Raw genomic sequence first — 1153433 nt, 5'->3', positions numbered from 1 at the left:
TTCCTTTAAAATCGGGGACCAGACAAGTCGGCCCACTTTCCCCATATCTCTTCAATATAGTTCTTGAAGTTCTAGCCATAGCGATAAGAGAAAAAAAAGAGATCAAGGGGATTCAAATGGGAAAGGAGGAAGTCAAATTATCCCTATTTGCAGATGATATGATAGTGTACATAAGTGAACCCCAAAATTCCACCAGAGAACTACTAGAGCTCATAAATACCTTCAGCAAAGTGGCTGGATACAAAATTAACTCAAAAAAGTCAGTAGCCTTCTTTTATACAAATGACAAACATGCAGAGGGAGAAATGAGGAAAACTACACCCTTCATGTTAGCCATAAGCAATATAAAATATTTAGGAGTTACTCTAACCAAGCAAGTGAAGGACTTGTTTGAAAAAAATTTCAAAACTCTGATGAAAGAGACTGAAGAAGACATGAGAAGATGGAATGATCTTCCTTGCTCATGGATTGGGAGAATTAACATAGTAAAAATGGCCATTTTACCAAAAGCAATCTACAGATTCAATGCAATCCATATCAAAACACCTACACAATTTTTAAAGACATTGAAAGTTCAATTCTCAACTTCATATGGAAAAACAAAAAACCCAGCATATCTAAGAGCAATCTTGTACAATAAAAGATCATCTGGAGGAATCTCCATACCTTATCTCAAGCTGTACTATAAAGCAACAGTAATTAAAACAGCATGGTGCTGGCACAGCAATAGGCTGGTTGATCAATGGAATTAGATCAAAGACACAGAAAGGAATCCACACACATATGGTCACTTGATTGTTGACAAAGAAGCCAAATCTATTCGATGAAAAAAGGATAGCATATTCAACAAATGGTGCTGGTCTAATTAGTGTCTACATGTAGAAAAAGGATATTGGACCCATATTTGCCACTATGCACAAAACTCAAGTCCAAGTGGATTAAAGCCCTCAACATACAACCAGAGATCCTAAATTGGTTAAAGGAAATAATGAGGAAGAGCCTGGAACACGGTGGCACAGGAGACAACTTCCTGAACAGAACACCAACAGCCCAGGCCTTAATGTCATCCATTAATAAATGGGACCTCATGAGGCTGAGAAGCTTCTGTAAGACAGGAGACACTGTCAACAGAAGAAAAGAGACAGCCTACAGACTGGGAAAAGATCTTCACCAACCCTACATCTGACAAATGTCTAATATCCAAACTATATAAAGAACTCAAGAAATTAAATACCACCAAAACAAATATCCCAGTTGACAAATGGAGCTCAGAACTAAACAGAGAATTCTCAACAGAGCAATATCGAATGGCTGAGAAACACTTAAAGAAATGGTCAACCTCCTTAGTCATCAGGGAAATGCAAATCAAACCGACTCAGATTCCATCTTACACCCATCAGAATGGCTAAGATCAAAATTCAAGTGACAGCACATGCTGGATAGGATGTGGAGAAAGGGGAATACTCCTTCATCGCTGGTAGGAATGCAAACTTGTAAAACCACTGTGGAAATCAATCTGCTTCTTTCTCAGAAAACTGGGAATAAGGCTTCCTTAAGACCCAGCTACTCCACTCCTTGGAATATACCCAGAACATTCTCTACCACACAACAGTGAATGCAGACTAAATACTTTCCTGCCTGGCAACATGAAAATGCAAAACACTGCTTTTGACTAAAGAAAAAGATTACAAAACTTCTACTCCAGTTGAGTAGCAGATTTCATTGAAAGCATGGATTTATTAAAAATTATACATATTATTTAAATTTTTATTTTATTATAATGTGTTCATATTATACCCCTATTGTTATCACCTTGCTTGTATATTCCCATTCCCACCCTGTCCCCCTCGTCTACTCTCTTCTCCACCCCTAACCTTCTAACAGAAAGTGACCTCCTCCCCCATCATATGACCATGGCCTATCAGGTCTCATACTGATAGTCTACTTCTCCTTCCTCTGTGTGCCTGGAGGACCTCCCCACCAAAGGGAAATGATTAAATCAAAAGCACCAGAGTTCATGTCAGAGGCAGGGCTCCTCTCCATGCAACCTTAGAGAATGTGCTGTCCATTGGCTAGATCTGAACAGGAGATCTAGATTGACTTCATGCATTGTCATTGGTTGGTTCAACAGTTTGTACAGGCCACCCTGGGTGGAAATATGCCAGCCTTCATGGTCTCTTTGTGATTCTGTTGAATACTCTGGGTCCTTCCATCTCTTCTTCTATACTACTCTCAGTGCTCTTCCCAGAATGCAATAGGGACTCACTGCTTCTGTTCTGTTCCCCCACTGGGTGGAGTCTCTCAGAGGACATCTATGTTGGGATGATATCCACTTTCTGGGTCTGGATTACATCATTCAGGATAATCTTTTCTAGTTCCATTCATTTACCTGCAAATTTCAAGATTTCCTTGTTATTAATATCTGAGTAGTATTCCATTGTGTAAATGTACCATAGTTTATCTATTCTTCCATTGATGGATATCTGGGTTGTTTCTAGATTCTGGCTGTTATGAATAAAGCTGCTATGAACATAGTTGAGCAAATGTCCTTGTTATATGATAGAACATCTTTTGGATATATGCCCAGAAGTGGTATAGCTGGGTTTTAAGCACCACATTACTTTCAAAAGCAGTTGTACAAGTTTTCACTTCCACCAGCATTGGAGAAGAGTTCTCCTTTCTCCACATCCTTGCCAGCACATGCTCTCATTTGAGTTTTTGATCTTATTCATTCTAGTGGGTATAAGATGAATCTCAGAGTCCTTTTTATTTGAATTTCCCTTATAACTAAGGACATTGAGCTTTTCTTTAGCTGTCTTTTGGCTATTGGGTGTTCCTCTGTTGAGAATTTTCTGTTTAGCTCTATACTCCATTTTTAAAATTCGATAATGTGGTTTTGTGGGGTTTTATTTCTTGAAATCTTTACATATTTTGGATATTAGCCTTTTGTTGGATGTAGGGTTGGTGACGATTTTTTTTGTAGGCTGCCCTTTTGTTCTACTGACAATGTCCTTTGCCTTACAGAAGAGTTTAAGTTTCATGAGGTCCCATTTATTATTTGTTGATCTTAGAGCCTGAAATATTGGTGTTCTCTTCAGGAAGTTGTCTCCTCTACCAATGAGTTCAAAGCTCTTCCCCACTTTTTCTTCTAACAAACTCTGTGTGTATGTGTGTGTGTGTGTGTGTGTGTGCGCGCGCACTTTTATGTTGAGCTTTTTAATCCACTTGGACTTTAATTTTGTGGGGTGATAAATATGGATCTATTTGCATTTTTATACATATAAACATCCAGTTAGACCAGCACAATTTGTTGAACATGCTATCTTTTTTCCATTGCAAGATTTTTTTCCCTAGGTGTGTGCATTTTCTCCCCTGGATTTTTAAATCAATTCCATTGATAAATGAACCTATTTCTATGCCAGTACCATACTGGTTTGTGTTGTTGTTGTTTTTGTTTTGTTTTGCTTTTTGTTTGTTTTTTACTGTTTCTCTATAGTACAGCTTGAGATCAGGGATGGAGATTCATCTACAAGATCTTTTATTGTACAGAATCATTTTAGGTTTTTGTTGTTGTTGTTTTTCCATTTGAAGTTGAAAATTCATCTTTTAAGGTGAGTAAAGATTTATGTAGGGATTTTGAAAGAGATTACATTGAATCTATAGATTGCTTTTGGTAAGATGGACATTTTTACTATGTTGGTCTTCTGTAACCATGAACATGGGAGACCTTTCCATCTTCTGATATCTTCCTCAATTTCTTTCTTCAGACTTGAAGTTTTTTCATAATGCTTAGTTAGAATTACACCAAGATACTTTATATTATTTGTGGCTATTGTAAAATGTATATTTTCCTTAATTTCTTTCTCAGCCTTTCGTTATTTTTATACAGGAGTGCCACTCATTTTTTTAAATTAGTCTTGTATCCAAACATTTTGCTGAAGGTGTTTTTCAGCTGTAAGAGTTTTCTAGTGGAATTTTCAGGTTCACTTATATATAATAGCATCTCCTCTGCAAAAAGTGATGTTCTGATTTCCTCCTTCCCAATGTTGCTCCCTTTGATCTCCTTTTCTTGTCTTTTTTCTCTAGCTAAAACTTCAAATACTATATTGAAGAGATGTGGGGAGAATGAGCAGCCATGTCTAGTCCTCTATTTTAGTGAAATTTAAAATTTTTTCCTTCCATTTAATTTTATTTTATTTTGGCTATCAGCTTGCTGTATATAGTCCTTATTGTGTTATGGTATATTCCTTGTATCTCTGATATCTCCAAAACTGTAAATGCAAATGGGAGCTGGATTTTATCAAATGCTTTTTTTTTTTTTTTTTTTTTTCATCTATGGACATGCTCATGTGGTTTTTTTTTCAGTTTATTTGTATTATGGGCCACATTGGTTGATTTCTGTATATTGAACCACCCATGCATGCCTGGGATGGAGCTTATTTGGTCATGGTGAATATTTTTGATGTGCTCATGGATAGGAGTATTTTCTTGAGTATTATTGTATCAATGTTCATCAGTGAAATAGGTCTGAAATTCTCTTTCATTTTTTAGCTCTTTGTGTGGTTTCAGTATCAAGGTGACTATGGCCTCATATAATTAGTTTGGTAGTGTTCCTTCTGTTTCTATTTTGTGGAATAGTTTGAAGAGTATTGATATTAGCTCTTCATTGATGGTCTGGTAGAAATTTGCACTGAAACTATCTGGCCCTAGAATTTTTCATTTGGGAGATTTTTTATGAGTGCTTCTATTTCATTAGGTAAAATAGAAATATTTAATTTGTTCACCTGATCTTGATCCAATTTTGGTAAATAGAATCTAACAAGAAAATTGCCTCTTTTATTTAGATTTTCAAATTTGTGGCATATAGGCTTTTGAAACAAGACCTATTTATTCATTGGGTTTCATTGGTGTTTGTTATTATGTATCTATTTTCATATCTGATTCTGTTGATTTGGATAGTGTTTCTCTTCCTTTTAGATAGTTTGCCTAATGATTTGTCTATCTTGTTGATTTTCTCAAAAAACAAAACAAAACAAAACAGCACTTGGATTTGTTGATTCTTTGAATTGCTCTCTTTGTTTCTAATTTATTGACTGCAACCCTGAATTTGAATATTTCCAGCAATCTACTCCTCTTAGGTGTGTCTTCTATTTTCCATGGCTTCCAGATGTGCCATTACATTGCTTATATGATATACTAACAATTTCTTTATGAAAGCACTTAGTGGGATTAATTTTCCTCTTAGCACTGCTTTCATTTTGTCCCATAAATTTGGGTATGTTGTACCTTCATTTTCACTGAATTTTAGGATGTCTCTAATTTCTTTCTTCACTTCTTCTCTGACCCAGTTATCATTGAGTAAAGAGTTGTTCAGTTTCCATGTGTGTATAGGCTGTTCGTTATTTCTGTTGTTGAGATCCAACTATAGTCAATGGCCGTTGGATAGGATACAAAGTATTATTTTACTCTTTTTTTAATCTGTTGAGGTCTGTCAATTTTGGGGAAAGTTCCATGAGGTACTGAGAAGAAAGTATAATCTTTTGTTTGGGTGAAAAGTTCTGTAGTTCTCTGTTAGGTCCATTTGATTCGTGACAACTGTTAGTGTCATTATTTATTAGTTTAGCTTCTGTTTCATTTACCTATCTTTTGGGGAGACACAATATTGGAGTCTCCCACTATTAATGTGTGCCTATACATCTTTTAAAATCTATGTTTAAGAAAAGAAAACATGGTTGCCTATTTTCAGCTTTATGGTTCTGCCTACTTTCCTGAGGTTGCCTTTGGTATTCCAGGAACATTCAGGTCCACCTGTGGTACAGCCAAAAGAGTGGATCAACAAGCTGTTCTCTGGGCTCCATAATCAGGTCAAAGGCTCTGCATGGACCCTCAAGAAGACCTATTTGCATAAGAAGCATCCATCTAACACCAGGTACCACCAATGTCTAAAAACCCAGATAAGAACACATGCCACAAGAGCCAGGGCAGTATAGCACCATGAGAGCCAAGCTATCCTACAACAGCAAGCCCTGAATATCCTAATATAGCCAAAGCACAAGAAGATGATCTTAACTCCAACCTGATAAAGCTGATAGGGCCTTTAAATAGAAAAAAATAAATCCCTTTAAAATATAGAAAATACAGTCAAACAGGTGAAGGAAATGAATAAAACTGTTCAAGATTTGATAAAGGAAATAGATGAAATGAAGAAAACATAAACTGAGGGAGTCCTGGAGATGAAAAACCTAGGGAAGAGAGTATAAGCTACAGATGTAAGCATCACCAATAGAATACAAGAGATGAAGGAGAGAATCTCTGGCAAAGATATAATAGAATAATTTGATACAGCCATCAAAGAAAATGTTAAATCTAAAAAGTTTCTAACACAAAATATTCAATAAATCTGACACTATAAAAAGATCCAACCTAGTAATAATAGAAATAGAAGAAGGTAAATAATCCTAGCTCTAGGGACCAGAAAAATATATAATAAATGTATACAAGAAAATTTCCCCAACTTGAAGAAAAAGATGTCTATAAACATATAAAAAGCATGCAGAACACCAATTATATTGGAGCGGAAAATGAAATCCTTCTGCCACATATAATCCAAACATGAAATCTACAGAACAGAGAATATTAATAGCTGTCAGGGAAAAAGGCCAAGTACCTTAAAAAGACAGACCTATGATAATTACCCACCACTTCTCAACAGGCTCTCTAAAATCTAGAAGGTCCTGGACAAACCTATTATAGTCTCTAAGAGACCAGAGATGCCAGCCCAGAATTTTATATCCAACAAAACTCTCCCTTACAATAGATGGAGAAAACAAGATATTATACCACAAAACAAAATTTAAGCAACATCTATCTAAAAACCCAGCCACACACAAATATTAGAAGGGAAACTAAAACCCAATGGGGTAACAACATTAAGAAAACAGGAAATAATTCCACACCAGAATAACAAAGAACACACACACACACACACACACACATCTCCAACATTAATATCTCTAAATATCAATGGACTCAATTCCCCAGTAAAAGACATACGCTAACAGAATGGATCCGTAAATAAGATCCATCACTCTGATGCATACAAGAAACTCATGCCAGGAACAAATATAGATGCTACCTAAGATTAAAGGGCTGGAAAAAGTGTTTCCAAGCAAACAGACCCAAGAAAGAAGCTGGAGCAGCCAATCAAATATCTAATAATATAGAATTGTTAGCAAGAGTAATCAAAAGAGATAGGGAAGGACACTTCATACTCATCAAAGAAAAGTATACACTAAGATTACGTCTCAATTCTTAACATCTCTGCCCCAAATGCAAGGGCACCAGAATTTATAAAAGCTAAGCATCAAATAACCTCTTTATGGAGATAGCTTCAAATGTGGCATACAAGCCACTGGGCAAAATGTCCTCATTTCTACCATAGAAAGAATTCTGCCTAAAAATGGGCAAGCTTAGATGCAGGCAGAGTCACCAGCCAAACTCTGCCAAGACAGAGGACTGCCAAGACAGACCTCAGTAGTTCCTGCCTCACAAATATATCTGTCATATATATTGGGGCAGAAGGCTAAAGATGATGTTCTAGTGTTATACAGAGATTTGGGTGACTGTTCAGGCAGCAAACTATCTCTGTCATTTTTTTTTTTTTTTTTTTTTTGGAAGCTACTAACCTGCATTCTCTGTGTACTCAGGTAATTAAGTTTAATCCTTCTCAAGCCTCTGATGGGGTTGAAGACCAGATATTTTAGTTTTACAATTAAGCTTAGTTGTTTAGTGGTTAAGAAGTTTTTAGGTCCAGAGAGATGTTATAAGTTGATAATGATGAGACATGACAGATATTGATTTATATTCAGAATTTTAGATATACCAATATAGTAAAGATATTTTCTTCAAGGCTGCCAAATACAAATAGCCAAAATACTATGAATACAACATTTGTATAATTCCTGATTGTTTTGTTGCTCTTCTTGATGTAGGTAATTTATTGTATATATGTGTAATATAAATGTATGTGTAATAAATAAATAAATAATCTTAAAAAGCTTAAATCACACACTGGATACTGCACATTGGCAGTGGAAGATGTCAACAGCCTACTCTCAATAAACGACAGAACAATAAGACAGACTAGAGAAATAATGAAATTAACAAATGTTATGAATCAGATGGTCATTACATAACATTTCACCCTAACAGAGAAGAATATACCTTTTTCTTAGCACCACATGGAACCTTCTCCAAAACTGACCATATACTCAAGCACAAAGGAAGCCTCAACAGATACATAAATATTGAAGTAATCACTAGTATCTTATCAGACCACCACAGATTTAAAGCTGGTCATCAACAACAGCAGAAAGCCTTAAGACTCATAGAACTGATACTACTCAATGACTTAAAACTTTGTAGAATTCAGCAGAAATGAAGAAACTACATACCTACACTTATGAGGCTCAATGAAAGTCATGCTAAGGGTACATTCATAGCACTAAGAGCCTTCATAATAAAATTACAGAGATCTCATGCTAGCAACTTAACAACACATCTAAAAGCTCTAGAACAAAAAGAAGCAAACACACCAAACAGGAATAAGGCAGGAAATAATCAAGATCAGGATGAAAATCAATAATGTAGAATCAAATAGAACAACACAAAGAATCACCTAAACTAATAGCTAGTGTTTTAAAAGATAAAAGGTAGACAAACCCTTAGCCAAATTAAAACTCAGATAATATCTAAATTTACAAAAGCAGAAATGAAAAGGAAGACATGAAAACAGACACTGAAGAAATCCAAAGAATCATTAGGTTTTATTTCAAAAGTCTGTACTCCACAAAAATAGAATATGTAAATTAAATGGCCAATTTCTTGATAGATGCCACATACCCAAGTAAAATCAAGAGCAGGTGAAAATTTAAATAGAATAACCCCAAAGGAAACAGAAGCTGTCATTAAAATTTCCCAACTAAAATAAAAGCCAGTACCAGATGGTTTAAAGCAGAATTCTACCAGAATTTGAAATAATAGTTAATACCAATACGTCTCAAACTATTCCACAAAATAGAAACTGAAGGAGCATTGCCAAACTCATTCTATGAAGCCACAGTTACCCTGGTACCTAAACCACACAAAGACACAGCCAAGAAAGAGAATTTCAAACCAATTTCTGATATGAACAATTATACAAAAATACTTTAAAAATACTAACAAATTGAATCCAAGAACACATAAAAAAAACATCATCCACCATGATCAAATAGGCTTCATCCCAGGGATGCAGGGATGGTTCAAAATACAAAATCCACCTATGTAATCCACCATGCAAATGAATTGAAAGAAAAATACTGTATTATCATCTCATTAGTGTTGATAAATGCTTTTGACAACATCCAACACCCCTTCATGTTAAAAGTCTTGGAGAGATCAGGGATACAAGCTGGATACCTAAACACAGTAATGGTAATAAACAGCAAGTCAATAGCCAACATAAAATTAAATGGAGTTAAACTTAAAGCAATTTCACTAAAATCAAGGAAAAGACAAGGTTGTCCATTCTCTTAATATCTATGCAGCATAGTCCTGGAATTTACAGGAATATGACAACTAAAGCAGATCAGGAGGATACAAAATGTAAGGGGAGAATTCAAAATATTGTTATTTGCCAATGTAGTATACATAAGTGACCACAAAAAATCTACCAGAGAAATCTTGCAGCTGATAAAGACCTTCAGCAAACTGGCTGGATAAAAAATTAACTCAAAAAAATCAGTAATCCTACTGTATTCAGATGATATATGGGCAGAGAAAGAAATTAGGGAAAAAATACCCTTTCACAATAGCCACAAAATATTATAAAATGACTTGGTGTAAATCTAACCAAACAAGTAAAACACTTGTACAACAAGAAATTTAAGTGTTTAAAAAAAGAATTTGAAGAATATATCAGAAGATGGAAAGATAGTCCATGCTCATGGATCTATCTTATTAACATAGTAAAAATGCCTATCTTACCAAAAGCAATATATACATTCAATTCAATTCCCATTGAAATTCCAAATCAATTCTATACAGACCTTGAAAGAGCAATTCTCAACTTCATATAGAAAAATAAAATAAAAAAGCCCAGTAGGGCTAAAACAATTCTGTACAATTAAAAAAAAAAAAAAAAAAAAAAAAAAAAAAACCTCCTGCATATATCACTGTCCCTGATTTCAAGTTATACTACAGAACAATATCCATAAAACCTCATGGCGTTGGCATAAAAATAGACAGTATGATCAATGGAATCAAATCAGAGACTCAGAAATAAACCCACACACTTATGGACACTTGATTTTTTTTTTTTTTTTTACAAATAAACCAAAACAGTACAATGGAAAATTGAAAGCATCTTCAACAAATGGAGTCAGTCTAATTGGATATTTGCATGTAGAGGAATGAAAATAGATCCATAATTATCACCCTGCACAAAACTCAAGTGCAAGTAGATCAACGACTTCAACATAAAACCAGATCAACTAAATCTGTTAGAAGGGAAAGTGGGACACAGCCTTGAACTCATTATGAGACAACTTCCTAGGCAGAATCTCAACAGCTCAGGCACTGAGTAACAATTAATTAATGGGACCTCATGAAACTGAAAAACTTTTGTAAGGCAAATTACACTGTAAAGAGAACAAAACAAGAGCCTAAAGAATGGCATAGGGCTAATATCATAAATATATAAAGAACTCAAGAAATTAGACATCAACAATCCAAATAACCCAATTTTTAAAAAGACTCACTCAGATGGAGAAATAAAATAGAAAATAGAATGAGGAAGTAGAAAGGTAACTAGACAAGACATGGTATAGGGATGGAAAGGAGATGGGATCAGATGAGGGGAGAGTGGGAAGAGGAGGTTTGAGGGCCTTAAGAGAAAGGGGAAACCAAAGGAGGGGAGTGGAGAGGTGGGGGTTGAAGGGGAATCATTGAGACAAGCTGGAGACCTGCAACAGGGTAGGCTACAGGGAGGATCTGGGGATGTCTCTAGCTGAGTCTCCTAGCAACAGGGCACATGAGTCTAAGGAGGCCACCTTCTAGCCAGGCAGGACCTGTAGTAGTAGGAGGGGAACACCAATCTACCTACAAAACCTTCAAACCAAAATCTACCCTACCTACAAGATGTGCAGAGATAAAGATAGAGTAGAAACTAAGGGAATGACCAACGAATGTCTGGGCAAACCTGAGACCCACCACGTGTGAAAGAGCCAACCCCTGACACTATTAAAGAAACTCTGCTATTTTGGACCTCTAGCCATTGTGACTGCATCTTGCTGCTAGCCTTCATCTTAGGCCTGTCCTTAGGCCTGTCCTTAAGGTCACCCTGTTACTGAAAGAAACATAAACTGTTCCAGGAAAAGCACCACCTTAGGCCTGAGCCAATCAGGGGACAGCAGGAAAGTAACTAATGTCCTCAGATGTTAAGCATTCATGGTCAGGCTCCACAAATCCTCTAGCATCACCCTAACCTTGCTAAATGTAATTCAATCCTGTAACTGCCAAAATGGAAACTCCTGTTCTTGCAGTAACCATGATAAAACCCCTGCCTAATGACAGTTTTGTCTCTCCTACTGATCCACTTGCTTTTGCATATGGCTTCAGACTCCTGGTGGTTTTTAGGACTAAAAAATGATTAAATAAATTAATGAAGGAAAAATTAAAAACAGTATTATGGTGTTCCTGATGTTGCTTTACATCCATTGCTAACAGGAGAAGGACTTAGGATAGGGGAAGTTTGGGAATAAGGGCAAAAATATAAATCTAAGTACTTTGTTCAGGAAGATTCATGTAGGCAGCCTAGTGGGTAGCCAGGAAAATATCTGTAACACCAGGGAGAGAGGTTCAGAAATGCCCTGGTGCATTTTCATAAGTTCACTTTCCTGATCATGTCTCTAATAGTTTGTACCACTTGGGAGCAAAAAGAGAAAAAGTTTCATAATGAAACTTTTGAATTTTTCCCCTCAACGTGACTACAAATGTGTATCTGGATTTCTTTTCATGTAAGAAATATGTGGCAATCAATTTTACCAAATTATGTTCTCACATGTCATCTAACCAGCTCACCAAAAATGATCATGAACTGCCACCAGAAAATATCATAAAATCCCATTTCCCAGCAAAGACTAAACAATAGCAAATATTTCATGAATAGCATGAATTTTATCAAATTTGCTCTATAATTATCCACATTCTTCCAAGTTAATTTCTGGGAATTCCCACCCAAAAAATTATTTCATTCTCCAGCCCCCACCCAAATAAGTACCAAAAAACTTCTCTTTCCCAATTGATCATGTTTCCTGTCTCAAGCCAATGTTAGCCACGCTGGAGATGTTCATTCATAATCAAGATTTTTTTAGCTCTTGGAAATTATTCTAATGGAGTATATGAAGCTTCTTCAGCTCAGCAACTTTGGAGGAACTGAGACATTTAAATAGGACTTTCACATTATACTTAGAATACAAAAAAAGCAAACATAAACACAGCAATAGTTATAAAAATGAAGTCATTTTCAAGGAAAAGTGATGGTAAAAATCAGTACTGTTTTTATTGTAAAATTATATGACTGCTTGCAATTGAATGTGTTCTTTTTAAGAAAAAGAATTTAAGGATAAAAGAGTGAAAAGTTTTAAAGCTTCATGATGAGCTTCTTCAAATATGTCATATGATCATGAATAGCCATACCAACTGGACCATCTGCAATACAGTGATAAAATTATTAGAAATTCACAATTTAAAAAGTTGATGTGACATTACAAAATAGTTCTTAGTTCAGTAGGTTAATGAGATAAGAATATAAACAGGGGCATATGGCATGTATGTGTCCTTTCCCACAATGAGGAAAAGTTAGTTAATTTGGAAAATAGTATAACAGCCATTTCATTTTTCTCTTTGTATTTTTGCATTGAATTTTTCTGTGACATTACTCTTGAATCAGAAGTGAGGGGTGGCGAGGGGATTGGATCTTAAGAAGTTAGTTTTCTCTTTGGAGTGTTTCTATTACTTACTTTCCTGAAATCAACATGTTTGGTTTCAGTAAAAATCTTTTCTCTCAAGTTGAGCACCTGCTTTCGCACATTTAGAGCAGCCTTTGCACCATGAGCGATTCACAGCTTTACATACTGGGCAGACCCAATTCACCGGAGTACGGTGTGAGAGAGGTTTTTCCTGTTGTTTGGAGTCAGAGGATTTTGTCCCTTGAGGTTGCTTGGACTTCTGCTTTAGAGGCAGTTGTTTTGGGGGGCATTTATTCATAAAATAACTTTTACTTTTTCCTAGGGGGCTTGATTGGAGACTGTTTGGCTCTTCCTTCTGGATCTGGAACCTGTCAGTCCCTTGTGGCATCATCTGAACTCTCTTCTCCTTAGGGCTTCCACCAGAATCCCGGGGTGTCATCTGCTGAAAAGTAATCGTGTCTTCTTTTTGGCAATTTTTGGTTGCCTCTCTGAGGGCAGCTGTTCCTTGGGATGTCTTTGGGTCCTCTTTCTGCTTACAGCTAATTATGTTTCCCACATCAGGCTTCTTCAGGACAATTCCTGGATATTTTTTCAGGATAGGGCTGGTCTTGTTCACCTGGGTAGCTGACTCCTGGGGAGTTACTGAAACTTCTTTGATGTTGTGGCTGATGTCAACTCCCGTATCAAGCACCCTTCGGGGAATCCCTGGATATTTCCTCGGGGTTAAGCTGTTTTTGTTCCCTTGAGCAGCCATGCCCTGGGCAGTTATCGAATCTCCCTTTTCACCATGGTTACTGTTGATCTCCAGTGTAACTGTTTCCTGGTTCATCTCTGGGATTTTCTTCTCAGTGGCAGCCATCACCTGGGGTGTGACAAGACTTCCCTTGTGGTTGTTCCCTCTGCTATCCCCACAAAGAGCTGTTCTATAAGGTTTCTCTGGACCTTTTTTGCTTTGGCTTACCCGGTCTCCCAGGTGATTTACATCCTGGATCTCAGGACATTCATTCCGCCTATGGCTGATTTGTCCCCAAGCAGAAGGCACTGCTTCCTGGGGCCCTAATGCAACCCATACGCCAGGTGGGTATATTCCCGGAGAAGCCATCTGAGGTACAACTGTGGTCACGGCTGCTGCTGTTGTTCCTGACTCCATTACTACTGGACATGGTACAGGGGTTGAATATGGAATTCCCCCGGGGAGTGGTTTATTGAGTGGTAGTGACTGTGGCACGGGCATTTGAAGGACGGGATTCACTGCTTGGGCCCAAGAGCCTGAAATTCCTGGCACATAAGACAAGATTGGTGCAGCTGGCATCTGGCCATCCAAATAGGGAGCATTGTGAGCCTCTCTTAATCCCAATTCTTCCTGTTTTTCTTCCTCATGGGACCACAGTGATGTCCCGTAATGTTCCGCTCTAAGTTCAGGTACATCAGTCAGTGCAGACCTCTCTGCTTGTAACAACCTCCCAAGAAGGACTTCACGCTCATCCATTGCCTCTTGTAGGGCAGTCTGTGTAGAAACAAGTTGAGCGGCTGCTTGGTCCCTCTCATCTCGCAACCGCTGTAGTTCGGAAACCAAAGTCCAAGAAGCTGACTCACGCTCTCCCACCTGGCTCTGCAGTCTCCCAACTCTACGTGCCTGCTGTTCACGCTGCCTGGCAGCCACTCTCACACTCAAAGCCAAAGCGCTCCAGGTACAAGCTCTCTTAAGGGTGCGTGGCACTTTGGGGTCGACAAGGATGGTATGAAGCTGATCTTCTATCTCATTCCAAGACCGAGAACGAAAGGTCATATAGAACTCAGGACCCCCTCCATTCATAAGGACTTCATTGTTAATGAATCTGATTACCTCACTATGGCGGAAGCCACTGGTAATGTCTCCAAATTCAACTGCCATGGTTGTTGCAGCTTAGCCAAGTAATACTATCATAAACCTCCCCTATGGTCCCAGACACAGTGGCCACACATTTAGACAAACTGTTACCTCCTTCCCTCCAGACTCAGTACTGCTTCAGTCCTTGTTGAATCCTCATTTCCTCCTCGACCTCCTTCCTTCTCCTGTAAAAAGCCAAGTAGATCCTCTCTCCAAGCTTACCGTACTCAATTGTGACTACCTGGTAGCTAAGGAACACTCCACAGGACAGGTCACAAAGGTGGGAGGAAATTGAGTTTTGCTGCAAGGCATGCTGGGAACAGGCATACTTATCTTTAAACTACAATAAGTACAGCCAAGATAGATATTGTGGGAATTGATCACAGAAAAGGATACATATATAGAAACTGGTATTTCTGGAGACCATAAGCTAGTGGGTAAAAATGAGGTCTTCAACAACATACTTGTTGCTGTTAAACAGTGTAAAATTTCTAGGCTGGGTGAAGGGCGGGGGGCGGGCAAGAGAAAATGGGCTAGAGGCATAGTAAGGTTAAGGAAAGTGGCGTTTTATGCCTTCTAACTCATGGAGATTGAAAGTATTAAATATTTTTAGCCTAAATTGAGAGAGGAGAAAAGATGAAAGAATGTATTGTCAGAGATATGAAACGCAGAATTGGGTTTGCAAAGCTAGCACCAAGAACACTAGAAAATAGGGGCACACAGTGATTTAATAGTGGAAAGGAGACTGTTTATGTACCTGTACATAAGTGGAATGAAAAGAGAGCAGTTTGGGGACATGACAAGTCCCAAATGAGAGTTAAAGACTTTTAAAAGAAATGATGATGAACAACATCATTTTTTCAGCTGACTTGGTGAGGAGAAATAGAGAGCCAGGAAGAGGTTATCTGGGAAGACAAGAGACTACAACGAAGGTACATGCCTTCATTCAGTGAAAATGGGATAGGAAATTTAGAATTTCACTGTCCAAACTAGAATTTTCTGTAGCTGAAGAGGTGGATATTGGATGTCAGAAGTTTCTTGGGCCTCCTGAAGGCTATGGTAAGCTACAGCTGCAGCTTACCATATATATATATATATATATATATATATATATATATATAGAGAGAGAGAGAGAGAGAGAGAGGAGTCACTCTTTGGTTAACTTATATAGTTATATAGTTCATGTCTCAGTCTCTCTCACACAAAAAAAAGAACCCTCTTTCCCAATTCTTGAGCTCATACCAGACATTATGACATATTTTCCATGTATCCTTCCACCAGCTTTTTTCTCAGAATTATCCGAAGTTATGCAAGTATCTCCCATACTGCATAATATTTCTGAGTTCTTTTTCTGTTCTTTAATTTCAACTTATATAACTACAGAAAATATCAAAAGGTGCTATTGGAGTCTCTCCCTGCACAATAATCCAAGATTCCAAATACCCAATTTTTAATACTAAGAATGAGCTATCATAAAGAATGAAAATCAATAGTCTACTATTCCCACATTAAAATCAATGTTCTCCCTCTTTTTCAAAACCACAGACTCTATTAATTAAAATAAGGGTTATCTGAACACATGCATTATGATACTTAGCATACTATCTCATAATTGGACAACTACTAAGAAACTAATAAGTAATATATACTGTGTGCATACTTTAGACAAAGGGATGATCCGCGTCCGCAGTAGGACAAAGCAGAATGATGTGGAATTCCATCACGTTGGTTAGAGCTCAGTATAAATTTAATCTTACATTTGAAAATGTGCACTTAATATTTTCATACCACAGAAAATTCCAGGAAATGAAATTATGAAGAGGAATAGAATACTGTAAAAGTAACTATAATTTTCACATGACCTCCCTTGTAACGAGTAAATAAGTTGGGTATTTTTGTTTTGTTTTGTTTTGTTTGGTTTTTGTTTGGTTTTTTTTTTTTTTTTGAAGCTGGGACTTAAGCTGGGATTTGAACAATATGTACTAAGATTGGCATAAGAATACTGAGGATGAAAGCAAATCTAAAGTTGTTAAATAGATGTTTCTGTGTTATTTATCAATTAGGTTAGATCTGGAATGGGTCATAGTGTTCTGCCATATCCAGTTAAATCATATTACTCAATTTGTAAGACAAATTTCCCTTATGTTTTTATACTACTATGTTTTTAGAAGCTTACATCTGGCCTCCAACTATTCCAGATATTTCCATGGATGTTCTTTGCTAGAGACACAATCTACATACACATCTGATACCACCAAAAAGGCATCATGTGTGTACTGGCATTTGTGATATTTCGAGGATCTATAATGATGCCTTCTGGGTGCTGAAAACATCATCTGCTCCTGATCTGAAATAAAACATATTGTGCTTTACAAAGGGAATTAGTCTGAAGCATGGACTATTAGGAGATATGAAGCAAATATTAAAGGACTTACGAATGAATGTTAATAATATTATATATTTTCTTTTGTGTATTTACCATAAAAATTAAATGGAATAAATAAAATAAATGGAAATATTTAATATGACCATCAAGTATTATTAATTTAATAATGTTATCTGTAAAAATAAACAGATATGCAAGTCTTCTCCTCAAATGACCTTTTATTGCTTGTACCAATTTTGAGTAACTATTATGAGAACCATCAGTGTGTTGTTAGACATATTAAATGGTAAATATAACACAAACAGTTACCATCTCTTATTATGTAATGGCTAGGCAATACTGTTGAAAGTATAAATAGCAGCATTTGTAGATTGTCAAAAAAAATGACAAGTTACATGATGACATTACAGTAAAGCAACTCCATCATTATATTGTACTTAAGAAATTCATTGTGTATATGTAGTAAATGATATTCACAACTATAGATAAACCTAATAGATTACTGTTGTCTTAAAGCCACCTATTTTGATGACCACTGTTCCTGGTTCTATTGTATTATGATTCCCAAAGTGTCAGTTTCTAATCTACTACTTCTTATTTTATTCTCTCTCAATATTCATTGACAGTGAGCTAAAAATGTTACATTCTCCTTCATTAGGTAAGCTTTAACTGTCACACAATAAGGATTCATTCCTGTTCCCTATCTGTGAACTTACATTTGTTCTTCAGTGTGGCAAAAAAGATGTGTTATATTAATCCATTAAAATTCTTAATTTAATATATTTATTTTTATATTGACTGATTAATTCAATGTTAATCCATTAACCAACACAAGCCATGTTATGAATGACTGTATGTGTGAATGTTAGATAAATACAATAGAAGTTTGTGTTCTATCTATTCTTTTCATAAATTAATTGTGCTGATAAATAATCTTCAATTAATAAATGTTATACAGCCACAATTTACAAAATTATCTACAAAGTTTAAGAGTTTTTTTCAACTAGGATCAAATTATGAAACTTAGAAATTCCAATATTCTCCATTCTTTATTCATGCCTTGTTACCCTCCTGAGTTCCAACTCAATGTTTAATTTACTGAGTTCTAGATACTTTATCCACTAGTCTACCCTAATTAATCTTGCTACATTCACATATGCTGTATAATGGTATTTTTGAAGGACTGTAAACTCTTTTACTACTTGACCTTTGAGTTGTATTTGGTACTGACAATCACAATCTCTTTCCTGAAACTATCTACTCTTCACTTTCTGAATATCAAATACTTTGACAGCAAACTTATCTAATCAATATGTATGCACCCAACTATTATTTTTGTGTTTTAACATGAGTTACTTTTATGACATTTGTTTAATATATATTGATGTTCCTTCAATTCTCTATTATTTTTTAACATCTTTTCTCAGGCCATCAAATTCATGCTAAAGCTTACAAAAATTGCCTCTGTGATGTCATTTCTACATTGCTTATATGCTAAACACAGTCTCTTATTCAAGTTTAAATTTTGTACTATAATGAATTTCCCAAATCTTTTCCATAAACCTTAATAAATACAACTTAACTCAGCAAATCTTCAATTCCTAGAGTTACTTGTTATCTCTTGTCATCATCTGCTCAGTTACCCAAACTAGAAATTTTAAAGGCAGTGATCTCCTTGCTCCTCCCATTCCCCTCTCTCTACTTGAGCACTATGTCATTCTTATTATCCCCTTAGCCTTTCACCATCTTTACATTTATTCCACCATTTGATATTCCTCTGTTGAGAATTCTCTGTTAAGTTCCAAGCCTCATTTCTCAATTGGGTTATTCGGTTTGGTGGTGTTTAATTTCTTGAGTTCTTTATATATTTTGGATATTAGACCTTTGTCAGATGTAGAGTTGGTGAAGATCTTTTCCCAGCCTGTAGGCTGTCACTTTGTTCTGTTGACGGTGTCTCCTGCTTTACAGACGCTTCTCAGCCTCATGAGGTCCCATTCATTAATTGTTGACCTTAAGGCCTGGCCTGTTGGTGTTCTGTTCAGGAAGTTGTCTCCTGTACCAGTGTGTTCCAGGCTCATCCCATTTTTCATCTAACTGATTTAGTGTCTCTGGTTTCATGTTGAGGTCTTTGATCCACTTGGACTTGAGTTTTGTGCATGGTGACAAATATGGGTCCAATTGCATTTTTTACACGTAGACATCCAGTTAGACTAGCACAATTTGTGGAGGATGCTATCCTTTTTCCATTGAATGGATTTGGCTTCTTTGTCAAAAATCAAGTGACCATATGTGTGTAGATTCATACCTGGGTCTTCTATTTGATTCCCCTGATCAACCAGCGTATTGCTGGGCCAGTACCATGCTGTTTTAATTACTGTTGCTTTGTAATACAACTTGAGAATATACCAAGAAGATGCTCCAGCACACAACAAGAACATTTGCTCAACCTTGTCCATAGCAGCATTATTCATAATAGCCAGAACATGGAAACAGCCTAAGTGTCCCTCAGTAGAAGAATGGATAAAGAAATTGTGGTACATTTACACTATGGAATACTACTCAGCTATTAAAAACAAGAAATTCCCAAAACTTGTGGACAAATGGATTGAACTAGAAATTATCATAATGAGTGAGTTAACCCAGAAGCAAAAAGACCCAAGTGATATATACTCACCTATCTCTGGACACTAGCTCAAGGGGCATGTTCCATGAAAGTCTTCACTTACCAGGAAAGTGGGACAGAGGGAGAACATCCTATTGGGACTCTAGGTGAGAGAAGCATCGGAGAATGGGGAAACAGAAGGATCCAGAGGGTCCTAGACACCTACAAGAAGAACATTATGATGGACTTATCTGGGCCCATGGGTCCTGCTCAAACTATGGCACCAGCCAAGGACAATACATGCAGTAAACTTTGAACCCCTACCCAGATCTAGCCAATGGACAGGACGTTCTTCACAGTTGAGTGGAGAGAGGGGTCTGACTTTCACACTTACTCTGGTGCCTCATATTTGACCAATTCCTCCGGATGTGGAGGCCTGGTGGCACTCAGAGGAAGGATAGCAAGGTACCAAGAAGAGACTTGATACCCTATGAGCATATACAGGGGGAGGAGGTTCCCCTCAGTCACAGTCATAGGGGAGGGAAGTAAGGGGAAAATGGGAGGGAGGGAGAAATGGGAGTATACAAGGAAAAGGATAACAATTGAGATGTAATATGAATGAATTAATAAAATATATTTTAAAAAAAGAAAGAAAATATGGCACATTTACATAGTGAAGTATTATTCATATAATAAAAATGATATTATGAAATTTGCAGGCAAATGGCTAGAACTAAAAAATATCATTCTGAGTGAGATAACCTAAACAGAGAGAGATAAAACTGGTATGTACCTACTTATATGTAGATATTACAAATTAAATAAATGATAGCAAAGCTACAATCTATGTACCAAGACAAGTTAGGTATAGAAGGACTCAACATGTTACAACACTGCTTTTCACTTTACACTTAAGTAAGCTATTTTAAACACTATAGAGCAGTTAACAAACTGTTAAGTGTTGTAATTTTTTGTTTTGCTAACTATATAAACTGTTTGTTCTAAAACAGTAATATTTAGAATACATATTTAATATTAGAATTATCTAATATAATTAGTGGCACTACTATTCATTTCTAACTATTTTATTTATGACCATCATAGTTCCACATATTTCAGGCTTAACTGTAAGTGTATATGAGAGAATCCATTCTTAATTCCATTTATTTCTGTGGACTTGAGTTTCTCTGTAGTAATATTCATTAGGCAATGAATTTCCAGAAGCACAATGATTTTTGACCATGGTAAAATGATGACCATGACTCAAGAGAAGTTCATGAACCAATCACAAGATGACTGTGCTTAGAATCTCCTTTATATTTTAATTTTCCCATGTTTCTTTTCCACAATATAAATAGCTAGTACCCAGAAAGAGAAACTGAATTTTAAATATCTTGTTTTCTGCACATCATCTTGTAAATTGTCATTAAATGAATGTTATTTCATTGACTACATGCTATAAGAATCTTTAGATACTACAGTGCCTCAATGTTAGTACTTAACTGAATGAGGTCTCTTCCAAGAATCAGGCAGAAGAGTAAACTACACTTCACAAAAATGGAGCCCTCAAGTTGAAACTGGTCTTCAAAAAGCAATTTTTGTTGAGATAGCTGTGCAGCATGAACGTGTATTGCCCATTGAGGACAAAAGATGGCACTGGGTACCCTGGAGTTCTAGCTACAGATGTTTTGAGGCCCCAAGTAGGTGCAGAAAATTCAACATGTGTCTTCTGAAAGAGCAACAAATGTTCTTAACTGTTGAGCCAAACTCCCCAGCCTCATATGCTATTTTTCTTGTAAAATACATAAAAATAAAATTGAAGGATATATTAGTTTTCCTCTTTTAATATTCATTATTTTCTTCTATGATAGTGTCTGCAATCTTATGACATTGACATTGTATAGAAAGAAGATTATCACATCTCTGTTTTCAGTCTAACATATATTATTGATATTCATACATACATTTCTAAACAGCTAATGAACATTTCCATCTAAGAGTTCTACAATTATAGCAAAGTTAGACTATATTTATACCAAGGATTAGCTCCTCTCTTATTCTCCAATATATTATTTTTCTCCTATTTCCTGTTTTATTGATTATCCAACTTTATAATCTAGAGATTTTATGGATTCTTCACATATATATATGTATGTATATTAAACACATACTTTACATTCTATATCTCTATAGCCCTATTTAAAACCCTCAAAATATGACAAATAAACTTTTAAATCTATCAGTTTCTACCTATACAATTTTTTACCTACTATTTTTCCTTTGGTCTACTAATTACAAATTAAGTTATGTCCTGAGCTCGTTTTATAGGAGTTACTTTATTTAGCTTATACTTTGATGTCACAGTTTATTATCAAAGGAACTCAGGGTAGAAACTCAAGCAGGACAGGAAGCATTTAAACCTACAATTTACCACTTAACACAGGATAAAATGTGATTTTTTTTTTCATGGCCTAGGAGATACAGAAAAGCCTTAATAAAGACAATACCCCTTTTCAGATGTAGCCAATGGGCAGCTCATTCTCCATGTGGCAGAGGAGGGGAGTGGAGACTGCCACTGATATGAACTCTGGTGCCAGCTTGCCATTTGATCACTTGCCCCTAGGCTGGGGTGGGCGGGGCTTGAGGGCACACAAAGGTAGGGCATACAAGCTATCCTGATGAGACCTAATAGCCTGGGGTCAGACTCTGTGAGAGGTCTAGGGGAGGGAAAAAGGCAGAAGAGGGTGGGAGGGTGGATAAGAGTGAGGGGAATAACAATCAACTCCATAAGACACCTATGCCTTATTGTAGCCTCTGCAGGCACCTGTACACACACACACACACACACACACACACACATACACACACACGCACGCACACGCACACACACATACACACGCACACACACACAATTTTTTAAAAAAGATATCTAAAATTTTTTAAACAAAATACATAATATTACAAAGAAAATGAATATATTGAACTAACTTTAACAACATATTTTAAAATTATAGAAGAGTCAAGGTATGTTGGCAAAACACTAACTAGCTAGAGCTATTGACCCAGTAATAGCTACTGTAATTTTGAAGAACTGCTGAACATAAATGTTCCCTTGAGAGTTCTATGATCATTATGTGATTTCTTTACATAAAGAGTTAGTCACTATTAAACATTCTTTTTTATGTTTATGTGTGATAATTGAATAAATGATAAACTTTAGTCATAGAATAGCATAAATAAAAAATGATTCATAAAATTCATGGTCTCAAGTTATATAAATATGCACATGTCATAAAATACACAAGTGAAAACATACATGTCAATTTAAGTAACCTCTATCTTAAAAACATCAAAATGAGACAGATGTACAATAACTCTGGTAATATTATTTTGGTGACCCCAATAATCTCCTATATTTCAGTGCTGGATCCCTAGTTGGTAGAACTCTCAGTGACAGGATAAGTTTAGCCTTGCAGGAAGAGGTATGTCACTGGAAGTTCAGTGAGCTATACAAAATTGAAAATAAATCTGTAAACAAGCAAAAAGCAAAGTTTTGAATTACAATATTTTTATAAAATAAACTAATAATTTCATAAGATGTAGAAAATTAAATATAAATGTATATTCACCATGAGATGAATAAGGCTTCTTTAATCACAAGCACATGTATACTCACATTTTAAGGAATGATACAGGCTTTTCAATGTTCCTTTTTGTATTTTTAAATATTTTGTTATTTGCTTGAAATTTTGATGCAATATATTTTAATCATATTCATGTCCTACACCCAACTCCTCCCAGATTCAACCCTACTTTATTACCATCCAAATTCACACTCTCTTTTATTCTCTTTTTAACAATTTGTGTTGTGCATATACTCTTAGTTTTTAGGCCTGCCATGGATAGTGGTTGTGCTGTCTAATGATTTGTCAACTTGACACAAACTGAAGTCATTTGATAAAAAGGAAATTCAATAGAAAAAAGTTTCTATCACATTAGCCTACAGACTAACCTGTGGGGCATTTTCTTAATCATTAATTGATGTAGGATGGCCCAATCCATTGCAGGTAGTGTCTCCCTGGTAAAGGAGATCCTGGATATATAATCAAGTCATGAAGAGAAATAAAATAAGCACTTTTACTCTGGGGTTTCTGTTAAAGTTTATGCCTCTAGATTCCTGCTATGTCGTCCTCGATGATGGACCACAAGCTGTATGATAAAATAAACTCTTCCTATACCTAGTTGTTTTTGGTCATGATGATTTATAACAGCAACAGAAAACTTAATTAGGATGATGATCACCCTGCAAGTGGGCACACACCTAGAAAACTGACTTTTATTCTCCCAACTATTAAAAGCCAACATAGCCTCAGTGACACGCCTCATTCAAGATCATACCTCCTAATCTTTCAGAAACTGCCCCACCATCCAGGAAGCACAGTTTCAAATATATGAGCATGTGATGGCCTTTCTTATTCAAACCACCATATCCCGTCCCATGGCCTCCACAGGTATGTAGGTATATTATAACACAAGGTGCATTTAGTACAGCTTTAAACATCCCTAGTCTTTCAAAGTACCAACACTGTTTCAAAGTCCAAAGTCTCTTTTGAGGCTCAACGCAATCTCTTAATTGTAGTCCCCTGTAAAATGAAAACATGTTACAATCCTCCAACATATAATAGCATAGAATACACATCACCATTCCAAAATGAAATAAAAAAAAATATGGGCATAGTAAGGAAATACTGGACCAAAGGAAAGTAAAGAACCAGCAGGGTATGCTCCAAATCCTTCATCTCCATGTCAGATTTCAAATGGCTTAAATGGTTATACCCTCCAAGGTTATATGGCTGACTATAAAAAAGTTCGTTATCCTGGTCTTCTTCTACTCCACATATGCTGCTCTTTCTGGAAGACATTCTACAGTTCTGTCACTTCCAACATACCGGTGTCTCTGACACATTCTAGACTCCATTTTCATAGCTTCATGAAATAGCTACTTGATCATCATGTAGCCATGTACCTGCTATACACCTGCCCTCAGTGGCTCAGTTTAGACAAGGAACATTATTTTACAACCCGTTTACTCCTGTATTCTTCCTGATCCTAAAGCCATAGTAATATGGCCTCTACTACAAGTTCTGCTGCTTGTTTGGTACAGCATTTGGCCTCCTCCTTGAATTACATTTGAATAACCCTTGATTTGTTGTTGCTATTTAGGAAAACATAATTCCTTCAACACTTTCCTTTCATAAGTTCAATGATTGTTAGGAGTGAGGTCTCACCCATGGGGTACTCTTCTCTTTATTGAATTTTATTGTAGGCCTCTTCTTATCTGTTTTAGAATAATCCTGTTTCCAACACTAAATTCCTTTGTGTTCTTTTACTCCTCAAACTATACATTCATTTCCCACTTGCAATTTTCTATTATCTATCTGCATAGGTGTGATCACTACAAACCACATACAGAATCAATATTAGGCTGCCTTGGAATGTCCTCTGTCAAAGAAATTAGTCCAAAGCTGTTCAATTTAGTCTCAAGCAGATTCTTAAGACAAGGGCAGAAGACAGTTACATTCTTTGCCAAAATATCACAAGAATTGTCTTTAGCATAGTTGCTAATATTGTTCTTCTCTGAAACTTCTTGAGCTGGGCCATTATAGTCTCAGCACTACTATCTCTCAAGAGTGCCTTCCATGATGGCCTGTTAAATCTTCTTCACAGCCTTCAACCACTTTTTTGGTCCAAATTCTAAATGTCTTCTATATTTCTTCAAATAACAGCAGAGTCATGCCTGTCAGAGCAATATGCCACTCCCTGATACAAACTTTTAAGTCTTAGATACTTCCCCTATTGCTGTTAAGAGATACCATCACCGTCCCTGCATAATGTTTGACTATATTTGTCCCCGTATGCTGTGAGAGGAAGATTCTCTGATGATGACTGAGCAAGGCACTGAGCTATGAGTATAACAGAATGTCATTAGGCATTATTTTAATGCTAGTTTTTTAGAACAGTAATAATTGATTTTACCCTCAGTCCAGAATGAGAATCTTGAAACACTCAGCAGCAAACGTAATTTTTCACCAAATCCCTCTCCTTATATCTCAGGGAAAAAGAGGCAGAAATAATGTAAGTGCCAGGGAGGATGGAGGAAAATAAGAAAAGTAAACTCTCTAAGTTGACATGATCAAAGTTTGTTCATATAAATTCAGTATTTAATTATTATTAACACTTAATACTGAATTATGATTTTAGTAAAATCAGCAGCTGCTCCTTAACCAGCTTTATACCCAAATAACCACACAGAGAGGAGGATATCTTTAATTATCCCTATAGCATAATGCTGTACAATAATTAAACCTTCATACTATACAATACAATAGTATTGTATATTTTTCCCCATTTGGATTTCTACTTCACACCTGCTTTTAAATCATCTCCTAGGCAGAGTACATTTCTCCTAATGTGTCCTAGTCTTTTCCTAGTGGCCCTATCCTTTCCTTCTTCCTCTTTCTCTTACCCTCACTGGATCAGGATGTCCCACCCTATTCTCTCTTATTGTTCAGAATTGGCTAGTTTGTTTTTATTGGCAATACAGAGAACAAACGGTGACATGTTTATACAAGCTTGAAACAGAAGATACTTAGAATAAACATCAGAATGCAATGTCCAAACTGATCCAGATTGTTGGGTGGGGAAATCGACTTTTGAATGAACAAGAACATTATTCCAACACTCAGAGACTGAGGCAGCATGCAGACACACCATGCCCTCTATATGATGATTTTGAGTTGTATGCTTTTATGAAACTCAAGTGGGTGTAAATAAGTGGGCCTCTGATTCTCATGGTTTCTCTTTGACTCTTTTACTCCTATTTGTTTGTATTATCCAATTTTGAGGTTGTATTGTATTGAATTGTGTTGTATTTTATTGTGTGGTATTTTATTATAATCCCTTAGAAGTCTCTTTGTTTTCTAATGAAAAACACGAAAGGAGTGGTTGGAAGGGGAAGTGAGAAAGGACAGGGAAGATTAGAGGGAGGAGAAACAATAGTCAGAATATATTATGTGAGAAAAAAATCTTTTATTAAAAAGAAAAGAAAAAAGTAGACACCATGACCAATACAATTCATAAAAGAAAGTATTTAGTTGAGGTTGTATTTAGAGTTTTAAAGGATGAGTCCAAAACAACAATTGCAAGGTGTGTGGCAACAGGCAGCACATCTAATTAATAATCATGGTGCAGAGTGAGAAATCTAGCTGGGAATAGTATGGATTTTTGAAACCTCAAACCCTAATTCCAACAAGGTTACACCACCTATTCCTTCCAACACAATTCCACCAACGGTGGGACAAGAATTCAAATACATGAGCCTACAAAGGAACAGCCTCATCCAAACCACCACATTGGGGTTTGTTTGTGTGTTGCTGTTATATAAAATGAGTACAAGAATACTCCAAGATATGATTAAGGAAAGGTTATTATTGTAGATATGAGGGAGAGTATAGCCAGAAACATCTAGAAGAATACATAGCAGGGATAGAAAGTAGTACATTGAATATTCTAGTAATGTAACTGGGCCATGAGGGGAGAGAGAGAGGAGACAGGGGAGAGAGAAAGAGAAGAGAAAGTGAAGAACAAAGAGGACCATGATAGGGTACCAAGTGCCCAGAGAGTGTATGGATGAAATAGAGGGAATGAGGAGCTAGGAGAACACATAGGCTAGAGAAGTTTGGGAGGGAGGAGGGGTAAGAAGAATAGAGAAGCCACTGGTACTGAGGCTGGAGGCTAGCACACACTTTGATATGCTAAGAGGCACCACAGGTAACCATTTTTCTGTTTTTGCTGATAAGGGGCAAGGTCATCTCTTCTGTAACTGTTTCTCAGCTGAAATTAGACCATCATTGTCAAGGCCCAGGAAGACTTGGATGCTGATTAAAGTTCACAAGTGGAGAGAGGAATACAGACTAACTGACATCAGTCCTGCTTTGATAAGATTGCCTGGGGCTAATGAAGTGTAGGCAGCTTTGGAGAAGGCTAGAAATGGTGGTATAAGCCAGAAGTTCTAGCTGGTTGGAAATTCTCATTTTGAGCAAGTCCAAGGACTTGCTCACGTTTAGAATTGGAGCAGTTTTCAGTCTTCCATTGATTGAAAATTGCCTGGAACAGATATAGACTAGGAATAGAAGATAAAGTTAAGGAGCTTAGGGGAAAATCTTTATTTGAATATATACTTGAAACTTCATGGCCTGCGGTCTTGATAGTTGGAGACTGTGGAAGTAGTCCCCAGACTAGAAGAAGTAGAGGCAGAGTGTGGAAAAAGAGGGAGAGAGAGTCACCAAACTCTCAGGAATATCCAGTAAGGAAGGTCAGGTTGTATATTGACTGGTGTACTTATTTGCAGTCTGTTTGGCCTGTGTCAGGTGGATCCAACTCTTGACTCCCTGAAGCTATTTGTGCTAAGTTTCTTTGGGATCTGACAGTTGTCACGTTTAGTCAAACCATTGTCTCACATTATAGTGTAATTCCATTGAAATTGTTTTCAAATGTATGGGAATTCTTTTTTAATCTTTATTTTTCTTTTTATTAAATATTTTATTTTTACATATACTTTTATATTTTACACATATATACAATAAATTACCAACAGCAAGAAGAACCATGAAACAATCAGGAATTATATAAATGCTACATTCTTAGTGTTTTTTGATGTTTGTATTTGGCAGCCTTGAAAAGAACATCTTTCCTAATTTTATGGGTCTAAAATTCTGAATGTAAATCAATATTTATCATATTTAGTCATTATCAACTTAAAACATCTATCTAGATTTAAAATCATCCTAAACCCTAAATAACTAAGCTTTATTGTAAAACTAAACTATCTTGTCTTTAACCACATCAGAGACTTGAGAAGGAATAAATTTAATGACCTGATTATACAGGAAGTGCAGATTAGCAGTTTCCAAAATGAAAAAAAAAAAATGACAGAGACAGTTTGTTACCTGAGCAGCAGCTTCCCAAGTGAGAAGGTGACAAAGAGAGTTTGCTACCTGAACAGTCACTTAAACCTGTTTATAACATTGGAGCATCATCTTCAGCCTTCTGGCCCAATATATCTGACAGACATATTTGTGAAGCAGGAACTATTGATGGCTTGCTTACCCTGTCTTTGCAAAGTACATATGAGGAGTAAGTTTTCACACAGCTTTTAAATGGCTCTTACTGTTAATTATCCCTCCTCATGTCCCTCCTTTATCCTGCCTTCCCATCAATAGCCTCATTTAATAATCCTTTCTTATTTTATTTCCCCCCTTTATCCATTTTAACACTATGTTCTATTTCCTTTTCTACTGACAGTTCCCTCTGCCTACGGTTCCTTACTAGCTAGATAATTTCTATGGATATTCTGAATAAAACACACAAATCCAAGCCTTAACTGCTAATACTGGCAAATCAGAGAAATCATGCAATGTTTGTCCTTCTGAGTTTGGGTTACATTACTCAGGATGATTATTTCTATCCCCATCCATTTACTCATAAATTTCATAATTTCATTTTATTAGTAGTTGAATAACATTCCATTATCACACCACATTAGCACAATCCATTCATCTCTTGATGGACATCTAGGTTTTCCCAGTCTCTCCCTATTATGAATCCATGAACATGAGTGAATAGCTATCTCTATAGTAAAATGTAGAGTACTTTGGATATGTACAACATTTTCTTTAACCATTCACTGACTATGAAACTCTAGGTTTTCTTTATTTTACTACAAAGATACTCATACATCCAAGCTAATTATAGTTCTAGCACAATATCCAGGAAATGGAAGCAAACGTAAGATAAAATTTTAGTAAAATTATTTCTTAGTCAGTATTTCTTTAACATATCATTCTTAAAACTTTCCCAACACTTTTGAGCAAAGTAACCATAAACTTTTAATTAAATGCAGTACAATATGACGGAAGAACACTGAGCTTTGTTGTGGTATGATCATGAATCCCCATTGCCAGAGGTTCATGTTTTAAACATTTGGTCCTAAGCTATTGGTACTACTTGTGGATATCTGTAATCATCAGGAGATGAGGCCTAGTTGATACTAATGAGGCTGTTTAGAGGTCTTGGGACTATATTATTCTTGTTTTTTTTTTTCTGCTGAATTCTTTACTTTCTGTCTTGTTCTATTCTTCTTGTCTGACATAAGGTGTAATATTTTCACCTTATGATGAAGGTTTGTCTGGTGCTATGTATTTCAATGCTAATTATTTTGCTCCCTGAGGTCTGTATGCTCTCTTTCATGAGCAGACACTCACATACTCAAAAATGACAACTTATCTTTGCCTCCAAATTATCCCTGATTGGTTGAATAAATGCCTAACCACCTTGGCAAAACAGGAACGAGGTAGGCAAAGCTAAGATTCATAGGCTGGAGGAAGGAAAGATCATGGGAAGGGAGAGACATGTATGACAGAGAAGGAAGGGAAGACTGACATACGTTAACATGAAAAAGTACCACGTGGCAGGGAGGAATTTACTCTGAAGACCAGTGTGGCCGGAGAGAAGCAGCCCAGATGGAAAGCATGTGAAAGTATTATATTATTTCAGAAGGAAAGTAGCCCAGTTAAGAATGATTAGAGCAAATGGCATGGGATGTGAGGCTGGGAGATAACTAGGAAGTTTAGGGGTTAGTATCTGTCCAGCCCCAGGTAAAATAAGGCTTATTAAAAATCTATCACATGTGTGCATCTTTAATCAATATTATAGTGGGTTAATGATAGACATCACAATAACTTTAGGTGCTGCTAGTATAGTGATATATTGCCTAAGTATGTTGGTGTAGGAGACTATGGACTGAACCTTCTAAAACTGTAAGCCAAAATAGTAGTTTTCCCTTACATTTTTATGCTGTGTATTTGGTCACAGTGATGATAAAAATAAGTATTACAGTCTTAAAAATATGAAGTTAGCTTTGGAATAACAACTTTGCCACATACCATGTAATCTTAAGTAACTTTTCTTGCCTTGATCTTCAGTTCCCTTATTAAAAACAAATGCATCTTCTTATTTCACAATTGGAAAAGAGAGTGTAAACATTTACATGAAACTAACAAATGCTTTTAGGTATTTATTTGAAGATTTCTTAGGCTAGGATTTCTTAAGTGAACAAAGTTATCTCTTTGGAACCTTTTGGTTCTATACAGCATGTGCTACCCTTGAACTACCAGAACTCCCACTAGATTAAGACTACAGAATTGTTAACATATTCATCATTTTTAGTATATTGTTTATTTGGAATTCATTAAAATTCTGTGAGATAAATACTATTGATCTCCTTGTTTCATAGATTTTAAAAACTGAGACATAGGGAAGCCAAGGAATTACAAAAAGTTCAAACATCTAATGAGCAGAAGAACTGGAATTTAACTCATACTGTCTAGTTAGAGACAGTCAGAGATTAACATGCAAAGTATGAGAGAAACTAAAGAAATCGATAATTTGGGTTTTTTAAAAATCCAAACTGTAGAACAAGCAGGTAACTTATATTGCTAATCCCACTACATGGGAATAACTCTGAGACTGGATGAGACATGAATGTCTATGCATAGACAAGGCTTCTTGTTGGTCACAGAATCCCTGTGACTTATTATTAGAGGCCATTCTTCTTATGGCATGAATGAAGATTTACAGATGTCTTTCTTGTGTTCCTACAAAAAGCAGAGAACCAGCCTTAATTTCTCTGTGCATCACACACTCCTCATACATTTGTAATTTTAGGACTTTACAATGGTTGTGATAAATTATATGTTTTTAGGTTCAGTGTCTGGTTCAGACTTGACAGGATTCATTCCTGTCAGCATGCTAGACGGTAACACCCTCCATCCCTTGTGTTCCAGCCCCAGGCACTTCAGTTGCTATTACTCATTAGAACAGCTTTGAAGAAAGCTTGCAATCCCAATTGGTCCAGCATTTCAGACTTTCCCACACAGTCCTATTAAGCCTGGAATTTCTCAACCTTTAGATATTGCTCTTCCTAGCTTGTTAAGCCATTTTTCCAAATTTTAAATGGGTGCCTACAAAGTTATTATTTGCCCCAAATCAGCCATAAGAAATCTTAAGAGAACAATGCCCCATTTTCCCTAAGGTGATTGGGTAGGTTTTTGTTTGCTCTCTTGGGTTACAGATGTTTATTTTCATTGGAAATTGGTTATAAGTTATTATTGGTCTTATTCAGAGAGAAAATGAGGTTGATCTCAGGGATGTCTTTCTTTTCCTTTATCTTTCTTTCATAAGTATGGAGATAGGGGTTGAAAAGAAGGTGGATATAGAAATATAGAGGGATGATAGGACAAAAAGCTGATTATTGAATCTACTCAAAAGGCCTTGTTAATCACAAATAAGGTTATTTTTAACTCATTGGTATAGAATATTGTATATTGATGAAAAATAAGTTTAATTTTGGTACATTGATATAGAATTGAAATTTAAGTCTATTCTTCACACACACACACTATATATATATATATATATATATATATATATATATATATACTGTAATATGAGGTATTGTAATCATACAACTCAATTATAATACAAGTTTTTTTTAATACCTTGAAAGTTCTATTGCAGACTCGTTGGGATAATTAAGTAATACAAGTTAATTGTTGGTATATCAAATCATGGTCATACCAATTACTAGTCTATTTTTATCACAACAATATACATCCTAGGTTTAATAGACAAATATGAATCTATAGAAAGATAAGGTAAAATAGTTAGATAAGGTCTCCAAAAGCCTCAGAGACCTACAGAATATGGCATTTAAAGACATTTTTATTATTTTAAAGGTTCTTTGGAAACAGGGAAGGTTAACTCCTGGCAACACCCAGCTTACCTTAGAGAAGAGGATGAGCACCAAAAAACCTCCTTTGGAGATGGCTTCAAATGTGACAAACAATCCACTGGGAAAAAGGTCCTTATTTCTGCCACAGACAGGATTCTGTCTAAAAAAAATAGGAAAGCTTGGATGCAGGTAGCATCGGTGGCCAAACTCTGCCAAAAGAGGGTAAACAAGTCCTCAATTGATTCTGCCTCACAAGTATGTCTGTCAGATATATTCGGCCAGAAGGCTGAAGATGATGCTCCAATGTTATAGAGAGTTTTGGGTGACTGTTCAGGGAAAAAACTGTCTCTTAATCTTCTCATTTTGGAAGCTGCTAACCTATACTTTTGGTTTACTAAGGTAATTAAGTTTTATTCCTTCTCAAGTCTCTGATGGGGTTGAAGACCAGATAGTTTAGATTTACGATTAAGCTTATTTGTTTAGGGATTAAGATGTATTTAGGTTTAGATAGATGTTTGAAGTTTATAATGATGAGATATAATAGATATTGATTTACATTCAGAATTTTAGATGCACCAAGATAGGAAAGATTCTTTCTTCAAGATTGCCAAATACAAATAGCAAAAACACTATGAATGTAAGATTTATATAATTCTTAATTGTTTCATGGCTCTTCTTGCTGTATATAATTTATTTTAATTATGGATAAGAATATAGATGTTTATTCAAAAAAGAAATATAAAATAAAATTCTCCCACCACATAATAATCAAAACATTAAATGTACAGAACAAAGAAAGAATATTGGTAAACCTATCAGGATTAAACATGACTTCTCAAAGAAGACTTTGAATGCCAGAAGGGCCTGGATGGATGTTATGCACACACTAAGAGACCACAGATGCCAACACAGACTCCCATATCTAGCAAAACTTTTAATCACCATAGATGGAGAAAACAAGATATTCCATGACAAAAACCAAGTTTAAACAGTACTTAGCCCCAAATCGATTGTATATTGTTATACAATAATCTCTTCTACTCACTAAGAGAGGCCACTATAATGTTAAACCTCAAGACTCTCCAAACATTAGTTCACATGACACTTCTATCATTTAGTCTAGAATCCATTTTACTATTTAAAAACCTCAAAGATAGGTATAGGGACACATACTTTAATCTCAGAATTTAGGGAGACCAAGGCACGTGGATTGCTGTGAGTTCTAGGAAACCCTGGTCCAAAAAGTGTGTTCAAGATACCCAAGGTTACACAGAGAAACTCTGTCTTGAAGAAACAAACAAACAAACAAAAACAAAACAAAACAAAAACTGTAATAATCAGAATAAGACTTTCTGAATTCTGTGATTCATGCTAGTACAAAATTAACTTTGTTAGCTAGACATGAGTATGTGATTGGAAGAGGTCCACGAAATATGGGGATCTTTGGTGGACAGTACTCTTAGTGTTAGATTATATTTTGCTGAACTCAAAGTAGGGGCTAAAGTAATGGACCATTGGTTAAGAGTATTTGCTGCTTTTGAAGAAGACCTTGGTTTGATTCCTGATACCCACATGGTGGCTCAAAATTTTCTGTAACTCCAGATGATCTCATAACCATTCTTGACTTCATAGGCACTACATACACATGATGCATGTATATACAAACTGGAAATTACTCATATATATAAAGTAAAATTAAGTAAATCTTTTTAAGTCTGTACAACCAGAATACATTGTAATAGTTCAAAATGAGGTGCTATAGAGTATAGCAGCAAAAGAAAAGTAATTATTTAAACACTGCCAATATGCACAATGTACCAACTATATTACATTATGTACTTCAAAAAATTCAATCAATCTTAACAATGTTGAACCTTAAATACTAGATTTATAGTTAACCATTACATCAAACTAATAAACAATAATTTATGAAATTGCACATTTCAGTACAAAGAGCTAAATTCTTGGTTTTTTCTTTTTTTTTTTTTTAATTTTATGGTTTTTGGATTGTTTGTTTCCTTGTTTGTTTGTTTTCAAGACAGGGTTTTTCTGTGTGGCCTTGCCTGTCCTGGACTCGCTTTGTAAACCAGACTGGTCTTGAACTCACAAAGATCATCCTGCTTCTGCCTCCCTTAGTGCTGGGATTATAGACATGTGCCACTAAGCCTGGTTTGAACTTATTGACGTAAAGCAAAACACTTTTTTAGTCTTTTTCTTTATAAAAAAGAAAACTTTCCAGTGTACATATTTTTATTACATCAAATGAATTGATTATATTAATTTTATATCAATAATAGATACAAATTGCAACATAAAATTTTATTTTACTTTCAGTGGGTCTAAGTTTAAGCTTATATCTGTTTCTTAAATTTGTTGTGAGGAAAATCTTCTCTTGGCTTGAAGAAGTAGACAGGCAATGTTTACCCTTCCTTTTACATTTCTAAACACAAAAAAAAAGTTTAGTTTCTTCCAAATCACCCATGGCACATGGGTGAGCATTACTGACATGATCATGAGTAATCTCCAAGCAGCCAAACTAAAAGGTCTCCACCAGCATTGTGGTTGCTTTCACCATAACATCATGAAAGTGCCACTCTTCTGTCTTTCCTAGCCTATATATTCTAGCCTTTCTCCAATACCCTGAAGTTATCAATACTTAGGTCAGAATTACCATCAGCTGATTACAACAAGAGGCTGAGTACTCAGGTGAGGAATGCATGAACCTCTTACTTCTCTTTCTGTGATGGAACATAAATACCAACAAGCTCAGATGTGATGATCTTTAACAAGCAGCCAGAAATAACTCCTGAAAATGATGACTATTTCACTCAGAGGATTGTGCTGTGCACTGAAGTTCTCAGGGATAAAGGGGCACACATACATTTAAAGCTCTACAAAATTTGTTGGTATCAACAAACTCAACTGATAGAGACATTCGCATCTTTGAACACATTGAGTAAATATGTAATATTCATATTAAAATACTGAATTTTCTATAGCACTTTAGTTCTGCTGTTGTGTGCTGTAATATTGGAACATGGTATCAAAACTATTGCATTGTTGAACATCTACTTTAAAGAAAAAAAATCAGTTAAGTGAAAGTTTAGGATGGAAAAAGGAACTTAATGTGGAATAAGTTGAACTCACCACCAACATTTAGAAAGCAGTTTGATACATGTAGTATTTCAGAAGGAAGCTAAGGCTACCTAATATGATTTTTTTTTTTAGAAAAGTGAAAGACAATTGGTGCTTGCTTCATTTTTGCAATTCTCATGACAAAAAGTAGTTGTAGATTTAGTGTTCCACTCATCTTTATAACAAATGTTATTTGTTCATTGATTACTCATTACATACCTAGCACTGTGTTAGGTGCTAAAAGAAAACAGACATAATAAAGCACATTCATGTTCCCAAGGGGCTCTTTCTTAATGGGAGACATTTCCCCAGAAGCAAATAATTAAATACAAGGTAGTAAATTCTATACAAGTGAAGCCCTTAATATTCTATTGGAGCAGAGATGTAGGAATGCTTAATTCTCCTCAAGGGTGTCATAAAAATATTAATGGAGGAGGGGTACTAGGGCTAAATCTTTAAGCCAGAATTTGAAAAGAAGTCAAAACAAAGAAGGTAACCTATAAACATAGAATAGGTAAGTGAAAATAAACTACTTCTCCCTCTTGCTTTTCATGGAACTACAACATTTTCTAGGTCACAGTACTTGATATTAAAAATGAAAAATTAACATGGGAACACATCATTTTATATTTCTTTAATGGGTTCTAGAAAAAGCATTCATATTCTCTCTCTCTTCCTTTCTTTCTCTCTCCCTCTCCTCTGTCTTCTTCTTCCTCTATCCCTATTCCTGCTCTACTTCTCTTTTTCTCCCTGTCAGAAGTGCTGGGATACAAAGTCATTCACAGGCTAGATGAGTATTGTGCAGTTCAGTTATGTGCCTCATCATTCTTTTGTTTTGCTTTGTTTTTCCCCCATGGCAGTGAAACAGAAAGCAAATTTATTTCAAATCAATATTATATTCTAGTAACATACATGATACATATTATCAAGAACAACATTACATTGCCAGGAAAAGGTTGACTATGGTTGAGTAGATAGATGGTCTCATTAGCTAAGTTCTTGGTATGTTGAGTTATGTCATTTTACAAAAGGTGCCCAAACTAGTTTCTGTGCTATGGATCACACAGCTTTGTTGTTATCATTTGTTTTATTCATGGGGAGGGGCATTTGAGACAGGATTTCCTCAGTGTATCCCTGGCTGTCCTGGAACCCACTCTGTAGATCAGGCTGGCCTGAGGTCCACCTGCCTTTACCTCCCTAGTGCTAGGATTAAACATGTGTACCACCATTCCTTGCTTAGATTTCCAAGTATTTAATGCTTTCAGGCTTTAGCACAGGCTTCCATAAGAGACTCAGCTGTGTTTATTCTTTAGACTCAACAACATGAAATGCTACTTTATAGAAAAGTTTGAAAAGACACTTTATATATAAAATATTGAAATTCTGCTTTGATAACTTTTTGTTTAATCCTTGCTATTTATTTGTTTGTTTTGAGATACAATCCCATGCTGGCCTCACACTTACTATATAGTTGAGGATAACCTAGAACTCCTAATCATCTTACTTCAAGTTCTTGAGTCCTAGGATTACTTGTGTGTGTCATCTCAGTAACTTTATGTGGTGCTTTAGATGAAAGCCAGGGCTTCTTTAAGACTAGGAAAACACCCTCCTATTGTGGGTTCAGTAATAGCTAGACATTGACCACTTGAACATCAGATTCAGATTGATGAAAGTTTATTGAGTGTTGCATAAAAACTGAACTGTCAAGTACACAGTCTGTGCTTGGGAGCCAGACTGTGACACAGTTCTGTTTCCAAAGTAGGCTTTTTATAAGAATGGATAAAGAAACTGTGGTACATTTACACTATGGAATACTACTCAGCTATTAAAAAAATGAGGAAATCCTGAAATTTGGGGACAAATGGATGGAACTAGAAATGATCATCCTGAGTAAGTTAACCCAGACTCAGAAAGACTCACATGATATATATTCACTAATAATGGGACATTAGCCAAAAAGGGATGTCTCATGAAAGTCTTTACTTACCAGGAGATTGGGATAGATGTGAGGACTTTCTGTTGGGACTCTAAGTGAGAGAAGTGTGGGACAATAGGGAAATAGAAGGATCCAGAGAGTCCTAGAAACGTACAAGAAGAACATCATGATGGGCAGATCTGGACCCAGGGAGGTCTGCTCAACCTGCTGCACCAAACAAGGACAATACATGCTGTAAACATTGAACCCCTATTCAGATCTAGCCAATTGACAGAACATTCTCCACAGTTGCGGGAGAGCAGAGACAGACTCTGATGAAACTCTCGTGCCCCATATTTGACCACTTCCTCTTGGTGGGGAGACCTGGTGGCACTCAGAAAAAGGATAAACAGGCTACCAGGGTGAGACTTGATAGGCTTTGACCATATGGTGGAGGAAAAGGTCCCCTTCTGTCACAGACCTAAGAGAGGAGAATAGGGTGAAAGAGGGAGGGAGGGAAGATACAAGCAAAGGGATAACAATTGAAATGTAATCTGAATAAATTTAATTAATTAATTAACTGAAATAAAAAGAGAAAAACTGTAACCAGGGAACAACTAGGTAACCAGGTATAGAGAGATGGGGCTGCATTATGTTATTTTGGCTAGCTAAATAGAATAAATTTTGTTTTGAGGACATTGTATCTAGGTAACCAAAGTGTTTTAAGTTGATTAGCTAAGATACAGTAAAGTGAAAGTTTCTGGTTTCTTGGTAGACTCACTTGTGTCACTGGTGTTTTACTGAAAGGTGTCTTGTGAGAGATCATGTATAGTTTTTCTGCAAGAGAGAGTATATGACATCTTTCTTAGAACAGACATGTGAGAGGACGAGTGATGGTGGGAATAAGTATAAAAAGAACCACAGATAGTGGGACAGATCTTTCAGCATCTCTGTACTGGTGTTATATTCAGGACGTTATCTCATGTGCAAAAACATTCAAGAATATTCCCCACTTTTTCTCCTATTATATTTAGTGTGTCTCATTTAATGTTGAGGTCTTTGATCCACTTGTGTTTGAATTTTGTACAGGGCGATATACAGATCTATTTGCATTCTTATAAACACAGACTTCCAGGTAGACCTGCACCATTTGTTGAAGATGCTACATTTGTTGCATTGTATGGATTTGGCTTCTTTGTCAAGAACCAAGTGTCCATAGGTATGTGGCTTCATTTCTGGGTTTTCCAGTCAATTCTACTGGTCAATATCTCTATATTTAGGCTAATACTATGCAATTTTTATTATTATTGCTCTGTAGGATATAGCTCAAAACTGGGATGATGATACTTCTAGTAGTTCTTTTATTGTACAGAATTGTTTTAGCTATACTTGGCTTTTTCATTCTTTCATGTGAACTTAAGAATTGTTCTTTCAAGGTCGGTAAAAATTTGTTGAAATTTTGATGGAAACTGCATTGAATCTGTAGATTGCTTTTGGTAAAATGACCATTCTTATATGTTTATCCAACTGTTCCAATAGCATGGGAGATTTTTTTGATCATCTTATATCTTCGTCAGTTTCTTTTTTCAAAGATCTGAAGTTTTTGTCATACAGGTCTTTCATTTGCTTGGATAGAGTGGCACTAAGATACTTTATATTATTTGTGATTATTATGAATGGTGTTTTTTCCCTAATTTCAATCTCAGTCTGTTTATAATTAGTAATCAGACAGACAACTGATTTTCTTTCTTTTTTTTTCTTTTTTTATAGTTAGCTTTATCTCTAACCTCTTTACTGAAGGTCTTTATCAACTGTAGGAGTTCTCTCATAGAAATTTTAGGGTCATAGGGTATCAAGTCTCTTCTTGGTAGCCTGCTACCCTTCCTCTGAGTGCCACCAGGTCTCCCCAACCAGGGGACATTGTCAAATATGAATAAATTAATAAAATAAAATGAAAACAAAGAAATTTTAGGGTCACTTATGTGTACTATCATATCACCTGCAAATAGAAATATTTTGACTTATTCTTTTCTAATTTGTATCCCTTTGATCTCCTTAAGTTGTCTTATTGCTGTAGCTAAAACTTCAAGTACTCTGCTGAATAGATATGGAGAGACTGGACAGACTTGTCATGTCCCTGATTCTAGTAGAATTGATTTAAATTTCTCTCCATTTAATTTGCTGCTGGCTATTGGCTTTCTGTATATTGCTTTATTGCACTTAGGTATTCATCTTGTATGCCTGATCTCTCCGACATTTTTTTTATTTATCTTTGCTTTTTTATCTCCAACATTTGTATCATGAAGGAATGTTGGATTTTCTCAAAGGTTTTTTTCAGCATCTAATGAGATGATCATGTAGGGTTTTTTTTCTTTCCTTTTGATTATATGGTGAATTACGTTGATAGATTTTTGTATGTTGAACCATTCCTGCATCCCTGGGATGAAGCTTAATAATTACAGTGGATGTTTTTAATGTATTCTTGAATTCAGTTTGCAAGTAATTTATTGAGTATTTTTGCATCATTGCTCATAAGTGAAATTCGTCAGAAATTCCATTTCTTTGTTGACTCTTTGTGTCAACCTAGAATGAGTTCAGCAATGATCCATTTGTTTTTGTTTTATGGAATAGTTTGAGAAGTATTGGTATTTGCTCTTCTTTAAAGGTAAAGTAAAAGTCTGTTTTAAAATTATCTGGTCCTCGGTTTTTTGGTCCTTGGTTTAGTGGCTGCTTCTATTTTCTTAGGGCTTATAAGTCTTTCTAAATTGTTAACCTGTCTTGATTTAACTTGAGAAAGTTGTAAATATCAGGAAAATCATCCATTTAATTTATAGTTTCCAATTTTACTGAGTATAGGTTTTTGAAGTAAGATATAATGATTCTTTGGATTTACTTCATGTTTGTTGATACTTCCCCCTTTTCATTTCTGATTTTGGTAATTTTGTGTTTGAGTGAACTGTTTTGTAAATATCTCTTTGGTCTATTTGATTCAAGACATTGGTTAGTTTTATTATTTCTCTATTTACTTTCTGTCCGCATGTCCTGCCCATTCATGAGAGTGGGATGTTTAAGTCCCCTACTATTAATGCATTTGGGAGGATGTGTGATTTAAGCTTTGGTAATGTTTCTTTTACAAATGTGGCATTTGAGGCATAGATATTCAAAATTTAAACATCATCTTGGTGCATTTTTCCTTTGATGAGTATGACGAGTCCTTCCCCATCTCTTTTAATTGATTATAATTGAAAGTCTATTTTATTTGATTGAACTAGAAATGATCATAATGAGTGAGTTAACCCAGAAGCAGAAAGTGTCAAATGGTATATACTCACTTATATCTGGACACTAGCCCAAGGGGCATGTCCCATGAAAGTCTTCACTTACCAGGAAAGTGGGACATAAAGGAAGACATTCTATTGGGACTCTAAATGAGAGACACATGGAAGAATAGCAAAATAAAAGGATACAGATGGTCCTAGAAATCTACAAGTAGAACAATATGATAGGCAGATTTGGGCCCAGGGGTCCCACTCAAACTAAGGCACCAGCCAAGGACAATACGTGCAGTAAACTTCTAACCCCTACACAGATCTAGCCGATGGACAGGACATTCTCTACAATTGAGTGGAGAGTGGGGTCTGACTTTCACACAACCTCTGGTGCCTCATATTTGACCACATCCCCTGGATGGGGAGACCTGGTGGCACTCAGAGGAAGGATAGCAGGCTACCAAGAAGAGACTTGATACCCTTTGAGCATATAGAGTGGGAGGAGGTCCCCCACAGTCATAGTCATAGGGGAGGGGAGTAAGGGGAAAATGGGAGGGGGAGGAATGGGAGGATATAAGAGATGGGATAGCAATTGAGATGTAATATAAATAAATTAATAAAATATATTTTTTAAGAAGTAAGTCTATTTTATTAGATATTAGAATGGCTACACCAGCTTGCTTCTTGGGTCCATTTGCTTGGGAAATATTTTTCCAGGACTTGACTCTGAGGTGACATCTATCTTTGTTTCTAAGGTGTTTCCTATATACAGCAGAATGAAGAATTCTGTTTTGGCAACCATTCTGTTACCTTGTGTCTTTTTATTGGTGAATTGAGTCCATTGGTATTGAAAGATATTAATGGCCAATGACAGTTAATTCCTGATAATTTGATGCTGTTATTGGTTTTGTGTGTGTGTGTGTGTGTGTGTGTGTGTGTGTGTGTGCCCATGAACATGCATGCATGCATGCATGTGGCATGTCTTTTCATTCTTTTGGTTATTCCAGGGTGAAATCATTTATTTCCTGTATTTTCTTTGGTATAGTTAACATCCTTGCTTTGAAGTCTCCCTGCCCCCTGCCTTTGTGGAGCTGGATTCGTAGAAAGATATTGTTTAAATTTGGTTTTCTCATGGAATATCTTGTTTTCTCTATCTATGAGGATTACCAGTTTTGCTGGGTATAGTAATATGGAATTGCATCTGTGGTCTTCTAGAGATTGCAAGACATTTGGCTTTTAGACTCTCTGTTGAAAAGTCTGATGTAATTCTAATAGGTCTGCCTTTATATGCTACTTGTTCTTTTTTTCTTCCAAATTTTGGTATCCTTTCTTTGTTCTGCACAGTGTTTTATGTGACATTTCATATTTAAAAGCCCCTATCATCTTCATAAAATGGATTTAAGGTCATTTTCTTATGATTCAGCTGTGTTAAGATATCCTGGGCTTTTTGTAGTAAGATAGTTGGGTTCTGGTTGTACCTTATTGCTATGGCTCTTTTTGAATGTGTTTTTGTGCTGGGCTTTACTGATCTGGTTGTCTCCAGTATGAGAAGGCTTCAAGTAATGCAAGCAGAGTTTTGGGCCAGAAAATTAGAACAATGGAGCATATACATTTTACTGATGTTGGTTGGGAATGCTTTAGGGGCATGGAAGGAATGGGGATTGGTGGGAGGCATCTCACATGGTAGTCCATGATTGTAACATGCCTCTGGAAATGTAGTGAGAGCTGTGGACCAGGAATTGCAGTGCAGATAGGACAGGGAGAAACCCTCAACATTCTTTAAAATTACTATTTCAAGAACTGTTTTGTTTCAATTATGCAGACTTGGTATATATTCCTACACACATATGAAAAACAAATCAAGTAATTCTTCTGGTAATATCACAACATTAATCATTTTTGAACAAATATTTCTTCAGAAAATAATTAGGGATCTGTATTCCTAAGTGAATAAACTTTTACATGAAACAAACTTCAGATAATTTCTTTACTTCTGTGTAGGTTCTATAAAAAGCCTCCTCATAACACTTCCTTTAATATTTTACTTATTTTTTGCATACAATATATTTTGACAATATCCTTTCCCTTCATGAACAAATTCAAGTTTAAGCCTGCATGAAGCAAGAGTATGTATTTGCTCACATAAACTGCATAAAATTTGTGCCTTGATTTATCTGATTTCATTCTTGTTTTTTTGGTTTTTTTTTTGTTGTTGTTGTTGTTGTTTGTTTTGTTTTTTTGTATGCTTTCTTATCCTGCCTGTAGAGGTGCATTCCTTTAATCCAAGCACTATTGAGGCAGAGGCAGGAAGCTAGATCTCAGTGAGTTCATGGTAATCCTGGTCTACAGAGAAAGAGATCTCCAGGATAATCAGGGCTACACATAGCAAGCCCTGTCTTGAAAAACCAAAAAAATAAGTTTTTAAAATTACCATACATAGTAAAGAGTTTCATTATATCTTTGTTGATCAACTTCTCCATCTCGTTTCCCTTTGTCCCTTTTTACCCACTTGCCTTGCTACTTCCCTTTGGCCCACTAACAATTCTGCTTCTGCTTTCCATTCACATAAATTCTATTTTTATTTGTTCCCCTCTCATTCCTCAAACCTCTCCTAAAACATAAATTTCTGCTTTCTTAGTATTCCTTCTAGATTTATAAAGTACACACACACACACACACACACACATATATATATATACATACATATACCCACATACAATAATTTAAATATGTATCTTCATTTGAAAGAAATATGTTATACTTACATACAAAAATGTAAAATCTCAGATCTCTATTTGAAAAAATGTGATATTTATCTTTCTGAGTTTAAGATAACCTTTTAAACTATTTCTTAGTTCTCTTCATTTTTCTGTAAGTGCAAAGATTTCCTTTTTCTTCAAGGTTAAATAAAATTTAATTCATTGTGCATATGTAATACATTTACCATATCTACTCATTGGTACATTGAATATTTCCTTGTGTTTGCCTTTGTGAATAATGTAGCATAAATATAGATATCTAAGAGTCTCTATAGAACTAGTTAGAGTCCTTCAAGTATACACCCAGAAATAATTTACCTGGATCATCTAGTATTTCTAATTTTTGTGTAGTTTTGAAATGCAGTCAAGACAAAAGAGGGAACCTGTAAACACAGAATGGATAAGTGAAGCTAGAATACCCTTCCATTCTGCTTTTCATGGTAGCACTAAGTCTCCCAATAAATTAACATAAACTCAAATAATTTTATATTTCTTTAATGAGTTCCAGATATTCTCTCTCTCTCCCTCTCTCTCTCTCTCTCTCTCTCTCTCTCTCTCTCTCTCTCTCTCTCTCTCTCTCTCTCTCTCTCTCACACACACACACACACACACATTCTTGCACTCACTCTCTTCTATCTTTCCTCCTTTTCTCCTTGTCAGAAGCACTGGGATACAGACCAACTCAGTCACATGCTATATGAGTACTCTATCACTAACTTTAGCGCCCAATCATTCTTTGTAATTATTATTTCAAGAACTTATTCATTTCAGTTATGCAGGCTGGGTGTATATTCCTACTCAAATATGAAAGACAAATCAAGTAGTTTCTCTGGTAATATCTCAACATTCAACATTTTTACAACACATACTTCTTCAGAAAATAACTAGCAATCTTTTGTCCTAAGTGAATTCATCTTTTCAATGAGGAAAACTTCAGTAAATTACATTACTTCTTGGCCAGTTCTGTAGAAATCCTCCCCATGGTGTATGCTTTAATTTTTATTTAAGTGTTTTTGCATACAAGTCCTTACCATATTCTTTCCCCTCTTTCACAAACTCAAATTTGAGACTGCCTGTTACAAGAGTACTTATTTGCTCAAATAAACTCTATAAAATTTTATGCATTCAGTCTACACTATTTCATTCTGGCGCATTTCTTTAATCTTAGCACTCTTGAGGCAGGTACAGGGAGATCTCTGAGTTCAAGGCAAGTCTGATCTACAGAGAGGGAGTTCCAGGATAGTCAAGGCTATACACAGTGAGAAACCTTGTCCTAAAAAGCCAAAAAAATATTTTGGTTTCTTTAATTACCATATATAGTAATGAGTTTAATTATGCCTTTGTTGATCATGTCCTTCATTTCTTTTACTCCTTTCATTTTGCACCTACTTGGTTCTTTCCTTCACCTTGCACATACTTCTACTTCTTAGTCATATGAATTATGCTTTTAAATGTTATTTGTAATTGCTCCCTTCCCATTCCTATTAAAACATAATTTACTCCTATCAAGGTCTTCTTTCTACCTTTATAAATTATACTCATAATTATACTTATATACCCATGTATATGCATAAACACCCATATATATCTACCTGTCTTGAAATACTAAGTGATTATATATATACACATATGTATATATATGTTTATATTTAGTTCTAGAGTGACTGAACCAGTTTACATTTGGTTCTGCAGTGAATAAGGCTCTATCTTTCTCCACTTCCTTTCCAGCATTTGTTATTTCTTATTTTCCTGTCCGTTGTTAGGGTATCAGTTCTGAGTGGGAACAGAAGAATTATCCAAATAGCTTTAATTTTTCAATTTTCAGATGACAAAGGATGTTGAATACTTTTTTTTTTTCAAGACAGTGATTCTCTGTGTAGCCTTGGCTATCTTGGACTCCCTTTGTAGACCAGGCTGGACTCAACCTCACAGAGATCTGCCTGCCTCTGCTTCTTAAATGCTGGGATTACAGGTATGAGACACCATGCCTGGATGAATATTTTTTCATTTGTTGGGCAGGGATTTTTTTAATTTTAAGAACTTTCTCTTTACATCATTAATCCACTCATCATCTTTTAGAGTTTGGGGAAACATTATTTTTTGGAGAATTTTATAATAGTTAAATAATTACACTTTTTTCTTTCCTCCTCCAAGTCCTCCAGGATTTCCCAATCACTCTTAAATTAATGATGTCTTCTTTTAAAATTATTATTTGTTATACACCAAACATGTACAAGCACACACACATACACCCTCACATACTGCTGAATCTCTTTAGTATTACTCATATATCTGAATGTAAAACTGACCACTCATTACTTGATAACTTATTGTTTTGGAAAGAATTGTTCTTATTCTTTAGGCAACTAGCAATGTCCTGTAGCTCTTCATGTAGTAGTGACGTTATGTGAAATACCTTCAGTATATGTTGGTAAGTCAACTGGTGTTATCTTTATGCAGGTTTATATTAGGCAACGTATTGTTGAAATTCCATGGCTAAGCATTGCTGTCATGTCTGAAATACAATCTAAAAGGAAGCCCTGATAATCTGGCTCTTAAATTCTGTCTCTTCTCCCACAATTTTCTATAAGTTTTCAATGTAGGAGTTGCATTGTAGATCTATCAGTTGATATTACACATACCACAGGAATCAACAGCTTTAACTCACCAATATGACTCTTTAGAGAAATGCTGATTTGTATTTTGGATATTCAGAGCCGTGTATTATTTTTCATATATACTGAATCTCTATTACTCCAATTGAAGGAAGGATCACAAACTTAATTTGATTTGTTTTTCTCAATTACATTTATTTAGATTTATTATAGTTAAATTGGCCACCATTATAACCAAATAACTACCTCATATCTATTTGTACTCTTGAAGTTTCCAAAACTTCTTTTAAGCATATTTATGAGTTTCCTTTTAATATGATTTTTACTCTAAATTTCTCATCTGTGAAATTATGATCACAGACAATGAAAATACCTTCTCTCATTTCTTGACTGTGATGTACAATAATATCATACCCCTTGTTTTCTGAGATGAATCTTCTTTTTCTTTTTTTCCTTGATTGGAGTCTAGTCTCATATTCATTCACAAACATCTAATTTATTTTCTTTAATTTAACTATCATTGTTGTGATGTTAATCTAAAGAAAAACAATCAAAGTATCCTATGATGGGCAGATCTGGGCCCAGGGTTCCTGCTCAAACTATGGTACCAGCCAATATGTGCAGTAAACTTCAAACCCCTACCCAGATCTAGCCAGTGGACAGGACATTCTCCACAGTTGAGTGGAGAGTGGGGTCTGACTTTCACACATACTCTGGTGCCCCACATTTGACCACGTTCCCTTGATGGGGAGGCCTAGTGGCACTCAGAGGAAGGATAGCGGACTACCAAGAAGAGACTTGATACCCTATGAACATATGCAGGGGGAGGAGGTCCCCCTCAGTCACAGTCATAGGGGACAAGAGTAAGGGGAAAATGGGAGAGGGAATGGGAGAATACAAGGGATGGGATAACCATTGAGATGTAATAGGAATAAATTAATAAAATATAATTAAAAATAAATTAATAGAAAAAATATCCTGATAATCAACTAAAGCTGAATACATTACTTGACAGATTGATGCTAGACATTGAAATAATTTGTGGGATTACTTTATGAAATGTTCTTAATGCATATACTTACCTGAACGAATATAGATTAGAGATGTAGTATTGCTTTTTTATACTGGTGAGTAAGCTACCACTATATTTACTTATTTTTAATATGTATTTAGATTTGTTATATTCTTATTTTATTTTTTATTCTTTCATATAGAACATCCTGTTCACATTTTCCCATCCTTCCTCTCCCCCATCCCCTCCCTCCAATTTCCCATCTCTCTCTACCACCCACCTAAATTCACTCCGCCTACATTTCCTTTCAGAAAAGGTCAGGCTTCTGAGAGAGATCAAACAAACATGACATAGAGCTGGCTCAGCCATTAAAGGTTAGCTTCACAGGCACATTTTTAAATATGTCTCAGTAAGTACCAATTTGATAAGCAAGCAGTTTGTCTACTAGGTGACCCATCATCCAGAAAATGAGAATACTTACACTAATGAGGAATGCCTTACCTTAAGAAGTGCAGCTAGTTGACCAGTATATTGTGCAGATAAATATTTTTGTAACTTTATTTTCTTAAACAATTTCCAGGATATTAGTGCTAATACTGATAGCCTTAATTCCTGATTTTATCAAGCAGTTTTCTTACTAGAAATTTATTCTCACATAATTTCAAACAATTGTGACATAGTCTTGCAGAACACAGTCTCATTCATCCTGACTGCTTATTATACACATTTCTAGTCTCAATTTTTATTTCAGCAGTGTTACTAATATATGTTGGCAATCTGTACTCTTCGCAATATGCTTAATTCTGCTTTTAATATGATTCCTTATGTCCAACTAGACATCAATAGCTACCTGTTTTAAGTTATTATATTCTCCATAAGTGGTCTAATTAGTGAAGACATAAGTAATTAAGCACCTAAGGCTATGTTGAAGTTTATTGAAAAGTGAAGAGATAGAATACTTCCTGAATTGGTGAAATTTTGTCAATTAACAAAATGGAGTCATTTTTTGTCCTGAATTTAAGGTTATATAATTTCTAAAAGTGCAAAGAAGAAAAAAAATTTATGTTATAAAACAAGTAAGGGAAAATTGAAATAATAAGACTACTAGTAAAACTTAAATTGCCAATTATATGAAATACTGTAATTATAATCTACAAGTTTGATGTCCTTATAAGATCAAACTCAAAAAGACATTAGCATTAAATAATATTTAGGTTAATAACAAGCACCCCTAATCAGAAAGAATAAAGACTGGGTGAATTGAAATGAACACACATCATCTTTGAGTCACATGAAAAATTAAAGGGAAAATATTTTTACTACATTCTGAGTTTCTCAAAAGCAAATGTGTATAGAAATCATATGTCTGTCTCATCAATCTCTCTTGATAAGATTAAGTCCATCCTTATTTTTGACTTTCCATAAGTTGACATTTAGGAAATTGTTGATTCTATATTCTCTTTAGCAACATATTTCCCCTACTAGAAATATATCCAAGTAATTTTGGTAATTCTGATTGAGATCTGTGAAGAGATTTCTCCAAGGGCTCTGGAGAGATTGCCTAATCTATAAAGTCTTTGTAATACATGTGTGAAAGCCTGGTCTTACATGCCCCACATCCACTTACAATGTTGAGTGCTGCAATGTATGGTGCCTGTAATCTCAGCACTGGGGAAGTGGAGGTAGGAGGATCCGTGGAACTCATTAGCCAGTCAAGCTCCAAATTCAATGAGACTTTGTCACAAAAATAAATAAATTGGGAACAATTAAAGAAGACATGCAGTTTCTACTTCTGCCTACATAAACATAAGGACCAACACACATGAACCCCTACACATGGACACACACACACACACACACACACACACACGTATACACACATAGTCTGTAATGATCAAAAAACAAATGGAGACTCTCTTGAACTTCCAAACTTGACTATCCAATAAAAATTCTCAAACGAATTCCAACTAAAGGATTTGTTTTCGTAGTAGCTCATTTTAGACAATGCTCTTCTATAGCCCTCAAGCCCACCTTTCATGACATACTCTGAAAAAAATTAATTATATATTCTATACTAAATAACAGGATATAAAAGCCTTATAGTCTTATCAATCAATCAATAATATTTCTAATAAAATTATGTAGAGTATCAACATAGTTCAGTCCTGTAAGTGTACCGAGGGCACAGACTTCAAGGGTTTGCTTTTCAAAATCTGACTCATGTAAAAAGTTGGTCTTCTTGTAGTATTCCTCCATAAAATGGAGCAGTATTGCTTTTTTAATTAAAACTATTATCATTGATGGTGTAAATTAGACAAACTATTATCATTGATGGTGTGATAGTTTTATACAAGATACCTCAACTCTGAATTAGCTAGTTGCTTCAGATAGACACATTCAATCCTAATTATTAACTCATGAAATTTTAATTAAAATTTGTTTCATTTCATGTTCATCACACCTCTTGTTTACAGATTTAAAACATGTTAAAGTAGATTTTCAAGTAAATTCCCAAAAAGTGTGGTAGTTACATCATTAAAATCCTTGTCCTTCATAAGAAAGAATGTAAGAGAAGAGTGGTACAAGAACAACCCTCATCCTTAATGGGCAAGTGAGTATGTACTGTCTGCTGCCCCTTCTAGAATTCCACGTAAAACAGTTTATTTTCTTATTTTCTAAATTCTAACTTCATTTTCATATATATTATGAAATGGATAATGGTAGGGTCCCATATGGCTTGATTACCATCCTATTCATGGCTGACAGAATGGTCACTAATGCATGGTAGAATCAATGAATTGTATGCATACATTAATGAATAAACTGAGTCATCCCAGGCTATTATTTAAATCTTGTGACCTCTAAACTTTCCTTATGTAAAAAATCGCAATAATATATACTTGACATTACTAATTTGACAGCTTTATGTCAAGTGTACTTTACATGGTGCTACCACATTAATTTTCTAAGGAACACTTTATACATCCTTATCACTGACTAAATTTACCTCACGGACATATAATTGTCTCTTTCCTTGTCAGAATTTTCTCAGTGGATTATGGATTTGCAGAAAGCTGACACTTAACATTTAAATTGTATTCACATAACAAGTAGTGTGAAAAACACATAGCAGGCATCAATGAATGCTTTCTAAGTGAATAAATCTGCCTGAGTCATTGAAATGGTTAAAATGAAAGTAGACATTATTGCTAAGTACCAAATTTGTTAACCTTATGTTCAAGATTGGTCTATTGAGAAAGGGTCTACTCTAGTATTAAACTGCATTGTGTTAAAAGTTAGCTTTTCATAGAAAATTAATTCCTCGGAGTATGTTAACTGAGCCAGTTGATTTGTGGCTATGTGCACAAAGGCAAATGAAATAGAATGCTAAGTAACTGCTCTGACCATTCAGTCAATATTGACAGCTACCCTAGAGCACCCATGAGTTTATTTTTGACTTATATACTATAGATAATTGTATCAGATCAGAAATAATGGACCTGCATTTGTTCCTCCATGTGACATAAAATTGGTTGTTGTGACATGGAAAATTAGCACTTATGTAAAATGCTAGTTCCACAGTACTAGATTTTTTAAAGCATCATAAGGACCTAGTTATAAGCCATTTTTTCTATTTAAAAGTTAAATGGCATGAAGCTTGAAGGTAACAATATTGAAGACTATAGCTATCAAATGACGGACACTACAGAATTGAAACGTTGGGGCCTGGAGAAATGCCTCAATGGTTAAGAGCACTCTCTGCTCTTCTGAAGGACCTATGTTCAACTCCCAGCACCCATTGGAAACTCACAACTGTCTGTAACTCTAGTATCAAAGGATCTGACAGTCTCACACCAATTGATATAAATTTTTTAATTGAATAAATTATTTTGAAAAAGAATTGAAAATTTATTTTCACCATTAATTATAATTGACAGTTGCACATCAACAAACAAGCCTTCGGGGACCCATTTAACCAACTTATAAAAAAACAAAATTATTAGAACTATTATGTTCACAGTTATTCTGTCATATCTGTAAAATAAAGAGATATCTTTAAATTTAAAACATTGAAAATAAAAAAGATATCCAAAGTCATTGGTAATAAACAATAACATTTCCATTTCTTCAAATTTTAAATCATTTTTCTCTATTGTTTGTGTGTATGTGTTACTATGTGAATATGTGTGTATGTGTGTGCCTGAATAATGTGTGTACATGTGTGTAGAGGAGAGAGGTTGACATCAGGTACTGTCTTTAGTAGTGCCTCATTTATAATATTTTTATTACTACATTTTTTACATATACATTTATATTATTACACACACATATCTATAATAAACTTCTCAAGAGGTTACTCATGCTTAACTGAGATAGTTACATAATAATCTATATATTCTGGAAGAGAGCTCTGCTCAAACACTTTTTAAAGAAAATAATTATTTTAATTACCATAAGAGTTAATAGTGTTTCATAAGCCTTCCTTATACACATCCTTAATTTTATATAAGCCACCCTGTACTCTTCCCTTCCCTCACACTCCTGCTTCCAGCACCTCTGAATCTTTTAGCTCCAAGTATTCTATCCACAGTTATTTATGTTATATACTGTGTTCTACTATCTTTTTTATTCTATTTTCCCTGGGGTTGTAAGATCATATGTTCTCATGTAATCCTTTCATGGATCCTTCTTGTGGTTATGGTGTAACACACTAAAATGATATACTGAATAGGCAATGACAAAATTATTGGTAGACTATAATTTTAATCTGAAGAGATGAAAATGAAGTATTCCTTAGCATACACCAATGTTGCCATTGTTTTTATGATAGTGTTTTGAGGAACATAAACTAGAACATTGAAGAATATTTCATAAATGTGGTCACTATATGTGGCAATGTGGATAAAATTTGAAAAGTAAAATTTAATGGTATAACAAAAAGTAATGATAATGATATTATGAAAAACATAAAATTAAAAGTCCATTGAATCTCAAGCTCATTCTGAAATTTGACTGGCCAGTTAGTCATAGTAGGTGTTACATTCCTCTTCAGCCTGCTAAGGATGGCAAGATGAAAAGACTGAAAATGTTTTTTAAAATTGCTTTTATCAGGGGAGAATTTTGTTATAGAATCACTTGAAATGAATTTAATTTGAAGAAAAATAAAACTGAAATATGATTTGCAAAGAGAAATACCCACTAAAGCCTAGCAATGCGGAAGTCTGCTCCGTGCCTACCACACACCATTTCCTGGGCCCAAGCTCTGTCTGAAATGCAGAGGCAGCTGCCATCAGACACTACCATGTTAGACTACTCCCACAATACCTATTCTGCATGGTTCCTCTCTGGGTAAACACAGCACCTGTGAGTTCTGCCCAATGCATTCCATGCACTATTTCCCAGGCCTCATGCTTACCTGCAATCCTAGGGGCTGGCAGCCATCAGGGACTACCAGAGGGCAGCAGCCATCAGGTATCACCAGAGTACTGCAGCCATCAGTGCGTACATGCAACCCCAGAGGCCTACTGCCATCAGGGACCACCAGGTTTGCCAACACCAATGACAACTACTTGTCTAAAAGCCATCATAAGAATACATTCAATAAAACTCAGAGCATTGAGGCACCACCAGAACCCAGCTATGCTACTTGAGCAAGCCCTAGATATCCTAACACACCTGAAGCATGACAAAACTACCTTAAATTTAATCTTATAAAGATGATTGAGATGTTTAAAGGAAATAAATATTTTAAAGAAATATAGGGCCAGATAGATTTCCAAAGTGGCTGTACTAGTTTGCATTCCCACAAGCAATGAAGGAGTGTTCCTCTCTCCCCACATCCTCGCCAGCATGTGGTGTCCCTTGAATTTTTTATCTTAGCCATTCTGATGGGTGTAAGATGGAATATCTGATTGTTTTGATTTGCAATTCCCTGATGACTAAGGAGGTTGAGCATTTCTTTAAGTGTTTCTCAGCCATTTGATACTCCTCTGTTGAGAATTCTCTGTTTAGTTCCAAGCCCCATTTCTCAATTGGGTTATTTGGTTTGGTGGTATTTAATTTCTTGAGTTCTTTATATATTTTGGATATTAGACCTTTGTCAGGGTTGGTGAAGATCTTTTCCCAGTCTTGATACCCTATGAGCATACACAGGGGGAGGTAATCCCCCTCAGGAACAGTCATAAGGGAGGGGAATAAGGGGAAAATGGGAGGGAGGGAAGAATGGGAGGATACAAGGGATGGGATAAACATTGAGATGTAACAAGAATAAATTAATAAAAAAAAATTTAAAAAGAAATATAGGAAAATACAAACAAACAGGAGAAGGAAATGAATAAAATTGTTCAAGACCTGAAAATGGAAATAGAAACAATAAGAGAAAAAACAAACGGAGGCAATTGTGGAGATTGAAAACATAGGGAAGAGAACAGGAATAACAGACAAAAATCATCACCAGATAGAAGAAAGAATGTCAAGTATAGAAGACACAATAAAAGACACTGCTACGTGAGTCAAAGAAAATGCTAAATCTACAAGGATTCTAACACAAAACATCCAGAAAATTAGAGACACTATAAAAAGACAAAACTTAAAATTGGAGAAATAGAGTATTTATAGCTCAAAGTCCCAGAAAATTTCTTCAATGAAATCGTAGAAAAAAATTTCCCTAACCTAAAGAAAGAGATGCCTAAAAGTATAAAAGAAGCTTACAAATAAATAAATAAATAAATAAGAAAAATAAAAAAGAAAAGAAAAAAATCAAAACATTAGATGTACAAAACAAAGAAAGGGTATTAAAAGCTAGAAGAGGAAAAGGCCAAGTCACATATAAAGGCAAACCTATTAGAATTAGACCAGACTTCTTAACAGAGACTTTAAAAGCCAGAAAGACTGGGCAGACACTAAGAGACATCAGATGGCAGCCAAGACTACTACACCCAGCAAAAATTTCAATTCCCACAGATAGAGAAAACAAGATATTCCATGACAAAACTAAATTTAAATGCTCTCTTTCCCCTAACCCATTCCTACAGAGGACACTAGAAATAAAAACTCTAATACACAGAGTGTAACTATACCCAGAAAAAAATGAAAATAGGGCTTCCTCAAGACCCAGCTATTCCACTCCTTGGAATATACCCAGAAGATGCTCCAGCACACAACAAGAAAATTTGCTCAACCATGTTCATAGCAGCCTTATTCATAATAGCCAGAACATGGAAACAGCCTAAGTGTCCCTCAGTAGAAGAGTGGATAAAGAAACTGTGGTACATATACACTATGGAATACTACTCAGCTATTAAAAACAAGGAATTCCCGAAATTTGTGGATAAATGGACTGAGCTAGAAATGATCATAATGAGTGAGTTAACCCAGAAGCAGAATGAATCAAATGGTATATACTCACTTATATCTGCATACTAGCCCAAGGGGTATGTCCCACAAAAGCCTTCACTTACCAGTAAATTGGGACAGAGGGGAAGGCATCCTATTGGGACTCTAAATGAGAGACACATGGGAGAACAGCAAAATAAAAGGATACAGATGGTCCTAGAAATCTACAAGTAGAACAATATGATAGGCAGATTTGGGCCCAGGGGTCCCGCTCAAACTAAGGCACCAGCCAAGGACAATACAGGTGGTAAACTTTAAACTCCTTCCCAGATCTAGCCAATGGTCAGAATATTCTCCACAGTTGAGTGGAGAGTGTGATATGACTTTCTCACGTACTATGGTGCCTCACATTTGACCATGTCCCCTGGAGGGGGAGACCTGGTGGCACTCAGAGGAAGGATAGCAGGTAGCCAAGAAGAGACTTGATACCCTATGAGCATATCCAGGGGGAGGTAATACCCCTCAGGAACAGTCATAAGGGAGGGGAATAATGGGAAAATGGGGGGGGGAGGAATGGGAGGATACAAGGGATGGGATAAACATTGAGATGTAACAAGAATAAATTAATTAAAAAAGAAAAGAAAAAAAAGAAATATTTTGGTATTATGTATGATTTGTATTCTCTGTGTAAAAGCATACTAATATTTGAATGTATACTTTTATTTTTTGAGTTTTAATTAATCTACTTTATATCCTAATTTTAGCTACCTCTTTTGTATTCTTGTGGTCCAACCCTCCTGCCCTCATCCCTGCTCAAATTTCCTCTAGTCTTCAGAAAACAGGAGCCTTCCTCCACTATTATCTGCCCCCAGTCTATCTGGTCTCATCTGGACTAAATGTATCCTCTTCCTCTATGGCCTGGAAAGGCTGCCCTGCCAGGCAGAAGTGATCAACAAGTGGGCACCAGTGTAAATGTCAGAGGTAGCCTCTACACCCCATATTATGAGACCTACAAGAAAACTGTACTTCCTATCAACTTCATCTGATAAGGGGATCGAAGTACTTACCATGCATGGTCCTTGGTTGGTTCATGAGGCACTAGAGCTCTGCTCCAAAACCAGACAGATCCAAATTTCTTGTCCTCATTGCTTTCTTTGTAAATCTCTAACCAAGCAAGTGAAGGACTTGTATGAAAAGGATTCAAATCTCCGAAGAAAGAAATTGAAGAAGATATCAGAAGATGGAAAGGTCTCCCATACTCACGTATCAGTAAGATTAACAGAGCAAACATGGCCATCTTACAAAAGCAATCTAAAGATTCAATGCAATTCTCAACATAATACCAAGAATTATTTCATGAGCTTGAAAGAACAATTCTCAACCTCATATGGAAAAACAACAATCCCTGAATAGCTAAGACAATCCTACACAGTAAAAGATCTTCTGGAGGTGTCATCATCCCTGACCTCAAGATATATGATAGAGCAACTGTAATAAAAGCCTGCATGGTGGTGGCATAGAAAGAGACAAGTGGACCAGTTTTATAAAATAGAAGACTCAGAAATAAGCCCACACACATATGGACGTTTGATTTTTTGACAAAGAAGCCACAACCATACCATGGAAAAAATGATAGCATTTTCAAAAAATAGTTCTGGTCTAACTGGATGTCTACTTATAGAAAAATGCAAATCGACCCTTAGTTTTCATTGTGCACAAACCTAACACCCAAGCATATTAAAGATCTCAACATAAAACCAGACACACTAGGGCCAAGAGTGCTGGCGCACATCTTTAATCCCAGCAATTGGGAGGCAGAGGCAGGGGGATTGCTGTGAGTTTGAGGACAGCCTGCTCTACAAAATGAGTCCAGGACAGCCAAGGCTACACAGAGAAATACTGTCTCAAACCTCCCCCCCCGCCAAAAAAAAAAAAAAAAAAACCAAACACACTAATCTGTTACAAGAAAAAGCATGGAAGAGACTTCTTGAACTCATTGGCACTGGAGACAACTTCCTGAACCAAAGTCAGAGAACTCAGGCTTTAGAGCCTGAGTTTAGAGCAACTAACAATCGAGACCTCATGAACCTGAAAAACTTATGTAAGGCAAAGGACACTGTCAACAGAACAAAATGACAGCCTACAGACTAGGATAGTCCTTCACCAACCCTACATCTAAAAAAGTACTAATATTAAAATGTATATAAAGAACTCAAGAAATTATACACCACTAAACCAAATAATCCAATTTAAAATGGGGTACAGAGCTAAACAGAGAATTCTCAACAGAAGAATACCAAATGGCCAAAAAGCACTTAAAGAAATGCTCAACATTCCTAGACATCAGGGAAATGCCAATCAAAATGACTCTGAGATTCAACCTTACACCCATCAGAATGGCTAAGATAAAAAACCCAAGTAACAGCACATGCTGGCAAGGATGTGGAGAAAGGAGACCCTCCTCCATTGCTGGTGGGAGTGCAAACCTTTACAATCACTTTGGAAATCAATCTGGTGCTTTTTCAGAAATTTGAGAGTAGTGCTTCCTCAAGACCCAGCTATACTGCTCTTGGACATATACGCAAAAGATGCTCCATCATACAACAAAGACATTTGCTCAACTATGTTCATAGTATCTTGATTCATAATATACATAATCTGAAACAACCTATAAGTTCTTCAAAGAAGAATGTCTAAAGAAACTGTGGTATATTTACACAATGGAATACCACTCAGGTATTAAAAAGAAGGAAATCTTGAAAGTTGCAGGCAAATGGATGGAACTAGAAAAGACCACCTTCAAGGAAGTTACCCTAGACCCAGAAAACAAAAATGAACATACTGAGTTATAAGTGGATATTAACCACATAATACAGAATCACCACACTACAATGCAGAGACCTAAAGAGGCTAAATAACAAGGAGAACCCTAGGGAGGATGCTTAATTCTCATTCAGAAGGGCAAATAGAATAAATAGACATTGGAAGAGGTTGAAGATAAGGAACAGGAAGGGAGCCTATCACAGAGGTTCTCTTAACAGCTCCACCTAGATGGAAATTGAAGCAAATACTGAGACTCACAGACAAACTTTGGGGTGGAACAAAGGGAGACCAATTAAAGAGTTGGGGTATAGAAGAACTTGAAATGTGGACTTTTCTTAAATGTCTATATATACTTTCAAACTCCAAAGCAATGACTAAAATAAAAACAGCAGTAATAAGAGTTAATATATAAAGTAAGGTGAAAGTTTTCAATTATCTGTTAAATAGGCAAATGACAGAAGAGGGAAAAATGAAAGAATAGATTCTATTCCCAAACAGGTAGAAGCAAAGCATCAGGTTAACCATGTGGAACTTCATAGCTAAAATAGAGTAATAGAATTCCATGGCAGATGGATAGGTCTGTGAGATAATACCACAGCAAGTAAAACAGCATTTGTCACCTTGATATCCTAACTGAAAGATGAGGCCTTTCCATTCTGAAAGAGTTAAAGGGAAAGAAATAGAATATCAACATGCTTTATTGGCACAAAATGATCTTGGCCTATATTCTATATTAACTCATTCTGGTGAACAATAACTTACTCCCGTGGAGGCTACTACAAATACAAAAGAATAAAAAGTCAGGTGATAAAAACCTCTGGCCAATATTCTGCCTCAGAGGCATACAAATCACAGGAAGATAAACTTATTTCAATGTAGTCTGTGACCACCAACTCCTGCTGATTCACTCAACAAAACATGTTAGCTGGCAGTAATCATAGTCTACTTCTAAATTATTACATTATATTTCATTTAATTACTTCTTTCCTTGCTTCTTTTATAACATTTTAATATTTTCTCTCTTCCTTCGTTAGTTTCTGTTACTTTAAGCAATTTATTTGAACTAGTACGATCTTTAACAACAATAAATATTTATACTTATACCCACAAATAGTTGTAGTCTTCACTTCCTAATCAATGTAAACTCTTTGCAGCAGAGACCACTACAGAAAGCTACAATCAATCAACATGAAGAGTTGTGAACCTCAGTCCATATGGGATCCATATATGCATAATATATATATACATATATATACATATGTGTGTGTGCACAAAGGTGCATGCCACACTTAAAGTTAGGGTACAGTGCAAAAGACAGGGTGGAAAGACTATAAGAGCCAGGAGATCTAGGATGTTGCTATGAGACTGCGTCTTCTACTAATACCAGAAGCTTCATCCACAGTTTCTCCAACATGCTCAAGTGTAAGGTGAGCAAAAACATTTATGTACATGCCAAAATAAATGGAGAAAAGCTCAAGAACCCTCAACCATACACAAAGAACTATAGGCAACTAAGAAAAACTGGGAGAAAGAATAGTGGCTCTCCTCTTGGAAAAACACACCAATTTTCAGTGTTAGATGGTCAGTCCTGAAAATCTATATACATGTAACATTATCTGGACTCAACAGGTAGTATTTGGGAATATACAGGTATATAAAATTTATATACACTTACCATTCCATTTGATAAAAAGGCAGTCATGAAATTTAAGGAAAGCAGGAAGGGGTATATGGTAAGGACTGGAGGGTGAAGAGGGAAGGTAAATCGAAACAGCATAATCTCAAAAATAAAGAAAATGATTATTCTCTTTTAATGTTGGTCATTTACTTAAATTTGGACTTGGTGAACATACTAATTTTTATTATATGTGTCTAAGATGTACCATAAAAATCATATTACCAATTCTTGCTCAGACATATTTTAGTTATGGAAGTAGAAGTAGATTTTTAATTCAGATTTTCTCCCAAATGATAATGATGATTCCTAACCAAACGTATGTAATCATAAAATAACTAAAATAAGTCACCCATATGGATTTCTGTGCTAAATTAGGTAGTAAATTACTTACAATTAAGAGGCTCATTATTCTAGAATTTGAGATAACACATATTTTCATCATCTCACTGAATTTAGGTTAGTGTCCAGTTGTTTTGATTTTGCTGTTGTTTTGTTTTGGCAGTATTTCTTTTGAAATGTTCCCAACTATTTTTTTTAAGTTGTTATGAAAAAGATGGTAACAAATTAATGGCTTGTCTTTCTTTGAATTAAGAAAAATATCCTACTTTGATCTTGCTATAGTTCCCTTAGAATATTCAAAATCACTAGATTATTTTTAACAAAATCATTTTTGAGCTGGAAAAGAGAACAGGTGGCTTAAAGAGGAAAGTATTTTAACTTATGAAAGTGACTAAGTCTTTCTAAATCCATAAATAGTATCTAATCCTCCAGTTGTTCATTTCTGAATTTTTAAATATTTTTTGTTATAAAAATATTATATTTAATAATTTTGAAGTATGCTTTTAGTAATGGATATTTGATTTTAAGCTGTCTTACCACTGAGGATGTCATTGTGAATTATAAGACTTTTTCTATATTTAATTTTATTTGGTGCTATAGGCTATGAAGAAAAGATTGTAGTGAAATGAAGGTTAATAATATCTTCACTTTAACCTTACTCATTTTTCTTTTCTCCTTTTACTCATTTTTAAACTGGCTAATTGTACTTGAGTGCCCTTTAAATCAGGACACCAATGATACTTTCTTTCCAATTAAGAGTAAAAACCTATTTTGATCCTTTGACTTTTTATGAGATGAATTTATATTTTCCAGACTAACATGCATGACAAAATAATTTTTATACTGATTAATATGCATCTTTGCTGCTTTAATAAGATGAATCAGGAAAGGTGTAATGTCATCTGCTTATCCATGGCATTAATAACTTTCACTAGTATGAAGAGACTAAAATATCTGTGAGACATATACTGAAATAATTATAATTAAATGAGCACTTAGCATATTCTTGAAAATTTCAAGTATTCAAATGTATTAACTCATTTAGTACTAAGAACAGTTATTTTATTTGGAAATGATGCATAGTAAACAACAAGACTAAATATGCTCAATCTATCTTATATGTTTAGTATTCTATTTATTCTTTGGATACATGTTGCCATGAAAATGGAACTCTGTAAATTATATTTTGTGACTTAATTCTTATATTATGTATAGAGCATTGTATTATCTTTGTAATATATGTTTTTACATATGTATATTTGGAAAAATTCATCAAATATCAAAAGTCTTCTCTAAATAATACAATTTTAGGTGTTTTCCATTTCTAGACACAGTGTTATCATTTAAGCACAGGAAGTACTTATTCATAGGCCAAGTGACATCACAATATTAACAAGAATCTTGTTAAAGTTTTAAAATATAATATAGTTCTTGAAATTGGAGAAAAGACTTGACTATAAGAATTGTTGATACAATTTTAATTAATACTTTAATTATCTCTAAAGTGTGTTCAGTTGTTGTCAAATCTCTATGAAATATGTTAAAATTTCTTCTCTTTGACTGAGGAAAATGATCATGTGTATACTTCTTTCTGGTTCATTTCTACTCTTTTAAAATAAACTATAGTCAAACCAAGTATACAAAAATAGAATCTAATAGCTCTTTTCTACTTTGCCCTACATAAACTGAAAGATTTTCAATGACTTTTAATCCATATGTAAAATGATTTGAATGAACTCAAAGCAAATTGAAAAAGAAAATTATCTCTTAGACAAGATTCATTAAACATATTAATTTAAATATGATCATATGTAGTAAACAGCACATTTTGAGTAAAGAAACCAAACAAGTTAATCAAAATTACTAGGAGTGAGACCATGTAACATGATTTTTTAACAAGCATCTCAGTGATTCTAATTATTACAGTAGCAATAAGATTTAATCTCTTGGTGCTTACATTCCCAATAACACAAAACCATATTATATGACTGCATTGTGATCACTGGAATTAAGTATAGAGTTATCCCAAAAGTACAAAGCACATGCCATTATACATTTTATGGTAACTTAGAATTGTGAATTTCTTTTTTTTTTATTTTTTTTTTATTAATTTATTCTTGTTACATTTCAATGTTTATCCCATCCCTTGTATCCTCCCATTCCTGCCCCCCCCATTTTCCCATTACTCCCCTCCCCTATGACTGTTCCTGAGGGGGATCACCTCCCCCTATATATTCTCATAGGGTATCAAGTCTCTTCTTGGCTACCTGCTGTCCTTCCTCTGAGTGCCACCAGGTCTCCCCCTCCAGGGGACATGGTCAAATGTGAGGCACCATAGTACGTGAGAAAGTCATATCACACTCTCCACTCAACTGTGGAGAATATTCTGACCATTGGCTAGATCTGGGAAGGGGTTTAAAGTATACCTCCTGTATTGTCCTTGGCTGGTGCCTTAGTTTGAGCGGGACCCCTGGGCCCAAATCTGCCTATCATATTGTTCTACTTGTAGATTTCTAGGACCCTCTGTATCCTTTTATTTTGCTGTTCTCCCATGCGTCTCTCATTTAGAGTCCCAATAGGATGCCTTCCCCTCTGTCCCAGTTTCCTGGTAAGTGAAGGCTTTCGTGGGACATGCCCCTTGGGCTAGTATGCAGATATAAGTGAGTATATACCATTTGATTCTTTCTGCTTCTGGGTTAACTCACTCATTATGATCATTTCTAGCTCAATCCATTTATCCACAAATTTCGGGAATTCCTTGTTTTTAATAGCTGAGTAGCATTCCATAGTGTATATGTACCACAGTTTCTTTATCCACTCTTCTACTGAGGGACACTTAGGCTGTTTCCATGTTCTGGCTATTATAAATAAGGCTGCTATGAACATGGTTGAGTAAAGTTTCTTGTTGTGTGCTGGAGCATCTTCTGGGTATATTCCAAGGAGTGGAATAGCTGGGTCTTGAGGAAGCCCTATTCCCATTTTTCTGAGATAGCACCAGATAGATTTCCAAAGTGGCTGTACTAGTTCGCATTCCCACCAGCAATGAAGGAGTGTTCCTCTCTCCCCACATCCTCGCCAGCATGTGGTGTCTCTTGAGTTTTTGATCTTAGCCATTCTGATGGGTGTAAGATGGAATCTCAGAGTTGTTTTGATTTGCATTTCCCTGATGACTAAGGAGGTTGAGCATTTCTTTAAGTGTTTCTCAGCCATTTGATATTCCTCTGTTGAGAATTCTCTGTTTAGTTCCAAGCCCCATTTCTCAATTGGGTTATTCGGTTTGGTGGTGTTTAATTTCTTGAGTTCTTTATATATTTTGGATATTAGAGAATTGTGAAATTCAAATGTTTGAATTTATGAATGATTTGGACTTTTTATCTTCAGTGTGAATTATTTGTATAGAATAATGGGCTTCACCATAAAAAAATTCATATGTGTTTACAATGTATCCTGAACATGTGGAACTACCACCACATTAACCTAGTCACAATAATAGCTCAGCTCCCATACATCATCTATTAAATAAGAACCTCCAAAGATAGGTTCTAATCTTTTAAAAAAATAATTTCCCAGTGATTTTCATGGTCACTGGTGGCAGAACCACTGGTCTAGATTGTATGGTACAATGTTTTCAATTAGATCCAGTTATTCCTGTTGAAAAAATATTTATTTTATTTGTAAAAGATTATAATATAATTATGTCATTCTTTCCTTCCCTCCTCTCATGACCTCCCCATATGTCCCTCATTGCTATCTTCCAATTTTATGGTATTTTTTCATTAATTGTTGCTATATAAAGATACATAGATACAAAGATATATTATATATTATTATGTTATGTTATATATATGTATATATTTGCAGATCCATAAATGAAACCTTTTGTCTGTATAATTTATATATATGTTTTCAGAGCTGACCATTTGCCTATAGTTTTTGTGTGTTTTTGAGATTTTGAGGGCTTCTGGTGTCCACTTTGGCATGCCTATTTTTGTTGTCCTTGTTCAGCTCATAGATGTCCTCTGAGAGACTCCACCCATGGGAGCATAGGGACAGACTCTGGAACTTGGCAGAATGACTCTGGATGGAGTTCTGAGTGTCTTATGAAAGAGTGGAGGAGATGGAAGTACCCATAGGGGTCAGGACCCATGTGGGCTTGCACAAATTGATGCATCAACCAAAGAAAATGCATGCAGAGAACCTAGAACCCTGTTCAGATGTAGCAGATGAACAGCTCATTTTCCACGTGGGGAGTGGATGTGGCCTCTGACATGAACTCTGATGCCCTAGATTTATTCATTTCCTTTTGGCGGGTGGCCTTGGTGGTCTACAGAGGAAGGAGATGCAGAATATCCTGATAAGACCTGATAGGCTATTGTCTGTCATAGAAATTGGGTGGGGGAATTGAAGGGAGTGGCTGAGTGGGAACAGAAAGATAAAAGTGAGGGGATAACAATCAGTATGTAATATGAATAAATTACAAATAAACCAGGAAGATTCAATCAAACCAATTAATATAGTTTTTACTTAACCATTTTTCTTTTTTATTATTATTGTAGAAAATTATGTGAAAAGTAATAGCTTTCTCAAATAAAGGAAATTAAAAAAAAAATTATGGGAGAAGTCATCTCCTAGGCACAATGAAGGAAGTACTTTTACGTACTCAAGAAATGAAATAGGACACAACTTGAGCCCAAAAATGTAAAGCCATCTTGGGCAACAAAGAAAGTCCCCTTTTTCAAGAACCACCACCAAAATGAAGTCTTGGAATGAATACACCTAACCTTTATCCGGTGTTTTTGGGGTTTCTAACATTTTATTCTTTGACATGTTCTAACATGTGCAATAATGAACTCTATAAATTATTCTCTTTTTCATATCAAATTTCTTCTACTAAAACCCCCTTTTATGTCAAGCCTCACTTCTACTTTGATGGTTTTTGTGTGTAGTTTCCAAAACCCATTTAATATTAAAATAGAACATAGTAAATGGGAATATTAAAAAAATCTTTACACTAAACAATTTTAAAATATTTTGATACATGATTGATACAAACATTAGGCTAAAAATGAAACTAAGGTTTCTATTTACTCCAGTATATAATGCTATCTATTTTAAAAGACCTGTTGTAGGTTGAAAATTTAAAGAGTTTATATCTGAAACTATAGCCTGAGTGCTATATTGTCTTGAAATTCCCTCTGCCATAGAAATTAGCACATTAGTCCTGAAATTAATGTTATGCTAAATACATAGTAGTAAGCTCACTGAACACTGCATTTCTAGAATGCATAAGGCCCTGTGTCACAAAACTAGCAGTATAAAACAAACAAAATAATGAAAACTAGATTTCTCTTGAATTTTTCGTGAGTTCTTCTCGGTGAATGTTGTCTTAATGTAGCACTTCAGTTTTTAGAAGATGTTTACTCTATCTGGTTTAAAAACATACAAATCACCTAAACTAAAAATAAAAGGTAAAGAATTTCCACAGTGGCAAATTCAGAGTATTAAATCATGGAGAATAATAATATTTGACTTGAATGTTGATTTCACAAAATCTAAAGTCAGCTAGGAGACAAGTATCTGGGCATGCCTGTGAGGAATTCTCTATATTAGGTTAATTGAAGCAAGAAGATAACATGCTAACTGCCAGAACAAAGAAAATGGTAAAAGGGGGCTGAGCACTAGTATCTATCTCTCTTTGCTTCATGATTTAGATACTATGTGACTAGTTGCTTCAAGCTCTTGCCACCAGGATTTTCCTATCATGTTGGATTACACCCTTGAACTTGTGAACCAAAATGAGCCCTACTTTCCTTTAGTATCTTTGGTCAGATATTTTTTTTTTATTAATTTATTCTTATTACATCTCAATGTTTATCCCATCCCTTGTATCCTCCCATTCCTCCCCCCCCCCATTTTCCCATTATTCCCCTCCCCTATGACTGTTCCTGAGGGGGATTACGTCCCCCTATATATTCGCATAGGGTATCAAGTCTCTTCTTGGCTACTTGCTATCCTTCCTCTGAGTGCCACCAGGTCTCCCCCTCCAGGGGACATGGTCAAATGTGAGGCATCAGAGTACGTGAGAAAGTCGTATCACACTCTCCACTCAACTGTGGAGAATATTCTGACCATTGGCTAGATCTGGGAAGGGGTTTAAATTTTACCTCCTGTATTGTCCTTGGCTGGTGCCTTAGTTTGAGCGGGACCCCTGGGCCCAAATCTGCCTATCATATTGTTCTACTTGTAGATTTCTAGGACCCTCTGTATCCTTTTATTTTGCTGTTCTCCCATGCGTCTCTCATTTAGAGTCCCAATAGGATGCCTTCCCCTCTGTCCCAGTTTCCTGGTAAGTGAAGGCTTTCGTGGGACATGCCCCTTGGGCTAGTATGCAGATATAAGTGAGTATATACCATTTGATTCTTTCTGCTTCTGGGTTAACTCACTCATTATGATCATTTCTAGCTCAATCCATTTATCCAAAAATTTCGGGAATTCCTTGTTTTTAATAGCTGAGTAGCATTCCATAGTGTATATGTACCACAGTTTCTTTATCCACTCTTCTACTGAGGGACACTTAGGCTGTTTCCATGTTCTGGCTATTATGAATAAGGCTGCTATGAACATGGTTGAGCAAATTTTCTTGTTGTGTGCTGGAGCATCTTCTGGGTATATTCCAAGGAGTTGAATAGCTGGGTCTTGAGGAAGCCCTATTCCCATTTTTCTGAGATAGCACCAAATAGATTTCCAAAGTGGCTGTACTAGTTTGCATTTCCACCAGCAATGAAGGAGTGTTCCTCTCTCCTCACATCCTCGCCAGCATGTGGTGTCGCTTGAATTTTTGATCTTAGCCATTCTGATGGGTGTAAGATGGAATCTCAGAGTTGTTTTGATTTACATTTCCCTGATGACTAAGGAGGTTGAGCATTTCTTTAAGTGTTTCTCAGCCATTTGATATTCCTCTGTTGAGAATTCTCTGTTTAGTTCCAAGCCCCATTTCTCAATTGGGTTATTCGGTTTGGTGGTGTTTAATTTCTTGAGTTCTTTATATATTTTGGAAATTAGACCTTTGTCAGATGCAGGGTTGGTGAAGATTTTTTCCCAGTCTTTAGGCTGTCGCTTTGTTCTCTTGACAGTGTCTCCTGCCTTACAGAAGCTTCTCAGCCTCATGAGGTCCCATTTATTAATGGTTGACATTAAGGCCTGGGCCGTTGGTGTTCTGTTCAGGAAGTTGTCTCCTGTGCCAATATGTTCCAGGCTCTTTCCCACTTTTTCTTCTAAGTGGCTTAGTGTCTCTGGTTTTATGTTGAGGTCTTTAATCCACTTGGATTTGAGTTTTGTGCAAGGTGACAAATATGGGTCCAGTTTCATTTTTTTACACATAGACCTCCAGTTAGACCAGCACCATTTGTTGAAGATGCTATCCTTTTTCCATTGAATGGATTTGGCTTCTTTGTCAAAAATCAAGTGACCATATGTGTGTAGATTCATATCTGGGTCTTCAATTCGATTCCACTGATCAACCAGCCTGTTGCTGTGCCAGTACCATGCTGTTTTAATTACTATTGCTTTATAGTACAGTTTGAGATCAGGTATGGAGATTCCTCCGGAGTACCTTTTATTGTACAAGATTGTTTTAGCTATTCTGGGTTTTTTGTTTTTCCATATGAAGTTCAGAATTGAACTTTCAATGTCTTTAAAAAATTGTGTAGTTATTTTGATAGGGATTGCATTGAATCTGTAGATTGCTTTTGGTAGGATGGACATTTTTACTATGTTAATTTTCCCCTATCCATGAGCAAGGAAGATCATGCCATCTTCTTAGGTCATCTTCAATCTCTTTCTTCAGAGTTTTGAAATTTTTTTCATACAAGTCCTTCACTTGCTTAGTTAGGGTAACTCCTAGATATTTTATATTGCTCGTGGCTAATGTGAAGGGTGTGGTTTTCCTAATTTCTTCCTCTGTAAACTTGTCATTTGTGTATAGGAAGGCTACAGACTTTTTTGAGTTAATTTTGTATCCAGCCAATTTGCTGAAGGTGTTTATCAGCTTTAGGAGTTCTATGGTGGAGTTTTGAGGGTCACTTATGTACACTATCATATCATCTGCAAAGAGGGATAATTTGACTTCCTCCTTTCTCATTTGGACACCCTTGATCTCCTTTTGTTGTCTTATTGCTCTGGCTAGAACTTCGAGTACTATATTGAAGAGATATGGAGAGAGTGGGCAGCCTTGCCTTGTTCCTGATTTTAGAGTAATTTCCTTGAGTATCTCACCATTTGCTTTGATTTTGGCTATTGGCTTGCTGTATATAGCCTTTATTATGTTGAGGAAAGTGCCTTGTATCCCCGATCTCTCTAAAACTTTAAACATGAATGGGTGTTGAATTTTATCAAATGCTTTCTCTGCATCCAAGGAGATGATCATCTGGTTTTTTATTTTCAGTTTGTTTATATGGTGGATTACATTGATGGATTTCCGTATATTAAACCATCCCTGCATGCCTGGAATGAAGCCTACTTGGTCATGATGAATGATATCTTTGATGTGCTCCTGTATTCGTTTTGCAAGTATTTTATTTAGTATTTTTGCATCTATGTTCATAAGAGAAATTGGTCTGAGATTCTCTTTCTTTGTTGAGTGTTTGTGAGGTTTAGGTATCAATAAGACTATGGCCTCATAGAATGAATTTGGCAATTTTCCATCCATTTCTATCTTTTGGAGTAGCTTGAAGAGTATCGGTATTAGCTCGCCCTTAAAGGTCTGGTAGAATTCTGCACTGAAACCATCTGGCCCTGGGCTTTTTTTGGTTGGGAGACCATCGATGATTGCTTCTATTTCTGTAGGGGAAATGGGACTATTTAGCTTGTTTATCTGTTCTTCATTCAACTTTGGCAAGTGAAATTGTTCAAGAAAATAGTCCATTTCCCTTAGATTTTCAAATTTTGTGGCGTATATGCCTTCAAAGTAGGATCTTATGATTCTTTTAATTTCTTCAGTGTCTGTTGTTATGTCTCCCTTTTCATTTCTGATTTTGTTGATTTCAATACTGTCTCTCTGCCTTTTAGTTAGTTTGGCTAATGGTCTGTCTATCTTGTTGATTTTCTCAAAGAACCAGCTTTTGGTTTTGTTGATTCTTTGGACTGTTTTCTTAGTTTCTAATTTGTTAATTTCAGCCCTGAGTTTGATTATTTCCAGGCGTCTACTCCTCTTGGGTGTTTCTGCCTCTTATTTTCCTAGGGCTTCCAATTGTGTTGTTAAGATGCTTATGTGCGATGTTTCTAATTTCTTTTTAAAGGCACTTAGTGCTATGAATTTTCCTCTTAGCACTGCTTTCAATGTATCCCACAAATTTGGGTATGTTGTTTCTTCATTTTCATTGAATTTCAGAAACTCCTTGATTTCTTTCTTTACTTCTTCCCTGACCCAGGTGTCATTTAGCAGAGAGTTGTTTGGTTTCCACATACGTGTAGGCTTTTTGTTATTTCTGTTGTTGTTGAATTGCAGCCTAAGAGCATGGTGATCTGATAGGATACAAGGTATTATTTCAATCCTCTTGTATCTATTGAGGCTTGCTTTGTGACCTACGATGTGAACAATTTTGGAGAAGGTTCCATGGGGTGCAGAGAAGAAGGTGTATTCTTTCTTGTTTGGGTGAAAGGTTCTATAGATATCTGTTAGATCAATTTGACCCATGGCATTGGCTAATGATGTTATTTCCCGGCTTAGTTTCTGTTTCAATGACTTATCCTTCAGTGAGAGTGGGGTGTTGAAGTCTCCCACTATTATTGTGTGGGGATCGATGTGTGGTTTAAGCTTTTTTAGGAGATCTTTTACAAATGTGGGTGCCCTTGTATTGGGAGCATAGATGTTCAGAATTGTGATGTCATCTTGGTTGACTTTACCTTTGATGAGTATGAAGTGTCCTTCCTCATCCCTTTTGATTAATTTTGGTTGAAAGTCTATTTTGTTCGATACTAAAATGGCTACGCCTGCTTGCTTCTTGTGACCATTTGCTTGGAATAAAATTTTCCAACCTTTTACCCTGAGGTAATGCCTTTCATTATGGGTGAGATGTGTTTCTTGGATGCAGAAGAATGTTGGATCTTGTTTATGTACCCATTCAGTTAGTCTGTGTCTTTTTATTGGAGAATTGAGGCCATTGATGTTGAGAGATATTAATGACCAGTGACTGTTAAGAGTCTTAATTTTGATGTTGTTTCCAGTCGAGCGTTTGTGTAGTTGTGTTTTTGCCATGGGATAGTTATCTATTTCCTGGGTAGTTTTGGCTGTAGCTTGACCCTTTGGGATGGAGTTTTCCTTCTAGTACCTTCTGTAAAGCTGGGTTTGTGGATAGGTACTGTTTGAATTTGTTTTTGTCATGGAATATTTTGTTTTCTCCATCAATGGTTATTGATAATTTTGCTGGGTAAAGTAGTCTGGCCTGGCATCTGTGTTCTCTTAGGGTTTGCAGGATCTCTGTCCAGGCCCTTCTGGCTTTTATGGTCTCTGCTGAGAAGTCGGGTGTAATTCTGATAGGTTTACCATTAAATGTTATTTGGCCCTTTTCCCTTGCAGCTTTTAATATTTTTTCTTTGTTCTGCAAGTTTTGTGTTTTGATTATTATGTGGCGGGCAGTTTTTCTTTTCTGGTCAATTCTATTTGGTGTTCTGTAGGCCTCTTGTATGTTTATAGTCATCTCTTTATTTAGATTGGGGAAATTTTCTTCTATGATTTTGTTGAGAATATTTTCTGCGCCCTGGAGTCTGATGTCTTCTCTTTCTTCAATGCCTATTATCCGCAGATTTCTTCTTTTCATGGTGTCCTTAATTTCTTGGATGTTTTGTGTCAGGAGTTTTCCAGATTTGGCATTTTCTTTAATGGTTGATTCAAGATCTGTGATTGTATCTTCTAGACCTGAGATTCGTTCTTCCATCTCTTGGATTCTGTTAGAAAAGCTCACCTCTGTGTTGCTCGCCTTCTTCTCTGAGGTCTCACGTTCTCGTTTTTCTTCTGTCTGTGTGTTTATCATTGAATCCATTTTCATTTTCAGATCTTGAACTGATTTTTTGATTTCTTTCATCTGATTTTTTGTATATTCCTGAGTTTCTTCCTTTGCCTCTTTATAGGTCTTCAGAGCTTGAACCGTTTTATTTATTTCTTTCATCTGGTTGTTTGCATTTTCCTGCAATTTTTCCAGTTCCACTTTATATGCTTCTTTTATGTCTCTCACCTGTTTGTCTGCGTCTTCCTGCATTTGATTACGAATTTTATTTGTTTCCTCCATTATCATCCTCATTACTAAGGATTTGAGGTCATTTTCTTGTATTTCCGTTGTATTTGAGTTCTCTGGGTTGTTTTCCTTGAGATAGCTGGAAACTGGAGACGCCATATTGTTTTGGGGTTTTTTGCGTATGCTTTTTCGTTGTCCTTTAGACATCTTGCCGTCTTTGTTTTTGTTGGGTAGCTTCCAGAGTTGAATGGAGGGTGTCTGACGATAGATTCACTTGTTTTCTCACGATTTCCCTAGGCTGCGAGCTCAAAGCTTCACTGGTGTGGATGTTAGGAGGTTAGCCCTGTTGTTCTGGTCTCTCACAGCCAGTGATCCTCAGCCCCCCTCTGCTGTGGATCCCGCAATTGTTCTGGGTCTCTGAATGAGCGTTGGGTCAGGCCAAGGTATCCACAGCCTTCTGTGTTCCCTGCCAAGTCCAGCCAGGAGCACTGGGACCAAACCACGGGCAGAACTCAGGTAGATTCTCAGGGCCTGAACCGTCTGCCAAGCTCAGCTAGGGATTTTGGGCCCAAAATGCACACAGGGTCCAGCCAGAATTTTTGGGCTGGGACTACACACCAAGCTCAGCTAGGGCCTTTTGGCCCAAAGTGCGTGCTGTGGTCAGTTATTGACTCAGGGACCGAACTGACCACCAATCTCAGCCAGGAATTCTGGATTCAAACTGCACACTGTGTCCAACCAGAGTCTTAGAGCTGGTGGAACGGAGAGCTCTGTCCAGCCTGTGCCACAGCAGGAGAACTGCGGCTGCTCTGAGTTAGCACCAGTGGTGGGACAAGTGCTCCGCCCAGACTGTGTCACCGCAGGGGAGCTGCCACTGAGCTGAGGTGGCGCCTAGGGTGGAAGTGAGTGCTCGGCCAAGCCTGCGCCACAGCATGAAAACTGCAGCTGCTCTGAGTTAGCGCCTGTGGTGAAACCAAGTGCTCCGCCCAGACTGTGTCACCGCAGGGGAGCTGCTGCTGAGTTGACTTGGTGCCTAGTGTGGAGCTGTGAGCTCAACTAAGCCTGCCCCACAGCAGGGGAGCTGTGGCCACGCTGAGTTAGTGGCTCAGGCAGAATTGCTTGCTGGGCCGGGCCAGTACCCTGGACTCTGGGGCCGAACTGTCCGCCGAGTCCAGTCTGGGTCCAAAAGCTCCACGCGACCCAAATCCTGCCCCGAGTCCCCTCTCCAGCAGCAATTCCCACCAGCCACCACACCAATCGCCTCCACCGGAAGGCTATGAGCTGCAAACCTCAGCCACCGCTGCTGGTGCCGGTGGTGCTGCTGCCTCTGCCGCTGCCGCTCCGATCAGAGAAAAACCACGCTCCTCCCGTGTGCAGGGGCACGCAGGTCCTCCGCACCCTGGTCCCTCCAAACCGTGGAGCACTCCCGCTGCCGTGATGTTCGGACCTCGGTGTTCCTGGCTCAGAAATCTGTGCAATTCCCTGAATTGTTCACTGGAGCCTCCAAACGCGGCCCACACTGCTCGCCGCCATCTTGGATCCTCCTGGTCAGATATTTTGACTTGGTAATTATACTAGTAACTAATAAAAGAGTAGTTCCAGAAATGGCTGTGTATAATTCCAATTCAAGCACTCAGCTTATAATGGCCATAGAATCATGAATATTTCAAGGCTACATATTTCCAGGCCAGTTTATTCTCATTATGACTGTGTCAAAAACATAAACACCAAGTACATAGATTATAATATTTATGAACACAGTTTAGGTAATAATTATTTTTTTATAAATACATTAGTTAGTAAACATATAAGTAAAGCAAACAATTCTGTGTAAAACCACCATACTTTAGCTGCACATTCAGGTGCAGCTAAAAATAAAGGAGATCAAACTGTGATAACAGTAGTAATTGTTTCATAATTAGCCATCAGGATAGATGAGCTGAAGACAAAGAAAGTTCATAATAATGTTAATTAGAGGTTGAATATTGAGTTCATTCTACTCTCAAGAAGATGTATGTTTTCTGACTCCCCAAATTTTGTATAAAAAAGACATTATCAAAGTAGACTAAAAATAAGTATCTTCACTCTGAAAGATAACCATTTTGACACTGCCTACTTTGTGACATATTTCATGCCACTGTAGACTTAAACACAAGATCAACCTTTCTGTTCCAACAAGAATCCTACTAATTGCATAGGCAGTGGTGCATTGGTAGGATTTGGAAAAGTTCATTCAATTCAAATAAAAGATGTATTAGACATTAAAACCCACTTTAATTATCAAAGAACAAGCAAGACCTTTATTTCATTATGTTATTGTCATTTCTTGGATCATAATTGTGCAGTGGAGATTTCAAAATAGAAGGGATAGGTCTCAACCAGAATTATTAGCTATTTTTGAAACTTATCAGCAAAGCTTTTCTTGACCAAAGCAGACTTTGTTCAAGTAGATTTTGTTTAGTATTTATATGTGCCTAGAAGGTAATAAGCACTATAAATGCAATGAATAAGATAAAATACATTTGACCATATACTCTCATGCCAAAGTCTTTTCCAGGGAAGTAAAAAAAAGAGAGAGAGAGAGAGAGAGAGAGAGAGAGAGAGAGAGAGAGAGAGAGAGAGAGAGAGAAGTAGCTAAGGAGGTACTTTAATGCTTTTACTTTACTAACTGCATAACTGCTAAAACAGGTTAGTGCCGTAGTGGGCTCCCCAAGCCTCTAATGTACTCCAAAGAGGAACCTTCTCAGGAATATTAACCTCTAAATCACATACAAAGTTTGATCCAGTGCTAAAGAAATAGAGGACTCATCATGCTACATATAGAAGGAATAGTCATGTGCTCTTTAGCCTACTAGGTTAAGCTACATTTCCCAAAATAAGACATAGAATATAAGTTGTATAAAATAAAGGTTATTTTTTCACTGTAAAAATTAATAAATCTAATAAGGCTGGATCTTTATTGTTCTGTTGTATGTCATATTATAGCACATATCCTTGCATTCTAGTATTTCTGTTAGATATTAAATTCACTCATGTTAATATATATTCACAGCATTATCATGCAATTTGTTTTAAGGGAAATTACAAGTCTTTGGGTTTTGTTCACTCATTTTTGCCAGTTTTATTTTATATCAACATATTTTCTATTTAGAAAGATAGGAGGAAATCAATAATTTTGCCATGTAGAATGACCACTGTTGACATTTTATTTCAATTCCAGTTCCATTTATCAGTACAGACATGTACTATTTTAATTCAAGTTTTAATGCTACTAACAAACATTAATTCGAGTGTATTATGATATTGATACAGACTGTTTCAGTTAGTAATTTCATTTATTATCCTGCCTTCATGTCAAACAAAATCATCTCTCCATGAACATGCATGGAAATCTGCTAATATAAATGTTTCAGTGAATGATAAAGTATATTTGTCTTTCTGCTACAGTGAAATCTGGAGTATGTATTTAAATCTTTTATTAGTTAATAGAGGGATGTACTATGATATACACTCATCTTGTAAAAAATGCAGTATTGCTTAAAATTGTTTTTTGTATGATAGGAATTGTTGTTTATTTTCCACAGACCATTGAGTTAGTTCTTTTACTCTCAATGTTTAAATAATTGGGTGCTATATTTAGGGAAGAATAAATAGATAAAATAAGAGAAAGAAGAAAAGAGGAAAGTGAAGGTAGAGGAGAAAAATAGAAAAAGCAGTTTGTTTTATTTTTACCATGAAGAAATATTTATCTCTACTTTGTAAAAAGTATTTGAGTGTAACTTCTCCTTAACAAATAGAATTAAAAACTAACTTATATTTGTCTCAAAATATATTCTGATTCACTGTGTGAATATAGACTGAGAAACATGCATGACATAAAAAATCACTGAGGTATTTTAAAAGATATATTTGAATGGCAATGGCTTTTACTTAACAGAGGTAAATGACTACATCATTGATATTCAACAGAAGATACACTTTCAGTTTTGTGTTCTATAAATCAAATTTTGACTATGCTTCAACACATACACATTGAATTTAATTTACTAGGTTAAAAAATTCTGAAAGATCTATTGTTCCGTTGACACATAAGAAAATTATGTAGGGAAGAAGCTCTAATGAATCCAGGAAAGACCAAGCTATTTAGCCTTTTCACAACTCCCTTTATTCATCCACTCCATTTCCCCAATGATTATAATGCAAACCTCAGAACCAGAATCCATAAAATTGCAACGTATGATATCTTGCACTTTTCTAGGAAAGGGCCATGTGTGAGCACTTTATGCAGATAAATCTACTTACCTTTGTGGTTTGGAATTTTAAAAATCCATTATTGAACTATCCTTTTTGAAATACCCAATTGAAAACATTTTAAAACAATGCTTGCATCAAGTTCTACATTCCTCAGTCATAGGACACACTCTTCTTCCCCAAAGCATTTTGCTGGGCTTTTACTGGCAAAGAATTTCTCACTGATTTCATACTTTAGATAGCAATTTACAGGAAATTCATACACCCTCAGACTATTCTGGGAAAGGGTAATATCACTTTGTTCATATGTTTTTATATGATACACACACAGAAGAGAGAGAGAGAGAGAGAGAGAGAGAGAGAGAGAGAGAGAGAGAGAGAGAGAGAGAGATCATATATGTTTTAATATAATGTGATTTAGGGTTAACATAAAATACAATATTTCCCTGCATATTTTACAATCATACTTGGTGTTCTTTGTACCCTTTGCTCTCCTTTACCTTCTGTATTGTCCTTATTCCCTTCTCCCTGGTTAAATCCTCGCGTGTTTCCCCTTTCTCTCCCAACCCCACATGGTCTTTGTATTTTTTTTTTTCCTGTTTTCTTCATTTCTTCCACAAAATAGCTTCAGAGCCGGGAGACAGAAATGGGAGAGAAAATATGGTGCATACATTTCTAGATGTGTATTACTTCATTTTGTATAGTATTTTCTAGTTCTATCTACTTACTCAAAAGAATCATGATTCACCTTTTCTTTACTGCTGAATAGAATTTCATTGTACGTATGTACCACATTTTTATTATCTACTCAACAGTTGAAGGGCATATAGGTACTTCTTTGTTTTTTCTAGTTTTTATTAGTAAAACAGCGATGAACATGGCTGAGCAAGTATTTGTGTAGTAGCATGCCAGTCCTCTGGGTATATGCCAAAGAATAATGTAGCTGGGTTACATGTAAAATGTGCTTTGGATTTTTGAGAACTATCAACACTGATTTCCAGAATAGCTGAAGCCCTCTGCAATTCCACCAACAGTGAATGTGAGTATGCCTTTACCCATATCCGTATCAGCATTGTTCTCAGTTGTTTTGGTGATCTTAGCCTTCTTGCATAGGGTATAATAAAATCCCAAAGTAACATTGGTATACATTTCCATAAATGCTATGAAAACTAAATGCTTTTTGATATACTTCTTAGTCATTTTTTTCTTCTGTTGAGAACTCTATTCACATCTGTAGTCCTTTGTTTAATGACTTGTTTTCTTAACTCTGTGTTCTGAGTACTTTGTATATTCTATTTAATGATATATACCATATGAAACTAAAAACACATTTAAATAATTCAATATTAAAATTAAATACTACTTCACCCTGTGTCAATGCCATAAAAGATCTTTTAAATTTTTTGACAAAAATTAAAATTAAAACAAATTGTTTTCTGATTTGCAGGACAGGCATAATCAAGGAAAACTCAAAAAATATTAAAGTTTCTCGCCTCAGATTCCATACAAATGCTGGACTAAGTTATAATGCAATAGAATTTGTACATTAGCCCTCTGATAGGAACATTATAAACCCACTCATCTATAAATGAGAAATTCTAATTTTCTAAATATAAACTTGAGATATGGGATATATCTATGTTACATTAGACAATATTGAGCACTATAGGCACATATTCATTTTAAGCCCTTTAACATAGTAACTAATTGCTTTTATCTCCATTTTATGAAGATACAAATTATTGAAAAACAATAAAAAGACTCCATAATCTAATAACCTAAAGGTAATCACGACTTATGTTGTAGGAAATTAGATGTATCAAAGTTTTTGGAAAAAGAATAAAGAAGTAAATAATTCAGTAATAAGTACTTTGTCTATTACATTTTATTTTTCTCTTGTTTTAATTTAACAATACAAATAGAATTCAAACAAATGTTTTTAAGTCAAAGACCATACAAAAGTAGACTTTGGGTTAAGACTGACCCATAGATATTTTTCCAATCGTTATTTAGCATTTATATCTAAGAGTAATTTTGTTTCAAAAATTATGTTCAATATAAATATATGGACTATGTACAAATGATACTAAGATAATAATATCTTATATTATTTATAATATCAAAGTTTGTTATGTCTTATTTTAGCTCATTCTTTTAAACTCCACTCTTTCATGGCTACCCAATTTCAAGTTTTCTTATTTGATTTTACATGTGCGTAACTTTTGGACATAATTTTACCTTTTTAGTATTTATATATTTAATTAACCTATAATCATATTCTTTGCCAATCTTAAATTTATAGAAAATAATCCAACTACATACAACTTATAATTTTCATTCAAAGCTTTGTTTTTGAGACATCTCAAGAGCTTACCCTTCCTTTGGCAATGCCAAATACAGATACATAAACTATGATAAGGCATTGTAATGTATTTCAGAGACTCTGTGTTTGACAATACTCCATCTACTAGTAGTATGTCTTTCTTTTGTGTATTGGAATGAACTTGCAGACTACAATATCAATTCCTCAATTCAGAAGATGTACATTGAGGTGCATGACACTAACTCCAGGACTTGAGAGACTATGACAGAGGGACAGCCTAAATTTCAATGCCATCTTTTGAAACTTAGCACATTTTACACTAGCCTTGTCTAAAGACTTGCATCCTGCGTTAAATAAACAACCAATAAACTTCCTTCAAATGAACAAATTGGCCTGCTCAAATCATTTACCGAGTTTGTATCATATTTAGATAGAAAATATTTTTCTTTTTATCACTAGTTATAAAGCAATGTAGCTATTATGAGCTTTGTGCATCAAGGTCATATTTTATAAAAATGATAATTATAACCTTCCAAGTAGTTGTATAATCATAGGAATCCTGTCTTCTTCAATTTGCTCCAATCCAGAGATGCCTTGAGGAATATTTAGCATGAATTTGAACATATGCATTAACATAGTATGTCAACTATGTTGTCAGATGCTTCTTGCTTATAGCTCTCTTGAGTATATCTTCTACCGTTTCTTCTTCTGGCTGTGATAATTGATAGACCTTGTCATTCATTGCAGTTGTTTGAATAGATAATGTCCCCTTTGCTTTCTTCCTTCTTTATTCTCTCTTCATGCAGGCATATCATGTTAATCAACATGTTGTTGTACATATTTATATGAAATATATTGTACATATTTTGTTAAAAATCTCTGTAGTTGTACCTGTACTAGCTACTTACTATAGACTTAATGAATAATTTTAACAAATTATTGCAAGAAGAGTAACAACAGAACATGGCTCTGGAAAATGATATACAGAAACTGGTGAAATTATTCTTCAGGTATGAAACTATCTATGGTGTCTCATAATGTTTACTGTTTCCTTTAAATTATGATGACCCTTCCCTCACTGTTGACTATTCTATAATCCTTCACAAAATCTTTTACGGATCTAGTTCTCCAGTCTTAGAATGACTTGTCTATTTCTTTGTTTCATTTCATTTTGTTTTTCAAGACATGGTTTCTCTGTGCAGTCTTGGCGTGGACTCACTTTATAGACCAGGCTGGCCTCAAACTCATAGAGATCCACTTGGTTCACATAGGTTCCACCACTCCTGCTGATTGGTCTATTTCTAACTGACATGCTCTGTTATTCCACATTTAGAAAAATTCTTCAGCCATTACAGCATTCTCCTTATTCTAGTGTTATATATGTATAGTAGATATCTTCTTTTATTAATATATGATTCTCATTTTTCTTTTTAGTATTTACTTTAATTGTTAACATTGTACATATTTCCTAAGTGCAGTATGACATGCTCTTCTCTTTGTTGAATATTTTATTAGAAGTTCATTGTACATAATAATTCTTGACCCACAGAGAAGTTCATGTGAGATTTCAGTATTTAATAATTACTCTCTGTTTTTTTGAAGGGCTTTTAAAAAAGATTTATTTATTATTTATTTATTTTTAATACTTTTATTTTATTACACATGTATAAAACAAACTACATACAGCAGGAAAAACCATGTGACAATCGTGAGAATAATGAGTTCTATACATGTTAAATTCATAGTGAATTGGCCCTCTGCATTCATCCTGTTTGAAGTAAGTGTCTTTCCTGTCTTGTTGGGCCTAAATTTCTGAATGAGATTCAATATCTATCCTATCTCAACTCTAATAGCTTAACTTCTTTAACTTAATCTAAGATGATCTTGTCCCTAATCAACTAAGGTTGGTTGTAAAACTATACTATCTTGTCTTCAATGCCCCTCAGAGACATGAGAAGGAATAAAACTTAAATTCCTGAGTGAACCAGTGTCTCTATTTTCCTTTATTTTGCATACATAGGCAAGGAGATGGGAGCTGAAAGGAAAGAAAGAGAGATTTAGTAACATAGAGGGAGGATAGAACAAAAGCTAGATGATTGAACCTACTCTTTAACTCAAGGCCTTAATTGTTACTTATGATGAAGGTTATGTCTAAGTCATTGCCATAGAATTTAGTATACTGATACAAAACATGAGCATGTCAAATACTTGGCAGATTTTGACACAAGAATATATATCCTAAGTCTAACAGATAGATATGACTCTATCGATATAGGTGGTAAATTAGTTGAATTAGGTCTCCAAAAGCCTCAGAGACACACAGAATAATAATTACTTTCAATGAAAATTTTTTTGTTATTGTGACAGAGTTTCTCCCTTTAGCTGCTGCTGCCCTGGATTTGGTTTGTAGAACAGTCTGGCCCCAAACTCACAAAACTCTGCCTGTCTCTGCCTCCCCAAGTGCTAGGATTACAGGTATTCACCACCCTGCCTGGCTCTTAATGGAATGTTATGAAAGTTTCCCACTCTTTTAGTATGAATGTGACAGGCATGGTAATGATGCTACAAAGATGTCCATATTGTAATTCTTAAAGGCTCTGGGTGCACTGACTTATGATCTGAAGAATATTAGAGATTTGTTTAATGGTAAGAAATGAGAGATTACATTAAGGATGCTTTAAAAATGAATTGGAGACCTACTCTTTATGAGATTAATAGGGATTTATCTATGTAGGGGATAATGTTCTTCACAGAAGCATATGTATCTTAAATAAAGTAACAAACTGACCTCTAAATCTGTATTTTTATGTTCATAGGTTAGCACAGCTCCAGGTTCTTATCAGAGAAGTTTATGTAATGGATGGAGGTTAACACAGAAAATATAAACTGCTGAAAGTACAGAAAATAAGTGTCTGTGAAGTACTCAGCCATAAATCAGGCATTTCTGTCACTGCTTCCTGCATAGCTCAGGGCTCATTGCAAAGAGGGAAGTAAGAATGTGGGAGCTAAATGTGGGCAAAAATTATAACAAAACAGTGACTTCTGGACTTGACAGCACTGCTACACTTATAAACTCATAGTAGCTGTGGATGTCCAGACAAGACCTGTACAGGATCAAGACAATAATCACTTCATCAGTTCGGTAGCTGAAGGCATTATAAGCCCCTACAGCTCACTGAGGAGGTAGTGACAGTTGAGGTTTTCTGGGGGGCAGTCACTCTTCTGCATATTGTGACCTCTGGTGGAACCATGCTCAAGTACATTGTCCCACATCCATGAATATATGAGAAATACAAATTGGATTCAGGGGATTATTAATTTTAAAAAGTTGATCTAAAGAAATTTCTCTGTGATTACGAGTACTGACTGCTCTTGTCAAACACCCGGTTTTGATTCCCAACATCCACAATTGTGGCTGACAAATCGTTAGTAACTCCAATTCCAGTGATAAGATGCCATCTTCTGAAACACACAAGCATATATTGTAGTGGATGTAAACATGTTTTTGTTTTGATCCCAAGTGTGGGATGTGAAACAGACTTGTGTAAGGGTGTGCGGTATCTTTCCACTGAAAACAGACTTGTGAGGGAACAGATGATGTTTGTCCACTGGAAAAGATACTGCCTCTTGTGGTCTTTGCCAACTGATAAACATCATAGTACAGACTCTGAGGGGGAGATTGTGTGTGTGTGTGTGTGTGTACCCAAAACCAGAAACCAGAGGTGGGGCTATTTGGTCTTGGCTGTTCATCATTCCACTTCAAGATGCTCCATGTTCCAGTGGCTGTGATTGCAATTTTTTTTTTTGTTGAAATGCTGGTTTGCTGTTGAGTGGGCCTATTGGAATCCTGCCATCTACCTCAGTGGAATCTCTCCAAGGAACTGAGTCTAAAAAGGTCTACTTCTGTTCCCATTAATCTCTTTTCTCTCTTATCTGAGGTAGGTGGGTTGAAAGGGAGGTATAAGTATTAAAGAACCCCAAAAGAAGTAGGTTTGTACTAGTTTGCATTCCCACCAGCAATGAAGGAGTGTTCCTCTCTCCCCACATCCTCGCCAGCATGTGGTGTCGCTTGAATTTTTGATCTTAGCCATTCTGATGGGTGTAAGATGGAATCTCAGAGTTGTTTTGATTTGCATTTCCCTGATGACTAAGGAGGTTGAGCATTTCTTTAAGTGTTTCTCAGCCATTTGATACTCCTCTGTTGAGAATTCTCTGTTTAATTCCAAGCCCCATTTCTCAATTGGGTTATTTGGTTTGGTGGTGTTTAATTTCTTGAGTTCTTTATATATTTTGGATATTAGACCTTTGTCAGATGTAGGGTTGGTGAAGATTTTTTCCCAGTCTGTAGGCTGTCGCTTTGTTCTCTTGACAGTGTCTCCTGCCTTACAGAAGCTTCTCAGCCTCATGAGGTCCCATTTATTAATGGTTGACATTAAGGCCTGGGCCGTTGGTGTTCTGTTCAGGAAGTTGTCTCCTGTGCCAATATGTTCCAGGCTCTTTCCCACTTTTTCTTCTAAGTGGCTTAGTGTCTCTGGTTTTATGTTGAGGTCTTTAATCCACTTGGATTTGAGTTTTGTGCAAGGTGACAAATATGGGTCCAGTTTCATTTTTTTACACATAGACCTCCAGTTAGACCAGCACCATTTGTTGAAGATGCTCTCCTTTTTCCATTGAATGGATTTGGCTTCTTTGGATGGGATAAACATTGAGATGTAACAAGAATAAATTAAAAAATAAAATAAAATAAATAAAAAAAAAGTAAGAAATAAAATAAAAAATAAAAAACAAAACAAAAAAAAAAGAAGTAGGTTTGTAAAAGTTTCAAGCCTACAATACAAACTATTAAACAGGAAAATATTAAGTAAATATAAATATAATGGCAGAAAAACAAGTCAAGATTAGGAATATATAAATAAATATAAATATAAGGGTGAGTCAAGCATGCACCCTGTTAGTGTATGCTACAGTATGTTCTTAGCTTTCTATTACCCAATGATAAAAGGAAATCTCATCACTCATATAATCCATACTATTATATTCAATATGTCACAAGTTCTATTTTCTTAGAAACAATTACGTTTTGTTTGAGACTCACACCAGTTGAGAATCTCTCTGGAATGGTTTAAGATATATTATAGAATGATAACATCAACAACAAAAGTCCAAAACCAACACTAAATTATATGATTTGTGCTACATGTCAATGAATGTAGCTTTACTTATAAATATGTAAATGTGACCAAAGTTATAGAGCTTCATAAGTACTTTTGAACCATAGAAAACCTATAGATCTTATATTTGACATCTTCAAAGCCATGTGAGCTTTAGCTCATCAGCTTACCTGTGGGATAAAATTTGTTCTTTTAGTAGAGTTATGATGTTCCCATAAATAGCTAGATTCTTTTAGTCTTCAGAGAATACAATTTCTTTTTCCCTGTGTACTATTAAAGGTAGAAAAAAGTTTATAGTATTGGCAAAAGAGATTCTATGTAGGGAAATGCAGATGAGATTAAAATTAAAGAAATGTTGTCCATTTTCCATTTACTGGAAAAACTAGTGTTAGGTCAGAAGAATCATAGTACATTCTCAGTCAGGTACCGAATTCTGTGCTAAAGTCTTCTGTTCAAACAGAGACAACAGCGAAATTGGCTTCAAACAGAATTCAGAAATAGCTTTGATTCTACCTCACACTTATCTCCTTTCTTAATACTCAAATCACTAAAAACCATAAAATATTAAAACCATAGTAGGATAGAAATACATGTCAGTGAAACTGAAAATGATTTAAATGTTTTCTTTAATTTATATTACTGGATGCTATTTCATTGTTTTTATTTTACTGTTTCATAGAGGGAAATGCATCATCTTTATTGAATACTTAAATCACAGTAGTACCTAGTTTGTTTCAAATACTGTAAAACTTTAAGATATTTAAATGCTAGAAATTGGTAAATGAAGTTATAAATAAGTTACTATCTTTTATTATGTGAAGTTAAATTTTTATACTTAGGGGTTTCTTTTCTCTCTAATTAAAACAATACGTTCTCTTGTTTAACAATCTAGATGAGAAATATCACATCAGCCATGCAGAAGGAGAAATCATTTTGCTTTACAATGAGATTTGAAAGGAAAAGTCAGTTACTAAACAGCCATAGGAATGAAGTCACACAAAATGAAAATAAAAACAGCTAGACTATAACTGACTGACTGCTGAAAATAATGCTGAGCAATAGTAATAAAATATTTCTTTTCGATATCTTTTTTCTACTATTTTTTAATTTTATTAATTTTTTTCAGATTACAACTCAATTGTTATCCTATCACTTGTATCCTCTCATTCCTCCCTCCCTCCCGCTTTCACCTTATTCTTCTCCCCTCGGTCTATGTCCGAGGGGGACCTCCAGCCCCACTATATGGTCATAGGCTATCAAGTCTCATCTTGGTAGCCTGCTTATTCGTTCTTTGAGTACCACCAGGCCTCCCTACCAAGGGGAGGTGGTCAAATATGGAGCACCAGAGTCCATATCAGACTCAGTCCCTGCTCGCCACGTAACTGTGGAGAATGTCCTGTCCATTGCCTAGATCAGAGTAGGGGTTCGATGTTACTATTGTATTGTCCTTGATTAGTGCAATAGTTAGAGCAGACCCCTCCTGGGCCCTGATCTACACATCATGATGTTCTTCTTGTACGTTTCTAGGACCTCTCAGTCTTTCTAGTCCCCCATCTCCTATATTTCTCTTACCTAGAGTCTCAGTAGGATTTCCTCACATCTATTCCAATCACGTGGCAAGTGAAGACTTTCGTGGGAAATGCCTTTTGGGCTAGTGCCCAATTATAAGTGAGTATATACCATGTAAGTCAGCCTAAAGACTGGGAAAAAATCTTTACCAACCCTACGTCTTATAAAGGTCTAATATCCAAAATATATAAAGAACTCAAGAAATTAAACACCACCAAAACAAATAACCCAATTGAGAAATGGGGCTCAGAACTAAACAGAGAATTCTCAACAGAGGAATATTGAATGGCTGCGAAACACTTAAAGAAATGTTCAAGGTAGTCAGCAAAGAAATACAAATCAAAATGATTCTGAGATTCCATCTTACATCCATGAGAGTGGCTAAGATAAAAAATTCAAGTGACACCACATGCTGGCGAGGATGTGGAGAAAGAGGAACACTCCTTCATTGCTGGTGGGAATCTATCTGGCACTTTCTCAGATAACTGGGAATAAGGCTTCCTCAAGACCCAGATATTCCACTCCTTGGAATATAGCCAGAAAATGCTCCACCACACAACAAGGACATATGTTCAACCATGTTCATAGAAGCCTTCTTCATAATAGCCAGAACCTGGAAACAGCCTAAATGTCCTTCAGTTGAAGAATGGATAAAGAAACTGTAGTACATTTAGAAACTGTGGTACATTTACACTGTGGAATACTACTCAGTTATTAAAAACAAGGAAATCCTGAAATTTGTGGACAAATGAATGGGACTAGAGATGATCATAATAAATGCATTAAACCACAAGCAGAAAGACTCACATGGTATATACTCTTTTCAATACTTTTGAGGGGTATTCATTTTAATAGACTCTGGCAAGGTTTACATATATGTGTCTTTAATTTTCAAGCACATTATGTGTGAAATAACATAGCAAAGTAAGATATGTAGACTTATCTGATTGCCAAACAGCAGGTGAAATAAGCCTGTAGATAATAAGGGCATTAGGACAAATTTGAAATTGTCACATCCACAACGAAAATTTCAGGCAAAAAACTGAAAAAAGAAAAAACACTACATTGCCTTTGTAACCCTGTTGCTTAATCCCATGCCGTCATCCTTCTAGTGATACCCTGGGATGTTTGCACCAGATACTACAATATTCTTGTATTTCCCTTTGTTTTGTAGCCAGTGTTTTCAGTCTTGCCTTACTACAATAATATTCTTTTGGTATGCTTAATGTAAGAAAAATCATTATAATGCCTGAAGATAGAAAATATACATGTTTTGTTTAAAAATACGATTCTTAAATTTCTTGAAATGGTCTATAAAGATACGTGACTCCCACAGGTGTGGTGGCGCACTCCTGTAATCCCAGCACTTGGAGATGCAGAGTCAGGCAGATCATTGTGAGTTCAAGGTTAGCCAGGTCTACACGGATAGGCAAGTCTACACAGAAAAATCCAACAAATAACAAACAAACCAAAAAATATATGTGACTCTACATTTCTCCTTTAGTTATTCTTTAAATTTTTTATAAATGGATATAATATATGACCATAATATCTACCTCAACTTCACCCAGGAAACCCAGCACACTTCAATCTCAACTCTATTCCAATTTCATGCCTTGTCTGTCTATCTATCTATCTATCTATCATCTATCTATCTATCTATCTATCTATCTATCTATCTATCTATCTGTTACTGGATCAAACCGGTCCTGACCATATGTGAAAGGTGTTTGGGAGTTACCCACTGGAGAATAGGCAACCAAATAGAGGTGACTCCCTAGTCCCCCAGGAGCACTTTTGTTATCCACACTGGAAATCTGTACTGGTTTGGTCATGTTCACAACTTGAGCCAGTAACCACAGCAATGTCAAGCCCAGAGTACAGCATTTCAATTCACTCTCCTCCATTCTCTGACTCCTGTGTTTTTCCTGCCCCCTCCTTTTCCAGTGTTCTCTGAGCCTTAGGTAGAAGATAGGAGAGCAAATTGATAGAGATGTTACTTATAATGCTAAGTAGTCAGAGTCAATTATTCTCAGAATTGTGAATAGTTATAAGTCTCTAAAAGTAGTTTCTCTAAACAAGGTTGAAAGAAGCACAAAATTATAGATATAAACATAATTATTTAGAAGGCAGTTTGACAACATGATCATTTAGAAGATCAACAATAAGCTCCTTCCCTAGGGCCTGTGCCTTCTTTAGCTATGGGTTTTAAATATGGTTACAGAAAAAACACATCAATTCCTCCTTTGGAACAGGCTCAAATCTAGTTAAGATTGAGGTAAGATTATTTTTCTACCAATAAACAGTAGTACCAGTATTGCCCCAGTGGGCACATCTAGCTTAGAAGATCTACTGTAGCATATATTTCCCATGCAGAACCAGACCATTTGTCTTTTCTACCATATTATCCCATAAAGCACCTTCTAGCACTATGAAAGTTGGCCAACAGAAAGTTTTTCCTAGTAGGTTCAAGATAGATTTCTGCATGTTCTGAAACCAAAGTGTAGTGTTTGTGGAAATGATATTATCATGTGGTTATAATGAGCAACTAAGAACAATGTCAGTGTCACCGGTTTGTTCTAGGTGCCTCCCTGACCAATAATGAGTAAGGAGGTTACATCATATCCTCATACTGAGATTTTCTTTTAAAAAGTCCTGTTTTCTGAGAGCAGCATCATTTATTCCTGTGAGGTACCTTTGTTCAAACATCTTTTTTACAATTGTGTTTTTACTTACCTTACAAACTAATGTGTTTGCAAAGATGATTGATTTTTTAATTAATTTATTTATTTATTCAATTTATATCCTGGTTGTAGCTCCCATCTCTCTTCTCCTCCCAGTTCTACCATCCCTCTCTCTAACCCCATTTCCCCTCTCCAATTTCATAGATAAGGGTAGCCCCACTTCCCATCTACCCCAGCTCATCAAGGATTGAGTTCTTCCTCTTTCCCTGTGACCAGGCATGGCAGTCTTGCCAGGGGAGAGTGATCAAAAAGCAGGCAACAGAGTCAGTGTCACAGACAGCCACCTCTACCCTTACTAGTGGACCCACATGAAATCTCAGCTGCCTGTCAGCTACCTCTATGTAGGGGTTCCAGTTCCAGTCCATTTAGGGCCCTTGGTTAGTGCTTCAGACTCAGAAGGCCCCTCTGTGTCCTGGTTAGTTGATTCTGTTAGTCTTCTGGAATTCCTTTCACCTCCAGGTCCTTTTCTCTCCTCCCCACTACTTTTCCATAAGACTCCCTACTCATTGCTGAATGTTCAACTGTGAGTCTCAGCAACTGTTTCGAATAGCTGTTGAGTGGAGCTGCTCAGAAGACAACTCTGCTAGGCTGCTGTCTGCAAACATAGCAGAATATCATTAATAGTGTCAGGTGTTGTCTCACTCCCATGGGGTGGGTCTGAGGTTGGGCTGATTATTGGTTTGATATTCCCTCAATCTCTATGGTATTTTATCCCTGCACATCTTGTAGTTAGGCTAAATTTGGTATGAAAGTTTTTGTGGGAGGATTAGTGTTCCCCTCTCTCCTCTAAGAAATCTTGTTGAGTCATTGGTTGGCCTCCTCAGTTTACATGACACCTCCTACTAGAAGTCTTTGCTAGAGTGCCCTCCTATCTTCCCAGAAGTGTACCCTGACTTAGGTCTCCAGCTTGCCACAGAGATGCCCCTGCCCACAGTTTCTATTTTCTCTACAGGCCTTCTGTCCTCCCATTCCTGCTCTCCCCATGTATTATCTCCATCCTCATATCTCTTTCTGTTCCCTCCCCTACCTTGTTCCTTTTCTTCAACCATTACTGCTCTCTATTTTATCTCCCCTTCTGAGTGAGAATTAAGCATCCTCCTTTGGATCTTCCTTGTTACTTATCTTTTTTTGTGTGTGTGCATTATAGTACATTTATCCTGTAGCATATAGTTATAATCCACTTATAAGTGAGTACATATCATGTGTGTCCTTCTGTGTCTGGGTGACCTCAGATGATGGTACTGGAATCAGAATGATCTTTCTAGTTCCATCCACTTGCCTACAAATTTCATGTTTTTTTCATAGCTGAGTAGTATGTGTAAATTACAACCGTTTCTTTATCCATTATTTGAGTGAGGGACATCTGAGTTATTTCTCAGAGTTGTTTTGATGAATAAGGATGTTGAGCATTTCTTTCAGTGTTTCTCTGCCATTCAATATTCCTTTGTTGAGAATTCTCTATTTAGTTCTGCACCCCATTTTTAATTGGGTTATTTGGTTTAGTGGTATTTAATTTCTTGGGTTCTTTATATACATTTGATATTAGCCCTTTGTCAGATGTTGGGTTGGTGAAGATCTTTTCTCAGTCTGTAGGCTGTCATTTTATTCTGTTGGCAGTGTCCTTTGCCTTACAGAAGCTTTTAAATTTCATGAGGTCCCATTTATTAATTGTTGATCTTAGAATGTGAGATGTTGGTGTATGACAGAAATTTTAGTCAAACATAAGTGTACAGTTTATTAAAAATATGCTAGAAATGGAAAAATAGATATATTGAAAGTTTATGATAATGGTTAATTATAATTATGTATTAATAAATATTGTAACTGATAGATGTTTTATATTTAAGTCTGGATTTATTACCACAACTTATGCAGTGTTTGAAACGAACTGGCAATTTATTCCTTTAACTGTCCATTCATAATCATAAAGCAATTCCATCATTCCTTCCCTCAAGCAATACCTCTTACCAGTGTGCAAATATAGGTACTTAGCCGAATGTGGTGAGTGCATAGCAGTGCATCCTCAGTTCTAGAAGAGAAACAGCAGAATAAATAATTAGAATGAGTGCCATTTTCACATTAAGAAGGGATGACACATTGTCTTTGATTTATACTCATGACTGACTTTGGGATTGCAAGAACTTTTCCAATTTTTATTCTTCCTGCCACCCCTCTTGTACATAGAAAGTATAATCATTTATCATTTTATTCTTAAATCTTGGTATCATATAAGCTGTTAACCTTTCTCCAAGGGTCAGAATATTTTCTGGTAAATCATAAAATAGATATTCTGGGAAGAATTGCTGTAATGGTTGTTTTAACAGAAGTTTTGGTTTTTTTTTTTTTTTTTTTTTTTTTTTTTTTTTTTTTTTTTGCCTTTGTATCTATGGAGTAAAGAAAAAGAAATTTCCCTTTACTAATTGTCTTTCTTTTTCCTTTGAGTGCTAATTTCATTTTGTGAAACTATTTTAAAACCATTCTTTAGAAAATAATTTCTGCCATTCTCTATACTATCTAATTCTTGTGGGATTCATCATGAAGGACTTCTACTGCTGTCTTTTTTATGTGACACACAAATGTTTTCTTTTTCCATTTTCACATATTTGCAATGTTTATACTCTTTACTGCAGAATACCTCTACTGTTCTTTAAGCAAGTCATTAGATATATTATAAACTCACTTTAAATCCAATAAATAAAAACTGATTTCAAACATGCTCCATGATCAGAGAAATTCTACTCCTGGGTAAGTAGCTATTAGAACCCACCTAACATGACCTTCAGGCACCTCAGCCATCCTACACCAGAAGAGCAAGAGGTAAACCCCCCCCACCCCTAACTCAGTAACTGAGATGAGATCACCATCTTAATCAATTATGTCTTTGGCTCCTCTCCAACTGTTCATATTCGTGGATTGTGTACTTACAATAGTCCCCTCTGCTGCCTTAACAATATACCACAGACTGGATGGCTTCAGTTGCTTAAGTTTTTTTTTTTTTTTTTTTTTTTACACATTTCTAGAATTGAAGATAAAATTCTGCTTTGTGATGGATGACAGCTGTCAGACATGCAAACAACCTTTTCTCATATAGTATCTTTACATACCTTTTCATCAGCATATGCAGAGAGAGAGAGAGGGAGACAGACAGACAGACAGACAGACACAGACAGACAGACAGGGACATGTACAGGGACAGAGGAGGAGAGACAGAGACAGAGAAACAGAGGGAGAGAGCACAAATCACAATGGAAAGCTCTTATAAAAAAGACACCAGTCAGCAGGAGTTGTGGGAGATAAAAACATCAGAACATCTTGTATTAATTTTTCAATAAAAATAAATAAGAGAAAAATGAAAATGGCATCAATTATATCAGAGAAGATGCTCACCCTTAAATGACATATTTTACCATTATGATGTTCTTTTTTATAAGATATATTTCTTTTTATTTACACATATTTGTGTGTATTTGTGTTAGTGTGGGGTGTGGACACCCATGGAGAAAGGAATATGGCATCATATTTCCTGGAGGTGGAATGTCACTGCTTACAAGCTGACAGATGTGTGTGTGTTGAGGACTGAATTCTGGTCCTATGTAAGATCAGCAGGTACTTCTAACTACTGAGCCATCTCAAGCCACTTTTAAAAATTCTTAAAGCTTATGTCTCCAAAATCATTGATTTTGTGAATTAGAACTTGAACATATGAATTTAGGAGAAAACTTAATTCAGTCCACACAAATAATGCAGTTTCTTTACCCTCTGCTCCCTACAACCTAATTTATTAATGATGGTTAGTGATGGTTAATCATAATTGTCAACTTGATGAGATTTAGGAATACCATGGTAAACTGTGGTGGTTTGAATGAAAACGGCTCCCATAGGCTTCTAAAAATGACTCCATTAGAAGGTGTAGCCTTGCTGAAGAAGTTTGTCACTAGGTGGACTTTGAGGCCTCAAGTGCTCAAGCCAGACCCAGTGTCTTTCTCTCTTTTCTTTTTTTTTTTTTTTTTTTTTTTGGTTCTTTTTTTTTTTTTTTTTTTATCCACAGGTTTTTTTTATTTTACATTTTGTTTTCTTGTCCTTAATCTTTTTTTTTTTATTAATTTATTCTTGTTACATCTCAATGTTTATCCCATCCCTTGTATCCTCCCATTCCTCCCCCCCCTCCTTTTTCCCATTATTCCCCTCCCCTATGACTGTTCCTGAGGGGGATTACGTCCGCCTATATATTCTCATAGGGTATCAAGTCTCTTCTTGGCTACTTGCTGTCCTTCCTCTGAGTGCCACCAGGTCTCCCCCTCCAGGGGACATGGTCAAATGTGAGGCACCAGAGTACGTGAGAAAGTCGTATCACACTCTCCACTCAACTGTGGAGAATATTCTGACCATTGGCTAGATCTGGGAAGGGGTTTAAAGTTTACCTCCTGTATTGTCCTTGGCTGGTGCCTTAGTTTGAGCGGGACCCCTGGGCCCAAATCTGCCTATCATATTGTTCTACTTGTAGATTTCTAGGACCCTCTGTATCCTTTTATTTTGCTGTTCTCCCATGCGTCTCTCATTTAGAGTCCCAATAGGATGCCTTCCCCTCTGTCCCAGTTTCCTGGTAAGTGAAGGCTTTTGTGGGACATGCCCCTTGGGCTAGTATGCAGATATAAGTGAGTATATACCATTTGATTCTTTCTGCTTCTGGGTTAACTCACTCATTATGATCATTTCTAGCTCAATCCATTTATCCACAAATTTCGGGAATTCCTTGTTTTTAATAGCTGAGTAGTATTCCATAGTGTATATGTACCACAGTTTCTTTATCCACTCTTCTACTGAGGGACACTTAGGCTGTTTCCATGTTCTGGCTATTAGGAATAAGGCTGCTATGAACATGGTTGAGCAAAGTTTCTTGTTGTGTGCTGGAGCATCTTCTGGGTATATTCCAAGGAGTGGAATAGCTGGGTCTTGAGGAAGCCCTATTCCCATTTTTCTGAGATAGCACCAGATAGATTTCCAAAGTGGCTGTACTAGTTCGCATTCCCACCAGCAATGAAGGAGTGTTCCTCTCTCCCCACATCCTCGCCAGCATGTGGTGTCGCTTAAATTTTTGATCTTAGCCATTCTGATGGGTGTAAGATGGAATCTCAGAGTTGTTTTGATTTGCATTTCCCTGATGACTAAGGAGGTTGAGCATTTCTTTAAGTGTTTCTCAGCCATTTGATACTCCTCTGTTGAGAATTCTCTGTTTAGTTCCAAGCCCCATTTCTCAATTGGGTTATTTGGTTTGGTGGTGTTTAATTTCTTGAGTTCTTTATATATTTTAGATATTAGACCTTTGTCAGATGTAGGGTTGGTGAAGATTTTTTCCCAGTCTGTAGGCTGTCGCTTTGTTCTCTTGACAGTGTCTCCTGCCTTACAGAAGCTTCTCAGCCTCATGAGGTCCCATTTATTAATGGTTGACATTAAGGCCTGGGCCGTTGGTGTTCTGTTCAGGAAGTTGTCTCCTGTGCCAATATGTTCCAGGCTCTTTCCCACTTTTTCTTCTAAGTGGCTTAGTGTCTCTGGTTTTATGTTGAGGTCTTTAATCCACTTGGATTTGAGTTTTGTGCAAGGTGACAAATATGGGTCCAGTTTCATTTTTTTACACATAGACCTCCAGTTAGACCAGCACCATTTGTTGAAGATGCTATCCTTTTTCCATTGAATGGATTTGGGTTCTTTGTCAAAAATCAAGTGACCATATGTGTGTGGATTCATATCTGGGTCTTCGATTCGATTCCACTGATCAACCAGCCTGTTGCTGTGCCAGTACCATGCTGTTTTAAGTACTATTGCTTTATAGTACAGTTTGAGATCAGGTATGGAGATTCCTCCGGAGCACCTTTTATTGTACAAGATTGTTTTAGCTATTCTGGGTTTTTTGTTTTTCCATATGAAGTTCAGAATTGAAATTTCAATGTCTTTAAAAAATTGTGTAGTTATTTTGATAGGGATTGCATTGAATCTGTAGATTGCTTTTGGTAGGATGGCCATTTTTGCTATGTTAATTCTCCCGATCCATGAGCAAGGAAGATCATGCCATCTTCTCAGGTCATCTTCAATCTCTTTCTTCAGAGTTTTGAAATTTTTTTTATACAAGTCCTTCACTTGCTTAGTTAGGGTAACTCCTAGATATTTTATATTGCTTGTGGCTAATGTGAAGGGTGTGGTTTCCTAATTTCTTCCTCTGCAAGCTTGTCATTTGTGTATAGGAAGGCTACAGACTTTTTTGAGTTAATTTTGTATCCAGCCAATTTGCTGAAGGTGTTTATCAGCTTTAGGAGTTCTCTGGTGGAATTTTGAGGGTCACTTATGTACACTATCATATCATCTGCAAAGAGGGATAATTTGACTTCCTCCTTTCCCATTTGGATACCCTTGATCTCCTTTTGTTGTCTTATTGCTCTGGCTAGAACTTCGAGTACTATATTGAAGAGATATGGAGAGAGTGGGCAGCCTTGCCTTGTTCCAGATTTTAGAGGAATTTCCTTGAGTATCTCACCATTTACTTTTGGATTTTGGCTATTGGCTTGCTGTATATAGCCGTTATTATGTTGAGGAAAGTGCCTTGTATCCCCGATCTCTCTAAAACTTTAAACATGAATGGGTGTTGAATTTTATCAAATGCTTTCTCTGCATCTAAAGAGATGATCATGTGGTTTTTTATTTTCAGTTTGTTTATATGGTGGATTACATTGATGGATTTCCATATATTAAACCATCCCTGCATGCCTGGAATGAAGCCTACTTGGTCATGATGAATGATATCTTTGATGTGCTCCTGTATTCGTTTTGCAAGTATTTTATTTAGTATTTTTGCATCTATGTTCATAAGAGAAATTGGTCTGAAATTCTCTTTCTTTGTTGAGTCTTTGTGAGGTTTAGGTATCAATGAGACTATGGCCTCGTAGAATGAATTTGGTAATTTTCCATCCATTTCTATCTTTTGGAGTAGCTTGAAGAGTATCGGTATTAGCTCGCCCTTAAAGGTCTGGTAGAATTCTGCACTGAAACCATCTGGCCCTGGGCTTTTTTTGGTTGGGAGACCATCGATGATTGCTTCTATTTCTGTAGGGGAAATGGGACTATTTAGCTTGTTTATCTGTTCTTCATTCAACTTTGGCAAGTGAAATTGTTCAAGAAAATCGTCCATTTCCCTTAGATTTTCAAATTTTGTGGCGTATATGCCTTCAAAGTAGGATCTTATGATTCTTTGAATTTCATCAGTGTCTGTTGTTATGTCTCCCTTTTCATTTCTGATTTTGTTGATTTCAATACTGTCTCTCTGCCTTTTAGTTAGTTTGGCTAATGGTCTGTCTATCTTGTTGATTTTCTCAAAGAACCAGCTTTTGGTTTTGTTGATTCTTTGGACTGTTTTCTTAGTTTCTAATTTGTTAATTTCAGCCCTGAGTTTGATTATTTCCAGGCGTCTACTCCTCTTGGGTGTTTCTGCTTCTTTTTTTTCTAGGGCATCCAGTTGTGTCGTTAAGATGCTTATGTGCGATGTTTCCAATTTCTTTTTAAAGGCACTTAGTGCTATGAATTTTCCTCTTAGCACTGCTTTCAATGTATCCCACAAATTTGGGTATGTTGTTTCTTCATTTTCATTGAATTTCAGAAACTCCTTGATTTCTTTCTTTATTTCTTCCCTGACCCAGGTGTCATTTAGCAGAGAGTTGTTTAGTTTCCACAAACGTGTAGGCTTTTTGTTATTTCTGTTGTTGTTGAATTGCAGCCTAAGAGCATGGTGATCTGATAGGATACAAGGTATTATTTCAATCCTCTTGTATCTATTGAGGCTTGCTTTGTGACCTACGATGTGATCAATTTTGGAGAAGGTTCCATGGGGTGCAGAGAAGAAGGTGTATTCTTTCTTGTTTGGGTGAAAGGTTCTATAGATATCTGTTAGATCCATTTGACCCATGGCATTGGTTAATGATGTTATTTCTCGGCTTAGTTTCTGTTTCAATGACTTATCCTTCAGTGAGAGTGGGGTGTTGAAGTCTCCCACTATTATTGTGTGGGGATCGATGTGTGGTTTAAGCTTTTTTAGGAGATCTTTTACAAATGTGGGTGCCCTTGTATTGGGAGCATAGATGTTCAGAATTGTGATGTCATCTTGGTTGACTTTACCTTTGATGAGTATGAAGTGTCCTTCCTCATCCCTTTTGATTAATTTTGGTTGAAAGTCTATTTTGTTCGATACTAAAATGGCTACGCCTGCTTGCTTCTTGTGACCATTTGCATGGAATATTTTTTTCCAACCTTTTACCCTGAGGTAATGCCTTTCATTATGGGTGAGATGTGTTTCTTGGATGCAGAAGAATGTTGGATCTTGTTTATGTACCCATTCAGTTAGTCTGTGTCTTTTTATTGGAGAATTGAGGCCATTGATGTTGAGAGATATTAATGACCAGTGACTGTTAAGAGTCTTAATTTTGATGTTGTTTCCAGTCGAGCGTTTGTGTAGTTGTGTTTTTGCCATGGGATAGTTATCTATTTCCTGGGTAGTTTTGGTTGTTGGGATGGAGTTTTCCTTCTAGTACCTTCTGTAAAGCTGGATTTGTGGATAGGTACTGTGTGAATTTGTTTTTGTCATGGAATATTTTGTTTTCTCCATCAATGGTTATTGATAATTTTGCTGGGTAAAGTAGTCTGGCCTGGCATCTGTGTTCTCTTAGGGTTTGCAGGATCTCTGTCCAGGCCCTTCTGGCTTTTATGGTCTCTGCTGAGAAGTCGGGTGTAATTCTGATAGGTTTACCATTAAATGTTATTTGGCCCTTTTCCCTTGCAGCTTTTAATATTTTTTCTTTGTTCTGCATGTTTTGTGTTTTGATTATTATGTGGCGGGCAGTTTTTCTTTTCTGGTCAATTCTATTTGGTGTTCTGTAGGCCTCTTGTATGTTTATAGGCATCTCTTTCTTTAGATTGGGGAAATTTTCTTCTATGATTTTGTTGAGAATATTTTCTGCGCCCTGGAGTCTGATGTCTTCTCTTTCTTCAATGCCTATTATCCGCAGATTTCTTCTTTTCATGGTGTCCTTAATTTCTTGGATGTTTTGTGTCAGGAGTTTTCCAGATTTGGCATTTTCTTTAATGGTTGATTCAATATCTGTGATTGTATCTTCTAGCCCTGAGATTCGTTCTTCCATCTCTTGGATTCTGTTAGAAAAGCTCACCTCTGTGTTGCTCGCCTTCTTCTCTGAGGTCTCACATTCTCGTTTTCTTCTGTCTGTGTGTTTATCATTGAATCCATTTTCATTTTCAGATCTTGAACTGATTTTTTGATTTCTTTCATCTGATTTTTGTATATTCCTGAGTTTCTTCCATTGCCTCTTTATAGGTCTTCAGAGCTTGAACCGTTTTATTTATTTCTTTCATCTGGTTGTTTGCATTTTCCTGCAATTTTTCCAGTTCCACTCTATGTGCTTCTTTTATGTCTCTCACCTGTTTGTCTGTGTCTTCCTGCATTTGATTACGAATTTTATTTGTTTCCTCCATTATCATCCTCATTACTAAGGATTTGAGGTCATTTTCTTGTATTTCCATTGTATTTGAGTTCTCTGGGTTGTTTTCTTTGGGATAGCAGAAAACTGGAGACGCCATGTTGTTTTGGGGTTTTTTGCGTATGCTTTTTCGTTGTCCTTTAGACATCTTGCCGTCTTTGTTTTTGTTGGGTAGCTTCCAGAGTTGAATGGAGGGTGTCTGACGATAGATTCGCTTGTTTTCTCACGATTTCCCTAGGCTGCGAGCTCAAAGCTTCACTGGTGTGGATGTTAGGAGGTTAGCCCTGTTGTTCTGGTCTCTCACAGCCAGTGATCCTCAGCCCCCCTCTGCTGTGGATCCCGCAATTGTTCTGGGTCTCTGAATGAGCGTTGGGTCAGGCCAAGGTATCCACAGCCTTCTGTGTTCCCTGCCAAGTCCAGCCAGGAGCACTGGGACCAAACCACGGGCAGAACTCAGGTAGATTCTCAGGGCCTGAACCGTCTGCCAAGCTCAGCTAGGGATTTTGGGCCCAAAATGCACACAGGGTCCAGCCAGAATTTTTGGGCTGGGACTACGCACCAAGCTCCGCTAGGGCCTTTTGGCCCAAAGTGCGTACTGTGGTCAGTTATTGACTCAGGGCCCGAACTGACCACCAATCTCAGCCAGGAATTCTGGATTCAAACTGCACACTGTGTCCAACCAGAGTCTTAGAGCTGGTGGAACCGAGAGCTCTGTCCCGCCTGCGCCACAGCAGGAGAACTGCGGCTGCTCTGAGTTAGTGCCAGTGGTGGAACAAGTGCTCCGCCCGGACTGTGTCACCGCAGGGGAGCTGCCGCTGAGCTGAGGTGGTGCCTAGGATGGAACTGAGCACGTCACCAAGCCTGCGCCACAGCAGAAGAACTGCAGCTGCTCTGAGTTAGTGCCTGTGGTGAAACCAAGTGCTCCACCCAGACTGTGTCACCGCAGGGGAGCTGCCACTGAGCTGAGGTGGTGCCTAGGATGGAACTGAGCATGTCACCAAGCCTGCGCCACAGCAGGAGAACTGCGGCTGCTCTGAGTTAGCACCAGTGGTGGAACAAGTGCTCTGCCCAGCCTGTGTCACCGCAGGGGAGCTGCCGCTGAGCTGAGGTAGTGCCTAGTGTGGAGCTGCGCGCTCACCTGAGCCTGCGCCACAGCAGGGGAGCTGTGGCCACGCTGAGTTAGTGCCTCAGGCAGAATTGCTTGCTGGGCCGGGCCAGTACCCGGGACTCTGGGGCCGAACTGTCTGCCGAGTCCAGTCTGGGTCCAAAGGCTCCACGCGACCCAAATCCTGCCCCGAGTCCCCTCTCCCATAGCAATTCCCACCAGCCACCACACCAATCGCCCTCCACCGGAAGGCTATGAGCTGCAAACCTCAGCCGCCGCTGCTGGTGCCGCTGGTGCTGCTTCCTCTGCCGCTGCCGCTCCTATCAGAGAAAAAACCACGCTCCTCCCGTGTGCAGGGCACGCAGGTCCTCCGCACCCTGGTCCTCTTGAACCGTGGAGCACTCCCGCTGCCGTGATGTTCGGACCTCGGTGTTCCTGGCTCAGAAATCTGTGCAATTCCCTGAATTGTTCACTGGAGCCTCCAAACGCGGTCCACATTGCTCGCCGCCATCTTGGATCCACCTTTCTCTCTTTTCTTGCTGCCTGCCAATCCAAATGTAGAATACCTAGTTCCTTCTCCAGCAGCATGTCAGCCTGTGGAACACCATGTTTCCTGCCAAGGTGACTACAGTGTACTAAACATCTTAGCCTGTAAGTCAGTCCCAATTAAATGTTTTGTATAAAGGATTTTGAGGCTATGGTGTCTCTTTAGAACAATAGAGACTATATCCTTCTTAAAAATTTTTTTACTGTTATTTTATTGAAAAATAAAATTATTCATATTACATCTCAATTGGTATCCCATCCCGTGCATCCTCCCATTCCTCCCTCCCTCCCGCTTTTACCCTACCCCCTCCCCTATCACTGTGACTGAGGGGGACCTCTTCCCCCTCTATATGATGCTAGGGTATCAAGTCTCTTCTTGGTAGTCTGCTATCCTTCCTTTGAGTGCCATTGGGCCTCCCCATTAAGGGGACATGGCCAAATATGGGACATCAGAGTTCATGTGAAAGTCAGTCCCCACTCGCCACATAACTGTGGAGAATGTCCTATCCTTTGGCTAGATCTGGATAGAGGTTTGATGATGACTGCACGTATTGTCCTTAGCTGGTGTCATAGATTGAGCAGAACCCTTGGGCCCAGATCCACCCATCATAGTGTTCTTCTTGTAAGTTTCTAGGACCCTCTGGATCCTTTTATATCCCCATCTCCTATATTTCTCTCACCTAGAGTCCCAACAGGATATCTTCACCTCTATCCCACTTTCCTGGTAAGTGAAGACTTTCATGGGACATGCCCTTTGGGCTAGTGTCCAGTTATAAGTGAGTATATTCCATTTGAGTCTCTCTGCTTCTGGGTTAGCTCACTCATTATGATCATTTCTAGTTCAATCCATCTGTCCACAAATTTCGGAAATTCCTTGTTTTTAATAGCTGAGTAGTATTCCATAGTGTGAATGTACCACAGTTAGAAACAGTATCCTTAACTAAGACAATAACAAGCTTCTGGGAATGTCTATGAGATATTTCAAACTAGATTGAGGTAGGAAGACATATCCTAAAATTAAGTGGTATCATTCAGTGCTATGGGATCCTGGACTGATAAAATGAAGATGTAACAAGTAGTTCATTGTTGCATAATATTTTTAAGTGTGAAATTCTCCCACAGTACCATATTTTCAACACTTAGCTTCCTCAACTATTGGTGTTTTACAAGGGAAGTCTTTGACACTTTGGGATGCATGCCTTAGCTATGGAAAGTTGATCACTTAGGATGTGTCTTTGAAAATTATGCCCACTCTTTGGTTCCTTTATCTCTCTATACTTCTTGTCTGCTATTAAGTGAACCACAGGTGCACACTGCAGGAATAGAAACATAAATCCAAGTGACCATGGACTTAACCTTTTCAAAACTATGTGCTGAATAAAACTCCCCTCCTTTTAGATAATTCTATGAGGTTATATGCTTCCACAATAAGAAAATATGACTAAACATATTCAACTCTTAAATAAAATGAAGTGATTTTATCAGTGAAAGTGAATAAATATGAAGAACTGAAGTAAATCACTCACAAAGATATTACCAGTTATTTAAAATTATTTTTCATTACTCCCACAGTTTTAATATATTATTGTTCTGAGCCCATTACTTAATTTACTTATAAACAAACCATATGCACCAGATAGTATGTCACCGTGCATTGAGCTTTTTTGTAACAAAATAAATATTTACTAAGTTTTTTTTAATTTTTTTATTATTCTTGTTACATCTCAATGTTTATCCCATCCCTTGTATCCTCCCATTCTTCCCTCCCTCCCATTTTCCCATTATTCTCCTCCCCTATGACTGTTCCTGAGGGGGATTACGTCCCCCTGTATATGCTCATAGGGTACCAAGTCTCTTCTTGGCAACCTGCTGAAATATACTTTCTTCCATATCAATTTTTTGAATTATTTTAGCTATAACATCTTATGAAAATTCCAGGTAAATGGCTTAGAATTTTTGAAGAACAGTGAGTGGACTGAGTGAGAAAGATAATCTATTTGTAGTGTGGATAAAAGAATCCTGTAAAGAATGCTGAATACCAGTGAATCCCAGAGAGAGAATTGAAGTTGATATCTCTGGGACAGAACAGCTCACATAGCCATAGGCAAAATTCTGTGGATCTATCTGAGAAGATCTATTTGATGAATGTGTATGTTGCTTGAGATTTGTCTTTACTTTCAAATATGTCTAACTTATATTTCTTTTGTGCTTTCAGTGGAAATTCTCCAGAGAGAATATCAGTGATTTATAAGTATAAGCTGGTCACATTCATCTTTCCATACTTCTTGGCCATTTACTGTAAATTAACAGAATAATTCAAATTCCAAAACATCTTAAACCTACACTTTAAACAAACTAAACATGTTTAGTTTGTTTACTGTCTTAGTTATGGTTTCTATTACAGTGAAAAGACACCATGCCCATGACAACCCTTATAAAAGAAAATATTTAATTGGGGATGGCATATATTTCAAAGGTTTAGTCTATTATCATCATGGTGAGAAGCATGGCAGATATGGTGCTTTAGAAGGAACTGAGAGATCTAAATCTGGATGAACAAGCAGCAGGAAGAAAGAATGACACTCAGCCTGGCTTTAACTTTTGACACTTCAAGGCCAATCATACACTTCCTCCAACAAGACCACACCTCATTTAACAAGGCCATATTTCCTACTGGTGTCACCCCCTATGAAGCTATGGGGCCATTTTCATTCAAACCATGACAATTATTCATGTTCACCACCTGAAACCCAGAATATGATATATGTGACAAAATCCAAAATGAAGACTCAGTCCTTAGTATTTTAGTCTAATGTTGAAGAATGAAAATTTTTCCCTTGTTATATAGTTTTTTGTCTTTTATAATTTATTTTGAGACAGAGTCTCCAACATTGCAGTCTAGCCTTAGTCATATTATGTAATAGATGATAACCTTATATCTCCCATCCTTCTGTCTCTTCATCCCAAGTTTTGGGATGAGAACAATGATATTATATCCAGTTCATGCTGTACTAGAAATGGACTCGAGACCTTGCACATACTAAACAAGTTTTTTAACCAGCTGAGCTCAATCTCCAGCCCCTGAATCCTGTATTTTAAACCATTTTATAATCTATAATAAAAATATGTATATAAAAGATACATGTAATATATGCCTTTACATAAAGACTACTATACCAAATGCTTGGTATATGAGTTTTTTCACTTTTTATTATTTCAATATTTATTATAAAAATAGTGAATAATATTATAATATTTGTAAAGTATGAGAAAGAAGAAATTATCTCTTCATAATCCTAAAATTTTAGTGCAATTACTTTTAATATTATAAAATTATTTTTAATTTCTTTGATAAAATTTTATGCAATTGAAAGTATATAATATTTATAATTTAATTTATGTCATTCTTTAATCACCTCTTATTTGATTTAAAATATTTTTTAAAATATTAAATGTCTGAATAATTCTTTATAAACACTGTAAAATTTTATGTATACCTTTAGCATTAACTTGGTGTTGGGTCTGTTTAATGTTAATGCATGACACTTTATTTATATACAAATTGTATATAATAATGTATAAAATTTTAAACAAAATAAATTACAAAAATAAGTATTGTATTAAATTATATGTTATTATAAACAACAAAGCAAAAGTCATTATCCTTGGAGAAAAGATCTATTGATTTTATGTTCATGAGTGTTTTCTTGCATGTGTGTGCTTGGTGCTGTAAAGGCAAAAAGAGAATGTTAGATCCCCAGTAACTGGAGGTACAGATGGCTATGAGGTATCATGTGGGTACTAGAAACCAAACTGGGTTCATTTCAAAGGCCAACAAGTACTCTTTTTTTCCATAAAATATTTATTTAGCTATTCACTTTACATCCTAATCGTAGTCTCCTCCTTTCCTCTACATTCCCCCTCTTTCACTCTTCCCCATTCCACACCCTTCAAAAAGGGCACAACACACCCAACCCAGCACATCCAACTGCATCAGGACTGAACACTTCTTTTACAGCATCCTGGCAAGACAGCCATGCCAGGAGTAAGTGATCAAATATCATGCAATAAAGACCATGTCAGAGACAGCCCCTACACCCCTTTCTACGGGACCTACATGAAACCCGAACTCCCCAGTAGGTACATATGTGTGGGGGCCCCAGGTCCAGTCCATCCATGGTCCTTGGTTGGTGCTTCAGTCCTCACAGCCCCTTTGGGCACAGCTTAGTTGGCACTGTTAGTCTTCCTGTGGACCTCCTGTCCTTGCTGGCTCATTCTAACCTTCCCCCAACTCTTCAACAAGGCCCCCTTTAAAATTAGCTGTTACCATAAATAATAAAATTATCATCGTCCTTTGAAAAATAATCTAGTGATTTTAAGTGTATGAGTGTTTTGTGGTTGTGCCTGGAGCTCTCAAGGCCAAAATATGATTTTGGATCCCTAGTCCCTGGAGTTACAGATGCTTGTAACTCATGTGAGTGAATGAAAACAAATGTGGGTCATTTCAAATAACAACAAGTACTCATAAGCAGTGGTTGTTTCTCCAGCTCCTAACATCTTTATATTTATATTACTGAAAAAATTCTTATCTTTTCCACATAATATATATATATATATATATATATATATATATATATATATATATATATATATATATATATATATACATATATTGGATTAGCAAATATATTCAAAAACAAGAAAGCATAGTGTTATTGGGCATATGATTTATCACTGAGTTCCCTTCCCAACTTCCAAACAACAAATTTGTTGGTAAAGTTATTAAAACATCTTGGATTTGGTGATTCTTTGAGAATATGATACAAATCTTTACTTTCAAAACTGTTAGCTTTATTTGTCTCTCATATAAGTATAAGTAAAATGGTACTTATTAAAATGTTTTTCTCCCTCAAAAATATACTCAAATTTTGTAAACAAAACAAAAAAAATGTTTTAAAAGAGAAATTACAGTAAGAATGAATTTTTGAACACCTTAAGTTTTATATGGAAATGAAATCACATGACTTTTGCTGGGTACCAATCCAAAACAGTTTTCAGTCAGAAAATTATGTAGCATAGAAAATTGAATCAGAACTTGTGTAGCTTTGCCAGATAAACTTGTGACAATGTACCTCAAAAATTTCCAAGATTCTTTCAACTGAAATTATGTTGCAAAATATCCTTTTTTCTCACATGAATAAACTATATTTTATCAGAAATTACATTGTTGATACTGTCAATTTTCACAAAGGGTTCCTGGACAACGCAACGGAATAGGAGTAAAAGGGTTCCAAGAATAGGCAAGAGTGTCACAGATATCCCCACTGTCACTGTTAGGAGTCACACAAAACCACATCTATACAAAGATGAAATTGTGTTTATACTTCTTTAGTCAGCAGAGGGGTTTTTCTAAAAGTTTGCAAAGTATATAGAATTGCTGCTCATTATTTTTGTACTTCAAGATACAAGAAGGGAAAGAACTTCAGTTATATATCATGCAAGCTTGCAAATGATAGCTCTTACACATCATAATGACTATGAACAAAGACTAGAATAACATGATAGCTCTAAGGGTGCAGTAGTGGCACCCATACCTTGCCAGTAACCAGTGACATTCTAATTGGATTAGAAACCTAGCCCAAACTCTGTGCAAGTGAAATCATGGATCTTAGAAGAGAATCTGCAGCCATCACTTTACTAAACTAGCACAACCCTTAACAATCTATAGAGATGTCCTTATATTCACAGATATGTGTTAAAGTTATTTTTATAAAAACTATTTGTTTCTCAGTTCCTTTCTTAACCCAGCTAGGACACCAATAATTGGTACTCTGTTATATTATTTAAACAAGCTTTGCAGCACAATGAATGAGTAGTTATTACTCTGCTCTTAACACTCTAAGCTAATTTGGTCTCCTCCCAGGTTACATCCCAGAGAAACTTGGACTTTGTATCTTTTCTTATCCCAACTCCATCTCCTGAACTTTCCTGGATCTCTTCTGGGGCTGAATTCCCTGCTTTTTTTCTAACTTCTCTGGCTGGCAAGAAATCCAGCCCTATTCTCTCCCCTGCTCAATGATCAGCTGTCACATCAGGGAACACTTGGGGAACAGTGTTTACACAACATTGAGACAAGAGATTCTCAGAACAAGGATTGTAACCAGACATGGTGGGAGGTACAGAAATCAACATTTGAATTACATAATAATCTTGTAACTACAGATGAGTGTAGTTTTTACTGTTTATAGAGGAAAATTTTATTTGTAAAAGATGGAAACCATTACAAAAAACTACAACCAAATAAAATGCAGAACCATGGAGTACAGTCTCAATGGATGCATCTACAAAACATTTCCACACCAACAGCTCAAAGAACACTGCAGAAAAGAAGGAAAGATTGTAAGAGACAGAATGCCAGGCAGTTCACTATGAGGATGTCTATGAGTAGTAGAAACTATATCTTTAAAGTTTCACTAACATGACTTTACAAACAAGACCTGAACAAAGATGGCACTCAATAGACATGGCAAAGAGGTTGAGGAAAAGCTTTATGCATAAAACTGTGGGCTAGTAATAAATACTGAGAATAGAAGTGTCTTCTCCTGGGAAGAGTACACTAATTTATTATTCAATGCCAAGTAGCTACCCCTCAAAATGTACATAACACTAACATTACACTGACTAAGTATATTGTTTTTTGGAATACAATGTGTGTATGTATATATATATGTATATATATAAACATATACATATATGTGTATATGATACATTTTAAGTACTTCAGTACATTTTTAAAATATTTACTTTACTTTCCAACTTAGCTTTGAGTGGAAAAGTATAGAATATAACTAATGTTATGCTGTCTTTCATTTGAAACAATTTTAAATTATATGAAAACTCATAGCATTGTGATATTATCCAATATCAATATTCTATTTTACCCCAGTGTCACTAAAAGAATTGTGATAAAATACTTTTATAAAAATTTGAAAATATAAAATATATTGAGTACATATAATATACATAAACATGTCCAAGCTTTTCTGTATCAACATATATATTATATAACCTTATATTTTATCACATTATTTAGTATATTTTCCAGATTCATAGTAGTAGGAAAAAATGAAGCTTTATACATATTGATATTTATGCCTACATGTTTATTTATATGTAGATATATAATTTTAATAATCATTGATAATTGTTTTATATTTTAATATAAACTATTAGCATGATTATAACTGAGATGATATAACATGTGCTTTCATAATGATAATGAGAACCTAGACTCATTACCAGAATGTACATTCACAGGATGGCTCTACCTACAAACCTCTAAAGTCTGAAAACGAATAATTTCCTTTATAAATGATTCCATCAAAAGGAAAATACTTTTCAAAGTGTACTGATCAGTTTCTCCAGCTTCCATTAACAGGAACCTTGTCTCATTAAAAGTGCCTCAGTGTTCATATTAAGTCATGTGCAGCAGTGAAAGGAAATCAATGGATGCTTAGACATTACCATGTTTTCTTGCTTTTGAAGTTTGAAAGTTAACCTCATTCTCATTTGATACCCTATGAGAATATACAGGGGGAGGTAATCCCCCCCAGGAACAGTCATAGGGGAGGGGAATAATGGGAAAATGGGGGGGAGGAATGGGAGGATACAAGGGATGGGATAAACATTGAGATGTAACAAGAATAAATTAATAAAAAATAAAAATAAAAAAATAAAAAAAAACATTACCCATGGGAAAATAATGATAGATGTCATAATGACATTATGACAAAAATAAGGATGGCAAAGGAAGGTACAACCAGCCATATCTTAGTAGATGAACACAACAAAGTTTCAATTTTCATGTCAACAAAATCTAGTACATTTCATCTCAACTCTCCAGAATATTTTTCTCCACAGAAGGAGATTTATGCCATACTTAGTGTATATTCTTGCAATTATCTCAATCATCGGAACACAGGCTTGCACATTTACCCAGGAAAAGACAAAAAATCTGAAGAAGTGATCTCTGTGTCTTAAGTGTTTTAGGCCAGAGGCAGTATAGACCTTATCTGTTCCAACTTCTGTCAAGAAAGGTATGTGGCTCCATCTACGTGTTAGGGAGATGAAAAGTATAACAGCAGTTTTGAGTAAAACGGAACCTGTAGTTAATTAGAAACAAGATCAACTAAACCATTGTAAAATTAGAATAATGCAACGTCTTAAAGTATTTTTCAAAGAAAAGGAAAATTAAATTCACCAAAGGGATCACCATATTTGTTTAAAAATTCTTGCTTATATTCTAAAAGTTATCCTAATTTTATACAGCTGATTTTAGTAAGAATACAATTTTGGTTTTGAGACAGGCCTTATCTGTGTAGCCTTGACTGTCCTGGACTCACTTTGTAGACGAGGCTGGTCTTGAACTCACAGAGATCACACTACCTCTACCATCCCAAGTTCTAAGATTATAGGCCTGTAGCATCTGTATCCAGCTACAAAAATTTAAGATGGATATTTTGTCCACCTATCAGTTATTCCATTTGGTAATTTGGACTAGTAAGTTAGCCTTTTAGCCTCCTTGTTAGAAAGGAAAATGTAATGACAAGTTCTATGGTAATTTGAAAGTAAATAAAATTACCTATTATACAAAATCCAAATTATATAATACCAGCATTATTTTGGGTCTTTACAGCCCAGACTAGTGTTCAACATATATTTCTGCTTCAGATTCGTTGTATTTTTGCCTATACCACAATACCCAGTTCTACCAGCTTGTTAATAAATAACAGTTAACTTATATGTGTTCTCTTTTCTCTTCAATCTTCTCTTTAACTTTCTAAATTCTGACATTTTCCAGGAATTTTAACTTTAAAAATTTTGTAGAGTAGGAGATTGAACCTGAAAATACTGAATTTACAGCTTAGCTCAGTCTCTCATGAGCATGTAATCTTCAGAAAATTAATTAAATTGCCTTGAGCTTCAGTGTTCTCATTTGAATAATGATGGTCAAATTAGTGTCTACCCCATAGACTTTATAGAAGAATTTAGGTGAATTGGGTGATAACAGATTTCTCTAAAATGTAAACAATTATTATTTTCAACAATACATCATGCTCATATTTTCAATAATGTATCATGCTCATATTTTCATGTGAGAAGTTTGCTGTGATTAATGTAAACTTTGGAGATAATTTTAATAACTATTGAAGATATGAACCAGCAGAATTGGCATAACCTTAGAACAACATATAAACACAGACTCTGAAAACGCTATTCCAAATCTACACGAGAGTAAGAATCTCAATTTATAAAATGTTTGTTTTTATCATATGCATATATATGCTGCTGAATAATACAGCACAGTGTTGTTTCGATATATATATTTGGGGGTGCGGGGTAAAACTTGGTATTGAATTTCCAAGAAGTGGGTTCATCCATGAGGAAGACTGATTCTTCCTCTCTCAGGGATTATTACAACACTTAGTCTAGGGATGAGGCCTTGTAAGATTTCAACCACTGATATTTGTATGCAAACTGCTCAGGTCTTACTTAGACAATCATATGGTTCAGAATTCACTTATGTAGCTTTCCCATCATGTCTAGAAGACATAATCTCACAGCACACTTCCAGGTCCTCTAGTTCTTAAATATTTCTTCCCCTTCGGTGTGTTTCTTGAGCCTTCTGTGTGTGATTTGTATCACAGATTTACTAACTGGAATGGAGCACTCCATGGTCAGTTGTTCTCTGTATTTTAATTGATTTTCTGTAATGGTGTCTATCTGTTGCAACAAAATGATTCTTTGGTAGTAGTTGGGAACTTGCCTTAGTTATGCCTTCTATTGCTTTCACAAAATGTCATGATCCTAAGCATTTTCTGGGAGGAAACAGCTTATTTTGTTCATAATTTTACATCACAGTCTATCATCAAAGGAAGCCAGGCAGGAACTAGGTGTAAACCTGGAAGCAGGAATGCAGAAGACATATAAGAATTCTGATTACAAGTTTGTCTTTCATAGGTTGCTCATTTTATTTTCTTATACACCCCAGTAGCACTTACCCTGGGTTAACACCACATACAATGGTATTGATGTTCACATATTAATCACTAAGAAAATACCCCAGAGGTTTGCCTATAGGACAGTCTTAAAAATTTAGTTTCTCAATTGTGGTTCTTTTTTCTCAAGTAACTCTACCTTGTATCAAGTTGAACAAATAAAAAAATAAAAATAAAAGTACAGAACTATACCTATCTGCTTATATGTGTATTTAGAATACGGTTAGAAATTATGCTGGATTAGAAAAGTTGCAGTAGTTGATTCTCCATCCTCATCAGTACTTGGAGTTATCCTACCATGTCAGATCTCTTAGAAAGCTGACCTTTAGACCAACTAAGTAGCCATGGTTTATTTCAAAGATATGAAGTCTCCATTATGGTAGATTTTGTGTCAAATTAGACAGCTGTTTGTTGCCTCCAAAGATATTGCTGTATTGGTCATTATTGTGGTTTGTAGATCTTACAGATAGGTAGAACTATTGATTGATTTTTATCCCTTGGCAACTTGCATAGTAAATTTCAGTACTAAGAAAGTTAGTCCTCTTCGAAGAGGATTTTGCCAACTCTTATACTCAAAATGCATGTTATCTTCAGCAACAGGGATTTACCTTGAACTTCTGGGAGGAAAACAAGGACAACAGACAATAGCTTATATAAGAGCCAGAGAACACTGGAGTAAAAGTGGTCAAAAAATCTGGTCATCCTTTGCTATTTTAGTAGTAGCCAGCGTTCTAATAAATTTTCCTCAAAGCATGACAACTGTTTTGTTCTTAATACTGGGCTCTGTCCTTGTCAAAGAGGCCCCATGCACTTTACATCCTTCATCAGTAGAATCCTTCCTTATGCTCATTAAAAATTCTTCTTTTCAGACTCAGAAATGAGCCCACATGCATATGGTCAATTGATTTTTGACAAAAAAGCCAAATCTATTGAATGGAAAAAAAATAGCTTCTTCAACAAATGGTGTTGGTCTAACTGGATGTCTACATGTAGAAAAATGCAATTAGACCCATATTTCTCACCATGCACAAAACTCAAGTCCATGTGGATTAAAGACCTCAACATAAAACCAGAGACACTAAATTGGTTAGAAGAAAAAGAGAAGAGCCTGGAACACATTGGCACAGGAGACAACTTCCTGAACAGAACACCAACAGGTCAGACAAGAATAAATTAATAAAAATTAATAAAAAAAAAGACCTGAGTAGTATTTCATTGTGTAAATGTCCTACAGTTTCCTTAACCATTCTTTGGTGGAGGGACATGTAGATTACTTCTAGTTTCTGAATATTTTTTTTTTTTTGCATTCTTAACTCAAATGAAGACTTTATTATTTTTTCTTTTTTTAATTAATTTATTCTTGTTACATCTCAATGTTTATCCCATCCCTTGTATCCTCCCATTCCTCCCCCTCCCCATTTTCCCATTATTCCCATCCCCTATGACTGTTCCTGAGGGGGATTACCTCCCCCTATATATTCTCATAGGGTATCAAGTCTCTTCTTGGCTACCTGCTGTCCTTCCTCTGAGTGCCACCAGGTCTCCCCCTCCAGGGGACATGGTCAAATGTGAGGCACCATAGTACGTGAGAAAGTCATATCACACTCTCCACTCAACTGTGGAGAATATTCTGATCATTGGCTAGATCTGGGAAGGGGTTTAAAGGCAGAAAGAATCAAATGGTATATACTCACTTATATCTGCATACTAGCCCAAGGGACATGGCCCACGAAAGCCTTCACTTACCAGGAAACTGGGACAGAGGGGAAGGCATCCTATTGGGACTCTAAATGAGAGACGCATGGGAGAACAGCAAAATAAAAGGATACAGAGGGTCCTAGAAATCTACAAGTAGAACAATATGATAGGCAGATTTGGGCCCAGGGGTCCTGCTCAAACTAGTTTCTGAATATTACAAATAAAGTTTCTATGAACACCGTTTAGCATATGTCCTTGTTCTATGATAGGGCATCTTTTGTGTATATACCCAGGAGTGGTATAGCTGGGTGTTGAAGTAGAGCTAGTCCCAATTCTCTGAGAAAGCACCAGATTGATTTCCAAAGTGGTTGTACACATTTGCACTCCTAGCAGCAATTGAGGGAGTGTTCTTTTTTCTCTACATCCTCAATAGCATATGGTGTCACTTGAGTTATTCGTCTTAGCCAATCTTAGGGGTTTAAGATGGGTTCTTATATTCATGTTGATTTGATTTCTCTGCTGACTAAGGATGTTGAGCACTTCCTTGAGTGATTCTTGGCCATTTGATATTCCTCTGTTGAGAATTCTCTATTTACCTATGTACCCCATTTTCAATTGTATAACTTGGTTTGTTTAATATTTAATTGCTTGAGTTATATATATATATATATATATTGAATATTAGGCCTTTGTTAGATGTACGGTTAGAGAAAATGTTTTCCCAGTCTATAGGATGTCATTATGTTCCATTGACAGTGTTCTTTGACTGGAACTGAATGAAGCTTTTATGTTTCAAGAGGTCTCACTTATTAATTGCTGATTTTAAAGCCTGAGCTGTTGGTAGTCTGTTCAGGAATTATCTCTTGTGCTAATGAGTTCAAGGCTCTTCCCCACTTTCTCTTCTACTAGACTTAATGTTTTCATATTATGTTTAAGGTCCTTGAGGTACTTGAATTTTAGTTTTGTGCAGAGTGATAAATATGGATATATTTACATTTTTCTACATGTAGACATGCAGTTAGACCAGCAACATTTGTTGAAGATGCCATCATTTTTCCATTGTATGTTTTTGGCTTATTTCTTAAAAATCAAGTGTCCATAATTGTGTAGGTTTATTTCTGGGACTTTGATTTGATTCCATTGATTCACCAGTCAGTTTCTATTCCAGTACCATGCAGATTTTAGTAGTGTTGCTCTGTAGTATAGCTTGAAATCAGGGATGGAGCTATCTCCAGAAGTTCTTTGATTGTCCAGGTTTGTTTTAGCTATTCTGTTTTTTTTTTTTTTTTTTTCATATGAAGTTGAGAACTGTTCTTTCAAGGTCCATAAAGAATTGTGTTGGAATTTTAATGGGAATTGCATTGAATATGTATATTGCTTTTGGAATGATGGCCATTTTTATGATGTTAATCCTACCAATTCATGATACTGGGACATCTTTCCATCTTCTGCTATCTTCTTCAACTTCTTTATTCAAAACCTTGAAGTTCTTGTCTTATAGGTCTTTCACTTGCTTGGTTAGAGTTACACCAAGATACTTTATGTTATTCATGTGTATTGTGAAGGGTGTTGTTTCCCTACTTTCTTTTTTAGCACTTTTGTTGCTTGTATACAGGAGGACTACTGATTTTTCTTTTAGTTAATTTTGTATTCATACCTTTAGCGAAAGGTGTTATTGAGCTATAGGAGTTCCCTGATAGAATTTTTGGGGTCACTTATGCATACTATAATATCACCTGTGAATAGTGATACTTTAACTTCTTCCTTTCCAATTTGTATCACCTTTATCTCTTTTAGTAGTCTCACTGCTCTAGCTAGGACTCCAAGCGCTATATTGAAGACATACAGAGTGAGTGGTCAGCCTTGGTTTTTCCCTGATTTAAGTTTCTCTCCATTTAACTTGATGTTAGCTATTGACTATTATTCAAATGTTAGGTCTGTTCATAATATCCCACATTTACTGGATATTTTGTGTAGGACTATTTTTAGATTTAACATCTTCTCTGACTGATATATCAATTTTTTTCCTGTTGTATCTTCTAAGCTTGAAATTCTCTCTTCCATTATTTGGATTCTGCTGGAGATGCCTGTGTCTGTTATGCCTGTTCTCTTCTACAACTGAGATTCATTCTTCCGTTTCTTGGATTCTGTTGGAGATGCATCTGCAACTCCTGTTCTTTCCCTAGGTTTTCTATCTCCAGATTTTATCAGAGTGTGCTTTCTTTATTGCTTCTACTTCCATTTTAGGGCCTTGGGCAGTTTTATTTAGTCCAATAAATAGAGGGTTCGGGAAGTTTAGGACAGATCATTGCTTCTCTGTTTTCTCAGTGGCCTGTTGCAAGCAGAGGGTTGGTTCATAGAGATCTTGTCTGTCTTCTTCAGTTGGTCACTGTGGGCCTGGAGGGATAGGGCATGGGCTCAGAATTGTGTCAGCAGAGGACTGGGTGGGTCTTCCAGCTGCTAGGTTTGCTGGGAGGATAGGGAAGTCTGGAAATTTTGGTCCCTGGAGTCTTACTTGACTTCAGGAATTCAGGGAGGAGTGAGGTCCAGTAGATGGAAATTGCAGGAAGCCTGGTGTAGCTGACGTCTGATGTGTTCTCCCAGTGGCTTGGTGTTAGCAAAAGGCTATTGCATGGAGATATTAACAGTCTACCTCAGGTGGTTGCTGCAGGCCTCCAGGGATGGTGCACTGGATCCAGATTTGGGTATTCAGGGGACTGGGTGGGTTTCTCCTTTGATAGATTTGCTATAATGGTTAACATAGAAGCATATGATAAGATAGCATTTCTAGAAAAAATATGTACAAATGGCCACCAAGAATGTGAAAACATTAGAAGAAAGTATAAGTTGATGGCAAATTCTGCAATTACAGATAAAGGGTACCAAGATACAATCATGAAAAATAATGTGATCCTAATATTTTGATACCATAAGTGACATAACAAATTGTGGTCTGCAAAAGTAAATTTTCCCTTTCCAAAAATTAGAGAAAGGATATGAAAGTTTCCTATACACAGGAATAATATTTGCATTAAGTAAATTACCATTTATCTTGATTTGCTCATTGCAAATCTTATATATGCATTGGATGATCACAATGTACCTCATAAATAAGTATATATTTAGCTATTAATTCAAAATAGAATTGAAACACAGACTATTCAAAACATTACATGTTTAAAGTCTGATAATATGAATCATTAGTAAAGCACTTGCCCAATATGGACAAAGCTCTGGGTTCATTTTCCAGTGAGAGAGAGAGAGAGAGAGAGAGAGAGAGAGAGAGAGAGAGAGAGAGAGAGATACACATAGGGTGGGAAAGTTGTTTCAAGATAATAAAATGCAGCTATTAAAAGGAAACATGTGTCTCTTTGTGTAATGAGCCCAATGTAAATGAGTTCATATATCATGTAATACTAAAGAAACCCTGAATTGGAATCCTGAATGCATGAATATGCCAACCTGACAACCTACTAGATACTGTATCTGAACTCAGCCACTTACCACCTACTTCTCTGGGTCTTAATTTCATACCTGTCAAAAGAACACTGTCATTCTAATATTGAATGGAACGTCTCATAGTTTCTTTGGCACTACAGTATTTAAGTTTTCAGTCAATGTCATATTGTTCAGGACATTGATTCCATGAAACAAATTCATTCTGATTTTTGTTTCTTAGTCTCACTTGCCTGTTTTTTTTTTTAATGGTTGCTATTCACTGCAGAAGCATGAAGTACAAAGCTAATAAAACACATAAAATTTAGAGGCATTTTTTGTAATATCTAAAATTTGAGAATCTAGATTTTTAGCTAATCTGAATTATTATTGAGAGCACACATATGGACAGTCACTGGCTCCAATTATACACTGAAAGAAACGTGCTTAGTTACATGGAGAAATAGCAGGAACACCATGGTCTGATGGTAACAGGAATACATTTTTTACTTTCCACAAAAATGTGAAATAGTTATTATCATTAATAGAATTAACTTGTTTCTCATTATATTCAATTCATCATCTGTTACAACATGGACTACTTCAAAAATACAACACTATATGAATGTTTATATTCCTCCTCATTATCAAAGACCTCCACTTCACAGACAAATCAAAGAGGGGATTTTGGAAAAGCACCATTGAGACACAAACTTAGCATGTGTGACCAAGATTAACTAAAAATTACTACAAGGGAGGCAGGAAAGAGGTAAATTAATCTGCACCCCCTGCAAGGGATTAAAAAAATGAGCAAAAGAATTGATTAAAAAAATCTTCAAGTCAAAAAGACTATTTGAACAAAAGCAGCACTTGAACAAGATGAAACAGAATACCCCAGGCAGAATAGAAATGGTTTTCACTGGAAAGCTGATGTTCCCCAAAGAAGGAAACTCCCCAGAAATATAGAAAGAAGATAAAGGCACGAAGAATCAAAGTGAATATTAAGAATGTTAAATTCTACTAAATGAACAAAGTGTTTGATTCACATACAAGAACAGTAAGAAAGCTCTCTGTCAAGCAGAGTATTTTCCCTGAAAACACTGGGAATGAGTACAGTCAAAGAGGCATCCATGCCCACTCAGATCTCAACACTTAACTATGATCTTATTATTTGGACTCATGCCATAGGACTGTATTACAAGTGAAATAGTCTCCAAAAATGATATGCACTTACACCCCCCCACACACACACCCACCCCCCCACACACACACACTACACACACACATACACATACACAAACACTAGAATGTAATATTGGGATATATTTGAAAATTGCATACAAATATATAATGTAGTTTGTATCTATCCCCCATGCTTATCTATTATCCAATCCCTTTGCCGTCTCAATCCACTCTGGTCCTGCTGCTGCCTTAGAGACCTTTTCCTTTACTTTCATGACACGTATACCAGCATGATTTATTTCTTGCTAAACTTTATTATTAAAAATTACAAATAAAAAAAAGTATCACATACCAAAAATCAATCAGATTCAAACTCTATGCAAGTCAGTGAACTTCTATACCATTAAAATAAATATTCAGAGTAGAAGCTGTGGAGTTTTATTTCATTTTCCGCTACTATATAAAATCTAGGAACCATACAAGGGAGAAAATATTGTCTTCTTGACATTGCTTTAATTCACTTACTATGATAACCTCTAGTTGTATTGATTGTCTTGAAATGCCATAACTTTGTTCATTGAAGCAGAAAAAATATTTTTTGTATTTTTGTGTGTTTATATAATTTTTTATTAATTTCTATATTCTGTTGTTGGAAACCTATGTTTCTTCTATGGATCAGATACTGTAAGCAGTGATGTAATAAACACTGATGTGCAAGTATATCTGTTATACTTGACATGAAATCTTTGGAGTAAATATCCGAATGTGGTAGAGCTAGGCTTTGTGTAAGGTCTATTGTTAATCCTTTGAAGAAACTTCACACTAATAGTGGCAGGGTAAATTTATATCCCCACTGGTAATTTATAAAGCTACTTTTTGTCTCTATATTCCCTAGCATTTGTTGCTGGATTTGTGATGACTGCCAATCTAACAAGTATGAGTGTGTTTATGGTTGAATAGCTGGCGAGGTTGAACTTCATATTTTTATCAGCTCATTTGCTTTATCTTTTGAAAACTGTTCTTTTCATTAGCCAATTTAGTCATTTGATTGTTTTATTTTTAAAGGGTTTGAGTTATCAGTTCATTCTAGATATGAATGCTCAACAAGATGCACAATAAAAAGCACCAAACTAGTAATAGAATGAACATACATTCATACAATAAAAGTCATATAAAACAAACATTTCACCACTATTAAATTGGAAAAATGTGCAAAATATTTCCACTAAAATCAGGAATAAGAGATGAGTGTCAACTAACTCCTTTATTATTCAGCAAGGTTCTTGGACCTATACAACATGAAAAGAAAATAAAAAGAATTCAAATACTTAATGAAAAAAAAGATTAACTGTTAACTATTTACTTACTTGTTCACTTTACATCTCAATCAGAATCCTCTTCTCCCAATATTCCTCTTCTCCCAGTCCCACCCTCCCTCAGTCTTACTTACTCCCCTACCCCTCAGAAAGGGGAACCCCCCACCCACTAACCCACCCTAGCTCTTAAAGTTGCATCAGGAATGAGCATTTCCTTTTCCAAGGTTGCCTGTCATGACACACCCTCCAGGGAGAAGTGATTGAAAAGCATGCAACAGTGTCTGTGTTAAAAACAACCCATAGTGCCCTTACTAGGGTACCTACAAAAAGACCAAGTTGTCCATAGGGTATATATGTGTAAGGGACCTAGATCCAGTCCATGCATGATCCTGGGTTGGTGTTTCAGTCTCTGCAGTCCAACCAGAGCCCATGATAGTTGGGTACATTGGTCTTCTTATGAAGCTCCTCTCACCTTTGGATCCTTCTTATCCTTTCTCCAATTCTTTCATGAGGCTCTCTGAACTCTACTCAATCTTTGGCTATCAGTCTGTTTCAATCCTTAGCTGAGTGGAACCTCTCAGAAGACAGCTATGCTAGGCCCTGTCAAATGTTTGGCTGTGAGTCTCAGCATCTGTTTCTATCAGTTGCTGGGTGGGACCTCTCAGAGGACAACTATACTAAGCTCTCCTCAGCAAGAATAGCAGAGTGTCTTTGTTATTGTCATGGCATGGCTCTCTCTCATGGGATGGGTCTCAAGTTGGGCCAGGGATTGGTTGGACATGGCTTCTATCATTATCCCTGCACATCTTGTAGGCATGGTAAATTTGGGACTGGAGTTTTTGTGGGTGGGTTGGTGTCCTACCTCCCTCCACTAGGAGTCCTGCCTATTTAGAAGGTGGTCTCTCCAGTCTCCTTGACACCTACTACTAGGGGTTCTCAGCTAGAGTTATCCCATATCCTCCCTGGAGCCTACCTTGTTGTAAGTCTTCAGATTGTCTCAGAAATGCCCCCATACACAGTTTCTCTTTTCTTAGCAAGTCCTCTGTCTTCCCACCCCTGATCTCTCCACATTTGCTCCCCACCCTAGTTTCCCTCTGTACTCACTCTCCTATCCTATTCTGTCAACCAATTCCAATGTCTATTCTATTTTGCATTCTGAGTGAAATTCAAGCATCCTTCCTTCAGTCCTCCTTGTTACTTATCTTCTTTGGGTTTGTGAATTGTAGTATGAATATTCTGTTCTATATGGCTAATATCTATATATATAAGTGAGTACATACCATGTGTGTCTTTCTGGATCTGGGTTACCTCACTCAAGATGATCTTTTCTAGTTCCATCCATTTGCTTGAAAATTTAATCATTTCTTAGTTTTTACTAGATGAGTAGTATTCTATTATGTAAATGTACCACAGTATCTTTATCCATCCTTCAGTTCAAGGATATCTGCATTGTTTTCAGGTCCTGGGTATTACAAATAAAGCTGCTATAAACATAGTTGGGCAAATATCCTTGTATGGTGAGGTTTTATACTTTCCAAAATGCTTGTACAAGTTTGCACTCCCACCAACAATGGAGTAGCATTCCACTTTCTCCACATCCTCGCCAGCATAATAAAATCAAGCTATCCTTATTTTCAGATAAGATGGATGTATACACAAGAGGACTTAAAGACTCTAACAGAAAATTCAAGGATTTGAGAAGTGCTTTGAACAAAGTGGTAGAATACAAAATTAACTAACAAAAATCAGTATTTTTGTTACAAAAAATGTTGAGAAGGAAATTAGATCCACAATGTCATTCACAATTACCTCAAAAAGGTAAAAGTACTTGAAGCACTTGGATTAAACCTAAATAATAGTATGAAAGATTTCTATAATAAAAACTTTAAAACATTGAAGCAAAATTGAAGAAAAAAATTGAAGATGGAAAGAGTTCTCATTCTCAGGAATTGAAAGAATATTGTGAAAATACCTGACATACATGAAGCAATGTACATATCTGATATATATATATATATATATATATATATATATATATATATATATATTAGGAGAGAGAAATAACAGTAGGTGGAGGATTGAACTTATCAGAATATGCTATATATCATTATGAAATTGCCAAAGAGGGAATTAAATAAAAGTTATTTTAAGGTGTAAAACATGCACAAGACAAGCATACAGATCAGTGAAATAATTAACTTTGCCAGATATAAACCCACCGAGGTGCAGGCCCCCAATTTTCAACCAATATGCTAAAATTTGTATTCCAGAAAACACAGCCTCTTCAACAAATGGTACTGAGAAAACTGAATATCAGCATAAACAAGAATGCAATAAAAATCTCTATTTTTCACCCTGTACAAAATCCATCTTTATATAGCCAAAACATTTATATAGGACATTAACTGAATTTTTAAAGAAATAGTATGGAGAAACATGTCAAAGTATCAGCAGAAGAAAGAAGTTCCTGAACAGACTCCAGTCACAGAATAAATAATGTTTGCAAATGATAATTGAGATCTCACAAAATAAAAGAATTTATACACAGACACGGAAATATTGATTGAATAATGAGATAAACATGGCTATATTATTATTTTATGAAACAACTTTCCTCCCAAAAGCTATTAAAAAGATTACTTCCAAATTGTAATGTGTGTTTCATATTAAATATACATATAAAAATATTATCTGAAGACTAATATTTAAATATAAAAATGTCCATCTCTGGACAATGAGACTGAGGGCTGTAGTTTTCTCTTTTTTAATTATCTTCTTTGTTTAGTTTTTCATCAGTTGATAAGTAATTAAACCCCTTTAGTCTTTTTCAAAATAAACATAAATCATATTTAATAAATATCATAATTATATTTTTAAAATTAAATCTAACTTAATGTGTATTTTTGTAGTTTTAAAAGATGAGTGAGATTCTTTAGTACATACACAAAAGACTCTACATCTTACTGCAGGGAGACTTGATCACTCATATTCAATGCTACTCTATCCTAATAGCTACAAATTGGAAACAACCTAGGTGTTAATCAACAGATGAATAGATAATAAGAATGTGTTAAATTTTCATAATGGAATCTCATTCAGCTGCTAATATGAAATTATGAAATTTTCAGGCAAATGAATAGAGTTAATAACAATCATCCTGAGCATGGAAACCAAGACAGAAAAAAAGGTATACCCTTCATGTATTGTTTTATATGTAGATGTTAGCTTTCAAGTTTTAGATATATGTGTTTTAAGAAGAATAACCACAGAAGTTAGGTAGCTACTAACGGAATATGGAAAAGGAAACTTCCTAGAAATGGAAAATAGAATAATGCACTGTAAAAAGATAAAGGGAAAACTAAAATTGAAAAATTAAATGGAAAGGGATATGGAGGAGTAAGGTAAAAAAAGGATATGACGATGGACATCTATCACTAAATGCCTTTTAAAAAATACAAAAACCTAAATTATGTACATATATGAAAAGAATTCAATTGAAGTTACTATATAATGGGTCATCCAATGCCCCATCTAGACATCTTTTCCCCCAACTAATACTTCCAGTATCCTGAATGGGTTACATCTTGTTGAGTCATTGGCCAGAGAGGTCCCAAGGTATATCACCAAGCAAGAGTAATAGACTATAACCAACGTTATTTGTTACTCTTCACAACCTGACCACAAGTACCTACTGTTGAAGAGAATAGTGACTGAAGTCATTAAATACAGAGACATAGAGCTGGCGCTCAACTAATGGCTTCACCATTATTGACAAGTGTTCATGGTGCTGAATGTACTTTACATGCTACTGGAAGAGAAAAGTAATCATCAATATCATCACAGCTACAAAATTTACAGCATACAACTGTATCCTGCCTACAAGATACACTGGTGCAATAGGAGCAAAAATGTCATGGGAGTGGTTAACTACGTTTTAATATTAACAGTGACATAGAACCCATATCTGACACTGTTAAAGTGGTCTAGGGCAGCCTTAGAGATAAGCCTGCTTTTATTATTCTGCTAAAGTTACATAACAAATGAACCTTAATCACATATCACTATACCCATAGATCAGTATGACCCAACCTTCATCCAAGAAGATTCTTCTAGCACTAGATGGGAATTGACTCAGACACCCAAAATTGGACAATGTGTTGAGAGTGAAAACTTTGGAGTACTCAACTCCAAATTGCATGTCTTTGTTAAACCCTTCTCCACCAGGCTCAGCTATCTATGAAGAAGGGGAAGAAAGGTTTTAAAAGCCTGAAGGTAATGATTCAAATAAAAGAATGTCTTCAAGATGCATTGGGGGTGACACACATATAAACTGACAGAGACTGTGGCAGAATGCATAAGAATTGTGAAAATCTAAACAAACAAAAGTCCTGTACAGAGAAACAAAGTGGATGCAAAGCCCCAGCCTTAACCAAGAAGTTATTTGTAATTGGTGCTTGCTAGGAAATTAAAATAAATTTTTTCAATGGAGTCTCACTGGGTATATCAAGGCCACTCCAGAACAGGACTGAAACCAGGGGTAGTTAGCCAAAACTAAACACATTGCACAGTACTTGTAAATCTTTGGTTTGTTTTGGTATTTTTGTGGGGGCTTGTTTGTTTGCTTTGAACTTACTCTGTTGATTTACATTTTTCTGAAGAGTGGAAAGACAGAGAAAGAGAGACAATGAAATTTTGTGAATACGGAGGTGGAGAGAAAGAGGAAAGAGTTGAATTGATTGAAAGAATATTATTGAATGTAGTTTTATTTTTTGAAATTATTTAGAAATGCAGTTATTTCATGGAATTCAGATTTATTTCATATGATATATTCTGATGATTGAAGCTAGACAACTCCTGGTTCAGAAGGCACAAATTTCAAGGACGCTGTGTTCCTCCAAATAAGGGAGAGAGTACAGGGGGTCTGTGGCAGCAATGGCTCAGAACAACAAATCAGATGAGCAAAGGGGCTACTATCCAAAACACAGTCTTGGAGAGTTCTCAAATTGACCATTTGGGAAAGTTCAGAAGAAGCCTCTCCTCATTATCATAGATTGGAAGAGTCAATATAATAAAAATGGCCATGCTAAATTAAAACAAGTTACAGAAAGCCTTGTAAACAAAAGATTACAAGATTACAAGTTACAAAATCAAAACTACACACAGGCCAGTCATGCATATAACCACACAACACATTCTGCTCCTACAGCAAGTTGAATTTTTATGTACCTGCATAAAAATGCATATCAATATACCTTTGTAAATTTATGCTTCATTATAAGGCAAATGAGTACACTTTCTACAATAAATAACCCTCTGGCAGGCACGCCTGTAACTTGTTTTAATTTAGAGCACATTGGTAGCAATAGACCTTTAGATACATTTTTGTATGGTACATGTATGTATATAGAATTAGTACTTTATTTTTATATTTAAGAGGTAAAGCATTATGTTAGGGAGAAAGGCAGGGTGGGTTTCAAAATTTGCATTTTTATATTAAAAGTAAAGTGAATATTTGAAAAAAAAAAAAAAGGCCATCCTACCAAAAGTGATCTAGAGTTTCAATGCAATCCCTATCAAAATACCTACATGATATTTTATAGAACTGGAAAGATCACATCTCAGCTTCATTTGGTAAACAAAAAACCCAGGATAGCTAAAACAATCCTGTACAATAAAAAAATCTTCTGGAGGAATCTCCATCCCCAATCTCAAGTTGTACTATAGAGCAACAGTAATAAAAATGACATGGTACAGACATAGAAATAGGCCAGTTGACCAATGGAATTGAATTGAAAACCCAAAAACAAACCCATACACCTATGGTCGTTTGATTTTTGACAAAGAAGCCAAAATCATACAATGGAAAAAAGATAGCATCTTCAACAAATGCTGCTGGTCTAACTAGATGTCTACCTGTAAAAATGCAAATAGATCCATATTTCTCACTCTGTGCAAAACTAAAGTCCAAGTGGGTTAAAGATCTCAACATAAAACCAGACACACTAAATCTGTTAGAAGAAAAAGTGGGGAAGAGCTTTGAGCTCATTGGCATGGGAGACAATGTCCTGAAAAGAACACCAACAGCTCAGGCCCCAAGGTCAACCATTAATAAGTGGAACCTCATGAAACTGAAAGGCTTCTCTAAGGCAAAAGACATTGTCAACAGAACACAATGACAGCCTACAGATTGGGAAAAGATCTTCACCAACCCTACATATGACAAAGGGCTAATATTTAAAATAAATATCTCAAGAAATTAAACACCACCAAACCAAATAGCCCAATTAAAAATTGGGTACAGAGCTAAAGAGAGAAGTCTCAACAGAGGAATATTGAATGGCTAAGAAGCAAAGAAATGGTCAATATCTCTAGTTATGAGGAAAATACAAATCAAAATGACTTTGAGATTCCATCTTATATCTGTATGAATAGCATGCTGGAAAGGATGTAGAAAAAGGAGACCAATCCTCCATTGCTGGTAGAAGTATAAACTTGTACAACCACAATCTGGTGCTTTCTCAGAAAATTGGGAATAGTTCTAACTCAATATCCAACTATACCACTCCTGGGCATATATCTGAAAGGTGCTCCACCATACAACAAGGACATTTGCTCAATTATGTTCATAGCAGCTTTATTCATAATAACCTTAATCTGGAAACAACCTAGGTGTCTCTCAAATGAACAATGGATAAAAAAGTCATGGTACATCAACACAATGGAATATTACTCAGTTATTAAAAAGGAAATCTTGAAATTTGCAAGCAAATGGATGGAACTAGAAATCATCATTCTTTGGCTCAGTTTTCTTAACCAATATATTTTATTATGAACTTATTAACCAAGTGTATGTCCGTTATAACCCAACTAACCGAAACAATAGGAAAAGAGGATTAAAGAACAACAAAATCATAAGGATATCAGCAGGATTTCTTCTGCTGGAACCTGGAGTAACCAGAACCCAGAACCTCAGCAGGAGCTGGAGGCCCAAAGCCTTCTCTCAAGTGGTTCTTTCTAGGAGCGTCTCGAAGTGGAGCAATGAACAGCCAAAATCATCCTAAGTGAAATAATCCAGACCCAAAAAGACATACATGGTACATATTCACTTATAAGTGGGATTTAGCCCAACATAGATGTCTTCTAAGAGACTCCACCCAGCATGGGATACGGACTAAGACTCGAAGCTGGATTCTGGGCAGAGTGCTGAGATTTGTTGGTAAGAGTTGGGGGGATGGAAGGTACAGGAGGGAGCAGGAGCTCCACAGGGAGATCACCAAGGCCTATGCATTGAGACACATGGGGGCTGCAACAACTGATGCTCCAGTGAAGGATAATGCATGCAGAAAACCAAGACCCTTTTTTTAGATGTAGCCAATAAACTGTGGATTCTCTGCATGGGGCAGGGGGGGGAGAGGAGGACCTGCTGCTGAACCTCTGACAGGCACTGCTCCTTGGCAAGATGGCCTAGTCTGCATGTACTGAAAAGGAATGCAGACTATTCTGATGATACACTGTTCACAGAGATCTAGAGGATGGGAATAAGCAGAAGAGGGAGGGAGGGGATAACAACCAAGAGGTAAAGTGAAGAAATTATAATAAAATATACACTAAACATGCGTCTCTCATTTAGAGTCCCAATAGGATGCCTTCCCCTCTGTCCCAGTTTCCTGGTAAGTGAAGGCTTTTGTGGGACATGCCTCTTGGGCTAGTATGCAGATATAAGTGAGTATATACCATTTGTTCATTTCTAGCTCAATCCATTTGTCCACAAATTTCGGGAATTTCTTGTTTTTAATAGCTGAGTAGTATTCCATAGTGTATATGTACCACAGTTTCTTTATCCACTCTTCTACTGAGGGACACTTAGGCTGTTTCCATGTTCTGGCTATTATGAATAAGGCTGCTATGAACATGGTTGAGCAAATTTTCTTGTTGTGTGATGGAGCATCTTCTGGGTATATTCCAAGGAGTGGAATAGCTGGGTCTTGAGGGAGCCCTATTCCCATTTTTCTGAGATAGCACCAGGTTGATTTCCAAAGTGGCTGTACTAGTTTGCATTCCCACCAGCAATGAAGGAGTGTTCCTCTCCCGACATCCTCGCCAGCATGTGGTGTCTCTTGACTTTTTGACCTTAGCCATTCTGATGGGTGTAAGATGGAATCTCAGAGTTGTTTTGATTTGCATTTCCCTGATGACTAAGGAGGTTGAGCATTTCTTTAAGTGTTTCTCAGCCATTTGATACTCCTCTGTTGAGAATTCTCTGTTTAGTTCCAAGCCCCATTTCTCAATTGGGTTATTCGGTTTGGTGGTGTTTAATTTCTTGAGTTCTTTATATATTTTGGATATTAGACCTTTGTCAGATATAGGGTTGGTGAAGATTTTTTCCCAGTCTGTAGGCTGTCGCTTTGTTCTCTTGACAGTGTCTCCTGCCTTACAGAAGCTTCTCAGCCTCATGAGGTCCCATTTATTAATGGTTGACATTAAGGCCTGGGCCGTTGGTGTTCTGTTCAGGAAGTTGCCTCCTGTGCCAATATGTTCCAGGCTCTCTACAAGTAGAACAATATGATAGGCAGATTTGGGCCCAGGGGTCCTACTCAAACTAAGGCACCAGCCTAGGACAATACAGGAGGTAAACTTTAAACCCTTTCCCTGATCTAGCCAATGGTCAGAATATTCTCCACACTTGAGTGGAGAGTGTGATATGACTTTCTCACGTACTATGGTGCCTCACATTTGACCATGTCCCCTGGAGGGGGAGACCTGGTGGCACTCAGAGGAAGGACAGCAGGTAGCCAAGAAGAGACTTGATACCCTATGAGAATATATAGGGGGAGGTAATCTCCCTCAGGAACAGTCATAGGGGAGGGGAATAATGGGAAAAAGGGGGGGGAGGAATGGGAGGATACAAGGGATGGGATAAACATTGAGATGTAACAAGAGTAAATTAATAAAAAAAAGAAAAAAATATATACACTAAACAAATCTGGATGGAGGAGGGGTTTGCTGCAGAGTCTGGTGCACCAACAAAGGACCATGCACTCATCTCAGTTGTAGAATACAGGCAGCACAGTCTCCTTGTGGGTCCCACAATATGGAGAGTACAGACTACGTCTGACATGGACTCTGGTTCCCCAGTGTGAATCACTTTCCCCTGGTTGGGTGGAATTTCCAGACCTCAGAGGAAGAGAATATAGGTAGGGCAGATAAGACTTGATGAGATGAAATCAGATATTAGGGAAGGAGGGCCCTCTTTTCTGAGAGCTAGGGGAGGGAGGGAGAAGAGTTGAGAGAGGGAAGGAGAGGAGATGATGGAGAAAGGTAGAGGGTATGAGGGAGGGAGGTGGGATCAGGAGGTGATGAGGGAGGGGACTACAATCTGGATGTTTAAAAAAATTAAAACTGCAGAACAAGCAGGTAATTTATTTTCCTAATCCCACTACCTGGGAATAGCTCCGAGATTGGCTGAGACATGAATGTCTATGCATAGTCAGTGCTTCATATTCGTTACAGAATACATGTTACTAAGAACTAGATGACATTCTTCGTAAGGCATGAATGAAGATTTACAGATGTCTTTCTTGTGCACACACAAAGAACACAGAACTAGCCTTAATTGCTATGTGCACTTTGCACACCTCATACACTTATAATTTTAGGATGGTCTAATGCTTGTGAGAAATTATATGTTTTTAGAACAAAGGAATCAGACTTTGAAGGATTCATTCCTCTCAGCATGCTGGATGCTGACATCCTACGTCCTTCAAGATCCAGTACCAAGTATTTCAGTTGCTGTTCCTCATCAGAACAGGAGAGCTCCCAAGACAGCTTCAAAGAAAGCTTTTGATCCCAATTGGTCCAACATTTCTGACTGTCACACACAGGACTTTCTTTAAGACTGGAAGTTCTCAACGTTTAGAAACTGTACCACAAAGGGTATTCCTACCTTGTTTAATCATTTCCCACAATTTTATTTGGTCCCCTACAAAGGTATTGTTCATCCGAAATCAGCCAGAAGAAACTCTAAGAGAATGACACCTCATTTCCCTTAAGGGGGCAGGGGCTGGGTAGGTTGCTGGTTGCTTTCTTGGGCTTTAGATGTTTCTTTTCTTTTCTTTTTTTAAAATATATTTTATTGACTTATTTATATTACATCTCAATTGTTATCCCATTCCTTGTATCCTCCCATTCCTCCCTCCCTCCCATTTTCCCCTTACTCCCTTCCCCTATGACTGGGACTAAGGGCGACCTCCTCCCCCTGTATATCATTGGGAGTTTGTTACAAGTTTTTATTGCTCTTATCCAGAGAGAAAACAGTTTGGACTCATGGATGTCTCTCTTTTCCTTCATCTTTCTCTCTTAGGTTTGGAGATAGGGGCTGAAAAGAAAGAATGGGGAATATAGAAATATATAGGAATGATAGGACAAAAAGTAGATAATTGAGTCAGTTTCTCAACTTCAGGTCTTAACTTCGCTCACAAGGCTATTTCTAATTTATTGGTACAAAAATTTGTATATTGATTCAAAATAAGCTTAATTTTGATACATTGGTATAGAATACAAATTTAAGATTATTCTTCACACACATTATATATACATATATATATATATATATATATATATATATATATTTCTACTCTAATATGAACTCATAAAACTCAATTATAATACAAGGTTTACCTTCAATACTTTGAAAAGGCTACTGCAGGCTGTCTAGGTTAACTAAGTTAGACAAGTTAATTGTCAGTTGCTCAAATCATAGTTATTCCAATTACTAGTCTATTTATATCATAATAATATACATCCTAGATATAACAGATAGTTATGACTCTATAGACAGACAAGGTAAAATAGTAGATAAGGTCTTCAAAAACATCAGAGACCTGCAGAATATGTCATTTAAAGATGTTTCTATTATTCTAAAGATTCACTGACAACAAGACAGGGTAATTCCTGGAACACCCAGCCTACCTCAAAGATGATGATTTGCATCAATGAACTTCCTTATGGAGATGGCTTCAAATATAGCAAACCAGGCACTGGGCACAGTGTTCTCATTTCTTCCATAGACAAAATTCTGCATAAAACTTGGCAAGATTGGATGCTGACAGAGTCGATGGCCAAACTCTGCCAAGACAGGAAAAGCAAGTCCTCAATAGTTCCTGTCTCACAAATATGTCTGTCAGATATACGGGGCCAGAAGGTTGAAGATGATGCTACAACGCTTTAAGAGTTAAGGATGCCTGTTCAACCAGCAAACTGTCCCTGTCATTTTTTTTTAATTTGGAAGCTGCTAACCTGTACTTGCTGTTTACTCAGGTAATTAATTTTACTCCTTCTCAAGTCTCTGATGTGGTTGAAGACCAAATAATTTAGTTTCACAATTAAGCTTAGTTGTTTAGGGGTTAAGATGTTTTTAGGTCTAGATAGATGTCTTAAGTTGATAGAGATGAAATATGATAGATATTGAGTTACATTCAGAATTTTAGAGTCACCAAGATAGGGAAATGTTTTCTTCAAGGTTGTCAAATACAAACAGCTAAAATATATGAATGTAACATGAATATAATTCCTGATTGTTCTGTGGTTCTTCTTGCTGTATGTAGTTTATTTTCTATATGTGAAATAATATGAATGTATATATAAAATAATAATTAGAAAGCCGGAAATAAATAAAATTAAAAAACAATGTAGTATGATTGTAGTTCCCCTACCCCAACAATTCCCAGATCATCTGCAATTCCAAACCCATCCAAATCAACATCCTTTCGTGCTCCCTATCATTAAAAATCAGGCCGATAAATAAAAAGAGAAAAGAGGATAAAAAGCAAATGAACAAAAATCCTGAATAGAACAAAAACAAGCAAACAAAAAAAATGCCAAATACAAAACACAAGAAACACAAAAAGATACAAAGACACAGACATTTTCACACAGAGAAATACCACAAATACAAAAATCAGAAACCATATTATATAATCAAAAGACCTGTAGGGGAAAAAACCCTTCAAAAATACTCGAGTTCATTTTGTGTTGGCCATCTTCTACAGCTGGGCCTTGGGCTCAGCCTTTAGATTGTTTTGTATACTTGGTGAGACTATTAAAGAAAACTAACTTTGAATTTGCAAGTATTTTTCAGTTGGAGATAGATAACTTGTTAGTTACAGATGGAGCCTTGTGTCTACTTCTCCTTTCAACTATAGGACTCCATCTGGTGCAGACCTGTGCAAGCCCTGTGCATGCTGACACAGTCTCTTGGTTCATATCAGCATCAGTCCTGCTGTATTTGGAAAGTTTTGATTCCCTTATATCCTACATCCCCTCTGGCTCTCACAATCTTTCTACCATCTCTTCTGCAGGATTTACTGAGATGTAAAGTGAGGGAATTTATGGAGACAGCCCATTTATTACCAAATATTCTAAGGACTATCACAATTTGGACATTGTTCACTTGTGGGTCTCTATTTATTTTCATCAACTGCAGGAAGAAGCTTCTCTGATTATGACACTGATCTATGAGTATAGCAGAATGTTGTTAGGAGTCATTTTAATGCTATCTTCATTTTGAAGAACCATAACAACTGCTATTCCCTTAGATCCCTAACCTATGTACTCACAGGTTATTGGCCATAAGAGCAGTATCAGATATATAATCCATCTCATAGAGTGGGCCTTAAATCCAATCAGATATTGGTTAGTTATTTTCACATGTTTTATGCTCCTATTGCACTAACACATCTTTCATGCATGTCACTACTGTAAATGGAAAGGTTATTTAGCTGTGTTGGTGTTTACCTTTCTCTTTTGGTGATATGCAGAGTATCTTTCAGTACACTGAACATTAGTTAATAGGGATTAAGACTGAGGGTGGCCTCAGCTCGACTTCTCCATGGTCATTGAGATTTGTAGCTATTATTTAAAAAAAAAATAGTGTATTGCTATCAGTTTTTTGACAATTGACTGGGCTGTTTAAGAGTTTCTGTGGTACATCTTTGGCCAACAACTTGATTGGATCTAACACATTCCCAGAACTGGAGTCTTTATTTGATGATTAGGTCAAAGATGTTCAGTGAGGGAGCTAGCTCCCCTATTATGTGGCAATTACTTTTAATCAGTCATATATGTATGTAGTTTAGGGAGCGTCTACTGTATTAGGTTTCCATATGACCCCTCAAATCATCCCTGGTTTTAGCGGCCCATTCCTATATTTCCTCCTTTATGCCCCTCTCCAATGTTCTCTATGTTTGAGCACTCTTTTCCAGACCTCAGCTCATCCATCTAAACTATTTTCCTTTTGTAGCGAGGTCCAATCCTCCATCCTTGTCTTTCTTACCCTGTATCATTTAAAATTGCATACTCTTATTTGACTATTGGAGGGATATTTAGAGCTGTCATTTATTGATTCATGAAAGTGTGTTAACATGCTTAACATATATTGGCAAGCTTATATATCTCATTTAATTTTCATGCAATTAGGAAATCCTATTTCTTTCTACCGTTACAGATAAAGAAAACGAAGCTCAGTAGGATTAACTTGACTGATATGCCTCAGCATCTAGAGGAAACTATCTGAATCCAACTCACATTTTTCTAACCTAATATTTTCTTAAGTATCAGTGATGATAGTTCATAGAAAAACATCTTGTCATTGCATACTTATGAGTGCTTGTTTTGCTGTCTTTTCAGGAGACATGATCTTTTCTGAAGAGGAGATGAAAGGAGATCTGGAGGAAAGAGGAAATGAATGGAAACTGTGGTCAGATGTGTTGTATGAGAGAAGAAAATATTTTCAATAAAAAATAAAAAGAGTGAAGTGTTACAAAATATCTGAACATCTACTTTTCACAATGAATCACTGGAAAGCATAAAGTATTCTTTCTAAGGGGATGATTCTCTCTTTGTTGAATGGCTAGCACTAAAGATGAGTGAGTAGATGCTATTTTCAGAAACATGGGACTTTTCACAATACTTCTAAAGTCACATCCAGTGGATGACATGTCACCTTCTGTACAAGTATACAGGTTGCTGTCTAGTTTCCTGTTTTCATATATTTTCAATACAATTTTGAGTTTATGTAACTTCAATTGTTGACAGATTAGTTTTTTCTTGGATTCAAGAAATATTAAAAGCCAATTGCTCTACAATATACTGTGTTATATTGTTAAACAAATATTTTGACCTTAGTGTTAGAGGATATATCGAAGTGATTTCTCTTGGTCTAAGATAGTACCTGAAAAATACAGAAACAGCTATTTTTTTCATGTGTATATTATACATACATGTATTCATATCACCTTTCTGTAAAATAATTTAAATAATTTGGGAATCATGGTTTATTTTCATGAAAACATATGAATTGATTGTTTAAAAATTTTACAAGCAGAGACTAGGAATTAGAATGTATTCAGCAATGAATTATATTTGGAAGTGCATTAATATTTTCATATCAATATGATTTGTTTGGTTCTTACCATTTAGAAAGGAAAATTGACTAGGTTGTATTATGAAAATAAAAGGACAACTCCTTTACTTCTTCATAAACTCTAAAAGACACATTTCTAAGTTTAAAGATGAGCAAAGGGACAGGTATTTTCCAAGCCATTCAGCCTTTAAAGAAATCAATCTCCCTGAAAACTACTCAAATATATTGAATATTAAAGCAAAGATACTATTAAATATAGGGCTTATAGTAACAGATCTACAGAAACTCATTGTGACTATTTCTTTGACATATCACTTTTAGTAGATGCCCTTTTCAGAATATCACTTAACTCTGCCATTTAACAATACATTCCTTGTCTTTGCTTTTGAAAGAGCATTGACATTTGCCCTTCTTATTTCTGTAAGTAGTGTCATAAAGATTAATTTCAATCACAAGGTTCAACAGCTCAGAAAATTTGTACCCTTTTACTCATATGGCTGTGAAAAGAAAAAAGTGTGTGTGTGTGTGTGTGTATGTGTGTGTGTGTTTGTGTATCACAGAAATGGGTAATGAGGTAAAGGTTTAAGTTTTTATTTTATTATAATGTATTCAGATTACATTACATCCTGATTGTTATTCCCTCTTCCCATTCCCACCCTCCCTTCCACTTCTGCCCTATTCCCCTCTGACAGATACGGACGACCTCCCCCACCATAAGACCACAGCCTATCAGGACTCAGCCAAATAGCCTGCTCTCTCTTCCTCTATGTGCTGCCTGGACTCCCCCAAAAGGGGAAGTGATCAAATCTGGGGCACCAGGGCTCATGTCAAATGCAATCCCACTTTCCCCACAACCATGGAGAATGAACCGTCCATTGGCTAGATCTAAACAGTGAGTGTAGGTTTACTACATTATGTTTATAATTGTGATTAGTTTTTGAAATTGATTATTTTTGATCATTTTAAAATAAGTGTTATGGGCTACATATTGTAGGTATGATAGATGATAAAAGTATATTTTATACTTTATGTTAATATTTGATGACACACAAATGAGTTATTAGACATTATAAATATTCTCTAAGGAATAATTTGGCATTTGTGTTTTCTTTAAATACAATAGTTCATACCATTTGATTCTTTCTGCTTCTGGGTTAACTCACTCATTATGATCATTTCTAGCTCAATCCATTTATCCACAAATTTTGGGAATTCCTTGTTTTTAATAGCTGAGTAGTATTCCATAGTAAACACAATAGTTCTGTATTAAATCATCAATATGCACTATCTTAATATATTTTGAGTATATATCAGAAAGTTATCTTTCAGGAATATGAAAATCAAGTGTGAATATTTTTGTATTAAGTTCATGTGCTACTATAACAAACTACTACAAGTAGGGTGACATAAAATAATAAACTTTTATTCTCTTATACTTCTAGAGAATTCTTAGTACCTTCATGGAATTTAAATAAGGTTGTCAGCATGACATGCTACTTTCAGATCTATATCAAAGAATGAATTTCTTGCCTTTTACATCTTTTCATGGCCTCCAGTCTCCATTACTTTCAACCCTGTCATGTGAATCTCTGTCTCCATGGTCACAATATCTTTTTATGATACATATATCAAGTTTTCTTCTTTCATTCTTCTACAAAAATATGCATGAATTCTGCTCATATAAACCAGAATATGCCCTATTTCAGGATCTATAAGAAAAACTGTCTATTGTTGTCATATTAGCTAATATTCACAGGTTATAGAACTGAGATGAGTATTATTTGAATCTAGCATTCTACCTGATTTTTTACCTTTCTAAGATAAATGCTAGCCTAAATTATGACTTCTGTAAGCCATAAGAACTTTTGCCTTTGTATCTCTTCCATAAAAATAAATTTATAACTATATTTTATGGGTTGGAGAAAAGGTTCAGAAGTTAAGAGCACACACTGCTCTCTGTTATTGGAAATATTTTTCTTACAATATATTCTGATTATAGTTCCATCTCCTTTGTCTCCCTCCCAGTTCTTCCACACTCTCAACTCCACAGTTCCTTTCTATTTGTCTTTAGAAAACAAATAAGCTAATAGAAGCAAAAACAATAAAACAAAACAAACAGAAAACCATCAAAGTAAAATCTAAGAAACACAGAGAGAGAGAGAGAGAGAGAGAGAGAGAGAGAGAGAGAGAGAGAGAGAGAGAATAATCAAATACCCTGTTATATAAGCAAAAGACCTTTGTTTAAAACATGTCCAAACACTCTCTAGCCTGGCACATCAGGAACACTGACAACAAACCAACAGAGGAGGTCTATGGAATACCTGAGCAGCTTTGAGCTTGGATCTCTCTTTACATGCTCCTAATTAGCCTGGCCTATCTGGGATACAGACAGTAAACCAGGAGAGGTGAGTTGGCATTGGCTACAACCCACACTATCTGCCATCCTGAAGAGGTCTATAGTACACCTAAACAGCTTTGAGCTTGGATCTCTCTCCTGCTCATCACGAGATGGCCCATCCCAGACAGAGACAGCAAACCAGAAGAGGAGGCCTGTGGAGCAACAAGTAGATTTTGACTTGGATCTCTTTTTACCTGCTCCTCACTGGCATGGCCCATCTGGTACACAAGCCACTTTGTCTGCCATACCAAGGAGGTCTGTGGGGCACAAGAACAGCTGTTGGCTTGGATCTCTCTCAGCCTGCTCCATACTTGCCTGGCTCAATTGGGACACAGACAGAGAACCCAGCAGAACTGAGTTGTGTGTGGGCTCCAATCCCCATTGTCCACAATCCTGAGGGGACTTCTGGTGAGCCCTAGCATGTGGTCTTCAGCTTAGAGCACTGTTTACCTGCTCCTGACTAGCTGTCCCACCTGGCACACAGACAGTAATCCCATTAAAGGGACCTATAGGCCTGCTCACAACAGAGAAGAACAAACGGCAAGTGGACAATGTAAGAGGACAAGCAACAATACTCAGAGTCATATGACACACCTGGAAACCAACAGTCCTTCTACAGCAAGCCTTGGAGATACTCCCAAAACACAAGAAGAAGATTTTGAATCTGAGATGATAAAATAATAGAAGCCTTGCAGGAAGGAAATAAATCTTTCAAAGAAATACAGAAAAAATATGTTCAAACAGGTGAAGGAATTGAATAAATTCCTTAAAGAAATAGAATCAAATGGGAAAAAGTAATGAAAGAAATGAATAAAGCTATTCATGAAATAAAAGTGGAATTAGAAGCAACAAATAAAACACAATGTGAGGCAATCCTGGAGTTGAAAAACTTAGGGACGAGAACAGGAACTCAAGCAGTGCTAACAGAGTACAAGAGATGGAAGAGAGAATCTCAAGTGTAGAAGATATGGTTGAAATAATCGATACATCAGTCAAAGAAAATGTTAAAACTAAAATGTTTCTAATACAAAACATCCAAGAAATGTGTAACCCTATGAAAAGGCTAAATATAAGAAAATAGAAATAGATGAAAGAGAAGACTCCAGGCTCCAAGCCCAGAAAATACTTTCAACAAATCGTAGAAGAAAACTCCCACAGCCTAAAGAAAGAGATGCCTACTCACATACAAGAAGCCTTCAGAACTCCAAAGAGATTGGGTGAGAAAAGAAAATCCTTCCACTACACAATAATCAAAACACAAAATGTACAAAATGAAGACAGAATATTAAAACATCAAGAGAAAAAGGCCAAGTCACATGTACAGACAAACCTATCAGAATTGCACCTGACTTCTTAACAGAGACTATGAAAGCCAGAACATCCTGGACTGATGTCACGCAGACACTAAGAGACCAGAATTGTCAGCCCAGACTACTATACCCAGCAAAACACTCAATCACCATGAATGGAAAAAAAACATATTCCATAACAAAACCAAGTTTAAACAGTATCTACCCAAAAATTCAGTCCTAGAGAAGATACTAGAAGGAAAACTCCAATGAATGGAAGCTAACTACACCTAGTAAAACACAGGAAATAAATAACACCATACCAGGAAAACAAAAAGAAAGAAAATACACTCACTCTCTGTGTCTCTGTCTCTCTCTGTCTCTATCTGTGTATCTGTCTGTCTGTCTGTCTGTCTCTGTCTCTGTCTATCTGTCTGTCTGTCTGTCTGACTCTGTCTCTGTCTGTCTGTCTATCTGTCTGTCTGTCTGTTTGTCTCTCTCTCTCTCTCTCTCTCTCTCTCTCTCTCTCTCTCTCTGCCCCACACATTTAAAAAAAATAGGAATAAACAACAGGCTAAGAGAATGGGGGGCAAAAAACAGGACCCAGCCTTTTGCTGCATACAAGAAACACACCTCGGCAATAAAAATAGACATTTCCACAGAGTAACAGGCTGGAAAAGAGTATTACAAACAAACAGACTCAGGAAGCAAGCTGCAATAGCCATTCCAGTAGCCAACAAAACAGACTTTCAACCAAAACTAATCAAAAGATATGGGGAAGGACACTTTATACTCATCAAAGGAAAAAATAAACCAAGATGATATATCAATTCTTAACATATATGCTCCAAACTCAAGAACATTCACATTTGTAAAGAAATATTCCTAAAGCTTAAGTCACACATTGAGCCCACAAATTAATAGTGGGAGATGTAAGCATCCCACTCTTGTCAATGGACAGATCACTGAAACAGAAAATAAATGTAGAAATAATAAAACTAATAGACATCATGACTCAAATGGACCCAACAGATATCGACAGAACATTCCACACAAACAGAAGAGAATACACCTTTTTCTTAGCACCTCACAGAACCTTCTCCAAAATTGACAATGTACTTGGTCACCATGCAGAAATCCACAGAGACAAGAATATCAAAATAACCCCTTGCATCTTATCATACCATCATGAATTAAAGCTGTAGCTCAACAGAAACAACAGAAAGCCTACAAATTTATGGAAACTGAACAACTCCCTATTCAATGACCTCTGAGTCATGGACAAAATAAAGTAAAAAATTAAAGGTGTTTTAGAATTCAATTAAAATGAAAATACAAAATATCCAAACTTATGGGACACTATGAAAGCAGTACTAAGAGGAAAATTCATCGCACTAAATGCCATCATAAAGAAATTGGAGAGATCCCATACTAGCAACAGCACACCTGAAAGAAAAAGAAATAAACACATCAAGGAGGAGTAGATGACAAGAAATCATCAAACTCAGAGCTAAAAATCAATAAATTAGAAACAAAGAAAATAAGGTAAATTGATCTGTAATTCTTTTTCTTTTTTCTTTTTTAATTAATTTGTTCACATTACAACTCAATTGTTATCCCATCACTTATATCATCCTGTTCCTCACTCTCTCTCACTTTCACCCTATTCCTAATTCTCTTTCATTGTTGGGTTTTTGTGTGGTTTAAGTATCAAGGTGACTGTGGCCTCACAGAATGAGATTAGTACACCTAAAGGATTGTATAGCCAGTGAGACTCCATTGAAGAAACCTAATTCCTTTCTGAGTACTTGACTCTTGGAAGTAACTTCTAGTTTAAGGATAGGTGCTCATGTCTACTTCCCTTCTTAGTGCTATGACCTCATTTAGCTTGGACCTGTGCAGAACCTACACATTGTACCTATGATTTCATCTCTGTGTTCATCAGTCATGTTGTGTTTTAAAGGCACACACACACACACACACACACACACACACACACACACACACACACACTGTTCTTTCTGAGAACTCAAATTTAATTGTCAGAATCTTTCTTTGGGGATTCACTACTGCCACTTACTCTGAGGCGAGGATATCATTCATCTTCATCTGGACTAGGCAGGCATCTGCATTCATGAGCACTAATCTCCACACAGATCATGTGCATTTAACCATACAAAGAAAAACATTCATATGCATAATTTAAAAGATAAAATCTTAGTGGGACCCATCTTCTACTTTCACTTACCAGTGCTGGCACTCCATTTGACTTGAATCTATGTATACTGCAAGAATTTCTGTGAATTCATACATGTACCATTCCTTTCGTGTCTGGAAAACACAGTTTTCTTCTCACCATTCATCACCCCTGGGTCTTACAATATTTCTGCCTACTTTCCTAAATTGGTCCCCTAAGCCTTGAAGGGCGAGATCTCTGAGTACATCATTAGGAGTCAATTTTCTGCTATGTTGTTTTAGCACAATGATGTAATAGATTATCCACTAGGCCCACGAACTATCTAATATCATGTTCTTGGCCCCTTAGTAGTATTATATATGAGTTCTATCTCACTGATTGAGGCTTAAATCTAATCTATAAAAAGTGGTTGGTTACTCCTATAACATTTGTGCCACTATTTGACCAATATATATTTCAGGCAAGTTCTGTTGTAGGTTGAAGAGTTTGTAGCTTGGTGATATTACCTTTCTTTCTATCCTGGTAATGTGCATATTACCTTCCAGTACCAGGAATAAATTTTCTTCAGTGGACTCTCATGTGGTATATCAACCACACCCTATGGCAGAACATGTGCCAAACAGTATTTAGCTAAACATAAAAAAAAAACCCAATGATATTTTTGTGAACTTTTTCTTTTTCTTTGTTTTGTCTTTTTGATATTTTCCATGTTTTAATTTTCATTTTTATTGTTTGTGAGGATTTTTTGTTTCTAGTTGTTTTGTTTTGTTTCTTCCTTTGAGAGACAGGGTGTGTGTGTGCGAGAGAGAGAGAGAGAGAGAGAGAGAGAGAGAGAGAGAGAGAGAGAGGGAGAAAGAGCGAGAGCATAAAGTTGGGTGTGTAGGTAGGTAAGGAAGATCTGAGAAGAGTTGGAATCTGAAATAAACATGATCAAAATATATTATATAGAAAATATGTTAAATAGAATATAGTTAAATATAAAAATTACAGTCTCAATAATAGGCATATTATACTTAAATTTATATAAAATTAATTAGGATATATTCTTTATTATCTGGAATATTTATTTATTGTTACTACATTAAATTTTATTTTGATTTTAAAATGAAAACACTTTCATGAACCCTAAAGTATTATAGACAACAGCCACTATACTTAAGGTACACGTCAGCCCTACAAACAGAAATTATATAAATGTTAGGATTAAAGCAGTGAAAAATGTTGAAATTACACAAGCACAGGAAAAAATTGTAATTTGTACTTGTATTTCTTTTTTTATATTTTTAAATTTTTTCACATATGCACTTATATTATTACACATACATACAATAAACTACCTATAGAAAGAAGAACCATGACACAATCAGGAATTATATAAATGTTACGTTCGTGTGAAAGTCATAGCCCACTCTCTACCTAACTGTGAAGAACGTCCTGTCCATTGGCTAGATCTGGGTAGGGGTTCAAAGTTTACTGACTTTCACATGAACTCTGGTTCCCCATATTTGACCAAGTCCCCTGGAGGGGGAGGCCTGGTGGCACTCAGAGGAAGGATAGCAGGCTAGCAAGAAGAGACTTGATACCCTATGAGCATATACAGGGGAGGAGGTCCCCCTCAGTCACAGTCATAGGGGAGGGGAGTAAGGGGAAAATGAGAGGGATGGAGGAATGGGAGGATACAAGGGATGGGAATAACAATTTAGATGTAATATGAATAAATTAATAAAATATATTAAAAAATAAATAAATGTTACATTCATAGTGTTTTGGTTATTTGCATTTGACAGCCTTGAAGAAAACATCTTTCCTATCTTGGCACATCTAAAATTATGAAAGTAGATCACACCTTGTCATTATCAGCTTAAAATATCTATCTAGACCTAAAAACATATTAATCCCTAAACAAGTAAGCTTAATTGGAAAACTAAGCTACTTGGTCTTCAACTCCATTAGAGACTTGAGAAGAAATAAACTTGATTACCTGAGTATGCCAGGAGAGCAAGTTAGTAGCTTTACAAATGAGATTCTGTGAATATTAATACACAGTTCATTGTACATGTCTTTTTTAAAAAGTTTTAAACATTGGGGCTGAGACATAAGTAACAGTAATAAGGGTGAACTAAATTCCATGACTTCAGCATGGTATAGACATTATGTCTTTCAAATTACGTTTCTCAACAATGATGTTAACTACTATCAAACAGATTATCACTCTTAGCATAGTCCATTTATTGTTTGTAGAACTGTATTTCCTTGGAAATAGGATGAGATTGAGAAATCATACAAATTTTTATTGTGAATGTTATGAAACACTATAGTAATAAAAATAAATCACAGTTAGGGTAGCTAAGAGCAAATCGAAGTTCAGTTTTTTTCTTTGGTAAGAAAATTTTTTATTTTTTGTACTGCTTTCCAACTAGAAATTCTGATGTGTAAATTTTGTTTCACAAATTCAGTTTAAATGATTTAATAAACTCTTTAAGACTTATAGAAAAACATCTTTCAGATTTGTATTATACAACAGATGATATTTTGTGTAACATTTTATTAACTTCAAGAAAATTTTACATATACCTAGACTGAAAGAATTATTTCTTTATATTCTTTCATATCTTTCTCTGAGAGGACAGAGTGAGGAATTTTTGAAACATGCAATGAAATAAACAAAAGTACTTTATAGTTCACTTTATGATTATTGATATGCTATATTGCAAATTGAATGAAATGTTTCAGTGTTATAAGTTTCACATACTTATGACACCATAGTAAAAGCAGTAGTGGTAAAATTATTTCACTTGCACATGTTATTTCATTGGTTTTTCTCAACAAAACACTTAAAGGGTATTTATATTATTCCATCTTACAGCTGAAGATACTGAGGCACAGACCCCTTGAAACTTTTTTCCATTATATTAAGCTTGATTCTAATAGTTAACAAATACAATTTAAATCTAAATTGCTTCTATCAAATCTGTGTTTATTCATGTAACAACTATTACACCATCTATTTTTCCATGCTTATATCATAGTTTCATAATCTGGTTTTGAAGGAAATACCAACAAATATACAATACAATTGATTACTGGAAGATATCAGTCAAATTTAATTTTAGAATTAGGAACAGAAAACACTGGACACATTAACTAGACTTTCAATTGGATAGTATGTATTCATTTCAATGGAATGAATAACATGGATTAAAATGCCAACGTGTTCATACCTTTGAGGTAAAAGCTAGTTTTACTTTGTATGAAGACACTTGTCCATTGACCTAAGTTACCTAAAATTAAATGAAAGACATTAAGAGTAGTTGGACAGAGAGATTGAATACCCCATGCTGAAACTGTTGTCTATGCTATGAAGAGAACAACATACTCTGTTCCATTTGGGACAGGCAAATACTGTAGTCAAAGTATAATACTGAGAGGCAAATGAGCTATAAGCTTAACTGTAAGCAGCATTATTAGTGTTGTTACTTTGAAGAAGCCGATATATGTTACTGCATCATACCTGGAGTAGCAAACTACCACTTCTATTATATCAAAATCGTAGGGGTTCATGGACGATGCTTCCAGGGGAATTGGCATGGGACGAGCAACATGGATTATGTTCAAACCCTGGAAATCACAAATTTGAGGTTTAAAATCTCATCCTGAGAGAGGAAGGTGTGGGACAAAGCTCTCTTCTGTTTCTGTGCCTTCCTCAGGAGCATGTGGCACAGCTCCCAGGTGAACTTGTCATCTGTTATCTTTCCCCATTGAGACTCACTGATTCATAAAGCTACTGCCCACTGCCCAAGATTTATAAGTCCTTGTTTCACAAGAAACAAAGAAGTGAGCACCAAGAGATGTCTGAGACTGGCTGTTTATTCTGAGCTGGAGCACTGGGGAAAGAAGAATGTTCCTTATCCACAAAAAATTCATCACTGGCCCCCCCAGAGTCGACTTCCAGTCAAGCAGTCACTGCGGAAGTACAGAGAAGTGTGCCCTTCCTTCCAGGTGGTGACTGAGTCTCCTGGAAAGCAAAGAAACAGAGGTACATGGATAGTTGAAACAAGCCAGACATTCATTGACTCACCTCATTTTCCCCCTATTTCAATCTGCCAAACTTCACAGATCATTTCTAGGCAGTAAAACTTAGGATTTTGACTTTGTCTCATGCACAGAATTATATTTAATTGTGTGGGAGGGCAGAGTAAAAGTTAGGTTGCTTGAGAGATGGTTCAGCAGTTATGACAACATACTGCATTTACATAGACACAAGCTCAGTTCATAGCATCCATTCTGGGTGCTGACTATCCTCTGTAGCTGTAGCTGCAGGGGAATCCAAAGCCTCTGGTCTCCAAAGCGTTGGCATGTTTGCACACACATACCACATAATTAAAAATAAAATAAACTTTTAAAATAAAAAGAAAGTGGAAAGTGGGCTATAATAAGCGCAGAGAAAGCCTAAAGAGTGGGAGAAGAGCAATGAAGAGAGAGAAATTTGGACCCAGGAGGACGGAACTGTGGACAGTACTAGGAAAAGAGCAAACAGGAGTAAAGCACAGGGATGAAAAGGTCACAACACTCATTGTTTTGTATGATAATAAAAAATATTGAAATTAATCTCAGAGCTGGAGCAAACCAAATATAGCTTAGAAAGCACCATAGAGGTTATCTCCATATTATGACTGGCAGGAGAATAAACAGTATTTGTGTAATTCTCCAGTAATATGTAGCACTCTGTACTGAATAAAAAGTAGTCTCTTCTAGTATTATAGTGTAGTATTTTTATTTTGATTGTCTTTCTAGCCTATATGTATATTTATTAGGTTTAGTAGGGAGGAAATTAAGTTTAATCCTTTAAACCCACGTAAAAATTTTAAGATAACCACTATGGGTTTCCCCCTTTCTCATGTTATCTAAAGCATGCATCATGTTATTCATGTGCCCATTAATATAACAGAATACTGGAGACAAGTGATTTTATGAGGTAATTTTTGATCTGTCTCACAGTTGTTGAGGTTTAAGTTTATTGTCAGTTGGTCCCTCTACTTTAGGGCCTACAACAAGGCAGCACAACATAGTGAGGACATGTGGCAAAGAAAACTGCTTATCCAACCTTATCCATCAAGCAAAGATGAAAGTCTTAGGATCCATTTCAAGGGCATTAATACTGTAGCCTAATACCTTCTACTAGCCTCTGTCTCCTACTAGCACCATGTACTTCAAATCAAGCCTGAATTTAGCACACGATCTTTGAGGTACATTTAAAAATATTAGTACAAGAGTTTTGTGGAAAGAACACAAAACTTCTGCTGGATGTGTTTATACACGCCTTTGTAACTCTAGTAATCAAAAATCAGAGGTGAGATGGTGACTTCTGTGGTAGTCTGGGTTATATAGTAAGATTCTGTATAACGGGGATGGTGGGGGGGCAGGAATTGAATGATGACTCATCAGAGAAGCACTTGCAACAAAAGTTTGAGGACCAGAGTTCAGATCACCAATATACATAGAAAAGCTGAGTGAGCCTTTCAACTCATTTGTAATCCTGGTGTACAGAAGGTAGAGAGATAGAGGATCCAGAACCAAAAATTTTAATTTACTAATTTATCTCATGGCCAAAATCACGAGATGAGCCTTGTACATTAAAGTGTACCAGAAGCTTCATCACTACAGAGTTTCATCAGTTCTAAAGCTATGATGCAATTTTCACAATAAAAATATTTTCCTCTGATGTACCAGTAAGTTTGAAAAGAGAATGCATTTGCCAAAAGCATAGCTTAATTCAAGAACATTTTAAATTGCTATATTTGATAAGGAATCTGTGCAAAATTCAGGTTTTCCACCTGAAATACCTGCCAGTCCAGTATATTTTCTTTTCACCCTTAATTGAATTGGTCCTGTGTCTACCCTATCAATGATATGTACTAGTGCTAGTCAATCTCGTGAGCTTAGATTGATATCCTAAATGTGAGGTTTTATTTTTATTGTGTTATCCTTACTCTACCAATGGTGTGAGGAAATCAATATTAATGATTGAAAAGTTAAAGATACTCTATATTTTATCTATCATGTTTCTCATAGATTCATATTAAGATACCAGAGACAAATATGATTCACTTTAGAAACACAAAGTCACAATATTGACTTATTTCTAACATATTCATTTCATATTTTATCAAACTTTCAGGTCACTATTACCTTGAATTTCCTCCTTTCCTGGTTTTTACTGTATATGTTCCAGGAAGTCTTATAGTCTACATCAAATGGAAATTCTATTTTTTATTTTTTTCAAGAATACCCATAATGATGATCATTAAAGCTATGCTAAATGAGCAGTGTTTAATTATTTCTTTTTTACTACCTCCTTGCTGGCACACATTGGCCTATGTTAGTGGTTCTCAACCTGTGATCATGACCCTTTTGGCAATTCTCTATCTCCAAAAATATTTATGATACAATTCATAACAGTAACAAAATGATAGTTATGAAGTATCAACAAAAATCATTTTATGGTTTTGGGTCACAACAACTTGAGCAACTATAATAAAGGGTCACAGCATTGAAAATGTTGAGAATCACTTATGTTAATATAATAATAACCATGGCAACTGGAGGAAAATGGAATGCATCTTCTTGGTGGCTAAAATTGTTTCTATAAAGTGTTTACTCTGTTTATTTTCTATTTTACTAATTGAGTTATTTGGGGGGAGCAATTGTGGAATTCACAAAAGCCTCAATAAAAGCAAAATACTTTAACATAAACTTAATTAAAATATTAAAGATCTCTACAATGGATTCTTCAAATGTTAAGGAAAGGATTACCAGAAAATAACAGGAAATTAAAGGGCTTCCCATGACAAAGCATTGGCAAATGTAATGCTGTCAATATAGCCATATTGACATAAGTAAGATGCCAATTCAATACAAATTCCTTTAAAATTTTTTAATCCATTATTTAGAAAAATTAACAAAATAAACCAGGCACTGTGATGCATGCCTGTAATTCCAGAACTAAGGGATTCAGAGGCAGGCTGATCTCAGTGAATTCGAGGCCTACCTGGTCTACAAAGGGAGTTCAGGACAGCCAAGGCAACACAGAGAAACCCTCTCACACCTTTTCTCAAAAACCAAAATCATATGTATTAAATATATATTAAAAATAAAAATAAAAATGATCCTAAATTTAATGTAGAAACACAAAAGACCATGCATACTCAAAACAATAGTGATGGTATAAAATTATCTGACTTCGAACTATATTATATAACCATAGCAAAAAGTCGTGGTGCTGGCACAAAAATAGATATACATATCAATGAAGCAGAATTTTAAAAACAAGAATTAATGCCACAGATTTACAGAAACTTGAATCTTGACCAAACTGCATATTAGCCTCTTTATTGGGTGATTATGAGGAAACTCGACATCTGTAGTCACATGTAAAAGATTGAAACCATAACTTTACCTCTCTCACTATAAAAATCCACTTTAAAAAGAAACAGTGACCTTAATGTAAAATCTGATTCTCTAGAATGAAAACAATTCAAGCTCTAGCCATACACAATGCCCTTATGGAAAGGCCTCCAATAACAAAGTAAACAAAAGGAGAAGTTAACAAATGGGATTTTAAAATTGAAAATAAAGTCTTCTTTCATATAATATATCCCAACCACAGTTCCCCTCCCTCTATACCTCCAAGCTCCCCTGGCTCCCATCTACCCCAGATCCACTTCCCCTCTCACTCTGTTTCCTCCAAGAGAAGACAGCCAAATAGGACAAACCAAGATTCAATATGACAAGGAAAAATTCCCCATACCAGGAACAAGCCAATAGGAGGAAGAGAGTCCCAAGAGCAGGCTAAAAATTAGAGACATACTTACTCCCACTGTTAGGAGCCCCACAAAAATACCAAGCTAAAAGTCATAACATATGTGCAGAAGGCAAGGAACAGGTCCATGCATGTTCCAATGCTTGACCATGTTAGCCCTGCTTAGTTGATTCAGTGGGCCATGTTCTCCTGTTGTCCCCCAACTCCCTGATTCTTACAATTCTTTCCTTGTGTGGGGTTTCATGATCTTTAAGAGGAGGGATATGATAGAGACCTCCAGTTTAGACTCTCTCCACATAATGTTTGACTGTGGGTCTCTGAACCTTCTCTTATCTGCTGCAGAAAGAAGTCTCAGATAATAACTGGGCAAAGCACTCATTAATGAATACAGCAGAATATCATTAGAAATCAATTTTTTTGTCAAGCATGTTTGATTCTACCCTATGTTTCTGTCCTATCCAGTCTCTGGTTTCTGGCCATGCAGACAGTGTGGGACAATGGCTTTCTCTTATTGTATAGGCATCAATTTGAAGCAAATATTGGTTGGTCATTTCCACAAGTTTTACACCTCCACCACTCAAGCACATCTTACAGGCAGGAGAGATTGTAAGTTTATGTTTTTGTGGCTGGTTTGATGTCCAGGTTTCTCTTTCTGCGGCCTGCAGATTACCTTCTCATGTAAAACAATCTAGAACATAGGGGTGTAGGCTCGAAGCAGGTACCAGATCAACCCCTTTACATTCAACAAACTGTGTGGAGGTCATCTTCAGCAATGGAGCCTCACTGTCAGTTTTCAGAAAGTGATCAGTCTTAGCATCAGCCTGGGTTGTTTAGGGATCTCCATAGGACTTGCAGCCTTTGCCGACAACTAACTAGATACAAATGATGTCCTGTTAAGATTCTGTATCCTCCATCAGTAGGAAACCTCACAGGAGTCATCATCATAGATTCCAGGAAGTTTCCATTGCCCTAAGTTTCCACACCAATTCACAAAGCTTCCCTATTCAGTTGTCTCTCCCTGCACTCTCTCACTTCACTCCTTGAACACACAGAGGATCCTTCCTGCTCCCATCCCCAACTTCCCCCAGTTCACCCACAAAATTTATTCTATTTCCCCTTTCCATGGAGATCCATGCATCCCTCAAGAGTCCTCCTCTTTACTTAACCTCTCTGATTCTATTGATTGTAGCTTAATTGTCACTTACTTAAGAGTTAATTATATTTCTGGTTCTGAGTTACTTGACTAAGGATGATATTTTTTTATTGCATCCATTTACTTGCAAATTTCATGATGTTATTTTTTTAGCAGTGGAGTAATACTTTACATTTTCTTTATCCATTCTTCAGTTGAGGGACATCTAAGGGTGCTGTCATTTCTTTAAGTGTTTCTCAGCCATTAGAGTTTTCTCTATTGAGAATTCTGTCTAGATATATTCCTTGTTTTTTAATTGTATAATTTAGTTTGTTAATGTATGTTTCCTTAAATTCTTTTGTATATTAGCCCTCTTTCCTATGTGGAATTGGTAAAAATTGTTTCCCATTGTGTAGGTTTTGCCCCTTTGACAGTGTCTTACATAAGCTTTTCAGTTTCATGAGGTCACATTTATTAATTGTTGGCCTTAGTGCCTGTACTATCAGTGTCCTGTTCAGAAGGTCTCCTGTGTCAATGCATTCAAAGCTGTGCCCCAGGTTTTCTTCTATTAAGTTCAGTACATCTGGTTTTGTCTTGAGGTCTTTGATCAACTTGGATTGAGTTTTGTGCAGAGTGATAAATATGGCACAATTTGTATTCTTTGACATGTAGGCCATTCAGTTTAACCAGCACCATTTGTCAGTGTTGCTGTGTTTCTGTAGTGTGTCTTTCTGTATTTTTAGTGAAAACTCAGGAATCTTTAGGTATGTCAATTTATTTTTTGGGTCTTCAATTCTATTTCATTGATTAATGTGTCTGTTTATGAAAATACCATGTTGTTTTTATTACATGATACAACTTAAAATCAGGGATGGTGATACCTCCAGCAGCTCTTTTATGGCTTAGGATATGGCTCAACATATGAAAATTAGTAAATACAATCCACCATATAAACAAACTGAGGGAAAAACATGGACATAGCATAGAAACTAAAAAGAGGTTGATGAAATCAAAGACCCCTTCATGATAAAAGTCCTGGGGAGATTAGGGATATAAGGGGCAAACCTAAACATAGTAAGGACAATGTGCATCAAGCCTATAGCCAAAATAAAATTAAATGGAGGAAAAAAATCAAAGCAACTCCACTAAAATCAGGAACAAGACAAGGCTGCCCACTCTCTTCATGTCTATTAAATAAAGTACTTGAAATTATACCTAGAGCACTAAGACAACTGAAGGAAATCAAGAGCATACAAATTGAAAAAGAAGAAATTAAATTATTATTATTTGCAGATGATATGATAGTATACATAAGTGACCATAAAAATTCCACTAGGGAAATCTTACATTTAGCAAAGTATCTGGACATAAAATTAACTTAAAAATCCAATAGTCCTCCTATCTACAAATGACAAATGGACTGAGAATGAAATTAGGGAAACAATACCCTTCACAATAGACTCAAATAATACAAAATATTTTGGGGAAACTCTAACCAAACAAGTGAAAGACTTGTATCACAAAACATCAAGTCTTTGAAGAAATTGAAGAAGTTATCAGAAGATGGAAAGATTTCCCATGGTCATGGATCAGTAGGATTAACATAGTACAAATGGCCATTCTACCAAAAGCAATCTACAGATTCAACATAATCCCCATCAAAATTCTAAGCCAATTCATTATAGATTTTGGAAAGACAAATGAGAGTTCATTAAATCAAAATTTCACAGCATGATAAAGAGCCAACAAAGCAAAAAGACACCATACAAATGAACAATATTTCTCAACTATCCATTTGACAAGGAATTAATATCCAGAGCATTCAATGCCATATTATCCCTATTCTTTGTAAATTACAGTGTTCTGATGCTAAGAAAGAGAAATTCTGTCTGACTTTTAACTGTGTATACTTCATATCAAAAATTGCAAAATTACTTCTGATTTTCTATTATCAAATTGTTAATAAAACCTGATGTTCAGAATATCACCACATTTTAATAGCCTTCTCTGTGGCCACTTGTTGAGAGAAGAATTTTGGAATTGTGTTTGGTTGAATATAATACCTTCCACTAATTACAGGAGTATGAGTGAGTGGCTATTGACAGGAGCATGGATGGTATCAAGGCAGCTACATCACTGGAATATCAACTTTAGCCAATGGCTCACACAAGTATTAATTTGCATCCCTGAAATTTCCAAAAACATTGCAATTGGTTCAACTGATCTGCAAGTCTACTGTAAGCAGGTCTAGTGAGTTAAAGAATCTTTTCTCCCCAGAAATTGTTTACTGCTCGTATAACCTTCATGAGAGATCTTACACATTTTGAGAATTTTAGCTTTCCAAGAATTGTAAGTTTTTAAAACTACTTTTATTTTATTACACATGTATAAAACAAACTACATAGAGCAGGGAGAACCATGTGACAATCATGAGAATAATGAGTTCTATACATGTTAAGTTCATAGTGAATTGGCCATCTTCATTCATCTAGTTTGAAGTAAGTGTTTTTCCTGTCTTATTGGGTCTAAATTTCCAAATGAGATTCCATATCTATCCTATCTCAACTCTAATAGCTTAACTTCTTTATCTTGATCTAAAATGATCTTGTCCCGTAACCAACTAAACTTGGTTGTAAAACTATACTATCTTGTTTTCAATGCCCCTCAGAGACTTGAGAAGGAATAAAACTTAAATTCCTGAGTGAACCAGCAGTGTGGGTTAGCAGCTTCCAAAATGTACAAATTGACTTAAGACAGTTTACTGCCTAACCAGTCACCCAATACACTTTATAACCTTGGAGCCTCATCTTCAGCTTTCTGGCCTAATGTGTCTGCCAGACTTGTTTGCAGTGCAGGAACTATTGAGGACTTGCTTACCCTGACTTGGCAGAGTGCGGCCGTCGACTCTGTTTGAATCCAAGTTGACCATTTTTAGGCAGATTCTGTTTGTGGCAGGAACGAGGACATTTTCCCAGTGGCTATTTTGGCACCTTTGATGCCATGTTCATAAGGAGGCTATTTGATGCTCACCATCTTCTACGAGGTCCGCTGTGTGCTGTCAGGAGTTAACTTGTCTTGTTGTCGAAGAAATTTAGCATTGTAAGAACAACTTTAAATGCCATATTCTGTGTGTCTCTGAGGCTTTTGAAGATTTATTCAATTATTTTACATCACATGTCAATAGAGTCATATCTATCTGTTAGACTTAGGATATATATTCTTGTGTTAAAATCTGCCAAGTATTTTACATACCCATGTTTTGTATCAATATACTAAATTTTATAGCAATGATTAGACATAATCTTCATTATAAGTAACAATTTAGGCCTTGAGTTAAGGAGTAGGTTCAATCATCTAGCTTTTGTTCTAGCCTCCCTCTATGTTCCTAAATCTCCCTTTCTTTCTTTTCAGCTCCCATCTCCTTGCCTATATATGCAAGATAAAGGCAAAGAGAGACACGTTCCTCTGAAGCCACAATCACCTTAATACCTAAGCCACAGAAAGACCCAACAAAGAAAGAGAATTTTAGAACAATCTCCCTTATGAACATAGATGTAAAAATACTCAATACAATTCTTGCAAACCAAATATAAGATCACATCAAAAGTCTCATCCATCATGACCAAGTAGGTTTTATACCAGGCATGCAGGGGTGGTCCAATATAAGGAAATCCATCAATGTAATTAATCATATAAACAAACTGAAAGAAAAGAATCACATGATCATCTCTTTAGATGTGGAAAAAGCATTCAACAAAATCCAACACCCTTTCATGTTAAAAGTCTTAGAGAGATCAGGGACACAAGGCATATACCTAACCATAGTAAAGGCAATATACAGAAAACCTATAGCCAATATCAAGCTAAATGGAGAGAAACTTAAGTCAGTCTCACTGAATTCAGGGACATGATAAGGCTGCCCACTCGCTACATTGCTCTTCAGTATAGTACTTGGAGTCCTATCTAGAGCAACAAGACAGCTGGAGGAGATCAAGGGATACATATAGGAAAGGAAGAAGTTAAAGTTTCACTATTTGCAGATGATATGATAATATATATCAGCGATCCCCAAAACTCAACCAAAGAACTCCTTCAGCTGTTAAACAGCTTCAGTAAGCTTTTTTAAAGACAAGCTTCTGGAATCTTGGATGAATGAATATCATGCATTTTTTTTTTTACTGAGATATAAAAATTAAAACACAACATATCAAAGAGCCAAGATGGTGGCACCTGACACACACCTTGATTGATCAGCAGACAGCAATAACTATCCAACAACCCAAGCACCGATCTGAGAACCACAAAACATCAACACTGGTGATCCACAGGTGAGAAGGATCCAAACTTTGTGGAGCACTATTGTGTCTGGCCTCTTGTCACTGGACATAACCACAAAGCCCCAGGTCCCAACAGAACCTATGGCCTCCAAAGGCTAGCCACATGCCAGGCTGGTAGGCAGTTCTTGAATTCCCTAGTGCATAGAACTAGCTTGAGATTGCAAAATCACCAGTGTCTTTGGTTTCTAGAACTAAGCAGATCCCACATTTGTGATCACAAGCAGATCTGTTCTCAGGTCACACAGAAAATCTACAGAGAGAGCTCCTGGATTCCCTAACAGCTGCCACACCCCTTGCTGGTGGGCAGATCTTGACCTCCCTAGTGCTAAGAACTAGGTAGAGTCTGCAAAAAACTGTCTGTGGGTTCTAGCACAGAGCATACTCCACAGTTAGAAACACAAGCAGATCTGCTCTCAGGTCTCCCAGAAAAACCACAGAAAGTTCTTAGGTTCAAACAGGCGCTGGGAATTCACTCCAAGCAGAAACGTCACAATGGGAAAAAGTCAACATAAGAACCCAGGCAACAATCCCCAGGCCTATTTGACATGACAAGAAACCAAAACTGTTGGGAGCCAAGAGACCCCTGGCTGAACCGGACTCCAGCTGGCCTCAAGCCTACTGTTGAAAGAACTTATCAAACATCCTGCTTGGCCCTGAGAAGAGGAACATTCAGCGTACCGTGACTTCTGAGAAACCACAGACATTCTGCCTGGCCCTGAGAAAAGGAACATTCAGCGTACCGTGACTTCTGAGAGAAGCCACCTATTTCCTCCCCCTCCCCACACATTACTCCGGGGTTCTTACCCTGGAAGATTCTGTACTTTCCCACTTCACTCCTTCCTACCCCCGCCCTTCCTGAACCATGCTTTAAATTCAAACACCCGCTTTCAGTAAACGACTCTTGACAAGTTATACTTCCTTGAGTCCTGTCATCTCTCTCACCTGTTCTTCATTCACAGGTCGCGACCCCCTTCGACCCCCCAAATAACTGGACCCGCGGGTTGGGTCAGGTTGCGCCCAGCATGGTTGTTGGAGTACAGGTCGCCCCCCGGACAGATTAAGATTGCGATCGACCCTTGGACTTCATGGTTGTCGCCGCTCGCCCGGCCGCTTCAACTATTAGGTGAGTCATCTGTCCTACTTCTCAAAATGGGTAAGACATTGTCTAAAGAGGCTCAGTTCATCAGGGGCCTCAAAGACGCCCTCAGAGAGAGAGGCATAAGGGTTAAAAAGAAACATTTGGTTGAATTTTTTATTTTTGTCGATGAGAAATGTCCCTGGTTCATTATTGACGGGACGACCATCGATTCACACAAATGGCAGCGGGTCGGTCGTGAATTAAATGTTTTAATAAATAGGGATGGAAATGAGGTCCTCGGACACAATATTTTTTCATACTGGGGGCTTATTTGAGACATAATTGAGACCTCCAAGTCGGAGACTGGACACAAACAACTCCTTTCTGTTGCTGAATACTGTCTCAAGTCTTCCTTACCGCCTTCTCGTTTTATCTCAGGCCTCCTGGCCTTCCTCCTGGCCATGCCAGCCCTCCCTAACCCACCTCCAGGGCATAGGCGTGTCCACCAACACCCTCCAAAGTTCCCAGATTCTGACATGGGAGGATCCTGATGGCAATACGGGTTGTATCCAGCCATTCATCATCCCTGGCCTGCCTGTTAACCTTTGGGGACGAGATATATTAACCCAGATGGGGGTTTACCTTTTCAGCCCCTCTCCTATTGTGACACAACAAATGCTAGATTAGGGATTTCTCCCCGGTCAGGGCTTGGGCAAAAATAGTCAGGGATGCCCAACCCCTGTCCAGACCACCCCCAAACTAGATTGAACGGGATTGGGTTATCATACTTCTTTTTTATAAGGGCCGTTGCTCCCCTTGCACTCCAGGCTGATAAGATTACTTGGAAAAATGACTCCCCTGTCTGGATCGACCAATGGCCCCTCCCCACCAAAAAACTCACCGCGGCCATGCAGTTGGTGCAGGAAGAGCTGTCCGCAGGCCATATTGAACCCTCGACATCTCCTTGGAACACCCACATTTTTGTCATCCTAAAAAAGGAGGGTAAATGGCATCTACTACAAGACCTTAGAGAAATAAATAAAACTATGGTTCCCATGGGAGCCCTTCAGCCAGGACTCCCCTCCCCTGTCGCCATTCCCAAGGGATTTTCAAAAATTGTTATTGATCTTAAAGACTGCTTCTTTTGCATCCCTTTACATCCGGAGGATTGCAAGCGCTTTGCCTTTAGCCTACCCACTGTTAATTGTGTAGAACCCTCCCCTCACTTCCAGTGGAAGGTACTCCCCCAAGGTATGGCCAATAGCCCTACTCTTTGCCAAAAGTATGTGGCCCAAGCCATAGATCCCTTTCGTCTTGAACATCCTGATCTCTACCTTATCCACTACATGGATGATATCCTTTTGGCGGGAGTGGATGGTGAAGAGCTCCTGCGAGTTGTGTCCTCCCTAGTAGCCAGACTCCAAGAGTTTGGGCTCCATATTGTGCCAGAAAAAGTTCAACTTCAGCCCCCTCATTTGTTTTGGGGATACAAGTTACATTCTCATAAGATCCTCACACAAAAAATGGAACTTAGAAGAGATTCTTTACACACCCTAAACAATTCCCAGAAGCTCCTGGGGGACATTAACTGGTTGCGCCCCTATTTAAAACTCACCACTGGAGACCTTAAGCCCCTTTTTTCTATTCTTCAGGGCGATCCTGACCCCTCTTCCCCTCGACAACTGACCCATGAGGCTATAAAATCCTAACAGGGTGTTGAGGCTGCTATTTCGAATCAGACCATTTCATATTACTCCCCCTCTTCCCCTCTCTGGCTGTTAATCCTCCCCACCACTTTTTCGCCCACAGGTTTGCTATGGCAAAATAAACCGTTATACTGGTTACATTTACCCGCTACCCCTTCCAAAGTCCTTTCCTCATATCCTCTCCTAGTGGCCCAAATACTCAGGTTGGGAAGAGAGAGCTCCCTTAAAATATTTGGAAAAGACCCGGACATAGTCAGCCAACCCTATAGCCCGGCCCAAAAGCAATGGCTACTACAAACATCCGATGACTGGGCCATCAATTGCTTTTCCTTCCAGGGAAAAATTGATAACCATCTCCCCTCTGACAAACTTATCCAATTTCTCAGTAAACAAGCCTTAATTTTTCCTAAACATACCAAGAGTACCCCTATCCCACAAGCCCCCCTGGTTTTTACTGATGGCTCCTCCTCTGGTGTGGCTGCCTATGTTATTGATGGACAAACTACCAGGTTTCAAACTAATCTATCTTCTGCTCAACTGGTGGAACTGACTGCGGTCTTCTAAGTATTTCAAACCCTGCAGGACTGCCCCTTTAATCTCTATACTGATAGCGCTTATGTCGATTGCTCCATTCCTCTGTTAGAAACTGTGCCCTTTATTTGGCCAGATACTAATGCTTCCCCTCTCTTTGCTAAAATCCAACAAAGAACATGCCCCTTCATTGTTGGACATATTCGTGCCCATACTGGTCTGCCTGGACCTTTGGCCAAGGGCAATCATTTGGCCAATCTAGCCACCAGAGACACCTTCTTAATTCTGTTATCCCAAGAATGGCACCCCCTTCAGATGACCCAACAGGCTCATCAACTACACCACCTAAATGCTCAAACCCTTAGACAAATGTTCTCCATTACCAGAGAACAGGCCCGACAGATTGTACGTCAATGTCAACACTGCATCACCTTCCTCCCTGAACCACATCTGAGAATTAACCCTCGGGGACTCACCCCAGGAGAATTGTGGCAAATGGACGTTACCCATTTTGCCCCTTTTGGAAAGCTAAAATACATCCATATAGACACCTTTAGTGGATTCCTTTATGCCACCCTTCAGTCCAGGGAGGCTACAAGGAATGTAATCAACCATGTTCTCTCCTGCCTCACAGTTATGCCCCGGCCCTCCACCATTAAGACAGACAATGGGCCTGGCTATACTAGCTCCTCCTTTAAAAGCTTTTACGCCCAATTACAAATTAAACATGTTACTGGAATTCCCTACAATCCTCAAGGACAAGGCATAGTAGAAAGAGCTCATCAAACCTTAAAAAATATGATTTTAAAACTCAAAAATTCTGGGGGATATTATACCCCATAAATAATAATCATAAAAATTTATTAAATCATGCCTTATTTGTCCTTAATTTTTTAACCCTTGATAGTCTGGGAAAATCGGCTGCCAATAGATTTTGGCTGCCAATAGATTTTGGCATCCTTCAACCACTGATACTTATGCTCAAGTACTATGGAAAGATTCATTGACTCATCAATGGCATGGACCAGACCCTGTGCTCATTTGGGGCAAAGGACACGCCTGTGTCTCTGATCAGACTCAACAAAATGCTCGATGGCTTCCTGAAAGGCTAATCAAACTGGCTAATCCAATGACCTCCCCAGGGAAAGTCCCTGAGGAAGATCAATAAATGTGTTTTCTCATAGAATGTCCCTGCTCACCTTCTTCCTCGTTCTCCTGAGCCCAGTGGTAAGTACTCCCCTCTCCCTCCCCCGCTATAATCCCTACGTGATATTCAATTACACATGGGTCATTGAAAACCAGGCTGGCGACATCGTTAGTTCCAGTAGCCACCTCGGGGCTCAGCCCCATTGGCCGGTCCTCCAAGTAGACCTCTGCGCACTGGCACTTGGGGCTAACCCCGACTGGGGTACTGAGGACATTTTTTGGCCCCCGCGTGAGTCTAAGGCTCCCGAACAGCCCAAAAGAGGAAAAGACTATGTCGGATGCTGCAATGATTTAGAACGAATACTGCTTCATAAGGCTTTAAGAAGACAAGGGTACTGGGGACTAAATGGAGGCCTATATGTTTGCCCTGGCACCTCTCATCGTCCCCGGACCCATAATTACAAGTGCGGAGGCTCTAATGATTTCTTTTGTGCCTCCTGGGGATGTGAGACATCAGGAAACACTTATTGGAAGCCATCTTCCTCCTGGGATTATATCTCTGTCACTAGTTCTTGGATACACCCTGAAGTTAATAATCACTATACGCCTGATGACTTAAAAAAGCTTTGCAATAGCGCTCATTCCCCCACCCTCGGTTGGTGCAATCCCCTATCCATCTCCTTCACCACCCCAGGTAAATGTCAAACTTGGACTGGCAGGGGCTTTGAGTGGGGCCTACGCCTTTATAAAGTAGCTGCCTCTGCAGGCCCCAATAATATGTTTCATAAGCCTGTAGCAGCCGCCCCTAAGCCTCCTGCTCCTAAGCTACAGCCAACCCCTCATCCTTCTGCCACCCGCCGCTCTTCTTTCCCTACCCTGTTCCAACCCACCATCCCTATTGGTCCCCCTAGTACTGCAGAACTCATTATTGATCTCGCTAATGCCACTATCCAGACCCTTAAAAGTACTAACTCCTCCACTTACCCAGAATGTTGGATATGTTTCTCCCCCACCCCCCCTTACTATGAGGGCATCGCACTCTTTTCCACCCCCTCCTTTACCAATGAGAAATCTTCCGCCCTTTCCACATCCAAACCTGACAACTCCATTACAGTTCAATCTATTTCTGGTTTCAGCACCTGCCTTCTGGGCCCAAATATGCTTCCCCCCAGAGACCTATTGGGGGTTTGCAATCAGACTCTTGTATTAAATACCGCCTTTAAATTTGCCTTAGCCCCTAATGGTACTTATTTTGCCTGCTCTTCAGGCCTGTCCTCTTTTCTCTTTACCCCTTTGTTTATCCAAAAGCGTGATTGGTGTGTGATGGTTCTCTTATTCCCTCACTTCTCCGTCCACAACCCTGAAGATTTCCTGAACTTTATAGATAAGGGCATCTCCATCCACCCCCAATCTAAAAGAGAGCCCATTACAACCCTCACCATAGCCACTATTTTGGGCCTTGGTGCAGAGGGGGTAGGTACAGGAATTGCCTCCCTGGTGACCTCCAAACAAGGTTTTGCTGAGCTCCAGACAATTATCGATAGAGATATTTCCAATATGAGAGATGGGATTCAGGAGATAAAAGATTCCCTTGATTCCCTTGCAGAGGTAGTTCTTCAAAACCGCAGAGGCCTTGATCTCCTTTTCCTCAAGGAAGGGGAGCTCTGTGCTGCTCTTAAAGAGGAATGTTGTTTCTATGTTAGTAAAACAGGACTGGCACAAAAAAGCCTTGACAAAGTTTCCAAGGCCCTGGAGGAACGCCAGCGAGCCAGAGAGAAACAAGAATCCTGGTATCAGAATTGGTTTTCCTCCTCCCCCCTGGCTCACTACCCTCTTGCCCAGCCTCCTGGGCCCCTTTGTGGGGATCCTCCTCCTCCTTTCTTTTGGGCCTTGGGCCTTCCATCGTTTAACCACCTTTGTTAAAAGCCAGGTTGACTCTGCTACCAAGAACATACAGGTCCATTACCACCGCCTCTCCTCAGAAGATCCTAAAAATAATGCCTCCAAAACAGAGACTTCAGGGGTCCAACAGCCTTCACCGCAGCCCTATTGACAGCCCCTACATTTCCAGGCATTACGCGATGCCGGATGGAGAGCTCGGCTCTGCACTAGGCGTTTCTGGTAACCTCATCAAACCCCCTTCCATTATCCCCGGTTCCTACCGCACAGCCTTTTTGCCCTAGAGGTTGGACCATTCCCCTCAGGCCTGGCGGATAGCCTTTAAGTCCTAAATAACTAACTTGCAATGAGTCTCTCTCTTTTCTCTCTGCGTGGCCTTTGCACTTGACTGGCCCTAGTTGCCATTACACTTCGAAAGGCACCCTATATCTGCATGCACCCAGTGGCCATTGCACCCCACGGGGAAAATTGCCTATTGCACGCAGGATGGCACTGAGTGTCACCTCCAAGTTGGTCCTCGATCGGTCAGTCCAGAGCCATGCTCCAGCCTTGATCGAACCATTTCCTTTTCCTAAGCTCATTGCCCATACAACAAACTATAGAGAGCTGCGAAATGCTGCGCCCCGATGTGGCGCCAGTTTTTGCCTTCCGCCACCCCGACGGCGAGCGCTCTCGGGATTGTGTGAGACCTTATTTGGCAAAAGGTGGTGCTAGGGCCCTTAATAAAAAGGGAAGAGGGAGATGTTGGGAGCCAAGAGACCCCTGGCTGAACCGGACTCCAGCTGGCCTCAAGCCTACTGTTGAAAGAACTTATCAAACATCCTGCTTGGCCCTGAGAAGAGGAACATTCAGCGTACCGTGACTTCTGAGAAACCACAGACATTCTGCCTGGCCCTGAGAAAAGGAACATTCAGCGTACCGTGACTTCTGAGAGAAGCCACCTATTTCCTCCCCCTCCCCACACATTACCCTGGGGTTCTTACCCCAGAAGATTCTGTACTTTCCCACTGCACTCCTTCCTACCCCCGCCCTTCCCGAACCATGCTTTAAATTCAAACACCCGCTTTCAGTAAACGACTCTTGACAAGTTATACTTCCTTGAGTCCTGTCATCTCTCTCGCCCATTCTTCATTCACAGGTCTTGACCCCCTTCGACCCCCCGAATAACTGGACCCGCGGGGCGGGTCACAAAACCAGCAGTCCCACCAACACAAAAAGCCCTGGAGATACTATCTCAGCTGATGCACAAAAGAAGGACTTCAAATTTGAGGTTATGAAAATAACAGAGGCCTTAAAGGAGAAAAATAAATCCCTCAAAATAGAACTGGAGTACACAAAGAATTGAGCAAATCACTTGAAGAAACTACAAACAGGAGAAAGAAATGAATAAGATGTTTCATGACCTAAAACAGGAGGTACAAGCTATGAAGAAAACACAATCTGAGATAATCCAGGAAATGTAAACCCAAGAGAAGAGGACAGGATCGACAGACAATAGGATGACCAACAGAATTCAAGATATGTAACAAAGAATATCAGAGATAGAAGATATGACTAAAGAAATGGATACAGCAGTCAAAGAAAATGCTAAATTTAAAAAGTTCCTAACACAGAATATCCAAGAAATCTGGGACACTATAAAAAGTGTCTAAGAATCATAGGGATAGAAGAAAAAGAAGATTTCCTACTGCAAGGGCCAGAAACTATTTTTAACAAATTCATGGAAGAAAATTTCCCTAACCTAAAGAAAGAAATGTCAATAAATATACAAGAGGCCTATACAACTCCAAATAGAATGACCCAGAAAAGAAAATCCTTGGGACATATAAGAATCAAAAGACTAAATATACAGAACAAAGAAAAAATATTGAAAGCTGCAAGAGAAAAGGGACAAGTCACATATAAAGAAAAACCTTTCAGATTACACCTGACTTCTTAACAAAGACTATGAAAGGCAGAATGGCTTGGACAGAAGTCATGCAGACACTAAGAGACCACAGATGCCAACATAAACTACAATACCCTGCAAAGCTTTGAATCACCATAGATGGAGAAAACAAAATATTCCATGGCAAAGTAAGTTCAAATAGTACCTAGCCACAAATCCAGCTCTACAAAAGATACTAGAACGAAACCTCCAACCCAAGGCAGGTAATTTTAAACAGGGAAACAAAGGAAATGAATAATAACACACCCCCCAAAACAAAAGGAAGTAAGCTCTCTCTCTCCCCTCCTTTCTCTTTTTTATTCTCTCTCTCTCCCACTACCAACATCAAAATTATAAGAACCATTAACCTCTGGACATTAATGTCTCTCAACACAAATGGCCTCAACTCCCCAATGAAGAGACATAAGCTAACATAATAGATACAAAACAAGAACCATCAATCTGCTGCATACAAGAAACATACCTCAACAATGAAGATAAACATTATCTTAGGGTAAAAGGCTGGGAAAATGGTATTCCAAGCAAACAGACCCAGGAAGCAAGCTGCAGTAGCCATTCTAGTACCTAATAAAATAGACTTCAACCAAAACTAATCAAAAGAGATTGGGGAAAGATGCTTCATACGAAACAAAGGAAAATTATACCAAGATGATGTCTCAGTTCTGAACATATATGCTCCAAATAAAGGAGCACCCACATTCATAAAAGAAACCTTACTTAAGCTTAAATTGCACATTGAAACCTACACTTTAATAGTGGGAGACTTCAACACCCACTCTCACCAATAGATAGATCATGGCAACAGAAACTAAATGGAGAAACAATGAAACTAATAGACATCATGAACCAAATGGACTTAATGATATATACAGAACTTTTCACCCAAATGCGGAAGAATTCACCTTTTTCTCACCACCTTACAAAACCTTCTCCAAAACTGACGACATAATTGGTCACAAAGAAAATCTCAACAGATAAAAAAAAAAGATTGAAATAATTCCTTGCATCCTATCAGACCACCATGGATTAAAACTGAATCTCAATAACAACAGAAACAACAGAAAGTCTACAACTTCATGAAAGCTGAACAACTTCCTACTCAATGATATCAGGGTAAGGAATGAAATAAAAAAAAGAAATAAAAAACTTTCTAGAATTCAATGAACCTGAAGACACAAACTTTTGGGGCACAATGACAGTAGTGGTAAGAGAAAAATTCATAGCACTAAGTGCCTTGATAAAGAAATTGGAGAGATTCCATATTACCAACTTAACAACACACCTGAAATCTCTGGAACAAAAAGAAGCAGACTCATCAAAGAGGAGTAGACAGCTGGAAATCATCAAACTCAGGGCTGAAATCAATAAAATTGAAACAAACAATAATTCAAAGAATCAATAAAAACAAGAGCTGGTGTTTTGAGAAAATCAACAAGATACACAAACCTTTAGACAAACTAACAAAAGTGAAAAGGGTGAGTAATCCAATCAACAAAATCTTAAATGAAAAAGGAGACATAATAACAGACAGTGAGGAAATCCAAGGAAACATTAGGTCGTACTTCAAAAACATATAGTCACCAAATTTGAAAACCTAAACAAAATGGACAATTTCTTGATATATACCAACTACCAAAATTAAACCAAGATAAGGTAAACAAATTAAATAATCCCATATCTCATAAGTAAATTGAGGAAGTCATCAAAAGTCTCCCACCTAAAGCCCAGAGCTGGATGGATTCAGTGCAGAATTTTACAAGACCTTCAAAGATGAGCTAATACCAATTCCCTTTAAAATTAGAAATAGAATCGGAAGGAATATTATCAAACTCATTCTATGAGGCTACAGACATAGATATCTAAACCACATAAAGACTTTACAAAGAGAATTTCATTTTTTTCTTTTTTTATTAGTTTATTTTTGTTACATCTCAATGGTTATCCCATCCCTTGTATCCTCCCATTCTTCCCTCCCTCCCATTTTCCCATTATTCCCCTCCCCTATGACTGTTCCTGAGGGGTATTACCTTCCTCTGTATGTGCTCGTAGGGTATCAAGTCTCTTCTTGGTGAGAATTTCAGACCAATTTCTTTTTTGAACTTTGATGCAGAAATACTCAAGAAAATACAAACTGAATCCAAGAACACATCAAAAATATTGTTCACCATGACCAAGGAGGCTTCATACCAGGAATGCAGGGTTGTTCAATATATGGAAATCCATTAATATAATCCGTCATATAAGTAAACTGAAAGAAAATCAACACATGATCATCTCCTTAGATGTTGAAAAACATTTTACAAAATCCAACACCCATTCATGTTTAAAGTCTTGGAGAGAGCAGGAATAAAAGGCATGTACAGCATAATAAAGGCAATATACAGCAAGCATATAACCAACATCAAATTAATGGAGAGAAACTTAAATAAATTCCACTGAAATCAGGGACAAGACAAGGCTGTCCACTCTCTCCATATCTCTTCAATATAGTACTTGAAGTTCTATCTAGAGCAATAAGTCAATTAAAGGATATCAAGGAGATACAAATAGGAAAGGAAGAAGTCAAACTTTCACTATTTGTGGGTCACATGATAGTATACATAAGTGATCCTAAATATTCTACCAAGGAACTTCTGCAGTTTATAAACACCTTCATCAAAGTGGCTGGATACAAAGTCAACTCAAAAAAAGTCACTAGCCCTGCTCTACACAAATGACAAATGCACAGAGAAAGAAATGAGGGAAACTACCCTATTCACGATAACCACAAACGTTATAAAGTATCTTGGTTTAACTCTTACCAAACTAGTGAAAGACTTATATGAAAAAAAAAAAACCTGAAAAGCACTAAAGAAAGAAAGAAGAAGATATCTGAAGATGGAAAGACCTCCCATGTTCATGGATTGGGATAATCAACATAGTAAAAATGTCCATCTTATCAAAGGCAATTTATAGAGTCATTGCAATTCCCATCAAAATTCCAAGACAATACTTTTCAGATCTTCAAAGATCAATTCTCAACTTTATATGGAAAAAAATCCCAGAATATCTAATACAATTCTGTACAATAAAAGATCTTCTGGAAGAATCTCCATCCTGGATTTCAAGCTGTACTATAGAGCAACAGTAATAAAAATTGTATGGTACTGCCATGGAAACAGTCTGGTTGATCAGTGGAATCAAATAGGAAACCCAGAAATAAACCCATACATCTATGAACATTTGATTTTTGACAAAGAAGCCGAATCCATACAATGTAAAAAAGATAGCATCTTCAACAAGTGGTGTTGGTCTAAGTGTATGGCTACATGTAGAAAAATGCAAATAGAACCATATTTATCACCATGCACAAAACTAAAGTCCAGATGGATTAAAGACCTCAACTTCAAACTGGACACCTAAATCTGTTAGAAGAAATGTCGGGGAAGAACTTTGAACTCATTGGCACAGGAGACAACTTCCTGAACAGAATACCAACAGCCCAGGTTCTCAGATCAACAATTAATAAATGGGACCTCATGAAACTGAAAAGCTTCTGTAAGGCAAAGGAAACAGTCAACAAAACAAAGTGACATCCTACAGACCAAGCAAAGATCCTCACTAACCTTACATCTGACAAAGGGCTAATATCCAAAACAAATAAAGAATTCAAGAAATTAAACAGCACCAAGCCAAATATCCCAATTTAAATTTGGGGTACAGAACTAAACAGAGGATTCTCAATAAAGGAATATCAAATGGCTAAGAAACACTTGAAGAAATGCTCAACATCCCTAATCATCAGGGAAGTGCAAAACAAAACTGGCTCTAAGATTCCATTTTACACCCATTATAATAACTAAGACTAAAAATTCAACTAACAGCACATACTGGCAAGGAAAAGGGGGAACACTCCTCCATTGCTGGTGGGAGTGCAAACTTGGACAATCATTTTGGAAATCAATCTGGCCCTAGCTCAGGAAATTGGGATAAGTCTACCTCAAGACCCAGCCATACCACTCCTAGACATATACCCTAAAGAGGGTTGATCATACAGCAAGAACATTTGCTCAGCTATGTTCATAGCAGCCTTGTTCATAGTAGCCAGAATCTGGAAACAATCTAGATGTCCCTCCACTGAAGAATGGATAGAGAAACTATGGTTCATTTATACAATGAAATAATATTCAGCTATAAAAAAACAAAGAAAATTTAAAATTTGCAAGCAGATGGATGAAACTTGAAACAATCATCCTTAGTGAGGTAACTCAGACCCAAAAAGACACACATGGCATATTCTTACTCATAAGCAGATGTTAGCCACTTTATTCAGGTAACCACATTACAGTACAGAGACTGATGTGCCAACCAAGTTCCATGTAGGATGTGGACCTAGACCTTCTTCTCAGATGGAGTAAATAGGCAGCAAAGTCTCCTTGTGGGTTCCACCATATGGGGAGTAGGGACTACTTCTGACATGGACTCAGGCCTCATAATGTTGTTCAATTCCCCCTTGGCAGGGTGGCCTTACCAGGCCACAGAGGAAGAGGTTACAGGTAGTACAGAGGACAATGGATAGGCTGAAATCAGATGATAGCAAAGGAGGGCTCTCCTTTCTAAGGACTAGGGAAGGAGGGTAACGGGATGAGGGAGGGGATGGGATTGGGAGGGGATGAGGGATGTGATGCAATTAAGATGTAAAGAATTCAAACTGCAGAACAAGCAGGTAACTTATATTGCTAATCCCGCTACATGGGAATAACTCTGAGATTGGCTTATTTTCATTGAGAGTTGGTTATAAGTTATTATTGGTTTTATACAGAGAGAAAAGTGGGTAAGGAGATAGGAACTGAAAAGAAAGAAAGTAGGATACAGAAATATAGAGGGGGGATAGAACAAAAAGTAGATTATTGATCTATTCCTCAACTCAAGGCCTAAATTGTTACTCACAGATGAGGTTATTTTTAATTCATTGGTATAGTATTTTTTATATTTATGCAAATCATGGTCATGCCAAATGTTAGTCTAATTTTATCACAAGAATATAAATCATAGGTCTAACAGCTGGATATGATTCTATAGATAAAGATAGATAGATAGATAGATAGATAGATAGATAGATAGATAGATAGATAGATAAGGTAAATAGTTAAATAAGGTCTTAAAAAGCATCGGAGACCTACAGAATATGGCATTAAAAGATGTTTTTATTATTCTAAAGAGTCTTTGACAACAAGACAAGTTAACTCCAGGAAACACCCAGCCTGCCTCAAAGAAGATGATGTGTATCAAAGAACCTCTTTATAGAGTTGGCTTCAAATGTGGCAAACAAACCATTGGGGAAAAATGTCCTTGTGTCTGCCACAGACAGAATTCTGCCTGAAAATGGGTAAGCTTATATGCAAGCAAAGTCAGCAGCCTAACGTTGCCAAGACAGGGTAAACAAATCCTCATGTAAGCTGGAAAGATGGCCCGAGGGTAAGAACACTGGCTCCTCTTCCAGAGGATCTGGGTTCAGGTCTCAGAATCTCCATGGTAGCTTGCATCTGTCTGTAATTACAGTTCCCAGGGATCTGATGCCTTCACATAAACAATGGTGGCAAGACATCAATGAACATAAAATAAAAATAAATCTAAAAATACATTAAAAGCAATTAATGGGACTGATATAAGTGTCATGAAGTAAGTTTAAGTGTGTTTTAAAATTAATTTTAATTGCACTTATCATTTAAAAAACATTTTCTAAAGTCACAAATATCTTCACTTTCCTTTAACTCTGTCCTATGACATTAGCCACCAATATAGGGTATTTCCCTGTCAAGTCTCTATAGCCTTAAGACCTGTTCTTGAGTATGTCTGTAGTCATAGAAGTTGTTCACGCATGCCCACTTCCCTTCCCCTTCAAGTCTTTTCCATTTCATTCCCTCCTTTTATCCCTGACTGATGCAGTTAATATGATTTATAGGAGAAACTTCATCTGGAAGTTTTGAAAGGAATCAGTAAAGTAACTTTTTTTTAATTAATTTATTCTTGTTACATCTCAATGTTTATCCCATCCCTTGTATCCTCCCATTCCTCCCCCCCCCCTTTTCCCATTATTCCCCTCCCCTATGACTGTTCCTGAGGGGGATTACGTCCCCCTATATATTCTCATAGGGTATCAAGTCTCTTCTTGGCTAATTGCTGTCCTTCCTCTGAGTGCCACCAGGTCTCCCCCCCCCCCAGGGGACATGGTCAAATGTGAGGCACCAGAGTACGTGAGAAAGTCGTATCACACTCTCCACTCAACTGTGGAGAATATTCTGACCATTGGCTAGATCTGGGAAGGGGTTTAAAGTTTACCTCCTGTATTGTCCTTGGCTGGTGCCTTAGTTTGAGCGGGACCCCTGGGCCCAAATCTGCCTATCATATTGTTCTACTTGTAGATTTCTAGAACCCTCTGGATCCTTTTATTTTGCTGTTCTCCCATGCGTCTCTCTTTAGAGTCCCAGTAGGATGCCTTCCCCTCTGTCCCAGTTTCCTGGTAAGTGAAGGCTTTTGTGGGACATGCCCCTTGGGCTAGTATGCAGATATAAGTGAGTATATACCATTTGATTCTTTCTGCTTCTGGGTTAACTCACTCATTATGATCATTTCTAGCTCAATCCATTTATCCACAAATTTTGGGAATTCCTTGTTTTTAATAGCTGAGTAGTATTCCATAGTGTATATGTACCACAGTTTCTTTATCCACTCTTCTACTGAGGGACACTTAGGCTGTTTCCATGTTCTGGCTATTATGAATAAGGCTGCTATGAACATGGTTGAGCAAATTTTCTTGTTGTGTGCTGGAGCATCTTCTGGGTATATTCCAAGGAGTGGAATAGCTGGGTCTTGAGGAAGCCCTATTCCCATTTTTCTGAGATAGCACCAGATAGATTTCCAAAGTGGCTGTACTAGTTTGCATTCCCACCAGCAATGAAGGAGTGTTCCTCTCGCCCCACATCCTCGCCAGCATGTGGTGTCGCTTGAATTTTTGATCTTAGCCATTCTGATGGGTGTAAGATGGAATCTCAGAGTTGTTTTGATTTGCATTTCCCTGATGACTAAGGAGGTTGAGCATTTCTTTAAGTGTTTCTCAGCCATTTGATACTCCTCTGTTGAGAATTCTCTGTTTAGTTCCAAGCCCCATTTCTCAATTGGGTTATTCGGTTTGGTGGTGTTTAATTTCTTGAGTTCTTTATATATTTTGGAGACACTGTGAAGAGAACAAAGCGACAGCCTACAGACTGGGAAAAAATCTTCACCAACCCTACATCTGACAAAGGTCTAATATCCAAAATATATAAAGAACTCAAGAAATTAAACACCACCAAAGCAAATAACCCAATTGAGAAATGGGGCTTGGAACTAAACAAAGTAACATTTTTTATATGAGAATTCTTATGGCTTAATGTAGAACTCTGCTGGATAAGGCTGAAGTCTGACATCTTCAGATAGCTGTTTGTGCTTTGCCTATAATGGTGTACTACCTTTAGTCAGAGGGGTTCTCACTCCACCTGATCTGGTAACCCCAGATCTTGTCAGGAGCACCATACAGCCTTCAGGCGAGACCCTTTCCTGATAAAAAGCCAGTTTAGCAAGTGTCTGGGGATTCCTTCAGTACCCCATCCTATGCTAAGCAGATTTTAGCCTCCAGAAAATGACCTTTAATCATACCAAGAAGTTTTCAGGACCCATAGAATAATTAAGTACTGTGTTTTCCTTCGTGTGATAGGACCTGGTGTTACTGCATGTAAATGAGATACTGTACCATTGCATGCAGATTAAGTATCCCGGAACCCTTACCCCCAGTAAATCAGACACATTCACCCACAAAACCCGCCCCAGTGCCCAAGGTTTATAAATAAAGGTTGGCTGTCTTGCTCCCTCTCTCAGGTGCTTGCCTTTCCGCCACTGTGACTGTCTAAAACACTCCATTTATTCTCGGAAAGAAGCGCTGCTGGACACCAAGTGGTCAGGCAGTGATGACAGAACTGCCATGTCAACCAGGAAACCCTCGGCATCACTGCCAGTTTGGTGTTGACTGGAGTGAAGCACTGTCAAGCTTTCATCTCATCGGACCTGCCGACCGGTTGGTTTCACATCTACTTACTTCCTCTGTCTTGCTTAGCACAGCAGCTAGACAAAGAGCTGTAACACTTTTGGTATCATCATGGCCTGTTAAGCTCCCAAGTCTCCACTGTCGTTTGATAATAATAATTTCATTCTAAAAGAGCTAAGCTGTAACACTCAATGGAAAAACATTTCCACCTCCCCTGGTAAGACCAAGAACCTGGCCTGGTACCTGGGTCTTGGGCTTAAGCTGAGTACTCTAAGCTATGCCTGAGTGAGAAATGGGACCTTTGATCTTAAGGTCCATCTATTCTTGTCTGGAAGCCAGCAGTATCTGGACTGACCTACCAGACATGAAACCCAGGCAAGCCGCCAGACACTGAACCACAGCTTAGAGTCACAATAGGATTTAGGATGAAAATATTAAGGGCTCTAAAACCTTGTGGGATGTACATACTTCTAAGACATCATTGATAGTAATCTGCGGAGTGGTCTAATCAACATTATCACAGTGAAGATTAAGAGTAGGTTTAAAGTTTTAGCCCTGCTAAGGAATTTTCAATATTAGAGATTTTTCTTTTTAAAGTCGTGCTCAGTACATGTAACCTTTACATACTATATGCTTATACTCTACTTATTGTTAATAAAAAGGAGCAAAAAGTTATCTGAGATTTGGTGGACAAAAATATTGCTTGGTTTGTGTTGCTATTCTTAGGAAAATAAAATAAATATGTTTAAGGCATCATATTTAAAACTGAAAAAAATCTTAATGAAAAAATTCTAACTCTTGTGAGGTAAACTTTGAACCTGAGGGTGTGCAGCAATATCAAACATCATGCGTATCAATGTTATTATTGCAAATGTGAAACATGATCTAGTTTAAATCACATTTAATCAGAATGGGCAATGGTTCAGAAATGTAAGATTTCCATTTTAAAGATGTTAAAAATTAATTACTATGTTAGATGCATGTTTTTTAAAACTTTTTGGACATTGGGTTTAAGCCCAGAGGAATTTTGAAAATCAAAATTGACAGTACATATTTAACTATCATAACCACTCTGCAATTATGCTTAGCTGCTATATTCTCATCCAATAACTGCACAATCTAGGAACTTGTGTGCATATTGAGATTCCTATGGATGTTATAGCATTAATGAAATTGGTTTTTAAATTTCCCTAGGCTCAACCTAGACATTAAGAATATAAATGTAAATTAACAGAGAAGAACTAGCAGCTCTGAATGCTAACATTCAAATCACATCCATATTCATTTACATTTTCACAGACATCAGGGAAACAATTTCTTCTCCTTTCCTCCAAAGAAATTATACTGATAATTTTGGCATGATCCCTGTGATGAAACAACATAGAATGTAGTATCCTTACTTTGCTTAGAATGCAGGCGTATTGAAAGTTGGTGCTTTATATTTGTTTGTTTGTAAGACAATTTTAGAAAAATGAATATAAATTGTCTATTTCTGATTTTAAGAATATTTGAAGGCTTGTATTATTTGAATATATTTAATGAGCAATGATATATATATATATGTGAACATATGTATAACAAAGGGTTAAGATAGTATAAGAAAAAGTAATAGCTTTAAATAGTGATGTAGTTAGTAGGACCCTCGCACTCTCCCCCGACCCAATATTCTAGGTTATTCTGCAATGACCAATAAGGGTTGTGTACTTCTTATGTGAGATTACTGGTTGCTTTCTTCTTCTTTTTGAGTTTAAGTCAAAGAAGAAATAATAACAAACGTTTTATATACGGACGTTAAAAAAAACAGAAATTCCCTTTATTTTTTAATATATTTTATTTATTTATTCATATTACACCACAATTGTTATACCATACTTTGTATCCTCCCATTCCTCCCTCCCTCCCATTTTCCCCTTATTCCCCTCCCCTATGACTGTGACTGAGGGGGACCTCCTCCCCCTGTACATGCTCATGCAGTATCAAGTCTCTTCTTGGTAGCCTGCTATCCTTCCTCTGAGTACTACCAGCACTCCCCATCCAGGGGAAGTGGTCAAATATGGGGCACCAGAGTTTGTGTGAAAATCAGACCCCACTCTACACTCAACTATGGAGAATATTCTGTCCATTGGCTAGATCTGTGTAGGGATTCAAAGTTCACTGCACATATTGTCCTTGGCTGCTGCCGTAGTTTGGGGAAAAAGGATAGCATCTTCAACAAATGGTGCTGGTCTAACTGAATGTCTATGTGTAAAAAAATGCAATTTGACCCATATTTGTCACCATGCACAAAACGCAAGTCCAAGTTGATCAAAGACCTCAACATAAAACCAGAGACACTAAATCGGTTAGAAGAAAAAGTGGGGAAGAGCCTGGAACACACTGGCACAAGAGACAACTTCCTGAACAGAACACCAACAGCCTAGGCCTTAAGATCAATAGAGATTCCATTTAAATCCACCCACTATTCCCTTTTCTCCCCGATCCCCCAACATTTTCTCTTCTAAACTCCATTACCATCATATGTCTCTTCTGTCACTTCAAATGTGTTCTCTTATACCTCAACAAGCTTTTTCTTTAAGTTGAGATATGAGATAGTGTGTTTCAATATGAGTTTGCATATTGCCTTCCTTTGAGTTAGCCCTGCCATGCCCCTGATAGTTATAGACACTAAGGTATTGTTTTTGATAAATAATCATGCTGTTAATTTACCTTCTAATTAATTATGTTTATAGTCATATAACCATGTATAACTAGACACACACATAAATGCACAGGTGTGTGTGTGTGTGTGTGTGTGTGTGTGTGTGTGTGTGTGTGTGTGTGTGTGTGTGTGTGCATTTATACTTGGACTCTTCTCAGTCATGCTCAGAAAAGCTTCTCTTGCAGTGGATAGCAGTCAATGCAGAGATGCAAAACTGGTTGTCAAATCCTGACAGAGTATTCCCACACCCCTCCCTGATTAATTATTTCTGAACTATGTATTATGCCTCACCATTTTCATTTAACCTATAATTTATTATTCCCTCCACCCTAATTTTCCCGGCCATCACCCTCTTTACTCTTCTATTTTCTGCTTGTGCTCCAAGTTAAATACACAAGACAAAAGTTTTGAAGCTGGAATCAAAATATGAAAGAGAAATTAAGGCGTTTGTCTTTCTGAGACAGAGTTATGTCATTCAGCATAATTTTGCCCAGCTGCATCATATGCCTGAAAATATCAAGATTTTCTTTTTCTTTACAGATAATAATATTCCATTTTGCATATGTGCTGCATATTTTATCCATTTATCTATTGATAGGCACATAAATTGATTACATTTCGTTGCTATAATGAATAGAGAAAATTAGCATAATATTCAAGTGTCTCTATGTCAACCTATAAAGTCTGGTGGGGATATGTCCAATTTAAAAAGCTTTATAGAGAAATACAATATTCAGCTCTTTAAAAAAGAATTCCAATGTGATTACCATGCATGGGAGGGCAATATGACTCTCGGAAGAGATGAGTTATTAAATAAAATTCACAATACTCGGTATAGCACCTAAAAGTTACTGGCCAGGGAAGCTTCTGAAGTTTTTCAAACAAAACAAAGCATTGGAATTGCCCTTGGCTACCCAACATGACTACACAGTAAGATCTTATTACTAAAAATACTACACAACTTGGCTGCAGGACATTGAAATATCAATCTTAAATCAACTGGGAAACTTCCTTTCTGATAGTTACTTTTGATAGTGCTAGAAGGAACAAGGCAGGCTGGTAGTTTTACCCACCACTGGACCATGCATGCTTTAATACCAACCTGCCAGGCAAGCTTTGACTGCTGAGGCAGTAGTGGCACAACTGTTATAATATAACAGATTTATTGGATTTGAAGACCTTTGTGCAGCAGGAAATTTCATGCCTCATCAAGAGCCCATGGCTAACAAAGTTATAGGCACTAAGGCAGAACCTGCTATTGCTTTGGGATATCTTTTTTTTCCCTAAATGATCATGCTCCTAAATTATCTTCTAATTAATTATATTTATAACCATAATCCAGACTGTTCTCAATAATGGTCAGAAAAGCTTCTTTTTGCAGTCAGTGGAGAGACGCACAACTGGTTGTCAAATCCTGAGACAAGGTGTTCAGCCCTAAATGAGACTAATATATTAACTCCTACACTAGTAATGTTTAGGTGAATTCAATGAAGATAAAGTGGAAAGAACCTAAGGGCTGGAGGATGTGGAAGACTACTGTTAAATGCCGTCTTCTGGACATGTTATAGCTATTGCAGTAATGAACTCACAGCAGCTGTGTGTACCTGCATAAGACTTATACAAAATCAAACCTGCCAAATCCTGCCCCCAACTTAGACCGAGTAGATATTAATACTTCATTATTTGTGGCAACTGATAGGTTTTCTATGATCCAGTGGAGAGCCCTACACCTCTGCACACATAAGCAGCAATAACTGGAGTTAGGAGATAATCCAAAAATAAAAGACAGGAAGTTGTAAGGAAGACATGATGGTGGATATGGTAATAATTGGAGGATAAGTCACAGCTGGATATGATCATGTTTCATTACTCATAACATATATATATATATATATATATATATATATGAAATCACCTAATAAATATAAAAATTCTACAATTATAAAACAGAGGTTCCACATGAGTGGAAAGACAGATGAAAGGACTTTGGGGTTCCTTAGTCAAAAAGAAGGTAATCAGTGTAAAACTCTAGTGAAAATGGAAGTAAAATCTGTCTAGAGTGTGGCTCCATTTCAAGGAGATTTACATGAAAAAACCCATCTTATTCAATTGGAGAAGATGGTATAGGGTAATGAGAAGTTGTTTAGCATGTGTGTTTTAGTTTGGGGCCCTTCATTCACGATATGAATATTATTTTATCATTTACTACACAAAGCTCTGCTACCTGTGATATATAACTTTAGGAAATACAAGTGCATCTCTAAATTTTAACTCATTCATAGAAAACCTGAATTCATAAATTATTTTTCTATAGCAGTTCTGAAAGTGAGGCAGAGGCCATTATAAACTCTCTAAATGCTAGTACATTGTTTTCTTAAAGTTCATAAAATTAAAACAGCTGCAAAATATCTTATTTAATTTTTAAAAGGTGTGAGAAAGATAGCATTCCTAAGAAATAGCAAAGAGTCTATGAATTCTCAGACTTGTAATCCTATCACATGAGGAAAGAAGATTTCTGAGAGTACATAACCAACCTGCGTTACATTTTTAAAAAAAATCCTGCCTAGAAAAGTTGCAGGGGTATTCCCCTTTCTCCACATCCTTGCCAGCATATGTTGCCACTTAAGATTTTTATTTTAATCATTCTGATGGGTGTAAGATGGGATCTCAGAGTCTTTTTTATTTACATTTTTCTAATGCCTGAGAACGTTGAGCATTTCTTTATGTTTCTCAGCCACTCGATATTCCCCTCTTGAGAATTATCTATTTAGCTCTGAACTCCATTTCTTAATTGGGTTATTTGGTTTGGTGGTGTTTAATTTGTTGAGTTCTTTGGAAATCAATCTGGCACTTTCTAAGAAAATTGGGAATACGGCTGCCTCAAGACCCAGCTATTCCACTCCTTGGAATATACCCAAAAGATGCTCCATCACACAACAAGAAAATTTGCTCAACCAGGTTCATAGCAGCCTTATTCATAATAGCCAGAATCTGGAAACAGCCTAAGTGTCCCTCAGTCAAAGAGTGAATAAAGAAACTGTGGTACATTTACACTATGGAATATTACTCAGCTTTTAAAAACAGGGAAAATTTGAAAGTTAGAGGCAAATGGACAGAACTACAAATGATCATCCTGAGTGAGTTAACTCAGACCCAGAAAGATACATAGGCTATATATGCACTTATAATTGGAGACTAGCCCAAAAGGATGTCCTCTGAGAGTCTTCACTCAGTGGGGTATTGGGACAGATTCTGGGACTTGTTATTGGGACTCCAAGTGAGAGAGGTATGGGAGAATGGGAAGATAAGAAGGACCCAGAGTGTGCTGGAACCCTACAAGAAGTCCATCAAGGCTGGTGGATCTGGACCCCGGGGGGGGGGGAGCTGCACAAAATACTCTACCAATCAAAGATAATGCTTGGAGTAAGCATAGACTCCTCATTCTCCATGGTTGTGGGGACAGCAGAGACTGACTCTGACATGAGCTATGGTGCCCCATATTTGACGGACCACTTCCCCTTGGTGGTGAAGCCTAAAGGCACTCAGAGGAAGGGGAAGCAGGTTATTTGGATGAGACTATGGATAGGCTATGATCATATAGTGGGAGATCAGGTCCCCTTCTGTCATAGGCCTAGGGGAGGGGAATAGGGTGAAAGAGGGAAGGAGGGGGAACGGGAAGATACATGTGAGGGGACAACAATCAGGATATAATCTGAATAAATTATTTAAATAAGGAAAAAAGAAAAAACAGTTACAGGGCCAGGAAAATGGGGAGCAAAATCAGAAAACTTGGTCCATGAAAATGTGCATATACTTGAAGAAAGTATGGACTTAACATAAAATAAAACATGACAATCAAATGTAGGAAAAATGTGCTACACAGACTTCTATGAAATCTATGAGATTATATAATAAGCTCTTAAAGAAAAATCTTTAGCTATATGAAAAGTTTTTAAATATATTAGCATGCAAACCAATGTATATTAAAGTACTGATAAATTTTTTGTCAATTCAATTTGGTGTGTCTGATGTAATATGCTATATATGGAGTAATTAGACAATTGGACAGCCTCTTAATAAAGTTTATTTGAAGGTATATTTAAATATATCTAGGGCATATTATTTAATCTACCAAATTAAATTGGTAAGAGTATTCTTTAAAATGCACAAACAAATGCTCAAAGACTTCTAATGCAAATATGATCATCTTTTTTTTTTTTTAAATCTTGCTTTGGTTTTATTTGTAAAAACAGCATAGGACACTGCTCATCTGTAAATAGTGTGTAGGTAGGTGTGTCGCACCAGTCAATCTGTCTTCACATTGGTAGAAGCCTTTTCTATGGGGCCTTCACAGGAGCTCAGGCACCTTTTGGAGCCTGAGCTGGGGCTGAAGCCTGGGCTGTAGGCCTCTTCCTTGATTTGAACCTTGGGCATTGATTGGCAGAGCCTATGACCCTTGGCTATGTAACTTTGAGTCTGTTTCCCAGGCTTGGGATGAGTGATGAAAGGAAGATGGCTGAGTTTGGGGCTGGGGCCCTTTGATATCTTGGGCTTAATGGCCTTAGGCTTCACAAGGGCCTTAATGGCCTCTGCACGTGCACTCATTGACTTTGCATTGTTTGCCTGCATCTTCATCAGGACTTTTTTGTTGTGCTTCTTGGCAAAGCACATGTTTGTTAATAACTTGAGGTCAAGCCCCTAAAGAGATTTATATCTTGGACCAGTGTCCAGACATAAGTGAGTATATACCATTTGACTCTTTCTGCTTCTGGGTTAACTCACTCATTATGATCATTTCTAGTTCAATCCACTTGTCCAAAAATTTCAGGAATTCCTTGTTTTTAATAACTAAGTAGTATTCCATAGTGGAAATGTACCACAGTTTCTTTATCCATTCTTCTACTGAGGGACACTTAGGCTGTTTCCAGGTTCTGGCTATTATGGATTATCAGGAAAGTTTGACAGAGGGGAGGGCATCCTATAGGGACTATAGGTGACAGAAGCATGGGAGAATGGGGAAATAGAAGGATGCAGAGGGTCCTAGAAACTTACAAGAAGAAAATTATGACGGGCGGATCTGGGCCCAGGGGTTCTGCTCAAACTATGACACCAGCCAAGGACAATACATGCAGTAAACCTCAAACCTTTACCCAGATCTAGCCAATGGACAGGACATTCTTCACAGTTGAGTGGAGAGTGGGGTCTGACTTTCACACGAACTCTGGTGCCCCATATTTGACCATGTCCCCTGGATGGGGAAGCCCGGTGGCACTCAGAGGAAGGATAGCAGGTTACCAAGAAGAGACTTGATACCCTATGAGCATATACAGGGGGAAGAGGTCCCCCTCAGTCACAGTCATAGGGGAAGGGAGTAAGGGAAAAATGAGAGAGAGGGAGGAATGGGAGGATACAAGGTATGGTATAACAATTGAGAGTAATATGAATAAATTAATAAAACATATTTTAAAAAGAGATTCATATCTTTGTGACCAGATTTTCTTGATGCCATTTCTGTGCCATTTGTGGGGCTGGTTGTGTGTGGCATGGTTCTTGGACTTGGCCATGTTTGCAGGTATCACCTGGGACCTGAATGGAAGGAGAACCTCCTGCCATGCAGCCAATTTTTTTTTAAACTATTTCAAGGTTGTTTTTAATGGTACAATTATCTTCGTAAAACAAGACTCATTAACTTTTATTTTATGTGCATTTATGTTATGTATGTCTTCATGAGCATATTGGATCCTAGAGTTACAGACAGTTGTGAGCTGCCACATGTGTTTTGAAAATTGAACCCAGATCCTCTCTGGAAGAGCAGTCAAGTGTTTCTAACTGCTGAGCCATCTCTCCAGCTGCAAGCACCATTACCATTAATAGAATATGATTGAAAATGACTTTCACCTGAAAATCTGGTAATACCGGAATTTCAGTACATCTATAGAATGAAGTACTATGCAGCTATATTTAAAGTAAGGTAGATATAAAGTTATTGGTATGTAATTTTGGTATATATTTAACTGGAAAAATAGATTTTTGAAGTCACACATTTGACATGATCCATTTCAAGCAAGGACTTTTGTAAGAATATAATATTAAAAAGTACATGGAATTGATATTAAATAAGTACTGACTATACTTTCATAAAAACAAATATTTAAATAGAGTTATACCACTGTAGAAAAGAGCACAGCTATGTATTTGTAGTATTTGTCAAATGACTTAACTATCCTGTGTTTCTATGTTCTGGGTCTGAGAAAATTGTGGTAATACTACTCATTATTTAAAAAATGTATTTAAATTTTGTTTTTATTTCCTCAGAACAGAGGATAGATTGAGAGCCATATGCATCCTTTACAAATACTTGGCTTGGACTGAGCACAGAATATTTCTAACTACCCCTAGTCTTAGGCCTGGAAGCTTCTAGCTTCCATAAAATCTAAACTTCTGTAATTCCAGACCTTGAAGGCTTCAGCTTGCAGCCTAGAATGTTTTCAGCCTCTGAGATTTACCACTGAATAAGCTCATACTTTCTTTCTCTTTCTGAACTCTGGCTTGCTGTTTCAATTTAGCTGCTCTGACTCAAACTCCTCTTTAAGCTTCCTGATTCAATCTGGCTTCTCTTGCCTTCTGACTGAATTGCTTTGCTTGGAAAAATTGCCTCAAAACTCTATAAACTGAACTTTACTGATTACAGGAACTGAACTAAACTAAATGAAATTGAATAAACTGCATTCAACTGAACTACATTGAACCTAACTCTCCTCTCTCTCCTTGCACTACTCTTATTTAGCCCCTTCTTCCTGTGTGTTTTCATGAGAGTTGGACATATCCTATCTCTTACTCATTCTGTCAGATCTTTCTCTGATTCATCACTTTGTCTGTTCCTCAATTAGACATCATTGTTTGAAATTAAAGGTGTGTACTGAGGGTGTATATGTATTCCAGCCAAAGAGATTAAAGATGTGTGTTGTATCTACATTCCAGCTGGACCACACAGATCTAGAAGGTCTTTATATGTTATGCCTTGCCAGAACAGCCATATTTCTGGATTAAAACTCCTCTACAATGTATTATGAGGAATTAATAAAGTAATAGGCGTAAAACACTAAAAATGAAGCCTGGCAGATAGTTTGAGGTTACCATGAAAAGTTGTTATTGTTATTTCTTTAAATATTTTACTAAGAATGTATTTGTTTATTTTATAAGTAGTAAACAAAAAGGTAAGAAACTAAAATAAATGGGAAATTAAGATGCTTCAAAATACCAAAGGGTGAAAAAGAGGAAAATTTGACTATAGTAGAATTTATAAGTAAGTTAACCAGTACTTCACAATACATATCTTTAATCATGGCGTTGGTAGGATGCAAAGTATCACTTTGCCATTTTGTTGTCACTCTTACAAAGAATTAAAATAATTTTCTTTGCCTTTTGAATCTGAGTTAGTCATGCAATTATCTTTCACAAATAAAATATGGCAAAAGAGACATTATACTATGAAGCTTTGAACATCTTGCAGCTTCTATCTTTGCTGCTATGTTATGATTCCCTGATGATGAGAGGACCAGACATTGCTAATATGCCCATGGCTAGAGTAAGATACCCTCCAAAGCACCAGCTCACCTCCACAGGCACTAGCCAATCCCAGTTAGAATATCATTAGCCTAGAGCCTTTAATAGGTAGATGCCATTTTATATGGATGATTTATCCCTGTATGCAGGCTGTTTCTGTAGAATAAACACGTTTTTTGTACACTATTTGAGATTTGGGTTTTTGTTCAGTGATTTTCTGACCCTTACATTTTTGGGCTGGCTTGGGATCTCTGACTCCATGGTAGAGCATTTTCAGGAGAGCATGTTCTGTTTGCTGATCATTTAGTGAGTTTGGGCGTGCCTCTGTTTTGCTGTGTCTTGTCTCTGTTTTGTTTTGTTTCTCTGGTATCTCTGGTGTCCAGACACAATCTGGAAACCATTGGGGAATGAGCAGATATGCCAACTTCCTCTCAACCTGGGGGTTATGAGGATGCTCTGGATTTTCATCAGACGGAACTGGAAGCTTCCAATCTGTCTCTGGTTTTGGTGACTTTGAGTGGGTTGCTTCTGAGGGTTCAGCCTGATTATGGGATAAGCCATTTCTGGTTTGCTTCTAGGTTTTTGTTTGGTTGTTTATTTTTCAATCCCAGGTGAACCAAGTTCTGTCTCTGTGTGTCTGTGTTTTGTTTTTTCTCAGATTATCTTTATACTTTCTTTTGGGGAGTCATCATGGATCATAAAATGAGCTCTACACAATAGGCTAGCTCTCCACCAACTCTGCACCCAGGTCCCACAGTGCGGCTGAGGGCAGGTGACCTCTAAGTTCCATGAGGCCTGGCTATTTTCATCTGCTCCATCATGGGAGCCGATGGGGCCATGTATACATTCAGGGCCTTCCATGGCCCCTACCTCCCAAATGCCCACAGGTTGGCTCCAGGCCACTTTTCAGTAAGCTTGCCATATCTGCTCAATGCAGCTCTGCTAGGAAACAGGGGACACCAAAATGCAGCTACAGCATGCAGACCCCAGGCTTCGTGCCTCTCAATCTCCAAGACCCTCTGCAAAGTTGAAGCACTGCTGGAAAGCCCCAGTTCCTGCCTGGATTCAGCAGATAGCAAGGTGCTCTTCCGTTGAAATTACAACTGGAGGATATAAGGAAAGTTTTGTTTGTTTTGAATGTATGGATGTGTGTATGGCCACTACATGTATAAATTTACTATGCCCTCGATGTCTTTGTTATAGATTATTGGTTACTGGGTATAGTTAAAAATCTGTAGCATCTATAACAAAAAGTTAGCTTAAAACAAGTAACTCAGGGTTGGAGCCATTCTGGGCAACAACACATGGTGTGATGGGACCAAGGAAATAGGTCTCTAAAGTTACTTTATAATGGGATAAGATTTTAATGTAACTCTCGTCTTGTGTTAAAAACTAGATTTATAAAAGATAGGATTTAAAGCAATGTTTTTTTAGTGGAGTGTTAAAGCTGGACATCCAGCCTATATATCTTAAGACATGTGTGCATGTATGTTTGTAACATCTATATAAACATAGATGTTTTTAAAAAGCAACTATGTTGACCACATGGTCTACAGCCTGCCATGGTCTGAACCTACAAATAGACAAGAAGAAAAGGGCAACAATTACAGAGCCTCTTGGTCCTAATGAGCTCTCTGCTTGTTGTTTTAACCCCTTTTGTGCTAAGAAAACAAGTTCCATTTCTTAAATTTGTTTTATTAATTTATTCAGAATACATCTCAATTGTTATCACCTCACTTTTATATTCCCGTTCCTCCTTCCCTCTTTCACCCTTTCCCCCTCCCCTAGGTCTGTGACAGAAGGGGACCCTTTTCCCCACCATAAGATCACAGGCTATGAAGCCTCATCCTGATAGCCTGCTTTTCCTTTTAAATTGGTATGGATTTTTATTGAAATTTGAAATTATATTCTTATAACATGTTATATATATGTATGTATATATATATATACACATACATATATGATTCAGTCCTGGTTCAAAACATTCTTGATATGATGGTAAAATTTTAAGGTTATAAAAGTTGATTCAGATTAACAAGCTACTGTATTACTGACTCTGGAATTGGCTGGTTCTAAAGATACTTTTATGTTAGGATACAATGTTAGAACTTGGTTATTATGTGCTTCCTTCACTCTCAAGGTTAAAAATCACTGCCTTAGGAGTAGGTTTAGCCTTGTTGTCTGAATATGGGTATGTTTTCAAATTGCCTGCCTTGGCCTCTAACAAAATGTAGTTGGCTGCCATGTTGATTTGGGGATAAAAAGGTGGATCCATAGCTTTACCCCCATTTTGGCTAAGGGCCGTCACATGACTAGCTGCCATCTTTGTTATGGGAAAATTGTGGCTCTGCCACTATCTTTACAGAGGGCTTTCAGCCCTGTTCAAGTCCTTGCTAAACTCCAAATGCAACTTCTGTCTTTTAAGCGTTTGCTGGTCAGTCAGTAATGATGCTCTGTGATAGGTCAGAAGACTGCAAGTCTCTATAAACTCTGCTTATGATTGAAAGTTTTGCTTTGATACTAGTTCAGAAATATAGTTAAAGTCATGCTAAGAACTGATATAGTTAATTATAAGGTTAAGCTTTATTTAGCATCCTGTGTATGTTTTCAAAGTTAAACAAAAAGTAACAATAAATGAAGTTTGTCTATTTAGATCTACTTGAGGTATATGTGGCCTTCAAACACATATCTGCAGAATATAGATTCATATCATTCTGTTTTATATTTGCAAAGTATATTTTATAGCAGACAACTAGAGACAGACAACGATTGCTTAACTCAAATATACTATCCCTCAAGCTTGTCAGAGATCTGCTGAACATGGCATTTAACACATGTAAATTTATTGTAATAAACAGAGTCCCCAAATCCTAATAGTTGATCCCTAGGTCTCTGAGAAGATTTGTGCAGGGCAGATGCCTTCAAATCTAGATTGTAGCATGCTAACCACTAGGCAAGATTGCCCCCAATGTCTCAACCTCTGCTAGAACCAGATTGAACCAGGGCCAATCTGGAAATGCAGAGAGTTATTATTTCACATTGCTGACAATGAAGTGAGGTCAACATACTCATGTTCTTTTTTTAAATTTTTTTATTAATTTATTCTTGTTACATCTCAATGGTTATCCCATCCCTTGTATCCTCCCATTCTTCCCTCCCTCCCATTTTCCCCTTATTCCCCCCTCCCCTATGACTGTTCCTGAGGGGGATTACCTCCCCCTATATATGCTCATAGGGTATCAAGTCTCTTCTTGGTAACATGCTATCTTTCCACCAGGTCTCCCCCTCCAGGGGACATGGTCAAATATGAGGCACCAGAGTTAGTGTGAAAGTCATACCCCACTCTCCACTCAACTGTGGAGAATGTTCTATCCATTGGCTAGATCTGGGTAGGGGTTTAAAGTTTACCACCTGTATTGTCCTTGGCTGGTGCCTTAGTTTGAGTGGGACCCCTGGGCCTAAATCTGCCTTTCATAATGTTCTACTTGTAGGTTTCTAGGACCCTCTGGATCCTTCTACTTTGCTATTCTCACATGCTTCTCTCATGTAGAGTCCCAATAGGATGTCCTCCCGTCTGTCCCAGTTTCCTGGTAAGTGAAGGCTTTCGTGGGACATGCCGCTTGGGCTAGTATGCAGATATAAGTGAGTATATACCATTTGAGTCTTTCTGCTTCTGGGTTAACTCACTCATTATGATCATTTCTAGCTCAATCCATTTGTCCACAAATTTCGGGAATTCCTTGTTTTTAATAGCTGAGTAGTATTCCATAGTGTATATGTGCCACAGTTTCTTTATCCATTCTTCTACTGAGGGACACTTAGGCTGTTTCCCTGTTCTGGCTATTATGAATAAGGTTGCTATGAACATGGTTGAGCAAATTTTCTTCTTGTGTGCTGGAGCAGCTTCTGGGTATATTCCAAGGAGTGGAATATCTGGGTCTTGAGGAAGCCTAATTTCTTCCTCTGCCAGCTTGTCATTTGTGTATAGGAAGGCTACAGACTTTTTTTGAGTTAATTTTGTATCCAGCCAATTTGCTGAAGGTGTTTATCAGCTGTAGAAGTTCTCTGGTGGAATTTTGAGGGTCACTTATGTACACTATCATATCATCTGCAATCTGGCGCTATCTCATCCTCATGTTCTTTTTCTACAAAAACAGCCTCTTCTGTGCCTGGTGGCCACACTGCCTCTGCCCATGGTGCCATATAAAGCATAGGATCCTAGGACAATTGTCTTAGTGGTGGACAGACTAGGTATCTCTGTCATTTTGATTGATACATATATTCACCTAGGTTAAAATTTTTTCCTCCTTAGGACTCAGATAACATTGACAAGTAAGCTAATGGTAGCTTGACAGCTAGAGGACAATTAGATCCACTGTTAGTTCATTAATCAATTTGTTAGCTAGTTAAAACTACTAGGTACTAGGTTTCTTGTTTTAAAAAGGCAAATGGGTTTTTGTTAACTCACAGGCTTCATGTTAAAAGGTAAGCAGATTTCAATATAACTTTTTACTGTTCTTTTATTTAAATGAATGTTCCCAGTAACCAACTTCTTGCAGTCTCCTGGTCAATAACTGAACAGAAAAACTGTAAAGTTTATGTAATGTCAGAGGATATGAAAGCTTAGGTTATGAGGATCTAATAAAATGTCTGAGGATCTAAGGAGGTGTTTAGGGCTGGTAACTGCAAGTTACGAAGAAAAAGCTTCTAAAGAAATGTTTGAGGGTCTAAGAAAGCATTTAAAGGTTGGTGAATGCAAGTTATGAAGGTTGTAGGGTCTAATAATATGTTTTAAGGTTCATAAATCGAAATTGTTGAGCAATAAGAAAGTTATTTAAGGCTTAGAAAATGGGAAATATTAGAGATTTCTTTTCCCCTTCTATGCTTTTGTTATATTTTTATAAAATTTCACAAGTTAGTATTATCAGCAGAGTTCTGATAAGCTGGTGGAACACTGACTGCTTATTATTCAGTCACAAGCTCAAGAGTTTAATTTCCCTTTGGTTTTCTTCAGAATATAGACTTAAGGATGCTTCTCATCATGCTAAAAATGTATCTGTCTAATCTGTATATCTATCTAGCCTTCTTGATTGAAAATAGAATGGTCATGCATTTTAACCTAAAGGTATAACTTTTATTAGGTTTCAAAGGCATGACCCTACTTCTGCTGTCTTATAGATACAATTTTAACTTCTGTGCCTAGTCCATACTTGTCTCAGCAGATTTTTACCTGCTTAACAGACTCCATCAAGAGATCACCTGTGGATTGCAAGCTGCTGAGATCTGGACTTGCTGAAAGCTGACATAAACCAGTCTAGCGAATGTGATTGATCCCTATCTTTTCTACTGGATCTGCTAATCATTTTTTTCCAGAGATGAGGACTGAACCCAGGGCGTTGTGCTTGCTGGGCAGGTGCTCTACCACTGAGCTAAATCTCCAAACCCTGGATCTGTTAGTCATATGCTTCTGATAAGTACCCCATTGCCTAGCATTTCTGCCTTCCTAGGTACCAATAACAACATTCTAATGTCATCTGGAAGTAGTTACAGAGGGGAATATGTCATCCACTGTCCCACCTAACAGGCTGAAATGCTAAGTCTCTGACATAAGGACAAATGGCTATCTATTGACATATTAGAAAATAAACCTTTAGTTATGTTTCTCCTGGTCATGTTTTGTATCCTTTACATGATAGACTTTATTTCATGCTTGTCCAGGACAAACTTATGATTTGCTGCCAAATTTGTGTTTTTGAGGACACAGCACAGCCCTTGTATACTAGACAGAAGTCATAACATCAAAGATTTTGTTCAGGTACTTAAAGACAGGGAGAAGAAGGGACAGAGTGAGCTTGATCAGATCTTTACTGTTCAACTCATGATCCTAAATTTCCAGCATCATCCCTTAAATCCTACTTAAGGATTTGAGATGAACCAATACTCAAGGGGGTAATGAGAGCATCCAACATTGCTAAAAGGCTAGAGTCATGTAGCCTTCATGAGCACCATCCCACCTCCACAGGCACCAGCCAATCCCGGTAGAATCATGTAACCACAGGTAGGCTCCCCTTAGAAGCCTTTGAAGGAGCCTGTGAGCTCCCTCAGGGTTGCTGTTATTTTGTATAGATAGTTGTCCCCTGCATGCAGGCTGATACTGTAGAATAAAATCTATTTTTACATACTATTTGAGTTTGGGGCCTTCCTTCAGCAATTTTCAGACCCTTACAATGACCCCATGTAGGGCAATTTTATGTAGCTTAGAAAAGAAGAAAGGACCATGTGAAGGAGAAACAAAACAAAGAAAACTAATAACTAAAAACCACTTCCAGACATGACTGCAAGGGCACCTTGTACTTCTCAACCCAGATAATCAACTTGCATGTATGATTGTGTTAATGAAAGAGTGGAGAAAAGGTTAGAGTAACCCACACAATAATGAAACTGATAAATTAATATTGTTTAAGTTAGTGATTTTCATGGGATTCCAAATCCAGTGCCCTATTCTTGAAGGTATAAGACAGCCACTTGTGGAAGACAGGTGATATCTCCAGGCACCAGTTCCTCTGCTTGCACCAGGTTACCTGGCAAACACAGCAACAGTCAGCTATGCCTGGTTTCCTGCACCCTCCATCTACTGGACCCGACCCCTACCTGCAGTCCTGGATTCTAGGACACATATAAGAGCAGATGAGACACCAGGAACCATAATCCCCACCCTGCCCTATCCTCCCTGCAAATGTAGCAGCTGAGAGATTCGCCCTGTCCCCTGCCCAACCAATCCGGTGTTCAATGCCCCATTCCTGGAGGCCTATGTCAGCTTATTCTCCCAGCAAACCTAGGAACAGAGAGACGGAATTATCCTCTACATACCCCATTTCAAGTCCAGTGCACCATCCTTGGCCTGGAGGACCTTGGTGGCCACCTGGGGAAGACAGGTGAGATCTCTATGAACCAAACCTCTGTTTGCTCCATGCCACTGGGAAAAAAATAGCAGTGACATACACCCAGCTCCCTGCACCCTCAATCTGCTGGACCATATCCCTACCTGCATTCCCAGAATCCAGTAGGCCCCAGGATCTTCAGCACCTCCATCTCTGGAGGTCCTTGGCAGCCATCTGGGTAAGACAAGTTGGCATCTACAAGGGACCGTTAGGTAACACCTAGTGAACCACAATTCCTAGCCTGTCCTATTCTCCCAGCAAAACTAGCATCAGAGAGACCCACCCCATTACCAGTACATGCTATTCCTATTTCAGTGTCTTATCCCTGGAGGGCCTCAGCAGCCACCTAGGAAAGACAGAGGTCTATTGCCCTGAGGGACAACCAGATCACTTGGCAAAAACAGCAGAGGTGAATTAGGCCTGGTACCCTGCATCTTCCATCTATTGGAACTCACACCTACATGCATTCCTGGAAGCCAGAAGCCCCCAGGGACCATCTGCTAATAGCAGAGACAGCCAGATGGCTAAAGTCCAGCACAGGAACACAAATAACAATAGCCTGCACAATATGTCAACATCAGAACCCAGATATCATTCTACAGTAAGCCCAAGATATCTCAATACAGTTGAAGAACAAGAAAATAACCTTAAATCTAGTCTCATGAAGATGATGCAGTCTTTTGAATAATAAATGAATAAATACTTTAAGAAATGCAGGAAAACACAAGCAGGTTAAATAAATGAATAAAACTGTCCAAGAATTGAAAATAGAATGACACATAATAAAGAAAGCACACTCTGAAGGAATCCTGGAGATGGAAAACCTAGGGAAGAGAACAGGAATAACAGATGCAAGCATCTCCAGTAAAATCAAAGAGATGAAAGAGAAAATTCAGGCTTAGAAGATATGATAGAAGAAATTTATAGATCAGACAAAGAAAATGTTAAAGCTAAAAAGTTCCTGACACAAAACATCTAGGCTATCTGGGATACTAATGAAAAGACTAGACATATGAATAATAGGAATAAAAGAAGATAAAGAGTCTCAGCTTCAAGGACCAGAAAATATTTTCAACAGAATCACTGAAAAAAATTTCTCCAACCTGAAGAAAGAGATGCCTATAAACATACAAGAAGCATACAGAACACCAAATACATTGAAACAAAACAGAAACTCCTACCACCTTATAATAATCAAAACACTAAATCTACAGAACAAAGAATATTAAAAGTTACAAGGGGAAAAGGACAAGTAACATATAAAGACAGACCTATCAGGATAATACCTGACTTCTCACCAGAGACTCTAAAAGCCAGAAAATCCTGGACAGATGTCGTGCAAACGATAAGAGACCACAGATGTCAGTCCAGACTACTAAACTCAGCAAAACTCTCAATCAACATAGGTAGAAAAAACAAGATATTTCCAGACAAAACAAAATTTCCAAAATTCTATCCCCAAATTTACACCTACAGAAAATACTAGAAGGAAAATTCATTCACAAAACGGGTAACTATGCCAAAGAAAACACAGTAAATAAATAGTTCCACATTAGCAAAAGAAAAAAAAGAAGCACACACAAACACATACACACCCTAATACAACCAACATCAAAATAACAGGATTTAACAATCTTTGGTCATTGATATCTCTCAATATCAACGGTCTAAATTTACCAATAAAAAGACACAGGCTAAGACGGGCATGGTGGCACATGCCTTTAATCCCAGCACTTGGGAAGCAGAGGCAGGTGGATCGCTGTGAGTTCGAGGCCAGCTTGGTCTACAAAGTGAGTCTAGGACAGCCAAAGCTATCACAGAGAAACCTTGTCTCGAAAAACAAAACAAAACAAAACAAAAAAAGACACAGGCTAGCAGAATGATTAAAAAAGCAAGATCCATCATTCTGTTGCATATAAGATAAAAATTACCTCAGAATAAAGAGCTGAAAGATACTTTTCCAAGCAAATGGACACAACAAGCACACTGAAGTACCTATTCTAATATCTAATAAATTAGACATTCAACCAAAATTTTCAAAAGAAATGAGGAAGGGATGTCATACTCATAAAAAAATCCACCAAGATGACTTCTCAATTATGTATGTGTGTGTGTGTGTGTGTGTGTGTGTGTGTGTGTGTGTGTGTGTGTGTGTGTGTATGCCCCAAATGACAGGAACCTAAATTCATAAAAAACATTATTAAAGCTTAATGCATATTTTTCACCACTGGAAAGATCATCAAGTCAGAAACTAAACAGAGAAATAACAAAAGTGTGAGTCAATTGGACCTAACAGAACATTCCATCCAAACACAAAAGAATATACGTTCTTTTCAGTACCTCATAGAAACTTCTCCAAACGTGACCATATACTAGGTGACAGAGCAAGCCTCAAATGACACAAGAAAATTTGAAATAACACCTTGAGTTGTATAAAACCACCATGCATTAAAGCTGAATGTCAAAAACAACAGAATCAACAGAATGTGTGAAAACTCATAGAAACTGAACAACTCTCTACTCATTGAGCTGAGTCAGGGAGGAAAGAAATAAAGAAATTAAAACTTGTCTAAAATTCAATGAAAATGAGACACAATGTACCCAAACTCACAGGACACAATGAAAGCAGTGCTAAGAGGAAAGTTCATAGCACTAAGTGCCTTCGTAAAGACATTGGAGAAATCTCATGCAAGCAATTTAAAATTACACCTGAAAGCTCTAGAATAAAAAGAAGCAAACACGCCCCAGAAGAGTTGATTGCAGGGCTAAAATCAATGAAGTAGATATGAAGAGGATAATACAAAAAATCAACAAAACCAAGAGCTGGTTCTTTGAGAAAAACAATATGGTAGATAAAGTCTTAGCTAGTCTAACTAAAAGGCAGAGGAATAATACCCAAATTAATAAAATTGGAAATGAAAGGGGGCATAACAACAGAGACCAAGGTAATCCAAAGACTCACTACATCATACTTCAAAAGCCGGCACACCATAAAATTGGAAATTTTAAATGAAATGGATAATTTTCTTGATAGATACAACTTACCAACACAAAGTCAAGATCAGATAAATAATTTAAATAGACCAATAACTTCTGAGGAAATAGAAGCAGTCATTAGAAGTCTTCCAACCCCTATCTAGTCAATAGACAGGACATTCTCCACAGTTAAGTGGGAAGTGGGGATTGACTTTCACAAAACTCTAGTGCCCTACATTTGACCACGTCCCCTTGATAGGGAGGCCCGGTGGCACTCAGAAGAAGGATAGCAGTCTACCAAGAAGAGACTTGATACCCTAGGATCATATTCATGGGGAGGAAGTCCCCCTCAGTCACAGTCATAGGGAAGGGGAATAGGGTGAAAGTGGGAGGGAGGGAGGAAAAAGAGGATACACAGGATGGGATAACAATTGAGATATAATATGAATGAATTAATAAAAAATTATAATGCAAAAAATCTCCCAACCAAAAAATGCCCAAAGCCAGAAGGTTTTAGCACAGAATTCTACCTAACTTTCAAATAACAGCTAAGACCAATACTCCTCAAACTCTTCTACAAAATAGAAACAGACAGAACAGTGCCAAACTCATTAAATGAGGCCACTGTTACCATATCTAAATAATACAAAGACCCAACAAAGAGAATTTCATACCAATTTCCTATATGAACATTGACACAAAAATACTCAATAAAATATTTCCAAACTGAATCCAGGAACACACAAAAAATATCAACCACTGTAATCAAGTAGGCTTCAACCTAGGAACGCAGGCATGGTTCAACATAGGAAAATCCATTAATGTAATCCTCAGTGTAAGCAAAGTGAAAGAAAAAAACACATGGTCATCTCATGAGAAGCTAAAAAATCCTTTGAAAAATTCCAATACTCTTTCATGTTAAAAGTCCTGGAGAGATAAAGGGATGCAAGATACATACCTAAACATAATAAAAGCAATGAACAGCAAGCCAATAGCCCATATCAAGTTAAATGGAAAGAAACTTAACAGTAGCTCTCTGGCATACAAGTGACAAATGGGCTGAGAAAGAAAGTAGGGAAACAGCGTCCTTCACAATACACATGAATAAAATAAAGTATCTTGGTGTAACTCTAACCAAGCAAGTGAAAGACCTATAAGACAAGAACTTCAAGGTTTTAAATAAAGAAATTGAAGATAGCAGAAGATGGAATAATGTCCTATTATTATGGATTGGTAGGATTTACATAGTAAAAATGGCCATTTATGAAAAGTAATCTACACATTCAATGCAATTCCCATCAAAATTCCAAAGCAATTCTTTACAGACCTTGAAAGAACAGTTCTCAACTTCATATGAAAGAAAAAAAAAAAAAAAACAGAATAGCTAAAACAAACCTGGACAATCAAAGAACTTCTGGAGATAGCTCCATCCCTGATTTCAAGCTATACTACAGAGCAACACTGCTAAAAACTGCATGGTACTGGAATAGAAACTGACTGGTGAATCAATGGAATCAAATCAAAGACCCAGAAATATACCCACATACTTATGGACACTTGATTTTTAACAAATAAGCCAAAAACATACAATGGAAAAATGATAGCATCTTCAACAAATGTTGCTGGTCTAACTGGATGTCTACATGTAGAAAAATGTAAATAAATCCATATTTATCACTCTGCACAAAACTCACATCCATGTGGATCAAGGACCTTAACATAAAATCAGAAACACTAAATCTATTAGAAGAGAAAGTGGGGAAGAAGTTTGAACTCATTGGCACAAGAGAAAACTTGCTGAACAGAACACCAACAGCTCAGGCTTGAAAATCAACAATTAACATATGTAAATTCTTGAAACTGAAAAGCTTCTATAAGGAAAAGGACACTATCAACAGAGCACAATGGCAACCTACAGGTTGGGAAAACATCTTCACTAACCCTACATCTGAAAAAGGGCTAATATCCAAAATATATAGAGAACTCAAGAAATTAAACACCAATAAACCAAATTGTTCAATTAAAAATGGGGTACATAAGTAAACAGAATTCTCAACAGAGGAATATCAAATTGTAAAGAATCACCTAAGGAAGTAGTCGACATCCTTAGTCATCAGAAAAATCAAATCCAAATGAATCTGAGATTCCATCTTATATCCCTCTGATTAGCTAAGATCAAAACCTCAAGTGACACCATATCCTATTGAAGATACTGAGAAAAAGGCTGTACAAGTGCAAACTTGTACAACCACTTTGGAAATTAATGTGGCACTTTTTCAGAAAATTAGGAATAGCTCTACCTCAAGACCCAGCTATACTACTCCTGAGTATATACACAAAAGACGCCCCATTATACAACAAGAACATTTACTCAACCATTTTCATAGAGGCTTTATTTGTAATAGTCAGAAACTGGAAACAGCCCAAATGCCCCTTAACCAAAAAATGGATAAGGAAACTGTGGTACAATTACAATGGGAAACTACTCAGCTTTTAGAAACAAGGAAATTATGAAATTTGCAAACAAACAGATGGAACTAGAAAAGATCATCCTGAGTGAGGTACCCCAGATGCAATAGGACACACATTGTATGTACTCACTTGTAAGTGGATATTAGCCATACAGAACAGGATAAACATACTACAGTTCACAGACCCAAAGAAGATAAGAAACAAGAAAGACCCAAGGGAGGATACAACAATCTCACTGAGAAGGGCAAATAGAAGACACAGGGAAAGTGCTTGAAAAGAAGGACCAAGATAGGAGAGTGAGTGCTGAGAGAAATGAGTTTGGGGAAGGGGTATAGGGGCAGAAGACAGAGGGCTTGCAGACAGAAAAGAAACTGTGGCCCGGGACATCTCTGAGGCAGACTGGAGATCTATGACAGGGTAGGCTCCTGGAAGGATATGGGGTGACTCTAGCTGAGACTCCTATTAGTGATAGACATGGAAACTGAAGAGGCCACCCTCTAACCAGCCAGGACTCCTAGTAGAGGGAGGAGCACACCTAACAACCCAAAATAACTTTGGCCCAAAATTTGCTCTGCCTACAAGATTTTCAGAGATTTAAAAAAAGACCAGAGATTGAGGGAATGTCCAACAAATGCCTGGCCATACCATACAAGAGAGCCAAATCCTAACACAATTAAGGATAATCTACTAAGCTTGCAGACAGGAGCCAGCGTAGCTATCCTCTGAGAGGCTTTGCCCAGCAAGGGATGGAAGCACATGCTGAGACTCACAGACAAACATTGGATAGAGCACAGAGTGCCTTGTGGAATAGCTAGGTAGGATAGAATAACCTAGAGAGAACAAGAACTCCACAAGAAGACCCAAAGATACAACTATCCTGGACCCAGGGGAGTATTGTGGAGATTGAAACACCAACAAAGGATCATGTATGGACTAGACCTAGGCCCGCTACACATATGAACCCAACTTGATTGGTAGCTTGGTCTTCATGTGAGTCCCCTATTAAGAGGAGCAGGATTTGTCTCTGAGAACGGTTTTCTTGCATGGTTTTCGATCACTTCCCCATGGAGGGGCTCCGTTGCAGGCCACCATGGTAGAGGATGCTCTCTGTTCTAATGCTAAGTGAGATGCTGAAATGGGTAGGTGAGGGGAGGCTCCCTTTCTCTGAGGAGTAGGAGAGAGGGGATATGGGAAAGAGAGATTGTGGGACCAGGAGGAGAGGAGGGAAGGAGCTACTATTGAGATGTACAGTTAATAAATAAATAAGTTAATGTAATAAAAATTTTCATGGTTATGTTACATGTAACCATAAATAACATTTTTAGGGGACAGTCAACCTCATGGAGAAAGACCTTATGAACAGAAGCCCTAAGACCTCAGTGTTAAACCAATACATTTAACACATTGGGTACATTGTGGTTTTGGGGGGAAAAGCAAAGATCTATTTGCCCCATAAACTAAATGTAACTACCTTTGTGAGCTCAGGCCAGGCTCATTTAAATAATTTCCATGTAACCCATAAGAGTTTGAGAAGTGACAGAATGCTGATTGAAGCTACTCACCCATAGAGAAATGTTTTAAGGAGCAGTAAATAAATGACACAAATTAAAACAATTTTAGATACATAAGATGTTTGTGTGTGCTTTGTACTTCAAAGGTTCATGAATTGTAATCTTAATCTGCAGGGTAATACTGTAGGGAAGTAATAAGGAACCTTTATCTAGTGAAATTTAATATGAATATTTAGGTCATTGAGTATATTGCTCTAGGAAAGAACTGCTGAAGTCATCCTGGGGCACTGGTTCATTCTCATGAAAGACTGTAATAAAAAAGCAATTCTAATCCCTGAATGGAATTTGGTTTTCCTGTATTGGCATGAAATCTCTATTCTTTTATATGCACTCCCATTATGATAACATGAGGTTTTGAATACATGTGCTTTCAATCTCCTAAATTCTTGGTCAAGTAAACTTTTCTTAATACCTTGGGTACTGTATTATTTTTGTAACAATGGGAAAGTGGAGTAATACAGAAAGATTCCTTTATAATTAAATCTTATCTATTACATAGACCTCCCCTTGACAAAAACCACTATTGTTGAATCAAATAATACTGTTTTAGAGAAAATTTACAATGTAGTGCAGAAGACATGATAATTCTATTAATTCAAAATTAACCAAATGTGTGTGTGTGTGTGTGTGTGTGTGTGTGTGTGTGTGTGTGTGTGTGTGTGTTGCAGTGGTTTGAATAGGAATGACTCTCATAGATTCATGTATTTGAATGTTTGGCTAAAAGTAGTGGCACTATTAGAAAATGTCTTCTTGTTGGAGGAAGTGTGTCACTGTGGAGGTAGACTTTGAGGTCATATGCTCAAGCTACACCCAGTGAAGGACAAAATTTTTTTCTGCTTCCTTTTCATCATAAAGAAGAACTCTTAGATCCTTCTCTAGTGTCAGGCCTCTATCTTTCCCACCATGATAAGCAACTAAACGTCTAAAACTGTAAGCCAACCCCAATTAAGTGTTTTCCTTTATAAGATTTGCCATAGTCATGGTATATCTTCTCAGCAATAAAAACCTAAGACAGAAGTGTATACATATATCTCCCCAATCCTGATTATTGTTTGTATTATTTGATCTTTTTCCTATGAAATAAAGAGACCCATCCAACACTTGCCCTCAATTCTTTCTATATGGCCTACTATGTATAACCACAACATTATATCTCTGACTTCATGGTACAGCAAGGGAAAAAACGGTCCAATTATGACACAAAACAGAATTAGAAGGGGTCCAGAAAGGAAAATTGCTTTAGCATTTCAGAGGACAGTGATTATAGAGATACCTAAAGAAACTCTAAAAGAGCTGAAAGACCACATTTTGATACCATACAGAAAGGTTGCAAAAGAGATTATAGACGATGTTGTTTGAAAATGAGTATGGTTTGATTGACTTATAGGAATATAATATCATGTCTACATGATATTCTTTGGAAAAACTCAAAATCCTTTCTCATGGCTCCTAAAATGTCAAGTCAGTGGTTCTCAACTTGTGGGTCATGATCCCTTTGAGGTGGCCTATCAGATGCCCTGCATATCAGACACTTACATTATGATACAAAATAATAGTACTAGTACACTTATGAAGTAGCAGCAAAATAATTTTGTGGTTAGAAATGACCACAACATGAGGAACTGTATTAAAGGGTCACAGCTTTAAGAAGGTTGAGAATAGCTGCTTTAAGAGGTTTACATTCTTTCTGGCTCTCTTTTCTTGTGTTATGTCATTTGCTCTTATATACTGCTTACTCTTATTATACTCTAGATATACAAGCCGTTATTGTAATCCTTGGGGTGTACAAGTGTTTCTTATATGAATCAAAAAATATTCTCCTTTTTTTTCTGCCCAGAATGCTAACTACAATGCATTTTTCCAGTCCACAGATTAATATCACTGCCTCAGGGAGGTTTACCTAACCACCTCCAAAATTCCATTTTAAACAGATTCTTCTCTGTTCTCTTGAAGTTTTTATCTTCTGTTCTTCTAGTGCAACAACCTTTTAGAATTAACTATGCTGAAGAATTAGTTACACCTACCTTTCGCAAGTCGACAACACTACCAACAAGAATAAGGATATATCTACTTCGTTTAATACCTTTCCTTTCATGGTACATAGGACTCAAACGGCTCCACACTAGGTTCTTGGCAATATTCTGCTTGATGAAAATATAAATGAGAGAATTGGGAGCCTATCTTCTTTATATGAAGAGAAATTATTCATGTTTACTTGTTGTGTGGAAATAGTAAGGACATAGTTCCAAATTTTCATGTAAAATATTATTTTTTATTGCTGGGATTGAACCTACAGCTTTATGTATGTTAGGCAAATGATCTACAACTGAGCAGTACTTCCAGCTCTAAAATGCCCTTTAAATTGTGTTTATAATAGGCGATCCTGATAATTGTTAACATGTAATAGCAACTATTAATATGGATGATTGTAAAATCTTATGGCCACTATTAAGCATGTGTTTCCAAAGCACTGAATGCTTTAGATACTTCACTATAAATTAATAGTTACATATAAGTCAATCATTGTAATAATTTACTTAAAAGTTTATGATGATGAGGTCAGAAAGTTAGAGAGAAGTTCAAGTGCATTTAAATGCCAAGAGAACAATCCTAATTGTTCTAAACTCTTTTCACATTCTTTTTTTTTTCAGGTGTATTTCATCTCTCAAACAGAAATCATGGTACATTTTGAAATCAATTTTTTTCTTTTTTCAACAACTGAGATAGTTAAAAAGTGCCAGAAAGTAATATTACTTAAAGTATTTCCGATATAAAGACAAACATCAGCAGTTCTGCAAGGAAAGGCACTACATTATCTTTATGAGGGAACAGATTATTGTTATTGCCATATTTGTTTTTGTATATCAATATCAAATGCATGTAAATTTCATATAATATAAAGACAAGAGTAACATTATTTCAACTGTCTATAATTTTTAATTTAAGCAGTTATTTGAATCCATTATAATAATAGTACAAATGAATTGCTACTGCACCCTGTTGGGAAACCTTGGCTTCTGAAAGTTATGATTAATCTGCATTAGGGCTACATTTTATTTTGAGAAAAAAATGAAGCTACATTGATAGTCCTTTACCAATAAATGAGATTTTATATGAATATACACTTCACTGAGAAGTGCTTGCTATATGGAATATGAAGTGATTTGCTGCATTTTGCTTCTTGCTGCCATATTGACCAGAAAAGTGGCTACACAGGATCCATTCTGATACTAAGTGGGAACAGGTAAGGACTTACCAATTCTTCTCCTGAGCCTTACTATAGTCTGTAAAAAAAAAAAAAGTCCTTATTTGACTGTTGTGAATAGTTGGATCAAGAATTCTGATTGCCAACTGCTCACATCCAGACTCTAGTGAGTTTCCTCCAGCTGTGAATGCTGCTGGTTTTCCCAGCAAAGCCCACAGCTAGTCAGAAGTGGGCACTCCCCGGCAACAAGCTGGTGTCTACAGTTTTACAGATCTCTTTATGGAAGCTGTTTGGGAGAGTCATTAAGCTACCAATCCTGTTTCTAGTCATTTTTGTCAGAAGTTAAAATACTAGCAGCATTCATAATCTTTGGAAACTAATCTCTGCAGGGCATGGTTATCAGTAGCAATAGGAAATAATGGTTCACCACAACAGGTATATATTGAAACTACACCTTTGAAAATATCTTCCCATTAGCCAAGCAACCAAACAAAACTACTTCATTTAAGATGGCACACATTGATTTTCTTTATGTAATTGTTATTGACTTTAGTCTTCTAATATTATACTTATACCCTTACTTATGAGCATACTTAGAAACAAGATTGAGATCAGTGAAATTTCCATTGTAGATTCTTATCACAGAATGGAACATGCAGATCAAATGTACATTTTAAAAATCAAAGCCAGAAGATCCATATATTATTCTCAAAAACTCAGTTGTTCTAGTACATGGTAATAGCCATTGAAATATACTTGTTGATTAGTGAATTATTCGCTAATCTTTGAACATCTCTTAGCTTCATTAGGTCTCAATGCTTTTGTTATGTATAGTGCTGGCACAGTTCCTGAAATATAGTAGATGCTCCAAAATCACTAGCTGAATTGAATTCATGTAATTACAATAGTTTCAGGAATAAACATAATGGTGAACGAATACATGTGTGTGTGTCTTTGTTAAAGCCATGCATTTTCCCTCTTTTCTTTTATTGAAAATATTCTCTTTTCTCATACAATAAAACCTGATCATAGTTTCTCTCCCTCTACTCCTCCCAGATCCTTCCCTCTTCCCCTCTCCTCTAGATCCACTGTCTCTCATTAGAAAACACCAGGCTTCTACAAGATAACAATAAAAAATTACAAAATAAAATACAGTAAGATGTATTATATATATATATATATATATATATATGTATGTATGTATATATGTGTACCATATTGAAGTTGGACACAGCACAGCAACTCAACAGGAAGGAAAGAATCCCCAAAGCAGGCACAATAGTCAGAGACCCACTTACTATCACAATAGGAGTCTCATAAAAATACTTAGATAATAGATATACCATTTATGCAGAGGACCTGGAGTAGACCCCTGTAGACCTTGTGCTTGGTGCTTCAGTCTCTGTGAGCTTACATATGACTTGCTTAGTTGATTCAGAGGGATTTGGTTTATTACTGCCCTGTATTCCCTCTTCTTCTTACATTCTTTACACCCCCTCTTCTGTGGGATTTCCTGAGCTCTGAGGGCAGGGATTTGATGACCTCCAATCTAGTCTCTCTCAAATGGGTGAAAGCTCATTGTAGGTCCCACCAGAGTGACTTCTCCATCTCCAATGAGTTGCATGGGTGGTATCCCTGGAAATAGGGCCATGCTGGCACTTGTGGAGAGCAATCTTATATCTTAGCAACGTCCTTGGTTGTCCTGGATTTCCATGGGATCCCTTAGTCAATAACTCAATTGAATTCGACATTGTCCTGTCACTGGAAGGCTTGCCTTGTTACAAGAGATGGCTAGCTGAGGCTCTATATCTCCAATTACTAGGAGTCCTCATTAGGATTACTTTCATAGATTCCAGGAAGTTTCTACTCCACTAGGTTTCCACAACATCAGTCACATGCCCCCTAATTCCAACTGTCTCTCTTCTCACCCTCTTCCTTCACCTCATATCCACATCATCTGATCCCCCACTCTTTTTCCTGTCTGCCAATAGTCTTCCCATAAAATCTATTCTACCTCCCCCTACAAGGGAGATTCATGGATCTCCCCTCCCACAGAGCCCTTTTCTTTACCTAAGCTCTCTAGGTCTGCTATTGGAGTTTGGTTAAATTTTACTGAACAGATGGTATACCCTTATATGCATAAGTGCATGTCATATTCATCTGTCTAAGTCTGGTTTACCTTATTCAGAATGCTAGTTTCTAGTTCTATCCATTTACCTGCAACTTTCATCGTGTGATTTAAAACAACAACAAACCGCTAAGTAGTACTCTATTGAGTAAATGTACCACGATTTCTTTATCTAGTTTTCTGGTGAGGGGCAACTATGTTGTTTACATTTTCTGGCTATTATGAATTTAAAAAAATCAATGAACATGGTTGAGCAAGTGCCTTTGTGGTAGGATAGAACATCCTTTGTGTATATGCTTAAGACTGGTATAGCTTGGTCTTGAGGTGGACCAATTCAAAACTTTTTAAGGAACTGCCATGTTGTTTTCCATAGTTGCCATACAAGTTTTCACTCTCACTAACAATGGATGAGTGTTCCCCTTGCTCCACACCCTTGTCAGAATGAACTATCACTCGATCTTATTAATTTTGACATGAGTAAGATGGAAACTCAGAGTCCATTTAATTTGAAATTCTATGATGGCTAAGGGTGCTGAATATTTCTCAGCCATGGGAAATTCCTCTATTTAGAATTATTTGTTTAGATTTGTGCCCTATTTTAAAAATTGGATTATTTGGGTTTTATATTTCTAGTTTCTAGAGTTATTTAGATATTTTGAATATTATTCCTTTATCAGATGTAGAATCGGGGAACATCATTTCCCATTCTGTAGGCTACTGTTTTGTCCTTTTGATGGTGTCCTTTGCCATACATAAGCCTTTCAGTTTCATAAAGTTCCATTAATTAATCATTGATCTTACTGCCTGAACTGTCCCTGTTCTGTTCAGGAAGTCATCTATTGTGCCAATGCATTCAAGGCGATTCTTCAATTTCTCTTCTATCAGGTTCTGTGTATATGGTTTTATGTTGAGGGCTTTGATCAACTAGGACTTTTGTTTTGTGTAGGGCAAGAAATATGGATTTATTTGCATTATTCTACATACAGACATCCAGCTTAACCAGCACCATTTGTTGAAGATGCTGTTTTTCTTGCATAATGTTTTGTTCTGTCTCTTTATAAAAAATCAGGTTTCCATATGTGTATGATCTATCTGGATCTTTAATTCTATTCCATTGATCAACATGTCTGGTTTTATGTCAATACCATGTGGGCTTTATTATTATAGTTATGTAATACAACTTGAAATAAGGAGTGGCGATATCTCCAGCAGTTCATTTATTGTTCAGGGATTTTTTTACCTATCCAGGATTTTTTTTCAACTGAAAGAAAGAAATGACATTATCATTTAATTATATGCAGAAATATATTTAATTCTGCAAGATTGTTTTAGTTATCCTGAGGTTTTCATCTTTCTATATGAAAATGAGTATTGTTTCTTCAAGTTCTATAAAGAATTATGTTGGAATTTTGATGGGGATTTTGAATCTATAGATTGGTTTTGGTAGGATATCCATTTTTACTATATTAATCCTACCAAGCCATGAATATAGAATGTCTTCCCATCTTCTAGTATCTTCTTCAATTTTTTTCCTCAAAGAATTTGAAGTTTTTGTCATATTATACCTATGGTTTATATCTAACTTGCTTGGTTAGGGTTATCTCAAAGCATTTTATATTGTTTGTGACTATTGTAAAGAATATTGTTTACCTAATTTCTTTGTTAGTATGTTTGTTATTTTTATATTGATGGGCTACCATGTTTAGAGTTAATCTTGTGTCCAACCACTTTGCTAATGGTGTTTATCAGCTGTAGGGGTTTTTTGATATAATTTTTGGGAGAGATTATGTATACTATCATATCATCTGCAAATAATGATACTTTGATTTCTTCCTTTCCAATTTGTATCCCTTTGATCTCCTTTAGCTGTCTTATTGCCCTAGCTAGAACCTCAACTACAATACTGAAGAGATATGGAAAGAATGGACAACCTTGTCTTATCCCTAATTTTAGTGGGACAAGATTTTGCTTCAAGTTTTTCTTCATTTAATTTGACGTTGGCTATTGTTTTCTGTTTGTTTGTATATTGCCTTTATTATGTTTAGGTATATGACTTATGTTCCTGATCTTTCCAAGACATTTATTATAAAGGAGTGTTGGATTTTTTTTTTCAAAGGCTTTTTCAGCATCTAATGAAATGACGTTTTGTGTGTGTGGTTTTTTTCTTTCAGTTTGTTCATATGGTAGATTGCATTTACTGATTTTCATATGTTATACTATCCCTGTATCTCTGGAATGAAGCTTACTTGATCATGGTATATGATCTTTTTATGTGTTTTTACATTTGCTTTTCATATATTTACTGAGTATCTGTCCATCTATGTTCATAAGGGTAATTGGTTTGTAATTATCTTTGGTGAGTCTTTATGTGGTTTGGATAGCAAGGTAACTGTGGCCTCATAAAATGAACTTAGAAATGTTTCTTTTGATTTTGTTTTATGAAATAATTTTAGGAGTAATGGCATTAACTATTCTTTAAATTCTGATATAGTTCTATACTATGGAGGAATGTCTTGAGTGGATGTAGCAACAGATACATGGGAGCACCAATTTGTTACAATTAAACATATCTTTTCAGCCTAGGAAGATGATAACTGACACAAAGAGACTGAAACATAATTCAAAGCTGCAAGCACTATCTGGGCAGAATCTAAACTGCTACTAACCTAATGAATAACTATAATAAACAACTCTAATCCTCATAACCTACCTATATCCTAAGCACTTGCCAACCCGGTACTTCTCTCCTCAACTTCCCATCAACACTCAACTGTCCACTCTGTCAACTGCCAGCTCCTCTCCCCTCTCCAGGAAGTCCCACCTTCCACTTCCTGTCCTTCTGCCCAGCTGATTGGCTAAACGGTGCTTTATTGACAATTGTTATATCCACTCAAGACATTCCTCCACAGGTACCTACTGAAAAAAGTTATCCATTTCTTTTAGGCTTTACAATTTGGGGAAGTACATGTTTTCTCTTATAATTTTTATTTATTTTTCCCATCTAATACATCCTGTCAGCAGCTTTCTTTCCCTCCACTCCTCCCAGTTTCACTACCACTACTATGTCCACTCACTTTCAGATCCACTACCAGATCCTTTCCACCCCTAGAAAATCGCAGGTCCCCCGGCATGTTAACTGAATAAGGCACAACATGATACAATAAGACCAGGTATATCACTCACTTTAAAGCTGGTCGATGCAATCCAGTAAAAGGAAAAGGGTCTCGAGAGCAGGCAAAAGAATCAGAGACACCCCCAGTCCACTGTCAGGATTCCCTCCCCCCAAAACACCAAGATAACAATCAACACATATGCACAGGACATATATGCAGACCCATGCAGACTCCCTGATTACCACATCAGTCACTTTAGTGCCCATGAACCCTACCTATTTAGTTTGTTCATCTGGCTGTGCTCTCCTGGATTCCCCAACCACCTTGGATTCCACAATTACTCCTCCACTTCCTTCTTTGGGTTCCCTAGCTCTAAGAGGAGGAACACCATAGAGAGAGATGAAGCTTTCTTTCCACCTAATATTTGGTCATCTGCTCTCATCAGAGGCCAGAGGCAGACTCTCTAATGAAGACTAGCTAGGCACTTACCTATGAGTATAGAAGAACATAACTAAGAATCATTTCATTGATTTTTTTTTTTTTTTTGGCCAATTGGGTTTAGTTCTACCCTAGGTCTCTGAGCTACTCAGCCTCTAGTTAATGGTCATCCAGAAAATGTAGGGCATGGGCTTCCTCTTATGTTGTGGGCCTCAAATTAGAGCAGTCATTGTTTGGCCAATTTCACAAGTTCTTTTCCACTATTTTCCAAGCATATCTTGTAGGCAGGTCAGATTGTATGTCAATGCTTCTCTATGTGTGGGTCATGACCACTTTTTCAAACCTCTATCTCCAAAAAATACTTCCATTATGATTCATAACTGTAGTAAAATTACAGTTATGAAGCAACAACAAAAATAAATGTATGTTTAGGAGTCACCACAACATGAGGAACTGTTTTAAATGGTCTCAAAATAAGGAAGTTACTGCAGTTACTGGTTAAGGGTTTTATGACTGGATTATTGTCCCAGTCCCCCCACTGGAACCCTGGCCTAGTTACAGAAGATGGCTGTTACTAGAGGTCTGTGTTAGGATCACCCTCATAGAGTCTAGGGAGTTAACACATTATCCTAAATGCCCTCCTATTCCAGTTATCTCTCCCTGTACTCTCTTCCTCTATTCCCCAACATACACATTTATCCCTCCCATTCTTATCTCTACCCACTACCAGTCCACCTGCAAAATTTATTCTATTTCCCCCAGTCAGGAAGATCTATCCATGTGCTACCCCCAGAGCACTTCTTGTTATTTAGCTTCTCTGAGTCTATGGATTATAACATGATTATTCTTCACTAAACAGCTAATATCCACTTATAAATGAATAAATGCCATGTTTGTCTTTCTGTGTCTGAGTTGTCAGTTACCGCACTCAGGATGATTTTTATACTATAAATTTGCCTGAAATTTTCATGATGTAATTTTTAACCGTTGAACAATACTCCATAGTGTAAATGTACTACAATTTTTTATCCATTCTTTTGTTGAGGGACATTTAGGTACTTCCAGTTTCTAGATATTATGAATAAAAGAGCAATGAACATGGTTGAGCAAGTGTCCTTGTAGCAAGATGTAGTGTCCTTTGTGTATATGCCTAATAGTGGTATAGCTGGGTCTTGAGGTAGATCAATTCTCAACTTTCTATGGAACTGCCATATTTATTTCCATAGTGGTTGTACAATTTTTTATTCCTAAAAGCAATGGATGAGTACTTCCTTTGTTCCACATCCTCATCAGTATTAGCTCTCACTTGCGTTACTGAACTTATTTATTTTGACAGTTATAAGATGGAATCTTAAAGTAGTTTTGATTTGTATTTCCATGATAGATAAGGATGTTGGACATTTGTTTAAATGTTTCTCAGCCATGGGAGATCCCTTTATTGAGAATTCTCTGCTTAAATCTGTACCCCACTTTTTAATTGGATTATTTTGGTGGGTACAGTTGTCTGGCCTGCAGCACATCTGTCCAGGCCTTTCTGGCTTTTAGTGTCTCTACTGAGAAGCCAGCTGTAATTCTAATAGGTCTGTCTTTATATGTTACTTGGTCTGTTTCCCTTTTAGTTTAATATTCTTTGCTCTGTATGCTTAGTGTTTTGATTATTATGTAATTCCTAGCAAACTATTTGAATAATATGAACTAAGCAAATAGTTCCTTGGAGTTGCTTATGCTGCCCTTTACATTGGCCATTTGGAAACTAGAAATGCATTGTTTCTTAGTCATGATTTCCATATTCAAAATGGAAAAGCATGATATTATGTAGAAAACTGCATGTATAATTTCTTCTGTCATAAATGTATCTACAGTATACATTTGAAGAGATGTTTTGTGAAATATATCTACAATAATATGATAAAGAATTCTATAATCAATGCATCCATTCTTAGGAAAAGGGAGAATTGTGGCACAGCCCTTTGTACTCTACTATTAGGACAGGAAACAACACTTTTAAGGTACTAAAAGAAGAGATGGGTATATCACATAAAGGAAGAACAAAGTACAAAAAAAGTGAGAGGAAAATGTGAGAGGAAGGGCAGTAGAGATGAAATGCTTTAATGATTAAACAGACAGCTGAAAGGTCAGGAACTTGAGTCTCCTTGTATGAAATCTTTAGTTATCCATTGGCTCCGCCATTAAAAAATGTAACAGCCAGAGGAAAAAGTGAGATATCCATGGTTTAAGATCCTATATTTGATTCTTATGGCTTGTATGAGTTACCCATTTTTTTTTATTCTGCCAGAATCCCCTCTTTATTATTGGGGGACTCTTTTAAAACTTAATCGCTGATTACAGAATTTCCTTATAATTAAGAATATTTCCAATCAATAAATTCAGTGGCTACTCCTTTCAGAAATCAAACACACACCAAAAATATCAACTCTAAGGTGAGGGCTTAAGACGTATCTTATAAGTGTTTTTGAGAGTTGTTTTTCCCCTCCATAGTTAAGGGTTTGAGTAGCTTTTAACGTAGAATCTTTACTTTTATAAGTAATATAAGATAATTTATTGTTGTATGAAGATCTTGTTTGTCTCAAAGTAAGGAAGTGAGTTTTAGAAGTGTCATATATTTACTGATAGCAAGACAGGTTTTCTATTCACTCCTTTACAATTTTAAGCAGCCTAATAGAGAGACCACCAAGAACTGAAAAAGCAGGTCCCTGTCCACCCTGCCTCCTGTCCTGTCTTTGTCTCATCCTCCACTATGCTGCTCTGTCTTCATATTTTGTTTCTTTGTTGACAGGCAATGGGACAGGACTGGAGGTGCTTGTGTACTGAGCAGCAAAGATCCAAATGATTGTCTAAAGCTGAGGGTAGCTTTGAAAAAGGAACTATGAGACTAAGTGAGCTTTTGATTCTTTACTCTCCCCACCCCAAAGTGTTCAGCTCCCAGGACCTCCTCCCCTCAGTGATGTGATGGTCTATCAATGTTCCCTCTTTAAAAAACCTGTATTGAAAGCCCCAAAGATGGGAAAACATGGTGCTAAGATCTCCCCCTGGTGTCACCCAATGCTCCTTTTTTTTTTTTTTTTTTTTCCAAACTAAAAGCTGTCCGTTTGCTCCAGAGTGCAGGGATCATTCAGCCCGGAAGCTGTCGCTGGCAGCTGATGCCACCCTGGGAGGAGAACAGCTGGAAGCTTTGATGCGCTGCAAGATCAACTCTTCCGGTTAATTAGCGCAAGCCACAGCTCCAAACGTGCTTTACTGCAACCCCTAGTGGGCTTCCAAGGCAGCAATAGCCAGTCCATCTGACCAGTGTATTTCTTGCAGAGGAAAATTAAAAAGTATGCACGCACACATGCATATTTGCACACAACCTTTCTTTTTCTTCACTCAAGGAAAGCATCAGTAACCGTCTTTAGGTCAAAGACAGCTCAAATCTTCGAGATTATCATTTCTCTGGGAGTCCCTGGAAAAACAAACCCTGAGGGTAGCCCTGGTGCGCGCCCAGTATCTCGATGTTACTCGGGTGGATCTGGAGGGGTAGGGGCTTGGGAGTCTGCAAAGACTCCTGTTCTTTTTTCCAATTCTTACTGCTCCCCTGGCTAAGCATTTGGTATCTCCCCACGGTCTTGCTTTCGCTTGGAAGCCTGGAAGGAGGCAGCTATGGGCGTCGCCAGCGCCCTTCCCGGAACAGTAAAGGTTCCTTGGAGCTGGCGCCAAAGCCTCCCCTCTTCATCCACATCTGGTCCAGGCATGCAGATGTTAGCAGTTGGCGAGTGCCTCCACTCAAGGCGCCCCAAAGTCTTGAGCATGCCCAGTCAGACTCCTAAGGCTCACTAAGCGAGTTTCTGAGCGTGCAGATTCCACTTCTCCGCTTTTTCTAGGAAGCTGAGGTGGGTGGGAAAAGAGGGATCTTTAGGCTGGGGCAGCAAGCCGGGTTCCCTTGGGTTGGCGCCCTTCTGCCCATCTGGGTGAGGGACAGAGCTAAGCACAGTAGGATTAAGAGCGCTTTACACACACACACACACACACACACACACACACACACACTCCTTCCTTCAGGATTTTGTTAATACTGACCTGGCCTGTCAGCCTTTGACGCACTAGGGTCATACTGTCAATGGAAGGCAGTTTGGAGTCTCTCTCTACCCCGGCCCCACACACACACCACCACCACAGGAGAGCTTGTGGGTGCCCTAGTACCAGATTCACCTGCTTGGCTTTTCTTGAGGGCAAGGAAGAATAGGGAAATAGGAGGACTCCCTACCAGGAGTTTATTTTCCTTCCACTAAAGTTACACTGGCAAGAGACTTCTCATTCTTTCTAAGTTGGTCTTGAAGCTTTACACATTGAAGCAGTGATGGAGAGTTTTAGCGCGAGTGTTCATGCTTGCGAGCATGTGGTGTGCGTGCATGCGTGAGTGTGTGTGTGTGTGTGTACTCGCCAGCTCGAGCGCGTGCCCGCTTGTGCATATCATGAATGGGAAACGCTGTCCCGGGTTGATTATGAGATTAACAAACACTCCTTCGAGGTCTCCATTCCATCTCTTCCTCTGGAGAAAATAATGATAAATGCTGGTCATGTGAGATCAGAAATCGTCCTAGTGTGGTATGAAATCTAAATTTTGTTTGTTCATATTGCCTCTTGCTCTGGTACCCAGCTTTCTCCTGCCCTCTGTTCATCCTCAAACACTCCTGATGCTTTTCAGTTCCACTTCCCTTCCTCTGCCTGTTACCTGCTCTTTCAGCCCTCCTCCTCCTCCTCCTTCAGCTCCTCCCAGCTCAACCCCCACCTCCCGGGGCTCAGCTGCGGCTAAAACCTGGAGTCTTGGGGAAAAGAAAAAAGGAGGAAAAAAAAAAAAAAAAAAAAAAAAAAAAAAAAGCCTAGGCTGTGAAGCTGTCAAACCGGGCATGCTCAGTAGACAGGGCAGGTTTTTGGTCTCTAGTAGCGGAGAAACATTTTTTTGCACAACCGCGATCTGCCTTAGAGCGCGGCGGCGGCGGCCAAGGCAACATCAGCACAGCCATCATCCAGTGCAGACTCCAGGCACCTGAGAGCGCAGCGAGCTCCGGCTCAGCCTAGAGTTCACCTCCCAGTACCGGGAGCCTTAGCTTACCCCTTCTGATCTCTCTCTTTCTCTCTCTCTCTCTCTCTCTCTCTCTCTCTCTCTCTCTCTCTCTCTCTCTCTCTCTCTTTCTCTTCTCTTCTTCTTCTTCTCTCTCTCTCTCTCTCTCTCTCTTTCTCTCTCTCTTCTTCTTTTTCTCTCTCTCTCTCTCTCTCTCTCTCTCTCTCTCTCTCTCTCTCTCACACACACACACACACTTTCATCACACGTATACATATTAGCTTGGAAAAAAAAGACCTGGGAGCAAACAGCCTCCTGGCAGCGATCGTCCGCTGGCACCATAGTAGCCAGGTTCGGTTCCTGCCCCCAAGCGACCACAGGCTGAGAGCCGCCGCCAGCTGGAGGAGAGCGATGCGGGGGCCCAAGCAGCAGCTCGAACAGTAATGTGGATTTACAGTCATTTCCCGCAGGAACCAGCAAAGACGCCCAAAGTCCAGTATACTTGCAGCACCCTGCGGAGCTGAGCACCTGGCGAGGAGGCGGGGGACCGCACCTGAAGACACTACTGAAACTTGCGCCTGGACTAGGTATGTCCATTTATTCTGGCTCTTACTTCCTTCCCGCTAGATTCTGCCTGCTTTTCACCTCTAGGACTCTGGGCGAACTTCCCCTCCCTCCCCCCCAGAATGCGATAGGATGCGTTTGTGGATGGTGACTCCTGATCTTGAAAAACTGGTTGCGCCCGCTCTGGGACTCCTGATGGAGGAAATAGAGCTTCTGCAACCTTTTCTCCCGGTCTCTTTCTGCCCCCAGGGATCTGGACCACTCAAGAGAGATGGGGGATTGGCCTTGTTGTCAGTCCAGGCTTCTAGCAGGCCCTAGGGACACTGTCTTTCGAAGGTTTGGTGGGTTTCCCAGGTGGCACTTTTGTCAACCAACTCCTTCAGTATTGTTAAGAGGGCTGCTCGCCTCCTCTTTCGCGCAGACCAAGGCACTCTAACAAGTGGACCAAAATGTTTGGAGTGGCAGGTGGGAAGTCTGTATCCAAAAAGAAAGGAGACAATCGCCTCCTTTTACCTGGAGGATCCACAAGGGTTCTGCCATTCGGGGTCACCCCCTACCATCTCTCTGAAAGAAGATACCCGGGGCTAGAACCGTACCATAGAACCTGTTTGCTTCTGAATTGCGATTTCAACCTCCCTCAGCACCAGTTCTAGAGGAATGGCAGGACCCTCACTGAGGCCCCACCCAATGTGTCCTTCTATACCCCAATCTGTGTCAAAGGAAATAATCATTACTAGGCACTCAGTGCTTCAGTAGCTATTCCTGCTGGCTTTAACTATGCGCTCATCCGTGCAGGGTTGTGTGTTTTAGCGTTTCATCCTGAAAACGTGGTGTCTGGAATCCAGCAATGGCCAGCACATCTGCGGAGAGCCAAGCACCCGCTAGGCATGCCTGGGGAAATGTAACCTCAGCTTCTCCCATTCCAGGAAGAGGCGAATTGCCAATTCAGTTTTAAGATGCTTTGCCTAGAGGTGTGAAAAGAGCCTTAGCGCTACTTGGTGAGTAGATGTGCTAGCAGTCAGTAGCCTATTTAAACATTTCAGCAAACCCGGTGCAGCTGATTGTTTACAATTGCAGAGAGAGCAGCTCTCACTCCACTAGTGAATGTCCTCTCCACTTCTGTTTCACCACTGGGAGAGTAGGGGCGGGGGCCAGAGCTGGCTTGTAGCTCATACTTGCCTTCCTTCAGCAGCCTTTGGTTTAGCAGATCTGCTAAACTGCATCACTGCTTCTGGAGATATACTAACATTTTTTTTAAGTCTACCCCTTGAGTACAAAGCAATTGGTCAGAATGTCTCAAACTTCACAGGCTTTTCTGAGCATACTCACCTAGTCTTGTATTTATAGTGGCCCAACGAAACAGGAAGAGAAGTTCCCTGTATCCCAGACAAGAAATTAGATGTCATTTGAATGTAAACACCAAAAAGAAACGAAATGCCCCAGTGAACTTTAATAGATATCCCCAGACAAGCATTGAATTGATTTTATTTGTGGTAATTATTACAGGCAGGTTCGTGAGTTTGAGATTGTTCTATGATTATAATTAGCAAGCCAGGCTCACTGCACTGTAAGCATCAATTGCTACTTTAGTCTGTTCCATAAAGATATTGCAAATGTCTGCTCTATTGCACCTTTGGCTAGGGAAAAAAAAGTCCTATATACCTTCCTCCTCTGAAATCCTCTGACCTGTAGCAGAGGGTGCTGAAACAGTGTCAAGCAACAGCACAACCTAAAGGGAAAAGCTTCTTTTTCAAATGAAAAGACTATCCACAGCTTTAATTCCTGCTCAGTAATTATCCTGCACCTGTTTATTTGCTTACCCCTGCCCTGTATTCTACATGTCTCCAAATGTGTGTGTGTATGGGGAGTGACTTTGCATAAGGCTTCATATGACTCATAATGTAGAGACTAGAATAGCAAAATTCCAGTTTTGACATTTTTATCCAAATTTGTAAGACTTTTTAAAATGATATATTGAATAATTTACTATTGCAAAGTTCTTAAAGGGTAGTTAAAGGTTTTCAAGCATGCTGAAATAAGGATGCAAACTTTTGATGCTAATAAAGTCATAATATGCATTTGTAAAGGGGTTCAGGTAATTTCTGAAGTAAAGCCATGTTCTAGATGTTAATTATACCTTCACAAATTGTTCACTGTAATTTTAAAAACAGGTGTTTCCGCAAAACAATTATATAAAGGAATACTCAACAGATTGATAATGACAATAACAAAATTCAATTTCTAGTACAATGACAGAAAATTAGGGAAAACACTTGGGATTAGATGGTATGGTGTTTGCTATTAAATCTAGATGTTAATTATGGATTAACTATAGATAGACATATCATTATATAAATTATGGAGAGAGGCTTAAAGGAAAACCATTTTTTTTTTTTTGTATAATCATGGTGCTGTAATGGTGACTAACTGAGCATCCAAATATTCAAGCATATTGGTATACTAAAAAGGAAAATCATAGTGTATGGAATTCACAACTACCTCAAGGACCTAATTCAAAGTTTGACTATTCTAAAAGTCTCAGTGTTTGAGTTCAACTATTATAGTGTAAGTAGCATTGACATGATCACAGCTTACCTTATGATCATTGTACCTTTCTCATGCCTTTATACATATTGTTACTGAAAGAGAAAAATATAGCAGTCACACCTATTCTGTATTACTATTTTAAATGATCAAACTGAAAATTATTATTTGATATTATTTTTGAAAACAAAACCAATAATGGAAATTTATTTTCTAAGACTATCTTAAAACGTTGGAAGTGGTGAGAAATTTTAGTTACAACATAACAAAAATATTTTTACATTCCACGTTGGAGATAAGCTTTCAGAATTCATGTAATATTTGCCTAAAACTCTTTTCCTAAAAGCCCATCACTTTCCAATTTAAGTAAAGCTATTAAGTCTTTAGTATACATTATGATTGATCATTTCCCTAAGGTTTCAAAGATATGTTAATCTATTAGTTATGAACATATTTACTTATGAATGACTTGAGGTCAAGATAAGACTGGTACTTTGAGTATCTGATGCAAAGGTAGTTCTTTTTTAATTAAAATATTTTTATCATTTTATCATACTGTTCATACATGTTACCGGCACACACACACACACACACACACACACACACACACACACACACTCACACTTCCTTGAAAGGAATCTCCTGTGAACATCATTCATCGGCTAATTTTCATTTAAATCGTATATGTAGAATTCTTAATTTTCTGTGGATTTTAAACCGGAATAATCATTTTGAATATTGTACAAAGCTTCCAATCATTGACCATTTGAAAAGAAGTCTGAATCAGGTCACTAGCACAAGTACGGCAGATGAAATGATAAAAGCTACTGCATTATGAAGACTTTTACAATTCTGATTACCAACATATATACATAACTTCAAACATGAATGTTATCATGAAAATTAAAAGAACATAAATTTCACAACTGTTCACAGAAACAATAACTGATTTTAATCACCTGCAGATTTTGACTACTAGCTTAGATCAATCTTTTAAATGAAGTTGAGCTTCTTTTTCTTTTCTTTAAGAAATAAAACATCCTTCTTACTGAATATAACACTTAGCCATTGTTAATAAAATCACATTAGTGCACGAATCACCTGGTGTAATATATCATTTGTGTTTTTTTCTTTCTTTTTTCTTTCATTTTAAAATTATTCCTGTTAAAGCAGAGGGAACTAAATACCAAACAGTACAATGCACAGTTAGATCAGGGGAATGCTATAAAACGTTTTACATAGCTTTTGATTACTGTGAACAACCTTGATGGTTCAACCACAACTGGCTCTTCACTATCACTGTTCTATTATGTCGCTTATATTATGTATAGAAATATTGTAGTTTGCTACATATGATGTGGTATGATTAAACAAAGCCAAAGATATTGCTTACATTTCAAACTCACAAAAAATAAGACTGAGTACACTGGAGTATGATGGTAAAAGCTGGACATTATTGTAAAATATCAATATTCATTTACCTGCTAAAATTTTCCATATATAATTTAAGCAAACTAGTTTTATTTAGTGATAGCAAACAAAGTTACAGTTGAAGAAAATCACTGATGCTTTTAAAATAGTAAAATTTATTACAAATTAAAACTATTAAAATATTATGTAACTTCAATACTTATTTCTAGACCTGAAAGTGTAGTCTTGGATAATTTACAACTTTGAGAAATATTCTGAATTATGCTTCCTGCCTAAGCATCTACTTTTGGTAAACAATAGCATATGGTAAAATGTGTGTATATGCCAAATAACCAATACCTCCCGGATGATGTTTTCATGTGATGTAATGATTCTGAAATATTGGGTTTTTCTCTCCTACCCTACTCTAAGAATTAAGGTAATTAGAAAATCAACACATCAATATGTATTAAGAATCTGTTTTCAGATTAGTCTATTGTCTTTGTGAAGCTATTTCTCTGGAGACTTCTATTTGCGTTTCTCAGAGGCCTGTAAGATGATTAATATGTTTTCTGGATATTTATGATTGAACCTGAGTCTATATGATTATATATAGGTAAGACCCAAATGTATGCATGCAACATCACAACAGCCAACTGTTTGGAACAATTCAATCTAACTGATCTAGACAGTGTTTCACGCAGTGTCTAAGTGCTTTGGAGTCTTTTAAAAAGATGATGACCATTAATACCTTTGCAGGAAAATAAAACATGTAGAACTCAAAATATATGTAAAATATCTTTAACACCTTTGAATTTCTAAGAGTTACATAATAAACCTAATATCATCCTAGAGCTTTCTATGAATTATACAAGATGCCACTAGCATTCCCCCAACTAATACAAAACCAGTGATGTACTGACTGATCTTTTGAAAAGCCAGAAAATGCAAAAATTTAACTTCAATCTGTGCTTCTAACCTCTAGCCCCCGCGCCCCCCCCCCCCGGAGTGATTTTTCAGTTGAACAATTAACTTACCTCGTTTGCTATGTTAGCTTCTTAAGATTTCCTATACCTCATTTCCCAAGAGTCCTTTTACTGCCATGGAAGCTAGATGGGACAGATAGCTGGGATTTACTCATTCAGGACAGAAGCCTCCTTTTTAATTTCATGTCACCCTGTTGGTTCCTGAAAGTAACTATAAAGTTTGGAGAATTGAATTTGTCAAAAATAAATTATTAAGTAGGACAAATCTTTAGCCATTTTTCTTAAGATTTTGCTTCTAAAACTATTCTCTTCTTACTTAAATAGTTCTTTTAAAATTGTCATAAAATAGAGGTTTGCTTTGTATGTTCTTGTTGGTATTTATGTAGTCTATAAAGCATTTTTGTTCTAATAGAACACTCACAACTATAAAATAGTTTGGTAATAACTATTACATTGAAAAATATGTTCTTTCAAATTATGATTCTGTAGACTTTCAAGAATCCTACTTAATGATCACAGTAAAACTAAATACAAATGGTGCTTGAATTTTCCACTACAATAGGTTATTTCCCTTTTTAAATAGAGAAGCAATTCATATCTATGTCCCACTTATATTAGAGACCAAATGTGTTTGAATGCAATTATTTGAGATTTGTAAGTGAGTCATTTTACCCATCAGTATAAAGCATACTGATTGTTTTAATTTTAATCAACTAACTTGTCACTTGATAAGTAGTCAACAATGAGGAAATTGCCTTTTAATGTTTCTCATATTTTGTTGTAACATTTTTCTGGCTGATTACGACTTATGAAATTGAATTTTTGAATCACAGTCTTTAATATGAACTGAAACCCATGCTGTCTTTTGCAATGCCAGCTATAGGTTCTGAGAATCTAATTGGTTTTCTTGTAAATTATTGTTTCAAACATTTTTTATATTATATCTAAGATAAAGCAATTCTTCATTAAGAATTTGTGTAACGAAAAAAAATATTCGTTTATCATATAAAGGTCAGTAGGTCCATTATGTTTTAAATGAAAATAATTCAAAATGTAAATATACTAGACAAAGTGATAAATGACATAAGAGGCCATTTATTTAAATTTTTAGAAAACAAGGTAGTTACATTTTTATATTATTTGGTATATTAGTATCCTGTTGCTGAAATTTGAATTTTATATACTTTATTAGCTGTTTTGTTAGTATTTGCTTGTTTGAGCTATAGCTATATAATTACAAAAACAAAAATTAGGTCACTCATTGCTGTTGAACATGCAGAGTTCAGCTAATACTTGAATCTTTATCATGTTGATTTCCTCTAAATTTTATGCAAATACTTGACATTTAGAAGAATAATGAAATACTCAGTATGTTAGCTGTATGCCTCAAAATATCTGATAAATCATGTTTTGTTGTATATCCAGATGCTTAGTTTTGAAGGAGTTATAACCTTCATTTCTCTTTTCAAAGTATAATATACTTACTATTCAATTGTTGTCCTATTTATGAAATATATTATAAATATTTAGCATGCTGATGCAGATATAGTCACTCTCAGTAGAATTCAAATATGGTTATATTGAAGGAACTCCACATTCCCTTTTGGGGGAATTGGTTTAGTGTTTTTAGCTGCTATATGAATGAGAGTTCGTATATTGGCCAAAAGAAAAGTAAATGGCACCCCATTTTCATACTTCAGGGAAAATCTTATTACTGGCTAAGGTCAAAGAGAAAATTTCCCAGTTGCATGGTTTTGCATAATTGGTGGATTCTAAGTGTGTCTATTACATCTAATGTCTCTATCTGGTTTAGACACCTGTCAAAGAGAAGTTGCCAGATTAGATGGCCAATTGGTTTATTAGATATCACCATCACTGCATCCCAGCTGCATGCAGACATTTAAAGAAAACTCTTTCATTGTTCAGCTAAAATAGAAAAAAAAAAATACTACAGATGGCCTATCTCAATAATCCAGATTTTTCAGGTACATTTAAATTTAAATGTCCTAAGAGATGATTAATTCAGGAAAGTTATTGATAATGAACTCATCTTATGCTACACATCCTTTGCACCCATGATGATGCCTTATTAAAGGTGTCTCAATCTTGCTAATTACCACCTGTGTTTAAATATAGAGGTGTATAAATATGCTACAACCACACAGTGGCTGGAAGCATTCTAAACCTGAAATTTTGGCTCTATTCCTAGCTAACTTAGTTCCTACCAAGAAAAATGTTTCTGATCAACATTTTCAATGTTGATAACATGCATTATGCCCCTTACTTTTAATGCTAATGATTTCCTTTTCTAAAGCTGCTTTGCTTAACTGCAAACATTTGAGAGATATTGATGTGTGGTCTCCAGCTGTATTAAATACCCCTGAATATGGTTTGTGTTTGTTTGTGTGTGTGTGTGTGTGTGTGTGTGTGTGTGTGTGTGTGTGTGTTGATGTATAAAGTTGAGATTGCTTTCTATGGGGAATATTTATTAAACATATATGTTCATTTTCACACCAACTTTGTAAGCATTGTGTACAGAAACATAACTATCTCCTTTTTTTATTATATACTTGAAAGCAATATGATTCTGTGACTGAGCCTCACTACATCTGTAAAGCTTTAGGCAACATAGGATACCATTGGCAGAATTGCTAGGCAGGTCAAATAAAGAAAGTTATTTTGAGAAGATAGTTTTAATTTTAGTAATGAGATATAGCGACCTCTAAGAAAGAGGGCTATGCAATTGAGTAGGAGCTGTAATGACACACAAATTTTCTGGATTTGTATTATTTTCTTTTTTACATTTATTTATATTTATGTGTGTGCACATGTATGCAATTTGTGAATGCCAGGAGACAAAGTCAAGAAGTTAGATTTCTACTTCCACCATGTAAATACTGGAAAACGAACTCAGGTCATTAAGCAGAATGACAAGTACCTTTCCCATGAGCCATCTTGCCAGCCGTGGATGTGTATAATTTACTGGAGGTTTACTATGTGTGTGCTTCAATGTAGTTAGTGTTTTCTAAAGTCTTATATTTAGTATAATAAAATCCTAACACTTAACTGTGTTTTTATTTAAATTTGGTTTGGAACCCATGAAGTTTTAACACAAGCATGCTACTTTATTTTTATTGTTTTTTTTTTTTTTTTTTTTTTGTCATTTTTCTCCTATTTGAGAAATTGCATTGACAACTTATGAAAGTGAGGTAAATAATTAGAATTCAGTACAGGGGAAATATTTTAGTGGTTAATTTATCACAACAAGGGGAATTTTCACAATGTATTTTTAAAAATATGGAATACAACACATTTAAAATGTATAAAATATAATGAGAGAATACTTGTCCCACACATTCAGTAAAATACTCAGTAGGACTTGCTTGCTGAAGAAGCAAGTCAATATAATCAATATTTACACAAAATTTACGAACAATAGGCATTTCCTCTGAAGGAACTTTAGGTGTCATGTGTTGATGATCTCTACTTCTCCAAAAGTGCCAGTTTTACATAAATTTAGTCATATATCAAAGAACATTTTTTGTGAATAAAGATTTTCATCTGGTCATTTTTAATACATTTGATAAGCTTTTAAAATGCCTTTGTTTTACTTCACTATACAATTCACATAAAAGACTTATCTATTATGAAAGACAAATATATCAGTATAATATGATGCTGTAAAGAATCCTTCAAAAGAAATAACTAGAATACTGTGGCAGCTCAAACATAATAAGACTTTACGAAAGAGATTGCTTAAGTTAATTCTTTTTTACATTTTAAAAATTTATGAGTGTGTGTCTGTGTCTGTGAAATATGTGTGCAGGTGCCCATAGAGGCCCAAAAGCGTGTTACAAGTGTTTGTGAGCTGCCTGATATGGATGCCAAGAACAAAAATTGGATCTGCTAGATGAGCAATATATGTTCATAACTGCTAAACCATTTTTCCTATATCCTTATATTAAATTTTTAACGAGTACCCCTGAATATTTTAATTAGAGCAATGGTTCTCAACCTTCCTAATGCTGCAACTCTTTAATACAATTCCTCATGTTCCTCAACCATAAAATTATTTCATTACTACTTCACAACTGTAATTTTGCTACTGTTATAAATTGTAATGTAACTATCTGATGTGCAGGATATCTGATATGTGACTCACAAAGGGGTAGCAACTCACAGGTTGAGAAACAGTAATAGAGAACAGAAGGACTCTCATTCTACTGTGAAAGGGCATAGGCTAAGTTAATCATAGGTCTGGAGAGCAGGGATCAAACATAATTTATCATTTTGTATTCCTGCATATGCCTGCTATACAGACAGTGTTTACTTCTTATGTACTGTGTGGCTGAATTTTCCTGTATGCAGAGTTATTCTACAACATGGCAATTTTCCTGATATTTATTGAAAACAAGGAAATTTGCCATATTTATACCACAAATTATCTATATTGTATCAGAAATTATTTAATCAGTGACATGTTTTTAAGATGAAGCAGAGGTGACCGATTGTCCTAGTTTGATCTCTTATTGTTGTGATAAAATACCATTACCAAAAGCAACTTGGGGAAGATACTTTCTGTTTTAGCTTATTGATTACATTAACCATTGTCAGAAACCAGAGAAGTAGGTAAAGGCAGGAACAAGGAGACAGAAAAAGAATCATAATCCATGGAGGAAGGCTTTTTACTGGATTGCACCCTTACATATGCGTATGTAGCCTTTTTATACAATGCAAGGTCACCTGCCTAGGAAAAGTGTTACCATAATGGGATGGTCCCTCTTATATTAATTAGAAACCAAGAGAATACTACATAGTCATGGCCACAAGATAATTTGATCAAAGCATTCCCCCAGTTGTCTTTTCCTAGCTGTGACTTTTATTAAAAGTAATTCCAGTATATGGGGATAGGTTAAATTGAATTAAGAGTGAGATAGTGAAGAGACTATACTGAATGTGTAAAAGATTATCAGGGTATGGACTAAAGAGTAGAGTGACAATGGAAAGAAGAGACGTATATGAAATCTACTACAAGACTCATTTACACAATATAAGGAACATAAAAGAAAAAAAAAGATTTGAGTAGATAACGAGACCCAGTTTGGACTTATTTAATTTGCAGTATCACAAAGACATGCAGATGGAATTGGATTTTAAGTGATTCAAATTGCTGAGCTGATTATCAGTTCTAAAGATAGATATTTGGATGCCATCAGTAAATACAATCGTCAAACTTACAAGAATAGGTAGTTAGGATCTCCTATAGACTATTGAGAAAATAAAAAAGAAAAGCAAGTGTGACATTTTCAAAATTATTGCACTGAGATTAGAGATGCAAGAAGAACTGTTCCATAGGAAATTATGATATCAACCAGGAGTTAGGAGGAAAACAAAATAATGAAAGAAAATAAAACAAAGAGCAAAGATTCTTGTACATGCCACTAGGAAAAGTGCATGAAAAATATAATCCATGAGAGAAAACATAAATGCCAAAAAGTGTTGAAACAAAAACTCGAATTTCAGTAATCCAAAGTAATTCCATTAAATATGTATGAAATTCCAGTTGTAAAAATTCAATAACTTACTAATGATCTTCTATATATAATACCATCAATGGTGTATATAGACATAGTGTATATTTGCAAGTGAGAAACAGAATATATATATGGAATTTTGATATGACAGTTTATTTGTACCAGACCCAGAAAGACATACATGATATATACTCACCTATAAATGGATATTAGCCACATAATACAGTATAACACGCTACAATACACAAACCTCAAGAAACTGAATAACAAGGAGGACTCTAGGGAGGGTGCTTAATTCTCATTCAGAAAGGCAAATAGAATAAATACTGGAATCAGTGTAAGAGAAGGAATAGGAAGGGACCCGACCATAGAGGTCCTCTGTAAGACTGCACACAGCCGGGGATCCAAGTAGATGCTGAGAAACAAAGCCTAACTTTGAGGTGGAGCACAGGGAAGCTTATGGAAGAGTTGGGAGATGAAGGACCTGGAGGGGACAGGAGCTCCACAAGGAAACTAATAGAGCCAACAAGTCCCGGCAGAAGAGGAGAGTGCTGCAGAGACTGGTGCATCAACCAAAGACCATGAATAATGAGGACCTAGACCCTCTTCTCAGATATATTAGATAAGCAGCATAGTCTCCTTGTGGACCCCATAATATGGGGAGTAGGGACTACTTCTGACATAGACTCTGGTGCCCACTCGTGGATCACTTCCCCCCGGAAGGGCAGACTTGCTAGGCCACAGAGGAAGAGGATGCCAACAGTCTAGATGAGACTTGATAGGCTGAGGTAAAATGTTAGGGGCAGAGGGCTCCTCCTTTCTAAGGACTACAGGAGGGGGGTGGGACCAGGAGGCAACAAGGGAGGGAGCTACAGTCAGGATGAAAAGCAAACAAATTTTAGAAAATAAAATCAAAATAAATGATTTTTTAAAGATAGCTTAATAGTGCAAGTCCAAATGCTTAGAGTCATTCCTGACTGGTAAAACCTATAATCAAACCAACTAAAATAAAAATGGTTAACTCAGTCCTTTCTACCTGCAAACTCTAGTCTTCATCTGAATAATTTTCTAATCATTATCACCCTCTATCAAACTATCAGTTTTCTTTGATTAAGACTAGGTAATAGTATTTGCAAAGATTCTTATATTTATTGTTGCCCCCTGTATGGTTTTCTACACAGGGACCAGTATGACTTTTAAATTTCAATAAGATCTGTGCTTTGTCCCTTCCCTACCTGTTAGAGAGTAATAAAATACATATATGATATAAAATATAATTTAAATGTTAAAGAAAAATAATCAAGTCCTATAAAATCCTGAACTTTTTTGGTTTCAGACTATATACTGTATTTCTTATCCAATCTTGCTCAAAACCTTCTATACACTTTTCCTTCTGCTTTGTTTCTTAAACATAATTATGTCATTGGGAACCTTTGTGCATACATTTTCCTCTACTTGGTTGAAATAATGTTTCCAGATTACTCCTGGTTGAATTTCTCATTTTGTCCATATGTTTAGATAGTCATTCTTTCACCATAGCTGCCTACTCTGCCATTTGCATTATTTCTATTATACTTCTTCATTTTCTGCTCCCCCATTCTGCTTCTATTTTCTTTTAGATTAATTAGAATTACTTGGTACCATACTGTGTTTTGGTTTGTTTATAACTTACCAACTTTTCTAGCATATGAGTTCCATGAAGCCATGAGCTACTTGACTTTTTGTTCAATACTACATCCATATAATCTAAAATAGTGCTCAACATGTACTAAGTACTTAATACCCAGTTTTTTAACTTTAGTATTTTTATTTTTAAATGTATATTTTATTTATTATAATCTATTCACATTATATTCCAATTGTTATCCCCTCACTCTTATCTTCTCATTCTCTATCCTCCCTCCTTCTTCTTCTGACTATTCCCCTCCCCTAGACCTCTAATGGGGGGCCCTCATACCATAACTTTTTGGTGACAGCCTATTAGGTCTCATCAGGATAGCCTGCATCCCTTTCCTTTGTGTGCCCGATAGGCTGTCTTGCTAAAAAGCAGTGACCAAATCATGGGTACCAGAGTGAATGTTAGAGGTTCAGCAACAGTCCCACCTCCACCCCACATAGATAATCAATGGCCATTGGTTACATCTGAATAGGGAGTCTTGGTTCTCTGCATAGATTGTCCTTGGTTGGTGCATCAGTATGTGTAGGCCTCCGTGTGTCCAGATCTGCAGGCCTTGATTACTTCCCTTTGGAGTTCCTGCTTCCTCCTGGACCTCCCACTCCTCCACTCTTCCCTACAACTCTCAGTGCTCTGCCCAAGGTCCAGCTTTGAGTCCCAGTATGTATCCTGATACCCCACTGGGTAGAGTCTTTCAGAGTACATCTATTTTGGGCTAATATCCACTTGTAATAGAGTATAGGTTATGTGTGTCTTTCTGGGTCTGGGTTACCTCACTTTGGATGATCATTTCTAGTTCTACCCATTTGCCTGAAAATGTCAAGATTTCCTTGTTTTTAGTAGGTGAATAATATTCCATAGTGTAAATATGCCAGTTTCTTTATCCATTCTTTGGTTGAGGGATATCTAGATCATTTCCAGAATCTAGCTATTACAAATAAAGCTAATATCTAATATGAATAAAGAACTCAAAAAAATTAAACACTACCAAAACAAATAATCCAATTAAAAATGGGGCTCAGAATTAAAACAAGAATTCTCAACAGAGGAATATTGAATGGCTGAAAAACACTCAAAGAAAAGCTCAGTGTCCTTAGTCATCATGGAAATGCAAATCAAAATGACTCTGAGATTCCATTTTATACCTGTCACAATGGCTAAGATCAAAAACCCAAGTGAGGATGTGGAGAAAGGGGAACACTCCTCCATTGCTGGTGGGAGAGCAAACTTGTACAAGCACTTAGGAAATCAATCTGGCACTTTTTCAGAAAATTGAGAATAGTGATACCTCAAGATATTTGTTCAATAAATATCAGTTTCATGAACAAGAAATCATAAAGACTTGATGGGATGCTAATTGGTAAACATTTGGCAGTTTTCAGCAAAATTATTAAGCACAGCATCTATTATTCTAGATTAGTAGTGGAGCATCTATGTAGCATATGTCAACCCTTTATCCCTAGTACTACAAAACAATATTGATATCAATTTTACCAGTTACTTCTGAGAATTTGTACTAAAGAAATAATATGAAATGAAAAAGAAAAGTCATGTGCTAAGATTTTTCATCAAACCTTTTTTTGTAATGGTAGAACATATGCTCATCAAGGGGACTGCTAAAGGATTTATGATATGTTGTGAAAATGCAATAATTTATGATTACTAAAGATGCTGTTTACAAATATTTTATGTGAAAGGAAAACGTGCATATTATATTTGAACTAACAAAATTAGATAGGAAAGTGTATGTGCCTTATATACATGTAAGAAAAAAGATTTAAAATGGATGCATGAAACTATTGAAAACAAAAAGCCCTGTGTTTGGAGGAGATAGATAGGCAGAATTTTTTTTTCTCTCTGTGTTTAGATGGTCTAGAATAGATTATATAACTTTAATTATCAGAGTATATGTACAAGAGAAAGTAAATACAAAGCACAAAATAATTATTGGTATATTACCCTAATGTTTAGGTGGTAGGTTAGAATGAACTATTCTTACCCTTCCTTAATGCTATGACCCTTTGTTACAGTTCCTCATGTTGTGGTGACCCCAACCGTAACATTATTTTTGTTGCTACTTCATGACTGTAATTTTGCTGCTGTTATGAGTTGCAAAATAAATATCTGATGTGTCAGATATCTTATATGTGAACCCCTCAAAAAAAGGGGGAGATTTCAGAGCCAGTGAGCTAGAGGGAAACAAATCAGGTAGAACGGTTCTCTGGCTGTTTTATTGAAGCGGTCCATAGGCAAGTGGAATAATTGAAAGCCTCTAATGAAATTTAGTCTTCATTCACTAGAGAATGAGAGAGGGCTGAGTTTATCCTGTCAGTGTTTGAACAGGATGTTAATGGAAGATTAGGCAAGTTAAGGCTTCTTCATATTGCTGTGGAAAGCACTAGCAATTTGCTTCATGTAAAACAGAAGTGATTACTCACTATATTTCTTCATGTCATGTAGTAAAAACAATTAAGTGAAGTTAGACTACAGATTACTTGGCGATTCAGCCATAGTCACCTCTAATGGAAAGGAAGAAAAATAGCACTGACAACTTTTGGCAGGTCTCATCATTAGGAATGCCCATATTGCCAGAAAGAAAAGAAGCTGGATCCAATAATGTAAACCTAAAAGTTCTTTAGGCCCAGAGGAAAAAAGGTGACAATACAGAGTAGAATGGCATTAATTGTCTAAGAGCACTGATCATTGTAATGGGGAAACTGTCTCTATTATTAACACAATTATTTTCTACAAGGTCTTTGAGTAAATGTTCCATTAGAAAAATAGCATTTGGGTTTTCAAAGAAGCAACACAGAAATACATAACCATTAGTAAAATAAAGTATAGTGACTTATGTGCTACCTAAGGGCATTGTAAATAGAAATAGCTCTTACAGATAAAATTATTAACTAATTGAATAATTATTGGAAACCAAATAAAATGATCCTTTTCTTAAATTAATAGAAATTACAATTTTGAAACCTATTGAAGATAGCAATTTTATACATACATGTATATATTTCACACATGTAATGTTCATATTTTAACATTTAAATCAGAGTTTTAAAGTCTCATCTGCTTATCTTCAATTCACTCATTTCCTCTCCAATTGTGGAAAGTAATTATTTAGAGATACTAAACACCTCCATTGTGAAGGCAGTAGAATAGTGTTCTTTTCATAGGATCAAACAAGAGGTATTTGAAGTCTGGACTAGATGAGATGGTCTCTTAATGAGGTATCTAGATTTGTATTTAGGATTTAGGATTCAGCTGTCATGATGTAGTCTATTTCTACATCATAAGTCAGTTCTGTGGGCTATCATTTTAATCTTTTATATCATCTGCTGTTTTGCATCTGGTGTATGTTATTTGCCTCATCCCAATGACAATACTCTCATTTTTGTTAAATGGTGGTTAGCACACATTCAGTCACGGGACAGCTTTTTCCTGTTTGGAAATGAACTCTTTGGTGAGGTAATGAGTTGTAAAAGGTAAGGGAAGTGGAACATGTTAGGAACTGGTAAGCAATGGCAAACAACTTGAGGTATCTGACATAGATCAACCTATACACTGGCCTTCTATAATCTTAAATGGGGCAATTCACTTCTAAACGCTGAAGCAGGAAAGCAATTCAGAAGTGAGCAGAGAAGAGCAATATCTTTTTAAAGCCAGTCTGCTTCCTATTTCTCTGTGTACCTCACCAAGCCAAAATGCTACATATAGGACAGTTTATTTTTTTTAAAGTACATTTTTTGTCAACTTCCTTGCAGAATCAGCCTTATGGGTATGAAGCCAGTTTCTACAGAGTTGCTCTGGTGTGTTATCATTACTTTCTGAAGTGCTTTCCCTTGAAGATTCTAACTTAGCACTCTTATGGAATCACATCAACACCTGAGCAAAGCTGTGTCTTTTTTGAGCAGTATTAACAGTGATGAAAAATACACATCGAGCAATTAGATTGCAACTAATCAAGAGCACTACTTCATTTTATTATGAATGATTTATATATAGTGCACTGGACATGGAAATCATTAGTAATACTATCATACTCTATTATCATTACAAGGTCATCCTAGTGATTTTTTTCAAAGGTGACAATGATATTATTGGCCTACATTTAAATATTGTCTTTTGTCTTGACAAACTTAAAGTATTTTTTTGAAAGATTTGTCCTCACTATTGAGAATTTCCTCCAAATATTAAAGTAATAGATTTGGGAGTTAGTTGAATGATAAATTGGTGACACAAGATTAAATGTCAATCTTAAAATACCAAAATGTTGCATTTTAAAGTTGATATTTTCTCTTTCTTCTGCTTTGATTCTCAGTACTACATTTTCTACAATGAAGTTTCTATGAGACCATAATACATCTGTTAATATATGACTATACATTCATTACAGAAATGTTAGATAATAGAAACATAAATAAGAATAATGTATTTTAAACATAGTTTTCTATACTGGTTGTAGTATAAATTACCTTATCATGTGCTTTTTATTTACCAATATTTTTATTACAAGTTCTAGGTTAATTAAATATACATATGTATATAAGTAGAGAGAGAAAGAGCTGAAACCAATAAAATGTATAGAGAAAAATTAATAGTTCCTCTCTCCCAACTCTTCAGAGTATTATTTAGAGGCATAGGTAGAAATTAGATGAACAATTGACATATCTTAATTGTCTTCATATCATGCTTGTGTTCTATTTAGTAACACATGATGTAATTATGACTCGACCTGTTTAACCAAAATATAATCATTATATTTTAGATATTTTCTATTATTTATCATGCAAATTATTACATAAAACTCTTTGAAAGCAACTCTCATTATTTCCTTTTAAATGTATACATTTAGGAAAAAGATCAAATGAACTGCATTTCTTAAATGATTAATATCTATTGACAAATTGTTTTCCATAAATGTACCAATTTACATTGCTTATGGGAGGTTTGTAAAGTTTATATGTTAACCACCACCATTACATTACATATTGAATATGATATGTCACAGGAAGATGTTTATCTTCCAAGTAGAGTATTAGTGTGGCTCATTTTTAAACAAAGCTTTTGTCCAAGTGCTAATCATGGAACATATTAAAAACCTTTTATATATAAATGTGCTATATAAAGTACTATACAAAGATAGCATGTGAGGCATTATATCAAAGAATGAATCAAAAAGGGAAAGACATGTATATATATATATATATGTATATATATATATATATATATATATGTGTGTGTGTGTGTGTGTGTGTGTGTGTGTGTGTCAGTGCAGCAATGCTAGCCATTGAAGCTCTCTGAGCCTTAGTTTTCCAAACTTACAACAATTATTTGGAGAAGTAGATGAAGTGTGTATATAAAAGCTTTCAATATAGCACGGGTGACTAATATACTTTAAGAAACCATGGTTACTATAAGCTTTATGTTGTTAAAGACACTGTGATATCGTACCATCTTAAAATGTTGGGTGAAAATTAAATGAGGTTGTATATGGAGTGTACATGAATTCCATACCATTCCAGATATATACTCTGCAACTAAAACAGTATACAACCTAGAATGTGACTCAACAGTAGGGTGCTTTTCTACATGCCCAAGAAGAAAAGTTCCAGCCCATGCAAAGCAAAACAATAAAACGAAAACTCCCTCTATTAGCACTGTACTTAATGTAATTGAAGTTTCAAGCTGACCCTTAAACAAGAAACCTACTTCTCTTGTGAGTTAGAAAATAAATTCGGCTCTATAAATAGTCCCATCTCCAGACTTACCTCTCAGCCTATATATATCAATCCCTTTCCCTCAAAGAAGTACTGCATTAGACCTGTTCACACATATGTCTGAAAGATAATTTGGCCTAATTTATTTACAGGAATTACAAGGGTGACTTTTCTTCTGCTTAACTTCTCTTCTGGATCTAACAAGGTATGTTCAATCTATGCTGAAAATTTTGATATAATAATGCATAATTATTGAGTTTATTTTAACTGAAATACATTCTTTAAATTTTTGAATTGTATATGTCTATTTTATACATAAACACATTTATGAACTCCATCATTATAAGATAATAATTTACAAAATCAAATGTTCAAAGTAGTCTATAAGTTTGAATTATTAATTATGTGAAATATTGCTATACACAGCAACTAAAATCAAGAGTTTTCATGATTAATGGGACCCCCTTTAAAGTGAATAGGAAAAGCAGTTTCCAATGAGAATTTTTGCAAAATTATTTAATAGTTCTCATGGGTTAAAATAAATATGGCATTTCTTCCTATCAATGGAACAAATTTACTATACAACAAAACTTGCCTCCTGAAATACATGTTATGATTCTTTAAAAAGGCACAAGTGAAATATTTAAATTTGATTTTTTCAATATTGACTAAGCTATTTCATTATTTTGTTTAACCTTTCATGGTTTCTTCCTTTCATCTATCTACACATCCACATGACCAGTGCATATTCACTAAGCAACTATCATTAAACATCATTGTACTCGTTCTTCTCATAAATAACTAATGTAGCTATAATTCAACTAGAGTACTAAGTACTTTTGTAGTCACCCTCTGTTTGGTAGAATATATAGAAAATTTGGCAAGATTTGTAACATACCTTACAGTTCTTAATTTTGTTAAAATTTTAGTCACTATCCAGTTCTTAGTAACTAGAGAATAGACAGTAATGTCCTTTTTAACCTTTGGACACTATCTGTGGCAGTGCTATATACCATTAATCAAAGTCTCATTTCAAGTGGAAAAAAGTGAAAGGATGATCTGAATCTGTAGTAAGTTGGTAAGTCTTTGACATCACTTGATACTTTTTAAACTATATAGAGAAGTGTACAAAAAACCAGAAATCACCCAAATCCTTAAATTTTTTAAACACTTTGAAAAATAAACTAAATATACAAATGTGGTACTAAATATATCATTAGTTGGAGATGAACTAATTTTAATTAGCCTATAATGTGTAGTTAAATTTATTAGCCACTTGTGACTATATTACACATAATTTCATTTATCCTTCCTCTAGATGTACTATATTTAGAAGAAGACTATCTTGAAAATGTTTAGATAATTATACAACAAAAATTATGATCAGAAAATCAGAGGACAAATTAAAAACAAGTTTCCTTAGAGAAGAATTGAAGATTTTCACATATCATGTTATTTGTGAAAGTAATTCTCTTAATTTGGAAGATGTCAATATGCCTATTTTATGATATTAACATATATTTAATACTAAGAAAGCTTTATAGCTTATGTGATTAAATAAAGCATAATTAAGGGGAAATATCTCTAACAGACTTGAAGGATTTACACTTACAAAAATTATTGACACTGTACAGACCTTTCTTTCTTTTGGAGTTAGGGAGGTTCGATACCAGGTTTCTCTGTGTAGCCTTAGCTGTCCTGGACTCACTTTGTAGACCAGGCTGGCCTCGAACTCACAATTATTTGCCTGCCTTTCCCTCTCTGAGTGCTGGGATTACAGGCATGGGCCAGGCTTCCGTACAGATATTTTATAGAGCATCGAGGTTTCCTTTTTTAGAGAGAAAACATGGCATGATTAAAAAAAAAAAAAGTCTTTGTGGTTGGCCAGAAAACCTGAACTCTACACTTAATCTTACATTAACAATATATTTATACTTTAATTATTTCTTTTTCATCTTCCCATCTATGCTAACAACTTCGAGATTAATAATTCCAACCTTTTCCCTGCTCAAAAAAATCCTATAATTCAAATTTGGTTGTTGGTGCTGGAGATAAGGGTACATTGGTAAATTTCTTGTAGCTTTATCATGAGGATCTGGATTTGATCTCCTAACCCCACTTTTAAATAGCAAGGTATATTTCATTACTTTGGAAGATACCTGAGGCTATCTGGCCATAGATTCTAACTGAATAAGTATGATCAATGCAGATTCAATGAGCGACACTATATGAAAAAAAAAATGTAAGGTTGAAAGTGATTGGGGAGGTATGGCGGTTTGAATGAAAATAGCCCCCAAAGGCTCAAATACTTAAATGCTTCATCCCTAGTTGGTAGATCTGTTTGTGAAGGATTAAGAGGTGTGGCCTTATTGGATGAGGAGTGGGCTTTGGGATTTCAGAAGGCCATTCTAATCCCAGTTAGCTCCCTCTTTCTCTGCCTCATGCTTATGGATCAGATGTAAGATCTCAGCTACTGTTCTAGCACCATGCCTGCCTGTCTGCTGCCACGCTTCCTGCCATGCTGATCATGTGCTCACACTCTGAAACCATGAGCCCTTAAATGAAATGCTTTACCCTACCTGTTGCTGTGGTCATAGTGTTTCGTCACAGTAGTAAAAAAAAAAAAGTCAGTAAGACAGGAAGACACCTGACCTTGACCTCTTGCTTCCACATGTGCACACACGTGCACAAACACACACACACACACACACACACACACACACACACACAGACACACACACATACAAGTACATGAAGCCACAAACACATTCCCTACCACACTCATACAAACACATGCACACACACAAAAATAAGGATTCTTCTCGGTATGCATATGGAATCAAGATTTTTGGTTAAATTAGAAAATATACATACATGTCAACGACCAATGATTTTTTGTTAAATGGACCAAATAAATTGGTATTAAGGTATTTGTTTCTTTTTAAATAAAGCAGCTGTGTATTCTTGAACCACTAGCACCCACTCACCCCACCCCTAGCAATACTTGCACAGTCATTATACTAATTAGACTGAAGTCTAAGTTTAGCTAGTAGTTTCAAGTTCTCCTTCTTGGTAAAAAAGGCTTAACTGTGGGATGTTTCCATGCTGATTCTCTCTGTGTCTCTTAAAGTTCAGCAAACTTCGTTTCTTCCTTTTTGCTAAGGTAGTCATTCAAGGTCAAGCATTTCTCTGTACCTTGAAACCAGCCAAGTGCATAACCCAATGACTTCAAACTCCAATGCTTTCAATCTGGCACCTTTCATGAGCATTGTGTTCATATTAAAGCATTCAAAATATATTCGACTTTATATACATATCATAGCAATAACACCCTGGGCATAGGACAGTGCCTGGGAGCAAATAACCACTTTGAGTTAATGATCTGAGGGGCAGCTGAAGGACCATTGACTCTTCCTAGCCATTCCTTCATCCCTATAAAATGTCTATTCCTGAAGTGCCAAGCCTCCAATATTTTTTCCATCTCACATCAGATTAAGTAGTGGCTATAAATAATAATATTTAATACATAATAATGAGATGTGGCAATGCAATAAAATACCAACAATTCCAGCACTGTATAAAGATGGCTATTCTGATCAAACCCAAAAAGAAGCAGTAAATGAAGTTCATGAATCATAATGTTTTAGAAGTGACTTTCACCTTATTGATTTGAAATGAAATAGAAGAATTCATATAGTTTAAGGGAGTAGTTCACTTTCTTTTGTTCTATATTCCATTGATGAGCGATTCAATACAAAAATTATTTTAAAATGCCTCTGACACCTCTTTTAAATACATTTTTAGTAGTGTATGTTAATTTTCTCCTATTTAATGCTATATTTTTTGAAATATGTAAAGCTGTGAATTAAGTAACAAATACAGCCCTACAATGTTTTTTTTTTCCAAAAGAAGGACTTTTTTTTAATCTATTACTATGGCACACATTAAGTTTCCACAACTGGGCATCAAGCTAAGTTCTTGTGAAATAAGAATCAGCAAGGGGCAGGTTCTACACTCAGAAACACACAGTATGTAGTTGAGGGCTGAAATATATATATATATATATATATTAAAAACCAAGTGTTCAGTGTTTTTATTATGTGATATATAAATGTGTTTGTTTTGAGCATTATTCTTCCAAATGAAAAGGTTTCATGTATGAAATCCATTTGGTAAAGTAATAATACATGTGATCTCAAAATAACTCTGTATTAAAGACTTTTTAGGAATCACAGCTCATGTTAAGCAGAAATCCCTGCCTTTAGCTCATCTTATAATTGGTAGAATTTATGACAATACCATGTCATATGACAGAAAGAATTAAGATTGTATACAGAATTAAAGGTTCAAATTAGATGGCTTTAAGTTAAACAAAATAACTGGATTATCTATCAAGACTAAATGTAACTACAAGGTACTTAAAAGTAGAAGAAGGTGAGAGAATAAGAATGAGGAAAGATGGCAGAATAAAAACAACTTGGCATGATATTGGCTCCCTTAAGATAAAAGAAGGTGCCCTGGAATGTGGGCAACTTCTAGAAGCTGAAAATGTCAAGAATGTGTATTATACCCCAGAGCATCAAGGAAGAAATTCAGCCTCCTGTCATTCTGGCTTTATCTTATCAATAACAATTTAAGACTTCTGACAGCCTGGAATTTATGATCATTCTTTATTGTTTCATAGCATCAAATCCTCACTTGTTTACTAGACTATTGTTAAGTTGTTGAGAAAACTTGCAAGCTAATTGTCATTGCTAATAAACACAGTTCAGGATACTTCTGAGATACCTTGTCCAGTGATCATCCTCTACCCTCAATCCCAGCCCCAGATATCCTTTAGGACATTCCATCAGAAAAGGAATTCGTCAGGCCTTTGGAAGTTTTTAACAATTCCTGGCATTCCAATTCTCAGAGAGAATTTAGACCTTTCCCCATTCCTTCTATAGATCATTTGAGAACATTCTTCCCATTCTTTTGTCTTATAATCCTCTTCTTTCATGTTTAGAGTACAAGGACTATGGTTCAGTGAGAAGTAGTCATTTAAGTGAGAAGGATGGAGGTACTACATTTCTAATATGTTTTTGAGGAGAAAAAGGTAGAAAATTGAACATATTGTAACAAAGTAGTCTTACATTTTTTGGCCTACTGCTTAAAAGTCCTCAGAACTGTGTTTATGGCCTAGCATTATCCCCATTATTCTGTTTCCTGGATTCTGTCTTGCCCCTCTTCTTTTTTATCCCTCTTTTTGAAAATTGCTGGTAGTTTTTGTCAGCTTTAATACTATACTGTTTACGATACCTATCTTCTTATACCATGCATTCTTAACATACTAGACTTGCATCTTTGGTATAGAGATAAAGTGTATATGCATACAGTTTAAATATAAGTAAACCAGTCTTGTTTAATGAAACCAGTTCTATTTAATGTTCAACTTGGGTAAGTCAGTTAAAGAGAATATCTCTAAGACTTATTCTCTCTACCTCTACAACAGAGATAATAATTATTCCTGATAAATCACAGATACGTGAGGTTTACAGTGAAATACACATAGCATATAAAGTATATTTCATGTTCAATAAATGCTGGCTATTATTTCCACTATTATTATTGACACAGAAAGGAAATAAATTGGTGACAATTTAATCAGAAGGTGAAATCAGCAGCAACTGATTAGAAAGCATTGGAAAGTCTTTACAAATAATATAATGCTGGCAATAGTAGATCTGTACATATGAATTGTTAGAGTGTATTGAACAGTAATTTTACATTATCATATGAGCTTAATGGTAGGGATGGGAAGATGCTTAAGCAAAAGAAGCAATGGCTCCTGCCCCCTAATCCTCATAGTCTTTTTTAAAAATTATAATAATTGCATACTACTAAAGTTTAATATGAAATATGGTCACTAGACAAATTAATAACCTTTGCTAGGGAAATTTATGCACGGACATTTGTAACATATGTCCCTACTAAGGAACACCTCATTTCCCTATGAGGCAAATGGTCTAATATTTGTAATGTTTGAAGATTTCTATTAGCATTAATCTTTTGTCTTGGAATAATATTGCCTTTAAAATAGGTCTTCCTATTTTAAATATACTACCATTGATAAGGAGTAAGTAGGGTAAGATTATAATATTCACTTTTAGAATATAGAGTTTACCCTGTTGCTAGTATGACATACAGGAGCCAAAACTAGACACTATAAATGACTATTTCCATACACATTAAAAAGAAGAAAAAAAGAAAATATCAAGGACAAGAATACAATGAGCCATTGGAATAATGAAAGTGGGGCATATGTCATCAGTGGTTCTGGGTTAGGGTTCAGGGCTAGGGTTAGGGTTAGAGTGTAGGAATTAGTTGGAAGGCTTGTTAAGATGAAAATTTCTGATCCATACATCTGAGTTTATGTTTACTTGGTCTGGATGATGGCTAATAATTTGTATTTCTAATATATTCACAGGGGATACTGATGGCACAGGCCCATGGAATATACTTTGAAGATCATAGGCTTTTAGATATGCTAACTATGTGGTACTGACCAGGATAGGTCACTTAAATAGAGAAGGACTTTAAAAGAAAGCTTGGAAGACTAAGTAGATGATGATTATATTTAATGCTACTAAGATAAATTTTAGGCAGAAATGAAAGAAAACATGTTCATATTTCTAGCAAGGAAAAGGCAGCTGAAATATTTACTCAGTACCATATTTATGATCAGGTTGTGTTCTACCTTCAGAGACATTCGACCTTGTATTTTGTACCAGCTCCTGCTGTTTCCACCTAATTCGTATTTATCTGCATTGGTGCTATTCAAAGGCAAGATGGGAGACTGCAGATTAGATTTGTTGACTACAAGAAAGATAATGAGCCTCATTTTATATTTGTTGCATTGGGAGAACCTTTGATATATTTAGTGAAAGAAGCTGAAATGAAAAATTAGACTTTAGTATTTAACTTATAAGTGTATCCCCTTGTGTCAGTATGGTATTAGCTTCTTAGGCAAAAATGAAAAGAAAGTGTGGAGATGGAGCAGGGATTCTACCAGCTACATCACTAGGTAAAGTTGTTATTACTCTATCTGTTTACTTTCTGAATTCTTTGTTATACACGATATACACACACAAACACATAAATATATCACTAGCAAGTGATTGTTTTAAAAGTATATTTGACTAATGCTGTGTGTGTGTGTGTGTACAAATATATTTAGATTGTGCTTTAGTCTACTGACTTTCTATACATTTACAGTAAAATCTATAAAGTTTTCTGTGTGGTTAATTTGGTCATAGCTGATAATCATATTTAGTAGTATAAATCAGTGAATTCAAAGCACGTTCACTCTTAAGTTTTCCTTGAACACTCATGCGACTGAGCTTTCTTTATATAGCATATTATCAATGTTGTTACAGGGAGAGTGAGGGGGCTCCATATAAGGGTTCTTTCATTTGTTTTATTTATTGTGGCCTATTTCAGTAATGGTCAGAGTTTTCAACACCTACAGAATTTTCACAAACTTTCAAAGTTGAAGGTAGTTTGAGAACAAAGTGCCTTAAAATAGAGTAGAACTCCTAAATGTTAAGCAAAATGTTAAAATTAATAGAATTGATTTTGTTGCAAAAGGAATTATTATTGGTAAGTTGATTATATATCCATTATGTATGGATATGCATATCTTAACAAACTATATGCTTCAATTCACTTTTCATTTTTATAGTTCCATGAACCCATAGAATCTTCTCAATATGGAAGGCAGAAATATTGTAAGATAGTTAATTACAACCTTTCTTTACCAAAAACTTCAATAAGAAGCATAGAATGAATTGTCCCATTTATTCTTTTGACTAAATGGATAGATACTTGTAATTTGTGGATTAGTTAGAGATTTATCTGCTTCCATCTGCAAGGCTCATAAGGAAACTAACTTGTAGATTGAATTCAGTTTCTTGTAACATTTAGCTATGACCTTTCAAGGAAAATAGAAACATTGCTCAATTAGTAGTTGTCCCTCTGGCTCAGAAAAAAAATAAAGTAGAAAGAACGAAACACTAGAAAAACAACTACAAGACTGAAACCAAACATAAGGGATTTAGTAAACGCCTACAGATAACCTATGATCTAAAAGGCATGTGTGTTTATAAACAGGATGCTTAGTAATCGGGTAAGAGTTGATGGAAGTGAAGCTTATGATTTCTGGAAAATCTCTCTGAGCAAAAGTTCTTCCATAAAACTATTAGTATTTGAGCTCTTTGATACTGCTAATCTGACAGATGAATCCAACAATGTGCACTTTTCGTAACACAATGGCTGTTTCCTAGTTCATCATCTTAACGTAATAAACTTAAAAACACTATTTCACCATCCTAAAGTATTCCAAGACATATTAAATTTGCAATATTTTCTTTAAAATGCAATAAAAGTAATGATAAAATTCTGAAATAATTACAAAGGAAAAATGTGACCCTCTAACATGTGATGCCCAATCTGCAGAAGTGATCATTTTCTTTAAAATAGGTGTTAAACTAGTGACCTTTAAGAAGCAGCCTTTTTTTTTTACTAGTTATTTGACAGATATCAACTGAAACAATATAATTTGGAAAATTAATTTATGTTTGCTAAAAACATACCACTTACCTATTTTTGTCCCAGATTCATTTGTATATATGCATATGTATTTGAATTTTAGATCTTCTTTGGAATGGAAATAATTCCAGCTATATCACTGTCTTTTCAATATAAGCTAATATAAAAAACACAAATTTCTACTGTCCTTAATTTGATCTAATTTTGTAACTTTCCTTTTTAAAAATCACCTTGATGGATGCTACAATATTTTACTCAGATTACCACAACATCCTGTAGGATGTGTCATTGTGTCATCTGTTCTTTCTAATTTGTACCAAGATGGCAGTTTTAATCATAAGAGTGCGTGAAGTTAATGCTCATTTTACTGCTGACTGTCGCTTGAGGAGGTGGAAGAGGATGCTGAAAAAAGATCCTTTGGTAATTCTGAGAAAGGCTGATTTTCAGTTAAGTACATTTTTGTAAGTCATTTCGCCATTTCGTAAACAGGCAATGATTATTCCTTCAGACAGATGAAATATTCATTAAGAAACGAAGTGAGGAAATCACAGTACTATTAAAGAACAGCAAAGGAGTGGGAGGCCTGTCAAGAATGCTCTGACCTGAGGAAAAAGAAATCAGAGTGCCATAGAGAGGGACGATAGAATGAAAACTTTTTTAAAGGTTATTTCCATAAAGTTTATGGAAATCTTGGCCTCCATTAAGATTTTTTTTTGTCCCCAAGAGCCTAAACTGTAAGTATGGGATCTGCTTTGTCTGCAGAATAAAAAAGGAGATCTTCACTTAATCATTATCCTGGGAGCTGAACATCCAGCTACATTTGAATAAAAATGCCTCCTTTATTACTGATGGGAACACAGAGTTCCATGTATCAGTGATTTATAGAGAGCTTACTAATAAGGCTACCTTATAAACGAATGGTCAGTTTAAAGAATAATCCTATTTGTTAATGTGTCTAGTATCAAATGAAATACATTATGCTTCCAATTTCTGAGAAATCTACCAAGTGAGTATTACCCAATGAAAAAAATTTACTTTGCTTTCCGTGTACAGTGAGACATCATGCCGCATCATCTCTTTATATAGTTCTTTTCTCTATTTTATTTTTTATCCTACTGAGATGGCCTCCTTCCACTTTATAGAGTTTGACACCTTATTAATACCTTCCTAAAGCTTGATATGTTGCTTTGTTCATAGAGGAACTCAGTGAATTTTAGTTTTGTTGCTGATTGAGGTACAGTTTATTCCTTCCTGTAAGAAGGATAAAGTCACTTTGAAAGCAGGCTTTTTTGAGTGCATCTTTTCTTCTATGTGTGTATTTTTCTTTGGGGAGTTGTTATATATATTTTATCAGAATCACATATCATATGAGAAGGAAAGAGGAGCTGGGGAGATAGTTCAGCAGTTAAGAGCACTTGTTCTTGCAGAAGCCCCAGGTTCTGTTGTAAGCAATCAAACAGCAGCTCACACTACCTACAACTCTAGCTCCAGTAGTTCTGACATCATCGTCTGGCCTCTGTGAGCACTGCATACATGTGGTGTACATCTGTGCCAACAGATACTCATACAAAGAAAATGTAAAAATGAACAAATATTTTTTAAAAAAAGAAGGAAAGGAACAAAACAGATATACTGATAATGCTTTAGATAGATAATTAGAATATTTTATCCAATGAGATCAGATTAAAACCTGCATAGAGGTGGTGACCACATAGGTTTTATCACTAATGACTACAAAGTGCCTAGAAGAGAATCTATAGAATCCTCTCAAATATGTTTAGAAAATACATACTCAATGAATGTCAGAAACAGAGTAAAATAGGAATCTGCCAGAGGTCTAAGGGAGGGGAATAGGGCTAAAGAGGGAGGGAGGGTGAGAATGGGAAGATACAAATCAGGGGATAACAAGTAGAGAGTAATCTGAATAAGTTATAATAAAAATTAAAAAATAAAATAAATATATTGTTGACTTGTCTTATTCACTTCACTAGAATAGACTATACCTAACATGTTGAGGTATTTTTTCACACAGTCATATATTTAAGGTAATAATTGAATATCTAAGTGCAATTTATGCCCATGGTAATTTACACTTCTTGTGGGACTGCATGGCAGGATTCTACTCTGGGTACTACAAATTATATTGATAGAGTGGAACGTGTTTTCTTGTCTGTTTGTAAATGTGGAATATTATTGAATTACTTTAAATGTCATGTTTGAGATAAGCTTAGGCTGGTTTCTCTGAGCTTGACACATTTCAGTCTGTCATCTTGTCCTTAGAGATGGTGAAAATTAAACAGGGATACTTAAATAATTTAATTTATAAGTTTGCTTACAGCTATGTGCTTTATCAAGCCAGATGTCGGAACCTTCAGTTTCTTGCAGCTCAGATGCTGTTTGAACATAAATTAAAGTTGGTGCTGCATTATCAAAGAACAGCATGTGAAACAAAAAGAAACCACTGGAATCTGTGTTAAGAAGTATGTTTTTAAAAACCATTAGATAATATGGGATAGAAAAAGAATTAAATTCATTCATAAAATAAGATCGCTTAAATTTCAGGGGAAATTTATTTTCCTTGTATGTATGATGACGTAACTCACATGTCTGGAACTGGAAGTCTATAATAGATTTATTCTGGTTTCACACCTTCTTCTCCTTAGAAGACATTTTTCCTTGTTGTTTTCCAAATGCAATAGACCTAGTGGAGGTTTTATGGTTACAGCATCAACATTTCCAGTTTCTAGTTAAAAAAAAAAAAACTGGTCTAGACAATGTTTTAACAGGGCATTTTTTTCTAGTGAGAAATTATGCGTCTGAGCTCATCTTCCTTGACATAAATGGAAAACAAACAACAGCCTCTATGTAATTTAAGTGAGGTTGTGGGAGACGGGAGACGACTTTAAATGATAGAAACAAAGCAGATTCACTCCCAGCACTGCACACATCTACAATGGGACATTGGGTAAGTCAGCTGCTATGTCTGGGTTTGTTTCTCATAGAAGGTAAGGAATTTAGGATGAATCATCTCTGAATTTCCTTGCATGCACAGAATTATTTGAGAAGTAGTCTTCGCAACCTCTATTTTAATTCTCTATGTTTTATTAACTCCTACCTATGTCCATGTTTTAGCAGATCCCAGATATTACAAGGATACTAACCCCCACATGATTTTCTTAGTTTTCCCACAGTATGTATATAATCAGAAGGGCATAGTTTGTGCGTTTATATCATCTTGATTATCTCATTTGTATCTAGTTATTTGTTAAAATAGTTTCCCCAAATATACTGCATGAGACCTTTAAATAAAGAACTGTGTCTTATTTCATTTCCTTCATGGAATCTAGGACATTAGGAAGTGTGAAAAAAATTGTCAAGTACTTAAGATAAAGATTCTAATCACTTAGTATTAGAACTGAAAGAAGTTGAAATATACAAATGTAGCATCATTTTACAGGAGGCCAACTTACTTAGTAGCTAAAAAAGAGTACAGACCCATGTGCGTCTGAGGCTACAAGGGCTACTACAAACAAAAACACCCTATTTTCTGTGGCTTATTGTAAAAAAAGACATTTAAGCCAGGTATTGTGCTGCATGCCTTTAATCCCAGCACTCAGGAGGGCAAAGGCAGGTGGATTGCTGTGAGTTTAAGGCCCAGCCTGGGCTACAGAGTTATTCCAGGACAGTCAAGGCTACACAGAGAAACCCTGTCTCTTGGCAGGAAGTCCATGATGATAGTGGTTAACAGATGACACCTTCTCGTTATGTCTGTACATAAGACAAAGGGTAAAAGGTCCCTGTACTGCCTCATTTGAAGGGCATTCCTCTAATTCCTAAGTACAAAACCTCATGATCTAGTCACTTTCAAAAGGCCGTGTTCCTGATGTCCACTCTGGATTTTAGAGTTTCAATCTATTAATTCAGTGTGTCTGGGAAGATACAAACACTTAAATTATATCATTTCCTCTGAAAATTGTTGACTTGCACCCCTTCGTTGAATGGATATTTTAATTAGATTGACATTTTCTAGCTAAAACAATCTATCTGGGAATATCATTTGTGAGAAATAAGTCCATCTTTTTCAGGAAGGTATTATTTTGATCACTTTTCTGGAATTTTAATATCAAAGGTATCTTAGTTATGATTTCTATTGCTATGAAACAAAACATCACCAAAAGCAACTTGTGGAAAAAAGGGTTTATTTGGCTTATACTTTCATATTGCAGTGCATATTTGAATGAAGTCAGGGCAGAAACTCAAGACAGGAACTGATGCAAAGGCCATGGCTTAAGTTTTGCTTACAGGCTTGTTTCCAGAGGCTTGGTTAGCCTGCTTTCTTATAAATCAAATGCCCACCTTCTCCTGGTTGGCGCCACTTACAATGGTCTACCCTCCCACAGAGATCACTAGTTAAAAAGAAAATACCTCACAGGCTTTCACACAGCCCAATCTCTCCCCATTCTACTTTTTATTTATTTACTTTTTAAATCACTTTACATCCTGGTCCCAGCCCCCTCCCTACTCTCCTCCCAGTGTCACCCCCACGTCCCACTTCTTCCATTCCCCCTTCTTCTTCTTTCCAGAGGAGGCCCTGAATTGATACAAATCTGCCCTGGTGTCTCAAGTCACTGCAGTACTAAGCACATCCTCTCCCACCTGGAAGTGACAAAGAAGCCCAGCTAGGGGAAAATGACCTAGTGGTAGGTAGCAGATTCAGAGACAGGTGCTACTCCTATTGTTAGAGAACCCACATGGTGACCAAGCTGCACATTTGTATGTATATGGGTCTACGGACACCACAAGAAGACCTACAGAGAAATCTAACCTGCACACACAGGGGCTCACAGAGACTGAACGATCAACCAAGAAACTTGCATGGATAGAGCCTATCGGCAATCTTAAAAGAGACAATTTCTCAATTGTGTTTCCCTGTTCTCAGAGACACTAGCTTGTGTCAAATTGACAAAGAACAGCAAGAAAAGCAGAAAATCAAGTGACTAACATAATCTACTCAGCATGAAAAAAGGCCACCTTATTAGCTGTTGTGATAGTGAGACACTGTAGTGAGCAAGAGGCTAGTTAGTTTGCCTGGAGACTATTCAACGAGTTCACAGTGAAGAAGATGAGATTGAAAACAAATGAACAAAATACCTTCTATATTATAGTGTAACAAAAACATTAAAAGTATATATGAGCTGATTTGAAATCAGAGACAAGTAAGCCTCTAGCTTTCTTTTAGTTTATATATTAGGAAGCACTTCCAAAATGTTATAATGATTTGAGCTTTAGAAAATAAGTAAGAACTTGGCCAGAAGGATATGAAGCAAAGTACATTGAAGATTGACAGATTAAAATAAGTAAAAACACAAAGACACGCAACTGATATGTCTGACTGACCACGTGGTTTTTTTCAATTATAGAAACTTTAGGAAAAATGTTTCAGAAGATATGACTCAAATGACAGGACAGCTTCTTAACTTATTGTTCACCCTCCAGGTTCATTTAATTCCCTCAAAGAAATATGTTCTTGAGTATTTTTTAAAAGTGAAGAAGGCCATGTTTTTGAACAGAAGCTTAGCTCTTGAAGAATTGTATTTTAGGTAAGCAAATTAAGATGGACTATGGATATATAGTTTTGAGATAAGGCTAAAGCTGTTTAAAAATATCTGAGGGTCAGATATAAACTCGATATCCCAGTTCATTTAAAAGCAAAGCCGAAGCCTGAGTGTGAACCAAATTAAGAAAGAGGAAAATAACTCTGATTTATGCCAGCCAAGTGTGGCCACCATAGCCAGTTTGTTAGTCAGTTCATTGTAATTGGATTTCTGAATTATTTTTGCTTCCTACATTATTGCCATCTTTAGAAGGAATGTGGTCATTTTTCAGCTTCATGCATTGATAAGTAGGTACACAACTCCAACTGTTTTTCATGTGTGTCTAATTTTTGCCACTCTGCTGAAAAATATGTGACAAAACAGAAGTCAGTATATTGCATTTTATATCCATAGTAGGAAACAGCTCCAGCAGGAGGTACAGTATAATACAGAATACTCAAGTAGAAGCAATTCATTTAAGCCTGCAAACATTCCTGTGGTATAGTTGTCCAAGCACTAGCCATACACAGAGGGGCAAAAGATGCAGCTTTTTCCCTTAAAGTGCTTACTCTATAAAGAAGACTTGAATACTTCCATGTTGTATTCATTTTCTCTAATTAAATAAGGAACTCTTAAAATATAAATGACTGATAAGGAAACCAATTTATTGTTTCAGAAATTCTGCAAGTCAAAAGTATGGACATGACTTAAACTGCTTTTCTTCTCAGTGTCTCACATGGCTGTAGTTACACTGTTGGCTGGACTTAGTTTCCTCTGAAAGTGGAGTATGGAATAATCTACATCCGCTTTTTGCACACTACATTTCTTCATTACTGTAAATATATAGCAGCTTATTTTGTCAAATCAAGCAATAGAAAGAGTTTGCAGTGATTCGAATACCTAATATCAGGGATGACCTAGGCAAGCTTTTAAAGGACATTTCTGATTATACTAGGCCTATTTAAAATAAAGTATCCTTTGATTAAGCCAAAGTCAACTAATTAAGACTGTAATTACTTCTGAAACATCATTTTACCTTTGACATATTCTGTTTCCTACACATATTTCACAGCATCTGTCCATATTCAAGTAAAAAACATTAATACAAGGGCATGACTTACTATCATTCATTTGCTACCACAGCCAACACTAAGTACAAACAATGAAAATAAAAATTCTCTTGAATTAGCATAAATCTCAGTGGAAATTATATATAATGACAGAGGAAAGGAAAAGAAAAGGTATATGTGGGGGTGATGTACTCATTCAGGAAATACTTAAAATTAATTTATCCAGGTACTCTTGCATCTTATGCATACTCCTGAGGCTGAAGCAAATGCCAAACACCTAATGGCTTAGATAAGTCTTTACAACATCACAAGCGCAAATCCAGAAGATTTCAGAAATCTAAAAGGTGTTCCTGTCCAAAAAAAAAAAGAGAAAGTCTATTGAAATAGATGACAATAAATACATTTATTTATAACCATGGATTCATATATTTAATTGTGCAGATATAACATAGTTTTGTGTGAGTCTTTTCTTTGAGAGATGCAGGAGACTTGTTTAGCCACCTGAGAAAGGGAACCCTAAAGAGACCCAAGCAACAATTGTACAAATGTCAAATTTGATGAATCAATGAGTTAGTTTTTTTGTTTGTGGGAGGTTGTTTTGTTTTGTTTTGTTTTTGGACTTACTAACATATAGTTGAGGGGCTACTTATTAGGAACATATATATCCTTTTATTTCAAATGTGGCTGAATCACCAAAAAGTCAACATAACTCTGATGGGGAATCCTGTAAACCAGCAAGCCTGAAGTTTCTCTCTGCAGCATACAAGTGCCTTGCAGTCTGAATATCTCCTTTTCCACGCAGTTTGGCTACTCAGAGCCTCTCACGCCATGTTCCTGTTTACACCTTTTTATACTGTGCTGTAGGAGCCTCAAGAATGTTCCATTTCTGATCTCCAGGAAATGTGACCTTTCGTTTACCTCCTGAGGCTCAAGAGCATCCTTTTCTTTCCTAGAGCAAATGTTTCAATTTGGAGGAAATGTTGCAATTCTAAGGAAATGTTGTAATTCGAAGGAAATGTTGCAATTTGGAGAAAATGTCTTAGAAGTACACATGAAACCACACCAACAGCAGTAATGAGAGTGTGTTTGAATGAACAGAGTAATCTTAACATATATCCCTTGACACCAAAATGTGATAGAATGATTTGACTTTTCTATTTACTTTGTATAGAATATGGAAGATTACAATGCTCAAACACTGGATTTGGAGATCTTGTTCTCTGGTGTGCTCAGGTAATGAGCATGAATGCAAAGCAAACCAGCTTCTCAGTTCACTCTGTGCAGTCACAGATGGCTGAAATTTGCCTTGAATCTTTTTCTATTTCTTATGCTATTGAATCAAAGAACCAACACAATTCACCACTATTCACCACTCCCATTTTACAAAATTACACACACACACACACACACACACACACACACACACACACATATATATGGAATGATGAACAATATGACCTTAAATACAAGTATTATCATTCCAAATGTAGTTTCTTGTACTATGTTTATGACTTAATGAGGAAATATGATGAAAGAACAAATAATATAGAAAATTAAAGCATTCAACCTCCGTAGTTCTTCATTATCGTAAAAGAGTCTGTGTTTTGTGGGATCCCTTTCCATTGTTAATTTTAAGTTCCAAATAATGGACAAGTATAGGCTCAAAGTAATTATATTACAATGATTATAAATACACAAGTTATTGTTTCTAAAAGGTGCCATTAAATTCACATAGAGAGTCAACTTAAGTAGGTTCTCTGTGCCCCATTAGTAAATTGATTCTTTTAAAGAGAGTGGAATCAAGCATTCTTTTCGTACAGAGATTATAATGATGTGAACATTTGACCACTGGGAATGAGAATGCAATCACAAAATCATTTCATATAGGCTATTGCGCAACAGACAGTTAGGATAATACATTTCAAGGCACTTTGATTGTTTGTTCAAAGCTACTTTAGAATGTTCTCTGTTCTACCAATTTCACTAGAGATTTTTGTTATTTCTTCTACTCAAGCTACTTTGGGCTAAATGTAAGGCCAGTATCATTTTTAATCCTTCATGCCTACATTTACGGTTTATATAGTATACTCAAATGGCTGTTTAGTTACTTCAGATTGCTCTATCTTTTGAATGAAATTAATGTATTGGGCATTAATCCAAAATGGAACAGATATTATCTTCCAAGTTGTTTGCAAATCTTTCCTAAGGATTATAGAGCTATGTTTGGAAACTTGAAAAGAAAACAGTGGTGTTACTTCAGACAGTAAAATTATATCCCTGAGATAATAGGCATTGTTTTTGAATAGACAAGAAATAACTGAGTGTTTAAAGTATTTTGGGTGTGATAAAACAGCATTAAAAAAGATAGTGGGGTTGGACACATTGCTCAAAATTATGAGCACTTACTCCTCTTACAGAAGTCACAGGTTTTATTTCAACCACCTATCTACATGGTGGTTAACAACTGTCTACAACTCCAGTTCCAACCTAGCTGATATGGTCTTTTGACTTCTGGCATGAGGACTACATTTGATTCTCAGAACACATACATAGGAAAACTACTCATATATCTAAATAAAAGTAATTGACTTTAAAAAACTATTCTAATAAAGAAGAGATTAGGAGTGTCTGGGAAAAAATGAAGTTTTTATCATTAAAAGGGTAGTGCCATAAGGCTTGCCTATGAGACATTTACACAAATGGCTAATTTGGGCATTGTGTACACACATGGATGAAATTAAGGAACTACTAGCTTTGGAACCAAGTGACTTACAACTGTTGTGCAAACAGCCAGTTTGGTTGAATTCAGTTGTTCCTCTCTAAATCAGCTTAATATTAGAGAAGAGCTGATAAAATAAATTTAGTTCATTGCTAATAGACAAACCAGTTTATAATTTACCTGAAAATTGGCTCTTCAGCTATAAGTTTCAGTGTTGTATTGATAGGTTAAGAGTCATAAATATTGGCAGTTGGTAATAAGTTTCTTAGACTTTTTAGTAATTATCTAACAGACATGCCAAAATAAATGCTTAGGCAAGAATGTCACAGAAATAATATAGTATATTTTATTATATTATTTTCAGTGGCTTAGAATTTACTAAATTATAAATAATTAGAGAATGAAGAGTATTGAGAAGAAAGTTGACAAAAGACCCATTTAATATAATATTTAAAATGAACTATATTGAGAAATAAAACTCCTTTTTGGAGGAAAGTATTTCTGATGAGACATCATGCATTTGTCAAAATAATGCAAAAGGTTAGTATCAAATGGAACATTAAGCAGATCTGAATATCACTTCAAATGTACATTTTCTGAAAGAATAAAGGTTACTTTATTCTTAACAATTCTCCTGGGATACAGATATTTTTATTCTTCAAGCTAATTTAACTAAAAGTTATACTGATTTCTTTTGATTGTTATTTACTGATTCTTTCTAAATAGCTATTATAGCAACATGAGTGATGCTGTGAAGAAAATCTGGTTGTGATAACCTTCAGCAAGGATGGCTCCCTAACCAATGACACTGATGCCAGGATGTAGAGGACAACGTGAGACAAGAAATTCCCTTTGGGAAAAGAACCACTTTTCAGTGACAATTCTTGCCCAACAGCCACATACAGCCACTATTGATTTTTCTTCAGCTTCCAGTTTATAGTTGTAACAGTAACAACATCCAGAGAGACTGGAGGCAGGAATGCCATTTAACAGTCTACCAACACAGCTCTAGAAAACATTGATAGTATCTTGAATTGAGGTAATAGCCACAGAGACTGCAAAACATGAACACATGGAATAGACACTATGATGGTGCAAAATTCAAGTAATGACAACTTTGGAAAGATGGAATATAACATTGAAAAGAGGGAAACTCAGGCTGACTTCAAGATTTAGTCGTGGGTACTGAAAGTGTGGGTGTTAATGGATGAAACTGAGTTTTCATGAGTAAATTTATTTCATGAGTAAATTTATCCATTTTGTATACATTGTCTCTAATAAAACCACAATAGTAACTGCTGAGATATTTAGGTTTAGAGAAGAAAGAAAGAGAGAGAGAGAGAGAGAGAGAGAGAGAGAGAGAGAGAGAGAGAGAGAGAGAGACAGAGACAGAGACAGAGACAGAGACAGAGAGACAGAGAGAGATGCAGATAGTGTTACATACGAGAGTCATAGGTGTATTCAAAAGTTGTTTTAATGGCAATTAATGAAATTGCCCATGCAGGGAATAAGGAGAACCTAGATAGAAAAATAGATAGATAGATAGATAGATAGATAGATAGATAGATAGATAGATAGATAGATAGAAAAGAGAAATAAGTAAGTTGAATAAATACAAGAAAAATATTTAAAGCACTACTATAGGGAACATAACCAATGTAAGTTATAGCAAAGGTAATCAAGGTCATTGGGATCACAAATATAAATCACTTAGTTAAGTCCTTATGTAAGCATGAAGACCTGATTTTGAGCCCCTGAGAACATATAAAAAGCCAAGCATGATGGTATACCTCTACAATCCCAGCAGTAGGGAAATAGAAACAGGTAAATCCCAGTGGCTTACTAGCCTGCCATCATAGTTTTCTTGGTGAGTTACAAACCAGTTCTCAGAAGAGGTAGAGAACACCAGAGGAGTGACACACTGGGTTATCTGCTGCTTTACACACACACACACACACACACACACACACACATGCACGCGCACACACGCATGCATATGTGCACACTTGCTTGCATATATACACCAATATTCACATAATACACACAAATGAAAGCTTTAGATTCTAAAAGAAGAGAGAATCAAGAGGTGTTATGATTCGACAATATCCATCAGATCTTACACAACTATCAAAGAAGAGATTGAAAACAAGGGCACTTAGATTTGGTACATTGCTGAGCATTCTTGTAAAAATAGGGCATATGAGATAACAATAAGTTACTGAAGAAGGAGACCTAGAAAATATATCCTGAAGCACACACTGTTAATGGAAGGAGGCACAGAGATAATGTAAAAAATAAACATAAAAATCGCCATATGTTCATGTATTTTAATTCTGACTATGCACAGATGCTTCATTTGGTGGCATCTTCAGTTGATGTTTTTTATTCACTATGATTTCAGTGCAGCACCCAAATTCTGTCAGCAAGCATTAGATGTTTAATATCTAAATTAGCAGAGACACTCTTGTAATAATTCCTGTGATTATCACAATAGTCAAATTATCAAGTTCACTTAAGTTTCTCTCAATGCATGCATGAATTAAGAAAATAAAGTATGTATGTCCAATATGATAATATTGAGCCCTGAAAGGGAAGAAATGCTGTATTTTGTGACAACATGGGTAGATTTGAAGAGTATTATGGTAAAGGAAATCAGCAAAACATAGAAAGACAACAGTAACCACATATTTTCATCCACATGAAGAATGTGAAATGATTGAGGTCATGAAATTAGATAGCAGAATATTGTTTATGTGACAGGGGTGAGAAGAATGGAGGTATTATAATCAAGTATATTAAGTTAGCTGTAGATCAATTTAATGGTATCAAGATTATTCCTAGTAACAACCATGCACACATTTCAATATTGCTGAGAGTAAGGTTTAAATGCTTTCATCAAAAAATACTGAGTATGTAAGATAATGGATATTTTGGGTTGTTCAATAAGTCCAGATTACATTAAACTTTTGATACAAAATTGTACCACCAAATCTAGGGCACTCACATATAGACATACCATTAGAATGTGATATTTTACATAATCAAAATGGAAGCAACAGAGATGATGTCAAGTAAATTATGCTTACTGAACCTTTTTTGGTTTCTCTGAGTTGCACAGCACCTAGAAAGTACTAGGCAATCAGTAGCTTTTAGTTGAATTGGATAAAAATCCCCAGAGACTCTGGATTTTAATACACTGAATGACTCAGGAGAAAACAGTGAAATAAAAGATTTCTTGCTGGCCATGGCTACACATACTATGTGTCACTGGAGGAAAGAAATGGACATTCAAGGTCTTTAGCATCATCAAAGTCTAATCCACTGCTAATAGTAGCAAAATACCCCTGATTTCCTCATTATCCACTTTCAAAGCAAGGTTAAAACTAAGATTTTCATGGATGTCAGGAAATAGCCTTCACACACACACACACACACACACACACACACACACACACACACACACACACACACACACATTTTATGCCTGGAAATGAGGATGTAAAATTAGACTATTTTTACAGTAAGCATTTATGATTTCACTGACAAAACATTGATGACATTATTTTATTGAATTGGCTTATCAATGAGACTTAGGTACATGCAGTCTACTTGATTGCGCTATTATGAACATAAGTACTTGTAAACTTAGAGATTCTAAGCATGTATATGGCATAAACTTCATACTAATTATATTTTTCTTGTGCCTGCATCATATTAAGTTTTCTTTTATCTCAGATTCTATAAGAAAACAAACTTCCTGGGAGACCTGCTAAACAATGACAAAGTGAAAAGAGACAGAGGTGAAGAAAACCACAGGCTTCATCCCTTTAAGTTTAAATACAGTTTAAAGAATTATTTTTCCAACAGTTGGATATAATTGTTTATGGTTATGTAGGGTTGATGGCCATGAACTATAATAGACCTTTCTAACCTATAAATGATTGTTTAGTCACTTTAAGCCATTTTGGACTAAGATGTAGCATAATAAAATACATTTTATGACCTTGATATGATTGACTAGAAGTTGTAGAAAACAATAAAACTAACAAAAAACCCCACATATTATCTCACATACTATCGTAGTAGAAAATTCTAAGGTGGAGTTAATCCTTTCTATGCCTCAAGATATCATTTATTTCCTGCACTTATACCACAATATTCAGGATAGGTGACCAATCATGTTATCTAGGCTGATGAAACTATTTCTGACATGACATGCTCATATAACAATGTAAAAAGATGCAGAAATAAGTAAGTCTGCTATCTCTGACTCTTTAATGTTAAGAAATACATATATTAAGTCGTTTGTTTTAAGAAGAGTTTTCCTCACATTTCATTGGCTGAAAATTAGGTCACATGAATCTGCCTTAGCCAATCTCTATAATAATAATAATAATAATAATAATAATAATAATAATAATAATAATAATAATAATTTCTATGATCACTTTACATTTCATTAAGACTAACACTTCTATTGGAAATAGGGATGTGAATGAATATTTTTTCATAAAACTTCACTGAGATACAATTTACACATAATAAAATTTGTTCTTTTGAAACATGTAGTTCACCAGTGGTCTCGCTCAAACTAAGGCACCTGCCAAGGACAATACAGGTGGTAAACTTTAAACCCCTACCCAGATCTAGCCAATGGTCAGAACATTCTCCACAGTTGAGTGGAGAGTGTGATATGACTTCCTCACATACTCTGGTGCCTCACATTTGATCATGTCCCCTGGAGGGGGAGACCTGGTGGCACTCAGAGGAAGGACAGCAGGTTGCCAAGAAGAGACTTGATACCCTATTAGAATATACAGGGGAGGTAATCCCCCTCAGGAACAGTCATAGGGGAGGGGAGTAGGGGCAAAGTGGGAAGGAGAGAAGAATGGGAGGATACACGGGATGGGATAACCATTGAGATGTAACAAGAATAAATTAATAAAAAAATAAGTAGATAAAAAATAAATAAAAATTAACAGGGAAAAAAAGAAACATGTAGTTCAGTATCACTGGTATATTCATAAAGTTGTGTTTTCATTACTGTAGAAAATTTTAAATTATTTCATGACTGATAATAGAAAGTTTATACCTGTTACATAGTGACATTATACCTGTGCTTCTTACAGCCACTGGCAAATACTTGTAAAGGTTTTGTCTTTGCAGATTTTTCTCTATTGGATATTTAATATGAAGGCACCTGTATAATATTTTCCTTTAATAATTGGCTTCTTCACCTTAGCATAAACATTTCAAAATTCTTCAGCACTGTAGCAAATATTAGCATTTCATTATTTTTATGTATGAATAATATTCCATATTATAGATGTACTACATTTTTAAATATCAGTTGATGAGCAATGGCATTGTATCTACCCTTTGACTATTTATTGTGAAAATGCTACTTCAAACAATTCTGTGCAGTATATTTATAAAAATGTGTCTTTATTTTTTGATGATATAGATACCTAGAAGTGAAATTGCTTTATTATTGGACAACTCTATGGTTAGCATTTTGAGGCACTGTTAAAGGCTTTTCAAGAGTACATGGGTGATTGTACATCCCTATAGGTAATTTATGGGGATCTCATTGCAATTTCTTCACATCTTCTACAAAGAGTGTTATTGACTTTTTTATTATGACCATTCTATTGGGTATCAACTACTATTTTATTATTGTTTCAAAATCTTTCTTGAAGTATATGGACAAGAAGAAACACAATGAGTCCTCAAAAATTATGAGAAAATGTTAACGTGAAAGTAGATTTCAAAGACTAATAACAGTCTGATGACAAACAAATATAAAAAATTCTCATTTAAACAAATTAAGCAAACTATTTTATTTTAATTCACTTTTTACCTATTGTTGACTTCTCAGAATTTATCACTTGTTCACTGGAGAAATATTCAATATTATGAATAAATATTTCTGGATATAATAATCAATTTAACATTCAAATATATTATTATAACTGTTATAATATTCTTATTAAATTCATTTAAAGACATCTATTAGTTATTTTAATACACAAAATGGATGATACATAACCCATATTATATTGTCAATTCTCAGAAAACCATGTTTATCAAATCTCATTTATCCCAAGCCTATAAATTGGTTTTAAATTTTATCATTTCATGTGTGCTTTGTTCCCATGGAGGTCACACAATGCATCAGATCCCCTGGGACTTGAGTGATAGACAGTTAAGAACTGCCATGTGAGTGCTAGACATTGACTCCAGATCCTTTGGAAGAAGAGCAAATGCCTTTAACCACTGAACATTTCTCTCCAGTCCCAAGCATGGGAGTTGGTTTTGATAAGGAATCACAAAGACTTTTTAAAAATTAGAAACATATAATAAAAAAGGCATATTACAGGGATGGAGATATGTAGTTCTATAAATTGAAGGCAAAATCTAAATGTAATGTAAAGTCTGGTAGCAAGGTTTTACTGCTTCTTTCTAATGAATGTTTGGATTCCTATAGAATTTTGTGAATTTCTCTGACACTATACTCAGGGTTTTTTACTTCTGAACTCAGTTGCCTGCTTGTTTAGCGATTTGACAGTCCGCAAATCTTATTATTCATGTACTCATAGAGTGTTTCTTTCACCATGCCCCTATGCAATTTCAATCTCTGATAGCTCACTCTAATCCTCTTTAAATATATAACCATACTGCATTTATTTAGGATTAGACACTACTATTTCCTTATCTAATTGTTTTCATCTCCTTCATTTTAAGCACGATACCAAAGTTTTTAGGATTTATGCAATCCTAGAGTTATAAGTATACTTGATTTTATCAATGGAAGGAAATGCAGAACTCATTTTCCCTTATTTTCTAACTGTACAAATTGAATTCAAGCATATTTTCTCCTCTTGCACTTACACACATATATTACAATCACATACTAGTACTCATGTCAACAAATAGACAAAGTTCCTTGGTTACCTAATACCAGCGGAGTATCAGTGTTTATGACTTGGCTAGAACTACCATGTAAACTTTTCCATCTCTTAGCAACATGTGAAATCAAAAGAACTGGGAATGAAACCCAAGATGCAATACACTGCAATCTCTTTAGCCTAATTAAAGTATGAATATGGTACTGAGAACTTTTAACCTAGCTGAACAACCAAAAACACTGTTTTGAGCAACCAAGGTATTATTTAATATTGTGGCTACAACCCTAGGTTCCCTAGGTAAATATTTTAAGCACTGTGACGCTTCAGCCCTGCTCTAAGGTGCTGTCATTCATTTCTTTCTATAAATTGATTGGCATAGTTGATTTTTAATTCACTGCTACTTCTATTTATTATTATTTCCTTTTATTTTAATACCTAGTTGCAAAGTAGGGATGTTTTATGTGTTTTTAAATGTTTTAATTTGTTAAATTATTTTATTAAAAAACTTTAAAAAAAACCACACACTGAAAGCAGTTAGTACTTATTATCTATTAATTTTCAAGATGTATGCAATAATATTTCTAAAAATTATCCCTTTGTTTTCACAAATCTGGTGTCTTTACTTTTAGTTTAAGGGCATATATTTTTAAAAGTTAAATAACTTGGTGTTTTTGTGATATACAAAGTCTACATTTGCCTCAAAAACTAGAGTTTATAAATTCTGAAGCAAATAAAATAGCTTTCTCTTCTATCGTTATTCCGCTCCTGATTTTTTTTTAACACAATGACACTTTTATTCTGATTTAATGTGATTATTCCTAATATAAACTGTTCAGCTGAATTATAAGGATATGCATATTAAGAATTTTCCAGGGGTTCTTCTATGTGTTGTATTGTAACTACATTCTGAAATCTTATAATTCTCTTTAAAAATTAGTTTAAGAATCTTTGTGCCTTTTTTATTTCAGTTCATCGTATTTTACTTGTTATACCTATATATTTTTGGATGTATGACCTTCCACTGGACTGTGATCAAACCACAAGTGACTGAACTCGTAAAGAAATGCACTCTCTCCTAGCATGTGTTGTTTGGCTATATCTCCCCAGTTGGGCATGGGACTTCATGCCCACATACTCTGTACATGCTAGGACTTTTATTCTGGTATGAGCTTGCACAAGTTTTCTTCATTCTGTCACAGCTACTGTGAGTTCCTATGCACAACTGCCTTACTATATCTGAAAACCTGCCTTCCCTGTAGTAATATAACTCCTCTGGCTCTTATAATTTTTTTGCCCCTTTTTCTACAATGGATACAATGGACTATTACTCAGCTGTTAAGAAAAATACATGAATCTCGCCAATAAATGTATGTATCTAGAAACAATCATTCTGATTGAGGTGGCTCATATAGAGAAAAACAAATGGTTTCTCCCATTTTTGCATGTTAATTTTGAATATTCAAATATGTATGTTTCATATGGAATACCCATATAGGTCAAGAAATTAGTGAGGGCTCGTGGGAGTGTGTCAGTCAGTGGAAAGGAGATTGACCACCATGCTATGAAAGGCTAAAGGAGAATAATGGAACAGGAAGAGTCAAATTGGTATAGGCAACAGAAGGACAAGGTAGAGGAATAGATATAGGGATCAATGAATAACTTTAGATGCTTTTTTCAAAGACTGTATGGAAATGTGGCACTTTAGAAGCTTCTGAAATATATATTTATGCACATATATAAAATTGTTAAAGTGGAGTTACTTTAGAACAAGGTGACAAGGCCCCTCTAATATACCATACGTTAATGAATTAAAAACCCTAGTGCCAGTAATGGGTTACCTCTTTTGGAGTTGTTAACCAGTGGGGTCCTATGGGCCCTACCCAATTACAGACTACTGAAAATGCTCTTAGTCTTCCTCCAGAGCATTGTAATTAAGAATCTATGCTGAAGACACCACATACACGAGTCATAATACAAAGAAATCAAGCTGTCCCTCTCCTGAAAGTTTCATCCCCACTAACCAGCATTCATAATAATGGAAGGTGCCATACACACTACTGAAGGAGAAAAATCATCATTCATCTACTTATCTGTGAACCCTGAGAACTACAATAGTTATTATCTGGCCATGGCCACAGGTGTAATAGTGACACAAATGATGTGGGAGTAACCAACCAGCTTCTGATTCCATTTAAAGCCATATCCATAAGATGAAAATCATGCCTGACACCACTATTTGTGTCAAGAGCCTGTGTCTGTACAGGTCGTAGGCCTCAGGGAAGAACCTGCAACTATTATTATTCTAACCAAACATAGAATAAAAATGACATCTATTGATTACTATTGCACCCATAAATTAATGCATCTCTCAACCCTCATTTCAGATTATTCTTTTTGCAATAGATAATATTTACAACAGAGTCCTAAAACTGCTTGGGGTACAGAGAAGAAACTTTAGAATTCTCAGCCCAAAATAAGACACCTATATAACAAACTGCCTCCCAAGGAATTTCATTCATTATTATACCCTGCGGTTCAATTTTCACCTCAAGAATACAGTCTAAACATGACAACACATGTTTAATTTGTAGTATAATCATTTGAAAATCAAAGAAAATTAGCTAGTTTCTATGAAAAAGGTATGCAGGGATGTCAGCCAATGTTTAAAATTCTTCATGGGAAACCAAACATTAGTGGGTCTTATTAAGTGTGTTTGACATAAAGTGGGCCCAAAACCTATAACTGTAACAAAATACATAGTATCAGTTGATGGATACAAAAGCAGGTGCAATGGGGAAGCATGAACATTTAGCATTGTAAGGCTCATTTGCGTTGTGATCTTGTGCAGACACAATTTCAAATTGCGTTGCATATTAGAGGTGTTTGCAGTAATGATCTAATTTTTTTAAAACCACAAAACTGTTCCAGAATATCTAATATATGACAAATGGTTCTTATATTAATGTCAGCTAGGGAGAGTTTTTAAAATTATGATAGACATTCTCTACCTATACACAATCTGATGTTTTGGTTAGGAATGGGGACCAGACTTCAGTATTTTAAGTACCTTGGATGACCCTAAGTTGCAACCAAAGTGGAGAATTACTAAAATTGATTCTATGTCTTTTGAGGGAAATATTGTATGTTTTGTTTACTGGTATATTCCTTGTGTCCTGGCCACTGCATGGCATATAGCAGTTAAATAGTTGTTTCATGAAAACTTACCAGTTGTAGAATTGGCACACAGCTGAACATTTACACTTAGTTGTTAAAGTATTCAAATAGCCATTTTCTACTTTTAGGTTTCTCAGGAGTTCTGAGGAAGGTCCCATATAATATTTCACAAAAACTCTCCTCAAGAGACTTTAAGCCTTCATAACTAATGGTAACTTATACTTTTTAATGGAGAAAATGCAAAAGTATCTGAAGCAATATACACTGTCTGAACTCAAGGTATTTGTTATTTACACAAGCTACATGTTCTTCTCCTGTGAACATATTTTCTCCTGTGATCATATTGTTTCTTGTCACATTAAGTAGTCATAATAAGTCACATACCACATGATCTTATTCAAATGTAATACCATAAAAAATTTGATCTCATAAAAGCTGAGAATAAAATGATATAGTTCCTAGAAGACTGAGAATGGTAAGAAGTGATGAATGCCACAATTCGATAGGAGGTGGACTATAGATAACTGTTATATACTTTATATTTAAAAACCTGTAACATAAGTACTTTCAAAGGTGTTACAAAAGAGCAAAAAATGTATAAATACATATGCTTACTTTTATTTAAATAAATCAGTATGTATGTGTTTCAGAACATCATATGGTACCACATTAATGAATATACGTACAAATTTGCTTTCACTCATGAGTTAAAAATAAATTTCATTTCAATAAAATAAAATGATATGTTGAAAAAATTATGTCAGGTGGTTCTGCTTTTGCTTTTCATAATATAATGAAGAAAGAAAAGGAAAAAAATAACGATGCAGAGCTAAAGACCTTTGTGGAATTTACAAGCGTGTTGGCACAATGTTGTCTTTCAGTTATACTTCTCATAGCTTTCAATGAGACACAGTACAGTCTTAATTGGGCCTCAAAAACTTTTGCAAACAGAAAACTATCACATTAGTTTCTATTACTTACCCTTTGTCATGACTTCAATGACTTTGGAGTCTTATGTGAAACCCCAAGGTTATGACTCCAATTTAAATATGTAAATTTAAGAATTGTAGAGCCAGTGCCCTTTCTTTTAAGTGTAGATGGGCTACAGACAGTGGTGTAACTGGAATTTGATAATTACTTTGGCCTACTGTAAATCTAGTTGGGTAGTGCATCAGGTAACATCTAACTAATTGATTGTGTTTCACTTTTTATTAATTCCATGTTTGCAACTGAATTGAGTTATGGATCAAGCAGCAAAAACATTGGAATGCTTTTTGAAAATGCTGTTATATTTTATTGCACAGTTTCTTAAGAATACTAATGTCTAGAGATGTCTTGAGGATTAAAATGCAGCTTTAGCTGATGCAAGAAATATACCTCGGTAACAGTTGATACAATATACATGTAGTGAAAATGACAATCAAGTGTTCTGTTAAGAGAAAAAACAGATGTCCTGTATAAGAAATTTCTGTGTCATTGCTAGGGAACGTGAGTGTGCATTATTCATCTCTGCTCAGGCACAACATTAGAATCATTTCCAAGTGTTCCTACTGAATTACTGTCTCCCAGTTTGTGCTTTACATTTAACACTCAATTTGACTCTTCACAGAAGCACGGTAGCAAAGTAGCATAGAAACTAAGGGTCAAAGAACAGCTTAATCAGAAAATCCCAGCTTTATGCAGTGAGTCTAAGAGGGCTGCAGTCAGTGCTTTGTTAAAGTGAAAGCTCTATGGATGCTATATAGGGTTATTTTTAGTGATGTAAACTGGGCATTAAAACAGCCTTAGTTTTGCTGATCATTACACTTTCTCTAATTACCCATCCAAAAAAAAAATCAAAATAGGAAAAAAATGACAAAACCAACTTCTGTTGTATTAGTCTTACCTAAGGAATTTCAGCTAGTTAGGGGTTTTGTTTGTTGGGCTCTTTTTTACTCAGGGGATTAATTCAGTTCCCATGTAAAAGAGCAAAAGACTCTTTTCTTCAAGGGCTAAACTAGTGTAGAAAGATTTTTACTTAATACAGTAAGTGATTCTGGAAATTGCTTTTGAATAGAATTACCCCACCCTCTACTACTAGTCATCCATACCAATGGCATTGTAATGGTACAAGATCAAGGAGCTAGCAGGCCTTCTTTTGCCTTTTCTATGTTCAAAGAGAACACTTGGTGGTAGTCCTCTTTAAGCACCAGTTTTTCTTGATTAAGCTCTTTCTTTGGGGAAGACAAAAGACTTTCCTGATGCTTTTCCAGAGCTCCTGACAGATCCTTTCTCCTTGAAGTTGCAAGTAGATAACACTAAGACAAGTGCTCCAGTGAGGAAACAACAGCTGGGCGACAGCAGCTTTAAGGTAGATTTTTTGGAAGCACAACTTGCTTAGGCAGGAGCTTTATCTTTGGGATTTAAAGACACAACTCATCTACACTATCACAGTTTAATTGTTCATTCTCCATCCCTTTCTCCCTGCTCTTGATTTGGATTAAGTGTGTCATACTGCCCTTGTGACTGCATAATAATTCTTGAATGCCAATGGTATTTTGCATGGCTTCTCTTCATCAAGAAATAGTTTGTGCAGACTATTCAGGCAAATCTGGTTTTGTGCATTTTGGCAGTTATATGATTATGCTAGTTGCTGTTCTCTTAAATGTCTTCTTAGGGGATTGGGTTATTGACTTTTCTCCTCATTGTAACTAAATACTAGATAATAATCAACAATAGGAAGGAATCATTTCATTTCACAGCTCATCATATTTCACAACTAAAGTATAGTGGCTGGGATCTGACCTTAGTTTGTAAACTTGAGACTCTTCATATCTTGCCAACTGAAATATGTGTGTGTGTGTGTGTGTGTGTGTGTGTGTGTGTGTGTGTGTGTGTGATAATATAGAAAGGGGTATAGGGAGGGAGGGAGAGGGAGGGAGAAAAAGGAACTTTGAACATAGAAATGGCCTTCCCCTGTAAGTAATATCTTTTTCTTCCATAGTAAATAGCTGGCATTCCATACGTGTGGCCTTTCCCCTTTAATTTTACCTGTAGTAGTTATCTCGTAACTTTTAAGTCTATGGGCATTCTCACACATTCCTTAAAAACTCAAACTTCATAATCCCAATTACTTCTCACAGAATAGATACATACAGTAATTTTATTGTTATGTGTTCCATGAAATTCCTCAAAATAAAATTAAAGTCAACTTATAGGCAAAACCATATTTTAATATTTTAAAAGTGCTTAACATAAGGTCTAAGATGCTTGGGTATGACATCCAGGATGACATTCTTTATGGTTATTGTCATTTGAGATTGCTTTAAGATTTTAGTAAATTCACTTAGGCCAGAGTTCTTCAACTTCAGCAATATTGTCATTTGGGGGAAGATAAATTTTGCTGTGGAGGGGCTGTTCTCTGCATTATAGAACATTTAGCACCATTCCTAGCCTATAACTGTTATATGTGCTAGACATGCCCCTTCTCTGTGTGACAGGCAAAAATTTCTCCAGCATTGTCAAATGACACAAAATGAAGATGAGAGGCCTGAACAGGTCCAAATTGAGAAATATTGACTTAGAGTACCTGTGACTTGGTTTCTTATTAAAAAGAACAAATCACCTCAATATAAATAATACAGGAAAAATTTGAGAACTTCTACATATACTATTTGTATTATTCTCAGGACCCTTAATATCTTTCCTATACCTGAATTCTTAAAAGGACTGTCATTTATTTTCTATGATTGTGACCTAGTTAGCCAGGAATCCATAATATCCTCATCCAAATTCCTTTCATCCATAACTGTTATCTCTCACAAGACAGTTACCTATTGACTATCACCAATACTTTCTCTATGCTTTCTTATGTATCTGTTTCTGCTCTGATCCACTGATTTATGCTAAGTATCAGGTTTCTTTTTTTTTTTTTCACATTCAGCATACCATTTTACTCTTTCTTTCCTTCCTTTCTTTCTTTTCTTTTCTTTCTTTCTTTCTTTCTTTTTTTTTTTTGTTTCTTCCTTTCTTCACTTTACATGCTGCTGGTAGTCCCATTCTTCCTCACATCCGAGCCCACTCTCCCTCCTTCTTCCCCAGTCCTCTCTCCTCTATTCCTCACAAAAGGGGATCCCCTCTACCCAAGCCCCCAGCTCATCAAGTTGTATTAGAACTGAGCACATCCTCTTAACGTGTGGCCTGGCAAGGCAACCTAACTGGAGGGAAGTAATCGAAAAACTGGTAAGAGAGTACATGCCAAAGAGAACCCCTGCTCCCCTCAATAGAGGACCCACATGAAGCCTGAACTATCCATCTGCTCCATCTTTGTAGTGGTTCTAGGTTCAGTTCATGCAAGGTCCTTGGTTGGTGCTTCAGTCTCATCAAACCACTCTGGTCCCTGGTTAGTTGGCTCTGTTGGTCTTCTTGAGGAGCGCCTGTCACCTCCAGGTCCTTTTCTTTTTCCTCCACTTTTCTACTTGCGTCTGTATGCATTACCCAATGTTGGTTGTGAGTCTTAGCATTTATTTTGAGGCACTGCTTGGTGGAGCCTCTCAGAAGACAACTCTGCTGGGCTTCTGTCTGCAAGCATAGCAGAGTATTATAAATTTTGTCAAGGATTGGTTCTCTACCATGGGGTGGGTCTTGGGGTGAGCCGGGCCTTGGTTAGACATTCCCTCAGTCTCTCCCCTATCTTCTCTGTCTTTATGTCTGCACATCTTATAGACGGGATGAATTTTGAATTGAAGTTTTTTTACGTGAGTTGGTGTTCTCTTCCTTCTACTAGGAGACATGTCTAGTTAGAGAACATCCTCTTTGTCCCCTGCTTCTAGGAATCTCTGTTAGAGTCCCTCTCATATCCCCACCTCCCCAACTTTTTGTTCTCTTGCCCCTTCTCTCCCCAGATCTGATCTCCACCCTCATATCTCTCTGTGTTTCCTCTCCTACCTTGTTCCCTTTCTTCAACCACTATGGTAACCATTAATTTTAAAGCAGTACTGCTGAAATATTTTGGCTACATTCACTGTTTTGTATCTTTGATAGAAAGACTAAAAGCCATTTATTTTAATATTTGGGTTATTTTTAAAATATTTTTTACCTAGCCTTCATTTTAAATATATCCATATTTATTTATTTATTTACTTACTTACTTACTTACTTATTTAGTCTACTCTTCCAACACAGGTGCTGCTCTGAACTTGAGATACAACATATATTTTAAGACTTGTAGGTCTACTGAAATTTTGACCTCCCTTAGCTTTCCCAAGAATAGTACACAGACACATTTTATATTTAAATATATCTTTGGGTTTTTATAAATGTAATTGTACAATTTAAGAAATAAATATTGGAGCATGAACTAGTTTGGCTTTCTGCTGAGAAGTGCTAAAACCCTTTTAATAGAAAACAATAGGAATTGTCAAACATTGAATCATGATCTTACTGAAGCAATTTCTATTAGAAAGGCTTTCATCACACAAACATTTCATCCTTGCTCAAATTTGGCCAGAAAATATGTCTGGTTAAAATCTCTTATGATGTTTTATGATAAACATTTCTCATTATTTTATGAATAAAGGACATGTTTCTAATGTGTTACTAGCTTCAAACTTAGTTTATTTTTATCTACACTTATATTTGAAGGCAAAGTTGAAATTTCATTTAGGACAGGTGTTCACTAGAAGAAGTATATTACTCTGGGAAGTGTATCCATATATATACATTCATTTCAGAGTACTACCTGAACTCAGTCAGTTATTTAAGGAGAGAAAGATAGTGGGCATGAAGATGCTAGGGAGATGAAAGATAGTTTAGGGGAAGTAGAGGAGGTTAAGAGGTTGAATATAATCAAGGTTCATTGTCTCCATTTATAAAATTTTTATATGGAAAAAATAAAAATAAAATAGTCTGTGATTGCTTTTTAAAAAGGGAATAAGTGAGAATTTTCTTCAATAAGATGCTAACATCCTGTCACCATGTCAGTCTGTGCCATCTACCCTTGGCAAGCTGTCTTGCAACAGAGACTGATATGAAATTAATGTTAGCTTGTCAGAATCCCTACAGTCCAGATCAACCATCTAATTTACTTCTTAAGGTTTTTTTTTTTTTTTTTTGCCATAATATGTTACCCTTAGTGATATTTGAATAAGCATTAATTGTTATACTGTGTATAAAGCTATTTAGCACAATAACTCATATTGCTCATTTTTCCTTCAGAACAACACAGTTGGCATGTGTCAGACATGAAACTACCTTTTAACAGCTAACCACCATTTAAAGACCCCATTAGCCTTCCTCTCTATCCTCATTCTCTGTCTTCCTTCCATCCTTTTGTCCTTCCTTGAATTATTTAGTTGGTGATGGTGATCCTTGTTTATTATTTTGCCCTTCAGGGCTTTGATTAGGTTTTTAAAACCCTATGTAGGTACTATAGACATGCATTTTTGCTGATATAATGGTCTAATAAAAATAAAAATAACGTTGTCTATGTTGGACCACTAGATAAAAGTTGTCAGTTAAATGCATTTACTCATTCCACACTTGCATCTGAATTCAGTGCACAGTATGGAAGGTGGTTAATTTTACAGCTTCTTTGAGTAGGGCATACTTACAATTGAAGTGAAAAAATAATTTTGTCTACCCTTACACTCAGTTTCCTTAGTAAATATAGTTTCTATGTCTTCACATGGCTATACAGGAAATGCTTTAGAAATTACAGTATAGTATATTAATTAAACATTTAACTCAAAAGCATGTAAATGTATTACAGTTTATATTTTGTTGCATGGAAGTTATTTCCTTAATGATTAAATATATTATTAATGTATCTGCTACTTATGTATTCATGCTGAACTAAATATTTACCATGCCTTACTCTGGGTACTGAATGTACAAATGAACAAGTTGTCTTTCCAGTCCTCAGGAGCACAAGTTTGGTACACAAGAAGAGAACATCAATATTATGGCTTGTGGAACAAGAGCAACAATATAGATACACACAATGTGTCACAGCAAACAAAGGGATTTGATTTTGTAAATGACATAAAATAGGCTATAGAAGGAGATGGATGGTGATATTCACTCTGGTCTTGAAAGAAGGATGCAAGTTTCCCACTTAAAGAAATAAGAGTATACATTGAGAGACTAGATATGATTTGTTTTAAGCAGCTGAGAACATAAGATCACACATGGTAATGCAGGATTCTGGAATAATCTCATTTCCATGTTAATGATAGAAATTTTGGTAACAGTATTGAGGATGGACTTGAGTAAGAAAAATACCTTATGTCAAAAGAAGATTGCATGGTGGTGGAGGGAGTAGAGGAGGAAGAGGAAGAAGAAAGTAATTGAATGACAGTATACGAAAGGGAAGAAGTATAAAAGTTAGAATGGTGAATGGAATAAATGAAGAGAATGAGAAGAGAATTACTCAATGTTACTTCTCATTTATAAAATTAATTGAGCCATACAGATTTTCTATTTAAATCCAGAAGGCTCTAATCTCATAATTAGACTCTAAAATATACTTCTTTACTACCATTGAATCTGATCTTTTATCTTAATGGGGTCACCAATCACATCCTTACTGCTAAGTGTATTGTCCACTTTTTCCTGACTTCCCTTCTATTCCTCCCTGATCCTCACCAGTTTTCACATGCTCCTTTATGTACCTCACTATATGATATATTTGACCTGCAAATTCTGCATACATGTTTCCTCCATGACTTGTTTCTTCTACCAACAAACAGCTGAGAACAATAAAAAAGGCATCTCTCCTTGCTGATCACTCCCACTGCACATTTATTATATTTGTATACTCTTGGATCTCAAACTCCTAATATTGAAATATTTTTAATATAAAATACATGTATAACATACATTTTATTCATTCAATCTATTTAAAACAGTACAAATGTAGAAAATGTGCATGAATCTATGTTTAAGTGAAAAGTGAAAGACTGGACCTGAGAGACATTCCCCTGAGTTATTTGGTGCTTTTAAAAGATCCATTATAAGTAGGCATGGCACTGAAAGTGACTTTATAATATGCAAGTAATAATTAGTAATGGTCAGCAGAGTACGTTGTGTTAACCCAACAATGTGAAGTTTTTGGTGAGGCAAGATCAGAAAAAAAATGTTTATCCATCCACAATTATGGTAGTAACAACAGAACAAAAGAATGTTTCTACTTATGCAGCTTGGTGAATGTGCTAGCTGGTTTTTGTCAACTTGACACAAGCTAGAATTATCTGAGAAAAGGGGAAACACACTGAAAAAGATACTTCCGTGAGACTAAACTGTAGAAAAGCTTGTGGGAAAATTTTGTGATGAATGATTGATGTGGGAGGGCCTAGTCCCTCATTTATGGTGCCACTGCTGGGTAGGTGGTCTTGGGAAATAAAATAAAGCAGGCTGAGCAAGCCAGGGGAAACAAGCCAATAAGCAGTGTTCCTCCATGACCTCTGCTGCAGTTCCTGCCTTGAATTTCCACCATGAAAAAGTGTGACCTGAGAGTTGTAAGATGAAATAAACCCTTTCCTACCTCCTCAAGCTGTTTTTGGTAATGGTGGTTTATCAAATCAATAGAAACCCTAAGAAAGTGAACCAATCAGTGAGTATATTAAGCCTACTTACAGGAACATGGGTGATTTAAGCAGCTGTATGTCTGGCAAACACATCCAACCTTGAGTCCTCTTGACTCATGAAGGTTGTATCTCTGTGGCACCTTGCAGAGACTGCAGGAAAATAGCAAAGAGAGTCTACTCTTCCCAGGAATTGTTGACTAAATCTATGACTTGAAGATGGGACTTAGAAGTTTCTGAGCATCTCAATCTTTTTAATGTTTCTTTGCTTCTTGAGACTAGTTATCTTCCCTCCATCCTCAAGAAGGGATTACTTAAGTTCAAAGAATAGTACTACACAAGATCCCAGCACATGGGAAGCTAAAGTAGGAGGACTGTCCCTAGGTCAAAGACAGCCATGGTTACATAGTAAGTTCCAGACCAGCCTTGACTAGAAAGTAAGAACATGTTCAGAATAAAGCAACATGTAACAGAAATCAGCTGTAGTCAATTTGGGCATATTATGAGTATTGGAGAACAAAACAAAACAAAGCTGTGAGTAAGGAACAGCTAGCTTGATACCCATAAGTTATTTATCTTTTTAATGTCTTAAATAATATGTTGTCATCATGACATCTTATGTGAATTATATCCTAATTAGGACATTTATACTTTATTTTTATTTAATATATCTTAAATTAATGTATAATGTCATCATTTCCTACCTCCAACTCCTTCTATGGCTCGTCTTTCCAAATCTTCCCATGTTTCCTCTCAAATTGATGGCCTCTTTTCTTTACTATATATATATATATATATATATATATATATATATATATATATATATATATATGTGTGTGTGTGTGTGTGTGTGTGTGTGTGTGTGTGGTGTGTGTGTGTGTATGTGTGTGTGTATACAAAATGTATTTATACATGAAACATATATGCACAAATATATAAATAGAATTTGCTAAGTCTGTTTTTGTTGTGTCAGTGATGAACACTTTGTATTGGATAAACAATTAGTGGGTCCATCTTTGAGAGAGGCTATTTCTGTCTTTCTAGGCAGTCATTAGTTGACTGTAGTTCTTTGTCTAGAAATGTAACTCATGAAAAATTTCTCCCTTCCACATTAGCATGTCTGTTAATATTGTCTTTGTTCAGGCCTTGTTTAAGCAGCATTTCCAGGAGACAGTCTTCCAGCCAACTTCCTGGTCCTCCAGAATATGCAGTCTTCTGACTCCTTTTTGGTGATGTTCCTTGAGCTATCGGTGCAGGAGTTGGGTTGAAGATGTATTAGTGGAGGGTGATCTCACCATGTCCTGTTGAACACTGCATTATGTCTGGTTTTATTTTTCTGTAATTGTCTACATTGTTTTCTGTAAATAGAAGCGTCTTTGATGAAGCACAGTAACTACACTTCCCCATAGGTATAAGAATAACTTTTAGAATGTAGAATGTAAGTTGTAGAATGTCAAACAATGTGGCAGTAGAAGGTTCTTTTCAAAGATGACCTCACTGGCCTGAGGTAGTTGGCTGTGTCTAATATCAGATGATTTCCCTCTTGATGAGTGGGCCTCAAGTCCAACTAAATATCTATTGGCTCCATGGATGTGTGAGTGTCACTATTGTACCTTTAGGGATATCTTGCCATTCTGAAATTTGTTATAGTTCATAGGCTTCTCATGTGGTTGGTTCAGGCTGTATATTGTTTCCCTCTCTTGGTAGCCTGTGTTATATCAAGTAACTTCTGGTACTATGGGAGTAAGGCTACACAAAGAGGCTATTAATAATAATGACAATAATAATTATGCCCTAAGTATGTGAAGACTTTAGCATGAGAGACTTACCTTCAACCTCTGAAAGGCAACCAAGGGCAACAAGGGCAACAGCAGTAACCTATACAATTTTGGGAGTCACTTGAACTATCCCAACCAACAACTTAAAAGAAAGTTTCTCATGCTTGCTACTAGGGTTTTTGTTAAGTAATCTAGTGATATTTTAAAGAGCATTTATACCCCAAGATTTTTTTAGGTAAATATAAAATAATATGATCCCCTTAAGCTTTGTTAAGTTACCTTAGTGTTATTTGTCCCTTTGCCCTCGTTCTATATTGACCTTGCTTCTTCTTCTTCAGCTACAGTTTCCCTCCCCATATCCATCTTAATATTACCTGTATTCTGCTATTTCCCACTTGAGCCTCCAACTCATTGCCCTTAATACTTGCATGGATCCTATGGATACTCGATGTTATATAATTACATCTGAAGCTTTGGGTTTAGGAACCACAGATAAGCAAGAACATATTGTGGTTTTCTCTCTGGATCTGGGTTGTCTCACACAGTATGATTCTTTCTAGTTCCACTCATTTACTATCATTTTTTTTTCTTTACAGCTGTATAGTAGTTATTGTATATATGTATCACATTTTCATTATGCATTCATCTATTAAAGAACATTTAGATTATTTCCATTTACTATCTATGTTGACTAGGTCAGCTATGAACATGGCTGAGCAAGTATTTGTGGAGTAGGATGTTGAATTTTTGGGCATATGCCAATGACTGGAATAGATAAATCATATGGTAGATTTATTTTTGTGTTTTTGGAAGTTCTCCATCCTGATTTCTGTAGTGGCTGTACCAGTTTGCAATATCTCCAACAGTGAATGAGGGCTTCCCTTACCCCATATTCACTTAGGCATTTGTTGTCAGATGTTTTGTTGAGGTCTGCCATTTTGACTGGGATAAGAAGAAATCACAAAACTGTTTTGATTTGCATTTCCCTAGTTGCTATAGACAATGAACATCTTTTTGAGATGGTATTTCTTAGCTGTTTTCTTCTTTTCCAGATTTCAAGCCCATTTTAAATAGGACTTTATTTTCTTGACCTTTTAAGTTTTAGTGCTTTATGCATTCTTGATATTCTTATTCAGATGTTAGCTGATAAAGATTTCCCCCACTCTATGTGTCCCACTTGTTATTGTTGTTCTTAATTTCCAGACAGTCAAAGCCTTCCTATTCAGAAAGACATTTTCTACCTTTATCTTATACAGTTGTACATTTGTTTCTTTTTAGCAATGGATGCTTTGCTATGTGTCTCCCAAAATGTCACATTATATAAACTTTGTGTCTGTTGTGTCATCTGTTTTGGTTGAAATGATCTTAAAGAAGATCCTTGTCAATAAGTCAACATGCTATCTTACATGCATCCATTATTTTGCCATATTTTGACAGTATTTCTGTCAAATTCAATAAAAAAATATAACTTAAACACATGAGACTGTTCAAGGTTAGCTTGAGCTTACTTCTCAGGGAGCATTAATTATGGGAGCATGAGTAAGGTTTTACTCCCAGGACTACATATCTCTCTGAAGCTGTATCACAAAATTCCCCTACTCTAGCACTGGGAGAAACTTAGAAAAATTGCATCATTAGACTTCCCTCTAGAGCTTGCAGCCTTCTACTTTGTTGGAAGGGCAACTTCTCCCTCACCATATATTTTTATTATTACTCCGTTATTAATTATTTCATCCAATTTCTCCAAAATCCTTCGTACTTCCCTATACATGCAACTTTGTTTCTTATTTATCTCCTAAAAAACACAAAATATAAAAACTAATCCAAACAAACAAGAGCTAGTAAGACAAAAAAAAAAAAATGCCCAAACAAAACACCCACAAACCAAAACCAAAAAGATATGGAATCCTTTTTGTACTCTCCAACTACTCCTGGGCAGGCTGCCAGCTCTGGAGTATGGCTAATATACCCAGTGGCCCTCCATTGGAGAAAATTGATTTATTTTTGCCAGTTTGTAGCAATTGGAAATATCTTCTTAGTTAGGAGTTGGACTTTGTGTCTATTTCCTCCTTTCAGTGCTACCCAGCAATTATTTTATAAACATGAAGAGCTATCTTGTAAGTTTGGGAGCTTCCTCAGTCTTTGTTTTCTGTCTCCTTCCTCCAGGATGGAATTTTGTTTTTATATATTGAATTTAATTTTTGTGGCCATAACATAATTGGATTATACTAAAGTTACATCATTTTCCTCTTCCCATTCCTTAATCCAACGACTAGCACATACCATCCTTTTTCTCCCTCAAATTCATGGCCAGCCTCTTATTTCTATAATTGTTACATATAACAAAAACTGTATCCATCTAACAAACCCCCAAGAACACGCATGAGATGCTTTCTGTTGAGTTTTGGGTCTAGATTGAAGTTTTATTCCATACAAAGCAGAAACATAATACAAATACAAACATCTCCTTCATGCAGACACATTTTCTAATTCCTTATTCTGCTTATGAGTGGGACTGACCTTGTGTTTGCACACAATTTCTATAGAAGTAAAATTTGGGAATAATTTATGTCAATTAAAAGCTAATATTCTGAATATAATGTTCTCTCTATTTAGGTCACAATATTTTGTTTAACTATTATAATTTCCTGGATTAATATGATTTTCATGATTAAAAGCATTAGAAAATAAAATTTAATATTAACAGTTTGCTATGCTATTGAACGCAACCTCAGCCAAACCTATTTAAAGTTTCAAGAAGCTACTTTTTCTTATTATGTTTTCTGCTTGATTTCCCTAAGTTGAAGTGAAGGTGATGAAGAATTTTAATTTATCATTTTTGCATTCAAATATAAAAAGTCATAGGGTGCTAGCTGAAAATTTATGAAGTGACAGTCTTGTTAATAAAGATAAATGAGAAAGCTTGTTTTATTAATATTAATGTGGCATATAATGTATCTTTGCTAAACAAATATAGGCTTACATTTTGCAAACTTTGCAAATTAAGTATCTATATAAACAATAGAACATAAGCCCAAGTTGTACCTTTCAGGTGTTATATTAACTGTAGGCAATCTTTTGAACACAGAATAACTAGGATGCATTTGAAATATTTGGGAGACTTTCATTTTATTTTCTATCCATATGTATATAGGATCAATGAGCAAATGTCTTGGTATTTCTGTGGTAACCTGTTGAATCTTTGGTATGTGTAATAGTATTGATGGGTCATAAGGTAGTACTAATTTTAGCTTTCTAATGTTCATACTGAGCTGCAGAGTACTGTGTAAATTGGTACAACCACATTTTCAGAGAAATACAACATGAGATTTCAAGATCAAAAATAATTTAGAAAATAGAGTTTACTGGTTTAGAAAGAATTGATGCTTAATCTGTCATCTGATATGCCTTCTGAATGACCGCTTCTTTACTTAATTTAATAGCCTTTCATGAACTTTTAAAAATTCCTAGGGGTGAATATAAATAACAAGATCTTAAAAGCACCGTGGAGCTGCTGTGGTCTTAGTATCTGGTCACTGATCATGGCTTATATTTCATTTTACATTTCAGAACTGTGATTTTTTTATTTAGCAAAATTAATTAGCAAAAAAGTTAATTTGAATAGAAGTCACTTTACCTTGCAGACAAGAATTGGAAAGAATTAAAAACCCTATTCATTTAATCACCTTAGCAGGAGAGTGGGGTGTGACTTTCACATGTACTCTGGTGACTCATATTTGACCACGTCTCCTTGGAGGGGGAGGCCTGGTGGCACTCAGAAGAAGGATAGCAGGCTACCAAGAAGAGACTGGATACCCTATGAGCATATAAAGGGGAGAAAGTCCCCCTCAGTCACTGTCATAGGGGAGGGGAGTAAGGGGAAAATGGGAGGGAGGGAAGAATGGGAGGATACAAGGGATGGGATAACCATTGAGATGTAATATGAATAAATTAATAAAATAAAAATTTTAAAAAGGTCATTTTAAGGAAATAAAATGAAAATAAAAATCTCTCCTGTTTTACATATAATGCAAATTTCACTTACAAGTGGAGATAAAGAAATTAGTGTTACAAGGTAGTTACGTGCATGATCTGGATTCTTAGTCCTAATCTGGTTGTTCTCAATGCATATTCCCTTTCTTCCACTTTCTCCAAACCTTTTCAATAATTTATTATGCACAGGCAGAGATATAATCAAAGGTAATTCTGATAAATATATGTTAATATATTTGTTAATACATTTAATAGTATTACAATGGTTTTCTATCTAATTCTTAGTCCTGAGACTTCTCAGAGTTTTTACTTTGTTATGTGCATACCACTATGATAGTTCATCTTCCTTTGATTTATTTACAATATAATTTACTCTTTCTTCCTCACCCATCTTTGCCCATGCTTCTTTCTTCTGTCTCTTTATTGTCATCGTCACAGTTGCATTTTCTAAAAGGATCAGAGCCCTTCCATCCTCTATAGTAATCTCATTTGGCTATAATAAATTCAGTTAAGGTAGTAAACTAGAAGGTTATTAAAAGAATTTAGAGACACCTCACAAGATGCGAATGCAGGATATAAGTGTCATGGCAGGAAGTGAGGTGGCTTTTTCCAAGTCTAGGAATACATAGCTTTTCATGTCTGCTGCTCTATCACGGTTTCTCTCTGCACATCTGTTCTGAATTCCTCTCATTTTCTCCTCTTACATCTCTGCTTGAATTCTTTCACTTGGTTATACACAGCATTGCTCAATATGGATGCCCAAGCCCTGATTCTAAATTAACTTTCAGACCTAGGACCTGAACATTTCTCAACATCTCTAGTTTTATCCTCCTGTAGGCATAGAATTGGCTCAGCCAGGTCATATATGGCTTTGCTTTAGAGCATCAGCCATGATTCATTCAACTCTGTTGCTGTGGCAGGTCACAGGTTCAGACATCATTCCCTAAAGGTTGACTTAGGTATGGTCTATAAGCCATAACACATCCAATATCCTTTCTGATAAACTGGACTTAAAAAAATGTTTTTTAATGTGACATCTCCTTTCTTTTACCCAAATAGCATTTTATATAGAAGAGACCACTGAAACTAAAAGGATTTATCAAAGAAAAAAAGAACAGATTGTTCCACTCAAGACTTGTAGGAAACATGTTTAGTTCAAGCATACTTGGGTCTCATCCCAGACTGTGGCAAAAGCTTCAGAAACCTTCATATGGAAATGAGTATGATTTTGTCCCTTAGCAATTACTTTTAAGTGAACGTGATCCTTACTTAAAAATATATTTGAGTTGAAAGCAACAAAATAAAATGTCTTTACTATGAGGGACAGTTGTTTGTGATATGGGTCAGAAAGATAGGTATTGCCTAGCCTGCCTCACATTTCTAAACTACCCAAATTCTGCCAATTAGGTCTCTGTGGACAAGATGTTCTAAGTACTATATACTCAAAAATGCAGACTCTACAGTGCTGCTGTAAGTGAAGGCACAGTAATACATTGCAAAGATTTTGAAAATTATTTCAAAGATCATCCTCATAGATCAAAACAATAGTACTCCTAGAGTAATGCTTAAACCATAGGCTAATGACTCTAGGAGTTGTGACTTATGTAGATCTTAGAGTTAATAATATCCAAACCCGTAGTTAAAACCATTCTAGAGTACATTGCTCTAATCTTGATGTACAATATCATGTTGTGAGGTATCATTTCAAAAAATTCTTTTAAAACTTAGTCTAAACAGCTTTCTCTGGAACTATTCATGCATTTTTCATTCCAAACCTTTAACTGATTTAGGTGAAGAAGTGTATAAGAAGTGTATAATTAGCAGATAATCAAATGTGCCAGTATCTCAATTTCAGGATTGAAAAAACATATGGGTTTCTTGTTTGTTTTTATGTTTTTTCAGTTTTTTATTTTTAAATTTTTATTTATTTATTGTATTCTTATAATTTATTCAGATTACATTGCGACTGTTATCCCTTCACTTGCATCTTCCTGTTCCCTCTTTTTTTTTTTTTTTTTCCCTATTCCCCTTCCCTAGACCTGTGACAGAAGGTGACCTCCTCCCCCACCATATGATCATGGTCTATCACGTTATCTGGATAGCCTGCTTCCCCTTCCTCTGAGTGCCACAAGCCTCCCTACCAAGGGGAAGTGGTCAAATAGGGGACACCAGAGTTCACGTCAAAAGCAGTCCTGACTCTCCACACAACCATGGAGAATGAGCTGTCCATTGGCTAGATCAGAATAGGGGGTCAAGGTTCACTGCAGGCATTGTTCTTGCTTGGTACAGCTGTTTTTGTGGGGGGGAGGGCTGAGTCCAATCCGGCAGCCTTGGTGTTATTCTTGTGGGGCTCCTGGACCCTCTGGGTCCTTCTCTATTCTATTCTTCTATACCCCTCTCACCAGAAGTCCAATAGTTAGTCGCAGCATCTGTCCCAATCCCCCGTTGAGTGAAGACTCTCAGAGGACATTCATGTTGGGGTAATATACACTTGTAAGTGAGTATATACCATGTGTGTCTTTCTGGGTCTGGATTATCTCACTCAGGATGATCACTCCTAGTTCCATTCATTTGCCTGCAAATTTCAAGATGTCTTTGTCTTTAATAGCTGAGTAGTATTCTGTAGTATAAATATACCATAGTTTCTTTATCTATTCTTCAACTGTGGGACATCTAGGTTATTTCCAGATTCTGGCTATTATGAATGAGGCTGCTATGAATATAGTTGAGCAAATGTCTTTGTTGTATGGTAGAGCATGTTTTGGGTATATTCCAAGGAGTGGAATAGGTGGATCTTGAGGTATCCCTATTCCCAATTTTCTGAAAAAGCACAAGATTGATTTCCAAAGTGGTTGTACAAGTTTTCACTCCCACCAGGAATGAAGTAATGTTACCCTTTCTCCACATTCTTGCCAGCATGTGCTGTCACTTGAGTTTTTATTCTCAGCCATTCTGACATGTGTAAGATGGAATCTCAGAGTTGTTTTGATTTGTGTTTCTCTGATGACTAAGGATGTTGAGCATTTCTTTAAGTGTTTCTGAGCCTTTCAATATTCCTCAGTTGAGAATTCTGAATTAAAGACCTCAACATAAAACCAAATACACTAAATCTGTTAAAAGAAAACGTGGGGAAGAGCTTTGAGCTCATTGGCACATGATACACCTTCCTGAACAGAACATCAATAGCCCAGGCTCTAAAATCAACAATTAATAAATGGGACCTCATGAAACTGAAACTCTTCCGTAAGGCAAAGGATACTGTCAACAGAACAAAGCAACAGCCTATAGATTGGGAAATGATCTTCATCAACCGTATGTCTGACAAAGGCCTAATATCCAAAATATATAAAGGACTCAAAAAATTAAATACTACCAAACCAAATAATCCAATTAAGAAATGGATCTCAGAGCTAAACAGAGAAATTTTTTTTTAGGTTTTTGAGATTGTAATACAACTACATCATTTCCTCATTCCTTTTCCTTTCTTGGAACCCTACTGTTTAGCCTACTCCTTTCTCCTCTTTCAAGTTCGTATTCACATTTTCTTTAATTATTTTTTTTGGCTTTTTTTTTTGTATTTTTTTTTTTAGGAATACTTTACTTCTAGAATCCAGGACTTGTCTTTCCCACAATGATAACAGATATGCTCGCTATATGCAGAATGGTAGCTAGTCTGTGATTATTTAAGGTTTCCTCCATAAATACCCTTTGTAAATTGTGATGCCTTAAAAGTTCATTTATGATGAAATTTCACTTCAGTAACACCCAAATTATTTAAATCACACCTTTCCCACTTTCTTCACTTTACATTTTATTTTCTACATTTTAATTATCAATGCCTACATTTTACTTATGTAAATAAATGTATCTGATAATTTCATATTTGTTGTATCCTTCATTCATTCCACTGCAAACTCTAAAAGATTAAAGACTGGACTTATGTCATTAATGATTTGTATTCCCAGAGCCTAACACAGCAACTACCATATAAAAGTTCCCAATAAGAATTTAAGGGATAAATGAGTGAAGAAAATAGTAAAAACTCTATATCTATGATTGTAAAAAGCCACCTCACTCATTTTTATCCTAAGAAAACATGTAAGAATCCTATTATACCATTTTATATGTCTGTTATATTTTCTTGGTTATTAAAAAGATGGTTCATGGAGAAAACAAGAATGGATTGGAGTAAAACATACAATACAAAAAACCTTCACCCAAACTTTTGAAAAGAATCATTACCAATGTTCAAGATAGTTATCATTGTCATTAGCATACAATATGATCATTTTCACAGGTTGAATATATGTAAGTAACCTGAAGCCATATCAAGAAACTAAATTTTTCTAATATTTTAGAAGTACCTGTCATGCTTGCTTCTGGTTTTTGTCAATTTTAGATTAATCACTATCCTGTCTTTTAATGTTATCATTAGGTTTGCCCATTTTTCCTTTATATTAAAAGGGTCATGTAGTCTCCGTCTTTACAAGTCTATGACTCTGAGAGTCAACCATTGGCCACATGGTTACATGTACTACCTTTAAGCCTTTCAAACATAAACAAATATATAATGAAAATGAGAGAATAAAATAGTAGCAAATGAAACTTCAGTGGTCATATGGAGTAGACATTCAAGATTTATGTGTTGAAGTGACCCAGGTTCTATTCAATTTACTATGCCTTCTGTGCCTTCTTGATCATTGCTTCTCAAATCTTAATGATGTACCTTACAAATATCTGCCCCTGGTAAAAATTACTTACTGAATCAAAGATAATCCATCTCTTCTACTGAGGAGAAAAACCTTTTGAACCTGTGTTCTCTCCCTGAGGTGTGTCAGTAGTGTTATTTCTTTTTACAGGAGGCAACATTTAATTATTGGTTCTCCATGCATATGTCCTGAAAGTGTTTATTAAACTGAGGTTAGGGACATAGTTCTTTCCACCTCAATGCATGAAGTTATGAGATGACCTACTAGGGAGGGGTAATGAAAAAAGTGATTAAGTTTCTAGACTGTTATATAGAATTAGATAAAAAATAGTGGAGTATGCATGATTAAAAATTGGCAAGGGCAGGCTTTCAGTATGAAGAAATCTTTTCAAGTTATTAATCATATTTTTGTGACAGTGAAAGTGAAAGGCCTTAATTAAACACACCTTAATAATGTTCCCTTAGAAAAGTATTTCTAAAATAAATCTGGCATCAAGTAATCTATGGAATGTATGAGGTTACTCTTCTATGTCATGACATAGTATGAAAGCTCTTGCTGACAGAGAAAGTTGATTGGCACTAACACAAATTGCTAAAGAAGACTGGAGAATTGAAGGCCATCTGTTCAACATGGTACTCATGCAAGTGAGCTTGGACCCAGAAGGCTAGATGGCATGAACATTTAGAAGGAAAACAATTTTCTCCTTTCCATTTGGTGTTTATCATGTTTCCTTAAACCATAAGTAAGTAAATAAATAAAATGCTTAACGCCTAAAAATATAATGAAGTGTTTCTTTCTTTGAAGGAAATTGTTTGTCTTTTTGTAAAACATTTCAGACTTTATGCCAAAAAAGCACTTGGAAATAAAAACTATTCTTTATTTCATTCTACTTCTAGCACCATGCACTCCTAGAAGAGAAAAAATGAAATGGATATTATATTGTTGCTAGGGTAAAAAGCTATTATTTACTGTTGTTCATTTTAAAATATTTTTATTGCTTTTCAAAGTGGTCAAGATGACACTTTTAAAACCCACAATTTTGTTTGACCCAAATATTGAACCACTTTAGACACTACTTGAAAGGTCTCTGTAGGCTACTGTGGCTCCATACAAAATAGTAATCAATACCACTTAGACAATGTATTGGGTGCATATTAGGTGCCAGGAACTGGTAGGCAATTTATGTATGTTATCTCATTTAATTCTCTCAGTAATGTACAAAGATGATATCTCTGTCATTAGCACTAGTAAATGAGAGGACATTCACTAAAACAAGCATCTAGTCCTTAGTCCCCTAACTAATTCTTCCAAACACTGAATTATGAATTTAGGCCTGTTAACATTTTTTCTACACTAGCTTGAATACTTTAAATAAACATATTAAACTTACTTGTCTTTTGATAGAGACACATTTCTATTTTCATCTGGTTACTCAATTTTGAAACAGTAGAGAGTTTAGGGTTTAGAATTACTTAAACTGAGATTTGGATCTTACCTTTACAACTTGACAGCTATGTGACAAAGTCAAGTTACCAACCCTCTCAGAATTTCAGATTTGTGTTTGTACAATTTTTGTTATTGTTGTGACAAATGAAAAAAAAAACAATTTGAGCAAGAAAAGTTTCATGGTTCTCAGTTTCAGAGGTTTCAACCTGGGGTCAGCTGCTTCATTGTTTTTGATCCTGTAGTGAGACAGAACATCATAGCAGAAGGGTATGGAGTAGAAATATTTGTTGTCCATGGTGGGTAGGAATCAGAGAGAAACAGGGCAGAACTGAGGACAAAATTCAGTTTCCTAGAACATACTACCAGCAACCCTCTTTCACAAGAAATGTGTAACACCTCCTAAATAGTAATACTAGTTGTGTACCAAGTCTTCAACACATGAGCACTTAAGGGTATAATAATAGCAAAGTCCCTTTTCTATGAAGCAAATTCAATTACTAGTTTTAGGGGCATTGTACAGATAGGAGACCAGGGAAATGAAAACATATATCAAGGAGCTGGAGAGATCCTCAGGAGTTAAAAGCTCTTGTATATCTTTCTGAGGCCCAAGGTTTGGTTCCCAGTACCCTCACAGTTGTTTGTAACCATTTGAAACTCCAGTTCCAAGCATTCCAACACCCACAACTGGCCTCATTGTGTACTGCAAGCATATGGTGCACAGACATAAATGCAATCAAAACACCCATACACATAAAATTTTAAAAGGTTAAAAATATATCAAAATGATAATGTATACTAGATATTCAAGAAACATTAAAAACACTATTAATTTTTTTCAAATGTAGAAGATTTTGGCAATTTTGTCTACTAAGTAATTAACATAGTCTGTCACCTCCTAAAGAAAATAAGAGCATTATTTCCATCAAAAGAGAGCTTAGATTTGGTAGTTGAATATAGTTTATCATTACAAAAAAACCTTGCTTCTTACATATGGATTTTTAGCAACCTGTCCTTTCATCCATAAATTATAAAAAATATCTGGGTATGTGTCCCTTAATATCTGACCTCACGCCTATCAAATCTCATCTGGACTGCCTGTATCTTCTTCTGTGGCCTGGCAAGGTCACCCTGACAGGGGGAGGTGATCAACATGCAGGGACCAAAGTCCATGTCAGAGGTAGTCCCTACTCCCCATATTATGGGACCCACAAGGAGACTGTGCTGCCTATCTCCTACATCTGAGCAGAGGCTCTAGGACCTTACCATGCATGGTCCTCGGTTGGTGCATCAGTCTCTGCAGCAACCCTGCCTCCTCCTCCTGGATTTGTTGGCGCTATTGGTTTCCTTGTGGAGCTCCTGACCTCTCCAGGTCCCTCTATTCCCCAACTCTTCCACAAGACTCCCTGTGCTCCACCCTGGAGTTTTCCTGTGAGTCTCAGTATCTGCTTAGATTCCCTGCTGGGTGGAGTATTTCAGAGGACCTCTATGGTAGGCTCCAGTCCCACTCCTTCTCTTCAAATGTTTCCTGTATCTATCCAATTTGCCCTTCTGAATGAGAATTAAGCATTCTCTCTAAAAAGCCTTTAGTGTTATTTACCTCTCTTCATGTTCTCTCCTTCACTCCCAGGTCTTCCAGATGACACCTGGATTTAATCCTTGCTTTCCCATTATTCTCCTTGTACCCTTATAGAATAGCCCTATAATGAGGTAATAATAGATACTATATACTAACAAATAAAATCTCAGTGTCATATATGGGTTAACTCTTTTGAAGTTGTGGGCCAGTTGAGTTTCATAGACAAACATTGCAGGCTATTGCCAGTACTCGTGCTTACCTACAAGTCCTTGACAGTAAGACCTTCTTGCTGAAGACACCAGATTATTGAGTCACAGAACACATATATATCATGCTGGTAATGACCTAAAAGTTTCGTTCTTACTGTAAACCTTTCCTAGCGTTGGAACACGCTAAATAGAGGGCTATGTGAGAAAATGAGTCAATTGTCTTTTCCACCCCTGGACCCTGCACACTATAATATGCAGAATGGTGCAGAACTTGCAGGAACATCATGGATTCATCACTACTTTTTAATTGAATTTAGGTCACTTTCCACAAGATGAAGTATGCATCTAGTACCAGCTAGATATATATCTAGCTAAGTTGTCTTATTTACTTTTTTATTGCTGTGAAGACGTAACATGAACTTGTAAACTAAACCATTTAATTGGAGGCTTGCTTACAACTTCACAGGCTGAGTCCATGACCATCATGGCTAGGGACATAGAAGCAGGCAGGCACAGCACTAGAGCAGTAGCTGGAAGCTTCTATTTTTGGACCACAATCACTAGTTTTAAAAAGTGCCAACTGGAATTGTGTGGGATCTTGAACCTTCAAAGCCCACCCAAAGTCTCATGCCTACTCCAATAATGTCATATCCACTCCAACAATACCATAATTCCTAGTCATTCACAAGATGTTCCACCATTGAGTATCAAGTATTCAAATATATGATTATCCGGGGCCAGTCTCATCCAACCCACCACATTTCTGGTGTCAGAAGTGGCATCCTCTGCTATTATGTGTTGGGAAATTAACTAAGGCGCAAGTCATAGGCCCTAGAGGAAAACCTACTGTTATTATTCTGCTAAATGAATATATATATATGTTAGATATGTTAAAATATATCAAAAATAATAAATACTGTACTGTAATATTCAAGGAACATTAACAACACTATTAATACTTTCTCAAATTTATATACACATATAATATGTACACATGTGTGTGATTCCTTTTTTACATACCTCTTCATACCCATAGATAAGTGTATCTCTAAACCCTTATCAAAGAACCTTCTTTCTTTAATAGGTGGTAATTAAATACCCATACCCTCAACTGATAAAGGTACAGAGAATTAGTTATACTGGGATGCTTATCCCTAAGTGGAACATCTGTATTATACCCTTTCTAATCAAGACTCAAATATAATTTTAGAAGAGAACAGAGAAAGAGTGTAACAGCCAAAGGCTGTAGATGACTATAAAGAAACAGTATCTGTTGGACACAGCAGTGAAGTTACATGTATGAACTTACAGAAGTAGCTACAGTATGTATAAAACCTGTCCAACATAAAGCCAAACCAAAGTCAAGCATAGAGAGGGAAAGTAGACATGAAGTCCCACTCCCAGGAAACAAGAAAATGAGAATACCTTTTCCTTAATAGTGTGGCCCTTGATAATTTACCATATGCCAATGGAAGACCATGCAGCCAAGAATATATGAGCAATATAAAATGAATTCGATAGTGTAAAAAGAAATACAACATTGGATGGACAAGAAAGTGAGGTTATTGTATCTAGGAGAAGTATGGGGGAAAGATGAATGTAATAAAAACTAACAAATATGAAAAATTAATATTGAAAGTAAAATTGAATTCAATAAACTCAATTATGTGCATAATAGCATCTCAAATTATTAGAATATTATGATAGAACAATTCATGTTTGTTGGTATACTCTTATAATTCTCATATATTCTAAACAAAAATTGGAGCATATATTCCAAAAAAATCACTTTTATTTGTAATCTGATTTATATTGTAGTGAATATGGAGGCTTAAAATTATATTGTACTTATTTATGTATTTTATGAATTACTTTAATTGAGAACATTGTTCCCTCTGATATTTAATTCTCTTAATATCAGGAACATGTATTAGTAAACAATAATACTTTTACATAAAAGCATATCATCAATCCTTGAAAAACATAAGGGCTGAAAGTCATTAATATCTGCTGCATGGCTAATAAGAAACCAGAATTTTCCTTGGTTACTGCTGCTAGCCATAATTTGTGAATCTCCTAAGAGTGCAAAGCTTATAAGAGCATGTGCTCTACATATTTTTTATACCATTAAAAGTGATGTATATTTAGATATAGGGGAAGGATACTGTCACTATGTTTTGTAGACATCATTTGGCAGTCATTCTGATGATCTGAAATTATACTTATAATCAATGGCAATTATAATTTTTAAGCATTCTATAAATTTTTTTCAATCGTTGCCACACAATATTTGGAAGCTAGTGATATAAAATGTACTTTGTAGGTTTATGTTAGAAATGATGACATTCCCAGAGAGATTACAGATAATATATGTATCATAGTTTTCTTTTATTTTAGGTATAAGGTTAGCTTTTGGAGGGGAATTGTGGTTAGGGTGAATATCAGCAACTTGTAATGATTAAAAAGAAGTGTATTTTCATTTGACCATGTCCCCTGGAGGGGGAGACCTGGTGGCACTCAGAGGAAGGACAGCAGGTTACCAAGAAGAGACTTGATACCCTATGAGCATATACAGGGGGAGGAGGTCCCCCTCAGTCACAGTCATAAGGGAGGGGAGTAAGGGAAAATGGGGGGGGGGAGGAATGGGAGGATACAAGGGATGGGATAACCATTGAGATGTAACAAGAATAAATTAATAAGTAAATAAATAAATAAATAAAAGAAGTGTATTTTAACCCACTGTTCTCAAAATATTCACATGCAACATTTTCCCTCTGATGTTTAGAAAGAATCCTATTTGATGTGAATTTAGAGAAAGGAATTTAAATGCCATAACATTAACAAGATTCCTTTTAAGATTCATCTGTGGTTTTTTTTTTTTTCTGTTATGGCCTTGACAGTTTTTCCATTCCTATCTACTTTAAACTACCTGTTCTTAAAGAGATTGCCTTGTTACTTGAAAGTGATTCATTTCTACTAGTGACAAAAGAGCATTTTCATCCACCTCTATGAAGTAGCATTAATCTGCTAAGCTTTCATAACTTTTATTGTGAAAGAACTTAATTTGTTTCCATTATGAGAACTTTGAGCACATTAAGTTATCATAATCAAAAAGCACTTAACTGCATGTGTGCTATGCCAAGAGATGTTTTCTGCCATCTGAATGCTCATGCTTAAAGAGTAAATACCACAATATGTGGAACGCTAAAAAAAATAGGATGGTGCATAATCCCAGATGGTGGTGTTAGGGTCTGAGTATCAGGCTAAAACAAAATACCTGTGTCACACTTGGAAATTTCAGTAGAGCTATGAACATACATTAACCATGTCCAGGGGAAAAAAAGCAGAATCTAGGTTATGACATGTATCCTGGGGAATTGCATCTAGATGATCCATGACAGAAAGAGTGTCAACATCAAAGTGGCATTAAAGCATACAAAAACTTGGCCTGGATTCATAGTAGGCAAGGAGAACTGGAATAGTCTCAGTTCAGATCCAAAGAAAACAGAATAATAGTTACATAGCCACGATGACACACTATTTTCCTTTTTTCATCCCAGATTTTAACGAACTCTTCTCATATGTTTTGTTATAAATACATTTACTCTTTCTAATTGAGTGATGAGATGGCTATGGATGGCGAGCATTATAATACTAACTGAGATTCAGGAGTAGACTCTTATAATCTTTCTGTAAGATAACATTAATTAAACAAAACACTATTTGAAGGTCTGATAGTACTATTATCTCAAGATAGGAGTTTTTCCAGGTCTTGTTTAGGGATTGCCTTTCCTTTTGATAATAAAATATAAAATCTAGACTGATTTCCAAGAATGTAATGTTTAACATTTATAATGAAGGAAAATAATTCCTATCTAAATAGAAAAAATCAGTCTCTCAGCCTCTAAGACAATAGACTTTCAGAAAGAGATCTTAAGATATGGTGAATTCCAGTGATTAGTGAATATGATCTGTGGTACCAAACTAGTCCTAGTTTCTTTTCAAATAGCTTTCTTTAAAAAGTGTTTAGTTCTGTTAGACAGGCTCTGTGTTGCTTGCCTTCTTCCACATAGATCCCTGAGTACTGAGAGGAGTAATGCTTCATATAGATAAGTCCCTGAGCCTTGAGGGAAGGGATATAATATAGATATCCAATTTACAGCTGATGCTTTTCAAAGTCTATCATTCTCTACCCATTTTCTGCTTATGAGTTGCTGTGTTAATTACTATCTATTACAAGAACGTGATGAAAGTTGACTCATACGCTGATCTTTGAGTATATCAATATGTCATCACAATGATTTGTTATTGTGATAATAGTAGTAGGTTTTTTTTTTTTTTTTTTTTTTTTTTTTTTTTTTTTTTTTTTTTTTTTTTACAGTATCAGGTTCTTAGCCTCATTAACAGGTGTCAAGTATGGTTTCTTTCTCAGGGAATAGACCCTAAATCCATTTATAAAGTGATTTGTTAGTCCTGTAGCACTCATGCCACTATTGCATGATTGGGCACATCGTGTAGACAGGTATTTATTGGAATGTTCAGGTTTTATGGTCAGGTGAGATTCTGCCACTTTTCTCCATGTATACCACCATTCAGCATTGTGAATGCCACCCAGTTGAAATGAAGCTCCTAGATGAGTATCAGCTAGATTACTGCACATTTAACGAAATAAGTATGTTGTCTTCAGCAATAGGCTCTTTTCCTTAAGTTGTGGAGGGTAATTAATAGCACTGGCAATGGCCTATCATCTTTGTGGGGTGTTCTATGGGACTCTTTTGGCCAGTGACTCAAAAATATGTAATAATTCTGGGTATTGGAGATTTCATTGGCTAGGAAATGCTGCCTAGATGGGCTTTTGTTCTCGTTATGTGGCAACTCCACTTAAATGCCTTTAATATGTGTATATATTTTAAGAACTTTCTATAGTAGTATATTGTCATATAGCTTTTCAAAAAGCCTTTATTGTTATTTATCCCTCCTCATATTCCACCCTCTACCTTGTATTCCCATTCTAATTTGTTATTTATCCAATTATAATACTATATTATATTTCCTTTTCCTTGAAAGAGTGATTATTTTTTCATTTTTCTGAAGTCAGTCTAGCTATTCTCTTAGCTATAAAAGTTTACTTGGACCTCTAGTCATCATTTAGTTTTATGACATTGACCACTATACTGATCTTGCCAAGGACAATGATACTATTTCTGCAAAATATTGAGTAGTCTAATATGAAAACTCTATTTCTCTCTGAAACAAAGTCAAATATAAACCCTGAGTGTGTGAAAGTAAAGAATTAGATTTTATAGATTACTAAGTATGCTGCTAAGTACTACTGATATTATTATGACTCTTATTTATATATTTTAAGCATTGTTTTGATGGAAATGAGAAAAATGATCAAGAGTATCATTTGAAATCTTTTTTATGACTAGGATAATATCAAAGTTCTTCTTAGTAACTCTGGAGCAACTAGTTCAAAAAGAAATTGAGTACATGTGAGAATTAACAATAAATATAATCTTAAGATTTTTGTAGCTATTTCTTAAGATGCTGTGCATAAATCATTTACTAGTGTTCTAGAATTTTGGTAACTCCTCAAAAGATTATCTCTTTTGCAATTATAACTGCCATCATCCTCACCATCATAAAAGGATAAAAACCAAAGCCCATGTTTGTTAAAATAAAGGATGAAGGGATCTTTCTGTGTTGTACAGTCACTAGAAGGCCATTGGCCAGCAGTTGTCTCAGATACCATGCTATTTATATGTTACAGTAAAAAACCATTTCTTTTCTGAACCCTGAAGTCTTTAGATTATACAGTAAAGAATTTCACTGAAAACCAATGAGATTACTGAATAAACTTTCATTATGTTTTGCTATAAAATGTTAGTAGGTGAATTTCATCTTGTAGATCTGAGCCCTAATTTAAAAAAATCTTAGAAACTAGTTTTAAGCCATGCTCACACAAATAAAAAAATGGTCAACCTAACATGTTTATAGAGCTTAATTTCTGTGACTTATAGAACACTAAAAATAATTGATTATAAAGGTGTTCAGTAACTTTTTGAACCTTTCAGTAATAGCAACTATCAAGTATAGCAAGTTCCATGGATTTCCTGTATGACCAAGTTTGTCAAAAGAAGAAAATTTCTGCACAACAGTATTTGTTAGGGTACTTAAAGTTATATGATCTTTGCCATTTCATAATGATAATTAATCTACATAAGAACACACAAAATATTCACTTGTATGTACTTTTCAAAATAAGAATGACTGCAATACATCTAGGTATATAGGAAAGCTAACTTCAAGCCAGATGGAGCTAAATTAAACTCATGGATTCATATTCTCTGTGTGTAAATTCATCTTTCATTTAAAAATAAAATGATAGTAAAAGACTGCTCTTTGTTATTTCCCTAGAAATTGCCCACCATTTAAACTAATTCATTTTCAGCCTCTCATTCATTTCCCAAAGGGAACTAACTATATACCTTCCAACCTGATCAATATCTGGTCCCAAATTTTAATAACCTTCATGTTTATTGAAATCCATAAAAACAAAAATAATTGAAAAATTATTGTATTAGTTAGGGTTCTCTAGAGTCACAGAACTTATACAATGAATCTTTCTCTCCATATGTGTGCATATATAGATGTATGTATGTATATATATGCATATCTCTATGTATGTGTATATGTGTGTATATATATATCTGTATGTATATATATGTGTGTATGTGTGTATATATATATGTGTGTGTGTGTGTGTTTGTGTTTATATGTATATGATTTATCTATTGGAATGCATGCAGGACAGTTATTCCAACAATTTTTAGTGTAGAATTGGAAGTCCAAGAATCTAGTAGTTGCTCAGTTCCACAAAGCTGGATGTCTCAGCTGGTCTTCTGTATATACTGGAATTCCAAAGAAGTATGTGCCAATACCAGTGAAGGAATCTATTTGCTAACAGAGTGAGAACAAGCAAGCAAAGAGCAAAGCATTCTTCTTCCATGTCCTTTCATTTTAGCAGAAGATGTAGCCCAGATTACAAATGTATATTCTAGGCTTACATTCGAGATCAAAGGCCTGTGTCTTTCTGCCTCAGAGATCCAAACTAGAAATGTTTACACCCACTTCAAACTAAGCAAAAATTATCTCTTACAGGTATGCTTTCCACTTCTGAAATGTAGTTCAGTTCAGATACAATCACATTAACAATGAAGAATAGCTATCACAATCATTAATAAGGATTTTAAGCCTTTAAAACCTGGTAGAACTTAATTTTGGAGTAGAATTTGTTTGCAATTCGGAGACTTAGTAAGAAAAACAATGACCTCTTACTTTCACCAGATCTCAGGAACTTCTTAATGAAAATATAATGGACTGCAACAAGCTCATGTTTAGACCAGTGTATCAGTAAAACTGTCTTTTATAGAAAAGTGAACATACAGGCGGTAAACTTTAAGCCCCTACCCAGATCTAGCCAATGGTCAGAACATTCTCCACAGTTGGGTGGAGAGTGAGATATAACTTTCTTACGTACTCTGGTGCCTCACATTTGACCATGTCCCCTGGAGGGGGAGACCTGGTAGCACTCAGAGGAAGGACAGCAGGTTACCAAGAAGAGACTTGATACCCTATGAGCATATACAGGGGGAGGAGGTCCCCCTCAGTCACAGTCATAGGGGAGGGGAGTAAGGGGAAAATGGGATGGAGGGAGGAATGGGAGGATACAAGGGAGGGGATAACCATTGAGATGTAATATGAATAAATTAATAAAAGAAAATTTTAAAAAAGAGACCCATGACCACAGCAACTCTTATAAAGTAAATATTTGAGCTGGCTTACAGGTTCAGAGGTTTAGTACATTATCATCATGGCAGGAAATTTAGAAGTTTCCAGTTAGACATGGTGCTGAAAAAGGAACTAAGAGTTCTACATCTTGATCTACAGGCAGTAGAAGGAGACTATGAGCCACATTGGGTATAGCTTGAGCATAGGAGACCTCAGAGCTCTCCCCCATGGTGACACATTGCCTCCAAGAAGGCCACACTTCCTAATAGTGCCACTTCCTGTGGCCCAGTCATTCAAACATATGAGTCTATGAGAGTCATTCTTATTCTAGGTAAAAAAAGGAGGTAGGTGAATAGAGTGAGGATTGCACTAGGTAAATAAAGTGAGGATTGCACATGAAAACATTTTATGCTCCACTGATAAAAATTATATTTAATGAATTTTTGTTACTAATAACTTATCTCATAACTGTAACTAATTACTGAGAAATACAGCCATTGCATATGTTGAATAGTATATAAATAGAGAAGTATAAATACTAATGAGAATTAGCAGTTTTCTAGCACATTCTTGTAATCACCACAGCAAATAAATGAAATAAGTGACATTTTTGTCCATATTATATCAATGAAACATAGGTACTATGTTCAACAAAAATTTATTAGTAAGTTGTATTTGAACTTGGCATATTTTTGAACTATAAGTAGCTGTGCTGCTCTTTATGGGACATGGTATTATTTCACTTTGTATTACAGTTTTGAGATGTTTTATTGTTATTCAAAAATGCCTTAACACAGTGAATCTAAGTAATAAATCAAATATTTTCTTTCACCTTTGTTTTTATAATAAAGGAAGAAGAGAGAAAAGAAAGAAGGGAGGCATGGGGGAGAGAGAAGGAAATAGAAAAGTAATGGAATTCTTAAAAAGGATTTGATGTTTATTTCACCATGTGTAATCTTACATGTACTTTCTAATAGCAATTTTTTCAACATTAGGGCTCCTTTCTTCATTGGCAGGAATTACACAGTGCCTTTGAATAAGTTTAGGTATCAATGATAGATAGTCAAAGTAAAATAGACTCTTCATAAAGGAGTAAAGAGAGAGACCGTATAAATCCGTTTTAGAATTCAAATAAATCTGGCCATATTGGATACATGCTAGACTAGGTCACTGCTTCCCATAGAGCTCCTCAGCTCCTGAAGTGATCCAGTACAGGAAAGATGGAAGAAATCCCTTCCCTCCTTTCTAAATAGTTAAAGTACTGAATAATAGTTCCATATTTTATTTGTTAAATCTTAGACAATCTTAAAGAGGCCTGGACCAGATTGGCTCTCCATTGTACTCCATTAAATAGTATATTGATTGGTTCCAATTTTTAACAAACATCTGTTTTTTTTCTGTTCTGTATAAGTTGAAAATTCATTTTCTTTAGATATATAGTACAATAGAATCATAGCTAAGTTGAACTAACAAACTACGGTATATGAAAATATAAGCTTCTAGTAGTATCCTTCCTATCAATCATATATTTGGCTCATAGAATGTGAACATTTCCCAAAGGTAATTTAATTCTGCATTCTTAAAGCACAAGAAGGAAATGTCTACAAAAAATCCCATTCTAATTTATTAGGCCAAATGTTTCCAACACTATAATAGTCCTGGTAGTTTTTCAAGGTGGTATCAGCAAAGAATGCTTAGACAGGTTTGTTTCTATATTAAGGAATGCAGCATTCTGAGATGGTAGTAGCACACTTTATCGTGAAGCTGAGGATGAAGGGCCAGTGAAGAACAGTTGAATGACTTGTTCCTTGTTAAAAGTCAAGCCAGAATTGTGGCATGTGCATAAATTTGGGTCTAAACAATAGATCCTGAACAATGGTATTTTATCAGGCTTTGTTGATAATAATTGTAATTATATAATAGGTAAATAAAAATAGTGTACAGGTAAAACCTGCTTTAACAATCTAAAACATCCTATAATCTGAAAAAGTACTGCAATCAGACTTGTAGAATTGAATTAGAGATGTAGGGGTTTTAAAATACCCATATCCAATCCGTTTCCACATGTGCCATCTGTTGTTTCCAGATGTACTGTTCCCTAGAGGCCGTATTCACAACCATGGTATAACACCAACAAAACGGCATTCCTAGTTCTGGGACTTAATTTCCAGAAATACAAGTTTTCATTGGCTAGACATAGGGGAATTACACTCCTCTGTAGCTGGAGACATGCCGTTACAACCATGGTAACGGAAATAGACCAATACAGAGCTTAAAGAGCTTCAGGGAGCTTTCAAATTGGGAGCAGTACAAAGTTTCTCTGATGTGTCTGTAACTTAAGATAAGTTGAGAAGCACTATTAATGCTCTTCCCTTGGTGGTTAGATATGCCTAGCTCATTGTAGATAAGGTGTTAGACGTACCTGTTCCATGTAACTTGTGATAAGAAAGTAAGAATATGCTCCAAAGCCTCTTGAGTATATGTTTAAATCCACATATATAGTCCAGTACCTTAAGTTGGTGCTGTCTGTAAAGCAATGGGCTGTCACCTCCCTCAAGACCACTGCTTGCCTCATTAATACCACTGGAACAAATTATCACTTCACAGCTCAGAAATCTTCTATAGCAGTTGTGGTGATTGATGTAACAAGGCTAAAAAATAATGATGAAATGCATGTTCCAGAAGACAGGTTCAAATGGCAGGAGTTTCAAAGGCAATTAAATGCGACACAGAAGGTGTCTTTATGGAATAAAGTATTTTCAAATGAATGGTGAGATAAGGGTGATAATCTCCTAGACTCACATTATACATAAATTAGTTCACTATGAATAATTATTTTTGAAGGCTTAGCATGTATTGAAGTCACAGCTTAGAAACAACCACTTTGATCCATATACATATACTGCTTCAAGGGGGTGTGTGGGGGAGCAGTGCTGGGGCACTGAAAAACCAGACTGGGCTTGAGTTTATTCATTTGTAGCCAGACTGTTTGAATGACATCTTTTGATATGTTTAAGGTCTCTTGCTTGTTGAAGAGTAAAGAATCATGACTACAGATGTCAATTTTAACTGCCTTCCTCCAAAGCTAGTTGAGTGACTCTTATGCTGTATTCATTCTTTACTGTTAAGTCTCTATGTTGTGGGAGGAACCTGCCTCATCAAAATATAAGACAGACACATCAAGGTTAATGCAACGTAGAAATTTATGACATGGAAGTAACTGTAACCACTCAACAAGGTTAAAACATTCTGGCACACACTGGGAACAGCAGGGGAGCCAGTGTCCATCTATATACATCCAGTGAAGTTAAAAAAATAAAATAAAAAGTCTGGATATTATCTTTAGAAAAGGTGAAGCTCACACTGTCATGTTAAATCTTTAAGCACTACTCCCTTCATGTCTTGAAATTGGACACATGGCAAGTAAGAGGAGCACTGGCTCAGATGCAGGAAAGTTGTAGCAAGACAGAGGTTCTTTTAATGGATTTTGAAGAGTAATTTTTGCAAACCATGCCTTAGTTAAATACAAGCTTAGTAAAGCCTTCATTGAATATTTATTTAAGATTTTCTCTTCAGCAATAATAAATGTATGTGTTATTGTTGTGGTTACTTTAAAGGTATTGGTCCATTACTGTTTATTATTAGTCTTATACTTATTCTGTCTCTATTATCTAACCCTCTATCACAATTAATAAAGACACAGATGCCTGGCAAATTCTAGACTAGCTTTATTTCACCTAGGCATGGTAGGTATTACCTCCTAAGCTACCTTTACCTCCCAAGGCCCCAAACCAAGGAATCTGCTCTAATAATTTCTACCTGGGCTACCTCCCATCCATAATTCCAAAATACTTGCTAATGTTCTTTATCTGGGCCACTTCCTCCATCCACGCCAATCCAACAATATGCTCCTCTCCATGCTAATCCATCATGGCGACTCTGCTTTCTTCTTCCTCGGATACCTGTCTGCTTCCATGATCCTTCTATTTCCCAAAGCCCAAGAACCTACCTTCCTCTGGCCCAGCCCTAATACCTGCTTTTAATTAGTCTAACAGGAATAATTACTTAGGCAAGTTTTACACAACAAGGAAAGGCATACATGAGAATGTGCTCCTCTGGCCAACAACTAGATCCTGTGAGCCAATAATTAGCATCTGAATACATATCACCAGACTAATCCCCAACATGTTATCTTTGGCAAAATCACTTAAAGTGGAAATGTTTGTTATTCTAAGCCTGAATTTTTTTGATAGTAGTTAGTGGAATTCAAGAACTAAAACAGTTTGCTAGCTGTTTTGACATCAATATTTTACAATATCTTGACCAGTCTCTTCATTGAAATGGTAGTATCTGTTTCTAATTATATAGACAATCATTAACACACTTGTTTACTCTCAGGCAGTTGAAGTGTCCTTTTGAAATAAAAATTAAAGCCTATTTTGACCTAGTTTTAAAACAAACAACAAACACTTGCTTAGTTTGTAGTATGCAGATAGAAATACTTGTCTGAAACTGAGATTTGTCTGTTTGAAGATGTCTGCAATTCATTAGGTTAGTCATTGAATCAAGTGACTTGTCTTTAAAATCCTTTCTTAAAATTGATTTAACCTCTCAAAAATTTAGTTCTGAGTTAAGAAAATCTTTGAGTTACTTATCTTACTTCTTACTTGGTTGGAAATACCAAAAATTCAACATACATCTTACACATATGGCTAGTATGACAGCTGATTAAAATAGAAAAGCAATACAATAATTGTACTTTTATGACACATTTATAGTTTGGCAATAAAGCTCCTTCCTGAACTCATTCTCTCATTATAGCACGACAGTGATTTGTGTAATTATTATTTTATCTACCTTTTTAACTAAAGAAAAAGATTAAAATATGAACCAATGAACCAGCATTCAGTTTTATTGTTACCAGCATTCAGTACATGTATAGTCACAGTCACTTCTAAAGACAACTGAGATTTGTTTGATCCAATATAAACATTATGTTACTAAACTCTTGATTTCTAGATAAACTGACAAATAATAAAGTATACGTATGTACACTATCATATCATCTGCAAATAGGGATAATTTGACTTCCTCCTTTCCCATTTGGATACCTTGACTTGATACCCTATGTGAATATACAGGGGGAGGTAATCCCCCTCAGGAACAGTCATAGGGGAGGGGAATAATGGGAGGATACAAGGGATGGGATAAACATTGAGATGTAACAAGAATAAATTAATAAAAAAAAAAGAAAAATAAATAAATAAAAAACCAACTTCAAAAAAAATAAATAAAGTATACGTTTACAATTATGCATTTAAACAACACTGATAATTATTGACTTATATTAGACCATTAAAACATCTAGAAAAGTCTTTGTAACTGAAATCTTGGAATCATCCAATTCCAAGTTAATTATGTAATATTTTAAGAAGGGTAAAATACAGGCATGTACTGAAGGTCTCCTTGAAACAAACACCATCACAAACACTTTATTTAATGTCAACTTCACAAAACTATTGCATAGTATGTACTTTTGTCACCAACATTCTGAAAAAAGGATACTCAATCTTAGAGGTATTTAATATCTTCTTCACTTTCACATCAGCTTTGCAGTATCAGAGCTAATATTTAAACGTGCGTCTGCATGGTTCTAACTACCATACTACCTAGCTTTATAATAAATATGGAAATACTTGAAGACAATTTCTAATTCAAAAATATATGAGAACATTGCATAATGACTAATGCAAGCATTTAGATTCTTAAATTGTATCTAATACACCTGAATGCATCAAATACATAATGACATGAAAATGTAGAGAGTTATGTTTATTATATTAATTCTGTTTGATATGTTCTCGTACAAATTTTATCTAGGAACACTTTATACATTATTTAATAAAAATATCAGGTAAAGCAAGGTTAGCTGAACCGATACATTCAAAAATTATGTCTCTTAAAGCTTAGTTTCTACTGCTGAAAAGAGCTCATATATAAAAGCAGTCACTGCCAAAATAGAAAAATGATATGGCTTCACGACTAAAGTATCTCTTCTTAACTATAAGGGCTATTAAAGACATTTTTGTGTAAATTGCACTATAAGAGGGGGCTTAAATTAAGTATCAAAAGTTACAAAATGTGCTTTTGAGTTTAACTTATAGTACAATCGATTATTTTACTGTGAGTCAATATTGACTTATTTCTGCTGCAGCAAAAGCCCAATCTCTACGAAAAGCAGCTGTAAGAGTCTATTCTACATGGGGAGAAACACTGCAGCATAATTACGTTTCTGTTAATTTTACCCTAAGCATTGCTGAACGTTTAAGATATTTTAAGATTTTCATTTTCAATCCAATTTTCTTTTCAGAATATAACCCTAGAAGTCACTGAATTATTTACTATAAATTATAATTATCCAAGAAAGTCAAGATAGATATACAAGGTCTTATTTGGCCACTAATAAGTCTTTAATATGTAATTACCATAATCTGTGTATATCATAATCTATGTATAACCTGATTGATTGTTCTGGATTCTTTCTGAGTCAAGTCATTCATAATCTATGAAATGAGGTACAATTTCCTTGGCCATATCTGATAACCAAATAAATGTAATGTATAGAAAATATTACTCTTAATAAATATAAAATACAGAAAATCATAACTTTAGTAGTAATATTTTTACTAGCCAACAGTATCAATTTTCTCTTAAATTGGTCTGTTGTAAATACAATTCAACCTTTATTTACTTATTTATTGAAAGTTAAATACATGTATACAATGTATCTTGGTCACATCCACCCTCCACTCTGTTCATCTCCCCTTACTCACCTTCCTCCCAAATCATTTGAAAACTGATTTATTATCTCATAATCTGACCAAGATGTTGATTTTAAAAAGTAAGACTGAAAATAATATAATCATTTTCCAAAAATTTTATTTTAAGCTTCACTTGGGTTATATAAGTTCCACTTGACAACAACAGTGTTAATATAGCACTATGTCTTAGGCTAATAGTATAAAGACCATTAATCACAATTAAGATATATCAAACATTTGTTTCCCTTTTAATTATCTTCACTTTTCCAAGATATTTGTTGCTTAAAAATAGAATAACCTGATCAAATTTATTCATTTAAATCACAAGGAATTCTAGATGATTTCCTTTTCAATTCTGGGAGAACTTAAGCCATCTGTTGCCTTGAAGCAGAGAGATTTAGTAATCAGGCACAGCAGTAAGAAGATATTTGTCTAGGGATGCTATTAATTAACAAACTTGGAAAGCATTCTGCATTTCTTACCTTAAAGTCAAACACCTCTTAGAAGTACATTGGACAATTAGATTAGAAAACTGGCCTGGGTCAGATGTTCCTTATGCCCAGCAGGAAAATAACTGAATGGAAAGGGCTAAATCTATAACCATAACATAAAAAGCAGTAAATGATAAGAATTTTGAGGTTCCAGATAAATATATACTTTCACACCTCTGTTTATTCTAAATTATTATGTTTCTTCATAATAAGTCTTAAAAAGACATATTCTAGTGTTCTTTGCCCTTAGCACCAAAATTTTAAATTGGAAAATCTGAATGCAAAAATTTGAGAAAACTTGAACATTTAAAACACTCATTTAAAAATCAATTTTATTTTAGCATACTTACTATGCAACAAATTCACTCATATTTAAGTACATGTACTAAACTGATTTGACAAATGCAGAAGCCTATAGAAGCATTACTAAGGTTTATGACATAGAATGTTCCATCATTACTTCAGATGTTCCTATACTCTTTGGGATCAACTGTCACATACCCTTCTTGAAGAAGACACTGATCTGCTTTCAACCTCCCCAAAGGTTACATTTTTCTTTTTCGGCAATTCATTTTACTAAGAATATAACATTGTGTTCACTTAGTTTCTATGTCATTGTAATATCCAATAATATCAATCTTTTGTGTTCGCTTGTTTCATTGCTTTTTGAGACGGGGGTCTCACTATGTAGTCCTGGTTTTCCTGGGACTCACTTGGTAGACCAGGCTGGCCTCAGACTTATAGAGTTCCACTTGCCTCTGCCTCCAAAATGCTAGGATTAAAGATATGCACTATTATTCTTAGCTAATAATATCAATCATAAGGTTAGAAATTCTTAAAAATGTATCTTGGAAGTTTTGTAATTTAATCTCCATTTTACTAATGACTAATGGTGTCAACATCATTTTCTTGAGACACAATCATGCCATTCAGTATAGGCTGGCTTTGAAATCACCATCCTCCTTCTTCAACCTCCTGAATGGTGTTTTGTTTTGTTCTTTCCTTTTTGGTTTTTTAGAGAGGGCTTCTCTGTATAGCTTTGGCTGTCCTAGAATTCTCTCAGTTGATCATGCTAGCCTCAACTCACAGAGATCTGCCTGCGTCTACCTCCTCAGTCCTGGGATTAAAGGCATGGGTAGCACACACAGCCAAAGTGCTGTTTTGAAAGCATGGCTCATATGTTCTCATATGTATAGTGACCATTTTTCCTTTTAGTTAGATATTGATTCTTCAATCTTCTGCATAATTTTAATGCTTGGTTCTCTTTTGCTATTAGTGGCTTATAAGGATCCTTTATATATTCTAGATACAAATGTCCATCCCATGTTAGAGGCATAGAAAAGCTGCCTTTCTAGTTTGTAGCTTATCTTTTACATTGTCAGGATAGATGCCTTGGAAGACTTAAAAACACTTGATATTGAAGTTCAGCTTAACAATTTTATCATTGATGGTTGAAAGGTGTTGTTTCCAAATTATTTTTGTATCTTAACAATATCATGACAGTTTTCTCCTGTGTTTTCCTCAAGGAGTGTTACATTTTTATCTATACTATATTTTGATGGTTTTTTTTCATATTATGTGAAGATAAGTGCTGAACTTTAATTTTGACATATGGTTATCCAGTTGTGCTAGTATCATTTACATAAATAACTTTCTGTCTTGAGTTTTACCTTTGATTTTTACTTTTATTTTCATTTGGAGATGTGTGCATATCTAATTCAGGATTCTCATTTAGTTTCATGGATCTATATATCTGTATACTTATGTCAGGACTATACTATCTTGCTTATTGTAATTTTACATTAAGTCCTGAAATCAGTTCCTGCAGTCTATTGTTGTGATTCATGCCTGTAATCATAACACTGGTGAGGAAGTAGCAGAAAGATTACCACATTGAGTCCTTGTTTTAAAAAAAAAGCAAAATACAAGCTAACCAACAGCAAGGGCCCTGAGGTTTTCATTTTTAGAATCATTTAAACTATTTGAAATTATTTGCCTTTTCATATGATTTTTAAAAAACCAATTTCTGGGATGCAGAGGCAAGCGGATTGCTTTGAGTTCGAGGGCAGCCTGGTCTACAAAGAGAGTCAAGGACAGCCAAGATAATATAGAGAATCCTTGTCTCAAAAAACTAAAAAAAAAAAAATCAAAAATGAATTTCTGAGATTTCAACTAGATTTATTTACAAATCATGAATCATTTTGAATAGAATTGGTATATTACTGTCTTGAACATTATAATCTGCCACCATGGTATACTTTTCCATGTGTTAGATCTTTTATTTTGTTCAACAATGATTTGTTTATACATTGTTTTCTTTTGTTAAATTTATACCTAAGTATTAGAATAAATTTTGAAGAAAGGATTAGAAAGGGATAGAAAGAATTTATCTTCAAATTTCATTAGTTAAATATGTTACTAGGATCTGATATAAAAAAGATTACTTTTTTTCTAAATTAATTTTATTAATTTATTCATATTACATCTTGATTGTTAGCCCTTCCCCTGTTTCCTCCCATTCTTCCCTCCCTCCCACTTCTCCCCTTCTCTCCTCCCCTATGTCTGTGATTGAGGGAGACTTCCTCCCCCTATATATGCTCTTAGAATATCAGGTCTCTTCTTGGTAACTTGCTATCCTTCCTCTGAGTGCCACCAGGTCTCCCCATCCAGGGGACGTGGTCAGAAAAGGGGCACCAGAGTTCGTGTGAGAGTCAGATCTCACTCTCCACTCAACGGTGGAGAATATCATGATCGTCGGCTAGGTCTTGGTAGGGGTTCGAAGCTTACTGCCTATATTTTCCTTGGCTGGTGCCTTAGTTTGAGGAGAACCCCAGGACCCAGATCTGCCTGTCATAAAGTTCTTCTTGTAGGTTTCCAGGACCCTGTGGGTCCTACTATTTCCTTATTCTTCCATGCTACTCTTGTCTAAGGTCTCAATAGGATGTCCTCTCCTCTGACCCACTTTCTTGGTAAGTAAAGATTTTCATGGTACGTATCCCTTGGACTAGTGTTTTGATATAAGTGAGTATATACCGCTTGTCTCTTTTTGTTTCTGGGTGAACTCACTCATTATGATAATTTCTAGATCAATGCATTTGTCCACAAATTTCGGGAATTCCTCGTTTTTAATAGCTGAGTAGTATTCCATAGTGTAAATGTACCACAGTTTCTTAGTCCATTCTTCTACTGAGGGATACTTAGGCTGTTTCCATGTTCTGGCTATTATGTATAAAGCAGCTATGAACATGGTTGAGCATATGTCCCTGTTGTGTGGTAGGGCATTTTCTGGGTATATTCCAGGGAGTGGGATGGCTGGGTCTTGAGGAAGCCCTATTCCCATTTTTCTGAGACAGTGCCAGATAGCTTTCCAAAGTGGTTGTACTAGTTTGCATTCCCACCAGCAATGAAGGAGTGTTCCTCTCTCTCCACATCCTCGCCAGCATGTGGTGTCATTTGAGTTTTTGATCTTAGCCATTCTGATGGGTGTAAGATGGAATCTCAGTGTCGTTTTGATTTGCATTTCTCTGATGACTAGTGAGGACTAGCATTTCTTTAAGTGTTTCTCGGCCATTTGATATTCCTCTGCTGAGAATTTTCTGTTAAGTTCCAAGCCCCATTTCGCAATTGGGTTGTTTGGTTTTGTGGTGTTTAATTTCTTGAGTTCTTTATATATTTTGGATATTAAACCTTTGTCAGATGAAGGGTTGGTGAAGATCTTTTCCCAGTCTGTAGGCTGGCACTTTGTTCTACTGACATTGTCTCCTGCCTTACAGAAGCTTCTCAGCCTCATGAGGTCCCATTTATTAATGGTTGACATTAAGGCCTGGGCTGTTGGTGTACTGTTCAGGAAGTTGTTTCCTGTGCCTATGTGTCCCAGGCTCTTCTTTACTTTTTCCTCTAACTGAATTAATGTCTCTGGTTTTAAGTTGAGTTCTTTAATCCACTTGGACTTGAGTTTTTGTGCATGGTGACAAATAAGGGCCTAATTGCATTTTTCTACATGTAGACATCCAGTTAGACCGGCACCATTTGTTGAAGATGCTATCCTTTTTCCATTGAATAGATTTAGCTTCTTTGTCAAAAATCAAGTGAGCAAATGTGTGTGGATTCATCTCTGGGTCTTCAATTCGATTCCATTGATCCACCAGTCTATTGCTTTGCCATTACCATGCTGTTTTAATTACTGTTGCTCTGTAGTACAGCTTGAGATTAGGTATGGACATTCCTCCGGAGGATCTTTTGTTGTATAGGATTGTTTTTGCTATTCTGGGTTTTTTATTTCTCCATATGAATTTGAGAATTGACAACAAAATCCAACACCCATTTATGTTTAAATTTCTAGAGAGATCGGGAACACAAGGCACTTATCTAAACATAATAAAGGCTATATACAGCAAACCAACAGCCAACATTAAATTAAATGGAGAGATACTCAAGGAAATCCCTCTAAAATCGGGAACCAGACAAGGCTGCCCTCTGTCCCCATATCTCTTCAATATAGTTCTTGAAGTTCTAGCCAGAGCAATAAGATATCAAAAGGAGATCAAGGGGATCCAAATGGGAAAGGAAGAAGTCAAATTATCTCTATTTGCAGATGATATGATAGTGTACATGAGTGACCCTCAAAATTCCACCAGAGAACTCCTAAAGCTGATAAACACCTTCAGCAAATTGGCAGGATACAAAATTAACTCAAAAAAAGTCAGTAGCTTTCCTGTATACAAATGACAAACAGGCAGAGGAAGAAATTAGGAAAAGTACTCCCTTCACGATAGCCACAAACAATATAAAATATCTAGGAGTAACTCTAACCAATGAAGTGAAGGACTTATTCGAAAAAAACTTCAAACCTCTGAAGAAAGAGATTGAAGATGACTTGAGAAGATGGAGGTATTTACCTTGTTCATGGATCGGGAGAATCAACATAGTAAAAATGGCCATCTTACCAAAAGCAATTTACAGATTCAACGCAATCCCTATCAAAATACTTACAAAATATTTTGAAGATATTGAAAGAACAAAAGATTACTTATAGTCTCATAAGATACCCAAACATAATCAAATACCACTGTGTAAACAATACAGTGCATAAAGGAGCTCAAGAAAGTTTATTATTGAAGCACCTAATTGGCATTTTCTTAGGTTATGTCTGAAATTCACTTTATACAACAGGTGGTATAAATAATAAAATATATTTTAATGACACTTATTTAGTTATTTATGTGGGATATGGACACATGACAGTATATATGTGAAAGGCAAAGGACAGCTTGCATGAATGGCTCCTCTTTTTTTCTCTGTAGGTCCCAGGGATTGAACTCTGATCATCAAGATGATAATGAGCAACTTTACCCAATAAACTATCTTGCCAGCCACTAATGATTATTTTTATACTTAGGTATCACTGCTACAAACTTTGCTAAAACTTTGTGAAACTGTCAAATCGAAAGGATTTGAGCCTAGGGTCTTGTGTATGCTAGAAAAGCACCCTTTCTATACTTCATGCTCTCATAGAGTCATTATAATTTCCTTTCTTTCTTTTAAAGCTGATTGTAATGGAGACATACCAATTTTGTAATATAGCTCAGTCAGTAATAGTAGTGACTCCAGAGCTACACTCCTTATACTTAAAAAGTGACACATTCCTTTACTGGCTGTGTCTTTTTGCATGTTACTTACCTCTCCATACCTCAGTTTTCTTTTCTTTCAAATTCAGGCAATGATGGCACTTAACTTGCAGTGTTATTGTGAGGAGAAAGTAACTCACTGAACATTAAGGACCTCAGAACTAAGCACACAGTGAATCAGTCAATAAATGTTTGTAGTTGTCACTGTTATCATTACATCTCAGATATTTTCCTCACTTTCTCGACCTCTTGAAATTATTCTGGTATCTCTTTGCCTTCACTACTGCTCTTTCCATAACATTCACAGGTATGTCAATTGTAGACCTCTTAAATTCTTGTCATAGTAACAACAATATTTTAAATGATGTTATTATCAAATTAATCTAGCAAACAATGCAAATCTGTTAAATTTATTGCCAGATGACTGTATAGTAAAATTTTCAACTACTAAGAAAACATTCATTGAGTACATACCACATGTAAGACATAATTAAATGATTAGATCAGTTGAAATTATGTGCTTGAAAAACTAATGTTTAGAAAAAACAGTCATTCTTCACAGCTGTCTTACATCTACCTACTCAAACTTAAGGCAGACACACAGTTCTTTGGATGTTTCCTAAGGAGTCCTCACCATAAGGTAATAAGAAAAAAAAAAAAAACAAAGAATTGTGTAAACAGCTACCCTTTCTTAGCTTTGTCTTAGCTTTCTTACCCTATCTTCTTTCTTAACTTTGTCTCTAGAGAAACAAGTTGGTGCTTAGAAACTGGCATTAGGTTTTTGGCTACTCTAGATAAACTTAGTTTTAGCTTTACTTTAGAGAGGAAAAAATAAGTTACAATTTCCATACAGGATTTCTATGAGGCTTGTGCTGTAGGTGAGAAGAATATGTGTATATTCACAAAAAAACATTGACTCTAAAAAACACATAAGACAGTGTCCATGAGAGTATTGGTTAGAAATTTACTCAATACTGATATTTCTTTGTCCCTTTCTCTTGACAGCCTTTACACTTCACACTTTAATGAACTCTTTCAAATTAAAAACTTGAAGAGAGTCATCATTAAGACATAGAAATAGTGGTTTGAAATATAAGATAGAATAGAAATGAAATGAAGTCCTGGGAAAACACACTAGTAAAGGAAGGCATTTAAATAATCCTCATCTCTCTGTCTCTCTCTCCCTCTCTCTCCCTCTCTCTCTCCCCTCTCAGCTTCTCTCTGTCTCTGTCTCTCTGTCTCTCTCTCTGTCTCTGTGTGTGTGTGTGTGTGCGTGTTTGTGTGTGTGTGTGTGTGAAGAATGTATACATTCAAAACTATAGTTTAAATCCAAGCTTGTCAATTTACCTCCTTTAACTTTCAGCATGTTAATTAATTCTTCTAAATTTTTGCTAGTAATGGGTGAGATGATGAATGTAAATTCTTCCCTAGAAGACTTGCACAAAAGTTTTTTCATATGCATTAATTATTTTTTCTCTTGAGGTCTCCTAAGAGATCTAACTTTATTAACTTGATTGCTAATAAATACTTATGCATATTGTCCTTCTTAAGTCAGAACTAAAATACATGCCATAATTATATGTATACCTGTAATAAATCTTCTGTATCATGCTGTACTCAGGCATATATTGTAAAATGGCTCCATATTACCTACTAAGAATCATTTTAAAAATAGGTTGATACTAGTGATCTGTCAAAATCAGCCTATTTCTTCCAAACCATCCAATATAAACATTTCACTTGAACCCAGTTACTCAATATTAGTGTTTCTTTAGTAGGTCTGAGAATTGATTTTTTAAGGAGAGAAAGAAATTTGATTTTGACTCTGGCAGAGGGGCAGGAGGTTAATGGTAGAGTGTCAATAGTATTTCAGATAAGGGAGTGCCAGATTGCTGGAAATATTTCTATTTTTCTCCCTAATCTCCCTCCCATTAAAGAATATTCCATGTATACATTATATTAGCAGATAAATGTTTATTTAATCAGTCAGTTCCTGGGCACTGACTCTATGCAAGAAATTCTTCTAGGAGTGAGAACCATAACGATCTCCTGTTAAAAACTCAAGAAAAAGAGGACGCGCTGTGAAAACAAATACTTCAAACAAGTTGTAATGTGATGTGATTCTTCCTTTTCAGGCATACATGCGTACGTGTGAGTGTGTGTGTGTGTGTGTGTGTGTGTGTGTGTGTGTGTATTGTCTATTTGATATGGTGTGTGCTTGTCATAGATGGCAATGTGATAAATAGATATAGGTTATTATTTACTGTGAAGGTGACAGTTAAGTATGATCTTGATATATTTGGTATTTTACAGAGACTGTGAATATTGAATAATAGTAAAAGATGGAAGACATTTAAAATGAGGGAAACAGAAGATACAAAAGGATAGTGTGGAGAAGGTTTGATTTATTCAGGGACGCACAAAAAATACAATAAGATTTCATCACAGTGTAAAAGTAACTTTCATTCACCTGAAGTAATTGTCCTCCATCTGTTATCCTAGGCCTAGTCCTGGGAACTTCTAGACTCCATTCAATCTAATCTAGGCCTACAGTGTTTTCAGCATCAGAGACTTACTGCTGAATAAGCTCACCCTTTCAAGCTCTTTCTGACCTCTGGCTGGCTGGTTCATTTCAGCTGTTCTAATTCAAACTCCTTTCCCATCTGATAGATTCAATCTGGCTTCTCTCAGCTTCTGACTGAATTACTCTGCTTGTTCTCAAACTAACTCTAGTAATTTGTTCTAATATTCTGGCTGCTCCTCACTCTCTAGCTCATTTTGTCATCACCTGTATCTAGCTTGTTCAATCTGTAAAACTCTCCTAGTCAAACTGCCTCTTCCTCCTCTCCCTCTGTGCTGCTCTCTATTAATTTCCCTCTCTTTACTCTTCGTTTTCATGAGAGGGGGCATATCTTATTACATCAAATCTTTCTCTGATTCATCACTTTGTCTACCTCTCAATTAGACATCAGTTTCAAACATGGGTATGTCCTTCTACAAATTAACTTTACCTTCATTGTTTAGGATCAAAGATATGTACTATATGCTTGTCTGCATTCTAGTCAGATCACACAGACCTTGATGGTCTTTGAATGTGAATAGTAAAAGAATGAAAAACAAGAAATAAAGTTCAGAGTGTGAATTGAAACCAAATTGGAGATTATTATAATAAATTATAATTATTATTTATTGAACACCTACTATATGTAAGAGACTATGTAAAGTGTTACATGTACCTGCCTTGTTAAAAGCTTTCTACAAGCCATCTGAGCTGTGTTTTATATATGAAAAAACTAGGTGAAAGTTTAATTGCCTAAAGATAAGAATCAGGACAGATATATAAGATCACACAATTATGACACATGTTTAAATGAGGTATGGCAAGTGGGAAAATTGAGACATAGCATGTGACTAGACTCTGGCACAACCTCTGGTGAATATAGTTTTAAGGTGACTTGTACTTACTTGTTAACTTGTTGACAAAGAGTAAGGCATGGATCATGACTCTTAAAGGTTAGCTTGGGAAATATGGTTGAGTGACATTTTAATGTGTGTGTGTGTGTGTGAGAGAGAGAGAGAGAGAGAGAGAGAGAGAGAGAGAGAGAGAGAGAGAGAGAGAGAGAGAGAGAGAGAGATACCAAGACAGAGAGAGAGAGAGACCAAGACAGAGATAGAGACAGAGACATAGAGACAGAGAAAGAGAAAGAGAGAGGGAGGATTCAGAGAAGTAAGAACGACAAAAGCCATCAATTAATTAGGATTTGGATGTTTCATGACATTCTAGGTTGATAGATCAGTACAGATACACTGAACTGGACATTGAGAAAAGGAAACAGTATGTAGGCAATAATTGGTTACATGACTCTGAGTAGAGTTGGTTTTGTCCTTCTACAATGTGTGTCTTGGGCTCAAACTTGGTTCATCAAGTTTATCTTCTAAGCCACCTCATACATTCCCAATTCGTCCTGTTTTGTTTCCCTTCAGAATATATAGAATGATGTTAGGGATAGCATGATGAGTGGCTGTGTGTTTTTCATCTAGGAGCCAGATTTTGAACTCTGTAGTAGATTCAATGAAGACAAAAAGAAACTGCCTACTCTACTACAGTATAAGAGCTCGGGTGTTTTATCGCATTTAAATGTGACAAAATAAGTATATACAAGGATCAGGTTTATTCTCAGACTTGGTGTTTGATAAAATTTGATGCAGGACAAAATAATTTATTTTTCAGTTTGAGCTTCCACATTCTGATTCCACCTTCCTGTCATAGTTAATAACAAACCAATTTTTATTAAGATTAAAATTTAGGAACATTATTAATATGTATTACAACTGTTTAAATGAACTATATTTTGATTTTTCTAGGATTTAAGAAGACATAGGGCTCTGAATAAAAGCTGAGTACTGTTTCATTTTTGCTAAAAGACTAAATCAATACTCGATTACTCTGAATTAGTATACCCAGCCATGCAAATCTTTAACCTCAGATTAACTAAATGTAATACCATGACCCAACCCACAACAGGAACATTTAGAAATATAAAATTAGCTAGTGCTGAACCTATTTGTAAAGTGTAGGATTGTACTACTGCCCAAGTTAGTTTTTCCACCTCTCTTCTCTCTAGAGTAGCTGCAGAATTATGCCAGTTTTAACTAATTGGCATTTCTGTGACCCTTCCTTATATAATACTTCTATTGGTCATTTCATGATATACTTATAAATGAGGACAACCTATCCACAGTTTTTCTGTGTCACATTAAATATACTTTGTTTTTTAAAATAGTTTTTACAAAAGGTATCAGAGACCTAATCCATACATTTTATTTTATTTTGTTTTTGTTTTTTAATATATTTTGTTAATTTATTCTTATTACATCTCAATGGTTATCCCATCCCTTGTGTCCTCCCATTCCTCCCTCCCTCCCATTTTCCCCTTACTCCCCTCCCCTATGACTGTGATACAGGGGGAGGAGATCCACATATTTTATAAAGGAGACAATATATGTACGTAAATCAGGTCTTTTCTCTAATCCTGCAAGTGGATTAAAGAATTCCTTATTGGCTGAAGAAATAAGATGGTTCTTCTGGACCTAGTTGTAGCCTCAATACCATAGAAGTTGCCCTCATCTGAAGTGGGCATGCTATATCCTGTAACATTTTGTTGTTGCTGAAATCCAAGGTGAATCAAGAGGAAATAGAAGTAACAATGTCTTATCTCTGTGCCTTTAACCAAATTAAAGTGGCAGTCAAACACAAAATAAAGACAGAAACTCAGACTTTCACCCTGTTCTTAGTTAACATGTGGACTCAAGTGAGGACTCAATGATTTTTTAAAGTATATTCTAAATACTTGTATGAGCATGGGGAAAACCAATTCCTCAGAAACTAATGGACCGTGCCATTAAAAATTATGGTAAATTGCATTTACTATTCTAACTTCTGAAATTTCCCTTAGAGGACCATTGTTTCTTCAGTTTTACTTCTTCATATAATGAATGGCTTGTCTTCATACTCCTAGAGGACTGACTGGATGTGCACTGGTGTAGAACCATCATTTTCATGTCCTTGTTGCTCCTCCTCATCAATTCAAAAATTCTCTCTTATAGATTTCATCACAAATTCTTTATTGTTCTCGATAAAGAAGCAAATTTAGTATTCTGGAATTGGGTCAGAACACTATGACACCTAGAATAAAAAAGCAACACTAATTTCCTGATGTAGACTATTACAATTATTTGCAGTGTCTTCATTGGTAAGCTCAAAAGAGATATAGCTGTAAATGTTGAGAAATGTCCCCCAAAAGAAATCCATCTCAGAGGAACCATGGAAGAAATCTGCAACATCACTGATTTCAACATACACATCTTGAGGAACTGTCGAGATGATGGAAGTTTATAATGTCTAAAAAACTGAGCTGAGCTAGTGATCATAGTTTGAGAGAGAGGACAGAAGGAATGAGAGGAGAGATGGAAACAGGAGAGTGGTAGAGAGAGGTGGAGAGGGAGAAATAGAGAAACTATGTCATATGCCTTTGAATCTTTCAAAAGGTAATTCTTGATCTTTGGGATTCTCTGAGTGTGGTAAAATTGTGTACAGAACTATCAATCTCTACATTTGCCAGTATCCTATATTTATCAAATGATATTCTTATGAACAAAATTAAGTATTCTGTACTATAATCTTCAGTTTTTAAACATTTTTACATATGGAATCTAATTCCATTATGAAACCAATCCTACATAGCATGTTAAAGTCTATCAAACTGTAACAAAAGATTCTAGAAAGCATCAGTTTTTATATAAAACATAGGAAAATAAAAAAATTATGAACATCTTGGAAGAAAAGACAATAGAATTTTTTATAATTCATCTATAAAAGATAAATAATGTAAAAATTTTGGACGTTGAATCAGGTTAAGGTAATACTTTAAAAATTTATAAGAATCTGTTATTAATGTGAATAAATTGGCTGATTTCTTTAGTGAGCTAGATGAAACCTTTGGGTGGAGCGAACTCGATCTTTGAGATAAGGATGGTTTTTAATTAAAAGTAAGCCTATTGGTCAATTCAATAGCATGTATTATAGAATGAAATCTCAAACATATGATGGAGCTTTGATTTAACAATAGCTTAATTGGACTATGGATTTAACTTTGACCGTAAGCATTACTATCCATGGTATGAACTGATCATGTAAGAGTAATTGACATATTTGTTATCTCAAATAAATATAATTTACTTTAAATTTCAAATAATTTCATATGTGTTATTTCTAAATTCCATTTATGTTTACAATATAGTTTATTATTTTAAAATTTAAGATTTATTAATTGTTATTTTATGTGTATAGGTGTTGAACCTGTGTATTTGTCTGTAGTGTATGTGCTTGCAGTGCCCATAGAGGCCAGAACAGCATCTGATCCTTTGGAATTACAATTCCAGAGAGTTCTAAGCTGTTATGTTCATATTGGGAATTGAATCTCAGTTCTCTGTAAGAATAGCATATGTTTTTAACCTGTGATGCCTCAATAGCCCGTGTACAATAGCTTTCAATCTTATCCATTACCCATTGCTTCCTTAACAAGTATCCCAACACCCTTCAAATCATCTCCTTTGTGACTTCATATACTTTTTGCCAAAATAGTTTTATGGGAAAGTTTGGCAGGACTTGTGAAAGAGAAATCCTACATAGTGACAGGAATTGTGGCAAATTTTCTTTCTTTTCTTTTCTTTTTTTTTTTTTTTTTTTTTTTTTTGTGAATGTTATCCTATATTGTTTGCATTAAAATACTGGCAGAAAAAATAAACATTTATAAAGAGGAGAAAATATCAATGACCCTAAAATAAACCAAGCAGCTTCCTTAAAGGATAAAACAGGAAAGCAACAGAATCACTATTCACACCCATATGATTCTAAAGCTTTTCTTGAGTTTATATTATAGCTTTTGTGTTTAAATGAATTCATTTTTATACATTTTAATTACTAAGTAATCTACATTTTTCCAAATACACCACAAATTAACTTTTCTTGTAAATGACTTAGTTTTACATAATTAAAGCATAATTGACAGATCTCAGTCTAGAAAGTAAATATTTGATATTTGGAAAGATGCATTATGAACTATTTTGTACTCTTCTTTCTTTCTACATTAGGTTTAGTTGATAACCCCCTTACTATCATCAACCCTTCCTATTTGGGTTAGCTTTGGGATACACTGTCAAAACATCTTGTATTAGTTATTTTTCTGATGCTGTTTTAAGATGCAATGACCAAAGGTAACTTAAAGAAGAGTGTGTTTATTTTGTATTGTAATTCCAGCAGGTTGCCATGGTAGAAAAGCATATCAGTGGGCAGGTGTCTGGCAATAGGTGCTGGAAGATGAGCGATCACATCCTCAACAGTAAGCAAGAAACAAAGGGATAAACATAGAGAGAGTACTGGGAATGGTACATAGCTTTTTAAACCCCAAAAATTGCCCCCTGCCCGTACTTCCTCCAACAAGGTATACTTCCTAAACATCTTCAAAAAGCACCACCAACTGGGCACTATGTGTTCAAATATTCAGAGCCTATGAGGTATATTTTCAATATAGCCACTATGTGTTCATATGATTTTAATGAACCAGAGCCTTTAAAACGAAAAAAAAAAAAAAATCAAAGCATGGGTCAAGTAGAACTCCAACCGCTGATCAGCTCTTTATTTATATCAATTAGCATTGCAGGATTAAATACAAGTGCAAAAAATGCAACCAGAAACATGACATTTATTAAAAATGTATATTATTAAAGCCACCTTTATTTAGGAGATTATTTTATAATATTTATGATAAAGGAGAATTCCTAGATCTAGGAAAAGCTAGTAAAAATGAAAAGAAAATATTTATGGCTAGATTCTTTTTTTTGTTTTTTTTTTTTTATTAATTTATTCTTGTTACATCTCAATGTTTATCCCATCCCTTGTATCCTCCCATTCCTCCCCCCGCCCCATTTTCCCATTATCCCCTCCCCTATGACTGTTCCTGAGGGGGATCACCTCCCCCTATATATTCTCATAGGGTATCAAGTCTCTTCTTGGCTACCTGCTGTCCTTCCTCTGAGTGCCACCAGGTCTCCCCCTCCAGGGGACATGGTCAAATGTGAGGCACCAGAGTACGTGTGAAAGTCATATCACACTCTCCACTCAACTGTGAAGAATATTCTGACCATTGGCTACATCTGGGAAGGGGTTTAAAGTTTACCTCCTGTATTGTCCTTGGCTGGTGCCTTAGTTTGAGCGGGACCCCTGGGCCCAAATCTGCCTATCATATTGTTCTACTTGTAGATTTCTAGGACCCTCTGGATCCTTTTATTTTGCTATTCTCCCATGCGTCTCTCATTTAGAGTCCCAATAGGATGCCTTCCCCTCTGTCCCAGTTTCCTGGTAAGTGAAGGCTTTCGTGGGACATACCCCTGGGGCTAGTATGCAGATATAAATGAGTATATACCATTTGATTCTTTCTGCTTCTGGGTTAACTCACTCATTATGATCATTTCTAGCTCAATCCATTTATCCACAAATTTCGGGAATTCCTTGTTTTTAATAGCTGAGTAGTATTCCATAGTGTATATGTACCACAGTTTCTTTATCCACTCTTCTACTGAGGGACACTTAGGCTGTTTCCATGTTCTGGCTATTATGAATAAGGCTGCTATGAACATGGTTGAGCAAAGTTTCTTGTTGTGTGCTGGAGCATCTTCTGGGTATATTCCAAGGAGTGGAATAGCTGGGTCTTGAGGAAGCCCTATTCCCATTTTTCTGAGATAGCACCAGATAGATTTTCAAAGTGGCTGTACTAGTTTGTATTCCCACCAGCAATGAAGGAGTGTTCCTCTCTCCCCACATCCTCACCAGCACGTGGTGTCGCTTGAGTTTTTGATCTTAGCCATTCTGATGGGTATAAGATGGAATCTCATAGTTGTTTTGATTTGCATTTCCCTGATGACGAAGGAGGTTGAGCATTTTTTTAAGTGTTTCTCAACCATTTGATACTCCTCTGTTGAGAATTCTCTGTTTAGTTCCAAGCCTCATTTCTCAATTGGGTTATTCAGTTTGGTGGTGTTTAATTTCTTGAGTTCTTTATATATTTTGGATATTAGACCTTTGTCAGATGTAGGGTTGGTGAAGATTTTTTCCCAGTCTGTAGGCTGTCGCTTTGTTCTCTTGACAGTGTCTCCTGCCTTACAGAAGCTTCTCAGCCTCATGAGGTCCCATTTATTAATGGTTGACATTAAGGCCTAGGCTGTTGGTGTTCTGTTCAGGAAGTTGTCTCCTGTGCCAATATGTTCCAGGCTCTTTCCCACTTTTTCCTCTAAGTGGCTTAGTGTCTCTGGTTTTATGTTGAGGTCTTTAATCCACCTGGATTTGAGTTTTGTGCAAGGTGACAAATATGGGTCCAGTTTCATTTTTTTACACATAGACCTCCAGTTACACCAGCACCATTTGTTGAAGATGCTATCCTTTTTCCATTGAATGGATTTGGCTTCTTTGTCAAAAATCAAGTGACCACATGTGTGTGGATTCATATCTGGGTCTTCGATTCGATTCCACCGATCAACCAGCCTGTTGCTGTGCCAGTACCATGCTGTTTTAATTACTATTGCTTTATAGTACAGTTTGAGATCAGGTATGGAGATTCCTCCGGAGCACCTTTTATTGTACAAGATTGTTTTATATGGCTAGATTCTTAAAAGTTACAAATATATAAATTCTTATTTTGTAATGTTATGTTTGCTACTTCAATGTGAAAATTGAGGTTCAGAATTAGAATTTTAAAGTAATTTTGGACTTGATTTCTTTTAGTTTTGGGTATTTCAAGAGACTTTATTTCATAATTTCAACTTCACTTTTTATTTCCAGGAAATAATCTTGCAATGTCACCCCTCACCTTCATTTTTTGGCAACTGTGTACTGAGATAGGACACCATGAACTTGATCTAACAACTTAATAAAATATAATAAGACCTGAAATAGGGACTATGCCCTTTCAACTATAAATATCTAGATAGATACAGAGTCTTTTCAAAGATCTGTCTAACTGAATTCTACTTAAGTTTCCCTTTGAAACATTAAATGTCTTTTTCTGTTTAAAACTAGAGCGTGATCAGTTGGAATATTGGCTAGGAACAGGTCATTAGCAAAAACTCCAATAAAGACAATTGGCTTAGGGTTTGATTTTCCTGTTTTTGCGGTTAGCTTAGCACCAGATGGTGCCCTAGTGAGTTCTGTATAAATAATACAATCATAGGGTTGAGTGATTCTCTACCAGTCACAGACTCAAGCAGAAAATAACACTCGTCTTTCCACACATGTTCATGTAGATTTTCTTATTGAAGAATTTTTCTTATACAGCTCTAATGCTTAAACTGTTGTTATGGTTGGTGCTTTCTTTCTGTTTGTTTATTGGATAGGCAAGCTGCCAAATCCTCACTCTGACACAGAGGGATGGGCTACAGAGTTTAAGGATCCTTGCCAGATATATCCACTATTGCAAAAGGAAGAATAAAATCAGCAAAAAAAAAAAAATCTCTCCATTCTCTGTATTGTTACTAAAAGAGAAGAGTGGCTGTCATTCCCTTGACAGTTGGTGCACATTAGGGGGTAGTAGAACAGGCTTTGCTTACAGTAACTATGGGGCAATCTCTTACACACTTTGAAGGTCTAGCACAAGTGCCATATTTTGCCCATGATGCTCAATGATCTTTCATGCTTTGTACTTCATCTCTCTTCTTTTGCATTCACCTACCATAGTTATCTCACTTTCAGTCAAAGTCTTGACTTATCTACAAGATTATCCATTTCTCAAATATAGTTTCTTCTGCTTTCTACCACTTAATACAAAATTGGCATTTCATATCTATTTGCTGGTATAACAACACATATGTATGCCACAGGTACCACACAGAACAACATTGATTTAATGACAAGTATTCTATTGAGTGAGCAAACACCATAAACTGAACACAGCATATTCTCAGATTGAAAAAGAAGATAAAAAGGTTCCATGCTCTTTCTTTTCACTTCATTGTTCTGAAGATTTGACCAACAAAGTACCAAGCCACAAAAAACGTTGCTGTTGTGCACTGATTTGAGTAATGACCATTGTGATATCAACCAGAACATTGATTTGGAAAAATAATAATTTAAAATGTTATTCCAAGTTGTCATATACAAAGATAGTGACATGGACTAATTTTATTGTGGAGTCATGTGACAGTTGGACACATGGGATAATTATTTTTTTATTTTAAACTAAAATTATGGGCTTTTCTTTATAGAAGAGCAATTGTTAAGATTCTAGCTATTTTCTCTCAGTGCTCAATTGGGCTTTTGTATTCCTAAGTGAGTGAAGTGAATGATGTAATTTTGACATTCCATCTCTTTTAAACTTTGTCATATAAACACATCATTTTAAGCCATACCTTTTCCTGGTCTCTAAGCACATTGTATTAACACAACAATGTGAAACACTACACCTTTAAAAACCCCCACAGTCTAACAAATTACAATGATTGAAGCATCAAAACTATCATTAAAATTCCAAAATGTCAAACCTGTGGTCTCTTGTTATTTTTTTAGTTATATACTTTCTTATTCCAGATCAAAGTAAGATCAAATTTCAAAAGAATAAAAAGCTTGATGTTCACCATGATCCTCTAGGGTCCCAAGGGTTTCAGCTGTCTCAGTTCTTTGAATCTCTCAGCAGCAGCACATGGAGCTGGGCTGGCAGGTTGAAGACCTCTCTTTTCCATGCCTGCTGCTCTCCTTGTGAACTATCCTATGCTACAGTCTCCAATACAACTAATGGCGCACCTTTGGTAATGTCATCCTGGCCTTTTTGCAGAGGCTGAAGCTCTGTTTCCTGGTGCCAAGCCTTGGCATCTCTCCTTAGCACTTTCAATCCTGGGGTTTCCACCACAACTGAGGCTAAACTTTATCAATAGTCTCTCAAAACTCTCACACTGCTAAATCTCTACTGCTTTTTCATGGCCCCTTTAAACTTTCAAAATTAGGATCATGTAGGAGACTTACAACTTACAAAGTTCAGCTTCAGCTAGGTATGCAGCCTTGGTCCCACACAAGACCAGATCTCTGCATGCTGACCTCATGCAACACATCCCAGATTTCACCAAAATGATCCCAGCCCTACCTAACCAGTATTGATTTTTTCCAGTTAAATATAGGCATCATTTCAATGTAGCTGGTCCCTTGACTATCACAGCTGATTCTCCAATCTCATCTTCAACTACATTCTTTTGGGGATTATGTTTTACTTATTAATTTATTTTTAAAAATTCATTCAATGTACATCCCGACTGTAGCCCACTCCCTTGTCTCCTCCCTGTCTCACCCCCCAGTCCGTCCTTTTTACCCTTCCTCCCCCTCCCCTAGTTTTCAGAAAAAAGGACCCCTCATCCCCTACCACATGACCCCAGCTTATCAAGTTACAAGACTACCAATCAAGACTGCCTGCATCCTCTACCTCTGAGGTCAAGCCTCTAGGCCAGGAGGAAGTGATCAATGAACAGGCAACACAGTCCACGTCAGGGACAGACCCTCCTCCCCATATTAGGGGGCGCACATGGAGACCAACCTGCCTATCGACCATCTGAGCAGGAGGTCTAGGTCCTCTCCATGCATGGTTCTTGGTTGATGCATCAGTCTCTGAAGGCCCCTGCCTAGATTTGTTGGCTCTGTTGTTCTTCTTGTGAAGTTCCTGTCCCCTCTGGGTCTTTCTTATTTCTTTTTTTTTTTTATTATAATTTATTCAGAATCCATCCGGATTGTCATCCCCTCACTTGTATCTTCCCTATTCCCACCCTCCCTCCCTTTTCCACCAACCATAAGACTCCCTGCACTCCACTCCAAAGTTTGGCTGGGAGTCTCAGCATCTGCATTGATTACCTGCTGGGTGGAGTCTTTTGGAGGACATTTATGGTAGGCTCCCATCCTGTTCCTTTTCTTCAAGTACTTCTGGTGTCTATTCGATTTGCCCTTCTGAATGAGAATTAAGCATCCTCCCTAGGGTCCTCCTTGCTATTTAGCTTCTTTAGGTCAGTGGAATAGAGCATGGATGCCCTATATTATATAGCTAATATCCACTTATAGGTAAGTATATACCATGTATGTCATTCTGGGTCTGGGTTAACCCACTCAGGATGATCTTTTCTAGTTCCATCCATTTGCCTTCAAATTTCATTATTTCCTTGCTTTTAATAGCTAAGTATTCCATTGTGTAAATGTGTAAATTGTGTAAATGTATCACAATTCCTTCCATAATGCTCCACAACCCTGCAAAAATAGCAAGGTCAGACTTATCATAGCAAATACCCACTCTCTGCTCTCAATTTTTAAATTTTAAAAATTTATATATTCACTTTACCTGCCAATTATATCCCCCTAGTTCCTTTCTTTCTTGTCCCCCAAACCTCTTCTCCTTATCCCTCCTCCCTTTCTCCTTAGAAAGGGGTAGCCCCCAACCCATTCCAGCACATCAACTTGCATCATGGCTGAGCTCATCCTCATTCACTGAGGCCAGGGAAGGCAGCGCCATTAGAGGGAATGTTCAAACGCAGAAAACAGAATCCATGCCATAAACGACACCTACCTAACTCATTAAGGGACCCGCATGAAGATCAAACTTCTCACTAGCTACCTAAGTGTAGGGGGTCCAAGTGCAGTCCATACATGCTCCTCAGTTGGTGCTTCCATCTTTGCAAGCCCCCATGGGTCTAGGTTAGTTGACTCTGTTGGTCCTTTTGTGGCATCCCTTTCCCCTATGGGTTCTTTCATCCTTCCATGACCACCAGCTCTCTGACATTAGACATATTTTACAGGAAAAATATGCTATAATTCACAGTCCCAAAGAAGCTAAGTAACAAGGATGGCCCACAGGAGGCCCTAATTGAATCTCACACAGATGGGGAAGTAGAAGAGACAGTGGAAATAGATATAGAAAGGGATCTGGGTAGGAGAGGCTGTGGGAAAGGAACTGAGCCAGGGGAACAGATGTGGGAGGCGAGGTGAGAGGGCTTGGAAAGAAAAAGGAAACAGAGGGTGAGGACATTTTGAGACAAACTGGAGACCTGCAACAGGGTAGGCTACAGGGAGGATATGGGGATGCCTCTAGCTGAGTCTCCTAGCAGTGGGAGACATGGAGACTGAGGAGCCTACCTTCTAGCCAGGCAAGACTTACAGTGGTGGGAGAAGAACACCAATCTACCTACAAAACCTTTGACCCAAAATTTACCCTGCCTATAATATGGGCAGATATAAAGATAGAGTACAGACTGAGGGAATGTCCAACCAATGCCTGAACCAGCCTGGGATCCACCCAATGGGAAAGAGCCAACCCCTGACACAAGTAACAATATTCTGCTATGTTTACAGACAGGATCCTAGAATAACTGTCTTCTGAGAGATCCCACCAAGAAGTTGATCTAATCAGATGCTGAGACTCACAGCCAAGCATTAGGTAAAGCTGGCAAAGCACTGCTAGCAACTTTTCATCGAGATGAAAGTTAAGGCACTCAAGAAATCATGGAAGCATCCTCTTTACTGGCATTCTCAACTCATTTTCTTATACTTCTCATGCCTATCTGCCAAAGGGTATTACCACCTGCAGTTGGATAGGTACTTCTCAGTCAATTAGGAACCAAGAAAACTCCCTAGAAACATGAACATAGCCATTTTTTCTTTTTTTTTTTTAATTTATTACAATTTATCCCTATTGTTGTGCCCTAGCTCTTATATTTCCATTCTTGCCTACCTCCCTCTTAGGCACTATTCCCCTCTCCTAGACCTCTGATTTGGGAGGGGGCAGGATCCTTCTGCACTTTCTGACCACAGCCTATCAGGTGTCATCAGGAACAGGAACGCCTGCATTCCCTGTGTGCTTGCAAGGGGAAGCAATCAAATCTTGGGCACCGGATTCCATGTCTGAGGCAGTTCTGCTCTCCTTGTCCCTTCCTGCCCCCACCCCCACCTCCACCCCCCACTTACCCAACTGTAGAAAATGAGCTGTCCATCAACTACATCTGAACAGGATATCTATGAGAAAGAGGAGAAAGAAGAAAAGAAAGACAAAATTTAATCAGAGTCAATAGTATTTTGCTCAAAACTTGTTATGCTAATCCATAGGTTTTTTCCTAGTAAAATCAAGCAAACAAAGAAATAACTGCTGCTGTTTTGAATAGTCATCAGGACTATGCATTATTATTTATAAAACTTGGGCACTTTACATTACAATCAGACTCTCAAATTCATGGAGTGATCAAACTGGGTAGTCTTAAGGCCCCCAACTGTGCTGTTTTGAAGTGCTAAGAAAAGATTAGAGGTGCATTATGAGTTGATATTAACTATAACTTCCTTTGCTTTTATGGCTTTAAACCAGATCCCGAGTTTCTTACATTTTCTTTTGTATCATTCATTAAGTAGGCACTATATAAACTGTTTGAGACTCTCACTTATCTTCAGACTCTATTGTCTCTCTTACCTTGTCATCATACTACACACACACACACACACTCTCTCTCTCTCTCTCTCTCTCTCTCTCTCTCTTCTAGTTACTACTCTGTAAGCTTAGTTTTTAATGCTTTTGACACACATAGTTTCCCCCTTGTTTTCAGAAGCTTTAAAGTTTCCCCACTTATGAATTCTATAAATAAATAAATGACATGATATATAACACATATTAATTATACTAATTTCAGCTCTCCCTAGGCTTATTTTAAAGATCAAGCTGAATGTGGTCATAGGTTTATGACAAAGGATAAAGTATTGCTAATTATATATCTACCTTTCCAAATTATAAACTTATTTTCTTATTACCCAAGTTGAACTGAATTCTGATTTCAATCCAGAAGTAATTACTTAGGCACTGCACACTGAAGTGAGGCAGACTACATTTTGCATTCTGCATCCGTGAACTGTCATTAACTGATATCATAAATATTGATATACAGTATAATACTCCACCAAGTTTATTAAAAGAATAATTTAGGAGTCCATAGTGGTTTTATCATCCAGGGTTCCACCATTCTCAGAAGTGTGGTGAGTGTTTCTGTTGCTTTTCCTAGATTTTGTATTTATGAGTTCTTTATGGCACTGACATTATTTTATGTCTGAATTCATTAACCTTTAAAAAGTTTCCGATATGGTACGACACTATTGTCACCTCTGGTTTCTAAACCCACAGAATGCATCCAAAAAAAGAGGAGATGTAATGAATAGCATTTGTATTCACTGGAAGCTACTTTCTTTGGATACTAAGTCTCTGAGGATCAATGTTTCATGTACTAGAGAGGGCAAAAACTGCCCCTGATGTTATAACATTCTGATTTCATTGTTGGAAACCCAAATTACAAGCTTCATTCTCTGATCAGTATGATTTCATGAGAAGCTTGTATCCATAGCTTTACTTTAAGGACTGGAGAAATAATGTCACTATTTAAAGAATGGTTTTAATATTTAAGAAAATGTAATCATCATGTAATCCTGGCATAGCCTAAACAATTTTATTCTTGGACAAAGGCATTTCTCTAATGGCAATTTTTTGGATAGATTAATGTTTCTGTCTGGCTTCTGTTCAGCAGCAAAGCTTAGAGGATTGAATGGGATAGAATCTCTTTCTCTCCTCCTCTCCTCCCTCCCTTTCTCCTTCACATCTCTCTCTCTCTCTCTCTCTCTCTCTCTCTCTCTCTCTCTCTCTCTCTCTCTCTCTCTCACACACACACACACACACACACACACACGCACTCACACACACACATACACATACACACCTGGTTTCAAAAGTCCTTTTGCTCTTTTTGTAGCTCAACGGGTGAAGTAAGTACTGAGGCTTCTGGCGCTAAGCAATGACTTTGGAACAAATGAAGCCAAAACTAGATCTATTTTAATATTGATTCTAGCCTGGAATACATGTTTATGTCCTTGAAATAATTTGTTGGTGGTTGTTTATTCATTAGTGTCCTTGTATATTAAATAAAAAGTCCTTTGGTCTCCTTTAAGTTCTGGATTTACTAATTAGCGATTTTGTAACCAATATACTAAAGTACTACATTATTTTATCTGGATTAATTAATTTATAGTCTTACATTGAAATGTAATTAAAATGTTGTTGCAACTAGATTTTAGTTTCTTCAGCAATTACTGTTACTATGTATATGAATTGGATGGTAAATTTCATTAGGTTGTTTTCCTGGTGAAAGATTACCTCCAAACATGGCCTCTGATCCACAGAGTTTCAGAACAAGTGATCAAAAGTTACCCATTCCTTATCTTTTAAAATATAAATATGAATATGTTCAATTTTAATTTGATAATATTCTTTTCATTTGCTTAATGTTATATTTATGCTTGACAATTTCCACCTTAAATGCTTAAAATGCAATAAGACTTGGAGGGAATTGTGTTATAATTAAAATCAATATTCTCTTATTTTGTTCTTCACCTATCACAGCCAAGTACAATCACGATCAATCCTTCAATCTGTACCCCAATGCTACTTAAAAGCAAATTTCAGTATTTTAAATGTATTCATTATTTTACTCTGTCACACAACGCATGTTTATCTATTCCTGCGATGCTCAAGTTATTGTGCTAAATAGACCTTATGGTGTTATTTGAGAGCACAGCAAGACATAGACAATATGAAATTAGATGACTTAAAAATTTAAGTATCAGCTTTTGAGCAGAAGGAAGCCATATTTATAATGAAATATCAATAAGCATGGTGCATTTCCACCACTATAACAGTAAATAATAGTGAAGACAGAAACACATTGTTTGAATTAGTGGCTTTATTGGAAATTTGAATTGCTTGACTGACAGCCCTTTAAAAACACTGAGACTTCTCTTAAAGTGCCTGTGCAATCATATGATTTATATTGCTATGGCTTTCTTTTTCCCCTAAGGATCATATTATCTCCAAATCCAAATAAGAAATACTATACAGTGTTTGTGACACATACTTCAATTTTAACTCATTTAATAAAGCAAATAGAAGAAATTAACAATCAGTAATAGTTGGCTTCCATGAAGGCTAAAGTGTTTGATAACTGATCAGATCTTTATAATTCATATGAAATTCAGTGTTTTGTGTTGCTTTATAAATCTTCTTGAGGTACATTTACACTATGGAATACTACTCAGCTACTAAAAACAAGGAATTCCCGAAATTTGTGGACAGATAGATTGATCTAGAAATTATCATAATGAGTGAGTTCACCCAGAAGCAAAAAGAGACAAATGGTATATACTCACTTATATCAAGACACTAGCCCAAGGGATACATACCATGAAAAACTTTACTTACCAGGAAAGTGAGTCAGAGGAGAGGACATCCTATTGAGACTTTAGGTGAGAGTAGCATGGAAGAATGGGGAAATAGTAGGACCCACAGGGTCCTGGAAACCTACAAGAAGAACTTTATGACAGGCAGATCTGGGTGCTGGGGTCCTCCTCAAACTAAAGCACCAGCAAAGGAGAATATAGACAGTAAACTTTGAACCCCTATCAAGACCTAGCTGACGAACAGGATATTCTCCACCATTGAGTGGAGAGTGAGATTTGACTCTCACACGAACTCTGGTGCCCCTTTTCTGACCATGTCCCCTGGATGGGGAGGCATGGCGGCACCCAGAGGAATGATAGCAAGTTACCAAGCAGAAACTCGATATTCTAAGAGCATATTTAGGGGGAGGAGATCTCCCTCAATCACAGACATAGGGAAAGGGAGAAGGGGAAAGTGGGAGGGAGGGAGGAATAGGAGGAAACAAGGGAAGGGCTAACAAGCGAGATGTAATATGATAAATTAATAATAAAAAAGAATTATTTAAAAAATAAATAAATGTTCTTGAATTTGTAGAAATGAACTGTTTATCTATTTATACATGTCCAATTATCCACATTGTACATGTACACATACACAGATATTCAAATACACATGTTGAAATAAAAATTATCAATGCACATATATACATATTGAAAGATAGATTAATTCTATTGAAAACAATGAACTTAATAAAGCCACTCATGTATCTAATTCAAATATTAATTGCTGATTGTTTAAAGACTAGCATAGTAAAATGCCATAGAATAGTTACTTCACATTATTTTGAATGGGAAAAAGAAAGAGCAAAACATCCTGCTTATTTGAACTTGTTCTTAGAAGGTCACAACAATCACTTAAAATCAAAGTCCTGCATTTTAGTTCATAGGACTAGATGAGTAATCCAAACACAAAGATAGAGAAGTTATGAGTAGAGACTTTATACTCTCACCAAAACATGCCATAGCCTCACTAGAAAGTTGGCTACTTATCCATTCGATTACATAGTATCTAAGCATGCACAACAGAGTGTCATTCAGAACACTGCAATTGTCTCACCAAGATCTTGATTACATATTTGTGTTTCCCTTTCGCAGTATTTTCTTTAATGTGGTTCAGACTGGATTAAAACTTATGGCTGCTTTGCCTTCTCTTTAGTTCTGGGACTTCATGACAGCCTCTCTAAAATATTTTGCCAAGGTATTAAGATCATTGAATAGCCAACATGCTATATAGCTTTTCCTGGTGAGATGTGAACAAATGTCTACTCATCCAGATGATAGATCAAAAAATGGCAGAAAAATCTTACTGAGCCACATAATTTATTGGTGTTACAGGAATATGACTGAAGGGTTACTTACAAAACCATGGGTGTCTCAAGCATAGTCCTATCGCCAAAAAATGCAGCCCAACATGAATGATAACTCACTAAAAGCTGCATGTCTGGGCCTCTTTGCAAAACTTTCATGTAGCTCATCTGGTCAGAAGGTCTCTTGTCCTTAGAATTTGTTACTGCTTATAAAACCTTACAGAGGGGCCTTGCAAATCATGTACATTTTAGGCACAACCTGATACTTAAGTGCTGTGTACTTTCTTAGCCTTGTAAATTTTGTTTACTTCCTGAGTCTTAGTTAGCCTACTTCCAAAATAGACTACTCTAATTCTTATATAATTACTATGCATAGCCTTTTGAAGTGAGTGCTTACTGGAGGAACCATATATTTCCACAAGTGCTTATCACTGTGATAATTTACTAAACACCAAAATGTCCTGTTCTGAATTCTGCCTTAAAAAGGGCAAGCTTAGATGCAGGGAGAGTTGAATGCCAAACTCTGCCAAGACAGGGTAAGCAAGTCCTCAATAGTTCCTGCCTCACAAATATGTCTGTCAGACATATTGGGCCAGAAGGCTGAAGAAGATGCTCCAACATTATAGTTTTAGGTGACTGTTCAGGCAGCAAACTGTCTGTGTCATTGTTTTCATTTTGGAAGCTGCTAACCTGCACTTCTGGTTTACTCAGGTAATTAAGTTTTATTCCTTCTGAAGTCTCTGATGGGGTTGAAGACCAGATAGTTTATTCTTACAATTACCTTAGATGTTTAGGGGTTAAGATGTTTTTTAGGTCTATATTGATGTTTAAAGTTGAGATGAGATATGATAGATATTGATCTTCATTCAGAATTTTAGACTCACCAAGATAGGTAAGATGTTTCTTTAAAGTGGCCAAATACAAATAGTTAAATCACTATCAATGTAATATTTATATAATTCCTGATTGTTTACTGGTTCTTCTTGCTATGTGTAGTTTATGTAGTTTATTTTATTATGTGTAATAATATAAATGTATATGTAAAAAAGAAATATAATAAAAATTGCCCAAAAAATACCCTGTTCTGGATATATTGACAGGAAATTGTGACTAGGTAACCAAGTATTCATTACATCTAGCTAAGCAAGTATTACAATCATTCAGGATAAGAGAAAACTTGATTACATAAGGCAGTATACATCTCTTTAGATATTGTTTGTTTTTAAGCTAATTTTTATTTTAGAGAACTAATTCATTTCTTCCTACATCACTCATCGTTCAGTGTTTCTTCAAGGACATTCTCTTAAATGTCAGGTTCCAGTGGCACTCTACTGAAAGAAGTGTTTCGATGTCTAATGTCAAATAAGTTTGGAAAGCAGTAGTTAGCAAATAGGTTCTGAGTATTTCTATTAATATAAACCTTTATAAATTAACCTTGAGTTTTTCCTGACTGATCTGGTCATGAAAATTTTATCTCACATGTCAAGTTTTAATGTCTTATTTCACAGAAATCTCTTCAGTATATTTTTCAAAATCGTACATAATTTTATTAAAATAATATAAAACCATATTAGATTTTTGGAATCATATCAAGTTAATATATTTTTTTTGTTTTTGTTTTTTGGGGTTTTTTTTTTGTTTTTGTTTATTTATTTATTTATTTATTTTTATTAATTTATTCTTGTTACATCTCAATGTTTATCCCATCCCTTGTATCCTCCCATTCCTCCCCCCCATTTTCCCATTATTCCCCTCCCCTATGACTGTGGTGCTATCTCAGAAAAATGGGAATAGGGCTTCCTCAAGACCCAGCTATTCCACTCCTTGGAATATACCCAGAAGATGCTCCAGCACACAACAAGAAACTTTGCTCAGCCATGTTCATAGCAGCCTTATTCATAATAGCCAGAACATGGAAACAGCCTAAGTGTCCCTCAGTAGAAGAGTGGATAAAGAAACTGTGGTACATATACACTATGGAATACTACTCAGCTATTAAAAACAAGGAATTCCCGAAATTTGTGGATAAATGGATTGAGCTAGAAATGATCATAATGAGTGAGTTAACGCAGAAGCAGAAAGAATCAAATGGTATATACTCACTTATATCTGCATACTAGCCCAAGGGGCATGTCCCACGAAAGCCTTCACTTACCAGGAAACTGGGACAGAGGGGAAGGCATCCTATTGGGACTCTAAATGAGAGACGCATGGGAGAATAGCAAAATAAAAGGATCCAGAGGGTCCTAGAAATCTACAAGTAGAACAATGTGATAGGCAGATTTGGGCCCAGGGGTCCCGCTCAAACTAAGGCACCAGCCAAGGACAATACAGGAGGTAAACTTTAAACCCCTTCCCAGATCTAGCCAATGGTCAGAATATTCTCCACAATTGAGTGGAGAGTGTGATATGACTTTCTCACGTACTCTGGTGCCTGACATTTGACCATGTCCCCTGGAGGGGGAGACCTGGTGGCACTCAGAGGAAGGACAGCAAGTAGCCAAGAAGAGACTTGATACCCTATGAGAATATATAGGGGGACGTAATCCCCCTCAGGAACAGTCATATCAAGTTAATATTGACTCCCTGAGTTCTTTTAAAAATGTGAGGTTTAGCCACATTTTCATGGTTTCCTTAGCTTGGCTTTTGAAAGTTAACTATAAGTCTGTTACTTCTCTTCCTCTCCCTCCTTTCTTTCTTCTTCATTTGCATTTTATTTTGTGGATCGCTTCTACTACTCCAGTTTGAGGTTTTCAAATTCTATCTGTATCCTATTATACATTCATCAACTTGAGATGTTGTTTTCTACAACCACATAAATTGCTGAATAGAAATGAGAAACAAGAATAGGCAAGATTCGTATCATTTATTAAGCATCACACTTTGGTTCTTACTACTAATCTCTTTAATCAGAAAGAAATAACCAATGCTTCTAGTCCATTTCACTTAAAAACCTTTTATCATAACATAATTTTTCTTCTTTTATTTATCCCATTTCCCTTTACCAAAATTAACAATAAGCTGGTTTTTAATATAGCAACTCGTCAACTTTGCATAAAACTGTTACTCTTTTGCAGAAATTATATTTGTCAAAATCCTGCTTTATATTTTGCAGAAAATATTTTGAGATGTTATATACTCAGAGTGACAATAATTTATTTTTAAGGCCTTAGTATATTTGTATTATAATTTATATCTAAAAACATGGTCACATAAAATTATATATACTAATTAGTATAGTTTGTAAAATAACAGATATATTTAAATGTGTGGGAGTATGCCTTTCAAGTGAACTATTTAAATATAATTGCTGCTTAAATACCATTTCACTTAAAATATATGTATTAACTAATTATCCTTATAATAAAAAAACATAGAGCAGTCTACTGTTTAATATTCTTTCTATAAAGAAAACAACAAAAGCAACATGTTGCTCACACTTACCTTAAACACCCTCATGTAAGAAGAGTTTGTTCACATTTACATACTTGTTAAGGTTTAGACCCACTCTGAGTGTCCTCTAAATTGAATCTTGAAGAACTTTGCCTTCATTTGCAAATCATTAAGGTCTTCTTATTGACATTTTGAAGCTACTTTCAATATCAGACACCTTTAAATGTTCATTGCTAACATCGACTTACAAAGAACTGTGTAGGAAGTAGTAAGAGCTTAGCTTTTGAAACCCAGAAGAACTGAGTTGGTGATTGACACCATGCCATTTTCTAGCTGAGGTGCCTTGAATATATTATTTCACATGTCTCTAAATCTCACTTCTTCCCTTATAAAATGGACATCAAGATGATGATGGATACCTAATTCACAAGATTTCTTTAAACCTTGCATAAAGGATATTCAAATCAAGCACTTACTAAGTTACCTTACATACATTAAATGTTGAGCAAGTGATTATCAAACTCTTAAAATTTAACTGTAAGTAAAACCCATAAAATTTCCATAAAAGTTTGCATGTTAGAAATCAAAATTTTATTCACACAGGGCTCTGGAGATCAAAATGATCATATTTTTTAAACATTTTCTATTTGTGAGGACTATGAATTACATTATCGTATTCATACAAAATGGCAGTATATTTAAATTCAAACTATTCCAGAAAATTATTTCACTTTAGTTACCATACCAATAGTACCAAAAGCATTTTTCCATGGATTTTAGCATAATGGGCTGAAATGCTTAATGTAAGTAGGATGATAGGATCTACTGCTTTTGTATGTCTGAGATATGGCATATGTATTTTGCAGGAAAAATGAATAAAACAAATCAATGGTGTATTGCCATTAGACATATAACTATTCTGAATTTTGCAATATAGGATTGCATGTCTCTACAATAATTAACATTTATGGCATGTCACTGACTGTTTTGTTTTCTTATCAAAGACAGTTAATTTAAATCAATTTTGTCTGATTTTTAAGTATAGCCAAACCCATAAAACTACAACACTTTATAACATAGCTCTTAATAAAGTGTTAGTAAGATGTGGTCGCATTTAAATGTTAAGAGAACAATGAGATTTAGTGATGACTCATACTGTAAAGATCTAGGTAAAGAAAGCAGACTGCTACCTATGTGTTCAAAAGAGAGTCTGAGAGAAAAAATTAGTAATGGCACTAGGTAGTCATCAGGATCTAAGAGCTGTATAAAAGTTTTTTTATTTCCTCTGATTAGAGGATGAGATGAGAGCTATTCCATAGCCTTTCTAGCTCTTTCTGAGCTCTCACTGGCTGGTACAACTCAGCTGTTCTGACTTAAGCTCCTCTCCAAGCTGATTGACTCAAAATGGTTTCTTATGGCTTCTGAAAGAATTTCTCTGCCTGGCCTCAAACTAATCATGCAATATATTTTAATCTTCTGGTGTTTTCTCAATTTCTGGCACATTCTGTCTTCACCTGTGTCTAGCTTGTTCTCTCTGTCACTTCTCTGTAAAACTGTCCCAATAAGAAACTGTTGGTAAAAATTCTCTTCTTGCACTGCTCTTAAGTAGCCTCTTTCCTGTCTTGTTCTTGTGAGAGTTGGTCATCTCCTATCTTTGACTCATTCTGTCAGTTCTCTCTCTGATTCTGTGGATGTGATCCCATGCCAGAGCAGTGGTGTTGCTGGATTAAATCCCTCTACAGAGCTGCATCAACTAATTATTTTCAGTATTGGGAGAAAGCAGTGCCCTTATACTTAAATCTGTATTGTGTCTATAACCTGTACTCTATTCATTGTGATCCCTTTGTATTTGTCCTACCTAATAGTGGCAACTTTTGGTAATTTTCATACATCCAAAGATGTCTCATTCTCTTTTGTACAAAGGTACTTCATGGAAAATGCAGAACTGATCACCACCCTCTATCTAGCATTTAGTTCTAATGTCTTGCACATTTCTACTGTGATGTAAAGGAACAGGCCTCATTAATAGAGAGCTTCTTTCACAGTAAGAATTGAGAAAGGATGACCTTGTCTTTCTGAGAATACTCATTTTTTCCATAATATTTCTAGATAATTTTCAAAGATTATCAAAGCAGTAGTATAATAGAAATAAATATCACTCTATAGTTTGAAAAAAAAAACATTAATTCCAACATTTACTAGCTTTCTGATCTTGAACAGTTAATGAGTCCAAAACAGGGTATACCATTTAAAATGGTAATACATATTGTACATGTTACAAAATTAAATGAAATTTACTACATAGGTAGAAATAAATCAATTTGTGTTATTTTAAAGCAGTATAGTCATCCTTCATATAATGTTCACTTGAGGTAAAAATCATCTCTGGTCTGTATTCACTGACAGAATTTGCATATGAATCTTTGTGATTATGTGTAGTAAAGAATTTAGAGAATCACTTATTATATAATGAATACTTCTGGGACCTAGAGGAAGTGAGTCCTCTTATATCATCTGTCCTATTGAGATTTTAAACTTCAGAGAGAAGATAATTCACCTTGCTACATTTTGAACACTTTGAGACAAGAGACAAATAAGATAACAAAAATCAGTTGATACAATTTCCATTTTGAAAATGCATTGCAGGAATTTATTGGTAGTCTATAAGAAAACTATTTGTGTTGGTGTTTAATCTAACAAATCGTTCTAGGGGAAGAATCCATTGCAAATTGAATACACTGGCCAGCCTTTCTATTCACATAGAGATGGAGAGAGCAAGAAGCTCTAAGTAGTTTTATTATTAGATATGGAAAACACTAATAGATTATACAATGGTTAGTACTGCATAAGATATATAGCTGGAATCATGAAATGTAGACAAAGACCAAGTAATAACAAAACAAAACTTCAGTAAATCTTTTAAAATTTAAACTGTCATGAGGATTACGGCAAAAATCACTCTGGACAATGAATCCTTTTCATTATAAGCAATTTTAGTAAATAACATTGAGTTTTGTAATATGGTCTGTAATTCACATACTTAATTCCACCCTGTATCTTTTCTTTATTTTCTGGTGGAGCTTGGGTCAGAACCCATATTAGTATGTAATTTCCATGATTCAAAAATTCCACTTTGTAGAGTACTTTGCTCCCATATTAGACTGTAAAATTAAACTTTGTTACAAAGTTGGTTTTTCTAAAGCATATATATACATATACATATATATACTTAGATATTGCTGTTGAATTTTCATCCTTGCTGAGTACTGTTTGACTTCTTCTAGTATGTCTAGTATGTGCTAATTTGACTTTTTCTAATATATCTTTGGATTTTTATTATTGTTTCCACTGATGATATTTTTAGAAGTAAAGTTAAATTAGTTCTAAAACATTTAGAAAGCTATAAAGACTGCAAAGCTTTAACTACAAAATGAAATCAATAGTAATAATAATAATAATAATGATAATGATAATAATAATTATCATCATCATAATCTTATAAAGCATGAACACTTTATCAAGTTTACTATGGCCTTTCCCTTCTTTTTCTTGAATGAGTAGTTTCTGTTGAGATCATTAAATTGACAAGCTAGTTAAGTATAAATGGTTTTGCTTTGTAGATTACTAGAGTTGCCCATTCTAGGAAGCTCTACTATGTGTTTTGATTAAAATAATTTTATATACCTGGAAAACATAATTTCAACAACTGGGAAATATTTGGATTTCTTTATGAGCTATCTTTCTATTAGCAGAGAGTGGTGTATGTTTAGTGTAAGAAAGAAACAGAACAAATACTTTTAACCATACACTGTCCAAATAACTAAAACTCATCAATTTTTTCTCTCAGATAGAGTCTTTGGTTTAAATTACAGAGTTACCAGGTCTCCCCCTCCAGGGGACATGGTCAAATGTGAGGCACCAGAGTATGTGAGAAAGTCGTATCACACTCTCCACTCAACTGTGGAGAATATTCTGACCATTGGCTAGATCTGGGAAGGGGTTTAAAGTTTACCTCCTGTATTGTCCTTGGCTGGGCACTCAGAGGAAGGACAGCAAGTAGCCAAGAAGAGACTTGATACCCTATGAGAATATATAGGGGGACGTAATCCCCCTCAGGAACAGTCATAGGGGAGGGGAATAATGGGAAAATGGGGGGGGGAGGAATGGGAGGATACAAGGGATGGGATAAACATTGAGATGTAACAAGAATAAATTAATAATAAAAAAAAAAATAAATAAATAAATAAATTACAGAGTTATATGTTAAAACTAAGGAAGTATTTTCTTCTTCTGTTTTATTTGTGTACATCTGATGATTGGATTGCATATTGCAAATGCACTGTGTGTTAGACCTTTTGATTTAGAAACTGGTTTGGGGCTTGGCTTTTTGTTTGTTTGTTTTTATTTTCTCTCTACTTGGGCCAGGTTCTCAACTGAATGTCTTTGTATGCTGCCCAGATCAGTTAATCTCACTTTCTAGTATGAAGAACTAAACACATTTAGGGTACATTTTTTTCATTATTTTGTTACATTATAACTAAAGGTGTCCAAACATACTGGGCCTTAGGTATTTTTTTTCTATTCCACCACAATTAGAATCTTCTTCTTTTCTATTTAATGACTGTGTTTGACTGTGTCTTCTTCTTTCACAGAAGATAAATAGGCCTCATAATATCACTGAGAGGGTGCAAGATATCTAGCAAGAACTCAGTTTTGTCATCTCTGTCTTCAAAATATGAAAAAAATGATTAAGCACTTATTTTCAGTTCTTTTTGTTTTGGGATGATAAGCCTTTTGGACCAATTTTTTATTTATCATTTCTTACACTTTCTTGCCACAGTCCCCTTGATTAACGCTATCACCATCTATCATGAGTTAACCATCACTGCCTTCAGTTTTGCTCTTCAATCTTCCAGTACATTTTCCACAGTATAACTAAAGCAATCCACTACAAGATTATCCTTTGGTTTCAAGTTCTTCACTATAATTAGTGCAATTCCTTATATAAAGTGGCTATTCCATATATACTACTAAATTAATAAATGGAAAAAAGAGAAATGAATAATATAGATTTCATTTGAGATAGTCAAACATAGATTGAAGCTTCAAACTTTTTTTCTTTTTTTTTTTTTTTTTTAATGTTACATTCTTAGTGTTTTGGCCATTTGTATTTGACTACCTTGAAGAAAACATCTAAAATTTTGAATGTAAATCCATCTATCATATCTCATAATTATCAACTTAAAACATCTATCTAGACCTAAAAACATCTTAACCCCTAAACAATTTAGCTTCATTGTAAAACTAAACTCCATCAGAGACTTGAGAAGGAATAAACTTAATTACCTGAATATGCTGGGAGTGCAGGTTAGTAGCTTTCCACATGAGAAGATGACAGAGACAGTTATCGTAGAAGCCTCCACATTTTGACTCTTGAAAATGTAAAAATCCTTAAAGAAAAAAATCAGAGAAAAATGATCTGGATAGTATCAAGTAATTATTAGACCACTAATACCATGCACTTACTAAGACTTCTGTTTGATATATGAGAAAGTCAGGCACAGAAAGAAAAGCAGACAATATCTAACAGTAATGATTCTCTTTATACTAACACACACATACATACATCCATAGTCTAGAGTATCCTGACATATTTTCTAATGTTAACTCTTCCAGTACATATTTTCCAAGATGGACTTTCTCAATAATTGAATATATACTTGAGTAGCCTTCTAGTGCTTCTCCCATGGGAGAAATTCCCAAAGGAATGATGCCTAAATTTCTTTCATAACTACCACTCCCTTCAGTATCCTCTCAGTTGACTATGTTATAGCATGTCAATTATTTTCTTGAATTCTATTTTGGACAAAAATTTATAAATATATTCACTGACAAAATGTGAACCATGGCATATAGTTTAATTATGAGCTTGTAAACCAAATACAGTATAAAAAATTGCCTACATAACATTTCTTTCTTTATGTGATAATTAAATTGTGATTGCCCACTATGTGCCAAATCATATAGCATAAAAATACATCCATTATGCCTTCATAGAATGATGTACTGTACCTTCATAAAAATTATATACTCTAATATAAAACAAAACACATATATTTTATGTTTTAACTTTAATCAATTGCTTTGTGGTAAATATGGATGAATAACAATGAATGAATGCCATCAGATGTTTCTAAATCTTTCTCTTTTGTTGTTAGTTTATGAATATATGTATATTACATATGGGTCTCTATGTTCTTATGTATGTGCAAGAGTGTTGGGTGGGATCATGCATATATGTATATGTTTCTGAAGGCTCTATCATTCTCCACCTTATTTTGTACATGAGCTCCTCACTGAATCTGAAGTTCATTGATTGGAGGATTATTCGATATTACCTGCAAGGAAGCTCCATAGGGTGCTCTCATTTCTACCTTCTGAGAGACAGGATTACAGGCACACCTCACAATTCACAGCTTTTTATGGGAGTGTTGAGGATCTACCTTCAGGCACTCATGTTTATAAAACAAACACTCTACAGACTGTTCTATTTAACCACCCCACTAATCAATAATATGAAAGGAAGAATTTTTAACATAATATGAGTGTAGAAAATTTCTAAGATATTTGGGAAAATTGAGTTTTATAAAATAATTGGTTTAATTTACCAACTTGGAGAAAAACATATGAAAGGAATATTTTTCTTTTTAATTTTAATTTTATTTATTTATTCAAATTACAACTCAATTGTTATCCCATCACTTGTATCCTTCCATTCCTCCCTCCCTCCCACTTTCACCCTATTCCCCTCCCCTAGGTCTAAGACCAAGGGGGACCTCTTCCCCCACTCTATGGCCATAGGATATCAAGTCACATCTCGGTAGCCTGTTTATTATTTCTTTGAATGCCATTAGGCCTCCAAACCAAGGGGAGGTGGTCAAATATGGGGCACCAGAGTTCATGTCATAGTCAGTCCACGCTCTCTACATAACTGTGGAGAATGTCCTGTCCATTGCTGAGATCAGAGTAGGGGTTCAATGTTTACTACGTGTATTGTCCTTGGCTAGTGCAATAGTTTGAGCAGAACCCCTGGGCCCCGATCCACCCATCAAGATAGTGAGCTAACCCATAAGCAGAGAGACTCAAATGGTATATACTCACTTATAACTGGAGACTAGCCCAAGGAGCATGTCCCACGAAAGTGTTCACTTACCAGGAAAGTGGGATAGAGGTGAAGACATTTTATTGAGACTCTAGGTGAGAGAAATATAGGAGATGGGGAAATAGAAGGATCCAGAGGGTCCTAGAAACCTACAAGAACACTATGATGGGTAGATCTGAGCCCAGGGGTTCTGCTCGATCTATGGCACCAGCCAAGGACAGTACGTGCAGTTAGCATCAAACCCCTATCCAGATCTAGCCAATGGACAGGACATTCTTCACAGTTAAGTGGAGAGTGGGGACTGATTTTCACATGAACTCTGGTGCCCCATATTTGGCCATGTCCCCTTGATGGGGAGGCCTGATGGCACTCAGAGGAAGGATAGGAGACTATGAAAAAGAGACTTGATACCCTAGCATCATATTCAAGGGGAGGAGGTCCCCCTCAGTCATAGTCATAGGGAAGGGGAATGGAGCGTAAGAGGGAGGGAGGGAGGAATGGGAGGATGCACGAGATGGGATATCAATTGAGATGTAATATGAATTATTTTATTTTTCAATAAAAAAAGTAGAAAAAAATAAAAACAAGGAAATCCTGAAATCTGTGGACAAATGAATGGGACTAGAAATGATCATACTGAGTGAATTAAGTCAGAAACAGAAAGAATCACATGGTATGTACAAACTTATAACTGGGCACTAGCCCAAAAGGCATGTCCAACAAAAGTCTTCACCTACCAGGAGATTGGGATAGATGTGAGGACATCCTACTGAGACTCTAAGTAAGAGAAATATAGTAGATGGGGAAATAGAAGGACCCAGAGGGTCCTAGAAACCTACAAAGAGAGGAACTCTTAAAATCTTTAGTATGTTTAAATTTTTTCAGAGTTACACCAACAAATTTTGAACAGTTTCTACTGGAGATTCTATGAATATTGAAATAATATAGTTAAAGGCAGAGATTATTTCAATTGGTAAGACTTCTTGCCTAAAATTCACAATGTTCTGAAATTGTTTCTTAACACTTGGGAGGTGGACAGGAATAGAATAAAAGTTCTAGATCATGTTCAGCTATACAATATGTATAGTGAGTTCAAGACCAACAGAGATACAGGGGATAATATGTTAAAGTTCAAATTCTATGATTATTATCTAAATCTCATATCATAGATTGCAAGACATATCTCTATTCATCACTGTAATCTTTTTAAGCAACTTATTTTTAAAAATAACCGAAGCAAGCAATCTTTGCCTCAATTGGTAATATTATTGAGGCTTTATTATGTCACTGATTTTGGCAAAAAACTGAATTTTATCAGTATTTTCCTGTATACAGGTATTTGAAGCTATAGTTTTACTTGAGATGTTTCACTTCCTATTATAATGAGATGTGATACAATATTGGCATTTAGATAGAGTTGATTTTACACTAGGAACATTTGTCTGGTGTTGTCTGTTCACATATTTTCCAAAACATCAAAATTTTCTTTTGCTCCCTTCTAATACTTTAATTTATTAAATTTTCAAAATAGAGTTAACTAATATTACTATATTAATGAACACAACAATAAAATGACCCCTGATTGCATTTTACTATACCCATAGAACAGTATATCAATCCTTAACATAGAAACTTATTTTTGCAGTAGATGGTAATTAATCAAGAATCAAAGATTCTAAGAACCAGAGGTAGTGATGACTTGAAGAAAACAAGGTTTTACAAACACAATAGAATAAATAGACCTATGAACTCACATACTAAAACAGCATGCACAAATGCTATATAACTTCAAGTCAGCCAATGCCAGAATAGAGGAGAGGAAGTAGACAGAAATTCCCACTCATAGCCAAAGAGCTATTTGCAATTAGTACTTGCTAAGAGAAGAAAAGTTGGTTTTCTTAAGTGAAATAACACTGGGTATATCACACACCTCAGGACAGCGCCAGTGCTCAGGAGTAGTTGACCAATACACACCAACCTCCGTGTTTTCCTTTTTTTCCCCCTTTTGAAAATAGAAAGACAATAAAGTTGGATGGGTAGGGAAGTGGAAGTGGATCTGGGAGGAATTGAGAGAAATGACGATGATCATAATTTTTCATATGAGCTTCGATAAGAATAAATAAAAATATTTTAATTACACTAAAAAGAGATTAACTATACTAATTTGTACAGGTTTCTTCATTATTGGGTGCCTGAATAATTATGATATGCTCATCTCAATTAATGAATCAATATAAATACATTTTTATTAAATCTATATTTTAGGAAGTTTTCCATACTCACTATCACTATGTTGTGGCATCCCTCCTCCAGGATAGCATGTGACAGTTGCTTGTCATGTCTCCTGAGGGTTTTCTTAAATATAGTAAGTCTTCACTTTAAAGACTTTGGCAGTTTAATATTATCAGCATGCCATCATTATTGATTTTGTCCTTGTGTCGTATGACTGAATTAGCATTCTCCTTAATTATTCCCTGTAGTAAAGGGATTGCTCCACTTCCTCCTTTGCTGTAGAAAACACTTTGTAAGGAAGTATTATATATACCTTACACTTAAAGAGACGAGTGTATCACTTCACCTTCTTACAGGAATTGTATTTACATACATTATTTTGACTAGTACATAGAAGATGTTTTTATGTTCTTCATTCTTATATTTCCTTTTCATTCATTCATATCAATATAGACCAATGAGTAATAATTTTAAATATTGATGTTATATTCCAACATTACCATATTTCTTTTTGTTCCACCTTAATCAATGGGAGTTTTTTCAACCAGTTCTTGTCTTCCTAGGATATATCTTTATCAGTGAAGGACTTTCATGTTTTATTTGAGTATTTACAAAGGGATGTTCCAGGCTTATTTTATATTTCTGCTTCTTTATTTTAATCTCCATAATCTGCGTCAAAGCTGCTAGAAGATTAAAAATAACCAGAATAAACTTATTAATTGCTTAGGAAAATAGTATAACCTTGTGTTTTGGGTAGGCTCTCATCTATAACTTCAGATTGGACTTAATAATGATTTTATAGAGTTTCACATTGACTACTATCTAAACATAACTATTTTCTAGGATGAAAATTAAAATTTGCTGCTGCTGCTGTCCATAATTTTATAAAGCTTTCAGTGGATTTGAGATGAACTTAATCAATACTCTCCTTCTGTAGAAACTCAATGGTATGTTTGTTCCTGGATAACATAAGCATAATTGTACAAATATTACTGCTATATCATCCATATTTTGTTTCCTATAAAAGATATTGAAAATATGATTTACATAATATGAATTTTATGCAAATTATATCTTCTACGCAACCTAAGGTAAAGGAAACAATGTATATTGAATTTGATAACTAACGCAGTTGTTTTTAATAAAATAGTTATCAGTTTATAGATTCTGCCTGTGTATACCCATATTTTTGGTTATTTTACACAAAAGTGACATTAGAAGTGTTTGTGATATTATATTTTCTCTTCTAAGTTTTGTCAGCATATTCATTAAAAGCATGCTTTTCAAGGACATGTAATGTCTCCTGTGAAATTTCATTTGGGATTTAGTCTTGCCAAACACAATTGAAGACTGAAATTTTAATCAGAATCATTGTTTTGTCACTGTGCTTTGACTTGAATGATAGCTGCTTTCTTCTTGCGTCTTGACAAATGGTTTCTCTCTTATCTGAGAATGATGATTTTTGAATGAGAACATGGCCTTAAATTTTTCCAAGTTTGATAGGTAGTATGTAATATCATAACTCTTTTGATTCTATGGTAGGCAATTTCCACCATAAATGTTTCATGACAGTAGATGTTTCTTCTTGTTGATTCCTTAAAAGCCTATGAATATTCTCACTATGGAATATATCTCACTTCTCTGAGTATGTTCCAGCAATAACCAGCCATAAATTATAAATGTCAGAAAATATTGACAGCATACTAACAAATATCTTTAAACTATAAGGGAAATAGTAAGAAATATACATAGCTTATATATCCTAGACATTTACTTTCTTTATGTAACAACAAATAAACATTGTTAATAGAGAAGTACACTGTGTTCTTTGTAGAATGTGTGAAACTTTTAAAATATGCTACTTTTTCCAGGTTGTTCGGCTTATAGGAAAATGACATTCCAAATAAATTTATGCATTTGTGTAAAATCAAGAAAAATTATCTTTTAAAAAGGCATTTTAAAGATTTTTGGAAGAATAAACAGATTTTATATATGAAATATGCATCAGAAACACCAATAAAATATTTAAAAGTTTATTAACTGGAAAATGTATAGGAGTAAAGATTAAAATTAATCAAATAAACTTGAAAAGTATTTTATGATAAAAGTATGATGAACAACAGAATTGATAAATAATTATTGAAAAACTAGTTTGTAGTGTTAGAATTTACCATAGAATCCCAATGTACTATGTAGCTAAATAAAATTGTGACTTAATTAAAAATTAACTGCTGAAATGTTTAAGATAGAATAAGTTGAACATTTAAATTGAATTAAAAATAAATAAATAAATAAATAGAATTAAAACTGAGAAAGTACTGTCTAGCCATAAGCATATAGAAGAAACCACAGAAAGAAATGATGCTAGGTTGTAATCTGTAACAAAAATTTTTACCTAATGAGAAAACTGAAAAGGAAAATAATAAACTTGGAAAATACAAAAGTTTATCAAACACATAGTGATTTTAATACATAAATATGTCTTATGCATCGGTAGTGCATGAACATTTCTAAAGAAAAATCCAAAGATGTGAATAGAGCACTGGAAGGAAATACATAAGAAAAGTGAATGACTGACAATAAAATTAAAAGCAGTTTAGTTTTGGCAATCATATTCATAGATATTAGAAGGAAATTTCTTCTAAAGATGTTATAAAATATGCCCTGGCACAGTTAGGCTTTTGAAGGTGAATATATTATCATAATATTGATGAAGAATAAATATACGTATAAAGACTCATAAATGTCATTGAAGTTTAGAAAATGAAGAAACAATCATGTATATAACACTTATTAGTATGATAAGTGTTAAAATCTAAGTGATGGCCATATAGAATCTCTAACAACATTGTTGCACATGTTTTATAACACCATGATGCATGCTTACAATCATTTGCATAAATAATTTCAGTAACTCGAGTAGAACTTTTTTTTATTCTGAACATTTTATCCTTCTATCTATTGAAATAAAAATGATATATTAATCAATGAGAGTTCACAGAAGTTCCAAAACTCCAGTGACTATTCCTCATTTCCAATTGAAAATGTTAGCCTGGGAAAAATGCGTGCTTTTTGAAAAAAGGTATCATGTTACTGTTGCCAAACTCTTTGAGAACTTAAAGGTGCAAAGAACTTAGACAGTACATCTACTAAAAAATTCAGGTTCCACTCGCATGTAAGACATATCAAAAGATTGATTCACAGTTCTGAAATTCTCTCCCTTTGAAAAATGTGTCATAATTTGCCTCTGATTGCTTACCCATGTTTCTAATTACTCCTCTGCTGTCGTGTTGAGCAGTTTTTATGTAGGACAGTGGAACAATCCTCAGCCATTTAAAATGCTTTCCATTTCAAGTTAAGATACAGAATTTATCATTAGGCAATATGGTGAATGTATAACTTGGGGTGAGACACACTTCATTTCTTCTACTGATAACACTGTGGTTTTAGCCAAGTGACTTTACCACTCTAAGATTTGGTGTTAGTAAAGAGACAAAACATATGTAATATACTTAGTTCCTTGCCTAGTGTACAGTTGGCTAGAAATCATAGCTATTATTATCGTTACTATTATCTATGATAAACTTGGGAGAAAAAAGATTTTCTAAAGAAATATTGTTGCTTTCAATAAAAAGGTACTTTAAAAGTTAATGCTACCACAGGGACAGCCTGAACATAGACTATCAGCTGAGCTGGCAGTCTAAGTACATAGATACATAGGAAAGAATTAGTTCTCAGGAGACACTGAACAAGGCACACTTAAGGACCAAGTTTTATGCACTAGTGCCTGGCACAGCACAATAAAATTTTTTTTGAATTGACAAGTAGACAGATGCTGCATGAGAAGTCAGAGAACCAGGGAGCCAGAATGTAAGTAGTTGTGTCCATGTGATTCAGAAAAAAGAATGTGAATATGGGCCAAAGGAAATGTGGGTGGAACAAAAAGACAATGAACAGCCTTTTATATTGTTTGATACATTGGATTTACATTCAGCTAAAGAAGCTGTGAATATTGTAAGAAAGGCAATCTGTGAATTCACTGATGGGATTGATAATTCCCTTTATCATTTCTACCCTTCTAGTAAAGAAAATTAGTGACAAGATGGCAAAGCAAAGATTACTCCTGAGGGTTATTTCTGAAGTCTGTGTAGAACCAGAATCTAGGCTAGCAGGGCAATAGGACCATGACTATAATGACCTATTTTCTGAGACTTTAATGGGGACACATGATCTGACCAATGTTATTTTTTCAGAATGAGGATAATTCATGTTAATAGTCTCAAGAGATATATACACTATATCCTCTTTAAGTGATTTACCATTATCAAAATAATATTTTTCTGAAATTAAGACCATTCTAAATACATTGGAAGCATATGTTTGCCATGATTTGGGAAGTCTCTTATTTTTCATTAATTAACTAATGTGTTTACATCCTGATTGGAAGTTCCACTCCTTCCTCTCCTCCCTCTTCCTCCCTCTCACCTCTGCCTCCTCTCCTTCCACCCTTTCCTTCTTACCTCCTCTCTCCTTCCCTTGTGCCCTTCTTCCTTTCTTCTTAGAGAAGGGGAAACTTTCCATGGGTATCACCTGCCTTGGGATATCAAGTAGGAATGGGCCCATCTGCTTCTATTAAATCTAGACAAGGATGCACAGCTATGGAATAGGTGTCCAAAAGCAGGCAACAGAATCATAGGCAGCCCCTGCTCTTGCTGTGAGAGATCACACATGAGGACCAAGCAGTACATCTGTTACATATATGTGTGGGGACTGGAACTGTCACATGGATGCTCTCTGATAGGTACTTCAGTCTCTGTGAGCCCCTTAGGTCAAGGTTAGATGATTTTGTAGATTTTTGTGGTGTCCTCAACCTCTCTGACTCTTTTAATCCTTATATCACCTCTTACATAAGATTCCCCTAGCTTTGCCTAATATTTGGCTGTGGGTCTCTACATCTCTTTTTATCAGCTGCTGAGGGAAGCCACTCAGAAGACAGTTATAATAGCCTCCTGTCTGCAAGAATAATAGAATATTATTAATAGTGTCAGGGGTGGGCTCCCTCTCATTGTGTGTAACTCAAGTTGGACCAATCATTTATTGTCTGGGATGAAGGATTTGTGTGTAAATTGGTGTCTCCCTCTCTCCAATGGCAGTCACTCCTGCCTACAATAGGTGGCCACTTCAGGCTCCATATTCCTCTCTGCTAAGAGTCTCAGCTAGGGTTACCACCATTGACTCTCTAGAGCCATCCCCATCCCATAGATGCCCCCCTATGGAGATTTCAGTTCTCATCCCAGCTCTCGCCCCTTTCCCCATATTTGATCTCTATCCTAGTTGCCCTTTCCACCTCCGCCCTTCACAAAGTTCCCTATCTCCACCCACTTCAGATGTCTATTTTATTTCCCTTTCTGAGTGAGGTTAAAGGATCGTCCTTTGAGCTCTCTTTATTCCTTACCTTCCTTGCATCTGTGGATTGCAGAATGAATATCCTATATTTAATGGCTAATATCCACTTATAAATGATTACATACAATGTAAACATTTCTGGCTCTGGGTTACCTCACTCAGGAGGTGGAGAAAAGGACCATTCCTCCATTGCTGGTGGGAGTGCAAACTTGTACAACCACTTTGGAAATCAATCTGGTGCTTTCTCAGAAAAATGAGAATAGTGTTACAACTCTTGGGCATATACCTGAAAGATACTACACCATACAAGGCCATTTGCTCAACTACGTTCATAACAGCTTTATTTGTAATAGCCAGAATCTGGAAACAACCTAGATATCCCTCAACCAAAGAATGGATACAGAAATTATGGTATGTTTACAGAATGAACTACTACTCAGCTATTAAAAACAAGGACACTTTGTTTGTTTTTATCACAAGAATATATATATATCCTAGGTTTAACAGATAGATATGATTTTTTTAAATAGATAAGGTCATGAAAACCCTCAGAGACCTACAGAACATGGCATTTAAAGATGCTTTTAGTATTTTAAAGATTCTTTGATGATAAGTCAGGTTAACTCCGGGCAACACCCAGCCTACCTCAAAGAAGATGATGAGCATTGAAAAAACTCCTTATGGAGATGGCTTCATGAAAATGTGGCAAACAAGCCACTGGGAAAGATGTCCTCATTTCTGTCACAGACAGAATTCTGCCTAAAAATGGGCAAGCTTGCACGCAGGCAGAGTCAACGGCCAAACTCTGTCAAGACAGGGTAAACGATTTCTGAACACTTCCTACCTCACATATACGTCTGTCAGATGTATTGGGCCAGAAGGCTGAAGATAATGCTCCAACGTTATACATAGTTTTGGATGACTGTTCAGGCAGAAAATTGTCTCTGTCATCTTCTCATTTTGGAAGCTGTGTACTCAGATAATTTATTTTATTCCTTTTCAAGTCTCTGATGGGGTTGAAGATCGGATACTTTAGTTTTACAATTAAGTTTAGTTGTTTTGGGATTGAGAAGTATTTAAGTCTAGACAGATGTCTTAAGTTGACAAAGATGAGATATAATAGATATTGATTTACATTTAGAATTTTAGACACACCAAGATAGAAAAGATATTTTCTTCAAGGTTGACAAATACAAATAGCAAAACACAATGAATTAACATTTATATAATTCCTGATTGTTTTGTGGTTCTTCTTGCTGTAGGTAGTTTATTGTATATATGTGTAATAATATAAATGTATATGTAAATGTACAGGGTAGTGGAAACTGTACAAGGTAGGACCTAGTAGGTGTCCTTAGGTCATTGAGGGGATATTTTAAGGGCCCTATAGGACACTGGCCTTTTCATCTTTACTCCCTGGATTGTTATATTAATAGGTTTTCCCCATCATCCCCTTCTACTGTGGTATTGGGTCTATTTCTAAGTCAAAGTGATAAATTCATTTGATCTTATACTAAGGACTTATACTTTGATGTTAGCCTTCCCAGCCTCTAGACCAATGAAAAATAAATATATTTTCTCATTAAAAAAAAAGAAATTTGCAGGTAAATGGATGGAACTATAAAAGATCACCCTGAGTGGGGTAACCTAAATCTAGAAAGACACACATAATATATACTGACTTATAAGTGGATATTAGCCACATAACACAGGATAACCACTCTACAATACACAGACATAAAGAAGCTGAGTAGCAAGAAGGACCCTAGGGAGAATGCTTAATTCTCATTCAGAAGGACAAATAGAATAGACACCAGAAGCAGTTGAAGAGAAGGAACAGGACTGCAGCTTACCATAGAGGTCCTCTGAAAGACTCTGCCCAGTGGGGGAACAAAGCAGATACTGAGACTCACAGCGAAACTTTGGAATGGAGCACAGGGAGTATTATGCAAGAAATAGGAGCTAGAAGGACCTGGAGGTGACAGGAGCTCTACAAGTAGACCAACGGAACCAACAAATCAAGGCCTATAGTGAGGCGCCTGCAGAGACTGATGCACCAACCAACAACCATGCATGGTGAGTAACTAGACCCCATGCTCAGATGTAGTTAATAATATGGGGAGTAGGGCCTACGTCTGACATGGACTCTGGTGCCCATTTGTTGATCACCTCCTCCTGGCAGGCTGCCCTTGCCAGGCCACAGAGAAAGAAGATGCAGGCAGTCCAGTTGAGACTTGGTAGACTGTCATCCGATGATAGTGATCAAGCAGTCCCCCTTTCTAAAGACCAGGAGAGGGGAGGAAGAGCACTGGTGGAGGGAGGGTGAGACTAGGAGGATGTGATGGAGGGGGCTACAATTGGGATGTAATATGAATATATTAAAAATTAAAATAAGAAATTCTTCTAATGAGAATTCTGTTTAGCTCAGGACCCCATTTTTAATTGGGTCGTTCATTTTGTTGGTGGTTAATTTCTTGAGTTCTTTATATATTTTGGATATTAGCCCTCTGTCAGATGCAGGGTTGGTGAAGGTCTTTTCCAAATCTGTTGGCTTCTGTTTTGGTCTCTTGATGGTGTCTTTTGCCTTAGATAAGCTTTTCACATTCAGGAGGTCCCATTTATTAATTGTTGGTTTTACTGCCTAAGCTGTTGCTGTACTATTCAAGAAGGTAACTTAAGGATATTCCCCACTTTCTTTTCTATTAAATTTAGTGTATCCTGTTTTATATTGAGACCTTTGATACACTTGGACTTGATTTTTGGGCAGGGTGATAAATACGGACCTATTGGTTTTCTTCTACATGCAAACATCCAGTTAGACCAGCACTATTTATTTTCATGAACAATATGGCACTTTCACTGTTTGGTATCATACAAGCATGTCATTTATACAAGTGCTTCTTTAAGTATTTGCAAACACAAATGTTTGTTAGAAATACTCCATCACTACCAAGTACTGTGCCTAATTCTTCTCATTGGGTGTAATTGAGATAATTCAGGACAAGTATCTTAGTTATGACTTCTATTGCTGTGGTGAAACACAATGACCAAAGCAACTTGAGGAGGAAAGGGACTATTTGCCAAAATATCAGAGTCATTTGATGGAAGCTAAGGCAATAGTTCAAACAAGGCAGGGACCTAGGGGCAGAGTCTATGGAGGAATTGTGTTTACTGGATTGCATAGGCTGTCTTATAGAATTCAGCACTTTTTTTTGAGGATTTTTTTCCATTGTACTCTTTTGGTTCTTTTGTCACAAATCAAGTATCCATAGGGTACGTTTATTTTGTGATTTTTGACTTGATTCCATTGATACACCTGTCTGTTTTTATACCAATACCATGCAGTTTTTATTACTATTGCTCTGTAGTACAGTTTGAAATTAGGGATGGTTATAACTCCAGAAGCAATTTTACTGTACAGGACTATTTTAGCTATCTTGTTTTTTTAATTATTTTTTTTCATATGAAGTTGAGAATTGCTCTTTCAAAGTCTATAAAGAATTGTGTTAGAATTTTGATGAGAATTGCATTGAATCTGCTTCAATAAGATGGCCACTTTTACTTTCTTCAGAGATATGGACTTCTAGTCATAGAGGTCTTTCACTTGCTTAGTTAAAGTTATCCCAAGATATTTTATATTATTTGTGGCTACTGTAAATAGCATTTTTTTCTAGTTTCATTCTCAGCCCATTTATCATTTGTATACAAGAAGGTTACTGATTTTTAAAAGTTATTTTTGTATCCAGACATTTTGATGAAGATGTTTATCATTTCTAGGAGTTCTCTGGTAGAATTTGGGGATTTACTTACATATACTAATATGTCATCTGCTAATAGCAGTACTTTGACTTCTTCCTTACAAATTTGTACCCCCTTGATTTCTTTTAGTTTTCCTTATTGCTCTAACTATAATTTCCGGTGATATATTGAATAGGTATAGAGAGTGCAAAGCCTTGTCTTGTCCTTGATTTTAATGGAATTGCTTTAAGTTTCTCCGCATTTAATTTGTTGTTGGTTATTGGCTTGCTATATTTTGCCTTTATTATGTTTAGGTATGCATTTTGTATCCTTGTTCTTTCCAAGACTTTTAACATGGAATTGTTCAAAGGCCTTTTTAGCGTCTAATGAGATGATCAGGATCATACATTTTTTCTTCAGTTTATTTATATGATTTATCACACAGAAGGATTTTCATATTTTGAACCATCCCTACATCCTTGGGATGAAGCTTACTTGATCATGGTGGATGATGTTTTTTTATATGTCCTTGGATTTGGTTTCCAAGTATTTATTGAGTATTATTGATTTACTTTGCATAAGCAATATTCATCTAAATTCTCTTTGCTGAGTCTCTGTGTAACTTAGGTATCAGGGTGACTTTGGCCTCATAAAATTAATTTGGCAATGTTTCTTCTCTTTCTAATTTTATGAAATGGTTCGAAGAGTATTGGTATTAACTCTTCTTTGAAAGTCTGGTAGAACGCTGCACTAAAACTATCATACCCACAGGTATTTTTGTTTTTTGTTTTGTTTTGTTTTTTGTTTGTTTTTGGTTTTTGTTTTTGTTTTTGAGGGGAGTGGTTGGGAGACTTTTTTTGACATATACATTTATGTTATTACACATAAATAAAAAACTACATACAGCAAGAAGAACCAGTAAACAATCAGGAATTATATAAATGTTACTCTCATAGTATTTTGGCCGTTTGAATTTGACAATCTTAAAGAAAATATCTTTCCTATCTTGGTGAGTCTAAAATTCTGAATGTATATCAATATCAACTTTATCATCTTAAAACATCTATCTAGACCTAAAAACATCTTAAGCCCTAAAAATTAAGCTTAATTGAAAGACTAAACTATCTGGTCTTCAACCCCATCAGAGACTTGAGAAGGAATAAAACTTAGTTACCTGAGTAAGCTGGAAGTACAGGTTAGCAACTTACAAAATGAAAAAAAATGACAGTTTTTGTTGTCTGAACAGGCACCCAAAATTCTCTACAATGTTGGAGCATCATTTTCAGCCTGCTACCCCAATATATTTTACAGACGTATTTGTGAGGTAGGAACTTTTGAGTACTTGCTTACCCTACTTTTGTAGAGTTTGAGGATACTTTGCCCAGTGGGTTGTTTTGTGGCATTTGAAGCCATCTGCATACAGAGGTTCTTGGATGGTCATCTTCTTCTTTGAGGTAGGCTGGGTGTTGACAGGAGTTAACCTGTTTTGTTGTCAAAGAGACTTTTAATGACTCTTTCTATCTTGTTAATGAATGTAGGGCTATTTATATTGTTTACCTGATCCTAATTTAACATTGGTAAGTGGTACCTATCAAGAAAATCACCCAATTTGTTTATATTTTTCATTTTTCTTTAGTACAGGCTTTTGAGGTAAGATGTAAGGATTATTTGACTTCCTCTGTGTCTTTTGTTATGCCCCTCTTTTCATTTATGCTTTTGTTAATTTGAATATTATCTCTCTGTGTTGTTCAGTTAGTTTGTCTGAAGGTTTGTCTGTTTTGTTGATCTTCTCAAATACTAGCTTTTATTTTCTTTGATTCTTTGTATTGTTCTATTTCTAAGTTATTGATTTTCACCCTGAAATTGATTATTTTTTGCCTTCTACTCTTCTTTGGTGTGCTTTCATCTTTTTGTTCTAGAGTTTTCAGGTGTGCTTTTAAGTTGCTATTATGAGATCTCTATAAGTTTTTTCTGAAGGTATTTAGTGCTATGAACTATCCTCTTAGCACTGCTTTGCTATGTCTTATGTGTTGGGGTTTTTGTGCCTTCTCTCTGGTGAGGTAACAAATATAAAGTACAAGAGCCAGCCTGATAAACTCTAAGAAGGAAGAACATTCAAGAATGATTAATAAGTGATCATTGCCTGGAGCGACACTAAATATGGAGTATCAGAACAGATAATGAGCAAAATAAGAACTATAAGAGTCATCCCTTTCCAGGACGGAAGGAAGTATGTATAGGGCATTTATTTAGAATGAAATGCCACTAGACACTTTCTAGAAGAGGAGTCAAATGATATGATTTATGTTTTAGAATGATTACTCCAACATGTAGACTAAAAGATATTTTATAGAAGCATGAATTGAAATAGGACAATTAAAGGGTTCTTGCCAAAGACTATATGCTATCTGATGGTCTTATGGAAGAGGAAAGTAGAAGTGACTATGAGGAGAGTGAGTAAATTCAGAATTCATCTTTAAAGTAAACTCAACATAACTTTCTGGTTTGGGAATATGTGATAAAGAAGAGTAGGAAAGTGAACTAAACATTTGGGTTTCACTACCTGGGTAAGTAATGATAGCATTTTCATATCTACATTATATGAGTTGAAACACTTAGGATAGCTACGTATCCATGGGCATGGAATTTAAGACATTATCAAAACTAAATTTAAAATTTGAGAAGTATGTTTACTAGTTAAGTTATTGAGAAGAAGGGTTTAGATGTGAGAGCAAAACAACAGGAGATAATTTTGTTAAAGTATATTATATTTTTGTAATAAAATTGTAAAATAACATTTTTAAAAGATGAAATAATCTAGACAATGAGCATAGATGGAAAAGAAGCCCCACCCCCAAAAATCAATATTCCATAAAAGATTCTATCACCACGTTTCATTTTTTCCAAAAAGTATTTTGAGTGCTTATGGAATGCTTGGGATTTTCTTTCTTTTTTTTTTTTTTTTTTTTTTTTTTTTTCTTTTTTTTTCTTTTTTTTTTTTCTTTTTTTTTTTTTTTTTTTTTTTTTTCTCTCTAACCTTTTTTTTTATTATTAATTTATTCTTGTTACATCTCAATGTTTATCCCATCCCTTGTATCCTCCCATTCCTCCCCCCCCCATTTTCCCATTATTCCCCTTCCCTATGACTGTTCCTGAGGGGGATTACGTCCCCCTATATATTCTCATAGGTTATCAAGTCTCTTCTTGGCTACTTGCTGTCCTTCCTCTGAGTGCCACCAGGTCTCCCCCTCCAGGGGACATGGTCAAATGTGAGGCACCAGAGTACGTGAGAAAGTCGTGCTTGGGATTTTCAAGGATCCCTACACACAGTGGAGAATTATATGAATAAATCTCTCACCTGTGAATTACTTACTGGTAAGAGAATCAGGACAAAAGGGTAGCAAAGAAAAACAGTTTAAACAGTTGGGTTCTATAAATAATAATAGTACAAGCACAATAATTACTAAGTAAGTCATAAGTCAGTATGTTCTTCGGCCAAAACACTAGATAAAATAATCATGGGTATAAGAAAACAAGAAACATGGATACTTTTAGCAGTAGGGTAATGGCCTCTGGGTTCATTCAAGCAAAATGAAGACTTGAACAGAAAAATTTAAGCCTACCAGGCAAATAGAGTTCCCCGGACAGATACACAAATGGTAGTTTAAAAAGCTTAGAAAGAAAACATATGGTTATGCACACACATGCACCCATGAGCGTATTTCTAATATTTTACCTATATGTATTAGGTGATTTGTTCATTTTGAGTCTTCACTTTCCTTTTTGTAGAATGAGGTGACAAAGTATAAGCAGTCCCTAACAAGATGCCTGGTATAAATCAACTAATTATATAATAGCTTTTAACAATACTGGTTCTGATGTTAGTCAAGTTTAGAGGGTTTTTTCCTGGCTGAGCTAGTACAGATCTCTTTAAACATCATGTTTTCTCTTGAGTCACATATAAAATAAATAGGGCGAATGAAGCACATAAGTGGTGTGGATCACAAAAGTTATAATGCATGGCACTAAATGCATAATAGTCATTCTATGCTTTGTAACTACATGGCTTTCTATTTTTGTATATTTTGTTAACGCCAGCTTATTCTTGTTTGTGGTTTATTGGTGAAGGTCTTTTTCTATATCCCTCTCACAGGTCAAAGAGAAAAATAAAAGGATTAATTTAGCCAGTATCTTGTCATTACTAGAGCAGTTCTTTGCCAATTTTAACAAGCCAAAGAATCATGGGGGATCTTCTTATCATTTAGAGTCTGATTCTCTAGGTCTTAGGTAGGATTTTGGATTCTGAATTTCTACATGATGCTGATATGAATACTCCTTTAATGACGTTAACTTTGACTAGTACAACGCTAGAGAGCCTCTCTGGAAAACAACAGATCTAGGGTGCTCAGTCATCTGAGTTTCAAATATGTGAGATGAGATAGTCGTAATGACCTTTGCTTTTCATTTCAACCACAAGCAATTGTCAAAATTGCATCCTGTATAAAAATAATATTTGACAATAGGTAGGTGGATTTTAAAAAGCAGTAATATAACAAATACATGATTCTTTCAATATTGTCCTGAAACAGATGTGAATGTGCAGCTGTATACAACAAAGAGAGCTTCTGGGGAAAGTCTCCAATGAGCAATACATCTTGTTTTTATCATTTGCTCTTTATGATGTTTTCTTTCCTGCATCCCATGAAAATGACATAATGGGATTTTATTGTAGCCTATTTGAATGGAGAGTACAATGGAGAAATAATGTATTCAAGAAATTATTCTCACAACAAAAAGTTTATCTCTGAAATATTGGTGGTACAGTATAAGTAACCATTAGAAATGAAATTTGAGCATGGTAAAATAATTCAATATAAGTTTTGTATTGTTTATCAAAATATGTGTAATATACAGATAGATTTTTATTATGAGTCCCGAGATAAAAATGTGGCTTTCAAATATATTGCTTTAATATCATCAGCATATTATGTTGCAAAAACTGTTCTTTCTCAAGACTTTGATAAGTGGAGATGTAAACACTGTATTCAGATGCTATTGGAGCTGTTAATAAATTCATCTATTTCTCCTTTGATTTTTCACTGTAATCCTCTTTATATGAATGAAGCACAGACTTTAATTTGTTATTTTGGATGAATTTATTATCTATTTTATTCACACTTTCTTGATAAGCTCATTTAGTATTCCAACTGCAGCATGTTCAGCATTTTGTCTGTATTTGACTGATTAATTGAGTCATATGAGAAGCAGTATAGTAAGGTGTTTTAAGAGTGTAGGTCTTAGAGACAAATTTCAGTGCTTATGTTGATACTTAAATTTTCTAACATTGAACATTCTTTTTAAGGACATAGTGTTAGTTTATTCATCAGCAAAATGGAAAAAATAGTGTCTCCTACTAATATTGTGAGTAATGAATATGTTAAACATATGAACCAGCCAGAATTGTCTCAGTCATAGGTACAAACACTTACTAAGCATTTAGAACACATTGGCTAACTTATTAACATTATATGGTAAACTATTTCCTGTCAATGCTCCTGGCATATCCTTGGGCACAATACTAATACATTTTAAGTATGGAACAAATACATTTATTTTCTGTGCATTTTAATTATCTATTATTCCTGTACTATTTGCCAAATATTACAAGTAAAACAGACTCCTACAGATAATCAGTAGGTAATGAGGATGGTGAATGAAAAGGGCATATTTTCTCCCTAAATAATTAATTCTAATTATAGTAACCCCTGTTTATTAAGTATCTGTTTTACCATATTAAATACTCTGTACAATCCCTGGAATTCTTCCCAATAATTATGAATTAAGCAACTGAAATTCGCAGAGTTTAGTTACAAGTTTCAGGATTTTATTAAATAATCAGCCTGATGACTCGCTGATTAAAAAATATTGCCTTTGTTTTATCTAGTTTATAAATGCTGAAATGAGATCCCTACTTAAAACAACTTATTTAGGTCACATTACAGTTCTCATTCTTCTTAGCTATGGAACAATTCAGAATTCAAAAACTTTGTTTAGACAGATGGATACTATGTGTACATCTGAAACTTCCTTGTAAAAGACTTCCTCTTCTGTCATTTCTCTGTCACACTGCTTTTTCTTCCTCTAGAATCAGCAGTTGATCATCTGTTTCAAATGCCTTAGTCACCGCCAAGGTAACTCTGTATGCATCCTCTGTCATCCTGCTCCAGGTTCGCCCCCTCATTTCCTTCATTGGTATGAGTTATGATAATACATTTACGACATTCCATTCAGTGAGAGTAATCCAAATATGAAAACATTGTCTTTCTCCATCTGTTTCTACACTTAGGCTAGCTATCACATTTTAATTAGTAAGTACTACTCTCAAGCACTCATCCAGAACACAAAGAAAATGATCAATACCTCTGGTTCAAGTCCAGATGTATTATAATGAGACTCATGGACACAAACAGTATTACTAGAGGTGATTTATGGGCATAGAATTGGCACATTATTAAACCACTAATAATATCCTGAAGAATATTGAAAACAGAACATATTTGCCAAGGGAAAACTAATCAAGAGATTTACCCCATCCTTTATCATTTATATATTTTACTGCTCCTATGTAGCATCTGTTGGATGGAATGTTACTTATGCCTAAAAGCAGAGATAGTATGAGGATGGGGAATCTGAGAACATACTTAGCTCAAGTGTTCTTGCAGAGGATAAAATATTTTGTCTGATATTGATTCAGTCATCTGAATCCTATTCTGCCCTTTACTTTTTGATTACAGTTCCTTCATACTTCCTTTTTCTTCCAATTCAAGTGTCATTTGCAAATAAGAAATGTTTTCAATATTCTCATCCAAATAATTGCATTCAAATAAAGATCTGTTAATGAAACATTAGAGCTAAAGGATTAATTCCTGAAAAATATCAGTGCTTGAAGCTAAAAACTCAGTTACGATTTCATGGTAACAGGATCTATTATTAATTGTATAAACTTTATCTAATTGAAATAAACATACTACTTTAGATACTTTTAAGACTTTATATAAGTTAAAATGCTATTTAAAAATAAAATAACTGTTTAAATAGATTTTCTGGGTGAAAATTATGGAGCATTTCCCATTTTTAATTATTTCTTGACCATTTTTCCTATTAGTCAAATGGAGAAAATACTCCTTTGCTATTGAAATATGACAGTATTTAATGTTCATGAGTCTAAAGAATAAAATGCTGAGCAGAAAATAAAGTATACACTTAATGTACTAGAATTGTAGATATAGGGTATATCCAAAGCAGAGAACTTATGCCCACAGATTGTACTATGAAGGAAGCATCTAGACATAAAGAATACTTACACATTTTTCAAGTATTATGACATGACAAAGACGACAGAACTATTGTACACATATCAGGTTACTAAAAAGTATTCAGGAAGGTAATAAGAGTCCTTAGTAGACATATTATAACATCTGCACAAAATGACTGAATGTTCAATATAATAAATGAACATCTGAGGACTTACAGTAAGCACAATAAGAAAATAATTAAGGAGCAAATAACAAAATTGATATTTTCTTCTGCCAACCTTGTCTATATTGCAGAAAATAAAAGCCTAGGCTAGACAACAGTACTTCCAAAGACACACAAGACAATATTAACAGCCTCTGCACATAAACTAAAGCCCTCTCCTAGAACAAGAATGCATCACTATGAAAGACTCTATGGTAACTCAAATACTGGAAGAAGTGTATAACCAAAATGTACTTATTTGTTAATGTGTTTGTCAACAGTATCCACAGTAAAAACACACATTTGCCCTCAATAAATAGTTTTAATCAGTCTGGAAAAAGTAGGTCTACTATATTTATCTTAATATGTATAGGAAAATTCCAAATTTAGGCATAAATGAATATCTAAAGAATTAGAAAATAAAATCTAGATGCATATTTCTGGAACAATTCCAAATAAAGGACAAGTTGTTATGGGGTGATCTTACTGTAGATCTTGACTGACTCTCAATTTCTAGTACTGAACAACGTCCCATTCCTTCTAAAGGTGGTTATGTAGGCTTCTGTTTGCTTTTTGGGTCTACAAATGTTTATTTTAATCAGGAAGTGGTTGTAAGTTATTATTGGTCTTATACAGAGAGAAAACTAGCCTGAACTCAGGGATGTCTCTTTTTTCCTTCATTTTTCATCTGTAGGTAAGGAGATAGAAGCAGAATAGAAAGAAAAGGGGATATAGAAATATAGAGGGAGGATAGAACAAAAGGTAGATGATTGAAACTACTCAACTCAATGCCTTAATGTTACTCACAAAGAAGGTTATCTCTATATAATTGGCATAGAATTTTGTATATTGATGCAAATCATGGTCATGTCAAACACTAGTCTGATTTAGCACAAGAATGTATATCCTAAGTCTAACAGATAGATATGATTCTATCGATATATAAGGTAAAATAATTAAATAAGGTCTTCAAAAGCCTCAGAGACTCACAGAATATGGCATTTAAGTGAAGAGTGTGATACGACTTTCTCACGTACTCTGGTGCCTCACATTTGACCATGTCCCCTGGAGGGAGAGACCTGGTGGCACTCAGAGGAAGGACAGCAAGTAGCCAAGAAGAGACTTGATACCCTATGAGAATATATAGGGGGACATAATCCCCCTCAGGAACAGTCATAGGGGAGGGGAATAATGGGAAAATGGGGGGGGGAGGAATGGGAGGATACAAGGGATGGGATAAACTTGAGATGTAACAAGAATAAATTAATAAAAAAATTAAAAAAAAAAAGATGTTTTTATTATTCTAAAGATTCTTTTACAACATGACAAGTTAACTCCTGATAGCACCCAGCCTACCTCAAAGAAGATGATGAGCATCAAAGAACCTCCTTATGGGGCTGGTTTCAAATGTGGCAAACAAGCCACTGGGTAAAATGTCCTCATTTCTGCCACAGACAGAATTCTGCCTAAAAATGAGCAAGCTTAGAAGCATGAAGAGTCAATAGCTGAACTCTGCGAAGACAGGGTAAGCAAGGGCTTCAATAGTTCCTGCCTCGAGAATAAATCGGGCAGAGATATTGGGCTAGAGGGCCAAAGATGAGGCTCCAACATTATAGAGAGTGATGAGTGACTGCTCAGGTAGTAAACTGTCTCAGTCATTTTTTCATTTTGAAAGCTGCCAACCTGCACTACCACTTCACTCAGGCATTTAAGTTTCATTTCCTCTCAAGTCTCTGAGGGGTTGAAGACCAGATAGTTTAGTTTTACAATCAAGTTTAGTTAGCTAGGGGATAAGATCTTTTTAGATTAAGATAAAGTATTTAAGTTAATAGAGATTAGATATGATAGATATTGAATTTCATTCAGAAATTTAGACCCAACAAGACAGGAAGGATGTTTATTTCAATTTTGACAAATACAAATAGGCAAAACCCTATGAACATAACATTTATATAACTCATCATTGTCTCATGGTTCTCCCTGTTGTTTGTTTTATTTGTGTGTAATAAAATAAATGTATATGTTTAAAAAGCAAAGAATTACTAATACAGTTAAAAAGAAGATTAAACACACAAACCCTTAGTATGAGTTTAGGATAGTCATAATAAGTAATGTTCTTAAAAAAACAATTACACCATATCTGCAGTATATTTTGGGAATGAAATTAAATATATTTAATATAGTCATTACTTTCCAATAGCATATAGTCTAGTTTTAGAATAAGGATACATATATTTCTTATGTTCCAGGCTGGCTTCTTAAATTATTTTTCCATTAATTTGTTTGTTCATTTTACACCCCACTCCCTCCTCTCCTCCAAGTCCCTCCCTCCAACCTACTTCCCACATGATCCCTCAACCCCTTCCACCAACCCACTCTGGCACATTGAGTTATATCAGGACTAAGTGCCTCTTCTTTCACTGAGACAAGACAAGACAGCCCTACCTACTAAGGAAATGGGATCCAGAGGGAGGCAAAAGAGTCCAAATCAAAGACAGCCCCTGGTCCAATTGTTTGGGGACTCACTTAAAAACCAAGTAGCTCAACAACTTCCTATATTTAAATATCCTAGGAATGTTCTGGGTGTGTTCTTTGGTGGCTGGTTCAGCTTCTATGAGCCCCCATAGGCCCAGGACTATGTAGGTCTTCTTGTGGTGTCCTTAAGCCCTCCAGCTCCCTCAATACCTCCCCAACTCAACCCTAGGACTCCCTGAGTCCTACCTAATGTTTGGCTGTGGGTCTTTTCATCTGTTTCCATTATCTGCTGCATGAAGCCTATCAGATGACAGGTATGATAGGTTCCTGTGTGAAAGGATAGCAGAGTAGCATTAATAGTGTCAGGGGTTGGGCCTCTCCCATAGGATTGGCTTCAAGTTGGGCCAGTCATTGGTTGGCCATTCCATCAATTTATGTTCTACCTTTATCTCTTCACATCTTGTAAGCAAGACAAATTTTGAGTGGATGATTTTGTAGGTGAGCTAGTTTTGCCCTCATTCCACTGGAAGTCCAGGCTAGATTGGGAAAGGCTCTTCACGAGTCCTATATCTGATAGAGGGCTAATATCCAAAATATACAAAGAACTCAAGAAATTAAACACCAACAAAACAAATAACCCAATTAAAAATGGGGGTACAGAGCTAAACAGAATTCTCAACAAAAGAATCTCAAATAGCCAAGAAGCACTTAAATAAATGTTCAACGTTACTAATCATCAGGGAAATGGAAATCAAAATGACTCTGAGATTCTACCTTACACACTCGAGAATGTCTAAGATCAAAAACTCAAGTAACAGTACATGCTGGTGAGGATGTGGACCAAGGGACACATTACTCCATTGCTGTTGGGGGTACAAGCTTGGACAGCCACTTTTTAAAATCATTCTAGCACTTCTTCAGAAAATTGAGGATAGCTTTACCCAGATATACCAGTCCTTGGCATATACTCAAAAGACATTCCACTATACCAAAAGGACATGTGTTCAACCATGTTCATAGCAGCTTTATTCACAGTAATCACAAACCGGAAACAACCTAGATGTCCTTCAACCAAAGAGTAAATTTTTAAAAAGTGGTACATTAACACAATGGAATACTACTCATCCATTAAAAACAAGGAAATCACAGAATTTGCAGGCAAATGGATGGAACTGGAAATGACCATCCTCAGTGAGGTAACCCAGACCCAGAAGGACACACATGGTATGCACTCACTCATAAGATGATATTAGCCATATAGTGCAGGATAACCATGCTACAATCCACAAACCCAATGAAACTAACTAACAAGCAGGGCTAAGTGAAGGATACTTGAATCCCACCAAGAAGAGGAAATTAAAAAAGATATCATAGACATCAGAAGTGAGGGAGAGAGGGAAGTGGGTAAGAGAGTTGGTGGAGAGGGGGCCTGGAGCATGGGAATCATGTGTGAAGAGATTGGGAATGGGAGTCAGAGGGCTGAAATAAGAAGGGAAATTGGTGTTGGGGCATCTCTGGGACAAGCTGAAGACCTGGGGTGGGGGAGGCTCCTGGGAAGAAATGGGGGTTGACACTTGCTGTGGCTCATTCTTATATAGCAAAAGGCAACCACGAACTTTTCAACATGCCTTGAACTCCCACATTTTGAGATTACAAGTGTGCTAGGCCTGGTTATGTATTTCTGGATATCATGCCCAGGGGCCTCATACATGCTGCCAGATTGGAGTTGTTTCTCTAGCAGATATTTATTTTTTTAAAGAATAATATATAGACAAGGAACTTAATGGTCATGTGGCAAATGAAAAATTTTAGCAAAAATTAAATTGAATTCTCAGCATGTTCTTACAGAACTACGACTTTAAAGAATACTGACTGCATGGGGATATGGAAATACTGTAAACTATGGAGTCAAGGAGAATAAATTTAATTTTAAAAACTGATATTTCCAAGATATGCTGTTTTGATATGAAAGAAATTTCAACAAAAATTTACCATGTGAAAAATGCTTTAATCAAGTACATATATATATGCAATAAAAGCATATATTTGTACAAAACTTATATCCAAATATTTTATAACACTATATTTTATAACACTATTATCTCTAATAACTAGAACATCTGTTATTATTTCTTTCTTTCTATGACTATTACCTGCAACATAATTTAATGGAAAGAAAGATGAGTTTTAGTTCATAGTCTCTTTTTTTATATCTTAATATATTTATTTATTTTTTAAATTTTTTTATTAATTTATTCTTCTTACATCTCAATGGTTATCCCATCCCTTGTATCCTCCCATTCTTCTGTCCCTCCCATTTTCCCCTTACTCCCCTCCCCTATGACTGTTCCTGAGGGGGACTTCCTCCCCCTGTATATGCTCATAGAATATCAAGTCTCTTCTTGGTAACATGCTATCCTTCCTCTGAGTGCCACTGGGCCATGGTAGTGCATTATGTTAGAGATGTGTTGGGGAATAGAGCTACATACTAGAAAGGAAACAGGAAGGACAGACAAACATGAGACATACCCTCCAAAGACATGTCATCCCCACACTTTCTCCAGCTAGGATCCACCTCCTATGACCCACATTTCTGCATTTCCCAAAATAATGTAATAATGTGTGCAACAGTCCTTCAACACATAATCAAATATTTGAAGTTGGTTTTCCTCCAGGTAAATAATAATTCTTCAAAACATTATGCTAAATAACAAATCTGGATGCTATAGACATGTTATGATCCTATTGATGTGAAAAGTTCTGGAGGAAAAAAGAATCTATACATATAGAAACTAGATTGGTGTTGCCTGCAGTGAAGTCAGGGATAGGAAGTTATGCAAATGAGCAAAGAGATGTTTCTTAAGTGGCACAAATGTTCCAAAATTGATTTGTGCTGATTATAGAACAATTCAACAAATTGTGTAAACTGTAATTAAATTATAGACTTCAAGTGAGTGAACTTTCCTAATGTCAATTATAAGTCAAGAACAAACTCAATGATTGTCCAGTACCAAATGGTCAGCTCTAAAAACACACATGTAATTAACATTATATTTAATTAACATGTTATATTTAGAAATATATATACATACATGTGTGAGTGTTTGCTTGCGATAACAATTAATGAAAAATAGTACATGAATTTGAAGAAGAGCAGGGAGAGTATATATATGGGAGCGTTTTGAAGCAGGAATGGGAAGGGAACTTTCTGAAATTTAAATAAAATCAAAAGGTAAGGGAAAATATATAATGATTTTTTTCTTAGTTTCCTTTTGTGTTGTTAAAAATACTCTGACATAAACAACTTAAGGGAGAAAATACTTGCTATATTTTAGAGTTCCAGGTTATAGCCCATCATAGTGGCAAACTCAAGGCTTCAGGAAGTTGAAGCAGCTGGTCTCATTGCTTGGGCTCAACTCACTTGCTCCATTCCAGTATAGTTCTAGCCTATGAAACAGTGCTGTCCAGATACAGGGTGGCTTTTCCTGTTTCAGTTAACCCATTTAATGAAATGCTTTACAAAACAAGCCTACAGCCAACCTAATCTACACAGTCTCTCATTGAGACTTCACTACCAAGTGAGTCTAGGTTTTATCAAGTTAATAAGTAAATAAACCATGCTGGAATTAAAAGTGACAAATGCCAGTGGCTGGTTTGCTGCATTTGAAGCCATCTAAATAAAGAAATAATCATCATCTTCTTTGAGATAAGCTAGATGTTACAAGGAGTTAATCTGTCTTAATGTCAAATAATCTTTAAACTAACAAAAACATCTTTAAATGGCATATTCTTTAGGTCACTGAGGTTTTTGAAGACATATCTATCTATAGAATATCTATCCGTTACAGCTAGGATGTATATTCTTGTTACAAAAATAGACTAGTAACTGACATTACCATGATTTGATCAACTAACAATGAACTTGTGTTAATTATCCTAAGCAGCCTGCACTGGCACCTTCTAAGTATTGGAAGTAAACCTTGTATAGCTGAGCTGAGATAAGATATGATAGATATTGATTTACATTCAGAATTTTATTTTTTCCATTTTATTATTTTATTCATATTACATCTCAATTGTTAGCCCTTCCCCTGTTTCCTCCCATTCTTCCCTCCCTCCCACTTCCTCCCTTCTCCCCTCCCCTATGTTATTGAGGGAGACCTCCTTCCCCTATATATGCTCTTAGAATATTTAGTCTCTTCTTGGTAACTTGCTATCCTTCCTCTGAGTGCCTCCAGGTCTCCCCATCCAGGGGACGTGGTCACCAGAGTTCGTGTGAGAGTCAGATCTCACTCTCCACTCAACGGTGGAGAATATCATGATCATCGGCTAGGTCTTGGTAGGAGTTCGAAGTTTACTGCCTATATTCTCCTTGGCTGGTGCCTTAGTTTGAGGAGGACCCCTGGACCCAGATTTGCCTGTCATAAAGTTCTTCTTGTAGGTTTCCAGGACCCTGTGGGTCCTACTATTTCCTTATTCTTCCGTGTTACTCTCGCCTAATGTCTCAATATGATGTCCTCTCCTCTGACCCACTTTCTTGGTAAGTAAAGATTTTCATGGTATGTATCCCTTGGACTAGTGTTTTGATATAAGTGAGTATATACCATTTGTCTCTTTTTATTTCTGGGTGAACTCACTCATTATAATAATTTCTAGATCAATCCATTTGTCCACAAATTTCGGGAATTCCTTGTTTTTAATTGCTGAGTAGTATTCCATAGTGTAAATGCACCACAGTTTCTTAGTCCATTCTTCTACTGAGGGACACTTAGGCTGTTTCCATGTTCTGGCTATTATGTATAAAGCAGCTATGAACATGGTTGAGCATATGTCCCTGTTATGTGGTAGGGCATTTTCTGGGTATATTCCAAGGAGTGGAATAGCTGGGTCTTGAGGAAGCCCTATTTCCATTTTTCTGAGATAGCACCAGATAGCTTTCCAAAGTGGTTGTACTAGTTTGCATTCCCACCAGCAATGAAGGAGTGTTCCTCTCTCTCCACATCCTCGCCAACATGTGGTGTCATTTGAGTTTTTGATCTTAGCCATTCTGATAGGTGTAAGATGGAATCTCAGTGTCGTTTTGATTTGCATTTCTCTGATGACTAGTGAGGACGAGCATTTCTTTAAGTGTTTCTCGGCCATTTGATATTCCTCTGCTGAAAATTCTCTGTTAAGTTCCAAGCCCCATTTCACAATTGGGTTGTTTTGTTTTGTGGTGTTTAATTTCTTGAGTTCTTTATATATTTTGGATATTAAACCTTTGTCAGATGAAGGGTTGGTGAAGATCTTTTCCCAGTCTGTAGGCTGTCGCTTAGTTCTACTGACAGTGTCTCCTGCCTTACAGAAGCGTCTCAGCCTCATGAGGTCCCATTTATTAATGGTTGACATTAAGGCCTGGGCTGTTGGTGTACTGTTCAGGAAGTTGTTTCCTGTGCCTATGTGTCCCAGGCTCTTCCCCACTTTTTCCTCTAGCTGAATTAATGTCTCTGGTTTTATGTTGAGGTTTTTAATCCACTTGGACTTGAGTTTTGTGCATGGTGACAAAAGAATAGTAAAAACAATCCTATACAATAAAAGATCCTCTGGAGGAATCTCCATACCTGATCTCAAACTGTACACAGAGGAACAGTAATTAGAACAGCATGGTACTGGCAAAGCAATAGGCCTGTGGATCAATGGAATCGAATTGAAGACCCAGAGATGAATCCACACACATTTGCTCACTTGATTTTTGACAAAGAAGGCAAATCTATTCAATGGAAAAATGATTGCATCTTCAACAAATGGTGCTGGTCTAACTGGATGTCTACATGTAGAAAAATGCAATTAGACCCTTATTTGTCAACATTCAGAATTTTATACATGCCAAGATAGGAAGATGGTTTCTTCAAGGTAGTCCAAATATTAATAGTCAAAATATTATGAATATGGCATTTATATAATTCCTGATTATTTCATAGTTCTTATTGCTCTATGTAGTTCATTGCATATATATAATAATATAAATGTATATAAAAATAGAAAAATAATAAACAATAAACAAGAAAGAAATGAAAATTATATTATTGGAAAATAAGTAACAAATTCTATATGATGATAATTTTATAGGACTATACTATAAATGATATCTTTGATTATTTTAGAAGAAATCAGTAAATGTCTTCTAAACAAACTTGTCCTTTACTAGGAGGTGGTGAACTAGGTTGATCTTAGATTGTGAGGAAATATGAAAAAAGAAGGAAGAATAGAGAAATAATATTAATAATGAAGTGGAGCATGAAATAAGTCTGATAAATAGAGCAGCTACTATACAGAATCTGTACTATTGGAATGTGAGAAATTGGAAACAAATGAAAATCAGATAAGGCTTCTGAAAAAGACTGGTAGAATATGGGTTACAAATACCATGGATTGATGAGAAGAAATGAAAAGGTTCATATGATAACAGGCACTAATGATAAAGAGCAGTGGGGTGCTAAGAATTGGGCTGACCTGGCCATAGCTGTCTAGTGTTGCAACAAGCCATTGTGAAGCTTGATTTCTTCTCCTGTTATTCTGATAAAATTCTATCATAAAAGAAACCTTTAAAAAGTTGACTGTGACTCATATTCCAAAGTTATAATCCATCATGGCAGGAAGTCAATGGGACAAGAATTTGAAGCAACTAATCAGATAGTATTCACAATCAGGAAGCAGAATGATGAATACTTGTACTCAGTTAACTTTCTCTTTTTTTGTAATCTAGGATCCCAACCTAGGAAATGGTACTGCCTACTCTTAGAATGATCTTTCTGTCTCATAAACTTAATATAATTCATTAAAATCATGAAGAGGGGTTAAATAATCACCCACAAGTCTATATGGAAGCTTGCCTTCTAGATCATTCCAAATCCTGTCAAATTGAAAACACTACACATCACAGAGGCCAATTTGGGAATGACAGAATATTGTGGTATCTTTTATTTGGTGTGATGTGGCATGTAGCTGAGTGAGAAAAGTTTCCATTTAAAATGGCCATGCTAAGATTATGTAGGGTAAAGATAGTATTGTGAATCCATGTATGTAAAATGAATGATGATCCAGTTGCTGATCTTTTCTTAAACTACTCATGGTATCATATAAGCACTAAGTTGCCTTCGAATCGTGTAAGTTATTTAAGCAAGCCGCCCTGTCAACATTATTGTCGTCTAGCTCTTCAACAAATTCAATGATGTACTGGGGTGCAGAGGACCTCTGAATGTCTTATCCAAGTAGTCTAGAATTATAAAGATTCTCCACCTATCTTGAAACAAATCCTTACAATGCTTGATCTAAGTGATGTGCTAAGATCATGACCTTTTCAGAAATGCCTTTGATGTCAATCCTAATTCCACTAAATTTTACCTGACAGGGAAAGAATGAAACATTATAGGCTCATTTGTCAAGCATCCCAGTAATTTCTCATGGCAATAATCTGTTCCAGCTCAGCCCTGCAGTGATGGGGTGTGAGAGTGATTTACCCTTACTGGGAAGAAACTTGTTAAGTGCTCAACCATTGATTAATGAAGCAAAAATGCACTAGGTAGACCTTGAAGTGATAAACTGGACAGGAACCTTGGCAGACATTAGAGCTTCCTGCCTACTAGCATGCAATGATTTATTTTGAGAATAATCATTTTCTTACCCACATACTTACAATGCCATAGAAAAAATATCAGTATTGACAGTTAAGATACAGAAATGAAAAATACAACATATCACTCCTAATTTATGTTTTAATCACATTTATAAGAGTAAAGAAATATTCACAATAAAATTGTAAAAGCCCATTTTTTCTTAGCTGACCTTTCAGATATAAAATTTTAAAATTGCTCTCATTTTTGATAATATAAACATAAAAGATCAAGGAAATTGAAATTGCCTTTTTATTTTTACAGGTACATTTTATGATTGGCCATTACAGCAAAGTAAGTACGTGATATTTTTAGTTGATTATTCATTCATTAAGTTTTAGAATGCCTTTAATCTCTTCTTCCTCAATTTATCCCATTTCTCTAAACACCATCAGCACTACAGCTAACAAACTAAAATGGACGCAGGGTAGGGTAGGGATGTATTTTTCCCTTATTGTTATTCTCAATATTTTCATAAATTGCTAAATTTCTTTCCAGTGTAAGTTACTTCTATAACAAACAGAAATTATAAAGTGCTTAGAGGATTAATAGCACACTACACATTTCTGATCCTTTTCTTTTGTGATGCAATGTGATACACAAAATGTAATTTAAAATATTTGGCGCTCTTTTTTGACTAGTGGCCCCTGAATTCTTGCTGTTGTGTTCTCACCATGTATATCATTGTGTATGGAGGGGAGTCTAGGACCAATTTTATGCATTATTACTTGAGACTGATAATTTTAAAGTTGATTTTAAAAGGTGATCTTCTTTGTTTCATTTATTTTGAGGCAAGGCATCATTTTGTAGCCCAGGAAACCCTTATACTCACAATGATCCACCTGCCTCAGCATCCAATTTCTTAATGTTGTAAGGCGAATGTCTATCACCACCACTTTAACAATAAAAATACATTAAGTGATGTTAATATTATATGCACATGACATAGCATTCAAGGAATTTAAATACAAAATATGATGTAACATGTGGGAGTAATGACAAATCCTCTTAGACCTGAAGGGTCCAATATTGCCTTATAATTTCTTCCCTGAAACTTATGAAGAGTTCCTGTTCATCACCTCCCTCAAACCTAGCCTGATGATAGTCCCTGAGTGATCAATTAACTTACCAAGAATTATATTTCCTTTAAAATGTAGAGTTATTTGTTTGATAACACAAAGAAAATCCTGATGTCCTGGCTTCCAACTAGTACTCTTATAAATTACTGACAAATTACAGTAAATGGCTCTTCTTGCAATGCTGTCACTGATAGATAAATCTATGCTATATATTTCTGGCTTTTATTGTCTCTTAAAACATCATCAGATTGATTTTAGAGTAACAATGATATAAAATAAATACACAAGATACACTCCCAATAAAACAGAAGAAAATGTGAAAAGGGAAAGCCATTTCTGAGTGCCGTTTGGTTTCAGCACAAACATGTTTATTTCTTGCTTGCAAATTGTGGAGGCAGCTTGTTCTTTAAAAAAAAACTTCCACATTCATAGCAAGAAACCAAATAATTTCATTGTACATTTATCGTTAAAATTAGTATAAAATTGGAGCCAGGTGTAGTGGCACAATTCTGTAATCCCAGAACTCAAGGAAGCGGAGGCAGGTGGATTTCTGTGATTTTGAGGCCAGTCTGGTCTACAAAGTCCAGGACAAGCAAGGCTACACAGAGAAACCCTGTCTTGAAAACCAAAAGTAAAATCCAAAAAAAATACATAAAATTGGGTAGTTCTTGATGACTTTTAAGATACATTTTAGTTTTCTATGGCTTAATAAGATATTCACAGAATGTGTATCAGTTATAATTTTGTATCTCATTTACATTTCTCAAAAACAATATGTAAATATAGTGCTAGCAACATTTTTAACATGAAAAGTCTAGTCTCCTGCAGCTGCTTAGTGGTAGTAACTATTTGTGTATTAATTTACTCAAAATTATTAATAAACACTTAGATAACATATCAGTGATAGTTACAGAGATAAAGATGAACCATTTATTCTTCACATTATTACAGTGATAAACAAATATTTGTAACATGAAAACTCCTTAATTAACTATAATATGTAGAGGAGAGTGCTAATTAAGGCACTTTAAAATAAAGTAACAAGTTTATCTTTTATTTCAGTCTTTGTAATTGAAATGTATTATCTTCCTGAGCACAGTTTAGGAAAGATAATTGTGTTTTACTTTAGTATTTGTATTACTTTCTCAGAGTCTCATATTCTTTATGCTGAAATCAGTTACTATTGTGAATGTAAAGTTGGACACTGGCATGAATCCTTATGATAGTACATCATTTCTTGAGAGATGAAATTGTTTTTCTTTTAATAAATCCTAGATATCTGCTTAATAAATCCTAGATATCAGGCTTCTTTTTCTCATAAATGTTTGAGTACAGAACATGAAATTAAATGTTTCATTAGTTGAGCTTCATTTAATTAAAGTTTTACTGTACATAAAATCCTAATTAGTAAAAGACAGAACTGGCTGCTTTAGGGGAAAAAGTAGTCTGTTCAAAATAGCATTGAGCTTTTTGTTGCAAACATAGACTGAGTCCATGATGGTATCCAGAAGGAATCAAGCAAACAAAAGAAGAGAGATCATGTAGTGTGCAAAAGAGTGAATTAAAGTTGAAACGTTTATCATAAAGAAAAATGCTGAAGAGAAGATATATCTATGTGATGAGCTTTGTATGGAAGATGGACTAGAATTTCCAGCTTAAAATGGACTCAAATACTTGCCTTCTCTAAATACTCTTCTTTTACAGATACTCATATTGTTTTGTAACATATATGGAAATGTTATATTAGACAATGAGAAAAGGATGGGGAAGTTCTGAAGTAGCTATTCCATGCCTGCCCATCTCTGTTAGTCTTTATTCAGAAGAACATCAAACCCATCACTAATCAAGCTGATACATCTAACACATTTCAGTATTTTAGATTTGATGTCTTTAATAAGAGGAAATGATGTTATTGTGGATAGAACATTAAAATAGACATGTCTTTCAGAAAATGGGGTAAATATTAAAATAACTCTCCTACTAAAAAGTTAGTTTTGGGTATTGTTTACAAGATTTTAATCCAGAAACATGACTACTCTGGCAAGGAATCACATCCAAAGACCTAGGTCTGTGTGATCCTGTTGAAATACAGACACACTCTTAATGCACATCTTTAATCCCTCTGGCTGAAATATAGACATGACACAACATTAACACTTCTGGCTGGTATGCTGACACAGCTTTAGTATACACCTTTAATTCCAAACATTGACTTCCAATTGAGGAACAGACAAAGTGACAAACCAGGATTTGACAGAATGAGTCAGAGATAGGATACACCAACTCTCATGAGAACAGATAGGAAAAAGAAGCTACTTAAGAGCAGTGCAGAAAGAAAAGAGAGTTTGTTTAGACAGTACAATAGTCTGGAAGTACAGTATAGTTGAGTGCAAGTTAAGTTCCTGCAGTGGGATTCATGGAGTTGAGAAGCTAAGCAAAGCAATTCAATAAGAAGCAATGAGAAGCCAGCTGGGATTGGTCAGCTTGGAGAGGAGTTTTAAGCCAGAACAACTGAATTGAACTAGCCAGCCAGAGTCCAGAAAGAACTAAAAAGAGTGGCTTGATTCGGCAGTAAATCTCTGAGTCTGTAAACATTCTAGGCCTAAGTTATCAGATAGATGCTAGAAGCTGAAACATTCAAGGTCTGGGCTTGTAAAAGATTTGATTGTAGAGACACTAGAAGCTTCCAGGACTAGGCCTAGGGATAGTTAGATAAAATCAAAAGGGGTCAGTCCAAGCCATGTATTAGTAAAGCTTGGGTATGGCTCTCATCTCATTTCATCATCAAAGGAAGTAAAAACAGCATTTACATTTTTTTCTATTGCATAACTGCCTTGCCTCCTGTTACACTTTGATCCTTCTTATTGCTTGCATGTAGGATGTTGTGAAATTATCTCATTAATGAGTCATTCATGTTTCTTATCTTCATGTCTTTGCTAATGCTTTCTATCATCTGCAATACCCTGTTTTTTCTTATGAGAAACGGAACTTTCATGGAAAATGTCATCAAAATCCAAGTCTAATATTTTCTTGTTTTACAAATCTTCATGCAGATTTTTTTCTTCACATTCCTAATATGTTTAATGCTCTAGATTCCAGCCAATATTTCTATTAAAAAGTTTATGTTATCAGATTTAGTCACTATATATTTTTCTCATGTGTAATATAAACTTATTACTAAGCTTATTACCTATTTTTTTCTTAGGTTTAACTTACCTGGAAGATAGCCATGCTGACCATTATTCCCCAAATGGCACACCTATATTTAACTTACTTATACATTTTAGTTTTATTGTTCATTGACTCCATTCATCAGTTTCCTGAAGTAATACCTGATTTGTTCATACACCTTTCTTCTTAGTCTTTAACATTCCAGGATAAAAAAATCTTAAATATTTTTGCTGGTTTTGTTCCCTCCTATTTAATAATTGGCTTTCTGAATGTTTTCTATATCAACCAAACAGAGAGTCATAGAGAAGATCAAATTAAAATATCTTATGGCAACTGATATAGCATAATTCATCAAAAATGGTAACTCCTAAAATTGTCACATCATCACCTCTTTTTATTTTAGCTGGCTTCTTCCAGGGCAATTTTTAATTCCCAGTGAATCATAATAACAGTTTTTATTATTTCTAAGTCGGTGGCTTGTTATGACTTTGCATTTCTTTGTTCAACAATACAAATAAGTGTTTACTTAAAATCATATGTGCTTCAGTGTATATTAGTTATTACTCTTGTTTTGAACACGTTTCTTTCAAAACACTGCAGGTCAATTCTAAACCAACTTTTCACTGAAATTTTAGAAAATTGAAGGCTATTTCAAAGACAACTTTTATTCTCTAGACAAAGAATGGGGAGAAAAACGAGGGGAGTATAAAGGTTTAGACAGGAGCTAGAAGTAATTTTCTCTAGGTAAATGTTTGAAAACAGAAGTCTCTTCTAAAACAAACAAAACAAAACAAAAACAAAAATCAGAAGTATCTACTTAGGAAAACAGTTTCAAACTTAGGCATCATGAAAGCCACAGTCCTACCATGACAAAACTTTGTTCTGCCTTACCAATTCTCTTTAAAAGAACATTGCTTTTGAAGAATGAACATGAGTTACTAGAGGCCTGCAAAAGTGAGACAAAGGACTAACTGAAAATGTTTAAATAAGATAATAATACCTTTTAAATCGAGAAGAATAGGAAAAAATACTTGACTACATTAATAATAGACCCCTCTTCTGTCAAAAAACAACATTTTGAATTCTTGCCCTTGGACTGTCTGATAAAAATTCTTTCATCTAGGAATTTGCAATACAACAAAGTCAAATTATGAGAACACTAATATTACTTTGGAAATAAATGGTCTAAAATATTTGGGAAGCTATTCTTGTCATTAAATGTTTGATGGAGTTGGATTCTTTCCTAAAATGGCTTTTCTTAGATTCTAAGAAGAGTTAACTCTTTTCTGTGGTGTAGTGTAAGATTGAGAGGTTAATATGGCTCAAGTACCTTGGTAAACTATCATTCTCATATGCTGAAAAAGGAACGTTCATGATCTGAGCTGTCTTTTCTTTATCATAAAAATAAAATACTTGAGCCTATATCTATAAACAATGTATGTTTGGGTCTTTTATTTTCCTTTATACCAAACATCTTCATATTTAAACAATTGACAAATTTTCGCAAAAATATGTAAATTTAAATGAGAATGAAAAGGGATTATTATAAATTGATGAAATCTCACCTGGAATTCACCCCAGTGTCCAGCAGCATTCTCTTCTGTAGTCAGTAGAAATCTCACTATTTTGCCTGCATTCCCAGCCTTATCTGAATGTAATATGTAGTTTGGAAAGTCTTCATTTAGTTTAATTGACTATGTGAAATGATAGTTGATTTCCACTGCCTTTCCTAGTTGTCTTAAGAAAATATCCAGATTTAGCGTAATATGAATAAATTAATAAAATAAAAAAAAAAGAAACCAGGACCTCAAACCAATGGTCCCACAGATGGCCCTAGTTAAACAGAATGCCTCAAAGAGCAAAGCAAAAAGACATGAATGTGGGATAAAGACTTTGAAGATATATAATAGAAGATGGGAGTAAAGGATGTATTAAATACATGTATAAAATCGTCAAAAAAAAATGAACGTACTGAATTTCTCCGGTAAAAAAAAGAAAATATCACAGCCAGGCATGGTGGTGCATGCCTTTAATCCCAGCACTGGGGAGGCAGAGACAGGCGAATTACTGCGAGTTCAAGGCCAGCCCGGTCTGCAAAGCAAGTCTTGGACAGCCAAGGCTATACAGAGAAACCCTGTCTTGAAAAACAAAAACAAACAAACAAACAAACAAAAACAATCAAAAAATACCACAAAATAGTCTTCAAAGGTCACCACAATATTGGTAGAATTACAATATATTTTCAGTCTGAAAGTGACCTCTGACCACTTAATTTGCTGCTACCTTTTTTAGATGACAACATTGAGAGCCAGTGTAAAGGAAGTAACAGTGTTCTTACATAACCTTAAAATTCCCTCAGTTCAGTGAGCCTCCTAATGTTGCATGATGTCCCTTACGCAGTCTTCTCTTTGGAGATTGTAAAGATGTTAACAATGAAGAAAGTTTAAAACAGCTACTAATTCTCAGCTTTTGCTCATTAACATAAGTAGCTCTGCTCAGAATCATGCTTTTTGCTGAGAGGGACTGTGGGCTAGAAGCCAGTAGGAAATGGAACTGGTGAAGAAGTCCCAGACAATGTGAGATATCTTAACATCATGACAATCCTGATTTCATTGCTTCAAGCATTTTTGTTTTTTACACTATCTCCCTTATAACTCTTACTTCCTATCAGCTTACCCACTTTTAAGTGGAAATTCTGGCTTAGAAAAACATTTGGAAATCACCTATTCCTGTCACTTGAGTTCTCCAAACCACTTTTATGACAAGTGGCATGTAATGCATACAAACAAGGTACATTTAATTATCCAAGTCACTGTCCTCTAATTGCATTGTATTTGACCTAATGACTTTTTGAAGTTGAGGGTTACAAAATCAGACAATGAATACAGACATTTATGGGGGAGCTGGTATAAAACTAGGCATCGGTCTTGTACTTTTCATAGCTGACCTTTATAGTCATATGAGTTGTGCTCACCTCATTTTCATCATTCTGCTGAATTACTGTACATATACAACTAAAAGCTGCTAATCTCTCTGAACTGAAAACAATGATTAAAACTCTTGACTTCCTTTGGTATTACTGCACATTGATTTATATTCCAAAATAATGTGTGTGTAACAGAGAGAGAGAGAGAGAGAGAGAGAGAGAAAGAGAGAGAGAGAGAGAGAGAGAGAGAGAGAGAGAGAGACAGACAGACAGACAGACAGACAGACAGACAGACAGACAGGAGAAGGGAGGGAGGGAGGGGATGTAAGGGGAAGTAGGGAGGGAGGGAGGGGAGAGAGAAAGATCATAGACACATATTGTGAAGGACTTCATATGATGCCTTACCAATGTGAGATATATTTACCCATTTCCTTTGCTAACCAATTTATTTATCCTGTTTTAAAAGAGAATAACCTAATCCATTGCAATATTCAGACCATAGCTCTTATAGCTCTACTGACATTTAGTGCCAGTGGCTTCTTAGTGTAAAGATAAGTCATTACTCTTAGACATTTTTCCCAAGGGCCAGGAAATGTAAATGTTTTTAATACTCATTCCTCATGAATCTTGGCTTTCAATTTATTATTGTGATGCCTTAGGTATTCTGTTACTCTAAAAATAACTTTTTACTGAAAAGACAGATGTCTAATATGGGTTACCTAGTTATGTACCCAAAGATTTGTTTGACAACTGTCATTACATCACTGACTCTAGCAGTATTGCTACTCACCCATCTTTACTGATTCTCTCAAGAGAATGCTTCTACCTTTGCTGCATTTTTCCAGTCTGTATGATTCATATATTGTATTAGATTTAGGTATTCAGGATCTTGTCTTATATATGAAATTAATTTTACTTCTTAGAATCCCTTTTAAAATATGACAATAGAAATAGTTTCCAGACACAAGCAATTCATAAAATAGTGAAAAACATTCCTTCTGTCTCTTTTGAATATTACCAAATGATGATGACAGAGAAAGCAATGAAAATAAATAGCTGACTTACTAAGAACTTTCTTTTCTTTTTTGGCTAACAGCTTTCTTTTTTATAAAAATTTATTATAATTAATTCAGATTACATCCCAATTCTTTTTTTTATTAATTTATTCTTGTTACATCTCAATGGTTATCCCCTCCCTTGTATCCTCCCATTCTTCCCTCCCTCCCCTTTTCCCCTTATTCCCCTTCCCTATGACTGTTCCTGAGGGGGATTACCTCCCCCTGTATATGCTCATAGTGTATTAAGACTCTTCTTGGCAACCTGCTGTCCTTCCTCTGAGTGCCACCAGGTCTCCCCCTCCAGGACACATGGTCAAATGTGAGGCACCAGAGTACGTGAAAAAGTCATATCCCACTCTCCACTCAACTGTGGAGAATGTTCTGTCCATTGGCTAGATCTGGGTAGGGGTTTAAAGTTTACCACCTGTATTGTCCTTGGCAGGTGCCTTAGTTTGAGCGGGACCCCTGGGCCCAAATCTGCCTATCATAATGTCCTACTTGTAGGTTTCTAGGACCTCTGGATCCTTCTACTTTGCTATTCTCTCATGCTTCTCACATCTAGAGTCCCAATAGGATGTCCTACCATCTTTCCCAGTTTCCTGGTAACTGAAGGCTTTTGTGGGACATGCCCCTTGGGCTAGTATGCAGATATAAGTGAGTATATACCATTTGAGTCTTTCTTTCTGCTTCTGGGTTAACTCACTCATTATGATCATTTCTAGCTCAATCCATTTATCCATCAATTTCGGGAATTCCTTGTTTTTAATTGCTGAGTAGTATTCCATAGTGTATATGTGCCACAGTTTCTTTATCCATTCTTCTACTGATGGACACTTAGGCTGTTTCCATGTTCTGGCTATTATGAGTAAGGCTGCTATGAACATGGGTTGAGCAAATTTTCTTGTTGTGTGCTGGAGCATCTTCTGGGTATATTCCAAGGAGTGGAATAGCTGGGTCTTGAGGAAGCCCTATTCCCAGTTTTCTGAGATAGCACCTGATAGATTTCCAAAGTGGCTGTACTAGTTTGCATTCCCATCAGCAATGAAGGAGTGTTCCTCTCTTTCCACATCCTTGGCCAGCATGTGGTGTCACTTGAATTTTTAATCTTAGCCATTCTGATGAGTGTAAGATGGAATCTCAGAGTTGTTTTGATTTGCATTTCCCTGATGACTAAGGAGGTTGAGCATTTCCTTAAGTGTTTCTCAGCCATTTGATATTCCTCTGTTGAAAATTCTCTGTTTAGTTCCAAGCCCCATTTCTCAATTGGGTATTTGGTTTGGTGGTGTTTAATTTCTTGAGTTCTTTATATATTTTGGATATTAGACCTTTGTCAGATGTAGGGTTGGTGAAGATCTTTTCCCAGTCTGTAGGCTGTCGCTTTGTTCTCTTGACAGTGTCTCCTGCCTTATAGAAGCTTCTCATCCTCATGAGGTCCCATTAATTGTTGACATTAAAGCCTGGGCTGTTGGTGTTCTGTTCAGGAAGTTGTCTCCTGTGCCAATATGTTCCAGGCTCCTCCCCACTTTTTCTTCTAAGTGACTTAGTGTCTCTGGGTTTATGTTGAGGTCTTTAATCCACCTGGATTTGAGTTTTGTGCAAGGTGACAAATATGGGTCCAGTTGCATTTTTTTACACATAGACCTCCAGTTAGACCAGTACCATTTGTTGAAGATGCTATCCTTTTTCCATTGAATGCATTTGGCTTCTTTGTCAAAAATCAAGTGACCATATGTGTGTGGATTCATATCTGGGTCTTCGATTCAATTCCACTGATCAACCAGCCTGTTTCTGTGCTGGTACCATGCTGTTTTAATTACTATTGCTTTATAGTACAGTTTGAGATCAGTTATGGAGATTCCTCCAGAGCACCTTTTATTGTACAAGATTGCTTTAGCTATTCTGGGTTTTTTGTTTTTCCATATGATGTTCAGAATTGAACTTTCAATGTCTTTAAAAAATTTGTGTAGGTATTTTGATAGGGATTGCATTGAATCTGTAGATTGCTTTTTGTAGGATGGCCATTTTTACTATGTTAATTCTCCCGATCCATGAGCAAGGAAGATCATTCCATCTCCTCATGTCATCTTCAATGACTTTCTTCAGAGTTTTGAAATTTTTTTCAAACAAGTCCTTCACTTGCTGAGTTAGAGTAACTCCTGTAAGTTTTATATTGCTTGTGGCTAATGTGAAGGGTGTGGTTTTCCTAATTTCTTCCTCTGCAAGCTTCTCATTTGTGTATAGGAAGGCTACTGGTCTTTTTGAGTTAATTTTGTATCCAGCCAATTTGCTAAAGGTGTTTATCAGCTTTAGGAGTTCTCTGGTGGAATTTTGAGGGTCACTTATGTACACTATCATATCATCTGCAAATAGGGATAATTTGACTTCTTCCTTTCCCATTTGGATACCCTTCATCTCCTTTTGTTGTCTCTTTGCTCTGCCTAGAACTTCGAGTACTATATTGAAGAGATATGGAGAGAGTGGGCAGCCTTGCCTTGTTCCCGATTTTAGAGGAATTTCCTTGAGTATCTCACCATTTACTTTGATTTTGGCTATTGGCTTGCTGTATATAGCCTTTATTATATTGAGGAAAGTGCTTTGTATCCCCGATCCCTCTAAAACTTTAAACATGAATGGGTGTTAGATTTTATCAAATGCTTTCTCTGTATCTAAAGAGATGATTGTGTGGTTTTTTATTTTTAATTTGTTTATATGGTGGATTACATTGATGGATTTCCATATATTAAACCATCACTGCATGCCTGGAATGAAGCCTACTTGGTCATGATGAATGATATCTTTGATGTGTTCTTGTATTCGTTTTGCAAGTATTTTATTTAGTATTTTTGCATCGATGTTTATAAGAGAAATTGGTCTGAAATTCTCTTTCTTTGTTGAGTCTTTGTGAGGTTTAGGTATCAATGAGACTATGGCCTCATAGAATGAATTTGGTAATTTTCCATCCATTTCTATCTTTTGGAGTAGCTTGAAGTGTATCAGTATTAGGTCACCCTTGAAGGTCTGGTAGAATTCTGGACTGAAACCATCTGGCCCTGGGTTCTTTTTGGTTGGGAGACCATCGATGATTGCTTCTATTTCTGTAGGGGAAATGGGACTATTTAGCTTGTTTATCTGTTCTTCACTCAACTTTCTCAAGTGAAATTGATGAAGAAAATTGTCCTTTTCCCTTAGATTTTCAAATTTTGTGGCATATATGCCTTCAAAGTAGGATCATATGATTCTTTGTATTTCTTCAATGTCTGTTGTTGTGTCTCCCTTTTCATTTCTGATTTTGTTGATTTCAATACTGTCTCTCTGCCTTTTAGTTAGTTTGGCTAATGGTCTGTCTATCTTGTTGATTTTCTCAAAGAACCAGCTCTTGGTTTTGTTGATTCTTTGGACTGTTTTCTTAGTTTCTAATCTGTTAATTTCAGACCTGAGTTTGATTATTTCCAGGTGTCTACTCCTCTTGGGTGTTTCTGTTTCTTTTTCTTGTAGGGCTTCCAGTTGTGTCGTTAAGACGCTTATGTGAGATGTTTCCAATTTCTTTTTAAAGGCACTTAGTGCTATGAATTTTCCTCTTAGCATTGCTTTCAATGTATCCCAGAAATTTGAGTATGTTGTTCCTTCATTTTCATTGAATTTCAGAAACTCCTTGATTTCTTTCTTTATTTCTTCCCTGACCCAGGTGTCATTTAGCAGAGAGTTGTTTAGTTTCCAAGTACGTGTAGGCTTTTTGTTATTTCTGTTGTTGTTGAATTGCAGCCTCAGACCATGGTGATCTGATAAGATACAAGGTATTATTTCAATCATCTTGTATCTGTTGAGGCTTGCTTTGTGACCTACGATGTGATCAATTTTGGAGAAGATTCTACGAGGTGCAAAGAAGAAGGTATAATCTTTCTTGTTTGGGTGAAAGGTTCTATAGATATCTGTTAGATCCATTTGACCCATGGCATTGGTTAATGATGTTATTTCTCGGCTTAGTTTCTGTTTCAATGACTTATCCTTCAGTGAGAGTGGGGTGTTGAAGTCTCCCACTATTATTGTGTGGGGATCGATGTGTGGTTTAAGCTTTCTTTGCAGATCTTTAAAAATGTGGGTGCCCTTCTATTGGGAGCATAGATGTTCAGAATTGTGATGTCATCTTGGTTGACTTTACCTTTGATGAGTATGAAGTGTCCTTCCTCATCCCTTTTGATTAATTTTGGTTGTAAGTCTATTTTGTTCGATACTAAAATGGCTACGCCTGCTTGCTTCTTGTGACCATTTGCTTGGAATATTTTTTCCAACCTTTTACCCTGAGGTAATGCCTATTGTTATGGGTGAGATGTCTTTCTTGAATGCAGAAGAATGTTGGATCTTGTTTATACACCCATTCCGTTAGTCTGTGTCTTTTTATTGAAGAATTGAGACCATTGATGTTGAGAGATGTCAATGACCAATGACTGTTAAGAGTCTTAATTTTGATGTTGTTTCCAGTCGAGCATTTGTGTAGTTGTGTTTTTGCCACGGTGTAGTTAACTATTTCCTGAGTAGTTTTGGTTGTAGCTTGACCCTTTGTGATGGAGTTCTCCTTCTAGTACCTTCTGTAAAGCTGGATTTGTGGATAGGTACTGTTTGAATTTGTTTTTGTCATGGAATATTTTGTTTTCTCCATCAATGGTTATTGATAGTTTTGCTGGGTAAAGTAGTCTGGCCTGGCATCTGTGGTCTCTTAGGGTTTGCAGGATCTCTGTCCAGGCCCTTCTGGCTTTTATGGTCTCTGCTGAGAAGTCGGGTGTAATTCTGATAGGTTTGCCATTAAATGTTATTTGGCCCTTTTCCCTTGCAGCTTTTAATATTTTTTCTTTGTTCTGTACGTTTTGTGTTTTGATTATTATGTGGCGGGCAGTTTTTCTTTTCTGGTCAATTCTATTTGGTGTTCTGTAGGCCTCTTGTATGTTTATAGGCATCTCTTTTTTTGGTTTGGGGAAATTTTCTTGATGATTTTGTTGAGAATAGTTTCTGGGTCCTGGAGTCTGATATCTTCTCTTTCTTCAATGCCTATTATCCTCAGTTTTCTTCTTTTCATGGTGTCTTAATTTCTTGGATGTTTCGTGTCAGGAGTTTTCCAGATTTGGCATTTTCTTTAATGTTTGCTTCAAGATCTGTGATTGTATCTTCTAGACCTGAGATTCGTTCTTCCATCTCTTGAATTCTGTTAGAAAAACTCACCTCTGTGTTGCTCGCCTTCTTCTCTGAGGTCTCACGTTCTTGTTTTTCTTCTGTCTGTGTGTTTATCATTGAATCCATTTTCATCTTCAGATCTTGAACTGAATTTTTGATTTCTTTCATCTGATTTTTTGTATATTCCTGAGTTTCTTCCATTGCCACTTTATAGGTCTTCAGAGATTGAACTGTTTTATTTATTTCTTTCATCTGGTTATTTGCATTTTCCTGAAATTTTTCCAGTTCCACTCTATGTGCTTCTTTTAGGTCTCTCACCTGTTTGTCTGCATTTTCCTGCATTTGATTACTAATTTTATTTGTTTCCTCCATTATCACCCTCATTACTAAGGATTTGAGGTCATTTTCTTGTATTTCCGTTGTATTTGAGTTCTCTGGGTTGTTTTCTTTGGGATAGCTGGAAACTGGAGACGCCATATTGTTTTGGGGTTTTTTGCGTATGCTTTTACGCTGTCCTTTAGACATCTTGCCGTCTTTGTTTTTGTTGGGTAGCTTCCAGAGTTGGATGGAGGGAGTCTGATGATAGATTCACTTGTTTTCTCACGATTTCCGTAGGTTGAAGCTCTGATGCTTCACTGATATGGATGACAGGAGGTTAGCCCTGTCGTTTTCGACTCTCACAGCTAGTGATCCTCAGCTCCCCTGTGCTGTGGGTCCTGCACTCGTTCTGGGTCTCTGAATGAGTGTTGGGTCAGGCCAAGGTATCCACAGCCTTCTGGGTCCCTTGCCAAGTCCAGCCAGGGACACTGGGCCTGAACCACATGCCGAGCTCAGCTAGATTCTCAGGGCCTGAACCTACATCCCAATTCTTATCCCCTCATTTGTATCTTACCATTCCCAGCCCCCTTCCCTTTTCTGCCCGATTTCCTTCCTCTAGACCTCTAAAAGAAGGGAACTTACTCTCCCACCATATGACCACAGCCTATCAGGTCTCATCAAGACAGCCTGGATGACACCCTTCATCTCTGTGCCTGCAGGGCCTCCCCACCAAGAGAAAGTGACCAAATTGGGGACATCAGAATTCATGTCAGAGGCAGTCCCTGCTCACCCCACAACTATTTTCTATGCAATACAAACTATTCAAAGTTTTTCACCCATAACAATTTTTCAAAGGGTTTCATATAAACCTCTTAAGATAAATTATATTATTGTCTCCACCTTACATATGACCACATGGAGACATAAAGAGGTAAAGTAAGTTTCTAGTACTTTATTATTAATTAGTGTCAGAGCTGGAAGCCCTACATTATGAATTCATGACCTATGATGTCAAACTTTCACTCTATTACTTGAAGACATACATTACGCATGGAAACACTGAAATATTACAATAATCATATTACTGTCTCAGAGGCAAACTTGCAGAGTATGCATAACTTGTGGCTCACTCTGTCTCTATATTGCACACTTAATAATCTCATTGCTTCCCAATGTCAACTCTGTCTTTCCTCTATAAGCTAACATTGGCTTTTAAACTAAAATGTAAGGTTTGCTAGTTTATGGTCTATTATCGATACTCCTTTTCTTTCTTAAGTACTCTAGTCAAGCATAGTGCTAAAAAAAGAGCAAATGTTAAATCTATGTAGAATTAAATAAGTCATAGACTTTTCAACTCAGTTTAAAATAAGATAATGGGATATGTCTTCCTAAAACAGGTATCTCTCTGTCTCTGTCTTTCTCTGTCTCTGTCTCTGTGTGTGTGTGTGTGTGTGTGTGTGTGTGTGTGCATGAGCTCAAATGTACTTTCAAATGAACTGTGTGTTCTGAGGGAAATCATGATGCCAGTCACAGAGCAAGTGCTCTATGACTATATGTCAAATAAATAAATAAATGAGGTAGAAAGGGAGAGCAAGTTTCCAATGAAGGAGATCAATATCAATTGTCCTCATGACTTATTCTGCAGAATACATACTGTTTTGGACCATTAACAAATTGCCATAATGCATTAGTCTGTTTTTAGCTTCAAGGTATAATTATTGTACAAGCAATATGTATATGTTTATATATGTATATGTATGTGTGTGTGTGTGTGTGTGTGTGTGTGTGTGTGTGTGTGTGTATACTGATATGCCATAAAGGTAGACACAAAACTATCTGGGGTGGAAAGAAAGTTAGCTGAAGGGAAAGGGGAATAAGTAGAATGATAGAGAATTATCTCATGGGTGAATTATCTCATGAAATGTACATTTCTATGAAAAGACATTATAGAAGCCTGTATAATAATAAAAATTAAGTTAGGTAATTAGGAATAAGTATAAATACTTATAGTTCAACACACACACACATACACACACACACACACACACACACACACACACATCCTCCCTTTAAATACAAAAATACCAAATTCTTTATATGCGCACACCACTTCTCCAAAATGACATATTATTTTCACATAAGCTGCACATATCCACCTATATATTTTATATAATGTATAGATCACAAATACCTAATAAAATGTCAGTACTTCCTGTTCTGTACTTTAGCAAAAATTGCCCCCCAAATTTTATTTCCAATATATCTGCAATTTCTAAGGAATATTTTTATATGTACTTTATTGAGTCTACTCATGTTGATAGTGGTGGTTTTATATAAGCATGTGTGTTTTCATGTACAAATGATTGTGGTGTGTATGTCCAAAGAAATGTATACATACCTTACATTTTTATTTTGGTAAGTAAATTTATTCCTTGTATCTGGGTCAATATGCTTTATTATCTGAGTATCTGGGTAAATCTTGAGGTTCCCAGTGACTCATACCTATTCAAATTTAATATAAGACTTTAGACAAATCCTTTCATAACAAAAAATAATTGGAGAACATATGATGGCTTAGGTCTTTTTTATATAATTATATGGTTCCCAGAGGGGAGTTATAATTGAATTATAAGCTGCCTCATGAGTATTCTAGCTGGTGTTTAGAGAACCGCAAAGCAGAGCTGAGCAATTTTTTTTCTCTAGCTAGGCTGTGAATAAGACACCCTATAATTCAATTATAACTAGCCTCCAGGAACCATATAATTATACTATAAAGTAGTTTGGGGAAACTAGGAAACTGAATGTTTTTCAACACATTGTATATGTTTAAAATGATAATTTTATAATTTTGCTTTACCCTTCAACTTTTCTAAGCTCACACCTATGGAAAAACTTTTCATAACCATATTATTTTGTTGGTTTTAATTTTTATTACAAATTGTTATCCTAAATGATCCTTAGATTACCCCATTTCCATTGTGGTTCATGTGCATATTCATACACAGCACTTAAAATCTTGTCAAGATTTTCAATTATAAAATGGTTAGACTTGACAGAAATGACCTGAGAAGCAGGTCACTGATACCAACAGACACTGATGCTTTAGTAATCAGGTTTTTTCAGGTAAACAGAGTTTATTACTTGATTTTTAAACCATATACTTAACAAGAAGCAGCATAGGAAAGAAATGGTTTGAGTGTACAGTTGATCCTAGGGAGACAGGAACATTGTAGGGCAAGCAGTGACTTTGCATCCAAAGTCAGAAAGCAGAGAGAGAGAGAGAGAGAGAGAGAGAGAGAGAGAGAGAGAGAGAGAGAGGTAGAGAGAGAGAGAGAAAGGTACTGCTCCTTACTGGCATCCTCCTTTTACCATTCTTACTCACTCTAGTACACCAGCAGATAGTATGGTGCCGCTCTCGTTCAGAGTTAATCATTTCTCCTCATTTCAACCTCCCTGGAAACACTATCATATTTATGTCAAGTGATGCATCACCTAGATGATCACAAATCCAATAAATTAACAATGAAGATTTATCGTCACAAAGAGCCATTATAAACCTTATTTATTTGCACATCTGTCTACGGACCTAAAATATGATAAAGAGACCTAGAAATAATATAGCTGGGAGACTCTTAAGAAACTGTCTTATGACATTTTGGGGGCTAGCCATCTGCATGGCAGCCTTGCAAGGAACCATAAAGAATGTGAATGTTATAGCATGATTCTGAAGGCAGTCTGTTGGCAGTTCTTTCTTGAGAACCCCAGTCTCAAGAAAGAGCCTGGGCTCTTTCCTTAGGGCTACCAACTGCCTGGTTGAAGTTTACCCACTTTATAGAGAATAATGAGCTTTACTTAGTTTACTTAGTGTTTACTGGCTTAAATTTTAATACCACTTAAAATATTCCTTCAAAGCACCATCTAGACTGATGTTTGAGCTGAAAATGAGCACTAAAGCACAGCAAGTTTACACATACAGGAACTATCATAAGTTGATACAGTGAGAACATGTTGTGTTATCCAGATCCTTCTTCAGATTTCAGATTATCTTTTAGGGACATGAATGAAAAATAGAAAGGGACAACTTGATATTTCAATCCTTGGAATAATGTGATATTGTTATCAATACCTTATAGGGAAAGTAGATGTTCTTTAAGAAAGAAGGTCTAAGTTTCTTTTCTCTTGCTATAAATAAATACCAAGGTAATATATTTAAAAAGTATTTAATTGGGGGCTTGCTTCAAGTTTCAGAGTGTAAGGTCATGATGGTTATGTTGGGAGAATGGAAGCAGGGCAGTTGACATGTGGTTGGAGTAACTGACAGTTTACACTTGATCCAAAAGCAAGAGAAAGGGAGAGCAGCAATTGGAATGGAATGAACTTGTGAAACCTCAAAGCCTTTCAGGGATACACCTACTCCAACAAGGATACACCTCCTAATCCTTCCTAAAACAGTTCTACCAACTAAGGGCCAAGTATACATGAGCTTACGGGGTCTAGTCACAATCAATCTACCAGAGTATATAAAGAATATGAGTCAAAGGAGGAATGCTGTGCAATGCTATCTCGTGGATGCTAAGGTTGTTGCATAAAAGCAACTGTCACATAGATAAGACCTGGGCAATATCAAGCCAGTTTACCCAGCATTGATGTGGTTCCCAAGGCCCGACCTCAAGCTGAAGCTCCATTGGTAGTTATTGGCTGCTGAGGAAAAGACAGTCCCCTTTCCCATTAGAGTCAGTGAATTCTATTCAAAAGAAAAGAACATGTAATCAGGCATGATGGAGCACACCTCTAATCCCAGCACTCAGGAAGGCAAAGACAAGCAAACCACCATGAGTTCAAGGCCATCCTGGTCTACCAACTAAGTCCAGGACAGCCAAGGCTACACAGAGAAACCCTGTCAAGAAAGAGAGAAAGAAAGAAAGAAAGAGAGAAAGAAAGAAAGAAAGAAAGAAAGAGAGAAAAAAAGAAAGAAAGAGAGAAAAAAAGAAAGAAAAGAACATGAAATAATTAGATGTGGTGGGAGGGTTCTATGGAGAATTAGGAGAAGGCAAGTTATATTTCATAGATGAAATTTGCAAAGAATAAATAAAATATTAGGTAGAGCAAAAATATAAATGATAATTGGCATTTTATCTTTAACAAACTGTATTTAAAATATGAAAATCTCATTTTCTTCTGTTTCATAGAATGAAATATTGATTCCATAATAAAATAAAGCTAATTATAACTAAAATTTTTCAAAAGAACCAACATGTTCCAACTTATTTCCTAATAAATTTTTGTTTGAAATTTCCATATTATAAATAACTGGTGGTATAATATCTTGATATAAAATATATTTTTCTATGTTTAACTACATTACACTCATATATAAGTTTTCCCTAGCAGATATTATAATTGTTATACTGATTATATTATTTTTATAATTTAAGTTACTTATTTAAAAATTAATTCATGCATAAATGCTTATATGCCATAACATCACTATTTCTTCTAATGCAAAAGTAGATGTTACTAAATGTCCAGAAACTCTTAAATGGATAAACCAAATAAGCAAAATATGTTATTATTTATATTTCCATAATATATATGTATGTATATATGAATAGTAACCATACTTAGAGGCTCTGGTGCATGCTACAACATGAGTTAACATTGGAAACATTTTTCAGTGAAATATTCCATTTACAATGGCAATATCTTACATGTTGCCATTTATATAAAGTCTCAAGAACATACTTAAGCCAGACAAAAACAATAAATGTGTTCTACTCTATTTTCTACAGAATATGAAAAGTTGATCTGATATAAGTTCAGAGTTAGATTCTTTACTAGTGGCTGAAGAAGTTCAGATACTTTGGGAAGATGTTGGGCAATTGTTAAAGTCATCATAGAAGTACAAATTTTAAATGTTCTTACTACTGTTTGATATAATATGATGACTACTGCAAACAATATTTTGTATTTTTTTTAAAGATAATAAGAAGGTGAATGTGTTCTCATCACAAGATAATATCTATGAGTAGTAACATGTTAATTAATGTAATACATATTTAACTAGCTTATTTAATAAAATTCTAATGCTTCAAATCATTATGTATATAATAAATAATTATTTTATTCATCAATTTAAAAAACAGTAAGTTTGACCAAGGACAATACAAGTAGTAAACATTGAACCCCTACTCTGATCTACCCAATGGACAGGACATTCTCCACAGTTATGTGGAGAGCAGGGACTGACTCTGACATGAACTCTGGTACCCAATATTTGACCACCTCCTCTTGGTGGGGAGGCCTGGTGACACTCAGAGGAAGAATAAGCAGGCCACCAAGATGAGACTTGATAGCCTATGACCATATAGTGGGGGAGGCGGTTCCCCTCTGACATAGACCTAGGGGATGGGAATAGGGTGAAAGCGGGAGGGAGGGAGGAACAGGAGAATACAAGTGATTGGATAATAATTGAGTTGTAATCTGAATAAATTAATTAAATTATAAACAATAAAAAATAATAAGTTTGGAAACCTAACAGAGATGAAAATTTAACTTATAGAATTTGAAATGGAAGTCTGAGAAGAACATAGAAAGTGAGGACTGAGTACTAATGGATACATTTTGCTTCCTGAGATGATATAATTTTTTTTCATTTTATGATGATAGCAACAAAATTCTATGGATATATGAAAATAACATGACTTTATATATTAGATATACTAATGTTAACTTAATAAGTGTATATAAGTAAGATTGTGTTAAACATGATACACATGAAATAGTCACATAATGGTGAAGAGAGTCTATTAAAAATTAGTGTCCTTTTCATACCTACCCTAGTTTATAATCATACCACCCGTTCTGATCGCCTATTAGTAGCCTTTCCCAACACTCTCCTCTGTCTTGATTTGCTTTTACTCAATTATGTTTTCAGAAACTTCCTGTATCAGCATAAGATCATTTTTTACCATTCTTTTGAGTAGCTCTCTACTGTTCCTTCATGTGGATGCATCAAGGTCTATTAAACATTTCCCTCCTGAAGAATTTGTTTATTATTTCTTCAGTTTACATCCCAATTGGAGCCCTTCTGTCATAGCCTCTTGATCCCACCCTCCTCCCTCCTTCACTCTCCTAGTCCTCAGAGAGGGGGAGCCCTCCTCCACTAACATCTGACCTTAGCCTATCAAGTCTCATCTGAACTGCCTGCATTCTCTTCCTCTGTGGCCTGGCAAGGCCGCTCCCTCCAAGGGAAAATAATAAACACGTGGGGGCCAGAGACCATGTCAGAAGTAGTCACTACTCCCCATATTATGGGATCCACAAATACATTGTGCTGCCTATCTACTACAACTGAGCAAAGTGTATAGGTCTTCACCATGCATTGTCCTTGGTTGGTACATCAGTCTCTGCTGCACCACCACTCCACCCCCTGCCACTATCCTCCACCTGGATTTGTTCACTCTATTGATCTCCTTGTGGAGCTCCTGATCCTCCAGGTCCTTCTATTCTCCAACTCTCCTATGAGCCTTCTCGCACTCCATTATGAAGTTTGGCTGTAAGTCTCAGCATCAACGTCTGCTTGTATCCCCTGCTGGGTGGAATCTTTCAGAAGACCTCTATGTTAGGCTCCTATCCTGTTCCCTCTCTTCCACTGTTTCAGGTCTCTATTTTATTTGTCCTTCTGAATGAGAATTAAGCATTCTTCCTATGGTCCTCCTTGTTCTTTAGTTTCTTTAGGTCTGTTTATTGTGTGGTTATTCTGCATTATGTGGCTAATATCCGCTTATAAGTAAGTATATACCATGCATGTCTCTTTGGGTCTGGGTTACCTCACTCAGGATGATCGTTTATATTTCTATGCCTTTGCCTGAAAATTTCAAGATTCCCTTGTTTTTAATAGCTGAGTAGTATTCCATTTTGTAAATGTACCACAGCTTCTTTATCCATTCTTCAGTTGAGAGACATCTAAGTTGTTTAAAGATTCTGGCTATTATGAACAAAGCTGCTATGAAAGTAGTTGAGCAAATGACCTTGTTGTATGGTGAAGCATCACTTGGGGCTATGCCCTGGAGTGTTATAACTGGCTTTTGAGGGATAATTATTCCATATTAATCTCCAAAGTGGTTTAACGAGTTTGCACTCCCATCAACAATGGAGGAGTGTTCCCATTGCTCCACATCCTTACCAGCATGTACTACCACTTAATATTTTCATCCTAGAGATTGTGATAGTAAGATGGAATCTCAGAGTCATTTTGATTTGCATTTCTCTGATGACTAGGGACATTGAGCATTTCTTTGTTTCATGACCATTTGATATTTCTCTGTTGAGAAATCTGTATTTAGTTCTGTGCCCCATTTTTAATTGGATAATATAATTTTGTGGTGTTTAATTTCTTGGATTCTTTATATATTTTGGATATTATCCCTTTGTCTGAAGAAGAGTTGATGAAGTTCTTTTCCCAATCTGTACTCTGTCATTTTGTTCTGTTGACAGTGTCCTTTGCCTTACAGAAGCTTTTCAGTTTCATGAGGTCCCATTTATTAATTGTTCATCTTAGAGCCTGAGCTATTGGTGTTCTGTTCAGGAAGTTGTCTCTTTTTTTTATTAATTTATTCTTGTTACATCTCAATGGTTATCCCATCCCTTGTATCCTCCCATTCTTCCCTCCCTCCCATTTTCCCCTTACTCCCTCCCCTATGACTGTGCCTGAGGGGGACTTCCTCCCCCTTTATATGCTCATAGGGTATCAAGTCTCTTCTTGGTAGCCTGCTATCCTTCCTCTGAGTACCCCCAGGTCTCCCCCTCCAGGGGACATGGTCAAATATGAGGCACCAGAGTACATGTGGAAGTCATACCCCACTCTCCACTCAACTATGGAGAATGTCCTGTCCATTGGCTAGACCTGGGTAGGAGTTTTAAGTTTACAGCCTGTATTGTCCTTGGCTGGTGCCATAGTTTGAGTGGGACTCCTGGGCCCAAATCTGCCTATCACAATGTTCTTCTTGTAGGTTTCTAAGACCCTCTAGATCCTTTTACTTTGCTATTCTCCCATGCTTCTCTCATCTCAAGTCCCAATAGGATGTCCTCCCCTCTGTCCCAGTTTCCTGCTAAGTGAAGACTTTCATGGGACATGCCCCTTGGGCTAATATGCAGATATAAGTGAGTATATACCATTTGAGTCTTTCTGCTTCTGGGTTAACTCACTCATGATCATTTCTAGCTGTCTCTTATGCCAATGAGCTTATGGCTGTTCTCCACTATTTTGCGTAAAATTTAGTGTGTCTTCTTTTATGTTGCGATCTTTAATCCACTTGGACTTCACTTTTTGCAGGGTGACAAATAGGGGTCTATTTGCATTTTTCTACAAGTACGCATTGAATAAGACCTGCACCATTTGTTGAAGAGGCTTTTTTCCCATTGTATGGTTTGGGTTCTTTGTCAAAAATTAAGTGTTCATAAGTGTGTGGTTTTATTTCTGGCTCTTCATTTGGTTTCCATTGATCTACCTGTCTGTTTCTATGTCAGTACCATGCCATTTTGCTACTGTTGGTGTATAGTACAGTTTGAGATGAGGCATGGAGATACCTCTAGAAGATCTTTTATTGTATAGGATTTTCTTAGATATTCAGGTTTTTTTTTCTGTATTAAGTTGAGAATTGTTCTTTCAAGGTCTGTAAAGAATTGTGGTGGTATTTTAATGGGAATTGCATTGAAACTGTAGATTATTTTTAGTAAGATGGCCATTTTTTCTATGTTAATCCTACCAATACATGAATTTATGAGACCTTTCCAACTTCTGGTATCTTCTTTAACTTCTTTCTTTAGAGACTTGAAGTTTCTTTGTTTTCCATACAAGTCTCTTACTTGGTTGGTTAGAGTTACACCAAGGTACTTTATGTTTCTTTTGTGTTTATTGTGTAGGTTGTTGTTTCACTAATTTCCTGTTTGTCTTTTTTATAAAGGAAAGCTACTGCTTTTTTGTTTTGAATTGATCTTGTATCCAGCTACCTTTGTGAAGGTGTTTATCAGCTGTAGGAGTTCCTTGGTAGAATTCTTGTGGTCAAGAATTATGTATATGATCTGATCATCTGCAAATAGTGATACTTTAACTTCTTCCTTTCCAAATTGTATACCATTGTTCTCTTTAGATATCTTATTGGTCTAGCTAGTACTTCAATTACTAAATTGCAGTGATACGGAGAGATTGGACAGCCTTGTCCTGTGCTTGCTTACACAGGAATTGATTTAAGTTTCTCTTCATTTAGTTTGACGTTAACTATAGGTTTGGTGTATATTGCCTTACTATGTTTAGGTATATGCTTGGCATCCCTGATATCTCCAAGACTTTGAACATGGACAGGTGTTGGATTTTGACAGGTTATTTTTCAGCATCTAAAGATATGATCATATCAGTTTTTTCTTTTAGTTTGTTTATATGATGGATTACATTGATGGATTTCTGTATATTGAAGCACCTCTGCATGCCTTGGATGAAGCTTATTTGGTCACAGTGAATGATATTTTTTATGTGTTCTTGGATTCAGTTTGTAAGTATTTTATTGAGTATTTTTGCATCCATGTTCATACGAGAAATTGGTCTCTTTGTTGAGTCTTTCTCTGTTTTAATATCAATATGACTGTAGCCTCATGAAATGAGTTTGGTAATGGTCCTTCTCTTTCTATTGTTTGGAATAGTTTGAGGAAAAATTGCTATTATCTGTTCTTTGAATGTCTGGTAGAATTCTGTGCTGAATCTATCAGGTCCTGGGCTTCTTTGTTTGGGTGACTTTTGATGCCTGCTTCTATTTCCTTTAGGAGATATAGGACTATTTAATTTATTTACCTGATCTTGATTCATTTTTTGGTAATTGGTAACTACCAAGAAAATTGTTCATTTCATTTAGATTTTCAAATGTTATGGCATATAGGCTCTTGAAGTAATACCTTATGATTCTTTGGATTTCCTTGATGTCTATTGTTATTTTTCCTTTTTCATTTTTTGATTTTGTTAATATGAGTATTCTCCCTCTCCCTTAATTTGGCTAAGAGTTTGTCTATCTTGTTGATTTTCCTCAAGGAAGCAGCTTGTGGTTTTGTTGATTCTTTGACTTGTTCTCTTTGTTTATATTTTACTGATTTCATCCCTGAGTTTGATGATTTCCTGCCATCTACTCCTCTTGGTTATTTCTGCTTCGTTTTGGTCTAGAGCTTTCATGTGTGCTGCTAAGTTGCTAGTATGGGATATTTCCATTTTTTTATGAAAGCACTTAGTGTTATGAACTTTTCTCTTAGCACTGCTTTCATTGTATCCCATAAGTTTTTCTACATCGTGCCTTCATTTTCATTGAATTCTATGAAGTCTTTAATTTCTTTTTTTATTTTGTCCCTCAACCAGAGGCCATTGAGTAGGGAGTTGTTCAGTTTCCATGAGTTTGTAGGATTTCTGTTGTGTCTGTTGTTGTTGCATTCTAGTTTTAACCCATGGTGATCTGATAAGTTGCAAAGGGTTATTGCAATCTTCTTGTATATGTTGAAGATTGCTTTGTGAACAAGTATATTGTCAATTATGGAGAAGATTATGTGAGGTGCTGAGAAGAAGGTATATTTTGTGTTTGGGTGAAATGTTCTGTAGATATCAGTTAGGTCCCTTTGATTCATGATGTCTATTAGTTTCACTATTTCTCCTTTTAGTTTCTGTCTCGATGATCTATCTATTGGTGAAAGTGGGGTGTTGAAGTCTCCCACCATTAAAGTGTGTAATTGATGAGTGATTTAAGCTTTAATAATGTTTTCTTTATGAATGTGAGTGGTCTTGTGTTTGGAGCATAGATGCTGAGGATTAAGATTTCATCTTTGTGTGTTTTTCCTTTGATGATTATAAAGTATACTTTCCCATCTCTTTTGATCAATTTTGATTGAAAGTCTATCTATTAGATACTAGAATGGTTACTTCAGCTTACATCTTGAGTGTGTTTGCTTGAAATTACTTTTTCCAGCCCTTTATTTGGAGGTAATGTCCATCTTTATTGTTGAGGTATGTTTGTTGTGTGCAACAAAATGATGGGATCTGTTAGCCTGTGTCTTCTTATTTGAGAGCTGAGGCCAGTAATACTGAGAGATATTAATGTCCAGTGGTTGCTAGTTCCTGTTTATTTTATTTTTTTATCTTGGTGGTGGTACTGAATGTGTGTGTGTGTGTGTGTGTGTGTGTGTGTGTGTGTGTGTGTGTGTATGTGTGTGTGCTTCCTTTCTTTTTGTTTTACAGAAGTGGGGTTACTTATTTCCTGTATTTTCCTCCTTGGGTTGGAAATTTCCTTCTAGTATCTTTTGTAAGGCAGAATTGTGGCTAGGTATTTTTTAAACTTGGTTTTGTTGTGAAATGTTTTATTTTCTCCATCTATGGTGATTAAAAGTTTTACTGGGTATAATAGTCTGGATTGGCATCTGTGGTCTCTTAGTGTCTGCATGACATCAGTCCAGACCCTCCTGGCTTTCATTTTCTCTGTTGAGAAATCAAGTGTAACTTAATGGTTTGCCTTTATGTATAACTTGGACTTTTTCTTTTTCAGGTTTTAATATTCATTCTTTTCTCTGTATAGTTAATGGTTTGATTATTAGGTGGCAAGAGGATTTTTCTTTTCTGGTCCAATCTATTTGTAATTCTGTAGGTGTCTTGTATTTTTATAGGAATTTCTTTCTTTAGGTTGCGGAAGTTTTCTTCTATATTTTTATCGAAAATCATTTCTGGGACTGGGAGTTTTTAGTCTTCTATTCCTATTATTCTTAGGTTTGGTCATTTTATGGTATCCTAGATTGATTGGATGTTTTTGTGTAAGGAAAGTTTTAATTTTAACATTTTCTTTGACTGGTTTATGGATAACTATAACTATATTGTCTACACTTGATATTTTCTCTTTTATCTCTTGTATTCTGTTGGTTTTGCCTATGTCTGTAGTTCCTGTTCTCTTCCCTAGGTTTTCCAACTCTTGTATAGTATCAGACTCTGTTTTCTTTGTTGCTTCTAATTCCCTTTTTATGTTTTGAACGGTTTTATTAAATTCTTTCATTTCTTTCTCAAGTTTGATCGAATTTTCCTGTAATTCTTTATAGTATCTATTCAATCCCTTCATCTGTTTGAATATATTTTCATGTATTTCTTTGAGAGGTTTTTTCCCCTCCATTAGGGATTCTATCTTTTTCATTACTTCATATTTAAAACCTTCTTCTTGTGCTCTCCACCCCTCACAGACAATGGCTTTTTTCTTTTCTTTTTTTTTTAATTTTACATATACATTTATATTATTATAGCTATATACCATGAACTCTATGTGTTCCAGCCCCAGGCACCTCAGTTGCTATTACGCATCAGAACAGGACAGCATTGTAGAAAATGTCTTATCCCAATTTTTCCAGCAATTCAGACTGTCCCACACAGGACTCATATAAGCCTGGAATTTCACAACTTATGAAAAATGGACCACAAATGCTATCTCTGGTTTACTTAACCATTTCCTCAATTTGGGAGGGGCACTTCAAAGGAATTATTTTCCCTAAATCATTCTGAAGAAAACTTAAGGGAATGACCTCTCATTTCCTCTAAGAAGGTTTGGATAGGTTTCTTTTTACACTTTTTGTCTATAGATGCTTATTTTCATTGGGAATTGGTTATAAGTATTATTGGTCTTTTACTCAGGGGTGTATCTCTTCGCTTTTATCCTTCTTTTGTAGGTAAGGAGATAGGAGCTGAAAAGAAGGAAAGGGGGATATAGAAATATAGAGGAAGGATAGAACAAAAGGTAGATTACTGAATCTACTCCTCATCTCAAGGCCCTGGTTGTTACTCACAAATAAGCTTATTTTTTATTTCAATGGTATTGAATTTTGTATATTAATGCAAATCATGCTCATGTCAAAAACTAGTCTAATTTTATCCCAAGAATATGTACTCTAGGTCTAATAGATTGATATGATTATATAGACATATGAGGTAAAATAGTTAAATAGGGTCTTTAAAAACTTCAAAGACATACAGAATATTGCATTTAAAGATGTTTTTTATTATTCTAAAAATCTCTGACAACAAGACAAGTTAACTCCCAGCAACACCCAGCCTGCCTCAAAGAAGAAGATGAGCATCAAAGAGCCTCCTTATGGAGGTGGCTTCAAGTGTGGCAAACAAGCCACTGGGTAAAATGTCCTTGTTTCTGCCTCAGACAGAATTCTGCCCCCAGAAATGGGCAATTTTAGATACAGGCAGAGTCAATGGCCAAACTTTGCCAAGACAGGGTAAGCAAGTCTTCAATAGTTCCTGCCTTGCAAATATGTTTGTCATATGTATCGGGCAAAAAGGCTGAAGATGATGCTCCAACATTATAGAGAGTGATGGGTGACTCTTCAGGCAGTAAAACTGTCTCAATCATTTTTTCATTTTGGAAGCTGCTAACCTGTACTCTGGTTTCACTGAGGTATTTAAGTTTTATCCCTTCTGAAGTCTCTGATGGGTTTGAAGACCAGATAGTTTAGTCTTTCAATTTAGCTTAGTAGGTTAGGAGTTAAGATGTTTTTAGATCAAGATAGATGTTTTAAGTTAATAGGGATGAGATATGATAGGTATTAATCTCCATTTAGAAATTTAGACTGGACAGGATAGGAAAAATGTTTATTTCAAGTTTGCCAAATACAAATAATCAAATCACTATGAATGTAACATTTATATAATTCCTGATTGTCTTATGGTTCTTCCTACTGTATGTAGCTTATTTTATCCATGTGTAATAATATAAATGTATATGTTAAAAAAGAAACACAATAAAAATTTTCAAAAAAAAACCTCTCCCCAAGATAGGAAAGATATTTTCTACAAGGTCGCCAAATACAAATAGGCAAAACAATATGAATGTAACATTTATATAAATTCTAATTCTATTGTGGTCCTTCATGTGTTTTGTGGGTATTAGTATCTTTAGGGATTGCTGTAGTAGGGCCAGTGGTTTCTGGTGGTATCATATGACTCTAAGTTTTGTTGCTCATATTTTTGCACTGGCTTTTAGCCATCTGGTTGTCTCTGGTGTTAGCAGGCCTGGATGTTCCTCCAATGTGGTCATTGTCTGTGTATCACATGAGCTAGGCAGATACAGGAGCACGCAAAAACAGCCTCCAAGCTGAAGGCTGTTTGCTAGAGCTCCCCAGAGGCCTCCTCATGATAGTGGACAATGGGTGTTGGAGCCTGCATGCATCTCAGCTCTATTGGGTTCCCTGTCTGTGTTTCAGTTGGGTCAGGTAGGAGAGGAGCAGACTGAAAGAGCTCCAAGCCAATAGCTGCTTGGGAACCCCTCACCCTCATTGGTATGGTGGGTAATGTGGGCGTCCTACTCAACCTCTGCTGGTTCGCTTTCTGTGACCCATATGGGACAGACTGGTAAGCAGCGGGTAAGATTTCTAAGCTCAGGTGTCCCACAGGCCTTTTCAGGATAGCAGCTAATACAGGTTGTGTTCTGTGTGCCAGACTCAACTTTGTTTGTTAGCTCTCTGTGTCCAAGATGGGCCAGACTTTTTGCTTGAGTCCATAAAGTTTCTTCTCATAAAAACTTCAAATTACCACTGCTATTAATCTTCCACTATAAAGACATATCTTCATGGAAATCAGATAGAATGTAAATCCAAATATTAAGTTTCATCTTAGATAAAAAAAGATATTTGTTTATTTTTAATTGTTCACAGATTGATCAATGAAACTTGATAACATTAACCAGATTTCTTATATTTTTCTTTTGCCAAGGCAAGCTCACTTCACTTATTAGAACAGCTGTCATAGTGCTTACATTATTTGCTAATTTAATTCTATTACTTCTTTTTCACATACTATAAAAGGATCTTTTAACACTCAATTTTATCATAGAGACAAAATGAAATGTTAAATGATTCAATGTAGAAAATGTAATTATAACCATGAAAAATTTGACAATACAATATTAGCTACCAGAACTACTGTACTTTTCCCTCTCTCTACCCTTATTCTTTCGTCCATTATTAATTTGTATTTTTCCCTTTTTGTTGTGAAAGCATTGCATGTTCATGGCTACAATATAATATATAATTATCATATATGCTTATATATGGGTATTAGTATTGATTTATCATAAAAATAGGATATATAAAATAAAATAACCCTAATAACCTCCTCACTTCATTCCCATTCATTTGTCTCAGAATATATACCTTTTTTTGCACATGTTTTATATATTATTCAGTGGAAATAAAAATATATACATATTAAAATATTTTTCTTTACAAGAATATATACATACAAATGAATACATTTCCTTTTTAATAATTATCTCAGTCTGTACACTAATTCTATCACTATATTTAAGTTTGTTGGAAAGCAAAATCTGTTTGAAAATAAATGTTTCCAAGAAGCATTGTACCCCCTAAGTAGCTTGAAAATCTTAGAAAGACAACAAAAAGCCAGGAATATTAGTGGACAATCAGAACGTTTGAGTACTAAAACTTAACAGCAATATGAATAGAGCACATAGTCAATTATTGGTTTTGAATACTAGGGTATTAAAGATCACTGTCTTATAAGCAAACCCCAAAACAAAATGACAGTGTGTATACCTGTTTATCACATCACAAAAGAACAAGCAGAATCAATTTAAAAAGTCAAGTTCATTTGACCATACATATTTTTCTGTGGTGGTTTTTAGATGGTAGATTTCTATTGGTCTCACCATAAAGTCACCCTAGATCTCATCCCTAAATGCTTAAGAAGCATCATTGTAGGCCAGCACTGTGGTGCATACAGGGCAAGCCTTTTCTACTGACAGCCCTGAGGTGCATGATGACAGTCTTAGATGTGAGGAGGAGCTCTTTATTCATCTCTCTATTTTACATCTCTTCTTTTCCCCTTTCTCATTTCCTCTCTTTTATTGTAGTTCCTCCTTCCCTCTCCCCATCTCCTTAGTTAAAAAGGTCTGATTAATCTGTTTCCGAAAGAAAAGCTTCAATTTAGATTTATTTATCTATTCTGAGACATAAGATACAGTTCTTAAGACATTCAGAGTCTATCTACATGTAAAAAAATACAATTGGACCCATATTTGTCACCATGAACAAAACTCAAGTCCAAGTGGATTAAAAACCTCAACATAAAACCATAGACACTAAATCGGTTAGAAAAAAAAATGGGAAAGAGCCTGGAACACATTGGCACAGGAGACAACTTCCTGAACAGAACACCAACAGCCCAGGCCTTAAGGTCAACAATTAATAAATAGGACTTCATGAGGCTGAGAAGCTTCTGTAAGGCAGGAGACACTGTCAACACAACAAAGTGACAGCCTACAAACTGGGAACCCTACATCTGACAAAGGTCTAATATCCAAAATATATAAAGAACTCAAGAAATTAAACACCACCAAACCAAATAATCCAATGAAGTGGGGCTCAGAATTAAACAGAGAATTCTCAACAAAGAAATATCGAATGGCTGAGAAACACTTAAAGAAATGCTCAACATCTTTAGTGATCAGGGAAATGCAAATCAAAACAACTCTGAGATTCCATCTTACACCCATCAGAATGGAGAAGATCAAAAACTCAAGTGACACCACATGCTGGAAAGAATGTGGAGAAAGAGGAACACACCTTCGTTGCTGGTGGGAATGCAAACTAGTACAGCCACTTTGGAAATCTATCTGGTGCTATCTCAGAAAACTGGGAATAGGGCTTCCTCAAGACCCAGCTATTCCACTCCTTGGAATATACCCAGAAGATGCTCTAGCACATAACAAGGACATATGCTCAACCATGTTCATAGCAGCCTTATTCATAATAGCCAGAACATGGAAACAGCCTAAGTGTCCCTCAGTAGAAGAATGGATAAAGAAACTGTGGTACATATACACTATGGAATACTACTCAGCTATTAAAAACAAGGGATTCCCAAAACTTGTGGACAAATGGATTGAGCTAGAAATGATCATAATGAGTGAGCTAACCCAGAGGCAGAGAGACTCAAATGGTATATACAAACTTATAACTGGAAACTAGCCCATGCTGCATGTGCCATAAAAGTCTTCACTTACCAGGAAAGTGGGATAAAGGTGAGGACATCCTATTGGGACTCTAGGTGAGAGAAGCATGGGAGAAGGGGAAATAGAAGGATCCACAGGGTCCTAGAAACCTACAAGAAGAACACTATCATGGACGAATCTGGGCCCAGGAGTTCTGCTCAAACTATGGCACCAACCAAGGACAATATGTTCAGTGAGCATCAAACCCCTACCCAGATCTAGCCAATGGACAGAACATTCTCCACAGTTGAGTCGAGAGTGGGGTATGACTTTAAAATATGGTGTCTCATATTTGACCATGTCCCCTGGAGGGGGAGACCTGGTGGCACTCAGAGAAAGGATAGCAGGCTACCGAGAAGAGACTTGATACCCTATGAGCATATACAGGGGGAGGAAGTCCCCCTCAGTCACAGGCATAGGGGAGAGGAGTAAGGGAAAAATGGGACAGAGGGAGGAATGGGAGGATACAAGGTATGGGATAACAATTGAGATGTAATATGAATGAATTAATAAAAAAATTATACTGCAAAAAAGGACATTCAGAGTCACTATTGTCTTAACACAGAAATAATATGTTTTCAAATCTTCCCATAAGATATTAAAATCAGCTTTAATTTTTCATTAACTTTAATGTCCAGTATAAGAATTTGAGATTGAAATTAATATATTACCATAATACTGTGTGATAAATACTGCCTTGTTGAGGTACAAATTATAGCAAATATTTGTTTTTCTTTTTAAAAATTTATCAACATACAAAAATACTAAATCATAGGGTAAGTGATACACATCAATATTATTAAGAAATTTGTGATTGTGATACTATAATGTAGCATGAAACACAGAAATTGTAAAAGCCATTCATCAGAAGTCAGCTTGGATTTCTAAGAATCAGGATGATAAGAGGAGCCTAATATTTTGTACTATTAATAACTATTTAAAATAATCTTCTCTCTGATTTTCTATATTAATAATAGAGCTCTAAAATATCTTTGTTTCCTTCAACATTGTTTTTCCAGATGAGATACAATATGAAAACCTAATTATTGATTAACCTTTAATTTAAATCTATAATTTTCTGCAGTCTCTAATTTTCATTAGGCCTTTGTTAGCCTAAGCTTCATTTATTAGGTTACCCCTGATCCTTTGCACTGATCACTTCCAGTTTAGAAGTGGCTTATCATTGTGAAGGGTAATGTAGGTAGGGTTGGCAATTTCAAATGGTTTTGCTGAATTCCCATTAACAAAAACTCTTGTCTTGCTAAATTTGTTGGTTACTGCTTTAATATCAAAACTCAAGAAGTAGACAGGGGTAGGTCTCTATGAATTTGACTCCAACCTGGCATACATAAAGAGTTCCAAGCTAGGCAAGGCTAAATGAGTCTCTGTCTTAAAGGGGAAAAATGCATTTTCTTCATTCAGAAAACATGGGTTGAATATCTACTGGGTATCAGCCACCATGGCCACTAGCCAGAATATAGGACCACAGAAGGTGACATCTTTGAGCATGTAAGTTGAAGGAGGGGAGTGATATAACCAGGGCAATAAAATAGAGAACTATTATAAAAGAAATATCTCATGTTAATTGGATGTTCTAAAGCTTCTTGATTTTTTTCTCCTTTTAGAAGAAAAAGTTAAGGGCAAATGCAGAATTAAATCTAGAGCCCTTCAACTTAATTTGCAAATTTTCCTTCAAGTTGTCCAAATTCTGTGGGCCTAACTTTACTCTTTGTAAATTTGGGATAATAACTATCTTATTTTGGAGTAGGCTTAATATTTTATGCATATAACATGACTTTTTATTGAATAGTCATTACAGAACAGCTAGAATTCTGAATATTCATATGTATGAATATATATTTACTTATATAGATGTCATGATGTTTGACTGAGTATTTTTTTCTGAAAATGAGAGTTTCAGAATTTTAAAAGTGACAGGCATTGGAAAAGAAAATGACTGTATTTTCCCAAAGCGTTATAACTACTCATAGAGCACACCAAACATGCTTTTATGGCAATGCATTTTGTATCTTTCCAGCATGGCATGCATATTATTCTTGCCTTAAACACAATAATTTCACTTGCCACTTAACTTCAGTCTCACACATTTTCCTTTCAGAATTCCCTTGCAAAGGTCATGTCAAGAAAGACAGCATAGAGAAAAATGGTACCCTCCCCTCCTGCATGTGTCTCCTTCCTATTCTCTGATATATTACCCATCAATTTGAAGTCTTAAAATTGGACTCATTTTAAGACATCAAAATCCAGCATTGAGTGAAGAAACAAAAATACTTCCACCAGATTTTCGGAAGAAACTTTTTTTTTCTTTGCCCTCCAAGTTATTCGTTTAAAGTTTTCTCTAATTGAGGTCTAAATATTCAGTTATTTTGAAAAATCTAAATTAGTTAACAATTCATAGACTTTAAAAAATAACTAAACAAAAAAAATAACTAAACATCTGTAACTTTCTGACTTCATGATATTCTGCTACACAGATAAATGTATTTCTCAAATGAAAGATACAATTTATCTTGGGGCTAAAGTTTCAACTTCATCACATTTTTTGCTTAACTGAATATTAGCTGTTAATTCAGTCTATTTACCAGTAATTAAAGGTCCCACAGGTTATTTTACTAGCTAAGCAAATTTTTATAAAGACTGCTTGGACAGCATATGTGTATTTTAGGAAACACATGACTATCATGTGAAAGCTATTGTTTACTTACTGAGTCAACTGATAAGATATTCTCTATTTCCCCCAAATTAAGGAAGGATTGTGTTGTATACAGAATTTTCTATATACATGTGATGATTGTTAGAAATATAACCAAGAGCATGCAACACTTAAGTATTATTAATTTAAGGATCATTGCTAAACATATGTAGAGAAAGCTCAATCAGTCAAGTACTTGCTTTATAATCAGCAGAATCTAAACTCAGATCTTCAGCCATCACTTAAAAAGCTGTGCATGGTGGCATGTGCCTCTAATCCTAGTGCTGTAGATGCAGAGATAGAATTCCTGGATGTCTCTGACCAGCTGTTCTTTCCAAATTGGTGAGCTCCAGGCTCACTGAGATGAGAGATCCTCTCTCAAAATCTAAGGTGAAGAACAATAGGATTAGACACTAGATGTCAACCATATGAATGTGTCCATTACAAGCAATAAGAATCTACCAATGTAATTGATAGACACCCACCATCTCTTCCTTTTCAGAATTTGAAGAGACAGAGGAAAGAGAGCTGTAAAATTATAATAGTATCGTGCTGAAGGATACTTATCAAATGCAACAATAAAATAAACCAGGGACTTTAAATCTACTCTGAAGAGCAGGGAATGCTTCCCATAGTAAGTGAAATAATGTTGAGAGGTGCAGGAAGGGAAAGAGAGACATACACAAAGCAAACAGACACACGTTTGCTGCACTACAATAGTGATTATCAACAGAAGGCAATTTTGCTTCTACTGGGTGATATTTTGATATCACCAAAGAAGTATTTGATGACACAGCAGAGGTACCACTAGATTATAGTGACCAGAGTTTCTTTAAAATTTCTTACTGCTCTGGTAATGATTATCCATACCAATCTGTTTCTAGTGAAAGAAACAGTAAGAATGAAGAAGTTGATAGTGATATTATATTCTAGAAGACAGGAAATTTCATGTATTATGAAAACATACAGAAATTAGATGGTGAATTGTTTCAAACATTACTGAGGATCTATTGTGTCCTTGATATATATGGGCAGAAGGGCATAACTATTATATTTAGTTCCATCTGATAAGGAAGACAAAAATCAACTTCAAGAATAATTATTAATAGAAATGCACACACTGTGATAAAGAAATATTAGAGTAGGATACCAAACATATCATCAGAGATATGACAATTGAATGGGTTTCGTGTTGTTGGGAATCAGAATAAGTATTTCTGAAATCTCTTGAATTATTAGTCCAAGAAGTACAATTTATAGTAAAGTAGCACAGAAATTAAAGAATAAATGGTGGAATCAGAAAGTCAGGGTTAAATTCTATATTTATTAGCCTTGAGAAGTTGGATAAATTCTTAAACTGCTCTGTCCCTCAATTCTCTCATCTGATGATTTGGAAACTACATTAACATCCATTAACAACATTTTTTTTTTGGTAAAGATGTCATCAGCTGTTACACACAAAGCTCTTGGAATACTTCTCAGGCCTAAGACAGGACCACTTAAGTATTTGACATATTTCCAAAAAAGGAATATTTTATAAAACTCAAGCATATGCAGCAGGCAACAAAAAAAGTTATTGTAGTTAAAACAAAGATGTGTAGAGTTAAAATTACAGACTAGTCTTTAGAAATACTTCACCTTGCAGCCTTTACAACTAGGGCGCACTCTGTTTTCTGGGCAGCCTGAACATTAAAAAAATGAAACTGCAGTGGGAGAGTCAGTTTTTAATCCAATTGCTTTTCCCACAAATTCAAAATTGCTGCAAGCATATTAACTCAATTTAGTCTTCAAAATTTTTAGTGTATTCTCTCTGGGTAAGCTCAAGAATTTTATAAAGATCTGCCAGCAAAGTGAAGAGAAAGGAATTGAAACATCTCATAAAAGCTAGCCAATGGGTACAAAAGTGGTTTCCAAGTGTCCTTGCCCACTTACCAGTAGCAAAGAACATAAGAACCAGGCCAGAGTAAGGTTGAAGCATCATGCTCTAAAATTTTCCCAGTAGCCTACTATCATTTTGTCATGTAGTATTAGAAAGCCTGTAAAAATACTTCCTTAAAATCCCAACTTAACATGGTTAATTAGGTCAAGTGTTAGATACATGAGTTATCATTATATTACTTACCCTTTCACAATATGTACATGTATCAAAATCATTATACATACACTTTTAATATGCACAGTCTTATTTGTCAGTCATACCTCAGCAAATGTAAAAGTATAAACTAAAATCATTCCAATGTTAGAGTATTTGCTTGATAGAACAAACATTTCTCTGCTTCTGTTTTTGTTTCTCGCAATGCCTGAAACATTTGATTTTTTTTTAAGGTGTGTTTTTAAATTTTTTTATTAATTTATTCTTGTTACATCTCAATGGTTATCCCATCCCTTTTATACTCCCATTCTTCCCTCCCCCCCCCATTTTCCCCTTATTTCCCTCCCCTATGACTGTTCCTGAGGGGGATTACCTCCCCCTGTATATGCTCATAGGGTATCAAGTCTCTTCTAGTTAACCTGCTGTCCTTCCTCTGAGTGCCACCAGGTCTCCCCCTCCAGGGGACATGGTCAAATGTGAGGCACCAGAGTACGTGAGAAAGTCATATCCCACTCTCCACTCAACTGTGGAGAATGTTCTGACCATTGGCTAGATCTGGGTAGGGGTTTAAAGTTTACTGCCTGTATTGTCCTTGGCTGGTGCCTTAGTTTGAGCGGGACCCCTGGGCTCAAATCTGCCTATCATAATGTTCTACTTGTAGGTTTCTAGGACCCTCTGGATCCTTCTACTTTGCTATTCTCCCATGCTTCTCTCATCTAGAGTCCCAGTAGGATATCCTACCCTCTGTCCCAGTTTCCTGGTAAGTGAAGGCTTTTGTGGGACATGCCCCTTGGGCTAGTATGCAGATATAAGTGAGTATATACCATTTGAGTCTTTCTGCTTCTGGGTTAACTCACTCATTATGATCATTTCTAGCTCAATCCATTTATCCACCAATTTGGAGAATTCCTTGTTTTTAATAATTGAGTAGTATTCCATAGTGTTTATGTGCCACAGTTTCTTTATCCATTCTTCTACTGAGGGACACTTAGGCTGTTTTCATGCTCTGGCTATTATGAGTAAGGCTGCTATGAACATGGTTGAGCAAATTTTCTTGTTGTGTGCTGGAGCATCTTCTGGGTATATTCCATGGGTGGAATAGCTGGGTCTTGAGGAAGCCCTATTCCCAGTTTTCTGAGATAACACCTGATAGATTTCCGAAGTGGCTATACTAGTTTGCATTCCCACCAGCAATGAAGGAGTGTTCCTCTTTCTCCACATCCTTGCCAACATGTGATGTCATTTGAGTTTTTGAACTTAGCCATTTTGATGGGTGTAAGATGGAATCTCTGATTTGTTTTGATTTGCATTTCCCTGATGACTAAGGAGGTTGAGCATTTCCTTAAGTGTTTCTCAGCCATTTGATATTCCTCTGTTGAAAATTCTCTATTTAGTTCCAAGCCCCATTTCTCAATTGGGCATTTGGTTTGGTGGTGTTTAATTTCTTGAGTTCTTTATATATTTTGGATATTAGACCTTTGTCCGATGTAGGGTTGGTGAAGATCTTTTTCCAGTCTGTATGCTGTCGCTTTGTTCTCTTGACAGTGTCCCCTGCCTTATAGAAGCTTCTCATCCTCATGAGGTCCCATTTATTAATTGTTGACACTAAAGCCTGGACTGTTGGTGTTCTGTTCAGGAAGTTGTCTCCTGTGCCAATATGTTCCAGGCTCCTCCCCACTTTTTCTTCTAAGTGACTTAGTGTCTCTGGGTTTATGTTGAGGTCTTTAATCCACTTAGATTAACGACACAACTGGAAGCCCTAGAAAAAAAAGAACCAGAAACACCCAAAAGGAGTAGACATCTGGAGATAATCAAACTCAGGGCTGAAATTAACAAATTAGAAACTAAGAAAACAGTCCAAAGAATCAACAAAACCAAGAGCTGGCTCTTTGAGAAAATCAACAAGATAGACAGACCTTTAGCCAAACTAACTAAAAGGCAGAGAGACGGTATTGAAATCAACAAAATCAGAAATGAAAAGGGAGACATAACAACAGACATTGAAGAAATACAAAGAATCATAAGATCCTACTTTGAAGGCATATATGCCACAAAATTTGATAATCTAAGGGAAATGGACGATTTTCTTGATCAACTTCACTTGCCAAAGTTGAGTGAAGAACAGATAAACAAGCTAAATAGTCCCATTTCCCCTACAGAAATAGAAGCAATCGTTGATAGTGTCCCAACCAAAAAAAACACATGGCCAGATGGTTTCAGTGCAGAATTCTACGAGACCTTCAAGGGCGAGCTAATACCAATACTCTTCAAGCTACTCCAAAAAATAGAAATAGATGGAACATTACCAAGTGCATTCTATGAGGCCATAGTCACATTGATACCTAAAACTCACAAAGACTCAACAAAGAAAGAGAATTTCAGACCAATTTCTCTTATGAACATCGATACAAAAATACTAAATAAAATACTTGCAAAATGAATACAAGAACACATCAAAGATATCATTTATCATGACCAAGTAGGCTTCATTCCAGGCATGCAGGGATGGTTTAATATACGGAAATCCATCAATGTAATCCACCATATAAACAAACTGAAAATAAAAAACCACATGATTATCTCGTTAGATGCAGAGAAAGCATTTGATAAAATCCAACACCCATTCATGTTTAAAGTTTTAGAGAGATCAGGGATACAAGGCACTTTCCTCAACATAATAAAGGCTATATACAGCAAGCCAATAGCCAAAATCAAAGTAAATGGTGAGATACTCAAGGAAATTCCTCTAAAATCGGGAACAAGGCAAGGCTGCCCACTCTCCCCATATCTCTTCAATATAGTACTCGAAGTTCTAGCCAGAGCAATGAGACAACAGAAGGAGATCAAGGGTATCCAAATGGGAAAGGAGGAAGTCAAATTATCCCTATTTGCAGATGATATGATAGTGTACATAAGTGACCCTCAAAAATTCCACCAGAGAACTCCTAAAGCTGATAAACACCTTCAGCAAATTGGCTGGATACAAAATTAACTCAAAAAAGTCTGTAGCCTTCCTATACACAAATGACAAGCTTGCAGAGGAAGAATTAGGAAAACCACACCTTTCACATTAGCCACAAGCAATATAAAATATTTAGGAGTTACTCTAACTCAGCAAGTGAAGGACTTGTTTGAAAAAATTTCAAAACTCTGAAAAAATTGATTGACGATGACATGAGAAGACGGAATGATCTTCCTTGCTCATGGATCGGGAGAATTAACATAGTAAAAATGGCCATCCTACAAAAAGCAATCTACAGATTCAATGCAATCCCTATCAAAATACCTACACAATTTTTTAAAGACATTGAAAGTTCAATTCTGAACTTCATATGGAAAAACAAAAAACCCAGAATAGCTAAAACAATCTTGTACAATAAAAGGTGCTCCGGAGGAATCTCCATACCTGATCTCAAAATGTACTATAAAGCAATAGTAATTAAAACAGCATGGTACTGGCACAGCAACAGGCTGGTTGATCAGTGGAATCGAACCGAAGACCCAGATATGAATCCACACACATAATGTCACTTGATTTTTGACAAAGAAGCCAAATCCATCCAATGGAAAAAGGATAGCATCTTCAACAAATTTTGCTGGTCTAACTGGAGGTCTATGTGTAAAAAAATGCAACTGGACACATATTTGTCACCTTTCACAAAACTCAAATCTAAGTGGATTAAAGAAACTTTTGATTTTTAAAAGTACTTAGAAGTTAAGTGTGGTGTTGTATGCCTGTAAACTGAGGAAGATAAGTAAAGTTCAAATCTCAGGACAACCTGGCTTATGTAGTGAGTCTCTGTCTCAAAGAGTACTTGGAGCTGTAGACAAAGGCGTTGAGTTATATATTATCTGTTTTATTTGAGAGATATGTCCATTATAGAGGAACAATTTAGAAAATATTGTAATGTTGCCAATCTTCATAAGAGTAATGATCAACATGATTTTTGTACACTGTTAGGAATTGTTTCTCTGTACTCATATATGAAATTCTCACAATATCAAATGTTAAAATAGAAAAATAAAGTCATTTCACTTAATTGGCTTTTTTAATTGTATAGCACTGCGCGGGGAATTCTGTCTGCTCCTACAAGAGAATATACAAGATTTTTGGTGATTTGCGTTGGTTTCCTCCCACAATGAGTGTCTTCAGTTAAAATCAAATGCATTACATTTCCTCACTGCATCCAATTACTTCGTTAATTGAAAAGGATGGCATTCCATTTTAATTATATGTTCTTGTTTTCTACATTTATTTTAATTTATGGAACGATAAAAAGTAAAGTGTTGCAAAACCCAACCATTTGAAGAGCTATTTGGTACAGTCACTGTTTGACCTTATTTGAATTTTCCAGAATTCCTGTGAATTTTGGTTCATCTCCCTAAGCATGGTTCGTTAGCTTCATTGGTTATTTTCAACAGCACATTAGAAGTCCCCTGAGATCTTGCTTGGTAGCTGACATTTGGTGCTGTTTCTGCTGTCACTTTTAAGATTTTGTACTTCTCCAGCTGTCACATTCTAAAGTAATCTGTTGTGTTGTCTGCATTAGAGACACTGAAAAGGGGTTAGGAAATATGAATAGGAGTGTCATTACATTGATACTTTTAATGAGAATTTGGTTTTGCTTCTTTAATTTATAATAAATCAGGAAGAGAAAGCAGTTAGACAACATCAAGAAAGTAATAGACCCATAGAATGAGAGTAAATATTTGCAAATTTTATAAGAGTGTTGTGGGCTAAGCACATGAATAATGATTGCAAATCAATAATAAGGAAAAAAAGATAAAAGGGGCAAAAGTTCACTAAAGAAGTCACCTAATTGACCAGTAAGCAAATGAAATCAATATCATTAGCCATCAAGGAAATGCAAATCAAAACAAAGAGATACCATGGTACATTCACTAGTATGCCTACAATTAAAAAGAAAAAACAGCAATGATGGTAAGGATTAGAGACACTGAAACTCTTGTACATTTCTACCCAAAATGTCCAATGGTGTGATCACTGAAGAAAACAACTTTTCAGTTGCTCACAAAAATAAACATATTTACTTGATATATGACCCACTGATTCCATTCACATGTATATACAAAATTAAAAACACGTCCACAGATTTGTACTCAATGTGTTCGTGACAACATTAGTGATAACACCCAAAATGGAAATCCACAACATATGCATATAATAGAGAATTATTTGGCCATAAAATGAGTAGAGTGCTTTTAAATGCTACAACTTGAAAATAAAACCTCAAAACATTATCTAATTGAAAACTACCACCGATAAAAGACCTGATATTAGGTAGTTCCATTCCTTTAAAATGTCTAGAATAGCTAAGCTTATAGAGATGTAATGTAAATTAGTAGTGACTAGCACAGAAGGAGAAGAGGAAATGAATAATGAGTAGAATTGGAATGAAAAATTAGTGACATATACAAATTCTGAGAAACAATAAAAGGTTTTGAAGTACCCACTTGAAAGGGTTAATTTTATGATGCTAAAATTATATCTCAATAAAGATGGGAACAAAATAAAGAAGAAAGAGAAATAGTCTATACTGTGTACTTGCTTTTGCATATACTCATGCAAATTTCAGGTATGATTATATTTGATGCTTACAACAATGTAAATGCATATGTGATATTATCTTTCTATTTCACATATGAATAAATTGAAAGATATGAAATTTACATAAAGCATTATCCAAGGTACCAGGGGCTTAAATTCAAAAACCAATATAGGGACACAAAATTAAGCTTACTTCCTTTGTATATTTTAATGACAGTTTTATCAATATGATTATCACAGTATACAATTAATTAATGTAAATGAACTATCTATTCAGTGGTTTTAGTGTATTCACAGACAGGAAAACATTTCTATGCTTTCATAGCATCTGAGTCATCAACAAAACAATCTCCATTTTAGATGAATTGTATATAAATTATAGCTTAGTAAAGTCATTTTAAAAAAACAATGGCAGGAGCCTAACTTAATGGTTCTCTGAGAGGCCCAACCCAGGAGCTGATCAAATCAGATACTGAGGCTCTCAGCCAAGCTGAGAGCTCCGGGAGTCCTGTGGAAAAGTGGGAGGAAAGGATAGAAGGACTCAGATGTGACAAGAACGCTGCAATAAGACCAACAAAGTCAATTGACATAGACCCATGAGGCCTGAGAGACAGAAGCACCAACCAAAGAGCATGCATAGGCAGAGTCTAGGGCCCCTACACATATGTAACCAATGTGAAGTTTGATCTTCATGTGGATCCCCTAGTAAGTTCATCAGGTGCTGTCTATGACATGGACCCTTGTTGCTTGCTTTCAATCACTTCGCCTAATGCTGCCTTGCCTGGCCTCAGTGGATGAGGAAAACCTCAGTCCTGATGTGACTTGAGGTGCTGGAGTGGATTGGTGGGGGGGGGGGAATCCATTTTTCTGAGAAAAAGGGGAGGAAGGAGGGACTGGAAGGAGAGAAGGGAGAGGGCTATGACCAGGATGTAATGTGAACATATAAGAATAGGGCTTCCTCAAGACCCAGCTATTCCACTCCTTGGAATATACCCAGAAGATGCTCCAGCACACAACAAGAAAATTTGCTCAACCATGTTCATAGCAGCCTTATTCATAATAGCCAGAACATGGAAACAGCCTAAGTGTCCCTCAGTAGAAGAGTGGATAAAGAAACTGTGGTACATATACACTATGGAATACTACTCAGCTATTAAAAAAAAGGAATTCCCGAAATTTGTGGATAAATGGATTGAGCTAGAAATGATCATAATGAGTGAGTTAACCCAGAAGCAGAAAGAATCAAATGGCATATACTCACTTATATCTGCATACTAGCCCAAGCGGCATGTCCCACGAAAGCCTTCACTTACCAGGAAACTGGGACAGAGGGGAAGGCATCCTATTGGGACTCTAAATGAGAGACGCATGGGAGAATAGCAAAATAAAAGGATACAGAGGGTCCTAGAAATCTACAAGTAGAACACTATGATAGGCAGATTTGGGCCCAGGGGTCCCGCTTAAACTAAGGCACCAGCCAAGGACAATACAGGAGGTAAACTTTAAACCCCTTCCCAGATCTAGCCAATGGTCAGAATATTCTCCACACTTGAGTGGAGAGTGTGATATGACTTTCTCACGTACTATGATGCCTCACATTTGACCATGTCCCCTGGAGGGGGAGACCTGGTGGCACTCAGAGGAAGGACAGCAGGTTAACTAGAAGAGACTTGATACCCTATGAGAATATATAGGGGGAGGTAATCCCCCTCAGGAACAGTCATAGGGGAGGGGAATAATGGGAAAATAGAGGGGGGGAGGAATGGGAGGATACAAGGGATGGGATAAACATTGAGATGTAACAAGAATAAATTAATAAAAAAAAAGGAAAAAAAAATTAAATACAGTTTAAAAAAAGAGCAGTGCCATTTAGCTACCAGCTCTCTCCTACCTCATCTTCCACATCAAACTGTTGCTCAGAGCACTGCATTCTCTATTTAAACTCTTTAAACTCACACACACACACACACACACACACACACACACACACATATATATGTCTCCAAGGAAATATAAGACAGACTTTTAAGAGATGGCTTGGAAATGTATTGTTTCTATATACACCTAAAAGGCTAAGGAGAAACATTCTAGGTTTGATTATCCTGCTTTGGAATCCTGCACTGTTTTAATGAGGAGCTGAGTACACTCAAAATGTAAAAAGGATGTTTTGCTTCTGGGAAAGATTGCAAAAACTGTCAGGAACACTTCAGGGGCTTTAAAATTGACATAATGCCCTCTGGCTAAATGGCTTTGCTAAGTGGCTTTGCCAGAAACCTTTTCTATCCTCCTTGTCCTGAAGCTACTGCTTTTTCTCCTGACCCTCTTGACTTCAGTTTGAGTGTATGTCTTCCAGTTAACAAGTAATTTGAGGGAGTGTCAAAAGGTAACTAGTGTCCCCTGGGTTACAATTAACCTAAAATTAAAAGGTGGAGTTTAAAATCCTCATTAAGTATAAGCAAAACATAAAAGCGAGCTTCAGAATTGGAGTTTGATTTAGAAAGTCACCTTTAAATTAATGAAACTGACCATACTTCAACATACAGCAAGTTATTTAAGAGAGGAGAGAGAGAGAGAGAGAGAGAGAGAGAGAGAGAGAGAGAGAGAGAGAGAGAGAGAAAGAGAGAGAGACAGATGGAAGCAGAAAGACAGGGAGACGGCAGGGGGGGTGGAGGAGAGAGAAGGAGAGGAGAGAGTGTGTATAATTTCAGGTGTTTTACTGGCTAATTAAAAATTAGTAGAGGAAAAAATCTTTCTCAGTGCTGTTTTCTGTGATACCACTCATTCACCATGCACATAATGTCCTTCAGTTTTAATTAGCACTAATTTTTGAAATATGCTTGTGAGTGTTACATTATTTGAATTATGAATTAGTGCTTTCTCGTTAAACATGGTCAGATATTGGGCAACATCATATTTCCATAAAAATTTTGATGATTTATTTTTAAATGTGGAATAATAAATGCAGTTGGGGTCTTTAAAAATGATTTACAGTGAACACATAGAGCCTGATAATAAATTCTAGCTAATATGACTTCTTATAATGTATAACTATAGATGATCAATTCTGGACTAAAAATAAAAAACAATATTTATATGATTATTACTATATAAACCTTAAAGATCTGTGTTGTGCTGCATGTTTACAATGCATGCTAGATGCTTAAAATATTTAATTATTCAGATTTGCTAATGATTATTTTTAAATGCCTTTGGAAGCTATTTCTATAAGCTTCTTCCTGTAACATAAAATTTTAAACACCATTTTATCAAAATCATTTTGTAGACCCCTACAAGCAGAATTATATAAATGCAATAAATACTTTTCAAATAGCAAAAATTGAAAATTCACAATTATTACTACTTTAAACAATATTCATACCTAAATTGTTCCCATACTTTTTGGCTTGGGATGGGCTAAGCCTTGTTTATTTATATCATTAGGTTCTTTTTATTAGATCCCAAGAGCTCCAGTTCTCTCTCTCTCTCTCTCTCTCTCTCTCTCTCTCTCTCTCTCTCTCTCTCTCTCTCTCTCTCTCTCTCTCCATCCATCTCCTCGCTCCCTCCTGTTGTTTATGTGACACACATATTTATGTTTATCTCACACACACACGTTCATTCCTTTGTCTTTACGTTTCCACGTTGTTCAGCTATGATGGAAGGTAGTTCATTGGGGAAAATAGAAGGGTATAGGTGTGAAATAGTCATGACCACACTGACCCACAGTCAGCAAAGTATGGTTCTTGAAAATCTAGAAATGCAGATGATTCATGACTTGAGGTTAGGTTTCTATTATCTAGTAGTTGGAGTTAGGCATTCCACGTTTTCAGGGATTAGACAAAGGATTACTGAATTTATAATCCATGTTGCTGATCACTATACCCTGGGGTCAAGAAATTAGGCAAAAGATAACTGGCCTATTTGAGTATTGATTTCCAACCTTGGTTGTCATGAGATCTAGGCTTAGCAAATGCATACCAAAGGACAACAGAAACTTTTATGGCTATTGACAGACATAGACTAGGTATCAATTAATAACATTTTTCTTCTCATTGGAAATGCATGTGAAGAGCCAAATTCACGAGTTCCCATCAAGATATCTAAGGTAGCTGGCAGTATAAATTAACTGAGAAGAGATCCATGTGGAAGCAAATCTGTTAGCTTTTTAGAAAAATATTGGAAAATGTATCCAAGTGATTTCATTTGCAGAATTTAAGAATGAAGTAGGAGGGTTATTAATAGTTGAGCAACCTTGACCATTTTTTAATCCATGCATATGGTTAAAAGTGAACAGCTTTTAATAATGTAAAGCTTTTATGTCTATTCTTTTCAATCTTCAATGTATTTGTGAAAAGAGAAAAGATCATTTCTTACATAGAGGGCCTCTTCTCAAATTATTTTATACACTGGAAACTGACAGAATTTTTTATTTTAATGTTGCTCTTTCAATATTTTGGTTTTTCTCAAATACCTCCTACTTTAAGGAGTTCAAGGGAGGGAGCTGGTAGGTCTGTTTCCTGCAGAATAAAAACTGGCAGCATATGTTTTAGTGTTTGGTAAATGAGAAATAGTTTACCAATACATTCGTAGGGGGGCTTTTTAATTACAATTAATTAATGAAATTTGTTGGCTTAATCTAAATGAGTCACTGGTGTGCTTTAAAGTCTTGAAATACAAGAATAATTTGATGTTTTTCCCTTTGGAGGTTCTGAAGCTGAGTGGTGATAATTCACTGTCTTGATCATTGAGACCAGATTATTTTCCACCTTCACTTGCCACAATAATTCTCTGAATATCAACGAGAAAAAATATGCATACCCTAGAGACTAATATGTAGCTTTTCTGAATCATAAAGGCATATTTCCCAATTTCTATACCACTTAATACCAACGAACCAATAGCTACAGTTGTAAGGCATATAGGAGAAACAAAAATTAAGAGCACATAAGCATGCTGCCAACTTCCCAGTAGATTAATACCGATGGACATATTTCAAGAAAAAAATAGGACCATACTGTAGCTGTGAGATTTTGTAGACTATTATTAGTTTAAGTATATTTCATAAAGTAAGTAATAATTATCAAGAAGTGAATCCTTAATGGAATATTAACATACTGTTCAAACTATAAAAACAATCATGCTTTTCAACAAATTTGAAATTGTTTAAGGAATCCTATATTTAGTAGAATATTAGTGTTATTCTTTCTTACAATTCATTTGTCATCCTTAAAAGAACACACTTATATAGCACCTGAATTTAACAGAAAGATATGAATATTTTCTGGGCTGACAGTTTTTCAGCCAGAAACTTAGGTAGTCACTGACAAGTAATACTTCTACTAAATGGGTGCATCTTTACGTTGATTTAGTTTTGTGAATATGATTCCACAAAATGTCATAATTTTATAATTTTTAAAACATATGTACTTTCATAGATAACTATACTAGATTTAAAGGTAAAAATCCAAGAAACATGAATTTTCTACCCAAATGTGACTTTTTTGCAGGGAAATTTTGTAACTTAAACTGTTCAGACCAACCAGTTGTTCAATTCTAAGCTTGAATCTGACTTTTGACATCTACTCATACACATCTCTTTATTTCAGTATCTGATAAGGTGCTTAAACTTCATTACTTAATATTGTCTGTGCTTTTCCTAATGTTAAGCTCTATTAAATGGTCAATCATGGTTCTTTAGTCAGACTCACTTACCATCTACTATATTCTAAGAACTTCATGCCAATGCCTTTGCTCTTGTTTTCTTTTTCCTCTACAGATAGCTTCTACAATACCAACTACAGTGCCTAATTTATTCCTTTACACAAAAGACATTATTCCAATAAGATATCATTCTTATATAAAAATCACTTCCATTGATACATTTTATCTGATTATTTATCCAGGGTAATTTAGGGTAGCTCTTTCCACCTTTAAAACAGGGTTAAGCTTCAACCCAAATTTTTTTTCTTGCATATAAGAAGTATAGGGATTAAGACAGATCAATAATTGAAGGAATAACAAATCAATGACTGGCCCAACCTGAGACCCACCCCATGGAAGAGAGCCAACTTTGTCACAATTAATGATACTCTGCTATTCTTGCAGACAGGAGCCTAGCATAACTGTTTTCTGAGAGGCTTCATCCAGCAGCTGATTGAAACAGAAGCAGAGATGCACAGCCAAACAATAGGCTCAATTGGGGGAATTTTGAGGACGAGTAGAGAGAAGGATAGAGGGAGCCTGAGGCTTCATGGACACAACAAGAATACCTAAAAAGTAGATTAACTTGGGCCCATGAGGTCCCACAGAGACTGAACCACCAAGCAAAGATCCTGCAAGGGCTGGACCTAGGCTCCTTACACATATGTAGCAGATGTGCAGCTTGGCCAACATATGGGTCCCTTAATTGGAATATAGGCTGTCTCTGACTTTGTTGCCTGCTTCTGGATCCACTTCCCTTAGCTTTCATTCTTCAGTGCGAGAGGATGCGCTTAGTCCTGATACTTGAGGTGCTAGGGTGGGTTATTACACCTTAGGGGGACTCCCCTCCTCTGAGGAGAGGGGGAAATGAGAGGAGGAGGACAGTAGGATGAAATTGAAAGGAGGTGAGGGAAGGGGCTGGAATCCGGCTGTAAAGTGATGAAATAAGTAAAGCAGTTTATTTTTATCTTTAAATTTTTTATTTTAAAACAGTAACATCGTTGACCTCCTATAAAACACCGTCCTTTTTCTCCATCTAAAACTTTCTGACAGCACAGTTTATATTCTTATATCATGAATTCATTATGTTTAGTACTTTTTCTTTTAACCTTTATACTATAGTTAAATGTGTTATACACCCTATCCTTACAATATTATAACATTTTACTAAATTGATTGGATACGTAATTTAGTGATGATTTTTTAAAAAGTATAATGTATTCAGATTATATCCCTATTGCCATCCGCTCACTTGTACCTTCCCTTTCTCCCCACCCTCCTTCTTCAACCCTATTCCCCTCCCCTAGACCTCTGACAGAAGGGGACCTCTTCCCCTACCATATGACCACATCCTATCAGGTCTCATCAGGATAGCCTGCCTCCCCTTCCCCTGTGTTCCAGTGGGCCTCCCCCACAAAGAGAAGTGATCAAATAGAAGATAAGAGCCAACGATACACAGAGAAACCCTGTCTTGAAAAAATGATAGAATATAAGTATGAATTTCACTCAAGAATTTGAGAGAGTGCTAGACATGAAGAATGCATTAAGGATAGTTCTGCGACTCACCTGCTAAGATAAACAACAGATGGGATAAGGAAGTTAAGAAGAAAGACATAGAAAGGAAAAGTAGATAACAAGTTCCTAATTTACTTATTTAATTGTTATTCATAAACCCAATGAAAATAACAAGAATTAACCTCGATAGTTTCTTACATCCAATTCAAGGTATGTTGTTTCTTTTAAACTTAAATTCTAAGTATTTGATGAAATGAAAATGATCAGTCACAACTCTCAAATAGTTTCTTTTCCTTCTAAGAACATTGACCTCATATTTAATGCTATTGAATTTTGAATGTTCCCTTATCCTCTCCCCATCCCTCCCCTAGTCCTCAAAATTTAAGTGTAATATATATCCAGAGTTAAGAGACTTTATTATCCAGTGAAAAGTAAAATAATGATAAACTCTTTAAAACTAAATAAAGCATACATATTCTGCTTGGCCAGCTATCTTTTGGTTATGTCTTTTTTTAATTTCTTTACTCCTTCTTCTCCTTACTGTTTATCTATGTTTTACTCACTTATATGCAACATCACTATGCAAAGAATAATATGATTCAAAAGGTATTCTCAACCTATTTGTTGAGGAGTACTTGTTCTCCAATCTTACTTTGCATTTTTGTTTGTAGTTTATGCATTAGACTAAAAAGAAACAAGGAAAGAAAAAAACTAATACTTGTATATGAAGCAAATTTCCTTATATGTATTTCCTTGAAGGTACAGAGACTGTAAAATGTTTCCATTTTTAAATATATCTATAGCCTAGACTGTAAGAGTTAGAAAGAATCTTTGAGTTAATCTCAATCTTTAATTAAATTTGGATTGTTTTGTTTTGTTTTAAAGCCGTTTCTTTAAATGATATTTGACATAAAAGTTCAGCATGACTGGTAGAACATTAGGGCTCACAGTCTCTGCTTGTTATTGGTTGTGTGAAAGCTCCGAGGTTCCACAGATTTTGAAATGAACAGATAGTCTCAGAGATATTTTGCAAAGAACATGTGAATATAAGCCCAATTTTATGATTCCCAATAGTTACATTTGTGTGTTTTTAAATTTTTATCAGAATTTCTTCTGTTCTGGAAATAGTCAAGTTACGGTAGCTATGTGATAATACTGCAGCAGTGCCAAATAGTGAGCTGATGACCACAAGGAAAATAATGGAAAGAGATGAAGAAAGAGCGATTTAGAAACAGAACACCTTTTGCACACTGTACAATTTCTAAGAGAATATCACAAATACAGCTGAGTATGAAAATGGGTACGGGTGTTTTATTATTGATAATTCATGCTTAACAGCTCCCCAATTGACATTAAAACAATATCAAAGTAAAGTGCTTTTTAATAGAAAGGAGAATGAATTGTAGGTTAGGTTATCCCCCCCCCCAAAAAAAGGAGATTACTTTCTGAAAGCAAATAGCAATATCTGGTAAATACAAGTTTACTGTGGTCATGAGCCTAAATTTTATTGCAAGACTCCAAGTGATGAATAGTATCAATTTTTTCCTTCAGATTCGATTTTTAAGATCCATGGAAAGGATGGATGTTAAGATCCATGCCAAAGGATCTATGGCAAAATAGATGTACTCAGTGAATATAAACAAACCATGAACAGTGATATAACATATCCAAATCTTATTCATCAGGATGCATTTATATTAATTAGGAGAGGTAATAGAATGATAAATTTTTAGTGATGTTTCAAAATACTGTAGCTGACAAGAATTACCTACCCTAGGCTTATAAATGTGGCTTTGCAATAGACACAGTTTTTCAATTTGTGTGAACAGTGTATGAGTCTTAGAAATGAAATGAAAATAAAGCAGCAAAGTAATCATGATAGCATAGATCACTTCTATATTTTCCATTTTTAAATTTTTGAAATTAAAATATAATTACACCATTTACCCCTTCCCTCTCCTTCCTTAACCACCTCTAATTTACTGCTCTTATACTCTCTCAGATTTATGGAATATTTATCTTTAATAATATATATATATAGATATATATATTCCTAAATAGGTAAATAGAGACTGTCCAGTTTCTACAGCATTTCCTTCAGAAAAACTTCCCTTTCTGAAATTTACAGAAACAAGTGAACATCTAGGTTTATATATAATGGATGCTCCTACTTATGAAAAGACTATAAGACTGTACATGTCAAGTTAGGTATGGAAATGATTATGTAGAAGGAAACAACGTGAGAGGCCCTGAGGTTTAAGCTTTAAATTAAAACCACTGTTACATGCAGAACACACTGGGAAATAATTTAGTAGTTGATCAGTAAAGGAAAAACACATTTTCCCCAAAAACCTCAACCCTTTGATATTGCAGGAGTTTGATATGCTAATGACATGTATAAAAAACAAGTGACAAAATTGCTATCATTTGGTCAAAGAAAGATAGACTTATAATGCACAGTTTGATAAGATTAGATCTAAATTAGATCAATTAAACTTTGAGAGTGCTGTGACAATCTGGTATGTCATTATATGGTGCATCTTGAGAAATACAGTTACAATTATTTTAAATCACGGATGGTACATTTTATACCAATTAAATAGGAATTACCAAAAATATATCAATCTGAGCAAGGTTAATAAGAAGAAGCTCAACATTTTCATAAATGCCCTCTAAACAGATGGTCTTCTGTAGGATGTAAGATGAAAGCTAGGTTCAAAGTAATGTTTCATTATTTCAATTTGTGGTATATACTGCATTCCCTTCTGGAATTACTACACTTTTAGGCAGTAGGAAATTTTCTTTTGTCTTAATTGATACTAAATAGTGCCATCTGACTACCTTCATCCTCATTAAGATTCTTTGTGTACATGCATAATTTCTGTATATTGAACTTACCCAATATTTGTTTGTTTTCTCTTTATTGAATGTTTATGCCCTACCCATATAACTGCTAGCAGGTAATTAGTAAACTAATGGTTTACTAATGATGGGTGAATATAACTGATTCTTTTTCAAAGTATTTTTGTAGCCCTGAGGAAATACGTAGGAGAGGTTGCAGCTGAAAATGGACTATGTTACATGCCTATAAGAGCTGTTGTAAAGAGTAGTTAGTTTCTGATGAAAATAAATAATTACCACTGATCTGAATAAGACAGAGTGTTAAATTAATCATTTCAATATATATGTGAAAGTTACAATCATTTTTATCCCCCTTTTATAGATAATGAAAACAAGTCACCAGTTATACCTTTCCAAATATACAAAGCTTAAAATGGAAGATGGGAGACTGGATCTAGATGCAAAGCCATAATGGATATAGATTTAATTTATAAAATAGAAGGATACTAAACTATCAAACGGAATTAGAACATCTCAGCGAGTAGCCCAGCCAAGCATTTTACATAGAGAAAGTTATATGCTAGTGATTAGAATTTCTTAAAGTAATAACATACTAGAGTGTATTATGTAAGCTAAAAAGCAAATGTGAAACAAATACAGCCAATGTAAACAATAAGCCAATGTAAAAAACATAAAAAGTCAACAAATTTTTCTCATTTGTGGTGGCATGAGTAGAACTGGAGAATCTAAGTTGAGTTAAATAATGTAGGTCAGAAAAATAGTGGACATTCCTGTTCATGTGAAGAAAATAAAATACAATCTCACAAAAGATCAAAATAATGATCAGCAGAGGATAGGAAATATAAGGGGGAAGAGAAGATCTGGTATGTTACTGTACAGTATAGTAACTATAGTTAAAAGTTTTATGGGTTTTAAAAATCAACTATCAAGGGGGAATTTGTTAAGTTTGTAAAGCAAACAAATGACATTTTATTTTATTTTTTTATTATTTTTTTATTAATTTATTCTTGTTACATCTCAATGTTTATCCCATCCCTTGTATCCTCCCATTCCTCCCCCCCCCCCCCATTTTCCCATTATTCCCCTCCCCTATGACTGTTCCTGAGGGGGATTACGTCCCCCTATATATTCTCATAGGGTATCAAATCTCTTCTTGGCTACCTGCTGTCCTTCCTCTGAGTGCCACCAGGTCTCCCCCTCCAGGGGACATGGTCAAATGTGAGGCACCAGAGTACGTGAGAAAGTCATATCACACTCTCCACTCAACTGTGGAGAATATTCTGACCATTGGCTAGATCTGGGAAGGGGTTTAAAGTTTACCTCCTGTATTGCCCTTGGCTGCTGCCTTAGTTTGAGCGGGACCCCTGGGCCCAAATCTGCCTATCATATTGTTCTACTTGTAGGTTTCTAGGACCCTCTGTATCCTTTTATTTTGCTATTCTCCCATGCGTCTCTCATTTAGAGTCCCAATAGGATGCCTTCCCCTCTGTCCCAGTTTCCTGGTAAGTGAAGGCTTTCGTGGGACATGCCTCTTGGTCTAGTATGCAGATATAAGTGAGTATATGCCATTTGATTCTTTCTGCTTCTGGGTTAACTCACTCATTATGATCATTTCTAGCTCAATCCATATATCCACAAATTTCGGGAATTCCTTGTTTTTAATAGCTGAGTAGTATTCCATAGTGTATATGTACCACAGTTTCTTTATCCACTCTTCTACTGAGGGACACTTAGGCTGTTTCCATGTTCTGGCTATTATGAATAAGGCTGCTATGAACATGGTTGAGCAAATTTTCTTGTTGTGTGCTGGAGCATCTTCTGGGTATATTCCAAGGAGTGGAATAGCTGGGTCTTGAGGAAGCCCTATTCCCATTTTTCTGAGATAGCACCAGATAGATTTCCAAAGTGGCTGTACTAGTTTGTATTCCCACCAGCAATGAAGGAGTGTTCCTCTCTCCCCACGACATTTGATTTTATATGTCATCTATATGCACCAAATTATTGCATATTACCTCATAAATAAATGCAATTATTATATATCAAAAAGAAATCAGTTAGAGCAAGGAATATTGGTAGGTCATAAAATAGTTGTCTAGAACATGTGACAACCTGCATTGTATCTTTATTACTACAACATAAAATAGAGTTGTAAGCATTAATTACAGAAAACAAAAGCACAACCTGCAATTTCACTGACTAGATATCTTAGAATAACGATTACAGTTCATGCAGAAGTACACCTGTGAATATGGACTTCCATATGTCAATCCACTTGATTCCATTAGAACACTGTGTAAGATATGTGCCACCTAATCACTAATGTTAGAAGAAACTATGCAAATGTGGTACACAAAGACTGAGATCATGCCAAGATTACAGAGAGACTAATTTATAAGATTAAAAGAATTAATTTTATTCAACTTGGCTAAGTAATAACTAATGAAGAACATGAGAACTGTGTACATGTATCTGAAGAACAAATATTCCAAGCACATGAGGGATTTAGTTAGTGGGTACAGATGAAAACAAAAGCATTGACTAAAATCACAATGATCCCTTTTACACACTAGCATATGAAACTACATGACTAATAATGTATATTAAACTGGAAATTAGTCAAAACACAAAGTGGAGATCTAATGTGTGCTTAAGACTATCAGCAGGGCTTACAGAAGGTGTGCTTGATCTATTGAAAGAAGGCATATAGCTTAGATTAAATACTGTGCTTCTAGAATCCTATGTCACCTTCAAATGATTATACCATAAACCAGGAGCTTAAAAATACTAGTTGGATATTTTGCTAAAACCAGTTGATGTTCATTTATAGAATAAATGAATGAATGAACAGTATCACTAACTCAAAATATGTGCATGTGGGGGAGAAATAGGAGCAAACTCATATCCCTACACCAGAAGCTATCTTAAATTGATAACCGCTCACAGATGAAAATTTATTTCTCTCCAATGGAGTCTCACTGGGGATACAAGCCATACTTAAAGGCAGACTCCATGCCCAGCAGTAGATGGCCAACACAAAATGAACTCAATGGCATCTTTAGAGGTTCTTTGCCTCATAATGTAGTGTTGGGATGATTTTTAACCTAACAGATCCTTTGCATATATCTTTTTTTTTCCTTTGCATATATCTTATGGCTTCCATTTTATGTTTTTATTGGACTCCTAAGTGTACAGTGTGTGTGTGTGTGTGTGTGTGTGTGTGTGTGTGTCTTGTGCATTTTCTTTGGTTAATTTTCTCGTTTCTCTTGCCCTATTCCAGTTTGTTTGTTTTTGTTTTCTCCTATTTTATTTTTATTACTCCTTAGACACCTGTCTGTTTTCTAATGAAAAAGGATGTGGATTCTGGATTGCAGAAAAGGTGAGGAGGATCTCAGAGGAGCTGAGGGAGAGGAAACCATACATAGACTATATTGTATAAAAAATTCTATTTTCTTTTTCTTTTTTCTTTCTTTTTTTTTTCTTTTTTCTTTTTTTTTATTAATTTATTCTTGTTACATCTCAATGTTTATCCCATCCCTTGTATCCTCCCATTCCTCCCCCCCCCATTTTCCCATTATTCCCCTCCCCTATGACTGTTCCTGAGGGGGATTACGTCCCCCTGTATATTCTCATAGGGTATCAAGTCTCTTCTTGGCTACTTGCTGTCCTTCCTCTGAGTGCCACCAGGTCTCCCCCTCCAGGGGACATGGTCAAATGTGAGGCACCAGAGTACGTGAGAAAGTCGTATCACACTCTCCACTCAACTGTGGAGAATATTCTGACCATTGGCTAGATCTGGGAAGGGGTTTAAAGTTTACCTCCTGTATTGTCCTTGGCTGGTGCCTTATTTTGAGCGGGACCCCTGGGCCCAAATCTGCCTATCATATTGTTCTCTTTCTTTTTTCTACAAGGCTTTTATTGGGTTGGAAACATAATAAGCAAGAACACAAAAAATTTGTCTGCTAAAGAAGTTAGGATCATTGAAGAGAAATAAGTGGGCTAAAAGTTCTAAGGGGAAGTTGATAAAATTTCTACATTGTATGAAGTGGTCTAGGAAGGCCTTTTTGAAAACAATGTGTTAAGAGGGGGAGGGAGACAACCATGTTGTGTGTTACTGCCTTGATTCTTCTATTACACAAAAAGCCCCAGAATAATATCTTCTACATGTTGTGATTTACAAGTAGATTTTAAAGTCCTATTGCAGTGACAAAAACAGCAATGTACAGAAATTTGCATATGAGAGGAGTTGATCTTATATGAAAGAGTATAGACTATTTGGTAGTAGAAAATGCCATTCCTAAGTATCAAAGCCAAATACAATTGACAGGAAAAGTCATTACAGTAAGCTGAAAAGGCACTTTTACAAACCATTGTCATTAGAAAAGTTTTTTTAATAAGAGGAAAATATGCTCATGTGTAAAGTATGCTACATAAAGGCTACATGGCCATAACTAAATATTTTATTTAACTAATGGAGGGGAAGCCTGTTAGGCATATATATTAAATGTGTTTTAATGATTATGTCCTGCTCACTGCACAAGTACAGAATATTTAAGCTTTTCCTTCCACGGTTCTTTGCCCTTATCCATGTCTTTCTATGGCAATCTCTTCAGAAGAGTGCTGGCAGGAGTAGTTTAAAGAAGCGAGTAACCCAAAGTGAGAAACTGTAGAAGCATTCTCTTTTGGATTCAAATTAAGTCATTTTTCACATAGTGGAAGCTTGATGATGCTGCTAAAAGGAGAAATAAATCATCATGTTTCCCGGCATCAAGCTAGTGGCAGATATAAAGATTATCTTATGCCATCGAGTTCTAGAATGGTTTGCTATCCTTTGGTTCTCTATCAGTGGAAAACATCCATCATCATGAAACCAAAAACACCAATGAGCCTTTAGAATAATCTCGTCTGTGTTTCATGTTTTGGAGTATGTTGCAATATATCTGAATGTAAATGTACTATGTACTAAATTTTCTCCAACACTCTGCATTATAATTGAATACCACATAGTCTTTGTCTTTGTATTTATCTTTTGAAATTTTTTATATCTTGACTCACTATCATTAATGCACATTATCATTAGTACACATTAACTCAAAAGCATCTCAAACCTAAATATATTTTTAATTCTCAGCTGTTAAAAATCAACAGAAATATATTAACATGTATTGACACTGTTTAGAGAGAAAAATCAATTCATTTTAAAGATACATTTCTTTAGCCTACTACAAATGTATCCTAAAATTACTATAACAATAACAGTGCAAAGCCTAAATAGAATTATCAGGTCAAATAGCATTTTTTTACTAAGTGCCAACTAGTGTATAATGTTACAATAATTTAACAAATACATTTACATTTATTTAGTTAAGACTAAAGGCATCTTTGTAAAATGTCAAGTAATAACGGTCTCAAGTTTTGTTAGAGATAGCATGCATTTTAATTGCTCTGTAGAATTTTAATAATGATTAGATTATTTGTAAACAGATTATTAAACTCCAGTCCCCAGAGTAGTATGAGAGATAGAGTGTAGAATAGTTCTGCAGCATTTTGTTATGTAGTTTTGCACTAAAAGTAACATGCTTTTGTTTCTGATATGCTATTGTTTCTAAAAGAGTGACATAATGGGGAGAAAGACCACCTTTTCCATTCACAAGGGAAAGGGCCTGTGACCTTCTTAGCTTCTCACATACTTAAATATCACTCTAGCATATAATTCCCCTCATAAAATTCAGTAAAGCATAACTGAAAAATTTAACAGACCCTTTTCATGCCATTAATGATTCTATAAATACAAGACAAAAGTCATTTAAAAAGAGATTTTCTGGCTAAAAACTAGCACTTTTTTTCACTGCCAACATTAGCACTAGCAGATGTTTTTTTTTTTCCAGAGCCATTTTCACATAAAAATAAAGTTAACTGTAATGACTTAGTAGAATTGCAGTATATATCTCAACAAGTGTAAGAGGGAGGGAGTAGAAATTTGGTGAAGCCAAAACTTCTCTACATGTTTGGGTAGTAGGCCAAATTCTTCCCTGATTAGCCCAACTCTAGTATAGTAGAGTAGCCTCTCAACATCAAAGATTCAAATTCAGGTGTCAGAATCATTATAAGTCAATATAGGACATGAATTCATGGCATCTATGAATAGTCAAAATGCTAGTTTTCTAATGACTAGTCCATATGCTAGTCCATAATGATATGTTATATTGACAAGTTTAACAAAATTGGAAGTTGTTTTTCATTGGTAGTTATAGTGTATTATCAAAGGCACTTGATGTTGACTGTATAGTCTTGGCACTCTTTTCACCTCTCCAAAGAATCCTGGGAAATCAATTTTGAGTTACAGTTGAAAACCAGAGCAAGCATCATATTTCTGTGTTCACTTTCTAATACTCACAAATGCATGTATAAGGATACCTAATAAATTTTGCTTTCTTCTTTTAATTTTATGAGTTTAAATTTTATACCCAGAAAATCAGATTTCTAATAGTAGTATATGGAAGTAATCACCACCTGTTATACAGAACACTTGGCTTTGATGAAAATATTAACATAAAACATCCATTTATTGCTTATTTTTCATATGTCAGGCACCTGGTAATCACTTTACATGCCTTATCTCATTATTCCTAATGACGAGCCTACAAGGAATTCTTGTCTTTAAAAAGTCTTCAGTCTATTTAAAGTGACAAATAATGGATGTCTGAATCGGTTGGTTACTTAAGATGATCTGATAATCAGTGTTTTTTTACAAAATGTACTAGACATTTTTCAAAGTAACCATATTTCTCTTTTCTAAAAATATACTGATTAATTTTGATCATATTTTAATTCAGCTATATATCGCTTTAATTCAGATAAATATCTCTGAAGTTAGCCTTTATATATCTAAAATTTAAGTATTTATAAATAATGTCAATAGTAAGATGTGAGTGAAATTTTCATCATCATTAGATCAATTTGTCCTCATGCTTTTATATTAAAAGCTACTCTGTTTCAGGTAGCAGGATCTTTATTGTTTATTAAAGGAGATTCCACAGCCCTGTTGAAGTGGCACTCATTTGTGAGTCTGCTGTTATCCTAGCAGTAATCTTTGATCAAATTTTTCATTATTTCCCCTGGGAGCTGTGGAATTGCAGCAGTGTCAAACTTGCTTCTTTATGGCAAACTCAACTCACTGAGAAAAAATCCGTTGCACAGTACAGATTGATGCCAACTTTTGCAAATGACAATTTTTGCTCTCTCGCCTCCTCTGGTGTATAGTTAACTTAGAGCAGTGTAACATAGAAAAAATTGTGCAAAACCAAACAGATTGCAGAAGTCTAGCATCTAGGATGGTATGCAGATTTGTTGCTTTTCCCGAAGGAGTCTTCTTTTCTGTGAAGCAATAAAGGCGGTCTCCTGAGTAATATATTGTCTAGGGAGTCAAGAGCTTTGGCAATAGTTCAGGCCTTGACACAAGCTATGTTACTTTCTGGCAAGCAACTTTATCTCAGGGGGCTATGATTTCTACAGGTATAAAAGGGATGATGATGATGATGTCTCTTATGGACCTGTTTTAAGGGAAAAAATCCAAAAAGCTTACGTTATCTTCAGAAATGTATACTATGCATCCAAAGCAGTATTCTGAGATGTACTAATGACAAATATGATGATAACCATTTGTCATTTACTATAATGATTGCAGCCCAGCTAGCGTTACAAATGAATACAAATTGTTTACAAATCAACAAAAATGTTGTATATATGAGCTAAGTACATTTTTATTCTATCATGCATACATTTATGACTGTTATAATATGGAAGAGAATATGAAAAAAAAGCAAATTTCTAATTATTCAGCACCTATCATTGTAAGACAAAATGGTCCTTCACAAATTCAGGGTTAAAGAAAAAGTTTTTTTTTTTTTTTTTTTTTTTTTTTTTTTAATGTACTAGCAACCATTTCTTGATCCCTTTCTTTTGTTCCTTGCTTGCAGACAGTTCATGTTTTTCTTTTCCCAGAACGTGACAGTTTCCTACCTAAGAAGTTTAATTGGTATTGTTAGAGCTTGATCTTCTCCTTTGATTTCTAATATAATGTGTGTATCATCCTCTTCTGGATGACATATTATGCAGTGAGGTTTATTGATGGTCTGTCTCATCCGCTGGGTTCTCATTGGTATATTTTTGCATAGTATATACTCTGTTCCCAGAAAAGTAGTAAATTTAATGCAAAAATGAAAGAAAACCACCACTCTACTACAAATCTTGGTATGGCCAATGTTATCTTGCTGAGTAGAATGCTTTTGTCTTTAATTCTGATTAGAAGTGATTTTGGTTAGCTGATTTGAATCATCAGCATTAAGTACCATTTTTTGCCTGGTTCCTATGCATAATGCATAGTTCAGTGTAGCTGGTCACATCACACTAACAATCAGAAAAAAACAGAATGCCATGAGTGCATGCTGCTATTCAGCTCTCATTTCCATATATATATATATATATATATATATATATATATTTTTTTTTTTTTTCAAGAATCCTAGATTGAGAATGGTACTGCCCATAGTGGTCAGGACTTGCCACCTCCATCAATTCAATCAAGATAATCCCTCATAGGAAAAGCAAGACACCTATCTCTTGAGTGATTTCAAATTCTGTCAAGTTGTCAATTAGCACTGACCATCACAATAAATAGTCTATTCCAAGTCAGTTTGAACAACAGTTGAATCAGTCACTCAAAACAACCACCCTCCCCCAAACAAAGAAACAAATAGAAAAGCTGAGGTTTTTTGTTTGTTTGTTTGTTTTGTTTTGTTTACAATTCCTTTTTTAAAAAGTTGATCTAATATAAATTGGTTCCAAGAATGGACAACTAGTTCCTCTGTTGAGATTTAGCATAAGAGTAAATTAGAACTCTTCTTGACAACCAGTTTACAAATAAACACAAGGAAAAAAACATAAAATTATCTGGGCTCCTTCTATCTTGTTCCCTCTCTTTAATCACTTCAGCTGTCAATTGTATTTCTTCTTCTGGGTGAGATTTAAACCTCCTCTCCTGGACCGTCCCTGTTATTTGTCTTCTTTAGATCTGTGAATTGTGGTATGTTTATCCTGTATTACATGGCTAATATTCGCTTATAAATGAGTATATACCATGCATGTCTTTCTGGGTCTGAGTTATGTCACTCAGGAAAATATTTTCTAGTTCCATCCATTTGCCTCCAAATTTCAAGATTTCCTTGATTATAATAGTTGAGTAGCATTCCATTGTGTAAATGTACCACAGCTTTTTTACACATTGTTCTGTTGAGAGACATCTAGGTTGTTTCCAGATTCTGGCTATTACAAACTGCTATGAACATAGTTGAGCAAATGTCCTTATTGTATGGTGGAGTATCTTTGGGCTATATGCCCAGGAGGGGTAAAGGGGTATAGCTGGGTCTGGAGGTAGCACTAGTCCCAATTTTCTGAGAAAGCACCAAAATGATTCCCAAAGTATTTGTATAAGTTTGCACTTCCACCAGCAGTGGAGAAGTGGATAGAACCTCCACAAGAAGACCAACAGAGCCAACTATCCAGTGCCCAGGAGGACATGCAGATACTGAAGCACCAACCAAGGGCCATGCATGAACATAGGCCTCCTACATAGATGTAGCTGAGGGGCAGCTCAGGGAGTTGCGGCTATATCTGACATGGACTCTGTTGATCACTTTCCTTAGCCAGGTTGCCTCTCCAGGTCACAGGGGAAGAGAGTATGTTCAATCTTGATGGGACTTGATGTGCTGGGGTAGGTTGGTAGAGGGGGCTCCCTTTTTCTGAGGAGTAGGGGGGCTGGATAAGGGATGAAGGAGGGAGGATGCTATGATCATAATGTTAAGGGAATAAATAAATTTAGTGAAAAACAAACAAAATTTGCTACATATATGCAAAAAAGAACATAAAATTAAGAGTAAAATTCCAAGGGTCTAGGACTAAGAATCCTGGATAGTCAACATCAAGCAATCTTCAGGACAATTTGAGGAAGCAAATGACATTATTATTCAAATACTAGGATGAAACATTTTTATTTTACTGAAGATATCTCAAATGTATGGACGTTCCATAGAGCAAATTCTCAAATACTTGTCACAATTTTTACTCCATTCTTTCAAAACCTATCTTATAGATATTTTGGATTTACTTCCAGAAATAACACTTAACAGACAAATTGAAATCTTTTCAGTTCCCCATGACATTGCGCTCATTTTTCTCCAGACATAGCCAATCTTAGAGAAAAATACAACATTATAAATATTACAGCAGATATACTATATATATATATATTACAGCATCATATAGTTTTTTCTTTTAAATACAAATCCATCTTCATTTTAATTTTATCTCTTATGGTTTCTGTTATATATATGAGACTGTGTTCCACTGTTAAATTTTAATTGCATTTTGGAGAAATTACCAATCTTCTATTATTGGTGGACATTTAGACTCATTCCAAAATTTAATTCTACAAACATTTATTGAGTAAACAGACTTGTGTGAATTTGTTGTGTATACTAAATACACATTTTTAAGGCACATATCTAGAAAAGGAACTTATGGGCCAAAGAACACAATTTCTCTAATTTGCAAGACATTGCTAAATTGCTTTCTCCTACTAATGCAGTATGACTTTCCTAATTTTCATTCTTAAAATTTGGTGAAATTTTGTCAATCTCTACATCTGTAGGTCTTGACCAATTTAATTTATATTCCATTGATTGCTTGTGAGGCCAAGTGCTTTGTCACATATCTATTGTACTAAAATAGAATATCACCTATTCACAGCATTTGTGCATTTTCTGACATTCTGTTTCATTATAGATATTTTAAATAAATAATCTTTTCAGCAGTGGTCCTTGAACTAACATGTGTTTTGAGTTCGTCTCAAATCTTTGTCATTGTACCAGATGAAATTGAGTATAAGTCATACCTTTTTGATACTCAGTCTTTCAATTCATGAACATATTGTACTTTTCCTTACATGCAAATCTTTTGTTTTTCAGCAGTTTTTGCTTATTCTATAAATGTTTGTCTAACTTTTGCAAGAATCATTTCTAAGTTCTTTTCAACTTTTTAGTACTGTAGAAACAATCTTGAGGCTGTATTCATATTGACTTATTTAATTATTACTCATATATGATTTTGTTTCCAGGGACTTTGCTAAAAATCATTACAAGTTATAATAATGTTTATAAAGATTCTAGAATTTCTTTGTATATAAAAATATGACATTTGAAATTGGAGAAAATTTTGTTTACTATTTTTCATTTTATACCTGCTTTATTTTCCTTATTAATTAGAACCTTTATTAAACATTTTAATAAAAAGACTAACTGAAATTTATCAATGACAGACATACAACTCAAATTTGGCACTGCTCAGGAATGGGAAAACACATTGCAGATGTTCTTTTGTACAGATGAAAAACAGTTAGAAAACAGCATGTCACTTCTAAAGCAATCCAGAAGGGGAATGCTGAATGCATAGAACATTCACTAGGAGGAACCTAAAGTCACTTCAGAGTCCCACTAGCTAAGAAAATACAATTTTTCATTCCTTTCCCATCCTCCAATATGTGAAAAAAGGAAAAATGAGCAAAAAGAAACCTAGCAGACATGCAGTGAGCCTCCAGCATTTAGATTTGTAAAAATGCTCTAAGCTGGAGTACCCACAATGAGTCCTCCCGTTGTGTCTGCAAAACAAATTGCTCTAATATTTTGCAGACCAAGATAGGACAGTTTTTTTTAAGTAGTTGAAAATTGAAGGCTCTTTTTTTCCTGTTATGACCTAATCCATTTAACTCGTATCTCCTAAGCCTGCCATTTTTGCCTCACAGGCTCATAGCTCCAGAGACAAAAGTTTCTTTGCAGAAGCAAAACCCACTGTCATCTTTGAAGAGGGAAAGATGATGAGAGATGACAGATGTCCCCCAAACCAGTGCCAAAATAAGCCTTTTGGTTCCTATTTACAAACCAGGGTGATGAATGACCCTCCCAGAGACCACATGGATCAGAACAAGAGATACTGAAGACGAGGGCAGGGTTCAGTACTTCTTGGGCTGTGAATAAACTGATGGAAGTCAGTTATGTCCTCCTGACCAACTCTGGGGATGAGGGACAACTGTCCTCTCCTAAAGTAAGAACAAATATTTGCTTTGTGTGTACTAAGATATTGCAATAACAAAGACCTTCCAAGTCCCAAGACAAAGGAGGAAGACTAAAGAGTGGCAGTAAAAATAGTATGTTATTCCTCTCCAGCTTCCCGGCCCTCCTCCTCACAACCCCAAGTAAACTTCTCCCCTTTCTTTCTCTACAATCAGAAAAAATAAACTTTGGGGGTCAGGAATAGATGGAGGAAATGAGTAACAACAATCAAATCACCATAGAAATAATTTCACCAATTTGGTTCACTCCTCTTAGTCACTCTCTTCACCCTCGTCTTTTGGTTTCTCACTTCTGACTCCTTTCTTCTTCACTAGCATATTGTTTCTCTTCCTCATAGTCCACTTCCCCATCATTGTACCCTTCATCCTCCCCCTCTCTACTCATGTCCTCTTCTTCCCCCTCATCCTCTTCTTACTCTTTCACTACCTGGGCATATTCATCATACTCCTCTTTATCCCCATTTTTCTTCATGTAATCCTCCATGTAGTGCTCAGGCTCCTCTTTGTTATCCCTGTTGTAGCCATTGAGGTATGTGACCTGGACAGGAGCTTGAAATAAATTTTGCTATAGTCACTCAGGTTGGTCACCTCACAGGTCTAGGCTCTTGAGATTCTCTAACATCTTCAGGGTCTCTACTGTGCTGAAGTCTTTTATTTTGTTGTCATTTATATTTCTTTTTTTTTCCTTTTTTACTATTTAAACATTTTATTTTTTACATATACATTTATATTATTACATATATATACAATAAACTACCTGTAGCGAGAAGAAACATGACACAATCAGGAATTATATAAATGTTACATTCTTAGTGTTTTGGCTATTTGTATTTGACAGCCTTGAAGAAAGCTGCTTTCTCTTTTTCAAATTCATAACTCCCTTCTTCATTTTATTTCACAAATATATGCAATTGTACATGCAAACACATATACATATATGTGCTTAAATAGTGTTTTCTCAGTCTGTGTAATGTTACTTGTATGTACACGTTTTCACAGCTACCCATTTGGTATTGTATAACCAACTGGTATACTCTTCCCTGGAGAAGACTATTTCTCCTAGCTTTCAGCATTCACTGGCTGTCTGTAGTTCTTTGTAAGGCTGAAGCTTTGTGGGTTTTCCCTCTTCATTTTAGCACATCTATTATTTTTCCTGTTCAGGCAGTAATGTTCGTAAATTTTTATAGGTGTAGCTTCTGAATAGTAGGAGCGAGAATCTTACAATACACTCCACGGTCTTCTGGTTCTTATATTTCTGCTCCCTCTTCTGAAATTATCCATGCACCTTAGATGCAGAAGATTTGAGTAGATTTATCAGTTGATACTGGGATCCACAATGCTGTATTTTGATTGCTTTTTGTTTTCTGTAATTGTCTCCGCCTTTTACATAGTAAGGTTTCCTTGGTGATGGGAAGTTGGGGGCTTCACCTTATCTATGCCTATACAGACAAATATTTCTGCATATATTATGTGAGTTTAGTAAAGTGGTAGTTATAGGTTATCACCCAAGATCTATGGCTTTACCAACCGTGCATAGTTGGCTAAGTTTCTAGTACTCGGTATGATTTCTCTATTTTTGTATGAGTCTCAAGTCAAATTAAAGATCAGAAGGTTAAAAACAAAATATATATGCCACTACTATACCCTTAGGAACTTTTGGTCTGTGCTGGTCATTGTTGCGGTACATGGGCATCCTGGATAAGACTGTTGGTCTCTGTCTCCTTTGGAAGCTTTCATGAAAACTTCTGACATATTGAAAGTTAAATCTCTGGGAAAAGGCTTAACTCAAATCCAGTTTATAGGCATCTGGGCCCTGTGACCAAAGTACATGATGTTTTCAAGAATAGGGCCTAATCTTCCACCTCTTGGAGACAATGAAAGTCAATAGCAATAGAATGTAATGTTTTAGAAGTCTCCTAGACTGTACTGACCAACAACTCAAAGGAAGGCTTCTCATACCCAGTATTAGGACTTTTGTTAGATGATCTAAAATGAAAATTTCCCATCTGTACTTACAATGCTCCTTCCAAGTGGCTCACTATTTTTTAAAAGAATTATTGCATGAAATAAATGTAAACTCTTTCTTCTTCAAGTTGCCATTGTCAAATTTTTATATTGTGATTATAATTCTCACTAAATTAGGAGGTGGCTTTCATTCTTTATATTGAATTGTCTTCTTTCGAAAAGATATATTGAAAGCTGTATAAATTTTACACAAACTATATATGTGTATGTAGTGTTTCTATTATCTTTGTATATCTGTGTTTGTATACATACAGGAACACATGCACCATATCATTTTAATCATTTTTATGTATTGAAATAGAAAGGTGAACCGTTTTGAATTTTCCTGTCTTTCATAGTTCAACTCCTGTGTAAAACTAAAGAGGTGCAATCCAAAAGAAGCTAACAACACTATGTATTTACATAATCTCAGTATTTCTTTTTGACACTATGTTTAGACTCATGCTATATTAAATATCCCAATTTACTCTCTATACAAAATATAGGAATATTTACTCTTGTTTTGTCAGAATGTCCAGAAATGATTATTGCCAAATAAATTTTTAACTTTTCTTTCTACTGAAATTCTTGATGCAAGATATTTAGATTAACTTCCAAGTGTAAAGCTGAAGGTCATATTAATTATTAATAAATAGTATACAAAAGGAAGAAATGGGTAAATAGCTTGAATAGAATTGATTGGGAATTGATAGATCCCTGTGAATTCTCAGGGACTACTTTCATATTTAGAGAAATCTAATCCCTTTACTATAAAAAGTTGTGGAAATATAAATAGCTCGTTTGTGTTTTGGCAAATCACATTGGTAGTAATTAGGTTGGAATTAAAAAGGCTAACTTACTTTATTCTAACTACGTTTTAAAATTTTTTATTTTTAATTTGTTCTATTTACATCCTGGTTGTAGCCCAGTCCCTTGCTGCCTCCCAATCTCACCCTCCCTCCTTCATACCCTCTTCCTCCCTCTCCTAATCCACAGAAAGGGCGAACCTTCCTCCCCTAACATCTGACTTTGTAGTTTCAAGTCTCATCTGTACTGCCTGCATCCTCTTCCTCTGTGGCCTGGCAAGGCCACCCTGCCAGGCTACATTTTAATGTGTGGTATGTGTCTATGTTTTGATTGATAGGAAACTCCATGACTGACCATAGTGGGTCCTGATCCATCCTAGAACATAGTCTATACCACTGACTAAATAGCAAAAGTTTTCAGACTATCATGTCATTACACCTGAAACATAGGTAACCCCTGAAATTTTTATATGTGTCATATGTCATCATCTAGTGTAATCTTTTCTAGCACTGCTTTCCCTTGTTTTCTTTAGAATCTAACCTTCGTGGTAGATAACAAACCATAAAACATTTTCTGGTTCTAAATGTAAAGTGCCCACATGTCAGTGATGAGAATCTACCAAATGTTGTGGTCCATGAATTTGTACTTGTAACTTTTAGAACTGGTATGAGCACTTCTTAATGATGGAACTTGCTTTGAACCTATATTCCCATAGCTCAATATGCAAGATATTTGATTATGATAAATCTGGATCAAAAAAGATTAGTACTGAACACAAGAAAAGAGAAATGAAAATCTATAATTGCAAAAGAAAATTGCTTTCCTTGGGGATTCACAAGAGAATTTCTGCATAAATAAGGTATCCTTAAGTTTCTCAAATATAGTAAGCAACTCTGAAGTTCTCATTTAGTATGAAATTACTTGTTATAAATTAATTAGGTCTCTTAACACTTAGGATGCCAAAGACAAATTTTAAAACAAATGTAGTTGTACAAATAGTTTAAAATAGTTCATTACATATCATATTTGAGGATAGAATTTTAGAATACTAGGTTTTAAAATTCCTAAAATTGTGAGTTAAGCCAGAAGCAGAAAGACTCACATGGTATATACTCACTTATAATTGGGCACTAGCCCAAAAGGCACATCCCATGAAAGTTCTCACTTACCAGGAGATTGGGATAGATGTGAGGACATCACACTGGGACTCTTGGTAAGAAAAATATAGGAGAATGGGGAAATAGAAGAATCCAGAGGATCTTAGAAATCTACAAGAAGAACATCATATCAGGTGGATCAGGGCCCAGAAGGGTCTGTTCAAACTATTACACTAACCAAGGACAATACAAGTAGTAAATGTCAAACCCCTACTCTGATCTAGCCAATGGACAGGACATTCTCCACAGTTATGTGGAGAGCACAGACTCACTCTGACATGAACTCTGGTGCCCCATATTTGATGAACTCCCCTTGATGGGGAGCCCTGGTGACACTCAAAGAAAGAATAAGCAGGCTACCAAGATGAGACTTGATAGCCTGTGACCATATAGTGGGGGAGGAGGTCCCACTTGGTCTTAGACCTAGGGGAGGAGAATAGGGTGAAAGTGGGAGGGAGGGAGGGAGGGAGGGAGGGAGGAATGAGAGGATGCAAGTAATGGGATAACAATTGAGCTGTAATCTGAATAAATAAATTTAAATTTTTTTTAATTAAAAAATAAATAAATAAAATTCCTAAAATCAGAGATCACACTGTATATCAGGATAGTAGTAATATCCTTACTTGGGCTCCATTTCATAATACCTACCACCATTGCCTTTAGGGAACAAACCTAAAATTGCATTTTATACATATCACCAGGATGCTTTTCAATTGCTTCCAGTCTCATTTTACATAACACTAAACAATTCTCATTATTATTTAGCACACATTTTACAGTGATACAATGTGAGATAAACAAGTAAAACTGAGTCTTCTAAGTTTCCAGTTGTATTTAAACTATAATTGAGTCTTATCAAAGAAGCCATGCCTGTGGAACTTTTAACCAGTGATTAAATTCTGTAAGGTTTAAAAAAACAAGGGCATCTTTTCTAAGGAAAGCTTATTATTTGATCTGTTGGAGTGAGGAACACATTAACACTTGGTGTTCAGGAAAGCCCTTGGTATTATATGTAAGGAGTTAGCATCAGGAATTTCTGGACAAATAAATATTCAACATGTATTTGATGGATTAGTAAATGGCTAAATATTCGTCCAGGCATTGAAACCATTTTTCAATTTATTTAGGACTTATTTGCCATCATTAGAGTGAACAATGGTGTTTCATTCACCTTTTAGTGGCATTGGGCATGTTAAAGCAGGGGTTGGCAGACCACAACCCTCAGATAAATATGGCCTAGCCTTGATTTTGGATGGTTCATAACCTAAAGATTATTTTGATCTTTAAAAATTTTTGAAATAAAAATAAATCAGAAGAAAGTCTTCTGTAAAATGTGGAAATTATATATAGTTTCAGTGTCCATGAAAAACATACTTAAAACAACATGACCACAGTCATTCACTTAAATTAGGTATTTTTTTGGTACTACAAAGGCTTAAAACATTTACTATCTGGCTCTTTACAGAGGACAAAAAAAAAGAATGTTTTCCCACCTCTGACTTATGGGATTGATGAAATGGTTTTCAAGAAGAAATCTGCTAGAGGATATTGGGACTACTTCATTCTAAGTGTGCCATTCTACCTGAGCAATTTGCTTACAGTCCTTATGATATTATCAAGTGCTGATGCACAGGAATAGAACAATAACACCTGTCATAATTGGCCACATTCCGAGAAAACTGAAGGTATAGTTGAAGCCAGATGTTTAAGGAATGAGAACGGAAATGAAACTGCAGAAGTCTTTATAAAAAAAAACTGGAGAAATGATATAAAAGCTGCATCACGTCTTTGGCAAGAAGCTCAAGCATAAGAACTATTTGTTTTTAATTCGGTGTGTAATTCCATGGAGGGATTTTTTTAACGGACACCTTCACAGAAAGTCAGTTCCCATAAAACAGTTTTCTACTCTAGAGCAAAAACTTTCACTCCCTTAAAATTTACATAATATCAAACAGTGAAAGAAACATTTACATTTTATTTTATCAACATTGAGCCATATAGAAATTTTTTACAATAATTATATTATGAAGTTGTACCATATTTACATCCAGATGAGGATGTAAGCCAGGGGTAGAGGAGGGTGATATCATAGCTTGAATCCAACAAAGAAAGTAGAGAGTTCAGTATCACAGTCATTTTTAGGGCTAAAAGCTTCCAATGCGGTTTGTGTTAAAATAATACAAATGGAAGTGAAGTTTAACTAATAGAGTTCATTTAACTAACGAAGACAATGCAACCAGATATTTCACTCCCTGAATGAGATTACATTTGGTGGTTAGCTAGTTAATTTGATTCATTGGGATTTGTAAATTGGATCATTCAGAGTCCAAAGTGAAATGGTGATTTAAATGCAGCCCAATGGCCTCTAGAGAAATAATCAATTCCTTAGAATTCATCTGAAGAATTAACTTTTATCCTAATTATTCACCTGGAGAATTAACTAGAATTTTGAAGCAGTTGACTGGGAAAAAAAATAAACCTGGGCCTTCCATTTAGACAAAACCTCCAGGGAAAACCTCTGGGAACATTTGAGCCCATTAACAACAAGCCTGAAGCCTATTTTCATGATAAAAAATGTATTCAATTATGTGGCTTGGTGGAGTTAAGCAGCTCTATTCACTTGTAACTCAGTATTTATGAAACTCTACTATGTATCAAACACTCATGAAGTCATTAAGTACACCAATGAAACATACAAACAGCAAAATAGGTTGTATGCCTTCCTAGAGTTTACATTATTTATTGCAGTGTGTTTTCATGTGGCGGTGCCTGCATATGTAATATGAATACATGCATGTATGGAGTTCATATTGGTCGCGGTGAGTATGTATATATGAACTTGTACATAAAGATGTCCAAAGTTGGTCTTGGATGTTCTCCTCAATCACTTTACACTGTGTTTACTTACTTACTTACTTTCTTACTTACTTTCCTCACTTATGAGTCAGGTTCTATCTCTGAAACTGAAGCATAGGAACACTGGCTAATTCCTTGGGAAGTCTATCTCTGCTTCTGGAGTACTGGACAACAGGGAGACACTCTGTCCATTCAACTTTCAGTTAAGTTCCGCAAATCCAAACTCTGCTGTCCATACTTGCTAGAAAGTGCTTTATCTACTGAGAAATCTTCGAACCTGGATAATGAAATACTTTTATAGCTTGGCGAGTTGGCACACATTTTTAATCACAACACTCAGGAAGCAGAGGCAGGTGGATATTTGTGACTTCGGTCAGCCCACTGTACATGGTGAAATAATTTCATTACTTTTTTATAATGGTGAAATAATTTAAAATATTATGAATAATATGTAATGATATATTGCTTTACAATACATCCTTTCATATTTTTATGAAATATAATGAAATAATTTTATTACTTTATTCTTATTATTTTTAATTATTTTAAACAGATAACTAAAAAACATAAAAATCAATCAATAAGGTACCCTGTTATATTTCAATAGCTCTATACATATACAATTACATAATTTATAAACCAGATTATATACTATATCTTCATACATTTCTCATTTCTTTATTGCTAAAAATATCAATAGCATTTTCCCTATTTTTTAAAAACATAAAATTGTTTTCCATAGTTACCCAATACTACAATGCCTTATTCCTATAGGAGTATGACTTAGTACTACTGATCAGCCTTTTTGCCTCCTCCTATTTTCCCTAATATCTACTCTTCATAAAACTTCTAGGACATCAATGTCATATTCTGAATATCACAAAGCCTTGTCTTTCATGGGTGGCTTATTTTATTTAACATAAAAATCTCTAGTTTCAACAATTGCTGTCACAAATGACAGGATTTCATCTTTTTTTAGCAAAATAGTAATCTGTTCAGCAACAGCTGATAGACACAGGTTGTTATAGCTCACATTTTTAAGAGGCAGACATAAACAGTAATTACCATAAAATAATTTCAGGCAGAGGCACATCTGTATAACAAAACAGAGTAGTTAGAAACAAACTTAAGATGAGTGATATTACTTTGGGTATTTTAGACACATCAGGGCTTCATAAGGTGAAAGCTGAATACATTAAAGAAGCTGGCATGGGAATATGTTTTAGGAGTATATCCATATATGTAAATTTTATTCACACACAAGACTATGCTGTCATACTCTCCATCCAAGCTCATGTGTTTTTTAATTAATACTTTGAAAACCCTAAGGATAACTATGTTGTCTATTTATTACTATCATTATTTTATTATAATCAATATTTAATATGCTATGAAGGTTAAGAGTTTTTTATAAAAATCATGTAATTTTAATCTCAGGTAGTGTGGGTACTATATTTCATAAGGACAAAGGTCAAAGGCTCAGGGAGACCACATAGTATATACAAAACCACCCAGAGAATAGTCTCATGAGCTTATGTCTCATGTCTTATGGAGACAGAACCTGGAAGCCAGGTTTTTCATTGTGAATATGCAAATTATATCCTACCTTAAGTCATATCTGTAAGTATAAGATTTTGTGTATTAATTGTTATCATGCACAGACAATATAAAAGCATTATTTGCTACTTTAATTTTCATCTGAGTATTCATATTGGCTTATGATCAAACTAGAGGAAATGACAAACTTTATACAGTTATACAAGATTACCTAAGTTTCATTTTGTTTCCTCTCTCTTTCTCCCTCTCCCTCTCCCTCTTCACCCCCACTTCTCTCTCTAAGATTTAAACCCAGGCAGATACTTAGCAAATACTTGACCATTTTGCCACATGCCCATCTCTTCTACTGGTTTATTTATGAAAAGGAGCTAATTCTTTGAACATAAAAATTGTCATCATATAAAATTTTAGTAGAGATTTGTTTCATTTTCACTAATGCTAACATCTCCATCTGCACTGGAGGGAGCTTGTTGGATAACCATTTACTTTATTTCCATAATAAAGTATTCTACATCATCTTATTTGTACAAAACGCACTGAGCTATGCTTGATAGGATTTTCATTTTTAGCTCACATATGTAAAGCATTTTCAATATTACACAACCTTTAGCTAACAAAGTCAGCAATTTATGCCAAGAAAACAGCTCGATTTACCTTACATTTGTCAAAGGTTTACCTATACCACTTGTTCAGTCTGTTTATTGTACATTTTCATCCAAGCCAAACTGACAAGCTATGGTACGTCCACTTATATTAATTTATAGAAATGTGTTGTCAATAGAAGCTTTCAACTTGTTTATATGTAATCTATAATACAAAGCATTCTTTATGAAATGATATTTGAAATGTTAGATATGTTTAACATTATATATGTGGCACACTTTCAATGAACTATTGAGCACAAAGTTCAAAATCACTAGTTTCATGATTTCAGAATTATAATTTGTTTACTTTTAAAATGGGTTAATATTAACTATTTTCAAGAATCATTTGCTCCCTTCCTCTTTATTTTATTGGCGATCTTTCTGTTTTGTCTAGGGTGACCTCAAACTTATGATCATCTTGAGGTAATATAAGAGGTAGAGAGAAAGGACAGACTTGTAAGGGTACCAGTATCACCATCAGTATAAAAGCAGTGATAAAGTATAATGTTTAGCATGTACTAAATTTAAAACTCAGTAAAAGAAAACTCAAAGTTTTCCAAAGGACTTAGATAATATAAAGTTCTTCATATTTTTTGTATGATTAAGACACAAGCAGAATAAATTCTCTCTCTCTCTCTCTCTCTCTCTCTCTCTCTCTCTCTCTCTCTCTCTCTCTCTCTCTCTCTCTCACACACACACAAACACACACACACACACACACACACACACAAACACACACAGAGAGAGAGAGAGAGAGAGAGGCATGCACGTACAACACATTTTCTTTTAAAAAAATAGATTTGGTCACTTCCCCTTGGTTGAAGGCACTGTAGGCAAACACAGAGGAAGGGGAAACGGAAACAGGCTACCAGGATGAGACATGATAGGCTGTGGTCATATGGTGGGGGAGGAGGTCCCCTTCTGTCTCAGGTCTAGGGGAGGGGATTAGAGCTGAAGAGGGACAGGGGATGGGGGAGCAGGAAGATACAAGCCAGGGGATAGCAATAGGGATGTAGTTTGAATTTAATTTGTAATTAATTAAAATAAAAACAAAGCAAAAATTAAATAGATGAATAAAGATAATTTGTCATATAAAAACACTAGGCGATATCTCAAGTTGTTTCTCAAGAATTTGCTCTTCTCTGTTTTCTTTTAGCAGTTGTGTTTAGTTTACTTGCCAATCTTGCTTGAGCATTAGTAAATTTTCAACACATTATTGTGGGCAAATTGTTAATGCTGGCGATTTACATGACCTTTTAGCAAATTAGTGCTCCAGGAATAAAAGAAACCCTTCTCCAGAGCTTTTTGGGAGCTGGACTGAAACTTCCCCATTACTTTTCAGCCTATTCAAATATGTGTCTCCTTTTGATACACATAAAAACTTATGTCCCTGAAATCCATTGAGAGTGTTATTTTCTGTAGCTTCTTTATGAAAATATTTTATCTTTACCATTTTTCAAATATAAAATTATATTGTGATAGTAAGTATGCATATCCAAGTTCATACCATATAATACTACTACCATGGTTGGGAATCAGCCATTGGTCTATTTCAAGCCAAAAAAAATCAGAGAAAATTAAAATTATCAGTTCACTGTATAATTGAAAACATCTCTGTGAGTACTGAAAACATGTGGAGCATATATATATGTGTAGTCAAAGTGCCCATACACATTAAATTAAATTAAATAATAAAATTTATTGGAAACATTTTGCTAAATCATTGTTGAAGCAAATAATTGCTTCAACAAATGTTAAATAATACTTATGTAATTATTTTAATTTTTATTAGAGAATATTTGCATTCTATTCTTTTATAATAATAAAATGTTTCCATTTGTCAAAACTAGTTTTTGTGGAAATGAAAAGAATTTTGTTCTTAAAGTAAAAAGGGGGAAAAAAATCACAATATCTCCTAACTTTCTGCTCTAAACTGGCCTGCTGTTTGTCTATTGAAACTAAACAGATTGCATTCTTTATGAACATCTACAAATCTGAAAAGACTTTGGTTGTAGTTGATAATTGTACTATTATAACATTTGGCATTCATTCTTATTTTACCCTTTCAATGTACAAATATGATGTTATTATTCCCATTGTGCTGATGGAGATTCTGAAACAGTGACGACATCTTTGGTTCTTGCCATTGATGATGAGATATAAACTTGTAAATCACAATGTTTTAATTTTTATTAAATCATTCTTAAAACCTACATTTCTGTCCAATTTTGTGCTCCATGTGTCTATTGATGGATGAATTATTAGATGTAAAGGCATACGCCTTTGCTAGGGCAATTATAGCCTTAGAAAAGAAGTGTTCATACATATACTAAATCTTATATGTTTTATTTTCAAACAAATAGTGGGCATAACTTTGTGAGAAGACATATTTAACAAAAATGTCTTGTATTATCCTCTTCTGGATTAAGTTTGCTGAGCTGTTGGAGCTAGCCAAGGTTCACCCACTTAATCTGGTTACAATGTTGACTGCCCATTAACTAGAATGTATTGATTTTTTTTCAAGTTGGAGAATACAGTGGCTCAGAATCTTTAGCCTCTGATTTAATGAACCTCAAATGATTATCAAACTAAAATGATTTCTCAGTTAATCAAATAATATCATTCAAGTGCAGACTATCACTCATCACTGAGGCATATCCAGGCCCCTAAATGAGAGAAAGTAGAAGTTATTTAGTCAAAATTTTGGTGGAAATGTATAAAAACATCATTTTGCCATTCAACCAACACTAATATTAGCAATGGTTAAGCTGACTCTTTCTTAATGATTACATTATAAATTATGTTTATTGTTATTTCAGCCTAAAGCATTAAGTGGTGATTACTATTAAAGTTAAACAGTAAGATATTTATCAGGCTCACTGTAAAAGTGCATAGACTATTTTAAAACAAAATTTATGCATTAATAAAATTTAGAAAAAATGTCGAAAAATCTTCACCAAAAGCAATCACTTTTGTAGTTAATCTTCCCGTTTGAGTACCAATCCCTATTTGCCTTAAATTCTTAACTTTTAAGACAATATGTTTATTCTCTAGTTTTTCTCACAGAGCAGATAAAGAGGGTGCAAGCTACTTTGGGGATAAGGCCATTGCAATGCAGAAAGCAAAAGCAATTTAATAAAGTGCACTTATGAAGCCTCTTTCTCAATTGCTCTGCTTAGCACCAGAGATGCTGAATGTTTTGGAACTCTGTCCAGGTGGTGCACACTTTTAACCATAGCACTTGAGAAACAGAGACAGGTGGATCTCTGTGAGTTGGAAACCACCCTAGTCTACAAAGCAAGTTCCAGAACAGCTCAGTTTATTCAGAAAAAAACAAAAACAAAAAAACAAAAGAAGAAAGAAAGAAAAAGAAAAGAAATTACATGCTGACTAGTAAGTTGATCTACATAATACCCAATAATACCAAATATGTACTTTAAAAATATCTGTTGTATTATTTTTACCTGCCAATCAGATATTTAGCAATGGTAACATCATTATACACATATGTATATATGTATATATATATAAATTAAAAATATGTAATGAAATTAATTACATATTGCATGATCTCAACCATTATTTGGGATTGGTTTAACCTTTTTTACAATCATTATTGGTCTTGTACTATCAACATTTATGTACCTGTTTCCTTCCTTTGGACTTAGTATAAATTTATCTTGATGGTAAGAAAGGATAATTCACATTAAATGTAGTGTTTTCTTGATATACAGTGGCTTTTTGTAAGTACAGTTATACTATTCCATAAATATCTAACTCATTCCAATTATATAAAGAATTTTGTGGAGAATTATTAAAGAAAGGATCTTAATAAAATTATTTCAATCTGCAGATCTGACTCTGGGCATGGTAGAGTAATTAAATTATTGCTGCTATATGTCATCTTTTGTATTATATGAGATTGATAATCACATTTAATTTGACTGTCCACTTTAGCATATTAAAGTTATTAAGGTGTTAATTTCTAAGTGCATAGTTTATATTGAAAGTAGACAGGGATATTTTCTCATTTTGATATATTGTGTTATTCTTTCTGAAAACTTTTTCTAGTCCACATTACTTATCAATTTACAGAAGATGATAATTATTTCTATATAAGTACAAATGTATGCAGAAATAAAATTTCAGAAATATTTTCTTATTGAATGCTTAGTTATACATGCATTCTAAGTTCAAAATTTTATAAATTCCTTTGTTAATACACATTAAATGAACATGGTCATTGTAGTTGAGTCTTCATGTCTTATGTTAGCACATGGCAAGAGTTCTAAATATTCATAGAAACCAGGTTCAGGCTTAGCATCACAGGTTTAAAAAAAAAGCCATCATTGTTTTTTCTATTATCTTTTTCCCCTACTCAAATAAATGACTTCTTTTAATCCTAACTACTAATGTGTGAAATTTGCTGGCACTATCCTGCTGCCAAATAGAGGGTAGGTGCTCAGTGTTGTCAACTATGGTAGGTTTTACCATTTCCAATGATTTCTGTCATGTTTGCCTTAATTTTTATCAAATTCCAGATCAATTAAAAATTTTAAATTTTCCAATGCCATTGAAAAGTTCTTTGTATGTTATTAGTGTTAAGAAAATTACATTTGTGAAAATGAAAATCCTGCTATCTCTAACTGACATTTGAACCACTGCATTTTAGTGAGGAATCAAGTTTTATGGAAGATGAGCATTTTACTCTTTTGCTTTATTTTTGCCTAAACCTCTATGTAACATTATAACTGAAACCTATTTGTGAAGAGCTTGATGTGTCAAATATATAGCAATAAAACGTTGAAGCAATTTTTATTTGGGGCATCTGAGTGGAAAACTTAGCTGTCAGTGTGCGGACAGGTTGAAAGCAAGTCTGTGATAAAGATAAGGCTCAGGAAATTCAGAGGTACCATGATACTGTTGAGCTTTGGATGAAGTAGGAAATAACCACAGATAACTCAAGAGGTAATAAAGTATCTTAGAAAACAGGGGAGATTGATAGCTTTGATATATACACTCCCAGGACTCTTCTGTTTGCCCCTGATATTAATTATTTACAATACTTTTAAAAATACTAAATTTTTCTGTTTGATTAGACAGATACTAATGAAGTATTTTGTTCGTTAGGAGAGACAGGCATATTATAGTAATTATAATAGAAAGTGATAGAGATAGATGTAGTTTGCACTGAGTTGTTTTGCATCTTGTGTGTGTGTGTGTATGTGCATATTTATGCATGCATGTTTACACACAAGTGTGCACATGTATCCAGAAGAAGAGGTCAGTATTACTTGTCTTTCTCAAATTGCTCCTCACCCTGTTTTTTGAGAAAGCATCTCTCACAGAACCTGGAACTTGCTAACTTTTCTAAACAGGCTGGCCAGCAACCCACCCACATACATACCTCTATCTTATCCTAGCTTTCTTAATGTTGAAAGAGCACATGTTTCTCTCAATGCTCTTGGCTATGAATAGATAAAAGGTTCTATAAGAACTGAGATGAGATGCACTGTACAACTAAAATCAATGTTACACATTAAACAACAATTTGTTGTACACATCCTATTTCTCAGGCACTAAGTAGAAACAATGGAGTGGTACACAATGAAAAAGTAACTTTAGTTTTCTGAAAGGTTATAGTCTGAAGAATGAGGAAAATAAAGCTCCCTGGTTGTAATCAATTTAATCATTGAGAAACTTTCATGCCTGGTGGTAGGGCCTTATCTTTTAAGTGATTTGTTTACATATATATATATGTACATTTGTATTTACTTGTGTGTATGAATGTTGTCAATATAGGGCAGGTAATACTAACTAGTTAAAAAAATTCACCAATCACAGTGAAATCTCATTGTGTAAACTGACAGCTGTGTGGGCAGTAGTAATCAAATTCTGTACTTTTCTTCTATGCCTTCCATTTTGGTACATAGCCTTTTCCAAGAGTGTACTGTTATATATCATTTTGAGGATTATATTTTATCTCCATAATAAAGTTTCTATCCTTCTTAAGATATTAAACAGCTTGGTTACCTTACTACCTATCATATGTCTGTTCAATATAATTTTCTATGCTTATAAATTATTAATTAATGGAGCACATTCAAAGTGAGCTGAATCACCAGTTTTCAAAATGTAGTCTATTTATTTTTTATTACCATTATAAAATACATAAAGTGGCATAATGTTAAAAAGAAATGAGGTTTGGGTCTTTCTCCGTCTCAGCTGAGGCAGCCATCTTGCTCTTGCCGCTTGCTGGTGTTGGAGGACCCTCCCCGCTGCAGATTTACCAACACCATAAATCAGGAAAATTAGCCAAACTTCAAGCTCAGGTCCGGATAAGGGGCAAGGGGACAGCTCGCAGGAAGAAGAAGGTGGTACATAGGACAGCCACTGCTGATGACAAAAAAACTTCAGAGTTCTCTAAAGAAACTGGCTGTGAACAATATAGTGGGTATTGAAGAAGTGAACATGATTAAAGATGATAGAATAATTATTCATTTCAACAATCCCAAAGTCTAAGCTTCCCTCTCCGCTAACACCTTTACAATTATTGGTCATGTAGAAGCCAAACCAATCACAGAAATGCTTCCTGGAATATTAAGCCAGCTTGGCACTGACAGTTTAAGGAGCCTTAGAAAGTTAGCTGAACAGTTCCCACAAAACATATTGGATAGTAAAGCACCCAAACCAGAAGACATTGATGAAGAGGATGATGACGTTCCAGATCTTGCAGAAAATTTTGATGAAGCATTGAAAAATGGAGCTAACTAAAATCCTCTGAGTTTTGGAAGCTGGCATGGACTAGATTTCACAATCAGCTGTGTTGTTCCAAAGTTTTACAGACACAGAGAACATCACCTGTTATTAGTTCAGTAATATAAATATTTTGTATATTAATAATGCTGTTTGTTCAGCATTTCTTGGTCATTTGATTTTGCATTTTGCACTTTTCCCAGGATCTATTCTCTTGGTCAAAATATCAAGTATTGGTGCAGTTTGAAGGTGGTTGTTTTTCAGGGGGTAATTTTTGGTGTATGTGTATATGTATGTATGTGGGTATGTGTGTGCACAGTGGACAGCAAATTGGATAACAATTATATCTATTCTATTCTTTCCCACAATAGAAATAAAGCAAATCTTTACAAAAAAAAGAAAAGAAAAGAAAAGAAGAGAAGTGAGGTTTCTTTACTTCGCAGGTCTGGAGTTTGAAGGTCATGTTTGCAAGATGAGGTTAGCTCTTCTGAGGGCTTCATGGTAGTATGTATCACGATGGCAAGAACTCAAAAAAAGAAAAACCCTGTGAGATCAGAGCAGCACAGAAGGTGAGCATGGAAGAGCTGCTTTTGTGTCTTCCCTCTGAACCCATCCTATTAGTGATGCAGTAGTATACCTTTCAGTACTATAAAAAGGTGGAGAATAATAAAAACATATGGCATTTAAAGATGTTTTTATTATTCTAAAGATTCTTTGACAACAAGACAGGGTAACTCCTGGAATTACCCAGCCTACCTCAAAGAAGATGATTAGCATCAAAGAACCCCCTTATGAAGATAGCTTCAAATGTGGCAAACAAGCCACTAGGCAAAATGTCCCCATTTCTGCCACAGACAGAATTCTGCCTAAAAATGGACAAGCTAGGATGCAGGCAGAGTCAATGGCTAAACTCTGCCAAGACAGGGTAAGCAAGTCCTCAATAGTTCCTGCCAAACAAATATGTCTGTCAGATACATTGGGCTAGAAGGCTGAAGATGATGCTCTAATGTTTTAGAGAGTTTTGGGTGACTGTTCAGGTAGCAAACTGTCTCTGTTGTCTTCTCATTAGGAAAGCTACTAACCTGCACTCCCTGCATACTCAGGTAATCAAGTTTATTCCTTCTGAAGTCTCTGATGGGTTTGAAGACCAGATAGTTTAGTTTTACAGTTAAGCTTAGTTGTTTAGGGGTTAAGATGTTTTTAGGTCTAGATAGATATTTTAAGTTGATAATGATGAGATATGATAGATATTGGTTTACATTCAGAATTTTAGACTCACCAAGATAGGAAAGATGTTTTCTATAAGGTTGCCAAATACAAATAGCCAAAACACTAAGAATGTAAGTTATATAATTCATGATTGTTTTGTGCCTCTTCCTGCTGTATGTAGTTTATTTTTATATGTGTGTAATAATATAAATATATACATTAAAAAGAAATATAATAAAAATTTAAAATGTGGAGAAATGTCTCAATACATGTATCTTTTTAGTCATCACACTGAAAATATTCCAAAGTAGAGAAAGGGAGAAGAGCTCAATGATCATGTAACCTTAGCTCCCTCCGTTTTTCAAATGCAAAAACTGACAAAATCATTCTCAACACTAACATCTGTCTCAGAGAATCTCCTCCAAAGAGGAACACTGTGTCATGTGCAAAGGGCATTGTTAGATTAAAAACTGTGACAGATAGCTGTGGTGTACGTTTATTTGTCTGAATTTCTAAGGCACAGCTGGGGACATTAAGTTAATTCCCCTCCCTCTCCCTCTTTTCCTTCCTCCTTCCCCCTCCCTGCTTGCTTCCTAGAATCCCTGTCCTCATCAGCTTATCTGTAAAACGATCACTTCAAATAGATAGCATAATTTAAAAGTGAAGTCAGACAAAACTACATAAAAACTCAAAACAAAATTACACATTTACTTATGGAGGTGCCTGTGGTCCAGACTCTTACTATACAGGATAAGTCCTTGACAGGCTTATTATTGGTATAGTTGTCTTTAGAATTTAATCAAGACACTAATTTTAAACTGAAACAAGTAGGAGGAAAGAAAGCACATCAACAAGCATAAATTTAATTCTAGAAGACTAAGCCTCTGGAGGCCTCAAAAGTGAGAAACAGGAAGCTCAGCCTCATGGAGTCAGATGCTCTCAATATATTTGGTAAATGTCTCATTTCAAAAGATAGCTAGAAAGAGGCTGGGCTCACGGGCCAGGGAAAAAGCATTTGGTTGCAACAAGTCTAACATATGCGTGATCATTTCTCATTTTAAGTGAAAAACCAGACTGGCACAGAGCTTAGCAATTTCAAAAGAGTTTAGCAGTCAGCATAGGAGAAAAAAAATGAAAGAACCTTAAGTATTTTGCTGTTAAAAGGAGCATCTACTGTTCGTGCCCGAATCTGGCCCATATTACATGAATATGTCATCTGTCATACATGTAATTCACACATTTTGGAAATGTGAGTTGGAATTCTGGAAAGATACATCTCGTAAAACAACCTAACCTTCTTTTGTTCGTTTACTACTTTTTTTCTCTTGATACAAATGAAAAGATGGCTCCAGTGATCTCAGTGGTAAGCTTCAGGTAAAACTTCTAGTTTCAACAATTTTCCTTGCTCTGGGTCTGACTGTATTTTCAATGATTAAATCCATAATCTTGAAGACAAGCATAATTCTTGTAGCTTACTTGTGAATTTGTAATTTTAATGACTTAGTTTATGCTGAACATGAATAATAAACTATCACCTATTAAACCGGAGTGCACCACAAGTGATTTACAGTGTGCTGCAAACCCAGGATTCATTATTACCCGGCATTTTACAAATTTACAGTAAAGTAGTGCAAACACACGTTTATTTTAATTAAGTAAATAGTCCAGATTTTTGTCTGGAAGGATTTTATGTAACAAATAATTCTCTACTAGCTACTAAGTACCTACTTTGTAAAAAGAACTCTTACCTTTTCTGACTTGAAGCAGCAAACCTGTTCATCCGTTTGAAAGACAATAAGGCATTCCTAAAAGCTTATCTACACACTGCGAACGGTCCTTTTCTGTTCCTGCCAACTTGCCCCATCTTTAAAGCAAGGTCGGTGGGAGGGCCTTTAACTCAAGGGAGAAAGAATGTAAAGTGCCCATGTTCCTTTTCCTTTTCTTAAATTGCCTTTGTAACGCAAGACATTTATTAGGTGAGCCCTGAAAGACCCTTGAGACTTACAAAATCACCCGTGGAGGGATAATAGGCTAACTTTAGGTCATGTTTGAGCCTCTCAGCTGCTAGTCATTCAGCAATATCCTCCCTTGGAATCTGGACCCACCAGCCTGTCTGTGCTCCCTTCAACCTGCTCTATTTTATTAACAACTTCGTTGGTAGATGATTAGATTAAAACTGAGGTGTAGGGGGGTATTGTTAATTCAAATTAGAATATTTTTCAAGTTGGTTTCTATTAGCTGAAGGAATTCAATTCCTCTACCCTGCGTACTAAGTGTTTGACTTTAATTTGTTCTTCAACCCCACTTCGCTCCTTTTATTGGTCAACTAATCTAGCCCACACTGACCTCTACACATGTGAATATCCATATTATTTAACATTATTTGTGTTTGGATATCTCATATGCAGGGGTATTGTTCTCTAATTATCTTACATAATAAATGTAATTTAAAATACAGGCAGGTCTGGGCCCTGGGGTCCTCCTCAAACTATGGCATCAGCCAAGGAAAATATAGGCAGTAAACTTCGAACCCCTACCCAGACTAGCCTATGGACAGGACATTCTCCACCGTTAAGTGGAGAAGGAGATCTGACTTTCACACAAACTCTGGTGCCCCATATTTGACCATGTCCCTTGGATGGGGACGCCTGGTGGCACTCAGAGGAAGGACAGCAGGTTACTAAGAAGAGACTTGATACCCTATGAGCATATACAGGGAGAGGAGGACCCCCTCAATCACAGACATAGGGGTGGGGAATAGGGGGGAAGCGGGAGGGAGGGAGGAATGGGAGGATACAAGGGATGGGATAACCATTGAGATGTAACAAGAAATTTAAAAAAAAAATTAAATAAATAAATAAATTATAAAATTATAGCCCAATACTTTTTTTTTTTTTCCTCAGAGACTCCCTTTGGTGTCCAGCCCCACTGCTTCCCAGGAAAATCAGAATTTACCTAGGAATCAGAGTCCTTGGCACTTTACACAGAGAGCATACGATACAAATTCTTGTCATTCACTTGACATAAATTAATGGCAACTTTTATGAAGGCCAAACCAGTAATATTAAAGCACATTAAGTTTAGAGCTTCTGTCTCTGCAAAATAATGTTCTGTTTTGAGAATATTTTCCTTACACAAAAGTAATGAAACAAGCAAATAGCTCAGTACATCTGTATTTGTTGACAGCTGTCATTTTATTATAAGATGAGATTTAGGAGAAACCTTATGTAACATGGGTTTTACTCTTCTGCTACCATACTTCATTACTAGTGGATTTCATTTCTGTAATTGAGCATCTACTTGCCACAGCCTAAAATTAAAAGGTCTCCTTCCTTTAATTAAGTATGCTTACCATATTCAGTTCCTTTATTTAGCTCCTTCACTTTGTGGAGTTGAAATTAGAGGTTCTTGTGAGGAGTTATAGAAAAATTGCAGTCTCAAATGAAGTTGTGTTTTTGAGAGTTCTAGATGAGTTTCAATCATCAGAGGCTCAAATATCAACATTTTTCTATCATTTTTGCCTTTTATAAGCTAGCCTTAATTAGCCTTATCATTTCATAATATCCTGAGCACATTTTCTATACATGACTGTAGCTTCATAAATCAGATCTCTTCTTCCTTCTCGTCCACCTTACTTTATGTACTATTAGTCAAGGTCAGCTCTGCAAGCATTCTTTAAAACCTAATACAGCCCCACATAGTTTATAAAAAGTCTTCCATATAATTTTCTTTTCTTCATTCTTTTTCTTTTTTCTTTAATTTTTTGATACTAGACTCTCAATTCTGGTTCAAGTTGAAAAATATTTACCTTCTCTATATCTTTTCCACATGATTTTCATGACAAAATGAGCAAAGACTGCATTCTATTATGAATACATCCTACACAGTGCCCAGCATAGTGCTAAGTTTATAAATAGGAGTTATTATATTTAATAAAAAAGTGATTTAATCTGCTGTAACTTTGATATTATTTGCTCAGTAAACATAGATGTATTGTCTACTTTTGAGTTAAGATACATGACATATGAGTTTTAATTTTTAAATGTATATTATATTTATCATAATTTATTCACATTACATCCTGATTGTTATCTCCTTGCTCTTATATTCCAGTTCTCACTCTCTCCCTCTTCTACCCTACTCCTCTCCCCTAGACCTCTGATATGGGGAGCCCTCCTACCCCACTGTCTGGCTACAGTCTACTAGGTCTCATCAAGATAGCCTGCATCCCCTTCCTCTGTGTGCCCACATGTCCATCTTGCCAATGGCCAGCGACGAAATCCTGGGCACCAGAGTTCATGTCACAGGTTCAGCAGCAGTACCCCTCCCCCTTCTACTAAAATAAAAAGTATATTATTCTGAGAAGAAAAAGTATGTGTTGGGTTACTTGCTTTTAGCTGTAGGAAAATCAGTAAACACATTTCTGATTTAATATGAAACCTATCTGTAAATGATTATTAGATTTCTAATCCTAAAATTCAGAAAATAAAATTGAACTTTCAACTGTAGTGTCTATTTTGGGAGTGCTGTATTAGACACATGCTTTCTGATGAGTTACTTGAAACCCAACAATACCTTTATTGCTGTTTCTAGCACAAGACAACTTCAAAAAAATAGTGGTTTTATGCCATGGGGATATGTTCAGGGACTTAAGAGTATTTTGGCAAAATCTGGGTCAGAAAGTTAATATGGAGAAGGATTAAAGATTTTGAAAGATGCGGGAAACTATTTGATGATTATAACACCTCAGGATTATAACTTGCATTTTCTAAATACTTTGCACAATTCTCAGATTTTACCATTAAAATCCCACTTACTGGTTTAAAATAAAAGTCTTCTAGAAGTAGCTCTTCCAGAAAAAGCATTTCATATTTTTCTTATTTCACATAGCTTTTAAAGTATAAAAATGAACAAATTTAATCTTAAGTTTATTCAAGAAAGAAAAAGCTCTTTATGGTGATTTTATTCATCAAAAATAAATAACACTTTTGCCTGTAGATAGATATTTCTGATATATCTACAGAAAAAGTAAGTATTTTTTAATGAAATCCTGAAACTCAAGTCAGCAAGCTAAAATGTTTTTCTAAAGGACCTTAAAATTCTTGTAATACCACAATTTATATGTTATTTTAAATTAATGCTCAAATATACTTCTCTTGAAAATTGTCATACGTACTGCTGTGATGATGGCAACCCTTTATGTGTGCCTTCTTTAATGCATGTGATTTATTGTCCTAGTAATGGGGTATTGAAGCTTTCACACACTCCCATTTATGAAAACTCTCCTGCATATCTGTAGTAACTGGCAGAATGTAGGAAGTTAGTTTGTAAGTATGAACTATGAAATTCTAGATATTCCAATCCTGTTTTGTTTGCTAAAATAGAAGCATCCTTGTACTTTGAAAAGTTCTACACTAAGCTCAGGAAAATGGAATGTCTGCTATGTGAGCCTCTGAAAATCCATTTATTCATTTATTAAATCTTTATATGTTGGGATATAGGTAAGGCACAGGACTGGGAAATGGAAGCAGCATAAAAGTATAACATAAAATGTATGGCTACATGACCTAATGGAACTTACTATCTTGTGACAAAGAGTGCTGTATTGATAATTACAATATTACAACTGTGATAAGTATGAATAAGGAAAGATGCAGCATTATATGTAAATATGTAAGAGCAGAATTTGTTAAATCCAGAGAGGTCAGAATAAATTTCCCTGAGGAAGTGAGAATTAACTAGCTCTGAAGACACAAGTAAGCAAAGAGGGATAACATTTCAGAGATAGGAAAAGCATATACAAATGGCCTGCAGCATGAAAGAGCATGCTAACCTTCTTTTTTAAATTTATTATCATTTATTCAGATTACATCCCTAATGTTATCCCCTCCCTTGTATCTTCCTGTTCTCACTCTCCCACCCTCTTCTCCCCTATTCTCCTCCCTTGGACCTCTGACAGAAGGGGACATCCTCCCCTACCATAGGACCACAGCTAATCGGGTCTCATCAGAATAGCCTGCATCTCCTTCTTTGTGTGCCTGCAGGGCCTCCCCACCATCCTCCCTCCAGTCTTCCAAACCATTCTCAGGAGTCATAGATCAGCTGTAAGTCCCAGAATTTGTTCCATTCCCCTACTGGGTGAAGTCTCTCAGAGGACATCTAAGTTGGTCTAATATCCACTTATAAGTGAATATACACCAGGGCATGTGTGTCTTTCTAGGTCTCAGTTACCTCATTTCTAGTACCATCCATTTGCTTGCAAATTTCAAGATTTTCCTGTTTTTAATAGCTGAATAGTATCCCATGATGTAAATGTAACACAGTCTGTTTATCCATTCTTCGGTTGAGGGACATGTAGGTTGTTTCCAGATTCTGACTAACCTTAAAGACAAAATGCAGGTCAGAATGGTAAGAACCGAAGGAGCAAGTGGTATCACTCTGTTTCCTGACTGTGTATGTGATATGCCCATGTGTCTCAAGGGTCTGTCCCACCCTCAACTTATGACCCAAAATAAATTGTGCTTTCCTTACTTTTGTTTCTTTTCTTTCTTAAAAAAGGTATATTGTCATAGCAAAAAGAAAAGTAACTAACACAGTGGTATAAGACTTTCAGGTCATATTAGAGAATTTTTATGGTGACCTTAAAATCTAACAGAATGCCTTTGAAAAGATTTGTTCAGGGTTATAAAGTGTCAAGATTTGCATTGAGGAAAGATCACTCTGATAGCGTGGTGAAGAATAAATCATAGTGACTGGAGGAAAAAAGAGGCAATCAGGAGACAAATGGTAAGATGCTGACAATGTTAGCAGTGAGGTATAGGAAGGTGGCAATAAAGAAATGGACGAGTCAATAGGAAAGATGTAAAATTAGAACTGTTTAGACTAGATCTAGGGCTGGTAATCAAGGAGAAGCATGTCATACTAACTCATACATTTAAGGTTTAAGTAGGTGCTTAATGTGTCATACCTTGAAATATAGAAGACTATGGAAAATGAGTATTTGTTTTGGTGGGGTAAAGAATGCAGGAAGACAATATAGATGTAATAATTTTTTATTTTATTTGTTGAGTTCGTATCATTATTGATTTTTTGACTCATTAATTTTCAAAGCTTTAAGATAAGGGTAATGAATCACAGAAGTATCTTTTGTAGGGAATTTGTGAACTTTATGTGAGAAAAACCAAAGAGAATGTTTTCTTTGGGGGCATGTTAGAGTCTCAGTTGTAACCAAATACTACCTGCAGGTATTATAGTTGCATTAAGCCACAGAACTCCAATTATCAAGAATAATATTCTTTAATCCATGTCAATATAATCCTGCCAATTAATTTTGTCAATTACATGAAATAGTAAGTTACATAAATAACTGACTTTATCTTGAGTTAATAAATTAAATCACTAAAATCTGTTGGCACAGACTAAACATATATAACTATACATATAAAAACTATATATAACATAAATGCTAAACTGCTGCATAAGGCATTTGCTTTCTGAATACACGTTATTATAAGAAAGGTTTTCTCTCCTATTTTCACTATGGATATTGTCACCAATGTTTTCTTGAAGTTTTAATCACAAGTAGGGAACATACATAAATAAAATTTCTTATTTTTATTAAATATATTTTGTCTCAAACTTGTGGTCTCCCTATATTTAATTTTAATTTGGCTTTAGTCTTGCTGACCAATATTTTTCTAAAAGGTTTTCTTGCATCTTTAATTAGTGTATATTTTTTCTACCTTCCCCTCTCGAATAAATGCATGTGTATAAGGAAGATTTAATCATCTTATAATATACTCTCATAGCTAAATCTTATTTAGGTTTTGAATAACATGTTGTTTTGTATAAAATGATTTTCAGCACTTTAATATTAAGAAAGATGATAAAGGGTTAACGATATCTTAACATTACTTATGTAATAAATATGAAAAATGAGGCTTCTCAGTACATGGAGTATGGCAACTAAGTGAATTATTGAGAACCTCAAAAAAAAAGGTAAAATTTTCAATCAAAGCATACCCATAATTAATCTTAATGAAATAGTAGTTCATTCTTTTTCTTTACAGCTTGTTATGCATGAATATATAAAAGCAAGGCCTAAAGCCAAATATATTTTTCATGAAATTCTTTCAAATTGAAGTAGATGAGTTGGCATTTCCATGATTTATGTAATAAGAGATTCTTTCCTATGCAATATAACTGTTATTTGTTATTTATTGAACATAGCAGAAGAGGGCATAAACAGAGGGTTATTCAAATATTAGTTGTTCTATTAAGGAGAAAAACTTTTATTTGAATTACTGGGTCAAAGCTACCAGACATACTATATGACTAGAACATACCCAGAAGAAGAGATTCATATGTTAGTCAACTTCTCAATACTATGACAAAATATCCAGAAAATCACTTTGAAAGTGGGTAAGATTTATTTTGGTTCATAATTTCAGTGTTTTGATGGCTCTATAGATCATTGGCAAGGCAGAAACATTATGTAAACAGTACATAACAGAAAAAAAAATGCTACAAACATCTTCCTAGCCAGGAACCATGGAGACTGGGCACAAGAGAAACCTTTTAAAGTTATATCTCCTCAGTAATGACCTTCTTCCAACTAAGTGCCATTCACTGATAGGCCATTTGGCTACTAATTCTTTAGTAAATGAGGTTAACCTTATGATACAGTCACCTCTTAGTACATACACTAGCTGGGGACAATGTTTTTGATAAGATATGAGAGACATTTCATATCCAAACCACGACAAAGCTCAGAGTAAATGTGGACAAAATTCATAAGCCACAAAAGCAGAAAATCTCGCCAGTACAAAGGACATAATTGTTCTTCGGAAGGTAAAAGGTAAACGAGAAGCCTAACATCCAAGTAAAACATTCATAAAGCAAAGCTAGTAGGAGTATTTATTCTGGAAGTCAGTGTCAGACCTAGCTCTGTCATAAGTTTTATATGAAACAATGTATTGTAGTTAATGTAAACCGATAGATGCTCCTGGGGAAGGTATTGATATGTATAATCAAGAACAATCACATGTCTGTTTCCCATCCCAAACTTGGGATCAAAACAAAAACATATTTACATCCACTACAGCTCGCCTCCTCACGAGGCTGTTTATCAGCTTTGGGCATACTAAAGGCAATTCATCTTCCACACTTTGGTTCAAAACAAAATCATATTTATATCCACTACAATGTTTGACACTTTACATGCATGATTATATTGAGTCCTTATAAATTACATGAAGAGGTTATTATTAGTTTTTCCATTCTATTATTAGGAAATCTCAGGTATGTGATTCTGAGCCTATCTATCTATCTATCTAGCTATCTATCTATCTATCTATCTATCCCTCTCTGTCGCTCCCTTTCCTTCTCTCTCACTCTTCCTGTTACCCACTCCACACTACCTAAACTTTCTCTACGTATATAAGAAAAGTTAAAACTTAATTTGCTTGTTCTTACCTTTAATAACTAACATAGCGCCTGACATATCAAAGACACTCAGATAGATGCTCAGGACATTTAATGGTTAAATGAGTAAATGCTGCTGCAAGCCCGCAGTCATGGTGTGTTACCTAGCCATGAAAATGCGAGCTCATCCCTAGCCACTGCCATAATAAATTATATTTTGCTATATTAGACATACACCAGGCCTTATTTCTGCTGGACAATTGATAAATTAATCCTGATAGGATGATAGCAGTAGATAATTACTATATGTTAATGTGTCACCACACCTACATAACTTATTTGCATTTTAATGGAGCAATTGTACATGAAATCCCTTCAGGCAAAAGAGAATGAATCTTGAGGCTAAGAAAGTGCTAGCCTGGACTGTAGGGTAGGGAAATGTGGTAATATGGAAGTATCAAGAGACACCTTGTATTTGTTATGTCAGTTGTGATCTTTCCTTAGCTTTGTATTAGATCTGTTGATTCTTTGGAGCAAACCTCAAGCCCTCTGGGGCAATGGCAAATGTTTGAGCCTAATAAGATGCGTGGTACTGTGAAATTAGATTAATTAACTAGGATTTGAATTAAGGTTTTCTTGAAGATAAAATGTATCCAATATCTACTTAAATGAAATTTTTGTGTGAGATGCCTACAATGGACTATACTGAACATATTTTTTCTCTTGAAGGTGAAAGTGGAGAAAATAATGTGTCACCTCAAGAAAGAGTTGGAAATATTTCATTTTATACCAGTGTATTATGCAGACCTAAGTTTAATTTACCACAGTGAAATCTGTTTTGGTTAATTATTTCTTCAGACAGCTACAATAAATATATTACCTGAGGTTTTTTTAATGTTTTATTAAGTTCAATTTTATGAGCTATGTATGCAGGTTACATAAATGACATACTTTTAGGTCAATCTTGAAGTTATTACATGATGTTATTTATCACAAAATATCAGAAAGAGCTGACAAAAGATTGACTGACATAATGTGAATGTTCAAAATGGTCATTTACTCAACAAATACTTGGGGAACACAATCTATATAACAGAACTATGAAAGGAAGAATAGAAATAAGAAACATTAATTAATAAATGATCCATATAACCTCAAGTTATATCGTGGGGTTTACACATTTTTCCTGTGAAAGATTTTTTAAATTGTTTCAATTTGAAATGATAAATTTATCTATTATCACATTCATTTCTCATTTCCTCAATTTCTATCATTTTGTAATAAGTTTCAAAATCAATTAGTATTATTACTTTAACATTGTTTTTTTCTAATATTGCTTGGCTATTCTGAATTCTTTGCTTTCCTTTAAAGATATTTTATCAGGATTAATTTGGAGAGAGATTTGACATCACCTGAGGATTTAAACACAAGTACTATATTTACATCATTCCCTCCTCCCTCTCCTCCCTTCAACTCCTCCTATGTCCATATACCCACCCCTTCTTAAACTCATGGCCTCTTCAATTACCATATGTGTGTGTGTGTGTGTCAATTTATAAATAATAACCTGATGATCTCATTTAACATTGCTCACATGTGTATGTATTTAGCACTAACCCCTTGGAATTCAATCACCTACCAGGTAGTGACTGTGGAGTAGATTGATTATCCCTCGCAGAAGCAGTTAATTAACTATAGCTCTTCATTTAGGCGTGAGACCTTATTCGATTTACCACCTCCATATTGGCATGCCAACTGGTGTTGTCCTTGTCTGAGTCTTTTTTAGACAACCATATTATTAAGATTTCATGACAACAAATCCCCTGTTCAATATAGAAGACACAATCTTTCAGTAGACATCTTGGTCTTCTGCCTCTTACAACTTTCTGACCCCTCTTTGGTGATGGTCCCTAAGCATTAGATTTATGGGTGTGTCATCAATTAATGTTGAGCTCCCCACAGTCAACTTTTCTCTGAATTTTGACCAGATGTAGATTTCTTTTTTCTTGTAATGATAATGAGGATGTTTAATGAGATAATGTACACGAAGTGGTTAAAACAGGTCCAAGAGCACACAAACCCCAAAGGCATGATGATCATGGGAGCAGTGATGATGACTGATGGTTTGCCTGCTAGGAAATAGTATGTGCACTGAAACCTTCATAAATTCCACCTATAGTGGTGATCATGCTTCTCAAAATGTTCCTCTGTTGGCTAGTCTTATGTCAACTTGAAACAAGCTATAATGAGTTCTGTCTGTTGGAAAGAGAAGTTTCTTTGATGAAGGGTAAAAGCGATACTTAACTATGGTCATAAGGATACTTATTTAGACTGCACTAGAAAGCCTACTGGTTTAGGTAACTGGCATTCGTAAGTTCTCTAAGGGCCTTGGCCTCACCAGCCCTGAGTAGTTGACAGGTTTACAATACCAGGCATGAATATCCTCCTAATGAATGGGGCCTTCATTCCAATTGGATGGCTGTTAGTTATCCACGGGATAGATGTGCTAAGGCTACAAAGCATAACAACGAACCTTAAGGCAAGATATTCCAAGAGAAAATTAATATCTTAATTTTGGATCTTCCATTCCACGCACAGTAATCTATTTCCCTATTTAATTCCTAATCAATTTCACTCACTTATGTTCTTATGCTGTTACACATCTCATTTTAGTTTTAGTGTTTAAACTGTTTATTGTGTGCAGAAATAAAACTGATTTTTCAAATATCGACATGAATCTTGGAGCACTGCTATTTCACCTATTGTTTCTGGTAGCTTGATTTTTATTTCTTGAAAATTTCTATGTAGATAGTAAGTTATTTTGCCATGAAGGCAGACTTACTTCTATCTTTAAAATCTGTATTTCTTTTGTTTCTTTTGCTTACCTTATTCTGTGGTCTGTGAAACAATGATCCCAGATATCCTATACCTGTTTATGATCTTCAAGAAATATAAAAATTAGCAGCATTGGTCTCCTTGTGGAGCTCCTGTCCCTTCCAGGTCTTTCTATCCCCCAACTCTTCCATAAGACTCCCTGAGCTCCACCGTAAAGTATGGCTATGAGTCTCAGCATCTGCTTTAATAACTCATTGGTTGGCTGGGTGGAGTCTTTCAGAGGACCTTTATGGTAGACTCCCATCCTATTCCTTCTCTTCAACTGCCTCCGGTGTCTATTCTATTTGCCAAAACATCTGGGTTGGGGAGAGGGGAGCTGTACAGACTGAAGAACCAACCAAGGACCATGCATGGTGAGGACCTAGACACTATGCTCAGAGATCACCATAATGTGGGTAGTAGGGGCTACTACTGAAAAGGACTCTGGCCCCTACACATTGATCACTTATCCCTGGCAGGGTGGCTTTGCCAGGCCACAGATGAAGAGGATGCAATCAACCCAGATGAAATGTGATAGGCTGGGGTCATATGTTAGGGGAGGAGGGCTCCCCCTTTCTGAAGACTAGGGAAGTCAAGGAGGAGGGATGAGGGAGGGAGGGGAATCAGGAGGAGATGAAGAAAGGGGCTACAATCCGGATGTAAAGTGATTAAATTAAAATTTAAATAAATAAAAATTTAAAAAGAAATATAAAATTTATATTTCAGTATAAAGTATTATAGCAATCAGGGCTTTTATTTTAAACAACACCTCACTATTCAGTATGAAAAGGCCAGTTATTTGCTTTGTATGCCAGATTTTATAGGTTACTTGGTCTTTTTCCCTTACAGCCACACATAAATGCAGCTCTTACCCCTTATGAGAGAGCCTTTAATAGTCTTTCTTTGTTCTTTACATTTAGTGTTTTGATTATTACATGGCAATGGGCTTTCTGTCCTGGCCTGGTCTGCTTAGCACTCTGTATGCTTTCTGTATACTGGTAGGCATTTCATTCTTTAGGTTAGGAAAATTTTCTTCTATGATTTTGTTGAAAATATTGTCTCTGTTTTGGACCAGAGTTTTTTCTTCTTCTATTCCTATTATTCATATACTTGGGGTTGTCTTTTTTTATAATATCTCAGATTTCCTATATGCTTTGTGCCTGGATTTTTTGGGTTGTTTGTTTGTTTGTTTTTTGGTTTTCGAGACAGAGTCTCTATGTGTAGCCTTAGCTGTCCTGGACTCTTTGTAGACCAGGCCAGCCTTGAACTCACAGTGATCTGCCTGCCTCTGCCTGCCAAATGCTGGGATTAGGGGTGTGCTCCACCACGCCTGCCTGTGCCTGGATTTTTAAACATTTAACATGTTCATTGACCAAGATATTCATTTCTTCGATCTTGTCTTTAATGCCCTATTTTCTTTCTTCCGTCTTTTGTATTTTCTTGGTTAATTTTGCCTCTGATAGTCGTAATCAAATTTCTAAATTTTTAATTTCCAGTTTTCCTTCAGTTTGTTATTTCTTTATTGATTCCTTTTACACTTTCATGTCTTGAATAGTTTTCTTCATTTTCCACTCTTTGTGTTTAAGAGATTTCAGTGATGGAGTCATTCACATCCTCTTTAAGATCCTTGAGCATATTCATAATCACTATTTTGAAATTATTGTCTTGTGCTTCAGCTATATTTCATTTTTCATGGCAATTTTACTAATTTTCACTTGTTTTATTTTACATGCTATACATGAAAATGAATAAGTCAGAAGTTCAGATTGTTTGAAGAAAAACCACAAATTTTGTCTTGACATAAATGCTTGGTTTTATAACTTGTACTTGACTATTCGGGTTTTACTGAGGTACTAGGTAATGAAACAAAGAAGTCATTAAGGAATATGAATTTTAGGGGGTTTTTTGTTTTGTTTTGTTCTGTTTTGTTTTGAGACAGGGTTTCTCTGTGTTGCCTTAGGTGTCCTAGACTTGATTTGTAGGCCAGTATGGACTTGAACTCACAGAGATCTGCCTTTCTTTTCCTCCCTGAGTTCTGGTATTACAGGTGTGCAACACTGCACCAGATAGTAATACAAAATCTTAGCTAAAAATATATTTCTATTTTATAACACTGTGAAAAGTGAAAACTGAGGAGCACCCCATCAACCAAAGTATAATTGAAAGGACTTTATAACATGCACACACATATAATGTAGAGGATGTGGACAACTTGTAAGGCCCCATATTTCTGTCAGCTTAACTAGTTTTATTTTAATGTATTTCCATTATACTTTTCAATACACATATTTCTTTTGAATTACTTGTGGACAATAGAGTATGCCATTCGTATTTTATTGAAAATGTTGGTAACATTTTCAAGTTTCTATAGGATTTTCTTTGTCCCTACTTTATGTCATGGCATGATATTTATTCAAGTGACTATTATACCCTATAACTATTACGTTATTTTGGCTCAATGTATATTTTATATTTTTCAATACTTTCAATGATGAGGTGAATATTTTTGTATTTGTCATCTTCAATATTTTTATTAATTAAAACATATTCATAAACATGGAATTATAATCTATCACTAAAGTAGAAAATCACATGATTTATTTTCAACTGGATTACTTTGGATATTTTCTTCATCTACAAATAGTACCAGAAGTTCTTAAATTGATGATTACTATTTTTCTTGTGGGATATTCTAAGTTTTGCATAATGTAAAAAGTTCTAATCTAAAGGTGAAGTAAAGTTTAGCAGTAACAGAAAAAATGCTAAGCCTCTCAAAACCCTGAATTTAAAAGGAATCTAGAGATAGAAAAATAATTCACTAAAAGGGTGTTAGACCAGTGATATGCCCTAAGGCTATACTAGGTTATATTCTGTGACAAGTAGTTTATAGAAAATGAAAAGCAGTAATACCAGGTCCAGAAATTATAATTCTGTGGTATAAGGTACACCACCAATAAAGGCTTATGTTAATGTTTTAGGAAAATACTAAACTAAACTAAAATCAAATTAAAAATAAAATGCCAAAGCTGAAAATAACTAGATTGTTTCTAAGGTTGTTAAGCACCTTGTTTTATTGTAGTCATTAGAAAATGCCTCAAAGAGAGTTTACTATGGTCAGGTAGACACTCAAATGGCACCTTCTACACTTAAAATACTTGAGTTCTTTCATCATCATTAACATAAAATTTAGGTGTTATATGTGAGTGAAGTAGGCTTCGAACTATTTTAAATCTACTTTATTTAGGGTTCTTTAGTGCTTATACCTCTTTTACAATGCCCCTGTGTGTGTGTGTGTGTGTGTGTGTGTGTGTGTGTGTGTGTGTGTGTGTGTGAATAACACACAAAATAAACTGGTACCACATCATGATATGTTTGGCATATCACATTTAAATTTTATTTTGTTTTAAAATAATGTATTACTGGTAATTTTGAGTAGCTATTTCAAGGGCAACCCTATTATACTTTGCTTTAGTAACTTCTTCCCAGATATTTACATTCTAAAGAGATCATGTCTGATGTCTTTAGGATTTTCCCTTTAACTATAACCTTTTATTTCTTCAACTATCAAATACAACAAATACAACAAATTAGTGCACAAGCTACATATTATACAAAACACTGAAAACATTGTTAAAATGTAGTCCATGCCTTCTTTATTTTCTGTGATAAGTAGTTTTTAGATTATTATACTTCATACCACATTTGCCACCTTAATGTATATTCTGATGCTAAAACATCTGAGACATATCAGTGACAACTTAGCACTAAGGATAGTGGACATTACCTATTACCCATGTGTTAGTAACGTATAACCATGAGTTTGGAATCATCATTGAAAATACGGGGATGTAATCTCAGTAAAAGATAATAAATTAAAAATGTATCTCTTGTGAACAAAAAGAAATGAAAGAAAAATCTATTATAGTAATGACTTAATTACCAAATAATACAGATTCCTTGATGAGAGAACACCATAGCATGGACTATTGCCTGGCTTTTATATGCTTTGTTAAGGAAAAGGGAGATAATTGCCAGCTATTGTGGACAAGTGCTCCACTGATATTTGATATGAACACTAAATAAGATTTGGGAAAAAGAATGCCCTATCCACTGGGTAGATCTGGGTAGAGATTCGAAGTTTATTGCATGTATTATACTTGGCTGGTGCTATAGTTTGAGCAGGACCCCTGGGCCCAGATCTGCCTATCATAATGTTCTTCTTGTAGGTTTCTAGGACCCTCTGGATCCTTCTATTTCCCCATTCTCCCATGCTTCTCTCACCTAGAGTCCCAATAGGATGTCCTCCCCTCTGTCCCAGTTTCCTGGTAAGTGAAGGAAAAAGAAAATAAATCATAGAAATACCAATTCCCTTTCATCAATGTGAAGCCTGAAGTTTCTGAGATTTCTAAGGATAGGTAGAGGCACAAAGAGCCTTGGAATTTTATCACTGAATACTATGAGAAACATTTTTAAAAGAACCTAGAGGATTCAAGAACCCCACAAGAAGACTATCAAGGCTGGTGGATCTAGATACATAGGGGCCTGCATAAACTGCTGTACCAGTGAAGGACAATGCATGCAGTAAACCTAGACCCCTATTCAGATCTAGCCAATGGGTATCTCATTCTCTAGGGTTGTGTGGAGAACGGGGACTGACTCTGACATGAACTCTGGTGCCCCCTATTTGACCAGTGCTTTTTGGTGGGGAGGCCTGGTGGCACTCTGAGGGGGTAGCAGGCTATCTGGATGAGACCCCATAGGCTTTGGTCATATTGTGGAGGAGGAGGTCCCCTTCTGTCACAGACCTAGGGGAGGAAAATAGGGCAAAAAGAGGGAGGGTGGTAACAGTTAGATACAAGTGAGGGGATAACAATCAGGATATAATCTGAATAAGTTATTAAAAAATAAATTAAAAAAACAATAATCTCCATAGAATAGTGTACTTTCTTTACCTATGTGGCAATATTAACTCAGATGTCCAAAACGCAAATTATGTAACTAATTCTTTCTAAGGATGTGGAAGAAAGAAAATTATAATCATTGTTAGCTTCCATAAAAAAAAAAAAAAAACAAATCAGTGTCCTCACTGAATAATAAACCCACAAAGGATGTTCCACAGGCACTTGGATTATTTTTACTTCAGGAACACAAAGGAAAGTATTCTCCAATCACAAGATATTGCCCTTAACAAGTTAACTATGGGGCCTAAAATTTCAAGCCAATGATAGTATCTTTAGTCATCTATTAAATTTTCAGAAGAATTCTATTGCAATTAAGTTCTTCTCAGAGAAATAACCAATTTAGGTCTAATTAGTTATTAATCACTTTGAACAAGCTCTTGGGAGACATCTGGAAATCCTAAGAGAAAGGAACAAATAGGCATATTAAGTAAACTGCGATGAGAGAGTAATAAATGTGGAAAAAGGATGGCGAGAAAGTGATGTACTAGAATCTTGGTAAGATGCTACAGTAGAATCTTATATTATTCAGCATCAGCAGAAAGACCCTAAGATTCAGAAGAAATTAAAGGAACAAATATCTCTGTGTGTATGAGCAAACACAAAAGCATGTATGTGCATGTTTGCAGAAAACATAGTTTAATGAAAAAAAAAAGGAATAAAAAGGAAAGAAATAACATGACTGCTTCTAAGTGTGGTGGATGTGAAAGCATAGCCAGAGGCAGACACATTTGGGAGAATCCAGAAGGAGGTATATAAGGCCAACACAATTTGTAGAGAGGGAGAGGAGCAAAGACAGGAGAGATGGGAGCCAAGTACTGCAGCCAGGACACCAAAGATACAAGAGGGGCAGATAACCAAAATGGCTGGATTATATAGTGAAGAGCCTCTTGGGGAGAAGGCAGCCCAGCCCCTGGGCTGCAGAGTTCAGGGTAGGGAGCTGGGTATGCTAGGGACTGAGAGATGCTGGCAGAACCTTGCAGTCAGGTCCATTTTGGTGTTTAAATAAGCACATTAGCAGTTTGCTCCTGGTTTGAAACTTAACAGGAGTGAGTTCCAAGAAGCTCTCTACACTGACTTGGTAATAATCTCTGACAATATATAAATTATTATTAAAGAGCATTGCTATTCAACTTTTAAAATTACCTTTTTATTCTTTTGAAATTATAATGTTATCATTTCCTGATTCATTATTCTGCCCTAAAACTACCCTCTCCTGCCGTGTACTGTCTTGCTCTCTTTCAAAGCCATGGCCTTAAATTTTATTACTGAATAGTTCTTCCTTTTCTTGAGATGCTTATATGTATCTACTTCTCTGACTATGTGTATCATTTCTTGAATGTGTTTGTCTTCAGTCAGTGGGCCTTTTTTGGTTTTGTTTTTTGTTTGTTTGTTTTGTTTTATATTGACGACAGAGCTATGTGTGTGTTGATCAAGATTGGCTTGGTTACTTCCTCAAACAGATCATTTTGCTTATTATCCATGAAATTTATCTTCATGTTTGTGTGAATGTCAGCTATAAGAGCCAACAATGATTGAGTGATTATTCAATATACCACATTAGACTCGGAACTTTGTATAAATTGTTTTACATAATATACATTGTTTATTTTTCATTATGATCTTAAATTTTCTTCATTATTAAAATACAGTAAGAAAAATACCAAAATTTCATTAGTACTATAACTTAACAGTCCACTTAAGAATTTTCCATCTACCCATTGTTAACACCGTTATGCTACAAATATTTTCTATTAGCTATAAAATGTTCTAATCAATTGTCACATCAACACCGTAATTAGGATTTTGTTTTAAGTTTATAAGTATGGAAACAGGAACTTGGAAAATAGCTGGGGGTGAGGGATAAGTCATGCAAGTATGGTAACCTGAGTTCAAATTCCCAGAACCCATGTAAAACCATTACACGAGTGTGACTATGTGATCCCACAGCTTCTACAACACAATCAGAGGGAGAGAGAAACTCCAGAAGGTGAATGCAGTTCCAGAAGACTACAGATCCTGTCCCCAGCAACACTAACATGAACACAGGCCAAGACCTAAGTTTGACTCCTGACTGGTATACACATGACAAGGCACACGTGTATCTATACTCATTTGCACACACATACACAGAGAGAAGGGGGAGGGGCAGTTATATTTCTAGAGTTAATAGAGTAGTTGTTAGTAGAACACAACTCTTTCTCCCACACAGAAGTTTTCTATTATGCACTGTTATTCCTTACTTGGTAGTAGAAAAATTTAAGAGTTCATGCTTTTTTCTTAGATCCCTGGATTAGAGTGGAATTTTGAGAATGACACCTAATCTAAGATTTACTAAATCAAAAGAAAAGTGGCTATAGCGTCTGGAGGACCAAGTCATCCAAAATGACAGATATATTTATGGGAATGGCCATCATTTACTCAGTACCCTCCCTCCTTAAATACCTTTATACCTAGTTAAATACCTTTATATCTCCCTTTATACCTAGTTGATAATTTTACCCTGGGAATATCTTTCAAGGAATTGAAGTACTATAATTAATATGATTTTTTCCTTAAAATTCTACAGAAATAATTTATTCAAAGGTACCTTGCTTCATTTTTCACCAGAAACCACTTTCCCTAACCCATAAGTGGTACACTCAGATGCAAAGACTTAATTCTTTGGCCTAAACTAAGAACCATTTGGACAGTTTACCTCCTTGAAGGCTATGATACTATTCTACAAAAAAAAATGCTGCTTCCCTATGCTTTTGGTACACATGGTTGTTCCCTGTTTTATTTTTTTCCTATGTTTTTTTAATTTGCTGAGTTTCTTTTTTATGCATATTATATTGATAAGGGTAAACCTAAGACTTATCTATGTGTCCCAGAATTAATTGAAACCCTAATGACAACTCATGGTCCTTCCATACAGAGGATAATATGGATGGTTTATACCTACAAATAGGTCAAACATATTGCATTCAGTGTTCCATCAAGTCATGCCAAGTCTATCCTCTCACGGGTTTAGGCTTCAAAAGGAAAGGCTATGAGGTTGTGTGTTTCTTGGCACAGATATGCCTCTTAGTGAAATGAAAGACACTTTTCAGACAAAAAGCTGGCATGAAACATACCTTTGATTTCACCAGCAAGCATGCCATATGTCACAAAAATTCTACTGCTTCCTCCCTGTTATTTCATCTGAGTGCCTCTTTCCTGCACATGGGTTTTGGGTACAGTTAAGTAAATAAAATGGATATTACATTCAATTGATGAAAAGAATTTGAATTTATGTGAGCTTAAGTAGATTGGTTGATAAAGAAATAATATGACCAGTTTTATAATGTTTGTGGTAGGATGCATGTGGTAAAATATCATCAGGTGAGAAATAAGGACACTGGTGCTCTGCCATGTTCTGTTACCATTTTGCTGTGTGACCTTTAGCAAACCTCTGAACCTCTGTATTTTTCTGAACATGGCAGTGATAATAAATTTTCTTTTTTTTTTGATAGTTTTATTTTATTTTTTTATTTTTTTATTAATTTATTCTTGTTACATCTCAATGGTTATCCTATCCCTTGTATCCTCCCATTCCTCCCCCCCCCATTTTCCCATTATTCCCCTCCCCTATGACTGTTCCTGAGGGCAGTGATAATAAATTATGTCAGAAAGATATCAGTCATTTAAATTATAATAATATATGTTACTGTTGATAGTTTGAAAAACTAAAATTCCTTTGAAAATGTTGTTTTTAATAGATAGCATGCAGAAAATTTGCACATCTATATGGATATGATATATATATAAAGGAAAGTGAAATAAAATTTTCAACTAAAACTTATAATTGACACTTTGACAAAAATGTAATATGTTTAATGTACAGAATTGGGAAATATAAAGCAGGTAAATAATTTATAATCACAACGCATAAAGGTAATCTTGTGTGTTCCCATTCAGTCTTTTACTTATTTTAGAGAAGTGATCCTCTCTGTATGTTAATGGAGACTGTTTTCCATGGTGATACTTTAACAGAAATTGACTGTACAAAATTAGGTAAATAGAAAGTTATTCCTCTCTTTGCATGAAATTAGTATTAATAACTTAGATTCTTGTTTTCTGTTCATATTTTCCATTTAATATTGTGTTCTATTGTTGTCCCATAACATTAAAACCCTTTTCACTTTGATTAACTACCACGAACAAATAAACTTTTAAAAGAAAGCATTTAATTTGGGAGTTATGGTTTCTGAGTCCTAACGTGTGTGATGTCTACCAAAGGCATGGAGGCAGCAATAGCTAAGAGTTCAAATCTTGGTCTACAAGTTGGAGGTACATACACACACAGACACACACACACACACACACACACACACACACACACACACACACACAAATGGCACAAGTCTTTTAGAATATGAAATCCCACTCCCAGTGACACGTCTTCTCTTACAAGGTTACATCTCCTAATCCTTCCTAAACAGCTCCAGAAACTGGGTCTCAAATGTTCCTTCACATATAGATTTTCGATCACTCTCAATATAAACAGCAAAAACAGTCACATAGCTATATTTAAATATCTCAAACATTGTAATTAACCAACAAGGATTCAAAATGATGATTAATATGTAATACTGGAAAATGACAAAATAAATATGTTTTTAGAAGAATATAAAAGTATAAAAAGAAGTAGCTGAAATTTTTATGACTAAAAGCAGAATTACAATGAAAACCTCAGTAGATAATTTCAAAAAATATCCAAGATATTAAAAGAAATAATCAGTTTAAGACAGATAAGTAGATAAATGGAAATTATCTAACCAAAATAGAAAAAAAATAAATCAGAGAAAATTGAACAGAGTTCCATATGGTCAGTCAAATTTTAAACAGTATCATACATACTAATATATGAATATCAGAAGTCAAAGTAGAAAGGGAGAGTATCAAAGAGTTATACTCTTTAAGAAAAAGGGCATTATTTACTGATATGCATTAAAACATAAATGGGCCATTAAAAGTATGATAGTATTGTGAAAGAGGCCAGATGCAAAAGAACACACATTAGGGCTAGAGTGATAACTCTTGTGATAAACTGCTTATCACTAGAGCTTAAAGAATTGAGTTCAAGTCCTAAAGCGTGTATAAAAACCAGTGATGATATCTGCATACTAGCCCAAGGGGCATGTCCTACGAAAGCCTTCACTTACCAGGAAACTGGGACAGAGGGGAAGGCATCCTATTGGGACTCTAAATGAGAGACGCATGGGAGAACAGCAAAATAAAAGGATCCAAAGGGTCCTAGAAATCTACAAGTAGAACAATATGATAGGCAGATTTGGGCCCAGGGGTCCCACTCAAACTAAGGCACCAGCCAAGGACAATACAGGAGGTAAACTTTAAACCCCTTCCCAGATCTAGCCAATGGTCAGAATATTCTCCACAGTTGAGTGGAGAGTGTGATACGACTTTCTCACGTGTTCTGGTGCCTCACATTTGACCATGTCCCCTGGAGGGGGAGACCTGGTAGCACTCAGAGGAAGGACAGCAAGTAGCCAAGAAGAGACTTGATACCCTATGAGAATATATAGGGGGACGTAATCCCCCTCAGGAACAGTCATAGGGGAGGGGAATAATGGGAAAATGGGGGGATGGGGGGGAGGAATGGGAGGATACAAGGGATGGGATAAACATTGAGATGTAACAAGAATAAATTAATAAAAAAAAATAAATGTATATACAAAAATATTTGGGAAAAAAAAACCAGTGATGAGGAGTGAGAGCAATAATTTTTTGTAAGTAAATTGATGCTAATAGATTGTTGTTAGGGATTTTGCTGCTTTAGTAAATTAGTGACAGTAGGTTCTATTCCAGTGAACATGGAGTCACTACTACTGAGTAGTTAGCTAGATTTCCAGTAGCAGGTCTGGTACTCCCCTTGTAGAGATTGTCTTTATGATTTTATTCCCATCATCCTAAAATGTTACCAATTAGGTTTTGAGTGTCTCTTTCTGGTCACCATTATGCCATTTTGTTCAAAGAGTGTAATATCATTGTTTCATAAGCAAGGCCAAATACCTACCTTTCTTCTTTCTTTGTCTCTTTGTTTCTTTGTTTGTTTGTTTGTTTGTTTCTTTCTTTCTTTCTTTCTTTCTTTCTTTCTTTCTTTCTTGTTTGTCTGTTTTTTCCGAGACAGGGTTTCTCTGTGTAGCCTTGGCTGTCCTGGGCTCACTCTGTAGGCCAGGGTTGCCAGAAACTCACAAAGATCTACCTACCTCTACCCCCAGAGTGCTAGAATTAAAGGAGTGTGCCACATACCTTTCACCTTTAACAGTTTCCAGAACCTGACTGGTCACTTTCTAAACTGAAGCTGAAAATCTTGCCTAAGTTCCATTGTGGATCCAAAGACTCCCTTTGAAACTTCCAAAACACTGTTACTCTTTCTGGAGCTGGACCACTCAGATTTCAATTCTAGATTCACTAACTGTGTCATCTTAAAAACGTACATTAAATATTCTATGCTTTTGTTTCTTCACCTGTAAAATGTGAAAAAATTATCTCATTATGAAGTTTTTGAGTGTTAAATATGATTATGTATGTTAATTGCCTTTTAAAAGCCTATCTTCTTAGTATTTTTTTATTTAGAAAAATGAAAATTGGTTAGATATTAATATTAACTACTTACAGTATTATAGTATTATATAATGTTAATTAGTAAATGCAATAATATATAAGAAAACTGGCACTATAAACTTATACTAGGGACTTTTCTCTTTTTCTTTTTAAATAAAATAACTAATTTACAATTTTCATGCTAAGTTCATGATTAAAAAATTTAGTGTTCACCCATATTATATATATATATGAAATAAAAGCATACAATTTAATATAAAGCCATATTTAGAATTTAAATTTATCATAAAGCCATATTTAGAATTTGTATTTAATCACTATTTCATGGGAATTTTTCCAATAGTATCCTATCAGTTATGACTTATTTGTCATTTACCCACAGCAGTAAATGCCTTAGTATAAATCCCAGAGATCAAAATTAACCTCTGATTCCACCTCTGCAATCAAATCACTAAAGGGTCTATATTTTGGAACATATGTTATGTTAATTTGATTAGGTCCTTTACAGTCTAATGTTTACCATAATTGCAAATGAGGTTCTAGCAGCAAGCAGTGAACATATCACTGCTTTCAATTGTTATATATGAAATTCAAGAGGGTTAATAATAAAGTGCCAATTTTGCTAAACTAATGCTGAAGATTGACAGCAATAAGAGAAAGTTGATTAATACTTGTTATTTGTAAACTACAGATGTAAGTGGTATCTCCAATTACATAACAGCACATTTAAAACCTATTATTTTTGAATATACTCTATTAGGTTTGATGCTACATTTTGGATAAGTATGTTAATGCTAAAATTACTATGAACTTTACAAAACCCCAATGGGTTTCATTGTAAGAAAATGAATTGAATATGGTTGTTTACTTGGGGGAATAAGCAGCTATTGTTTTTCTCCAAAGAGGAAAAAAAGAAGCTTTTACATATTGCGTTACCTTCAATTTTCTTGAAGATTGCTTTCCCTATTAAGTGGTTAGATGATCTGCATAATTCACCACAGAGGATGTAAGAAAGTAATAAGAGGCAGATAATTTGGAATTACTTTAGGGCATTGTTAAAGTTCCAAAAGCCATGAAGTGATAGAGATAGATGTCACTGCAACTCAAAGATGAATCATCATTTGCAAATTACTAAGATATAGAAGTGTGCAAGTTATTTAGATGACTACCAAAACAGATCTTCCTTAATCATATTTTGGGAACTCATTTTGAGGTGTATGACACTCTTGCTTTCCCTTTAATAATGAATTGTGAACTAGGAAATTTTCAAAATCATAATATAGTATCAGTCTATAGATGTTTATTCAAATTTGTAGTGTGCATATATATGTTTATTCAAATTTATTTATTCAAATTTGTAGTATATATATATATATACACACACACACATACACATACTCAAGGTCAGTATTATCTTAACTACAATGGAAAACACTAAATTGTACTAAACGTTTTGTTTGCAAAATAATTGTATAGAATTTGTTTGTGGAGTCCTTCCTATTCACTAAGTGTTTCCTCTCTCCATTTGTCTCATATGAAGTATATTAATGGCTATCCAAATACTGGATATTTTAGCAGAATTGAAGAGAAAAATTAAAATACACAGAAAAAATAACTAACAATATCCAAAAAGAGATGCAATGTCACTATTTAGTTGTAAAATTGCATAGCTTCAGATTTTCTTTTTCAAAATGACCTGAAGAGCTAGCTTATCAAGGCACAGTGACAATGTCAACTGCAGTTGTTCTCGCAAATAACTCAGATCAGTTTCTGCAAAAACAATTTTCAGGTGTTACTGAGCATTATTTCATTGTAAGATTTTTAAAATTCTAATGTAATAGTTGTGAACACCTGTGATCCGATATAGTAAATAGAATTTATGTCAAACATAGAATATCATTTCCTTGGTATGATAGAATATCTATGTATCACAAAAGCAGTTTCCATGAAATCCATCACTTTCTAGATAAGAAGACCCATTTAAAGTGATCATCCTATATCTTAAAACCTATGTAGTTATTTATGTTTTATTTGCCAAGATAATTTATTGTGTCCATTAGACAAGAAAAAATGGCAAATTCTAAAACAAATTTAATTTGTTGGCTTTCTGTATGTATTTTGGCCATCACTACAGAGAAATGGCCATTTTTATGACAGAGTTCAACCAAAATGCAATTCATTTTGCGAATAACTAAATGAAGTCAATTAAATAGCCACTTAGCAATCATATATTAACAAATTGGTTTTGGACTTATTGTTCTTGCTTTTTATCAAATTTGACATATTTTTCCAAAGTAACTATGTCTACCCATTGCTCATGTTTTCCTCCATCCATACTTACCAAAGCACCATAAAATTAAAATGGCAAAGAATACACTGCAAAAGTTAGCTGCAACAAATATTTAGAATATAAGGTCATGCTATTTGCTACACAGCATAAGTAAAGGTTAATGTCTTTTTTAATATAGGAAAAATTCCCAGTAGTTAAATGAACAAAAGCTATAAGGAGCTCACAGGAAAAGAAATAGAATTACAAACTGTGCAGAAAGCCAAGTGTTCTGCCTCACTCTATCATCACACAAATGCAAACTAAAAAATGGCACTCTTAATTTACTTATTTAAGGAGACATTTAAAAACAATACTCAAAATTGGCCAGAGTACAATGAAAGGAATGTCTCACACATTGTTAATGAGAGTGTATATTATAATTTTCCAATCAACAAACTATTCAAGACTTTTGGCTTATTAATTCATGTTCTTCAAATCTACCATAACAAAACAATAAAAGTAATAAATATATTCATGATGTTCTTATAATGATTCAGTTATAATATTCATAAGTGGGGAGGAATAAATGAAAATATCCAACTGAGGAATGAATGTAAAAATTGTCCATGTACACTTTGCAGAGATATTTGAAGTTTTATGATAAAATTATATAAAAATATGTAAAAATGCATCAGAAGGGAAGGGAGAAACAAGAAAGTCAAGAAAATTAACCAGAAAGAATTCTGTCATCTTTCTTAATAGTAACATTATGAGGGTGATTTCTCTCTGATTTTTTAAAGAATTAGTGACTATGTTACTGTCATAGACAGGCACCAGAACTTTTTCCCCATTTCAATGATTCCTTAAGGAAAAAAGAAAGAAAGAAAGAAAGAAAGAAAAAAGAAAGAAAAAACAGATGAATCACTCAGTTTCATAATCTAACTTTGTCAAGTTAAAATAATGTAGGAGGGCTTTATTGAGGAAAAGGTATTGGAGCATTACCAAAGAGTTCAATATCCCTTGCTAGCTATTTCCTTAGTACTTTGTGGTCTCCCTGTGCTACGAAAGGCTTGCTAATTTGAGGCAATGCTCTATGTGTCTTTTGCTTGTTTTCTCAGTTGAATTCTAACTTCTTTGTTAAGGCTTCAACCTATAAACCTATTATGAATAGAATCAGATGATATGCATTGTGGGTAAACCAGAAACAAATTTCCACCTTGTAAGGCCAATTATGCAAAATCATATAAACAGTTTACATTATACACAGTAAGCTGAGTTTATTTATGGATTTATGAATTTATGTGTGTGTGTGTGTGTGTGTGTGTGTGTGTGTGTGTGTGTGTAATAACAGTGAAAATAAGAGTCTATCCATTTCAAAAAGAGCTGTGAATGTTCATAGGAGAGTTTGGTGGAAGGAAGAAAAGGAAAAGCGGAAATGATATGTTGATATTATAATACCAAAAGCAAAAGAAATAATTTATAAGAAATAAGATATTGAACTGAAACAAAATAGCAGAGGAAGTAAAGTGACTATTACTGAATACATGTGTATGTAGATACGTGGATTCAAAACTGGTATTTTTATTCAAATATCCTATAATACATTGGAGTGTATAGTAGCAGTTCTGGGGGTGGAAAGAGAGAGAAGAGAGAAGAGGGGGAATGATTAACAGTGCAAACCTGGACTTGAATATATTCTCTTTTTTTTTTTTCAAATCAAATTCAGCTTTTCTTTCATTTCAAAGATAACCAGGGAATTTTAGAACTAGAAGAGACTTCTGAGGTGGTTCAATGTCTTCACTTGATATTTAGCGAAAGAAGCCTCTCAGAGAAGGGATGCTGTTTCCTGGGCATCCCTGCCAGTCTTCCACTGAAAGAAAATATGGACTAATGATTAGAATTTTGTATTTCTTCATCATGTCACTGAAAGAAAATGGCAGTGGAGCAATTAAGAATCTTCCTTTTTCCATGGCAAACTTATAACAATGTCATTTTAGAATTATTGTGCTTTCAAACTTTGTTGCATTTCAAATGTCAGTCTTTTTCCAAATGTTAAATTTGCGGTTTTTAAGTTTTCTATAAAGGCAATATTTTCCCATGAATTTGAAATCTGATTTTTGAGTTTTGACAAATATCACAATTACATGTTCTCAAAGCCCTGGCCCACACAATTGTGTGCATCAATCTTATTAAAACAACAACAACAACAACAAACAAAGCAAAACCTAAACTGTTTCTTTCATTTCTCCTAGATTAACTGACAATTTTTAGGACAAAAATGTTGTGATCGAGGGGTTATTCTCCTTTAAAAGATGCTTGGTTTCAAGCATCCTCAAAGCCTTAAAGAAACATTGACTAAGTGTAACATTCCTGATTCCTAGCTGGCTTGTAGGTGGGAATTGCTGTGATTTGAACTTTGAAAACAGTTTATAGCAGTTATATAAAATTTATCTTTTGTGTTGCTTTCTATTTCGTTTCACATATATAATTTCTCACGTATGTGTTTCAAATAAACACATTGAAATTAAATAGAATGTCAAGATTTGTGTGCCTAAAAGTAAAGATTATTATACCATGATAAATCATAGTTGCCATAATGTAACATTAGACATGAGAAATGAAACATTTTTAGTTTTTTTAATTTCCTGTTTTATATTTGAATGTCATTATGATAAGTGCAGATTCTTAATCAATGAATCATTAATGGAAATCATTATTCTCTTGTTCCTTTTGTCTATAAAATACTTGATTGACCGTTTTCCACAGTAAGTGGTCTTATGTGGAAAATAGTTGTCTACGTCCAAATTGTACATGACAGTTTATGTTGGTAGACATCAAATTAAATGAATTGTATTGATGTAGGTTGGCTTTTTGTTTGTTTGGTGGGTTGGTTGGTTTTGTTTTATTTTGTTTTGTTTTGTTTGCAAGGAGGGCGTGAAAGTCTAATCCATGCTTTAAAAAAAGATGTCTGTGTATTAGAGTTTCTATAGTTGTGATGAAACATCATGTCCAAACACAACTTAAGGAGCAAAGAGTTTATCTCCGTTACTCTTACATATCACTTATTACTTTATGTCCCTTATATATCAGTTACATATCACGTTTCATCACCAAAGGCACTCAAGGCAAGAATGAAAACAGAAAGTGAACGTGAAGGCAGACGATGATGATGAAGTCAAGGAGGGGAATGGCTTGCTGGATTACTCTACATGGCTTTCTCAGTCTTCATTCTTATCCAGCCCAGGACCACCAACTAAGGGGTATCCCTACCCACATTAGACTGGTTCCTCATCAAATAATCACTAATGCCACAGACAGAATTCTGCCTAAAAATAGTCAAATTTAGATGCAGGCAGAGTCAATGGCCAAACTCTGCCAAGACAGGGTAAGCAAGTCCTCAATAGTTCCTGCCTCACAAATAATGTCTGTCAGATACATTGGGCCAGAAGGCTGAAGATGATGCTCCCACATTATAGAGAGTTTTGGGTGACTGTTCAGGCAGTAAACTGTCTCTGTCATTTTTTCATTTTGGAAGCTGCTAACCTGCACTTCTGGTTCACTCAGGTATTTAAGTTTTATTCCTTCTCAAATCTGTGATGGGGTGAAAGACCAAATAGTTTAGTCTTTCAATTAAGCTTAGTAGGTTAGGGGTTAAGATGTTTTTAGATTAAGATAGATGTTTTAAGTTAATAGAGATGAGATATGATAGATATTGATCTTCTTTCAGAAATTTAGACCCAACAAGACAGGGAAGATGTTTACTTCAAGTTTGCCAAATACAAATAGCCAAATCACTATGAATGCAACATTTATACAATTCCTGATTGTCTCATGGCTCTCCCTGCTGTATGTAGTTTATTTTATCATGTGTAATGATGTAAATGTATACATTAAAAAGAAACATAATAAAAAATTTTAAAATAAAAAATAAATAAATAAAAGAAATACATATATATGACACCTATATATAATACATACACACACACACACACACACACACACACACACACATATGCATGGCCCAAAACAAGAGGTGAGGCTTGGAAATCTGTTTGTCCAAAGTAGTACTGAGGATGTAGATAAATATGTTTGGATTCTATATGTTTTTCAAAGATGAAAGACATATAAGATATGAAAGATGATAGGAAGCAAGAATGGCTTTAATTTCTTGAGTACATCTGAAGAAGGGACAAATAGAAGCACAGTTTTGAATATTACAAGTTTCAGAGGACTTTCTAGATAACTATATGTAAATACTCAGAAGCCAGTTAGATATTCAAACCTGTAGTGCAGGAGACAGATCCGTGCTGGTACTAGAAATTGAATACATACCACTGTATAGGCAATGCATATAGAAAATTATATAGACACTTGAATTGTGAGATGACCTCAGATTTAAGCACTGCAGAATCGACAGTGTATACATACATGTAGCAACAATTAATGAAATAAAGGGACCATGAATTTGAAAGTGATAAGGCTTACATGAGAAGACTTGGAGGAAAGAAAGGGAAGGGAGAAATGATGTAATTATATTAATCTCAAACAGTAAAAGAAGTTAAAAAAAACTATATCTGTCTTCTCTCTCAGGATGCTAATCTCTGATATTAATGCAAAGAAATCTAGGTATATTCCTAGAATGTTTTTAAAATTTATATATTTGTATATTACATGGTTTTTAAATATGTATTTGTTTAGAATACTACTAAGTAGTACTGCAATTATGGCATTTGTAAAGGCCAAGTCTTACCTTCCAGAACCTTAACATTTGGTTAAATAAGTCTTCAACATATAAAGTTTTGTTCATACTACAAAGTAGAATGAACCATTTAGCATCAGTTACCCATGAACTTTACTGAAGGATTTATGTTTTGTATTTGCTTACCGTAAATGTAGTTTGGGTCTAAATCTGTGATTTACTATACATGATGAAGGAGCCATAGTTTACATGTTGCTAGGTTTCTTTAAAAATACATATGATAGATACATTCTTGGGGGTCTGAGAAGTAATATCAGTTCTTGTGATGCTAAGACAGGGAGATCATAAATTTGAGATGTTTGGGTTACACAGTAAGGCCTTGCCTCAAAAACACCTAGAAACCTACAAGAAGAAATTATGATGGGCGGATCTGGGCCCAAGGGTCCTGCTCAAACTATGGCACCAGCCAAGGAAAATACATGCAGTAAACTTCAAACCCCTACCCCTATTCTACCCAATGGACAGGACATTCTTCACAGTTGAGTGGAGAGTGGAGACTGACTTTCACACGAACTGTGGTGGCCCACATCTGACCACGTCCCCTGGATGAGGAGGCCCAGTGGCACTCAGAGGAAGGATAGCAGGCTACCAAGAAGAAACTTGATACCCTATGAGTGTACACAGAGGGAGGAGGTCCGCCTCAGTCACAATCATAGGGCAGGGGAGTAAGGGAGAAAGCGGAAGGGAGGGAGGAATGGGAGGATACAAGGGATGGGATAACAATTGAGATGTAATATGAATGAATTAATAAAATATGTTTAAAAAATGCCTATGAAAGCCAATCATGGCACTCACACCAGGAATCTTAGTGGTTGACAGGATAGAGGACAGAATTAGTACAAATGAGGCCAGCCTGGAAGATATAGTGAAATCCAGGCCATCGTAAAATACAGAGTTTAATAAACCTTTTTAGACAGGGTAAAACCTGTCTTAAAAAACATAAATCAACAAACTGGATGATGTGGTGAATATAGTATAGGAATCAACACTTGATTTTAAACTAAATATTTAAGCATTATATGAATGAAACAAGTTGCAGACTATGGCAATAGCTAAAAATGATGGTAAAATAAATATAAAGAAATCAGTTTTTCTTATTATAGCAATTTTAATGTTCCAGATGACTTTGGCATCTTAAATGGCACTTGATCTCAAAGTGCCTGTGATAAGTAGGGCAGCTAAGATCTTTACAAGCCCTAAGAGCTTCAGCAGCTCCTAGCTCTGCATTAGGGGTAGGGGATTCAGTGATTTATCATGAAGCTCAATATTGCTGTGTCTAAACCCAATTTAGATCCCGCTGTTCCTATACTTGTGTAATCACTAGAAATGTTGTTTACGTCCTCTCAGTATGATGACAAACCATAATTTACCACCACCTAGGTCATTAAAAAAATGTTTTGCAGGCCTAAGATTCAAAAGCCACAATATCGATAGAAGAAGCTCATTTTCCTCAAGGACACCATATTTCATGATATTTGGTAGCTGCCCCTCCACTTTCGCAAAGCTTCCTATCATCAGAGCCCTAGTCTTAAATATAATATTAAACCAAAGGCAAAGAATGTTCTTTGTGGCTGTATTGTCCTCACTAGTTTTGTTTCAAATGTGAGCTGTGCTACGTTAATATTTATACTCTTGGCCACTTCCAAATCTCATAATGTTTTCTAATCTAACTACTGTTTTTAACATTAAAAACACACTCTCATACCACAGTAGCATTGCCTTTTTGCATTCCAATGCAAATATTTTATAAGTTCTCCTTATTTTACTTTAAGCGTTTCTGATGTTACAACTTCTAGCTCCATCCTAAATGCTTGACAATGTATGCATGTAGCACTGAGTGTTATTATTGCCTCTGGCTAGCTTCATGTCATCCACTTTGTCTTTTGCTTCACTCCTTTGATAGTATTAGCAGACCAATTGTGAATCTGACAGATGTGTTTCCTTGCAAAAGGACAAAGCTAAAAAGGCTCCTGTTTTTCACTCTCTTCCAGGACTGTTTTCATTAAAGAACTTCCTTATCCTTTTTTCATGAAACTGAGCTTGCTTAATCAGAGATGGAGCAAACAGACTGCAAACCTTATCAGCCTCTGTCCAAAGTCAAGCATGAAATGGATCTAGCTTATACCAGTTCTTCTGATGAGAGTGAAGATGGGAGAAAACCACGACAGTCATTCAACTCCAGGGAAACTCTGCATGAGTATAACCAAGAGCTGAGGATGAACTACAATAGCCAGAGCAGAAAGAGGAAAGAAGTGGAGAAATCTACTCAAGGTAGGTTTTTGTTGGATTTCTTTGGTAACTAATATTATTTCTCATTAGTGAATGTTCATATGCATAAACCTATGTATCAAAAACAAATTTGCTGATGCTAACTGGTTAATAATTCCTACTGCTTACAAATGCTCAGTGAATCTGTTCCACATGCACACCCAGCTGAGGTTGTAGATTCCATGTGCTTTTTACAGATTATGCATGAATTTGGATGCAACAATCCTCTTATCAGAGCTTTTAGAATTGGTCTAATCCTACAAATAGCCATTTAAAGACTAAAGGATTAAATAATTTACAGTAAGATGTAAAATAAGCAGCTAAGTGCTTTTCAAGTCATTGCCCATATGGGACAGAAGTCTCAAACAAATATTCAGCTGCTGAAAAAAATGGCACAGGCTAGTAGAGACCACCAAACAAGGGGTTATAACTTCTATGGAAATAATGTATATGTGTTTTGTACCTGTCTTTTCAAATTATTCACTTTAATATGTCATTTCTTTGGCTAAAGATAACTTATATTTTTGCAAACTAAACCCATCTCACTATTGATAAAGTTTATTTTTATCACTATTTTGAGTCTCTACTACTGTTTAAAAGTGTATAGTTCCATTAAAATATTTCTCTGTAAATTTGATTTTACAGAAGACAAATTCATAATTGTAAGTTGTGAGTTGTGGGATAGGCTCATAGAACAATTGATTTTGTGATTTGAATAATAATGCACTTGGTTATGGCTCCAAAAGTATGAATAATGTTGTGCTAAGTCTGTATTGTGATAGTCAGCCTCACATTTTGTTTCTGTGCAGTGTGATCAAAGGAAATTTAGGATGAGTACAGTTTTTCTTCTCTAATGTCATGATAACTTCCTTTCAATAGAGTATTTTAAGCAACTGCCTTTTGTTTAGCACTTAATGTTAGTCAGAACTTGAGTCCTATGTTAGAGGTGAAATGTTACTGCTTGTTAGAAACTCATAGGTGGAGGATAAAATAGCTATACAAGCTAATCAGTACAATTTTGTGATAAGTGCTTTTGAAATAACCTCCCCACGCATGGCTTGACTTTCCAATGGATTTTTGTTACATAACCAAGGTACACAAAATAATAAAAGAAAATTTTCAGAAGTAAACCATTTATATGTTTTCAATTACAAAACATTCTAACTAGCCTAATTAAGTTTCTCAAAAGGTAAGTGTCCTACCCCAGACAGGAATCATCACTTTGCCCAGTATATTTGTATTATATATGATATCTTCCCTTTAGTCACAGTAGAGTTCTATTTAAGAGATAAATTTGATGGCATTACAAGGCTTATACTCAAGTAATCTACTTAATAACTACTTATAGTGTAAGAGTAAAATGCTGTCAAATATATATGTCACAACAAAACCATAGAGGATATCCTTTAAATGAAAAGATAAGAGGTCTTGATTTAAAAGGAAAAAAAATCATGCTGAGGATGCTAAGAACTGCAGTAAGAGCAAATCTATGAAATTATGAAGAAAAGAAATCCACACTAGTTTTGAAGTTACACATAAAATTGCATAAGTTACAGGCAAGATGCTTGATAAGTGTTCAGCAAAGAGAGAAAATGTATCAAATTTGTGAGTAAAAGATATGAACAGAAAAATTTTTTCTGACTTTTGAAACATGTTGTACCAGAAATTATTGAAACTACAGGAAGATTTACTTTAAGAAATAAGCAATACAAAGTCATTTGATAAAACTGATGAGTGGTGATACAGATTCAGAAACAGTTTTGGACTGAAAAGTATTTTTTTTTTAAAGTAGAGAGTTTGCTTCTGGTGATGAAAATCACCAGATGGTTGTATCAGACCTGACTGCAAAAGTCTAATGAAAGCAGACCCTCCCAAAGCAGGCTCTGGGTACAACAAAACTAAGCTGTCTTCATGAAGAGTCTCAATGGAAACTGTTCAGTGCAGATGAAGCACTAAGCCATAAAACATGGTAGGACACTCCATACTATATCATTAAATTACAGAGGGTGTGATATGCAGAGCAAAGACCTCTCACTCCCTCTCTAAAAAAAAAAAATCATCTTCCAATGATCTGGCAACATAATCAAATGTGGGGGTGGCAGTCATCTTGTTTCTGGTTTGCTTCTATACGTGTTTTATCCCAGAAGTGAAAACAGTATTTGGAAGAGGAAAGGATGACAGTTAAAACCCTATTAACATTGTAAGAATAACTTGGCCTTTGTAAATCTGTTCATTAGAAAATTAAATGTCAAGGTTGTAGTTGAACCTTTGTCCCTTGAACAGAACGTTATTTGGTCCAATAAAGCGACATATACCTACCTAGCACTTAGTTTTCTTGGTTCAGCTTTTGAAAAAAAGGTATTTTTGTTGGTCTGTAACCCTATACCAGGGACATTTATATAGTAGCCATGTCCTCTACCACTGAGGTTTGTTCCTAGTCCTGGATCTTTTTTTTTAATGGTAAGCTTAATCTGGACAAAGTGCAGTGTTAGAAGTTATTGTTTCTGGCAAAATAACATTCCTTAAACTCCATACATAAATAATTAAGGGGGCTGGAGAGATGGCTCAGTGGATGAGAGCACTAACTGCTCTTCCAGAGGTCATGAGTTCAATTCCCATCAACCACATGGTGGCTCACAGGTGCCCTCTCCTGGCCTGCAGGTGTACATGCAGGCAGAGCACTGTATACATAATAAATAAATAAATAAATCTTTTTAAAAAATAATTAATTAATTAAAATCACAATATCTTAGGGAGAGTTTGAAGGAGAGAGTAGGGGTTAAATATGATCAGGATACATTGTGTGTGTATATATATGTATGTGTGTGTGTGTGTGTGTGTGTGTGTGTGTGTGTGTGTGTGAATTTTTCAAAGAATAAAAAGTTAGAAATAAAACTTTAGAAGATTTAAGTACAAGAACCTTCACTTACCTCAGCTCGGTTATGAAGGCAAGCAGGCAAGGTAAAATGACAAGTTGCTGTTAGTGAAATGTTAAACATTTTTTAAATTATATTTTTAATTTATATATTCACTTTACATCCCTACTGTAGGCCTCTCCCTCATCTCCCCTCAGTCCTTCTTTCCTACCTTCTTCCCCTGTCCCACCTCCCTTTGTCCTCAGAGAAGGGATGCCCCCTCATAAACCCACCCCGGCACATCAAATCAAATCAAGACTGAGACCATCCTTATCCACTGAGGCCAGACCAGGCAGCCTCCTTAGGGTGAAGTGATCAAATGCAGGCAACAGAGTCCATGTCATAGACAGCAGCCCCTCAACTTACTATGGGACCCACATGAAGATCAAACTGCCCCTTAGTTTCATATGTGTAGGGTGCCTTGGTTCTGTCCATGGTACTTCTGTCTCTGAAAGCCCCCATGAGTCTATGTTAATTGATTCTGTTGATCTTTTTTGCAGGTTTTGTCCCCTCTGGGTCATTATGTCCTACTCCCAACCCCACCATGACACATACTCTTCCACAGGACTCCTCCAGCTTTGACTAATGCTTAGATGTGATTCTCAGCATCTGATTTGATCATCTGCTGAGTGGGGCCTCTCAGAGAATGGCTAAGCTAGGCTCCTGTTTGTAAACATAGCAGAGTATCATGTCAGGGGTTGTCTCTCTCCCATGGGGTGGCTCTCAGGTTGGGCCAGGTTTTAGTTGTACATTACCTTTGTCTCTACCATATCTTTATCTCTGCACATCTTGAAGACAGGGTAAATTTTGGTTCAAAGGTTTGTAGGTGGATTGGTGTTATCCTTCTAACACTATAGGTCTTGCCAGACTAGAAGCAGCAGGGCACACAGAAATTGAGGAGGCTACCCTCTAGGCAGGCCGGGTCATAGTGGTGGAAGGGGAACACCAATCCACCTATAAAGTCTTTGAAACAAAATTTACCCTGCTAAACCTTTAAAATTTATTGCTATTTAATAAATTCTGACTTGCAGAAAGACAAAAATATCAGTGAGATGAATTCTTAATACAATAACTAAAAAGGATAATTCATCTTCCAAGTGTATCCTACCGGGGAAAATAACTTGCATCTACCAAGCATTCTAAACCATGAATGTAGTCTACTGATTGATCTCAAGAAATTGACTCTATTACAGTTCAAGGTCACCCAAAAAAGATGATCTTCTTTCTGACCTACTACCACACGTCCAGTCTAGTAGCATTTGTCACTATATCATTCATTTTATTTCATGTCATCATTCATAGCATCACAAGAAGGATGAATATAATACACTGAGAAATTTTCAGTCAGAGACACACACTGATAAATCTATTATAGTGTATTTTTAGTTTATTGTTGTTATTGTTGATCTCCTATTATTTAAAATGCAAACTTTATTATAGGTCTATTTGCATAGAAATATATATAATATATAATATGCTGTATAATTATTGAAAGTTTCAAGCATTCACTGGTGGTCTTAAGATACCCTTGTAGATAATAGTGATTTATTGGAGAATGGAATCATCGATTTCAAGTTTTATAATAAAAAGTGCCCAAGAGAATTGTAAAAGCCTAGGTAGCTTAAGAGAAGTGTAGCTGTAACTGAAAATAACTGAATATGGGGGTACATGAAATCTATGAAGTCACAAAATAAAGAGTGGCATGAACAGAAAAATCATAGCCAAAAAAGTGAAGAGTATCACTCAAGCATCACAGTCTTCTTGTGGGTCCCATAATATGGGGAGTAGTGACTACTTCTGACACAGACTCTGGTCTCCACAAGTTCATCACTTCCCCCTGGCAAAGCGGCCTTGCCAGGCCACAGAGGAAGAGGATGTAGGCAGTCCAGATGAGAAGTGATAGGCTGAGGTCAGACAATAGGAGAGGGATGGATCCCCCTTTCTGAGGACTAGGGGAGGGAGGAATTGGGGTTGAGGGAGGGAAGGTGGGACTGGGAAGTGATGAGGGATGGGGCTACAATCAGGATGTAAATTGAACAAACTAAAAAAAAAAGAAAAAGAAATCTTTGTGCATCTGATTGTTCATAGACTTTGCAGAACACAGCATAGTCTAGATCACTCTACAATTTCAAGTTTTAGAAATTGTGAGGATGATGTTAAATTTTGTAAGAAATAGATGGGCTCTGGAAAGGAAGAAGGTAATTTTCATTTTGATCATGTTAAGTTTAAGATTCTGGTGTGACAGCAGATGGATCTTCCAACAGGTAGTTCGATATGCATGTTTTAAGTTCAAGATAGATTGAGGCTAGGGATAAAAGCAGGCTTGATCACATTAGTGCCTTAGAGCAAAATATGCCTGGGGATAGATGAGATTACTTAGGGAAAGTGTGTAAGGTAAGACTAGAAAGGCTGGGGACGAAAACCCGAATTTGTCATCTGTGAACTGACATAAACTCAGTTTAAATGCACTTACATTGTCAGCCAGCACCATTCTTTAGTGAACAGATTTATCTAAGCTAAAATATAAAGGACCAGAAAGCTAAAACTCTGAAAACTTGAGATCTTATGTGCCATTGTCTTTCTTACTGATCTATATAGGCACCTAGTGAAGAGATATGTGCCCCCCCTTGAAGAGAAATTGATTATCCTATATTACGCAGAAAGAGTTCAATTTTCTTTTCTGTAAAGACTAGACTCTAAATATTATTTTATTTCAGCAACACCTGTAAATCAGAGAACACATTAAATCTTAAAATGCATGCCAATATTTGTAACTTCCATTAATCTAGGTAAAGCTGAGCCCAACTTATTTTTTAGAATGACAGATAAAATTGTGTGTATTTATCACATAGAATATATTTTAGAGAGTATATGGGTTGTAGTATTTCAGAAAGTCATTTGTTTTTAGGTCAGGGATGAAGAAAACAAACATTTTTTATACACTGCACTACCTATTCACACCTCCAGGAGGTCATGATAAGGATTAACTTCTGTCACAAATGAGAAAGTACTGCCACACTAAAAGTACTTAGATCCCCTTCGTTTCTGTCTACAATTTTGCAAGCTTCTTTGTTCTAATGGCCAATGGTTGACAAGGAATTTAAAAGCCTTTTCACTCTGAATACCATTAGTAAAAGATAAATGCTATGCTATATAATTTATCACGAAGGGCTTCTTTGTTTTTATCTGTCAGGGAAATCGATGCTTTTTCTTGTTGTTATTGTGTTTCTACTTCAAGACTAACTTTTGGTAAATACTGAAGAAATATGTTATTTCAGCCTTATTTGCCAAGTCAGCAGCTCTCCTATTCAAGTACATGTGGATTGCTGAATTCTAATGATGTTTGTTGCTGTTGCTTTATTTTATCCTTCTAAAAGGCTTTGAATGAAAAATAGGCAATCACCTACTATTATTATTTCTTTGCTAACAGGATGAATATCTATAAGGAGGCTTACTCTATGATTTGTGACAGGTTGAAAAGAATGGATAGATTTTTCTGGAAGTCAGGTGGCTGGCAATTGTTCCCAAGTATGCTCATGCCCAAAGTTAGCATCAAGTATCTAAGGACTCCACATAAGACAAATAAGAATATGGAAAAGTTAATGTAGGAATATGAATAAGATTAGTTTTTAGTGTAAGCATTTTGTTCCAAAATATTAATTAAGGAAAGTGACCAATGCAGAAAAAAGGAGGTATGAGGCAGGCATGGGGGCGCATACCTGTAATCCCAGCACTCCGGAAGGCAAAAGCAGGTAGATCTCTGTGAGTTTGAGGCCAGCCTCGTCTATAGAGTGAGTTCAGGACAGCAAAGGCTACACAGAGAAGCCCTGTCTTGAAAAAACAAAAACAAAAATAAAGAAAAGAAAAGAAAAAGAAAAATAGAAAAAGGAGGTATGGTGAAAACCAGTTATAGCTCATATAGTACTAAACACTCTTAAAACAGTAAAAGTGACACAAATATTCATCCTCTCTCTATAGTCTGTTCTTTTATGTTTCATAGTTCTTCTAATATGATTTTTGGTTACTTGGTTGCTTGGTTATTTGGGAGATTACAATTTTACCCGTATTTCACATTATTGCCATCTGGTGGAAAACATTTAAACTGTTTATTTGTTTCTATTGAGATTACAAAGCAAACTGTCTATGTATTATCTACTGCTGGCCTTTAATTTATTCACTTATATATGAACTCTAATTTAGTTTTGAGTTTGTCCTAGGGGTACAGTTCTATGTGGATGACGTTCCTCTTGGAATAAATGTACTCTCATGATTGCTATTTCCCTATTCCTTGGCCCAGGTTAATGAGCTACTTCAGCCCACCACAGAGGCTGTTCATGCCATGTTGGCACATATTATCTTCAATGGCCCCAAATTCCAAAGCACATTTGTTTCTGTTCTTATCTCAAGTACTTATCCATAGTTTGAGCTATTGTTTGTGTATATGTAGATGACATGGATTACAGTTCCCACAAAAATTTTGAAAGAACTCTTAATCTCATGATCCATATTTATGGGGAAGAGATCACAGATGGCAGAAGTAATATAATGGTAACAAGACCTATAAAATGAGATTTTCAGCAGCATTTGATCACACATAATGAATTTTCTGCTGTGAGCATGTTATGCTTATAGTTGTCCCGAATTTCTACTATAAAGAGTTATGACTGCTGTGAAAGAACTTAGACTCTAAAAGAAAATTAGACAAATTATTTAATAACAATTCCTATTGGCTCGTGTATTTTAGGTAGTAACATTGCTTGTGAAAATATATTCACTTTCCTACGGAGCATCTCAAATTGGAACACAATGTCCTTGCCACATGTGCCATGGTTCCCTCTACCCGTTCCAGAGCAGGACAGACATTCATAATCAATCATTGCATATTTGCCTATTGAGATCAGCTGTAACTTCTCACATTATATCACACATCATATACCAATCAAGTAGAACTTGTAAAGAATAAATCCTATTTCTACACTATGATCTGACTGTCTGTAGGAAGTCCTCTAAAAATTCTGAAATATTGCTCGGTGAGCAAGCAATAATCCTTGCTGTAAAAAATTGGAGTACATATGGAAAAGCAGATATGTAACGTATATACTACAGAGAAGTCTGGAAACTAGAACCATGTACTTACTTGACTTGATGAATTATGACAATGATTTTGGGAGAGACATTTAACATTTAAGTATAAGGCACTGAATAAGATTTTTAGAGGGTTATGTTCTTTAAATTTTTCAAAAATTCTATGAATTTGAGGACTAAGCACTAACATGAGAGCCCAATTTTAGAACTAATCATGAATTTCAGAGATATAGTTTAAGTGTCACTGATTGTGTTTGTGTATGTATTTATATATGTGTGTGTGTTTTATATTGTCAAATTATCCATGCTACCTAACATGATCTATGGATTCAGTGTCATCTCTATCAACATTCTACTGGTATACATACACACGCACACGTGCACACACACACGCACATGCACACGCACAAATTACTCTTGAAGTTGCAGTAATTCAGGAAATGTGTAGTCAGAATGAGATCCTAGCATGATAGCCTGAGGATACATTCATATAATAAAATGAGCATGAGAAAAGTGATCTACCATTGTCAGAGAAGAATATAAATAGGGAACAGTATATAAACTGTCTGAGGAGATTTCCAAACAAGAAGGGGTGACTAATATTTTTTTAACTTCAGAATTAACAAAGAAGGATGAAAATTTGACAAAGGGTGTTTGAGCAATTCATTCCTAACTTCAGACCAGGGACTTTCCATTTTGACTACATATTAAAAGCACTTAGAGGAAACCTAACATTTGAGATTGGAATTTAGAGCCAACCATTTCCAGTGATCTTAGAAGAAGTTTATACCAGAAAGAGTAGAATAATACATCGAATTGAATATCTATTATAATAATACTGCACAGGAGAATATGTCAGGAACCCTAGTAGAGGGAACTTTTAAATTTTTTCCTTTTAAAATAGGGGAAACTAACACACCCATAAGACCTTCCCTTGAACCCAAAATTTGTCTGGCCTACAAGAAGTATAAGGATTAAGATGGAACAGAGATTGAGGGAATGGCAAAGATTGGCCCAATTTCAGACCCACCCCATGGGAGAGAACCAACAGTGACATTATTAATGTTACTCTGTTGTGCTTGCAGCAGGAACGTAACAAAACTGTTTTCTAAGAGGCTTCATCCAGCAGCAGATTGAAATTGGTGCAAAGACTCACAGCCAATTAAAAGCCCCACACTCGGGGAGTTCTTTGGAAGAATGGGAGGAAAGATAGAGGGAGCTTGAGGGCTCAAGAACACCACAAGAAGACCTATAGAGTAAACTAAACTGGCCCATGTGGGATCACAGAGACAGAGCCACCAGCCAAAAAGCATGCATGGGCTGATCTAGACCCCCTACACATGTGTAGCAGATGTGCAGCTTGGTCAACATGTGAGTCCCCTAACAACAGGAGGGAGTACGGCTTGTCTCTAACTTTGTTGCCTGCCTCTGGATCCCCTTCCTCTAGTTTGTCTGGCCTCAGTGGGAGAGAATGCACTTAGTCTTGCTCCAATTTGAGGTGCCACAGTGGGTTGGTATCCATTAGGAAAAGAAAGAAAAGAGGGATTGGGAGAGAGGAGTGGAGGAGGGACTGAAAGGAGAGGAGGGAGAGGCCTAGAATCAGGCTGTGAAATGATTACATAAATAAAAATAAACATTTGAAGATTTTCTTTCATATAGGCACAGGATGTTTTGGTTGGGTTTAAATCACTCTCCATCCACCCCCATCCCTCTCACCACACTTGACTCTAAACTTCATGACTTTTGTTTTGTTCCTGCTGAATCCATTGAATGATGTCAGTGTGTGTATGTGTGTACGGTCTTCTTCAGGAGGAGCAACCTCTCAAGGGCCACATCCCTGATGAAAATTGACTTCCCCTAAGGGAAACCTCACTGCATCTTCTGTAATAGAAAATCGGTTCCAACCTAGAACGGCAACAAGTTAAAGAGAGTCATATTTTAATGTTCCCATTTTATTGGATAAAAAAGAGTCAAGGTTGTCTGCTGAATGTAATGTGTAGATGGAAGCAAGAGCTGCAGGAATAGTGAAAGTGTTTTAAGACTAAGCAAAGTGCATGCGTATGGAGCCTAAATGAGATCATATCAAAGATGAGTATGTGGGAATGCTAATCACCATTGATATTAGACATTCTGCTATGTGGATTGATATATAATTTACATTTAATCCTTATCATAGTTCTATGATGTGGAAGTGGCCAATATGACTTCTATTTTTATTTTGAATTTCTCTTTAATTTCAAATGCTGAGGATTACATTTTGTAAATAGCTAAGGTTTATTTTTTATTCAAAGAATCTATTTTTATAGTCACACAGTTTGGGAACCTATCAGAGCTGACACACACAACATGGTTTACTAAGCAAGGCCTACACTTTTCTAACTAGACTTAGTTTCATCTGTAGGAGACTATGTCCACACTATGCTAAGAGATTTACAAAGAATGTCTAATTTAAAAATGTTGTTCTAGATGGATGTGGTGGTGCAGGTCTTTAATCCCAGCACTCAGGGAGCCAGAGACAGGCAGATCTCTGTGAATCTGAGGCTTAGCCTCATCTAAGAGTCCAGGGCAGTCAAGGCCACACAGAGAAACCCTGTCTCAAAAAAAACGTTTTCCAAATAGAATTTATTTCCAAAGTGAGGCTGGAAATCTTTATATTTTTGGAGTGCCTTTCTGTAAAACTGGTTTAGGAGATTGTATGCTACATATATTGTTTGCTAAATTTTATTCTAATGACTGGAGAACCTAACTTATCTACCTTATTGCCAACAGTCTCTTAAGAATACAAATTTGATAATAAAACTTTTGTAGGATCTTTCATTGTCTTTCAATGTCATATTTCTTCAGTGTGGTGGAGATGGGTGTGTTAAAACTGCCTTCAAGATCTGATTCAATCCCTGACACATAAATACACTATTTGCCCAAGCCACACAAGATTCAGGAATCCCTTGAAGAATTTCTATATCTACACTTCTCCAAACTTTAATACTAGAAGAAAGTACAGGTCTGAAGAGATACACAGCTATGAAGCAAGGAATTCTATCTCTGAGGCTGATTTTCCAGTGACGTTATGTCATCCTGATATACTGTTATCCTCAACTAGGAACTATTCTGCCAACTCCAAATCTAAAATAAAGAGGATTAGTAATTTTTTTTCAAGAAACAAAGTATCTCTTTACATAACTATTTATGCTAATCGTATTGATAAATACAAACTTTAACATACTGAACAAGTATATTTGCAACTTAGTTTTGAAAAAGAAAAACAGATAAGTAAAAAAATGAAAGGGACATGTTTGTAGTGGTACAGCTTAGATGTCACACCTTCAGACATCTTTTTGAAGAGCTTTCTGTAATACTATCCTTTTCCTTTTTATGATTCACATAAGAGTACAACTCATGACCTTCTAGTTTTCAATATAATACCAAATGACATAAGTTACTTAGTTGAGCTAAGCTTGACTGAAGTACCTCTATACATAAAGAATTTAAGCCAGGCGAGGTGGCGCATGCCTTTAATCACATCACTGAGGAGGCAGAGGCAGGTAGATCGCTGAGGAGGCCAGCCTGGTCTAAAAAGTGAATCTAGGACAGCCAAGGCTACATAGAGAAACCCTGTCTTGAAAAAAAGAATTTAACCAACTTTATAAAAACATATAGCTTATTGTGTAAAATTGCACATTTTACAATTGTGATTATAACTTTGACCATCAAAGCAAGGAAACATCAAGTCAGTTTCTCAAGTCTTGCTTACTTTTTTACTCTCAACATGAAGGTAACTCTTACATTTTCATTGTCCAGCCATAAACCTACTTTGATTAATTCTGTGCCTTGGTTTTTCATGTTTCTTATTAACTCTATATAAAAACCTACACACCAATATGGGAGATAATGCTGATTTTCTCATAATAAATAACTTTGTTTAGGGGAATTGTGTATTTCCTTTGAGAACACACATAATTTGAGAAGATAAAAGCTGGTTCTTTGGCTAAGTGTCACAAAAGTGACTGTCCCCTGGGAAGCAAAACTACTCTCTTTGGGGGCACATAATTTGGGTTTCTGCTGAATTGCTCTATCTAAAGGGAAGGAACAAAATGAATATTTGTCTCTGGGACTGTGAAGATTGAGGGGAAAATATTTGTTACCACCCTCATGCCCACTTTGGGGCCTATTCATTATGTAGTTTGGACAAAGACCAAGAGACCAGGGTAAAACAGATAATTTGAAAGAAAAACAGAATAGATACTATGTCTGAAGCAGAGACACTGTAGAAGATAAAAAGGAAAGGATAGTGGGATATAGAAGGAAGCCATTATCAAACTTATAAAGCCAAGTGAAAAGGCAAGGTTTTGGTTCTATAGATAACAGGGACCTCTATAGCACCATGGGTTTTAATTCATAGTGTGGACTGAAATTACACCCCTATTTCATGCTGCTTCTCTTTTATTAGAAAGGTTTGAGGAGGGTTCAGAGTTGGCATTTTGAAATGTTGCCTTATATTCATTCTAACAGTCAAAAATGGTTTTAGATATCTGTGGCAGCATAAGTATGAAGTAAGCTAACTTGTCCTGTCAGGAAATCACCCTGTCAGAAAACTACTATTCATCTTTTTTAGTCATCTGTGATGCAGAACTGGCACCAATACAAATAATTTCTTTTTATTTTCAGCACTTTTCATTCTCATTATAATTCTGAATGGTTAAGAGGTGACAGAAGATAAATCTTGAGTCCCCTGAAACCTTAGAAATATTCTCATTTGAAGCCTTTATAACAAAATCCGAGAATTCTGCTGGCCCATCAGTATAAACTCAAGCATATGCAGTGCTATTTTGGCAACACTCCTTCCTATAACATATGAAATATTTAATTTTATTACTCTTCAGTCTGTTTGAGCAGATGACCCTTTGTGTCTTTTATGTCATGGAATAAAATGCTGTTTGAAATGAGTTCAAGTCTTAAGAATCATTTTCAAAGCCACAGCTGAGACAGTTACAAAGATTCACTACTAGAGTACAATTATGTCTTCTCATGAATGGTTCAAGTTCAATGTCTCATGAACACTTAAAAAATTATCACATTGACATCTAACCAAGCTAAATGCTAATGGTGTCTCAGATTAATCAATAAATATGATATAAAATCACCTTCACTAACTGGAAAAGTGTAATCTGTGACTTTGACAAAGAGAATGACCAGAAGAAATTCATAACTGTATTGTACATTTTATATGTATGGATACATGTATTTCTATCATATATTCACTAATTATTTATGGATATATGAAGGAACAAGATTGATCAATTTATAATAAAATTACACTCTAATGTATACTATTGATTTAATTTTCTTAAGCAATATGTACTTGTATATCATAACAAAAGACAAAACAAGGAGAACAGCATGAGAAATTCAGACAGGAATACTAATGCCTCCTATTAGTGTTGTAGCTTTCCATCCAAAGTTCTCTAAGCTCCAGCTATTCTTGCCAAGCACTAGTGGCTGGCAAACTCTATCTCTATGGTTTTCTTCACACCACCTTTTGGAAAGAAGGAAATAAATCTGCTTCCTGGAGCATCGTAACTGTAGCAGATAGCCAAGTTACTCAGTCCCTGTATTCTTTCCAATCCACACTTGGGATTGGCAGAGCCAGTGCATGGTGCCAACGGACAGCAACACATGTCTGATCAATTTCCCTTAAAAATACAAGTGGTACTATGTTCCTTCTATCATGCTTTTACAACTCATACTAGAGATTGGAACAGTAATTGGCACATAATACACATTCAGTGAATATTTATTGAAAAATGGATTATCAAATTATAATGCCGAATATTTAGAGATATTCAATGGAAAACACTCAAGCATGATTACTATATATGTTTTGTTTTCACTCTTCATAAAAAGATTGTGTTGAGTATTTTGTCTTTATTGCCTATGAAAAATATTTGATATTCTTATTATATAGTCCATTCTCATATAATAAAGTCAATTTAAATATAGTAATGGTGTCACTGAAATGTAAGTTCATAATTTCACAGTGAGATTTAGTTTAAAACTCACTGACAAAGCAATTCCACATGTCCTGTTTTTCTCATGCCTTTAGCATGTGAAGATATATCTGGATGAGAAATTGATTTAAGACTGTATATGGGTGGAAGAAGGATGTTCTAGTATTTCCATCTATTTCACAAGACTGAAGCCCTAGAAACTATTGAAGAATCAACTCAGTACACAAGTGAAATAACCTGAAGGCTCACAAGTGGCTTTGTATTCTGTTATATTCTTATTCATTCTAGCTGCCAAGGGCAAATGGAAAGGATGATACTGATAAGACAATTAAATGAGCCTCTCTAGTGTTTGGAGTTTTGTGGATTATAGATATATTAAGTACTAAAACTATTATCTTGTATGTATATTTACAGCTCTTATTGCATGTGATTTTGAGTTGGGAGATTACAATTTGCTTTTGAATGTAAGCTTTGAAACATACTTTGTTAGAAGTGTATTTCTATAAGAGCATTGGAAAGCAATCACAGAAGAATCTGGGTTCAACACAATCCAGTTTCATGGCATCTAGATGCATTATGAGTATCATCAGAAAAATACTTCAAGAAACTAAACAGATTTCTCAAAAGTCTTAAATGATCACTTGAGCCTTTGCTAAATTAAGCACTAAAACACAGAAGTTATAACAATGATCACAGATAATTTTATTATGCAGATTCAGAACCAATGTTCAAGGCACTTAAAAAGTCAATTACAATAAGCTCAAGGATCTTTGGAAAACCTCACTAAGTCTGCTCTCCTAAAAGGGTGCATAGCATTTTATTCTTGTTCAATGTCATCACCCACCTTCTGTCATAACATAAATGTTGTGTTAATATTTCACCTTCCGACCATATCAAAATAATCCTATATTTTCGTTCCTTGTACCATTTTCACACAAATTCCGTTTGGCAATTACTGTTTTGAGAAGCATCAGGTGAGAGTGTTGTTTGATTTTGTGACAAGCAGGAGATTTCTTGGTACAGAGAGACACTCAGCATGTAAGCATAATTCCACGTGCTCCTTGTGGCACATGCATACCTGCAGTCACATACACACATTTTACATATCCATATACTTACACAGAGGAGAAAAGGAAAGAATTGTGTTTCATTTCCTAGAATACTTTCCAGGCTTCCATGGGCCGCAAACACTTCAAGCCCATTTCCTTTGCCATGTCCTTAAAGGACATGGAATATAACCAGCTGACAATAACAAGTAACTAGACACCTCAATGTAGGTCAGCACTTCACATGTCATAGATTTAAGAAATATTTATTAAATTGGATCAAAATGCTAAAACATTGGCTTTTTGTATTTTATAATGAATTATTCAGTGTTGTATAATATAAGGAATATTGAGTTAGCAGGAATTTGGGTGGAAATTGCTCTTTTCCTTGCTAGCTTAGCACAGTGTCATCTCAGAATCAACACTTAGTAAGATTTCTTGAATAAATTGAATTTAATTCGAGATGAAATTGGATTGAATTGAATTGAGTGATGCCTCATGCATTTCTTCTCCTACAGCCTTCTCTATTGGTTCCTCTTGCTCTCAAACCTGCCTCAAGAATAGTCCTTTGAGGACACTGTTAATCTAACTAAAATTCCTTTGGAAGCAAAATTTCTACTACAGCACTGAAATATTTTTACCTTTGTGTTAAATTTAAGACACCTCAATTAACATAGTAAGCATACTCCCACATGCCCACACGGTGCATGCCATTCAGCTAGAAAGTTATTAACCTTACATCCATGATCAACCATGGCTCATTAATATTTCTGGAACAGATAGCATTTCCCAACTGATTCTAGTTTTATAAAAGAATGTGCATTTCATCATTGGCTAAAGCTCTGCTTGTAGACCCCTTTGTTTTCTCTCTTTACATGGCTAAATCCTTCTCAGACTTTGGTTGTCTATGTGCTCTGAAATGTCTTTTTCACATGCATGTTTTGTTGAAAGCTCCTCCAATGTGATAGTATAGTTCTTTAGAATTACTACGGTAAAAGTAATCGCTTTAAGTTGTAATTACTTGTTTGTTGATCTTCACTATAAAGCTTTTGAGGGCAAACACTGTCTTATCACCTTTTATAAACCATGTTCTATAGTAAACATTCAATTATTTTTCTCCTTTAGTGATGACTTTTATAATGTTTTGTTTGCATTTATGTAAATATGGTAGTTTCTGGCTGTAAGATAGAAAATTAACTGCTAGTGAGTACATAATTCATCTCAAATTTTCTAGAAAACAATATTATTCCTCTTGTTCATCAAGTAATATCAGACAAATCTTCATTTCATAATTTGTCAAGTGTATTCATTTTCAAAGAGTTATCTTTCCATTAATAGTATCTAGGAAAGTGCACTGTTGCGTATATCAAAAGGAATAAGATCTTTATACAGGGTAATAAAGGAAACACTTATCCTCTCATCAGCGGATGCGATTTTAGCAAGGATTCAGGACATTCGCCTACAGTTGATAAGCAATAGTGAAACAAACTTAAGAAATATGTGAGTCCTGGTATAATGACTGTATTTTCAACACAGCCAATTACATATGTGTGAAACACTAGAGAAAAGTTTTCAGTTCCATTTTTCTTTAGAATATCTCTACTAAATATGACATGAATAACATCAAAAATAAATTTTTGCAGTCTTCAGAGAATGCTGAAAATGAAGTCACAGCATCTTTCTTTTCTGGTATTATAGGCACGAACAGTAGCCAGTTGGACTTGAGAAATGTTCTGCTAGTTGTTTCTGTTCATGCTGGTTTTTAGGTAGAGCAAGTATTCCCTCTTATTTAATAAGTGCTAATTACACTTACCTCAATAATGGGGTTTTAGTAATTCTCAAACATCACATGTATCTGTCCTCATTAAATGTTTATTACCTCTGCTTCCTACACACTGCAAACCAGTTTGAAAAAGTATAACCTCTGTTGCTATCATTGAAATTCATACATGAAGATTTTATTTATTTTGTTATGTGTGGTTGTTATCTCTTAGAAGCCTGTTCTTTCCTAATGAAAGACAGAAATGGAGTGGATGTGAATGAGGGGACATGAGGAGGAGATTGGAGGAGTAGGGGGAGGGGAGATTGTAATCAGGATATATTTTTAAAATAAAAAAAGCTTAATATTTGAGTGGGTCAGTTGATATTTTGAAGGCTAAGAAACAGATCAAAGTAATGTAAACACTTTCCTTCATTGGTTCACCAAATGGTGCACACTCTTTTGATGTACTTTTAATATAAAAAATTTACTTCATGATCCTGATGGTATTCCTAACTATGCATCCACTGGATTATTTCACAAGTCTTTTCAAAGTGAGAATGTGAGAGTTTCTAATCTTCGAGGGCAGATCTTCTCTTCCTTGAAAAGTTATGATAACTAGAATTCGTAGCTCATGAAATGCACAAATCAATATCGTCATTGACTTAATCCACATAAGAGGCTTAACTTCATAGGTGACTTCTGAGCATTAGAGACAAAAGGAAACAAAAAAGAATCAGACTTCCAAAGTTTAAAAAAAAATTGTGAAAGGAGCACACTTCTAGACTCACACAGCCAAGTAGGACATTGTAAGCAAATATATTTTAGTAAATAGATCTTCAGAGTTACATTTTTGAAGAATAAAAACAGACAATATTTATCACATAGTACACACTGTGTCTTAGTCCAACCTTGCATATAACTCTGGGTCACTTAGGCACACTACTAATCCTTGTTTTTACAGGCCAGAAAGTTGAAATTTATAGAAGATTAACTTTCCAAGATGACAGATCTAATTTGTGACTCAATTAGGACTTGCACATGTGGTCTGAGAACTAAGTGCCATGATTTCTTTTCTTTAGAGGTTCAGAGGTGATTTTATTGGGTGATATGCGAGCATATGACAGTTACACACAAAAACTTCTCATATTTGCATGTGAATCTCTGTTCATTTAGGTTCTCACTTCTTTCCTTTTAAAAAATTTCATATTTCTATTCCACTTAGTGTACCAATTTAATTTTTTGCTTTCATTTTAAAAATAATTTCCATCTCTCTCCCACACAATTTTTTTCTGTGCTCTCATCTCCCTCTCAAACTTATGACCTTGTCTTTAGTTATTGTTACACATATATTATAAAGTATATAAATATTATTAGGGATATATATCTATCCTGTTGAGTTTATCAGTCTTTCATACACACACACACACACACACACACACACACACACACACACAAACACACACACACACACTACTGAGTTCATTTAGTGTTGCTTCTATGTGCTATAAGGGCTAGCCACTTGAAACTGGATAACCCTTCAGGGGAATCATTGTAGAGAATATTAATTTTTTCACCCTTTATGAGATTACCTATACTTCTTCATCTATGGATCAGGTCTTATGAGATTTCCACCATCCATGTTGGCACTTTCCTAGTGTTGTCATTGTACAGGTCTGGTTCAGGCAACCATAGTGTTAAGATTTTTAAAGAGCCAAATTTTCTGTTATGTCTAGAAAATACTATTACATCTTTCACCCATTCTTCTGCCATGCTACTTGGGCCTTGGGTGTAGCTATTAAATTTTAGATGTATCCACTGAGACTGGGTACCCCGCGATTAGCTGATCTCTCTGCATTTTGATCAGTTCTGTCTTTCTGTAATGGTTTCTGTCTTTTGCCAAAGCAAAAACTAAAACTAAAACAAACAACACAAACGTTGTTCATTGTAGGGTGACACCTACGAGTATAAGGTAGGTATTTAGGCTGCAATTACAGATTATACTGGGCTCTAGATTCCATGACCTCAGAAGTCCAGGTAGTTGGCTCAGTTAACAATATTTGTCAATTCTCTTATATTAAGTAGAGCTTTAAGTGTAATTAGGCCGCTGCTAGTTACTCCAAGACCTCAGTGCTCCAATTCTAGCCTTGGGGATATTTTGCCATGCTGCTCTTTGTTGTGGTTCACAGGCTTTACATCTCACTAGGAATATTTATTGCTTTTTTCCTTTAGCAGCTTGCATAGCCCTTCATATATTACTAATACTCAGTTACAGCTCAGTTCTTCTGAGTCCTGTGTTCAACATCTGTAGTGTCATCAGCAACTGGGTCTTACTTTCAAGTTTTGGGAAGCAGCCAAGATCAAGAGCAAGTTCTTGTAATTTTATGCATCAAATGAATAATATAAATGAAAATGTGTGTGTGTGTGTGTGTGTGTGTGTGTGTGTGTGTGTGTGTGTGTAAAATATATTTAAAGACATGTGCTGGTTGATGTATATATACCTCCTTCTATGGTTCACTTTCTTGGATATATCCTTGTCTTCTCTGTCTCTGTTCTTTTCCTACCTGAATTTTTCTATTGCCAGTATCTAACCTCTCTACTTTTTTCATTTGTTTTTTGAGACAGGGTTTCTCAGATTGCTCTTTAACTCACAGCGATCTGCCTGAATCTGCCTCCCAAGTACTGGGATTAAAGGTGTGTGCCACCATACCTGATCTCTCTACTTTCGTTTTAACTATTTTCTGTGATACACTTCCTTTTGGTATCCTAAATGGCTACTTTCTAATTTCCTGGATTCCACAGGTACATCCAATCAAACACACACATAACAATTAAAATTTAGTATTCACATATCAAAAAATTGACACTTGTTAGTCTGCGTCTAGGCTACCTTGTACAGTGTGATATTTCCAGTTATCCTTATTTGCTTGAAAATTTAATTGTCTATATGCACTACATTTTCCTTATGTGTACATCAGCCAATGGATATCTAAGTGGATTTTGGTTCCTGTTTACTTTGAATATAATACACATGAATGTGCAGCATTTGATGCTCCTTCACTTGTTTGTCAGGAATTTATATTCATTTTCAGTGTCTTCCTATTGGAGTGACTATCCCTTCTCACTTTCTTTTGTTGAGTTTCTCACATCTTACCAACATAGGAGCACCTGAAGACTCAGTCTTCTCTGGCCTTTACTACTCTTATTTTTTTGGTGAGAGCACCTGTTTCATATCAATATTGACTATATGCTGGAAGAACATATCCCCAAAATTGACATCCCTCTTCCCATTCATATTTATATCCAGCTTCCTATTTTTCATCTTTACTTAGGTGCATGGTATTTCAAACAACATATCATATAGCTGTTGTTCTCTATCTCATACTCTTTCATCCTACCTTATCATTGTAGCTGTTATTCCAGCAACCAGTTGTACATACACATACACTAACAATACCTCTTGTAATCTGTGACAAATTAACCCTTATTAACTGCATATTCCATTATGTGTATATTAAATACTTATAGGCACCCACTCAGGCATTCTTAGGACTGTGAAAACATGTATGTAGGAGAGTTAATATATCTTTGAATAACATTTGACTTAGAAGAGAAATAAATCTGCTCATGTATACTTCTTTCTTCTGTTTTGAGCAGTCTTCCTGAGCATTTGATAAGAATAGCACCAGTAGCATATGACTTCTGTTTCCCATATCAGTGGCCAGCTCAAAATAAACTCACTGTATACAATGCTTTCTCTCCAGTATTGATTTTGGGGATACCCAGGCTTAAATCTATTCAAAACTCCTGACTATGCCCTCAGAACCTCCTTCTCCAACCTCAGTGACTTCAGATTCTTGCAACCCTTTCTCCCAGTCCTTAAGCCTTGACAGGACCCCTAATCTTACCTATTTTATCAGCACACCTTGTCATCTCTGCTTTCAAAGCAGACTCAGAATGTGACTAATTCTAATCACCTCCTCTGCCACTGCCCTTGTCTAAAGCACCATCATTTCTCATATTGATTTTTCAGGGAATCTCTAACAAATCTTCCTTCTTCTGTTCTACATTATACCACTAACATTTTATGCTGAGTACAATAGCCAGACTGGTAATTTTGAAATGTATCACAGATAATGTCACTTCCTTGATGACAATCTTTAGCCTTAGAATACAAAGCATTATGACAGAAGGGTAGTTTCCCTTTCCATTTGTGTGACCCCATTTCATCTATCCTGTTAACATCTATTAAATGATGTTTCTCAGGGCTAGAGAGGCAGCTAATGGGTTAAGAGCACTGGATGCTCTTCCAGAGGTCCTGAGTTCAATTCCCAGCAAGCACATGATGGATCACAACCATGCATAATGTGATCTAATGCCCTCTTCCGGTGCGCAGGTGTACATGCAGGAAGAAAACTATATATGTAATAAATAAGTAAATCTTTAAAATTAATATCTTTGCCATTAAAAGAATAATTAGCCCTTCTTTGAAGGTCTGATAGAATTCTGAGTTAAAACAATCTGACCCTGAGCTTCTTTTGCTTTGGAGACTTTTAATAACAGCTTCTGTTTCTGTAGGATAAATAAGACTATTTATTTTGTTTATCTGATCTTGTATCAACTTTGGTAAGATGAATCGATCAAAAAATTGTCCATTTTCCCTAGACTTTCAGATTTTGGGGCATATAAGCCTTTGAAGTAGAACCTTATGATTCTTTTTATTTCTTCAGTGTCTATTGTTATGTTTCCTTTTTAATTTCTTATTTTGTTGATTTGGATAGTGTCTCTCTGCCTTTTAGTTACATTGACTAACAGTTTGTCTATCTTGTTGATTTTTTCAAAGAACCAGCTCCTGGTTTTGTTAATTTTTTGAATTGTTCTCTTTGTTTCTAATTTATTGATTCAGCCCTGAGTTTGATTATTTCCATATGTCTACTCCTCTTGAGTGTTTCTGCTTCTTTTTTTTTCTAGGGCTTCTAGATGTGTCACTAAGTTGCCTATATGAGATGTTTCCAATTTCTTTATGAAGGCACTTAGTACTATTAATTTTCATCTTAGCACTGCTTTCAATGTGTCCCATAAGTTTGGGTATGTTGTTCTATCATTTTCATTGAATTTTAAGAAGTCATTAATTTCTTTATTTATTTCTTCCCTGAACCAGATGTCATTAAGTAGATAGCTGTTTAGTTTCCATGTGTGTGTAGACTTTTTGTTATTTCTGCTGCTGTTGAAGTCTAGCTTTAGTCCAGGGTAGTCTGACAGGATACAAGATAATATTTCAATCTTCTTTTAAATGTTGAGGCTTGCTTTGTGACCTACTATATGATCAATTTTGGAGAAGGTTCCATGTGGTGCTGAGAAGAAGGTATAATCTTTTGTGTTTGGGTGGAAAGTTCTGTAGATATCTATTAGATCCCTTTGATTTATGACATTGGTTAGTGTCATTATTTCTCAAATTAGTTTCTGTTTCATTGACCTATCCTTTGGTGAAAGTGGGGTATTGGTGTCTCCCACTATTAATGTGTGGGGATCAATGTGTGGTTTAAGTGTTATTAATAGTTCTTTTACAAATGTGGGTGCCCAGAACTAAACAGAGAATTCTCAATGGAGGAATATATAATGACTGAGAAACCCTTAAAGAAATGCTCAACATCCCTATTCATCAGGGAAATGCAAATCAAAATGACTCTGAGATTCCATCTTACACTTATCCAAATGGCAAAGATCAATAACTCGAATGACAACACATGCCGGCAAGAATGTGGTGAAAGGAGAACACTCTTACACTGCTGGTGGGAGTACAAACTTGTTTAACCACTCTAGAAAGGAAAATGATGCTTTCTCAGAAAATTGGGAGTAGCTCTACCCCAAGAGCCAGCTATACCACTCCTGGGCATATACCCGAAAGATGCCCCACCATGCAACAAAGACATTTGTGCAACTATGTTCATAGCAGCCTTATCCATAATAGCAAGAACCTGCAAAAACTGAGATATCCCTCAACTTAACAATGGATAAAGAAACTGTGATACATCTACACAATGGAATACTATTCAGCTATTAACAATAAGGAAATCTTGAATTTTGCAGACAAATGGATAGAATTAGAAATGATCATTCTAAGAGAGATAACCCAGACCCAAAAAGACACACATGGTATATACTCACTTATATGTGGATTTTAACCCAATATATATATATCCTTGGAGACTCCACCCATTAGGGGATAGGGACAGTTACAGAGATTTGAAGCTGGACACTGGGCAAAGTCCCAAGAGTCTAAGGTGGCCCTGTCAGGCCACAGAAGAAGAGGTCCTATGTAGTACAGGAGACACTAGATAAACTAAGGTCAGAGGTTAGGAGAGGAGCACTCCCCTTTATAAGGACTAGGGGAGGGAAGGAAAGGGGATGAGAGAGGAAATGAGATCAGGAGTTGATGAGGGAGGGGTGGGATAGGGAGGGGATGAGAGAAGGGGTTACAATTGGGATGTAAAGAACTCAAATGGTAGAACAAGCAGGTAATTTATATTCCTAATCCCACTACATGGGAATCGCTCTGAGACTGGCAGAGATATGAATGTAAAGGCATAGAGAGGCCTCATGTTGGCCACAGATTCTCTGTGACTTAGTATTAAAGGCCACTCTTAGTAAGGCATGAAGGAAGATTTGCAGACGCCTTATGTCGACTCATACAGTGACCAGAAAACTAGTTTTAATTGTTCTGTGCATCCTGCACACATCACACAATTATAATGTTAGAACTGTATAATGCTTGTGAGAAATTATGTTTTCAGAACAAAATAACTGGACATTGATACTGGACCAGACATGACAGGATTCATTCCTCTCAGCATGATGGACACTGACATCCTGCATCCTCCTAGCTCCAGCCCCAGATGACTCTGTTACTGTTACTCATCAGATTTGGACAGCTTTCCCTGAAAAATTTGTAGAAAACTTCTGATCCAATTTGGACCACCATTTCAATCTCCTACTGAGCCTGGAATCTCTCAACATTTAGAAACTGGACCACAAATGCAATCCCTGGATTGCTTGACCATTTTCTCTAATCTTTTTGGACCCCTTTCAAGATATTATTTGCCCCAATTCAGCCTGAAGAAATCTTAAGAGAACAATGCCCCACTCCCTCTAAGGGCGCGGTCATATAGGTTACTGTGTGCTCTCTTGGTCTACAAATGCTTATTCTCATCAGGAGGTGGTCATAAGACATTATTGGTCTTATACAGAGAAAAAACTAGGTGAAACTCAGGGATATCTCTCTTTTCCTTTATCTTGCATACATAGGTAAAGACATAGGAGCTGAAAAGAAAGGGAGACATAGGAACATAGAGGGAGGATAGAAAAATAGCTAGATGATTGAAGCTACTCTTTAACTCAAGACATTAGTTGTTACTCATAATGAAGGTTATGTCTAAGTCATTGGTATAGAATTTAGTATATTGATACAAAACATGAGCATGTCAAATACTTGTCAGATTTTAGCACAAGAATATATATATCCTAAGTCTAACAGATAGATATGACTCTATCGACACATGAGGTATAATAATTGAATAAAGTCTTCTAAAACCTCAGAGACGCACAAAATATGGCATTTAAAGTTGTTTTTATAATCCTTAATTTCTTTGCCAACAAGACTAGTAACCTACTAACAACACCCAGCCGATCTCAAAGAAGATGATGAACATGCTAGAGCCTCCTTATGGAGATGGCTTCAAAGGTGGCAAACCAGCCACTGGGAAAAATGTCCTCAATTCTGCCTAAAAATGGGCAGCTTAAATTTAGGCAGAGTTGACAACTACACTCTTTCAAGGCAGGGTAAGCAAGTTCTCAATAGTTCCTGCCCTGCGAATAAGTCTGGCAGAGATATTAGGCCAGAAAGCCAAAGATGAGGCTTCAATGTCATAGTGTTGGGTGACTGTTCAGGCAGTAAACCATCTCAGTCAATGTATACATTTTGGAAGCTTCTAACCTGCACTGCTGCTTCACTCAGGAATTTAAGTTTTATTTCTTCTCCAGTCTCTGAGGGGCATTAAAAGCCAGATAGTATAGTCTTACAATCAAGTTTAGTTGGTTAAGGGATAAGATCTTTTTAGATCAAGATAAAGAAGTTAAGTTATCAGAGTTGAGATAGGATAGATATTGAATTTCACTCAGAAATTTAGACCCAACAAGACAGGAAAGATGTTTACTTCAAGCAGGACAAATACAAATAGCCAAAAAACTATAAATATAACATTTATAGAACTCATGATTGTCACATGGTTCTCCCTGCTGTATGCAGTTTGTTTTATAAAATAAATGTATTTAAAAAATAAATGTGGGTGCCCTTGTATTGGGAGTGTAGATGTTTAGAATTGTGATATCATCTTGGTTGACTTTACCTTTGATGAGTATGAAGTGTCATTTTTCATCTCTTTTTATTCATTTTGGTTGAAAGTCTAATTTATTAGCTATTAAAATAGCTACAACAGCTTGGTTCCTGTGTCCATTTGCTTGGAAAACCTTTTTATTAGCCTTTTACCCTGAAGTAATGTCTATCCTGTGGCTGAGATGTGTTTCTTCAATGCAGAAGAATGTTGTGTCTTGTTTATGCATCCATTCAGTTAGTCCATGTCTTTTTATTGGGGAACTGGGACCATTGATGTTGATCAATCTGGCGCTTTCTCAGAAACCTGAGAAAAGGGCTACCTCAAGACCCAGCTATTCTACTCCTTGGAATATACCCAAAAGATACTCCACCACACAAGGACATATGTTCAACCATGTACATAGCATCCTTATTTGTAATAACCAGAACCTGGAAACAACCTAGATGTCCCTCAGTCCAAGAATGGATAAAGAAACTGTGGTACATTTACACTATGGAATACTACTCAGCTATTAAAAACAAGGAAATCCTGAAATTTGTGTACAAATGGATGGAACAAGAAATGATCATCCTAAGTGAGTTAACCCAGACCAAAAAAAAAAATACACATGGTATATACTCACTTATAACTGGGCACTAGCAACACAGAGATGTCCCCTGAAAGTCTTCACTTAGCCAGAGATTGGGATAGATACTGGGACTTCCTACTGGGACTCTAGATGAGAGAGGTAAGGAAGAACAACGGGTAAATAGAAGGATCCAGAGGGTTCTAGAAACCTACAAGAAGACTATTAAAGCTGGTGGATCTGGACCCAGGCAGGTTAGCTCAAACTACTGTACCAACCAAGGACAATATATGCAGTAAACCTAGAACCCCTGTCCAGATCTAGCCAACGGACAGCACATTCTCCACAATTGTGTGGAGAGCAGGGACTGATTCTGACATGAACTCTGGTACCCCCTATTTGACCACTTCTTCTTGGTGTGGAGGTCTGGTGGTACTCAGAGAAAGGGTAAGCACAATACCAGGAAGAGACCTGATAGGCTTTCATCATATGGTGGTGGAAGAGGTCCTCTTCTGTCACAGACCTAGATGAGAGGAATAAGATGAAAGAGGGAGCGAGGGGGAATGGGAGGGTACAGGTGAGGGGATAACAATTGAGATGTAATCTGAATAAATTATTAAATAAAAATTTTTTAAAGACCACAAAATAAAAGTGGTACAAAACTACCATTAACATTGCTAAAACTTGGGAAAAAAGAGAATAATTATAATTCTTTAAAAAAATAAATGATGTTTCTAAAAAATGCAAGAATTATTGCTGGTATTGCAGTTACTGCTCCCTATACTTGAACTTTTTCCTCTTGACAATGGCTCCATACCTGATACAAATCTTTAGGCAAGTATTTTTCTCTTAGTTAGAGATATCTGACCACACTATTTCACCTTGAACACTACTCTCCTTTTCTCTCTTTCTCTACAATACATATTGCTTAGTTCCCCATCTGATTTACTCTCGAAACTAAGAATTTTGTGCAGTGTGTGTGTGTATGTGTGTGTGTGTGTGTGTGTGTGTGTGTGCACGCTATGTTGGCGACACAACACAGAGCCTCAGAAAACAAGTTCTGTAACAGTGACCTATATCTAAGACCTAAACTGAAAGAGTTTTGGAAGTAAAAGACTGCACTAAGAATAATAACACTGGGATCATAGATATGAACCACGACCTCCCAGGCAACTCCACATATCAGTATTGACATACTATCTTACTTATTCTCATTTATGCTTTATATATTTACTAATGCTGAATGTGTATGTGTGTGTACATACTAAATACTGCATATGTGCCTCTTTTTACAGTATACTATACATTTATATTTACTAATATATTTTTAACTTCTTCACTTACCACTAATATTAAGTGCTGTTAGAGCAGTGATTTTTTAATATATTTTATTAATTTATTCATGTTACATCTCAATTGTTATCCCATCCCTTGTATCCTCCCATTCCGTCCTCCCTCCCATTTTCCCCTTACTCCCCTCCCCTATGACTGTTCCTGAGGGGGATTACCTCCCCCTGTATATGCTCATAGGTATCAAGTCTCTTCTTGGTAGCTTGCTATCCTTCCTCTGAGTGCCACCTGTGATGCCCATTCAGGGGACATGGTGAAATGTGGGACACCAGAGTTCATGTGAAAGTCAGACCCCACTCTCCACTCAACTGTGAAGAATGTCCTGTCCATTGAGTAGATTTGGGTAGGGGTTCGAAATTTACTACATGTATTGTCCTTGGCTGGTGCCATAGTTTGAGCAGGACCCCTGGGCCCAGATCCACCCATCATAATGATCTACTTGTAGGTTTCTAGGACCCTCTGGGTCCTTCTATTTTCCCATTCTCCCTTGATTCTCTCACCTAGAGTGCCAATAGGAAGTTTTCCTCTCTGTCCCACTTTCCTGGTAAGTGAAGACTTTCTTGGGACATGCCTCTTTGGCTAGTATCCAGATATAAATGAGTATATACCATTTGACTCTTTCTGAGAGCAGTGATTTTTGCCTGTCATTTTTTTTCTCATGAGTCACAGGGTGAAAACAATGCTTGAAACATCGTGTACATGTAGTAGATGTATAATTAATATGAACTAGTAGAATACAAAAATAGTCTAGCACATCATGAGCTCTTAATAACTGCAAATTATCCTTATCAATAGGTATTATTTATTATTACTATTATCATCATTATTATTATTATTCATCAAATAATAGTGATTTTTCTTAAGTCTGACTGAGTATTGTGATTTTTGGTGGTATTGTTCTAGTTTATATACTCCTTCATAATGTCTTCATTGAATATCTATTTAAGGTGCTTGCAGTCATCAAATCATTTTTCATCTACTTTTCTATAGTTTTTTATTATAATGCCTTGTAGGTAGGCATTTACATATATTTGCCATTGATGACATCACTTGCTTATAATAATCAATGTCAATAACAAATTAGATAACAACATACTATGGTTTATATTTTAAAATACATTGGATTAGTTTACTTAACTGGAGGTCTTGCTTCAATAATAAGCACCACATCTCTTATATTTTTTTTTACCCAGCTGGAAACTGTGGCTAAAAATATCTTAGAAGAGGGATTTTGAGTTCTTTCAGTAGAATTCTAAAAATGCAAATTTAGATAATTGTAATGATCAATCATTTACTGGTATGTTAATTTCTTAATGCATTCAATTTATCAGCAGCAGGTTTTTCCTAATTCTAAAGAAGCAATGCTTAATTCTCTTTTTACTGATTAATTGTGGAGAATTACACTTTTGGCAGTTGACAAAGAGACTTACATGGCTTGCTTCAATAGCATTCAAGACATAGGTAAATAATAAAAGTAAACAATTCATGAGAAGTGGAAACATAATTAACAGCATTCTATGAATGTTTGTCTCTTCTAGCAAAAATCCTAGTAAGCTATGGCACAAGCTACCAGTTTTCCTTTGATGAGAGTACTTGTTAGCTAATCAATTTATAATCCCAAGTGATCCTTAAACATTAAGAAATTGACATCAGCCAATTAGCTAATTCAATTGGACAAGCATTTATGGAACATTTACTATTCAAGCAATTGTCTTTTGGTCACAGACACAAATCAAATATAGAAGTACTCCTTTATAAAGCTTGGGTTAGAAAGCATAACTGATAGCTTCATATTTTCTGTTTTTGATTTACAGAGCTTTTATATTTCAAGACACAGGATGTTTTTATAGCAAATCTGTAGTCTTATAATCGCAGGCCATGTTATAATAGAATTGTGCTTTATTGAGACAGAATGGACGAATTGAAATTTCACTTCGTAAGTCCTTTCATTTAATGCTGAATCCCATGCTGAGGAGCCTTGTCTTCTAACCTTTTGTGTAGATAGTGTCTCTTATTCCCGTTTTACCCCTTTTGGATTGCCTCCACCATATGGTCTTCTAGAAAGATCACACCACTGGGTCAAGACTCATGCTTTCAATTTTGCTTCATTCACTCACTGGATGACCTTAGGTCTTCTTTTAACTGCCTTTACTAGTATATTAATAGTCACCTGGGGTCTGGTGGCACAGTTAATCAAAGTTCTAAAAATAATTTGAAATATATAGCCCTCCTTTCTGCCCATGGAAAGAATCTTTGAACCAAAGAAAAAAGTAGGATGGAAAGGGAGATTTGCTAGCATAATCAACAATGTCTCTGTGTGATGATTTCCCTTTCAACACTGTCTCCTATCTGTTCCTCCTTAGTCTCCTAAAAATGAAATAAACATTTCTGAGACCTCTATACAGTTCTTAAACTGAAGAGCAGAATTTAGAAAGGGACAAAGCTGACATCCATTTTAAATAAAAACAGTAAAATGGGAAGAATTTCTTCATGACACTTGTCTGAGATTTAATAAAGATAACTGAAATATTATAATTTTTGCATCTCTCTATATATACTATATATCTCTTATACACATAATATAAAGGACACTATAAATTTGAGAAGAAGTAAGAGAACATGAAAAGGGTTGAGGGAGGAAAAGAAAGGGGAAAGTAATTTAATTATATTTTAATTAAAATATATTTAAAGAAAATTAAAACAAAGAATAAAATAAACTCCAAATCATATTCTAGCCATAAATGTCAGACTTGAATGGTAGCAACATCGGAATTGTAGCCAGGCATCTAGTAAGTCTTTCCTTCTCCTCTATATTATATTTTTGTTCCTTTCCACTGTTTGTTTTCACCTCTCTGATAATGAATGTTATTACTGGTATTCTATGGCTTCCTGTTGCTCTTAATAGACTGTTCCTTTACTTACTTAATTATAGTCCTATCCAAGTGACTGTGAAAATATTCAAGGGTATTTTAATTAAAAATATTTATTTTTTATTATTGTGTGCTTGCATGATATGTAGAGGTACGTACCACAGCATGCTTATAGAAGTCAGATGAAAACATTTATGTATTTGGGTCTCACTTTCCACCATCATGTGGGTACCAGGGATTGAACCCATGTTGCTAAGGTTGAATAGCTAACACCTTTACCTGCTGAGCCATTTTGCCTCTGTCAAAGATAGTTTTTAATTATTCATATTGAGCCTCATAAAAAACTATGTTCAAAGTGGACCTCTGGATGTTTTAAGTACATTCTTTTAAGGCTAGAAAGGTTTCAGAACTTGTGAGGAATTTAGGGGGCAATAAAGAGTACAGACTGTAAGAAAAAATATTTGGAAGGTGACCATTTGTAGTAATATTGCACTAATCCTTACAAAAATATGATGAAAGGATTAACATTTGCATTAAATGGCCAAATACGAGAGGTCATCATGAAAGATATATCAGGATTGTCAGGGCTTAGCAGCTGACTATGTGTGAGAGGTAGAAAGGAGTCACGATTTTGTATCTTTGATTAATCAATAACATACGAAAGACCAGAACATCAAGGTAGGGAAGAGATAAAAGCAAAGTATTTTAGAAAAAAATCTATTCTCCTTATATTTAGCATAGATTAGGCATCTTTGTTAAATTTTGAGTTAAAGCATAATTATATTCCCCCTTTCTATTACTCACTTGATTCCCTCTCATGTCACCTCCTTTTTGCCCTCCCTTTGCCCCCTTGTTTCCCTGTCAAATTGATAATTTCTTTTTATTTTATTATTGTTCTTTCCTACATTTAATGCATAAATATGCACATACAACCTGCTGAATTAATTTATTGTGGTGTGTGTGTATAGTTTCAGAGCTGATCACTTTGTATTGGACAATTAGTTATGGCACTCATCCTTGAAAGAAGTTAAGACTTCCTCTTTCAGCAGTAATTAGTTGTATGTACCTCTTTGTCTACGGGTGAGACCCTATGATATTTGCCTATCCCACATTAGCATGTTTATTGATATTGTCATTGTTCAGGTATGGTTTAGACAGACTTATTGTTAAGGTATCATGTGTGTAGTTTCTCTGTTTTTCCTAAGATACACAACCATACAACATAATTCTTTGTCCCCTGGTCCTCTGGTTGTCACAACCTTTCTGTCCCATCTTTCACCATGTTCCCAAAACATTATGTGCAGAATGTGTGTTGTTGATATATCTACAGGGGATGTGATCCCCACAATCCTTGATCTTTGCATAATGAATAGTTGTGGTTCTCTGTAATCATCTCTAGTTTGGATAAAATGAAGTTTCCTTAGACACAATGCTATTTATATACAAAACCCAAAAGCTGGAACTGACCTGAAATCATACTTCCTAAGGACTACCTTTCATGGCAAGAGAAGGTACCATGCAAGTTTCTAATTGAGGTAAGAAAGCAACAGTTTTACTCAGTTATGATGCCTTTGTCACACAGCAATGATTAGCATGGCTGTAGTGATGCTTATACCTAAGGCAACCAAGAGCTCTCTAATTGAATTTAAAACCTGTTCAACAAGAAAGAAATTATGACTGGTACTGGAAACCTAGCCAACTACTCTGGTATAGTGAAGTCATATATGTTGAAGAAAACCCAATGTACTAAATTAGCATATTCCCTAACTTCATTCAATATATCTGTTCCTCTAACCATAAATAAGTGTTGTCCTCATCTTTCATGAAGGAAATTTCTTTTTGCAGTGTACAGAGACCATTACAGAATTCTACACTAGTCAGAATGAATATTTGTGGGGCCCTGTCCGAACTGATACATATTATAAATATACGGCTCAGAGGTCATTGTAGAAGAGAGAAGACAATGACTGTAAAAACCAGAAAAACAAATAGTTTGCTATGAATGTTAGAAGCTACATCTATAAAGTATCAATAACATGGCTGCCTAAACATGATCTGAACAAGAACAAGACAAGTAGATGTAGTAACATGCAAGAGGGAAAGCTCATGGGGCTCTAAACTTAAGAACTACCAGAAACTGAGGCATGTTGATAGTGGGAAAAGTATCGTCCTCAAGGAAGAACACAACAATTGCTTTTCTAATACAAGAATGGGAGGATACAAGGGATGGGATAACCATTGAGATGTAACAAGAATAAATTTAAAAAATTTAAAAAAGATTATCATATATATATATGAATGAATGAATTTTACTGAATAAATGGTTGAATGCCATGAGAAGGAATGAGAAGAGTGAACAGAAACTGGATTTCATATACTCCTGTGTCTACTAAGTTTTGTTTTAGATGAAGGGAAGCAGAGTGATATAGTCTGCCTGACCAGCTCAGACACAAGAAAGAAAAAACAAGCTAAGTCGTATTAGGGGATTGACTGGTTAAGTAGAAAAGATGATCGTGGAAGGCAGAAGTAATGTTTAGTGACCACTTAGAACAAGCTGGTCTATGATTCAAGATCACCACAGAAAACAGCTGAACTCTAGGAGGGAGGCTGATAGACTAAGAAAGGAAAGATCATTGATCTTGTGGTATTTCTTTAGGTTGAAAAATAAATTTTAAGTCTAGGGGAAAGTCAGTACTAGAGTGGGGTTAGCAGAGAGGTTTTATAATTATAATTGATACAATGCCCTTCTATTCCGATGAATATTTGTTTTTATAGTGATTACATCCAGCCAGACTGCAATATCTTGTTAGTGTACCTAGTTTCCAGGAACTTTCTGATTTGAGTTCAAAATACCCTCTCCTCCCCATTCACTTTTAAAATTGTGATCTTTTCCATTATTAAACATTGGCTATTTTCCCAGGGATGGCACTGAAGAAGAAAATCAATGACATATCTAGCCAGCCGGCTTGGACTGAATGGGCATTCAAATAGACTCCAAGGGCCAAGTACAGATGGTGATTTATTGTGCATACAACTTCTACAGAATGCCTTCATTTGAGCATTGATGTATATACAATTGCTCACCAGAATGCTGCAGTTTTACAATTCAGCCAGGAATCTGTAGAGAGAGAGATCATGTTCACCAAGAAATCCACAAATATAGTTTCTACACTTTCAGCATTTCTAAAAACACTCAGTCATCTTCTGTGTGAAGATATTGCAAAACCTATGTCTTTTATTTTACCATATTTACTATTATTGTCATATTTACACAACTACCATTTGATGACAAATTCAGATTTATTAAACTTTATTCATCTCTCCACACGTAAGTGGAAGGATTGCTTGAGGAAAATCATTTATTGTGACTATTGTGAAACCTAAATGTGCAGTGGCGATCCATATATACCAGAGGCTTGCTCAGTGTAAAATGCATTTTTGCATTGTTCATATGATAGGGAAAGAAGCAAGTGAATGTTAAACAGTTTAAATAAACCAAATACTTGACACTGAATAGGCAGAAAAATAGTGATGATACCTCTAAATTCCTTTGTTATTAAAAAAATTTTAATATATTTTAATAGTTTATTCATATTACATCTCAATTGTTATACCATACCTTGTATCCTCCCATTCTGCCCTCCCTCCCATTTTCCCCTTACTCCCCTCCCCTATGACTGTTCCTGAGGGGGATTACCTCCCCCTGTATATGCTCATAGGGTATCAAGTCTCTTCTTGGTAGCCTGCTATCCTTCCTCTGAGTGCCACCAGGGATGCCCATTCAGGGGACATGGTGAAATGTGGGGCACCAGAGTTCATGTGAAAGTCAGACCCCACTCTCCACTCAACTGTGAAGAATGTCCTGTCCATTGAGTAGATTTGGGTAGGGGTTCGAAATTTACTACATGTATTGTCCTTGGCTGGTGCCATAGTTTGAGCAGGACCCAGATCCGCCCATCATAATGATCTACTTGTAGTTTTCTAGGACCCTCTGGGTCTTTCTACTTCCCCATTCTTCCTTGATTCTCTCACCTAGACTCCCAATAGGATGTCCTCCCCTCTGTCCTAGTTTCCTGGTAAGTGAAGACTTTCCTGGGGCATGCCCCTTTGGCTAGTATGCAGATATAAGTGAGTATATACCATGTGACTCTTTCTGCTTCTGGGTTAACTCACTCATTATGATCATTTCTAGTTCAATCCATTTGTCCACAAATTTGGGAATTCCTTTTTTTAATAGCTGAGTAATATTCCATAGTGTAAATGTACCACAGTTTCTTTATCCACTCTTCTACAGAGGGACACTTAGGATGTTTCCAGGTTCTAGCTATTATGAATAAGGCTGCTATGAACATGGTTGAACAAATCTTCTTGTGTGCTGTAGCATCTTCTGGGTATATTTCAAGGAGTAGAATAGCTGGCTTGTGAGGAAGCCCTATTCCCAGTTTTCTGATATAGTGCCAGACTGATTTCCAAAGTGGCTGTACTAGTTTACATTCCCACCAGCAATGAAGGAGTGTTCCTCTCTCTCCACATCCTCACCAGCATGTGGTATCACTTGAATTTTTGATCTTAGCCTTTCTGATGGGTGTAAGATGGAATCTCAGAGTTGATTTGATTTGCATTTCCCTGATTACTAAGGAGGTTGAGCATTTCTTTAAGTGTTTCTCAGCCATTCGATATTCCTCTGTTGAGAATTCTGTTTAGTTCTGAGCCCCATTTCTCAATTGGGTTATTTGGTTTGGTGGTGTTTAATTTCTTGAGTTCTTTATATATTTTGGATATTAGACCTTTGTCAGATGTAGGGTTGGTGAAGATCTTCTCCCAGTCTGTAGGCTGACACTTTGTTCTCTTGACAGTGTCTCCTGCCTTACACAAGCTTCTCATCCTCATGAGGTCTCATTTATTAATGGTTGACATTAAGGCCTGGGCTGTTGGTGCTCTGTTCTGGACGTTGTCTCCTATGCCAATGTGTTCCTGGCTCTTCCCCACTTTTTCTTCTAAGTGACTTAGTGTCTCTGGTTTTATGTTGAGGTCTTTGATCCACTTGGATTTGAGTTTTGTGCATGGTGTCAAATACGGGTCCAATTGCATTTTTTTTTTATATGTAGACATCCAGTTACACCACCACCATTTGTTGAAGATGCTATCCTTTTTCCATTGAATAGATTTGGCTTCTTTGTCAAAAATCAAATGACCATATGTGTGTGGATTCATACCTGGATCTTCATTTAGATTCCACTGATCAACCAGCCTATTGTTGTGCCAGTACCATACTGTTTTAATTACTGTTGCTTTATAGTATAGCTTGAGATCAGGTATGGAGACTGCTCTGGAGGACCTTTTATTGTACAAGATTGTTTTAACTATTCTGGGTTTTTTTGTTTTTCCATATGGATTTGTGAATTTAACTTTCAATGTCTTTAAAAAATTGTGTAGGTATTTTGATAGGAATTGCATTGAATCTGTAGATTGCTTTTGGTAAGATGGTCATTTTTACTATGTTAATTTTCTCAATCCACGAGCAAGGAAGATCATTCCATCTTCTCATGTCATCTTCAATCTCTTTCTTCAGAGTTTTGAATTTTTTTCAAACAAGTCCTTCACTTGCTTGGTTAGAGTAACTCCTAAATATTTTACATTGCTGTGACTAATGTGAAGGGTGTAGTTTTCCTAATTTCTTCCTCTGCATGCTTGTCATTTGTATATAGGAAGGCTACTGACTTTTTTGAGTTAATTTTGTATCCAGCCAATTTGCTGAAGGTGTTTATCAGCTGTAGGCGTTCTCTGGTGGACTTTTGGGCATCACTTGTGTACATTATCATATCATCTGCAAATAGGGATAATTTGACTTCCTCCTTTCCCATTTGGATACCATTGATCTCCTTTTGTTGTCTTATTGCTCTGGCTAGAACTTCCAGTACTATACTGAAGAGATATGGAGAGAGTGGGCAGCCTTGCCTTGTTCCTGATTTTAGAGGAATTTCCTTGAGTATCTCACCATTTAATTTGATTTTAGCTATTGGCTTGCTGTATATAGCCTTTATTATGTTGAGGTGTGTGCCTTGTATCCCAGATCTCTCCAAAACTTTAAACATGAGTGGTTGTTGAATTTTATCAAATGCTTTCTCTGCATCTAAGAAGCTGTTCATGTGGTTTTTTTTATTTTCAGTTTGTTTATATAGTGGGTTACATTGATAGATTTCCATATATTAAATCATCCCTACATGCCTGGAATGAAGCCTACCTGGTCATGGTGAATGATATCTTTGATATGTTCTTGTATTTGTTCTGCAAGTATTTTATTGAGTATTTTTGCCTCAATGTTCATAAGAAAAATTGGTCTGAAATGCTCTTTCTTTGTTGGGTCTTTGTGAGGTTTAGGTATCAATGTGACTATGGCCTCATAGAATGAAAACAATTTTCAATGATCATTTTGTACTTATACTTTGAATGCCGATTGAAATGATGTGGAAACTTCTACCTTAAAGAGAATAACTTTAAAAAGTATTACTCTTTATCTCTTGCCACATAGTCCTTAATTGCTATGTTATTAGGGGAATGACAATATAGCCAGAAATTTATGGGTTTATGTTTTACTTCCATTTTTTATTATTGATAATGTGTTCTTCTGGTTTATAACTGAAATTAAATTATGTTTTTTCTTTGCACTGCCATATCACCCATCAGAATGGCTAAGATCAAAAACTCAAGCGACACCACATGCTGGCGAGGATGTGGGGAGAGAGGAACACTCCTTCATTGCTGGTGGGAATGCAAACTAGTACAGCCACTTTGGAAATCTATCTGGTGCTATCTCAGAAAAATGGGAATAGGGCTTCCTCAAGACCCAGCTATTCCACTCCTTGGAATATACCCAGAAGATGCTCCAGCACACAACAAGAAAATTTGCTCAACCATGTTCATAGCAGCCTTATTCATAATAGCCAGAACATGGAAACAGCCTAAGTGTCCCTCAGTAGAAGAGTGGATAAAGAAACTGTGGTACATATACACTATGGAATACTATTCAGCTATTAAAAACAAGGAATTCCCGAAATTTGTGGATAAATGGATTGAGCTAGAAATGATCATAATGAGTGAGTTAACCCAGAAGCAGAAAGAATCAAATGGTATATACTCACTTATATCTGCATACTAGCCCAAGGGGCATGTCCCATGAAAGCCTTCACTTACCAGGAAACTGGGACAGAGGGGAAGGCATCCTATTGGGACTCTAAATGAGAGACACATGGAAGAATAGCAAAATAAAAGGATACAGATGGTCCTAGAAATCTACAAGTAGAACAATATGATAGGCAGATTTGGGCCCAGGGGTCCCACTCAAACTAAGGCACCAGCCAAGGACAATACAGGAGGTAAACTTTAAACCCCTTCCCAGATCTAGTCAATGGTCAGAATATTCTCCACAGTTGAGTGGAGAGTGTGATACGACTTTCTCACGTAATATGGTGCCTCACATTTGACCATGTCCCCTGGAGGGGGAGACCTGGTGGCACTCAGTGGAAGGACAGCAAGTAGCCAAGAAGAGACTTGATAACCTACGAGAATATATAGGGGGAGGTAATCCCCTCAGGAACAGTCATAGGGGAGGGGAATAATGGGAAAATGGGGGGGAGGGAGGAATGGGAGGATACAAGGGATGGGATAAACATTGAGATGTAACAAGAATAAATTAATAAAAAAAATTATAAAAAAGAAAGAATTACAACAAAATGTGTTGCCTTTAATATTTTGGCTAAAATTCAATGAAAATGTTTACAGAAACATTTCAGACTTCTCTTTAAGGAACACAATACACAGTCAAGATTAATAGCAGCTATAAATAAAAAGAAGCCGTAATGGTATTGATAAAAATCAGCTCAGCAAATGAAAATGAGCAAGTTCAATAACAAATAATATACTACAATGGCATAGTCCATCGAGTTGCTAGATGAGGCAGCATGAATAATAATCCTTCATGTTATTTATGTACTATAATCAGCATCTTGTAGCGTAAGCTAGTAGAAGGGATAGCCAAACATTTTGAATGGTGTTAAGCTTAGTACCACCCTCAAATTAAACTAAATGTATGTATTTGATGTTGTATGATAGTGCCTTTCCAAAAGAAATGCTACTCCATGGCAATAGCTGTGGAACATACATTTTTCGGAGGAGTGGGTTTTGTTTTGTTTTTTGTTTGGTTGCTTGTTATTATTTTTATTTTTTACTCTTTCCCTCCTTCTCTTTTTATAAAACCACTAGGAGTCTATTACAAGGACTCTAGTCAAACGACTTTCCGTTATTGTAACTATATTCCAAAGGCTCCATTTCTAAACTCTATGGCTGAAGAAATTTTCAGAGTAGAATGCTGCTAATTTATGATTTGGGACATTTAATTGCTGAATGACTTCGAAGGAAGATGGACAAGTTATAGCCATCTACTTTTAGATCTTTGTATGATTCTCATATCTGAAAAAATAAAAATCAATGTTGATACAGCAAAGGGCACTGTAAAAGGAATACCTTCAGTTAACTGAGCATTACAATAAATGATCTTCAAGTAATAACAGTAAAATTTATGAACGTCTTCTTTCATGAAGTGACATGATACAGGAGTGTGTGTGTGTGTGTGTGTGTGTGTGGTGTGTGTGTGTGTGTGTTGAAGCCCTTTAATATGTAGAAAATAGTGCTGATAAAATTAGAAGAAACCAGCTGATTGTTTTATTTTATTTTATGATTTTATGAAACCATTCTAGCTTTGTAGCCTAAATTGCCCTCAAATTTTTGCACCCTGGGTTAGCCTCAGTATATGCTCCTGCCTCTGTTTCCCGAGTGCTGAGATTATAAGCTTATAACAGTATATCCAATTACATCACAGCTTTAATTAAATAGACTAATTTATGAAAAGTGTTCCCGTGTGTCTGTGTATTATCTCAATCACTATTTATTCAGGGGTATTCATCAGGTTTTTAATGAATGAGTGAGTGAGTGAGTTAATGAATGAATGAATGAATAACTTCTGTATTTCCTGCAAATACGTATGACTATGATTTAGGGTTGTATTGAGGAGAAAAAGAACATGAAAAATCAAGAAATGTCAGGGTTCTGTCTAGGAGACTGATGTGAGGAAGACTGAAAAGGAATAGTTTTCAGGCTAGAAATAGAGTTCTTTCTTAAACGTGTTTATTTTGAGAAACCCTTTCAGTAACTAAAAATATAAATCATTGTATTTACCATCCAATGATGTAGAAAGTTCAAAAGCTTCTACATGAGAACAATTGACAGAAGAGGTTTAGTGGTCATGCTTTAATTAATTCAACAAACGTTTGTTGACTCTCAGCTATGTGGTAGCTATTGTGCTAAGCAGTAAGAACACAAAGGCATAAAGTCAATAAAACAGTTTATTACAATTGGGTTTGAAGGGGAAAGCAGTTAGTTTGTAATAAATTATGAAGAGAAGAACAAAAAGAACATAACTTGAATAGATGGTTGGAAGAGTTAGGAATGGAAGGATTCCTGGAACATACACATCTGAATTAAATTCCAAACTCTGGCCAGCCAGAGAGAAGAAAGGAATACCAAACTTCAAATTGTCCAAAATGTCATGCCAATAATAGCTATTTAATAAGAACGAAATCTTGAAAACATTTTAATATTTGCAAACATAGGATAGTTTTATATCATTTTAAAAACTAAAGAAATACTAAGACTATTTAAGATAACTAGGATTTTACAAGTGGCCAATTGGATTCAAAGAGAAGTTACATGGTCAAATTCTCATTGTAAAACTGTGTTTCTATTTCATTTCTAAATATTAAAATATAGCAAATATAATAAATTTCTAAATGATCTTCAAAACAATTATTTAATTCTCCACATGACCTTCTACTTTCAATAATGTTTAATTCCCAGGAAAAATGTCATTATCTTCAATACTTCTCAGTTACTCTGTACCCTAATTAACTATGAACAATGTGAAGGGACCCTTTATTAAGTGGTATTGGCATCTGGAATTAAGCAGCCTTGTGTCACATGTAAAGGGACATTTAAAAGTGATCTATTAGCAAAACGGTTGTAGTCACATTCTTTTTACTTCTTTTTTTAAATGTTTTTATATTTTTGTTAATCCTTTGAGAATTTCATACAGTATATATATTTTTTTCTGTAAAATATTTTCTCCACATGCTCCAATTTCTGTCTCTGTTTTCTCCCATTAGAGATGCCAATGTTTGGGGGAAAACATGAAAGGGTTCATAACTCAAAATTCAATTATATGGGGCACCAGAGTTCGTGTGAAAGTCAGACTCCACTCTCCACTCAATTGTGGAGAATGTCCTGTCCCTTGGCTAGATCTGGGTAGGGGTTCCAAGTTTACTGCACGTATTGTCCTTGGCTGGTGCCAAAGTTTGAGCAGGACCCCTGGTGCCCCATATTTGACCATGTCCCCTGGATGGGGAGACCTGGTGGCACTCAGAGGAAGGACAGCAAGTAGCCAAGAAGAGACTTGATACCCTATGAGCATATACAGGGGGAAGAGGTCCCCCTCAGGAACAGTCATAGGGGAGGGGAGTAAGGGGAAAATGGGAGGGAGGGAGGAATGGGAGGATACAAGGGATGGGATAACCATTGAGATGTAATATGAATAAATTAATAAAATATATTAAAAAATTCAATTACATTGGGTTTTCTCCTAGACCTTTTGTTTGTACCATTCTTATCCTTTCCTCATTCAGTCTAGGATCCTCCACAGTAATGATGTCCTAGCTATTCTCTCCCCATTGTTTCTAGCACTGCTCATTTTAGAAAAGTGCACCTATCCACAAGCCATATTCATACTAGTCAAAACTAGCACAAATATAGAAAATAAACCACTTATTTTCCCTCCCCACTTTGCCAAACATCAAAAAACTGAAAACTTCAGCAAATATCACCAATTGCGCACTACAGTAACTGCAGCACCTTCAGAAGAAAAGAAAAGAATTATAAAATAGCAACTAATTTAAACCTGTTAAAAAGAGGCTCATCTGAATGTTAGAATAAATTTGTAACAAATGCAAGTTTTTTTTTAATCTATAGAGTCCTGCATTTACATGTCCCATATTTTCAGGCCTATAAGACGACTGAAGTATAAGACAAACCCTAACTTTTCTAGTTAAAATGTCGAGTGTGGACTATACTTGCCATATACGACTACCTCTCTTCCAATGTATACCCTGTGCAGCAAACTCGGGCATGTGTCTATTTGCAGGCAGGGTACAAACAGCCAGGTGCTTTATTAAATGCCCACAGCCAGCCAGTGCCTGCCTACACTGCCCCTTTAAGGTGTGCTTCACACTCAATTGGATGACTCTCAGCTCTCTAAGTCTACTGCGCAGGTTCATGCTCACTCTCACGGTATGGAATGTAGTATGCAACTTGCTTCTCCCTGCTTCATACTCCCCTCACAGAGCAGAGGAATCTGGCTGCCGCACCTCCTACTATGTGTGCTGGACATATGAAGCAAGGGGAAGCAAGCTACAGGTAAGTACCCTGTGTATAAGAGGACCCCTGACTTTGGCACAGATATTTTTGGAGTTAAAAAGTCATCTTATATGGTAATTCAAGACCACACAATCTCTTCAGAGGACAATTGTGTTGATGTCTGACAAAAGCACACTGGTACTGCTTAAATCTTTGTCAGTAGGGACTGTTTGAAAATGGTGGAGAGGGTACAAGTCCAAATACTAATGTGTCCAATAAATAAAATAAATAGAATAGTTAATAACATAAGCTTTCAAATTTCATTGAAAATGTTACCTATATACACACATGCACAAATAAAAACATCTTAGAGTTAAAATCAGTATATAAATGCATATGCATTTATATAAAAGGATTTTGGTATATATACAGAAGAAATATACTGATATTTTAATTGTTACTTCTAGATTGAAAGTACTTGGGGAAAGAGATAGAATGAAGTCACCATTTATACATATAACACATATGATATATATTAATATATATTGGTTATTTTGAAATGCTTGCCATATGCAAATATTTCTTTCATAATAGTATAATTGTCTGGCATAGTGGAAAGTTGTTTATGTAGAAAATAAACTGTTCAAAATAATGTATGTGATATTGTATACCTATAAAAATTACAGAATAAAATACACAAAAATAGTTCTAAAATGCACTTGAATTTTTAATTGGGTAAATAAAATGATAGGCAATTATTGGAATGCAAATGTGTGCCTTTAAAGTACTTTTAAAAGCTTCATTTAAATTGCTTAAGCAGTTCCTTCCCAAATTTTAATTTCAAAATTTATTTCTTTTGTTCACATTTTTATGGATAGTATTTTTTATAAGAAAGACTGTCAAAAATTAACAAATCCTGGGCTTTTAGTACCTTAATGAGGGTTCTAAACAGCCTTTTCATATTAAAATAGGTGATGCCTAATCTTCCTTGAGGAAGCACCTTTTGAAATACTGAAGTATTGTCTTTAAGTTTCAAATCATTCATTGTTGTACACAATCTCAGTGCATCTTTACACTCATTTCTTTTTTAAACTTATCAATACGATCTTTCTTAAATATCTAACTTTGTTTTATGTGTGTGTCAATCTCTCCTCTCTCTCTCTCCTCTCTCTGTCTCTGTCTCTCTGTCTCTCTGTCTGTCTGTCTGTCTGTCTCTCTCTCTCTCTCTCTCTCTCTCTCTCTCTCTCTCTCTCTCTCTCTCTCTCTCTCTCTCTCTTGTGTGTGTGTGTGTGTGTGTGTGTGTGTGTGTGTGTGTGTGTGTGTATTTGCGCACACATACAGGTGCCCTTAGAGACCAGAAGAAGGTGACCTGGAACTGAAGTTACAATAAGTTGTAAATCACCATGTGAGTGCTAGAAACTGAACTCAGATCCTCAACAAAGATCAGGAAGTTCCTATAACCATTGAGCCATCTCTTCAGTTCCAACATGTTCTAATGCATGGTGATAAATCAGATGTTCAAAATATTGAGTTGTTAAAAGATGGCTTTTCTGATTGTGTTCTTTCTGCTTTTTCTGGTCTTTAGGCTAAAGAGTTTGGCCTTTGCACTTCTCCATAACTTTTTCTTTAGAGCGTGAGTAGACGAAAAAAAAAAAAAAAAAAAAAGAAAGAAAAAGCCTTCACTTACCAGGAAACTGGGACAGAGGGGAAGGCATCCTATTGGGACTCTAAATGAGAGACGCATGGGAGAACAGCAAAATAAAAGGATCCAGAGGGTCCTAGAAATCTACAAGTAGAACAATATGATAGGCAGATTTGGGCCCAGGGGTCCCGCTCAAACTAAGGCACCAGCCAAGGACAATACAGGAGGTAAACTTTAAACCCCTTCCCAGATCTAGCCAATGGTCAGAATATTCTCCACAGTTGAGTGGAGAGTGTGATATGACTTTCTCACGTACTCTGGTGCCTCACATTTGACCATGTCCCCTGGACGGGGAGACCTGGTGGCACTCAGAGAAAGGACAGCAAGTAGCCAAGAAGAGACTTGATACCCAATGAGAATATATAGGGGGACGTAATCCCCCTCAGGAACAGTCATAGGGGAGGGGAATAATGGGAAAATGGGGGGGGGGAGGAATGGGAGGATACAAGGGATGGGATAAACATTGAGATGTAACAAGAATAAATTAATAAAAATAAAAATAAAATAAAAAATAAAAAAAAGAAAAAAAAAAAAAGAAAAATTGCTGATTAATCTTGCTGCTCTAGGACAATGTGAAACTAGAAGCTATTTTTTTTCTATTTCAACTACCAGAATAATCAAGACTGGGAACTATAGAATTGGGGGGAGTTTGTTTTAAGATTACTCTAGAGATTATTTTTTAAAAGAATTTTTTAGCTGGTGTGATTTGGTTTAAATATGAATTCACCAAGAATAATGATTTTATTACAGAATCCATTCAGAGTTATCTTGGGACATTTTAAAATCTAGTCCTGACTCTGATCTTAAGCCTAAGTATGCAGAGATGCCTGAAATTTAATTAAGGTAAAAAGTTTACAATTAATTTTTCTATATGTACTATAGGTGTGCTTAGAAAATCCCCATATGAATTGTGGTGATTTACTTATCTTTAATCCCTAATGATTTTACTTTCCATATTAATAAGAAGGGCTGCACTGATTCTTAAACTCAGGAGTAAACATAGTGAGGTGACTCAGGCTAAGGGTCATGTCTGGTATCCCATATTTCCCTTAAGTCTTAGTTACAATTATTTTTTTATGCATTTTATCGTAGCCTGTACAAATCTTGTCTGCCTCTAAGGCATATTTCAGGTCTTTCCCCTTTGATCAATTCTTCACAGCTTCAGGCATCTACATATCTTGTTCAGTGTCTTCTGTGAGCTGTTAAAGTTTTCATTGTCTGACATTCACAGTCTTACAGTTGACTATTTACTGGCTCAAGCACTGGTTGTAAAATATGTCTCCTAATGAAATGACAAGTTCCTTTTTAAAAAATGACTGGAAATTCTTTTAATTGTACTGAAATAGAGATATCTTGACTTCCTTAAAATACCTAACACCTAGTATTAGGTGTATATAGTCAGTGCTCAAAATGACTGGACTTATGACGTCCACTTTTTTGTCCAATATAAAGTTACATTTAAAATATCACTATTGCCACTGCTTCAATTAGTTTCATCCTTTAGTATATAATTTTTTTACAAGGCAGGACGAAATACTGCCACTGATATTGAACTCTAGTTTCGCTTATCTGCTGGTGGCAGGCTTTCCTATAGGGCATTGTGAGCTTTGACAATGCTAGTATACCTAATATGTTACAGACATAGCTTGCTCTTTTGGTCTGATTTACTTTCGCAGTCTTGTAGTGGGTTACTGTGGAAGCCCAGATTTTGACTTTTGAAATCATTAATGACCAGACAGCAAAGTGCTAGAACAGGAAATAATGGCACATTCATGAATGTCTATCTATATACTTAAATAATACCTGTGGGAAGGACCTGACAATCATGCCTGATTGCCCCAAACCTTTATCTACCCTATCAGTCCCAAAAAGTTTCATGCCACTTGAGATCCAAGACATTTAATAATTTAATATAGCACAAGATAGTTCTCAACTTAATTTGAGGTAGACTTTAGAAAATGTTTACCTCGATTCTTTACAAGCCTTTAAGGAATTTTGTTCTATCTACCAGAAAATTGATTTGAGAGACCATGACATTTGTATATCGCAAGTGAAAACTTATATGGCTATTGTGCAGCCTTTCATACACAGAAAATAACCGAAGAGGAGTCAGGGACAATATCTAAGGATTAAAAGAGGCATCGTACCCTGCTCTTAGGCATTTTCTGCTGTTTCAGCCTCATGGTTCCTCTCCCTGCAAAGAACAGGTGTGCCTGACAGCAGGTGTGTTTGTTCTACTTTTCCTATGGCAGCTGTCACTCCCCAGGTAACTCCATTTTCCAGGTGGTGGATTCTTACTACCCATCATCTTCTTTCCTGGCCACCATTACTTTTGAAAAAAAGATTTGGCTGTCAAACCTCCCTGGTTAGACTGTTAGACCATAGATTCTGTTGAAATAAATGTAATCATGTTACTGTTGATTTTCTTCTTCTTCTTCTTCTTCTTCTTCTTCTTCTTCTTCTTCTTCTTCTTCTTCTTCTTCTTCTTCTTCCTTCTCCTCCTCATCCTCATGTGTTTTGGGAAGATGTTTTTGAGGGAAAAACTGTATCTTCAGCTGGTTTTATTTACAGTTCAGACAAACAATGTTTTCCTGTTGGATTCCCCTGTGAAAATCTGTAGAAATTTTTGATTTGTATGGAGTTTTGAAGCTTTCTTCTGGAGCAGCTTTGGGTTTCTCCATTTTCATATTTTGTAATAGGTCTTGAGATCCACCCTCAATCAAGGCACCACTGCTGGGACTGCCAGTCACCACAGGCTTGGCTTTGATCCTTCTTTGTTTCTATTCATAGCATACATTTCTCATAACTCTAAAAGACTGTTTGGTGCCCCATGTTGTTTAATATCTATGTGATTAAAGCAGCTGAGAGAATTATCTGTATCCTAAGCCTAAGGAAAAATCCAGTCTAGAGGAAATTGCGTTGCAGGCCTAGATCATTTTTAATAAGCTCTGCTGTTTACTCATACCAATTACTCTTTGGGGATCACTTGGGCATATTGTAAGTATTTGAAAGAAGTTCAAACAGATTCTTTAAGGCATGTGTTTGACTATTACAATAACATTTACTGAATCTCAACATTGTACAGTTCCTTGACAGTGGTCCTGCAGTAAACAAGCATGCATGCCTTCTAACATTTAAGGAATCAAGTGATCCAGATGCAGTAATCTGTACAAGGAGCACATACTTTAAATTATTGGTTCAGCCTATATTAAAGTCCTCAGATAAATAGGTACCATAGGATCACAAGCCTGGTACGTAATGGGGGAGACCAAAAATCATTGATAAATAATATTAACTACCTAACGTACTTTGGGTAAAGTGTGTGTGTGTGTGTGTGTGTGTGTGTGTGTGTGTGTGTGTGTGAGAGAGAGAGAGAGAGAGAGAGAGAGAGAGAGAGAGAGAGAGAGAGAGAGAGAGTTGAAGAGAAACAAAGAAAGAGAAAGAGGTGGAGAGAGAAAAATAAGAATACAATGTCTCGGAACTTACATTTGTGAATTAGCTTAAGAGTAACCTAAGTAAATAGAATGAGAGAAGAGAATTTGATTTAAAAAACAACAGTGGTTGAGACTACAAAATTAAATTGCTTACCTTAAACAACAAATACATTTTAAACTGAAGCTTTGGTTGAGTTTACTTACTCATAATAGAAGAAACCACTTAACATTGGAAAAATCATTGCTTTAAAATCAATTTTGTTCCCAGAGTTCTGTAGACTAAAACCTACATAGAAATGATAGACATAATGGTTTATCTCTATACTAAAGTGCTTGGGAAATTAGAGTATAAGGAAGGAAAATTGAGTTCTGCATAGGCTATGTAGTAAATTCAGGGCTATCCTGAGATGCATAATAAAACTCTATCTGAAAATCTAATGAATGGGGATATGAATCTGTGGTGGAATATTGGTCTACTATGCCCAAGGCTTGCGTTTCAAGCCCTAACTCCCAAAAAGAAACCTATCATATTGACATTTAATAAATACTGCGGTTACAATAAGAGATTGAATCATTAAGAGGTTATAAGGACCTGAAGGCCTCATGAGTGGACTAATGAAGTTACCATGGGAAAGTGAATTTGTCCTTCTTTGTTTCATGTGATCACTTGGTCTTCAAGCTTCTACCATGGGATGAAGCCACAAAGAAACACTCCCTAAAAACTAGTGCAATACCCTTAGACTTTCCTGACTCCCAAACAATGTGTGTTGTAGACTTCTATTGTTCAAAAACTACCTAGTCTGTGTATTATGTCATAGCAACATAAATTAGTCTAAGACACAGAATATATATAGTTTTATACATGTTTGTAACCTGTGGTGATTCTGATATATGGTTTTCCAAAACCATTTTGGAAAACTAAGTAGATAAAAAAAAAGATGGAAAACTAAATCTCTGAGAGACTCACATCATTACATTAGCATATGGCTTAGCTGAACGATGATGTTGGAAAATGTGGCATGAGAGCTTCCTAGGGCACAAGTAATTTGCCCGAGGTCCCGTTCTTACAGGTAAATTCTCTAGTGGCAGTTATCACAATTATGCCGGAGGCTTATTTTCATGCAGACATAATCTCTGGTATTTTCTAAGCTTCTATTGACAGAACTGACAGTGTATACAGACACAGTCTTCTAGGGAACACCAGCAATCACTTAACAGTAAGCAAATATTTAGTATGCCTATATTGTATGGTTAACACATAGTTAGAAATCAGGTGGATGTACACATCATAAAACTCTCTATTAGGATACTTTGTGGTTCTATAATATTTATAGCCATACAAAAGTGAAAAGGTCATTTTTTCATTTTCTTGAAATTAGGGATTTTTCTCACAGAATATATATGCAGATTATGGCTTCCCCTCCCTCTATTCCTCCCAGTTCTTTACCAACTCCCATCCCATTCTGACCCATCCCCTTTCTGTATCTCATTAGTAGACCAACAGGCTTCAAAGGGATTGACACAGCCATATCTAATGGGCACAGTGAAAGTCATAAAGCCAGTACAGCTGTTGAAAAAGCTCCAGCAATGCTGAGCCAAGGGATGCAATCATTGTAGTGCAGTCTCCCACTTTTTTTTTCCAGACAGGGTTTCTCTGTGTAGTTTGGCCATCCTGGACTCACTTTGTAGACCAGGATGGCCTCGAACTCACAGCAATCCGCCTGCCTTTACCTCCCAAATGCTGGGATTAAAAGCGTGAGCCACCACGCCCAACAAGTCTCCACTTCTTGGACTTGATGGAAAATTTTTTTTCTTTCTTTTTTTTTTTTTATTAATTTATTTTTGTTACATCTCAGTGTTTATCCCATCCCTTGTATCCTCCCATTCCTCCCCCCCCCCATTTTCCCATTATTCCCCTCCCCTATGACTGTTCCTGAGGGGGATTACGTCCCCCTATATATTCTCATAGGGTATCAAGTCTCTTCTTGGCTACTTGCTGTCCTTCCTCTGAGTGCCACCAGGTCTCCCCCTCCAGGGGACATGGTCAAATGTGAGGCACCAGAGTACGTGAGAAAATTGTATCACACTCTCCACTCAACTGTGGAGAATATTCTGACCATTGGCTAGATCTGGGAAGGGGCTTAAAGTTTACCTCCTGTATTGTCCTTGGCTGGTGCCTTAGTTTGAGTGGGACCCCTGGGCCCAAATCTGCCTATCATATTGTTCTACTTGTAGATTTCTAGGACCCTCTGGATCCTTTTATTTTGCTGTTCTCCCATGCATCTCTCATTTAGAGTCCCAATAGGATGCCTTCCCCTCTGTCCCAGTTTCCTGGTAAGTGAAGGCTTTCATGGGACATGCCCCTTGGGCTAGTATGCAGATATAAGTGAGTATATACCATTTGATTCTTTCTGCTTCTGGGTTAACTCACTCATTATGATCATTTCTAGCTCAATCCATTTATCCACAAATTTCGGGAATTCCTTGTTTTTAATAGCTGAGTAGTATTCCATAGTGTATATGTACCACAGTTTCTTTATCCACTCTTCTACTGAGGGACACTTAGGCTGTTTCCATGTTCTGGCTATTATGAATAAGGCTGCTATGAACATGGTTGAGCAAATTTTCTTGTTGTGTGCTGGAGCATCTTCTGGGTATATTCCAAGGAGTGGAATAGCTGGGTCTTGAGGAAGCCCTATTCCCATTTTTCTGAGATAGCACCAGATAGATTTCCAAAGTGGCTGTACTAGTTTGCATTCCCACCAGCAATGAAGGAGTGTTCCTCTCGCCCCACATCCTCGCCAGCATGTGGTGTCGCTTGAGTTTTTGATCTTAGCCATTCTGATGGGTGTAAGATGGAATCTCAGAGTTGTTTTGATTTGCATTTCCCTGATGACTAAGGAGGTTGAGCATTTCTTTAAGTGTTTCTCAGCCATTTGATACTCCTCTGTTGAGGATTCTCTGTTTAGTTCCAAGCTATGAATCATTTACTCCTTTTCCTTAGAATACTGTTTCTTAACTTTCCCAGGAAAGTCCTGGGAATACTACCGCTCCTGTTTTTAGAAAGATATACTTATCCAGCCCTACTTGAAGGTCTTCCTTATGACCTAGAGATTGTGACTCATATAAATATACCAGAGAACTCCTTATGAGAACTCCTCTACACTTACTCAATAACAAGATAATCAAAATAAAGTAAACTTAAAAAGATAAACAATATTCAGTAGGTTAGAGAAGTTGGCAGCAGATTAAACTAAAAGCCTCTTCCTACTACTAATGGACAATGAATGGTGTGGCTAAAGGATAAAAGAATAAAGTATTAAAACCTCCCTTTCCTGGCAAAGGTAGCTCATACATGGTCACTGTGGTGTCATATAACCAAGGAACAAAAGAATAACAAAATCAGACATATATATATATATATATATATATATATATATATATATATATATATATATATATATATATATATTCTACAAACACATAAAATATAATATTGTGTTATGGCAGAAATTTAATAATAACTGTAACAACTTGGTCCTGAAGATATTTCCTGGGCTTAATGACTATTTGCATTCTAACTATTAAAAGTTGATAATACACTGCTTGGGACAAGACAATCTTCCCAGGCTGGGTTGAAGATTTTCTTTTTGTCTAGTGCCCTTGAAACTGTAAGAACTACCAGCCTGAGAACAGGCTGCCATGTTTTGTCAAAATACGCCCTTGAAACAAGATTACTAAAAGTTAGGTTGTGGAATTGATGAGGGAAAATGATTGTAAAAGATAATTCTGTTCTGTCATGGTTTATCAATGATTACTAAACTTGTGGCCAAACAGAAGTAAAATGGTCTGACCTAGGTTTTAGAACAACATGTATCTATCACTGCCCACTGAGTTCTATACAAATAAAGAAGCACCCTGACTGCCAGTCAGTCAGGCTGCAATAGTCCTCTCAATCTCCATGCCTGGCTCATTCTTCCTTTGTCACTCTTGCATCCACCCTTCTTCATGCCCTGAGCTCATGTGGGACTAGACCCCAGCAAGGGATAATACTTTTAAAACTAATATACTATAACAGATAAAACAAATACTAACATTTTTGAAGAGGCCAAAATAAACAAACAGAAAAAAAGCTCAAGAAAGGCACAAGAAACAGATAATCACTCTTGTTCACACTCAGAAACTCCATAAAAACATTAATCTAGAAGCCATAGTACACACTCAAAGTACCTGTAGGGTAAAAAGAAAGAAAAAATAAATTAAATAAAATTAAAAATTTTAAATATGATAAAATGTCTGACAAGGAATCTCCCAAGCACCCACTGAGATTTTTTTCTTTTAAGGGACATTTTTTAAATTAAATTCCATATTGACAGCAAAGTGAGTAATTTAGGCTGTTAAAAAACGAAGATATCCACAAATTTCAGGAATTCCTTGTTTTTAATAGCCGAGTAGTATTCCATAGTGTAAATGTACCACAGTTTCTTAGTCCATTCTTCTACTGAGGGACACTTAGGCTGTTTCCATATTCTGGCTATTATGTATAAAGCAGCTATGAACATGGCTGAGCATATGTCCCTGTTGTGTGGTAGGGCGTTTTCTGGGTATATTCCAAGGAGTGGGATAGCTAGGTCTTGAGGAAGCCCTATTCCCATTTTTCTGAGAAAGCGCCAGATAGCTTTCCAAAGTGGTTGTACTAGTTTGCATTCCCACCAGCAATGAAGGAGTGTTCCTCTCTCTCCACATCCTCGCCAACATGTGGTGTCATTTGAGTTTTTGATCTTAGCCATTCTGATGGGTGTAAGATGGAATCTCAGTGTCGTTTTGATTTGCAATTCTCTGATGACTAACAAGCATTTCTTTAAGTGTTTCTCGGCCATTTGACAAATGGATTGATCTAGAAATTATCATAATGAGTGAGATCACCCAGAAGCAAAGAGACAAATGGTATATACTCACTTATATCAAAACACTAGTCCAAGGGATATGTACAAAACTTTACTTACCAAGAAAGTGAGTCAGAGGAGAAGACATCCTATTGAGACTTTAGGCGAGAGTAGCATGGAAGAATGGGGAAATAGTAGGACCCACAGGGTCCTGGAAACCTACAAGAAGAACTTTATGACAGGCAGATCTGGGTCCTGGGGTCCTCCTCAAACTAAGGCACCAGCCAAGGAGAATATAGGCAGTAAGCTTCAAACCCCTACCAAGACCTAGCTGACGAACATGATATTCTCCACCGTTGAGTGGAGAGTGAGATCTGACTCTCATATGAACTCTGGTGCCCCTTTTCTGACCATGTCCCCTGAATGCGGAGGCCTGGCAACACTCAGAGGAAGGATAGCAAGTTACCAAGAAGAGACTCAATATTCTAAGAGCATATATGGGGAGGAGGTCTCCCTCAATCACAGACATAGGGGAGGGGAGAAGAGGGGAAGTGGGAGGGAGGGAAGAATGGGAGGAAACAGGAGAAGGGCTAACAATCGAGATGTAATATGAATAAATTAACAAAATAAAAAATAATCAGGATAAAATATGTGAGAATGAACCTTTTTAATAAAAGAAAAACGAATGGCATCTTTAAAAAAAAAAAGGAAGATATCAATTACAGCAATACATTGAGAATGCCTTCATCAAGGAATTAGGACTTGCTCTTTAGCTCAAAAAAGCACAGAAATTAAAGAGACTTAAAAATTAAATATACTCAAATTCAGAACAACTCTGAGGAAAACATACGATAGCAACGAACAAAACAAAAACTAACATTTTTCTGTTTATTCATTTACTCATTTTTAAATTTACTTTTGATAGCTACAAGATGGATGTGCTACAAACTCATAAGCTTTGCCATTTTCTAGGGATTGTCAGTTATGCAGAATTGCAAATTAATTTACGGATCAGCACTAATGTCTTTTCTCTTTCCCCATCATTAAGGCATAAGAATTCATTTAAAGGGATACATATTTTACATAGACTGTTACATTGTTATATTAATGACTGACTGAAATATTTTGGTTAAGTTTTGACTACCTACTATATTTTTGACAAGTACTAGCTGTTGAAATAATAGTAAACAAAAGGGTAAGCAATATCCAGGAACAGAAACAGGATCTAGGACCTCTGAGAATTTGTGTGAGAAGTAAAGGGAATGTTATTATCCAGGTTGTGGGATATCCTAGTTGTAGTTGCAGCAACATAATCTTAGATGGGTTTGGTGATTATAAAAGAGTAACCTAGAACTGTAGTATATTTCTGGTTATTCATACTGCTGTTATATATGACTTGATTTGGCATCTCTGTTTCTCCCCTGTAGATACAGACTTTATGAATCACTAGACTAGATAGTATGAAAACCCTCGGAGAATTCTAATGTTATACTCTAGTGCTGAGGATTCATGTGGTATATAACCTTTTTAACTGCTAATAGATTGTTCAGCAACGTTTAAGTAACTATCCTCATTTCTTCTTCTTTTTTTCAGGGGTGGTAGTTAGCAATCACATGTAGATTGATGAAATTTTCCCATAATTCTTTTTCTATTTTAAAATACTACACTTTACAACACGAACAGCTATACACATTTTATGTCTTTATGAAGGAAAAAGTAAAACATGTTAAAACTCTCAAGTATGCATATAAAACATACAGCTTCATTTATAACACCTAAAACTAAAAATAAAGCAGTTCCCATCACTGGAAAAGTTGATAAAGAAACTAGAATATTCATATAATATTCTATTCAACAATAGTAATGACAATCAAATTCCTGACAAAGGTGGCAACCTGGACCAATCTTTAAAAAATCGTACTGAGTGAGAGAAACAAGTAATTTATAATAGCAATTCATTTTTTCCAATATAAATAAGTGCAATCTACTTTAAAAGTCTATACTTTAGTTAAGTCAGTAATTCACTACAGCCTTTAAAATCCAACTAATTTATTAATTTAATATAGGTTAGGAAAGAAAATCCAGTCACAATATTGAGGCGGTATAGAAAAATATTTACCTCATGAGATCATTAAGAGAATAATTATTCTTAAACACATTATTAAAATATATTTTCATAATATAAAAATTTTTATTAGTATTTTGTGGTATAAGCTATTTTAGCAAGCATTGTGTTAAATTATTTCTCTTTCCATATTTATAAGTTTTATAGAATTTATTTTATAACAATAAGCAATAGAAATTCTGCTAGACTCACAGTGAATTAGGGTTGTTTAACAGCACAGGTACAAGTTGTTTTGTCAGCTCACAGTCCCAATTATCTGTTCATGTGGCTGCCCTAGAGCTTCCCTGAGGCACATAGCCTCTATAGCTAGGGTATCTAGTTTGTTTGGTGGCTTGTAGTTTATTGTTCCTTGTTTGATTTACACAAGTGTAGTAAGATCCTACTTACATAGTGTGAAGTGAAGAATGGCATGAAACCCTCTTTCTTGCTTGTCCCAGCCACCAGTGCCTCCTGCAGTCTGCCACAATGCCTATAACTTAAGAGCTATTTGTTTTAAATTATTGTATCCTAGTGGAAAGAAAGACCATTTAGAACTGTTGAAGCAATTGTCCAACACATAAATGTTATTGATTTTATTACACTATGAATTTGTTTATTGATTTCCATATCAAAATCTCATGGATCCTGTAGGCAGAACACAAAGCAGGCACCTTCAAAAGAGGAATGGAGCATTGTAACTCAAAGATCAGTTACATTAGATTAGAAATCATTATCAAGTATATTCACCACTGAATTTTCAAATGGCAGAGGCAAAATAGATGGAGAAAAGGCCAGTTCAAAACATAATAAAATGGGAATAATGATAAATTACAGGAGAATATTAATTTCCTCCCTTGGTTTCATAATTAAATTTGTCCTGAAATAAGTCCTAGAATACCAGAATCAACATTTCAGGAAGACTGCATTCCTCTCTAAATGCTCCAAGTAAGAATCTGTGCTCTTGTGTTCTCCAGCTTCTAGAGTCATGGTGACTCCTCAGATCATGACTTCTGTTTTATTTGTTTTGGTGTTTGTTTGTTTGTTTGTGGCAGGGTTTCTCTGTGTAGCACTGGCTGTCCTGAAACTTTGTAAACCAGGCTAGCCTTGAACTCAGAGATCCAATTTGCCTCTTCCTCCCAAGTGGGATTACAGGAGTGCCCCACCACAACCTAGCAGATCAGGACTTCATTATCTAACAACCAAGTAATTGTGTATCTGTTTGACTCTTCCTCCAAATTCAAATCTCTTCTAAATTTTTTTTATTCTGCCTTACTTATCTACTTAGAATGACTTCTGTAGTTATTGTAGGTATAGTCAAATAATCCAGCATAGTCTCAAGTAGCCATAATATCATCTGAAACCTTGATTTGCCTCTATTATGCATCATAACACTCGTAAATGCAGGAATTAAGGCACGGCTAGTTTGCAAATTATAATTTGCCTACCATAAATATATTTAATAAAAAACTTTACATTGTGTTTAAAAGAATGTGTTAGTCACAACAAAGAAAATGGGTTGACAATTTTATTCCAAGATAAAAGCAGCCAACTTTACAAAATTACTTGAGGATACATATCAGACACAAACATCAAACAAAATGATGTAAATGTTTTCAAACAGAGGAAGGAGACAGAGCTATGCTAGAAAATTTTCATTAGGTAGAGGTTTTGATAAAGAGATCAGCGTCAGATAAAGTAGCATTCAAGCAACAAAATAAACCCTAAAGTGACTTCCCGATTTAACATACTGATATATACTATTCGAAGTAATGTATAAGATATATGATAAAACAATGGCGATCTTTTTAAATTTTTTATTAAATAATTTTTACAAATGTACTTATATTATTACACATATACACAATGAACTACCTACAGCAAGAAGAAAAATTAATCTGGAATTATATTAATGTTATATTCATAGTGTTTTGGCTATTTTCTATGTGGCAACCTTAAAGAAAATATCTTTCCTATCTTAATGAGTCTAAAATTCTGAATGTGAATAAATATCTATCATATCTAATCATTATCAACTTAAAACATCTATATGAACCTAAAAACATGCTTAATTGTAAAACTAAACTATCTGGTGTTCAACCCCATCAGAGACTTGAGAAGGAATAAAATTAATTACCTGAGAATACAGGTAACTTACCAAGTGAGAAGATGAAAGAGACAATTTTCTGCCTGAACAGTCACCCAAAACTCTCTATAATGTTGGAGCATAATCTCCAGCCTTCTGGACCAATATATCTGTGACGCAGGAACTACTAAGGACTTTCTTTCCCTGCCTTGGCAGAGTTTGACCATTGACTCTGCCTGCATCCAGTCTTGCCCATTTTTCAGCAGAATTCTGTCTGTGGTAGAAGCAAGGACATTTTCCCCAGTGGCTTGTTTGTCACATTTGAAGCCATCTCTATAAGGAGGTTCTTTGATGCTCATCATCTTCTTTGAGGTAGGCTGGGTGTTGCCAGGAGTCAACTTGTCTCATTGTAACTTTAGCTTTGAGATAATAAAAAACATCTTTAAATGTCATATTCCCTGAGGTTTTTGAAGACCTTATCTAACTATATTACCTTATCTTTCTATAGAATCATATCTATCTGTTACATCTAAGATGTACATTCTTATCATAAAAATAGGCTAGTAATTCATATGACTATGATTTGCTACAATTGTGATCTTTGCAGAATATGATTCTCTTAAATTTTGAGACATACATAGACCAAAATGTAACAATATAAATATTTTCAATATTATAATTCTGAAGCTTGAACTGATATTTTTATTTTTGAGATTACAATTCTCCCTTCCTTTTCCTTCCTCCAAAGTCTCTGATATACCCAACACACTCTCCTTCAATTTCACGACCAATTTTTACATTGATTTTTAGTGCATGCATATATGTATTCGTATATGTGTATATATTTCCAAATATAATCTGTTGAGTCCATAGAATATTACTTGTATGCATGTGTGAATTTGGCACTGGACAGCTGATGGGTGTGTTCTTCCCTGAGGAGGGCCACCTCTAACACCTGTAGTTCTTTGTGTAGTGCTGAGAGTCTGTGGGCTGTCTCTCTAAGGTTTGACATGTTTTTTGGTGTCTTCCTTGTTCAGCTCACATTTGAGAAGTCATGTTGGTGAGACTCTGTGGGAAATTTTTTAATTTTTTTGAGATTGTGATATAATTACATCATTTCCCTTTCCTCCCTCAAAACTCTATCATATACCTCTTCTTGCTTACTTTCAAATTTATGGTCTCTTTTTTAAAACACATAAAATTATATTAGTATGCAATAACACATATTTCTGTTTTTTAGGCATGATAAAATTTTACAGATTTATTTATTTCTTTTATTGAAAATAATTTTTCCTAATACTATATCTTGATTATGTTTTCCCCTCCCTCAACTTCCTAGTTCATCCTTATTTCCCCTCCTATCTGTGTTCACCCACTTAAGTCTCTTAATAGAAAAGAGAGAAGGCCTTCTCAATTCCCTGCTTCTTTTAGCCAGGCAGGACCTATAGTGGTGAGTGGGGAATGCCAATCTACATATAAAACCTTTTAACCAAAATGTACCCTGCCTACAAGATGTGAAGAGATAAAGACAGAATAGAGACTTAAGGAATGTCCAACCAATGCCTGGCCCAACCTGAGACTCACCCCATGGGAGAGAGCCAGCCCCTGACACCATTAAGGAAACTGCTAGGTTTACAGACATGAGCCTAAGTTTACCATTCTCTGAGAGGCCCAACACAGTAGCTGATGGAATTAGATGCTGAGACTAATAAATATGAAAAATAAGATGCCAGGCAACAGATATGATATGGAGAAGTTTATATAGAAGCATGGGAGAACAGGGAATGGGAGATGGACCCCAGAGAGAGAGAGAGAGAGAGAGAGAGAGAGAGAGAGAGAGAGAGAGAGATCGCAAGACAGAGAGAGTAAGAGAGGAAGGAGAGAGAAATGAGGTGGATATGCCCTTTTCATATGCTGGGCAGCAGGCACACCTCATGGCAGGCACTTAATGGCATCATAGTTTGCTAGACACACTGAGGTCTGTATGCTAGAGACTGACAGTGGAGCATTAGGCTGAGCTCAGGGTGTCCTGTGGAAGAGTAGGAGTGGGAAGGATAGAGGGACCTGAAAGGGACAAGAACGCTACAAGAAGACCAACAGAGTCAACTAACCTAAACCTATGGGGGCTTACAGATATGGAAGCACCAACCAAAGAGCATGCATGGACTTGACTTAGGCCCCCTACACATATGTAATTGTGAGCAGTTTGATCTTCACATGAGTCCCCTAGTAAGTTGAACAGGTGCTATCTATGACATGGACTCTGTTGTTTGCTTTTGATCACTTCCTTCTAATGGATTGCCTGGCCTGGCCTCAGTGGACGAGGATGAGCTCAGTTTTGATGGGACTTTATATGCTGTGGTAAGTTGTTGCAGGGGGTCCCCTTTCCTGAGGACAAGGGGAGGGAGATATGGAGAAGACCTTGAGAGGTAGGGACTGAGAGGAGAGGAGGGAGGGGCTTTGATTGGGATGCAAAGTGAGTGAATAAATTAAAGATAAAATTAAAAAACTAAAAAGATTTTTAAGATAATAAGATAAAATGAGATAAAAAAAAAAACACATCCACTTTGAACAAAACAAACAAACATAAGGAAAAGAGACCAAGAAAAGGAAAAAGGAACAGATATAAATACAGAAGCCCACAAGTTGAACACTCAGGAATCCCATAAAAACACTAAACTGGAAACCATAACATATATGCAAAGGATCTGTACAATAAAAAGAGAGGAGATAAATAAAAAAATATATAATAAAACAAAACTTTAAAATGAGAGTTTTAAAAATTTTAACAAAAGGTCTGACATGACCTAATGAGACAAGGAGCCTCGAAATGTGCCATTGACTTTTGTATACTGTTGGCCATGACCTTGAGAGTAGTTTGTTTTTCCAAAGATATTCCCCTGGAAAAAACTAAGTCTTTATCAGTTGGTGATTGCCTCTGGGTTACGGATGAGGATGTACCTTCAGCGCTAGGACCTCACCTGATGTAGACTCATGCAGGTCCTGTGCATGCTGCCTCAGTCTCTGTGAGTTCATATGTGTTTTCTTCATCTTGATTTAGAGGGCCTTGTTTTCTTGCTGTTCTCCATCCCTTCTGACACTTACACTCTTTCTGCTTCCTATTCCACGGGATTCCCGGAACTCTGAGATAGGGAATTTGATGAATACATCCCACTTAGGGCTGAATGTTCTAAGCTCTCTCACCCTCTGCATAATGTCTGACTGGAGGTCTCTGTATTTGTTCCCATTTGCTTCAAAAGGAATATTCTCTGATGACGGTTGAGACAGAAACTGATCTAGTTCCCTGGCTGAGGTAGCCTATGGGTTCATAGGGAATATGTATTTCTGGTTTTGTTTTTGTTTTTGTTATTGTTTTACTCAGAGCCACTTTTAACAGATGAATATATGCTTTGCCACAGTAAAAGCTTGAATAAACTCTCATGTAGAGAACTGACATACAGTATTTTCTGACACAATTCTATGGAGCTAGAAGTAAACAAATAGAAGATGATAACAGTGGTCAGGCATCAGGGTACACATCACTGATCTTAGTAGTCAGAAGGCAAAGGCAGGCAGAGCTCTAAGAGTTCTGGGCCAGCACAAACCGCATAGCTAAATAAAATACAATCTTAGACAAATCAACAAATTTTTATTTCATCTTTTCATGAAATAAATTCTCTTTTTTTTTTTTTTTTGGTTTTTTTTATTATTAATTTATTCTTGTTACATCTCAATGTTTATCCCATCCCTTGTATCCTCCCATCCCTCCCCCCCCCCATTTTCCCATTATTCACCTCCCCTATGACTGTTCCTGAGGGAGATTACCTCCCCCTGTATATTCTCATAGGGTATCAAGTCTCTTCTTGGCTACCTGCTGTCCTTCCTCTGAGTGCCACCAGGTCTCCCCCTCCAGGGGACATGGTCAAATGTGAGGCACCATATTACGTGAGAAAGTCATATCCCACTCTCCACTCAACTGTGGAGAATATTCTGACCATTGGCTAGATCTGGGAAGGGGTTTAAAGTTTACCTCCTGTATTGTCTTTGGCTGGTGCCTTAGTTTGAGCGGGACCCCTGGGCCCAAATCTGCGTATCATATTGTTCTACTTGTAGATTTCTAGGACCCTCTGGATCCTTTTATTTTGCTATTCTCCCATGCGTCTCTCATTTAGAGTCCCAATAGGATGCCCTCGCCTCTGTCCCAGTTTCCTGGTAAGTGAAGGCTTTCGTAGGACATGCCCCTTGGGCTAGTATGCAGATATAAGTGAGTATATACCATTTGATTCTTTCTGCTTCTGGGTTATGATCATTTCTAGTTCAATCCATTTATCCACAAATTTCGGGAATTCCTTGTTTTTAATAGCTGAGTAGTATTCCATAGTGTATATGTACCACAGTTTCTTTATCCACTCTTCTACTGAGGGACACTTAGGCTGTTTCCATGTTCTGGCTATTATGAATAAGGCTGCTATGAACATGGTTGAGCAAATTTTCTTGTTGTGTGCTGGAGCATCTCCTGGGTATATTCCAAGGAGTGGAATAGCTGGGTCTTGAGGAAGCCCTATTCCCATTTTTCTGAGATAGCACCAGATAGATTTCTAAAGTGACTGTACTAGTTTGCATTCTCACCAGCAATGAAGGAGTGTTCCTCTCTCCCCACATCCTCGCCAGCATGTTGTGTCGCTTGAGTTTTTGATCTTAGCCATTCTGATGGGTGTAAGATGTAATCTCAGAGTTGTTTTGATTTGCATTTCCCTGATGACTAAGGACGTTGAGCATTTCTTTAAGTGTTTCTCAGCCATTTGATACTCCTCTGTTGAGAATTCTCTGTTTAGTTCCAAGCCCCATTTCTCAATTGGGTTATTCGGTTTGGTGGTGTTTAATTTCTTGAGTTCTTTATATATTTTGGATATTAGACCTTTGTCAGACGTAGGGTTGGTGAAGATTTTTTCCCAGTCTGTAGGCTGTCGCTTTGTTCTCTTGACAGTGTCTCCTGCCTTACAGAAGCTTCTCAGCCTCATGAGGTCCCATTTATTAATGGTTGACATTAAGGCCTGGGCCGTTGGTGTTCTGTTCAGGAAGTTGTCTCCTGTGCCAATATGTTCCAGGCTCTTTCCCACTTTTTCTTCTAAGTGGCTTAGTGTCTCTGGTTTTATGTTGAGGTCTTTAATCCACTTGGATTTGAGTTTTGTGCAAGGTGACAAATATGGGTCCAGTTTCATTTTTTTACACATAGACCTCCAGTTAGACCAGCACCATTTGTTGAAGATGCTATCCTTTTTCCATTGAATGGATTTGGCTTCTTTGTCAAAAATCAAGTGACCATGTGTGTGTGGATTCATATCTGGGTCTTCGATTCGATTCCACTGATCAACCAGCCTGTTGCTGTGCCAGTACCATGCTGTTTTAATTACTATTGCTTTATAGTACAGTTTGAGATCAGGTATGGAGATTCCTCCGGAGCACCTTTTATTGTACAAGATTCTTTTAGCTATTCTGGGTTTTTTGTTTTTCCATATGAAGTTCAGAATTGAACTTTCAATGTCTTTAAAAAATTGTGTAGGTATTTTGATAGGGATTGCATTGAATCTGTAGATTGCTTTTGGTAGGATGGCCATTTTTACTATGTTAATTCTCCCGATCCATGAGCAAGGAAGATCATGCCATCTTCTCAGGTCATCTTCAATCTCTTTCTTCAGAGTTTTGAAATTTTTTTCATACAAGTCCTTCACTTGCTTAGTTAGGGTAACTCCTAGATATTTTATATTGCTTGTGGCTAATGTGAAGGGTGTGGTTATCCTAATTTCTTCCTCTGCAAGCTTGTCATTTGTGTATAGGAAGGCTACAGACTTTTTTGAGTTAATTTTGTATCCAGCCAATTTGCTGAAGGTGTTTATCAGCTTTAGGAGGTCTCTGGTGGAATTTTGAGGGTCACTTATGTACACTATCAGATCATCTGCAAAGAGGGATAATTTGACTTCCTCCTTTCCCATTTGGATACCCTTGATCTCCTTTTGTTGTCTTATTGCTCTGGCTAGAACTTCGAGTACTATATTGAAGAGATATGGAGAGAGTGGGCAGCCTTGCCTTGTTCCCAATTTTAGAGAAATTTCCTTGAGTATCTCACCATTTACTTTGATTTTGGCTATTGGCTTGCTGTATATAGCCTTTATTATGTTGAGGAAAGTGCCTTGTATCCCCGATCTCTCTAAAACTTTAAACATGAATGGGTGTTGAATTTTATCAAATGCTTTCTCTGCATCCAAGGAGATGATCATGTGGGTTTTTATTTTCATTTTGTTTCTATGGTGGATTACATTGATGGATTTCCATATATTAAACCATCCCTGCATGCCTGGAATGAAGCCTACTTGGTCAGGATGAATGATATCTTTGATGTGTTCCTGTATTTGTTTTGTAAGTATTTTATTTAGTATTTTTGCATCTATGTTCATAAGAGAAATTGGTCTGAAATTCTCTTTGTTTGTTGAGTCTTTGTGAGGTTTAGGTATCAATGAGACTATGGCCTCATAGAATGAATTTGGTAATTTTCCATCCATTTCTATCTTTTGGAGTAGCTTGAAGAGTATCGGTATTAGGTCACCCTTGAAGGTCTGGTAGAATTCTGCACTGAAACCATCTGGCCCTGGGCTTTTTTTGGTTTTTTTTTTTTTTCGATGATTGCTTCTATTTCTGTAGGGGAAATGGGACTGTTTAGCTTCTTTATCTGATTTTCATTCAACTTTGGCAAGTGAAATTGATCAAGAAAATTGTCCATTTCCCTTAGATTTTCAAATTTTGTGGCGTATATGCCTTCAAAGTAGGATCTTATGATTCTTTGAATTTCTTCAGTGCCGTTGTTATGTCTCCCTTTTCATTTCTGATTTTGTTGGTTTCAATACTGTCTCTCTGCCTTTTAGTTAGTTTGGCTAATGGTCTGTCTATCTTGTTGATTTTCTCCAAGAACCAGCTTTTGTTTTTGTTGATTCTTTGGACTGTTTTCTTAGTTTCTAATTTGTTAATTTCAGCCCTGAGTTTGATTATTTCCAGGTGTCTATTCCTCTTGGGTGTTTCTGCTTCTTTTTTTTTCTAGGGCTTCCAGTTGTATTGTTAAGATGCTTATGTGCGATGTTTCCAATTTCTTTTTAAAGGCACTTAGTGCTATGAATTTTCCTCTTAGCACTGCTTTCAATGTATCCCACAAATTTGGGTATGTTGTTTCTTCATTTTCATTGAATTTCAGAAACTCCTTGATTTCTTTCTTTATTTCTTCCCTGACCCAGGTGTCATTTAGCAGAGAGTTGTTTAGTTTCCATGTATGTGTAGGCTTTTTGTTATTTCTGTTGTTGTTGAATTGCAGCCTAAGAGCATGGTGATCTGATAGGATACAAGGTATTATTTCAATCCTCTTGTATCTATTGAGGGTTGCTTTGTGACCTACGATGTGATCAATTTTGGAGAAGGTTCCATGGGGTGCAGAGAAGAAGGTGTATTCTTTCTTGTTTGGGTGAAAGGTTCTATAGATATCTGTTAGATCCATATGACCCATGGCATTGGTTAATGATGTTATTTCTCGGCTTAGTTTCTGTTTCAATGACTTATCCTTCAGTGAGAGTGGGGTGTTGAAGTCTCCCACTATTATTGTGTGGGGATCGATGTGTGGTTTAAGCTTTCTTAGGAGATCTTTTACAAATGTGGGTGCCCTTGTATTGGGCGCATAGATGTTCAGAATTGTGATGTCATCTTGGTTGACTTTACCTTTGATGAGTATGAAGTGTCCTTCCTCATCCCTTTTGATTAATTTTGGTTGAAAGTCTATTTTGTTCGATACTAAAATGGCTACGCCTGCTTGCTTCTTGTGAACATTTGCTTGGAATATTTTTTCCAACCTTTTACCCTGAGGTAATGCCTTTCATTATGGGTGAGATGTGTTCCTTGAGTGCAGAAGAATGTTAGATCTTGTTTATGTACCCATTCAGTTAGTCTGTATCTTTTTATTGGAGAATTGAGGCCATTGATGTTGAGAGATACTAATGACCAGTGACTGTTAAGACTCTTAATTTTGATGTTGTTTCCAGTCGAGCATTTGTGTAGTTGTGTTTTTGCCATGGGATAGTTATCTATTTCCTGGGTAGTTTTGGTTGTAGCTTGACCCTTTGGGATGGAGTTTTCCTTCTAGTACCTTCTGTAAAGCTGGATTCGTTGATAGGTACTGTTTGAATTTGTTTTTGTCATGGAATATTTTGTTTTCTCCATCAATGGTTATTGATAATTTTGCTGGGTAAAGTAGTCTGGCCTGGCATCTGTGGTCTCTTAGGGTTTGCAGGATCTCTGTCCAGGCCCTTCTGGCTTTTATGGTCTCTGCTGAGAAGTCGGGTGTAATTCTGATAGGCTCACCATTAAATGTTATTTGGCCCTTTTCCCTTGCAGCTTTTAATATTTTTTCTTTGTTCTGCATGTTTTGTGTTTTGATTATTATGTGGCGGGCAGTTTTTCTTTTCTGGTCAATTCTATTTGGTGTTCTGTAGGCCTCTTGTATGTTTATAGGCATCTCTTTCTTTAGATTGGGGAAATTTTCTTCTGTGATTTTGTTGAGAATAGTTTCTGGGCCCTGGAGTCTGATGTCTTCTCTCTCTTCAATGCCTATTATCCTCAGATTTCTTCTTTTCATGGTGTCCTTAATTTCTTGGATGTTTTGTGTCAGGAGTTTTCCAGATTTGGCATTTTCTTTAATGGTTGATTCAATATCTGTGATTGTATCTTCTTGCTCTGAGATTCGTTCTTCCATCTCTTGGATTCTGTTAGAAAAGCTCACCTATGTGTTGCTGGCCTTCTTCTCTGAGGTCTCACGTTCTCGTTTTTCTTCTGTCTGTGTGTTTATCATTGAATCCATTTTTGTCTTCAGATCTTGAACTGATTTTTTGATTTCTTTCATCTGATTTTTTGTATATTCCTGAGTTTCTTCCATTGCCTCTTTATAGGTCTTCAGAGCTTGAACCGTTTTATTTATTTCTTTCATCTGGTTGTTTGCATTTTCCTGCAATTTTTCCAGTTCCACTCTATGTGCTTCTTTTATGTCTCTCACCTGTTTGTCTGTGTCTTCCTGCATTTGATTACGAGTTTTATTTGTTTCCTCCATTATCATCCTCATTACTAAGGATTTGAGGTCATTTTCTTGTATTTCCGTTGTATTTGAGTTCTCTGGGTTGTTTTCTTTGGGATAACTGGAAACTGGAGACGCCATGTTGTTTTGGTTTTTTTTTTTTTTTTTTTTTTTTTTTTTGCGTATGTATTTCATTGTCCTTTAGACATCTTGCCGTCTTTGTTTTTGTTGGATATCTTCCAGAGTTGGATGGAGGGTGTCTGACGATAGATTCACCTGTTTTCTCACGATTTCTCTAGGCTGTGAGCTCAAAGCTTCACTGGTGTGGATGTTAGGAGGTTAGCCCTGTTGCTCTGGTCTCACACAGCCAGTGATCTTCAGCCCCCCTGTGCTGTAGATCCTGCCATTGTTCTGGGTCTCTGAATGAGTGTTAGGTCAGGCCAAGGTATCCACAGCCTTCTGTGTTCCCTGCCAAGTCCACTGAACTCAGCTAGATTCTCAGGGCCTGAACCGTCTGCCAAGCTCAGCTAGGGATTCTAGGCCCAAAATGCACACAGGGTCCAGCCAGAATTTTTGGGCTGGGACTACGCACCAAGCTCCGCTAAGGCCTTTTGGCCCAAAGTGCGTGCTGTGGTCAGTTATTGACTCAGGGCCCGAACTGACCACCAATCTCAGCCAGGAATTCTGGATTCAAACTGCACACTGTGTCCAACCAGAGTCTTAGAGCTGGTGGAACCGAGCGCTCTGTCCAGCCTGCGCCACAGCAGGAGAACTGCGGCTGCTCTGAGTTAGCACCAGTGGTGGAACCAAGTGCTCCGCCCAGACTGTGTCACTGCATGGGAGCTGCTGCTGAGCTGAGGTGGTGCCTAGAATGGAACTGAGCACACCACCAAGCCTGCGCCACAGCAGGAGAACTGCGGCTGCTCTGAGTTAGCGCCAATGGTGGAACCAAGTGCTCCGCCCAGACTGTGTCACCGCAGGAGAGCTGCCGCTGAGCTGAGGTGCTGCCTAGTATGGAGCTGCGCACTCAACTAAGCCTGCGCCATAGCAGGGGAGCTGTGGCTGCGCTGAGTTAGTGCCTCGGGCAGAATTGCTTGCTGGGCTGGGCCAGTACCCGGGACTCTGGGGCCGAACTGTCTGCCGAATCCAGTCTGGGTCCGAAGGGTCCACGTGACCCAAATCCTGCCCCGAGTCCCCTCTCCCGCAGCAACTCCCACCAGCCACCACACCAATGGCCTCCACTGGAAGGCTATGAGCTGCAAACCTCAGCCACCGCTGCTGGTGCCACTGGTGCTGCTGCCTCTGCCGCTGCCACTCCGATCAGAGAAAATCCACACTCCTCCCGTGTGCAGGGGCATGCAGGTCCTCCGCACCCTGGTCCCTCCAAACCGTGGAGCACTCCCGCTGCCGTGATGTTCGGACCTCGGTGTTCCTGGCTCAGAAGTCTGTGCAATTCCCTGAATTGTTCACTGGAGCCTCCAAACACGGTCCACACTGCTTGCCGCCATCTTGGATCTCCGAAATAAATTCTCTTTTTCCAATCATATCTATGATGTATATACTAGCAGCCTCTCAGTCATATAGCACCAGCCTTACTCATCAGGTCAGCTGTCATGGTATTACAACACTTATATTTAGATAACCCATGATTCATGTAGTCCTCTAAACAAAAATGAAGGTTGCTTTCAATTACTAGCTATCATTACACTGTTTCTGTTTAATTATTGATAAACTTTCTCTTGTGCTTAAGTTATACATTTAACTTTCTCATAACTGTGTATATATAGGAAATTGACATATATTTCATATTACATATATATGACTACATTATGTGTGGGCTGAGACATTAGTTGCAGTTCTTAGAATATATAGTCTATAGATGAGAAAGGACTACTACTTTATGTGTAATTATATAATTTTCTAGTAACCATACTTTTAAAAATAATAATAAATGAATGAAATTAATTGAATGCTTTATTTATTTAAATATGTAAAATATAATTGCAATATGAAATAAATATAACTATTATATATTAGATATTATACATTGTCTTTCCCTGTTAAAACTTAGAAATCCATTATAAATCTGTACTTGCAACACATTTCAGTTCAGACTGAATACATTTTATATATTCACATGTGACTGATAGCTACCATATTGGGTAACACAGGCCTATCACAAAATGTAATAAACTTATCAATAAAACAGAGCTGGAGGTGAGAAGAAGGTGTGTAACAGTATTCAGGCGATCTCAAGGGATGACAAAGAGAAGTGAGAAATATGGTGAACATAGCATTGTAGAGTTGACAATGTTGAAAAAGAAGAAGCCACCTGAAAATCTAGTAATAGGATATTATTTAAATAATAATGTATTTACAGTGTAGAATGTTTCCAAATAATGTAATAATGATAGATACATACTATCCTGCAGTATTATAATGATATGCAATATCTCTGTAAAATATTAAATACTAAATTAGCAAAATAATGAGAGAATCTCTATACATGTGTTTACATGTTTGTGTACTTTTTATGGATCTATATAAATGTATAGGAAATATTCTAAGATGGATATTAGTATGTTAATGACAAGACTGAAGGAGGCAAAGAGTTAATTACTCATTAAATTTGCCCTTATAAGCACCTGTAGTGTTTGAATTGGAATAATGTGGAGTTTTGTGTAATTTCTACAATAACTTATCTAGCATAAAGTGAGGAAAAATAGCAGTAGATATTAATATTTGATAAGGACTTGATCTTTCTTGATGAGGTCATAGAAAATCTCAGCACATAGTATTATTTGATTATTAATAAAGAAGGACAGGATTAAGTAACATTAAAATGAGGTTTTTCTTAAAATAATATTGCTATGCTGAAACTTAATATGAAGCATGAAACACACAACACATAAAGAAGAAAAATAGGAAACACTTGACAACATTAAAATTGAACACCCATAAACCAGAATAAGAGAAATTCAACAAGTTGGGAGGCAATATTTGGTTCACAATAAAATTACTTACTTTACTTTCATTTCTATGGTCTAAGCTGACATCAAAATACAGAGATCCCAGTCTCTATATTAGCTGCCTACCATGGAAGGCTAGAAGCAAATCTTGGCAAAGTGATTCTATTTCAGTTAGTAATCTTGAGAAAGCCATATGTATCAATGAATAAGTTATAATTAACAGAGAAAGTAATTTCTCTTATACAGGCTAGGAAGAAACCTGTTGCATCATCATATTGTCAAAGGCTTAACATGGTAAAAAAAAATGTACAATTAAGACAGAGAGAAAAAGAGAAACAAAAAGAGAGAGGGAGCACACAAAAAGGTCAAATTTGACATTTTATAAATTATAATGAAATCACTCTCAAGATAATGGCACTAGTTGGTTCATGAAGCCCAAATCATCTCCTGAAGTTCCCACCTCCAAATATTGTTACAAAGACAACTGCACATCAGCATGAATTTTCCAGGGAAGCATATGAGTCATGTGTGCTAGTAAGATTGACACAAACAAATCCAGGTAATCATCACTTGGAAAAGCACTGTGGCTAAGATTTCAGCAGCAAGTTAGGAGCTTCTTTCAGAACACAACAAAAAAATGTAGGTAAAAATAAGTGGGAGCATGCTATCCCACACATTGGCAGTTTGGTAGGGCAGTAATCTCTGCAAACATTGGCTTATCTAGATAATTAAAATGGAAACATATTTGGAAGCACCAGGATGAGCTAGATAATACAAAGGCAGCTGGAAAAAAATCTGCAGACTTTCATAATAGTTCTGAACCATCTTAAGGCTTTAGTTGTTCTCTGTTGCAGTTCACTAAATTCTAAAATACTCATGTTAATATTTTAGGTCTGGCACAATCTTCCTTTCTAATACTACCTTCATTTTTGTCCTTTGTATGAACCCTCTAAACCAGCCAGCCTAGCATATTTGCTGAGTAAAAAGCCCTGTGCTATTGCTATACTCACGCTGTAATCAGTCCTCCAGATATGGCATCTTCATTCCTGTGTGTACTATGATTTCATCTTTGCTTAAAATGCTTTTTTCAAAGTACTCCTTTATCCACCAAGTATTGATTTATTCTTCAATGTGTAAAACATTGTCTTGTGGACTATATATACAATGACTGTGCACAATTATATAAGTGGTCCTAATATTCTAATTTTTATTAGTGATTTATACAAAGAATAACTTAACCTGATCTAGAAGATCAAGGAAGTGAACTGAAATCTGAAAGATAAGATTATCAAAATAAATTGAAGGTTAAAGCCAAAACAGAGAAGAGGAAATATCATGCACAGATAGCACGAAATGAGAAGGAGGATGGCACATTTGAAAATCTGGAAGAAACACTCAGAACTGGGTAGTTTTAAGGAAAACCTGGGAGACAAAATGATGTAGTGCTGGAGAGATAACTCAATAAAAGCTATTGCTGTACAATCATGAATGCTAGAGTACTGATCCCTAGCACCCACATAAAAAACAGGCAACCAGAACAGCCGACTTACAATCCAGTTTTCAGGAAGCTTAGACAAGGGATCCCTGGGGAAAGCTGACTAGCTATACAAATCTACTCATTGAGTTACAGGTTTAGCTAGAAGTTCATTTCGCAAAAGATGAAAAGCAGTCCATTGAAGATACCAAACATCAGCCTCTGGCCTCCAGAAGACATAGGCACACATACATGCACCAACACGCATACACACATATCTACCACATGCACATGTACACACACCTGGAATAAAGATGTTATTTAATATGTTGAATGTGAAAAAATTAATGCCTAAATTACTAGCCTCAAGGGATGCATGTAAGGTCGCTTTGGTCACTGAAAGTCAATACCAAAAGGAGCATGAAATTTGGAAGAAATGATATTAGTTTTATAGTTTAAAAAAGTATGCCCTCTAAATGGCTAAGTTAAACAATAAATGAATGCATTAAAAATCAAAGGTAAAAAAAAAAAGTCAAAGGCATACTGACAGGAGTTAGAATAATCTCTCTGCCCATGCAAACTTTTCCATTCATCCACTCAATCCGCCACCTCCGCAAGGTGTCACCATCCTGATCTTCCTCTTCCAGATGCTTATTGTCTAGATCGTATACCTTACCCTTCATATTTTATAGATTATGCTTCCTGAATATAAGGATTTGTGGTTCTCTTCTTCTCTGGGAGGGACTGTTGGCAGAAAAAGTAGAGATGGGACACAGGTCTTGGAAGGCCCTGCCCTGAGAACAAGAGAATAGTCTCCTGGAAACACTTCAGCAAGATAGCTTAGCTTTATTTGGGGTTAACTAAGACTTTATAGTCTTTGGGGAGTGCATGGGGAGTTCCCAATATAGCCGTACATAATTGGTTGGAACTAGGAATTGTAAGGATGCTTGATTTGCATTTGGCTGCACTCTCCTATCACATGAACTGGAACTGTGCCAAAGGCCATATACCAAATATAGTTAGAGGCATCTATGCCTAAGGACACTCTGAAGATGAGGTCAAGCAGAGAGCAGGAGGCCCTGCTGGGGAGAGGGAATCCTCCATCTAGCACAAGCTCAGAAAGGCTATCCAGACTGGAAGGACTGCAACGTCAAACAGCAGGATCCTCCAAACGAGATTCCTATTAGATCAGGGTAACTTTGACTACCACCACAAAATTACATATGTAATAAGAAATAATTTTTAATTCTTTTTTGCTTTTTGAGATTTACTATAACATAATTTCTCCCCTTTTTTTTTTTAATCGAAATCCTCCCGTTTATGCTCTCTGGATTTATTTCAAACTTAGGACCTCTTACTCTTTGTTGCTACATATGTTTTCAAAGCAGACAGTTTGGGCTTTGTCTGTTCTTCCCTGAGGAAGACTATTTATCCAACTCTCTGTGTCAAACTGAGGCTTTATGGTATCTTGTGCTGTCCACTTTAGTAGACTATTGGTGCCATCCGTGCTGAGATCACCTTTGCTGTTTTATAGTGAAAGCATAACATCCCTGCTACTAAATTAGTATAAGAGCATGGTCATGTATTCTAACTTGTTCAGATGCAGTTCATCACCTGCAAAACATCAGCCCAATGTTTAAGGTCATTTCAGAAATCCATTGGAATAAGCAACATGCAAAGAACTTAAAATGTACAGTACATATCAAACACTAGAATAACTGATGGTTAGTTTCATTGTCATTATTATTAATTTTGTAATTATCTGAAGTTGTTATACATTCATAAGTCAGCTAACTCTTTGTGTAATATGACAAGTAGTAAACACGTGTCTTTTTTTCTGTACTTTTCACTAAAATAAAATTTACTTTATTCTCTAATTCTGAGAAAATGAATTTGTTCATTTTACTCCTGGATGGAACTTAGCAGCTAGATTTAGACAATATTACATTATTCCCAGTCTCCTGTGTTTCACAAATCATACATTAAGCTATTGTCAAATTTTGTAATGTGAATTGGTACATATATGTTTATGTGTGTGTCTGTTAATTGGGATTATACAGAAAACTCAGTTAGTTTGTCCCATATATTGGTCATTACATAACCAAAACTTTTAAAGGAAATTATCTATTTTGGGTCGGTCATAAAGCACAAACTTCATACTAGTAGGGGTGCTGTTAGTAAAAAAAAAAAAAAAAAAAAAAAAAAAACTCTCCCTGTTGCTTTAATGGTGCTCTAGCCAGCCATCACTAATGCATCTCTGAACTCTGTGTTGTTTTCTGTCGCTTCACCAAAGAACAAGATACTTTATTTTGTTTGCATTTAAAAAATACAGGAGGGGTGAGTGAAGAAGTGGCTCAGTGGTTAAAAACACTTCTTACTCTTACCATTGGAGATAATCCACACTTGGTTCTTCAATCACATGTTGGTCATTTTACAACCTCCTTTATCTTCAGCTCGAGGAGATCTGACACATCTGCTCTCTGCAGGCACAGACACATGTGTGCAAACACACACACACACACACATTCACAAATATATAAACTACTAAAAAACAAAGAAAGGAGCATATATGAAGGGTATTTTTTACATTTATGAAGCAAGCATATCTATAATCATATAGTAGATATGAGTGGCTACTTATGAAATCCCATCATCTCTTTTGAATGTATGATAATAATAAAATTATGATAAATATTTTCAAATTTTATATGCCAATGCACTTACATTTTTAGTCATTTTAACTAAATTATATAGTAAATATCTTTACTGTAATCCTGGAATATAGTGATTATGATTATATTATATCCTAGCAGATGATATATATATTTCAATTACATATATGAAAAGTAGAATTTAAAATGGCTGTTTTAGTTTTACTTTCATATCTCTCTTAAGACCCACTCGAACTTTATATAGGCTAAGAAAAAATTGATTTCCTTGATGAATTAAAATTAACTTTCTGTTATTTTACCCTGATGCTAAAAGTAAACTGTCAGCAAGAGCACTGCTTTACACAATGTGGCTCAGATTTGGTATTTCGATAGCAAATATTCAGCATTTAGACAGAACAATATAACCCACTTATCTTTCATTTACTGATTATACATCATGAAGTGAAACTGTTGTGTGCTGATTAATTTTCGGATAAGCTGTAGTGTCTCTGTTTATTTTCCCTCTATGCCTTCTCCTTCAACTTCCCCCATGAGCCAATCCCTGAAGAATTTCTTATTCAAGGTGTCATCTGCTTTGGGAAAAGGGGCTCTCCCTTTCACCTCCATCACTTTATACCTTCTCCCTTCAAGATATTAAATTCCAAACTATTTAACCACAACAAAATTATTTCAGCATATAAAGTAAATGCAGCATACCTCAGCACAACAGTTCAAGGTCTTCGATTCCTACACAAAAGTCATGGTTTTAATCCAGTAATGTTCACTTGTGTGGGAGAAGCAAAGTTCTTTTACAATGCTGCTTTCATGGAATACTTTTGTCTCAGACTTCTGAAAGAATTCTGAATTAATACCTCTATAATAATTTGGACACCAATGTAAAAATGTGTGTGAGTCTAAAAATTAATTTAATCTATTGCCATTAGAATATGAGTTCTGTGTAGCTTGAATACTTTTCCTTTCCCCCCCCCCCCCTTTGGTTTCTGAGGAAAGAACTGCCACAGTATTAGAGCTTGAATAAATATCTTCTGACTTAGTAGATTCTTCTTACATTCTGGATCAGAACTCACAGCCTCAGAATTTCAAAGCCACTCTGTATATTTATGAGAAATTCTTTTGCAGTTTTAGAGATTGAACTCAGGATCATGTACACTAGGCAAATATTATGCCTTTGAGCTATATCCTAATGCTAAATTTTTGTAGCTTTATGTTATTGTTCTGGTTTGCTTTTGAGATTTTTGATTGTATTCTCACTCTGTTACCCAAGCGAGTTCTAGTCTCTTGAGTATCTGGTACTTAAGGTACCTACGACTATGCCCAGATGTTGAAAACTACCCTCACAATTCAGTGATCTTTGCTAGATTTATAATTCTGGAGTCCTTTTATGTAGGAGCAGTAAGCATCATGGACAAACTTTCGAACCAGTGGCAAAGCTAAGCAACTGTTGAAAGTGAAAATCTAGCCAAGCAGGTGTTGTATGAATATAACATCAAATCATTATTTGCTTGTTTGTGAATGTTGTTCCCTTAAGGTGTTGACTGGGGACCAAATAGAGTCAACCATCCAGGCTTTGCATAGACTTTATCCCATCTGTCATGCATATAGTCTTGAGCGATCTTCCTAGACTATTTGACTTGTTGATATTTCCTATGTCTGGAAAATGAATATGCTATCATGTACATAATTTGTATATTCTTCAGTGCCTAAGTGCCAAAAAATCAATTTTATTTTTTGAGTTAAGTTTTTCAAACGATGTTAATAAGACTTTGAGTGCTATAAATTTCCGGGTGGTCCAAAGCATAATGCTATTGTTGCTGTCTGTATTTGATTTCTAACAATGAGAGATTTTAGAAGATTAGCACCAAGGTTAACATATGTGCAAAAAAGAGGCATGGCTTTATCAAAAGTATTCTTCTTTAATAAATGTAAAATAAATAAAATTGGTTTTAATTGAGAATATTTTCTAGGCAAATCATTCTTCTGAATGCTGGGATACTTGCTAAATTCATAAAGTGGGTGACAGAGTTACATTATAGTACACAAGAACAGAAAAAAATGTTTTTGATAGTGGTTCCTTACATTATATGCTTACCATTAAAATTTATATTTAGAAAGAAAGGTCACTATTATTTGTGAAAAATGAGAAATTAACTCTGTTACCAAAAAATCATGAGTAAATGAATAAACACAAAGTTTGACTGCTAATCAAGTGGTTTGGTATCTCCAAATTGTACAGTCCTTGGCTATAAGGAATTGAAGGTCAAGCTACAAAAGAACACACAGTGTCACATATTAGAATAAGAAGAAAATAAATACAAATGTATATTCAGGATCTTCACACACCAGGCTTGGAAACATATGTTATTTCATTTAATCCTCACAGTATGTTCTCTAAGAAAAATTATTATTACTATTCCTATTTTCCAAAGAAAGCAACTGAGGCTCAAAAATAAATGAAATGAATTTTCTAAGGATGAATGGATGCTAAATGGCAAAGCTAACTCTGAAAAATTTTAACATCGAGTCCTAATCACCTCCCAGAACATATGAAGTTATAAGTAGCCCATTCCAATTCACAGCCCAGCTCTTATTTGTGCAATGTGTATGTGGCTGAGCTGAGAACTTCCTGCTTCTTGCTTCCCAGGTTTTGTTCAGTTTGTTACTGTTTCCATCTGGATTTTCACAGCCAGTTGCCAAAATACTTTGAGGGATACAACAGCCAGAAGACAATGGGCATTTGCTCCATCACTGAGAGACTGAAAAGAGACCTTAAACTCTGCATATATTTTCTCATTGTTGTTCTACAAGTTTAATATATTTTTATACCTCCACCTGAAATATTATTCTGCTTTGTGCTAATTCTTATGGGTTCCTTTCACTATAATCATGTCACATTGACTCACTGAAAATAGCAGTGATCTTTTAGAGCACATTTTGTGTTTCTAGACAACACAAACAACATCTGTGTCTGCATGGGGACAAAAAAAGAAAATATTGGCCTCTCCTGTATTTAGCTCCCTAGCACAAAGCAACTGCCCTGAGGGGAGATGTAGGATTATTCAACAACCTTAACAAGTGTGAGGGGAATATTAGTCACTTGATTACAAATATTAGCCTTGATTATGAAATATTTGACTGTTATAACAGTATTCTATGTATTATTTCTCCTTGTTAAACATTGAATGGTGCAATAGCAAAGTCATTCTATGGACTTATGTATATAATTAAAAAGCTTGCAGAAATTAATAATGTACAAAGGAAACATTACTGACCCTAGTATAGTGGCACATACTTTTATTTCCAGCACTTGGGAGGCAGAGGTAGGCAGATCTCTGAGCTCAATGCCAATCTTGTATACACAGTGAGTTTCTGGACAGCTAGAGGTACACAGTCTCACAAATAAAATAAATAAAATATTCATTTAAAAAAAGTTAGGTGCATTGCTAACACCCTGTTGTGGAAAGGTATATTTTCAGGGTTCTTTTAATAGTATGGTCTGCATTTTGACTGAGTTAACACAATTTGAAAGAATTGTGCATATAACCAGAGTGAATAACTAGGATTGCTATAGAAATCTCTATTTACATAATAAAACAAAAATCACCTAGCATGTTAAAGTGGATGGATTCACTGATATTAATTAAATCTATGTGGACTGTCATGGTACTTTATCACTGAAGGTCCATAAATCCTTTCTGTCATGGATAGGATCAAACTGAATTTGTTAGTCATTGTAGCATTAATCTAAGATCTCAGCATACAGCATTTAAGCTGTCATGATTCCACTGGAGTGAGTGAAAGCAAAAGACAGAAACGTTTAAAAAATCTGTCATTTCTTTCATTCAAGGCAGTTTATGAAACAAAATTCATTATTCTGTCCTATAAATTTTGTTACTTTGTGTGTAGTTCTAAATATTTTACTAGAACTTTCAAATGAAATAATCAAAATGTATTTTTAAAGTTCCCTTGTGTTTTCCAAATCATTTTGCTAAAGTATAATTAGCATACAATAAATTATATATATAATTATATATATATTTAAATGTGAAATTTGGTAAATTTGATATATTACACAATTCTGGAACTATTATGAAATAATCATAGTGAACCTAGATGTTCCTCCCAAATTTTATTCTTGTCATTCTGTGTTGTCTTTTTACCCTTCAATTTCTATCTGCCCACTAGCAAGCAACCACTGATATGCTTTCTGTCACCATGGATTAGTTTACATCTTCTAGAATTTTCATAAACAATACCCTGAAGCATTTAGACTTTTTTGCCTGACTTTTTCCTTTGACTATTTGTTATTTTGCTGTGTTTTACATATGGTTCCAATGCACAGATAAGATAACCTCAAACTTACCATCCTCCTATGTATTAGTTACCTTTCTTGATGTAGCAAAAAAATACCTGACCAAACCCTGTGAGATATAAATTATCTTTCTCAGATATATACTCAGAAGATATACTCACTGGTGCAATAGTGGCATAAATGTTTTGAGAGTAACTAACAACTTTTTTATTTCATTTAAAGCCCACACCATGAGATGAAGCCCATACCTAGCACTTTAAATGGGGATAAGAACCTACGACTAGATAGATCATTAGCTTTACAGGAAACCTACTACTTCATTGGCCCTAGGGAAAACATACTACTACTATTATCCTAAGTAGACATGGCATTAAAACTGCTCCTAGTTGACTTATTGAGATGCGTCTCTCAACCAAGAAACTTCTTACAGTAGATGGTATATAATATACAGAGACCCATAATGAGTAACATGCAGAGAATAAGTTTGGAGTATTCAGTACTAAATGTGACATACTTATCACATTTCTCCCACAAAAGTTCAGGGAACTTCATGGAAGAGGAGACAAAAATGTCATATGAGCCAAAGGAAATGAGCAACAACAAGGAAACAGAGTTTTCTAGATACAACAGAACAGGTGCACATATGAACTTGCAGAAGTTGTAGCAGCACGCAGAAGATATGCACAGATACCAACCAGAAAAAATCCAAGGATGTAATAGGAGAAGTTGGCATGAATTCCCATCTATATAGCTGAGGAGCTATTGGAATTTGATGCCAACAGTCAATTCTTTTCAGTGATGTAATACTTTGTATATCAACCACACTCTATGCCAGGCCCAATAACTGAGAGGAGTCAGCCAACACAACTATACTCATTGCATTTATTAAAACATACACACACACACACACACACACACACACACACACACACACATATGATGGGGTGAAAACATGATCTTGTGTCCTTGTGTGGGTAATGATGTAGGGAAGGCTCTGGGAGGAAATGAAGAAGGGAATGAATATGACCAAAATATATTGTATGGGATTATCAGAAAATGTATAAAAGCATTACCTTAAAAAAACGACCAAAGAATCTTAAGGAAAGATTTATTTTTGTGTAAAAACCAAGAATATACTCCATCATGGCAGGCAAGCCCTGGAAACTTGAGTATCTGGCACATTATATGCATAGTCAAGAAGTAGAGGTAGATGAATGCTCATTCAGAACAAGATACAGGGCAGGCAAATGGTGCAACACTTCATTATGGAGGAACTTCCTATTTCCATTAATGTGATGTATGTACTACCTCACAGGCATGCCCAGATCCTATCCTGATCTAAATAATTCCTCACAGGTGTGCCTAGAACTTTATCTCATGGGGTATTCTAAATTCCGCCAAATTGAAATGTTGGCTATCACAGGTAGTGGTCCCATTTTTTAGCTTATATTGACATCAAACTTATGATCCTGGTGCTTCCACATATATGGAGTGTGAACTGTAGTCATATACTTTGTCAGTCTTTGTTTGGCTTCTTTAACTCAGGATAATTATTTTCATATGTATCCACTATAAATATCTGATATTATTTGCTTGTGTGTGTGTGCCAAGAAGTTTTCTTGCCTTTACATGTTTCCATACTATTCAACTATGTATATGTATATAGTTTGAATTTTTTTCACCTGTTGATGGCCTTATGAATTGTTTCCAACCTTGTCCTCTCCTAAACAAGCCATCAACAAGCATTGCAGCATACATTATTATATTGGTATGCATTTCATTTCTCTGTTGTAAGTACTAATAGGTAGAACATTCTATTATGTAGCCAGTAAATATTTAAGTTTATAGGATATGGATGTATAACTTGTCCTAAAATCAGATTTGCTCTCAACCTGCTTTTTAAAAAGAAAAGCATAGTGACAAGATTAAAATGGGAACAGCTGTTGCTATCCAACCAAGGATCACACTCTGTGTACCAAGAAGATAATATTGCCTACCTGTACTCTATAAGCCAATTAGAACAGCCAAATTAATTATTAAAATGCACAAAATAAGATTTAGTTCATGTGGCTTCATAGGGAATAGGAATAAAGGGATCTAATCACTCTCTGAAGTCCTTCATCTGTGTCTTGTAGTGAGGAAAAAGTATATAAAGAGTACTTGGGATATTTACATCTTATCAGTTAAGTCAAGGTGTGTTCCCTTATACCACTGAAACACATTGACCACAATGTCTCTGTAATATTGCAAAGCTCTTTCCTAGAGAATAGTTTTCATTCTGGCTATCCTACTTTATCTTTTCAGGGCATAAGATTTTCTGAGAAATTCCAATTTCTTGTGTCCGCTGATTTAGTAGTCTTTGAAGTATAGATAGTGTCTCTTTAAAATATAATCACTTATTCTAGGCCAGTTATACCATTATTAAGTTATTTAAACAAGTACTAGAACAATCCTAAAACATGCTCTGTGAGCTTTGGGTGGCAGAAAGTTGAAGTCCTAGTCATAATTTAATTTTTTACATTTAAGGGTATTCAAACATTCCTTATGAGTGTCCACATAGTTATTTACTCAACTTTTATCCACTTAGAGAATTACATCATCAGACCCACTTAATAAGATGCTTCATAAACTCACTCTCATGGTGATTCCTTTTTGTATATCCTATGACACTGACTAATGAGAAAGACAAAACAAATTTCTATTTTAAAAAAGCTTAAAAGTCTTTTGCCAAGGCCTTTTAACTGGTTTCTGTAAATCCCTCCAGTCCTATACCCAAAGGTGTATTTCTGAAGAATATTCCTAAGAAGTCATTTCACAACTCATTAAGACAAATGGCATTCCTTTGAGTGACTATTTCCACCAAATTATCCAGAAGGCTTACTCTACATTAGTATAGTCCTGTTATAAATTATCTACTCCCCTGAATCCATAGATAGTACTGTTGTCCTTTCCTTCTTGCCAAAATTGCAGAGCATTGGTTATTGGAAATTCATAGACAGTTTAGTAAAAGAACAATTTTCTAATTGAATTAATAAGCATTTTTGTGAAGCAAAACCATCTGTATGATTATGTTCATGATATTAACACTTTTAAAGTTCCATATTTACATTTGATTTAAAAATTTAAATACATAATAATTCATTGGCTAGAGTTTTTCTGAGATGTGAAGTGATCTCAATTTATATAGTTCTATATAGATCACACAACAGTTCATATTTATCTTTTTTCTTATTATTATATAATTAAGTACACACATGAGGTCTTGATATATTTGTCTTCCTCTTTTTGTTCATAGTGAAATGATTGTTATATGAAAACAAATTAAAAGATTCATAAACCTACATAGTTCCTACTTTTGTGTTTGTAGTATTGGTACCTCAACCCCTGTCCATAAAACCTGGTTCTAGTTTGAAAAACTCACACTGACTAAAAGAAAATGACATAATATACAAAGAGACATTTTAGATTATTTATTTACACTTTGAGCTAAAAGTAGGGAGATAAACACTTAATCTGTGTTTTCTTTGCCTATAACAGTGTTACAGTTTATAGAATAGATTAAATAAAGCCAGGAAATATGCATATGTAGATTTCTCTATGAACCCTAGTTATAAGTACTGGGAGACTGTCTTTTTCCTAAAGAATATATGTCTTATTTTCTGACATCTGGACTTTTGCAAGTAACCCCCTTTCAGTCTCAACCTTACATTTATTGAAATAATTCTAATTCCTGGGGCCACTGTTACACTATGAGTACCTAAAATAATCCTTCCCCTCCTTCTCTCTCTCCCTCCCTCCCTTCCTCCCTCTCTTTCTCCTCTCTCTCTCTCTCTCTCTCTCTCTCTCTCTCTCTCTCTCTCTCTCTCTCTCTCTCTCTCTCTCTCTCTCTCTCTCTCTCTCTCTTTGAATGACCCAGCAGCATACAGCTTTTAATATTGAGCAATGTCAAAATTTAGAAGATACTATACAGTGTAGGAGCTAACAGTCTAATTCAAGAGACAATATATACACATACATAGTGTGACATATATATTATATAAATAACAAGAAAAATAAACAGCCGCGTACAAGAGTATATAGTAAAGATCTAAGTGTTGTCATGAAAGGTAAAATTACTGGGATGGAGGAAATTTAAAGAAAACCTTGTGAGGATTCAGAGGCAGACTGTGTATGCACATCAGCCTAGAGAGCAAAGAGAAGTATCTTAGGTGCTTGGCGTGATATGTTCAACACCAGAGGCAAACATAAATACAGTGTCATTGAAAAGTGTTCATAAGATTCCGTCAATACAGCAGAATGTAGTTTATTCACTAGCTCTTTGTAGGCATTGACTCTGGTTCTTTCTTGACATCTTACTCATTCATCACAAAACAAATGCTATTAGAGAGCTATGGAATGTTTCAGAATTCATAATGTTTGCCTTTATGAGTATGTATGGGAAGCACTCACAGGTATCTTTAATGGTGTCACTCCTCTACATGAAATTATACTGTAGATTAATGTAGTTTAAAATTTCAGACACACACAAACAGAATACACTGAGCAAACAGCTTCACATGCTTACTGAGCATAATAGAAATACATAACTATACCTGGAAGACCACAGTGAACAATAAGGATGCAGGCCTCCAAAGTGTTATGAATAGCCAGAAAATTGGACCAACACAGGTAAGAAATGAGAAATTTTTAGGGCCATTGAACACCACGTATTTGCAGTGTTCAGTAGCCCTGAAAATTTCTCATTTAAGCCAGGAAGCCCGTGTCTTGTTCAAAATGTTGAAAGAAAGGCAGCGTGTACAAGTTCTCATTGATCAAATATCTGTTGTGGCCTAGGACATCCCACTATCTTTTATGGTCTCCAATTTCTTTTCCAGGCTCTTGTTACAAAGACTGTACAGCATGTATCCTTCTTTTTCACTCTCTCAGGAGCTGTTGTTACATTAGCTTCTAAGCAACTTGCTTATCTTATGTGACTACAGTCTAAAAGGAGAGAATCTGTAAGGTGAAAATTAGTTGAGGAAATAGTTAGCATTTGCTTACACCCACATCAAATTTATTTCCTCTCTTTAGATGACTTTTTTTTTTTTTTTTTTTTTTTTTTTGCGTCTATCTCTAAATGTGATCCTTGTTTTTTAGAATTCCTCCAGATGCCTATCTCATCACTCTTTGTTTTGACTTTGTACAATTATTTGCCGGGCTTCTTAGATGTTGGCTGCTATTTTACAGATTAGTGTTTCACTATACTTCTGAGAATATTCTTTTTGGCATCAGCCTGGTTTTTTAACTATATTCTGGGATGTTGCCAGGTAGGCAATAGCAGTTTTTTACAAATGATAAATGTTTATATTTCTGGGTTTAAACCCTGTGGGGATTTGCTAGTGTCCTTTTCAGTATAACAAACAAATGAAGATCTTGAAAGTGAAGTAAGGCATAATCAGTATCTGGAAATGGAAAGAGATTGAGCTACGGGAAGCTTGGTTATTTTATTTATGTTCTCTGATAACCACAAGCTACAATCCTACACATTCAGAGAACTCCCTTTCTCGCTCCTATACCCCGGAAAAGGCTGATGAGCCCTCAGCCTGAAACCAAAGGTCAGGTTTGGAAGATGTGCCTTTATTACTTTGCTATCACTAGGGCCTTTAAAAAGACTCTCAGTGGAACTTTGCAAAGGACATGACATAGTCTTGCAAACTCACTTTGCTCACTGCCTTGGGTAGCAGGAAACAATTGATAAAGGTTTTTCATAAAGAGAAAAGGAAATTAAAAATTGGACCAATCTTTTAAGACTAGGAAAAAACAACAAAAGCTGCTTGTTTTTGTTTTCTTGAGTTGAAACTGAGTGGGTATTTAGTGAAGCTGTGTAGGAGCACCCTCACATGAACTGATTTGTTTGAAAATGTGATATCATTTTGTTTTGATAGGCAGATTTGGGCCCAGGGGTCCCGCTCAAACTAAGGCACCAGCCAAGGACAATACAGGAGGTAAACTTTAAACCCCTTCCCAGATCTAGCCAATGGTCAGAATATTCTCCACAGTTGAGTGGAGAGTGTGATACGACTTTCTCACGTACTCTGGTGCCTCACATTTGACCATGTCCCCTGGAGGGGGAGACCTGGTGGCACTCAGAGGAAGGACAGCAAGTAGCCAAGAAGAGACTTGATACCCTATGAGAATATATAGGGGGACGTAATCCCCCTCAGGAACAGTCATAGAGGAGGGGAATAATGGGAAAAATGGGGGGGGGGAGGAATGGGAGGATACAAGGGATGGGATAAACATTGAGATGTAACAAGAATAAATTAATAAAAAAAAAAGAAAAAAAAAATAATAATCCCTTTCACTGTATAAAATCATCAATCCTCTGTGTCATGTGCCCACAGCCCTTCAGCTCTTCTGATTAAAACAAAAATTCTGTTTCCTGAAAAAAAAAAAAAAAAAAAAGAAAGTCCCCAAACTGACAAACAGAAAATGGTTTCCAGTAGTGAGGATTATTTGTCTCTTACTGAGGACCGCTAATTACTTTCTTTGTATATCTTACTAGAGACTGCAATAAACCATTGCATGTTGCCTAGAACAAGTAATGGATAATTAAGTGATCAATAATATTTTTCAATCGTGTGAATTCATTACAACAGTCCTGTTTGTGATGGCCTGACTGTAAACAACTAATTTTATGTTTACTGAGGAAGCATTACACAGTTGCTCTTTTACATTTACTATTTTAAATATTATATCTATTAATAATTATGCAATTCTCAGTGATTATCCAGGCTGCATCAATGCTTTTAATGCACTGAGGTTTCTAATGATAACACAAGAACGTATTTAGCTTCTATGTGTGCTTATTCATCACAAGACTTTCTCCACTTGATTCTTGACCATTCCTATTTTGTCCTAAGAGTCTCAGATTATAACTACAGAAGCTTAGGACAAGTTGACATTTAGATATTTATTTTTACAATTGAAGAATCTGAATTCCCTCCATTGGTTTATTTTGTAAAACTATATAAGTAGTTTAACAACTTACATTTTTATGTAATTAGTAAGGGTTGTCATGACACAGAAATTAAAAGCAATATCTCCATCAATTATTTTGTAAATAGTCTGTATTCTTTACATGTTAAATCCCCAACATTTCAAGTCATAGCTAAAATAATCATGTTCCTTGACCTCTCAATATTGATCAAGATCATGCTGTCTTGAAGATTCTTGTAATGTCCAATGGGTAGAATTTTAAGGGTAAACTCTTGAGTATTTTGAAAGCTTAGAAATAATACTTTATTCTATCCAAATGGTGATACAGATAGTATTACTGTCTTGTTCTAGTTTTGATAAATGACTTTTTCAGACTTGCTGCTTAAAGTCCACATCTACGTTCAGACAGAAAATATAGCACCTTGTTTTATGCAGCACCTCGATATTTAAGTAATTTATTTCTTCTCATCAATACAGATAGCCTAGGATGACTTAATGTGTCAGAATGTTTCAAGCTGGTCTAATGACCCCCCAACTAACTGGATGCTCATGTAACTGTGGAAAGCTAAATAAATTCCTATCTAAATTTGAGTTTCATTTAATATCCCCATGAAAATATTGAGCCTTAAAGGATCACTAAAATATCATGCATCCATTAACTTGACTGCATCTTAACTTAAATATAACCAAAAGAATATTTCTGTTCATGTTCCATGTACTTTCTTCAACTGAGCTACGAGAAGCAGGATCTGTTTCCAGAGCTGAGACTTCTGGCTCCATCTATGGAGATGGACTTACTTAAAATCTCTTCAATGTCTTCAAGACTTTTGATATACAATCCCATCAGAAAAACTATATAGAAGTATAGTTGAAATATGGCAAAATACCTTTGCCCAAAGTGCACTTTGGTACCTGTGAAACTGTTATCCATCCTGCTTAATATTTTATAATCAGTTTGGAAAAACCAAGAGTGATCTGAGAAGAGGGAATCTCATTTAAATGATTACCCAGATCAGAAAGGTCTATGACCCTGCCTATGGGGAGTTTTATTGATTGTTAGTTAATGTGGGAGGACCCAGCTCACTGTGGGAAGCACCATCCCTATGCAGATAAGCCTGGGCTGCATAAGAAAGCTATCTAATCAACTCTCTGAGAGTAAGTGAGCCAGCAAGCTGCACTCTTCCCCACAGTTCCTGTATCCAAGACCTTACTTTGAATTCTTGTCCTGTCTTCCCTCAATGATGGACTGTGACCTGGAAGTATAATTTGAGATAAACTCATTTCTCCTGAAGTTGTTTGGGGTCATGGTGTTTATCACAGTACCGGAAAAATTCATTTACAGTTTTAGAAATTTATTAATTGTAAACACCGGATGTAGATATATTATAGGTTTTCTTTTACTTGGTATACTTACGTTAATCCTGTTGTTGTACATGAAAAATCCCTTCCTGTATTAGAAAAATCCCTTCCTAATATTTCACTGGATAGACATATTATGGTTAGTTTATTTACTTATCTCTTTAGAGACAATTGCCTCATTTCTACTTTTCAGCCAATATTATATCATTTATTGTAAAGTGTCTCCCCAAACCTATTATCCATTTTAGACTGCACATTCACTCTTCTGAGCTCTCCTATGTAGTCCTTGAAAAACAATAAAATATATTTTCTTAGAATAAAAATTAGAAACATATTCATGAGACTGAAGAAACCCTTACTTGAGCATAGTTGTACTATTTTATTCTTGAAAGGTAGTTTCTCATGTTACCAGTCTAGCCATTTAAACCTTAGGTGTTCTGAGAGCATACATTTATTTCTCTTATGCGTAACTTTTTGGTAAGAACAGATCTATAATAAACCCAGTTGAACTTTGTCTCCTTAATGGAATATGTAACGTTTTAGGTAACAAGGTTATATGTGCAAGGCTAAAAACAACCACTAAGGGTTCATTGAAGTGTTTGTTAAATACTGCATCTATGGGAATTTTAAGCAGAATGCAGACTTTTGTGTATTTAAGACAATATATTGCAATGATAACATTGATTTCAAGAAAGAAAAGTAAGGCTGTTCGATGAATATCACTTATGTGATAAGTAAAATGTTTCTTTTTCTTTTTTTCTGAACTTTCACAGTCATTCCACCTTTCTCTCCTTTAACCCTTCATAAAAAGAACAACGCATAGCTTGCTTGGATCTTTCTGACTATAGGTTGATAAAGAAATGATAAAGATAAAGATCTGTCTAAGTTCTTAATTAGAACATTTATGATTTAGTCTTTGATTTCAAAATGACATGATTCCAATAGAAAGTAAATTAGTTATATTGTGCAATTTTTTATACTAAATGACATTTTCTTTGAAGGGATCACATCAATGTTTGAATCTCCTTTTAAATCTCTTCTCCTGTTAAATCTCTTTAACAAAACTGGAGTCTGCCTACATCTTTCAGGGCCCCCTTGAAAAAGATCTTTTCACGGTCTTTCATTAATCTAGAATGGCAAATGGTCGTCTATTGTGTTTGTTCATCCTTGTTCAATAAATGCCATGACTCAGATGTTCATATTAAAAAATCTTCGAAAAGTCACATCAAATGTGCCATCGCCTGAGTGAAACTAAATTTTTTTTTCTTTTTTCTTTTTTTGACTTTTTTTTAATTCATTTATTCATATTACATCTCGATTGTTAGCCCTTCCCCTGTTTCCTCCCATTCTTCCCTCCCTCCCATTTGTCCCCTTCTCCCCTCCCCTATGTCTGTGACCGAGGGAGACCTCCTCCCCCTATATATGCTCTCAGAATATCAAGTCTCTTCTTGGTAACTAGCTATCCTTCCTCTGAGTGCCACCAGGTCTTCCCATCCAGGGGACATGGTCAGAAAAGGGGCACCAGAGTTCGTGTGAGAGTCAGATCTCACTCTCCACTCAACGGTGGAGAGTATCATGTTCATCGGCTAGGTCTTGGTAGGGGTTTGAAGCTTACTGCCTATATTCTCCTTGGCTGGTGCCTTAGTTTGAGGAGGACCCCAGGATCCAGATCTGCCTGTCATAAATTTCTTCTTGTAGGTTTCCAGGACCCTGTGGGTCCTACTATTTCCTCTTTCTTCCATGCTACTCTTGCCTAAAGTCTCAATCGGATATCCTCTCCTCTGACCCACTTTCTTGGTAAGTAAAGATTTTCATGGTACATATTCCTTGGAGTAGTGTTTTGATATAAGTGAGTATATACAGTTTGTCTCTTTTTGCTTCTGGGTGAACTCACTCATCATGATAATTTCTAGATCAATCCATTTGTCCACAAATTTTGGGAATTCCTCGTTTTTAATAGCTGAGTAGTATTCCATAGTGTAAATATACCACAGTTTCTTAGTCCATTTTTCTTCTGAGGGACACTTAGGCTGTTTCCATGTTCTGGCTATTATGAATAAGGCAGCTATGAACATGGTTGAGCATATGTCCCTGTTGTGTGGTAGGGCATTTTCTGGGTATATTCCAAAGAGTGGGATAGCTGGCTCTTGAGGAAGCCTTATTCCCATTTTTCTGAGAAAGCGCCAGATAGCTTTCCAAAGTGGCTGTACTAGTTTGCATTCCCACCAGCAATGAAGGAGTGTTCCTCTCTCTCCACATCCTCGCCAACATGTGGTGTCATTTGAGTTTTTGATCTTAGCCATTCTGATGGGTGTAAGATGGAATCTCAGTGTCGTTTTGATTTGCATTTCTCTGATGACTAACGAGGACGAGCATTTCTTTAAGTGTTTCTCGGCCATTTGATATTCCTCTGTTGAGAATTCTCTGTTAAGTTCCAAGCCCCATTTTGCAACTGGGTTGTTTGATTTTGTGGTGTTTAATTTCTTGAGTTCTTTATATATTTTGGATATTAAACCTTTGTCAGATGAAGGGTTGGTGAAGATCTTTTCCCAGTCTGTAGGCTGTCGCTTTGTTCTCTTGACAGTGTCTCCTGCCTTACAGAAGCTTCTCAGCCTCATGAGGTCCCATTTATTAATTGTCGACATTAAGGCCTGGGCTGTTGGTGTACTGTTCAGGAAGTTGTTTCCTGTGCCTATGTGTCCCAGGCTCTTCCCCACTTTTTCCTCTAACTGAATTAATGTCTCTGGTTTTAAGTTGAGTTCTTTAATCCACTTGGACTTGAGTTTTGTGCATGGTGACAAATAAGGGTCTAATTGCATATTTCTACATGTAGACATCCAGTTAGACCAGCACCATTGTTGAAGATGCTATCCTTTTTCCATTGAATAGATTTGGCTTCTTTGTCAAAAATCAAGTGAGCAAATGTGTGTGGATTCATCTCTGGGTCTTCAATTCGATTCCATTGATCCACCAGTCTATTGCTTTGCCAGTACCATGCTGTTTTAATTACTGTTGCTCTGTAGTACAGCTTGAGATCAGGTATGGAGATTCCTCCAGAGGATCTGTTGTTGTATAGGATTGTTTTTGCTATTCTGGGTTTTTATTTCTCCATATGAATTTGAGAATTGATCTTTCAATATCTTCAAAGTATTTTTTAGGTATTTTGATAGGGATTGCATTGAATCTGTGAACTGCTTTTGGTAAGATGGCCATTTTTACTATGTTGATTCTCCCGATCCACAAACAAGGTAAATCCCTCCATCTTCTCATGTCGTCTTCAATCTCTTTCTTCAGAGGTTTGAAGTTTTTTTTTAATAAGTCCTTCACTTGCTTGGTTAGAGTTACTCCTAGATATTGTTTGTGGCTATCGTAAAGGGAATAGTTTTCCTAATTTCTTCCTCTGCCTGTTTGTCATTTGTATACAGGAAAGCTACTGACTTTTTTGAGTTTATTTTGTATCCTGCCAATTTGCTGAAGGTGTTTATCAGCTGTAGGAGTTCTCTGGTGGAATTTTGGGGGTCACTTATATACACTATCATATCATCTGCAAATAAGGATAATTTGACTTCTTCCTTTCCCATTTGGAGCCCCTTGATCTCCTTTTGCTGTCTTATTGCTCTGACTAGAACTTCAAGAACTATATTGAAGAGATAAGGGGACAGGGGGCAGCCTTGTCTGGTTCCCGATTTTAGAGGAATTTCCTTGAGTATCTCTCCATTTAATTTAATGTGGCTGTGTTGTTTGCTGTATATGGCCTTTTATTATGTTTAGATAAGTGCCTTGTATTCCCGATCTCTCCAAAACTTTGAACATAAATGGGTGTTGGATTTTGTCAAATGCTTTTTTCTGCATCTAAGAGATGATCATGTGGTTTTTCTCTTTCAGTTTGTTTATATGGTGGATTACATTGATGGATTTCTGTATGTTAAACCATCCCTGCATGCCTTGGAATGAAGCCTACCTGGTCATGGTGAATGATGTCTTTGATATGCTGTTGTATTCGCTTTGCGAGAATTTTGTTGAGTATTTTTGCATCAATTTTCATAAGAGAAAATTGGTCTGAAATTCTCTTTTTTTATTGATCTTTGTGAGGTTTAGGTATCAATGTGACTGTGGCCTCATAGAAGGGAATTTGGTAAATTCCGTCCATTTCTATCCTTTGGAATAGCTTGAATAGTATCGGTATTAGCTCCTCTTTGAAGGACTGGTAGAATTCTGTACTGAAACCATCTGGCCCTGGGCTTTTTTTGGTTGGGAGACTATCAATGGTTGCTTCTATTTCTATAGGTGAAATAGGGCTATTTAATTTGTTTATCTGGACTTGGTTCAATTTCGGCAAATGGAATCGGTCGAGAAATTTGTCCATTTCCATTAAATTTTCGAATTTTGTGGCATAAATGCCTTTAAAGTAGGTTCTTACGATTCTTTGTATTTCTTCAGTGTCTGTTGTTATGTCTCCCTTTTCATTTCTGATTTTGTTAATTTGGATAGTGTTTCTTGTCTTTTAGTTAGATTGGCTAACGGTTTGTCTATCTTGTTAATTTTTTCAAAGAACCAGCTCTTGGTTTTGTTGATTCTTTGGATTGTTCTCTTTGTTTCTAATTTATTGATTTCAGCCCTGAGTTTGATTATTTCTAGGCGTCTACTCCTCCTGGGTGTTTCTGCTTCTTTTTTTTCTAGAGCTTCCAGATGTGTTGTTAGGTTGTTTATGTGGGATGATTCCTTTTTCTTTTTGAAGGCGCTTAGTGCTATGAATTTTCCTCTTAGCACTGCTTTCAATGTGTCCCACAAATTTGGGTATGTTGTTCCATCATTTTCATTGAATTTCAGGAAGTCTTTTATTTCTTCCCTTATTTCTTCCATGACCCATGTGTCATTAAGTAGAAAGTTGTTTAGTTTCCATGTGTTAGTATGCTTTTTGTTATTTCTGTTGTTGTTGAAGTCCAGCCTTAGACCATGGTGATCTGATAAGATACAAGGTATTATTTCAATCTTCTTGTATCTATTGAGGTTTGCTTCATGACCAACTATGTGATCAATTTTAGAGAATGTTCCATGGGGTGCTGAGAAAAAGGTATAATCCTTTGCATTTGGGTGGAAAGTTTTGTAGATATCTGTTAGATCCATTTGATTCATGAAATTGGTTAATGAGGTTATTTCCCGGCTTATTTTTTGATTCAAAGACCTATCCTTGAGTGAAAGAGGGGTGTTGAAGTCTCCCACTATTATTGTGTGGGTATCAATGAGTGGGGCAAGCTTTGTTAATAACTTTTTTACAAATGTGGGAGCCCTTGTATTCGGAGCATAGATGTTCAAAATTGTGATGTCTTCTTGGTTGACTTTACCTTTGATGAGTACGAAGTGACCATCCTCATCTCGTTTGATTAATTTTGGTTGAAAGTCTATTTTATTAGATATTAGAATGGCTACCCCAGCTTGCTTCTTGTGACCATTTGCTTGGAATATTTTTCCCAACCTTTTACTCTGAGGCAATGTCTGTCCTTGTGGTTGAGGTGTGTTTCTTGAATGCAGAAGAATGTTGGGTCATGTTTATGCATCCATTCCGTTAGTCTGTGTCTTTTTATTGGAGAGTTGAGATCATTGATGTTGAGAGATATTAATGACCAGTGATTGGTAATTCCCTTCATTTTTGGTATTTGTAACAGTTGAGATTTTGTGAGGTTGTGATTTTGCAATGGTATATTTACATATTTCCTATGTAGTTTTGGTTGTAGTTTGACCAGTTGGGGTGGAATTTTTCTTTCTAATAGCTTCTGTAAAGCTGGATTTGTGGCTAGGTACTGTTTGAATTTGTTTTTGTCATGAAATATCTTGTCTTCTCCGTCAATGGTTATTGATAATTTTGCTGGATATAGTAGTCTTGCCTGGTATCTGTGTTCTCTTAGGGTTTGCAGCACCTCTGTCCAGGCCCTTCTGGCTGTCATGGTCTCTGCTGAGAAATCAGGAGTAATTCTGATAGGTTTGCCTTCGTATGTTACTCAGCCTTTTTCTCTTGCCGCTTTCAATATTTTTTCCTTATTCTGTATATTTTGTGTTGTTATTATTATGTGGCGGGAAGATATTCTTTTCAGGTCTATTCTATTTGGTGTTCTGTAGGCCTCTTGTATGCTTATACGCATCTCTTTCTTCAAATTGGGAAAAATCTCCTCCATTATTTGATTAAAGATGTGTTCTGGGCTCTGGGGTCGGCTGTCCAGTTTCTCCTGTATCCCTATTATTCTCAAGTTTCGTCTTTTCATGTGGTCTTTTAATTGTTGAATGCTCTGTGTCAGGAACTTTTCAGATTTAGCATTTCCCTGAATGGTTGTTTCCAGTTCTGCGATTGTATCTTCAAGTCCTGATACCCGTTCTTCCATTTCTTGCAATCTGTTAGATAAGGCCACCTCTGAGATGCTTGCTTTCCTCTTTGCAGACTCTTGATCACATTTTTCTTCTGTGTGTTCCTGCATCATAGCTTCCATTTTTATCTTCATGTCTTGGACTGTTTTAATGATTTCCATCATCTGGTTATTTATATTTTTCTGAAATTCTTCAAGTGCCTCTTTATATGACTCTTTTAACTCTTCAGCCTTCTTGTTTGGCTCCTCCTGCATTTGTTTACAGATTTTATTTGTTTCTTCCATTATCATCTTCTTTACTAAGGACTTGAGGTCATTTTCTTGCCTATCCATTGCTGTTAGGTTCTCTAGGTTGTTTTCATTGGGAATGTTGGAATCCGGAGATGACAAACTGTTTTGGTTTTTGATAGGATTCTTACGCTGCCCTCTTGTCATTTTGATGGCTCTGGTGTTGGAAGGTATTTTGTAGTGACCTTCGCTGGTTGAGAGTGGTTAATTGATGACTGATTATAGGTTAGGTGCTCTTGCCTGTGGGGATCAGGGGGTATATTTTGGGAACAGGTAGGTGATCTGGTTTCACTCCTGGTGATTTTCGTCTGCCCCCTGGGGTCCAGGCTGAGCCAGCCAAAGTAGATATCTGTTTGGACTTTACTGCTGTAATTCAGATCAGCAGTCTTCGGACCTAGAATAAGGTCCGCACACAAACGTTCTGGCTGAGTAGGTTGATCTCAGCTGCCTGTCCTTCCTGTGGATTTGTAGTCAAGAGCCCAGGTAGATCAGATCTTCTGGGGGTGTAGCTGTCTTTTAGCTCTGCCTCTATGCCCTGTAGCAGTGTCCAACCTCTCCCTGTACTATATGCCTAGAGGGACCAAGGTCGCTCTTGGTCAGCAATTAGGCACTGCAAGCAAGACCCTCTTTTCGACTCCCAATAAAGTGAGAGTGTCTGCCTTGCTCGGGGCCAGGATCTCCACTGGACACTCTCATTCAGGGACCAGGGAGCTCTGTGCCAGGCCTTGCGGCTGGGCAGTTAGTAAGACTGGCTCTGCAGAGCTCTGGAGGCCACTTGTGGATCCAAATCTTTCTGCCGGGGTATGTGGGTCCCCCTCACACTCTGGGTCAGGAATTAGACACTGCAAACATGACCCATCTACGTCTTGTCTTCTGATAATGAGACCGTGCCTGCCTTGCTCAGGCCAGGATCTCCCGCTGAGAGCACAGGGCCAGCTCAGCTGGTCTCTCTCCTTCTGGGAGCAGGGAGCGCAGTGCCAGGGCCTTGCGGCTGGGCAGTTAATAAGACTGGCTCTGCAGAGCTCTGGCGGCCGCTCACGGACCCAAATCTTCCCGCCAGGGTATGTGGGCCCCCACACACTCTGGGTCAGCAATTAGACACTGCAAACAGGACCCATCCACTTCTCGTCTCCCGATAATGAGAGAGTGCCTGCCTTGCTCAGGCCAGGATCTCCAGCTGGGCTCTCTCGTGAGGAGAGCGGGGAGCGGGGAGCAGGGAGTGGAGCGTGCCTTGCGGCTGGGTAGAGACAAAAGGGTTGCAGAGCTCTGGCGGAAGCCCGCGGACCCAGGTCTTCCCGCAGGGCAAATAAGTTCAGCAATAGCTCTAGGCAAGACCCACATCTCCCGATGGGTCTCTGGAAGCAGCTCAAGCTGATTTCTCACTGCCACTGTTTGCAGGCTCAGTCCTCTGTGATTGGTGTTAAGTTTGGCCCCAGATGGCCAGCGAGCTGTAGTCCCACTATAACTGTCTCTGTTGGGTCCCGCCGCCTGTGTTTTCAGTCGGCCTAGGCGGGTGACCGCTGCAGTTTGGGGTGGTGCGGAAGGAGGAATCCTAGGGCATATTCACCCTCTTCGCTGAGATTCCTCTGGCTGGGGACTCTGGAAAAACCCCTCCCCAAACAGCGAGTCTGTGCTTTATATACAGGCTGCAGTTTGCATGTGGATTCCGTCTCAGAGTTTGGGGAGTGCGTTTAGCACCTCCGGGATGTTGCCTGACCCAGGGGGGTAGGCCCCCTGTTTGGTCTACGGCCTTTGGGGCCCCACTCACCTACAGTTCTCAAAGTCTAGCAATCTGTTGCTCCTCCTATGTCTCTGGTCTCGACGGAGTAGATACGTGGCTTAATGGTCGGCGCCATCTTGGAATTCCCCCTGAAACTAAATTTAAGCCAATGCTTTGGGAAGTAAGTTTACTAATTAATTCTCTGCTCTTTGAAAATATAAATGGAGGTGCTTCGCAGCTGTTCAGAAGAAACATTTTCTTTCTCTCCAGAAAACAAGCAGGCATGACAAAATCTGTGGTATTGCCATGGATAAGGTTGTAACTGCATTGCTCTCCTTTGCGTATTGACTTCGCAGAAATCTGTAGGACAGAAGTTTTCAAACTATGTTTCCTATGCTGATTATAGGCCTCACCTTAAAGTTCTTTTAAATACAAAAGGGGTAGGACAACAGCACACCAGCTGCATTAAACCAGAGAGTAGGGAGGAAGTGACGGCAAGGCACAGCAATGTATGTTTTAACCAGCCTTCCAGGTGATTCTGAGGCAAACATGTTTGAAAACTAGTTTTCTAGGGGAAGAAAAGATAGTGTGTTTAAATGGCCTGGTAGCATTCTTTTCTTACAGCTGTAAGCTGACATGTTTATTAGCAGGGTGCTGTAGCAACACCAACATTGTAGCATTCAATAAAAAATCATGGTGCAATTAGCATAAATATTCCAAAATTCCTAAGATTTACATTGGGTAAAATGGACTTTGTTTTTTAACCTTATGGCAGAAAAAGCATGATTTAGTAAGATTTTGGTTTGATAAGTGAAACTGTACCTATCTTTAGAACATCATTTCTTTGAACTTGTCACAAATTCTAGTAGAAAGCTACAATTATTTTTCAAAGAAACTAATCAGTGAAATCACAAAGTAACATTCTGAGCAATGACTTCTAACTCTGAAAGGGTTAATTGTTATTGAATTTCCTAGTACGTTATAGCAGATTCATTTGTCTATAATATTTGTTCCACAAAGTATACTGCTAGGAGCATAACACCTATTAAACAAGCATTCAGCATTGGCTTCTAAAACTTGTATTTAGTAATTTTTTGCATCCCAGAAAGAGTTACTATGACAAATAAAGTATAATTCTGAATTCTTTCTAGTACATGGTCTAAGATCAAACGTCTTCTGTATTCAAAGAATTGAATCATGTTAGACTTTGCATTTTATTGATATGTGCTATGGATTAGATGCAGTCAGTTAAGCCTTTTCCAGACCAATTGACATACCCTGTCTCTAATGTCAGTTTGAGAAAATTCTATATAGTGTTCTACATCCCGGATTACCTTATCTAAGTATTACATGGACATTTCAGATGATATGTCTTGGCATGTGGTCATTTTTTATTAACTTATTAGGTATTGTTAAATCATCTTTCCCCCTTTTTGACACCTTGCCATAATTGAATATAAATTGACTTTAAGACAGAATGCCAGATATTCATGCAGTAGGTTGCTGGGCTTTACTGGCATCTAGCCGAAATGATGCTCACCTTGGGTATTGTAGCAAAAATAAATAGATAAATAAGTAAATAAAAACAGAGAAGCTTTTGCTTTTTGATGTAGGCAAATAATATTGAATTTTATTTTCTCAACTATTAAATGGCATGATTACTAAGATTCTAGCTTTTAAATTCTAAAATTTGGAAGGAAGGGAAGAAAATCCAAACCATGAAGCACTGCCATGGTGCAAAACCTTGTTGTTGTTTGTTTGCTTGCTTGCTTGCTTGTTTGTTTGTTTAAAGAGCAAACAAATAATTATTCCTTAACTAAGCTAATGTGCTTCTGCCCCAAACCCACCCACAGAGTCTCTCCAGAAGTGCAGCCATCCAGCTTCCTAAGTTTGCCCTCCTCTCTGAATTACTCAAAAGGCGTAACTTTTTCTTTCTTTCTACCCCTGTTCTGTTTCCTCTAACATTTTGGGCTTCCTTGCCTTTTTTTTTTTTTTTTTTTTTTGGTTGTTGTTGTTGTTGTTCCCCTCCCTGCCTTGTGACTGTCCTTGTAGGCTCAATTCAAAGTGCCTGGCTATTTTCCCCCTTCTCCACTCTCCTCCTCTAGGCAACTGGTCAGTGTTATAGCTTGCCCACCCTGAGACTGTTCTTTAAGTTCTAATACAATCATCCTCCAGCTTTCAAACAAAACAAAGTAATTGGCAAAAAGTGAGCCTTAAACTCATTTGAAGAGAGTGGAAAATAATATTAGTTGTTCATAATTTTAGAGTTTAATAATTTGGAATAATCCATTTGAATGTAATGATTTTTCTCAGTTTTATATTACTTATTAGATTATATATACTATACATGACATACACAGAAAAACATAGGTTGCTGTATAGATCACGTATATTTGTTCTAGAAAAAGAATTGCTTTAGAGGACATCTCTCTACACTCTATACTTATTGTACTCACTTATTTCATTATATTTTGTGCAACGAAAAAATTGTAGCTATAAGCTATTTTGAGAATGCTTTTTTTCCCCAGAACCTTGTAAGAATCAACAAGAGCATAATTTTAAGTAACAGAAGTGCAAAATAAGCACAGAATCCTAGCTACCATAAATAAAAGGCCAGAAATCTAACTTTGCAAAAACTCATAATTACTAGCAATGGGGAAGGGGAAACACGAGGACAGGAAAAGTGAAAGTTAGTGAGGTTTTTTTCATACTTATATACTCTTTGTTTTTGTCTGAACCTTGTTTTTTTTTTTTCCAGAGATAGAATTCTGTGAAACACCTCCTACTTTGTGCTCTGGCTACCAGACGGACATGCACAGTGTTTCTCGGCATGGCTACCAGCTGGAGATGGGATCAGATGTGGACACAGAAACAGAAGGTGCTGCATCACCTGACCATGCGCTCAGAATGTGGATAAGAGGCATGAAGTCAGAACATAGTTCCTGTTTATCCAGCAGGGCCAATTCTGCATTGTCCTTGACAGACACTGACCATGAACGGAAGTCTGATGGGGAAAATGGTAAGAGAACTGTATCTGCAGTTTAGATGAAACTCAGGGAGAATGGCTTTCCTCTTTTGCTTTGTTATCACTTCCTATATCAGCCAGTATTTTCTTTAGCATGCAAAAGACAAATACAAACTAGCATGTACCCAGGAACAAGGCATATACTTAAGTATCTGGCAAATAGATACATTTATTTATAATGACACAAAATAGTCTTCATTTCTGGGGAACCCCCAAGAGAAATTATCTCATGTAGTCAGCAATATTGTGAATGTCTTATTCATTACTCACCTTTTATTTTCATTTTTATTTCCCAGTGCTACCCCAGTGGGATTTATTATAGGAAGTACTCATTTCATGTATTTTAGCTTTATATCGGTGTATGAACAAGGAGATGAACAATTATATAGCATGCCATACTCTCTGTAGGGACTCTCTATTTTGATCCAAATTAACTTGCTGAGTGTATAAACAGATTCACATTGAGCACATTAGAATGAAATTATTTCACAAACACAATTATTTTAAAGACACCAGCCATTTGCCAGACAATAAGTACTAACAGCAATATCATTATATTGTAATTATATATTATTTCCTTATACATTTTAGAAAATGAAATGTTTTCTCTTTTTGAGTTTTGAGGAAGAGGTTAGGTTATTTAATGTATATTCTCTTTCTAATAAAAAAGTAATTTCATAATAGGCCCATTAAATGATTATTAGTCAAATTGATCTAGTCTATCCATCATTTTCTGTCAAAATTTTTATGAGTTCCTTTTCATTCATATTTGTGCCTGCATAAAAGTGCCATTTCAAAATGACAAATACTGTATGTTTTCTCACATTTGAAGTTCCTAGAATTTTATACATCATATAAAATTATGTATGTATGTATGTATGTATATTAAATTAAAAGAAATTAAGTTTAAAGTTTTCTAGGAGAACAAAGGGACAGGGAGAGCTGAGCTGAGAAAAGAGGATAGTAGAAAATATGCTCAATCTTCAATATGTACCTGCAAAAATAGAATTTTAATGTAAACATCTTTTTCTATATCTTAGTTCAAACCTCAGAACTGTTTGAAATCTCTTTCTGGGAGACAAGTTCTTCTGGCTTGTGCCCTTTCTTTTCTCTAGCACGAGATTGCATTGTTTCAATAGTCCGTAAGTCAGACTGAAAGACACAATTGTTTCATTACAATATCTTCATCTCTGCTAGGCTGGTTATAACCCCTCACAAGTAAGTGCACTCTTTTGAAACATACATTGGTAAAGAACTCCCTGCACCTATGTAGCAGATGTGCAGCTTACTCTTCATGTGGATCCAAAAAATAAAAAATAAACTGAAGCAGAGGCCCTCTCTGACTCTGATAGCTCCTTTTGGATCCCTTCATCCTATCCGGGCTGTCTTGTCTTGCCTCAGTAAGAGAGGATGCACCTAGTTCTGCAGCAACTTAATGTGGCATGGTGGATTGGTACCCATAAGGAACCTCTCCCTTATCTGGGGTGAAGGAGAGGAAAGAATGGAGGAAGGGTGTGCAAGGAGGGGACTGGGAAGAAAGGAGGGGGACCACAAATCAGGATGTAATGTGAGCTAATTAATTAATTTAAAATAGAAGTTTGTCCACTTGACTATCATTCTTGTATTTCTATATGATCCTCAATGGGAGGTTTCTTTTAGGGTAATAAAAATTGCAGAATTAAGTAGCATTGATGTTTCCATGACTCAAAACTATTGAATGCTATGCTGTAGTGGAAGAATATTAAGGTGCATAAATTTTTTCATTAATGCTGTCATTTAAAAAAACTCTTTTTTAAATTTTATTAATTTATTCATATTACATCTCGATTGTTAGCCCTTCCCCTGTTTCCTCCCATTTTTCCCTCCCTCCCACTTCCCCCCTTCTCCCCTCCCCTATGTCTGTGATTGAGGGAGACCTCCTCCCCCTATATATGCTCTTAGAATATCGAGTCTCTTGGTAACTTGCTATCCTTCCTCTGAGTGTCGCCAGGCCTCCCCATCCAGGGGACGTGGTCAGAAAAGTGGCACCAGAGTTCGTTTGAGAGTCAGATCTCACTCTCCACTCAACGGTGGAGAATATCATGTTCGTTGGCTAGGTCTTGAAACACTAGTCCAAGAGATACGTACCATGAAAAACTTTACTTACCAAGAAAGTGAGTCAGAGGAGAGGGCATCCTATTGAGACTTTAGGTGAGAGTAGCATGGAAGAATGAGGAAATAGTAGGACTCACAGGGTCCTGGAAACCTACAAGAAGAACTTTATGACAGGCAGATCTGAGTCCTGGGGTCCTCCTCAAACTAAGACACCAGCCAAGGAGAATATAGACAGTAAGCTTCGAATCCCTACCAAAAAAAAATTTTTTGAGGAAATGTTCATGCTGAAATTTGCAGAATCTCAGACAACTTGGACAAAGATTAAAAAGTAAAATATTTAATATTACAGGTTTTAAATTCTCTCCTGTTTGCTGTGACATGGAGGCTCCAGCTGGTTCTACTCAAGGCAAGTGTTTCTAAATATTTGACTACTAGTTACTTTTACCTCAACCAATCATGACACCTACCTAGTCCACAAAATGGACCCTGACCAACTAACAAGTAACACCTAAGCCTGAAAAATGAAATTGCTAGATATTTAGTCTAGTGGCTATGTACTGGCTTGGTTTTCTCATTTAATTGTGTGTATTTCACTTATGGAGGGAAGCTGAAAGGGCAGGTAGGGAGAAGGGCAAAACATCCTTTCAGAAAACACATTCATTTGTCTTGGAGTTCTTCCTTAAATAGAATAGCTGCCTTCTTCTCCTTGTTACTGTTTTGTTGTTATTTTGTTTGGGGTATAGAATGGCTTTAACTTTAACATGGTATAAATCTGATGCTGTCAGAACTTTCCAGTGCTGTCTAGCAGATGGTCTTGGTCTTGTTCTCCAGATGTTCTGATCTTGGCCTTACAATCACAGATTATTCACTTCATCAAATACAAAAACCTCAAAAAGGAAAAGGAAAAAGGTAAATGCAAAAGACAGTTCATGATTTCATGAAGATTTTTTTAAAATATAGAAATAAAGAATAAATGGTTACCTATACAAGACAAGACAGACACCATTTCTTAGAAAAACTTTAACATAAAAATCTCTTGCTTTGAACATTTAACATACATTTGAAATAAGAAAAAATAAAACTTCCACTTTGAACTTACAATGAGCATATAAATTAAGTAACTGCTTTAAACTCACAATAAACAAAAGTATCTAGTTAGATACAGTTTTAATGATGGTACTTAGAACCAATAGTCCCTTTGTAACTCCTTTTAAGAGTAATTATTGTATCTATTTTGAATGAAGTAATTTTTTCATAGATCATACAAAAACCCAGGACAGGACAGGAAAGAGGGAGGAATGGTAAGATACAAGTGAGAGGATAACCATCAGGATGTAATCTGAATTATTTTTAAATTTTTTTAAATGGAAAAAAATATGTGCAGGGATAAAGATGAAGCAGAGATTGAGGAAATGGCCAATAAATGACTGGTCCAACTAGAAATTCACCCCATGGGAGAGAGCCAACCCCTAATATACTCTGCTATGCTTACAGACAGGATCCTAGCATAACTGTCCTTTGAGAGGCTCTACCCAGCACTGGATCTAAACAGATGTTGAGACTCACAGCCAAACATTAAGTGAAGCTCATGGAGTCTTATGGAAGACTTGGGGGAACAATAGAGGGACCCAGAGGGGACCTGGACTCCATACAGAAGACCAACAGAATCAACTAACGTAGGCCCATGGGGACTTAGTGAGATGGAAGCACCAACCAAAAAGCATGCATGGGCTGGACCTAGGCCCCCTACACATATATAGCTGATGGGCAGCTTGGTCTTTATGTGGGTACCCTAGCAAGAGGAGCAGGGGCTGTCTCTGACACAGACTCTGTTGCCTGAGTTTTGATCACATTCCCCCATCTCGGCTGCCTTTTCCGGCCTAAGTGGAAGAGATTGCACTTAATCCTGATGCAACTTGATGTTTCTGGGTCATTGTGGGGCAGGGCTCCCCTTTTCGGAGCAAAAGGAGAGGGACAAGGGGGAAAGAGTGGGAGAGGTGTGGAACTAGGAGGAGTGGAGGGAGGGCGCTGCGATTGGGATATAAAGTGAATAAATAAATGTTAAAAATAAATCATAAAAATAAATAATTTTAAAAAGAGAAAGAAAGAGTTTTTAAATAGAAAGGCTACCTGCCTGAGAGTTTAAGGGTTAAAGTATAGATAAGAGAGAGTTCATGGCCGTTATCAGTGACCCCAATAAGCCTGAAAGATTAAGAGTTAAAGTACAGAGAGAAACTCGGGAGGCAACTAATTCCTAGCCCTGGTGGGCCTAGACCAAAAGCCTTTGGACCCTTTTTCTCCCTCTATTGTCCCACCTCAGCCACCTCTAGATCAGATGGATGTAAACTTTGTTTTTTTACATAATAATAATTATTTATTTTCTGTGGTTTTATTCTCTTATATATTACATCTTGACAGCAGTTCCCTCTCACTCCTCTCAGTCTCTCCCCCTACATCTCCTCTCCCCCAGATCTACTTCTCCTCCATTTCCCTTAAAATAAAAAGATATCAACCAAACATGGTGTTGAAATCTGGTGGTCCGTATTTGACCACCTCCCCTTGGTGGGGAAACTTAGTGGCACTCAAAGAAAGAATAAGTAAGCTACCAAGATGAGACTTGATAGCCTATGACTATAAAGTGGAGGGAGGTGGGCCCCCTTGGTCATAGACCTAGGGGAGGGAAATAGGGTGAAAGTGGGAGGGAAGGAGGAACAGGAGAATACAAGTGATTGGATAATAATTGAGTTGTAATCTGAATAAATTAATTAAATAATAAAAAATAATAAGAACAAAAATAACAACAACAGTGAAAAGAATAGGTGCACACCTTCATTTCAAGGCAGCCCAGTAGAAGGAAAAGGGTGCCACAAGTATGCAAAAGAGTCAAGTACAACACCTGCTCCAACTGTTAGGTGTTCCACACGGACATCAAGCTTATACAACCATAACATATATGGAGAGGACCTAGTGTAGACTCATGCAGGTTCCGTAATTGTGGCTTCAGTCACTGTGAGCCTCTATGAACCTTATTTAGTTGATTCTGTGGGATGTGTTCTAATAATCGATCTTACAATCCAACCTCTCTTCTACGGGTTTCTTGGGGAGCTCTGTCTAATGTTTGGCTGTGGGTCTCTACATCTGTTCGCATCAGTAGCTGGATGAAACCTCTGTGATGAAGATTGGGCTATTGTCATACTACCCTGAATATGCCAGATGTTTTCATTTCCTCTTAATAGTTGCAAAACAATCTATGCACATATAGAAATATATGTGTTTATTTCTACTAAAAGAACATATAAAATGTGTTATACTGGTTACTGGGATTTTCAAATGGCTGATTGTGATCTATTAGTGAGGTAGGGAATGAATTTACTAGATCATAATGAACAGTACAAAGAAAGCTTTTAAAAAGAACAGTACAAAATACACCAGAGTATGCTGTTCATAGGAAAGTTATGTAGTTTTATAGAAATTTTGTTCCTCGATTTAATCTTTAAATTCATTGTGAGCTAGGATACAGCATAAAATATATTCCCTAAAGAAAGTCACAGACAAAAATACACTAAAACACATCATATTTCAAAGACTGTGGTTTTGTTTAATGATGTAAAAAATTGTTCTACTTTAATATATATATATTAATATATATAAAGTTATCCAGAATGGGAGAATACAAGGGATGGGATAACCATTGAGGTGTAACAAGAATAAATTAATAAAAATTTTTTAAAAAGTTATCCTACTTTGCTTATGTTAAATGAGTTAAATATAAATGCTAAAGATGGCAAAGAATAATGTTATAATTACTGATGAATCACAAAGGTTTTCTTAAAATCTTTTTAATGATTATAAATAGATACACAGAATAGTAGTCTTTCTGTCTAAATCCTTCTGAGCCATCCCACTTCTCTCATCATGTGTGTCTCATTCTTTCTGAGGCTGCAGAGTCTTCCAGAGCATTAATAGCCTATACATTATACAGGTGGCTTCTGGTTGATAAACATTTTGATTAGTATCCCTCATTTATCAATATTTCCAACAATGTTTTAGTTGTTGGAACATCCTAATACATATCACTGTATGATCACTCAGTAGCTAAAGGATACAGGTCATGAAGTAAAATTACCAGGCCAATGGAGATAAGGTTCAGTTTTTGTGAGTTGTTGTCTTATTTTCTTTCACAAAGACTGTTTTTGGAAAAAACACTGTGTTTGGTCTTAATCTTATAATAAACATTTGATAGTCATCTTTCAAAAAGTATATGTTATCAAACATTTATATTACTGCTAATATGCTATGCAATAATTTTCAATTACATTTTACTTATTTTTGATATTGTAATTTAATCACATTTCTCCAATCCTTTTTCCCCCTCCAAACTTTCCCATATATCCCTCCTCACTCTCGTTCAAATTTCTGACTCCGCTTTTCACTAATTATTATTGCATGTTTATATGTATTTGTATATATACATGTATTCCTAAATATAACCTCTTGAATCCGTATAATGCTGTTGAATATATGTTTTCAGGGCAGACTACTGGTCAATGGACATACAAATTGTGTGCTTTTCCCTGGGAAGGATTGTCTCTCCTGCTCCCAGCTTTACTCCATTGCCTGTAGTTCACATTGCATTTTTAATACAAATTTATCTGACAGATTCAGGCAAGTATTTTTTAATGTTTAGAAAACATTCTCATTTTCTTTACTGTGCTCTACATCTATATCTGTATTTTTCTACTTTGTTGTTATATTATTTCCTTACTAATGATAAGTAGAAAAAAAATGAGTAGACAATGTCAACAAACAATTGAGAGAATAAGATGCAAATGGTCCATTAACATATAAAAAGATTCATAAGTGTACTCATAAATAATAGCATAAGGACATTTTATATATTTTAGCAGTATATGTATCAGAAATATTTTCATCATTGCCAGCCTTGATGATGATATGAGAAAAGATACTCTTCATGAAGCATTAGTAGAAAGATACTAGCTGTTCTTTTTAAGGGGAAATTGGGTAATAGCTGTAAAAAAAACAGCAAGTGCTTATTACCTTAACCCATCATTTTCAATTATAAGAAATTATCTGAAAGGTATGTAAAAAGATGTGTATGTAGGAAATTAGTAACAACATTTTTTAAAAGAACAAACTGGTGGACACCTAGATACATATGTGAATGGATGTCATGCAACTACCACTGAGTAGGAGAAGAATCTCTACAACAAACACAGGACATTATGCAAGATATCTGAACTAGAACATGTTCCTAGACCTTTCCTATCATGTAACTCCATCTGTATATATACTGACAATGTGGAAATGACGATCACTCAAGAGTGGCACCTTAAAGGTGAAGATGAGGACAATAGCGTACTTTTTACTTAAACCTGTTTACCATATAATTTTAAACCACCAGCTGATATTAATTTACCATAAAACATACCAATAAAATCTATTTACTAAATAAGCATCTTTAATTTACCTTGACAGTAAGTTAAGGTTCAATATCATTAGATTGTTTTTCAATTCTTAGAACATCACAGTCATCACAGAAATATATAACTCACAAATGAAGTAATCCAAATAACTTACACATTTCTTCTGACCATACAACTCTCCAAAAGAGCTGTAACAAAAGTCAACTGCACTGCAGCATACATGCATAATGGTTCCAACAGAGCAATTAGGTTGCCAGTTATATGGCAGATGGCTGGGCTCCTGCCAAAGCTATTACCAAATCACTGCATTGTTTCACACACTTCCTTTGACTTTTAGATTGTTCCTAAGGAACTGTTTTCATTGCCATAGAAGTGTCCTGTATAACTTATATTACCAGAGGAAAATATGGAAAGCCCAGTAAAGAAATGTAAAGGAAACAAATCCCTTCCAATAAGTGTGCACGAATGATCCCACATGATCAAATATCAGAAAGAACTCCTCATTTGGGTATAAATACTACATGTCATTCAACAACCTCCAGGTGTTCATCTAGGCATTTTGTCTCACAACTCCAGATGTTCCTTTGAAGCAATTTAAGGTCTGAAAACGGTATATGCAAGGCTATGATAGTATGGTATTTATTGGTAGTGTATGCTATGTTGTCATGGTTCTTAGCTCTGATGGAGTTGTGTCCGATCTTCCATTGCCTGTAAAGCTCCTTAACAGCACAGAGAGACCTTAACTGTTCAACAGTGATGAAAATCAACATGCCTTCTGAGGAAATGAGAGTCTAACTCCTTGTTAAAGGGCCACTATAATGTCAGTGGGAACTAAGAATATCCTTAACCAGTTAAAGATACTTCACTGCATTTCCTCTAAGTTTTTTCTTAATTTTTAAATTTTAATTTATTATAATTTATTTAATTACATCCCAAATGTTATCCCCTTGCTTGTATCTTCCCATTCCTGCCCTCACTCCCTCTTCTGCCCTATTTCCCTCTCCTAGACTTCTGACAGAAGAGGACCTCCTCCTCCACCATATATATGACCACAGCCTATCAGGTCTCATCCAGATAACCTGCTCCTCCTTCTTCTGTGAGCCTTCAGGGCCTCCCCACCAAGGATAGATGATCAAATCAGGGGCACCAGAGTTCATATCAGAGGCAGTCTCTGCTCTCCCCACAACCATGGAGAATAAGCTGTACATTGGCTAGATTTGAACAGGGGGTCTAGGATCACTGCAGGCATTGTCCTTGGGTGGTGCAACAGTGTTGTCGGCCCCCATGGATCCAGAACTTTCAGCCTTGATAGTTTTCTTTTGGGGCTCTTGAACCATCTAGGTCTTTCCATCCTCCTATTCTTCTATACCACTCTCAATGCTCCATGCAGAGTCTAGCAGCAAATCCCACCATCTGTTCCGATCCCCTGCTGGGTTGAGTGTCTCAGAGAACATCTATGTTGGGCTACTATCCATTTATAAGTGAGTATATACCATGCACATCTTTCTGGGTCTAGGTTACCTCCCTCAAGATGAATTTTTCCAGCTCTATCTAGCTTCAAGATTTCCATGTTTTTAATAGCTGAGTAGTATTCCATTGTGTAGATGTACCAAGTTTTCTGTGCTTAGTAGAAAAAGTAATTTTGTGGGGACAGGCAGTGTGTGTTTCTATTGAAATGTTCTATTAGATAATATAAGAGGAAACAAGGATCTTTACCCTGTTTGAAATAAGCAGAAATCAGGGTGAATTCTACCAGGATACAGAATTTCTTGAGGGTGCTAGCCATTACAGAATCCACACTGGCTACTTGTATAATTCCTGACAATAAAATGTCACCTATAACATATATCCTACTACTGGGCATAGTAAAGAATAGTGATAGATATTAATCATATCTAACATGCACTGGATATATATTTCTAAAAGACATACTATAAAGTGCTTTATACTTTTATTACCTACTCTGTACAAAAAATTGAAATAGTTAATATTTCCATTTCACAGAACAAGAAAGTGAGGTTTGGGAAGTTTTAAGTACTCATCCCATGGCCAATAATCAGGAAGTTTAGGAAGTAAGTACTAAAAAGTGGACTATAGGATGTTAAAGTAAAACTGCATGTTAAAAAGCTAAATAGAAAGAAATGGGGAGAAAAGTTATTTGTTAATTTTAATAAAGTATAAATTACAAATAAATTCTATTTATTTATAGGTTTCATGATAAAGATACTTCTCTTTAAAGTCTGTTCATTGAACAATTACTTGTTGCCAAGCTTTGCCTTAAGTACTAGAGATTCTTGAAACATGAATATAATATATAATCCCCACCTCAAGGCATTTCTGGACTGGTGGGAAATATTAATGCCCAATTAATTAAGAAGATTTATTATAAGTGACAAAAACAATTTGAGCTACATTAAACACAAATAAATATGTTAAATGGTCATGGGAGTTTCTCATGGGATTCAGAGCAACAGAAAGGTTAGACCACAGGAAGAAGCTACAGAGAAAGAATTGTTATGACTTTTCCTTTTGTACATGGATCCATTTTATTAAGTCATGTCCCTGTAAACTGACTATTCTCTAAATATCTATCCAAACTAAGGGAATTAAACCCTGTGCACACGTCAGTTCTCACTTATGTCCAGAAAAACAGCTAAAATGAAATCATATGTGGTTTTTTTGGTTTTTTTGTTTTGTTTTGTTTTTTAAAATTTTTTATTCTATGTGCATTGGTTTGAAGGTATCAGAATCTCTGGAACTGAAGTTACCCACAGTTGTGAGCTGCCATGTGGTTGCTCAGAATTGAATCCGGCCCCTTTGGAAGAGCAGCCAGTGCTCCTAACCACTGAGCCATCTCTCCAGCCCTGTAAGGTTCTTTTTTTAAAAAGAGATATAAATTAATTGTACTCCTCTCAGTGTGGGTGTGGTCAATTCCTTCTAGAAAATAAAACGAGGCCATGGTGATGGTGAGACCCTCTGAAAGAGGGTCTTAAGAGCGTCGCATACGCCGGTAGGATTTGCTGAAGGAGGTAGAGGCAGGAGGATCACGAAATCATATGTGTTTTACTGTCATTGCTACATTCTATGGAAATGGAATCTTTTTTTTTTTTTTCAACTTGATTCAGGTATCTACCAGGGTCTCATCAGCCATAACCAGAGGATAAGATCAACAAAAAAATGTTGCTTTTGAGGAGCCTACCCCCTTGGCTTTTAAAGCAACCCTCTAACTTTAAAACAGTCAATATCAAGTGAGAACATATATTCCAACAGTTCTATGATATAAAAACTGCTTGCCATCACTCTCACTGGCAAGTTCATCTCTGCATTCCTAAGGCATTCTGCCACTGATGTTAGAAGTTATTTCATTAGGATTCCAATGAAAACTCAATACCAGCAACTCTCTAGGAATTACTTTTCTGGGACTCTGGTACCAGATTGAGGCTGAGGCTTCTGGACAGAGCAACTACCAAATTCTTGGTCTTTCAGTTGGGAGAGAGAAATTGTTGGACTAGACAAACCACAACCTCTATACCACTCTAATAAATCCCCTTGTAATATGTGGATATTCACTCTATCAGTTCTGTACCTGACTAACAAAGATTGTGATACCAGGATAGATTCCAGAGAAACAAAGTTATAAGGATTTTTTTGTTTTGGTTTAATTGTTTTGTTTGTTAGTTTTTTGAGACAGGGTCTTGCCATGTAGTCTTGGCTTGCTTAGAACTCACCCTGTAAAACAGACTGGCCTTGAACTTATATCAACCTACCTGCTTCTTTTTTTAAAAGTATCTAGAACTGGTTTTCTAATCTGCTAATACCTCTACTTTCTTGAAGGCTCCTCTCAGTAGCATGGAGAGCACTAAATATCCATGGAGCTAAACTTATCAGGATAGATTCTTTTGATTATCCTGACTCACCTATTATAAGAAACAGTGAATTTATGGACTTTATACATAAACCCTTTGACAATTTGTGAAAAAATAATGATGCTGCTTAATTGCTTCTAAAAATCTCTGGATAAATTGGCAAAGGGTAAGAATTCACTCCTTGATAAAATTAACCAACTTCTAATATCTCAGGATGCAGTGACAAAAGAAAATAATGAACTTAGTGACACAATTAATTGACTAACTTCAGATGTATACAAGCAGTCTAATAGTTCATGCATGTGCCCTGGAAGAGAATCTTCTCCCCAGCAGCCATAGATTTCTTGTTATGGAAAATCAAACCCAAATCCTCAGTAAAGATTACTTTCATTACAATGAAACTTCAAATCCCACCGTTAGAGGAGAGAAATGGTTAAATACGTGCACTGATTGTTAAGGATCCTGTAACTGGATGAAGATGTGTAGGAGGACCCCATTGAAACTGAAGCCATGGAACCCTCAGATTCTGTAGGATTTAGCTCAACTGAGGAAATAGTCTCTTCAGTCTTAGTAGAGGATTCTTCTCCACTCTCATCTTTCTACAGTGTTGCCATCTCCATCTTTACCTGAGGAAATTAATCCTTTACTGTCTGCAGACCTAGCAATCATGTTCCTTGAAGGAGATGCCAGGCAAAACAATACTTATTTCACTCAGTGTCCATCTATAATGGTTCTGGATCTATATAAGACTCAAAGCTCATGCTCTTAGAAGAGAGATAAAAATATATAGTCCATGAAAATGTGCAACTAAAGACCTTAGTGAGTTTGCTAATTCATTCAAGCAGAAATCTGGGAAATTTATGTGGGAATGGATTTTAAGGATGTGTAATAACGGTGGAATGAAAGTAAAGCTGGATGAGACTGAGTTTTCTGATACGTGGCCACTGAGTGGAGATTCTAGGTTTAGTATGCACATTTTCACATCCAAAATTTGTCATAATATGGTCTATTGAAAAGAAAATGAAGGTGTTTGATATCTCTTGGCTTAGCGTCGACAAAAGGATTTTAAGGTTTAGGGAAACTGCAATGCTACAGTGGGTACACTTTACAAAACCTGATGCTCCAAGGTGAGAAGACCCAGAAGACATGCCAGTCACGAATATTATAATATGCAAAATGGTAAAAGGAGCACTAGCAAACTTGAAGGACTCTGTCTGTACCATTGTTGTGCTAGAACTTAGGGTTCTAAGTACTGTAGCTAAATTGAGTGAATTAATGTCAATGTGTTATAACTTGATGCTGGAATATCAGGGACCAAGTGGCAACATTGAATCATCAAAGACAATGGTAAGCATTATGACAATGGGAAGCACAGGTGAAGTAATGTCAGTAATGGCCTGACCCATAATAGGCAGCATAGACAAAATGATTTTTATGTGACAAGTCTCCTACGGAACTTTGGCACTGACCAATGGATTGTGTTCTTAGAAATTTAATAAATAAGCAGCCTACTATCTTTCTTGTGATCTGTATAAGCAGATGAGATTATTGAACAAATCCAAGAAAGGCTATATTGGATAGTGGTAATAGAAAATCATGGCTCTCGGAACAATTTTTATATTTGAACCTATTTGCAAACACTAGAACTCTTGAATGAACGGATATCAAGGGTTCTCTGAGGAAGGGCCTGGATAAAATACCTAAGAATTTCACTGTTAGCTTTTTGACATACCTCTGCAGAGGGAAGTCCTTTTGCAAGAACAACTGTAAAATGGGGGAAAGGAAATAACAGGACTTTCTAGGGTCTATGGGATACGAGTTATAGGAGAATGATTGGTACTGATTATGAGAGATCCCAAAAGCAAATGTGGCCATTCAATTAACATAGTGGCTTGTGGAGGTCAGATGACTAGTGGAGATTTGGTTGAAGTCTTACTCAGTTGGCCCAGAGAGTCCTCAACCTCATCTTGTGGTTATTATTTCTCTCCATGCAGAATGTATAATTGGGGTATATGTACTTAGAAATTGACAGAATTCCCATATTGGTTTTGTGAGGGCTATTGTGGTTGGAAAAGACAATGGAAGTAATTGGAGTTACATCTACTAGGGAAAATTGTGAACCAAAGACAATATCACATCCCAGGAGGAATTGCAGAAATGATTGCTACCATCAAGGAATTGAAAGATGCAGATGTGGTGGTTTGCACCACATCTCTGTTTAACACTCCTATTTGGATTGCACAGAAGACAGATGGATCATGGAGAATGACAGCTGACTATTGCAAAATTAATCAAGTAGTGACGCCAATTGCAGCTGATGTACCAGATGTGATATCCTCACTTGAGCAGATTAACACATCTCCTGGTACATGGTAGGCAGCTACTACTCTAGCAAATGCCTTTTTCTTGATACCTGTCCATAAGGACCACAAAAAGCAATTTGATTTCAGCTGCCAAGGCCAACAAATATACTTTTGCAAGTTTACCTCCAGGGTATATTAACTCTCTAGCTCTGTATTATAACTTAGTTTGAAAGGATCTTGATCATCTGTCTCTTCTGCAAAATATAACAGTGTTTCACTATGCTGATAACATTAGGCTGATTGGACCAAGTGAGCAATACATAGGAACCATTTTGGACTTGGTGGTAACACATGTGAGATTCTGAAGATGGGAAATAAATCCAAACAAAATCCAAGGGCTTTCTGACTCAGTGAAATGTTTAGGTTTCCACTGGTGTGGGACACAGATAGTCTTTCTAAACTATAAGTTTTGTTCCTTATAATTCCCAACACGAAGAAAACGGCTTGTTTGGATTATGGAAGCAGTACATCCCTTATTAGGGTGTGTTATTTCATCCTTCTATATCAATTGACTTGTAAAGCTGCTAGCTTTAAATGGAGCCTAGAACAGGAAAAGAGTCTTCAACAGGCTGAAACTGCTGTGTAGCCTGCTCTACTACTTGGGAAATATGATCCAGCTGACCTGCTGGGACTTGAGGTATAAATGGAAAATAGAAAATTTGTCTAGATCTATTGGCAATCCCACATAGGTGAATCACAAAGGAAACCCTAGAAATTTTGCAGCAAAGCTCTACCATCATCTTCAGACAACTATTCTTTTAAAAGACAGCTCTTTGCCTATTATTGGGCCTTAGTGTAAAATGAATATATGACAGTGGGCCACCAAGTTGTCAATCAGCTAGGGCTTCCTATAATAATCTAGATATTGTTTGATCCCCTACGTCATAAATTAGGATGTGCACAGCAGCAATCTATTATTAAATAGAAGTGGTATATATGAGACTGGCTGGAGTAGGTCATGAGGGCACAAGCAAGTTACACCAACAAGTTGCCCAAATGTGTATGGTTCTACTCTTGCTAAAAACCCTTTCTGCTCCCTTTCATGCACCCATATTCTCATGAGGTATTCTTTATTAACAGTTGACTTTACATCCTGATTATAGCCCCCTTCCTCCTCTCTTCCCGGATCTATCTTCTTTCCCCATCCACCTTCTACTATTCCTCAGAAAGAGGAAGTGGCCCCACCCACCCACCACAACTCATCAAGTCACATCAGGACTGAGCATGTCCTCTTCCCCTGTGGCCTGGCGAGGCAGCTCAGGCAAAGGGGAGTGATCAAAAAGCAGGCAACCAAGTCCATGTCAGAGACAGCCCCCACTCCCCTTGCTAGGGGACCCACATGAAGCCTGAGCTGCCCATCTGCTACATATGTGTAGTGAGCCAGTCTATGCACAGTCCTTGCTTGGTGCTTAAATCTCCACAAACCCCTCTGGGCCCTGGTTAGTTGGCTCTGCTGGTCTTCTTGTGGAGCTCCTGTCACCTCCAGGTCCTTCTATTCATTCCCCCACTTTTCCACAAGACCCCCTACACTTCACCTAATGTTTGACTATGAGTATCTGCATCTGTTTGGTTCCACTGCTGAGTGTAGCCTCTCAGAACAGCTATGCTAGGGTCCAGTCTGCAAGCATAGGAGAGTATAGTTAATAGTGTTAGGGATTGGCTCTCTCCCATGGTATGGGTCTCAGGTTGAGCCAGGCATCGGTTGAACATTGCCTTGGTGCTCTTTCTTTATCCCTGCATATCTTGTAGGCAGCGTAAATTTTGTATCGAAGTTTTTATAGGTGGGTTGATGTTCCTTTCCCTCAACTAGGAGTCCTGTCTAGTTCAAGGGTGTCCTCTTCAGTCTCTAGGACCCCTGCTACTAGGAATCTCAGCTAGAGTTACCCTCATATCCTCCCAGAAGCCTTTCCTGTGGTATGCCTCCAGCTTGTCACAGAGCTGCCTAGGCCCACAGTTTCTCTTCTCTCTTGAGGCTCTCTGACCTCCTACCCCAACTCTCCCCAGGTCTCATCTCCTCTTCCATTTCTTTGTGTGCTGACTCTCCTACCTTGTTTACTCTCTTCAACCATTTCCACTGTCTATTTTATTTGCCCTTCTGAGTGAGATTTAAGCATCCTCACTTGGGTCCTCCTTGTTACCTGTCTTCTTTAGGTCTGTGAACTCTTGCCAGCTTTTTTTTTTTTTTTCGAAACAGGATTTCTGTGTTGCCCTGACTGTCCTGGACTGCTTTGTAGACCAGGCTGGCCTCAAACTCACAGAGATCTGCCTGCCTCTGCCTTTTGATCACTCCCCTCATAGGTGCTGCCTTGCCAGGCAAGAAGGAAATAGGACACATTTAGTCCTGATGTGACTTGATATGCTGGGATGGGTGTGTAGGGGGGCACTTCCCTTTTCTGAGGAATAAGGGAGGGGAGATAGGAATGAGAAAGGGGGTATGGCTGGAAGGAGAGGGAGAGGGGCTATGATTGGGATATAAAATTAATTAATAAATTAATTAAAAAACAGGGCCCAGAATGGCCTGAAGAGACTGAAGCACCAACCAAAGACCATGCATAGACTGGACTAACACCCTCTATACAGATGTAGCTGATAGGTAGGTCAGGCTTCATGTGAGTCTCCTAGTAAGGGGAGTGGGGGCTGTCTCTGACATGGACTCTATTGCCTGTTTTTTAAATAAATATTTTTATTTCCTGTATATTGGTGTTTTGTCTGCATGTATGTCCATGTGAGTGTTTCAGATTCCCTGGAACTGGAGCTACAGTTGTGAGCTGCTCTGTGGGTGCTGGGAATTGAAACCGGGTCCTCTGGAAGAGCAGCCAGTGCTCTTAACCACTGAGCCATTTCTTCAGTAATTAGGGACTTTAAAACTGATGGTTCTTTTTCTGCATGTTATGAAAGCACTGCTGAGAAATGGACAGTCATTACAACACCATTCTGAGATGATACTGAAAGAGAGAAGTGAAGGGAACTCTTCATAGTGGGTAGAACTTTGGGCAGTGCATTTTTCTTGGATGGAGAAATGGTCATATGTCTATTTGTTTTATTAACAAGCATTAACCAATGAATTGGCTGTATATTCAGGGATTTAGAAAGAACATGGTTAGAAATTTTTTGAGAAAAATATGGGAGGAAGTAAATAGGTCGTTTTAAATGGGCAAAAGATATGAGGGTGCTCATGAAAAGGTGACCGGTAGAGGTCAATAAACAACTGAATATGATGACCTGCTTTGTTGCTAATCAGTGTCTTTTACCAGTATTCCCTGTTATTCTCCAATGGGCCCAAGAACAGATTGTCAACGGTGACAGAAATAGAAGTTGTGCATGGGCTTGACAAATGAACTTCCACTCACTAGGGTGAATTGGTTACAGCTCCTGCTGAGTGCCAAGATCTGCCAGCAACTAACACTGAGCTTCCAGTATGATACCATTCCCAGGGGTGACCAGCCAGCTACCAAGTAGCATGTTGACTACATTGGACCTCTTTCTATGTGGACAGTACAATGCTTTATGCTCACCGGAATTGATACTTAATCCTCTTTATGGATTTGCCTCCTGTATAAATAATGTTTCTGACACATCTAGAACATACAAACTCACAGAATGTCTTATTTCCTGTTATGGAATTATATACAGAATTGCCTTTGAGTAAGAAACTCACTTCATAGGCATAGAAAGGTGACATTGAGTCTATTCTCATAATAAGATTCTGGTCTTTCAGTCAGAAGACAGTCATTGTTGGAGTAGCCAGAAAACAGCCTACACACCATTCTAAATCTTCTGCTTAATATGTGTATATTCATTGTATATGCTCAGCTAAAGAACAGTGACTAATACAAAATATTATTGTCATATTTTTATAAGAAATGGTGAGGAGATCATTGGTTAGAAGCAAAACTGCATGTTAGATAACCATAGGCCTGACTCAATGTAGCATTTATATCCTTCAGAGAGAAGCACAAGGTAATATAGATGATACATGAAAAAATATCTATTACTTTAACCTGCCCATTCAGAACATAAGATGATTCTCATTTGTGTATTCTGTAATTATGCTCAGATCCTGTGCCTAGACTGAAGTTATAACAGTGACTAAAGAAGGTTACATTTCTATCTAGCCTAGTGCTTTTAAACACCTTTTGTAAAGTATGAACATATAAGACTCTGGCCTTAGCCTATACCAAACAGGTGGATATGGGTATATTGAAAAGAAGCATGATGGCAAACTGTTACTCAGGTCCCAGGATCACGCTAACTACTGAATGTGCATTTTTCCTTAATAAAAACTTAAGTGTTGACAGATGTTAAAGGATTGTCTTAGGAGAAGTCTGAAGGTCTCAAAAACACAATAATATTTTGGTACTTCTGTGGAAATCTAGAAAAGCATATCCATTTATTAGTTTCCCTTCCAGGTTTTAATATTCCAGTAGTGATGTTGAATTTTAGTATAATTCTTCAGGGATTGTAACATGTTACAAATTTGAATTAAATTTAGAACAACAAAACAAGGTCAATGCAATACTAAAACTTTTAAAAATCTTAATCTACTGCTGAATGAAAAGAATCAATCTACTTAGGCAAAATTTTGGAAGTAGAAGTGCAAGTAGAACACTAAGCACCACTAAGTCATATTGCATATTTGTGGGATGGACAGAATTGTAAATATCTTTAAAACCACATCTTAGATTCTTTTGTGTTTGGATAACACACCCAAATTAACAATTTTCCATATTTAAGTTTGTATCTCTCATTCACAGCAGTGAGGCTTAATTCAACCTTAAGTTTTTCATAATATTGTGTCTAATGTCATCAATAATTGAAAAACCAGAAAGCTTAGGAAAGCAGAAATAAAATAAAATGTCAATGACACTAATTGAACCACCAGGATAGGATGGCATGGAGTCTGAGCTCTATAAATCAAAAATATTTTAAGCACATTTTTGTTTCAAATATAGAATGTATAAATTCAAGTTAATGAGTTAATGAGATAGATACCCTGCTAGGCATGCTTTCATGAGTGGATGGTATCAGTGGGAAATAAATAGCTCCATTTGCATGCAAACACAAAGTTAAATGAGTTGAAAATGATTTTTTCTTTAAATTAACATGCATTTGGGGAAAAACATTTAAACTTTCATTTAAAAAATATTAAATACAGGCCAGTCCTGATCAGTTGAGAACTTGCAGAATCTATATTAATAGACTCTTCCTTTAAGTTGTGAATGAGATCTCAAACTATATACTCCTTGTTGGAAATAGTATGAGTTAGACTAAGACATACCAATCTCTAAGTTAAGTTGTTCAGTTTCACATCACATGAAAACATCATCTAAGAGAGAAGAAAAGACTAGAGTATATTCTACTGTAAAATGAGTTTATGTATTGTTATTTAATACTTGTTTGGTGGGAAGAAAGGGAAGGGGAAATGAAGTCATTATATTATAATCACAAAAATGGTAATGAGAAGGGCAATACATTTGTATGGTCTTCTTTATCATAGTGTACACCTGTGCCTTATCCTTAGACTAAACCTAGAATAAATGTATTTCTGTTATTATTAATTTGTTTCAATCTTGTTTTCTTTCTTGGTGTAATTCACATGGAAGTTCACAGAACTCCTAACAGTTTTTGTTACACTGCAGGAGGTTTTTTAAAATCATTTTAATCAACTCAGAAATTCTATTAAATCATCATCAGGGATTATGAAATCATCAATTCATTTAAACAGCACTATGTCATGAAGGTACATCTTCAATATAATCTGTAGGAAATCTGCACTACAGAGTGAAGCAATAGGCAGTGAATACCTCTGCCTTGCCAGATATATGAGACAGGGCAGTATAGCAACAATGAGCAATCCTGATACAAAAAGCCTTGGGTCTTTGCCTAAGCCAGGGATACAACCATTTGTCAAGTGTGCAAAAAACGAGTGGGCTGCCTCCAGGAAGCTCACTTGCTTGCTTCTGTCAATCCAGCATGTGATTGCTTACATTTGCAGAAAGCTACTTTTATGGCTAGGAGGTAGATCCTGGAGGCAGCAGGTTTTTCCTGTGTACTTTTGTCTCCTTTAAACTTCTTATCATACGCTGGTATTTTTAGCTTACATTATTTTATTTTACATGAGTCAAATTAATATAATAATATAGATGAATTAATCTAACTTACCTGTCCTCTGTACTACTGCAAAACATACTCAATAATGGCTGCTTACAGATATTTTTTAATGCCTTAAAAAACTATACAAAGAATTCTTTTGAGAGGGGAAAGCTATAAATTACTCCCTCTAAAACAGTCCCTGGTTTTAGCTCTTGAATTGTTTCTTTAACTTAGAACATGTGTGTGTGTGTGTGTGTGTGTGTGTGTGTGTGTGTATCTTTTAAATAGCGTGGAAACAAATGTATTAAATAATATCTTTATGTAATATTCTATTATTTGGTTTATTGTTAACCTACCTGCTTGTTTTGATTTTGTTCATGAAATTAGAGCTGTACTCATTTGTTTACTTGAAAAATCTGTTTTTGTAGTTAAGTTTCTCCCTCACATAGAAAGCAGGGGACAGAAACATTGTAATCCAGGGGGCAAGCAATTCTGCCTTCTTAAATTGTCTGCCAAAATTAACAGTAGCAAAACAAAAAGACATTGTAAATTTCAAACCTTTCATGTAATATATACCATACTATTTTCCCTTGAGACCAATAACATGTATTTGTTATTTTACAATTTTAGCAGAATATGCACATAATCATGTTTCCATGAACAAACACCTATTATGTTAAGTGGCATATTTTAGGTATAATTTCTGTCACTCACACAGTTGATACTTTCAATTTCTATGTTCTATTTTATGACCACTGTCAACTAGAAATTTGTACTTAAATGCATTCCATTTATTTGATGTTTGTAAATGTAAAACCAGTTTTTCTAAGACAATTCACCCTTGTTTTGTTTCTGGGAAATGCTGGGTTTGCTGAAATAAATACTTCCTCTCCATGTTTATGTGAAATCTGAGGATTAAACTCTGGTCGTCTGTCTTTCCAGGCAGACACCTTCATTGATTGAGCCATCTTTCTGGCCTTCACCAGAACAGAACTTAAAGTTAATAAATAAAAAATACAACTTGATTGTTCAAAAATAGGTATATGGATTTTTTGAGTGACTTATGAAATAAGCGATTCAATCAAAATTGTCAAACAGTTTGATTCATTTAAGATACCTTCTAAATTGATGTGTTGTCTGACTGAATTACCTAATAATTCAGGGGACACTATTGAACCTTTTGTTTATGAATATGTAGACATAGTTTATCAAATAACACATCAATTTATTGGTTACAATAAGATTCAGTTAGAATTGAGCAATCCAGTCAAAGTTGTCATTTCAGAAATGTTTCTTTTTAAGACAAACTTTAGGCTGATAAAGACTAAAAATTGTTACTGTAAGATTTAATTGTCCCAAAAAATGTCTGAGTTTGAGAAAATTTCCGTACAAGTTAAAAAGTGCAGAAAATGTACGGCCAGCTGCTAAGGCTTACAGGAATTATAAACTACCAAATCATGACATTCTTACTAGTTTTCCATAGTTATTTGAAGTCAAAATAATGATACCAAACTCTCTCAAGAAAGAAAGAAATAAAAACACAATAAAATAAAATGGCCACAAAAAACGAAAAGGCAAGGGAAGGAAAAGAAATAGACAAGCCTAGTTCTCTGGATTAAGGACTTCCTTCAACATATCACAGAAATTGTTTTAACATTCCACTGCTTTCATTGAATTTTTTATATCTAGGACACTCTTTGTTCATAAGGAACATGAAGAATTTGGAAAATTGTTTTCTTTTGATTCAGGTGTGGTTTTAGTCCTCAGTTTTAACATTTGCCATTTTTATGAGCTTCAGCCACAATAAGGTTTATCAGGATGTTTCTGTCTTACATCCCATTTCCAAGCAGCTGCCCAGATCACAGTCATGAGTCTGCTAAATTGGGCAGCCATTTGGAATACTTGTTTTCATGTTCTCCAACAATATATATATATATATATATATATATATATATATATATATATATATATATATATATATTTAATTATCCCAAGGTAAATCTCAGCTAAAAAAGGGGGCAGGGGGGCTTTTTTGATAACAATATCTCTCCAAAGTAGGGGCTGGTCTTTACTCACTTTACATTATTCTTTACTAGGAATAACTTGGGCATATTTTCTTCTTTGAACCCACAAGACTTAAAGGAAAGAAATATCTTGCTTTCCTGCAAGTTGAGTTTCAGTTGTTCCAGATTGAATTAGTGTAAGTAAAATAGAAAGAAGGGCTCTAACAAAACAATACTGCATTGGTAGTAAACTGAAAAATACTGACAAATTATCCTTTTAGGCCTTAGCAAGGTTTAATCTAAACATCATTTGCTCCTGAAATGATGAGAGAGAAGAGCGTAATTTATTACACAAGCCTAATATGGATGAGAAAAGACTTTTGCTTGTTCTTTACTGATATGGCCCTTTCCCTTTTTGTGCCAGTTCAATTTTTGTCTTTCTCCAGAAAGTCATTTTCCAATAATGTTTATAAGTGCCAGACCTTAACATGGCATGTTTGGCTACTTGTCAGCTTGTTTAGAAGGAAAATGTCAATTGACAAGTGCACCATCACCTGGCAGTGGTGGCACACACCTTTAATCCCAGCACTCAGGAGGCAGAGGCAGGCAGATCTCTGTGAGCTCAACGCCAGCCTCATCTACAAAGTGAGTCCAGGACAGCCAGGGCTACACAGAGAGACCATGTCTTCCAATAGAGCACCAACAGTCCTGTATTGAGATTCAAGAGTGTTGTGTTTGCATTGGAACCTTCCTAACTTTTTCCTAATAACTTCCTAAGGATGTAATTTCACAGTTTTAGTTACTAGAAGATATCACTACATATAGCAATATTTTGTGAAACTTGTAATATTTAACATGAATAATTGCCCTGCCCACAAAATTATAATGGCCAAAACATGAAGCCTTTGATTATTGGGTTTACTTAGGATGGGTTCTAGTTCTAATTCCATTCAAATTTGCTACTTGTTTGTGGGAAAGAGAGAATCTTAATTTTGAATGAAATGTATTTTTCCACATTGTGCCTTTCTTAATTTCTTATAATTTTACTTCCCCCATTCTACGCTTACTCATTGCTATAGATATTAAGCATAAATATGTAAAAGATGTATCAGAAATATTACTTTAGCTATTTTTCATCTTTCCTGTTAAATAAAGTGGTTGTGTTAAATGTCACATCTTTCCAGATGGATATGATAAAATAGCATTTTTAATTAACCCTAGAGGGACATGGACATAAGAAAGCCAAGTACTTGCTCCAGGCAGGATCATTCCTCAGGGCACTACATTATCAATAATATTTAAATTACTAGCTATATTTATCCTTCATATTTTTAAAATCTAAGGTTTTATACTACTACAATTAAATCTCCACAGTTACTATATTGGCAATAAAGATATCAACCTAAAACAATTTTGTGTACTTGGGGAATGTATGCATATTTGATAGTGAGAAATAGTTCCTGTTTATTGTACCCCATACCAAATAGAAGTCTCAGAAGGCTTAGCTGCTCCTTCAAACGAGAAAAATATTTATTGTTCTAGGAATCTCTAACCAAAAGGTAAAATTAAGGTAGAATTAATAAATATATTTACAGGAAGAGGATTTTCAGTGAGGAATTAAGTTATACACAGTTTTATTGTCTCACAAGGAAATGGTGTTCTTTGCGAAAAACCCTTTCTTAAAGTGCAAAATTTATTACAGGCATAGAATTGTGACTATTAAATATAAATGTCCCAACCTTATTCTACCATAGTTCTAGCCATGGTTACACAGTTTTCCTCTATAAATTAGTGGCATGCTGCATACAGCAATGAATTAAGAGAAAAGAATCTCTTGAAGGCTTAAAAACAAATATTTGCTTTTTTCAAAAATAATATCAATCACCATTTTTCTTTTATGGGATCTCCTATGGTAGTGAACTCCTTAATGTGCCTCAAAACCAAGAAAGTTTATTTGGTAAATATGGGGAGAAATGAGAGTGAGAGAGAGGTAAGAATTAAAACTACATGTGGTTATAAGCCACCTACTTAGCAGCCTGATTGCTTATACTTAGTGAAGTTTTTAAAAATAATGTATGAATTTCCCCAAACATAAAATTAAATAACAGTAATTCTAGTAGCATTATTAGTCTGTGTCCGCCAATTAGGTCAATTATCCATAATAATATGAATACCTTCCCCCAATTGTCCAGACAACTAGTTTTGGTCAATCCAATGCACTAGTTAAGATTACTGAAATGAACCACATTTAGAGAGATACAAATATAAGTAAGTGGGAAGTATCAGTCAGTGGGAGAAGTCTATGAGGACGAGCTTGTCTAATGATCTCTAAGAGACATGTATTTATTCCAGGAAGTGATCCTGTGAGCAACATCATCATTTGAAAGGTCTTTAAGATAAAAAGTAGAAAAGGTATATTTAAATATTAATGTAAAATTTTTTGTTAGAATTTTTTCAAACACTGTAGTTTATTCAACAAACTTTTGTCAAGCACCTATCATGGACAAAGGTTGGGTGGCCTAGAAATGAATTATTAAGCATATTTCCTTGATTAACTTTGAAGAATGAAAAGACCAAGAAATTGAATTTTGAGCAACTCTAAAACTTCCAGTATTTATTGATTTGAAGTAAATGATACTGAAGCAACTACTCTCCATCTCTCTTTTCCCCACTCTCACATAAATCATTTCAAAAGAAGTTTCATTCTGACCCATAAAGAATCTAAGTTATTTGGAAATAATGTCTTGGCTTGGTCTCTCCTACAAGAATCTTTTATGAAAAACTAATTTAGTGAGGTGTATAAACTACACTCTATCTATCTATCTATCTATCTATCTATCTATCTATCTATCTAATCTATTATCTGTCATCTATGTATCTTCTTCCGACTTCTGTGGATATGTATAGTATGTATCATACTTTCTCTCCCTCCCACTCCATGTCATTCCCTCTGTCTTCATGTCTCTTTATCTTGTACTCTTCTATCTCATACCAAAAATGCTTAAAGAATTTGTGTTATTCAGGAACAATGCTTTGGCCAATTTTCAACATGTAACTACAAGTAAATGTATGGCCTAGGAAGAACCAGAATCATTCAAAGATGAGTGGTAATTTTAAAGGAAAATGTAAAGTATGCATAAGTAAATAAATAGGAAATAAGAATGTCATATAAACATTCATCAAAGAAACACTGTCCCCAAACAGAAAATAAGATACAAACAAGGATGATTGGTTCTCATAGAAATTGTAACTACAGAGCGTGGTTTAAAGTAAGTGAATAAAAAAACATGCAAATATCTGTAAGACAGAATACTAAAATGATCTCACCTTTGTCACTTATTTTATGAGACTGTATTAGGTCATATGGTAAAATGGGATGTTGTAGATATAAAGCTGCTAATCAGTTAGGTTTAAGCCTAAGAATGTATTCTTGTGGGCACAAGGAAACTGCATTAAATGAGATGTATAAACTAAACTAACCATCTATTATCTATCTATCTGTCTGTCTGTCTGTCTGTCTGTCTGTCTATCAGTCTGTATGTCACCTATGTATAGCAATCTTCTTGCCCTTTTCTGTGGATATGTGTAATATGTATGTGTCATACTGTCTCTCCCTCCACCTCTATGCACTTCTAATGCACAGAGGAGGTACTAACACAAGGATAATCAGAGAGATTTGAAGAGTGGGAAATATTTGATTTTGGAAAATTTCTGTGTTGTTGAGATGGAAGAGGTAATTGCTATGTAGAACATGAATTTGTTTATTTTTAATTTTTTATTAAATATTTTTACATGTGGATTTATATTATTACACATACATACAATAAAATACATACAGGAAGAAGAACCATGAAACAATCAGGAATTATATAAATGTTACATTCATAATGTTTTGGCTATTTGTATTTGGCAACCTTAAAGAAAACATCTTTCCTATCTTGGTGAGATTAAAATTCTGAATGTAAATAAATATCTAATTATAGCTCATCATTATCAACTTAAAACACCTATCTAGGTCTAAAAATATCTTAACCTCTAAACAACTAAGCTTAATTGAGAAACTATCTGGCTTTCAACACCATCAGAGATTTGAGAAGCAATAAAATTGATAACCTGAGTACACAGAGAGTGCAGGTTAGAGCTTCCCAAATGAGAAGATGACAGAGACAGTTTGCTGCCTGAACAATCACCCAAACTTCTCTATAATGTTGAAGAATCCTATTCAGCCTTCTGGCCCAATATATCTGATAGACATATTTGTAGGGCAGGAATGATTGAGAACTTGCTTACTCTGTCTTGGCCGACTGTGCCTGCATCCAAGCTTGCCCATTTTTAGGCAGAATTCTGTCTGTGGCAGAGAGGAGAACATTTTTCCCAATGGCTAGTTTGCCACATTTGAAACCATGTCCATAAGGAGATGTTTATCATCTTCTTTGAGGCAGGCTGGGTGTTTCCAGGAGTTAACCTGTCTCATTGTAAACCTATCTTTGAAATAATAAAAAACATTTTAAATGCCGTATTCCAGGGAATCAGGTTTTTGAAGACCTTATGTAACTATTTTGCCTTATCTATCTGTTATACCTAAGATGTATATTCTTGTGATAAAATAGACTAGTAATTGATATGACCATGATTTGATCAACTATCAATCAACTTGTATAACTTACTTATCCTAAACAGTCTGCAATAGCACTTTCAAAGTTTTGGAAGTAAACCTTGTATTATAATTGAGTTGTATTGGTATAATACCTACATTACAACACAGAGACTGATGCTCCAACCAAGGACCATATATGATGTGGACCTAGACGCTCTGCTCAAATGTAGTAGATAGGCAGCACAGTCTACTTATGGCTCCTACCTTTAGGAAGTAGGGTCTACTTCTGACATGGACTCTGGTCTCCCAACTTTGATCACTTCCCCCTGGCAGGGTGGCCTTGCCAGGCCACAGAAGAAGAGTATTCAGGTAGCACATGGATTTTAAGTGTGCATGCAATAAGAAAAATTCACAATATTGTACTTACATTTACTAAGTACAGCATGTTGATAATCTTTTCTACTTTAGTCATATCAGTACTAACCTGTTCTATTTCCTTCTATTTTATTCTATCCAACACTGCCTTGTAGTCTATGGTATTACTTTAAATATGCCTTATAAAATACCATACACTTACTTTATAATAACATATTTGATTACTATGTGGAATTAAAAAACAAATACAAAACTATAAATACTATATCCCTGTATTTTCTTTATAATTTTTGAGATGATGAGTAAATAATGTTTATCGCTTGAGTCCCATTAAATCCTCTTGAACATTGGAAAGGCTTATGCTAGCATCTCTGTTGTTAGACTTCTGACTTTTAGAAACAGAAATGAAATAGTATATGTTGTTCATAGCATTATTAAAGGTAATGTGCTCTGCACATCATTCCTTTCTTTGGGAATTGTTTTACATCTTAAAATGCAAAATACTTTATTTGTTCTAGAAATCCAATGTTTTGCCACTTCAGTGTAAGGCATGGCTAGGCATACTTTAAAATTCAGAGAAGACTCTTGTAGGTCTTGGCATTTGTTGTCATGACAAATAAGAAGTTGAAGTAAATGTGCCTGTTGAAAAAAGTGTAATATTCTGAAAGATCACTTCTCATATGGTTCTACTTACTAAATTTTTCTATAAAATATAATTGGCAGTCAAACTTAGGACTTAGCCAAGTAGACATGGCTGTGTCTACATGATACAATATGATATTATATGGAGTGGGCAACCTGCTAAGAGAAATCAACTCATACTATCTTCTACAGCCACTCTTTATAATTCCTATATAGAAAGATACTCCTGCTCTTTGTCCATGGTAACTTGATTGTTTTGTTTGCTCCTTTCTCCTTCCCCAAATCTCAAACACATAAAAGCTAGAAAAACTGCTCAAAAAGTAGCATTATATGTAAACTTTCTTTTCTCCTTGACTTCATTCATTCATTCATCTCCTCTTTCCATAGTCTGTCTTTGTTGCTTTCTTGGTAACTAATTATACTAATAATCAAAAAGATAAATTTTATAGAATATAAGAATTAGAGATAAGGACAGAAACTTCAACTTCACCCTGCCCCAACCCCTTCATCTATCCCTCTGAACTTTCAAAGAACTAAGTTGTGAATTGAAAAATTAAGATAAAAAAAATCACATGCAATGGAGAGCTGAAGGAATCATAAAAGAAAGTAGAAAGTTATGATAGATGAATAATACCTCAACTTGTTGCAGTTCCTTATTCTATTTATTCAAATATTAGCATTTCAAACCTGTATTTCAAGCTTGGTTTATCACAATAACCCCACCAAACCTTTGATTTTAGTCTCACGGGCAATTCCAAAATTATATCATAAAAGCCACAAAAAGTACCTTTGAAAATTTGGCATATCCTATCTTGGTTTCAGTTAGAGCATTATGTCATAGAAGGAATGTGAAAACTATGTTATCAGAGGCTAGGAAATGGGGTATAGTGGGTAGAATAAGGATGGTTTGGTGACAAAGGCAAAAAGTTGGATAAAAGAAATAATTTTTTAATATTCTATCACACAGGAGCTATATTATAAAACTGCTAGTCAAGAGTACTTTAAATGCTCTAAACATAAAGGAATAATAAATTTTTGGCAGATAAATATGACAGTGACCTTGACCTTTTCATTATACATTATGTACATATGCTGAAATAACACAAAGTCCCACATAAATGTGATTATTATGTCAATTATTTTCTTAAATCCTAGGAAGAAAATTTTAGTGTATAATTGAAAAAGGCTAAGTACAAATATTTGAGTTGTAGTTTTCAAATTAAAATAATCATTCCTGTGAAATAGCAAATACATGTAAACCTATTTGTGGGCATCATCACCTTTCACTATTCCATGCAGTTACCACCTCCCTTGAACCTTACGTTTACAATGCTCTGTTATTTGCCCTAAATTGAGCCTTCTATTGCCTTATAAATACTTACTCTTTAATCATTCATTCCCATTCTTTGTGAATTGTCCTCTTTCACATTTCACCTTTTATTTAAATGTGACTTAAATATATAAGGATTCCTATGACCATATTATTGAATGCTACAACCCCATATACCCTAGCTATATAATTACTAGCAGCTCTGATTTCATTATTAAGTTTGGTTCTTGTCACAGTCTAACATTGCTGGCTTATTATTTCCCTTTCCTACAAGAATAAAAATTCCACCGGGCAGGGATTTGCATATGAATCCTCATTAACTAAAACTATATTTGACATAATATAAAAGAATAATATTTCCTGAAGAAAATTAATGAATGGACTATAATTTGAGTCCTAATTTCTATTATTCTAGAGCAGCTACAAAGAACATGCACATCAGGACTACATTCTGGATTCCATCTACCTTCAGTATTAGCGTGATTGATTAAGTACTATATTGAGAAAAAAATAATCTCTAGCTTTTCAGATTCCTTCCTTGGTGTCTCTTCGTCAATCTACTTTTTAAAAATGTATTAGTCTCAGTGCCTCATCCAGAGTCCAACAGGAGTTCCAGCATCTGTCCAGATCACTGCTGAGTGTAGTCTCTCAGAGGACAGAGGACAAAAAGCTGGAACGCTGAGAGTGGTATGGAAGAATGGGGTTATGGAAGGACCCAGAGGGTTCAGGAACCCCAAAAAAAGATCAAGTCCCAGCATCTAAACCCAAGGGGGCCTTCACAAACTGTTGCACCAACCAAGGACAACGCATGCAGTAAACCTAGACTCTTTGTTCAGATCTAGTCAGTGGACAGCTCATTCTCCATAGTTGTGGAGGGGGAGTGGTGACTGCCTCTGACGGGAACTCTGGTGCCCCCTATTTGATCACTTTTCTATGGTGGGGAAGTACACAGAGGAAGGGGAAGTTGGCTATTCAGTTGAGACCTGATAAGCTGTGGTCATGTGGTCGAGAGGAGGTCCTCTTCTGTCAGTGGTCTAAGGGAGGGGAGTAGAGTGGAAGAGGGAGTGAGGGTAGGAACAGGAAGATACAAATGAGGTGATAACATTTAGGATGTAATCTGAAAAAATTATAACAAATTAGAATTTTTTAAAAAAACTTGTTAATTGTGTAAAAGTGTATTAGTCTTCTCAAGGGAGCTGCCCCTAGGTCATTTTTCTTTTCTTTATAAATATTTTCTGAAAAAAATATATTTCTAAGTACGGCAATGAATTTCTAATGTAGGCTCAAATGACCACTTTCGGTCAGAATAGTTTAACTGACCATTGTGCATCTACTAGAGAGTCCATATGTTCTTCAAACATAACACCAATTCAGTGCCTTCCTTTCTTCTGAACAACTTGTATTGGTGGCACCAACACTCCTATAATTTCTATAACATAAATATTTTTAACATGTTCTAGGCTATTTCTTCTCTCCTGCCTTCACTTATATACTAACTTCTAAGAAATCTATTTACAAATTCCATTTCTGATACTTTCTTCTCCATTACTCTTGTTTATCTCTTACATATACCTAGCCTGATTTTTCACATATAGTGTAAATGGCTTTCATACCTTCATGCATTCTCAAATTCAAGTTTTCAATGTTTAATATTAACAAAGCAGTAATATAGATCACTTTCTTGCCAATTCCCATGACTCTTACACTATTCATTCAACTCCAACAAGCCATAAAATCTAGCCAAACCTGCCTTCATCCTCTTAAACTCTACAATCATACTCATTTACTTATTTTTCTTGCAAGTACACCAAACAATTTCTCAATGTGAAAAATACAGTTAATTTTACCAAAATGTCAGTCTCCTTCCCCTTATTCTTGGAAGACTTCTAAGAACATTTCAAGCCAATGCAACACCAGTTCTACAGACATTCTTCAGGTATCACACAGTAAGTCACCGTTTTCTTTGATCATCAAGCATTTTGTGTCACATCTCTCTATTAACCTATGTTTACATTATGTCTTAGAAATGTTTTTAGACTTTCTGTCTCTTTTGGGGTGGGGGCACTCCTGGAGTCATCAGCCCTTAGGCCCCCTACACATATGTAACCGGTAAGCAGTTTGATCTTCACATGGATCCCCTACTAAGTTGAACAGATACTGTCTATCACATGGACTCTGTTATCTGATTTTGATCACTTCCTCCTAATGGGCTGTCTGGCCTGGCCTCAGTGAATAAGGATGAGTTCAGTCCTGATATGACTTGATATTGTGGGGTGAGTTGATGGGGGAGGAGAGCTCTCCTTTTTTCAAGACAAGGGGTAGGAAGGGGGAAGAGTGTAGGAGGGAGGGCCATGATCTGGATGTAAAGTGAATATATAAATTAAAAATACTTTTTAAAAAAGAAAGAAATGTTGTTAGACAGGCGGTAGTGGCACTGGGGTTTAATCCTAGCACTCAGGAAGCAGAGGCAGGAGGATCTCTGTGAGTTCAACATCAACCTGGTCTACAGAATGAGTTCCAAGACAGCCAAAAGGACACATAGAGAAACCCTGTCTAAATAAATAAATAAATAAATGCAAGGGAGATACCATGATCATGAAGGTCCCAGGGCAAGGCTTATCCATTACACTCTGGATGTGCTGACCCCTGCAATTTCCCTGAATGCAGAAAACTCGACTGCATTGGGGTGGGGTGGGGACTGTGTTAGTGCTCTCCCCTAGAATAAAAAAAGAAAGAAATGTTGTTAGATGTCTGTCTTTTTCACCAGATTATGAACTAGCAGCTCACAAGTAAGACTGGCCAAGCTGAGGAGACAATGCACATATTTAAGAGAATGTATAGTGTCAGTGATGGATATGATAGATAGGCTAGCCATGATATGACCGAAACAAACTAAGAATAATAAAAGCAAACTACATTTGCTTCTTGAGTATGGAGAGGTAAGATTTAAAGAGAATGTGGCTGTGAAAGGTGAATACATTTGATAAATAAAGTAGCAAAGAACCATTATTTCACTTGAAGATCATGTTTTGGGTGAATATTTAAAAAAATAAATAAAGCAGGACCACATAGTGTGCATGGATACCAAGAGATCTGAACTTGTTTCTATGTTTCCTGCTTGTTCTCAAGTTATTATTGTGTTGTATAAATATGTATATATTTAAACATGCCCCTTACACAATAGACTTTTTTTTTTAAAAAAGAATCTATCATCCAGGCTTTTATACCTTTTCTTATCTTAAAATTACCACATCTACAGTAAAAGTGTTCTGAGGTGCTCAGAGAATGCATCGATTTTTATCCTCTACTTAATTTGGTAAAAGGTTTGCTCTGGGAGTCTACTCAATTCCTCTAGATCATAAGGTCCACTTTAGAGAATGTACTGATTATGATGGTAAAACAGAAAGAAGCTAGGAGCATATCATTTGAGTTGTAGAACTCGTTTTTGAAATATGGCAAGAAGCTTCACCTACTAAGGTGAAAAGGAATGAAGCAGAGTATGTGCGTCTGCAGTTTAAGCAGTTAGCTATAGCTGTTCCAGTCCTTCTTGTTCACTGGTTGTCTCTTTATTCAGAAGTTTACGTTAATTAAACTTGGCTCTCCTACTGTTTGAATGGCAATTTAAATGCCTGTGGTAAGAAAAATCACAACGTATAAAATCAGCAAAAATGCACATTCTAAAAGAGTCAACACAGTTGGTCACGATATTTCCTAATGTCTCTTTGTCTCACTGTTGTTCTTTCTCTACTTTTTTTTTCTAATTATTATCTGTTGAGATTAGTGGCTTGCCCTTTGCTATCTGGCATGGCACACTGTACAAATGTTTTGTGGTGAGACTTTAATTTGTTCATGATGACACTGTTTCTGCCTTTGCCCATGGGAAAAATAAAATTGAGTCATTCTTCCTCTGGCCTTCTTCAGCTACATATCCTGTCAGTATGATGCTTATCACAACTTGCCTATTGATGATCACATTGATTGTGGCATATTTTAGTGTGCATCTCTATGCTTCTGGCTTTTTAGTTTTATAGCAGTAACTTCCTTTAAAAAAAAAAAAAGCCCATATGAACTTTAAAAAGCCACTGAGGGGATACTAAGAGAATTGTCCCTAACCTTGATTAAAACAACTACGTGATTAGCATGAAATTCAAAGTGGATGTTGTGCAAATATAAAAGGTGTATGCATGATAATGAATTACATTCTAGCCAAGCCTAGACTATAGTAACTGAGGTTTCTTTGTGTGTGTGTGTGTGTGTTGTTTTGTTTTGTTTGTTATGGTTATTAATTTAATTTATTTATTCCCTTAGCCCATCCCTCCTCACCTCCCAGTACCCCCTCCCTCTTTTTCCCCTCCCCTATTCCTCACAGTGTTTCTCTGTGTAGCCCTGGCTGTCCTAGACTCAATTTGTAGACCAAGCTAGTCTCAAACTCACAGAGATCTGCCTGCTGCTACCTCCCTGAGTGCTAGGACTACAGACCTGTGCCACCATGCCTGACTTCTTCTGTTTGTTTTGTTTTGGTTGTCTCTGAAAAAAAAAATGAGTGCCATAAAATGTAATGTATTTGGTAATAAGAAAACTAACTTTAATACTACTACTTTTGCATGAATGGCCAGTCTTTCAACTTCTTTTTATCTGTGATTTTTAAAGTGTTTTCTGAAACAGAAGTGAGATTTCAAACATTTAGATTTCTTATTTTTTAGTTATTACAACCTATTAAGCACAGGCTATGACTATGAATCCTGTCTGCTTTATCTACACATACTAGACTGGCCACCTTTATCATATTTTGTAATCCATTATATTGACAGCAAATTTATATAAGGCTAGTAGTGTACAAGTTAGTGACAGTTATGTGAGGTGAGAGATAGTTCCTTGTACATATTTGGTAAAATTACAGGATGAGACCAGTGACACAGAGAGATGATTACATATTTTCTCTTTTCTTTAATGAAAGAATACAACATGATTTAGAACAAGATTAAATATATGCATTAGGAATTTAGTGTTGCTCTATAGCAAAATATTACATAATTGAAAGTTAGAAGCTTTTGTTTCTCTGAATTCAGGGTCAAAACCTTAAAAAACTGAATTCTCTGCTTGGAATCTCAGCTAGGATAAAATCATGATAACAATTGATTTTAGGTTCTTTTCTAATGATTCTCTTCAGTATGTCTGTGGTTATTATGCTTATAATTTTTTTAAAACCTACAATATAGAACAATATAAAATAGAACTGTCCTTTCTCCTCAACTCCTACCAGCCACATAACATTTCTATATCCAGAGGTAATCAACAATAACACTTTGTTATTTATCTTTTTATAATATTTTAATAATGAAAATGAGCTATGCTCTACATGTTGCTCTACAGGTATGTTTTTCAGAACAGTGCTTTTGAGAGATATCTCTACATCACTTTTTGTAGTTTGGACTTTATTACTTGACACTCCTCTATTTGTATTGACCATTAGATGATTCTTAATTTATGTACATATGCATTTTTATATCTATGGGGGTTATCTTGTACAAATACTTTCCCTTAAAGTGAAAGTGGCAGGTGGAGTGGTATAAACAATTATTATTTTGATAGAAAAGTAAATGAAATGTACCTGATATTTAGATACTGTTAGAACATTCTCCAAAAGTGATTGTATTGAAAACCTACTGACAGTATGTGTGGATGAGTGCTTTTTCTCCCCATACTTACTTCTCTAAAATGTTTTACTGGTAGAAACCCAGTAGGGAGATAAAAGTGTTAGTAAACATGCGAATGAAAGAGAGACAGAAAAAGAGAGAGACAGAGGAACAAAGGGGAAGAGACAGAGAGACAGAGACGGAAGCAGAAAGAGACACACAACCACAGAGAGAACAAGAGAGTGAACACACTGGAAAGTATGGACATGACAGTGTCCATTTAGTGAACTACAGAAATTTTGGGCTTATTAAGAGTTGGAAAGGGCCACATCAAAAAAGATGCCATTTCTCATGGTATACAAAATTAGAACACTCTTTCTAATTCATCCCACATTATATACACATACTTACATGTAAGTAGAGGGAGGGAATAAGTACAAAGAAGAGAATAGCTTGTTCTGGAACTCGAAAAAAATTCATGGAATGTTAGTAATGTATGTTATTAACTCAATGACTCTAAGAGTCCTTCAAAGCCATTTCTAAATCACCTATGATTGCAAAATTAGAGGCCTCTAAAACAAGTAAAATAGACCTATAACCCAGGTTGTCTACTAGAGTACTAAAAAGCCTGCTGAGAGCTATCACATAAAAATATCATAATTTGTAGCTACCTTCCCCCAAAAGAAATGGAATTTTTTGATAATATATAATAATGCCAAATTATATTTTTCAATGTTATTGTTGGAGCTACATGGATATTTTTTTAATTTTATGATTACAAAAGTTACTCAGCATCTCAAAGCTGATATCTAAACATCATGATTTATTCAGACTTGCATTTTTTGTTCATTCTTGTGAAACTAATTATGAAGGCTGCAAAAATACTGTTTTCTCCTATTTATGATTCTTACATTCTTTCTAGTTTTTTTTTCTCTGTTGGATGAGAATATATAAGAAGAAGAAAACAAGCAAGAAACCCTTAGTTCATGCCTTCTGTGTTGCACCCACACTTTCAATTGTGTCTACAATTTGTGGATCGATCATGTAAAGTGGAAATTGTGGCTTAGTCCAATTGGTTTAATCACCCTGAATTACAACTGCAGTGCAAAAATTACAGTCATTCTGTGCTTCTAATGCTTAAAGCTGCTGATTATACAATGTTGTCCAACAGTATTTTTGAAAGACTATTTTGTGAATAAGCAACTTTCAGATCAAAGGCTAAATCAAATGTATACTACTTCTAAAGTTTATTAGCACATTATTATTTGAAGTATGTTTTCATCTCTCAAGTTACTTTATAGTGAAGGGTTAGGGTTAGACTATGTTCTTCAAGCAAACAAACAAAAAACCAAACAACTAATGTGTTCAGGAGCTGCATTTACCATTTCTCTTCTTGGTGATTGATAATCTTATCAGCATTTTCACTTAATAATGAAACCTCTATACAAATATATTTAACACAAATTTCCCCAAAATTATTTGTACTGAGAACTCTTTTACTTAAAAACAGTAGCTTTCTCTCATATCTGGAAATGTTGGTTTAAATACGTCATCATTAACAGTAGCATTATTGAACTTGTACAACTTTTATTTCAGCATTTACCATAGTGATTTCACATCATCACTTTTAATTCATTTCTTGAAATATATTTTTCTACAAACTCAATTATGTTTTAAAAATTTGGTGTATATATAACTAGCAATCTATGGACATATTTACTTATAAAGATATACAATGAAAGTTTAATAAATTAAAGACATTGGAATTAATTATGCAGTGTGGGGAGAGATAATTTTCAGTAACCACACCTCTCATCTCAAAAGATTATTTTATTCATGTTTAATAAAAATGCAACTCTCAGAAGATGGCATTTGATACACCTTCTTCTTTGAATTAATTTATTTTCCTGTTATCATAGTTAACTACGCCTATGAAAGATAATCTAAAGACCCCACAGGAATTAGTTAACGAAGAAGTTGGGGGTCACCTTTACCTTCATCCTGGTGATGAACTGATAACTGTGACTGAAAATTGTAGCCAACTTAAAGAAAAACAAAATAAAAAAGGAAATGACTGTCACATAGAAGTATTGTTTTGGAAGCTGGACTCTTATAAATTGTATTGATAGGAAACCTGCACCTGAGCCTCAGTGAATCACAGCACTTGGATTATATTTAATGGCAATTGGAAATATCCTTGTTCCTTATGCTTTTATTGTATGGCACTTTTTGTGGCTCAGCTCAGAAAGTCAAGTTTATTGAGAAATAAATTTTCAGTGCTTCACATGTTGTCTTTAAAGAAACAGTAGTCACCACCTGCCACTTGACACCCACTGATGTCATTTTTCTTCCCAATCAAAAAAAGCAAGTCAGCAATTTCCTAGCAGGAAAAAAGTACTAAAAGACACTTTTCCCTCTGCATTGTATCATGGGTAGGACTTACACCTAGTACGGCACAAGGCATACATTTTCTAATGTCCTTTTCCTTTTGGTATGAATATATATTCTGTGAAAGGTATAGATCATTTGAGTATATATTTACACAAAACTTTCATTACTTGTAGAATTTGTATAATCATATTGCTCTACATGGAACATTCTACTCTTATTTCTCTTTGTCTACTCACCCTTATCCTCCCTACCTTATGTCTATGAGTCCTTTAGATCAAACTTCCATCCTACATTCTCCAGGATTTTGCCACTCCTGCTTCCATATACATCTAAGCACACCTTATAAGCAACATACATTATACAAATGTCATATTTCCAGGGTCTTTTCTTTGCTCAACTCTAAGGTTTCAAGTATATCTTGTGATCAGTAGCATCATCACTTATGGTATTTAAGGCACAGTAAACTAATCTGTTCCTTATGTCAAACTAAAGAATTTTTGTGATGCACTGAATATAGAATTATTTCAGCAGATATTATACAGAGACTATACAGCAGAGGAAATAATGGTGAAAATCTACATAATGCAAAGTCCCTTCAAATAAACACAACCTAAATGCCAAAGTCCCTTTAGATGATACTTGATACTAGTTACTTAAAGGGTTACCCACAAATGCCAGAACCTATAACATATGAGAATTAAGATGGTTTAGTGGATGTTGATGGAGTGGGAGATGCAGAAAAGAAAAAGTGAATCAGGTGCCTGATGGAACAGGCCAGCAAGTCATGGAGTATTTAGAAGGAGCTGAGATCATAGGAAAGCGTGCATGCTAAGCAACTCCTAACCACTTAGGAGAGGTTTAGTCTACTGCTTTTCTCTCTTTCCTTTTTCTTTCTTTCTCCAGGCCCTTCAGTTGAGTTCTAACTTCGTTTTTTGCTTGACAATCCCTTAAACCAAATTTGAGAAACTCATTATTTTGAGCTTAGTATAAAAAAGTAAAGGTTACACATGCAAAAGGATGTGATGTTCACAATACTGTAAGTACTAGTGTGCTAAAATAAAATGGCTGTGATGCTTACTTAAAAAAATAAGATGTTTCAGTGGATAATTGCTTCATAAGTATCTGGACCTGCATTCAAACCCTCAGAATTCATGTAAAGCCAATGTAAATGGAATATATTTGTAATCTCAGAGCTTCTGTGACAAGATAGGAAATAGACACATGATAGTGCATCAAAGCTTTCAAGCCAACTAGTCTGGTGTACACAGAAGAACAAAGTAATTTTGAACCAAAGAAAGAAAAAAGTGAGAACAACAACCAAGGTTGTTTTCTGACCTCTGCACATGCACAGTGACACATGCATTCCCTCATTCACATGCACACACAGTAAAAGATGGGAGAGAGGGGGAAAAGAAAGGAGGGAGAGAAGACATAAAGAGGAGAGAAAAGAAAGACAGAGAGAGAAGGAGAAGGGAAAGCCACAAAGAGAAATACAATGTCTATGACCACCCAAGACACTGAGATTGAAAAAGGTTTTGCCATGATTCCTAGATGACCAGGGAGCATATTAAACTTGAATAAGATATGCTCCACATGAAATGTTGGTTGTAATCTCTGTGAAGTGGTTAAAAGCATGAAAGATAGGTTGCTGTGTAAATTTTTCCATCCACATTAATGTATGGATTAGCATTGTCATTGTTTGGTCATTTGTATCGAAGCATTTCTAGAGGAGATTGGTTCACAGAAGACTTCCTCCTTGTCTGGCTCTTAGAATCATCCTACCTCCTTTTTTGAAATGTTCCCTGAGCCATAGGTGTGGGATCTGTAATATAGCAGCATATGTTAGGATTCAGATCTCCATGGTTGGTTGATCTCTGCATTGTATCCAATTGTTGTTTTCTCTAATGGTCTCCATTACTATGAAAAGAGTGTAAATAGAAATTTCTTTTTTAAACAAGATTTATTCATTTCTATGTATATAGTGCTCTGCCTGAATGTACACCTACACACGAGAAGAGGGCATCCAATCTCATTATAGATGGTTGTGAGCCACCATATGGTTGCTGGGAATTGAACTCAGGACCTCTGGAAGAGTAATCAGTGCTCTTAACCTCTGAACCATCTCTCCAGCTCCCTAAATAGAGGTTTCTATGATGAAGGTGGTCACTATTCTTACCTGTGTGTATAAGGATAAGATTTAAAATGTACTAAGGAATTAAGTTGGTCTAGTAAAATAAAGCTAGTAGATTCTCTCCTAAGATTCATGGCATCACTAGACTTGGAAATCTGGTTAGGATTTTAGTAACGACTGCTTGAGAAGAATTAACCTTTCCCAAGGATGACCCCTGTGATAGTTGTGATATACATACATACATATGTACATACATACGTATGTAACAATAATAAGCAGATAAATTGAAGCCATCACCTTGATAGTGGGGAAGGATATTGGAGGAGTTAAAATGAGGGAACCTGCAAGAGGCTAGAGGGAGAAGGGTATAGAGAGGAGTAATATACTTTTGTTTTAATTTTAAAAGATTCGTCTAAAAAAATTTTTTGAGAAGAGTTTAGCTTACATTTATCTGGCATAATATTACTATTTTAGAATCTCAAGTCCAAAATGCACCAAAGTGCTGAGGTTTTTAAGGTTTTATATTTATTTATGATGATAAATACTTTTGCTGCATTAATGTATCTGTACCACATGCATGTCTGGTGCCTGTAGAAGCCAAAAGACAGCATCAGATGACATGCAGCTGGGGTTACAGATGGTTGTGAATAGCCAAGTAGGTTCTGGAAACCAAATCTGGGCCCTCTGAATGAGAGGCAAATGCTTTTAATCAGTTTACTATCCCTCTAGCCTCCAAAACATTATTTTTAAATTAAGAGAAGATTTACATTTTAAATTCTAGAACAAATACTTTCATTTCTATTTTTACAACACTTCTTCAAGTATACAGTGACTCTATAATACTGATAGGTCTACCAGTCACCTCAGGTATTTATTATCAGACATCAATTTTTTTTAGAACACAGTCTCAGAGATTCTAGTTTGTGATGATAATTTGTGATGGTTCCATGATTTTGCTATTTTAACAAGGTGCATAGGTGATTTTCACACAGGTTGATCTTGACTGTTATGTTAAAAATGGTTATAGTTGACAATGATACAGGAAAACAATGCAATGCGAATATGTTAAAATGAGAACCGCCTGTCTCAAATCGGTATTTATCTTGCTAAATATACAAACCCAACTGACAAATAGCCTATTTTTAGAAGACTTGATGAAGAACATAGTTTTTCTTAAGCAAAATTGTATTTATATTTTCCAAAATTTTACTATTGGCAACATATTTGTCAACATGAAATACTGGTTCTATAGACAAATCTGTGTATAAAAGCCTTAGCGATCCTATATTCTTTCATTGGACATACTCAAAACATAACCAAAAATCATAATCATCCCTTCGCCTCAACTACTACCATCATATTCAATTGTACAGTTCAACCAAGCCAAGATAAGGGCAACTTTCTCTTCATAATCCAACATTGAATGTTGGCTGTCCTGTGCATTTATAAAAGCTTGAAAATGAGTTGCATCCATTTTTTTCCTATTTGCCAGCCAAAATTACTTGGGTTAAGTAGTTAGGTATATTGGAAATGATCATCTAGACTACACATTAAAATAGTTAAGGTTATATAAACATAAAAATGTATTTTTGCCTTGAAAAATTGTTTCCTAATTTGACTTAGAAAGCACCCTATATAAGCCTGTGTTGCAGTAGAAGAGATTTTCCTATTTCTATACAATCATTCCAAAGAGCATAGCAGTGGAACAAGATTTCTCTAATATGAGGTCTGTATCTAGAGAGGAAGGTATGAGAGCTATTAGGTACACAATGTGTTTCTCTGAAAGCAGAACAAAAATCTGAGTTGACAAAGATAAAAGTCTTGATTCTACTCTGGCTGTTAATAGTAAGGAATCATTAAGTGCTTCTGTTCCTTCCATTACAATGGATTTCCAGGAAAAGGAAAACATAAAATATGACTACTCAAAGACATTAAGCACAACCACAAAAAAAAACAAAAGTCACGGCGGAGATCCAAGATGGCGGCGAGCAGTGTGGACCGTGTTTGGAGGCTCCAGTGAACAATTCAGGGAATTGCACAAATTCTGAGCCAGGAATACCGAGGTCCGAACATCACGGCAGCGGGAGTGCTCCACGGTTCGGAGGGACCAGGGTGCGGAGAACCTGCGTGCCCCTGCACACAGGAGGAGCGTGGATTTTCTCTGATCGGAGTGGCAGCGGCAGAGGCAGCAGCACCAATGGCACCAGCAGCGGTGGCTGAGGTTTGCAGCTCATAGCCTTCCAGTGGAGGCCATTGGAGTGGTGGCTGGTGGGAGTTGCTGCGGGAGAGGGGACTCGGGGCAGGATTTGGGTCGTGTGGAGCCTTCGGACCCAGACTGGACTCGGCGGACAGTCCGGCCCCAGAGTCCCGGGTACTGGCCTAGCCCAGCAAGCAATTCTGCCCGAGGCACTAACTCAGCTTCGGCCACAGCTCCCCTGCTGTGGTGCAGGCTTAGTTGAGCGCGCAGCTCCACACTAGGCAGCACCTCAGCTCAGCGGCAGCTCTCCTGCGGTGACACAGTCTGGGCAGAGCACTTGATTCCACCACAGGCGCTAACTCAGAGCAGCCGCAGTTCTCCGGCTGTGGCGCAGGCTTGGTGGCGTGCTCAGTTCCATCCTAGGCACCACCTCAGCTCAGCGGCAGCTCCCCTGCGGTGACACAGTCTGGGCGGAGCACATGGTTCCACCACTGGTGCTAACTCAGAGCAACCGCAGTTCTCCTGCTGTGGCGCAGGCTGGACAGAGCGCTCGGTTCCACTGGCTCTAAGACTCTGGTTGGACACAGTGTGCAGTTTGAATCCAGAATTCCTGGCTGAGATTGGTGGTCAGTTCGGGCCCTGAGTCAATAACTGACCACAGCACGCACTTTGGGCCAAAAGGCCCTAGCGGAGCTTGGTGCGTAGTCCCAGCCCAAAAATTCTGGCTGGACCCTGTGTGTATTTTGGGCCCAGAATCCCTAGCTGAGCTTGGCAGACGGTTCAGGCCCTGAGAATCTAGCTGAGTTCAGCCCGTGATTCGGGCCCAGTGCTCCTGGCTGGACTTGGCAGGGAACACAGAAGGCTGTGGATAACTTGGCCTGACCCAACGCTCATTCAGAGGCCCAGAACAATTGCAGAACCCACAGCACAGCGGGGCTGAAGATCACTGGCTGTGAGAGACCAGAACAACAGGGCTAACCTCCTAACATCTACACCAGTGAAGCTTTGAGCTCGCAGCTTAGGGAAATTGTGAGAAAACAAGTGAATCTATCGTCAGACACCCTCCATCCAACTCTGGAAGATACCCAACAAAAACAAAGACGGCAAGATGTCTAAAGGACAATGAAAAAGCATACGCAAAAAAACCCCAAAACAACATGGCGTCTCCAGTTTCCAGCTATCCCAAAGAAAACAACCCAGAGAACTCAAATACAATGGAAATACAAGAAAATGACCTCAAATCCTTAGTAATGAGGATGATAATGGAGGAAACAAATAAAATTCGTAATCAAATGCAGGAAGACACAGACAAACAGGTGAGAGACATAAAAGAAGCACATAGAGTGGAACTGGAAAAATTGCAGGAAAATGCAAACAACCAGATGAAAGAAATATATAAAATGGTTCATGCTCTGAAGACCTATAAAGAGGCAATGGAAGAAACTCAGGAATATACAAAAAATGAGATGAAAGAAATCAAAAAATCAGTTCAAGATCTGAAAATGAAAATGGTTTCAATGATAAACACACAGACAGAAGAAAAACGAGAACGTGAGACCTCAGAGAAGAAGGCGAGCAACACAGAGGTGAGCTTTTCTAACAGAATCCAAGAGATGGAAGAACGAATCTCAGGGCTAGAAGATACAATCACAGATATTGAATCAACCATTAAAGAAAATGCCAAATCTGGAAAACTCCTGACACAAAACATCCAAGAAATTAAGGACACCATGAAAAGAAGAAATCTGAGGATAATAGGCATTGAAGAAAGAGAAGACATCAGACTCCAGGGCCCAGAAACTATTCTCAACAAAATCATAGGAGAAAATTTCCCCAATCTAAAGAAAGAGATGCCTATAAACATACAAGAGGCCTACAGAACACCAAATAGAATTGACCAGAAAAGAAAAACTGCCCGCCACATAATAATCAAAACACAAAACATGCAGAACAAAGAAAAAATATTAAAAGCTGCAAGGGAAAAGGGCCAAATAACATTTAATGGTGAACCTATCAGAATTACACCCGACTTCTCAGCAGAGACCATAAAACCCAGAAGGGCCTGGACAGAGATCCTGCAAACCCTAAGAGACCACAGATGCCAGGCCAGACTACTTTACCCAGCAAAATTATCAATAACCATTGATGGAGAAAACAAAATATTCCATGACAAAAACAAATTCAAACAGTACCTATCCACAAATCCAGCTTTACAGAAGGTACTAGAAGGAAAACTCCATCCCAAAGGGTCAAGATACAATCAAAACTACCCAGGAAATAGATAACTATCCCATGGCAAAAACACAACTACACAAATGCTCGACTGGAAACAACATCAAAATTAAGACTCTTAACAGTTACTGGTCATTAATATCTCTCAACATCAATGTCCTCAATTCTCCAATAAAAAGACACAGACTAACTGAATGGGTACATAAACAAGATCCAACATTCTTCTGCATTCAAGGAACACATCTCACCCATAATGAAAGGCATTACCTAAGGGTAAAAGGTTGGAAAAAAATATTCCAAGCAAATGGTCACAAGAAGCAAGCAGGCGTAGCCATTTTAGTATCGAACAAAATAGACTTTCAACCGAAATTAATCAAAAGGGATGAGGAAGGACACTTCATACTCATCAAAGGTAAAGTCAACCAAGATGACATCACAATTCTGAACATCTATGCTCCCAATACAAGGGCACCCACATTTGTAAAATATCTCCTAAGAAAGCTTAAACCACACATCGATCCCCACACAATAATAGTGGGAGACTTCAACACCCCACTCTCACTTAAGAATAAGTCATTGAAACAGAAACTAAGCCAAGAAATAACATCATTAACCAATGCCATGGGTCAAATGGATCTAACAGATATCTATAGAACCTATCACCCAAACAAGAAAGAATACACCTTCTTTTCTGCACCCCATGGAACCTTCTCCAAAATTGATCACATCGTAGGTCACAAAGCAAGCCTCAGCAGATACAAGATGATTGAAATAATACCTTGTATCCTATCAGATCACCATGCTCTTAGGCTGCAATTCAACAACAACAGAAATAACAAAAAGCCTACACGTACGTGGAAACTAAACAACTCTCTGCTAAATGACACCTGGGTCAGGGAAGAAATAAAGAAAGAAATCAAGGAGTTTCTGAAATTCAATGAAAATGAAGAAACAACATACCCAAATTTGTGGGATACATTGAAAGCAGTGCTAAGAGGAAAATTCATAGCACTAAGTGCCTTTAAAAAGAAATTGGAAACATCGCACATAAGCATCTTAACAATACAACTGGAAGCCCTAGAAAAAAAAGAAGCAGAAACACCCAAGAGGAGTAGACACCTGGAAATAATCAAACTCAGGGCTGAAATTAACAAATTAGAAACTAAGAAAACTTGATACCCTATGAGAATATATAGGGGGAGGTAATCCCCCTCAGGAACACTCATAGGGGAGGGGAATAATGGGAAAATGGGGGGGGGGAGGAATGGGAGGATACAAGGGATGGGATAAACATTGAGATGTAACAAGAATAAATTAATTTAAAAAATAAATAATAAAATAATAAAATTTAAAAAAAAAAAGAAAGAAATGACAGCGCTAAAAAAAAAAGTCACACTAAGCAAGGTAGGCCTCTTAATGAATAGACCCACAAGCACCAATTGGCCCTGCTTAGGGAGACAAGATAGCTCACTAAGAACCATTAGATCAACTCATATGTTGATTTATGTACAGGAAATAGATTCAAATTTAGTCACGTACTTTAAAGCAAGAGTGATTTTTGCTGAAAGTGTTTAAAAAAATCTGAATTTCATCCCAATATGCTGTTTACACATTTCATGAAATATGGGAAAATAAGTTCATTAGTTTCACTCAAAGTCATGCATTGTAAAAGATACCCGAAGAACCATCAAAAATGTGAGAAATGAGGCAACAAAGACAGATATAGTGAAAGAAATTGGGGGATCAAGGAAGAAACAGTAGTAAGCTGCAATTAATATACTTGTAGACTCTAAATGGAGTGGAAAACCAAATTCTTTCTCCTCTCACATACTGAAAGCATTGCAAAGAGCAGTAAGAACAACTGCTTCTGGGATAGAGGGGAGGTGGGGGATGGATGACTGGGAGAAGTGGAGGCAGAGGAGGCTGAAGTTAAGATGTATTGTATAAGAGAAAAATAAATTTAAAAAAGAACCATCAAAGAACAAGTGGTTCTAAACAAGTAGAACATCTGGTAATCCTACTTCAAAAGTTACTAAACTTGTCCTGGGCCTGGAAATGTAGATAAGAACACTCTTTGAATTAAAAACATTGTCTCAATTGGAGGGTTAAACAATGCTTAAAATAAAACAAACAAACAAAAACCTAAGGGGGCTTTTTTATTAAAGGTGTGCTGTTTGCTCTGTAATTCTAGGATGGTAATTGGAATGCCTAGCATAATCCCTATCTTTCAAGTCTTGATAAGGTGAAAACTCATAGCCTTGAATAAAGCAATCACTACATTTTTGGCTTTTATTGCTATGGGAATGTCCATTGTTGACAAAAAGAATTAGGTTAGGTTTTCACAAAATAAGTAATACAATTCAAGAGACTGTAACACTTACTACCAGAAAATTTTGATGGAGTAACTAGAAGTGATGGTGTCAAGATCCTGTACAATTTGATAGGTCCAAGGAAAATTGGTTTCTTTTTCAGGAATATAGTTTTTTTGTGTTCTGACCCTTTGGTCTAGAAATCTTTGATAATTAAATGAGTGAAAATAGAATCCTGTAGACTGAGTTGTGTCTTCTTCAAAATTTATTTGTGGAAACCCTATTTCTAGATATGTAAATGTGGGACATTTTGTGGGTAATTATGCTGAGGTCAAGTTTTTGTGATGAAGAGATATCAAAGCTCTCATTCTCTCTACTAGATGTAGAATAAGGTTTTCTTCTTTTATTGTTTATTAAGAGGGGTGAAATCCATCTCAAGCAAAGAAATCCACTTCCTGAAACCTGGCCATTGATAGTATTCGGATCTCACATTTGTTTAATGTTCAAAGTTAAGAAATAAGTCTTTTTAAGCTGCCAACTTTCTGTTGCAATTTGAATATATACATATAATTGTGGTTCAGTTACTGACTTGAATTGGTTTTCATAAAATATCAGCAAAAGGGCCCACTACTTATGATTAAAGATGAATTACATTTTCATTTTGATCTTGAATGCTTCAAGGCTCTGAGTTCATCTGACTTCTCCAGCTATTGTGGGGAGCTCTGAGGATATGTTTCTAGCCTTCAATGATTTTCATTAGAACAAGTATTGGTTTTGCAAATATTGAGCTTATAGTTTGCATTAGAATCTATTCTAGACATTGGGTCATAGTTTATCAGCAGGAAATCAAGACAATTCCAAATGATGAGAAACAAATATCAGATTTACATTAAAATGAAGCAGAAGAGAGGGGAACTTATGTCACAATTGTGACGATGTCCATCCCTGATGATGTAAGTATGGCACTGAATGCTTCAAATTTGTAAAGTTTCTCTAGGAATAATTGACTAGAAAAAAAACAACAAATATTTTACCACAAATGTAGCAAAAGATGATCAAAATAGCAACATAGGTACCATGCAAAAGCTATTACTATACTCAAAATCATCTCTGGTTACACCCCCACAGATGTCCATAAATATGCCTTATTAATCTCCTAGCTCTCTGTCAATCCAATCAAAATTAACAGTCAGAGAAATGCTTATAGTTGTAGAAGTTTACATAACCTCTGGAAGGTTTCATTATCAAGATAATGTTAACATTATAGCATGTCTTATTCAGTAAGCAGACAAAAATTTGAAATGTGTACTGAGTCTTGGCTAAGGCAAAATGAACAATAGGTAGAATACTGATTTGATTCCATGTGTATAGAATTATTCTCTCTCTCTCTCTCTCTCTCTCTCTCTCTCTCTCTCTCTCTCTCTCTTTCTCTCTGTCTGTAAATATATATACATATATATAATTTATATAAATATATATTTCTGTATCCTTCTCTTTGTGCCATACACACTACTTAAAAAAAAGCACACTCACAGAGTAAAAGAGGAGGAGGGAAGGAGAGAGGGAGGGAGGGAGGAAGAGAGGGAGGCAGCTAAATTACTCACCTGCTTGCCAAGATAGGTCATAACCTATGCTCTGCATGCATAGCTTTTCAAAATCCTCGGGTTACCAGAAATGGTCCAAGAAGCAATTGTTCATGATTGGTACTCCTCTGTGCTGAGTTTTGTCCACTCTTTCTTAATAACAGGGAACACATGTTGCTTGCTGAGGAAGCCTTTTTGCTTTGTAGGAGTCCTTTTCTTTCATTTACAAAATCCAAACTCCCTCAATATTGTGGCTGAATTTAGTTTTAGTTTAAATTCTATTGCTTATTTATTTGTGCCTCTATTTTTGGCTTTCTTCAACTAAAAGGACAAAGGATGTTGTGCTTATCTAAATGTGTGTGTGTGTGTGTGTGTGTGTGTGTGTGTGTGTGTGTGTGTGTGTGTGTTCCATCAACAGAGAAACATATAATGAGGAATACTTTCTCCACCCAACTGAGTTAATGCTTAGAGACAGCTAACTATTTCTATTTCCTCATTATTTTTCTTGCTGCCATTTTGCTGGGAAAAAAATATCCTTATGTAACAGGGTTTTACTCTCCTGAGCCCTTAGGTACAAAAATCTCTAGAGGTAATTTTGAGCATAGAAATATCTTTTCTATGGTTACTATATTCCTATTTTGATCAACAAAAAGTGTAAATCACCTTGAAATAAGTACAGCAAATCATATTCTAGCATCCTACCTGCTCTGCTCTAGAAATTGAAAATGAAATGTAAAAGTGGCATATTCACCTTGCCATAACATATTATTACCTAACTAAAATTATAATGTATGGCCACACATTATAAAAGTATAATAAGGATAATTATTTATTAGAAAATTATATGCATGTCTGTACATGTATAAATAAACAGCTAAGTCTTCATGCTCTCCTTTGTCACTTGCATTATTATTAAGCCACTAGAGTTTAACTCAGGGTCATCAAATAAGCAGTTTTGTTCTGATTATCACATGTGATTTTTTTTTTAGAATACAGAACATTTCAGAAACACTGTATTATGTATACTAGCTGAATTAAGTAATTTTTAAACCATATTATATCCCCTCTCTTTTAATCTTGTGGAAATATACACCAATGTTAACTTAAGTGTAGCCCTATTAACTATGGTTAATCTTCATGGTCAACTTGAATGGGTTTAGAATCACCATGGAAATACTCAGTTGAGTATATTTGTGAGGATGTTTCCAGAAATTTTAATTGAGGAGACAAAACCCATCCTGAATGTGAAAGACATCTTCCCATGGTCCAAAGTACCTCACTGGATAAAACAATAAAGCCAAATGAGCAACACCATTCTTTTTTTAATTCCTTCACTCCTCTCTCCTTCCTGACTATAGATACCAAATGACTATCATTCTCGCATACCTGCATCCATTTTTTTTCCCATTACCATGGACTGATCTCTTAAACTGTGAACAGAATAAACCAATTCTTTTATAAATTGTTTTTCAATGTCCATCTAAAGTAATTCTTTTTAAATTTATTAATTTATTCTTGTTACATCTCAATGTTTATCCCATCCCTTGTATCCTCCCATTCCTCCCCCCCCCCATTTTCACATTATTCCCCTCCCCTATGACTGTTCCTGAGGGGGATCACCTCGTCAAACTAAGGCACCAGCCAAGGACAATACAGGAGGTAAACTTTAAACCCCTTCCCAGATCTAGCCAATGGTCAGAATATTCTCCACAGTTGAGTGGAGAGTGTGATATGACTTTCTCACGTATTCTGGTGCCTCACATTTGACCATGTCCCCTGGAGGGGGAGACCTGGTGGCACTCAGAGGAAGGACAGCAGGTAGCCAAGAAGAGACTTGATACCCTAAAGTAATTTTTACTCCCTTTGTTTGTTTGTTTGGTTGTTTGATTTGGTTTGGTTTGGTTTTTTGAGACAGTTTCTCTGTGTAGCCTTGGCTGTCCTGGATCACTTTGTAGATCAGGCTGGCCTTAAATTCATGGTTATCCATCTGCCTCTGCCTTCCTGAGAACTGGGATTACAAATGTGAGCTACGACACCCAGCCATTTTTATTCCTTCTTTCTTTTTTCTTTCTTCTTTTTCTTTCCTTCTTTCTTTCAATTTATTCATATTACATCTGGATTGTTATCCTATGACTTGTATATTCCTGTTCCCACTCTTCTGCCCTATTCCTCTCTCCTAGACCTCTGACAGGAGGTCTTCCTCCCCCATCATCTGGCAACAGTCTATCAGGTCTCATCCAGCAAAGCTTGCTTCCCTCTCCTCTGTGTGCCAGCAGAGTCTCCCCACCAAAGAGAAGTGATCATATTGGGAGCACCAGAGTTCATGTCAGAGTCAGTCCCCTAATTTTTATTGAGATCTTTTTATTTTGTTGTTTGAGACAGGGACTTACCTAGATTAGTAAGCCTCTTTTTTCAGCCTTCCCTAGAGCTAAGATTACACACTGGGTATTGAAGGCTGTTTTAATAATTTTTATAACTTTTTTTTGTTTTTGAGCCTGAAAATTAAAAAGAGAACTTTGTACGTGCTATAGCAACACTGTTCCACTGAGCTACATACTTCACCATTCATCATTTATTTTGACAGTTAAATAAATGGATGAATGTTTTCCAAAGTTCCATTCATGTTTATTACTGAGTCTCATTGTGAATTATAATACTTTATAATAACATTATAGCATCAAAATATCCAATATTTTCTTTGCCCAAATAATTTTTTGGTGGGAATCTCAAGGGGAAGAATAGATTTCATTGTGTTATGTAGTTCCTTGTATTTATATAATAGTATGCATCAAGAACAGAAGTATACTTTAAAAGTAGTGTCTGTTAGTCGATATTATTAACCTCATTTTAAAGATGGAAGGAAAGAGGTCCTGAGAGGTCAAGCCACATGTCCAACTTATAACAAGTCACTGCCAGAGATTGAATTCTCAAGGCTACAATCCTGTACTCTATCCACTCCTGTCACTCAGCTCTCAGCCATCAAGGATTTACTGTAATCAGAACTAAAAACAGCAGGACCTCCTTCACTTGTGATGTACCAAAGAGATAAGGTCCAATCACTTGACAGAATGGATTGAGGTTGATTGCATCCGAATGACATAGGCCAGACAATTTAAAAGACTGTTGTATTTTGTTCATACCTGAAGTGGCCACTGAAGTACTTTACTTAGAAAAAAAATTGTCACAAAGATATTTCTTTAATTTTTCAGTTTCAAATTGGGCACTTTACTATCTAGTTGATAAAATTTTTCATTAGATGAACAGAGCACAAAATTACATAAATCAACAACATTCCATTATAATTTTATGTTTGGAGTTTGCCCACATCACACACACATAAACACCGTCATTTTGTTTTCTCTTTAGCTTCTTCTTTCCATTTTCTAAATCATTTTTGCTTCAGGAATTTTTTAATATTGATACACACAGATTTGAGTAATTGTGTTTGTATAATAACATGTTAGGCAAATAAACGACCTCTTATCTGTTTTTCCCCCACTGAGGATGGTTGAAAATATCTGTTTTTTGTTTGGTTGGTTTTTTTTATTGTGTAAATATTTGTTTCTATTTACTGGCCACAAGAATTTTCCCATATTAATTGCTTCATTTTATTTTTCCCTCATTTTTATTTTGAGCACTTTGGTTTTCTCATCGAATGGTAAGAATTCTTTATATATTCTAGATAGTAATGCTTCATCAGAAATATACTTTGAAAATATCACATTTTGTGGCTTGAATATATACTTTGTTTATTGCTTCTTAATCAACCTCTTTCTTTTTCCACAAGAAAAGGATGCAAAACATAGAGAATGTAGGTCTCTTTCCTGTTAATAGACAATGAAATAATTTCTGAAAATACAGTGATATTCCTCTTCTTTTTTACATATAGCGTCGGTTCTAAATAGTGAAAAAATATTTCATGATTCTAGGGCCAAAATGTTTCCTTGCTATCATGAAGATGTGATATACATTTCCTTTTCTCTTTAGCTTCTGCACAAAAATTAATATTTTTGGCATTATGAGGCCCACCTATCCATCTAATGGTAAAATTTCTCTATCTAGCCAGATGGCTGCTCTTTTCTCAATTTAACAAGTTAAATACCTTTGAGACATGTCTGAAGCATCTCGGCCCATGCTTTATCCTGTTTTATTTCATCATATCTTTAAGTAGGAGTTATGTGTTCTCTGTGAAGATCAAAAAGCATGCTTTTCCAGTATATATTTATAAACTGAAAGCGTTTGGCAGTGTGCTTTTGGTTTTGACACCTAACTAGGTAGCAGTTAAAATCTATATCTGTAAGTTGTAAGAACTCTCTTCGCAGCAGCCTTTTTTCCTGACTAACCAATAATTTAACTAGTGTTAAATTTAAAATAATTTTCCATTGTTTACATCTTTATGACTGTCTGTCGATGTCATCTTTATGAGTTTTAGTAATTCTTTTTGCCATACTGTTGGCTAGCAGATAACTCAGATATAATGGAAGTCATGTCACATTGACTCATATGTGCTTACTTAAGCTTTGTGGATGAATGATATGTTCAGAAGCAGAATTTATATGATTTGAAAGTGACCCATTTTATACTTCACTAATTTTTACCAGAGAACATTTCTGTATGTCTTCCTTCTACCCATAAAGCCATATTCACCATTTTCCATATAAATGCCTTATAGTAAGCAAGTGGTATTTTGTAAACTCTATTTTATAAAAATTTGAGACACTAAACTAATTGATCTAGTAATAATACAGAAAAAAGCATATACGTCGTGTTTGTATGGAAAAACTTAGAACTCAGTCCAGAATTAAGATTTTCGCAGACTGAAGCCAGTGAGAAATTCAAGAAGGTAAAGTAATTAATGTTACAGTTTTTAAAGTTAGAAAACTGGAATAAGTAGAAGAATTACAGTCCACAAAAAAATCCAAAACAAAATAACTATGAATTAGAATAAATAAACAAATTCAGAAACCCAAAACAAGAAAAAAATCAATGATCAAACAGTAATTAACCAGGAAGCCTTGTGGATGTATTTGTTTTTCTTAAGTAAGTCATTTCATTTATTTGAGATTCACTATCATCATCTATAAATACAAAGATTTGATTATTAACAAAATCTGTTTCAGAGTTTTTGTTATTTTTGAGATTTTAATTTGTATTCTAGTATGCAAAATGATGCCTAGAACTGTTAAATCTAGATATCAGGGGAACTGTCTACTTCTATAAATGTTTAAAAAATCAATCAGAAAAAAACTAACAGAATACTTAAGGAGCTAGCCAGAATTTTCAAACTTTAATTTTCTAGAGCTTAGGTACATAGGGTTAGAAAAATAAAAGAAAAATATTTCTCTACTAAAAAATAACCAAGACTATACTGTGCTTGTTATATAAGTGGTGATGACCAAAGTGGTAAAAAGTTCTCAAGTGAAGAATATGAAAAGGGAAGTGATACGAGAAAGAAAGGAAAACTATAAAATGTTATCTTTTTAAATAAAATTTTAATTTTACAAATATATTTATATTATTACACACATATAAAATAAACTACATACAGCAGGAAGAACCAAGGAACCAATCAGAAATTATATTAAGTTACACTTATAGGGTTATGGATATTTGTATTTGGCAACCTTGAAGAAAGCACCTTTCCTATCTTAGTGAGTCTAAAATTCTGAATGTAAATCAATATCTATCTTATCTTATCTCTATCAACTTAAAACATCTATCTAGATCTAAAAATATCTTAATCCTATATAACTAAGCTTAATTGTGAAACTAAACTATTTCATCTTCAACCCCATCAGAGACACGAGAAGAAATAAAATTAATTACCTGAGTAAACAGGAAGTACAGGTTAGCAGCATCCAAATTGAAAGAAATGACAGAGACAGTTAGCTGCCTGAACAGACACGCAAAACTCTCTATAACGTTGAAGCATCATCTTCAGCCTTCTGGCCCAATAAAACTTACAGACATATTTGTGAGGAAGGAACTACTGAGGATTTGTTTACCCTGTCTTGACAGAGTTTGGCCATCAACTCTGTCTGCATCCAAGCTTTCCTAGTTTTAGGCAGAATTCTATCAGTGGTCGAAATGAGGACCTTTTGCCACATTTGAAGCCATCTCCATAAGAAGGTTCTTTGATGTTCATCATCTTCTCTTGAGGTAGGCTGGGTGTTGCTAGGAGTCAATCTGTCTTATTGTCAAAGAATCCTTAAAACAAAAGAAACAAAAAAAAAAAACTATCTTTAAATGCCATATTCTGAGAAACTCTGAGGTTTTGAAAGACCTTATCAAACTATTTTACCTAATCTGGCTATAAAATCATACCTATCTGTTACACCTAGGATGTGTATTCTAGAACTAAAAATAGACTAGTAGTTAACATGACTACAATTTGATCAATTGACAAATAACTTGTGTAATTTACTATCCTAAACAGCCTGCAAAAGCACTTTCAAAATACTGGAGGTAAATCTTGCATTCTACTTGAGTGGTATGGGTACTATATCTCATTTTAGAATATAAATACATATAATGAGTGTGAAGAAGAATCTTAAATTTGAATTCTATACCAATGTATCAAAATTAAACTTATTTTTCATTAATATACAAATTTCTATAACAATGAATTAAAAATAACCATGTGAGTACAATTAAGGCCTTAAATTAAGGAGTTGACTCAATAATCTGCTTTTTGTTCTATCATCTCTATATCCATATATATTTTTATATTCTCCACTCTTTCTTTTCAGCCCCTATCTCCAAACCTAAGAAAGAAAGATAAAGGAAAAGAGTCCCCGAATCCAATCTTTGAATAAGGCCAATAGTAATGTAAAACCACCTCCCAATGAAAATAAACATCCATAGCCCAAGAAGCCAACCAAAAACCTATCCAACCCCCCTTAAAGGAAATGGGGTGCCATTCTCTTGAGGTTTCTTCTAGCTGATTTAGGATGAATAATACCTTTGTAGGGACCCAAAGAAAATTGGAGAAATGGTTAAGCAAGCTAGGAATAGCATTCGTGGTCCAGTTTCTAAATGTTGAGGCATTTCAGGCTTAATTAGAGTCCTATGTGGGACAGCCTGAAATGCTGGACCAATTGGGATCTGAAGCTTTCTTCGAAGCTGTCTTTTTTTTTTTTTTAATTTATTTATTCTTGTTACATCTCAGTGTTTATCCCATCCCTTGTATCCTCCCATTCCTCCCCCCCCCCCATTTTCCCATTATTCCCCTCCCCTATGACTGTTCCTGAGGGGGATTACCTCCCCCTGTATATTCTCATAGGGTATCAAGTCTCTTCTTGGCTACCAGCTGTCCTTCCTCTGAGTTCCACCAGGTCTCCCCCTCCAGGGGACATGGTCAAATGTGAGGCACCAGAGTACGTGAGAAAGTCATATCACACTCTCCACTCAACTGTGGAGAATATTCTGACCATTGGCTAGATCTGGGAAGGGGTTTAAAGTTTACCTCCTGTATTGTCCTTGGCTGGTGCCTTAGTTTGAGCGGGACCCCTGGGCCCAAATCTGCCTATCATATTGTTCTACTTGTAGATTTCTAGGACCCTCTGTATCCTTTTATTTTGCTATTCTCCAATGCGTCTCTCATTTAGAGTCCCAATAGGATGCCCTCCCCTCTGTCCCAGTTTCCTGGTAAGTGAAGGCTTTCGTGGAAGCTGTCTTTTGAGTTGTCCTGTTCTTATGAGGAGCAGCAACTGAAACATTTGGTGCTGGAATAGGAAGGATGCAGGATGTCAGAGTCCAGCATGCTGAGAGTAATGCATTCTGTCAGGTCTTATCCAGTTTCAATGTCTGGTTCTTTTGTTCTGAAAACACATAATTTCTCACAAGCATTATACAGTTCTAAAATTATAAGTGTATGAAGTGTACAGGGTGCACATAAAAATTGAGGCTAGTTCTCTGCTCTTTGCATGAGCAGAAGAAAAACATCTGTAAATCTTCATTCATACCACACGAAGAATGGCATCTAATCCTAAATCACAGGGATTCTGTAGCCAACAAGAAGCATTGTCTATACATAGACATTCATGTCTCCGCCAGTCTCAGAGCTATTCCCATGTAGTGGTATTAGGAATATTGTTTTGTAGTTTAAATTCTTTACATCCCAGTTGTAGCCCCCTCCCTCATCACCTCCCAATCCCACCCTCTCTTCGCTCATCCCCAATCCTTCCCTCCCCTAGCCCTCAGAAAAGGGGAGCCCTCCTCCCCTAATGTCTGATCTGAGCTTAAGTCTCATCTGTACTACCTGTATCCTCTTCCTCTGTGACCTGGCAGGGCCGCACAGTCAGGAGGAAGTGATAAACATAGAGGGATCAGAGTCCATGTCAGAAGTAGTCCCTACTCTTCATATTGTGGAACCCATAAGGAGACTGTGCTGCCTATCTACTACATCTGAGCAGGGGGTCTAGGTCCTCAACATACATGATACTTAATTAAGGAGTTTAAGGAAGGCTGGAGACAAGATCAGAAATTAATGGCAATGAGAATTTGTTAGACCTTGGATTAAATGATAATGAGAGTGTTATTAAGAACAGTGTAATTATTTTGCTGATTGATCTCAAATGTTATACAGGTTTATGGAGTAGCAGAGATCAAGTAAAATTTCTTAATAAAAAATTACTTTGTATGTCATCACTTATAATATATAACTTAAAAGTTCTTCTGGTTGCCTATATTCCAATGTCACAAAGTTACCTATGGTCCTGCTAAAATTGCTTCAAGGAAAGTCACCATGACTGTTTACATGGTTCATCATCATATATATATATATATTAAGCCCAGTTCTGCCTCCCTCCCAAAAAAATCCCTATTAGATACTCAACAACCATGCCCTTGAAGCTACTTTTAAGGAATGGTTAAATGAGATGATTCCCTCGAGGAAAGATATTCCAATGAACATTTCTCACTTGTAGAGCACAGGTTTTGCTGTTATTTCTTTAATTTTAATATTCCCCATTAACTTGAATCATTTATGAAGGTAACTTTATGCCAAGTCTCAGTGACCAGACTAACTGGAAACAAATCAGTGACCTCCTAGAAGCTAATGTGGAGAGTGTATCCTGTTGCTCCCAAAAGGATGGAAAAGATTAACACTTAGGCTAAGAGGTTAATAAAAAACTAGAGGAGAATATGGTAATGAATTCATTCATAGGGCAGAAATGTATTTGAACATTTTGTAATATATATAAAACATTTATAAATATCAACTAATGTATATTTAATGAACATGGCAAGGATTATAGTACCTAATATATAAACATTATATTTCATAATTATGATCTGTTCACTGGGCAACATTTCACAGTTGAAAGGTCAAGGCTGAAAAATAATTTTTAGAAGCATATGCCCCAAATGTATCTTTTATAGCATTTTTAGCATACCCAATTACTGTATTTATTCAAGTTCATCTCAATTCTTTAATTTTGCAAAAGAAATAATATTCATTACCGTTGTCTCAATCAAAAGATATTTACTAAATAGCTTTTATGGGCTGAGGAGACTAACAGGACAGATAGTATATTTCAGAATGTAGGATTCACATAAGGAAAAAGTCAAAAGCATGACAGATTGTGGAATTATTGGAGAAACTGAGGCTTGTTCAGTTTAACCAAAGAGAAAGGTGCCTAAGTAGGGGTGGGAATAAGGCTAAAGAAGAGAGGGGCTTCTTTACAGTAGATGTTCTGTATTAAATTTTATTCAAAAGGGAGCGGGGAGCATGCAATTGAAGTGATTGCATTTGGATAAACAAAACGTTCAGTCCAGCAACTAAGAAATAAAGATTGAGTGAGGTGTCCTTAAATCTAGAGATGAGGTAATCATTTTAGAGGGGTTTTTTCCACTGGTTCAAATACTGTTTTGGACTAAAACTATGAACAAAGATGAGCTGAGGACTGATGAAGTGTTGAAACAGAGGTGATGTGATAACCATCAAGCTATGGAGGCCCACAGAAGTCACCTTTAACTTCAGCTCTTAACATGATTAACTTTCCTGGCCTACACTTATGTGACTCAGTACCTGGTGTGAGTACTCAATGAGACCATACTATTTTAATATATACTATTGTGTATTAATATCTATAATAAGACATGGTAGACAGTTATAAATAGGAGTTGAGAGAATTATTCTATATCTACTCTCATAAAATCAGATAAAATCACCAGATACAATCAAAACTTCTGAAGATCTGAAAAATGGTTTATCCATAGGAAAGCATACGATTTCATTTGTACATTAATATTTGGGCATATGATTTAAAAATAGGAATACTGGCAATAACTGTAGGCAGAGAAGTAAAGGAAAAAAGAAAAGCTAAACAGGATTGGACAGATAGGATTTTGGGTATAATTCATTCCCAGAACATATACCTTAGTGTGCATAAGGTGGTAGGTTCCATCACCATTACAACAAAAAAAAATCAAAATAGTCACCTGTCAGTAATGAGTTATTCTTCATAGATTTTAACTGAACAATAATATAAGGTTTTGAAGATACAAATGAAATCATTAAATTATGATAAATACTGTGTGAGAAATCAAAGAATTCTAAAGCTGAAATGGCATACAGCATCCACTGAGTTCATAAACAACACTGTTTATTCAACATCTTGTTAGCATAAACTAAACACTACTGCTCAAAGGCTAGCTTGTGGTTCATTCAATTCCTTATCTTCCTGGGCAGAGCCATTTTGCAATGTATGGTGGTGGTTTTCAAAGAATCAGTTCTTCAGACTCCTGGGGATTATTTGTGAAGTGCTGATAGATCTGTCACTGAAAACTGTTTATAACACCTCTAGAGCCAACTTGGCCCTTTTATTATTTTCAGCATTCTTTCTTACATATAGCAACTTAGCATGTAATGTTTAAGTAACTTTCAGCTGCTGTATTTCATAATTTCAGTCTGTCATACTGGACATATAATTTCCTTTGGACTTGATTGTAGCCCTTAATATTTCTTTTGCTATTTTACATATATTTTAAATTTTTGTCAGTTTCATATGTGTATAAAGTGCAATATGATCACACTCACACACAATGTGCTTTGAATCAAATTCAGTTCAATCATTTTTGTTGCATTTATGCAATAATAATAATAATAATAATAATAATAATAATAATAGTAAGAAATCTGCTGGACACTGGTTCTCAAGTTTTCCATATGTGAGTAGTCATAATTCTTAAATAATAGTCCCATTTTTTGGAAAAATGGGAATTATCAGCTTCATTATCATTCCTATTTTATGGAAAAGGTAACCAAGGATATATAACTTAAATAGCACAACCTATAAGCAACATTTGTGTTAAAACACAGGCAATGACTGTAGGACTCCAGAGATGACTCTTAATCCCTCATCATTTTGACTAATAATTTTTGCAGCTAAGAAACTGATGCTATATTGAGCATTACAAAGCACTGCTCTGTTCAAGTGTAATTATGTCTCCCTTAACAATATTTATTTCTCTCATTTTGCCTCTGATAACACCCTCATCCAGAAAGTTATTTCTGTTTTGACCATTGCCTTAAGATGCATATGTTTTCATTTGCCCTAATTTTAAGTTTGTATTATGAATATGCACCCATGGCAATGACAAGTATTGCATTATAAAAGGGGGGATTAAATAAATAAATAAATAAGACTGCACTTCTTGCATCTTGAGGGACTAAGTGGTGGATAAAGCAAAACACTGTTAAAAATTCATACTAGTAACTTGTGTTGTCTATTATGTATGGAGACTAAACTTTTTAGTGTCTTGGCAAAGCCCTGGGGCAGCAGAGAGGTACCTTAGAGCAGAAAAAGTACATTTGAAATGGTAATGAGAAGTGAGCCCCATGACAAAGTGCTAGGCACTGAAATATTTCTCTGAGACAAACATATATTTAGAGAGGGCAGAGAGTCATTGACTGCTGCCAGATGACCTATTTTAAGGTTTCTTTTTTCCCCTGAGTATACTCAAATGACTTCAGAAAGGGTACAATTTTAATAATGCAATAGATGCCCATCTATTTGAAGTTTGATGGTAGCATGTTCACTTCTTAGTTCTCGGCATACCAACTTTGAGTTTCATTGTTTTAAAACAGGAGTAGTGCCTACATGAAAGCCCTCTCAAAGTTTAAGATACTCATAATAATGCTTTGTTTTATCAAATTCCAACAATTTTCTTCATCATCCTTTAATAGTAGGGTGAACAGCACAGGAAGTTCCTTATGTGATACATTTTGTTGCTTCAAGGTTTGTTAAAAGCTCAGCCTTCTGTTTCCTAGTATATGAAACATAATTATGCAAAAGAAGCCACTTGCAAATTTCAAGTCATTGATTACCATTTCTCACCCCACAGACATGATTGGATATTCAGTGGAATCTGTGAGCTAGTGATACAATGAGATCCTGGAACTCAACTAGCCAGTCCAAAAGCTTTCCATGAAGCTAACATCCTTGTGGGAGAGAAGATGCCTAGGGAATTTTTCCAGCCTCAGACCTTAAGAAGAAATTTGGATAAGGAAGTTAGGAATGCTGCTGTGGGTTACGTAACTAATGAAACACTCTTCAGAGATACAGTGCTCATGAAACAGAGTGAAGCTGTGAGAATGTTTTGTAGGAACCAGGAAAGATTGCAAGGGCCATGCAGATCCACAAGTGTCTTTTGCCAATACAAAACATAACCTTGAACTTGCTATTCAGTTAGTTAGCTCCAAATACTCAAAATCAAACACCTGAAAACTTGGAATGTAAGGGTCATCTGATATAACACATTGCTCTTCATTCTCCTCTGAGAAAGTTTGCGGAGTTCTATGCACATTCTTTTTAAAAAGTAAGTGTGTCAGAAGTGAGCAATGATGGATAAGGTTACCAGCATGTTCATGAAATTATTGGATGTTTCTTCATTATATAAATGTCTGAAACCTTCTTCTATATAGAAACAAACTACATAAACAGTCTCTAGCATCCTGTAAATATAGCTTTTTGTCTACAAAAGTGTTGGATGACAGCTTTTCATAGCCCAAGACTCCCAATTATTTCTTGGGTTTCCACATATCTTACTTGTCCCAAGCCAATCTTTCATAGTTTTCTGCTTTAAAATTGTGCTGGTAGCAAATAAGATTGAAGTTGCCTCATCACTTACATTTTCATGGTTAACAATAATCTCCTTGTATAGACTCCTTCCCCATCAGGTTCCCCAAAGCTATTCCCCAAATTCTCTTACTGCCTTTCAGCCGTCATTACATCTCAGAACTGTGCTCCATGAAGTAGTGGGGAAACTGTCCCTCTGCCTAGTTCTGTATCATATTTTTGTAAGCTGATCACTTTTACCCAATATTCATGAACATAGTTCCTTCAACTCTTATTGAGAGAATTCATAAAGGTAGAGTTGGAGCCAGGTAAAGATTTGGTGTCCGATAAGGCCAACCTCAGTTCTCTAGAAGTTTTATATATTACCACTATTATTTCTTTAAACTGTATATAAAAATCTTGCCTCCGGGCATGGCGAAGCATGCCTGTAATCCCAGCATTCTGGAGGCAGAGGCAGGTGGATTACTGTGAGTTCAAGGCCAGCCTGGTCTGCAAAGCGACTCCAGGACAGCCAAGGCTACACAGAAACCCTGTCTCAAAAAAAACAAAAAAAAAATCTTGCCATCATACTCCATATCTAATTGACTAAACCATGATCACCTATCTGCATAGATATCCTAAGCATCAGATACTTCTGTAATAAGTGTGCTAGTGAAAAATATCCCATCAACAGATTTTATGTGAAATTTGAAGGCACACAAAATGGTGGCTACTCTATAGGTCAGTTACAATATTGTGTGATTGGCAGTATGATGGAACTAGAATTTGTGATAAATTTTCCCACAGGTTGTAACATAATTCAGTATCATTTAAGCATGAGCACAAGCAGTCTGAATTTTGGATTTACAGAGCAAGAACGCTTTCAGGAAACAGGAAAGTGATCTTCACATTTTGTTCTTCTTTTGAAATCTCTTACATAACAGCTTTTGTTGACTGATTCCTTTTAAAGTCTTGCATATTATGCATAAGAGCCTAGGAATATGGTGGCTTTTAAAATGTAATAACTAGAGGACACTGAGTATGTCTCATACATATCTTTCCATCATCCAGCAGGCATGTACTCTCAGTGAATATTAAGCAATAAGTTCTGACCCTCTTAGCCATACAAGATGATTCCTTGTTTTCTGTTGACATAACCTGTGAATAAACAATACTTCCTTCATTTTCCATGGCTGTCAGGCTAGCATCTTTCATCAGCACTAAATTTACTTTAAGTAGTTGAATACCTAACAGTTTTAATAGAAAACCTCTCAGCACCTCTATCTATTCATTGAAAAGAAAACATCTTTTTGTCAGATATATCTTGCAGAAACCATTTTCCAAATAAAAATTTTAAAGCATGGTATCATATTTAGAGGGAAAGAAAGAAGCTCCTGAATAATAATGTCAGGTTCATGTTTTGCTTAATGTTGCAAAGGTGATTATTTTTACCATAATCTTCTCCTGGCTGTTAGCCCAAGGTGGAAAGCTACATAGCTGGTTTGTTAAATAAATGACAGTAGAGAGTTTCTTAAAGTCATTTTTCCCCCAGACAATCTGTACATATGTGTATGGAAACGGTGTGGGTATAATCCTCAGGACAGAAATTTCCTGTCTACTACTTTCATAATAATTCATGAAAAAAACTTGACTTCTATTACTTGTTGTTAATTCAAGGCTAGAAATGTTCTTTAATCCTCAATATTGTTTTCAGACAACATAAAAATATCATGGTATGTTTGAAACCACCAAACAACTTACACTCATGATGTATTTCCTCGCTTCTTAGTTTGTAGGGTTGTTTTTCTTATTCAACCAAAAGTCATTTTGTCTTAATAAAGAGAGATGTGAGTATATACAGAATGAGTTCCTCCTTTACCCTTGGTCCCGGTAATAATCATCCTGCACTGTTTTTGTCTATTCAAAAACATACAGTTCTAAAAATAACAGCTTCTTTGAAAAGGGTCTAATTGTCATTAGCTGCTTTGCATTCATGCTGAAGCCCTCCTGACAAGGTGAAGGTTGGCAGAAAAACAAACAAAAGTAAGTGATAAATATCAGAAGTAAGTTGTAGTAAAAACATGCTGTTCAGTTAATGTTGATAAAAAGGCAGGTGCATTGTACATCAACGTTGTTTTCCTTAGAGAGTTCTTGAGTCATAAACTGAAAATCAACACTGAGAATTAAATTTATGTCTGTTTAGTTGTAGGTAAAATCATATACTATTCATGGTAGTAAGAGTAGAGTGTATCTCCAGCACAGCATTGTTTAACAGATTGACAAAATATGTTTCAAAAGGAAAATATTCCATATATCATTTCATTACTATACACACTTAGCTATTAACATCAGAGCCTAATAATGACTGACATATTATAGAAAATAAGCCTAGTGAGATAACTGAAGACTTAAAACTTCATTGGAAAATATACATAAATGGTTGCTAATTAAAACCTATTTTAAATGTGATTTTTATTATCACTTTCAAGGTCTGTTGCATTCTTTTCTGATCACTCTTAAAGTAACTATGACTCTTCCTGTTTTATCCTAGGATTTAATTTACTATTTTCTTCATCTCATCTGCCTATTCCACTACTGGGTCTCTTCATAGTTTAAAAGTATCTTTCTGCTAAAGTATGTGGATTTAAAAGATTAGTCTGCAATGTGATTAATAGTTTACTTCTTTTGATCATTGTTTAGCATTACCTTAAATAATTGATTTTTTCTTGGAATGGGAAAACCTGTGAAGAATAAACTAGGATAAAAGATATTTGAAGTTACCTGTTGATTTTTTTTAATGTGATAAGGCCATAAACTTCAAAGTTAGCTTTATAAATCTGCTCTTCTTGTAATACGAGTATGCCTTGCTTCTCTAGTTGACAGTCCTTTCAGGACCAACAGATATTTTTATTGACTTTGGTGTAAATCCTATATTCAGGCATAGATAGATAGATAGATAGATAGATAGATAGATAGATAGATAGATAGATGATAGATAGATCTAAGTCAACTATCTGTTTTAATTGAGGCCCCTGAGCCAATTTTTCATAAAGGATCTCCTCAGATTGACATATCTTCCAAATAAAAGAATTTTCAGGTTCAGTGTAAGAAGCCCCTTTTTGCGGGGAAGTTTTCACAATTCTATAAAGTGAATACCCTCAAACTTCTCTTCTGAAAATCAAAAATAACCCCGATGAGTTTGACAAAAATGAATACATATACCTCTCAGTTTAACATATTCACCTCTCATGGTTTCCTTTATTCTTGTAAGGATACACAATTCAAAGAGAATATAAAGATTTGTTTTTGCGGCATCTGAATCTATTCATTTTTTTCTAAATTAAAACTGTCTCTATATGCACTCTTGGTATACTCAGATAATCAAGTTTACTCCTTCTCAAATCTCTGAGGGAGTTGAAGACCAGGTACCTTAGTTTTACAATGAAGATTAATTGTTTAGGGGTTAAGACGTTTTTATGTCTGGATAGATGTTTTAAGTTGATAATGACAAAATGTGATGCAGATTGGTTTACATTCAGAATTTTAGACGCACCAAGATAGGAAAGATGTTTTGTTAAGGCTGCTGAATACAAATAGCCCAAACACTAAGAATGTAACATTTATATAATTCCTGATTGTGTCACGGTTCTTCTTGCCATAGGTAATCTATTGTATATATATGTAATAATATAAATGTATATGTACAAAAATAAAATAAAAATGTTTATGTAAAAAAAAGAAAAAAAGATTTGTTTTTGCTTTGTTCTCAATATCAGTAATGTAAGAGATGACCAAAGGGTATGGCAGTAATCAAAATGTGACGTTTACAAATATAGATTTGATCAATAAAACGTATATTATAAATACAATTAAAGGGTGAGGCTTTTCCTTATATTACAGAAAGTAGATAATTATTTTGGAAAAGTAAAAAAGCATAAATTGGTAATTTTTGAAAACACAGAGGCATATAAAAATTCAAGGAATCAAAGTATTATTCAACAAAAAGCTAGTAACAGTTTTTATCACTTGCTTTTTATGTTTAGCATGATTTAGATCATATTATTTATGTCCTATTACATCTTGCTGTTTGCTTAACACAGACACATTTAAGTTATAAAAACAGTAAATAATTTTGTGACATTCCTTTTAATGATTCTATTATGGTCTTTAATTTACATAAATGTCTCCCTACTGATGGATTTGTAAGGTATCTTCAATTTTCAGCACTCCACATAATTCTAAATTAATTAGTCTGTTGTATGAATATTTGCCTGTTTCATGTGTTCCCAGTAGAGTTTGAAGAAATAAAATAACAGGTCAAACAGATGAATTTTCTTAAGTATCTGGTGTATGGTTTCAAATTAATTTCCAGAAAAATAATTATGGTATATTAAGGGCTATATTCTGTGCTTTTCACTCTTACAATATAAGCAAACCTCCCTCAACCCTTTACAGTGAGAATTACTAAATACTGATGATTTTATATAATTTTATAAATGTATATTTATTTATTTATTTTATATAAGTAACATTTTATATAATTTAAAGCAAAGAATATCTAAGTGAAATTCAGATGGCTTAAAAGGAAAAATCCTTCCTTAATTAATGCTTGATCTGCTATACTTTTATTTTTATGGATTTTAAAGTTCATACTCATAGAGTAAAAGAAGTGTAGTGGTATTTAAAATTTTTGGCTTGGATCTTTCTGGTTTGCTACTTTCTGCTCACTTTTTTACTTATAAGTCCACAAAGAAAGTTCACTCAAATATGAGACAGAAGTTTGTCAGTTTTCACTAATAGGCTACTATTCAATCTACAATTATGCTTAAGATTCTAATATTTTCTTTACCTACCTGTGTCTTATTACTTCATTTTATCCTTTTTACATAATGGAAACTTATCTTTTCTAAAACGGGAAAAGAATAGTTGTCAGTTTCTTCAAATTTATATTTGGAAAGGCAAGAGTTGAAAAGGGAGAATAATTTATTTCTAGAAATCCCCAAGTTGGAAAAAGCACTACCTTTAAAAAGAATATGACTCTGACCTTAATTCGGAAAAAGGAAAATTTCACATTAGTGGTAGTACACAGGAAATGGCTTGTGATTTGATGTTTCCTGTATATGTAAATGTTAGGAACACCTTTGCCGTGGTTAAAGCATGGACTACAAGCTAAGCAGGCATGTATCAAGTTTTGGTACTGTCTTCAAATAACTGGAATATTAGACAATCTAACATTAAATTTGTTAGAAACATTATTCTCTTTCTCCTCTCTTCTCCCCTCTTCCAAAAACTTTTTGGCAAGAGCTTGACACAAACACAAATGTCTCAGGAAATATTTGATCAACTAATTAATAAATACATTTCTAAACTTTTCACAAGTATGCATAAATGAAGATTTATTAATTTGTGTGTTTTATGAACATAGGTGCTATATCTCCACAACATAAGAGGGTATCAGATCCAATTATACACAGTTGTAACTCTGGACCTATAGAAGAGCAGCCAATGCTCAAAACCTCTGACCCATCTGCCTCACCCCATGTAGGCATAAAATAACTAAGTGCAAATGTATGAAGAGAAATATAGAAAAGAAGACAATAATGTCTATTTGACTCAATAAATCATGGAATAGCCACATACTACAACTCAATTCAGCATTAGAAGATGGATAAATTACATTTCTATTTTAAGTGAGAAATACATTACAGTAAAACAGCATCTATGTGATGATAATTTCTTTTGAAATGTATTTTAAACCAATTAGGAAAATTACCACTATATACTGTTCATATACAGTTAACTCTAGTGTTGAATTCTTAAATTTACTATAAGAATTTATCTGTATAAAAATACTACTTTGAGATTTTTCTATCCGTTCCATATAGACAGGCAAGATCAATGTGTCTCTCAACTATCACTGGAGAAGCTTCTATTTTTAGTAGATAGTGACCAACATGGAGATCTACAACTTGCCATAGTGAAGAGAATAAAAGTCAGAATGTTCAGCTTTAAAGAGGATGTGTATACACACACACACACACATATATATAATATATATATATGTATGTATGTATGTATTTCAGTACCATCTACCAAGGCTCAGGGATCATTGTGGAAGAAGAGGTAAAAAGAATAAGAGAACCAGAGGCAGTCTATGATTACAAGGAAACATGTGGGCATAGTGGCAGCATGGCAACCACACATATGAACCTACAATAGCAACACAATGCACAACACCTGTGCAAACCCAAATCAGACCAAATGACAGCATGTAGAGGGGAGCTGTGCACAGAACCTCACCTCTTGTTGTGGGAGCTAATGGCAACTGATTGTTTCTGGGAAAGTGAGAGAGAGCTTTCTCTAAGAGTGTAAGCCCTGGGAAGTTGACCTCACTCCAATGGAAGCCCACACATCCCAGAATACTTGGGCAGCACAAATTGTCCTTGAAGAATGTTACAAAACAAGTAGAAAACTGGGTGAGTAGGCTATAGAGGATAGATCTTAGAACAATTTGAGGAGAGATGGTAAATATTATCAAAGCACTATATGCAACTTAAAACTCTCAAAGTACATTTTTTAATATGAATTTCCATGTAAACTCTGCTGTTAAATACTGATTATCAACTTGACAGAACCTAGAATCAACTAGGAGACATCCTCTGGGCATATCTATTAAGGTTGTATATCAGATTAACAGAGGTGGGAAACCCACCTTAAATGTAGGATGCATCATTTCATGGTTCAGGATCCTTAACTGAATAAAAAGTTAAAGTGAATTGAGCACCAGCTTTCATCATTCTCTACTGCCTAGTTATACAATGTGAAAAGCTGCTGTGACTTTCACGGTCTTGATGTCTTATATAATTGAAATATAAAACAAAGTAACTCATTCCTTAAATTGTTTTTGTAGGGCATTTTGACACAGCAATGAGGAAATTAACTACCATAGGAACTTTTACAAATTTACACATATTACTTTTATAAATTTAAAATATTCCAGAGAATAGAGAAAAAATACTGTGTAGGAATAATATATTTGGATGCATCTCTTTGTGGCTACAGATAAAACACCACTTCCAAGTGTCTGATTTTTTTCTATTAACTTTCTTCCTTGATTCACACAAGTAATTAAGCTGAATTAATGGATGATGATATACAGAAGAAAAATATTTCATAGTTCGCTGTGCCCCAACCTCTCTATCTTTCATTGATTTTTATTGACATGAAAATTATCTCAGCCAAAGGTCCTATGTGCAAATTTGTAAGGAGATTTGTTTTTAAATAGTATCTTAGAGGTCACCATTACTTAAAGCAATTATTTTTTATGCTGATTGCCCATCTATGTAATTTCTTTGAAAATTTCTGGCACATTTCCAGTTTCACCAAGTACTAGTGCTCTTTATTATGAAATACAGCATTATAGATCTATACCATTGTAGAATTGTGGTGAGATGTAAAGTAAAAGCAATATCTTAATATAACAGTGTAAGGTATTGCACTCAAATGGTGCTTAGCTCATTAGTATTTGATTCTATTAAACCTTTATAATAGGAAAAAAGCTATTGACAATGAGTACTTTCTCACAGTCAAGTTATGAATGTAAATTCTTTAGGTTAACTACCATCAATTACTTTCCTGTATCTTCATTTGTGCCATGGAATTTTAGAAACAGAAGGCAGCATAAAGTGTATGACAGCAGTTGGTAGGTAATAGCTATCGTTGAGTTCAATTTGTTACATCAATCTTGAGACTTAGACTCTTTTAGGTCTCTCTTGCCCAAGACAAATGTGTACTTGCTCCAGGCACATATGGTTACAGCAGCGTATTAGACAAACAGCATGCAGCTCAAATGTTCCAGTCCTTCATTCGGTCAAAAAACATTTCAGGAGAGAGAGCCTACTTCAGAACTGTAGAAGGTACACAGGAGAATAAGATATGAACTCACACTCATGAAGCTTGTGCTGCTCGAAGAGCTAAGACAGATATGACTCTGAAAAATAAGACTTCCCATGAGGGAGAAGCAAGCAAGGTATAATCTGATAGAAATTCCGAGGCATATCAGAAAGAGTTATGTGAGAAAGTTATGTGCCGGTTATAAACTAAAATACAAACAGTGCTTTGGCACAAATGAATAGTTGCCATGAGCACGTGTTATGAAAAGATCTTTAAGTAGTCTGAAGTACATAAGATTGGCTCCATTTATTATGTTATAATAAAGCTTACTCATGGTGACAACCTGACCCAAAATAGAATTAGCAAACTATCATGTAAAAGTCTATAGAAGATCTAAAGAGAAAAAAATCCATTGCATACACTTTATGGCTATATAGGGACATGGATTCATCTCTTTCCCTCTTTCATATTATTTCATCAGCACTTACATGATGAGCAGATGATGTCATGCATGAGCCAGGATTCAGGAATGTGAATTCAGCAAGAGCAACCATATTACTGGATTGTAACTCTGTAAGCATGGAATAATAGAGGAATACACTTTGTTGGGTAGTTAATACTCTTTCCTCCATTTTATATTATTATCATCACACATAATGTGATCACCATGACATAAGTACATCTTGGTAATCTGAGATGGAAATTCACCATTCTAAGCAGTGAAGCTTAGAATTAGTAATTAGTGAATTACTAGTGATTTCAACCCAACACGTTCTTTGTTCTTTGTTTGGGTTTTTGATACAGTCTTGCATAGCCCAGGCTGTTTCTAACTCACAAGGTAGTTGTAAATCACACTGAATTCTTGATTCTTCAGCCTCCACCTTCTAAGCCTGAGATTATAAGTATGTGCTACTGTGCCCAGCTGAAGACAATACTGTTACTCTTCTCTAAAATAGAAAACCATTGCCAGACCCATCACAGTACATATTGAAATGAACATCCTTAACTAAGTACAGCTCAAATATTTGTCCTTTGCTATGTCAGACTGAAGAGATGGATTATAAAAGAGTGAGGAAATGCTCCTGAACTTCATTCTCTTTGATAAATACCCTTGACTCTAGAGTGGCAATAGAAGCATAGTTGGACTATTTTCATTTCATGTTTAAAAGGCCTATGGGCAAAGAGGACTATGAAAAATGTATATTTCAAAATACTTAGTTTTAAAATTGGTCATAAGTTTCCTAGACAATCTGAAGTGTATGTTTTGACAGAGGGTCTTTCTATATAGTTCATGCTGAACTCCAACTTACTGTACACTGCTTCTGGAATTACAGAGATGTGAACCAGCCTCTAGCTAGTGGATGATATCAGTGTGAAAGATTTATGTCAACTGGAAACTTTCAGTGTTGTGCAGAAATGTGTATTTTTAACAAAGTTTTCATTTTATATTGTGTTGAAATAATGATCTACTTTTGACTCAGGCGTAGGAGGACAAGGCCCTTCTCCTGTGAATACATAATTCCATTGCTAATTCAGAACTGGAGTTAGTGATATTCAGACACTGACACATGAGATATAAGGGGAATGTTTAGTAAGTTATTAGAATGTTGAAATGGGTTGATAATTTTGATATTTTATGGCTTGATTAGTTTGAAAATTAAAAATAAATTTATAAAATTCCATAAGAAAATTGACTGTTGTGCTCCAGATATTTTTCTAGATGATAGGAAGATCATGTAATTTAATTCAGCCTATAGTGAATAGTGACCTTTCCTTTATTTAATAGACTCAAAAAGGAGGTGTAACAACGACACAGCAATTCACTGCAAGATGTAGCTTTCAGTCCACCTACCAAGAGAATATAAGATCCTGAATACGTTTCTCCTATCTACCTTTAATTTTCACCCATAGCATAAGGAAGTTGAATTAAATTATTTCTAGTTCCTAACAGATCATGTGATTATCAAATCATATAACTACATGCACAGCACAAGATCTTTCTCTTGTGAGAATGTTGCATACAGAGCAGGCAGTATAGTATTATGTAGAAACAAGTGTGAGAAACTCATATTTCCAGTGATGCCATATTTAGTGGACAAACATTATCTACAGTCTTTAAGTGATGGCTTTCACTGACAAAAACTGTTTTGACACCATAACATATGATTATGAATAGGAAAATAGTGGGATTGGTCTCCCCCCCCCCTCTCTCTCTCCTCTCTCTCTCTCCTCTAGAAGAAGGAAATTTGTTCACAGCTGTGTCTCTACTCAAAAAAGAAATTAGGGAGAACACAAATGAGGCAAATATGAAAGTCTGCTGTGTGCATGTAAAGGAACCATGCTTTTACTTTGAGAGTGATTAAGAACAATTACCAGAATCCATATAAGGAAATAAATGGCTTACTTAAGGAGAGGCCTGGTGGCACTCAGAGGAAAGATAGCAGGCTACCAAGAAGAGACTTGATACCCTATGAGCATATACAGGGGGAGGAGGTCCCCCTCAGTCACAGACACAGGGGAGGGGAGTAAGGGGAAAATGGGAGGGAAGGAGGAATGGGAGTATACAAGGGATGGGATAACAATTGAGATGTAATATGAATAAATTAATAAAATATATTCTTTACAAAAGTCAACAGGAAAATAAATTGCTTTACTGGACCAGGAAAAATGAGGTAAAGTTGATAGGCTACATGTCAGAGGGGTGAAATTAGGGTAGAACATAAGACAAGAACATATTAAACCAATATATGAAAAGATGGTGGTGGGTCTGGAAGGCTTTAAAGCCATAAGACCAAAAATTATTTAGATAAAGGAAGAAACTTGAGACATGGGAATTTGTGGAGATAGTGACTAAGACACTACTAAGCCTAGCAATTATTAAATAAAAAATATATTTCTTTTATATTTATATATGCTAGAAATATTTTCACCAGGTCCTCATGCCTTATGTGCTCTTGCCCATTGCCTACTTTATAGACTGTATGTGTCATGATTTATTTGTGCTCCTCTACTCTAAATATCCTAGGTACCAAATCTTTGAGACTGTATGATATCATACCAGCTATAGAATCTGACCTATAATTTGTCATTATCATGTCAAGTATCTAATTATTAAATCTTTCCAAAATTTACTAATACACAGTGGATATAATCAGTTGGACATTTTAAAGGTAAATAGAAATATAATTTAGTAATTTTCACTACCATCTTCTTTGATATTTTGGTTTGTATTTGAAAATACTTTCTTTGTTGGGAGGGGTTCTATACATATCTGGTGCCTTCCAGCACTCAGGAGGTAAAGGCAGGTTGATATCTGAGTTCAAGGCCAGTCTGGTTTACAGAGTGAGTTCCAAGACAGCTGAGGCTACACAGAGAAACTTTGTCTCAAAAAACAAAAAACAAGAAACAAAAAACAAAAACAAACAAAAAAAAAAAACAAAACAAAAAGAACAAATTTTTTTTCAGATACTATGTTCTGATTATATTTTTTTATCCCCCAACTCCTCCCAGACCCTCCTACCTCCCCTTCCATCTGAAACATACCATTTCAATCTCTCCTTATAAAACAAACAAGCACTTAAAGAATAATAATAAAATAACATAAGATAAAACAAAAACAAACAAGTCAGAATCAGACAACCAACAAACAGGATAAAAAGAGCCAAAGAAATAGCAGGAGAAAACCAAATAGGAACAGAGACACACACACTCATACACGGGAGTTCTACAAAACCACAAAACTAAAAGCCACAACATATGTGCAAAGGACCTGTAAGGTCAAAAATAGATAGATAGGAAGAGAAAGAAAAAAAGAGAGAGGGAAGAAGAAAAGATTCATTGAAACCCCTCAAAAACATTAGACAAAGAACCCACAATGCTGCCACTAAGTTTGTCCTGTGTTGGCCATCTACGTCTGGACATGTGGCCTGACTTTAAGTGTGATTTATAATCCAGGTGTGATGGCACATGCCTGTAATCCCAGCACTCAGAGAGGCAGAGGCAGTCGGATCTCTGTGAGTTTGAGGACAACCTGGTCTACAAAGTGAGTCCAGGACAGCCAAGGCTACACAGAGAAACCCTGTCTTGAAAACAAAAGAAAAAAGAGTGGTTTGTAGTCCCAGTAAGTCTCTGTTGGGGAAAATCTGTCATTTGTGAGTGGTTATCAGTTGGATATAGCTTCTGGGTTAGGAATGGGGGCTTATGTTTACTTCTTCTCTTAGAACATGGACCCCATCTGCCTTAAACCTGTGCAGGTCCTGTGCTTTGGGGCACAGTCTCCGCTCACATGTACATTAGTCCTGCTCTGCATGGATGACCTTGTTTCCTTGGTGTCCTCCATCTGCTTTGGCTCCTACAATCTTTCAGCCTCCTCTTCAACAGGGTTCCCTGAGATCCAAAAGGAAATATTTGACAAAGACAACTCAGTTAGGATGGAGTGTTACAAGGTCTCTCACTCTCTGCACATTGTCTATGTTTTTCCCATATACCACAAAAGGAAGACTCTCCGATGATGGCTGAACAAGGCATTGATATATGAGTATGGCAGAACGTTGAGTCATCTTATTCCTTTATTTCTTTAGCAGAATAATAATATTTGGTTTTCCCTTAGGTTCCCTGGCCTGTATATTCTCAGATTCCTGGCTACCTTAAACGTGTTGTGGGTGGATTCATTCTCATGAAGTAAACTTTACATCTAGTCAGTTGGTTACTCTCACAAACTTTGTGCATCTATTGTACTAGTATGTTTTCCATGCAAGTTACAATTGTAGGTTGAACGGTTTGTAGCTGGGTTGATGTTTACCTTTCTCCTTGATAGAATGAGAAGTACCTTCCAGTACCATGAACACTAGTCCTTAGGAGTGAAGGCTGTAAGTAGCCACCAGCTTACCTTCTCCACCATCAGTTAGTCGTGTAAATGTTGTCTTCAGCAATAAGGCCTAACCATCATTTTGGGAAGAACAATTCATAGCCTTGGGACTACTCTAGGTTGTTTAGGGATTCCCACAGAGCCTTTTCGGCCAAAAAATTCATAATCCATTGCCTAAGAGAGATATATAGTTCTCTCTCCCCCATTATTTGTCAATTTCCACTTGAATTGCCTTCTTACTTGTATATGTTTTAGGAAGCTTCTACTGTAGTAAGCTTCCATACCACCCCACAAATGGCCCTTAGTACTATCTGTCCCTCCCCATATTCCCTCCTTCACTCTTCTTTCATCTTCTTCTCCATTTGATACTCCCATTACAGTCCCTCTGCTAATCTATCAATAACTATCTACTCTATATCCCCTTACTTGGGGAGTTCTATCCCTCCTCCCCAATCCATTACTCTATACCTAACCTCTGTAGTAATATGTGTTATAGCTTGCTTATTGAAGTCTTAAAATCTAACATCCACATTTAAGAGGATATATACTTAATTTGTCTTTCTAGTTTGGGTTACCTCATTCACTATTTCTAGCTCCATCCACTCACCTGTGTATTGTATTATTTTATCTTTTTAATGGCTCAGTAATATTCCATTGTGTAAATGCACCACATTTTCTCTATCCATTCATCTGGTGATAGACATCTGAGATGTTTCCAATCTGGCTATGATGAATGGAGCAGTTTTACCTGGATCTTGAAGTAGATCAATTCCCATCGTACTGAGGAACTGCCGCACTGATTTCCATAGTGGTTGTGCAAGTTTGCACTCCCATCAGCAATGGATGAGGATCCTCTCTAGCATGAGATGTCACTTGCGTTATTGGTCTCAGCCATTCTGACAAGTGTAAGATGGAATCTCAGTGTAGTTTAGATTTGCATTTCCATGATCATTAGGGATGTTGAACATTTTAAAGTGGTTATTCTTATTTGACAATACTGTTTAAATCTGTACCCCCTTTTAAAAATGGGTTACTTGGTTTTTATGTCTAGGTTTTTTATCTCTTTATATATTTTAGATATTAGCTCTCTATTGGATGTGTAGTTGTTAAAAACAAAACAAAACAAAAAAACTTTTCCTACTCTATAGCCTGCTGTTTTGTTCTAATGATGGTATCCATTGCTACATGAGATGCTAGCCTTTCTTGATTTTGCTGTTGGTAACAAGCAACACACAGTCTAGTTAATACAAAGTCAAACAATATAAAATTTTGGGTTGAATTCTTTGCTATCTTCTGGATTCTGTGAAATCTATATTTTCTTTCAAGAATGATATCATCATTGCCTAATATGTCTGAAACTGTCTTAGATTATGTACCCCTCAGACACCTTACTGTACTTTTCATGTATTTGCTGTTGGGAAATCTCCTTTTTATTTTTCAAATTATTTTATTTAATTTTAAATTAAATGTATTACTTAACAATATCTATACATGTATTCTAATCACAACTGCTCTGCTATACTCCCTACATAGTCCCCTACTATTTTAACGCCATTTTGTTTTTTGCCTTATCAAATTTAACCAGGAATTTCCATGTGCACATGGGCAGGAATTTCCATGTGCATATGGGTGTGAACCTACCTAGTGTAGCATCTGTCCTTTTGAATATTTATTCTTACACAACTCAGTGGTTTCTTTCATGGAGAGAGCTAGCTCATTTTATCCTACAGAATCCTTAGTTTCCTTTTAATAGCTATAGATAGCCTCTGGAGAAATATTGAGATATCAGAAATAGTTCTCGTTAAAACCTCAGTATTGGGTAATAAGAAAATACAAAATCAGATGAATTTTTTGTAAGTCTATCTTTTTTTCTTTTTTCTCTCTCTTTTTTTGAAACAGGATATTTCTATGTAGTCCTGGCTGTCCTAGAGTCACATTGTAGATCAGGCTGTCTTTGAACTCACAGAGATCCTCCTGCCTCTGTCTTCCTGAGTGCCATAAATCAATATCTTTGGAAAGGGGGAGGTCAAGACAGGGTTTGTCTGTGTAGCTTTGGCTGTCTTGGACTTGAATTGTAGACCAGGCTGGCTTTCAACTAACAGAGATCTGGGCCTCCCTGAGTGCTGGGACTATAGGCATGCACCACCACACCCAGCTCATAAATCTATCTCTTAAACATTTTCCACAATGAGATGTGGTAAGGTATTCTATCCCACCTATTCTCTAAGTTCATGAGAATCTCAGATAATTTCAGATGATTAAGGCATTCAGAGAAACAACATCTTGAAAGAAGTATAAGGTAAATTCTAATCTTATTACATCATAAATGCTCCTAATACTGAAAGAAGATATACATAGCAATGATAGCCATGAATGCACTTCTGAGATAGTAATAGATTGATAAATGATATTTGATGCTGATTAAAATAATAAAAATAATAACTGCAAGACTACATCATTTTTTATAAACCAAAAAGATAAATCTCAGACAAGAACTTTTCACCATTTACCTCTCTCTCTCTCTTCTCTCTTTCTCTCTCTCTCTCTCTCTCTCTCTCTCTCTCTCTCTCTCTCTCTCTCTCTCTCTCTCTCTCTCTCCTCCTCCTCCTCCTCCTCCTCCTCCTCAATCATGTATCTAGACCATAGTTGTATAAATCTGTGGGAAAAATATTACAGTACACATTGTGACGACACTGTAAAGGAAGCACTGTTATAGACTTTTTATATCTGTTAGAACATTTACTCATCTTAAATTTTAAAAATCTATGAGAAAGGCAGGCTAAATAAAGTAATGATTTTATTAATATAAAGAATAAGAAAATAGAGTTAGTTTATTCATTGGTTTTGTATAGCTAGGCAAGCACTCTACGAGTAAGCTATATCCTTGGCCTGATCTTAACCTTTTCAAAGTGCATTTTAAAAAATAAAATAAGAACACCACGGGCTTCCCTGACCAAAAAGAGAATCCATAGGACATTCTTTAGTTTTGTCATACATTAGATAAAAGTAACAAATAATTCCACAACTTTCTCCACATACTTTTTTCTTTGTTCTTTCTTCAGGTGCAGATGGAGTTATATTGTTGTAGTCTTAGGACATATAATTTTCCCCTTCCAGTTCTCCCAGTTTCTTGTAAATAGTCCATAGAGAAATAATAATGTCATTACAGAGGAGAAAGCACAGGTTTTAGGAAATGAAAGGACAGGAGACTCCTCTTTCCTTAAATTGCTGTGGGCTTTGGGCAAGTTCCTGAAAGTCTCAGAACTTGTGTTTACTTTTATAAAAGGAGACTAAAAACAGAGTAAGCTTTGTCTTACCAATTGAATAAAGTAGTGAATGTAAAGTTTCTCTCAAATAGGGCCCCAGCTGTGAGGAGTCTACAGTGTGCACCAGCTCAGTTACTTTTCTATTGCCATGAGAAAACACCATGGCCAAGGAAACTTATAGAAAAAAAGCTGGATGTGTGCTTGCAGTTTCAGAGGGTGAGCCTATGAACTTCATAGTTTCAGAGGGTGAGCCTATCAGCAAGTAGGCTGTCATAGCCCTGGAGAAGTAGATGAGAGCTTCCATTCTGAGACACAACCTTAATTCAGGGAGAAAGAGCAAATAAGGAATTGTATGGGCTTTTGAAACCTCAAATCCCACCCTACCTCCATTGATACACCTACGCCAACAAAGGAGATACATCCTAATCCTTCCCAAATAGTTCTACCAACTGAGAACCAAGCATATATACGTCTTTGGGCACCATTCTCATTAAAACCACCACATGTACTCTAAAAGTAACTGAAATATGTGACTTGCCTCTGAAATACAGGAAATGCAATACATAGGTAAGAGGACATTCTTTGAAACTTGGCGGATTTTATATAAGAGATATACAAACATAATTAGGAAGTATACTGTTCTTATTACAACCAATAAACATGGATCTAAAATAACCTAGTTGTTTTTAGTTTAAGACCAAATGAACCATTTCATACATTTTCTATCATTAAATGCCTTCATTCTACAATCATTGATAGCATCTAATTGTAAATATGGAACTAAGATATAACCCCTTGCCCTGTAAATTAAAAGCAAATATATATAAGTATATAATAGCATTATTTGTTACATATTTTCAGGCATCCTTACTGTTATTTTACCCTCATCCTTCCTTTTCCTTCTGTATTAACATACTGCTACCTCCCTAACTAAAGCACCGCCTTTTTTCATTTTCTCCTTCAAATCAATTGGTACCCTGCTATTCTCTTCTCTACTACTCCTTCTCTCTCCCATAAAGAAACTTTTACTTTCCTGGCTACTGTGCTTACTTCAGGTTATGTACTCACATTTGCAGATTTGGAGTTAGAGGCCTTAGATGAGAGAGAACATGTGATATTTGGATTTCTGAGTCCTGTTTACCCCACTCTTATACTCTTTTCTAGTTGCTTCTATTTACCTGAAAATTTCACAATTTCATTTTATTTACAGCTCAGTAGTATGCCATGAGGTACACAAATAATATTTTAACTATCTGTTACTTGAAAGACATTTAGGACACTTCTGTTTGCTGAATATTGTGAATAGACCTGCAATGAACATGGCTGATCAAGTATCTGTAGAGTAAAATATTACATCCTTTGTGTATAAACCAAAGAGATGTATAGTTGTTTCCCAGGATAATTTATTTTCCTATTTTGAGGGGTTTTCACACTGATTTTCAAAGTGGCTAGACCAGTTAGTAATGCCACTAACAATGAATGAGGGTTCCACTTTCTCCATGTCCTCTGCATAATTCTCTCTTGGTTGTTCTGTTGATTTTTGTCATTTTGACTGAGTAAAATAAAAGAAAACTGTACTCGTAGAATCTCACCAACATGACTGCGTAAACAAGACCTGAACATTGATGACACAAATAGATATTCTAGCATGGAAGGGGAAAATCCCACAGTGCCCGAACACAAAACAAAGAACTGCAGGCAACTAAGGAATGCTTTAAGAAGGGAAAATAGTCTTCTTTGGGAGAAGATTCCCACCATTGGTTACCAAAAACCACGTGTGCATTCCTTGAAATTATATTCATATATTAACAGACTATATAGACAGAACATGAAATATTTACATATATAGGAATAGATCAACAATTGTAGGAAATAAAGGGCCAGAATCAGAGGGATCAGGGAGTATTAATGGGTTGGGAGGAAGAAAGGGAAAGGAAGAATGGCATAACTATACCTTAATCACAAAATCTTTGTAAAACAAATTTGTACATGAAGATGATAGAAAGCATAAAATACTCCAGAGAAACCAAGTCTTTTGTACTTTATAAGCATTCATATACATCTAAATACAATTAATATTCATTCTTCTATATTCCAAAAGCAAGTGCTTTTAGAAATAGTCCATTGGTCTGTCTGTTGAACTATTGTATATTCAGAAAATAGTGTGAGCAAAAATTAAGACATATACATATATGTTATGCTTTTAAAGTGAACTATAACTGTATTTTCATAATAAATTATCTGTCTATGAAGATTTCATAGATAATTTCTTTTTACTTATCATTTGCATTTGTGTATGTGAATATGTTCATGTGTATGGGAGCAAAAAGTATGTGCACATGCTTGAGGAAGAGAGAGATAGATTCTAAGGTGACTCTCTCTGTAAATTTTGTAGACAAGGTTTCTCATTGCACCTCAAAACTCAGCATGCTGACTAGATTCTCTTTCCAGCAAGCCCTATCTATTATATTGTCTCTGCTGCATTAGTGCTGAGGTTACAAACTGACACCACCATGTTCAGCATTTTATTTATTCTACATGGATGTTGAGGATCAAACTGAGCTCTCTAGGCTTCAGCAGCATATCTTTCTTGACTGAGCCATCTCCTCAACCCTGTTGTATAATTCTTGCAGTTTGGGGGCAATTTAGTCAGAAATGGTATTTTGGTGCATTTATCAACATCTATTTGATAATCTCCTCTCTTTACAATATTACTGACACACTGACTTCCTGCACTTAATAACTGATTTTGTCATTATGACAGCTAATTCGTGATTGTGAATGCTCTTGAGTACAATCACAAATACATCTATTTCCTAATATTTGGTAAGAAACAAAAATATGCCTTTTTTGGGGAAACTTTAAACCTAATTATACTTCACCCACACTTTTATATGAGAAAATGCTTTTCTTCATTTTCAGATGAGCTTAACCTCAAAATAAACTAAGCTTTCACAATGCCTTAAATCAGTTTTATTTCCCTGAGTGCAGTGTTTATATAAAATTTTCTTTATGCACCTAAAGTACGTTTTTAATTAACAAAGATTCTTTTTATTGTTGAAAATTATACCTAAAATGCTGATGATATTTTAAAGAAAGATTCTATTTAGTTTCTACCCATAACTTTCCTGGTAACTATTTCAGCAGACAATAGTCTTTTAAAATTTAATATCTAGAATTTTGCAAAGTCCCAATTAGAGCATTATCTTTTGCAGTATAATGAAATCAGTGTTGGAATAAAAACCCCCAGCTTTCACAGAGCTATTTAGATTTTGGAAAGTTTCTTCAACATTTTTGTTCATGGTACCAAACAGAATATTTTCTTTATGAATTTTGAAGAACACTGCATTTCACAGTTTTGTTCCCTAATACATTTGCAGTCAAGTCTATAGGATATGATGTGATGGATGACACAGAGCAAATTCTGTCTTCTATGCATATTAGCTTCATGAAGTGTACAAATAAGCATTTCTAGAACCCTGAGCTGAGTCTGACAGACCCAGTGTATTGATGTAGTAGCCTGCCAGCCATCTACAACCATGCAAAGCTTCTTGAACTCCTCATTAGGAAATAATGAGGGAACAGTCATAAATACATTCAATTGATTATGCATTACTACTGATGCTTGCATTTACTTTCAGTACTTGTTAGGCCTACTTTAGACATTTAATTAATAGTTTGTGGCACTTGCTGATGGAAACATTGAGTATATACCATCAAGACAGAAATAATTTATTTCCTTGCTTGATTTAGTGAAAATGTTAAATCCTTTTAAAGCTTGTATACCACACTCTTGGCATTGGAAGGCACTTTCAGTTTCAGCTCATGCCCATAGGATTCAGTTAAATAAGGCAAGTCCAAAACTGGAATCATTCTTAATAATCAGTGCCAATCAGCCCTTTCTTCTCCTCTACCCTTAATCACAGCTCTTTATGTTATGTACCTGTGTCACTGGAATTTAAAAAGAAAAGGTATAATAGGAATTAAAATTAAGATGTTTAATATTGAAACTTTTTCATACAGATACAGAAGGACAGAGTAACTGAACATGGGAGATGGTAACTATTTGACTATAGCTATAGCAGAAAGCCACCACTGTTTCTAGGATGAAGGAGAAGGGCTGAATCCACTGATATGGTAACCTAAGAATGAGGGAGGTACCAAGAGAGAATTATTGTGAAGGGTGAATCTAAAAACAAATAAACTCCAAATGGGTGTGGTTTTAGTAGCAATTTAGAAGGAAAAGGAAGAAAGGGAGGGAGGGAGAGAGGAAGGCAGGAAGGGAGAGAGGGTGGGAGGGAGGGTGAGAGAGAGAAAGAAAGAGAAGAGAGAACAGGAACATAGGAGTCACAGGTTGTTGATAGAATATAGACCAAAGCTTAAGCACAGTGTAATATGAATAACTGAAATTAATCCATCTGAAGATGGCCAGTGTTTCATGTTGCATTTCTATTGGTATTCTGGTCTGAGCTTCCACCAGATTTACCCAGAAATCTCTAATTGTAGCATTCTAGAAATCCTCTAGTTTGTTTTTCCATACATTTCCAAATTCCTTCCACTAAGCATGTCTGAAAGTTTTAAAAATATATCACCAGGTAATCACAATGAAAAATAGCCCCATTTCGGCTCTACCAAGTTTTTTGAGTTAGATATTCCATCACTTTGAAAAATGTCTGTGAGGAGCAGTTTAATAAAAAAACATCTCTTAGCTCATGGTTTCTGAGGTCTCAGTACTACTGCTCTGGGCCTGCAACAAGTCTGAACATCATGGACCACATAATTTCCTTGAGCAAAGCAACTTGCTTATGGAAAACAGGGAACAAAAGACACAAAGGAAACGCTAATGGCTTTACCTTAGTAACCCCACCCCAGCAAGCCCTACCTTCTAACCGTTCTATCACCTCCCAATAATACCATCAATTTCTGAAGGCATCGATGGGCTGATTTGTCAATGAAATCAGAGTCTTCATGATCCTTTCATTTCTCTAAGGTCCCATTTCTGAAGAATGTTTGCATTAAGGACCAAACACTTAACACATAAGTTTTTCTAGGGAGAGTATTTTGTAAAAGAAATTTTAAATTCCTGCACAGAGGTGGCGCTTTGGGACCTTTACCCCTAGGCTGAAAATCTGCTACTGGCAGTTGATAGCTTCTAGAAAAGGAAGTCTGTTTTCTTCAGGTAGGAGTGTGACCATAGATAGAATTCACATGCCCCAGTGGATGACCCTGAACCCATGGACATATGGAAAGGGCTGATTAGACTCAGTGTGTTAAAAATAGATGCATAGGAAATGTTTTTTAAGGAATTTGGTTGGGGGGGGGGTGTTAGGTTACAGATTGGTGGAGCATACATGCACATGTGAAGAACAGAAGATAGCTTATGGGATTCAGTTCCCTTCCTCCATCATGCATCTGAGTGCCATAATTCAGGCCTCAGGCTTGGCAGCAAGGTCTATTACTGGCTGACCCACCATGCCTACCTCTAAGCATCAGAGTCATAAAGACCATTATGTTAAACAGCTGCTGAGTTACCAAGTGCTTAGATATACTATAATATGTTTACAATATCCCAGTGACACTGTATTAGTTAGCTTATGTTCACCATAACAAAATATGTGTTAGTGAATTTACAAATAAAACAGGTTTAACTGACAGTTTTAGAGACTCCATCCTCTGATTGAATGGCTTTGTTTCTTTTGGATCTAGGAAATAATATCACATCAAGACAGCAATTCCTGGCAAGGAAAACAGAAAGAGTCAGTTTCACAATATCTCCTTCATGAACACACCCAGTAAAAAAATTTACCACCTCTCAATAAATCATTCCAGGGACCAAGTTCCAACACATGCTTTGGGAGGTACATTTAAGATCCAAAGTCTTATAGCTTCTTGATGAATAAAACTATAGAAAGTTTAATTCATTTAGCATTTTAAAAAATAATAAGTTAATAATTTTATGTGTAGCCCATTATTCATATCAGTTGTTTAGAAGTAAATTTTATTTTAAAGTTATGCATTATAATTTTGATAAATATTGGCACATTTGACAAATAGTGTCAAATTAATTTCCACAAAAACTGGACTGATTATATTCCCCATTATAAAAACACTAGAGTTTTGTTTCCTTAAACATGCACACACACAATATATTTGTGAGCATGATGTTATGATGTTATTTAGTAGTTATAGACACTCTGCCTAGTGCTGGAGCTACATATCCATTAAAGAGCTGATCTTCTGACGATGTTGAGGAAGTTGTCATTTCCTAATAATGTACTATACAAAACTGACCCCATTTTTTGCTCACCTCTTTTTTAATTATTGGTCTCTGAAAAGCTAACATGTTCATTTTACTTGATTACTCATTTGGCTTAAATTTCTTCCCATTCTATTTCTTCTAAAAGATATCTTCTGGTTGGAAATATTACCAATCACTCATTTTAGTGTCTATTTGATGTTATTTGGCATGTCTTCTCAACATATTCATTACTGCAGTAATATCAGCACCTTACACTTCAACAAATGTCATCTCACTGCTCATATTAATCTTCTCCCCTTATCTTTCTTTTCTCCCTCCTTCAGGTTAACATGAGGCTGAGTGAGAAAAATTACATATTGGTCTCTAACTATGTGGCTCTGAATAATTTAAATGAGATAATGTAGGTATCATATTTCCTGGCAAATAGTAGGTACCACCATCTTTTCTCTCATCCTCCCTTCACATGGCTTTCTATAGATTTCCATGGCCATACACTCTCTCCTTTCCTCTGACCTGATCTCTTTTGATATCTCTCAATGACATTATTAGTATTTTTCTCCCTAACATAGTTATGTGAAAATGTGATCCTTTAGCATTCTTTGTGCATCTCAGCAACATACTTGCTCTTTAAAGTAGAGAAGACTACAAACAACATATGCGTAATTGTTGGTTTGTCTCTGTTTAAAAATAAAATCATAATATTCAACTTTCTTATATCAGCTGGAAAAATATAGTTCTATGAACAAATATTATTCAAGACCTGTTCTCTCTCTTCTTTTTTTTTTTTTTACCTTGTGTTAATAACAGCTATTGGGTCACAGATAATGATATGCCAAAATCTAGCAAGAATCATTTTGTGACTCAAAAATCTTTGTTATTGGATATCACTTTTCAATACCTCTTAATTGGTTTTGGGCTTGTAGGGGGAAATCCAATCAAAACTATAGTGATTCAAAATATCATAGGATAGAGGAAGCAGGAAATTATCATATTTAATTATAGATTTTGAATGACTCCAAAGGACACTCTGATTTTTCAAGGGATTAAGGCAGGAACTGGTCCCTTATTACAGGGGACTACTTGGGCTTCTATTTAACTCATTTCTGGCACATTCATTGACAGGAATAATTTAATGATTGTGAATAATCACCAAGTGTAGGAAATAAGGTCCTCTTTGAGTCATAAAGCTTTTAAACATGAATAATATTATGCATTTGTTTGAGAATGGTGAAACGTGTGAACCAATTTCACATTGTCCTACCAATTATGAATGTGTTATTTCTGGCAAGCAGGTCTCTTTAAAATTGCATATGCTTAGTTGCTTGCCAGGGAGGTGAGAGAAAAACATTGTCAGCCTCTTTATACCCAGCTGGGGCCAGGTGTTGATCATTAACATGTAAATAGTGCAATTACTGCCAATTAAGATTTTTTTAAAACATTAAAATTTATGGGAACACAGTAATATCATCTATAAAATTTAAAAAATGTCTATATCTTAGTGGTTTAAGTTCCTATAAGACATACAATGTAATGTGTAGTCTTAATTACACATGATTTCAAGTTGTTTTCCTTTGCAGAATGCCACGTTTATGGCTATAATGGAAAATAAATTAAGTTCATTGCCAAATTCCATTACAGTTATTATTACTTGTCAAGTTAGAGGATTTTTTTTCTTCCACAAATATTGATTGAACCTGCTGTATGTAAAGAACTATGTTCAGGTTAAGTTATGAATAAGGCAAATTTGGTCTCTAACCCCATGGAGCCTAGTCTGTCTGAATCTCACCAATAAAACAATCAACATAGAAAGAAGTATACAAACTGATCAACAATGTTATAGAAATTTTTATATGAACTAACTTAAGAAACAATTTGCTTTGGGAGCTCTTGGATGATCTCTATGAATAAACAACATTTCAGATGAAAACTAAAGGAGAACTGATAATATCCAGGTCAAAAAAAAATGGTCAAGAGACTATCAGGAAGCGATAACAATGTTTAGGCTGCTGCAAACAAGAAAAAGTAGAAGGTCATTATGAAACTGAAAGAGAGAAATACATAAAAACTAACACCAAGATTTCAGTCTGGCTTCCTAACTCCCAAGTCCTTGTGATCTCTACCTAAAGAACTCTAAAAGACACACAAAGTTCAGAGTTTGTTATAGTGGAAAGCAGGAGCACTCTCAAGGGATAAAAGTGAACAATGACTAAAGAGACTGCTGTATAAGGAACATACTCAAGGGGAGAGAATGGACAATAGTCTAAGAGACCATTGTGCAGACTTCCATTTTAAGTAGGCTTTATACTATTTTTAACATCTCTAGAACAGACAACTTTCCTGAGGGACATTTTGCTGTCCAGGTGATTGACAGGCCCTACTTGCATTGACTCAAGTAGAAAGGGGCAATGGTATATCCTTGTTCTTTGTCAGAAAGTCTCATGTTAGATAATGATCTTGTATGGTTCTGGGCTCCTGGACCCAGAGTAAGATAGTTATCAATTAATGACCTTTCAGGCAGTTCAGGATGGCACATCTCCTCCTAGGACCAGATATGTGACTTAGGTCCCATTCCTCTAACCTGGCTTTGATTTTACAAATAGTTCACTATGAAGGTGGAGTCCTGCCTTAAAATCTTCTGATCCAGCTAACATTGCACTAGCTATTTAACATGCCTACTTCAAGGTAGTGGTTGCTTTAGGGGACAACAACACAAAAAGAAATATTAACCCTGTTATCTGCTAATAATATAAATCCACTTTATTCGCAAGTGTAACTGGTCCATAAACATTTACCTCTTTTTTTTTTTTTTTTTCGAGACAGCATTGCTCTATGTAGTCTTGGCTTTCCTAGACTCACATTGTAAACCAGGATGGCCTTGAACTCACAGAGATGCACCTGCCTCTGCCTCCCAGAGTGATGGGATTACAGGCATTCGCCTTCATGCCTTGTATCTTGGGGGATACAATATTTGTAAAGTAATAGAACCATTTAGACTCATAATTTTATATCTCACTTTATTGTGCATTCAGATTCTTTTATTTAAAACAACTAAATAATCTTATATTGCACCAAAAACTAGCTAGCTCTGTTGTGATATTTTATAAGCAGGTTTACAGGGTAAAGTAACTCACAGCACTGTCTCTTAAATCACAGCAGAGAAACTCCAGGGATTTACATAGGAATGTCTGGAATTTCAGTCCTTTAAGCTTTCTATATATCAAGGTGACTTTGCATCTCAATTAACAACTTTCTAGAACTAGGCAGTAAATGAAAAGTCATGGGCTAAAGGAACCCAGAAGTGGTCATCATGGACAGATCCAAGGAGCCATCTTAATATGGGAAAGCACTAGAAGAATACCAGTCCTGTCTATCTATGGAGTTGATGAGAAGAATCCAGATCTACCTAACCAGTTCAGTCGCATTCACCTTAATATCAGTTCAAAAAGTGTTTAATTTAGTAACATATGTATCATGAGTGACAAAATTTAGCAGCAACTTAAATATTGAAACAGTTTAATGTCTCCTTTGGGCAATAAAGGAAATAAGCAAATACAAGTCTTAGCCATTTCTGAGTGAATGTAAGAATGGAAGTCAATTCAGGATCCAGTAGGTAGAGAATAGAAAATGACTGTTTCCTTCATTTCAGAGATGAATTGAGTCAAATTAAACTAATGTTCTTTATTCTTATGAGATTCTCACAGAAGAGCTATGAGCAGAAATCTAGAAATAGTCATTGTAAAATGGATGTTTTAGATGTCAATATGAATTTCAGTTATACATGATTATCATTCACAATTCATGAAAATGCCTCTTTTTCATGACAAAGTCCATTTATAATCATAAATATCAAAGTTCCTTATATGTAAACCTTACCGTTGAGGTTAAAATAGCTAACATTCTATTTGGCACTCCATAAAATATAGATTGATAAGTTGTATAGACATATCACTATCTTAAAGAACATGCCATTTATATTCAGTATGATAATTGGGTTATTTTAGGAGAGCACAATATTCTTAAAATCTAATATCTGATACTGCTCTCAATATGGTTGGCATACTTGCTTTTTAAAAAGGAAAGCAGGGCAATTGTCCTGTATTTTAAAGTTGAGAAGTCCTGGCTTTATAAATTGACTTGGAAAGAGAAGTGCATAAACAATCATGCAAAGGTCAGTAGGGTCAATTATCAATTCCAAAATAGTGATCCCTGGTGGAAAAGCAATGTAGTGCATATCACCATGTGCTCCGAAATGAAAATGTGTGCTACCACAGTTTGTGAGCAGGACCTGCTGCACTAAATAAGCACAGATGTACTTCAAATTAATATTTAATCTGAGATGAAAAGCACTTAAAGGAGTTAGGGATATGAGTTACTCAGAAGAAATTACTTCTTTCTCACACAGAGCAATTATAGCACTGCAAAGATAACAAAAATAAGATTGTCATAGTCTCCTTGGGCTTCGATGGGAAGTCTGGAGGTGAAGTGGGTCTTTTTTTTTATTTCCTTAATATTTTTTTCTTATAAAAAGACAAATAATTCTCTTGGACTGTCATTGCCTGAATCAAAATTAAGCCTCATAAAGAGCTTTTTGAAGGAAAGACTTGCTAAGTCCTTGAGGGTAGATGAGAATGACTTTTAATTGACATCATTAGAGTGTTATTAGGAAGAAACAGAACCAAGAAGGCATTATTAATCTTTACAAAGAAAATGCCTACAATCAAGTTATAATTTTTGAATTCTTCCTGTGAGGCCATCTCAGAATCATATTCCAAGAGCAAACTTGAGTCAGGAGCTCTTGGGTTCATGCTTTTCATTTTAAACTTGGTTGTATGGTCTGAGAGAAATTTAAACATCACATTACAGAGTAAGTACACAGAAACTTCCACCTCAAAAGAGAAAAGAAGACAAATACAGTACCATCTACTTAATCTCTGAGAGTATTTTTTCTAATTATCTATAAAAGAATGACTAAAATGTCTACATTAATAGAAAGCTTAAAGTAAAGACGTTTTATGATAATTGTAGGTATTGTATGGGCTGATGTATCATCAAAGTGCCACATAAAAATTGTTTTACTGTAGCTATTTTTAGATAATGGGTTAGTCCTATGTGTTGTGACAATTAGAAGTTTCTCCAGCTTTTAAGTTGATGAGATAAAAGGTATCATTTGACAGAAACCCGTTCATCAACCATTAAAACTAATCTTTATTCATGCATCTATATTTATTTATTTAGTACCTACTATTTGCCAAACATTGGAAGTAATAATGAAGAGAAGTCATGTTGTCAGGGACTAGAATCAGCTGGTCACACATCCACAAACAGAAAACATCAATGAATATACGCATGCTACTCACTTCCCTCTATCCCTCTACATATTCCAGGATCTCTGCTCAGAAAAGTGGTATTGCTCATAGTATGTAAGTCTTGCCACCCCTTAATGAAATCATGGCAGTATCTCATAAACATGCCCAAAAGCTCATCTCTCAAGTCATCCTAGGTTCTTTCTGATAATGAGACTAACTAATATAATGTTGTAGAGACATGATGAGATTAAATGTGTTCCTAAGCTATAGAATGAGCTTGAAATTTTACTTTACAAAGCTGAGAATTTTGTCCTCTTATGGTGTGTGCTATGTAAGCATTTTAACATTTAAATACATTTTGAGTCCTTTGTGTTGCTGTATTATTCCATTTTTATTCTTTGAGACAGAATCTTGTTGCTAAGGCTTATCTTGAACTTTTGATCTTCCTTTATCACTATCCTAGTCCCAAGTTACTGGACTTAGATTACACCACCAGATGTACCTTTATAAAAATATTTAATGTATGAGAGTGATGGCTCAGCAGTTAAGGATACTAAATGCTCTTCCAGAAGACCCAGGTTCAAATCCTAGCTGCCACGTGGCAGTTCATAACTGCAAGATCTGACACTGTCACATAGATATTCAGGCAGGCAAAACAGCAATGTACATAAAATAAAAGGAGGTACCTAAATAAAAATACTTAACATTTAGATTTTCATACAATAATTGTGGAAACTCATGAGATACAGTGTTCTATTTCCATGTGTATTCAAAATATATACTGATCAAATGATGCATTTCATTGTTCTTAGTATTTAAGTTTTGAGATGTTAGGCTCCTTTTTTTCTTAGTTTTTAAAAATTTATACACATTTTATTTGTCTACTCATACATAGAGAAAACATATGTTGATCTTCTTTCTTGACAAATGCTGCAACTCATCCTGAAGATGAAGCTGTATCTTTGGTTTCCTAATATCATTTCATTGACATACACTCAAACATATGATTTCTGAAGCATTTAATAAACTCAATCTAGTTTTGTTGTTTTTGTTGCAAAGTCTTATACAAAATTGTTGCCTATATTTACATCTTGAATTATTTTCTTTAAGTTTCCTTCAAGCCATTTCATAGTTTGAGGTCTAACATTTATATAATTTATTAATTTTTATACATGTGAATGGAGACCATTATTTTTTAACTGGTACTTCTGGAACATATGGGGATTTTTTGTTTCTTTGTTAAGAATTAATTAGCTATAAATATGTAAATTTATTTCTAGCATCTTAATATCACTCCAGTGCTGCCTTAGACACTTTATACTATAATATGTCTGGAGATCGGATGTTGGGATATTTCCATCTTTGTACTGATTTTAAGTCTTGAGGTTTTATGACTATGTGGTATGTTTTGTGACTGCTGTTTTAGTTATATGAAGAATATCAATGCTATTTTAGTGGGGACTGCACTGAATATGTAAATTGCTTTGAGTATTAAAATAAATGTTAACTATTTATTTAATTTTATAGGTGTTTACCTATATCTATGTCTGTGTACCACATTCATGACTAGTGCCCATGGAGGCCAGAAGATAGTACCAGATCCCATGGGACTAGAGTAATAGGGGTTTTGGAGAATCAACCCTGGGTCCTGCAAGAGCAGCCATTGCTCTTAACCACACAGCAGTCTCTCCAGCCCGCAACAGATAGTTTGGTGTTAGTAATATTAATTATTCTCATTCATGAATGTTGGGATCTCTTCATTTATTCTGTTTTCTATTTGTTTCATTGTAAGGGTCATTTATTCCCTGGCTTACCTTTCTATAAGATATTTCATTAGGTATTTTATTGTTAGCTGTTGTAGTTGGGCTTGATTTCATGGCTTCTGTCTCAGTATTAAATTGCTGACATTTTTGAAAATGTTTAATCTTTTCAGATTTCCTGAATTTATCATTCCTGATAGTCTTTTGATGCAATGTTTAATATTTTGTATACATAGAACATGGGAATAATTTGACTTCTTCCTCTTCTATTTCCATGCCTTACATCACTCTCAATGGCCTAATTACTGTATAAGAACACCAATGCTGTGTTGAGAGTGTATGGTGAGGGTGGATGCCCTTGCCTTTTCTCCAGAACTTAGAGGAAAAACATTCAGGATTTTACTCCATTCTGTATTCGATATCAGACATGGGCTGTCATGAATTGTTTCATTGACACTTAATTTGTACAGATATTTTATTATTAAAGAATAAACTGGATGAATTTTATAGAATGTGTTTTTGCATCTACCAAGATTATCATATAATTTTGACCTTTTATTCCATTGATGTTATTTTAATGATTATAGCATGTTGATTTATCCTTTGTGACCTGAAATATATATTTAATGAACATTTTAAAAATATTCTGAATAATCTATTTTTGTTATTTGGTGAGATAGTTCCTGCAGCTTATGATGTCCTTAAACTCATTATGTAGCTAAGAATGACCTTATACTGCTGATCTTCCTTCCTCCATCACTGCAATGCTAAGATGATAGATATATGGCTGATTCCTGGCTATGAATGACTTTTTGATTTGTTTTTAGGTTTGATTATTTATAAGTTGTTTAAAATATTTACAGCTATGTTTATAAGGCATATTCTTTGTAATGTTTGTTTATTTTGTATTTGTGCTGTGTGTTAGCATGTGTGTGGGCATAGGTACACATACACTTAGAATTGCATGGGGATGTCCAAAGTTGACATAACACTCCACATTACTCACTGGGTCAAAGGCTTACATTTGAATCCAGAGCTTGCTAATATGACTAGTCTGAGTAACTATCTCTGGAATTGCAGGTCAGTCACTATTGACTGGGTTGTAATGTTTCCTTTTTTGTCTTCGATGTCATGCATTTAATTCTTCAATCTTTCTGGGATTAAACTTGAAAACTGTTTGTGGTAGTTAGGTTTTTTTTTTTAATTTGTTGATTTTACATCCCAATTTTAGCCTCCTCCCTTATCTCCTCCAGTCCCACCTTCCCTCCCTCATTGTCCCTTTCCCACAGTCCTCAGAAAGGGGGAGCCCTCCTCCCTTATCATCTGACCTAAGTCTATCAATTCTCATCTGGACTGCCTGCATCCTCTTCCTCTGTGGACTGGCAAGAAAAATATCTTTACCCACTCTACATCTAACAGAGTGCCAATGTTCAAAATATATAAAGAACTCAAGGAATTAAACACCACCAAAACCAATAATCTAATTAAAAATTGGGTACATAACTAAATGAAGAACTCTTAACAAAGGGATATTGAATGGCCAAGAAACACTTAAACAATGTTCAATGGTCCTAGTCATCAGGGAAATGACTCTGAGATTCCATCTTACACCTGTCAGAATGGCTAAGATAAAAAACTCAAGTGACACCACATGCCAGTGAGGATGTGGAGAAAGAGGAACACTGTCCCATTGCTGGTGGGACTGCAAACTTGTACAACCACTTTGGGAATCAATCTGGCACTTTCTCAGAAAATTGTAGTTTGTTTTTTAAATACCCACTGTTTATTTCTTTGCTCTTTTAATTTCTCCTACATTGATTTCTGTCCTGGCCTATATTATTTCTTTCACAATTTTCAGATTTTGTTTTTTATTACTTTTCTAGTTTCTTGGGCTACAGTTATTAAGGTGATATTATTTGAAAGCATTCTGTTTTGTAATTGCTTATTGCTATAAACATCTCTCAATACTTCCTGTGCTTACTTTTAGAATGCTCTATTTATGTTTTCATTTGCTTTGAGAAGATTTTAACTTTACTTTTTTATTTCTTGTTACCTGTTTGTTCAAGAGCATTTTGTTTACTTTCTAAGCACTTCTGCAATTTCAAAAGTTCCCTTTTTGTATAATTTCTAGTTTTTTCTATTGTGAACATACCATATAGTATCTAATATATATTAATATTGTATTAATGCATATCATGTGATCTCTATTAAAATTGTATTACCTTGCTCATGTTTTATGCTCTAATGAGGTGAATTTATACTCTGAAGCTTTTTGGTAAATATTCTGATAGAAAGATATATGCATGATGAGAACAATATGTATTCCGTATTTCTCAAGGTCAAAATTATATACACTAGGGCAATGGGCAGTGAATATAAAGTACGTCTTTCTCTGTCAGATAATTTGAAGTCTCATGGTCTATAATCTTTAAGATTTATTTGTACTGTATTTCTGCATATTAATCTAAATGAACTTAGTGAATTAGAAGACATTTGGTTTTTGAGTTCAAACTTTGTGTGGGGCTGGGATTATGCCTTCTGATTCCTATAGTCTTCCATCTTGACAAAACTCAATAAATTTTTTAAACATTCTTTTTAATATAGTTATTTTATTTATTATTAAATATTTTTATTTTTACATATACATTTATATTATTACACATATACACAATAAACTACCTACAGCAAGAAGAACTAATCATGAATTATACAAATGTTACAATCATAGTGGTCTGGCTCTTTGTATTTGGCAGCCTTGTAAAAAACATCTTTCCTATATTGGCGAGTCTAAAATTCTGAATATAAATCAATACCTATCATTTTGTCATTATCAACTTAACATCTATCTAGACCTAAATACATCTTAACCCCAATGAGACATGTTAATTACTGGCAATAGCCAGCCTACCTCAAAGAGGATGATGAGCATCAAAGAACCTCCTTATGGAGATGGCTTCAAATGTGGCAAACAAGCCACTGGAGAAAATGTGCTCATTTCTACCACAGACAGAATTCTGCCTAAAAATGGGCAAGATTGGATGCAGGCAGAGTCGACTGCCAAACTCTTCCAAGACAGGGTAAGCAAGTCCTCAATAGTTCCTGCCTCACAGATATGTCTGTCAGATATATTGAGGCAGAAGGTTGAAGATGATGCTCCAACATTATAGAGAGTTTTCGGTGATTGTTCAGGCAACAAACTGTCTCTGCCATCTTCTCATTTTTAAACATTCTTATGCTATGTTTTGTTATATAGAAAACAGATTATGAGGCTAATATTGGAATTAAAGAGAGCAGGAAATGAAGTATTGCAGGTATACACATAAGTCATGAAAGGGAAATAGAATTGGATGGAGACAAGATATATTTCAGGTGACAGTCAATAGAATTTGATGATGGATCTAATGTAGGCAATAATGACAAGGAAAAATTCCATTTCGTGTTGAATCTACTGAATAAATCATTGTACCCCACCACTTATTTACAAGAGAGAAAAAGCATGCTGAAATTAGAGTTATATTTTATGACCCACTGAATTTACAAGGAGAATCTATGTGATCATGAATTGGTTTCAAACTATACTTTGGAGCTTAATGGGCTCACACATGGATATATAACTAGATAGTTACTCTCCCTTTCCAAGAATCTTTCGGTAGCCTATAATTCAACAGGGAAAAATAAGTTTGATTGAACCCTCTCCACCTACAGAAGATTATTGACCAGGCATGTCTCCTATAGACTCAATGCAGGTAGCTGCAACTGCTATGATTTCAAGAACGCAGTGGCTTTATTATGCCCAGAGGGATTTGTGAAGAGAAAGTGTAATTGTCATGCAAATAAGACAAAAATAATTACAATGCTTTTTTATGATGAAAATTTCAGAGAGCAAGTGTAATCAATAAGAAAAATAATTATGATGATGAAAGTATATCTGCTCACTACCTCGACTACTATCTGTTGAACTCCAATTGTATAGGTGAACCTGTGCACAAGGAGCAGCAGTCTTCAAGAAACTGAAAGGGATCAACTAACAACAGCATGTAGAGTCGCCATAGTTAGACATCCACAATAAAACCATTTCTTTGACTTTAGGCATTGATGGGTCTTTTTAAAATGTCTGCCTACATAGTATTCCATTTTATCAGATGCTGTCTCCTGATAGTTTCTTAAAAATATGTACCAGAGGAAAAGTTGCCATTGCTGGGATAAAGCGGCCCTTACAAAATACATGAAGATTATATGGGTCAAATTAGGAAAGCAAATTAAGGACTTTAGAGATTGCTCAGTGGCTAAAAGCAACAATTGCTCTTGCAAAGGACCCAGATAGGTTCCCAACACCCACTTTGCAACACACAATCATCCATAACTCCAATTCAAGGGAATCCAGTGCCCTCTTTTGACCTTTATGTGCATCAATCCTGTATGGGATACACATTCATACATGGGGAAAACACTAAGATACATAATGTAAAGTCAATCTTTATTTAAAAAGAAGAAAGAAAGCAGATTCATATGGAATTTCAGAGTCCAAAGAGACCACTTTGGAGAAGAGAAAACTTTTGGCAAGAAAACTAAGAAATGTACTAGGAAAGAAGCTAAGTCATTTTTTAAATTTAACAGTGAGCCAGGACCACTAATTGGTTATCTGTGGGTTTCCATGAGCATATTTTCATTAAAAATAATTGTTTAATAATCATCTAATATCAAGTAGTCACAGCTTTAAATATATAAAATGAACTAATTTATTAGGTCGTTTGTAGAAAGCTATGAAATGTTTGTTATAGGTCTATTTCTTCAGGTGAAGAAACAAGCACATAGAGGTTCAGCAATTCCTAAATTAGCCAAGGTATTAAAAAGTAATTTTGATTTTGGCTAAGCAATCAACTTCCAATACCATTTTTTAGTATAGTCCTACAGTCCTAAACACTTTCTATCTATCTATCATATATTTATCTATCTATCTATATGATATAACATGTAAGTACATTATTATATTTTTGCCATGGATACTACATTAATATTAATATGCATTTTTTATTCCATAAATGGCATATATTTTATGGTTTGGAGAATTATTACAGTGGTAGACATACAATATTAACACAAAACTTTCCAATCTATATAATTATTTTCTTCCGTTTAATTTTGTGTTTGTTCTCTTTTTCGTGACTTTGTCATGTAAAAAGTGTTTCAGGAACAGTATTTACCAGTCATTATAGAAAACACTACCCACTTCTAAGCCTGTGAAATTCATCGCAATTTATTGATGAAATTTTCCTTTTCAGTGGCTTTGTCTATATTTTCTCCCATTAGGAAAATGGTAGAAAATTATTTTCTTGCTTGGGACTTTAAGCTCCAGAAACTTTTTTCTAACTGCTTTAGTACAACTCCAACAGGTTTTCTAGGTTAAGAGCTCATTTACCTCACAGAGAAAACGAAGTGTGTTAATTGACTAGTCTATATATTATATTTCTAAATGTTATGGCCTTAAAATGGCTTACTTATAAATTAAAATCAATGTTTAGAGACTAACTTATTTTCTAATGAGGCCAGAAGTGCCCTATTCTAAAGGAATAAAGGACATTGTTGATTGACTAGAGTTGGTGAAACAAACCAAAATTATCTTTTATCAAGTTTCAAATAATGAATAGTTATTTTGTAACCTCAAAAAACTTAAATTTTCTTTAAATTTTGTACTAAGAAATATTTTAAATCACTAATTTGAAAGTCCTTTGCCATTTTGAAATAACTTTCTTTTGAAATCAAAGGAAGTATTTTTACTTTCATGACTAGGTCCCATCTGGCATTGTGCATATGGGCTTGCCCTTTTCCTTTTGCAAATGATCTATTTTCCTTCCCTTTTAACAAATATGTTCAAAATTTTCATAGCAAATAAGGAAAATATTTGCTCTTATTATTTGGCTGAGAAGTGGCATAAACTTAACACTCTAAAGAATTCATTACTGAAAATGGCTGTCTTTTCAGGACTTATACTTGCAAAATAAAACCAATACATTTTCTTTACTTCAATTATTAACAATACTTAAATTGAAATTTGTTTAATTGTATGTCACTGGCATATTTTTCTGATGTATTACCAAAGTAAAAGACAAAAGTTCAGGACAAAATTCAGGCTCTGGGAATTGAATATGGAATACTAGCAGATAATTTGTAGTCAACATTTGGCATAAAAACAAAATGCAAATTATGCCATAGAGAAATGCTTCAGGGAAGATTGTTGAAAAAGGAAGGTGGAAAAGTCAGGGATAATGGTGGAAATGAGGTTATTTGAATTATTGAAATAATTCAGGTTGGCAAGTTTCTGGTATACTCCCAAGTTCCATCTGAGATAATTCAGTCCCCACAAAGATAGGTCGGGTGTTCCCCAGACAGAGGAAATATTGGACTATCTGAAAGAAATAAAACCCTTTCCTTGATCCATCCTTCATATTGAGGTTAATATCTCCCTGAAGGTTTTATATCAACTCTGGAGCCAAAGTCATGAAGCTGGAGTGGATATTTTTGTAAGTATGTGAGTCACACTCCTATTCACATATATGCAAACCATTAAAATAAGATAGAAATGATAACTCTACTTATCATCAGCTTCCAACTAAAATGTGCCAATCATGTCACTCTAATGATGGAGAAAATTAATATAGCTTATCAGGGCCACATGATATGAAATGCTGTGAAGTGCCTGCTTATAGAAAAGTCGGGAAATCCACTTTGATCTCCATTCTTGATGTTTGATAATTGCGCTTATTATCAGGTCCTCTCTGCTCTTTTACTTTGACACCAGATCCATTATCAATGACAGCATGTGTGTGAGTATGGGTGTGATTCGAAAAACTGCTTAAGATGAGAAAATGGAAAAGAAGCTTTTTCATCTGTTAATTTTAACAGGCTGGAAGAAAATTAAATTTTATCATACAGTGGCTTCCCTAAATTATTTCTCTTTCATGTATAGCATTGTCTAGTCCCTTATGTGTTTGTTTTTAAGGAAATTGATCAACACTGAAATGTCCTGTGCATAAAAATCTAGTATCATTTGCTTTGAAGCTTTCATTTCATGATCAAGAATCAAGTAAAGAAATAAACAAATAATGGCCACAAAGAAAAAAACAGCCTTGTCATTCACCTTTGCATCTTCAGAATTTATTAAAATTAAAATGTACAGTCATATGTGGGTAGAGAAATAGAAGAATCAGAATATGAACTCATATTTGATGAAAGGAACCATATACAAACTCACATTTATATGAATTTTTGGTAATTCATTAATTGGGATTTTTCAGTATCACTTGATTTATTTAGAACAAAACAGGCTACCTAGAAGCAAGTCATTATGGTAATTAATATGGGCTAATGTAGCTGAACTTTTCTGCTTGCCTAAATTTTACAGCAAGGACCAATGCTAATTTAGAACTTTAATGTGGTCCTGGTCACATTAACAAATTAGTATTTTCACAGTGGAAGCCTAAGTAAAATGAGTGATTTATTTAGTCTCTTATTCTTCATCTCTTTTATGGGTATTGTTTGTTGTTTGGTTAAATACACACACACACACACACAAACTGATAAAATTATCAAACTCTTTTAGCTCATATGAAACCCCTTTCTTATGGTTATTTATGAGCTTTAATTATTTGCTGAAGGACATAGAACAATAAATTTACCTGCACTCAACCATCAACCAAGTTATCTTGTTGTTATTTCAATTAAAAAATAATTCTTTTAGTTTTACTCTTTCCCATTAGGTTTTCTTTCTTTTTCTTTTTCTTTTTTCTTTCTTTTTTTTCTCAGATATATCCTCACCACAAGGTTTACTGGAGAAGCAGTATTCTTCATAGCTTTTGCGAATATGATAATTATAATGATAAAATTCTTTACATATTACACACACACACACATATGAATTTGGGGGATTTTGACTAACACAAAGCCCTCCCTCATTTCCTGTTTCTTCCAATGGAACTCCTTTTCTTGCTAACAAGCTTATTTCAATGTCTACATTTTTTAACCCACTGATTTAATTAAAATCATTCATGAGCATGAGTTACATGGTATTTACCAGAGCTTTGGCAATGTACTAATTGTCACATCACTGAGGAAAATTTTAGACAAGTCACCAAGTACCCAATAGCTGACCATAGACTCTCAGTAAGGAGTGGGGCCTCATCAACCTCTATCCCACACGTGATGAAATAGTGAAGGCCCCAGTTTGATGCCGATAGCCACAACTGCAGTAAACAAAGAAAAGATTCTGAAATAACTTGTCTTGCCCATAAAACTATGTGCTTAGATACAAAACTAGCCAATGGAACCAACAAATCTGGACTGATGCACCAACCAAGGGTCATGCATGGCAAGGACATAGTTCCTCTGTTCAGATGTAGTAGATAGGCAGCTCAGAGTCCTGGTGGATGCCATAATATGTGGAGCAAGGACTACTTCTGACATGGATTCTGGCCCCAATACATTGATCACTTCCTTCTGGCAAGGCGGCCTTGCCAGGCCACAGAAGAAGAGGAAGCAGGCAGTCCAGATGAGACTTTATAAGTTGGGGTCAGATGTTAGGGGAAGAAGGTTCACCCTTTCTGAGGACTAGGGGAGGGAGAGAGAGGGTAAGAAGGAGAGAGGGTACGATCAGGAAGTGACAAGGGAGGGAGCTACAATCAAGAAGTGAATGAATTTTAAAAAATTTAAAAATAAAATAACTAGTAAATTGTTATACCACAATAATCATCTGCAGCAACACCAAGCCTCCATTGATCTATTGATCTTTTAGTCTTTCAATTCTGCTTTAATATTTTACTATTCATATTAATTCTTGTTGTTATTTTAAATGGATAGAATTGTTTTCCAGAATTACTGAATTTTGCATAGTGCTAATTTAAAATTTTCAGTAGTGTTTCAAAAAATAATAATTTAAATTCTAATTTCCTATTCAGTAACTCATTGAAATTTATTTTTAGTCCTCTTATATGCTATAAACATATATTGGTGTGAGTATGTATTTTGAGGCATGGTATACAAACAGTAGACTTTTTTTGAAAAGAGCTTACTCTAATTTATGTTTTTTTTAAAGATAAAATACAATGTGACAAAATACTAATTGTACTTGCTAGAGCACAAGTCTCAAGATACCATTGCAGAAGCAAATTTGCATTTATCCATTTGAATTTCTTTGCAAATATCAACTCTTTATCAATGCCATACAGGGTTAAGGTAGAACACATAGAACATCTTTTTCTTCTTGTCTCAAAATAAATGCATAAGTGATGTATATTAAGCTTTAAATTTAAAATTATTACAATGTTCATTCTGCATTTCCCTTGGAAATATTCCAGTACATTTCTGCCTGTGTATTTTGTAACTATGAACTATTGCACTCTTTTTTTAACATTAAAAAAATTGTGTCCATTGATATTTGGCCTGAGCTACTGCATTCTTTTTTAACATTAAAAATTGTGTCCATTGGTATTTGGTCTGTATGTTTCTGTGAGGGTGTCAGAAGCCTGAAATTCAGATTACAGACAGGTGTGAGCTGTCATATGGCTGCTGACAATTGAACCTTGGTCCTCTGCAAGAGAAACCAGTGCTCTTAACTGCTGAACCATATCTCCAGCCTCATTTTGCAATCAGATTCTTTTTGTTTTCCTCTTCTTTTAAACCTGTTATAATCTAAAGAAAACGTTAGACCTGTATAAAGTTGCTACCTGAAACAAATCATAAGAATGTATTATAAAATATTCCAAATATTCATTGACCAATCAAATCAAAAGTAAACACTGTTGAGCAAAGTATGTTATCTGCATTTAATATGAAATACCACTATCTAAGATATTTATCCCAGAGAATGGCAAAACAAAATCAATGTCTAGAAGACTGTTTGAGAACTCCTTGTCTCTCAAGAATGGTCCTAATCTTTCCTCCTTCCTTCTTTCTTTCTTCATTTGACATCTTTGTCATAGCCTTATCCTTCCTCACCTCCCAGTCCCACCCTCCATCCCTCTTCCCATCCCCCTTTATTCCTCAGAAGAGGGGAGCCCCACTTCGCATCCTCCCCAGCTCATCAAGTCACATCAGGACTGAGTGTGTCCTCTTCCCCTGTGGCTTGGCAAGGCAATCCTGACAAGGGGAATTGATTGCAAAGCTGGCAAGAAAGTCCATGTTAGAGAGAGACCTTGATTCCCTTACTAGGGGACCCACATGAATCCTGAGGTGCCTATCAGCTAAATCTTTGTAGGGAACCTAGGTCCAGTCCATGGTTGGTGATTCAGTCTCAGCAAGACCCTCTGGGCCCTGATTAGATGGCTCTGTTGGTATTTTTTTTAATATTTATTTATTTATCTCATGTACTCCTGCATGCCAGAAGAGGGCACCAGATCTCATTATAGATGGTTGCGAGCTTCCATGTGGTTGCTGGGAATTGAACTCAGGACCTTTGGAAAGAGCAGACAGTGCTCTTAATCTCTGAGCCATCTCTCCAGCACCTGTTGGTATTCCTGTGGAGCTCCTCTCTCCTGCAGGTCCTTTTCTCTATCCCCCTACTTTTCTACAAGGCTCCCTGTGCATTGCCCAATGTTTGGCTATGAATCTCAGCATCTGTTTTGAAGCACTGCTGGGTGGAGCCTCTCAGAGGACAACTCTGCCAGGCTCCTGTCTGCAAGCATAGCAGAGTATCATTAATAGTGTCAGAGGTTGGTTCTCTCCATGGGTTTGGTCTTGGGTTGAGCCAGGAATTGGTTGGACATTCCCTCCATCTTTGTTCTTTTTGCTCTATCTTTATCCCTGCACATCTTGTTAGTAAAGCATTATTCTGTCCTTTCTGGCATTTCGAGTCCATTCTGTTTTATTATAGCATAAAAAATGTATCAATTCCAAATGTCTACCTTGTCTTGAATTCATAATACATTCGTTTATTTATAATATGAAATAAAGGTGCTTAGAAGCAATATAGTTTTAATTCCAATTATGGTTAGATTTCTTGAGATTAAAAACAACTTAAACTTTTAGGTGAACAACATATGCTATAGTGAAAAAAAGAAACATTAAGTATGCCATTACCACAAAAAATAATGTGCATAATATTCTATTTTAGCATATACTACCATAATGTACACAAATATACAAAGTAAAATTTCTAAAAGTTGATATAGATGCTTACATACCAAACTTGGAATCATTTAAAGTCAATAGAAAAGTAAAAAATGTAAAGATGTTTTGAATTGTAAATTTAAAATTATGCATAATGCATAACTTACCATTGTAATAATTCCATAGCTCCTTCCTATTGCTTTGAACAAAAGTATAATTATCTACTTAAAATGCAGTGTCAATCTTCTCCTTATAAGCTTTTTCTATCTTCAATAAATGTTATATTCTAGTGTAAAGTGATCTCTCAGGGTTCCCATGTACTTTTTTGTTTGTTTTTTCAAGTGTTTCTCTGTGTAGTCCTGGCTGTCCTGGAACTCACTCTGTAGACCACACTAGCCTCAAACTCACAGAGATGTACCTATTCTGTCTCCTGAATACTTGGGTTAAAAGTGTGCATTACCACTGCCCAGTTTACCTTCTACTTTTAACTATAAATAGTACCTATAGTATATAAAATCTTCCTTGAGCGACTGATTATATTATTGTGAAGCTACATAGGAAATCAATTGATAAGCAGTAGTTTCCTTGACAAGGATAGATATTAACACAAAGGTGTTACTTGGAAGATTTTATTCTGATAACTTGATATGAGACATGCCTTTTTCTATTTCTGATATATTAAATATTTAGTTAGGAGACTCTTTATAGTGACTATCCACCTTCCTAATGTTGTGATAACCCCCAATCATAAAGTTATTTTCATTGCTACTTCATAACTATAATTTTGCTACTGAAATGAATCATGATGTAAATATCTGATATACAGGATATCTAATATGGGATCCCTGTAAACAGGTTGTTTGATACTCTAAAGGAGTCACAACCCAGAGGTTAAGAACCATTGAACTAGACAAAAGGAGAAACCACAATAATGATAACATTTTTCTGTAACTCCCATTTTCTGTGTCCCATATTTCTGGTAGGACATTCTTTTTTTCAAACTTCTAAAACAATTATCAAATCAATTTAATCACATCTGGATGATTTCTCCTAAAATATGCTATGATTCATTTATGGAATATTATGTAGGATAGGTCTCTCACACAGACGTTTATTATATTGTCCTTAATTTCAATCTGAATCAATGGCCTTTACTTTTTAAAATATAAATATTGTTTAAGAATTCCATACATATGTACTGAATTTCCATCATTTCTACCTCTCTATTTTCCTTTTTTCCAATTCTTCGCATGGCTTTTACTTTGTATCTTCAAGAGCATTTATTTTCAGTCCATTATCGCTTCTAAAATTTAGCCTTCCTACCATTACCATATTCATAAACATCTAAATAGGCCAAAGAATATAAATATAGTCGTGTAAAAAAGACTATTCTGATGGTAAGTTACAAAAACCATCAACCCAAAACATAGGAAACTGATTTGTTATGAGGATTTAATAAGAGTCTGGAGAGATGGCTACATAGTTAAAGGACTGGACTGTTCTTGCAAAGAGAAGTTCAGTTCCTAGCACACATCATCAAATCTGCCTCTGTGGAATCTGGTACCTTTTTCTGATCTCTGTGTGTACTGTACTCACATGAAAAAAAACATATACAAAACTGAAAATAAAATCTTTTCATTAAAAGAATGTGCAAGTGTTTCATAACTCAAGGAAATGAATCATTATGTCTATGAGATTTGGACCCAAGGAACTGGAAAGGACTCAGTGATTCCCACTGTCTCAATTACTTTGCATATTTGTTTGTGTATGTTTGTATACTTATCTCTATGGATGGGCTGTTTGATTCTCACTTTGCTTGAGTAGAAAGAGCCATACTGCTAATTTTGAATGGGCATGCCATTGAATTTTAAAGTAAGAATCAATCTGACTATTGCTCAACCCTGACTCTCAAATCCCAAGAAAGATCATCTTATCAGTAAAGTTTGCATCAAGAACCTATTACCATGTTACTTGGGTCTCAAAATAGGAAAGGAATGATCACATAGCTGCTACAGAAGTTTAAACTCTGGGTGGCAACCAATGAATGGTCAGGAAAAGGGGAAGGTGAACTTAGCCTAACTGCCTAATGTGGTATGCCCTTTATAGTCTGCTTTAAAGTCCTAGTGTGCTAACTCTAATATCTGGGTTATTATGGCGACATCTCTATAGATTGTCTATGTCTCTTTACAGTGAATCATAATTTTCATTGATTTCGTGTGCTGGATCTTTTGGGACTATATTTTGGACACTGGTATTTTTGGAGGCTCTAAGATCTACTTTACTACTTTGCACAGCTCTGAATTGTTTCCTTTGGTTTAGAAAATGGTTAATTTTTGTTTTTTGTTTTGTTTTTTGTTTTTTGACTTGAATATCAGACTTTGGTGCGGGGATTACAGATCAAATCTCAGTTTTGTTTTGATTTTTTCTTGGCTAGACATTTTGGAATGAATTATACACAAAAATAAGAAGTGTGTCTTTTCTGTTCATGTACTTTTGAGAATAAATCCTTCACTTTGTATTAGCTAGTTGCTGAAACTCTATTCCACGGCTAAGGTAGAGATACTGTAGTTTTCTGTCAAGATATTTGCCACCTTGGGACAACCCTGTAGGAGGAAAAGGGTCCCAAGTACAGCCAAAAGAGTTGGAGACAAACCTCCCTCCCACTGTTGGGAATCCCACAAAAACACCAAGGTATACAACCATAACATATACTCAGAGAACCTAGCTCAGAGCTATACAGAATTTGTGTTTGGTGCTTCAGTCTCTGTAAGCACCTATGAGTCCTGCTAAGCTCATTCTGTGGGCTGTGTTCTCATGGTGTCCTCTGCTGTTCTGTTTCCTACAATCCTCCCTTTCTGTCTTCTGTGGGATTCCTCTGGCTCCACATAGTGTTTGGCTGTAGGTCTCTGCATCTGCTCCCATCAGGTGCTGGATGACACTTCCATGATTACTGTTGGGCTAGGCAATGATCTATGAGTATAGCAGAATATCATTAAGAATCATTTCATTGGCTTCTTTTTTTCTTTTCTCTTTCTTTTCTAGTCATGATTGCTTCAATCCTGGGTCTCTGGGGTGTCTTGCCTCTGGTCTTTTGTTATCCAGCAGTGGTAGGCATAGGTGCAAGTTGGACCAATCATTGGTTGTCCAGTTCCACAAGTTCTGTCCACCACTGCCCAAGCACACCTTGCAGGCAGGACTGATTGTAGGTCAAAGGTTTTGTGGCTAGGTTGATGTTGGTCCCACTGCTGAGGAGCCTTGCCTGTTACAGTAGATTAGCTAGTTTGGGCTCTGTATCCACTATTACTAGGAGACTTCACTAGAGTCATTCTTATAGATTATAGGGAGTTTCCACTACACTAGGTTTCTACATTGTCTCCTAAAACCCCTCAGTCCCAGTCACCTCTCCAAGTACTCTCTCCCTCTTATTCCTCCCATCTGGTACCTGATCCCTCCTGTTCTCATTCACACCTACCCAAAAACACCTAAATCTTATTATCTATAGGTGGATAGAATATAATAGAAGTCAATTAAAATTCTCTTATCACTTGTACTTTTCTCTACAAGTTCTTTATAAGTTTCTCAAGAAATTAATAGAATGCATAGTCATGAAAATTAATACAACCCAAAATAGCTATGTGTACAAAATGTTTTACATGTGCTAGGCCTCTCTTTAGAAATTTACATATAATAACTTGTTTATGGAACCAAATAACATGGAATCATGTAAAGTGATATTAAGAGTTCTATTTCTCTCACCAAATAACATGGAATCGTGTAAAGTGATATTAAGAGTTCTATTTCTCTCACTCTCCTACTCCCTGAGAGATGTGTTCTTCTGACATTCTTAGGCAACTGAGCTTTTGTTATATATGATCTTTCTGCAATTTCTACACTCAATGGTATACTTCTAATTCACTTTAAATACTGAATTAGCTACAAGAAATTTGTAATTACAACCACTTCAATTGTCTCACACAGACATACATGAAAGAATTAACAGACTAGGGACTTCCATATAGAAAATTTAAAAATAATTTTTATGAAAGGATAGCTATCTTTGAGATATACTTAACTAGTTTTACTTACCTTTTTTATCTAGCAAAACATTACACTGATCTAGACTATAATCTACCCTAGATTTTCTGCTCAATATTATTTTATAAGTAAATTATCCTCATTTAAATGAACTTTTTAAATGTACATCGTCACATAGAAACTAGGTATAAAATAATACATGTGAAATGTTTAAATTGCTAAAGGAGTATCACTTTATATGCTTATTGGAGTGCCTACTATATATACAATTCCAGACTAGTTGTTTTGGATTAAAAGACAATGAGGTTCAATAAAATTCCTTACTCACAAGTGTAGACAATCTAGTTTCAAAACAGATATGCAGACAGATGAACTATGGTTTTTTTGAAACTATAATGCCATCATGTTGCAATATGGTTTTGACTGGAAAATTTCTCTATTAATGATGAAAGAAAATCAGGTATTAAAAAAAGATAATTCTTGTGAAGAGAATGTAATCTTGCCTTTGTCTGGGCCCAAGGTGAAAACAGTGTTGGGATGCCACCCCACTGAGACTCTGTCTCTACAAACTGATTAACATCTGAGATAGACTCAGAGGAGGAACTATCAGCCCAAAACAAAAGACAGGGGCCTGTGACTCAGGCCAGCCAATTGTTTTGCAAAACTAACATCAATGGAAGGAGCAAAGGGCAGGGAGAGAGAGAGAGAGAGAGAGAGAGAGAGAGAGAGAGAGAGAGAGAGAGAGAGAGAGAGAAGAGGAGCATTCCTGACAGTGGTGGTCTGAGTAGGGAGGGGGGATACCTACAAGTTCAGTTGGATAGATGATATGTATTATGCCAGGGGAATTGCCCCATGGAACTGATACCCAGAAGGTTTCCTTCTTGTTCTCCTTAATCTTCTTTCCCTCCTGTTTAGGGTATTCGATTTGTAAGAGGTGGGTACATGCCTTTAATAAATTCCTAATAAAGTAGAATCATTAAGGAATCAGAGCCAACAAATTCTAGGATAACAATACTGAATGAATGTTGACATGAAATATTTCTTTCTTTTAACATCAACTAGTACATTGACACTGAAGCATTAGACATGGTTTATATGGCTGTGAAAGACTGAGGCTACACTGAGTCACAGATTGTACATATGTGTGATTTTATGGAAATTGGTTAGAATATGATAGTCAGATGAAGGATTTCAGTTGTAGCAACACCATGATGCATTATTTACAATTCTAACTTCTATTACAGAATAACCTAAAAATGTATAAAGGCTCAAAAATGGTAGTTGATTTGTCATTCATCTAAGTGCCACTAAAAACTTCTGATTAGTGAGCAATTCTGTCAGGAATAACTCAGGGCCCTCTCTGCCTTCAATATGAAACACAGACATGTTTATTTGCATCAAAAAAATGAAGGAAGAGAAGCAAAGAAAATTAAGAATGGAAGTTTTATCAGACCCGAAATTAGTACTATATTCTTTCACTTTTTGGCATCAGATATGTGTCTTCTTCACCTTTCCACAAGAATGAGTGTTAAGCACAGGAAAATTGTGTTTCATAGAATTAAAAAAAAAGTTTAGTGAAGAGCCATGTAGGCTGTGCCATGGATTGTCACATTTAGTTGCTAGAAAATACATTCTAGTCCTAGTGTTAAAGAAGAAGTGGCCAGAAACATACTAAAGGAAGGATAAATTATCTATACAATTTTATTTTTTTTTATCTATACAATTTTAGAAGTTTAACTGGTAGATAATGACATCTCAATGTTTTGAGATATTTGGGTGGCAACGCAAGGATGCCTCTCAGTAGTAAAATCTGGTGACTGAGTTTAGTGATGGAAAAGTGGCCAAAATTAACAATAGATTGATAATATAAGTGATTAACAGTTTGCCTATTCCATTGGGCTAATAATGCTTTAGTATTTAATATATGGCTGGCCTTTATCAGGAATTGCAAAGCTAAGAATGTACCTCATTACAATGAAGTGGTTACCTGGTAAGTAAAACACCCTGAACTCAAACCCTTTCACAAAAAAAGGAGGTGGAAGAAGAAAGAAAAAAGGATAGCTAGAAATAGCATGACAGAAAAAAAAAACACAGGAAAGAGGGAGGGAGGGAGGGAAGGAGGGAGGGAGGGAGGGAGAAAGGGAGAGGAGGGAAGGAGGGAAAGGGATAGAAATAACTGGTATGTTATCCCTCAAAATGTTTGTGATAAGAGAAAATTCATATGTAGGATCGCTTGAATTCATAGTGTGTGTGTGTGTGTGTGTGTGTGTGTGTGTGTCTGTGTGTGTGTGTGCAAATGCAAACTAAAAGAAGCAAATAAGAAAATGTGAGAGGATTTCTGGGATTTAAAAGAACAAGGTGTACTGGCTCTAATATACTTGAACCATAGAGCACACAATTCTTCTGCTTATTTCTTTTTGTATTGTTTTGAAATGTTAGGATGAATTAGCTTAGGCATTAAATTCAGTAGAAAAAAAAACTACATTTTAATATGAGAACCAAGCAAAGAATGATGGAAATAAATAAAAGAATGGCAAGAAAAAAATTTTGCTTTTAAAGTTTAACAGTTACTAAACAACTAAAATTTTAATGTGCTATGAATTTTCTGCCTTTCCAATGAGGTGAATAATGGAAATACAAAATAAAGCATTTTCTACATGGAAAATTGGTTTAAATGATAAAACATATCTATGAACAAAATATATGAATAAACTCACCACACACTAAATCCCAAATGATAATGATATTTAGGAGGAGGATAGGCATTAGGAATGTATAGGTTATGAGGGCATAGGATGAAATTTTTATTTTATTCCTTCATTTGATAAATATGCATTAAGATTATGTAGTATGGCAAATAACTGATGCCTGGCCTACAAAAAGGTTACACTATAATTTTTAAATTTAGTTTTATTTATTTTATGAAGCAAATAAAATATCCATTACCTTTGAGAGATTGAAGATCCATAAAATGGTCTAGTAGGGCTCACATAAACATAAAGAAATAATGAGATGTTATAATAGTTTGGTACAATAGGGACAAAACAAAAGATATTCAGAAGTCACAAAGCAAGAGATATTGATGGCAGGGGAGACCTGTAAGATTGTCATCAAATAAGAGTATACATGCCCACATATCTAAATGTGAAAATCTGAAAACTCTTTCAAATGGAGAGGCAAAAATAGGAAATAAGAGGGAAGGGTTAAGGGCATATTAGTACCTGGTCCTTCGTGTATAGTGTTTATCCCTTTAAAGCCCTTAAAGATGCTCAGAAAATATCCAATTCTATCCTTGTATGCTTTTACACAGTCATTGGCTCTGTCTAGTTTACTACTATTCAGTTCCAGACATCTAACTAATTAACAGAGGTGGGAAAATAATGATTTTTCCATCAGTAGCTGAAGACTCTGCTTGTCCCTGTTGATGACCTCACTTTGCATTCCCCCAAGGCTACAGAGTCATTTGCAGATGTGTATAGTTGCTTTAAATCACAGTTGCTAGCCACCACTGATGTAAGTCATCTATGTTCTGTTCAAAGTGAGATGCTTAACTGAAATAACAGTATCAACAAACACCATCTCGAATTCAAAATCAGATGGCAACAATAAATAAAACTTTTATGTGACTGAATCCCCAAAAGCTTGAATTTCTCTGACTATAGCATAACTACATTTCTTAGAAGCTAACAACTATATTTTCTTAGTAAAGTTTACTGTTTAATATGTATAAATACATGTTGGTCCTTGGAGGGAAGTAATTTTAATCTGAAACATTTCATAAGAAGATAATATGTTAAGAAATGAGTGCTTGGGCAAGAAGTGTGAAAAATGCCAATTTATTGGCTCTATTGTACCTCGCCTCATCTGTATGTTTATATACAAAGTATCTATTATAACTTAGCCCCTATTGTATAATTTTTATGAGCTCAGTTCTGAATCCACACTAGTCAGGATAACACTCTTTTTAAATGAAGAATAATCTAGAGCTTCTTTTGTGCTTTATTGCTAATAATTATCTTATATCAAAAGGGAAGTAGGACAGAATTTATATTTGGACTCAGACAATCTTAAGTTCATTGCTTAGAAGTGGCCAGGTGGCTCCATAGCATAATGTACTCTCTGTGCCTTAATGTTTTCCTCTTTAAAATTGGGGCAGAACATACATTCCAAGACCCTTACTGGAGGTATGAAGCCTCATATTTTAATAAAGCCTATATATACATATAAGGGTTCTCATATACACATATATCTGTAATAAACTTTGACTTAGAAATTAGGTACAATAAAAGATTAATATTAAAATAACATAATTATGTATACTTATCGTAATGACATTATCAGTATCTATTATTTTTGTAATTTATTCACACTTGATATTATTTTGCTAAAGAAGGGTCACTTGAAAAAAAACAGTATGATACTAAAACAGACGATCTGAGACTGAAATGGTTAACTCTCTAGTGGGAAGGTAGCATAAGCAGTGCAGAGATGTTAGACAAATGTATGATTTCCATGTCAGACATAATAACATGAGATTTTTTTCATGATACTCAGAATGGTATACAATTTTAAATTGTACAAATTATTTATTTCCACATTTTTCTCTTTACTATTTTCAAACCTCTGTTATCCATCATGCTGAGAATATAGAACATGGAAATAAACATGTTATGGTTTTAAAATTTCCCCTCTTTTCACCATACCATCATGTTAGACTCCTAAGTGTGTAAGAGAAGTAAAACAGAAGCTAATGTACCTAGAGCTCTAGGCCTATCCCATTCCCTAAAACATAATCCTAAAAGATAATTTGAGAACCATTCCATCAGTGACACCCGTTTCAATGTACTAGGGAATATGATTAGATTAGGGAGGCACTATATGGCTTTTCTTACATCTCTAAATGGCCCAAAATGTGTATTCTATAATAAGTGTAATTTTAATAAAAGCACTGCAGAGTCAGGGAGTGTAGCTCAAAGATATAACATCTGGCTAGCATGTTCAACACCCAGTGTACACTCCTTAGAACTTCTAAATAAAAGCTGTATAGTAAGCACATATGAAAAAAAAAGTATGCAATGAGAACTGACCTACAATTTACAAAGGAAACATATGAGAAATGAATTTTCTTCGAGTACTATAAAATTTTTATGGTTTCCTCTATTTCCCGCAGTCTTCCCAAGGAAATGAGGTACAACCTGTGCTTACAATTGTTGAATGATAAGTTGTTCTCAAAATACTTCATGGCAATCCATCAGAAAATTACTATAAAACTCTGGTTGTTAGAATAAGACTGCATGCAGTCATTTTCCAGAAATTTATTTTAATCTGTCAACTTTCAGTCTCTGATGTGTCTGGAACATTCACATACAGTGTGAAAATGCCATCCTTTATCTCAGAACTCTGCGTCTCTTGATGGCTTTTAAATGGAGATGACTTTTCTGAGTAATTATAATTGGCAACTAATTAAATATATAATTGTTTCTTAAAATGTTGTTCAGATGCATTAGAACATGTGTAAACGAAGAAGAGATTCATGAATTTCAAGGGCTTTTCTACAAGTAGGTAGATAAAATAGCAGAAATTCAGTTCTTAATGAAATTATAAGCAGACTAGAGGTTATTTATTAATTTATAAATGATCTTCATCAAGGTGATTGAGTAGAATATGATTTACTCACACTTGACACATGGTACTTTTCCTACCTTTTTCAACTTAGAATATATTAGTACTATAAATGCACATCTCTAACTCCTAAGGCTAATAAAACAAAATATTGTTCATTTTCCAGTTATCAATGAAAATTTTGTTTTAAAAGTTATACCTAAATAACCATTTAGTTAAATAATCCTGGTCTATAAGTTCTGTGTTATGAAATGAACTCTCTGGATAATGAAAACAAGCCAAGTCCAGTATATGCATAAGACAGTGGCTATATGACCCACAGAAATAAAATATTTATTATCCACATGAAAATTTGACTAACCCATATTACTCAAATTTATCTTACATGGAAAATGAACCATTACATATATTTGTGTAAACAACTTCATAAATACAAAGAAAGCAAATCCATGCTTTACTCTTGATGTTAATTAGTATCTAAAAAGATATCGGAAAGTAAATAGAATATTTCCCCCTTTGTTACCTTCATAACCCAAGAAAATAGAATAAACAAATATTAAGTTACAAACTGAATTTAAATTAAATGAAACAAAAGAAGGGTCTTTTGCAGAGATATTAAAAATTCAGTAGTGATTTTACAAAATTTTTGAAAGTTAAAAACCCAATGATATGGTGAGTACCAAGATTTTACTGAGGCACCTCTCCCTAGAAATGAGTAGCATTGTAAGGACCAATTATTGCCAGAGGAAGGAATCTTGAGCTCCCTACTGTGATTATTTAATGGCATTAAATAAAGGAAGAAGTCACATAGAATCACTAAGTGACATTTTTAGAAAGTGATAAGAACAGTGAGGGAGAAGTGGAGGGAGAAAATTAACAAAAAAAAAGTATAAATGAAAAACTCATATGGGAAAAACCAAACCAAAGCAACCAACCAACCAAACAAACAACAAAACAAAATCCCACCAGCCCTGATCTCTGATCTCCAGCCATCCCACAGAGGGAGCGATTGTAAAGGAATTTGAAGATAGTAAGAAAGTTTTGGTTTCTTAATGGCCATTATTGTTCAGGAGACTGGAAGAGACATGATAGGAGTGATTTATTCACATTGGTGGACAAAATACTGCTATACTACTTTACTCAGCCTATCAAATAGCTTCTATGGTATAGTTGAAAATCTGTAGTCATTTCTAATTGCAGCCCCATTGTAAGTAATTGCTCTGCACTACCCAATTGCATTATGGTTTTAAAATTTACTTTTGGTCTATGGATTTCACATCATCATGAAAAAAATGAGCCAAAATAAGATAAAATGAGCAAAATTTGGGGAGAGTAGTCTTTAGGATAATGGAGAGAACAGGAAAAGAAAGCAAGAGCTTTCAGAACACAGTATAGAGTCTTACTTGTGGAAAAGAAAGGACGACTGAGTAAAACCATTCCACACTGCAGTGAAGATCTGCAAGAACGATTGCTGAGGACAACATCAACACAGGTCACTGAATATAGAAGTGTCGAGCTGGTGTGATCATGGACAAGTCAGCAAGGAGTACTAGACTAAAACTTAGCTGTATTAATATCCTAACCACAATCAATCACTGGCATGACATAGCCACTAAGAAGTGGGTACTCAGGATGGACATAACTGTTGGCTTCAGAAGGTCAATGATTCCTTTATAGTGGAACTGAATGATGTGTCGTTATGCATGTCTTTGATATTTTTTTAAAATGTGGACTTATTTTTATTTTCTCTGTTTGGAGGGTTGTGGTTCTTGAATCTGAGAATTGTCTGGGATTTTTTTCCCAACAATCTTAGGATAACCTTAGAGACTATGACTAATTCCCATTCTCATTTTTTAAAATAATAATTAGAATTAAATTGTGTCATGTCTTACTAACTTCCATAAATCCTAACTTTTGTTTTAGATGTGTCATCACATTAACTTCCCATACTCAGTTCTGAGTAATTTGGCCTTTGCAACCAAGTTCACTAAATCTTGGTGTATTAATCCTTTTATTGTTATTTAACTTGCCTTTGAATTGTATTTATTTTATTTTTATTGAAAATAGATTCTTCTCTCATACAATACACCATGATAACAGGTTCCCCTGCCTCTACTCCTCCCAATTTCCACCCACTCCTCTCTTCCGCAGATCTACTCCCCCTCCTTTTTCTCTTCAGAAAAGACCAAGCCTCAAAGAGACAACAGCCAAAGAGGAAAACATAAGATACAATAAGACAAGGGGAAAAAAACCTCCTATTAAGGCTGAACAAGGCAACCCAATATGGGGAAAAGAGTCCCAAGAACTGGCAAAAGAACAGGAAAAAGAGCCAGAAATACACTTGATTCTACTGTTAGGAGTCTCACAAGATGACCAAGCTAACACCCATAACATATACTCAGAGGGCATGGTGCAGAACTATGCAGGACCCATGTTTGCCACTTCACTCTCTGTGAGTCCATGTAAGCTCTGTGTGGTTGATTCAGGGGACCATTTGCTCCTGATGTCTTCCATCCCTTCTGATTCCTATAATCTTTCCTTCCCCACTTCTGCAGGGTTCCCCATCTCTGAAAAGAGGGATCTGGTACCGTTCACCAATTTATACTCTCTCTCTCTCTCTCTCTCTCCCTCTCTCTCTCTCTCTCTCTCTCTCTCTCTCTCTCTCTCTCTCTATATATATATATATATATATATATATATATATATATATATATATATATATCTCGATCTCTCTCTTTCTCTCTCTTCCTCTCCCTGCATAAGGTCTGGCTATAGGTCTTTGTACCTACTCCCATCTGCTGCTAGAGAAAACCTCTCTATTGGCAGCTGGACAAGGCACCAATATATGAACATAACAGTGTATCATTGATATTTTTTTAGACCAGTTGTATTTGGCTCTACCTTAGATCTCTGGGTTATCCATTCTTTGGTTCCTGTTGATCATTGATACCCAGGTCTCTCTTTCCTTGGCCTGCAGAGTACCTTCTAGCACCAAAGAGACTAGAATGTAAGGGGTGAAGGCTCCATGACCACATCAGCTCAGCTCAGCCTCTCTAGATTCAATGGCCTTTGAGGATGCTGTCCTCAATAATGGTACTCCAACTTTTAGTTTTCAGAGAGTGATCTTCTATCTTAGTATCAGCCTGGGTTATTTAGGGACCTCTACAGGACCCCTTTGGCCAATAACTCAAAGGAATGTAACTGAGTTTCACCTTTTGGAAGCTTTGCCTGGCTTCAAAAGATGGACAGTTTAGACTCCATATCCTCCATTACTAGGAGTCCTCACTAGGATCACACTCATAGACTTCAGGAAGTTTCCACTGCACTAGGTTTCCACACACTCCTCATCCATTCTCCCCAATTCCAGCTCTCTTTCCCCATAGTCACTTCCTCTTCACCCACAGCCCCCATTGCTTCCTGATCCTTTCTAATCCTGCCCCACCCCACTCCTGTTCCCACGGAGGTCTCTGCATTCCCTCTACAGACACCCTAGAGACCTCCTCTTTACCTAACTTCTCTTGTCTCTGGTTTGTAACATGATTTTAATTTACATAACAGTTGATATCCACTTATAAGTGAATATATACCATGTTTGTCTTTCTCTGTCTGGGATACCTCTCTCGGGATGATTTTTTTCTTGTTGTATCCATTTGCCTGCAAATTTCAGGATGTCATTTTTAAAAAACAGCTGAGTAAAATTCCACTGTGTAAATATATGACATTTTCTTTATCCATTCTTTAGTTGAAGGACAACATAGGTTGTTTTAGTTTCTGTACTATGAATAAAGCAATAACGAACATAGTTGAACAGGTGTCCTTGTGGTAAGATGGAGAATCCTTTGATTATATACTCAACAGTGATCTAGCTGGGTCTTGGGGTAGGTAGATTCTCAATTTTCTGAGGCCCTGCCATACTGATTTTCATAGTGGCTGTGTAAGTTTACCCTCACAGCAATGGAGGACATTTCCCCTTGCTGTCATTAATTTTTGATCTTAGCCATTCGGATGGGTGTAAAATGGAATCTCAGAGTCCTTTTGATTTACATTTCCCTGATTGCTAAGGATTTCTTTAAGAGCTTCTCAGCCATTTGTGATTCCTTTACTGAGAATTCTGTTTAGATCTGCAGCCCATTTTTAAATAGACTGTTTATTTTTTGATATCTAATTTCTTAAGTTGTTTTTTTTATATATATATTTTGGGTATTAGACCTCTGTCCAATGTGGAGTTGGTGAAAATCTTTTCCCAACCTGTAGACTGTTGCTTTGTTCTGTTGACAATTCCCTTTATCTTACAGAAGCTTTTTCAGTTTCATGAGGTCCCATTTATTAATTGTTGATCTTAGAGCCTGAGCTACCGGTGTTCTGTTCAGGAAGGTGTTTCTTTTTTTCTTTTTTTTTTTCTCACTTTTTAAAAATTTAATTAATTTATTCAGATTACAACGCAATTATTTCATCACTTGTATCCTCCCATTCCTCCCTCTTTCCCTCCCACGTCCACCCTATTCCCTTCCCCTAGGTCTATGACCGAGGGGGACCTCTTCCCCCACTATATGGTCATAGGCTATCAAGTCTCATCTTGGTATCCTGCTTACTCTTTGTTTGAGTGCCACCAGGCCTCCCCACCAAGGGGAGGTGGTCAAATATGGGGCACCAGAGTTCATGTCAGAGTCAGTCCCCTCACTCCACATAACTGTAGAGAATTTCCTGTCCATTGGCTAGATCAGAGAAGGGGTTCGATGTTTACTATTGTATTGTCCTTGGTTAGTGCAGTTGTTTGAACAGACCCCCGGGCCCTGATCCACCCATCACGATGTTTTTCTTGTAGGTTTCTAGGACCCTCTGTATCCTTTTATTTCCCCATTCTCTTATGTTTCTCTTACCTAGAGTCCTGGTAGGATGTCCTCACATATATCCTAATCTCCTAGTAAGTGAAGACTTTCATGCAACATGCCTTTTGGGCTAGTGCCCAATTATAAGTGAGTATATACCATATGAGTCTTTCTACTTCTGGGTTAACTCACTCAGTATGAGGAAGATGTTTCTTGTGCCAATGTATTCAAGGCTCTTCTCCACTCTCTCTTCTATCAGGTTCAATAGGTTTTATGTTGAAGTCATTGATCTACTTTGAGTTAAGTTTTGTTCCGGGTGATAAATATGAATCTATTTGCATTCTTCTATATGCAGACATCCAGTTAGACCAGCACCATTTGTTGAAGATGATTACTTTTCCCAGTGTGTATTTCTGACTTCTTTATAAAAAATCAAGTGTCCATAGGTGTGTGGGTTTATTTCTGGGTCTTCAATTCGATTCCATTAAAAACCAGTTTGTTTCGATGCCAATACCATGTTGTTTTTATTATTATTGCTCTATAGTATAGCTTGAAGTCAGGAATGGAGACACCTCCAGAAGTTCTTTTATTGTGAAGGACTGTTTTATATATCCTGTGACTTTTAGTTTTCAATATGAAGTTAAGAATTGTTCTTTCCATGTCTATAAAGAATTGTGTTGGAATTTTGATGGGGATTGTATTGATTCTGTAGATTGCTTTTTGTAGAATGGCCAGTTTCAATATAATAATCCTACTGATCTATGAGCATTGAAGAACTTTCCATCTTCTGATATCTTTTTCAATTTATTTCTTCAAAGACTTGAAGTTTTTATCATACAAGTCTTTCATATTCTTGGTTACAATTACTCCAATATATTTTATATGATTTGAGGTAGTTGTAAAAGGTGTTGTTTCCCTGATCTCTTTCTTAGTCCTTGTTCCATTTTTCTATAGGAGAGCTAATAATAATTTCACTTAATCTTGTATCCAGAACCCAGGAATACACCAAAAAATCGTCAACCATGATCAAGTAGTTTTCATTCCAGAGATACAGGGATGATTCAACATATGAAAAGCAGTAAATGTAATATATAATACAAATAAACTGAAAGGAAAAAAACACATGATCTTCTTATTAGATGCCCAAAAAAGAAAGAATTTAACAAAATTTAACACCCCTTCATGCTAAAAGTCCTGTAGAAGTTAGTGACCCATACCTAAACATGATAAAGGCAATATCCAACAAGCTGATAGTCAACATCAAACTAAATGGGGAAAACTTAAAGCAATTCCACTAAAATCAGTAACAGGACATGGTTGTCCACTTTCTCCATATCTATTCACTATAGTAATTGAAGTTCTAGTGAGAACAATAATACAAGTGAAGGTGATCAAAGGGATATAAATTGGAAAGAACAAAGTCAAAGAATTGTTATTTGCAGATGATGTGATAGTATGCATAAATATCCCTAAAAACTTCACTAGAGAAATACTGCAGCTCCCCATTGAATGTTATTCTCCATTACATTCTACATTTTGATACTGTATAATTTTTAGAATTTGTTAGTTCTTTTAAACGTAGTGATATGTTCTCATGTCTTCCATTATTTGTTTTTCTACTTCAAATATACATGTTTTAAAATTCTAAGCAAAACTATCATCTGAAATTCTTAGAGTTTATTTTTTAGGTTTTAAAATCTTTTATTTAAAGTGGATTTTGCCACAAATTTTCAACTGTGGATGTGATATCATTTGCACTTGTCTTAGACAGGATGTCTTGATACTTATATATTAATTTGTCATATTATAATATTGTATATTAGAATATACACATAGGATAGCATTAATTCTTATTTTGTCATGAATATATGTCTATGTTATAAATACCCATTTGTTTTTGTTTTCTATGACACGGTTTCTCTGTGTAGCCTTGGCTGTCCTGGAACTCACTCTGTAGACCAGACTGGCCTCGAACTAATAGATACACCTGCCTCTACCTCCCTTAGTGCTGGGAGTACAGATGTGTGCCACTGTGCCCAAAAATTTTTTTTAAATTATCCTCACATAAAGCCAAGACAACAGCAGACAAGCTTCTTTTTAGTCCCTTGAAGAAATGAGCAGGGATTTTTCTAGATTACCTTTTAGAGAATAGCATGTTAGAGGTATATAACTAGGCAAAATATACCCCAACTGCATTATCCAGTCCTTTAAAGATGACATATTTGTTCCCATAACTATAAAAATCTATGTCGTTCATTCAGTCTCTAGCAAGAGAGCCACAACATAAATACAAGGTCATGAAACTCTAGCTTACAATTCCTACTATTGTGGGTTTGGCTCTTTAGCCTGTTTGGTTTGGGTTTTGTTTTGTTTTTTACTTCCTGTGCCAGTGATCTTTCCTTTTAAAGACAAATGTTATTTATCCTGATTTTCTAGGTTTTTGGTGTATGAAATAAAGGATTGGTCTTGTAGATTCTTGTTGATATATTTCTTTCTATACTGGTTTGGTTTGGGCTTTCTGGTATAACATCAGTGCCAGAAATGGAATTCTTAATTTACTTCTTACAATGTCCACGTCACCTGATTTTAAAGTAACAAACTTTCTCTTTATAACATAAGATCATGGTGTTACAAAAAATCCTGATACATCTACATTTAGAGAAATTACATTGCATCCAAGGCAACCAGAAGAGCTTGGGGACATGTGAGGACGGGGTACTAGAAAATGAGTTGACCAAGCTTACTTAGTGTGTCACTTACAGAGGAGCAGAGGTCCTGTTTTAGAGAGCACTCAAACGGCAGATTGCTCTGTTTTTAGTGTAGGTCATCACTTATTTCAAGGAAATTTGTCTAAATGTTATCTGTTTTTATCATCTCATAAGAAAAGAAAGGAAACAATCCCACGGTGACCCAGATGGATAGGTGTGTACATTGTAAACTTTTATTTCATCAGTAAAGACTTACTTTTCTTAAGAAGGCTTGAGTTCTTGAGTCCTATAAAAACTGGATATAAGAAGCCAAGTGATAGCTTATTACCATAGATATAAGGTACCATCTTATAACAAATACCGTGCAAACCTAGGTCAATATAATTCATGTAAATTTTTAAAAGTTCATTTAATAAAAATGACAAAGAATGGTATATGCCATTTTATAATCAGCCCCCTTATCAATTTTGTAATGAAAAATTCTTTTTCTTTACACTGTTATAATATTGCATTAGCCTTCCTATTAAGTTAATTTTGAATTATTATCTACCAAGTATACATTCAAAATGGAGATTGGCTTTGTAAAAATTTACCACCTTTTATAGGGCACTTAAGCGATGAATTTTTAGGTAACTCAATATAACTAGTTCTCATATAAAGCATGCCATCATTTTAACAGAGCTAAAATGAAAAGTGATCTGAACTAGCACATGGAAATGGCACTATGAAGAAAGGAATTAAATTTACTTGTTTAAGAGACTCAACTATTTTAGTACCATAAAATAATAATTATGCCATTATTGTAGATATTGTGTATCTTTAAACCAGTGAGCCTAAAGGTCTCTGTAGAACATTAGTATAGTAGTACCATCCATGTATTACACTTAAGAGTAACTATAAAATATATGGCAAATGTTATTTGCATCTGCCCGCTTGTTGATCACTTCTGCCTGGCAGGATAGCCTTGCCAGGCAACAGAGGAAGAAGATGCAAGCAGTCCTGATAAGACTTAATAGGCTGGGATAAAATGGTAGGGGAGGAGGACTCCCCCTTTCTGAGGTCTAAGGGAGAAAAGAAGAGGGAGGGAAGGTGGGACCAGGAAGAGACAAGGGAGGGAGCTACAATCAGGATGTAAAGTGAATAAATTAAAAAATTAAATTTAAGAAATATCATTTGGACGAGTAAAAAGTAATAGGTAAAATTTGTTCCTTCTAATTTATTCTGAAATTAATAGGGTCTTAAAATATTTCTACTGATTTTATTAAATATAAATCTTTTCTCTGCTGATGAAAAGCACAGCTTTCTTTTCTTATGTTGTTTTTTTTTTTTTTGAGAAATTGTTATATTTTCATTATTTGCATATTTGAATTTCATCTTCACTTGCAATTTGAGCTGTTCATGTCCTTTCTCCATTTGAAGCAATTCTTTGCCCTATTCATTGTGAATGTGTGGTTAGAGACAAGGGAGTAGATAATATCCAATCTGAACAACATTCCCACTCATAATTGAAGGCATTCACTGCATTCTAAACTGACATTTAAGGATTTCTTTGGACTAATTTATCCTTCCCTCTTCAGCCTGCATATATTTTCTGTGCATAATTCCTTCTTGTAGCTAATGGGAATTTGGCATGTGACATGAGTACATGTTTCATGAAATGGGAATCCAGGATCCATCATTTAATAAAGAAGCTGCCTCTTCTCTTAATTGGTCTGTCTTCCTAATGTCTTTCATTATACTGCAGCAGTGTAGGCAGGCCTTCCATCCTAATGGGAAATGGAACTGTTTTAAAATGCAGGTTATATATGGGTTACCATGAACAGAAAGCAGGTACCTGATCTATTGGACTGAAGATGGATTTTGAAATGTTATACCTTTGAATAGAAGATAAAGGCGAAAAAAATCTATGTACAAGCTGCTTTGTAAACAGTTTAAGAATAACATATAGTATCACTTGTCCATGCTGGTGAACTCTGGGAAACACCCTACTTAGGCAGTAAGCCTTAAATTTGAAAGTACAGTTTTGTTTTGTTTTTCTCATTGTTCCTAAGTGCTGTGTATACTGAGCTGAAGTTTAATTTCAGCTTGGAGTCGCTAATACAGCACTTCTATTTTGCAAATACAAACTTCCATTTATATATAGGATAAAATTATTTTAGTATCTAAACCATTTTCAAGTTCCATTTCAAGTGTCACAACACATTGAATAAATAAGCTATAGTGTCAGTGCAAGAGAAGGCTATGCAGAATAAAAGAAAAATTGACAAGAAAGATGTATCCTTACTTATGTATAAGAATTTTAATATACACAAATTGAATATTGTCAAGTTGAAAATGTATATGATTATGCTTTATGTATAAAAATAAAAATTACATATATTCATATATATGCATATATATAACAACAATTTAAAAAATAGGCCATGCATTTAAAAGAGAGAAGATTGTGGATACATGGAAGATTAAGGAAAGGGAGAATTATATAATTGAATTATAATCTCAAAAATATAAGGAAATCATTTAAATAAAAATGTAAAAAGAGAGATAATATATTCTTATATATGTAACTGGATAATAGTTGACTGAAATTATGAATGGAAAACAGTGACTAGAATGGATTCACTAGAAACGGAAGAACTGAATGGATAGAAAGAAAGAAAATAAAGATTTTTTTTTGTGTGCCTTTTTACCCACAATTGTTTTGAAACTCATTGATTTAATACAGAGATTATTTATTTACTGACTGTTCCTAATAGTAATCAAGTAAAAATGTTGAACCTACAAATTTTTTCACACTGTCATTAGTTAGCTATATGAGACTTGGTGCAACGCACCAAACGTGTCTGTAGTTTAATAATTGTAACTTAGGAAATTTGAATGAATGGTTTGAAAAGTATTTCTTTTTTCTTATATCTTGTGAGATAGAAAATGCATAACATGACAGTATGTATATATATAGATCAGTATCTTAAGAAATAAAATTGTGGGTGGCTGACAATAATAGTCTTGCCTACTGTAAGATTTATATGTTCTGCCTGTTATTCCCTGAAATTATAGTTAAAATAGGTTCTCTCAATCAAGTAGACAGACAGATATACATTGGATATATTTTACCATTTAAAAATCCAATTTTACTGCCATGGTAAAAAGAATTTCTACCTTTTAACCTTAGGCTAAAACTTTTCACAAATATTTGCTGAAATATCGTAAGTGTAGTAACAGCAGATGAACTCAAGACATTGACTTTTAACTGCTAATCAGCATTTTGATAAGGTTCTGAGTCTTTATTAAATATGTGTTCATGTTTGATATCCCTTCTGTTTAGGCTTCAATTATTTAATTACAGGTCTTGATATGAAACTAATCATGCACACATCCATACGAAGCTTGCATACTGACAGGATAAAATCATTAAACAGTCATTACTGTAAACTGACGTTGGCCTCAAATTTTTGCAGTTAACGGGGGAGTTGATGCTTGATGAACAATCCAATTAAAATTGGCAACAAAAGACCTAAAATGTCAGCCAAATTGCTTTTTAATAGTCAATGCAGCCGTCACAAAACATAAACATTAAAGTCCCCATAGAAGCATAAAGCTTCATGGTGAAACAATTCTAGAAAATGAATAATAATTACAGCATCTTGAGGATTCTTTTAATAGATGTGCACTCATTAAAATTATTTTGTTGGTTAGAATAAGATGACAAAGTTTGTTTCTCTGAATGTTTCTTTATTTTTTTATTGTTTGCTTTAGAGAGGTGTGGTTTCTATTATTAACCAAAGAAGTAATTTTCAAAGGATTTTTAAATCTTTAAAATAAAGTTTTGACAAAACGGAAGTATATATAATATATATCACGACATGCTACACCTTCAATTAATAATAATCATCTACTGCATTGACTATTTTCTTTTATTAAAATGTTTTTTCTTATGTAATATATACTGATTATGGTTTCCTACCCCTCTACACCTCCCAGTTCCTCCCCACCCTCCCTCCCATCCAGATCCATCCCCCTATCTGTCTCTCACTGGTAAACAAATAAGGGAAAGCAAAAAACTAAAACACTGGAAAAGATAGAACTAAAAAACAAAAGGAAAACAGCCCAAGAAAAGGCACAACAATCAGATGCAGACATAGAGACCCACTCATTAACACATTCGGGAATTCCATAGAAACAAACAAACAAACAAACAAACAAAAACAGACCTGAAGTCATAATATATATGCAAAAGACATATAGGAAAAATAAACAAAAATGAAAATGTGTAAAAGAAAAAATTATAAAATAAACAAAGTGCCCTGACTGAACATTGTGAGACAAGGAACCTCCAAATATGCCACTGAGTTGTGTTTTGTTGTTGTTGTTTGTAAGCCATACAATCTACCCTGAAGAGTAGCTTGTTTCCCCAGTGACCCTCCAATGCAAGAAACTAAATTTTCATTTACAAATGGATATCAATTATAGATTGTTTCTGTGTAGATGGGACTGTGTGTCCACTACTTTCAGTTCTAGGACCTTGTCTGGTGCACTCCAATGCAGGCCGTATGCATGCTATCCTGTCTCTGTGAGTTCATATGTGTGTTAGTCTGGTTGATATAGAGGACTTTGTGTTTCCTATCCTTCCTAGCTCTACACTCTTTCTGCCACCTCTTCTACAGGGTTCCTAAGGAGGAGAGATTTGATGGAGATATCCCACTTACAGCTGAGTGTTCAAAGATCTCTTACTCTGCATATTGTCTGGCCATAGGTCCAAACTTTACACTGTCTTTAAAAAATATTACATATTTCAGAAATATATAACCTGTTATTATAAGATTCATAAAAATGAAATGATAGAAAATCATTCATGATTTTAGTCAGTAATCTTTAAGTAGCAATTAACATGCAGTGGCTTTAGTCTCCAGGTGAGCAATACCAACTACATAAGCAGATTCATCACATAGATATGCCCTACTGTGTAGCAGTTTTACTTTTAGTTTATGATACAGATCCAAAGGTTATAGTGCATTTTTCACCTTTATTTCAGATGTTTGGTACATGGAGAACAAAGTAGCAGATTTTAGGAAAGGTTATTTCCTGTGCTATGAATAATCCACCTTATCCATCATTACCAGCATATGCTTCAATACACAGAGAAAGAAATTGTGGGTTTTTCATCTCTGTCACAGCCACAGAAAAGAAAACATCAAATATCTCTTAAGAAAAATGTTTTTAAAATCATGATTTTAAAAATATATACATTTATTTTCACAATGAATTATGGATAGAAATATGTAATGTGCCAACAGAGTATTGACCACTCTGATAGTAAAAAATGAGTAATATTTTTATGTGATCTCAAACTTAATTTTTACTTGAGGTTTAGACACATGAATAGTTTATAATAGTACTTGAAAGTATTCACATCAAAAAAAAAATAAACATCTCCCCAATTCTCACAAGTCTTCTTAGCCCACCATATATATATATATATAAACTACTTAGCACACATAGATATAGATATACACTGTAGACTCCCATTTAAATGGTGCTTTGGTACATTTCTGTATTGAAATAGCTGTCAATTAAATATAACTTTTCTCTACAATCATAGGGTTTAATTTAATGTGTTATGAAGGGTAAGTTGATGCTTGCACTTCTCCAGCTGCAGTTCCTCTGTTTTATATGTTTAATAAGTTAATACAATGTTTTCAGAACAACATATTTTAAATCCTTCAAAAGGGTGATAGATACATTGGGACTTCAAACTCTATTAGCTGAAGCAGTGAGGAGAGAAGTCTATAAGAATATAAATGAAATTTTAATAGCACCATATCAGAAAATATTAAATGATCCAACTATTCATAAAATGTGTATCTTTTCTCTTCTTTTATTCATAACATAATGATGACTAAGTATTTACACACACATACAAACACACTGTCAGTAATTTGTTTAAGTTGGTTTTAACAAACCAAGTCTTCTAGCTCTTATGTCACTGCATGGACTATAGAGTACCAGAGTTAAACATAATATGTATGTTAGAAAGAATATTTAAGTATTTGAATTTATAAAACTCAGTTTGCAAAATAACAAGACAGAGAGAAAGTTTGTGTATGTGAAAAAGAGTTCTAAACCTTCTTCTGACCACATATAAAATGCTTTTATGAATGTTTTGTATTTGTCAATGTCAACTCAAAGTAAATACTACCTATTTCCCTATTAAACAAAAATTGAAATTGAGTCCTGTTATAACCTAAGCATCCAATTGACAATTTAAGGATTAATAATATGACTCCCAAGCACCAAGCTGCCTCCTAAAATACACAAAACAAAACAACATAACATAAAGAAATTATTATAATAATGTAGTCTGGTTTCCAATAGGTAACTGCAATGTATACTATGAAAATATGAAACATGGTGGAATAAAGCATTACAGAATAAATAACAGTGCTAAAAACATTAGGTCACAAAAGCATCGAAGCAAAAGCAGTATGTATAGTACTATGAAGATGTATAAATACTAGACTTAGGTATAATGGAAGATATCAGGGCTTATGTACTCTATCAATGATTGTGAACTATATCTCATAGAAAATGAAGATACATTTAATTCATCCTAATTAATAAAATGGTAATGAATTATAAAGAACTACAGGAAAATATGGAATTCTAGGAGTGGGAGCATACCAATTGGCTATTCAAACCAAATGTTCAACCATGAAGACATAACTACAAGCAACATTATTCAGACTGATCAGGATGTATTTATGAATATATGTGTACATACATATATTCATGTCACAACAATTTTTTACAAAGAGGACATGAATTTGAAAGGAAGCAAATAGGGGTGTAATCTTAAATATAAAATAACAAAAATAAAAGTATTCAAACAACAAAACTCCCCAAATAATTTATACTTAACTAAGGATAGGATAGATATCATTCTTTGTATTCACAATTATTTTAAAGTTAAAGTCAGTAACATGAACAAGTTGCAGATAAATTTTTCTCATTTATTTGTCTCAATATATTCCACATTTAAAAATAAAATTTTAAGTCATACTATACAAAACTGAAGGCACGGTTTTATGGAACAATTCATTCCTTTATTCAATGCGATGCTGTACAATATATTTGATTCGCTTTCACTCTTTTAACGTGTTGATAAACTGCTGCTTTCATAACATACCAATTGTTCATAGCTGGACTTGTGAGAACACCAGTAGAAACAGAAAAGTTGGGGGCAAGCAATGCATTCGTAATCAAAATATTGCTGGTTTACAAGCTTGGTAACTGGGCTGCAATCCCAGCACTTAGGAGGCAGTGATGGCAGGTCTCTGTGAGTTTATGGTCAGCTATGACTACATAGTGCATTCCAGGACAGCCAGGGCTATGTAAAGAGATTCTGTCTCAAAATTCCTGGTGGGGGGAAAGACTTTGAAAATCTTCCTGCTTTCCTTTCACTACTTATTATCTCTGTGACCTTGGTAAAGTCAGTTAGCTTCTTTAGTTTTTATATACAGGAGGGAATGATACCTTTCATGTCTATCTCACAGACTTCTGTTGTAGAGAACAAACAAGATAATATATTTTAAACTGCTTGGCAAACCGTAAAACACTATGTAAGTATAAGGAGGTGATAGCTATAAAATGAGACTATACTTCATAGTTATGTATTTCATGTGACTTTGGTGAACCTTTTAATCCTTCAAATCCATTCATGAAAAATAATTTCCTTGAGGGTATCTAGGCACACCAGATATATATGAAAATAAGTTTGACAAAGTGCTTCCCATTCTGAAAAAAAGACATCAGTGACATCAATTTAAGTACAGTTTACATTTTTAGCATCCTAGAAAAGAGTCTGATACAGATCACCACACTTTAAACTAAAAAGACGCTTGCTGAAATAATGGGAAGAATGCATGGCTTTATGTTATATAATTTGCTTATATGACACATCTTTTTTGATACATGGCACTGCTGCTAAAGTTAGCCTTTGGCAAAAATATGTCATAAACACGTTTGCAGAGCTCTAATAGAAAGAAATCTATAACAGTGAAGAAGGCAGGCATGCTATTTATCTGAAAAGGCAATGCTTAGTAAAACATCATTATGTAATACCTGTGTTCAGCTCTTGCTTTGTCAAAAAATGACCTAAAACTTAGTGATATGGGAGAGGAATTGCCCAGTTTTCTCCGTCAGAAGTTTGATGAGTACTGACTGTGTGCCAAACTGGAAATACTAGAAATGCCTTTTCAGGGGCTTTAGCCTCTGTTAGCAACAGTAAAACAGACAAAAACAAACCCACAGAGCCTGAGAGGTGGTTGAATGGAAAAAAAGGCACTTGCTGACAAACCAAGTGCCCTGAAAGTACCATAATTAACATTATAGAAGAAGACAACTGAACTGACTCCCACAAGTTGTTCTCTGACCTCCACATACATGCAGCAGTGCACACATATATGCAGAGACATGCTACATAAATAAAATGTGAAGAATAAGGCGGAGGAGGAGCTACATTAAAATTCACAGGTATAATATCAACCCTGTTGAGTTGTGTTACATATAGTCTTACTCAAACTCCCTCAAGTGAGGATTTATCATAAGAGTGTGTGTGTGTGTGTGTGTGTGTGTGTGTGTGTGTGTGTGTGTGTGTGTGTGTGTCTGTTCAAGAAGTAAAAGTGAATCTCATTCTAGAAACTGCAGTAGCAACAGGGTTTGTTTATCCTGGTATCCATAAGATGAAGTGGCTGTGTTTGGACTTGCAATTTTCTGTATCTGTTCTCTCCTTGATACTACATGGTTTTAGATGTGTAAAGAAATCTGTAGGTACATCGAGAATATTGTGTTCTTGGAGATTACAATAGAAAATAGGTGATTATTTTAAAATTTTCTCTTTAGATGTGAAAGTGTCCAACCAAAGAGATTGCAGACCCCCCCTACACATATGTAACAGATGTGCACATGCTTATCATGTGGGTCTCCTTACAATGGGAGTGGGGTCTGTCTTTGACTCTGTTGCCTGCCTCACAATCCCTTTCCCCTAGCTGAGCAGCCTTGTCAAATCTCAATAGGAAAGGATGTCCTTAGTCCTGCTGTGACTTGAAGTGAGAGTGGATTGATACCCCTTAGGGTCACCCTCTTCTTTGAGAAGAAAGAGGTGGGAATGAGGGAAGGCAGCATGAAGGTGGGACTGGGAGGAGAGAGGGAAGGGAGCTGGAATCAGGCTGTAAAGTAATTAAATAAAATGTCAGAATATAAAGTAGTACATATCATGCTTGCATTTTTGAACAAATGTGTATTAGTAGATTCTCCCTCCTCCTGTGCTTTTCACTTAAACTTCAAGAGCTATTTAGTGAACAAGACAGGATTGGTCCTTGGAGATGAGGAATATAGACAATGAGGGATGAATGTAAATGCTTAAGAGATGGACATAACCAAGGTCTGTTGAATGGTAAGCAATGGAGTTTGACAGCACAAGAAGTATGGAAAGTTAGAATGGAATTAAATTATGCTTTTTTAATCTTTAAAAGTTTATTAAAATTAAATTTAATTGCAATATAAGTATTCTGATTGCATTTTAAAATACAGTTGGTATCCTGATTGTGTCATAGCTCTTCTTGCTATAGGTAGTTTATTGCATATATGTGTATTAATATAAATGTATATGAAAAAATAAATGTTTTAAAAAGTCTTCAATTATAATCATTATATAATCTCTGATTTGTATGATATATTATAATTCATCATATGTAGTAGGATACTATGGATTTCAACTCAGATTTAAAGCATGATTATTAATAAAAATAAAGCAAACATCAAAAATTATTTTAAACAAGGCATTCTTCAAAAAATGTATTCCATTGCCCTTTGTTTTGATTTATTTGAAGAAACTAGAACACAGTTTTCACTCCACCATCAAGTGAGGCATGGCATTAGGTCATACGTAGACTGACAATATATGAAGCTCCCTATCCTTACTATTTTCTACTTGTTTGAGGGACAAGAAGAAACACATACATAAAAGGTCCAGAGATGAGCACTTGGATGCTGTCTTATAGAATCCCAAAGCTCTCTATACTTTTACTTTCACCAGTATCCTCTATTTATAATTTCTTGCTTTCTTGCTTTTTTTCACAACCTTTACTTCTCAGTATTCCTTATTCTCGACAGCTGCAGAGACACCTAATTGGTTATGAAATTGAAATGTCAAGTCAAAGATTTATGTCCCTCTATAAGGTACATAACCCACCCCTATACTTGCCCATGTTCATTTCCATGCATCTCTTTCCAGGAACACAAAATTCTTTCCCATAGGAATATATTGTCTTTAAAGAATATCGATGCCTTTAGAGAAGTCAGGAATGTGCACAATGAATCACTGATAAAATTTGATTACTTTTTATAATTTACAGCCTACATTTCTGAATAATTGCTGAGCCAAAGCTTAGCCAAATCTTGCAAGTAACAGTTCTATGTAGTTGTCTGTCCTAGCAAAAGACAAATTTCCTAGGAAATGCAGGGTCCCAAAGTGATACAGAGTGGTATTCAACAAGATTTCAATCTGCTTTGCAATTGAAAAATATCATTTTAATCCTTCTGAATATCATCCAGAAAGAGAAGGGTGCACATCTAAGACTATCTCAATTTAAAGCCAAACATGGAATATATTGTTAATTTTACTGAGTACCTAGATTGGATGACTCATCTACTGCCATAGCACTGGTCATACATGGAAGTGGGTCTAAAAACAAAGAACTATCTTCATATAAAATCTATAATATTGATAAAATGAGTATTTACAATTTAAGTATATGACAGCAGAGGTAACAACACAAAGGCTTTTGGGGAGACAAAAACCTTCATATTTCTTGCCTTCCCACTGATTTCAAGCTTTTGTATGCACGTGCTTACATTTGTGTGTATCCACAGTAGAATTAGTATTTTATGTAATCTAATGGATCAGCATATTATTTCACTGTAGTCATGCATTATCTCTGGCTCTTACATTCTTTCTTCCCCTTCTTCTGTGAGGTTCACTTCCCTGAACCTCTGGGAGTGGAGGGGTAGTATAGATTTCTCATTTAAGGGTGAAACTCTCCAGTATTGTATTTTCTGCACATTGACCAGACTGTCTCTGTATTAATAACCATCTATTGAAAAAAGAAGTTTCTGGACATAAGAGAACGGTTGTACACATGACTCACAGTAGCAGAGTTTCCATGCACAAGGTCTGGCAATATCAAGCCAGCCAAAATTCAAGCATGGAAGGGGATTGGGGTGTACTCATAAAGTCCTACTCCTGGCTGAGAAGCTGTTGGCAATATATGGCTAGAGAGAAGAGGGGGAGGGATTCTTCAGGGATACGGCCTGTGAAAGGCTCTGTGTGCTCCAGCTCTATACTCAGGTCCCTATTGGCAGTATGTAGGAGGATCCATTTGATTAAACAAATGATCACATGAAGTTGGGATGGAATAATGGTGGGAGGTATAGGATAGAGGATGCAGTAGATTGAATAATTTAATTCTCAAAACATAATTAAAATTTATGTGATTCAGAACTAAAAACAAGCATACAATTTTTTGTTGAACATTTTCCCAGGAACCTTTGGGTAAGAATACTTACAATGGAGACAAACAGAATACTTTTATTTCAAAACAGTGAATTACAGCACATCCATAACAGGAAACATTTCACAACAGCAGGCAAAGCAAATGAAATCGGCAACTGAAAAATATTGCTGAGACTAACATCATGTTGAATGCTCACTTGTTTATATTGTGTCTCTTATGGTCATTTGAGAAAAGTGGCTATCACTTTAACATTATGTCCTGAGTATATATAACAAACCCTAAAGTAGCCAGCTTAAAAGTTCTTGTTTATAAAACTAAATAGCTATTTTGATGTCAGAAAAATATTAAATCAACATTAGAGCACTTGTCTTTTTTGTTCTCTGTTTTTATCCCTATGTTCACTTCTGTTTCTTTGACATGCCCATTCATTGCTTAAGCCACCAAGTTACTTAAAGGTCCATTTCCCTTCTTTGTATATCATTCGGCTTTTCTGTAAACCTTATGGGGTCTCTATTCAACTTTGACACTGTTAGGCCCTGATCTTTCAATCACCTGTATTTATGTATACATATACACTTATCTTTTCCTTGTGTTAGTTGTATGACCTCCTTTTTGATGACCACTCATTGTTTCTTGTGGCAGTTTCTCAGACAGATATATCTACTAGGTAAGAAGAAAAATATATTTAATAATAGACTTATTTGTATAATTTTAAGAATAAAATTAGTAAAAGAGAAATAAATGTACCTGTTGCTCTTCTAGCTCCAACATATACTGTATTTTCTAGTATGTGTTGGTAACCAGATATTGGTAACCATTTTGTATAAAGGTAAAAAGCCATTAATACTTGAAAAAAAAAAGGAAATAGTGTTTCTCTCAAATGCCTTTACTGGTTAACCATGTGATCTTGGGAAAATAATATATATTTTTCATACCACATTTTTCCTTATCTTGTATTTACATGTATTTATTTATTGCACCAGCAACTTTATAATAGCAATAACTTACCATGTCTTATAATGAGAATGATGATGGGGATGATAAATAAATGGAATATTTGCACCTCTCTCTGTCAGAGACCTGAAAGTAATTAAACACAGTAGAAACCTTTTACTCAGAATCTGAGGCTTGATCTGTTCTGGATTAATTATATTAGAATTTAGATCTCTTAATTTCAAGTGAACATAACAATTTTTAAAGGCATGTTAGCTCATAAATTATTTTGCGTAATGTGGAAAGCAAAAGTACAGTAAGAAGTAAGTTTTTGAAAAATTCTGTGCCTTAGAAGGTATGAAATATTAAAAAAATTAAGACATGTATAAAATAAACATTTAAAATAAGATGAAAACATTCATTTTATTGTATGCTATCCAAATTAGTTGATGCTATATGTTGAGTTATGTACCTGCCCAAACCCTTATGTTGAAGTCTTACCAGGGGTGATACCAGGATCCTGCTACCCTAAATACCAATATTATTGCATTTGGAGTTGGGACTTTCTGGAATAATTAGGTCTAGATAATGCATGACAGTTCATTCTCATGTGCTTATGAGAAGATATTCAGTATCTCTTCACTATGAGAGCACAACAAAGTTAACATCTGAAAGCTAGGAATAAAGCTCTCATGAGAAACTGATAATGATGGCATCTTGAAATTTAGACATCTCATCTCCAAGCTGCAAGAACAGAATGTTCTATTATTTAAGGCACTTGGTCTATAGTATTTTTTTTATATTAATGTGAACTAAGATAGTTGACAATTGGCCATTTCATTTATTTAAATATCTATCTCTGTAACCCATTTTTGGATAGAAAGAGGGCATATGTGCTTTAGTTTTATTGTCACTTACAGCTGCCCAAATTATCTACATACTATTATTTGTTTTATCTTTCTATTATGCAAATTAAAAATAGACCACATATTATATGCTTATACAACTTTATGGATTAAAACATCTAATGCCTATTAATGCCATTAAATCATTAAGAATACAGAAATTTGTGTGTTAAACAGAAAATCCCTGTTTGTAACCATGTAATAGTCAGTCATAGTTTGTCCTCTATGTTTGCATTTGGAACCTTAATATTGTTTACTCTCACTCCATCAACATATGCCCAAAATAAAGTAAGCATTCCAGCTACTAAAGAAATTGCATTTTTATGATAGTAAGATATGTGTATCATGAAATTTATGATACTGACAGACCAAATTTAAGCATACAGTTAATTGTGTTTATGATGTTTTGCAACAGATTGCTAGGACTTTTCATTTCATCTATACAAGTTTATCAACCCATTTCTCCCCTCCCCCCCACCCCCGATCAGCTCCTGAATGCTACCTAATTCTCCTACTACAAAAATCCACTACTTTAAGTTCTCTTTACTGATTAGTACTTATTTATCTTTTTGTTTGTTTGTTTATATATTTTACATATATGAATGCTTTGCATGCATATCTGCACAATAGAAGAAGACATCGGGTCCCATTTAGACATGGTTGTAAGCCACTATTTGGTTGCTGGGAATTGAACTAAGGGCCTCTGGAAGACCAGAGCAGCCATCTCTCCAGCACACTCTTTGTCTTTCTGTGCCTGACTTATTTCTTTTAGAAAAATGCCTCCCAGGTCTATCTGTGACATTGAAAATGTTAGGGTATCTTTTATGGATAAATAATATTCAATTGTTTCTATATAGCACATACTGTATATCCATTCATTTGTAAATGGGTGTTTTGCTTGACATCATCTCTTGGCTATTACAGTTAAGGCTACAGTGATTATGGGTGTGCATATATGTTGTAAATACTGTTCCCAATAACTTTATATAAATTCCCTTACGTGAGATTGCAGATCATGTAGCAACTGTAATTTTTTATTGTTTGGAAATCTAAATATCTTTCCATAGGACCTATACAAATTTACATTCTAACAGTACAAAAGCGTTCTTTTTTTTTTCATATTTCCCCCCAATGTTTGTTATTTTCTGAATACATATAAGTTACATCTTGATGGGGTAAAGTGACAGCTCACTGTGGGTTTTGTTTGCTTTTTTCTAAAGAGCTACATTGAGTAAACTTTTACATATCTTTTGGGCATCTTTATGTCCATTGGAAAAATGCCTTTTCAGCATATTTTATCTATTTCTTGATTAGGTTATCCATGTTTTACTATTGATTTGTGTGGTGGTTTGAATGAGAATGGCCCCTAAAAGCTCATATATTTGAATACTTGGCCCCTAGGTCTGGAACTGTTTTAGGAAGAATTAAGAGATATGGCCTTGTTGGAGGACGTGTATCACTAAGGACGTTCCTTGAGGTTTCAAAAGCCCATCCCCTCCATTGGCTAGATCTAGGAAGGGGTTTGAAGTTTACCACCTGTATTGTCCTTGGCTGGTGCCTTAGTTTGAGCAGGACCCATGGGCCCAAATCTGCCTATCATAATGTTCTTCTTGTAGGTTTCTAGGACCCTCTGAATCCTTCTACTTTGCTATTCTCCCATGCTTCTCTCATCTAGAGTCCCAATAGGATGTCCTCCCCTCTGTCCCAGTTTCCTGGGAAGTGAAGACTTTCATGGGACATGCCCCTACAGGCCGTAAATTTCAAACCCCTACCGAGATCTAGCCAATGGAGAGGACATTCTCCACAGTTGAGTGGAGAGTGGGATATGACTTTCACATGTACTCTGGTGCCTCATATTTGAACATGTCCCCTGGAGGGGGAGACCTGGTGGCACTCAGAGGAAGGATAGCAGGCTACTGGGAAGAGACTTGATACCCTATGAGCATGTACAGGGGGAGGAAGTCCCCCTAAGGCACAGTCATAGGGAAGGGGAGTAAGAGGAAAATGGGAGGGAGGGAAGAATGGGAGGATACAAGGGATGGGATAACCATTGAGATGTAACAAGAATAAATTAACTTTTTAAAAAAGCCCATCCCAGGCTCAATGTCTGTCTTTCTGTCTGTCTGTCTGTCTGTCTGTCTGACTCTGTCTCTGTCTCTCACTCCCCCTCTCTCTCTCCTTGCTTCCTCTTTCCCTCCCTCTTCCTCCCTCCCCCTCCCTCCCCCTCCCCATATAGCTCCAATTTACCAACCTACATGTAAGCTCTTAGGTACTTCTCCAGTGTCATGCCTGTGTTTCCCACCATGATGCTCATGCATGCTGTAGGCAAGGCTCCAATGAAATGTATTCTTATATAAACTTCCTTGATTATGGTGTCTCTTCACAGCAACACAACAGTGACTAAGACCATCTGTAGGCATTCCATATATATTATGGATGAAAATTTCTCATTAAACACATACTTTGCAAATATTTATCCCATTTCAAAGGAATTTTCAATGTGCTCAGTGTTTTCCTTTGATATATGAAATGAACAAAAATTTTAAAGTCACCAGAAAATTTTCATTGTTCATATATTTCTACTCATTAGACTTCTATATAAACAACAAAATTTGTTGTACTTTTCAGGGCTGTAGGATATATTGCTTGTTATATATTTAATTTTTTTCATAAATAGAAATATTGTTTACATTGATTGCATCTTCATGTTGTGTTTTGAAGAATATAGGTATGTATGCATAGCAAATGTAAAAATATGAAATAACAATTAACACTTTGAAGAATTCAATTTTAATTTTAATGAACAAGGTACATCTAAGCATATAAACAAAAGCTGACTAATGAACCAGATAATACCTTTTATGTCATTGTATAGAAATAGAAATGTCTATACATCTTTAATTTGTTTTCCTTATTTTATGAAATAATATGAATGTTTCTATAAGTATAAATATCAGTATAATTCTTTCATTTGTGGTTGTATGATTAAAAAACACAAAATTATATGTATTTAACAGATACACGATATCTTATTTACCTTGTTTAATGGTTCTTATAATGTTGTATAATATACTCATCACTTGACACAGATTTTATGCATATATTTATTTTAAACTGACTCTCAAGTAGCCCATGCTGGTCTTGAACTCACTATGCAGTCAAGACTGATCTTGAAGTTTTGATGTTGCTACCTCTAAAATGTGAGTGCTGGGGCTATAGGCAAGCATCATTAAGCACAATTAATACAGTGCTGAGTACCAAATCCCAAGCAAACACTGAATCAACTGAACTACATACATCTCTTGCTCTTTATGCACAAGATTGTTAGGCATTAGATGTTAGAAAATCTGTGGAGCATTACACTATTGGTGTGTTTAATATAACCAACCCTTACAGCTATTTTACTGTGTAACATATGCATTGTTACTATTTGTATAGTTACTAAATCCCTAGTCTCTCCTCAAAATTATCTATTGTTGTAATTCTAAAGTGCATTTGGGGAAGAAAAATCCCTGCATATAATTCATAGCTTAAATAGATTTGTTTTATTTTGATAAAATTTATTTGAAACTAACTTGGCATTCCCCATAAAGGAAGCGATGGACATCATGAATGACAATTGCCATTTAAAATAAGAATGTATTGCTCCATATAATATTGCATTAATAAACAGATGATCACAGAACTATATGCAGAAATAGAAATCAGAGACATAAATTGCTCATTTGTCTTCTCAAGCCATTATCTTTTTTTAGTGCTTTCTGAATCAACTTAGGATAAAAATTATATCCCAAATAAGTTGCTATGAGTCACATATATTATATAGGTACTAGTGAGGTTAGAATATTTGCTACAGAAAATCGGAAAGAAAAAATTTAATTATCTGTGCTTGGGAAAATTAAACTGTATTACAAATAAAGTAACCTATTAATAGATTTCAGTATAAGTTACTACATGTTGAAATCAGAAGCAACATTTTATCTCCATTGGTTACAAGTAAAGATGAATGGCAAGTGCAGTATAAGCAGAATTAATGTGGTTTTCTTAGAAGCCCAAGAGAGGTGGCTGAGTGCCAGAAAATAGAGTTAGTTCAATGCCAATGTACTCAAGGCCTTGAAGTAGCTGCTTCTTCCCTTCTCTGAGCCTCCTATTTTTAAATCTCAAGTTATACACAATCCATAATTGTAAAATGTTGTCTTCAAATAGGTGAGAATTATTCATATGCCCCAGAAGGTTTAAAATTCTCTCATTATTATTAATTTATGTTTTAGCAATAGTCTAATTCTATAGAATAATATTTATATGAAAAAGAAAGTATATGAGAATCAAAGAACAATAAAAATAACAATATTATGAAGATGTTGGAATTGAAGCTGGTAATTTCTCCATGTAAAATGTGTACAGAATAATGTTGTGTTTTTCTAGGCTCTGGTAGAATTTAAGATTTTTGTGTCATTTGTTTTCATCTTGACTATAAAAAAATAATACTTTTACACAGATCTCAAATGATTTAGTTTCCTGACATAGCCACAGATGCCATGATAACAAAACTGTGAGGGGTCAGCAGCCAAAAGTCATGAAGAAGGCCAGTTATATGGCTCAGTAGATAGGGCAGCCTACCACCAAGCCTGATAACTTGACATTGATCCCCAGGATACGTGTGATAAAATGACAGAACTGACTGCCAGAGGATATACTCCAATATACTCCCACCGTGGCATATGGTAAACATACATATGAGTATGCAAATAAAATTTCTTTCTTTTCTTCGGTTTTTCGAGGTTTTGTTTATTTGTTTGTTTTTCAAGTACATATTTTAACATACAGTAGAAAAAGCAGTCATAGCAGAAACAGCAAAAACAAATGTGAATATATATCAGTCTTCTTTTAAAATTATTTTTACTATGCTTTAATTAAAATGCAGTTGCAATACTTTACCCCTTGCTTTCTTCCAACCATCCCTGCCAGGTATGCCCCCTGAAAGCCCTTTCATGGACCCCACTCTCAAGCTGATGGCCACTTTCTTTTATAATTATTGCTACATTCATGTCTCTCTGTGTGCGCGTGCATATGTATGTATCCACAGATGAGTAAATATAGCCTGCTGAGTCCATTTTAGCTATTTATATGTGGAGGTAGTTTGAAAGAAATTTGCCCCCATAGGGTCATAGGGAGGCCTATTACATACTATTAGGAAATGTGGCCTTGTTTTATGGGTGTGTCCTTGTTGGAAGAAGTGTGTCACTCCTGGTGGGCCTTGAGGTCTCATGTACTCAAACCAGGCCCAGTGTCACTTTCTCTTCCTGCTGCCTGTGGATCTGAATGTAGAACTCTCAGCTAATTCTCCAGCACGATGTCAGCCTGCATGCTATCATGCTTTCCAGTATGACAATAATGAACTAAACTTCTGAACCTGTAAGCCAACCCCAATTGTTTTCCTTTATAAGAATTGCTGTAGACATGGTATCTCTTCAATAGAAACCCTAGCTAAAATAGTGTATACATAGTTTCAGGGATGACTGGTCTTCAATGTATAACCAATAAGGAAAGTTGATTCTTCTTTTCTCAGCAGTCATTAGTTACCTGTAGTTCTTTAACATGGGAGCTGTGATAAAGAGATATCTGTTGGGACTGGGATATTCATGACTTTTTGATCTCAGCATTATGTCCAGTTTTCTGTTTTCAGATTTCATTGACTTTTTTTTAAAAAACAAAACTGGATTCCAGATCCAAGTGCATAATTTTAACAATTATAATATCAACAATATAACTAACTGGCAATAACTACATTTGCCTCATGTAATAGGTAGTATGCTTAGCATTTGAAATACCAGTTTGGCTGATGCCTGTGCTTTTTACATGTAATGTAAATTATCATCATTATGTCACATGTTAAAATTATATTTGGGTACATTATGACAAATTGCTCAGATATTATTAGAATATAATGTGACTACTTATCTTTATTTCAATATGATAAAGTCTCTGTTTGTATGTCTACTATGAAAACTCTACCTATTGGTTATTATACTTCTAAGTCAAAGTTATAGTTTGTTACGTGATATTTCACGTATACCATTTTTAGATGTTTCTGAACATTCTGACACTTTGACCAGACACCCAAACTCCTACCCTCATGGGAGTCTGTGATACTTTGAGAATATTCTTTGAAAGGCAGTTTCACTAGAAGCTTGGCCAGAGAATAAAGCATCACATAACATTTGGGAAGGTCTTTGAGGATTGCAGATGAAAGGTGACTCCTAAACACAAAGAACTAATGCTGCATGCACGGAAATATCCTCTCTTTACATCTTTGCCATAATAGCTAAGTTCTGAGGTGTTGTTGAAATAGGTACTTTCTACACATGTGAATACCCTTAAATTATTAAGGATGGAGAGATATGCAAGATTATACATCCTCAAATGAGAAACATGAAGCATGACTTGTTATCTTAAGTGAAAAGACCTGATAATAATAATAATAATAAAATTGTTATTATTACAATGAGAAGAAGAGGAAGAAGAAGAAAAAGAAGAAGAAGGAGAAGCTGCTAATGAATAGAGGGAGTTCAGAGTGCTTAGAGGAGGCAAATATTATAGATATGGACAATTCTTATATTTACTCATAGCTTCAATCATATATTTGTAAAACTTTTAGAAGAAAGGTAGAAAGTAAAATTCTTGAAATAATTTTTAAAATAATGGAGAAATTGATACAAGGTATCTTTAAACCAAGTAGATGTCTTTTCATTTGCTTTCAGATGGTACCTGGATTTTGTGGATTTAATGATGTTCAGTAATTCATCATTCATTTAGTAATAGTACTCTTTACACATCATACCAAGAGCTCTGCACATGCCTACATTTGATCACAAGTTTTAATAGATGCTAATACTCTCTCAATTGCACAGAAAAGAAAACAGAGGCTTCAAAAGATTTGGTCTTTGATAACCTCATAGTAAATGGCACAGCTATTATGAAAAGCCTCATTGATCTGATTCTAATGCTTATGACTTTATCATCACTTGAAAATATCACAAAGTACCCACTACCTTAAAGTTATACAAAGATGGTATCTTTTAGTACATATTTTCATTAATTCTTTGCAGATTTCATACATAGTATTTGATCGTATCTACCCCCTCCTCGCCAAAGTCTTCCTACTTCCACCCTGAGTGTGCATTTACTCTTGGGTATATAGCCGTTTACTAGAGTGTGTTCCAACTCCCATCTCCAGGCAGCTATCAACTACCAATAGTTCCTCTTCTATGAATGGACTATCAGTCCCATGACTATCTCCCAACTCTACACTGGGATTTGTCTGGCTTCCACTATCTCAGGTCTTGTGCATGCCATCACAATTTTGGGAGGTATATATGTGCAACTGTTTAGATGCAGCTGGAAATCATTATTTCATTGTAATTTTCCATTTCCTCTGGATATTACAGTCTTATCTAAATAAGTAAAGTGGTAATCGAAAATTTATGGTATAGCTGATCTACTTTTAAAAACTTAAAGCAATATGCTAATTTTTTCCATTCTGCATCAGTGTGGAAGTACTCCATAACTGATTAGGTCAATTCCTGTTTTTTTTTTTCCATAATTTACATTAATGGTCATAAGCAATAATAGCATGTTATTAAGTTTTTTTCAGAGGGGACTTCAAGATAGGGTTTCTCTGTGTAGACTTGACTGTCCTGGACTTTGTATTCCAGGCTGGCCTCAAACTCACAGAGATCCACCTGCCAACCTGTGCCACAGTGCCCAATTGCTATTAAGGTTTCAATCCTACTATTTTTTAATTTTTATTTTATTAATTTATTCATACTACATCTCAACAGTTATCCCATCCCTTGTTTCCTCTCATTCCTCCCTCCATCCCATTTTCCCCTTACTCCCCTCCCCTATGACTGTGACTGAGGGGGACTTCCTCCCCCTGTATATGCTCATAGGGCATCAAGTCTCTTCTTGGTAGCCTGCTATCCTTCCTCTGAGTGCCACCAGGTCTTCCCATTCAGGGGACGTGGTCAAATATGAGGCACCAGAGTACATGTGAAAGTCATATCCCACTCTCCACTCAACTGTAAAGAATGTCCTGTCCATTGGCTAGATCTTGGTAGGGGTTTGAAGTTTATGGCCTGTATTGTCCTTGGCTGGTGCCATAGTTTGAGCGGGACCCCTGGGCCCAAATCTGCCTATCATAATTTTCTTAATCCTACTTTTAAAGATAGTCATTAGTTCAGGAATATAACATTTGACTTTGTACTCCATATATCTATAAGTATTGACCTATAGGTTATATTTGATAACTACTCTGAGACTATGATCAAATAAAAATCTTTATTTAAAAATAAGTGAGACATAGTTGGGCTCTGTGTTGTATTTCCTGACAAGTTCCCCTAATACTGCTATAGTTAGAATTTGGAGATCAAGGAGCTAAACAATAAACTTGAATGACATGACTTCCTGAAAAACAGAATTATGTTTTATATTGCAGTTTCTAAATACCACCAGGGCTGAGAGTGCACACAACATCAATGCTATAGTTTTATGTTATTTTATGCTGATGGAAAAACATATCAATGTGTAAGTGAGAGCTTGACTTTATGTAGTACAAGGGAGGTAAAATGGATCCATGTGCACAGTTGAATCCTGATTTGATTTATATTCTTTATAGTGTTTTGGGGGTTTTGTTTGTTTGTTTTGTTTTGTTTGACACTCAGGAATAAACCAAAGTAAAAGCAAAGCTGAGTCAAATCCAGATTGACATCAGGCCCATCCATGAATTTAAATCACTTTGTGGTCTATGCAGGTTTAGACCTTCAGGAAGGAGCTTGTGTGCACTCAGCCACTGAGTTAATACCCTACATGAACTCTTAGAAACTGGGTCACATAAGCAATGTGCCTAATGTTATGTTCCTTTTAGCATCTCATACATCATAAGTACAAATGGTTTCTTTGAATACTTTCTGAAGTTATATTTAAATTAGATTAACTGAAAATTAACTTGTTCAAGAGATTTACTTGAATGAAACTTTTACTAATCCCTACTTATGAGATATTTTCCTAATTTCTATGATTATAACTAGTATTTCTACCAGTATAACATATATTTGTAATGTCTTCAAAACACATTCTCACTTATTCTTCTGTTTATATAATCTGATCTTTTTTCCCTTGAGACGAGCTATTGTTTTTCTGATTTTTAAAGGAATCTATGCATTACATTAATCTTAATGGTGGAAGCTGTCCAAGATCGCCAGTGTTCAAACCACATTGAATAGTATATTAGTATATTCCACTAATTTGCTTTTTTTGATGAGCATTTTCACTTGATCCCCTAAGAGAAACATCCATATCAGTATATTTCCTAACTGAGCTGTTTTCTAATTACTTCATTAGCTGTCTTTCAGTTAGTGAATTCTCAAAGCAATTTATATACAGTTTGAAGCTACACGTGGAAAGCTATAACTATGAAAGAATTTATCAGTTAACATTTTTCTATTCTGAGTGATGTTCATCTAGAAAATTCTATCTCTATGGAGACACATAAAGATTCAGTTAATTTAAAGGACATCTGTGAAGATGAACAGTAATGTTATTAAAGGTACGAATCATATATTGAAGGAAAAATAAAACAAATTAAAAGGCATAGCTTACCACAAGCAGTGTTTACAAAGTAGGGTTAATAATTGAGCTTCAGAGATCCTATAGATGAAATTTCAGAGAAGAACTGTATTTATATCTCACTAAAAATGTTGAAAGGAAAAATTTAAATTTGTAATTAATAATAAAAGAATTAATCAAAGGACATTTCAGGTTAAAAACTAATTTTGACATAAAACGCATGTCCACACAATGGAAAAACAGCTACAAAAAAGTGAATAATGCAGGCACATAAGCTATAGGGCATCCTAAAGCATTCTACAACAGCAATTGCTGATTTTGACAAAATGGTGGATTAAACATTTAAAGTTAATTACTTTTGAAAATAAAATAATAATTCTATGGAATATAAATACAAGCTAGACATGAGAAACATAAATGTGATTCAAATCCAAATCATTGTATATGGATTTCTTGAGCTCACAATGGGCAATCAAGGCTTAATCCTTTTTATAGAAGTGTTACTTTCTGGCTCATACTTCTTTAAAAGACTCCCTCAATCATACAACTATGTCATTCCGGAAGACTAGTTGCAGCCAGTAATATACTACTATCAGAATCACATTTCTCAATTTTAGCCCTAGCACATTTTAATAATATGTATTGTGTACCATACTACCATGAAAATACCAGGACTTCTTTTCACAATTATTTCCATTTTTCTTAGAAGAAACAGAAATAAATATTTATCACTTAATATTTTATGAATAAGGAAATCAGCTCTTAAAATGCTTTATAAGTTCAGTACTATACATATGTCCATCCACTCGTCTAGCCAACCTTTTATCATTCAAGAAGATACATTTTGGTAGCCTGCTATGATACCCTATCAGCATATACAGGGGGAGGAAGTCCGCCTCAGTCACAGTCATAGGGGAGGGGAGTAAGGGGAAAATGGGAGGGAGGGAAGAATGGGAGGATACAAGGGATGGGATAACCATTGAGATACAATATGAATAAATTAATAAAAAAAAGAAAAAGATACATTTTAATGTTACTCAGTGAGAGTGACAGTATTAGGGGTACTCTTTCAATTTATTCTCATGCATCCTTCTGAAAAACAAGAAATCACACAATATTGATATCAAGAACCATAGTACAAATAATTTTACTCATTGGGTAGTGGTGGTATGGTGGTGGGTAGTGATGGTGGTGGTGGTTGTGGTGTGTGTGTGTGTGTGTGTGTGTGTGTGTGTGTTACAATGAAAAGAACCCTTTCACATCTCATGTATATTGCTGTTACCATGAGAGCCTATTTGACTGTGCCCCCAAATAATGCCATGCCAGGATTCTTCCACTAAACTACACTTACTCCAGTCAACTAGTTCTCTTTGTCTCTAAAATTGTGTTTAAGGTGGAACAACAGAACATGGGAATACTTTTCTCATCAAATATACAGGAACTGATGGTTGGGAGTAGGATTTATAACCAGATGGTTTTCTTCAGCTTTTGAAGAGTTTGGATAAGGGTAAAATCTTCTGTAGCCTTCCCTGCTCTCTGTTTTATTTATATTCCAGAGACTCATGTTTTTGTTATTATAGCTGATGTCGTCATTTTTCTCTCTGTTACTATTAATATATAATGTTCTCATTAATTAACATATGATAGCTTAAATGGTTTTTCTGAAAACTTCTGACATGAAGTACAGAGGAGGTATGATGGAGCCACAGGAACAGCTGCGCCCTGAATTTATATTCCCTTTCTAGTATTTCCAGGGTTAAACAAAGTGAAACCAAAGTTCTTGATTTGTATTTCTGTGTTCTAAATTCCATTTCCAGAAATAAAATTGCAATAATTTTTATGCATTGCATTTGAGCAAATATAAGATGACCATTTGTAATGGTGCAATATAGATGAAGCTCAGAAAAGGAAAACTATAGAGGTCTAGAATATCTGTTATTAATGTGTTAAATGATTCACTGACAATTCAGGACTTTCCATTAGTTGCTTTTCAATAAATAATGATCTTCAATAAATTACTTATATACCTACATGTAACTTTAGTTTCAGTGTAAATATGAAACATCAAGAGATAATTACTTTTTTATATTTTCTTTATGGTCTACTTTATGAGCTAAAAGAAGAAGTCAAATAATCAATGTCAGCATATGATAAAACAAGGCAATTATCTGTCTTATGTTTTCTTGTATATACTGGATGGTAGAGTTTCTGTTCCTACTACATGACTGACCCCTTATTTTAGTTGTTAGTATCATATATTAATATATAGTGAGATTTGAAATTCCAAATTATAAGTGCACCACAATTCTTTGCCATTAATGATTTCCTAAAGTAACAAATGCTTTGGCTCCAATAGACATGCTGAAATAGATAGGAAGATCCCAAGAGGTTTCAACCATACACAAAGAACTACAGGAACTATGGAATGCTAAGAGTGATGAATAGTCTTCTCTAGGAAGAATCAAACCAATTAGTTATCCAATAGCCATTGGTCAGTCCTGAAAACATACTTACAAGTAACATTATGTATACTGTTTAGATTTTATTTAGTAATATATTTGTATGCAAGAATCAACAGTGAAAAGAAAGGAAGGGCATGAATTTGAAAGAGAGCAAGAATAGTAAGGTTTGGAAGAAGGGAAGAAATGGTATAATTAAAAACAAAAGAACAGTAAAAATATAGGATTGCCAATTTGAGGGAATGGAGAAATTCTTCATTAGGACTTGTTGCTCCTAAAGTCCACATCAGACACCTTTCAACCACTCCAGCTTCAAGGATTTAAAACTCTCTTCCCAGCTCCATGTACACACACACACACACACACACACACACACACACATACACAAAACAACTAATCTTTAAAATTGTCAAATTAGTCTGAAAATACAAAGATGTATTCTATATTTTCACAACCATGAAAATAAAAATAATTTTACTACTTCAGTAATTTAAACAAAACATCATTTACTAGAACTCTCTCCTTTCTCTTGCTCATAAAGTCCTAGTTGACTGATATTAATCTGATGAAGAGTTGATTGACTTAGCAAATAAGCCACTTACAGGCAAAATATTGCCAATTATGCCCAAGATTGGGTAATTTCATGGTGTAATGCAATCCAGTACGCATCATAGCAACGACAGGGAAAATTGGACTGGAGGCATGCCACTTCGCCGAATTTTCCTTGATTGTTTTCCTTGTAAGGCCCATCAGATAGGAAAAGAACTGGGTGAGTCAAAGAAACTAATTTTCTGGAGTTTGATCTTCTTTGAAGGTAAGCACAAGAGAGCCTAATCATTTCAAATGATGGGAGGTACTTCAACACTGACCTTTACTTCTAATGGTTATGAAAAAGACCAACACACAACTAACAAAAATGAACAATGAGTACTAGCTTACTTGGTGTCTTAATGATAGGATTATACAAAGTCTTCAACGAGGTATGCTTTATCATCTCAAAGGCACTGAATGGTGTCAAAGAGTTATCAGAATATTTACAGCCAAATTGAACTCCTGTAAAATGTAAAATGTTGTAATTTATTGGTAGCTGACCCCCAGAGCTTGTGTGGCACTTCTCCTCCAGTCGTCTGCCTTAATTGTGAGTTATTCTGTTTCTTCCCACCTGCCTCTTTATGTTGTTGTATGCACCTACCTCATACACAAGCCCATATACATTTATAAATATTAGCACTTTTTGAGATTATAATATAATTACATTTCTCCCTTCACTTTCCTCTCTCTAAACCATTATTTATTTTTTTGTGTGTGTGTGTATACATCTTTGTACTTGTTAAGTTAAAGCCTCTTGGGCTTTTTCTCATTCACTTTGGCATCTCTTAGGTTAATGCTTTAATACATTTCATTTTTCTTCTCAAACCATAGGTTGCTTAACATATGAATCTAATTTTATTAACAAACATATTAGAGGTACAATGAGGGGCTGGAGAGATAGCTCAACAATTAAAATCACTTGATGCTCTTGCAAAGTACCTAGGTTTAGTTCCCATCACACACATAGTACCTCATAAATGTCCGTAGCTCCACTTCCAGGGCATCTGACATCTGTTCTTGACACTGTGGGTACCAGAAACACAATTATAGTTGCATTACTATTAAAGAAGTGTTGCTTCATCAAGAGAAGGGATAAACTATACTTGTTTACTCTCTTTTTTTGCAAAAATCTTTTTTTTTTTTTACTTTTTAACCTTTGATCCTCTAATAGTAAATTGTACACTTGAAACTACAAGTGTCCACAGGCAGATATACTTAAGATTAACTTGTTGATCACTAAGCATTATGAAGTTAATAGATATTGTCCCTAACACTTGAATTTATTAGCTACCTTCTCACAGGTTATAACAACTCATTATGACAAGTAAACAATTTAATGTTATAAAGTAGACAGATGTGTTTTGAATTAGTAGTGATGATTAATATTAATACTAATCCTCTCCTCTTCCTTGAAGTGCGTTTTCTTTCATTTCCTCTCTAGCCTAAGAAAATGGCTCAGAAAGCAACATCAAGAAGCACAGCCTTCTAGTTAGCCTTTAGAGACCTGACAAAAGTAGATATGGCAATAGCCCTTGGTGTGATGCTCATGGCATGAGCACATTATGAAGATCTTTTTAGGAATTCATTAATATTGTTTCAAAAGAACTCAGCAAAGCAGTTAAATACTAACCCATTTCAATAATCCCTTATTCCAAATATTTGAGATCTATCCACCTGTTTCAAAGTTTCATAGTTTTCTGATTTTACCAAGGCAATTTTATGCATACACTATGTTTTGCATAATACCATGTGTTGGGTGGTAGGCCAATATCCCTTGATGAAAGTCACTAATACTTCCCCAGTCCAATGTATGAAGACCTAGGAAGTAGGGACTATTTCTGACATGGACTCTAGTGCCCACTCATTGATCACTTCCCCTTGGCGAGGAGATCTTGCAGTCCACAGAGGAGGAGGGTGCCGGCAGGCCAGATGAGACTTGATAGGCTGAAAGCAGATGTTAAGGATTGAAGACTCTCAATTTCTGAGGACCATGGAAGGGGTAAAGGGGGGATGACAGAAGGAGGGTGGGACTGGAAGGCAATGAGGGAGGAGGCTACAACTGTAATGTAAAGTGAAGAAATTATTAATAAGATAAGAAAAAATAAAATAAATAGAGGATCATAAATATGCTCAAACTACACCACTTTGACCATGTTTTACCAACAAAGAAATTGGAGAGAAAACCAACAGTTTTCACGTTTTTTTTTTTTAACTTCAGCATTGTGATAAAATAATGTAAAAGTACCCATTGAAATACAGACTTAACCCAGGACGTATAGATGCAGCTTCTGACTCTTTATTATATTTGTTCAAAATGATAAGAATATATGTGTTCCCTTTGTAACAATAATGGCATGGTATCTTTGGGGGAAAATGAAAGTTGACACCTCATTTTCATAGTATCACTAAAGTAAAAAGTGATCTGTTTGGTATATAAAAATTATTTTTAAAATATTACTAAGTATCTATTTGGTTAAATTTTCCAAGAGGAATGACGTAGTTGACATATTGCTAATATTTTTCAGATCTAAAGACAATTAGAGTTAATCAGTTGATTCTGCTACAGTACTTTTATTGAAAATATTAATTTGTTCCCTTGCTATTGGGAGGCGTCAGAACAGTTTAAATGTAAGACAAAATTTGTGTTTCCCACTTGTTAGAAACAAGCACTAAATAAAAGAAAAAATGCATACTGTTGAATGCCACATGCAAATTTATGGAATGGGCATAATGAAACAACTCACCATGCGTGCTAGGAGACTTCTCTATGCAATGTGCCATTAGAACTACTGTCCTACTCAGGATTTGGTTAGTAACTCACTGTTTGCATCCTTCCAACACCCATTTTTATAAACAGATTGACTTTGCCTTCATGTATTTGTTAATTATTGATGTGTATAAAACTCTACTGCCACTCTTACTAAGTCCTTTTCCTTAAATATTGCATTGATAGTTTAGTGGTTGCTGTACTCTGTATTAGTTCTTCCCTTACCATGTCAAAATACTAGACAGAAACAAATTAGGAAGGGATTGTTGTTATACAGGTCCAGGAGATACAGTCTAAGGTAACAAACAAACAAACAAACAAACAAACAAAAAGGCATAACATTACAAGTAGAAGGTGGTTGGGCACATTGCCTCCTCCAAGCAAAAATTATAGAATAGTACATAATTTATCTCATTCCTTTCCACTTTTCCTGCAGATCAGGCTCCAAGGCTAGGAAATGGTGCCACCTACCATTGGGGTGGCTCTTCCCTCCATAGTTAACTTAATATAGAAAACTTCACAGATTGTCCACTGGCTTATCTTTTCCATGATTTTAGATCTTGTCAAGCTGATAATTGACATTAGCCATCACATGCTGCAACATAATTTTTCAAGAATTTTCATGTGTGCTTTTCATAGTGTAATAAATTTTAGAAATGAAAGGAGAACTCACTGTATATATTATTGAAAAACAGACCAGCCACTGGGCAAAGTATTCTCCTTTCTACCACAGACAGAGTTCTGCCTGAAAAAAGGGCAGGCTTGGATGCAGACAGATTCGATGGCCAAACTCTGCCAAGACAGAGTAAGCAAATCCTCAATAGTTCCCATCTCACAAATACATCTGTCAGATATATTGGGCCAGAAGGCTGAAGATGATGCTCCAACGTTATAGAGAGTTTTGGGTGACTATTCAGGTAGCAAACTGTTTCTGTCATTTTTTCATTTTGGGAAGCTGCTAACCTGCACTTGTTTTTTCAGGTAATCAAGTTTATTCCTTCGTAAGCCTCTGATGGGATTGAAGATCAGAAAGCTTAGTTTTACAATGAAGCTTAGTTGTTTAGGGGTTAAGATGTTTTTAGGTCTAGATAGATGTTTCAAGGTGAAAGAGATGATATATGATAAACATTGATTTACATTCAGAATTTTAGACTCACGAAGATAGGAAAGATGTTTTCTTCAAGATTACCAAATACAAATAGCCAAAACACTATGAATGTAACATTTATGTAATTCCTGATTGTTTTGTGGTTCTTCCTGTTGTATGTAGTTTATTTTATTTATGTTCAATAATATAAATATATATTAAAAATATAATAAAAATAAATAAACAATTAAAAAAGAAATATAAATGTAAGACATCCTATCAGAAATACTGTAATTTTTGCTGAAAGTTTATCAAATGATGATCCATTTTAAACATCATCTGTGAAATAGGTGGGGGAGGATGCATACTACTTTCTACCTTTTAGAGAAAAAGGAAGTGCTGTTTTGAAAACATATACTCCTACCAACAACTCTGACACACCTAAAATATCTCAGACCTACAGTTTGGAGGAATTCTCCAACTGAGAGATGACCAAGTTATTTCATGACCTCAGACCTGAAACTGGTTCATTTACAATTATATTATGTGAATTGGACCTTGTCATCTGAAAACTTTATTTACTTTCTCAAAGCTTTAGAAGTATGTCTGGACATTGATATTTGCATAAGCCCTGCTCCTCTCCCGACCTCCTACCCCCTTTTTGCTTATTTCTCCTGGGTGCTATATTCTATGGGTGCCAGAAACATCTGGAAATGGATGCATGTGATTCCAAACCTCATGGAATTAGTACTGTAGAACTCCTGACACTGAATGCAAATGCATTTTCCATTACTGTTTAATGTTATGAAATCCCATTTCATGGAGCCCAAGGATTAAATTGCTTCATTTGAAGGGAACAAGTGCATTCCTCATCTTTTTCCTGAGGTTAAAAAGTAGAAGAAAATGAATCTGATATCATTTGGATTTCATAAGGGTTAAGATCCACATGTAGGCTACTAAGTACAACATTTCAATACTGTGAAAACATTTTTTAAAAATATTAACATTAGGAAGGCTTCTGCATATGAAACGTGGAAGTAAATATACATAGTAAAGTTAGTTAATATATGCATGTAGGTATATGCACTTAAATATGCATATGTAATTATATGCATGTATATGTATCAATATTACATATATAATTTAAGTGATTATACAGAGCAATTCTAGCTGTAACAGAGTATTATAAATTCATGATTGTACTTTTAAGTTAACTATAGTGTCACTGCTATTCTTTTTTTTCAGCCTTGATTTTTTTACATATACATTCACATTATTACACATATATAAAATAAGCTGCCTACAGCAGAAGAACCATGAAACAATCAGGAATTATATAAATGTTACATTCATAGTGTTTTAGCTATTTGTATTTGGCAACCTTGAAGAAAACACCTTTTCTATTTTGGTGATTCTAAAATTCGGAAAGTAAATCAATATCTACGATATGTCCTCATTATCAACTTAAAACATCTATCTAGACCTAAAAACCTACCCAACCCCCCTTAAGGGAAATGAGGTATCATTCTCTTAAGGTTCTTCTGGCTGATTTGGGATGAATAATACCTTTGTAGGGGCCCAAATAAATTTGGGGAAAATGGTTAAACAAGGTAAGAATAGCATTTGTGGTCCAGTTTCTAAAAGTTGAGAAATTCCAGGCTTACTTAGAGTCCTGTATAGGAGAGTCTGAAATGCTGGACCAATTGGGATTGGAAACCCTTCGAAGCTGTCCTATTCTGATGAGGAACAGCAATTGAAGCACTTAGTGCTGGAACATTAAGGATACAGGATGTCAGTGTCCAGCATGCTGAGAGGAATGAATCCTGTCAGGTCTTATCCAGTGTCAGTGTCCAGTTCTTCTATTCTGAAAACTTATAATTTCTCACAAGCATTATACAGTCCTAAAATTATAAATGTATGAGATAATATGTGACTTATAAGATTTAAAGGAAGTTCAGTAAAAAATAAAACTCAATGATCTTGAGTGATTCTTTCTTCTGAACAATACTACTGAATACGAACTTTCTTTTCAATTACTTCCTTAAAATTAATATTTACAGCATAAGATAGTGGATATCATATTTGTTTGGATGTGTTCTAAATATGAACTCTAAATTAAACCTTCCTCTGATTATGAACAATGGCTTCTTTTTCTTTAGTTCATTAAATACTTTCTTACATGTGCTTTTGGATGGCAAATATGTACTACATCAGTATCACTCTTGACACATTGTGGGAACATTGTTTAAAATGCCTCCTTTCAGATAATATTGTTCTTCCCTAGGGTCCTAAGAAAAGAGTTTCATGAAGAAACATACCTGTCTATGAATAATTGACCAGACATTCAGGAGATATTCATCAAGATGATAACCAAGGAAAACACTAAAAGAAATTCTTTGGGGCCCATAAATAAATCAAAATCATTCCTATCAGTAAATCTTTGAGGACCTTTCCTTTATACCAGTACTGTACTCAATGCTTTATGACATATAAAAGAAGTAGAAAATGACACTTCACTAAGAAACACATATTCTATTCTGATAGAAAAGACAAAATACATGCTCTGTCAAATGAATGTCAAGGTATAGCAACTGCAAAGGCCAAACAGATGTTACCTTATTTATTTATTTATTTTTCACTTTACATTCAGGCCATGCCTTCCTCCCTCCTTTCCTCCCAGGATAAATTTATATTAAGAACAGTACATGTTAAAATTAGAGAAAAGAATCACTTTCATTTTCCAAAACAGTGTAATAGAGTACTGAATAAAGAATCATCACACTGGCAAACTCATAACAGTTTAAAGTGATGGTTAGTATTAATTGTCAACTTCATAGACTCTAGCCTCACACTGAAGATGAGCCTTTGAGCATGCCTATGGGGAATAGTCTTGATCACATGGTGATTTGATGTGGAAAACACTATCTTAATTCCTTAGCCAGGGAATCTGGAACTATATAACATGGAGGAATCAAGCTGAGCAATAGTTTGCATTCTGCCCCCTCTGTTTTCCCATTGTGGATGTGATGTGATCAATTGCCTCAAGCTCCTGCTCCCTTGACCTCCCCACCATGGGAAATTGTCCTTTTAAATGTGTCTTAGTTAAGATTTCATTGTTGTGAAAAGACCCCATGACAAACACAACTCTTATATAGGAAAACATTAAATTGGGGCTGGCTTATAGTTTCAGAGATTTAGCCCGCTATCATCATGGCAAGAAGCATGATGGTACACAGGCAGACATGGAGCTGGAGAAGGAGCTGATAGCTCTACATCTTGATCCACAGTCAGCAAAAGGAAACTGTGTGCCACACTGGGCATAGCTTGAGCATAGGAGACATCAAAGCCTGCACCCATAGTGGCATACTTCTTCCACCAAGGCAACACCTCCTAATAATGCCACTCCTTATGGGCCAAGCATCCAAACACATGAGTCTATGGGGGACATTCCTATGCAAGCCACCACAAACTTTAAGTGAAAATATATTTTGGATATTAGCCCTTTGTCAGCTGCAGCGTTGGTGAAGGTCTTTTCCCAGTCTGTAGGTTGTTGTTTCGTTCTGTTGACAGTGTCCTTTGCCTTACAGAAGCTTTTTGGTTTCATGAGTCCCATTTATTAAATGTTGATCTTAGAGCCTGAGCTGTTGGGGTTCTATTCAGGAGTTGTCTCCTGTGCCAATGAGCTCTTGGCTCTTTGCTACTTTTTCGTCTAACAGACTGTTTCTGGTTTTATGTTGATGTCTTTAATCCACTTGAACTTTAGTTTTGGGTAGTGTGATAAATTAGGGTCTATGTGCATTTTTCTACATGTAGATATCCAGTTAGACCAGCACCAATTGTTGAAGATGTTTTTTACTATTGTATGGTTTTGGATTCTTTGTCAAAAATCAAGTGTCCATAGGTGTGTGGGTTTATTTCTGGGTCTTCAATTTGATTCCACTGGTCAACCAGCCAATTTCTATGCCAGTACCATGCTGTTTTTATTACTGTTTCTCTATAGTACAGCTTGAGATCCAAGATGGAGATTCCTCTAGAAGATCTTTTATTGTACAGGATTGTTTTAGCTATTCTGGGTTTTGTTTTGTTTTGTTTTTCCACATGAAGACTTGATCTTTCAAGGTCTATAAAAATTTAGGTAGGTATTTTGATAAGGATTGCATTGAATCTGTAGATTGCTTTTGGTAAGATGGCCATTTTTACCATCCTCATCCACAAGCATGGGAGATCTTTCCGTCTTCTGATTTCTTCAATTTCTTCTTCATAGACTTGAAGCTTTTTTTTTTCATACAAGTCTTTCAGTTGCTTGGTTAAAGTTACACCAAGATATTTTATATTATTTATGGCTATTATGAAGGGCATAGCTTCCTTAATTTCTTTCTCAGTCCAATGTTCTTTGTATACAGGAGGGCTGCTGATTTTTTAAATTAATCTGTATCCAGGCACTTTGCACAAGGTGTTTATCAGCTGTAGATGTTCTCTGGTGGAACATTTCTCCTTTATGTTGCTTTTGTCTGAATATTTTATCATATCTAAAGGAAAATAAACAAAAGCATTGGGGGACTGAACAAGTCATTTCACCTCTCTGGGCCTGGGTTCCTCTTCCGAAGGAAAACTACAGAATCTTTGTGTCCTTCCCAGTTCTTAACATTTTCTGGTATAGTCAACAATCAGTCATCAGCATATTATCTTTGCCCCCATTTTATAGCAGCTAAATTAGACAAAAGGGATATTACGTTAAATATAATCTCCATAGTATAAGCAAAGGGTTCAAGTTTCAGCATAAAAGAAACTGAACTCCCAGCCAAGTTTGCCTTTCCTCCAAATTCTGTGCTCCTTTATAGCGTTATGCCACACACTAACTTGCATTTTGTGTTTTGAGAGTTATAGTTGTTTAAGAAGGAAGCAGACACATGAACATAAATGAAACATTTACAAAATGTACAAGATTCTGCATTTGTGAATGATAAGAAAGAAAAGATACTGTATTATAGTACCTGTACCAGGATACTAGCCAGAGAATCATATGTGAGTTCTGCCTACACATGGTTAAACTACTAATTTGTTTTGGTTCCTAGACAAACTTCCCAAGATTTCCTCCCTGGAAAATGAAAGACCCTCTCAGGTTCTTTGTGCCCCGGCACTTTATGCTTCCTTGGGTCCGAACCATGCAAAGCATGTTTCTGTCTGTGATTATGAGTATAAATACAAAAGTTAAAAATATTAATGAAATATCAAATACTAGTGATGCATTTTAGGGCTTATGGGTTTAGGGCTGAACATAGAGTACTGGGGTAATTTGGGGATTTTATGGATTGTTTAGAATATATAAGTAAAACCAAATATCCAGCAGAATCTGTTAATAAATTAATCACCATTCTTTACCCTGTCATTTGTACAATTTAGATATTCATACATTGACTTTATTTAAGAGGGAAAACACCTGTACTAGAAAATCCAGCCAAGAATTTGTCATACTCTTGCTCCTGGGATAGTAATGCTTTGTTTTGTTTTTAAAATGAAAGCCAAACCAGTGTCTTTAAAAATCATGTCTGAAGTGGAAGGATTGAAAGAAGTGATTTTTTTTTTTTTTTCTGAGCAGTCACCGCAAAGTAGGCCTCAGAACACACCAGCTGAGCCCAGTGTTAGGATAGGAATCGAAAGCCTCTGGCATTTTTCTGCTTTTCAACTCTGTCATTGGGGAGGTAGGACAAAGCCTTGCCATCTACAAAGTTTATCCAGAACGTGCTGGTGTTACAAGCAATAACTTGACATCTATTATGTTTCTCCTTTGCAAGAGGGGTGGCTATCTACTACAATAATGATTTCTTTTCAAGGGGCTTTAATTGGGGTATTTCTCCTGGGCCAGATTCTAACTAACTGTCTTGATATGTGCCTGCCTGGACAACAATGGGAAAATACCAAACAATAGCAGCATCAGAGTCTGAAGGCTGCTGTCTGATCTGGCCCCCTACAGACAAGCCAGAATAAAAACTTTCCCCTCTGCTGCTTAAGCTGCTGCTAACTAGTAGAGCTCCCAAAATGGTGTGGCAAAAGGCAAGGCGTGCAGACTTTTCTCTGCAGGGCCATGGAAATGCATATAGTAACCAGAAGAAAGTCCTCTTAGCCTGCCTTTTATAAGGCGCACTCAGAGGTGTTAGGCTAGTGAAGAGATTAGTTCCACACAGATGAGTTACACACTGGTGAGCTATTTTTCTGAAGTGTGGATTACTCCTGTGTAGGCAGGCTAGCATCCTTTCCTGAGTTAAGTCAGAAGGTAACCTTATATTTTTATTTGAAGTGCCGAATGATTTTCCTCACAAGGAATTTGTGCCTTTCACTAGTATTTTCTAAGATTTTGTTGTAACTAATGGAAATGAGTTCCCTTCTGTTCTGTAACCTTATATCTCCTTGATGATTTATTTGTTCAGTAGAAGAAACTGTGACAAATTCTGTGAGGCGGCCTCATTACTTGTAGCTGGTATGTTCCTGAGGAATTTACATGTAAATGCAACTGCGAATGTTTCACATTTCATAAGCTTGCTGAATGTGCTTTTGTAATTTTAGTGACATTTTTACAAGTACACTGAACTTCAAACTTTTCCCCCACCCCACAGGTTATATTATCTGAAAGCCTAGTAAGTCTGCCATGCTGTGTTTCCAAAGTAGAAGAATAAGTCTTATTTGCTGTTTTTCTTCTCTCCATTTTAGACATGCAAAGCAGCCCACACAACCAGTTCACCTTCAGGCCCCTCCCACCACCGCCACCTCCTCCGCATGCCTGCACCTGTGCTAGGAAGCCACCTCCTACAGTGGACTCACTTCAAAGAAGATCTATGACTACCCGCAGCCAGCCCAGCCCAGCTGCTCCTGCTCCTCCAACCAGCACACAGGATTCAGTTCATCTGCATAACAGCTGGGTCTTGAATAGCAACATACCACTGGAGACCAGGTACTTAAGCTATCATTAACCCCACTAAACTTGAATATTGACCGAGGATGACTCCACTGATTGCAGGAACTCATTCACCATAGTTATCTGCAGAGAAGCACAAAGAAGCACCGCTATACACAAGCAGGTGTATGGGTAAAAGGGCAGATCCCTTCACAGGCACACTGGGACAAATGATTCAGACCCACTCACAGACATGGACCAAAGCAGAAGCATGGGTAAAGATGAAATCTCAGATGTATAAATACCTCATTTTCAGACACACACCAAAAATGAAATGAAACAATCTTCTGTTCTGAGCAGTCACTGTAGCCTTGACATGAAAATCAAGAAATTACAAGGTTACAAAAAACAACAACAACAACAGCTGGAGGAATAGTGGTCATAGCCATGTTATTTATTTTAAAGTCATTTGAAAAGGAAGGTGACTTCTAATAGTTTAGAAAGGATTTGACTTATAGAGGGAAAGTACATATGTAACTTGAAAATTGTATTCTAGTAGCATGACTTTTTGAAAGGGATTAAGACACTGTTTCCTGTCGTGTCACATATTAAAGTTTCTAAATTCACTGCTTGAGGTTTTTTTTGTTTTTTTGTTTTTTTGTTTTTTTGTTTTTTGTTTTTTTTTTTTTTGTGTGTGTGTGTGAGTGAAGTTCTACTCCTCTACAGTTCTAGGTACTTTGAGTATGAAAACTTCAACCCTATGTAGGATTAATGGGTAAATAGGTCGCCATTTCTCATTATTCTTTCGTTTAAATATTACAGATTTTAGAGATGGCAGTATAGCTCAGTAACAGAGCACTTGCCTGGCATTCAGCAGACTTCCAAGTCAATCCTCACTACCACATACCCAAATGGTATTTTCTATTAGCATAGGAAAACATAAACTAGGAAGGCATAGCATTCTGTTGTCATATACCAGCAGTTCCTGTTGACTTCTTTATGTCTTAATCATTTTTGAAAGACAATTTTATGTAAACAATGTTCATATTATATCAGTCAATAAACAATGTCTGGCATGAACTTCTATCCTAATATCCTCTGGGAATCATAACAGAAAGGGAGTGACTAATAAACTCACTCACATTATGAGGTTTTCTCCTTAGTAGCATATTAAATTAGAGGGCATCAGCAAGTATCACCACCAACACACAAAGTGCTGTGGCCCAAATCCAGAAAACTATATCATTTCTCAATACTTGATTTAAAAGGTTTATAAGCCACCATTTACTGCTACCTTCCAATATAAAATACAGTGGTATTACACAGCACCTATGGTGAAGACAACAGATTTAGAATAGTACTAATGATAAGGTTTGTGTGCCATTCGTTTTATTGAGAATTTAATATAGGTGTATAATATATTTTGATAAATTCTACTCTTTATTTCCTCCCCATTGGTTTATCTATCCCCTTACCTCTTGTTCTCTTTAGTTTTATTGTAATTGAAGGGAGAAAATGTATAAAGTAAGAGAAGCAAGGAATAACTGAACTCCTCAGGAGTTGGAGAGATAGTTCTGCAGTTAAGAGAACTGTCAGCTCTTCCAGTAGAGCTAAATTCAACTCTCAGAATCTACATGGTTGTTCACAACCACCTAGCTCTAGTCTCATGAGATTTGACATCATCTTTGGCCCCACCTTGGGCACCAGGCATGCACATGAGACAGGACATACATATAAAACAAAACACCAATATACCTAAAGTAAAAGTATGAAATTAAAAATTTTAAAGAATAATGGAATTTTTAGGGTTTTCAAACAGAGGTATCTCCCTCATTTTCCTTTTGAGCCATCTGTGGGATTCTCATAGCTAAGGAAACAGTAGGGCAATATGGTTAACTAGCTGTTCTGTCAAGCAAACATAGTCCCTTCCTCTAGGAAGACAAATAACAGGAAATCTGGAAAGAGGGTGGAAATAGGTTCAAGCAAATTGAGAGAGAAAACTATTCCTATTTGAAATGTACATCTAGGCATGTTTGTACAAACTGCACCCACGGACCTTCTGTATCTGTGCAAGGAATGTATTAATTGGTCTCAGTTTCCTAAGATGTAGAGACAAACATAAGTTTTCATGTGATAATGAGGAGAGAGCCTTTTTAATCCATTTGGAAATATATGCAGCATCTGAAAAATGAAATGAAAAATACTTAGAAGCCTTACTGGCCTGATTAACTAGAGCTTTCCAAATTTATACTTGAAAAATATTCATTTCATGCTTGGTCAGTAAAGGGTAAAAATGAGTGCGTAGTAACCTATGCATGAGATGGATAATAAGACCTCTTAGAGCCTTAGCTTTCTCCTTTGTAAAAATAAATATAAAATACCTTCCAGCCCTAGAAACAAATACTTAGGCTCTGGCTTCCATCCCTAGCACACCCTCAAAATTGCCTACCATAATCATGTTAAAAAGAACAAACTAGTATAATATAATGTGCCTCATACTCTGTAAAACACTTTTCATTTGAAAGGTGACATTATCATCCCTACTAAGTGGTTGCCTGCCTCCATGAGGAAATTGACTAATAGCTTAAATATTCTATTCTATGTCAGACAACTAGTCGAAGATTCTTTTGAACCAAACTCTGCCACTTCCAATATGCCCAGGATTATATCTTATCTAAGTTTAGGGGCTCAGCAAATAAAATCCCTCTCTCACCTTCACTAAAGGAAACTCTAGTTTGCCCACACTGCTCTTGGAATATAAAGTCTAAGGCCCAATGCATCCTGAGTTATTAGCTTCTCTAGCTTGAAAGAGTAGAGGTCAGTTAGGTTTCCCTTAAAAACATACATTTTCAATTTGATATTAGTCCCCGGAAAATCTGGAAACACCAGTCAACACCAAAAGAAAGGGCAAAGTTTATAGACACATAGATCAGAGGCATTAAAAGACAGAGAAATACTTTGTGTTGTTACCTTGCCTTGCCCAATATCTTTTTCTTGCCATTGGCTCTTTCTTTTGTCTAGCACAGTATCTGCTTTCGCCTCACCACAGAATTCCGTATGTACCTCTTAAAACCTCTCACCTTACTCCTTCACCTGCTTTGTCTCCTTACTAGCTGTTTCACTTCGTTGTGGTACTAAGTTCCAAAACTTTAAAAGGGAATTTGATTAGCCCAGTTCATCTCTTATGTACCACACTTTAAAGATTTTAGCAAACCATGTCCATTATTCTCTCATTCCACCTAGACTAGGGGCAAGAAGAAAACCATTTGTTTAAAAAGAAATTATCATAATGAGTGAGTTAACCCAGAAGTACAAAGACTCACATGGTATACATTCACTTATAATTGGGCACTAGCTCAAAAGGCACATCCCACAAAAGTCTTCATTTACAAGGAGATTGGGATAGATGTGAGGACATCCTACTGAGATTCTATGTAAGAGAAATATAGGAGATGGAGAAATAGAAGGACCCAAAGGGACCTAGAAACCTACAAGAAGAACATCGTGATGGGTGGATCAGGGCCCAGGGGGCTCTGCTCAAACCACATGAACCAAGGACAATAAAATACTAAATATCGAACCCTTGCTTTGATCTACACAATGGACAGGACATTCTCCACAGTTATTGGAGAGAGGGGACTGACTTTGACATGAACTCTGGTGCCCCATATTTGACCACCTTCCCTTGGTGGGGAGGCCTGGTGGATCTGAAAGAAAGATTAAGCAGGCTACCAAGATGAGACTTGATAGCCTGTGACAATATAGTGGGGGAAGAGGTCCCCCTTGGTCATAGACCTAGGAGAGGGGAATAGTGTGGGTGTGGGAGGGAGGGAGGAACGGGAGGATACAAGTGATGGGATAACATTTGAGATGTAATCTGAGTCAATTAATAAAATTAAAAAAAAAAAAGTAGTAGTTTGCCTGCCACCAGCCAAGCATTTGACAAGCTCTCTTGATATTAAGACTGATGATTAGGAAAGAACTTGGAGCCTATCATATGTCTCTTAAATAGGAAGTCATCTTGATTCTTATCCCCAGAGCTATATGCTATGGCTAATCATGAGGTATCTCTTTTGTTTAACTATTATTTCTACTAATACTGTCTATACTAATATCATCCATTTTGATGGACACTTGACATTGCTTATACATATTAACAGCACTAGTAACTATGACTCTAAGCTTTGTTAATAAACTAAGGTTAGACCACATTTTATATATTCTATAAATGAAACCTCTTAAATTATATATTTGAAAAGTGGAGTCTTGTTAAACTAGGCTAAACCCTTGAACTATTCTAATTTGAATTTATCCTGCTAGAATATGGACTTGTAGATGAATTCTAATTGTACTTTGCAAAGCAGATATTTTTCTCTCATGCTAGTGTAAATATGCAAGATGGTGAGATCCTCCTTTTCATGTTAGTCATTGATAAAATGTATGTAGGACCAGAATATGGTCAGAGCTCTTCAGAATGTCACTGGAAAGCCTTCTGCAAGGCTATCTTTGCTATCAGGCAGCACACTATTTCTAATATACACCCCATATTTCTGCATCCTAACTAACATATACCACATGTCTCCATCTTATTCAGAGGTGTATCATGAAAGATCTTGCCAAATGTCTTGCTAATAGCTACATATACTATATCTACATTTCCTGATCTGCCAATCTAATAATAGCTCCCCCACAAATGGAAAGGAAGTATTTACATAACATGAATTGGTTTTATTTTCTTCTCACAGTTTCTATCCTTATCTAGTTTTTTACTAATCTTCAAAATCACTAAAAAAATATTTTGTTCTACCTTAATCCTATGATGTTTTGAACTTCACCCTAAGGAACCTATGTCTTTCTTGTCCATTTTAAAAACTAAAATCTATATTCACCATCTCTAGTTTTCTGCCACATTTTACCTATGCCAGAGTCCCTGAAATGGGTATGCAATCCAACCCACTGAAATTCTCTCTCCTCTGGTATAGACTATTAATGTTTTTAGAATAGTCAAATGCCTTTGTGTATGTATAACTTCTGGGTGTTCAGGCACGCGTGTGTGTGTGTGTGTGTGTGTGTATGTTTGTGTGTGTGTGTGTGTGTGTGTGTGTGTGTGTGTGTGTGTGTGTGTGTGTTTGTGTGTGCCAGAAGTCAAACTCAAGCATCATTTTTTAGGCGTCATCTACCTTGTTTTCTGAAACAATGTATTTCATTGGCCAGGAGTTTGCCAATTTACCTAGTCTACTGGCCAGCATACCCTAGGCATCTGCCTCTCTGCCTCCCTAAATGTGGGGTAACAAGTGCATACCAAATTGCTTGGCTTTTATTTTATTTATATATTTATTTATTAAATTTCATACAATATGTTTTGATCATATTTATTGCCCTCCCGTAATTCCTCCCATATCTTCTCCCTACCCAACTTTATCATCATTCTCATAAAATGAAAAAAAAAGCAAAAAGAAAACAAAATACACACACATGCATGCATACATGCACACACATATGGATTCTGTTTTGTGTTGCCCAATTACCCCTAAGCCACGAAGTCTGCCTTGAAGTATAGTTGACATCCTCAATATCAGTCCATAAAAGGAAACTGAGTTTGGTTCCACCAGCAGCTATCAATTGCAAATAGCTGTATTTTTCTTTTAAACATGAGTACTGAAGATGGAACTTAGGTCCTTGAATTTGTTTGGCAAGAACTTTATAACTGAGCTGTCTCCTCAGCCTCAAATGCTTTTAATGAACCATTTGCACTGTTTATGCTTTAATGTATATTTACTGATGCTTATTTGCAATATTATTAAGTATCTGGGTCATTTTTGCAAAGAATGCTGGAAATCAAGAAAGGCCTCCTTAATTTTTCATTCCAATAACAATTCCATATATCTTTTCTTCTTTGTTCTTCTTGCTCTACACATATTTTATTAAAAATGCTAACTAAACCTTGCTTTAATCCTTTTTTTCATATGGACACATGGCTCATTGTAGACTTTCTGATCCATTACATATAAGGTATATGTCCTTGTATGTGTTACTCAACATTACCATGTTCCAATTTTCTCATCTGTACAATAAGGATGACAGTAAAACCTATTTCATGAGGTTCATAAGGGTGTTGTTAGAATTAAATAAATTAAATTTGCAATGTGCTTAAAGCAGACATGAACTCAGGAAGCACTTGATAAATAGTAGTAATAATTTCACCAATAATAATAACACAAGGACAAATTCTCCTTTGTATTCCTTTTCAATTTCTTTCCTCATCCAATTAAAAGTGTTTTTCTCCTTATGCTTATGATCTCCCACAAGTAAACACATACATTATTGTATTGACTTTCTGGGCATGCTTTTACATAAAATATACACTTTCATTACTTCATTACCTTAGTCTAGTCCTTAGTGTCATACTCCCTTTTTGTATCTTTGTGTCACAAACCTGGGAGGCTTGGTAAGACTGCCTTGTGATCTCCAAAACAGCTTTAGGATAGCTTTCTTCTTCTGTCATTCAGAGAAACAATGCCCTAACTACCCCCTGCATTCAGAATTGTGCCCTGCCAGGAACTTTTCCTTCCTCAGCTAGGAGCCTTTTTAACCTCCTCTTCTAGCTCTTCTCTCGGTAGTGCCAGTACCAAAATAATTTTGGATGACCTATCTTTTTGAACCAAAGGATGGGCACCTTACCAAAGCCGGAGAGACATAATGATGGATTGGAGCATATGTGCTTCTACATCCCTAGACTAAGGCACTTATGTTGTCATTGGCCTAGATATATTACTAACTTCCATGAGCCTCAATTTCTCTAAGTGCTATATGGAGAAAATTACAGGCCTTACCTTGTAGGTTTGTCTCAAGAGCTGAATGTCAAAAATGTATGTAAAATATCTGCTTATAACCAGGGACATAGAAAGTATGAGCTAAATATTATCCTTTTCAATTCAGTTTAAGATCCTGACTGGAACCAGATGACAAGGAGAGAAATTCAGAGTCATTGCAGTTCAAAGATCCCCCATTAGCTTCAATCTGTTCTAAAAACATCAACTATTCACACATCTCTAAGTCTGTGGCTTACTGAGCACATCTTGCAGATTGAGCCATTCAATGAACACTTACTGATCCTGGTTCTCTGTGGATACTCCAAGGATCTCTGTATTCTAGAACCTTATAGTCTCCTATTAATCATAACAATATTAGCTAAAAGTGTAGCACTGCTGCATGTATTCTGTTCTTGGTCCTTATGCACACATTGCTTTATTGTTTCTATGAGCACCTGTGGGCTGGATACTTTTAAGTATCACCATCCTCAGTTCAGAAATGAAGAAATTGATAAACACAATTGATAAATCATTACTGTGAGAACATAACAAGTCCAGGTTAAGTTTTACTCCAGCCTATAGGTTTAGAAATGGCACATTACATTTTGTATTACTGCCTTTCTCTGATAAAGAAGGTAAAGCAATATGGGGAATAACAATTCCGTAATAATTTGTTACAAACTATGTGATCCCAAAGTCAAAATACTTGGGAGCAGTTGACCTAACAAAGGTAAGAACAGTGATGGCTGAGGAAGCACCAGCATAGATTAAAATGGGGAAACTGAAGCTTCTGTGAGTAAATAGCATAAAATCATTTTGTTTTCATATCAGAAGGTTTTAGGTGAAAATTGGAGGAAAAGAATTCTGGAAGGAACACATCACACTCATACACCTGTACATTCATCAGTCATCTATTTACGTTATAGTAGCTGCTATTCTTCATGTTATTCTTCCTCGTTTCTCTTAGTAGCCATTTGAACACATTTGACCAGATTGTCAGTTATGTAGGAAAATGTGTTCCTTCTGATACTAATAAAAGATAGTCATGATAGCAAAAGTATTGCTCAGTAATTTGAAATTTCAACACTATCACTTTTTTATTGCTGTGATAAGGCACCATAACCAAGGCCACTTATAAAACAAGGCATTAATTTGCACTTATGTTTTCAGATGGTTGAGCCCATATTATTCTTCTAAATAAAATTTCATCATTAAATTAAAAAACAGATAGTTATTAAGGAATTCCAAAGAAATGGCTTTTAAGCTATGAACAGGAAATAAAAATTTTAGACTGAAGTCCCTGATGTTAAACTGCTGCATTCGCTTTCTTTATTGAGGGACCTATACATAGGTATACTGTAGCATGTAATTTTTTGGTGATTTCTTCTGCTGCAGAAGTCTATTTACACTCTGTCAAATTAACCTCCACCTCAATGTCATCATATGGCTTTGACCCTTTGACATTTCGATAAGAAACTGTTAAGAGTAGATTGTAGAAGCCATTAGTTCTGGTGTTAAATTACATTTAATTTCTATAGTGTGGCTATGGGCACGTTGTGGAATTCTAAACCTCAGTTTTCTCATCTTAAAAATGGTTTCTTAGCACTCACATCAACTGCAACAAGGTTTATTTTAGGATTTATATATGACTTACACTCTTCTTTTAGTTTTTCAGAATCCCATGTTTGGTTTGACTTGGTTTGTTTCTTGCTTTGCTTTCTGTATGGTGCTCAACCCTATCCACACATTCTTTGAGTATATGTGTCCCAGCCAGACTTTAATATCTTATTCCTGTAGTGACATCAGAATTCTAACCCACAGCTCATAAATCACTGGACCATTGCCTTCAGCTTCTCAAATTCTCCATGCAGCTTCTCCTTTAAGGACAACTTTCATCAATGCTGTTTCCCTTAACTACGGTCTTTCATGCCTCTCAAGTCATTTTCCTAACTCAGCGTTTAGTCTTTTACTCATTAGAATATTCGGTCAAGTGCTAGTTCAAGACTACTGAAATTTGTTTGACCTGATCTTGGAATGGTAATTTATTTATTTCAGTTGATGGCTGTAGACATTAACATTGGTCTTTAACCAAAATCATTTCTACTTAAAGATTTTGTTGTGAATTTTTTAATGCTAGGAAGACCATGGCTTTAAGAAAAGAATGGTCACATCAGCTAATAAAGGCAAACCAGAATTATGTGAAGGACTTGTGCCTAGCCAGAAGAGTGGGGGAAAAGTCTATTCATCTTTTAAGCATATCCTAACAGATGGCTATACCTTGGTATGATGCTGACTTTATTTGCTTTAGGCCCATATGATACTTAATAATCCTGTATAGGATTCTTTTTTAAAAGAACAAAAACAACTAATAGACAAAACACAGGCTGGGAAAGATTGAAAGAAGAAAGTAAATCCATATGACTAATGATTGTTATCATAATTCTAGACCGAGTGTCTGTCTTTAGGTAAAGAAACATTTGGAAGAAATATTCATTAATGGTACTGACAGTATTATAAATATCTTTGAAGTAATACCTTTTACATATTAACCCATAAATATAAGCTATCTAGTGGTAATTATATTTTTGTATTATAAAGTAGTACTAAAGTCTACCTAAGATTTATAAGTAGCTTTTTTTCTTAGGATATTTGCAATAAAAAATAGATTTACAGACATAATTTTTCTCCAGTAATGACTAAAGGAGAAAAATCTTGGGATGTACATATTCAGTGCTCAAATTCAACAATACCTAATGTTTTAATCCTTGAGCAGCACTGGGGTTAGACAAATTTATTCTCAACCACAGATTTAAAGATGCATTTTAAGACAAGAAAATACTTCTGAGACTTAATCTATGAAATCTATGACCTATAAATCCCGTTTATTACAAATGAACAGGAATCAACCAATCTTTTTAGACTACAACAAATGATAAATATAAAATATTTTAAGTATAACTAAATGTAATTATGTTTTCTCAACAAAGTCTTTAGATACTGGGAACAAAGCTTCAGTAATAAAGAACAATACATTGGAAATCATTGTCACAAAAATCTGCAGTCATTTTGGTGATAGTATTTTAAGATTGCTTTTTAATAAAATATTCTGTTTCCATCTCAAAATAAAACCATAAGTAAATATAATTGGTTATTATTTTATAAGAAAGGAGAATTTCTCCTAAGATGAGAAGAAATCTAATTTTATATGGAGATTTATTTAGCACTCCAAATGTGAATGTAAACAGGTGTTTTAGGAAATTTAAAGAAGTGAACTGCTTTATGTAAACAACCAAAAATTAAAATGTAGAGAAATCACTGTCTCTGACTTTTTGCCTTCCTTCACCTTATATCTACATACCTTCCTACCATAGTCAACATTTAACCCAAAAATGCCTGATTTTCAGCAGGAGAGTCACTTTTAACATTTTCCATGGCAAAGTTATTAGATTAATTCTAATAAATATTTTCATTGTCATGTCAAGAAAATAGAAACTTGTCAGACATATTTTACTGAAAGTATAAAGTATATTTGAAGTGCTAGAACCTTGTTTCCTTTTGATTACTTTTTCTACAGAAGTGTGTGTGTGTGTGTGTGTGTGTGTGTGTGTGTGTGCGTGTGTGTAAAGGTGTGTGTTTGTGTCTGTGTATGTATTAAAGACATCTACTGGAGAGACCAGCTGGTTCTTTATTAATTCATAACACAAAAATATTGGTGTTCTAAAAGCAAAAGATAAAATCAGGTTAAGTCTTCAATTTTTTGAACTATCTTTGCAAGAACTGTGAAAGCTCGATACTGAGTATTTCATTTAAGAAATGGAAAGCTCAAAAAGAATTGCACCCTTTGGCAAACAGATAGGCAAATAAACAGTAACATCTGTTTTTCCATTCTATTAAAAATACAGCTTTTGTGTGAGGGTATAAGAACATGCATAACAAAAGTACTTTAAATGAAAAGCAGTTCATTATAAGTACTATGATAGATTAAAGGCAGTGTAGATGCCTTTCAACAAATTTCATCAAGTAATTATTGTTTTTCTATTATGTTCCAGTTGCTTGGATTACAATAAAAAACAAAATTTATGAAAACCCTACCTTCAATGATCTTATATTCTTGTTGGGAGTACACTCCTTTCTCTTAGAGAAGTGGGGAGAGTTCTTAATCTCAATCCATTGGACATTAGAATTCAGCATAAAAAAATATAGAGGAATAACACATTCAGACCATAACAAAATGCCTACCTCAGCATTCATATGAAAACTTATCTGTGTTTTTATAGCATTTCGTGCAAGTAGCAACACATGCCTTTAATCCTAGACCTTCAGAGGCAGAGGCAGGATTACAATAAAAAACAAAATTTATAAAAACCCTACATTCAATGATCTTATATTCTTGTTGGGAGTACACTCATTTCTCTTAGAGAAGTGAATAATAACATAAGACCTGTAGACTAACTAGATGTGATCTGGAAGAAGAAATATAAGCTTCTGTGAGCTATATATCCTCTGTGAGCTAGAGGATAGCCTAGTTAACATAGCAAGTTCCAGGTCACTGAAGACTACATAGTCAGACCATGGTTCAACCTCCACACTAAAAATATTTTCAGGGTACATGGAAAATAGAATAACTGAGAGTAAATAATAGAATGTATGTCAAATCAGGAAGAGGGGTTGATAGAAACATTTAACAGTTTTATTCTGAAAATATTAGGACACTTGTATAGGATATCCAGTTTTTTCATTTAACTAGTAAATGAAAATATTAATCTAGGTCTATAAAAACGAAAAGGATCTGTCTCTACTGTCACTTTAGTTTTTCAGTCTCTGTGTGTACCTGTGAATATGCCTGTCCAAGTGTATACACACATAGTGGGGTGTGTGTGTGTGTGTGTGTGTGTGTGTGTGTGCATGTGTGTGTGTGTGTGTGTGTGTGTGTAAGATCATCATAGGATCAGGTCTTCACTTTCCATGTATGTAAAGGGGGCATAGGTTCAGGACTTCATTTCCCCCCTTGTATCTTTTTGTTGTTTGTTAGTACATATGCCAAGCTATTTGGCCAGCAAGCTTTCATGAATTTTCTTGTATCCACCTCCCAACTTGCTGTAATGTCCATCGTGGTTATGTGGGTTCTTGGCTTTGAACTCATCCACTCACTAGGCCACTAGGTATATAATGAATCTAGTTTAAACCTAAGTGTTTCTGGGTTAGCATATACTTGTAGTTTTAGAACCCAGGAAGTGGAGGCAAGAAGATTTCAATGAGTTGAGGTCAACATTTTGTTCACAAATAATGAGTTCCAAATCACTCTCTGTTATATACAGAGTGAAAGTGACTCTGTCTCAATTTAAGAATACAAGCAACAACCACAATCCTGCACAACAAAATCTCAGAAAACAAACAGGCGAAATGTGTATACTGTCTGATTCTAGAGCTCACTTTGGATAGGCATAGGTAATTAAAGGTTTCACTGATAGACCTAATAATTAATGTCTGTGAATCAGGCAAGAAATCTTGGATTAATTAAAATAGTTTAATGCAAGAATGAGGAGAGTAAATTCTGGAGATACTGAAATAGCAGTCTAAAGAAAAAGACAAAAATACTAAAAAGTAATCATCTAAGAGTCTAGAAAGAAAAGGAGAATTTTTCAAGGCAGTGTTAATCATAATTTTTAAATATTACAAATGAGTCAAATAAAATATGGATAAGAAGAGACCTTTGAATTTGATCTTTAAAAGTTTAAAGCAGCCATAGTTTTAAGCAACTAAGTTTTAGGAAAAAGGTGGGTGTGAAGCCACACAGATTTAGTTTTGAGGAAGTAATAAGAGAGAAGAATATGGAGACAACAGATAAACTATTGTTTTAAGAGGTATGGTAGATTGAAACAAAGGTGAATCAAGGTAACTCATTCATATACAACAAAGTGGAAAATAAAAGAATTGCATTCTATAAGTAGGTATTCAGTAGTCAGGATAACTATATAATTGAGAGGTAGCAATTGGCATATCAGGTCAGAGAGTAAGAACATGGAAAAGTACAGACATGCCCAAGTATTTCTAGAGGAAACATCATGATTCCACGCAACAGTTCAGGCTTCTGACTCTCTAAGTAGGATCATGTAGTGATGACTCAGTCTGAGGATCCCTCTATTGCCCATCTATAAAATGGTTGCTTTTGTCGGTATCATGACAGAAGGAGGTATTATAATAACCCACCCTTACTGAAAATTGGCTGTCAAACTTAAATCATTTATTCCCAAAGGCAAGCAGCTACCTTGCCAAGTCATGAGTATAAGTCATATTTCTTTCCTCCATCTGACATACATACACAGAACTCTAGGCAGTCCCTTATTACTGACAAAAATACTCAATAGTGACATATGTACACCTCGGGGCTTACATTGATAAAACAGCTGCTAACTTATGACTACTTCTAATTCGTCTATGAAATTATCAACTACAACATATTAGCCCCCTTAGAAAATTTAATTTCTTTTGGCATAAAATATTCACAATCTTCTGTTTCTCCAAAATTCAATTAAAATAATTGTCTTTCATGTATGACAGTCCAATCTTTCAAATTTTGTCATCTACTGTAGTGAACTGTGTCAAGAACCTAGGTAAGTTCACAGGAACACATTACTGGCTGCCTTTCAACAGTCAAAACCTTGGATTTTAAATAATGTATTATAGATTATAAATATATATAAATATATGTCTATTTTTATATATGTGTGTATAAAAATATGTGTGCATACATATGTGTGTATGCACATATAGGCAAGCAAGCATATATGTGTTAGTAGTTTTTAATTTTTCAAAATACTTTCACATGGTATCTTATCTCAGACTGCACAACCGTGGAAATGCAATTTGATAGGAAGCAGTATCAGTTTAAATGCAAGCAACAGAGATGTGAGGACATTTTAGTAAACAGATTCTATGGCAGTTAGAGTAAAAATTCGAACCAGGATGCAAGTCTTTAAAAAACCAACACAATAATATTTGCATATGACCATGTCTCTGCTACATGGAGAACTCCAAACTATCATCTTTTGTCTATTGGTGATCTGTCTTATGGCTTAGCTAATCTTCCCTGCCTAAAAAAATAAAAGCTAGTTTCTATTCTAGTCATGTAAAAATTTTGATGAGCCTAAATGCTCAGAAAATGGAGGGCTTCTAGGTAATTGGATTTAGTGGTGAGCTTAAGGTTAAATAGAACTTTTCAAAAAAAATTGTCATTCTTACTGAAAACTATTCTTAAACATAAATCCACTTTCCTTTTAATCCAAATGATAATAATTTAATCTTTCACAGTTTTATCAGAATTTTCATTTTAGACCTCAATATTTATTATAAACAGAAAATATATTGTAGAGTGAGTAAAATGTCTAGTGGTACAAGGATATTTATTTTTCAAATTATAATGGCCGCCTGTGGGTAGTGGAAAGGTACAAGAATCAGAGTTAGAAATCTTGAGCCAAAATCCAATTCTGCCACTAAATAAGGATATGTCGTTGATGACTTTCCTTTCTTCAACACAACCTCATTTTCTTCAACTGTCAGATGAGGGACTAAGGCTAAATATTTAAGATCATTTATGGTTTGCAGTTTCTGTCACTCTGTGGCTTATCTTCCTGTGACTTGCTCCTCTATTGAAAGAATTCTGATAATTTAAGGTTTCTAACAAGTTGAATTATAATTAATTGGAAGTCTGGTAATTCTATGTGACATTCTTATATATAGGAGATGAATTTAAGTTGTATTACTGCAATACCTTCAGAATTTCTAATAGGCAAGAGGAAATTATGAAGATGCTAGATGTGTCAGGAGGGAGTGGTGATGGCAGTCAAGTATAGTTAAGTAAGCACTACTAGGTCATGGCTAGCCTAAAAGATGAACGCTCAGTCAATTTTTGTTCAATAACTTTTAATTATTCTCTCTCTCTCTCTCTCTCTCTCTCTCTCTCTCTCTCTCTCTCTCTCTCTCTCTCTCTCTCTCTGTGTGTGTGTGTGTGTGTGTGTGTGTGTGTGTGTGTGTGTGTGCATGTACACACTCACGGGTGCATGTTTTAAAACACAAACCTTTTCATGGACATAGGATTTAAATCACTTTATATAGAAAATTTCTCACATAGCCCAACAATTTGAAGCTGGCCTAGAATTTCAATGTCTTTCCTCATACTTTTATTTTATGTCTAATTGTGAAGTAAATAGAACAGTATTTCTTACAGTCTGGCTTATATTCAAGTACTAACCAGCCATTTTGCGCTGCATTATATGAGCCTTTGGTGGAAGGTTTTTTTTCAAGTGTTGACAATGATGCATAGAAAAGAAATCCAGATTTCTCATTCTATTTAGTGTATAGGTTGTAACAGTGCATGGAATCACGGTTCTCTTGACATTGACCTTCTCTTATTTGTGTCTCTGCGCTGTATTGGAGTGGTAAATGTGAACCAATGCTTCCCTTTCTCTTCTATAATTCACCCAGCAAGGATGGACAATTTCAGAGAAAAGGCCTGATTTTTCAAAAATTATCCTGTGCTCAAGAGGAATTGTACTTATTGAGCTTTAAATCACAGCACAGAGCTCCATTTGACTGTTCCTTAGGTTTTCAAATTCTGGGGGAAGTTAATGTTGTTGGAATGGATGTGATTATTATATATTCCACATGTTTTAATCAGCAGTTGAAGATTTGGATTTATGCTTTGTGACAAGTTCATGAAAGCTACAATTTGAAAAGCAATTTTAAAAATTGAAGTAGCAAATGTCTTCTATTTTCCATAACTTACAAAGATTTCCTTGTTTGGTCAGCAAGGGTAAACATGTAAGGCAATTATGAATGAGTTTTATATGGTTGTACATGCTCTCTAGCCCTAAAGTTCAGGGTATTAGTTTGAATAGTAGAGGAATCACATGTGAAAATAGTCTCAAGTAGTGATAACTGTGGGATTTGAGAAGATAAATTCATGAATGTCTGACAAGAAAATATTTCCCTGGAACACTTTCAAGAACACCCAATTCCCTCTCATAGAGTTAGTGATACTTAAACTACATGTTCTAATCAAATGAATGTTTTTATGCCATATTATGTCAACAGTTCCATTGACATTTTAAGGTGAATAATTCATTGGTGTATATATCTTGAGAAGACAACTGGCCGGTATAAGATTGTTGCAGCTTCTCCCACTGTTTGTAGATAATAAGAAACATCATTCCCCTAATTGTGACAAAATAAAATATTCTCCAAACGTTGCCACATGTCCCTTCTTATGACAAAATTAATCCACAGGTGAAAACACTTCCAACCTCACTTAAGAAATACTTTTCCATCATTATTTCCTGGACTATTTTCAACATGTGTAAGGCAGAATCTGTCATTGCTCATTCTTTAAACAAGCCTTCTTTTGAGTCTTCTATCTTTTGCAAAGCTCCTATTGGAAGATTTACATAGTCTCTAATCTGTAGTGTGACTCACATGACAAACATGTATTTAGCTCTGAACCTCCCCCAAGGTTTCCTTTTAATACACTGACAACTCTTTATACAGCTTTATCTCCAATTACCTTGTCACGACTCTCATTTTCGTGTGTGTTTATGAGAGAGTTTTAAGTTAAAGGAGTATATTTTGGTACATTAGATGTATACACATTTTATACTATCTAATTAGTCTGTGTTCTGGGAACACAGAAGATGGCAGATTATAGTGTATTGCCACTGACTATCATATTAGATACATAACAAATGAGTCCCGAGTCCTAAACCAAAACCAAAACAACCCCTTTTTTTTGCAAATGTAACCATTTTGTCTATTTATCATCTGTCTATCTGTCTGTCTACCTCCCCCACCAATCCATCACCTACTTATATATAAGATTTCCTTTCTTTTCACCTACATGCTTCATTCTCTCCATATTCACTCTTTATTCTTTCTCTTCCACCTTGCATAAGCTCTATACTACTTCTGGGAATCTATCACTTCTGCTATTTTTCTATGCTAAATGATTTAAAAGGTATAGAAGCCTGGAAAAGCGACATATTTGTTTAGATACACTAAATGTAGAATGTCCAGAAACAGAGGGCATTGGGGACAATAGCAATGGTAAAGCTGACAGGTTCACAAAGAATAGATCATGAGGTGTCATATAAAAGTAGCACACATTCATGCTAAAAGTACAAAGAAGACAGATAACCATGAAGAAAAATGAGGACAAATTAAATCACCAGAATACCATTACTATGATGATTTACATGTTAACTTCTGAATCAGATATCTTCGGAGTAAAAATATGAGGTGTGGTTAAAGAATGGGAGAGGATAATATACATGCATGTGTATATATAGCATGAGTCCCATATCCCACATATTACTATCTGTACATACATATTTTGTGTAATGCATACATGAATGGATATATATATTATATGGTTATCTTCCACCATGAAAACTGTTATTAATTAAAATTTTTATGACAACTAAGAATAAAAATTGTTTAATTTAAATAAAAATAAAGAAAAAAGAATTTTTAAAGATACTGAATACTATTTCACAGTGAAACAAATATGTGTATAGAGAATTCTAATGAAAGCTAGAATTACCCCCATCATTGTCTTTGTTGGAATGCATAACTATTGTATCTCTCTCTATATAGTTTCATTTCAAATTTCACTCTACATGAGATTTCTTTCTTTTTTTTTTCCTCCATTAGTATGACCCTTTTATTGGCTCAGCCTAATCTTATATGTTGAATTCTCCAGCTTCCATTTGTTCTTCTGAGTATAGATTTCAGAGAAACAAAGTGAAATTGCCTCTGGATTTGTACTTTTATTCTAGTTCCACTAATTAAAGTTATAGGCCATTATGAATAAAGGATTTAGGTGGGAAATGTATATATATAGATATCTTGTTAACAACTGAGAGATAATCAGATTCCCCAATACACTTATGCAATTGTTAGTTATTTATACTTTCTGTGATTCTGCAACATTCTATAACATAAGTGAATATATCCTTTCAACTTTCGGGTCTTCTTGGTTTTTTAGTTTTTCTTTGTTTGTTTGTTTGTATAGCCAGTGGATGAGCAGAGACATTGATGATCCAGGGTGGTAAGTTTTTAGGGGCCAAATCTTGAATGTAACTCTGGCTTGCACTTCATAGTTTATTAACCAGAACTCAGTCACATGACTACATTTAAGTGATCTAATACATGGTCAATATATTGTATGTATGTTCATAAGAATAGTGGAGGCATGTTAATTGAGGGGCGTAGAGTCTTTTCCCCAGGCTACCACTTTGATTCTGAAGTTGATATTTCAGATGCTAAAACCTATTGTTAGCTTGCTTCCAGTGATATGTTATGTTGGATAAGCTAGGGGACTAATGTAGGTGGATTTTTTTTTTTTTATTTTACAGCATTATAAAACTCTTCACCTTTAATAGCCGTGTATGAGTAAGACTTTCAAAAATGAAGGATGATATGTGGCAGAGGGTGATCAGCATCCCTTAAAATTTGCATTAGAATAATAATCTAGATTCTCAACCTGAGACATTAAATGAGAAATGCTTAAGCTCTTTACTTCTTATAATCCTTTGTAATTAATTGGAAACATTGTTTCCTTAAAATAAGATGCCTTTGTTAATGTAGATTACAATTCAATAAAAATAAATGATACAGAAAAGTATGCTGTGTCAACTGGCTCATAAAACAAATGAGAAAAATACATGTCTGTAGAAAATGAGGATGAGCAAAAAGGTAATCAGAGTATGTAATAGGGCTTGATAACCCCTCCTTTAACTGTAATGAAAGAAAGAATCAAACACAAACCTAAGTAATGGCAATCCTATAAAATTGGCAGATTACTCTAAATATGAAAATTAGGAACTATCTTCTTTGCCTTTTGTGAAAAAGGATGCAAAGGTTTATTTATAAAACTAAAAAAAAATTCAATGATCTGAAAATGTGAAGTCTTATTTAATTTGAAAGGTAAACTCAGAGTTTTCTGTGGCCACATGTTTGTTCCTGTTTCAAGCATTTCCAGACAAGGAATGTCCTACTAAAAACCATTAAGTAGTCTTTAATTTTCCCCTCATGATTAAGATGTATAAACTTTAAAGAACACCGATAACCTTTCTTGCCAACTATTTCTAATTTTTATCAAATTTGAAATGATTATATCCTCTAAATAATGTGTCAAGAACCAACTTACTGTTAAATATAAAGTTAATTAAAATCTACTAAGCTTACTTATATAAATGTTTTATATATTGACCTGAGCCCTTTATCCAATATTTGCATTAATAAAAATATTTATTTCATATTTACTTTTCAGTTGGAGTATGTTTAATACATTTTATCTTATGTATATCAATGTTCTGCCTACATGTATATATGTGTACCTCTTGCATGCCTGGTGCCCATAAGGTCATAAGAAGGCATTGGATCCCTTGGAACTAGCATTACTGACAATTATAAGCCATCTTGTTGCGTTTGTGAACCAAATTCCAGACCTGTGCAAAAACTAGTGCCCTTAGTCACTGTGCAATCTCTCCAGCCTCTCAACATTGTTTTAAATAAAAATTAGATATACAAAGCATAGTTATAACTTCAAGAATTTAATATTTACTAGAAAAAAATCCCTAATATGAAGTCTGTACATATTTGTTTAAGGTATATGAGGTTTGAGAAAAGCAACTTGGTCAAATATTATAGAATTCACAATATTTTTTTCTTTTCTGTATCTATACTAGCACCCCTGTCCCATTTTACCTCTAAATATCCTGTATCAGAAATGTTTGACTGATATGGAAAAGTCTGATATACTATTACTTGACATTCTCTAATATCACTCACATTCTAAACAAAAGGGAAAAGACAATAGTTTTATTTTTCTTATATTTTTCAATATGTACTCCTTCATAATACAATTTTCTCTTTTCTACAATTTTGGTTTGATAGAACTATTGGTATTAGAACATTCAGTTAAGTAGCTTGCATACATAAACATTCATCTTTGAAAGAAGAAATAAAAGATGACCATGTGCATTAAAATTTAATTGCCTGACAAGGGTTGAGACATGCACTAATCTAAAGGTATAACAATAAGTCATTACAAGTAGTTTTATATTATACCCGTTTAGCAAATTCATAGTAGTAAGTTGACTCATAGGGCCTGTAACTTGTTTAACCACTGGTTCCTGGCACTCATAAGTCAGTTTTTTGTTTTTGTTTTGTAGTAGATTGCATTTAACACAGAGTTCTCTAGCACACTCTATCTTCCCAGAGCTCAGAGGTCATTGCAGAAGAAATAGAAAGATTGTAAGAACCAGAATTGGTGGGTAACTTGAAGGAACTAGTGTTGACTAGACATAGCAGGAAAATTGCACATATGAAATCACAGTTGTGATAGCACGCACAAGACCTGTACAATCTCACAACAGACAAAATCCTATCTTGTAGAGGAGAGGAGGACACAGAGTACAATCTAAAACAAAGACATACCTACTCTCATATAGCTCATGTTGTAGTAATCAACCAAAGTCAAGTTAATTTTCAACTCAATAACTTACCACAATTGTGATCTTAGAAAATATTCAGTCTTAGTGTCTGGTCTTTGGTCACCTCATTTAAAAAAATGTACTTTTTGTCTATATTATTGGGACGTCATGAGATCATAGTAATTAAAGAAAACATACAGAGTAATATACCTAAGTATCTAGCGTCTAATAAAATATTCATCAAATATCCTTTCCCTTACTACTATTAACAGTGAATACTTAAAATCACTAGCATTTTTCATTTACTTATTTATTTAACTGCTTTATATCCTGATTCCAGATTCTGCTCTCCTCTTTTCCCAGTAATACCCTCATATCCCTCTCCCCCATCCACCTCCTCCTTCTAAGAGAAGGGGAGACCCCCAAGGGATACCAACACACCCTGATATCCTCTCCCACTGAGGCCAGACAAGGCAGTCCAGCTAGGAGCAAGGTATCCAAAGGCAGTCAGTAGAGTCAATGACAGACCCTACTCCCATTGTTAGGAGATCAACATGATGACCAAGATACACATCTGTTACATATGTGTAGAGATCTAGGTCTAGCCCATGCATACTCTTTGGTGGTTCAGTCTCTGTGTGCCCCCGTGGACCCATGTTAGTTCAGTCTGTAGGGCTGTCTTGTGGTGTCCTTGACCCCTCCTGCTCCCTCTCTACTCCCTCCTACTCTTCCACAGAGCTCCCCTAGTTTGGCCTATTGTTTGGTTGCGCATCTTTGCATCTGTTTTCATCAGCTTCTAGATAAAGCCTTTCAGAAAATTTATGCTAAGCTCTTGTCTGCAAGAAAAGCAGAGTATAAACAATAGTACCGGAGATTGGCCCTCTCCCATTGGGTGAAAAAAATTAGAAAAACAACGCTCTTCACAAGAGCTACAAATAATATAAAATATCTTTGTATAACTCTAACCAAACAAGTGAAAGACCTGTATGAAAAAAAAACTTCACATCTCAGGAAAGAAATTGAAGATGATATCAGAAGATGAAAAGCTGTCCCATGCTGATGAATTGGTACAATTAACATAGTAAAAATGGCTGTATTATCAAAAGCAGTCTACAGATTCATTGCAATTCTCATCAAAACACCAACAAAATTCTTTATATACCTTGAATGATCAATTCTCAAGTTCATATTGAAAAAACAATCAAACATACAAAAACAAGATAGCTAAAACCATCCTGTACAATAAATGAATAAATAAATAATTCTTAATGTTTGCATGACTTCCATCCAGGCAAGTGTGTGTTCAACAACAAAATCTTCTATACCATAGAGATGAACTTCATTTTCTTGTTTGTTCTTCATGTTATAATGTTTCTGATATGCCAAAAATTATGTAGATTTTAGAAGAAATACACCAGTTCATTTTACCTGCTTGATTCACTGAAAGGGTCTGTGTTTCATAATAACATTGGACTGTAAATAATGCAAAGCTTCAAGATTGAACACCATAAAATTATTTGGTAACATTAAAAGTTGAATTTTTCACACACACAAATAAATAAATAAATAAATAAATAAATAAATAAATAAATAAATAAATAAATAAAATCTGGAGGGATCATCATCACTGACTTCAAGCTATACCACAGAACAATAGTAATACAAACTGCATGATACCGGCATAAAAATCACTAGCATTTTTATTGAGCATACTTCTTTATTTACAACACATCCTGCATAAATTGAGATGTGAATGAACTTTTTCTTTTTAACACATTGATTTATAATGTATACATACATGCATGAGCCTGCCACAATGCACATGTGAAGGTCAGAGGACAACATGAAGGAGGTGGTTCTCTACTTTACCACTTTATGAATCAATGAATCTCCTAGGTTTACTTACAAGAAAATAAAATGAAAAAATTTAATCATCATCTCAATCTGATAAAAATGAAAGATACTTGCTTACATTTACTTTAAAGTACTTACTCTTCATTCTACACACTTAATCAAGAGCATTATTTTAAACATTTTATATTTTTGAGTTAAAATATAATTACAACATTGCCTCCATACTTTTCTTCCTCCAATGTTCCCTTTTGCCCCTATTCTCTCTTGAATTAACAGCCTCTTTTTAAAGTGGTAGAGTAATTGCTCTGTGTGTGTGTGTGTGTGTGTGTGTGTGTGTGTGTGTGTGTGTGTGTGTGTTTCTGTGTTTATATAAGTATATAAATACAATCTGCTCAGTCCATTTGTGTTGAGTATATATTTTCAGGGTTGACCACTTGGTATTAAATAACCAATTAGTGGTCTAATTGGAATGGTAGGGGAGTATTTCTCCTGCTCTCAGCCTTCCTTTTTTTTGTGTGTGTAGTTCTTCATCTATAGGTTGGAACCTGTGAAGTTTCCCCTTCTTCCTTAGCATGTCTATTGATGCTGTCCTTGTGCAGGTTTTGTTTAGACAGCCATAATGTTGAAGTATCATAAATGAAGCTTCTCTGTGATTTCTGTTAAACACAATGAAAGCACTGTATATGAAGGAAAGGCATTCTACAAACCAATGTATTAATGTTTTATTTCTGAAATAAGAGACCAAAAATACTGGGATATGCTTCCTGTGTTCAATTAATAAGTGATCCACAGAAATATTAAAATATAAGACATATTTTCTTGTTACAGACCAACTCGTTTGAAAAAGACCACAATACCAATGACAATCATAGAATATTGCCACTTCAGAATGAATTATTTAGCTCATACTTAAACTTCACAAAATTAAGATTTCTATAGGTATGCAGAAACATTGTTTTAAAACTAATTAGAATGGATAAAGAAACTGTGGTACATATACACTATGGAATACTACTCAGCTATTAAAAACAAGGAATTCCTGAAATTTGTGGATAAATAGATTGAGCTAGAAATGATCATAATGAGTGAGTTAACCCAGAAGCAGAAAGACTCAAATGGTATATACTCACTTATATCTACATACTAGCCCAAAGGGCATGTCCCAAGAAAGCCTTCACTTACCAGGAAACTGGGACAGAGGGGAGGGCATCCTATTGGGACTCTAAATGAGAGAAGCATAGGAGAATAGCAAAGTAGAAGGATCCAGAGGGTCCTAGAAACCTACAAGTAGAACATTATGATAGGCAGATTTGGGCCCAGGGGTCCCGCTCAAACTAAGGCACCAGCCAAGGACAATACAGGCGGTAAACTTTAAACCCCTACCCAGATCTAGCCAATGGTCAGAACATTCTCCACAGTTGAGTGGAGAGAGGGATATGACTTTCTCATGTACTCTGGTGCCTCACATTTGACCATGTCCCCTGGAGGGGGAGACCTGGTGGCACTCAGAGGAAGAACAGCAGGTTGCCAAGAAGAGACTTGATACCCTATGAGCATATACAGGGGGAGGTAATCCCCCTCAGGAACAGTCATAGGAGAGGGGAATAAAGGGAAAATGGGGGGGAAGAATGGGAGGATGCAAGGGATGGGATAAACATTGAGATGTAACAAGAATAAATTAATAAAAAAATTAAAAATAAAAAAATAAAAAAATAAAACTAATTAAAATTGTAAATGACACAAATGCAGAAGTTTATAAATATTTGGCTGTGAAGCTTGCAGGGGACATGTGGCAGAGGTTATCTAAATATTTATAAGAAAGAATAAGAAACAAAACGAAAGCCTCATCTATGTAGAAGAGGGTTAAGAAATAAAAATTTAGCCCACTTCATTTTCACACTGATAATACCAGAAAGCTCAATAAAAATTTATATAACTAATTTTTAGGGGTATTTACTTTAAATTGGAGTATCTACAAAAGGTAATTAATGGAAAAGAAAGTACTGAGACTGACACACTTTCCTACAAACATTTCTTGATATTCTCATCAGAGAAGAAATTAAGACTGACTCAAAATGCTATTTTCTTTTATTCTCATATGCATTTTTGATCCATTATATTGAATATCTATTTCTCCAGAAACAATAAACAGAATCCCAAACTACATGTGAAAATATGTGCAATATAATGAATCAAAGAATGGCAAGTAAAAAAATCACATTATTAAGACTATTATTAAAACAGAAGCCCATAGGTTATAAAATGGCCCAGCAGTTAAGATCACTTGCTACTCTTTCAGAGGACAAGGTTAAATTCCTAGCACCCATATCAGGCAGCTCACAACCATTTGTAACTCTTGTTCTAGGAGATAGAAGCACTCTTTTGACCTCTGCAAGCACCTGTCATAAAATAAATTAAGTAAATCTAAAAAATAAAAATAAACCAAAAATAATAAACATTGAAGAATATGTGAAGAATTGAAACCTTTGTATTTAAAGGACTTAAATACAAACTTCTATGGAAAGAAGTCAACAACAACAACAACAACAAAACCCAAGAAAAATAAAAATATAACTACCATAAGATTCTATAATGCTTCTTTTGGGTATGTGTCCAAAACAACTAAAACCAGAATTTAAATAGAAGCATTATTCCCACAAGCCAAGAGCTAGAAATACCTTAAATATTGATAAGTGAGTGAATAGATAAACTATGATTTAGACATCCAGTGGAATATTATTTAGACTAGAAAAGTATGGACATGCTACCACAGGTTGCAACATGGATGAATCTTGGGGAAGTTATGTTAAGTGAAATGAGCCAGTCATGAGAAGATAAATACTGTATGCTTCCTCTTATGTAAATCAGTCAAATTAAAGAAATAGTGGAATAGTGGGTGCTGGGGAAAAGACAGAGTTGTGTAGTGGGCAAATAGGGTTTCAGATTTTCTTAAAAAGTGATTCTAGAGACTTCTCACAATGTACTTAAGACTACTGAACTACATAATTTAAAATTCTTAAGATGACAAATTTATGTTATGTTGTATTATGTAGATTTTTATCACAAACTATATTTAATAACTTTAAAAATGAGTAACTAAATTTTACTATCCCATCCAAATGTAATTTGGGCCTACTCATAATCTCTTTTTAATCAACCTTGCTTTCACTTCAACTACACTTTCACTCTGCAAGTTGAACCCCTTTTTTGGTAAAAAGGAGTAATCCAAATGCTTATAGCTACAGTAACACAGGCTTAGATGTGTCTCATAAGAATATTTACAAGGCGTTAAAGAGAAAAACTATTGGTTATTTATGTGCCTGTTGTTAAGAAGCCGTAGATTTCTGTCTATTTCCTGTAGAATTTTAAGTGCCATATTAAATCACATTATTTAATGCTAACAGATACCTTCAGAATCATGTAGTATAAAGGCTTAAAAGAGAGAGTACATTTTCATCCTTTTATGGCTGATTTTAAAATCCTTACAGGAGCATTTGTTATACTCTCATTTACCACCACTGGGTCTCATCAGTCTTGAAGATTTTTTCTCAATTTCCTTATGTGCCCATTTCCTTTGGTAATATCGTACTCTCCCCTTTAAATTTAAACTTAAATATTAAAACAGATGCAAAAAGAGGTGCTACTTACACATAAAATCTTGAACTGCATTTTCTTCATTTGCTCTGTGGGAAAAAAAACCAGTTGTATGAAATTGATAACAACATTTTAGTATATCCTCAGGTCCTGAGGGGAAAAGCAATATGCATAGACAGATGATCTGATTTTATGAGCACATGGCTGAAGTCTAGCACTGTGCATTTGTCTTTATGCTCCTACTTTTTTCAAGGACTATGAAAACATATTAGGTACTGGTTTCACTTTCCACAGTGACCTACCTGCAAAGTATATGACAATACACTACATCTATATTGCTGTTTCTCATGATATACATCACAGTATAGATTGCTTTCAGCATAGACTCTTAGTCTAGGCTTGTTAATAAGAAAACAAGAACCTTAGTATACAAACTTATTTTATTATCTACTCTCACTGAGGACTGTGATTTGGATTCCATTCAAACCTGAATTAGTTTAAATGCTGCTCCGCTGTGACTGTTGAATTTATTCATTAAGCTGTAATATTTTACTTATGAAACCACATTTAGAAATCCTTTGTTGTACATCAGATGAAATTACAGTGCTCAAGGATATTGATTATTGCTTGTAATTGCCATCATAATAGCCAACAATTCTCTGTATTTCTTCTACCTCTTAATGATATACCAAACTAAATCAATATCCAACATATTGGGCCACTTACATTGTCTTGAAAATCCAATTGTTCTTCATGAATTTGCAAAAGATTGAAGAATTTCTATTTTCAAACATTAGGTAAAAGGGTCCATACTGCTGGGATTTCCTTTTATCCCATAAAAACATATTAGAGTGATGCTATATATGATGAGTTATATGTCTATGACACTTTGTCATCTCAAAATAATCACAGGGTAGAGGTGGGAGGCTATGAAGAATACACCACTCTGTTGCTCATAAACCTACATTTCTTGCTCATTAGTAAATTCAATGGCCAAAGAGGAAAAATCTGGCTGAAAGAGGTTTCCAGACATTGGATCTGCATCTTTAAGTCACAGTTTACTTAGAAACCTAAAAGAGGAAGTACAATTACGTGAAAACAACACAATGCTGTGGATCACATGCCCAATAAAATATATTTTTCTTGCTATTATTATTATACCATGTCTTTATTTTTCCATTATTGAGACAAATGAAATGCCTTTTAGAAACAACAATGATTACTTTATCTGCTAAAGGGTAGCTTGTCCTGTGACATTTTCCCGTTCATCCAAAACCAGTTAATCAGTCTTTAAAAGTTTCTATAAGAACATGTGGTATACAAAAGAAGGCTCAAGAGATGGCTTAGTGGGTAAAATACTTGTCTCTCAAGTATGAGGACCAGAATTCAGATCCTCAGTGTCTGAGATGAAGTTCCGTTTGCTGTGATATATGACCGAGAAGCAACCTTGAGATGAGAAGGTTTATTTCCTTTACTCTTCCACTTCACAGTCCACCATGGAGGGACGTTGGAGTAGGAACTAAAGCAGAAGCAGAGATGAAGCATGGTTTGCTCATCCTGCTGTCTTATATCTTCCAGGACCACCTGCCCAGGGCTTGTAAAGCCCACAGTGGCCTTGGAACTCCAACATCAGTCATAATTAATAAATTGCTGCACAGGCTTGCCTACAGGCCAATCTTATGGGAGCATTTTGTCAGTTGTGCTTCCCTCTTCCCAGATAGCTCTATTTTGTGTCATTTTAACAAAATAAAACAGAACGCAATCAATCACTTTTCAGTTTGACACAGAAATATATTGCTTATTAATCCATAACCTTTGTTTTCTTACTCATCTCTAAGATCTCATATTAATATCAACATCACAATATGAAACATTCCAAAGCCCCACAATCTTTAAAAATTCAGTCTCTTTAAAATATCCAAAGTCTCTTAAATATTCAGTCTCTCTAAAAATCCCAAACTTTCTCTAAAAGTTCGATGTCTCTCAACTGGGAGCTCCTGTGAAATCATAAAACAAGTTTACATATTTTCTTACTCCAAGGGGGCAATCAGGGCACAACTACAATCAAAGCACAGCAAAATCAAAGTCTCGTGTTGTAAAGCTCAGTGTCAGATATCAGAGAATCATGGTCTTCTGGGCCTTAAGGGAATTCATTTCTCTACTCTGCTTTTGGCAGCACACACAGCTTGTTCGAGGCTCAAGCCAGCTCCATTCCACAGCTGCTGCTTGTCCTTGGCAGTCATCCCATGGTATTAGCATCCAGTATCCTGGGGTCCCCACTAAAAGTGAGACTTCACCTTCACCAGTGGCTGCTCAAAGTGCTAAAGCCCAGCTCCTCTCCATGGCCCTTTCAGGCCTTCAAAACAAGTAAGCTCTGGGAAACATTACTAAATTCAGCTGCCAGCATATGGTACAGCCTTGGCCACCTCTAGATTATAGCCACGATGTGCTGACCCTGGGGAAACACAGCTCAGAAAAATGGTTCTGGTCTCTTCTTATTCACAGAAGATTCTTGTGACTTAGCTGGAAAGCATCAATTGTCCCAGCAAAACAAAGGTTTCACTTTAGTGGTTCTTGTCTCTTGTTAATCACAGCCAATTCTTCAGCTCCACTAGACCAGAATGACAGATTATTAATTCAAAATAGCACATGAAAGGTCCTGAGTTTTTTTTTCTTCCTTCTGAAATCTCACAAGACAGGCCTATATTATCTGTGTTCCTCAAAAACCTTACCTTCTAAGAACCCACAGAAGAGTCCACTTGAGCTCTCAGCACCCAGTGTCATTTTCAACCTAAAGTTCAAATGCCACGAACATGGTTGAACAAAGTTTTTTGTTGTGTGCTGGAGCATCTTCTGGGTATATTCCAAGGAGTGGAATAGCTGGGTCTTGAGGAAACCCTATTCCCAGTTTTCTGAGATAGCACCAGATAGATTTCCAAAGTGGTTGTACTAATTTGCATTCCCACCAGCAATGAAGGAGTGTTCCTCTCTCTCCACATCCTCGCCAGCATGTGCTGTCATTTGAATTTTTGATCTTAGCCATTCTGATGGGTGTAAAATGGAATCTCAGAGTTGTTTTGATTTGCATTTCCCTGATGACTAAGGAGGTTGAGCATTTCTTTAAGTGTTTCTCAGCCATTTGATACTCCTCTGTTGAGAATTCTGTTTAGTTCCAAGCCCCATTTCTCAATTGGGTTATTTGGTTTGGTGGTAGCAGCTTTATTCATCATAATAGCCAGATCATGAAAACAGCCTAAGTGTCCCTCAGTAGAAGAATGGATAAAGAAACTGTGGTACATTTACACTATGGAATATTACTCAGCTATTAAAAACAAGGAATTCCTGATATTTGTGGACAAATGGATCAAGCTAGAAATGGTCATAATGAGTGAGTTAACCCAGAAGCAGAAAGACTCAAATGGTATATACTCACTTATATCTGCATACTAGCCCAAGGGGCATGTCCCATGAAAGCCTTCACTTCCCAGGAAACTGGGACAGAGGGGAGGACATCCTATTCGGACTCTAGATGAGAGAAGCATGGGAGAACAGCAAAGTAGAAGGATCCAGATGGTCCTAGAAACCTACTAGAAGAACATTATGATAGGCAGATTTGAGCCCCGGGGTCCCGCTCAAACTAAGGCACCAGCCAAGGACAATACGGGCCGTAAACTTCAAACCCCTACCCAGATCTAGCCAATGGACAGGACATTCTCCACAGTTGAGTGGAGAGTGGGGTATGACTTTCACACAGGGGGAGACCTGGTAGCAATCAGAGGAAGGATAGCAGGCTACCAAGAAGAGACTTGATACCCTATGAGCATATAAAGGGGGAGGAAGTCCCCCTCAGGCACAGTCATAGGGGAGGGGAGTAAGGGGAAAATGGGAGGGAGGGAAGAATGGGAGGATACAAGGGATGGGATAATCATTGAGATGTAACAAGAATAAATTAATTTTAAAAAGGCAAAAAAGGTCAAATGCCACACCAATTCTCTTCAAAATACATGGCCAGATCTGTCATAGCAATACCCTCAACATTCAACAATTTTTTTTTTAATGAGAGTTTCTTTTGTGGTGTTAAAACTCCATGACCAAACCAACTTTCACCTTACATTTTTATCAGTGAAGGAACTCAAATTATGGCTCTAATAGAGAAACCAAAGCAGAAGCCCTAGAGGAAAACAGTTACTGCATAATCCCTCTCCTCTGGCTTGTTCATCATAGTTTCTTATACAACCTAGGATCACTTGTGCCAAGATGACACAAGTAGTGGCCTAAGCACTCCCATATAATCATCAATCAAAATACCCCCATAGACTTGTCTACAGGCCAGTAAAATAGAGGCAGGTTTTCAACCAAGGCTCCCTCTATCCAGATGACCACCATATGTCGGGTTAACAAGAGAACAAACCAGCACAAAAGATATATAAAAAATATACAAACATTCAGTAATATGATTGAACGGATAGTATTTGTTGATTTTGAGCCTGTTAACAAATGTTATTAGAACATGATGCTTGTCCAGTGGGGATTAAGGTCACAGAAAACATCAGACAATGAAAATGTACTAAGTAGAAAATACCTGATATCAGGTTTTTTGTGCTTTTCTTTTTAAAATTTATTTTATTTTATTATAATTTACTCATATTACATCCCCATTGTATCAGTTTATCCATAATATTAACTAGCTGTTACTTAAGTAATTTCCACTCTTCAGTTCCCAATAATTCTCATTGAAAAATTAGGACATTTGGTCTACTAGATGATTTATAAGAAGTTCCTTCCAACTTTGTGAATCTGTATGTGCCACTCTCACATTGTTCTCATTAACCACAAAAGGAACAGTATAAAAGCCATGTTGAATGTCTACATGCCATGTCCAGCACAAAAATGTGCTTCTTCTGTACTTTAACAGACCAACATTAAAATCTTTTTTAATTTTTTAATTTTTAATTTATTCACTTTACATCACAATTATAGACCTCTCCCTGTCTCTTGTGAGTCCTATCCTCCCTACTCCTCAGAAAGGGGGCGCCCTCCTCCCCTATCATTTGGCCTCAGCCTATCAAGTCTCATCTGGACTGCCTGCATCCTCTTCCTCTCTGGCCTGGTAATGCCACCATCCAGGGGGAAATGATCCATGAGTGGATACCAGAGTTCATGTCAGAAGTAGCCCCTACTCTCCATATTATGGGACCCACAAGGAGATTATGCTGCCTACCTACTACATCTGAGCAGAGGGTCTAGGTCCATACCATTCATGGTCCAAATCTTAATATTTCAGTAGCTGCATAAACCTAGTATATAGAAATGGCTCTGGAGCTAGTTTACCGAAGTTCAAAACTCCTCTATATCACCAATTATTAGGATTAGGTCTACAGACCCTTCTGCATCTCTTTTTGTTTTGTTTTCTCATCTGTAAAAGAGACTAAACATTGTAATAAGCTTGTTGTAAATATAAAATGTTCTTATTCTCTATGAAGTAGACGTGTGAATGTTACACACAAAACTCAAATGTCTCATTAGTACCTGACCTCTATAGATAGGGAAGAAACTAGAAATTTCACCAAATACCAATCATTTAATTTTAGTTATAAAACTGATGTACGATCAAGAACAATTTTCATTTATAACATATCCCTATTTAATACACATTTACTGTTTTATCCATGAACATAATGCCTTTTTCTCTTTAAAAAAATTAAATCCTGTTCTCCATATTCTTTTGAGGCCTGGCTTTTTTCTCTTAATATTATGTATAAATACTTTTATTAGTGCATAAATAGGTTTATAGCACAACTTGGTTTTTTTTAATTTAATTAATTTATTCAGATTACATCTCAATTGTTATTCCGTCCCTTGATTCCTCCCATTCCTCTCCCCTCCCACTTTTACCCTATTCTCGTGTCTTAGGTCTATGACAGAGGGGGACCTCCTCCCCCACTAAATGGACATAGGCTATGAAGTCTCGTCTTTGTAGCCTGCTTATCCTTTCTCTGAGTGCCACCAGGCCTCCCCACCACAGAGAAGTGGTCAAATATGGGGCACCAGAGTTCACGTCTGAGTCAGTCCCCACTCAATCTTGGAGAATGTCTTGTCCATTGGCTAGATCTGAGAAGGGGTTCGATGTTTACTGCAAGTACTGTCCTTGATTGGCTGTAGTAGTCTGAGCAGAACCCCTGGGCCCAGATCCGCCCGTCATGATGTTCTTCATGTAGGTTTCTAGGACCCTCTAGATCCTTCTGTTTCCCCATTCTCCCATACTTCTTTCACCTAGAGTCCCAAAAGGATGTCCTCACAACTATCTCAATCTCCTGGTAAGTGAAGACTATCATGTACATGCCTCATGGGCTAGTGTCCAATTATAAGTGAGTATATACCATGTGAGTCTTTCCGCTTCTGGGTTAACTCACTCAGTATGATCATTTCTAGTTTGGGGAAGCCCTATTCTCAGTTTTCTGAGATAGTATAGCACAATTTGTAATGACTGTGGATCCTGTGTTTTAAAACTACTTAATGAAATATCAACTATTAGAGATTAGTATGTTATTTTGGCTATTATGAATATTATTGTAATGAATGATTGCTTAAATTGTCACAAACATTATTTCCTGAGGATAAACATCTACAAGCATAATTATTGTATAAACATATATGTGCTAAATATATATTTAAAATCTCTTGGTATATAATCTTAAATTGCCTTCTAGAAAGATGCAGTAATCTAAATTTCATTCAGTAACCCAACCTTTTAGAAAAACAATCTCCATCATGCCCAAGTAAAATTCTCTATTGTCAACATTTTATCAACTGCTATGTAGAGATGTTGAGGTTCTTTTCTTTAAATGCATAACCTTTTTTCCCTTTAAATGTGCAAGCTAGAAATGAATCTGATGCGATTGGGCATATGTTGCAAGGTGATGTTGACTTTCCACTTACTGAGAGGTTTTACACTGTACATTAAAATTCAGCACTAGAATGTGCTTTGTTTAGCAGTGCATTTTACTGCCATAGAGGGCACAGTAGAGTGGTTAAGATTCAGGACTCTGAAGCCTGGATGATCTGTATGCTGATTCTATCTCTGTCACTTGTTTGGTGAGTGAATTTTAACAAGTTGTTTAACCTGTTTTTGCCTTCCCATTCTTAACAGCTCAATAAGGAAAACAACATAGCCTGTTTCACACAAGTAAAGAATGAATGTGATAATGAGTACATAATGAAACACATGGCACTTAGCACCTAGTATGGGTAGAATATAGGGACACAATACATATATTTGATTTTGGAAAAGTCCAGTTATAATAATCATGAACAACCTGTGATCATCATTCTGTGGGAATATAATATAATAGCATCATTACTCCACTTGTATTAAGTTCCACAGCAGGCATAATGATTATATGCTGAGAAACTGTAGAACTGAGTTTGTCTCTGGAAATGGAGGTAGAAATTTGAGAGAGAGAGAGAGAGAGAGAGAGAGAGAGAGAGAGAGAGAGAGAGAGAGAGGGAATTCCTGGAGTTATGTGACTGTTCTATATTTGGATAAGGATTTGGTTTCCACAACTGATTGCACATGTCAAATCTCAGCAAAGATACACTGGTATCCAGGATATTCTAATTGACAAATTGAGTGGCAGTCAGCTCTCCAGAATCATGATTAAGGAATGAGAAAAGCATAGTGAATATCAAGTATGGAATGGCAACATTTACTAGTCAGCAAGAAAGGAAGGAAGGAATAAGGGAGACAGAGTGACAGAAAAGAAGAGGAAAAAAGAGTTGGCCAAGATACCAAAGACAAAATTCAGTTACCTCTGGATTACATGAAAATTTTGTCTAGCACTTCGAGGTTTCATGAGATTTGCCATAGCATGATAGCTTGAAATTAGTAGAGATTGTGGGGTTTGCAGCAATTTGGGCTGGTATTTATATGGAAACTTGTCTGTTTTCCCCCATTAGACATTTCCTGTTCAAACATGGATCTGGTTCCTCTGCTATCTTCAGTGCAGCCAGTCAGAACTACCCTCTGACATCCAATACTGTCTACTCACCACCTCCCAGGCCGCTGCCTCGAAGCACCTTTTCCCGACCTGCCTTCACGTTTAACAAACCTTATAGGTGCTGCAATTGGAAGTGCACAGCATTGAGCGCCACAGCAATCACAGTGACTCTGGCCTTGTTACTAGCCTATGTAATTGGTAAGCCCTTTATTCTATGTCTGAATGTTCTTTTTAACCTGTTTCTTTTCTTTGGAGTCAGATAGGAATTCACTCTCAGTGCTGGGATGCACAAATCTGTACCAGAGCTAAGTGTTGTAATAACAAATGGATTTCTAGTTAGTTTTTTTCATCCCTAACCTTAAATACTGCTGTTGGGGTGGAAGGAGCACTCTTTGAGAAGAGATATTGATACTACTAACACAGCCTTATTGATTTCAATTACTGTTGTTAGCCATGTTCCTTTCAATTAAATGGTTGTTATGGTTTTCTCATTAGAAGTCATAAGTACTAATCTACAATAGTTTCTTAAATTATAGGTACACAGTAATATGGCTACTGAATTTTCAGGTAGTTATTTCATTAAACAATACTTAGTTGGGAGTTTTCAGAAAATTTAGTGTACAGTGTCTTTCCAAGGAATCATAGAAACCAAAACATGTAACCTTATTTTCACAAGAAGCTGGAAAGTATATAGTTCTTGAGCTTGGGAGGGTAATTGTATGCATTCTTTCTACTTTTAATGGAAAAATGTTGTTCCTCAGTCACTCTGATTAAAGTCACCACCACTTAATAGAAAATTGTATTGATTTTTCTGGATGGCATTTTATTTTGACTGAATATTAATTTCTGTGCTTCAGTGGCTCTGCCAGTTTAAAATGTAAATACTTTAAGAAACATGTGTTTTTTGAAAACCATATTCCAAGAATGGATAGAATATTCTAATGGAAAAATATTTATCAACATATGTCATTAGTAACTCCTTTTCAGGCTTACCCTGAAATTCCATTTCCTAACTGAAGCAGAATTATTCACTAAGATATAACAAATATGATTCTGAGAAGTGGATGAAAAGAGATTTAGATTTTCTCCTAAATGTAAATAACAAAGCATGTTTGATTGGGTCCGGGTTTTCCAATGTGTTAGCAGATCCAAGCTATCAGTTTAGTAATATAGCTAAGAGCTATAAAACAGGAGGAGGTACACAAGTAAACAAACAGCTTTTGCAGAGATATTACTGTGATGTCAGCAATAAAGAGATAGCCTCTGCTGACGTTCATGATTCTTGCTTAGAAATTATCATCAAGCAATCCTTATTCTCGTAAACCTGGGTATTTTCTTGTTCCAAAGTATTTCTTTTATATCAGGTTTCACCAAATATTCACATTGTGTATTTATTTAGTTTACAGTTACCCTTAATGAGAAATACTTTTCCATGGCATGGAAGGATAAGGAAGAATTGTTGTTCCAACATGATTTTATCATGAAGTAATTAAAAAGACAGAATAGGGGCCAGCAAAATAGCTTAGCATGAAAAGACATCAGAGTTCAATCCCCTGAACCCATTTTGTAGGAGGAGAGAACTTTGCCTTACAAGTTGTCCTATGACCTCTACATACATGCATGGCATGTGTGTCTATACACATACACACAAAACAGTAAATAGTTGTTAAGAAGAAAATGTTCAAAATAAGGAGTAATAATCGAGATGTTCCAGTACTATACATACCCTTCAAAATGTTCCTGCTTAATTATGAAATCAATTTGGTGTTATATGTGTTAGTTTTTGTTCACTTTACGATATGGAAGTAATGTTTTTATATATAAGATATAACCCCCAGTACAAATAAATTCAGGTCATCTGACCAACATGGGTTAATAATAAGATGAATTGTGTTTAAACCTTTTTCTATTTAAATTTATGTAATATGAAGTCAGAAATTTAATTATATAATCTAAGATTCATTTGTTTATTTTTCCTTTTGTTAGTGAATACACACTTTTTAGTCTTTTCAGAGAATAATATCTTATGTAGTATATCAATTTGACATGATAGAGGGTAACAAACTACAATAGTTATGAGCATAGATTTTCAATGTCTGCTAATTCCTATGCAGATTGCCTTGAGGGAATCATTTAATCTGTTCAGGCCCCATTTACTTATCTGAAAATGTGTTTAAACTAATACCTATAATAGGATTACATGGAGAAATAAATGAATGAATAAAACCCAAAGCACTTGAAATAGGTAATTAATGTAGAGTGTAGTCTATAATGGTTAACTATTAATATAATTCTAATTTTACTTGTTATTGTTGTTCATGGGTTCTAATAATTAAGCATATTGCTGATTGTTCATTTACTTTTAATGGCAGAACAAACTCCATAAAACATGCTTTTTAGCATTAGATTGCACTTCCTTTATAGCATACAAGTAAACATTGTAGTTTACTAAATAAATCTACTTGGATATTTTGAAATTTAGCTAGATGTACCAAGTCATCTATTGCAATGGTAAGTGGAACTAAGAAGTTTAATATATTAAGAGGTATTTTTGAATACTTACTAATTTAATCCAAAATGAAACCTAGTATATTGAACAGAATCAAAAGGAAATTTCTTAAAATCAGTGATGTGACTTTCTTCTTGGCTTTAGATAAATTAGTAGATATCTCTATCTGAAACTGGGTATTATATAGCTCAGTGGTAGAGTGCTTGCCTAGCATGACTGAGACCTTAGGTTCACAACCAAGTACCGGAAAAAAATACCTGTCTTTCTGGATTTATCCTATTACTCCACTATTGCTGACCATCTCAGGAAAGTAATGTAAGAATTCATAAATACATATTCAGCTGAAAGATGCCACATAAGAACTATATTATATAAGATGATTTTTAAATGGCTTTCTGTGGCTGAAATAAAACAGTATTATACTTCAAAATATGGAACCATTTCACCTTCCACTCTTTTGGGATCTGTAAGAGTCATCTTTTTTTTTTCAATCCCCTTTGCATTTGCTATATAACCCAAGAAAACCTTTCACTGAAACTATTTACTGCTTATGTTTCCCATGCAAACTCCTTTCTGCTATTTCATTTTCCTCTATTATCCATTATACATAACCTTTACATACTAATGACTGTGTGAGGGGTTGCCCTCAATCCACCAGGGAAAAACACATCAATATCAATGGGACATCAATAGGTGTTCTGTGCATAATGCCTCTGTAAGTGGCCATTGCAAAGCAGTAGAAATCAAGTATATGAAAAGCCAGAGCCAAGGTGTTCAGCCAAGCAGCTCTAGCTTCTCATCTACCCACTATACCTTTAAGGCCAGCAAGAAAATAATTCCTTCGAATAAGTTTTGAAGTAATAAAATTTAGTAAAGATATGTATGGAGAGATACTGATTATATGAAGATATCATGGAATGGCTATTGTCAGGACTTCCTCATAAATCTGAAATATTTTCCATCTGCATCAAAAAATATGTCCTTATGCTTCATCCTCTCTGATACTTTGGCATCAGTGATGTATCAGTGCCAGTCAGAAGCACATTTGCTTGAATTTACAAATAAGCCATACGAAGTAGTAGTCAGGAAGACAGATGACCATATGCAAGGCATCAAGAGAAGGCGAGGTTAAGGTACTCCATCAATGATTTGAAGGGCACAAACACAGCTTCTCTGCAATCTTTGATGTTTTGATCAAATTTCTACAGAGTCAGCAATTTCTCTAAGCAGGAATAGAAACTCACAGGCAATAGGAACTCATGAATACATTGTATCCAGGGTCAAATGGGCCACTGCATTGAAAAAATCAGGAAGAATTTTCTAGCTCTCAGACCCAATATCATTAGTTAATGGCATGCATGATCTTTTTTATTCTGCCATGATGTTAGTAATGGTTCATGCAACATTCAGAATATGCAGCTGGTGTCCAAACTGTAAAGATTAAAACATTAAATTCTGTAAATCTTGACATGACATGATGACCCACATATGAAAAGTTAATTGGATGGATATTAGCAATGTAAGATTAAGAAAAGGTAAAATATTCAGTTTGTTTCTCTGAACTATAGTTTATTAATAAAACTATTAAAGAAAGCCAAAGACCTACGTATTTCTCTACATCCCCTTCTTATAATATATAATATAATTCATATATATAATATATAAAATATATAGTATTAAGGTGTATACACCATTTGATCAAGAATATTATATATACTTGCACTGGAAGGAAGCAATTAAATGGAATATTAAATCTCCTGTTTTTAAAAAAAACCCAAGATCAATTATTGTTTTAATACAGAAAATAAAAAATGGAGAAAACTTTCCCTGAAGTCTAAATACACAATAATCCTTCAGATAACATTTTCTAATATTTTATGTTTGCCTAAATCTCTTTAAGTACTAGCTACTTCATTGATATCTCTGTCTAAGTTTATCTGCAAAATGGATATATTGATAATATATATCCACAAGAATTTCCCTTATAATTAAATGAGCCATAGCATGCAAAACACCCATGCTAATTCTTAGAAGTTCTAAATAAACACTAGTTATTATTATTGGTGGAACTGGATTATTATAAGCATTATTAATTTTAACTGAGATCAGTATAATGAACATTAATTTACCCTAACCTTATGTGAACTTGTTCTATCTTTCCTAAGTCTTCTAAAACATTGTCCGAATATCTGTCACAAAGGAACATTTTATTCATGTCTATGTGTGTTTGTGTTCATGTGTATGGGTAAATATGTGGCAAGTACATGCACATATGTGTGCCCTTGAATGTGGAAGCCAGAGGCCTACCTCAGATGTCATTTTCAGAAACTGTCTACCACCTTTGGCCTGGAATTCAGCAATTAGGCTAGGGAGGAAGACTAGTGAATCCCAGGGACCCTCCTGTCTCAACCTCCCTAGTACTGGGATGACAGCTATGTTCTGCCACATACAGCCTTTTATTTGAGTGCCAGAGATTGAACCTGAGTCCTCATGCTTGCAAAGCAAGCAGTCTCTCAACTGAGCCATCTTGCTAAGCCCCTCACAACAGTTGTTTATACTTTTATCACAACTTGTATTTAAAAAAATATTTATGCACCCAGTTGCTTGTTTCATTCTCCCAGATTTACAATAGCTGCCACTATACCTTTCTATTAATCTATCTCTTTGGAGGTCCTTTGTAGTCCTTCCTACATAGCGACTATATGTACGTCAAGTCACATTTAAGTATGATGTATTACATCTTAATAACATTCACCAACTGAATCTATATAATGCTAGGTAGTGTTTTTATTATTCTGTCGGTTGTTATCAGTCTTTTTTTTTTTTTTTTTTTTTTTTTTGCTTTTTCGAGACAGGGTCACACTGTGTAGCCTTGGCCATCCTGGACTCACTTTATAGACCAGGCTGGCCTCGAACTCACAGCGATCCGCCTGCCTCTGCCTCCCGAGTGCTGGGATTAAAGGCGTGCGCCACCATGCCCGGCTGTTATCAGTCTTTTATTGCCATATTTAATAATTATGTCTTATCCTTGGCTATCACAAACCAAGTCATGATGATAATGGCACAATCTGTGTCCACATTGACTTTTTCTGATATTCTTGAATTCTTTTCTTTCTAGCAATCTCTTTAAGCAATTATGTGGTAAATGGTAGTGTAAGTCCAATCTAATTATAAATGTTCTATTTGTGCATTTGTCACAATCTCTATTTTAATATTTTAAAATATTAAATATTATACTTTAATTATAATTTAAAATATTCTTATTTTGCTTTTTGGCTTAATATGTACTGTAAAGTTTGTCTCTACTATGTTAAGTAGAAATTGTTTCACTTGAAAGGATACATAGTCACCCTACAAAGTGCTTCTTAAGATGAATAAAAAAAAATTGGACACTTTGACATAGATAAGTATCCACCAGAAGCCATAATAAGAGGGGTAAGAGGAATGGTTTGATAACTTAGAAATTTTATGGGCTTAAAAGCTTTTACAATGGCAAAAGTAAATATTGCCAATTCAGATGAACTATTTCTCAAGAAATAAATGACTTCAAAGTGAACTATTTTATTTTTACTTTATTTCAGGTAGAAGTGGGTTTGCTCCTATTGAGCACAATTTCTTCCCACCCAGATTGCACAAGATAGATAGATAGATAGATAGATAGATAGATAGATAGATGATGGATAGATGATGGATAGAGATTTTTTAGACCTACGTTACATAAGTTGCTAAGTTCTTTCTGAAGTTAATAAGAATAAACTATATTAGAGCAATGGCTTTTAAACAGACAACATGCTAAAACATTTTATACTTTAGAAATGGTACTACGTTTTCATATAAAGCAGCCAGAACTGCTTGGCTAACATCACTAGGCAAATATAGGATTTCTTGCAGTTAACAATAAGTGGTGGCATCATATAATGTGAGCTTGTCCATTTGGACTTCAACTCTATTATTTCTATGGAAGGGTGAACACATGTGTGAATCAGTGAAAACAAATATATAAAAATACCTAAAAAGCAATAAAAATAAAGGATACAGGAGTCCTATCAAAAATAAGGGTGATATATAGAGGCAGATCATGAGAAGCATTTTAAGTCATGGCGAGGATATGAAGTTTATTCCAAAAACAGATGGAGATTTACAGGTAAGAAAGTTATTTTATTAGATTTACACTTAGAAAACTCACCCAATGACACTACTGGAGTTGGGTTTAGCAGGGAAGATGGAAGTTGAAGTCATAAAGACAAATTAGAAAACTATGATAATAATGCATGCAAATGATGGTAAGAATATTAACTTTTGGAAATAAAGGGTGTGGATCTTCTAGATAAGTATTTAGAAGATAAAAGATATTTGATATGAGACAGAGAATCTGGATTAGGTTAGGTTGTAATGTTTTTATAGCACTAAGGTAAAATATGAAAACAAGAGATAAAAGATAAATACAAATGATCATAAATAACTAGTGTGAAAAATTATGAATTTTGAATAATGTAGAAGAAATGGATATGCTTCTTGATAAATGTTACCAACCAGTACTGAATTATGAACCACAGAAATAGCTTAACAAACCAATGACAAATAAGAAGACTGTGTTAGTAGCAGTCTCCAGTTAAACAAGGTAGCTTAATGGCTAAACTCCAACAAACATTTAAAGAACAAGTAATAGTAAGTCTTCTTAAAGCATTTAAAATTTTTATAAAACTCCAACATCATGCTACTTCCAAAACCAAACACTGAAACTTAGAAGGAAAGAAAAATTATTAGGGAAATGCATATGAAAATCACAATGAGATATCACCTTACTCCAGTTAGGATTACTACTATCAAAGACTGATGAAAACAAGTGCTTGTAGGAAAAAAAAATAAAAAGGCACCCTTACACATTGTTAATTAGAATGTAAGTTAGTACAACTATTATGGAAATTGGTGTTACGGTTCTTCAAATACCTAAAAAGATGTATACAGCTATACTACTCCTAAGTATATACTAGAAGAAATCAAATCGGCTTGTTAAAGAAATATTTGTTCTCCCATGACAACAGTATTCATGGGTAAAAAGTTACATGTAGCAAATGAAGTGCTATTCAGCCATTAAAATATAAATTATATCATTTGCAGCAAACGAATGATCCTAGAGTATATCCTGTTCAACAAAATAAGCCATACTCAAAAAGATGAACACTTCATAGACTCATTCATGTAGATTACTGAGTAGGGTCAAAAAAGCAAAAGGTGGAATGTTGTTACCAAGGCCTGCAAAAAGTGTTGTAGATATGTTGGCCACAGTATAGAAAGTTTTATGAGTAAGATAGGAGTAATAAATTTAGCAATATTATATAACAAATTGTAAAACATCATATGCATGAAAAATGCAAATGTGTAAAAATCTCACCACAAAATGATAATTGTGTGAGAGATAATGTGTAGACTAATTAGCTACACTGAGTAATTCTGGGGGGAAATTATATTGAACACTGTAAAAATTTTCATCCTCTTTTTTTTAAAAGAAGACAATATAAAGAAGAACTTTCAGGATATAAATAGACATGGATATAAAGACACCTAGTATATTATTTAATTATCTTGTACTGAAAATTTGCAAATATCTACTTGAAGAAATGCCAAGATTTCAGAAGAACTAGGGAGGAAAGAGCATGAAATCTGGTGCTCCAGGAAACACTGATATTCTAGAGGGCGTAAAAATGAATCTGATAAGTTGACTAAGAAAAATCAACCTGAAAGATTGCAAGAAAGGCATTAAATACTATGTGTGGATGGAATTATGGTTCTCCATAGGTGGTCTAAGGACCATCAGAGATCCTCAGATCTGTCATGAGTCCATAAACAAAAATCATTACATCTTGCAAAAGTCACGTATGTATCCTTCTCATCACAATTCTCTCAGTAGGCAGTGTCATTTTCCAGAAGCCATCTGACATGTAAAAGAATAGGACTGCATGGAGATATGGACAAGAGAATAAAGCTTTCTTCTATTAATCTAACCATTAAAAATATGTTTAAACTGCAGTCTTCTCATTGTCTGAATTTTCTAAATATAAGTATCATAAAATATAACTTTTATGTTAAATGTAATGATTTATACCTATTATTCAATAAGTTGATAAACACTTTAGGATTATTACTTAGAGATTCTAATACAATAAACATCTACAGACATAATATACCAGTGAAAGCTCCTTACTTAGCATTCTTAGAAAGTTTTCAGAGAAAAAATTGTTTCTGAGACTAAAATATTTGTCAAAAGTCAAAGTAAATAAAAGAAGTTTCTGAAGTAAAATTAAGGGACATGATAGCTACTTAGGGTTTGTACCAATATAGAGAGGCATACAAGACATACAACAAGAAGAAAAAAATGAGTAAAATATGATAGATGTTGCTTATAATGTTTAAGCAGTCAGACTAAGGGTAGAACTTAATGGGAAGAAAAATTAAAAGAGGTGGAGGAGGTCCCCCTCAGTCACAGACATGGGGGAGGGGAATAGGGTGAAAGCAGGAGAGAGGGAGGAATGGGAGGATACAAGGGATGGGATAACAATTGAGTTGTAATCTGAGTAAATTAATTAAATAATAAAAAATTAAAAACAGAAAAAAAAGAAAAAAGAAGAATATATTCAAGTCTTACATCTAAGACTCAGAGGCCCAGATGTGGTTCCATGCTTTATTTTGGCACTTAATTAAGGCACAGGTATTAAAATGCTTTGCATATGAGTCATTTGTTTTTAAAAGGCTTGAATTTTGTCTCTATGTGCTCCCACAATATAGCCTTTCTTGAGTGAAGCGTTAAATATTGTTATGTTGATGTACATAGAGCAATTAAATAACAATACTACCTGGAAATCCATATCACAGTATGGATTCTAAAGAATTCCTCTCTTGGTTCCTTTATTTCTATCTATGGGACAATAATGAATAAATTAAGAGGGTGCCAGATGACCCACTGGGATTTTCTTCTGATAGAAATCTCATCAGAGCATTGCCAATCTAGTTATTGTAGACATTATAACACATAATGTCACTGACTTTTAAAGACATTGACTACCATGAGAGTTCCTAATGATTGGCTTTATAGTTGCCTGATACTAGCGTGAATGTAACAACAGGAAAATTTTAACTGCTAGCAAATTCATATAACTGTGTACTTTGTAAAGAACATTTGATTCTGTTTCATTTCATTTCTTTCTCTTTAAGGGAACCTAATGTTCAGATCAAATAATCCAGACACTATAGGTTAGTGTCTGTGCATAGAACCTAGGAGGAAGTAGTGGATCTCTGGGTAAACTAGTTGCATATCTACCAGAAATCAATACAAAGGTGATTTTGACAGCAGGCATTCTGTGTTGTCCTATAACTTGCTTCATAAGAGATGGGTTCTGTACTCCAATAGTCTCAAGTTTTGTCAAATCAAGTAGCTTGGCTGTTGTTGCAGACAAGGCTCTTGTTTCAAAGTTTTGCTTACATCATTTAAGAAACAATTTATATTCCCTTTAATCTTGGAACTTAAGCTTCAATTAAACATATGTATTAATATGATAAATAACAGCACATAGTGTTTTTTCTGTACACAGCATACGTGGAAATATTTTGCAAAATTAAATCAAAAAATGTTGGGATTAGGTAAAAAAATCAAGCAGAGAAATGGCTAAAAGATTTTGTATTTTTTTACTCAAAGCAGGAACCCAAGTTAATATTAATTTTATAATGCATAAAAGTCGATGATGGAGGGATACCAGCAGTCAAGAAACTAGAATCACTTCCTGATTCTCACTGGGTCCTCAAGATGTCAAATTGAGGATGTGATGGGTTTTCTGGAATGAAATTCCCAATTTCCCTGGGTCTTCCCATAGGAGCTATGAGCAACTGCACTCACATTACAGGAGCCAAATTTTTGCATATAATCTCTGTGAAGGGAATCAAGAAATGCTTGAACAGTCTTCCTGATGCTCATGTGGGTGATATGATAATGGTTACAGTTAAGAAACACAAATGAGAACTAAATAAAAAGGTCCATGAAGCAGTGGTAAGTTGACAATAAAAGTTGTATTGAGGAAAAGATGGAGTGTTTCTTTAGTTTGAAGATAATGTAGGGGTCATAGTACACAATAAAGGCAAAATGAAAAGTTCTGCTTTCACAGGTCTAGTTCCAAAGGAATGTGCAAATTTGTGGCCCAGGATTTCATCTAATGCATGAATCATGAATCATGATGGTTCTCCAGTGTATTTGTAAAATATATTCATTAAAAATCTTTGCTCCAAGCTGGGTGTAGTAGTGCACACGTTTAATATCAGCACTTGGGGAGGCAGAGGCAGGCAGATCTCTGTGTGTTTGAGGCTAGCCTGGTGTACAAAGAGAGTCCAGGACATGCAAGGGTACACAGAGAAACTCTGTCTCAAAAAATTTTTTTTTCTTCAAAAAAGGAAAGGAAAGGAGAGAGAGAGAGAGAGAGAGAGAGGAGAGAGGAGAGGAGAGCGAGATAGAGAGAGACGAGAGAGAAGAGATGAGAGAGGAGAGAGCGAGGTGAGCGAGACGCAGAGAGGAGAGAGAGAACATGAGAGGAAGAAAGAAAGAAAGAAAGAAAGAAAGAAAGAAAGAAAGAAAGAAAGAAAGAAGGAAAGAAACAAGCAAGTAGAATGTTGTCCTTCTGTTCACAAGGAATTGGTCATAAGCTTCCTCTGTAGATACCAAAATCTGCTGATACAAAGTCCACTTTATAAAGTGGTATAGTGTTTTCATATGAACTACTTCCATTATAATGTAATGTAAATGGCGTCTATGAGGTTGTTACAATGTGCTGCTTAGAGAGCAACAAGAAAAAAGTCTTTACATGTTTAGAACAATTACAATTTTTGCAAGACTTTTCTACCTATAGTTAATTAAACCCACAGATAAACCTGTAGATGAGGATGAGCTGTTTTGTACCAGGAATGAAGATGGACATTTTTAAATAGAATGACTTTTCAAAATGACAGTGTGCTACTTCAAGACATACAGTCCTCATGAAACAAATGCTTTGAAGCTGACATAGTTTGCAAATTTCTCCACAAATCGTGTTTTTAATTTATTTTGTTTTACACACACACACACACACACACACACACACACACACACACACACACGCACAATTATAGTACCTAGCCATAGCCTCAGAAAGTTTAAGTAAAAGTCCAGTTGCTCTTTGAACCTAGTTGAACTATTTATATTTTCAGTTCATGATTTATGCTGGGAGCAATACAGTAAAGCATTTATGTTCTCAATATTCCCTTAGGATATAGTAACACTTGCTTAAACACTAGCAGATAGGATATTGTAGAGATAGCATTCATTAAGGTTTACCAACAGAGGAGATTGTGGGAGTATCCAGAAGCCAGATGGAATAAATATATTCTTTCTTTGTCGTGCCTAAAATACAGGCTGTTTCAAACTTGAACAAAACCCAAACAAGCCATTAGTGTCGTTGCTTTCTCTTTCTGTCTGTTGTACATTTTTAGTTCGGTTTCTCTGTCCAAGTCTTCCCTGTGAATTAGTCAGCAGTATATCATAGCTGAAAGGCAAAACTTATTCTTTGAATCAAGGAAATAGTAAGCACAAAAAAATCAGCAAAGACACAGGACTGAATGGTTAAATGTACTTTCAAAAACTGATAAAATAAAAACAAAATCTAATCATAGGGTTACCCTTTTTCCTGAAAAAAAAAAGCATAACTAATTAATAGCATACATGAAAAGCTAAACAATATAATTCTACTTTAAAGATACTTATAGCATATGGCTTTTGTAATTTGAATAATTAGGAAAATATTTCAATCAATCACAGAGTATCTTATTAGCAATACTGCTAATGAGACTAAAGTAATGTCCAGTTATGATTTCAGCCTGTTAGCTCTCTTCAGTTTCAATACTGAAGTCCACGGTCAGATTCTTCCTTTATGTTCTACTCTTCAAATTTAGAAGCTATTCTTGCCTTCCTCTTCCTAACAAATGAAATTCAGACAGAAAGCTAATAAACTGAGCATAGTAAATAATAAGCTAATAAAACTTTCACTTGCAGAATTTTGTCAAATTTTATCAAAAAATTAAAGTTAAGACAAAAAAGTTACAATAATATAGTTTATATGAAGATTTTGGTTTCTCTTGAAAAAATGGAAGTATCTGTCACACTGAGACCTGCATACACCTATCTTTCCATATATTTACTGAGTACTTTCTACGTGTCAAGTATTATTCTGATCTTTAGTGTACCAGACATATTGTGATAACCACTGAAGCACAATAGGGACTCTCTTTAAAAGAAAATGTCATTGCCAGCCTGTCAGAACACTCACTCCACCCTCTTCATTCTTGGTCTTACCTATTTCTTCCTACTTATAAATTTAAGCCTAAATATATGTATATATTTACAAAGTATATTATAAAATCTAAATTTTTGCTTACTATGTAATCCTTGCTGTATCCATTCACAGTAATTAAAACGCAACCACACATTAATAATAAACATACCTCATACTCAAACTTTGGTTTCTAAATACATCGCTACTGTAATGTCTATGAGCAATCCTCTATTTCTAGACCTCTGGAAGGGAAAGGAAATAGATGACATGAGATAAACAAGGTACAGTTAAAAGGCTTCTCACTAGCCAAAGTTGGGCATCAAAAATACCACTTTGAAAAAAATACCACTTTGTCTCGTCCTCCCAAGGCTCAGACATCACCTGCAAACGGGGAGAGGGCAGAAAGATCACAAGAAACAGAGGTTATGGACAACTACAGCAAAAATGATTTTGCACACATGAACTCAAAGCTGCAGTGACCAAATGCACACAACACACACAACATGAAACCATTCAAAATACCAGCATGAATTGAAGAGTGCCCCAACCTGACAACCCAAGTTCTAGCCCTAAACCCTTGGTAGAAGGTAAGAACTAATACTGTGAAGTTACCCTCTGACAACCTCGTACCAAGAGCATAACATGTATGCACCACAAACATATGCATTGCATTTGCACACAATATTAATATGATAAACAATAATAATAAGTGAAACAAACATTTAAAAGTCATCTACATGTGTCGATATGAATGCAGGTTATAAAACCAGAAAGAAAAAGAAGACCACAAGGGATGTAAAAGGCGTTCTAGAGGATGGAAGGGTGATAAGAAAAATGTGAGAGGAAAAGGGCTGATGATGGTATAAAGGGGACCAGGAGGAGGAATGAGGGGAAATTGATGAGAGGACTTGTGAAATAGGATCAGCAAAAACAATGTATGAGAATGCTAAATAAATATATGTTGTTAAAATAATTAATTCCAATACCAGATACAAATAAAATAAGATGGAAACACCATGCAAAAGTAGTTCTCAGTCAGAGATTTTCATGTCAATTCTTCTTGTATTTTTTGCAAATGATATCACCACATACATATTTGTATACTGAATGCACATTTACACATCATTTTAGTTAGTTTTTATTAAATATAAGTTAGCATATAAAGTGAGTTAATCTATTATAGTACTTTAATACATGTCATTATACTTTGCTATTCTTCTTTTCTCCATGACTTAGTCTTCTGTGTTTCCTTCTCAAATTATTTGTTGCTGTTATTTTTCTTTTCTCACTCCTACAATGCTGCCTTCCTGCACCAGGGTTCCAAGAGCCTTGATCTATTGTGACTGGTCTGGTATCAGTAGATTCTATTTTGCATCTTGTGTTGGAGTCCAGAATGAATGCGCACAACACAAAGAATAGCTCTCTTCACGATGAATTGCATGGGCTTACAGAAGGAGTGATGCAAATAATGTGAAGCTCTCCTTCCCATACTCTTTGATGGGTCTTTTTAAAAAGAAAACTGTGGACCTCCCAAGTGCTTTAATCTTTCACTTAAATTCATTAGTTCTTGGAAAGGAATTTTTGAACATGGATATTTATTTAAATTAATGTTTCCAGTGCTACTTCACCATTTAAGTAGAATCACCCCCCTTAGTTATGTCATCAAATTATCACAGTGGTTGAACTCTTTAAGTTGCCACTATTAAAGTACTTTTCTTCCTGTTATGAATTACATCTTGATATCTTTTGCTTATTTCTATTGAAGGGTTCACCTACTATGTATTGATTTATAAGAGACTTCTAGCTATGTTATATATTCAACATACACTTTTATCTTAATATTGTATATAATATATAATGAAAATTGGACAAAATCAAGACACATTCATAGTCATTTCTCCTATCTACTGATACCACGGCAAATTGCTTCAGGAAGTGTTGGAGATGGTCTGATGTATTTTTTTAAAGTATTTTTTATTAATTTATTCATATTACATCTCAATTGTTATCCCATCCCTTGTATCCTCCTATTCCTCTCTCCCTCCAATTTTCCTCTTACTCCCCTCCCCTATGCCTGTGACTGAGGGGGACTTCCTCCCCTGTATATGATCATAGGGTATCAAGTCTCTTCTTGGTCGCATATATTTTGATGGGAATTACTGCTTGCTGTTCTGTGACCCACCTTTTGACCAATAAAAGGCCGCACACTTGGCCAGGGCAAAGGAGATAGGTGTGCCTAAGGTTCTTGGGCTTAGAAAGACAGAGAGGATCCTGGGAAGGAGGAAGAAGCAAGATCCAAGGAGGAAAAGAGAAAAGAGGAAGGCCACCATGGCTTAGGTGGAAGAGAAGCACATGGCCGGCATAGATAGAGATTTGGCCCAGATGAAGAACATTAGCAAGTATTTGGGATTATGGATGGTAGGTAGTTTGATATAAATTATTAGAAAGAGATAACATAGAATTGGGGCATGTATGCCATACTTGCCCCACTATAGAAGGTAGTTTAGAGGATTGATGTCTGCCCTGCCTCAGGTTAACTAAGGCTATTTTAAAATATAGCAAGTGTCTGTGTCTTGATTGATTGCTAGCAAGTTTTACTGAAGTAGCAATAATTATAGGTCTGATAATAAACAGTTATTAGGCATCTACTGATAATACAGATAATTTAAAAACAAGGAAGCATTAAAAATAATTTTATATTTACTTTCACATATTATGTGAACGTTAGAAAACATTTCACCACTTACCTATGTTTAAAGAGAAGCTTATATTTTTTTAAACATACAAAGACTTTGAACATTAGTGATCAGTTTTAACAGAAATGGCAAGATTTATATTAAAAGAACAAGAAACTATGAATCCAACTGAGTGTGTGTGTGTGTGTGTGTGTGTGCATTACACACAGGAACTTAGTTTATATGGCCCAGATGGAGTATAATTATCTGTGTCTTTATACAAGTTTATTATTTTACTGATATAAATGTATTTCTATTAGAATGAGTTTCTAGTTTCACCCCATATGCTTACCTGAGATAGATGGACGAAATTAGCTTAGGTTAATCAGTTTAAGGCAAAGATCAGAGTTTTTCTCCATGTAAAAGTAAATAGTTGTCACGAAATTTAACCTGTAGCATGGACCACATTAGCTTAATATTTAAGCTAAATTACTTCTACATTAAACAGCATTGAATATACAAAATGGATCACATCCCCCTTTGGCACTGAATAATATAAAAGCATTGTGGCTTGGTAGAATGAGACTATAATAGAAAACTAAGATGTACTAATATCTAAGTTTTAGTTTCTTCTTTGATAAAAAGAAGAGACTTAATCAATTTTGTTTCTCATGTTATTTCCTTTCCAAAATAAGTGGTTAATTTTAGATTACTTTTAAATTTACAGAAAAATTACAAAGTTAATAAAAAGATTTCCTTAAATTTTTCATCTGGTTCCTTTTATTCTGAACATGTTCTCATGCAGACATGTTGTACACCTATGATATTAGTGCTGGTGATGCTGAGGCAAGGCAAGGTTAGACAGCAGGCCAGCCTGGGTTACATACATGATGTCGTACTTACTTTCCTATGTAATTGCTATGATAAAACACTCTGACCAAGCCAACTTAGAAAGAACGAGTTTAATTTGGCTTAGCGTTCCAGAGGATTACAATCTATGGTTCAAAGGCAGAGTAGCCTGTGGCTAGAACAGCTGCTGAGAACTCACATCTCTATCCACAAGTAAGAGGCATATTATGCTAATTCAAAAGTCTTGTTTGTTTGATTGTTCAAGACAGTGGTTTTTCTCTATAGCCTTGGCAGTCCTCGGCTCACTTTGCAGACCAGCCTGGAATCAAACTCACAGCTATCTGCCTGCCTCTGCCTCCCTGAGTTCTGGGATTAAAAACATGCACCACCACGCCTAGCTTCAAAATACTCGTAATCTTTTAAAACCTCAAAGCTCATCCCGTTATGCACCTTTTCCAATGAGTCCATACACACTAATTCTTCCCAAATAGTTCTCACTGGTAACCAGTGTTCAAATGCTTGAAACTTATGTGGGATATTTCACTCAAACGACCACACGTGGTGATATATTTTCTCTCTCTCTCTCAAAAAACAGAAATTAATTCTAGGCAATGTTGACACATTTGTCACAAATGGGAGACCAACATTGATAATATCTATTAATTGCATTCCATGCTTAATTTGGATATTGACACTTCTACCCAATGACTTTTTCTCCGTTTTAAGCCATTCATCCATAGCCTTCTGTAGTCTGTGTCAATGTACAATGTTAGGTGCTCTAATTTCTGAAATTATTTTCAGCAAGATGATCCAAAGATCTACAACTTACAAACCTCAGTGATCATAATGAGATAGGAAAGGAAATGAGTAGTTTTAAATAGTGTTGGTAAGAGAAGATTTTTTAAAAAGCTTGTCTTTACTTGGAATTGAATGTTAGGTAGAGGTTTTATGAGCAGGTTGTTTTGTTTTGTTTTTAAGCTCTGTTATACAACCATATAAAGATCATAACTGAAGCTGGTCCCAGTGACACATGCCTGTAATCCCAGAACTCTGGGAGGCAGAAGCAGGCAGATCTCTGTGAGTTTGAGGCCAGCCTTTTCTACAGAGTGAGTCCAAGACAGCCAAGGCTACACACACACACACACAAACACACAAACACACACACACACACAGAGAGTCTCAAAAAATACAGCTGAAGTTTTCTAGAAAACTCAAGTCTTTTTATGAGACTTGATAGTCTGAGGTCAGATGTTAGGGCACAAAGGCCACTTTCTGAGGACTAGGAGAGGGAGGAGAGAGAGAGAGAGAGAGAGAGGGTATGAGGGAAGAAGGGTGGGATTAGGAGGTGACAAGTGAGAAGGCAATAATTGGGATATAAAGTGAACAAATTAAAAACAATAACTTTTTTAAAAGATGAAAAAAATAAACCTGGATTTGATAATGTATACCTATAATCCCAGCACTTGAATAGCAGAGAGAGACCCCTCTATGAGTTAATAGCCAATCAGGTTTATGCATAATGAACCCTCTAAAAAGCAAAATAGACTGGCATTTTAAAGCATCATACCAAAGACTGGAACATAAATCAATGAAGAGATCTCCACATTTAAATATAAAACTATATAGAACAAATCAATAAGAAAAAGAACTGCATAGGTCTGGGTTGTTCTCTCCATAGTTGAAATTTTAATTTGTTTATCTTCTTTTTTATTATTTTTCTTTTTTATATATACATTTATATTATTATTATTATTATTATTATTATTATTATTATTATTATTATTATTATATATACAATAAATTACCTACAGCAAGAAGAGCCACAAACCAATCAGGAATTATATAAATGTTACATTCATAGTGTTTTGGCTATTTGTATCTGGCAGCCTTGAGGAAAACATCTTTACTATCTTGGTGTGTCTAAAATTCTGAATGCAAATCAATATCTATCACATCTCATCATTATCAACTTAAAACATCTACCTAGACCTAAAAACATCTTAACCCCTAAACAACTAAGCTTAACTGTAAATTTAAACTATCCAGGTTTCAATCCCTTCAGAGACTTGAGAAGAAATAAAAGTAATTATCTGAGTATACAAGAAGTGCAGGCTAGCAGCTTCCAAAATGAGAAAATGACAGAGACATTTTAATTTGTATCTTTCTGGAAGTACGTGAATGTTATTTCCAAATGTACTCAATCCACAAAAGAGAGGACAGGATTTTGGGAGTCTAAAAGACACTTACCATCAATAATAATATCATAGACAACAGTTTGAGTCATAGTGAAAGGAGAACTTAATTGAGCTAAAGACGAATTAAAATGAGAAATGAATGGAAAATTTAAGCAATCAAAAGTACTGATTCCTGACTAAGTTGATATTTTTGTTTCACTATTCAGAAAATTTTAAATTTTTCTATCATTAAACTACTATTCCTCCCAAATTCACAAAGAAAATATCAATAGACAGTAAATAAGATTTGAGTTCTAGAGAACACTTATTAGTGCTGTGACTTGAGAAGAAAGCACTAAATAACTGCATCTGTCTGAAAAGGCTTCCACAGATGGGCCTGTTATGCAACTGCAAATGGAGATCATATATTAAACTTGCGATAAGGTACCCAAATAGACATGTTATTTATAAATATTGCTGCAGCTTTGGATGGGAAAATATAAAATACATACCAAATGAAAGCGTTAAGATAATATAATATAGAACTGAGATATTAAAATGATTTATTACTGTGATAGGATCTTTTCTAGCCTGGGTATTGGATACAACGAGGACCATACGAAAGTGGGATAAAAGCGCCATGCTTCAATAGAGAGTAATTCATTGCATTTAAGAGAGGAACGTGGGGAATGCAAAGCACATGGAGTAACAAGAAGTGTTCTCACTGCCTCTGTTGCACTGTCTCAGGATTAACTGGCATTTAGTTGCATTTATTTCATTAGGGCTACATGAAAAAAGGTACTCTAAAATACTTCAAGTAAAAATTATTTCCCTTTCTCTCTTAAACAATAGTGATACTCTTTCTTCCAAAAGAACTACTACCCATCCGTGGCACAATAGATATTTAGGCTTCCCAAAATATTTTAAAGAGATCTCAAAGTCATATTGACTACATGAAATTGCCTTTAAAATAGACACTTAAGTAGGTTTTATTTATTTTCCTTATGTAGTACATGAACAGATAATATTTGCAGTAAAAAGGAACATAAATGAAGTTGCTGAGGCAAAATAAAGTAACCACAAATAAACACATTTTACTTCCTTTACTTAGTTCCTGAAAATGCTTCAGTGAAAACTAGTAGTTTTCAATCCTGCATATAATCTGGTTATTACCAGGATAAAACCAAGATGGGAAGGTAGGTTATCAGACTGTAGTTCACTCACACACCAGTTTGATGTTTAACATAATAAAAATGTGATTTGTCTTAAGATGGAAAGATAATCTGCCTTCTATAATGTAATGTTTGCAATCACTGTATTTAATTCAAGTAAAGATTGTCTTTGTAATAATATTCCATATTGCATAAGTGGCTAGTCTCAATCATATCCATGCAATCAATGGTCAGAAGAGACTGTTTCCCATAGAAGTTAAAAGCCTGCAGTCTTCAGGAGTAATGTACTTGGTGTATTTTGCAAGAAAGGAATTCTCTATTATGCAAGTAGATCTGTAGCTTTGACAAGCTTTGGAAGTAAAAAACAAAAGCTGGAGCATTCCATAGCCTGAGGGAATGTGAAGCAAGATATGTAAGGGAACTGGTGAGGGGGAAATGCTGACAAAATTGGAAAATAAATGAACCTGAGAATGTGTCACATCCTTTTACTTTGTGACATCAGCCATGCTGATCACACTTTATTGGTGAGACAGCTTTCAAATAGTCTAAGTCTAATTATTTAGTAAAATTAAAAAAAAAAAACATTCTCCTCCAAAGATCTTGCAAAAATTAAATATAACACCTTTAGCTGATTGTGCGTTTACTGCTGCTGTGGAGGACCTGAGTTCAGTTGCCAGCATCCATGTCAGGTGGTTCACAGTCACATGGAGCTGTAGGTGTGGGATCTGTCACCCGTTTCTGTTCTCCATGGACTCCTGCCCTAACAGCAGAGACACACATACAGACACACATATGTACCCCTAAATTAGGTAAATAAAATAAAGTATTACCTTCTTGTTGATGCAATGTAATGCTTGATCCCTGAGGGAGGGATATAATGAAGACATCCCACTTGGGACTGAGTGTTCCAACATATCTTACTCTGTACACATTGTTGGTTGTGGGTCTCTGTGCTAGTTCCCATCTACTATAAGAAGAAGTTTCTCTGATGATGGCTGAGTAAGGCATTGATCTGAGTCCCATCAAGTGTTGGCACTAGGAGTCGCTGGTAGAAAGTGTTTCTACATATGAACAAATCACACAAAAAGATAGAGATGGCCCGGAAAAGGATGAGGGGATCCATGGACCAAGTTGTGTTTATATTTTATTTATATATTTGTGTGTGTGGTAATAATAATTAAATAAAAATAGTCCATAAATTTGAAATGGAGTGTGAAGGAATATGAGAGAATTTGGAGGAAAGAAAATGGAAAATTATATAAATTCAGTTTATACACCAAATTTTTTAATTAATTTACTGATTTTTAAAAATAAAATATTTATAAGGGGCAGAGAGATGACTCAAAGTTTAAGAGCACTGTCTGCTCTTTCAGAGGTCCTGAGCTCAACTCCCAGCAATCTCATGATGGCTCACAACCATCTATAATGAGATCTGGTGCCCTCTTCTGGCCTGCAGGTGTTACATGCAGGCAGAGCATCCGTATATATAACATAAATAAATAAATAAATAAATAAATAAATCTTTAAAAATACTTTTAAATGCTTGAAACTCATGATTTAGACATAAAACAATTACAAAAGGGATCAATCAAACAATGCCTGTATCCATTCAACTTCACAAAGGTATTCTTTAGAACTTAAGTATTTTCTAACTTAAAAATATATGAATACATATCATTGCAAACAGATCTCAACAATAAAACAAAAATATTAAAGTAACCTTAGGGTTTCTCCATCTCCCCATTTTAAAGAACCATAATTTAGTATCTCTTGTTTCAATATGTTTCTGTGCATTTACCTATGTTTTCTATTTAAGCAGAATCACAGGATAACCATTGTTCTGCAACATTTGACATATAAATCTTACCATGTAAGCACATGAAGGTCGTTTAGTTGTTTACTCATACATATTTGATACCCACATCTTTGGGTAAAGATTTGTTTATTTCTAAGATGTAGTGACACCTACCATGGGATGATTTTAACCACCCTCATGAAGTCACTGAAGGTAGAACTAGGAAAGGATGTTCTTATAAACCAGGAAGATTTGGTACTAGCCCATCACTCATTCTTTCTGTGAACATCTCTCCCTCTCCGGGTCTCTATGTCACTGTGTCTCTGTCTCTCTATCTGTTTATCTCTCTGTGTGTCCATTTTTCTCCCCTCCCTTTTTCCTCCCTCTTTTCTTCCGTTTCTCTCACACTCCTTGTCTTTCTCCTTCTCTCAATATTTCTAAGCTTACGGAAAAGTAAAAAATGTATGAAATTCTTGTATACATGTAACCAAGATTCTTCTAATGTTAGCAATTTGCATAGGCATAATAAATCACTAAAACTAGGAAATTAACAATGATGTGCTATTAGCTGTTGTGCTATTTGCTGAGTTTGGAGTTTAACATTTCCAGTTTTCCACAGTCACCCTTCCTATTTCAAAGTCCTATCTAGGATTTCATATTGCATTCAATTGTCTTCTGTCTTTGGCCTCTTCCAATATAAATTCCAAAATATAAATCCCTTTTATGACTTGACATTTCTTTTTTTCAAGAATTTCAAATATATTTTTAACTAATATAAAAGCATAAAAGTTGACTGTGGAGATGGATCTAAAGGTAATAATACTTATTGAACAAGTAAGAGAACCTTAGATGGGATTCCAAGTTTCCACATTAGAAAGCTGAACATTTGCTTGGATCCCCTGCTGGGTGGAATCTTTCAGAGAACCTCTATGGTAGGCTCCATCCTGTTCCTTCTCTTCAACTGCTTCCAGTGTCTATTCTATTTGCCCTTCGGAATGAGAATTAATCACCTTCCATAGGATCCTACTTGTTATTTAACTTCTTTAGTTCTGTGTATTGTAGTGTGGTTATCCTGTATTATGTGGCTAACATCTGCTTATAAGGGATTATATACCATGTGTATCCTTCTGAGTCTGAATAGGCTGAGGTCAGATGTTAGGGGAGGAGAGGCCCCCTTTCTGAGGACCAGGGAGGGGGGGATGAGTGAGGGTTGGTGGAACAGGAGGATAGGAGGGGGGAGCTACAATTGAGATGTAAATTTCACCAACCAAGGACAGTACAAGCAGTAAACCTTGAACCCTTACCCAGATCCAGCCAATGGAAAAGACATTCTCCACAGTTGTGTGGAGAGTGGGGATTGACTCAGACATGAACTCTGGTGCCCCATATTTGACCACGTTCCCTGGATGGGGAAACCTGGTGGCACTCAGAGGAAAGATAGCAGGCTACCAAGATGAGACTTGATAGCTTATGACCATATAGTGGGGGAGGAGGTCCTCCTTGGTCATAGACCTAGGGGAGAGGAATAGGGTGAAAGCAGGAGGGAGGGAGGAATGGGAGGATACAAGTGGTGGGATAACAAATGAGGTATAATCTGAATAGATTGATTAAATTATAAAAAATTAAAATTAAAATTAAAAATTCTTTGCTAAAAAAGAAAGAAAGGAAAAACTTTAAATATGACCCCCCCACACAAAAAGCTTAACATTGCCATAATGCCTATAACACTAATGCAGGATATTTGGGAATGAAAATGGAAGTATTGCTGAGGCATATTAGCCAGCCAGCCTGGACCAAAACTAGCAAACTCTAGATCTGTGGGAGATTCTGCCTCATGGTAATAGGGCAAGACTGATAGAACAGGATACCTGATGTCCTCCTTTGGTTGCTGTTTTTATGCACATTGTAGAGTATACCCCCTTACACAATGCACATACATGCATATAGTTACCACACACAAACATGTATATATCACAAACTAATCCACAAAGTTATGAGATGGCAAACAACAAGCCTATTATACATATAGTGCATATTATATATGTATATATATGTAATTATTATATAATGTATAATTTTATATAATGATCCTTAAGTTGAGCTTACAAATGATTCTGAAATATGAGTACATCACTCTTTCACACAAATAGCTATTTTGGTTCTAGTTCTTATAGACTTAAAAATCAGTATAAAATTGCACATAATACATAAAAGTGTCTTTTATACATGTGCATAAATAGTTTATATGAAGTTATGCCATTTTGGCTGACAATTCTCAGTTAAGAGCTATAAACTAAAAGCCATAACACTGGGGCTGAAAAAAATCTCCCTTTGAGTTGTTAGATATGGGAGTCCAAGAGACTCCCAAAGCAATATAGGCTATGCTGTTGTCTTTGGGTGCCTCCCAGGGGCTACATGTATGTACCTATTGCTGAAAGATAGTAGAGGTTATCACTGTTCAAAAGAAATATAATGTGAACTCTATATGTGATTTAGGATTTTATGGTGACTATATTTAAAACATAAAAATAAAAAAACTAAAATTAATTTAATAAAATTACAATTGGAGCAAATATACCCAAAATATTCTTTCAATGTGTAACTGTGATATAAAATTATTAATGTGGCATTTTACATTTCCTTTTTCATGTTGTCTTTGACCCTTACTAGGCTTTAAGTGCTCAGTAATTCATGTGGCAAGTGGTTATCCTAATGGACAGCACAGGCCTAACTTTTCCAACTTGTATTTCTCACATCTATCTCTAAAATATTCCTATAGTCTGATCATTGTAAATGAATGTGTGTCTCTGGAAAGGGAGTAGAATGAGGGAGTGTTATTGGTTATGTTACTTGATACCACCAAGCTCACTTAAGGGAAACAAAGTCCAACATCCTAACAGACATTGCAAAGATATATATGCAAGGTAAGAAGAATTTCTGCTTATGGAGGCAGCCCCTTTGAGACTCAAGATTGCAGGAATATTTTAGACTTAGCAATGAGATGCAACGTGGAGCGCTTACACCTGTGCTGTCCACTGGACTGCGTTTGGCAACAGGAAGGTGCATGATATTCCAATTGTTACCTTAACTTTGTAATGAGCTTGTGATTTCAGGGCATAGCTCTTTACAATTCGATAAAAGAAGTCTAATAATTACAAATTGTATAGTGCTGAGCAGCAGGGAACATTTGTTAAAGGACCATTAGGAACTGTCATTCTTAATCTGCTGAAAAGACATTACTCTAGCATGATCTGAATTGGCATACACCCTCTGTCTAGTCAGTGGATTTCAGTAAAATACGTCGTAACTAGCACCCACAGAAAGCTTGGTGGAGTCTGCCTCCTCACTGAGTATGTACATTTGTGTGTACATCATTAGGACTGACAACTTTAATCTTGCTTTGAATCAAGTATTATATTTATGTCTACTTTAACTCATTTGGAGCACTACTCATGAAATCTAAAGTTCATCAGTTTTCATTCAGTTCTTCTTTATTGATGACCAGCTGTAAAGTGGGTTAGACCACTGAGATAGTAGGATGATGGGACCAGTAATTATGTGCATGAATTTTTCTACCACTCTTCCTGATTTGCCTCATACTGAGCAATTTAATGCTCCTCTCACATTCCATGTAATCCTTCAGAGATTTTTGTATCTATACTTTCTCTATCTGAAAGGGTTTGCTCTAGATAAATGGTTCTCCACCTTCCTAATGCTGAGACCCTTTAATACAGTTCCTCATGTTGTGGTGAACACCAACTATACAATTATTTTGTTGCCACTTCATAACTGTAATTTGCTACAGCTATGAATGTAGCAGCACATGTGATATGTGATCCCAAAGGGATTGTGACACACAGGTGGAGAAACACTGCTTTAGATAATCATGATACCTTTGTATCATTTATTCTAATTATTCAAATGTCGCTTCCTCTGAAAGGCCTTTACTGACTTCCCTGTATTAGTTGCTCTTCCTGATGCTATGATAAAATAAACTAGCAAAACCAAGGTAAGGCAGAAAAGGATGGCTCTGTTAGATAGCATAGTCCATCTTAACAGAGAATGTATGGTAGCAGAAGCAGGAGGCCAGCTAGTCACATCGGATCTGCAGTGAGGAAGCAAAAGAAAATGGATATTAGTTCTCAGCTTTTCTGTTTTTAAATGCAGCACAGGACTCTAACCCTTGTAATGATGTCAGCCACAGTTAAACTGGGTCTTCTTATCTCAATTAACTGAATCTAGAGAATCCTTTCAAGTACACTCAGATGCTTATTTAGAAGGTAATTCCTCACAGTCATTATCAGAGCCTTGTCACTTAGGGGATTCTAGATTCTGTAATATTGACAATATTAACTATCCATACCTTTCCCTATATTTTTTCCTTGTAGATCTTGTGACTTCTTAAAAATATCTCATTTGTGCTTTTTTGTTTCCATAAAATTTTTACTTTATATTTCGCATTATATCACATTTTTTGGTCTTGAGTGTAAATTACATAACTTAATAATTTCTAGTTCTGTCCATTTTCTGCCTATATCCTCAACATTCCCAGTGTGTTTGGCACATATTTTTGAAAATATTTTTAATCAAACATAATTACTACATGTAAACTACTACCAAATGTTACTAATGGCATATTGGTATATATATATATCACAAATCAACATACTTTATACTTTTATTGATTGCCTTAGCATGGACAAACTATGCTTGTTTCTAATAAAATTCCAGAGTTCTTTAGTGACCATCGACTTTCTGCATGTAAATTCGCTGTTCCTATTTCTTTCCAAATTAATAATATGGAAATTCAATTTGGAAGAGGAAAAAGTCAGTCACCTAGCCTTGGTACCCTTGATCTATAGCAAGTAATTAACTTTCATTGTATATTCACACAAATATTCATTCTAAACAGTTTGCTCCCTAAGCAATATATAATATTCTTAAAAAATTATAAAGCTTCATTGCTGTCACAGAGTGTTCTACTAATGTGCCCTTACCTGTGTATCTGCCTTGATTGGTTTGAAGCAGCCTATTTCTTCTGACAGTGAAAGATAAATCTTCCCCTTACATATTTTAAAATGACTGTCTCTACACATTTATTTTTTCTCATTTTCACATGCCCTCAGGAAACTGGTTGAACTTAAATAAAGTACATAAAATAGCTCTCTTGGTCTTCAAAATGACACTCATTATGCCTTCTGTTATAAATGGTCAATCTAATTTCACAAAAATAATTGAACCAAGGAAATGAAATGTGTTTCAATATGATTTGTAATATCAATAATATTAAAATTATTTGGGGAGCTAGAATATACCAAACCTTCTAAGATAGTAATAAATAGCTAAATACCTTGAACTGAGACAATATTACTAACTGGACTTCATGTTCATTGGACAGGAAATCTCATCAATGACAAATAATACAGTTTTATTAATATGCCATATATGTCTCAAAACCATTATCCTTTGGTTTCAATTGTTTCCATTAATTGGAAGAGAAAAATCATCAAGCAGCACTGGATTTGATCTAAAGAAAAGGGAGAAACCAATTAACTGCTTAAAAGTTTTAAAGATAAATTAGAAATAAGATGTTAGAAATCTCTTTAGCTCCAACTAAAAGTACATGAATGGTTGTTAAATAAGTGCTCTGGCTAATATCTCTGTTTTCACAACCACTCTTATGACATATATGAGTGAGAGAGGTACAAATTAAGTCCTGACAGTTTCCCTAATATCGTGAAGAAAAATATGAGATGGCTTATGGACAGATTCATTTCTTATTTTGCATCTTGGTAGTGTTTGGGAAAACAGAAAATAAGCTATATCCAGATTCTGCCCAGGGCACTAGTCTAACAGTCTCTCTCTTCGGTGACTTTATTCACTCTTATAACTGCAACTGCTGACTCTGTGCATACATGTTTTTACAATCTTATTTTAGATGTAATATTCTTTTCTAACTTCAAACATGTTGTAGTAAGCATTATTATCTGGATGCTACATCAGTCCCTGGAAGCCTGTATTTCTGGGGATGAATTCATTTCATTCCTCTCATCCCATCTCAAACCATCTGTTCAACTAGTCACCAATAAAATGCAGATCCAACTCCAGCCACTTGTGAACTAAGTAAAGAATCCCCTAAACATTTTAGTGGATCCATCATGCTTTCAATTATTGTGCCTCTAAATCATATCCACTTCTTGAATTAACCTTCAATTAATTCAATGGAGAAAAAGTACATCTATTTGTCAATGATTTCTTACTATGCCTATATACATGCATGATATTACCAGGTGACAATCTCACAGCAAACTCCTCATCCTGTGGCCCTTAAGTTCTTTCTGCCCCCTGTTCCACAATGTTCCCTGAGCCTTAAGTACAAGTGTTGTTGCTAAATATGCAATTTCTTAAGGAACCTCTATTGATTTCTCACTGCAAAAAATTGCGAGGCTCTTATGATACCACCTTAATTTAGAAACTATTTTTCACCTACATTATTGAAAATCCACTCCAATTTGTTTCCGTGATACATATTTTATGTTTCCAATTCATTTGTTTTACACTGTTATTAGGTTTATTTTTCTACAAAATATATTCTGATACCATTAACTTGCCTATAAGCACTCAATAATCCCATTTGTTATCTAATTTAAATCCATAAAGAAAATTTACCATACTGTGTGCTTAGAAAATATTTTTTCTGTTACTTAATTAAATTCAAATATCTAAGTATGGAACCCATAGTTTTCTAAAATATAATCTTAATTCTACCATTGTGACTTCACCATCAATTACCTACCATAGCTCAACTCCAGTAAATCCAAACAACATCCTTTGCTTCAAACACATATATTTGTTTTGTACATTACAAAATAATACTTTGTTCAGCCCTCCTCTAATCCTTGCCTATCTCCGTCATGCTTCAAAGTACTACAAAATATAAAAGTCTATCATTCATGTTAATTCCTCTATAAAATAATAATTCACCAATCTAGCCAAATTTGGCTTATTTTTAGTACATTTATTTTAAAAGAGCAAATATAGATATCATAAAAAAGAAAATTAAAATCCTTCCTAAGCTCCCAAACCATTAATACATTGCTTCCAACACATTCTTGCTCTAGATATTAGTACATACATTCACATCACACACATTTACACAATTCAGATTATATAATTCAAACTTTTAGGAAGCCTGGTACTTTCATTTGATATTTCATGAATATCTCTCAGGTAGTTGTATGACATCTTCAATATGATTTTAGTAACTACATAGTTTTGTTTTAACAATACATCACCAAGTTACATATCAATTGATGGATATTTATATAGATTATAAATTTTGAATATTATTTTCAGATACTATCATAGACAGTCTTAGAAGCTAAGTTATTGAATCAAAGGACAAGTCAAAAATTTAAGGCTTTTGCTAAGTTCATGTCTGGTTTTGCTTTCATTAATAATGTCACATTACCTTGCACAGAACTTATTATATTTTAATACCGTCATTTAAAATAGATGTGTGATCATATTCTCACATAATGATAATACCAAATATTTCTTAGTCTTCTGATAGAAAATTAAATCTACATTATGTCAATTATTCTACATACTATTATGGCTTTCTTACATTTGTAATGCCACCAAATCCCACCCTAGCGTATATCTAGATTTTAATGCCTGTAGCAGTTATAAAGGGCTTATGAGTAATAAGCAGTCAGTTAACATTTGTCAAATTGGATTGCCTCAGAGTCATAGGGAAGGTCTCTTGTGTTGGTATCTTTCTATCCACATTATTCTGCAGTGGTTTCTGTATGGAACCTAGAGTTACGTGAGTAAGGAAAATGGAAACAGATGAGATCACAGCCCTGAGGAGCTGAGAGCAATACCATTGTAATTAGTTAATTGATCCTTCAATTTCTAAAACCATCTATCGCATAACTTTCATTTCAATGTTTTAGCACAAGCTACATGAGAAAATCACTATATCTATTGGTATAGATATAAAACTCCTAATCCATCGGCTTACTTAAAAGACCACTGGTTATGAAACCTTCAGGTACAAAAGGATAGCTGGTTTACAGCCTTCTAAGTGAGCCAGAATAAGTTAATATATGCTTGTTTTCCTGCAGCAGTACACTTGTTTGGCCTGACGTGGCAGTTGCAACCAGTTGGACAGATCTATGCTAATGGAATTAGCAATGGGAACACAGGGACCGAGTCCATGGATACTACTTACTCTCCCATTGGAGGAAAAGTTTCTGACAAATCAGAGAAAAAAGGTACAGTAACCAACATGATTGATGGATTCTTTATAATTTTTCTTAATTAAGTTATTAGGATCATATCTGGGATGGCTTCACTTCCCATCACATTGCATTGTCACTTGAAAGAACTACCCTAAATGAACAGAATAAGTTCATTGTTAGTCCTATAAAAAGCAAACTTTCTTTTTTTCTCCAGTGCTTATGAGTATAAAGAAATTAAACTTTTCAAATATGTGGCCAATTTTGAAAATAAATAAATATTTATAGAATAGAACTTTCAGTACAATAAAAATTTCATTTCACATATAACTACCCTGAAGCAACATGGGATTTTGATTAAGTTCCCTTATGTCCTAGCACAATATTTATTTATATATAACATTTTACAAAGGGTGTATAGAAAATTCTTGTGTTTATAATAAGTAAAGACAGTTTCTGCCTCATGTAAAGGTGAACGTTTATAATAAAATGGAAAAACACATGACTTATTTTCTAGTTGGGAAACATGACTTCTTCCTGTTGAAAGAAAATTGCTTTGAGTACTGAATTGTATAAATTAACCAAAATGAGCATGAACTAGGAGACATATTTACAATAAATGCTATAATACTAGTACTACTAAATTCACAATCAGTGATTTTAGTCTTAAAAGCAAATAAAATTATATAAATCCTGATTGTTTCATGGTTCTTCTTGCTGTAGGTAGCTTATTATATATATGTGCAATAATATAACATATATGTAAAAATAAAAATTTTAAAAATTTTAAAGGAAAAAAATAACTAGACTTTGTGTTATGACATCTCTTGAAATAGCTTAAGTACAGAGGCACTTGTGCTATGTAAAACCTTAGTATGTCAGCTTTTATAGTAGAAATTGAGAACAAAACTGTTTGTTTGTTTTCAAGACAAGGTTTCCTGGCACTCTTTTTGTAGATCAGGCTTGAAGTCACAGAGATCTGACGGCCTCTGTCTCCCCAATACTGGGATTAATGGTGTGCGCCACCATGCCTGGCTCTATCCTCTATTTTTGTAAGATAAAAATTAAACGAATAAATAAATTAATGGAACAAGCATTACCCTTAAGAAGCTTACATTTTTATGGAAGTGATAAGTATCGTTTTGCATCATAGTTCTAAATAGAGAATCAGTTTGTTTTTAGCGTGTTTGAATGAGTAGTCTCCACATTCTGTTTCATTGCTCTGGGTGCATGTTTATGCTCTTGGGGTGTTTTTTTTTTTTATGATATTTTTTTTTATTAATTTATTCTTGTTACATCTCAATGTTTATCCCATCCCTTGTATCCTCCCATTCCTCCCCCGCCCCCATTTTCCCATTATTCCCCTCCCCTATGACTGTTCCTGAGGGGGATTACGTCCCCCTATATATTCTCATAGGGTTGTTTTTTGTCTGCTTTTGGAAAGATAACTTTGATTGCCTCATGCTTCATCAAAAATAAACTCTTGAGTTTCAGAAAAGATAAGACTTTTGTTCCAATTCACAATGCACTTTGATTTGCATCTCATTTCAGAATATTTAATTCTAGCCAAGACTGACCTTTCCCAGAAGTTTGACTGTTACTGCTATAAAGGGGTAGGGCTGAAGGAAAAGGGTCAGAAGTGGACAAAAAAAGGACCAGACTAAGCTCAGACTTTTCTTCACCATCTCTTTTATCTACTTTTCCTTTCTTCTTTCTTCTTATTTAATCCCTTCACATCTGAAGACATAAAAGCCACCATCTGATATTATTGTTTTAGGGACTTTCTTTTCATTCATGATGAAAATCAGAAATACCTGTTTAAAGAAAATGCAAAATGCAGGACAGCAAAAGATGATCACATGGTTGTCATAAGATTAGATTCACTTTTTCACTGAACTTCAAATGTCTCATAATTCATTCCCAGAAAGTAGGCTGAAGATGCAGTCTAAAGCATTAAATAATTCTATGTTCAAGATTATTCCAGATGCCTGACATGGATTTCATGAATCCAACGTTATGCTTCCCATTTTCAAGGAGAAATAAAAGCACAGAGACATTAAGTGATTCAGTCATGATCAAAAAGCCAAAAACTACTTGACTGATCCAGAGCCTATTCTCTTAACTTTGTTTTACAGCATCTTATTGGGTAACTTTGACACAGAAAGTTGCTGCAAAAATCCCCTTGAAATGAATCCAGTGAAAATGTAAAACTATTTCAATTTAATAATTTATTATGAAACCCCATTATATGTGACCCTTTTAAGTCAATCACACATTCCAGGGCTGGCCCCACTCCCAAAAGGTAATAGGGCAATTCACAGTAGACTGAATGAAAAGAAAAAGAAATGCAAAGTTGCATTTGTAGGAAGATGAAGGTATGGAGGATGGATATTAGAGGACTATGGAGAAGAATCAAAATATATGAAAAATTTTAAAATTACTAAAAATATTAGTTTAAAAGAAATATGATTATGTATCCATATACCATAAAAACAGAAATGAAGGAGAAGAAGATAAATTAGAGCAAAGATCTATCTCTTTCTCACATGCACACACACACACACACACACACACACACACACACACATGCAAACATAACAAAATCCATTATTTGTATGCTAACTTAAAATTCATTTAAATATGAGAGAAAAGTGATTATGAATTTTTAAATAGTTCTTTGAGAATGTTGGACATGTGTTTTGATCATGTTCACCACTCCCCCAGCTCCTCTTGGATTGACCCCCTTCCCTACTCATTCAACTTTCTGTCCTTTTTAATGTTAACATCCATAAAAATCCAATTAGTGCTGCCCAATATTTCTGGGTGTGTGTGGCCTTCCACTGGCACATGCTCAATTTATCTGAGGCTACATTCTAAAGAAATTTCTCTCTCAGCAGGTGTCATTTACCAATAGCTGCTCAGCTACATGGGACTAATGCCCACTTTCCCTTCCATGTCGGGATTTAGTCTAGCTGGAACTTGTTCTGGTCTTGTGCGTGCTGTCACAACTGTTGTGAGCTGATATCATGTAGTTATCTGCTGCTTCTGGTTCTTAAACTCTTTCTGTGCCCCATTCTACATTCATCCCTGAGCCTTAGAGGAGGCAATATAATATAAATGTGTCATTTAGTGCTGAACATTCTGGAATTTCATATTCTCTGCACCTTGACCAGTTGCAGATCTCAGTGTTAATCATTATCTACTGATGAAGGTTAAGAGATACCTTAATCTACAAATGTATTATTTGCCCCAAATCAGCCTGAAGAATCCTTAAGAAAATGATGCCCCATTTCCCCTAAAGGGGGTTGGGTAGGTTTCTGTTTTCTTTCTTGTGCTACAGATGCTTATTTTCATCAGAAATTGGTTATAAGTTATTATTGGTCTTATACAGAGGAAAAACTAGGTTGGACACAAGGATGTCTCTCTTTTCCTTTATCTTTCTTTGTAGGTAAGGAGATAGGAGCAGAAAAGAAAGAAAGGGGGATATAGAAATATATACGGATAATAGAACAAAGAGTAGGTTATTGAATCTACTCCTCGACTTAAGGCCTTAACTGTCACTCACAAATAGGTTATTCTTAATTCATGGGTATAGAATTTTGTATATAGATGCAAAATAACTTAATCTATGTATATAACAATAAATCTCAGGAGTCAGGTAGTCTGATGCCATGTTTACCAAGTTATTTTACACAAACCTTAACTATAACTGCATGTCATGGTTCTGTTATATTTGATTTTTACTGTATATTGTTATACTTAGTAAGCAATAATATAGCTCTTTTTAAAAATGCTATGTATATATGAAACAGAACGACACAGAGGAAATAATGCAGTTTAAGGATATTTCAAATGATCAAATGAGTCCTCTAAGAATGCAGTTCAAGAAGCTTGTATTAATTTTGTATGTCCCATCTATGGTGATCGAAAGTTTTTCTTGGTATACTAGCCTACCATAGAGGTCCTCTGAAAGACTCCACCCAGCAAGGGATTGAAGTTAAGAACCTGGGCCCTATAGTCAGACACAGCTCTGTATCATGTGTTGGTTCTCTAAACTCAAGTAACTAAAACTTGAATTAAGTACAACATTGACAGTGAATAGAGCCTCTCATACGGTTTTATAAGACTAAGTGAAATGATGAGTAAAATGTATGTATATCACTATCTATAGAAAATGTTTAACATGGCTGTAATATTTATTAGTTCAAAAATGAGAAAATACCTTGAGTATAGATTTTTCTTCTTGGGAAATAATGTTTTATTTCCTTAACATTTGTGTTCCATGTACTTCCAATTCATCACCTATTATTTTTAATTAACACCATGGGAAAAGGTCATTGAAAAACAAAATAGTAGCTTTCAAGTCAAATTCCAATAGACTCCATTCCCCAGTTATGATATTTGCCTGTTTCTCACGAAGAGATGAACGTTTAACACTTGGTAAATTAAATGCAAGAAAACAGAGAACTTCTTATCAACATTTAGTGAAGTAAAGTTTTTAATATGCTAGAATTTATAGAATTTCTCAGAAACATGTTAGAATCTACCAGCTTATCTACCAAATAGCTAAGTTGCGATTGTTCTAGTAGGCACACCTACAACTGAAAACTTTTTATTTGAACAGATACTAATTACACTAAAACCTTACAAAGTAGACTTAATAGTTACCATTTAACTAGAAACATTATGAAACAACTAGTTTAAGCAGAACAGAGGAAATAAGAGCAAATAAAATGCTTACATTCGTACCTCAGTCATGTATCCTCAATAAAGAAAACTACAATGTGTAGCTTATACAATATATAGTAATGACTACAATATATAGTTTTTAAATCTTAATCCAACATTCCTACTTAAAGTTGGAAAAAAATGAGAATGTTAAAGGTCAAGATCACAAAAGAGAACTGGTACTGGTATTTGGTTCCATATTTTATATTTGTCTTGTCTTTCATTGTAACAACATAACACAAAATAAACATCTAAATTGCTGAAGACCTCAGCATGACCGTTTCAAAGACAAAAACACTACAAGCAAAGAAATGGATTATATTCAAGCTAATGCCACAGGGAAGTTTTTGCCTTAGACTATTATAGGAAGTGGAGAAGTCACAGGTGGGATGATTTGCAGGTAGAAATTGATTTGCAGCCAAGGGAAGGCTCAGTTGATTGACAGTATAGGGAATGCTTGCATCCATGTCAAACTTCTTTCAACTGAAACAAAAAATTTTTTCATCTTAGCTATTTGTTCATGAACAATGAACAAGAAAACACCTTATATATGCCCTTTCCACAATAAGACAATAGGGGAAAGGCCTGGTCCCAGGTGGCTAAGAGACTTGCAGGCAAATTTTTACTTTTGTATATAATTACATCGTTTGCCCCCCTCATTCTACCCATTTATACAATATCCATGCTTACCAAGCTAACTCCCTCCTAAATTCAGAGCCTTCTCTTATTTTAACCATTGTTGTTATATATACCTATAAATGAATCTACATAAGAATATAATAGCATGAGTACCTGCATGTATGTTTGTAGAGTTAACCATTTGGTATTAGACAACCAATCAGGTAACTCATCCTTGGTTTTTAGTTTCTTGTGGCTCCTTATCTGATGATGGGTCCGTTGAGATTCCCCCCCATCTAAGTTGGACTGGTAAATAGTGTTGATATTGTTGAGGTTTGTTTAATCAGTCATTTAGTTGAGAACTTATAAATATAGCCTCCTCCCTGTCATACCTAGAAAGCACAATCTCACAGCAGATTTCTTGATCCTCTGGCTCTTATAATCTTTCTACACCCTCATCTGTAATATTCCCTGAGCATAGGTGAGTGGGTTGTGGTGTAGATGTATCAGTTGGTAGCAGGCACCCGATTGTCATTTGTTCTCTGCATGTTAACCATGTGTGGATTTCAGTAGTGGTCTGCCAAGAAAATATTCTTTGATGTAAAGTGAGACCTAAGGATAATAATATAGGATGTAGTTAAGACTAAGGCCATGGTTCTTAAAGGAAAACATCCTCCTGTTATTTTCATAGGTAAATCTTATGAGAAGGAATTAACAGAGGGCTTTGTATCACATGCTGTGTAATAAAGGGTGTGTTGTATGTGTTCAGTGCGTGTGTGTGTGTGTGTGTGTGTGTGTGTGTGTGTGTGTGTGTGTGTGTGTTTGTGCTTATAGTAAGCAATTTCCCAAAATGCTAAAATGCTGGATATATTATTTCTTAACTATTATTTCTCTAGCATCAGGATCAAGACCTAATATTTTTAGCAACCCTCTGACTAACGCTAAAATTTATTGAGAAGTTCAACAATGACTTCTTCCAAGTTGAATGTTAAAATAGAACACCTGGAACAAAGAAAAGTGGCAAGGAAAAAGAACCAAAATATACTAAAGACAGCTATAGTATTTTTACCACTTTGGAAAATACTGGCCTTGGGGGGCGAGTGGCATTTCTTTGAAATTCATCCCACAAGATCCATCTTTGCAACACTGAAGGGAAAAATGATGCTTTCTAGTCAGTTTCTGCTGAATATATGACCATGTAAGCAACACTCCATTGATTGATATGACACAATTTATAGCTTGTCCTGAAGATGCTTTAGCCAAGACCAGATAGCAACTATAGCTTCACTTCTCTGGGATCAGCTTCTTATTTGAAAATGGAGAGTTTTCTTTTAGCCCCTTTAAGAGTCCAGGGGGAAATCCTTATGCAAAATAAATATTAGTCACAAATCATTCATGGAAATATAGACTTAGAAACCATAAGTCTGTAGATCAATAAGGGAGGGGAATACATCCCTGCCAATTTCTTGTTCCCTTTTCTTTTTCTCTTAACAGCTATTAAGGCTTTGATAAACATAGAGGTGCATATTAGGCCTATCTCATGTCTAACATTGCTTCCAACTGCATGTTTAGAGACCATCAATTCAAATCTCTAGTTAAGGGATAATAATTATCCAACCCAAATTACAATGGACTTACCTTTGCAAAAGGGATACGTTGTTGAATATGGTTGAAAAGTATGTTTGTAAAGTTTTCCACTTAGGTATTTGCTGACACTTCTGTTCAATTGAAATAATTGATTCCTAGTTTTTCACCTTCTAACTTTAGATTTTTTGACATGTGTGTAACAATAGCAGCCTGCACTTAAAGAGCATTTGTGATCTTAAAATACCTTAATGCATTTTATATACATAAGAGTTTTATGCTGTGCAGCTATTGTTACCTCTGTGTTAGAGTTAAAAATGAAAACAAAAAAGGTTAAGTAACTTGCCTTGCATAATAGTCATAAGCCATGGACAGAACTGGGTTAGGGGTCCAGTTTTTTCTTATTCTTATCTCAATGTACATTGAGCCTCTTCTTTCTTTTATGTTTAGGGAAATTGCTTTCTCCAGGCGAATTATTTAAGTAATCGATATGTTGATTACATACCTTTGTACATACAATCCAAATATGTACCCCTTGCATAGGAAGACTTTGAAAATGTAAAATTTCATCCCAAACTTCTCCATTTGATGAGCACATTTACTACACCACAAACACACACACGTACACACACCACCTTTATGAAATGTAAAATTAAGAACAGCGCAAGATGTACCTTTTGAAATGCCTTTCGTTGAGGACTATAGCAAAGAGTGGCAAGTGGAAGAAAAGACAAAGGGGGAGAGGGTAAACTATTTTTCTTTGCTTTGTCTTCCCTGAGTCATAGATACAGTAAAGAAATATATACATATACTGTTAAGTATGAACCTTGAATGGAATGTTAACCTCTAAATTTATTTAAGGTTTCACAAATGTTTATTTCATGGACACAATCAGTACTTAAACGTCATCAGAGATGCTTCCTTTGGCAGTAGATAGGAACAGGGGAACTGACCCACAGCCAGACATTATACGGACAGATAGTCTAAATTGGAGCTCTCCATTAGGTCCCTCCTCGCAGAGCTCAGGAAGCCCCACATAAGAAAGGGAGGAAAGATTGTAAGAATAAAGGGGATGGCATACGCTAAGAGAACATGGCCCACTAAATCAACTATTGGAGCTTGTATAGGCTCACAGAAACTGAAGCAGCACACACGGGGCCTTTAAACATCTGCACCACGGTTTCTGTGTACGGTACAGCTGTTAGCTTGGTGTTTGTGTGGGACTCCTAATAGTTGGAGCCTGTGTATCTCTGACTCTTTTGCTTTCTCTTGGGGACTCTTTTTCTCCTATTACTTTGTCTTGTCCAGCCTCAACAGGAAAGTTTTTTTCCCTTGTCTTATTGTATCTTTTTTGTCTTGTTTGGCTGTCTGTCATCTCTTGGATTCTTGCTCCTTTCTTTTTTAAAAATATATTTTATTAATTTATTTTTATTACATCCTGCTCCTTTCTGAAGAGGAAACTGAGAGGGAGTGAATCTGGGGAAGAAGGTAGATGAAGAGGAGCTGGGAGGAGTGGAAGGAGGGGAAACTGTAGTTGGCATGTATTGTATGAGAGAAGAATCTATTTTCAAAAATGAAAAAGAAATTATCTGAAAAAAACTCACTCTGCGGCACCAAAGGAAAGGACTCTACCACTAGCACACAGAAGATCACTGTCCATTCCGATGTAACATAGTTCCACAGTGCTATTCAGTATTGGTTCATAGGAAATATGGACATTAAAATGCACTTTGAGTAAACCCAATGTTGTAATGTTTTTTATTTAAAGGATACCAGAACCTAGGACACTGTGGTAAAATTGGGAATAATTCATATAGGCACAATAAACCACATGAATAAAATAGTAGTAACAGACTAACAAAGGAAAACATTGTTGGGAGTTTAACATTATTATTGTTAAAGATTGATGTCAAATTACAGTAAATGCTACCTATAATGATATATAGATGTTTCTCCAACACAAGGTTTCAGAGGGCCCAGCTAGAGTGCTGCAGCTTGTTTTCAATGACATTAAATCACTTTATCAATATATTTCAGTTTTAACAAAAGCTTTTCTAAAGCATAGCAGAGACCTGACTTCTAAAGCAGATTTATAAAATGGGTTCTCTATCCTAAAAGGCATACTTATTACATAAAAAATTTATGTTAAATGTTCTTGGTCATATATGTTTGATGTGATTCTCATTCGGTTTAATTATTATCTTGTTTTCAACCAACATGCTCCTTTCCTGTGATAACATAATAAATAAGTCTGTCTTATGGGCCCTTGAGCTCAGTATTCAACAAAGGTACTAAGTGAGCCAGTATAGAATAGCATAGTTAGCACTCCAGGGTAGTGCATTCAAAGTGAGTGAATTGTCCTATACTAGCTTGATAACTTCGTAGGCTTTCAGAGAAACCAGCTCACTGTAGTATTCATTACCCATGTCCATATCTGACTCTACTGATCATCCATTTGTATCTGTATTTCATCTTTCATTGTTTCCATAGAAATATAAACCATTTACCAGAAGTTTCATAAACTCAACATTTATTCTAACTTTAAATTTATTTCAAATTTCCCTTTCAAACTGAAGTTTTGCAATTTCTGAATTAAAACACAAACTTGACCATATGGTATTGAAAAACCAAGTTGGGGGCTTTTCCTTGGAAAAGACTTTCTCCTACCCTCACCATTCCCTAGTTCCCTGTAGTTCTTTTCAAGAATTAAGCCCCATGATATTTCCCCATTGCATGTTATGATGTATATTGGTGTCATCCTTGTTTAGGCAACCATGCTGATGAGACTGTAGATTCTCTAATATTCCTAGAAGATGAATTCTCACAACAAGCTTTCTGTTCCTCTGGCTTCCCAAGGAAGTCCATCTCCCCCTTCTGCTATGATCTCTGATAGTACAGATCAACCCTGAAATAATGAATAATATACATATGTAACATAATATGGACTGAGTAGGTTGTATGAATATATTTAGGAATACATGTGTGTGTGTGTTACACACATAAATTGAACACTAATGAAAGAAATAGAGACCTTGAATTTGAGTGAGAGGTAGGCACATAGTGATTGGAGAGAAGAATGGAAGGAAATGATGTAAGTACATCCTAACTTTAAAAATAAAAAAAAATATTTTTAAAAGGTCCATATGTATGTACTTCCACTGTGTAAAATAATAACTGCATAGGAAACAATCCCATATACTTGTTTTGCCTCTGTATTTCCAATAATAGGCATTTGTGCTTACTTCTTTATCTTTCTTGAACCATCTATCTTCCTTTAGTCCTCTGACTTTATTTTTCCTGTTTTTGTTATATATCCTACTGGAATTGATCATATTCACAAATGGGTACCATTTTCCTTACTTAGGCCTGGGAGAAGGGAAAAAATGAAAATATTGGGCTGACAGAGAAATTGCACATGACCACATCAGTCCTCCACTAACATAATTGGAAGGCAACTAAAATGAAAATCTTAGTATTCAGAAACACAGAAACCTTTTATTTTAAATGTTATGTCAATTAAGTTTATATTTAACAGTGCTAAGTACTGTAGAGACTTTAACAAATGAAGCAGAAAACACAGTTGTTGCCCTTAAGGAGTGTGATTAAATATGAGCTCTGAAAGAAACATGCGTACACGTACCTGCAATGCAAAATAGCATGCAGCCAACTGTTATATAGAAATAGAAGTAAGATGATTAAATATTTAAAGGCTTAAAATAAAAAAAAATTGTGAAAGGGTAACTCTTTTTCAGTGGTCTGAGCTAGACCTTGGAAAACAAGATGATTCAACTTTAGGAGCATGTATTTCAGAGTCTGAAACAGGAAGTAGGAAAATGCATATGCTATAAGTCTACATGATACATATGGAATGAAGCAGTAGTGATACTGGATGGAGACAGTTTGGCAAGAAAATGAAAAAATTATATAAGTGGATGAAAATCCATGTGAGTTATTGTTTTCACAGGAGAAAGATTTGTACTTTGAAGACAAAGAATAAGTAGCCAATAGAGAGAGAGAGAGATTGAAGATGCCAGTAAGAAAAGAGATTGTGAAGAGACTAAAGTCCTAAAGGCAGCACATGAGAAGAGGAGGGAGAAGCTTCAGGGATAAACTAGTGTATCAAATTGTATGCTGTACTAGTAAGGAAGAGACATGATGTATTTGTAAAAAATAAGAAATGGGAACTCAATAAAGAAGGCTCTATAAATGTTCAATAAATGATATCATTTATTTTTATTAGTCTTATTATTGCTATCCTGTGAAATGAGTTTTGTCTGTGAAAAATGTTGATTTCATATTATTGAATTTCTTCTGGGTTCCTAAATTGTACATATCAAAGGTTATAGCAACATGACAACCAATGAAAATCAATGCCTGTGAAAGCTGCCTCTCTGTCTGGAGGCCAGGTATTAGAAGATATAAAACTGCCTCATTACTCTCAACTATGTAATAAATATAATCATCTAATTGTTATTAAATGTCCAGTTAGCAGACATCAAGAATTTAGAAAGATGTAAGTGTTCTTAGAGTTTTGCCTTCCACAAACAAATTTTAAGGTTGATAGGAAACTAGAGTGAACTCCTGCCACCATATCAAAGTCCAGAATGATATGATTTTTGATACCTTATACTTCTACATAGCAGTATTACATGTAACATTACATATAAAATTTAGAAAATAAGTGTCCTTCTGGGTACTTCCCTCCTATTCATACTTTGTAAAAGTATTGAAAAAAGAGTAAGTAGTTCTTCTTCTAGGTATCAAATGACCAACAAACCACAGAGAAACACATAAAAATTATTAATACATTACATCATAGTTTGGTATATATGTGCAAATACGCCCTGCAAATTATACCTCTTAACCATATTACTGTAACAATTATGTTGACCTGTAATTTACATACCATATAATTCACTCACTTTAAATTCACAATTCAGTGAGTTTTAGAACATTTAGAGTTGTTTGCCATTGCTATTACTTAGTACTTGAACATTTTTAACATTGTAAAAAATATAAATATTGTGCAGAACCCTTATATAACAAGTGTCCATTAATCTCAGTAATTTCTAATATATTGTAGTCTTCATATATTCACAAATATAATTTTCTACAAATAGAATTATATTATATGTAACCCTTTGAGTGCAAGCACTCTCACTGAATTATTTTCATGCTTCATAAAGGTCATGCATAGCATAGGTGTTTTTTAATATGGACAAATAATATTCCATCAAATAGATATACCAGATTTTGTTCATACATTTAATATTTGAGAGACTTTTTTTTAGATTTTCATTTTGGACACTATGAATAATTCTGCTATAAATATTAACGTACATTTTAAAAATGTTTTTTGAGAATTGTGAATATGTATATAATATGCTTTGATTAAGGGTACTTCCCATTCCTTCTTCTCCAATATCTCCCTTAACCCATCCACCACTTGGACATCATGACTTCATGAACTCTTTTGCTAAACCCAGTAAGTCTACTTAGTGGTGCCTGTATGTGCATGGGTGTAAGACCAATCTACTGGGGCATGGGTAGCTTTTCAGGGGACATATCCCTGAAGAAAACTGACTTTCTTCTAGCAGGCAGAAATTTTTAAATAGTTTCTTGGGGATGGTATATCATCCATCCTTCCTGCATTCATGCTAAGATTTTGGCCCTCTTGATGGTAATATAGGTCTTGTGCATACAGTCACAGCTACAGTGAGGTCATGTATGCAAAGACCCCATTGTGTCCAGAAAATATGGACTTGATGAAAATTTTCACTACCTATGGCATTTATATTTCCACCAACCTCCCTTCACCAATAATTCCCAAGCCTTGAGGGTAACATGTGATATAGATGTTATATAAAGAGTGGAGTACTCCATACTCTGATATTCTCTACAGTTTGACCTGTTTTGGGGGTTTGCGTTTATTTCTATCTATTACAAAAACAAACTTGTGTGTAATCTATGGGCATAAAGATAAGAACTTAGGAGGTCATTTATTACTGCATCAATTTAGAAAAATAATAGTATTTTGTTCTCTTCTAAGACCTATGAGCTAGCCAGCTGTGGGTTTCGGGACTAAGTAAGGATACAAAGCATAAGTTTCATCAAATGGGAAAATGATGCTTCATCCCATAATATTCATGCCACTGTTACACGAGTTAGGTTATATGGCCAGTCAAGTCATGATTTTGGCATTTTTGCAGGATTATAAACTGAGTAAAGATGCTTATTACTTTTCTTCTCCAGTCCTCATATAGAACCTCCCAGCACTATAAAAGAAAAACAAAATGTAAATATTTGCAAAAAATTAAGAAACAATTTTCAAAAGAATTATGTTTTATTTTATACATTATTAACAAACAACTACATAACCAAATACCATGAAACTAACTCCTTCAATTAAAAGAAGAAGTTTTAGCAGTACCATTTTAATATAGACTATATACATATGTAGAGAAAAACTATATACTTTAATATATAAGGTATTAGAAACCTAATCTTTTATACATACACAGTAATATATTTGGCAAGTGTAAAATTAATTAATGGATTTAAAACCCAGCGATCTAGTATCACATATAAAGACAAAGAGGTTTTTATTTACAAACAAAGTATTCACTTTGATTTCTTGAATGTCTAAGTGTTTAGATAGGTTCAAGTATTTCTTTCTTCAAACCTTGGAATGAAAGGTTAAAATGGACTATCATTAACAAGAAATTTCCCATTACTATTTCTTTTATTTTTTAAACTATAACTATACCATTTTCCCCTTCTCATTTCTTTCTCCAAACTCTCCCATGCACCCCTTCTTTCTCTATTTCAAATTCATGGCCTTTTTTCATTAATTGTTATTATATGCATATATGTATATACATATATTTCCAAATATAACTTGCTCAATCTGTTTAATGTTAGTATGTGTGTTTTCAGAGCTGATCATTTGGTATTGGATAACCAATTGATATGCTTTTTCATCCGCCATTTACAATGCTTACTATGTGTGAGGTTCATTTCTCTACTTCTTTCTCCTACCTGTTTTGGATATACATAATGTATGCAAAAATATGTTTAATAGAGAATCAGGACAACCTGTTTTGATGACTTAAAAGTTAGGAGTGGAGTGGGACTCAGTCTTAGGATGCTTACCTTGCATGTGTAGGTCTCTAGGATCAGTATCCAGAATTTCAAAAAACAAGAATATGATTTAATAATATTCTATTTCAACAGGTCATGTAAGAAAAATTGAACAAAGCTATGTGGATAGGAATGGCATATTTTGGCTATTCTATTTAATATCTTTATAGTTTTATATTGTGGAAAATAATGATGGATTTTTACCTCCTTATTTTTCTCTAAGAATTAATGTTCCAAATTTTACAAACAACTACTAATGTGAAATTAATATTATATTTGAAATACCATAAACATGATACTTAAACCATCTCACACAGAATATGACCAACTAAGCTCATTTCAAGACATTGAATAAGCGATAGGGTGAAATGAAGAATAAATATGTTCTTATTATGTGGTTCTTTGCCTTGGAATACAAAGCTGAGATAATTTTCAGGAAATTCTTATGTGCCTTTAAAAATGTTCATATTTCTCTTAGTACAAAGACAGTATTATTTAACCTAGTCATTTTTATACGAAAGTTTTTAGTGAACACATGTCTGATCTTGTACCAATGTCTGATTGAGTTTTGATTTTCATATATTGAATCATAATAGAATTAAAATATATCATGGTATATTGAGTAATAAAAATACATATAGGCTTTGAATTTTTTTCAAACCTACTTCATTTGGGGTTCTATAGTATCTATACCTCTCTTCCAACCCATCTACCCTAGATAGGAGAGAAAAGAGATTAATGGAAACAGGAGAAGTAGACCTTTATAGACTCAGCTGTCAAAGACCATGTCCCCACAAAAGGCAATTCCTCTTCTGCTGGACAAATATCATGTGTTCTCTCACACATCTGTTTCCAGTAGACAAACATTGCACACCCTCACACAAGTCTTTTTCACACCCCACACTTAGGAATCAAAACAAAAACATGTTTACATCCACTACACATGCATATGCCAAAAATATAGTTATTACTCTGCATTTATAAGAATAATTTTCATAATACTCATATTGTAAGTGTTCAAGTATGAGTCAAGGTATTTAAAACCCTGGTTTAAGTGACACGGTCACTGCAAATCATATCCATCATAAATTTCATGCCCTCTTTTTTCTTTCTTTCTTTTTTATTCTTTTTCCCTTTGAAGTAGCTTGACCTTTTCTTGTTTAACAAGCTACTTTCCCTTAGTGTACCATCCTTCAACATAGCTTATCTGCCTTTGGCTTTTCTTGCTCAGCAGTTGATGCCTGTATTGCAGCCTACAAAGAGATTATTTAGCTCAAACTAAATTGGTGGATATTGGCAAGACTGTGATAACTACAGTACTGCACAGTATGATATGATTCATGGCTCTCTGCATTTAATTTCCCACATGTATAAGGAAAAGCATTCTGTTACTAAAGAGCATGCCCTTCTTTAGCTTTTTGGTGTACTTCTGAAAAAAAAAAAAGGTGATTAAATGATCTGATCATTAAAACACGAGCATTAAAAAAAAGCATAGTTTATCCTTTTGTTGCTTGAAATTTGTATAGGATCAAAATCAGTGTTAAATTTGTTCAGTGTTGTTCAATTTGCTTTTGTTAATCAAGTATGTTTTTCACAAAAACCATAGTTTGAGTTGTTTTGTTATAGAATTATTCTGTAGTTTTCCCCTGTTTTGAGTTACACCATTAAAAAACAAAATAGTAAATGATCTCATAATCACTGGATTGCAATCCGTAACCAATTTTGAAATATAATAAGATGGAGGTTATTTAATGGTATAAATTGCCAATAGGAAAATACTTCTCTTTCTGATACATGAAACACTAAAATGTTAGAGGTTGGGAAATTTCCTATCTGTAAATTGTGAGAATTTCTCTAATACCAAAACACCACAGATCGATAATTTTGTCACTTTTATTTAAATTATGACCTACTAGTTTATTTGTGTATCTTTATCTCTGTTCACTTACCTTATCTTAACTTTAACCTCTCAAAAGGAAAATTGCTTTTATATGTACTCTAGATGTACAATGATGCTAATAACCAGAAAACTCCAACAATAGAACTTTATGAGCCTCTTTTGGTTTAATAAATAATATGAAAGTAGCATTATTACATGATGCATGATGCTCTATGGTACAGAAAGAGAAGATATAATATTAGGTAAGATTTTCATATAAAGGTTAACGTTCCTCAACTGGTTTTGCACAGTTATAAAAATGAGTGCATTTATTAATTAAAGACTATTCATGGTACCTAAAAATTGTGTTGGTGGCCTAAAACATTTTGAATTGTTTTATATTTATAATATTATTTTCATGACCAAATGGTGCATTTTAAGAAGTGATAAAAGCTTCTGATGAGGATAGCTGTTGGATAAAGTGAATATCAAGTTGAGAGCAAAAATGTCCACATAAATATGGTCTACTAATCTACTGCACACTGAAGATATGTATTGATTCTAAAACCTTAAGAGTTAAATTTATAATCAACCCTTTGGGAACCAAATTGCTCTGTCTTACAAAGAAGAAAAGAAACTTTCTGTGAAAAATACAGTACTCTGTTGGTCATTTATTATCTCAAAGAGTGTATTTTATTACAAATGTCAATTCCACAAATTATGTGTCCTGTAATACATAATTACATTCAAAATTGCATTTGAAATCTATTATTAACAGTTAACAGTGAACACTCTTAAAATAGTTATTACTCTTGGCCTTAACACAAAAAGCAATAATGTAGGTATTTTAGGGAGTTAAAAGCTTCAAGGCATTGGCCTCTGAACAAAGTCACTGCAGGTGTGTTTCTTAATGGGCTGTTAATTTTATGTCAGGTGAGTGCAAAGGACAGGGACCATGTGTGTTTTTAAACTGTTTAGTATAGAGATAGAGTTTATGGCTGAAAAATATAAAGATGGAATGAAATGAGGTCAAATTAAGCTTTCTCTCCTAAGGCATAAATCCTTCCTGCTTAAAATGAAAAAAAAAAAAAAACCAATTCTCTTTCCTCCTTTTGTATTTCTTCCCTCCCCGCTACTACATCACATAGTATTCTATAGAAAGATATATCAATCTAGCACATCAAACAAAATTATGCTTGTACAAACTAAACATCTGCCCTCACAGACCAGGTACTTTCGGGTTTCATATATTTGGCTATTAGCACTATCCAAATTATCCAAACTCATAATCATGGTGTCAGTTTAATTCCCCCCTTTGCCTTCACAACTATTATCATCACTTCTCAAGTATTGACAAGTGAATAATGATGCAACATAGGCACCACTTGGAATCCTGTAAAAGTGTCTCACTTCAGACTCACTCAGTGCTTGTATTTGAAGATTCCTCTATTCAGTCACATTAAAATTTGACAAGCTCTACTTTGGAATCTTCTTCTGTATTGTTCTTATATCTTTCCTTATCTCTCCTACTCTCCATTTATGCTAAATTACTTTTCACTGACATGTACCTTTTCTACAGAAGTTATTTATGCTTCCTCTAAATTCAAGTATTTTTGTCGTTTCACTTGAATCAACGATCTGGACCTCCTATGTTGTTCTTGTGTTGTCCTCTAATTCCTTCTTACATTCTGCCTCAAGGTGAGAATAATACTCCCAAACCTTTCCTGATTTGGCAGATGGTGCAGCTTTGCTGGAACTTGTGCTTAACAGGCAATTACTATATCTCTGAGCTGAGCGGTAGCCCTTTCCTCTATTAAATTTTTCAAGTATTTATTTGTTTTTAAAGATGAACTCTGGTGCCCCATATTTGACCATGTCCCCTGGATGGGGAGACCTGGTGGCACTCAGAGGAAAGATAGCAGGCTACCAAGAAGAGACCTGATACCCTATGAGCATATACAGGGGGAGGAAGTCCCCCTCAGTCACAGTCATAGGGAAGGGGAATAGGGTGAAAATGGGAGGGAGGGAGGAATGGGAGGATACAAGGGATGGGATAACAATTGAGATGTGATATGAATGAATGAAATATATATATATATATATAAAGATACAATCTGTTTTACCCAATATATTTTTTCTTTTGTTATTATTTTATTTAATTCTTGTAATGCTGAAGAGGATGCGTTGCCATTCTTATTTTCTTTGTGTGTGTGTGTGTGTGTGTGTAGCTGGGATAAATTTCATTCCTTTTATATTTTTTTATTACAATCTATTCACATTACATCCCAATTGTTATCTCCTTGGTCTTATCCTCTGGTTCCCACCCTCCCTCCCTCTTCTGCCCTATTCCTCTCTCTTAGACCTTTGACAAAGTGGGCAGTCCTCATCTCCCACCTTCTGATCGCAGCCTATCAGGTCTCATCTGTATAGCCTGCATCCTCTTCCTCTGTGTTCCCATGGGGCCTCTCCACCAAAAGTCAATGATCAAGTCACAGGCACCAGAGTTCATATCAGAGGCAGTCTCCACTCTCCCCTACCCTCCCCATATGGAGCATGAGCTGTCCATCAGCTACATCTGCACTGGGGGTCTAGTTTCCTTGTTCACAATGTCCTTGGTTGATGCATCAGTTTGCGCAGGCTCCTCTGTGTCCAGATCCACAAGCCTTGATAGTTGCTTTGTAGGGCTTCTGAACCCCACCCAGTTGTCCTTCCATCCCCCAACTCTTCCATTTTAATGATACATGTGAAAGAGTTAAACTGGAATTACCCTGCAGAAAGAGTAATGATCCTTTCAAAGTAGGCATGTTTTTTTAAAAATACCAGTACAAGATATGGGATATAGCCCTTCCAGTTGTTGGTCAGAGTTAACACAGAGATCCACCAAAGTTATATAGGATATTGTCATCATTTATAGTTACCCACCAGAACTTGAAGGTAAGACCTTATTGCTAAAGCCACCATAAACTTTGCTCATAAGATTTTGAGAAATCCAGCTGGTGCTGGCCTGGAAGATTCCTCACTATGTTCAAAGTAGTATATAGTCTACAAGGAGACAAAAATCAACCATTTTATGCAGATGTCAACCTTCTCAGCTATAATATATGTTGATGGGAACAATAGTGGGATGAATGCAATGGGGTAACCAACTACTTCCTGATTTTACTTAAGGCCCACTCCAAAACAGGAAAAGCATGCCTTGTACTATAAATCTGATCAAGAGTCAAAAGAGGATGTGTTCACAGGCCCCATGAGTGAACCCACTAACATTATTTGCTAAATGGACACAATATTAAAATTTCATCTAAATATGTATCATAACACCTGGAGATTAGTATAAGTGCAACTCTTGGGCTTTATCAGAGATGCATCTTTGTACAGTGGCTAGTGGTTAACACAGAAATTCACAACTGGTCAAAATACAAAGAACAAAGCTTCTGGTGTGCTCATCCATAAATGGACTACCTTCATCATACTCTTTCCCCCCGAAGTCTCAGGAAACATAATGGAAGAGAGGGCAGAAAAATTGTAAGGACCAGACTTTAGCTATACCAGTGGTAAAACAGTGTTCTTATGGACATGCAGAACTTAGGTACTCATGAACTCACAGTAGCTGTGATTGCCTGTACAATAACTGCACAAGGTCAAGCCAGTCTTTCCTGTGTAGACAGGGAGAGAGAGGCTCACAAACTTCCACCTCTGGCTGAGGAGTTAGTAACACATGATTGCTTCTAGAGTAGAATGAGTCAGTTAGCTTTTATGGTAGGATTCCTGGTAAAATAATCATCCTCTGATGGTAGACACACAAAATTTGTATGTGGCAGCATAATTTGGACTTAGTACAAAGATTTAGGGGAAGAATGTCAAGTAAATATCAAAATAAATGTATACACATATGAATATTTAAACATGTAATAAAATATATCATTTTTCATTTATTTTTAAGATTATAGTATAATTACATCACTTATACCTCCCTTTTCTTTCCTGAAAAACCTCCCGTACACCCCTCCTGGCTCTGATTCAAATTCGTGTTTTCTTCATTTGTTAATTGATGTTGCATTCATATTTATACATGTATATACATTTATATTCTTAAATATATTCATCTAAGTCTGTTTAATGTTATTTGTATGTATGTTGTCAGGGCTAACCATTTGGCATTGGATCACCAATTTGTGTGCTCTTCTCTGGAGAAGACTATTATTTCACTCTCAACATTCCTTGGTTGCCTATAGTTTTGTTTTTTTTTTTTTTGTTTTTTTTTTTGTTTTTTTTTTTTTTTTTTTGTGTGTGTGTGTGTGTGTAGAGTTGAGACCTCATGGACTTTCTCCCATCAATATTGTCTTACCTATTGTTGGACAACCTTTTTCATCTCATGTTTTGGTACTCATGTTGATGAGACTTTATGAATGTTGAGAATGACAATACTAAGAAACACAATCTCGTAGCCACTACCCAGATCCTCTGCTTCTTTGAATCATTGTGCACCCTCTTCTGCAGTATTCTCTGTGCCTTAGGTGCAGAAGTGGTGTGTAGATGTATTCATTGGAACTGGGCTCCACAACGATGCATTTTTGTACGGTTGTGACTTGCTATAATAGCCTCTGTGTGCTAATAGAGCAGTTTCCATGACAAAGGATAAGAACTACACTTTTCTGTTTATAATGTATTTAGGGATTATGCTATTTTAGTGATCTGGTGGTTTGGGATTATTCTCAGAGATCCATGAAATCACTGTCCCTGGATAGTTAGCTAGGTTTCCGGTAACAGGTATGGTATTCCTCTTGTTCAACAAGTCCTAAGAACTTAAAGGGAGCTGGAGATTACCACCAAGATACATATGTCACTATTGCACCCTTAAGATTATTGTGTCGTGCACGTTGTTATTATTGTTGATAGGCATCATAGCTGGGTAGTACTGCTGGTTGCTGCCCTCCTTTGTAAGCTTATATGGCCTCCTTTGTTACCATGAAAGCTAGCCCTCAGGGAGGAGGAGTTCAGGTCATTTCTGACTCAGGAGGCTTTAAGCCCTGTGTCCAAATGCATGATATCTTCGTCATAGGGATTTATGCTCTACCTCTTGTAGACAACCATGGACAATAGCAACAAGCTGTATGTTTTGGAAATCTCTTACACAACTCCAACCAACAATACAAAAGAGCTTTTAAGGCCTGGTATTGGGGGTTTTTATTAGATCATCTTTGACACTTGTGGAGAGTATTGTTAGCTCAGATGAAAATTTTGACTTAAACTCTATATGCATATTTATACAAAGTATGTGTATGATAGATTTTCTTAAGATAAATTGTTAATCATATGATTCCTTACTGCCATACTGGGTTTGGTTTTCCCATGAGGTATCCAGGCAGTTGCACACTTGGCTGGACTGGAGGGAGTGAAGCTTACCTGGGCAGGTTGGTGCAGACAGGATTTCAGTCAGTGTGAGTGCTGGAGAAACAGCCTTCTCTGAAAACAGTTTTCAGTGAAACAGCTTTCCTTATTGCAGGAAGGGGCAAGGGCTATAGAAACCCTGGGGAGTGGGTCTACATCGTTGCTGGGGCCCAAGTGCTGGAAATGCTTCATTTGCATAAAGAGGAATCCCAGGTGTTTGCTGGATATTTTCTTATAAGGAGAGAGGAAGTTTAACATGAAAAACGATCACCAAGCTACATGATCACCTCAAGGATGGCAGAGGTGAGGGTGGCAGGGCTACCTGAGCCACGACATGCAGGCCAAGAACAGGGAGGGAACAGTCCTATACCTGCAGGTCTCAAGACAAGATTTTGAGGATTTGGACATATCTCAACCTCACTCTTGATCCAGCTGGCTCCCCTGGTTGCACAACTCACCTGCCCCACACCTTATTCTTTTTCAGATACTCTTACTTTAGCTTTACTAATCAAATACTTTTGACTGTTTCTCAAGACAATGTGTCATTATTTCTCTCCAAACCTGTTTAGAACTCTTCCTCTTTATATAGACATACCCTACAACCTTAAGATCACAATTTTTATAACACTGTGTTTTACTGCAACCTTCCCTTTCCATGTTGTAACATCTTTCCATAGCTATATTGAACTCTTCTGCTTCGTCTAAGACTCATGTTTAATGCTATGTCCCATAATTTCGATTTTATGACTTATTCATAGAAGCATTCATTAAATAATTATATATGAATCATTCATGTGTGTATATGTGTGTGTGTAAAATGTTTACATACATTCACATATATTTTCTACATACTGAGGATAAAGCAATGAACAATGAAGGCACAGATCTTGTCCTCAAAATGCTTACTTTATGTCATGGAAAAATAAGCAATACATAATGTATATATAAAATATGCAGTATTTTGGTGCTAATTACTACAAAAAAGTAAAAGACAATGAAGAGCATGAAAAGAATGATTAAAAATATAAGCTAAATACTTTTCCTTTCTTTGAATACCCATAGCAGTTACTTTTCCTTATAATGTAGTTACTTCTGTACTTGCCCCATTTCCTCCATGATTTTCAAAATTCAGTGAGAGATACAACTACATTTTACTCATCTTTCTAATTCCTGCTGTTACCAAGCTATTGTTCAGTAAATATTTAAAAGTAATTGTGTTGAACAAAATAAATGCGATAAGAGTTTAAGAGAGAAATTGACATAAGTGTTAGTCAAAAAATGGCCCCACAGTTGGTGATTCAGCCTCTGTAAGCTCCCATACCACAGGTTAGTTTACTCTGTGGGCCTTGTGAAGTTTTGTCCTCTCCGGGTCCTTCTATCCATCCCCCAAGACTTCCACAAGACTCCTCAAACTCTGCCCAATGTTTGGCTGTGGGTCTCAGCATCTGCTGCTGGGTGGAGCCTCTCAGAGGACAGAGGTTGTCTCTCAAATGGACTCAGTTGTCTCCTTTTACGTCACTTGCCCCTGGCTGGGCTGTCTTGTCTGGCCTCAGTAGAAGAGCATTCACTTAGTCCTGAAACAACTGGATGTGCAGGGGTGGGTTGGTAAAGGGGGCAGCTCTCCTTTTTTGACGAGAAGGGGAGGTGATAAAGGGAAAAGGGGGTGGGAGAGAGTGGAACCAGGAGGAGAGGAGGGAGAGAGTTTGTTTAGGATGTAAAGTGAGTAAGTAAGTATTTTTAAGGCTCCTTAGAAGGTATTTAATTTGAGGAATACCTTGAAAGATACAGGGGGGAAGTAATGCTGAATAAGTGGTTTTGATATATTTGTTCTTGAAATGCTAAAGATCCTCGCTTTATAAATAAAGATTAATAGTATGTATAATTCTCTCTTTTTAAAACCAGTGTTTCAGAAGGGACGAGCAATTGACACTGGAGAAGTTGATATTGGAGCACAGGTCATGCAGACCATTCCACCTGGCTTATTCTGGCGTTTCCAGATTACTATCCACCACCCTATATATCTGAAATTCAATATTTCTTTAGCCAAGGACTCTCTGCTGGGAATTTATGGTAGAAGAAACATTCCACCTACGCACACTCAGGTATTTGATATAATAGGTATTTTCTTAAATCCTTTTAGAAGATACTATATCAAGCACTTGGCACTTCAGATGTTGTGATTTGTGACTACTGTAGGATTCAAAGATGAAGGCAAAAAAAACTTTGTAACAAATAAATATCTATACTAATCACACATTAATGAAAATACGGCAAGTAGAAAACAGAATAACACTTAGCAATACATATTCACACAAAAAAAAATAGTTTAAGAAAACATTTTTTAAACTTGATCTCTGCTTCCCAGAAAAAGATCATCCTGAGTTTTGCAGCACTCTCATCTTACTTGGCTCTAGAGTCTTTACCTTCCTCACTGCTTTTGTACATCACTTCACTATTATCCCAGTAACAGAATTCAGATCAACCAGGAGGTAGTGGCATATATATGGAAAGCAGGCTATATCTCATATTCAAAATTGTTTTCTATAAACAATCATACAAAAGAATTCAACTATGTGAAACCTCTGCAGATTCCATAGCATGAACATACCTTATTTCTCATGTTTTTATTAAGCTTATTTTTCTGCATTAATCCACAAGGAATGCTAGCCTATCTAAGATGTAATTTAAAAGAAATAATCGTTCCATCCATACTTCCCCTAACAGTGATGTCAAAACTTTATCACCTGGCCAAATCAAGGATAGTCAAAATGCCATTCAAATGTGAATCACAAAACATAGAAATATGTAAAACAGTGTGTTTAACCAAATAATTAGAGGAGAAGGGTGACCTTTGAATATTTAAATGTGAACCCACAAAGGTAATAAATAGTGACATTGTCATTTATAATTTTCATTTATCTGTTTTTTAAAGCTGTAAAAAACTTTAATTTGTTCACAAGGTCATATTTCTAAGCAGACTATGCTTATCAAGTATTTTCTCTTAGATACATTGGTAAAATGTCAACATCTTATACCTAATACTCAAAATTGTTTTTGTTTTTTAATGGTTTGATTTTAAACAATTTTATTTTGAACAGCCCCAAACTGAAAAGTTCATAACATTTGTAAGTGTAGTGAAAGTATTTTCAAAATTAGAAAATGCCTTTGTCCACAAATTTTGGGAATTCCTCATTTTTAATAGCTAAGTAGTATTCCATTGTGTAAATATACCACAGTTTCTTAGTCCATTCTTCTACCGAGGGACACTTAGGCTGTTTCCATGTTCTGGCTATTATGTATAGAGCAGCTATGAACATGGTTGAGCATATGTCCCTATTATGTGGTAGGGCCTTTTCAGGGTATATTCCAAGGAGTGGGATGGCTGGGTCTTGAGGAAGCCCTATTCCCATTTTTCTGAGAAAGCTCCAGATAGCTTTCCAAAGTGGTTGTACTAGTTTGCATTCCCACCAGCAATGAAGGAGTGTTCCTCTCTCTCCACATCCTCGCCAACATGTGGTGTCATTTGAGTTTTTGATCTTAGCCATTCTGATGGGTGTAAGATGGAATCTCACTCACCCAGAAGCAAAAAGAGACAAACTGTATATACTCACTTATATCAAAACACTAGTCCAAGGAATATGTACCATGAAAATCTTTACTTACCAAGAAAGTGGGTCAGAGGAGAGGATATCTGATTGAGACTTTAGGCAAGAGTAGCATGGAAGAAAGAGGAAATAGTAGGACCCACAGGGTCCTGGAAACCTACAAGAAGAACTTTATGACAGGCAGATCTAGATCCTGGGGTCCTCCTCAAACTAAGGCACCAGCCAAGGAGAATATAGGCAGTCAGCTTCGAACCCCTACCAAGACCTAGCCGATGAACATGATATTCTCCACCATTGAGTGGAGAGTGAGATCTGACTCTCACACGAACTCTGGTGCCCCTTTTCTGACCATGTCCCCTGGATGGGGAGACCTGGTGGCACTCAGAGGAAGGATAGCTAGTTACCAAGAAGAGACTTGATATTCTGAGAGCATATATAGGGGGAGGAGGTCTCCCTCAATCACAGACATAGGGGAGGGGAGAAGGGGTGAAATAGGACGGAGGGAAGAATGGGAGGAAACAGGGGAAGGGCTAACAATCGAGATGTAATATGAATAAATTAATAAAAAAAAAGAAAATGCCTTTGACTTCAAATATACTTAAGAACTGATAACTTCCTTTCACACTTTGCCAAATATCAAAGCAAGAAAATACATATTGAGTAGGTCAGTGGGAGATAAACATGGTTATGTTTCCAGAAGTAAAAAGTAATTCAAGCTCACACTTGTTTTTGTACTTGTTCCAGTTTGATTTTGTGAAATTAATGGATGGCAAACAACTGGTAAAACAGGACTCTAAGAGCTCTGACGACATCCAGCACTCCCCAAGGAATCTGATCTTAACATCACTTCAGGAGACAGGTTTCATAGAGTATATGGACCAAGGACCCTGGTATTTGGCATTTTACAATGATGGAAAAAAGATGGAACAAGTATTTGTGCTAACTACAGCAATTGGTAAGCTATCCTGGCTGTTATTTGAATACACTGTATAGCTCTAGAAAGACACTGGTGGTGAAAGTATTTCATTACTCGTACTGTTCTTTCTACCTTAAAGTCATTATTCAATAAATGTTATTATGAGTAACATTTTATTTTTGCTCTTGTTGTTAAAATATTGGTTAAGATGTTTTTAAAACTCTCCAGTATTTGCTGATATTCTAAAACACTTGTCATGGAGCCCTCTATATGTTCTTAACAAAAGTATTCCCTAGACAATATTGTTTAAAAAGCTGTATAGATGAACAACTTCAGAGAGAAAACTTATAAGCAAAAGATTCAAGATTAAAATTAAAATTATATTAGCAAGCCCAGTAGCTTACTCCTATAATGTCAGTGGCATAGCATGTACATTTGTGAGTTCAGGGCCAATATGAGCTAAAGAGGGAATTAAAAGCCCATCTTGGCAATGTCAAATTATAAAATATAAGATAAAAATAGATTAGGGGGTGTAGTTTGGTGACAGAGCAATTAACTAACATGTATGGTTCCCTAGGTTCAATCTCTAGTGAGAGAAAGGGAGATAGGAAATAAAGACCCTGTTAATTGGTTTGATTGTAAAATAACAGCACATAAATACCTCTTAAAACAAAAAGACTGGCATCAATACAATTCTTTAGAACAATTGATTCTAGAAATTCTAAGGCTTCAAAATTCAAATTAAGAATACTTAAAGAATACTGAGACTGAGAACAATAACTTGAACCATTCCAAGCCTTGGGAGGGGGGCGCAATTTCTTTGGTTCTGATAATCAAATGGCTTTTCAGTGTGCCCATAGCCTTTTAAAAATGTGCTCATTTTAAATACAATGCCTATACTCGCTCTTATTCACCATCACCCTCCTTAGTCTGAAACACCTCAGTCTTTTGTCATGTTTTCTCAGTAAACTCATTCCCCTGACCCTTTGTGTGAATAAACCTAGCCTCTTTAGCAATTTGGGAGTCCTCAGGGTAAACAACTTGTAGACACAGCACCGTATTGTTTGAATTTTCATAAAACACGTGTCTTTTAAAAGAAGGGAAAACCTTTTACAGCTGTCAGTTTTCTATACAACGCTCAACTACTTTATCCTTTAGTTAACCTGTTCAGCCATATGTTTAGGAAGATGTGTTGACTGTTAATAGATAGACCATCTGCTCTTGATAACAATTATGTTCTATTTTAACTTGATGCTGAAGACCTTGAGAGAGTAGAAAACAGTACTCTAGCCATAAAACTATTAAATTTTTTCCTCTAAAGTAATTAGGAAAGCAATAAAAATCATATGGAGACAAACTCTATTGATCTTCTTCAAAACACACAATATTTTTGTTAAATTAAAAAATGTATTTCAGTCACATCACTATTTTGTCACTAAAAGTGTATCCTTGGAATTCACTGCAGTGAAAAAGACCAAAACACAAGTTTGAAGATATCATATGCTATTAAATTATAACAGATTGATTTAGAGAAATTAGAAGGTATAAAATACTTGTGAATATTTTCTCTCTTCCTTTTACTTTAACCTCCAGTTTTCAATTACAGATACTAACTAAGCTATTAACCTGTAAAAACTAGTAGACCCAGAACCTCTTTACCTTTATCTTATTTCATCCTCAAAAGAATTTAATCAGATATCAAGCAGTTTCATATAAAACAAAATATTTGCCTTGTGCATATGCAAGCCAGTATCTTTACTTTTCTACTTGTTTATTACCTCCCTGTTATTTTAAAGAAAGTTCAAGGGGAGCCAGAGAGATGTCTCAATGTTTAAGAACACATGTTGCTCTTGCAGAAGAATTGGGTTCATTTCCCAGCACATATATTGTAGTTCACAAGCACCCATAATTCCAGTTCTAGGGTATTCTCTCTTATGGCTTGTGAAGACACCACGCATACACATGATATAAATACAGACATGCAGGTAAAACATTCATACATAAAAGAAAATGGCTAGAATAACAACACATTATAAGTTCAAGTAAAATTTTCCCAAGTAAGCAAAGGTACATCATTTGTCCAAAAGCATACCTATTACTCTATTTATTTTATGCTTTGTTTTAATGACAGTGAGAGGGAGCTTACATATTTTATAAGCAAACTAAGGACTGTGTCATTCAGAATCCATGCAGTCTCTGACTCCATTCCAAACTTTTAAAAAATTCTCTAAAATGAGCCCAATGCCATTTTCATTTCCCTATCTTTATTCTTCCCATGGAAAAACTCTAACATATCAGTCACAAACTCTGTAATTATGTAGTAAACCATTTAAAGCATACTACTCCAAGTATTTTAATGTGGGAGTACCTACAGATTCACCTAGGGTGCTTGGTAGAGTGTAGATTGCTGGACAAAATCCTTTAGAGTTGGATTCAGTCCAGGCATCTGTGTTGTAGGTGCCACACAATGATTCTACTGATGGAAGGGGCTCAGGACCCACAGTTATACAAGTATATTTCTCAATCTTCATTGCAAGTACTCATTATAATCACTCAAGCAAAGATATCAGGACCACCTCCTAGAATCTCTATTTTGTATAAGAAATATTTTTTCCAAGTAAAAGAAGGTTTTTTATCAAAGTGAGAAAAAAGTCAGTGAAATTATCTTAATAGGCCAGAAATAGAAAGAAAGAAAAAAAGAAAGAAAGAAAGGAAGAAGGAAGAAAAGAAAGAATTCTGAGGTCAAAATAGCTAAGTATAGAATTTTTATATTTTTATTATTTAAAACAATTTTAATGAAATAACAAATTTAGTTAATTAAATAACATGATGATGATGCTGATGATGCTGCTGCCGATGATGATGTTAATTCTTAATTCTGCCTGGAGATGCTCTTTTTCTCTCCTTTTTTAAAACAATTTTTAACTTTAAAAATTTTTATCATATTCTTTTCCTCCCCCAAGTTCTTCCAGATCCTCTCCCATTCCCTACCCATATAAATGTATTTTTTTCTTAAAAATCAAACATAAATCTTATAACACAGACACAGACACACAGACACAAACACACACACACACAAACCACCACCACGACCACAACTACCACCAGCAAAAATGACACATTGAGAAATTGATCTTTTACAGACCTATGAATTAATTATTATTATGCTCAAATATGATTGTACACTATAAAAAGTAAAGTTGTCCTCAAAGACTAACATTTGCAAAGAAGTTTTTTCAGAGAAGTTATATAAATTTATCAAAGTTGTTTTCTGCACAACTTTATGGGTATCTTCAAAGCCTTCTCAATTCCCCTGAAAACTGTTTTGTAAGAATGGATGGAAAAGAAATTAGTGACATGGAACTGATAAACGTTTACAGTCAATAAGGCATTTCTCCACAAAATACTTAAGTTCAAATGCTTTTAGTGGTGGTGAATTTAATATGAACTTTAAAAGCATTCCATTGTCACTTATTAATGAAAATGAGCTACTGATTATCATATTTAACCTGTCAAGATAGTAAATAGGCCATGTTGCTAGAGAAGAAGCTTTGTTTGCTACAACATAAATATGAAAAATAAACAGTAGTCTTTGTCTTCTCAGTTACATTTTAAAGTCCGCTTTGCTTTTGAGAAATGCCTTATGACTCTCATACCGGTTTGGCTTTATCATGAATAACTCTTAAGAATACAATTTATGTAGGCCCTTTATGCACTGTAGAGATGAGTTGGTTTTTTATTCTTCTCTTAAAAAGTCAATTCACCAAATGGAGAACCATGTTTAATAATCTACTGCATATGAGATAATGCAGAAGTCTTTGCCATCTAATTTTGAGCAATAAGTGCTTTGAAGACAACAGAGGACAAAATTATTATGGACAAAGAGTTTCTGAGACTTTTAAAACAACATGTCTCTAGTTTAAACATAGGCTCATTTTTTTTTTATCTTCTTTTCTATTAATAGAAATAATGGATGACTGTTCAACCAATTGTAATGGAAATGGAGAGTGTATCTCTGGACATTGTCATTGTTTCCCAGGATTCCTTGGTCCTGACTGTGCTAGAGGTAAGGTTATTCTATGATTCTGATTGTTTTAGAGCATTGGCTCTCAACTTCCGTAATGTTTCAACCCTTTTGTACAGTTCCTCATGTTGTGGTTACCCCCAATATAAAATTATCTCAGTGCTACTTCATAACTTTAAGTTTGCTATTCTGTGACTCATAATGTAAATATCTGTGTTTTCTGATCATCTTCGGCAATCCCTGTGAAAGAGTCATGACCCACACAGGTTGAGAACGCAGTTTTAGAAAAATGTCATTGGTGAACTCAACATTATGAGTAATAGTAGTGATAGTAAAAATAGTCATATCAGCAACACCAGCAATGCTCCCCAATTGGCACCAAATTTGACCACTTCACATGCCAGCTGCATTCCAAAAATTTCTCATTACCTCTTCTAATTCCTCCTTCCTACCACATTCCTATGAAGCAGGTCTGCTGTTACCCCCATATTTTGAGCAAAAAAGAACCCTGGCATCAATGGTTAAGGAAATAGCTGTGATTAAGTACCAGCTGAGATTTTTAACCTAGATCATCCAGGCCAACTACAACAAACTGCTTATATTTCTTCCTTAAAGTAATTCACAGCAGTATGAGTTTAAAATGGAGGCAAAGATAGTATTTGGAAAGATCATCATACTGGAAGGGGTGATGAATCACTAAGTGGATATGTGGTTTAGAAAATAAGAAATGGACATTCAAAAGTTATATTTAGTGATCTTTATTGTTTTATGCACTTGCACATAGTTTAATTCTTGAAAAGCTTGAGACAAGCTTTTAGATAAATTGGGCCATGCTTTCCTCTACAATTGGAGTGATTCTTTTGCAGTTATTTTCTGTTCATTTTCAATGTAGTCTTAAAGTTTTTGGTATGCTAGTTTAATCTCAGTTTTCTTAGAAGAAGGAAAAACCTGTTTATTTAGATTAAATTCCATTCAAAAGAGAATTCTAAAACAGTTTCTAGGTTTCCTGTATAACAGATCCTGTGAAATAGAGAAGGATTTTATATTTTTTAAAGCATATAAGAAAAACAGGAGATATGGGTACTTTCCTAAAAAAAAAAAACAAAAAACAGAGATTTAAAATGAATACACACAGAGCCGGGTGTGTTGGCGCACGCCTTTAATCCCAGCACTCGGGAGGCAGAGGCAGGCGGATCGCTGTGAGTTCGAGGCCAGCCTGGTCTACAAAGTGAGTCCAGGATGGCCAAGGCTACACAGAGAAACCCTGTCTCAAAAAACAAAAAAAAAAAAAACAAAAAAAAAAAGAATACACACAGTTGACAAAACAGAATAGGTATTCTAATAAAAGTCTGTAGAAGGGGATATCCAATGTTTGTACAGTCTTTACAAAAACTTTTTCACATGAATAATGCCCTATTTATTAGTTTTAATGAATGTATTGATTCCAAAAAGTCGTGTATATGTTTTTGAGGAAATAAAACTATTGAAGACACAAAACTCTTAACTTAAAATAGTAGCAGTGATAATAATTTGACATTGTGATAGAATTAAAAGCAAGTAGTTATTCTCCACTTAGGAAATCTTCATAATTTATCTTTACCCAAGTTCTATAAGAAAAAAATTCTGTCTGTGATCATGATCACAGGTCTATTTAAAAAAAAAAAAGAAAGACAAAAATATTACTTTTGCCAGAAAGAATGTACTAGAACCAATATAGAATTATTCTTGGAAGATTTTTGAAAGGATGATAAAGACACTACAAGTTTCTCTTCCAACCTTTAGATTCATGCCCTGTGCTATGCGGTGGAAATGGGGAGTATGAGAAAGGCCACTGTGTCTGTAGGAATGGCTGGAAGGGACCTGAGTGTGATGTTCCAGAAGAACAGTGCATCGACCCAACCTGCTTTGGCCACGGCACCTGCATCATGGGAGTCTGCATCTGTGTTCCAGGATACAAAGGAGAAATATGTGAGGAAGGTCAGAGCCCATTTTAATATATTGCTTCAGGCTTTCTCTCACTGGAGTTTTCCATAGAGTCTTTCTCTAATACTAGTAGAGAGATACAAGCAGTCATTGCAAACAATAGATGTTCAACATGCCCTTGGTACACAGAGCAAAGGCTTGAGGTCAGGGAAGCTTATGTCCCTTCTGACAGCCTCAGGGAATACATGAGACTATTTCTATGATACCTGCAAAGCGGTAATGAAAAAGTGATATCTTTTCTCCTATAATACTGTTTTATAACTTGAAATTTTTCATATTGATTATCTTAGTTGTTAACTCATATGTTTTCATTATTACAGACTGCATTATGCTGCATAATGAAGCATTGCATTTAAAGAATGCAATAACAATAATGATATAGACACATTTGGAGCCATTTTGCAATTGTTTTGGGGGGAGTGATTTGTAATTACCACTATTATTATTGCCTTATATTATTTATTTATTCTTTCATGCCTCATGCTGAAACTTGACCTCCATGCCTTAAAAAAGTCAGGCTTACAACTAATGATTTTCAAAGCAGAGCCTTTATATTAAATTTGCCCCAAAGGAGTCTTTAGACAAAATATTTTTGAAACGGTTATAGTTTTATCATTTAAACAGACATATTGGAAAATAAGTTTACTAGTAATCAGACCATTTTCATGCCACATTCCTCAAATAAGACTGATTTCAGAAATAATATTAAAGCATTACCATGGGAGATGGTCTCATCACAACTGCTGTTCAGGAAAGAGGCTGCTGAAAATGCACTGTAATTGCTTTTTAAAGATCGCTCATTAAGACTATTACACAGCATTCTAAAGGGTTTAATCTCATTCCACTCCATGAAGAACCAAGATTTTAGCTTTCCACCTCCCATTAGTGGCAGTAAAATATGGATGTAAAGGCTATGTTTGTTCCAATGAATTCCATTGGGCCTGTATAAGGCACTGGAGTTCCAAAGACATCTCAGAAATACTTTTTTTATGATGATCAAACTATCATTATATGTAAGAATCAGATTCTATATTGACACAGACACAATTAACAATGACTGAGTGATATCTATGACATCTACAATTTGCCATAACAATCAGGTAACCTAATTCATTAGACTCTTCTGATTTAAATTTCATAAGCAGATGAAAAATGGGTTTAGCTTAAATTAGCCTTTAACTTGGTCTCTAAGAAAATACTTAAAAGAGCCAAAAATAACAATGCTCACCATTTTTAATGGCATAAGATTTACAAATACAGTAGAAAAATATTTTAACTCCTTCATCACATATGAAGACTTTATAACCTGACTCATGCTATCAACAGATTTTGTTTATAGACATAGTGTTGTCTTTGTTTTTATTGTCTGACTGGGTTGTCCAATTGTCAAAACAAAGGAAGGTTATAGTGGGGATGACTCTTTCTAACTTCTCTTGAATACTAGAATGTCTGGAGACTCTTGGCCCACATCAGCTGGAGGCTAGTAGCAGCAGTTACTTTTGCACTGAACACATAGTGTCATAGTTTGCTCTCATCAACAATGTTCTTACGAATACCTCATTTCCTCCACACCTCCCTTCTCCAATCCTATGATTTCATACCTCTGATTTAAATATGAGTTTCATTATGTAGATATCTTTAGAACAAAAACTTCTAGGTCATGGAGAAAGAAACTGGCAAGCTTGCCCTTCAGAATGAGCTTTATTAGGAGAGAGCCTCCATGGAAACCATAGGGAGCTATGCCTGGGCCTTAGATGGCAAAGAGCATCAAGAGAAGATGAAGAGGGATTGCTTGAAGAGAAAGAGTGAAACAGAGCTACTAGATACACCATTCTGGTGGGGGTTGGCACAAAGCAGAGAGCACCTTTGGAGGAATCCTCTGAACAAAAATGTCTGACTTTTACAGATATCTAGAGTTTAGCAGTAAGTTCTACATCATAGAATTTAGTTGTGTCTACCTGTGTGAGAAGAAGTATGTAGACAGCAGGTCTTAAATAGGACTATAAATTCATATTGCACTGGCAAGAGGAGGAGCTGAGAGAATTGCTTCCTCCCCTAACTTGGCCAAGGTCTGCAAGTTCTAACTTTCTGCTGCAAAGAGTATGGCTTGATTTTTTGGAGAAGGGTAGGGAGCTAGACACAACAAATGTAATTTAGATTAATTGAATGTAATAAGTCTATTAAGAAAATAAGTCACAATAAAATAAATCAAATGGCATTTCATTGACTATTCTTGTTGTACTTTGGCATAACTAAATAGAGTCTTTCTAAAAATAGTATATTTTGGACCTTACTTCAAATCATGTAATCAAATTAAATATACATTTGGATATTTTATTTAATGGTCATCTCATTTAGTAAAAGATTATTCTAAGGAGCTTGAGATCTTACGCTAATTATGATAGTAAGAACACCAATTATAACAGTGCTTAAGTTAAAGCTTTAGTGGTAACAAGCCACATCCAAAAGTCAGACTTGCAAATTCATGCAGGTTGCATCAATATATTCCCATTGCCACAAACTTAATTCAAAGCACAATCAACATTAGGACAAAGTATTATAGTCTCATTTGTATAGGAAAACAAAGAAATTGGAAGCCAACCTTCACATATCACATAGAATAGACTTTGAAAAGAACAAAGGCAAAAATTTCTAGACTCAAAGAATTAGAGACAAATAGAAATAGGTTTATTCTAAGATGACAAAAACTATGTCACAGTGTTCTAAAAGAAGATGGAGGCATAAAGAAACAATTTTTGAAATGCAACTTTAAAATGTTGCATTTTGGTACTTTGAGGAATAAATGTGAGGTTGTAAGAAATTTGTGTTTTAATATTCAATATAGCTGCAGCCACCTCACCAAATATATTAAGAAATCCAAATTAAGAACTATATAAAAACTCCTAGACACAGTAAGTAAAACTTTGATTCTAATTTCAGAAAAGATAAAGAGTGACTTATCAAAAAACTCTCAGGCATTTTTGAAACGCTGAGAAATTCCTACTAAGGGTCCATACAGGTCCACCCACTCATTGTGTGGGGGGTATCACATACTGCTCAGAATTGCACGCAGCATATGTGTGATTTTCTTCTTCCCAATTTAAGTTGCAACCTTTATCATACCCTACCATATTTTTAAGTGTTAATAATCTTCTGATTTAAGCACAGTGTTTGCATGAGTCATTTTATTGCCTAATTAAAGCAACATTAATGATACAATACTAGGGAATTAATGTATCTCAGTTCCATTATCCCACACCTGTTCTTTATAAACCTTCTTCTCTCCCTCCACACACACTATTTTGTTTTGTTTTTGGTATTCAGAGGACTGCTTAGATCCAATGTGTTCCAGCCATGGCATCTGTGTCAAAGGAGAATGTCATTGTTCTACTGGCTGGGGAGGAGTCAACTGTGAAACTCCACTTCCTATATGTCAAGAGCAGTGCTCAGGACACGGAACGTTCCTTCTGGACACTGGAGTTTGCAGCTGTGATCCCAAGTGGACAGGATCTGACTGCTCTACAGGTACATCGGGGTTATCTCCGTCTCTTCCTTCCTCTACTCTCAAGTGTAACTGATTATTTCCTGAAGGCCCTACTTCTTAAAATCTGCAGTGTGTAATTGCATTAACCACAGTAAGCTTCCAGGTATTTTTTAGGTCAGTATTTTACTGTTATTTATTATCATTGTTTCTGCATTATATTTCTTCGTGATAGTTGAGTGTGATTTACCTTTGTTTCTCTTTGTATATTCTACCGTAGTTATTTCAATAGTTTTCAAATTCCCCACAATCTATTCTTTGCAGATTCTATCAACTATCTCTACAAACTCAAATAGCATTTTCACTAACTCATCATGTAAAAACATAACAACCGCAATACTCTACCTCATTTAATATATTACCATATTGCCTCCAATTATCACTTCTACATCAGATTCTTTTCCCCATTCCTTAACTTAACATCTTTCATAATCCTTTTGTCTACAGATAAGCACCTTATCACATGATTATCACAAATTCTTAAAACTGTCTGCCATCAACTTCTGTTTAGTGAGTGAATTTCTCCCTCTGCTTACATAATCTAGAAGATCTCTTTATCCCAGGTGCATTGAATATCCACACTTTTCCATGTCTTTCATCTTTTGTTTTGCTTTTAGTTTTGGTTTTTCAAGATAGGGTTTCTCTGTGTGATAATTAACTTTCAACCTATAAAAATCCAAACTACTAATCAAGACCAACTACAACTTTAAGCATTTCACGCAACCTTTTCTGACTAGATCAAAATGACTCCTATGAAATTCATCTGATATGCATTGCTAGAGAGCACAGAAGTCATTGTGATTTGGGTGTTTGTACACAGCTTGTATTTTCCTTCTGAATTGCAAGCATTGAAAAGAATAGGTCTTTGTATTTTTGTGTCTACAAATTATATTCTTATTAAATGAATAGAGTTAACCAATGCCACTTCTTGGAAAGCAAATGCCTATGAATTTTGTGGAGGGCATAAAATGACATATGGTGAGCATAAAACTTCAGTGCACAGTGGGATTTTGTTACCAGTGAGTTAGCAAAAGAACTACAGTCTGTGATTCTACATAAGAAAACACAAAGATCCCTCTGTTAAGATAAATAATTCTAACATAACACTTAACTACAATTATAACTTTACTTCACACTTCACCTTGAAATAATATTGGAAATATGACTAAATTTTAAAATTTCAGAAAATAAGAGCTCAGTATGATGATTTATACCCATAACTCAAGCACTTGTGAGGCTGAGGAAGGTGGATCCTAATTTCTAGGCCAGCATTAGCTACACAATGATTTCTAGGCTATGCTGGCTATAAAGTGAGACCCTGTCTCAAACAAAGCAGGAAAAAATGATAAAAGTTAATTTTATTGTCACTACATGCAATTCTTAAAATTTATTCATTCATAATATATGTTAAATACCTTAAGATCTATGTGCTGGCCATGATGCTTGGAGCTAGTAGTACAGAGGTTCCCAAAATGGGTATAATCTTTGCAGAAATGGATATTAGTCTAGTGGGAAAGACACACTTACCAAGTTAAAGAGGAATGACAAAATCAATGTGACTAGACCTATGGAGATGTATCATGGGAATCAAATGTGATTATTAACTTATTTCCAACATATTACTGAAAACTTTTCATAATTCCACATCATCTATAGTATAATGGGCTGCATCTTCAATTTAAATATAATTCTGATATTAGCATTTTTATTATAGAACATGCATAATAATGACTTGGTATTGTCTCCTATTATAATATTGTACATATATCAGTTCACTATATTATTGTGAATACTTTAAAGCTGAGGAAACTGAGGCACAGAAACAGGCTATAACTTACCCAAATCACCAATATAACCCATGTTGAGCCAGAACATTGAGCTTGCACAGTCCATGCATTCAATCACATCCATCTAAGAGTCTACTTTACTGGACCATGCCCAGGAGAAGAGGCAATATATTTCTCTGAGATGAGTGAAGGCATTGATGAGATGCTCACACTTGAATCTATGCTAGAAAGATGGCGAATGTTTATGAGTGGACAAGAAAAAAAACAGGCAAAAGGAGTAGCTTTTTAAAGAAAGATACAAATCTAAATGACACATTTGGTGGCTTTTGAGTCAATGGGTTAGTTGCAGCCCAGGAGTGCAAAAGGAGATAAAGCTGTCACCAATGAGAAGAGCACTGGACCAGAACATATAGAATTTTATTTATATATCATGCTCGGGAATTTGCATTTCCTCATGATGCAATAGAACACTGGGTAGTTTGAAAGAAACTACAAAGTACATTTAAATTTTACCACTCTGACAGACACTGAAAAGACCAATTCAAGAAGGATGGCATAGGGAAGCAAATGGCAATTGAATATGGTGACTGATAGAGAGGCAGAGCCTGGTATAATAACTTCAGGTCATTGTGTAAAATGAAGTACCACCAACTGATTAAACACACACACACACACACACACACACACACACACACACACACACACACACACACACCTGGACCCAAATGCAGGTTTCACGTAGAGGAACCAGACATAGTACTTGATTGTGTGTGTCTATTGCAGATGTTTGCATGACATAAATAGACATGCCAAGCAAGGTGTTGAGATTCAAGGATGAAATTATAAGAGTCCTTTTTGTTATGCACCTCTGCCAACATTCAACATGGGTGGGGAGAATCCATGTGCTGTTGGGAAAGTCATTTTTTCCAGTGGTGTAGCCACTGATAAGATGTTCTTGCTCAAGTAAATAATTCTCCAACCCACAATCAAGTAAGAACTATAAATTAACTCAGGAGCCACATACTGAAAGAATATGTGAAAGTAAGACCTGCATTTGTTGAAAAGAGAGGTTCCAGAAGGAGAGGAAAGCTGATGAGAAAGGCAAATAGATTATAAAAATGACTAAAAGTCATTATATAAATATGCAAAACTTTCAAACAATAAAAATAAAAAGCAAGTCAATATGTGGCTTCTAATATTGGGGATGTAGCTCAGTTGTAATAGCTCTGGATTTGATGCTCAGAAGTGCAAACATATCAACAAGAAAGGACAAAAAGCACTTGTTTGTTTATACACAAGTAGGTAACATGTATTGAGTATAAAGAGTGATTATGTATCCATTATTTGTTTCCTGGGACCTCACATATCCTATACATGTTCTTCCTGATGCCTCAAAATTAAACTTCCTCCTAATGGATTACTTATGAGTGGCATGAGTTAAAATGTTTCTGTTTCAAATGAATCTATATTAAATACAATATCCAGTTTCTCCTTTTCAGTGTTACCAGCTGTATTAGTCACTTTTCTGTTGCTATGATAAAGCAACATGATCAACGGCAATTTAAGAAAGAGACAATTTATTTTAGCTTATTGTTCCAGGGGGATAGGTTTTGGGGAAGAGAGCAGAGTTACACAACATGCTGTAGGTGTGGCAACAGGAACACTAAGCTGAGAGTTCACATCTTGAATCACAAGCAGAAGGCAGAGAGTGCAAACTGGAATGGAAGTATGTGAGATTTTATTCCAAACCCTGATTCCAGTGACATACTTCCTTCAGCTGGCTTTACCTCCAAAAGTTTCCCAAACAGCTTTCTACTAGGGACCAGCATTCAAGTGCTCTAAACTTTTGGCACACATTTGTTATCCCAACTACCACACCTACAGTCTCTAACATGCAATGCCATGTACCAGTCTTGCAGGAAAAGAAAATTACATGAGAGGAAAGACCTGTAACAAGGAGGACTTGAGGAAAAATATATTTTGGCTCATATATTGAGGTTGCAGTCCATCATGGTAGACAAGATGTGGTGGCATCAATATGAGATGGATCAGCAGTCAGGAGAGGGAGGACTGCTAAAATTTAGCTTACCGTCTCCTTTGTATAGTTCAGGACCCCAGCCAGTAATAACATGGTGCTACCCCAAATATACAGGATCAGTCTTCCCTGTTCAGTTAAACCTGTCTAAAAACACCATCATAGACATGCCCAGAAGTATGTTTGCAGGGTAAATCTGAATCCAGTCAAGTTGATGATGAAGATTAACCATCACAAAGGTATTTAAGAGAGATCTTTTTGGATAAGATTTGGACAAAACAATTTAAAAAGTATGTCAGTGTGATTTGAAGGAATTTAAAATCAGATGAAAAAGAAGTGATGTATGTGGTACAAGTTATGAACATGTGGTGTGTCATGCTATAAACCACAGAGAGAAAAGAAGATTGGCATGAAATTAAGAGCAGTTTGGGCTATGTAATGAGTTCAAACCAGAGAGTACTATACTGTGAGAGCCTGCCTCAAAATAATAGGACTTTAACTATATGAGTTTGAATAGAGACTGAGATTTTATTAATGATGATTTTCACATTATTAGCATGCTACATAAATTATAACAATGCTCAAAGAGATAGGTTTCATCTACTACGTACCTATGCTGTGCTGTTTCCTGCACTGCAGTCTTGAATGGTGAGACAGATGCTAAACAATGAATAAGACATACATGGGGCATCTTTTTCAACATGAGGAAGCTGATCAGGAGAGACATTAAGAAACTGGATCAAGGTCATATCCTGACAAGTTGCAAACCTGTGTGCAGAAATCAGAACTGCACGCTAGATATGGTGTTTTTAATTTTCAGCCATACCCCTACCCAAATAACAGAAGAGTTAGACAAAGAGACTGAGATCAAATGAATAAATTCACTTATTGAAAAGCAGATAAAGAACATTAAACATCAAGTGTGTGAATGGAATATTTTTGTCCAGAAAACCTGAACCAAATTCATATTCATACCCAATAACCAAACTCACTAGAAACATCTGTTATTCACACAACCACAAGGGTGGATAGTTATGATCCTAAATTCAATAGCTTCCCAGGCAAAGGGCTGCCTAATAAACCTACCAAATTGAAAAATAGGAAAAGGAAATGCTTTCCAGATCTCTAGTGTCATGGTAAGAATAGTCCTTCTGTGAGTTTTAAGCTCTATAAAGGTTGTTCCCAAAGAGCATATTTAACCATGGAGATGATCTCACTGTGCAGACTTTAATCGAGTGTCAGTACAGGAAGCAATTCAGCATCTGATTCTGGTAATGGATTGTGTCATTTCAAAGGTGGATATGCTCTTTGCCATTGATCATCCTTCTCCTCCAAGTACATGAAGCTGCTTAGCTGTTATCATGTTAACTATGCTGCTTTGATATCAAGGAGGCTACAAGATATCATCTGCTGTTATTTTTAGTCTATTTTTTCTACCTACAGTATTGTCTGCAGCCTTAAATTGATACTTGACATAGACTTCTTTAGCCTGATAGTCTCATGACACTTCACAAAGGTTAACTCATTAGTCTTTAAAATACCTCAAGAGGGATATAACAAAAGCTTGTTATATCATGGGTTAGATTTGGATATACCACAGGTCAAATTGTGCTCTCTTAAAACATAACTCCTTGCTGTAAAATCTCAGTAATACATTTAGCCTGTTGTAAGAGTATTGGCCCTGGCCTCTGAGATCAGCATTGTAAAACATGTCTACTATATTTCTTTGGTAAAATCTGACTTCTCCAGGACACAGTCTCTTAAGGGAGCATAAAAGTAGAATATAGAGTTCTGTATCTCCTTTTTCTTAGTGAAATTGATCTGAGCCACTCTGTCCTTACTCACAAATAATAGATGCACATTTCATGGAAGTAAGCATTTATATGAAAAGGGCAACACTTGCCCTTGCTCTGCTACAATTACACGTGTAGGAGGTGTGCCTTAGAAGTAGATTAATCAGCTAGAAATATAGAGTAGTAACAATTATGGTGCTTATGATCATACTATTTATTACACAACAGAAACATTTGAAGTGTTATCATCATATGTCTCATCCAAAGAGGGTATTAGATACTAAAGATGTCAGAAGATATTGTTAAGAAAATATTCATGTTTAAATCATCCTTTGACATGTGCCCTTATTTCCATTAGAAAGATAGCAGTGTTGATGTAGTTGTGGATGTAGGTGTATGTGTATATTAATATCTTCATAACATGGTGACTTTGAGTAATACACTTAATTTAGTTGTGTCTCAACTGCCCCATGTGTGAAATGGTAGATTAGCCAAAAGGCCCTTGAGGTCCTTTCTAGTACTGAAATCTATGATACTTGATCCTGAATATTAGACTATTGACATCGATTATGAATGATTTGTGGATATAGCCCATTAACTCTCTTAACTCTCATAATGTTGGTGCAGAGTATATAAAGTGAAAATAGTTCTCATTATAAAAACAGTCTTATACTTTGATATAGTAGAACAAGCTTTTAAGCATTTACATCTGCACAAGATGATGCACATTCTCATGGAAACTATGCATATATGTACATATATTCATTTCATTATAACAATATTTCACTGTTTTTAAGTGTTCTCTAATGGATAGTGACGTTCATCTACTAATAAAGCACATAATTAGCAGAGAAAGTCATAAGGGATTCATATACTCACTGTTCCTAAGGAAACTTTCCTTGATTATGCAAGCAACATATGCTTCAAAATATTGTCAGTTTCTCCTTTTATTGAAAATGCCTATGGTATAAAAGTTTTCATCTGACTATCTCCAGGGCATACAACATATCACTTTCTGCAATCTCCAAGAAATGATTAGACCTTTTAAAGTGAGTCATGCATACACAGAATTTTCCTTCTAATACAGTTACAAAAGGGCCATAGATACCATTTGACAAAGAAACTTTATTAAAAATGTAATGCACATTCTGTGAGGATGACTTGCAGCCATTCATCATGCTGGTAAAGAGAAAAATGCTTCACATATAAGGTAACTAGGATGTAAAAGATATCAGTAAAGTAAGCATAAGATAAACCTTAGATTGTAAATAATTTTCTCTCTGCAGTTCTAGACACATTTTGATTTTTAGGAGTACTGATTAATTTCTCAAAAAAGGAAAAATGACTTCACTAATGAGCAGCAGTATTAATATATCATATTAATATATGATAATATAATTATATATATATATAAAGAAAAAATATATATGTTTTAAAGAAAATCTCAGTTAAGGCCAAAGAGTTATTGAAGCATGATGAGAAAAATGATGGTGTTTTTAACAATAAAAAGAAAAAAAGGGCTTTTTGATTAATGCATACCAGTTTACTTATTTTAACCTGATGCTCAAGGTATATCACCTATGCTACAATTCATTTTAATTCATTTTTGTACTCGGTAAAACTAAAAGACAGACTTGGAGGTGATTCTGATATTAATAAAAAGTTTTTAAAACCTGCACTTTTGACATAGTGCATTAACTAAAGCAAGGTCAAAACATTAACAATGGATTGTTGAAATAACTGAAGTTCATTGGTGACAATAGAAATGCAAATGAAAAGCATCCTTAAAAGCATCCCAAGCCAAATTAAGTGTGTGAAACTGCATGTGCAGAAATATCTTTGGGAGGTAGATATGAAACAGAAAAAAATCACACTAGTATAATGATTTCTTAGCAACACATCCTACTCAGACATAGTTTGTCACCCCCAAGCCTCTTTTTTGCTCAAGTGAAAATAGAAACTGTACTCAAATATATTCTTCGATTTAAAAATTTCTCATTTGTACAAAATATCCTATTAAAGCACCCCAATTTTGTACATACATATAGGTGTGTGATTTTAAATACATTAAATGTCTGATATTTTCAAAGAACACCTTTTTCCATTTTGTTCTGAGACAGTAAAAAAGTATACCTGTTATGCCACCATTCTCAGGCAGAAATGCAAAAATACAGGGAAACTTTGACAATCTGACAATTCTAAAGTGAGAGGTAAATTTCCAGAGGCCTCTATAAATCTGAGATAATGCTACTATTTCAGGACATTATAACTTCAAATTTGTTTTGCAACCCAGAGAGTCTTAAAACAATTGTGAAGCAAGGAAAATAAGGTTAAACATGAGTATGAGAATGGATGCTTACTTATATAGTTAAAATATAATATAAGGTATCTATTCATTGGGACAGACTAGCAGAAACAACAAAAACAAACAATCAGAATTTGATTTCTCACTGCTGGATGCATTCTTCATATACACTCAATTATTCTGAATTTTTGATTTACTATTTGCCATTTGCTTCATTCTGTACCTAACTATATGAAAAGAAACAAGACCTGGAAAGAGATGTATACAAAAGTGTACCTATTATTGTGTGTAAAAGCCTATGAAGAAAGGGGTCACTCTACACTCATCTTCACAGTTAATCTTGTAGCCATAGTAGTCTTTTGGTGGAGGAGATAGAAAAGTTTGATAGGGAGATGCCAAGAGAGACAGAAAGAAGGTTGGATTCAACTGGACAAAATCAATAGCAAGAACATGGAGGTAGAGGAGACTACATTATCCCAATCCTGCATGTGAAAATCAGTTGATTAGAAATGAAAATGTGTATCCCGTGTGTCCTGGTTTTGCTATCTATTTTTGTGATAAGTGCCATGACCAAAGACATTTAGAGATAAAATGCTCATGAGTCTTCCATCATATTCTACCATGATGGGAAGTCAAGGAGGAACTCAACACAAAAATCTAAAGACAGAAACTAAAACAGAGTTCATGGAGGAGTGCTGGTTGCTAGCATGCTTTTATGGCCCAATCAGTGTATATTTTTACACAACCCAAGACTATCTACCCAGGGAGTGTACCATTCACAATGGGCTGGACTCTCTTCTATCAATCAATAATTAAGAAAATGCTCCCACAGACTTACTTGCCTATAAGCCAGTTTGATGAAAAAGTTTCTCCATTCACATTCCCTCTTTTTATATGACTATAGTTTGAGTCAGGTTGACAAAAATCTAACCAGTGTACTATGTATGCCCACACCATAAGATAAAATTATTTCTATAATTAAAAGTATCCTGCATTTACAGGACTATTGTCTTCACTCAATCATATGGCCAAAATTCATGTTATTCAAATGAAGATTGCAGACTAAACTTTGATTACATCAAATAACTGTAGAATGGCTTCAGAGATCTGATTTATGTGCATATTCTTCTGACTCATTGGAAAGAATGACAAGAGGATTTGGACATAGCCGTACATACAATCAACAAAATTAGACTTAGAAGATTGTATTTATGTATTTGTGAACAGTCATTATATGACAGGTATGTGAGACCTTACACATTTAGACAACTACCACAAGGAAAAAGAGAGCTAACTAGAAGTGGCATGGGTTTTTTTCAGGGGGCGGGGTGTCTTTTGGTTGTTGTTTTTTGGTTTGGGGGTCGTTTTTTGAAACTACAGATCTACTCCCAGTAACAAATTGTCTCCAACAAGGAAACATCTAATAATTTCCAAAGACTTCAACCAACTGAAAACCAAGAACCCAATTTTATGAGCTTTTGGTGAGCATTCTCATTAAAACTCCCACACACATTCCACCCCTATTGTCTTATAGTCAATCATAATGTAAAATATACTTATTCCAATTTTAAAAGTTACCGTATTGTTCTACTGTCTCAACACAGTGTTAACATCTGAAGTCTCTTCTGAGGCTCAAGGCAATCTCTTAATTGTAACCCCTTTAAAATCAAAGAGTAATTACATATTTCTAACATATAATGACAAAGAATATATATTACCATTACAAAATGAAGGAAAAGTGACATAGTGAGAAAATACTGGACCAAAAGCAAGACCAAAACCTATCAGAGCAAACACCAAATCTATCTCAGATGTCAAAAGACTTATATGGCTCTATCATTCATGCGTTGCTGACTCCAACACACTTCTCTCTTGGACTTGTTATACTTCCTGTTTTAAACTGTCCTTGGCAGATATACTACAACTTTGGCACCTCCAACTTCTTACAGTCTCCATTACAATCTAGGCTTCAGCTTCACAACTTCACAGAAAGGCTTCTTCAAACCTCTAGGAAGGTACTGCCTTGCCATATGCCTGGACTCAGCAGCTTTCCTTAACCACAGAGGAAGACTCCTCAACCCCTTTACTCCTGTTTCGCTCATGCCTTAAAGCCAGAACCATGTGGCCAGTGATACCAAATTCTGAAGCCTGCTTGAAATGGAACCTGGTCCACTCCTTTAATTACATTTGCTAGGTTTGGTTTCTTGCTGCTCTTTAGGAACAGATATATTTTTTTTAATTGGTTGGTTTTGTTTTGTTTTGTTTTTTGAGACAGGGTTTCTCTGTGCAGCCTTGGCTGTCCTGGGCTCACTTTGTAGACCAGGCTGGCCTCAAACTCACATCGATCCGCCTGCCTCTGCCTCCCAAGTGCTAGGATTAAAGGTGTGCACCACCACACCTGGCAGGAACAGATAATTCTTTAGAACCTTTCTTTCTTCCTGTTGGATGGGCTCTCAGCCCCAGGAGGACCACTCCCTTTTGAACACAAGACTTATCTCCAGTGTAAAATTTCCTGGTGGTCTTTTTCTTCTCAAACAATATGTTTTTTTTTTATTTCTTTTTGCCCTGCTTTTGCTTCTTCATTGTAGATCTGCATGAACATTAATAACCACACAACAAAATCAATATTATTAGACTATCATAAAATCTCCTCAGCCAAGGAAGTTATTCCTAAATTCTTCAATTTGGCCTCTGGTCAACTCTTTAGACAAGGGCAAAAGGCAGCCACGTTTATTGTCAAAATATCATAAGAATAGTCTCCAATGCACATGTTAGTAATGTTCCCCTCTAAAACCTCTTGAGCAGGACCTCCATTATCCAACATTGTTCTCCTAACTACTGTCTTCCAAGTTCCTATGAGGATGGCCTATTAAACACTTCTAATGGCATTCAACCTTCTTTCTAGTACAAAATACCCCCATCCTCCATATTCTTCTAAAAAGCAGCATGGTCAAGCCGGTCGCATCAAAACCTCACTCCTGGTACCAATTTCTGTTTAGCTATCTTCCTACTGCTATGAAGGGACACCACTACCAAGAAAACTTACAAAAGAAAGCATTTAGTTAGAGGTCATGACTCCAAAAAGCTAGAGTCCATAACCATCATTTCAGGAAGCAAAGGCAGCAAGAAGGTTTGATATTGGAACAGTACCAAAGATCTTACATGCTTAGATAAGAAACACAAGAAACACTGAGCTAATTGGAAATGGTATGGACTTTTTAAACCTCAAACTCCATCTCCCGTGGCACAATATCTCCATCAAGGTCACATCTCCTAATCCTTCTCAAACAATTCTACCGCCTGGGGACCAAGGATTTGAACATATGAGCCTATGGGGGTCATTCTGATTCAAATCACAATAGTGTGACTACTTTTTCTTTTTCAAATTTATTATTGAGATTTTGATATATGTATACAATGAAATATAATCATATCCATTTACCTTCCAACTTTTTCATGGGTCCCCACTGAAACACTTTTCCCACCCAAATTCTTATCTTGTTTTCTGTAATATCCCACTAAATCTAATTAGTGCTGCCAATATGTGCATAGATATGGAGCCATCCACAATAGCATAGGAATTCTACCAAGGTCATGCCTTCAAAGAAGAGTGAATCTCCTTTTTGCCACATGTTATCAGCTCCAAGGGGGAGGCTTGTGACCTCTTCCCTTACCCATGCTGTAAATTTGGTTGCCTTAATCTTGTTCAGGTCTTGTACAGAAAACCATGACTGCTATGAGTTAATGATTGTTATAGCCATGTTATATCCAAAAGACAGCATTTCACAGCACTCTCTTTCACCCTTGGGCACTTACATCTTTCTGCTTCCTTTAATGTGACATTATCTGAGACTTGGAGGGGGTGACATATAATTTAGATATTTGATTTAGGACTGAGCAGTCAATAGTCACTTATTCTCTGCTCTTTAACCAATTATGAATCTCTTCATTGACTTCTACTCAGTATAAAGATAATCTTTTTTAAACTAATGTTGAAAGCTTCACATGTCTATGAATATAAACATAAATATTTAGAAGGCAATATGACCACATGACTATTTAGCAGCATAACAATACTGTCCTCTACACTTAAGACATGTGCCTCCCTGCCCATGGTCTTTCAGCTCTCTCTATAGTACTAGGAATTATTTCTCTTCTGTGAAGCAAGCATAAAATCCAACCAGAAAGTTGTTGGTTACCCCCATAAAAATCATGTAAACCTAGACCCCTGTTCAGATCTAGCCAATGGACAGCTATATTCTCCACGGCTGTGCGGAGAGTGAGGACTGCCTCTGACATGAATTCTGGTACCTCCGACTGTATCACTTCTCCTTGGTGGAGATGCCTGGAAGCACACAGAGGAGGGGGGAAACAGTCTATCCAGATGAGACCTGATAGGCTGTAGTCATATGGTGGGGGAGGAGATCCGTTTTTGTCAGAGGTCTAGGGGAGGGGTACAGGACAGAAGAGGAAGGGAGGGTGGGAATGGAAAGATACAAGTGAGGGGATAACAATCAGGATGTTACCTGAATAAATTATAATAAAAAAGAAAGAAAGACAAGACAAAATAGTCATTCCATTACTACACCAGTGTATATGTCTTGCCTGGAGAGTGGTTATTGTAGCAAACAAATTTCAGTGTTGGGTGACATCATTGATTTCTTTTCTCCCCCTCAGCTCTCATAGTACTTTCTGGAACTATGAAATAGAATAAATAGTTGGAAGTTTCTCAATCAGTTTAAGATTAATTTCTTTAAGTCCTACAACCAAAGTATGTGGTGTTTCAGCAGTTTCAATTAGGGTAATACAGTTTTTCTAGAGTAGGGTAAATATAGATAGATAGATAGATAGATAGATAGATAGATAGATAGATAGATAGACAGATAAAGATAGGTATAGATAGATGGAGATAGAGATAGATGGAGATATTATATTTATACACCGTGTGTGTGTGTGTGTGTGTGTGTGTAGCATTTTCTCCATTCCATATGCAAATACTTAATGTTACACAAACTCAGACTTTAGACAAAAATATTGAACTCTAGGTCAATTAGATTAGCAAATGACCACAAGTATCTCAGCAGAGCAAGACATAGCAAAAAAAAAATCGTGGGCATATTTGCAAACTTATAACCTGCCTTTTTAGACTAAATTCAGAATTTAATTTGTTTTCAGCAATTAGCACTTTTATGTTCAAGTTTAAAAATATAACTTCTAAGTTTCTCTTAAATCAAGAAATTATTCTACTAATGTGTAAGTAAACATATTAGAGTCCAAAAACACTTGAAAAGCTCATTTCATGCTAGCAAAATGGTTCTGATAATGTGTATTAAAAAAGAATTCTCAGAAGTATTGTTCAAAAGAGTTTTGAAACCACAGCTGTCAAAAACGTTGAGGTTAACAGTAGAGTCAAGAGTAGGCAGTTTCAACAATCAAAGCAATCCTCCCACACTTCTCTGCTAGGTTCATTCAGCTTTTAATTGAATTCTTCATGTCAGGCAATGAAAGTTTAAACACTGTAAATACGATTGCCTACTAACAGTCTTCTTTTGTTCCATTATATTTATTTGATAGACTTATTGGTATAACCGTGGAATAGTAGCACTACATGGGATTATAAACACTGCCTAGCAGAGCCTTGTAGTTTATAGAAGAGGAAACTGGGTCACCAAAATGTTGAATGACTCTCTTGTGGTCAACTACTTACTGATTGGATAGCTAATATGTGAAACAAGCCTCGTGATTTCTGATTTAAACATGTTATATAAATATCAATCACAGAAGTTTGTTTGAATTCAATAGATAATGGTCCATTTTCATTGTCAATACTTTCACTGAAGCCCTAGAAATTTGGCAGTGAATACACCCAGGGAAGTATCCTCAAAACTTTCTTTTTCCTAGCAAATAGAGTGTTATAAAAATCATCAGAGTTTCAGCATAAAAATATTCAGGCAGAAATAAAGTCAAATCTTGGCTCATTCTCTCAACTATTGTATGACCTTGGAGAGGTTTCTTGGCTCTCTGAGTCACTTCTGTAGACTGCAAAATGGGGAAATAATTCCCAAGTTCCAGAGTAGTTATAAGGGTTAAATGACACAAGAGCATTACACACATACTGCTTCTCACACAGAAGATACTAAATTATGATAATAAATGGTTGCTATTATTGTCATTATATTTCAATACTCATTGTAAAGACACATTTCAGAGACAAATCTTTTGTAAGAAGTAGATAAATTAGTAGCTGTCTCAAAGAAATTCATTTTCAGACACTGTAAAGCTGAATTAATTTAAAGGAATATGAAAATTCTTTCTACTCCAAAGTCATTTCATTCCTTTGTCCTTACTCAAATGATGATGTTTCTTGTGTGTCTTGAACACACCTAGATGTTTTCCTTGAAAAGGTGGCTAAGAAGTAGTTGTTGCATCTCTTCATTCCCTTTTCTTTGAGCTCTGTCATTCATTTTAAAATACCTTTCAAGGAAAATTTATATTCTTTGTGTGTCAGCTAAGATTAGAGTTCAGCAACAGGAATTACCACTCTCAAGGAAAACAAAAAGTGGTTTAAACAAGACAGAAGTATGATTTTCCTCCAAGGCTTAAAAAATCGAGGGGAGAACAGTACAGAGGTTCTTGGAGACTCTGAACTAAAGCTGCTTTTGGCTCACCACTCTTTTATCTTTATAAGGACTCTTATTCTCAGATTGTATAGTGGTAGTTAGTACTCTAGATAAAATACTCTCATTTTAGGCAAGAGATACTGTACAAAGGGTCCTTTTTACACTCACTTCATTGAAACTATACCTAGAAACACTCACTTGTATCTCATTGAACAATAACAATCATATTGCAAGAATCAGTTGCAAGTAAGAAGGGAAATACAGTCTTCATGTGATGAAACATAAAAATGATTAAATAACAAAATTCTATCCATGCTTTCAAGTTCCCTTCAAACCAGCACAAAATAACAATGTAATAAATTATGATTCACTGCGTACTCAAAATAAACACAGATAACAGAAATTTAGATTTGTGTTGGAGTAGGTAGTATACTTTGACTAAGTACCTTCTTCACACAGAAAACTAATTGAAGTATCTGGTTATTAATTTTTATGTTGATTGCATGTTAAAACATATTAAATATATTGACTTAAATAAAATACAATATTAAGAAAATTAACACCTATGTTTTCTACTTCTTAATATGGATACTAAAATATCAAATATAATAATCCCTTTTCTTTGATCTCTGCTATTCATTATAAAGTATCATTGAAGGAAAATTCATATGCTTTCTATGTTGGCTAAGATTAGAGTTCAGGAACAGTTTATAACCTACTGAGTTCATTTAGTGTTCATGACAGTTTGAATGAGATGTTTCACATAAGTCTCAGGCCTTTGAATGCATGATCTTCAGTTGGCTGTCGTTTAGGGAAGATTGGAAAATCTGACTTTGTTGAAGGAAGTATGTTACTAGGTATGAGCTTCTAGGTTTCAAAAGAAACAGTGTATTAAAGGTAGTTCTCTCCACTACATGGTTGTAGTTCAAGATGTAAGCTTTCAGTTATTCCTGCCACCATGCCCTGTCATCATAGATTCTTACCTTCAGGAGCCATAAGCCCAATTAAATGCATTATTTTCTAAGTTGATTTGGTCATAGTAGTGTTTTTCACATATGCATGTGTTTAGAGAGAACCAAATGGTATTAGACAATATGTCATAGAGTTCATCCCTGGAGAAAACTCATTTTGCCTCTCTCAGTAGCCGTTAATTGTCTGCAACTGCTCACAAGGTGTGGGGTCTTGTGAAATTTCCCCCATATACTTTGACATGTCAACTCAAGCTAGATACTAGGAAGAGAGAACTAAGTAAACATCTTCATTTTAATTTTCATCAGTCTATTGGTAATGAACAAGCCTTCTTCTCCTCCTTGAGGCACATGAGAATGTGATTGAAATGGTCTGTGAGATTCTATGGCCTGACGGTACAAGGTAAAGACACTCACTCCATACTGAACTCAGCCCTCTTTTGTTATTGATTTAAGCATAGACACAAACAAATTCTGGAATTGTTATTCCAAAATTGAAATAATGAAGACAACGTTCATTTTGAGTGTTTAAAGGGTCTATCTTAAATAAACTAGTTTAAAATATGAAGTTAATCCTAGACAATAAATATACAGCAAATAAAATCTATAATTACCCCCAGAGTGGATATAGACAATATTTCATAGATTTATCCTTGAATGAAAGCACATATATAAATAGATAATATATTTGTGTGAGGAGTTTTTCTTTGAGTTAATATTTCCGTCACTAAAATATTGGTGTCTGGGGAAACTACCTACATATTGTTTAAACTTTCTGGTAACAATAAACATAATCAACCACAAACATAGAATCCAGCTCTTAGATATGATGAACAAGGAATAGAGCATGGATAAAAGTTTAAAGACAGTTTTAAAAGGACCCTACATGTAAAAACATGTATGCCACCTGGCAATAGTTATAGAATGACAGAGGGTAATTAGTTCCAGATCATTAAGAAACTAAAGCAGGACTCAAGAAAGACAGTCCTATTGTGCAAGTCATAAATTCAACAGCAGTCTACCTAATAACTTCAGTATTTTTAGTTATTTTTGTTTCTGTTTTTTGTTTAGGATCTTATTCTTTTGTAAGCATTTTTTATTTTTTATTTTTATTTTTTACATATATATTTATATTATTAGACATATATACAATAATCTACATAAAGCAAGAAGAACCAGGAAACAATCAGGAATTATATAAAAGTTACATTCATAGTGTTTTGGCTAATTGCATTTGGCAACCCTGAAGAAAATATCTTTTCTGTCTTAGTGAGTATAAAATTCTGAATGACAATAACCATCATATCTTATCTCTGTCAACTTAAAACATCTATCTAGACCTAAAAACATCTTAACCCCTAATCAACTAATTTTGTTTTTAATATACATGGAAAATAAATGATGCAAATCTCTCATTTATGGGAAGAAAACTATACTAAAAACAATGTCTTATCATTACAGAACTATGAATCAGAAAGTATAGTGCAAGTAACCAGGTGCTTACCTATGGAACTCCAAACTCTGATATTTCAGGAAAAAAAAAAAAAAAAAACCTTTGTTGTCAAAGAACCCTTTGGTGATTCTAAGAACCCATTTAATTACATATATTCACTGAAGACAATATTAGTATATTATCTGCAAAATATTTAACCTCCATGGCTGTAATTGATCCAATCTAGCAAACAAAATTCTCTGGTTTCAGAGTTTGTAGATTTCTTGTTTTCTGCTTTCTGAACCATATCATCTGCATTATAATAGGCCTTATATTAATTTAATTGATTTTTAACTAATTAGTGAAATTTTATATACATATATATGGTGATGTATAATATGATGCTTGGGTGTGTGCATACATCTTGCAATGACCCGATTGAGCTATTTGACATATTACCTCACAAGGAAATCAATTTTTATGATGAGAACACTAAAATCTTAGTAATCTTCAATTAATCTTATAGTTGTTAACTATCATCACCATGATATATTAACAGGCCTCTTGAACCTATTTGTCATATCTTATTCCATTTTAATGATTGCGATGATGATTATGGTAATTATAATAGCAATTCTATCACATTTATCGAACTTTTACTATATACAAGCTTTACAAATATTACCCATTTAACCTTTATGAAAAGTCATTATTTGCAATGTACTTTCTGTACAATAGTTTTAATACAAAATATTATGGAGAAATAGAAAATATTCTATTGGTGATAAAACACAAGAAATACTACATGTATTAGCTTCCATCAAGAAATTCACAAGGAAAATTCCCATATTATAGATTTTTAAACAACACTGCACAAGGAAATCTGTCTAGAAGACTTTCCCACAAATCTTTGATTAGGAAATTCAGTTGTTGCCTCACATTTCTTCATATCTTATAGATGTACTAGTATTCTTAGGAACATACTTTGGGACAAGATTATATAAAATGCTACCAGTGGTTTTAAAAAGAGAAAATAATAACTTAGAGATTTTCAACAGCCTTGAATCACATAACCATTAAGAGACAGAATTTTTTAAACTAAGCTAAAGCTAAATTTATCTCCAAAATGCATACTCATCATTAAGCTGTACAGGGTCATATATTAACTATCATATATTACTTAGCAGTTATGATCAAAAGGTTCTATGGATTCTGTCTCTAATTCTTGAAATCCCTACGATATAAGTGTGCTTATCTCTACCTCCTAAATGAGAAAACTAAAGCTCAGTTAGATATTCTGACTTCCTGAATTCTTTTTTATTAATTAAACATTTTTATTTTTTACATATATATTTATATTATTACACATATATACAATAGACTACCTATAGCAAGAATAACAATGACACAATCAGGAATTATATAAATGTTACGTTCTTAGTGTTTTGGCTATTTGTATTTGACAGCCTTGAAGAAAACATCTTTCCTATCTTGGTGCATCTAAATTTCTGAATGTAAATCCATCTCTATCACATCTTGTCATTATCAACTTAAAACATCTATCTAGACCTAAAAACATCTTATCCCCTAAACAAGTAAGCTTCATTGGTCTTCAACCCCATCAGAGACTAAAGAAGGAATAAACTTGATTACCTGAGTATGCCGGGAGTGCAGATTAGCAGCTTCCAAAATGAGAAGATGAGACAGTTTTCTACATGAATAGTCACCCAAAACTCTCTATTACATTAGAGCATCTTCTTCAGCCTTCTGGCCCAGTATATCTGATAGACATATTTGTGAGGCAGGAACTATTGAGGACTTGCTTACTCTGTCTTGGCAGAATTTGGCCATCAACTCTTAACAAGGAAGCATACAAAGGATTATCTGTTTGGATGAGAATTTGGTTGTTTCTGATTGTTTTTTTAAACATAAGCCAAAACTCTTAACATTTCAATGTTTACACCTACAAAAAGGTTGTGATATTGATTTTAAAAATTTCCGGTCTGTGACAGCTAATGAAAAAAAAGTCTTTCACAAATAATAATGAAGTGTATCAAGCCAGTATCTTCTGAAATAAGTGTACAGTGGGACTTGTCGTTAGAAGTATAGGCCATGCATGAATAAATTCATTGCCTTGGAAGTACATATGAACTTAGCATCAATCAAATTTTAGCCCTCATTTGAAAAGGCGACTGAGGGGCAAAAGATAGCATACAGGCAACTAAACCCACTCCACATGAGGGAAGTTATAAGTTCTGTGATGGACTTAGCATGGTATAACAAAAAATCATAATTACACAGTAAAACAAACCTCAGTTTATTTGTTGCTAGCCTCCTCACCAATTAGCTACATGACCTTTGACCACTCACTTAGGTGAAAAATGTATCTAACATTCCTCTGCAGGTTTGTAGTGAAGATCAAGTAAGATAATGTATAGAAAGAAGTAACCCTGACCAGGTGCTCACTGCACAGTAGCTTCATCCCTTTTCTTTGGATCTTATAAAGCAGCACACTTTAACCAGCAAAAGAGAGCTCTGCCAATGAGCAAGCATCAACACAATTGCATAAATGCTCCCGATGCTCTCTGCATCTTCAAGGGAGCTGAGGTAAAGATATATGATAGTCCCAGGCACTTAGGAATTTGTTCCAAAGTATCTATCCCCAAATGTTGCAAAATTACTATGTGCCACTGTGAATGAACAACCCTGATAGACACATTATCAATTTCAAATAAGTATTAGTTATAAACATGCCAAATTTAAACATATATACTTAGGTACAATTTGATGGAAATTTCTCTATTCCATACTAAATGTTAGTAAAATAATCTCAAGGGCACATTCAACTATGAATAACATTTATTTTCTAAGCACATACTTAAATCACAAAGACATTCAGCTTTTGCACATGTAAACACATTACAATAAGAAGACATGAGCATACCTACACCAAAAAAATCCCTAAATACACTCATGAGCACACTCATATGCATATATATAATCGAACTTCAGTCATTTCTATGCAAGCATACACTCAGAATCGTCACACTGTATTGTTCATGCTGTCCTACTACCACTCACATGATTCTGTACCCATAAATTCACTCAGAGACACACACTTGCCTACTCATACACACTCATGGACATCTGCACATTGCTCGCTCTCTCTGTCTCTCTCTCTCTCTCTCTCTCTCTCTCTTTTCCTCTGTGTGTGTGTGTGTGTGTCTTATATATGCTTAAGGAAAATCGTTGTGTAGTTATTTCCTAATCCTAAAAAGATTTTGAATGTTCATGGTTATTTACTTAATTTAAATCAGATAATTTTAAGGCTCTAAATTGTATTCGTGGCCTTTTAAAACTTAACTGTCATTCCATCATGGTAAACAGTATATCTTTAAAACTAAAATGCTCTGTGAAAAAATATAAAAATTTGTAATAGTTGTAAATTGGTATGTACACTGTAGAGTGATTTAAAATCACTAGAATGATGCATTTTTTTAAGTAAATGCTTTGCTAGAAAATGAGTAAAGCAGTATCGTACTGTATTAATGGAGCTTGAAACATCTTAAATTGATTTTGAAATTAAACACCAGAAATTGCAACTTGAAAAAATAATTAGGTAAACCATTATATAGCAATCAAAAAGAAAAACCTCTTGAAATTTAGGAAATTGCAGATTAAGGATGTCAGTCATCCTGATTTGGCAAGGGCAAAGATTGTCAATGAAGAGAAAACATATGCTACTTAAAATATTCTTTTTTTCATGGATGAATCCATGTATTATTTTTATTAAAATAGTATATAACTGCCCTTTATATTTGTATCTCTATGTATGTATAGATTAATATAGCTCTCAGACATCATCAGAAAAGAGGTTTCTTTGTGCAATGGGTAATACTCGGTTAATACAGAATAACGGCGGTTCAAAGTGCAGCAAGTAAATATTCTTAAAAGCTGAATTAAACCTAAGGTTTGTTATTTATTTTGGTCTCTAGTCTTTTATATTCTTATTGCATATAAACATAAAATCTTCATTCAGCAAAGGTCTTACAAATACGTAATCATTTAAGTATTTGATAATGGGAGACTTTTACAGAAGACACATTTCACCACTGGACAGAAAAAAGAGGGTCAAAATATTCACCCTCTAGATATATAGCTGATATCGGTTCATCATTTGAAAGACAGATATAATCTCAAATTGCCATATACAAAACCACAATTAGATATCCTTTAGTCTTTTATTTATCCAACTGTTTTTAGGTCTAAACATTTTGCACAAAATAAACTTCACTTTTAGTATTAAAGCCAAATACTTTAAAAGGAAAACATCTCCAAACTAAAAACACTTATATCTAACAAACCCTGCAGGGAAGAGATTCATGAAATCTTTGCAATATTCCCTAGATTTATCTATGACATCTATTGAACCCAGTCTCTGTTAATACTATGACTGTTGTATTTTTTTCTTCTGTCTTACTGAGTCTCTGGCAACTACTTGTCAAATGAAGTAACAATAAATAATATACCTCTTCCTTCTAGGTCATTCCTTCTATTATTATTCAGTGACATAATGATGACATTTCATTCTTTTGATGTAACTTTAATTATAGGTAATAATTACCACCATAAAAGAAGCCCTAGAGAGACCATGACTCGTGATGTGTATGTGAAAACAAGCTGATATTAAGCACCCACCTTATGAAGCCTGTGCCTTGTGGGAACAAGATACCCAAATATAATTACAGTCCATGTAGTGTTTCTAAGCAGCTACTTAGTCACATCAGTTGTTAAGAACTGGAAGAAAAACAGTCACAACTTAAATGTGTGACAATATCACAACAATAAGTTAAATAATGATGCATTTTAAATGTCATGTACCCATTATTAGTGTTTGTGCATCATTTATAATTTATGATGGAAAAGTTTTAAGATATGGGAGGTGTTAAAATAAGTTCCTAGTACCAAAACAAACTTTATAGAATACATAACAGAAAGAAATATGTCAACATTTCAGAAGTGCATTTTGCTAAATTGGAAAAAAAATCTTTCTTATTCTTTTATTTTACTTATTAAGGACTTGGAGGACTTAGAAGTGACAAAGCAGCCAAATTTAAAATCCTAGACAAAAAGATTCTTAAGGACATGTTATTCATTCGGAGAAAAGAGGGTTCTGAAAACACTGAGTAATGTTGTTCAAGTACTTGAAGAGCTCACAGATGGGGCATAGTGACCAAGACTTCTCCAGTCCCATAGAAAACACAATATAGCAATATAATCAAAAGAAGTTATGTTTGGCTACACAGAAAAGTGGTGCTGGGAAAGAATAATGTAGATTTAGGAGCATCCAGGCAGTCTTCTTAATGCCTAAGGATTTGCTGACTGTACTCTGCAAGCCCTTTGTATGATTTAGTCTTTCCTTATAGACTAGAAGGTATCTCCATCTTCAGAACATTATATGTTTTACTACAAGCCATCCTGAAGTCTGTTCAGAGTTATTTTGGTAGTCTGTAGGAGAGCAGTGGGAAAAGATGATCAATTAACTGTTTATCTGAAAAATACAAGTTTAAAAAGATACATTTTAAACCTGTCATACTGGCCAAAGATATGGAGAAACAGCTGTGGTTTTACTCAGTATTTGTATAAAGTGGTATGGTATTTTGACAGTATCTATCAAAATTTTAAATGTATATAGCCTTCCTATTAACTTCATTTATAAGCAATATTCTAGAAACATACTAGCACAGTGGAACCGTCCAAAATCAGAAACAATCCAAACATCTATTTTAAAAGTTTAAACTTTGAAATATATACATACTATGGTAATAATAAACATATGAGTTTACAGGAGTGAGGTATTTCTCCTGTATTTAGCAGTGGATTTAGCAGTATGTTTGGAAACTTACATGTTCTGGAAACAACATGTAAGAGTGTATTATTCAAACTATAACATGTCCAAAACTTACACAGAGAGAGAGAGAGAGAGACAGACAGACAGACAGACAGACAGACAGACAGACAGACAGACACGGACAGACAGACACAGAGACACAGAGACGCAGAGACAAAAAGAAAGAGAGGGGGAGTCAGGTACAGATGCCTAAAAAGGATATTTATAAAACAGATACTGGTGGTTAGTCTGGAAAATAAAAAAATAATTGAAAAATTAAAGTATATTAGTATTCTATTGTTAATGTTAAATTATACAATATAACTGTTTAACTTACAGCAGCATGTGATTAAAGACAAACAAATAGAAATTAGAAAGCAAATATATGATACAGAAATAGAGATAAAATTTGCAAATAAATATTTGTGACATTTGACAAGGAAAAATTCTTAGACCAAAGCTTTAAAAAGGCTGGTAGCAACAGAACTGCAGGAGACAAAATATCATGGGGAAATACCTACACTTACAACATTAAAACTAATCATAAGATTAGGTAATGTGCAAAAGTTAGAAAAATGCATTTTTGTAACTTTGAGATAGTGGATAGAGAATTGCTCTACCAGGGACCAAAATGAGTTATAAAGCTTAAGTAAATTAAACAAGTTGATATTGGCATCTGAAAAGTTACATCTCAGAATAAGATCGACAATCTAGAAAGCAACCCAAAGAAGATAAGAATTCAGAATAAGATAAATCAGTACAGAGAGAATGGATGGCACAATACTCCAAAATTCATTGTATAGCCACTTCTTGAAAATTTGACTTATTTTCCTGAATAAGCAGAAAAGTAATAATCACAATGTAAAATTACAGAATTAGAAGAATAGGAGTAATTCTGTAAGGGAAATTATCAGTGCAACTGATTCAAATATACTATGAGTTCATAGGTCTCTGGGCTCATATTTTTACTTAAAAATGTTACTTTCCTGTGATTTCAAGAAAAATGAGGGACCATTAGGCTTATAAATAGAGTCCAGGTATTCTTTTCCTGGACTAGTCAATTCTTTCTCATTTCATTCCTTTTGTTTCCTCCAGTGAAGTTGTAAAGGGGTAGTATCATTTTGTTTGTTTGCCCAGGAATTGGAATTTTAGATATGAACAGAACCTACAGTTAAAACTAACTTGTGAACTACTTTCCTTTCTGGGAAAAAAAAAAAAAAGAAGAAAGAAAAACCATCATCATTGTAACAGGAAGAAAAGCTTAATTCAAGTCCCAGGAGATTTAAAGGAAAAATTATAGGCCAGCAAGATGGAAACCCCAAGGTTTCTGGACCTTCTCCAAGCTGTACCAGAAGGGCCTAATGCAGGCATTCATTGATTTGAGAGATAAGATATGTCAAATGTATTAGAGCTACAATGAGGCAACCTACAAGGCAGAGGCTAGCACGCCAACCTTTACTTGATCATTTGCTGCTAGATATTACTGGCAAGAGGGTCAGAAATATTACCTCTTCCCTGCCCCCTTTCCTCTCTGTTACAACCAGTCAATTCTCAATTCCCCTCAGCTTCAGCTCGTTACCTCAAAAATAAACCTACAGAAAATTCTGCCTTTATTACACATATATCATTTTCCTTATACTTGCCACCCACTTGTCAACCTAGTTAGCTATGAAAATTGGGGAATGATGATTAGAAGTCCATTAGTATCCTCTTTACCCAAGTCACCTTTGTTATTTAGACTTCATGTTATCTATTTAAAATTACCTTATATAAAACATGGCAAGATTTCAGTCACCTTAATTTTTATGAGGAAGGAGAAGAAGGAAGGAAGGAGGAGGAAGAAGAAGAACAACAACAAACAAACAAACAACAAACAACAACAGCAAAAAGAGCATTAGTACAAGCAACTCAAAATTGGTACTGCCAAGGATAAACTTTAAATTTGTAGTAGAAGTGAAACTTTATTTCCAGGGTAACTTCCCATGGTTGTTCACCATTACAAGCATCATTTACCCCAATGGATTTTTTTCCCTAAAAATAGGGAGTGATTCTTATTATATCATCTTCAGACAGGAGCACATAAGGCAGGCAGTTTTCCTTCTTCTTGTTTTTCCTTTGAATTCCTGTTGCTTCCTAGTGTACATAGATCAAAAGTCAATTATTTGTGTAAGAGCTTTTCATTGATCTATCCCCCAAGGGCTAGCTGCTAGACACTGTGCTTAGATGCTGCAGATATAACAGCATCACAGAATCTAGGCTCTAGAACAGCACAGTTTACAAAAACTATGTATTCTCTTTCTATTAGAACATTCTCACAAGAGTAAGCATTCAAACACGTTTCTTAAAACTCTATAAGATGGCATGTTTGGCCTTAGAATTTCTTATGTTTGAATATACATTAGGAGTAATGATGCTTACTGTGTCCATCCTTACCCGAATTCCGATACACAGAGTCTGAGATGAGGATCAGGTACCACCATGCTTAAAATACTACACAGATGATTGTAATATATAGGTAATCAAACATTTTGCATATTTTAAGTGTTTTGTCTCTAGACACAGAAAGCAGGTGCTCAGTATCTTCTTAATATAAGATTTCTGGATGTAGTCTTAAGTTGACTAATTTTTGGTTATTTTAGTGCTTTGAGTTTTTATTAATAGCCAGATGTTGTACAATACACCAGAATAGATATATGGCCAATTTCAACATTTAGATGCTCAGTTAAATAACTGAGCTGTTGATAACTGCTGGAGGTTAACAAGGTCAGGCAAGACCAAAATTTGGGAAGTCAGTTTTTTCATTCTTTTCTTATCATGTTAATGAAGATTAAAGTACAACTTAAATAATGTGCAGAAAATGGTTTACATCTCAATGTTGGCTGTTAATTGCTGCAGGAAACTTTATGTCTCATCTTTAAAGGGTAATAGCACTACTTAAGGATAAAATTTTATAGCACGTAAACATACTTGATATGTCTCTAGTAAGTGTTTAACTCACATCATTGTCCTACAGTATTCATCTAAACTTGAGAATAGTTAATACACATTCAACAATCAACTAACCACTGTAGTAATAATTTGTCAGTAATAAGAGACAAAAATATGTCTAGAGAGATGGCTCAGTGGATAAGACTGCTTTCTGTACAAGTTTGAACCAGCAGCACCCATGTAAAGCTGGCATGGTTATGAGTGCCTGTAACACCAGCATAGCCGACCAGAGACAGACAGATCCTCATGGCTTACTGGTCAGCAAGACTAGCCAAAATGGGGCAAGCTCCAGATTCAGTGAGAGATCCTGTTTCACAGGAATAAAATGAAGAATGATAAAGCAGAACATCCAACATCCTTTTCTGACATTTACATATGAAGACACATAAGTCACATATGCACTCACACAAAGAAACACACAAATACATAAAAAAGAATAGGCCTAAGGTGAAACAGATGATTCCTGCATTATCATTTTCTTCACCATTTACTTCCTATAAAATGTTAGGTGTGTTGGATTATTTTTTATAATTTCTTTAAGGTCTGGAGAGGTGGCTTGGCAGTTAAGAGCACTTTTTGATATTGCAAAGAACCTGTGTTCGGTTCCCAGATTCCACATGATGTCTTATATCCATCTGCAACTCCAGTTCCAGGGGATCCAGTGTCCCTTTCTGACATCCTTGCACACCAGGCATGATCATGGTATAATTGTATGTCATGCAGGCAAAACACTCATTCATACACATAAAATTAAATAAGCCTGATAAAATATTATTTTATTTATCACTAACAGTGTGTGTGTGTGTGTGTGTGTGTGTATGTGTGTGTAAGCATGAGCCCATGTGCCTTAATTTGTGCATAGAAGACACCTTTGTGGAATCAGTTCTTCCCCTCTGCCTTTAAAAGAGATACAAATATAAAAGTAAGCTCCCTAGGCTTGAGTAGCAAGTGTGTGGTGGTCTGAACAAGATTGTCCCCCCATAGACTCATAAGCTTAGGGAATGGCACTATTAGGAGGTGTGGCCTTGTTGGAATAGGTATGGCCTTGTTGAAGAAACTATGTCACTGGGTAGGCTTTGCAGTTTCAGAAACTCAAGAAAGGCCTAGTGTCACTCAACCTCCTTGCTGTCTGCTCATCCAGACATCATCTCAGCTACCTCTCCAGTGCCATGTCTGCCTGTGTGCCACCATGCCTCCCACCATGACAATAATGGATGAAACCTATGATGGTTAACCCAGCCTCAGTTAAACTTTTTCCTTTATAAGAGTTTCTGTGCTCATGGTGTCTCTTTACAGTAATAGAAACCCTAAGACAAAGTGTCTTTAACTGATGAGCCATATTGCTGTCCCATATAGTTAGCTTTTGAAAATTGTTCTTGCTAACTATAGTACAACTTGAATTTTATGGCATTGCATTTTAAAAGCTCTTTCTAATCATTATTGCATGTGATTAAAACAACCCCATGAGTGAATATTACCATTTGACGGAAGAGAAAATCCTGATTCACTTAGGACAAATGGTTTGCTCAAGTTCTGAATACATATTCGGTTTCGTTAATTAGCACATTTCTTCATGTACAGGCTACTTAATGGCTGAGACCATGCTTGAGTGTCAATATGTGAATCAATTTCAGCAGACTTTCAGGTCAAGGTTTATAACCAAATATATTTCATGCAAAAATACCACAGATCTATGCACTCAAAGCTACCCCAGCCAACATTTTCTTAGCTGCTTTGCCTATCCTATACCTAAAACTACATTTTTATATATAAATAGTAGACATTGATCTTTATATTGCCATTAAGACTCATTTCCTTCTTCCTTCTGTGGGAGGAACAAAAACTTAGAATGCTGTTGAGAGGGTGACTTTTAGATACAACATTGGGTAGTTTCCAGATTTATATTTATTCCTGGAGCTTTTCTAACATCGGCACCATTCTGCTCTTGAAAATGCCTTTATTATAACTTTTTCCATTGGGATGTTAAACCTAATACATTATGAGACTAAGGTACCAGTCTTTGCTATGATTTTATAGACGTAGATTGAGAGTCATATGACTTCGGTCATCTCCTATCTCAATTCTTGTTTCCTTCCCCTCAACTTCTTTAGTTATATTTATATATCATCTATATATACACCTTTAACCAAATCCTGCACATTTTAAGATGGGATCAATTTCTCTTAGTGTCTCCTGTTGGTCTGGCCTTCTAGTTACTTTTCAGTACCTCTAAAATTATCTAGGCATCTTTGCTTCTAGCATTAATAACCTGTGGTTCATCTCCCAAATGTCATCCCACAGCTTCTGCTCCAATTAAAGTTTAGTCTTATTTTATATGTTTGGCATAGAAATAGAAGAACGTACTTTGCTTTCATGGGCCAGCAAGCATAACCTGGAGCTTCTTGGGAGTCAGACATGTTAACTTCTTAGGTGTAATGATATATGTTAATTTTCCAGATTGTATTGAGATTCCACATATTGGCTGTCAGGGATGAGTTTTGTTCAGGACTGCATTCTTTCTATATGTAATTGGGTTATAAAGGTCAACACCTAGCATTTGTAGATCCTGGAACAAAATGCAAATGGAAAGTGGTTGTAACCCTATTCTCCTGACAGTATTACTTTGTTCCACATCTTTCTATAGTAACCTTATTTCAAATAAGATCTCTCACTCAACACTGAAGGGAACTTTAAATAGTAAAGAGACTTTTACTTGGTACAGATAGTATAAGACAAATATCAATAGCATCCACCCAATTGAATGAAAAAATAGATTTTATTTTTGTTCAGGCTGAAGGAATAAAATCGATTTTAGGACCAGTAAATTTATTTACTACCCTTCAGAAAAAAAGAACACTTCTAAAGTTTTATCATCCCATATGTAAACATGAAGCAGATATTGGAATTTGCTTTGTCTTATAGCCAGTGAGGAGCAGGTAGATAGATATTAACATATCTGAACAGATGAATGAGAATGTGGTGGATATATGGGAAGGAAAATAAGAAGATGGAAGTTATAAAGGGTAATCAGGCTAATAGCTCTTCCTATTGTCTCCACTTTCCAATACAGAAACAACAACAAAAATTTAGTTCTAGCTGTAGGTATGTGTCCTCTTGTAATTTCAAATCAAATACATAGCACAATGACAGATCTCTTCTTTCTTGGGAATTTGCTGGGTAAAAAGTTAACATACTTTTGCAATCACAGTTGGAATGAATGACACTATTAGAAGCAAAAAACTTTGGGTTTTGTAACAAGAAAAAATAATGGGCCGGGCGGTGGTGGCACATGCCTTTAATCCCAGCACTCGGGAGGCAGAGACAGGCAGATCATTGTGAATTTGAGGCCAGCCTGGTCTTCAAAGTGAGACCACGACAGCCAAGGCTACACAGAAAAACCCTGTCTTGAAAAACCAAAAAGAAAAAAATGTTGTCATTGAAGTTTGCTGCAGAATACTTCCTAACCAATAGATTCCAATCTATTTCAAGTCCAGGCTCCTTCTATCAGTAAGGTTGACTGTTTTCAGTACTGTCTAGATATTCATTCAAGGTGATTATTATGAAAAGAAATGAGGTGTATATACTTTGGAAAACTCCCCTTAAGTAATTTATATTGTGCATGAACACATAATATAACATACCTTAACATTGCTGTTTGAATAAATTTTATTTTGTGCCTAAATAGTGTATCTTAACAAGGCATACACATTTATTCTTTTGTTCTCATTGACAATGTTCTTCAGAAAGTCTAGTGACATGAAACAGCCTTTGTCGTATCCAAACGGACCATTTCCTTCTGTCCATAATCCAAAAACAGTATTGTTGTTATCTGAACCAATCATATTTTAAAATTCAGCAAGGCTGAAAACTTACAGGCACATTATATTAAAACATTTACTCTTGCATGCAAGTCAAGTTGCTTAGCAGTAAAGAGGCAGCTGTGGAGTTCAAAATGAATCTAAAAATGTGTACCTACTTTAGAAATTAGTTTCTAAAGCATGCTGTGCACCTGAGACTTGGTATTCATTATGGGTAACATTATGTGCACCTAATACATTGTGACATGAAAAGTCACAATATTCTTGAGGATTTTTCTGTATCACAGTGGGAGAACCAAAGACTGGTTAGTAGAACAAGAAACAAAGAATGGATCTTTCTGTGATGTGTTCCCATTTTAGATTCCATTTTGCTTCATGACCCTGAAACAGATTATTGGTCTCCTTATCTTTAATATAACAAAGATTCTTAGGCTGCATCTCTACTTTGCATGTATATCGGAGACACTTGAGGTTGAATGACTCTCTCTACATCCTGAGGTTCTTTAAAGGTGCCTTAGGAGCTTCCAAGGAAGCAAAAAACAAGTTCAAGGGTTTTGAAGCTAGATTTTTCAATTGGATAAAATTATGCTTTTTATACTAGGAAATGTTTTATGGCGTATATACCAAGATTCATATTGTTTTCACCTTTGTAATGCAATGCCCTTTTGTAGTTAGAAAGATTATATGATTTGTTTTGTCTAAGAAATGTGAAATGGTATTGTAGTATCTGAGTGGAAGCATTTAAAGGCATTGAAGAATTATTCGTGTACATTTAGACTGCCTTGTAATACACTACAAATCTCATGTTTAGCATCTCCTTTGGAACCAGCATACTCATGTAGCTAAAGGACAAATAAAGGTCTGCTGTATACAGCCACTGCCATTAAGAGGTCTTTATTTAAACCTAATCTAACATATACTGACTAGGGCAGTAGCCTTTCAAAGCTGCTGATATAGTGGTGCATCTGAACCTGAGCCAGGAGCCCTGTGTACTGCTGTGTCTTTGCTATGGACAAGCCTGGGGACTTTTATGAGTTTTGTTGTATCTCTCTTTCTCAATGCACAAATAAGCAATCTGCATGCATCTTAGGAAATAGCAATGATACATTTAAAATGAAGGTAAAGAATTTTTTATATGTTGTAGAAATGATAGATAATATAAATGTTTGAAAAAACATAACCCTATATCCTTCTAAGAAGAAAAAGACAAACAACCAAATTTCTAATTTTTTCCCAAAAGTATCTAAGTGCCTTCTTGGCAGAGAAGACCTTGTGCCTAAATCCCACCAGTTCTTAGTTCTTTTCCTTTTTCATCAGGTGTATATTTGTTCTCTCTCTCTCTCTCTCTCTCTCTCTCTCTCTCTCTCTCTCTCTCTCTCTCTCTCTCTCTCTCTCTCTCTCTCTCTCTCTCTCTCTCTCTCTCTCTCTCTCTCTCTCTCTTTCTCATTTCTTCCCTTCTTTCTCCTTCATTATGTGTGTGCTTGTGTATGTGTGTGTGTTAATGTATATGTGTATAAAACAGACAACACGTGCACGTGGAAGTCAGAAGACAGTTTTCATGAAGCAGCTATCCTTCTGCAATGTAGAATCTGGGGATCAAGCTTAGATCATCAGGCTATCTCACCAATGTTTACCAGCTGGCACATTTTGCCACCCTGGCTGATTCCTTTTACTAAATAAATCTTCATTAAGATATTATTCTTTTTTTTAAATTTATTTATTTATTTATTCTTGTTACATCTCAATGTTTATCCCATCCCTTGTAACCTCCCATTCCTCCCCCTCCCATTTTCCCATTATTCCCCTCCCCTATGACTGTTCCTGAGGGGGATTACCTCCCCCTGTATATTCTCATAGGGTATCAAGTCTCTTCTTGGCTACCAGCTATTATTCTTGTGAAAATTTGATTGCATACGTTTGTTAGAAAAAAAGTACCACACTCCACAAGTTTAAATAACAAGAACTTTAGAAGTAAGAGTTAATATATTCTTTCTAAGATATATTAATTTGCATCGCACGGAGGATAATTATTTCTGAAGTCTTATCTCATATTGTTATAGTACAAACAGAATTTGATGATATTTAGAGCTTATGCACTGTCAGTTTTCTGAGTTAGTTTTAAGTAATACAACCAGAATGCTATATGATTTGGAGACAAACGATTCTGTCTCTCTGATTCTCAATTATCAAAACAATATTGTTACCTGTCTCTTCCATGTTCACTGGAGTGATGAAAGCATGTGACTTATTGTGAGAAAGGTCTCCTGATAAACTTATTATATGAAATATTAATTAGTGATCTCAACATGGAAATGTTGTCATTAGCTTTATTGCCTGCACTGTCCTTGAATTATGCCAGGATTAAGTCTATACCTGAAGTTTTAGTAGCTACTTCAAAGACTATGTAGTTATAGTAATAGTCCTATAGTTCCTGCTTCTTTGGCTCTAAGCTTCAATCTTATATTCAAGGGTCATAATACTTAGTGATAATATTGCTTTTTTATTTACTCCAGATGATTCATTTCTCCATGTCTTAAGCTTTTGTGTCCTACTGAACAGTATACTTCCTCCTCGTTTCACTGTAGTGACGACAGTTAAGGGTTACATAAGCACAAGATAAAGGCAAGGCCAGGTTCTATCTTTTGTTTAGTTACACCCCTCCCTCTGCATCCACTAGAAATGATGAAATACAGTTCCTTTGGTATTGCCAAGGTTCGGATGAAGCATCTTAAAAGACCTGTTGGCTGGAAGTTGAGCCTCTGGAAACCACTGTCTTACAATCCTACTTGCCTTTCTCAAAACCAAGTGCTTTAAACATATGTGAGAGAGAAAAGAACAGCCGTGTTTGGGGGATCTGAAAATCTGTCTCCTCCAAATGCTTCATTTTTAATGGCAAGATCTTACAGATTTTTATTTCTCCAAAAACTATGCCAGTCTAATTTTCCAGCCTATCAGATTAAGCTGTTTTTCATTTGTTGTAAACGATTTCCCACAATATCCTTATTTGATCTGCCAACATGTACGATCTATGGGCCTTAAGGGGAATGAGGAAGGCAAGTTCTACTGTTCAAAAATCCCTTGTGTGTTGGCTACAGCATAATTGTATTTCTGCTTTACACCTATATCATGGTTGAGTAAACAAAGTTATACCCAATGGTGAATGAGTAATCCTTCTCTGTAGTATCAATTTCCAGAGCTTTGGCCCCATGAAATGAAATATCTTTTAGTATGTTTACCATTACCAGTCCAACTCATAAGATTGTATTGATTAAATTTTTGTACTGCAAAAATACCATTTTAAACCAGGGTGAAATCAATATGGGTGTGTATTTTTTATATACAAATTGGATTGAGCTCAAAAAGAATATTCTTTGTTGGAGCAAAAATAAATCTGGAAAGAAAATCTGATAAAGCATCCTGAAATGAAGGGAAAACAGTTTACCCTTCCTGGTGCTTCAGTCTCTCTCCCCTGACTATTAATCAGAGGCCAGCCCTTACTGTCTAAGTGGAGATTTCTGTTCTGCTCCAAGCAGATCAATGTTTGCACAAATTAGGACGTCAGATAACATCATCAGTGTGCAAATGCCTTCTTCAAATTGAAATGACACAATAGTATTCCTTTCAGCTCTTTGGGAAGCAGCACAAAACAGCCAGTGAGGCTCCTGAAGGCTGTGTGCTTACTGTAAAGCACAGAAGCTCTTTTTCCTGGAGCACTTAATGCTTCAGAAACAGCCCACCAGATGGGGTAGGATTATTTCCAGAAAGCAATTAAGGCAGTTACTGGAGCGATGGTAAGGCATTGCTGTGAGTAAGCAAATAGCAAAGTTGCAGCGCCTCAACTTGTACTAGTTTCATTTGATTTGGTTAAAGCTGAAGTTCAGAGATAATGAATATGGCTGTGGAAAGCTGAAAAGTGATGTATATTAGCTTTGAATATGGACTTCCTATGCATGAGGAAGACCACAGCTTATCCCCAAAATAAATTTCCAAGCACTTGACTGAAACAAAAGACAGTGTTCTCTGGCTTCCTGGTAATAGTTAAAAAGAAAGAAAGAAAGAAAGAAAGAAAGAAAGAAAGAAAGAAAGAAAGAAAGAAAGAAAGAAAGAAAGAAAGAAAGCAGGTTAGTATCATGTCTCAGGGCACCTGTTATAGAGTAGCTCACACAGGAAGCACTCACTCAATGTGGCTTGACCGTGCCTTCCTATTGTCTCAGTTGAATTACATGTCTGTTACCCTCTTTGTATCAGCTAGTACCACCGTCTCATTTCAGAAAATACAAACTCATTCTTCTACTTATTCAGGCAACCCCTCCCCCCAAAAAATAAACCCAAAGCACTCACACAGAGTTATAATTATATCTCCTGCCTACATCTGATCAATGAGCAAATGAAACTGACAGAATCTTCTAAATATATCCAGAATTTGAAGACAGTCTCTACTGGTATCATCCTAATCACCGTCTCCCATCATCCTTTGTTTTTATTATTGCAAGAACCTCTAGTGACAGCGCTTTGGTTTTGTTGTTGTTTCTTTTGTTTTCTTGTTTCCCTAGAGTCCTTCACTCATATGCTCAACATGCCTCCATGGTTTTCTCATATTCCTCCCCTGATGGCATCCTTATCACGCTCCACAAGACCCTCCCTTGTCTGCTCTCTCCCATCTTCAGAACTCTCACACACATGCGCACAATACCCTAGCCTCATCACCTTCTCTTCTCATTCACTCTGTTCCAGCTAAACTCTCCTCAATGCTAAAAGTCTCTCAATTCAGAACCTTTGAAGTAACTGTTCCTTTTGTTCTCCTCGAAAATACCTGGAAGTGTCTCACATTTCCTTTGTGTCTCAGATCTACTGATCTATATTATCAGAGAGGCTTTCTCTAAGCATCAGTGCAAAGCAACACCTTGCCAATCTCCATTACTAATCATTCTAATTTTCCTTCTAATCATTACACCAACAAGAGAGCTCAGATTTATGTATTAGTCTTTGTAACACCCATACCACCTCTGTTTACATACATAGAATATAAATTCCTCTTAAGATGACCACTGTATCTTCAGTGACAGAGCAGTACCTAGAACATGCTGGGCCCCCACCCCCATTTGTCTTCAAATCTACTAGTGTACTGAATGCCCAGGATTTTGCATCATACCCGGTTTCTTCCATCCTCCTCTTTTTTCCTATTTTGCTTTATTTTTGAAATTATAATATAATTGGATCATTTTCCCCCTTCCTTTCCCTTATTCCAAACCCTCCCATACATCTCTCATTGTTCACTTTCAAATTCATGTGTCTATTTTCATTAGTTGGCATTGCATACATATATTTTTTTTCTAAAAGTATTGCTCAGTCTGTATAATGTTATGTGTATACATGCCTTCTGTTGTGAAGCATAGTCCCAAAAGGCACATCTACAAATCAGCTCCCCCACATAAGGCTCAAGGAACATTGTGGAGGATTGGGCAGGAAGATTGGAAGAGTGAAAAGATGAGGGGATTTGCTTTAAGGCTGTGTCTCCTATTGATATCAGAAGCTACACCTGTAAAATCTCATTAACATGAGTGCCTGAACTTGACTTGAACAATGATGATACGAATAGACATGCCATAGTGGATAGGGGAAAGCCCATAAAACCTCACCCTTCTTCTTCTCATTCCTCATTTTACTCTTGCTTTTCTTCTTTAGTGTGTGTGTGTGTGTGTGTGTGTGTGTGTGTGTGTGTGTGTGTGTGTGTGTATGTACATATAATTTAAACATCTGTTACTGGCTGCTTATATACAACTTGTATATCTGTTTTAAATTTTTATTCATTGTATGTGCAGGGGAGGGTGTTTTGCCTACACGTATTTCTGTGCACCATGTGCATACCTGGTGGTCATGGAAGCCAGAAGAGGGCATGATATAGATACCTTAGAACTGGAGATTTGTGAGCATCCATGTTGATGCTGGGAGTTAAATCCAGGTCCTTTGGAAGAACAACTAGTGCTCTCAAATTTTAAGCCATCACTCCAGTCCCCGTGCACATCTTTTAATAAACAAGAACTCTATAGAGTATATATTATGTCCATGTTGATAAATTAATACACTGCATCTTGAAAGTGTTTCATTTGTTCAAGATGGCATAATTAGTATCAGATTTGTGCTCTAACCCCTACACTTATTCTACTCTTCCAACCTTAAAGATTTCTTCAGTTGATCTACTTTTCTTTTTCCTCTCTATTACACTCCATGCAGCAGATGGTACAGTGATAAAATCCAAAAATACTAGGTCCAGACAAAATCTTAAGACTTAATAATTATGTTTCTTCCTCCCACTTCATTCATGCTTTTTGCATTGCAGTTTGTAAAAATATAGCTCAGCAATCTTAATGCTCACCCACTTCCACATGAGTGTAAGCTGCAAAATGAAAACTAGAAACATCTTCCCATTTCTTTGGTCTAAGTGGAGCAGCTATAGTTCTCTAGATAAGAAGATAACCTTGGGTTACTGGGAAAGATTTTGGATTAAGAGAGTGTCAAAGGTTATTTATTAATGAAGAAAGGAGAAATAAAAGATTATCTACTCTCTATGTAACCTTTCTCAGTGAGTTTAAAGATTCAGAAAATGAAAATTACCTAGACTATTGTTAGAAGAAGAATTCACACACTATTTCCACATTTTAAACTTAATAAACCTGGGGTGGGACCCAAGATTTTATATCAGGTAATCTGTGGGTCCTACTTGCAAAGCTCTTTATCATCCAAACACACTAGGTTTTGATTAATACCATGAGGTTTTGCTGTGAAGGTGTCAGAGACATTATTTTTAAGGAGAAAAACATCATGTCACTTTACTTAAAAAGCTTGGAGAAAATTGGATTTTCATTTAGATACTGAAAATCATTTGGAATGCCTTGCAAAGTTCACAATTTAATATACCCGGCTGCAGTAAGAGTTAGACTTCTGAAGTCAGCAGAAGCAACGCAAGATGAGAAAAAGTCAGCTTTGTTTGATATATGATGACAAAAATATGTGTGCTAATTAAAAGCCTCACACTTAATGGGAATAGTGCATTTATTAATGATGCATGACATTGGCATTCCAGTGAAACAATAGATCATGTTCCATATTATCCAATGCATGGCATTACAATAAATACCCTGAGGATTAATAATGTTTCATTATGAAAAACGTCAGGTATAAAATCATTGTTAGGTTACTTGGAAAGTAGCATCAGTCCTCAGATGCTGAAAATATAGACAAAACTGAAGAAACAAGGCTGAAAATTAAAATAGAAAAGCAAGCCAAAAATATATTTACAAAGTTTAATAATGTTATTTTAATCCAAGGAGAAAATACTAGACATTAGAGCATGAAATTTACTCCCAAAGTTGGCCTTCGGTGTTCTTATCCCACAACTCCATATGATTACACCTGGAGTTGGTGGAAGGACTAGATCAAAGGAGAAAAGTATTTTTATGTATTATTTTTAAGGAAAAACTTTCTGCTGGACTTAGAAAAGTACAAAAGTCTCCTTACACTTGCGCGCGTGCGCGCGCGCGCGCACACACACACACACACACACACACACACACAGCCACCTAGTCATGACTAGTAAAATGTGTTCCTTTTATCATTGATGAAAGAAAAGCCCATCTAGTATGGTGAAAGTGGTATTGAACTTTAGAGAACACTTTGAAAACTTATATTCTAGATATTAAACTCCAGTTTTCTGAAATACAGCCTCCTTTTGGCTGAACTCAAATTGATTTTTCTAAGAAAATTTGGAGCCTGACCCTTTGACTTCACAACAATCCTTGGGGCTCTGTCCTTGGGGAATTTTTTTAAGAGTCCCAAATATGAGATACATACTATTGGTCTTAAGTGATACTGTGTTTTCTCTAGACCTGCAGAAACAGAAATAATGAAAGAAAATAACCTGCCAGCCAAAGTATTAAATGGTTTCATGGATGTCACCTATTAAAAGGAACCCTTCTAAGTAGTTATCTCATTTGACACATTAGAAAGCCTTGTTGCTTGTTTGACAGATTGGAAAGTAAGACTAAAATATCCCCCCAAGTCCACAGAACTATAGATTGCAGATCCACAATTTAACTGTTTGTATCTTAATTAGTTATTTTGTTGTTGCTATAACAAAATGTCTACAAAATCAGCTTTGGAAAGGAAAGGGTTATGTTGCCTTGCAGTCTGGAGAGACCATCCATCATGGTAGAGAAAGCATGGTGTCAGGTGAAATGAGATTGAAGTTGTCTATGTTGAAGTCTCCTTGTGATGGTTGAGCAATATGAATGCCAAGTCAGAGCAAACTACATTCATTTATCAAGAAGACGTTGCTAATTTTTAGTGGTACTATATTACTGTTTCATAATATGCTAATTAATTTATATAAAAACTAAATTTAGGTAAGCCAGGGATAGCATTTGTGGTCCATTTTCCAAACATTGTGAAATTCCAGTCTTAATAGGAGTCCTGTGTGGGACAGCCTGGACTGTGGACTAATTGGGATCAGAAGCTTTCTACAATGCTATCCTGGAAGCTGTCCTGTTCTGATGGGTAACAGCAACCGAGGCACATGGGGCTGACGCATGGAGGATGCAGGATGTAAGCATCCAGCATGCTAAGAGGAATGAATCCTGTCAGGTCTGATCCAGCGTCAGTGTCTGGTTCTTTTGTTCTGAAAACATAATTCCTCATAAACATTATACAATTCTAACATTATGATTGTATGAGGTGTGCGGATGTACAGAGCAATTAAGGCTGTTTCTCTGCTCATTGTATGAGCAGAAGTAAGACATTTGCAAATCTTCCTTCATGCCATACTAAGAATGGCCTTTAATTATAAGCCACAGAGAATCTATGACCAACATGAGACCTTGTCTAGGCATAGACATTCGTATCTCAGGCAGTCTCAAAGCTATTTCCATTTTCCCCAATTGGTGGGGCATTCAAAGGCATTATTCACCCTGATTCACCCTAATTCAACCTTAAGAGAATGACATCCCATTTGCTCTAATGGGGGTTGGATAGGTTTCTGTTTACTCTCTTGGTCTACAGATGCTCATTTTTTATTGGGAGTTCCTTATAAATATTATTTGTCTTTTACAGAGAGGAAACTAGGTTTGATTCAGGAACATATCACTTTTCCTTTATCTTTCTATTGTAGGTAAGGAAATAGGAGCTGAAAAGAAAGGGGAATATAGGAATATAGAGGTAGGATCGAACAAAAGGTAGATTACAGAATCTACTCTTCATCTCAAGGCCCTAATTATTACTCACAAATAAGGTTATTTTTTAATTCAATGGTACTGAATTTTGTATATTGAAGCAAATCATGCTCATGCCAAAAACTAGTCTAACTTTATCACAACAATATATTTTCTAGATCTAATAGATAGATATGATTCTATAGATATATGAGGTAAAATACTTAAATGAGGTCTTCAAAAACCTCAGAGACCTACAGAATTTAGCATCTAAAGAAGTTTTTATTACTCTAAAGATTCTTGGACAACAAGACAAGTTAACTCCTGGCAACACCCAGCCAACCTCAAAGAAGATGAACATCAAAGAACCTCCTTATGGAGGTGGCTTCAAATGTGGCAAACAAGCCACTGGGCAATATGTCCTCATCTCTGCCACAGACAGAATTCTGCCTAAAAACGGGCAAGTTTAAGCAGGCAGAGTTGACAGCCAAACTCTGCCAGGACAGGGTAAGCTAATCTTCAGTAGTCCCTGCCTCACAAATGTCTGTCAGATATACTGGGCCAGATGGCTGAAGATGATGCTCCAACATTATAGACAGTGTTCGATGATTGTTCAGGCAATTAATTGTCTCAGTCATTTTTTTTTTTTTTCATTTTGGAAGCTACTAACCTGCACTTCTGGTTCACTCAGGTATTTAAGTTTTATTCCTTCTCAGGTCTCTGATGGGGTTGAAGGACAGATAGTTTAGTCTTTCACTTATACTTATTAAGTATAAATAAACTGTGAATTTAGACTGAACCTGAAGACAAAATCTCCTTGACTGACCACCCAATGAGACTTGTTCAGTACATAAGCATAGTGTATGTAAAGTACTCCTGACAGCAGGATATTGAAAGCATGGGTTTTGGAGGTAGAAAGCTGTGTACCTATTCAAATCCTTTGGAGATAGGACATGTGGACTCAAAGTCCTGTCCTATTGCCTACTGTGACCTGTTAAGCAATTTGTTGAACATTGATATCCTCATTTGTATGTGAGGTTCATAACAATACTTCTATCATAGAACTGTTGTTAGTACGAAGGACAAATAACTCATTTACATTGTTGAATATAGAGCTTAGTATGTACAATTCTCAGAAAATATTATCCATGTCCACTGTAATTATTGCTCAGTGCCAAAAAAATTTACAGGCTCAGAAATAATCATACATTATTGTTTATGGCAGTGGATAATAGTATGTTTAAAATATCTGATTTCCAAAGTAACTATAACAAATTATGCCAAAATGAGTGGTTTATCAGCACAAAAATTTTCTCACTAACTGGTCTTCACATTAGAAATTTAAAAGAGAGGTACTAGAACTACTTTCCCAGTAAAGATCCTAAGAAGAACAACTAGCTGTGAACGTAGCTGGTGGTGTTTCTTGGGTTTGAACTGTAAGACTCCAGTTTTCATGTAGCTTTCTCTACTTTTTTTCTCTAATAAGGACACATGTAGTCGGATTTAATGTGTATTAGGTTAATGAAAGATGATCTCATCTCAATATATTTAATCTGCCAAGACTATTATTTCAAAGTAAGGCCTCATACACAGGTTCTAAGAGTTGTGACACGGACATATCATTTAACCCACTGACATTTGTTAAGGCATATGTGATTTCGAGTCTTTGGGCTCACTCATTTCCTTGGTAAATCTCTGGGAAAGATTTGGAACATTTTATCTCAAATTTTATCAGAAATAATAAGATACTGCCAGTATTATGTATTTTAGTTTCTGCAGAAATCTCTTACTTCTCTTACCTGCACATAACACCCTTATTCTGTATAGAACCCCCACAACATCTGCTGCATTCTTGTCAAATTTATCTTGAAGAGTGCCTCAAACTTTAGACCTGTATTTAACTTCCCAATAATCCTGTCTATTTTAATGGTGTCACATTATTAGCTCAATGTGCCAAAAAGCTGGTAAGTAAATTTTCCTAAAAGACATTCTAGTTGAAATTTGAAGGGAAAGCATGACACACTGGCTAAGTATAGTATTGGCTTTCAATAGACCATCCAGTACTTTTGAACTTCATTTTTGACAGCAGAGATTTCAAGTTAAATCTTCAAATGTTCAGGGAAAATGGATAAAAAGCAGAGAGCTCTTATAGACATGCAGGTGTCTGGATTTTAATGGAATAATATCTTAGTTGTTGAGATTTTATACACTATGGCCTATCTATATTTTTAGCACAAAATCCATATATTTATCCAACTTTTACTAACACCGAGTGGATAGGACCTTCAAAAGCTAAAATCTATAATTATGTGCCAGTATTTTAAAGTTCTGATTAATGATTCCAAATGATGAGAAAACTCTAGAGCATGATTTCAATTTATTAGGAAGAGACTTATTCTCACACCTCACAAGTTTACTAAGCTATCAGTGCATTGCTTTTCCAATCAGTGGTAGGTCATAGAATTTCTACATATATCATTAATGTTTTAATGGTAAATTATTGGAAAACTTATGTTTCCCAAGTTCCAGTACAAGTAATCTATGATTTCAATCTCTTTCCAAATGCTTTAAAACCCTTACCTCCATGGCAAAAATCAAACACTGAATCATTCTAACTATCAGAATTTCCCATACACATTAAAGAATGTGTGCAACAAAATCCTGGGAAAAAATTCTGTTGGAAAGTAAACATGTTCAGTCATCCTCTTGTTTCTAGGCATGTGTCAAGGCAGCACATCATGGGAGGAGCTTGTCACAGTGAGAACAAAACATGAAATAAGAAGCCAGAGTCACAATATGTCATTCAAGTGCTTGCCCAAAAATGACCGTGACATTTCTAATTAGACCCTACTTCTTAAATATTCTATCAGCTCTATGGTGCCAGAGGCTGGTGACAAGACCTTAAATATTTGTACCCATAATGGACAGATATCATAACCATAGATGTCACAAGATGACGTGAACCCTCAGCACTGCACAGCCATGCTACTGCATACCTTGCGTTACTTCATTCAGTCATCCTCAATACTTTTCCAGAACTACCGTGTTTCTAAAAGTTCTGCTTCATTTTTATTAAATCATATTAATTCATGATTGTGCATCCTTGATAACCATTACATGGGAAATCTCCAATGTCCTGTCATGAAATATAAAATTAAATTGTGTCTGTACTACTAAGGACTTTCAAGAAGAAAATGCATGAAGAAGCCTTTTAAATTTCATTCTCTCTACACAAGCTCTGGATCACACTGATATTCCATTTTTCTCTCTCATTTATGTTTAATAACAGTGTTCCTACTAGATTTTTATAAGGGACTTTTCAATAAGGCTTTGTTTCTTCTACCTGAATATATATATAACTGAACTCCACATTTTTTTCTTATTGTCTGAATACCTCTTGCTCCTACTTAATGATAGAACTTCAGTTCTTAACTTTTGTCTCTTCTTTTCACTCTGTCATTGCCAAAAAAAAAAAAATCACAAGCTTAATAAAAAGTAGAAAAGTGAATATTTAACAATAAATTATTGGCTCATTTTCCCAATCATTATGTCCTAATGACAAGAACATTGTTCTATAACAATCACGTGTAGCCATTAAAGTGAAGACATTAATACATAAAACACTACTAACACTAAGATTTCATTCATATTTTTCTATCTGTACCAGTAATGTCCATATTAACAAAAAGACCTGTTCTAGAATCAATCACTGCCTTTCTATCATGTACTAGCCTGTAGTCTCTTTCATTTTATATTACATTTTTCTTTCCATAGTTCTCATAGGCAATAGTTTTAAATATTGTACACCCAACTATTTTATAGAACACTCCTCAATCTATAGTTTTATGGAATTTCTTCAGAGTTTGGTTCGTATTATCCATCTTTGACAAGAATATAACAAAATGAACATTTTATTCTTCCCATTGTTTTCTATCAAGGGCTGCAATTATTGACTTGTTTCAACACTAATGATGCCAGCTTTGATCCTTTAATTAAGATGGCATCTTTGGGGTTACTCTATTTTATTCTCTTTTCAACTTATAATTAACAACTATGTATAGAGAAAAACATTGAAGTTATATAACTCCATTAATCACTAAACTTTCAATTTATCCAGTCACTTATTTTCATGGTTCACTATATTGTACAGAGTTAGATTTTCTCATTTATGTCAACTTTCAAATTGTTCAGTTTTAGCCAGTGATAATCCCCTCTAAATATCTTTTTTCCTCTGTTTGATGTGGCTTTGCCACTTTATTTCTTCACTTTCTCTCACACTAAGCCCAGAGTTCTCCTCTGAGAGGCTCCACCCAGCAGCACCTCAAAACAGATGCTGAGACTCACAGCAAAACATTAGGCAATGCATAGGGAATCTTATGGAAAGGGGAGAGGAGAAAAGCATCTAGAGGTAACAAGAACTTCACAAGAAGACCAACAGAGCCAACTAACCAGGGCCCAGAGACTGAAGCACCAACCAAGGACCATACATGGATGAACCAAGGTCCTCTACAAAGATGCAGGCCATGGGTAGTTCAGGCTTCATGTAGATCCCCTAGTAAGAGGAGTGAAGGCTCTTTTTGACATGGACTCTTATGCCTGCTTTTCAATTACTTCTTTATGGTGCCATATCTTACCAGACAACAGAGGAAGAGGACACACTTAAGCCTAATAGGACTTAATAAGTTGGGGTAGATGGGAAGGGGAGCCCCCCTTTTCTGAGGAATAGGGGATGGGGAAGAGTGACAGAGGGTGCTACTATGAGGTGAAGAGGGATGGAGCTTTAAGCAGGATGTAAGAGGAATGAATAAATTAATTAGTTAGTTAATTGTTTAAAAAGATATTCTGCCCAGTCTGTGCAATTAGCCATTTCTCCAATAAGCCTGACACATTTTGGTGAAATAGAATTTAGAAGCCAAATACAGAGCACAGAAGCTTTGTTTATTTATTGCTTTTACTTTGTTTATTATAATTTATTTTGCCATTAAGATATGTCTATTTCTAAGTACTACAGTTAATGCACATAGGGACATGTATATACATATATCAACATTTATGTATCTGTCTTTACCTATAGAAAACTATGAATATCAATTGTTACTTCCAATTAAACATTCCAAGTTTCTATTTTATTTTCTGATTTTTTTCATATTTCCAACTTTATTCTCTGACAGTGTGAAATATTTACTTCAATCATTTCTCAACTTATTTCATGTCCTATTATATTCCCCAACATTCTGTAAAAAGAGATACCTTAAGGTACCAGTAATTAACATTTTACTACATATAATGACACTTTTTATTCTTTATTCTACTTGACTTTATTAGTGTCTTGGATCACCAAATACTTGACATTTACAGAAAACTCTTTTCCATTGGCTTCTATGATACTACATTCTCTCTCTCTCCCTCTCCCTCTCTCTCCCTCTCTCTCTCTCTCTCTCTCTCTCTCTCTCTCTCTCTCTCTCTCTCTCTCTCTCTCTCTCTCTCTCTCTCTCTCTCTCTCTCTCTCTCTCTCTCTCTCTCTCTCTCTTCATATCCATAGCAAGTCCCACTCTTCTTCCTTCTTGGCTTAATTTTAAATGTTAAAATCCTCAATCTTAGGACCCATTCATTTATCAGCTAAGTTAACAATTATCTCTTAGTTTTATTTATGATTTTCATTAAAGATTAATGAATTTGGTCTCTACCCCTGATGCTTTTACTTGGTTTTAAACCCACTGACAATCTTCCTACATTGATAGCTCTACTTAGACTTCTCGTAATCATTTCAGAATAACATATCTAGAGCTAAACTCTTCATCTTCTACATTAAAACCTGCCCATATCTTCAACAGTCACTACGTTGATTTTTTTAAGTAGCATAACCTTTTACACAATTGTCCATGCCAAATTTAGCCATGATTCATGATATTTCCATCATTTTACCTGCATCATTGTAATCAGCCACAAGGTCTTATACATCTACTTCCTAAATATTTGAACACATTCACTTTTTCAGTCTGCATATCCATAGCAACCATTTTTCTCTTACCTGGATTCTTAAAATTAGTCTAGGCATGTTCACCATTCCAATCATACATTCTAGATTAAGAGTAAAGTTTGCCTTGTCCAGACACTTCAGAACAAGTAGTCTCATAAATGATGTCTTTGAAAGTGCAGTTCTACCCTATGCTTTATATTATATTCAAGTATCTTTTTTAAATACAAATCAGTTCTTTATATATTTTGGATATTAGACCTTTGTCAGATGTAGGGTTGGTGAAGATTTTTTCCCAGTCTGTAGGCTGTCGCTTTGTTCTCTTGACAGTGTCTCCTGCCTTACAGAAGCTTCTCAGTCTCATGAGGTCCCACTTATTAATGGTTGACATTAAGGCCTGGGCCGTTGGTGTTCTGTTCAGGAAGTTGTCTCCTGTGCCAATATGTTCCAGGCTCTTTCCCACTTTTTCTTCTAAGTGAGTTAGTGTCTCTGGTTTTATGTTGAGGTCTTAATCCACTTGGATTTGAGTTTTGTGCAAGGTGACAAATATGGGTCCAGTTTCATTTTTTTACACATAGACCTCCAGTTAGACCAGCACCATTTGTTGAAGATGCTATCCTTTTCCCATTGAATGGATTTGGCTTCTTTGTCAAAAATCAAGTGACCATATGTGTGTGGATTCATATCTGGGTCTTCGATTCGATTCCACTGATCAACCAGCAGACCCAGCTATTCCACTCCTTGGAATATACCCAGAAGATGCTCCAGCACACAACAAGAAAATTTGCTCAACCATGTTCATAGCAGCCTTATTCATAATAGCCAGAACATGGAAACAGCCTAAGTGTCCCTCAGTAGAAGAGTGGATAAAGAAACTGTGGTACATATACACTATAGAAGACTACTCAGCTATTAAAAACAAGGAATTCTCGAAATTTGTAGATAAATGGATTGAGCTAGAAATGATCATAATGAGTGAGTTAACCCAGAAGCAGAAAGAATCAAATGGTATATACTCACTTATATCTGCATACTAGCCCAAGGGGCATGTCCCACGAAAGCCTTCATTTACCAGGAAACTGGGACAGAGGGGAAGGCATCCTATTGGGACTCTAAATGAGAGACGCATGGGAGAATAGCAAAATAAAAGGATACAGAGGGTCCTAGAAACCTACAAGTAGAACAATATGATAGGCAGATTTGGGCCCAGGGGTCCCGCTCAAACTATGGCAGCAGCCAAGGGCAACACAGGAGGTAAACTTTAAACCCCTTCCCAGATCTACCCAATGGTCAGAATATTCTCCACAGTTGAGTGGAGAGTGTGATATGACTTTCTCACGTACTCTGGTGCCTCACATTTGACCATGTCCCTTGGAGGGGGAGACCTGGTGGCACTCAGAGGAAGGACAGCAGGTAGCCAAGAAGAGATTTGATATCCTATGAGAATATATAGGGGGAGGTGATCCCCCTCAGGAACAGTCATAGGGGAGGGGAATAATGGGAAAATGGGGGGGGGGAGGAATGGGAGGATACAAGGGATGGGATAAACATTGAGATGTAACAAGAATAAATTAATAAAAAAAATTATTTAAAAAAAATAAAAAATAAAAAATAAAAAAATAAAAAGCAACAATCAGAAAAAAAAAAAAAATAAATACAAATCAGATTTTTGTGAGTCTTTACTGCCTTTCAATGTTTTTCACTGGTACTATAATAAAGTATGAAGATTTTATCATGATATACAAATAAATATTCTTGACTCTATTTCCACTCTCATCTCATACAAATCTACCTCTCTCCCTATCACTGCTTCAAACATGTATTTATTCATTTAATTTCCTCCATCAAGATACATGAATGTTCGCTCATAATACAGGTTTCAGGTCAAATGCTAGTGTCTAAAAGAAGTCACTTTGCATCAGTTTTTATTTTCACAATTTGTAGTTACATATTATTTAAGTTATTTATACTACAAAATTCACACTCTGTGAAGACAAGGGCTCTCCCACTCTGTAGTGTGTGTGTGATTGCATGTGTGTGTCTGTCTGTGTGTGTGTGTCTGTGTGTTTGTATATCTATCTCTGTGTGTCTGTGTGTGTGTTATAGTAATTCTACAATTTAACAGTGCTTAACTAGTGCTGTACACTTTGTATCAATAAGATGTAAGGGGAATTTTTTTAAAAGAGCATGCTAATCTTTGCAATGACAAACATTTGGGTAAAAGATTAAAATTTAGCCAAAAGTTAAAGTATACTTATGTAGTCACAAATTTTTGTTAACATAATATAAACAAACTATTTTTTTTGAAGTTGGGCATCAGAGCCATCTGATTGGCTGGCTTATAATTATTTCTGTTTGTCCCATTCATAAATTGCTTTTGAAATTTTTTAAACCATTTCTTAACTTGGTTGCCCAAAACTGAAATTGGATTGTATCCTGGACACAGTAGGAAGGCAATTTGCAGAGCACATGAACATTGTTGAAATTATCATGCAAGCTTATTAAATGCAATGTATATTTAAATTGAAAAAACTTTCTTTATTAAACCCAGATAGGTGAATTTTTATAGCTTCCAGCACTAAAGTGTATTAAGTTTGAGAGTCAGGTTAGATTAATTTCTAATCTTTATGGAAATCATTTTTATTAAAAAGTGGAAAGTTAAGATTTTGACAGTTACAGGGTTTGGAAAATTCTAAAAGGATCATTATTTAAATATTCAGGGGACATAAAATCAGAGTGCTTTCACGATAAAGATGATTTGTTTATTTTATATGCTCATTTTAAAAAGCTGTTTTAATATTTAAGCTTGTTAAGGAAAATATGAAATGTGGTTGAATATATTAAAACCTAAATAAGAGTTTTTTACTTTCATTACGTTTTGTGAGAGCCAAGGAAATAAACCTTAGCCTGGGCTTAGTTCCTAAAATGAAAAAGATTAAAGGGATATTTTTATTTCTAAAATAAGTGGTTTTATTTGTGAATACATTCCATGATTTGTGAGAGAGCCTACATTTTATACTAAATACAGGAATATTCTGCATAACTGGAGTTTTGTTTTTGATCATTTGCATTTCAAATTGTTGCCTTTTGGCTCCCTTTTGTTCCAGTTTTATTGAGAAGTAATTTGAAAATACTGTAACATACACAATCAGATGATTTGCTGTACATATATACTATGAAATTCTAACAAATTAGTTAGCATCTCATGTCACATCTTGGTTGTGCATGAAATGACAGCATTGAAGATTTACTCAACAAATTTCAAGTCCATTCATATTGATTTTATTCAAAGAACTCTTGTAGTGATTGGCTTAGAGGTGCATATAAACCCTGAAGCAAATTAGGGGCTATAATTCAATGGTAGAATGTCTATGTGGTATGAGCAAGACCCTGTGTTACATTCCCCACCTCTACAAGTATAACAAAGCAACCTCCCAGAAAACACCTGTGGAAATTTTTTCCAAAGAGATAGCTGACAATAAAGTGGAAAGAAATTGTTTTGTCCTTTAAATTTAAGTGGGCAAATGAGTAGGTCTCTGATTCTTATGCCTTCCTTTTGGACTTCCTTCTGTCTGTTTTTAAATCTTATTATATTTTATTAGTATCCCTTAGGAGCCTATTTACTTTATGTGAGACAGAAAGGGGTGGATTCAGATGGGATGGGAAGTGGAGAGGAACTGGGAGGAGTAAAGAGGGGATGAACAATCAGGTTATATTATGTGAGAAAAAAAATCTGTTTTCAATAAAAGCAGGAGAAAAATACTCTTGTGTTTGTGTTTTAAAAGTTGATAATCAAATACCAAACACCACACTTATATTTCAGAAGAGGAGGGGAATTTACCTAGCATGTTCATTGTCAGTATACAAGTAGTTGAGAGCTATAAAATGATAACTGATATTGGAAGTATAAAAATCAGCTACCTTCCCATTTTACTCCTTTCAAAACAATGTTACCATAGAACAAACTCTTCCTGAGTGAAGATATTTATTCTTGAGTATCAGACAAAGATACTCAAAAAGGAAGCTTTTGAATTACACAAGAAGAGCTTTTTTATAGCCACTAGTTCATTTATTTGGTAATTTTATCAACATTGCTACTACACCTACTCGATGTGTACAACTTAAAGCAATGAATGTTTATTAGTGGCAATATGGTCATTATAGTGGAACAAAGTAATATATCTGTCATTTCACATAATAACATTTTTATGACGATGCAATTAAAATATATTTATATAACAAAAATTACTAATTCAACTACACTAGCTATAATCCCTATGTTGTAGATAAAATCTTTATACTTGTTCATCCTACATATCTGCTAATTTTGTGTCTTTTAACCTATTGTTATATTTCTTCTGCTATTTTTGCCTCTTAGCAACCACTGTTTTATGCTATCTCTGTATGCGTATGTTACATTCCACTATCAGTAAGATCATGTGATTTTTTTCTGTGGTAGCCTGGGGATAGCATGCAGCTCAAGGCATCTGAGCGTGTCCCAGGAAACTCGTGGCTAGGGATTTGGACGGTGTCTAACCTATATGTTCCTGGAATGCCAGGCTTGGTGGATTTTTAAGCCAATTTTTATATTCCATTAATGAGTAACATCTTGCGGTGTTTTTGTTTTTTCTGGAATTTTTCTTTTAACACAATGACCTGTAATCCTATGCACAATATTATAAATAACAAGATTTCATTTTGTGATTTTATTGTATATGTACCACATTTTCTTTTACTACTTTTTAATATTTATTTATTTTTATGGCTGTTGTGTGCATGCCAGCATGTACTTATGGACATTTGAGTATGACGTGTGAGAGTCACTTCTCTCTTTCCTCCATGTGGATTCCTGGGATTTGATTCAGGTTATCAGACTTATAGGTACATATCCTTACACTGATTCTTCTATCTAGCCCACCACATTTTCTTCATCTGTTCATTAGTTGTTAAACACTAATTGGTTGTTTCAATTTCTTGGCTATTGTCAACAGTGCTATAATAAATGTGACAGAATAGAGTTCTCATCAACATAGTGATTTCATTTATCTTGGGTATTGATGCAGTAGTAATATAGTTGAGTTATATGAAAGTTTTGTTTTTAGATTTTTAAGAAACATCCATGGTATTTTTCATCAGGTCTATACTAATGTACATTCCTACCAATAATGCACAAGCTCCCAGTAATTTTTTCAGCACCTGTCACATTTAGTACTTTTGATAATATTTGATATGAGTGAACTGGTATCAAGTGATTTTGATTAGTCATATTGAACAATTTTTTCATATATGTGTTGGTCATTTATATGTCCTCTTTTAAGAAATATCTATTGATGTCTTTACCTAACTTTTAATTTTATTATTTTGTATTTTTTCCTTTTTAAAATTTATCAATTTGAGGGCTCTACGCAATGCTATATTTCAGTGGTGAGCCTAGAATTGGTGGCAAGTCTAAAGCCTGAAGTTAATTCCTTCTTCCCTCCTACTCCAACAGGAAGTGTTTCTTTCCTGTCTCCTGTATCTTTTCAATATATCTGTCCATCTTATAATACTACGTACTGTGGTCCCTCACCTTGTTTCTATAGCTCTTACAAAGATAGTTTGGAGCATGATTAGCTGTTCAAATTGGTATTTGTAGAGGAGACATAATTTTAGAGTGTTTTTCTTTGATACCAGTTCATTCCAACTCATTCCTACCTTCTTTAATTTTTTACCTACAGTAGGAAAGAGAATGAAGCTTTCTGGCGAGAATAACAGAACTTTTGCTTCTAAATTTTTACCATTCTACATATTTACCAGCACTTGAAATTCAAGATGTGTAAAACCAAATGTTAATCACTATGTTTCCTAGACCTCCTGATTTCCCTCAATGATTACAAAAGTTTTCTAGTCACTGAGTTTGAAATTTTCAGACACATTTGGGTTTATCAATAATTTCCATAATCAACATTTATAAAATGGTATTTTTCCTGAAGAAATTGTAATCCTGAAAACAAGAAGAGGAGTAAATTACATGGGCTACTCAATAAATGTTTGTTAAATGTGTTAATGAGATAGTTTTACAAATATTTATTGGTTGTTTAACATGTAGTAGAAATGTGGAAAAAGCAAAGATTGAGATGCACCTTTCTCAACTTATAGTAAGGAATGTAATTCATATGTATAGGAAACTACAGCTAAAGGTTGTATAACAGTTCTATAAGACTACAAAAAAAAGCCATTCGTTATAGTATCATAGTCCATGAACTATTCATGCTGAAAGTTCAAGTATCATTTAGACAAACAAATGGACTGGGAAAGGAAGGGGAAAGATAAAGAAACCTTGAATGCAAACAAAAAATGTTGATTCCTACATAAGACAAATAGTGAACTTTGTCTATATCAAATATACAAATATGGTAATAATGAAAGCCCAAGTCAAAAGGTGATAATTTTGAGTTGCATTGGAAGTTATTAAGTTCCAGGATATGAGAGTTTAGACTATCATATGCTTTAGAAGTCTATGTAATATTTTTATAGCAGTGTGTGGCCAAACTGCTTTATCCACACAGGAGTAAACAAGCTGTCAACTGAAAGCAAACCATGCAATATAGTATAGAAGTAATATATACAACACTGGAAGAATTCAGTGATGAAAGATAAATCATAACTGAATTCAAACAGCTATTTTCAAAAATGTGAGGGCATGGCTGTTGTGTAGCAGTTTTCCTGTGAGACAAAACATTTCATCCTATAGGTAAGCTCATTAATAGCTTCAGGAAGTCCCAGAAACTCACAAGATTCACTAGGCATTCTCCATCTACAACAGTATATAAGCAGTAAAAATAGATGATAGTCTTAGACAAGCCAACCTTTAAAGACTAGGATAAGTCCAGCAACCTAGCAGAAGCCTAGCAGCTTAAATAAATGGAGAACAGCTGCCTAGAAGATACTAAGACCAGCTCAGTTGTCTAAATGTGCCCCAAGTCAATGGATCCACCTGGAAAGGACACTGTCAAATCTGTTGAGTTGCCTGTAGATTGTGTCATCAGCACTAGGATAAACTCTGGTGATGAATATTTCTTTCAGCCATTCACCAACTTGGATTCTGGTAGTATGTATACTTTGATCTTTCATCAGTTTCCTATTTGTGATGAGTAACCATCCCCAGGAAACATCTGCTACACAATGACCAAGGGCAGAATGAATATGCCACTTTTGAGTCAGTTGTAAAAAACAGAAATAAAAGCAACTGGTAAAAGAAATAGGACACTAGTCTCAGTCCATATCAACAAATTAATTTCTAATATAAACACATAAAAAATTATTGGTTTTGCCTAACTTTGCAAAGCAATGGCTAAATATTAGAGAAATTTTTATGTCACAGTGAAAGGTTGGCCAAGTAGATCATCTTCAAATTTACTTTGTGATATTCTATTATTTTAGAATATGGTAGGCACAACTACAAATAGAGCATATGAGCAGTCAACAAGGAACTTTTGTGAAACTCCAGGAAAAATATGAAAGGGGTATTGTATATTGGAAACAAATTCTCATAATTGACATTAGTAGTATAATGCTTATTATGTACTCAGAACAACTATAAGCACTTGACATGCATTTATTGATTTTATTTTGCAGCAACCCATTTCATTGATAGGAAACTAACACATGAACAGACTTAATGACTTGCTCAAGGTCATACAACCAATCTGTCACTAAGGAATACAGGATCCCTTTTGCAGGACCATAGTCTTATAAATAAAAGAATTTTCAAATGGACTCACAATGGCATTTGATAAACTTATGAAAGTTAGAGAGAGAAAACGACTAAAAATGCAATCTGAGGATCTTGCAGCTGCTAGGAAGAGACAGATAAAAATTGAAAAGAAAAAAAGTTACACTTTAAGAATAGATATCAAGAAAGCAGGCAAGCCTAACTGTAGAAGTCTACCATTCACTTGTGTATGTGAGGTGGAAGGTGCATGTCTTGAAACAGTAATGGCATCCAGTTTTGGGGTATGCAGGCTAACAGTTTTCAACACTCATATAGATAAAAGTGATGGAATACAGGAACCAAAAACATTATGCGTTCTGAGTTAGAACTCAAAAAGCTGATATCAAAATAGACTCAGCAGCTTATAAGCAGGAAAGCTGAAGGGGAAGCTTTGGAGGCTGATAACATATTTCTAGATTAGTAATATAGCTCAGTGGTAGTGTCTGACTAAGATGCACAAGGCCTTGGATTCAATCACCAGCAAAACATACACATTAAAAAAAGAAACATTTCACATTAGGAGGCTAATTATCATTGTTTCTTACCAGCTACAGATTCTGAGGGCAGTGTCTAGTTCTAATATTCTCTAAACCAAGTGACAGTGAACTATCTACCCAACAAAACTAGGGTCTTAGCAATGTAGAAGTGTATTGTATGGTATCAGTGAAATTAGGAGTAACTTACAAATTTTTACATTGTCTACTTGTAGCTAGATTAATCGACTATTTACTTGTAGCTTTATGAAAGTATGGTGAACTCTACTAGAATGTTAGTATCATTGAATCATGGAGATGTAAATCAAATTGTTTATTTATCCTAGTCATTGAAAAGAACTAATGTGAAGCTTTTTAGGAAACATACAAAATATGTCTATTTCAATTAACAATCAAATTAAGTGAAGTGTATGTGGAATCCCAGAATTTGGGGTCTGGGAGATCTAAGGCATGAGGATTATAAATTTGGACCAAGAGTGGGTTATATAGGAAATCTTATATTTAAAAAAAATAACATGATTATACTAAAAGCCATGTAGCCTTATCAAAATTTTACTAATTTCCTCAAAGTAAAGTTATAAATAAAAAGACACTAAGTAAATGCATGAGATATTCAAGTGCCATACAAAAGCATTTTACATGTATTTTAACATGCTAAGGAGTTTATTAATTCTAGATCCCTTTTCTTTCTTTCTCCATACAATGTTTCCTTTTAGAGGTGAAAGTAAGTTGTAGATGCATGGTCTCCTAGGGAAAGGTTACAGCTTTATACTAAGTGCAAGAACCTGGTACAGTTTCAGAGCATCTCCATTTATCACTAGCATTATGTCTCTCAAAGTCTCTGTTCAGATTTCATTTTCTTAAGGCAGGAGAGCCTTAGGAAGAGGGCCGATGGGAAGCACAGGACAACTCTATGAGCTCTTCTTCATTCGGAGTAAGTTTTTTCACGAGTGAAGTATCCCTCCAACTAACAACCTTGGCCCCTCCGCATGAATATCTTTAAAGATATCATGCAGAAAGACTCAAATGGTATATACTCACTTATATCTGCATACTAGCCCAAGGGGCATGTCCCACGAAAGCCTTCACTTACCAGGAAACTGGGACAGAGGTGAGGACATCCTATTGGGACTCTAAATGAGAGAAGCATGGGAGAATAGCAAAGTAGAAGGATCCAGAGGGTCCTAGAAACCTACAAGTAGAACATTATGATAGGCAGATTTGGGCCCAAGGGTCCTGCTCAAACTAAGGCACCAGCCAAGGACAATACAGGCGGTAAACTTTAAACCCCTACCCAGATCTAGCCAATGGTTGAGTGGAGAGTGGGATATGACTTTCTCACGTACTCTGGTGCCTCACATTTGACCATGTCCGCTGGAGGGGGAGACCCAGTGGCACTCAGAGGAAGAACAGCAGGTTGCCAAGGAGAGACTTGATACCCTATGAGCATATACAGGGGGAGGTAATCCCCCTCAGGAACAGTCATATGGGAGGGGAATAAGGGGAAAATGGGAGGGAGGGAAGAATGGGAGGATACAAGGGATGGGATAAACATTAAGATATAACAAGAATAAATTAATAAAAAATAAAAATAAAATAAATAAATAAATAAAAAGAAGCTAAAAAAATAAAATAAAAATAACACTTGCTCCTTAAATTTTTACTCTAACAATAAAAAAAAAATAGTTGGGTTTAATAAGCATTCAGGTAAAGTATCTCTACTTCAACATTTTTTCTTGGAATTGAAAACCTACAAGAAGAACTTTATGACATGCAGATCTGGGTCCTGGGGTCTTCCTCAAACTAAGGCACCAGCCAAAGAGAATATAGGCAGTAAGCTTCGGACCCATACCAAGACCAGCTGACGAACATGATATTCTCCACCGTTGAGTGGAGAGTGAGATCTGACTCTCACAGGAACTCTGGTGCCCCTTTTCTGACCACGTCCCCTGCATGGCGGCACTCAGAGGAAGGATAGCAAGTTACCAAGAAGAGACTTGATATTCTAAGAGCATATATAGGGTGAGGAGGTCTCCCTCAATCACAGAAATAGGGGAGGGGAGAAGGGGGGAAGTGGGAGGGAGGGAAGAATGGGAGGAAACAGGGGAAGGGCTAACAATCCAGATGTAATATGAATAAATTAATAAAAAATATATAAATAAATAAATAAAATTTAAAAAAAGAAGAAAAAAAAGAAACTGCTCTTGGCTCTAGCCAATGAACAGGACATTCTCCACAGTTGAGTGGAGAGCAGGAACTGACTCTGACATGAACTCTGGTGCCCCATATTTGACCACGTCCCCTGAATGGGGAGACCTGGTGGCACTCAGAGGAAGGACAGCAGGCTACCAAGAAGAGACTTTATACCCTACGAGCATATACAGGGGGAGGAAGTCCCCCTCAGTCACTGTCATAGGGGAGGGGAGTAAGGGGAAAATGAGAGGGAGGGAGGAATGGGAGGATACAAGGGTTGGGATAACAATTGAGAGTAATATGAATAAATTAATAAATAAAATTTTTAAAAGATTGGGAAAAAAGAAAATATTCTTGCCTAGGCAAAATTGCTGTGCTTATAATCAAAGCATTAAGGCACTCTTACAGTCTGTAGCCATGAATGAGGAGAGGAGGCTCTAATCCTCAGAGCTTCACATTGCTGCTTATTGAGCTGAAATAAATGAAACTTCTAGAGATAGATAAGAAAATTTTACTTAAAAATTACAGGATCAAGATTCACTCCAAAAGAAATTTCCAAACAGTGATAATTCCAATGGAACGTGTTATTGACTTCAATGTTCCAAATTATGCTTGCGTTTTTCTGTCATCAAATTTTCTACAAAAGAGCAGTTAACCACCTTATAAGAAGAATCCAAGGCTATTTGTGATAACCAGGATCCATGAAACTTTAAGAGGAACATTATTAAAGACTTCTTCTGTTGTTGTCTTTGTCATTGTTGTTGTTTTGTAGTTGCTGTTTTGTTGTTTGAGGCAGAGTCTGTCTATGTAGCACTGGTTGACATGGAACGAACTGTGTAGGCAATGTTGACATCAACTCACAGTGATCCCCCTGCCTCTGCCTGCCAAGTGCTGCAATTAAATGCCCAACCTGTCATCATAACTCTTTTAAAATATTTAAAAATTAAAACAGAGTTTAAGATTAAAGCCTGTGTACAGACTAGAATTGTGATGTTGTTACATGTATAAAGAGAGCTAGTTCATGTTTACAGCCTATTCAGTTAGATTGTACTGAACATTAGGACTAACAACTGTAATATTGATGAAGAAGTATTATACATGTGTCATACATTTTCTGTGTTAAAATAAGATTTTGTTTTATCTCTCAAACAAGTGTGATAGTCAACTTTCCACGACTGAAAGAAATATCAGAAATAATCAATTTGTAAAATGAAGAGGCTTATTTTGGCTCAGTTTTGGAAGGTTCCATCTGTGAGTGATTGTCCTTACTGCTTTGGGCTTGATTTGTTTATAATACTGCCAGTGTCAACCCAAGTACCTTAAGAACCAGGAAAGTGTTTTTTTTTTTATAATTTATTCATATTATATCTCGATTGTTACCCCCTCACTTATTTCCCTCTTCCCTCCTTCTTCTTTCCTCTTTTGCTCCCCTTAGACCTCTGACAGGGGGTCCCTCCTCCCCCACCATCTGACCACAACCTATCAGGTCTCATCCTGATAGCCTGCATCCCTTTCCTCTGTGTTCCTACAGGGCCTCCCCGCCAAGGGGAAGTGATCAAATGGCAGGCTCTAGAGTTCATGTCAGAGGCAGTCCCTACCTCCCTGCCCAACGTGGAGAGTGAGCTGTCCATAGGCTGTATCTGAACAGAGTCTTGGTTCTCTGCATGCATTGTCCTTAGTCGGTTTAACGGTTTGTGCAGGCCACCCTGGGTCCAGATCTGCCAGCGTTGATGGTCTCCTTGTGGAGCTCCTGACCTTTCAGGGTCCTAATATGCCAAGCTTCTCATTAGAATCAAACATTCAACCAAGAGCAATACATATTATTAAGAAAAAATATGCATAGCCCATCCTGACTTGCCACATGTCTTCACTTACAGTTTCCTGTATGACTCACACACACATACCAACATACACACACACACACACAGAGAGAGAGAGAGAGAGAGAGAGAGAGAGAGAGAGAGAGAGAGAGAGAAAATTCTCCTAACTTTGGTATCAAAATTGTAAAGTTGAACAAGGAGAGTAACTATCTATTCAGGTTTGTTCATTCCCATTCTTCTCTTTCTTTCTGCCTTTTTTTTCTGTCTATTCTTTCTTTTCTTTCTTTCTTTCCTTTTTTTTTTTTTTTTTTTTTTTGGTTCCTCTTCCAACTTTATATCCTTAGATCTTTAACAGATACTGGGAAATTTATTAATTTTTTAGAAAATGGTCTCTTCTATTTTGGACACCATGATGCAGCATTATTTTTACATAAATAAGTTATACAACAGAATAACAATATTTAATATTTTGAGGTGTCTGATGCTTTCATTGCAGAATTTTGGGAACAGTTGAGGTGACAAGATTAGCAGAGTTTAGTTTACTGGGAACTTGTCTCTAAAAAGTAAATCTCAGAGAAATAGTTTGGAGGTCTCCTCTGCAGGATTTACTATTTAATCAAGTTGTCCTTTGTCAGCATGTAACAAAGAAATGTTCTGGTTGCATCCCAGTACAATTTATCCAAATGGTGTTCATTGTTGACATGAATAAAGAAACTTATTAAAAATGAAATGTCTCAATAGAATTTTAAGTGTCTTCCTATATTTTTCATGTTGTTTTGCAATACATTTGCACAGAAGCGTGTTTGTATTTTAGCATTCTTTGTCATCTTTTGCAGCCTATAATGTTTATATATTTTCAACCAGCTGAAAATATTGCTCACGAAATTGAAGTCTTTGTGAGACAAATATATTAGATCAGATATCATTTCTATCGTGTTTATAAGTTACACAATTTCCAAAATCTATTTTGTGTTCATCTTCTCCCTCCTTCCAACTCCGACACTGAATATAAGCAGATGGGGATTGAAGAACATCTCAGAATCCATCCAGAAACCCCATTTTAAACTGTATACAACTGTAGAAATGTTGATGCACTTCAAAATGAGGAATGTTTATTGTTTAAGATCTGCTGCTCCATTTGTAGTAATTTATTTCTTAGATGATGCCCTTACTCGTGGGGACATTGCTTCCCACTTGGATACTTGCAGTACTGAAACTGTAAATCAGATGGGTAGTAGTGGCTTCTGTCTGGCAAGTGCTATGTGTTAAGGACTGCACAAGAGACTAAGGCATGGCAAGAGAACAGTCCCTGAAGACTTTTTTCCATTTTCATTTGAAAATTATTATTAAATATTTAAGGTATGTGAAATAGCATGAAAAAGCTATATTACTAATAAGTAATATAAATGTTTCTATGTATAGTCTTTTTCAATAAAATGTTTAGTCATTATTTTTACTGGCCTATTAGGGAGCTCTTTGAATTAATTTGGTATATGTATATAGTGTAAAGTTTTCAGAGTAGTTAGCTGTGACCCCCTCTACTAACTTTCCACATATCAGATACCACTATGTTAAACTTAGTCATTTTCATGGAACCACTATCCTAAATTTGGTCATTTTTTACATACAGTTCTGGCCTTTCCAAATATAGATAAATTATTTTTGCATTATCCTATGTTTGAGGTTTGCTTTCTTCCTTTACAATTCAAAGACTTCCTCATATTGTTATGTATCTATATGTTGTTCAAGTTAACTTGTATAGTTTTGAACTAAAATGCATTATCCATTTTCCTATTGAATTTAAGTTAAGGCCTAAACACACCTATTAACCTACTATAAAATGATTTTGGATATTCCTGGTTATTCCTGTTCCATCAGGATTCCAGGGGATTTGTTTTTGAAGGGAGTTGGTGTTTTGAGACAGGATTTCTTGTATCACATTCTAAATAGCCCAGAGTGGCTCTAAAGCTTTGAATTTATTACACTCACCTCTGTGCCTTAGTGTTAGGATTACAGGCATTTGCCACCATGATTAGAGCATTTTAGTCATATGTTCCATGTTACAGAGGAGGACTTAAGTCTAATTAGAGGTGTTTGATTTATTCCCAACATGTTCATCACAACACTATTGCACCAATGGGCATGTCTTACAAGGGCAGTCATTATTGTGCCTCACAAAGTTCACAGGTGGGAAAGGTTAATGACGTTTCAACTCCAGTAGGGTACATAGTGTCTTCCACTATGAAAGTTAGCTAGTAGAGATAAAGCTTCCAGATCAGTACCAGCTTGAATTTTCTATTTTCTATGACTCAAATATATCATTTCAACAATAGAGAAGCACCATCAAGTTCTAGAGAGTAACCAAAAGCTGACAATCGCCTATACTGTTTCAGGATCTATGGGACCTCACTGGCCAACAAATCTAGAAAAAGTATCCCATTGCTGGCAATAGGGCATATTAGTTTAGTCTTTGGTGTTATAGTAAGAATACCAGTGACCTGTTATGTAGAGTAACTCCATTTTAATGTGTGTGTGTGTGTGTGTGTGTGTGTGTGTGTGTGTGTGTGTGTGTGTGAGGAAGCCTCTACAGTAGTAGGTTTCCATGTGACTTTTTCAAAAGTTCATTAGTGTTGTTTATCCCTCCCTGTATTCACTTCTCTACCCTTCTCTTCCTTCTCCAATCCCAATTGCCTGTACTTTACCCATTATTCACTTCTGACCCTTTATACTGGTGAAATCTGTCTTCCTTCTCTTGGAAGCCACTCCCCATGGTCCCTTAGTAATTCCATGACCTCTATGGATATTCCAAATTAAACATATCTGAATATTTAAAGCTAAAATCTATAACCAAGAGAAAACATGTGATGTTTATCTTTCTGGGTCTGGGTTACCTCAATGAGGATTGTTTCTAGATCTACCCATCTACCTGTAAACTTTAAATTATCATTTTTCTTAACACCTGACTAATGATCCATTCTGTAAATGTATGACACATTCATGATCCATTCATCAGTTGATATAAATCTAGGCTGTTTTCAGTTCCTGACTATTGTAAATAGAACAACAGTAAATATAGATGGTCAAGGATCTCTGCAGTAAGATGTAGAGTTCTTTGAGTATATACCCAAGAATGGTATAGCTGAGTCATGTACAATATCTACTTTCAGCTGTTTCAATTTTTATTTTTGATATATAATTACAACACTCCCTCTTCTCTTTTATCCCTCCAAGTCCTCCCATATTCCTTCAAATTCAGGCCTCCACACTGATTTTTCCATACTGGCTGTATTCCCAGCAGCGACGGATAAATGCTCACCTTTTCTTATTTGCTTGCTAGCATGTATGATGATTTGTTGTATTAATCTAGTCAATTCTAAGGGGCATGGTGGCACACTCCTGTAATCTCAGCACTCAAGGAAGCAGAGGCAGGCAAATCTCTTTGAGTTCGAGGCCAGCATAATTTACAAAATGAGTCCAGGACGTCCAGGGCTACACAGAGAAACCCTGCCTCGAAAAACTAAAAAACCAAAATGAAAACAAACAAACCAAAAACCTTGGTACTTCTAAGTGGATTAAGATGAAATCTCAAAGCAGTTATAATTTGTGTTTTCCTGATTGCTAAGGATGTTGTTGAATTTAAAAAAAAAAAATGTTTCTCAGCCATTTGTATTTCTTATTGTGAGAACTGTTTAATTCCATAGCCCAGTTGTAGGTTGATTATTTGTTTTCTTGATTTTTAGGTTTTTTATATATTCTATATCCTAAACTTTTGTCATATATAAAGATTTTTTCTATTTTATGTGTTGTCTCCCTTGGTGGTCTTTTTAAAACAATTTTATTTTTAATTTATTCACTTTACATCCCAATTGTAGCCCCCTCCCTTATTTCTGGGTATACACTAGTGCAACCTTCCCTCTCTCACTTCCCTCCCCCTCCTCCCCTAACATCTGACCCTAGCCTATCAAGTCCCATCTGGACTGCCTGTCTCCTCTTCTTCTGTGGCCTGGCAAGGCCGCCCCAGCAGGGGGAAATGATCAAAAGTGATCTGGTCTTTATGATTACACTATCAGGATCTTATTCCGAAATTCTTTCCTGATCCCTACCAAGGCTTTTTATTTAGGTGTTTTACATCTCTAGAAAAAGAGTCCAAGGGGTTTTCACCTTCTGTGTTTTCATATTGCTTTTTTTGTGGTCCATGATGCCAACAGAAGTTGTCAAACTGACAGGATGGAAGCAAATTATTCTGACATATTTTTAGGTCTTTGAGCTGCATATCAAATCCAAAACTAATCATTCCACATTTGATTGGCCTGCCTGTAATGTTCACACCAATTTTCTCAATTCTGTGTTCATAAATGATTTCACATTTTTCATCATAGTTAGAAAGCCAGTAATGAGGATCTGGTGTTTGCCTGTCTTCTCGGCATTGTTGACACTCTTGATCACATCTTCCAGGACATTCATGTATACCATGGTGATGATATGGAATGATAGTGGAAAGAGGTAGGGGGATAGAGATAAGCACACAAAGGTATCTGCTATCTTTTCCTAATGCAGGCATTTTATACACTTTTTATTTCCCTTCTTCTCTACTAAATTTATTTAATTTTATAAATTTCCTCTAAGTTCCTAGTCTAGATTTCACCATATTGTGTTGTTTTCACTATAACTTTATATTCTTCATTGATAATTTCATATATGTGCATAATGTATTATGTGTAATCTCATTTCTTACTTTTTCCTATTTCCTTCCCATGACTGACAACTCCAGTCCTTAGAAATCCCTTTCCAACATATATTATTTTTATCTTGTTTTGTGACTCACTGATTTTAAACAGGACTGTCTGTGTGACCAGAGGTATCAAACTACATATTGGAGTTAGGGCTCACCCAACAGATACATTGACTGCATCTCCCTCAGAAAACACCAGTATTCAATAATTCAGTAAAATGAAATGGGTCTCATGAGTCACTCTCCATCCAATGATTGACTAATGATATAACAAATCTTGTGTAGGCCTACTCCAGACAACCGCAGCTACTGTGAGATCATGATTGCAATGGTTAGGTTATACCCAGAAGATAGCATTTTGCATACCTACACTCTATGTCCCAGCTCTTACACTCTTTCTGCCCCATCTTTTAAAATGTTCCCTGAGTGTAGACAGGGTGATATAAGTACCTGGTCATGGGCTGAGCATTCCAATGTCATTTATTCACAACAGTTTGAATAGCCGTAATTCTTTGCATGTGTTACACTTTATTCCAAAGTTGTCTGGTTAAGGCTTAGTGTAGCATTTGTTTATGGGTATAATTATAAATATTGAAATGATGGTATAGCACCATATATTTAGCTAAATAATTATAGTACATTCCAGATTAGTGTCTGAAGCTTCCTTAGCCATGCATTTTTTTGACTGAATTTATAACATACAGGAGGAATTCCTTCTTGTAGAGCAAGCCTAAAATCTGAATCAGAGAGTGGTTTATTACCACCATAACAGCTGTGCCACTATATCACCAGTGGGCACATATTACCTGATCTGGTTCTTAAGGAAAAGGAAAACTAGCTGGGTGAGAGGAAGTTTCTAGCTCAGTTCCAGTTTGATTTCTGTCTTCACAAGTTTTTAAAAATGTTATTTTCATTGTTTTTATTTCTAATTTCCAATATAAATTCTGGATGTAACTCGTTAATCACTTTTGTTCAAATCTAATCTTTATCAATTTTGAAGGAATCCATGCCTTTTCTTCTCTTGTTGAAACAAAGACAAAACCTCTTCACCAACTTAACTGATTTGTTGACTTACATTATGAAATTAGCACATCTATAGGAGATCTAATTCAGCAGTCCTTTCCAAAACCCAATTTTTCAGCAGCTGTGATATCTGTCTCATTAGACATTTAAAATTTTGAAATTCAATACACCATTATTTAACCTGCTGGGAGATCCTGTATCCCCCTTCTGGTCTGTGAGTATTTTCTTTAATGTCTTGTTATATTGCTCCATAACTGATTGTACTGTAGGATTTTAAGATAGATATGTAACATTTTTATGCCATAATGTCTAAAACATTGTTGTACTTTATTGGATACATATTTTTGAATATCATTAACTTTAATGTATCAGGGCATTTCTAAGATAGCCACCATCTTTAATAAATGTTCAATCTCAGAATCAATCTTTTCAGAATTCAAGTCAAAAGCCCATTGGAATTCAGAATATGAATCTATGGTATGGTGTGCATGTTTTAAATTTCCAAACTCTACAAAATAAACACATAAGCTATTGTATCACATTGCTCTAAGGTGACATTATTGAGCACAATCTGTACTTTTAATTCAGCATATAGACTTTCATCTTGTAATTGATCCTTGACAATGTCTGACCATATTGGTGTATAGCTGTATAGCTGAGGCTTTTTTTTTTTTTTTTTTAGCATGTCTATAGGCTGCCTTTCTGTAATCTCCTTAGTCCTTTGTGGATTTCTTTCATCTGGAACTATCATTTATGCTGTTGCTGTAGATTCCAGATCAGATTCCTCTGAAGATCCTTTATTCTGAACCACAGGACTTTTCAATGTCTTTTCTATTGCCCCCACTCTAGCATTTAATTGTTTCAGTGTTTTCCTTCTTCGTTAATTATTTTAAAGTGTGTTTTAGAAAATGTTTCTGAGATGTTACTTTTGTCACATCTCTTGTTATATATTCCTAATTTTCTTATGTTCTGCTGAAACAGCAGATGAGACAGCTCTATGAACAAATGCTTTTGCAGCATTTTATAAGCATTCTTCTTCATGTGCTTTAAAAGACTATATTTTGTATAGTCATAGACTTAGGGTTCCATATGTCTGTTACATTAAAGATATATTTGTTGATAATCACCAATTTTTATTTTCTCATGATTGGTCTCAAAATTATCCATTAGCCTCGCATCAAATCTATACACTTTTACATTTTATAACTTATGAATTTGAAAGCTATATTTTCATACAGAGTCCGGATTGCCAGACATTCTTGATGTGAATCCTTTTGTCATTAAATAATAACTGGCTTTATCTGTGATAATGCTTTATGCTTTGAAGTCTACATCACCTGATAATAGTATAGTCATTTTAAGTTTTTCTTGGTTGCTGTGTATCTATTATACTTCTTCCTTTTATTTGTAACTTCTCTGTATTCATATTTTTATAAATCTATTCTTAGGTGAAAGAAAATACTACTTTTTCCTTTTCATTCAGTAACAGAAACTCATTCAAATTGCAAGTTCAATTTGTTTTTCATCTAGTAGGATTACTGATGTGTTTGGATTTATAGCCTATAATCTCCTTTTGTGTCTCCTATTACAATTTTCTCTTTGACTTTTTCTCCTTTCTGCCTTTTATTTGAATGAGTTCTTCTTATTTTTATCACTATACCAGTTAAGAAGATACATTTTCTCTGTTTTAGTTGCTACCTTTAATTTTAAACATATTATTAAAATGTGCCACCCAGACAGATGTATACAAAACTCATAGTATAGTGTTCAGTGGTTTATCATATATGGAATGCTTTGTAACTACCATCCAAGTAAGAAATATAGAATAGAACCTAGATTACCCTCTGTAATGACCCATTACCAATTTCCACCATCTTTTTCTATTTTCCTAGGTAAGGGCATTGGCCTCTTTATCCTCTCTCTGTGTCTGTGTGTCTGTGTGTCTGTGTGTCTGTGTGTCTGTCTCTCTGTCTGTCTGTCTGTCTCTCTCTCTCTCTCTCTCTCTCTCTCTCTCTCTCTCTCTCTCTCTCTCTCTTTCTCACTCACTCAATTTCTCCAGTTTCACACCATAGCCCAAGCTAGCTGGCCTCAAACTTGCAGCATTCCTTTTGCCACAGCATCACTAAACCTAAAATTACAGGCACGAATGTGCCACAAAATTCAAAAATCATGATTTCTTTACTTGCTTGCTTTTTATTTTTAATTTTTAATTCAAAATTGCTTTTTGCATATTTATCCATATTGTGGCATTTTGCTATCAATCATTTTCTTACATCTTATCATTTTTCACACAATTGCTACATTCTGTTGCTGACAGGTGTTTGAAATAAGTCCATTTTGTCTAGTACCAGTAGCTCTTCTGTGAGCACTTTTATATATACCTTTTGAAAAACATTTGCTTGATATAATTTTGCCAAGAAAATTCTAAGTAAATAAATTCATATTTATTATTCTGCATAAAACTCAAGTCCAAGTGGATCAAAAACTTCAATATAAAACCAGATATATTAAATCTAATAAAGGAGAAAGTAGGGAATAACCTTGAACTCATTGATACAGGAGACAACTTCCTGAACAGCTCATCAAGTAAGATCAACACCAACAGTTCAGGGACTAAGATCAACAATTAATAAATGGGACCTCATGAAACTGAAAATCTTATATAAACCAAAGGACACTTTCAATACTACAAAATGCCAGCATACAGAATGGGAAAAGATTTTTTACCAACCCTACATCCAACAGAGGTCTGATATCCAAAGTATATAAAGAACTCAAGAAATTAAACACCAACAAACCAAATAACCCAATTAAAAACAAGGTGTATCTGTTTCTCAATTCTTCCATAAGACTCCCTGCACTCCACCCCAAAATTTGGCTCAGAGTCTCAGCATCTGCTTAGCTCCCCTGCTGGGTGGAGTCTTTCAGAGGACCTCTATGGTAGGCTCCCTTCCTGTTCCTTCTCTTCAACTGCTTCTAGTCGCTATTCTCTTTGCTCTTCTGAATGAGAATTAAGCACTCTCCCTAGGATCCTTCTTGTTCTTTAGCTTCTTTAGATCTGTGTATCGTAGGGTGGTTATCCTATATTATGTGGCTAATACCAGCTTATTAGTGAGTATATACCATGTGTGTCTTTCTGGGTTACCTCATTCAGGATGATCATTTCTAGTTCCATCCATTTGCCTGCAAATTTCAAGGTTCCATTGTTTTTAATAGCTGAATAGTATTCCATTTTGTAAGTGTACAAACTCCTACTCAGATGGAGTAAATAAGCAGCACAGTCTCCTTGTAGGTCCCATAATATGGGAAGTAGGGAGTACTTCTGATATGGATTTTGGTGCTCACTTGTTGATCAATTTCTGCTGGTGTGGCAGCCTTGCTAGGCCACAGAGGAAGAGGATACAAGTAGTACAGATGAGACTTGATAGGCTGCGGTTAGAAGTTAGGGGAAGAGGGCTCCCTTTTCTTAGGACTAGGGGAAGAGAGAGGGGGATAAGGGAAGGAGGGTGGAACATGGAGGTGATTGGGAGGAGCCTACAATCAGCATGTAAAGTGAACACATTTTTTAAAAAATATTTTTAAATGAGGGGCAGAGCTAAACACAGAATTCTCAACAGAGGACTATCGAATGGCCAAGAGGCACTTAAAGAAATGTTCAAAAACATGTCAGGGACAGTTTGCTACTGGACAGTCAGCCAAATACTTCTCTTTAACATTGGCACATCATATTCAGTCATCTGGCCCAACATATCTGATAGGCATATTATGAGACAGAAAACTCTGAAAGACTTGATCACCCTGTATTGGTAGAGCTAGGCAGTCAGCTCAGCCTGTGTTAAAGTCTTGTCCATTTTTTGGACAGCATGCTGTCGGTAGAGAGCATAGAGGCATCACCTTTTCCCCGGTGGCTAGCTTGTTATATTAGAAGCAACTCCATGAGGAATTTTCCTGATGTTCATATCTTCTTAGAAGTAGCTTGAGCTGCTGCCAGGAGATGAGGTGTCTAATCAACAAAGCCTTAAATTAGTGAAAAAAATCTTTAAATGCCATATTATGTAAGTCTCTGGGGTTTTTTGAAGACCATTAATCTATTTACCACTATATAGTGAGTAATCATATTTGTTTATCTATCTACATACATATATATGTGTATGTATGTGTATCTTAAATCTTAACAGGCATTGTTGCTTGTTATTAGTCATTTACTATCTGTTCAGCCTAGGAAGCATGTTTTTGTAATAAACTAGGCTAGCATCTGACATGACCATGAATTTGATTGACTATTTCCTAGTGATTTTTAACAATCCTAGACAGTTTAAAAGGACTGGAAGTAAACCTTGCATTTATGTATGAGTTGTATAGATCCAATACCTCATACTAGAATATGTGTGTGTGTGTATGTGTGTGTGTGTGTTGTGTGTGTGTGTCTGTGTGTCTGTGTATGTGTGTGTGTGTGTGTGTGTGTGTGTCAAAAGTAACCTTATGCATCAAATAACCTCCTTATGGAGATGGCTTCAAATGTAGCAAACAAACTACTGGACAAAATGTCCTCATTTCTACCACAGACAGAATTCAGCCTAAAAAAGGACAAGCTTGGATGCAGGCAGAGTCCACTGCCAAACTCTGCCAAGACAGGGTAAGCAAGTCCTCAATAGTTCCTGCCTCACAAATATGTCTGTCAGATATATTGGACCAGAAGGCTGAATAAGATGCACCAACATTACAGAGAGTTTTGGGTGGCCGTTCAGGTAGAAAACTCTCTCTGTCATCTTCTCATTTGGAAAGCTACTAACCTGTACTCCCAGTATACTCAGGTAATCAAGTTTACTCCTTCTCAAGTCTCTGATGGAGTTGAAGACCAGGTAGCTTAGTTTTACAATGAAGCTTAGTTGTTTAGGGGTTAAGATGCTTTTAGGTCTAGATAGATGTTTTAAGTTGATAATTACAAGATGTGATGGAGATGGATTTACACTCAGAATTTTAGATGCACCAAGGTAGGAAAGATGTTTTCTTCAAGGCTGCCAACTACAAATATCCAAAACACTAAGAATGTAACATTTATATAATTCCTGATTGTGTCATAGTTCTTCTTGCTATAGGTAGTATATTGTGTATAAGTATAATAATATAAATGTATGTGTAAAAATAAAAATGTTTAATAAAAATTAAACTGCATACAGATCCTAAAATTTGAATTGTTATGACAAAAATCAAATTTTACCAATTATAATGGATTCATATTTTTTAATGTCTGTTTACCTTCTCCACATACTTAACGTGTTTCTAGAGGACATTTGGAAATCAAAGAATGTAAATATCAACAATTCGCTTTATTTTTTTTCTGGCGTGTTTTTTGAACTCAGCTAAACTCTAAATACTGTTTTAATGAATGGGATCAATCAATTTAGACTCAAAAAATAAAAATAAAAATGAATTAAGTACAAAAAATAGTAACCTTAAATTTATATCAGTATACCAAGATTTATACCAATGAAAACCTTAAATATGTAACAAATACAATAGTCCATAGCAATCTAATCAAAAATAACCTTATTGGAGAATAACAATTAAAGCTTTAAGTTAAAATGTAGGTTCAATAATCTAGCTTTTATTTCATTCTTTCTATATTTATATATTTTCTATTTCCTTTTCAGACCCCTTCTCCTTAGCTAAAAGAGAAAGAAAGAAAGAAAGAAAGAAAGAAAGAAAGAAAGAAAGAAAGGGAGGAAAAAGAAAAGGTTGAAATCCCTCAGACTAACTTTTTATACCTTGTTTTCTCTCTCAATAAGTCCATTAATAACTATAACCAATTCCCCTAAATAACAATGTGCACTTGCTGCTTACTCAGGTATAATTTTGTTTCTTCTCAAGTCTCTGATAGGGTTGAAGGCCAAATAGTTAAAATTTTGCAATTAAGCTTAAATTGCTTAGGAGTTAAGATGTTTTAAGGTCTATAAAGATATTTTATGTAGATAGATATAAGATATAATTGAAAATGGTTTAGGTACAATACTTTAGACTCACCTAGGTAAGATTGGTGACATTTTCCTCAAGGTTGCCAAATACATATAGATTGAATGTGTTATATATATATATATATATATATATATATCTTACCTAAAAGATTTTATAACCGTTTCATAATTTTTCTTACTGTATATGATTTATTATTTAAAATGGCCTTTTTTAATTAGACAGAAACAGAGAACTGTTAGGGGTTTATCTAGTGCTAGTGCTATGTATTCTAATGTTAATTATTTTGGTCTCTGAGGTCTGCTTGCTGTCTTTTACAAGAAGACACTTACTTGCCCAAAATTATGTTTGTAACTCTTGCCTCTCAAATTATCCCTATTTGATAAATTGTTGACACTGGGCTGGTCAGGGCAAGGGAGGCAGAGTGAAGGTATGTAGTGGGGTGGGATTGGGGGGAGCCAAGAGAGATCATAAGGAGAGTGATGCAGGAGGAAGGAGAACGGACAGATTCCAGGGAAGATAACTGCAAGACTTTGGGACTCCGGATAGGTGGAAGGTAAACTAATAGTAGAGTAGTGGATTAGATTTTGTACTTTGCTCTGTGCTTGGTTTTTGATTTTCAGAGAAAGGAAATGTTCAACATCATTAGTCATCATTGAAATGCAAATCAAAATAACTCTGAGATTCCACCTTACACTGATCAGAATGGCTAAGACAAAAAAGTCAAATGACAGTACATGCTGGTGAGAATGTGGGTTAAGGAGACAGTCCCCCATTGACGGTGGGAGTAAAAATTTGTACAACTACGTTGGAAAATAATCTTGATGTTTCTCAGAAAATTGGAAATAGATGTATCTCAAGACCCAGCTATACGACTCCTGGCCATATACCACAAGATGTTCCACCATACAACAAGGATACTTGCTCAGCTATGTTCATAGCAGCTTTATTCATAATAGCCAGAATCTGTAAACCATCTAGCTATCTCTCAACTGAAGAATGGATAGAGAAAATGTGGTACATTTCCACAATGGAATACTACTCATCTATTAAAAACAAAGACATCATGAGATTTGAAACTAAAATTTGGAACTAAAATAGATCATCCAAAGTGAGATAACTCAGACCCAGAAAAATAAACATGGTATGTACTCACTTGAGTGGATATTAGCCATAAAGTACAGGATAAACATACTACAATGCATAGACCCAAAGAACCCAAGGAGGGCCCAAGGGAAGATGTTGAATATCACTCAAAGCAGGAAGTAAAAATAGACATCTGAAATAAATGGAGAGATGAAACTGGGTGAGAGAAAAGATGGGGAAAGAAATATTGGTGAGGATTAGGTGTGAGAAAAGTAGGTGTTTGGAGGTCCTGGAGAGAGAATGGAAATCAGGGAGAACATTTCTGAGACAAGGGAGGCTCCTAGGAGTCTCTTTTTTTTAATTTTTTATTAATTTATTCTTGTTACATCTTAATGGTTATCCCATCCCTTGTATCATCCCATTCTTCCCTCCCTCCCATTTTCCATTATTCCCCTCCCCTATGACTGTTCCTGAGGGGGATTACCTCCCTCTGTATATGCTCATAGGGTATCAAGTCTCTTCTTGGTAGCCTGCTGTCCTTCATCTGAGTGCCACCAGGTCTCCCCCTCCAGGGGACATGGTCAAATATGAGGCACCAGAGTTCGTGTGAAAGTCATACCCCACTCTCCACTAACTGTGGAGAATGTTCTGACCATTGGACAGATCTGGGTAGGGGTTTAAAGTTTACCTCCTGTATTGTCCTTGGCTGGTGCCATAGTTTGAGCGGGACCCCTGGGCCCAAATCTGCCTATCATATTGTTCTTCTTGTAGAGTTCTAGGACCCTCTGGATCCTTCTACTTTGCTATTCTCCCATGCGTCTCTCATTTAGAGTCCCAATAGGATGCCTTTCCCTCTGTCCCAGTTTCCTGGTAAGTGAAGGCTTTTGTGGGACATGCCCCTTGGTCTAGTATGCAGATATAAGTGAGTATATACCATTTGCTTCTTTCTGCTTCTGGGTTAACTCACTCATTATGATCATTTCTAGCTCAATCCATTTGTCCACAAATTTCGGGAATTCCTTGTTTTTAATAGCTGAGTAATATTCCATAGTGTATATGTACCACAGTTTCTTTATCCATTCTTCTACTGAGGGACACTTAGGCTGTTTCCGTGTTCTGGCTATTATGAATAAGGCTGCTATGAACATGGTTGAGCAAATTTTCTTGTTGTGTGCTGGAGCATCTTCTGGGTATATTCCAAGGAGTGGAATAGCTGGGTCTTGAGGAAGCCCTATTCCCAGTTTTCTGAGATAGCACCTGATAGATTTCCAAAGTGGCTGTACTAGTTTGCATTCCCACCAGCAATGAAGGAGTGTTCCTCTTGCCCCACATCCTCGCCAGCCTGTGGTATCACTTGAATTTTTGATCTTAGCCATTCTGATGGGTGTAAGATGGAATCTCAGAGTTGTTTTGATTTGCATTTCCCTGATGACTAAGGAGGTTGAGCATTTCTTTAAGTGTTTCTCAGCCATTTGATATTCCTCTGTTGAGAATTCTCTGTAGAGTTCCAAGCCCCATTTCACAATTGGGTTGTTTGGTTTTGTGGTGTTTAATTTCTTGAGTTCTTTATATATTTTGGATATTAGACCTTTGTCAGATGTAGAGTTGGTGAAGATCTTTTCCCAGTCTGTAGGCTGTCGCTTTGTTCTCTTGACAGTGTCTCCTGCCTTACAGAAGTTTCTGAGCCTTATGAGGTCCCATTTATTAATTGTTGACTTTAAGGCCTGGGCTGTTGGTGTTTTGTTCAGGAAGTTGTCTCCTGTTCCAATACGTTCCAGGCTTTTCCCCACTTTTTCTTCTAAGTGACTTAGTGTCTCTGGTTTTATGTTGAGGTCTTTGATCCACTTGGATTTGAGTTTTGTGCAAGGTGACAAATAAGGGTCCAGTTGCATTTTTTTACACATAGACATCCAGTTAGACCAGCACCATTTGTTGAAGATACTATCCTTTTTCCATTGAATGGATTTGGCTTCTTTGTCAAAAATCAAGTGACCATATGTGTATGGGGAGTCTCTTGAGGTGACTCTAACTGAGATTTCTAAGCAACAAAGGTTAGGGAACTGAAGTGGCCACTTCTTGCAGCCAAGTGGGACTTCCAGTAGAAGGAGGGGGACACCAAGTCACCCATAAAACCTTCCACACCAAATTTGTCTTGCCTACAAGAAGTGTAGGGGTAAAGATGGAGCAGAGATTGAGAGAATAACAAAACAAACTACTAGCCCAACTTGAGATCTATCCTATGGGAGAAAGCTAACCCCTGTCACTATTATTCTGCTGTGCATGCAGACAGAAACCTAGCATAACTGTCTTCTGAGAGGCCGCTGATGGAAACAGAATCAGAGACACATAGCCAAACAACAGGTGGAGTGCAGAGAGTTCTGTGAAAGAGTGGGAGGAAGGATTGAGGGAGCTGGAGGTGTCAAGGACACCATAAGAAGACTTTCAGAGTAAATTAACCAGGACCCATGGGGCTCAGAGACTGAACCACCAACCAAAAAGCTTGCATGAGCTGGACCTAGACTCCCTATACCTATGTAGTACATGTGCAGCCTGATCAATATGTAAGTCCCCTAACAGTGAGAGTAGGAGCTGTCTCTGACTGTGTTGCCTGCCACTGAACCCCTTTCCCTTTGCTGAGCTGCCTTTTCTGGCCTCAGTGGGAGAGGATACACTTAGTCTGGATGTGACTAGAGGTGCCAGGGTGGGTTGGTACCCATTGGGGCCTCTTCTTCTCTGAGAAAAAAGGAGAGGGGAAAATGAAGAGAGAGGAGCATGATAGTGGTACTGGAAGGTGGGGGAGGCTGGGATCAGGCTGTAAAGAGATTAAATAAACAAACAAATAAATAGGAAAAAATAAAATCCTAAGTGGGAGAACTGTGGCAGGTAATTTCAAACAGTTTCCCAAACTACACAGTCTCCTATGACACATGATACTTTCTTTTTCCTGTAATTATCTGTAACACATTACTATCCATGTCATTCATTGACCATTTAGATATCTTTTTATATAATACTCATTCTTCTGATGTCTTTTTACCAATAATTTGAAGTTCTTGGCAGTATTCTAAATAGCAGATCTTTTTCAGTCATATATACCACCTAGTAGAATATCTTTTCTCTGTCTTTTGGTAAGTAGCTATTAATTTTAATGGGCACAAAATTATTGGATTTTACTTTTCTCATTGTCTTTGGATGACTCCTATAAAAATATTTTCTATCATGAAGTCCCAAAATGATTATTTTTTACTGTTCTGTTTTAGCATCATTGGTAGAGAGTATTGGCTACATATGACTTGAAATTAATGTAATGTACAAGATATTGTAGGTTTTTCCTAACAGATATTCAGTTTCATAACATTTAATTTAATACGGCACTCCCTCTGCATGTTGTAGTGTTACCTTCGCCATAAATCAAGTGTTCTTATATGTGTTGATTTTGGTGTGTGTGTTTCTGTACTAAGTATTCTGTAAGTTAATATAACTTTGTACTTTTCTAACTGGTCTTGCTATGAATTGCACGGCTTCTTTTTACCTTGTTGAACCTCTTTCTTTAATTCTTCAGTGTCTTAACAAACATACAAACATCTACACACATTCACAGAGACACAACGATGCTGGGATTTACATTAATTTCATTGTGAAATGGAAGAACTATTTTGGAAATAATATATCAAAATTGGGTGTTCCAGTCATGAACACCATATAGCTTTCCATTTATTCATGTCATTTCTAATTTTACTTAAAATATTTTATAGATTTAAATGGAGAAATTGAACATATTTTGTTTGATGTATTAGATTTAATTAGATTACATAAATTTTGATAAAAGCTACTGTCATTGCCCTGCATTTTATTCATTTTATTTTATTTTAATTTTTCTTTTTCCTTACTGTTTTCAGATGTATGTCATGGTCTGCCACATTTTTACTCATAATATCATTACTAGAATTTTATATGTAATTTGTATTGACTTCATCAGGCACATTGTAAAGAATTTCCACTTTTTCTCTTTAGGAAATTTGATTCACTATTAATCTTTTCATCCTTAAAAGTTTGATATATTTACAAGTATAGTCATCTGAGACTGGAGTTTTCTTTAAAAGAATATTCTTCACTGTGGGATTAAAGTTCTTCATACAATATCTACTTTCTTTCGACTTGTTCTATTATAAATCCATCTTGTGCTTTTATGGTAATTGCCTAGTTCTTAGCATGTTCAAATGCAGAGCCAAAAAAAATCACTTGTACTATCTACACTAATGCTCTACTTTACATTTCTGATATTAGTTAATAGCATCATCTGTATTTTTGTCTTGCTTGATCACTTACCACAAAGGAATTATCAAACTTTATTGATCTATGCAAATAAAGTATTGTTTTTCTTTAAACTTTGTAAAGTCATTTGTCACTGTTTTTATTCCTCTCAATTCTTGCTATTATCATTTTCTTTCTTCTATTTTTTAATTTACTTAGATAAAATGATGGAAATTTCCTGACCATTTTTTATTTTGGTGGAATTTTGGTTGTCTTTTTTATTGAAAAAAATCATACAATATATTCCGATCATGTTTTCCCCTACTCCAGTTTCTCCTAGATTTTCCTTACCTCCCTACCCTTTCTCTCTCCCTGTCTCTGTCTCTCTGTCTCTAACGCCCCCTCTTGGCCCCCATAAAGACTAGTAAGACTAAAAAAATGGCAAAACAAGCAAAATGAAACCAGATGTCCACAAAAATACCATTGCGTTTGTATTGTGTTGGCCTGGGCATATGGCCTACCCTTAAGTGTGGTTTATATATCTAGTGAGACTCCATTGAAGAAAAGTGGTTTTCTGTTTCCAGTATGTATCAATTGCAGCTAGTTTCTTGCTTAAGGGTGGGACCTTCCATGTCCACTTCCCCGTCTCAGTGCTGGAACCATGTCTGGACTGAACATGTGCAGGACTTGTGTGTGCTGTAACAATCTCAGTGAGTTTATATGTGCATCAATCCTGTTGTATCTGGAAGACAGTTTCCCTGGAGTTTTACCTCTATGTCTTATAACTTTTCCACCTTTACTTATGGTTCTTACAATCTCTCCATCTCTTTTTTCTTTCCTTATCATTAAGCTGTAGAGAGCACCCAATATCTACCTATTTTTCTAATTGTTTTTGGCCCTCACAGGACTGACAAAGCTTACACCAGCTTCTATGCCTTTCTATCTTCCTCTCCTATAACTGCCAGACACTGCTCCAGGAAAAAGCAGCCATAAATGTCAGAATCATCTCACTGAGTTTTCCCTTTGTCTGAAAACTGATAGTAATTTTTTATTATCTTGTGAAACCTGCTATCTTAAAAATATTTAAATATATTTTATCTATATGTCCTAGTTTTTATTAGAAAGTAATAGCTAAAAATGGATCCTATTATTAGAAACTGGATCTTACATTTAAATTTTTATATAAAACCTTGATAATGTATTTCTTGCCTGTCTCATGAATAGTACAAACCTTTACAAGCATTTCACTCAGAGCACTCCATATCATATATTATTATATGATAATATTTCCTTTCTACACTGTGCCCTAACTCCCAGATTATTAGTTATCATTTTCTGTCATTTAATCAATGCTTCTCTCTTTGTATGCTTACACAAAGCAATATATAAGAAACCTTTCCTTCTTGTTATTTTGATCAGTCTTAACTTGATGAGGTTTGTTTAAGCACTTCTATCCTTTTCAGTTTTTTGTGTCATGAAGGAACCATTAAAGAAAGCAGATCATGATTTCAGATTCACCACAAGAACTGCTGTTGCAGGATCAAATCGTCAATCAGAAATGTAGGATCAAGATGTAGCTACCACTTATTTTAAAAATGCTCACCTTTTAAAAATCAAAATTTTCAATTTTCTAGACTTTTTTATGGCATGATGATCCTACAAATGGCTTGCTATTCATTCTTGTATTTAGTCTAATCTGGCCTTACATCCACTACTTTACCCAATACAGCTTTCTAGAGTCACTGAGTGTTACTTGTTGATAAAGTCAGTGGTTACCTCTCATACTATGTCTGAGAGGTGTATTACAATAATAACTATAATAAACCATTCGTTTCTTTAAAACATTTCACTTTAGGCTTTAATTACACCATAGTCTAATTGAATTTCTTCCTAAATCACATTACCTTCTTCTCTGTATCCTTAGATGGTACCTCCTTTTCTTCATGATATTTTAGTGTGTTATTTTTATTAGAAAATAATAAATTAAATAAATAAAAATCAAATAATAAATTATGTCTGTTTCATAACACCCTACTTTGTTTTTAAATCAGTCAACTTTTCAGAGGTTCTGTGTAAGAGTATCTTTTATTCTCCAGAAGTAATTGTAGCTTCAGAGGCTTACTTCTGTCTGCTAATGTAGGCCTAGTCCTAGAAAACTCCAGCCTCAATACAGTGTAATCTAGGTCTAGAATATTTTTAACCTCTGAGACTTATTGCTGAATAAGATGACCCTTTATAGCTCTTTCTGAATTTTCGCTCATTTGTTCAAATCAAAATTGGCTCAAAAACTCCTCTCTAAGCTGCCTTATTCAGATTGCCTTTACTTGGCTCTGTTTGGCCTCATACTAACTTTGGCAATATGTTCTGTTCTTCTGGTTCCTTATTCTCTGTCTCATTCTGTCTTCACCTGTGTCTAGCCTGTTCTTTCTCTGCAACTTGTCTCTGTACAATTGTCCCAGTAAAACTGCCTCCTCCTTTTCTCCTTCTCTGCTACTCTCCTAAGTCCTCTTTTTCCTGTCTCTTCTGGTAATCGTTGAGTGTCTCCTATCTCTGGCTCATTCTGTCAGATCTTTATCTGATTTGTCATTTTGTCTGTCTCTCAATTACACATCACTTTAACATTGATGCTTCTTTCTACAAACTAACTTTACCTTCAGTTGTTTGGTATTAAAAGTGTATACTAAGGCCATGTCTATATTACAGCCAGAGGGATTAAAGTTGTGTGGCATATCTGAATTCCAGCCAGATCACATAGACCTAGGTCTTTGGATATGATCCCTTGCTGCAGCAACCACGTTTCTGGATAAAAATTCCTCTACAGTTCTGCTATTATATATCTATCTGTTTTGTGGTTTCAACTATTTATATTACCTACATAATAAAGACTGTCATATTTATATCTCCAGACCTAGCCTGACCTATACATATATTCTAGTAATTAACTGATTTTCATATGACTCAGTATACATATAATAAAGATAATATTTTGGTATTCTACTTGTGATTCCCTAAGCTTTTTCCATTTCATAAATAGCAGCATTATCCATTCATATATTGCTGTTATTAATTTATCCTTTCCTTTATTTATCATATCCAAACTTGAGAAATTTCCATTACTTATACCTCTAAAATATATCTCATATCAGTTCACTATCCGCTTGAAATTTATACAGTATTCCTTCTGGTATATATTTAACATAAGACAGATAGAGCATGTTGATAAGTTGTTCAAAGATATTTAGTGGAGGTATCAGTCATTTTTCTTCATATTTTAAATCCCCTACTTTCATCAACCCCAAGCCTGCAAAAAAAATAATAATAATCAGAGTCTTGGAAGATGGCTCAGTGGATAAAGGACTTGCTCTGCAAGAATGCGGACTAGAATTTCTATCTTTAATACCACTTACTAAAACAGAATAGGTATACAGAACTCTAGAGGCAGAAACAGAGGGTATCTGGAGTCAGGTAGACAGCTACAGTAGCCCAATTTGTGAGCTGCAGGTTCAGCAAGAGACTCTTCCTTAGTAAGTAAAATAGACAGCCATCAGAAAGACACTTAACATCAAACTTTGACCTCCACACATAGACACACACATACACATGTATACCTACACACTTGCAGCTACACATATGTAAACACACATGCTACACATACATACAAACACTATAATAAATTAGTGAACAAATCAATCCTGAAATTTACAAATCTACAGATCTACAGGTATTGCTTTATCATAAAGGTATTGCCACATCCTGAAAATTTATCTTGATACCTATAAAGTTAATTCACATTATTGTAATTGAATGACTCTTAAAATAAAAATTCATTTCAAATTTTAGACTACGAAAATGGCAACTCAACTTCCAGAATACGCTTTTTTCCCTTTCAAGGATATATGACCATTAAACACCAAAAACATTGGATTCCTTCAATAAGCTTTACCTCATCTCTTCTAGCAAGAGAATTAGATAAGAACCCTGCCAGGCTTTAATATTAGTTTACCTAATGTCAGAATTTGATTAATATTCAACATTTCTCATCAAAAAGTCAAGGAGACAAAGCAGACAACTTTGGCAAAGACAGTACACACCATCAGTATATTGGCTAAACACTGAATAGCATTTCAGGATAAGAAGGTTGTGTACTTTAATCAACAAGGAGTCATTTCATATGCTTAAAATAAATGCAAATATTGATTGTCTGATCAGAGAAGCCAGTTGATTGCTGTCATTGAAAGCTTTGCCTTTTGTGTGTTATGAATTTGATTATGTTAGTTTCTCTCTAATGTTATCTTCCTGAGTATGCTTAGAACACTTTTATTGTGTCATAATCCACTGTGAATTCATAATATCTATGATCCTAACGAATTTTAAGGAATCCTCTCAGACATTTGTTGGACACACAATTCCTTTCTAAGTCTTGATGACATTATCATTCTATGGACTTCTTAAAATCAATTTGCCCTGAAATTTAATTTATACATGCAATCTTTTTTGTTTGTTTGTTTGTTTTGTTATACATAGAATCTTAACGACCTTCTTTGCAAAGTCCCACATATGTTTACTTGGGCAAAAAATGTATGTAATATTTTGTTTATATATGTTTAAATGTTCATAAACATTTCATTTAAAGTTTCAGGGTAGCCTATGATGTTTGTTCATTCTGATGATTTTAGAAAGGAATAGTTGACTTTAACTAAACATGCCCACATGACACCTTTGAATTTCTACAGAGCTCTGTACCATGGAGTGTGGTAGCCATGGGGTCTGCTCAAGGGGAATATGTCAATGTGAAGAAGGCTGGGTAGGACCAACGTGTGAGGAACGTTCCTGTCACTCTCACTGTGCTGAGCATGGCCAATGCAAAGATGGAAAATGTGAGTGTAGTCCCGGATGGGAGGGCGACCACTGCACAATTGGTAAGTATCAGCATACTTTGATTAAAGTTTGGCTAATTGAAGAAGTAAGAGCATTCTAGTGAATCAGTTGCTAAGATATTCATAGAATTTGAATGTGGAGAAGAGGAGGAGGAGAAATTTTGGCTACAAATTTTTGTGAATTGAGAAATTTCTTCTTTGTTAGCATTGTAAAATTTTCTTCCATCCTTTGTTTCTCATTACTTCAGTGTTTTATATATATATATTGCATTCAAGCATCTTGAGTTACTCATATGAAAGATGATACATTGGAATAAATTGTTATTTGTTAATAAGACAAGTGCTTTAGTTGACAGTAACATTCATTGTCCATTTTTCCTTTAGAAAAGTATAGGTTATTTTGGTTGAAAGCACCTACAGGCAATTTCATTAAATGGGGCTATTTTTAACAGACCCAATTTACCATCTTCAGAGGCTGTCTTTAATATATGTGAAAAAGGTATTCCTGATCTATTGTCAATAGAACATCTGCATGGAATTGTCTATCTTTATTCAGTAGTACAGAGTTTATACTGAACCATGTCCCGTTTTCTCATAACCTTGTCATCAATTTCACACATTTTCAAACCATAGCCAGACAGAATACTTTGTAGGAAGGGAATACTTAGGCAATAATTAACATATTATGTGGGATTCACAATATGAAAAAGATTACTAATAATTAAGATTTTTACTATAAAATAGCTTCTTTTTTAAAAAAAAAAATCCAAAGCCTTCTATTTGTGTACATATCTACCACAAAGGTTCCTTGTAGTTTTATTTATTATGGTTTATGTGATAAAATACTTTGACAAAATCAGCTCTGGTTAGAAAGAGTTTATTTTAGATCACAATTCTAGGTTGCAGTCCACCATAGTAAAGAAGTCATGGTGGCAGGATCTGAAGGAAATTATGCATATCACATTCATAATCAGGAACAAAGCACAGTAAATGCATGCATACTTGAGCTCAGCTCACTTTCTCTTTTTTTATATAGTTCAGGGTCCCCTGCATAGGAAGTGGTACCACCCACAGTATGCCAGCCTTCCCATCTTTAATAATGTAATCACAATAATCTCCTACAGACATGCCCACAGGCCAACCTGATCCAAACAATTCTTTATCAAGACTCTCTTCCTAGCTAATTCTATACTGTGTTAAGCCATATTCAAAACTACCCATTGTATATGCAAAATGGAATAAATATAATTGTACAGTTCCCATTATTCTACTAGGGAAATGACTCTCAGTGTTCCATTAGATTTTCATAACTAGATAGAAATTATGGACCAACCAAAGCAAGAGTGATCTTTTGTTTCAGTAATTTTAGCATATTCTTTCTCATCTCCTAACTCCCTGAAAATCCTCTCACCTCTCTACTCACCCAGTTTCATGATATTTCTCTCTTAATAGAAAAACAAAACAAAACAAAAATATATATAAGTAAAAGTACAGACAAAAATATGGCTTATGATAGAAATGGATGGAAAACTACCAAATTCATTCTATGAGGCCATAGTCTCATTGATACCTAAACCTCACAAAGACTCAACAAAGAAAGAGAATTTCAGACCAATTTCTCTTATGAACATAGATGCAAAAATACTAAATAAAATACTTGCAAAACGAATACAGGAGCACATCAAAGATATCATTCATCATGACCAAGTAGGCTTCATTCCAGGCATGCAGGGATGGTTTAATATACGGAAATCCATCAATGTAATCCATCATATAAACAAACTGAAAATAAAAAACCACATGATTATCTCCTTGGATGCAGAGAAAGCATTTGATAAAATTCAACACCCATTCATGTTTAAAGTTTTAGAGAGATCGGGGATACAAGGCACTTTCCTCAACATAATAAAGGCTATATACAGCAAGCCAATAGCCAAAATCAAAGTAAATGGTGAGATACTCAAGGAAATTCCTCTCAAATCGGGAACAAGGCAAGGCTGCCCACTCTCTCCATATCTCTTCAATATAGTACTCGAAGTTCTAGCCAGAGCAATAAGACAACAAAAGGAGATCAAGGGGATCCAAATGGGAAAGGAGGAAGTCAAATTATCCCTCTTTGCAGATGATATGATAGTGTACATAAGTGACCCTCAAAACTCCACCAGAGAACTCCTAAAGCTGATAAACACCTTCAGCAAATTGGCTGGATACAAAATTAACTCAAAAAAGTCTGTAGCCTTCCTATACACAAATGACAAGCTTGCAGAGGAAGAAATTAGGAAAACCACACCCTTCACATTAGCCACAAGCAATATAAAATATCTAGGAGTTACCCTAACTAAGCAAGTGAAGGACTTGTATGAAAAAAATTTCAAAACTCTGAAGAAAGAGATTGAAGATGACCTGAGAAGATGGCGTGATCTTCCTTGCTCATGGATCGGGAGAATTAACATAGTAAAAATGGCCATCCTACCAAAAGCAATCTATAGATTCAATGCAATCCCTATCAAAATAACTACACAATTTTTTAAAGACATTGAAAGTTCAATTCTGAACTTCATATGGAAAAACAAAAAACCCAGAATAGCTAAAACAATCTTGTACAATAAAAGATGCTCCGGAGGAATCTCCATACCTGATCTCAAACTGTACTATAAAGCAATAGTACTTAAAACAGCATGGTACTGGCACAGCAACAGGCTGGTTGATCAGTGGAATCGAATCGAAGACCCAGATATGAATCCACACACATATGGTCACTTGATTTTTGACAAAGAAGCCAAATCCATTCAATGGAAAAAGGATAGCATCTTCAACAAATGGTGCTGGTCTAACTGGAGGTCTATGTGTAAAAAAATGAAACTGGACCCATATTTGTCACCTTGCACAAAACTCAAATCCAAGTGGATTAAAGACCTCAACATAAAACCAGAGACACTAACTCACTTAGAAGAAAAAGTGGGAAAGAGCCTGGAACATATTGGCACAGGAGACAACTTCCTGAACAGAACACCAACGGCCCAGGCCTTAATGTCAACCATTAATAAATGGGACCTCATGAGGCTGAGAAGCTTCTGTAAGGCAGGAGACACTGTCAAGAGAACAAAGCGACAGCCTACAGACTGGGAAAAAATTTTCACCAACCCTACATCTGACAAAGGTCTAATATCCAAAATATATAAAGAACTCAAGAAATTAAACACCACCAAACCGAATAACCCAATTGAGAAATGGGGCTTGGAACTAAACAGAGAATTCTCAACAGAGGAGTATCAAATGGCTGAGAAACACTTAAAGAAATGCTCAACCTCCTTAGTCATCAGGGAAATGCAAATCAAAACAACTCTGAGATTCCATCTTACACCCATCAGAATGGCTAAGATCAAAAATTCAAGCGACACCACATGCTGGCGAGGATGTGGGGAGAGAGGAACACTCCTTCATTGCTGGTGGGAATGCAAACTAGTACAGCCACTTTGGAAATCTATCTGGTGCTATCTCAGAAAAATGGGAATAGGGCTTCCTCAAGACCCAGCTATTCCACTCCTTGGAATATACCCAGAAGATGCTCCAGCACACAACAAGAAAATTTGCTCAACCATGTTCATAGCAGCCTTATTCATAATAGCCAGAACATGGAAACAGCCTAAGTGTCCCTCAGTAGAAGAGTGGATAAAGAAACTGTGGTACATATACACTATGGAATACTACTCAGCTATTAAAAACAAGGAATTCCCGAAATTTGTGGATAAATGGATTGAGCTAGAAATGATCATAATGAGTGAGTTAACCCAGAAGCAGAAAGAATCAAATGGTATATACTCACTTATATCTGCATACTAGCCCAAGGGGCATGTCCCACGAAAGCCTTCACTTACCAGGAAACTGGGACAGAGGGGAAGGCATCCTATTGGGACTCTAAATGAGAGACGCATGGGAGAACAGCAAAATAAAAGGATCCAGAGGGTCCTAGAAATCTACAAGTAGAACAATATGATAGGCAGATTTGGGCCCAGGGGTCCCGCTCAAACTAAGGCACCAGCCAAGGACAATACAGGAGGTAAACTTTAAACCCCTTCCCAGATCTAGCCAATGGTCAGAATATTTTCCACAGTTGAATGGAGAGTATGATACGACTTTCTCACATACTCTGGTGCCTCACATTTGACCATGTCCCCTGGAGGGGGAGACCTGGTGGCACTCAGAGGAAGGACAGCAAGTAGCCAAGAAGAGACTTGATACCCTATGAGAATATATAGGGGGACGTAATCCCCCTCAGGAACAGTCATAGGGGAGGGGAATAATGGGAAAATGGGGGGGGGGAGGAATGGGAGGATACAAGGGATGGGATAAACATTGAGATGTAACAAGAATAAATTAATAAAAAAAAAAAAAAAGGAAAAAAAAAAATATGGCTTATGTTGGCCAACTACACCTAAACATGAGCCTGATTTGAGTAAGCTTTTTGATATATAATTCATTGTCAGATTTTTTTTCTCCTAGTAGACCGTGCTATGAATTTCATTTTTAGGTGATATTATTTTGTTATACTGGTTGGAATCTGTCAAAGCAATGCATAGTAAATACTATTCAACTACAGATACAGTAAGTCTTGTTCTATGACTGTAGAAGTAGTTAAGATTCATTAAAAAAGATGGTGTGGGGTGATTCAGATGCAGCTTAAATAATTACATTGTGCACAAGAGTAAGTTTATTGCCTTCACATCAGATGATTTAAATATTATGATGATTACCAAAGGTGGTTGCTCCAGAACTCTCTTCTAAAGATATTCCTAATAAGAAGATATAGCTTGTGCTCTTTCATATGTCATTACTAAAATGTAAAAATGCAGTTCTTATACTTTTAGTGAAATATGACATTTTTAAGGAAGCCTAATAGAGTTTCTTGCAGAAAAGGCATTAATAACTTCCCTACATAAAATATTATTCACAAAATACACAGGCCAGTGTACTGAGTTCTGAGCTGCAGACATTTCAACAATTCATAGTTTGCTTTTCTCCTTCCAGGCTAAAAGATGGTAAGCCATTAGTATATGTTGTATAGTTTTGATCTCTCAGAAATTTATTCTATCATTCTTCCCCCTCCCCCTTTTAGCTCACTACTTAGATGCCGTTCGAGGTAAGACTTTTTTCTTAAGAGCAGAAATGTGCTTGTCAAAGAAATGTGCATGTGGGAGAACAAGGGTAGTATTTTAGTTTTAGTTGGTTGCTTGGTTAGTTTCTCTCTGGGTTTTACTTTGGGCAATTTTATTTCAATGTAATACTGTTATGTTTATACTAATGAGACTAGAAGATAACTTGTTTTTCTAACATCCAAGTCATAGTTGCTACAGTATAGAATGTACTGGCAACTATAGGGACTCTTTTTCTTTGTTCTTTTGTAAAACATTGTGGGGAGGCTTGCACATAAACACATGTCTACAGACAATTATTAAGTAAACTAGGTTGAGGTAGACAGGTGAAGCATTCATCAAAACAATATATTTCTCTGTCTGTATATAAAATTTTTGTCTTTCTAAGTACTTTATCCTCTATCCCTCCAGGGATTTGCCTCTGACAGAGACAACAAGAATTTTCTGTCCCATGTGTAGTGTTTTTTATGTTCTAAATCACCTTGATTTTTTTTCTCCACTGAGTACTCATAAGAATAGAAGTAGAGAAGTTCCTTTTTCAAGGCCATAAGCATCTGCTATTTTAAAGTTTTATTTCCTTAGAAAACCATTTGGAAAGAAGATGGGGTTATTTCTATGATATTCTAAAACATATTTTTATTTATCCTTCTGGACTTTTCTTTTGAATACATACATTAACAAGAATGTTGACAGGACTACCTCTAATAAAATCTGGGTCTGGTTTTGTATGACTATTGGGAAAATACTCAGGATGTATATTAATTATAACAATAAATATTATTAAAATTAATATTTATAGTATTATTATGTCCGTATGTCTGTCACTGGTCACATAGAACATGCAGAGTTTTCTTTGATAGAGCCTAACTTTGAATGACTGGTAGAAAGAGTAAGACACATTTTTAGGAGACACTAAAGAAAAAAAAAAAGCTGAATTCTAAAGAAGCATTATTATCTGTGTTTGTGCTTTATTAATTAAAGCTGAAAGCTGTTTAAAATCTATACTTTCTCTTGAGTACATTTTCCAGTTATTCTCTAGAATTCTGAAACCCTATGTATGACATCTTCTAATCTCATAACATTTTCTGAGTACTTAGTATTATTATTATAATAAAAACAATAATATGCTGGCTTTTGCAAGAGATATAGCAGAAGTAAAACTCCCAGAGCTTAGCCCTCAGATCAATAATAATCTTGGAAATCTGAATAGATGAAAGTCAAGTGCAGCACATTTCTAAAGAATAAGCAAATACACAATGGTGTGCTCTGAAATGTAAGCCAACATACCTATGTCCTGAAGCACTAGATCACAAGAGGAAAATCATCACAAGCTAGAAGTTGTTGAAGAAAGTTTCTCTTCATAGAAACTGCTGTCTTTCTCCAAAGTATTGGTCACAACTAGATACAGGATCATCTATCCAGTTTTGAAAGAGATGAGGAGATACGTTTTTCAAAAAGAAACAAAAAACATTTCTTGTCCCCACCACTGTTTTCTTCCTATCTGAGCCAGAGCTTGGGAATTGGGGTTAGCATTAATAACACTTAATTGGCTCTCTAAGGAGAAACACTGCAAAGGCAGGGATAACAAGGTCCCTGGGAAGGAGTTGCAAGTAAGCAAGCTCTCCTTGCATTTATTCAGCACCTCATCTGAAGAGAGCCCAGATGATTAAAGTCTTCCCTGTAGGCAGATACATCATTGTTGGCCAATGCCATTCTGATGGTTCTGTGATTGTTACCCTCTGCTTTCTTTGCAGATGGCTGTCCAGGGCTCTGCTTTGGAAATGGACGATGTACCCTGGATCAAAATGGTTGGCACTGTGTGTGTCAGGTTGGTTGGAGTGGAACAGGCTGCAACATTGTCATGGAAATGCTTTGTGGCGACAACTTGGACAATGATGGAGGTGAGTTATTTGCAAAATGTTCATGTAAGAAAGCAATAGACGTGCCTCTAGCACAGGAGTAATCAACCTAGGCAAGGGCAAAAAAATTAAGAATCTTGAGTATCAATACTTTTGAGGTGTATGGAGTTGTACTATTTTTAATTTCAGTAAAACTTTAATACCATTTTTTGAAAATTGCTATGGCTGGGCAATACTTCTAAATGTTTTCCATGTATTATATCCCTTTTAATTGTACCCCACAAGTAGGTATAGGTATTGTTTCTCAAAAACTAGTAAAACATCATGTTCAGCTCTTAAATACAAAATTTATCAGAAATGGTATATTGCCCTCTAAAAGTCATTAAGTGTTACTAAAAGGAACATAAGAGGGAGCTTTAAATAATCAACAACAACAAAATATTTCATTTTGTTTACATTGCAAAATAATTAGCATCTGATGACACCAGTGTAATAATTCAGTTTGACAAAACTTTTTTTATATATATTTTTTAGGCAAGAAAACATGAAATTAACAACAAAATCCTTTTCTAATTACAGTACCTTGAGTTAAATGAACTACATTATTAAATGGGAGTCCTATTTTCTGTATTTGTGAGACAATTACATTTGTTATAATGCCCATCCAAATAAAGAGCTTGAATCCATAAGAATACAGGTAGGGCTTAGGCATTCACCTGGTTGTAATGCTTAGTTTGGGAAGAAGATTGCTTAGTTGACAGAGCCCTCTCCTTCCAACACTTAACATGCAAAGATATGGAATCCCTGAAGCAATCTCCCTAGCTAAACTAGCCTGCATTGATAAGCACTGGGTTGGGTGAGAGATTCTGCCTCAATAAATAAAATGGAGAATAATCATGGCAGACATCCAATGTCAACTTCAGTCCTCCATACATGTGCATAAACACACACATATACATCCACATTCACAGCCAAATATGAACACACACTCATACACACGTACCAGCCATATGTTGCAATGTGTACACACACACACACGCACATCATTCATACACACACACACACACACACACACACACACACACACAAACACATACAAAAGAAATTTCTTCCTTTATATGTTATGTATAGGAAAACTAAAATAGAATTTATAACAAGCATTAAGTGCATATTACATAGTTATAAACATTAAATGAGATAATTCAAGTGAATACAAGAAATGTAATTGAGCACAAGAGAGAGAGAGAGAGAGAGAGAGAGAGAGAGAGAGAGAGAGAATGGGGGGAGCATACCACATCTGAAAAATATTATTTCCTACCTATATAAATTGGAAATTTTTCAACTGTTTGGCTGAGTTTTGTGGCTCTAAGATTCATCTTTAATTTCTTTGTCTTTGTTTTTATTATATACATGTTTTCTGGTATGCCTTCTCTTCACTCATATTTCTCTGTCCACTATTTAAGTCTCAATTCAAGCCACCTCTTTCAAAAAAATCTCAGACTTCTACCTCCTCAATTTCCCCTGGTGTTTATAACATATACCATAAAATTCACACACTTAATTATATATCTTTCTGTTTTCTTCATATATGTCAGTCATGACACATGTGACATGGCTGTTTGCCAAATAAAATTGATAACAGTGTTTCACTTGTATGCAGAATTTACTATGAACCAGGCACTGGGCTGAGAATCTTATGTGAGATATCTAGTTTCACTTCTTTCATGTAGGAACCTCAATTGCTGATATTTACAAAATAAGAAAGTGGGCACAACCAACCAAGGACAATAGGTGCAGTCGTCATAAAACCCCTACCCAGACCTAGCCAAGGGACAGAATATTCTCCACAGTTAAGTGGAGACTGGGAACTGACTTCCACACGAACTATGGTGCCACTTATTTGGCCATATCCCCTTGATGGGGAGGCCCAATGGCACTCGGAAGAAGGACAGCAGACTACCAAGAAGAGACTTGATACCCTAGCATCATATTCAAGGGGAGGAGGTTCCCATCAGTCGTAGTCATAGGGAAGGGGGATGGGGTGAAAGCTGGAGGGAGGGAGGAATGAGAGGATGCATGGGATGGGATAGCAATTGAGATGTAATATGAATGATTTATTTTTCAATAAAAAATATAAAACAAAACAAAAAAAAAGAAAGTGGGCACAGAAAAATAAAGTTTATAAAGATTATATAGCAAGGAACTGAGAGGCTTGCATGTAAACCTGGGTGATCCACCTCAATGGTGTAATTGATAGAGATTTCCTATCTGATGTGTTGATTGAAAGGTTATATTCACAAAATATATTAACAACCTATGCATTTAAAATTTCTGGTTCAATTAATGTCAAGGCAAAATAAGTTTCCTGGCTTTGTCAAGTAATAAAAATAATGGAATATTTAATTATCAAGCATCTTAATGGCTTCAAGGTCACATCAAGGCAGCCAAAAATGTTTAATGAATGGATCAATTAAACATGAATGAATTATTGGATTATCAATTCTCAATGTCTATGGACTGTGTGGGTACAAAAAGACATAGAACATTTTACTGACTGTGCATTGACCTCTGAACATTCCTTAAAACTGTGTATCTATATGCAAATTGAAAATCAAAAGCTTGATAAGAGCTCTGCATAGCTTATGATTGGCTCTTTAGGGAGTAGGGTTAGAAAGCTCCAAGAGAGTTTCAATTACCATTTTTCCTTTAGTGAGACTAAGATGATATTGATGACAAATATAGATTGGTCTCTATTTTAAGATAGAAAGATGGATAGAATAACCATTAAGTCTCATGGCTAGGATTTTAGACCAATAATTATATTTCTACAATGTTTAAATACTACCACAACGAATACATTAAATGTCCTTTATTTGGTGACCTGAGCTTTCCAGAACTTCAAAATGGCAGAGGTCATTTAGCTAGCTATGACTAATGATTAGTATCTTTGTTTGTATATGTGTATGTGTTTTAATTAAATCAAAAAGTATCAATTAAACCTTCCTGGAAAAAAGTAACCCTAATTTTTAAAATGCAATTCTTGAGAAATCTTCCAATCAAAAACACATCACTTTCAAGCAGTTGCTTCAAGTAGCCGCTACCTGATTGCTACATATTACACCTGATACTTAAGACTGTTTGAGATTTTTCTTGCATCCTAATCACCACTGAATATTCATTAGAAGCACTGCTACATCCTGAAGCTTTGACTTGTTACACTCTGATCTCAATGCATTGTGACTCTTAGTAAGTAATTGGGGCTGCATTGAATAGGTAGGTGACAGAGCTTTCCTGTAAGCTACCTAAGAGGCCCTTGAAGAGTGAAAGCTGAGAACAAATAACCTTTGGATTTTTTTTCCTAACATTCAAAAAAAAAGTCTCTCATTCTAAGTACTAATTACTATAGAAGTCACAACTCTGTCAAATACTGTGACCACAGTTATCCCTTTAAGCACTTACCATCTGCAGAGCCTTATGCATGAAGAAGACGTAACGTCATGGAGACCACGTTTTGATTTGTTAGGCATATGTCTTGAAATGAATATATGATCACCAACTTTTACAAGGCCAAGAGAAAAAAATAAACATAACGTTAACTGTGTCTGAATCCCTTAAACAAAAAGCTATCAACACTAAAGTCTATTTCAAACCATTCATAATAAAAAACAAAGTGGTGCTGATTTAAGAATAGACAGATCACCTAAAGTCCCAATAGGATGTCCTCCCCTCTGTCCCACTTTCCTGATAAGTGAAGACTTTCATGGGACATGCCCCTTGTGCTAGTGTGCAGATATAAATGAGTATATACCATTTGAGTCTTTCTGCTTCTGGGTTAACTCACTCATTATGATCATTTCTAATTCAATCCATTTCTCCACAAATTTCGGGAATGCCTTGTTTTTAATAGCTGAGTAGTATTCCATAGTGTAAATGTACGACAGTTTCTTTATCCATTCTTCTACTGAGGGACACTTAGACTGTTTCCATGTTCTGGCTATTATGAATAAGGCCACTATGAACATGGGTGAGCATATGTCCCTATTGGGACTCTAGGTGAGAGAAGCATTGGAGAATGAGGAAATAGAAGGATCCAGAGGATCGTTAAAAACCTACAAGAAGAGCATTTCTACAGGCGGATCTGGGCCCAGGGGTCCTGCTCAAACTATGGCACCAGCCAAGGACAATACATGCAGTAAACTTCGAACCCTTACCCAGATCTAGCCGACGGACAGGACATTCTCCACAGTTGAGTGGAGAGTGGAGTCTGACTTTCACACGTACTCTGGTGCCTCATATTTGACCATGCCCCCTGGAGGGGGAGACCTGATGGCACTCAGAGGAAGGATAGCAGGCTACCAAAAAGAGACTTGATACCCTATGAGCATATACGGGGGAGGAAGTCGCCCTCACTCACAGTCATAGGGGAGGGGAGTAAGGGGAAAGTGGGAGGGAAGGAGGAATGGAAGGATACAAAGAATGGGATAACAATTTAGATGTAATATGAATAAATTAATAAAATATTTTTTAAAAGAATATACAGATCAACACAACCAAATAAAAGCCCTGGAACATGCCCAAGCACAAATTTAAATTTATTATATCATTAAGTCAGCATCAAAAAAGTCAGTGTGAAGGAGCAGAAGAATATAACTTAGTAAAGTGTTTGCCTAACAAGCATGATGACCTGAGTCCAGTCTCTGTACCCATGCAGAAGTGGAAAACCTAGTGTGGTAACGTGTACCTGGAATCTCAGTGCTAGGATAAAGGAGAATGAAAGATCCCTAGAACTTGCTAGAGAGCCAGCCTAGCCAAATTGCCTCATCAATTCCAGGTTAAGTGACAAATCCAGTCTCAAAGAAGGAGGAGGAGGCGGAGGGGGAGGAGGGGAGGGGAGGAGAGAGAAGAAAAGACCAGCAAAATGGCTCAGCGCTCAACACATAAAGGTGCTTGCCACACAAGCCTATGGACCTGCGTTCAATCCCCAAATCCCCAGAACACTAACAGTGTAGCATGCATGTCCTCACACATACATCATGTGTGTACAAGCATGCTCAAATTTATAGGAATGCACATATTCACATATATTAAAAAGTAACAAATACATTTTAAATGCTATAGAGAGCAATTGAGGAAGACAGACAATGTCAACTTGTGGACTCCACAAACATACACATTCATATATATACACACAGACATATGAATACATACAAACATATATATACCACATATGCCAACCCAAAAACTAAAAACTGTCAATGGGAGAAATAAGCATTATAATGTATATGGTGTTGGGAAAATTATTAAGAAACAAATGTAGATTTTCAACTTATACTATGTTCCTAAAGAACAAGAAAAATAAATATACCCCACCTGGATTAATGAATTAAATGCAAAAGAAAATACAAATTACAATTCTTATAATGGAAAGAAATTCTTTACTATAAAAGCAATAAGAGAACTTACAATGGGCAAGAAAGTAATAAGTCTAATAGTAAAAATGTAAACCATTTTATAAAACTTGGCAAATTTAAACATCTAATATATATATGGAAATATCAAAATTTTACTCTCTACACAATAGCCATGTGCGTTTCAACATGATAAAAATTGAGCTTTTTTAAGTCCCACTGGTCACATCTCAAATGCGCAATAGCCACATAAGGCTACTCAGTGGACAACACAAAACTAGAGACTCCTAGTTTTGAATAAAGTTTAAATATTTCTCCATACAAGCTTCTCTTTGCGGAAAGTGTTCTAGTGGTCTATGTCCATTTTTGTTGACAAATTCATTAACTTATTGGCCTAAAAGAGGGTGAACAATATAGGAGAAAGAAACTCATGTGTTTCAGGAATTGTTCTTCACAATGTCACCATTGATTAAAAACAGTGACTATTAGCAAGGTCTTTTATAGTCATGTTTCTAGACCTAGAACATAGCACCATGGATGAATTAGGAACACAGATAAGCTATGGATCAATGAACCTCACCTTTTGAATATCACCAGCATGCTGCAGTGTTTAGTAAATAGGAAAATAAGACAAGGAGCAATGAATTACTAGCATTTGCTCTATTTAAGGGCCTCCTATTTAGTTTGAAAAGTTGGCTGGGGACAAAAGATGCAACACTAGAAAAGATATTCCTAATTATTCTTTTCTGACTATACCCTCCACTTTTCTAAAGAACTAGTTAATTAAATGATCATTACTTGGATGTGAGAGCCTAGACACCCTGTGCTTCCAGATGAAATCAAAAGGAGGAAAATGTAAACCCTAACTGTAGTTTACCAGTTCTATGGCTCAATCTGACCCACCATGCAGTAAGGCTGCTACTTTATAGCCATATATGTAGTTTTCAATGTTGAAAATGAATATTGCTTGAAATAAAATAATTTAATGAAGGTAATGTGTGAAAATCCATCTACATATATTTAGATGCATGAACTGAGCTTTTGTTAATCTCTGCTAAATTTACAATTGTCCTAGAGGTAGGACTTGTGAGCATATCTTGTATTCTGTTCTATAACCATGACAAAGTTAAACTTTAATCCAACCTCTCTGCAGATGATAACTATGTAAATCAATAAAATTCAATGAATGAAAAGTTTGCCATATTAATGTAATGTCTACCAGCTCTGAGTCACATGAGGTCCTATCTACTTAAAGCTTGTTCATAAGTGAACACATTCCAATGAACTGATTGTTCTGAAGAGTGTTAAGACTACTTCAATAAGAGTGAAACTGAACATTTTAAACTTCTAATGTAAAACATTGGCTACCAACCATAACTCTCTGTCCTTAGATATCCTATAGTCTCTGCAGTCCACAACTTGGCATGGTAGTACTAACATTTACTAGATATAAGCTAGACACTGTGTATTCTTCATGATTATCTTTCCAACTTTTGTTTGTTTGTTTCAAGACAAAGTTTCTCTGTGTAGCCTTGGCTGGCCTGTACTCACTTTTTAGACCAGGCTGGCCTCAGACTCACAAAAATCTACCAGCCTCTGCCTCCCTAGTGCTGGGATTACAGGTGTGCACCACCACACCCAACTTATCTTTGTAATTTTTAAGATTTGCCATGTTGTTAGAGATTTTAAGTGCATAATACCATATTATGGTATACATGAAACTATTAATCATTTTTAACTTTATAACACTGAATGAATCACTCCATATAGTGCCATCTCTCATATTCTGGAAAATTCTGTTATATTATTTACTTCTATATGTTTAATTACATTACACATAGAAGATGAATTATGGTGTATTTTTCCTTCTTTCTTACTAACTTCAGTATAGTATCCTCCAGTCTATGTTAATATTAGTCCAAAAGCATCCAATATTGTCTTAATAATCATTATAGCATATGAACCTTGCAACTCCTTATGGTAGGCATTGTTGCCTACAATTTATAAGTGAGGAAACTTAGAATCCAGGGATAGAACTGCTTTGTCCAGAATCAAATATATTGTAGGTGCCAAAGTAAACTTTGCAACCAAAGTTGTTTGAGATTTATCCTACTTGATTGATGTGCTCCAAATACCTACATATAATCAGAGGCCTAGAAATCCTACAGCCTATATCAATTCTAGTAATATTCACTGCTTAGATGGTGATATTAGATTAAAATTTCTAGCTTGGCATGTAGTCCATGCCTGTAATCCCAGCACTCAGGGAGGCAGGAGAAGGCAGATCTCTGTGAGGTCAAAGGCCAACCTGATCTACAAAACAAGTCCAATACTGCCAAATCTACACAGTGACACCCTGTCTCGAAAAAAATCTAAACAGAACACTGTATGTTAATATGACTCCTACATAACTATGGGATCACATTTAGCCTCTTTTCCTCTATTTGTAAGTGAACCTGAGAATATCTCTGTAAAAAGCACATGTTAACTGATATGATATATTTGGAAGTGCTTAATAGTTAGGAAGTATTAACTAGTTCATGCAAAATTGAAAGTTCTTTGGAATACACTAACAAAACTTACTGTCCATTCCTATCAAGACAATAGTATAGGTATTAGGAGCAAGTTCATTAGAGGTTTAAGCCAACATGACTTTTTCCTATTTTGTTCATATCTCCTTTTCTGTTGACTTTTACAATCAAAGGTAGGCAAACATTTACTAGTGATAACTTCATTACATAGAAATAAATAGTGTCCATGCTATTCATCAGCATGAATTGAGTCAACTGGAATAGACTCAAATTGGTTGGCAAACCTAGGACCAATGAGCATCATGTTTAGTCTTCCAAGACAGTGTAACCTTCTTCTTTTGTTCTCTTTTATTTTTATTCCAGCCTCTGAAAATAAAATCAGCTAACATATTATATGTTCATATCTGACACCCCGACCATGGTTGTCAGTAGGGTGCCACAGCTTCCAATTCAGAACAGTAAAAGAACTGTTAATAGCCAGGAAAAAAATTACACACATCCAGTGTGACTGTCATTTGCACTTCTTTGTAACAGTCTAGACATACTGTTTAGGGTGTTATACAATGTGATAATTGGTAAGTAGATCTTTGCCCATGTGGTGGGTTTGCCTGCAAATTATAATTTAGGGTTGCATGCCATTGTTGGTCTAGTTTCCTGCTACCTTTCTAAATTCAACAGTGCCTTGATTTTTTTTTTTAGAAAAGGAAATCTCATAGGGTCAGCGCTACATATAATAGACATTACTAAATGTAAGAGATTACCTGGAATTCTGTGTCACATAACTGGAGGAGAATGTGATTCCCAATTTTCTTGCATTTTTCGTGAACTAGTTAATTTTACATCCCAATCGCAGTTTCCCCTTCCTCTCACCTCACCTCCCTGCCATCCTCCTGTCTTCCCTTTCTCCTCAGAAAAGGCTCAGAAAAAGAAAAAACTCCCATGGATATCAAGTTGTAGTAGGACCAAGCACATTTTCTCTTATCGTGGCTAGGCAAGGCATCTCACTTAGGGGAAAGGGATCCCAAGGCAGGCAAAAGAGTCGGGTACAGCTCCTGCTCCTGCTGTTAGGATTCCCACATGAAAGCCAAGCTGCAGCACTCATACACTGTTACATATGCGCAGAGTACCTAGGTCTGTCCCATGGATGCTCTCTGTTTGGCATGTTTTCTTGTGGTGTCCTTGACTCCTCTGGCTATGTCTCATCTTCATCTCCCCTCATCCACAGAATTCTCCACACTTGCCTAATGTTTGGCTGTGGGTCTCTGCATCTGTTTCCACTAGTTGCTGGGTGAAGCCTCTCAGATGACAGTTATACTGGGAACCTGTCTGCAAGGATAGCAGAATATCATTAATAGTGTCATTAATGAGCTCTCTCTCATGGCATAGATCTCAAGCTGGACCAGTCATTAGTTAACTACTCCCTCAATTTGTGGTCCATTTTTTCCCCTGCACATCTTATTGGCAGGAGAAATTGTGAATCTAAGGTTTTGTGGCTGGATTGGTGTCCCAGTCTTTCCATTGGAAGTTTGTTCTGGTTATAGAAACTGGCCACTTCAGGCTCCATATCCTCCATTGCTAGGAGTATCAGCTGGCAGGGCCCCCTGGCTCCAGATCTGCCAGCATTGATGGTCACCTTGTGGAACCCTCTGGTTTCTTCCATCCCCCATTCATCCATACCACTCTCACCCAGAGTCCAGAAGCAAGTCTCATCATCTGTCCTGATCCCCCGCTGGATGGGGTCTCTCAGGACATCTATGATGTCCCATTTATTAATTGGTGGTCTTAGTGCCTGAGCTGTTGGTGTTCTGTTCAGAAAGTTGTCCCTTGTATTAATGAGCTCAAGGTTATTCCCGACTTTCTCTTCTAGTAGATTTTTTGTATTCAGTTTCATGTTGAGGTCTTTGATCCGCTTGGGCTTGAGTTTTGTGCAGGATGATAAATATGGATCAATTTGCATTCTTCTACATTCAGACATCCAGTGAGACCAGCACCATTTGTTGAAGATGCGATCTTTTTTTTTTTTTTTTTTTTTTTTTTTTTTTTTTTGGATGGAGTTGGTGTCTTTGCCAAAAATCAAGTGTCCATAACATGTATGGGTTTTTTTTTCCTGGGTCTTTGATTCGATTCCATTGATCCACCAGTCTGTTTTCATGTCAATACCGTGCAGTTTTTGTTACTGTTGCTCTGTAATACACCTCGAAATGAGAAGTAGTGATAGCTCCAGAAGTTCTTTTGTTGTACAGGACTGTTTTCACTATCCTGGTTTTTTAAATTTTTCCGTATGAAGTTGAGGGTTGTTCTTTCCAGGTCTGTAAAGAATTGTGTTGGCAGTTTGATGGGAATTGCATTGAATATGTAGATTGCTTTTGGTAAGATGGCCATTTTTACTACATTAATCCTGCTGATTCAAGAGCATGGTAGATAATCCCATATTCTGATATTTTCTTCAATTTCTTTCTTTGGAGGATTAACTTGCTTAACTATAGTTACACAAGAATATTTTTATATTATTTGTAACTATAGTGAAGGATGTTGTATCTCTAATTTATTTCTTGCCCCATTCATTATTTGTATAAAAGAGGGCTATTTTGTAGCAAATTTTGTATCTAGCCACTTTTGCTGAAGGTGTTTATTAGCTACAGTTGTTCCCTGGTAGAATTTTGGGAGTCATTTATGTATACTATCATATATCTGTGAATAGAGATATTTTGACTTCTTCCTTTCAAATTTGTATACCATTTATCTCCTTTAGTTGTATTATTGATCTAGCTAAGTCTTCAAGTCCTATGTTGAATAGATATGGAGAGAGTGGGCAGCTTTGTCTCATCCCTGATTTTAGTGGAATTGCTTTTAAGTTTCTTTCCATTTAATTTGATGTTGTCTACTGGCTTGCTGTATATTGCCTTTATTGTGTTTAGGTATGTGCACTGTAGCCCAGATCTCTCCAAAACTTTTAACATGAAGAAGTGTTGGAATTTCTCAAAGGCTTTTTTCAGCATCTAATGAGATAATGATGTGATTTTTTTTCTTTCAGTTAGTTTATACATTGATATATTTTCATATATTGAACCCTTTCTGCATCCCTGGGATGAAGCCTACTTGATGTTGGTAGATGATATCTTTGATGTGTCCTTGGATTTTGTTTGAGAGTATTTTTTGAGTATTTTTGCATCAATGTTCATGAGTGAAATTTGCATGAAATTCTCTTTCTTGAGTCTGTGTGATTTAGTTATCAGGTGATGGTGCCCTCAAAGAACACATTTGGTAATGATTTTTCTCTTTCTAGTTTGTAGAATAGCTTGAAGGGTATTTGTATTAGCTCTCTTCTTTGAAGGTCTGGTAGAATTCTGCACTCAAACCATCTGTCCTTGAGCTTTGAGGTTTTTTTCTTTGTTTGTTTGTTTGTTTGTTTGTTTGGGATATTTTTAATTACTATTTCTATTTCCTTAAGCGTTATAGGACTGTTTAAACTGTTTGCCTTATCTTGATTTAACTTAGGTAAGTGGAATCTATCTAGAAATTCACCCAATTAATTTAGATTTTCCAATTTTGTGGAGTATATGTTTTTGAAATAAGACTTAATGATTCTTTGGATTTCTTCAGTGTCTGTTATACCCCTTTCATTTCTGATTTTCTTAATTTGGATAGTGTCTCTCTGCCTTTTCCTTAGTTTTGCTAAGGGTTTGTGTAATTTGTTTATTTTCTCAAAGAACCAACTTGGTGTTGTTGATTGCTTATATTGTTATCTTTCCTTCTAATTTATTGATTGCAGCCCTGAGTTTGATTATTTCCTGTCATGTACTCATTTGGGTATATTTGCTTCTTTTTGTTCTAGAGCTTTCAAATGTGCTGTTAAGCTGCTAGTATGTGATCTCTCCAGTTTCTTTATGAAGGCACCTAGCGCTATGAACTTTTCTTTTAGCACTGCTTTCATTGTGTCCCATAAGTTTGAGTATGTTATGCATTCATTTTCGTTGAATTCTACAGTCTTTAATTTCTTTATTTCTTCTTTGATTCAGTAATCATTGAGTAGGGAGTTGTTCAGTTTCCATGCATTTGTAGGTTTTCTGTTGTTACTGTTGTTGATGTCCAGGTTTTAATCTAGTGTTCTGATAAGACACAGGAGTAATTTCAATTTTCTTATATCTGTTGAGATTTGTTTTGTGTCCAAGTATATGTTCAGTTTTGGAGAAAAATCTGTGAGGTGCTAAGACGGTATAGACTTTTATGTTTGGGGGAAATGTTCTCTAGATATCTGTTAGGTCTATTTGATTCATAACATCTGTCATTACCTCTCCATTTAGGTTCTGTCTTGATTATCTGTCCATTTGTGAGAGTAGGGTGTAGAAGTCTCCTCCCTACTAATGTGTGAAGTTTAAGCTTCTTTTATGAATGTGGATGCCCTTGCATTTAGGGCATAGATATTCAGAACTGAGGCATCTTCTTGATGTTTTTTTCTCCCTTTGATTAGTATGAACTGTCCTTGCCCATCTCTTTCAATTATTTTTTGTTGAAAGTCTATTTTATTAGATATTTGAATGGCTACTTCATCTTGCCTTTAGGATAAATTTTTTGGAAATCTTTTCCAGCCCATTACTCTGAGTTAATGTCTGTCTTTACTGCTGAGGTGTGTTTCTTGTATTCAGCAGAATGATGGATTCTGTTTTTTGCATCCATTCTGTTAGCCTGTGTCTTTTTATTGGGGAATTTGGTCCATTGATGTTGAGAGGTATTAATGACCAGTGGTTGTTACTTCCTGTTATTTTGATGTTGGTGATGGCAGTGTGTGTGTGTGTTTGTGTGTGTGTGTGTGTGTGTGTGTGTGTGTGTGTGTGTGTGTGTGTTCTTTCTTTTGGTTTTGCTGGTGTTGAATTATTTCCTACATTTTCTTGGATGTATTTAATCTCCTTGGATTGGAATTTTCTAGTTTCTTCTGTTGGGCTGGATGTGTGGATATTATTTAAATTTGGTTTTGTCATGGAATAACTTGTTTTCTTCCTCTATAGTTATTGGAAGCTTTCTGGATATAGAATTCTGGACTGGTATCTGTGGTCTCTTAGAGACTGCAAGACATTTGCTCAGGTCCTTTTTGCTTTTAGGGTCTCTGTTGAGAAGTTGGGGGAAATTCTCATAGATCTGCCTTTACATGTTACTTAGCCTTTTTCTCTTGCAGCTTTTAATATTGTTTTTTGTTCTGTGTAAATAAGTTTTTATTATTATGTGGCAAGAGAGTTTTCTTTTATGGTTTTATCTATTTGGCATTCTGTACGCATCCTGTACATTTATAGGCATCTCTTTCTTTAGGTTAGGGAAATTTCCTACTATGGTTTTTGTTGAAAATATTTTCTGGACCTTTGAGATATGAAACTTCTTCTAATACTACTCCTATTCTTCTTAGGTTTGGCTTTTCATAGTGTCTCAGATTTCCTGGATGTTTTGTGTCAGGAACTTTTTAGTTTTAACATTTTCTTTGACTGATGTATCAATGTCTTTTATTGTATCTTTTACATCCAAGATTCTCTTCCATTTCTTTTATTCTGTTGGCAATGCTAACATCTGTGGTTCCTGTTCTCTTACCTAGGTTTTCCACCTCCAGGATTCCCTCTGTTTGTGTCTTCTTTATTTCCTTATTTCCATTTTCAGGTCTTGGACGGTTTTATTTCTTTCCTTTACCTGTTTCATTGTATTTTCCTGTATTTACTTAAAGGATTTATTCATTTCCTCTCTAAAGGCCTCTATCATCTTCATAAGATTTGATTTAAGGTCATTTTATTGGGCTACAGCTGTGTTATGATATCCAGGGCTTGTTGTAGTAGGATAACTGGGTTCTGGTGGTACCATATTGCTCTAACTATTGTTTATGTTTTTACACTGGCCTTTAGGCATCTGAGTTTTGCAATTATTATAGGTTTAGATGCTGATTTACGAGTTTGTGATTGTTGGGTGGATGTTTTTCCTTGGTTTCTGTTTCCTTTGTCTGCTGGCGTGTGCAGCCTGGAGTCCTGGTGACTAGCTAGTCTTTAGGTCCAGAAGGGTGTCTTCCCTGTTTTTGGTTTCTTTATTTCCTTCTGTCTGCCTTTCTTTCTTTCTTTGTTGTTTTGTGGCCTATGTGATCTCTGGGGTTGTTGGTGCTACCCTTGCCTCTGGGGCCCTAATACCAGCATGACCTGGTGTACTGGGAAGCCTCAGGAAACTAGGTCAGATTGTGGGCTTGAAAATGGAGTACAGGGGTTGGGGTTCAGTTTAAGGGTGATGGGTGTGTTTTAGGGGATTATAGCAGCCAAGGTTTTAGGATAGGTTCTTACCTGTTTGTTCCTGGTGAGTGCAGGCCTCCAGGTGTGCAGGCAGATTTAGGGGGACAGGAAATGGAGTGCAGGGTGTAGGATACATTTTTTATAGCTACTGGAGGTGTTTTCAGGGAAGTTGATCAGTAGGGCTTGAAGCAGGGAGGGGCTTAGCTGAGGTCCCTGTTGCTGGTTGATTTCAGGGAGAGGAGGCAGATTTGTGGGGAGGGAAATGGAGTACAAGGTATGAGGTCCAGTTTATTGGTGTTGGGTGGATTTTCAGGCCAGTTGGCTGAAAGGGGGTTGGGCAGAGAAGGGCTTACTTACCTGGCATCTCTGGTGCCACTGGGCCTCCAGGAAAGCAGGAGGAGTTGTGTGGCAGGAAATGGAGTATAGGGTTTGGGGTGCAGTTTACTGTTATTGGATGTGCTCTCAGGCAAGTTGGTGGGCAGGGGCTTGGGGGAGGGGCTTACCTGGAGTCTCTGGTGCCTGTAGGCCTCTGGGAAAGCAGACAGAGTTGTGGGGTGAGAAATGGGGTACAATGTATGTGACAAAGTTTACTGCTGTTGGAGGTGCTTTCAGGGGAGTTGGTAGGCAATTTTGAATTAGTTCAAGATTTAATTTCAGAATTCTATTTTGAAGATAACTATGACATTATTATTTATTTAAACTTTATTTTCCATAGTCGGTTGGTATCGTAGATACAATGATAGAAGGAGGCCTGTCAATGCCCATAAACATTTGTTAATGTTTATGAAGTGTGGCATTAGGTGCTTCTGTGTACATTATACCAATAATTTAAAATCTGTATTGAATAAAAATGTATGATAAAGAAAAGTTTGCATTTGACACTCATTTTTTATTGTTTTAAGTGTGGGGGTACCAATAGTAAAGATTAGAAAAACTCTGTTAATCCATCTGATATTTTTGCCAACTTTTCTATACATTCAGATATTTAATTAATTTAGATAGCAGAAGAGTAAAGAGATAATGTGCTAATAAGAGACTGAAAACATCTTATCAGAAGAAGATATGGTAATGTCATCTAAAATCCAGGGAATATCTGGTAATTTATTTTGCTAAACGATGAAAGAAGGGGTATTTATTTTGAAACAAAGCCATGTGTAAAAGTTAATCATAAAGAAAAAAGGTTTTCATGGAGAAAAAAAAGAAAGCACGGGCAAAGATCAACTAGATAGGAGAAACAAGAAAAACGGCAGACTCCATTTTAAATCCAAGCACTGTCTATGATATAGGAAATTTGAAAAGACCACATTTAGGGAAAAATTATCTTCCTAGATGCCCCAAGACTACTTTTCCAAATGCTTACTCTCTTAGTGTTGCTTGCTTTCATTGTCCCCAGCTATGGTACATCTTCATGTAGTTCAACTGGAGCAACCAAGTGAGGGAGGGGGAGCAAGCAATACTGCTGCCAGAAATCAGTGCCTGTAACTTGTATCATCAATCTTAAAGAGTCACTGATCCACCTGAACCTCTCTATTCCACTGCAAGCTCAGACTAGCATCTTTATATTTACTCTTGTTAAACAACTGAATTAGAGCCACTTGCCTGCTCTAAGGACCTTGGAAAGACTTTAAATTTTTTTCTTATTGGATATGGAGTGAAGTGTCCATATGCTCAGTTAATCACTCCAGCCACATCTTCTTCTTTGCATAGAACTCTCTAACAGCTTTTCTCACATTTCGCTGGTATAAGAGTCAGCTGTTTAAACACCTGTTTTATCCTACTAAATCCAGAATCCCTAAGGGAAAAAGGGGTCCTTTGCTTTCATCACTTCTCCAAGCAACTAGCAACGCATTTTCTACCTATTACATTCTAAATAGTCAGCCCTCTTGTCCATAGGTCTTGTATCCTTCATCGCTCCTTTTCCAAAGAGTGAAGCTTTTGTATGACTCCTTTTTCCTTCATACTGTTAATCATGAAATTCACCAGAGAAATAACAATTCTTGAGGGGAGAGCCAAATTTAAAGCAATCTTTTATTGAATATTAAATACTGACCAAAAGATGGACTTTGGTCAAGACCATTCCCAAGAATTTCCCAGGTGAGAATGGCCCTCAAGCTTCCTGTTGCAGGCGCTTATAAAGACAAATCTATAGGCCACTGTACTGAGGCTTAAAAAGTGACTCATTACAATGATAGATACTAGGCTTAGCAATGACTGCATAAATTCTCATTACTTCTATACATTCATAAAATAAAAGAAAAGAATCATCTGCTATTAAGCATGTACAATCTTGGAACAAGGAGAAATTCTGATTCTGTTGGTAGAATTCAGATATATGAGTACTTAATAAGTCCCACAGTTAATTGGTTTCACATTTGAAAATCACTATCCTATGTACTTTTTCACCATGGAAATATCAACCTGTATTTTGAGAATTGTCTGTAGACAACCACATTGAGAGGATTTTTAAAGTTCAAGTGAAATCAGCTTTTCAAGTACTAGTTAATTGTATATTCAGAGTAGATGGACTAGGGGTAAGAACATTTAAAAAGACAAAAGTACTTAACCACTCTGACTCGGTGTTCTCATTGAAGATAGAATGAGAAACATCTAACAGAATACTTTAACTAAAAGTTATATTGTACCTATATAACCTGTAGTCTCCAGCTAGCAAATGCTAGAGAATTCCAAATAGGAAGAAAAACAAAATAGTTTGCCCCATAAACTCAGTGAGGAACAATTCCTGAGAAACATGCAAATATAATGGGTTCTACTCTAAAAATATGATTGGTTAACTTTATATTGACTGTCTTTCTCCATTTTGTATATTTTTAAATATATTTTGACTATGTGTTGAAGATAAATATCACTGTTGATTTGTTTTATTTTCCAGATGGCTTGACTGACTGTGTGGACCCTGACTGTTGTCAACAAAGCAACTGTTATGTAAGCCCACTCTGTCAGGGCTCACCGGACCCTCTTGACCTCATCCAGCAAAGCCAGCCCCTCTTCTCTCAGCACACTTCAAGACTCTTCTATGATCGAATCAAATTTCTTATCGGCAAGGACAGTACTCATGTCATTCCTCAAGAGATCTCATTTGACAGCAGGTATATAGAAATTTATTTTGTCCTTACTAAAAGTGATCATGTTTTTTCTTCAGAGTAAAAGAAAATTGTCTTCTAAAGATCAAGTGGTTTCTCATTCCTTCCAACAATATTGCTATCTTCTGACTTCTCTTGAATGCCTACACTGTCACCAATTTGTTTCTAAAAGCCAATTGGTCAGATTATATATCATAAAGTTATAGAAAATGTCTATATATATGAAAATTGTATTAAATGACAAAATGGAGGTACAATTTGCAAACTTACTACTTAAATTATGAATTATTTTTTGAAAAAACAAACTTGAATTTCAGTAGCTATGTTTTAGGTTTTGCTTCATGATGAAAAGTGTTTCCAGGTCAAAGAGTTGAGTGATTTGATATCTTAATAGAGAATTCAAGATGAGAAATATGTGTCTTCTCAGAAGACTCAAATGCATTAATTATCTCTAAAGATCCTACAACAAAGTCCAACCCACCTAAATCAATTCACTTATTTAAAGTATAATAACAGGAATTTGCTCATTGGTATTCAACTGCTTCATCTTCAGCAATGACGAACTTTAATAATTAGCACTAGTGGAGGTAATCCTGTACATCTAATTATTTAAGATTTCAAATATGGAGAGATGGTTTGGTGATTAATAGTTCTGCTCTTTCCAAAGACCCAATTTCAGGTACCAGAACCCACATAGTGACTCACAGCTGCCTATAACCCAAGTACCAGTAGATCCAATGTCCTTTTCTGACCTCTGTGGGCTCTAGCACATGCTTTGTGCACATATATATATATATATATATATATATATATATATATATATATATATATATATATATATACACACACTCAGACACATAATACACACATATTTTTAAATTCCCTCCCTGATTTGTTCTCTAAATTACTATTTCACTAGTTTTATAGACTCTTGCAAACAAAAATCTTTAACAACAAGCAAAAAAAATGGCTTTGTCTAAGAGCCTCTGTTTATGCTCCATTCCCTGAAGATGTATTATTTCAAGAGTTTGATACCAATGACAATCTAAGAAAATTACAACTCAATGTTAACCTGTATACAGCAGAAAGGGGGGAAATCAAGATGTACATGAAAACTTCACGTCCCTTCTCTTCAGTTGAATAAAAAAATCCTTATTTTATTAATGTGCCATTCTGATCTTTTGGGCTTCCAATGTAACCCAAAACCAATGCCAGCATATCACAAGAAAGATTTGTAGGGACTCCAGAGAAAGTTTGCCTTCCACCAAGCAAGAGATTCAATAATCTCCACTTCAAAACTTTTTCTCACCTTAATATTAACTCCAGTCCACCTTTAAAATGTATTAATTAATACAATTATTTAGATTTTGGAGACTTATTTATGGAACACAACAGAACAAAAAAATTGAAGGCAAGCATTGTTCCCATTTCCTATTCAAGGCAGAGGTAAGTCAACTCTATATCTTTCTTGACACTTGGGGATCAGTACAAAAATGAGACCAGGGGCACTGAGAGAATTAATAACTTTCATTACTTGAGATGTGTTGAATAACATGTTGAATTTAATGAGGGGGAATCTCAAGACCTGTTAGAGACAACAGACAAGTCATTTGGCCCAGGGCAGGGCACTGGATCAATAAACTTAGAAAAGTTAAAACAAACTTAAACCCCTGTGGTTCAGCTTCACGCTTCAGCAGCACTTGCTAGGCGCTCACACAGTGAACAAAACTATTACTTTTGGTGGTTAATGCCCTTCTCCTCCTCCTGGTTTGATTGAGTTTTCTCATTCTTTTGGAAAATGCCCCACATTATCATTTGGCTCTGCAAAGTGACATTTAAATTCAGAATGATGAGTCTCCATTGAATGGTCTCAGCTATTGGAGTCCTTGCTGTCAGAAAGATGTGAGCCTTCTCCAAGTCTTGTGTATCTGAACACAAGAAATCCAACTGTGTTTTCTCTAGCCAAAAAAAAATTTATTCCTTTTCCTTGGTTTACTTTTGGGCAAAATAAGTTCATTTTTGACCACGTATATAAATGACAATTACAATCTCTCTGGTACACCAATATAATAATTTTTAGTTTGCAAAGCACCCAAGCACATAATATTTCATTTCATTTTTACAGTATCCCTATGAAATGAGGCAATTGTACTTGGTGTATTTTATATATGGGGCAACTGAGATTCTAAGAGACTAAATCACACAGACAGCAAGTTTGGATTGTAGCAACTTCTGTAACAATTCCATTCCACCACAGATGCCCCATTTCCACTTGTCCTTAAATTTATCTGATGACAAGAATTAAATTTGTCTTGGATAAATGGCATCTGAGTCAACATAAGAAACTTTGAGACCAAGAAGTTTTTAAAATCAACCTCAGTTTGTTATATTGCAATAGCATGAGTTACAAATTTTTGTTTTATTTTTATGTTTTTCAAGACAGGGCTTCTCTGTGTAGCCTTTGCTGTGCTGGACTAGCTTTGGAGACCAGACTCAGCTCAAACTCAGAATAGTCTGTCTGCCTCTGTCTCTTCTCCGAGTGCTGTAATTAGAGGCTTGTGCCAGCACACCTGAGTTACATTTTTTCTTTTCTTAATATACATTTATATTATTACACATATATACAATAAACTACCTACAACAAGAAGAACCACAAAACAACCAGGAATTATATAAATGTTATATTCATAGTGTTTTGCCTATCTGTATTTGGCAGCCTTGAAGAAAGCATCTTTCCTATCTTGGTGAGTCTAAAATTCTGAATGAAAATCCATATCTATCATATCTCACCTTTATCAACTTAAAATGTCTACGTAGACCTAAAAACATCTTAACCCCTAAACAACTAAGCTTAATTGTAAAACTAAACTATCTGTTCTTCAACCCCATCAAAGACTTGAAAAGGAATAAAATTAATTATCTGAGTAGACAGGAAGTACAGGTTAACAGGTTCCAAAATGGGAAAATGACAGAGACAGTTTGCTGCTTGAACAGTCACCCAAAACTGTCTGTAACATTGGAGCATTTTCTTCAGCCTTCTGGCCCAAGATAGCTGACAGACACATCTGTGAGGCAGGAACTATTAAGGACTTGCTTACCCTGTCTTGGCAGAGTTTAGTCATCAACTCTGCCTATATCCAAGTTTGCCCTTTTTTAGGCAGAATTTTTTAATATATTTTATTAATTTATTCATATTACATTTAAATTGTTATCCCATGCCTTGTATCCTCCCATTCCTCCCTCCCTCCCATTTTCCCCTTACTCCCTTCCCCTATGTCTGTGACTGAGGGGGGCCTCCTCCCCCTGTATATGCTCATAGGGTATCAAGTTCTTTTGTCTGTGGCAGAAATTAGGACATTTTGGCCAGTGGCTTGTTTGCCACATTTGAAGTCATCTCCATAAAGAGGTTCATTGAGGCTCATCATCTTCTTTGAGGTAGGCTGGGTGTTGCCAGGAGTTAACCTGTCTCATTGTCAGTGAGTCTTTAAAATAATAAAAACATCTTTAAATGCCATATTCTGTAGGTCTCTGAGGTTTTTGAAGACCTGAGTGACAAATTTTTAATCAGGTACTTCTTTGGGGATGAACGTCATAAAATAGATATTTTGATTCACGGCATCTGTTGTTGTGTGCCTACTGTGTTTCTGAACTCTGCTGATCTTTGATCTGTGTTGTTTCATCTAATTCTCATTAAATGGTTCATGGTATAATTTGTTAAAAGTTTCATTTTCCAAATGAAGAAATCATTGTGTTAGTGACTTCAACAAAGTCATAATGACTGTCAGAACCTGGATTTGAACACAAGCATATTAGTAATGAATGCCTGATATTTAAATCACTGCACTGAGCTATATGGTGGCTCCCTTTGAAAACTGGAGTACATGATTCTAAAGTGACACATGGCGCTTACACAACCTTACTGTAGACTAGCTTCCCTCAGGTAAAGCTAAGATATACTTACATGCCATAGTCATACAAAACACTCTTATTTTTTTTCCTTTTGCCACATAACTGAGAGGCAGATGGGTACACAGGTAAAAAAAAAATCACTGCTAATTGACTCATTTCCCTACTGATAAAACATGACCCACACAGCTGACTAGCTACTGCACATTGTGCCGCAGTCACACATTGGAGCTACAGACAACAGTACATAGCTATCTAAATGTTGTAAGGACATATGGAAATAATTGTTAGCCCTTTGCATCATAAGGAGAGTAGTTTTTGCTGTACTCAATTGATTGAACTGGCAAATAAAAGCGTGTGTCATATGTACCTTCTATGCCTTTTGATGGTGTAATGTCTGTGAAGATGCAAGCTGCCCACAAAGAAGTCTTTAGGAAACTCAATTCAATTATCCTTTTTCCCGCTAAATGCAACTGACCCTGTAGCTCAAATATGTTTTTTTCTTCAATCTATTCCAAACATGACTACAAAGTAAACCACAGAGTCTATGGACCCTTAAGTATTACGTATTACTTTTTAATAATGTAAATAGGTGAACAGAAGCATTATTGATCTTTAGTGTCTAAGCATTTAATCACTATTAATAATGTAGAAGGTTTTTATAAATATGTAAAAACAAGAGTACATTAAACTAAATGACAGCAGTAATTTGCAAAGCCAGACATTTCACTCGCCATCACTAATGGAGAAGTGCATTTAAAAACATCTTACCAGGATTAGTGCAGCCACTGACAGTAGCTCTGGCCAATGCTTAGCTAATAAACTCATAAAGGGAGGGGTACCCTAATTTATGGTGTTTTATGTGCCACCAAATATGATATCAGGTATCTCAGGTCCCACCAAAGTAAGAAAAAATCTACGTTTATGATGAGAGTGATTATTATGTTTCTCGCCTAGCAAAATTTTCAAGTACAGTTTAAAAATCTGAAATTTTGGCCCAGAAGAGAGCTCTTCAGGTGAAAGCACTTGCTGTGTAAGGCTAACATCCTGCATTTCATCTCTGACACCATGTAAAAACCTAGATGGGGTCACTTGCATCTATAACCCTAACACTTCTGTGGCCAAAAGCTTGTGCACACAACACAGCAGTAGACACTAGAAAGACCCTGCCTCCAAACAAGGAGGAAAGAGAGAAGAAACCCCTAAAACGTTGTCCTCTGATACATGTGCTGCAGGAAATGCTCCTACCTGTCACACACACACACACACACACACACACACACACACACACACACACAAACACACACACACACACACAAACACACACACACAATAAATAAATAAATAAAACTCCACAGGAATGCTGCTGAATATAATTGCAGAGGCCTTTTGGAATACCTACACTTACTAGAAAAGTTCTAGGACTGGAACCAAATGTAGTACAGCATTAAGCACATAGTACTCCCAGTGAATTGCAATGAAAAATGAAGTTAAACAAGATGGTAGGTTTCTTCTATTTCTTTGCATGTTTTTGTTTGCTTTGGCTCAGTTTGGTTTGGTTTTGTTCACACTGGGATGTCTATTGTTATCTCTGAATTATCACATTCCTTAATCAAGTTCTGCAAGGACAAGGACCAAGTCAGATTTACCCTCTGTATGTTTTGAATACCTATTGCTATCTGGAAAATTACTTATTATTATCTCACAAGTCTATGGGTTAGAAATTCAGATATGGTGTGACCAGGATGGCTTTTCTCTGGTCCATTACGTTTGGGGCCTCAGCTAGAATGTATCAAATAGCTGGAGGCTGAAACAGTAGAACAAAACGGGGAATTTTGCTGTCTACCTTCAGAATCTCTATTAGCTATTTCAGTTTCCTGCTAGCATAATAAGTAAACAGCTTTGAGTTTGTTAGAGTTCTTGTACTGTATCTCTGTACTCCAAGAGATAGAAATGGAAGATGCCATTCTCTTAGGAATAGACATAGAAAATTTCCAACCGTCATTTACGTTATATGCCACTAGGTAACACCATCAAAAAGTTCACGAAGATTCATGAGGGAGGACATAGGTCCCATTTGTTGATCAGTGAAATAGTAAACAATATTTGATTATCCTTTATCAACCATGTCACTATATCCACAGATCCTAACATATTATCTCACAGAAAACAAGTTCAAAATTGAATGATATTTCATTGAGTGGTTTAGTTGCAGTGATTTTCTTTTTGAAACAGAGCCTCATACAGCCATGAATGCCCTAAACCCCTAATGCCTTGGCCTCTACTTCATGGTTGCTGGGTTTAAATCCATGTACCACTTTGCCTGACCTAGTTGCAGTGATCTTGAAGTACAGGTGTTCTTATATTTAGCAATGAAATCAGTCAATATTGGTTGCACTGAGTGCACTGATATTATTTACTTAACCTATTCTCAATATAAAATCAGCCTAAAGGTAAGATTCCAACTCTCCAAACAGCCCTGAAGCAAAATTCATAAAAAATGAAATGATTGTGTACCAGTACCAAAGTAATCATTCATTTTTATCTTATAACATCTTCCACCACTGTCACAGCCTGACAGTAATTGAGATCATTCATAACTCCATATAGGCATCAATAATTATTTCTACCTTCAGTGGGCTACATAATCAAGATGTAGTATCAATTTTAAAAAAGCTAGAAAATATGGAGCAACATCAACAGAAGGAAAACTGTTCTTTTTTTTTTTAATCTAAATTCTTTTTTTTTTATTAATTTATTCTTGTTACATCTCAATGTTTATCCCATCCCTTGTATCCTCCCATTCCTCCCCCCCCCCATTTTCCCATTATTCCCCTCCCCTATGACTGTTCCTGAGGGGGATTACGTCCCCCTGTATATTCTCATAGGGAAAACTGTTCTTAACTGACTCAATTTAGCATGCATCATTTTTTGACCCACTAAAGAACAAAAGCGGTACCTCCAAAGAATTTAACATCCTAGAACTACCTTAAGCAGGGAATTATCAGCAAAATCTTCTTACCAAAGTTGTCTTCTTCTTTTACTGTATACCATTCAACAATAAAATCTTGATTCTTGTTTCTGATTAGTCATGATACCTGGTAATAGTCATAATTATTTACCATATCTTCTTTAATAAAACATACTATTCTGCACTTGGCTGAGCTGAAGATGTACACAATTTGAAATTCTGCTAATGACAAAACAAGTTATTGACTGAATACTGAAGCTAAAGAAAGGTTAAAGGAAGATGAACACTGCTAGAGACATCAGTGACTGTGAAAGTATTGTGAAACTTAACAATAACTACACTTGGCATGTACTCCTTATTTTTAAGTGTACATTTTATGAAAACTAGTATTTCCAAAGCAACTTATGACTTCATTCATCTTCAGAAGGTGATAGCAATGATATTCTATTCCTCTGACATTCTTAGTACAATGCGATATCCTGATATTGATTCCTCTTTTAGGACTGGAAAGGGTTTCTATTTATTCATTTCTTCTACAAATGTATCTTGAGAAACTATTCTGTACCAAGAACTGTATAGAGGGACATAAACACAAAAAAAGTCTTTTTAATCATAGAGTTTGTATTCTAGAGGTAGAAGTAGTCAACTATCAAGACTTAATCATTACACACCATATATATTTATAATGTCTTATAAATATATATAATTATAATATCTTATAAATATATATATATATAATTATCATGGTTAGCCCACAAATATATTTTTAAAAACACTATTTTCCACTAAAAAATAAGAAATAATGAGCTGGGGATATAGGTCAGTGATAAAGTACATTAATAGCCTGTTAGAATGCCCAGATTTGAACTTTGCTTCTGTAAAAGGTATCAAATAAGTACATACTTACTTAAAATAATTGCATGCTGCATAAGTTTGGGGGATCTGGAATATTAGGGTTTTCAACGAACTTGTTCATCACCTCAGTGTTCTAAGTTCAAATTATTTGCTGGAGCAGACATGTAACTTAGCTTGACATAAGATGAAAAGTACCCTCACAGATGCAGCAAAGTCATTAAACCTTTACAGAAAGGAGATTAACCAACAAGTTTTCAGCAGTAACCCAGAGATGGAACGAATTGGTTTGTTCAACACAAAGAGCTGATAAAATTGACAAACACAAGGGACTATTGATGACTTGCAAGAAAAACACAAAAACTATTTAGACAGACAATGGCTTGCCCATATACAAGCAGTTTTATCCTTTGGCATTTAGAGTTCTAAATTTTACTACAACTTAAAGTTTCGTACTAAGCAAATGAATTCAAAGAAAAAAATCAATCACGAAAAAAAATCCCATCTCCCATAATAAAAAATTCCACTAACTACACTTTGGAGTCATTTTATCATGATAGATCCTACAGTTTCCTTCAAGGTAACCTGAATTTCAGAGGATTGATAACTATTTCGGTTGAGATTTATGAACATTACAACATTTACTTGGTTCATTTGTTCATTCGGTGATAGACACTCTCCTAGGCTCTAGGCTATAGGGGGCAATATCTCTTCAGTATAGCAAGGAACACAGAGTGTAATGAAAAAGAGAAATGTGAAGAAGGAAGAAGTACTGTCAAGTGGGATTTAAGACAAAAAAAAAAGTCAGCAACTGAGAATCATCATTTTTGATAGAGTGGTCCAGAGAAGTCTCCCTAAGGAGGTAACACTAGATCAGAGGCCTCATAGCATTCATTGGTATGCTAGATGATTTGGACATGAATATTTCTTACCACCTGGAACCTTATACAATAGATTTTTACACACTGAGCCTGCTATTGACTTTTAGATGCCGCTGAATTAGGATTTTCTGACACTGCATGCAATGAGAAGGTAAAACAAAACTATCTCAAGGAATTACTACCTAGCACTTACTATACTAGGTTTTACTGATAAATGCTGAGAGGCCTTGCCCTCCAGGAGTACATTGAGAAAATCTCAAGATTTCCTCAGACAAACTTAATAGGCTTTACAAAAAACAAACAAACAAACAAACAAAAAACAAAAACAAAACTGTAGCACTAGGCCATTTAATCATGAAAGATGAGTAACTATAGCCAGTCTTTGTTGATTCCTTGAACCCAAAGGAATACAATATGTAGAAAATATTTGCTGGTTTAGAATTTAAAAAAAAAAAAAGATATAAAGAAACCCAATATTTAGGTAGTTTTTAATTAAATACAGTGTTATTATAGTATTCAAGCACCCACAGAATTAACATTCAGTTTTAAGATTTCATAAGTATCTCACCAAATATCCACAAGATAAGTATTTGTAATTTTACTGAACTGTAAATTTGAATCCATATGCTTTCTGTTTAACTTTTTAATGAACCTACTTATGAAAGAACACTATTTGTTAATGACAGATTTTCAATATTTTTAATCTAGGAACACAAAAAGCATCAGACTAAGGGCTAATAAGCACACAAGACAACAAATGCGAAATAAACTCTGTAGACTAAGAACATGAGGTATTGGTATCCTCAAATTTACCATCTCTTCACCTTCCTTTCTTTAAAAAAAAAAAAAACACTACCTATGACCTTCCCACATTTGGGAAAGATCTCCAAGTATGCTTGAGTCCTGGTGTGGTTCCTTTCTTTGGTCCTCATTTTCCTGAGCAGCCTCATTTGTTTATCTCCTTTGCAGTTGTCCTAAGCGGGAAGTGAGGTTGCTGATGGTTTCTGCTAAAGCACTTTGATCTCTTTTGTGTGGAAGGTGTTATATGTGTGATGGCAGGGTCTCCTGATTTTCAAAAAGGAAACACATGTTCAAGACACATTTAAAAATTATAAAGTGCTGAAGGTTCCCAGATTTGGAGTGCTGAGTAGCTACTGAAATCAGCAGTCAACACCTAAAAGTACCAAAAAGAAAAAAAAGTGTGACTTTCACTTCTTTGCAAGTTTTCTTGGACAAAGAAGAATGAAATTAGAGCAGAAATTTTCAAAATGGTATTTAAATGATTAATTTGAAAATCTAAAAATGCAAATGTTCTGAGATACTCAATTTTTTTATGGTTGGGTAGTTGTTTTTAAAGACAGGGTTTCTCTGCATAGCCATGGCTATCCTGGAACTCACTCTGTAGATCAGGCCGGCCTCACACTCACAGATCCCCCTGCTTCTGGCTCCCTGAGTGCTAGGATTAAAGACATGTGCTACCACTGCCAGGCCTGGGATACACAAAAATTTTAATTAGGAATATCAGCAACTCTCTACAACTCATATGAGCACACACAAATAATCATCTTATATTTTAGCTGATTGATTAAAATCCAAAAGCTCAAATCTTTATTGCTATGTCTGAGTCAAACTATGTACTTTCCATCACTTTCTAAGCCATAATGTCATTTTGTCCTTACAGAGGATAGTCAGTGTAAGAATATTCTATAGCTGGCTAAGTAAGAACCATAAGTAGTTGAAGGCACTTGCTGCCAAGTTTGGTGACATAAGTCTGATCCTGGGACCCACCTAGTGATACCCCTAAGTTCTCGCATACCTCCATATACACAGTGACATTTACTCCCTGAGCCCCTCACACACAAATGATAAATAAATCTGCTTGTTTGTTTATTATTCTCTCATACAATACATCCTAACCATGGTTTCTCCTTCCTCCTCTCCTCCTAGTTCCCCACAACACCTCCCCTCTCCCCCAGATCCACTCCTCTTCCATTTTCCTTCAGAAAAGAGCAGCACTCACAGGGATATCAACCGAACATGCCTTAACCAGTTACAATAAGACTAAGTGCAGACTTTCATAGCAAGGCTGGATAAGGCAACACAGTAGGAGGAAAAGGGTTCCAAGAGCAGGCAAAAGAGTCAGAGACAACCCCCCTCCGGCAAATAAAAAGTACTTTAAATTTTTTAAAGAATATTCCGTGGCTAACTTCTACTACATGCACCACACATGGAAAGTGTTCACAGTTGGCTCATTTGTACACGTAATGATACCCTGAGGACTGCACCACTAGTATAAGTGAGCACTTTCATTTTCAAGCCCCATTATTTACAGCTTGACTCAGAAAAATTTGTGCTACAGCTAAGGCTCTTGTGAATCCAAGACAAGATATAACCACTGTTTTATCACTGTGCTATCCAGCACAAGTTTATTTTTTATTATAGACCAAGCTGGCTTTCAACTCACAGAGATCAACCTGCCCCTGCCTCCAAAGTGCTGGGATTAAAGACTTGGACCACCACAACCAGTGATTTCCTTCATTTTTATAATAAAGTTAAGAGTCAAAACTTCTCAAGACTTTATTGGCATTAAATGAAATGAGGTGAAGGGAATGTCTGACATAGTACTTACCTCTTAGTAAGCACTTAGTGTTTTATTTATATAAAATGCATATTTAAAACTATCAGGCAATATGAGCAAATAATTTTGAAAAGTCCAGTTCAAAGAGTCACCATATTCCTAGGTAATACTGTTGTTCTGAAATATCTTTGTTGCTAAGGAAAACAATAGGTGTGTGAAAGAGTGTGAAAGAAGTGTGATTGTCATTTTACAAAATTACTAAGTGAAGCCAAGAATAATTCTGTCTCTTAGGAAATTTTTGTAGTGGTGATTACTAGCGAGTCAGGGCTAGAGCATAGCAGTGCCTATAGCTAGGACATGCTTTCCTTGAATCAGGAAAAGAATCCATGGCCAGGAAATGACCAACAAGAAGGGCCTGCCCTATATTTAATGACTATCCATTATGTGAAAGGCAGGTCCACAGAGAATGACAGAAGAGGTTAATGAGGTTAACAAAGCCTTGTAAGGCTGATTCAACGATAGACCATTTGAGTAGTGTTTATAATAAGCAAACCAAACAATATGAAGTAAGTGCGCTTCAGACTATTCAAAACTTGCTGCAAGGGCTTACAGGACAAATATTTCAGGATTCAAATTCTAGACAACAATAATCATGTGTCTAAATGAAGCAAACTGGCAGTTACACAGTGCTGAAAATGTAACTGTGTCGTCAGTTTTCCTATTGCTTCAAAACACTTGATCTTTTTCCCATTACTTTGGGGATCTCAGGCATCCAAAGCAAGCCTACTTTTGACAAGCAATTACCAGGGCAGATGGGAAAATAGCCACTCTACCTCGGGGTGAGTGCCCCCATTCTGTTTTACTTGAAACATCACTAGCCATGAGGAAAATAATTCTGCTTAAAAAGCTATCTGCATTTTCAATAGCACCACCTTCCCCACAGCCCTGGAATGCTGATGTGTAACACTTCCAGCTGCTTTTAATGTTACCCACTCGGTGAGTCTTATTTATTTGGGCTAGTGACCTATGGAGTAGGACTAAATCATCTTCCTATATTTAAGCAAAAACTAATGAAATTTTATTGGGCTCTCATACAAACATGCACTGTAGTCACATTTTTTGAACATGAACATAGGTTTATGCTACAGCATTAAGTGATTTTGTGGTGCTGTACTGACCTAGATAACATATCAAAAACATCATGTATTCTGTTGAAACACTCCCCCCACTTAAAAAAAACCTGTATATTAAAAGCCTCAAATGTATTTAAATTAGAAAATATCAAATAGTAATTATATAATAATGTATAAATGATAATAGAGTTCATGTGCATAAATTAAGCATTATTCATTCATTTTTGCCCAGTGGCACAGACATTGTTTAATTCCCTGAAGCAGTCAATTATCAAACAAAACCCCCAGATGAGGATGTTAGCTTCTAACAAATGAACTGTAAGGCATCTGTCACATAGGATCCTCAAAGTAGTCTCTGAACCCCTTGAAGCAATGCCATGAGGATATGGTGCAAGTACTTTACAACTTTAGATTAAAAGAAGAAAGAAAAAAATATTTAAACTGAAATTCTATTAATTGATCCTGAGTATGTGCTGTGTACTACAGGAACCAAGGACTCAGAGAGGAAAATTACCCAGTTTTTGGCCCTTGTGTGGCTCTGTGATAGGAAATAACAAGCGATCTGTAACTGTCATTCCAGGCAGGCTATGACAAGTGCAATAACATGTGTATGAGCACTGTATAATGAGAACAACAGGACAGAAGACATTGGCACTTACCCGGAACAGATAAATTGGGTTAAAACATATTTCTTTTTTACAATCTCTGGTTTCAAAGGGACCCCACGGTTCATGTGATGGGTCACCCATCATTTTGTCATGACACTTTCAACATGACTTGCCAAATGTCAATTGTTGCAAACCTTTTTCCAGATGCTTTTATGGAATAGTTCAAACTCAAGGATTTTACAGTAGTAAAGTTGTGAATTGTTTGTTTAATATCCTGGCTTTTTATGGTTTATGCTTCCTTTCTCCTTCCCCGGGAGTCTGTACATCTTAAATGGCTGATTAGGTGATAGTCTTACTTTCACTAAAGTTTGGCCTTTACACATTCAGGGAACTTGTTAGATCTATAAACTTTCAGACCGCCACATCAGATCTACCAAATCCGAAAGTCAGTGGACATGCCCACTGAAGTCCAATCTTTCCTTCAACAAACCCTCCAGGGGGTTGAAGTATACATCCCATCAAGTTTGAAAATCACTGGCCGATAGGAGAAAAAGATTACCACAGAGGTGTTAAGACTGGCGTTCTGGCTCAAAATTGCACCCTGAAGACTTTTTTATTTATTATGGGATGGCAATGAATAATGGAAACATCATGAAGTCTTTGTTACAACCACTCAGAGGTATTTACAGTCCAGTAAGGCCCCCAGAAGCAGTGTTTTACCATGAATGACACAATTTGCAACTGCAGGATTTATGCTATGATTAACTAACTCCTGTATAAGATGTCGGGTAAGAATGCTCAAAAGTAAATACCTCATTATGCAGTCTATCTTTGCCTCTTGAAGACTTGAACAAAATGACAATCAATTCAGAAGTTTATAGGTCAAAATTCAAACACTAGCGAGCAAAGGAGTCACGTGGCCTCCCCCTTGTACACAGTACTCGGCTTTGGAAAAGACTGTGCATCTGTTCCTATGGAGAAAGTTGCCTATTTACCTGCTGCTCCATCCCCAGCTGGAGTGGTCCTTGATTTTGAATGTTACCCTTCAAGGATTGTTTATGTCTATGTTAGCAACAAAAGCAAATAGCTGTAACTTCTCTGGCCCTAAACCTCACTTTTCCTGTGAAAGATTTTAATCAGAAATACAATGCAGTAAATTACATCTTCTTTCGGCAATTTAGTTTTTATCCTTGTTTTTCAAACCAACTTCTGTACTCGAGGTTAATGTTGTTGCCAGAGGTGTTGGATGAATATTGGAAATTTGACAGAGAAGACAAAAGACAACAAATAAGGACAAAGGAGAATGGAAGCAAGGGTTGATTGAAGGCTAGAGATAATTTGGCTGTGCCATGAAAATAACAAATGCAAAATGAATTAGACCTTTGCATCAGAGCTGTCTAACAAGCAGCTTGTTAGTTAAATAAAGCTCTCAGTGAAGTATATTCTGCCCTGTTCTTCAAATATATAACTCCAAACACTTAGAAGATTCGACATTTAGTTAAAGGGAAGAAGCAATCCCCTTGGGGTTGCTGCTTTAGCATAGTGACAGCAGGTAGACAGCTTGGCAACAGGCTGCATCCTCCAGAGAATAGGAAAAGAGACATTGTGAGTGATGATCTTCTCCACATGTGTTTTTAAAGTCACATTGGACATGCCATAGAAGTTCAACTTACCTTGTTCTAAGCAAACACAGCAGGGAGAGGTTCTTGTTATTAAAGATTTAAGGAAGCAAGGCATCCCATCCATGTCTGCAAATCAAAGGAAAGCCCCCAGCAAAGATGAAAAGAATGCAGTTCCAGGCATTGAGAGTGGACAAGCACAAAGCACACGCGCATGTGTGTGGATGGACACACACACACACACACACACACACAAAATTATGCCAGACAGATATTTGTGGGTGCAGGCCCAGCATGGGTACAGTATCTTCTATCATCTACCTTAAAGACTCTGCAGATTTCTCTACGGTATTGAATGGATAAGGATTCCAAAACAAAGATGGATTCTTAAAGGACCAGGACTTGAGGTTAAGGTAGTTTGGGATTTTCTTTTTTTTCACTTTGCATTCTTGTGCTACTGGGCATTTAACCCACAGCCTTGAACATGCTGCCTAAGTGGTCTACCACTTCTTCATACCCCCATCTCATTTACTATTTTTCATTTGAGATAAGAACCCACTGTATTGCCCAGGCTGGCCTTAAATTCAATGTGTAACCCAAACAGGTCTTGCATTTTATGATCTTCCTGTCTCAGCCTCCTGAGTTACCAGGCCAAGCCTGAAGGAAATTTTGGCATGACAAGTTTAACATGTCAAGGGAATATCAAGTGGTTCTATCTATGTTAGATGCAATTGGAGAAATTTCAGTACTCTCTGGGGTACAAAATGAAGTGATACCAAATGGGAATTAAGATTTAGGAACATAGAGGGAGGATAGAATAAAAGCTAGATGATTGAACCTACTCTTTAACTCAAGGCCTTAATTGTTACTTATGATGAAGATTATATTTAAGTCATTGCCATAGAATTTAGTGTATTGATACAAAACATGGGCATGTCAAATACTTGGCAGATTTTAACACAAGAATATATATCCTAAGTCTAACAGATAGATATGAGTCTACCGATATATGTGGTAAATTAGTTGAATAAGGTCTTCAAAAGCCTCAGAGACACACAGAATATGGCATTGAAAGTTGTTCTTACAATCCTAAATTTCTTCAACAACAAGATAAGTTAACTCCTGACAACACCCATCTAACCTCAAAGAAGATGATGAGCATCAAAGAACCTCCTTATGGAGATGGCTTCATAGGTGGCAAATCAACCATTGGACAAAATGTTCTCATTCCTGCCACAAACAGAATCTGCCTAAAACTGGGCAACTTAGATGCAGGCAGAGTCAACAGCCACACTCAGCAAAGTCAGGATAAGCAAGTCCTCAATAGTTCCTGCCCTGCGAACAAGTCTGGCAGAGATATTAGGCCAGAAAGCTGAAGATGGGGCTCCAACATTATAAAGTGTATTTGGTGACTGGTCAGGAAGTAAACGGTCTTAAGTCAATTTGTACATTTTGGAAGCTGCTGACCCACACTGCTGGTTCACTGAGGAATTTAAGTTTTATTCCTTCTCAAGTCTCTGAGAGGCATTGAAGACAAGATAGTATAGTTTTACAACCAAGTTTAGTTGGTTAGGGGTTAAGATTGTCTTAGATTAAATTAAAGAAGTTAAGCTATTAGAGTTCAGATAGGATAGATATTGAATCTCCATTCGGAAATTTAGACCCAACAAGACAGGAAAGACACTTACTTCAAGTGGGATGAATGCAGATGGCCAAGTCACTACAAATGTAACATGTATAGAACTCATTATTCTCATGATTGTCACATGGTTCTCCCTGCTGTATGTAGTTTGTTTTATACATGTGCAATAAAATAAATAATGTATGTAGTATAGCATTGAGCTTATCAAAGCTACAGCATGACTGTGTGCACTTCACTACTCAGCTGGAGTCTTGAAAATATATGGGTTACACAGGTTACTTTGGGCCTAAAAACAATACTCAAAACAGGTTATGTAAATAGTATGAAAATTAAATGTCCTGAGTGGATCAGTAAAGGGTACAGATATAAGGGTACCATCCAGAATTAGGAAACAAATTGAGTTTAGAAATTGAAGTACACAATGTCAGCTGAAGAGCATAATCCACTCTAGTGTCTATTTGAAGCTGGGGTACCCTAGGAGAGAGAATTGGCTCAGCATCTTTTTGGTTTGAAACTCTGATTGTGCCTGGGAAGATTTTCCACAGTTTTCTATATGCAAATTAAAAAGAATAGTTTAATGTTGTCCCAAAATTGAGATAATTTACACTGACACTGAGTGAGTGATGTTGGTCAGTGATTAGAGTACTAACAACTCAGGGATAAAAGGAGCTAAGAATTATTCTTATAAAAACGGGATGACATGGAGTGTGTAAATAATGAGGACAAATGCAGCAATATACAGGAGATCTTAGACCATTTAAAGTGTAATACATTACAACAAGAGCTCAATACTGATAAATGTAGACCAATACATTTTACGGAGCTTTATCATATCCTGTAAGTTGGTGTGGATCATAAAATATGAAGAATAAAAAAATAGGAGTGTTGTAAGATAAGTGTGTGCACATTATTTATGAAGGATGGAGATTGAAATGAAAGAGAAGAAGAACAGGTAGACAATGTCTTGAATAATGATGACTTTGATGAGTAGTTATCACACAAATCTGTTTGCTTCATAAAATATTAGGAATATTAAGGAGCAGAAGACTCAAAAGACAAGTCTCCTCAGAATGAGATACAGAATGAAGGAAGAGAGGAATCCAGGGAAATGCACAGAATAATGATGACGTTTATGAGTTTTTTCACTCACTGCTCTGGATCCTTCATAAATATAAGCCATATAGAAAATAAAAGAGCAACAAAGAGAAGAGACAGATCTGTGTCTGTCATAAAATATGAGACAATAATGCCAACCAGGCTTGACAAAATAAAAACAAAAATAATTGAGTCTAGTACAACTGTGGAAAGACACAATATCTAGATTAATGTGGGCAAATAAAATGAGTGAGTGTAAAATTGTTTTACCTAAGGAAAGTCAGCAAACACTAGCGAGGCATTATACTGGCAAAGCCCTCAACAAAAATAACTGATGGAAGTTTGGCAAGTTAGCAAGTAACCTATTCATGCCCCCAAAATGACAAACAATATTTGGAGTTCAGGAAGGAATGTACAATCAATTCTTTTTTTCTTTTTTCTTATTTTTCTTTTAAATTTTTATTTATTTACTCACTTTATATTCTGACTGCATCCCCTCTCTCTCATCCCCGTCACCCCCTCTATTGGGCGCGCGCGCGCGCGCACACACACACACACACACACACACACACACACACACACACACACACACATTCTCTTCCCTACTTCTCCTTAGAGAAGGGAAAGGTCTCCAATAGGTACTAACCTCGCCAGGTACATTAAGTTACTGCAGCACTAAGCACATCCTCTCCCACAGAGGCCAGACAAACAAAGCAGCGCAGTTAGGGGTTTGGGGTCCAAAGGGAGGCATTAGATTCAGAGAGGGCCTCCACTCCATTTGTTGGGAGATCTGCTACAGGGGCCTAAGACCAGTCCATGCATGCTCTTTGGTTGGTGGTTCAGTCTCTGTGAGCCCCCATTGGTCCAGATTAGTCGACTCTGTAGGTCATCAGGTAGAGTCCTTCACCCCTCCATCACTCATTCTCCTAACACTTCCATAGGACTTCCTGAGATCTGTCTAATGCTTAACGACCAATTTCTAAATGAGTTGTCTCTATACAGTCACTCCTCAGGCCCCTGGCTCCAATTTGTAAGTAGTTTGTGGGAGAGTTTTCACAGCTCTCTTCAACTTAACCTCTATTTATCTTATCAAAGATTTTGTGAAAATTTCAAAACTGTTACTACAGGGGACAGAAATATGGCTCAGCAGTTAAGATCACTCACTGCTTTCATAGAGCACAAAGGCCCTGTTCCCAGCACTTACATGGCAGCTCACAACTGTCTATAACCCTGGGTACAGGGTATCTGAAGTCCTCTTCTAGCTCCCATGGACACTGTGCTCATGTGTTACACTTACATATATATGTAGGAAAACACTGATAGGTCTTAAAATTTATTAAAAATAATCCATTTTTTAATAAGTATGAAATAGGTTTTCTTTATTTTCCTTCTTTTTACATTGAGCTTAGAACAGGAAATCTGCTTTGTCAATAATAGTTCAAAAGCCAGAACTCAAGAATGTAGGTATATTCTATATTAGAACAAATAGAGGTGAGAGTGATTAGGGAAATCAGACAGGGCAAATCAGGTGTCAGTGTTTAATTTCCAGGCCAATGATCTGTATCATAGAACTAGGGGAGTTCTGAATATACATAAATGCTGATAGAAATAACTATACTATTTCCTTTTGTATAATACTTAATGTCTTATAATTCATATTAAGGAACATCCTTAGTGAATTCAGAAGAAGCCCTATAAGCTTCACTTAAAACTCGTTGCTCAAACTGCAGTAAGATTTAGTAACAGGTTTACTGTCTAAAACAAACTTAGGCTGCTCCTTTTCTTCTGTTTATATGGAGATGCTTTGATTGTGTAGTTTTTTCCTCAGATGATCTTCTATTACTATTAGCCTTCAGATATGTGCCCTGAATATTGATTCTGTTGGAAAAATATAAAATCCCAGGATAAAATTACTAGGGTCAATCAGGAAATATATGTTGGTCAAAAACAAAAACAAAAAACAAAAAACAAGGCCCATGTGAATTGAAGATTTATTTTTCCAGCATGCTTTGAACCCTATGTAGTTTTGAAAGACAGACAATTTTCAAGACTCTAGCCCATTTTTCTTTAGCCTTGCTGTTTGAGAAACAAAACTCATAAACAAGATCCCAGATCTGCCTAAGCTAGGACAGGAGTCTAATGAGAACTCTCCCCTCCCTCTCACACAGCCTCTGATCAATGAGAAGCCAGTAGAAAATCTTTTGAATCTATTCTATATCCCTCTCTTTAAGGTACATGCTCCTAAAATGTGTTCCAGTTTGCCTGACAATTTAGAACTGAAAGCTTTGAGCATTTTCATGAACTGTGTCCTTTAGCCACAGTCTTATTTAGGAACTAGAATGAAATAATCATTTTGGCAAAAATGAAACGTATCTGTTTAAAAGAGAACTGTCCATAAGTGCTTTACTTAAATTAGAGAAAGAAAACATAATATCAATATGGAATACTATACCTTCTTTGTAGACTTCAACTTCAAGTTCACCCAACTGGGAGATGGGGAGGTAGCTCAGTAGATAAAGTATTTTTGCAGGTAAGCTAAGTTCAGGTCCACAGAAACCACATGAAGCCATACATGATAGTGCATGTCTATAATCCCAGTGCCCCTATAACAAGAGGTGAAGGCAAAGAAAGGAGAGTTCACAGAAGTTAGCAGGCCAGCGAGTCTGATGTGTGAGGCCCTGTCTCAAACAAGGTGGAGGACAAGGACCAATCTGCAAGATTATCCTCAGACTTCTACATGCAAGCATAACACACAGTATCTAAAAAAACACCCAGTGAAGTTTGCTTGCATGGTTATTAGACAAAGTAGTTTGGCAGTGTGTATCAAGAGCTTTAATATATGCATATGAGTAGAAACATAGAAAATATACACACACAAAATCGATACTGCTCATTACCTGTGGTTAAAAGACCAGAAAGCAGAGGGATATACGTGGCCAACAAGAACTTCACTCACAGCTGGGAGGTTTTGTATAATAACTAATGGAATTCATTTTAATTTTGACAAACAAAAGCTATAATTCCACATACAGAAAATTCTCTGAAGGAAATAAGAATTCAGTGAAGAAAAATGTGAAGAAACAGCATGTCTTCAAATAAAAGGTGGATTAAACAAGTCATAGAATATTGCTTTAAGGTTAAATTATGTGATAACAAAAGTACATGTGCTCAATGCATCCGATAATATTGAAACATATTAACTTTAAAAATGTCAGAACTGTGAGTAATACCTAATATGATGCCAGTGTTGATGCAGAAAAAGCATTCCATCCCCAAAATATTATTAGTACATATTTCTAGTTGGTGAAATTATTGTTTTCTTCTTTAGGCTTGAGTGTTTTCCAAAGTTTCTACAACTTGATACTACATCTTAAATTTAGCGTCCTTTTCTGATTGTCTTTGATCTTTTATTGCAGGCGTGCCTGTGTGATTCGAGGCCAAGTGGTTGCTGTAGATGGAACTCCTCTTGTGGGAGTCAATGTCAGTTTCTTGCATCACAGTGATTATGGCTTTACCATCAGTCGGCAAGATGGAAGGTACACCTATTGCTTCTGATCATTGTTGGAGAAGAGTACTAAAATTTGCCATAGGAAAAGCCAGGACTCACACAATATGACAATGGATAATAAGCCCATCTTTCTTTTAGTTGTATCTAGAGAATTAAAAAGTGACATTTATTTCCTCTACTTCTAATTTAAGTCAAACCAAATTTCTACCATTACACTATTATTCTCAAACCCTCTTGAAAATCTAGGCATGTGGTCATCTAATTCCACTTATAAATCTAACCTGAAATTCCATGAAATGATGCTAATAATAAGTGACAAAATATGGACTACATAGGCTATTCTTCCCCAATAGGCATATAGATATTTCACACATTTAAGAAATGATCATGTATAAAGGTTTCCTCTAAAATTCAACATTCAGTCACAATAACAAAGGCATTTTAAATGTATTTTCCCCTCTGTTTGAAGTATAGTTCAGGGATCAAGGATGTATTGGCCTGTACAAGGTCTGGGATTGATCCACAGCATCACAAAAACAAAGTCCCTTCCAGAGTTACCTATTTCCTTAATGATTGCAACTGATTGGTAAGTGTAGCCAGTCCATGCAACTATGCTACGTTAATATCAAACATCAAACACTGAACTTCTAATGCTTTCTCTCAGACCTGGGAGGCATAGCCTCAAAGTGAAGCCTTTTCACTCTAGAAAAGGATTTGCTCCCCCAAAGCATTTTTTGTTCCTGTCATTTAGATAGACATTTGTACAGACTCACTGAGTCAATAGACCCATGTGTCTATCTTGAAGGTAGCTATTTATGACTCTCAGGAACACTATAATAATGGCCTTGGGGTGCCCTAATCTCCAGGTGGCTACCCTTAAAGTGTCCTACTCATAACAAACTGCTTCAGTACTCACAAAAGACCTGTTGGCTCAGAGCTTTATCACAGTGTGAGAGACTATCTTATTTCAAGAACCTACAATCAAACCTTATTAGTCCTACCCACTTCAGAAATGCTAATTGTTCAACTTGAGCTGTGCTGAATTTATTTTTTCAACTGCCTGTCAAGAAAATGTGTGTTAAAAATTAAAGACCATAAAGAACGGAGGTTTTTAACCTACTTAAGACAAGAAATTGGTTTTAGAGAGTTTAGAAAATTATTTGTATGTAAATTGTATTACTAACCAGCCATCTAGTTATTATAATAAGCTTCACAGAGCTATTAGAGAAATAATATTTCCTGTCAAATATTCCATAATTAGAACTCTCTGCTAATTCAAGAGGACTTTTCTCTCAGTTGGTTTGAATGACAGAATTTTGAAACTTCACTCACCAATAACTGATATACAAAACTACCTTCTGTCATGCCAGTATCTTAAACCATGTGTATTAATTGAAAAAACAATTATTTCTTTGACTTCTTATGACCTGTTATAGAGGTATGACAAGGCCTCAGTTTGGGTCAATGTTTCATTATATATTTATGAAAAAAACTAAAAGAATATTTATGTCTAAAAAGTCTAAAAGCTTCCATTTCCAGATTACAGAAAACATTAAAAAGAATATTTTGTTGATATTTTAGACTTTGTGTTTTAAATGCTAAGACCATCCTTTGATGAGCTTCTGTAAAAAAAAAACAGGTTTATGTAAATGAGAGGTGCTAGCAAGAGAATCTGAAGGATTCATAAAATATATATATTCAAAATATGTGTCCTAAATGCCACCTGTACTGTCCCACTAGCATTTCTCAGACATAATGTGACTGTGATGAGGTTTTCTTTTGATGTATCTGCTTGTTGCTCAGACTAAGTACATTTAAACATATAATATTATACAAAAATATACCAAAAATAAATATTATAGAAAAATGATATTAACTAGTAGATATCCTGTGAGATGCAATGTGCTGAGAAGGCCCTCTGTTCCAAGTATCAGTCCCATGAGTCTTGCAATTCCCACCACCAATATCCACCGCCTTCGGTTAAATTACTTCTGAAATCTCATGCCAAAATCTATGTGGACTATAGAATATTCATCTCCATTACTGAAACTTGCTAATTGACAAACACTTTTCTAGTGAGACAGAGAAGATACAAGATATGAGACAAAAGCACTATATAACAAAGCAAAAGAAAGTATGGTGATGGAAGACCAAGCCCTCTATGAAGCTGAAAGTTAGATATTCAGATAGAAAAAGGCAAAAAGAATGGAGAATAAAAGTCAAGTCTAAAGAAAACACAAACATGTATTAGTGTTTCCTGTATACCCAATATGTTTATTAACATCCTTATTGTCATGCTCACAACAACCCTATGGGGTCACCGTTATCTATATCTTCCCCTTTTGGCAGAGGACAATACTTACTGATATTAACAGAGCTGATGAGGACAATGCCAAAGATTTCAACTCAAGTAATCTTGTTATTTTCTTCTATGGTTTACCACCTTCAGTTTAGATATGTAGCTCACAATGAGTACAGGGTTGAAAGAAATTTTGTAAGTACTTCAGTTAACACAAACAAAATTGGTGATATGCTGATATTCTTAGAATGTTCCTGGGAAACATTAGGTGCTCCAGGAACTTTCTTTTCAAGATTGGAAGATAAAGAAAATTCCTTCTGGCCCATCGCGATTGATGGATATCACAAAATATCATAGAAGTTCCAATAATTGTCCATGCATGAACAGGACTGGTTTGACATCTTATATATTGGCAAAAGTCTACAAACAAATAACCCATTTTGGAGCTTTTATACTTACTTTCATATAACATCAAAACATATTCTTAATGATATATGTAAATGGATGGGATTTGTGATAGGAAAAATCTCAAAGAATAAGTCATTAAGAAGGCATTCTGTTTGGCATTGCAATGGTTGACATGGATTTTGTGGCATAGATCCACTTCCATGTCAATAAGTAAGCCAGTCAATTTTTACTATGTAATACTGGGTGGGGAGAAGAGAAGCCTGTGAGTCAATGCTCTCTAAGAAGATACAAACACCAGAACATTTATATATAAAGTGTACATGTTTAGAGAGAGATCATATATATATGTGTGTATGTATGTGTGTCTTTGTCTTATTTAAGCATTAATGTATTTATTTATAGCAGTACCTGTGAATATAGATATATCATATTGGATACTTTATTAATAATATATAAAGCAGTTCATGGAAATTATAAAAAAAAAAAACCTAACCCAGACACAAAGTTAATATGATAGACATAGACATAAGGCTCAAACTCCATATATATGGGGGGAGAGGGAGAAGGAGGGGGAGGGGGAGAGGGAGAGGGGGGAGAGGGAGAGAGAGAGAGAGAGAGAAAGAGAGAGAGAGAGAGAGAGAGAGAGAGAGAGAGAGAGAGATTTTATTGACTTATGTTATTGTGGAGCCTGTTCATCTGATATCTGTAGAATGGGTTAGAACATTAAAAGCTCTTAGGAGCAATTTGTACAGTTCATGAGCAAGATTTTCCCCTTCGTATGATAAACCTTAATTTTGTTCTTAAGTCTTTCAAATGGTTGACTAGGATCCACTCACATTATCAAGGAAATACCCATTACTTAATGTCATGTCATTGTAGAAGTGAACCTTACTGTGAAATATATTCACACCAATATCTAAGATTTGTATTTGGTTTAATAACTATGTTGCATGCCTTAGCCAAAATGAAACATAATGCTAACTACTATAAGAAGCCTGGAGGAAGTTGCAAGAACTTAAAACTCAGTAACTCTTCATGGAAATAATCAAAACCTGGCCTACAATGTATTTGGATTGTAACAAAAAGAAATGTATAGAAAATTTAGAAGGAGAATATATCCAATTTGAGGTCTTAACATGTCCTTATTTTCAACTATGCACTTGACCCTTAAGTCTTTGTCTTATTTACAGCAATAATGTATTCATTTGCAGCAATAGCTGTAAACATGTCATAATGGGTCACTTATTAATAATATATAACTACAGTTCATGGAGACTTGAAAACTAACCTAGACACAAAGCTAATATACTAAAGATGAGACTCAAACTCAGTTGTGTCTAACGTCAAACTAATGCTTCCCCCAAAAAATCTGCTGTATCTGTTTAATCTTTGTAGAGCCAGAAATCCCTAGATGTCTATATTACTATTTGGATAACATTTACTTACCTTTTGTGTCTTAATGTTTGTTGCTGTTAGTGTTTGTTTCTTTTTCAATAAGAAAGCACTCTCGTTTAAAGGACTTAAGGCTCAATGCTTATACAAAGCAAGTACATTTGGCCAAGTCCATAGAGTGAAATTTATGTAAAAGTTGATCTAAAAAGAAGATTTCATGACAAATACTATTGGACTTTCCCTCCTGACATTTGTCTTAAACTGTTCTTATTATCATGAATTCAATGTCTCTATCAAAATGTGAGCTGTTTTGTTTTACTTTTTAGTTCAAACCAAGACCATTTCCTGACTCAGTTCTAGAAATTCTCCTTTTGGAATCCATCTTAAAATTACTCCTACTTCGAGCCAGGTGTGGTGGCGCACACCTTTAATCCTAGCACTCAGGAGGCGAGGCAGGTGGATCTCTGTGAGTTCGAGGCCAGCCTGGTCTACAAAGCGAGTCCAGGACAGCCAAGGCTACACAGAGAAACCCTGTCTCAAAACAAAACAAAATTACTGCTGCTTCACTAAAAAGGCAACAGTACTCATATTAACCATTCCTTTGTTAGTGTTCATTATCATTACCTAGAAGATTTCTTCAACAAAAGATGAATGGTAATACTTGTTTAAATCTAATAAATGTCACAAAAAGGAAGAGGTAAGATATCCATAATTAAGTCGGGTTCCCTATCAGGCTTTATAGCATTGAAGGAGTGCTTTATTTAAAGACCTTTTCTAATGGAAGGAAATACTTATACTGTTCTCCTATGGACTTGCATTGCTTTGAATATTAAAGAACATCATATTGCCTTTTATCCATTTTGAAAATATAATGATAATGATTTATCATCTTGTTACTTTTTATCATACTTTCTCTTTTTTAATGCTTGCAAGTACATTACCTCAAAGACATCATTATAGTTAAAAAACCAAGTGTAGTGGAACCATCAGTGCAGAATGAAATGAAATCTTAGGCTTTTATGCTCCCATACAATAGTCTTGTCAGAGACATAGTTGCCTTACAGAAGAGATAGTCTTCTTTTGTCAGAGACACAGGAAAGCTGGAGGCAGAGACAAGTAGGGTGAGTTACCAATTGTCTTACAATAGGAAGCCAAAATAAGAAATCCTAAATATGGAATGCAAGCACAATCAGGAGCTGAAGACGGTTGTCAGATGTAGGAGGTTCATGAACAGTTTAGTTCAATCAAATTTCCCTGAACACTTTTCCTGTGCTGGTATGTTTCTCCTGAAGCTATCTTTGAGACACTATCTGATTTCTGTCACTGTATTTGTGGTCCTGAACAAGATATTTAACCTTTGGCACTTTCCTTTTATTTTATTTTTATAAGCTCACACACATATATGTATATATGTATGTATATATGTATGTATATATGTAAATATATACTATATATTTACTTATAGCTTTCAGGCTGAATATACATATTTAAAATCTTGTAAAATATTAGCTAGTCCTCTTATGTAACTCTTAAAATAAGGGTGAAGCAGTAATGTCAGAGTCGGTTTTACAAAAATGCATATAACAATTTTTAAGACAATATTAAAATTGATATTTCAACAACTTCATATTCAGTAGTTGATCAACTACTGGTACAAAATTCTATATCAAAAAGAAATAAAGGCTGATTCAATAACGCTTAATTCACAGCCAATTCCTTAAAGGTTGTCCGTGAGCATTTTGGGAGACCTGGTGGCACTCAGAAGAAGGACAGCAGGCTACCAAGAAGAGACTTGATACCCTATGAGCATATACAGGGGGAGGAGGTCCCCCTCAGTCACAGTCATAGGGGAGGGGAGTAAGGGAGAAATGGGAGGGAGGGAGGAATGGGAGGATACAAGGGATGGGATAACCATTCAGATGTAACAAGAATAAATTAATAATAAAAAATTTAAAAATGTCTTTATTTGAAAATATGCATTGTAGTAAACATCTTTGTTGAAATTATGGCTACATTGTTGATTCATTCTAAAAAAATAAAACAAAATATCATTAGTTTTAAATTTAAAAAAATTCTATATCAAAAGTCTACTGAATGATAAAAAGAAAATCATCCATGAAATGAATACCAAGAGAGTGGATATTTATAAAACAGAAAATAAAAGTGGATATAATTTTCCCAAAATAAAAAATAATGCTATAGTTAACCTACTTTTACTTTAAATATTAAATTTTATTTGAGCTGTTCATATCATTCATGGTGCTTCTCTCCTCTTCCTCCTCTTTCCCTTCTTTCTCCTCATATTTCTTCTCCTCCTTCTCCTCATCCTCCTTTTTTCCCCCCTTTTAGCTTTGACCTCGTAGCCATTGGTGGTATCTCTGTTGTCTTAATCTTTGACCGATCACCTTTCCTGTCTGAAAAGAGAACACTCTGGTTGCCCTGGAATCAGTTTATTGTAGTGGAGAAAGTAGTCATGCAGAGAATTGTAGCAGATACACCATCCTGTGATATTTCCAACTTCATCAGCCCAAACCCTATTGTTCTTCCTTCACCACTCACATCATTTGGAGGATCCTGTCCAGAAAGGGGAACTATTGTTCCTGAGCTGCAGGTGGGTATATTGGGCTTCACATGTATAATCATTAGGATGTATAGACATTAGGATGTTTGACAGTGTGTTATGGTTAATTCTTTCTCTATCATTTCTCTTATCCCTATGATAATGGTTTCTTCATTTTTCAAAATAATCATTAGAATGAAGTCTTTCTAGTACATTAGGGCACTATCTGTGGCCATGAAATAACAAGGTAAACTAGCTATCAAGAGACATGCTCAACTTTGACCTAATTAACATGGTACCCTAAAAAACATGGTGAGTTGGCTTGATAGTGATAACAGACTAATCAATGATCTTGGACTGTTTGTGGTTCTGTAATTGAAGCTGCTTAAATGTCTATTTTTTTTCCATTGTGTAGGTTGTATATACTGTCATCATTCATGAAAGTTATTCTTGTTTAGCTGTATTTAGTAAAGGTAGTTTTCAATCCATGAATGAATGTGTTTTATACAACGTTGTTTCTAAGAATTTGAACTTTACAGTTAGTTTAGCATTCTTGAGAATTCTTCTTTAATGAACATTCATTATTAAACCACTCTGGCAGCCATAGCATCATTCATAGATAACATTATAGAAACACTTTTATGATATTTAAAAGTTGATGCCACACAGATAGACTTATAAAACTTACAAATCCAAAAATAAGGAATTGTACACCTAAAAAAGCTTAATGTACACTTCAGGATTGAATTGACTTTGCTTCCAATACAACAGCCCCCAAAGCTCTCAGTATTCCTCACTGAGGAACACCTCACACAAAAATAACTCTATCTGGAAAAAGCAAAACTGTTGCTTATATTGGCTATTCTAACACTTTTCCTTAGGAAATAAGAAGAAAACTTGAAAGTAATGAATGTATATAATTGTTACACTAAGTCTTGCAGTGATGTCACTAGAGACACTAGGTCTTTGTTTAACACAAAAGTTTTCAAACCTAGAACTATTTATTTCCTTACATAAATTAAACACTAAGGTAATGAATATGTTATTATTGACCAGTTACGATCTAAAAAAGTAGCCAATGGACAAGTTTAATATAAAACATTTAGTTTAGAGAAGAAAATACTAGACAAAGAGTACAGAAGCCAGGCTAGAGTGACTCAGCAGCTAAGTACACTTTCTATTCTTGCTAAGGATCCAAGTCTGATTCCTAGCATGCATATTTGGTAATTTACAACTTCATATAACTCCAGCTTCGTAGGATCAGATGCCCTATTCTGGCGTCCATGGACACCTGCATGCATATGCACATGTTCATACATAGACACACACAGACACATCTCATTAAAAATAGAATGACTTTTTGTAAAGAGTATAGAAGAGAGATTAGTTCTTTGGAAATGGCAAAACTAACCCAAACCTGGAAAATTATGTGGTCCTTTGCATTTAGCAATCAGTTCTGTGGACCACATTGCATGTAAGTAAGAAGAAGCTGAAGGAGAAAAAAATAACAATAAAACAGGAGACAAAAATAATAATAAAACAGGACATGAAAATATTTACACACTCTATGCCACGTTAAATATACTGAATAAAATGGCCTCTTCAGCTATTTTGTTTTGAAAAATGAAAACCATGGAATACAAGATCAGTTTAGTTACCAGTTTTTGACATTTAGCTCCATCTGTAGTAATAAACAAATAAGTAATAGCAATTAATTAACAAAGCCAAATGGCATTTTCACTCTGAAACCAATGTTTACTACAAGATTTACAGAGGAATTAGTGGGAATTATTTTCTTTTCGGTCATTGCTGCCAAATTGGAGAAACTTATACTCAGCCATTTGTACATCCAGTCAAAAAGAAAAATGTGAGAAAATTATGATTAAAAATTTGACCTCTAGCTCCAAAGTAAACAAACTTGATGGCTTCAGTAAAGATTAATTCTGGGGATACCACAATCTTTGTCATTAAATATCACTTTATGCTTGTAAATATCAATATCTGCTTTTGCAATCCTTCCTCTTAGAAAGCCCAGCCTAAATAAGCAATGGATTTGAGATGTGTGACATCACACCCAAGAAGGGTTTGTATATGTATTTATAAGAAAGAAAACCCCTTAACAGAGCCTAGAACACTGAATTGCTTGACATTCAGCAGTGTGATCTTTCCCAACTCTTGCTAAGTAATTTTTGGAACACTGTTGAAAGAATAAAATTGTTCTTTACAGTCATTCCTGGCAGCAGAAGATGAGAGCAATCTGTAGTGTTGGCTGTATTTCTCGTTCTCATTCAGATTTGATAGAAAATTCAAAACTTTCAGTCACCCAGACTCATAAAAATCTGCGAACACATGGCTTGACATCAGTAGATCCCAGTATTCACTTTTCTTTAGTCTGTTTCTTTAACAACAAAGCGTGTGTTAGCTTCCTCTACCTGTCACCACTGGAGAGCTAATTTTTGTTGTTTTGGTGTGTGTGTGTGTGTGTGTGTGTGTGTGTGTGTGTGTGTTTCAATTTTAGGTTGTACAAGAGGAAATCCCCATTCCTTCCAGCTTTGTGAGGCTGAGTTACCTGAGCAGCCGAACACCTGGGTATAAAACTTTGCTACGGATCATTTTGACACATTCAACGATTCCCGTGGGCATGATTAAAGTACACCTCACAGTAGCTGTGGAAGGGCGACTCACACAGAAGTGGTTTCCTGCTGCAATTAATCTTGTCTACACATTTGCTTGGAACAAGACAGACATCTATGGACAGAAGGTTTGGGGCCTGGCAGAAGCTTTGGGTATGTTGAAGTATTTCTATTTAAACAGCAGTATTATGCTTACAAAACAGAAAATGCTAAATGTGTATCAATTTGAATTTGGAATATTTATTGATTTTTCTTCCAGTTAAGGAATATAAGATTTTCTTTTTAATGTAAATGCCCACTTTGGACCTGCTTAGAATTTCACTGTGACATGCATTTGCGTAAATGTATTTTGGTTTTGTGATTGCAGCATACCAGAGGAATCATACAATATCTAACTTGTAACTGTCTCCATAGCTGAATGTTGCCTTCTAACTGTGACCTTTGGTGTGGAGTTATATGGGCCTTTTTTTTTTTTTTTTTTTTTTTTTTTTTTTTTTTTGTTTTTTTTTTTTTTTTACATTTCTACCATCATTTTACTTAAAACTACAAGACTCTATTTTATACGCATCTTTACGTATCATTTATGTTTGGATGGTTAGACTCCATCAACTTATTACATTAATAGTATGTTAAGAAAAAACAGCACCCAGATTTCCTATTTCTTTTATTTTCCGTAATCTTGAGACAGAAATCTAAGGACAGATTAGAAATTGAATCTCTGGAGGAGCTGGTTTCACATCCTTCCTTGGAAAGGTTTGCTGTGATACAACTCCAGGTAGTTAAGAAATATTTCTTAGACTATAGTGTGTATCAAATTCTTCTCCTTTTCCAGGGGACAATGAAAGCTCTGGTGTCTTTCTCTGACTAGTTAAGATTCATATATCTGGGTAATGATATAATCTATAATCTATGTTGGACTTTATTAGAATACAAGGAATGGGAAGTTTAGAGGACCACCGTCCCTCTTCAGCAAGATTTCACTGCTTCCTCACTAGGGGTTGGATCTTACCTACTAGTGAGCTTTCCCTTAGACAGCAATACTAACTACTCTCCTTTCTCTCAGGTCTTCATCTACCAGTCTGCTGACTTACTTTATCTTGCATTCAGCTTCCTGTTGAAAGAATATCATACTATGTCTGCAGTATATTACGTGCAGTAGAAAAAACTCCTGTAACCCAGAATTCTACCATGAGGCCAACTGCCACTAAGGCCACTGGCCAGGCAGCACTCAGTCTTTCTTGAGTGTAGCAGTTATAGGAACATTCTAGAGCCAGACTCCTTCTGTAGGTTCAGATTATCTTCCTGGTGAGGAGCCACCTGTCTCTAAGCTCTCTCTGATCTCTGTGTCGTCATTCTCTCCCTTGTTCCTATTAGATGAGAAGGCCTGCCAGTGCTGTCCAGTTCTGCCCAGTGCTGCCCAGTGCTGCTCAGTTCCTCCCAGTGCTTCCCAGTGTTGCCCACTGCTGCCCAGTGCTTCTCAGTGCTGGCCAGTGCCTCCCAGTGCTGCCCAGTTTCTCCCAGTGCTGCCCAGTGTTGCCCGGTGTTGCCCAGTGCTTCTCAGTGCTGTCCAGTGCCTCCCAGTGCTACCCAGTTCATCCCAGTGTTTCGCACTTCCTCCCAGTGCTGTCTGATGCCTCCTAGTGCTTCTCAGTGTCTCCCAGTGCTGCCCAGTGCCTCCCAGTGCTGCCCAGTGCCTCCCAGTGCTTCTCAGTGCCTCCCAGTGCTGCCCAGTGCTGCTAGTCAGATAACTTCTCACACCTTGTTTTTCCTTTAGTTTTGCCAACACTTTCATGCAAGCTTTTTACAGTAATCATTGCCTGATTCTTTTTGTCACTCTGACTGATAAATACTCAAAGCCCCATAATCTTTAACCCCCCAACACTTAGCCTATACTGCGTGATTTGCTAGGCAGAAGAAGCCAAAATTTCTACATTTATCTATAGCTCTTTATCTTCACATTCTTTAGGAACTTCCCTTAGACCTCTGCTGTATTTAGAGATTAGTTTAGTTGTTGGTGTTGCCATTGATTATTATTTTCTTCAGCTGTAATGTGCACAAATTTATCCAATATTCAATGGAGAGCTAACCACTATAATTTCTATTATTTCTTCGAACGATTTATATACATGAAACTGAACCGATTTTAAAAAAATAACATCTTTGTCATGACATTATTTATTTATTTATTTATTTTTATTAATATCTTTTTATTAATTTATTCATATTACATCTCAATTGTTATTCCATCCCTTGTATCCTCCCATTCCTCCCTCTCTCCCGTTTACCCCTTACTCCTCTCCTTTATGACTGTGACTGAGAGGGACCTCTTCCCCCTGTATATGTTCATAGGGTATCAAATCTCTTCTTGGTAGCCTGTAATCCTTCCTCTGAGGGCCACTAGGTCTCCCCATCAAGGAGGCATACTCAAATATGGTGCACTCGAGTGCATATGAAAGTCAGCAAGACATAATTTATATACCACAAAAGTCTTACCTACATTTCAGTAGGCACTTAGCACAATTCAAAATATTATGTAACCATCCCCTAATGTCTAACTCCAGAACATTTTTGTCATTACCACACAAAGCCCCTCCACACATAGTAGCAGTTACTCTTCACACCTCTCTTTTTCCCTTGGACCTGAAATCTATTAATCTCCTTTCTACCTTTCTATATTTCCTTAATTTGTATATTTCAAACCAACAGCACCATATCGTAAGTGGTCTTTTGAGTTTAGCTTATTTTAATTGGCATAACATTGCCAATGCTCATCTATGTAATCACATATAGCTGTATTTTCACTTTGTGCCTGAATAATATTCTAATACATGCATATACTACAAGTTTGCCCATTTATCTACTCAAGGACATTTGCACTGTTTTCTGGAGGTTTTTTGTTTCTTTTTGTCTTGTTTTGGTTTTTGTTTTGTCTGTTTTGAGTAGTGGTCCCATAAACATTTGTATACAGATCTTTATTTCAATACTTGATTTTAATTATTTTGCATATATACCAATATTTTTGGACAGCATGGTAATACCATGTTTAAGTTACTGAGAAACCACCAAACTATTTCCCTCAGTGATAGCACAATTTGTTTGTATGTGTACATGTGTTCACTGGTATAGATGTGTACAAATGCATGTGAAGGCCAGAGGTTGATGTTAAATGTCTTCCTCAATTGCTCCCTGTCTATCTTTTTCCATATATATATATATATATATATATATATATATATATATATATATATATATATATATATATATCATTCAACCTAGAACTCACTGATCTTGCTAGTCTGGCTATCCAGGAAGCCCCATATCTGCATTGCCATTATAGCACCAGGCTTTTATGTAAGGTTAGAGGATTGAACTCAGGTCCTCATACTTGCACAGTAAGCATTTTACTGACAAAAGTACCACTCTAGGTTCTGACTGTACCATTTTGTCAACCTCATTTTACACATGAATTGCATCTCTTATTTTTAGATATCATCTTAACTAAATATTCTAAACTCTCCCTCTTTATTCTAGCAAATCATCTTCACTGAGGTAACCACAAATACATTTATCTATAATTACGGAAACATGTAAATCACATATATAAGCAAAAAATTAATATGTGCTCTTTAGTGTTCACTTCTCTATTCCTAGTGTTCACCTATGTGTATCATTATGACTATAAAATAACATCAATTAATATGCCATATGGGAGGTTTTGAAATGAGGAAAAGGAAGGGAGAACTATTGTAAATATAATCTCAATTTTTTTAAAGTAAAATAATGTAAAAATATGTTACTAGTTCTTCTGAAAGGCTAGTGATAATAAGAAAGCAAATAAGAAAAGCAAAAGATAACAAAATCCTTTAGAAATATTCAAAGTGCAAATCAAAACAATGTTTTTTATTCATGGAAGGTTAAATTTTTAGTGTAGAAAAAGAAAATTGGCAAAGCTCCCAAATAAAAGACCAAAATAATCATGCAAATAGTACCTACGCTGAAATATAGATTATTTGCCTTGTAGGCAATACCTCAGTTAGCCATGATTTAAGGGACTGTTGGCTAAACAGACTGTATTTACTACATATCCTTTATCTCCATCTCCCTCTTTTAGCTTGAGAAAAGAAACAAGTGATTGTTTATTTTTAATAGTCACCACATTTTAGCACATTTTTAAAGTATTTAGTTTAGAAAAGGGTGAATAAATAACCAGGTCCTGTATTTTTATTAAAGGAAAACTCTATTGTGTTGTATTTATATATTAATCTATAATATATGTTAACATATGTGTATAACTTAAATAAATTAAGGACTTATACTAGCCTATAATTTGTGTTTTCTTTTTCTTACAATAATTTTAATATGTTTTAATTAAAATATAATTAGATTACTTTTCCTATTTTTTTTACTATTTCTAGTCCCTCCCAGCTACTTTCTCTCAAACTTCTCCCATGAGCAATAAAGCAATACATATACATGCATACAAATAAATACAATTTACTAAGTCCATTTTTGTTGTTTGCATATACATGGCTTCGGAGATGACCACTCTGCATTGGGAAGCCAGTAGTGGGGGCTCGTCCCTGGGATAGATTAATTCTCCTCCCATCCTAGAGACTAACCCCCAAAGAATACAACAAAATGCTCAAGTGATTGCATGGAAGCATTGGTATTAAATGTGTGATCATTGGGATGATATACTCACATCTATAATATGCTCTGCACAAACATTTTCTTGTGCACAAGGCAATATTTCATTATTAGTGTATAGATATGAGTGGAAATAGACAAAGTTTTTCATGAAGTTGTAACAACAGTGTTATATATGGCATTGCCCAGACTACTTTTAAATTCAGAAATCTTAATATAGTTATTTGGTAACATAAATAACTAACCTTCTCTAAAATGTCCACCTGTCACCTCTGGGTATGTTATAGTGCATGCTAAAAGAATTAAGATTACAAACAAACTTTAATTCGCCGATTAGCTTTGAATTCATGAGTAAAGAGTGGCTTATTTTGTCTAGGCCCCACATTATCAGAAAGGCCTCAAAAGTGAAAAAAGGGAGGCCAATGTAGAGATCAGAGTTATAGGAAGATACAAGTATGTAACAATGACACAGAGAGACACATACATAGTTCTGGTTTTGAAGAAGAGGCATGAGAACTGCAAAACAAGGCATAGGAGTGGCCACTAAGAAGCTGGACAACAAATATAGGATCTACCCTTAGAGCCTGTGGATGTTAGCTCAGTTCTGCTAACACTTTGGATTTTGTTCACCAAGACCCATCTGAGACTCATAACTTCTTCAACTGTAAGATGACAAACTTATTTTCTTTGAATCCTTTCAGTGTGTGACACTTTTTTATAGCCACAATAGAAAACTACTATCAGACTTAGCCATCATTCATAATGTTCTACTTACAGCAAAGATTTTGATTAAGACTATGGCCAAAAAGGACTTAACTCTTGTTCCTTCTCATACCAATTAACTGTCAATCTCTGGGCCAGCTATTTCAGGATGATGGAGTAAGACAAGTGCAAATTTAAAGAGACTGAATTTGAAGTGATAGAAAATACCTAGGTTGAAATGTCGCTTAGTTTGAAATGTGGCAAACTTCCTTCCCATGTAGCTTAGCGGTGGGGATTTGGAATGGTATCTAAGGACCAGAAAGTCACAAAAGAAGAATAAAGTTTTGAAAGACAACTGAAATGCAAATAAGGAGTGTTTAACATCCTAGGCTATGCCATCATTTTCTGCAATGAAACAGTCTTTCCAACTGGGATAATACAAGAGTGAACAAATTACCAATAGGAGTTATGTGGACTCCTCACTGAAAAAAAAAGTATGGGTGACAGCTGATAAGACTGATTAATCCAAGGACACTACTGATCAAGTGGAAGGAGAGTAAAACTCACCCTAATGCTCACTACAAAAGCCACAATCACTAGTTCATCCAGCTTAAAGATTTTGTTGTCTGATTCATAGACAAGACTGTCCTGCTGAAAACTGCATGTGAGCATTTGAAATGATTGGGCCTTAGTGCTTCATTCCTTAGCTCTAAATAAAGTATAATGTCTGGAAATCATTGTATTTTATTTAGCTTCTTTCTAAGCTCTATGGCTTACAAAACAACATTAAAAACTCACTACTGTTAAGTTCATAGTGCTGTTAAAATTCTAGAGATGGCATATTTAATTTGACAAACTGGCTTGTTCAGGGCCTCTGATCTGCATCCATTATGTGAATTTTGTCAAAATAATTCCCTATGTCCGCCTGTGTCTGCATATATTATCAATGTATAATAATGCATTCTGCCTGGTCTTCATTTTAATTAAATTAAATTGCAGCAGTTTAGAGTCCTGGAAGTTCAGAAAATCACCCATCCGCCTTTAGTAGCACTGCTATAAACAATCCTATTTTTCTTCAAGGTTATTGGCAACAATGATTGCATAATTATTTAGTACAGTAGTTTGGCAAGAAAGAGTGGTGTTTCTGCAAGAACTAGACTTCCTAAAGGTTCACAATGCATAGGAGTCTGTCTAAATTGTGTTAGGGAGAAACAGGGGAACATTAATAGTAATAGGTGCTAAGCTATGGCTGCTTTGAGCACACAAAACATTCCTGAAAATGACGCTTTAGTGTTCATAAATTTTCCTTCAGTAAAACCTAAGCGAGCTGGGCAGCCACGAGAACAGAACCCACTGAATATTTTAATAATAAATGGGGAGTGCTTTACAATTTGCAAGGTGCTTTCACACACATTATTTCATTTTAATCCATATAGTATTCCTGCTTGGTAGGCATGGCACAATTAATGAGATCTCCAATATCCAGAGGAAGAAACTGAGGTTCAGAAAGAGCCTAAAAGCTTGTACTGAGCAGAAATTCCAACTCAGATCTCCCAGCCTGCCTGTCTTTTCCTGCTGTCACTCTTGACCCAGTGAGGGAAGAGCCCACCTTAACAAGCACCCAATTCTCTGCCCCAGTGGCTTTCTGTCAGGAAATCTAGCAGAGATAATAATCTTTCATCATTTCTTTCCACTCATGAATTCATAATTGTTAACTGAGATCAGAACTGCACTAGACTGTCAACTTTATAGGCACAGTGTCTAGGGTATAAGTTTTTTAAGGAACAATTACATGCTTGCAACCTAAAAGCAAAGTATGAAAAGAAAATCAGAAAAATCACTACTAATAAATGTTAAGTGTCTGCAAAACCAAGCATTTTACCAGCTTCTCAGCTGTTATTCAGTATTCAAACTTAAATATAAAATGTGTGGTGTGGAATGTAAACTGTGTCGATTTTAATATGTGTTAGAATCTCTAAAGTAAGAGAACCTAGGACTTCTCAGTGCTTTTTAATTACCTTATACTTTGGTAAGTGAGTATTATGTGTCTGTTTCAGTCTGGTCAAACTCATAGGTAGATTGTAAAACTCACTTCATGACTAAAACAGCACTTTTGGAATAATAGAGCATAACTTAGTGGAGAATAATAGAACAAAAGTGACCATAATAGAATAGAAAGTATCAAAATATGATACTATAAGAGAATAAATATTGCAAAGAAACACTTTCTCTCTCTCTCTCTCTCTCTCTCTCTCTCTCTCTCTCTCTCTCTCTCTCTCTCTCTCTCTCTCTCTCTCTCTGTGTGTGTGTGTGTGTGTGTGTGTGTGTGTGTGTGTGTGTGTGTGTATGTGTGTGTTGGCATATATATTGTGGGTCACAATCAACAAACTCTTAGGGCATTTGGGAATAAAAATTCAAAAGTCAAACTCTAAGCAAGACCTCAAGTAAATGTGTTCTATTATAAATTGACTTGACCATGGTGTTTCCTCACAGTAATAGAACAGTAATTAAGACATGGGGTTACCATGTTTTGTGACTAAAGTTAATGGGAAACCACAACAGCCCTATCTAGCCAGAATGGCAAAGAACCCAAACCCTTCTGGAGTGTAGGTATAGGTTTCTCCTCTAGGAAAAGAGGAGACCTGCTGAAGTACTTGCGGTTGGAGGGACTATGTAAAGGGTAGTAGAGGGACATAGTTATGAATACAAGCTAAGACCATGTAACTAATTGCAAAAAAATGTGAGTTGTAATTGGTATAATTATTTGTGTCTTATTTTGTTAAGTGTGTGTGTGTGTGTGTGTGTGTGTGTGTGTGTGTGTGTAAAGTTTAAAAATTTTAAAGTCATTTGTCAGATAAGGTCTTAGAGACAAAAATGTCATAATTTATTAGAAAATACAACGTACTGATTAAGTCAGCATTTATGACTCTTCTTGCCCTCTACCCCCTTCTAACTCATCTTAAGATACTATAGTCCTTCAAGATTAGGTGAGAAAATAATTTACCCTTCAAAACTAGGTGCTATTGAGAGTAAAATGATATTTCTTTTTTTTACAATATTGCATCACTTTTAACAAACTGCATTTTTAAAAGCCCATTTCCAAGTTGAGTCTCTCTCTTAAAATTCCTACTCAGACAAAAGTGTCTAAACAATGTTAAAGGATAAGAATCTTTTGTCTTAATTTTTACTAGGTAAGGTAGAGAATGATTTGAGTACTTTATTTATTTTTGATGCACTGGAGAGAAAGTGGATCCAGTCTATCTGACCTTTAAATTTCATAAAAGTACCAAGTATCAAAGTATTCAACACATGCTATTCTTTCTACCTAAAATGGCTTTCCCTATGCAGACAATTACCTCCAACTCAAGAGACACCAACTTAGAATTTCATGATGGTGCAGTGGCATCAAAACTATGTGCATTAGGTAAGAGCCATACTTTGAATTTTGATCTTTTCCCTGGCTAGCGATACACAGTACTACATTCTCTGGTGTTGCTGGGAAGCAGCAGATAACTGTAGTTCCCAGTCAATCACTCAGTTACAAGAGTACATAACTGGTGTTATACAGTGTTGCTAAGTTATGATGTACAGAAAGTTAGCGTATTAGATGCATTTTTGCTCCAAATATTTTCACCTTGCACACAAGACCATTCTTAGTCAAGGTGATTCTATATAGTAGTCCCTCTCCTCTTATCTGCAGTTTCACTTTTCTTGGTTTCAGTTACCCAGTGAACTGAAGTCTGAAAATATTAAATTAAAACTTCTATAAATAAATACTCCATGCGGTTTTAGACTGCATGCCATTCTGAGCAGCATAATGATATCTCTCACTGTTCCATCTTGCCGAGACAAGAATAATTTCAGGCCAGTCAGATGGCTCGGCTACTAAACTGCTTGATATGCAAGCCTGATGACCTGAGCTCCATCCTTAGAACCCGTGAACAGGTAAAAGAAGAGAACTGACTCCACAAACTTGTCTTCTGACCTCCATGTGTTCATTGTGGCACACACACACACACACACACACACACACACACACACACACACGTGTGACATGCATACATAGCAATAATATTTTCAAAACCAAGAAAATAATCATCTCCTTGTCCAGCATATCCATACTGTATATACTAATGGCCTATTAGTGTCACATAGTAGAGTCTGTTATCAGATCAACTGCCATGCTATTGGAGCACTTGTGTTCAATTAACACTTAATTTACTTAATGACTCCAAAGCACAAGAATAGTGGTGTGAAACAGACACCGCAGCATGAAACATGGAAGGATAGATTAACTGTGACTACTGTGTGACAATGCTGCAGGGCACATAGACAAAAATACCCTCATAAAGGTTTGATGCTATCCACAATTTCAGGCATCTAGTAAGAGGTCTTAGGATATGTTCCCCCACATTCTCCAAGGAGAAAGTAGTGTTATAATTCACCTGGTAATCCTTTCCTCTTTGTCTCCTCCATCCAACATAAATTCTCTTGTCAGAATCACTATCAATATTATGTATTTTCTACTTGTAGCATTTACCAAAACATATGTAAGTTTGTATGTTCTATTTATTTTTCTTTCATATTTTTCTTTCACTAAAATATAAGCTGTTCCAGAAGGAATTCTCTTTTATTCATTCTCATATCCCCAGTGTCCCATACAGTGCCTGTCAACAGAAGGTACTCAATAAATATTGCATATTTGTTGAATGATTGAACAAACAAGTAAATAAAGTCAGAAGTGACCCCTTAGCCTTTCCTGTGTAGTGGAGTGATGCGGCTCCACAGTAAGAGCACACAAAGGCACTCCCAAATATGTTTATGATCCCAGAATGTTCCTTTGGTCTTTATGCAACTAGACATGAACAAGGCATCCACAAAACAATCTTACAATATTAGGTTTCCGTATACAGGACACATTATGAAACAGTTGAATAGCTCCTAGATGCCTTTTATTTTTCTTCTTCTACCTGTCTAACTATATATCTCCTCATATCATCTTGCATAACCGTTTTTTTTTTTTTTTTTTTTTTTTTTTTTGGTGTGAATAGATAAGAGTATATATAGTACCACTCAAGTCAAGTCCAGTGACAGGCTAAAAAGATATCATTATCAGGTTGAATTTAATTTAGGACAACGGTGATGGTTCAATATTGGGGAATCTATTGCTGTAACTCATTATCTTAGAAGACTAAAGTAGAAAACAATATGACTATTTCCACAAATGCTGAAAAGAAACTCAATAAAAACTCACCACCTGATGGAGACATTCTTAATAAATTAGAAATTATAGATAAACAAAGAATTTCATGCCATCAGGCAGTGTGTCAAATCAAGGAACCTCTTAGGTCATGCTATGATAAATTACTAGAGAATAGGAAAAGATTCAACTATGAGAGCAGATACTTGTTTATAATAGATAACATTTTATCAGCATAGTTTTGGGCTGTAGTTATGGTCTTCATTTGGTTCTCTGAGTATTTTGTTTACTGTCATTTTCTGATTTTGCATTAGTATAATTTTAATGGAAATATATTGTTATATTAACTTACTTCTTTTGGAGAAAAATACTTCATTTTTTTAGTTATTCTTTAAATACCGTCAAATTATTTCTGGAAATATGTGAGTTCATGAAGGAAACACATAAATCTTTCCACTGACTATGAGACCACTTTTAATTATATATTACTTTCATAAATGCAAGCATTATGAATTCTGGAGCCTTAGCCTGAAGCTATTGAAAAATCATCTGCTTAATCTTGTCATATTTCACATATCAGCTTCATTGCATTGTATCTTTACCTTGGCTACTTAATGTCAATCCCTTGTTCTAACCATTATAGATGAATGCTGTAGTCATTAGGCTGGATGTCAGGGACAGTGTGGCCCCTCTTCCTTCTAATAGTTGACATGTGGTAAAATTGATGTTGTCCATATAAGTAGAGGGAACATTAAGAGGGTTTTGGTTTTTTGGTTTTTGGTTTTGTTTATTCATTTGTTTGTTTGATTGATTGTTTCTCATGTCTCAGAGAAAACAAGCAGGTCTTTCTCATATGGTCTTCTTTATAAGACAATATAAGATTTGAAGGAAAACTAACAATGAAGTCAGAGATGTGCTCCTGTGATCAGAAGACCCAGCCTTCTGCAATAAGGAGCATGTGTGTCATGACAACCAGTGACTGGTGCTTACCGAATATTCACTTATTGTCTCTGCAAGAATGTGGGGCAAAGAAGACAGAAAGACAGAACTCTAGAGGGAATTATGGGTGTCACAAAGGAGGGTACTGAATGGCTCAAACAAAGTATTCATCCATATTGACTCTTTCCCAACTGTCTTTTCAACATATTTGCACCAGCATGGAGCCTTGTTCCAATCCCTGTGAAGCATAACTCATGACTTTTTGCCTGCCTATCCCTGCTCACTGCCAGTCTAAACCACTTCTACAGTCCTTCTGAAATACTGTTGAATTTTTGTTTTCTTTCTTATTATACTAGTTTTCCTAGGTCTACTCCAGAGTGCCAGAGGCTGAATCTGTGACTTATACAGTACTGTATTAATGATCAAATGCTATAGGAAACAGTCCAGAAACTGGACATGGTCCACTCTGCTTACTTACCATGGCAGCTGTCACAGTATTGAGCAGAATGTTGTGTCAAAGCTTAGCATTTTTAGCACTGGAACCAATATAAACCCCCTTTCCCTATATTTAATTATACAAAAGACTAGGGCTTTAGTGCATTGCAGTATGCTTCCATAAGAAGTTGAAGATTGGGCTGCTGTTGTATTTGCCAGTCCCCTTGCATTTTGAGAGCAGTTCAGCAGCATGGAGTGAAACTTTTCCTTCTCAGAAGCCAATTGTAAGTTCCAGGATTATGCAAAAGTGGGCTGCTGTCAGAAAGAAACCTTGCCTTGTTACTCTGAGCAAGGAGTCGTGCACAGAAATACACCAACACACAACCATTCTCATTAAAGTCAGTTGGAATTTTGGACAAGTTTTAAGTATAAATTATAACTTTATTAGCTCATAGAGCTTTCTCAGGAGAAAGTAAATCTAATAAAAATTAGAGGGACCTTATTAAGTGGCTGCTTTGTTGCTATTTGCTGTGACTGGGGAGAGAAAAAGTAACATAATTGTGGGGTTTGCAGCCAATGCACTTTTTTGTTGTGGACTAGAGAGCAATTCAGAGAGCAGATAGGAGGAGGTGAAAAGAGTATGCATGTCTCATTACCATTACATTGAGAACTGTTTAATTGATGCTTTATGTAAGCGTTTCCTGGTGCCGAGTTAGGATGATCTTTAACTGTTACTGAGAGGGGAAAAGCAGGCTCCACACCATAATCAGAGGTCACCAAGGCACACTGCTTATTTGCAAAACTGTACAATCACCTTCCGGAGAAGGGATTGTAGGGGCGCTTACCAAGCTTAGAATGTACAGAAGGCAGATCCCATAATTGCCAGGCATACTGTGGGGAATGCGATGATGGCTTTAAAGGAACTTGCAATTATTATTGTTGTGATTATTTATTAATCAAGACTTTTAAACGTTGGCAAGAGAAGCAGAAATCATGTCATTCTGTACACCAACATGGTCTTTAATGTGTTCTCTAACCACCTGAGATGTATTGTACTATTTGCCTGGTTAGTTAGATCCTAAATTTGAACTACCAAATACTATGTAAAAGGAGTGCAATTTTGAAACATATGGTGCTAATGCTAAGGGAGGGGGGAGTGAAAAGAAGTATTTAATACATATGTCTTTAATTCAGAAGTATTATTTGGATACTAGATTTGGTGCACAAATTTTGTGTATATGTGCACTTTTCTAGAAAGACTGTCTATGATATTGTTCACAAGATTCACAAGTAAATACTTCATAACCCATAATAGCATAAGAAGCGATTCTAAAGCCCCTCTTCCAACCTGTGTGCCAATGAAGAGCCCAGTTCCCAAAGATGAAGAAGGATTTGCCTGAGACTCCAAAGCTACTTAACAGCAGATCTGAAAGTCAATGTTTTTCCTTTCTTGGTCTAAAAATCAACTTTTTGGGTTGTTTTAGCCAGTAGAAGGGCTATGATGAAGTATCAAGAAGATCGTAGGAAACATTAAGTGGTGTTCCATTTGCAACCAGAGATTACCTTTCAGATTTCTTTTAGCTAAGAGATCCTATTCACACCCATATTCATAAAGAACAGCATTATACAGATAACCCTAAAATACTTTCCATTTAAAGGTTATGCCCATTTAATGATCAGTAATTGCCATTGCCCACTGATTTCGGCTAATAATATTGCTTGGTTGAGACTAAAATTTAAAAATGACTTTGTAGAAATGGGGAGGTGTTTCAATACATAAAGTGTCTGTTGTTTGTGCATGGGGACCTGAATTCAAGCCACAAAAGCCATGTAAAAACCAAGTGTAGTGGCATGAATTTGTAATCCCAGAATTGAAAGGGCAACAAAAAGAAGATCACTGGATGATCTAGTCAGCCAGTCTAGCTGAACAGATGAGCTTTTGGTCGCTGAGAGACCATTCTCACCATCAAAAAAGGTGGGGCCAGCATTAGAGCTCAGTTGGTAATGCTGCTTGTAGCCAAGGCCAATGGCCTGAGTTAGATCACAGCAAATCCCATGGTGGAAAGGAGAGATGATTCCCAGATGTTGTCCTCTAATATCTATATGTACACATTAATTAATTAACTAACTAATTAATTAATGAAAAATTAATTTAAAAATAATAAATTGGAGAGCTACTGATAAAGGCACACTGGTTATAAACCTCTGGACTCCACACATACGCTAACACACACCAGCATGTATACACACCAAACCAAAAAAATTAGTTCCCACAAGTCTTAACCAGCTGATGGCTGATAGAACTACAGCAACACCAGAAATAGTTATATCAGAAATGGTTATATAATTTGTGAGGCCAAGTGAAACAAAAATTAAAATACATATTTCCTTCCCTAAAAAGTATTAAGGGTTTCAAAAACAATAGCAGCAAACTTAGTATCAACTGTTGGGTCCTTCTAATAATAAGCCACACCCAGTGAGGACTGTTGTTGTTTCCTACTGCTTAGCATTGTTGGACTGAAAGGCCAAAAGCAATGTAACCTGCAACTTCAGATTGGTCATGCATTTATAAACTTAGAGATTAGTAATCTCATAATCTTAAGGGTGTTTTGACTTATCTGCATATGGATTTATATATACATATACAAGCAAATCAAGTTAATTATTTTCCTGACCAGATAGTAATGCTAGTAACCAAGACTAGTGTGCTTTCATTTTTAACTCATTATGCTGCCATTGTTTTAAATACCTGTTTTCATTACCAGTTTTCATAACCAAATAGCAAAGGAGAAACTGAGCTGTCCAAAGACATATAAAGATCTGATAGAGGCTGCTACTAGAAAGTGGTATTAGAAGACAGACCAATTGGGTCTATTTTAAGCTGCCAGAGAGGCAAATCACCTTTGGGGTGTGCAGTGTAATGAGCCAGTATTCTCAGGCTTCAAATATTTTGAGGACAGAAAGTATTTTGTAATTTACAAGGCAGAAATCTGGGGTTCTAACAGGTAAGCAGGTTCACCAACTGAGAAAATGGCTATGACTTGGAATGTTTGGGCTATACATATTTTAGTAGGGCAAAGACATCCATGGTACGACATTCTGTACTTCCCATTTTAGTGGCATACTTGGGTTCTGCGTTTAATGCACAACATCTGTGCTTCATAAGAGTTGAAGCCAAATGCTTGGGTGATATCCCATTGGTATTCTGTATGCAGAAATGAAAACATAATATGTCCAAAGTAGAATTTACAGTTGCAGTACTCTAAGCAAACTCAGGCCTCTCAGTAACGTAAAGATTGTTAATAAAGAAAATATATGAATTGATTAAATCAATTTTATTAGTTTCATATGTATTCAAGTGTTGCATAAGTGGTTCTGTACTCCAAAGCCCACTTCTTGAAAGCATTTTGTACTCTAGAGAAGGGGAAAACCACCCTTCTCCTGTACTTCTCCTATAAAAGTACTGAAAGGATTTACACTGTAGGCACTTCATTCTCAGAGAGCTTCTATCTTCACGTTTACAGGGAAGAATTTAATCAGAAAGCCCTGAATGAAGTTGAATGCTCAAATGCATATAGTACTTATCTATGACAGCATCCATTCACTTAATGCTCCACATATTGACCCAGTCTTCACTAAATGGTCATTTTGGAGTAACCAACGTCATTCTAAGCACAGTTCTATACCATGCCAGGCAAAAGGCATTGATGTGAAAGTTCACCCCCAAACCAGAAATCAATAGCAAAAACAATAATCACAGGATTATCCACCAGTATGAACATGAAGTAAATATTTTTGCAATTCTCAATATGCTATTAACTCTTCTTTTGCAGTGTCTGTCGGATATGAATATGAGATGTGCCCTGAATTTATTCTTTGGGAACAAAGGACAGTCATTTTGCAGGGCTTTGAGATGGATGCATCTAACCTAGGAGGCTGGTCCTTGAATAAGCATCATATTTTTAATCCTCAAAGTGGTGAGCTACTTTTAAAACTTGTATTAACACCTGTTTCCTAAGACTGTTTAGTACCCATTTGTTGTTGGAAGCTTTGTCAAGTATAAGAGAAAAATCACCTAAAATAATGCCACTTAGAGATATCCAAGTTAATACATTTGCTTGTGGATACTATAACTTGGTGTCGAATTTGTTTTAGTGTTTCAGAATCAGAACACTCCTATCTGTTATCACCTCTTAGTTTGTAATTGAAGCCTTGAGTAAATAAGGAAATCAATCATGAGAAATGATCACATGTATGCCCTGAGTTCACACTGATTTTTCTACTCTGGTCATGACAGCTTCATTCAAATTCCCCCACTTGCTCTTGCATCCCACTTGGAAACTGATCCTTAGGATTTCCCTTCAGACTCCCTACAAATACTTTCTGCTTGTAACTTTTTAACCACAAAATATTATGTTGCTTTTTGTCTAAAGAGGCAGTTTCTAAACGAACCTGGACAAGTACATATACTTCAGGTTGCATTTCCAGAAGACAAAAATGAGCATAGTTTTAGTTCAGTCATCCTATTCAGACTACCTTTATGGAATAAATATGACTTTCTTTTGTATGGAAAAGAACTCCATTTTATAATTCTGCCCATTATCTTATTTCATTTGTACATGTAGTGAAAGACAGCTACACAGAAATTTGGATGCGCAAAGATAACCAGAGTTGCTCCACCTATAGAATTGCAAAAACTGTCCTTGTCCCAGTATGAGACACAAGTTAACAAATCCATTGCTGTATGTTATGAATGTACCTCTTCCTTCCCTCTTGCAGGAAGATGCTACGTTCCATTTCAAAAAAAAATTTACAGCAAAGCGTCGAGCACAGACATAAAATGTCAACTTTTTTTTTCAGTTGTCAAAAGGAGAGCCACAGTTTTCAGAGTACAAAAACGAAAGGGCAGATGCCACTTATTAAATTATTAGGGTTTTTTTTTGTTTTGATTTGAAAGAGTTTGACATTTTAAGCAGCCGTTTCTTTTCCACTCACTTTTATTGGCATATATGGATTGTCTCTTTCAAACGCCTGTCATTGACATTAAACACAAAGTGGGAAATGACCTCAATGGAACCAGCCCCCAGCTGTGTGCTCCCAGTCTTGTATCTTCTTATCATTTGCTTCATATAAACTTTGAAACAGAGGGGAGCTATTCAGAAAACTGGCCTTGGGAACCACACACTCCTTACATTCCTAATTCATCCATAATTACTTTTTAGGTAATTAGGTATGAAGCTACTTTTGAGAATTTTGAACTGCTTTATTGAAGTATAATTTATACACCATAAAACTTAAGCCATTTTAAGTGCACACTTAAATGATTCTTAGTAAATTTGTACTTGTGCTGTGATCACCAAAACCCACATATGGAATATTTTATCACAACAAAAATATATCATGCATTACCAGAAGCCTCACTAAACCTGCTTTCTGTTTCTACCTTCCTGATCATTTTATTACAAGAAGGAATTTTTACTCTTTTGGATAATTTCTCCCCCTACCTCAAGGGACATTTGTACATTTACCATTTCATTTGCGGAGGCATTGTGCTTCTCACCAAAAACTGGTCCCACTTGTCAGGAAATAGATCTGAAGCCAGCTCTGCCAATGCCTTTCAGCTTGACCTTGCATACAAATGCCTGTCTTATGATGTTCTGAAGTCAAAATCCCACCCACAAAAGCACTTTTAGAAGCTAGAATGATAAATGCAAGGGAGCAATGTTGAGAACATGGGAGCACAGACTTAGAAAGCAATTCTTTTCCCCCCTTAGGTCAGATGGTCTTTTCTGCCTGATTAAGGCAGGAACAATGTCTTTGCAAATTCCCCTACTCCACTCTGTCATGAAAAAGCCTAACTCTTTAGGCACCCAGCCTTTTTGATCTGAGACAGATAGTAGATTAGAAACAAGAATCTATCTTCCTCCAATTTCCTCTCAGTGGTTAAAAAGACACCTATAATTAGATTGGATGTCTGCTGCCATTCTATTCTCAGTTTTTCTCTGGCTCCCAAATCATTATGCAGTGGGTAGTTTCCAGTAGGCACTGTATTCAGACCATTTGTCATTTCAGGTACCACAATTATATTTACCTGACAATTAACCATTGCTTGTGGAGAAATGTTTCTAAATACTGAACCTGATATAAATAAACAGTTTCTACTTTTATTGTGACAAAAACACTACAAATGCATGGTTTTCAACATTGCTACCTCCAAATGCACCCCTTGATGATTGCAGAGGGTGCACAGTCATTCCTTTTAATTCTTTAAAATTATTATACATTACAGAGATTATCATATTTTTCTAACATACTCTAGTGTTTCCTAAGAGTTATTTGTTAAAAAACGTATTAGAGCAATCCAGGGTACTAATTATACATTGTTACCTATCAGAAATAGCAAATTTTCCTAGCCCTGCAGATGGGCCAGTAGTTTGTCAACAAATAGTTTTACTGGGAGAAGTAAACTGCCATTGATCACACTGGCATATCTCCCAGTTTGTGTTTATATTTTCTCAGTCAAGTAGTAAGAGAAATATGTATTATGTCCCTTCTTGGTCATAAGTCTGAAAAACGGTTTCTTCTTTGAAATCAGCATAAAGCACCACCCACTGGCTTCCAAGGGGAATTTTATTTTAAACTTGTTTATAAGCTTCAGAAGAACTTTTGAGCAAGGTAGCAGAAAGGTAGGAACAGTATGTTTTTAAAATGTGCTTACCTTATTACAGTGCAAACTTGGCTCTTTATAGCAGAGAAAGGGAAAACTTGTTGGGGGGCAGGTATCATATTCAGTGAGATTTTATTGTTGACTATAAATAAGACACCCAATCTTTAAGACGAAGTCAGCCTTTGTATAAATAATGTGTGTTGTCCCATTTCAAAACAAGCATGTATGGCAGAATAAACTGGGAAGAAGCGGCAGTAATTGATCAATATTTCCAGAAACATAAACAAAATATTTTCAGAGCAACCTTTTGCAGAGGAATTGGTGTTAAATCATTGTTGCTAGATGGTATGGCCTGGTTCTGTGTAATGGAAGGTTAAACAGATTCTTGAAACAACAAAAACACCCTTCAAAATGATCTATTTTTCCAGGGCAATACAAAAGGGGTTTGCCCATTTTTGTTTTGATTGCTTCAGCTTTAAACAGAAATGGTAATTTCAGTACATGGGCACTTTAGTACCTTGCATGAAAGCAAGACATCAATTGTAAAGATGTAATCAGAAAGTACATTGCCTTATGTTTTATTTCCTTTAATCATTCTTCTTTTTTGATGGAGTACTGGGCTTTCTAATCGAAAAGGGGAGTTGTGGAATTGCAGGCTTAGAAGAATGGGTTAGAATAGCCATCTTTAGTTTCTAAATTGCCAGGAGCCTGGTAATAACATGTCGTTTTGAGGGCAGTTGTTAACTATACCATTATATTGATATAAAAAATGGAGATCTACCTGTGAAAATAGATGTTAATAGCAAATCTGGTATTTCCAAGCTAATAATTGCAAAGATTTTTGAATAGTATGCCCTATCGTGAGTTGCTGAAGTACTGACAAGATAAACAGTGCTTTTCTCAATTACTAAAGAATGCATCATGCTCTCATTGGTCAGATATTCAGCTAACAATCATCAGATGATTTTTTCAATGATATTGTACAACTGTCATTCTAGTTTCCTTCATTTCTTCCTGTTTCATTAAGATTGCAGTATTGATCACCCTACAATTAAATGGTTTTGAAAGGAAATGAAATTCAGCCCTATTAATCATATTGAATTAACTAATCTAAATAATCAGAAATGTCCTTACTAGCTAGTAAAATTATTAGCAGTATAATGAGTATCTCATAGTTTTGAATTAAAAGATCAATTTGTTGGAATATAAAAGTATAGCTACTCTTGCAAATCATGTGCTGAAAGCTAGCTGGAATCACCCTGAGAAGGAACATAAACATATTTAAATTTGAAATCCAAGGACCATGTGATGGATGGAATTTTTATTTCCTGGAAGGCCCTTTATAAGTATATATTGGTGCCTTGGCATGCATATTTTATGTTCTTATTTATTTTTACCAGCAATGTTCCTATATCAGAATGATCAATAGTTTCTTTTATATAGCTGAAAGTTGGAAAAGAACTGAGGAAGACATTTTAGGAAGCATTTAGAGAGAATAACAGATAGTGTGAGGAGATAGATATCAGGAACAAGGGAGGAAAAATAAGGGCACACAGTATAGCTGTATTCATTCATTTGCTGTCAGCTAGATTAGTCTGACACATTGCATGCCTTCTCAAAACATGGATGTTTTACCTGCTCTGGCTAATTCTGGACTGACTTGTGCTATTTAGCACAGCAGTGCTTGCTCCTTGGATTTTCTGCCCAGGCACAGCATGTTTGCAAAATCATTGACATTTGGAAAAGGAAACTACAAGAGACTCAAAGCCTATTGTCTGCATTTGCTGAGCACTTATAAAGACTTGGCCATAGGGATTGGCACTAAAAATATAGAAAGGGGTAAAACAGAAGGTGTACCTTCAAGGAGTTCATTCATGTTACAATGGGGAAGATAGAGAAGTGGGGAACTGTATCATACAATGTGGCAAGTATTACAATAGAGCTACAGAAAGCAAAGGATGGGCACATGCAGAAGAGAGTGACTAACTCTGCCTGGGAGGCATATCATGGAAGACATAAGCTGAGTTCTGTAATTCCCTCAGACAAAATGAAGAAAGCATTCAGAATGGGGGCAATAGCTTACAAAATCATAGCGGAATGGAAGAATATATTAGAAACTATCAATTTTTGGTTATGAACAGATATTGGAATACAACAAAAATGTAATGAGAGAGGAAAAACTGAATAAATACAGGAAGGCCAAACCAACAAGTATTTGTATGCCTTATCAGTAATGAGTGCCCTCTTTATTCTATAGTACATATGTACATATTGTAAGGTGTAAATAATCTCTGCAGCAGAAGTATGGACAATGGTTTCAAGATGAGTATGCCTGGAGAGCAGGAAAAGTGAACTAAGGAAGTAATAGTAGGAACAGGGGGGAATTTTCAATACAATTAATGGGAATTACTGATTAGTTAGGCTAAGAGAATAAAATGAAATAAAGAATCATTATGATGACCAGATTGCAATTTAGGTAACTATGTAACAGAAACATTTTTCTTTTCTATTAATTAAACATTTTTTTATTTTTTACATCTACATTTATATTATTACACATATATACAATAGAATACCTATAGCAAGAAGAACAATGGCACAAACAGGAATTATACAAATGTTACATTCATGATGTTTTTGCTATTTGTATTTCACAGCCTTGAAGAAAACATCTTTCCTATCTTGGTGTGTTTAAAATTCTGAATGTAAATCAATCTCCATAACATATTGTCATTATCAACCTAAAGAATCTTTCTAGAGCTAAAAACATCTTAACCCCTAAACAACTAAGGTTCATTGTAAAACTAAAAAGAGGGGAAGTGATGAGTTTTGTAAGAGATACAGAAAATATATGAGCTCAGTTCCAATCTTTTTTCAGTTTGAGGTAGCTGTGGAGCATCCAAGGAAAGAGGTCTAGTAAGAAAGTGGACCCTGAGTAAAGCCTCCAGACAGAAAACAGTTTCAGCTAACAGATGGGAGTCAAAATTGTGGGTAGTTTTTTTTTTTGTTTTGTTTTTTGTTTTTTGTTTGTTTGTTTGTTTTGTTTTGTTTTTTGGGGTTTTTGGGGGGTTTTTTGTTTTGTTTTTTTTTTGTTGTTGTTTTGTTTTGTTTTGTTTTTTTTTTTTTTTTTTTTGGTTTTTAGAGACAGGGTTTCTCTGTGTAGCCTTGGCCATCCTGTGGGTAGTTACCCAAACAGAATACTTGAAAAACATTTTCATGAGCTTATATCACTAGTTTTTGCAATGATGTACTGATATATGGTCCAAAAAAGTGGACAATTCAAGTCTCTTTAGTAAGGCTTGGAAGTACATGATAGCAGGAGGATTTCTTTCCTTTTCCTGATTGTGTTTTACTGTGGTTAATGTTAAAAATGAATGAAGAGTCTCTTTTTCTAACTAGTTGCATAATGAGTATAATTTGGAGTCAGGCAGATGGGCGCAAGACATCAAGAGAGCTAATCAGAAATGAAAAACTAGTCATAGTCACAGAATCCACAGAGACGAATAAATAGGAAACCATTAAAAGTTAGTTATCAAATACTTTATTATAACATTTGGGATAAGTACTAAAGAGACTCTTTGCATTTCCCCACTTCACAGAAAGACAAACTGAGGCAAAGTGTTACACTACTATTTGTTGCAGTTATGAATTTAAACAAAATTAATAGTGATATGTTCAGTCTCAAATTTTCCCATAAAGCTAAAGATCCTTTCTGTGTTGAACTCTGAGATAGAACTTAACTTTTGGCAAGATGGTTGCTTGGCAAATATTTTTCTAATTTTTGTTCTCATTTTGCTTGTGTCTAGGAATCATTCACAAAGGAAATGGTGAAAATATGTTCATTTCCCAGCAACCCCCAGTCATATCAACAATAATGGGCAATGGACACCAAAGGAGTGTAGCCTGCACTAATTGCAATGGTCCAGCCCACAACAACAAACTCTTTGCTCCTGTTGCCTTAGCTTCAGGCCCTGATGGTAGTGTGTATGTTGGTGACTTCAATTTTGTACGGAGAATATTTCCTTCCGGAAACTCCGTTAGCATTTTGGAATTAAGGTAAGTTCCTTCTAATCTCTGTATTTACTTAACAGATAAAGCAAAAAAAAAAAAAAACCAAGAATAAGATCATGTGAGGAGATAAGTTATAGCCAACAAAAGTATAAAGCACTTCCATATTGAAGCACTTAGTTAACATGTAGAAATTTTTCCACTATTTGTTGTCCAATGAGGAGTGGTCAGCCCTGAAATCACATATACACAATTGGCTCAGAGGGTTGTATTTGTATATATTTGTGCATATGTGTGTTAATATATATGTAACAATAATAATCAAAAAGAAAAAGGTTGTCAGCTTCAGAGTGGAAGGGAATAGAAAAGGGGTTCCGGGAAGGGAGGAAAGAGAGGAGGGAAAGTGATGTAATTCTATTTCAATTTAAAAAACAAAAATATAGTTACATTCAAAAACTTTTAAATAATGAAAATATAATTTAAAAACCTATTTTTCAAAACATGGAGGGAGAGGTGTAATGGTCACAAGCCCACACCAAGAGCCAGGAAGACTGGCCATCTCTGATTTTGAGGCCTCCTCTGTATGCATGGCGTTATGTGGACCTCAGAATCTCCAAGCACTGACAGATTTACTTAGTGGTGGCCACTGTCAAGCTAATAAAAGTTGCCTGTTCCATTGTTACTGGCAGCAGTATCACCAGATTTAAAAGGGCTTTTCTGCCTTTTAAAGCCATTTAATATAGAAGAACATTGCAGTCATTTAATTTAGAAGTACATTGAAGTCTGTTTTCTCATGGCATCACAAGGAAGGAAGGAGACTCTTTCTACCTTTGAAAGCACAATTCAGTGATGATTAAAGCATCCATCTTTAGGTTTTCTTCCTCTGTTCTAAGTATTTTCTTGAGAGTACAAAGAATGTTAATACCTTTTGTAGAGGATTTATACCTTTTTGCTCTGCTATATTCTGAAGTTGCATAAGATTACAATTAAATCAACCATGACTTAATCAGCTTACTTCTTCCCTTTCTGTGGCTATAAGACAAACTGTTTGTCCTCTGGAGTTCACAAAAAAGAAAGCATCCATTCCTATCTCATTAGGGATTAAACCTGCTGTTTCATCCCTGGGGAAATTGGCAGAGCTTTCCTTCTAATCATATATAGACAATATTGTTCCGTGACACATAACTCTGGAGAGTAAGACTAAAATATCTCTATATTCTAAAGGATTTTGATGGCCTATTTTGAATTATTCCATACAATTTTTGCTTCAAGCATCTCCTCAGTGACATCAAAAGTAGTGATTGATGGAGACAATACATTATAAAGCAACTATAGGGACACAGGACTATTGAGGTATTTTGTATCATTTTCATTCGTCACTTATGTTCACTATGATGAAAGTTTGGATTTACATGGGCATTCCTCAAATGTTTTCACATTTCTATCCTCGTTTTGGAACCTGCCTCCCTTTTCTCAAACTGAGTTATTCTTTCACACCTAGTTTGGGAAATGTAGTCCCAAGCCACCATCCATTTTCCACATTAATTCACTCTAGTTTTAATACATTTCTTAATTATAATTGCAAATGCTGTCATATGGAAGAAAACTGCTAAATCCCTTGGCTAATAAAAAATAGACTGTGAAGTTAAGACTTTGTAAAGACAAAGCACATCCAGAAAGTCTAGATGGGGTACTAATTCATGGCGCCTTACCCTGATCAAGTATTCATGGGCCTCACAATGTCAGACCTCATGGTGATTTGTCATTTCTAATAGTCTATCTCTATGGGCACCAGTAGAAAGTCAACAGGAAGTCTAAGAGGGCTGTATACCTGAATTTGAAAACTGTTTATACAACATCCTACATTGTTTTCATAATCCTAGGTGTGTCTTATCGACATGATGCCAAGCATTGATGGAAACACTGAGCAATTCATTCAACATATAGGATGTCCAGTAACAAGAAATCTGGTCTTACTGAGCTGGTCCATTTAACCCTGTAAAAATCCTACATATGTAATACCTACTTGGCTTCCTCATCAAAGGAAAAAATATTAAAGTCTATAAAAACAAAACAAAAATGATATTAATAGCAGGAAGTCCCAGATGAATTTAGTCCTTTCCTTCATAATTTAAGTGTGCATTTACCTACAGTAGAGCAACTGAGTTTCTTTGATGGAATTTACAAGAAAATATTCTCAAAAATTCAAAAATTTACATTTTAATACAAAGTACCCTGTGACCTTCAACACAAAGTCATTTTAAGTATAAAATAAAATAACTTGACCTCTAACTACAAAGTGTTTTCTACTAGTATTAAAAATATTCTTCTCATTTAAAGTACTGTCCAAAGTTTGTAATCAACACATTGTCACACATCTATCTTCATGTACAGAGGCATGAAGATATGTGAATTCACACACTTGGGTTTTTGTACTTAACTTATCACTCTATTTATTTTTTCTGCGATATGATCGTTCAGAGTTTCTTAACAGTTTTTGTCTGACTCACATTTCTCTGAGAATCTATTTCAAGCTCTCTCCATAGAAAAAAATATACAGCCCAAAATTGATCACGTGTTTTAGCAGGTCATATTCTTCTCTCTTTAACCTCCCTGTTCCCCCAGTCTGCCAACAACCATTTCTATAATTAAGCCATATCATAGAGTCATGGTTAAGAGCATCTTTTATTTTTTTTTAATTAATTTATTCTTGTTACATCTCAATGGTTATCCCATCCCTTGTATCCTCCCATTCCTCCCTCCCTCCCATTTTCCCCTTACTCCCCCCCCCATGACTGTGCCTGAGGGGGATTTCCTAAGAGCTCCTTTTAAATTAAGTTCAATAAAATAGATTTTTCTGTCCTTCTCAGTTATAACACTCTTCTGATTGGCCATCACAGAAATAGGATAGCTAAATATACAATGACAGATAAATGCTTATTTGACTATAGCCCAAAGATCAAACCAGTTCATGTCAACATATATTCACTGTCATGTTTATACAGAAACTAATATAGTTCTTAGAAGAATCACCTTCCCTCCACTCATCCTAGCTCCCCACCCCCACCCTCCACATCTACCCTCTCCTCTAGATCCATTTCCTATCTATTTTCTCTTCAGAAAAGAGCAAGCCTACAAAAGACTACCAGCCAAACAAGACAAAACAAGATTCAATAAGATGATGTGAAAGCCCTTATATCACAGCTGGAAAAGGCTAGTCAATAAAAATAAAAGAGTCCCAAGAGCAGGCAAAAGAGTCAGAGAAGCACCCACTTCCAAAGTTAGGAGTCTCACAAACACCACTTTTTAAAACTCTAATCTGTTCAGTAGCCTTTATATATAAATGAAATTATCTGCATATAATTGGTGGCTTTATGTATTTGCTACAACTTCTCCAGATGTAAAGTTTTGGGAATAAATAAATTGACTTAATAAGGCATATCTATCTTTAGAACTAAATGTTTATTGACTTCAACTGCATTTAAATAGAAACTATTTTCTGCCAGTTTTGGTGTTGTAAAGATCAATTTATTCAGTTTCTCCTACTTAAGCCCAGTAGTTATTTTACCTCATTGAGTAATTTGTTTCCTTGGAAATAGAGAGTGATATAGTCATTGTGTTTGTTATATTCAAAACTGTGAATGGAGTATCAATTACAAAATTACAAAAAAGGAAAAAGAACTCTCCTCTATCTTGACTGTTTCAGATTATACATTATACAAGTTACTCTGTTCTCTTCTTCCTTATTTGTAAAATTGAATACACCTTTATACTTCAAACATCTGCTCACATGTCTTATACAGAGATCCACATATGGATCATTCTTGGCTCAGTGTTTGATGACTTTGGGGGAGGACATAATTTTTGTTCCAAACAGAAGACTTCCTGCAATTCCCATTTTTCCATTCTTTTATTTTATATTTGACTGAATTGAATAATTCCAGATTCCACTTGGCATTTCAAAATTTGGGAGACAATATAGTCTTCCAACTTCACCCAATGGTTTATCCAAATCATCCTCATCTGAGCTTTCTTTTCTCTGAACTCAATAATCACCTCATGTCATTGGTTTCCAGTCATCCTCCACCCCTTACTTGGTTATTCCTCATTGGTTGATTAGGAGAAAGAGAATGAAAAGTTCAAAAATATTGTTATTGTTAGAAATTTGCCAAGAGAAAAAGCATTTCTTGTTATTTAAGTTTATAGTACCCCCTTTCCTGGCTTCCTGTAGCTTTTATCTTTCTTCTAGTGAGAGACTCAAAGTAAGATAATAAAGAAGAGTTTACAAGCCCTTGTAACTCAAGTGTTTCAAAACAACATTTTCTCAAATCCATAAAGATATATTCATTTCTAAGACAGGTTAAGTCTTGATTTCCCTGTGAATTTGTTTTTTATGTTAAAACATATACATAAAATGCATACATATGTACATATTTTAATAGTACAAAAAATATACCATAGATCTGTGAATTTAATGTTTATTAGAATAATTCATGAAAATAACATATCTAGTACATGCTTGAAATTTTTTTCATTTATAATTTTCCAGATCACTTTCAATAGCCAGAAAGTTAAATACTCTCAAGAAATCCCACTGCCTCTTTAGACTTGCTTGTGAAAGGGGGGAGGAGAGAAGGAGGAAAAGGAAGAAGAGGAGGAGGAAAGAAAAAAGAACTTCTTTATGATCAATTTAAATCTGCCCTCATAAAATGTCTCTTTATTAGTAGCAATTTCTAGAATCTGAAGGCTCACAGAGTAACCTTCCCTCTTCTGTTAGAAAGATTTTCACTACTATGAAACCAGCTGTCTGAGATTTCTAAGCTTTCTCTTCTTCAGATCCAATGTGCTCAAGTTCAGCTATATCTCATTCATTATGACTGCTTATTTTCTCCTTTGATCTTGTTATCCTCAGGGTCACATTTTTGTTTTATAAAGCTAATAAGGATAATTATATAAGTAAAAATAGAAGACACCCTACCAAGTACTTTGTACAAATTCAAATATATAATATACCCTTACTCACATCTCATCTTCTAATTTTACAATTCTATTATAAAAACCATTAAACATTACTGGAAGTCATTTATTCTTTATAAAAACTTCATACTTGTTTTTTCTCAAAATTCAGTTATTCTCAAGTTATTTATTTTGTCATTCCCTTAAAAATGAAAGAGAAAATAAGAGGCTAAAAATGTATCTTGGTTCCTTTAGCCATTTGGACTCGACAAATGTCAACATGACATGAAAATTTCTCTAGAGATTTTACCATTTCGTTTTCAGTGACTAGCTAATATTTCTTACATTGCTTATAGGACTTGACTACTATCATTAGTTGGAAATGGAGGAAATTTGGTAAAACACCCATTTAGGAGCCGTTAACCTGCTGAAGGGTGCTGAAACTTATAGAAACTCTTCTAAAAGATCAAACAGAACCTTAACTTTGAAGAATTCTACAAATAGCTAAGAAATTGCCACAACCCATCATTTTGTTCACAGAACTGGAGCTACAAATACTAGATGACTATTCCCCACCTGATTGATCTCATATGTTAGCGGTGACTTAAAAACACAAGATCAATAAGTTCTAGTAATGGTCAGGGACAGAGCATGGAAGAAGTTAGTCTGAGCTTAAGAACTCAGTCACAGAGAACTGTAGATTCAAAACTCTCAAGAGAAGTAGAACACAGAAAAATGAACTAGGAAAGAAGTCTGGAAAGAAAGAAGCAAGAAGAGAGCAAAGAATGCATGTAGAGTTGTAGCCATCATTGAGCAAGACACTCTTACTCCCCTGACACTAAGTTTAAACAGCTACTCTAAGGTTGTCATGACCCCTATTTCCCATCTTTCACCACACACAAATCTAAAAAGGAAAAAGAAGTAATGCGTCAGCATGTTAAATGAAAGCAGACAGTCATAAAAGTACAAACACAGTATGATTACATTTATTGTGAAAGTATAACATAAACAAATCCATACCAAATCCAGACTTTTGGTTGCTGGGACAAAGTCAGGGAAGAAGAATAAATGGGAGATGATAATTAGCAAATAGGTACAGAATATCTTCCTGAATTTGTTCATCATAAGGATTGTGTAACTGAATGTGTTTGAAATTGCTGAAATGCACATTTTACAAGGATAAATTTTTTGGCATATAAATCACATCTCACTACTTTTCTTTCACATCCACAAAGAAGAATAGATGGCCTTTACTATCATCATTGTACTTTGAAAAGGGGGGATTAATTCACAGATCCTCTCATTAAGACTGTTGTTTGTTCTCAAAAGAGGTGTGACTCCACTCTTTTCTCTTTTTAATGCATGACAAGATTCAAGGCTGTCAGTTACCAGGTAGTAATGCCCACTGATGGGCCTCAGTCCTTGTGAAGAGTTCACACACTGACAGCTCAGTATGTAGTCAGTTGATAGCTAGACAGCAGGTTCATTTTGGTGGTAGTTCAATCCTAAATCCTTAACTAAAAGTAATTCTAAGACAGAACAAGGTCACACACTAGAAATAAATTCCATCATTTTCACTTCCTCTCTCTAAGATGTTAATGAGAGAAGCTGCTCTGCATAATATGGGACATCTTCCAAATTCACAATGACATTATTGGCAGGATCAGAAGCACCAGAGAGAGGAACAAACCGTCTCCTCCTTGCTCCTTGCCATCACCTAAGAATTTCAAAATGCTTTGTAGACATAAAAATGGTTCTTGCTATACCATGCAAATACAAAATGCTGTGGATGAAATTATATTTTAAAGAGTTCTATCTAGTGTTTTCACAACTAGACTCCTTTAGAGGAATTGACTTTGTACCTGGCTCCAACATCCATCTTATAGAGACTGCAAAAACAATGCCTAAGAAACAAAAGGGGGAAAAAAGCACAAAAGCCTGAGGCCAGGTTTCTAATCAGAGCTCTGATTCCTTACTGGTTGACCTTTGTGGCAACCCACAGAATACCTACCCTTTTTAAGATGGACCAAGAAAACAGAAGAGACACTGTGGCCAGGCTAGTATCTTGGAAAGATGCTTTTTCAAGAGAGTTGAATTCATGTTAGCAGATAATTTCAAGTAAAATAATGTTGTATCTTTTCTTCTTCCTGGACAGTCAAAGAAAAATAACATTTCCTAGTTTTTATAAAAAGGTTTATTATCTTCATGTCTTCAAAGTGACTTAGGGGCCAGATTTAAAAGGATTTTAAAATTTAAATGACTATATTTCACAGATGATTATAGCCTTTTATTTCCAGGCAAACTTGACCTAAAGTCAGGCCTGCACACAGACTGAGCCCCTCCTATGAGAAACATCATACCACGTCACCCCGTGAAACATTCAAGGCAATACCCTGTGTCAAGAAGCTATTAGGTGAAGTGCTTACTAAAAGTTCTGCTTCTTTGTAGCTGACAATTCTGTTTTGCCTACCCCAGTTGCCCTTTGGAACACAGATGGCTGAAGGCATGAGGCTTTAATAGTTGATGTGCATGATGTTTTATTGAAGCTGTTTTGATGTAACAGTTTCAATGCTAAGGACATTCTATTGTGGTCTAAGGGAATACTTTCATTTTTTATTTTTTAAGATTTCATACATTTATACAATTTTTTGGTCATAGTCATTTACCACATTACCTTCCTCCAACTTCTCATGGTACTCCTAACCCTATCTCCCTCCCAACTTAACACTCCACTTTTGTTGTTATTAATAATTCCTGAGTCTAAATAGCACTCTCATATGTGGATATGTATGGGCCCATCCATTGGTACATGGGCAACCCAACAGCAACTATATCCCCAAGAGAGAGTGACGGTCGTTCTATCAGCAGCCAAAGGTTAGGCCTCCCAGGGACCCCTCTTCAATTCGTACTAGGAATGTAACTGGTTTGATTTTGTCCAGGCTTTATGCAGGTAACTGCAGATGCTATAACTTGATATGTGCATCAGCCACATCACATCAAAAGTCTGCATTTCACAGTTCTCCTCCTCATCTGTAAGCTCTGATATTCTTTGTCCACTCTTCTGTGATATTTCCTGAGCTTTGGAGGTGGGGAGGTTAGTATAAATGATTCATCTATAGTTGATCACTCAGTCACTTATTTTTGGTACTTTAACCAGATAGGAGTCTCTGCATTAACTAATACCCACTTCAGAAAGATCTTTCTCTAACCAAAATTGACAGCAGAAAAAAAATCTATGGATATAAGCATTAATATTAAAAGGGCAGTTTGATTATATGACCATTTAACATAATAACAACTGTAGGTGCCACCCTAGGAACTATGATCTCCCTTGTCATGGGCCTTTTTCAGGTTTACTTTATCAGGAATGAGATCCTTTCTGTGGAACAGGTCTCATGCACAATCAGAAAGTGATTTGTTACCCCCATAATTGTCATGTCACTATGACAACAATTGGCACATCTTACCAGACGTATCAATATTGCAGCATGCAGAGAAAATTCCCATACTTTTAAGTTAAAAAACCTTTTAAAATATTGTCAATGATATGTTTCCATAGAGCCGTCAGGGATATGAAGCTAAAACTCAGAATGTTCCTTTGTGGTGGCTACTATTTCATCTCCAAACCAAGCAGTTCTTAAATCTTATCTCTGCATCAGAATGGCCTGCTGAGTTTATTAAAAATAAAATCCTCAATCCCTACTTCCTCATGTCAGGATTCTGGTTTAGTAGGATAAGGGAAAGCCCCAGAAACTAGTCATGAGCTAGAATCCAGTGGTCCTGATGCAGAAAGACAGGGAGAAGAGTGTGTGTGTGTGTGTGTGTGTGTGTGTGTGTGTGTGTGTGTGTTTGTCTTAGAATTTTATCTTCCCACCAAGCAAGACATCTTATAAGGAGAGTTGTGAAAGGAGTGAGTCAACGGTGGCTTCACACTGACTAAATGATCCCAGTGGAATCTAATTGCCACAAGCTGAGTCACGAATTGATGTGTCTATTGAGATTTCTGTTGTTGAATGATACTGATGACTCTCTATTTGTTTTTATTTGCTACTCGTGGATACCTTGTGCACCCTAGAAACAGAGATACCAGACATAGGTAAGCAAATAACACAGGCAGCTGCCTAATGACCCTCTTACCTAAGAAGCCATTCTCTAATATTGTGCTAATAAAGTTTGCTTCTTAAATAAGGTTAAAGAAAGAGTGTGAAAGTAAATTTCAAAATTATATGCAGGTAAGTGAATTTCAAAAAAAAGGTCTGTATATTCAGTAGGAATTTACTGGAGGAACAGAACACTCAGAGAAGAAAATGAGATTTAAAAAAAAAAAAGGGAGAGAGAGATGGCAGTTCAGTATCTCAGAAGAAAGTAAGGCCAAAAGTCTCATTATGTTTCCCCAAGGTAATATCACAAATGAGTCCATAAGTTCAAGTTGGTTTAATGTTTCTAAGTTGCAAGTATTTTTCTCCCAAGACTCCAAAGTATAGTCTTCAATTATGGTAAGACACAGTGACCAGGATGACCTTCTTTTTTTTATCTGAGAGTTGCTTTTTTGCATTTGATAACTTTCTTTAATAACATCTTTTTCCTTTGATATAACTATTTCTATTTCCTCTCACCAAAGCAAGTAATTGAAAAGCTCCATACTGACCATTTACCAACAATACACACAGCACTGAAATTAGTGATGAGTATTTCTATTCTATTCATTTATGCATTACACTTGTCACAATTGCTCAACTTTCCTGAAATTTACAAGGAGAAAATTGAATTTGTTCATTCCCAAGTGCCAGTTGTCATCATAATAACACTAGTAGGGTTTTGAATATGGATTGTGTTTGGGAATGCCACTTCCCAAATGCCAGTGCCCAAAATCAGCCATGCAACTTTGGCACAGCTGACTTTTTAAGCAAATTCAGTTGGTTGCCAGTGTCCTTACTGGTAAACTATTATTGTTACTAATTATAAGTGTCAATTGTCTATTTAAGGACTATGAATGAAGTGATCACTACTAAGTAGAAAATCATGAGTGGAGTATAAAACCAACCAGAATGTGACACAGTATGTCTAACATCTAGGTTACAAAAGAAATCCTCCCATCTGTCAAACTGATATTCACTTACTCATGAAGGAGTAAAACAAATAGAAATGTAGTGCAGTGAGCTTGCAGGTTTTCAGAAAGCACAAAGAAAGCGTTGGCAATGGGGCTGAAGTATGCTCAGGAAACGGCAGGAAATGGCAGGAGACTGCATATCAATACAGGGTATACTCCTGTCAAGAAAATAACATTAATCAAATTTGAATTGGGTATGTTGGGCTATTCTCTTTTCTAAAAGCCAGTATACAAAGTTGAAGAGCAGCCATGCTGAACAAAATACAAGTTACACAGTTAGGAACAGGCTACAACACTGGTTGTCTTCTCCACCTGCAGATCAAGAGTATCTGCTGGCATTTTGCACACACAGTCACATGTGACCTAATCGAATCTTAGCACAGAACTGTTAGTGACCCTGGTCAAGCCCCTTATGGCTCCAGGTTTCCCCAGCTGAAATTTGAGGTGAATACTAATTCTAACTTAGCTTACAGGCACATTGGAGATATTCAATAATGAATGAATGTAATGCATTCCAAAGTACTTTTGTGTGAATAACATTTCTCTTGGAAAAATTGCCCATGGACCCTACCTAAACAAAGCATGATTAATCTGGCTCTGTTGAAACTTCACAAATCAGCTACCAAAGCACTAAAGATTATTTCAAGGAAAAGTTGTAACCCATCCTTTACTCTAAGATAATCTAAATCTGTTGGAGAATGTTATTCTGAAGGTAAAAACTGAAATAAATACATAAAGAGATTTACTCAACTACCTATTGAGAAATCTTTGCTACAGAGATGCTTTGCTGGTAAAGCTGCCAACTCAGTTTTGAAATCTGGTGGTGCCCCTTATAATTTATTTACAGCCCCTGTCATGATGGTTCCAGGGTTGAAGAAGTCCCTGGAATCTATGAGTTATCTTACAAGAAGAAGGTAAGTAGGAAACAAAATTAACTAATCCAATAGGATATGATTTTCCACTACAAAACTATAAACTTAGTTTTCAAGTTACCATTTACAACTTTATAAATATTAACATACATAAATATGTTTAGAGCGTAATTGCAATTAATTAAGAGAATTCCAATCCAATCTTTAAAAGCTCTCTTTCTTCTGGTAACACTCACCCCTCCACTTTCTTAGGCTAAGTACTCACATTCTGAACTTTTTGTGCATTACTTTTATGTCATATAGTCCAGTTCTTGTTCAGCACTTACTGAATGAGCATTGACCTTTTCAGACACTGTTTGACATCAAGGACAGAGAGATGGATATGGTCTTTGTCTGTAAACAGGTCACACTGTATTTAGGTAGAGAATTACATGCAAAAAAATAAGTGCTTAGAACAAGCAATCTAGTCTTACTTTTTAATGCCATTCCCAAATAAAAGGAGTCATTATCTTCAAGAAATAGCTGATTATAGTGTCAGGGAAGGGAGGAATTAAGAAGAGCCTAGAACATTCTTGCAGTGCCAGAAGTAATTAAGTCTTAACATAATAATGATGATGATGTTGGTGATAATAATAAGCATTTATGGAGCCAAGGCAAAGGGGCATATAATCCAACAGAAAAAGTTCTTGGTGGTAGCAACTGGGACAACTTACACAACATAAAATAGCATTGGGCTTTATTTTCTGAAAGCATAAAATGAATGTCTATGCAGTATATATTGATATAAATAACTCATACCTTTTTAAATGAAAAAATAAACCACTCATCCAAAAAGCAGCCGTATTCATAATAGCCAGAACACGGAAACAGCCTAAGTGTCCATCAGTAGAAGAATGGATAAAGAAACTGTGGTACATATACACTATGGAATACTACTCAGCTATTAAAAACAAGGAATTCCCGAAATTTGTGGACAAATGGATTGAGCTAGAAATGATCATAATGAGTGAATTAACCCAGAAGCAGAAAGACTCAAATGGTATATACTCACTTATATCTGCATACTAGCCCAAGGGGCATGTCCCACGAAAGCCTTCACTTACCAGGAAACTGGGACAGATGGGAGAACATCCTATTGGGACTCTAGATGAGAGAAGCATGGGAAAATAGCAAAGTAGGAGGGTCCTAGAAACCTACAAGTAGAACATTATGATACGCAGATTTGGGCCCAGGGGTCCCGCTCAAACTAGGGCACCAGCCAAGGACAATAGAGGTGGTAAACTTTAAACCCCTACCCAGATCTAGCCAATGGACAGAACATTTTCCACAGTTGAGTGGAGAGTGGGGTATGACTTTCACACGAACTCTGGTGCCTCATATTTGACCATGTCCCCTGGAGGGGGAGACCTGGTGGCACTCAGAGGAAGGATAGCAGGTTACCAAGAGGAGACTTGATACCCTATGAGCATATACAGGGAGAGGAAATCCCCCTCAGGCACAGTCATAGGGGAGGGGAGTAAGGGGAAAATGGGAGGGAGGGAAGGAGGAATGGGAGGATACAAGGGATGGGATAACCATTGAGATGTAACAAGAATAAATTAATTAAAAATTTAAAAAACAAAAATTATAATAATTTGTGTGATGCTTTGCTTACAAGGAGGTTGAATATAATTCCGGATACCTCAAGTGTTGTCTGTGAATAGTTACTTTCCTCCAGTAAGGACAGTATGCAGTATTTCTTATGGTAAGGGAAAATGGCTTAGCCATGAGATCAAGGTCAAGTGTATCAGTAATAGATTTTGTAGCTTGTTTACAACTTGGGTGTGATTTGGTCAAAATGACACTTTTCCACCAAAACTCTGTAATTCCTATCTGAGAAAAATATCTGACAAATTCCAGTAAAGGGGTATCCTATGAAACACCTGACAAATACTCTTAAAACTGTTGAAGTTGTCAAAAACAATAACATGCCACAGAACAGAAAAGTATAGGAAGATATGATAACTAGATATAATTTGGTGTCTTGGAATATGAAAATGACATTAGATTACAATAATAATAATAATAATAATAATGATGATGATGATGATGATGATGATGATGATGATATAACAACAAAATAAGGGGATCTAAATAAAGTATAAAGTCCAATCATTAATTTAAAAATACCAACTGTGATAAATGTTTCTACATTACAAATCCTCCATCACCTCTTCTCTGATCATTTCCCTCCCTTCTCAAATTTCTTACACTAATACTTGACTTATGGGAATCATACCTTGCTTACTTATCAAGGTAACTGACTAACCTGTAAATTTCATGAAGAAAATGGTTCTAGTATATACACAAGTTGTTCATACCACTGCATAGTTTTCGAGCACATTTCAAGTACTTAGAAGACATATTTTAATGAATTAATGAACAAGCACACAATATAGAAATAGCACCAATGGGTGCTCCAGTAAGAGGTTATATAAATTTGGACTAATAACAGCAGAGATAAAAGGAACATACTACAGAAGATGTTAGAAGGTAAAAGGAAACAAAAACATGATACCGCATACATGTGAGAAATGGTAGAAAGGATTTGGGAAAGAATGGTCTATAGTTTGTGGCATAGACAAGTAGGTACTAAGCAGCATTCTCGGTACTAAATATATTAGAAATACAAGAAATGATTATTCTCCTGCTAGCTCTCAAACTTTTTTAGAGTTGGGAACACTGATACATAAACAAGTCATTTAATTTGTATACATCCTCCTTAAGCATTGTGCAAATTATTAAATATAAAGATGCAGGGAAGCCTTCCTTCGTGAGAAGCTACTTGAGTAAAGACACTAAAAGAATGTGAGAGTGAATAAAGTAAAAAGGACTAGTGTACTACATCAAAAATTTTTGGAACATCTCTATGGGAGAAAATGATCAGAATAATTATGAAGACACTATGCAGAAACACAGACATGACTTCAAAAACACCTTCTACGGAACAGACAACAGAGATCAATCTATGTACACAACCATGTAACTGTGTACACTGGTTAGTTTTTGCCAACATGACACAAACTAGAGTCACTTGGGTCGAGGTAACTTCAACTGAAAACTGCCTCCATCAGATTGGCCTGTGAAATGTCTGTGGGGCATTGGCATGGTTGCTGATCTATGAGATTGGGCACAGCCCAATGTGGGCAGTGTCATCCCTGGGCAGCTCTCCCTGGAGACTATAAGAAAGTAGGCTGAGTATCCGTGGTAAGTGAGCCAGTAAGCAGCACTTGTCCATGGTCTTTGATTCAGTTCCTGCCTCCAGTTTCCTGCCCTGTGTTTCTTCCTTAGTTTCTCTGAGTGATGGGTTGTAACCTATAAAGTGTAATAAATCCATTCTTCCCCTGATGTGCTTTGGTCATGGTGTTTATCACAGCAACAAAAAACAAACTAAAATGCCATGATTGTACATTAGAAATGGTATATGTCCCCAGCGTCTGAAAGAAGGAAGTTTGACAGTCTATCTCTGACACAGCCCTTCCAGATCAACAGTCCTCTAGCTTGAAACACACTTTTTAATCAATAGGTACCTAGGAAGATGGCAGTTTCCCCGAGGAAGTCATAAGTCCAAAACAGGAGTAAGCTTATTAAAGATAGGAGTGGAAGTGGGAAAGAGTGTTTGTGTTTAATTCAGTTAGCTTGAGGTGACAGTGACACAGGCAATCATCCAGCCGATAATGGGATAATGGAATATGAAAAGTATCTCCTGGGATATTTTTGCTCTTCTATGTCTTTCTACTCACAAATGGACAAAATCCAAATGTCAACATCATTACAGGGTGGCAGAACGTTCTCAAACTTAGTCCCATTACTATAAAAACAAATATGTGTCTACACCCTTGGAACATAAGCAAGAAAATACATAAATTCATCTATTAAATAGTTTTTCAATTGTGACAAAAGACAGACTCCTGGGTGTGTGTTGAACAAATTGCTTTTAATAACTTGTTCTTTCCTCTTCCTTAGCACAAGCCCTGCACACAAGTACTATCTGGCTATGGACCCTATGTCTGAATCACTCTACCTATCAGACACCAATACTCGAAAAGTCTACAAACTGAAATCTCTCGTGGAAACAAAAGATCTCTCTAAGAATTTTGAAGTGGTGGCAGGAACAGGTGATCAGTGCCTTCCCTTTGACCAGAGTCACTGCGGAGATGGTGGGAAAGCCTCAGAAGCCTCACTGAACAGCCCTCGAGGTAAAAATTTAAACAAAAAATTAAACCTTGATTGATTACAAATTTCATTTGACTTCACTGACTCTTAAGGCTATTGTCATGCTGTACTCTACCTAGCTCAACATTCTGCCTCGCGTAGACAGCTTTTTGAAAGTCAATTACAAGGCAAATGTTTAGATGATGTGCATTAGTATGTTCACAATTGTTATCAAAAGATTGATACGCTTTGATTCTGGCTAACAAATAGTTACTGCTCGGGGCCATTGGAGGGCCTCCCAGGATCCTTGACTTGTCCTGGGTGCTATTTTCTGGAAATTCCATGCTTAAAGAGTTAACTGCTTCCAACCTAGAGCCTCCTGTCCCCTGCTTCTGCTCTGTGATCCGCATTGGATTTAATGAGGTCTGTTCTCACCTTTTTCTACCACTGTCATAAATGCTGACTATCTCACAGCATCCCTATCTTTTGCTAAACAACCATTAATAAACATTTCTTCCTTTAAAGCATCTAGATTATTTTTGAATCTATTTTTATTTTTTTTACTTACATCAGCTCTAGAATAAAATATTCAAATCATTTTGCCTTTAATGGGAGCTTAGCCTTATTTTAAAACTCAATTCCTATCTTATAGGACCAGCCTTTACTTCAATTGTCTGGAATTTGATGAACAAATCTGTGTTTTTAATTTTATATTATTTTATCATATGTCCACCTTAGACTACTAAATTGATAAATGGCCAAGTTTTAAGTCTATCATCATATATCATTTACTGCATCTGCTTAATTGTTCAGATATTCTTCTTTGTTTCTTCTCCTGGGTTTTTATGCATGCATGTGTGCATACTTATTTTAGTGAGTTTTACAAAGTATTCATTTCATGGTATTTCCTAAAGTTAGCATTAAATATTTAAAAAATACACCCTTGTTACAGAAAATACAAAATTAAGAATGGAAATATTTTCATTAAAATCAGCAAACACCACATATAGAAAATTACTCATTAACATCATAGAATTTATTCTTTTATAATTTACCCATATATAGCATATGCTTTAATTCTGTTAGAGTTTATTCATAGTATATGTTGTTATTCGATCACCTGATTTTCACATTTCATGTATTATGAATATCTTTGCATGCCAATAAGTATTGTGAGACCAATGTATTTAATTTATTAGAAAGCCACTTATTATTTCAAATATGAAGAGGTTACTCTGTAGCCATTGACATTTGCCATGCTGGAATTAAATTCCAACTACTATGATAGTTCAAAGTCTCTGAGTTCTTCAATTGCAGTGTTTCTTATAAAGCCCTCTGGGCCAACCTCAGCCCATTAAACCTGAATTTCTTAAACAGGATCCATACTATTTAATTAACACTGGATTATATTTTTGCCTTCTTCTGCTTCCTAGTTCCTCCATGAATAGGAAGGTTTTTTTATGTAGAATTTTGTGAAGTGAAACTACATCTAATATTTTATAACTTTACCCATCCCCATACTAACTCTGAGCCTGATGTAGAATCCATCAAATGTCTTTATTTTATAATTGATCAATTAAATGCCTCTTGCTTGTGCAAGGCATTCCCTAAGGAAATATAAATCTCCCAAGTATTATAGTAAAGTGTTTCTTCTTCTCTGTGCCAAATCCTATTGCATACACATAGTGGGCCCACAATAAATATTCAAAGAATAAATGAATAACTCAGGTGCAACATATAATCAGTTCATCTTTCAAAAAATATATCAGGTTGGGTCTTACCTTTTACACAGATTTAAAATTCTTTTGGGTATTATAAAGATTTCTGCATAAGTAATAAGGAGGAATCAAGCTTGTATTGTGCCTAAAATTGACATCCTCCTGAGTTGCTGCTAGTCTGAAAACCACTCATTTCACCTACCACATTCAACCTGCCACATAGAGAATGACTATCTCAGCTTTTCCAAATAAAGAAAAGAATCGGTTCAGTATAGTTTTTTTCTGCTTGGAAAGCAGCAATACGAGCTTTGATGAGCCAGATTTGCATGAACTCCTGAAGTGTCAGTAATTAGAGTGCCAAAATTTATACATCTATTAAAGCTAATATCACATTTAGTCTTTCTTCTTGACATATCCGGTAGTGTGTTTTCTTTCATCTTGATTTATTGATCATTCTTTACAAAAGTGGCCCTCACCATAATCTGATACACTTTCAAAGCAGCCCTGAGAACATCAAGCTCAGACAGACAAATAATGGTCCTGAAGCTGATGTTTTCAACATTTGTCCAGGTCCAATGAGTGAACTTGAATGCTTAAATAAGTGGAAGGTATAGTTTGTACTATGTAGGTATGTACCACATACCCTTCAACCATGGAAACAATGCTTAATATCCTGATACTGGATAAATCTCTTAGCTTACTTGAGTTTCTATTTCCTCTGTTAAAGGTAACTGTTTTATCAGTCACCTTTAAATACTGGTTGAAACACTCAAGGGCCTAGCTGCATCTCCTATCTCCATGCTGAGCAGCACTCACCTTTGCCAGTGAATCAGAAGTGGGAATCTTATTATATGAAATGCTATAGGGCAATTTCATAGACTTCTGTAGAAGGAAAATTCATGCAAGAAGTTATTAAATTACAGTGTGCAAATTAAGAAAGAAAGTGTGACTAATTGGAATTTTCACCTTTCAGGTCTTCCTGCACATTCTATGTCTCTCAAGAAAGGATAATTTGTTTGTAGTTTTTCTTTACAACTATCATGTGCACCAGCTTCTTGTTTCTACTTCTTTGGAAGACAGCAACTGTTTAATAGTGTGTTTTAAGTAGGGGTTTGATTTTTTTCCACCCTTACATATATGCTCATAAAGAAAACTATAGATCAGTAGAAACTGGAAATATACATCTGGAAGTACCATTACTAGGTTAGGAAAGAAAGCTTACTCTAAGAAGCAGTTCTCATCCTGTGGTTTGCAACCTCTGCGGGTATGCTGCATATCAGATATTTACATTACAAGTCATGACAGTTAACGATGTAGCAATGAAAATGATTTTACAGTTAGAGGTCACCACAACATGAGGAACTGTATTAAAGGGTCGCAGCATTAGGAAACTTGAGAACCACTACTCTAAGACTTTAACAAGTCTGCAATTTTAGGCAGAGTCTCCAACATGTCGTCCTAAAGTTGGAATTAATTATAGAAACCAGTCAAAAGCCAGTCAACCAAAGTTAAGAGGTCAGAAACTATCTTGTGTTTTGCTTTGGTTTGCTCATTTGTTTTTATGATTTTGAGAAATGGCAGCCAATTGAGAATTCCAGGTTACATAGCCTGCATTTCCTTGAACTATCCATGTAATGTCCATGTTTTATATCAATGGCTGTACAAGTTGCTATTCCCTTACCATGGTTCCCTTTTCCTCAACACTAAAATAGACCTATAGGGCCATAAACTATTTTAGAGACAGTATGGACTTTCACACAAGGTCCTGAAATTTCTCAGATGGAAGATGAAGAGCTTAGAATGGTCTACTTTCAGATTCTAATGGATTACAATAAACATAGCATGCTGAGTGCCTACTGTAAGTTATTCAGTCTAGTAAATAATTTCCACACGCTCTCTCTGATCTTTACAGCAATTCACTTGCTTGTATGATTCCCATTGTGCAGAATGATTCCCACTGTATGATTCCCATGATAGAGAAGGAAACAGAAACTCAAGCAAGCTAAGAGATTTATCCAGTATCACATGATATACAGGTAATAATACAAAAATTCAAAGCTAGCATTATTCCAAAATACCTACTATGAAAAAGACAACCTAGAATAGCACCATCCCACACTTCACACCTTTCTACTAAAATCCAGGATATCTGGAGAGGATTTAATGGCAGGTATTCACAGGAAAATATCCTTATATATAAGACAAATCCTTTCCAAGCAAGTTTCTTTTACTATTACATTTTCTCTGATTTTTTCCAAACTAAGTGTGTCCTGATGGTGCACCATACAGCATTTACATAGTCTCTAAATGTAATTATCCAAATAAATCTCCAGGAAACCTTGTCACTTCTATTTGGAACATTCTGCAACTAGGATCGTCACCAACTTTTCCTTAAGGGACCAAAGCAGGAAACCATCATTATATTAAATGCCCTGACTGCAATAAGAACTACAAATTTTGTTAGAAGAAAAGAATGGAAGCATCTGCAGACAGAATTTCATGTGATAGTCCCTGGGTTCTTCTCCTGAGAGGAAGCCTTTATCTCTTCCAATGTAATAGACTTTGATTTGAATCCCAATAAAAAGAAACATTTGCTATTTACTCATTAATACTTCAATGTAATAAGACAAAGGAAAGGATTTAGCAAAGAGGTTGAGCATTGTATATGAGCTTGAATTGACTTTGAAAGATGTTTTAAAACATGCATAGATGGTATCATTGAAACTAAGGTTCCATTTATTATTTTTACTGCAACTTTCTTTAATTCTACAAAGAACTCAAACTAATGAGTCATGTAATAGATGACCATGTACTTAAACAGAATGTGAAATGGTACTAGGTGGGGTTATAAAATAAAATTTGTGACAAGCTGATTGCATTTATGTTTTTCTAAATAGATACAAGGGGTTAAGGATTGACAAGATAGGCTGAAATTAATCAATGACTTAATATGGTTTTCTTAGACCTCACCACAGATTATATCTCTATTTTCGAGTGTGTCTTTAAATAAATTGACCTCAGAAATCAGCAGGGCTGAGGCAATATCTCGTTGAGTGACAACAATTTTCCATAGAAAAGAAATAATTCTTAAGCCTTTGCATCTTTAAAAAGTAACTTTAGGGAATTCATGACACCACACATGATTCATTTTAACTTTATAGGAAATTCTGGAATCTGGATAATATAAAATCTAGAGGCAAACAGGCATTTTTTGTCCCCTCCTAAATCTAGCTGTGGTACATTGCTAAACTCTACACTTTTCTCAGGTATGTAATACTATTCCCCAAAGTTGTATTTTATGATTAATAAGAAGATGATAAGACAACAATTGGTGACTTCTGATTGACATCAGTGGTTTCTATAAGGAAGAGAGCATTGTAGAGAAATAGGAAATCCTTTTAGTTCTCCAGTGCAGTGAGGGCAGTAATTTTTTCCTAAATTCCTTTAGTATATTATGTGACTTCTTGGTGACAACCATTTAGAGATATAATTACAGATAAGCCACAGCATTCATAAGCAAGTGCTATGTTTAAGACTCCCTAAAATAATCAGTATTATATAGTGAAAAAACACATTAGGGAAATAGCAGAAGCAAAGAGAGGAGTAAGGAGTTATGATCTTATCTATAGTCAAAAAATTTGAAAGAAGGCAATGACATGATCATCTGCTGTATGCATTTTGGATAATTTGGGTAACAAATCTAGTATGGATGCCAATTACAAGATATACGTATCTAATGAAAAAGACAGAGAAGAATTCTTGAAAGCAATTGAAGATGAACAGAGAAAATATGGCATCCAGAAAGCCACAGGCTTTATTTATGTATTTATTTATTTCCTTTCTTTCTTTAATATATTTATTAAAGGTCCTCCCAGACCTTCCTTCTCACCTCCTCTTTCTTTTACCTGTGCCCTCTCCCTTTCTTCTCAGAGAAGGTGAGATGTCCTATGGATATCAACCTACCTTGGCATAGCAAGTAGGACTGGGGCTCCTTTTTATTGAGGCTAGACAAGGAAGTTAGGGGAAGTGATCCAAAGGCAGGCAAAGAGTCAGAGACCAAACTGTACATCTGTTACATATGGGGGAGGGTTTGGTCTGTCCCATGGAAGCTCTCTGGTTGGAGGTTCAGTCTGTCTGAGTCCCTGTGAGTCCAGGTTAGTTGATTCTGTGGGGTTTCTTTTATGGTGTCCTTGACCTCTCTGGCTCTTTAAATCCTTCCTCCCTCTCTTCCATGAGATTTCCCGAGCTCCCCCTATTGTTTGGCTGTGTGTCTCTTCATCTGCTTTCATCTGTTGTTGGATGAAGCCTCTCAGATGACTGTAACGCTAGGCTCCTTGTCTGCAAGTATAACAGAATATTATCAATACTGTCAGTGATGTCATGGCATGTTACTCAAATTGGGCCAGTCATTATTTGGATGGGTTGAAGGTTTTCTATGTGTCACTTTCCCACCACTGAAAGTCTCTCCTGGCTAAAAGAGGTAGCTCCATATCTCCCAGTGCTAGGAGTCTCACCTAGGGTCACCACCATAGACTCCCTAGAGCCTCCTCTGTCTCAGAAATGTGCCTCGCACCAATTATCTTTCTCTCTTCCAGACCTCCCCACCCTTTTCCCACACTTGATTCCCACCCCACCCCTATCCCCATTCCCTTTCCACCCATTCTCCCACCTAGCTTTCTCCCTCCGTCTACTTCAGATATCTATTTTGTTTCCCTTTCTGATTTTCTTGTGTGTAAGAAAGAACATAAATTTGGGTGGGTGAGGTTAGGAAGATCTGGGGAGGAGGAAAGAATTTGATCAAAATATATTGTGTAAAAATCTTTGATAAATAAACTGGGGGAAGGACAGAGAACAAAGACATAGTCCTAGAACCAGTATGAGGATAAGAGATACAAGAGTCTTAGATCCCAGGGTTTTCAAGGAAATAGATCTTTTCTACTAAAAATAAGGGAATTAAGATCAGTCATGAATCTAAATAGGAATGAAATAATTACTTAAATCAAACCTACTTTCTAAGTAATATCAATAGCCAGTCACTTGTGGCCAAATTCCAAGCTAGATGACCAGGCACTTCCCATACAATTTTTTTAATCTAATGTCTTTGTATTAGGAAGCAACTCATGAAAAATGTTTGACAGCCTTAAAATTTAGGCGAAATATTTTTTACCCCTCAATAATACTGTCATATTTTTAGCAGCATGATGCTCTTCAGTGTGGTTTATTAGTAAAAAACTAGAAAACCAATCATTCAATAGAAACTTGTAGCATGTGGCACATATGAAGAGATGTCATGCAGCCATTCAAAAGGCTTAGAAATACATTGTATCTGTGCAGATTTCTTTCATAAACTAAGTTCTTAATGTCTTAAAACTTGCTATACCAACTGCAGATGACATCCAGTACCTATTATCCAACCCAAATAAGAGTTTAGCAGGTTTCTGAACATATAACTTGCTCTAATGTATCTGTTTATGATGATCAAAAGATTAGAACCTTGTATTGTATGAGCAGCTGTAACTTGAGGCCTTTTCTGCTTTTACTGTTACAACTCAAAAGGCATAAGCTGTTGGTGAGGACAAAAGCAGACAACAAGAATAGGTGTGACCTTGGCTAATTGCCTTTTTCATGTCCTCTGTGGTTGAGCTCTCTGTTAAGTGTGTTCATGTTTTATAAAGCCATGGATGCTTTAGTAAATGATCTCTTCCATGTTTCTTTTAACTACCATGCACTAATCAGATTCATTGAAACATTCTAATATTTTAGGGGTTAAATATACTGATGACCACCTAGGTTCTAGAATCAAAACCAACTAGATACAAACCCCAGATCTTTTCACTCTTGGAAAATTTGTCTAAGTTTTCTGAGTTCCAGATTCCTCAGCCTTAAAGTGAGAACACAAATAGAACCCACACAATTGATTGGTGTAATAAAGTACATAAACTGCCTAATAAAATATCTAGAATGATGTGTGTATATATACTGTAAATATTGCCTATGGTTCTGATCAGTGTTGCTGTTTTGTTACTAATAATGATTAAAGTAGTTATAGTTACCCACGCACTGGATAGTGGCTTTGGAAAGAGGTATCCTTTGAATGTTAGGAAGTGATGGTGCCTCAAGAGAATCAGGAGTCAAGACAGTTTAGGGCACAGCTATTGTGGGTTATTTGAATAAGTTCTGGTTCTGGTTTGTGTTAGGTAATGCCCCACAAGTCATGTGTAACCAAAATAATTTCCATCTTATTCAACATACAATTCATTTTACAAGAATTCTGTTCAGATGTGAACTTAGTATTCAGAGAAGGAAATTGTCTGGGACATCAACACATTGATTCATCATTAAAAGACTTGATGGGAACTTTGAGGGCATAGAATGTGTGATGGATATGTTGAGATAGACACGATCACCTGCCCGATGCTAGGTATGTAATGGAATAGCAGGAAAATTGGGGCAGGTATGGGTATAACAGTGAAATAAAATCATCCATTGATATCCATGGACGATGTTCAAATATCTTTATAAAATGCATAGTATGTGCATGTAATCTATGCACATTCTCTCTTATCCTTTAAATCATAACTAGATCACTTATAATATCGAATACTATGCAAAAACTATGTAAATGGTTGTTATGTTGTATTATTTAAGGAATGATAACAAGAAAAAACTGTAGGCACTTTCAGTGCAGATGCAATTTCTTTTTAATATTTTCTTTTTTATTAATTTTTTAAATTTTTTATTAATTTATTCTTGTTACATCTCAATGTTTATCCCATCCCTTGTATTCTCCCATTCTTCCATCCCTCCCATTTCTTCTTACTCCCCTCCCCTATGACTGTTCCTGAGGGGGATTGCCTCCCCCTGTATATGCTCATAGGGTATCAAGTCTCTTATGGTTAGTTGCATCCAAGGGTGTAGAATCTGCATATATAGAGAGCTAACTGTACTTCATTTGCACAGTATTGTCAAAAAAGTAACTTATATTCCCCCCCCATTTAAACACTAGACATATAGGACTATGATTATTTTTATTGCAGATGGCTTACCCAAGCTAATTTTACTTATCGCAGCCTGGCGGTGTCATACATTTCCCATATGTCCACTTAAGAAGCACCTCGACTGATTCCAAAGAAAACTCCGTAGCCAAAAAATAAAATAATGACAGAGATCACATACTAACAGGCTGAAAATCATTTAAATCATATTTTGAGTGGTGTATTATGGTAACCTATAAATAACTAATTGCATAAAATTGCTTTAGTAGTTTCTAGATGGCAGCTTTAATTAAAAGCACCAGAGACATTTAGAAGTTTAGAAATGGATGGCATGTAATTTGCCCTTTTACCAACCATAAAATGGTAATTAAGGAATTTGATTCACTTCTTCCTATTAAAAGTTTTATGAGAATAGCAAGTTCCTTCTAAATACAGTTTCTCTTCAGCAGAAGGTAGTAAGTCTGCTTTATCAGTCTTCTCCAGCAGGGTAAGATGTTTTAATGTACAAATTCTTCAGAAGTTAATTAGGACATTTCATTCCATGGAAAATGTTTGTTTTTTTTTTTAAGACTAAAACATGAAAGAGTATTAGACTAAAAACTTTGATCATAGCCCCATATTCTTCAAGATCAGTACAAGATGACCCTGAAATTCCACATTTGCCAAGTGTATGGGGTTGAGCATGAAATAAAAGCAATGGAATGCTATTTTCTTATGAGTCTAGCATGGCTTGCAGATTTCTGGGAAAAAATCTTCTATCTACACCACACTAATATTCCAGGGAATCCTAAATATTAACTCGATAGCAGAGGAAGCAATCATCAGATGTCTTTAGCTTTGTTAATGCTCTGGAAACACTAAGTAAATGAAGAGGTGTACAGAAAACAACTCCAACAACATAAAGGAAACCAGGATGTCTTCAAAATCTGTGACTTTAATATAGTGGGCTAAATCACATCTGAATGTGGAGTCATTATGTTTATTTTTATTTTTTAATTGAACAATTGACTGCATTTTTTTTGGCCATTTCATCCAAAGATTGCAGATGGCACATACAAGAAAAGTAGCTGCCGTTTTGGTTTTAAGTCACAGAAAAGCAGGTTTTTACAAGTTATCTACTCTGGAAAGCAAGCAACAAAACATGGGGAATGTTTTAAATGTCTCTTCTATTTTTCTCTCAATGCCTCCTTGCAGCCCTCAGCTTGTCTCCCCTAGATATAAATCTAACTTTTCCTTTACCCAAATCATAATCAGATAAGCATACAATAGTATACTAAAGCAAAATGATACCATAAGCAGAGATTTTTCTCACTGATATTTTTTAGAATTTGTAGCAAATAGCGATAGAAAAAAACCAGACCTACTATTTAAAGTATTTATCATTTTAAATCTTTCTATAGAAAGTGAATGTTCACTTACTGTCTGCATCCAAAGACTGATTATTGTCCCACTTACCTCCCATACTTTACTCACCACTGAGGCATGATAAGAATACAAAATAATGTGCAGTGTAAAGTCTAGGATACAAAACAGCATTGAGTATGTGCTGCTAAATCTGCAAAGGTGCAAGGGCAGTGTGTACCTACGGTGGGAAAAATGTGAAAGGAAGCATGTGTAAATCTCTATGATCATTGCTATACAAGGAATTGTAATTTATTTTGATTTTATTATCTTTTAGTTTCTGAGTAGGGATGGAGATATACTGCATTTTCTTTGTATGTACAGAGTTTTAGGGTCAAGCTACAACACCATAAAATAATGAATTTAAATATTTTTATAAGTCAATAAAACACAAAATATTATATTTTAATTGATTAAGTGCTTAGTTGTGAGGTAAAATGCGGCTGTTGAGAGTGTACATGTCCATACCGACAGGATTTTAACACTCACACAAGCATGCAGTGTTTCTTTTGCTGTTCTGTATCCTGATCTCTGGAGACACAGGTCTTTGTTTTATGGATGACAGCTCTTCAGGAAGAATATCACATATAAAAAGTTGACAATGTGTTATTCTCATTTGAGCATTTGAAGAGACACATTATGAAAGTGTCACACTAAGTCAAGAAAGAAATGTAAATAAAAGGCAGTGCAATCCTCGCAGCCTAGTAGTAAAAATATTTTAATTGCATATATTTTTAGAGAGTATTATAAAGAATGAAAGTTTTAAGTAGTCTATAATTTCATCTCCCATCTAGCGAAGCTAGAACTTATTGGATTAAAGCCTTTCCTGTTATTTGCAGGGTTTGAAAAATATAAAAGTAATAACTCCATTTTGCTTGAAAGTTTAAAATGTAGAGAAAGATACCAAGAGAAACTTTCAGGCTTCTTTCTCATAAACACAGCCCTCTAATGGTAAATAATTTTAGCAATTTTCACAAGTCATCCATTGCTGCACCTTTTTCCCTTACACAAAAGAATATATACTATTGTGGAATATAACATAATATTTATCATTTTAACTATTTTGCATGTACATTTCTTAAGCGATAAGTACAGTCACATTCACATGTAACCAGCAATGTTATCTATTTCAAATATACATTTTGTGGTGTCACATATCAAACCCAATGTCTCAGACATGCCAAACACAAACTCTGCTATGGAATCCAACTACATGAAAAATATATTTTTATTCTTTGACTATTTAATACATACATATAAAGCCTTTTGATCAAATTTATTCCCCTATTTCTCCACCTACATAAATTGTGAATGCTCAAAATTAATATTACATCATTTGTAGATATATGAATATATTAAAATGCATTTTTAAATGTATAAGAATGAGACGTACTCATACTGACTTCAGAGTAGCAGTACCTCCAAGGAAGTGAGAAAAGAGGGTGGAAGACTGAAGAGGGGGTGATTTGGCTATATCCATGATGTTTTCTGTTTTGAGATCCAGGAACAAAATATTAACATGTGTTATATTTGAGTGTTAGTAGTATTGTGTGCTGACTTGTCTGCCATTTGAAATGTTGTGTAGTTTTGAAACGTTTTGAATCAGAAAGTAAGTTAGGGAACAACTTCAAAAATTTACACTTCCATTTCAAGAAGTAAGTTATTTTGTTTTGTTTTAAGCAAGACTTTCTCTCAATAGAGACAGTAGTCAAAATATTTAACAACATATGAGGCACAGGTAACAATACATGAGAACATATAAAAGCATTGGCCTTGAAAGAGGGTTTTAGGAACACGATCTGGTTACCATCGTTCATCTCTTATTTTATGGACTTCATGGCTTCAAACCTCCCCTGTTATTTTCAGGCTTACCAGCACTCTTTTAGTACAGTCCCATACTCAGAGTTCCCTAAATGGCTGACTGTGAACTTCCTGAAAAAGGCATCAATGTAATGAGTCAACTTTATCATTACCCAAAGTCACTGTTTCCTTGGGAGTGAGTTCTGCCCCATTTACAGCTTCTCCCTGAGGAATCACAGGATTAACCACTCAAATGTGAGGTTATCGTCAAGCCTCAAATATCAAAGCCTAGCAAGGAAGCCCCAATATTATTTGCTCTATTTTTCTTCCAGTTTCATTTACTAGCTATTCCATTTGGTTTTGTAAAATCTTGTTAAAGTGTGTAATGGATTTGGGGGAACGGAAGGTGGGTAGGTGGCCTAATTTTACCAGTATTTACTCTGGGAAAGAAGCTGATTATAACAGTAATTTCCCTGAGTGGCCAGGAACCATTTCTCATTTTGGAAGGCATCTCTAACCCAAGAAAGTTAAAGCCATTCTAGCAGATTCACAAGTCTTTGCCCCTCCCCAAGCCAAATTCTATCAGAATAGATTTTTCCGACACTACTACCACCATTTTCTATAGTCCTTTCTCTATCATCTTGAGCAAATTAAAATCAAAACTGCAGGAAACCTACTGCCCCGGTTGCATTTTTAAATGTATAAGAAGGACTTAATTTCATGAGGTAACTTCTCTCCTTTTCCAAAGTAGTAAAATGGGGGAGGTATATCTAGGGAGAGTGAACTGCATAGGGGCTATGTTAGATGATATAAAAGCTAAAGCTCATTAAGTAAAAAATTGTTTGTAAAACTACCTGTTGGCATTTAAAACCTCTCTTTTTATTTTTAATGCTGGACAGTACATCTGGTCCAGTTTTGACATTAAGACTTTATTGAAAAAAATCAGTCTGAACGTTTGCAGGATGCTACCCAGATATCACATAAGGCCCAAACCACCAGCTTGTGAGGTGACTAAAAATGTTAAGAGATATTTGGACAATTTAATTATGGAACCACTGCAGCCTCAAAATATCATATCTGACAGTCTTTCATTATGCCTCTGTTTGCTTTTGTTATTGATAAGGCTCACTGCTATTATTTTCTAATTGCTTATATGTGTTCTATTTTTAATAAAGACCTGAGTCATTTATTCTACACATATATAAAGTCCTCCCTTATGCAAGAACTATGCTAATGCCAGTTCCACAAAAGCTCTGTAGTCATCAGACAGATATCTAGAGATGCCGTCATCTTAATATTTTCAATATAGTTAACTGATGTCAATAAGATACTGATGCCAATAGCTCTGCATTGCAATTCATAAGGTTCCCACTGATATTAGCTACTTTGAAAAACTCACATCGTCATGCCTCTATATCTTGCTAAGAAAAAAAAGCAAGTTATCTGAGCTCCACTATTTGGTTGAGATCTTCAAACAGCAAATTCAAAACTCATCAAGAAAGTAAAAAGACATGGCCCTGCCCTTAAGTAAAATATAATCTGCTTCGGAAGACAAGAGAAGGCTCTTTAAGTTACATGATGCCAACATTAAACACTGGAGGGGTTCAAGGAACAATTACTATCTTAGAATTGAGAAAAACAGGGTTGGGAAAGTGAGCAGAGGGGGAAAGGGCAGAGTAATCTGAAAAAGGAGGAGGATACAAGGATAAAACTGAGAACTAGATTCTGACCTTGATCCAGAATAGGTTAAGCCTACTCTAGAATAAAAAAGAATTCAAAGAATGAAGCAAAGTGGAGGCAGGGAGAGGAGAGTAATGGAGAAATAAACTACAACTGTAAATGAGAAAGGGGTTATTTAGCTCTTCCTGTGAGGAGATGGATTCTTTACAAAGGGTCTAATAACTATTATTAGTGTATGTGTGTGTGTGTGTGTGTGTGTGTGTGTGTGTGTGTGTGTGTGTTTAATTGGAGTTTGTGTAGCCCAGGCTGGCCTCAGCTTTGCTATGTAAGTGATGCTGGCCTTGTACACCTGATCCCCTTGCCTCTATCCAAGTGCTGGGAATTACAAGCCTAGTGTGCTACTAGGCCCAGTGTAAAATGTGGTCTTGGATTCAGTCAGGAACATATCACACTCTTAGTAACAACGTAGGCTTTAGATTAACAACTTCATGTCATGTTATACTTCACCCTTACCCACTTGGAATTGCACTCCAATAGGATCAGAAGATTTCTACTATCAGAGGAAACCAATAAAATTGCCCCCAAAATGCCTCCATCCATACATTTGCAAATATTAAATTCAGTTTGTATATTTTAATTCTTGTAGCTAGATAGGTGCTGCACCTTGAAGGAAAACCAGGACTTGAACACTGCAAAGAAGAAATGGCATGCAGGCAAAGAAAATGGGCTGGTGATACAATGGGGATTGAAAAGTGGTGTGTGTCAGAGCTAGCTCTGAGGAAAAAAAATAGAGGATGTTATCCAGACTGATCATCACTGTCAGCATGGAGCAGATGCTGACAGAATTACACATGGGGCTTCTGCCATCTAAGTCAGGCTACTTTGAAGGAGGTAATCATGTACTAGATAAACCACAGCATGGTGTCAGAAAAGGAACTGTTAATCACAACCACAAATACATATTAACATCACTTGTGTTCACCTTTTGGACAGATCTTACAGACAGGACAGCTGTTATTTTATTTGGCCTTTTCAGTCATCTGCTGACATGGGCAGCTTGGCTATTATTCTCACCATTAGCCAGCCATGAAAAGCTGAGCACTAGGAGCTTAGGTGGATGGGTTCAAGCTACAGCCTCACAGTCTGAATTTCATCTCTCTCTCTCTCTCTCTCTCTCTCTCTCTCTCTCTCTCTCTCTCTCTCTCTCTCTCTCTCTCTCTCTCTCTCATATTGCTCATGGACATATCTTGTAGTTCAGTTTAGAGAACAAAAGGTATAGAAATGGCATGGGGGTGCCAAATCAAGATGAGACAAGGGGAACGACAAGCATCTAGCTTTTTCAATACTTTTCTGCATAACCTTCTCATGCTCACAGGTTAGCAAACTTGTAGATCAACTTGTACAGAGAGTTGTTGCTTCATTGATTTGGCTGTCATATTTGGTTTTTGTTTGTTTAAATTATTTACATTGTGTGTGTGTGTGTGTGTGTGTGTGTGTGTGTGGTGTGTTTGCACACTAGCATGCCACAGCACACAAGCATGTGGGCTCCAGGGAAACAAGTCAAGTCATCCCAGCTGACAACAAGTACCTTTAGCAAAGGAGCCATCTTGCTGGCCCTTGGCAGTCGTGTGTTTTTGCATGTGTGTGAAAGAGAAAGAGCTTATATGTACATGTTGTTATTGTGGTTGCGCATTGTTCATTGAGCCCAAACTGATCTTCTTTAATGGCTCTAGAACTTCATTTAAAGGGCTGAAAAATTGTATGCACACACTGCTCATTACTTTGTCCTTTCTTTTACAAATATCTGTCTACTGCTCCTAACATATTGAATTTATCTTCTGGCATTAACTCCATTTGTTAAGATGCATGAACCCTGGATAAATTTTAAATGGGCTTTCTGTGTTGCTTTTGAGTGAGTGATAACATGCAAATAATTATCCTTTTAAAAAATCTTCTTTTTTCTTTAGTTAGCCTACTTTTCTGAATAGTAAGCACTGTCAGCTCACTGCCTCATATCCTACTTTTATTGGTCATTTGGGCCAAGGTATTCTACTTAGTTTGCTTTTTTATTAGAACATCTTGGTCATTCACATACCTTGAGACTCATTTTCCCTAGAGTGAAACAGCTGTAATTAGCTTTTTGCTGGTCCATTGGCAATAAATGAACTTTCCTTCCTAAAGCTAATTGTTCATATAAGGATCTTGGGAGGTGCTTGTTTTCTTAGGATGGCAGAAGCATTTCTTTAAAATGTATCTGAGTCATGTCCTATATTTTAGCCTATATAGACCAAGTCTCCTTTAAACACATACATCACAGGCATGTCTTTTGGGTAAGAATTCTATCATAAATAAAGCAAGAAATACACAGTTTCAGCTAGAATCATCTACTTATCCAATTTGAACTAGAATTATCTACTTACTCAAATCTCATAACACACACACACACACACACACACACACACACACACACCAATTTCTATAAAGCAATGGAAAATAATTATATCAGTATTGGTGCTATATTTCATTTTTAAAAAAATGATATACCAGTATGACACTTGGCCCAGAGTCTTTCTTAACCAATTGCACAGCATGGAGTAACACTTATTTGATTATCTCTATGAAATTGTTAGATTATAAAATTGTGAAGTGTTTTACCTCCATAGTTCAACAGAACAGAATTTCTCCTAGGATGTTTTCAACCAGTACCTTGTCTCTGTGGTGAGTCTAACATACAGCACTGTGCTGACAAAGGTTTCATACAATTTTTGAGACTTATACCTTTGACTATTTGTCAGTCCACTATAATATGAAGACCTAAAACATTGAAATATTGCCTGGATGGAAACCATTATCTGTAATTCTAAGTTTGGAAAATCACTTTCACAAAGAATAATAGCAATGATTGTGTAATTATGATGCCACTTAGCAGTACCATAATAATTTATCCTCTTTATAACCCTTTCTTTTCCATAGCTCTTGTGATCTTCTGAACATTTTACTTTGTGTAATAGGGAATACATAGGCAAGGAAAACAAGACACCACATGGTAAAACGCCTTACACAAACTCCTATGAGAAATATGTAATAGATACACTCTGAAAAAAGCCAGTCCCTAACCTTACCATGTAGCCAGTGTTCTCTCTGCTCTCTCACATGCAGTGAAGCAAATTAGTGAGAAATCTTGAGCCATCTGTGTTTCTTTATATCTCCTGACAGTGAGTTAGAACAAGATTATAAGAACTGAACACAAAACTGTGTCGACAGAGCAGAGTGGATTTGTTGTGGGGGAGCACGAAACTATTCAGGATTGCAATCTCCATAGATCAAATTCATTTTCAGTTAATTTGATCTATGGTCTTTCATGTCTATGTTTTTGGTTGTCAAACCCCCTTTTTCCATACACGAATCATCACTAAATGATAAGACTATCTTTCGCTTAATGCTCTTTAGAAAAAGAGATTATCATTGCAGCCTTCCTAAACTCATTTTAGAGACATTCATGTGTAGTTTTTGACCTCCTGGCATGTTTTATTTTATTCAAGTTTAGGTGTGCACCAATACGAACATGTGGAAATTTAGCCTATAAGTCTGTAAGATTTCTTGAGCACTTATGCTCAGGTATCCCGGATCTGTTAAAATATAAAAATAAACCAGAAAATTACATTTTTATCCTCAAGAAGCTTATTACATAAGCAGATCGTGTTTGGAGAATTCACATTAAAAACACATAAATAAAATGATAGCTTCTGCAGTTTAGGAGACAGAGCGCTTGTGGTAAATTAGAGTTTGCAGAGAAAGCTTCAAGAAAGAGAAGTAGCTTAATTTCCTCATCTCAAAATGATATTAATACCTGCTACCCAGGGTTATTACTGCTATTAAATGAGAATATATATGTAAAAATTCAGCACTGAACATAGAAAAGCATAATAACCTCACAAATGGAAATAATCATTGTGTACTGGACATCTTGCATGTGTTTTCAGGGATGCTTACCCAGATTTTATCCTAAATTCATCAAGAATTCAATATACATCTTAAAACTTCAGATTATACCTACTTATTAAGATACCAGCTATGGCCATAGTTTCCCCACTCCTGTGACATCCTGAACTTAGCTCAAACCAGTGCTTATATAATGGTTCTGTATTTACTTGGTGTTTCCCCATAACCCCTATCAGTTTCTGAGCCCCTCAAGGGCAAGGTCATGCCTGTTTTGTTTTGGGTTTTTTTTTCCCCTGTATGTAGCTCCAGTACTTAGCACAATGACCAAAAGAAAACAGGTGTAAAGTTAATGGTGAACAAATAAGGAAAAGGAAGAACAGGTTCTTCACTAAGAGTTTACAAAAACACTGGCTGATGAAGAGATGGAGAGCTGTCCCTCCATTTTGCTTTGCAACAAATCGGAGGCGAAAGCTCCATAAGCTGAAGAGAAAACAAAATGCTTCAAACTGGACCTGTCTGTCTTTCTTGAAATCAAAATTCTTGGTGAAGTAGTTTACCAATTTACTGTTCCTTGTGATAACTCTGTAGTGCTTCAAAGAAGTTTCTCATTCATCAAATATAGAGCACATACCAGTCAGTAGACTATCAGTTTGGATGTCTGTCATTTTAAATGTCTATTACATTCCATTGGAATGACTTTGACTGCTTAGAATTTACTGTAACTTTTTATAAAGCAGAGTATCTCATTAAGTACTTTGCACCGTTCACTAGCCACACAGTACTGGAATGAGTTTATTAGTGTCTCCTGTTGGAGAAATTCTGATTGTATTTTTAACCATACAAAGAAATCATCCCAGCTTCATTAAAGTGTACCTCCTTCTAATTGTGAGTAACGCACAGGCATCTAAATATCCTCTAAATCCTAGAAGCTTCATTAGTAGTAGCTACCTAGCAAAAGAAATTAATGAGTACCTTGTGCAGATATGCAGATTGCAGAATCTTGGTTGACCCTTTCTGATCCCAGGAGGTAATTCACGGGACAGTAGTTAGGTCACTTGAAGAAACAATGTTTCTGCCTCCAGTTGTGTGTTCGTATACATGTGATACCAGTTTTAGAAGAATTTGGATGTACATGAACAAAGCAAAATAAATTATATCTCTTTGACTAAAAAATAAATAAAACAGCTTAAGGATTAACTGGTCAGTGTTGGTTACACAATTCAGCTTTTACTACTGGCACCATATTAAGTTTAGGGTATTGCCTCAAAGTCGATTTTAACCATTTAACTCTGTCTCATAAAAAGAGTATATTAAAGGAGGAAAAAATACAATATTTCAGTTTTCTAGTTGATGGGGCTACAGAAGGAGAGGACTTTATGACTACTTTTAAAAGCTTATGTTCTTTAAGAAAACCCTTCATTTCTTCCCATAGAAATCATTTTTAAGATGTACATAGCCTCAAATTCTGTAATTGGTAAATGATATACAGAGGTATCTTTTGCCAACATTTGGAATTGGCATTGTACACAACCAAAACTTCCAATTTTTCTGTTATCTAGTTTAGGGCTTTACCTGCTATCTTCAGGCTCCAAATCTGGATTCCTGGTGATTATATCAGCATGCCCCCTTTCCTTCAATATTGATCAGTAGCATCCTGTTCCCCAACAGGTGATAAATTTATTAGTAACTATCCAGGCTGTCTCGGCATTAGGCAGTTGTCGTCCTAAGAGTTATAGTATTTATTCATTGGAGGATAATAAGCCAAGAGAAGAAGCCAAATAATTTCACCTGTAATTTGCAACCATTTCATACAGTGATGCTTCACAGAGAGAAGAGCCTGTGGTTCAGATATTATATAATGTCCCCTACTTTGCTTAAGACATTGTGAATAATTTCTTTTACAAGATGCACTGTATTTATGAGCAGGTCCCTTCATTGAAGCTGCTTGTTGGGGCTTAATGCTGATGAATGGAGACAGCACTCTTCACACTTCCAGGTTATGGTCTGTCAGTGCTTTCATTATGAGCACTAATTTACAGGGGCTTATTTATTTTCTCTCAAATGTAAAAATGGGCTCCAAGCTAAGCATGTTGTACAGGCATCTGAGCCCAGTGTTTTCCTTGGGGGGAGTATGTGAGTATGAGGACTCAAGCTGTTGTGTGTGTGTTGTTGTTCCCACTTCTATCTCCACCCACTCAGCTTTGCTGTCTGAACTTGTGGCAAGTGCAAGAATTCTTATTTTCTTGCTTGGTTTAAGAATGAACACTGGTTACATTCCTGGAAGTGATTTTCTGAATGCAGTTTAAATCTTTTCTTATCCAAAGACTGTGCAATATTGTATTATAAGTGCTAATGAAAACACTGTCAGTTAGCACATCAAAGGATGTGATTGTTAAAATAAATTATGCCTACAACATTAGACACCAAGGTTTGGAAATCAGAGTACAACAATGTAAATATATGAAACTAAATTGAATCTGTAGCTCCTGCTAGCCCCAGATGGCTTTATGTGATCTGAATTCACTCACTTTCACGTCTCTGAAGAATAAAACTTAAAATATACTGGGTATGTGTCACATCCTCCCACTAAGTCTAACAAGCACTAATACATCATACTGCACCATCACTATCACAATTCTCATTATGGGATAGAAAACCTCCCCCAAATAATGAACAGAAATAATTCTCTTTGTCCTGCATGAAACTTCTAATTTGGATTTTACCTCCAGTGAAAACTGAATATATCATAATTCTCACAAGGGAAGAATCGGTGAAACTGTTGTTTGGGAATTTTGTTTTTGAGATTCTTGTTTGGTTAGATGGTTGACTGATAAGCAAAAGAAAATATGTGTAGATGCATTTACAAAACACCTATCAGACAGCTCTCTCAAAGCCCATTCTACTAGTTCTTTATCAATGTCAGCCTTAAATGTGACTCAATAAAAGTTAATTAAAGAGTCCCCAAAAGGAGTATGTTTAACACTTGTACCTTGATAAAAGAAGTTGATTTACAAATATATAAAAGGAGGATATTATATAAACTGTCAGCAAAATATGTCCTGAAGGCAATACAGGAGTGAGCATTTAATAAGCTCAGACTTACTTTAAAGCGTGCTCGTCTATGGAACTCAGCTGATGTTGACTGAGAGAAAAAGAAAGCTTCACAGGGCTTAGAGCTTCAACATACTTATACGTGGAAAGGGTATGTAATGGCCTGGATTAATCTAATTCTCTACCCTAATAGAGTTAAGCAATCTGCAAGTCAAGAGACAAAATTGCCCTTCATTCTTATCAGCATGAAAGTGCAAAACTCTGCTGCCATTCAGAATCTGAAATATACTCACAAAGGCCCAAGTATTAAAGGCTTAGTGTGCAACATGGCACTACTGGGAAATGGTAGAACCTGTAAGGCCTAATGAAATGTCTTTCCATCATTGGTGATGTGTCATGAAGGAAATAGTAGGACATTGTCCCTTCCTTCTCTTTTTTTCCATGTGTAGCCATGAAATAAAGTCTACCACCATGAATGCCATTGTTATCTGCCACTAGAGGCTCCAAATCAGAGGAGCCAACCAATCATGCTTTTCCTCTTCTCAAGTTGATTGCTTATAATACTTTTGTTACAGTAATGGAAAGCTGACAAACACATATCCCCTATGACATTAGTTAGGGAACAATCATTTTTTTCTGCATCAATGGGGAACCCATTCTCATTTTCAGAGGATCCTATTCTCTCTTCTACCTCTTATTGAAAGCAGTCCTTTGGTTTATTTTTAGCACTATTGTTGTTTTTAATCGCCACTTTAGTATACAAGGAATCATTGTGCTTTGGCCCTCAGAGAGTCTAACATAGTGCCATTCAGTACCTACTTAGTACATGACTCATGATTTCGCACAGTTTGAGCACATCTCTTAGAAGTGCTCTCTCCAGGATTAAGCCTTGGTCTCCTTTGTCTCCAAACTTCAGCCTTGATCTTTTATTCAACCCTCTCATGACAGTAAAATCTTAAATTTTATATTTGGTAATATTTAATATAGAGACCTTAGAAGGAGGTCTTAAATCAAAAGTTTAATGCAAGCCAGATTAGATTTTTAGCAGCTAATAACATTATTTTCCCAAAACATATACAGAAAAAAAGACAGGCATTCCCCTTGGATCATCATCAACCAGAGTGTTCTTAGGGGAGGGGAAGGATAAGTATCTTATGCCATCATCATTTGACTTGCACCAATTTTAAGAGTCTATTTATTGACTTCATTAAAGCTACATATACTTCTAAATATGATAAAAGGGTTTGTTGACATAAAATGCTCTTATTTGGACATAGTGTTATCCTTAGAGGTTTGGCAAAAATATAAAAGATTTTAAGAGGATTTTAGGTAAAATTAAAATGAATTTTATAATTTTTATAAATGTTAAAAATACTTTATAAGTAACATAGAGATTGATCAGTTATATGCCTGAGCCAAATCTGAATATTAACCCCATGCCAATGCATTAGCTCATCTATGAACTGCTTATTGGGATAATATCTCAGCCATTTTTCCTGTGTCTGTATGTATACGTTTGCGTATATATGTGTTTGTTCACATGTATGTGGGCGATACACTCACTCATGTGGGCATGTGTGGAAGCTAGAAATGACATTGAGATGTCTTTCTCAATAATGTCTCCATCTTATATTTTCATATAGAGTCACTTCCCTGAACTTGGAGAGCTACAATTTGGCTAAGAGTGGCTTATAGTGAAAGTTTTGGTTTCAGTTATGTTATGTAAACAGATTTATGTTTTAATCCCAAGTGTGGGATATGGAGTTGCTTTTAGTTTCTCCACAGCTGATAATTGTCCCATGTGGCTTAGAGGGAAGGCATGAGTTTTGCCAGCTAGAGTTTGTTGAATTCTAAGGACTCTGAGAGAGCATCAAAATCAGAGCCCAGAAAGAGGCTTCAAAGGGTTTCATGGAGATTGGTATTTTCCCAAAGAACCAGATGACCTTAACCATCAGCAGCTAAGTCTAAAGAGGTCTATGTCTTCTTTCCCTTCTAACCTTCTTTCTCTCATACCTGGAGAGGGGGTAGAAGGGAGGTAGACATTTAAGGAACCCCAAATAAATACTTATGTGGCATGGGAGATACCATGATCATGAAGGTGGTTTTCCCAGGGCAAGGCTTATCCATTGCACTCCAGATGTGCTGATCCCTGTGAGTTCCCCAAATGTGGGAAACACAACTGCATAATTTGTGGTAGTGGAGGACTGTGTTTGCACTCTCCTCTGGTTAAAAAAAGGGAACCCCAAATAAAGTAGAGTTTAAAAGCAGCACCTACAGTGACTGGACGGTGAGCACTTCCCCTTCCTGTGGTCTGCTTGTCTCCATACCCACAACACTGGTGTTACAGCCATACACAGAAATTTATGTAGGTTCTTGGATCTCAACTAAGCTCCTCATGTGCTGCAACCTATAAAGCTTTAGGATTGAACTCCCCTGCGGTAATAGGAAATAAAGACACTGCAAACACATGTACAGAAAAACATGGTTTGGGTAGGTCATGCACTCTGGAAGAGATGCATCAACAGCAGCCCAGGCAGTCAGCACATTTATTACATACAGCATCAATGAGGAGGCTGATGAGTTAAACCTCTGTAGAGGAGTGTCTGTTTGGAGTCATCTGGGAGGATAATAGTTTCAACATAAAATGTCAACATTCATACTTGTGCCAAGGAAGATGCTTCCTCTGAGCCTGATCTGGGGATGGCTTTGCCATTTCAAGGGGTCTGAGGGATTAGCATCCTTGACATGGCAGTCACAAGAATAAAGAGGCTGATAAGCTAGGGAGAAGTCTTAGTTGGCAAAGTGCTTGCCTTGCAAAAACAAGGATCTGAATTTGATCCCCAGAACTTACATTTAAAAAGAAACATGTGATGACATACACTTGTACTCCTAGGGCTGGGAAGGCAGAGACTTCTTTTTTTTTTTTATTTAATTTATTCTTGTTACATCTCAATGGTCATCCCATCCCTTGTATCCTCCCATTCTTCCCTCCCTCCCATTTTCCCCTTATTCCCCGCCCATATGACTGTTCCTGATGGGGATTTCCTCCCCCTGTATAGCAAGTCTCTTCTTGGTAACCTGCTATCCTTCCTCTGAGTGCCACCAGGTCTCCCCCTCCAGGGGACATGGTCAATTTCTTAACCCCTACTCTTGCTTGTCAGTCAGCCTAGCCTGTGTGGTAAGCTCTAGCAATGAGCATCCCTGTCTAAAAAAATAATAAATTAAATACTGGCTGAGGAATAACACTCAAAATTGTCTCTGTCTTTCACATATATGCACAAACCCATGCCCACATGCATAAGCACACTGCAATACAATAAACATATGCATACATACATAAAGCTAAAAATAAGTATGAATATAGTATATGATACTCTATAAGGAAAACTATGTTCTTACAACTTATTATAGTATACTGTTATGCATATTCTTTTTATTGTTATTAGGGTATGGTAGTTAATCTTTTACTGTGCCTAGTTTATAAATTAAGCTTCATCATATTATCACAGGAATATATTCAAATGTGGATGTATATATGTTTGTTTTTATATATAGTTCACTATTATCCATTTTTTCAAGCATCCACAACTGCATGCCCTCACACAAAGGTGTCTTACTGTAATCCCACACAGGTATTTCAAGAACATTCTGTAAAGTGTCAAAGAAAATGGGGGGTAAATGATGTGCTACCTTGTGTAAGTTTGATGATTTTCCCGTCTATTATTTCATTTGATCCTTAAAATAGTAACCTGGGCATATAGTTGCTTATGCAGGCCAGTCTGTCAAAGACTAGGCTATAAAGCTGAGCCCTGCCCAGCTTTATACTCAGGAAAATAGTGACCATATATAAGGCAGATCCCTTTTTCATATTTTACCGAAGATAAAGTCAAAACATGCAATTTTGGGTGCAAATACTTCAATGAAAGTGAAACATCAATTATAATTCATATATTCATTATTAGGTGGTAAGCTTTATGAGAACTATTATAATATATAATTTCAAGAAACCAGGCTTGAAGTAACACTATGTGAAAGCTACATTGAACTTTGACTGTCCCTCACATACTGGCAGCACTACGTGAACTCAGTGGGGTTTTTTAAGGCATAAAGTTGGGAGGCAATGTGGTAGAAGACTATAGAAGGATTTGGAGGCAAGGGGAAAGAAATATTTGATCAAAATATGTTATATACATGCATGGCATTTTAAAACAATAAGTGAAAAAAGAAAAATCAGGATCAATTTATTGATTTCTCAAGAAAGTTTGCCCTTCTCTGCACAGTGCCATAACTTTCCTCTCCACCTTTTTAATAGGTAATACAGAGGGAAGAATTCAGTCTAATTCATCAAAAGTACTACAAATTCCCTTTGAACTAAATATAGGTTCTCGAAAATAACGCTAATCCTTTCCAAGCCAATTACTTCCTAATGCAGCCATGGAAATAAGCAGTGGCCTTCAAGTATCAACAGCCTAAAAGAAATGTGACAGGCACTGCCTTCTCTGATTCTTCCTTATTTTATCTCAGAGATGTTTTCTGTCTGCATGTAGGGGTAAGCAAATATCAAAAGAGCACAGGTACAACGGTGACTAAAACAAAGCTATTAGATTGGACCCAGCTTTATCTTTACACATTACTTTTTGTCATTTCTGTACTGAACAAAACGAAATGTGTATGTCTTTATACTGCTTTTCTATTTCCATGTTGCTTTCAAGATTCTGAACTTAGTGTGAATGTGGCCCACTAGATTGTTAATACTAATTTTCTTTTTTTCCCAACAGGCATCACAGTTGATAGGCATGGATTCATTTACTTTGTGGATGGTACTATGATCAGAAGAATTGATGAGAATGCTGTGATCACAACTGTAATTGGCTCAAACGGTCTGACTTCCACACAGCCATTGAGCTGTGACTCAGGAATGGACATCACTCAGGTAGGCACTGCTGGTTTTCAAGCATTATCACCATTTTACATCGTGGAAATGGATAACAATTTTTTTCATGCAGAAATTACATAGAAAAGATGCCTGGTGCATCTGCTGTAATGTCAGATAGCAGAAATGGAGAAAATGGTGAACTAGGATGGAAGTAATGTTAGGAAGAATATTGATATAACAAAGCCTCCCAAAATTGAATTAATTAAAATATTTGTTGATTATGTCCTGAAATATTCAATATTACTTTTTTAATTTATATATTGGGAGAGTACAGAGGTGGTGTGCATGGCAGTCAAAGAACATCTTGCAGAAATAGGTTCTTTCTTTCCACCATGTGAGTAACAAAAAAAGAATTTGGGTAACCAAAGCCGGTAACAACTGTCTTAACTCACTGATCTATTTTGCCAGCCCAATTTTATCATTTTTAGATACAACAGCAAATGAACTTTAGCAAAGTAGGATGATCAAGGTCTTTACAAATCTATTTAATCAATATATGAATGTAGTAAGTTATTCATGTGTATATAAACAGCTATGTCTGGGATGTTTTAAGTTTTCTTAACAGGGCCTTTCTCAGATTTGTTTTATACATATTTAGCAAAACTCTGTGAGACTAGCCTCATGCTCAGGAGTATTTGGGCAATACAAACCAAACCCTATGGCATCTAGTGCCCTTTTATTTAAAGAGAGAAAGAATGAGAAGATGGGTGGTGGAAAGGAGGGAGGATCTGGGAGGAGTCAAAGAATGAGAAAGAACATGATTTTAAATGTACTGTACTAAGTTCTCAAAGAATTAATAAAAAAATTTAAAATATTCATCCACCAGAGAATAAAGAGAACAATCAGGGTAGCATTCATCTGGACCCAAAGTTCCGATTTTAACACCATTCTACCAAATCAGTAAATGATATGTAGAAAGAGTGTAGAAGATACAACCTGATTACAGCACTGTTTAGATACTCTTTTTAGTCTGTAGACATAAAAATTTGATGGGAAGGAGCTATGCTTCAACATTTAACAAACCTGTAGCTTTGTCCATGTAATGTTTTCAAAGTAATTAGTGTAATATTGAGAATTTTGACATTGATTAATGCATCAGGGAGGATGGTTTCTGCTCAAAATAACAAAGCGCTGTCTAAAAGTTTTTTAAACAATAAAGCTTAATCATCTCATAAAGCAAAATATCCAGAAATAAACAAATATGCCAGTAGATTTCTTTCTTCAGTCACAGTGTCCAGAACTGAGTAGTTATATAGATGCCTGTAACTCACTAGGAGTTTGGAGAAATGGAATTTTCTAAATGGATTGAGACTCTCTAGAAATAAGTTGTTTGTTTGTTTGTTTTAAGCATATTGCTACTTGATCCTTGAATGGAAACCAGGGCTCCATTAGAAAGGAATGTAGGGTCACTGCTGCATAGGCAACTGGTGCCATGATTTACTATTAAAATATCCTAGTAGCTTTACTTTTTTCTAGTATCTGAAACAGAGGATAACAGGGAAAATTAAAATAACACATTATCCAGTGTTTTTGTTTTTGTTTTTTGTTTTGTTTTGTTTTTGTCATTAGTTCCACTACTGATTCTCACTTCAATTAGTGCTCTATAAAATGCTAGAGATGCACCTATTTGGGTTCTTTCTTTTTCTGTGCATGCCTCACTCCAGAAATTAAAATCATCTGAGTGAAGATCAAAAATAAAATGAGGAGTGGGAAGGCTTGGAAAATGAACAAAATTAACAAACTTCTTATTAGATATATGAGTAGATCAGATGGTCAAGTTCTAGAAAAGTTTCGCTTTCTATGATTCAAGATCTTGCAGAAGCCAAAGAAAAAGAACATTTATGGAAGTGTGGAAGGGTGTGAATGTATTTATATAGGGGAAGGGATAGAGAGAAGATGCACATATATGATTCATTTGTGGGGTATTTTTAACTGAAAATGGGAAACAGTACTGTGATCAGTCAATTCTAAACAACTGATGTGCTTCTGTGGAAAAATTACTGGGAAAAGAGAACTCTTTGTCTCCATAGAGGGAACATATAAAGCTCCTCGCCATGAGACAAGTTCTTTTTCACATGACACTTTTCAACCATAATTGGTGCTATAATAGTTCTCTCACGCCTTTCTGCTAGGGATTTGCACTAAGTAGTATGCTCTGCACTCACTCAGCAAACACAGTTACGGTGGGAAATGGTATGAAGGACTGGGTAGAGCTCAGGCAGAGAAGTAATTAGGGGTGAGATGGTGAAGGAACATATAAGCACAATGGAACTTTAATTTCACCCGTGGAAAGTGGAGAGCAAGTAACAGCATTAAGAGAGGAAATGCACCATGTGGTGGCACATGCCGTTAATCTCAGTGCTGGGAATGCAAAAGCAGGCAGATCTCTGTGAGTTCAAGGTAAGCCTGATCTACATTGTGGGTTCCAGGCAGGGCTACAGACCCTATTTCTAAAACAAAAATGAAAAGAATATAAATTCAATTCCTACAACTGTTTTTCAGTGAAACGATGATTACCTCTCATGCAAGGTCCCAGATTTAATACCCAGCACTGTATCAAAATATGTTTCAGAAGATGTTTGTGGTTATAGAATAGAGAACATAGTTGAGAAAATATATTAGAGGGTAGGAGAGCATTTAAAATGCTGTTGGAGTAATATATTACATGTATGACAGATAAAACATATATCAATGCATCAGTGATAAACAGCCTGTAAGAAGATGTTATACAAGCCAGGCATAGAGGTGCAATGCCTTTATTTCCAACACTTGAAAGGCAGAGACTGTCAAGGCTACACGGGTCTACAAAATAAGTTCTAGAACAGCAGAGCTACATAGTGAGACTCTGTCTTGAGGAAAAAAGAGGGAGGGATGAAGGAAGGAAGAAGAGAGAGAGAGACAGACAGAAAGAACAAAAGAAATGAAGGAAGGAGGAGAGAGAGAGAGAGAGAGAGAGAGAGAGAGAGAGAGAGAGAGAGAGAGAGAAGCTATATATCTGGTTTCTTAGTTGCTTTTGTATTGAAGAGACACCATGACTAGTGAAGCTTATAGAAGAAAGCATTTAATTGGGAGCTTGATTGGTTTTAGACAATAATGATCATGGTGGGAAGCATGGCAGGAGGCAGGCAGGCAGGTATGGCACTATGGAATAGTAGGTAAGAGCTTGCATCCTGATCTGCAGACAAAAGGCAAAGAGAGCAAGACTAGGCTTGGCTCCGGCTTTTGAAATCTCAAAATCCACTCCCAGTGACACAGCTTCTTCAACAAGGCCACACTTACTCCAACAAGACCATACCTCCTAAATAAAGGCCACCAACTAGGCACTAAATATTCAGATCTCTGAGCCTATGGAGCTATTCTCATTCAAATCAGCACAGGTGATGCGCTGTTAGTTCTTTGTACTCCACCAGTGTGATGAACCTAGTCATGATGCTGCCTGGTTTTGTTTTGTTTTTTATTATTATAATTTACTCATTATATATCCAGTTGTTACCCACCTCCTCTGGCTTATCTTCCTGTTTGTTCCCACCCTCCTCCCTCTTCCTCTCTCCCCTAGACCTCTGACAGGGGGTGGGGGGGACAGGGGGGGGGGACCCTCCCTCACCCCCCCTCACCGTCTGACCAACCTATCAGGTCTCATCCAGACCACCTGCATCCTCTTCTTCAGTGTATCTGCAGGGCCTCCCCCCCCCACCCCACACCCCGCAAGGGGAAGTGATCAAATCTGGGCCACCAGAGTTCATGTCAGAGGCAGTCCCGCTCTCTGCCCTAACCTTGGAGACCGAGCTAGTCTAGGTTCTCTACATTCAATGTCTTTTGTTGGTGCACCAGTTTCTGCAAGGCCCTGCCACCCCTGCGGGTCCCTATCTGCCTGCCTTGATGGTCTCCCTGTGGGACTCCTGAACCATCTTTGTTCTTCCATTCCCTGACTCTTCCATATTACTCCGCCCAGATTTGTGACTTTGCATAAGCAGGCACTATTAGCAGCTGAATGTAAAGTATCAAAATATGAATTGATCACAGGTGTGCTTGACTGACTGCATTTCCAATTTAAGGAAGTACAAGGACAGCAGTACTACTTACTGAGGTAGAGAATATAAGAAAAAGAGAAGCAAATTTGAGCAAGTATTGGGTGATAGATTCAGTTACGGGCATGCTTGAGTATGAGATGCCCATGTGTGGAATCTAGACAAAGAGACCTGGAAGAAAATCATGCATTAGTCAAAAACTGAAGGTCTGAAATGAAGACAGTATTTATAATTATCTACTTCCTATTCTCTATAGAACTGGTAAATGGGGTTTCCATAAGAAGCCTTGGGAAGCATACATAGCATACAGAAAAGAGAAGATTTAAAACGAAGCTCTATGGAACTGTACATTTCAAACAGTAAAAGAAAGAATGTATGTGCCACAAAGAAAACTAAAAATAACAGAGCAAGTAAGATGAAAACTAAGCAGGTATAAGAAGAAGGAAACAAGATATTCAAGAGCACTATCTCATGTTGAGTAGAGGTTATGGATTAAAAGAGGGGTTTTTTTTTTAAAGCCATTTGATTTACAATGCTAAGTGACTCTGTGAAGTGGGATGCTAATTGTCAAGAGCTGGAGTGCTGTGGTAGAGTAGGCTACAAGGAAAAAGTGAAAGTAGATCATTCTTTCAGGTGTTTGACTGAACTGACTATGATAAGCTGGTTTTAACAAGGGTTGGGTGGACTGGAGGCTGTGGCTTTGGAACATATCAGCTCTTCGGTATGAGTAAATCATCAAGACGGAGCACAAGTGCAATGAATGCAATCCAGTGGGTGAGTGGAGAAAATGATTCCAGCAAGGACCATGTGTGTGGCGCCACTGCCTAGATCCTCAGTGATTATCCCATCTGTTCCGACAACTGTGACCCATGTTTCTCCTGGCTATCCTTAAGGACATGGACAGTCTTCATTTGGAAAGAAGAAAGCTGAGTAGGAAGCTTCATGGTACCTTCCAAGAGCAAAGGCTCAGTTGTTTACAATAGTACTTACAGGGATCCAGCTGGGCTTATACAGTGCTCAGCTTCATATTTCAGTAAATCAAACTGTATTGATGGATGAAGACAGAGACAAAGAAATAAACAAGGCAGCAGTTTGTGCTGATAGGAATGTCCAGGATGCAGCTGCAGCATGAAGATTCTGACTCAGACCTTAAGACAAGCTTACTATTTCTTAATAGTATGAGGTAGCAGCCTACCTGATCATAGAATTTTATGGGGCCCCTGCCTTTTGAAACTTTTCAAGCAAATGCTTGGTAGAAATCATCCAGACCTTATGGTGTGAGAAAGATAAACCAAGTATTCACATAAAGACATCTGTACAAAAATATAACCACATTACTAAAGTTATCTGCCCTGCATTTCAAAACAAGCACGTCCTCCAACAAGGCAAGTCCTATCGATGCTAGCATAATATCCACACAGTTTGAGAAATGGTGCAACAGAAAGGTTCTTTTTCTGTTACTCAGTCTTCTGCACTTTCTTAAAAAAATAGAAACCCCGAAATAAAGTCTTTAATAACAGGTCGTAATACCTTCTGGTGAAGTGCTAAGAATGACTGCTACCATTTATTGAGAATTTTTAAATTATTATTGATAAATTTTCACTGTAAATGATACTGAGGTATATAAGGTTGATTTTTATGCAAGTATATATTTACAGTGTGCATATTCCCCTATGCTATCTATCCTTTTCTTTTTTCTCCTCTTTCCACCCACTAATCTTTTTTATTCCACATACATACAATATACATTCCTGATCTTAGCCACATAAAATCTAGAAAACATGTGTCTTTCTGAGACCAGCTTAATTTGATTAATATGAGTATCTGCTGTTGCATCCACGTTCCTGCAAATGACATAACTTCATTCTTTTTTATGACTGAAACACACCAGGGTGTATGTTTGTATGTGTAAAGAGAGATATGCATATATATGTGTGTACACACAGTCTTGTTATTATACACTGTTCCATGTTATCTCCACAACCCAACCATACTTAAAAGGTTGGTTAAAGTGTTCACACCAATGGAAGATAAAACTGTTATTGAGAAAGATACATAGTATACTGTGACCATTGAATTATAAAGTGATAAAATCAGGCTCTGAACATAAACTTTCAGGCCTCAGGTGTACATCCTTACAAGCTACACGTTTTCAAAATTGGAGTTGATCAAATATCATTCTATTTAGCCAAGAGATGAATGCCACTTGGTTGAGGACTATGCTGTTTAGTCACAGAATATGTGTTTACTGACAGTTAGGAAATAGTTTAATAAAATCTAATCATCTTGAGAAATGAAATTTGCTTTGGCAATAAAATCAGCCACTTACTCAAAATCAATATATTTTTAACTAAAATGTGAAGCTCAACAACTCTCAGAATAGATTCTGAAGTATAACTTTCCTTTCTAAGTAACCAGATTTTTCACTTCAGGGAATGAATTGATTCTGAAAAGAGTCAGATATTCATTTTCATTGCTTCATTTCAGTCTTCCTGCCCTATCCTCGCCTCTCATGCTTAGATATGATAGAATTGGGAGTTAGACTGAGTAACTCTGAGAGCTGGATTTACTACTTTAAGAAAGCCTAACGCTACAACAAAATTCAACCCAACAGCAGATACTCAACCACAGATAATACTAATTCCTCATTGCTTATAAGACACATACTTTGATTTGTTTTCTTTTTCTGGTTGTATTTAAACATACAATATCTACTTTAAGTAAAGTTTCCATTTATAAAATAGTAGATTTTAAGGATCCCAGCAAATACACCCCTATTCAATGCTAACTCTTACAGTGACCACTAAAGTAGTTTGGGAAAATGTTAATAAGTAAAAAACACACATTAAGAAGCCACAGCTAAGGTTGGATTGATGTTTTTCACAATAATGCCACACTTTTAAAGATTTATTTATACATTTATTTTGTGTGCATGTATATATGTCTTCAGGAGCTTATGTGTGTTCTGTGTGTGTAGGTGCCCAGAGAGGCAGAAGAGAGTTTTAAATCCCCTGGAATTAGAGTTACAAGCATTTTTTATATGGCCAGTATGGGTACTAGGAACCAAGCCCAGGTCCTCTGCAAGAGCAGTAAGAGCAAAAGGCATCCCTTACTCCTTAATGCCATACGTTTGACATACAATGTGATAGTAAACTGCTAAAAGACCCTGCCTTTCAGCCCTATCTCCTCACCTAGTATTACACAATTGTTTATTTAAATCATACTACAGTATACACCTATACCTTGTTATTTGGTTTAGTACACTTTTTGTATTCCAGTGTCTTCATTATCTTTCCAAGGCTGGTATCAACTATGGATTTATGACTGTCGTTTATGTCTTCAACTGTAATAAAAACCCAAGATGTAAGTGTGAGATAACTAGCCTAGTTATTAGTTAGATTATTGGCCATGCATTTGATCTACCATCTATGGACTAGGCAATAAAATCAATTCAATAACCTATGATAAACTTTTTTCCCAAAGTCAAACTCAAAAGAAAAATCAGACTGTTTTATGTGTGGTAAGAGTAAGTATTACTTCAAGAATATATTTCAACAGGCTAATTGTGTAAAACAGTTCTGTGAATAGGTCATATAAATCTGTATGTACCCATAGGATCCATTAAGTTATACTTCCTAATCACACTAGAGAAGTCACATTTATATGTACCTTGGAGTATTTTTCTGAAACAAGTACCTTACATGAACTTTAAAGGAGACACATTGACTCCTCTTGAAGTCCAATCTATGTTTAACCCACACTAATCATCAATCATCCACTAGTTTTCAATAATAATGAACTAAGAGAGGAGAAGAAGAAGAAGAAGAAGAAGAAGAAGAAGAAGAAGAAGAAGAAGAAGAAGAAGAAGAAGAAGAAGAAGAAGAAGAAGAAGAAATGGTTCCCAAAGTCTATTTTCAATTTCTTTCTTTCTACAAGGTAATTCTTCTTCCTGGCCAAATGGCCAAAACTAAAAACATGAATTTAGTAAAGAAGTTAGGTTTTCTTTTAAAATCCCTTCACCCATGTTGGGCTTTAGTAACTTTGAATGGATATTCTTTGTGGTCATTTTGCTTAACAGAATAAACCAAACCTTCCCTTCTCTTTCATCCATCAGCATTATACCACCTGCCCCAAGCAACAGACCTCTGGCTTCCCTGGCTGTCTTCCACTCTCTACATAACTGAAAAAGTCATTTTCTATTGTCCTTAGAATTTTTTGCAAGCTTCAAGTAAACTACAACTGGATAGAATGGGAAAATATAAAGCATCCTTTTTAAAAATCTACATGCCAATTCCTTTATACAGTATATTCAGCATTTTCTGTTGTTTTTTTAAAATGCACATATAATAACAGTCAAGCCTGAAAAGTTACAGCAATCTTGGACGAAAAATAAAAATAAAAAAGAAACAAAATTATAAGAGGGAAAAGGCACCTCTATTTTCCTTTCTTCAACTCTCACCTAATGTCTCTCATTGTCTCTCTCTCTCTCCCCCTGCAATCCCTTTCACATTTATAGAATGTCCTCCATCACCCTGAGTGATGCAGATGATATTGAAACTCAAGTTTTTCAGGGGTTAGTTGCCTTTCTTTGTGCACTTCCATCACTCTCTCATGTGCACACTGAATGAGAACAGAATTAGATCTTTCGAATGAAGGCCATTATAAGTGAAATTCCCTGCAGGGACTGACTTCTGAGTTTGTGAAGCTCTGTAGGGAATCAAGAAAATCTGAATTATAATAAGTCTGCTTGAATAAAGGGATCTCCCAGGGAAAAAAGAAAGTTTATTTTAAAAGTTCCTGTGACAAGAGATGAAAATCTCACCACCTCAACTCCCACCACACCTTCCCAATGCTTAGATAAATGTAAAGTCCATCTCACTGTCAGTGCAAAGCAAACATCTGTGGCAACCGTATATAATTCAGATAGAGGTATATGGGGTAGAAGAAGAAGATAGGTTGCATAATAACAGCAAAATATAAAAGATAAAGACAATGTATCTGAAATATGCAGGAATATTTGTCTTGGTAGCTAGCAATATCAAGGGGCAACAGGCAGAGAAAGAAATGATAAAATAAGAGACAGTTGAGGTGGAAAGAAGATATAATAACAGATTAACAAGGCCCAGAGAGTGAAAAAAGAGTTATTTTATAGGCCTAATGTCAATTGCCCATACCCTCTCAATTAGGCATGGTTGCTTTCACCAACTGAATTACCATTTGCATAGTAATCATCAAGTAATGGATTAGATGACATCAAAAGTCCTAGAAGCCCAGCCTCCAATGGAATTTTGTGTCTTCACTCACTACCTCCATTCCTGGACCACAAAAGAACAGCAGTGTAGATGCTCAGCAATTGGTTATTTCAGGAGTTCAAACATGCACTCAATCAAATTGCCAGTTAAGTGGGCAAGTACAAAAAGTGACACCAACTTCAATCTACATAGCAATCATATTTTGCTGCCACAGAATATAGTGGCAATCAGAGTAGTTTAAATATCATATTTTGAAGCCATACTAAAACCATTTTTTAGTTATTTCCTTGGGCATTCCTAATGGCTTTCCGTGTTACTTACTCATAAATGAAAGATATGTTCAAAATAAAGGCTATAAATTGTATTTAAAGTGCTGCATAGTCACTACGTTTAGATGCCACTTGCTCATTTTTAAAAAATCTTGCTGAATCATTTGTTCTGCTCTCCTCTGAAATGGTAATACAGAAAAACTCATTTTTGTCTGGTTCTTGACCCAAAAGAAAGTGCTCTATAATTTCAGTTTCAGCACTATGTTTTTTTAAACTGACACTAGAATTCTAGAGCTGCTTAATTATTCCTCTGTATGAAAGCTAATTCAATAAATTACCCCAATTGTTGATTAAGTGGCCTCTCTTTTTTAATGGGAAAGCACTTGCTAAAGTATGGAGTGCTTTACAAATATAGAGGGTGATGTAAGGTGCTAATTGGCATCTTCAGGAAACATTTTCTGCCGATTCATCACATGCTTGCTAAAATGAGAGGACACAAGAACAAAATCAGTTTGCAAGGTGGTTATTCTGATTTTGTAATATCTGTTGTCAGTGTCTAACTTAAATGTATTCCTGGATAATATTGTTTATTGCTTGTGCAGCTGAAACCCAGTCTTCTGGCTCTGTCATATGCAAGAAAAAATTTAAAAAATAAAAATAAAAACACCCTCTGGACATGGGAAGGCCAGCCAGACACTTCTTTAAGACTTAATAGAGGATTCAAGAGACAAATTCAGGTCTTTTAGATAACTTCTCCTTCATAGTAATACCAATATGCACAGTCAATAAAGCACAGTGGTTAGGAACACAGACTGCTTATTTCAAATCCTAGAACTATATTTGATGGATGCCCTTGGAAAAAATTGTTTATCCATCAATGGGAATGATAATGTACCTGCCTCATAGTGAGGTTGTAAAGATTCAGTGAAGTCAATATGTATAAATCATTTAACAGAGCATTTGGCTTACAAGTGCTCAATAAAATACTATACTAGTAATAGGAATAATAGTAGCTGTATTTGACCTTGCTCTCCCAATATGGAGAATTGACCTGATAACTGACAGTATTGGAGGAAAACTAGCAGAAGTTTGGAAATATATATATATATATAAATATATATATATATATATATATATATATATATATATATATATTCTGATCTGACCATTTCATGGAAGCGTACCTTTTGCAGAGAGACAAATACTCATAGGTGTGTTCAATGGGCTGTGGCAAACATATGTTCCAGAAACTGGCCTTAGCCTCCTTTGACCGTCACAGAAAGTTTCTTCTGCCTAATGCTGACGTGAAATTCGAACTAGATCATTTATTCATTGAATGGTGCCCCAAATCCTTCATTTTCTTTCTCCTTTAAAGAACTCATATGCAGATTGTGGGGCTAGGGCTGGAATGAACTGGAATTGCACACATCTGTGTAGCTGAGATTTGTAGATCGTCTCCTACCTCTTTGAGCTTGAGAGGTAAAGGCAGTTTATTTGGTGAGTAGCTTGCAGCCAGTGTAGATGGGTCAATTTTGTCAAATAAATAAATAATAAAAGGGGATAGCAAAGAAGAGTTTATCTAGGTCAATATGAAGAACACTATCATGCTCAATGTGAAACAAAATGAAAGAGAAAGGCTCCCAGCTAAGTAAAAACTTCAAAGACGTTTTGAAGCTGGAAGTTTCCTCAGAAGAAAGCAATGCAAACTCCTTTACCAATGACTCTGGTTTGTTGTTGCTGTTGTTGTTGTTGTTTGTTTGTTTGAGACATTCAGGTTTTAAGCATGTCTATCAGGTTTTAAAAATCTAATATAAAAGATTTAATCAAATAATAAACTGAGAGAAATGTTGCAACAAGAGTATGTACAAACTTCTTTTTCATACGTTTGTTCTCAAACTTCACTTAAATTATTTGAACTGCTCTTTGGGGCCTACATCTCTCTAATAAACTCTGATACAATGACCTGTTATTTCAGATATTTGCATTGAGGCCTCCAAGTTGACAGCTCAAGCCACTTGTATAAGAAACAAAGAACAGCAGGCCCACACCTTCAAATTCAGCATATCCAAATTCTGCTGAAATGTCTGCACAGGAGCAAATAGGCAGAGTTTTCAGATGCTTTAAAATAAAAGTCAAGTACCGTGTTCAATGCTATATCGAAAATGTAATTTATCACATAAATAAAACTCCCTCAGCAGTGTCCTCTTTCCCCACAAAGGACAATGGCACGTTAGCTCTTATTAAAATTATTAAGCACCAGAGGAAAGACATCTTCAAAGTTCAGGGAGAGTCACAAAATGCAAAGCTTGCAAACTACTGTTGAACCGTTCATTCTTCTACACGTTTTGCTTGACATGCTCCATGACCTGAGATGAACCTGAAGCTGTCTAAGATACAAAAATACCTGGTTTATCAAGTCAGTAGTTTGTGTCTAGATGTTTTAGGACAGTATCCCAGCATAAGCAACTCAGGCTCATTATATTTACGACTATCTCTTAAGTATCACCCAAGTCCCTCTTAACTATAGGAAGGGGAAGTAAATAAATCAATGCCAATCCTTTATCAAATGGAAACACCATTCAAAGATGTTGTTTTACATAAAAGAAGGTTATCTACTCTTGTAAAAGTCAGCATATTTAGAAAACTGAGCAAAGGAACATGCATAGCATTTACCAACAGAGTATATTTGATGAAAGGACTTATCCTAAGACACATTCTCTCTTTTTGGCATAAAATCCATTTAATAAATAAATATTGTAAATTCAAAACATTTGGAAAATTAGATACATGAGTGTATCATATTGTTTATTCTAACAAATGAAAGATTCCAATTTTTAAGAACAAAAATTAAGTCAAACCTACAAAACACAGCTTACTCTTAGTGTCTAAAACATCTATGTGGAAATACAGTGAGGTGATTGCTCATATCCATTTAGTTCACTCCTTACTACACTTCTATTCTCCAAATCCATGGGAAGACCATTCTGAAGGAATGATCCCAGCATCTAAGAAGGTAAGTATCAAATGGAAATAGAAAAAAAATATAGTGGTAGATACTCAACATATTACTGTTTACAAATAAAATTCTGGACACAAAGAAAACATTGTTGTAGGCCAAATTCATAAACATTAAGTACAATTACAACTCCAAAGGCATATGAGCAATACATAACCAATTATGAAATTATCCTCAAATATCACAAGAATGAGATAGTAGCACAGAATAATAGCATTTTAAGGGTGTCAGAAAAGCCCTGGTTAAAGTCATTTGCAACAAAATTTCTAACATACACATTTATTTTATGTGTTGTTCTCATTGTTTTTACTTTTATGGCAATTTTAGCACCTATTACTTAGGCTCAGCCTATGTCAGCTAATGTATGAAAGTCAAAATGGCCCTTAACAGTTTTCGTTCACTTTTACTGATTTACATCTGCCGGCATCTCGGTTTCAAAAGTTACTATGATAAAACACTCTAATCTAGCCAATTTGCAGGAAAAGGGTGTTTATTTTAGTTCCCAGTTCAAAGCACAGTACATCATGGCAGGGCAGTCAAGGCCACAGGATGGTTAAGTAGCTAATTAGTTGCATTATGTCCACAGCCAAAATAGTGTAACAAATGCATGCATGCTAGCCCCCAGTTAACATTCTCTTTTCTACCAGTCTGGGACCCAAGCCCAGGGAATGGTTCCACCCAACAGTGGATCAAGTCTTATATGTCAGTTAACATAATTAAGGTAATCTCACCCAGACATTCTCAGAGACCCTTCTTCTGGAATGATTCTAGATTCTGAAAAGTTGACAATTGATATTAACCATCACAACCATTTTACTACTGCCGTTGGCCTACAGTAATGCATTATTCTTCCTTCATTCTTGTGTTTGGGTTCATACTATAACTATTAGTCTGTACCCAATGAGAGAGTATAAAGTGCTTATTTATTATGACACTATTTAATACATGGAAAGGACTGCACATGTGTTAAATGGGTTAAGAAAGTTAAGAACACATTCAGGAAATGGCTGCCACCTCTAGGCCTGGGAAACAAAAAGAAGAGTTTGAGATTGTTAGAACTTAGAAGCTTGGGAGTTTTGTTCTGTGAAAGTAGGAAATAGACTGTTAAGAAAATGATACTAGCAGTCTCACAATAAGAATGTACTTATAACAAATTTAACTCTAGTACCTTTAAAAGGCCATGATGAGGCTGAATCTTAGACTATGCAAATTAGCTGGAAAGTGCAGGCAGCTAGTGCTGCTAGAGTGAAGGACTACTATTGAGACGATGTTGACAGGAACAGAAACCTAGCAGGAAGGTACAAGTCCCTTCTCACTCCTCAAGCCTCCCAGCATCCCTTTATTTTCCATATGTCAAAATTTATCGGAAATACAGCTGGCAAAAAAAAAAAAATGTCGATAGCATTGTCTCCACTGCAGCATCACACAGTAATGTCTTTAAAAGGGATGGGTTTGGAGCTGAGAGACAGTAACTTAATAACTAGCATACTGTGCAATGAGGTGTTAGATTTTCATGTCATTGTTGCTGCTGGAGTCACTCAAATATGCTTACAGTTTGGATGAAACATTAATTAGAGTGGACTGTTTGTCACAGAGGATTTCATCATTACTGGATCTGTAAGATGCTGTTATTAAAAGACTTCATCCAGAGCTGCTCAATGTGTTATGAGTGTGATTTTGAGTCCCCTCTCATTAAAACTCAGGTATTCAAAATTCATCACCTGTACTTTTTAGTTTTGCTCGGACTCAAGTCTATAATCAGCATGCTACCTTAAATGATTCTGTGTGTGTGGTAAGCGGTCAGGTGGTCAGTCTCTGGAGTTCTGGAAACATAAGCTTGAGCTGGGCCATCTGCTGCGTGTGTGTGATTTTGTCTTTCACACAGGGAAGTGGTGGGCAAAACCCGGAAGCACACTGCAGCCGTAATGAAAATACAACTAGTTAAATCCTCCTTCTAAATATTCATTAGGCCATCTGCTGTTATTAGTGTCCTTATCATTTGGAGACATTACAGAGTTAAGGTAAGAGAGATAATCTGTGGCATTCTAGTCTAACTTAAAACGAACTTCAGAGGAGAACAATCATGACTTGTGATGTTTTCTCTTCCCATTCAGAGCCATGTCCACTTATATCTTCACATCTCTATGGTGAAATGTTTTAATAGTTTCTTCCAGAAATATTACATCAGCAAGAAGGGTTAGCAGTAGCTACAGAAATGAAAACATAATCTCAGAATGACTGATCAATGAAATCAGACCATTTCATAAAAGCTGGGCACTTATACTTCTGGCCTGTAAATTGCTCTGTGTGCCAAAGGGAATTGGAAGCTTGGCCTATCTTTTGGGGCCAACACTATAATATTAACAACCTGCAACGGACACATTTCTGCAACCTCGCAGCAGGAAGAAACTGAAGAATGCTGTTAAGGACTTCTTTTTAAGCCCCAGGCTTTTCTGTACAAGCAAAGCCTTGCCTCTCAGGAGGGCAAGAGGTATATTTCCTGCACAAAGACACACAGTGATCTCCTCCCTCTGAATTATTACAGAACTCATGCTCTCATCACCTGACCTCACATGATTTTATGTTTTCCTGGACAGTTGTCTGCTTGACCCGCCTTCAGTCACTGTATCCCCCACAGTGGTGAATGCACAATAGATATTTACTAAATAGATTTGAATTTAAAATAGAGACTCAGGAGTGAAAAAAAAAAAAGCTTCTATCTTCCTCTTCCCATTTCTACCAGTGCTGAAAGGGTTATTTCTTTGACTGCAATGATAAAACCCACGATACAACAGACACAAATAGCAAATTGGCAAGTAGCATCATGTAAGTAGCATCGTGTACAATATGTTCTTCTTACAATAACAATCGAATTTACAAACAAATTAGCTGTGGAGTCTGAAGGACATTCTGTAGTTTTCACACTGGGCCTGCATCTCCTGCTGATAGATGACTTTGACTGTAAATTGAAAAGTGGAAGTGGTTAAACATTTTGTGTATTCACAAATGCCATTTCCAAAATTGAGGCTTCAGAAAGGAGATGCCAGAAAGGGTCGACGGAAACTCAGAGCAATTATGCCTGTTATTAAGATGAGGTAGTGGCAATTACGCAGCAGACTCATAGGGAGTATGTACGTGCTGATTGTTCTTAGGGAGCCTGTATGAACAAACTTTTATAGCACCCATCAGATTTTGGGTTTCTAGCAGAAGTGAGGATTGTCTGACTCTCCAACAGAATGCTTTTGGACAGGGCTTATGGACCCAAGAGCCATCTTAGAAGAGATACGTGCTTTTTCTCTTAATGAGCCTAAATGAAACCCCTATATTAGCAGAAGGCCTTCTTCCACTGTTTCTTTCCTCTAGAATAATCATTCTCATGATGTTTGGTCTCAGGACCCCTTTGCAGTCCTGAAAGCTGTGGATATCTTCAAAGATATGTTCCCTGAGCCTTATGTACAGGAATTGTGTTGTACATATATCTGTTGGAAATGGGCTCTACAAGTCTAAATTTTGACTGTTTTTTTGTAATGGTATTTATCTCTTGTAAAGATAAGTTTCCTGAATGAGGAGTGAGAACCACACTTATCTGTGGAAATAGGGAAAACATTTAGAATGTAGTTAGGGGTTATGCTGCTTTAGTAAACTGGCAATTGTAAGTTCTTATTAAAGACCCATGACTTCACCAGTCCCGGATAGTTGGCTGGGTTTCCAATGCCATGAATGATTTCCCTCTTAGTGAATGGGCCTTAAGCCAATAGAGAGTTGTTGGTTACCACCAAGTATAGATGCCAGTGCTGCACCACTAGGGTTATTGTGCCATACTAATCATTGTTATGGTTCATTAGTATCATAGCTGGGTAGGTCGGTTGGCTGTTTATCTCTTGGAATACTACATTACATCTTTTGGTACTATGAAAGCTAGTCATTAGGGAAAAGGCTTTCAAGTTATTTCCAGCTCAGGGGCCTTTGGGTCCTATGTCTGAAGTGCATGGTATCTTCAGCAATAGAGACTTACCTTTCCACCTCTGCAGGAGGGAGGGAAAACTAAAATTAATAGAAATAGCCTGTTAGGTTTTAGGAGTCTCTTCAACAACCCTAGCCAGCAAATCATACCTCGTAAGTTTGATGTTGTTGTTTTAGTTGTTGTTGTTTTGATGGTCTTTGGTCTTGGAAGAAACATGGTCAGCCTAAATGGGAAATTTTCATTTAGCTATAAATGTTTATTTATACACTTACTTAAGTGTATTATGAGTGTTTTAGGTATATTATTAATATTTTGTATCTTTATAACTTTCAGACATCCTTAGTATTTGTTTTAACTCTCCTTGCTCCATCTTCTGTATTTATCTGTCTCCTGCTCCCTCATTAGATCCCCTCCTATTTTTCCTATTTCCCTTATGACATCACTTGTACTCTGTTATTCCCATCACCATAGCAAAGATCTTTTATTTGTATGAGTTTTATCATGTCAGTATTTACCTCATTCAAAACTATGAGCATGATTGTTGTTTGTGTTTACAAAAGGTTCATTTGTGGCTTGTTGCTTTTCATTGTTGTTCTTGTTTTCTGAGAAAGACTCTCACTATATAGCACAGACTGGCCTCAACTTTCAGTTACTCTAAGTCTTTGAATGTTGAGAATGCAGATGTGTGCCATCAAACCTAGATTATAGGATGGTTTTTTAAACTGAATTCATACAGGCTTCAGGTATCTTCTAGAAAACTCAACTGTAAACTCATGAGTATGTATAAAATGGCAAATTTCTTTATTAATAATTTCAACCTCAAAGACTTCCTAAAAGAGATTTGGGCAAACTCTGGAGTCAATAAAGCTAACTTGAAATCCCATGTTACATTAATTATACCATGAACATAAGTTTGATAGCTTTGGGAGTTGGTCACAAATCTTGCATTTAACATATGCATTGATTGTAAGACATGATTATAAAAAAAGTGAAAATGCAAAAGAAGTGGCAAATGTACTTCAAACTGGTAGAAACAGAGAAACTCTAGCTAACACCAGTCAGCATCTGAAAACCAGATTAATGACAAAAGCACATTAATGAAACAGTAATTTTAGTGTCTATTTGCATATTATGATTTATAAATACTTTCATGCACTGAAATTATTACAGGCAATAAAGCACTGAATGTCTCATATCAACAAATATTTACTAAGTTTAATGCTAGATGGATTATAAAATGAATGGGTATTCATCCTTATACTTTCACACTCATAGAACTAGTAGAAGATAAAAGAAGCCAAACAAGCATTTCTAGTATAACACAGAGGCACTATATAGGGTTGAAAGTCATATGGAGCTGGAAACGCTTCTCAGAGTGACTGGAGATGGAGCCATAAGTATTAAATAATTCTTGAAGTTTATCTTTTTTCATTAAGTTTGATCAATTTCCCATCCTCTGAATGAAAGGCTGCTCTACATAATGGCTACAATTGGAGCTTATTATGTTAATTGAAATAAGAGAAACACAAAAAAACAGACGCTGCATGGTCTTACTCATATAAAAATGTTGATCTCACAGAAACTGAACGTAGAATGGAGTTTATCAGAGGCTGAGAACAGTGGGGGAGGGAGAGATAGCAAAATTCTGATCAATGAATATTAAGATAGAGTTGAAAGGAGCAAGCTATCCTAGTGCTAGTTACAATTCAGTGACTACAGGCAACAGTAAAGAAACTTTACATTTCAAAATGCTAGAAGACAGAATTTTGAAAGTTTTCACTATAGAGAAATAAAAATTTCTTGAGGAGATAAATATATTTAATCTAATTTAAACATCATATGTATATATGTAAGCTTTACTTGGTACTCTATTAATATGGACAGTTTTAAATGTTTTTGTGTACCAGTTAAAAGGTACAATTCTGAAAGACTGTGCTGGTGTATTCCCACATTTACCAAAATATTAATCTACTTCAATTTAATTTACTTTAATTCTGTAAATACAGGTGATTTCTCCAAAGAGGAAGCACTAGAAATTCATTAGATCATTGCATCTTTAATCGTATAATCAGTAGCTCCAGTCAAAATGAAAAACTAAAAGCTAGGGCATCATATTCATTTCGATCATATTACATTGAGGATAGCAGAAACACCCTCCCTACAACACAGGTGCAAGTAAGATATCAGGCAGAATAAATGTATCATTCAGAACTGAGGTGGAAGCACCACAGATTCATTCAGGGTCCAAACTCCTGAATTACTGCTCCCTGATTACAGATCTTCTATTTCCTAGCAATGTCGTGGTCCAAGATGTCTGGCAAAACTTTCACCATTCATATGTCCCAAAGGTAGCTAAAACCATAGAAAGCTTCTTGCAAATCAGTTAGCTCTCTGTTGAGCATTCTTTATGTATGGATGGATGGACTTGCGTCTGTGGATGATTTAATCATTCTTCTTACATTATACTGTCTGAAACTCTACCATGTGGACACAACTAACTGCAAATAATGTTTTGTTCTTAAGAGGTTGGCCATTAAGGAGGAAAGATTGAATGAATGATGGGTGAGGTCTAGAACAGGAGGTCTCTGACACAAGAATATCAGGAGGCACACATTTGAGATTTCATATTGACCATCGTTCTTTGAGCATCTTGAAATTTACACAGGGATAAATCCAACCTAGATAAAGTTTGATGTTCCCATATTGCAGAGAAAGAAGGCACTTAAAAGAATATGTTTCTAAATGACCTTGTTTATTAAAGTTACAAATTATTAAAAGTGAAATATACCAAGACTATTGACAATTCTTGTTCTATTTGTGTGAGGTATAGAGGACACTTTGTTTTGCTTTGATTTGATTTCTTTCATTCACTTCAAAATGAGAAACATTGGGTATATACAATTTAGTCTACAGGCTCTATACTAGACCTAAATCTAGATCTAAAGATCAGCCTAAGTGTATGATTAAATTGACACTACCTATTCATTTTCAATGAATATAGCAACTTAAACTTTCATTTTTCTCATGGTTTCTCATTGGGCAACCATGAAGACAGATTATGTGGATGCTTGTGAGCAAAGGTTAAGAGGTTCTTCAATATGTCCAGCCATTATGAAGAGCTACAGAGTGTGGATCTGAGATAATGGGAAATGAGTTACTTGTTGACAAGGCCGTGAAATCTTGATATATTTCACCTTCTAATAATTTCCACTCTTTAAAAGCAAGATCAATAGAGGCCATCATTCTCAAAAGTGTCATCACAATCTCCACGTGAAGAAAAAAAACCCACTTTCTCCAGACAGCATTTTCCTTCCTTTATAAATTTGAAGAAGCTTAGACAGTATCAGTGTCAAAAAATGAGAATGCCATTTGAAAACTGACAAAAAGTGATTCTACCAATCTGGGGTTGTCAGCTTTTAGGAGCATGGAGACATCTAACGTGGTGCTGGCAGAACACCTGGTACAGAGCATGCAGTCCCATCACTGCATCCTCCCCAGGGCTGGCATACCTCAGAGGATTATAATCATACCATTCCTGAAGAGTCCTACTGAGGAAGCATTAAGCAGAGTTGATCTTTAAATGAGCCACAAATCTCTGAGTGGGATAAAGAAGGAAGACCAGAAGTTAGTTATATCTGTGATGGAAGGCAGGACCTTCTGTGAAACAGCCAGTTTTCTCCAACCCAGAGGAACTTTGGAGAAAGAACTTACTAGCAATTGATGGTGAATGTAGAATACTGTAATTGTCCTAGTTTATTCTTGAGGCATTTCCACCATAGCTAATTTCTTAAGTGACTAGAGTGGAAAAGAAATAATTGATTGCTCTATGCCACCAGTAACCCCTTGTACCTACAGAAAAATAAAATGAAAGGAGTCAGCAAAAGAACATAGTCTCCATGAGGGGAGTGATCTGCTCTCTTCATTAGAACTGGTTTCTTGGTATAGAACATAGTGTGGGAGACAGAAGAAATAGACTTTTTTGTCAGAGAAAGAAATTTTATTAATTTAACATGTTCTGTGCTTGATAGTGAGCCAAGAGTACTGCTACAAATAACAAGGTGGCCCAAGGAATAAGCTAAACGATTAGCCAGGGAATTGGATGACAAATGTATGTGTGAGATAATATGTCCCAAATATAAGCCAAAGATTTCTTGGAGGTTTTATTGTTTAGAAAGATCCCTAAGGAAAAGAACAAATGAGCTAGTGCCTGGTGATATAGGATCACAAGAAGTCTTTAAAGAGTATGACCATGTTATTAAACTTAAGAGTTCATAGACTATCCAGGGAGGAGAGCATTGCAATAGCTGGATAGAGGCAAGAGGGTTCATAGGCAGGAGTGAGTTTCTGTAACCGCTGTACAGCTTTCCTCAGATCCAGATTAGCTGTTCTTTACAGACATCTTTCTATATACTGGACTCTCACATGATTTACATTGTTTGTTTTCATTGAATTTTTACAATGTTTCAGAAGTGTAATTTGACATAATTTCTGTATAAGAAAACTGAAATGCCTATACAATAATAGGTTCTCTGAAACCACAGCAATAGTAAATCATATCATTTAAAATTCTTCATCAAGGAAATTTAGACACAAGAGCACTTCACTCTAGTACATCTGAGCATTTCTTCTATGGAAAGAGTACATAACTTTTGCCAAGTTATCACACATTCTTCTGAATCTAAGAAGCAGTATTCCAGACTCCAAGTGCCAGGAAGATATATAGCAGATGGTTGGGTGAGAGAACACATTAATGGATGAATGCAATAATGAATGGCTGCTCTCTGCAATGATTATACTCTATCTAGTCTGCTTTCCCTCCAATCTGTCCCCCAAATACCTTAAGTAATGTTTCTGAAATATTAATCTGACCTTGTCGGCTGTCCACTTCAAAGATCTTCATTGTCTCTTCACCATCTGCAGGGTAAGTCTTAGAATACATATCCTTCTAAATCTTAGTCAAATTGTTCTCCAGAAAGGATAGTTTTTGTTCCTTAGGGGACATACTTTTTTGTTGTTATATCAATGGCTCCTGCTGTCTTATACACTGATACTGAGGTCAAAATTAGCTGGAACTTTAAGTCAACCATGGGACTGGTTTGACCTAAGAATCAACTCCCTTCGAGTCAAGCTTTCAATTAGCAGATGAAGACAGTTCTGTCCAGTGCTGACATCCCAACCAAGTGCTGCTTTCTGCTCAAGGTTGCTTGTTAGGGAAGGTTGCTGTGGGATGAGTACATTCCACCAGCTGGAGGCTATGCCACTGACCTTTAATGCTAGTTTAGCTTAAACACATTTTCACATTTTGAACAAGCTAGTATACTTTTACAAGGTGGGGCAAGCATCACAAATTAGACCTCAAGGTTTGCCTGTAGGCTGGGTCGGTTAGCAGAGTTTCTAGAATCTTCACTGCTGCTCTTTGGTCTCTTCCTTCTCGCACTCCAAAAGAAAATGTTTTTTTCTACCTCTACATGCTACTCACATTTTTAAAAGCAGTGTACAAGCAGCGACTTCTGCATGTTAACCTTAGATCCAGCTCAGTAGCATAGTTGTAGGATCTCTCCACGACTAATAGATACTAGTTCCAACATCCAGAATCAGCTCAAAAACATTACTCCATATGTTGGGGAGGGGTGGAAATGCCTTAATAGTAAATGCTGTATCCTTGTGTGGGTGTAAAACACTAGTTCCTCGAAAAATTACCTGAAATGGATGTATTTAATACACGAACGACATAAAAGGAACTGACAACCTAAAAGCAGCTGAAAGGTCCATCCTCTAAAACAATGGCCCCTTGACTATTAAGTCGGCACACATCTTTCATCTGAGAAGATCTCATAGACAAGCGACCCTGCCGAATCAAATGGGAATTAAAGGGATTCTGTGTAGTTGGCATAGAAAGTGTCTCAAAAGCACAAAGGCCACTTTAGTCGCAGGAAACTGCCAGAGGGTAGCTCATTTGATGGGAAAGAAAACAAACAGACACAATTGCTGGTGTATTTTTGAGGCAATATTAAATCTAATAAACATGACACCAATAGTATCAGCTTAAATCAGGTTGAGAGAGTTGAAGAATTTCACAGCTTGTTTTCTCACCACCAGCCCTTATCTCGGAGGCAGCCTTGATAGCTGAGAAGAGAGTCTAAAATATGTTCCTTCCCTAGCTTCTGCCAGGTGTGTGCCATTCCTCGGCCTCTGGCCTGGCTTTGGCTCCCAGAGTGGGGATAATTAGAACGTCATTTCAGCCAGCTTTGTTTTTTCTGGGTCACTGACTTCAGACTTGATCAAACGAGGAGTGTTGTACTGAAATAAATTCATTTCCTCTTCCTCAGCCAGCCCTGACTTATTTCCTGGGGGACCATGTTCCACAGGACTAAGGCACACAGACAGATTCTGCACAGGTTTGATAGTGTATATAGAGGGTGGGGGTGGGGCACAGGGTGAAGGAAGGCTCAACCCTCTGCTGCAGCAGTGGCAGCAGGCACTTACTCTTTCTCTCCGCGGTAGCACACTGACATGCAAAGGCCTCAGACAGACATGCTGAGGAACACATCACCACAAACTGTTCTGGGAGCTGTTAATGCTGCTGTTTAATGTTTATCCAATGGCCTTCGTCTGAAAGGCTCTGTAGAACATGCATAATACAAGCAGAGCTTTATACCCCATTAGCACTCAAATTCCTAGCTGCCCAGAGGCATATGGTACTGACCAGAGAAGGCTGGCATGTGGGGAGGTGGACATAGAGGGCACAAGGAGATATGGGGACACAATGAAATTTCTAGGCATCTGAGAGACACTCAGACATGGGGGTAAATGGCCCCATGTGGTATAATAAGGGGATGCCAAAGGCAATTTTTGTTCTTCTCACAGCATCAGTTGCCCACCCTTATTGGGCACAAGTAAAATAAAAGTTCTCATCCAGACATCAGATAGGGCCTTTTTCCACTACATTAATTGCTGTACATAAGGCCTCTTCCAGCTGAGGAAGTAGTGGACCTCAAAACACAATGACAGCCCATAGCTTCTTCGCAAACTTTCAGATTCCATGAGAAAAGCAAAGACTTCCTTCAGCTTTCACTCCGAGCTAAAAAGAATCGTTAGATTACTGTCACTATTTTAGTCCTAAATAGGGCTTTTTTTTTTCTGTCTTTGTCTAGCCTGAAAGGAGAGAAATGGGCAGTAATGAGTGGTGATGTAGTGAGTGCAACATGGAGCACTGTACACCAAGAAGTGCCTAGGGATAAGTAGTCACTATCGGGAAATGTCAGAGCAGGCACTGAGGCAACTCATGTCTAGAAAGTAACTACAGTAGAATCACATTTAGTTTGTGTATCCCCAGGATCTAGCACAGCACTTGGACAGGGCACACTAGACACACATACACACACACGCGCGCGCACACACGCACACTGTTTGTTCCTCTCTATTTCAAATTCCTGTGTTCTCATAGCCTACGTTGCCACTCTAGTTTATGTATCAAAAGTCCTTACCTAGGCCACTGCAAAAACCTTCTCTGTCTACCTTATCTCACCTCTGCCTCCCACATTGTTTCAAGAGCAGCCAATAGCATTCATTGGAAACCCAAATATTGCTATGCCATACCCCTACCTAAAGTCCTTCTGTGTCCTTCCCAGTCACAAAACCAAAACTGACTGAGTACTTCTTCCATTACCTGGTATATTTGTTTGTCAGAGATGCCATAACAAAAGATCAAACATTAGTTGTCCTCAATAACAAAAATTAGTTTTCTCAAATCTTTGGCCCCTGAAAACCCAAGACACGGGTGTTAGTTTCGCTTAGACCTCTCATTTTAACACTCAGACGGCCATCTTCTTGCTGTGTCCACATAGAGATATCTTCTGAGTCTACACAGTCCTAATGTCTCCATTATCATAATCACACTTGCAGTTTGGATTAGGGAGCCAACCTTATACTCTCAACTATTATAATTTACTCTGCAAATATCTTGTCTCCAAATACAGTCACATTGAAGGTAAGGACCACAAGATATAAATTTGAAAAGGACAAGATTGACACTGTAACATCTAGTCACTGTCTACCTCCTGGTTGGTGTCACTAATTATTTCCACATACTGAAACTGTATTAACTTACTGAAATGTTTATTGTACTCAAGATGAGCCATGACATCTCTGATATCTAGGCTTTTACCCATGCCATTTGCTTTACCCAGATTTCACACAGACTCATGCAACTCTTCCCCTCCTGATCACCTCACCCTTGGCTTACATACCATCTTTTGTGGTAATATCCAATTCCATGTCTCAATGAAGTGCTCTCAGACCCTTTCTATTGCTTTCTTTTCACAACATGGAGAGTAACTACTAATAGTGTTTTCAAGGGCTCTACCAGATCAAAAAGTTACTTGAGGGCATAGGTTTATGTCATGGAAAAATTTGTTTTAATCCCTAAAGCTTGACACAAAGCATAGTCCAAAGATGGTTCACAGCAAACTTTCAGGAAAATAACAAAACCAACCTGTTTCATTGTCAAGGGAGAAGACTAACAGATTAAATAAGATCCAGCTAGGTGAGAAGTATGTTCCAGCCTAGGACTCTAAATCAATAGCTAAAGGACTATATTTGAATAATATACAAGATAGATATTAGACATATGCTAATAGCAGGCCCTGTCCAAACAGACAGTTGATTGAGTAAAATCTGGTTTCCCCAGCACTTTGTTGCCACAAAATCTTTAGGACTTTGCTTTTCTAAGCATATACAAGACAATCAAAGATTGTGTGCGTGAGAGTGTGTGTGTGTGTTGTTTGTAGTGATCCAGAAGCCCTCCAGCAATAGCCCTCAGAATCATCTAGATGATTTATAAAAACACATGTGTTTGGATTCTCGTTCTCAGGAATCATGATACAATGAGTCTAGGATGGGTCCTCAGAATTTGCATTTCTAACCATGTCCCAAGTGATGCTATGTATGGTTGTTGTCCTAAGATCACACTGTGAAAACAACTACTCTAGAAGATACTTCTGCAACTGTGGAAAATAATTTACATTGTATTGGAAATAGCAGAGATGATAAATATGCTTAGCTGGCTGTGTGAATACCTACTCATCCCTCATTGCCAGACCGTGTCAACATTGCTTAAATCAGTAATAGTACCAAAACAATAACCTATTTATTACTTTTAAGGTAAAATTGTCTCTGGAATGACATGGTAACATGATGCTGTGTGCTCTATTCTTTTTGTAGGTGCGATTAGAGTGGCCAACAGACCTTGCAGTTAATCCCATGGACAATTCACTATATGTCCTGGACAACAACATTGTGCTGCAAATTTCTGAGAACAGGCGTGTGCGGATCATTGCAGGGCGTCCCATTCACTGCCAGGTGCCTGGCATCGATCATTTCTTGGTCAGCAAAGTAGCAATTCACTCCACTCTGGAGTCAGCTAGGGCCATCAGCGTCTCCCACAGCGGGCTGCTCTTCATTGCTGAAACAGACGAGAGGAAAGTGAACCGAATTCAGCAAGTGACCACCAATGGGGAGATCTCCATCATTGCTGGTGCTCCCACTGACTGCGACTGCAAAATTGATCCCAACTGTGACTGTTTTTCAGGTATGACCTTTTTAGCAATTCACCAGCTCCCCCTCTCTGTTTTCAAAAGCAAAACCTGCATCAGAAAAGCCTAAAGGAAAACAAAAGGAACTCATATAAACCATTGTGTGGGCTAGTAGAGAAAGTAATGTATTGGGAGTCAGCTCTGACAGCTGACTGAGTGACCCAGAAAAGCCATAAAACCTTTTCACAATTCATCTGCCTTACTTGTTACATAGAGATAAGTATATTTCTCCATCATGTCACCTTGCTGTTCTTAGGATAAATAGATGTAATAACTTTGCAGACTTTCAAAAAGTTAACAGCGTATAAATGTAAGATCATGCTATTATTTGTGCTTTAGAGAAAGGAAAATAGGTATAAAAACATATTACCCTAAGTGACTGCTTTCCACATTAAAAGCATGTTTTATTAGACATTAGAAGTGATCTCAAGTAGACTGCTTTGAGAATGCACAGGCAAAATTAAATTCCACAATGTAAGTTCTTATGGCATCAGTCTCCCACATTGCTTGATTTTAAAAGCTCTGAAATTCCATAAACAACAGTGCCCTTTACTTTTAGCTGAAATAGGAGAAGAAAAGAAGAGCCTTTTCCTCAAACATGGGATAGTTCTTCCAGATATCAAACAGACCTCTAAATGTCAACGGTTCTATTCATGCCTCTGAAATGGAAATCCCTCCATGCTACATGCAGACCTATTAAACTACTCATCCAGGACTGAATGGCCCTTATAAGTTTTGTGTTTCATTGAGCCAGGGGAATCCAGATCCAGCAAGTCGGTCAATATGACTTTATTCAGTATTTCCAGTATTTTCCTGGACAATGAGGCTTACAGATATTTTAGTAATGGATACCTTTCATTCAAGGTAGATCTAACGTTTATCCCAGTTAGCAACTTTGATATTTAAAGTCCTTGTTGCACATAGAGACTCCATGTGCTTTGACTATGGAGCAATGGGTATTAACAGAAGAAATGCCCTCTAAGAAAAGAAGGACTAGAAGATCTTAAACCAGATCCTGCAAGCAGCAACAGGAATAAGACTCATGGATTTGCAGGAAATTTTTGTGTGGTTATCATTACTTGCTGTTCTTGTATCTTGCAATACTATTGCTTCAGAACAGCAGGATTTAGGAATTCACAAAATTGGTGTGACTGAGATAATTACATCTTACTGTTCATCTTTAGTAATACTGACTCAAGAATTACAATCTTTTGAATAATGGGTTTCAAAATAATCACGGGGTTATGCAAAAGTGATGGTCTGGTGATTGCTTTTCTTTTTCCATAAAATGATTTTTTATGTGTGTTGCTTTACATCTAGGGTATGCTCACTCAAGTCCCTTTGATGCCAATTGTTAATATCAGGGTCGTTTCCCCATAGGTGATGGTGGCTATGCCAAAGATGCAAAGATGAAAGCCCCTTCCTCCTTAGCAGTGTCACCTGATGGTACTCTCTATGTGGCAGACCTTGGCAATGTTCGAATTCGTACCATCAGCAGGAATCAAGCCCACCTGAATGATATGAACCTTTATGAGATTGCCTCACCTGCTGACCAAGAACTCTATCAGTTCACTGTCAATGGAACCCACTTACATACCATGAACTTGATAACAAGGGACTATGTTTATAACTTCACCTACAATGCTGAAGGTGATTTGGGTGCAATCACCAGCAGCAATGGCAATTCGGTGCATATTCGCCGGGATGCAGGTGGGATGCCTCTCTGGCTTGTGGTGCCTGGAGGACAAGTCTACTGGCTGACCATAAGCAGCAATGGAGTCCTGAAAAGAGTGTCAGCTCAAGGCTACAATTTGGCCTTGATGACATACCCAGGAAACACAGGACTTCTAGCAACAAAAAGTAATGAAAATGGATGGACAACTGTTTATGAGTAAGTTTCTAATCTTCAACTCAGCCTTTGTTAGGTTTTTATTTGAAACAGAATTACAGTAAGAACATAGATTAGTAATTGATGACTGATGCATGCTATTTTCTCCTAACAATCACAGTTAAAAAAAAAAAAAGTAAGTAGTCAAGGAGAAAATTTTACTCAACTCCTAGGGTGGGACCCATTTTGCCGAAGCAGTTTGTGGAGGTATAATGCTTAAAGTGTAGTGTGACGCTGCAGGGGACAAGAATGAGGTGGAAGTCACACACTCAAAAAATTTACAGCATCGCTGGGAAGACAAAGTAAAGTTGCATCTAAGTAACAAAACAAAAGGATGCTGGGGAAGCAGTAAAGACACAGTGTGATTTAACAAGTATTTACTGATCCCTGTGGGGATCAATGGATTGATAAATAAGTCTGCCCAGCCCAACTCAGTATTCATTGCTGCAAGAAATAAGGGTGAAGTTAGAATGGAAGAAGTGGACCCTGAAAGGCAAATATAAAAATCCATGGAGCAAATGCTGACCAGCAGCTCTGAGCCCCTGATGGCTTCTGTGAAACATGGAGCCAAGTGCTCCTGTCTATGCAAGCTCAGGCTTCCTCTGTGTCCCTGCACAAATAGAACCTAGCATGCAGTGGCAGTTACAGACTAACTAGTTCTGTGATAACTGAATTTGACTGGGAACTAACACAAAGTATGTGTGACAGCAAGCTACTGGGTGGTCCCATGGCATGGAAATAGAGACCATTGCCCTTAGAATGTTTCCAAGTCAATCCACTCAACAAGCCAGACTGATCAGCCCTCAGGAGGCACTTTCCCCACAAAGGAAGTGGCCAAGTTTCTACCTGTACACTAAGTGAGGCTAATCCCTAGAGTCAGAATTTAAAGCCTGGGATGACAGTTAAGTTGAAGGCTTTAAACCATGAGGAAGTGAAGACACTAAGTGTGATGAGTTTCGGGGGTGAGTCTTCTTGTGAGGTTATAGAGAATATGAGACTCTGTCCAGGCCCACAAAAGCTTTCTAGGAATAGAACAAAGCAATTGTCCTTCAAATTTCAGAGCATTTCCCAAAGAAATGCCATTTATACAAAACACCTGAATGGCTACTCCAGTTCTACTTGGAAAAATGTATTCAGTAGTTTCTGTTGCAGGACTTCCTCTGGGTTTTTTGTTTGTTTGTTTGTTTGTTTGTTTGATTGATTTGTTTGTTTGTTTGATTTGTAAGCACTCTTACAGCTTAATAAGAATATCAAAAGCCACTGTTCTCTAAAGATTTGCTTACTGCTAGATATTGTGCTAGGTAATTATTATACATTTTTTTAAAATCTGACTCTCTTGCATTCCCATTTTCTAGATAGGTAACTAAGCCACAATATAGTTAGTTGGTCCTGATTCACTCAGTTGTCCAGAGCTCAAATACCATAACCTAAGTCAAGAAACCATACTTTAAAATATTCTTCCTTAAGGAAAATCAATTTCTCATGAGAAACATTTAGTGTCTTTGAAAACAAGTCATACCCCATATTACAGTGCAGTTAAAATTAGGCAAGAAAAAGAAAACCACTATTTTGAAACCTGCCTGTTAAATTCAGTCCTGCCAAAAGAAATAGTTAGCAGGTTAACTAGTTTTCAACTCAACTGAGTACACTGTTTCCTTTTCATTTCTTTGATTAATGTCTAACCTTTGACACCAGGGCACAATGGTGTTATCAACTGAGTTCATACACAAGAACTATGAAATAAACTTATAAAAGTGTCACAGAATTTTCCATGTTTTAAGTAAGTTCATTATTTTATGTTGACTTTCACTCATAACTATCCTGAGGTAATGTGCAGTCTTTATGCCACAGGCTGGGTGTGCCTGTTCTGTGTGGAGATATAACCATTAATAAAAAGATACAGGTCTATATATCCATGGAGCTGACATTGTACTAGAGGACAATAAGTTGTATACAATTTCAAATAATGATATTATATTAAGAATATATGCATACATACATATGTGAATATGGTAGAGTTATATTAGTAATCTGGAGCTAGTAGGATGGCTCGTCGGGTAAAGGTGCTTGCCTCCAAGCCTGGGAACTCGAATTTGATCCCAAGAATCCATATGCTGGAAGAAAAGAACTGACTCCCATAAGTTCTCTGACCTCCTATTTTGTGCCATGGCACACACAAAATAGATAAATAGATAGGCAGGTAGATAGGGGAGAGAGAGAGAGAGAGAGAGAATACTAATTGTAAAGTTGTATCAAAAATTCTGTATACATTTTGAAAATTAGAATGATCAACAGTTATCATCAAAGTAGATGTAGGATTTGTAGGGAAAAAATAATGAGTCAAAGACAACATAAAATTTTTGGCCTCAGCCACAAAATATAGGGGCTTCTATTCTTAGAAACAAACAGTATACAAGAAGTATTATAAGGTAAGAGACTAGCAATTCAATTTGTGGTAATTAGTCAAACATGTAAATTTAAGTAGATGAGTTTGGAAAGGAAGAGAAGCTAGAAATCCACATTTGGAATCCACCAATGTTTAAAATGTATTTAAATCCATGAAACAGATGAGGTCTCCAGAAGAGTGAGTATAGACTAAGAAAAGATAGCAAATGAATGACCCTGAAGCACTTCATAGCTTTTAGCTTAAGAAAAAGTGTCAAAAGACACTGAGGAAAGAGGGCCAGCGAACTAGGGAAGCAGCATGTCCTGAAAGCCAATTGTTTTAGCCCCATCCATTTATGCTCTTAAACTAACTGCCTCTCTCTCTCTCTCTCTCTCTCTCTCTCTCTCTCTCTCTCTCTCTCTCTCTCTCTCTCTCTCTCTCTCCTCTCTCTCTCTCCTCTCTCCTCTCCCTCCTCTCCCCTCTCCTCTCTCTCTCTCTCTCTCTCTCTCTCTGTGTGTGTGTGTGTGTGTGTGTGTGTGTATGTGTGCACACATGCTCATACATCATAGCATGTGTGTCAGAGAACAACTTTGTGGAGTTGGTGCTCTCTTTCCACTTTTACATGGGTTCCAAGGAACAAATTTAGGCACAAGGCCTGTGCAACAAATGTTTTAACCCACCAGAACATCTAGGCAGGTGCTGGAAAGTCTAAGATCAAGGTGCCAGAAGATTCAATGTGCATAGTATAGGCCCACTCACTTGCATGATGACACCTCTTACTGTGTGCCTTCAGGTGGCAAAAGTAGGGCAGAAAAGAGGGAGGCTATTTCCCTGCAACTCTTTCATAAAGTCATAAATCTCATCATGGAAGCAGAAGCATCATGACCTAATCATCTCCTAAAGACCCCTTCTCTTGCAGTTGGAGAGATGGCTCAATAGTTAAATTCACTGGCTACTCTTTCAAAGAACCTTCATGGCAGCTCACATCTACCTATAACTCCAGTTCCAAAGTATTTGATGCCCTAGTCCAACCTCCAGGTGTATCAGGCATGCAAGTATTACATAGACGTAAATACAGGATTAAAGAAAAACACTTATACATATAAAATTTGGAAAAATAAAATAAAAGTTAAAATTAAACCCAGCTTATATTACTTGATTTTACAAAATTGGGGGACAGGTTCATAATCCATCACTATGTAAAATAGGTGATTTGAGAAGGGAAAGGGGACTGAGTCTACAGCTCAATGGTATGTCACCTGCTTCACATACATGAGACCCTGGAGACAATGTCCAGCATCCCCCCAAAACGTGAAAGTGTATCAGATATTATTAAGTAAGTCAGTCCTAAGAACTGACCACTGTCTGTGAAGATCATTATTTACCTGAAAGGGGAAAGATTCTGTGACACAGTAGAGGATTCAAGCCTGAACAGAACAGGTTAAAGAAAGGCTGCATGGATGTTCATGGCACCACTTTTCATAAAAACCAAGAAGTGTCCATCAAGTGATGAGTGGGCTTGCATAATGTGATCTATCAATATCATGAGATAATAGTAACTCAAAAGTAGAATTGAAGTTTTCATAAATGCTAAAACATGAATTAACCACACAAAGCATTAAGTGAGAGAAGCTAAACACAAGAGGAAAAGTATCACATGATTGTATTTACCGAAGAGGCAAATCCATGTAGGTATAAAGTAGATTAATTGTTGCCTGTAGCTGATGAGAGAAAGGAACTGGGTGTGTAGGCAGGCTTAATGAATATGGTTTCTTTAGGGGATGATAGGAATGCCCTAGCAGTGGTGGTGGTGGTTATATAACACAACCAGTGTACTGAAACCTTAGTAGCCTGTACCCTTTAAAATTCTAAATTTTACCATATGTGAATTATCTCTCAATAATTATAATAAATGAAATAGGAGGAAAGAGATTACACATACTAGAAAAATAATTACTTTGAGAAGCTTTGCTATAAAGAGTAGAAAAATTAGAGCTGGTGTAAGAGGAGAGAAAGAATCAACAGAAGGAAGTTTTCATTGTTGTTTATTTTTTGTTTGATTTGGGTTTTGGTTTGAAGCAGGGTCTTACTATGTAGCCTTGGCTGGCCTGACACCATGTAGACTGGGCTAGCCTCGAATTTATAGGAGTTTTTAGTGAAATTATTTGTTTGCTAATGGAAAAGGTGCAGTATAGAGATAAAATTTTATGATGCCCAGTAGAGAAGAGAGTGTTACTGAAAGATCAGTTTGTACGCCTTCAAGGTGATGGCACCTTGAAGCAGGAACAATATGATAAGCAGTACTTCCCAGATCTGTCACTAGGACTCAGCCCACAACCAGTAAAGTGGAAGCTACTAACATCATTATGGCATAACCAATATGGAGAAACTAAGGAATAAGAAATGCAAGCATCCACATGGGAGTAATCTTGTAATTTTATGGCCACCAAGAAAAGTTAGAAGTCATTTACACATGAGGAAAAAGAGTCCCAGAATCAAGAGGTAACTTGCCCATTCAGATCTCTTGTTGGCCAGATACAGTTGGATTTATTCCTTCTGTTCTATGACTACCACAATGTGTCCAATAATAGGGTGGATATTTGCAATTACAAGAATGATGATGCAGAATATGGAGAGCTAGAACAGGATGTGACTATGACAGCATCATTAGGTAAAAGGGAAGGTTATTCTTTCCTCCACCTCCTAACTCCAGATAAAATTATCAAGAACAAATTACATGTGTTGAGAGAAGATACCTCTTTTTTTTTGAAGCTCTTTGTTATCAGGCTGAACAGCAGTCCCTAAGCAAATCACAGCACCTACCCTATCTTGTTCAGCCATGCAAAAGTACAAGACTAATAATATGCTTAAATCACCTACCTTCTGCATGTGGCTCATTTCACTTATATCCATTAACCCAGTACTGGATAGTTCCACAAAACTGTCCTTGTCCATCTGAAGTTTGAGAACACAGAATTGAACCTACTATCTCAATCAGAGTCAGAATAGGGCTAAACATGGTAGAAACTGAAAGGCTCTCCTAAAACCTCAAGTACTTCTCTAAATTGAGAGGGGGGCGCTTCTTTCTTTGGCCAAAGTAGACAAATTGTTTTTCCAAGTTAAAAACAGAATTTTGTTGTGAGATGAGATGATAGAGGAGCAAAGTTTGGCAAGATAGAGATCTACAAGATAGAGACACATGAAAATAATCTGTTCAGCACTGCCATGAATAGTGCAAATGGGTTTTAAAACAATCTCTTGTACAATGGTAGTATATAGGGCATTTATTGTGTGATGGGATATTGTTTAAATAGCTTATTGATTTTCATAACTCTGTTTGAGTTGGACCAAGATCAAAATTACACACCCCAAGTGTTAGTACTTGAAGCCTCACTGCCCATAAGCATACTGAGTGTTGGGGGCAGAGGTGAGAAGCTGACCACAGAGAAATGGACACAAGGAGGTGACTGTCAATGCAAGAATACTGGAACAATGAGAAATGCATTCTACCCTGACAAGCTAATGGGCCCTAATTGTAATGACCCTACTACAGTAGACATGCAAGGAAAAAGCCTTGCACCTCACATAACAGGCAACTCCTCTTCACACTTGGAACTGAAATAGTAACCATAATGCTTTTGCGTATTTTTCTGGCATTTTCCTGGCAAAAAATATCCTGCTACATTAAATGGAAAAGGCCCCATGCTGAAGCTAGAGAATCTGTTGTGTTGCCTGTCAGGCAAGGCTGAGCAAACAGTTCTTCAGTTCCTTGGCCTTTAATAGGAAGTCCTTGCACTCGGAAGGACCTCTGCATTTCCATGTGTTATTGATCTTTGGGTGCTCTGCATTCTCTATTTCCAGACTCTATTAGTGCATTTCTGTCCACACAAAAAGCCACTTACTGGCAAGTGAGAAAAGCTTTCATAATATTCCTCAATACCTTCTAGACTTTTTTTTTTTTTTTTTTTTTTAGTGCTGAGTTTTGTCAAGGGTAGCTAATGAGGAACTGCCCTTTCTCCCAGATAAGATTATAATGTGGCAAGGCACATAAGACATGTCTCCATGCAGAAAGTTTCACTCGATAGGCACTCCTTCAAACACTTGAAATGGGGCTGGAGAGATGGCTCATCTATTAACCGTTAAGGCTCATAAACCAAACATATGCAAGATTCTAGTGTTTTCTACAGTCATGGGATAGAAAAGAAACTAAGGTGTTATAGGGTGCAGCTCTTGCCTCCAGGAAGGTAAATGACTACAATTTAATACAAGTAGGGGCTGAGGTTATAGTTCAGTTGGTAGAGTGCTTGCATTAGGTGGATAGGTCAGGCATTCTGTCCTCAGGCCCATCAAACCATCATCTCAGTTAGCAAAAGAGGTTCTAATCCAGCCTTGAGTCTCTCTCTCAAATGCAAAAGGAAACCACCACACACATAAACAAGAATTTAAAAGTATAGGATGTTCCTTCAGTTACCAAAAGATAGATTCAACATCTTTGTTCAAATACCTCTCTTTGTTCCAAACCTTGCTGTGGCTCAATAATGAAGCAAACAGAATTGTGGCAATACTGAAGAGAAGCAAAATAAAGATTGAGAGTACATAGGAGGAGAGAATGTTTCAGAGGCGCCGAAGAAGTTTAGTTGCAGTTTCACAGGACATCTACGTAAACTGAGCCAGTCTTCCTGTCATATTTTGCTTTCTGTTATTGAACTACAACACTGAATAAAATAAACTTGGGAAGGAAAGGCTTTATTTCTACCTTGAAGGTTATAGACTATCATTGAGGAAAGTCAAAGCAGGAACCTGGAGGCAGGAAATGAAGCAGAGACCATGGTGCACACCACTCCTTATTCAGTCGGCTTTCTTATAGCATCCAGGGCCACAATGACCTGGACTCTCCCACATCAATCACCAATCAAAACAGTGCACCATAGGCCAATGTGATGAAAGAATTTTCTCAATTGAGGTTCCTCTTCCCAGATTAACTCTAGCTTATGTCAAGCTGACAAAAACTAACCAGAACCTCCCAACACTACTATAGACGACTGTGTCTGTTCCTTAACCCCACTGTTGCTCATCGTCGTCGCCAACTCTCCTTTCCATTTTCAGTGACAACATCCAGTTACTATTCATTTGGTAAGTAGATGTAGTGAGCATCTACTCTTTGCCAGACTCTGAGAATGTAAAGATGACTGAAAGGCTGGAAGATGTGAACTTACAGTCTAGTGAGGGAGGCGAATCCCAAGGAAATGTGGTCATAGTACATTTGATGAAAACAAGAGTTCACAGTCTTCCCCTACAGGAACTGAGACTGTAGCCTCCTTACAATTCCTACAATTCCCAGTCTCCCCAGCCACAATTCATCACCATCGCAACACTGATCTGGTCACCCTATCCCCCACCCCTCCAAAAAACATCTTTCCATGCCTCTACAGAACTTCACATTTACTGCAAAAGCCTGGTATACCAAGTCCCACTGTGTTCAGTCCTCAGCTTGCTTCCCTAGCACTTCTCCACCATTTCCTCCCTAAAGGAACCTCGTTCTCAAACAATATTTTCCCAAAGTACATCCCACATATGTCTGTGCTGGTCTTCCTGCTCCTGCTTTATTTGAAAGGTCTTCTTTGCCTCCCCAGTCTCTGTACACTTTCCCGGGTTGAAGCATCACCACCTCATGATTTTCCTGCCTCTCTTCTGCTCGGCCCAGCAGGAACTGACCTCTGCCTTTATTGGGCTTCTACAGTTCTTCCCTTATATGTGCACTAGCAGTGTCCTGGGACCAGACTTATTTTTGTGCATGTATCATTTGCCCTACTAGAGACTGTGGGTTTCACACACCACTGTGTCACAAGGACCTAGCAATTGACTCTATTAGCTGAATGAAAGTCAAATGAGAAACAGAAGGGCATTGTAGACTTGGAAGTACATCATAAAAAGCAAAATACTATTGCTGGTGAGAAAGATAGGATCCACTATTTCCTAAAGTATGCTTATTAGATTGGTCAGTTTTGACCTGAGGAAATAAAGAGGTCTGACTTCTTTGTCCTTACTTTTAAAAATATAAATAATGAATCACACATTTATTAATCTGAGTATTTTCTTGTAAGCAAAGGTAGGGGAGCTTCCAGTTTCTCTTCAGTGCAGTTTAGAACTGGCTTAAATGCTCCTCCGGGGAAAGATTGCACTATCCTTTATGAGAAAAGATTAGACCAAATATATTTTTAATAATGTATAAATATAACTTGCCCCAACTAAAGTATATCCCCCTCAAGGATAATGAATTCTAGAAGCTGAAGAGATGGCTCAGCGGTTAAGAGCACTGACTGTTCTTCTAGAGGATCCAGGTTCACTTTCCATCACCTATAGGCTCAAAACTGCCTATTACTCCAGTTCAGAGGATATCATCTTCTGGCCTCCATGGACACTAGGCATTCAATTGCTGCACAAACATACATACTGGGGAAACACTCATACATACAAATTTTTAGTTAGCTAATTATTTTAAAATTTTAAGAAGACAAATTTCTTCACATGCTCTACTCAAACACACAGATGCACATTCACACACATGCTTATACCTACAGTTTATCATAGTGCTAAACTAAAGGGTAAGTGTTCAATACTAGTGTATGCCCTCAATGTACGAACACTGAAGAATCAGTCAAGGAATAAATAATTTGATGACAAATCTCCTGTTAGCAAACCCACTTCTAATGGCTAGGAAGGCAATACTCATTGCCTAAAGACACAATTCCCTTGGCAAGATTTTTGTGCCTGGCTAAATGAGTTCGCTATACTGCCTAGAGAAAGGAGGGAGTTGTTCCCATGTTGTGGCCTGAGGGGATAGGTTGAAGCATATTGGCTTGTACTCTCTGCACCAAAGGATGCAAGCTCCAAAGGGAAAAACACAACATGAGAAAATTTTGATTAAACTTGTTTCTTTGACATTCAGCCTGGACGGATGCATTCCCTGGTGATACGAGTGAGGGAGGAGGGACTCGAGCAAGCCCTGAGAAATCAAAGGCTCTCTTTCTTTCTTGTCCACTTTGAGCAATCTTTCCAAACTTGAGGGAATTACCCACTGATGTTTACATCTGCCTGTAGCTCTTCCTTTGGTAATGACCCCACAGAAGTGAGGTGGGCCTCTCATGTTTTGATCCAGAGCAATATAAATGATGGAGCACATATGAGACCACACTACAAACACTACCAAGTGTAACTGTTCTGACTGGGACCAACAGACAGTGCCTGTGTATGAGTGTTAAGGGCCGGAGTCCTATGCTCGAGCTACACACACTTTGTAATAAGAGTCCCTGCCCAGCCACAGAAAGGAAATATGCAAAATGACTTTGTAGCTACTCAGAGACTAGACAAGCCTTTGGGAAGCATTGCTTTATTCCCTAAAACTTTGCCTCTCTTGTGAGAAAAGGACCAAGCAGCAGCCTCCCACTAGATCTGGCTGAGTAATTCTAGTCTTATCCAGAGCTAGATTCCCTCTCCCAATGTACTTGGGTAGACTTGGAAAGCAGCAGCAGGAACAAAGTATGAAGGACTGTGCTTCTGATGTGAGAATAAACATTAAAATGCATTTCAGGCAAAAAAAAAAAAAAAAAGCATATGGCTTAGTATTAAAAGGCATTACGCAGATTGGTTAGCAAACCAGATTTACCTGCAAGCCTTCACTAGAACTTTAGACTCTTCCATCCATGTGCATAGATGTACCTGAACTTGCCTTTCTCTCACAAATGGGCACAACTACTGAACTCTTTCATATAGAATGCTGCTCTGCAACAAGGAGAGGGCTGGAGTATATAGCTCTTGATCCAGGTTCAATTCCAAGCACAGCAAATAAGATACAACACAGGTCTGTGTGACTGGGGAAGGGGAATTGTCCCCAAAGCAGAAAGTCAGTTTACAACCTGTACCTGCAGCATCTCTGGGCCAATTTCCTGCAGGAATGAAAAGCAGTGGCATTGGTCAAGATATGAGGCAAGCCCTTAGAATCCAGGAAAGGAAAGCCAGTGAGGCAGAGTTGCCCAGGCTGAATGGGGACCAGGAAAGCACTGCTGCATAACCCAAGTGGCTGGACTGGCACACTCTTTACTGAGGAAAGCTTGCAATAGCTGCCTTCTATCTGCGAGTTGGAAATGTCTCCTATGGGGAGCAGCAGGTTGATTCCTTTTGATGATAAAAGCTAGACATTGTTTCCCTCCTCTGGAAGGACCACCTGGCAGACAAAGGCTAGAGCTGATCTGATACCTGTATCTACATCTACCCTAACATGGCCTTTCTAGGCTGCTTTCTAACTGGAGGCCTGCTGCTTACAGGTGCAGAGCCCCAGAGCAGGCTGCAAGCAAACAGGCTGGGCAAAGGGAGGGTTTTGCCATTAACCACAGGCACAGATAGCAGCACTGTTCATCCTTGACAATGAGTCCTTCACTGCATAGTAACAGCACACCAAGCACTTTGAGTGACGCCCATTTAAAATAAAAAGAGGAAACCCAATTAAACAGCATAACAGTTAGAGTGCCTGTGATGTCAAATGATCTATTTGACTGATTGATATTCTGCATACACACACACACACACACACACACACACACACACACACACACACACACACAACTGTTTTCACTGATATGTGTACCCATAGACACAACATGTATCTAGGAAACTGAACTTGAAAAAGCATTGTGTATAGCCTCCATCTGGCCAAAAGTTGGTCTAGATTTTAAAATTTTAGCAACTACTTAGGACTGAGGTTCTTAATGCCTGGTAGATTAGGCCTGAACTACTCCTCCCATTTCACAGAACCACAAAAGGAGGGTGTGAGAGAGCTAGACTCACACTGTGTCTTTGCTGCATCCTGTTCACTTGGAGTAAAAAAAGGAATATAATTATTTAACATTTTAAGAGCAAATAAATGTGCTTAAATATTTTGCAATTTGCAACTTGAAAAGAAAACAATAATGGGTTTCCAAGTGTGTGTCTTTACTTTTAATGAACTGTTTATTTTTCATGGTTCCATTGGCAATAAAAGTTCAGCTCAACATCAAAAGCCTTCAGGGAGGCAGTTTTCATTTGGATGACAGTGAGATTGCCAATGTTTTTATTTTTTTAAAGAAAAAGTGAACCCACTAGACTACATTTCCAGATATGGGTTATTGCATATTATCCCAGGTAATTATTATTTTTTGTGTCTTCCTCATATAGTCAAATTACAAAACATTTATGCACTATACTGCTGAAAGATAAAAAGAATTTAAGTGATACCAAGATCAGGGGCCTTCAGAATGTTTTAATGAACATGTTTCCATTATCCTCTGTGCTTGTTCATTTTGTTGGAAGAATGATTCATTCATTTCAAATTTGGCAACTTAAACAGTAGCAAATTATAATTTTCCCATCGCAATGCAAAGTCAGTTTATTGGCCTGCTTGGGCTTTGAGGGCCCTTTTGTGGCTCCCTTTCCTTTGACAACAGCACCCTCTGCTGGTTTTTATAATTCATCACCAGTAATGGGATCGACCCAAATTGCAAACAGAGGCTTCCTTGCAACATTGCACACAGCAGGACATGATTCATAAATCAGTTTCCCATCCTGGTGATTCATTACCAGATATATTTTTTTCTGTAAAACATCACAGCTCAAGAAAGTCATCCGGAATTCAGAAGCTTCAAAAACTACTTTCTTTTGATTAATCATCTCTCTGACCTTTTTCTTCTTATTGAACAAGGTTAATAATATTTGTTATCACTCAAAGTAAAACTGCATCAGCTTCCCGGTTATTTTTAGTTTGCAGAGGCCAGTTATCACGTCCAAGAGGCGTCAAAGTTGATATTTGCTCTGTTCCTTAGGTATGACCCTGAGGGACATCTGACCAATGCAACGTTTCCTACCGGAGAGGTCAGCAGCTTCCATAGTGACCTGGAGAAGCTGACAAAAGTGGAGCTAGACACTTCCAACCGTGAAAATGTCCTCATGTCAACCAACCTGACAGCAACTAGTACTATATACATTTTAAAACAAGGTAAATGATCTTCACATCTCACACTGCTCTAGCATCTCTGGTCAAACCTGGGCTCTCTATTAAGGCACCAACTTCTCTTCTGATTGAGAAAACGGGCTCGCTCTCTCTCTTAGTTTCCCACTGAAACACAGACAAATTCAGACTTTTTCACAACTTCACGTATCCACTCCAGGCCACAATCTCTGTGGGAGTAATGAGGTTAAACCCTGTCAAGTCTGATCTCGCATCAAGTCATTTCCCAACACTCAGCCATTTGGAAAGCTCTTTTAGGGTTTTCTACATTCGAGGACAATAATGGAGGCTGTGCCCCATCTGAGCTTAGTATTCTAGATCAGATCTGACATGGATGAGTAAAATGGACAAATTAGGCAATGCACCAGGCAAGAATACAAGTGGTATGAGAGAATTAAAAACCCATTTACACAAAGAGAGCTGAGTAGAAAGAATTGAAGAAAAATATACGGCATAGAAGGAATGTGTTAGGAGCTATAGGGAAAATGGACAAAGAAATAGTTTTCACTGTCCAGTCATTAGGACTCACTCTGTGGCTAGGATATAGAGCAACTCACTCCAAAACAAACACCACCAGCTTTTATCTATCACCACCTTGTGGGCTACAATGGCTATGACACCATCCCCAAGTCACAGGATGCACCTTTCGTCCTGTACTCATTCTAGCTCCCAGAATTCCAAACTAAGATAGCAAATTCAAAGAGTCAGAGAGGGAGTCCGTGAGGGAAGGCTTTTAAAGAAAACAAACAACAGCAAAGAGACCAACTTGCAGTGTGAGGCCACAGGCTTTTCTCCTGTTCACAAGCTATTCCCCAACTGTGAAAGCAACAAGACCCAAATGGGTAGAGAATGTCTCTATCAGCTCAGCCTTTCCCAAATGTGTCTCCTGAGGCTTAACTTCTCCTCTTCTTCTCCATCTCCACCTCTCCTCCTCTTCCTCTTCCCCTTCTTCCTCCCTACCCCTCTCTCCTTTGCTTATCTGCCTACAGAAAATACTCAAAGTACCTATCGGGTGAGTCCAGACGGTTCACTACGTGTCACCTTTGCCAGTGGGATGGAGATCAGCCTCAGCTCAGAGCCCCATATCCTGGCAGGTGCTGTCAACCCCACTCTGGGCAAATGCAACATTTCATTGCCTGGAGAGCACAATGCAAACCTCATTGAGTGGAGACAGAGGAAGGAGCAAAACAAAGGCAACGTTTCCGCTTTTGAGCGAAGATTGAGGGTAAGGTCTTCCTGTTTTAACAAAGGACAAAAAAAAGTTCATGGGCTCCCTTGGCAAGCGAGGAGCCTTTGTAAACTGGTCTCACTTCTCCACAGCTTTTCTAGGTGACTGACTAGCTTATATGATATACTAATTCAAGAGAGAGTGCTAATGGCTGATAATGGTTCAGTATCCTTAAATGTGCATTCTAATGGGAGCTTTCTTTGTCATTAGCCAGCTAAAGTGCTCTAATCATAGCAATTTCAGGCACCAAGAAAGTCGGGCTAGAGAAATATGTTTAGTCAAGGAGCCCTTCAGTACCCATCCTAGCCCGCCCTGGAGATGCTTATTAGATTCCCCAGGTTGACACAGGTTCCCACTTTGGGGTGGAGAGAAAAGGATGTAAGACATAAGGCACCATTTAGACGAAGGCAAGAGAGGAGGGCAAAGTCAGTGAGTTATCCCACTGCCGTAAATACATCTTAAAGCCATAGGAGCAAAGAATCGGAAGTGAGACTGGGATGGAGTACTAAGACAATCCAAACACAGTTCCCAATAGTTAAGTAGAGATCTCTTACAAAAGCACTCACTGCGCTGCAGTGCAGGAAGCCTGCAAACACCAGAGAACCCTCTCTCCCTGCCCTTTCTTGAACATTAACCAACTTTATGACGACATGGCCAGATTTCCAAATATAATAGCCTTCTGTGTCAGCATCGGAGCAACTGCCAGTCTGCAGGAAGTATTCATTATTGATGCCCGGCCTCCGAGCACCTGCCTCCCACCCATGATGCAAAGAATGCTTGTATTTTTTCCACTCACTGTAAAAGAACTACTGTAAATTGAATGCTGTAGAAATACAACCACCAACCAACCATAAGGCTGCAGAGCAAAGCAGTCCAACCAACCAGTCATATGTCTTGATGCAGAAAAGTTCATCTACAAGTGTGCTTATGTTTTAGGCAGTTCTATTGATGGCACATAGAATCAGTCTTCAGTGGGTTTTTTTTAATAACAGCTACTGAAGTTGTCTAGTTGAACAAGTCAATTTGTATGTTTCAGCTCTATTGATCAGACCGTAATAGAGCATTGACTAGATAGGCCCCTGATTTGAGACGTGAATTCCGGTCAAATATGCAAAGCTCTAGCTGTGTATAGAAGTCAGCATTTATGTCTGAGTTCTTCCAAAAATTGGGCCTATTGCATAGACATTTGAATGTGAAAGTCAGGTGATCTGACTTTGACATCTAGTTTTATATCTTGCCTTAAAATGCCATTTTGTTGTTGAGTGGTTGAGGTTTGGTTTTGGTTTCGTTTCTGTTTTTGTTTTTGAGACAGGGTCCCTTTCTGTATGCTAGGCAAGAGTCAAACTCATGACTCCCCTGCTGAAACCTGAGTACTAGGATTAAAGGCAGTTCTGTGAAATGAAAATGAAAATATGCTATGAGGCAGAAAAGGATTTTCTACAAATGACTTATCATCCTAATAGTTGAGCATAGAAAAATAGATTTTTAACTCCTCCTCCAACTTATGGGCTCAATAAAATATAATGAACCACATCAGATAGAGTGTAACTTTGGGGTTATCTTTAGGATAGCCCAGTCTCTACTATGTAACCCTGGGATTTTCTAGAGCGACTCATTCTGTGTTTTCCTCTCCAGACTCAAATAATAAAAATAAATTATCAACCGTAATTTGTACCTTATATCCCCAAATTTGCTTACTTTTGAAAAGCTAATATCCATAAAAACACTTAGGAACCCATTAGTACTGAGAACTAAAGGGTTTAAGAACCTCTAATTATTAGTTGACCCACATTCTATCCTGCAGTAGAGTTAAACTGTTTTGAAGACTGGATTGTGAGTGCAGCAAACTCTAGGCCCTTCCTTCTATATAACTTCTAATGTACTCCCTGGGGTCTTGGAAATGAAGGATTGGGCCCTTATTGGCTAGGTGCTACGGCTGCAGGTCCTTAGAACTTTAATAACAGCCTTTTACATAGATTTAGTGCCTCAGGGTTAACAAAATGCTTTCACAGCCAGAATTCTATTTGATCACCACAGCCATCAATTGTTGTTATTCCCAATTTACAGACAAAGACACCAAGGCTCAGAGAGGTCAAGTGATTTGCCCAATGTCAAACAGCCATTAACGCTCAGTGCCAGAGCTGAAATGCAGGTATTCCCCTTGTTTGGCACTATTTCCACTGCATCACACTGTGCTGCCTTGTTCCTTAAAATAATTAATCTATAAATCATTGCCCCACTCAGTACAGCCACCTTGGCAGAGCCTAACTCCTCATTTCAATGCTGACAAAAAGAGACAAATAATGGACTCTAATGTACTGGCAAGTGTGGGTGGTTCAGGACAACTGGCTTGCCTCCAGGCAAAGAAAGCATGAAGGAGATAAAAGAAGGGAGGCTGTTTACCTGGTCAGTCCTTACCTGCCCTCCCCAGTCACAGGATTTGGTACATTGCTGCCTCAGTTTCCCCAGGTCAGGCATGGAGTGGAATGCCTAACAGGGTGAATGGATCCCCAAAAGATGGGGGTAGATGTAAAATACGCAAAGAAATCGTTCTTTGCCCGCTGATATTCTTGGTTCCCAGGTGATAGCTCTTCACTTCTGGTAGGTTTTCAAGGGGCCAGTGGATGACACATGTTCTTTTTCTGACTAAATACGCAATGACCCGTTTGCAAGCATCCCTGCGAAGAGCGGGGGGTCCCTGATGCTCTCCAGTATGGAGGTGCTTCTCCTGCTGAAGTCACTGCTCCAGAGCACAGGCAGGCAGAGGTGAACGCTGCACTTCACGGAGTTACAGGACACAAAACCCCTTGCCATACTGCGAGCAATGGGACACCTCTGAAAAGCCACTCTCATGATTTGTAAATGTGCTTGGGCAGCAGGTCATAAAACACTAATTCTCCAAGCACAAAGTGACAGCTTCATTTAAAGGGCCATTTGGTAAGATAACGGACATCACATGTTCTGAAATCTACCTACCATATCCCCAAGAGGTTCTTGTGGGAAAGAAAATGAGAAAAATACCTTTTTAAAAAAATTTAAAAAGGAAGAATTATTTTCCCCCAATGATCACTGGGGATTTTTTTGCCCCACGCACACAAAGTCAAGGTGTTGTGAAACATGATATCATGTGCAACCTACACTGTTAGCTCTGCCATCTTTCACAGGCACCATTATGTGAAATAAATCACATTAATATCCCGAAATTTCATTTATTTAAAAAAAATCTACTTCCCCTAACTTGACTTATGTCTGAATCATCTTCCTCGTAAAGTACTTGTGCATCTAACCCATGTATCTTCTCATCTGCTGTATCAATCTGTCCTCATAAATACATTTCCCTGGACAATAGAGGAATTAGAGGACAGATAACAATAGAGGCAATTGTCAAAGAATTGGACATTCACCAAAAGCAAACTGCTTTAGGAGCTACAACCAGATTGCACCTTGCTGTGTCTGTGGATAATCATGTCATATGAGACTTATCTTAGTATTGAATTCCAGAGTTCTTTATAAGATTTCATAGAGTGAGCAGCAAAATCCTGGAACCACCACCTGCTTTATTTTCTTTAGAAAAATAAATAATGAAAAAAAGCATTTAAAACCAAACTCATAAAATCAAATAGAGTGATTATATACTGACAAGCAAAAATAAGCAAAGACTTAAACCCTCACCGGTGATTTCCCTCTATTTAAAGATAACTGAAAAGGGCACAGGTTGTGTGTGTGCATGCGCGCACGCGCGCGCGTGTGTGTGTGAGAGAGAGAGAGAGAAAGAGAGAGAAGGAGAGAGTGTGTGCGTGCGTGCATGCGTGAGTGTGTGTGTGTGTGTGTGTGTGTGTGTGTGTGTGTACTTGTGCATGTGGAGATCAGAGATCAAAATGGTTTATTCTCAGAAGTCAACTACCTTGGTTTTCTTGAGACAGTCTCTCAGTGAGACCCAAATCTCTCCAATTTGGCTAGGCTTGCTACATAGCCAGCAGAAAGGAACTTCTCGTCTCCAACTGCCCAACCCTAAGATTGTAAGTGCACACACTGTGCCTGGCTTTCCTTACATGGCTACTAGGGGTCAAACTCCTTTCCTCGTGCATGTACAGCCATAATTTACTATCTTCTAGCCTCCAGAGTATGATTTTTAAATGCAACATGTGAATATTTGTATGTGCTCTGACATGCTTGAGAAAACGCTTGCTGAAACAGAGGGTCTGAAGTTGGCAAAGAGTAGAGAATTGAAGAACATGGCAGATGTGTAGTAGAATTCACTTCTATGTTCAGAAACAGCCTAACAAAGCCATCAGATATAGGGTTGGCCTTCTCATTTCTCACCATTTCAGCTTCATTCTTACCGGGTTTGAGGGAGAGATTCATTTTGTGAGAAGTTATGTACAGAGATAAGAGATATATTAACCCACCTTTAAAAAGCATCTACTTTTCAGTGTTTCTGCCCCTTAAACCCAAAGAGTAATCTGAAGGCAGAAAATTTCAGGCACCAAGACTGATGAATGGTGCTGTGTTTTGGAATGAAGGTTTCCTTGGGGTCTTCAAATCATAAAAATTACTGTTTCTTGGGCTTGAAAGAGCCTTACTAAAATAATTAGGATTAAAATAGTTTAGATGGAATTATTATTGCACATATGACTCACCTATGCATAAGCATTAATGAATGCAACAACTTTTAAAATATGTGTTACAAGACTACACAGACAAAATAATCAGTAGGAAAATACTTAAGTAAGAACAAGTTAATATAGAGTAAAAGGTGTCCAGATTAAATGGTATGACCAAGTTCAGGTGAGAAGAATAGACTGTGAAAAAGAATTGCCATGCCATGATTTAAGACATATGCACTGCACAGTCCATATTAATAAGAGTAATATTGCTGTAAACCATAGTGACAACAGCATTAGAGGAGGCCTCACTAGGTGTATCACCATATATTAACTTATTCACCATCTATAGCGTCTCATCCTCATTTTACAGGTAAAAAGCAGAGTTTGTATAATTACTACGTGGTGATTTCAGGATTTGAACCCAAGAAGGCTGGCTCAATAAATCTGAGCACCTCCTAAAATGAACTCTTCTAGCACTAAGATTTTGTGGAATGTCAGTATAAAGAGTATCTTAGGAACAAAATTGAGAAAAGAAATGGGGGATTGTAAATGGCTATCCCAGGCTAATAGTAACTCTGAAAACACGCTGTTTCCTTTATAGGCAACCCTAAAATAAAAGCAGACCTGAGTAATCTTTTGATTGTTAAACTGGAGATATCAGTAAAACATAAAAACTGTTGAATTAATGTACTGATTGATCTTTAAAAGTCCTATACTAATTACCTTAAAACTAGTGGAAGTAGAAGAGCAAGGGCTACTTTAAAATCAGCTATGATCTTTCTGCCCATTCCTGTGGCTTCATAAAAATGCAATGTGGTACAGCTTCAAAACTTTGACGCCGTTTGGCCTGTCTCTTAGTCACCTTCTGTCTTCAGCAAAATGTAACAGGTAATTAGGTTATATTATGACCTGGAATACTAGGTGGTCTCCTTGGCAGTTTTATCCTCCTTATAGAGGAAAGAAAAATAAACTGCCATAATTGTAGCTCTAGTGTGTGTGTGTGTGTGTGTGTGTGTGTGTGTGTGTGTGTGAAAGAGAGAGAAAGAGAGAGACAGACAGACAGACAGACAGAAAGAGACACAGACACACAGAGAGACAAAGAGGGGGGAGGGGGAGAGAGAAGAGGTAGAGAAAGAGTCCTTATGTGTGTCCTTGTGTGGGTGCGGTTGTCATGTGTCATCAGTTCAAACCTGGAGAATTTTCTTTGGTGTAGCAGCTATTAAACAATTCCAGTTGGCTATTGATTGATCAATCTAATATAGCATTAACCTACTATCTGACTCCATTACATATGAAGGCTTGAAAGAAGTTTTCTCTTAGCTAATTAAAACACAAACTCTTAAGAAAAAGCTGGAAGTAGAGACAGAGGATAGTTGCCTCTGGAGGCCCTCCTCCCACCATCCACACATCCATACCCTTCTTAGGCACTTTCAGTTTTGCTGGCAATACCATGCACAGCTCACCAGAGTGCATTCTCCCTTCTTTCCTCTCTGTTTCAACTGTAAACAAAAACCAATTCCCTCTCCTTAATATATTGGGAAAAGAAAGCCCTAATAGAAAACAGAGGACCCATGCAACAATGCACATCTTCCTCTATTTAAAAACTAAGCATGCCCATCTTTCTTGCCACAAAATACTAACAGCTGCCAAATTCAAAGGTCCCATTCATTGTACCACTGTCCAAAGGTGCCCTTTATAACTTGGGACTATTCTTGCTCTCTCTTTTCCAGGAGAGAGACCAGTATAGATTGTTTGGAAATACAATAGAACTAAGGATTGTTGGTCCACGCTTGGATCAGGAACTGTTGTCTTAGAGAATAGCAAGCATGTGTATGAATATGGATTTTTCCAGCCTTACCCTTGACCTGAGCAGATTTCTTATGTGTAGTTTCCACAGAGAATGAATAGGGGGAACCTATAGGATCTTTTATTCTTAATCCCTTTCATTCCTTGCTGAATTTTATTTTAACTTCCAAGCCCAACTTTGGAACTAGTGTTTCAGGAGCATCGGAATAGCAGCATTGGAATATCGGGGTACATTATTCTGAAACACAGAAGCACTGCTGTAGAAGTCCCAACAGACAGAGAAATGACATTAGATAGAGTCTCCCACTGATGACTTCATAGTGGATTTTCAACACTGATCATTGCTTGTGGCATCGTAATGACTTTATTAAGAAGTGTGTTCTTGAGTACTAAACATCTCTCAGGCAAATAAAACCGCAAATTTAGTTGAACTGAAAACTGCTTGCTACTTTGGCTCTTTAATGATCATTATAACATAAATTGTAATAGTTATGACTATCTCTGGGAGTACATGGGTATTTTGCAGCTGTTATAAATAAACAATATTACAGTTGGAGATATGTGACTATAAAACCACAGGAAAAGTAGTTGAAGAAAGAACACCTGGTTTCCAATAAGCTTCCAAGCCCCAGGTATCACAAGACAGGAACTATGTGCTTTTTGAATACCTTTTCTAGTGACCACAGAAGGCTAGTGTATGTTTCTGCAATACAACAGTATACACATTTGCTGCAGACAGTTTAAAAAACTCATAAGTCCTATACCCTCTGAGAGCAAGAGCACTTTTACAAATTAATTTGAGTAATCACTGATCCTCTGGATAGAATTTGTGACATGGAAAAGTTGGGTCCCTTTTTGCAGAAGTCTCAAATTAAGGGAAAATAACATTAGCCTTGACTGAGTGATGAAACTGAGTCCAAAGCATGTTTTAAAGACCAACTTCCACTTTCATGTAGAAAAAAAAGGGCAAATATCATCAACAGGCAATTTGTGGAAGATACACATGTAGCCAATAATTTTTAAAAAACAGATTCAAACACATGTTCGTTACCAATCGAATAAATGTGAATTTCACAGCAAAGTACCATTTTCCCACTTTCATCTTCAGAAAACTTTACTACCAATGTTACTAAGGATAAGATGAGGTGGGCTCTTCCACTGTTAAGTGGGATAAGAATTTAGTGAAATCTTGTGCACAATCTTGTGCAGTAATCCCTCAGATCACATCTGGAGCCTTTTAATCTTTGTCATTTAATACAACGTTTTTATTAAGATCTATGTTGTAGAAATATTTATTTACAAAAAATGTTCACCAAATCATAATATGCAAAAGGAAATGAGAACAAGAATGCTAACTTCCAACTGTGGGAGAATGAATACACTGATATTTATCATGTAATAAAATGTTATACAACCATTAATAGCCATATATCAAGAATATATATTAATGTGGGAATGCTGGCAATAAGACATCAGCTGGAAAAGGAAGACAAGGCTAAGAGCCATCCTATTTTTATGTGTTTAAATGTATGGAAAAATTTTGCTCCCAGAGTAAGATGAATGGAAGGAAATGCAGTAAAGAATTAGTAGAAATTCTCCTTGGATGGTAAAATTTCAGATTATGACTTCCCATATATGTTTCTTTATTTTCCAATCTAGAGAAATTGGGGGGAGGAGAATCTCCCTTTAACTCAGGGAATATGGTTGAGGTGATCATTTGGGGGAACCAAATTATATCAGGTTTCTGACAAAGGAAAGACAATATTCTGATATGAATGGGGACCTTGTAGTCATCCAGGCCACTAAGATAAAAAATCTTTCTGAAATTGAAACTGATTCCTGAGAACCCATAGAAGTTACACATTTGGGTTTCAAGGAAGTGTGATAGTCAACGGAGATTATACCTCAGTGTCCTTGTATGTGTTTATGAAATTTTTGAGGAAGCAAACTTTATAATTTTCAGGTAAAGGGATTCTTGACCACCAAAGTTAAATGTTAGCATAGATCTGGAGAGATGGCTCAATGGTTAAGAACTCTTGTTTCTCTTGCTGAGAACCTGAGATCAATTCCTAGCACTCACATGATAGCTCACAACTGTCTATCGCTCCCAGGAACTCAGGTAATTCCCATTTATAAAGTCAGCTAATTTAAAGACATAGCTTTAAAATTAACAAAGTTCAGTGGAATGAACTGATGGATCAGTTTAGTCTGGCTGTATTTAATAGAGTCAAATCCGAATGCACAGTCTTTGTTGTTTTTTTATTTTATTTTTTGCTCATATCCCATTGAGTAGTCATTTAACATTCTGTGTGGGATTGTGCTGACAATTCTTACCTATATAAATATTTTACACCAAGCCGAAATTGCCTTGACATTTGACACATGGGCTTATTCACAGGTCTAAATAAAATGAGAAAAGTGATCATTAATCTTATGTATTTTTAAAATAGTGATTACTGACTTTGTACAGTTTCCTAAGAGCCTATAAATGTGAATCTGTTTATATTTTAGCAAAGCTCTGTTGTATAAAATGGTAATGTCACTCCCATTTCATAGATAGTAAAATTAAGTGCCAGGTAGGGGAAAAGATGACTGGTATGTAGAACAGTAATTGAGTCAGTCTCCCGAGTCCCATTCGTTCCTATGTATACTTTGCAAACGCTCCTCTTTTATTCTTGCCTTCAATTCTACTAGATACACTTGAACTTTCTTCCCAAATCACAGCATCTCCTCTGAAAACTGAGTGAGGAATACATTATAACACTGCCATTTTTCAACTTCATATGCCAATTTATTCAAAGTAAAGACCTACTGAAAGTCAAAGTTAATTACACCAAACTAACTAAAATTTAGTCCATTTAAAAACCTCTTCCCAGAGTTCTACACACACTTTCTTTCAGAGTTTCCCTTTTATTCAGGGACTGAACTCTCTTAATGATTAAAAACCAAGAGCTACTTTTTCCTACAAAACAGAGAAAGAGACAGAAAGAGACAGAGAGAGAGAGAGAGAGAGAGAGAGAGAGAGAGAGAGATTCGGTACTGTGTTTTCTGAATGATTTTGCCATAATCAGCAACTCATAGTAGAAATTAAGGTGGCTCTGCCAAACACTGATATTTCTAGATAAAAACTAGAAAACTGGATCACTTGTCCAGTTACTTTGAAAAGCCACCAAGTCTTTTTGCTTACTTTTAATTGTTTTAGTAGGTCATTTTCGTTATCTGGATCTCTCAGGAGGACCTAGCTGGATTTCATCAAAGCCATGTACTACAAAGTGATGTCATTGAGAAAGGCCTTGAATAGATCTCAGTTGGTGTCAACTGTAAGTTTCAAGGTGCCTAGAGATGATTCTAGGAGCATCCTGTGCCCAGACAAGGCCAAAATGTGATTGTGTGGGCTTCCCTCTGAGTTTCACTATGAAGTAAAGTTCACTGAGCCCAGATGAACATAAAAATCCAAGGCAGCAAACCCTTCATGAACCTGATTGAGCTCACTATACTCTTTTATTTTCTTCCTGATTGGCCACTTGATTAGTTACAAAGGGTGAAACAAGTCAGGAACCCTCATTCTCACTCATATCTAACTCTCAGAAAAGATCGCATCATGATTGAAAACTGTGGTGGCTCACTTAGGGCTTTAGTTGAAGAAAGGTGATCATCAGCCATATGATGAAGGTCCAGGTTATACGAGGCACTTTACCAGTCCTTCCAGGATCATGAGAACCTAAAGATAACTGCTAGATGAAGCCTGTGAAACCACGAGAAATAAGAAGAGAAGGTGTCTCCATCATTGGAGAGCCCAGAGAGGCTTCAGGAGTGTGAGTACGCTAGATTATGAATCAAAGAAGTGTACAAAGTGTATTTCACCTTTCTTTTTGTAGGCCCACAACAGAAACCTACTTTCCATTGATTTTGATCATATGACCCGCACGGGGAAGATCTATGATGACCACCGAAAATTCACCCTTCGAATTCTTTATGACCAGACTGGGCGACCTATTCTGTGGTCTCCTGTAAGCAGATATAATGAAGTGAACATCACATATTCACCTTCAGGATTAGTGACATTTATTCAAAGAGGGACCTGGAATGAAAAGATGGAATATGACCAGAGTGGAAAAATAATCTCAAGAACTTGGGCTGACGGGAAAATTTGGAGCTATACCTACTTAGAAAAGGTAAGTATGTGGAAGAGGAAATGAATAAGAATATTGAAAAAAGTCTGCATTTTCAGTGTATAAACAACAAAAATCCATTGTGAACCTGTAAGGCTGGACTGTTTTTCATCTGAAAACACCCACATCCCTACCCTCTGCCAAGTAGTTTTTCAAACCGAAGTCAGGATAATGGCTTAGCTTTCTACTCATTTGAGCTTATTTGTTCATCCCCTTGGAAAGGTATCTACATTATTATGAAAGCTCATACTGAGAGAAAATAGCCAGTGAATTCCAACAGTCTGTGTTAATGTACCTCAGTTTTGATAAAAGGTGTCTTTCTCAACAAATAAGGATTTTTTTTAAAGCATAGCCAGTGAAATTTTTGTTGTACACATTTGTGGACTAATTCTCAAAAGTAATTAGTCTTTTTTTTTTTTTTTACTTTAATTTGTATTTTTTTATTTCTTTTTTTTTATTAATTTATTCTTGTTACATCTCAATGGTTATCCCATCCCTTGTATCCTCCCATTCTTCCCTCCCTCCCATTTTCCCATTATTCCCATCCCCTATGACTGTTCCTGAGGAGGATTACCTCCCCCTGTATATGTCTTAAGGAAGAGTGGCAGGGAGTACTGATTGGTTCTACTCCTGTATGTACTAAGTCTCCACCAGCATGCTCAATGGGAGCCTGTGCCCTCTGTCTGGAACAAAAGGATTATAATCCCACCACAAGAACCACTGGTGACCCATTAGCCCCTACACAGAAGAAAGGTTTTCACTCAGGTCATTACCAGTAGACAATAAGAACAATTAATCTGCCATTGCCAAGTCTGCTTTCCTCCTAAGACAGGGAAATGTTTTCTTCCAAATTCAGTCATTTCAACTGAATTTGTCATTCCTGAATTCACTCACAGGGAAAGTAGAGGATACTTTCTCTCTCCGGAAAAATTCCAAGGTAATCAGTGCAAGGCTGCCCACAGTATCTCTTAGAAGGATCACCAAAGTTTATGGCACACATGTCAAAAAGGGGAACAACTTGTGCACTTCTGACACAACTCTCAAAGTTAGGTTTTCCAAAAACAGTGTGCTGGAGGCTCCATGCTATCAGTCACTTTACTACTTCCCAGAGTTGGGTGCTGTATCGGGACTATTATGTGATAAAACAAAGTTTGTTAAGAAGCAAAAGAGGCCTAGTCTTCTGCAGTAGCCTCCCTGGGTCCTTCCCTTCTGGGAAAGCTTTCAGAACGTGCAATCTGTATTCTACACAGGGGAACTCTGCATCTCACAGAGCAAATCTTTCCTCTGTTGAATTTCAACAAAGGATGACTGGGAAAATCCTGTAGCTTAAGGGTTACAGAGTATCTAATGCATCCAAATATTTGGTAGATCTACACTTAGTCAAAATGTTTCGTACTTACTAATATCTTTGCTATATATGTAGATTAAATATATATGTAGATTTCAAAAATGGTGCCACTGACTTAACAGTTTTCCTTCCACAGCTCCTCCATGTAAGTTGGGACGTAGCCAACAATCCTTAGGGGTACATGGCGGGTTATAGCCTCCAGAGCACCAGAGTGTGACCATCTGAGGGAATTGCCTGCAGACAGTAATATCTAGGCCTCCCAGGACTCTGTCTTTTATGCTGCCTATATAATATCAAAATAATCTATTGGAAAATTAAAATTCGGCCTGACATGCAGTTTTCTCTGACACCAGTGAGGAGGTATGGTCTCCTCCAAAGTAACTGTTTATTTCATCACATTTACTTCAGAAATCACATAAAACAAACTTCGTATCTATTCTTTTCTATAAAATAAAATATTCAGTGGGCAACAGATCCTTAAAGCAAAACAATATATGGTAGTACATATCTGTATTCCTAGTTCTAACAAGGTAGAGGCAAGAGAATCACAAATTCAAGACTGCTGTGACCCTTTCTCAAAAAAATAAAGGGAACAAAAAACCAAAAAAGGAACAAAAATGCTCACAAGACCTAAGACCTTGCTGACCTAGAATAATACAGCAAGAGAAATTTCAACAACTTCCAATTGTTTACCAACTAGTGAAACAAGCCAAATCGTTTGGCCTTTTAATTATTGTGCCTTTATTTCATATGCAATTTATTCTTTAAATAGAATAGCCACTTGTTTAAGCAACCCTATTGTGCAAAAGTCCAAAGCCACGAAATACATAAAAGTACTTATCAAATGGAGGCATTCATAAGATTTCTAATTATGTCATCCATATTTTTGCCATAATTTCTTAATTCATTCTGAAATTCATTTTAGGAACATTATTATCACCAGTAATAAATAACTAATTCACTGAACAAATCCCCGACTTAAATGAAATAACTTAGTATAAAGCACAAAAATAGCTAATTGAAAAATAGCTCGAACTTTCTTCAACTGGATGGTAAATCAAAATAAGAACAAATGAAAAGAAAAGAGAAAAGAATGAAATAAAAACATCTTTGAAATTTGGATTCAAAGAAAACTAGGGAAGGAAGGTTGGAGTTTTATGTCCTTTCTCAGGGCCTTGCTATTCTGGGATTCCTTTTGTTCCTTCTAATCCTGTCTTTTAACATGGATGTTGCTACTACATTCTCTCAGTGGAATAGGGGAAGGGCAGGGATGAACATATAGGAAGAATGCTCAAACTTTCAAATATATTTTTCTTTACCCCAAAATACTCTGGCATTACGTCTGCAAAGTTTCTTGCCACATTTACACCATGGTATGTTAAATCAGCATCATCACACTGGGTTTTTTTTTAAACCTAAGCATGCAACAATTTTGTAAAAAATATATATATAGTTCGACTTTCTCTAGAGTAGGTGAAAGTTACACATACCGCTGCTTTGTGAACAATGCTTTGTACTCATTAGGAGAAAAATAATTATTTGGCTAATGGCTGTGGTTTCTCAAATAGTCTCTTCTCTATTAAGAAAATCAATTATTATTTCTTAGTTTTTCTCTATGTACTCATTAGTTTTCGGCTTAGATTTATGACACTTCTCCAAGTTAATTATATTTTAGAGAACAGTGCAGCTAAATTTGTATTATATCTAATATAAATCTTTCAGTTACCTAAAATCACTCTTACAAGCTCCATTTTTAAAATGAACTTAACTATATTTTATAATCATTTAATAAGAAGGTTTAGTTTTACACATTTACACAAAATTGCCTGTCTGTGGTTGCTTCCAAAGGCTTACTGCAGAGACCGAATAACAATCTTTGGCTGGAGTTCCCAGGTAGCCCCACACTGCCATCTGGTGGTCATTTGGATGTTATACCTTTTCAAATTTTTACTTTCATTTCTAGTCTTGTTCAAATAAGTATACAGCCATGATTGATCTCTTTTATTTTCCTTCACAGAGATTTCTTTTACAGTATAATAATCTATTAAAAACACAAGCCTCCCACTCTGTTATTAAAACTACTAAGGAGTAGCTTTTTATCCTGCAGTAGCACAGTGGACACTGGATAGACTCGTAAGCATTGTTTTGGAACAAACTGGTAATAATACCAATCCAAAGTGAAAAAGCAGCCAAGTAGGGCTAAGTGGTATTGTGACACCAAAACAATTGCATTCTGGAGGTTTCTAATCATATCTTCAATGTCTTTGCCATTAGCGGAAATGTTCAAAGCAGACTTTGGGGCGGGGAGGTTGAAGGCAACTCAGAGTCGGCACCACAGAGAAACAAGCTTCAGGCACTGGCTTGCTACAGGCTATAGGAAGCCAACAGAGCAAAGAATACAATAACAATGCAGTATAAATTTTTGGCAAAGCTAGTACAGTGACTGGAATAGGCAGGATGGTGCTGGATAGTGTGTGGCAGCCATATGGTGATTGTCCCTGGCCCACACCACAAGTGACAGATGTCATTTGTTCTTGGCAAACTGACAGGAGAGAGTGGAAAAGAGAGAAAATCAGACTTTCAGAGTGGCAATAATACAAAGGTCTTTTCACCAATTACTGCCTCTACCCACCCACCTCAATGTTCTACCACCTGCTGTTCCATTCATAGGAACAATTACTTCTGGTTCTATGGAGTTTTACATGGATGGAGGAGAGAGGGCCTCTCTTTTTGCCCCCAGGCCTGCACAGAATTGCGTCTTTTATTTCAGAGGGTTTGTAGGTCACAATGATAGAACTACAAGATGTGGCAATCTGCAGGTATTCGGTGGGTAGTAAGCTTCCAGGATTTGGACATCTGCCTCTGAATATCAAGCATAATGTTGGTGAAAAAGAAATAATGGCTAAATGAGCAAATAACCACTGATTTCGTGCTATTGGCATGCAACTGAAAAATCAATAATTCCCAGAAGGATAGGAGGCATGTGCCGTTGCATAACAGGTATACAATATTATATCGTAATTCTGTCATTTTTAAAAAGTCATGTTGCATATGTTTAAGTAATTAACATCCACAATTATTTGTGTGATTTTCATGTGGAAAATGAAAAAATGCCTATCATTTTCACAGCATAAAGTTCAGAAGTTGAGCTTAACATTTTTGTTTGGTAATTCTCAAAAGGTTCATACTCTCTTAAAGAGTTATTAGTTATTTAGAGTGTCCAAGGTGAGGGTTTTTTTAATTAAAAACAAAAGTTAAAGCACTGAGAATGTTGCACAGTGTATAATAGTGCTTGCTACACAAGCATGAGGACTTGAGTTCAAATCCCCAGTGCCCCCATTAAAAAAGCTGGGCATAGCTTCATATTTGCCTATAGTTCCAATACTACAGGGGACAGAGACAGACACGGCAGGGGGGCCTTACTGACCACCAGAATAGCTCTAGATTCATTGTCTGCATCCCCCCTAATGCTACAACCCTTACCAGAAGTACTTCTGAACTATCTTCCTGATTTACCTGGCCAAGCCTAGTCATCATTTAGGTCTCAATTTGAATGTTCCTTCCCCAGGAAGTTTTTCTCTGTCCTCATAAGCCTGGGATAACCATTTTCCTCTACTTTCCTGAAGTCATTTATAAATCCCCTGTCTTAACTCATTTCACACTGTATTATAACTACTTGGTTACTTGTCTTTCTCTTCCACTAAACTGCAAATTCCATGACGGTAAATTCTTTACTACTATGTCCACCAGGATCTGCCACTGTCCCTGGCACATAGTAATTGCTAGTAAATTTGTGTTAAGTGGATAAATGGGTATTTTTTTTAATCTCATCAAGATAGTGGTACAAATTACAATATTTTGTTTTTGTCTCATTTCAGTCTGTGATGCTTCTCTTACACAGCCAGCGGCGCTACATCTTTGAGTACGACCAATCAGATTGTCTGCTGTCAGTCACCATGCCTAGCATGGTGCGCCACAGCTTACAAACCATGCTTTCAGTGGGCTACTACCGTAATATCTACACTCCACCAGACAGTAGCACTTCTTTTATCCAAGACTACAGTCGAGATGGCCGACTGCTACAGACCCTGCATCTAGGGACTGGACGCAGAGTTTTGTACAAGTACACAAAGCAAGCAAGACTGTCCGAGATTCTCTATGACACCACTCAGGTCACATTAACATATGAAGAGTCTTCGGGAGTGATTAAGACAATACACCTGATGCATGATGGATTCATCTGCACAATCAGATATAGGCAAACAGGTTTGTTATGAAAGGGGGTGGCATTATACATCAACGTTCATATTCTTTTATATGGTCACATTCATTAAAAAAAAGTGCGAACCTCTCATGCTAACTCTTGTTTGACTGAACAAATTTCCATTTTACTTCTCATACTATTTTCTACTCCAAATTTAAAGCATGTTATAGAATATAAACGTAAAATATAAAAAAATATATTTAACAATATTTTTAAATACTTAAAAATAAATAAAATAAAATAAAACATGTTATAGTCTACTGAAAGCTGATTTCTTAGTAGCATACGATATATTTCTGTCTCTCTCATCTTTCAAAACAACTGCAACTTCAGTACTTATCTTAACCCAATACTTGTTCATATCCACATCTGTGTCTTCCCAAAGATCTGGATATTAGACATAAAGCTCAGAAACCAACTGAAGCCCTGGGTAACCACTGTAAGCCTCAGTTGATGACAAAAGTCAGAACTCTAAAATTTATTTCAGCTTTTGGAGTCATAACATGCCCAAAGCCAGTTATTTGAATGTTGGACATCATGCAAATCTGACCACCAGACTTTGTAGCAAAGGTTAAATAAAATGAACACATTTTGCCACTGATCTTATCAAACAAGCATGTACATAATATCAGTATCTTCTCTCCAGGCTACAGGATGGCTTATTACTTTGTTAGTCTCTAGAATTAATTTTTTCTTTAACTATGCTATGAAATATTTTCCATGTCTAGTGACTAATACTATAAACACACACACAGAGACACGCACACGTATACATGCACACACACAAGCATACACGGATATGCCCAGGCATCAGACATCAAAGACCAATCTATAATAAGATATGATTTTGAATACAAAAGTATCAATACTTAATCAAAAATCTGTAGTTGTTCCTGATTTATCAGATGGCTCTTTTCTCATTTTTATTTTGGTTCCTATAGGACCTCTTATTGGACGACAGATTTTCCGATTCAGTGAAGAAGGTCTTGTGAATGCACGATTTGACTACAGTTACAACAACTTTCGTGTCACCAGCATGCAAGCTGTGATCAATGAGACCCCTTTGCCCATAGATCTGTACCGATATGTTGATGTTTCTGGTAGAACAGAACAGTTTGGGAAATTCAGTGTAATTAATTATGATTTAAATCAGGTTATAACCACGACAGTGATGAAGCACACCAAGATCTTCAGTGCCAATGGACAAGTCATTGAAGTCCAGTATGAGATCCTAAAGGCAATTGCCTACTGGATGACTATTCAATATGATAATATGGGCCGGATGGTCATATGTGACATAAGGGTAGGAGTAGATGCCAATATCACCAGGTACTTCTATGAATATGATGCTGATGGGCAACTTCAAACTGTTTCTGTTAATGACAAAACCCAGTGGCGTTATAGTTATGATCTGAATGGAAACATCAACCTTTTGAGCCATGGGAATAGTGCTCGTCTTACTCCTCTCCGATATGACCTCCGAGACCGCATCACTAGGCTAGGAGAAATTCAATATAAAATGGATGAAGATGGTTTTCTGAGACAGAGGGGAAACGATATATTTGAGTATAATTCTAATGGTCTGCTGCAGAAAGCCTACAATAAAGTTTCTGGCTGGACTGTACAGTATTACTATGATGGGCTTGGGCGACGTGTTGCCAGTAAGTCCAGCCTAGGGCAGCATCTCCAATTCTTTTATGCAGACCTTGCCAACCCTATAAGAGTTACTCATCTGTACAACCACACAAGCTCAGAGATTACATCTCTTTATTATGATCTCCAAGGTCACCTTATTGCCATGGAGTTAAGCAGTGGTGAAGAATATTATGTAGCCTGTGATAATACAGGCACTCCACTAGCTGTGTTCAGCAGTCGGGGTCAGGTCATAAAAGAGATTTTATATACACCTTATGGTGACATCTACCATGATACTTACCCTGACTTTCAAGTCATCATTGGTTTTCACGGAGGACTCTATGACTTTCTTACTAAATTAGTGCATCTAGGGCAAAGGGATTATGATGTTGTTGCTGGCAGATGGACAACGCCTAATCATCACATATGGAAACAGTTGAACCTTCTTCCCAAACCATTCAACCTGTACTCCTTTGAGAATAACTACCCAGTCGGCAAAATTCAAGATGTTGCAAAGTATACCACAGGTATTTAAATGAAATACAATGAAACTGAGCTTGACCTAACTTCTTGCTGGCCATCTTATTGTATAATCTCAATACCTTTGTAAAGATGTTTCCTCTTCATGCCTCACTTTCTAGACTAAGAAAAGGATGTACCTTTTCATCAGATTTAGTGCTTTTGCATTCTAGTTCATTGTTCTTTCCCTTTAAGCTCTTTCTATGCTTTATCCCTAAAAATTTGCCAAAGTACTCTCATAAAACAATCAGTATCATGTTGCATGAAATAAATCCAGTGGCACAATCCATGTGGCCTTAAAACCAGTACCATATTATGAGTGAACTGAACCCAGTCCTAGGATTGTCCACAGGTCAATAGATTTCCCTACATGGGAAAGAATGTTGTTTTAGAATGGATCAGATAAGGGGAAGGGGTTGTTCTACTTCCCATTGTCTAAACACTGACAGAAGAAGCATATATTTCAAGTTTTAAAATGCTTTTTGAATTTTTTTCTTTTAAATTTTGTGTCTCACAGACATTGGCAGTTGGTTGGAGCTATTTGGTTTCCAGTTACATAACGTACTACCTGGATTTCCCAAACCAGAACTAGAAAACCTGGAATTAACTTATGAGCTTCTTCAGCTTCAGACAAAAACCCAAGAGTGGGATCCTGGAAAGGTTAGTACGAATGTTAGTTAAAGAAAAAACAAAAAATAAAAGAAAATCTAATGTAAAAAATGATATTACATACCTTTAATTTTGTCTTTGAGGGACCTTTTGAATGATTTATGAGGAGCCTTCCATGAGGAAAGAATCAGGAAAGTGGAGCATTGAGAAAAAAACTAATAGATTACTTGATGACTGCAAAGAATTGAACGTCTTAAATTCTGAAATCAGCTAGCAACAGCAATAATGGATTCTATATAGAGAAAACTGTGTATTAAGATATCAAAGTGCTGGGTTTTTAACTGCCAAATAATTTCAAGGGTGGTGCCTTAAGAACATGAAAATAACATAATAAAACTGCTTTGATAAGGAAAACATATATAGGTATAATGAACAAAGATATTACATTTTATAGAGATAAAGCCTTGAAAAACTATGAGCACTGAAATGAGCAAGAGTTTGCATATGATTTCGTGAGGACTATAATAGAAAAATAAAGGAAGAAAGAAAATAAAACTGAAATTTGGATAGGAAAAATTATAAGCGAAAGGAAATTCTAAGTAGATACATATTGTAAAGTATGTCTTTTAGAAACAGACATAATATGTCCATGGTTTTTATAACTAAAAGCCATTTTTAAAAGACTATAATGATTAAAAGCTATCAAATACTAGGAAGGTTATTAGTCTTTTCTCTTTATTTCTTAGCAAGTTTGAAAGTTGTCCAAGTAAGAAAAAATATTTGAGTACATATAAAAAGAACAGCATGTCTTTAAATTTTCCATAGTTTTTTCCATTATTTATAAGACTGTAATGACTGAAAGCAGGAACTATGCTTTAAGCATATATTTTCTATCTCAAAGTGTGTAAATGTATAAGTCTATGTGCAGTAATAACCTCTAGTTAGTGTCATTTACATTGCTGAATATAAGCTCTGTGTTTTGAGGGAGCCAGCCTATTGAAAGTCCTTTTATACCCCTCCTTCCAAAGCTCCAGAACATCACAGAAGAAGGGCCACAAAGATCATAAGAAGCAGAGGTTGGAGGGGCTGCTGCAAAAACATGTAACTTCATGAAAGGCAGCTACACTCACAAACTCTCAACAACTCTGGTTGTCTACACCAGACCTATACAAGATCAATCTAGTCAATGCTCCAGCACTGAGGTGGGGCTCATAAGGCCCCAATCCTACTTGAAAAGCTATAGGCACTCAATGACCACCAGGGTAAAGAAATTCAGTTTTTCTCATGGGGTGGGCCTGTGGTGAGTTGCCCATGCTAGAGTAGACAGCCCTATACCTTCATGCATGTGGGCAATACCAATTAGACTAATTAGACTCAGTACAATATCCAAATATAAGAAGATATAAGTTGGGAGTGTGATATAGAGTGAAGTAAGTGGAAGAAGCTGGAAATGAGAAGTAAGGAGTGAATTTGGTCAAAATAAAATACACTCATATTGAATGGGAAATTTTTATGCAGAAACTCTGCCATAAGTAAGAGCTGAAAATTAAACACACACACACACACACACATACACACACACACACACAGTTTTATGTAGCTCTGAAATTGTGGAATACCATGTTTAAACATATTTTCTTACACTCGGCTAAAACAAGATGTAAAACAACTGAGAAGTTGGAACCTGTTAGCCTTCTGTTTTCCCAATCTTTAATGTAGATATTCTAGAGTTTTTAAATAACGACTAAGTGACAACTTAGTGCAAGGAATCACCCTTGCCAGCCTTTCCTTTCCAAAAATCACCAGGCATACAGTTGATATCTAACCCTGTGCTGCATTTGCCTTGTATCTTCTTTCCTAGATGATCCTGGGCATTCAGTGTGAGCTCCAGAAACAGCTCAGAAATTTCATTTCCTTGGATCAGCTTCCTATGACTCCTCAGTACAATGAGGGGCGGTGCCTTGAAGGAGGGAAACAGCCAAGGTTTGCTGCTGTTCCTTCTGTCTTTGGCAAAGGTATAAAATTTGCCATCAAAGAGGGCATAGTGACAGCTGATATTATAGGAGTAGCCAATGAAGATAGCAGGCGTCTTGCTGCCATTCTCAACAATGCTCATTACCTGGAAAACCTGCATTTTACCATAGAAGGGAGGGACACTCACTACTTCATTAAGCTCGGGTCTCTGGAGGAAGACCTGGTGCTCATCGGTAACACTGGGGGGAGGCGGATTCTGGAGAATGGTGTTAATGTCACTGTGTCTCAGATGACTTCAGTGTTGAATGGGAGGACTAGACGGTTTGCAGATATTCAACTGCAGCACGGAGCTCTGTGCTTCAATATCCGGTATGGAACGACTGTCGAAGAAGAAAAGAACCACGTGTTGGAGCTGGCCAGACAGCGCGCGGTGGCCCAGGCCTGGACTCAGGAGCAGAGGAGGCTACAGGAAGGGGAAGAAGGGATTCGGGCATGGACGGATGGGGAAAAGCAGCAGCTTTTGAGCACCGGGAGGGTGCAAGGGTATGATGGGTATTTTGTCTTGTCTGTTGAGCAGTATTTAGAACTGTCAGACAGTGCCAACAATATTCACTTTATGAGACAGAGTGAAATAGGCAGGAGGTAACAAAAGAAATCTCTGCCTTTGCGTCACCAAAGACTGCCTGTTTTTAAAACAAAACAAAAAAAAATTGGTTTATTGTATTGGTTTTCTAGATCAGAACTCTGTATATGTAAATATGGAGGAAAAACATATCCAACTGCCTTTCAAAGTGACAGAAGATGGTATTTTAATATTGTTTGTTTAAACTCTTTAAGAAATGACAGAGCTTTTTAGTTCTTGTGTGGCAGTATTCAAAAGAACACAAGCTGAAGTCAAACAGCTAACACAAATGTTTTCAAAAAGCACCACTTTCAATTTATTGAGCCATGCATATGTTCAACTACATAAAAAGAACCCAAGGCTCTCAATTTCTATTGTGACACCAAGTTTCACATCTAACTGTTGGCAGAACTCACAGGCTACTTGAAAATGTGGTGCAACAGTATCTGAACCTTGCATCTCAAAAGACTGCCAGCCCCTTCACATTGCCCAGATCTTAAAAGGCACTCTAAAATGTCTTCAAACACCATCTCCTGGAGTCAGAAACTGCTTTCCCTCCTTCCCTGATTTTTCCTCCTTGCTTGTTAAAAAGTAAATGCCATGTTGTTGTGCTGTGTTTTGGCGTGTGGTGGCTGGCTTTGGTCTACCATACCTTACTGTGGGTACAGTAAGCAGGCTCAAGAGCCGCTGTTTTGTTTGTGTGTACATGATACCAAAGCAGCTGGTCAATGTGACCTCTCTCATAGAACCCGTTTTGACTCAATTTTTTATCCACTTGCCCAGCTGTATTGGCATCATGTAAACATAGCTTTTATTAACCTGGGTAGGACTTTCTCGTTTATATATAAGGTGTGCTTTGGTCATAGTTCGACATTAGTAATTCAATATTTATACACTAATCCAATGGTTTGTGCACATGAAAGGTAATATACTAAAAAGTGTGATCCTGGTACAATAGAAGAGGCTTTAGCAGGTATATGTGCCTGCATTGTTGATAAACGTATTAAGTACTGCTGCAGAAATTCCTAAGAGCCAAAACCTAGAAACAGTAGACCATGTATTAAAGTGAAAAAGAGATGAAAGCCAGCATAATAATAGTTGCTGCCTCATCATTTCATCCCATTTAGATTAATCTTTCAAATGTACAATTTTGTGTTGAATCTCTCCCAGCCATATGCAGAAAATTGAATTAAGTCCTTCCCAACTTAAAACATTTCAACTAATTTCAGAACAGTTTTTTTTTCAACAATTTTTTACTTTCGTTCTCTGTCTTTAATCCATTTATTTTTATTTAATCATTTTTCCACCTAGGAAAATATCTATTTTCAGGAGAGATTGTTTGTTTCATAATCACTCAAAATGTAGAGCAAGGTCAGGGTTAATGCTAATATCTGCTGCAGCTCTCAATCTCTTATGAATCCTGCTGAGAGATTTGTGCCCATTGACAAAGAAGCGGTTTATAAAATGCTGTGTAATTGCAAGTTGCCGCAAATGAAAATTCATGACAGCACAATGTGCCCAGAAGAAACTTCCTATGAGCCAGCTTCTACCCCCGCATCACCCAGTGAATATTTCCTATGTCTGGAGGAGAATTTATGGTGGGCTGTTCATTGAGATTCTTTCTAGCTACTACCTAAATACAATATGGGGTCATTACCTTGCTTTGTGATGACAGATTCATTGGAAATATGCAAAGTCAGAATCCAGGCTCATGTTAAGTTTTTTTTTTAAGAATCTGACTCTCATTATACAAAGAAAAATGAGGGAGACGGAAATGACCCAGCAAATAGTAGGGGAGGAGGGTATTAAAATATTTCATTGTTAAAACCTTCAAGTTTAGATCATCGCACACAAGAGGGAGGAAGAGAGAGAGAATTCATGATGAGCTCATCATTTACCTTTGTAATTGGAAGCACATCAGCTCAAGATATTGCTAATCCAGACTAAAATCCCAGTCTAGGGTCTTTCCTGAATCAGGCTTGTGTCATCAGTACAGTATTACTCACAGTGGAATACTGAAAAGTTTCACAAACTTGTTGAAAATTTGAATACCTCCACACCAACCTAAAAATAGACCTTAAGTTCCTAGAACCTCTGACGTTCTTTTAAGTCAATGGGAAAATAATTTGTTAACTGTATATAAAAGTGCATTCTTAAATGTGGTGTATTTTTATCACTAACCCAATGTGTCGATATTGGAATCTATTTTGCTTCTATTGTAAGTGATTGCACTCTTTTGCAAGTCACTAGTGATGTATCATTTTCAAACTGTTTTAAACATCCATAGAAACAAATATTTGGAGCTATTCCTTCATAGTAACTACCTTGAACTGTGCAATTCTAGTTTGTAATATGTATTTAGTTAGTTTGTGCCTTTGGTTACCTAAAGTTATATTTGTATTATATTCAGGAAATGCACTTTTTATCACTTACAGCTGTGGTTTTAATACTGCCTTGAACTATTATTGTTCTCTTTACAACTCCTAAAGTTTTGAGGAGGAAAAGAAAAACCAAAAGGGTTTTAGCACTAACAAGGTACAAATCTAAATGAAACATTTTGGCCTTTCGTAATAAGAACATGGGAATCTTAAGTATATTGCTTCCTGTTAGCAGGGTAGAAGGGATGCTTTCACTGAATTTTAGTTCTGAAGTTTCAATGAAAAAACAATTCATTTGTGTTTCCTGATGACAGTGCAGCTTTGAAAAGAAAATGCATGAAAGTTCTCCCATGCAAAAGACAGGTGGCTCACACAACACAGCTACATACCACTCAAGTAGTCTAAAGTGAAAAATCAGTATGTGGATGCTCCTGTGAGGAACATTCTGGGAGTGATGCAGGAAATATTCTGTAATGGCTTCTTTTCCTTAGGCCCATTTCATTTCTGCTTCTTTAGTTTTAATGTGTTTACTGTCGCTCTACAGTCTAGAGATCCAAATGAGATGAAAAGTTCAAAGCTTAAGGGATACTTAAATACATCTATTTTTAGTTGTCATTCTAATCATTATTAATTGGAAGCATGGTTCTGGAAGGAAAGCGAAATAAAGCTCAATCCATTCAAAACACTTGCCATAGAAATAAGTATATGTTTTATTTTTAACCCAACAAAATAATGTATAAAATAAGTGTGTCATTTATTGTCAGTTCATTAGGAGATCTATAATATATAGACTGCATATATATAATATATATAACATAGCCAAATATATGAAAACTTGACAATGTATAATTTGGAATTCACATACTACCTACATAGAGAGGTATAAAATTCCTTTAAAATTTTCATTAGACTTTTGGTTTCCATTATTGTTAACAGGCATCCCATAACTTACTTTTGCATTTTGTTTTTATCTTTCTTTCCAACTAGACCTATTCCCATAGCAACTTTACCTGAGAGTCCAGGCAAAGTTTTTGCATTTCTGCAGATTTGTTTTCATTAAGGGCAATTTAGTTCAATTGCAATGAAAGCAGAAGTATAATCATCAAGTATTTAAAGAAAAATTGGAGAGAATGGAGTATATCATAGCCTGTAGGGAAACATGGCTACAGCTAGGATGCGCCATTCTTGTTTTCTTGGAGGAACTCACATATACATAGCGACCTGCCGGTACTTCCAATCTCAGACTGCTCTTCCACAGCCTTCTGTAAGGTTCTTTATTCTGCAAGGAAAACAAAAACAAAAAAAAAAGAAGCAAAAGAACAAAAAAAAAAAAACAGACAAAGAAAAAAACAAAAAAGAAAAGCAAAACCAAAAAAAAATAAAAATAAAACAGGACTAATTTCAACCACAAAACAGTGACTTACTTCAGTGTGTCCTTCATGTGAAAGCTTTTAAGGACCAAATATACTACTGTGTGTAAGAAGAAATTGCTTCCCAAACAGTAATTGAACATACTTAGAGTTACACTTGCTGTGGATTTTGTCTTGGCAGTTGTCATCTTACATTATTTGTCAAAGGAAATGTGTTTGGCAGTTAAAAATCTTTCCTTAGATTTAGTGGTGGACTTTAACCTCTTAAATAAATGTTAGTATATCAGATTGTGTCCTTGAACAATATTTTACGTGTATGAATCATGACAGTGTCTAAATCTTTACTGTTCTTCTGGCAAAAGCATCAGTAAGAGAAAAGGTGAAAAGAAGTACAGCGTTTATGTCAGAAAAGTACTCTTTTTAGCTGCTTACTTTCTCATGAAAAGTAAAGATGTTTACAGTGTATGCCAAGGTTTTCAGTTTCTATGTAACAACAGTTAGAGGTTCTAATCATACTGAAAATTGTGTTATAATGGCCTGAGCCATGTTGCTAGGAAACAATAGGTTCCAATTTTGTATTCCTGCTCTCCTGTGCTAAAAAGTGACTGGATACTGTACAGGTTCGTGTTCTCTGGCTGCAGTTCAATGGTCCTTTGCATTTTGCTCTGGCTTTCAGGCCAGAAGCATGCATTTTTCTACAAGAGCATCACAACAACATGCTGTAAATATTTAAAGTTAAACATTATGTGTCAATATTTGAAAGAAAAGTACTTTGAATATTTCATTTTTAAAAAATAAAATTGCAATGAACGTTGTGTCCCATTTTATTCATGCGCCAACCTGCGTCCCCAAGTCAGTCTGGTCAACTGAGATAGGAAAAGTGGCTCCTTGGCAGGGAACAATAAAGGCCATATTATTTTGAAAATGTAGGTGCAGCAATCAGAAAGGCACTAATCCTAGGCATACATCTCCTCATTTTTATTTTTCATACAAATAGGATTGGTGACACAAATGACCACCTAATAAACAAAGAAGAGTGGCTGCAGTGAATTTCAATGCCTCCAGGTTATAACTTTTTAAAAGGTTTCCTCTCTTTCTGTGGTGCCTTCCTCAGCAATAAAGAAAAAATTAAATTGAAAAAAGAATACCTGGTGATGGAGAGCTAGAAGTCCAAGGTGTCTAAATGCATTGCCCACAAAAGGATGTTTGGAGGCAGGAGTGACTATCATGCCTGACTGTAAAAGACACAACAGCTCCACATAGACCCTTTACCACAGACTACGACAATTGGCATTCATCACTTATTTTTCATATGAAGACATTTCTAAATGAGACTGGGAAATCCAGCCAATAGGTCTTCAAATGCTTGTTTTGATAAGAATGGCACACTTCAAACCCCTACCCAGATCTAGCCAATGGACAGGATATTCTCCACAGTTGAGTGGAGAGCGGGGTATGACTTTCACATGAACTCTGGTGCCCCACATTTGACCATGTCCCCTGGATGGGGAGACCTGGTGGCACTCAGAGGAAGGATAGCAGGTTGCCAAGAAGAGACTTGATACCCTATGAGCATATACAGGGGGAGGAAATCCCCTTCAGGAACAATCATAGGGGAGGGGAATAAGGGGAAAATGGGGGGGGGGAGGAATGGGAGGATACAAGGGATGGGATAAACATTGAGATGTAACAAGAATAAATTAATAAAAATTAAAAAAAAAGAATGGCACACATATACTGCATAACATTTCTTACTGAAATTTGTCATTTACAACACTCCAAAATTCCCTGCTGTCTTTTCTACTGGTTGATTATACATGATCTATCACTGGCATATATGGGCATTATATTTATATGTACACATATAGGAATATATACTACATATACATATATAGGACATCATATATTCAATATATACCATAAGCAAGAGCACAGCGAAACTACCAAACTAGACCACTCCGTGGGTGGAAAAAAAGGTTTATTTGGGAAAATTCAAGGCTACCATAGCTATCTCTTGAGAGACAGAGAGACTACCAAAGAGCAGAGAAAGCCTTGCTGGTTTTAAAGACATGGATTTTACAGCACGAAGGAGCCTGGAAGTTAGAGAAGTGGTGGGGGAAGCTCGTGAACCGGAAGAGCCCTGGTTGGAGGTTTGGCTAACATGAGAACTAGATACCCCTTTGCCAGAGGTAGTCAGCTGTAAGGGAAAATAAGGGGAAATAGTGGATTTTCCAGACAAACAGAAACCCACACTTCACTAGTTTCTGAGGAATGCCAATTTTAGACTTTGGTTTCTCTACCATCAAACCTAATGTTTACCCAGAATCCAGCCTGAGTTAAGCACAGACTGTAATTTGGACATTGTCAGTGGCACTGGCTTTTTGGGGCCCACCTTGGTCCTAACATACACATGTACAGAAAATGGGGAAGGAAGCAGAAGATGCCCTCATCTTGATACAAGCATTAATACAACGGAGGAAATTTTTTAGTTTCATTTGGGTTTTTATTTTCAAATTCTAAATTCTACCTGACTTATATCTAAAAAAAAAAAAAAGGCAAGAGCTCCTACTTTTAAAAAAGTTTATAGGAAATAAGAGTTTTGTCTGTATTCCCTCACTGTTTACCTTTTCTTTTAATATTTGAACATGTATCATTACTACCTTAAAGTCATGTAATTCTAGTGCTTCAATAATCCAGCGAGATAATAAGATTTAATTATTTTTACCTGGTAAATGTGGTAAAGGTATTAGATTGACTTAGCTACTAAAGTCACATGGACTGTGAATGACAAAGATGAAAAGAAAACACAAATCTCATGCATTCCTGTTTTTACTCCAATACCAAATGTGGCATAGTGAGAAGGCAGTTTAATTGCAGGGATTGGAGAGGAGCATCAAGGGTGTGTGTGTGTGTGTATGTGTGTGTGTGTGTGTGTGTGTGTGTGTGTGTGTGTGTGTGTATTCTGTGTGTTATATTGATAGGTTCTATCTACCCCATTTTTCACATTCGCTACATGAAAACATGTTCTTTTAAAAGCCAAAGGAAGGGCATGAATAATAGTTCAGTCAGTAAAATATTTGCTATGAAATCATGAGGCTTTGGACTCAATTCCCACAACACACATGGAAAAAAGGCTGGGAATATAAGACAGGACCCACTCCCAAAACTAGTTGAGCAACACACTCTAGGAGTAGATGGGGAAAGAAAAAAAAAAAAGAACCAAAAACAAAAACAAAACAAACCTCAAAGGTGGACAGGAAGGAATGGGAGAGTGAACAGGGTAGTTATAAAAGGAGTTTGAGAAGAGACTGTAAATATATTTAAAATACATTAAATGAAATCCTCAAAGAATTAATAAAAAATACTTGGTTGTTTTTGTGTGCTTGCTTGTGATGCTTTGCTTTAATAGCAGTTTGGTAGCATATTCTTGCAAGCCCAACACTGGGGAAACAAAGACAGGCAGAGTCCTGGGGCTCACTGGCTAACCAGCATAGTCTACTTGGTGAGCTGTAGCCCAGAAAGAGAGCCTGTCTCAAGAAAAAAAATAGGTGGACAATGCCTCAAGAAGGATGTGTGAGGGTGTCCTGTGGCATGCACAACTGTTCACACAAGAACAGAAACACACACATACACAGAGAGGGAGAGGGGGAGGGAGAGAGAGAGAGAGAGAGAGAGAGAGAGAGAGAGAGAGAGAGAGAGAGAGAGAGAGAGAGAGGGAGCACTCACAAGTGACCTGCTAAGAATTCAGCCCTTTAGTAGAAATTTGGCCAGTGACCTCAAATTATGAAAGTCTCCAAAGTAGGATAGTTCAATTCACCCCTAGCTGCAAACTGAAAAATAATAAGATCCCATTTCCTGCAAGGGCAAACACAGGTGGCACAGTTGAATTTATAGCACCCTAACAAGAAAACCAGTTTTCATGTAACCTTGAAACACTCAAGGGCAAATCTGAGCTTTATTATTAATAGACCTTGGATTCTGAGCTCAATAAAGTGAATCAAATAAAACAGCCTAATGTCATAACACTCATAACAGATTTTAAAATGTTTCTCACATTTTGAAATTATCCATTCTATCTGAAGAAAGAACACCTTCCATACCAGATGGCTTCATCAGACATATTCTTTGTAGATTTATTCTACCTGTGAACTGCTACAAGGTTCCTTGCCTGTCACAGTCAGACAATTACCTAAGCTTGTCTCCCTAGTGACCTATGCTTCTAAGAACAAATTTCTGAAGAAATGGACAAGTTTTGATAAGCTGTCATATGTATTGTGAGCTGGCTGACATACTTTTTAAAATGGAAATGCCTGTGTCAGGTCCCAGAGAACCTCTGGACAAGTCCCGTTCAGTACCTGTGGCTCCTCCCAGCTCTTCTCACCTGCCTCTCTACCCTAAAGCTCGCCACCCAGGGGCTGGCCTTCCATTCTCCCAGTTTCTCTTTCCTATACAACGTCAGCCATTTTGGCAATGCTCTCTTGGTCCTCTTCTCTTAGTCTTTTGGCTTGCTCTTGGCTTTTTTGTCCTCTTGGTTCTCTCTTTTCTCTTCTTCCTCTCTTGCTCTCGCCCAACCCCATCTCCTCCTGGCCCTGTTTAGTCTGGATGCTTCCAGGTGCCTCTGGCTGGTCTTGCCTAATATCTACACTAAAACCCTTCTCTTTAAACCATTCTTAGGAGCAGTCATGTCCTCATTTTTGTTCAGCATGTGCTACTTTTTTCTCCCTTGACTTGGCATCTTACAGGTATACCTGATGACCACAGTATTTTAGACATAACAAGGATGTGGTCTTCCTGTAAAATTCACCCTATTACATACTAGGTGATAATAAATTTACTTATCTTATGAAAGAAAAGAAATGTGATCAACTTGATGAGTAAAGTCCAGCCAGAGAAAATGGACAGGGGCTCATGGCTGGAAAGTTTAACAATAGTAAAATCAGTGACGTTCTTAACTTTTCCAGGGAATTATTTCAATAGGGTAAGGTAGTCTTTATCAATACTTTAATTTAGTAACAGTGTATGTCTCCATATTTTGTTTGTTTGTTTTTGAGAGAGGGGCAGGGTCTTTCCATGTCATCCTTGCTGACCTGGAACTCACTAATATAGAACAGACTCTCTTTGTATTTTAAATGAATATTTCAAAACAAATTAGGGGGAGCTGGAGAGATGACTCAGCAGTTAAGAGCACTGGCTGCTCTTCCAGAGATCCTGAGTTCAATTCCCCACCACCCACATGGCAGCTCACAACTGTCTGTAACTCCAGTTCCAGAGGATCTAACACCCTCTTTTAGACATACTTGCAGGCAAAACACCAATGCAAATAAAATAAATAAATTATTAAAAATAAATTAGGTAAATAAAACTTTCAAAAACTTTATTAAAAAGTGAGAATCCACTAATGATTTTAGAAAGCATTTTTCAAAACAGAGTCTTATACAGAAACACATAAAATCACTCATATATTTAGTTATCCCAGAATGAACAGGTTTCAGAGTTAAGAACATACATTGAAGTCTAAATTTAAACAAATAATTTTAAAATATTTTTAGGAACTGAGGATGCATTTTGATTGCTTATCCAGCACACACAAAGCCCTGGGTTAAAGCCATGGTGCAGCATAAATCATATAGGGTGCCATATGCCAGTAATATAACCATTTAGGAGGTAAAGACAGAAGAATCAGAACTTAAAGGTCATCCTCCGCTGCATAGCAAGTTAGAGATCAGCCTGGACTACAAGACGTCCTATCTTTAAATAAAGTGTTTAATTATGTATTTTGTTTTATCTTGGAAATAAACCACTCAATTTCCTTGCAAGCTAATGCTGCTATTTCAACCATGAGCAAGCTACTCACATGGCACCACTGTTGCCGTACTGCATCCTTGCACCCTCAAAGCATCCATGTTAAATACTCAGTCTGAATGGAGTAGCTCTGTCTCTCAGCAGTTTACTCATTCTTAAACAAGTTCACAACGTTCAGGGAAAACCCAGAGTTCTGGTGTATTAGTTTTCCTATGGATTACAAATGAGAGTATTTGTGCTGATTCATCCTACCACTAAATACAAATCTATCTACATAATGGGAAATTCATTTATGTATGTATCAACTTTTACAGCCATCATGGTCTCTAAAATTTTATTTTTATTGTTTTTAATCTTTACTGTTTTCCTATCCAAATGGATAGTGAACTGCCTGAAGGCAAGAAACAGGTGTTTCTACTTCTCTGCCCCCCAGTGCCCTATTATGTTTGTTGAGTGAATGAATTCGGGGAGCCCTGAAGCAACTTGGCATACTATCAATCACAAAAGCCATGAAAATATAAATGTGAGAAGACAACACTGCATGCAATCCAACTCTTAGGTTTCAATGACTCAGAATTGCTGAAAATTAGTGAAACCACAGCTTTGGTGGGGTTATCTAATTACAAATCAGTTGATCATGAGACACAGTCACAGAAGGGTCCGTTCCAAATACATTTCTGCTTGTAGTAGAGACAACTGGGGCAGAGATATGTGAAAAGCAAAATACATTTTATAATTTCATCAGATCTCTAACATAATCTCAAAAGCTGTAGCATGAAATACAATAAACATTTGGAGCCTATTTGAAAACACGGACTTGTTTATTCCGATTGGTCTACGGGTTTTGGTGTTTTTTGAAGCAGGGTGTGCTGTAGCCACAAAATATTAAACTCATGATCACCCACCTCTACCTCTCAAGTCTAGGAAAGAAAAGTATGCCTACCCGCACCCCACTAGTCCAAAGGTTTAACTGTCTTAGCAGAAGAACTGTAGGCAAGATGGTCGATTTCAAATTTAAACCAATAGTCTTTTATCTAGTACTTCTTTTAGCACACAACCTCATAAATCCCAAAGAAGCCTCAGGCACCACAGCTACTAGATCTGCACACCAACTGCCTAGCCATGAAAGTCAAACAAGACTTGCAAATCAGTAGCAATCAAATACACAAAAATGCTGCTTTTGACAAAAAAAAATGTTTATTTTTATTTACATTTGGCAAGAGTTGACATTAATCTTTTGTAAAGTCTTCATTGTGCTTTAAAATTGTTTCTCATTTGTAAATACAGTAACTAAAACTACCCTAAGGGAGTCTGTTTCCCAATCCTCACTTTAAAGCACTTGTTATCTACCACGTCCACTTTCAGCTTTGACATCAGGCGAGATGCTCCTATTACAGGACTAGCGTGGTGTTTAAAAGGCATTTGCAGCTCACTGAACTGTATTATCTACAATATACAAGACTTGGCACATACTTAAATTATTGACAATAAAGTACAGGGTGTGTTACTCTTCTTCATGGTGCTTTCAGACAGACATCCGAATCTCTCCTCCCTAAAGAAAAAGAATAGCAAAAATCAGGACAAATTTGTACAGTATTAAAATAATAGTTTAACAGCTGGGTGTGCTGGCGCATGCCTTTAATCCTAGCACTCTGGGAGGCAGAGGCAGGTGGATCTCTGTGAGTATGTGGCCAGCCTGGTCTACAAAGTGAGTCCAGGACAGCTAAGGCTACACAGAGAAACCCTGTCTAGAAAAAAATAGTTTAACTAAAATTTGGAATATTCAACCCAATACTATGCCATACAAAATAGATTACTGGACAGAAAGCTAGCTGCTTTCTAAATGGAGTTCTATTTACATTATTATTAGTAGTATTAGTATTGGTATTAGTATTAGTATTCAAAGGCTAACTATTCATTAATTTAATACACATTCGAGTCTAATTATCAATTTATGCCTGAACCTGGTTTCCTGTCCTCAAAATTATAAAAACTCATTTTATCATAAACATTAATGGTATCAATCAAGGTAAATCTTCTCACTCAAAATAAAATATTAGCCCATTTTCATAAAAGGCGAACAGAAGTACCAGTTGGCTGTTGTTCACTCTTTAGCTCAGTACATTCACTAAAAATAGCTTTGCTCAAGAGAAGAATACATGCTAGTAAATCAAACAAGTTTGCTAATTTGAATTCTTTTGATGCTGTAAATTTTCATTCATTCACTCAAACACCATCAGTTCAGAAGTCGGCATCACAGGAACTGAGCTTGCATTAGCCTTTCTATGCATGAAGGGCAAAGGATGCTGTGCAATCAGCAAAAAAAGAGACAGGCCACATATTCCCTGAAGTACCTCATCTTTCAAATTATATGTGCATGGGTTACTGAAGTAAAATGGTACTTACTATCTACAAAAGGGAGTAAGGAGAATAACATAGAAATAAAAAGATTAAGATACCATGGACTCATAAACTTTCTATAGTTTTACAGTTTTATTAAAAGTGAGTATTGGAGCATAATATGGCCCCTTCACATAGTCACCTTTCACCTGAATTGCTGGCTACAGCTACCTCCTTGTATTTTTCTTACGGATCTTCCTATTTACGATGTGGTTATGAATAGGTTCACCCCCTAACCCTAAATTTCCCAACTCTTTCAAGACTAAGCAGTTAGGAACACCTGCGGTACCTTGTGTACTCTTAGCCGAGGACTTCTCAACAGGATACTGCAGAGGTATTACAATGCCTTGATCTGGCTTCTGAAATGCTGAAATGAGATTTTTTATTTTCCGGAAAAATCTTTTATGTACCCCAGGTGCTGTCTGGAAAATAAAAGACCAAAAATATTATTTATTTGCCTCGTAATGCTTTGAAAAAGACCTATAGAAGACGTGAGAGGGAAGCTGAGGGAGGTAACATTTGGGCAACTTGCTCAAATATTTGAAAACATAAGGAAGAAAGGAAAACAACATCCAGAAGAGCTTACTTTGCTTGGCTGAATTTCCCTGCTAGAGGAGCTAATGAGCTGTCATTTCAGTTCTCCCAAGGGTAGTATTAGTTTGTACAAGCTCTTGCACACAGCCCTGCCCTTCCTGACTGCTACCCATCATACATCCCGAACCTCTAAGGGTGTACAGGCCATTACCCACATTGAATTCAACAACAGAGGGGAGGCAGTTAAACATAAAAAAAAAAAAAAAAACCCACAGATCCTACAGGTCATTAATAAAAAGCCTGAGGAACCAAAACAACAACAACTAACAACCTGTCCCCCTGTCATCATTTCATAATATAAAATACGACACAGAAAATTAAAAGCTGGCTGTTATGATATATGCAAATGCATGGCTTGCTATTGCTTATACTCTTTCACCTCATAAGACGTACTGACTCATCCTTCATGTAAATGTTGTGTTCCTTCCCCCAAATTGTTGTCACAGTCAACACTACACTGTGACAAGGTTTCCTCTGTGACATGAAAATGAAAGGCTATAGAAGGTCACCTTTATTTATATATTTGTTAGGCTTGTTAAAGAGATTGCATTTGCAGGTGGCTGTTAGGAATGTATTCTTCCCTGACATCTGTGCTCTCACAAAGACACTGCCTGAAATCAACATCCCTACAAACCTTATGAGCCAAGCTTTAAGCACCAGCTCAAAACTGTCGTTTTACATAAAATAAAATAGCATTGCTATGAGCAATTGAACAATGACTACTTTTGGTTTTTATTTGTTGTTGTTTTTTTGTTTTTTTTTTAGAACGTTGTTTTTCAGATATTCAATCTGGAAGATTTTTTTGAGATGAAAACTGCTTGGTTTTTAGCATTTAATGAGAAAACATGAAGGCTGGAACACTGACTTCTGTCAACTAGACCATAAGCTAGGGATAACAGACTATCCAAAGCTATCCTCAGTCATTGCCAACTTTCGAGGAAGTAGTTTTCCAGTACTACTGTAAATTAGTGTCCACCTGTACACTTTCAACAGATAGGAAACAGTCTCCCACTATCTATCCCTATGATCAGAAGACCTTCTTAAATTTCTGTTGAAACCTCATTTTAAAATAACATGGCCATTCTTGCAGAGACTCAAATAGCTCTTTGGCTCCAAGACAGACTCTAAAAATTAGAAAAGCATGCAATGGGTACAAAATGCTTCCTTAGGTCTTTCTTGGGGCCTCTTTTGATTTTTCAAAACCCTTTCCCATCTCTTACTTTCATTATTTCCTTACAGATTTGTAGATAAACATACACTTTTTGGATTATTCTCATTTTCCATATAAAACATGTAAAAAATCATCTTGCATAAAGTAAATTAATAAGCAGATGTGAGGTCACACATATGATCAGAAACAGCAGAATTGTCTCTGCATTCCTTTCAAGTTAGGAATAGATGCAAGAAGTTTCTAGTGAAGCTGAAGTCATCAGTCAGAGGAGAAACTACATATTTCCCCAAAGTAGAACCATTCCAAACCACACTTCATTTAGGCTATTTCTTGTGGCTTATAAAAGCATTTCCAGCAGTGGCATCCTTTCTACAGGGACTGATAGTTAACACTTCATTATCCATAGCACTGGGCATCTAGAAGCAATTTGAACTGAAGAGGCAGCATTTCTTTCGAAATGACTGACCTAATTTATGATGCTTTTCTTGGGCTAATAAGTAATTTGCTTACTAGCTAAGGGTCTGCTAATGACCAACTATGCAGACAAGTCCAACGATGCAGAAATTGACAGTGAGAGAACAGTACAATTTTGACAATGCACTGTTGACAACATATATTAATAAATGATAATCAACAATTCATCATAACTTTAGTCTCCAAGGACTGAGTTAATATCATTAGCAGTGGTCTACTTAAAGTAAAAAAGATGCATATTTGTCCTTTATAATTCAATAGATTCAAGACTCGATGTAATCTTACATCTTAAAACATTTCTTAGACTTACCTAGCTTTCAAAGACAATCTATGCACAGAGGATAGAATGTTACTGACATGACTTATTCTTATGGTGTGGCAAACTAAAATGTTTTTTCCGAAAAGTAGTACAAATACCACTTACCACACTTTGGAAAGACATTTATCACACACAAAAAGGTGCTACTGCCAAAACTATCGTGTCAGTGAATTAGGTTCTTGTTCAGATTTGTGTTTTTCCCACACTGCCATCTTTAGTTTTCCATGGAAACATATTTTTAATCACAGCTGGTCTTCAATGCACTCTGGAGGAATTTCTTCCAGTCAGGTAGTATGATCTCAGAGAATATGCACTAGCTTAATATTCACCTTAACAAGAAGGCAAATTGTGTAGACAGAAAAAATGCAATACACATTTCATAAAACAAAGATGTTTTTCCCTCTTTCACATTTGGGGATAATCTACGCCAATCATCTGCTCTCTTGGTGCAAATAATTACAATATTATTGTATAAGGAGTATCAAATCAGACAGCATAAGGGATATTTATACTCAATAAGCCATCTGCTTTTTAAAACAATTACAAGTATGTAACAATGTGGCATGATGTTATGTGAAATGGAAGAAAACAAATTATAAAATGTGTCTAAGAATCCATATCCCATTACTTCCTCCCAAGGATCATTGACAAAGAAGGATGAAAAGAGCAGAAGGGCTAGACGTGGCTGATGATTACAAGGAAATCGTGTCTTCCAGACATAGCAGGAGAGCTTCACATATGAGCTCACAGAGGTCACAACAGCATACCCAAGACCCATGCAAGCCTAAGCCAGACAAAATCTCAGCATGGAGAGAGGAAGTATGCACAGTCCCACTTGTAGCCTAGGAGCTATTGGCAATTGATAGCTACCAGGAGGAGAGCCGGTTTTCTTTAAGAGAATAACCACTTGTAAGTCAATCATGCTTCAGTAGAAGGCCATACATCCAACAATATTTGGGTAGCACGAATTGCATTGACAGATTTTTTAAAGAGGGGATTATAAAAAGTTGGGTGGATAGAGAGGGAGGAATGGATCTGGGAATAGTTGGAGGACAAGGGTAAATATGATTAAAACATATTGTATAAAATTTTCAAAGAACTAATTTTTTTAATCACAAGAAAATCAAAGACTCTCCATTAAGATTTATGAGACCTAGGGTTTCATTACTAATCCTACTTTTAAAAACCTAAAAGGTAAAGATAAAACTTAAAATATAAAATTAACGAACTAATAAGATAACAGTGTAGTTGAATATATTCTAATTCACTTTGTCCATTCAAATGCTTATAATTTGTACTTTACTTTTTACTGATGAATTTGTGAGCCATTTTAAATTTTTGTCTAGACTTTATAATGTTTTAAATACACAAATTAATTAAGTTACCAATAGAAGTTTATATTAACATCCTTGCTTTCAAAAGATCATAATGAAATGCTCCTACCATCAGGATGGACTATTATAAAGTCAGAAACTAACTAAAGCCTGAGTTTGAAAACCACAGTTGTAGAGTCTTTAATAGATTCATATGATGGGCTGTTCTCCACTACCCTGATATGTAGAAAGATTTCACTTCTTGGACTGACACAGTGATGTTCAAATATTTCAAAGCCACAAGAAACTGTCATTCTGAATAAACCTTATTCAAAGTCCTAGTTCATAAGGAAAACTAAAGGGATCTTACCCATTGAAGCCAAGATAGGTACCCACAGATACACCCACTCACCTCCTCTTCTCCTTCTGCAGTCCCTTCTCAGGGAGTCCCAAGATAGAAGAGGACTATGATTCTACAAAACGTCGCTTTAGAACATTGCAATAGAGGTAGAGATTCATTGTGCTTTTATGTATAAAATTCTCAAATAATATTTTTTATTTAATAAAAACTCTAATTTTCCCTCTTCTCTGTGCCAACTTTCCAGAAGCCTCTAAAATGACTCTTTTGAGAGACTTGCCTGTGAACAGAGCAGCATCAGTTGCCTAGATGCTTGGAAATGCCTCTTTGATCGAACTCTTGTGTCTGGTAACTTAGCCCTAAATGACGTATTGTTGAGAAGTTTCCAGTAGTTCACATTTTTGGATACTCACTATATGCCAGACACCACAACTAAGGGCTTCTCTACTTGCATTATCTTCTACTCCTTGAAATGAATCCTCTGAATAAATGTTGGTACACTCACTCATTTTACAAGTTGCTTCCATCAAAATTAACTATAGGAAAAACCACACATGTAACCTAAATGCATTTGACATGGCCCAGGATCTCATACTGCAGTTTAATTCCCTGTTATATCTCCTAAAGGCTACTAGTGACTAGCAGAAAATAGAAATCTCAATTTGCTTGCTTTTATCCACAACAGCGCCAATGTGTACATCAGCGGTACTTAGTATATGCTTTCTAAAAGTTCACAGAGACACTGTAAGATACAGATGATCCTTCACATTTCTGTGTTTTTCAAAGTGGATCCGACTCCACACAGTGCTGGCTATACAGATATGGAACCAATATTTGCTAAGGGCTTCTAAATGAACCATCAGTGACTATGGAGCATTAGTAGTTTAAATATGATTAATATTTTGGTAGTGTATGATATGACTTCTCTTTTTGAAACCAACCTAAATTTCGAGCACTTTTCTGATACCCAGAGAAGTAAAAATAAATAAAAGAGCTGTACCTCAGCACTCCAAGAACCTGTTTCTGTCTGGGACACTCGATATGTATAGATATAGCCTTGATACCTGTGAAAGAGAACATTTTCATTACTAATTAATACCAATACAATACAAAAGAACAATGAATGCTCTAAACTTGAACTTACTTTTACCAATAAAACTTACATACACAGGATGTACACGGACAGCTTCCTGGCAGTCACTGGAAGCAAAGCCATTGGATTTAATTTGCTTGTATCTTATTTTAGTCCAATCACAGTTTCCAGTAATTTTTTTCACAACTGTATGGATTTATATATCTAAGGATTTGTATAATAGAGAGCCTGGACAAAAAAGAACTATAGACCTGCTGTCACACTAACAAAAAATCAAATTATTAAACATCTTTCTATTAAATATTTTTATTTTACATATACATTTATATTATTACACATATATACAATAAACTACTTACAGCAAGAAGAACCATGAAACAATCAAGAATTATATAAATGTTACATTCCTAGTGTTTTGGCTATTTGTATTTGGCAGCCTTGAAGAAAACATCTTCCCTATCTTGGTGCATCTGAAATTCTGAATGTAAATCAATATCTATCTTATCTCATCATTATCAACTTAAAACATCTATCTGGGCCTAAAAACATCTTAACCCCTAAACAACCAGCTTCTTTGTAAAGGTAAACTATCTGGCTTTCAACTCCATCAGTGACTTGAGAAGAAATAAAATTGATTACCTAACTGTATAGGGAGTGGAGGTTAGTAGCTTTCTAAACAAGTCAAAGTCTTATTGTTTTTTAAGTGTACATAGAGTCTTAAGCTAAAAATGGTTGACTGAAATAAGACCCAATTAAATAACAGTAATGCTGATTATATTAATTATTAAAGTAATATAAGTGTATCATGCTATGAAATATGATATTACTATTATGATAATAGTAACATACTATACTATGCAACTATAACATTGCAATATAGTAGTAATAGTAATTGAATTTTCAAAAGGAGTACTTGCTCTGTGGAATGTTATCCAGCCTTTGAAATAATTAAATTCTGCTATTTGCAACAATATAAACAGAACTGGAGGACAGGATGTTAAATAATTCAAGCACAGAAAAACAAAAGGTATCTATTTTTCCTTATATGAGGATGCTAAAGTTTTCAACTCACAGAAGTACAGACTTGAATGGTGGTTACTATAAGATTCAAGCGATAGCTAAAAAGTTAAAATGCTCTTGTTACTCTAGCAGATGGCCCAGGCTCAATTCCCAGCACCCACAGTACTTCATAACCACCTGTGACTCCAGTTTCAGGGCATCTGATGCCTCTTTTTGAGCACCATGAACATCAAGCAAGTGCATGGTGCACATACATACATACTTGCAAAACATTCACGCATAAAATATGATGGATAATCTAAGTGTAAAAAGTAAAAAAATGGTAGTTAGCAGATTCTGGGAAGTGTGGAGGATTTGGATGGTTAATTGAAATAGTATGCTGATGGACAGGAGAAATCAGTTGTAATGTTCTACGTGACAATGGATTAACTATGGCTGACAACAACTATAATTGTGTATTCCAAAGTTTCTAGTGAGGAAGATTCAGAGCATTGCCAACACAAAGAATCGATAAACATATGAGGTGGTTTAAATGGCAATCACACTAATCTGATCATGAAACATTGTATACATGTGCTGAAATATCCCACTGTGCGCTATAACTATAGACAATTACACTAAATTAAAATTATAAAATTAATGAGAGAAAAAATAGGTAATACTTCAAAAAAGTTTGTCCTTTCAATTGTGGTAATCATTGACCCCATTACTTGATTCATAAGTGTTGTATGCCAAGGCTTTTTAAATGTGATATTATTCTCTTCAGTTGTCATAAACAATACCATAGACAGCATGTCTTAAATAAAAGAGATCATTTCTCACATTTCTGGATGGTAACTCCAGGGCAAGGTTGAAACAAGGAAGATTTTTCTTAGGTCTGGACTCATGAACATCAGAAAAAGTTCTCTCTTGCTGTTGTTATTAAGCTACCAATAATATTAGATTTGGTTCTGCTTATTTTTACTTATTTACTTACTTGAGACAAGCTGTATGTAACCCTGGGTTAGTTTGGAACCCATCATCTTCCTGCCTCAACTCCTGAGGATCAGAATTATGAGCACATATTACCACACCTGAGTGCAGACCCCTTTTATGACATCAGTTAACCTTACTTACTCTTAGAGATCTTATATTCAAAAATAGTCATATTGGGGATAAGGTTTCAACTTATTTGGGGGGCACACGGTTCAGACAACTGCATTCTATTCCCAGTCCCTAATGTTTTTGCATTATAAGTAAGCTGGTCATTTTCTGCATTTTTAAATTATTTCTCACTAAATTAATTTCTCTTCTCTTGTGTGCTGCTATAAGCAATCTGGTATAACCAAGCCTATTCCTTCAAACCTTTGTTTAAAAGTCTCCAAACAGCTGGGATAGAGGTGGCGATACAGCTTTGTGGGAGATGGCTTGCCTAGAATGGGTCAAGTCATCAGCATTACAACAGAAAAAGGGGGGAAAGGAATATAATGTTACATGTATGTATATGTTTTCAGGGTTGACCATTTGGCATTGGATAACCAACTATTATACTCTTCCCTGGAGAAGACAATTTCTCCTACACATTATATACAGAATGTGTGTGTATGTATGTGTGTGTGTGTGTGTGTGTGTGTGTGTGTGTGCGTGTGTGTGTGTATCAACAATTAATGGGGGAAAGGTTATGAATTTGAAAGAGAGCAAGGAGGAGAACATGGGAGTGTTTGGAAGAATGAAGAACTATGTAATAATAATATAATTTCAAAATTAGAAAAAAATATAAGCTACATAACCACTTTCATTGTTCATATATTCTGTCATCCACAAAACTACAATACTGCCTAGTGTTTCTTAACTACTTTAGAAAATTATCATATTTCTTTCAACAACTTTTTCCTCATTTTCTATCTAAGACTGTTCACCAGATTAACCTTCAACAACACATTTTTTTATTTTAGTTTAGTTTAGTTTTGATTATAATATAATTACATCATTTATCCTTTTCCTTTCCTACCTGGATACCCTAGCATGAATCCTTCCTTACTCTCTTTCAAACTCATGGTCTCTTTTTTCATTAATTGTTATTTCAAACATGTTTTATATACATATGCATTCCTAAGTATATGTTGTATGTATACTTAGAATTGGATAACCAATTGGTGTGCTCTTCCCAGGAAAAGACTATGTCTCATATTCTCAGCATTACTGAGTTGCTGTAGGCTTTTTTGTGTAATTCTACCAACATTCTATTTATGAGAATCTGGGGAGCAGGTATAATATAAACCTCAAAATTCCTCCAGCCTCTACCCACTAGCTACTTCCAAAACCATTTTCACATGTTTTTTACTATATTTACAGGAGCATCTGACTTCTTAGCCTCTGTCTTAGTTTAGTAAAGTTGATATAACAACATGCCACAGTTGGATGGTTTAAACAGCAGACATAAATATACAACACAATTTTACAAGCTGTGAGTCCAAGTACAAGATGCCACCATGGTAAATTTCATTTTGAGGTCTCTTTTCTTGGCTTATTGACAGCCATGTTCATTGTCTGTGCTTACATGGCCTTTTGTTTATGCATGTGTCCTTCCTCTTCTTATAAAGTCACCAAATTTTTAAAATTATGATTTCATGTTTATGAACTCATTTCATTTTAAAGGCCTCCTTAGGCCCTATTATCAAATAGAGACATAGTGAGGTTAAGATTTCAATATATGAATTCTAGAAGAATAATTTACCAAATAGTACATGCATTATATCCTTTGGACCCTCAAAACATTGTATGACATTCATATGATATTCATTTTATAAATGAGGAAACTGAAATATTGAAAAGTGAAATAACCAAAACAGACCAGATAAGAAGCAATAAAAACACTCTTTGGGTTATGCTCATTTGATTCACGCACTATAATAGATATGGATTTATATTTTAATGCTTGTGATAATAATACTTAATTTGCTTAATAAACTTTTAAAATGTTTTATCAGCTAAATTTGTTTTAACTAGTACACAAAAAATAATAAGCATATTCAGTTACTTTGGTGCTCTGATTCATGTATATATTGTATAATGCTTAAATCAAGAAAATATATTTACCCAAACAGTTATTATTTCTTTGGGATATAAACAGAACTCACCTATTTTTTAAATTAAATTTTTTGATTCTTTGTGAATTTCACATCATGTGCCACATCCCACTCCTCTCCTCGTGTCCTCATATCTACCCTCTGCCCCTGCAACCTCATTCCCAAAAGAAAACAAAAATTAAAATAAAATAAAAATATTTCGCTATGGAAGCTGCAGTGTGTCATGGTGTTTCACAGCCCATACAGCTTTACTTGCAAATGTTTATTAGAATGAGTCATTGGTCTGGTTCGAGGCCGCTGGTTTTTGCCACCAAGACTCCTCTTGGATATCCTGTTGATGCCTGTGTCATGAAGATCCCACAGCTTTGGATCTGCAGGGCCAGCCCCTTCATGTGCTCCAGCAGTTCATAGATGGACTTGAATGTTGGGATAGGCCAGCTTAGAGCCCTGGATCTAGGCCTGGGTGGATGCTGAGTAGATCAGCCCACCAGCTCTCCTGCATTGCTCACTGAGTCACAGGGCCAACTTTCCTGATCTCATGCCCCCACTACCAGAGCCAGATCTACTGTGCTGCCCAGGCAAGGTGCCGGACCTGCTCTCCCAAGTGCTGCAGCTGTAATATTTTTAAATGTACAATCCATTATTATTATCAATCATCATCTGACCGTGCATAAGCAAATCAGAAATTCTTGTTCTTAACTGTGCTCATTAGTTTTTTGTTTGTTTTGTTCTCATTTTTTGTCAACATGAGACAAGCTAGAGTCATTTGAGAAGAGGAAACCTCAGTTATGAAAATGACTCTACCAGACTGCCCTACAGTCAAGTCTATGTGGGCATTGTCTTGACTAATGATTGATGTGGGAGAGCCTAGGCAAGTGCTAGTGCTGCCACCTGTGTGTGTGTGTGTGTGTGTGTGTGTGTGTGTGTGTGTTTTAAAGGCAAGTTTGAGCAAGCCATGGGAAACAAGCCAGTAAGCAGCATTCCTTCATGGTTTCTGGTTCAGTTCCTGCCTCTTTCTGCTCTTGCTCTGACTTCTCTCAAAAATGAAGTTTATGCTGAAATATGAAATAAACCCTTTTCTCCACAAGTTGCTTTTAATCATTGTATTTATCACAGCAACAGAAAGCTAACTAGAACACTTAGTGCACACTGATCAGTCATTCCCCATCCTACCCCCTCCTACTTTCCCGAGCCACAGGCAACCACCATGCTACTCTCAATCTCCATGGTAGCAATTTTCTTATTTTCCACATATGAATAAAAACATGTGGTACGTGTCTTTCTGTAGCTGCATTATTTCATTTAGTATAATGATTTCTAGTTATATATACATTTTTGCAAATGACAGAATTTCATTCCCTTTATGGTTGAACAGAATTCCATTCTGCTTATGTCTCCATTTTCTTGGCTCATTCCTCAATTGATGGATTCTCGTGCTATTTCCATTTCTTGGCTTTTGTAAGTAATGTTGCAATGAATCTGAAAGTTCATATATCTCTTTGGCATACTGGTTTCATTTTCTTTGGACATATACTAGGGAGTGAGTAACTGAATAATGTGGTAGCTCTAGTTTTTTGAAGATCTTCAATGCTGCTTTCCATAATGATTGTCCTAATCTACATTTCTGTAAACAGAATGTTATTTTTCCCCTTTACCACATACTCACTAGTACTTGTTATCTTTACTTTTTTTAATAATAACTTTGATTATTTATTTATTTTTCTTACTGTAGCAATGGAATAATTTTGTGATTTTGAGGTTAATTTCCCTGGTGATCAGTGTACTGAATATTTTGTCATTACTTTCTTTTTTATAAAGATCTATTTTATTTTTATTTTATATGTTTGAACTTTGGGCCTGCAAGTATGTCTGTAAACTTTGTGTGTGTAGTGCCCATGGAGGCCAGAAGAGGGCATTGGCTCCCCTGGAACTGGAGTTACAGACAGTTGTGAGCCACAGTATGGTTTCTGGGAACAAGCCCAGCTCCTCTGGAAGAAGAGCCAGTGCTCATAACCACTGAGCCATCTCTCTAATCTCTCATAATTCTCTTAGTAAATATTTTCCTAATATAGAAATACGGTTACCTTCATACTGAGTTTTCAAATGGCTTTTGAATTTGAGTCTAAATAAATTATTGTCTCATTTAATGTATTTTCTGTTGCTGTTCTTAGGCACAGTATTGGGTCAATAGATATCCTTGATTAGGAAATATATTAAAGTTGGTTTAAATCACTGTGTTTAAACTTACAAGAGCAGATGACAGTAAAATCTTACAAAGAGAAGGCTATGCTTAGTTCATTGGCCACATTGACATTAAGTCCCTTTAGAATTAAAAAGCTTTTAAATATTTGAATTAAATTGTTGTACCTTTACTTGATATCCATCAGTACTAATTACCTAATGAACTACAAAAGACATTTAAAACACTCTAATCAGGCTCATTTGACTTGGAAAATTGAACAAGGGGTCAATTTAAGTGTTGGTGGATCACAAAACAAATGTTTTATTTTTTTTAATGTAGATTTACCAAAATATTTGAATCATCTCTAAAAATCACTTACTATGTGTTTATATGTAGTATGCTGAAGAAAAATAAACTATTTTGTGGCTAAGGGCTTATTTTTCAGTAATTGAAATCTGCTTAAAAGCACACCAGTTTCAGTAAGTAGTCTACAGGGAACAAGACAATGGCTTTGGTTTCTGCTTTTCACCATGGAAACTTGAAACATGTGTAAGAGACTTTCTTAAAGCCATCCAGAAAAGTGGAGATGGAAGAAGGGCCTTGATTTCTACTTTTCTCTTTGGGAATCAACTAATGGGAATAATTCGCAGTTACTTTAAGGGTAATGTAGAAATAACAGTGTGTAAAATCTCAATAATAGAACTTGGGAGATAACAGTTGGTAAAGTGTATGCCTGCGCACAGAAAGACTTGAGTTCAATGCCCTGACTCATTTTATGCATGATAGTATGCACGTGTGTTCTCTTCATTGGAGAAGCAGAAGCAGGCAGATCCCTGGGGCTCACTGGCCAGGCAGCCTACTGGGGTTGGTGAGCTCCAGAAAAGTAAGAGTACCATCTCAAAAAGTCAAGATGGGTAGCTCCTGAGGAATAGCACCTGAAGTTGTTCCCTGGTTTCCACACACATGTGCACACACCCTACAAGCACTTCTTATACACAAACACATATACATATATACACACAAGAACACACCAAAAAAAATACAATCTCAGTAATTTAAGCAAAATGTCAAGCAACCTGTTTTCCAGATTCTAATTCAATGGGCTGCTAAAATGTACAATGGGTAGAACTCCTTACCATCATTCAGCTTCATTTAGTCAAAATAAATGAGTATGTTTTGAAAAGTGTTTCCTAACGAATCTGATCTTATCTCACTTTCGGTTAAGCAGCAGGAACCTGAGTACCACTTCAAAAGCTCTTACCTTCTTCAGTCTCCAAACAAGCTGGTGTCAATGGCACATACATTTTCTCATGATTAAAACATCTAATATTAACAATTTCCCCCACCCTAAGCCCTTGGATTCTGAATGAACAAATTTTTCTCTCAGATAAACCAGTAGTGTGTGACTTCTGCTTTTCAGTCATAGAACTTACTAATCAATGATCCTCCATAGATAACTGTCATGGAGAAATCGAAGGCACAACAACTCAGATTGCATCCCTAAGGTCACAGCACTTGTGAGGCAGCTGATATGGGTACAGGGTACCAAACTCAAATCCTGTGAAAGCGCATCAGATGCTTTCAGCTAATGAGTCAGCTCCCTCACCATGGAATATGCTTTTTAAAGGCCACATATATGCTCTGCTTGTAGGAAATCACTGTTACAGAAAAACAGTACTAAGTGTTAATAAAAGCTATAAAACTGTACATATCTTTTACCGAATGAACTTGTTTATATTCATACACTCCAAGGAAATGAATCAAAAGAAAAAAGACAAGTTTTTAAGACTACATAAAGTAAGGTTAACCTACCTTATCCAGAACAAGTAACAATTACTCAGAATAGGGGAATAGATTTTAGACATGCCCTCAAAAAAGTATGTGATTAAAGCAGACATAAAAATTACATAAAAATAAAGTAACTCTTCACAAGCATGGAAATAATCGATAGAATTAGAAGCACACTTGCAGAATAAGAAAAAGCATTTGAAACCACTCAACCCGAGAAAGGTGAGTATCCATAATGTCTAAGATTGGAAAAAACTCAATAAGAAAACAAATTGATTGAAAGTGGACAAAGAACCTGAACTTATTTTTCACAAAGAACACATACAAAATAACAAAAAAAAAGTATGAAAATTTTCAACATCATTAATTATTGGAGAAATGCAAATTGAAATCGCACCTACTCAAGTGGCTCTTACCAAAAATATGAAAGATAAGTATTGTGAGGATGTGAAGAAAGAGAACACTTGTACACTGTTGGTGGGGAGGTAAATTAGTAGAATGATTATGAAAAACAAGAAGGAGGTTCCTCACAAGAAAAATAAATAAAATTGCCTGACTCAGCAATAGATGACTGGGTGTATATCCAAATGAGATCATCATGCGAAAGACTCTGTACTTTCTTGTTAAATATAACACTATTTGTAATATAAAGGATAAAAAAAAATCAACATCAGTATGGAAGAGTGAATAAATCATGAATGAAGAAAGTGTGATATATACATGCTGTCCCTCATATAAGAAATCTAAATTTTAAAACAAACAAACATGGAAATAGAAAATAAACGAATTGAGAAAAGAAAAAAACAGGAGGGGAGAAAAAAAAGGCTGATGGGTAAATGTTATCAAAATATATATGTAAGAAAATACTGTAATGAACCCATTATTTTGTATAATATATACTAATCAATAATGATTGAAAAACAAAAGCTGAAATATACATATAGCGTACTATCATTCTAACTTAACAAAAATGTTATCTATATTTGACAACAGGATTGAACCTGGAGGACAGACATTATGCTAAATGAAATAAGCCAGACACAGGAAGACAAATGTTGCAAGATCTCACTTATGAGTAAAATTTAAAAATATTGAATTCACAGAAGCTGAGAAGGCTGTACCTTTGTAAATCACAAATCATAAAAATGTAATTTATTTTTTTAAATTGCCACATGCTTCTGACTCCCTCTATGATTATAGACAAATCAAGAAATGGATCAATTTTCACTTCCTTTTCCCATTGGGGTGCTTTTTAGAATTCATGCTAAGCCCAAGATTTAGAATTTAAAACAGTGCAGTGTTTTAAATTGTTGCTGTTAATTTATTTTTATAAATAACACATACAAAGTACGTTTTTAGTCATTGATGATCCAAAATTTGACTTTATTTCATCTAAATCTGTCCCCTATGCTTTTAAAACATGTTCAGACTAGCAAGGGGTAAGTACAAAGCCACGCTGCTTATTTCTTATTTTCTCAATGGGCCAGTATGCTAGGGTAGGGCTTCGCCTCAAACCAACAAAGCCACATTAACTTTCCTAATGATAATTAAAGGACTTCTCAAAAAGAAAAGCTACAAATGCATCTGACTTCTACATCACACCACAAATTAAGCAAGCTGGTTCCCATGTTCTCGACTACATAATGCTATATACAACATATAAGATATGGTTATGGAACAGATTTCGAGGGACATTTGGTACTTTTTCAGGCTGGTCTGGTACTCATTATATAGGCCAGACTGGCCTCTCCTACCTCACCTCCCAAGTGCTAAGATTGCAAGCAGGGGTCACCATATCTGCTGTAACTAAATTTTAAAAATCCATAGTAACTGCCCCATACACACAAAGTCTTCATTATTAAAACTGTTCTCCTTCAAGAGCTTTCTGGATTTTCTGTTGTCCAAACTTCATTTTGGGGGAGTGGATATGGATTTCCAGCACAGTTTAAGGGCATTCAGTATTCAGACTAATGGTAAAATTATATAGTGATCCTAGTCTTGCCACCATCACTTGTTAATCCAGGGCAAAAGAAAATTTGAGGGACTGGACCAAGATAAAAATCGCTAGATTAGAGGAGAGTAGCACTGTGTACTCGGAGGGTCTTGCAGGAAGATGTTGACTTGTAATCCCTATTGTGTGGTGCATTTCTTAGATTAACAGAAATGAATTAACAGTTTGGTCTTAAAGGGAATCTCAAAAGTATAATTCTCAACAAAAAGGATAAATCTGTAAAGACAGAGTTAGAACTGTCTGCTGAAGAGAGGACAGGAGATGTAGCTGAAGAGAAAGCAGCTGAGGAGAGCCCAAGGTTTAAGGGATGGGGGAGGCATTAAGAGGTCAACATGTACATCCTCTATCTTTAAACTAAACAGCAACTTCAGACTAACCTTGAGGTTTCAATTTCACATTGTTAGCCAGAGTCATATTTTACCATATTTTGTCAGTGAATTGCCCATTTTGTGGCTGATATGTAACAAACTTAATAGTAGCGTGGCTTTTGGGCTCACTGTACTATGAACAAATTCTACATAAACAATCCAAAATAATTTTAGTGACTGAGAGTATTATGAAGATGTGGCATCAATAAACATACCCAATAGAATTTAAAAACCAGATGTCCAGGTGAGCAAGATGTCTCGATGGGTAAAGATACTTCAGAGCCTGAGACCCATGTGGGATAAGGAGAGAACCAAGCTTAGCAAGCTGTCCTCTGACTTACCCTGTGGCATGTATGTACTCATATACAAACATACCATACCCACAAACAAACAAGAAATCTAAAGTGATGTAAACTAAAATGTGATTTCTCATTAAACTTTATAATCTTAAATTCATTGCCACACTCTTATTCGCCACATCATTTTATGCTATTACAACTAATAAGCTGAAACTTTATTGTACTCCATCTCCTCTATTTCTTGAACTCAGTTGTGTGGTGAGCACTTTATTTCCAGTCCAAAGAACTCCAAATTTACTATAGAGATATTTGTTCATCCATTTTCATTGTTGCTCTATTCACAGTAGCAAGGAAATAAAAAGAGCCTAGATGTTCATAACCTAACGAGTGCATAACAAGAATGTGAGATGTCTGCCAATGGAATGATATTCAGCTATTAACATGACTGAAATTATGAAATTTTCAAGTAAATGGATAGAACTGAATACAGCTATTCCAGGTTGACCTAACCCAGACCCAGGAATACAAACATAGCATGTGTTCTCCCATTTGTGATTGGTAACTTTGGATCTTGAGATATGTGTGTTTTGTTTAGAATCCTCATAAAGGTCAGGGAGGTACTAAGGGACCATGTGTGGCTGCTTTCAGGTAAAAAGAGATAGAATGCACAGGTATAATCAATCAAAAGGGAATGTTGGAACATGAAGGGTTAAATTGTGGTGGGTGAGAAGGCAAGGTAGAAGATAGAATACAGGGAGGGATAAATAACACTAAAAACCTCTCAAAAAAGTCATATGTAAGCCTACTAATGTAGATGTTTCCTAAAATAAATATACATACACATATATATGTATGTATGTATATATATATATATATATATATATATATATACACACATATATAAAGAGTTAAAATGGAGTTATTCTATAACAGGGCAACAACCAGACATGTTGGCCAATGAGGTTCCATAGAACACCATCACAGGCTATTGCCAGCATTCTTGGTTATCTTCCGGAACTTGACAGTAAGACCCTATTGCTGAAGACACCACATACTTGATGCATAGACATGGCAAAATCAAGCTGGTATAGACCTGGAAGCTTCATCTTTCTGTGCTAGTTCATAGTGTTCACACTCTCAGAGGAGAAAAGTAATCATCAATTTCACCCCTCAAAAAAGAACACAAAGTAACTCTTTTATCCAAATACATATACCACAAATGACATTCTATGTCTTCAAGGCTAAAATATTATAAATGCATTTCTTCTTCCAAGTCTTTCATCAGAGATGCATATAATCATCTATGTACAGAGGGATGCTAATTGTGGAAATATGCTTTTTTTTCAAGCATATTTTTAAAATATTATAATTAGTTTTCCTTTTATGAGACAATCTCAGGGAATGATGAGATATTACCTAGTGGCTATAATGAAGTGAAAAGTGAAAAATTGTGAGGGTATAATATGTACCTCAATGAAAGAAACTTCATATTTACTCAGAAAACAGAAGAGAATAAAATCTTACACCATATCTTTGAAAAGAGTTAATTCTTTAAAGATGACAATTTCTTTAATTCATTATTGATATTAATTTAATCCAATTTAACATAATTATCTTAGCTTTCATCACAAAGAACCAGTAGATAATACCTAATAACTTTTGAGTATGTTTGAAAATTATGATATACTAATCTAATTAATATAAGCACAAATAGATCAATTGAACCAAATAGTCCAGAAACAATAACAATATTATAACTATTCAGTTATTTTAGTTTTGGGGAAAGTGGCCTAACAAATGAAAACTGAAAGTTCTAGGCAGTGAATTATGTTGGATAATTGAAAACTACCTGGAAACAAATCAGATTTTTCTGCACATAAAAATATAACTCAAATGGAATTAAAGAGTACAACATAAATTAATAAAACCACATATTTTTAAAAGGTGAAGTTTTATGCATCTCTGGTAAAGAAAGCATTTTCTAAACTGAGAAGCAAAAAAAGAAATCAAACATGAAGAGTTTGTGTGATACATATAATACTAAATGTTAAATAACAAACATCAAACTGATAAAGCACATCTGCAGCACTTCAAGATGTGTCCATGTGTGTGTCTGTGTGTATGTGTCTGTGTATGTGTGTATGTGTGTGTGTGTGTATGAAATGCAATAAGATCCAAATCATTAAATAATAAAAGTAAGCAAATAGCCACTTCAAATGGGAAAAAATAGTTTTAACAACCACATACAAAATTCAGTGCCAGTATTAAAATCTAAATATGAAAAATAGAGTATAAATATAATAAAAATAGACAAAATTTCAAAGGGAATTATTTTTAAGAAGAATATTCATTGCTAAGAAAAATTATACATCTAAACTAGAATACTCATTTATGCAAAAAATATATGGTATGTAGAATTTATAATTTAAAAGTATTGAATGATTCAGGTATCAAAATAAGATTGATGTACATGTATGAAATTCATCAAGAACAAATTTTTTACCAAAAACTTTTACAATGTTTGAAACATTCTGTTTTCTAAAATATAACAGGAGAAGGGGTCCTGTGTGCGGACCATGACTGGGATTTAAACTGGAAAAGAGATATATATAGTTTGAAAATGCCATTTAAAGCACAGTCCAAAGCATACAGTGAAAATAGAGTAAACTTAAGTTCAAGCAAACCTTCTTAGTGAATGGGAAGAAACAAAAAATAGAATAAAGTGGCACTGAGTAAACTGCAATTATTGCATTTTTCATGTAAATATGGTTCTTATGGCTTTCTACTCTATATCATATGAATCAGTATTTTGAATTAGGAGTGTATGGTTTGCTGCAAATAACATTTTGCAAGTGGCACATAGTGACAGTAAAAGAGAACGAAAGGTTTATGTGTATCAAAAGGGACACTTGGCTCCAAAAAAACCTGAAGAACTGATCAAAGATAATTCTTGTCTCGTCCTTCCACAGCAGTCTGGCCATAACCCTGAAAACTCATATGACAGAGCATCGTTCTAGAGACAGGAGGAGAGCTCTCCACTTGTCTATTTTCATAGGAAGAGGTTTTCATAGAGAAATTAGTCAACAACAACAAACAAACACAAATTACATTTATAAGGCCATGCAAACTAGAATGGTGAGAACTTCTTTACATGGTTCTGGACTACCTGCCCCAAAACGTAAAGTTTCTTCTCTTCAAGATTTTACTCGCAGAAATCTTTTGTAGCAGAGAAAACAGATTTCTATTTTACAGGCATGGAAGGTGAAGCTCCAAAGAACCTGATCCACTCCCTAGGTCCCACACCCTAGTCTCTTGTCAGTAAAGAGTATAATATGCCTGAACAGTTCATTTAATTCTAAATTGTTTGCTGAGTGCCTATTATATCCCAGGATATGTTCCTGGTACTAGAGTCAGTGTTTTGTTTTTTGGTTTTTTTTTTCTTCATGAAGGTATTTTGTAGAGCCCACACATAAGTAAACAAGGTAAGTAAGTTTAAAGCTCCTTGAATAAAAGTAATGGAATGGCAACATAGCGTGATCAAGGGATATGTGTTGAAGAGAAGATGTAAAATCCTGAGTAGGGAGCAAGCTTGTTGGTGACCTTCAGGAATAACCAGGTGGTGTGTAAAGTAGACATCTTAGGAATGCTGTCTCTAGCCCTCTGTCCCCTATACAGGCTTCGTTTGAGCCTTCAGTTTTTTCCTTTTAGGTTATAGAGCATCCTACCTCCATTATCAGTTTGCCAAGCAATCTGTCTCACTTATCATCCTTCATCTTTTGACAAGGAAAAAGCCTAAGGACACTCACTGGCTTTCCTTTCCCTTCCTAGGCTTCCACTTGGAAACATAAAGGTCCAAACCCAGGGCTTGGTGTCTAGCTCAGTAAAAAAGCGTTTTCTGGGCACGTACAAAATTCTGGGTTCTGTACTCAACACTGAAAATTATTTTCCATATATTTACCTTTAAGCCTTTATGATAAATGTATTTAGCATGATCTTAAAACTGCCACAAATAAGGGTTGGCCATTTTTAAAAATCAATAAACAACAATTCTCCCACACAAGCCTCAATTTCATCTTTATTTTCTGACCTAGAAAGTACTTCAAAATTTTGCAGTGTATCATCATGTACAGAACTTACTACCAAGCATTTTTCTTAGTTTTGTTTTTATTTAGACTTCACAGTGCTGGAGTGAGGCTTTTGTGACTTTTTTTTTAAATCTTGCTTGCAATAATGCTTGAACTAAGTCCTTCTGTAGAATGCCTCCATGAGTACTGAAATAACTTGTCCAGTAAGAGACTAACAATAAACCAGACTTACTGACCATCTGCGGAGTGTCAAGCTCAGTGCTCACTTTTTCACTTTTTCACTTTTTCACTTTTTTATGCAAGAAAGTAGTTAATCTTTACAGTCCCTTGGAATATGAAACCCATTTAAACTCAAGGGCTAAGAGATCGGTTAACTGAGATAATAAATTTACAGTATGTCTACGGTAGGATTCAATCTCAGATCTGCTTGCCCAGGGGAGGTTGGGAGCCAAGACGCAGTTGCATCTAGTTCAAAATGGAGCAACAGTCTAAAAACAGTCTAGGCAAACAGCAAATTGGGATCATTACAGTGGTGTTTTCTTTCTGTGCTCTTTAAAACTATTGTCACTCCTCTCTTTCATTAGGCATCCCATATTTTAAAACTCCTGTTTAAAACATCCCACAGTTTTAAAACCCCCTGAGAAAGCAAGGTAACTCAGCAGCTCCAGGAAGGCACCTTAATTCTTTCACAAGCATATTCTTCAGTACTGCACTGCTTTTGTGTTGTTGTTGTTGTTGTTGTTGTTGTTGTTGTTGTTTAGGATATTACTATCTAGCCCTGGCTGGCATGGTTACTGGTTATGTAAACCAGACTAGCTACCCAAAACTCACACATATCAGCCTGCCTCTGACTTCCCTGTGCTATATTCTTAAAGTAATGGATTCATTTTCCTGGTTGACCACTTCTCCAAGCATTTCCTAGATGATTTTCTTTGGCATACCATTTCCAAGCACATTTGTAGAGAATTAGAGAGAGAGAGGTCGTCTCTTCCCTTAACTCACGGCCCAAAATACAAATAGTCCACCATCCCAGGGCTCCACCATCCTGGAGTCTACTTGGACTCAGAGCAGAAGTCCAGAGCATGGGTCTTTCTCAAAGTAATGGAAAATTCTAGGCCACAGTTCCCACTCTAAAGGAGGTTCAGTGAAGCTTCTAAAAATGCACTGGTGAAACCCAGAAGATGGCATATCCGGTGAAGGAACTACACCCAAGTACTACACACCACAATCCTGGGCTGAGTCTGGGGAAGCCTTGGAACCATGCATGATAGATGGAAGAGCTCCTGCCACCTGTGTGCCTGAGTACCTTTGCCGAAAGCTGTAATCCTCTGCCCCTCCATCCAGCCCTCCCCTATCAGGTCAAGGCTATCAGCCTACCACTACCGGCATGTATTCACAAAACACACAGACAGTGCATGCCAGGGACACTCTCGCTAGCTCTCAGCAGATGTACTCACAAAACACACAGGCAGTACACGCCAGGGACACTCTCGCTGTCTCGCAGTAGATAGCTTCCATCCAGCCCCGTAGCGAGTAAAAGCTTCTCTCCAGTCTCCCTGCTGATTTTGCCATGGTACACAGGCACTGCATCCATGCCTAGCGGACTCTATGGTGGGCCCAGAAGGAAGATGATAAAAGGGAGATGTTGCTGCTGCGATGGCTGCTGCGGCCTGCTGCGGCGATGGCTGCTGGGCACAATCAGCCACCTGACTTCCAGAGCAGCCAGCATGAAAAGAGAGAGAGAGAGAGAGAGAGAGAGAGAGAGAGAGAGAGAGAGAGAGAGAGAGAGAGAGAGATATGAGCGCCTAACAACAGGATGTTATCTACCTGCCTTAAAACCTCTTCTCACACTTCAATTAAGGCCAGCTCAGCAGTTTAGCAGCTTCAAACTTGTCATGAGGTTTGATCACCTGCTCTCCAACACAGTGTTCGTGGTGGGGGAGGGGGCATACTGAGAGGTGAGCACTTGTAATATTTGAGCTGCGCCAGCAATGCAGACAGACTTTGCACAAAGATGAAAAACGTGATAGTGCTTTTGTTCTTGTGTAGTTACTGCAATCTGCAGGGCCATCAGCAATGACTTGGCTTAACTACTATACAAACGAATTGGTGATAGAGGCAAATGCTACATGTCATCATCAAGAATGACAAAATAAATGCATAAAACACTAAAACTACAAAATCACTGCAGAACATGGCCATGAGGCTTTCACAACATCACCAAGTACTGTTGAACTGTTGACTTTAGGACTAGATTTTCCTGAACAAGCTTTCTTTTCTTCAGTGCTGATGACAGAATCCGGGACCTTACAGCTGGTCTTCTACCACTAAGCCATATGTCAAATCCTTCCTTGAATAAGCTTAGGCCCAAGCAAATATTTATTTTTATGTTAATATTTTGTCCAATATCCAAAAGTACCAGTATAGTCACACACAAAAATTGTAATTATGTTTTTAAAAATTTCCAGACGGATCTAGCTGAAGAGTTTAAAAAGAACAAATTGTTTTATTGGTGCTTCTTTTTTCTTTAATTATTAAGATCACAATATAATTACAGCATTTGTCCCTTCCATTTTCACCCCTGAAGCGCTCCCATATACCCCTCCCTGCTCTCCTTCAACATTGTTATTGCATATATATATATATATAGACATATATATGTGTGTATATATATATATGTATATTTCCTAAACACAACCTGTTGAGTCTGTATAATGCTATTTGTATGTATATATGTTTTCATGGATGGCCGTTTGGCACCAGAAAACCAGTTAGTGTACTCTTCCCTGAGGAGAGCACTTCTTCCACTACCAGCTTTACTCAGCCACCTGTAGTTCTTTCTGTAGGGCTGCCATCTCGTGGGCTTTTGCTGTCCAGTCTGGCATGTCCAGTGGTATTGTATGTGAACTTCTATATGCCCTTTGGTGTACGGAGGTAGGCCTGAGTCATTTTGGATATAAAATCCATTTTATATTATTGTGCAAGTGTTGATAACTATATTGTAACTTCTATTCTCATACGTAAATGCTTACATCAATGTTAAAGACATCAGAAGTTGGCATAACCAGGACTCTGTATTTGAAAAAAAGCTAATACTTTAGAAATGAATTACAATTATAGCATTTCAAATATGAAAAGAAGGGGGATCCTCCTTTAATGCATCACATGGACAGCACCCCATCTAATATGTAGCTGCTAGAACATTCAGTGTTACATAGGTTAAAAGCAAAACCAAACTTTTTTTTTGAGAGGGATGTTTCTGTACAACTCTGAACAAATCATCTCCAAACTTAGGAACAAAAAAACCTGGATCTGACAGCGCAAGCATACCATGCATTCTTTTCTTTCTGTTTTATTCTGCATTGCTAAAATAGCACACTTGTCAAAGCAGACAGGTACAGTGGGGTTCAGCACAACTAAAATCGTATTAAAAAAAAAAAGAACAGTTAAATTATAAGGTAATAGTACAACTCTCACATCCAGTACCTTATTGTCATCTCCCAAGCAAGCTGACAGGTGAGCCAGCCCACTAGTGCAGTGGAGATGAAAACTACCGACATCTTCACTCTGCTGCTACACAGGCACTAAACCTGACTTTGGCAAATTCGAATTTCATGTAGAGCTTGAGTGTAGAGAACAGAGGAACTGAAACAACTTTCTTCCTTCTCTGTCCCTGTAACCACAATACAGGAAGACAAAGATCATATAGCAGAAAGGGGGAGATAGTAGAGGCACTAACAGACAAAGACCTGAGGAATGGGCCCCATTTATGAGAGGAAGAATCTGCTTGTGCCTCTGCAACTCGACTGTAACGGCAGGGTTTCATATTCTTTTTTATCTCTGTATCCTCAGTGACTGGCACACAGTGGATTCTAAATATATACATTTTAATGAATGAATAAATGGCTGAAATTAAAGCTGTCAAAAAAACAATCTGAAATTCTCTCTCTCCCTCTCCACCTATATCTTCCTCTACCCTATCTGTACCGCCCTTCGCTCTGTCTCTTGTCTGTTTCTATCCTTCGTCTCTGGTCTCTTGTATCTGTATATGACTATCTTCTGCTGGTTTCTCTCTCATACACACACAGAGAGAGAGAGAGAGAGAGACATACACATACACACAGAATGCTTTTACATGCCTTTGGCTTCCCTTAGAAACAGCAATGTGAATTCAAAAGAGCATTAGTGCGTGGAATAATTATGAGATCTGAATTGTACTTCATCTTTTACCAGTAAATTTGCTTTCTCTGTCTGAGCCTGATTTTCTCCATCTGTCAAGTGGAATTGAGCCAGATGACCCCCTAAGTAGTCATTTCCAGCTTTAAAGGTCTGTGCTTTAAATAAAAGCCTAAATAAATAAACAGAGAGACAGACAGAGAGAAAGACAGACAGACAGAGGAGTAGCTCTTTTTTTGTGTGTGGAAGAAGTAAGATCTTGAAGTTTCAATAGGAGGAGGCATTTGTTCTCATTGTTTTTAAAATAATCACAGAGAAAAATCATAGGGGAAGAAGAGAGCTTTATATTTTAAAGAAAACTTTTTGAATATAGATGCCATTTAAATCAAACACAAAAACATTGAAAGCTAGGCAAACTGTCAGCCAAGGTTGAAAGGGTCTTCTTATCTAAACTTGTCACCTCCTGAGATCTCTGAGAAGTGACAGGTTTTTGCATGTGGATGCCCTGTCTGAGCTGCTAATTGTCTGCATTCCAAATGCCCTAGGCTATTCTGGAGCCCAGGTAGATTAAAAGAATGATGCCAAGGGTGGTCAGTTCTGTTTCTCTAACCTTTCAAAACCATCTTTGTTCTTCTACCAGCTTATCTAAAAAGTGTGAATTCTCCCGTGACTATGTTATGATGTGGTGAGTTTACACATTCTCTTGGCACTACAATTTACTTCCTTCACAAAAATAACAAAAAAAAAATAGTCTTTTAAAAAGAAAGAGAGTGACAGAGTACCTCTTTTCGTTAACACCTAAGTTTATTTATAAGGCTATTTTTTTTTTCTAAATGCCCTCTTCAAAGAAAGAAAGAAAGCAGATACATGGGTTGCTGGGGGTATTTGTTTAAACCTGTTAAATATATATATTGCTCTTCCAGCTACTAATGACCTTCTATTGTATGCCAGATACAATGGTTGGTGCTTAAATTTGAGAGAAGAAAAACAGTACCTGTCCTCAAGTAACTCACAGTAGGATGCACACAGTCCCATTCAGGCTCCTGTGTTGAATGCTTGATGCCCATCTGGTGGCACTATTTTAGGAGAGGGTAGAAATGTTAAGAGGTGAGGCCTACCTAGAGGAAGTAAGTCACTGGGCATATGCTCAAGAAAGGTACAATTAATTCCAAATTGCATATCCCCTTTCTCCCTCTTCCTTTCCTCCTCCACCTCTCCATCTTCCTCACCATCTTACACTATAAGGTAATCAATGTTACTCCTCCATACCTTCTTTTCTATGATGCTATATGTCACTTAGTTCTCTGAAGCCGTAAGATAAATTATTCCTGACCTAAATTGTTTATGTCAAGTACTAATACACACTATGATCGAGGAGAGTGTGGAGCTCTTACAGGACAGCAATACTACATCTAGTTCAATTTTTATTCTGAACTCATATAACCTACTTGCCGTGACAATGTCTTTATCTTTCTGTGTGCTATGTATAGCTACTTCTTCTACTTTACCTGATTTTACCTCCAGTTTAAATTCAAAGAAACCTAATTCTAGCTGAAATTACATGTTTCAGAGCTTCTAGGATTTATTTGTTAGTATGCCTTAGAAGATCTTGCTTGGATGGTCTGCTGTTAAGGTTTCCAGGCCCAGAATATGGAGCATCATCAGTTATTCATCCATCCATCCAAAATACCAGCACTCAGATAGTAATCTGTTGCTAAAGTGATCTAGCCAGGTTCAGTGACACATGCCATTAGTCTAACAATTTGTGAAATTTTATTGAGCCCAGAAATGTAGATACAGCCTTGGCAACCATAAAAAATTATTTCCTAAAAATTGAAAAGGAAATAATCTAGGTTTCTTCTATCCAAGTCAGAAATTGCTACATAGATAAAGTCTTATCACTCAATTCTCCTTTTCTAGATCAAATGAAGGCAAACCTTTGGCACTTTTGCTTATCTTTCTCTGTGAATATAAACAAGATGGCATATCCAACTTGCCTGGAACCTAACAGATGCTCAAAAGCTTTTTGCAATGAGTTTTAAAGACGTTTAACCCCGTTGAATACATATGTTATTCTTCCAACTACTAATGACTTTTTATTGTATGTCAGATACAATAGTTGGTACTTAGGTTAGAGAGAAGAAAAACAGTACCTGTCCTCAAGTAGCTCACAGTAGGATGTCTCCCATTTCCCTGGGAAACAGGGATGATACCATATTCCTCTTGGTGCTTAGAAATTCAAGCACAGTACCTGACATCGGGTTAACATTACTTTTTTCCTTCCCTAAATAGAGAGAACCTTCTACAGAGTTTGGCTTCTAGTTTGATTTCATTGGCTGCTTTTACATGATCATTTCCCAACATTTATTAAGAGATCTGCCTCATTCTTGTTTGCGGAAGCAACTCTTCACACACCTCTCCTTAGCTACTCATAAATAAATCTTCTTGGATCCTTTTGTCTTCATTAGCCCAGTTACTTCCAGATAGTAGCTAACTCATCTTTTTGCACCCTTTGTTTCTGAGTGGGTTGTCTTTTTACTTTTTTAATGATGCTCTAGCTTCTCATCTGAAAACTTAGACTCATTTTCTTCTCTCTGCCCTCCCTCCCACGCCCCTTTCTAAGTTACAGTACCAGAGCTTAATCTGCATTAAAGTGTGACATATAGAGACAGAGAGAGAGAGAGAGAGAGAGAGAGAGAGAGAGAGAGAGAGAGAGAGAGAGAGAGAGAGAGAGAGAGAGAGAGAGAGAGAGAGACACTCAACATTTTTAAAAGACCTTTAATGTTTTAGGACATGAATTATCAACTCCTGCCAGGGAAACAGATCAGTTCAGCCATCATCAGAGAAACTTCCTCCTGTAGCAGATGGGAACAAATCAGAGACCCACAGCCAGACATTACTCAAAGAATGAATGACTTTTGAAAACTCAGCCCTAAATGGGAAGTCCTCATAAAAACCCTCCCTCAGGGCTCTGGAAACCTACCTGGAAGATGAAGCAGAAAGAGTGTAAGAGCCAGGGGGTATGGAAGACATCAAGAAAACAGGGTTCTCTGAATCAACAGGATTAACACATACACCCTTGAACTCACAAAGTCTGAAGCAGTATGCACAAGGCTTGTATTATAATCCTCTGTGCTTATATTATAACTTCAAGTTTTAGGTTTTTGCTGGATTCCTGAATGTGCAAATGAGTGGTTCTCTGATTCTTGTGACTTCTCTATGGTTCTTTTCTGTCTTTTAGTTTGTATTGCATAATTTCAATGTGATAGTTTTTATTTTATCCTATTATATTTTATATTTTATTTTGTTATATCTAAAAATGAGTGAATTTAAACCTAGCCACTAAGATAAAGGTTAACAACAGAACTGTCACTTATATCTACTGGGAGAGGAAAAATCAGTGTTCTCCAATAGAGTGACACTGGGTACATCAACCAATCCAGGGTAGGCCTCATGGTCAGGAGTAATTGACCAACAAATAATGGACCGCACAGTTATTTTTTGTGTGCTTTTATTTAGGAACAGTTTAGTGGGGTGTTTGGTTTTGTGTTTGATGTTTGTTTTTGAGGTGATGCTGTATTTCGCTTTCTAAATTTTGGGTGTTTTGTTACTGTACTGGGTTTTGGGTTTTTTTTTTTTTTAGAAAGATCTTAAAGTGAGTAGAAAGGAGGGAAGAATAGGGAAAATTTCAAAGGAGGGAAAGAATATTAAAAATATAATTAAATTTAAAATTGTTTTAAATAAAAATAAATCTCATAATGTAGGAATTTTCAGAATAGAAACCTAAGGAAATAAAAAAATAAAAGTTATTTTTAAAAGCATGAATTATTGGGCTGGAGAGATGGCTCAGAGGTTAAGAGCACTGGCTGCTCTTCTAAAGGTCCTGGGTTCAATTCCTGGCAACCACATGATGGCTCACAATCATCTATAATGAGATCTGGTGCCCTTTTCTGGTGTACAAGAGGGAGTACAAGCAGGCAGAACATGGTATACATAGTGAATAAATAAATATTTTTTAAAGCATGAATTATCACTTTGATCCACAGATCACAGACATCAAAAATTGACAAAAGAATAAAATAGATTATAAACATTTTTGTAAAAACAAAACAAAACATTTTTATAAGTACAAATGAAATATTATAGCCCTGTTTTTTTTTTTAAGCTAATGGCAGATTTCTAAATGGCAAGTAATAGTAGTTACATATGCAACATTGACATTCTTTTTCTCTTTCTTCTCAGAAATATTCTATGAAAAAATACTGCCATCTTTGATCAGCAAGGAGTTTAAGAACATGAATATTCTATAAAAGCTTGAAAAGGTAGCTCAGTAGATAAAGTGCTTTCATCAAGTGTGAGAAACAGAATTCTGATCTCCAAAATCTACATAAAAAAAAAACAATGGGTATGTATGATGGCTACCTATTATCCCCCAAAGCAGTGGAGACAAGAGATCCCCAAGCAAGGTGGCTAGCTAAACTAGTACAATCTGAAAACTCCCAGCTCGTTGAGACCCTGGCTCCATAAATAGAGAGCAATAAATGAAAGCACCCAGTGTTAAACTCTTAACACACACACACACACACACACACACACACACACACACACATATATGTATGTATGTATATACACACACACACTTACACATATATGCACCCTGCATACTCAAGCATCTTTACATGCAGCTACACACACTTCCCACACATCCTCAAAAGAAGATAATGGGGCCTGGAGAGGTGGCTCAGTAGTTAGCAATATTTGCTATTTTTTCAAAGGACTCAAGTTCAGTTTCCAGCACCCATGTCACCTATGTGTAACTCCAGCTCCAAGGAATTGTCACCCTCTTCTGGCCTCCAAGGGCACCCACATGTATGTGCATTGACAAACATAAGCAATATATTAAAAGCTATTTTAAAAATTGGTCATATATGTTCTGATGTTTCAAAATTATCTGGACAGTATTAGAACATTTTAGTGGTAATGGTACAAGATATACAATTCTTTCTCTACTCCTTTATTTCTTGGAACCAACATAATCCAATTAAATCTGTTAAAATTATCTATAGACAAAACCCTCAAAGAGTTTTTTTTTTTTCATCGTTTTTATAAGTACTGTGATATGGTCTAATGGTTTACATCACAAAAGTAATTATAGGTTTTCGCCTTGAAATCAATTATTTTGTCATGTAGTGCAGAATGATAGATAAACCATAAAATAGTACATGTAAACATAAAAATGCCTAAATATGTCCAGAAAAGCTGTAATATTACTTATTACTTTTGAAATAAAGCAAAGTTAACTCTCCTAGCACCATTTTTGTGAACAGGGGTCACAATCAAGCCATCTGCCTTACCACAAAAGCCTCACAATTTAAAATGTACATACTTACTAAGATCTCCTCCTTCAGCACTTACTAGTATTTAGCATGTGCTGGAACAACTAGATTCTTGTATAAGCTGATCCCAACTTGTACCTCAAACCTTCATAGACTTTTAAGAGAACACTATTAGCTATTCTCTTAAAATGTATGCTGGTTCACATCTGTAGCCCCTACACCTGGGAGGCTGACACTGGATTGCCACAAGCTTGAGGTCATCTTTGACTAGAGTAATACTTTCTCAAAAAACTAAAACACAAAAAGAAGGAAGTGTTGACAAATTTTAATTGCAAAAAGCCTAGGAAAATGGTTAGCTAGTATATAATTTGTCTGTGCATGACAACATTAACTGGATTCTTACTTTAAAAAAAAACTTATGTAAAATTGTATAATGAAAGTTTATTTAAGCTCTCAAATTTAAATGAGAAGAATAATCATTTACTGTTTGATGCCATCCCTGACACAGAATCTTTCAAGAGTTGAAATCTATAGGCTAAGAATATGATGGAACAATTGACGAAGAGGCAAAGAACTGCTATTTTGTGCTTACTTTACAGAATAGCAATTACTTTCACTGAGTATAGATATAAGTTCAAGTTATAGCAAGATTGCCCCCAAATGCCCGCTGATCATTTATCTTTTTTTTTTTTTTAATTTTTTTGTGTGTTTTTTGTTCATTTATCTTTAAAGAAATAAAGGAAACTGGAGATTCCCAGTGGCATCGCTTACCTGTAAAATCAAAAGGTGAGAAGGTATGGTCTCATTCCACAATCCTTTATACCTTAAAGAAGGTGGGTGACATGGGCCAAGATCTAATCTAGTATAGGAATCATTAGGTAAGCTGATGAAAGTGCTTCCAACAATGAACCAACAGGGAATAATACTTAAGGAATTGTACAAAGCTACCTGCAGATATTAAGTAGTGCAAGAATACCCTTTGTTGCATTGTTTCTGGACATTAAAAAACAAAACATTATAGGCAATGGGAATACAACTCCATCGGTAGAAAACATACAGAGCTCAATCTCCAGTACCACAAAAATGGAACCTCACAAAATTACAGGCAAGGGACGTGTGGTATCATGTGATATTGTCAGTCGATACAATCATCCTATTGTGTACCAGAGGTGAGAAAACCACTCCAGTGTTAGCCACAGTGCCTGTGCCACATAGAATCTACTAGCAACAGTGCTAAGACTTTGCAAGTCATGTAAGAAGATTGTTTCTTTGCCATTTTGCCATACATTAGCAGTCAAGATATGTTTTACTTACTCACATTAAACTACGATATAAACTTTTTGTAAGGTCTACTCAGTTAAACATGTCACTCCCGTTGTCTAAATTACAACTCCCTCCCCTTTTCACAGTGAAAATAACTACAACAATAAATGGCCCTATGTGCTGACAGCCTAAGTGGTAAAATGTTCCAAAACTGGAACAACTGTAAAAAGTCCTACCAACAACAGCCATTATGCCTCAAAGCTGTGTGCTGTGGCTATTTCCTTTAGTTTAGGCATTTTTAATCCCCGTTAATATGTAACTATGTTGCACAGTATGGGTAACTAATTAAGGTAGTATACAGTGGAAGAAGAACAGATACTGGAACCAATATAATTACATTGTGCTTCATCCCAAGCATGCACGGGTGGTTCAATATATGGAAATCCATCAATGTAATTCATCATATCAACAAACTGAAAGAAAGAAACCACATGATCATCTCCTTAGATGCCAAAAAAGCATTCAACAAAATCCAACACCCATTCATGTTAAAAAGCCTTGGAGAGAGCATGGATACAAGACACATACCTAAACATAATAAAGGCAATATACAGCAAAACTATAGCCAACATAAAACTAAATGGAGAGAAATTTAAATCAATTCTACTAAAATCAGGGACAAGACAAGGCTGTCCACTCTCTCCCTGTATCCTCAATAGAGTACTCAAAGTCCTAGCTAGAGCAATAACACAACTAAAGGAGATCAAGGGTATGCAAATTGGAAAAGAAGTCAAACAATCACTATTCACAGATGATATGATAGTATACATAAATGACCACAAAAATTCTATCAAGGAACTCCTAAAGCTGATAAACACCTTCAGCAAAGTGGCTGGATACAAAATCAACTAAAAAAATCAGTAGCCTTCCTGTATACAAGTGACAAACAGGCTGAGAAAGAAGTTAGGGAAACTACACCCTTCACAATAACCACAAATAATATCAAGTATCTTGGTGTAACTCTAACAAGAAAGTGAAAGATTTGTATAAAAAAACTTCAAATCTCTGAAGAAAGAATTTGAAGATTTCAGAAGATGGAAAGACCTCCCATGCTCGTAGATTGGGAGAATCAATAGAGTAAAAATGGCCATCTTACCAAAAGCAATCTACAGATTCAATGCAGTTCCCATCAAAATACCCACACAATTCTTTACTGACCTTGAAAGATCAATTCTCAACTTCATATGGAAACAAAAACCAAAATAGCTAAATCAATCCTGTACAATAAAAGATCTTCTGGAGGAATCTCCATCTCTGATCTCAAGCTGTAATATAGAGCAACAGTAATAAAAACAGCATGCTACTGGCATAGAAATAGGCTGGTTGATCAATGGAATTGAATCAAAGACCCAGAAATAAGCCCACATACCTATGGACAATTTATTTTTGACAAAGAAGCCAAATCCATACAATGGGGGAAAAAGCATCTTCAGCAAAAGGTGCTGGTCTAACTGGATGGCTACATGTAGAAAAATGAAAATAGATCCATATCTATCACCCTGCACAAAACTGAATTCCAAATGGATTAAAGACCTCAACATAAAGCCAGACACACTAAATCTGTTAGAAGAAAAAGTGGGGAAGAGCTTTGAGCTCATTGGTACAGGAGACAACCTCCTGAACAGAACACCAACAGCTCAGGCCCTAATATCAATCATTAATAAATGGGACCTTATGAAACTGAAAAGCTTCTATAAGGCAAAGGACACTGTCAACAGAACAAAATGACAGCCTAGACTGGAAAAAGATCTTCAGCAACCCTACATCTGACAAAGGGCTAATATTCAAAATATATAAAGAACTCAAGAAATTAAACACCATCAAACAAATTAATGGAACTAAAAATGGGGTACAGAACTAAACAGAATTCTCAACAGAAGAATATCGAATGGCCGAGAAACACTTAAAGAAATGCTCAACATCACTAGTTATCATGGAAATGCAACTCAAAACTACTCTGAGATTCTATCTTACACCTATCCAAATGACTAAGATCAAAAACTCAGGTGAGAGCACATACTGGCAAGGATGTGGAGAAAGAAGAACATTCCTCCATTGCTGATGAGAGTGCAAACTTGTACAACCACTTTGGAAATCAATCTGGTCCCTTCTCAGGAAACTGGGAATAACTCTACTTCAGGACCCAGCAATACCACTCCTGGGAATATACCTGAAAGATGTTCCACCATACAACAAGGACATTTGCTCAAGTATATTCATAAAAGCTTTATTCATCATATCCAGAATATGGAAACAACCTAGATGTTCCTCAATCAAAGAATGGATAAAGAAACTGTGGTATGTTTACACAACGAAATACTATTCAGCTATAAAAACAAGGAAATCTTGCAATTTGCAGGCAAATGGATAGAACTGGAAAAGATCATCGTGACTGAGGTAACCCAGAGCCAGAGAGATGTGCATGGTATATATTCACTCATAAGCAGATATTAGCCACATAATACAGAATAACTACACTACAACACAGAGACTAAAACATCAACCAAGGACCATGTATGATGTGGACCCAGACCCACCACTCAGATGTAATAGCACAGTCTCCTTGTGGATCCCACGAGTAGAGAGTAGGGACTACTTCAAACATGCACTCTGGCCACTGAACTTAGATCACCTCCCCTTAGCAAGATGGCCTTTCCCGGCTACAGAGGAAGAGGTTACAGGTAGTACAGATGAGACTTGATAGGCTGAGGTCAAATGTTAGGGTAAGAGGGCTCCCCTTTCCAAGGACTAAGGGAGGGAGGGAGGGAGAGGGGATAAGGGAAGGAGAGGAGTCAGGAGGGAATGAGAGAGGGGGATACAATTGGGATGTGAAGAATTTAAACTGCAGAACAAGCAGGTAACTTATATTGCTAATCCCACCATATGGGACTAGCTCTGAGACATGAATGTCTAGGCATAGACAATGCTTCTCACTGGTTACAAAACAGCTATGAATTATTATTAGATGCCGTTCTTCATATGGCATTAATGAAGATTTACAGATCTCTTTTTTTTCTGCTCATACAAAGAGCAGAAAATCAGCCTTAATATTCTGTGCATCACACAAACCTTATACACTCATAATTTTAGGACTGTATAATGCTTGTGAGAAATTATATGCTTTCAGAACAAAAGAACTGGACACTGACATCTGATCAGACCTGACAGGATGCATTCCTCTCAGTGTGCTGGACACTGACATCCTGCATCCTTCATGTTCCAGCACCAAGTGCTTCAGTTGCTGTTCCTCATCAGAGCAAGACAGCTCCCAGGATACTTTCAAAGAAAGCTTCCAATCTCAATTGGTCCAGCATTTCAGACAGTCCCACACAGGAGTCTAAATTAGCCTGGAATTTCTCAACATTTAGAAACTGGACCACAAGTATGATTCCTAGCTTGTTTGACCATTTCCTTAATTTTATTTGGGCCCCTATAAGTAGTATTTGTCCCTAATCAGCCAGAAGAAACCTTAAGAGAATAACACCCCATTTCCTTTAAGGGGGGTCAGGTAGGTTTTTGGTTGCTTTCTTGAGCTATAGAGGGGTATTATCAATGGGAGTTGGTTACAAGTTATTATTGGTCTTATTTAGAAAGAAAACGAGGTTAGACTCAACGATCTCTCTCTTTTCCCTTATCTTACATTCTTAGGTTTGAAGATGGGGGTTGAAAAGAAAAAAGGGGGAATATAGAAATATATAAGGAAGATATAATAAAAAGTAGATTAGTAAATCTACTCCTCAACTTGATGGCTCAATTGTCACTCACAAGGTTGTTTTTAATTCATTGGTATAGAATTTTGTATATAGATACAAAATAAGTTTAATTCTAGATACACTAGGATAAAATTCAAACGTAAGTTTATTCTTTACACACATTATATATAAATATTCTACTCTAATACAAGATATTGTACCCATATAACTCAATTATAATACAAGGTTTACTTCCAATACTTTGAAAGTGCTAATGCAGGCTGTTTAGGATAAATAAGTTATATAAGTTGATTATTAGCTTATCAGATCATGGTCATGTCAATTGTTGGTCTAATTTATCACAAGAATATACATCATAGGTGCCACAGATAGATATGATTCTATAGAAAGATAACATAGGATAGTTAGATAAGGTCTTCAAAATCCTCAGAGACATGCAGAATACGGCATTTAAACATGTTTTATTATTTTAAAGATTCACTGACAATGAGAAAGGTTAACTCCTGGCAACACCCAGCTTACCTCAAAGAGGATGATGAGCATAAAAGAAACTCCTTATGGAGATGGCCTCAAATGTGGCAAACAAGCCACTGGGCAAAATGTCCTCATTTCTACAACAAACAGAATTCTGCCTTTAAAACGGCAGGCTTGGATGCAGGCAGAGCCGACAGCCAAACTCTGCCAAGACAGGGTAAGCATGTCCTCAATAGTTCCTGCCTCACAAATATGTCTGCCAGATATATTGGGCCAGAAAGCTGAAGATGATGCTCCAAAATAATAGAGAGTTTTGGGTGACTGTTCAGATAGCAAACTGTCTCTGTCATCTTCTTATTTGCAAAGCTACTAACCTGCTCTCCCAGCATACTCAGGTAATCAAGTCCTTCTCCAGTCTCTAATGGAGTTGAAGACCAGGTAGCTTAAATTCACAATGAAACTTAGTTGTATAGGGGTTAAGATGTTTTTAGGTCTAGATAGATGTTTTAAGTTAATAATGACAAGATGTGATGGAGATGGATTTACATTCAGAATTTTAGACGTACCAACATAGGAAAGATGTTTTCTTCAAGGCTATCAAATACAAATAGCCAAAACACTAAGAATGTAACATTTATATAATTCCCGAATGTGTCATGGTTCTTCTTGCTGTAGGAAATTTATTGGATATATCTTTAATAATATAAATATATATGTTAAATATCAAAAATGTTTTAAAATAATTACATTCTGAAGCCAGGTCTCACTTAGACCAAATTTGAGATTTTGCTAAACACATCTGTAAAATAGGAATGCTGTGCATTTTCAGGGATAATCATCTCATAGTAAATAATCAATTGGTGTGCTCATCTCTAGAGAAAACTTTATCAGTGACATTATACAGACTGAGGACTTTGTATTTAGGTATTTAAGAATACCTAAGTATTTAAAAATATATAGTTAGAAATATATATGTACATTACACACACACACACACACACACATATATATATACCTGAAAGATGCTCCACCATACAACAAGGACATTTGCCCAACTATGTTCATAGAAGCTTCATTCATAATATCCAGAATCTGGAAACAACCTGTATGTCCCTCAACCAAAGAATGGATAAAGAAACTATAGTTCATTTATGCAATGGAATACTAATCAGTTATTAAAATCTTGAAATTTCCTTGTATATGTATGTGTGTGTGTAAAATAATTAATGAAAAAAGGGCCAAGCATTTGAGAAAAAGCAAGGAGGAGCACATGGAAAGGTTTGAAGAAAGGAAAAAGAAGAGACAAACAATATAATTATATTATAATCTCAAAAAATACTTAAAAATAAAATAAATGGGAATGATAAGAACTACTTTAAAGTATTATATATTATAGATTAATATAGTATTATATGTATATAGTATTGCTATGTTATATATTAATATAGGTACCTATTTTACCTATAGTGACCAAAAGGCATTACATGCTTAATGAAACTGATTTATAGGCAGCCACTGGATGATATCTTTCCATTTACTCCAGAATGAGCCCTTATGCTTATTATCATAGCCCACAGATTAGAACCCAATGGTAGGGAAATAGAACCAACACTTGTTGGATGTCTTAGGGTTATTATTGTTGTAGTGAGACACTATAACCAAAATCAAGTTGGGGAGGAAAGGGTTTATTATTTCATCCATACTTCCATATAATAGTTTATCAGCAGTCGGAACAGGGACTCAAATAAGACAGGAACCTTGAGGCAGGAACTAATACAGAGGCCATGGAAGGGTGCTGCTTATGGGTTTACCCCTGAAGTCTTGCTCAGACTGCTTTCTTATAAAACCCAGAACCACCAGCCCAGGATGTCCCCACCCACAGTGAACTGGTCCCTTCCCGATCCAAAGGAAACTCCAGTTCCCCAAACTCCAAAAAGGCAGTCCAATGATCTTAACCTGGACAATAAGAGGATTTCTGGTAATTAGGTAAAAGCCAACATTCCTTGGGAACTTATGAAACTGGTCCCCATTTACCAAAAGGAATCATTTCCCTTACCTCTGGCAGAAGGAGCACACAGCACCTGTGGTGCCTATTAGCACATCAAAGCTCATGCATCCTACCCCTTTTCACCTCCTCTAAACTCTAAACTTCCTATGTGTTCCTGGCCACCTCTCCCCTGCCCCATTCCTGCTTTGCTTCTCTCACTACGTTTTCTCTATTCTCTATCCCCTGCTGTTCTCACCCATCTTTCAGATAGCCCTGGCCATGCTCAGTGTATTTCTTTCTGTTAGCATACTGCCTCAGTCTGCCTAGCAAGCTATGCTTCACACTGACCCCCCCACTCTCTCTCTTTCTTTCTCTCTGGGCACCCCCTTCCTTCTCCCCCCCATGCTCATATAATAAACTCCATATCATATCTGTTGTGTGGTGCATACTCATATTTCATTGGTATTTAAATCTTTCTCTCTCTGCTCTGGACTCTTCCAGATGCCTCTGTCTGTCTTTCTCTTATCTACAATAAAAATCTCTCCTTACCCCTACCATGAAGCAGTCATGCCATCAATTCATACTCCTCTATCAATCGCTAAATAAGAAAATACCCTAACAGCTTGTCCAAGCTTAGGGAGGCATTTTCTCAGTTGAGGCTCCCTCCTCTCAAATGACTTTAGACTCTGTCAAGTTGACATAAAATTACCCAGCACACTGGGGCTCAGAGACATTCAGTAATGTCTTTGAGATCATGTGGCTAGTAATCTAGCAAGTATCTCAACTCAGACCTGCCTGACTCCAAAACCTAGCTTCTTTCGAGAGAAACCTGTTAGTCCCTTTTATGTACCTCTCCATGAAGAAGATCGTAATTTGAAAGCCTCAATGGTTCAGGTTGCTTTGAAAGTTAGCCACTCCACCTTCTGAGCCTTTGCCCCTTCCCCTCACTGCACCGCACCCACAGAAGCTCCACGGAAGTGCCTCCAATTCTTAAATCTTTACTAAAAGAGGAGGGGCCCACCAATAGTGGATAACATTGAACTGTCATCCTACACCTCAATGGAATGGAAGATGATGATCTGAGATACTACTTCTGAGCCAGCCCTCCCTGAAATACAAGCACACAAAAGACACATCATGATAGTTCACATTCTTTATTATTTGTTAGTAACAGAAGAAGAAAAAAACCTGAAAAGGTGGAATGTGATTAACTCAGAATAGTTCAAAGAACTAAGTCCCAGCTTTAGTTCATACTGGAGGCAAAGCTAAATTCCCATCCCTGGCTTCTTCTTGGCTAGTTTACCCCACTTGGGATGAGAGCATTCAAAAGAACAGTTTGCTCAAATTCACTTATGAGAGTCTCTAAGTAATAACGATTTCATGAATTACATTAAATATGTCAAATTTGTTATATAGAATTTAACATTACAACCTACCCAACTCTTAAGCTAGCCCATCATCCTAGTGGGAAAAATTCAATTATAACAAAACTATTTTGTTCTTCAGTTCCACAATATGCACCAGTCATCTTTTCTTTCATAACTTAACTTTCCTTATCTTCAGCTAGTGGGGTCTCACTGATCTATGGGGCCCAAGAGAATTAAGATGTTCCTTTTGGCTCCTGGATTACCGATATAATAATGGAGCAAGGTCGGCTTCCTCAGCAACAAGCAAATTTGTGGTACTATGACATCTAAACATCACTTTAACCTACAAACTTAAAAACAAACAAATATAGAAAACAGAATTGCCAATAAGCTCTACTAAAATGCAATACAGGTTACAATTTTGAGTTAAAATGTAGTACTTTCAGGAAAAGAAAATTAAGAAGAAAACAAAAGAAGGGGAGGAAGATTTCCTAACTTCTTCAGAGTGTCATCCCATCAGGAACAGCCGTCAGGAATCCACCACCTGCAAAAATGTAAAATTGAAAGGAAGAAATCTTGCCTTAAGGAATGCAGTATTCAAAAGAGCCCTGATTTGTTCAAATAAAAGAAAAAAGAATATATATGTATATATATATATAATTTTATAGTTGTTTAAAGTTAAAGCATCCTTTAACTTTCTTATTGAACAGTATAATCAATATAATTTCAATGTTAATAGAAAATACAAAAGAGATTTTTTTATGTTAGCCTACAATAATAAAAATGTAGTTAATTTTCATAAATGGCTAACAGTTATTTTGTCTGTAAAGCAAGTTATTTTTTATGGAGAGGGAGGGTTAGGAGACTAGTTTCCTTTGCTTACCTTCTGGAATCAGTAAGTTTGTCCTACACACTCAGGTGAGATAGAAGCTCTCTTGCATTTATAGCAGATTTTGCGCCATGAAAAATTCATAGCCTTACACTTTGGGCAGGTCCAATTCATCGGAGCATGTAAGACAGGCTGGGATGCTGAAGCTGCTTCCACTTGAGGCTTCATGCCCTTCCTTGGCAGATGAGGCTGCTGTTTCTTTGGGCTTTCTCTCACAGCTTGGCTCCAGCTCTCCCACACAAAGGTTAGCTGGCCCTTCTCCTCACCTTCTTCCTTGACTTGACTTCTACTAGAGCCCAAAGAAGCTGGAGCTGATGCCTGAGGACTCATTCCACTTCGGCTATGGAGTTCATTTTCATCAGAAAAGTATAGTTTCTGGAGACACTGCAGAGCTGTGCTAACATCATATGCTTCTTCCTCCTCCTCATCTTCCTCATGTTTCTTCTCCTCTTCTTCCACATCCTCTATTACTTCTGCTGCTGCTTCTTTTGCTATTTCTGCTGCTGCTATTTCTGCTTCCTCTACTGCTGCTGCTGCTGCTGCTGCTGCTGCTGCTGCAGATGTTGCTTTTTCTTCTTCATTTTCTTCTCCTTCATCTTCTTTATCATTCCCAAAGTCCGCTAGAATAGCCTTCTCCTGGGTTCTTTGTGGACCTTGCCTGTGAGTGTGGTTTCCAATGGCCCCCAAGATATCTGTAGCTTTAGGCTTCTCTGAGACTCCCTCCAGGCTGAAGTCTCTGATATCCGGTAGTAGAACAGAACAGTGGATGACTGGAAGACCTTCAGCAGCCGTGTGGTTTCTCTGGTCCCACAAACCAGCAGGATCCTGGGAGCATGGCACAGCAAATGGACCAGGTGGATGCAAAGGAGGCATCGTAACTGGAACTACAACGCCTGCTTCTGTTTCCCTGACTACTGGTGGTGAGAAGGGCATCAAGAATGGAGAACCCATTGAGAATGGTAGATGTGGTGGGAACTGGTCTGGCACAGAGGATTGCATGGCCAGGGGCCAGAGACTTGTGCTTCCTGGCATGTACGCCTTATTTGCTGCCGCTGGCATCTGTGCCTCCAAAAACCACCTATCATGGTACCCATTCGCGGCATCCATAACTCTTGCATGATCTGGATTCATGAGTATCACTGAAGACTCAAGCTGTTGGGCTTGAGTACCAGGCACTCTGTCTTGAACCATAGGCACCATCTGGACCACCCCTTCAGCATGGTGCCGCCTCCCGCGTAACAGATCACACTCCCTCGTCGCCTGCTGTAGGACAGCTTGAGTAGAGGAGAACTGGATGACCGCCTCCTCTCGCTGCTGACGCAGCTGCCACGGTTCTGCCACTGAGACCCTGGGAGCTGAGGGGTACCGCCTATTTGCATCTTGTGGCAACCCAACCATATAAGCCTGCTGCTCACACTGCCTCGCAGCTACTCGCACACTCAGGGCCAGGGCACTCCAGGTACAGGCCCTTTTGAGAGAATGTGGCACCTGAGGATCAATCAAAATGGCACAAAGCTGGTCTTCTATCTCATTCCAGGGCCGCAAGCGGAAAGCCATGTAGAATTCAGGCCCACCTCCATTCATGAGGATTTCATTGTTAATAAATCTTATCACCTCACTGTGGTAAAAGCCACTGGAATGGTCCCCCAAGTCCACCGCCATGGTTGTTGCGGTCTAGTCACGTTAGCGCCTGCAGCCTAGTCACGTTAGCACCTGCAGCCTAGTCAGTCGCGCTAGCGCCTGATGGACGGCTGACACTGTCTCTCAATGGTCACAGATGCGGCCTGTGCCACCAATCCTGTTCCCCTCTTCTCACTGGCTCAGTTCTAAACTAGTTCTTGTCCAGTCTCACAAATAAAACAACAAAAGAACAAAGCCGATTCTCTCACCACCTCAGTCTCCTCTGGATGACCTCGAGGGCCACAGTGACTACGGTAATGGCGGCAAGGCAGCAATGGCGGCAGAGTACAGGAAACGGAGACAGAGTAGTGGTGGCCACGTGGGACAAAAATGTTACCAGCGTGAGCACCACAGAGAAACGTACCCCTTGGCATAGCGCCACCTACAGGGAACTCAGATGAGGTGCTAGTGGTAGGGACAGGAAGGTGCCACAAGCCAGCGGCTTAGTTAACAAAAGTTAAGGAAAGAGTGTTCCTCTCTCTCCACATCCTCTCCAGCATGTGGTGTCACTTGAGGAAAGAAAATAGTCAAGATGATAAAAAGATTTCATAACCAAGCATTAGAGTTGAATATGAATGTATAAGGGGTGCTCAAATTTCAGCTCGAACTCTTATGCTCTCTTACTATGGTTTGGGTTTTGCTGTTTTCAGTCCAGTGGTGGAGAGCTTACCCGTGACTAGGTAGTCAAAGGCTCTGGGTTCTGTCCACAGTGCAGTAAGAATATCGGCGCAATCTTGCCGTCTGACACATAGTTGATACTTAGTATTCTTTTAAACAAGCCTGGTGACTGACATCTGTAATCACATCGTTCTGAAGGTTTAGGCAGAAAGAACAGAAAGGGCTCTAGGGCAGCTTGAGCTGTATGTAGAGTGAAACTCTATGTCAAAAACAATTCCCAGAGATAATTATAGATTGTGAATGAAGTAAGCCAGTCTCAAGCAGACAATTTTTTCTGTTTTTTTTTTTTTTTGAGATTATAATATAATTGCATTTCTCTGTTTCCTCACTCCAAAACCTTCAGCCCCTGTGTCTTTCAAATTCATGGCCTCTTTTTCATTAGTTGTTATAGCATGCATATATGTATTTATACATATATTCCTAAACATAACCTGCTCAGTCCACAGTTGTTACTTATATGTATGGTTTTTTCTAATATTTTTATTAGCAGTATGTGTGCCTGGCCTGTGATATGTGTGAGAGCACACACATGTGCCTGTCAAAAAACAATTTTGTGGAGTTGGTTCCATCTTTCCACCTTTTCATGGGTTCTCAAGCTCAAATTCAGGCCATAGGCATGCATGGCATGTGCCTTTATTTGGTGAGCCAGCTTTCTATGTCCATAAGAAATATGTTAGTAGCATATTTTCTCTCATTTGTGGGGCCTAACTTCTGCATATCTATGAGATTACGTATGTACAGATAACATGAAGTAAAAGCAAAATGGAGAACTGAGAGAACTACTAAGAGAGGGAAAGTAAAGAATGCAGGCAGGGGTAAAAAAGAAATATGCTCAAAGTACATTATTTACTTTTAAGAAAATGGCTTTATGGTAATCCTCTATAATATTTTTTAATTCACCTCTTACACTCTTTATTAAGTCTGTCTGTCTGTCTGTCTGTCTGTCTCTCTCTCTCTCTCTCTCTCTCTCTCTCTCTCTCTCTGTGTGTGTGTGTGTGTGTGTGTGTGTGTGTGTGTGTGTGTGTGTGTAAAACTCATAACGCTGAGTTCCAGGATCAATGAGAACCCCTGTATCTGGAATCTTGAAAGGAGCCAGCAAGATGGCTCAGCAAGTATGGAACTTGTTGCCAAGCCTCCTGACTTGAGTTTGATCTCCAGGGCCCATATGGCAAAAGGAGAGAACAAATTGCTATAAATTGACCTCTAACCTCTTCACACATGCCATGGCACATGTGCGCCTGTGTATATACATAGATAGGTAGGTAGGTAGATAGATAGATAGATAGATAGATAGATAGATAGATAGATAGATCTACAAATGAACTGTAGGAAATGAATAAAGTTCTGAGTGAACGTACATGGTTTCACATGGGCTTGGCCATATCAAGGACCAAGGCCTCAGCTCCTTGGATGTCACCTCACACAACACACACACACACACACGCACACGCACACGCGCACACACACACACACACACACACACACACACACACATTCTCATCCTGACAACTGCTCCCCTACAGAGACTTATCCTACTGAGATTAGCTAAATATGCCTCCCTGTTTCATTGCATGCAATCACCACAACTCCGCCATTCAACTGTACATAATAAACACACTGAGCATGGGTGCTGTGGCTTCTCCATCCGAGAGCTCAGAGTACCTGACACAAGCTGTTCTGTCTTTGTGTGTCTATAATTTCTTTAGAGTCCATCATTTTCTCATTCCCTTCATTCCCTCTACTCAGGGCTCTGATAACCAAGCCATATAACGATGCAGCAATAAGTAAGTAAGTGAAAAGAAATTTTAAATGAAGAGCAATCTAGAAAGACACAACTCAGTCTCTTGCTTTCACATGTACACACAAACAAGTAATATACTGTATATACATAATACATATAAAAAGTAAAACTATAAAACAGTGATGAAATTTGTTAAAGAAGACCAAAATGGAAAGATACCACATATTCATACACTGGAAGACTTCATATTTTAAGTCAGTAATTTTCCCTAAAATGATCCACAGATTCAAGACAATCCCTGTCAAAATCTAACTAGCCTTTTGTTTGCAAAATAAATAGGGAAATTGATAGCATGCATTATAAGGTACCCCAAATCAATACAGTTGGATAATTCACATTTCTTGTTTTTTTTTTTTAAGTTATTACACTAAAATTTCCAAACAGTGATACTGGCATAATGACAGACCTATAGATCAATAAGATAGAATTTAGGCACTCACTCATCTATAGTGAATTGATTTTTTTGGCAGTGGTAACAAAAGAACTTAATGCAAAAGAAACAGTATTCAGCTCTAAAATTACTGGGTATCCACACATGAATGAAAGAAGTTTCACCACCAACTTCCGTCCACACACAAAGACTAATTCACTTTGTTTTATTGTTGCTGCTGCTCACTTGGGGCTGTTATTCCAATTACTCTTCTAAACAATTTTGGTCGAGTTTGTTTTATATGGCCACTGAATTATGTTTTGTTAGCAACTGCGTATGGACAAAATTCTCATAAGCATGTAGACCCCAAAAGGAATTTTTAAGATTCACATACTCTAAGCCAGGCAATGGTGGCACACGCCTTTAATCCCAGCACTTGAGAGACAGAGGCAGGCAGATCTCTGTGAGTTTGGGACTACCCTGGTCTACATAGTGAGTTCCAGAACAGCCAGGGCTACACAGAGGAACCCTGTCTGGAAAAACTCCTTTGATGAAAACCTACTATCTAGTTACTTTTCTTCTGCTGTGACCAACCATGGCAACATATAAAAGAAAGCATTTAAATTGTATTTACTGTTTCAAGAGGTTAGAGTCCATTAATGTAGAGCAAAGGCATGGAGGCAGGAACAGCTGAGAGCTCATATCTTGACACACCACATTGGGAATGGCCTGAGTTTTTTGAAACCTTAAGCTATTTCCAGTGACACACCTCCTTCAATAATACCATACCTCTTATATTTTTACTATAATTTATTCACACATTACATCCCAATTGTTATCCCCACCCTCCTTCCTCTTCTGCCCTATTTCCTTCCCCTAGAACTCTGACGGGGGTGATGATCCTACCACACTGTCTGGTCACAGCCTATCAGGTCTCATCAAGATAGCTTGCATCCTCTTCCTCTGTGTGCTCTCAAGGCGAACCTGACAAAGTAAGTGATCAAATTGTGGGCTCCAGAGTGCATGTCAGAGGTTCAGCCGTAGTCCCCCTTATCCCCACCACCCCCACCTGGCTACATCTGAACAGGGGGTTTAGGTTCTCTGCATGCATTGTCCTTGGTTGGTGCCTGAGTTTGTGCAGGCCCCCATGGGTCCAGATCTACTGGCCTTGATGGTATCCCTGTGGAGCTACTAACTTCTCCCAGACCTTCTATCTGCCTCACTCTTCACTACAACTCTCAACACTCTGCCCAGAGTCCAGCTTAGAGTCCCAGTATCTGTCCCGATCCTCCACTGGATGGAGTCTCTCAGAGGACATCCATGTTGGGCTAATATCCACATATAAGTGAGTATATACCATGCATGTCTTTCTGGGTCTGGGTTACCTCACTCAGGATGATCTTTTCCAGTTCCGTCCATTTGCCTGCAAATTGCAAGATTTCCTTGTTTTTAATAGCTGAGGAGTATTCCATTGTGTAAATGTACCATAGTTTCTTTATCCATTCTTCAGTTGAGGGACATCTAGATTGTTTCCACATTCTGGCTATTATGAATAAGGTTGTTATGAACGTAGTTGAGCAAATGTCCTTGTTTTAAGGTGGAGTGGTCTTTCAGCTGTATGCCCAGGAGTGGTATAACTGGGTGTTGAGATAGCACATTTCCCAATTTTCTGAGAAAGCACCAGATTGATTTCCAAAGTGGTTGTATAAGTCTGCACTCCCATCAGCAATGGAGGAGTATTCCCCTTTCTCCACATCCTCACCAGCATGTGGTGTCCCTTGAGTTTTTGATCTTAGCCATTCTGATAGGTGTAAGGTGAAATCTCAGAGTTGTTTTGACTAGCACCTTCAACAAATGGTGCTGGTGTAACTGGATGTCTACATGTAGAAAAATGCAAATAGATAAATATTTATCACCCCACACAAAACTCAAGTCCAAGTGAATTAAAGACTTCAATATAAAACCAGACACACTACAGCTGTTAGAAGAAAAGGTGGGAAAGAGCCTAGAATTCAATGGTGCAAGAGACAACTTCCTGAACAGAACACCAACAGCTCAGACTCTAAGGTCAACAATTAATAAATGGGACCTCATGAGCCTGAGAAGCTTCTGTAAGGCAGCAGACACTGTCAAAAAAAAAAAAAAATGACAGCCTACAGACTAGGAGAAGATCTTCACCAACCCTACATCTGACAAAGGGCTAACATCCAAAATATATAAAGAACTCAAGAAATTAAACACCACCAAGCCAAATATCCCAATTTAAAAATGGGGTACAGAGCTCAGCAGAGAATCCTCAACATAGGAATATCGAATGGCTAAGAAACATTTAAAGAAATGTTTAACATCCTTTGTCATCAGGGAAAGACCATACCTCTTAATCTTTCCCAACCCGTTCCACAAACTGGGTACCAAGGATTCAAGCATAGGATCCTATGGGAGCCATTCTCATTCAACTACCACATCCATATCATTAATCACATTGTCTTTACTTTTCCTTCCTGCTTCTTGGAACATGAGCACCAAGAAGAGTAGCTTAGCTCAGATCTTTTCTGAGTACAGATCTCTGGCTTCTGTGACACCACAAATATTGTGTCCTCACCAGGACTCCTGTGGATCATCCCATTGCTGCCCTGTATCATGGAGTTCCTGCTGCCCTAGATCAGCAGGACTGGGTCCTTCATGCATCACAACCATTCATAGATGATATAGATTTTGTGGTGGGCCAACTCAGAGCCCTGGATCTGGGCCTGGGTGGCAGCCAAGGTGGTCAGCCTATCAGCTTTCCCTTAATTCTACCACCAGGGCAAGGTCTCCAGCACTGCTAAGCCACCCGGTGCCACCATTTTCAGGAGACAGGGTCAACTTTTCAGCTCTCATGCTCTCAGACTTGGTTCACCTGCACTCATGACTCCAGAGCTCCACAGTGCTGCTCAAACAAAAGGGGAGAGCACTTTCCTAAGTGCTACAGTCTATAAGGGGCTGAGCAAACTCTCCCATTCTCACATCCTCAGGGCTTGCTCACCATGCCTTTGCCAGCAAGGCCAACTCCACTGATTTGCCCACTAGAGGCGCAGTGCTCCTCATCTGAATGCTGCAACCACTGAGGGGCAGGACTAGCTCTCCTGTTCTCATGACCAGGGCCAGCTATCTTGGCAACTGCAGATGCTGACAGGAGAGGAGGAGGGCATCCCCCCCACACCCACACCATCTCATAACCTACTACTGGTGGGCCAGCTCTTCAGCTCTCACCCTCAGGCTGGCTCATTTGTGTCCCCTCCACCAGGGTCAGTTCTACTGTACTGCCCAGGCTGAACCTGGAGCTCACTGATGTGACTGGACTGTCTGGCTAGTGAGCCCAAAAGATCATTCTGCCTTTGCACTCCCACAAGTACTAAGGCTACAGATGGGTTGTATGGCCAGACTTTAAACACGGTCTAGGGATCCAAACTTAGGTATTCCTGTATGCACAACAGACACTTTGCCTGCTGAGCCATCTCTCCAGACCTGTAATTAGGGTTATTTTTTTCTATCTCACCTACTAACCTTAATTTTTTCTGGGTAGATATTGGTGTTGTCTCATCTTTTTATTCCTACCACCTAACAAGATTCCAGTTCATGTAGCACTTATAAATGCCAAAGAGGTAGGCATAAAAGTAAAGCAGAAGTCATAGAAGGGAAAGAAAGGACATGGAACAAAGACTATTGTCTGATATCTATAACCCTACGTAAAAGTTAAGACCTAAATGTAAAGGCAAATCCATGTCATGGCTTCAATACAGATAAAAGTCATTTTTAAAAGATATTCACATTTCTTAAAGAACAACAACAAAACAATAAGAAGAAAATAATCACTATCCAAATTGGTGAAATTCTGTGATAAAGTGGTTCCATATGTTGTTAAGCTTTATACCAATTTCAAACTGTCTATAAATTAAGGTATCAGTGTTTCATAAATGACAATGAGGTTTAAATTTTTTTATTTAATTTATTTCCTCTCAAGCTATAAAGAAATCAAGCCAGAACTGAGCTGGAATTTTCTACCATGCTAGCTAGCATTCATTGTCCTGCTAGTCCTAGCCTGCTAGTCACAATGTGCCAACTAATGGGCGAGACAGATGGTTCAGGGGTTAGGAGCAGGGACAGCTCTTACAGAGGCCTGGAGTTCTGTTCATAGCAGCCTTAACAAGTTGTTCACAACTTCCTGAAACCCCATCTCCAGGGATCCTCTGTGGGCATTTGCATTACTTGTGCATGTCCCCAAACAGAGGCACACATATACATAATTAAAATCAAAATATCAATTTGCAAAGAGAATGTGTGCAACTTGTGCAATAGTGGCTTTACTTAGGGAAAAAAACAAATGCTCACCACATGGATTCAAGGCTTCCTCCTTAGAGTATCCATGGCTGATATGGCAAACTCAGTGAAAAGTGTGTGACAGGTCCTTGGAAGGAACATACTACTGGTGCTTACGTGAATTGTCACCCAAACTGCTCTCTAACCTTTAGGTTTATATCCATAGATAAATGTCACTCTCAGCCTTAATCAGAGAAGCTACTCTGCAGTGAATGATGACAATACAGAGACTCACAGCTGCTCAAGATGCTTGGAATAGGTGACAGTTGTTCACTGAGCCCTAAACAGGACAGTTATACCACCTTCTTCTAAGGCTCAGCGAACAGCATGAAAAGATAGTGGAAGAAATGTAAAAACAGGATAAAGGGAGAAGGGCTCTGAAATGCTATATTCTGAGCATGGCATAGCTATTGTAATCTCACAGCAGCTGTGGTTGCCTCCAATTGGCCTGTAGAATACTGAGACTATCATCAGTAAAGCATGGACCAGGGAGGGGCTCATGGGGCCCTCCCTCTCCCTACTTAACAATTGGTTACTGGTGTATTCTGTGGCAAAGGCAGTCATTGTCTTCAGTTCTTTTCCCACAAGTGAGTGCACCAGGCTCCTATGGACATTTCCAAACCATAGTCACTCAGACAGCCCTGGTTAAATCCAATGGATAATAAAACAAAAGACAGAAATATGAGAAAGGGACTTACAGGGAAAAAAGATAGAAAGGAAGTGGTGTAAAAGTAACTACAATACGTTATATGCAGGTATAAAAATGTCTAAGGACAAATTTAATTAAAACTATTTTAAATAGAATATGATTTTTTAATTATTAAGCTTAAAATACTTTTGGCCTTTGAGATCCTTGTGGAGACAATTTCCACTATGTTTAAACATGAAGGTCATATACAATGGCCTGCTTTAAAAAAAACAAAATAAAAATGGAGCATAAAAGGCAAATTCACTGAGATCCTTCTTGATAAAATTGATAATACAAAAATACTAGCACACTTCACTTTGCAGGTGAGCAAGTTTGCAAAGTGTCATTGTATGTTTACAAGAAAGTAGAACAATTCAATTGCATAAATTAATCAATCTGAGAAACCACATTAAGAACATAGCTTATTTGTACATGATTTTCAGTACGTTCATATACTTTCAATTTTACTAAAACCTCTGTTACCAGGCCTTCATAACAACTTTAAATGATAATCATTGGTGATAAAGAAGGGAAAATAACATTTTAAAGTTCATCATATTAGTATGTAGCTATGCTCGTACAGATTTAATCTCCCAGCAATCAAAGGTGATAAATTGAATCAAGAAAAGGCATATATACAAAATATGAGCGTACATATCCTGAGTTCGAAAGAACAGGTTTCATGCAGTTTTGGGAAATGTTTTCTTTTTACATATGCTTTCTTTTCTCGTATTTTGTGCCCACAGTGACCTTTTCAATACTGCAACCAAACCAATGCCAACAAAAGAGAGGGAGCTTAGCAATTCATCTCAAAAATATCAGAATGATGCTCCCTAATTTTTTTTTCATGTAAGCAGAATACACGGCTAGAAGCTGATAGTGGCACAATGTCACATTATAAGCAAAAATTTACAATCAGTTTTATCTGACCACTTCGAGAATATGCATAGTTAATTGTTGTGACTATGGTAAAAAAAAAAAATCAACTGAAGAAAGTAAAGCAAATGCATTTCATTTTTTGTTGTATTTTTATTAACCCTCTCCTTATTAGATTCAGTATCTCTGTATGTCACTCACACATTTTAATTAAATCCATTCATAAATTGAATCATTCCTTCCTCAACTGCTAACACAAATATGCTCTCTCACACAGTGTTTTATGTCTGCTTACACACCAAGATGTCCTAGAGGACTTAGGAGAATGGGGACTCGGGGACATTAAACTCTAGCCAATTGGCAGGGGTGCCACTTCATTCTTTTTAAAAGTTAGGATTGCCTACTCCTTTGATAAATCCAGACAGCACAGTCCCTTGTACCAGGCAAGTAAACTCATTGCCCATCACCCCAATAAACATAAGCTCATATATGCCCTGCGGGGCAGACAGACCTCATTCTTAAAAGGGCAGCACAATAAAAAGGCAACTTTCAGTTCTGCTTTCTGCCCAAAGGCATACTCAGAACCCTAGCCTCTCACCAGAGGTGCTTTGGCTCTGAAGTGCCAGATGTCATCTCTCTCTGGAATGTACCTTTTCTCAATTGACCTTATTGACTTACAACTGAATAAATACTTTTGGTATTTTTCTTGCTTGTCATAATAATAAGTAGGACTTAGGAATGGCTCACTAAGCAGTTACTATGAAAAAAAGACATCATTTGATCATCAAAACAAGTCACTGGAATGAATGTATACTTACTATATTTAACAGATGGAGATACTGGGGGCTCAGGAAATTTAAGTAACATGCCGAACATCATACAGCTACATGTGGTAAGCTAGATTTTGTAAACATTTTTTGATCCTTTTCTCTAAAAATTATTCAATGTTGGTCATACAACTAAAGTTATCTGTCGCCTTTTCTCTTTTCCTTCTATCTTCCTTCCACAAAAGTAACACAAGTTGAGACATATTTTCCTATATGTTTTTTATAAATGTTTATCTAAAAGCAATATGCAGTGTTACCACTGCAACGAATAGTAGCACTTCTCCTATATTAAAACCTGTGGGTTATTTCTCTCCTTTTTCTTTTAAAAATTATTTCCTTAAAATTTACAGACAAATTATCTTGATCATACTATTTCCCCTCTCCCAACACTTTCCAGCTCCTTACCCACCCCAATTTATCTTGATCATATTATTTCCCCTCTCCCAACACTTTCCTAACTCCCTACCCACACAATTTCATATCCTCACTCTCAAAACATAAAAGAAACAAATGTCAAAACAAATATAAAAAACAGTAAGACAAAAATACTAAAATAAAAATCAGTTTTCTCCAATGGAGTAACACTGGGTATATAAACTATACTCCTGGGTAGGCCCCATGGCCAAGAGTAGTTGGCCAATATAAAAGAGATTGCATACTTCATTCATTTTAACTACTGTTTAAGATATTACTCTTTAAGGACATATTTAGAATATTAACAGGGGTTTTTGCCATTAGCCATGGTTGCAATTAACAATACTGTACATTGTTTTATGTCATATATGTAATTAAAAGTAGGTTTCCACATCTATGTATGTATAATAGTAAATTTGCAATTACTAAGTTGTTTTCCACAATGGTTTCACAAGATTACACTTCAGTCTGTTTCCCAATACAATTTCTGTTCGCTTGGCAGGTACTAAAGATGGCTAAATTCAAAATCAGAGAACATTTATGACCACCAATACTTAAGGAAGATAATACAAGATGATGGTTCCTGCCAAGTGAAATAGTGCATACCTAAAATCACAGTACTTAGAGACAGAATGACGGTAAGTTTGAAGTGAGATTTTATTTTTAAAAAGAAAGAAAAAAAAGATAGTTGTGGTGGTTTAAATGAGAATGGTCCCCATAGGTACATATATTGGAATTGTTAATCCCCAGTTGGTGGAACTATTTGTGAAGGATTAGGAGATGTGGCCTTGCTAGAGGAACTATATCACTGGGAGCAGGCTTAGAGATTTCAAAATCCTAGGCCACTCCCAGTTAGCTCCCTGCCTTCTACTTGAGGATAGTAATGTAAGCTCTCAGCAACTGCTGCAGTGCCCATGGTTAACTGCCTGCTGCCGTGCTCCATACCCTGATGGTCATGGACTCTAACCCACTAGAACCATAAGCCACAAATTAAAATTTCTCTTCTTTAAATTGCCTTGGACATGGAGTTTTGTCACAGCAACAAAAAAATTAACTAAGATAATAGTGGTTCCTAAGCCTAAGTGACCATTAGAATCACCCTGTGACCTAGTGGATTACAAATTTTTCAGGCCTGGACTCAGCCCTACTCAATAAGACCCTGTAATAATGACAACACAAAAGATTCACCCAGTGATACTAGCACAGTTGACCTGTGAACATGTGTTTGTAGAGCACTAGTTCAAGCTATATTTTTAGGTCTACTCATTAGACTCATAGAAAACAGCACATGTGGGAAAATTCCAGGCAGCTACACTACCAAAGAGCCTCTCTCCTCCAGTAATTGTTAGTCACTCATATATCACTGGGTAAAATAAAGCCTTAAAGCCTAGTGATAATAAAATTATGTTGTTTTAGTCCACAAAATGAAGTGTGTAGTAATTTGTTACAGCAACAGTAAAATACAAACAAACTGGGTCATTGCTGCAAAGAAACTGATCTCAGTGCATCTTGTCACCATTTTGTGACCTGAAATTTCGGTTCACACCTAACTACTTCCTCAGGACTTAAGTGGTTCTAAATGAGCTGAAGTCAAAGCACATATTTCACACACAGCCTCAAAAAACTAAGACCACAATCTTGGGCTGGCTACAAGGGTGTAAACCTGTATAATCACACTTGGTCTTACATTTTCTGTTGCATCCCTTGAGCTCTTAATAATTCAATAAAAGGGGCCTTTTTTCACTAGATGCTACATCATCCTCTTTCTTCCTCTTTGCTGAGCACCAGTCTACCTAACCAAAACAAAACAAAAACAAAAACAAAAAAAAACTTTTCTTTCTTTGTTTCTTTCTTACATTTTTGAGGGGACAAGGCAGGAGATCTTAAGACAGGCTCAAGCTGGCCTCAAGTTCCCTGTATGTCTGAGTCTAGGCTTGAAATAGTGGTCCTTCTGTCCCAATAGCCTAAGTGCCAGTATTAAAGGAGCACATCATGACTCCTAGCATCTTTGTATTTGGCGATTTCCTATGCCCTATAGCTATTTTTCCGACACTGGCTTGATCAATTCCCCTAATTCCAAATCTCAAGACAAAAGAGGTAGAAGCCTTTTCTATGGTCTTCTGCTGTGAGTGGCTTATTCTTTCTCCAAACCTTTGCATAGCTGACTGGTGACAGCTGCATAACTGAGATTGCTTCTCAAGGACTGTTCCATGATGTCCTTGTAATTTTTTCCTTTACAGAGAATAACTGGTGGCTCCTTTTACAGAAGAAGGCAACAATAATTATCTCTGATAGGTCCACCTACTAAACATAGAACACTAGTGCCTGAGGACATTCAGAAGTTTAGAAGAAAAAGAACTCATTTAGTTAAGGAATTTTGTCAAACTACCTGATTTTTCAAAAAATATTTATGTGTGTGTGTGTACACATTTGTGTGGGTATATGCACACATATAGTGGGTATATATGTCAGAATTCTTGGCTTTAATGCTGTTTGAAGAGAAGATCTCTTTCTTATTCATGTTGCATATGCCAGGCTACCAGACCCATGATTTCCAAGAAATCTTGAGTCTCTGCCTCACATCTCACAATAGAAATACTGGAATTACAGGTGCACGCTATTATATCCAGCTTTTGGTGTGTTCTTGGAATTTGAACTCATGTCCACACTGTGCTAGCATGGCAGGGACTTTGCTCACAGAGCAATCACTCCAACCCAAAAAACTGGTATTTAAAAGTTAAATTATTTCATTTGTTGGAATGCTACTCACCTTGCTTAATAAATTTAAGGATCATATGAACCTCTAAGATGTTGTAGGAGAATTTCATAAACTTATTTGACAAGAATATCTGCCCTTATTTTTTATCCAGTGACCTTGCAGAACTAGTGTTCTATGCAAAAATGTTGAAGAAGTGTCCTCCTAAACAAAGTCCTTATCAAACTGTGATTTTTTTCCAGTTTATCTCCTTTTATATTAAAATTTGTAACCATAAAAGCCGGCACACATGAAGGTAGATTTTCTTTATCTCTATATTCTTCCCCTGATCTCCCCCTTGGTACATATATACATATAAACTCTATGTAGAACAGCCATTTGGGATAGATATTCAGGTCTAACTTTACTGGTTGGCATGAGGTAATAATGATAGCTAACATTTATCAAGTACTATGCACAAAAAGCATTTTGTTTAATACCACAATGCACAGATTAATCTGTATTTGTAATGCAAGGAACTTTAATTCATGGGTGGTAAATCTTATGGGCAATTTTGACAGCAAACTCAGAGATTTTTTGTTTTGTTGTTTTGGTTTTTTGTTTTGTTTTGTTTTGTTTTTTGTTTGGGTTTTTTTGGGGGGTTGTTTTTTGTTTTTGGTTTGTTTGTTTTTTTTTTTTTTTTTTTTTTTGCCATGGGGTAATAGCATTTCTAGCGGCACACTTGCACCCAAAGAATTATAGAATTGCTTTTCTGCACATAAAACAAACAAGCAAACCAATTTATTTTCCTAAACTACTGATAGTGTAATTGTAAACTTGTTGAAGATAAATTAAAACATCTGGCCCTTTTTAAATTCCAGTGGATATCAATGAATGACCACTGATACTGCTGCTAAAGAAAACTAAGATTTCTTCTGCAAGCTGGGCACTAATTATTCAAGTAATCTCCAAAGTAAATGCTAAAGGAAGTATGATGTCAGGCTCTGAAATTATTCTTAGGTTATAAAAATATCCCCTTTAAGTGAATATAGAGGGTATTTAATGGAATATTAACAATTCAAAGAAGAACACACTTGGCTTTTTTTCATCTTTTATATAAAAAAGTAATAACTTAGCATTCAGGAGGCCAATGTAATAAATTCTCAAGTTTGAAGGTAGCACAGACTACATAGCAAACCCAAATTCAGCCTGAGCTACACAGAAACCTATCTTCCCTTCCAAATAGCAAAACTATATGATAGCTTTTATCCCCACAGTCAATATCTTTTGTAACAAATCCCTTCAAGCTTCTCCAGCATATCAATACTATAGGACTTCTATTAGTGATAATCACCAAGTTTTACCAGTCTTTCCATTCAATATACCAATGCCCTAGTATCACCAATTAGAAACCATACTAAGAGTTTCTAGGCATTCCTAGAGAGTGACTATCTGCTATGAGCACAAACTGAACTAATCAATTATTCAGTGCACTGTCCTGTGATTTGGGATGGCTCTTTCTTCTGTTTTCATCGCCCCCATTCCCTTCCTTTATTTTCTTGCTTTTTTATTAATTAAACATTTTTAAATATACATTAATACTATTACACATATATACAATAGCTACCTATAGCAAGAATAACCATGACACAATCAGGAATTATATAAATGTTACATTCTTAGTGTTTTGGCTATTCATATTTGGCAGCCTTGAAGAAAACATCTTTCCTATCTTGGTGCATCTAAAATTCTGAATGTAAACCCATCTCCATCACATCTTGTCATTATCAACTTAAAACATCTATCTAGACCTAAAAACATCTTAACCCCTAAAATACTAAGCTTCATTGTAAAACTAAGCTACCTGGTCTTCAACTTCATGAGAGACTTGGGAAGGAATAAATTTGATTACCTGAGTATTCTGGGGGTGCAGGTTAGTAGCTTTCCAAATTAGAAGATGACAGAGACACTTTGCTATCTGAATAGTCACCCAACACTCAATAATGTTGGAGCATCTTCTTGAGTCTTCTGGCTCAATTATTTGCTTGCCTTACCAGTTGCATTTACTAGCTTTAATACTATTATTCATACAATGTATTTTGATCATTTTCCTTCCCCCCAGATCCTCCTCATCTCTTTACCTACTATGATGGCTAGTTTTATGTCAATTCGATACAAACTAATGTAATTTGAGAGGAGGAAACCTCAATTAAGAAAAATGACTCTATAAAATGGGGCTATAGGCAAGTCTATTTTCTTAGTGATTTATGTGGGAGGGCCCAGGCCACTGTGGGTGCAGACACCCCTGGCCTGGTGGTCCCGAGTTCTATGAGAAAGTAGGCTGAGCAAGCCATAAGGAGCAAGCCAGTAAGCACGTTCCTGTCCTGCTTGAATTCCTGGCCTGACTTCCTTCAATGATAGACTATGATAGTTAAGCCAAATACACTCTTTTCTTCCCAATTTGAATTTGCTCATGCTGTTTCTTTACACCAAGAATAACCCTACCTAGGACACCTAATCATCTTCATTTTCTTTTTCTCTCTTTAAAATTAGAGAAAGAAAGATAACAACAACATAACAAAATCCCAAAAGCAAAAACCAATAAAACAAGAAGCATACATACACATCACACCACACATGCACACACACATATGTATTTATATTTATATTTCTGTGTGTGTGTGTGTGTGTGTGTGTGTGTGTGTGTGTGTGTGTGTGTGTAAACATATCAGTCCACTGTGTGTTGGACAACTATTCTTAATAGAGCCTGCCTTGGAGTGTGGTTGATATAACCAGTGGCACTCTGTGAGAGAAAACTGATTTTTCCTCTCCCAACTCATATCAATTACAACAGTTTCTTGGTCTGGAGTGGGACTTGGTGCCCAATTCCCCTTCTCCTTGTTGGGATTTTTGTGCAGGTCATGAGCATACTGTCACAGTCTCTCTAAATTCATATGCTTCTCACTCTTGTTGTATTTGGAAGGTACTTCCTTAGAGTCATCTATTGCCTCTGACTCTTACAATCTTTCCAATCTCCTCTTCCACGTACATCTCTATGCCTCACGTGAATCCTCCAGTGTCAGGAATGGGTTATATCTTGTTGGTTTATTGACCAAAAGGTACCATAGATCCCCAAACACTACAAGCTATGGCCAACACTTACCTGACATTAATGCCCTATTACATATGTCATTGAACATGGATAAATCAAGCTGGTACCCAACTAGAAGAGTCACCTCTACTGCCTAGCATTCATGGTACTTCAAGGTACTATTAATGCTACCAGAGGAAAAAAGTTATCACCAATCTCACCCAGCTATGGACCCGGCGACCTGCAGCAATGACTCATTTGTAAGATACACTGGTACAATAGTGACACAAATGTTAAAGGAGTAACAAACCCCCTTTTCATTAGATTTCATGCCATTCCATGAAACAAAATCCATACCAGACACTACTAAAGTAGCAAAGAACCTGAGACTAGACAGGCCATGGGTGCTAGGGGGAAATCTACTACTATTATGCTACTAAAGTAACACAGCAATAAAATTACTCCAAATGATATGCTGCTATACCTATACTTAAGTGCCTCAGTCAACTTTGGTAAAATAAGCTTCCTTTTCCACTTAATGGTAAATAACATAGAAACGCACAACTGAATAATATACAAAGATTAAAAAACTTTAGAGAACTCATCCCTAAATGGGATGTATTAATCAAACCTCTCTATTTTCTAAACTGGACAGAAATTGCATCAGGCAGGTACTACTACTCCCTACTTGAGCATCTCCTGACATGTCACTCAGCTTCCAGACTACCTCCTTGATTCTTAAGCACTGATGTTTAAAAATGTCAAATTTGCCTTGTGCTGTGCTGAAAAGTGAGAAAGAATACTTCTCATACTCTATTATTATTTCTTTCCCTGAAAGAAAAGTAAGATGTTTTATAAAAAGCTACTTGGTCTCACATATAAATGATCAAGGAAACAAACTTGTTTGATTATGTTTTTCTTAAATATGATGATGTGACCTTTTTGTGTACTACATATCTCTGTGGCAGTTTGTAAATCTTATATTCTATAGTTAGAACAATATTCTATAGAACTATATTCTATAGTTCTTGAACAAAATGCATAAGACTGCAAAGGGAGCCAGTTATATTCAATGTAGTAGTCAATCTTCTTTTAAACCAAAATTTTATAGGATAATGCAAGTTCTTCTTATGAACATATTAAGCAATCAACCATCATATATAACATGACAATTAAATAGTTTACGAATAAACAATATTTGAGACATCTAAATATATTGTAATGGAATATGTAAATATCTGTGATCTCTATTCATGAGTTATAGATAAGCTAGCATTATTGTGATTTGTTGCCTATGTTCATAAGTGTGGTAAATGCTACATTTCAAAAATAGTTGTGGTTCCCATGAATTCATGAACCTTGGGTCACAAAACACTACTTTCTAATAGATTCTCTTTAGAGAATGCTTACAGAGTTGGGGTTAGAATACTTATACCTGAACAAGCAGTTCGTTGTCATAAGCCTGGGCAAAGACAAATCCATGCCAGGACTTGAGCTGGGAAGTCTTCTATATTGGCTAAAATGCTCTTAAAATTAAATTACTTTGCTACTATAATCAGATTTTCATATGTAATCAAAAGCTCTCCTGGGTCAGACTAAACCGGGCACTACTTCACAATCATCACAAATTTCCCCAGTTTCCCCAGCACATTGTGATGCAGTGCTTTTTGTTGGTGCTGGTCATGGTAGTTGAATGGTTATGTTTGATGGAGCGAGGGAACCACCACAAAGTTCACCAATCTCTTCAGTACATTGTGATGCAGTGCTTTTGGTGGTGGTGGTGGTGGTGGTGGTTGAATGGTTATGCTTGATGTAGGGAAAATATTCTTGTTTGTCACTTTAAAAAATGAACAGTCTCTCTTTGTAGCTCAAGCAAGCCTTAAATTTATGGTCTACTTTTCTTAGACGCCAGAACACAGTGATTATTTTAAAAGTAAATATGACCCTACATTAAACATTTGGCCCTTGAAGTCATTTTCAGAGAAAAAGCCATTTTCTAAGTAGAGTCCTAAATACATCTCTCTTCTCTTCCCACAAAAAGTGGTTAATAATGATTGAGAAATGTGAAGTCACATGGCATTCCCCATAGACAGCTCAGACCCTTGTACACACTAGTTCCTCTCACTGTGCAGGCCTCCCACCTCATCTTTCCTGAGCAAACCCTTATCCCCTGACAGGCAGCACTTATTCCTCTGGCTTTCCTAGAATAGTTTATTGCTTTCTTTTATATAGTACCATTCCTTGAACCATATGTGTGTGTGTGTGTGTATATATATATATATGGTATGGCCTTATATAAACTAGTTTATTGAATGAACTAAAGATAGCAGGGTACAAGCAAAATCCAATTCTTTCACACTACCATTCCCCACCATAAGCTCAGAAGAATCATTTTTCCCAACCTCTTCATGAAGTTTCAGACAGCTCTCATATCTTGTTCAGTCATTCTCAGACATTGCAAAACCAGTCTTCATATTTTTTTAGGCATTAAATTTCCAATCTACTCTAAATCCTTCAATCCAATGCCCATTTTTCAAAATACATTCACCCCCTTGTTCATGTGAGATTCAGCAAGGAAATGTTGAGCCAAATAAGAAATAAGAAGAAAGGGAGGGAGAGAAGGAAGGATGGAGAAAGGCAAAGAGAGACAGAGGACAGAGACAGAGACAGAGAGACCTCCAGTTGGTTTTGTGGAGTTTCAAAATGGCAGGGATGGGGCCTCTAAATTAAGGAATGATAACACTGGCTCAAGTATATCCCTACATTGGTTAAATAATATAGCAGATTTCCAAAGCTAACATTTTTTTCTCGAGGGTTGCTTGGAGGTCTCCTGTCATATCTCATTCATAGTATCCTTGTCCTAAGCAACACTCCCCCCTGGCCAGCCTGTTTCAGTTACTTTGTCCTTGGTTTGTATCAATCAAGTCCTATGCTAGGATCACTTCACACCTCTCAGCAACTGTCCTCAGAGAACTCTAGTTTAAGATGGCCTAACTTTAACTTTCTACCATAAACACTTACCTGGCTTCTGGAAAACAGATGTATTTGCCTATACATCAGCCATTATACATCCCCCTGCAAATACAGCCCTGCCTTTCCTCAGTTGTCATGGGCTATTGTAGCCACATCCTCCCTCAGAACTGGAGAGGTGTCTGAGTAATTAAGTGTACATAATGCTCTTGCAGAGGATCTGAGTTCAATTCCTAGCTCCTATGCCAGGTGGCATTCAACCACCTATAACTCCAACTCCAGGAGCCAGGGGATCCATAGCCTCTGGCCTCTGCTGACACCTAAAGACAAGAGCACTTGCCCTCATATATAGACATATCCTCTCTCACCTTTAGATCTTCCTTTTAGCTATAAGTCATTTGCAACTTCTCGAAGCTGTGGATCTTCAGGAAACGCATGTCAATCTCTTGATAGTAGTAACTATATGGCAATCTTCCACTTATATGACGTTAATTATCTTTGTTTGTACAGGAGGATAAACTCCATATCAGCCTCATACTTCTCTTCAAAGCCATCTACTCTGCCATTTTCCTCTCTGGCAATCACCATTTTCTCATATATACCTTCAATTTGAGTGATAGATGAAGAGGTACAAAATATGTTTTTCGAAGCCATGCTTTAGTTCTTTGTAAATGATGCATCCTGGCATGATTCCTTGTACTTTTTGTTAGTTCAAGATGGTGAAAACATAGATGCATCTCTCCCAATCTCTCCTAGATCCCTTTCAAATCAAAGTACAAAGGAATAAACTTCTAAGAAACATAAGAACAAGCTGGAAATTTCCAATGAAAGGTATCCCAGTGCATGTCTTGGAGGAGAGTGGGTATGGATAAGTTGGCATTTGAGACAGATGGATAAACCACAGACTAGAATACATTAAGAGGAAACTGGGAAAGACATGGGAGCCAGCCTTCCTGGAAGAACCCTAGAGATACTCTGGCTCTGAGTCAGTGAGCACAAAGGGGAACAAGAAAGAAGATGGGAATTTAATCTAGGAAACTAATTGAAGCTTTGTAACAAAACAACTGTGTTAATCCACTAGCATACTCCTCACAAATCCCTTTGCCCAAGAATAGCATTTGTTGACATTCTCTAAGGAGCAAAACTCAAAATAATAACCAGAGGACTTTTATTGTTTTAAAACTCATTCATGCCATAGAGAGAATAAAGACCTTAGCTTCTCAAAGGAATAACCATCTTCACTATTTCCAGAGCTTAGTGCTAGAGGGTCAATTCCCAGTATGCCACAAAAAACCCTCCCAACTAACCCTCCCTCCTGACCTGATCTAGAATAAAGATTTCCTCATTAGAAATCCTAGTTAGCCATCAGAAGAGAGAAAATTTGTCTGGAAAACCTGTTTTACATAGCAATAAAGGTTATATCCATACCATCTCTCCAGTAAACTGTCTTCAAAGGCCGATAGACAAGGTAACGATATCACTGAGAGAGCTGGGGCTGGAATTCCAGTCATCCATCCCTCCATAAAAAGTGAGTTATAGCTAAGCACTCAGGGGGGAGAGTCAGGCAGATCTCTGAGTTTGAGGCCAACCTGGTCTACAGAACAAGTACCAGGACAGCCAAGGCTACACAGAAAAACCCTGTCTTGAAAAACAAAAAGAAAGTGAGTTATAAACTCACAAAAGGAAAGGTGTGTTAGCTTATGCCTTTAACCCTAGCATTCAGGAGATCTCTGTAAGTTTGAAGCTAGTTTGCTCTACATAGCAAGTTCTACATAGCAGGAGCTACATAGTGAGACCTTGTCTCAAAAAAAAAAAAAAAAAAAACTGGTTTAGTTTAGGCTTCCGCCCACCAAGGACAATGCATGCAATAAATCTAGACCCTCTATTCAGATCTAGTCGATGGACAGCGCATTCTCCATGGTTGTGGGGAGAGCAGGGACTACCTCTGACATGAATTCTTGTGTCCCCTATTTGACCACTTCCCCTTGGTGGGAAGGCATTATGGCACACAGAGGAAGGAGAAATAGGATATCTGTATGACGCCTGATAAGTGGTGGTCATATGATGGGTGAGGAGGTCCCCTTCTGTCAGAGGCCTAAGGGAGAGGAATAGGATGAAAGATGGAGGGAGGGGGAATGGGAAGATACAAGTGAGAGGATAACAATTGAGATGTTATCTAAATAAAAAGATAGTAAAGCATTAAAAAAATAAAAAAATAAACTGGCCCCAAACCTGTCCAAGTTTACAGTTTAACAGACTTTGCAATCTTGTCAAAAACTTACAACAGCCATGAAAAGTTTGACTAAAATGTGGTAAGAGAGGGATAATTGCCTGCCTACTATCATGGCCCCAATCTACATGTCAGCCAAAAAAAAAAATCGATGATAGCAGCTTGAAGTTGTGGTGCAAGTTTTCAATAGCAGGCAGAACACCACAGAACTTCCACTCATGAAGGGATTGATGTTTCTTTCTACATTGGCAAGTCCACATTTCATCACTGTGACAACGTATCCAAGAAACTCAACTTGAAGGAGAGGATATTCACTTGGACCACAGCTTCAGCCACCTTCATCCACCATTGTTTGGCCCCATTGTTTGGAATCCTGAAGGAAGAATGTACAGAAAGAAATGTTTAATGGAGAATAGCATCTCCAGATTCAAAATAGACAGCTAAAGGGTACCGCCTATGTGAAAAAATTACCAGGAACTAGAGGCTAGTCTTTCTATTTGAAACATCATGATTCTTAGTCCAGTTTCCAGACCTGAGCCAACTTTCAATCCATATCCCACTGACTAAAAAGATGGTCCCATGAGAAAAATCCTGAAATATCCTTAGTCCTGACTAAAAACGGATTCACAGCCATGTACTTGGGTAAAGTTACTGCATTATCACTATTCCATTACTGTAAGAAAACACTTGAGGTTGACAATATATAAGGAGAAAAGAAATGTTTGGCGTCGAGCTTCAGAAGTTTCAATATATGGCCAGCCGAAAGCAGATAAAAGTTCTAGAGACCAAACTACACCCTCCAAGGATATAACACCAGTTTTCCCTTTCTTTCAACTGAGCCTTCCCTCTTAAAATTTATGTCACATAACAGTAGCCCATTGAGATATGAATCCAATCCATTGATGAGCGCAGAAGTCTCATGATCTACCTCCCAAAGACATGGCTTCTCAAAACTGCTGCTTTGGGAACCACGCCTTCAACAAATGATATCTAGAAGACATTTCAGAATTAGACAATCAAGTGCAAGAGCTTGCCTCTATAGACTATGACTCCTCTGTGCATTTTCATGACTAGAACATCTTCTTGAGCAACATTCATCAAAAGTATTTAAATTTACAGGAATTGGTTTCAAACGACTGGCACAACACAAAAGTAGGGACAAGCAAGAGACAAGATAGTCCAAGAAGGTAGGAAAGAAGAGGTCTGTAGGCATCCTGCCCTTTGAATGCAACCAATCAATGTGCAGAGTTGTGGAGCCCAGTCTCAGGGGATACACACATCTAAACCTATGGCTTGGGGAACATTGCAGAACAGGGTGGAAAATTGAAAGAGCCGGGGAATCAGAGACTTTTCTGTGAGATTGTGTCTGCTAACATCAGAAGCTACAGGCATAAAGTCTCAGCAACGTGACCACCAAACCTATGCTGAACTAGAAGAACACCTACAAACATAGCAAACTGCATGGAGAAAAGTCCAGGAGGCTTGAACCATACACAAAAACTACAAGCAATTGTGTAAAGCTAAGATTGGGAAAGGTGGCACTCTCCAAGGAATAACACACCAATTCCACCAATTCATTGTCTAGTGTCAAATGGTCAGCCCTGAAAAAAAATACATACAGGTAACATTATATGGACTCAACAGTTTGTGTTTCAGAATGTATATGTATATACAAATATATGGATGCATGCATTAATAGTTGATGAAGAAGAAGAGCAGGGATGAGTGTATGGGAGGGTTTGGAGGTAAGAAATTGAAAATGTAATTAAAACAGTATCTCAAAAACAAACAAAACTAAAACAAGCAACCAGGTATACTGGAGAACTGAGAAATCCATGAATATGCCCAAGATTGAATTTGTGTGTAGATTATATTAACTTTCACTTATGGGTAAACTTTCTGTGCATGAAGTGAAGACTGAGGCAGAGTTATGAACAATATAGCTAAGCTTTGAAAGAAGTCCCAAGAAACAGGCCATGTGTAAAATTACATATTTTCTTTTTCTTCCTCTAAGTATTCAGAGAAGTCTACCAAAACACTAGCTACTACAATGAAGAATGTAGTAGCTACAATGAAGAAAATTAATAGAGCCTAATGGATATGTGTGTGATATGTATATATTATACCATAAAATATAGGAATA

The 1153433-nt window shown here is 36.0% G+C and overlaps 4 protein-coding genes, 1 non-coding gene and 3 pseudogenes across 9 annotated transcripts; 4 read left to right on the top strand and 4 right to left on the bottom strand.

Moving 5' to 3' along the window:
- Positions 1–13086: 13086 nt before the first annotated feature.
- LOC127185431 (testis-expressed protein 13C-1-like) lies at positions 13087–14904 on the bottom strand. The gene has a single exon (XM_051141896.1). The coding sequence runs from the start codon at positions 14902–14904 to the stop codon at positions 13087–13089; it is 1818 nt and encodes a 605-aa protein (XP_050997853.1).
- A 157820-nt stretch (positions 14905–172724) lies between these two features.
- Positions 172725–173090, bottom strand: LOC127185430 (60S ribosomal protein L29-like). Its single transcript, XM_051141895.1, has one exon. The coding sequence runs from the start codon at positions 173088–173090 to the stop codon at positions 172725–172727; it is 366 nt and encodes a 121-aa protein (XP_050997852.1).
- Positions 173091–204137: 31047 nt separating this feature from the next.
- Tenm1 (teneurin transmembrane protein 1) lies at positions 204138–1077750 on the top strand. Of its 3 annotated transcripts, XM_051141405.1 has the most exons (35): positions 204138–204478; positions 222480–222532; positions 353402–353431; positions 467438–467717; positions 563361–563621; positions 566071–566127; positions 718267–718507; positions 752154–752392; positions 781847–781996; positions 805203–805402; positions 807650–807860; positions 811786–811887; positions 813628–813822; positions 817153–817353; positions 896247–896432; positions 901507–901530; positions 903298–903444; positions 920486–920702; positions 941398–941517; positions 947938–948199; positions 950667–950934; positions 966538–966681; positions 973178–973427; positions 982411–982431; positions 988323–988555; positions 1013877–1014031; positions 1039786–1040152; positions 1041537–1042047; positions 1054285–1054457; positions 1055459–1055694; positions 1065989–1066285; positions 1071509–1071896; positions 1072836–1074056; positions 1074566–1074708; positions 1076519–1077750. In XM_051141405.1, the coding sequence occupies exons 4-35, from the start codon at positions 467501–467503 to the stop codon at positions 1077275–1077277; spliced, it is 8196 nt and encodes a 2731-aa protein (XP_050997362.1). In that variant the 5' UTR covers positions 204138–204478; positions 222480–222532; positions 353402–353431; positions 467438–467500; the 3' UTR covers positions 1077278–1077750. The 3 variants fall into 3 exon arrangements, with proteins under 3 accessions (XP_050997362.1, XP_050997365.1, XP_050997364.1); XM_051141408.1 differs by lacking the exon at positions 222480–222532; XM_051141407.1 differs by lacking the exon at positions 353402–353431.
- On the bottom strand, positions 417817–418231 carry LOC127184952 (acidic leucine-rich nuclear phosphoprotein 32 family member A-like; annotated as a pseudogene).
- Positions 432803–433661, top strand: LOC127184951 (transcription factor BTF3 homolog 4-like; annotated as a pseudogene).
- On the top strand, positions 762505–762915 carry LOC127184949 (60S ribosomal protein L23-like; annotated as a pseudogene).
- Positions 1011160–1011323, top strand: LOC127186012 (U1 spliceosomal RNA). Its single transcript, XR_007830269.1, has one exon. It is a non-coding gene; the product is annotated as a U1 spliceosomal RNA (small nuclear RNA).
- A 9053-nt stretch (positions 1077751–1086803) lies between the features above and the next one.
- On the bottom strand, positions 1086804–1111285 carry Sh2d1a (SH2 domain containing 1A). Of its 3 annotated transcripts, XM_051141415.1 has the most exons (5): positions 1111174–1111285; positions 1110804–1110952; positions 1094433–1094496; positions 1089484–1089625; positions 1086804–1088355 (listed from the first exon to the last, which is right to left on the bottom strand). In XM_051141415.1, the coding sequence occupies exons 2-5, from the start codon at positions 1110938–1110940 to the stop codon at positions 1088318–1088320; spliced, it is 381 nt and encodes a 126-aa protein (XP_050997372.1). In that variant the 5' UTR covers positions 1110941–1110952; positions 1111174–1111285; the 3' UTR covers positions 1086804–1088317. The 3 variants fall into 3 exon arrangements, with proteins under 3 accessions (XP_050997372.1, XP_050997371.1, XP_050997373.1); XM_051141414.1 differs by lacking the exon at positions 1111174–1111285 and having other exon boundaries at positions 1110804–1111006; XM_051141416.1 differs by lacking the exon at positions 1111174–1111285 and having other exon boundaries at positions 1089493–1089625; positions 1110804–1111006.
- Positions 1111286–1153433: the final 42148 nt, after the last annotated feature.

The sequence above is a fragment of the Acomys russatus genome, chromosome X (genome assembly GCF_903995435.1).
Source record: "Acomys russatus chromosome X, mAcoRus1.1, whole genome shotgun sequence".
Taxonomy (NCBI): Eukaryota; Metazoa; Chordata; class Mammalia; order Rodentia; family Muridae; genus Acomys; species Acomys russatus.
Note: the sequence above shows the minus strand (reverse complement) of the source record. Positions and strands in the feature narration are given on the sequence as shown.

What these genes read in the sequence shown, in the direction of transcription:
- LOC127185431 (XM_051141896.1), bottom strand. Translation starts at nt 14,904, where the DNA reads ATGGCAGTTGAATTTGGAGACATTACCAGTGGCTTCCGCCATAGTGAG.
- Tenm1 (XM_051141408.1), top strand. Translation starts at nt 467,501, where the DNA reads ATGGAGCAAACAGACTGCAAACCTTATCAGCCTCTGTCCAAAGTCAAG. An exon ending in AGTGGAGAAATCTACTCAAG is followed by an intron (nt 467,718 to 563,360) that starts GTAGGTTTTTGT and finishes TTTTTTTTCCAG; the next exon opens with AGATAGAATTCTGTGAAACA. An exon ending in AGGAGAAATATGTGAGGAAG is followed by an intron (nt 813,823 to 817,152) that starts GTCAGAGCCCAT and finishes TTTGGTATTCAG; the next exon opens with AGGACTGCTTAGATCCAATG.
- LOC127185430 (XM_051141895.1), bottom strand. Translation starts at nt 173,090, where the DNA reads ATGTGCTTTGCCAAGAAGCACAACAAAAAAGTCCTGATGAAGATGCAG.
- Sh2d1a (XM_051141415.1), bottom strand. Translation starts at nt 1,110,940, where the DNA reads ATGGATGCAGTGCCTGTGTACCATGGCAAAATCAGCAGGGAGACTGGA. An exon ending in CAGGTTCTTGGAGTGCTGAG is followed by an intron (nt 1,089,626 to 1,094,432) that starts GTACAGCTCTTT and finishes TTTATTTTCCAG; the next exon opens with ACAGCACCTGGGGTACATAA. An exon ending in GAGTACACAAGGTACCGCAG is followed by an intron (nt 1,088,356 to 1,089,483) that starts GTGTTCCTAACT and finishes CTTTTTCTTTAG; the next exon opens with GGAGGAGAGATTCGGATGTC.